Consider the following 1,013,811-nt stretch of genomic DNA (forward strand, 5'->3'; position numbering starts at 1 on the left):
AGGATATAGGAGGAGGACTATAGGTATATAGTAAATATTCATTGGTTGAGTATTCGTTTCGGTTGGTTTCGCATTAGAGTTGTCAGTATCTGTCTCGGAAAAAAGCTTATACACGTATCGCTGAATACCAGAAGTGAATCCCGTAGAATCCGTAGTGAATAGCTGAGAGCGTAAATGTCACTGTTCATTGTTCCAAAATGCGAATTTTCGATGATAATAAGAGTCTGCCAGAGTAAAATGAATAGAGACCCGGTAAGCAAACACCCAACGATCAACGGGGAAAGTAATACGGGAGTAGAGGAACAGAGGAACTAAATTGAATAAGTTTTTAAATTAAATTGTACATTATACATATTAAATATTAAATATTAAATATTTCAATAGTCCATTCAAAATGCATTTTATTGACATATCTTAAATCACTTTTTGTCTTTCATTTGTTTATTGTTCAAAAAACAATAGTGTTATTATGTGTATGTCTGCTATGTATTATTATTCTTATCGTAGAATGCAGAAAAATTTTTTAACGGGTCACAGGTAGTTAATTTCGTTTATTTTATTTACGAGGATTATTATTTATTTATTCATAGACTTTTAGGGTTTACTTCTTTTTTTATTTTCTCTATGAATAGATAGATTTTTTATTTTTATTTTATCTTATTATTTAAAGTTAGATTTTTTGTTTCAATAGTTTGGTACACGGTGCGATAAAAGATTAGATTTATAAATTCGGGGATTTTTCATTTATGATTTGGTTTTTAAATATTACTAAGTTACTTTTAATATTAAAAATTAATTATGTATTTAATATAAGCTCATCCCGACATTACACTCGTTGAAGCCTTTCATTTGAGTACCCACATCAATTTTTCATATATTTATATATATTTTATATATTTATATATGAAAAATATATCAAAATGCATGAGGGTACTCAAATGAAAGCTTTTCATGAGCTATTTATTAAACAGGATATTGATTTAAACAAAAAAATCAAAATTTTGTCTTAATAAAAAAAAATAATTATTATTATAAATAATTAAAAGTCTCAGTAATATTTTTAACCATTGAAATTTCATTAATAATTTATCTGTTCCCATTTGTAATTATTTTTTTCTATAACACTGCAATAGATATATTACTTTCGTAATTAACATACATTACAATAATAGTAATTCAATCATAATAATAATAACTATTGTATAATTAATTATTGTTATTATTGATTAGTCATTAGATTATAAATATTTTGGTCTCTCACACCATAAACAATCTTTTACCCTACTTGGCGACAGTATTTAAACTAAACAACCCCAACACACATTACATAAAAATCAATAAACTCCATTTGCGATTCCTTAATTATTTCATTGAAATTACAATTCACCCAGATTACAAGCTTTGAAAAAAGATTTCAATTTAAAAATTAGTCTTACATCAACTAGCATACGATTAATTTTTATAATAATTATAATTTTGTCCAATTTATCATATATAGGAAAATTTTTTTACCAAGTCTAATTATTAATTATAAAATGGTAATTATAATTTCAATTTAACTCGAACCATTACAACTTGAAATTTAGTGCGTTTATTTTAAAGGTGCGTGTACAACAGAATAATTATATTTACCTTTAAAAGTCTCTATTATGTTTTTAACAATTTTAAAAGTTAAAACAGTTTTGATTATTAGCTTAGCCCTCTGAGTATTCCACTGTTTCTTTTATTTTTTTTTTTTTTAGGTAATTTTTTACAAGTGAGGTTCACCACTTTAATTTTCATTCTTTCGATCGAAATTTTTATTTATTTTTGTTGACAAATTTTTTTTCCGAAAAATACATAAAAAAATTAAAAATTAAAAAAAAAAGTTGATAATCACAATTTAAACAAATTTTCAAAATAATTAAAAAATTTTTTAGAAAATTGTGATATTCAACTTTATTTTTTTAATTGTTCATTTTTTTATGTACTTTAAAAAAAAAAAATAGATAAAAAACAAAAAAAAATAAAATAGAAATTTTATCCAAAAACATGAGAGCCAAATATTTTTTCAACTTTTAAAGGTAAAAAATCTATCGAAATCTTTATTTTTTTCTTTCACAAAATTTTTTATTATAAATGCGCTGTAACAACAAGCGAAATTAAAAAAAAAACATTAAAAAATCTCAATTTTTTACCCCTTCTTGACCCCACTTGTAAATAATTACCTTTTTTTGTTTCCCAAAAAATGATTTAATCCTTTTACGAGTGAAAAAGCTTTGAAAATTTAATGCGCAAAAATAAAATCCTTTTTATTTAATATATATCACGTTTTCCAGCATATACACAAACTGCATACATATTTATTTATTCATTTTATTTCATGTCGAATGATATTCAAAACAAATACACATTTAATAACGCACAAGTCTTCGGATTTTAATTTAACATAAAAATATATCAAATTTAAAAACTTTTTTTTACTTAGTTTGTTTTTTTAAATGAAATAATTTATTATTAATTATCATTATCATTTATTAATTAACAAGTTATACGAGTACATTAATTTTTCAGCTAAAATTGATATTAATATTTAAATTCAGATTAACTTTCACTTTTTCACGTTAAATAAATTAATCCCATATAAAATCCTCGTTATCTTTTTTACGCCGCACTTTATATTATTTTTTTTTTATTTCCCATAAGCGTAATGCATCGTAGTAATAATTGATCTGTTAAAAAATTAGTTTGTATTGATAATTATTATTTATTATTATTATAACTATTATTATCATAACAATACAATAGTAATTTTTTACAACCTCGTTATTTTATTTACTTTTTTTTGTTACTATTGTTATTATAAAAAAATCCATTTGTCGGACGGTTGTACGGTGTAATAAATATATCGTTATGTATATAATAATATTTAATATTAATGTTATTTATAATAAGTTCAATCTAACTAAAAACTTTATTATACGCTGATAGAAAAAGTTTCTTGGTTAAAGATTTTTTCTCTTAAATCAAGTTAATTTTTTTTATCAAAGTATAATATATTCGCATTTACTGTTCGTCTAAAGGACAACTTTTTTCTCTACTTCAATAAGTCATATAATTGTTATTATTACAATAACAAAAATTTTTTTAACTAAATTACACTTATTTTAAAATTACTTTTTTACGTGCATTATTGATAATTTACAATTTTAATTTTATTATATGATAATCTTGATCTTTGGTGGGTTTATTTTTTGACTATCAATCCCTTTCGTGCATCGATTCAGAGCTTAAAAGAATCAATATTTATTTATTTTATTTTTTTTATACAAATTTTCAAAATTTATTCGGATTTCAAAATTTGTGGAAAAAAATTAATTAAAAAATTTTATTTGATAATATGCTGTTTCATTTAAAAAAAAAGTAACTGGAAAAGTTTTTAAAATGATATTTTTTTGATTCAAATTTTCATAAAAATTTTAAAGTAAAATTTTAATCAAAATTTTGAGTATAGAATTTGGAATTTAATAAAAAAAATTAAAAGTTTTATATTAATTTAAATTCCTTCTTAAAATTCAAGTTAAAAATTTTTCTTTCAAATTTTAATAAAAATTTTTCTTTCAAATTTTGATAAAAATTTTGAAATAAAATTTTTGGTGCAGAGGTATATGTTGAAATTTGATAAAAAAATTGAGAGTGCAATATTGATTTAAAATATTTAATTCAAAATTTTTTATCCAAATTTAAAACTCAATTTTCTCAAAAAACGTAAAGTTTGATAAAATTTTTATCAAAAATTAAAAAATTAAAATATTAATTGAAGATAATAAATAATTAATCAATCATAACTAAAAAATTTGAATATTTTACAAATTATAATTCAACTTTTGAACAATTTGTAATTATAAAAAAAATAAAATAAATAAAACTGATTCTTTTCATCCAATCTAAAAAAAAATCTCCTTAACTTCTTATCTTATACTTTTATAAATACATTTATATAAATACAACAACAAATAAAAACTCGTATTCCACGTATCAATAAAAAAAACCTACGAACAACTACATAACAAACCCTGAAATATTTTCAACTATTTCATAGAATAATTAAAAATTAAAATCTAAAATAGGAGTCACCTTATAATTGGCAATAATTAAAATTAATTACAAAAAAGGTTATTCTATCTCTCTTATTAAATTTCCTCGAAACAGAACGAGCTCTGGTTTAAAATCAAACCAAGAAGGCAGACATAGAGAGTAGATGAAACTGATATAATATCCTCCTCTTGCTTTGAGTTCTTAAGATAAAGTTATATACTTTTATTCCATATTCCCTTGATATTACTTTTGCCAAGAGAAATATAAAATACTTATAAAAGTATTCATAGGCGTCTCAAACAACCACTTATCCTCATGATTCGCTATGGTGTGGCTCACATACAGCGATAGTGCTCAAAAAGACGTTCTCGTGTGAGTAATACGTATCCTTATTAATGTAATATAACAGAACACGCCAAAGATACTCTTGTGAAAACGTCTCAACTCGGGTTCAGTTTATTTACCCCTCATCCTCACATTCGCGATTACTTTATTCGGAAAATTTGGTGCCGTCTCGTCTAAAATCAAACAGCATTATAGTGTTACTAAATAAAAATATGTTCCTTTAAAAATTTCTCTGAGTTTTAATTTAAAATTTTTTTTTTTCGCGAGTAATAAGATATTTTTTTGCGGATAAATTTATACTGTTAATTTTCATTTAGTATTAAATTCTCATTAGTGTAACTTTAATGTTATAAATAATTTAAATTTCACCTCTATTTTTATTTAATTATTTTCAACAAATTTCTTTTTCAATTTCAATCCTTTGAATTTTTACTTTTATCCAAAATTCTGACCTAAGTCAATTCGAATTACTGCCAAGTTATCGAAGATTAAAAAAATTGTAGGATACCTTTTTGTAGAAAATTAAATTCTCTACAAAAAAGTTCTCTTACGATTTTTCCGTATCTTTAATATTTAAGCCACTATCTGTAATTTTTCCAATTCTATAAAATATGTCATAAGCATTGTCAAGTAAACTCTGACAATTTCTTTCTTTCGAACATTTTTATCAATAATTTCTCGATAAAAAATTAAAAACGAGTAAAATAGAGTTTCCTGCAATTCTCAAATAATAAAACATTTCATACTACGTACACAATAAAATAAATCAGTTCCACCTTGAGTAGATAAAATCTGATTAAAAAGCTCTTACTTTTTTTTACTGTCATTATGACTTTTATACGGAGCACATAGAAGATAACTTTGCAGTATAAGATGCTCTGACGTTCCTAGGAGTCATATCAACTCTCTATGTCTGTCTCTGAAACTTTTTCCGACCAACATTTGTTCAGTTAAACACACACTGTACATAAAAGAGTTTATTCCTCCGTCGGTTCATTTTTCTGTGCTTGTACTTCAACTTCTTCAACTCCACTTACCAGTACGGCACTCTGTTGCCTTACAAACGTTTTGGCTCTGTCCGTTACTAAATTTCTACAAACTCTTAGAGTTTCTGGGGAGGAATACCAGACAGTCATATTAATGACACAAAATGTTTGTATTTACCCATTTGTCCGGTAACTTTACCACTAAAAGTAGGAATGACGGGAGTAAAAAACGATAAAACTGTTACTTGTTATATTACTTAAGAAATATTACAATCGTCGGCATGGGACTCGCGGATCTGCTGCTTTGTCTTCCTAGAGGCGCGTCTTATCAGACTCCTGCTGCGAGGTTTGCTTTTTACTTCTTCGGCGACCGCGACTACACTTGTTCCTTGTGCGGCTAGTACCTGTTGCGTAGGCCCTGAACCAGCGCTACCGGTTCTTCCATTCGGACTTCCGGATCTTTAAAGTAAAAAAAAAAAAAAAAAAAAAAAAATTCTCATAAAGTTTAATTGTAAAAATTGAAAAAAAAATTTTTTTTTTTTTTTAAATAAAATAATAAAAAATAAAATTTACCGTCTGGATCCATAAGCAGAACACCTTCTCCTTAATCCAGACTCGTCGAGTTCCCCGGTAGGGTTTTTCGGGATTATTTTCGACAGGGTCACAAAACACCTGAACAGTTCCTTGATATTGTAGTCGTCTTTGGCCGAACACTCCATCACTTTGGCACGGAGTTTTGGCAGCTCGCAGAACAGCCATTCGCTCACGTCTTCTATTGGTACTTCACGTCTCACCGACGCCAAGTCCAATTTATTCCCTGCTACTACTATTGGCACTTCCTAGTAAAAAATTAAAAGATAAATTATATTTTGTTGTTTAATTTATTTATAAAATTATAGATTGATAAAAAAATTAAAATTTTTAGTTGATTAAATTAAGTTAAAAAAAAATTATTCTCGGTTCAAGAAAATTTTATAAAATATACTTTATTCAATAATTTTTTTTTTTTAATCGAATTTTTTTTTTATCAGTGTGTCAGAAGTAATAAAATAGTTTTTTTTCTTCACAAACTTGATAGTCAGGTCGTTGTTCTCTAACTTCTTCAAAGACCATCTTGATACAGTCAAAACTTGGGGATGATGTTGCTGCGTAAACTAATAAAAATGCGTGTGCTGTTGCTATACTTAGTCTTCTCATCGCCGGAAATTGTAAATCGCCTGAAATAATAATAATCAAAATCAAAATTTTTTAGTGGGTATATTTTTTTTTAAAATAGATTTTTGTAGTTAAATTTGAAAACATTAAAAAAGTCTTGACGTAAATTGGTGTCAAGTTTTTGGAGGAGTTTTTATTAGTTTGACACTTTCATAGATTTGTTCCGTGACATTTATCCATTAAATAGTCGGTAATTGGACGTGTGATAGCAAAATTATTTTTTTAATTTATTTAAGAAGCAATCTATAAACTATAAATAAATAAAATTTTTCTTTATTTCATGAAATGTGTAGAAATGCAAAAAAAAAATTTTTTTTTCAAATTAAAAATTTTTTTGGACTTGGAAAAAAAAATAGAATTTTTATTATACGCCCTTATGGCATCTGGAACGCGATATTTAATAATAATAAATTGCCCAAAAAATTATTTCAACCAATAAAATAACTCGAAAAAAAAAATAAGACGAAAAAAGAAATATTCGTCCTTATTCAAGTCATACAAAAATAATGACCAGCAATTGAGATCCTTTCTTCAGCAAAACTATTTTTTTAACTCAACTTTATGAGCATCCTACTTTCTCATCTCGACCTTTCTTTTTTCTACCGCACCCATTTGTCCGTACGTAAAATTTAATGAAACCTTTTTTATTTATTTTTTTTATCAAAAATGTCATTTAGCACTTACTAAATTATTATAAAATTCCCTAAATCCATAAATTCAAGCATTCGCAAAAAAACAAATATAATCTAGTCCTAAAATATTTACCTGCGGTGTCCAAAAGATCGACTTTGAATGTCATTGTCCCAAGGATACACTCTCTCGAATAAAGATCCTCGACAGTAGGTCTGTATCTTTCAGTGAAACCTTGACCGAGAAGCCGCCTGATGATAGCGCTTTTTCCGACCCCAGCTCCGCCGAGTACCACTAAGCGTATTCTCTCATAGTCCGCCATTATTATTATTATTATTATTTTTAATATTTTCAATAATAAAAAAAGTCTCTCGAATAAATAAATAAATCACAATTCGCTTCGTACTCTTCAATTTTGTCCTTGCATCCTCGAATTCGCGAATCCTACTTATGTTTCATGTATTCTGTCCGTAAGCAAAAAAATTTTATTATTTTTTTTTTTTAAACTTAAAAAAATAAATAAATGACAACAATAATAATAAAATTAAAATCTATAACTATAGAAAGAGCGCAAGCGTATTAATGAGCTTTCAATTTAATGTCAAACCATCAGGAAGCTGTCGCGTAACGACGGGAGTGGCTTGTTTCAATCTATGATACAGATCGATCGTGATCAGACGCTACAAGTTCAAAGATTTTTTTTTTTTTAGTTATTATTTTTTTAACACTTTATTTAAATTTCACCGTAAAAATTCACGACTCCATTTTAATTTAAATTCCTCTTCCATGGCGCCATCTTGTGTCGACTCGAATGTAAATTAAATTCTGTCGCCTGGAACAGAAAAAAATTTAATTTATCAATTTATGTTAAAGGATAATTATTTATTTATTAATTAGTAACTTAATTAAAATTCACTGAATAAAATTTAATTATAACATTTAATAATATTATTTTTTGATGAATAATTAAACGGCATTGATAATTAATTTATTAATTAATTATTTAGCTAAATAATAAATGCTATGATGCTCCAATTAAATTGATATAAAAATTATGCAATTGTTTAATTAGCGATTAAGATTTAATTCATAGGTTGTATTAATTAGCTAATTGGTGGATTAAAAATAACAGGGAGGGTAATCACGAGAGGGTGAGGGTGGGTAAATTATCGGAAATAAATTTCAGACTGCAGTGTAGTTGTCGGTGTGAAATTCAATGAACTAAGGGGGGAGGCGACGGCTGAAGGAAACTTGTTATAAGGTTTGAACTTTACAATTTAAAAGTAAGTTAAGTTAGTTGACTTGAGCGAATTAATCGAGTTCGATATCAAACTAAAACCGAGTTTCATTTAAAGTACCGGAGCTTCTTGGAGCTTTTTTTTGGGTGTGGTGAAGTTTGTTCAGTTTGTTCGGCGCAGGGAACTTTTTTAGAATAATTAAGTCTTTAAGAAATTTTCTGGAGTTTGTTTTTGATAAGAAGATTTTTAGGAATTAAATTTTGGTTAAAAAAAAAACAGTGTTAATTATTTTTAGGATGTTTTTTTATTAAAAAATAATTTTTGCTCGTGAATAAAATAAAATTTCGAAAAAAACGCTTCGTTCTTCGATGGATAATTAAAAAACAATATTGTAAAATAAATAAAAATTAAAAATCACTAAAGCTAGTTGTTCAGCTCACAAATTCCGTTTTTACACGTGGCAATGGCGCAACATTTAGTTTTATCATCACATTGCAAAAAAACATCAATTAATTGCATAAATTGAACAAAAGAGACACATGTAGAAAAACAGGGTAATTAAATCAAGTGCTTACAGGACCGCCAAAAAATAGGCAGCTTGTATAAACTCCAATAACTAATAATCCAATTAAAAACAGCGAAATAGTTAATCGTAACATCCTCTAGTTGTTAATTTATTTATTTATTTTATTTTTTTATTATAAATTAGACAATTAAAATTTTCCGTCGACTGATAAATAACGAAAGAAGTTTTTTAGTTAAAAATATTTTTACCGCGTCGGTAAATATATAATATATCTTATCTTTGTAAAAATATTTCAACAATTGTTTTATGGCAATTAAATAATCAAGAAATTTTTTTTTTCCGTCGACTAATTGTTTGAGGAAAAGCAGAATAAGAGTACGTCAAATTTATGATGTAATTTTTACAATAATTAAAAAAATAATTTTTTTTCATCATTTAAAAATTTTTTATTATTTAAATTAGACCTTACAATAATTGTTAAATTATTAAATTCATTAACAATAATTTGTAGTCCGTTGTCGATAATTTAAAAATAAAGTCGCATTTTACTGATCGTTCCTTTGAGCTCACATATGCCACCAACACAACGAGCATTGGCGCAACAATCTCTATTGTCCCTGCACTATAATAAAAAACAAAATTATTTAAGCTTCATAAAATTTTAATATATCAGTAGTTCTAAATAAAAAACAAGTAGGTGCAACCACCAATAAAAGTAAAAAAAATACTTACTCGATTTTTAAAAGCTTGACAGCTAAGTCTAGTCGCGCTTGCTCCGATAGCAAGCAATACAATCAGCAAAATTAAAATAGTCAATTTAGACATTATTTATTTTTTTTTCTTCAGAAAGATTTAGTAAAATTTCGGAGAAATTCAAATTCAATGTTCAGTTGCGAGTTTAAATATTATTCACTGATAAAATGCGTCAAGCGATAAATAAAGAATTACTTTTTCAAGTTTAAATTATTATTTATACCTCACCAATAGATAGTACCAACAAATATTATCTTGTTTGTTAAGATTAATTACTTCAGTCCAAACAAGTGAGTAATTAACCGATCATGTGATTTAATGTTTATTTATTTGTTCGTTTAAACTTTAATTGTTTGAGGAAAAACAGGCTTTTACAAATAATGGAAGATTTATATTTTTTTTTTCTTGTAAATTTAATTCTTCTTTCTAAATTCGCGTTATAAGTGCCACAAGAGCGCAAAAAAAATTTTTTTTCGAAATTAACGTAATTATAATTTTTTTTTCTCGGAACATCCTTCAATAATTAGACTTGAAAAATTTTGAATTAAAAGATACACTTTATTTTAATCAACAAAATCAATTTTACAATCATTATTCTTGATTAATATTTAAAAATAATTATTAAAATATTGTTAATATTGAAGAAAAAAATTATTTAGTATGATTTCTCATTACTTTAGTTGACACGTTCCGTTTTTAGCACAGTAAGCACCCTTGCAGCAAGCTGGGTATTTGTATCCACACTGGAATTAAATTTTGTCAGACTCAGTAATAGAAATAAAATATAAAATTCAGATTCTCACCTTTTGGCCAAATGCCATACAGCTAACATCACTCGCATTGATTGCAACAGCGAACAATGCAATCATCAAAATCAAAATCACTAATTTTGACATTTTTTTTTTTTGTAAATTACTTTCAATTAAAGTTTAAAATGACGAATGTAGTTTTCACGGCGAAAATGTGATATTCATACCCAAAAAAAAGTAATTTAAGCATATTTTTATCCAATTAATTGTTTGCACAAATGTTTTTGACTAATTAAGCCGCCGAATTTTAAATTAAAATATTTGGATAAATAATAAGTTATATGATTGCTAATATAAACATTCATTTATATGAATTTAATTATTTAATAATTACACGTGTGTAAATAATAATTGCTTAATTAATCTGCAAGAAAGCTAAACAGTTAAATATTTATTTCGGTTTTTTTGTTGTTAGTTTTTTCAGCTGTTATGAATTTGTGTCGATCATTATCGAGATTATAATCTTGAATATTCTCTCAAAACATAGTCACGCTAATAATCATTACAAAAACATTCTGCAATCACGAATAATTCTCAATTCGGTTGAATTAATATATTAATATAAGGCTCACGCGTTAGGCGTGCAAAAAGTTACTAAAAGTCATACTAGTCATATGCAGAATGTGATATTTACTTTGACGGCAATTTGATTGTACCTAAACTGCGGCAATCGAGAAACGCGCTTAGCCGGTGTCGGTCAATCGACAATACACAATAGTACCAGAAATGCTTGTGGTCACGGTCCTGGTATGTCCGATATGTTTGATATACCTCGACAATTACTCTCTGATGTATAAGCAATCAGCCAACACCCAGAAACTGAAAATCCGCTTGACGCATTAGAAATTAAATTTTATAAATGACATTGAAGTTGGTAGACATTAGAAATTATTTTAAAATTTTATAATAATGCAATTATTATAAAAAAAAAAAATTAAATTAAAAAATTCCACATATGAAAATTTGTTACTAAAATTTTTAAAATTGACAGCTGACTGCTAACTTGTATTTCATGATTATGTCTTTGTTTTGTAATCATTTTTATTGCACAAAATTTCATTCATTATTTGGGATAATTAATTTATATCCCCCGCGACTAGGGTCGCGGAAAATAAAAACGCTTTGAGTGTTTGCCTAACACAGTAATTAAATTTTTTATCGCGCTGGAATTATTATATTTTTTTTTTTTTTTTAAGGAAAACAGTAATTAATCTCTCTTTGGATTTTATTGTTAATTGGATTTAGCTTTCATTAGTTGACACTTGAATTTTATGTTCAATTGCTTTGTTACGTAATATTGAGCTGTAATTAAAAATACTAATTAGTGGATTGTTTTATTAAACTCGATTTTTTCATATAAATACGTCAAAGACGAAATGATATTAAATCTCTCAGCTATGTAAATAATAATAATAAAAATTTTACGAAATCATACCCGAAATTCGACCTTACGTTTCTACTAATTGTAACTCTATAATATTGATGAGCAGTTATTACATTCTGTTTATTTAAAGTTTCAGTATCGGTTTATACAAGGCCGATCGTTGTTAATATTTATGTTTGTACATACCTATACATAAGTCTGTATCTATGAATATATACATATAAACAAATGTATAGATATACGTATATAGATAGTGATAGTTGATATGTACACCGAGTAGAAGCAATTAGTAGGTTCTGCGCGTTTGGTGAATCTATTACCAAAAGCAATATTGGCATCCTACGACCACAAACTAGACCACATGCTGGTCCCTTTGTGTTTTTATTTCCAATATTCCTCTAACTACGCCTTAATTATTTTATTCTTCCGATATGTCGGAAGACATGGCTTCCTGCCATGACATTAATAAAATACATACATTAACTCATCAAACCAATTGAGGATATTTTTAGCTCTAACTAGTAGATAATAATTGATACACTTCCCAAGACCAGGATGTCCTCCTTTACATCATAAATATCTCATCCAAAGACAAAGGAATTCATCAAAAAACTAACCTTGTAAAAAATTTTCTAATTTAGCCTGATAGGTCCATATATGGCCATATTAGAAAATTTTGGGTTCATATATGGCATGATGTATCCATGCATAATTTTTTATGTCATGATATTCTCACAATTGGCCATACCAGGCCATATATTGCCATATCTGAAAATTTTCCATATTTTGCCATATAAAAATTTTTTTACGGATTTTCGCAGAGTATTGTTTTTTTATATAAATCTATATATATGGCTTACTATGGCAATTGGCCATATTTAACCATATATGGCCATATCATTGAAATTTTTCACTGACGCAGAGATAAAGTAATTGATTAATTAATCCAATCAAGTAAAGTTGTAGTCAAGTAAAAAATAATTAAAATAATGAGGAACATCAAAACAACTCAGAATAAATAATATAACAAAGTTATCCAGTTAAAATTTTGTGAGCCGTGGTGCAAACTCTCTTAATGCGACACACGCGTATATAAATATATAAACAGTACAGAAACAATGTTAATGTTCCCTGTAGATCCTCTAGTCTGTCCTTTGTCCTCTGTTTTCCATCGTTTGTCGTATATCAGTAGCGGTCGTGTACATGAGATGATCTCTTAATTGGACACGGAATAGAGCTCGTTCGCACCTGATTCTCGAGCTAGTTTCCTCGCAACGGTTCCCTGATTTTAATGTCACTAATTAGTTTGAAACGACGCGAAAATCGAGCCAGTTAGTGGAATTACGCCCGCGGTTGTTGGTATTATCAATGCCAATTTTCCTCCCTCTAATTCTGCTCGGTATTTGTTATTTTTAGAACTCGTATAATGATCGTTGAATCCCTACATCGTCAGTTTGGAGACATATTAATCAATGAATATTTTTATAATGAATATCTTGTTATCGCTGCCCCTAACGAACTCCGCAGATTGGACGTCAAAAAAATTTATCGAACTTTTTTATAGCTAGTGATTGAATTTTTTTTTTTTTTTTGGGTAGTTTTTATAAAAATTAACTATTTATTCAACTTCGTTTTTTTTTTTTTTTTTTATAAATGTCTCATAATTATAATCAATCACCAGAGCATCATTTTGCAAAATTAATGAAGCAATTGAGCGATAGATACGCCGAAAGTAGTTGGTAGACTTAAAGAGTAAAAGTGGGCGCCGAAGTTTAGATTGCAAGCTCACTTGCCAGACTCTATTGTAATTAAGTCAGGATCAGAAGATGTAGTCGAACGGTATAAATTGAAGACCTACTGTGTAGTACTACGTAGGTGTCCAATCTTAAGGCACTAAACTTTACAATATATAATGTACTCAAAGTTTGTACCAACTTCCAACAAGTCAAAGATGCTTTACTTTAATTATTAATTTTCCATTCTCTACTCTAACTTTCTTCATACTTCTGTCGTTAACTTTCCACTTGATGCTTAGTAAAAAAAAAAAAAATTAAATGAAATGTTGATTAAGTACTTTTTAAAAAGACATTTTACTTGTTATCTAAGCATTAAATGCTTTATGAGTGTCGCCAGCCTCCCACAGTTTTTATCTAAATTGTCTCAAGTACTGACGATTATTTTCTAGGATAAAAATATATTTTTATATCAAGATAATCGACTTTTTTCAAAATAATTTTATTCCTGAATAAAAAATAATGAATCTAGTTAATTTTTTTTTGTCATTAAAAAATTTCCAGATTCTCTCGTTGGATCAATTAATTGACAAACGTATAATGTATCAATAGACTCAGCAAATCCACACAAGAATAAAAACAGCGGAAATTGAATGGTGTAACATGTACCGCTAAAGAGGATTAACTAGAATGAAATTCAGTAATCGATTAATATCGTGTTTCAAAGTCATTATCGGTGCATCAAATCCGCATTTTAACAGCATTCATTCAAATTGTTAGCGTTCCAATTGATACCACGTGAATTTGCATATGCTAGCGATCTGATTAACGTAACGCGGTATCATCTGATTCCTTTGACAACCAATCGTCTGTAATTAAAGCCTCCGACTTTTCCCACCACTTCCAGCAAAAATAGGGACAATTTATCTCTCTTGATACCTCAAAAATGTCTCGTATTAGGTGAGAGAAAAAAGCGCTTATAGGCCGGAGGTATCATTAGTGAAAATGATAGGACTGGAGAGTGGTACGGGAACAGAATAAGTTGATGAGAAACCTTCATCCGCACGGATTTAATCATCAGGGAATCCACACAATCCATAGGATTACGATTCGGATTGAGCTGCCCGTGAATACATCTAAATGCCTTTTCTCTCCTTCTCTATTGATCCTTTTCTTCCCATTTTACTTTACTACCTTCCGTGCCTCCTCCTCCTTCTAACCAGGGAGCTTTTGACGCTCTGAACATCCATTCAATGAGAAATGAAGCAATTTTCAACCACCGAGAATTTTAATTTACACATTTTAACTGTCGAATAAACCTGACTATACACCTTCATATTAAAAGTATTTCATTGAGCAGTATAGAGGGCGCAGGAACTTTACAACGATAAAAGTCAACCGGGCATAAGGATCCAATTCGAACTTTTTTTTGTTTCTTATTTTTAATTTTATTTTTCAATGCTTTTTATGCAAGAATTGTTTTATTGCTTTTGAGTCATAAATTTTTTTTTCACTTTCGTTATTATCAGAGCTTGTTTTACGATAGCTTTAAAAGCAATTATGGAAAATTTGAGGGTTAATTATTGACTATAAGGGAAAAATAAAATTATAGATTGATGGTTTAATTGGATAATTTTTTCTCTAATGCAAAAAATTTTCCAAATTAAAATTTTTAAAAACTTTAATTATATTTATAATTTATTTGGTAATTTTTAGGATTAAGAAAAAAATTATTATGTGGGTCTTTTACCTTATATAAGATGTTAAATTTAGATGTTCAATAATCTAAAATCTCTGTTTGAAAAATCCGGCGACTTTGAAGCCTGACTAACAGTAACAGTGATTTACACTGTGACTGTGACGGTAGCATAAGTGAAACTGTAGTGACGTTGATCTCCGCGGAATCGAATTATTATCGAACGGAGCCGCTAGCAATTGAATGACAACCAAGTGGGTGCAGGGGAGCGAAGTGCGAAGGACGTGTAGGTTAAAGTGAGTACCAGAGTCAGAGACAAGATTGTCGAGGTGACACATTGCGCCCGGAGCTTTATTCAGCCTAGAGTCTGTTTATTCGCCGGAGTAGAATGATGATGATGAAGTGGCGGGGGAGTAAAGTATTAAATCCTGCTAGTGAGACTAGACACCTTCAGATAATATATAAATCCCAGGAGCTGAAAACTTAGTCTCTAAAATACGGCAAGTCTTCGGGGAACTTGTATTTATTTTTCTGTATTATGCTTACTGCAAATTTATGTTTTCATTTATTCAATATGGACAAAGACATTTTTATTTTGATGATATTAAATCATTTTTAGGTTTATCCACATTGATATTTCCACACGGAAAAAAGAACAGTTGAAAAATTGTGTTTTTATCTAGGATTTATTACAGTTTCAAATAACAGTGAGTCGCTTCTACTCTGAAACTGTAAAAATTACATTAAAATTTTGATATAGCAATTATTACAGTTTCACATAGATCATTTTGTAGTCTTGTCTAGTAAACAAGTTTTCAATCTTTAAATCTTTTTTTAAAAACTACTGTTTCACACTGTAATTTTTCGAATGTATTTTTTAAATTTTACACTCTATACGACGATCATTGCAATTACAAAATAGAAGATTTAAAATTTTATATATTAATATTTCTTTTATATTCAATGAGAGATGTTACTTACACTCTAACATTAAAAGTATCAGCTCTCAATTTTAAAATCGTATGAAGCATAAATTATTTAAATTTCTTCAATTATTGTTGTAAAGATATTGATATTACGAATATATTGAGTGAATGTACGAGTATAGAAAAATATAGTTGCTAGTCAAGAACATGAGTAAATACAACTTTTAAAATTAATACAGATGAACATAAGTGTTTATTGTCTTAAAGCTAAAAAAGATGGTACAAATTTAATTATTGTCACAAAAATAAGAAATGCTTGATGAGCTTTCGTTTTCTGATTCTCCACAGTTCGAACTCTGTATCTGTGAAGCTTGTGTAGATGTATGAGAAATTGAAGGAAAGCTTGATGTACTTGATGTAGCTTGATTGCGAATAAAACCATGCGGATTTTGATTCTGAAAAAAAAAATTCTAATGATTACTGAAGTAATTTTTTTGCCATGAGCATATTAAGTAATTTAATTTTACTCATAGTAATTAATATGTGACAAATAATTTGTAGGAAAATTCCAATTATCAAGAGACTAAATTCAACATGGTCACGTAAAATATTAATATTTAACAGATTTTAATTATTGTACGAATATGTTAATATTATAATTATTTTAGACAGCACATGCAAAAAATCGTGTTTAAAATACTTCATATACTTGATTTTGGTAATGAAAATAATTATCATTTTCATTATTTGCATATAGCGTGTTAAATGCGCTTAAATAATAGGATTCTGGAGGAGCTGTAGAATTACTATTATGTATTTCTTGATTCATGTTTGTGTCCCTTGAAGAAGAACCAATAATTCCCAAGCATCGATGTTTTGAAGCAGAAATTGAAAAAAAAAGAAAAAAACAAATCACAACATACGTTCAACATAACCACAATTTAATATAATTTCATAATTAAACTTGCAAAATAATCATAATAATTATAAATAATAGATTAGATGCTATGAAAATTTGATGGCAACATGCATTTATATAAATAAGATATTTATGTACTTACATTAATTGTCACTAGCACAGATGTAGATAACCTATAACACAATGTCCTCACTCTGCAACCACTGAGATTGAACTATCCACAATAGCGTTACTAAATAACTGAGCGTTACCGGAAAACGTGTTTGAACCTGCTTGCGACCGTCGCTAAAGACACGCATTTGCCGGGAAAACGTAGCGCCATATTATGACAATACTTTATAAACTGTAAAACTTATTAGCTAAAATTTAAAAGTTCCTCACTCAAACTGTAATTTTTCTATACTTTAAAAATTACAGTATGAGCTGTAATATTTTCCAGAATATTTAGCATTGTCGGAAATTAATAGCTCGCAGTGTAATTTTTATTATTTAATGTAAGAATGAGTTCATTTTCATAAAACAAAAATGAATCACCAATAAATTGTAATTCTTACAGTTTCTTCGACTAACTATAACTTCTCAACTTCGAAAAATCAAAAAATAAAAGTAACTGAAATTTCGAAGTTCTATTTCGTACAAAATGCATTAGAAAGTGTAAAGTTTAGTATTTTTCATTGTACTTATTTTATTAGAAAAAATATCTCAATTATTACTGTTTAAACTGTAATATTTCTAGATTTTTACCCGTAGCGTCTTTTTTTACAGTAGGAAATGTAATTTTTCAACTGTACTTTTTTCCGTGCATAAAATTGCAAGTTAAAAATTATAAAAATCATTTTTTAAAAATCTTAAACTCTATAATCTTTTCTAAATTTAATTTTGCATAAATATAAAACACAAAATTCATAAATTGCCTATTCTTTTTTAGTAAAAAGAAATCCATCGCACAAGTATCACACGAGAGTACTCAATATTATTTATACTCTCACCAGCGTTTCTCTACAAAGTATCTCTATCTATTTTCTCCTGATTTTTACTCGCCTCTTTCTATATTTTTTATAAATTTTTTTTAAAAATACACTGTACACATCTAAACTCCATATTTTTATTTTGCGTTTTTCTATGAACGAGTACGTACACACTCTACCGAATCCACATTGCCTAGTCGTTCAACAATTTTATTACTCGTACCTACCCACTCTCTAGTACAATATATTTATATATACTATACCATAATACGAGCAATAGACTCGCATGCCTATATCCAATCGTTCGCGAGTTTCAGTGCTAAAGTCACCCTATTTTTCATTAGTTTATCTCCCGAATAATAAACAACCAAATAACAAAAAATAAACAAAAAAAAAACAAGGGTTGTCTCGAAATTCCGATCTCTACTATGTTTTGTTAATTCTCTTTTATCGTTACGATTTGCAATAAAAAATTCCAGCTATTTATTTTCTCTTATCAAACGTTTTTGAATAATAATATTTGTTCTTTATTTATTACGAATAAATATTTTTTTATCAAGCCCTTTTATTAAAAAAAAAAAAAAAAAAAAAAAAAAATGACCCCATAAAATAATTTTCATATGGTCATAAATATATAAATAATAATCTCAGATAAGTTTCTCACTCGAAGAAGTGTCAAAAAAATAAATTTACTCTACAAATAAATATTTTAGATTTAACTTTCTGGTAGCGAGAAGATTTAACGATCATGCACCACCTGTCGGATGTTTTTAACACTATTTATAATCGGAAAATTATTTATGATAATATATTTGCATTTTTCCGGTGGAATCGTTAGAGTGATAGGAAAACTTAAAAAAGTTTTTTGTAGAAAATTTAATTTCCTACAAAAAAGGTCTCGTGCATTAAAACTCTAAAAAGCGTCGTTTAGAAGATATCGAGCATTTCACAAAATAATTTGTGGAGTGATAAATTTTGTGAATTTTTTTACAATTTTTTTACAAAGGATTTTTTTTAGGGAATAAAATTTTCTATAAAAAATTAAAATCAGTTTTTCTATAAGTTCAACTGTTTCATTGGAAAAAAAAAATTTATATAATTTAAAAATTAGATAAAAAAAAAAATTCGGGATTCTATAACGAAAATTGCGACGCATTAGTTGATCGTGAATAAAATAATTTATTTGTAGACATTAAATAACAACGAAGGGGAAGTGAAGTACCGGTAGCTTTGGTAGGCGATAAAAAAAAATAATAGAGGGATGTTAATAACAAACTACAGCAAGTAGAACCTAGTAGAGTAACTATTTTATGGAGGGTAAAATAGAGAAGAAAGGAAGAGGAAACAAAAGGCGTACCATCAATATAAAGACGATCGATTCTGTCAGATTGACTAAACCGGCATGCCGTGGATGTTACGGTCTAACACACCATGTGTACTCTACAAAGACGACCTTTATCGAGGGATGAAAATGTTCCGTCAGGCTTGTACGTGATTTCAAACCGAGCATACTGACATGAAAGTACGAGGCTTAAACTCACCGTTTTGCTATTCGCCGGTCATTAACGTAAATATTTTTAGACGACCAAAATAAATATTAATTACAACCCGAGTGGAAGCCCTTTTGGCCTTTGGTCGCTAAAATCGGGTTTTGCGGCTCCTAAATCTCGATATTCCTCAGTACAGTCAAGAGTTCTTTATTCATGTATTATTATTAAAGTAAGCGGCGGCGTAGTCACGCCTCGGGTCTCGGGGCTAGTCCGAAGTCATAATAGAAGATCGCCAGGAGAACGTGCATTGAATTTTTCACTTTCATCCCCAGCAAAATCCGCTACAATATTTAAATTTAACACAACGTGATCCCGCTTGATTCATTTTTAACAAAATGAGATACATTGTGCTCCGTGAATAAATCTCAACAAAATTATTGAGGCGAGCAATCATCACGAATAAGCGTTTTAGTTTGTTGACAATAGTTTTTTCTTTGAAATTTTTTTATATTGTTCGCTTTTAGTCATTTTTCAAAGCGGTAATTTTATAAATTTTTTTTGTATTATTTAATATTCGTGAATGTTTGAATTTTCTGCTTTTTGGTGAATTTTTATTTCAATAATTTGCATTATTAAATTCTCTACTTTTTCTAGACCTTTAAAAAATTTATATGCTACGATAAAAGTTAAATTAACAAAATCAATTTTTTTTATCACTTAAAAAAAAAAGAAAATTCATGAAAAAAATTTTTTTTTTATAATTTTCTAGAGTTCTTCTTCATATATGACTTTTCTTAATGCACTAGCATCTCCATGATCCATTAAATTTATTTCTGTAGTTAGAAAGCTTTTATTAAAAATTAAAAATTTATATAAAAGATGCATTACGTTTAAAAAATTCACGGTTATATAATAAACATAACTCTTCATTTATTTTATTTTCAATTTGAGCTCGTACTTTCCCCTACGGAAGATATATCCGTAACATATGTCCAAACATAAAAAAAAATTTAGTCCACAATTTTTTATATGAATCATATTCAGAAATTTTATTAATTTCACGTCAGTTCTGATGGGCTAAAAATCAATAATTAAATTTATTTTTAAATATAAAATTAAAAAATCAATTGTTCAATTAAATTTCAAAGCATTTTTCCGTTTCGGCGTCACGATTAATTTAACCGCGTCCCCTAAACTCGGACATCTTTTCATTTAAGAAGATTACGAAGTTCCTTTTGTTTCCGCAAAAGCTTTCGGTAACTTATTTTTTTTTTTTCTATTTTTCTTTCTATCTGCAGTCCTCAAGTTCCGTCTTTCCTCAAACGAGTTCAAAATAAAAACAAAGACCCCAAGAACAGACATAACTCCATTACGTCTCTTTGTATTTTTATTATTTCATAAGTGCATTAAATATTTAATATCACGTTCTGTTTGAAGATATATCTCTCCTTTTATGAAAGAGGTTGATAATAACAACAATAATACCAGCAGAGGAAAATAATCTCGTACTTAAAAAATTAGTAGCAAGAAAAGTATTAAAACGCTCTGTTTTTATAACTTTATGTATTAAGTTTTTAGTAAACAGGCCGTTTTTTTTTTTTTTTTATTTCTTTTTATGAAAAGTGGATCCAATTATTTGACTGTAAAATTAAATAACAATAACTTTGTAATCTTTAAAAAAATTCCTCAATTTTTTTTATTTCTACATTTATTCTGGTGAAATAAATTCTTTGGCTTAGTCACCTCTTAAGTGTACTTGATATTTTTTTTCAATTGTACGATAACACTCGACTTGTCTGGTCTATTCATCGGCTGGAACGCCTTTGTGGCGCTCCAATATCGAGAGCCAGTGGAAAAAGTCTACGGTTCGACAGACATTATCAATTTTTATGGATTATTCGACTGTAATGCGGTTAATGTTCTTATAATAAATTAATATCTATAAAAAAAAAAAAATATTGTAGTTAGGTTTTTTAAAAAAGAGAAAAGTCTGATAGGTTTTTAACCTTTAAAGACTTTCCTCACATAAAAAAAATTTTTAACCGATAGAAAAATCAACCTATTGTTAATAAATTAATTATAAATTTATTGAGTACGAGTAATTTATAAAAAAAAATTTTTTTTTTTCATCAATTTTATCGAACATTTGTCTGAATATTATAAGAACGTAATCCTTCAAATTTTACCATGTCAACATCGTTATTTTATTACCGTAATCCACTTTTGATATAAGTTACTCTGTCAACAGAAAATAATCAAAAAACTTTTACAAAGAAAATCTAAAAGGAAGGTCGAACAAAACCTGTAATGGAGAGAAGTGAAAGCACAAACCGAAACCGATTAGCATATTCCATTAGCGTCAGTAGTGCTTCGGGTGAAGAACGTAAAATAGAATAAAGAATAGAAAATGCTTAATGGTAAATTCAAAGTATCTTTTAGATTTTTTTTTTTTTTTTATTGTGTCAGATCGATAATGCATAGAATTGCTTTTGTGGTTTTTTGACGATCAAAATCCCTACTTTCAACAAGTGGTTTGTCCATTAGCCCGCTCGAGTGAGGTATACATACACAGCATGAATATGAGAATCATGATAATGAATAGCCGCGTTGTATAGATTCTTAAAAAAAAAATTAATAATAACTAGCTACCTCGCAGTCACTATGTGACTTGTGAACTATTATTAAATAAAATTTTGCTTTATTAAATAATTACTTTTGTTAAATTGCACTGTACTTTCTTAAATATTGACATTTTTAAAGATATAAGCTCATCCCCATATTATACTCATCAAGAGCTTTCATTTGAGTACCCACATGCATTTTCATATATTTTTCATATATTCATATATATAAACATATAAAATATATGAAAAATTGATGTGGGTACTCAAATGAAAGGTCTTGATGAGTCTAATGTCGGGGTGAGCTTATATCTTTAAAAATGTCAATAGTTCACAAGATACAAGGTCATTTCTTAATTATGTATCTAGAGATAGAGCATTTTCAAATGCAGCTTAAATATTTATCATAATAAATTAATTATTGATGAAAATTCAAGTCAATATAGATAATTTGAAGAGATAAATTATTTTTATTATTATTTTTGCGGTTTATTCTTAAGAAATTAAAATTATTAATAATAATAATATATTTAATGTTTTTTATTCTCTCAAACGATTTCTTTTGACTTATTTTGAGAATTTTTATTGAATTACTCAAGCCAACTTGATTAAAATAAACTGTCGGGTGATTTATCGAACTGTTTATAAGGGTTTTAATATGAAAATTTTGTCGCAAGCGATGAAAATGAAAATGAAAAATGTGAAATATTAAATAAAAGTAAAACGTCGAGATAATGATTGAGAATGATGTAAAGGGAAATTTTCAGCCGGAGCTCAAATATGCGTAAAGAAATGTAAACGTAAAAGAAATTGACATTAGGCTGAAGGCGAATTCGCATGAGTAGTCACCAAGAGTCACGTTCGTTCAATAAAACCTGAGGTAAAAATGCAAATAGCTTGCTAGCTTCTGTCTATTGGCATACGCAGTAAAATAAAAACCTGACTCGGTTTTATATTTTTTTATTTACTCGCTTCTTTCTTTGTCGGTTCCTTTAAAACTCATGCAAATTTTGTTTGTCTGCATGTTCTACGGAGCTTATAAAAATAATGAAAGATAAAATGAATATCGGAGTAAATGGTAAATGAAATGAAAAAATGAGGAGAAAAAAAAGAGGGAAGTTAATATAAGGGAATAGAAGAGGAAAGAAATGAATTGTTGAAATTCTTTTAAAAACAGTTATGTAGCCCGGAATTTCAAATGATCTGGGATATAAATTCAGAGATGGTCACGTCACATACTTAGATCATATTACTACTCACTGTTTATTAAATTATGTTTTTTTATAGAAAAAATTTCTGAAAAATTACATTAATATATTTTTTCAAAAATTAATTTCATAATAATTTATTCAATAAAAAAATTCTTCAATTTAATATCATTTACATTTCAATATTTTAATATGGATTAAAATTTTTTGAGCGCTTAATTTTTGATCAATATTACTTTAAAAAATTCTGTTGTTAAAATTTCAGTACAATTATAAAAATTTTAAAATTTTTAGATAAAATTAAAAAATAATATCAATTTTTTTTCATCGAAAAAAATTTTTTTTCTAAATTTTTTTTTTTTTTTTTTTTTTTAACCGAAAGTTAAAATCCCCAAGAATTTTTTTCCATGATAAAAAAATTCTTCTCATCTTTTTTTCTCCAACTCTGACGTGCATTAACCGTAGGTAAAATTCCAGAAAAACAGACTTGTACTGATTTCTCTCGAGAACAAAACATAAAAAGTAAAAAAAAAGTTTTCAGTCGAGTAAACACATAAATAATTAAAATTACTATCCACGCATACACTAAAAATCACGTGAATAAATATTAACCCGTATAAATACATATAATACATATAATCGTATAAATGCGATTAACTAAATATTTATATAAATCCATTATATACATATTATATAAAACAAAAAACCAGCTATTAAATTTTATACCGACGAATAGACACTTTTACTTACAACACAACAAGTGTTGAAAGCGTAATTTATACGCAAAAATAAATTACAATTATGATTACTCAACAGAAATGATAATTATTGTATCATCATTATTATGAGTGTTTTCGAGTGGTTTAAAGAAACTGGGAAAATGAATAATATGAAGGGGCTGAAATGCAATTAGAGAAGACAATCAGTGAAATAACTTTGGGTGGTCTTATAACGAGAACGACAAACGTGATTCGATATCGGATATCACTGGTGGTAGTCTTCTGATTTATCATTATTTCCTGGATCGTTCTCTCGAGGCTCGTTAATCTTAGCTCACACCGTCCTACAATGAAAGTGAAGAGGCTTCACCCTTTTCGCTGGAAATAAATAATGAAGGATCATCTGTCGCGTGGATTTTATTATCGACAATTCTTGAGAATTTTTTTTAGGATTTTTTAAAATCAAGTCTTGTACTTTTGGTTTATATAATTGTAGACCGCTCGCTTTACTAGACTTGAGTTGAAAAAAAATTTTTTTTTCCAACTTTTACCCTTAATTATATTCTGAAGCCTTTTGTTAGCAATTACAATTTTTATTATTATTATAATCATTATTATTTTTAAAAAATTAAAATTATTAACAATTATAATAATAATAAAAATATATTTGATGTTTTTTCTCCTTTTAAACGATTTCTTTTGACTTTTCTTAAGATTTATCCTTAATTATATTTTTAAAAATTTTTTTTAGCAGTTGTGATTTTTTTTTATTAAGGATAAATAGTGTAAATATTATTTAAATGTCTTTTAAGTTGATCTTAAAAGATAAAAAAGATTTATTATATAGTTTAGTACATTAAAATATTTTTATGAACACGAAAAAAAAATCAAAGTGGAAAAATGAAGTTATTTATTGATAAATTAATAATTAATAAAAATTAATAATAATAGTTAATAAAAAAAAATCTTAAACTGTAACAATTTTAATTTTTCCACTTTTTTTCCGTGTAAATAAAAAATGTTCATGTCTTAGCTGTTTATTTCTCTGTAAAATGTTTCTTTTTTTATTTAGTCGTTGAACATCCCTTGACGTTAGAAAGCAATAATGGTAAAAGTTGAGCTTAATTATTCCCTTTGACCTTCATTATATTCAAACAAACGTAAAACAGAGTAGACCTGAAAGGAAAGATAAAGCGAAAGGAAGCAAAGAGAAAAAAATAATGCTAGCTAAAAGACTAAATGCTCCGGGCTGTCATCAGGTAATAAAGCTTTAGCTTCTAGGAATCAAGGATCAAGTTGGCTCCTACTACCAAGTTTCCTGTTTGTTTTTTCCCGGTATTAAAAAGTTTGCGATTCATTTGTTTATACATGTTAATTAATGAACTTTTTTAATGGACGCGTTTTACTGGTATTTTTCGTGTTATCTCTTATGTTAATTACTCAAAACAACTGCTGATTATAATTCAAAGCGCCTTTTTCCTCAATCTCATTAGAATTTTTTATTTACAGACAAGAAAATAAATTATAAAAAAATTTCAGATTCTTGTGAATTTTTAATGTTTCAAACAATAATTCAAATTTTAATTCTGTAAACATTAAACATATAACAGAGCTGTTAATACTATTTTAAATTATATTTATTATCCATCAATCATTATTTATTATACAGTTGATTTTTTTCCCGGCACGCGATTTTTTGTCGCATTTTTTCTGAAAGTGAATTGATCAAAAATATCTTCTGATGTTTAGATATTTTTGTTGATTTTTTGCGAACGAAAGAATGTTAAAAAAATGACAGATAAATCGTCATTTCATTTTTCTTATCAGGCTTAGATAACCTTGATGAGTATCATAAATTTTTTGTATAGTCTTTACTTCTCCAATTTTTTTGCTTGTATCTAGCCTTGAGAAAAAAGTATTTTTCGATAATATAATGTGAAAATGATTGATACTCATAAACGATAAGGAAATTTGTTTAATATCACACGTTAAAATTCTACCAGTTAGGTTAAATTAACTGAAATTAAAAAAATTAGTGTTCCTTATTTTTCCATCACTTGCAAAATCTTTTATTGATGATTCAAAAGTCGGGTATTTTCGAATATTGTCGGGATAAATATTGAAATTTTCAACATGAATTTTTTTAGGTATGTTGAATAAAAACGACGTGAGTTACTTTAATTAATTGTTGAGATTAATTATCAGAGTAAAGAATTATTAAATCTAAATAACTTTATTTTAGTTTCTTAAAAGATTATTCACCTCTCAGGAGATTTATTTTTAAAAAATTACCATCAAAATTTGTAAAAATTTATATACAGACAGAGCCTAAATATTCTAATAGTAATACAGATTTTTAGTTTATTTATTCGATAAATCAATTAACTAATTATATTGACAACAAATAACTATTTTAGATAGTCACTTAGATTGTACTTGATGGAAAATTATTTCGGTTAAAAGTTCGAAGAAAAAAAAAATTTCAGTCGAGGATTTTGCTTCGTTTTCTTTTTAATTTTCTTTAGATTATTTATTAGTAATTTGTGTTTAGATATTATGATTGGAAAAATTTGTACAGAATATAGAGTGAATGTCGAACGTGTAAGTAAAGTAATTTTTCACTGAGCATAAATTTTAAAAAGGATACAATTGATAAATAGAAAACAAAATTTTACACCCGCGACTTACACCTCACCTGCAATATTTATTATTTACAAATAATAAAATCCGTCTGATGCTGCTGACGGGTCTGTTATAAGCAGAACTCACGTAACAATAAATAATCCAAAACAGGATATGAATATATTAATATTAAATATCGGAAAACTCAGTTGTATACTCTAATTTTGTTTTGCTTTGAACTATACCTTCCTCTGATCAATCACATCTGACTGTCTGAATTCACATGTTACATGGTCTGTCTGCATCACGAGCAATGACCCTGGCACAGTTACCAAGTTGACCAAGCGCAAATGTACGCTTCAGCAATTCCGGTGCTTCCTTCATCCCTTTATCCCACCAACCCTCCACTGTACCTTTCATTATATCTATTTGCCACCCGCTCTACTCACTCTACTCACTGGAGAACTCCGTCCATGAGTTAATCCATTTGCTAACGGAATTTGATACTACACGTTATGTAACGTCTAAATTCTGCTTTGATAATTTTAAATTTTACAATAATAATATTCGATATTATTAAGAGAAAAACATAAAGACAGTCTTTTTTATGTTAATTTTGAATTGTTTAGATTTTAACCTACTTGCTAAATATTCAAGACCATTGTTTAATTTAATTTTTATCTTACACAAGCTTTTACTGGCCAAATAAATAATAATAATACTTTGTCTGTATAAAAAGTTCAAGTAATTTTTTTTTATATTTTTAATTTTTGCTTTTCTATTTTCTTTTTTAAACTATTATTTCCTTTCATTAAAACTTCAGTCCGTCAGTTAGATCCACTAACTACGGAAATGAGCTGACTGGAAAATAATAAAACAAGAGAGTGATGTTACTCTATACAAATAAATAAATACATGAAACATAAAATATGAAATATAAGACAAAAATGAAGAATGTTTTCTAGAAGTGCCTCAAGGCAACATATTTTATTTACCGGTTTTTTTCTATTTTTTTTTTTTTTTATATCTGTGCGATACTTGACGAGTACTTGGATGGCAGATGAGTGGTCCAGTAGTGATGGGTTAAGGAAGTAAAAAGTGCACTCAATTGCATTGCGGCACTTGTTTTTAAAAATATTTTTAGGACAATTTTATGTTGTTTTATCAGCAATAAAGGCCTCAAAGTTTCATTTCGCTAAAACCCTCCGTTACAATCTCGTTATTTATGGTTTTACAAACTCTGTATATTTATGGTTCCATAACTTGGAATAAATATTTTTTTTTTTTTTTTTTGAAAAGTACATAAAAAAACGAGTTGAAAAAAATAAAAATGAAAATGATTGACCCTACTTGTAAACATTTACTATAAATTATTAAGAGAATAGAAACATTGAGTGGGTGTAAGAATCAATCAAAATTTCAGAGTGATCATCATTAATATTAACAAAGTGGGTTCGGAATCTCTGAATGAGTTAAATGTCTGGATAAAAATCGTTGATCGTTAGACAATTATTTAATGAGTGAATGAATTTTTTGTTGTGAATATTGACGTATGTCACGAGTTTTATTTTAGTTCGGTGTCCTATTCACGATTGAGAGCTCTTCAATGAGGTCACTACTCGAGTAGTAGTAGTTTTATACGCGTTTTTACTCTCATTGTTTGCGTTTATAAATAATAACAATAACCGAACTTATAACAACGATTGATTCAATGTAGAAGAGTTTTTTAATTATTAAGAATTCGTTATAAACAAAAAAAAATATGGCCGATGATTTTGTATGTTCAATGATGAAAAAATATCGTCTTGAAAAATTTATTTCAAGGTTTGAGGGTACGTAAATTTCCGTCAAGTTAATTTCGTTTAAAAAAAATGGAAAATTTTTTAAATAATGATATTTTGCAATCTTGAATCAAAAATTGTCTTAAATTTTTTTATGTAAAATTGGATACATGTAAATTTTAAACAATTAAAAAAATTTTTTTAATTAAAAATTTTTTTTAATTAAAAAAAAATTTTTTTTACACCTGGTAATATTATAAAACAACAAAAAGCTTTCTTTAAAATTATAATTTAAAATTTTTATCACACAGTTGTTTATTATAATTAAAAAAAAAAAAAAAAAAAAAAAAAAACTGAACAGTAAATAAGAACAAAAACCAAATAAAATCCTTTAGAATAAGCAGTAACAACACAGTAATGAGCCAGTAGAGCGCAAACGGTTCTTTTGTACCCCCAGGGATTCAACCAACGATAAAGTCAGCCCGCCGGTAACCAGTAGATTGACGCGACAATATAGCCCGCTATTTGGCTCGACTCGTTTCATTTGAGTATTTGAGTCGATGCCATAACCCCGGGTTTGCGACTCCATTCACAGTGACACTAATAAAGGTAAAGGTGTAGTAGCATGGGGTAGGATGGGGTGAAGCTGATGTCAATCCAAAGGAATAGAAGTAGTCACTAGTGCGACCGACTAAGAGAAAATCATTTTACGTAACGTTGTTTGCATTCGTACCCGATTATACCCGCGACTTTATGTCCTTAAATTATATTATTATTTATCACCAACCTTATTCAGCAGTCACACGTACTTGCTCCGAAGCTTTTTGTTCCGTCTGGTCTAATGAACTATTTATGCGGAAAATTAATACGTCAACGCTGTTTTGTTAGTTTCGCGACTCGTCGAATGCAGGACGCGTGTTATTGACTAAGCTTCACGATATTGTTGTTAATAATTGTCAATTATTTATTTTAATCAACCGTGAACAATGTTTAGTAATTATTATTATAATTATTTGAGAAAAATAATCGAGGCAGTTATTATTATCGTGACCGTTAATCACGGTTTAGTACTTCGGATTATTTCCAAGTATGTTGTTATTTTTTTCACGTACTAACGTTACCAATTTATCGAGTAATTTTGTCGGAAAAAGAAGCTAAGGTTGTTGGAGATAAATATCTCGTGATATTAAAGAGACGCGGGAGTTTTATAACTCGTAGTTTTTCAATTATTTTTCCCAGTTTGTAATCAATCGTCTGAGGCGAAGGGAATCTGAGACTTTGAGGATTAGACCTTTCTTTATAATCAAAGTTCATTATATTACGGTGGGTCTTTTTCAATGCAAATTGAAGTTATGATTGCCAATTTATGATTTGATTTTTTTTTTTTAAAGTATAAAAAATTCGTTTTGTATGACTTATATTGTTTTGTTGTTGAAAAATTTTTTAATTAATTTTTTTATTAAAAAAAATTTTTTTTTCTGATTATAAATATTTTAATTTATGAAAAAAAAATTAATTTACATAAAAAAATCATCTTATTATAATTTTTCCTTAAAATTTAAATATTTTCAACTAAATAATGCCCCTAATTGAAGCAATGACCGCACGAAAGATCTTCAATAAACTCTCACGTGTAATAGTCCATAAATTATACACACAATGTACAACGTCTACTATATTATAGTACAGTAGTGTGTCTATTAGTAACTAAACGTCAGTCAATCCTTCTTCATCACACCCTCGTTTATCAGTAGTTCATCTAGATTGATCCTCGACGGTGAATTAAACCATGAGACCGATTCACATGCTTCTCGGCTAGGCGCTGAATACCAGCACTCGTGTCGGCCCTGTTACTATTATTATATAACCTAATAGATGTCGAGATCTCGCTGCGGCGGCACACATGCCGGTTCGCGCGTGAAATTCTCAAAGGGATAGATATGGAATTAAAATGAACGAGTCAGTCGACTTCAACTTTTACATACTCATTAAATTAAAAAACTATTTCAAATATTAGACTTAACATATGCAATTAAAAATAATTTCTTTTTTCTTGATATAAAATCGAGAAGTTGGAGACGTTCATTAAAAATTAATTAAAATTTTAAAATAAGCGCAAAGCTGGCAGAAATTTTTTTTTTTTCAAGGGAAGAAAGTTTCGAATAAACAGTGAACAGTTGAAATGAATTTATTGCAGACAAAAGTTAACGTCGGTATTTTTTAGAATCGATTAATTGGAAGTAATCAGTCGGGAATCCAATAAAAGTTTCTCGAGTATTTTATTTTTTATAAAAAATTCACTTGTTAACTTTTTCTTTTAAATTGATTGAAGACCCTGGAAAATTTTTAAAAACTATCAAAGGGAATATTTGTAATGCTGGAATAAAAAGACACTTTTAATTTTTTTTTTTTTTTTTAAATTAGTTCTGATAAAAATATTCCACGTAGAAAAATGGAAAAAAAATTAGAAGCGCAATTTTTTACATTGATAAAAGGATTTGTTTATATTTAATGAGCTTTATTAATTGTTAATAAATGATTTTTTAACATCATAGGATTTAATAAATATTTGTTGACAGTTAATAAATTAAATTATTGTCTTCAAATAAATTAAATTGTCAATAATTAATAAATCATTCTATTTGAAATTGAAAAATATTTAATTAAAAAAAAATATTCTAAACTTTAAATTCTTTTTTTTTTCTAAGTAAATATTTTGATTTTTTTGAAAATGATATATTTTTGAATTGATCATTAAAAAAATCTAAAAATTTACAAGCATGAAAATATATTACCCTTTTCATTCGACAGACGCTTCATAATTTATTTCTATTGAATTTTTAAGCTCCTTACTCAGATCAGAGACTAATAAAAAAGATAAGTAAATAAAAAAGCAACAAAGTTAAAACTTCCAATCTACGTTTTCTATCAAAATGACTATCAATCCGAAAATAGTTTACCTCAATCCCACGTCAACAGTCAGCAAAAAGCTTCCAGATTCAATTCCGCGGCTGTTTACTCGTCCTGTTTGTATTTATTCAATATATTAGCAAAAAAAAAAGTTAGCAAAGACGTGTAACCTCCTCAATCCACCGACCCAGACTCATCAGTCCGCCCACCGAATCCTTCACTGACTCAGCAGCTAAATATAATAACAATAATAAACAGAAGTAGAGCAAATAAATAATGCCAATCTTTAAGTCTTTAATTTTTACGTCGCTTCGTCTCGTTTTTTTTTTTTTTTTTTTTTTTTTTTTTCCGCTTCACATTTATCACGGTCGTGAATTTTTCCCGTGAATCACGAGTGGTCGTATTCTTACTAATCCCACTGTTGAAGTTTAATTGACGCGTCGTGACAGAGGTCAACGCACAATCCGAGGGCTTATTCGGTAACAAGACACAAGATCGAGAGAAGTCTAGAGGGTAACAAGTCGTAAAACTTTTATTTTAGTTTTTTATTAAGCCATCGGGTCATCATGCGGTACGTGCTCTTTATATCTTTAGCCAATTATTTTTTTAAGATTTTATTTTTATTTTTATGCTAGACTCTAAAGCTGAGTTGGAGCACGTCTTACACGTCTTACAAGATTTTACCTCTATATGTTGGAAAGTACCTAGTATCGCAATCTTGTCCTATCAGTTTAGCTCCAAGATCGGTATCCCGTACTATCACGCTCGGGCTGTCATTCGAAGCTGATACTTTAATCTGAGGACACACAAACCTTGATGGCTAACATTTCCATCGGGTCTTACGTTATAATCTTTGCAATTAGGATTTAACCCGGCTTATTATGGTAAGTCTCTTGTTATTTTGTCTTCAACTATTTGAGAAAATATTTATTGCATTCATTGCCAACTTTTACGGAATATATGTCGGCATTAAATTTTGACATTAATATTTGAAACATTAAAAATTCACAAGAATCTGAAAAATTTTAATAATTTATTTTCTTTTGTATAAATAAAGAATTCTAATGAGATTGAGGAAGAAATAACTAAACAAGAAATTCCAATTTTTTAAATTTCAATCTGATGTAGTTTTTTTTTTATCGGTTAAAATTAAAAAAATGTTTTCTGTACTTTGAAAGGTAGCTAAAAAGTAAAGAAATAAATCTTGTCAATTAATAAAAATCACATGAGAAAACTTACCAGATAGAAAGCAATAACTCTGCATCAACGATCTATATAAATTCCTCGGCACCCCCGAGCCTGGTACAGTTAAAACTCAGTACACCAGTGTCATAAAAACTGAAACAAATAGGAAGGAGGCGCTAAGAATAAGATAACGAAAAAAATAAAAAAGATTTATTGTTTAACTCAATTTAACTTTTTGTTCGGCTAGCGCCCAAATAAAAGAGACAAATGATTAGCACTAACCCAGCCGGGCGATTTCCCCGTAGGCCTATACGCTTGAAATTATTTCGGTTACTATTTTACGAGCCTCTTAACTTTCCCAATTTTATATATATTTTTACTTTCTACGCTCTTTATTGAGACGCGTAATAAGATGAGGGCTTTGCAAAGATTGATAGAATATTGTGATAATGCTGAATTTTTCCCTCCTGGCTTACATTTTTTCGTGTCTTGTATACGTGACTGTTTTCTTTTAGTCGCTTTTTTCCGTTCTTGCTACCTTTTCGCTCACATATTCTCCTCTATCGATCGAGACAATGAACTTAGAATCTCAATACTTTCATTTTGATATTATCGATGGATATATTGTAAGACACCCTCATTTTTATTTTTATTTAACGATTTATCCTTTTTTTTTCTAAACTAAAAAATGAGAAAATTTTTTTTTTTAAATTACTAAATTAAAAAATTCCAAAATTAATTTTCATAAATATAAATTTTAGAAAATTATTTAGAAAATTAGTATTGAATATTTTTTTATTTTTTGGACTAAAAAATCTCAAACAACAAAAATCAAAATCTCCAGCTTGTTTGCGAAAAAAATTAACTAATTTTTCTTTAACCAGCTTTTAATTATGATAAGAGCACATTCATTTTTTGTAATGAATAATTAAAAAAATAAAGCAACGTGACAATCCGGAGATGAATTTAATTGTGGACAAATTGCCAGCCGGTAAAAGAGATGATTGAAACAATGTGCACTGAGACACGTACAGTATATGCAGGGCATGAAAAAAATTCCACATTTTTTTTATGATTATTATTATTACTATTACTATTACTATTACTGTGTACAGTGAACAGAGACCGGTACTCATTTCCTCTTGATATACTTTTGTTATTTCACAAAATAAAGTTCGGTTAGCTAGCCACTTTCTCTATTTTTTTTCGCCTTCATTGTTTCATCGGCCGGGTTTAGTTAACCAGCTCGATTATGAATCTTTGTGTTTATTCAACGGAATTCTATTTTTCGAACTCGTCAATTCGCAAAATTCACCTTCACACAAGTTAAAAGAAAAATAAATGAGACAGTAAAATATTGTAATCATTGATACTAATTATAATTTTTTCATTTTGATATTAATTAGATTAATAGATGATTAATTAATTAAAGTGTAAATATAAATACGACAATATTGAGTTAATATGCTGGTAGGCGGTAAATTGATTAGTATAATATAGACTCGCGATTGAATACAATTAATAATCCAATGTTCATCGTGCATAACTGACGTCTCACGATGTAAACAAGCATGTTAACAATGATCCGGGTTAATTATACTGATTAAGCATCTCACTTCTTGCTTGTCAAATTAAATTTAATTATTATTTTGATATTGATGCCAAAAATTTGGAACTCAAATTTTACGATCTTTAGTTTTGCGGAGCCAAAGTCTTCAATCAATTTAAAAATATGTACACTGTATAAATCTGAAAATAAAAATTTTTTTAGCTTAAAAGGCTGCTTAAAAATTTTTTTTTTTTAATTTTTGGCTTTTTGCTTTAAAAATTGAACAATTGATTTTAAAAATTCAAAATTTTTTTAAATTCGGAATACTATTATTGGATTTTTGAAAATAAGATTTTTTTTTGGTAGTAGTATTTTTTTTTTTTGAATTTTAAATTGAAAATTTTGAATTTTAATTTTGAAATTAAAAATTTTGAAGTTTAATTTTTAAAAGTTTAAATTGTCAATTTTATAACAGAAAGAACATTAAATTACAAGTTTTATTTTTTATAAATTTCTTTTTAGCTCTAAAAAAATTTTTGTAATCTAGAAGCGCATAATAAAAAAAAAATTTTTTTCTGAGTATTTTTAATAAATTTTGAGGGTGAATATAGCAAAAAAAAAATTTTTTTTACACTTTTTTGGCATAACTAACTTGACACAACATTTAAATTATTATTTGAAGCTGATAACATTTTTTAATAGCTTAACAATTGATATTTTTTGTATAAAACCTAAAAAGTGTATTAAAAGTATACTCTGCTGATTGAAAAAACAGTTGCATGTTAAAAAAAAAAAAAAAAAAAAATTAGTACAAAAAAAAACCCACTGAGTTTTTTTGTGCCTTGGATCGTGTCAATGAACACAAATGCACGTTGTCGATACGCCTGTACATAAAGTTTTAGACAAAAAATCCACGCATTCGACTGGCTGCCCAGTTTAAATTGCGGAGTTTAAAGCTTTTCATGTTTTCATCCCAACTTCATGACACAAGCGCTAGAAAAAAATTTTTTTCACAAAGATAAAAATGTTACTAAATGGAATGAAAAGAATAAACTGTGTTTGTTCCGATTTTTATGATAAAAATTCTTTTCTAATTTTAAATATCATTATTTTTTGCGAGTACAAAACTGAATTTAATTTTTTATATTATTTTTCAGTGTACTGTATTTATTAAAATTGTAATTACATCGGTAATTTTTTCTTATATAATTTTATACAAGAAAATTTGTTTAAAAATTGCTTATTACTCCTCCAGTTGGTGAGAATCAGAGCCCCGATCACCCTAAAGATTTCCGTAATCTATAAGTACCAATAAATAGCGACAGTGCGATGGAAACTCGTAACAATAAGGGATGAAAGTGCTCAGAGCATCGAGGGGAAGTAAAAAATGAGAGTAGCTACAGGAAAAACACCGACAGGGAAATAACTTTTGAAAAAACAAACATAAAAAAGTGGATCATTTTATTATTCGCAATCGCAATTTCCTAATATCTATTATTCATTCCGTCCTGGCTCTAAAGGGCAATCAAAAAAAGTATAATTCACCCCCAACACGCAAGTAATCTTTATCATGTATGCAACCAGTAAAATCCGAGTACTAGTTATGGCTCGTTGAATTCATCCGTTCGTATCAATCAATATCCGGGCTTTTAATGGTACCGTTTATTGTTATCTATTACAAAAATGTTATTTTTTTTTTAACATTGCTTGCTAGATTAAAAAATTTTATCTATATTTTTAAGAGAATAAGCAAAATTTTATGGCCGGTGCATTGATGTGATAAATTGTCAACTATTGACATTTTTAAAAATATAAGCTCATCCCGACATTACACTCATCGAGACCTTTCATTTGAATACCCACATCAATTTTTCATATATTTGATATATTTATATATATGTATATATGAAAAATATATCAAAATGCATGTGGATACTCAAATGAAAGCTCTTGATGAGTGTAACATCAGGATGAGCTTATATCTTTAAAAATGTCAATATTTAAGAAAGTACAGTGCAATTTAACAAAAATAATTATTTAATAAAGCAAAATTTTATTTATTTATATTTTACAAGTCTCGGTAGTCACATAGTTACTGCAAGGTCGCTAGTAGATCATTAAGAAAATTAACTTGATTAAATTTTAAACTAAAAGAATTTTTTTAAAGAGTTTCATCTCTTAAATTGAAAAGAAAAATTTTTTTTGAATTTTTTTTTTTTTTTTGAATCAATTCATGAATATTTAATTTTTTTTAAGAAAAAAAAATGAAGCAATCTTAAATTGTGAAATTCCATGTTTGAAAATATTTAACTTACTCGTATGAATTCACCCTGATTTATCTAACAAACTAAAATTAAATTATATTTTTTAATAATGAGGGTAAAGTTGTCAACAGAGAATATTGCATTAGCAACATCTAATCAGTGTAGTATATTGCATACAATGTTAACTCTGTTGCATTAACCGAGTAACAGTTTATAATCACACTTAACATGAGCATGTAAGTTTATTTCCACACAATGGCGAAACAGAAACCAGTATCATCTTCGATATAGATGTATATATGTAAATGTCGGTAAACTTATTACATAAGTTTATTCATTCATTAAACATAGTTACGTACAGTTCGTAACACAAATGATAAAGGCAACCCCTTTGTCTTCATTTAAGTCCTATTAACGTTTCAATAAAATTTATTTAAAATTTCCCCTCTGAATTTTTTATCCTCGCTCATTATTAATTCCCTGATTCTTTAATTATTAAATAACTTTCCCCAAAAGCCCAAAATTTATTCGTCAGACAATTAACCGTGATTTGTCAGTGATTACGCTGGTTGTCAAAAGTTTGCTCTCCTCAGTCCCATTGATAAATTTGCATGGAGGAAGGGGTAAAAAGCTCTTGCAAACCCTAATTAAGAAGTACCGTTCGATTAAAACTTTCAAAGTCACCTAGGGACCTTGTGGGTCATAATTAGCCCAACTAATCGCCTGGAAAGATCCACTGATTCCAGACTCCGGTTTAATTATTCAATTGCTGGGAAATTAATATCTGAGTATTTCTTTAATTAATGATTACGATACTAAAATTTTGTTTTATTTTTTAAAATTATCAAAATCCAGGAAAAAATTTTATAATGCCGTCACAAATGTCATATCTGGCTTGATACACTTCAATATAACTTAAAATGTCTCAATAAGACTTGATATATTCATATAAAGTGCATTTATAATTTTTTTATGAAAAATAGTTATACCTTTCTCTAACAGATGGCGCATGGTCGCTAAATCGTCTCATAACTAGAGAGTTAAGTTTTAAAATATAATTAAAAATTATTTTTTTACTCAAATAAAAACCTAATTTAATTTATTTATCAAATGTTTTCTTCTAAAATAGATATTTGTCACAAAAGTTATATTTCGTATCAATATTAATTGATTGAGAGCTTTTCTATCATTTTTTTTTTCGATTTTTTTTAGGTAACCATATAAGATGACTTTTTTCCGGGTAGAAAAATTTGAATGATCTAATTTGAAAAAAATTCTTTAGCTTTGACGGACAAGACTTTGAATCTTTCAAAGTAAAAAAATAACGAAAGTTACCGAGGGATTTGATGATATGTACGAATGTGCTTTTGGTAAATATTCTTTATTTTCAAAGTAAAGAATGGTAGAAACCTCAAGAGGATACATGTACATTTTTTTTTTTTTTTTTTTTTCGAAAAGCGCTTGTTTGTTTTGTCAGCGGTAAAGTAAAGGTTACAAGGTATTTTAAATTTGTGCATTAAATTAGTAAAAAAAGTGTCCCTTGAAGAAACTACGTAAATAATTTTTTTTTTTTTTTTTTTTTTTTTTTAGAAAGAAAAAGTTTAAATTTCAGAAATTTTACTAAAAAATAAAGTTAGTTAATCTCCAATTAAATAAAAGCATCCGGTGAATAACAAACACAAAAATGAATGTCAAACAAAAATATGATGTTTAATGCTAATCCGATTGAACATCTCGTTCGAAAATATAGTTAGGGTGTAGGTTGTATATTGATCCGAAGCTCAAAAGTTCAATGTTTATCCAATAGTCGGTGTGTAAATATAAATACATATGTCGATGGATATTTATATTTATGCAGCGACTACAAAACTGATGCTGCTGCCGTATTGGGTCAGATAAAAGTTTATTTAAATAATATCAAATGAGTAATCGTAAAAACGAGGGTGTCAAATGACGACAGCGTGGCTTATATACTCTTCCGTCATTTCCGCATCGTCGATGCTCTTTGTTCTGTATTGTATGTATCGAGTACTCGGGACAAAAGTACTCTAGTGACGTGTACTAAGGTTGTGACGTTACTATTAAATTAACTCTTCGAAACGAGAATGACCTTTTTATGCATTTCATTATTTTTATTTTTTAGAGAGAATTTTTCGACAATTTTAATAATTGAAGGTTCAATTTATTCACAATTTTGATTATATATTGTAAAAAAATTTTTCTAAAGTAAGAAAATAAATTTTTTAGTGAAAAAAAACTTTTTTTTACATTGAAAATAATTGTTTTTATGAAAAAAAAAATATTTTAAATTAATTTATGACTAAAAAAGAATTTTTGGTCATCATAAAGCAAGATGGAGTCACGTTACATAAAATGGTGACATGCGCGCGCATAAAAAAAATATCTAGCCTTAAAATGGGAGCAAAAAATGTTTGTATAAATTTTTATTAAAAAATGAGAAGAATTTAATTTTTTTTTTTTTTTTGATTAATTTAATTTTAAAAAAGTTTCATTTTTTTTTTTTTTTTAATAAATTTGATATAAAAAAATTTTACATTCATATTAAAAAATATTTTTTTGCGTTAGATAGGAAAAAAAAATGAGGAATAAGATAAACGACAAGAAAAAAAATCTAGGCGTATCATCTCGAGAATATTTTTCAATCCTTTAGATAAAAATGTGTGTGAGTGAGTTTATGTGAGTGTGAGTGAGGGTATTCGATGAAATCGGTCTAGTTTTCTCGGAATCGATATGCGTAGTAGGAAGGGCCGGACACGATTGGTTGATGTGACAAGCCCGAATGGTTAGCAACAAGAGAACGCGAGAAAGGAGAAGAAAAGCTGAGCTTTTTCTTACTTGGAGATGAAACGCCGTAACGTGCCGTCTTTTTTAAAGTCCAACAGTCTTACCCGGGGTTTTACTATTATATAGACACACATTTCAATGGCGCGTTTTTACCTTATTCGCATTTCTTCCCTCTTTATCTCTTATTTAACTTTGCTCAGGAATCAAATAAACATTCTGCCTTATCGTAATTACAATCTTTTATTTGTTATAGTTATAGTTAGAGTTATAGGCATAGTCATTGATGTTAATAATCACGTTTTATATCTTTCTCGCCGACGAGTCAATAGCTTCTATCTATTTATAGGCTAGCGGGAAAGTCGGGATTGTAAAGACTGTGATCTTATTCGATCTTGATTACGCAAAAAAAATTTTTTTTATTATTAACCTTCAAAGGAACGGACTGAATATTTTTTTTAATTAAAATTTAAATTTTTTGGGTAAGATTTATATTGAAAATTTAGATGATAATTAAATTTAAGTCAAAGTCATGATTATATAATAATTATTTCAACGATTGAAATTTTTTTTCTACTTAAATTGTAAGCTCCTTATCAATTAAATCCTGCAATTTTTAATTTACGGGTGATTTTTTTCTTTTAATGTTAAAGAATGAAATTGATTTTAAAATTCATTCGTTAAATTGACAATGCCGAAAATAATTGTGGTGCTTTTTTTTAATAGTCATGGCTAATGTTATCATGAACGCAACTGTAGAGGGATGTAAACCCGAAAGCGAATTTATATGACTGTATATTTTTTTTTATTACAAATATTTGTTATTAATCAATTTATTTTATTAAAATTATTATTAATTATTCGTCTCCTCAATGACGTTTTTAAAGAAATAAGCTCATCCCGATGTTACACTCATCAAGAGCTTTCATTTGAGTACCCACATGCATTTTTATATATTTTTCATATATACATATATATAATATATATAAATATATGAAAAATTGATGTGGGTACTCAAATGAAAGGTCTCGATGAGTCTAATGTCGGGGTGAGCTTATTTCTTTAAAAATGTCTATAGTTCACAAAATACAAGGTCATTTCTTAATTATATATCTAGAGTGCAGCCTAAATATCTATCATAATAAATTGACTATCAATGAAAACGCTATAAAACCTTGAAATATTTATCTTATTCTTTTAATAATATAGATTGTAAATAGCAATTAGAAATTTTTAATAACAAATATAAAGTTTTTATAAATTTGTTCTTGAAAAATCTCAAAACTTTTCCAACTAAACCGCGTGTAATAATTACCGCATGATAATTAAAATCTTGTTTCAGTCGCATTAAACTCGTTACCTACTACTTAAAACTAAACTTTAAAAACCCGTTTAACCTTCACATTTATAAAACACCATTTTGATAAAAAAATTAAAAAAATACACAATTTTATACTTTACAAGACAATTAAAAACAAATTATCATGAAAAAAAAAATTAATGTAATTAAAAAAAAAAGCAATTGGACAACATTTAATTGAACCGTAGAAATAATTGAAACAATAATGTTTATTAACGAGCTCCGCAGCGAGAGTTGGCTCACCGATATACATTTAATTGATTTTAATTGAAATTAGTGTTTGGCGCATATTAATTAATTTAGATAACAATTTGGCAGCTTAGTTGTAAAATATCGTTTGAGGTTTAGCTTCGGCATTCACCTTGTAAATGACGTTTATTTAATTAAAAAGACACCCTGTAATTGCAAGCTCTTAGGGCACATGGAACTCGTGGCATAATGGATAGGTAATATCGAATTTCAAGGGAACTATTATGAGGAAACAGGAACCAAGTACCGATACTGCATATACCGCACGAGGTATTTGAATGCAGTAAATACATTGCGGAGAAGACCAGAGTTAGTCCCGAAAAGCTCTTTGGCTATAGTTTACGTGACTTCTAGCAGTATAATATCGTCGCTTGTCTGCTATGCATGAAGAGGTCGCTGTTTAACATCATCAAACGTTAAATACTCGGTTTGCTCGAGTATTATCGTTAAATAGTAAGTTTGTTGGCCCTAAATGTGTGCACTGAGTTAATGGAGAGCTTACACGTTATCCATTATTATTTTTTAATTACTTTGATGTTCCATTATTCTCTTTGTTGGGAGTATGCTAGTTTATGAGCTTTATTCACACATGCTTTGATTAACTTAATTATTTATTAAGTTTCTGGCTGGAGAATTTGAGGAAATTTCTTTTTTCATAGGAAAAAATATGATTTAATATTTTTTGGAATTTTGATCGCATGTGATAATTATTAAAAATTTTTCTTTATTTTACCACTCGTAATTTTCAATTTCAAAAAACTTAAAAAAAAAAAAAATTCTAAAAAAAAATTATTTTCTAAATTTTTTAATGAAAAAATTAAAAAATTTTGAATTTCTGAAGATCAAATAAAAAATTTTATTTTTCTTAAATCTCAAATTTTGTTTAATTTTCTATTTTTATAATCAAATATTCAATTTTTAAATTAAAAAATTAAATACAAAATTTTTTTTTGTTTAAAAAAAAATTTTTTTTCGCAATTGCAAAAGCGTATATAAAAAAAAAATTTACTTTTTATTAAAATAAGGACAAATTTTTTTTTAGTAATTGTTATATACCAATCGAATCGTATTTGCATCTTCTGCAAGATTTTATGACCAAAAATATCATTAGTTTGTTAATTTTTTAGAAGTTTAGAATTAAAAAAAAAAAAAAAAAATTTTTTTTCAATTAAAAAAATTGTAATTTTTGTTACAACTAAAAATTTTATTCCTCATTAAACACAGAATATTTTCCCGCTTTATGTAACTGCAATATAAAATTCATTAAATTTATAAATTCACCTAGCAATTACATTTTCATAGAAACTTAAATAGAACTGTTGCATCAAACCCGAAGTAAAATCCAATTTTACATCCAAAGAATTACAATACCTACTACACTAATTGAATCATATATAAATATAAATAAATAAATACTCTTTGCCTGCCATTGACACTCATTACGATAACTGTTATATTACTATTTATAATTAATTAACTAATAATCAATTTTCTCATTTTATCTAACATTGGCTCTTACAACATCTCCGTCATATTTAACAATTCATTCCATAATTACGGTCTTTGTCTCCCGTATTATTCGTCGAAAGAAACTAATTGACACACAAAATTTATTAATATCAAAGTCTTCCAAAAATAAGAGCGTCTGGCAATGATTGAAACTCTATAATTAATTTTGTGGATAGATATCTTTATAAATATTAATAATATGCAATAATTGTATGATAATTTTTCCTAAAATATTATTTTTATTTATTAAATTTACAATTTATACACGTCAAAGTTTTATTTATTGTCGGGAGTTGATTAATATAAATTAAATTGATCGATAAAAGTCATCAAAAAAACATTAAAAATAATTTTAATATTCTGTTATCTATATTTACAGTTCTGTTCATGTTCGTGGTCATTATTGTCGAGAACGACTGTCTAGTAATTTCAGTAAGCTATTCCGGGTTATTGTACCCAGTATAATTGAATTTTAAATTAGACAAAATTTTGTGAATTCCAAAGGTCACTCGTTCACTGAAAATTTGCGGAATTAATTAATTTTAATTGATTTAATCTCTTCAAAATTAAATTCACTGTCCGAGAGATTTTATTTGTAATATTAGTTAATAAAAACTCTGCAGGGTAAATTTTTTTTTATGAAGAAAAATAATTATTATTCGTTTTAATTTACAGTGTAAATAACATTACTTATTACAGTTAATTAATTTTCTGTATAATTTGCACAAAAAAGAATTTTTTTTATAAAATATTAATAATTTATCCAATATCGAAGACACGAACAAAAATATTATTAATTTTTTGATTTTTTAAAAATGGTTGATAGCCGCCATTTTGAAACTGATCGACCGATTTTGTTCATATTCAATTTCAATCATGTTAATAACATTATAAAGAACCTCCTTCAGTTTCATTAAGGTCCCTTCAAAATTGTGGGACTTATTGGGGATTCAAAAATTTTTTTTGTGTGATTTCGAAAATTTTTGAACTTAAACAAAATTCTACTTAGTTTCTTATCGATATTAATTTCAAAAGGAATTTGTTGTGTTTTTAAGGGTTGTTGGAGAAATTTACTGGATAATTCTTTTAAAAAAATTTTGGAAAAAAACTCTAAGAAAAATTTATAAACATAAATGTTTGTTTACCAGCATGAATTCTAGTGTGTTTATTATTATTTGAGGAAACATAATAAGAAAGTTTATAAATTGTGAAACAAAACAATAGTCGGGTCTTCCATATTGTGTTTGCACTAGCTCCACTGGAGCATGTTGATATTCATGAAAACGACAGTCATATATACATTTCTATGTACTCCAAGGAAATACGGAAAAGAACATTTGCTCGCGGCTAGAAACTAATAAAAAAGAAAACTGGTGTGTATTCACCGATAATAAGAATAAACTGTTGATATCTGGCATCAAATTTTGGAAAATTGCCCATTAAATAGAATATTTACTTACATTTAAATTAAAGTCGTCAAATTACTCGGATCTTTAGTTAATTCAGGTTCTATTCATTTAAAAAAAAAGTTTTTCATGCCAATAAGCATTGCAGAATTTTTTCAAAAAGAAATTTAATGATTTTTATCATGAAGAAAATTATGGAAAAATAATCTGGAGATTTTTTCAATTATTTAAAACATTTTACACTTTAATTTTTTGTCAGAAATTTTATTTTACGGTTTTTTGTCTTCAGAATTGATTTTAGGATTTTATAAATTCTCAAAAAAATTATTAAATTGATTTATGGAAGAAAAATAAAAAATTTACAATTTTTTAATTATTTTATCCACAACAAAAAAATTTTTTAGACTAAAAATTGGAACTTTTGAACGAGTGTTCCTTTAAAAAATTAAAAAAATAAAAAATTAATTTTAAAAATACATAAATAAGAATTACGAGTGTTAAATTCGGATTTTTTATTACAAATCTCATATCTCAGTCGCTATTTTTGAATATTCTCTTATCATATTTTCCTCCTCCGAACTTCGAACCCCAATAATAAGAATATAACTTTCCACAATGTATTCAAAACACCCTTTTCCCTTTCTAATAAAACCCAGATGATTTTTTAATGTATAATCATAATAATAATAATAAAATATTATAAAAAAAAATCGTGAAGACCCAACACTGAGGGTTCTGATGGCAAATCAATGCTTCAATTGAAAATTTATGAATCAATTTGCGTCTTACCGATTTTAGGGGAAAATATTTCCGACTCACGCAAACTTCGACAAGTTTAAAAACCCAAAAATTGAAAATAAAAAACACTTACCGTAAATCAACGAGTCACACAGAGATTAATTTTATTTTTTTTATTCTGTACTTTGCAAATAAAAAATATAAACTAAACGAAAAAACACATTTCGACAGTAAAAGCACGCATTACTTAACGAGCAGACCGAAAAGGGTGTGTTCGGGCGCGGTGACGGTGCGGCACTGATATGATATTAGTTGAGCGTCGAAAAGTTGGTGGCACCCCCGCACCCGACAACCCCGGCTTATACAGTACAAAAACGACATGCGCGAACTAAAAACCCCGCGGGTACAATAATAGTGTGTGTTATGTGTTTATGTACTTATTATTATATTTCAGAGCATACTGGTGACGATGTTGCTTCTATATATGACGCTTTGTATTAAAATCCCAAAGTAAACACAATTAAATGGATATGCACTGAAATTGTTAAATAAATAAACCAACACTAATATTTACAATAAATCCAAACCGAATTTATTAACATTTTAATGGCCTACAGTGTTATTTTTTTATCTATGATGCTTTCTATTTATATAAGACTCTCATATTTTTATGTTTTTGATAACCAAGCTTTATCGCAATCTAAAAAACTAACACATTGAAGACACAAATAATTAATAATAATTTTGAAAAAGTAAATTAATCAATAAAAAATATTTGTCATAAAAAGAATATACAGTCATACAAATTTACATCCCTCTAGATACATAATTTAGAAATGTCCCTGTATTTTGTGAACTATTGACATTTTTCAAAAAATAAGCTCACCCCAACATTAGACTCATCGAGACCTTCCATTTGAGTACCCACATCAATTTTTCATATATTTATATATATTATATATATGTATATATGAAAAATATATCAAAATGCATGTGGGTATTCAAATGAAAGTCCTTGATGAGTGTAACATCGGGATGAGCTTATTTCTTTAAAAACGTCATTGAGGAGACGAATAATTAATAATAATTTTAATAAAATAAATTGATTAATAACAAATATTTGTTAACATTAGCCATGACTATTAAAAAAAAGCACTACAATTATTTTCGGCATTGTCAATTTAACGAATGAATTTTAAAATCAATTTCATTCTTTAATATTAAAAGAAAAAAATTGCCATAAATTAAATATTGCAGGATTTAATTGATCAGCAGCTTACAATTTAAGTAGAAAAAAAAATTCAATCATTAAAATAATTACTATATAAATAATTTCAAAAATATTTATATACAATTTTTTTTTACTGTTCGGAAAAACATTTTCATATATAAAAATATTGCAGGCCGTGAAACTATACAATTATATTTTTTTCTTTTATTAATCGATTTATGATAAAACAGAATACTTTTTGCTTATCGCTAAACTGCTCGAATATCAGTCCATCACGGGTTTTTAGGTCACAACAGATTGCATTAAATAAGTAACTCTATTATAATAATCACAGGTCACTTTTTTATTAATGCTTTCCAAACATTTGACTTTACCACATGTCCAACTTGTCTGGTAAGCTTTATTTATTTTGGATTATATTTTTTCTTCCTAGAATTGTCAATAATATAATTTACATTTACTTTTTTTTTGTGAGTTAAAAAAATATTTTCTGGCAATTATTATTTAAATAAAAATGACCTAAATAAATTTTTCGAGTAATTTTTGGATTTTTAAAAAAACTCGATTGAATTTTTTTTTTTAATATTTTTATAATGTTTTTTTTTTCTTTGGGGATTAACGATATAATAATATCGAACAGAATAACGAGACAAAGCTAATATTATCTATCTAAATTAATCCGACAAGTACTGTATGAAATAATCAGGCGCGTGAACACACACTCAGTGCAATCTGTTAATAAATAAATTAATTTTAACCGTGTGAGCTATCAAGTGTAAATTACAGTGATTGGGAGTATGTGGCCGTCGTCCTTTGTCTGCGATTAACATCCAGCGCATCCTTAATTGTCAGGGCATATATCAGCCTGATCTGATCTGTGCATCTACATACTAAACTACTATACTAGTACAGTAAGCCAGTCAGTTATAGTCGAGATTGATGTACAGATTTCACACACGCAACGCGATAATCAATACAGGCATGACACGGTTAGTCACTTTTTGAATAAATTATTCCAATCATTGTTTTTGTGTTAAAAAAATTACTCGATTAATCGATTAATCTAAAAATTGAAGAAGTTAAATATGTTTTGATGAAACAATGTCAAACGTCGATTTAATTGTTGAATTTATTGATGAACAAATTTAATTACTTGGTCAAAATAAAATATAAATTAAAGTTAGTCAATTCATTAAATGGTTTTATTTTTAGGTACTGAAATAAATCAACTGATAAATTTAATTTATTAGATAAAGATCTTAATCTACTGGGAACATTGCTCTTCACTTAACACATATGTTGCGCGCTATTCTCTGTTTTCTATTCTCTAATCTATGATCTCTCAGCTCCCCAAGTTTATAGTCTTTGAAATTATTCTATATTATCAGTACTTTTTGATTAATAATTATCTTTATATAAATTATAATCATATCATTATTAAGAGAATAAGATAAATTTTGTTTCCAGGATAGTTATATGATAATATTGATTTTTTTTAGTCAAATTTAGTTTCATTGCAAAGATCTTGACTTGAATTTGTGTCTTTACAAGGTTTTATTTTATTTTCACCGATAATCAATTTATTATGATAAGTATTTAGGCTGCATTCAAAAATGCTCTATCTCTAGATACATAATTAAGAAATGACCTTGTATCTTGTGAAATATTGATATTTTTGAAAATATAAACTCATTTCGATGTTAAACTCTTCAAGAGCTTTCATTTGAGTACCCACATCAATTTTTCATATATTTATATATTTCATATATTTATAAACATGAAAAATTTATCAAAATGCATGTGGGTACTCAAATGAAAGCTCTTGATGAGTGTAACATCAAAATGAGTTTATATCTTTAAAAACGTCAATACTTAAGAAAGTACAGTGCAATTTAACAAAATTTATTATTTAATAAAGCAAAATTTTATTTATTTTGACGAAGTATTAGTAATCATAATTTATTATTTTTTTCAATTTCCACTAGTCAATTTTTTATTTTTTAGCCATAATTTATTTGTAAAAAATTCAATACACTTGCTCGATAATTATAAAATAATTAAGATTAATTGATAGATATTGAAGTTAATATTTTGGTATAAATTATTTAACTATTGATTAATAATGCAGGGTTAAATTTAAATTTTTGTTTATAAACTCAAAAGTTATCGTCTAAGTTTTAACTTTCAGAAAGTTTATGAAATATTCTGACTGACTAGGAAATTACGGAGCTCCCCGGAAATATTTAATATTTAATTTTCTCATGATAGGAGCCATTAAAAATTGAAATTTTCGGAAAAATAGAGAAATAGAAAAAAAAAGAAATAAATTAAAAATCAATAAAAATTGGACATTTTATTTCTGAGAGTTTAAATTTAATAATAAGTAAAAAAATTCCGGCAAATTTAATCCGAATATATTTTATATATCTAATTAATTCCAATCAGAAATTTATTAAATAAAAAAAGGCTATTTTAAATTTTTCTAACAGTATTCATAAAAAATTTTTATACAAAATAATTAAAATTTTCAGAAAATTCTATCAAATTTTTTGAAAAAATTTGACTCAATAAAATTGATAAATTTTATTAAAAAAAAAATTTTTCTAAAAAAGAAAATTAATTTCAATAAAAATAAACACATTTTTAATTATATAATAATTTTATTTTAAATTACAATAATATTTATCATTAATCATTAATTATACATAAATATATCACCAAATAAAAATTACAATCGTATTTATGTAATGATATAATAATAATAATATTTTTAATAATTTCAAAAACAATAATAACATTAATTATTACGATAAGAGAGCGTAAAATAAAAACTTAAAAAAACTAAAACGATCAATTACATCTTGGGAAAAGTTTATCGTTTTTTTTTTCTTTTTTTTTTATTTTAAAAAAGTGCGCTTTAAAAATCTTATATTTACTCGACAAGGTTCTTTCTTTTTAATCCACCGGTGTAATTGACTCGAGACAAGAAACTTTACTCTCGTCAAACAAAAAACTTAATGCTCTGTCCGCTAAAAAAAAAAAAAAAAAAAAAAAAAAAAGAGCAAAACTTTGCCGAAGAATTAAAATAAAATAATCCGAGTAAACAATAACAGATTACTCGAACTAAACATCATTAAAATAACAATTACATTAACTTTAATTAATTTCTCTCGACTTAACTTTCTTGTAAACTTTTCACCGTCAATTAATTTTTTTTTTTTATCATTACAAATCTTTTTAATTAGTAAAAATATATTTTTTTTTCGCCTTTCAATTAATTATCCATCTAAACTAAGTCGCGCATTTAAAATAATTAAATTAATTACGTCTGATTTTAAACGGACGGTATTTATAAATTTTTTTTCAATAATTATTAACAATTTTTTTAATAATGCAATAACAATTTATAACACAATTTTTAGTGAAATATTTTTAACCAAGGAGACGTAATTAATAAAAATGCGAGCTTAGTCAAAAAAAATATATACATCGTATTGTTCTACCTATTAATTATTATTGTAGTTAATAGTATAAACTGTTATTATAATTATCATTTTATTAATAATAATAATAATCTCGTATAATTATTTTATGGCGAAGGCAGATCGATTATTCGACCACAAAAAAGGGCACACAGAAAATCGCTTTTTAAAAATTAAGAAGAAACAACAGTGGGCCTCAAATTATTTTTAATTTAAATATTATTGCACGAGATTAGCAATTTTTATTGTTTATTGTTTATTGAATTTTGTTAGAAATTAGTGTCGTAGCGCATCGGCTGCCAAACTCCAGTTGTTTCGTCACGGCGATAGTAATGGGGCCTGTTGTCTCGAAAAACTGTCACAGCCGGAAATTGATTGTCTTGGATATATTTTAATGTTGCTCTTACCTAAAAAAAAAAAAAAAAAATTATAATTTTTTTTAGAAAAAAAAAAAAAAATCAATTTTGGAATTTTTTTAGTAAAAAAAAAAATTGATGATTTTTAAAATAATTAAAAGAATTTTTTTAATGGACATAGAAAAAATAAAATAATTTGATTTAAGAGAAAAATTCTTGAATCAAGTAAAATTAACTCAAACTAAAAAAAATTTTTTAATTTAAAAATTTTTCTATTCAAATTAAGAAAATGAAATTTTTCAAAATTTTTTACTTGATTTAAGTTATTTTTTTTTCTGTGTAAATAATAGAAATTTAATATCATTGTGTGGCTTTTGAGAATTACAAATTATGAATAAAAAAAATTTGGCAAGAAATTAAAAAAAAAAAAATTTACAGTTAAATCTATTTGATGGTTCCAAATTCAAGTTAAAAAATTTTTTCTGAAATAAAAAAAATTCCAAAATTTATTTTATTAATTTTAATAAATAAATCAATACCTGAGAAACAAAATGTGGTGGTTCAACATCTGGTGATGTGGATAAATGTTGTAAAATAAACTGATCAGACTGCGCTAGCCACAAATCAACTCCACGAAGTGGGTCGTAGTTGAAAGGTCCGATTCTCAAGAGTCCTAGTCCACAATCGTAAACATCTAGAACCTATACAAATAATAATAATTATTATTATTATTATTATAGCAATAATAATAAAGTCAATAATGTCAGGAGATTTATTTCTAAATCATTAAAATTTCAAATTTTTTTAATTTTTTTTTTTTTTTTATTAAAAAAATTTGAATTTAAAAAATTTGAAAATAAGCTTACTTGCTGTCCTCCTGTCAAGTGCCTCGCAGACCTTAAAGCTTGATCAGGGCCCTTATCCGGGAAGGTTGCCGGGAATATTTCTCCAGTCTTAACATTGAGCCCAATTCCATAAATGACGGGCCAATGGATTCCTCCTCTGACAGTGGTGTTAAGCTCACCCACGCAGCAGAGTGTCAGGTCGATTTCAATGGGTTGCTTGTGAAAGGCAGCTATTAAAGGTTAATTATCATTTATCATTCATTTTATTCATTTTCTAATGAGTGTCCTATTTATATAATCTATTACTTACATAAAATATTATAAAACAATTCCTCGGAGTAATTTCTGGGATCCGAGTACCCGCCAACGAGCTGAAGCTCAACTCGGCCTTCAGGAAACCCGAGCGCGAGTTCCGTCACCCTCTGGACCATTGCAGCCGCAGCATCTTCGGTACCAGCACCATCAAGATGTGCCAGCGCAACAGCGCCTGATCCTATAAATTAAAATATCCGATGTGTAAAGTGTAACGTGTAACTTGTTACTTGTAATGTCTAATGTATAATGTTCAATGTGCAGAGATAATAAATGGCTATCGGGTTAGGTGAGATACAGGAAATTTAATCTTCCATTCCGCGTATATAACAAGACCAACACATTTACTGCATTTTATTTTTTATACTTTAGCAATTACACCCACTGAAGATTAATTTCAAAAATAATAATAATAATAATAATAATAATAATAATAATAATAATAATAATAATAATTATTATTATTATTATTATTATTATTATTATTATTATTATTATTATTATTATTATTATTATAAAATTTTACGGTGACATGCTTATCAAATTCTAATTTATTTTTTGAAATTAATGTTATTTAATTTTATAAATTCTTTTTGATATAAATAAATTAATAAATAAATAAATGATAATAATAATAATATAGAGCATATATGATGTATGTGTGACCATATGTGAAACATATAACCATATATAAAGCATATATGGATATGTGTGATTTATAAATAGGAAAAAAAATTTTTTTGAACCAACAAAATTGTAAGGAAGACCGAAGTTATTTTGGAGCAAGAAGAAATTTTCTTGATTTAAGAAAATTTACTCTTGAGTCAAGACTTTCTTTCTTTCTGTGTACAATATTATTTTTATAGAAAATAGAAAATAATAACTTACCAGAATGTCTAACAACAACAATTATACACGTGGTCATGTCGTCTGATCCAAGAATACTCACGTTCTCTGGAACAGATTAAGCAAAAAGATCTTGAATAAAAGTTAAATATAGATAGCGTAAGGAAAAGGGTTACGGTCAGATTACTTTACCAATCAACTTGTCTTTATTTCCTTTTTCACTACTACATAATATATAGATATATAGATATACATGAAGCTAAAAAAATTAAACCCTTTGGTCGTAATACTTTTTTATTAGTTCTATCGTATTCTCTTTCATTTAAAGAGAGTTGAATGCTGTTCCTATATAGTTGAAGCCGGTAATTGGCAGTCCTGAGCTCGAGTACAGTCGTGAATTATCGATAATAATCTCTACGACAGTTAATATTGCGTCGCTTTTACTTTTAAGTCAATATTGTTGTGTAATTTTTAATTTTTAACGAACCATTACCGCAACCTGCAATTTTTATTTTTTCTCCTTTTTAATTTTTTTTTTTTTTTTTATTTTAATTTTATTCAATAGTAATCTAATAAACGCGAATCGGCTTATATTGAGCGATTGAAGGTTTTTAATAACCGCTGATAGATACGTTAAAAAAGCTGTTATTGAATTACTCAAGACGATCTGGACATTTATGTAAATAATTGATATTAATTGATTGTAATTTCACGCGTGTCACTCCACTCCCTGCTTTCTTATTTTATTATTCTGGTTTAAGAGGTACTAAGTTCATATGCAGATAAATCTCATGCCTCGACAAAGTTTAATACATTTTTTAAGTCATTTTTTATACTCAATGTTGTTTATTTTCTTTGGATATTTCAATAAATATAAAGCGGGCGTAAAAATCGATTTAAAAAAATTTTTTTAGGTCCTAAAAAAAATTCTATACTTTTTAATAAATTTTTTAAAAAATAAGCGAGATATTAAAAAATTCCAGGCTCAAAAATACATGCATAAAAAAATTTATTTTTTATATTTTCAGTAAGTTTTAATATTTTTTAAATTCCTGACTAAATTTTAATTCAATTAAAATAATTAATTAACACATTAAAAAATAAAAAAAAAAAATACTTACTGTCATGAGGAAGCGTTGCCGCCATTTCTCGTTGCTGGACATAGAGAAGGCCAACCGGACCAACTAATTTAGCGGGCATTGAATGCAATTGAGCAGCCGTCTCACGATAAATCGGATGAGCTGCATAGAGCGATCGGCTGTCGATCGGAGGCTCCTCTTGCAGGACTCCGTTTACGACTAACACCATCCTATTTAAAAAAAAAAAAAAAAAAATTATTGCATACATTTAAAAAAAAAAAAAAATTTGAGTGTACAATTCGCAGGGTATATACATTACAAATCCAGCTCAGTAACCCTCACGAATGCTTTCGCGCTTTAATCCCTTTCCTCTACAATAAGCTGGACACATTTAAAATTTATTTGTCACTTATGTTTTTTTCGCTCGGTTTATTATTATTATCATTATCATTATCGTGTTTTTTTTATTTAACACATCCCATCATTCAAAGCGCGCAGAACATTACACAAGGGCCATAATATTTTATGCTCGCGTATTAAGTCGCATTTCGTGGGTATTAATTTCATCGCCGACGAAAAAGATTTTTTTTTCTTATTTTACTTTTTATCCCGATTCGTCTCGCTTTATTTTTTTATTTTTTTTTAAGAATTTTATCTTACCCTCATTTCCGCAGCACGTACCACACGTGCTTGACTCTTTTGCACTATTCTCTATCCTTATCTCCGTTCCGTATATTTTCATACATATTTATATGCAAAAAAAAATTCTTATGTGATAAAATCACGCATTAAATCTGTTTATTTTTATAAGTTTTCTGTTTTTCCGTAAATTATTTCATTAGGAATTAAAAAAAAAAAATAATAAAAAAAAATTGTATTCAAACGAGTCAATTTAATAATTAAATATATTTATAAATAAAAAATTTTTTTTATAATTTTTAATAAAGAAAAAAAATAGTCAAAAATTATTTTTAAAATAATTTAAATTTCCCGCGCTGATGGCGCTGCATTTAAATTATCAATGACGTCACTTGATTAACCAATCAAAATTTTTGAGAGCATTTTAAAGTTATTAAGCAACAAAATAGCTGAAAATTCTATTTAAAACAAGAAATTTTTTGAAATAAAAGATAAAATTCTCTCAAAAATAATTTTTTTCTTAAATCAATCATTTTTTTTTTCTTTAAATATTGTAAAAAAAAATTATATGATTTTTAATTCTCTTAATTGAACTCTTAGCTTACATAACAAATTTCATAACATAAATTTAATTTTTTAAACTCATGTTATAAGTGATAATAGCAATAATGTAAAAAGCGCTACTTGTTATTAAACAAATGCGACTATTAAATAAAATGCGTAAATATATACGCAGGTTAACGATTATTTAAAAAGATCAATATGTAAATAAATAAATAAATAAGTAAAAATAAAGAGTAGAGTAGCGATATTGAATCCAAAGTTCAACTAAGCGGTTAAACGGATTGCGATAACGAAGAAAGTGTAATAATTAACAGTAACAATAATTTATTCATTTAAACTAATAATAACTTTCGTTTGTTTATTTAGTTATTCATAATTCATAAATGGGGGTTATGATAATGATGATGGTTTATTTATAATACAAAAGGGGTTACTAACGAGACTAAAGATCAAAAAGAGAGATCCATGAGGATCGAAGATCACCACTATTGTTATAGAAAATTCGTGACATGGTTTCGTGTCAAGTGAGCCAGCCGGGTATACGTCTAAACCGCGACAATGTGCTTGTATAACAAGTAACAAGCTGTACGTCTAGTTTAGCTGGCACTAAAAAAAGTTTGTAAAAGGTAGATGAGTGTGAATAGAAGATCAAAAGAGACTTATTGTTAAAATTGATAAGAATCGTCGAGAATTGTTGTTTAGAGTCAATGGACCGATTGTTACTTGCTTTTGTTATTGCGAAATCTCTTCGTTTTGTGTTTGGAGAATAGAGATTAAGTTTATATTTAATTGGTGTGAGTAATTAAATGCGTTTTAATTAATTTAAAAGGTTTTAGGTTTCAGAGGGAAATTTTGAATTCATTTTAATTTTTTTTTTGCATTCATTTTAATTATTTTATAAATTTACTTTGTAGGATTAAGAATTTATAACTGACAGAAACTTTTGGACTTTTTTTTTTAGAAAATAATTCTCATCTTGAATTTTTTAAAAAACATTTTAAAGGATAATTTTTAAAATGTTCAAAAATTAAATTTAACTTGAAAATTTTGATATTGTTTTGAATTTAAGATTAAGGGTCAAAATTTAAATTTAAGGCTTCAAAAAGTTCAAAAATTAAAATTCATAATTTTTACTAAAGTATTGTTTCGAAAATGTATTAATTAAAATAAAAAATTCCAAATTTTAACATTTTATACATCAAAAGACTTTAAAAAAATTTTTAAATAAAAATTTTGAATTTTTACTTAAAAATTTCAGCACTCCAAAAATTCTAAATTTGTAAAATTTAAATTCCACTCAACCCCAAAATTTTTCCACCAAGTAAAAAATTCCTCCGCATATTCTTTCAATTTTTTTGAGGTCAAAAATCATTTAATCGTGAATTTAAAAATAGTTTTATCACTGACCAAAAAAATCAACTTACTTAAAAAAAAATTTTCACAAGTCCCTTTTCTGTCCCAACAAAAAAAACAACCTTCAAAACTCAGTGATTAAACAACAATTATCATCAATATTGCAATTACAAACACAAATATAATATTATATTTACACTGAAGTGATCCCGCATAAAATGTATCGACTATTAACTTGACGAACCACCAGTCACTTGGTATCCCCAAACCTCCCATAATAAAATGTGTCCGGCTTATTAACAAATCTCTGCTAATTATAGCTTTCCTTATCATTGTCCGAATAGATTGGCTGACATGCGTCCTACGTCAGCGATGGGAGGAGTCAAAATCAAAACAGCCAACCACAAATATTCAGAATTCTGAGTAGATACGTACAACACACGCGTGCTGTACAGATGTATAAGCTTATACATATTAATGTGACTGTCGATTAAGCTAAACACTGCCGTAGTCAACAATAACAATAACAATAAAAATGATAATAAAATAATTTGCATTGCAAATGGGCTCAAATCACACGATATTAAAGATTTTTTTTAAATAATTTTTTTCTCAATTAAAAAAAATTTTTTTTTTCAGTTTATTAATTTCAAATTTACACTTAAATTTTATTAAAAATATTTTTCTGACCTCGAATGGGCCCAAAGTTAATTTTTTTTAGGGGAAAAATGACCCAATTGTCAAAAAAAATTTTTTTTTCAATTTAAATTTCCCGATTTGATTGCGCTGAGAGTAAATTATCAATGACGTCACTTGATTAACCAATCAAAATTTCTGAGGATATTTTAAGGTTATTCCATTAAAAAAAATTTATCTTCAATCAAGTAAAAGTGATTATTAATTAATTATAAAACCTCATCAGAAATCAAAATGCCTATAAGTGAAAAAAAAATTTATTAAATTTTTCTAAAGTGAAAATCAATTTAGTATTTGTGATATATGAATAAAATAACCTTCTGATGTGTGTAAAGATTTATATTAACAAGTCCGGGCTGATGTACCGGAGGAAAGAAGAAGAAAAAAAGGAGAAAAGGAGCGGCAGAGAATATAGATGAGGGAATAAAGGAGTGATAGGATCTGGGTTCACTTGGAGGAGATGGAGATGGGAATAAAGCACACCAGAAAAGGATTAAGCATCATACGAACACACTCTGGCAGTAACTGTTGTCTGTTGTATGTTCATATGTGCTAGATTAAATCTGTAAGAACGAATGGACCGGATAAAGATAGGATGATGTGGAAAAATCCGAAACATCGTATTGAGACTGCTCTCTTGTAGTTGTAGTTTAGTTTTGTATGAACTATCTTAATCCTTCATGTCTGGAGTTGGAATGACGGTCAAGTTTTTTGGACAAAAATTGATGTCAATTTTTGAATTTGGAAAAAACTTTAAAACAGACTTTACTTGCAGACATCAGGACGGTCTGGTATAAGCAGTATGGTTAAACTTAAGTTGACTCTTCATGTTTCCTATCTTCTTCTGATTGTATACAATATATGTGCTATATTACTACTTTGTAAATGTATGTGTGTATTCTGATACAATGAATTTTCGAGGAGTATAATTTCCTGGCGATACAATGGCGATAGCCATCGCCGGCGTGTAATCTCATACCGGCGAATGGGGTGGTAGACGCTAATTTTCCCTGCGTCATAGTAATTTCAGGGATCCACCTTTATAGTTGCTTGTGATGCTCATTTTTATTTTTATTTTTATTTTATATATATACTCAACTATTTTACCGAGTTAATTTATCTTTTTTGTTTTATGGAAACGCTTCAATTTAAATCTGTTTTACATTCTTCGTTTTTTAATATATTATACGGTTAAATTTGGTACCCACTTGGATGTATCTATATGTATTAGAGTGTTCCAAAATTTAACTTCGATGATGGACCTCTGAAAATTGGAATTTTAGGTTCCGCTTTTAATAGGAGTTGTGTTTGGGCATTTTCTGACATATTTTGAGCGTAAAAAATTTATTTGATATTCAGATGATTTTTTAACAAGAGCTTTGGGCATTTTTTCCGCTTAAATTTCAAAATTTGGCCGGAAGTATCCAAAAAAAGCTTCTGTAAAAAATTTTTAAACTAAAAATATTTTATATTAAAAATTATACAAGTTCAAAACTCTTATACGATTTTTTTAATATAAAATTATTTTTGTACTTGTTAAAAAAAAAAAAAAAAAAAAAAAAAATTACCGAGCTTTAAAAAGCGTCCAAATTTCATGCCTCTAAACTAAAATATTATCAAAGCTTATCAGTTTTAAGTATTTATCTTGTTATGATTTTTGAAAATTACGCGAACTCCACGCTCCATCAATTCCCGACTCGCTTCAGTATAATCTTTTGATAATATAATATGTATTAGTAGTTATTTACGCGGTGATAGTGATAATTATAGGCGTCATATCGAGCCGACATGAGTGTCGAGATTAATCGGTATAGAATAGAAACAAGTGTCGATATCGATATGTGTTTAAAAACGCGTGAGGAAACGTGTTATAAATGTAGATGGGTGATGGGTGATCGGTTTATCTGGGGCATTCTCAGCTGATAAACCAGACATGAGCTTTTTAAAAAACAAATGAACGATTGGCTTATCCGTTGATAAATTAACCAATAAACCGTTCAGCTGGATATTTTGTTTTCGAATTTAAATTAGATTCTTCGAGTTTGTGTGTTCAAAAGTAATAAAAGTTTTAAATACGATGAGAAAGTACTTTTTTATGGTAGGGAGATATAAATATAAATAAGCTACGGAGGATTAATGCCTGGGATATCAGATGCTGTGGAACAACTGTTACTTTTGTTTTTCTGGATGATTTATATTGAAAATTTTTTTTGTGATTTTTTGAATATTTCTTGAAGCCTCTTTTCTCGTTTCCAAAAAAACAGCATTGACAAAAAATCAACTTCTAAAACTCTTCTGACCTCTCGAACTATCAAACTTTCAACTATAAAATTTTTATTTAAAATTTATTAAGCCTCAAAATCAATTTTCATCATTAGCTCAATCCAAAGTAACGATTTAAACAAACAGGAAGTCAAAAATAAAGCAATAGCAAATTAAAGAAATAACTTGTGGGTGCTTTCTTGGTTGTTATTCGTGACCGTAATCGCTGAGAACTCTTACAGTATTAATAGCACACATGCACATACATTCATACTCAAACATCGAAGCTTAGAACGTATGTAGATGGCTATAACATATCATGTATAAGACAGTGAGTAGTAAGTGCATCAGAGATTCAACCACACGGAAATCCACTTGAAAAGTAGCCATTACCTTAATTATTGGTGTCTCGGATCCTGACGAGTCTCGTCTGCATGAAACATCCATTCGTATGCTATTTTCAATGTCGGTTGTCAAGTTACACACACTTAACATATTTACAATTTACATGTCATGTATCACACATCGCATTGTCAGTTTTTGCACAATGCCAACTATTTTTGCCTTTTGCCGATCATTAGCTAGCATTATAACTAGCTTTATTTTATCATCGAAGCGAGCAGATGAGATTAACGTTTATTTATTTATGTTAAAGTTAAAACCACTGCTTCCATAAATCACGTCTTTCTTCGTTCGTGATTAATCATAGGAAAGTTATTCAAATATAAATAAGAACCAGAGGATAGATCGGCTTGGTATTGATCAATACGCGGAAATATTTAATCCCAGTTGTGAGTTAGCAGAATAATAAATATAATATCTGTATAAACTTTTAAATAATCGCAGACGGGATTCAGTTTTTCCAACGATTGAGGATGATTCACGTAATATAAATAATTTTTGCGCGGCAGAAATCGGGCAATGTAATCCCACGAGAGGAGAGAAAGCAACAACCGGCTGATGCCGATACACTAGGATGCGGTATGTGCTGTATTATGCACTCCTAGATAGACGGATATTCGATTGGATGCTGTGGTTCTTCGTGAATACGCGGTAGTTATTTATTCAATCGTACAAACTCGGTACTATCATCGATTACCTCATTCCAAGAATCGATCGCACGGGGATTCAACATTGTAGGAAGAAAATGAGAAAGAAAGGAAGAATCGACGGGAATAAGGAGACGAGATGAGATGAGATAAATAAAATGGTTAATAAAAATCCGGAGAATCCTAACGGTTGGTAAAACGGTAATACCTTAAGGATTATTCATTGCTATTGTAACCTAAGGGGCTTTTATTTATTTATGGTACATTTTCACTTAATTGTTTATTGAGAAAATTAGTTTTTAATTGGTTTGAAGGAAAAATTTTTTTTTAAGAAATTTAAAAGTTTAAAAATTTTTCTACAGGAAACAAAATTTTTTTTTTTGGAAATTTTGTGTCTGAAGTCTCCAGTAAAAAAAAAAATTAATGCAGTTTACCAAATACATGGAATAGAATTATTTTTGGACATATTTTTATTAACGAAATCAAAAATTTTTAAATAAAATTTGTTACAAAAAATTTTATTTTTCTAGAAAAAAAAAATTAAAGAAACTTTTATTTTCTTTCTTTTACAAAATTTAGAATTTTATTAAAAATTATGATCAAAAAAAAAATTTATTAATCTGTTGACATAATTATATTTCTCAATAATTATCTATCATAAATTTATTTACTCATAAAATTGACTCGTTTTAAATAAAACTTTATCTCACATTTATTATTACCACGTTTTTTATGAACCTTTACGTCATACGTTATCTCCTGTCTTATTACATTATTTTATTATTTTATAAATTATAGAAAGCATGAAACGAGATAATACTCCGATAAAAAATCATATTTTTATCAAAAAATCCCAAAGCTAAATAACAAAATAAAATAGAAAAGCTAATAACAAAAATAAATAATTTATTTATAAAAAAATATATTTTGCCGAGTATCGTTAAACAAAATATTTGCTCAGAGCAAAAATGTTTACCTTTAACCAGCGATACTTTATGAGAACAGCAGAATAATAACAATAGACGAACAAATATATTAATGAGGAAAATAAATAAAATATTGTGTAGAAAAATAGATTCGCAATATGTCACGGAAAATTATATTACCAAGGCGTCTGTCGTATTACGAGAATCCGAGACTGTCAAACTCAATTTCCGTCTCATAACTCGCAAAACATAAACCGAAACAAAATAAAAAAATTACTTGGACTTTTTTTAAAGAATTTTTTGACAGAAAAAAAAATTAAAATAATCAAGAGTAAAAATTTTGAAAAGTTGAAGTTAAAAAAAAAAATTAGGATGCCCCATTAGCATATGTATTAAGTGTAAGAGAATAATGCACCCAATGATTAATTAGTCAGTTTCATTACGATCCTAATAACCCGAGGATACGGATCTCAGCTGACCAAGTAATCACAGTGGGATAAGTGTGGACCATTTACATATATAACGTATTGATGTAGATGAGAATGGATGGTAGGAGATGCAGATGACGACAGAGAAGACGATGATCTCGAATCTCCATCTATCCTATTATATGTATGTGTGTATAGATAGTATAGGAGTAGAAGATAGAGAGGGAGAATTAACTCTAGGGACCAATACAACGATACAGATAATTAATCGTCACGGAATCTCGTCGTGGATTAATATTTCAGCGAGATTACCGTTATCTTTGTTGGATTATATTTAACGTGTTGATATTTTAAGCTCTTGTAAAACAAGGTTTTATTTATGCTTACAAGGAATCTTTTACGATTAATTGGATAAAGGCTTCTAATTATGATATTTTATACCATCACGAACCGAGCTTTGTACTCATTTAATCCTTATTATTATTTTATAGTGTTGTATAGTGCAGTACTTCATTAAATTCCGTGCTTGGATGTTATTTATGAAATGTCTTTATTAATATTCTTAATTATTATGGTTTAATAAATTTTTTATGAGGAAAAAATTATTAGTGTATAAACACATATTTTTATTGCCACGTGACATCATATATCATATGTGAATATATGTCATTCTTCATAGCGTCAGATATGAACGTAAATAATATGACATTTTGCATATAAACATCCATTATATCATAAAGAACACATATATGACATCATATATGGATATATGTGATGTCAGATATTAGATATGATCTTATATGATTGTTCATTACGTTAAATATGAACAAATGTGACATCTTATGTCACATATGATCTTATATGATGCTATATGAGACATATGTGATAGTTTATGACACCAGATATTTTTATATTTATGTGATATCAGATATGAACATATATGATGTCATATAGGACTCATATAATTTCCTACAACTTCATATATGATACATATGATGTTTTTTTTTTTACATAATATATGCTCATGTTTATATATGATGTCATATGGGACATATCCGATGTCTTATAACTCCATATATGAACATATGGAATATCACATATCACATATGAACATATATGAGTTATATGGGATACATATAATGGTTACCAACAACATATATGACCATATATGACATTAAATATCATATATGATGATATATGATCATCATATATAATTAATATTATTATGTATAAAATTATAAGATGTCATATAGGATTATATTAAATTGTCGATGACATCATATATAAATTGAACATATGTGACATCATATATTTCATATAAACGTAATGTTTCAAGAATATAAATACAAAACATATTAATTTGAACTGTGCAGCAACATAAAAAGATACCTTCGGATTGCAGTAGACAAGAAAAGGACGATGTTAATCGAGATATGTATCAAGCGTCCGGAATTCAGGTCCGCTTGCACATCTTAATCGTGGAATACGTTGCACACGCGAATAGCAGCAAAACAGCAAAACTCCAATAACAAAGTTACCCAACTGAAGTATATATAAGTATAACCTAAACAAAAACGTTTTCACGTTCTGCAGGGTTCTCATGAACGATACCGAGCTTTGTCTTCGCAATCAAATGGATCGTTGGCGCTCTCTCACGTGGAAAATACACAGCCGCAATTAATCTCGATCTCTCTATTAATATTAATATTTATTTTTATTTATTACATACCTGCTAAGTTTCGTTTAATCTTCAAGGAGGACACGTTCCGGCCGCCATATTCAGTCTTCTTTTTTTTTTTTTTCGGTCCTCACTTCTATACTCTGTTTTATTCTGAAATACAAACATAAATAATACATGAGTAAACATCATTTTTAATGTTTCAAAATATTTATCCAATTTATTGTGACAATGCATAAATTTATATCTGGACCAAAAAATCTGAGCGCTTTTCAGATGGAAATTCCCCTGAAAAATATTATACTTTAAGATTCTCACCGACGAAAATATCGATTGTTAAATTAAATTACCATAAATTTTTCGACAAAAATAATAATAAAAATTTCCATATGATAAATATTCATTGTTTTTAAAAAGCAAAACACCTGCATAATTTGCTTGCAGGACGCATCAATTCACATCTTTATCTTTATCTGTTATAGGACATAAAATATAAACAAATATAGAGTATAGAGATCTATAATATAATATAATATTTATCGAGGATAGTATCTAGTCCGTATGGCAAGCGTAATAAATTTTATTAGCATACAGTGGCCCAGGTGACCACTGACTATTTGCATATTTATAGGCTTCGACTTCCTTCGATTGTCTTTTGCTCTGTAATGTCTAATGTATTGTAGTCGTTTTTTCAAACGTTTGTTCATGTGCGGCAATAAATCTTACATAGCCATTAATCATTATCATTAATATTTATTTTATTTCATATATTTGATTAGAAATTACCGATTTAATCCAACAGTAGATCAATTAAATATCTAAGATTTAAAATTTTTTGACGAAAAACATTTACTTAAATATCATTTTTTTTTTTTTTTTTGGATAAATAATTTCTAACACAAAAATTTTATAAACTGTTGAAAAGACTTCCTACGCTGAATTTTTTTTTTTTTAAATAAGCAGTGTTTAAAAAAAAAATTTATTTTTATAAATTTAAAAAAAAAAAATTTTTTTCTTGTTGAAAAATTTTTTTGTTTTGATTAAGAAAGAGGTAAATTACGAATTTTCATCAAAAAAATTTTTTCTTCAGCAAAAATATAAAATTATTTCACATTTTTGACAAATTTATTTTTTATTACAAAAATGCTTATTTTTTTTTTTAATTATTATATTTATATACATTTTTTTTTTTTTAGTATAAGATGTTGACTTTATAAAAAATAAATATCTATTAAATTCATTGTTATTGTTTTGACTTTTGCAATCATGTTTATTATTTTTTATTCAATAAATTGCTTGATGAAGCTGAGAATAAATAATATTATCATTTGATCTAAGTTTTTAATAATTTTTAAATTTCTAATTTTTTATGAAGTTAAGAATTTTTCCAACACAAAGACAAAAATATAAAACTCAAATTTCTTCCTCAAATTCAAATCCAGAAGACTTAGCAATCTCAAGAAGTTGCATAACCAGACTCCAGAATTGAAAACCGATCTCTTGTCTTTCTTCAGAATCTTCTTTCATCTTGAAAAGTGGAGCCTTTGACTTATCGGAGACTCTGAAGTCAGAACCTTCTTTGTTGAGGGTGTTAAGGACTCTCGTGACTCAAGAAGAGCAGGCAGTCTAAAGAAATACAAAGTGGTAGTATGACTTCACATTTACACTCACATCTTCGGAGTTTATTAAAATAGTTAATGTCTGTGTCCGCAATTGTCTTTTGAGAACCACTGGAACGTGTACCGGTTGTTCCACTCATGGAATGCGGACCGTCGTGTGTGTCTACGTACACTAAATAACCGGCATGTATGTAGGGTTCAGTTGTCTGCCCGCGGTTCTGTACAATTATTACTCCCGAACGATAACGTCGATTATTGGGCACCCACTTCATCACCGGATCATTTCGATTTCATTATTAGATCAGAATTAAAGAGCTATCATACAGAATTCAGTGATAGGAATTTTGATTGTATATTGTAGGATGATCGCAAAAATTTTCAGGAATATTTGTTCACTTGATTTGCACGAATATTATTGTTTATGTTGATGTTTGTTGAATATTAGAGAGTTGGGGTGGATCGGAATTTATGGTCATCAATTTTCGATACCGAAAGAACCGCAGATGAAATTTATAGATCGGAATTTGTAATTGCTAAATTGTTGGTGGTTATTAATTGAGTTTGATGGAATTTTGAAGAAGAAATTTTTAGTATTTTTTAGAAAAATTAGTAATGATTTATTTTTTAATTACTTTTTGAAAGAAATAAATTTTTTAAATGATACTATTAATATTTTTTGATAAAAATAATACACAAAAAATTTTTTAATTAATTTATAGTATTAATAGTTAATAAATTTTAAATAAATATAAAAAATATTTTTTGTTTATTTAAAAATTAAAAAATGCATAGTTAAAGATTTTAAAAATTAATATGACTTTTTTTTTTTTTTGGTTCGATGTAAGAAATAAATTTTAATATTAAAAAAAAAAAAAAAAATTGAATTTTTTGATAAATTTTTTTTATAAAAATTTATTTAAGAAATTTTAAAAATTGTCATAAAAAATTAATTTCAGTAACATTAAAGCAATTAATTTTATTTCATTAAACAGAAATTATTTTTGACTTTTTACTTTAAAATTTATCGACGGAAAAAAATAATCCTGATAAAAATTTGGTTCAAACTTTTTTAAAGTTTCACTGGAGATAAATTACTTGTTAAAAATTTGGCTTAAAACTTCAAATTTATGAATTACTTGTTAAAAAATAAATAAACAACAAACAATGATTAATTACACTTGTTTTCAAGAACTTAAAGCTCAATAAGTTACTCCAAAAGATTTTCTGCTAATAAATATAACTTTAATAGCGCATTAAATCTTTGTTATTTCAAAAGTAGAGATCGTGCTCGGTGATTCGGTTGTCACTCGACGAATCAAGAGTCAAGAGTATAAAGTTAAGCAAAATTCGATTTTTTGCTTGAGCTGTGAGTTGCGAGTTGTGAGTTGCTTAGCAAACTCGCGTTTTGCGCTGGCTGTCACTCTAGATAAAGACTTAGTCACGGTGATTTATGGGCTTCGAGCCGTGCGAGTTACGAGCGAGGCGATAGAAAAATAATATTGTTTATAGCCTATAGCCTATAAGTTATACTTCGCTCAAGTCTCAGTCTCTGCTCATTCGGTATAGGCTTAATTAATTAATCAATTGGTAAATATTATTTCAGATGAAAGAATAAATGATTAATTGAGTCATTAGAGAGAAAAAGTCCGATTATGATTATGATAAGATAGATAGACTGGATAATTGAATAACTTGATGGTGGAAGTGTGGGTTGGTTCATAAATACTGGTAAAGTAATCTTGAGTTATGATTGTGTATGTTGATATGATGGTTAATTTAAAAAGCAAGTAATTTATTTATTCGTGTGAAAATTTTTTTGATGCAGCCAATTTTTATTTTGAGCCATGAGTTAATATATAACACGTAAAAAAATATTTGTGCTCAAAAAAAAATTCTGTCAAAATTGCGAATAAATTTTTTTTATTTACAATTTATTTACTTCTGTCAAAATATAAAAGATAAATTTACATTTAATGAGGAATGAGAAAATTTGGAAATGTAAATTTCATGAAAGGAAAAATGTAAATTTTACATGGCAGAAAATTTAAATTTAATGTGTGGAAAAAATGTAAATTTAGGATGTGAAATAATAATTGTAAATTGATATGAAAAAATTGTAAATTTAGTGGGTGGGAAAATTTTAGGTTTACATGTAAAATATAAATTTAATGCGAGGAAAAACATTAAGTTTACATGTAAAATACAAATTTACCATGTAGAAAAAATGATTAAGTTTACATGTAAATTTATTGCGTGGAAAAAATGATTAAGTTTACATAGAAAATGTAAATTTATTTTGTAGAAAAAATAATTAAGTTTACATGGAAGAAATCAAAACTTTTACAGAAAAAAATGTAAATTCGGCTTGTAGAAAAATTTTTTAATTTAAACGGAAAAAAAGTTTCGTTCACAATTTTTTTTTTTATATTAAACTAAGAAAGTATTTCGTACATTAGAAGTGAATTCAGCAAAAGGTGGGAGGTGTAACGGAAAAAGTTCTCATCCAAACAAGATTTTTTTTTCTTATCTTAAATTACTTACTATTTGATCGATTTAAAAAAAAAAATTAATTTAAAAAAAAACTCGATGACCTAAATATGAAAATTAAAAAAGTGAAACTATGAACACAGAATTATATGAATAAATAAATATTAAAAAAAAAGATGCGTCATGGCAAATAATAGCAGAAACATAAATAGAAAGTGAGACTAAGACTTGGGTAAAAATAAAGTATAATTTCTTTGTCATTAAAAACAATAAAAAAAAAGGACTAAACTTAGAGAGCATGGAAGATATGAATGGCTCAATACATTACTCGAGTTAAATGTATGTAATGTATAGAGGGTGCATGAATAAGATACGCATATAAATTTTCGAGTATAACAAATCAAAGAGCGAAGCGTCTAATTTGCTTCTGTATGCACATAAATGTGCCCGCGTGTAGCGTTGTAACGTCTAATTGGAATCCATAGGGAAAGAAACGACTGTTGTACACATAAATATACGTACATATGCAGATAAATATAAGTGCACGTATGGATCTATGGAGTAAACATGCATGCGGACCGTACGAAATTTGCTTCGTTAGTTTCATCGCCTGTTCTACTCATACGATAGGATACGAGTAATATAAGGAACGGAGGAACTGAAACACCGTTGCCGTGGGAAACTCCTATCCGGAGATATATTATACATATATATATATATATATATATATATATATATATATATATATATATATATATATATATATATATACACTTATACATACATCCCATACGTCGTAGGTTGTTAGTACTGTACTTATACTCACGGAAATCTATTCTATTGCTTATAATTTTATATCATGCATTAAAAAATATCCATAAATTTTAATGCTCCTCTTCTTGTTCTTAAAAAACTTATTTTTCAAATAATCTTCCGGGAATTAATTTTAATGCTATTATGGCTAAATACCCGCGTAAATTTTCCTTTTCTTTTTTCTTGCCACTCGAGATATATAATTATCTTTCTAATGAGCTGAAATTGATCATTGACTATAAATAATTAACTTTTTCTGAGTTTCTTGTTTGTATTTTACCTGGAAATATTATTTGCAATCAATTTTTATGAGCAAAAAAATTTTTTTTCAGTAAAAAAGATGAAAAATTACTTGTTGCTACAATAGAGAGTGTTCTTGATGATTTGTAAGTGTAAAAAATTGTTTTGTAACTAGATGAGTCTGTTCAAGAATTTCTTGCCTTGGATTTTGAAGTCTTGACTCGAAAAGTGCTGATCTTCGGTCGATAATCCTTCTACCTTTAATTCTTTGATATTATTATTATTTTTTTTTTTTAACTTATTAGAAAAATCAATAATTCTTTTTTTAGGGACTTTGTATTTTTGGTTCAAAAAATTTCTTAAAGCAAAAGTGAATTTAATTATCTGAGGCCTGATTTTTGACCCTTCAGGTCTGGCAAGAGATAAAAAATATTTTTACCTCAATAAAAAATTTTTTAATTAAATATTTTGGATTTTTTATAGAAATAGAATTTTAAGTTAAAATGTAGAGCACGTTATTTTTTAATTGAGAAGCTTCGAAGTTTCAAATATCTCTTATATTTAATGCAATATAACCTAGCGTTGAATAATTTACATACATAACATTGAAGTTGATGCCGACGTGTTATACATAGATACAGATTGGGATGGAGGACGAAGGTATGAACGTGTTAAGTATGTAGATATAGTATAATAATGGCGCCACTCATCTATACTCGCATAATGTCATGGAATATCGTGCGAGATGTGTAATAGACGTGTGTACCTCTTTTTGCTCATCTCCATACTGTCTACATCCTCCAACTAAGTTCTCACTACTTTGCCATCCGACAGAGCAAGTGCATGCCGAGTTAACTAAACTACTCATATATATATATCTATCCGTACGTACATATGGGATAAGAGGAGTTGAGATGAAGCTCCAGGCGCGGCCAGATTAATGAAACTCATGCGGACAGTGTTGCTCAACTTTGACATTACAATTTTTTTTTTTTTTTTTTTTTAATGGTAATAAAAAGCACAAAAAATTTCAAAGTTTGAAAGGTTTACTTTAAAATTCGTCTCTCTAAATACTTTACAATAGATTTTATATAAAAATAAAATTTATTTTTATTATATACAAAATAACTATTGAGTAATTTTTAATGGATTTAATTTTAAATTATAATTTTTATAAAAATTAAAATTTTTTAAATGAGAACTAATTTTTTTTTGGCCTTTTTTTTTGTTAAAAATGTTAAAAAAAATTTTTGGAGTGAATTTCACTACGGAAGAATTTAATTAAAAATTATTTTCACAAGTTTTTGACAGTGTATAAAATATTAATTTAATAATAATAAGTATATTAAAGTATTCAAAGTGTAAAAAAAAATTACAAATGAATTTTATTTCTTTCTTAAATTTTATCGATTAATTTCATGAAGATCAAATAAAAAAAAATAATAAAGATTGAATAACTTTGAGTAATTTCTGCTGTCCAATTAATCACCAGCGAGTTATTAATAAAAATAATTAATTACAAAATTAATCAGGGTATTAATTAAATAAACGATTGTAGCCTGGAGCCAATGGCTGGTGGTGGGTATTGGGAGTGGCAAATAAATAAAACTCCGAGGATTTATTTATCATAGACAAAGATTGTTCGCAACAAGCAACAAGAACAAGAATGAGTGTATGGATGTAGATATATTTAATATTTATAATGTATAACCGTCTATTGATTTGATCCTCGCGTGTCCGGCGAAACTCGCGGCTCGCGGGAGGATATAGCCGCACATTTATAAATATACAATATACAATATGCAATATATATAGGTGGATACGTACAGTCTGGAGATAAGGGCATGAAAAAATACCAAACGAAGGTGGAATTAATCTGACCGGGTGTATATAATGCCCAGGAGAGTAGACCCAGCGCATATGCTCGTAATCGAGCTCTTACCCGCGAGCCTCAGGCTCTTCGCTCCAAATGCCTATACGTGAGCGCAAATCCGTACAGGATTATCTCTTCTTTTCATTATTTCATCCTTTTTTTTTTACAAGATATTTATAGTCATATTTATACACTATTACATCGAGGCAAAATGGACCACTAAATAAAATTTTTTTTTAGACGCTCATGAAATTAATGGACAATATGTTTTTTTTTTATTATAAATAAATAGGCAAGGTTTTTCATCTGATTTTTTTTTTATACTTATTTAAAACTTGCAAAAAATAAATCAAATTATTTGAATAATTATTTTTTTAATTTTGTAATTCAATAAATAAAAATTGAATTTTTGGTTGATTTTAAGTTTAATTATGAATATTTTTTGAAAATATGAATAATGAAAAATTTTAAAATACTTTTTTTGTAGAGTATAAAATTTTCTTTGAAAATATCCATCATTTTTTCTGAAATTTTTATTTTTTAAATACTTTTCAAAGTTTTAAAGTTAGAAAATTGAATAAAAAAAAAAATAAATAAATGAAAATTAATCTCAAAATATTCAAAATTTAATTACATAAAAAAAATTCGTCTGACGAAAATTTATAATCAGACCTTTTTTGTAGAGGATTAAATTTCCTTAAAAAATATCTAACATTCAATTTTTTTGGTTGGTTGGTTTAATTTTTATAAAAAAATGCGTTTAAAAAACTGAATCAAAGAATATTAAAAAAAAAAAGAAAGATTTTTTGCTTAGTAAAATATTTATTTTAATATTTATATTTATATTTCTTAAAACGGTAACTTTTTACGGCAGTTTTATTACCGAAGGGACGAAAGTAAGAGTGTAAAGTATAATAAAAATAAAAAGCGTCTGTCAGGCGAGAGTAATATTAAAAACATGTCGCGACACGAGTGGCTTCAACTGGTGAGCTACCATACCTTGGCTTGTTTTTTTTATTCGGCTTTGGTGTTCGCGAAACTCCGTGGAATGAGGAAAAAAGTGACTAAATAAAATAAAAATCCAGTCACAGCTGTGCTCTCTATCTCCAGAACCTGCCACGTGGGTGGAGATGGAGATCCTCGGGCTCAGACACGCGGTTTAGTTCTTTCGGCTTTACACCGAAATTATTTTTTTATATTAAAAATTTCTACTGTCAAAAAATCAAAAAAAAATTTTTATTTTTTTAAAAAATATTTAATTTAAATTGAACCGAATTTTGGAAAAAAAAATGACCATGTTTAGTTTAATACACAATAATTTACAACGATTCAAATCTGAAGATAATTATTCTCCAAAAATCGTAATAGCTGTTTTATATTCATAGATCTATAAATTATTGCACTTAACTCGGGTGGCAATTTAAACATCCAAAGCTGTATTTACCCACTACCATGCCAGATGATTCTATCTCATTACGTACGTACATATAATACCGCCAGCATGTAAGCTGTTTTCTATGCACGCAACAGATTTAAGTTGTCGCTGAAAAATATCCTCCGTAATAAATAATTGCTGGCTAGAAATTTTATTACTAACTTGAGACTAGACCAGACTTTGTCAATTTCAATTCAATTAATTCCTTGCTGAGACTAACGACTAGAATTTTTTTTTCTTTCTATTAATTATCTTGTTAAACATGATACTTAAATTAAGAAACATCCGATAATTTTTAAGATTTTTTTTTTCAATAAATTACAAGAATTATAATAAAATAAAATTCTGCATTTTGAAAAACAAGGCATGAAAATTTCAAAAAATATGATTCTCATACTAATATAATTGAAAAATTATATTATTAAAAAGTATTTAGGCTGCATTCGAAAATGCTCTATTTCTAGATATATTATTAAGGGTTCTAGGTCAAAAATTCCCACAAAAATCCAAAGAAATGACTTTGTATCTTGTGAAATATTAACTTTTTTAATGATATAAGCTCATCCCGATGTTACACTCATCGACACCTTTCATTTGAGTACCGACATCAATTTTTCGTATATTTATATATATTATATATATGTATATATGAAAAATACATGTGGGTACTCAAATGAAAGCTCTTGATGAGTGTAACATCAGGATGAGCTTATATTTTCAAAAATATCAATAATTAAGAAAGTACAGTGCAATTTAATAATAATAATAATAATTTTCTGTGTAAATTATGATTACTATTGCTCTTAAATATTTTGAAGTTTTTTTTGGAAAAAATGTATTTGTTTAAATTTCAATGATTTTTATTTTGTATTTATTCATCAAATATCATCAAATCATGCATCCCTAATTATTTTCATTTCCATTAAATATGACTCATTTCTCATTAATTATAATTTTATAGAAAAAAATTAATTGTCTATCACTTATCCATCAAAATCAGCGATTCGCATAAAAATACTTAAAAGAAATGCAAATTTCCTTAAAAATAAAATAATATAAAATGTTAATGACAGATAAAATGATTACAACTCACCGACAGAGGACAGCAGAGTATCACGCCGCCCAATAAATCTGTGTAAAAAAAAAACCCTTTTTCGCACGACACGGTCGATAAATAGAAAAACTAATTACCGTAACGAGTAGAAAAAAATAAATAAAAAATTCAACAAGTACTTGTTTAAGCTTATTATTTATGACGAGCTCTCAAAAGATTCAATGTTATGCAATGAGCAACTGGTGGCACACGCGTGAGACTCGAGATGGAGTTCGGGAAGATCCACTAAATAAATAGTGTCACCTGTCACTAATACTTGACATCTTTATTAGATAGATATAAAATTATTACGTTCAGGTAGAAACACGTGGTTTGAAGTTTAATTAGGCGCGTTTTTTGGAGTACTAAGGCGAAAAGTTGGATAAAATGGCCAGATATGGCCACACTCGGCCACCACACTGTCTACACTGGCAAGACCATTTTCTACTTACGAGCAAATGCTTGACGGTAGGATGCGTGCGCACGTGCAGTTTATTGTAAAAATTCGATATTTGAAGTTTGATTTCTTTTTTTAACATCAAAATTATTTTTTTCTGAAAATATTACTTTTTAAATTTTCAATAAATAATTTTGGAAATTTTTTAATTAAAAAATTTTTAATTTGTTTAAAGAAATTTTAATAAATTAAATATTTTTTTATAAATTTTAAGGCTCTAATTTCACCTCAAAAAAATTTTGGAATCAAATTTCAAAGAAAAAAACTATTGCTAAAATTCTATTTCAAAATTTTTCTTAAAAATTGCATAAATAAATTTTTTTTAAAAATACTTCCTACATTTAATCAAAAAAAATTAGTTCTCAATAACTCTGCAGTAAATTTAAGATTAATTAACAGATAACACAAGATCAAACCCACTGAAAAAGTGCAATAAGAATAAAAATAAATAATCGGCTTAAAAAAATCTAATTTAAAATTATTGATGCATAGAAAGCGCTGCAATAAAGCATATAAAAAAATATTAAAATTTAGCGAAGCGTATAATAAACTTTGGATGGTACAATCTAACTTCGAGAGCTAGTGTCCCTCTGTGAGTAAAGTAGGAAACCACTCACCCATAAGCTGGAAGGTTTGAGCCAGATATATGCACATCAACATAAATTTCTCTCTCTGTTCATCAAACAAAGAGTTCTCGCTCTTTTTACCCTAGCGGAGTGTGTAGAAGGTAGAGGTTAGAGGTAGAATACACAAGTGGAATCAAAGATGGCGAATTGAGGGTAGGGCTCGTCACAGCGTTCGAACATCAGTGTTCCTGGAGGAACTGCGAGGTATTTCGAGCTGACTGGTGAGTGCTCAAAATTTCTATAACCTCTTCTTTACCTCGCATGGAGTTTAATTCGAATAGAAATCCAAAGAACCAAGTGAATAAAATTTTTTTAAATGCATGATCGTAACTGAAGCTTGTCATGTCTTTGTTGTGTTAAATGCGGTGTGTATTGAGAGGATAGAGGACAGAGAGCATAGCATTGAGAGACTTGATACTGTAACTATGGTTGAGAGTGTGCTCGGGAAGTTCAATGCGACATATGTGTGTCACTCTTCACTCTTTTGAAAAACTCTGTGAGAAAAAGAGAGAGAGAGAGAGAGATCATAAATGCGCGCGCGCGTTTTTCTCTTGTTTATATCCACGTGCGTGTGCTCTCATTTCTCGTTAATACTTTATTATACTTTTACATATACCGCTTATGTATTATTTTTCTCTATACTCTCTTTATAACACTCCCTACCCTTCCGCTCTGTTTTTACATGTGTGTTGTTCACATTTTTAGTCAGATAATCTATATTACGTACATGCGATGTTATATTTTACTTTAGTTATAAATCATTTGTATATTTGTTCGATTTTTTATTTCTTATCGCGATCGAATCAAGGATTTTTTTACAGAAATGAGGTGAATTTTTTTTTTTTATTTATATTTTTAGTTTTTTATGAAAAACAAAAATTGTAAACTTGGAAAATTTTTTATTAGAAAAAATTCAAAGATATTTGTTATTGATAATTATTTAGAAGATAAATAGAAGAGAAATATTGCAGTGTAATTATGGATGTTTATATTTTAATAAATTTGAAAAAAAATTTTTTTATGCAAATAAAAATGTTGAAAATTTCCTAAATATTTTTTTACTCAATAAAATTGACAAATAAATTTTTTTTCTGTGCAAATATCTCTTAAAATTATATGAAGTTACTATAAACCGATAAAATCCACAGAACCTCATTTCTGCATTGACAAAAAAATGTGACAACACAGACGTATAAATCCAACATTAGCAAAATAAAAAGTCATCGATCATCGAGTTCGATAAGCTGCATCAAGGCCAGCCTTATCGCAAACTAAATAAAATTTCCATCCATGCTATCTAAAAAAACCGTCCGAAATCCCAAATAAATTTCTCGCTTAAAAAAAATTGCATGCCTGATAAAAAAACGGCTTTGGAATTTTGACCTTTCTTTACAGATGGTGATGGTAGGGGGGTAATCAGATCTTGAGCCACTGGGAGTAGAAGAATCATACTACATATCACTTTACTACTACTACCACTACTAATAAAAAAAAAAAAAAGCTATCGTCTATTATGTCATCTATCAAAAGAGCGCGTCTAACTTGGTCTTTAAGCCCACTGAGTAATACCGGGGACCGGAAGTAATTTAATTAGGAGCGGCGTGCAGGGGCACGTACTAGCACAATCGCTCCCACAGCTCTTACAGTCTTAATATATAACATATAACATACACCAACAGCTATCACACACACGTCCTCTATTTATAATATCCACTCTAGTCATTATTCACGGCTACAAATAAACCCATAAACTGTAAATCGCCTCCATGAAAAATTCTACCTGAACTACAGCTTGAAATCACCAAAATAAATTAAAAAAAAAAAAAAGTAAATAATTAATTTAAAAAAAAAATGTAAATCTTCAAATTAGTTAAATTTAAAATTATGAAGAATTAGCTGCGACAGAAGAACCATTGAATTAAATTGAAAAGAGGGTGAAAGCTCTCATACTCAAGTATGCCGACAATATCGACCTTGTAATTGCGCCTGCGTGGTAAAAAGCGCGCAATAATAAAGTACCTCTCATAAATAAAATTAGTCTTAAAGCTATCTACAAAAAGCTCCTACAAGCAACCCCGGGAAGATTGGGAGAAAGAGCTTGTCTTGCTCCATTCAGTTATTCATTCATGGATTGAATTTTCCGAGGCAGGAGATTCCAACGCCTTGATCGACCGGGAATCGTCAAAAAGCTAGACTTAAAGTAATTTCGACGCTTAGACCTAATCAAAAGAGTAAGAATGTCAATCGGTGAAGAAATCGGTGATAATTCCTTGAAGCTAATCTATAAATAACGTTATCGATTGCCTGGGTCGATAACGCAACCACTGTTGTGTAACGTTAAATGTAATATATGAGTGGAAGTAATACAAAGGAAAGAAGACAAGACCTTATTATTGAAATAATTTGTGGCGATAAGCTTCGATAAAACCTCGCACGTCCACTACACGCTACATTCTTCAGTAAATGCGTGTGCCTAGTGGATGTATGTGTCATATGTGGATGTGTGTACACACTGAATGATAAGGGACAGACATATGGACGGTTTTCCGGGTGTGACTTGTGTCCGCGGTCAGTCGAAGTAGCGAAGCTCGTGCGATTGGTTTACTTTAAGTAGGTCTCTTTATTTTTCAATTTTCTTTTTTTTTTTCCGTTACAATTGATATTGTTAAATTTCATTATTTGAAGTAAATTGTAATTAAAAGAACACAGTGAGATAATTAATTTAAATTACAAAGTAATTTCTGCAAATGTAGCCTTGGATTGATAAAATTTCTTGCTGTGTATGTACATGTATTGATAAGAGGTCGTTATGTTTGTTCTTTGTTTGATAACGCCAGCGTTAAAGTCTCTGGAGCCGCGCAAGTGTAGATCGATTAGATATAATAATAAAATATACTTGTGAAATTTATCAGTCTGAGAGAATGCTGTAGATATTAAAGATGACGAACACCCAGGAAAATGGAATGCAAGTGTCTGGTGAAGTTCAGGAAGAAGTTCAACTTACGGAGCTTTTGCCGGTTGAACAGTCAAGGATTGCCAAAGATTTCAAGAACTTGGAAGGTACGGATGGGCTTAAAGCATTAAGAAGTTTTGCGGGAAGTGAATTTGAAGGGTTCAAAGTTTTTAGGAAGGGCAAGGGTAGTGATAAAAACGATGGATTAGAAATTGGAGATCAAGAAGGGAAGAAGAATTACAATTTAAGGAAGAAAAGAAAGCTTGACTATCTCAAGGATGAAGTTTATTACTACCAGCAGGACTCTGAAGGGGAGAGTGATGACAGTAGCAACCAAAATGTCTCGAATAATGTCATCAAGGACATGGCGAACAACTTCAGTGGAAAGGGTGAGAAGAGAAAGAAGGTGAAGGCAGAAGTTCCCAAGAAGAAAGAAAAGATTTTGGAGAACAATAATGAGAGTGAAGCTGGCAAGTCTGAAGACAAATCTGAGAAGAAGTACTGCTGTTTGATGTGCGATGCGAAGTTCAAAGGAAGCGGGGGATTGAGAAACCATTGGAAGGTTGTACATGCGGACGGTCCGTTCTACAAGTGTGATGATTGTGGCAAAGAATTTCCGCTAAAAGAACGATTGAAGCTGCACGTTCGTACCCATACGGGGTTCAAACCCTACAAGTGCAGCGAGTGTGACAAAAGCTTTGCCAGAGGAGGGCAATTGGCGCAGCACAGAAGGACTCACAGCCACGCAAAGCCTTACCACTGCTCGCTTTGTTCAGGAACCTTCACCTGCGCTGCGAATCTGGCTCTGCATATGAAGCGACACAACGGACAAAAGGACCACAAGTGTGATATCTGTGGCCGGGGATTCATCAGAAGAGACGCGCTGAAGAAGCATCTTGAGTGTCTGCACAAAGATGTCAAGTCCTTTTTATGTGTGATCTGCAACAAGACCTTCAAAGGACACCTGCCTCAGCACATGAGGACCCACTGCCAGGAGAGACCTCACGGGTGTGCGACCTGTGGTCAGAGATTTGCACAAAAGTCCCAGCTTACTGTTCATCAAAGAACCCATTCTGGACAAAGACCTTTCAGGTGTCTTGTTTGTTGGCAAGCTTTTGCCCATTCGACTGCCCTAAAGTTGCACACTAGAAGGCACACCGGGGAGAGGCCTTTCAAGTGCACCGAGTGCAATGTCGGATTCACCCAGTTGCCGCATTGGAAGAAGCACATGAAGTGCATTCACAAGCGCCTTGAACCCTACAGTTGTAAAAATTGCAACAGCTTCTTTCGGATTAAAAATGACTTGGAGAGCCATGAGAAGATGTGCTTGGCTGAAGAAGATTTGGAGCCAGCTGTTGATGACAATCAACGGTTTCGATTGATGAGCATCGAGAAGATGAGGCTGTTATTGGCTGTTTTATTGAAGAGGATATCCAAACCGGAGAAGCTTGATGAGCTTGGCTTTGGGAAGAGACTTATTGATGAAGTTCTTCAGGATTCTTTGGTTTCTGCAGGAAGAGATCCGGTTGGGGGGGACCTTACGGAGTTGGAAGCTCTGAGGAAAAACATTGAGACGTTTTTGGAATGGACGGTCCCTAGGGAGCATTGGGAGAACTTCAAGAAACTTAACAAGACCCCGGAAGAAATTCTTGAGACTCTGACGGCTACCTAACGGACAAATGTATTACTGAGGATTAAAATTTTAGTGCCATCTACCGTCTACTGGATATCCTTGCCATATCATTGTGATTATGTTACAACTGTTTGCTTTGTACTTTGGATGCTTGCCATTTGTTGGAAAAATTTATAAGGTTTAAGTGCACTTTTATTACATTAATGATTAATTATTTAATGCCAAATTTATAGCCTTTACGTTGTGTTATCGATGGAGGAGTTTATATTGTTAAGTAGTTAGATCACTTTGGCTTTATATTGACTTGTGTTATTAAGTTTTTGGAAACTTAAGTTTAGTTGATTATTATTATTATTATTATTATTATTATTATTATTATTATTATTATTATTATTGAATGGGTGAGTTATAGAACTGCGATAGATAGGTGTAAGTCCATGTGAACAGACAATAATGATATTAACTAATGTATTAGACACACGATTGATTATTTATGATATTCTTAGCGATATCGTAGGATCTTATTAAGTATAGGAGTTTTAAAGATAAGGAGGCTTTGGCGATTAATCACTGACTGATAATGGTACTAATTTCATTCACTTCCAAAGAGTTTTACAAAGATGTTTTTTTTTTACCAAAGTTTGTTCAATTTTTTAGCTTGTTTAAGATTGTTACGGATTTTTGAGAAATCGTAATGTTTAATCATTAATTTTAGTTCCTATTTCACAAATGTTTGATCACGATAAAATTGTGAAAGCACATACTGAAAAAAAAAAAAAAAAAAAAAAAAAAAAATGTAAAATATTGAAAATGTGTTTTTAACATCATACTTTTGATCAAGATATTTTATAATTCTATTACAACAAATTTTAAGTTTTTTTTACTTAGATCTTTTATGAAATGATTTTTTTTTTAATTTTACGGATAAGTAAAACCTATTGTCAAGTTTAATGAATGCAAAAAGCAAACAAAAACCTTTTTGTTATGATTATTAAGCAAAAAATATAAATAAAACGGTTTGTATTGTTATGGATCGGAATCATTGAATAAAGATTGAGGTCATTGAGGGCATCATTTGACTTGACGATAAGGGAAACCTTGTATCTTTTAATATCATTCATCGGATCCGGTACCGTAAAAAAAAATTACCATTTTTCACCGGCGGATTAAACAAAAAAAAAAATGATTTTTAAATACTGTTCCTTACCGACTAATTTAGTGCCATATTTTATTTAATTAAAAAAACTATTTTAATTTTATATATAATTATCTTTATTTTTAATTTAATAAAAAACGTTATAAATTGTTAACATTAGCTTGAATAAAAATTCTAAAATATATACTATTCTTATATCATGTAAATTCATCACAATCATTATTATAATAACTACCGGTATTAGATAAAAACACGTATAAAATATTTACTATATTTATATAAAAATATAATCTTAAAAAATTAATTCACCCTACTGACCACGAGATTGACCAACCATCTTGTAAATCAATTGTCGTTGGTTTAATTTTCAAGTACTGAAAAATAAATAAATATTATTATAATCTCATAAATTTATTTTTGAGTTAATTATTCAACATTCAATTTACTTACGCTTAAAAAAAAATTGAAATCAAACTCCTCAATCCTATTATTAACCTTAACTTCTTTGACAACGCCCACTGTACCCATAATTTCAACTTTTCCTAACTTCATTTTTTCCTTTATTTTTTTTTCAGCCGGAGGAGAGACTATTGTCATGTTATTCGCCTCAAAATTCAAGAAAACGTATTCCTTTTTTTCAACAGTGCCTAAAAAATAAATTTTAAAAATGTAAATTTATTATTCAACATTTTTCTACGGATAATTTTAGCAAAAGTAAGTCAAATTTCTTTTAAACCAATAGAGTCGCCATCATCCCAAAACAATTCGCCCTTAGCACGTCCATTTTTATCAAGAGCGACCAATAGTTCAAAATTATTGTTACGGCTTTCGGTGGTCGTTTTTCCCGGTTTCTGGGCTGGTAAAATAGACCCACCACGGATGAAAATAGGTATCAATTCAAGCGGAGCAATGTATGTTAAAATAGCTCCGTTTTGAACACTTATTTTTTCGTAGTAGTTATACCAAATTCCTGTGGGAAGATATGCGTTTACATCTGTTTTTCCCTGGAAATATATTTATTTTATTAATTTATTGTCATTAGTTGTTTTTTTTTTTTTTTATCAGAAAAACTTATATTAAAATCAAATTCGTCAATTTTAAATGTAAAATTCTTTGCAAATAATCAAAAAATGTCAATTACTGTGTCCAAAAATTGAAAAAATTTACTATTACTTAAATCAACTCATCAAAATCTATTATTACCTCTTCGAGAACAGGTACAATCATCAAAGAAGATCCCCAAAGAAATTGTTCATCAATATTCCAAGTCATATTGTCTTTAGGAAACCTAAAAATATTTTTTTTAACAATAATTTCTTTCATTTTTGAATGAAGATGATCAAAATTTCAAATATGATCTGCTTACTCGACAAACAATGGACGAGCGACAGTTTCACCGTACATATGAGCACGAGCAAAAAGGGTGTAGAGGTAAGGCAAAAATCGGTAGCGTATGTTCAAAGCTTTTCGAGATGATGATGTGACCAAATCTCCCATCGCTACGGGATCTTGTTCCTTGAACAATTTAAATTTGCGTAAAATTTGAATCTGACAATGATTTATTATTTATTAACTTACAATAGTATCATCTGAATTATGATTTCGTGAAAATGGGTAGAATGCACCTAATTGCATCCATCTATTACACAACGCTTCCGTGGTATTACCATCGAATCCACAAATGTCCGCCCCAACCATAGGAATTTGGAACAGACTGTACTGCAGAATTTCTGAGATGCTTATTCTCAAATCGTGCCTATAATTTCAATTCATCCAGTTTACTGTTTTATTAAAAAAAATGCGAGTAAAAATTTCCAAAAAAAAATAGACTTCTTATAAATTAACTTTATTAAGTTAAAATTTGATCTTTAAAACGTCAGAAAATAAAAAATATAACAATTCTAATTTTTTATAGTTTTTTTTTTAACTTAAACAAAACTCGTCTGCTCCAAAAACATTTTATTTATAATTACCAACTAGAATAAACATCTCCAGTCCAATGAGCAGCATAGACACCATGTCCTTCCCAAGATGCCCTTGATACGATAAAAGGCCTCTTATTACGAATTTTGACCAAAGAACTGCAAAAAATTCCACCGAACTTATTAAAATCAAATTTTAACTTTTAGTGTCTTCTATCTTACTCATAAGTAACAGCAGCTTCAGCCGTTCCATAATAATTATGAACATCATAATGCGGCCCTAAATGATGTTTTGCGTCCATACATACTGTTTTTGAAGCCAAGGAATCTCCTACTACATTTGGCAAGTACGGAGGGTAATTTAATGAATTGTTTATTGGGCAGCCATTGATGCGGCCATTGTAGAAGTTTGATGGTTCGTTCATGTCCTGCAAAATTTTTTTATACAACATTCAATGATCTTTCGAGAAATGATCATAAAGTAGTAATGCAAAACTTACGATCCAGGCGCCATCGTACTCAAATTTTTGATGCATGCTGTTCATCATGGAATACCAGTAGTCTCCAGCATTGGGATGAGTGAAATCCGGCCATATTGTTGACACGCGGTTCCAAACTTTTCCCTTAAACGGCTCGTTTGTTTCGGGATCTTTTATGAAAATGTCATAGCGTATTCCCTCGTCATAAGGCGGGTATGAGCCGTTTTTTTCAGATGCTGATATTCCTGGATCTATCAGTGGAATGTAATGCATTCCAGCCTGGAAGGATTTTTTTATCAAAAAATTACATGCTTAATTTATCAAATTTTTTTTATATTACCTCGTGAATTTCGTTGACAAATTCAGGAAGACTTTTGAAACGATCTTTGTTATAAGTGAAGTCATTATTGTTATCCATGTAATCTAAATCATTCCATTGAGTGTCGAAGGGAATCCTTGCTGCTCTAGTTCTGTTCCAAACTTCTCTAGTTTTCTCTGATGACCCGTAGCCAAATCTTCAAATAAAAACCAAATCCGAATTTGGAGATTTTCAAAATTAATATAATCTTTTTACTTTGTTTAATTTTTTACTTAAAAAAAAAAAAGCAATACCGGCATAAATGAAATCCCAATGACCAATAAGGAGGCATAAAAGGCTTCCCAACAATTTGCGAATACTGCATAAGAACATCTTTGGGAGTTGGTCCCATGAAGAAGTACATTTCAAAAATCCCACCAATTGCCCTGAATGTTAGCGCTGGAGTCGGCTGTAGTATAACATCTGCAATGTACATGGCTGTTATTTCCAAAATTCTGGTGACATAATTTATAATTTAATGATAATTTTACCCATAGCATTGCTGTTGAGGAACAAAACACCATGGCAATCGCCAGTTTCTTCCATCACCATGTAAAAAGGATGCGAGCCATACAAATTAGCGTTTTCTGTAGGAGGTTGGTCTCGATTAAAAATTGTAAATCTTTGCCAAGTTGTGTTCAGTTTCAAATGCGTTCTATGTTCACCAAGACCGTAGATGTTGTGGGAAGGTAATAATGTGCTTATTTGCAGCATTTGATCGGCGAAAATAAACCCTCCAGCATTCAAAGAATCGAATCTAGAATGAAAATGATTCAATGTTAGCAATTTTTGATCAAAGCAAAAATTATATTAAGTTCTTACACAACAATATCATTAGTATCTCGAACGCCTGTGATCCTAAAACCAGGTTTTGCTTTCAAATCGTCGATTTCAAATTTGTAGAGCTTGTTGATTGTCTTTTGGTACTTGATATCTCTTATTGGCCAGTGCGGTTCGTGCCGGGATTTATTTTTATCAAAAATCTGTGGACAGATATTTGAATATTAAGACTGGAGTTGAAAATTTGGAAGAGAATTGGTGTAAAAATTATATGGCCATTTTATAGTGTATTTAAAAAAAATAACTGTGGAGTTTACATACATGAATATGTAAAATAACATCACTTTTTCAGTGTAAATTTATAATTTTTTCCACATGCAAAAATTTTATTTTTAGTTGAATTAAAAATTTTTTACACACTAAATTTACATTTTTCAATGTAAATTTACATTTTTTTGACATATTAAGTTTACATTTCTTTAATGTAAATTTACATTTTTTTCCATATATTTAGTTTATATTTTTTCCATGTAAACTAAAATTTTTTTCCTGTAAATTTAATAAATTTTTCTGTAAACTTTTACAGAATTATTCTTTCTATTTTTTTTTTTTTTTTAATAAAATTGTAATAAATTTTCAAGCCGCCTAATATTGATTGATATTACTTACTTTGACTTGTAAAATATTTTGATCTATCCCACGAGCCTCCATCCTAAGCACCTGCAGATCATTTTTATAGAAGGAGTCAGCAACTTTTATCAAATCCCCAACAAAACTATCATTATCCTGCTCCGTAGATCCATATTCATACAAATGCCAATTCGAGGGGTAAAAGCAGTAGGGAATATTCAGCGGAACTTTTTCAGAAATGACATCAATATCTTCTGAGATTGCGTTCCAGCAGCATCCCCTGTTGTAGCAAGACAATTCAGAAGCCCCGTTCTCCGGATGACAATCAAATCTCATTTCCTTAGGTATATTGCTGCACTCTTCGCTAGTCGCGATAGGTTTTTCAAAATCGAACCCTTCATTGGAGTCAATTGCCGGTAGTTTAAAAGTTTCAAAAATTGACACGCTGCTGCTTATACTTATAATTTCTTCGCGAGGAGCTTCGCTGATTATTATAATTTTCGGGTAATTGACGATAAATAACCAACTTAACACTAGCAGCAAAGAAAAGCCGAGCAGTAGTGCTAAAATATTGTAAATTGCAAGGCTGTAATTGACTTTTATTAATTGACGCAAGTAATTTGAATCGGTGGCTTCTTTGTTGGTTTTTTCTTTGATACTGCCTGGCAATAGTGGAGTCATTTTCTGTGATAAAAAATTTTTTTGAATTTTTGAATTTCAATAATTCAAAATGAAAATATCGTGTTCACCGCAAGTAACTTTTTTTAGAGGACCTCCCGGAGATCTTTTACAGAAACTACAAAAATAATTATTTATAAAAAAAGGATTTGTAATTTATTAATAGAGTTAAAAGTGACTATTATATGTCTATAAATTTTGATAATAATCAATTAAAAATTCTCTTAAGAAAAAAATTTTTTTTTGTCTTCTAATTTTTAAAAAAGATATTTAATTTTTTGCAATCATAAAAAAATTGTAAGAATCAAAATTAACTTACTCTTTTCATTTAAATTGATTATTATTCAATAAATGCCAGAGAAACACTGAATATTCTCAGTGAGAAAAACAATAGTCAGTTTACAATTTTTCATATGAATCACTATTTATAACTGAGCAAGCATTTTTATGTATATAATATAGATATATGAATGGCTACTCATATTATTATCGTGGTGATAAAAATAATCAACACTTTGCAATGATAAACAATTGCATTGTACTGTACTAATTTACGAAGAACGTAAAAAACGCGCTAATAAATACGTGATTTGTTTAAATAAAAATAACGATTCAAAGTTCTGCAAAAGCGCTAATATTTGACGGCTTTACTTAATTACTCGGAAAACAATAATACACTGCTTAGATATATGTTGAGTTTGTAACATATAATGAATGAGATATGTGCGCTATCTCGCTTTGATAAGTTATCGGCGTCCATAAATATAAATGTAATTATTTTTACAATTTTTTTATTTTCGCAATTTCAAATTTTTTAAAAAATTTCAAATTTGCTAATTTTTTTGTGAATAAAATTTTGAATAATTGGTAAATTTAAAAATGTTGGTAAGAAAGTATGTAGAAGGTAAAATATGTTGTAGCCGGTAAGAGATAAAATGAAGAATCTTACCGACTGCAAATTACAAACTTACCGAAAGATTTTTTCGAGTCTAGATGGCGGAAGTAGGCAACTTAGAAGATTTGGGATTCCTACTGTTCTTTACTCAGCGTTCTTTGTCAGAGATAAAGGCACAAGTGAGCAAAAAAACGATTAACAGATTAATTTTTTAGGGCAGAGAGGAAATAGTTCTCTTTAGACGGATGAAAAATTTTTTATAAGATAAAGATGCAGACTTTTGGGGAGGTAAATACAAAATGTAAGGCATAAAGCACTTATTTAAGTATATAGAGAGATTTAGTGGACAATAAAGAGGTAGGCACGAATTTTTTATTTCCAATACAGGTAGTGCGCATCAAAGCAAAACGTAATCGTCTTAAGTCTGCTGTCCACATTTATGTGAATGTTCATGTTTTATATATCATAGAGTATATTTTATTCGTAAACGGATGATGTTGGATCATATTGATTCTCTTAATCTTAAAAGATATTCAATACATGGACTACGTTTTTCTGTAATGTATAATATGATAGTTCTTTGAAAAAAAAATTCAACGATTGATAATGAATTAGCTCATTTTTCTAACTAAAGAAAAATAATAATAATAATTATTATTACTATTAATTTTTTAATAAATATTTAAGTAAATAAAACATTACATCTGTCTATTTGTCATGTTTTTAATTAAATAAAAAATTGGGGCTAAATTTTTTGGCATAAAATTATGTCTTATAAATTTTTTCAGCTTGAGTTATTTTATTTCCGTAAAAATTTATTATTTAATCCAATTATAATTCATATATTCTGTCAAATAAATTATAGCTGCATTTTTTTTTTTAATAAATTAATATTAAAATTTATTAAAAAATTTTTAAATTATAATTTTAAATTCTAGACAGATTATAAATTGATAATTTTATATTAAATTTAACGACATTGAATTTTAAATTATAAAATTTATTTTTAAAAAATTCCAAATGCGTAATTTAGAAAAAAAACTCCAAAAATTTAGAATCAAAAAAATTTTAATGGATTGCATAAATAAAAAGAGCTTTGAATGAAGAGAAAGTAAAGTCAGTTTGGTTACATATTGAGGAAGATAAGGAATCTCGGTCCTCGGTTGTTATGGGGAAGGTAGAGAATTTGCTGGCTGGTGGGTTTCAATCTGACTGATGGAGCTGGAACTTCCGCAGTATATATAGTACACAGACATTAAAGCAATCTCTTGACATTAGAAGAGATGAGCAAATTTTATCACAGCCAGCAGCCAGACGCTGACATTACGATAGATAACGGACCAACTTTTATTTCCACTGACTAAACATTACTGACAAACCCAAGGTTTATAATTGTCATTTTAAAAATTTAAATGTTTATTTTTAGAAAAAGCTTCGCAAATACCAACGGAGCTACGCCGAGTCTGGATGACTGAAAAATCCAAATGCAAAGATATACAATACGGCGGATCATTATTTAAAAAGTACAGTTCACTGGAGTTTGTTCGAGTTGGAGTGTCGAAGTGCGAGTTGGAACTGGATTTACTGTCAGTGACTGAAGGAGATAGTAGAGGGTGTAGTGATAAAGGGTCTTGAGGACTCGGCTTCATCCTCTGCCCTTTGATCACATCGGCCATGTCCCTTTTTCTTTTTGATTTGTTTTTATTACTTAAATGCGAAATCATGAATATTAATTAATAATTGAAGCTCCTTGTCAATATGCAGTTACCTACACAGTCTTAAATTGTTAAAAAATTCTATGAAAATCAAATAAATTGTCTCACCCCAAAATATCTTAGGAAATGCTCAAACACAGCTCCTGCCAAAAGCGGAACTCAACATTCTAATTTTAAAAGATTCTTCATGAAAATTAAATTTTGGCACATCCTAATGAGGTGTACACTTTTAGTTTTTCCAAATTTTTGAGTTTTTTTCTGTGTAATTTTGAACAGATTTTGAAACAAAAATTTCAAAACCAAGAAAAAAATTCTTAAAGTAAAAATACCGTCTTTTCCTTCAAATTTTATTTGTTCAAAAAAATGTTTCTTGAATGAATTTAATTTTTTCTTTATAAGATCTACAATAACCAAAAAATAATTAGCGTACACCGTAATTTTTTTACAAAAGATCCAAGTTAGTAGCAGTACTAGCTAGTACTAGTGTAGTAAAATAAAAAGGTAAAGAAAGTTGAATTGCGGAGCATCCGAGAAGTGGTCTCGCAAAGTGGGATTAAAAAAAGTATTATAAAAACAAACTTGTGATGGCATACAATAATAGTGTTGAAGAGAATTGGTATATAGTTGTTCCGGGCGGGATGGATCAGCATCATGAACGGCGGAGATCAAAGCCCCAGGGGTGACCCAGTGGCGACGGTGGTGACGACTTCTTCCCAGATTCAGATCCACCCTCTCGCATTTGCTTACACTCAACCTCCGGCTCAAGTGGCATCAACTAAAAGTGGAATCGGGAAAGAATATAGAGAATCCAACCCACCACGGGCTCATGCGTAAAACGATCCCACAGCAAACAATCACGATTTGTTTAGGTATAACAATCTCTTTCTTCTTCCTTGTTTGTCTCTCGGAAAAAGCTATAGCTTTATGTGCTCCTCTCATTTGGAGATCGAGATTGGGCTCAGAGCTTCGGTACAGAGATCTGTCGAGTTTTATATTTCTGCTCCATTCCGTGGATGCAGATAGCAACCCAGCGGACTCGGTGTGTGCTCGTACATTGATCGTCTCTTGCTCCACTCGACCACTACAATTACAATTGTTTCCATACAATAACCGACGGGATGATAAAATTCCAAAGAACACTGAGTGGTCGCGGCCTCCCTTGGGCCAAAGAAATATACATAAACTCCACTACACTCAGAGGTATGTTTATTTTTACGTGATAAATCAAAGGCAAATATTACGTCCTTTTCTTTTGTTAAATTAACGATTTATACCATTAAAATCAACGAGCGTTACTTTTTATTCAAGATTAAAGGTTATTTTTTGATGAAAATGACCTGCCGTAAAAAATTGTACAATATAGCTTTTTCAAAATAAATGTTAGAAAAAACCAATTAACATGTTTTATTGAATAAAAATTGGTTTAGAAATTAATAAATCCAAAAATCAATGTCATTAGAGCTTTCTACAAAAATTTAAATAAATTCCTTATATTTTAAAACTCAACTCTCTTATAGCGAGATGATGAGGCGGCGATGCGCCATCTGTTGGAAATTCCCAACACTAATTTTTTCAAAAAATTACTTGTACTTTAAATATTAATTCTCTAAGAGCGAGAAGATTTTGAGACTATACGCCACCTGTCGGAAATTTTTAGCACTACTTTTTCAAAAAATTATATACGAGCATTTATAATCATCCTAGGCTTAGTGTAAACATTGGCCACTGCAGGACATTTAAATTTTCAGACATAGTCATATCACAAAATTTTTTATTAAATTTTTTTTAACTTTGCAATGAATTTTTTTTATAACCAAAATCGCTAATAAGTATGAAAAATAATATTTGATAATGTCTGTAGTGTAAATAGAATAAAATACTATTAATCTGACCAAAGAGAATCATTAAATTATAATTTAAGCTTAAATAATATTTACTTGAAAAAAAAAAAAAAAAACATAAATAATTCATACATAAATTGTGATATTAAATTCGATATTGATATTTATATTTATATTGGAATAAATAAACAAGTTCGAGCGACAAATAACGAACCGGGTGAATCCCAAGTGGTTTTCTCCTCATCCAATAATTAGCCATTAATACAGCACAATGGTTTTCACAAGCACAACGAGGCATTGCCGTCATATCACCAGATCGGATAATAGCAGCCCAGCACAGTGTTAAGGCAAAAACAGAAGCAGTCACCCTTCATCCTCCATCCTCCATCATTTATCCTTCGTTTCATGACATGAGCCTTCCAGTAAACTAAAGTCACTCTTCGTGTATATCTCTCATTGTCTTTTCTCGATTGAGTATTTCCTACACGCCCATTTATTTTTGTCCCTCGATTGCAATCATCGCAATACCGCAACCCTCTTTTCCGCAATCGACAATCCATAATCGCTCCTATCCTATCCCATAACATCAGACATGCATCACGCGATGCAGAATACACTTACTGGATTTCTTCATCTACGTTAAATTAGATCCATATATATTATATGAATGATAAACATAATAATAATAATAATAATAATAATAATAATAATAATAATAATAATAATAATAATAATAATAATAATAATAATAATAATAATAATAATAATAATAATAATAATAATAATAATAATAATAATAATAATAATAATAATAATAATAATAATAATAATAATAATAATAATAATAATAATAATAATAATAATAATAATAATAATAATAATAATAATAATAATAATAATAATAATAATAATAAATAAAAAGAAATACCTTGGTACGAGTAACTCTACTTCATTTTTATATGTTACAATTTTATCTGGAAAATAAAAATATTAAACTTGCTCGCCCAGAACAAAATTGCCAAGTGGATAATTAGCCAATTTACGGCTCTACGGGGATCATCCTGTTAGTCTTCTCTTTCTCTTTATCACCCCCAATTTATCAGATCCATTTATGATACTTTTAGTTTCAGTTAACGCGGCAAATTTCACCTGGTCTTTTTTTTTCTTGTATATTTTTTTAAAAGGAAAAATTTTTAACTTACATTAATTTTTAATTCAATTTATTTAGCCGCTGATTATTTAATTTTGTTATTTTTAATAAATGAATTTTTTTTTTTTTTGAGAAAAAATAATTTTTTAAGGATTGAATTAATTAAAAAAAATAAATTAACTTTTTAAAAATAAAAAATTTTTTTGATAAATTACAAATTTTTATTTTTATTTCTAACTTTTCTCTACTCATAATTTTCTGAAATTTTTTGAAAAATTATTAATTACACTTAAAATGATTTAAAAATTTAATAAATTTATCAAAAAAAAATTCTGATGCTTTAATCTTCTAATTAATTTATAATTTTCATAATAATGAGTCAATTATTATAGCGAAAAAAATTTTGAGCTCGAAAAATCTTAAATCTATATAATTAAAAATTGCAGAAAAAAAAATTTTATTTTTTTTTAATCAATCCCAAAAATCATTAATCATTTTATTACCATTCGCAACATATATATACATGCCTTTATATAAATTGTACTAAATCGGACAGACGAAAATAGCAAGGGTGAATTTATAAGCCGCGAGCGACCGAGCGAGCGTAAAGCTGTGCGGAAAGACAAACATTGACATATGCTCGCGTAAAACCTCAGTATCATCAAAATCCCGCAGGCCTCCATATCATCATAGCCGTATTATAATCATAATATATAATATACTAAGCCTAAATTTACATTTGCACCCCTTCCACCCCCACATCAGCCCATTACGCTCAATTATATGCATTAGCATTTAAAAACTGTCGCTAAATAAACAGAAAATCCGGCAATCAATTTCGAAATAACTTTCATTCGAATCAACCACTGAATATTTAATTTAATTTAATTTAATTCGATGTTAAATGTTAAATAATTGGAAAATATCCTTTAAGTCGGCAGAATTTTCGGCTTCTGTAACAGCATTTGCGGTAATACCCGAGCAAAGCCAAAGGATTAGCAGCATTAGGGCGCGTGTAATCCTCGACGATTTATTTCTTCATCTTTTGCCGGCAAAATTTGTTCATTCTCTCTCATTACATCGACGTTCTGTCCTTTTTATTTCTGTTCTGGCGTCGCAGTGTCTCCTTCAGTTCAACATACAACACATATAGCATAAGCATTTGAATTAGTAATGCGTGAAGTGATTTTGGAACGAATTTGCCGTGAAATGCTGGAGGAATTACAAACTAAGTAGCATTGAATTGTTAATGTATACAAGATCCAGTCTTTATGATTTCGGTTAATAAAGAGGATATGTTACTCTTTTTTCAATTATGTACCACGTACAATGTAGATTAAACCCTTTTATGTCTTTACAATTCACAATTTTGGGCACAGTTATCCTTTTTTGGCTCACATATTATATTATGAAGAGATAGATGAGCTCTTGAGGGAGCATTAATGCAAAAAAATAAATACTGATTGTGATTATGAATGAAGGATTTGCTCTGTACAGTAATAAGCTTTAGTATCTCATAGCAACGAATCCTCGGTCTTAATATCTCCACTTTATTCATCCTGTGCAGTATATAGTATGTTCGGTGCCGTAAAAAATAAAATATAGTGAACTAGATGGGAATGTCGATGTGCGCGGAGATGTACGTATACTTTTCCCGTAATAAATCCGACATTTTTTCGCTAATCGAGTGGAAAAACGCAATAATGCCGGGATATTGGTATTGGCTGCTGCTTCATGAACTTTGAGAGCGGATAAATTGACTGCTCTGTTAAAATTGATTTTCATACTCGAGGGGTATGAAGAAAAATTTTAGAAAAGAGTATAATAGGAGGTTATTAAACTTCTTAATTTTGAGAATAATGTGAAATTGGTTGGGTGAATTTTGGTTGAAGCTAAAATTTTTTATGGTTCCAAAAATTTGAGGAAATTTTAAATTGAGATTATTTGATCAATTTTTTATAGAAAGGTTTTGAATCAAGTTTTTCTAAATTATAATTTTGAATAACTAGTGCTTTTTAATTTAAATTTTTGAGTCATATTTTTGAAATAATTATTGAAGCAATTAAATTAAAATGTTTAAACAACGTCTTCAAAATTTTTATTTTGAATAAATTTTAGTTTTAAATAAAAGTTCAAAGTCAAATTTTTGTATAATTCTATTTAAAGAATCTTAACAAAAAATTTGAACCTAAATTTTTAGTATAATTCCGCTGAAACTAACTAATTAGAAGGTTTTTAATCCAAATTTTTTAACAATATCTTCAAAATTTCAATTTTAAATTAATTTTAGACTTAATTAAAATTTTAAAGTCAAATTTTTCTAAAGTTGTATTTAAAACATCTAAATAAAATATTTTAAATGAAAATTCTTAACAATGTCCAAATTTGAATTTTCAATAAAAGTTACATTCAATAAACATTTTTGAGTAAAATTAAAAAAAATAAAATTTTGATACACTGAACTCGTAAAAATTTGAAACATTTAAAAACCAAAAAATTTGATTTTTTTCAAATTTTTAGTTTTTTTCAGTAATGAGCTTTTTAAAATTTTTAACCATCTAATAAGCCCGCATATGTTACACGAGCCCCATGCGATCTATAATCATATACAATATATATTTATATAGATATTACACATATAAATGGTCGATATAATACGTAAACACTTCCGTCCTAGAGATTCGAGTGCATGATCGTGGTTGCAACAATTCGCGCGTGAAATTCGAGCGGACGTTTTGAACTGTCTGTTTAACGTAGCTGTCGTCCCTCGTCATCATCACTGATGCCGTCGCGGTACTACATCCTCCATACAAAGCCGATGTGCAGCGGTAGTAGTAAATCCATCGTAAATTGTACATGTGGTGGAGTATTTAGCGTAGATCAAGGATCGCGTTGGCGTTTCATACTCCACAATTCTATATAAATTTCATCCCAGTAGCGAAAGGACTAAGCTTCAGCTTAGCTGTTAACATGCGGGAGTCTATCTATGTATTTTCATTCCCTTGTAAACACTCAATTTCAATAAAAGCCCCTGCTGTACAGGTTTTATTTTATTCTGCCCAGTATTTAAATCTTTTTATTATTCATATTTTATTTTATTTTATTTATTATTGTCGTTGCGGTTATGATTATCAATTTTTTAAGCCGTTTATATTATTTACCAACGGTGATGGAAATTCAATTTACTGAAGAGTGAAATGTGATGGAGGAAATGAATTGAGTGTTTTTATCTGTCAATAAAATATTTTGTTTTTCAGCTAAATTAAAACTCCATTAATTTTATTCATTTCCAGACTGTTTGTTTTATCTTTTGTTGCCGTTATTTTAGTAATTTTGTTTAAAATAAAAAAAAAAAAAAAAAAAAAAGGCAACCGTGTAAAGAGAACATCAACATCTTTATATTGACATTTTTGATCAGCTAAACAGAAAAAAAGATGTAGATAGCAATAAAATGGTTGAGAAAATGATGATCCGGATGTGGATGCTCCTGATTGTCCATTTGGGCCCTTTCATGCTTTGTACTACTCAAAAATGCTATAAAGAGTATAGTTTATTGTAGAAGTAACTATACAATGGATTATTATGTGGATAATGTACATTTTTGGTCCTAAGCAATCTCGAGGACCTTCATAAGCTCTAATTATTTACAGATGAAGTGAGTTAGATAGCCAATAAAGAATGTACCATTTTTTATTTGGATTTTTTGTCGGAAAGTTAACTCATTTTTTTTTTTTTAAGTATTATTTATTTTTATAATATATTATATAAAATAATTATATAAAATAATTATAGTTATTGTTTCACTTACAATCTCATAGACATTTATATACTCTATTTAGACATCTAGATTGAACAAATAGTCCAAAATTTTATTCTTGAAAACCTCAAAAATTTTATAAAACCTCATAAAAATTTTTAGGTCAGTTAATATGTTTAATTATTAAAAAAAAATTGATTTAATAGTTGATAAAGCTTCTTAGAAAAGTCGTAAAAATAATTTTTACTTAAAATAATAAAATTGACTGTCTTAAAGCGTGACAATTAAACGATCATGCGCCACCTGTTGGATGTTTTAGGCACTATCTTTGATTAAATAATTTTTTACAGGCATAATTGACCAAGTAAGTGTATAAAGTTTGATCAAAAATTATATATAGACATATGAAAAATTTATATTAATTTAAAAAAATTTTTTAAACTAATAACAATTTTTTTTTTTTTTTATTTAATAAAAAATTACTTCACGAAGTTTTTTTTATAAAAATAAACAAAATTTTATTCAAAGGAATTAAATCAATTAAAAATGATTCTTTTTACGAATTTTTCACAGTGCATTGATAATAATGTGACTATATTTTCATTCCATTGCTAATGAGACCATACTTAAGATATATATTTTTAACGAACGTCAAAGCTGAGGTATAATAATAAAAAAAAATGAGAGAAGTTGCGTCGAGAGGGAAGTGAATGGAGAGGTATATAATAATAATAAAAAAGTAAAAATTGGAGTGAGTTCTCCGGTCTCATCATTCTTTTTGATTCTCTGGTTTCTTGTAGTCTCGTCCTATTCGTTGGGAGCAGTCAGAGGAAGAAAGAGAGGGACATGAACACGAGAGGGACAGTTGTAGATGTGGTAGTGAGTGTTTTACTCAGTGGGTATGGAATATAAAAGCCGATACAACTTCGCAAAGAGAAGAGCCAGAATCAGAATCAGAATCAGAGTCAGTCAGAGCCAGCAGCAGTCTATGTCGGTCTGATTCTGCTGGTACGAGGGGGTGTGGCAAACCGCCCCTCTAGAATTGCCGAGATTTCCCAGTACAGTGTCTGCAGCATCCCCATCGGGCGTGTCACGCACATTGTATTGTTGTATTGTCGGGTGCAATCTCGCTAAGCGTTTCACCACCAATACCACCCCACACCCCACACCTTACACCCTACACCCTCGTGAGTTCTCTTAGTGTACTATAATGCCAGCACGCCGGCATCTCGACACTCACCCCCGACACATTTTAACCTGTCCACCCTCAATACTCACGCACAACATATTCTCTTGTTTAAATCATAATAATAATCCTCGTAATAATTCTCCAAATGTTAAGTGCTAGTGGGTTTTGAAAAATAACCCGTTCGAGGTTTTTGTACCTTATTCATCTCATTTTTTTTTTTTTTGCTCTCTAATGTCAATACTTTTATTTTAATTAGTCAAATATTTTTTATCAAAGAAATTTTGTTTAAAGTTTTTTTTTTTTATGACACTTAAATTGGCAATCCGATTTTTGATCCTCCGACAAAATATCTTAAATAATTAAATTTTTTAATAAAAAAAATTCAAAACTATAAATTTTAAAAAAATTATCAATTTTATTTTAACACTTATTAATACCATTTAATATTCAGTCTCGGGGATATTTTTTTTTTTTTTTTGATATTTTGTCGAAGGATCAAAACGCCTGATACCCTAAAATTGACAGAATTTTAATAAATTTTATGATTTTTTTTTTTATTAAATAATAGAAAAAAAATTTTATAAATAAAATTTTTATCATATTTTTTTTTATAAACAAATTTATTACTTTAAATTAAATTAAATTCTATTAAAAAAAAAACAAAAAAAAATTTTTACAGACTTTTCGATTGGTTTTTTTTTTTGTAATAAACATTTATATAAAGACACTTTTATGTTATTAATTTTTCATTGTTCTTAAAATAGTCTGATCACTTTAATTTCCATTTAAGCTCAAGCCTGTCTATAAGCCGAAAGGGTTGACCAGCCATCGGGCTTTGCGTATATAATACATCAATAATACACGATCAAGGATCAGGATCAGCGTAATCGGCACCCACAGTTACCCCGTGTCACTCCCAGACACCACTAAATACCGATCAACGCTTACTCTTTTATCCCCTACTCCAAGATTCACCCTCCAGTCAGCCCACGACGCTCTACATCAACTCGTATTAAATTAAATCCGACCCTAAATTTCTCCGACCAATTGAAAGTAAAGAGTACAAGATGTTTACATCAATTTATAAATTTCTACAATAAAAATAACAACCTCAAGGTCATCAATTTTGAAAAATTTTTTTAAAATGAGAAAACTAAATTTATTAATTTTTTCAAACATGTCTACGTCAATTCGAATGTCAAATTGAATAAAAATTGATTTATTAGTTGACTAACATAAAAATACGCTCCTCAAAAGTCCAAAAAAAAATTTTTTAATTTGATACTTAACTTCTCAAATTTAACTCTCTAATACAGAGAAGATTTAGCGATCATGCGCCGTCTAGCGGAATTTTTCGACACTATTTTTTTTTGAAATTTTATAAATGGGTATTTTTATAATATTTAATCCGATATGATCATATTAAGCTAAATTTGTTTACCTATGGCCAAATTTTATATGAGATTAAATTAAAAAGTAAATATGAGCATGAATTTTCTTCCAAAAATTAATTATTTCTCAAACTTTTGTCTGTTATTAATGAATTTAATTAGCAGTTGAAAATTTACTCTAATACGAGTAATCAAATTTCCTTAAACACAACAACCAGCGGAAGTGAAATTAATTCGTCCAATAACAAAGCATGGCATCAGAAATCACAATAGCCCAAATGTGCTACCATTTAATTTAGGTAGGCAGTATATAATACATAGTACATTATATTTATATGGAGTGGATAGACTGACACAGAGATAAACGAAAGCAAGAGTGTGATTAACGAAGCGTAATAAATAGATAATCATAATCTATTGAGTCGTTGTTATGAGAATTAGTGAAATGATCCGTATGCCAATTTATTGGTAATAATCTCGTACAAGTAGTGTGTTATGTGAATGAATGTGAGTCTAGCATTAAAATAGCAGACTATTGTCGGCACCAAAATCACTAGTGCCGGGTAGAAGCGTCTGGTGTCGCTCGTGTGCTGTTTTTCACTTTATTGTTAAGCTAAGATTGGGCCCTTTAATCCTCAACGAGCCGCCTACTGCTGTTATGTCTGTGTCGGCTTTTTCTATTTCTATTCACCGGGCTATTTTAGAATTAGATTTTTTTTTTTTTTTTCGTTTGTAGAATAGTAGTAAGACACATGTTCATTCATATATACACGTGAAGTGCACAAGAATGGAAATGCACGAGCCCGTGAGCGAAGTTATGTTTAATAGATCATTACATCACTGCGTTGTTTTGACCTTAGGGCTACTGGTCTTGTCTTAAGTGGCTTTGTTCCGAGGTTTGTTTTATTCGGAAAATTTTCAATAGAAATTCACCGAGCTCGAGAGGAAAAAGGAAATACTGTATTTTTAGGATGGGGACGATAATGCTTGCCCATGCGAAAAAAATGTGTATTTATTATATGAGCGTTGGATATGCGGCTGTTCGCTCGAGTTAGTGAATTGAGTGGTCATTGTTTGCAAACACGTTTGTACAAATATTAACAGTGTGGACTCTACAGAGCTTGCGATTATTTTTTTTTATTTAGTTTTTTCAGGTGATTTTAAGTAATTGGAGTGTTTAGTAAAAATGTTGATGATAAATAAATTAAAAGTTGCTTGGAGATTAATTTTTAAATTTGGAGATTTAATTAGAGTCTTTAAAAATAATTAAGTTATAATAATTAAATCAATATTTAACATTAAATATTACAAAACATAATGTAATAAAGTATAAAAGCCAATACTTATCATTTATAATTTAACATCGAAAAAAGTTATTTGTCGCCGTAATTAAAATAAACAACGACCCTTACTCGATCAATTATCGTTTCCAACATTAAAAAGCGTCAAGTCAATAATAATAGTTTAGTTTTTATCGTTGGGTTTAAAATGAACTATTTTACCTTGTAAATGTTGACATTGGCTACATTAAAATCTAAAATTTTTACTATAGAAATTTAGTAACCTTTCTTGAAATTTTTTATACATTATACGCTAATTTTTTACATGCAAAATGATAAACATTAAAGTTGGAATTATTAATTATAATACTTAAACTTTTTTGACATTTAAATAGCTTTTATTACTCTTTTAAATCCTATTTTTTTCTGTATAATTATTTAATTGTAACATTTGAATAATAAATATCACAAATTAACTGTTTAAATCACGAGTTAACTCTTTGAAATATTATTTATTATAAATTGATTACTATTTATTTAATTTATTACAGTTGATTTTTTTCCGTGTCCAATTACAATACTTTTCATCAAAATAAATTGTAAAATGTGTTTGTAGATGATTAGTAAAAAGGATAAGACATAATAGCACACAAGGATGTGTTAATAAGCAGTAGTACCTAGGACGTAATGTGATTCATGTCCAGGCAGGGAAAAAAACCGAGTAGAGACTGAATTGAACCCTCTAAGGAGCATAGTATCGTGTCAGGGCACACAAGACCAAGATACAAGAGGGTTCAGTGGCTAGTGTCAGGGGTAGCGCCCGCAACCAGTCGGTAGTGTTCACCAAGCATAAGTACACTGCAAAAGAGAAAAAATAGAATGAAAAGGCGATGAGCGAGACGAGAAAGAGTGCTAGACATTTCGGAATCTGTTTAATCTTGGTCCGTGACGGGTGAGTGAAAGCTATCTCCGTGAATGTGAAATCAAACAAAGAGACAAACAAACCTGCTGGAGCCTCGAGTCAAAGTTTCAGTCCAAAGTCCTCCAGAAATAAAAGGGAGAATATGCCGATAGTAACTACCGACAGCGAGGGTGAGAAAGCCCACACCCCGTAGTTCCTAGTTGAGAGCTTTTGATGTTACACCGCCGCCAAGAGACCTGATCACGTCCCACTCAAAGTGTTTATGAGCTACCGGGGCATCTCCATCACTTTCTTTCTTTGCTATCTTATATTTTTTTATTTGACTCTTATAACGCTTACTGATTTATTTTATCCTGCAACTACTCTTCTCTTTGCTTCTCTTATTCTTTTTCCTCATCCACGAATAATTAATATTTTATCCAATTATATAAACTCGCGGCTTTTGTGGATCATGCCTCCATCTCAAAGGTAAAAAAGACCAAGAAATATAATAAAAATGACGATAGATATCAAATGAATTTATAAAGGATTTAAGTGGATTGTATAATTGCCAATTAGTTCCTTTTATATACACTATCTCTACCTATCTACAATTCTACAAATTAAATATTTATAATGTTTTATATTTTACTTTTATATCCGCTTTTTTGCTAGATCACCAATTTTTTTCTATAATAATTAGGTTTATATTTGAAAATAAATAAGTTCCCTTTTATAATTTTTCAATTTCTTCATTTTTCTAGTAATATGTTCCAAGTCAATTAAAATGTAGTATTAAAAAAAAAAAAAAAAAACTTATTTTTGTTTTAAACCTTAATAATTTAAATTTGGTTCTCTTACAGCGAGAAAACTCGGCGATCATGCGCCATCTGTTGGATATTTTCGAAACTAATTTAAAAAAAATTATAAATGGAAATATATGAATATATTAGACTTGTTGTGAGTATATCAAGTCATTAAAAATTATATAAAAAATTCTAAATCAAAAAATATAGATCAAAAAAATTTTTGAGTAGGTATTGTTGCAATTTTTTTTTTAAATATTAAAATATGTTTGATGTATCAAACTTAAAAAAAAAAAATTTATTAATTTTAATTTTTTAATGATCAAACGAATAACAAGTTATTTTTTATTTTTATTTAAAATAGTATTTATTAAATTAAAAATAATCCACTTCGCAGATTCTTTATAGTCCAGAAAGTTTTACATATTTCTTCTCAACTTATTGATATAATAAATAATGCCAAATAAAAAAAAAAATTTTAAAACAAGTTTTATAACTCGTACAATCGGAGACAATAATAAAATAAAAATTTTTTATACAAAAGCAAGACTTGCATGAAGAAAAAAAAAAATGTATCTGACGCGAAAAAGTAAAAGGAAATATCTTTTCAAGATCGGAGCGAAGAACATCATTATAATCGACTCCAGAACCTTTGCTCGTTACGTCGTTATTCGTTATCAACGAGTTGAGTTACACTTGAGCGCTTCTTTTTTCGATTTTCTACAGCATTCTATACCGATCTGAGTCTATCTAGGCGGTGTCTAGTGTTCGATATCGATGACAAAAAATTTGGATTGAAGAATTAATTAACGCAACCGAGCTTGTGTCATAAAATTCTCGCAAGGATCAATTGACACGAATGGTTAGAAATTTAATAATAAGGGGTAGGACAGGAGAGCCCGATATTCTGGCGAATTGAATAGACCGGCGGAGGGGGTGGGGGTTCACACAACAATGAGATATAACGGGAAAATACGCGAGCAGAGGCGGATGTATATATAATGCGCGGCAAAGTCTGAAGAGGGTAATGAAGAGGTGTTGAACCGTGTTCCATAAAGCCCTATTGCCAAACCCAAGGGTCTTTTGCGCATAATAACTTGCAGTTCGCTCATCAGTTACGGGTTTTAACCAATTACGGGGGTTATATTAACGGCTCCGGAACATTTTTCGGAGCTTCTCTTTCTCGGCGGGTATTTTCTGTGTATAACTTATATTTAAATATCCAGTAGCGAAGGATGGGGGATGAGAAAATTCAAGAATACTTTTTTAAGCCTACTTTAATTTAGAAAATTTATTTTATTAAATCTTTCGCTATTTATTATTTTTTTTTTTTTAATTCATAAAAATTTCGGCAAAAAAAAATATTTTTTGGTCTAAAAAATTTTTTTATGGCAATTTTTTTTTGTTTAAAAAATTATTAGAGTGATTTTGGCAATTTTGATTCTTTTTTTGACCAAAATATTATTTAAAAAAATATTTTTTTAATTAATTCGACGAAAAATTTGAAAGTTACTTAAAAAATAAATTTTTTTCTTATATCTTTTGAGCTAGTTGATTAATTTTGATGAAATTTACAGCAATAAATCCAATTTCTTTAAATTAACAGCTGGTAAAATTTTTTAATTGATTGACGCAGTAGCTCACAAGTATTTAAAATAAAAAAATTAATTTTTAAATAATTAAAAAAATTAAATAACTATAATTGCAATTTTAAAAAAATTTTTCTTCTGATTATTTATTAAATAGAAAAAAATTTTTTTTATTCAACATTTAATTTTAATTTTTTTTGTAATATACTACGGATGAGATTATCGAAAAAAATAGAATAATAAATGATAAATCTAATTAAATAATAAATATCGAAGATCGAAAGTAAAAAGCAAAAGATTTCCGGGGTAAATAAATCGCAATGAGAGATTATTCCCATTGTCGGTTGCCAATGGAGTTTTTATTGTTGTTATTGTTGTTGTTAGGTATACAAACAAGTTATTTAGCGTTAGCGGCGTTTAATGGGAATCACCTCAAGCTCAAGGGATCTGTGCCGAGCTCCACCTTCCTTTCGTCAGGGACAATTAGGGGCGGATTATTGACACCTGGGCACGAACTCACGCTGATTTCAGAATCGCTGCCTCTCTACTTAGTCTTATTTATATATTATATCGGTATACTTATGGATACTTGCCTAAATTCAACAATTCTCAGCCGAGAACCCGCCACTGGATCAAAAACGAGAACGAAATTAACAATAAGTGACAAAAAGTGTGTTAGATGTTAGATGTGGGCATCACAATAAATCTTTAAATAGCCACCATACCACTTTACTTTTTTCGCTTCTGAATCTACGGATAAAGATACATATATACACAATTATACTGTGTGGGATCGAGGATATCATGCCGGTTCAAAAAGTTTCCTTTATTCGATATTCGTTCTACCGCGATTCCGGTATTTCAATTTTACTTTCACCAATATCTATTTCTTTAATATAGACGAATTTGTTTAGAAAAAATTTACGGGTCTATGTACTGCAATTAATTGGATTGATTTTTATTATTCATTTTTATTCGTAAAAATTGAAATATTAATAAAATTACATAAATTTGTAAAATTTTTAATATTTGTTAATTAATATATAATTATTTTTTTACAACGAATTAATTACAAATTTGAGATAAAATTTTTTGTAATAATTAAAGAATACTAAGGCGAAATTTTAGAAATTTTTAATCATAATGTCTAAAGACAAAATACTATTGAATAAATCAAAGAAAATTGAGATTAATAATTGTTTTTTTCTTCAAAAATTTAACCGAAAAAATTTTCCAGCCTAAAAACAATTAATGTTAAAAATTATTATAGTTATCCCGATAATCTTCGAAATAAAATCCGATTTTTAAATTTTCAATACAAATTTTTCAATTGATGAAAAAATAAAACAAACTAATTTTTTTACTCCTAGAAATACAATTTTTATCAAAAAAAAAAAATTTTATTTTTATGTTCTCTGTATAAATTTAATATTTACATTAATAAATAATTACTAAAAATCAATTTCTGATATTTCTAATTACTTTTTCCGATTGAATTTCGCTCGATTAAATTAAATATTTGCAGGACGTCAAAGTTTTACTTAAAAAAAAATGCTAAAAAATTATTTAAAAAATAAAATACATCTGCCAGAGTTAGTAACTCTTCGACACGTCAAAAGCTTGAGTACCTATCTCGCGTATAACGACCGTCAGTTTGATAAGGGGTAGCTTTATGGGTGGTAAAAACTGCTAGCTTGGATCCTCAACACACATAGAGCATAGAGTTTGTATCTAGTGAAGAGAGTTAGAGAGCAAAAAGTGTAGAGAGCGGTGCCGGGCTGCGCAAGATCGAATTTAATGGATAGAGCACAGAGGACAGATACCTACCCCAGATATATCAACGATGAGCCCAGGATATCTGCTGCAATGATCAGTACACGTTGGCACGTCGTATGCTATTGCCCTCCTTTCTCGATCCTTGTATAAGATCGCATCGCCACTAATGGTGGATGACGTTCGCGAACTCGTGCTACCTTTGCTCACCCACTCACCCACTGTATGGATTTTTTCGAGAGCTTTTGCCCTTTCTTTTACTCTTTTTAGTCGCGCCGAGAATCAAGATCGGGTTCGAGACCTTTTTTTATTGTAAAATAAAAAGGTCCAAATTTTTTAGATTTTAATCTTTTAGTCCAGCCTGAGATTTTTTTACTGATCTAATTTTTATATTAAAATTTTCTGTTAATTTTATTGAAAAAAAAAAAATCTTGAAAATTTTTTTTCTGCACGGAAAAAATTAAACTTTAATTAATAATAATAGATTTGTAATAAATAATATTTCTCTACTCCTTAGAGGGTTCAATTCAGTTTCTACTCGGTTTTTTTCCCTGCCTGGACATGAATCACATTACGTGCTAAGTACGACTGCTTATTAACACATCCTTGTGTGCTATTATGTCTTATCCTTTTTACTAATCATCTACAAACACACTTTACAATTTATTTTGATGAAAAGTATTGTAATTGGACATGGAAAAAAATCAACTGTAATAAATTAAATAAATAGTAATCAATTTATAATAAATAATATTTCAAAGAGTTAACTCGTGATTTAAACAGTTAATTTGTGATATTTATTATTCAAATGTTACAATTAAATAATTATACAGAAAAAAATAGGATTTAAAAGAGTAATAAAAGCTATTTAAATGTCGAAAAAGTTTAAGTATTATAATTAATAATTCCAACTTTAATGTTTATTATTTTGCATGTAAAAAATTAGCGTATGATGTGTAAAAAATTTCAAGAAAGGTTACTAAATTTCTATAGTAAAAATTTTAGATTTTAATGTAGCCAATGTCAACATTTACAATATAAAATAGTTCATTTTAAACCCAACGATAAAAACTAAACTATTATTATTGACTTGACGCTTTTTAATGTTGGAAACGATAATTGATCGAGTAAGGGTCGTTGTTTATTTTAATTACGGCGACAAATAAATTTTTTCGATTTTAAATTATAAATATTGGATTTTATACTTTTTTACATTATGTTTTGTAATATTTAATCGACTCCGTCAAAATTAGCCTTTAAAGTTCCAATTTGTAACCAAAATATCGATATATTTTTATTAAAAAGTTTCTAAAAAATTTTTAAACTTAAAAAAATTTTTTTTTTAAATTTGAATTGTAATTTTAAAAAATATTTACAGTAAAAAATTTATTTAATGAAAAAAATCATTAAATTTGCCGATTTTAATGTCATTAAAACTGAGTTTTAATAAAATTTTTTTTTATAAAAAATATTTTACTAATTAATATAAAAATATATATTTTATTCTATTTTAATTAATAAAAAGTTCACTATTTTTCTTCCGATAAAAAATAGTAATACTTATTATTTTTTTTAATCATGAGGGTAATAATAAAAATAATGGTTAAAAAAAAAGAAAATATAATTTTAGTATAGATTTATTTATTGCTTTTGACGAAGGAAATATTTACAGACGGGAAACACGTATACATATATGCATTTTTGTCTCTACCAATTAGTTAAAATATCTAACAAATACATGTGATGGTCATTCATAAATTCAATTGATAATAAATGCACATTTTATTCAATAATAATAATATATAATATATAATATAATTTACATATTATAATAATAATTTAATATCGATGCACTTTTAAATTGCGTCTTCCTATAATCTCGCAACAATAAGTGAGATGGAACCGTGATAAGGGCGTGTGATACTCCTTTAGAGACACCGTATTATTATTATTATTTTTTTTATTCAAATTTGCATCATACAAGCCAAATAAACAACTATGCAAATAATAATAAACCGCTTAGTTAGTAGCAATATTCCACCCGAATAAAAATTAGCTATCTATCATCAATTACAGTTATTAATAAACTTAACTCTACTATCACACCTATTCGTACATACCCACAAGTTCAGATCGGGTACATATACAGTAACAAATATATTTTTTTATTACCATATATTTGTTTGTATATATAAATAAATCTACGTGCGAATCAGCTCATTATTAATTAATAATTAATATTATAATCATATTTTTTTATATTTATATTTATAATATAATATATTTATCTCCATATATATTTATACTCTCTTCTCATATTTCATATGTCCCTTGTTATTAGTAGTAACCTTCTATACACTTAATATATGTACAATTTATTTACATAAAAAATCAAAATTCAGTCGTAATTGCACCGCTTTTAATTATTTATGTCCTTTATCAATTTTATTCTCCTTTTTATTTTATAAACTCACCAGAAATTGATCATTGAGAATTTAATGGGTATTTTTTTCTAATTTTGACTTCGGAAATGCTTTAAAAAAATTTTTTTGACCAAATTTTTACTATTTAAAATTTTTGCACCAAAAAAATTAATTCAAGAGAAACATTTAAAAAAAAAAAAATTACTTAAAAATGAATTTGGTCTAATAAAAAAATTATTTTGATCCAAAAGAAAAATTTTGAACCGAGAAAATAATTTTGAGAAAGAAAGAAGCCAAAAATTCTTGAATTAAAATTTTTTTTATCAATTCCAAGGTCGATTTTTTTAAATTCAAAATTTTTTATGATTCAAAAATTATATAATGGCTTTGTTTATTTGGTGAAATGGAAAATTTTTTTTTTAACCTTTGAATTTTATTTTCTTGATTCTTATAAATTTTAAAAATTAATTCAAAATAACTATTTTCGAGGAAATTTAAATTTTTTAATCAAACATTAAAAAAAAAATGTTTCTTGTCAAATTTTACTCTAATAAAAAATTAACGTGATTAATGACAAAAAATCTTGAACAATTATTTTATTCAATACATTTTCTGCTTGAATAAAAATACTTAAATTATTAAAAATGACCTTGATTTAAAATTTTATCTGTTGAACAGTTAAATTTTTCCATCTAATCACAAATGATAGTTTCGATCACAAAAGTGAACCTTTCACAGAACACTAACTCCAAAAATTCTCAACGTATCAATAATCATTAACCCCGATGGCCCTTTCCTCTCAAAAAGTAACCTCAAACCAATAACCATGTCCTTTTTGATCTCGCATCTCAAAATCCCAAGGGGTACATTTTAACACTTTTCGCTTGGACAGCGCCGAAGCTCAGCAACAAAGAACCCACCGAAACGAAAACTATAAATATATCTTCCAGTTCTTTGATCTTTTTGATCCTTATTTGAATTGAAGCTAATCGAAATGTAACAGCCAGCCGAAGGATCAACAGTAAGAGTAATCCACCTTTTACTTAAGACTCAGATGTCCTTCCATGTACCCCATGGCTCCCAGAAACAGAGGACACTGCTTTCTGCCGTAGTTCTCAGTCTGTCACAACATTTTTGAAAAGTAGCTGGCCTGGGACCCGGGAGAGGGCAGCAGAAAGGGACTGACAAAGGCGTGTCCTGCTGAAGAGTGGTGCACCGCAGAAAACCCAGAAGACTCCACATGGGTCTGTCCCGCAGAATTCGCGAGACTTCCAGCACTCATTACCGGCGACACAGAATCATGGAGCTTCCTCATGTGTTTCTTGAGGTCAAAATTCCTGCAGAATCCCTTCCCGCATATTTTGCAGGAGAATGGTTTCTTGTCATTGTGTGTGTGCATATGAAAAGTGAGATTGTAAATCTGATGAAAGGCCTTGTTGCATATGCTACATTTGTAAGCCTTCTCGCCGCTGTGGGTCAATTTGTGATTCTTGTAATTGCCCTTCTGGTGGAACCCCTTGCCACAAAACTCGCAGACAAATGGTTTGTAGTTCGCATGGATGCGCGTGTGAGTGTTCAGCGTCGAGCTCCGATTGAATGCCTTTCCACATGTCTGGCACTTGTGCGGTTTTTCAGCAGTGTGGATGATTTTGTGCCGGCAAAGTGTACTAGCTTGTCTGAATCCCTTGCCACATATCTTGCAAACAAACGGCCGGGCTCCAGTATGAACTGGCATGTGTCTGGTGAGATTATAATGAGCATTGAACACCTTTCCACACTCTGGACAGGCAAAGGTTTTTTGTTTCCCGGGGGCCAACTCGCGAGCCTGTCCTCCGGATTGAGTTCCACCTCCAGAAGAGGCCACAGACGCACTTAGAAGAGCCACTGTGGGACTTACTGGGGACTTTTTTTCACCAGAATTGGACTCCAGGCGAGTGTGAGTCGGCGAAATTGGAGGCGAAGTTGAATGGCTGCTGATCGGAGTGCTGTTGCTGGAGACTGGAGCTCCTGGAAAGGCTCTTAGCAGCGGGTTCGGGTGGTAGTACAGCAGTGGATAGTGTTGGAGAAGTGTCTGCTGGCGGAGAGTCGGTACGTATTTCTTGAACGCCGATTCCAGGTGCGCTGAATAAGTCATTGAGGGAATGCTTGGTGCAGGCTGCCTTAGAATTGCTGCTGAACACGAATCTGATAGTCTTTTGTCAGGCTCCATGATCTTTGCGATAGAGAAGGTCAGTGTTGAAAGGTTCCGGCATGAGGGAGAACTTCTTCTAGAGTCCTCAGTCCCGGCTGGAAGGCTCGTTGGAGTGTCAGAAGCTGCCATTGTTGTCGTAGAACGATCCAATGGTTGCATTTTGATATCTGTAACAGGAAAGATTTAAATCAAAATTATTATTGATGGCTTTTCGTGATAAAATTATCTGATGATTTTTTTTCTGAACAGATTATCTTTTTATAACTTTGAAACTATTCAGCAAAAAAATTAAAAAAAATTTTATTTTTGAAGGAAAATGAATGCTCTACAAAAAAGGTCTCTTAACATTTTTTGATAAACTCACTTCTTTGATAGTTATTCATCGTTAAAATGAAATTACTAAAAGTAGTATTTGAAATATCCGATAGATGGCGCATGATCGCTAAATCTTCTCGCTGCCAAAGAGTTATATTTAAAGCAGTAAGTATTAAAACAAAAATTATTGCTTTGACTCTCTTAAGGAACTTATTTGACCTTGGTTTTAATTTAATCAGCTTGACATGGTTATATATGATCAGACCAAGTCATATATGACCACATGAGGCCATTTATAGCCAAATCGAGACATATCAGAAAATTTTTTGATGAGAATCTCTAGATACGAAATAAAGCTCCTAGTCAACAGTTCCTGCAGTCAGTGATGGAGTGAGTAGAGAGAAGAGAATGGGAAGGATAGGAGGAGACTTGGGCTAGGGGCTGACTCACTCGACGACCCTCCCTCGAGCCACCGCCCACTATTGGTTATGTACAGAAGTATAGTCTGTCGTGTATTTACATATCCTGCGGTATAGTATTATAGCTGGAGGCCTTCCATCTACTCCCTTAACCGGTGGTTCGTTCGTTTATTTCCTACGGAGCTAACGATCATCAACGATTACCAGTCAATTGGCTCGGTTGGAGCTGCTCGGATAAATTAAGTCACTTTAATTACTCAGCCTTTTTAGTGAAGACTGAAGGCTAGAGCAATCTACAATTTATTTTTCTATTTTTAACTCGACTGTACTTATGTTCTGATGCTCGTTAGGAAGAGACAAGAGGCGGACAAAAGTCATTCCCGAGAGAATAGAATGATGAATGTAAGAAAGGTTTGAGTCAAAGAAATGGTCTTGGTCTTTGAAAGGGAAATTTTGAATGTTGAGATGGAGAAATAAGGAATGAGGGATTAGGGTTGAGAAAAAATGAATGAAATGCCAAATGGTCAGCCGGGAACTGCTCAAGGCTTGAGATAGGGTTGATTGGCTGGGAGTTGAATGTCGCAGTATGCAAGCAGAGGATGTTTGCATCTGGAACTATCTTCTATGCTCTTGGTTCTCTGTTTGGACTTGGAATGACGGCTCGAATTCAATGTGAAACGTTTCTCTATCTCAGCAATACACGCCGTCTGAGCAAATATAACCCTGGAGATTTCTGCAATTACTTGAGGCAGTGAGTACTGACTTAGGTCTTGCTCAGATAAAGAATTTTCTTTTGAATAAATTTTGTTCCGTGAACTTGCATTTTTTATACAATGAAATTATTGTTGAATTTTGGAAAAATTTTTTCCAAAAATTTTTCTATTTCCTTTCAAAAGAATTTTTTCTAAGCTAATTTTACATTTTTAGCGATGTAAAATTGACATTTTTTATAAAATAAAAATTATAATTTTAAAAATAAAAATTTGAAAAAATTCTATTTTCCGTATTTTAGTTCAAAAATTCATAAAAAACTTAGTCTGATTATTTTATTGAAGTAAAATGATAACTATAACTGTTCCATTTTTTTTTTTTTTTTTTTTTTATTACTTGTGTAGCCAAACATTGACCTTTAGCATCCAATTAACGTCTGTAAAAAAAAAAGAACAGAAAAGGCTGTGCAGAAATGTAACAACGTAAAAAATAAATTCAGTGTACGCTCCGCCCATTTTTTGAAACCTTCGGCAATTGTTCAGAGCCTCATGCACACACACACACACACACACACACACACACACACACACACACACACACACACACACACACACACACACACACACACACACACACACACACACACACACACACACAATAAAAAATATACTTGTCTAGCTGATACAATCGTGACATCGTGAGTAGGGGAGCAACGGCGAAAAAAAATAAAAAAAGGAAAGCAAAGAGGGATATACATTGTAAAGCTTCCCGCGGTGAAACAGCCACGGAAACTCAGCGAAACGCCCCTGAGGCCCCCATACAACAATTGCATCACCATGTCGGAGCAACTGTCGTCCACTGGGTATAAAACCATATAATAATGCTTGTCCTCATGCTTATGTAAGCACTCGATGCTCAAAAAGGAGCCTATGCGTATAATGACTATGCCAAATGTGCGAAACACATTTTTTTTTTGCTTAAAATAAAGAAGGCTGATGATTTGTGGCGATTGACGCTTATTTATGGTGGTACCATGATGATTCAACGACGATTGATAATCGACGGGAAAAAACAAAAACTAGAGTGACGTTAATGGTGGTTGTAGTTGATTTTATATAAAGAGCAAGAGGAAAAAGATGTCTTGTAATGATATTCATATAATAATCCACCAGACAATCTGATGTGACGCGCGAGACAGGCCAATTTAGCCTATCAATTCAAGCCAATTTACCTCATAAAATTCCCCGTTTGACCGTAATGGCTGCGTTATTGCTGCCGAGGGCCCATTTTGCCGACTTAATTCAAGAGCACAAGCTCATTGTCGATTGGATGACGTTGGTTTGTTGATGTTGACCCGTGAAAAAGATTTATGATATGCTCAATTTTCATATCAAGCCTAACGCGTCGGATTATGTCGTTAGAAGGGTCAAAAACAATTTTTTTATTTTATAAACTTATATTTCAAACTTGAATTCTCTGGTAAGGAGAAGATTTAGCGACCATGCGCCACCTGTTGGAGGTTTTTGGTACTATTTTTGATCCAAAAGTTAGATATGGCCATATTGGGACATTTAATAAGTAATTTAACCTTTTGCAAAAGAAAATATTAAAAAATTATTGTTTTAAATATTAAAAAAATTGATGAAGTATATTTTTAATAATTTAACGCTTAAAATAATAATTAAAATTTTTTTGATGATAAAACGGAGTGGATTAAGCAATGATTTACATCAATAATAGATAAAGATAAAAGATAAAACTAAAATAGAATTCCCTGATTTCAAAGATGGTCGTGAGGAAGACTATCAAGCAAAGCATGGCGGGAAACAGGAAACATGATCGCGGTTTCGTGTTCTGGTTAACGAGCTGAGGCTTTGTAGTGGAACGAAATAGCATGTTGGTGTTGAACATCAACATTCTCTGTATAGGTCTACAATAGAGAACAGTAACGGCAACGGCAAAAGGAAACTAACCAGCAAGTGGTGAAGAGATGTTAGCAGGCGCTAAATGTACAAAGTTTACCGATCAAGTTACGAATGGTCCGACGAATCCAATCACCACCTACCATCAAACTGAACCCTTTCGGTAGTGCTATATCTGCTTTCGCTCTCGGGTAAACTATTAACTTGAATACTGCTCCGCGGATTTGTAGAGCGAGTTCTCGGTAACAAGAGCCAAAGAAAAAGGAACAGGGGCAAGGGCCTTTGCGATTAACAGAAAGGAGTAATAAGAATAAAGAGTACTGGGGAAACTTGAAATGGCTTTGCAAATTTGCACGTCACGTTGTACTCATTAATTACCCGGGAGCCACGGTTTATCGCCTCACCTCTCAGTAAGTCTGATCACTTTTGATCAATCGATCAACCCTTTTTTTGTTTGATTTCCATTGACAGTCAAGGTAAATAAATTTTTTGTCTTTTAAAATCTTTTTACATTTCAAAATATTAATATTTTTTGCTTGAAAAAAAATTATTTTCTTATTTTGAACCATTTTGTTGTTCAGGAACCTCAAAATGGCTTTAGAAATTCTGATTGGTTAATCAAATGACGTCATTGATAATTTACTTGCAGCGCCATTAGCGCGGGAAATTTAAATTTAAAAATATGTATTGTATTTTATTAAAAAATAATAAAGTGTTTCATTGAATTGATAGAATTTTAGAATGAAAAACTTTTTCTATTTTTTTTTTATTCAATTCAAAAATTTTTTAATGTTTAAAACTGAAATCAAAAAAATTATCTTAATTAAAAAAAAAAGTTCTGTTTAAAATTATTTTTTTTAGATATTTTAATTTCTCTGTTTGTTTAATAATCTAAGTAGTAATTTTTATCAAGCTTTTTTGAAACATGTATACAGTAACTATTAAATTGTCTGCATGTATGTAAATAAAAAAAAAATGATCAATGGGTGATAGCTGTAATTCACATATGCTAATGCTTATAAGATTTAAATATCAAACCTAACCCACAAACACAAATAATCGGCTTATCCGTGATATTCTATCGGGTTCTCATCCTTCTAGCGAACATTGAGCACCGAAGACCGAACACCGAGTGAGGGTCACGTCCAAGAGCTACGGTTAGTTAAAGGGTGAGTTTCTGGGGATGTGTATTGTGTCTGCTGTCATCTTCAGCGTACGGTCTTATTTGCACCCAAATGCTAATTACACGTCAACGATTCGCGCGCCAGTTGATGGAACAATTGCTCGGATTTGTCCTTGTAGTTGTCGTTGGTGCAGCTCAAGTGTACAAAGACTCTGCTGAAGAATGGCTCAGCTAAACTAATCCCGAGTTAAAACTCTTCTCAAACTAAAGTGACGCAAACAAAGACTAAGAGCGGCTGTCACTCGATCCTGAAAAAGTTTATCACTTTCTTTAATATTTAAAACGCTTGTAAAATTGACCAATCTCTTCCTCTTATTTTCAGGAGAGTTTCACTACGGTATTATAAAATTCAAGATATCTAGTTAATCGACACTCGACTAAAGACTCAAATGCTTTCGGATATGATTGATGAAGATTGCCCACGCAATTACTCTTTTCGTGTTTCGTGTCTCCTTGTATTTAAAATTTTTTACTTATATACTTGTCTTATTTTATATGATGAGCTATCAACAACAATATCATGCTGTGAGGTAAGAAAACGATTTAACAAAAAATGTAATAAAAACAGAACTTATCGAGCAGGCACTTCACTTCTAAGCTAATGTATTCTTTATCAAATTGTTGATCGCGAGTTATGGCGGTAGCGTGCTAACTGTCATTTTCCATTCCCGTGTTTTCTGCCGTCAGAATAAAACTAATAAGTTTGAAATATTTTTTACTCACTGAAAAAAAAACTATTTTGACTTTTTCTATCATTAAAAATACGCCCAAAAAATCTATGTGTCAATGTGAGGCCTAATATGATCATATAGCCCATTTATAATTTTTTTACCAAGAGTAGTATCAAAAATTTCCGATAGATGGCGAATGATCGCTGAATTCTCTCCATACAAGAGAGTTAACTTCTAAGCATTAAGTTTGACAATGAAAATAATTTTTTTTAACTCTTCTAAAGAGCTTTATGACATTATTTATATGTATATATGTATATATGTATATATTATATATACACTAGTCACAAAAATTAAGGGATATAAAAAAAATTCCAAATTTTTTGGTGATATTCAGCGAGCTGTAACTCCGAGGAAAATGATCGCACAGAAAAAAAAAAAAAAAGCAAATTGTAGCTCCAAGTGTCTAGATTTTAGATATGACCATGAAAATTTTTTGTCATCGTCAGGTCTGGAGAAATCCTAAGAAAACTACTGAAAAAAAATTTTTCGAAATTTTTTTTCGTCTTAAAAAAGGTCTACGGGCTTTAAAAAAATTTTTTCGATTGTTTCGTGTAAAAGCTCTTTTAGTAAATTTAATACCCTTTAATTTGACGTAATCAAAAAGCCTGTACGATAATTTGCCGCGGAGTTATCGTCAATCAAAGCAAAAAAGTTTTTTTTGACTTTGGAAATCAATAACTCTGGAAATAATGACCGTATAGGAAATCGAAGGAGGGTTTTGAAAACTACACAATATTCTCTATAAGAGAACGTAAACCGCTTTTGAAGAAAAAATTTTTTGAATTGAAAACTCGGACTGAAAAAAAGACAAAAATTCGCATAATTAAGGATATTTGGATAACTTGGTATAACTTTGGATAAAATGGATGAACGAAGGATATCGTTGGTAATTTTTTAACTTCAAAGTGTCCCCTAAAATCCCTAAGAAATTCAAAGCGCTGCGATTTTTTGTTCATAGTGCCCAGAAGCTTCAAATTCTGTGTTTTCGCAAAAATCACCATTATGAGCAATTTTGTGATTTTTATTCATTTTTCCATTGAAAAAAATTTTTTTTTTCAAAATTCTTTATTTTTTCGATCAAAGAGATTGCTTTTTCAAGAGATTGATTTTTCAAGAAATTTGAAAAAAAAAAAATTTCAATTTTTTTCGAAAATTTTTTTCGAAATTTTCTCAATTTTTTTCGACTGTTGTTTTACCGCCGGCATTAGCGTTACTCAAAGCGTACCACGTGGAGGTTGCTCGGTCGGATTTACGCTTCTCACACACACGTGTGTGTGTGTGTGTGTGTGTGTGTGTGTGTCTTTGTCTGCGTGTTTGTCTGTTTGCAGCTGCCAAATGACCTCTGTACGCACGGCAGTAACTGCTCAGTACCGTGTATTGCCACCTCTGTTCCGAATCACAGCTCGTAAACGCTCTTGCATGTTGATGCATCGTCGAATATCACTTTGCGAAATTCCTTGCCAACAACGTAACAACGCTTGAGTCAACTGATGAAGATTGTGCAGTTGCGGATAGTCTCGCCGCAATCGACGCCCAAGCATGTCCCAAACATGCTCAATTGGGTTCAAATCAGGACTCATCGCTGGATGATTAAGCGTTGTTACGTTGTTGGCGCGGAGAAAAGTTCGCGTACGAACTGCAGTGTGAGGACGAGCATTATCCTGCATCAAAATGAACCGTCTTGCCCCCATGCGTGTGCGCATAGGCAGGACGTGTGGCTCCAGAATTTCGTCGACGTACCTATCGGCAGTCAACGTCCCACGAACGATGACCAACGGGGTTCTGGTATTGAAGGACACGCCTGCCCACACCATGACTGATCCACCATTGAAAGCTGTAACTGGTCTCGTAAAACCATCCCGATCTCGTTCTCCACGACGGCGCCAATCGAGAGATCGTCTATCGCTGCCATGAAGACAAAATCGAGATTCGTCAGTCCATAATACACTGGTCCACTGTCTACGACCCCAATGGTGATGATCATGAGCATAGGCCAATCGGGCTCGGCGATGTCGTGGAGTGAGCATAGGCACGCGATTTGCGCGTCTAGCGCGTAGTCCTTGCTCTCGAAAGCGATTTCGAACCGTCGATGCCGATATGTGTTGTTGGGGCGGACGTTGTCGACGATTGCAAAATTGATGAGCGATCGTGTGGGCATGCGCAGTAGGGTTTCGACAAGCATCTCGAATGATAGCTCGATCATCACGCTCGGTAGTGATTCGTAGTCTACCTTGACCCGGACGACGATCGTAACTTTGAGTCGCGTTAAATCGGGCATAGGCCCGACTGATAACGGACTGGCTCACTCCCATAGAAGCTGCTACTTCCACCTGACTGTAGCCCTCTCGAAGGAGGGTAACAATGCGAGCCACATCTGTGGCAGCTAAATGTCGACGAGGCATATCAAAAGGTGCTTATCAAAGAAAAGCTTACATAAAATTCACGTAAGGAATTTAGGCTAAAAAGAAAACGTAAAATTCAAGTTTTGTGTAGGAAAGCCGAACTCCGCGGGGGTATATCAATTTGTTTTTATTGAATTTTTAAAATGAGATTTAAAACTAAGGCAGTTGTAGCGGACAGAAAAAATTGAGTTAATTTTTTTGACAATAGTGAAGCATTCTGAAGACGATAAAAAAAAAAATTAAAAAAAAATTTTTGATAAAAAAATTTCGAAAAAATTTTCGAAAAAATTGAAATTTTTTTTTTTCAAATTTCTTGAAAAATCAATCTCTTGAAAAAGCAATCTCTTTGATCGAAAAAATAAAGAATTTTGAAAAAAAAAATTTTTTTCAATGGAAAAATGAATAAAAATCACAAAATTGCTCATAATGGTGATTTTTGCGAAAACACAGAATTTGAAGCTTCTGGGCACTATGAACAAAAAATCGCAGCGCTTTGAATTTCTTAGGGATTTTAGGGGACACTTTGAAGTTAAAAATTACCAACGATATCCTTCGTTCATCCATTTTATCCAAAGTTATACCAAGTTATCCAAATATCCTTAATTATGCGAATTTTTGTCTTTTTTCAGTCCGAGTTTTCAATTCAAAAAATTTTTTCTTCAAAAGCGGTTTACGTTCTCTTATAGAGAATATTGTGTAGTTTTCAAAACCCTCCTTCGATTTCCTATACGGTCATTATTTCCAGAGTTATTGATTTCCAAAGTCAAAAAAACTTTTTGCTTTGATTGACGATAACTCCGCGGCAAATTATCGTACAGGCTTTTTGATTACGTCAAATTAAAGGGTATTAAATTTACTAAAAGAGCTTTTAAACGAAACAATCGAAAAATTTTTTTGAAGCCCGTAGACCTTTTTAAGACGAAAAAAATTTCGAAAAATTTTTTTCAGTAGTTTTCTTAGGATTTCTCCAGACCTGACGATGACAAAAATTTTCATGGTCATATCTAAAAACTAGACACTTGGAGCTACAATTTGCTTTTTTTTTTTTTCTGTGCGATCATTTTCCTCGGAGTTACAGCTCGCTGAAAATCACCAAAAAATTTGGAATTTTTTTTATATCCCTTAATTTTTGTGACTAGTGTATATGTATATATGAAAAATATATCAAAATGCATGTGGGTGCTCAAATGAAAGCTCTTGATGAGTGTAACATCAAAATGAGCTTATATTTTTAAAGACGTTGATATTCAACAGAGTTTAGTGCAATTTAAAAAAAATTTATTATTTAATAAATTAAAATTTTATTGATTTATATTTCACAAGTCACGGCAGTCACTTAATGCAAAGTGGCAAGTATAATATAAAATACTATCGACTTCTTTTTATCTAGCGAACACATTTATTGATAATTAACAATTTAAAACAAATTCCTTTGATTGAAGCTTTTAAAAGTCTTGGACACGCGCCGCTGGAGAGGTTTTAAGTTCTCTAGACTCTTTTTCTATAAAAAAGAATATAAAGGGCGTATAATATATAATATATAAGCAAAGAAAATACACAAGGGCTGAAATTGCGTTTTGTATAAAATAGCAAGGAAGACAACGGGCACGCGCCCGATATAAAGTACTGTACTTGAACTCGAGGATGAGAGATCGTTGTTCCTGCGTCTACAGTATTACTCCACGTCTTAGACCTTTACTTAAAGGTTTTTATTCTTCATTTTAATTCAGGCTTTGATTGTGAGTAAGTGTGTGTTGTGTGTCGAGGGTACATCGGATACGATGCAAATGGCACGCGAGACTTCCGGTATATCGAATTCTTAGCTCCTTTCTCAAGCGGTGACAGAGTGGAGATGCCTGTTGTGTGTCGGCGGTGCATGAATGCTAGCGGAAGCGCGAATTTTTAGTCCTCGTGCTATTTATCGTATCGGCTTTGTGCTTTGTACGACCCCCGAACCACTGCATTGTTGCCCTCAAGGCATTGCATTGCGTTTAAGCTTTTTTCGATCTCGTTTTGTCTAAGAGTAGGCGTGCCACGGTATCAGGCTACAGCATTCATGTAATAGGGTGATGTAAGAAAAGATCAGTCGACTCTAACGTCAAATTTTTTTTATTTTTTCCTTCAGGATTTTTTTCAGACGTTACAAACAGATGTTTATTTTAAGAAATATTATTAATTAATAAGATTTTTTTTTTTCTTTGCACTTTATTAATTCTTTTGCAATTTTTTCTTCATTAGAAATAAAATGATAAATTATTAAAAAATAAATTTTTAAATTTTGATTTATTTTAAACAAAAAAAAATTAATTAATTGAAAACTTAAAAAGCTTTTGAATAAAAAAATGTTAAAAGATGAATTTTAGAGTAAAATTTTAAGACTTTTTTTTTTTTTTTATAATTATGACACTAAAAAAAAAAAAATTTTTGGACAAAGATCATTTTTAAAAATTTAAAATTTTGCATCAAGCAGAAAAAAATTATTTTCAAGAAAATTTTAAGTAAACTTTGCTTTATTTAAAATTTTTTTCTGTCTGATTAAAGATAATTTTTTTGTTTCAAAATATTTTCTCTAAAAATTTTCAATAAATTAATTTAAAAAAACAAAATCAAAATTTTTTTTTTCTCCAAAAAAATAGATTTATTAATCTACTAAAAATATTTCCAAAAAAATATCATCCGTTTATTTACAAACCCAACAATATATTCTCAACGAAGAACAATATAATATTATTGTTTTTCTGACTTTTTATTCAGCATTATATACGACGCCCTCAGTTTCCTCTAACTTTCGAATCATTATCGCGTGGTTATTGTTGTCATCTTGTCGTTATTTCAAAACGTCGAGCGCAATCTCAGGTTACAGGCTAACTGCTTACAAGTTTTTGTACAACGTGCCCGCTATTGTTACTGGGGGAACCGAAATGAACGTATGCGTCCAAAACACATCAATTATTATCCTTACACACAGACACGCACACATAAAAAAAAAAAACTAAAATATTCAGAAGCTTGAAACTTCTGTGTGTTAGTACGAATGTGTGTGGGCGTGTGCGAGCCAAATGCTCACATAAATTAATCGTTGCGCTTATTTTGTTCATCTTGATTCTTATTTATTTAGAAGCCCTTCACTTTTTTCCTCTTATAATATAAGTATGTACGTTTTTGCAGCCGCTGCGAGCGCACTCGAGGTTTATTTGTCTTTTTAAAATAAATATTAAACAATGAGCATCCAGATCCAGAATTCTGGGTTAGAGAAAAGGCAGAGTTTTGTGCAGCAGAGTCTCACACATGTGAGCGTGTGTGAGATAATATAAATGAATGAATAATATAAGGATACCTGGCGAGCGCACAGTTAGGGGTGTGTTTTATTGAGCATGGAGGTCAGTTGACATTTTAAAAGTGTCTAGTGATAACGAGACTGCCTGGTGTGTAATCGTGGGTCATGGTGGTGATGAAAAGACCGTAAAAGTCGATCCTCACTCACAGTATGTGCTACAGCCTACAGCTTACAGCAGCTGCTTGTCAACCCCTTACTATTTTTTTATTTTTTTGACATTATTCTAAATTCATTGAAAATTCAATTTTTTTTTTTTTTTTAAATTAATTACCCAAAAAAAAAGAAGATGACACTGGATATCATTCCAGATTATACTCAGTGATATCTGGATTATACTCATTATAATCTGGATTGTACTCATTATAATCTGGATTATATTCATTGTAATCTGGATTACACTAGCTACTATCTGAAAAAAAAATTTCATTCAGTATAATCTAGGATAATATCCAGTGTCATCTTGTTTTTTTCGGATTTTGGATTTTTATCCAAATCAATGTCATTAATTAAAAAAAAAAAAAAAAAAATTTTTTTATAAATTTATATTTCAATTTTTGTGTAAATTTATAATTTAATTTTTTTAATAATAATAAAAATAAAATTCTATTTTTTAATTAAAAAGTATTGATCGACATATTTAGGTAATTTGCTTACTATTCACCACACATGATCTATATAATATGTTCTTCTCATATCAAGTGAAGAGTGATCGTGTGTGGCGCTGGCGTGGCTTGACGTGCTTATCAAAAGATCGACTGAGGTAATAGCCTCCTATCGACGTACTACAGACTAAGCCCCACCGAATTGAGCGGATATAAGCACACTTCTTTATTATTAACGACAAAAAAACTAATCATTTGCATCTAAATAGTCTCTTGTACTCATAAACTGTCATATGAGTACGATGAGGAAAAAATTTAATGTCGGCGAAATTACATTGAAAAAAAAAATTGAATTGATTCTAGAGAAAAATTATCTAAGCTTCATTTTCTTGATTTGAGTAACAAAATTTTTTAAATAAAAATTTATCATATAAATTTAATAAATAAAATAATTTTTTTGGTTCAAAAATTTTTCTCTTAATTCAAAAGTTAATTTTTTTTTTCTAGAGTATGAATTAGCTTCACTTGAAGCTTGTGTATAAATCAGAAATGAGTGGTATAAAAAATGATCGGATGTTTTCCTAAGATGTTGACAGAGTTGACTGAGGGCAAGGGGTTAGAGCCCGTAGGACGTAGTGAGTGAAGTGGATAGAAGAAAGTGAGTAGTCTGGCGCGGAGGTGAGCCAAGGGGTGGCAAATACTGGCTCGGACGGGTGAATACAGTCGCCCTACCCTTAAGTTCAAGCTGAACGGGCTCCGACACCCCTTACATCACCCAAGTGTCTTTATTCCTGAACACTGAGCGAGCTTTTCACCAGAATGCTTAATAGAATTCCGTAATGCCGTTAAATGTCACGGCCTGACGGCAAGTTGATTGGTAAAGCTTCAAAGCTTGATACCAGACCTAAACGATTTCTACGGTGGATATTTATATATTTGGATTTGAATTTATTTATCCGCATCATGTCAATCCACATATTTTATTTCGCTTTAAGATTCTTGGCCGTCCCACCTAAGGCGGGCGAATTTCAGCAAATAAATGAATTGATTGAAACGTAAATGATTACCATCAGAAAGTTATAAATTTTTTAGGAAGGAAATGAACCAGCTGCTTGCGAATTTAATTTGAATAAAATAAAACTTCACATCCTTCGACCCCAGAGGCGTATTATGTATACTCTACATTTTGCCTACACCATTACCGGAAGCAGATACACGCGGAATAAAATAATTTTGTTTTATATAATAATATAAATTGTCAAAAAAATAATAAAGTCAAGTGACACCGTACAAATGTATAATGTATAAATATGTTTGGGGCTGTTAAAAAAAGCTAAATTGAATTTAGAATAATCTTTACGGGATATTGTTGTTAGATTCGATCAAAAGTGACCACTCGAATCGAATGTCCATGTCTGAGTTTAAGGTCCTTCCTGGTGGGGTAGCTTATGAGGGGAACGGCTTTGATGGAGAAAATACCAGCGAGACGTCTCGGGAAAGGGAGGAAAATAGAAATAAGGGACGTAATCCACTCTCGAGTGGTAGGTGACAAGTTTATTTAAGACGAAATCTACGAGCGTCGATTAAGGCACAAGTATGTTGTGCGTTACAGGTTTATTATTGGAAAGAATTTTCGAGGGGTTATTTCACGAGTTCGATGTGGTTAGGGGGCGATTCTTAGGTTTTTAATGAGTCTGCGGGTTTTTTTTTTCTTAGTGTAAATAAATATAATTAATTCTTTAAGTATACACGGAAAGAACAAGATGACACTGGTTATCATCCCAGATTATACTGAGTAAAAAAAAATTTTAGATAGTAACTAGTATAATCCAAATTACAATGGGTATAATCCAGATATCACTCAGTATAATCTGGATTATATTAGCTACTATCTGAAATTTTTTTTTATCACAGATATCACTGAGTATAATCTGGGATGATATCCAGTGTCATCTTATTTTTTCCGTGAAGATAAATTTTAAGAATTAAAATAAAATAAAATACACTTGACACCAAAATTTATTTTTTAAGGATTAAAATATAAAATAATATTCATTAAAAATATTATTGACTTGTTTTAAAAATGCCAATAGTAATAAAAAAAAATAACTTGACCCAAGAATGATAAAAAAAATGAATTTCAAGACAAAAATCGTTAAATTAAATCATCCAATTTGATTTAAAATAATTTTGTTAAATTTTTCCCGAATTAAAAATTTTTTTTTCCATCACATCTTCTTACAAATCCATTTATTATAATTGATCATCTTTAATACCAGATTCATAATAATAGCATGGCAAATGATGACTGAATTAGTATTAAGATCCAAGAAAGATGTAAAAAAAAAAAAAAAAAAAAACTTTAAAAATAAAGGAAAGAACAAAAGATAAGGAAGAAGAAATAAAAAGCGAGGGTGTAGAAGCCACTAGGCATTACATTACAATTTAATGAATATTTATAAATAAACCTGCCGGTGGTTTGCACCGGTTAATCAAGATTCACCTGCTGGCAGCTTTAAATAAAAGGAAATAAACAGATAAATAATTAACAAATCGGAGGAACAAAGCCTCGAAAAATGGCGACCATTATTGAAGCTCTGCTTTCGGGAATGGAAGCCCATAGAAATATTTTGAAAAAGCCTCCACTCATTTTGTTCCCTATCTATTTTATATCTTATCTTATCTATAATACCAAGCGGGTAGATCATGCAGACCGGTCCGGGTCGTAAAAGGGCTGGCCGAGCAGGGGGTAGCAAGAGAATGCCGAACAACCCTGACAAGGGGTGAAAGGAGCGTCAAGGGATGCAGCTAGCTAGTCGACACAATCTCTGACATTATATGTATATACATGTATATTTATATACATAACAGAGGGTGGCTCTCCACTCCCCATGAAGCTTTATGAGCCAGCTCATTGGTGGCTCCGTGGCCCATACAGCCTTTACTTGGTTCTATTCCAAAGCTCGCGGAGGGAAACGATCATCGCTCAACATTTAGGGCTTCCGAGGCTCTACTAGAGACTAAGTACACATTTAATCATAATCTAATATTTAAAAGGTAATTTCACGGGCTGTTTACCCCGTTCTACCCTCACTATCTCTCTCTCTCTCTCTCTCTCTCTCTCTCTCTCTCTCTCTCTCTCTCTCTCTCTCTCTCTCTCCTCTCTACCCTTCAATATCATGAACAATCCCTCACTCTTTTTAGGTTTATTATTCTTATCCCTTCAATCGACATTAATATGACTCCACTTCCGGTACTGATTTTTGCTTGAAAGTATACAGCTATTTTTAGTGTCATTTTCACTGATAGCTTTTTAATAAGTCATTGATTTTATCTGGATTATTAAAAAAATAAGAAAAATTTTGCGTCGAGGAAAATCATATTAAAAAATCGGTTTTTTTAGAAAAATTTAGTGTCATTGCAAAGGTCTTGATTTCAATTTGTGCCTTTTCAAGGTTTTATATCATTCTCACCAATAGTCAATTTATAATGATAAGTATTTCGGCTGCATTCAAAAATGCTTTATCTCTAGATACATAATTAAGAAATGACCTTGTATCTTGTCAACTATTGACATTTTTTCAAAAATAAGCTCATCCCGACATTAGACTCATCAAAACCTTTCATTTGAGTACCCACATCAATTTTTCATATATTTATATATAATATATATATGTATATATGAAAAATATATAAAAAATTCATGTGGGTACTTAAATGAAAGCTCTTGATGAGTGTAACATCGAGATGAGCTTATATCTTTAAAAACTTCAATATTTAAAAAAAAAACAATGCAATTTTAACAAAAATAATTAATTATTTAATAAAGAAAAATTTTATTTTTTTATAGTTCACAAGTAATTATTAATTTTTTTGAGAAAAGAAAATTTTGAATTAAGATCAAAGTCAAATTATTACAAAAAAAAATTTTTTTTAAGTAAAATTTATTTTTAGCATAAAAAAACCCTTGCAAAAACTGAAAGATTCCCAAGAGTCTCGAATGACTTAAACTATGGGAAAGTTATTCCGATCCACGTGGCAAAGCAATGAAAAAGTAAATTTATATATAAAGGTGGATAAACAACCGGCCGGCAAATCGTTATTGTTATCAGCGAGACCAATAAAATTCACACAAGTAAATAAATATTAAAACCACCAGCAATGCATTTAATTAACTCGGCAACAAACCTCCATAAACAGAACACTTTTACGAGCTACACATATATTTTCGAACGAACAAACACACACGATACCCACTACACTGCGATTAATAGTCTGCCGTTGATTCATTCGCCTTAATTTATACGTAAATTATACGCGAGCCGCCCTTTCGGTGCTCAGTGAATAAGCATCAACTTCCGGTTCACCCTCTCAATTATATTCTGTTATTTTCGTTTAATATTTCTAATGACATTTAAATTGTAGCAAAGTTACAACCACCACTCAATAAAATCAAATTTAAATCACTTCTTATTTTAACTTGACAGTTTTTTAAATTTTTTAATTTAAAATTTATTAATTATCTCTGTGAATTTTATTTTTTTCCAGACATTTCTTGTGTTTAAAAAATTTTCAGTATCTCAAAGGTCAAATCGTTCAATTAGTCTTTTAAAAAATTTCAAAAAATTCAATTTATCACAAAATTTTACAATTATCTAAACTAATTTACCAAAAATCCAATTAAAAAAAATTTTAATTAAATGAAAAATTTCAATTAAAAAAAAAATTAAATTAAATAAAAAAATCTATTAAAAAAAAATTGAAATTAAATAAAAAATTGAGGATTTTTTAAACTTGTTTTTTATTTATTTTTTTTTTTTTTTAATTAAAAATAAAATCCTAAAGGCTTGACATAAATATAAGAATTTCCCAAAAAAACACTCGGCCATTAAACTGTAAAGGTCGTTTAAATATGCAAAAAAGCATCTGAGTAGCTAGGAGCTATTTTTCAGTGCAGTGAATAAATTAAGGCTGCGTAGGAGAAAGAATTAATGCAGTAAGGGAATTTAAGTGTGTAAGATAATGTTTTATGCGTTGTACGATAACGAGGCAAGATCCTTGCACCTGCTTACTATTACACCGTATACTAATATAAGACATTCCCCGCAAACCCGAGAGAATTTACCATCTCCTGCTCCCGTCAACTCTCTTAATTTATCCAATGTCATACATACAACATAGTATTACACACCTTGTTATCTGTTAATCTCCGCCGGATGTATGAGCCCGAGCACCTTTTTCTTCATTATTTTAAACTATTTTGTTTCTTTTAATGTCAATTTTTCAAATTATTTTTTTTTCCTGTACGCAACTTTGTTAATAAATTCCCAATTAAATTAGGCAGCTTACATAAATTACTCTTACTACGTCATAATTGTAATTGTGGATTATTTATTAACTTAATCCTTTTTTAATGACGATTTGAAGGTGATAATTTTTTCCCAGCGGGTTTCAGTTTTAATTGAAATTTTTTTATTATTTTATTGCGAGATTTATTTTTATTTTTCTCAAGAAATTTAATTTTTTTTTTTTTTTTATGTAAATATAAAATTTAATTACAATGTTTCATTATTTTTTGTTTTATTGTAATTATAGATTATTAAGTTCAAAATGAGTTCATTAGTCGAGTGTGTAATCCAGATAACAGATGTTATTGTTACCCGAAATAACCCATCAGTGAAAAGACCCTCGATCGCTAATTTTCGAACGTATAAAATCAATTCCGCTTGTCAGCTCGCTCGAGTTATTAATTATTTACAATATTAACTCATCGTCCATCGTAAACGCGACTGTTAATTATTCATTACGAGCACTCGATCAAATTTTGATGAAGACCATCGCGAGAGTTGAGTTTATAATTGGTAATTTTATAAAATTGGATTAATTTGTATCCATTGGAAATATTTTACAATTATATCTACATAATTTTGTTTAATTATTATAATTAATTAAATATCATAGATTATAAATAATTAATGATTTGAAAATTTATTTACTGTTTAAAAAATTATTTAAATATTTTTTAAAATTTTAATTAATAAACTATTTAAAAAAATTTTATTCACGGAATATCTGTAATGTAAACTTTATCAATTTATGTCTGGAAAAAATCGATATCTTATATTTTTTTATCAAAGATAAAATTTTCCAATTTTTTTACGAAAATTCACAAAAAATTTCTCTAAAATAATTCTTTTTTTTTTAGATTAGAATCAAATTTTATTTTCTTAAAATTTTGCGACATTTATTTCCTCAAAATCATGAAATTTAATAGTAATTTCTAAAAAAATTTTATTTTGTAATTTTACAAAATTTTTTTGATTGTAAAAAATCAAAAAATTTTCTGATTTATATTTTTTTCAAATAATATATTTTTTTTAAAAAAAAAAAATAATCTCCGTTTGTTTTTTTATTCAAAATTCGGACAATTATACTTTTTATTAAAAAAAAAAAAAAAAAAAAAAAAATTGACAAATTTATTTGGCTATCTAAAAAGTTTTTTAATTTCACAAAATTCTTATTAAACAAAAGTTTTCTTATTAAATAAAATAAAAAAAAATGACCGCGTGTCTTTTGTTCAAAGCGTCTCAACTTATCAGTGTAAAAAAAGAAGCAAAAACAATATGGGCAAGATTAATTGAAAAGACCAGAAAGTAAGGCGTTTTAAGTTTAGCGTTACAGCTTGAGGTTGAAATTGCCGTTTGGCTTCAAGAGGAAGTGGTACATTAATTCTGGGGCAACCCTTATCCAAACTACACACACACACACACACACACACACACACACACACACACACACACACACACACACACACACACACACACACACACACACACACACACACACACACACACATATATATATATATATATATATATATATATATATATATATATATATATATATATATATATATTAATACTTGCAAAATGTACATGCATATAGAGTTTACACACACCCTCTATAAAACCCTCGGAGCTCTGAGCATTTGCCTCGGGTTCGCATAAAGCTACTGCATTACATAGCTTACATACATATGATTCTTTAAGAATCGTATGTGTATATATCTACATATATAGAATATATATCTACGTACACATTTATCCAACTATGCCTTTACAAAAGCTCGTAGTCAAGTTTACCGGTTGCTAATTTGTAGACAGATATACGATAGCGACGGGGCAAGTCCGTGCCAAGTAATTTGTTTGTCATAAGTTTATCGTTATTTATTGCCGATTACATATTACAAACTCCCTCACACCCTCCAGGCTATCAATCTCACGATCTCAAGCTTGGAGTTCTCTCTGTCAATTCCAAAGAATTTATATTTTTACTTTAAAGTTTTGATTTTTTTTATAAATAAATTAAATTTTTTGCGGCTTTTTTATTTTCTCGCGTTTCAAGGATTATTTTGCCGCGCAAATGCCACGATCAGTGTGTTAACTTGCACGCGATGGAAAAAATAATAAATAGTTTATAGTTCTCACGCCTTTGAGTAATTTATTTCATTGAATTCTGGTTCATTCTCAGCCAGGATTTGCTTTTTGTTTTTTTATTTAAAATTGTTGAAAATTTTTTTTATAAAAATAGAAACTTTAATTATTTGCAATTAAAATATAATTAATAACAGTTAATAATTTTTGAATTTTTAAATTATTTAATTTATTTTAATTTAATTATTTAAATTTTAAATTATTTAATTTTTCAATATCAATTTTATAAAACTTTATCATTAAATGTTGGGAAAATTAACCAAAAAGCATTATTACAATTTAAAATTGACACTGTAAATTATATTATCATCTTTGTAACCCCCACACAGAAAAAAAAAATTCTTCAATCAACCATAAATTTTTTTAAAGCATGAAAATTAAAGAAAACTGAATATTTCTTGGAAAAAATTAAAATTTCTTGAACAAAGTTAAATTTTTTTAAGCTAAAAAAATTTCTTCTTGCTTCAAAATAATTTCGGTCATCTTTATAATTTTCTCAGTTCAAGAAAATTTTTTTTTTCTGCACAAAAACATATTACAAATACTTTTTACCGAAGGTTAACTTGAATTTCAAGAGGTAGATTTTATTTAATATCGAAATTAAATAATTAAAAATTTAATTATTTAATATTCTTCAAGCTAAAAATTAATTATTAAATTCTCTCCTTGTAAACGTCTAAATAAATTTTTTTACCTGTATAATTAAACTTCGATGATTATGATTAGACTGATAAATCCTGAAAAAATGTAAAAATAAAATAATTATAATTATCAGAGCATGTAAGGCAAGAAGCAAGAAGCAAGAAGGATTCTTCTCCTTCTCTATAACCTCTTCAAATATTAGCTCAGGATGAAGACAAGATGAAGGAGATGAAGCAGTGGGTGAAGATAAAGAAAAAGAAGAAGTGGAGCAGACCTTGTGATCCCCTTCTGTGTGCCGTCGAGGAAAATCCCAACAGAATATTTCAATGGCGAATAATCGACGTAGACAGCTGCCGGGTATATATATATAATATATATGTATTATATAGTAATACGCCGGCGAGGAAGCTACTGCTCGGCAGCAGGACTCTCGACATAAAATCAAGTAGCGTAATAATGCGACACCGCCGTCCGGATTCACGGGTGTACAGTATATAAGTATAATACAGCATACGGAGTTGAGGTGAAACGAGGATATAAAGGAATAAGTCCGCGGGATAACGGCGTATTTAAACTAAACGGGAAACGGATCGAACAAACGCTCACTGAAATTTATTCGGTTGAATTAATAAAAATTCATTAGGATTTTTTTTTTTTTATATTTATTGGTTTTTATTTGTGTAAATTATTATCATATGGATAAATATACTTGTGTGTTAGAGCAAACCGACAATTAATGCTCGGTGGAGGTCGAATTAAGGAGATAAGGGCCTGGAGATATCTATGCTAATCACTAGATGCCGTCGCATGTTTGCAAACGTATCCTAGTGTCTAATCTTGGAAGAGATTTTTTTTTAATTATTGTTTTTATTTAATTATTGATGAATTTTCAGAAAGTTTAATAAATTATAAAAATTTTAATTTATAATTTATATTATTAAGAGAATAAGAAAAATTTTGTTTCCAGGATAGTCATATAAAATCGGTTTTTTTTTTAAGAAATGACCTTGTATCTTGTAAACTATTGAAGTTTTTACAAATATAAGCTCATCCTGATGTTACACTCATCGAGACCTTTCATTTGAGTACCCACATCAATTTTTCATATATTTTATAAATATCATATATATAAAATATATGAAATATATGAAAAATGCGTGTGGGTATTCAAATGAAAGCTCTTGATGAGTGTAACATCGGGATGAGCTTATATCTTTAAAAAAATTTTTTTTCAATCGTTTTCTTTCCAGTAATTTATTTTTTGAAAGAATCATTTTAAATAATTAAAAAAAAAAATTCTTTTTAGGTTTTAAAAAAAATCTTTGATACACTTTAAAAAATTTAATAATTAAAAAAAGCTCTATCGAATTTTTTTGTAAAAAATTCTCACTAGGCTTTGTCAAAAAAAAATTCGCTACAACTTTACTCAAAAGTATATATTAAAAAAAAAAAAAAAAATTAATTATCAAAAAAACTGTATTGTAACTTAGGCTCCAAGAGTGTTTGCTCAAAACCGTTTACAATGTACAATAATAAATAAAATAAAGTCTCGCCTTTGGATGTAGCCTATAGATGAAACGAAAGAGAGATTGGAAAGGCCCCTTTTTGCCTCGCGAGCCCCTCCAATACAATAATAATCCATTGTGTAGTTTAGTACTTGAAGTTTATAAACCGAAGCCCCTGAAAAACGTACTCAGTACCACCCTGTCCCACATGTTACTTCGGATAATACCAAAGTACCGAACTGCATACTCACTTGAAAGATAGAGAGAGAGAGAGAGAGTGAGAGCAATTTTAGCCCGCTAAGATTAGGTCTCGGGTTTGTTCGGTTGAAACTTTTCTCCATATTCATATCGCGACCCCGACCCAGACCCAGACTTAACACCACTTACTCTACTTGCTACTTAGCTCACTCATTATACTCGTCAACATCGTCCGTCTTACGCAAGTCCTGCCTCATCCACTTACTGCAACACGTTATACATATTTTATGATCCCAACGCGCGAATACAGCCCACTTGGTGACTAAAAAAACGGAGTTGTGCTCTTGTAAAATAATAGAATCCAATTAGCGCTCCTTTCCTCCCCTCTCACTGTTTTAAAAACAAGTACGCACATAAAGCTCTTGAGTGTGTGTTGGCTAAATATTTTTATGATTTCGAGATAAGAGCTAATTGTTCGGTCATTTTTGATAGTTATAATTGCGCTATTATACTCGGTCTGTGTACTTGATTATTTTTTATCGAGGGCTACACCGACAGTTGCTTGATTTTATTGTAATTTTTGTTATGATTTTACTTTTAAAAAAATTTTTTTTTCCAGTTTGAAGGCTACAGAAAATTTTTTTTTTTAGTCAAATTGATATTTTCTCAACTTTTTAATTAAAAAATACAAAATAAAATTATTTTTTTACTGATAATTTAAATGTAAATTCATTTCTGAAAATTTTCATAAATGAAAATAATTTTTTGAAGAAATTTTTTAAAGTTTCACAATTAATTTAATTTAGGACAAAAATTATTTTGTCCTTAAATCAAGAAAAATTTCAAAAAAAATTTTTTTGCTTAATTCACGATCATAAAGCTTCAAGTTAAGTTTTCTTCAATAAAAAGAATTCTTTAATTTTAAAAAAATTGCTGCCTAGAAAATTTTATTTCAAATTAAAAAAAAAAATTAATTGCGAATTTTTGGAGTGAAATCAATTAATTTTACCTTCGGCAAGATATTAATTATGTATCCAAAAATTAATAAAATTAAATCTTAAAATAATTAACACAAATTTAACCAAGAAAAGTTGCAAAAAATTATATATTTTTTATGGAGTAAAATATCAGATATTTTTGTTTAAAAATAGAAATTCTTGTCAAACTTTAAAAATTACGAGTTATATTTAGTACGAAAATATCATTTTAAATAATTATTATTAAGCCGACTAATTAATTTAAAAAATAGAAAATAAATATTAACGTCGGGAAGAAAAATTCAGGAAGGAAAAAGTTTGCATTCAAAAAAAAATATTATAACTTCTTACCTATACAAAAAAATTAATCTGCTTCGACCGGTTACACAGTAATCACAATCACTACTCAAAAAATTAATGAGCAATCCCCGTCACTGATAACACTGTCGCCAGTTCCAAAAATCCGGCCACTTTATCATTTTGTCCAGACCTGAGAATAAAAATGTTGTTATTAAAATGTCAATTATTGATTAAAAATCACTTCTCTCTCTTAAAATCACTTCAATAAATTTCAAAGTCTTCTTCTTTAAAAATTAATGATGATGATTACAAAAAAACATCACGACACTTCACTGAGAGAAATCGTGACCGTCGGCGAGCTTCCAGTAAAGTGAACCCCCGGCGAAAAAATGACGATCGTCTCCTCGGGGACAAGATCTAGCGAGCAAGAGGCAGTTGATGAGGTCCCGGGTAAGATCGTTGAACCCTTAAACTCGGTGTCTCGGGTGGTGTTTGCACGAGAAAAACCCGTGTGTCTCGTGATTCTTCAATGCAACGCGAAAGGGCAAAAGGGGCGCCCTAGTTGCGCGACTAAAGCTCAATCTAGCCAGCAGCTAGCTAGCTGGTCACCGCCGATGGAGATGGAAGTACTTTCTGATGCTGTCAGCGTGCTCCTGCTGCAATTTCCCCTCTACTGCACCTTTTCGCGGCGGGAGGCGTGGTCTGGATAACCTACACCAAGACCACGCCCACTCGTTTACACCGAGCCCTATAGATCCGATACAGAGGCTCCTATTCTCTACCCCGCGACCAGGACGGAGCACAACTGCTTGATCAATTCAGAAAGGCGAGCTTTATTTCCAAAAATCGCTTTACAAACATCGATTTCGAGGGGGAATTTTATTGCGCATTTTTTACAGGTTTCAGGGAAAATTTTGTGTTAGCTGATACAAAAACAGCTACAATTGTATTAATATGACTCTATATTACTTAAAATTACTCAATATGACCATATTAGGCCTAATATGGCCACATTTAACTTTTTGAGGAAAATTAGTGTTGACGGTCTCCGACAGGTGGCGCATGGTTGCTAAATTGTCTTGCTACAACAGAGTTAATTTTGAGACACTAAATATTGTAACAAAAATTTTTTTTTCACTCATTACAATGCTTGTCTATTATAGATTTTTAGTTTCATCAACTGTGAAACCAATTTTGGAATAATTTTGGAAAAAAAAATTTACCTGAATCAAGAAATAATTTTGAGGAATTTCAACTTCTTGATTTGAGTAGAAAAATTCTTAAACTAAGTAATTCAAGAATTTTTTGTCTTGATTCAAGACAATGAAACTTTTTAAAATTATTTTCTTGGTTCAAGAATTTTTCTCTTGAGTCAAGTTAATTATTTTTTCAGTTTGATGTAAAAATTGACCGTTTTAAAAAAATTTTTCACGAGCTGAATTAAATGGTTAAAAAATGGAAAAATTTACGTAAGGATTTTGGTCCCTACAGAAGATTGAATTTGTCCAACTGATCAAAAATTTGACAAGATTTATCTATGAACCTAAAATAAATAATCGCTCTAAATCCAAAAAGGTATTGGCCTCTTAGTTTTGTCTAAAACTATAAATGGACGTATTTTGGCTCGAACGTGACAGAAGAATATGGTGTGAGGATGAATGAGAAAGCTGGTTCCGCCGCTTAGGGTGGTTTTATTCCCTAGGGGACGCTTTTTGGTGTGTGTATACTCTCCGACAGCCGCGAATGAGGCGTCCCCGCGAGTACCGAGTATGGATTTACAGTGAGCCAATGAAAACCCGGTTGATTCTCCCTCGTTCTTTGCTACCGCGCCAATCGCGCAGCCAGAGACACTCCAAAGCAGATTACCGACTAAGACCAGACAAGGACAATGCCATCTAGTTGAAAAGTTTAAGAGCAAGAACGAATCGGAATGGAATGAAACTGTGGAGTGAAGAGCAAAGGGAACACCAAGAGTTTATTGTACGTGCAAAGAACGGTGCTAGTTGATAAAACTTAAAAAGACACTATATCCCCTTCCCACACGATTCTTTGTTTGATGTATCAGGGCTTACTATTATTATTTAGGATAAACTAATAATCATAGGTATATTTATATATTCCGAGGAAATTTGTTCAACACTTATGGCTGACGATTTTAAATATTGACCGGTATTATATCCAAGGTATTTTACCCGATTAAATTGATGACAGTACTTGGCTAGAGTTTATTGTTTGCCAAGTGACAAGTTTGGTGTGGCTGCACGTGCGACCACCAACTCAAACGACTGCACATGCCAAGCAATGATACATATACCCGTCGACGTTCGACGTATTATCAGGGGAACAAATTAGTGTTGCTATAATTGAGTAATTAATGAGAAATATGTGAAAAAAAAATTTCTGGTATAAATTTATAGTCTGTAAAAAATTTCTTAAACTAAAATTCAATGACATACTAATATTCAATGTATTAAATAAATTATCCTATATTATACAGAATATTAAAAAATATATGAAAAAAAAAATACAAAATGCATAAGTAGTTTAAAAAAATACTATTCTTGATCCAATTTTTTATCATAAAATTTAGCATTTTTTTTTTTACTATAATTAAATGTCCTAAGATTATTAAGTAGAAGGTTAAAATATTTTTAGGAAATTTTTCACGCTGTTTTTTGATGCAAAAATCATATATGGGCAGATATGACTACATTGTGCTTGATAAAATCGTATTAAAAGTTATATAAAGACTTATGAATCCATATTAAGCTAGATACGGCTCAATATGGCCGATGGTCATGCTAGATATGGAAATAAAAAAATTATTTATGGACTTCTCAGATCAAGCCAATTCAAAAAAATTTTCTCCACACAGAAAAAAAAATATTCTTGAATCAAGTATATAATTTTGAAGAGCTTCCTTCATATTTTTGATTTGAGTATAAAAATTCTTGATTTAAAGAAATTTTACTTGATTCAAGAATTTTTTTTCTTAATTCAAGACAACTACCCCCTTTAAAATTATATTCTTGGTTCAAGAATTTTTCAATGTATCGATTGAATCAATGGATTATTTAGCAACACTCAACTAAATCCACTAATAAGAATGATATCTGTATTGTAGAGCAGAAGGGTTAGTTTCGACACAATTTGGCATGTAGAATTTCAGCAGCGTCGTGCAAACACTTATTGAATCGCGTGAATTGCCAAATTCGCGTGGGTTTCGATAGATACAGCCATTATCAGCTGTAATGGGAGCGAACTGGGTCTCCGAAACTTGAATAGTGACAAAGAACGGTGAATCAAATCAAATATACCGGCAACAATTGCACACTGCTCATGCATGGCAACCCCAAAAGTGCAACTCTAGCATAAAAAAACTATCCGGAATGAATATGAAGGGAAATAAAGTAAAAAAGGTTGTGAGCTACGTGACAAAGAAAGACTATCGCCCTCTTATGCGCTTGTAAACCTAAAAATTGGTAGCCTTTTGCTCGCGGGTGCCTCTTGTGTGTGTAGTGTGCAATCTGTAGTGTACTGTTGTGCTGTAGCACATGTAGTGAGGTAAACTCGAGTACTTCTAAGCCCCCGGATGTGTGCTATAAGTTGTAGTTGTAATGTATAGAGCATATATATATTTATATATATCTATATAGATGGGAGATGTATTCACATTTGGTGGATGTGTTGGAGCTGAACTTAGCTGCCTTGTTAAACCTACGGTCTGAGCATTCACGTATATATAAATGTATATATTTATGTAAAACATATCAGTGATACGAATGTGACACATGAACCAACCAACCAAAGGAGAAACAACGGCTGATAGAATTGTTCGGGCTTTGTGTATTACTGTTGAGGGTGTGGGTGTGTTTGCACAAAAGACACTTGAGGCACCCGGGCAAGAAGTAGACAATTCACAATTAGCAAACACAAACAGAAGTACGAGTGGCTTGAAGTTGTTGGACTCACTGAGGAGAGGAGTCGAGCTCCATTTCTGAATAGAAGTACCGCTGGCAGTAGTCTGCCTGCCAGGGAGTAAGATCCTTGGGTATTAGTTTTGTTGTAGATTTAAATGAGATAGACTGAAAATTTTAGAAAGGGTGGAAAGAGTTTTCTGGTGTTAGATTGTCCTTGGCATTGTTTTTTGTCGCTAAATTTCTAGTCTAAAGAAATTATTCGTATAAAAAAAACCTGGGAGTATTTTATACTTTGGATTTGCCTTTCTGAGTGCGAGAAAACTGCGATACCTGGCGGTGTATTTAGGAACTAAATTGAATTAAATCAATACCCACCCATGAAAGATTTTTTATATGACTTTACTTGGTTATATTCGGCCATATCAGGCTAATAAAATATTTTATTTGAATTTTTTATTTTTTTTTGGGGCGTCATTTGTCGTATTATTAAAAAATTGGTTTCGTAGTGAAGTAAACTTTAAAACTATTGTCAGGCTAGCTTTATAAAAGAGTAAAAAAAAATTATTTATACTTTAGAACTTTAGAAATTGAAATGAACTATTTTATAGTGAGAAAATTCACCAAACACGCGCCATCTGTTGAAAATTTTCTACACTACTTTCAATAAAAAAAATTGTAAATGAGCATGCACTGAAAAAAAATTTTTTTCTACCTAAAATACTAAATTTTTTTTAGTAGAAAACTTTATTCATAAAAATTACAAAAATTACAATGCCAGAAAATTTTTTCACGGATAATTGTCAAGATATCTAAACAATAATTAACCCCAAAAAAAAAAAAAAATAGACATTTCTTTGTCATTGAGAAATAATAAACATCCCATCTGGCAATTCTAATGAAACATAATTTTCCCACCACCAGAAATTTTCATAACCGAAAACCGATTAGCCGATAATCATCCAAATGTCAACATTTTCATGACCGAGTCTGAGGAGCGAACAAGATTAAGCCGAGGGTGAATAGAAACACGTAGTTCAGGGATTTAATTGTTGGTTTCCTCTATTAAGACTGGTAGAACTCCTTGCAAGCAAAATGTCCACTCGATTGGGATTGACCAAGCTGGGAATTCTTTATCTGCCGCCCCGTGTCCTGGACAAGGGTAACATTCGATTACTATATCCACATTATTGTTATGCATTATATATTATATATTATATGATGTATCGTCAATAATAAGTGCTCTAAGCCCATTCAGTCAGATCATCCGGATAATACACCGTGTATTCATTGAATTGAGCTACTTATATATAAAAGATTACAATATTACATACAATAAACGCGGTCTGTGCGTTAAAATTCAAACTTTTATATAATATATATTGTAAGCCGTGATAATCATTGCCCTGACTAGTGAAAAAATGAAGGACGAATATTTGAAAAAAAAAAAAAAAAGCTTCACTTTTTGAGTAAATTTTTATAATTTATGAACAAATACCAATGAAAAAAATGACATGGCTGTTTATAAATAATTCCTGGGATTTTATCTTCCTTTCTATGCTCGCGACGGAGAATACTGTGATGAGGAATAACGTGAAGAACAAAAAGCTGAAAAATAAAAGGAAAAAGACAAACAAGTAAAGAGGAATGAGAGCATCGGGGTGCAATTCATATTATTCCTAAGGCAGAGCAGCAGCAGCAGCAGCAGGCAGCAGCAGTAGTGGAATTGCACCTTTAATCAAGATTTCTACCAATTTGCAAGCGCCGACGGCGTGAAGACAAAGCCCATTGTTGCCGTAACTGGTTGAGGCTTCAAGTGTTCCAACGCAATGCAACGACGGACTCAATGCCTAGCCGCTGCTGGTATGTTCTCGTAGTAGAATATACCGGGTGGAACCGACATTTCTTTACATCTACTCACACTCCTTTAAGAGCCGTGCATCACACAAAGACCCACTCGCCATCGTTAACAAATATCAAAGTCCTACTCTCCTTGTTAGTCTACCTTTTTAATTCAAATTCTTCCTACGAGTATAAGAAAATATTTTCTAAGATTAAAAACGGAGTTTTGAGGAGATTTTTTATGCTAAAAAGTGTCTTAAAACCACATTTTAGACGTCTCATACTATTTTAGCGGATTTTAGTTCCCAAATTCTCCGTTAGGTGTCGCATTTTTTCTCACACGTAGACTGGTAACTCTGAAGTATATATAGAGCCATCAAAATCAGTCGAAAGAGGTGATTTTCGGAAATTTTTTTCACAGGAAAAATAAAGAAATTTGGGGATCGGATTTTTTTTTATTTTATTAAGGGTACATTGAAGATTATTATCTTAAATTTTTATTAAAAAATATTTAATTATTACAAAGTTATTAACAATCTCGTAGAGCACTAGAAAAAATTTTCCCTTCATGGTCGGTTCGATAATTCAAAAATAGATCATCTGAAAATAAAAACCCATATTCTTTTTTAATTAGTAAGGATGTAGTTATCGTCGCACGTAAGGAATTTTTTAAATTTTCATTTTAAAAATAATGGCGACTGATTGAAAATTTTCTTACTATTCTTACTGTTTTTTTAAACCCGGCTAAAAAAATCTTTAAAATGAAAATTTTTTAAATAAAATTAAATTTTGTAAATTTAATAATTTAAAATCATTGTTATAATTTTTATCAACATCTTAAAAAGTATTGGTGCTTAATTTAAGTGATGATTGATCTCTAGTACCAATTTTATCAAGTATTCGCAAGATTTTTGAAAAAATTTAATTTTGAGTTTATTTATAGTGAAAATTACCATTACTCCATTATATTTTATGGCTAATGTATTAATTTAAAAATTAATGATGCATTGCAATAATTAAATGCAATATTTTCGATTTTTTTCAAAATCTCCCTTAGCTAGGCCTTATTACCCACCGGTAACTTACTTTCTGAGAGAGCGCCTGGCTATCCGCAGAACTATCAACGAATAAGTTATATTCAGTCGAAAACTCAGAGACTCAGATGTAGCGTAGCAGACTTTCACATCTCTGGCTGCTGATAGAGCAACACTCTACTTTCAAACAAATCGTTGAGAACCTCATGGGCTTGAAAAACTTTTCAGAGGTCGCGTAAGTTCGGCCAAAACATTTCGGCCCACATATTTTTAACTAAAACAATTTAACAAATTATAAATAAATTGCGGCCTACTTTAAATTACTTTATCTTGTGCTTATTGCACAGTTGACACGATTATAGTTGATCAAAAAATATTTTAATATGAAAAAAGAAAATTTATAAAAAAATAAGTAAGTAATTTTTATTAATAAAAAAATTTGCAATTTGATTAAAAGAAATTTTATTAAAAATTTAATTTGTTTTTTTTTTTTTAGGTATTTATTTTAAATTCAATTTAAAAATGGAATCATTTGAATCAGTGCTTCCTTACGTATTAATTGGCTGCATTTTTTACGCCTTCGGCTTGAAGTGGTGCTGCGAGTACGCAAAATTCTGGATCACCCCAAAGCGCAATGAAGAAAACGACCCATCAAAGTCCAGAAGAGTCGCTCGATACTGTGAAAAACTTTTCTCAGTTCATCCAATCGAAGGAAGTCTCAAATTGATCGCCACCGCGATCGGTCTCGTGGGTACAATGATCGGCGGTCTTCCTGACAACGAAACAGTGTCTCCAAAAGTTGTCCACGCGACAATTTATTTATTCTTCGCATTTTCCGGTCTAGTAGACGTCCTGACGTTTTACTTTCCAAGAAATGTGACCAACAGCTTGGCGCATTTAGCGCTTGCCCAAAGTTTCTTTGTGGAGGGGTTCCTGTTCGTTTGGGCCAGTGGAGCAATGAACACTCCAAATAAAATTCTCGCGGGAGTTGTCTGGATGACTTCGTTCACTGTCTTGCTGGAAATAATCTGGCCAGATTTGAAGATTCTCAGAGGTTTCACTACTATTCTTCATGGAGGATGGATCGCTCACATGGTCAGGACTTATCCTTTAGAAATTTTGTCTCCTGAACGAGTAGCTCTGGCGTTTTCTTGGCACATTGCTACTGCTTTTGCTGTCACGCTTTGCGTGGTTTGTGTCACTCGGGGGTGCATGCCCAAATTACCCGAAGAACCGCCGGAAATTCCTATTTATGATTATTGTCATGAACCTCATCATGATATTTAAATTTTAATTAGTTTAAATAATTTTTCATGACTGATTATTATTATTATTATTATTATTGTAATTTGTAATAATTATTTAATTTTAAAACTTAGACTAATGTTTACAAGTGCCAAAAAAAAAATGTATTCAATTTAGGGGAATTTTTGTAGGAATTAATATTTTTTTTAGTATTGTGCCTTTGATAATTTTTTTACAGACAAGACTATTTTTGGAAATTTTATAATACAACACTTTTGGATTGAAAATTTTGTGAAAAATATAAATCAAATAAATTAGTGGAATGATTGGCTTTTTTATTTAAACTATCCCCGAAATTTCCCGCTAAAAAATAAATAAAAATTAAAATGTCGAAATGAGATAATTTGAATAAAGTAAGTAACTCTGAAGAACTTCATCTACTTATTTTGATCAGAAAAATTCTTAGACCGAGAAATTTTTTTTGTCAGACTTTTCAACAGCTATAAAAGCTACTAATTGGCCTTATTCTCCTTATAATTTTTTTAAATTTGAATTTTTTTTTTAATTTTTCTTTTTAATATTCCTTATCATCAATATAATTAATTAATAAATGCAACAAAAAAAATTTTAATTAAAAAAAAATTAATAATTCAATTTATTAATTTATTGAAATTATACTCTAAAAAAATTTTTTTTTACTTTAATAATTTACCATCTGAAATAATATTATTTTTTATAGAAAACATTAAATAAAAATATATTTTTAACATTAAATTAAAATGAAAATAAAAATCCAAAAGTTTATAAAAGTAACAAACATTTTTATTTATCAAAATAGCTTCTTTTTATTGCTAAAAAAAATAATCATTTAATTATTTAAACACTCATCAAATTATAATTTAATAAGAATTCTTATCAGCAATATTTATTTAATAAGTTTGTAACAAACTGAAATTAAATTGCTAAATAATTAAACTGATAATTCTAGAATATTAATTTTTTTTTTTTTTTTACTTATATTACAAATTTTTGATAAACATTACATTATTCTCTATCCCTGAGCCGAAATATTTTTTATCTACACTTTATACGCAAATCAACCTTTCAAAATCGGTGTATTGAGTTTCTCAGGCTCAAACGGGACTAGATGAACAGCTCCAGGAAGCAGCATAGGAGTGACCATCTCCCTGAACTCATACGGCAGAAAGTCATAGCAAAAATCATAAAAATCCTTCCTCGTAATAATAATTCCCAACCGTGCCATTTTCTTCATCAGCTCTTCCAGCACAAATTTATAATCCTCGTACTTTTTCTTCTTCGTGATAACTTCAACAGCCTTAGCGAGGTCAGTGACAAACTTTTCCGACTTGATTCGCGTCTGGAGATCATATTTAGCTTCCATTTTTTTCCACAAAAATTTATACAGCCTATCAGTGGCCCAGTGTTTTGGCCGTGGCAATCTCGGCTTCCTATAAACTACCCCATTAACAATATACGCCTTATTAACCTCTTTAGCCTTAACATTCTTCTTGCCCAAGCTGATACCAACTTTCTTCTTCACCGGCATCAACTTTACCGGCTTAGCAGCCATTTCTTCCTTTATTTGCTTAGCAAAAGACTCATCCCGCCGCTTCTTTATTTCTTTCATCTTAGCATCCACTTCTTTCAGCAGATCCGAAGACGCCAGCGGCTTGGTACTGATATGCAAAGACGGTCTTGCAGTGGTGTTGCTAAAAAAGCTCAAGATAGACCTTTGGTTACTCTGAAGCTGCTTAGATCCTCGTGACTTGTTAGATTCTACAGCTTTATTCACTGTCCTTATACTTGACGTACTAGGTCTAGCTTCTTCAATAGCCTCGTTAACTTCGCCTAAATTATCATTGTCGGAGTCACTTTCACGGAAGGGTAAGTCACTTGGTGTCGGATTTATTTCTCTTGGTTTACTTTTATTTTGTAAACTAGACAGCTTGGAAGTATTTCTGACATACTTATCCAACTCTTCATCAATTTCATCACTGTCAAGCTCATCAGAACTTTTATCTTTGTTAAAATAACGCGTTGAAGAATGTTTCGGTGAACCTAATTTAGATTTACGTTTAGAAATTGATTTATTTTTTTCTTGGTCTATTTTTTCAATTCTACTTATTTCTTTTTCTTGACTTTGAGGAGTTTTTTCAAGTATTTCTTCTTCATCCTCTTTATTATCCACTTCTGGGTTTATTTCTTCTTCAGCTTGCTGGTTTTCTACTTCTGGATTTATTTCTTCATCACCTTCCCCTTCTACTTGATTTTCTACTTCCAAACTCATTTCTTCTTCTTCTTCTTCTTCTTCTTGATTTTCTACTGGACTTATTTCTTCACCATCTTCCTGACTAACTTCCTCGCCACCTTCTTCATTCTCAACTTCCTGACTTTCCTCATCATCTTCCTGACTAACTTCCTCATCGCCCTCTTGATCATCAGCATCTTTACTTCCTTCTCCAGCGTCCAAATTCCCAGCAATTGAACCCACTTCTCCGCCCCTAATACTATCTCCAATTTCCTGACTCTCTACTACTCCATCAAAATTTTTTTGACTATGATCTTTCCCTCCCAGCCTCTCAGTAGCTTCACCAACCTCCGTAACCTTTTCATTCACCTCCTCCTCCTCCTCCTCCTCCTCCTCTTCCTCCTCATCCTCAGAATCTCCAAAAATTCTTCTCTGAACCTTCTTGCCCTCCTCGACAATAACTCTCGACCGCTCCGCAAACTCACCATCGTCACTCAAAACTTCCGTAAAAACCCTCCCAGACCTGGTCTTCCTCTGGGAACCCGTCAAACTCTTCTCCAAACCGACTCCAACCTTCCCCTCTTCATTTATCCTAGACCTCGGCCTTTTAGCCTTACCAAACGATTTACCCCCCAAGCTTTTCTCAGGAGTTCCCTTCTCCAATCTCTCCAAAACTCGCCCAGACCTCGTCTTCCTCATAGATCCACTCAGACTTTTATCAGTTTCAATTACCGAGGTCAAATTATCAACCTCAGAAATTCTAGAATGGGATTTCTTCCCCACACTCTTCTTCTTAAGCTCCACCTGAACTTGAGAACTATTTATAATTAAATCACCTTCACTCTGCCTAGTTCTGCGTCTGTCAGTCCTTGAATAGTCAAGCCTCAAAATCTCTTTCTCCTCCTGACTAGCAATAATCGCATCAGAAGTTTTTCTATTCTTGCTACCACTTTTCTTTGGGCTCTTTCGTGTCTGAGAAACATTAACATCCTCCTCTAAATTATTAAGACTCTTCCGGTTTTCTTTATCACCTACCTCTTCATCTCCATCTTCATCAAAGTCATCAGCTCTAAATCCTGAAGTCTCTTCAACAGTACCTTCTTCAAGAGTTTTCTGATTTTGACTTGGATCCACAATTTGATCTTCTGTTTGATTTTCCTCAGCTTCCATCGGCGCCTCACTAACTTCTTCTTCAATAGGCTCGTAATCCTGACTATTAGTCTCATAATCCGAAGGAATATTTTCTATTGACTTGAAAGTTTCGCTGATACTAGTCGTCGAAGATTTATTCTCCGAAATATCTGAATGTACTGACGATGCGCGAGTTTTTAATGATTTTTTGACTTTGCTCTGTTTATCGGAATGTTCACCAGCAGAGTCACGGAGTACAAAATTATTACTGCCTCTTGAATTAGACTTAGACCCTCCTGAAGTCGAAGATTTATAGTCATTTTCATTCGGATCTTCAATTTCTGGTCTTAAATTTTCCTCTCTCCTAGATTCTGACTGTATTGATCTTCCGGATTGATCGGGACTCTTTTGAATCCGACTAGCATCTTTTTCAGAACTAGTTTCGCTGATGATACTGGCAAAAGGATCTCCAGATTGGACTGCATGTTGTCTAAAGCGCGGACGTTGTTGAGACGCTAGATCAAGGTCACTGTCGCTCTCCACAGTTCCATCTCCGTTTTTGCTCCTCGTCAAGCTTTGTTGACTTAGATTGCTCTTGTTCTGAGAACTGTACCGAGGTGAGTTAGAAAAAGTAGTACGAGGCTTGACGAAGGTTCTCCGGTCGTCGGGAGGCTGCGAAGGTCCAACTGCTGATACGTCGGCTTCGTCGAGTACCTTTTCATAGAGAGAAACTCGGGAAACACTGGAACTAGCTCGGCGAGGTTTCTTGAATATAGTTCTCTTGGTTCGCGGCTCGTGCTCGCTTTCTGATGACTGGAATCCTGAACGGTGACCCCGGTCTATCATTTCGCTTTGAGAAAAAGACTGCCGGGGATCTTGGACGTGCCGGTCGGATGGGCGGACTGGCTCAGATTCCACTGCTGGCTCTGAGTCGTTCAGGGCTTGGGAAAAAACGTCTCCGGTGCTTTTGCGGGTTTTTGATGCTAGGAACTTTCTTCGCTTTGGTGGAGGTATTGTTGATGACTCTGATGTCAATGTTTCATTTATAGTATTAGCTAAAAAAAAAAATAAATTAATGTAAAAATTTAAGATTTTTTTTTTTTTTTTTTTTTGAATCAAAAAAGGATGAATAAAATTTTATAAATTTTTATTTATTGGAAAAATTAATTTAAAATATTTTTTGACACATTAAAAATTTCAATGAGGTAATTCTTAAATTTTTTATAAAATTAATAATTAAATAAAATATAAAATAACAAAAAAATGAATTTTTTGCAAATCTGAATTAAAATAAAATTTTATTATGAAAATTGAAATTAGAAAAAAAAATTTTTAAATTAATAATGATCCATAAATTATATTTACCAATTGATTTTGCCAAATAATCAAATATACGTACATTTTCTAACAGATTTTCTAGGATTAGGTCCACTCCTTCTCCGTGGCAACATATTTGGGTCAGTATCATCCAACCGCTCCCAAAACGGTTCATCATCACCCAAAGCTTCAATGACATCCGAGTCTGGATTTAAAAAGGACTTTGAATACCTAGAGGAAGACATAGATCCTCTGTAGTACTTTGATATATTTGATTCATCAGGGATACGTTTCATCCATAGTTCATCATCTAAAAATTGTCAATAAAAAATTACTGTCAAATGTAAATAATAAAATTAAATATAAATACCGTCATCGTAAACATTTGTGTCGTCATTGAGAACACCAGAAGTATTCATTGATCCTCGTGAGCGACGACGATTCAAGCTTCTTCTTCTTGCCATGATTATTTATTTTTGGAGTATAATTAATTATTTAAATTAAACCAAAGATTTTTTTTTACTCGACAATCTAACCTCAAAGTTTTGAGTTTGATGCTCATTTGTGCACAAATAATTAGTTAGAAATTTTGCGGCTGGGTGATTACAAATTGTGAGCACAAAAAGTAAGTCACTTATTAATTATTAATTTTTTTTTTTTAATATTTGTGAAGATAATTAAATAAATAATGGTGATGACGGTTATCTAATGACCGTCGTGATCATAACAAACATTCCCCGCGTAAAATAGCAGCGTCAACTAAAAACTGACATACCATCTGATGAAATAATAGAATGCGAATAAATTCAATTTGAATTTAAATTGCGCGCGAAGCGCGCCTTAATTTTTTAGCGAATAAGGAATCGGGGAATAATACTGAAGTTAGCGGTCAGCTGTCAATTTTAAAAATTTTTTTAACAAATTAATTACAATAAAAAATGCTTCTAAAAATTTTCACTTGTAATTTTTATTAATTTTCATTATTTAAATTTAGAGAATTATAATTTAAAATAAAAATTTCTGGCTAGCATCAGGACGATTAACAACTTAAATAACTAAAAAAAATTTTTTAAATTGACAGCTTACCCCTAACTTCAGTATTATGTATTACCGTTACCACAAGAGTCAAATCCCAAAACCTAACCTTATTTGACTAACGTAGTAGATTTTCTTATACTAAATCGCGTCGGAGAAAGAAAGACGGGTATAAATTTTGAATGTTTTTTATTAACAAATATTCTGATTGTTATTAAATATGTTCTAAGTGTTATTTTCTCGCGTTGTTTTAATTTTTATATTAATCTGAACGTCCAGTTTTATGAAATTAGATAGAGTCTGTGATTTTCCGTAAAGATCAATGGTAAAGGCAAAAATGTGTAAGTATTAATAAGTTTTCCTAATTTTTTAATTATAAAAAAATTAACAGTTAATTTATTCAATAATAAATATTATTTTTTGTTGTAGATTAAAGACATCTTGGTGAGTCATAATATATTTTATCAAAAAAAATTTTCATGATATGTTTAAAAAAATTTACATGCAGGTTTTTATAAAATTTTTTCTTGTCTATTTTTTTAATAATTATTTTTCTCGAATAATTTATTTATTAAAAAAAATTAAAAAAATTGTCAAGTGACAATTAAATGTCAAACAGCTGACGGCTAACTTCAGTGTTATAATATTTTAAATATTTTAACAATTCTTTCCTCGTCACTTGGCGCCATCATGACATATGACAGCGAGTATGCTGCTGTAAATTTCCTACATCTGCCAACTCCCATGCGATACCCACAGAGCAAGATGTATGTAGCGAACAAAAACATTAAAACAAACCCTAAAATTCGCAGTAATAAAAAAGAACGGCCAAGCCCCTTTGAAAGTGTTTTAAAACCTCCTCTATTTTATATTTTACAATCGTAATGTGTCATCTTTCACATGTTTACAAATAATATTTATTTGTATAAATAATAACCGCTAAGTGATAAAGTTTACTTTTAATTATTACCTACAATAATATATCCGAATCTTCCTGTAAACATGGTAAGTATTTAAAAGAAAATATATTGAGAATATAGGTTAGAAATTAAAGTGCTAGTTTATCTTATCACATTTCCTTTATATTAAATATTATGATTATTTACTAAAATTGCGATGGTGAAATAATATTAATTTTTTATTTTTTATTTTAGTCTGGCACATTAAAACCGTATTTAACAGCTGTGAGGCGTACGCTTACAGCGGCGATGTGTATGGAGAACTTTCAGTCACAAATTGTTGAAAAACACAATAAACCTGAAATAGAAGTCGGTATGAGTAAAGAATTATTGTTGACTCCAGTTATTGTAAGTAGGAATGATAAGGAAAAAGTTTTAATTGAATCGAGTATTAATAGTATGAGGATAAGTATAGCTGTTAAACAAGTTGATGAAATGGAGAGAATTTTGTGTCATAAGTTCACAAGATTCATGATGATGAGAGCTGAGAATTTTATGATTCTCAGGAGAGTACCTGTCAAAGTAAGTTTTTTCATTTTTTATTAATAATTTTATTTATTTATTTATTTATTTATTGCTTAATTTTTTTTTTCTTCTAGGGATATGATATAAGTTTTCTTATTACAAATATTCATGTTGAACAAATGTATAAGCACAAAATAATAGATTTTGTTATACATTTTATGGAGGAAATCGACAGAGAAATAAGTGAAATGAAATTATTTATGAATGCAAGAGCTCGTATTTGTGCTGAGGAGTTTTTAAAAAGGGTAAACATTTTTTTAATAATTTTATTCAATTTTAAAATTATTAAAATAGAATTTTAGGTGTCAAAAAATTTTTGAATATTTTATTTTGACAAAATATTTTAATTAAAATTTTTAGTATATTAATTTAAAATACATAATTTCTCTGTTAAAAATTTTTTGTCTACAAATCTGTCAGTATAATTTAAATTATTCTTATGAAAAAATTAAATTTATTGATAAACTAATAATTGATTATTAAAATTTGAGAGCTTGAAAATTTTTTCAGATCAAAATAAATATAAATTAATTTTTTATCATTATAATTATTTAATAATTTTAATTTAATTAATTAATGAAAAAAATTATTTAATTATCTATATTATTACGAAAATGAGAAAAATTTTATTTATTTATAGTTCACAGATCATGGCAGTCATATAGTGACTGGAAGATTGTTAGTAAAATTTATTTTGTTACAATTTATTCTAAAATATGAGAAATTACATATTTTAAAAATTTCTGAAAAAAAAATTTATTTTTTATGATTGTTAATATAATAATTTATTAAAAATAATTATTCAATCTAATAATAAATTTTATTTATTACAGTTTTAATAAGCAAAGAAAAAAAACGATTTAAAATCGTTAGCGATAGTTCTGCAGTGGAGAGAAAAAAATCAACGACAGAGGATGTTTCGACTAATTAATTTTTTTTATTATTTTTAATTCTGTACTACGACCAATAAGAAAATAAATAAAAGGATAATCAGGGCAATTTGTAGATTAGTTACTAAAAAACTAAACATTAATCATTTTTCATAAATGCTCCAAAGTCTATCGCTCACATTGTGCAATTTAAATACACGTACAGACTAAAAGTAAAATCATGCATTTCCATTCCGATAAAACACTTTGTTGATAAAATCGTTTTTTATTTTATTATATTTTTAATAAGTACTTCAACACCTCTCATCTTTAAATATAGATATATAAATAATAATTGAATAAGTTTATTGATAAAAGTAAAAGTTAATTTGTAACAACTGCCGAACGGATTAAAACAGCATTTAGATAATAAATGATTGTAAAATACTTGTTATAAAAATAAAATGAAAATAAAACATAGAATTATAAGGTGCTCTTTGGTCTTTATCGATAGGGTGTAATTGCTAATTAAAATAGTGATTACTTCTTCGAACTTCCAGCATTGTAATTTATATTTAATAAATCTCTATTGAGTCAATGAAAATTATTTACCTTTTTTTTTTTTTTTTTTTTTTATTTATTATCACCTAAATCTTTATTATAAGAAATTTGTCACAAAAAAAAAAAAATTATTGTATAGAATTTTATATATTTATACAAATATATTTTTTATATATTTATATAAATAATAATCTTTCTTTTTAACTGATTTTTAATCAAGTGACAAATTAATTAATAAACAATATTTTTTTTTAAATAAAAATTAAATTTAAAAAATAATAAAAATTATTTTGAACAAAAATTAGAAAATTAAATTTTAAGATTTTTCCCTTTTATTTTAAAACTTTTAACCGATTGATGGCGCCAAGTTTTGTAGGAAAATAAAATTTTAAAAATTAAAAATTAAAATTTTAAAATTATTTTGAAAAAAAAAATTTTTTTTTTTTTTTTTTCAACTGACAATTTTTTAATGACAGCTTAAAAATTATACTAAATTTCTCCGTAAATGACGTGAAGTTCCCAAGAATATTCGATTCTAAGTGGTTCTGAGAGCATCAACCGTTGCAGCGAAACTTTCGTATGCGAAACCCGTCGCGAACGTCGCTTGCAGATTGCAAAGACCCCGATGGTCATTTCATTGTCTTAGCATAACACACCAGAAACTACTGACAAGCATACACTACACATATTACCTACACATTAGACTTCGATGATTTCTATTCGTATAGATGAGAATGAGTATAAGTAAGAAAACATTCCACCCACAATTGCAACGCTCTGGGTGACAAGCGTGCTCCTTAAATCGCGTCACGACATCGGTAGTCTTTACTTGCATGTACGCATTCCCTCAAACCGCGGAATCCATCACGTCTGCTATTTTTATTTTTGAAATATATATTTTTTATTTTTATTTTCTTAAACTCGGGACAATACTACGCTAGTACGGGGATATAAGGTCGTCGCGCTTACAGGTAAGACTCAACAACAACAAAAACATGACCACTAACTTTTCAGTAGTTCGTTGTTTTTTAAACGCGAGTATATTATTCGTAATTTTGCCGGATGTACGTAAAAAAATTTATAAAAAAAAATTCCTGCTATTAATAGAAAAATTTATTAACTATTAATTAAGAAATAATTTATTTATTTAATATTTATAAATATTTTTTAACTACGGATAAATGTTTATTAAAAGTTAAAAAATATTTATTAATTTTTTTAGACCATTTTTTTATTTTTAATTTCAATTGATCCATATTTTTATACAAAATTATTAATGTCCTTAATTTAATTAAATTTTTCATAAAAATTATTTATAACGTCAGAAAAAGTGTCTTAATAAAATTTTTATGCTCACTTTTTATTCAATAATCGAAAAATCTATTTTATAAAAATTAAAAAATATTTATTAACTGCTAATAATTAACTGTTAAATGTTAAAAAATTATTCATTAAAAATTACTAAGGCTTATTAAACATTTAACAAATCTCACCAGTGAATCTAATGAAATCTGTACTGTAATAGTGTGTTTCTGACTTAAAACCTGAAACATAAACGTTGGAATTAAACGAGTGGAGAAGAGGGCTTGCAAATTGTTGATATGAGTCTACAACTCTGTGATATCTCCCTAGCAATAATTTTATTTTATTACTTTCAGTCGTACATTATAGCTTCTCGTGCCCGTTCCCGCTTTCGTTCGTATTCACGTGAATCTGTGATAGTATACTGACTCTCTGTGCGGTATCGGTACATATCTCCGCAAATGTGTCCCATACCATTGACTTGAAAAAGTGCTCTTATTCGTACTTACCACACAACTCTGGTAATTTCTTCTGCCATATTCCGCATGAAAAATATACGCTTTCACATATATATACCCCGCTAGTATAGACAGTCCAATAAGACAGAGTATAAATAGTGGATAGGGTAATAGCGAATGCGAACGCGGATGACGAAGGGTTGGGTGGAATTTTGAAGTACCTTTAAAATTTTTTAAATCATTAAAATTATTTTATATTGCGTAGAAGAGATACAGAAAGAAAATTAAAAGTTTTTTTTATTGTTTCATTAAATTTCTAAAGTAGTAAATATTTTATGTTTATGTAACATTAAAAAGGTCGACTTATAGGGTTGTTTTGTTGGTCTGCGGAACTCTATAATTTTTTGTCAGTATATTTATCACTCTCCAAAGCTGGAGAATAATTTCTATTTTCAGTTTTAAAGGTGAAACTAATTTTCTCTTTATTTCGTTTAAAAAAAATTCCAGATTACGAAATTTCGAACTCGAAATCTTAAATCAGGTAGATTTTTTCTAAACTGACCATTCCGAAGTTTCAACTGATTAATTTTTCGTATTTATTGGTCCAATTTTCCATTCAAAAATACTAGACAAGCAAATCTTCCGAAAAAAATCAAAATCTTATGACTTTTTCTAAATTCATCTTCGATTACATCTCCATAGATCCATACCCAGCCAGAAATATCGTTCCTGTTAACATCCCCGTATCTAGTAGTTTAGCAGTTGAATTACAACGTCTGGCAGTATATATCAAGTTAATTTGAAAGCTTTTGATATATAAATTCCAAGCGAGAAGACACCTGCAGTACCACTAGAGCTTTTAAAGCTTTTCTGCCTGCGGATTTTTCTCCCTCCTGAAACTCGAACGATCCTCTTCTCTCCATTCTACTTCTATTCCTATATCGGCCCGAAAGTCAATCCAAAAATACGAGAGTATCTCCACTCGTCTCGCGCAACTTCCGCAACCGAATAGCAAGCAAGTAAGAGCGAGTGAGAAGATTCCAATATTCAAGTTTGTAGTAGTAGTGTATCATGTAAGTGAACCCTGATGGTGGTTAGGTGCCGGATCAGCCAAGAGAGACGTGAAACCCAGCGAGTGATTTAGCAGAGATTGCCGTCCCTCTCAATTCACCAGCACTTCTACTCACACATGTACTCATACTTTAACTCATTCTTATTTAAACTTAAACTCACTCCCACAACACCCTTTAACCATGTTATGTTTCGGTTTGTTATTGTAGTTGTATCATCCGAAGGAGCGTGCGCCTAACTCTTAACTTTCTCCCTCCTTGTCTCGCTCAGAGAAGAATATTAGGAACAGCAAAAGAATTTTAGTACGCCGACGCCGACGCCTAGCGTCGCTGTGATTCGGCGTAGTCTCGTGGATGTTCTCTGTTCTTTCTGTTCCCTCAGAAACTCAGTGCGGAAGGTAGAGGGCGCCTCTGTTCTCGATTACAAACCTTACTACCAGCAGTACCAGCAGCTAGGGACCAGGGATAGGACAAGATTCCCACCGCGAGTCGTGGAATCCGCGACAACAACTCACCATTAACCTTCGAGGAATAGTTGTGTCAGGAGTGTGGTCACCGTTTGGTAGGATGCCTGTTTCTGGGCGCGGTGTTCCACCACCCATCGAAACCCTCCATTTCTCCGACATCAACATCAGCAACAACATCAACAAGAACAAGAACAAGAGCAACCTCGTGGCTGAAAAAAGCAAAGAGCTGCCGAAGAGAAGAAAGCTCAAAAGTTTTAATACTGACCATTATCATTTTTTAAAAGTGATCCAGAGTTATCAGAGAAGCTGGAAGAGGCTGACCCACTTGGTGGTGGGCTTCGCGGCGGTCCACGTGGAATGAACATTTTTATTTACATTTTTTTATTTCAATTCCAAGTTGTGAGTTTTCGGCCAAGATATATTTAGAGTGAAAGTTCATTCGAGGGAGGACACACGAAGTAATTATTTATTAGGCGAGTTACTCATGTTCATCCCGGATACCTTGAGGAGCTGCATGGTGGAACCGGATGTCTCGACTTACCTACAGGCCCCTTCCGTAGGACAGGTGGTTATTGTTTTTTAATTGTTTAATGTTTTTTTTATTTTTTTTTTTTATTTTAGATTGTTAAGAATAAATTTTGTAGAACTTGTGTAGAAATTCTGAATTTAGTTTTAGTAGAGACTTATTAGGAGTTAATTGACGGAATTTAGGGCCGTAGTAGTATTAGTCCTCGTTCTGCTAAATCGATCTCACAGCTTTTGTTTTAGATGGTATATCTTGTATCTGTAGTTAATGTATTACTTACGTTGACGCCTTTTAAGCCAAACCGGCCCGAGCGGGGTGGAAAGCCAGAACACGTGGTCTCGTGGGAGAGATCGCGTGCCGCGGATTTGAGCACGCAAACTACTGAGAGTAATATTATTGTCTTATAGTCAATTCGCTTTATTATCACCACTCGTTACTGGGTTATCATTTTTCAGCTTTTTTATAAATTTTTTTAATAAAATTTTATTTAATATCAAAACTTAGACTCCTAGAAAAATTAACTTGAATCAAGAGAAAAAATTCTTGAATTAAGTAAAATTTACTTAAACCAAGAAAAATTTCTTAATTTAAGAATTTTTCTATTCAAATCAAGAAAATGAAATTTTTTTAAATTATTTACTTGATTCGAGTAAATTTTTTTTTGGTAAAAAAAATTTTTAAACCATAAAATAAATAAAAGCAATATTAAATTAAAGATAAATTTGTCTTTAATTTTTTATAAAAATTTTGAAATTGCATTAAATTTATAAATCTACTTTATTTTTTATACTTTAAAATGTTTTCATTCAACAAAATTTACAATTTAATTTCAAAAATATTTTTTAATCATAAAATAACTAAATTTTATTAAAAAATATTATCAACCCTCAATTTATATATTTTTTATCTTCAAATTCCACTTACTAAAAAAAAAGTAGTCCTAAAGGACTTCAATTAATACTTTTTAATTTCTAAGTAAATTTATTTAACTAAAACAAACAAAAAACAACTTTTGTTAAATTCAGAAAATTGTATTTTAAAAAATATTCAAACTTGGAAGCTTTAAAAAGAAAACTAACTAAATGTTCTGCAACTTCTCTAAATTTCCTTAACTCGAACCGCACGACCAAAGAAATAATCCTCAAATAAAGGGTATTTAGCAAAGTCGGTAGGAAAGAGGTGTCGAAAAGTCTAGAGGTTAATGAGGTGTTGCGAGGGTAGAAGAAGCCGGCTCATTGGGTGATTAGGGTTCTGCGAGTAATAGCAGCATATATGTTTGCATAATAACCCGTAAACATTAACTGTCCTCGAAGCGCATACAAGTCTAATCATAACTTGAAAGCCTTAAATAACCCTCGCAATTACAGGCCGATTGTTTATCTCTTTCTGGGAAAGTGTCTATGCGGTGTATGTCCCAGACGGAGAGGAGTTTGGCTATCGATCGTAGTCGGCAGCAGCCGCGTGGTCGCCGTTTCCTCCTCTTCCTTCTTCTTCTTCTTCTTCTTCTTCTTCTTCTTCATCTTCTTCTTCTTCTTCTTGATCTTCATCTCCTCCTCTTTGGCCACGTAGCAATGCTACGGTCTGACGCTTCGGCAGAGAAATATCTTTTTTCAACCCTTCCCTTCGCCTCATGCTTTTCCACACACTCACACTCTCGTAACCCTTGACCACGTGACTGGAATGAGCGCGAATGAGAATTAGAACCGGAAGAAAGTCTGTTATAAGTAAAATAAAGCAAATCTTCTTTTTGTTCTTATTGTATTCCAATCGGAATAAAAATGATCTTTTTCTTCCGCTCTTTTAATACTTTATCCCACTTATTCTAAAAAGTTATTCTCAACAGAGCACAGCGTTAGTCTTGCATCAGTGTTAGTCTAAGTAACGAGTAGTGGGGAGGTTGTATGTCGTCGTGATCGTGGTCGTCGTCGAGTAAGATGGTTCGAGGGCAAATCTAGCAAGCTAGGACATGTACTATTAATAAACCGCGTATTTGGGGGTGCCGTACCTGGCCGCGAGTTCCCGTCTCGCTTTCCGTAATTCTCGGTGTGTGCGCGGTCTCTCTCGCCCGACGAAGATCGTCCGGACGGCAAACCGCGCGTCCACCGGCGTCTCAGTGTCGCCGCGACGAGCGACGTCGTCTACAGCTCTCTGCTGCCACTCGCTCTAAGCTATATCTTCTTATTCTTATTCTTCTTCTCTTTCTTCTTCTTCTTCTTGTTCTTCTTCTCAGTCTCAGCCTTATTATTATTCTCGCTCCTCTTCGTCTTCTTTCATTTTCCCGACACAACTAAACGCCGTTACTCTTATCTGGCTTACCAGTGGCTCAAGTACTGTAGTGCGGAATACACATACTCTGTAATATAAGATAGAAGCAGTTTCTCCTTCTCACTGTCCTTATTTTTATATATTTATATATAGAGAGTGTCTTTATCTCGCTCCAGTTTGGTGGACGTCCTCATGAATCTTCTCTGTCGTGTTTTAGTCATCTCGCCGACGGACCATACCAACGTACTACCCCCCGGTGGTTCGCGTTTTACCCCAAAGTCCTTCGTCATATTTTCTTATCGCTCTTTTAACTTTTATTTCAATAGTTGTAACCTTTTTTAACGTTGCTTCCGTTTCTTATAGGAAGAAATAAAAATATAAAAATAAAATAAGAAGAAATAGAAATATTTTTCGATGGTTTTTTTTTTTTTTTTTTTTTTTTTTTTTTTAAGTGAGTGACAGTTATCGGGACAGTGGCAGTAATAGAGTGGAGATTTTTAATGTTTGTGTGTGTCAGTGATTTTATTTTAAATTATTTTATTTAAGACAGTGAGACGTGATTATATTTACGGAAAATATTTTTAGTGTAGATTTTTTTAAAAATTTAAAAATTTAATAAAAGGCGGGAACGCAGAGCAGATGAGGCCACGATCAACCTGCGTCCAGGAGGTGGAGGAGTACCGGTGTGACCTGCGTTACGGTTATTTCGGGAATCCGTGTTTCTGACAACCAGACGAACAGAGAAACAGACGCTCGGTTGTGTGCCACAGCGGCCCAAGTCCTTGCGAATACTCGATGGTTTGTTTTTTTTTTTTTTTTTATTATTATTATTTTATATTCTGGTTTTTTTATAATTTTATCGCCCAAGTTTTATGATGGATGAATATGATTAATAATAACCACCAAAGTCAGTTTTTATTGTTATGGTTTGCAACTGATAAAATGAAAAACTTTTGGCTATTTTTTTAAATTAAGACACTTTATTTTAATTAATAAAAAAAATTTTTTTTTGATGACGAAATTTTTTTTATTTTGCAAAATTATTATTATTATTATTTTCAATACTTAAAATATATATATATATATATATATATATATATATATATATATATATATATATATATATATATATATATATATATATATATATATCAAAAACATCAAAAAAAGGTAAAATAGAAATTTTATCCAAAAACATAAGAGCCAAAATTTTTTCCGCACCGTAAAAACCAGCAGAATCAAAAAATCTTAATTTTTTACCCAGATATGGCCAAAAAAATTATTAACATAATTTTAATAAATTATTTAAACTCATAAAAAAATTTTACAATATTAATTATTTAAAAATTTCTATAATTTAATTGTCAATTAAAAATAATAAATTTGTTTCGTAATTTTCTTAATAAGAAAAAAATTAATAATTAAAAATATTAATTGAAAAATTTTCTTAAAATTAAATATATCAACACTGATTAAAACCGCGAATCAGAAATTAGTTAATTAAGTCAGTTTAATAATTAGCGAGTGTAACCACAGTAACCAAACCACTGACACGTCTGACCTCGTCGTCTTTCCCTACAAGGTATTGTCCAGTGTCTGACCAACTAAGACCGCAACTACTGACAAGCATTGTAACTTGACATGTTTGATAGATTTTTAATTTTTTAATTTTGTTCCGTCTATTTTATAAGTTAATTAAAAATTTGAAGATTAATAAAAATAATTATTAATGATCCTATTATTTACAAAAATGTTTCAGGATGAATTCCATCCGTTCATTGAGGCCCTCTTACCATTCGTGAAATCATTCTCGTACACGTGGTTCAATCTACAAGCAGCCAAAAGACGTTACTACAAGAAACACGAGAAACGAATGAGTCTTGAAGAGGAGCGTCAGTGCAAAGAAGAACTTCAAGTGAGTTATTTATTTTTTTATTTGTTTGTTTATTTATTAATTGGGTCAGACTTTAAACAGTCGGGCTGAAAATTTAAATGCTAGTTAAATATTTGTATCGGAAATAATTAGATTCAAATTATCGTTGTAAGTTATGAGTTATAAGGCAGTGTTTATTAATATTATTATTTTTATGGTTATTTTTGACCAAGTGTTTCTTCACCTTGGTTGATTTATTTTCGACCGACCTATTGGTCAACTCCGAGCGACTAACCTTGGAAAATGGTAATCGGTCGTAAGAGCTTCAGATAAACGTCAGAATTCAATTTTTTCTTTTTATTTATAAAGTTTTATTAGATTATCTTCGGAGGATACTTAAAGACGGAAAATTTTTGTTAAACATACATTAGGCTGCATTTATATAAAATAAAAAAAAATTGAATTATTTTTTTTATGGAGAATAATTTTTATTAATTATGAAAAATTCTTGACAGTAATTAAAAAAATTCTTGCTATTTTTTTATAGCCAATTTTTCTAAATTTAAAGTCTTTAAAATTAGTTAGACAATTTTATATTTAATTTTGATAAAAAAAAATTTTTTTTTTCATAATTTCTAAATTTAATTTAAGTTTTTTTTAAGTAAAAATTACTAAAATATATTTAAAAAAATTTTGAAATAAAATAAAGAATTTTAATTCAAAATTCTTTATAGAATTTTTTAATAAATTTCAAAATAAAAAAAAATTATATAAATTGAAATTAAATTTCTTAAAAAAAAAAATATTATTTTATCTGTAATTAAAATAATTCAATTAAAATTTAGCGAAAATTTTTTTCCGTAAATAAAATAAATTTGATTAAACTTGAAAATTATTTTTATGGATTAAAATAATTTGTTTAAAAAAATGTATCAATAATTTTAAAAATTTTCTTTCCACGAAAAATTAAAAAATCAATTCTCCATATCCGGATTAAAACTTGTACAAAACTTTCCGGCCGTATCATATAAAACAGACCTACAACTGAACCCACGTACGTCAGTTAGTGTTATGGAGTATAAGGGTAAATAAAAAATGCACCGCTGGCTCTCTCGAAATGCGCATTGATGGAGTTAGTAGTGTTGCGAGTCGAGAGTGAAGAGTGCCGACGAGCAGAGACGAAAAGCCGAGGAAAATGAAAAAATAAAAAGCTGAAAAAAAAAAAATAAATAAAATAAAGTAAAGGTAGCGTAAACCAAACCAAAAGAATGAAATGTGCGTGATAGAGCAACCGAGATAGTAAATTTAAAAGCTTGAGAAAGAGCGTTGTATCATGAAAAAGAGAAAATGAAAAGTTAAAAAGAATAAGAAGATTCAAAAACTATTTCTGGCGCTAAACGACCTCGTGACGTTCTATCGCTCGGTCAGTAGCTCTCATCTCAATTCACGCACTCTTACTCTTACTTTTCGTGCTTTTTTTAAAGCTCACATTTTTTCCTCGGCACCTTTTTTTTTTACTTTTTATCTTTTTTACCTTTAAATATATATAGCAAACCTACCGGCTGCCCGTCCGGTATTTGCTTTATTTTTTATCGCGTCTTTCGCCTCGTGAATTCACCGTCATAAACATATTTTATATATACTCGGCACATTAAAAGAAAATAATTGCGCCTCGAGGATAATTTTTTCCTCGTTATTATACGTATGTGTTCATCATTATTATTTTTATTATTATTATTATTTTTTACATTATTTTTCTCTTCTTTTATTATCTCTATATGCTTGAGGGCTCATTTCCCTCATATATAATTTTTTTTATCCATGCACTATCTGGTGGTATCTCACTCGCGGTGAAATATCTACGAATTTCTCTGGTCTATTCACACTACACTCAGCGATATGCCGGCTCTCGATCGATATTTTAATCCCACGATGGTGGTATTTGGTAAATGGCTAGGGCCAGATATTTGTTGTTCCTGCCTAGCAGTACCGCGTTGTCTAGTGCTCGCCTTGTTTTAGATTTTTTACATTTTATTCCTCCGCAAAACAGCCCCCTATAGAGACTCCCAAAACTCGAGTAAAAAAAAGTTAAAAAAAAAAAAAAATTTTAATATAAAAATGAAAAAATGTATGAAAGAAACCTTCGGCTGGACATTTGTTCGAATCAATTCATGTCCGACAATTCTCCATTTAAAATACCTACACTATAGAAATAGAAGGAAAAGGAGGAAAGATTTAAATAAAAATGAGGAGTTGGAATGAGAATGATAAATAAAAAGCCACAATAGTTTTTCATTACACGCTCGACATTTTTTCACGATTGTCATCTTTAGTTGGTAATTTTTATACGACATGGAAAAATTTAGGAGTGTATATTTATTTTTTAAATGTAATTTTTTAGTTGGAGAGTTTTTAAATTATTTTAAATTATAAATATTACCATCCTTTATTTAAAAATTTTCCTTAAATAATTTTTAACTCTTCAAATTGTAATTATTTCTTATTAATTTCTAAAATTAATAATAATAATTGTTAAATTTCTTCTGTATATTATTTATTCTATCCAAAAAAGCCAAACATTAATCCATCACAAAAATAACATCATCAAAAGCAGTCGCGTGAAAAAGTCCTCACCCTTGGTGTATTTAAAAGCAAACCAGCCGGTGATTGGAGGCGAGTAAAAACTGAAGACATAACTGCGGATTCGGGTGGACGTTACATCGACCCGACTCCCTCGTCGCGAGTATTTCACCCCGGGATCGGGGTGTAAAAAAATAGAGAAAACAAAAAAGGTTAAAAGGAGACAAGTGGAAAGGGCCCTCGGAGGGTTGGCGTGACGGGATTGCGAATCGCGGGACAGACTACTTAAATTCCGAGTGTACTGGTTGGCCAGTCGACGGAGGGAGCAAGAGACTCTGCTGAAGAAACGTCTCCCCGAAAAGAATTACTTTAAAAAAAGTAAAGGCTCGCTCCAAACAAACCAAAAGGTCTCGGGATCGAGAGAGAGAGAGAGAGAGAGAGAGAGAGAGAGAGAGAGAGAGTGGGACCCTACACACGTATATTTATATCCGAGCAGTCCTGGTCCTCTTCTCCACACACATATTTATATACGAACACGTCCGCGAGTCCGCGAATACACGGGAGACTACAGGGCAGTGCTGGGAGGGCGGAAAGGCACCAGAGGACGAGTAAAATGAGCCAGAGGATGAGGATGAGGACGAGGATGAGGATGAGGAAGCGCCTGGTGGAGGAGACAGACACAGACGTAGACACATACAGACTATAACACACAAGGATAGCGCATACGCCGTCGCGACGGAGGCTGCGGCTACGCGGCGCCTACCAACCACCATCTATAATCTCTATGCGGATATCGATTTTCCACCCTGTATTTCCTAAATTTATGCAAACTAGCAACCCTTTCCTGCACAGCACAGCCCGTCCTCGTCCTCGTACTCGTGCTCGGCCCCCCGGCCCCTGTCGGCTTACTCTACTCGAGACTCTGCTTCTGCTTCTGCTTTCCGCGGTGCGGTACCGCTTTTCCGTACCCCGTTCCTAGATGGCCAGCGGGCAGCCGTACTTGCTACTCTATACATAGTCCTATCGATGGATATATATGTATATATGTGGGTAGCTCTGGATGGCTATGTGTGTATGACTTCAGTTAGGACTATGTATCTATGTATCTCACTATAACTATATAAATTTATACGGCGGGTCGGCTGCAGCAGGGACAGCAGCGGGAGTGTATGTACCACCTAGCGGCCCCATTCATCTAACGAGCCCACTCGCCCGAGATATCGCTCGTACTCTCTGTACCGAGTGACGGCCGACGACCCAGCAGAAACGAGCCAGGTGTGAACAATAAAGAGATAAAGGACATTATTTTTCCCACCTGTCAATTATTCATTTGATTTACTTCCCAGCGAGTCTATAAAACGAAAAATACTCTTATCGGGATCCAAGGGTTTCTCTAGAGAATTTTCTTTTGTAAGGAACTTTGCTGGAAAATAATCGGGTATTTATTTCGGGGGTTTCTCGGCTCGAGTTATGGTTTAGAAGATTAATATTTAAATTAAAGAGTTTAAAATTGAATTATTGTCGATTTTAAAATTAGGAAAAATTTTTTAATAAATTTTAAATGAGATACATTTTTTGCTTGATTGAATAATAAATTGCAGATCTGTTAAAAATTAATAAAATTTATTTTTTTGGCTGTCAAATTTTTAAATAAATATTTATTGAATAATTTTATAAAAGTGTCTTGAAAAAAAAAGAGTTTAAGGATTAATTTTTGTCAAAAAATAAGGAAAAATATTTATAACAGAAATATTAATAACTATATGTTCAGAATAGAGAATCTAATTTAAATAATTCTAACATTTGTTCAGGTTTATTTGATTAAAAAAATCAATTTAGATTGTAATTCGATAACTGAGTTTATGAATAAATTAAATTATTGGCAACGGTGTAGAATAACAAGTGGACTAAGAATCCTAAGAATTTTAAATAAATTTAAAATAATAGCAACCACTTTGATATTTTTTAATATTTCATCGATAACTAATACTTAAAAGTAAAAAGTAGTTCAATTTATTAAGCTTAAAAAGAAAAATAAATTTATTTCAGTTCTAATACGGGAAAGTCAGTTTTTTTCCTTTAATTTTGCCGGTGATTGAGCTCTCTGCGTGATTTCTCGCCAACTTATCGGCTGTCAAAGTAGAAAATTAAACTTTTGACTTTGATAACCCATTACTCATGGACTAATAACCGTATAGAGCTTACCGAGCAATCAAATTAAAAGAAAAAATAGGAGAAAAGTATTTAACGATAAAATTAATTAAAGAAACTTTTTTTTTACTTTACTTATTTTTATTTATTTTTATATAAAACTTTTTCAAGCAAGGAATTTTTATATTAAAAATTTTTTATAGTTGTAAAAAAATTACAAAAGAATTTATTCAACGCATTCTTTAAAATTTTTTATGCACAATTAAAATTCTTAAAAAAAATCTTTAAATTTTCACATTAATAAATAAAAAAGCCTCTTCAGAAAAAATCCTTTTTTACGGCCTTCTAAGCCATAAAAAATTTCTTTCCATTTTATTTTGTCATTAATTTAAATAAAAAAATTTTCCAAATTTTTTTAATTAAAAATTTTCAAATATTTCTAATTAACTCATTTTTTTTTTGTTAAACATAAATCTATTTTTGGATTCAATTATTAAACAAAATTAAATTATTAACAGTCAATAAATCCTTCTATCAGTGCATCAAAACTAAAAAAAAAACTAAAATCAATCAATTCTTGGAGCCGATCGTTGGGACCGTCCCCGGATTTCCCTTAGTCGGTTGGGCTGAGTGACTCGCGAATTATTCGTTGGTAAAAAATTTGTCGCTCGGAATATACGTCCACCGGAAGCACTTGATCCGGCAGTAGATAGTTGTCGATTCCTCTATATATTATAAATCGAGTACCGAGGAGCATAGAGCACAGAGGAGAGAGCAGCGAGTCTATCTGGCTGGGAGGTTGGCCGTAAGTGGCAAAAAATAAAAAATAGACAACTTTAAATAAAGACACGGAGTAATATAAAGAAAGAGAGAGAGCAGCTCGTCCGAATAGAAGATGATAAGGAGGCGAGGGTCGGGGGTGAGCGCTAAAAACGACAATGCGACGCGACTACGTGGCAGCATGAAACGCGTCGTTCCGAACGAGCGAGTACCGAGTACCAGTTTCGAGCAACCCCTGCACCGGGTCATGGAGCGGGTGTACTCTGGTGTCGCTCGGAAGGAAGAGGGATCGCGGATTGCACCGATTTAAAAACATTGTCGCCCTCGCTCATGTTTCCGCGGGGCAAAACGCGCGACCGAGCTCGATTGCTCGCCTTTTATTTTATTTTATTTTTTATTTTTTATTTTTTATTTTTTATTTTTTATTTTTTATTTTTTATTTCTGACTCTATCCTGCCATTCTATTCTATTCTATTTTTTTCCCAGCCCGTCCTTTCACCAGATATATATCGGCTCGCCCTCCATGCTACTCGTCGCGCCAAATTTATGCAGATTGGAATTTCTCTGTCCTACATCACACTAACGGCCGCATTACAAATCGATAATCCGCGACGTTTTGTCCAAGAGTGGAAGCGAGACCCAACAAACTATCTCCTCAAACATTTATTTTATTTTATAGCTTTTCTTCTCCATGCAGCAACACCCCCCCCCTCCTTAGGCCCCCGTTCAATCCGGCTCTTCTAACTTCTACCCCTTTTTCCATCTTCCATCTTCCATCTTTCATCTTTCAGCCGTAACCATTCCCGTTTTTACTCTTTTTATTTTCCTTTCCTTTATATTCACATCCATCTGTCTGCTCGTCCAAATTATTCCAGTTTATAAACTTTATTGTGTACTTTACACGCATAAAAGCCCGTAGAGAGAAATAGGACGAGCGCATAGACCTGTTAGGGGTTAAAAAAAAATATCAAATAAAAAATAACCCCTGAAATAAAATCACGAGGCAATTTACTGTTGTAGAATAGTCTAGCCATAAGGATGTACTTTAGAGTCCTAACTGTGCTTCTATATTTAAATTTATATATATATATATATATATATATATATATATATATATATATATATATATATATATATATATATATATATATATATATATATAAAGGCAAAGGAAAGGGTAAAGCACATACTTACCCTCATTTTTCCGTAGGACCTTATAAAGCTAAAAATGTCGCTTCAAAGCTCGTAGTAGTAATTTTTACCAAACAATTGCCCCGGGCCTCCTCTTAAAAAAAAAAAAAAAAAAAAAAAAAGCTAGGTAAATATATACAATAAGTATGACTGTGACTGTAACGAGGAATGAGGAAGAGTAAAGAGTGGAGGAGGACCATTTCCAATGAGAATAGCGACTAAGGGCGTAGAAAAGAGTATCTGAAAAAAGAGAGAAGAGGTTCTTCTCTTGTAACCGGAACTCCTTCCACCCTTTTCACGAGCCCACAATATTTACAACGGTCTATGCAGACCTCGGAATTGCCTATAAAGAAATCGCGGAGTCGCTTTGTTCGCGTCATAACGTAGTAACGTAAGGGGCCACCGGCCATACACTCGGGATCCGAGCCAAATTAATAAATATATTCCCAAGTCGATTCCTCCGCCTCTTATGCTCTCCACTCTTTTAGTCCTCTTTTTGGTCTACCCAGCTTGCTTCTTAGTCTGGTTATACTCCGTTTCGAGCTCAAGCTTTGTCCCCACCACTCGAGAAAGACTGTGCTGATTTACACTGAAAAAAAGGGGTTGAATTAAGATTATGGTCTTTAAAAATAATTGAACTTTTCTCAATTTGAAATTTTTGAATATATATTTAATACCAAGAAAATAATTTTCTTTAATCTAGAAATTCCTCGTTTTGCTCGAAATTTTCTCTATAATAAGGAGAATTGTTTTCGAGCCAAGATATTTTTTTTTTTTTTTATGTTATTTCTCTGCTAAACAAAGTTTTGTTGAAGTATTAGTAAAAAGGAATAAAAATAAATATTATGACAGTTATTCCACACATTTCTCGATGATATTACCGCGGATAAGCAATTAGGAAGTAATTCCGGGTTAAAGGACGTTACGGGGTTTGAGTGGCATAGAAACGAGGCCTGCGCCCGAAAAACCAAATCGATAGGCGCATACCACACACACATTAGCCCTATCCTCTATATTTGTTGTACATATCCATATATTTATCCTTGTACATACCTAGCAAATATATACATGTACATAAACGTCCACATTACACGACTCCGTGCATTGTATGCCCCGCAATGAATGTACATGTTATATGTACAAAATAAAAAAAAAAAAAAAAATGTAAAAGAGCGAGTATCAGCGGAAAGAGCAAATGTTGTGCAAAAGTTGCTGCCTCTTATGGATTATAACCTGGAGAGAAGAGAAACGTATGCTTTGGAGTTCCGTACTTTGGATTCCGTATTCCGTCTTAAGCTTTCTCCGAGCATTCCAGCTTTTAACCCGCCTAAAATTCATTTTACTACTGTGTACCCACTAAGGGAGTAAGAGAGCAGAAGCCTGAAGAATGAAAACGAAGAGGAGGTGGAGGTAAATTCCGGATGTTGCAAAGACATATCCAACCCCCTCGCTCCTTACCAGCTAACAGACCCTGGAGATGTCTCGGTGGAAGATAAAGAACGGCTGCAGAGGAAAAGTAACGGTCGCTATTCATCGAGAAATTTCCAGTAGGATGGCCATTGTCAATTGAAGAAGAAGAAACGCCGGGTGGGGGAGGAGGTTATGAAAACTCGTCGGACGGTAGAGTAGTCAGGAGATGAACTGGAAAGAGGGCAAATCCCAAAGACCTTCGGGTTAGAGAGAATTTTACTTAAATTATAAATTATATAAGGAAAATTTAGTTATCTAATTTAGTTGAAGACTCCAAGAAATTTCGGTTGATTTTATTGTGTGCAATCAAAGTTAGGTAAATTATTATATATCGACGGTCTAACTCCTTTTTTTTTAGAAGGTGATTTTTCATCATTTTGATTATATTTTTGATTCTTTCTACTAATACTCGAACAAAACTCTGTTTAGCAGAGAAATAACATAAAAAAAAAAAAAAAATATCTTGGCTCGAAAACAATTCTCCTTATTATAGAGAAAATTTCGAGCAAAACGAGGAATTTCTAGATTGAAGAAAATAATTTTCTTGGCATTAAATATTCAAAAGTTTCAAATTGAGGAAAGTTCAATTATTTTTAAATAAAAAATTTTTTTTTCCTATTTAAACATAAAATACTTCGGACTAAGAAATTAAATCTAGATAAAGAAAGAAATGTCAAGTAGATTTTACTATGCGCGATAAAAGTTGTGTAAATATACTTTGCTGTATATTACTCAGTCCATGAAAATGAAAATAATGTAAATATTAATGTGTTTTGATGTGAATTTTTATTAGAAATTTCTCTCCATAAAGTTTTTCACGTAAAATATAATATCCTCAACACCTTTATCGTAACAAGTAGTACAAACCTTTATCTTCCCCAAAAAAACGAGCAATTAAAGTGACACATAAATCCACCCTAAAATCTACCTGTAAAGTGTCAGCAAAAAGTCGAGCAAAAAAGGAAACAAATAAAAAAAAAAACAAACAAACAAACGTGTTTAAGTCTGAGACTTAGTGGCAGATAAGTACCGTAATACTCTCAGCCGTTGAGATTGGCGTGAGTTCATGGCACGGGTAGTAAGCGTGCCTCCGTCTTTTGGCTTTCAGCGTATCTATCGCGATACAACTAAACTAAACTCATAACAACCAATACAAGGTAGAAGCCACACTTAAACTTGCAGACATAGACCTTACCTCTGGTTAAGGCTACTATACCGCGATACGCTGCTTAAAAACAGCACTTTTGGAATTACTGATGATGTCTCTACTCCTAAATAAAGAGCCAGAGTAAGACCGTTTACAAGGCACCTTAACCACCACGTGCTCAGTTTTGTTCTTTAGATAGAAGATAGGAGATATTTAGGTACTGATAGTTAGTTCACTTCAACGATTTATTTAAGCTAAAGATTTAATAAATTTTTTTTTTTTTAATTTAAGCATTAATTTTTTTTTATTAATCACTATTATGATTTTTTTTAAGAAAAGAACATTATTAAATTATATTTTTTAGAAGAAAAAATTTTTATTAGTAATTAGATTAATTTTTTTAATGATAAAAATTTTAATTGTTCATTCAAGTCCTCAAAAAAAAAATTTTGTCTCCGCCTTAACTAAAAAAATTATTTTTTTTTAAGTTGAATTTAGAATAATTGATATAAATTGATGCCTTTGCAAAGTTTTATATAATTTTCAGCGATAGTTAATTTATTATAATAATTTTTTGGAGTAATTATAAATAGATTAAAATTTCAAGCTCGATAAAATTTTTTTATTTAATCATTTAATGTAATTAGATGACAATATATCAATTGATATAATTAAGAAAATAAGCAAAATTTTGAGATGAGCATATTTTTATTTTAAATCGGATTTTTATTATTTTAAAATTTATTTTTAAAGCACCTAAATTATTTATATTGAGATAAAAAATTAAAAAAAAAACCATTTTTAAAGTTAATTTAAATAAACTTTAATTTTTGAACGATAGAAATATTTCTCAACCATTAAATTTATTTTTTTTTTTTAAAATATTTCCACAAAAAAAAAAAGAAATTGATCAATGTAAAATTTTTCCATTATAAATTTTACAATTCTAATTTAAGGTTGAATTTTTTCTCTTCAATCACAATAAATTCTCCATTACATATGCTTGAATTTTTTAGCTGAAAAGAAATTATTTCACGAAATAGAATAAAGTATATAAAAGTTTGGAGAAATAAGTTTTCAGTTGAGGGTTTTGCCGAAGGATAAATCCACCGACAGAGATAATAAGGGGGAGAAATATGTCCGCTGTCGTACGAAGTAGTTATTGTATGTAGGTATAGTCGGAAAAGTGACGTAAAGGGGCTTTATTTTGTCCACAAGTTAAAATAGACTCACACTTTGTTGTTATGTTTAAAGTTTATAAAGAAGAAACAAAACAAAAATAAAAATAAAAATAAAAATAATAAGAAGGTTTTTTAACGCGCGCGTTGGGAAACAATATTTCGCAAAGAGCTTTTTAGAGAGATAAAGTATTAAGAATAAGAGGGGTGGTATGGAACGGAGAAGAGAAAGGGGCTGCGGTTATTTTATGACGGAATTTACTTTTTTTTATTAAAGGGGAAAGGGCATAATGTTTGAGGTTTAAGTAGTTGCGTGAACCGAGACATAACTGTTATTCGCGTGGGGTCAGTAAGTCCATCGGAAGTTAGGACAATGAAATGTGACATTAAACAAACTATAATGTCCTACTAGTAGTGCAATAAAAACCGAGTAAGCATCAATAATGTGACTTTGGTGCCAGAAGGTCGCGCAATTATTTTTATATTTACTTATATATACTTTCCCGGATATGTATTAATAAAAAACCCCCGTGTGCGCTCACTCTGCCTCTGGAAATTAATATTCCGGTTTTATTGTTCGCTATGCTAATTTTATGGGTTACATAGAGTAACGAGTTGTAATTAAGAAATACTAGTTTTTTGTTTACGAAGGGTTTCATTCTAATTAAGTAGATTTCTAGTGAGAAATTTTCATTTTTATTCAATTTTTGTTACTAAAAAATTTATTATCAATTTTTTTGTATGCTTCACAATACTTTAACCCATAAAATTAATGTTTAGAATTTTTATTGAACGATCACATATTTTTTTTTTAAGATCATTAAAAATTGAAATAATTTACAAAAAAAAAATTAATTTTTGAACAAATATAAGAAAGATTATTTCCAAAAATCTTAATTTATTATTTAAAAAATTTTTAATTAAAATCTAAACAATACATTTTACAAAATCAAATAAAAACTGATTTTTTAAAAAGCTTGATATATTTAAAACCTCAATATATTTTTATTAATTCTCTGTAAATCTTTAAAAATTAAATAAGATAATTTATTTAGCCATAATCTACTAACCCACGAAATTTCATAAAATTCTGACCAATAATTCCGACGGTACAAAATTAAAAAGTAACTTATTAAATTATCATCCCGCGCTCAACAAGATGGCTCTTTCAATGAAAATGGCTTCCGCGTTGCGCGCGTATCCAATCTATCTCTATTATATTATCAAAATAATTTACTTTAAAGACTATTTATTCATGATTCATGATTCACGATAGAATAATGTCCGAAAAGTAAATAAACAAAGCGAATTAATCGTCAATAGACGTCAGAGATAAATATTTATCTCTGTAAGACAAAAAGTAAAATAAAACAGCCCCGAAGTTTTTAATTACTTCCTAGGAAAATATTATTCCGCTAGAAAGCCATAAAAAAAAAAAAAAAAAAAAAAAAATCTGTAAAATATTCAGGCGTAGTATGGATGTCAGCGTAATGGACATCAAAATGTCGTACACGCGTGGTCGTCACATGAAGACACACTCGGGTTTATATTATTTTCTCTGGGAGCTAAACTCTTGGTAGCTTTATCCACTTGCGATATTCCAAAATAAATTGGCGGCAGCTGTTGCTTGCCGCGCGTTTTGCATTAGTGTCAGCCTCAGAATCAGTGTCTACGACTACGACAGGCATAAGTATGAGCAAGTAAAGGGGCTACATCCACACAATCTAGAGACTACAAGTGCGCTGGTGAATACAGACCAGCAATTGCTGCATACTCTATCCTCCGTATAGTTATAGCCAGTCCTAAGTGTGTATTGCAGTGTAACGCCATTGCTATTGCTATTACGAACAAGCGGTTGCATGCAGATACATTCGTGGATGCACCACCTATTGGTACACTAGCAAGTCTCCACCTTGTACTCTACTACACCAAAGCCTACTCTACTCTTGGTCCACCTTGTTGTCTCTCTCACGTCCAATATTTACAACTGTTCTCCTATGTTTCTCCATCCAACCCGGGTCATATTGAGAAATCCGGGGGAATATTCCACGCCTTCTTTAATATTTAATATTATATATTATATATAATACACACGTCGTCAACATACTGATATATATATTTAAATATGAATCTGTGTGCAGATGTATTGGTTACATGTCTCCTTGTAAATTATTTACTCAACCCCGCTGCCGCTACTTCCTCGCTTCTTTCGTCTCACTTCTTACTTCTGTCTTCTTTATACTTTTATAATATAAAAACACTTCTGGCAATAGGATATTACATTTTACATAAATAGATGTATGTCTCATGTCACATATGTCTTCCGTATTATTATAATAAATATTAACAAAAAATTTTTTTTATTTAAAACTTTTTGAATTTATGAAATTTTTTAAGTTTTGTTTGTTGGTCACTGTATTTATGTAATAATAATCGGGAGTATTTATAGATTCATTTTTTGATAAAATTTTATGAGCTTCAGAATATATTTTTTATCTAAATTTTAATTTTTATGTCTGTAATATTTTAAGGAATAAATTTTTGTTTTGTTATAACTAATTAAATTTTTTATAATTTATAAATATACTCAGACTTTTCAGGCCAACTTTTAGAAATTTTTAATTATAATATCTAAAAATAAAATACTTAAGAAAATTAAAAAGAATACAAAGCAATATTCTCGACTAAAAATTGTTTTTCTTTCTTTTAATATTTAACCTTTAAAATTTTCCATTAATTAAAGTCTAAATGACTATCTAAAATATTTATTAGCTGTCAAATTTGTAGGAAATTTAATCTTCAATCGTTATCACGACAATATTCGAAAAAATCCGATTTTTGAATTATCAATAAAATATTTGGCAAGTGATAGAAAAATAAAAAACACTAATTTTTTAATTTATTTTTTAAAGACCTTAAAAAAAATTTTTAAATTTTCTTTAAAGTGAGAAATTTAAAAAATTTATAATTTATAAAAAAAGGATAAATTTAGCCGATGTAAGAGCTGCGAGCTAACATATATTTAATGCGTAATACAAGACCGAAGCATGTAAATATTTATATTTCTCTTTGAGTAAAATATAAAAGGAAATTCTAAAAGAGTAAGTTAGCCTAAGAATAAGTATAAGAACTCGGATGGGGATATAAGGATAAAGATAAGGATAAAAAGTAAATAAATAAATAAATAAATAAAGAGAGTAATGTATAAAGGAAGTGGTGAAAACCGTACGATCAACGGCGACGCACTCACGATTTCTTATTTACGATCGCGAAAAGACACTCGGGTTGCATACCTGATGAAGGCATGTACGACTCTCCTTCACTGTTCCCTCGTAAGTTAAAACTTTTTTAGATTTTTTTAGTAATTTCTCCCAGGCGCTCCCACAAACGGGAACGGAAAACGATCCTGAACTACTAGGATGGATCGACGACATGTGAATTCCTCTATAATGCTCCAAAGTAAGCTTAGCTTTCGATGCGTTTCTCGTGAGATTTTCTATTCTGCATGTGACTCCGAAGTTGAGAGCAGCATAAGGTAGAAAGAGCGAGCAAGGGATTGGAGATCGCTGATCGGAGGAAGAGGGAGAGGGAGGGGCTCTGTACGCGTGATGCATTTTATTAAAGTAACATTTTATTCAAGTTGCTATTTAATCACTTATGCATTGTATAAATTTAACACGTTGTGTTATCGTTTTGTAATTTGTGTAATTTAATTATTTGCTTTCAGAATGAAAAGCTCGAGGTGAAGCAGAAATGGGCCTCAAGACTTTTGGGGAAATTGAGGAAGGATATTACACAAGAGTATCGAGAGGATTTTGTACTGAGTATTACCGGGAAAAGGCCAGCTATGTGTGTGCTCAGCAATCCTGACCAGAAAGGAAAAATGAGGCGGATTGACTGTCTTCGGCAAGCTGACAAAGTTTGTACTTTTTTTTCTCAAGACTTTATACTATTTCGAGATTTCATTTTTTTGTTTTTTTTTTTTTTTTTTTTTTTTTTTTTTTTTTTTTCGATTTATTGAAACGGTTACGTGGCTCAATATTTAATTTAAAATATCAAAGACATACTACCTAAAATTATGGAACTTCTTTTGATATAATAAAAAAATTTTTAAATATTTAAAAAATACATTCAATTAAAATTTACAAAATATTAATGGTAAATTTTTTATATTATTATTAATAAAATATTTAATTCATTTATTTATAAAAAATAATTTTTTTTATTGGAGATATGATCTTAGAATTGATATCATTTATCAATAAAATTTATGGTCAGATTTTTTTTTCAATAAAAATTTATTTAAAAGGAGAAAATTAAATAATATTTCCTACAATATTAATTTAAAAAATTTTTTAAATTTATTATTATTTGCTTAAAATTTTTGTTTAGGTCTGGCGATTGGATCTAGTAATGGTGATTCTCTTCAAAGCAATCCCACTGGAGTCAACCGACGGCGAACGTTTAGAAAAGACAGCAGAGTGTGCTCAGCCGGGTTTGTGCGTTAACCCGTACCACATCAACGTCTCCGTCCGGGAGCTGGATCTCTACCTCGCAAACTTTATTACCAGTCACGGTGAGCGTCTCAATACCTCAATATCTAATATAAGCACCAGATACTATCTCTAATAACTACCAACACAACTACTTTCCCGTAAACAAACGAGAAACTTAAGCTAAACGATCCAGCAGGACAATACCGATATAATATTATATTAACCCCACGCAGCTAAACATTAGACACTATCACCTGCCATAAACACCCTCCGCTCGTGAACACAAAATAGCCCACCAGCGCATAATGTGTTCGCCTGATACAAATAACTAACATAACATAATAAATAATGTAAATTATTATTTATTATATCTCGGTAGAAAATTTAGGGAGTGAATTTTTTATTTTAAAAATTATTAAAAATTAAAATAAATTTTTATCTTTGCTCGCAATTTTTTAAAAAATTCTCTTTATAATAATTTATTTATTTTCATATAAAAATTAATTTCAGTGACATTAAAATAATTAATTTTATTTAATTAAATGAAATAATTTTGATTATTTTTTTTTTTACTTCTTACGTTAAAATTTCTCAAAAAAATAGTTTCTATCAAAATTTAATTTGTGATAATTTCTGTGAGGCATTTGTTAGTAATTTTGCATCTAAAACTTGAAAATTAAAAATTTATTTTAGTATAAAAATTCCTCCGTTTGTTTTCGGATTAAAATCCAAATTTTTTCTGTCGAAAAAAAAAAAAAAAAAAAAACTCCGTACGGAAACGTTCCATTTCTTCCCTGCGGCACTTCCAAGTGATGGAAGTGAAAAATCGCTCCCGATTTTTCACCCCGCAGATCCCATGAATGGGAAAAGCGAATATAAGATGAGCAGAGATGAGAATTAGTATATAAAATTCACGTTCGTCCCATCATCATCTCCGCATGCCAGCATTCCTTCATACTCATACTCGTGCTCATTCACTCATACTCGACTCAACTCAACAAAACTCTCGACTGTGCACTCTGCACTCCACTCGTTCATTCAAAAGTAATGCCAGTGCAGTAATAGTCATAGTAATAGTCATAGTAATAGTAATAGTCATAGCCAGTTTTGTTGGGTATTAGTGTAGTACCAGCACCAACTCGAGCAATTGCTGTAGATGCTATGCTGTTACGTATAGCACCTAACATAAAATATATAATAGGTGCAGTAGGAGCACATCTGAACTAAACTAAACTAAACTGAACGTTAAATAGACGGAAAGAGAAGAAAGACTATTTCGAATCAACCTTTCTGTTTCTCCGAGTGTCTCTTGCCAATTTTACTTTCCATGACCATCATCAACAAGCCCTCGAGCTGCGCTATAGTACAAAACAAATGTTACTTTAAATTAATCATTGATTTTTTTTTATGTCAATTTTTAGTTAAAAAATTTTTTGTTACAATATTTAGAATTTTTTAAATTAAATTTGAAAGTATTATATTTAATCATTTTTTTAAACGTTTCATAGAATTAAAAGTTCAATTTCACTGCAAAAAAAAAAAAATTTGAAATAAATTATAGAAGTCAGAAAAATTCATAATTTCTTTTATAAAAAATTATTTTTACTAAATTTTTATTTATAAATTTAATATTTAATTATTTATATACCCAAAAAAATTTTTTTAATTTTATTTGGTGTAAAAAAATTTAGTTTTCTATTTAAATCAAAACAATTAAATTCTCCAAAATAATTTTTTTGGTTCAAAATTTTTTCTCGTTAATCAATTTAATTTTTCTGAGTGTATTAAATTATATTTAGGTAAAAATTGAAAGAGGAGTTTACACTTTCCAAAAATCCAAAAATTTCTTTGTAAAATAAATAATTTTCGTAATTGTAAATATTTGAGCTTCGCTCACAAAAAAACGAAATTTATGTAAATCTCAAAACTCGATAATTTATCAGAGGACATTGGGAAAAAAGTGTTTGTTTTTATTTCCACACTAGACACATAGACTAGACGGTATAGTGTGCATTAATGAAGAGGTTGTTGAATCACTTCTCACTGAGAGGAGTCCATCTGTACTGTGGCTTACGCGGATCGCGTCAATGAATAAGTACGGGTTGCCCGATGGCATCGGTTGCTGGCAGCCTCATTTCCAATGTTTACAGCTGGTTGACGCAAAAATTGGCTGAGGCCTACTACACTCTTTGAGCAATAAAAATAAGAAAGAAATGAATAAGAAAGGGAGACCGAGCGGTGAATTAAAAAGAGGGAGAGCGAAAGAGAGACCGATGATATGTGTGAGTGTGTGTAAAAAAAGAGGAAGAGTAGGGGAAGAGGAAGAGGAAAAAAAGTGTCAGTGCCAAAGCATGGGGTAGGTTAGGTTGCCCGTTTACGGTCGCTTGACTCTTCACTCTTCCGTTCTTATTGAACACTTGGGTGAAAAAAGGTTAAAAGTTTTATTGCTCAAACGATTCGGGTTTATTTGTCCCGAAAATTCTACCATGAGTCGCATCGCTTCCATCCCAGTCCTCCCTTTGGTGTCTATATCTGCTCAGATGTTCCGATGTTCGGTTCGTAGTAGGGAATAGAGGATAAAGGACCGAAAGCGAGCAAGATTGCACCCTCGTTGTAAGCTTGTGGTGACGCTTGTCGCTGGATGTTCGCATTCAACTCCCGGGAAAACTTTTTCACTTGATCCACATCCTCATCCTCATCCTCATCCTCATCCGAGGATCCAATACCAGTACCACCGAGTCCATTCAGTGTCACACCAGTTTCTTTTACTTATCAACCGGTTCGAAGCTTCGCTTCTTCTCCTTTTATTTTATTTCACTTTAGTTTTCTTTCGATCGCTTCCTCGTATCGCCTTTTTTACACTTTCTGACTCAAATTACTTTTTAAGCTTTATCTTTACCCACTTTCGGAAGTTATTAACGAGCTGAGATCTCCCGGATTGAGTGCTCCGGAAAACAAGTGAGCGAAATTTAGTTAAATTGCTTTATGAGTACTATTACCGAAGGTTAACTTCAATTTTAAGGGGTGAATTTTATTCAATAGAAAAATTAAAGATGTTAGATTTTTGGAGTTACTTTTTATTTTTAACAATCATACGGAAATTATTTTGTCGTAAATATTGATTTTTATTCAAGAAATTTTTTTAATTAATTTTATAGGAGCTACTATTTTGAGGATTAAATAAATAGAGAAAGTATTCTGATGATAAAATTGAAAATTTTTTTATTAATTTAAAAAAAATTTTTCTTAATTTAAGAATTTTTCTCTTGATTAAATTAAAATTTTTTTTTTTTTTTTGGAAAAACTTAAAATTCAGTAACTCTATCCAAAATTTCTCCAAATCTTCCATACCTTATAATTACTCTTAATAAATCACTCGCGACACAATTCCGCGAAAAATTCATAATAACCAAATAAAAATGTTGATCCAAGACGTTGATCAGACGACTTGTCACCGAGCTTGGATGATTGAGTACTCACCCTACGCGTGCGATACATCACCATCCACTTAATCATTATTTTTATTTTATCAGTGTGAGCTCGCGTGTCCCGCAGCCGTAATAATTTTCGCCTCTCCAAATTTGACATCGGCTCGAAAAATCTAATTTAAAGATCAAAGCGCTCGGAGCTTAGGTTAAACCTCGCCTCGTTACACCAGATTTAACTATTAGAGGATTAAGTTTTACACGAAATATATAATATATATATTATATATAATAGCGAAGGGGAGCTATTCAGTTTTAGGTCCTCGATTTGTGGAAGCACCTGTCTCTGGTTTACTTAGTTGGAGTCTTATCTGCGAAAACCTATAGTTTATAAACTGGTATACGTTTTTCCAACCTCTGGTGTAGTCTCCATAACCAGTACAACCACTAGATTCCTCACCCTCATCCTCATCCGTCTAATACATATATATATATTATGTTCTTATTAGCATCCTCGTCAGACGTCGCTTAACTTACGCAACTGGTATGACTCTGATCTGCTCTAACAACTCAGTGAGCGATATTTAGCTCCGAGTTAGGGTGACTTCACAACTAACATCACCGCAGTGATAGAAGAATTTATTAACTATTAATTTAGAAATTATTTATTCATTTATTAAATTTAAATTAATATTTTTTTACATTTCTTAATAATTAAAAAAATATTTATTAACATGTAAAATATGTCTATGACTAAAAAAAAAAATTATTAATAATTAATAAATTATTTTTCAACTACTGACAACCTTGCAGTCAGAATCTAACTGCCGTGACTTGTGAAATATAAATAAATAAAATTTTTGTTTTATTAAATTATAAATTTTATTAAATTGCACTGTACTTTCTTAACTATTAACGTTTTTAATAAAATAAGCTCATCTTCATGTTACACTCATCAAGAGCTTTCATTTGAATACCCACATGCATTTTTGATATATTTTTCATATATACATATATATATAATATATATAAATATATGAAAAATTGATGTGGGTACTCAAATGAAAGGTCTTGATGAGTGTTACATCGGGATGAGCTTATATCTTTAAAAATGTCAATAGACGAGATACAAGGTCATTTTTTAATTATTTATCTAGAGATAGAATATTTTCGAATGCAGCCTAAATTTTTCTTATTCTCTTATTAATATAGATCAATTTATTAGCTTTTAATAAATGTTTAGTAACTGTTAATAATTTGCAATTTAATAATAATTTTTTAATTGTTAATAAATATTTATAAAATTGTCAAACGTTCAAAAATTAATATTAATTAAAATTTTTAATTTTAAAAAATTATTTATTAATAATTAATATTAATCTAAAATTAATAAAATCATCGAATATTAAAAAATAATTAAATAATCTTTATTAAATATTACCAAATCGTTTTATCAGTGTCCACTTGTGCTTAAAGTTCGTCCTCTGCATTTTATTCTATATACATAATACAAAATATATACATAGAGTATTATTCATTGAAGAGAACAGGGAATCAGGATGATACGAGTTTCACAAACTCTATTCAACATTTCCGAAATAAAAATTGTTGTTGGCTTCCAGTTTAGCTGCAGTGGGTCTTTGTATTCATACTTCCTACTCATCCCTCATCCTCATATCACAAACCCTGGAAAAAGTCCCTCACAAAAACCTCAAATAAAACTATATATGAGATAAAAAATAGTTGGTACATATGCCCGAGCCGAGGTACATGAATAACAAAAATATATAAAATAGTGTACTGTGCTATTCGGAAATAGAACCAAAGGATAAATTTAAAATTGACTCCATGTTTAAAACAAGATTCCCGCAAAACAGTTTAGTTTGTCTCTCAAAACTCGGGAATATGTATACAAAGTAGTTTAGACATGTGTGAGTACACATGTGTGCTCATCTGTGAATCCATGAGCTTGTCAGTATATATATATATATATATATATATATATATATATATATATATATATATATATATATATATAGCGTTTTCTTCTAAAAATATCTAGGCTCTTTCTCGTCAGCATGTCCCTCGCTTACGTTGATTTACATTTGCGATCGTCATTATATATCTATCTATGAATATCATCTCGAGTGCCTTAAATATCTGTTTATAAATATATTAAAAAGTATATTAGATTTTATTATTATTGTTAATGGCTGGAGAGGAGAAAGTCGAGCCCTTTGGAATTAATAGGCAATACTTTAGTTATTTTCAATATTTTTCTATATATATTTACAGCGATATTAAGAGTTACATGTGGTGGATAATTAAAAATAAGCTTAGTATGTCGGTACGAGTTTTAGGACACGATCTATCGGCTATATATATTTTAATTACAGAATTTTTTTATATTAAATTAATTTTATTATAATCAAAAATTTTTAATTGTAACAAATTTTGATTTAAATTCCAACAAAAAGAAAAAAAAAAAAATTTTAACTATAAAAATCAATCCAAATACAAACTAAAATAATAAATTTCTAAAATCTAATTTCTCAACAATTACCCAACCAATTAACCCTAATATATATCAAACATATTAATAAACAGCAACTGTTAAATGTAAAGCGTAAATCCCCGGAGACTAAAACTCCAAGCGCTTGTCCCAGTTAATAGCCGTTGAAAATTACGTCCTCAGCATCTGAGAAAAACCGATACAAAGTTTGGATCAAGATGAAAACCCAATAGATACATGTATATGTCCTATTGGTGTTTATGGGCTGACTAAGCGGGCACACGCATCATCTCTCTTGCTCTTTATTGTATCGAGATCGGTCCAGGTCAACTGTTTTTGTTTAAACCGTCTTTTTTATTTAACCTCCACAACTATTAGCCCCCACACATAAAACACACAGAGTCTTTCATCAACGGAGCTTGTCAGGGATGCTAAACACGCAAAAAGCTTCTACACCCTCGACTAGAGTACATTTTACTGCTCACTCTCTTAACTAACTTTTAGACATACACGTATGTATATACGTATATATATTATTCTCACTTACTAGCTCTTATTTTATTTTTTGCCCAACACACAATTAAACCTCATACTTAATTTATTTTTATTTCTTTGTCTTGACGGTATTTCGGTTATATGTTGCGCAATAACCATTTGCGTAAGGTTCGCTCGTATTCTTCCTGGTAAAAATATATTCTTACATATTCATTATTCTATTTATTATTCGTACATTAACGAGTTGGAAATTTTATATAATAATTTTTTATTATTAAATTTAATAAATAAAATTTTGCTTTATTAAATAATGAATTTTTTTAAATTGCACCGTACTGTCTTAAATATTGACGTTTTCAAATATGTAAGCTCATTCCGACGTTACACTCATCAAGAGCTTTCATTTGAGTACCCACATGCATTTTTCATATATTTCATATATTTTATGTATATGATATTTATAAAATATATGAAAAATTGATGTGGGTACTCAAATAAAAGGTCTTGATGAGTGTAATGTCGGGATGAGCTTATATCTTTAAAAATGTCAATAGTTGACAAGATACAAGGTCATTTCTTAATTATTTACATCACTTAATGTAATTTTATTAAATTTTAATTTACTGACTTAAAAATTAAGTTAATTAATCAAAAAAAATTTTTTAACCAAGAAAAGTTAATTTTAAAAATTTATTTATTTTAAATCAAGCAGAAAAATTTTTTTAAATAATTTTTTTGATTCAAAATTTATGTATTAAACTAAATTAATTTTTTGTTAACGTAAAAAAAAAATTATTTAATTTAAAAAACACTTTTTTTAGTTTAAATAAAAAAATTTTATTTTCCAGAAGTACTTAATGGAATTTGCAACGCTAACAAAGAAGAGGAGAGGCGACGAAAAGGTATTAATCACAAATAATTAAACCCGCGATAAAAAATGCGAAACAAGCCAAGACTGATTTAAATCTAAGCCTAAATTTTGGAAAAATATAGAGAGGAGGAGTTGGATATCTAAAAGATTGTAAGATAAAAAAATGAAAAATAAACATAAGAATTGTGGATTTGTTCTCAGGTGGAGGTTACCATGAACTGTATAACGGTGTCGTCTGCAACGACACTATCCTCGCGACCGGTGTCTTCAGCTCGAAGGAGCTTTGGATGCTTTCAAAAGGTACGACGGTGTCCAAACAAATTAGATAATTTTTACATAATTAGTCAATAAAGTCACTTGTGATGGAAAATTTACGGATAAATTTCTTCTTGTTTAAACTCCAATCTTTTTAAACTGTTAATGGATGCTTTCGAAAGGTAATTTATTTTAGATAGGTCTCAATACCTTTTGAAAGTATCCACGACCTTTTACAATTATTATTTATCTTTGAGAATTAATTAATTATTGCCGTACAATACAGAAAATTTGAATTTTTATCAATTAAATTTTAGGACATAACTTAAAGATTTATGAATGAATTTTTTTTTAATAAAAAAATTCCTTTTTTTTGGTCTTCTAAGCGCGTATAACCCTTTAAGTAGAGTAATTAAATAGGGCAAATAATGCATTGTTGATTGTATGAGTAAAAATTGATGTTAAATTATTTTAAACGTCTGAATGCAAGTAAGAAAGCTCCTACTTGACTCGAGGCTCGGTAACAACGCGTACGCGTACGTGAACGTGTACTAGCTATATATTATTATTACAAATGTACACATATAGATATATACGTATGCACTGCAGATTAGTATGCAACCCGTTTATATTTATAGAAACTAACAATGCTCGAAGTAACTTTGTTCATGTTAGCTTCCAAATCTAAAAGACTCGTGATATTAAATGTGCAATGTTATTACGTTGTTTATTATATTTTTCGTTACCGAGTTGATTTTTTTTTATTTTTACATTTTTTTGATATTTATTTTTTAGTGAAGTAATTTAAAAAAATGTATATTACTTTTATTTTATAAAAGTTTAATAATAAAAATAGCGTAAAAGGAATGAATATTCATGAATGTATGAAGGTATGAATATGTATTGGGTGGTAAATGTGGATGTAATGTGTGACGTGTGATGTGTAATGTTTAATGTGCGAGGGGAGTGTGTGGATAATATGATTTGTTGAGAATAAAGTTAAGCTTCAGGTGGAACGAAAAATAATGCAGTGTAATGCGTGTACGTCTGGTTTCAGCGTCCATACTGCATGACCTCAGCGACATGCAGCCTCAAATAAACGCGATCAAAATAGAGCACCCGCCGTACTACTGCAGCAGCTATACCCCTCCTTCCGCGGCATCCGCCGCGGATCACACTCAGCCCGCGGCTAGCTTCAGTAAGCTTATATTTTTTATTTATATTTTTTTTTTATTTTATTGTTGGTAAAATTCTATTTTATTCATTTATTATTATTATCACTGCAATAAATAATTAAAATAAACTGACAAAATTAATAATAATAATAATAATAATAATAATAATAATAATAATAATAATAATAATAATAATAATAAAATTAGATATAATAACAATTTTTTATTTAAAAAAAACAAAAAAAAATTAATAATTAAAACAATTAAAGGTCCACCACCAGTACACCAGCTCATAAGGAACGACAAGACTGACAAAGCACCAACGGTATCAGTATCAAGTGCCCCAAGTTTTTCACCGGTCCTCAGGCCCGAAGATGGCCACCGTGGAATTGATTCACCTCACTCTCAAACAGGTATTTATAATTTTAATTATTAATTATAAATAAAATACTAATCAAGCGATTAATGACAAAAAATAATACACACCCTTGATGTTTCTCTTCCGTCTCTCTCCCAATTGATTTACACAACTAAGATAAAAAAATTATCCAGTGTGCGATAAACCCACTCTGAGCTCACCTTGGCGTCGTTTATGGAAAAAATATAAGAGAGACTTGTTATTTAAAATTGCCATAAATCGTAGTTATAAATAAAATTTTTCCACTTTTACTTTTTTTGTATTATCTCTAATTAATTAATTAGTCGATTAATTAACTAATTAATTAATTAATTAGTTGAATAGCAAGATGGGTAAGGAGGCAGCAAACGGAGAAAATGAAATTGAATAAGTTAAAGTTTAAACAGCATCAGAGTTAAGTATAAGTTTTAAAAAGTTGTGCGCCGAAAAAGGAGATATATGCATCAAAGGATTAAAAGTGGATTTAAAGTATAAGACGGCGGTCTTAGGGGTTGATCGTTGGTTTAACTCCTGCTCGAGATCTCGCTACTTAGGTATTATATTATTGCATTATGCCGTTCTGACTGCATGTGGTAATACTTGAGCTAGCACGGCTAAACAGGAGACAGTTACAGTTAGTAGCCAGAAAGTTTAAAGTTTATCGTGAAAAATAAAAAGCAACAGTGAATAAAATCTGGGAATCACTAATCGCGGATTACACGTGATCTCTGTTTCAGTCTGAGCCCGAGCATTTCAAAGAGAGCTCGCTTACTCGACTAAAAGGTATATTGTCACAAATTTCGTTGTTCTACATATACGTATTATGTAAATATATACCTTTTGCGACATGTACACGTATTTATCGTAGACGAATGTTAGCACGGCTGTATTATTTTTATTTTTATTTTGTATTTTATATATTTTATAAGGAGGTACCAAGATGTGAGTAATTTTTTTTCAACTCAGTGAATTTTAAAAGTGAAGATTAAATTTTTTTTTTAATTATTGAAGATTTTTTTCTTCAGAAAAAATTGACTTTAAAGTGAATAGTAATTTTGTATTATTTAATTATTCTGAAAATAAATGAGTTAAAAGAATAAAAAAGAAAAACTGAATCATAATTCACTTGATTACAAAAGAAGTCCTTGTAATTTAATCATAATATGACAACAACTTAATCAATTTCCCAACATTAAATTATCACTTTTGCCATAATAAATAAATAAAAGCCTTGTAACACAGAAAAATCTCATTTTTTTTTTTTATTCATTTTTTCAAATTGCTGGAACAGTTCCAATTTGTCCCAGTAAAACCTCTGATTTTGCACTGATTAACCGTTTTGTCGCTCATAAACCATTGCACACTATACAGTAATAGTTCTTCTTGGTTCTCCATCTTGGTATCCCTCCTGTGTATTATATATTACACAATAAATATATATCAATACAAGTTTACTTTCTTACGGGGATGTTTAAACGTGCGTCTTGTTAACTTGACATTTATTGTACGTACGTGTTTTTGCATATTTATAATATATCTATCATATTTCATTTTAATATTGTTACTATTATTATTATTATTATTATTATTATTATTATTATTATTATTATTATTATTATTATTATTATTATTATTATTATTATTATTATTATTATTAATATTAAAATTGGACAAATTTTAATCTTAAAAAAAAAGTATAATAATAATAACAATAATAATAATAATTATTATTTTTTTTTTCAATTATTTAAACTTTTGATTACTGTGGGATATAAAAAAGTTTTTACCGAAAAGAATGCACTAGATAATAATTATTATTATTTCTAATGATATGATAATTGTGTGTGGCTTTGAAATTCTCGATCACAAGCATTTTATTTTCTGGGTGTAAACTATGCACACAAGTATGAAAATGAACATGTAATATAAAGTAGTATAAAGTATATATGTACCCTATAGTATATAAAAATACAAAACTTTTAAAAATAATAATTATTCAAGCAACTTTAACATTGATGTCACGTCAGGTTGCTTCTCATTATTATTTATTTGATGCCTACACTTTTCTCTCTACATTTCGTTTTATTTTCACTACACACGTTTTATTACACTGTCCGCGGCTCCAACACGGATTTATTTTTTACAAACAAGTGTCATTATAATTATTATTATACTTTATTTTATTTTATCATTCACTTCATATTACAATTTAAAAAAAAAAATTTTTTTTTTTTTTTAGTTTTGTAAAATTTAACTTCATCAAAAAGATCAAGGGAAATTTATCTTTAAAATAAAATAATGAACTCTAAATAAAATTTGTGTTGGTAGTTTTTTATGAAGTTTGTTTGTTCAGAAAGCGTATTGCAGTTTTTTTTATTTTCTTCCCCATTACAGCAGTGTAGTTATTGATTTTTTTTAACGCTAGATAAAGAAGCTATAATTCAGATAAAATGTACCGATAAATATTTTCAGTGTTGGGATTTTTTTAAAATGATAACGATGAGATTTATAAATTATTGAAAGTCAATTAAAAATCTTTTAGTAGAAAAAAAAATTAATTATTTAAAAAATTGATATAAAATTTAACTTTACTTTCTATTTTAATTCCTTTCGATTAAAAGAAAATATTCCATTTTAATAATTAGAGTTAATATTATAGCCAATGAACACGACTTGAGAATTAATTCCATTAAAAATAATTTGCATAATTAAGATTTTTATCATAATGACATAAAAAAATATTCTACCTCTTTATTGACCTCTGTATTACTTTTAATTTTATTTAAAAGCTAATGCTGTAATAATCAAAAGTGTTAATTTATATTTAATGGAAATAAGACTAACATTAAAAATAATTTAAATTAATTTCGCCTTGACTTCAATCAATTAAATTAAAAAAAAAAAATTTACGCGCTTCTAAAAATAATGTATTAATTTTTTTAATAATTTTTTATTCAAAAAATTTATTAAAATCTTTTTAAATATGTTATAATGTTGAAGATTTTCTAGTTAAAAAAATACGAGCACAAATCAAACCCGGGAAAATGATAAAAATAAAACAATATGAGCCATAAAATATGTAACGGGTCCGCCGTTGACAAATGTCTCTTAAAATACTTTGAAAATATTTATAGAGTGTTATTATCTTGTTAAAGTTGTTTTATCTCACTTTATTTACCATAAACTTTTATTCAAAATGTCTCAGTTCCTTTTTACACCTGTTCATCCATGAAATTGCCCCGCAAAGTTTACCGTATTGCTTGTATAATGTTATACGTATCTCACTTTTTCACCCTCTTACACTTATCTACATGTTACATATCCATACCCCATACTCTGGGCCATCCCGTGCTCGTGCCACCACATCTACACACATACATGCCACCAAAAGTGGTTGAAACTTGTTTCATCTTATGATAATGTTCCGCTAGATATCATTCTCAAGAAACTTGCTCTCTTATTCTCTTTAATATAAATTTCTTGTTCTTATTCTTATTCTTATTATTTTCCCTGTTTAACATCTGTACTTGAACTTGCACTTTAATAATCATTAATTCACAGATAATTTTCTAGACAATTAGTAAATTTAATTAAAAAAACTTTTTCATCAATGTTAATATCAGAAACATGCGATTTAAGTGATTATTTTTATTATTAAAAGTATTGCTGTACTTTTGTGTAGTGTACAAAAATTAATTTTTACTTTTATAAAATTATTTATTTATTCATTTATATACATATTTATTATTACAACCAGACATTACGAATAAATTAATAAAATCATAATTACGCTAAGTTAAATTAGCAACCTGCAAAATATGTATGCACGATTCAATTATTTTTTCGTCGCTATATTATTATTATTATTATTATTATTATTATTATTATTATTATTATTATATATTATTATGATTTTGATCGAAGTATTCGTGACCGACTTATAACATTTGTAACTATTTACCAAAATCAATTTTATCAAAATAACTATATTGATAAAACATAAATCGAAATAAAAAGTGAATAAAGACATCAAAGAAAAAAAAATCTAAATAATAAATGATAAATAAAAGATTAAAGCTTTTTGCTTTTTCAATTACCCTACGGCTGAGATTCGCGTGATTTATAGATTGCCGGTGATGTTTATACATAGAAAAGTTGAATTTTGTTGTGAGCACAAGTTTATTCCCCTTAGAGAACTCTTTAAACGTTTTTTCAAGCATGTGATTATATTAAAACCTTGACAAAATTAAAATAAAATTCACTCACAGCCGATCTATTGAAATTTCATTTCTTTACAAACTTTAAATGCTATTTTTTCTGCACTGTGTGTCTTTTTTTTTTTTTGCCTGTTCCGATAATTCATCGGAAATTTTTTGTTAATTTTATAGATATTTTTTTTATATATTATGCCGTATTAATTATTAATTATTAATGAACATGGACTCACGTATTATAGATAGATGGATAGACAGACAAATGTTCGGTAGTGTTATTAATTTGCGTACTCCACCGTTTTGGTGATTGCGATAGTACGTCAATCTGATTATATTAAATCGGTAAGCTCGTCAATGTCTGTCTGTCTGTCTGTTTAATTGTCTTGTTCGTCTGTCTGTTAAAACCTTTCCAATCATGTACTATTTATTACTCCCTGTTGCGCAATTAATTTTTTTTATAAATTTTCTCATTGAAATTTATTTCAAAATTAATTAAATAATCAGTTAATTTTTTATTTCAAAATTAACTGCACAGAAAATTATTAATTTTTTTTTTTTTTTTTTTTTTTTTTATGGAAAAATTAAAAAAACAGCTTTAACTTGTAAATTGGAGCAAAGCAAATTATTCATTTTAATGCCAATATCTATAAATGACAAATGTTTCAATTACCGAGCATGTACTAAATTTTCAGGTGTTTTATATTTTTACCGAGCATTAAAAATTTAATTTAGCCAATGGTCCTTGGGAATTGTATTTTCCCAACCGATGGCCCGTTAAATCAATCAAATTTTTATGGTTTTGTTTAATTTAATTAAATTATTTTATTTCACTATTTTTTGTTAAAAAAAAATTTTTTTATTTGATCCGGTAAATTTTTGATGAAATATTGCAAAAAAAAAAATTCAATCCTAAATTTATTTGTAATTTTTTTTAAAACTTACAAAATAATTTTTTAATTTTTTAATTATATTTAATTAAATTATTATCAAATTTTTTAAACAAATTATAAACAAAAAAAAATTATTTTAAAAATGTCTTCTTTAGAAACTTTAAAAAATTATAAGTGCAATTTTTTATAAAAAATTTTCTGGATCTAATTAAAAAAAAAAAAAATTATAATGTCTGCTAATTTTTGAATAAATGAATTAATTAATAATTAAGAAAACTCCATAAATATTATTAAATTTTTCTATCAGTACTTTTTAATTTTTAATAAAAAAAATTAAAAATCTCCAAAAAAAAAAAAGCGAATAAATAAATTTAAATTCACAAATAATAAATACAAACCCAAAAATTTGAATACAAAATAAACTCCAAGATCTCTTGGCTGACCATCCAAATAAAAAAAAAAATAATAATAATAAAAGCATGCTCATGAATCCAAGTTAAAGCTGTCATATGCACTGTCACCAGTATCATCAGCTATTCCTTAGCAAGATATTAGACTATTACGTATTCTGTATCACTCACTGTACACGGGCAAAGCTCTGGGTATGTCGTATGCTGGATGGAATTTATTGACCCCGATCGACTCATATATATGTATAAACCTATTCAAAAATTATTTCGTATAAACACTATACTAATATCACTAAAATCTTTCACTCTTTGTCTTTATCTATTGAACTTTAGTTTAGTATATCTACTATCTACTGTGGTCCTATCCTGGCCATCTATTATCCGAAAACCCGTCCACTAGCTCTGCCCACACCCATTATGTATATTGCACACTCTGACATGCACAAAATACATACATATAAATTACATTGCGTTTTTTTCGATCTTGCTGTTGTTCACTGTCTCCATACTTGCTCCCGTATATTATATCATATATTATATATTGTATATATTTACGGAAAGCCTATTCCATGTATATAAAATTTAATACACCTGTTACATGTGTGTGTATTATGAAAATTGTGATGTGGATGTCGTTATTATTTATGTTTGTGTTAATATTAATTGTTGTTTATTATATTTTTATATTCTTGCTGTTTTTATTATAATTATGGTTATTAATGTTATTAATTTAAGTTTCAATTGCTGTTTTATGTGTTTATTGCATATTACGTTACTAATGCCATTTTTTTGGACAAAATTTTAATATTCGCTTCGTAAAAATTCGCGCCAAATTTAAATTTTAAATTTAATAACTAAAAAATTTTTTTCACACAGTAAATTAATAAAAAATATAATTTTATAAAGAGAATTAAGTAAAAAAAAATCCTAAATCTAGAAAATAATTAAAAAAAAATTTTTTTAATTGAAAAAAAAATTTTTTTTTGATCAAATAAAATTTACTTAAATTAATAAAAAATAAATTTTACTGCTCAATGTTATTTTTATGGTTTAAAATTTTTTCTCTTAAGGCAAGTTGATTTTTTTTTTTTTTTTTAAGATATTATTTGGGTAATTTTAATAAAAAGTAACTATAATGATTTTTAATTGATTCAGAAATTAATTATTGCAGAAAATAAATTATTTTCAAAATAATAGTTTCCAAGATTGTTTAAGTTTCCAAGTTTAAATTAAATAATTTTTAGAGTAACATTTTTGGAGTTTTAAAAAAATTGAAAAAGTTTGGTTTTTTTTTTTTTTTCTTTATGAAAGTAATAGAGACTGTTATTTACCAAGAAGATATTGCAGAGTAATATTTTATTCGAGTTATTTGAGAAATATCTTGCGTATTCAAGGAATGACGCATTGCGGTGTAATTAATTTAAATTCTAAGATGACTGATTTTAATAAATTTCTGTTTACTTCCGTGCATTTTTCTTCAAAACTAAAACTGGGTTGAAGTGAACTTTATATTTATTATTTATATTTATTATAACTTGAAAAGAAAAATTTATAAATCTGATTATTATTTAGACAATCAATACAGTGGTAATAAATAAGATATTTTGACATATTTCAACTTTATAAAAACAATTCATTTACAATTTATCATTATTATTAATTTAATAATAATTTTAAAGAAAATTTTACTTTATTAAATAATGAATTTTATTAAATTGAACTATACTTTCTTAAATATTGACAATTTTCAAAATATAAGCTCATCCCGACGTTACACTCATCAAGAGCTTTCATTTGAGTACCCACATGCATTTTCATATATTTTTCATATATATATAATATATATAAATATATGAAAAATTAATGTGGGTACTCAAATGAAAGCTCTGGATGAGCGTTATGTCGGGATGAGCTTATATCTTTAAAAATGTCAATAGTTTACAAAATAATATAGATTAATTTTTTTTTAATAAGTGTACTTTAAGTTTTTCTAATCAAATAAAATTTATTTAATAAAGCTATATATTCAAATAAATAAATAACAGTCTCAAAAATAAAAAAAAATTTCTCCATCAATAAAATCTAAAAAAAAAAAAAAAAAACGAAAAAAGAAAAAGAAAAATTGAAAACCATAAAAACTAGCCATGGCATTAGTACCGTGATATCTATGTAAAGAAAGACGAGGGACAAGTGTAAATCCAATTGAACAACCAGGATTTATTCTCTTAACTTGTATCCACCGTCTGGTCTTTTTCCTTACATTGCATATGTATATATCTCCCGATATATACAATATACATACCTATATGATACATGAATATATCTACCGTATGCAACGGTACGTACAAGTATACGATGATACCGACCAATTCATTTTATCCCTCCACAAATCACCGAAACAACCTCCTTCTTTCCATCCACTCTACTGTACTCACCCACCCCTAAGCTAACTCTTCTTTTTTTTTTTTTTCGTTCTCCTTCTTCCTCGCTCAACTAAACAATGCACTCTGTATTACATCCTGTATGCCCTTTTTTCGTTATTAAATCTCCAAATCCGCATTAAAAAATTCCATTTTTATTTTTATTTTTATTTTTCTTACATACTTGAATCCAAGTCCGTCGTATAAAATAATGACGTACATGTGCAATTCCGGACAGATATATACATGTACTGACAGTCAGCCAGCGTCGCGCTTCAACCAAGTGCCTTATTAAAAAAAAATTACCCTCCCATTAGTGACTTTATATTTTTTTAATAGTCAATTTACATAAAATAGATAATTAAATCTTTAATAAATTTTATTCTCCGTCAATTAAATTGCCAATTTACTGAGGCCGCGCCACCCCCTTAAAAAATGAATAAAATAATTGGGAAAAATAGCTGGTGGATGGTAAAAGCTGGTTGCTGTTATGGACAAATTAAGATTTAAATAAAGATGTGTTTAGTTGTATGATATGAATTATTGATTGATAATTATTGGTTTATTTGACTTGATTGGATTGGATGTGACTAATGAAATTGGACTGTGTTTCAGGGCTTCACTCCCCGCACGAAGGGCTCGCCGGGGGCTCAGGCCAGGCCGGAGGGATGTCCGGCCTTGCCTATTATCAACCGGAGCATCCCGTCTCAAGCGGAGTCGTCAAGTATCCTGAAAATGGTCACGACACACTCTCGGACTTTGTCACGTTCGTTTGCCAAGAGGCTGAGAACACTCAGCAACTACCCCAGGTAGCTTCCGGATTCAACTCTCTTCGATTATACATTTTTTATATGCTCCAATCACTTTTAGTGTTTTATTAATAATTATCAGACTTTTTCTTTTTGAAAATTCTAATTGGAATTAATTAATCAATTAGTTTTTTATTTACAAAATTAAAAATTATTTATTTCTTTTTACTGAAATTTATCATACATTTTTAGACAAAAATTTTAATAAAAAATCAATTAAATTTCTCTTCAACCAAAAAAAAAAAATTCAATTCGCATTAAATTAATTTAAAAAAAATTAATAATTAAAACAAAATAAATAATTAAAAAAAAAATTATTTAAAAAAAAAAATAATTAAAAAAAAGTGATTGAAGCATTTAAAAATAAAAAAATTGACTACGATGATCAGTTGTATGTGAATTTTCCAGGCCCAATTGACTGGTCAACGCGCTGGCATGCAAAAGTTCTCACAGTATTATCCAAGTTCGATGTTGCCGCCACCGCCTTCGGCTCCGATGGCCAGGCCAGTCGCGATAATACGCTCCACGGGAGAGCTCTCAGCTTCTGGGGGCTCAGGATCGCCTCCCACATCATCCTCGTCGCCAGCTGACCCCTCAGACTTGAATGGTGCGGCCCAGAGCCAGCAGGACCAGCAAATGGCTGCAGCTGCTGCTGCTGTCGGCCTTGTTGGTTCCAATTGCCAGACTTCGGTGGACAATGGGAGGAAAAGCCCCACGAGGATCCTGGTTACCGCGCCTCACACCAGTCGAGAGTACACCTTTGCTCATTTTCACTCCCAGCCTGGACAAGTACGTTAATTATTTTTTTATTTATTAATTTATTAGTTAGAATTTTCGCAAAATCTAATTTTGTTATAATTTTACCAAAAATCTATGATTAATAATAAATGATTTAAAATTATAGATTAGTTTTGTTTTCGGTGTGTTAATTAGATAAATTTTAAGTAAGTTATTTATCAATTAATTATTATACAGCAAATATTTACGTACCCTACTATCAGTTCGATGTCCGGAGTGATTTCACCGACGAATCTCTCCCTGTTTTCATCACCGGTGTCTGTCACGAGGCCAGTCGCTACCCAGAGATCGGTTGCGAATGTACCACCGCGCTGGAACACCGCGCCGTTTATCAACCTCGAGGACGATTACAATATGATCGCCCCGATTATTGCTGGCACGCCCGGTGAACCACCTTCTAGTATGGATGAGGGTGAATATTTTACTATTATTTATTACAATCATTATTTTTCTGATAAATCAATTAAATATTTATAAGAATTTATTACTGGAAGAATTCAAATTTAAAGATTGTCTTATAAATATTGGAAGATTTTTAATTCATTAAATCCTTCTTTTACTTAAAAAAAAAACCTGCATTTATATTATTAAGAAAAAACATTTATTTTTTTATCAAATAAAAATAAAAAAAGAAGAATTTTTAATTTAAAAATTACAAAATACAAATCTACAGATTTTAAAAATTAACGTAATTAAATTTATTACTACTTAATTTTTTTTTTTTTAACCTTTGAAGTATTTGTTACACTGAAAAAAAAATTCTTATTAAATCCAAAATTAAATAATAGTTGATAATTTCTTTAAAATTACTAATTATTATAAAGTTTTTAAAATAAAAATTATTACATCTTCAATAAAAATATTTTATCAATAATAAATTTGAATTCTGATAAAAATTACAAATAAAAATTTAAAAAAAATTTTTAATTAATTAAATAATGTATTAATAAACGATTAATATTATCAATAGACCACACAATAAAATTAAAAATCAGTTTGCTATTTGCAGAACGATACTTTCACCCCGTCCACACGAGCAACGTCGTGGACAAAAGCGGGCCCGGAGGACTGATGAGCAATGACCTCGGCGTGAACCAGGATCCGTCGACCCACCACCATCATCAGCAGCAACAACAACAACAACAACAACAACAACAAGCTCAGCACCACCAACAACAGCAACAGCAACAACAACAACAACAACAACAACAACAACAACAACAACAAATTCAAGACAAAGAAAGAGCGAAATCACCTCCGTGACCTTTAGAAAATCGTTGCGCGTACGAAGAGCCGACATTACTAAGTTCATCACTCGTAAAATTTTTTATGCGAGTCTCTTAAATTAAGCGATAAATGCCAACTGGCACTCCAATGCTCAACTTTTTCCCTGTATATTTTCGTCTCCTAAATTTTTCATAAAATAACCCCAATATTATTACTATTATTAATTAATTAATTGATATTGATACTTAATAATAATAATATCAACAACTCACTTAATCAGTTGGTAAAAAATTGATTAAGTGGCTATATTGATTCAAAACGAAAAAAAAAAAAAAAAAAAAAAAAAAAAAAAAAAAAAAACGTTAAAGTAAGATTGATCTAATTTGTTTTGTAATTTGTAAATCCTTTGATATTAATAATTAATAAGGTACCCTCTGCCACTAGTCGTAGGTCTTCCAAATAAAAAGTTATCCGCGCCATGTGCTTCCCGGGCGTGTTGGACGTAATATCCGAGCATACACGCACTTACAAAAATATAAAATTTAATGAAAAAAAGTCAAAAAAAATTTATTAAGACGAGAGTAGTTGAGATCAATTATTGCCTTTAAATAATTAAGCGTTTGTTATACATTAGATGGCCTCAAAAATAATAATAATAATAATAATAATAATAATATTTAACTTTAATAAAAAAAAAAAATAAAAATGGGGGACGGAAAGCTGATAGTTGTTAATCTAAAATACTGATTGTGTAGTTTGTAATAAAAAAAAAAAAAAAGGTCAAAAAATAATTATCAAAAATATGTTCAAAATTAACGACCCGGTGAAAGCTTACCGGGTCTTTAATTTTAAATATATGTAGCGAATTTTTTTTGTAAAAATTGCTTCAATTGTTCAGAAGTTTGTTGTTAAAATCACAAAAAAAAAATAATTAATAATTTTATAATGATAAAAAAAAATAAATAGTCCTTAACTTTTATAAAAATTGTTGAGGAATTTTTTTGTACTTGTATCAATAATTGTTATTAAATTTTTTACGCTCAAATTTTGAACTCTTGAAGCGAAATTTATAAAAAAAATAAATTACAGTGTTATTTACTAGCAAGAGACTAACATAAATATTTTTTTTTTTTTTCGTGGGTATTTAAATATATAGTCTAGACGCTGTATTACTTTTTCGTGAATTTTTGACGTCGGTGTATAAAATAAAAAATTTTTTTTAACACGCTGAAAAAATTTCATTTTTTCATAAAAAAAATTTTATAAAAATAATTTCATTTTGTACATTGACTTTAAAAATTTATGAAAAGGTAATACAGCGTCTAGACTAATACTTGGACAACGATAGTGTGAACAAATAATAATTAAAAAAACTAGAGACACGTGGTATGTTAATTATCACGTGGATTATTTAAAATATGAATGAATAAATATATATAAATATAAATATATTGATATTGATATTGATAAACAAACGATTAATATTTATATAAATATATTAATTATTAATAAACTAAAAAGGATAAACTATTGTAATTGTTTAATACGGTTTATTGCCTATTGCTCAGACTAGTGCTTAACACTAGTAATTGACTAGTGCGTACTAGTCACTCGAGGCTGCTAGTTAGAAACAAAAATATTAAAAATTAATTAATTAATAAAAGAAACAAAGTAATATTTATAGTTATCAGATATAAGTGTGAGACTTTGCGCGCAAGTGTGTGAGAGCCGAGTGGATTTAATTCAAATTCTCTACATTTAAATATATATTAATTAACGATAATTATTATATTAATTATTATTAATTAATTTATTTATTGAGTATAATTATATTTAATATAAATAGTGATCGCAGAGGAACATTACTTGCTTAAGATTTAGAGCTGAAAAATTGTTAAATTATACAGAAAAAAAAAATTAATTAATCAAGTAAATTTTATTTTCTTGATTTGAAAAATTTAAATAAATTTTCCCGGGTAAAAAAAATTGTCTTAAAAATTAAATTTGTTTAAGATCTTAATCGTGATGCAAATTAAGACTTTTTTAAAATTTATTATTAAAATTAATTTTTAGACATTTTTGTCTTTATTTTTTCTGTGTATTTAATAATTTTTAACGAGCTTAAAGCTCCTGATTACGCTTATTGGCTCTTGTAAAATATTTTAGTGATAAAAATTCATAATTTGTGATTATAATAATTCATTTTAAGATTTTGCGAGTAAATTAAAAAATTTTAAATGAAATTTGAAGTTAATTATTGAATTTTTATAACATACAATTGTTATAAAACGATCTAGTTATTTTTGTACTAAAAAAAAAGTAACCTTACGCACAAGGTTTTACTATAAACGTCAAATTTCCGAATTAATCAAATGAAATTCAAAATTTTTTAATTCTTAACACATTTATTAAAAATAAAATACTTCGCAAATTCTTAAAAAATCTTAATAAAAAGTAATGCAGTCCAATTAAAGTGCTTTGGTAGGCGATCAAAAATATACATAAATACGTCAATATATTTTAAATGTTTTATTAAAATTAAGCATGTTATTTTATTGTTATTAATTAATTAATTAATTAAAAAAAAAAATATATATATATATATAATTTTTTTAGATAAGATTGTGAGGGTGCAGTCAAAATTAACCCTCCTTGTTACTGTTACGTTTTGTAAAAAAAAAATTTTCAAATTTGCGACAAAATTTTATTTAAAAAATTTTTATTTATAATTTAAGTTATTATTATAAATTAATTAATTATTAATGACTATTATTGTATTCTGTATATGACTTAACTAGATTTACTATCCAATAGTTTGGTTTGTTTACAACGAAAATTAATTTTAGTAATTGTTAAATATAATTAAAGAAATATTGAAAAAGGAAAAAATCCTTTATCAAAATCTATTTCTTAAAATATATATTTATTTACTCCTCCCGCTTGAGCGCCCGATCAATCGTTATTAATCGCACAAACGAGTGAGAATACGTAAATTAATAACGCTGAATTGATACTAATAATAATATTAATATTAATAATAATTAACGACGAATAACTTACTAACATAAATAATAAATTACGACTAAAGGGAAGAAAAAAAAACTAATATTAGAAATAAAAATAAAAATAAAAAAAAAAAAAAAAAAAAAGGCTCAACTATTTCGATACAAATGCCAATTTTGTGAGTGAATAATAACTATAACGCTCTATTGTATTTATTAAACCAAAAACTTTTAAATCTCCTTATTGTTAAAACCTTGTCACGACTATTACTACCACCACTAATTACCACCACTTTAAAATTATTATTTATAATATTATTAACAACTAATTGTTATATTTGATAATGAATAAGTATCCTTATACATCATTTTTAATTTTCAATGTTTGTTTATAATATTTAAAAATTTTTTTTTATAAATTTAAGTAATTGAGATCATTTTGGATGAATTTCTATCCGCCATATATACGCTTTTGATATTAAATTGTATACTTTATAATTTTTTTTAAATATTGGAGGAAGAAATTTTTAAATCTTAAAAAATTATCTCAATTAACTTAAAAATTAACCGTCAATTTTTTATTATAAATTATTCTTTATTAATTAATTAGATCACTTTAAAAAATATGAATCAAAAGTAAATTTTGAAGAAAAAAATGTTTGAAAATAAAATGGCGCTTAAAAGGTTAAAAAAAAAGCGGCATTTAAAAAAATTCAGAATAATTAATAATAAGTGACAAAATTTGTTAATTAAAAATTTTTTATATTTTCAAAGCAAATATAGAAATTTAAAAAAAATTCAAAAGTCAACGAATTAGAGTTTAAATCAAAGATAATTGCAAATATTTCAAGATTAATTTAATAAATTCTAGATCTCATTCTGCTGACAAATTAAAAGATGATAAAAAGTAAAAAAAAAAAATTTTATTGATGAATTTTTAAAAATTCTTTTAAACAAATTAAAAAAATCATCAAATAATTAAATTAAAGATAATGAAGTGAACTTTAAGATAAAATCAATAAATTTAAACTATCTTTGAGGGTAAAAATATTATTTCGATAAAATTGAAAAAAATAAAAAAAAAAACTAAAAACGTTACATTATATAATTTAATTTTTCTATTTTTATTTTTTTTTGTGTGGCATTTAATTTAATTACTTTCATTAGTGTCCCTAAAAATATCAAAATTAATAATAAATTAACTAAAAAAAAAAAAATCAAAAAAACTTTTTAATAAAATTAAAATGACTGTATAAGGATATTTAATCATAAAACAATTTTTACATGCGTATAAAACCAGCTGAGAATGCTTACCGCCATACCTAAACAAAATGCCTTTTTTGCAGGTGGCTTATACGTTGCTTTCTCATTAATTTATAAGAAAATTGTAAATACTCCTAATTATAATCTCCAATAAAAAAAAAAAAAAAAAAATAAACTAAAGGCAGTGAGATAATACGTAAGTGACGCACAAGTGGTAAAGTAGCGAAGCAATACTCAACGAAAGTGTTAGAAGTAGTTATAAATAAACTTTCGAATTTACATGTGATTGTAAACTCCGAAATTACGATTGTGATGTTTAACAAAAGGTTCATTAATAATATGCTTAGGTAATAGATAATAAGCGAGCCACAATTAGGATAGAGTAAAATTGTATTAGTTGAATTTTTTATTCTATTTTAAATTTGATGAAATTTTATTTAAAAAGAATTTTTTAAATTTTATTTTAAAATTTAGTTTTTTTGTATGTAAAAAAAAAAAAAAAAAATTATGGTGGGATCTTTTGATATCAAAATCGTATTTTTGATACTTACGACCTTATAACACATGCGTTGTTATTTAAATAATTAAAATAATTAATATTAGATGGAGGTAAATAAAATGCACTCGTCATTCTTTGTCACAATTAAACAGGGTGGCCCGGGACAGCGTACCGTTGATTCGTTATATTTATAAATAATAATTATTATTATTAAAAAAAATAATAATTAAAAAATTTTGCTAGTTTTTATAGAACTATTATTTGTAATAACCGTACGGTCGTCGCTTAATATTAAGCTATTATAAAAAATAAAAATTTGGATGTACAAAAAAGTGGCTCATAAAAAAATAAAAAATAAAAAATAATTAATAAATTAAATAATAATAAATTAAGAGCCTGTAGATTTTCCTTAAATGAAATTATTCTCAGGGTAGCGCTTAGAAATAATATAAGATAAAATTTTTTAGATAATGTATTTTTATTAGCGATTATTTGCGTAGTTATTTTATTAATTAATCGATTGAAAAAAATATAAAATGTATTTAAGGATAGACAATAGAAAAGTAAGTGCAATAAAAAAAAAGAGCCTCGTACATCGTCTCGAGCTGCCTTGACCAAAAGTGCATTACATTAAAATGTAAAATCTACATTTAATTAATCTACAAAGTACATTGATAATTTATTGGATAATTATTAATAATTGTACTTTGCTTGATAATAAAGTTGACTGATATTAAATTTATAAATTAATGTAATATTACGGCAAGAAGGTTGATAGTGTAAATTGCGATATCTTAGAGCTTATTGAAGCTAAGCGGAGACATATAGCTCAATTATTATTAATGATTAACAATTGATATTAATAAATTTATTAATATTAGCGAGGAACAGCTGGGCCAATTTGTAACATTATTATTAAATGGTTAATGTATGCGCGGGCTGAATGTAGGGTTGTTAATCTTCTAAAAAAATTATTAAAAAATTAAAAAAAAAAATTCTAGGTGTTATGGGATTAGTGCTCTAAAGTAAGCAGGTAAAAAAAATTTTTTTTCTTTTAATTTAAATAATAATTTAGTTTAAAAATTTTTATTTTTTAAGTAATATTTTAGAAAATTTTAATTAATTAATTTTTATTAATATTTTAATTTAAAAATCAACCCAACTCTTTTCGATCTGGTAGAAATCGTTTTTTTAAGTAAAAAAAAAAAAATAAATTAGAAACAAAATGACATTTTTCAAATCTTAATTTTTCCAAAAATTAAATAATCAAAAAGCTTTTTCTCAAAATTTTTATTTTTGAATGAAATTTCTGAAAAAGTATACAAACAGGTGTTTAAATTTTAAAATATTAAAATTTTTTGAATTAATAAAAAAAAATTTGATCAAAAAATTACAAGCGCAAAATTTTTTAAAAATACTTTTTTTTAAAATTAATTTGTAATAAAAAGTTTAAAAAATTATCAGATTAAGGGATGATATATTATTAATTAATTATTAATTTTTTTTATTAACTATCAGATTAAATTACTCAGTACTTTCTTAACTATTGACATTTTTAAAAATATAAGCTCATCCTGATGTTACACTCATCGAGAGCTTTCATTTGAGTACCCACATGCATTTTTCATATATTTTTCATATATACATATATATATAATATATATAAATATATGAAAAATTGATGTGGGTACTCAAATCAAAGCTCTCGATAAATGTAACATCGAAATGAGCTTATATCTTTAAAAATGTCAATAGTTTACAAGATACAATGTCATTTCTTAATTATGTATCTAAAGATAGAGCATTTTCTTTCGTATTCTCTTAAAAATATAGATTATTAATTTTGGATTAATTATTAAACATACTTTAAGCATTAATTACATAACAATCTACTTTACATCTAGTGTAATAATAAATTATCACACTAGTTGTATAAAAAACTACAACTGCCGAGAAAGTTGACTGGAGTTTAGAAACCGAACAATAAATTTTTTGGAATAAAATAATAATAATAATAATAATAATAATAATTAAAATAAAACTAACAATAAATGATTAATGATGTACGATGATAGTGCAATTATCGATTATACGGCAATATAAAAATGATATACTTATATGATATAAATCTATATATTTATTGAACTAAAAAAAGTAAAAACAAAAAAAATAATGATATATATTTATCGAATATTTATTGAGCAACTTCTAGCGGGTTAGTGCGACTGTACAAAGTAGAACCGCGAGGGAGAGATTGATTTAAATGCGTAATATCTTTGTAAAGATATAATTTTTTTAATGAAGAAATAGATAAATAGAATAAAGTTGATTTGATAAAAAAAAAAAAAAAATAAAAATTAATGATAATTAATTAACGATATAATAACAATTTAATAATTATTATGGTGCAGTGTTAGTCGTGACATTATTGTGTATTTATCGTCTCACGATTCACGATCGATTTTTAGGATTGTGGACGCAGTTCATGTTATATATCAGGGATTAGATTAATAGAATGTGCTGCGTTGAGTGGTAGAAGTTTAATAACGGTGGTGATAGTGGTGGAGGGAAGAATATTGTAATTTTAATATTAATAATATTAATAATAATAATAATAAGTAATAATAATAATAATAATTAGCGTGAACGATGAGGTTTGCAATCGTGATAGTCGCCTAATAGTTTTCTCTCTGAAGAAAGAGATATTATTATTACTATTATATTACATTGATATTATTGTAATTGTAATGAGTAATTATTATTAATAATAATAATGGTAATAGCAATAAGTGATAAGACGATTAATATTAATTATTAATTAGATTGCCGGTGCAGGGAAAAAAAAATAAACTTGTCACCTTTGCCGAGTCAATTATACCAATGTGTCCATACTGACTCAATTATATATTAATATGTATTATATATCCGACAATATTGATTATTAAAAAATCTTAATACATAATTACTTTTTTTTTGTCTTACCTTTCAATTTTTTTTTTTTTTTTTTTTTTTTTTTTTATCAAATTCCATTTTTTCTATTTGGTGATTAAAAACGGATATATGCACAGAAAAAAACGGTTAAAAATTTTTCTGTTAAATATTTAACACTTTTATCTATAAATTTAACAATTATTGTGTTAAATTAACACAGAAAAGTGTCAAATTAATACAAAAAAGTCTAAAATATATAACATAATTTTTTATAGCACTAGAAATTTGAATAGCGCGCTGCGCGCACTTTTTAATTTTAACCAATAAGGAATCAGGTCCCATTTTTTGCGATTTTCGATTATTGACTAACTTCACGCCCTCATATATTTTTATTGTAAGCTTATAAGCTTAAAAAATTTTTTAAGTGATTTTTCTTCCGGTCTTTTTATTTTTTACTTGTGGGGTAAGTCGGTCACTAAAATAAAATTAATTTTTTATGAAAATTAAGTTAGCCGACATTTAAAAATTTATTTTATTGAAAAATTATTTAAAAAATAATTAAAAGAAAAAATTTCACATGTAGAAAATTTTAAAAATTACACATGCAATTTTTTAAAAATATTTTTTTATTCTAATTTAATTATTAAAAAAATAATCAAAAAATTAAAAACTTCGGCTAACTTTATTATTATTTTTCATTTTATTTAGAACAAAATAATTAATAAAAACGAATTCGTTGTACAGACCGGGACATCTACCGGTGACTGGCCGAATGGAAAAGTTTACTACATACTACTCCATAGTATAATGCGCATAATAAAAACAAATATGTCAGGGACTTATTTACTGTTCATTGTTTCACATTTCCAATAGTGATTAATTTTATTTTATCATACTGCGACTGATGACCTGTTCTAGAAATTAGCTGTCAAAATGACAACTGAAAATAAAGAAATGTGCGATTTAACCAACGTTGTGTTACAAGTTAATGGAGAAAATCAAGTTAATCAGGTAAATAATTTTCATTTTTAAAATATACAATAAAAATTAATTTAGCAGATATTTGATAAGTTTAAGAATTTTTTAAATTAATAAATTATAGCTAAAAATATTTTAATATATTAAAAATGCAATTTTTAATAATAATTTTTTGGAGCAAATTTGTATGTTTAATAAAATTGTCAATAATAAAATACATCGATTTATATTTTTAATTATTTCAGGATAACCAATCATTAAAAATTCCCAAAAGAGTCTTACATTTTTCTGACGGTGACTTGATTGAGTATTCTGATGATGAAACAGATTCCAGTTCTCCAGAAACTGACAAGCAACTAATAGATCTTGTAAATTAATTAATTATTAAATATTTATGACACTGAAATTAGCAGATATTATACAGTATTTTTATTTTAATTCATTTTAGAAAAGTATCGGTTGGGTTCCATGGACTTGGTACCAGACCTCATGGGTAGGCTCCAAAGTCCTCGAAAGTTGCGACTATGTTGGAGAAGCTTTGGCTAATTTTTTGGGAATTACGTCTCCTAAATATTATTTTGAGCTTATAGAGTACCAGCGTCTCCAAAAATTACAGGACGAGGAAAATAAAAAAGACTTAGAGATAGAGGGGTGGAACCAAAATAATACAGAAACTTTAATAGTAAATGACATTAAAACTTCAAATCATTGATCTTTAAATTATTATTTTTTTAATCCAAAAAATTACTTCAAAATTAATATTTCTAAAATTGAAACATCTGATAATTAAAAAAAAGATTTTTTTTTTTCAGTAAAAGAGCTCAAAAAAAAATTATAAACGCAATTTTTTTAAATTATTTTTTGAGTCTAGTCTATTTAAAAAAAAAAAAAAAAAAAAAAAAATTATAAAAAATTATCAAGTGTGCTAATTGGCATCAAAATCAATATATTTATTTTCCAAGTAATTTTTATAATTCCAAGAAATTAATTCTGTTCATAAAAAGTCTAAAAATGACTCGTATTTATAAAAAAAAAAAAACTTAATTAATATTTTTAATTCAAAAAAAAAAAATGCAATTGACAATTTATATATAATAGATATATTTTAATATATTCGTATAACTAAATTGTACAATTATACGTTGAATTTATTATTAATAATTATTACTCTTTTTTTTCAGCAGTCTTTGATTAATAATTAATAATTATTCAATTAATACGCTTTCTTACAGACATTAATGAAAATATGCATTGCCGTAATAAAAAATATACAATTGAATCATATGGAAGTTTATTACCAATAAAATTTTGATAAATGATACTAAAATCAGGAGAAATTTGACAATTTTTTTTAGAATATTTTTAATTAATTAAAAAAAAAAAAAAAAAAATAAAATTTTTTATTAATTCAATAAAAAAAAAAAAAATAGTCAAATGTCTTTAAATTTCAGTATCACGGTGACAATAATTAATGATAATAATTATATTTATTATTGAAGAAAAATAAAAAATAAAATATAATAAATCAGTACTACGAGGACTCTGGTACAAAACGATGAAGTGCACTGGTTAAGACTAGTAAAGAACTCTGAAGCCCCTGGGGCAAGTGTCTTTGTAACCAAGCTCCTTTGTACTGTTCAATATGCGCCAGCATTTTATTAGCAATGTCAGTTCTGAAAGTCGGAGGCAAATTGCAGACTCCCAGGTTAATAACTGCTAGGCCCATGTTGCTGTTGGGATTAACGCCAACGCCAATAAGTGTGCGACCGATACGACAGGCGGTGACCATTAAGTCAGCAGTCAACTGCAATTCTTGAATGTCCATCGATCCCAATTTTGCAGTCAAGTTTGCTTCATACAACGCGTGAGTCACGCGTTTTATTTGTTTAGTCATTCTCTGTAAAAAAAAAAAATTAATTAATGATTTATTAAATTTTACTTAAAAAAAAAATAATAATAATAATTAAACTTACAGCAAATAAATCAGCAGACAAATATTCCAAGTTAACATTATCAGGATCAGTGAGCAGCCTGTAGAGCGTAGATCCGCGGTTATCTGGAATCTGCTGGAGATCATTGGCGTCCTGGTTCTTGCTAAGAGTCAGCACTAAAGTGTCAACGCGTCCCAATTCAAGAATAGTCCCTCCAATCTTGTGTTCCAGATCCTGGAACACGTGGATGTTCAAAATACTGGTCAAGTACCGCTGGCGCTTCATTAAATTAGCGACTTCGGAGTTCTCGTACAAGTCGACAGGCCCCAGCTCGATTTCTGTCGAAGGGTTCCAGGAGAGACCCGCGGCGATCAAGTACCCGAGCCAGGAAAATGGATGAGGCGTCAAGTGGTGGCTTCCTGACCAATGAGCCACGACTATTCCGATTGAGTTTTGATCGTGAGCCATTTTTAGGGCGTTCCTGGTGTTGATTAGCGTTGAACCTGGACAACCTGCCAGACTGTTGTAACTAGCAGTACCTAAAAAAAATTTTTTTTTTACTTTTTATTATCTTTTAATAAATAATAAAAAAATAAATAAATTAATTAATAAATAAATAAATAAATTACCTGAAGAAGGTAAAACATTTCCGCCAGCAGTTTTAAAAGCTTCAGTCCACTCAGAAAAATCATAGTCCGCTTGAAAGCCATACTCAATAAGAATAACATTGCTGGGAACACTCCTGAACTCAGGCTTCGAATGCAAGCCATTGCTGCAAAGCAGCAAAGTAGTGTCCGAGCTCAAGTTCAAAATATGCCAGAGTTCTTGCAAGCAGGAGTAAGATTTAAAAACCTCGGACATGTCAGTCTCCACTGTCTCATTAATACTATTGCTGAGATCTAAATTCTCCGGAGGAACCAACAGGCTAGCGAGCCTGGGGCCGACATGAACATAGCTCAGGCTGGGAAAAATCGCCAGGAGTTCCTGGAACACAGGCCACATCTGAGTTAAGTGCCGCTGGCTGACATTGGAGTCGACATCTAGCGCTGGAATGAGATTGAGATGCCGGTCCCGGCAGTACCGGTCCAGAGTGACCATTTCTGAGCGCGTGTAGCAGAGCTGCCAGTCGCAGCTGGGATTCAACCTCGAGTACAAGTGCAAGTGCGAGACCTTGAAAGACGACCAGAGGTCAATCGTGTGCAGCAGGTACTCCAGAGTCGGCGTTCTTCCTCTTGGAGAAATGTCCAGCAGAATTCCGCGGTGCATGAACCTCGGCTCGTCTTTTATCAGCACAGACTCTATTTCGGTGATTTCTGGAGAATTTGGGTTCTTGCTGAGCCGCAAAATTTGCACGAAGGTGCAGACTGCGTAATGAAGCCCTGCAAGACTCCCCGCGCTTACTTTTATCGAGTTCTGTGATATGTGAAGCTGATATCCTTCCGCTAAATTGAACAGCTTGCGGTTTACAATGCACTCGATTCTGTTGTCGCTGGTGAACCTTCCAGAGCCTGGCTGGACCTCTCCTACTTTCACGTCGTGACCCAGCTCCAGCAAATATGTCCGGCTTACTTCCCAGACGTCCAGAATGTCGTGGATTGACTCGCTGCCCTGGATTATGGAGATGAAGATTTCCTTACCGGCGATGAAAGGCGGAGAGTAGTGGCTCAGGTCGATCACACTCTTCGGCTCTGGCCAGATCAGGTTCCAGGTGCTCGTCTTTTCGTGGGATCTTATCGGACTTGGGTGGTGGTGGTGGTGGCTGTTGTCGTTCACTGGGGCGACAGTTGGGTCGTACAGTGGGTCCGTTGATTTTGCTGAGTCTATTGACAGCTGGCTCATGTTTGTTGATAAATTCTTCTGGCTGAAATTTGTTGAGTCACTGTATGTCACCGGGCTGTGCACGCTCTCAGATTCTTTGGGAAGGTAACGCTGCAGCAAAGCATGGACTGACGGCTTTTGACGAGATAAGTCGTAGGGACTTTTTCCAGCAAATGTTCTGAAAAATTTTTAATATTTTTAATTATTTTGTAAAAAATTATTTTTTTTTTTTAAATTATTGTTTGAAATTTTTTTTTAAGAAACATTATTGTTTAAAATTTTTGTAAAAAATTATTTTTTTTTATTAAAAAAAAAAAAATAAAATAGAAATAAAAATTACATTTAAAAAAATTTAAATAGTCATAGGTATTAATTGAAATAATTACCCTTGAAGAGCCCGGATGTGAGGATTAGCACCTGCTTGTAACAATTCTTGATATATAGTAATTTCCCCGCGGCTTACTGCTTCGTGCAGAGGTGTTGCTCCGCAACCATTTTCCGCATTAACATCTGCACCACGATCTAAAATATTTATTCAATTAATGATTTTTATTTATAAAAAAAAAAAAAAAAAAAAGTTATTTAAATAATAGAAGTTATTTAAATAATCAAAAAAATTTCTTTCTTACCGATAAGACACTCAACTACTTCCTTATTTCCATAACATGCCGCCCAATGCAACGGTGTATTTTTACTGCCTTCTGAATCCCATGAATTAACGTCAATGCCCGCTTCCAATAATTGAATAACTCTATCTATTCTAAAAAATAAAATATTTTTAAATATTTAATTTAAAAAAGTATGGAAAAATTGACAGCTTGCGATACTTGTGATAAGCATTTTAAAAAAATAAAAAATACACGTCTACGCATTAATTATTCCAAGAAAAGGCGTATCTAGACATTGTTTAATCAATACTTGTAAAGATAAACTGATAAAATTTAAGTATAAATTTTAGCTTTGTAAAATAATATAACTCACTCCGAGGCAGCGGTAGCGCGTAATAATTCTTCGACATAAAGCAAACGAATTACTTCACTGGCTGCGACGTCAACTGCGTTACGTCCATGTGCATTTTTTACCGCTGGATCCGCTCCGCAGCTTAATAATGTTCTTACAACATCTACCTGATTTGTCTAAATAAAATAAAAAATTGTTTTTTAATTTTTAGAATAAAAATTTTTATCATAAAAAATAGTCAAATTTTTTTTATAATAATTTTATTATTAGAAAATTATAAAAAAATTTCTTATTGTCAATTTCAGTGACATGAAATAAAATAACACTGAAATTAGTAGACAACTATAAATTTATTTAATTTTCTTGAAAAATAAATTAGATTTTTTTTTTATTTTAAAAATATACTGAGACTAAAAAATTATTTATAAAAAATTGCACTTATAATTTTTTCTATGCTTATAAAAAAGGAATTTAATAAATAAATTATGACATTAAAATTAACAGTCAATAGAGAATTTTTTAATTTTTTTTAATTTCTAAATGTCAATTTTTTTTTTGCAATAATTTATTTGTTAATAAAATTACCTTTGAGGCGTAAGATAAAAAAGTGCCCTCCTCCAAAAAAGGTTGGTTTAAAATTTCATCCCTTGTTATTCCTTCACCCACATTTCCATTGTCACCTAATATTTAAATAATTACAATTAATAAATTAATTTTACAGTAAATGTCAAATTTTACTTGATGAAAAAAAATGGTCGGCGTTTTTTAAGGTTATACACGTAGATTTTTGTATACATACAGGCACCGAGTAAAGATCGGAGGATGTCAGTGCGACCGTGATCAATCGCAGTCCTTATATCTGAACAAATATCTTGCATTTTATTTTATTTTTGTTATTTATTAATTACACTAATTATTGCCATTTAATTCCATCTTAAAAACTATATATATATATATATATATATATATATATATATATATATATATATATTTGTGGTTATTTTCACTTCCACGGCTGTCAATTCGTTTTAGTATAAAAAATCGACGGATTTTTTCTGCCAGTGGCCAAGAATGAAAATTATTTGTGCCTAAAATGTAGATTACTACTTTTAACAGTCGGTAAGTTTTTTAATAATTGTTTTTTTGCTAAAATTTATTAGTTATAAAAATTCTAAAAATTTTTAATTTTCTGCTAAATTAATTTAACAGATTTTTAATTATTATTCAGACAAATTTTGACAAAAAAATTGACATGTAAAAATTAAAAAATCAATTTTCTAAAAATAATTTTTTTATTAGAAATAGATTAAAAAATTTATTCATTAAGAAGCGTTTTTTTTTTTTTTTTTTCTAAATTTTTCCTTATTTATGAGCAAAACACGTTTAAAAATAAACTATCAACTGCTCTTAAATAATGAAAATTAATTTAACAGATATTTAATAATTTTTGTGACAAATAAAATCAGAAAAAAAAATTTTGAAATGTAAAAATTAATAAAAATTACAAATGTATTTTTAAACTTTAAAATAATTTTTTTGAACAAATTCGTTTGTTCAAAAATGTCAAATACTAACTTAAATATCATACGATATTATTAAAGTTCTTAAGACTAATTTTTTTTTTAATTGCAAGGATATAAAAATTTATTAAAATAAAATTGTTGACTTAATACCTAAAAATAATGATATAAAAAAAATATTACTTAGATGAGCAATGTTATTTAATTATTTTATTTTTAATGAAACTGATGTATATATACATTAAAAGTAATTTCATTGATATGACGAATATCGTCATATATAATTTTACAATTAAAATTTTTAGTACTGTCGTAGTTATTTTGTTCTTGAACCACTCATTAGATGTGTTTGAATTACGTAATTAATTTTTCGCAGCGTTTTAAAAAAACGAGAATGATAACTTAATGATAAAAAAAAAAAAAAAAATATTTATCGTAATTGGCTTTTTTGCAGCAGAGACTAATGCACAATAAATGCTTTTAGTTTATCACATCGTCAGCTCCTGTAACAAAAAATAAACAAACACTTGATTAATAATTTAATAAAACAATAGTTGTAATAAAAAATATTAATAAATTAATTCTTCAGACAGCCAAGTTTTACTTCACGGTATTCTGACAGTGAAATATTTAAATTTTAGCGAAACCTTCACGGGTATCATCATGTGTAAAATTTCATCTTGATAAATAAATAAATAAATTAATTAATAATAAATCTTACCATAATAGCATTAACGATATCATTCTGATTATTTTTAAGCGCTTTTACAGCCTTCGCTCGAGACACTTGGGCTTGTGCAACGACCAACTCGACGTCTTTATCCTCGACCCCTGTCTCGTCAACTTCTTCTTCAGATTCTTCTTGAATTGGCGCTACAACGGACGTACTTCCACCAGCTTCAGCAGTAGCAATGCTTGGTGGTTCCTTGAATTTTTCAGCAGCAGCAACTTGCGCTTGTTGACTTAAATCTTCAATCTAAAAATAATTTTTAAAATAATTTATTTAAAAATAATTTTTATTTCAATTTTTAAAAAATACTTTTAATTTTTATTTCTCAAAAATAATTTATGACTTTAAAAAATTAAATATTTCTATTAATAATTTTTTATAAAAATTTACATATAAAAGTTTTGAAAAAAAAAAAGCTACAAGTGTAATTTCTTAAAAATATTTATATAATTTTAATTTAATTTAAAAAAAAAAAAAAAAAAAAAAAAAATCAAAAAATTGTCAAGTAATTTTTGTGTCACTAAAATTCTTCAATTAAAAAAATCTAATTATTTTAATAAATTAATTTGTTGCTCTAATTAAAATTTTTTTAATTAAATTATAATCAATCATTAATAACAGACATAAAAAAAATAGACTTTTAAAATTTGTACCTTAGCTTCACCAAAAATGATGTAAGTGTCAGAAGCCGGGTTCTTGAGGACATCAGGTTTGTTGATGACAAACAAAATATTCTTGGCTTTGCGAATAGTAACGCGGTTAACACCCTGCACCAGCTTCAACCCAAGCTTGCTCATCAGTTTACGTGCTTTCTTCTCACCACGTGTCTGTTTGGCTTTGGAGATGACGTCGATCGGGAGTCCGCTGACGTTGGTGCCAGAGTAGCTGCCACCGCCGGCACTTGGGTCCTCCAAGTCTGGGATCGAGTCATCGGAATCTGACTCGGTGCCAGATCCAGCGGGGATCACCTCTACTTTTGAGTCTGAGCTCGCTGCTTTGTCCAATTCGGTGAGTTCTGGCATCTTTGTTATCTGCAAATTTTATTTATTTTTTTTAGTATCAATTTAAAATTTTATTATAATAATTAATTATTTTTTTTTTTTATTTTTTTTCAGACAGCCAAGTTTCTCTTCATTATTTTCTGACAGTGAAATAAATTTTAGCGAAACCATCACTGTGTTATCATCATTTTAGACAAAATTAAAATTAACTAATTTGTAATTAATAAAAAAAATTATCCGACACTTAACAAAATTTTTTTTTTCATGAAAAAATTATATTTGTAAAAAATTTCAAGTGCAATTTTAAAAAAATTTTTTTGAGTTCTAATTTAATAAATTAAAAAAAAAAAAAAATTTGTTGGGATAAAATAAAAGCCGGCCGCGCCATTTTTGTTTCTATATCAAGAACGTGTTACAAAAAATCAACTCTAAAGTCCCATTATTTATAAACATAATTATAAATAAAATTAACTAATCATTGTTTAATTAAAAAATAAATTTTTTTGGATCAAATTAATTAATAAAAAATTCAGAGCAAAATAGATTTGACCATAAAAGGCAATAATTTTTTTAGACTCTACGCGAGACCGTTGGAAAAATCAAAGTTGCATTGACATTAAAATTCATCGCACTAGACTATCGATTTATCATTAAAAAATATAATTAATTGTATTTTACAAAATTACTTCAAACAAATACCAATAAATGATGTAATGAATATTTGCGGATTTACCTTTTTGGATTATTAGTTGAGTGAAACGTCGGTTGGAAGTTGGAGGTTGTAAACGCTGTGAGGCTATATTCAATGCGTCACGTCGTTACAATAAAACGGCCATTTTAATTTTTTAGTTTCTACAAATGACACTTGGTGACACTAAATGAAATGGCGCTTAAATTTAAATTGTCAATAATTTTTTTTAAATTTATTTATTTAAAATAAAAAAAATTTATTTTTTTTTTTTTAACTTAACACTATTTTTTTTTACAAAATAATTTTATTAAAAATTAATCTTCTTCCATTTTTCCTTCCTCTTCCTCTTCCCCTTTCTGATTATCTATTTTTTCATCTGTTTTATCAATAATTTCAAATTCAACCACCATTTGTTCAACAGGATTTTTCTCATTATCAGTAGTTGATTTTTCTTCTTTATTATTTTCTTCAACTACATCATCTTCTTTTTCTTTTTCTTTATCAGTATTTAAATTTGTACTAGTCTCATGGGCTACCTCCAATCTTTCGTAGCCTTTGAAGGCATCCTGAAAAAAATAAAAAAAAAAAATACCAAATTAAAATCAATTATCAAAAAATCTAATTAACTAAAATAATAATAATAATAATAATAATAATAATAATAATAATAATAATAATAAATACCTTCATACTGGAGACTTTTTTCGTATACAATTCATACACAAAATTAGCCGCATGTGGCATGTCTTTAATTTCAACAACCGGCGCTTCAGGAGAATCCTTATTAAGTCTCTCCGTAGGATGACTCTCATCAGGAACGAGCTGAAGAGCAACTGGCCTGCGCATCAGCTGTTGAAAAACAGGCCTAAGCTCAAAGCAATCTTTAAACAGATTGACCCTCGCAAAGACATACAACCCAAGCCTGGCACGAGACATGGCGACAATAAGACGCCTGACGTCCCTCAAGTGTCCAACAGCGCGAGTCCTGACCAACGACAGCAAGATATAATCATTCTGCTGACCCTGGTACTTGTCAACAGTAGTAACTTTACTCGGTCTTCCAATCAGCGGATTATTCGCACACCTGATATTGATAACATCTCTTATCAAGTGTTTCTGCCCATTGTAAGTCGTCAGGATGCTGATTTTATCAGCGGGGTATCCCAGGAGCCTCATGTACATGAAGACAGCCACGCAGTACTCGGCCTCTGCTAAATTCTGATAAAAGTAAGCCGTGGGCTCGCTCTCCCCCACTCCGTTGAAGTCTTCGACGTTGATCAGCTGGTAGTCGAAGCAGAAGCCAGGGTTAGCAGTCAGGTACTCAGTGCTTTGCTCAACGTGCTTAAGATTGCCCAATTTTTTGTATCTCCAGTTGTATAAGTTGCAGATACTCGGTCTGGCACGACCTTGAGCGTCAAGATCAACTGTAGGGACTCCCAGACGAACGAACCTCGTGAACAACGACTGTTCCATGTTGGAGTACTTCTGGAACGCCATGTTTTTAATTACTGGAGGCAATTGGTGATGATCTCCAATCATAATCCAGCGCTTCAATCTGTTGTAGCCGTCCTCCGGATTCTGGAGCAGCAGAGGTATGAAAGTTTCTATCTCCAAAATCTGGGCAGACTCTTCCATAAGTATGTTGTCATACTTGAACCCCATGTCCACCAGCTCGCGTCTTTTCAACGCAGCGTGAGTACAAGTCATCGCAATAATCTTAGCTTCTTTAACCAGCAAGTACTTGGAGCGATCCAGCCCAGATCTGAGCAGCTCAAAAGCCCTGAACTCTTCCAGCTGCTTGAAGACACTCTCTATATACCTGAAGCAGCTTTCAGCTGTCTCCAAATCTTCCTCGTAGCTCTGACACTTGAACAGCGGCTGGATTGAATTATTAAAAAATTTTGTAAACGGAAATTCATTTTTAATCACACCAATTTCTCCTGTGTCACCTGCTTGCTTAAGCTTAGCTTCAAAAGACTGCCAGCGCGTGATAACCTGGTCCATAAAAAAATACCCAGCAGTCTCGCAGGTGTAAGCGACGTCTCCTTTGACATCCAGAGACTCTTTGAGCCGCTGGACCTCCGCTAGCAAGTCTATCCGCTTAGCCAGCACATAATTGACTCTCCCGTAGCGACTGAAGTCCTTCTCAGTCTCCAGAGCTTCTTCTCCGTGACCCAGACGGAGCAAATGCCGCTCGTCAATGTCCAGCGCCATGATTTTTTCAAACAGCTGGTTCAAAGCCTGGTTAGAGTGCGTTACAATCAACGTCCGCTGGTTCGGAAAATTATGGTAGAGGTTGGAAATTATCTGGACTGCTACGTCTGTCTTACCAGTTCCAGGGGGACCAACTACCAGCGTCAATCCCGGCTGCATTCCCGCGCGAATCGCTTCTATCTGCGTCGGCGTGAACGGAATTTGGTTTTTCTTAGGTTGGTTAGCCTTGTACGGCCCTCTGCTGGGAATTACATGAGACTCTACAGAAATTCCCGGAGTTTCTTCTTCTTCAAAGGTAATTCTAAAAGGTCTGACCAATTTTTCAGGGTCTTCAGTCTTTATTTTAATTTTATACTCCGGAAAACTGGACTTAAGATGGTCAATATCTAAAAATGTGTCGTTAAAATCAATAGTGGGCAGCCGGTTGGGCATCTCCATGTACTGGGCAGCGCCAGGATTGCCGTAACCCAGGATAATATCATGCAGCCAATCCGGAACAACGCACTCGGTATTCATCAGCTCGCGAATAGTCTCCAGAACAGCTTTGAAATTATTTTCCTTCGGCTTCCTGCGCATTATGATGCTGAAGCCTTCGTAGATGTCTTCGTTTCCTTGACTCGCGGTATCCATGTCCAAGCGGTACTGATTGGAGTCCAGCCAGACGCGGTAAGTCCTGGAATCTCCTGGCAAAATAGGCCGCGGTTCAGGACCGTCTTCAATAACGCGGCCATTGGAGTCCAACATTCCCTCAATCTCGCAACCCCGAACAGCTGTTAAGCCCACTTGGGACAAAAAGGGCAGCTTGTGGGAGTACTTGGTCCCAATTGGGTTCGGAGGCTTTACAGTTATTAAAAAACAAACATCGTGCTTCCTCAAATTCTCCCACTCGGATTTTATTTCCTTGCGGATACTTAAATTAATTGTTACGTCAGCGCGCACTCTGGAGGGTCTCTTCTCGCCGATGTTGGGCTTGGCGACTTCTACGACAGCAAACTGAGTGATAGGCTGGGCCATGCGAGCCCAGCCGCCGAAGTAAACGCCCTCGTCCTCGGCTTTCCAGGGACTGAGTCTGCTGACAGAGTCTTCAATATCCTGGCGAATTTCATAAGTCGATTCTAAACGGAATAAATTAAAATTTCGTAACAAGTAATCGTGCAGAGTCAAGAACTGCAGGTTCAATTTAGGCAGCGCCAAGCAGCCTTCGCCGGAAAAATACTCCGTGGGGACAATGTTCTCGTTCCAGATGACGTCCTCTGTTGGGTAGAGCGGCATCTCGTTCAGTTCTTCGAGCTGGGAGGATCTGCGCTCGTGGCGAGAGATCAGCAGCTCCTGGAGAAACTGCTTGTCCATCCGGTACCAGTTTTCGGCGTTAGCTCGCTCCTCTGGAGGGACTAGGTTCAAATAACAAGCGACTGCTATGAGTTTCTCTTCACTCAGAGACCCGAAGTGTTTTTCTAATGCCTCTCGGGTGTCAACACTCGCGACGTTGGCCATCGCGAAGCTTATCAGCTCTGGAAATTTAGCAAAAGACGCTTTTTGGAGCGAGGTTATTTTTTCGTAGTGGATGTGAGTCATGTCGTGGTCTGTCAAAGCGTCTCCGGTCTTCTCGTCGATCTCGAATTTTGCGTAGAACTTCAACATCCCCAACAGCTGGCCGAACAAATTCCCCTCGGGTCTTTTCAGCAAGTTCGACAGCGAGCATCTGACCACCAGGTGACAGTCGTCCATTACTGTGTTGAAATACCGCCGGGTGGGCAGCAAAGCCTCCAAGTCGATCATTAGCTCCAGGAATCTCTCGCAGTAGTGAACTTTGTCCGGATTTAACGGACCTTCTTCAGTGATAGTGTCTAAAATAGCCATAAATTTAATCATTAACCGGTGAAGAAATTTTCTTTCCCAATCTAAATTTTGTTTTAGCTTTTCGTCCTTCTTTTTGAGCTTCTTCCACTGCTTCCGCCACTCATCGTGCTTCTTTAACTCCAACTCGAGGCGGCCTTGCTGCAAAGACACCCACATCGACAGGGAAATCAGCCGCTTGATCTCGTTTCTCACCAAGGTGATTTCCATTGAGTTGAAACAGTGGTTCAAGAAAACTATCAGTGATGTTTGCTCTTTCAAGTCAAAGTCCAGGATACTGTCCTCTAGGCAAGCTTGCAGCACGTTTTGGATGAAGCCTGGGAACTCCGAAGGGCTCGTTTGGAAGACGTCCCAAACTTGAACTCGCTCGCGGAATTTTTCGTTCACCATCACTACGATTGACAACGTGTGAGCTCTTGACGCGCTGGAGGCATTGTAGTTTGGCCATAAGAAGTTTTCTAGGTACAAGCTGTACTCCAGCATCATTATACGGCGGATTGAAAATTTTGACGCGCATATTTCTTGGATGTAGATGTCCTCGATTATTTGCTTGTCGAATGGTAAGTGCGAGTCGGTTTCTCGGGGGGTCCAATATTTACTCGCAATCTGTAATTCATTTTTTTTTTTTTTTTTTTATTATTAATATTAATTTTTTATAAAAAAATTTTTTTTATTTTTGTTTAATAATTTTTTATAGCACTAAAATTAACAATCAGCTTACAATTATTATTATTATTATTTTTTTTTTTTTTTTAAATTGTTACAAATAAATATGACAATTAATTTAATAGATATTTAATCATTAAAAAAATTTTTTTAATAAAAAAATTATAACAAAAAAAAAAAATTAGAAGAAATTAAAAATGCAATTTTTTAAAAAAATATTTTGTGAAACAAATTTGTTTGTTAATTAAAATTAAAAAATTGTCAAGTGACTGCTATAACTTTAATGTCAACAAAATAAAAATTAATAATTGAGATATAAAAATAAAAATATTGTTTGGGACAAAATAAAAGCCGGTCGCGCCATTTTTATTTCAACATTAAAAATATGTTGGTGATGATACAAAAAACCAACTCTAAAATCTAATTTCTGTAATTTTGATGACACTGAAATTGACAGACATTAAAAATTATTTTAAAATTTTATAATAATTCAATTATTAAAAAAAAAAAAAATTAATTAAAAAGTTTCACATGTGAAAATTAATAAAAACTACAAGTGAAAATTTTTAGAGTATTTTTTTTTATTGTAATTGATTTGTTATTAAAATTTTTAAAACTAACTTCAGCATTATTTATTTTGTTAATTTCAGGATTATTAACATTAATAAATGTCTTAAAATGACATAAAAATAAATAAACATTGAGCATCTGACATAATCTACAACTCAACGTTTTTACAACGTCGTCAAAAAAATAAAATATAAAATTGTTAAATTGCAATTTTAAATTATTCAAGTAATAATATATTTAATTTATTTAATAATAAATATTTACCTGTGTTATATGGTCAGATGTGATTTGTTCCACCGTCGGTGCAGGGTTAGCTTTAGTAACCCGCGTGTTTTCCATTTTACAAACACAATATCCAATGATTTAATTGAAACTGAACTAAACTATATATCAACGAACGAGTTGATGCCCGACAGGTAGTCATTGTCGGGAATCTCCGGCTTTTTCCCCCTCCCAGAAAAACATACTCGACACTAACGCCTCTAGAGTCAAAATTTATTACTAAAAAGATTTTAATGACAGTGAAGTTGGCAGAGATTAAAGATTATTTTAAAATTTTATAAATTTTAAATTATTATAAAAAAAATTTAACCAAAAAATTCCACATGTGAAAATTAATAAAAATTACAAGAGAAAATTTTTTAAATTGACAGCTGACCGCTAATTTCAGCATTCTAGATTTTAACAAGTAAGTTTACTTTATTTTTCTTTTTTTTATTATTATTAAAAATTTATTTCGTTACAAATTACAATAATTTATGACTTATTACAGTAATTTATTTATATCTAAACAAACTAGAGAAGTTAGCAGTTACTTGATAATATTTTAATTTTTTTTAATAAATTAATATGACATTGAAGTTAAATTATTAAAAAAAAATTTAATTAAAAAGTTTTACATGTTAAAATTAATAAAATTACAAGTGCAAATTTTTAGAAGTATTTTTTTTTTATTGTATCGATTTATAAAAAAATTTTTAAAATTGTAAAATATCTGCTAAATTAATTTTCATACATAAAATACTTTTGAGCGAGGTAAAAATTATGTGAAATAAAAATGATACTTAAGTCAGCTGACAGCTGTCAATTTTTTTTAATTTTTATAACAAAATCAATTACAATAAAAAAATACTTTCAAAAATTTCTACAAATTATTATTTTAAATTTTCGCACGTGTAATGTTTTAATTTAATTTTTTTAATAATAATTTTATTATTATAAAATAAAAAAAAAAAAGTTCCAAAAAATTGCATTTTTTATTTTTTTAAATTTCTAGATGTTAATTTTTTTTTTTGCCATAATTTATTTGTTATAAAATTAAAAAAATTATTAAATATGTGTATAATTAATTTTCATAAATTATCTTAATTGTTTTTTACATAAAATAAAAAACAAAAAGTTTTATCATAAATAATTTTTATTAATGCTCAAAAGTCATACTTACTAATTAAACCTACGCTCATGTTATTGACAAATAGAATACAGTCTCGAGATATTTTATTACAACAATATTAATTTTGATTACCAATCGAATAACGATATTTATCTAAATATTATTAACAGTCCAAAAATAATTTACATTAATATGAACACTTATTACGTTATTGAGATTAAAAAAAAATAAATCAATCAATATTAACTACAATAATAATAATCATTATCGGTATGAAGTCTATAGACTTAATGGAGTCTTAGTTTAAATTCTATAAAATAATAATAAATAAAAAGCTGTATTTTGTGCAGTGAAAAAAATATAATAAATAAATTCTATGGCGAAATTAGCCAGCGATAAAAATATATCACTCCGGAGATTGCGTTAATAATAATAATAATAATAATAATAATAATAATAAATATATATGTATCAATATCAATAACACATTGGAATGAGTAATGATTATTATTACATTACATTAATATGCACGCGAAAACGTTAAAAATCCAAGCCACTGTTGGTCTTAAAAATGTTGTTTTTTTTTTTTTAAATTTAATTTACAATTAATATTTATAATTATTATTATCATTTACGTGGAGATTCGTCTACCTCCATTTGGTCAGATTTATCTTCAGATTCTTCAATTATTTTTTTTTCTTCATTTAAAACTACAAAAGTAATTTTTTTTTATTATCAATTAATTAATTAATTGAAAATAGTTTCGTTTTTTAAATGTACCTTTGTCGGGTAATTTCTGATCAATTATTTTATCAGACTCAATTGCTTCTGCTTCTGGTGTATCTGGCTTATCAACGACTTCAATATCTGAGTCAGTGCCAGACGAGCTAGATGACGTCGTCTCTTGGTCTGTTGACTTGCCGCTTTGTCGGCTGGTTATTGATAACGGGGAGGTAATATTACTATTTAATTTGGGCGCTGAAGGCTTTTGTTTCCGTGCTGGATTCCAGTATTGACAGTAACAGCAACGGAATCCTATTTACAAAAAAAAAAAAAAAAAAAAAAAAAATAATAATAATAAAGAAAATTTGTCTTGATTTTTTTTTTCTGAATTTACTAAGTCAACTTTAAATAAATTTTTGCCTAAGAAAATGGTTAATTAAAATTTATATCAAATTAAATTTTTTTTTTTCATTAAAAAAAATTAAAAAAAAAAAAAAATAAATTTACCAAAATATTCAAATTCTTCTTTGAGCGCCATTCCATTATGTGAATCACATTGTCTACATATCAGCGCGTACCGATTAGATGGACCATCACCCACCAAATATTCAACCAAGCGATCCAAATAACTTCTCTGTTTCGGAAGTATCGGACGTGGTAACGGTGACCCTATTTTAAACAACAGTAAATAAATTAATCAAATATAATTGGTAAAAAAAAAAAAAAAATATTTTTAAAATACCAACACACAAAAACCAAGGCATATTAATAAAATTAATAAAACAATAGCAATGAAGCTAGAGGGTTAATACTAACGAGGACGGATTAACGAAGCATTTAACAATCTACCACTCGGATGATAATATGGAGTCTGCTGCGGAGTATTAGCAGAAGCTAAGCCAACTGGTACAAGACCAGTATTTACAGGCCTACCGATTGATGAATTTAATTGCGGGCTGGTAGCTGCCAACGCGCGTTTTCGCAGCTCAGTTGCGTCAGACATCTGGTGCATTGGAGTGGCCATCGATGGCTGAGGCATCGGTGTTTGAGGCTGTGGTGTACTCAGGCGCCTTGGTACTGGGCTTGTCATTGGTGTTTTTGATACAGGCTGAAAATTATTTTTATTAATCTAAGAAAAAAAAACTATTGGAATTTTTTTAAGCTGCTTAAGAATTTTTACCTGAGGTGAAAGCTGAAAAAAAAATTAAAATATTTATTAATTATAATTTTATTTAAGTAAATTGGCAAAATAATTTTAATAATAATAAAAAACTTACAGGAGTCATTCGCAATTGATCAGGGGCGAATTTAAGCAAAATTTCTTTTGCTTTTTTGTAAGTTTCCGTCTCAGTGACTTGATCTAAAATTTTCTTCTTCTCTTTCTGCATGTCTACTAATTTTTCTTGATTCCTTGAGATTTTTCTTTTGTAATACCACGTCACCAGTTTTTTGGTAAATATTATCCTGTAAAAATTTTCTTAATTATGTATCTAGAGATAGAGCATTTTCAAATGCAACCTAAATACTTATCATTACTTAATAATATAGATTTATTTATTTATTTATTTAAGTACTTACAGCAATGGAAAAATTAATAATGGAGTGATGTAAAAAAGTTGATCGTAAAGTGAAGCGGGAAAGAAGTAAAAATAAAACAGTACCGCGGTTACGACATAAAGTAACACACTGTAAATTATTAATGTTCCAACTATTTTTTTATGCCTCTGTTCTGTTGTTTGACCATACTGTTCAATTTCTTTTATTTGCTGTAATAAAAAGTATAAATTAAAAAATTTCTTAAATTTTAATTATTTATTTCATTGAAAAAATTGTTATAAAAAAATTGTTCATGCAGAAAATTAAAAAAATTATACCTGCAATTTTTTTTTAATATTTTTTTGCTTGTAATTGATCAAAAATTACTTTTAAAAATTTTTTAATTAATTATTTATAATCCTAAAATTAGCGGACGTTTAGTATTTTTTTTTATTTATTAAATTGACAGAAAAAAATATTTTTTTAAAATTGCACAAAGTTTTTCAAGTTTTTTACAACTCAAATTTTTCATTTTATTTTTTTAGAAATAATTTTTTTAATAAACAAAAAAATTCTAAAGATTGTCAAATTCTAATTTAATTTTTATTTAATAAGATTATAAATTTAAAGAGTAACTTACGGAGTCAAGGTCCTCCAAAATTTCTATTGTCGTCTTCTTTTTCTAAAAATAAAAATACGCTTAGTATTAAATTAATATAATTCTATTAATAAATCTAATACATTAAGTATTATAATAAAATAAATTTAATAAAAAAAAAAAAATATTATTATTTGCCAAAAATATAATTCGTGACCTATTTGACCATCCAGACAATCCATTAAGTTTAAAAACAGTTGCTGTGTCATTGGATGGTAATTTTGGATTCAACGAGACAATTGTTTCAAGAATAAATTAACGCTTTGACCAGTCACATTTATTTTATTACCATGTGTTATCATTAATTAAACAATATGTATATATATTTATCAATTAAAATAACTTTATGAATAATTAAAAAAAAATCAGCTGAGCTGTCAGCTGATGATTTATTTAAATAAAAAATAATAAATTACAAAACATATGGAATTTTAATTTTAAAAATCGCGCCTAACCTTCAAAGCTTTAATTAGAATTACCTGAAAAAATAATAAAAAATAAATAAACAATAATTAAAGTTAGTAATTACAAAACTGAGTAATAATTATTTGGAATAATTTTAAAAATAAAAAATTATTAGACAGAAATATTGTTTGTTTTATGATCATAACCTAAAACTTTCACAAATACCGCGCAAGTGGTAAAAAAAAAGTAAAATAAAATGGGGTAATAAATAATAAAAAAAACTTACTCGAAATCTTGAAAGAATAATTCCCATTTTGATAAATAAATAGATCAAGTTATTGTTATGTGATGAATGACGGTGATGCGGCTCCAGGAAAATACAAGAGTAGAAAAATTAACAGCGACAGCCTGTATGAGTGAACGTGAGCCTAAGAGCAGCGTTTACAGGCATTTGCAATTTGCAATTGTGCGGCATACGCTGTATGAACGGGCTTTGTCTTCTGTCTTTGCTGTGCTAATCTGTATGTATGACTGTGTTCAGTTGAGCTTGACTGTTGGTGAGCTGCTAGCTAAAAACCAATGTCAAGGAAAATATATACTAACCAGAGCTAAGCCAACCACTCCGAGGAATTTTAAAATAGATTACTTGAGTTTGAGTGTGCGCGTTATCATAATTTAATGTTTATATACATTTTTATACACAAGGTACATACAAGCTTTCGCTTTATTCCCACTTTTTATTTATATATGATACTTAAATCAAAACAGCTGATAAGTTTATGAAAATTATTTTATCAGACATCTGACAGATTTTAGAATTTTTTTTTATTGGAAAAATTATAGAAAATTGGAATTTTTTTTAGATCTAATTTAATTAATGAAAATAAAATTAACAATGAAAATTAAGTTAACCGACATTTATAAATTTTAATAATTTATTTTATTGAAAAATTATTTTTAAAAAAATCAAAAGAAAAAATTTTACAAGTAGAAAATTTTAAAAATTACACATGCAATTTTTGAAAAATATTTTTTTGTTCTAATTTAATTAATAAAAAAAAAAAAAAAAAAAAAAAAATGTAAAAATTAAATAAAATTGATAATTAGAAAAAGTTTTTTGACCAAACAAATTTGACATTTAGAAATCATGAAGATAATACTAAAGTTAACTGACGTTTTTAATTTTTTTTAATAGTTAAATTATAACAAAAAAATTTTTTTAGAAAATTGCATGTGTCATTTTTAAAATTTTCTACATGTGAAATTTTTTTTTCAAATAATTTTTTAATAAAATAAATTATTAAATTTTTTAAATGTCGGCTAACTTAATTTTCATACTTCAGTATTATAATAATTTTTGTGTCATAAAAAAATTTCTAAACAGCTGATATTATTATCATGATAAATTTTATATTTTTTTTTTTCAACAAGTAGTAGCTGAAAAATAATTTTAAAAATAACATCGAGTAAATAACTTACCAATAATTTCTTTTTTAATTCCTATTCCAGTAATTTCTAAAAATAATGACAGGTCTTTGTAATTTATCTGTCATATTTATTTAATACCTTTTTATTGCAATATAATCCGATGTTATATTACAGCTTATACGACCCACTTTATAAATAACTCATATTCATAATATATACATTTACATATACATTATGTAAATACATATTGACAGTTGGTATACACATATGGCACCTTGATTACGGTATTAGTAAAATGGAGGTTTATTTTTAGACAAATTACGTGAGCTTTCAATAATTTTTGATCATTGATTGCATTTAATATTATTAAAATTATTTTATGCACTAAACTTCTTATTATTATTTATTTACATTCATTTTTTATTACATAAAGTAATTAACAGCTGTCAATAGTTGTCTTGAATAAAAAAAAATGTTAATAGTTAAAAAAAAAAAATTTATTTAAACTCTAAAAAGCGCGCAAAGCTCAAAACGCACGCGGGAAAAAACGAAACTAATTTTTAAAATAAACACACAGCGCCACCAAGTGAATTAAATATGAACTATTGAGAAAAACGTGTGTATGACAACAGAGCAATTATTTTTTACAATTGCAAATCATAAAACAAGATATATAATTAAATAATTTAATTAAATAAAAGTGCTGCATTTTTTAAGTATATTTAATAAAAAAAAACAGCTGTTAAATATTAGTTAAATCAATAAAATAAATCCAAATGGCAACTGTGAGGTTATTCTTTATTTCTCTCAAGTAAATATTTATCTAAGTATTTAGCTTTATAAAATTAAATAAAATAAATTAATTACCTAAAATGGAAATAAACTATGGGAAGTAAAAATATAAAAGAGACGATTAAACTTCTGGATCGTCCTTCTGATTCTGACAGCTCCTCTGACAGCTTGTTTATCAAACCTGTCAAAAGAAATGTCAAAAGGTAAATATTAGTCTCAGTTTCATTTATTTTACTAGCAAAAAACTTATTTTTCATTTTTATTTCAGGAGACCAAGAGTGAGAACGAAAAATTATAAAAATCAGTGTTCGTGTAATAGAAGTAAATCGAGGGTAATTGCGCTATGGCTAGCAGCTATTTTAATTACTTTTTGGTTGATTGCATTGTCCTGGGTGGCAGCTATTCTTTATGGAGAAATTGGACGGATGGATTTATCAATACGTTCTGGTTAGTATTTTATATATATATTTTTTTTTATAATTAAAATATCACAAATGGGAAAAATTAAATCAACTGACATTTAAAAATTTTTTTTTATTGAAAAACTATTAATAATAAATAGGAAAATTAATTTATTGGATATTTTATTATTTTAAGAATTTTTGTAATAAATTATGGCAAAAAAAATTGACATGTAGAAATTAAAAAAAAAATCAAAATGCAATTTTTTTTAAATAATTTTTTAGAACAAATATTTTTGTTAAAAAATAAAATAAAAAATCTGACGTGGAATGTAAATTAATTTAGCAGATTTTTAATGAATTTAAAAATTTTTTTAACAGAAATTATGAAAAAAAAAAAAAATTGTAAAAATTTTAAAAAATTAAAAATGCAATTTTTTTTAAATAATTTTTTGGAATAAATTTATTTGTTAAAAAAAAAAATAAAAAAATGGTCGTGGCTGCTAATTTTAATGTCATACATGTAGAAAATTTTAAAAATTACATGTGCAATTTTTTTTAAGTATTTTATTGCAATTTTTGTCACAAAATTAACTATCACTTAGAATTGTATTAATCTTAAAAAACGTATTTACATATAACTTCAATTAATTAATTGCAAAAAACGGTAGAAGTAAAAACTATCATATCCATTAATCAATATCTATAAATAAATATATATATATATATATATATATATATATATATATATATATATATATATATATATATATATATATATAGCTTAAATAAAAAATATTCTAAAAAAATATCACTGATACGTTCAAAGTTAAATTGAAGAACGAGTTAATGTGTCCTTTATCTCTTTAAACAGCGGTATTATCCAACCGTATATCTGTATATGTATTTATATTGCATTATGTCAAGAGTGTTACCACCTTCGCACACCTTTTAGTCAAGTCAATATCAAACTTCAACTCATGTGCAATCTAATGTAACGTCGCGCGCCACCCAGTATCAGTATCGTTTGTGAATTGCGCGGAGGCGGTACATTTCCTCCATTATTTTACTTTATCAATAATTTAAGATAATTCACACATAAATCCGCATCAAAAAGCTAATCAAAATAAATTATCAATAATTACTTGTCATTAACATTTAAAATAAATCTAAATAATTAATTAACATAAATATGAATTTAAGAATAAGTTGTGAGTGGATCGATAGTACCTCAGCGTTTGATAATTTCAAATAATCTGTTTACTTTAATTCCACAAACTTTCTGTTAATTAATTTGTACATAGGTATTTTTAAAGTTTGTCATATCTTATCTAAGCAGGGTCGCTGGGATATCACCAAAAGCCTTGGAAAGTTTTTTTATTTTTTTATTTTTTTTTTTTTTCAATGAATAAATGAGCAAATTTTAGTTTTTAGAAGTAAAATAATTTTTTTTTTAAAGAAAGTTTTTAAAAGCTAGTAGAGTTTATTTGTAAAGCTATTTAATATTTTACAATTGTAACACCATTTGTGTACATAAAGAATTATTTTTAGTTGAGAAAAAAAAAATAGTTACTGGCTGTGAGATAGACGTAGATAAAAAGTGATAAGAGAATAATTATAAATAAAAATAACACAAGTTTGGTTTGCGGTTGGCTTTTTGATAAGTGCTTTTTTTTTTTTTTTTTTTTTTATTTATTATAATTTACGATTGCTAATTGGTGTTTAAATGTGATAAAAAATTGTTGTAAAAAGCCGATGACTAATCAAAAATAGTAGAAAAAAAAATAAATTTTCTGTGGGTGATTTGTGAAAGAAATAATGTAAATTTGAAATAATATTATTATTTGTCCGAGGAGTTATTAATTTAAAAAAAAAAAAAAATAGTTTTATAAAATGGATTCAGTAGCTGTAACGGTACCATTGCGCCCACCGACTAAAAAAATGAAAAAACGCAAGGAACTCGACGCACTGGCTCCGTCACATGTTATATCACGACGAGTATCAGGAAAACGCAGCTCTCAGGTGAATATTTTATATTGGGTAATAATTGTTGCCTTGATTTGTTACGAAACAATTTAATGGCAAATGTCAAATATTAAGGAACTGGTTTGTTTATTATTGTTATTTTTTTTAGGAATTGCTGACAGACAGCAGCGACGACAGATCGGAATACTGGAACGTATCGGTAAGAGGGAATCGCAAGACAGCTGCACGAAGAAATCGGTCTTGTCCAGGCCTTCTGAAGGCCTGCAGCGCGTTCTTCGGATGCGCTTCGTTGCTGGCGACGGCCAGTCTCATTTGGCTGTTTATCGATGTCCGTCAGCAACTCACGTCACTCAGAACGGAAGTCGACCAAGGTATCGGTCACGTGGGATCGGATTCAAGAGATCTATCATTAATGATTAATATATTTATTATAATCAGCGGCTTTTGTTTTATGACGGAGATCAGTGAATTATTTATTTACGGATTTTTTTTATTTGATTTTATTATGTTATTGTCTATCTGATAGATTTTTTTTTTTTTTTTTTTTTTTAAGGTAGATTGTTATTTTTAACGGAGTTGTTTATTGATTTCAGTGTTTTATTTTTGTTGCAGCTATTGCCGGTAGTGAAGGTGTACCAGATGCATTACAAAAATGCCATTCGTTGTCTAAAGATTTGCAAAATAATCAAACTTTGTTATTTACACAATTAACTGATGTTAAAGCTCAAATTAATAATTTTACAATTCAGGTAATTTTTATTTTATTATTATTATTATTATTATTATTATTATTATTATTATTATTATTATTATTATTATTATTATTATTATTTTGAAAATTTTATCTTTCTTCTCGAGTAGAGTATGCTTTTTAAGATTCATGATTAGAAATAATTTTTTTAGTCTAATCTAAAATACAAAAATATTTATTAAAATATTTAAATAAAAAAAAAATAATAAAAAATTTTAATTACTCAATTAAAGCTGACAAGCATACAAAAAGGACTCCATCAAGTACAAGAGCTTCTCCACGATGCACCAGAATTAACAAACATACCGACTCAAGTGAAGTCCATAAGTTCAAGTGTCGCGACTTTTGGAAGTAAAATTCGGGATTTAAGAGTCACTGTTGACGCTTTAAAAGAGACTGAAACTAAATTGCAAGATGCACAACACGATCTTCAACAGAATATCACTAATATAAAGGTACTTTATTTATATTTTAATAAGTAATAGCTCTTGATTTAATTATTATTATTATTTTTTTTTTTTTCAGACGGCTCTAGATGAATTAACAAAAGTAACTCAGAAATTAACAATGCCAACAAACGAGTCTAAAGTTAAAACTGAAGAGTTGAGTAACACGATATCTGAGTTAAGAAATAATTTGTCGTCGATTAATGACACGCTCACACATGGTTATCAATCGCTTTCCGACGATCAGCAGAAAGATCATGTAATTATTTATTTATTGACTATTTAATGATGGTTCTAATAAATTTATTAATTGATTTATTTTATTTTATTTATTTATAGAAATTGTTAGTTTCGTTGCAAGACACAACACTAAATGCAAGTATGCAAGTAAAGTCTTTAGAAGCAGAGTGTGCTAAAGTTAATGAACAAACAACTATCGTTAATTCTGTTAAAAAATTAACTGATGAGGTAAATTTTTTTTTTACTTAAAAATTTTTTATTTTATTATTATTATTATTATTATTATTTTTTTTTTTAAATAAAAAAAAGGTCAGTAAATATAAAACTAATTTAAATATTTTTAAAATGATTTTGAAATTAATTTGATATGCTTGAAACTTTCTAAAAAGTCTCAATAATGTTTAGAAAATATTTTGAAATGTTTTTATCGACATAAATATTCTTAAGAAATTTAAATTATAAAATTTCTTTATTAAATTTTTTTCAAAATATTTTAATTACTCTAAAATCATAAAAAAAAATGTTAATGCCTGTCAATTTAATTGTAATAAAAATTTTGATTATTTTTTTACGTAAATAATTTTCTCAATTTGAATATCGATAAAATTAAATAATTAATAGACAATAATCAAACTGACTAATCAATAAAAAATTCTATTTTTAGGTCAATAACGTCCGAAGCGTAGATGCAAGTTTGATGAGTCGCATTGAACAGTTGGAAGACTCGTACAAAAATCTAAAAAATTCAACGAACCAAATGCGGATATTGAATTCCAGCACCGATATTAAGCAACTGAATGTCAATGCTACTGATAATAATAATAATAATAATAATAATAATAATAATAATAATAATAATAATAATAATAATAATAATAATAATAATAATAATAATAATAATAATGGGCAAACGATAGCTGATGGACTAATACCGCATTAATGCAATTGCAATTACAAATAAGTATCAAAAGTGATAATTATTTAATGAGCGTAAATAAAAAATTATCGATAAGAGTTAGAGATAAATGATTATAATTATAATTATGATAATTAATAATTATAAAAAGAGCTGTATTATAGAAAAATACGAAAAATGAGTATTATTGTGTATTTGTATATATTGATTTAATTCAGATACTTTATATTAATATATAATGTCTAAAAAAATCCAACCCACGAACAAGTGTCAGTTAATTAATCTTATAAATGCGAATTGTGTTTGTGAATAATTAAATGTTTGCGTAATTGCTGAATAAATAAGTTATTTGGTTAATTTATTTATTAATTAATTGAGTACTTAAATTGGAAATTTATTAATTTCGTTAAATAAAAGGTCAATAATTATTTCTTATTATTTTAATCCTCAATTCCAAGTTTATTGCATATTAATTTAAGTTTTAATAAATATTTTATTTTTATACAATTTGTAATTTGGAGAATTTAATGAAAGTTCATTTTTTTTATGGGGTAAAATGGCCCTATTAGTGGCACCTTTAATCCCTGTGACTAATGGGGTCTTTTACCCTATTAAGTAAATTTTTTTTCAGAAAAAAATTTGTGAATATGAATTATTTATAAATTTTCAGATTTTTTTTTTTTTTTAATTTTAGTGTCGAGACATTTTAGAAGAAAAAAAATTTTGAAATTCAATGTAAATGATTTTTTAAAAATAATAATAGTAAAATTACAAAAAATAAAAATTTTGCACTATTAAATAATGACTTTTGTTAAATTACTCTGTAGTTTCTTAAATATTGATATTTCTAAAGATATAAGCTCATTCTGATGTTACACTCATCAAGAGCTTTCATTTGAGTACCCACATGCATTTTCATATATTTTTCATATATACATATATATATAAATATATAAAATATATGAAAAATTGATGTGGGTACTCAAATGGAAGGTCTTGATGAGTGTAACATCTGGATGAGCTTATATCATTAAAAATGTCAATATTTTACAAGATACAAGGTAATTTCTTCAGACCTTTGTAATGACAATAAATTTGACTAAGAAAACCGATTTTATCATACGACTATCCTTGAAACATAATTTTTCTTGTTCTCTTAATAATAATAATAATAATAATAATAATAATAATAATAATAATAAATATTTGTTACATCTCTAGTTAATATAAAAAAATTTTTAAAAAATAATTTTACAGTTGAATAGCTGAAGAGAAAGGTTGCAACCAAATAAAGTAAAATTGTCTTTAATTATGTAGTTAAACTACACATACTAGCACAAATAATAACAATAATAATATGTAACAAATAACAACAGTATATATATGAAATATATAATATATAAATAATAATAATCCATACCTAAAAAGAGGGGATAACTGCAGATGTATAGCAGTGGGGAGGTCATGATCAGTACCCTAGACAGTACACACGAGTTCTCGAGCTCTTTGTTGTGTTCTAAACAATCCAGTGAATTATTAACACCTTTCAATTGCCAACCGTATGTCATTTTCATTAAACAATTAAATTTAATTAATCGATACCTGTCACTATATAATTTAGTAAGGTATACTTTCGGTTATTGTTGTTATTATTATTGATATTAACAAAAGTAAATAAATCCGTGTCATCATTGACGTCACGTTGAAAGTTTCAACAGCATAATTATCAATTGCGTAGTTAAATATTAAACGTCATTTGTATGTTTGTTATTTTTTTTTGTTTTAAAAATTACTCGATCAGCTGTTAAATAAATAAATAAATAAATTGATTTATAAAAGTGTAATTGTAATAATATTTGTAAAAAAAAATCAATAGACAGTAAATAGAATAAAATAAAAAAAAAAAAAAAAAACAAAAAAGAAAACAATGAACAGAAAATGTCAAAAAAAAAAATGAACACGCGTGCGCGTAAAAACACTTAACATTTGCCTTTTTTTGTCTTTCTTTCTCACTTACCCGTTTATATTTTTTTTATATATATATATATATATATATATATATATATATATATATATATATATATATATATTATAGATATATATATATATATATATATATATATAAATAAATTCATATTATTTGTAATTTTTAGTTGTCCGGGCGCTGGGTGAAGCTTGAGCTCTCACAAATCTTTTTGTCTCAGTCCCAGTCGTGCAGTTTTATTCACAATTAGGAAAAATCAAAACAAGCAAGATGGCTGACCCGAGTGGTGAAGCATCGTCGTCGAGCAGTGTCTCTGAGCCAACTATTCGCGAGGAAATTGATAAAGCTAACGAGGATTTTATAGAGCCAGATCAAAAGAGGCGTAAATTGCTTATTAAACATGACGGGAAGAGCGAACAAAAATTGGAACATCGCCTGGGTGGAATTCTTTGCTGCGCTGTTTGTCTTGATCTTCCGAGATCTGCCGTTTACCAGGTAATCTTTTTCTTTTTATTCACTTCACCATATTTTTTATTTATTCATTAATTTTAAATGTCGTGATAATGTTTATTGTAATGACTATTTTTAATTGTTGAGTTTAGCGGACATTTTTAATTTTTTTGACAGGTCTATTTTAAAATTATTATTACACTGAAGTTAACAGACATTAAAAAATTTTTTAATTATTAAATTGTTGAGAAAAAAATTTCACTTGTGAAAATTAAAAAAATTTGTCAGTGGAAATTTTTAAAACTTCTTTTTTGTGATTTATTTGTGGTGAAAATTATTAAAAATTAAATGACAGCTGTCAGCTAACTTCAGTTTGACGTTTTAATTTTTAAATAATTTATTTGTTGAAAAAACTAACCTTAAAATTTTATGACATTAAATTTAGCATTTTTATTTTTTTTTTTTTTTTTTGATTTCTATGTGTCAATTTTTTTTGCTATAATTTATTTGTTAAAAAAAATCTAAAAATTATTAAATATCTGCGAAATTAATTTTCATAGTTTTGTCATACTAAAATTAGCCGACCAGAATTTTTGATTTTTTTTAATTAATTAAATTAGAACAGAAAATATTTTTAAAAAATTGCTCGGATCATTTTTAAAATTTTCTACATATGAAAATTTTTTTTTTAATTTACTAAAAATTATTTTTCAATAAAATAAATTATAAACATTTTGAATGACATTAAAGTTAGCTGTCACTATTATAATTTTTTAATAAATAAATTTGCTCCGAAAAATTATTTTTGGAAAATTGCATTTTTTCCTTTTTCAATTTTTTGTTCTTATTTTTTTTTTGCAATAATTTATTTCTTAAGAAAATCACAAAGTTAAAAACGTCGGCTAACTTTATTATTATGATAATTTTATAAAAATGAAGTTAGCTGAAATTAAAAAATTTTTTATTGAAGAAATTTCAATTAAACAATTTAAAAAAAATTTTTCACTTGTGCAATTTTTTAGAAATATTTTAGTTGTAATTTAATTTAAAAAAAAAAAAAAAAAAATTAAGAATTTTTATCCGCCTGCTAACTTGAGTGTCACGATAATTTTTTTGCTAGCACGACACTTTTCAATGATGAAATTGCGTCGTACATTCGTGTGACTAATTATTCACAAGTTTCTTTTTTTTTTTTTTTTTATTTAATTTACTAACAATTTTTTCTATCAGAAAAATTATATTTAAATTCAGGTAAAAATCTATGGGTGTATTTTTGATTAAATTTTAATAAAAATTAGTGTAAAAAAAAAGCACTAATTTCAGTAAAATAATTTTGTACTGCGTACACATTAATAATAAAAATATGGAAGTATATAATGAATAATTAATGAAGATTTGTTGTGAAGATTATTTAAAATAATTTATTTATGAAGACGATTGTTATCAAGATACATAATTTTTTTTTTATTTTATTTTATTATACTATGAAGAATATTGTGTGTGATCAGTAATGTTTATTATTTATTATTCATTTTCATTTGGCTTAATAATAAAGACATAAATAAGTAAATATAAATATAATAAATTAATCAAGATGTTTTATGAAGATAAAAAAAAAATTAAAGAAATGTTTATTATTTTTTTTTAGTGTCTTTAGTGTGAGAGTGAGAGAATATTTAAAATAAAAAATAATCATAATTATTTGGTTATTATATATTTGTATAAAATTAAAAATAAATAGAAATTAAATTTATAAATAAAATGGATTTTTTTAATTAATGTCCTGGATATTATCCTGACGTACCAATCCTTATTGACATATTTATTGTCATAAATTATTAGATAATTATATTAAAAAAAAAAAAAAAAAAAAAAAAATGGTGAAGTAGAAATTGATATATTTTTTTATATTTATGATTATAATTATGATTGTTAATAGTGTATTTTATTATTAATAGTCCCCATACGATTTTGTGTTTCAGATTTGTATAAAAATAATATATACACCGAATAATGGTAAAGAGTATAATTTAGCTTGGCTAATTAATAATTATTGTTACGCGAGCTTAGTAATTAAGTTTACAAATAAAATACTGTTAATTAATAGTTGAAACAATTAATGGTTAAAATAATTATTTTGAATAATTGTCAATGATTAAAAGACAGCTGATTTATTTTTTAATTGTTTGCGTCTTTGGTCGTTGAGGATTATTCGAGGTTCTGCTTTAAGGAATTGCTTTGTTTATAATAATACTGTTTGTTTTTTTGTGTATGGTAATGTTCACAGTGTACCAATGGACACTTGATGTGTGCTGGATGCTTTACTCACGTCCTCGCTGACGCGAGACTAAGAGACGAGCTGGCTACTTGTCCTAACTGCAGAATTGAGATTAGCAAAACTTCTGCCTCCAGGAACTTGGCCGTTGAGAAGGCTGTTTCTGAACTTCCCGCAGAATGCCAGTTTTGCGCTAAGGAGTTCCCTAGAAATTCGCTGGAACGACATGAAGATGCTATGTGTGAAGAAAGGTAATTTTTTTTTTTTTTTTTTTTTTTTTTTTGTATTAAAATCAATTGTTGTAATTTATTAAATTATTTATTTTATTTTATTTAGTTATTAATGAGGTAAAAAAATTATTTGGAAAATTAATAATTTACAAAATGTAATTAAATAATGAATTTTGTTAAATTGTACTCTACTTTTTAAAGATATAAGCTCATCCCGATGTTACACTCTTCAAGAGCTTTCATTTGAGTACCCACATGCATTTTTGATATATTTTTCATATATACATATATATAATATATATAAATATATAAAATATATGAAAAATTGATGTGGGTACTCAAATGAAAGGTCTTGATGAGTGTAACATCGAAATGAGCTTTTATCTTTAAAAATGTCCATATATTAAATTTAATTTATTAAATTATTTAAAAAAAATTAAAAGTCAAATTTATTATAAATATTAATTTTTTAAAAATTGCATTTGTTAAATTTTTTTTTTCGTTTTTAAAAAGAAAAAAAAAATTTAATTTTTCTTATTAAATTTCTAATAAAATAAATTTTATTTAAAAATTAAATTCATATTAATAAAATAAAAAATTTGATTAGAATATCCAGCTGCAAGTACAGCCGAATCGGCTGCCCATGGCGAGGTCCAAATCATGAGCGTGCTGAGCACGAGTCACAGTGCGTCCACCCTCATCGCACGGGTGCTGATGTAATGGAAGCCCTTCGTGATATTGACGCGCGTACTCTGGAAGAGCGCAAGCACTACGACAATATTTTCGATCTTCTGTCTTACGAAAAAATCACATTCAACGGTTTGCTATAGAATTTTTGCTCCTTTTACTATAAAATAACTCCATTACTCCATTCATAAATAATGCATGTTCCATTATCATAAATATTAATAAAAATAATAACAACAATCTAAACTATTTATTTATCTGTTTAGACTTGCAAATGAAGCCATATCGCACCGACGAGTTTGTACACAAATTATTCTATGAAACATCACGCTTCTCTGCGTTCAATCATCAATGGGTTGTAAAAGCTAGAATTAATAATAGCCAGAGAGATCCCACACAGAGTTCCGAGCGTGATATGACTTATCAAGTGCGTACTTAATTAATTAATTATTATTTAATTTTAAATTTATATTCCCAATTTTTTAATTAATTTTTTTTTTACAGCTGATTTTAAAAACCAAGACAACATATCCCTTGGCGCTCCACTATTTAATCTTAAAAGGACCCTTTGGTGACATGAAAGTACAGCCTCGCATTCATAGATTCGATTTTACAGAGCAAGATAATGAGAGTCCGTATTTACCGCTACCATTACCAGACACCGCTGAATGCAACAGACTTTTAGCGGCTAAAGCAATAAGTTTCCGGTAATTAATCATGTTAAATTTAAATATATCTTAATTAAACTTAATTTTTTTTTTATATATACACGGAAAAAACTAAGTTATTAAATATAATCAGCATAGCATTAAATATTACTGAGTTTAATTTAAAAAAAAATTACAAAAAGTAGATTTATAATTTAATATCATTGAAAATGTTAAGAATTAAGGAATTACTGTTGCATTTTGTTAAATAATGATGATTTTTACGATATAAACTCATCCCGATGTTACACTCTTCAAGAGCTTTCATTTGAGTACCCACATGTATTTTTCATATATTTCACATATATAATATATATAAATATATGAAAAATTGATGTGGGTATTCAAATGAAAGGTCTCGACGAGTGTAACATCGGGATGAATTTATATCATTAAAAATGTCAATAGTTCACAAGATACATTTTTTTTCCTCTAAATAATTATTTTATTTAATTGTTACAATAATTAAAAAAAAAATGTATTTAAAAAATTTAGCAACCTTTCTTAAGAATTTTAACATTTCATACTTTAATTTTCACGTGCAAAATAATTAACGTTAAAATTGAAATTAATTAAATATTTATTATTATTATTATTATTAAATAATATTTATTATAATTTATTTTTTTTCCGTGTAAATTCATAATAAAAAAAACTAACACAATTATTTTATTAATTACAGGCTCATTATGTTCCTCGCGTCGAAGTAGTTGCTGTTAAAAATTGCAATCTTCATCCTGCCGAGAGAAAATTTCTAAATATATTTATATAAATATATATTTACCATTAAATCTTTATAGATTTTCACGCTCCTCGGTTATATTTGCAATTAACATAATTAAATTATTAATCCGTTTTAGTTTTTCATTTTCTTTGATTTTTAAAATACATGTGAGTAATATTCATTTATATATTTAAATATAATCATTAAATCTTTATTTTTTCAAGTAGACTGAAAAATAAGAATATAGTTTAATCAACAATCATTACTATTAATTATTAATTACTATTAATACTTGTTAATAAATTAACATATATTATTATTAACTTTTTTTTTTAATTTTTCTTGTAAACGAGGCTTGATTTTATAGACTAGATAAAATATCTGTAATTGTAAGTTCAATAAAGTCTTACTCAAATAAAATTAGAGTTCAGACAAATTAATAAAAGTATTATTTGAATTTTTGGCGTTTAAAATATTTTGAGGAAAAATCAAAGGATTCAAAGTCGTGCATTGACCGTTGTCCGGAGGACTTGTACTGTGCTTTCGTAACTTCGGTGATGATAACCGAGGATCTGGAGTTGTGCAACCGTTCAACCAAAAGGAGGTCACTGTGCCCTTGCCTTTGAGTTCAACTTCGCCGCGGAGTTCCAGTTCGAATGTACCGAATTTGTCCAAGATATTTTTAGTTGTTTCTGATACGTGAATTTTTAAAGCTAAAATTTTTCATCGCTTATTATTTTAAAAAATATAAATAAATATTTATTTATTTTATAAAAAATTATTCGGGTAAAGGTACCAAATATTTATTTTAAATCATTTTTTTGCCATTTGTTTTAATATCGTTCAAAACACAAAAATCTATAAAAAAAAAAAAAAAAAAGTGTTTAAAAATTCATTAAAAAAAAAAAAAAAATATGAAAATTGTGAAAAAAAAAGAAACTGACTGAATTTTTTTAAAAATATTGTCTTAAATTGTGGGTACGCTATAAATGAATAATTTATTAAAAAAAAATTCAAAAATATTTATTTTTAATTTTTAGACTTTAGATAAGCATTTTAGTAAATTATTAAAAAAAAAAATTTAATGACAACAATTACTATGGCAATTAAAAAAATTTGTAAAAAAATTGATTAATTAAATTGTCTATAATAAATATTCTGACTTAAAATTTTTTTCTGTGTATATTGTATCTATTTAATTTAAACTATTAAATATTAGGAACCTTTACCCTATAAAATTGATAATTTATAATTACGTAATCCAGAAGACTCCATGCGAGAAGCAGTATTTACAGTATCGCCGAACAGACAGTAGTGAGGCATCTTCTGGCCCACGACTCCAGCACAAACTGGACCGCTGTGAGCTCCAATTCTGACGCTTAGTTGGGAGTCCTGTCTGTGTCCGATTTTGAAGGACTTGACGGCGTCTAGGATTGCGAGAGCCATCAGCCCGATCTCCTTGGCGTGCTCGTCTCCATTTCTCTGAGGTAGTCCTGAGACTACCATATAAGCGTCGCCGATTGTCTCTATCTTGTAGACGTCGTAGAAACCTATTATCCGGTCGAATGTGCTGTAGAGATCGTTCAGGAAGTCTACTACTTGCATTGCCGTGCTCTGGGCACACAGAGCTGTGAAACCTACTATGTCGCTGAAGTAAATTGTCACGGACTCGAATTGTTCGGGTTGGACCAGTTCTCCTGCCATTAATTGTCCAGCTACTTGTCTATAATCATTTTTAATTTTTTAATTACTAAATTTTACAAAATATCAATTTTTTTTTTTTTTTAAAAAAAAAAAATTATTCAAAATTTTTTTTTTTTTCTTATATTTAGAAAAAAAATATAAATATATTTTTATATTTATATAAATTTCTATACCTCGGTAATACTTGATACAACAATTCTTCACTTCGACGTTTTTCTAAAGTTAATTGCTCAGTTTTTTCTTCAACTAATGCCTCTAAATTATTGGCATACTGTTCCATACGTCGTAACAAATCATCCATCAAATTTTCGCAGTATCCTCTGCAATAAAAAAAAAAATTAATTAAATTGTCAATTAGTAAAAAAACTTTGAGATTATTTAATCTCACTTCATAATCCCGCGAATTATTCCGCGGATAGCTTGGAAAGTCGGACGGTCCTCGCTTATTTCACTCCAGCAGCGTTCCATCAAGCACAGAATATCTGGAGGACAATCCTTTGGCTGGACTTCGGGACGAAAGCAAGGATTTTCTCCAGAAGACACTCTATTCACAATCTATTAGAAAAAAAATATCAATACTTTAATTTTATTTGGTATTATATTTATATAATAAAATAGAATAAAATATAAATTACTTCTTGTGATGTCATAAAAGTCTTAGCAACTTCATAAGGACCACCACGTAATATTATTTCTTCTAATATAATAGCAAAGCTGTAAACATCACCTTTTTGCGTCGCAGCACTACCTGGTAATACTGTTTGTGGTAATAATTCTGGTGCAATCCATAATAATTCTATTTTTCAAAATAATTTATCAATTTAATAATTTTTAAATTAAATTATTAACAGTTAATTATAAATTAAAATTTTTACAGTTGAAAATTACTCAGTAAATTTTCACTGATAAATTTTTAAGATTAAAAATTTAATATGAATAATTAAAAAAAAAATATAAATAATTGTTTATATAAAAAAAAAAAAAAAAAAATTAGTTACTTGTGTAATAATTTTCATCAATAATTAATTCCGCTGGAGTGGTCAGAGTCTTGAGACCAAAGTCAGATATTTTAAGAACAAACCGTCCGTCGATTAAACAATTGCATGACCGCAATTTGCCATGAGCATTTACTTCGCTCGCATGTAAATAATCCATTCCCTAAATGATCAATTAATTTTTCAAATAATTACTATTAAGTAGGTGAAAAAATTAATTTGGTTATTGAAAATCGATAATTACTTTAACGATATCGTGAATTAATGACATTCGGAAATTCCAGTCAAGTTTTATCGCGTCATTATTCAGGACGTCTTTAAGCGATCCTTTGGGACAGTACTCTGTTAGTATTAATACTGTAGGGGATGGTGAACAAAGACACGCTCCAATAAATCTGTTAATTCAGTTAATTGATAAAACTTTTCCATTAAATAAATTAAAAGAAAAATCATTTGTTATAGACCTGACAGTATTTTCAGAAGTAACATCGCGTACTTGTTTAATTTCCCACAATAATTTTTTTGTTACATCAACAACTTTTTTTTTAGTCACTTTTTTTATAGCAACCCTTTCGCCTTTGTAAATTCCGACACTCGTAAACATACTAGTAGGTGCTAATGAATCTCCACTTAATTGAGAGCCTCGTCTTTTTTGTTCCAATCCAAAATTCTGAAAAGAATTTTTTTTATTAATAATTTAACTAAGAAAAAAATATGAATAATTTTTTTTAGTCAAATTTAAAATAATAATAATAATAATAATTACAATATTTATAAAAATTCACTTATTATACACCCTTACATACATTAGCCTCCGCCATAGCCTGATGAAGATTAATTTTAGAAGAAAAAGTCTTACTGACTTCCAGTAGCAGTTCCTCGGGTCTGATTCTCCAGGACATGTTATTCAAGTCAGCCGAAAGGCGTAGGTGTCTATAAAGCAAGCAAGCCGCGGTAGAAACCGCGAATAAAAATACACCTAGCGCGAAACTTGAGTAAAGGATTAGAGTATACGCATCTGTTTTAAGCGCACAAGCCGGATCATTTCCGAGGAATCCACACTCAGGAATATCCGCGGGTGGTCCTTCGCGGCCACCCGGCCAGTGGATTTTTTTTCCGGATACTTGGTTGTACTCCCTGTTTAATCCCAAGTAATGCGCGACCACCTCAAATCTTGAATAAATAAAAAAATTCATTTAAAGAAGGAATAATTGCTTTGCAATGGTAAATAAAGTAAAAAATAAATCAATTGCCTTCCGGTAATAGGATCGAGATCAAGAATGCTGTAATCAGCGTCTCGATCGCCGTCTTCATCAATCCTGACGTGCCCAGTAATTCCCATAAAATCTCTACCCCACATTCTCTTCGTCATTGCGAGTCCGTCAAGGATATTTCCTCCCTCGGATAGAGTTTCGTTGAGCGCCATTCCGAGCAAGTAAACTCCATCGTAAAAAGCTCCGATGAAAAAATTAACTTCCTCTCCGTCAGAAAATGTATAATTGTAATTTGTTTGCGCACGGATACGGACGTCCTCTGCAAAGTCTTGGAACCGGGGAGAAGTTGGCTGGAGTAAAGAAACTCTTAAAAGAGCTTCGTAAGCTTTTCGTGCCGCCGCATCTTCTACGTCACCTATTTCCCAGTCATGATCTCCCCAGTATGATCCCTTGATTAGAAAAAAAAAAGTTTTTTGATCGTATTATTGAAATTAAATCTATAATTACAATAAAAAAAAATTAACTACACTAAAGAGAAAAATTCTTGAACTAAGTAAAATTTAAAAAAGCCAAAAAATAATTTATATTTTTTTTTTTTTGTGTATTGTGAGTATTTAGTAATTACCTGAATTATTTCTACGTCTAAAAATGTCCAATCACCGCGTGTCATCCCTAATGCATGGGCTGCTAGCATGAATCTTCTGACAAGGGTTCCTCGTACGCTCAGAATTACAACTATCCAATAGGAATTTTATGTTTATGATGATAGATTATTTAAAGAATTTTTTAATTTGTTGATCAGAATTTTTAAAAAATTTTATAAAAAATTCTTTTATATAATCTTAAGCTTACAAAGAAATTCATGTGTTATTTTTATTGTTAAAGCGTAATAATTCTTATTAATTTATTAAACTACATAATTGAATTAATTTTAATTATTTACCTCTAGCATACATACTCGCATCGCGAAGATACAAATGATAAGAATCATCATGCGCATTACCATCGAGTTCTCGGACAAATTTCAACAAGCCATCTTTCCGTAATCCGTACTCCAAATTCTTTCCTACAGTTAAGGAGAACAAATCAGACTTGTCGAGGATCAATGCGACGTGTGACCATCCAAATTCTTTGAAAATACTTGAGAATACTAATCGCAAGCGACATTGGCAATAAGACATTCTTGTTAGAGTTGGGTATTTACTTTTATCTTTAAAAATTCCCTAGAAAAAAATTAAATTATTTATTTTATAAAAAAAAAACAATTAATATTTAAAATTAAAAATTAAAAATAGTTCAATAAATAATAAAATTTTATTTAAAATAAATTTATGAAAAAAAAAAAAAATTTATAAAATTAATTTTTTCTTTTTTTAAACAAAATATTTCTCCATAATTAATTAGTAGCAACATAAAAATTAATTCAGCAGATATTTATTTAATTTTAAGAATTTTTATAACAAATAAATTATGACAAAAAAAATAATAAAAAAAAATTGACATTTAGAAATTTTTAACAATTAATAATGCAATTTTTTTGATAATAATTTTTTGGAAAAAATTTATTTGTTAGAAAAAATAAAAAAATAATCAAATGACTGCAAACTTTAATGTTATAGTAGCAACACTAGCCTACCATAAATAAAAAGAAAACTCTAATTAGCCACAGAGTTAATCATGTTGAAATAAAAGGCATAAAGGAAGAAAACAGAACATGAGAAGTTTGTTAAAAAAATAAATAACAAAACTTACAGAGCTCTCATTTCTCCACTTGTGAAGTCTACCAAGGATACCGGATGTTACTGAGAGTTCGCCTTCTGACGGCGGCTGTATTAATTATTTTCATGCGGAAAAATTAGTAATAAGTAAGGAGTAATTTTAATTATTTTTGTTATGACTGACAAAAATTAGCGACAGTGATTTAAAAATTACAGTCGACTCTGTCTAAAGGTTCCCTCCCCACCATCAGCACTTTCCTTGCGTTATTCCCCTTAAGCGCCAAGGTTCGCGCCAAAAAAAAATTACTGCGCAGTAAACATAACCTCAAAAAAAATATTCGGGAACCTTTAGACAGCGTAGCGGAAACTGTTAGACAGAGTCGACTGTCATTTATCAGGTATTTTATATTTTTTTTAATCAATAAATAAAATGTTTAGATAATCCAAAAGTGCGCGCGTCATAATCTAATTTTTTATAATAAAATTAATAATAATACTAAAGTTAGCCAACGTTTTTAATTTTTTAATTTTCTTTCAATGATTGAATTAGAACTAAAAAATATTTTTAAATAATTTCACGCGTTGTTTTTCAAGTTTTTTACGGACGGAATTTATTTTTTTTGTAATCATTTATAAAAAATATTTGTGTAATTTTTTATTACAATTTATTGAGTAAAAAGTTAGCTAACTTCAGTTTCATTGAAAATTAATAAAAATTACAAGTGAAAATTTTTAGAAACATTTTTTTATTATTATTAATTTGTTATAAAAATTATTAAAATTGACGGCTAACTTCAGTATCATAAAATTGATTTAAATAAAATAAAAACACTTTTAAATTTTTCGCGCCATTTTTCACCCGGAAAAGAAAAGCTACTGCGCATGAATTGAAAACGAACCTTATTTGCATAAATTTAGACAAAGAAACGGTGAGTGAATTTTTAGTTCATTGTTAATTATGAATAATAATTATAATTATAAATATAATTATAATATAAATATCATTATAATATAATAAATTACATTGAATTAGACCGAGATCTTCGAAAAGATGGTTTTAAATTTAAATCATACTGAATAATAATAAAGTTAACCGACATTTTTGATTTTTTGATTTCGCAAAATTTTTTTCTAATTTTTAGATGTCGGCTAATTTTATATATAATATTGAAGTTAGCGGTTAGCTGCCATTTTGAAAAATTTTTTAACGAATTAATTACAATAAAAAAATGCTTCTAAAAATTTTCACATGTGAAATTTTTTAATTTAATTTTTTTTTATAATAATTTAATTGCTATAAAATTCCAAAATAAGTTTTAATATCTGTCAACTTCAGTGTTATTTTTATCTTCATTCATACTGAAGAGCATAAAAAATAAATGGACTCGATCAGTTAAGTTTTTCGGCAGTTATCGTGACCGCGCCGGGTTTCATACATACATTTGACAGTCGGACGTCCACGGAATAATTTTTTTAATGTTTTTTTTTTTTTTTATTTATTTAAAAAGTAAATTATTCTTTTAAAAATGTGATGAGTGTCGAGTGTGATAGTGTTTTTTCATGACATTTATGTGTGTAAATATTGTTGTACAAGTGTGATAAAAAATAAATAGTGACAAGTTTAGTTTAAGAAATTGTTTTATTTTTGTAAAGTGGGTGTAGAGCACAACCTCATTTGCTTCGTGTATGAGGTGTGCAAAATTGACATGGACAAATTAAAAATTCAGTTTTCTAAAAATGAAAATGGAGTTAGCTGACATTTCAAAATTTTTAGAAATTTTTTATTGAAGAAATTTTAATTAAAGAATTTAAAAAAAAAATTTCAATCGTAAAAAACTTGAAAAACTACAAGTGCAATTTTTTAGAAATATTTTTTTAATTGTAATTTAGTTAAAAAAAAAAAAAATTAAAAAATTTTTAGATGTTTGCTAACTTCAGTGTCATTTCTAAAAACAGTGATAGTGAATAGTGCTTTGGAATAAATTTATTTGTTTAATAAAAAAGTGGTCAAGTGATTAGTAACGTATGTCATGACAGTGATAGTGACAGTGACAGTGATAGTGAACTAGAATAAATAACATACCTGATCGCCCATTCCAGTAATTATTGGCGTGTTCCAATAAGCCGCGAGCCTTGCAACAGGTTCTAATGCAAAAGCACACGCTGGACCGATAAACGCGATAACGTTATCACGAAAATGCATGTCTGCTGCTAATCCTGGTGCTCTTGCACCACTACACGATGGGTAACTACAATACAAAATTTTAATCAATCATTTTATTATTTTTAATTATTTCTTCTTTTTACAATTTAAAAATTTTTAGAGGTTTCAAAAAAAAAAAAAAAAAAACAATTTATTTACAAGTTTTTTGGGGTTCCCCATTTTGCCCCCCTTTTTTTCTAGTATAAACTTAGAATTTTCTCAATGTAAAATTGAATTAAAAAATTATTTTCTGTAATTTTGACAAAGCTTTTTTGTCTGTATAAATATCAAATGTCTTCTATTTGGCTAGTTGATCACGTTTCATACTCAGATTCGCATTCAGTGCTTCAATAAGACAATTAAGTAGCCATTGTTCCGGTGAATAAGTAATTAGTAATTACTATATTGTATAATAAATACAATATAATTAATACACTTGTTTCATGATCTAGGTTGCGCGTTCTTGTTTCAAGAATCAGGAATAAATTTTTATTACTCACGAGAATAGAAGTGTCTTACCTAAATTTAAATTTCTCTGGTATCCATTGGAGGGTAACAATCGTCAGAGGTTGTATTATAATTTCAAATATCGGCTAGAGGTAGTTTTTATTTTTATTCAAAGCTTTTGAATATTTTTACATTGATATAAAAATTACATTTTAATGTCTTAGAGAAATGTTTGTTTTTTGGAAAAAATTCATTCATAAATCCATAAGTTATATCTTTGTATTTGGTTTGTATTTGGTTAATTTAAAAATGGGGTTAAGAAGAAATAGTTTATTCTTTTTTTAATGTTTATTAAAAAACGGATTTAATTATGTTTAATATAAAAAAATGAGTTATTTAGGAATAATTGGAATTTTTTAATTAAAAAAATTCGGAAAATTTTTTTATTTAAATTAATAATAAAGTAAAATGGGAAAAAATTATTTAAGAAGTTTTGCGCAATTAGTAGGCCGAAAGAAAGGATTTTTTAATCATTTTTTCTGAAGAGAATAAAAAATATATTTAAATTTATTGAATAATTTTTTCTGAAGAGAAGAAATTCAATATTTAATAAAATAATAAAATTTATTGAATAAAAGGCATAGTACAGAGTCTTTTGATACTTAAATTACAAAATAACTAAATAAGTAATAATTTACCTAGCTTGCACTTTCTGTAATTGAACATTATGTATAATTAAAAATTCATTAACTTCTGCGAGTGCTAAATCAACAGCAGGTCCACATCGTTCTAGGTCAAATGGGCTGTCTAAATGGGATGCCATCAGCACTCCGACGTTATATGTCCGCACAAACAATTCTTTCGCTTAAAAAACAAAGCAAAAAAAAATTTTTTAATTGAAATTTATTTCAAAGTTACAAAAATTGAAATTTTCCACAGCCAGATAAACTATCTGTTTGTAAGTAATAGCAACATAACATCTAATTCCAAATCTCAGTTATAATCAACGGACTGTAAAAATAATTCCTATTCAAATTTAATGCGTTGTCTAGATAATCCGCGCTGAATTTATTGTAATTTTATTCACTTTTTCCGAGCATTGCATCTATGTTATTATTTATAATTACACCAGATTTTTATTATTATTATTTTTATCAAGAATCATTATTTTTAAATAAATTAATAAATTATTTGAAATGTTAAAGAACTCAACTTACCTGTTATTCGGGATAAATAATTGCTTCTTGAGAAGAAAACGAGCGCGGTAGAAAATAGAAGCACTAATTTTGTTATTTTGTACTTTTTGCGCATTTTTTATTTTAGTTTGATTTGTAAATTTTTTAGAAAATTTATTTTTGAAGAAACAAATATTTGCGATAATTGCTTTTTCGTGACTAGACTTCCTCTCAACGCGAACACTCAGTAACGTCTGACGTTTCGCAACAAGTTTCACCCCTATATATAGGGGTTGTTCTATATTTTGCATTTTTTCTATCATCAATCTTAACTTGAAATAAAAAGTTTGTAACTTCAAAAATAATGGAAATATTTTTGTAAATTTTCTTACAACTTTTTAAAATTTTTATTTTTTTTTTTTAATGTCAAAAATAATTAATTTTTAAATATTAATTTTTTTTACTATAAAATTTATCATATGTTGATACTTATTTTTCACTATTACTATAATTAATTAATCAATTAATAAATACTTAAATTCAGGCTACATTCAAAAATTCTATATCTCTAGATACATAATTAAGAAATGACCTTGTATCTTGTGACCTATTGACATTTTTAAAGATATAAGCTCACCCCGACTTTACACTCATCAAGACCTTTCATTTGAGTACCTACATCAATTTTTCATATATTTATATATATTATATATATGTATGTATGAAAAATATATCAAAATGCATGTGGGTACTCAAATGAAAGCTCTCGATGAGTGTAACATCGGGATGAGCTTATATCTTTAAAAATGTCAATAGTTAAAATAATACAGTGCAATTTAACAAAAGTCATTATTTAATAAACCAAAATTTTGTTTATTTATATTTTACAAATCAGATAGTCATTGCAAGGTTGCTAGTTGACAATAATTCTATTAAACAAAAACAAGAATAATTTTTATAAATGTTTATTACTAATACTTGTTATACATAAATTAATGAGCTGCTAATAAAAACAGATTAACGAAACATTGCACATCTTAAAAAAAAAAAAAATTACACCTAAAACTAAAATTACTAATTTACAACAATTCATTAATAATCAACATAATTTCTAATTTAATTATAATTATAAATAATAATAATAGTATTTATTACACATTACAATATATCTTATATATATAAAAAACAAACAATTTTTAGTGCATTTTACATCGTAGCTTTTTAATTATTTAAAAGGCACACTTTTATTTTATTTTATTAAAAAAATTTGATAACGTGTGTAATTATAATTATTTATGATTTATGACACACGCACTAAATTTATTATAATTATTATTAAAATTCTTAGACTTTGAGTATTTTTTGTTAATATATTTTACAGTCTTTAATTTAATTGTTCAACAATAAAAATATTAATATTAAAAGCGCTAAACTAATTCCTTAACTAGCTGCTGGTTTTTTTTTAATTTAATAATAAAATTATTTTTAATTTGTAATTTAATTTGCGTATACAATACAGTTCATTAATATATTTATAATATAATATTACAATATTTATATCAATATCTTTATTGGCAAGCTTTAAAAATTTTTTAAATAAAAATTTTCTTAATCCAAGATCACGGATTGTTTTTTTAGATTAAGAAAATTTTTTTTTATTAACAATTTTAATTTAAAAATTATTACAATTATTTTGATATTTATTATTTAATTTAATGCCATTTGAATTCAACTAAACAAAAATTTAGGTGAAACAAATAAAATAAAAAATTCGATGAAAATAAAAAAATATTTAAGTACTCAAAAAAATACATATATATGTATTTTTTTTTTTTTTTTTAAGTAGTAAGTGAAAAATTAAAACTTATGAGGACGTTATAAAATAATAATAATTTGCAACATTTAAATACACTATTAAAATATCTAAAAAGATAAAGCTGCAAATTGAATACTGTGGTGATAAATGTTCTTCCGAATCTTCACACGAAAATCTCAATCATTTCTTCATCTATTTCTTCCGCCTCCACCTCTAACTTCTCCTTTTGTTATTCGGATTTGCTAGGTAGTACTCTTGGGAACAGCTGTAATTTATAAATGATTTCATTAATTTTATATTGTATAAAAATTCTATTATTTATTATTTTTATCAATATTAATTATTTTATTTTGTTTTTATACAAAATTTATCTAGTAAATATTATATAGTTTATTAGGAAATTTTTATTTTCTTCGTGCTGATATTTTAAACTCTTTTTTTTCTAGGAATAAAAAAAAATCTTAAAATTTGAGCTATTTATAGAATTTTTGTTTTGAGCCAAATTTAAAAGTCGAGATATTTTACTAAAATTTTTTTTTTAATTTAAAAAACTAGTAAATTTTATAAAAAATATAAAATATAAAATTTACCCCTAAGAAATTGCGTGGAACATATCCCTCGCGATGTCCTAGCCTACTCCACCACCACTCGCGTTCATTGTCATCTCCCTTCCTAATTATTTCCAATTGATCGCCAAATTTAAGCGATAGCTCGTCGTTGTGCTGCGCTTCGTACTCGAACACCGCGTACACTTGTCCGTTGTTCATAATGCCCAACTTTTCTTGAACACCTTAAAATAAAAAATATCTTGATTAATTATACTTTTTATAAATAAATAAATAAATATTTAGTACCATCGAACGCAAAATAAAAATCTTGTCGTATATTTTCCAAGAAAAGCCAAATGAGTATCTTTTTGTAATTAATTAAGCGTTTAATTAGTACGAACGTGGAAAAATGGTAAAAAAGCAGCATGTTTACTCGTTTTGATGGTAATAAATTCTTTCAATTAACAAGTTAAAAATAAATATAGATATACGTACTGTACAAATACTCAGAACAACCGTCGAAGCCTTCTTCGTCCTCTTCGCACTTCTCGGCAGCGGTTTCGTGATCAGACCAAGTTGTTGCAAAAATACACGCTCCGTGTTCAACAAGAAATTTTACCATCCCCAGATTGTTACAGCTTGCGGCACAGTGTAACGGTGTCCTGTTAATTAAAATATATTAATATTAATCATTTTTATTAAAATATTTCTAATTAAATAAATAAATTACACTGTAAAAAAATTTTGAATTGATTTTAATATTTTTTTGAATTTTATTAAAATAAAAAAATAATTGTTCAAAAATTAAAAAATAAGCATTAATATTTAAAAAAATTTTTTAGCTTTTTATTTATTATTTTTTTATATAATTCATTATTTTTTTCAATTTCTACAAGTCAATTTTTTATTTTTTAACCATAATTTATTTGTAAAAAAAATGATCAAATATCTGAAAAATTATTTTATTAGATATTTAATAATTTTATAACAAATAAATTATTGTAAATGCAAAAAATTGACATGGAAAAAAAAAAAAATAAAAAATTCAATTTTTCTTCAAATCATTTTTTTACAGTGTATTAAAAAATTAAAAAAATATATTAACCATCCATCGCTATCCTGAGCATTGACATCGCACCCGAATTCCACCAAGAACTTGACAATATCAAAATGCCCCGCGCAAATGGCATTATGAAGCGCAGTGATGCCTTCGTCATTAGCGGAACTGGGATTAGGAACTTCCTGAGCGGTTTTTTTGACGAGCTCGAGCTCGCCTTCAAGACTGGCGTCGAGCAGAAGGGCCAAGGGGTCAAAGGAAACCCTCCTGGACATATTAGCTTTCCCAGTTGTTGACTTTAAATTTCCCTTTTTGCGTCTAATCACCTCAGCCTTGGCATCGGCGCTGTCGGTCTCGGCTTTCCGATCCTGACCGGTCCCATCCTTCTTCAATTTATCCTCGATATTAATTACATTCAAGGCCTCAACGATATCCGAGTCCTCGAGCTTCTCGTTACACGGAACCTCGTCATCAGTCAACGCCGGGGTTTTGAGGCTGGTGTGATCAATAACGTCACTGGATACCACCGGCTGTTGTTGCTGTTCCGTTTGCATAAGATCTGCTGGTATCTCAGTTTCGGGGAACAAAAATGCCGGCGGCATTTCAATGCGACGGTTTATTGACACATGGACGTTTGATTTTGAATAGCGCAGGCGAGGCTGCTCTGATAGTAATACTTTTTTCAATGTCAGTGGACGCGCTTTTATTATCTGGTGGTTGCCGATTGCTGGAACTTCGTTTGGAGAATCTGGTGGAAGCTCGCTCGTTGGAATTGGCGGTATTTCTTCTTCTTTGTCGCTCCTGAAAATATTTTTATTTTTTATTAATCAAAAAGTTATTATTTATTTTAAATAATGATAAAAAAATTTATAGAAAAATTTTTGAACCAAGAAAATTATTTTTAAGAGCTTTATTCTCTTGATTGATGTAAAAAAATTTTTTAAATCAGTTTTTTGATTCGGAAATTGATTTAGAAAATTTTTAATATTGATTTAAGATAAAAAAAAAGCTTGAAATAATTTTCTTAGTTAAAATAATTTTTTTTTAATCAATTTTAATCAAATTTTTTTTTTTTTTGTTTATGTAATTAAAACACTCAAAAAAATTGTATTTAAATTATAAATTGACTTTTCCCTAAGATATTATTATATTAAAATATTATAAATCTCTCACCCAATAATTAACAACATAACAACCTAATGGGCATCTAATAGAGGATGACATAACTCCTCAATTCACTAAATAATAGATTTGATCAATTAATCCGGTTATGCCATAATGAATTAATATCTCAGAGAACAACACAAAACCGCTTATCAATCAAACTAGCATCTATCCAATAATTATCAGAATGACGGACTAGAGAGCCAATGGTAAGTTTCAAACAATTGTCACTAGGTAATTGTATCGCATGCTCTTATCTATTTCAGTATCTATTTATTTGTATCCCACCGACGGGACGGATTTTCTACTCAGCCAAATCGATCGCGTACTAATTAACATTTATAATTAAACTGATAAACGTAATTGGGTTGGTTTCTTTTTTCGACTTATAAACTCAATAGAAAGTCTTATATTGGTGCAATACCATGACAATCATAATTAATTAATATGATATAATTTTAAAATTTCTTTTATTGAAAAAAATTAAAAGATTTTAGAAATTATTTTTTTACTTGTAATTTAATTGATGAAAAAAAAATTTTTTGGCTGATTTTAATATGATCTTAAAATGAAAATAAAATTACCCGGCATCTAAAAATTTTAATAATTAATTATATTAAAAAAATTTGAAAGTTATGCGTGTAATTTTTTCTAACTATTTTTTTTATATCTAATTTAATTAATAAATAAAATGAAAAAAATGTTAAACGTCGGCTAATTTTAGGATTATTAATTTAGATCTGAAGATCATGAATAATTAATATAAATCCAACGAAACCAAAACTTTCATAATTAAATTCTTATTAAAAACTCAACCATAATCCCGCTCAATTAACTACCATTAATCCCAAACTAAAACAAAAATCAACTTAATTAACAATTATTGATCCAAGATAATTCTGAATAAGATTACCGTAATTATCAATGTTTTCACCCATAATAATCGAGAAACTCACCTAGTGAATACAGCGGGCGACTTAACTCCCTCAGAGACTATCGTATCGCCAGCTTCAGGCTTATCCTGGCTGTTCAACCTGGGTGGTGGATTAGGCTTAATGGGTTTAGGCGGTAGCGCGGGTTTCATCTTGTCCTCACATTTGTTCTCAATCAGATTCCCGGTTTTCCTTTCATTGTCCGGCTTAGCCCGCTCGTACTCATACAACTTATCCGGGACCTTTGCCGGGGGTTCCAATTTCGCAGAGTGATCGTGCTTGATCTCGAACTTGTGCACAGTGCTGACCGGAACGGGATGTTCCTTGGTATTAGCCGGTTCCGAGTACTTAAGCTCCTGCTGCTTAAACTGGAAATTAGCGGGTTCGTATTTGTACTGTGAGTGCTCGTATTTAGACCTGGTGATCAAATTATCCTGTCCGTCGTGGCCCTTCGTCCCGAATTGATGAGTCTGTATCGACCCGTTCTCGAACCTAGTCTCTTCGTTAGCATTTGCCGGGCCGGTAGTCGAACTGACGCCTAATTTTTTCTCCAGTTTCGCCTCGGAGGTGGTTCCTGGGGCCGTGGTGGGAGGATTGGCTGTGGTGGTCGGGTTGTAGCTCATCGGAGCAGGAAATCCTGGAAAGTTAGCGCTTCCCAAGTTACTCAGCGACGCCTGGGGGAAATTGTTGAGCGGGTTTTTGACGAAGTTGCTAGAAGTGAAGGTATGCCTCGGGTAGATTGTCGTGGTGACCGTCGTCGCTTCTACGGCGGTGGTTGACGCGTTTGAATTTGGATTTGGGCTGTTGGAATTTACAGTTGTAGGCTGGACGCTAGATCGTTCGCCGTAGCTCTGGATCTGCGGTCCCGGGTGACCGCGACCAATCAGACTTAGTGTCTGCGGCATCACCGGGTGGATCTTTGTCGAGGATGTTTGATATATCGGGGACTTTACCGGGAAACTTGGCGCTACACTGGATACTGGCTTTGCGTGGGTCGCTAGGTTTCGGTGATTGTGCGACTGAGAGACCGAGGATTTTTCCTGGATTGAGGTGGGCACTTGCTTCTGGTGGGCCAGCGGCCGGGAACTTGCTAGGTTTTGATTTTCGCTGCTTTGATTGCTGGTGGGAGGTATTGCGACGTTGTTTAAGTTATTGTTATTGTTATTGCTGGTGGTTGTTGTGATTGCCGGGCTGTTATTGTTGCTGGTGGTTGAGTGCGAGATAAAGTTTACCGGCTGGGGGGGAAAAGTTTGAGGAGTCGTGTGTTGCGGTGGTGATAATTGCTGGAGTTGTACTGAAGGCTGATTTATTCCTAATAGTTGAGATTGACCTGCAAGTTAGAATAATTGTGTAAGGTGTTTGTTGGATGAATTTTAAATTAACAATTTTTCAAATATTTTGTTAAATATCTAATAAACTTAATTCATCCAAAACTAAATAAATCAATTACTATTTTTTTTTTTTAATTCAATATTCAATTTCAACAAATCTTCATTTACTAAATCGTTAGTAAATTAACAATTTTTTAATAGTGAAGACAATTTAACTAATTAAAAAAAAAAAAAAAAAATCTTGTGCCAGTTTCAATAAATCACATCTCGTTTTACCAATTATTATCATCATTATTTCCCCCAACAATTAAAAGTAAAAAAAAAAAAAAATAACAATCTCGTTAAAGAATTTGACTAACAGGAAAATAACAATTTACCTTGAATGTGTGACTGTGATTGACTGTGTGCAATTTGCTGCTCTAACTGCTGTAAAGTTGCCCGTTGTCCAATTTGCGACGCGCTCTGACTATGTTGAATTTTGTTGCTATTATTTTTATTAACATCATCGTCGATGGGCTTGAGATTAACGGTGAATTTAGTGTTATACGGCAGCGTCTGATACTTGGGGTCGTTCTTGTTAATGTTGAAATTGTTTTCATTGTTGTCATTGTTCGGAATATGGCTGTAGGGCTCAATCGCCGCGATATTGCCCACGAGTCGCAATTTATTATTATTGTTATTATTGTAATTATTGATGTTGTTATTATTGTTGTTGTTATTGTTATTGTTATTGTTGTTGTTGTTATTGATATTAGTGGAGGTCGTAATGAAGTCTTGATGATGTTTGTTCGACTGGTCAGTGAGACACGGCGTCATTGTCGTGCTGGTGGAACTCGTAGTTATTGTCGACGCAGAGCTCAATTGATGATGATTGTTCGCTATTTGTTGTTGGGTTAGCAAACGCTGGTTTAACGCGCGTTTACGTTGCAATCTACCTTGCAGTTGAGCTATTCGCGCGTCTATTGATACCATTTCTGCTTGACGCTGCGCCAGGACTAATCTTTGTTGGGATACTACTTGATTTTGTTGTTCGTTCATTTTGTTGCGAAACTGCAATTATTTTTTTTTGTTAAAAAATTTATTTGATTATTATTGGGCTTAAAATTAGTAATTTTATTTATTTTTAATATTAAACTTATTAAATATTTTTTTTTGTAGTTAAATTTTATTAAAAAAATTGCTAGTTATTGTTAATAAAACAATTTTAATTTTTGAACTTACCATAAGCTCTCGACGCAGTTTTTCGAGCTCAGCACTAGCAGTAGACGGTACTTGCCCCACGACGGCACTTCCAGCAGCATTTCCGTTGTGTCGACCACGCAACTCCTCGAGTTGTCGTGTCAGCTCCTCAACCTTAGCGACAGCCAGCGATAATTCTTTTTCTTTTTCATTGAACAGGGCTCTTATACAGTCTAGGTCGGAGGCTGCAAGCACACAATAATAAATAAGATTAAAAAAAAAAACTATTAGTATCTATAAGTATAAGTATATATAAGATGACACTGGGGATTAGTTTTGTCGAGGGAGATTAAATTTATAGCAAAAAAAAAAAATAGAGCTAAAAATTTATTATAGACATTGTGTAATGTAATACAATATAAAATCGATCGGTAGATTGGCATGCTATAAAAAACGCCGAGACAATACCAAGAGGGTTTTCATTTATATATATAAATTTTTTTTTTTAATTTTAAATGAAATCTATCGAGAATTTTTCACATTTTTATTTTTACAGCAAATATAATAAATTGTAAAATTTATTAATTATAAAATTTAATGAGTAAAAAAATTTTAATTACATGCACGAGATACCTTTTAGAGATTCTTAATAATTTTTTAATGAGATGTGAGTTAAAAAAAAAATTTATTTATGAATATTATTTTTAAACAATTAATTCCGGACTAAGGCGAAAAACATGACACATTTTAACCCGAATAATAAAACGACAAACAAAGGAACAAAATTTGAAAAGAGCTTTTCACACCTCAAGTGGTTTGTTTTGTGTATTGTACACTGAAATAATATCGTAATAAAGAGGAAAAGACGAAAAGGAAGAAAGAAAAAAAATATTTCTTTGTCCTTTTAAAGTTGCGAGCGGATCTTGTGAGCTGCATAATATAAAAGCGACCCACGCGTACGTCCAAATAAACGAGCTCCGAGGAAAGAGTTTGTCGGGTAAAAAAGTTGGTGAAAAAGACAGAGACGAGGTGCGGCAATAGCGACATAATGACTTCAAAGACTGCTTCTCTAACTACCCCCGTCTTCATTATTTTCTTTTCATGCTTTTAATTCTCCTTACAAACACGTACATTCGGGATCGAAGTAGATTACATCGCGGATAAGCCAGTAAATTTATGACACAATGCCCTAATTTTCGCTATTTATCGAAGAAAACTCGTCGCTTGTTTTCATAAATATTAAACTGCTTGATTAATTTTTTAAAAGAGCGTTCTAGGGCTTGAAAAAAAAGTTTTTGCAATCTGACCACAGATTGTTGAAAAAATGGCGGAGTTTATGAAGTGGCGGACTCAATTTGAGGTTCCGGGTTCGAATCCCGCTCTTAATTTTTTTTTTTATTTTTAAAATAGCAGAGTCGAAAATAATTGTACTAAATATAAAAAAAAAAAAAAAAAAAAAAAAAAAAAAAAGAAAGATTAAAATGTTGAAATAATCTAAAGCTGAAAAACAACTCAACTTTTTAGCATAAAAAACAACCCGCAGATTATTGATGGCTTTAGCAAGCCGACTGTTAAAACCACCCGTTATCCAGCTGAATAATTTTTACAACCAAATAAATATATACAGGAATAAATTTTTATTATATAAAATTAAAATCGGTTTCCAATACTCGATATTTGAGGCTTTTATCTATCCGACCCCCCCCCTTGATTTTATTGTTCAGACTCTGACTTTTATTTACAATTTTCTTCGGCTATTTTTCTGTGGATCTTTACGGACTAGCACCGTTGTGCAACAGCTAAACGATATACCTTTGCAAACAAATTTATGGAGCTATTAAAGTCTAAAAGAGTTTGAAATTATAGGTAATCGTTAACTTGACTTCTAATCGGGCTATCGAAGACTCTATAATGCTAGTGTTCGGTTAAATATATTTTTATTACTAATTGTAAATTGTAAATGTTTTTCAGTGTGAGCTTTGAATTATTTAATGATTCATACCGGCAATAACTAGAAGGTTAAATTTAAGTCAATATAAATTACAAGATTAAAAATAAATACAATAGAGAGAAAATTCAATTTTATGTATTATATAATGGCCATCAATTTTAACTTGGCATTTATTTTTTTTTAGATGAAAAAGCTTTTAAAAATTGAAATGAAATTAATTATTACAAAATTCTTTTTTGTTAACTGTTATTATTAATTTTCTAACTGTTAATTTATCAATAGATAATTTTAAAAATAATAAGTAACTTTTAGTTAAAACTTTCATCCAACTTAAAATACATTCAAAGTTGTAATACTTGCAGTTTTTTCTACGAGGTACCTCAATTTACTCTAAAAACTCTCATTTTTCTCTTCTTTTTTTTTTTCCGTACCATAATGATGTGACTAACACACTTTCTTGAAAGTAAAATATGGAGAATTGAAATTTTTTTTTAATCTTTTTTTTAGTGGCGAAAAAATTTGAATTTAAATAAAACGTCAGATAAAAATTAGCGATTAAAAACGATGAATAAGATATAGTGTAGCATAAAAAAACGCTGACACTGCAATGATATTCTGGTGGTAGTGTAAGTATGAATGGTATTATCACCAAGTTTTTATAATGGAGAATAGACATCAGCATTTGCTCGGATGCCGGGGTTTAAACTTTTGCGGACGTGATGAGGGTGTTGGGCTCGGAGCAGGATGCTCCAAGCTCAACTTTTCACAATTGAAAGACACTTTATAGTTATACACTCAGGTGTGTGCTAACTTGAACTATTACTGTATGGAACCAACACCGCACTCTGAGTTGAATGTAAAGAACTCGCTGTGGGTTAGCAGTTTAAGAGACAGCCATTACAACATCCTTTTTTCAAACATGACCTATTTTCAGATAATAATTCATACTCGAACAGTACTTATTATGCCAAGGATGTTTTCGATCTGTGACTTCGACATTTCCGGATTTATAGAATGAAATCCTGGATTACAATAACACACTTTGATAGAAGAATTTGTTAGGAATGAATAAATTGATTTGTTCAGAATTTTTTTTTTTCTCTTAAGTTATGAATAAATTAATTTTTGATTACTGAATTACGTTTTTTAGATTAAAATTTTTTTATCAGTACAAAATAATTTTATAACTAAAGATTTATTTTTTTCCGTACATATGTCAAAAATTAATAGGATTTTTTTCATTATTATTTTGTCAATAAAAAAAATTAAAAGTGCGACATTTTTTAAATTAAAAAAAAAAAAAATATTTTTACATTTTAACAGTAAAAAAAAAATCATAAAAATTTCAAAATAATATAATAATTTTATTTTAACTAAAATTACTTAAAAAATGTTCAATTTTGAGCCATTTAAAGCGATAATAATTTTTTTTTATAAATTATCGAATGAAACTTCAATTAAAAAAATAAATTTTCCACTATCTGAGCAAATAAAATTAAATCGAATTTCCCCAAAAAAGAAAAAAAAAAAAACAACTGCGAGAATAAAATTTGTCCAATCGTCTCGAGCCTACGCAAATAAATTTCGGCATTATAAATCAGGGAAGAAAGACAATATCACTTGATACCGATAAAAAATCCAGGCAGAAAAGGAAAATAAGGAAAAGAGCGAAAGCAGAAAAAAGTCAAAAAAAAAAAAAAAGGTGAAATTGTCCCGATATTGCTTCCTATCACAAATCGAGCTTAGATACCAAGAATACGGGTATCAAATGTCAGTGGACGTTTATTCGATACGTGAAATTTATACAATTCCGCGCATCTTCTTTTTTTGCCATCCCGAAAGAGTTCAATAATGCCGGGAGAAAAAGCAAAATACATTAGACTACTTTGTTCGATCTAACTTTTATTCGTATTCTTCATCAATGCAATATACTTGCAATAGTTATCAACTTATTTATCATTCGCTTGATCCATGCATTCATTTGTTCCTCGAAAAATATATTTCAATGCCAAAATAATCGAATTCTTCAATTCTCAACTTGAAATAAAGCTCTTGTTTTCAATCCACTTGTTATTTTTCTTCATTTTTTATTTTTATATAAAATACTCGTTTAAATGCAACCGCACGAACGCATTCAGCTGCATTTTCCGGCAACACCTCGAATCTCTTTCTGTAACTGTATTCGCTGGTTGTTAGATTTTTTCTTCTTATTTTCCACTCACCTTTTTCACAATTTTCTTCCATGCACGTCTGCTAAACGGCATTCTTCTGTTTTTAAACCAACTCCATCTAGAAATCCACCCTCTCACTGTATTTACTCCCTTATCCTTCTCCTAAACTCACTACTTTACTATTATTATTATTACTTACTTTATTCTTACGAGAATTATCTCCATCCATTCATAAAACTAGTTCGCAATAATCTAGCTCTTCACATTCTTTCGGTGCTTATATAAATAAAGTTATGTTTATTTTACTTATATATTTTATTAGGACATTTATTACTCCACCATTGATCTCGAAAATGATTCTGAATAATCCTCGGGTTCTAGTGAGAGTTGTGAGTGAATAAAAAAAAATACTACAGGCTGAATTACTTTCTATAAATACGGGGAAAAATCCTTGAATAGATCATTATATAAAACTTTGGTACTTTCAATGGAAATAAAGAACTCCGAAGTACAATGCAGGATTTAAGCTCCAAAATGGATCAACAAATTTTAAAAATCATTTTTTATTTACTGAATTTTTTTGTGTATCAAAATCTTTAATTATTTATTAGAAAAAGTTTAAAATTATAAATAGAGTAATTTTATTTTTAAAAAATCATTAAACTTTTAAATAAATTTTTCTGATAACTATTTAATCAAAAAAAAATATTTTAAATTATAATTTTAAGATGATTGCGTTAAAATTTTCAGTACAATAAAAAATAAAAGCTCCGAAATATTTAAAATAACTCCAAAAATATTCAAAATAAAAAAATTTTAAAACAAAATCTGATTTTTATAAATATCTAAAGATATTTTATAATTTATTTATTCAAGAATTATTGAGTGACAGTGTAATTATAATTCTAACACTCAAGACCATCAATTTTGACAGCATTGATTAATTAATTTCTCCCTAATTTATCACGAACAAAAATTTGGAAACACCAAAAAAAAAAAAAAAAAAAAAGATAAAATAAGACATCATTATAATTACAACAATTTTTTTAGATAATTTTTAATAGGCTTTATTTTCGGGTCTATGAGACACTTCCGAGAGTTGATTACTTACAGCGACATTAATTATGTGCATGCTTGAGAAGTGATGATGTGTGTTATGTCGTAATCACAAGTTTCGAAATATAAGAGTTCTTGACGGCAGGTCGAGTGATGAAGAAAAATATAATTTTTAATTTATATAATAATTATCAAAAATTATTATTACTTCATCCGGCGGTAAAACTGATTAGTTAATAATTAACAAACACGTCAAAATTTTTTATAAAGAGTGACGCAACAGTAATTATATTTATTTAAAAGATTTGTAGAAGCAAAAAATTAAATTAAATTTTTTTGACTATTAAGTGGTTTTTACAGGATTTTTTTTTATCCTTGGATTTAATGCAAGAAGGGATTTACTTGAGCTTTGTAACTGCACGCAAAGTGCCAGCTGTTTCTCTCTCAGTGCATATCAAGTTAAACTTCTTGCTTTGTGAATATATATAAATATACACTCTGCTGAATGTAATTTGGTTTTTTATTTGTTTGCTCAAACAATTGTCTACTCGTGTTACTACAAATTTAATATGTTTTTCCTTTTTTATTCTTACATGATCATAATAATAATAATAATAATAATAATAATAATAATAATAATTACTTTGTTGATTTAAAAAGAATTTTTCGATGAAAATTAACTTAATTAAAAAATAATAAACTAATTAACTACATTTTTAATGGAATTAAATTTTTTATGTTCAGAAAATACTTGAACTGAAACAAGAAATATTAATTTTTTTAATTTCAATCAATTGAGCGTTCAATTTAAATAATAATCAATTAAATACAACTCTAACATTCCATCGTAGTAATTAAATAAATAACTATTCCTCACCGTACCTCAATAAATTTAGCAATTCCAGAATAAATTGATCGAATTAAATTATAAAGCTTCTCATAAATAATAATAATCCCAAATATTGACGCTTCATAACTCATAAGTAATTCAGTAGATAGCTGCTCATGCCGTGATACGCAATAAACAAAATAAATAAAATCAATTCCTTCAAGCATTAGAATGAATCACTGTAATTACTTATCCATTTAATAATAATTAATATGTTAGTATGTATGTATGTACGTTCTCGATGCAATAATAGACCAAATAAAATCGTTTAGATTCTTTTATAACCGCGCGAGTTAATGGTCGATAAAACATAAATTATTAGCACTAGTATATTATAATATGTATATCCGAGCAAGAACTCGCTTCTAAAATTTTATTTCAATTAGTCATTGTGTACTAATCCTGTCTTGTGTCTATAAAATATACTTAAATTAAATTATATTTATAATTTATAACATTTATAAATAAGCACGTGATACTTTATAATTACTTTCACTTTATTTAATAAAAAAAAAAAATTTTTTTTCAAGAATTTATATTATTAAGAGAATAAGAAAAATTTTGTGTCCAGGATAGTCATGATAAAATGCTCTATCTCTAGATACATATTGACATATTGACATTTTTAAAGATTTAAGCTCATCCCGATGTTACACTCATCGAGACCTTTCATTTGAATACTCACATCATTTTTTCATATATTTATATATATTATATATATGTATATATGAAAAATTTATCAAAATGCATGTAGGTACTCAAATGAAAGCTCTTGATAAGTGTAACATCAGGATGAGCTTATATTTTTAAAAACGTCAATATTTAAAAAAGTACAGTGCAATTTAACAAAATTTTTTATTTACTAAAGCAAAATTTTAATTTCTTATAATTCACAAGTCACGGCAGTTACATAGTGACTGCAAGGTTGCTAGCTAGCATCAATTAAAAAAATTTCTAAAAAAAAAATTGCCGAATCGATGAAAAAAATGTAAAAATTTTCCACCGATAAAATGTCAGTAAAAAATAAAGTCCAGAATACCTCAATAAGCCCGGATGGATTTTAACAAAAAAAATGTTATAGTGGTTTTGTTGAGTTGCCAAAAAAAAAAAAAAAATAAGCTCCACAAAGAATAGAAGAAACGAATTCATTTGTAGAAAAAAGAAAACGGATGTTACCGTGAAAAAGAGGAGCCATTTTCTGTTCTCACCCGACAAAACGATTCAACTGATGGGGATGTTTCCAACTTTAAACCCCCCGTCTTCCCTCTCTCTGAGTGGAACAAGCTATCCGCGTAAATTGTACAACAGTGCGCACTTGTCTGGCTCTTTTTGACATGAAACGAAGCACAAGTTGAACAAACTTCCTTATCATCGAGTAACTATACACCCAAAGTGCATTACACCACCCAGCCACTGTATACCCTTTTGAATTCTTTTCTCCGCGATTCTATCGAATAACTTCAAAAGCCCAGAGTTTACCTATCTTTTATATATCTCCAACTTTTAATTACTTATTATAAACTTGTGAACTCTATTTAACAATTAAACTGTTTCCTCTCGGAGTTTTGTCATGTTTTTAATTACTACTGTTGCAATTTGTTGGGCTTCCGTTTTGTTGGCTTTATTGCAGAGAGATAATCTTTATCGGGAAGCGTTTGTAGAAAAAAAATGTTTGTTTTGCTTCGAGAATTTTTTTCTTGGTTTTTATTGTCTTGCATTAAGATCTGAAAAAAAATTAGTTGAGATAGAACTTTAATGATTTCAATCAAATTTTCGCAGACTGATAAGAACAATTATATCATATTAAAGACGTCCTGTTCAATTCTTCAGAAGCTCAATATTTTTTCTTATCGGACGTTTCCTCGCTGATAATTCTTCCTTCAATTACTATCTCACTTCAACGAACTTATTATATCATTGAATTATTTTTAAGTTGTTAAAGCAGTAATTCGCTGAATATATATCGACTTTTATTCCAAAGTATTCTTTCTCTCGACTTCTTAAAAAGTTTCTCTTTATCCGAGGTATATCTCGTCTCCGTTAAACAAATTGAGTAAATAAGAGGTATTAAAGATCTGGAGGAAGAAAAATAACTAAAAATAATGAATTCTTTTAACGATATTTGAGTTTGTCAAAGTGAATAGCAGATGTTATTGATAGACGATTGCGAGACACAATAAATCTATATCTATATAATATACTTCCAGAAAGATTTTAATCTCTATTAGTCACTTATTCTGTCCGTAAAACTCTGAGTTAACTTGATATAAAGTAACTCTGTATTTTTATTAAAAACACCTGAGATATTTTTTAATTCGAATTATCTATCACTTTACTACTATTATTATTATTTTTTTCAAAATGAAAAAATTTTTTTTAATGATAAAATAATAAAGTTAGTTCAAAAGAAAAAATTGCTGACCAAAAAAATCATTTTTAAAAATAATTTTAGTGATTAAAAATTACAAGAAGTATTTTTTTATCAAATTTAAATATAAATGTTAATAAATTAAAAATTATTACACTTCAGTAGTGTTTAATTGATTGAATAATCCAAGTAGAAAAAGCAACAAGAATAACTGAGGATTTTTATCCCGATTTTTTATCCAAAGGATAAGAACTAATTATTATAGAAGTGGAAAAATAAAAATCTTTAAAAGATATTTATTCTCTCGAGATGAAAGTTAATACGAGTGGAAGAGAAATTGCAATTAAATTTATTCGATTGAATGGATCTGACAATAATTATTATTGTGAATAATTTATTTGATAAATTGTTGTTGCATTGAGGTCGTTTTCGTGAAATAAAGCTTTTTATGTTAAAAAAAAAAACTATTTTTGTTTTACTCTATAACGGATGTTTTAAATTAAACCAGTCAAGTGATAATAATAAAGTGAATGAAATTACAAACGACCTTCACTTCGTATTCGGTAATTTTAGGAGTATACGTAGATCGATAAGTGATATAAATAAGAAACGAGGATCGTGAGAATAAAATAGGTGAGATTGAGGTCGTGATTCGGTAATTCTGGAATTTAATTTCCAAGCTCGAGGATTTAAAATTACGTATATATAGGTAATTTATATTTATATTAAACCATAAATTAAAATTAAATTCAATTAAATTTCTTATATTGTTACAAGAAATAAAGATTAAGAATAGATAATTATTATTATTGTTATTATCGGATTTTTTGGTGAAATTAAGTCACATAGTAACTGCAAGGTTGCTATTATTATTATTTAAAAAAATTTTCTCAAAAATTAATGAGAAAAAAAAAGTAATTTAATCTCAAGCTTGAGCCAAATTAATTTTAAATTATGATAATTATTATTTAAAAAAATAAAAAGTATCTAGAAACGGAAAGGATCTTTTCCAGGGGATTAACTAGAATTTTTTCAATTAATTTTAAGTGGACTGTAATGAAAATAGATATCGGTACGGTGAATTTACGAGTGTAAGAATAAAATAAATGTTTTTTACACAATAAACCGCAAAATTAAGCTGGTAATTGAACGCGTGCCAGCGTGAGTAGAAAACTCGTTACTCTTCAGCTCGAGAACGATAACACGTAGTGGTCGTTTTCGTTTGAATAGCTTCAGGCCAGCCCGAGTGAGTCAGTTTTTCTGTAAGTACTTGAAAAACCCACGGAAAAATTTTAAACTCCCGTAGATATGACGGATAATAATAACAATTATTTAGAACAAAGACCAGATGTTCATTAGCAGATAATTATATTGCTAAATTTATTTTTCTTTGTCCCACTTTTTATTTATTTCTCTTGAATTCTCTTACTTTTAGTTGAGAGCAACAACAGTCCGTCCTGCAGTATAGCACCCAGTTCTCAGTATTTCAACTTTAATTTTATTCATTTTTTCACTCGGTGAATAAATACGAATTATATAAATAAAATTCTTTTTTGTAATCAATTCTTTTTAAGTTTTTAAATATTAAAAAATCTCAAGCAGAAGTTTCTCAAATTGAAATTTCTAATTTTCTGTTCTCTTGTGATTACCTTTTTTTTTTTTTTTTTTTTTTTTAAATTATTTTATACACTTTTATTGATGAAAAAAAATTGTACAACAGTACAAAGCTGGTAAGAACTGAAAAGGCAGGATGTATTTAATACAAAAGTTCTCATTGCTCTTAACAAGAAGAAATAAAAAAAAAAAAACTACTTGAGCGATCTTAATATTTTTCAACAGGAAGCAAACCGGAATAATAATAATAATAATAATAATAATAATAATAATAATAATAATAATAATAATAATTTTTTAATCAGTATACACATTTTAAATATTTGCAAAGTAAATAATTTTTTATTTTTAAAGAAATAAGCTGCCTATAAAATTGATAAAAAAATTTTTATCATTATTTTTGTCCCTGATTTTTCTATCCTGAATTAATTGTCAAAAAAAATTTTTAGACGTTATTCTATTAGTCGAGATTTAATAAATAATTAAAGACTTCTTTTTTGAAGACTTGCAAGCTGAATTTAAAGAGAAAATTGAAAAAAAAAAAAATTTATTTTAATGTACTGATAGAAGATTTAAATATTTTGTGTAAAAAACACATAAACTTGAACAAGTATGCAAATTAATGTCCTTTGTAAGCTGCGAACAACAATAAATGTTTAGAGAAACAATAAAAATACAAAATCCATAAAAAGGCATTAGATTTTCAAATAAAAATTCGAGAGTTTCTAAAAGCGGAGGTCCATATCAAACTTGCTCTGGCTATATAAATACATATATGTATATATGGGTAAGGGTATGGGTATGGTTATCCGAGTGAATGCCATATTTATGAGAATGCGAGTTGCATGGGTACACATGTACGGTAATACCTACACGTTCCTCCGCATATATAGGTAAAATATGTATAGGTGGTGTAGTAAGCCACGATATCGTATACCGTATGTGGGCATCCACTCTCTCTATATACATTTATACATACACCTATATATATAATATAATACTACTCCTATGTACCACCGCGATGGTGGATGGTGGAGAGCATGCACATGCTGATCCCTGGATTACGGCGTTCCCCTGGTCCCTTGAACCTCCCCGCGACCCAATCCGCCGACTGATCTATCCTCTGCTCTCTTCTCTGTTGGCTGGCTAACATTCATCGTGAATCCACATCATCGCCCTCGGTTATTTTACCTCGAAAAATATCTGCTTCACTTTCATCAGGTGCCTGATTCTGTTACATTTTCCCTTTTACCTTTTTCCTTGTTTCTGGACTTTTTTTTTTTTTTTATTTATTTATTTGTTTGCACGTCCGTAAATTTTTGACAAAAATAACAATTGATTTTTTTGATATCTAATGAACCATTTAACAATATTTTTACTTTGTTTACTCAGTGGAATTTTTTGTTTTATTTCAATTACCAATTAATTATTATTATTATTATTTTTTTAAAATGTGTTTATTTTTAAATAATTACTTTTGTTAAATTGCACTGTACTTTCTTAACTATCGACGTTTTTAAAGATTTAAGCTCATTCTGATGTTAGACTCATCAAGAGCTTTCATTTGAGTACCCACATGCATTTTGATATATTTTTCATATATTCATATATATATAATATATATAAATATATGAAAAAATGATGTGGGTACTCAAGTGAAAGATTTCGATGAGTGTAATGTCGGAATGAGCTTATATCTTCCAAAATGTTATTATTATTATTTTAAATTAATTAAAAAAAATTTATCTTAATTAAATTACGTAAAAAATAATCTTTTAAATCCAAGATTTTTCCTCAATTAAATTAAATTTTCTCAAGTACAGAAGCTCTATAAATTCACCAATCAGTCAACAAATAAGGGTCTTCTGTGAACGAGAACTCAATTACTCTTTTACGAAAAAATTAAATAGAAAGTCATTAGATCTAAATAGTTCTCAAGTGTATTACTCTCGAGTCCATCCTGGGTCTTAGTAAATGGAATCAGATCACGAATGTCAGTTGTAGTTGATTGGGGATTGCATCGACAGCAAATATTTGCCGGGACATTAAACAAGCGTCGCGACCTCCCGGGTCGATCGGGGTACTCTCATCAAGCTGAGGTAAAAAGCTGAAGGTACTCTTTTCTTTTTCTCTTAGGTACTTCTATCTAAATAAAATAAAATAAAAACAAACTGAAGAGAGACGAGAAATAGCGAAGGGCAAAGATGTTGATGCTGATGCTCCTTCCCGGTGAAATAAAGAATCAAAGTGAGTGGATCTGAGACATAATATGACTGAGTGAGTCGTGAGCTGGAGGGAGAGGTAAAATCTGCAGAAGAGAGAGCGAGATGAAACGTAATGAAGCCGATTGAATAGCATACCACAAACTGAACGGAGAATAGACAGTAAGAGTAAAGAGTAAAGAGTGAAGAGCATTGCAGAGGGAATCGTTTATTAGGTGGTTGATTGTGATGGAACTTTGCTTTAGTTATTTACTTTGCACACACAAAGAATGGGATGTGTGGTGGTTGATGCAAATTCCCATGCAGTCAACGTCCCAGATGAGCACGCGAGCGAGTACACACGCGAGAGAAGCAGATATCGCGGATCGTGGCCTCTACTCTCGACTTAACTCTCGTGTGGTGAATTAAGCTATAGTTGAGCTTCAACCCGAGCGTTCTCTTACTCTTACTCTTACTCTTGCCCGATAAAATAAGAAGGATAAGCACCGGCATCGGCATAAGGACTAAGCATAAGCAGTTCCTCTAAGAATCTATCGTTCAATGACTTCACGATCTTATTTTTACCCTTCAGCTCCGTTCGAGTACCAGAGATTTATGTATTTTTTTACCAGCCTTGATAGACGTCTGTCTGTCTGTCTATCTGTCCGTGCTCTCCATTATTTTCTATCTTTCTCACGATATTACTTTTTACTTGCATTCCCCGAGTTTTTAACAAACGGATATTCTTTGTTTAGAATTTAGAGGATATGCGTTTCCAAATTTTATTTGACAGTTTTTTTCACTCAACAAAATATTTTTTAATTATTAGATTGATTTTTTTTTTTTAAATTGTTAAAATGTAATTTTTATTGGAATAATTTTTTTAAAAGTTTATTTTTGGATAAATGAATTTTAAAAATACTTAAAAAAATAATTTTGAATGAAATTTTGAATCAAGAAAATTATTTTGAAGAATTTTTTTTTTTTTTTAATTAATCAGAATAATTTTTGAACGAAATTAAAATTATTTATGTTTAAAATTATCTGTCTGGTTAAAAAAATGATCAAATTTTTTGAAAATAATTTTTTTTTGGCTAATTTAATTTTCATTAAAAATATCAGAATTATCAAAGTTAATTTTTTATTTGACAAAAAAAGGGTAAAGTAATTAAAAGTAATTGCAAAGACTTACTTAGGGTGGCATTATTGGCTCGCGATTGATCTGTTTGTGATCTGAGTAACCTTAGCCTATTGAGTTTGCTCTGTTGTTGATCGAGTCGATGCCTCAACCTCGCCAGTCTCTCTTGCTGTGCTGGTTCCTGAAAAGCCAAAATAAAAGCAATTAAAAACATTAATTCTTATAAATGTGAAAGAATATTTTCTTTCTTCATAATAAAAATGTAAAGCGAATTTGAATTTTTAAATTGGTTTTTTTATGATCAAAGAAAGTATATATTTTTTTTTTTTTTTATTAAATATGAAATTATATAAAAAAAATCTTAGCGAAGGTGAACGATCTCGGATGTCGGATTACGAAGACCTAGATTGATATAGCAGCTAAGATTGAATTATTTTATTTATTTTTCCTTCGTCTTAGTATTTCATAAATGAAAGACTTCTCAGATATATTAGACTTATTCTATGTTCCTTGTATTGATATATTGATATTAGCTACGCTTTAACTTATATTCCCATTGAGCACAGACATATCAATACCAATTTTTATTCAAGAATCATATATAGACGCAAAATGAATTTCTTTCCATTTATAGAATCAGGTATGAGTAATTCGTATCGCGTTCATTTTTATGGATCATTTTTATTTTATATATAAATAATATACATTACTCATGCTCATTTTTCAGGTATTAATATCAAAGTTTGCGGATTAAAGCTTTGTTGGGAATATACAATTAATACACGTTGGAGATAAAATTACTTCATTTGAAAAATACCCTTTTCAATTTTTTTATGTCAGGAACTTTTATCATGAATTTATTTAAAAAATTCATTAATTTAACCAAAAAAATAGAACTCAATAATGAAGAGAAAATTTAATATTAAAAAATTTTTAAAATTCACCAAAGCAATTTAATTAATAGTATTTGAGTAAAATAATTTACATTTTATCCAACAATTTCTTTCTTTTGTAATATTGATTTAGAATACAGAAAAACATTGAAATTTTGAGACAGAATTCTTTAGAAATTTTTAATTTTAAAATTATTAAATGGTTTTTAATTTATTAATTCAGACCTAGTGGATCGTTTAATTAGATTAGAAGGCCCAAAAAAATTTAATTTTGCTCCAAAATTAAAGAATTCACAAAAATTCCCTCGAGTCAAGACAGTAAAAAATTATTTACAGCCCAAACTTTAACGAAAACAAATTAGCAATTTTTTTAGAGTAATACATGCATGTCAATTCTATTTAATATTAAAAATTCCTTATCTACCGACAGTCGAATCTCGCCATACTTCTAAAACTTTTAATCACCACTTATTAATCCTAACTACCGCGACTTAAATGATAATTTTTAATGGAACTTTGCCTGGAATTATCCCCACACTTTTCTTAAAGGACTTGAGCAAATTAATTCCGAGCTTCGTGTAATTAATAACTTTTAATTAAGTATCAAAGTGGGGAGCGCAAGAATATTTTATTGATGATAATGTTTTAATTATCAGGATTTTTTTTCCGGGAAAATGGAGGTGTAGAAAGACCTTCTCACAAAAAAATGACATAATTAATGACTGAAAATAGAGTATAATGTTATAATCCTGGAGTATGAAAGTCATTAGTCGAAAATGAGTAAGGTGACAATTAGCGTAAGAGAAAAGTGAGTTGGCTCTTACGTTTTACCTTAAGTACATTATTATACATTCACTGTGTACTGTGTACTTTCTGTACGCTGTGTATAATATCCTGCTGGAAAAGGATAAGCCGAAGCTGACGCGCAAATTTAGATCCCCAGGAAACCACGAACTCCGGCTTATCGAGTACAAGCCAACGCGATAAGGACCTCTTTTAGATTCTACTCTCGGAGATTAAATGTATATAATTTAATACTATTGCTATTGCTATTACTATTACTATCGCGTTATATTAGGACTTGGATTATTTCGCGTCATTATGTGCTTATCTTTACGGCCTAGTCATCTTCTTAATATTCGATATTTCTATAAATTTAAAAAATTTATTTTTGATAAAATATTAAATTATTTTGATCAAATTTTTTCCTTGAAAATAAAATATAAAAAACTAAAAATTATTTTACTTACTAAAAATTCTAGATCGGACTTTTATAAAAATTTTCAGTTTATTTAAAGAATTTTTCATCTTGAAATTCGTATATCTGATCAAAAAAAATTTAATTCTTATAAAATTTGTAATAATTACAATCTAAAATTATAATTTTTCCATTTTTTTTGTTTGGGTAAAATTTTAAAAAATATTGATTAATTAAATTATCAATAATAAAAATTTTGACAGAAGCCCGTTTGATTTTCTATTATTCTCAAAAATTAACAATTAATTTTTTTTCTTTAAAAAATTTCAAGCGCTTGGTTAATAATAATTCATAAAATTTGAACCTAAACACTTTAAAATAGAGTTTAATTATAATAATAAATTTCGATTTTACTCTAAATGTACGAATGTGATAATTACAATTAAAAGTAAAATTGAATATTAAATGTTTTGTTAGTTAAAGCTTAAAAGCTAAATGAATGATAATGAAAATGATGAATTAATCGTTAATGAAGCAATTTCATAGAGGAAATGTCTTCTATATAAATTGTGATTCGTTGGAAAATTTTAATAGAGTAAAATAAAATTTAAAAAAAAAAAAAAAAAAAAAAAAAAAAACGTAAATAAGAAAAATGAGTTACGTTTTTAAATTTAATTACTAAATATTATTCAAGTTCCGTTTCCGCGGAGTTACCTACAGAATTATTAAATTACACCGGTTATGTATTACCCGTTTTAACGTTACGGTGTGAAGTAATTATTGTATGCATTGGTATTATATCTGTGTGCATACTCCGGTAATGGTTTTTTAGTTGTGCTCGAGAGCGTCAAGTAAACCATAAATTGATTGTTGTGTTATTTTTTTAGTCATTATTAATTATTATTATTGGGTTGGAAAAATTTATCTATGTTTTTTGTTAAAATTCAGATGATTATATAATAGTAAAATAATAATAAGATTAAAAATAATAATAATAATAATTATAACAACAATAATGATGATAATGGAGAGTAGAGATGCAAGACAATATAATAGTATATAATTTAATACTTTCATAAGAATTAAGAACAATGAACATACTGACTGTGTATTCATATGAGAATATATTTTGAAACAAAGAATCTTCACTTGCACTAATGCTCTCTTTGTTATAAATAATTATTTTAGTGAATTGTTAGAGTAATTTTTTTTTTTTAGATTTTATAATATTAAAATCAATACTTTCAATTTTATTTAATTTTAGTAGAAATTTATTATTATCATGGAATTATTTAATTAATTAGAACAAATTACAATTAAATTAAAAAAGTAAATATCTGTTAATAAAATCAATAAATATTTAAACGGTAGGAAGCTGTTGTGTAGTCATACAAATTAAATTTAAATTTAAATTTAAATACGTTCCTCTCATTACCAAAAGCCAAAGCATTCTGTCGAATTTAATTACCGACTCGATGTATGTTTCAAACTAAAATTCGATTGGAACGTAAACCAGATAGTGTGTAAATACATTAGCAAGGTTTAAAGGCTCTAAATTATCCATATGCTCACATGTATCCATATATAGGCTCCAATCCCTGGATAGACATACATATTGTTTGCAAAGTCAGAAAATGGTCAGTCAAACAAAATTATAACTCTAATTGTGTATTTAAGCAATCACGTAAATTAAAACTCAGATTATTCAGGGGGAAAATTAGAATTTTTAGAGTAAAAGCATTACACTTCATTCAATTTTTTAAATCATTTTGCACGCTTCATAAACATGAAAATTAAATTAGCCGACATTTACAAATTTTTTTTATTGAAAAATTAGTTGAAAAAAAATTAAAAGAAAACATTTCACATGCAGAAAATTTTAAAAATTATCTAAGCAATTTTTTAATCAATTTTTTTTCAAATTAAATCAATAATTTATAAAATATTATTCTTTCAAATAATTAAGTAAAATTGATTAAATTATTAATTAATTTATTGAATTATAAAGGACTTAGTAAATTTAGTATTACATATACTCATTGATATTGAGGACAGGTAAGATTGATTGGAATATTCAAATATACACCAAGTTTATTCGGGTAGATCACCGTCAAAGTACCAAGTAGCGGCAGAGAATTTCCGGAGCGTGACACAGAAGTTAGTTCGGGTTTACATAATATTATATACAATATACAGCAGAGGATATACAAGATATGATATAAGCCCGAGGATGTCGTGTCTTGACTTCTTGGGGTTGTTAGCTTGCATAGAGCTTTTATTTAGCTTTTACGTTAAAGAGCTTTGCTTCGATGAGGACCTGACTTAATTGGCAATTACGATGGCGGGTGTATCATACATAATAAATAATTGTTCGTGCTTTGTACCAATTATTATTAGCTATTTTATATTATTTAACTTCAATGTTGGGGAATATTGTATGGATTAGAGAGTAATAGTAATAATAATAATTATATCAAGTTATACATGTATTAGGGAAGTTACCTGAGCGCCTCTTAGCAGGGCAAGCCGAGCTTCGCGTTGCTCGAGGAGACGTCTCTGTTGGGCAATCTCCCGCTGCTGTCTTGATGCCATACTCTCGAGTTCGCTGAGCACCAGCACGGCCCCTCCTCCGCCCACTGGTAACTGTAACATTTTAAACAATACATATTTATTTATTTATTTGTTATTTTTGAAGAATTTTAGATTTTTTTATTGATATTAATATTTTAATTTAAATTACAAAGTGCTCCTTTTTTAATAAAAAATTTAATAAAAAAAAAGAGAAAAATATTAATTTTCAAAGAATTTCAGATCTTTACTAAGCAATAATTTTTTCATTAAAAAAACTAAAAAATTGTTTTTGGAAAAAATTTTTTTTTTTTTTTAAATCTAATACGGACATATTTGAGTATCTATGGTTATATTTGGCGTGATATAACATATATCAAACCCAATATAGTCATATATGCCGACATAAAAGTTTTTTTACTAAATGAAGTACCATGAATATCCGACAGGTGGCGCATTGTTGCTAAATATTCTCCTTAATAGAGAGTTAATTTTAAGATTATATATGTTTAAAAATAAAAATGACTTTAGTCTTTCTGAGGGCTTATTTTAGATTAATTTTTCAGTTTAATTAATTACAAAATTAATTTTAATTAAATCAAAAATGTTAATTACGTATTTCTTAAAAAAAAAATTTTTTTTTTATACATTGACATGTCTGACTAGATAAAAAATTTTTCACTGGTTATTTGATACAATTTAAGATTTTTCTTCTATAATATAAAGAGTGTTAAAAATTATACAAGTAATTATTTTAATTCCTGCAATATTATTTTAAAAATCAATAAATTTATTATAACTAATAACACACTAAATAAACAGCTCGTAAAATTTACAGCCGGCTATAAAATAATAATTGAAAGATAGGTAGTAGTGGTTAGACATAACATGTTATAAGCTACCCAGTAATCCATATTTTATCTCGTGGTTTGTTAACAATGAAATTTAGGTTTCTAATTAGAAATACATGACCACTGCCGGCGTGCTATCTGTTACTCTTTGCACACCAGCATATCCACCCTGTACCCATATAATACAAACAGCCCTACTGTTTTGTCCATACAATATATATCCATAATACCAACAGTGTATTATAACTGTTGTAGTAACAGTTGACGTGTAAACCGCTAAAGTTATATGCGAGAGTAGGAAATCGCGTCGGATGGACCACAGGAAACCGGTAGTTTATCACCTCGTGCCATAACCGCACACCCTCATTCTCATTCTCAATCTCCTTTCAACCCTTCCCTTTCTAACGCACTTACCCCCTTCCCACTCTCTCCCTTCAGAGTTTATTCCAAAAAACTGCCCAATAATCTTCATTTATTCCAGATAATTTTTTCTTAAACTTTGCTATGTAGTTTAAGTTACATAAATCTAGCAATTTCATCCCTTTTATTATTTTCATTCCGGTCTATTTATTCCGTTTTATTTTATCACTTTCGCCACTGTAATTTTTTACCGAGTAAAGTTGATTTATTATAGATTTTTGTGGGCAAGGAATGATGATAAATGAATCTTACGAGCGTTAGACGTTAGACAAGACCTGCTAGAGTAAAAAATTTATACGATGTACGTTGACGATAAAAAAAAATGCTTTGTAATAATAGTAATAAAATATATTGTTTTACGGTAAATTTTTATTTTATGTATAGGGCAATAATTTCCGTATTTCACGTCAGTTTTATTAAAATTAAATGTTGTATAACATGCATATTTATATACAGGGTGTCTCAGAAGTCGTGAGCCACCGGACAGGGTGTGGTAGAAAATTGGATTCTGAATAGAAAAGTCCTTTACCATTTTTCGATCAGACCCATAGAAAAATTACTACAAATTTATGAAAATAGACCAATGAGGAGCGCGGTTTAGCGGCAGAACGGTAGGCGCAAGAGCGAGCGAGTGGAAGCGCGACAGGCAATGCGTGCGCGCTCGCTTGCACACGTGTGATATTATTGCTCAATTATAGCGGGATGCCCGCATGCAATAATAATGATCAATGATACTCCTGTAAATAAAAAAAAATTAATATTAGAAAAATCATCCCATAGACAGCCCCATAAAATAAAAAATGTGCGATTTTTTGATAATTAAAACTCAAATTTTCGGTGTCACCGAAAAATGAAAAAAAAAAAGCCAACAGTCATATTCAATGATACCCCTGTAATTAAAAAAAAAAAAGAAAAGTTATAAAAGTACCCCATACACTCTGAGATACAGCCCCATAAAGCCAAAAATTCGCGATTATTTAATAATGAAATTCAAATGATCAGAGTGCACTTGAAGTGAAAAAAAAAAAGCAATAAAAATAATCAGTGACACTACAGTAGGTGAAGAAAATTTTTAAAAATAAAAAACTACCCCATAGACAGGGAGATACAGTCCCATAAAGCCAAGAATTGTGCGATATTTCAATAATTAAAATAGAAATTTTCGACGACTACTCAAAATTTCAAATAAAAATCTAGGACTAATAGTTAACTATACCCATAACAATCAGAAAAAAATTAAAAATTACAAAAACCACCCCATAGACACTAAGATACAGCCTAATAAAGCCGAGTATTTCGGGATTATTTAACATAAAAATTAAAATATTCACAGTGCATTCGAAATAGAAAAAAAATACCAATCAAAATTATCAGTGGTACTTTTGACCATCAGACAAATTTAAAAAATTGTAAAAACACCCCATAGATACCGAAATATGACTTGATAACGCACAAAAATCGGGATTGCTTAGAAATTAAAATTCAAATTATTGGTGCCCATTGAAAATCAACAAAAGAAACCTTTTGTACTTATCGATTAAACTCCTGTGTATCGAAAAAAATTATTATTTAAAAAACCACCCCGCAAACTCCGAATTATGATCCCATTAAGCTGAAAATTTCTGATTTTTTAGTAATTAAAATGCTACTTCTCGGTGTCCGTTGAAAATAAATGAAAAGTATGAAAACTCATTTTCAGATATACTCTTGTAAGCAAAAAAAAATAAGATTTGAAAAAACACCCCATTAACGGCGAGATAGGACCCCATAAATCCGCTAATTTGTGATTTGTTAGTAATTGAAATTGAAATTCTTGGTGTCCATTTAACAACAACAAGAGAAACCTATTGTACTTTTAAATTACACCCTTAAAAACATAAAAACTTAACTCTTGAAAATCCACCGCATCGACACTAACAAACATCCAAATAAAGCCAACAATTCGCGATTTTTCAATAATTAAAATTCAAATTTTCATATGACACCGAAAATTTCGATATCAATCCACAAAAAATCGATAAATCGCGGCTTTATGGAGGCGTATCTTGGGGTCTATGGGGTGAATTCTTGAATTTTGATATTTTCATTTATTAAAAAGAGTAAATTGGAAAGTGGAATGAGTTTATGCTCTTTATTTTAAGTGGACACCGAGAATTTCAATTTAAGTCAATTAAAAATCGACAAATAGCGACTGTATGGGGATGTATCTCGGTGTCTGTGGGGTGGATTCTAAAATTTTGATTTATTATTTTATAACAGAGATAACATTAAAAAGTACAATAATTTTCTTTTACTTATTTTGAGTAGACACCGAGAATTTCAATTTAAATCAATAAAAAATCGAACAATTGTAGCATTGTGGGGTTGCCTCTCGGTGTTTATGGGGTGGATTCCAAAATTTTGATTTTTTAATTCATAAAAAAGGTTAAACTGGAAAGAAAGATAATTTTCTTTGAGTTATTCCGAGTTGACACCGAGAATTTCAACTTAACTTCACAAATAATGGAGAAATCGCAGCTTTATGGGGGTGTATCTCAGTGTCTATGAGGTAGTTTTTTATTTTTTTTCAATTTTTTTGGTCTACAGTAGTGTCACTGATTATTTTTATTGCTTTTTTTTTTAACTTCAAGTGCACACTGATCATTTGAATTTCATCATTAAATAATCGCAAATTTTTGGCTTTATGGGGCTGTATCTCAGAGTGTATGGGGTACTTTTATAACTTTTCTTTTTTTTTTTAATTACAGGGGTATCATTGAATATGACTGTTGGCTTTTTTTTTTTTTTCATTTTTCGGTGACACCGAAAATTTGAGTTTTAATTATCAAAAAATCGCACATTTTTTATTTTATGGGGCTGACTATGGGATGATTTTTCTAATATTAATTTTTTTATTTACAGGAGTATCATTGATCATTATTATTGCATGCGGGCATCCCGCTATAACTGAGCAATGATATCACACGTGTGCAAGCGAGCGCGCACTCATTGCCTGTCGCGCTTCCACTCGCTCGCTCTTGCGCCTACCGTTCTGCCGCTAAACCGCGCTCCTCATTGGTCTATTTTCATAAATTTGTAGTAATTTTTCTATGGATCTGATCGAAAAATGGTAAAGGACTTTTCTATTCAGAATCCAATTTTCTACTACACCCTGTCCGGTGGCTCACGACTTCTGAGACACCCTGTATATATTTCGATTTATTATTTATATCAATCAAAATTGTGACGGATTCCATTTCACGATAAATATCGCCTTTGAAAATTTATATGGTATAAATTTGTTGTATTTTATTTAAAACGTTTCAATTTATAAAAAAAAAAAAAAATTTTAATTTTGATTTTTGGATCGTAATATATATATATATATATATATATATATATATATATATATATATATATATATATATATATATTTTTTTTTTTTAAATTAAAAAGCTATAACTTGAATAAAAATAAATAACTCTTCAGTGAAGTCTTAACTATTTTCTTTTTGAGAATCTTACTTCAAAAGTTTGAAATAAAAAAAAAAAAAAAAAAATACTTTTCTTGATTCGAGAATTTTTCTTCAGTGTAAAAAGTAAAATTAACTGTAAGTGAAAGTTGAAAGTATCGTTTTTCCTGTAGACCGCAAAAAGTTAATAGCGACGATTCTTTAATATTTACCATTTCATAAAGTGATTTCAAGCAAGTTCATCCTTAGAATCTGACGCTTGTCTACGAATGGTATATTTAATTTAGTGACTCCAGCAAACTACCCTCTTTGAAGACTATATTTGATATAAATATAAATTTAAATATCCAAATATACATGTACAAGTAAAAGTACATGTACACAAATATATTAAAACAAGTATAAGTGAAAAAGATGAAAGCAAACGGGAGTTGTGAGCTCTTAGAAGTGAATTCTCCATTACTTCTCGAGCACAGTTTGATAAATTGACTCGACGGTTTTCACAGAAAAGCACATCCGTTTAATATTTACTTTTTCATTTTTAATAATTCGCTCATATTTCATATTTCATTTTTCATGCTCGTGAACACCCCATGTAAATACAAAATATATAATATATATATAAATAAATACAACCACAACTAAGCTATAGGATGAATTCGCGTTGAATTGAATAAAATATAAAATGTTAACTCGAGTATTTAATTCACGTTGTTGGATTTATTTGTTTTTGTTAAAACTTATTCCCGTATTTAATTCATCAGATATGGCCTCTGCACGTTGGAGGCCGCCCATCGTTCTTTACACTCTTTACTTTATACTTAACTTCGACCGACTCGTATCCAGCGTATAATAGTTGCTGTATATAGTATATATAAGTAAAGGTTTACTTTTATTTTGTGAGTTGAGAAGTACAAGAACAAGACGAGAGAAGAGATAAGTGTAAGGTGTAAGGACACTGAGAAGACAGAGAAAGATGACGTTAAGGGGCAACATCAACAAGAGTATGGAATTTCAAGGTCGACGAGGTTTCGTCGCAAACGACAGTCAGCCAAGGTGTCCCGCAAAAAACCTTCCATTTTTAAAAATCCGTCAAAATAGAAAATAAATTCTTTATACCGCGCCTTTAATAAACTCAATTATCATTGCTCGCTTCGATAAAGAAATTAAGGGCTGAAAGAAAGGATTTTTTAATCAATTTTTTTCACTGGAGGCTTTTTAATTGATTGATATAAAAATTGTTGTATATACAATACTCACTTTCAATTTTATTAATAAATAAAATTTTTTTGCTTACATCCGCTTGAATTTAAAAATAAATCAATACAAAATTATTAAACTTTAAAATTCTGGGCTAAATATTGAAAATAAAAAAAAAATTATATATATATTTTTTTTAAGGAAATTTAATTCCTTACAAAAAAGGTTTTTATAAATTTCTCGATATCTCTGACCGTTCAGTCAGGATTTAAATTCGACAGAAAATTTTTTTTATAAATAATATAAAATAATTTTTATGAAAAAAATATTTTTAAAAATTTACAAAAATAAAAAAAAATAAATGTCCTAGCAGAGCATGGTTTCGATCCACGGACCTCTGGGTTATGGGCCCAGCACGCTTCCACTGCGCCACTCTGCTGTTGATCCTGCTGGCTGTTTCTACCCCTTATAAGCTCCCGTCCCTTTCCGACGAAATTACAACATTCCTTTTGCATGTCTGCGGTATAAAATGAAAAAAAAAAAAAAAATTATCTTCCTTTGGGAAATCGTGACTGATACAAGGAACAGTAGCGAGTTTTATATCACACATTGTCGTTATCTTCTTCACCCTTCACAGTCAGCTGGCTTTTGTCAGCAAACTTCAATAAAGGGAAGCTCGTTTATCAGAAACTGAGTGTCTATAGATATAGACGGTACAATATACAAGTAAAGGGTATGTCTATGTCTTTTGACATCAGAGAGAGGATTTCGAGTTCGAGCTGTAACCCATCTCGTTTGTGAAAGTCTTATACCCTCGTCACCCTTCAACAAGACGGTCTTACGTGTCCTATTAATTTTCTCGGTTCTACATTTAATTAAACCTACAAATATTTTCACATTAGGCAGAATTTTTTTTTTTATTCTATTGATTATTTGTTCTCGTTAATTTCAAGCTTTTAATAAAATTATTTGAAGTATTTTTTATTATTTTTAAAATAATTTAAAGCTAAAAATTGATAAAATATTTCTTATATATTTTTTTTTTTATATATAATAAAACCAAAAATTAGAAAGTTTGAATAAAAAAAGCTTCAAGCTAATGATTTTTTTATATTTTTACAATATTTATGGCTTGGGTAATTTTTAAATAAATTTTAGAAATAATATTGCCATCATAGGATCAATTAACAATTATTTAATGAAGATAAGTGGCGGAAAAAAATTATAGAATCAAAAAATTATTGAAAACTTCTCTAAAAACTTGACCAAAAATTCACAAACAAAAAAAAAATCATAAAAAAGGCGCCAATGTTTTTTTCATATTTTTTTTTGTCCAACTTTATACGTTTAATTGTTTATTTATCTATAAAAATAACATCGACTTAAAACTATAAAAAAAGACACCAATATAGATCAAGAATTTTTCCAATAATTAAATTTAACTAAAAAAAATCCTTTTTATCATGTTAGTACACCCAAAAAAAATTTTTTTTTCTTTTAATTATATAAATTGGCTCAAACATTATTGTTATTATTTATTTTTAATTTTTTTTAAGAACTCATTCATTACATATCGGAGTTTATCCCCTTATCTCTGGGAACATAATCCACTTCACTCTAGAGAATCACTGTCATGAAGTGTTTTCATGTTCTTCTAAATAATTAATGCAATCCATTAAAAGATTGAAGTACATGCCAAATAAAAGTTAATAAAAAAAAAAAAAAATTACCACGTATGGATCTAAAATAACTCTAGAGTGTAGGAACAATATTTTAAATTTCAGTAACTCTGCATGCAGTGTAAATGCAGTAAATAAATCAAATATAGTTATATTTGTGATCCCTTTTACTGAAATGGCTGCACCGAATAACATAAATCCCCAGAGACTTGTCAAAGTAGCCTGACACTTCCTCTCCAAAATACAAGCAACTCACACACAATTTGCACACAATCGCTCACATTTATGTGAGTGTCCACTATAATGGGACTAGCGAATTAATTTCCTGTGGATGGATTCGCATCGGCGCCATCAAGAAAACCCCGGCATTCCAAACCTATATTTCTATTTAATCCTGCACGAATAGTAATAATAATAATCATAATTTTCTCGTGAAATTTCTCGGAAATAATTCGGGAAATATCAAACTCATTAAGCTCCGTTAAATACTAACAAACTTTTAAATTTGAGTGGGCTACTCTGCTTCAATTTATTGCTGAAAGTTTTCCTTTAATTAAAGGCAAAGTGTTTCTACATTTATTTATGTTTTTTTTACACTCATAAAAAGTACATTACAACTTTTATTAGTACGTGGAATATATTTTATATTTTACATTCCATATTTATATTTAAATAGATGTCTAATATGGAATATTAATTTAAAAAGTTTTATATAATTTATTATCCTTGGATTTGTTCCATTTTTTAAAAAAAAAAAAAAATCCGTCCATTTTTCATCACCGCAACATTTTTATCTTCACAGAGTAGAAAACTTTACAAGACACGTTTCTGTCTAAGAGCAAACGTCATTTATTTTATCGTAGCATAAAAAATTTCTAGAAATTCCGGAAAAAGTTTTGTAATTTACTTTCTATTAGTTAAGATAATTAATACGAAATTTTATTGATAGAAAATTTTTCTTCAACAATTTTTCTAATTTCTCCACATACTAATAAACAATAATCCACATTTTCAATATTTAAATTCAAAATTTCTACTGTGAAAAATGATTTTTTATATTTTTAAAATACATTCTAAAATTTCCATCAATTTAAAATGTACAAAAAAAATTGAATTAAATTTTTTTTTTTTCGAAAATTTCTTACTTAGCCCAAATATTTAAGGTTTTAATTAATTTTAAGATACTAAAAATACTTAAAAATTAATTTTTTCTCGCTTCATAATGTTAAAATTTCAAAAAAACTAATTCTTTGTTGTAATACCGAAAAAAAATTTTTTTTGTCAAAATAAATACAATTATTTTATCGCTCCACTAGGGGACAAAATTTCCGGCCCGTCGCCACCTAGCGGCACTTTCCCCGAACTAATTTTAAAAAATTCTAGGAGCCTTTTTTACGACATTTCAACATCACATTTATTGATGAAACAGACGGTAGTGATAAAATAAATCCCCAACTGAACATTCCTCATTTCCATGCTTGTTTTTACATCTTTTATTGCATTTGCCGAGTTTAAATGCAAACAATACATTGTTTATTCAGTTTCATACAGTGTCTCTCAAATATTTACATTTACACTGAAACAATAGTAATAATAAGAGACAGACACTAATTAAATACACAGAACTGGAAATTAGGACTCGGAAGTGAGTCAGAATCAGCGGTGACAGACGTTAAAGTTAAAATGATCTGAGCTTGTGACGTTAGAGCAAGGTTTTATCTCGCTTTTCCAAATGTAAAATAATTTTTTTTTTTACTCTTCTTGAAAAAGTAAATATCTAATGTAAGTACACATATGTAGAGTCACGTATCCTCTCATAAAATTTTTACGTTTAAAATAAAAAATAGTACTCACAGCTGGAATTTATATGCTGACACGCAGCGTCTGCAAAAGTCCAATATAAATGTGCCCTTATTTTATATTATTACATATTTTTACGTACTACCCACTAGCACGCGTATGTTATTACTTTAAAAGTTCCCTCGGCAAAATTTGTAATTAATTTGGATAATTGAAATATTTCACAATGCATCGACATTCAATTGGTAATTTTATTCGCCAGTTTCATTGAAAAAATTAATTAACTACTCTTTTAAGTTATTAATTATTTTTTTTATTGAATATTAAATTACTTTTTTTAAATAAAAAAAAATAAATTGGGTCTCTTATCCAATAAATTATATCTAAATATATATACTTCTGAGATAAATTTTTTTGTCTTTATTTATAAGTAATATATTTCCCATCTTAAAAACCCGCCTCCGTTTTTTCCCGGTAAAAAATATAATAAGAATATAAAGACGGATGACCGGAAGGATAAGTCTGGAAAAGTCTCGGTAAATCTCGTGTATTGGAAATCCAAGAAAAAAATATCTTTTAAAAAAATCACCCGCTTCAGGTTCACTTCCTTTACTTTGACAGAAATCTTTCTTTAGATTTTCCTTGGGCTCTTGAAATATTTATCCCTTTTTACTGGGCACTTTTTTTTACTTCTATGCTGGACTAATTTTTTTTTGCATGAATGGAAGAATTTTCAATTCATAAATTTCTTAACTTAAAAATTTAATGACCAAAAAAAAATTTTATTTTTTAATTTAAAAATTTAACAACTAAAAAAATTTTTTTATCCACTGATGGAAGGATTTATTAACTGTTAATAATTTAATTTATTTGAAGACAATTATTTAATTTATTAAATTGCAATAAATAATTTTTAAATATTTAATAAATATTTATTAAATCCTTCTACAGTCTATTTAAAAAATTTTTAAATAATTTATTTTTATTTTTAAAAATATTTGCACATAATATAAAAACACTTGGCTACAAAGGAGCCTCATTAATAAAACATTTAAAGAGAAATAAGAATAACTTACCCCATGATTGGCATTTACCGTCGGGTCAGGTTTAGCAACCCCCGGGCGTTCTTTTATCGCTAATAATTTAGCTTTTTTCTTGGCCTTACCGCCTGCTTGACGCAATTTAACCGTAACAGCTTTCGTTTTGAAGCTTTCAGCGGAATAAACACAAGTTAGCATTTTACTTCTTTCACCGCAAATACTTTCAGTCTTTACTGACGCATTTTTTTTTAAACTAATTATTAAAAAACTTCACAAAAATTTTTTTTGCTATAGATTTATTATTTTTTTTTATATAATTACTGTTATTACGATTTATATTACTACTGTGTATTTCTCCGTTTGATCTCAGGAGTCTAAGGACCGAAATTGTGTTTCCTTCTTTGTAGTCGGCAGCTTTTATATTAAAATCTCCAAGGGCGTACAGGTTTCTGTGAAATGAATTTTCTATGGTTGGTAAACTGCACCGTTTCTCTGCTCTATACTGCTTCCACTCTCTTCTTTTCTATTTCAATACGCTTTTTTACTTGTTTCTCTCTGCTTTTAGATCCGTTTTCTTCGTTTCTTCTATTATTATTATTATTATTTTTTTTTTTTTCGATCGAATAGCAAACTGGTACCAGAATTTACTATATATTGGAGAGTGTACAGTGTGGTATAGTACAAGTACGAGCTAAAGTTTTTCTGTCCGGCGTCTTTTTACGGGCCGTACACACAGACCTGTTGATTTAACGGCGGTATTGGGTTTTAAATTTACGAATACCGTTTTTAAATTCACTCAGTTTTTAAATTTCATTTCTCTGTCGATCTGTTGTGGTTTTTTTTATGGAAAAAAAAAAAAAATATTTTTGTTAGTTTTGTTGATTGAATTTTTTTTTTTATTGAATGTCAAGTCACTTTTTATATGGTTTTTTAATTATTTTTTTTTTATATCTTTTTAACTCAAAATTATCCCAAAAATTTTTTTTGAATTATTCATTATTTTTATTGTTATTAAATAGACAAATTTTGAGAGAATAATAATAACATAATTAATAAATGACCTTGTATCTTGTGAACTATTGACATTTTTAAAGATATAAGCTCACTCCGACATTACACTCATCGAAACCCACATCAATTTTTCACATATTTATATATATTATATATATGAATATATGAAAAATATAAAAAAATGCATGTGGGTACTCAAATGAAAGCTCTTGATCAGTGTAACATCGGGATGAGCTTATATTTTCAAAAACGTTAATATTTAAAAAAATACAGTGATGATAGTAACAATAATAACAATCACCGCAACTGAAAATTTATTATTATTATTAATATTGATTTGAAAATAAAAATAAAAAAGCTTATGGAAAAATGTAAGTCATCGATCCACTTAGTTGCAAGTTATGTTATATGTTACATATCATATATATAGGTATATACATAATTTAAAAATAAGAGAAATATGCCGGAGTAATATGATGATGAGTCGGTGCATTCTGATCGTCTTTTTCTCTTGACACCGCCGACGATGGAATGCAATCTACACGATCTTATTGAGACTTTTATCGGGTTTCATCGAGTGTGTTAGTCGGTTGTAACGACGTTGATGCATCTGATAATTATTTCATCTTGTCTCATATAAATATACTTCAATATATTATATATCGTACCCTCAGATGCATCTACTCGTTTAATAATAATAAAAAAAAAAAAAAAATATCGACTATTGTTGTTAGTAAAACGTGTTAAATCATTACTTATTTGATTAAATAGATAAAATCTAATTTTTTAATTTATTAGAGCCTTTACAATATTTTTTTTTATTTTTTAACATTAATTAATCAATTAATTTGATGGATTATCTCGTTAAAAATCGAATAAATTATTTATAGATTGGATTTACTCTCGTAAATCAAATAAAAGTTTGTTTCTTTATAACCGCGTGTAATACAAAGTACAACTAACGTTTAAACCCGTTCCGAGTAGAGATACTGTATGTGTTTTCTCATATAATGGTGATTGTATATTTATATATAAAGTATATGAATGCTGTAAAAGCACGGAAAAACAATGTCATCTCGTGGGTAGAATGCGAGGTGATGCTGCCAGTAGAGAAAAATAATAACAAACAAAAAAAGTAATAATAACAATAATAATAGTAAATAAATGAAAAGAAGTGAACTCGTCTTGTATTGCGGTTGTGCTCTTTTGAGACAAAACGAATAGAATGCTCACACACTGATTCTTCCATTCTTTTCTTTCATTTCCTTCGCTTCTCTTTATTTTATTTTTCATGTGTGTCTTTTTTATTATTTTTCTGTTGATAGCGTGCAACTATACAGAAGACTATTTTTCCTGCCACATAAAAGCCCCTTGTGCTTTTCTTGTAATTTGTAAATTAAAATTAAAAAAAAAAACTCCGTTTTTCATTAGCGAAAAGTTAAAATAGAGCGTATCATAAATTGTATGGAGAGAACCGGGTTCGATTCCGAGGCAAATTAAAATGATAATTTCACTTTTTTTTTTTTTTTTTTTTATTATTGTACGTAAGATTAAAAAGCGATGTACTATTTAAAAAATTAGGTTAAAAGTACTGTAATTTATTTCAATAGGCATTATTGTTATAATTTTTATTCTTTGAGACTATGCGAGTTTTTTTATATGTAATTTTTAACGGACGAGAGGACAGTTATTTTTTTTTTAACTGTACTTTTATTCATTTAATTTTATTAAAATTTTTTTTTATCGTTATTTAACCTGCTCTAAAAATATTCGAGTAATTTTCTGATAAATAACAAAATTATTCAATCAATAGAAAGAGTATTTAAAATATTCAAGAGATAATTTTTAGTAAAAATAATTTATTTCATAAATTTTTTACCGATTTAAAAAAATCAAGCGCATGTAAACATTTTTCAGTGTCTTATCGCCCTTCACATATATCCCTATTTATTACAGCTTATCTAAGCCACCAGATAAGTAATATAATCCGAAGCCCTCGAATTAATGATGAAAAACGAGAACAAACCATTCTACTATCATTATTATTTAAATCTTCCCACAAAAACAACCGGTTTTTGTTATCTTTAATTATTCAAGATAAATTCCGTAATCGGCGAGCCTACCGGTTTTATTCTGAATATTACAAAGACTAGATAGTGAATAGTCTTGAAAATTTACGACTAAATTTAGGACTGACATAATCCAGCATTGACCGACATTTAAAAAAATTGTAATTAAAGCAATTAAATTGCTAAAAATTCAACATTTATTATATTTAAAAAATTATTTATCATTTATTTTTTACGCACAATTTTTTTAATACTCTAAAAAATTTATTTGATGCAAATTTTATTTGAAAAAAATTTTCAAACCAAAATTATTATAAATAATTTTGGTAAATTTAGCAGGCTAGTAAAGCGAGTTCCGACGTTAGTTTCCTAGCCGAGAAGAGTATACGCTGTAAGCTCTAACGGTGTCCCATCGTGTCGCTCGTGATGCTGTCCACTATAAGTAAGGGAGATTTTGTGAGATCTAAGTACGAGGATGTGTATGAATCGCATCTTCCATCTATATGAGACTCAGCCGTAGCGAATGCCCACCCGGAAGAACTAAACTGCCCACTGGACTAACTATAACGAATAGAACTGCACATCCATGTATCTATCTATGTATCCTACCATCTACCATATGTGAGACTAACAACGCCGATGATCAAGTTCTACGGTCACTGTCTGTGTTATGTCTTTTCATTCTCATTCCTGTCTCATTCCTAAACCACATATGCTACATGCTACATACTCGGATAGAAATTTCAAGCAAATATTCCGAAGATACGAAAGAAGTACACAAAAAGTTTATTTCAAGCAATTATTTTAAAAAAAGACTCAAGTTGTTTTAAAAGAAAAATAAATTTTCATACAATAAGAAAAAAATTTTTTTGTCAAGAAAATTTATTCTAGAGTCGAGTTTTATTTTGTGAATAATTTTCATTACTATATGAAGGTAATAATGCACTGATAGAAGGATTTAGTGCGGAGTACTTAACTAATTTAGTGAAAAAAAATTTTAATCATTTATTTGGGAGAAAAAAATATTTTTTACCCTTCAATATTTTTTTTTACACTAATAATTGATTTTTTTTACTCCAAATAAATTGTATTAATATAAACAAAGCTTTATTACATGGAAATAAATATTTGTTTCCACCAAATAATATTTAGTCGTAGTTATTAAATATTTCTTCGGTAAATATTGGCGGTAGATGGCTATGCTTTAATTTCAATGAGATACATAAGCTATTCATTGACTCAGATTATTTTATTCAGCTTGATTTTGGGAGATTTATCTTCCTTTTGAAAATACACATACTCCCAAATGACTTATATGTCATTTCTCAGAGGAATTTAGTTAAAATTTTTTAATTTGTCTGTTATTGATATAGTAAAAACTTATTTAATTTTAAATTTTATAAATGGCTCAAATAAAAAATAAATTTAATGAGATTCTTTTCTTTGTAATACCTTATATTTTTATTTAAAATTATTTTAATTTATTTGGAGTAAAAAAGTTAGACTATACAAAAAAATTAGTTAAAAAATTAATTTATTTAATACCAATAAACAATTTATTGAACAACAATAAATAATTTGTTAAATACCACTAAATATTTATTTGGTGGAAATAAATGGGCTTTAATAAATGATTTATTAATTATTCCTAAATCTTATTAAATTTATTTTTATAATAATTAATTTGATAAATTGTTAATAAAATTAATTTTGCAAAAAAAAAAAAAATTAACAAAATTTTATTAGAATAAAAATCAATGACATTTAGTCCGCATTGAATAAAAGCAAATTCTCTGAGTTAGTATTAGCACTTTGCGAGTTAGACTCCTTTCGCTGTGCAATTTGTCAGTTGTAAGTGAGAGCTTGTCGATCTGTCATGATCAGGCCAATGGAAACTAGCTATGTATTATAATATGTAGGTATAAACACAATTACAGCTCACACCATACAAAATGTATAGTCTTTATTGTGTGAAGCGCTCAATAGCTCTGGCTATTTCTCAGTTTAAATATAATAGTGTTGTGGGTAGAGCAAAAATTGAACTCGCCATAAACGATAAGTTACTCTCGCTTCGTATATTGTATATTGTATATGTGTAACAGCAACAGCATTCAATTCTTGTTGAACAAATAAATAAAGTGTCGACAAAAAACTAATCATAAATAAACACAATGCAATACGATTGACACGCCGTTTCAGTCCTGAGACTCCTACGGAAATATTTATTTTTTTTTAAACTGAAATTTCTGCACACGTGAGCTCGCATGAGGTGTGGAGGTTGAAGTAGAATTTACTCTGGCAATTATTGCTTATTGGTTCAAATGTATTTACTTGTCTTGAACTATTAAATAAATATGATTAGACAAGAAAGACATTGTCAATTTTTCTGATAAAAATCAGAAGAAATAATTTTATTTTAGTTTCTTAAAAGCTTATTTATCTCTCAGGAGATTTATTTTTAAAAAATTACCAACAAAATTTATAAAAATTTTAGCCTTAATTTTAAAATAAAAATTACTGGTAAATTTTTTATATTAAGGCGAAAATATTAATCGCATAAAAAAATTTTTAATTAAAAATTGTTAAAAATTTAATTTAAAAAAAAATGTCTCATAATTTTTTCTCAAGACCAATGAAAATGCCGTAATTTAAAAATACAAATTTTTGATTGGAAGATTGGAATGTAATTGTTAAATAAATCGTGATAAATTTTAACAAAATTCCACTCTATTTAAATACCAATAAAAGTTTTATCGAAAAAAAAATATTTGCGAAAATTACGCTTTTTTTCCTAAATAAAAAATAATGAACAAATAAATTGTCTTCCGTCTATCGAATTGTTTGAGATAACTCAATTGACCTGTTGATAGTGATACGATAAAAATCAATTAACTGAAAGCGAACTAAATCTAGCAAATACCGAGGATTAGATTGCAATAAAAACATCATACTGAAAAGTAGGTTATGTCGAAGTTAATTTTGACGGCATGAAGACAGCTAAACATGTAATATGTAGAAAGTGAAGTCCTTTATGTATAATATGTATGTGCTATCGGCGATTCTCACTTAACTATATACCAGCTGAATTGATTTTCGTCAGCCGAATGCACATGCACACCGTGTGACATTATTGCATTTGGCAAATGGTGGTTTACGTGGTCTAAGCGAATTCGCCGTCACACATTCCCGACCAGACCAGACCATCGCCCTCATACAATCGGCGCCCGGTATCTGTTATATCACGAACGAGTTCCCAAATCACACGGGACATGTCACTCATGTCTACGATTATGTAGAGGTCCATGTATGTAATACATATATATATATATATATATATATCTATTATGTACTCACACTCATGTATGTCACCCAAAATATGAAACTGAAAACTAGGCACTGTATTTGCTCCACTGATGCTTAAATCAGATCACAAAACCACCTTTTAGCTTCCAACACCTCGGCAAAAAATTCTATTGAAATTTTTTTGGTTCAATCAGCGGCCAAAAAACAAAGTTATTTTTTTCATATCGGGATTCCCACCCAAAAACATGTTATTTCTTTATCGATTGATTTATGAAAAAAAAAAAAAAAAAATCTAATATAAATAATTAGACAATATTCAAAATAAAACTCGATTTTTGATCATCAATTATTTGGCATGATGCAAAAATAAAAATTCCTAATTTTAAAATAGTTCTTCAAAATTTTTTTACAACAACAAAGTTATGATTTTTTCAGAGTAAAAATTTACCTGCTCCTTTACTTGAAAACCAGAAATAAAACCTGCACAAAGAAACGTTACAAATGATCGGTGAAAAGTATAGTAACGTTAGCGCTAAGAATGTTCCTCAGGTATAGCAGCAAGCAAATGGAATAGAATCCTAAGTGGAAAATAAGGATCATTGTCTGGAAATGATGAGTCACAGTCTCAACATTCGCGTACCAACACTCCCATCGTTTCACGAAATATACATCCAATAATAGCAATATTAATAACAATAATATTAATAATAATAATGAAGAAAATGAAGTCAAGATCTGCGTTGCGGGAAACGTTGCAAAAAGTACTGCTTATCCAAATCCTTTACAGACCGAAGTACAGTGTAGTATTTTTACTTTATAAGATTGTAGTACTCGTACTCGTGTTGGAGCGTCTGTAGTAATAGTAACAGTAACAGCAATAGTAATAGTTATAGTAAACGTAGTAAATGTACAGACAGTGAGTAATTTGCTAGTAACCAAGTAAAGAGCAACGCCTTTACTTACGCTCGCCATACTTTGTATTTATATTGCCGCGAGTAGCTATGTGAATGACAGTAACGGGCACACGGGTAATTTATTTCAGCCCAGCTGTACTTGGTACTTGTCTATGTCTAAGTCGCGTCAGTGCGTCACAACTTATATTAGCATTGTCTGAATCCTCGCGGTTTAGTTTTAATTTTATTTTTTTCCCTTGATTTAAGCTACAGTATATTTCTATATATATCAGGTTTTTTATTTAAATAATATCTGCGCTCTCTTTCCAGACGTTAGAATTTTTTACCCGCATTATTTATTTCCTCATTACATCATTTACTTTGTTTTTAGCGAGCCTCACCTCCTGGATGTACTCTGTTAAAGTTTTTCTTCCTTTAACGGGCTTAGTCGCCCATGAACTTTTTATCGGTAATAATTTGCCCTTAAAATATATATCAACACTTCCGGGCCGAAATATTGCTATGGTTTATCATTTTTTTTTTTTTTTTTTTTTTTTTTTTATGGTACTATTCAAACTTTTTGGTTAATAATAATTAATAGTAATTGTTTAATTTTATGGTTCGGAATTTTTCGATACATAAAAAAAATATATTGAGAGCTTTTTTTTTTAGTTCATCAAAAAAAATAGATAAAAAAATTTATTTATTAAAATAAATAAATTTAAAGAAAAAATTAATTTTATATTAATAATTTAATTTAATTACAAAATGCACTTAGAAAATTTTTAATTAATTTTTAGAAAATTTTTTTCTGACCAAAAAATTATTTTAATTTATTTGTTTTTAAAATTATTTTTTATACTCAATTAAACCTTATAGAATTTTATTTATTTTTAAAAACTGACCTCGGTATTTATTAAAAATTGAAACCATAAATAAAATATTGTACAGAAATTTCACATAAAAATTTAAAAAAGCCACCATAAAACCTTCAGCAATAAAAAATTAAAAAATTTGTGTTAAATTTATAACGAAGAAGAGATGGATCATATTTTAGCACAACTCACAATAAATAAAATACAACAGACACGTATGAATAAAAACGTTGATGCAATAAATAAAATAAATATTAATAAAAGTATGAACAAATAAACAAACACAAAAAATAAAAAAATAAATAAATAAAAACACGGGGCACTTTATTACTGGCAATTATTTTTAGTGAATAAATATTTACGTTCTGTTAATAAAAGCTGGATGTGACTTGACATCCAATAATGTATTATTCAATTACATATTTTTATTATTATGAATGTATTACGTGAATTTGGTCGGTGTAACACCGGCATCTGGTGAATTTGAATCCGTCACGTGGAGAACTCGAGGGGCGAATAGTATTTTCGGGATTGATTGGTAGAACTTTGATGAAGCTTGCGATTTTTTTTTTTTAATTCCGGATGCACGTGGGCTGATATATACTTCGAGAGAGATCGAAATTTAGAGTAAAATAGAGATGACAACCCACATCGATCAGTGGTCGTCGAGAAACTGCACGCTTGAGAGTTAAGCGCGAAGCGTCGCGTTATCCTCCGCTAACCGAGAGTAACCGAAATTTTCCGAAGTTACGATGGAAGGGAAGTGGAAAAGAGTGGGCGAAAAATTGTTTGAAATATTCAGGGAAATTCATATTTTATTATTAATAATGTTTAGAATTATAATAATAACAATTTTTTATTATTATTTAATTAAAAGTAGAGAATTTTCTTCGTGCAATTTTTATTTATTAAAATTATAAATATAATCCTTTTTAAGGTAAATTTAATTATGGAGAGATTCAATTAATTAAAAATCATTTACTCCAAAATTTTTTTTATAATTTATTATTATTATTATTATTTGGATAAAAATAAAAAAAAAAAGTTTCATTATTAAAAAGTTTATTGAAGCATTATTATACAAGATTTGTTTTAAAATAAGTTTTGTTAATTACCAGTTAGTTCTTTCGTTCCATTTAATTTTGTTTCTTCTCCGTTGGGATAGTAGTTTAACGTTGAATGTTGTTTTAATGATAAACTAATGTAATTACAAAGAAAAATACAGTTTATACGAAATACGAAGCATAGAGCGTTGAGTACAGAGTACTTTATTTAACAGTTAATTAAGCAAGCTTCATAGAGGACTTTTTGAGAGATTTGTTGTCGCTGTCAGGTTGTCATTAAAATCATTTAATTTTTGACTCTATTCTTAAGTTTGACGTTTAGTCTTTGTCAACGCTCTATTATCTTTAATTACTTTGATGTGAGGCATCGAGGGTACTGGAATGAATGAACAACTTTCCTTGTACTTGATGTATTAAATTCAACCGAGTGAAATAGGTGAAGATGTTTAGTTTCGCTTCCTTCATTTTATCACCAGTTATTGTCTTTATGACATACTATTACTATTTTATTTTTTTTTTATTTGTTATCAAATTTTTTCTCTCTGCAATAGTAATAGTTCTTTTACTAGGAGCTTTTGGATTTTTTCAAGCGTCAATAATTTTTAATACATTTCTTTAACATCGCTACATTAATTTTTTTTTTATTTAATATTTTATAGTTTCAATAAAAAGAGAAAAAAAAATTAATTTGTATGCACTACTTAAAAAACTTTGACTTTTTTTTTTTAAATATTAAATTTAAATTTATTTAAAAAAAATGCATACAGAAAATAAAGCACAATATTGACAAACAATTCTTCGTTAAAAAATTTAGATAAATATTTGTAAACTTAATAAATTTCTGTGAAATTTAATTTAAAAAAATTTTTTTTAATTTTTTTATAAACAAAAAAAAAACTTAAACAGAAATTACAAAATTTATTAATTACAATTAAAAAAATTTTCCTTAAAAGAAAATTAAAATATTCATTAGACTATTTAAGCTTAGCTACAAATAACTTCTCAGTTTAAAATCCTCATGGATTACAGTATCTCTTCTTATAACCAATGATGATGAAGAAAAAGTCTATTTGCAATACGACACCAGAGTAGGATTTTCCTCGGCTCAATTCAAATACCAGAAGAGACTCCTGGATTTTATTAAATTCCGTATCGAATTTCACCGAGAAAAAAAAATCTAAAACGCTCCTGCTCTTTGATAGTATATATTCGATCGATCTATGTACTCTGCATATACATTGATAGTAACATAACTTATATACAAAGAAATAGAATTAATCTCACGTCGATTCAGTATCACAAATGAAATGATCCGTTGGATTTTCCTCATTAAAAATGTGCCGCGGAAAAACTAAAGGTCAAATGTGGTTTTCAGCGATATTCCAATTCGTTTTAAAGTTTTTTCTTTTCATTTCAAATTTAAATGAGAGTATGAAACTCTAGTGGCGTAGAACAAGTGGGTGTTTTATGTGTATATATATATATATATATATATATATATATATATATATATATATATATATTTTTTTTTTTTTTCTCTGTACATATAATAGCATTCGACTTTCGACTGAAAACTCGACTATTTTATATTTATACCGTATAGTACTAGACTATATATCCGCGTAATTGAAGCGTTGTAGGTATTATTGAACCGCCGGTTACCATTGGCAACATCATATCAACAGAAATATTTCTGAGGGTGTATTTACCATCAATACATCCTTCAATAGCTACAAGTATGCGAGCACGTAATTATCATCCAACTCTCTACTGCGATGTGTTTGATGTATATAACTGATGAATCGCGTGACAGCGTGATACGACGGTTCAGATCTATCAGCGAGGTAACATGTTGTATTAAAACAACCGATATTATTACTAAAACACGTGAACACGTGATTAATTTATTTTATTTGTTTGTGTAGATTGTTGATGCTATTAATATTATAATTATGTCTCGCTTTTTTTTTTTTTATTTTGATCGATATTTATAGAGTGGAAAATTATTCAAAATAATACTTTGTAGAGAAGTAATTGTTGAATGAGAAAATAAGAGATTATTATTATTTTTCTTATTTATATAATTGCTAATATTTTTTTTTATTTATAATAATAGTTATAGAAATTTATCTTGTATTTTAATGAATATTCTGTCGAAAAGATCAAAGATACGGAAAAATTATAAAGACATTTTTTTTAGAAGTTTTATTTTCTATAAAAAATGTCTCATTATTTCTTTTTTCGTATCTTCAATATTTCTCTTAAAAAAAAAAAAAAAAAAATAATAATAATAATAAAAAATTTTATTTTTTGTTTGAATCAATAAATATTCCGTCTCAAAAATCAAAGAGATGAAAAATTGTGAAAAAAAATTTTTTTATAGAAAATTCAATTTTCTACAAAAAATGTTTTTTATAATTTTTTCATATTTTCAATATTTCGCTTAAAATAATAACAATTAAGTACGTTGAATTGAATATTATTATTATTAAAAATGTGAGTTACAACAAATTCGATATTTTAATTCTCAAACTTGCAATTTCAACCGAAAAAAATCCAACAAAACCCAAATTAAATTATCAAGTACGCTTTAAAAAAAAAAAAAATAATAATAATCTCCATTCTGCTCAGCGCACTAATTTTCGCTCAATTTTCTTCATGCATAATAACCGTTCCACTTTTCCGTAAAAACTAATATATGTAACCATTTAATTAAATGAAATTTATAATGAGGAACGTGCCATTCTCATTCTTAGGGCTTTAAATTAACTACACTGTCCTCGTAGCAAGTGTAACGTAAAAAAGCTTCAAGATTTTTCGATGAAACAGGAAATAAAACAAACCAGGTAGAAAAATTTCTACAAAATACCAGGTATTTTATATCTTTACACTCTTACATACTTATTTTCTCCACGTACATACATATGGTCCAAAATATATCTCTTTCTGTTCATCATTTTATTAAAAGATCTCTTTTCTCCTCCTCGCTATTAAGTTTTCCCACGCCCACCTTTTCTGAGGGACAAAACAGGCACAAAGGTGTTTAGTTATTTCATTTATAGTTTTCTCAAAAGTACCGGATTTTTATTTAACTTCGTCTTCTTCCTTTTATTATGTTTCTTCTCGGCTATTTACATTCCTCTCGGCATTGTACCTTTTCATCAATGCTGTCCATTATTTTGGTCATTAATGATTCAAACAATTTATAACAACTTGACTTGTATTTGCCAATGAAAAGATTTATAATCCATAAATTCAAAAATGTGTTTTTAAATGAATATAAAAATTTTTTTACTAAATTAGTTTAATACTCCGTACTAAATCCTTCTATCAGTGTAACTATTAAATTTATATTTAATTTATTATGATCAAATTTTGTAACTTGCATTAGCGATGCAAGAGAAACAACATTCTGTGCGAGAATATATTACAGTACAGATATATGTGTATTTGTATCATATTGTGTACCCAGCTTCGTTATATTTCAAAAGGTGTACCTTTTGCGCTAGATAGCACGTAATTAACCGAAACGTGACACAGTTACAATAGAAGTTAATTTGTTGACTTGTTGACCCAAGTCATATGTACATTGTTAACTTTTCTTTAGTTAGTTATATTTAGACTGTTATTATTATCACTTTTCTACTTGCTAATTTTATTCTGACGTAGTTTTGTAATATTGTTTCGAATTATTTATTTTTATTCGTAAAAAATTTCTACATTGTAATTTAAAGATTAATTTTTGGACAAATAGAAAACAATGAAAATTCCAACCGAGATTCAGTTTCCTTTTTTTTTTTTGGGTAAAATCTCCGAAGGTTAACATAAAACTTATTCACAGTTATCTTGAGGAATTTGGTCGAGATAGTAGATCTCGACATGTGTTTCTCATTAATTGAATTTCAGATAATGTTTTGGTGTAGAAAAATTTTCTTTGGAAAAATTAAATTTCGAGAAATTAAGCTACTGAGAAATTTATTTGATTCGTGTCTTTGATTTGGTAAATCTTAACTACATGTTTTAGTGATTATTTCAATTGAAATTAAATTACTATAATAAATATTTAGGAGTACTACTAATCAATCTTTAAAGATAGATATAATTAAAACCTCAAAAAAAAAAAAAATTGATATGAAAAAATGCAGAATTTTTATTATTTATTACGATTTTTTCTCATGTAAAAAATAATTAAAAAGCTTATGAAAAAAAAAACATAAATATTAAAAGCATTCCGTTATTTAAATAAAGTTGAGTGTGGAGTGAAGAATAAATAAAACGAAAAGTAAAATACACAGGAGTAGGATTCGGAGTCGGATGAAAAAGTTGGCTTTTTGACTAAAAGTAAAGGAACTAAAAAAAAAAAAAAAAAAAAAAAAAAGTAAAAAAAATGAAAATAAATGTTAAGGGCTCGTGAATGTTTCCCACAATACGAAATAGGTCATACCGCGGCTCTTAGGTGCACAATTAAGTCTCACTCTTGTCAGGATGACAACGAACCTGGGTACAAAGTACAAGTAGAAGTACCAGAGGAGATACGACAAGTGTGAGAAAGAGAGTTTTCCCGCTTCGCTAGTACAAGTTACTCTGATGACAGCACACTTTGATATATACATTATATCTATCTACCTGTATATGTTTAATATAAGGTTTAGTTGTGATGAAGACGTATAGCTAGCACATCTATATTCTGTTTCTCTACGCTATTCTACATACCAGCCTCGGGCGCTTCTTCTCTTCTTAAAGCGATACAGATTTTGCTAAATTCGCTCCACGGTGTTCAAACTATGTTTGCGTAATACGGTAACTTGTGATTTCAGTATTAAATATTTAGAAAATTTAATTAAAAAAAAAAAAAAAATCCCGAGAGCAGGACTCGAACCCGGGACCCCGGAGTGGAGCCGCCATTTGATGAGTCTGAGCAAACGCCATCTTGTTGACTTTTTACTCGGGCTCAAAAACGATTGCATTCATCTTTTCTACTGAAATTTAATTTTTTTTTTGTCATAAATTAAGAAAAAAATAATTTATAATTATTTGAGAAATTTATAATTAGTCAAAAAAAAATATTTGACTTTCATAAAAAAAGTTCAAGTAAAATATACCGAGAAAAAATTATCCGAGTAAATTTAGGTTTAAGTAAATACTTATTAAAATATTTACTCGGTTAAAAATTTCTTGGACATATATTTGAACAAAAATGACACGATTTAGTCTTTAAATGTTAATTTCGTAGAATAAAAAAATAAAATCAATAATTATGAAATGAAATAGATAAAAAAAAATTATGACAAAATGAAATTTAAAATGAGGAAAGTATATTACCTTTATAAAATAGAAAATGAGTTTGACGAGTAGGAAATCAGGTGGATTGCGAGTCGATTCGTAATTGGGATTCATCGTCGAACATAATTGGATAGAAAAGGTATCTCAAATGGATATATCAGTACATATGTATGTATGTATATAAAGTAGTGGGTGAAATAGTCTATTGAAAGACCATTTACAGCTCCGTGAACAGAGAACACGAGTGATGAGCTTTTGTTCAATCTCATTCTATTGAGTGGAAAAAAAAAACAATTCCTTTTTAGATTATTTTTCTGTCAATATCTGCACTCGATGCACCACATGTTTCCACATTTATGCTTAAGCATTATTAACAATAACAATATTTTTCATTATAGTTTATCAATTCTAGTTAATCGGTATAGTTTTTTTTTTTTTTTATCATTCTAAATGAAGCTTTCAACGTGCGCGGAATAAATTTAATATGTTTCGCAGGGGACTATAGGTATATACTTAGATAGTATATAACAGTGAGAAAAAAAAGGTATAATTAAATAAAAGTAATAACGTTCAAAGTGATCGTAAAACTCTTAATTAGCTTCTCTTCCTCTTTCTATTCTTAAACTCTCAATCTATCCAAACTTTATCTTCTACAGGACTTTCAATTCGTCTTACTATAACTGATACTTATAGCTGAAACTCTATCTCATTGATTAATTGCATTTATTTTTTGTACATTGATAGTTTTTATTTGTGATGAAAGAATCAAGTTTTTTTTTTTTATTTTTTTAAAGATATATTTTTCAGTTATTGAAAAAAAATTTATTATTATTATTAAATTTTAAAATTTAAAAATTTTGATTTCACACCACATAAAAAAATGTAAAAAAGAACAACATTATAGTTCACATCTGAATATCCTAATCGAGAGCATATTTGATATTTTTTTTTTTTTTCTGAACTTATTTCGAAGCTTCTTGCCACTTAAAACCACTAAATATATATCAGCGGTGGAATTTATTACTCAATTCGCCCGTAAAATTTATTTTTAAAAGATTTAACAAGTGGTACTGTTAAGGAAGATATACGCAACAAAATAAATAAAAGTGCTCTTCTCTACTCGCGAAGAGCTTAAGGCAGATACACCGCGGGCTTTTACAACTTTTAAACACGTGTTCGCTATGCATTCACTTCCACTTCTTGTCCTCATTATATTAAATTTCCCATCTCATTTTATTTTTCCGCCGCTTCTTTAACTTCTCTAACTTCTCTCTCGGTTCTTATGCCTCGTATTCAAATGTCCGCAATATTTAATGCGTTTCGGTGATAACTCTCGAACTTCGTGAAGCACGCATGCGTTCCGGTCCTTCATTATCCATTTGCATACGTTAAGAATCGGGTGAGTAAAAAAGAAGACGAGATTAAACGGAGATTTAAGGCATAATTTAATATTTCGGAAGATCGAATTAATTGAAGTATAATACACGTCGTTCCGATCCGTAGATAAGAGGCTTTTTTTTTTGCTTCCACGACAGGTTGACCGATAAATACGTATATATATGACATAAGAGGATATTGCAGTTTATATAAGGGCTCTTGGACGAATATATAACAAGTTACTGAAGAAATAGTGTTACGTTTCACGCACGGGACATTTTGGATTACGGATATTCATTTAATTTAGATATCAAGTTTGTAATGTAATATAATATTTTTCATTTGAATTAATATTTAAAAATCCAAGGTTTAAAAAAAATTGTCTGAATTTTTATTTTTATTCACAATTTTTTACTTTTTAATCATTGTAATTTTTTAAAAAATATATTTGTTGATGAAATTTGAATTTTTAGTCCTTAAAATTACTTAGAAAAATTTTTTTTCTGTAAAATTTGAATTTTTATAAAAAAATTTCCACTTTCTAATACTTGAAATTCTTCAAAAAATTTTCTAAAAATTATTTGTTGATCAAATTTGGATTTTTAAGTATTAAATAATGATAAAATTAAATTTTTTGTATTAAAAAAGGAAAAAAATGATCAAATTAAATTTTTAAGCCGTTAAATTTTTAAAATAAAATATATATTATAAATTTACATCGTATATTTTATAATATATAAATTGATCATTTGATGGTAAAATATATTCTTTCTCTATAAATTTTCTTTGGACTTTTCAGAATTCACAATTCACTATCTGGTGGAAAAATTTTCCAACAAAAGCGAATAAACAACTCCTGATACTCAGTGGTGCCATCGTTTAACTTTGTTTATTTTTATTTTAGTATTTTATTTACTTTCGTTCTTTTACATTTCAGCTAAGAGCATTCCCAAGTCTCGAGGGTACTTTGCTTCAATTTTTCAACTACAAACTCACGTGAGATCTTTCCACGTCGTAACTTGCGGATCTTTACTCAACTGCAAGGAAACTGCAAATCTAAAATTTACTTTTATTCAATCGCAAATTTTCATTTAAAAAATCATCAGTGTCAGTATCAAAGATATCAAATCACATATAATTAAACCCGTTATTCGTTCACCGGAAATTCCCGACCGGGATGTTTAACGACGCGGGAATTACATACGTTGCCGGAATTAACCGTTTTCTACGACTCAACTCTAAACGGCAGACATCTGCACCCTCAATCCCTCCTGGATTTTTATATATGTACATATATAATACTATATCCTGGGTACGTCAGTGTACGCATCACTGATATGAGGAAGAGAACCTGTCTATGACCGCATCCGGGAATTAAATGAGAAATCACAAAGTTAACAAGTAGTGCAGCTTTTTTTTTAAAAGTCGAGTTATGTATTTATATCAATATTTATCAAATATGCTGCAAATTTATGAAAAAAAATTTTTAACACAAATTTTTTGGATAAAAATTTTTGAACAAATTATTCAATTTTTTTTTGATGATAAATTTTTATTAAAAAAAATTTATAATTAACAAACAAAATTTTTTTTGTAATTTACAAATAATTTTAGAGATTAAATCGAAGGATAGAAATTTTTTCTACAATAAACAAGCAATAAAAATCAAATAATTGATTAATTAAAGAGATATTACCCCTGTAAACGTGCTGTTAATCACTAAACAGATAAAATAAACCACGTGAATAAATTATTAAGTTATTTGAATTAATAATGATGTGTATTAATCTATATACCCACATACTAAATAATAATAATAATTATAAAGCCGTATATCGCCATTTACGGCGCCATAAAGGAATGAAGTTTAACCGTTCATTGAACTGTTATAAGAAATAAAAGCAATCCACCTAAAGGAGAGCCAAGAAGTAAGAAGTGTGTGAGTAGAGCCTCTGAAGCAGAGAGTAACGCTAAAGTATACCCGAGGATAAAGATAAAAAGGACCTGAAGAAGATCGAGAAGAAGAGCACGTGATAAAGAAAAATCCAGGAAGTAAACACGTTTCTAAGGATTTCTATCGAGGAATTCTCTACGTACTTGGGTTTATATGCGTGTACGCGATTCTAGGGCGGCTGTATTTATTTTTGCTGTAATAAAATGCATTTATGTTTATATTTTAATTTAATTACCGTCGGGTTACGGTGAGTGAAAAAAGAATTAATAGACTTGTAATATTTATTTTATTTTTTAAAATAAATTTTTTTTTCAAAAAAAAAAAAAAATGTGTTATAATTTTTTTCCCACGCGCTCACTTTTAGTCAGCATAAAAAATTAAATTTACAAGATGAATTGAGAAATAACAAAAAAAAAAAATATTAAAACAGTTTTTGTTACCAGAAACAAATTTACATATTTGTACAAAAATATCCGGGAGCTGGGTGTAACAGATGCAAGTCGTATTTGAGAGATTTTCAAGTGTAAAACATGAATATAAATATGTATGTCATGGGTATTATATATATGTATGTAAGTCGTATATGAATATGAATATTTGATCCAACAAACAAGGTTGGCTGCTCGAAAATAAGGAAATACGAGTAGCCTCGAAGCGTTTCGACATAAGTTTACCGTACAAATATATGTTAACAGTATTGAAAACTTTGATATGTAAATGTATGATATATTACCAAACGCTTAATATAACTGAAGCAATCCGAGCTATGTCTAGTGGACTTTATTTATTATTAATAAGGATGTGAAAATATGCTTTTAATTTCCACTCAAATATTCAATTTTGTCATAAAAAAAATTATTCTTTTAAAGTGAAATAATTTTTTTTTTAAAAGAATTTTATATTTTTGCTTTGAGAATAAATTTGTTTATTCAAATTTATCAGAAAAAAATTTTTTATTATTTTTTTTTTGTTTATTATTTTAAAAATTTAGCTCATAATTTTAATTTTAAAATTTCTAAGTGCGATTTAATTCAATAATAAATTAATTATTCTAATTACAATTTTTTTTTAAATAAAATTCTAATGGAAATTTTATCCTCAAACTTTACAATTAAAAATTAGTAACTGTTGACAGAAAATGAATTAATTAACAAAAGTTAGTAAAGCTCGAGGCGTAAAAAGTAAAAAGGCGTAAATCAGCTTACATTGTTAGTTATTATCTAAAATTTGAAAAGGCAAAGCCGATGAAGAAGCCAGCAAAACGTTAGATTCCAATTAAAATGACGAAAAGCTTCTACAAGTTCCGCGGTTCGCGTACTAGTACGGGCTTCTGAATATCCAGACACAAACTGGGTTAATTGCGTCGAATGAAAAATGAATCCACGCAATATACGCTTCTCGCGGGATTATACCTCACTTGCTATTGCTCTATGCTCTATATACTTTTTATTCCGTTCCGAACTCCATAATTGAATCATTTAAATCCCGAAAAACACACAAAGCCCCTTGAAAAATAACGCAGTTTCTAATATATTTCATAACTTCGAGTTTCTTTAAAGAAACTCCAGCTTTGCTTAGTAATTTAGCTTTTTAATTTTTAAATTTAAAAACTTTGTTAATTTATCAAAAGCTCCAGTCATTTAAACGTTTAATGCTGCTATTTAAATATATATATATTTACTTTTTTTGTTTGTTTTGTTGAGAAATTTTTTTTCTTTTTATTTACAATCTTTTCTGGCTTTAGAAGTATTTAAATTAACCGGTAAAATTGTTAACTCAATAAAATTTAGGTCAAGTGAATTTGTGTAAAAAAAAATTTGTAATTAGAATAATTTATGTTCAGAATTTTTCATAATAATAAATTAAAAACTAGGGATGATTTTTTTTTTTTATCAAAAATTTAATACCGAATAAAATTATTTAATTATATCAAAAATTTATTATTAAAAAAAAATTTGAGGGTAAAAACTTGATTAAAAGTGATAACTAAAAATAGCTGGACTCACTTTCTTATAAGCCCACTTGACACTTCTGGCAAATCTGGCCATAGGTGAATCGTCGAGTAGGAAGTACTCGACTGGTTCATCCAGCTCTTGAGTATTATTCCCCAGTGGCACGTCAAGCTCGTCCTCAAACTCATCTCCCGGTGGTGGCATCGTTGTTGGATCCCCACTCGTAAATGTCTTGCTATCGGAACTTTGATTATTCCCATTCTCAACAACCACTACCCGGCGTAGTTTCTGATCCCCAACCCGGTCCTGATCACGATCGTTATCGACCCGCCGAGTTACACTGTTATACGAATAATTCGTGATTGTCGACTCCTGTCGTGCGCCATTCGCGGTTTTAATATTTCCACGATCCATTTCACAGTCCAACTATTCACTACTTTTCCAATGCACCCTAATCTGATGATAAATATCATTAACTTCGGATAAGTTTATACGTACACGCTATTATCCGCTATCTGCTACACATATTTATATAAATTAAATATCACCGATGATTTAAGTAGAAAGTTATCGTACTTTAGGTCGAGACACATTACACGATAACTAGGGACTTAATTAAATTTATTATTTTATATCAGATCTTAATTAAGAATCAAGTGAAATAGAAAATACATATATTCATGGATATACATTTATCATTACTTACAAATATTTATTTTTATTTTTATATGTGTTTCATGTATGATCTTACATATGGTCATATATGATCATATGTGGTCATATGTGATCACATATATTTTATGTAAAATCATATATGCTTATTCGTCTCAAAATTTGACTAAAAAATGTTTTTGATTAATTTTTCTTAATGAAGTTTTGAATTTTATTATTATTGTTATTATTAGACATAAAATTTGATTAAAAATTTTTTTTGATTAATCTTTCTTAATAAAATTTTATTATTATTATCATTATTTTTTTTTTTTTTTTTTTTCATGATCATAGTCTGATTAATTTTTTGAACGATAAAAAATAATTTACAAGATTATAAAGTAAGAAATACATAGTGTGATATATTTACGTGTTTATAGAAGGTTTAGCGTAATTGTGAAGAAAGTAATGCACGTGGAAATGCCAAAGCATGACTAACTGATTTACGGATTATGCACTTAGTACGTGATATTTAGGTGAATAACAACCCGGCGATGGTGTATTCTGTGCTTCACAAGAAGTGCTTCACAAGGATTAAGATTTACCTCTACTTCATTCGTTCGTTAAAAAAATACAACCGAGATTCACGAGGATGAGGTGAACTAGAATTTAATACACGCGTTTGCACTTAGAGGCTCTACTCTTTATTGCGTTTTTTTTTTATTTTTTTTTATCTGTTCTAATATCTAATCAGCTTTTTAAAGATGCTTATATAGTTGGAATTTTTTCCGTTTCTCGGAAAATATTTTTAGAGCGATGAAATGTTAATTGACTCTATTAACATACATGTGAAAATTTAATCATCGTATATTCACCGTAAAAATAATTTATCATCGAAATAAATTATAGTCATACATTCAAATAAAATTAAAACAAATAGATACTCGAGCATTAAATCAACAGCATCGACTTTACGTCATTAAAATATAACATGTTAGGTAAATATAATTATTTAAACAACAACAACTGACATATTTATAGTTGTCATTCAGTGATATATGTATTAAGTATCCTCCAACAAAAAAAAAAAAAAAAAAAATTTATATCCATGTCTCATCGTTATTAATTACACCGGTTTATATATTATGTTACACAACTACTACCGTAGGAACAGTTTTTCGGTAAAAATGTCAATACAGCACATCTAGAGTTACTCGTTTTATATATAAATATATATATGCTTACATGTATCTATTAAATGATAGTAAATACATAAGACTTAATATTTCATAGCATCTTCTGGCATTTATACCCCGCGATATATATCTTAAGTAATACTAAACTGTGAGAAAGCTCGAATTTAATTACTCTGCAGGTCATCAGTACTTCATCTTCACTTAAATTCATTTTTAATGAACAATAATTTTTGTATTAAAAACGTAGTATCACATATTTTGGCTGGGAATGAATCATAGATCACAAAAAAATAATTAATCATTCTATGGTCATGATAATAAAATTATTCATCAAATTTAAAAAATGTGTGAATGGCTTTGTTAATTGTGACTGATAACTCAACATTTTTAGGACTTAAAAATCAATAAAAATAATGATAATAAATTTTTATTCAACTGAAACAAGTTTCATTTGTCAAATTACTAACAAATTTTTGTTTGAAAAAATAAAAAGCAATTAATATGTTTAATTAATTACTTTAATGTTACTCAAATTAACTTTAAATCTCATTTTGTTATTTTTAAACGAATAGACAAAATTTTTTTTATTTTCTTAACAATATAAATAATCACAATAAAAATAATAATAATAATAATAATAATAATACTGATAATCGAAAATTTATTTACGATTATAATAGCTTAAGAATTTGATAGACGAAAAAAAAACCGGAAGATATTTAAAAATATAAAATGACTTGTATATTACGTAATATAACCTTCACAATCCCTATGTCCTTGACTGAGTGCGGTCACTTACTACGTATACAATAATACATCATACAATATATAATATAATATAATAATATAATAGTGTAATGTGTAATGTAAACTAGTAAACAAATAACAATGGTTTGAATTTAAATGGACATTCAATTCAGTAGTCTACTCTGGTTCACGAACCAGTATCAGTGTGTAAATATTATATCAAATTATATATGTGTGGTATGTGTACTTGAGTGTTATATATGATGCTCGATATAACTAGACGCGATGATGATAATGGACAATAATGAATGAATACTTTATACTGCACAGTCAAGTCACTTAGATTTGATATAATATGAAGCGATCGAGATACCGAGAGGAGCTAATATAAGACTAACTATAACCACCAACATTTTATTTAGCTTAATGTGGTTCAACGCCACTGAGTCGAGCAGAGTCGCAACCTCCAATTGTAAACCGGCGTTGGGTATATTTATATTTAGATATTTTCGTGTATGCACCCGGTATATTTATATGTATGTTTATTTCTACTCTTGCGATCTGTTTGGTTCTAAACGAGCTCGATTACTATTCTGGTGAGAGGTCCGGTGATGTAATGTGCTGATAATTTTTTAGTTTATAGCTCACATCAATTTTCCAGTTTTTTTTTAATAGTTAAAAATTTTTTAATTATTTATTTTTGAACAAATAAAATAAAATCGATAAAAATTGACTTTTATTTTTTTTTACAATAAATCGGTTCTTGTTTTAAGGATATTTAACAATTGATACTACAACAGACAATAATAATAATTACAGTTTAATTATTTATAAAAATATTAACAATTAGTAATAATTTAATTAAAAGGTCAATTTAAACTAATTTAAAGACACTAATAAAAATTACCTCAATTATAAACATCAAATATTAAGTTCGGCAGAAATTAATTTAGACGGTGTAAAAAATTTATATTTTCATATTTTATTTTATTAATTTAATAATTGACAATTTTAATTAAATTATTACTAATTGTTAATATTTTTATAAATAATTGAATATTAATTATTATTATTATTATTGTAGTAGTACCTGAGAAAGCTGCAAAATTGACGAAACTTTGTATGAAAATTAAGTAAACATCAAATATTAAATATCTTTTAGTAAATTATCATTTAATAAATTCGCAAAATATCAGCAAAAAATATTAAGCCATGAATTTTTTAATATAAAACATAAAAAAAAAAAAAATTTGCAAACTTTACTTTTAAATTTAAAAAAATAAATTTGACTATCGGTTAAATTTTTACGGGAACATTGAAGAGCTCGAGCTACAGAGAATAAAATGGAGTGATATCTTCTAAATAAGTTCGAGAGGAGAGAATTCGATGCATAGAAATGAGCCGTGAATTCCGCAACTCAGAGATCCTCGCTCAGCAAACTTGTCCTTGGGCTCTATTCCTCGAATTTGCAATATAGAACAGCCTATTATATATAATACATACCCGAGTACGGAAGAGGGTCTACAACTATTCAGACCATCACTAGAATCCTCTCTGCTCTCTAAGCCGATCCAATTTTCACTACAATATTATGATATTGAATGTGTTATAACAACACAGCGTAATGTGTTATTATATCCTCGCGATCAGCCCGTAAAAATAAAGAGGACTAATATTTACATCTATTGTAGGTGTAAGAAGTGGGTCAAATTATTTTGTTATCAAAGTAGACAATAATTATTTGCTTTTCTTTGAAATATAAAAAAATTTCTAAAATTTAAGGCGTAAAAATTGTAAGAGTTACGTTTAATTGATTGAAATTAGAAAAATAAGTGTTTTTTATTTTTCCCTCGCTTGCAAAATATTTTATTGATGATGTATTTTTGCCTTAATTTTAAAATAAAAATTATTGGTGTTAAATTTTTGATATTAAGGCGAAAATATAGGCCGCATTAAAAAATGTTTAAAATAAAAATTGTTAAAAATTTAATTTTCTAAAAAAAATGTCTTATAATTTTTTCTTAGGACCAATAAGACACCCGTAATTTGAAAATAAAGATTTTTATAACTTGCAAAAATTTGAATTATCAATTATGAATCTTAATTTTCGAATTACTGTAAAAATAAAAGTCGTAAAAAAATTGATAAAGCAATTTTTGGCAAAAATCTAAATTTGTCTGAATTTAAGTCTGAACATTACAAAAAATTTAATCTCAATGAAAAATGTAGACAATTAGTTATAACACAACAAAGATAATAAACTCTAGAGATTAATTTGTACGGATTAAAAATTTGATTAAACATTAAGTCCGACTCGAATAATTTGTCGAGTTTTTTTCTCCCAAAAATAGTTAATTAAAAAATACGCTAACTGAAATATTTTAACCGAATCAGTGATACAGGTAAATATATAACACATATACGTGTGATATGTACAGATATATGTGTTGTACAGGGAGGAATAATCAGCTAGAGCGTGGAAATTCCACATCGGCGAATCACCGGATTCACTGGTAATTAGAGAGGCGTATATCGCACTGTATATTTATATGTGTAAGGAGTACATAGTATATAAAGTAGATATAGAGCCCAGTGGCATTAATTAGCGCGGGGACGCGTGACCGTGCGAGAAATAAATGCGTTCTGGCTACGGCTTGTCGTGTGGCCCGATCAGATGAATAATTTGCGCCAGCCGTGCGACTTCTGGGCTTCCGGTCAATCTGCCTTTTATTTTTCTTGCTCTTTTTTATTCAGCTTAAGTCGCTCAATTTTCGTGCGTTTCACTTTTTTGAGAGGGCTGGCAAAGCTTTTTTTTGATGGCGACCGTAAAAAGGGAATTTAGATTTAAATTTCGGGGAAGAAGCAAAAAATTTGATCCTCAAACTGACAGAGGATTTTATTATCTTTGATAGATGGCTTTTTTCTCACTTTAGTTCAGGTTTTTTATTTTAGACGATCAATTATAAAATTTATAATGTCGAAAAAATTTAATTTAATCAAAGAAAAATATTTTTAATCGATAAAATTGTTTAAAAAACATTTTTTCTTGGTTTAAAATAATTAAAAATTTCAAAAAAATTTTAATTAAGGATTTTTGCTTCAAAATTATTATTTTATTTTCTTTTAATAAAATTAAAATTTTTTTTTTTTGACAAAATTAAATTTTTTAAATCCTTAATAATTATTTCTTTTAAATATATCTAATTATTTCAATTAATATTTCAATAAATTAACCAATAAAATTTTTTACACTGACAAATAGAATAAATATAAGAATAAAAACAATAAATATTCGCTTTCATTCAATTAAATTAACTTAAATGTACTTGTCCATACATCGGAAGTCACAATAATAAAAATATTTGACAGAGAGACTTTAAAACAGAGAGAGGTAAAGCGAACAGTAAATTTCACACGGTTTGATTTGATAAAACAGTCTATAGATAAAGTGAGTTTTAATTAAATAATTGCCAGCGAATTAAATTAATAACTCCGTCGAAATATTTCCGGATATTTATTATTTCATTTTTCTCCTCCTCGTACCTCCGGTACATTTAATTATAATTAGCGGATAAATAATAAATATTCAAGTGATAAGCGATAAATAATGTGAGTTTTGATTTAAACAGACTTTTATTTGATCCGATGGTCGGTAATTAATAATTAATTATAATATCCAATTCTGCTAATTGAGTTATATATTTTAATCAATGAATTTGAATTATTTGAGGGTATAATTTGAATATTTAGAGTGGAAAAATGTGAATTTACTCAGCTAATAAATATTTTTATTAAGAACATTTAATTAATATTCATTTTTTTTTTTTTTTTATTTTTATAACAAAGTCGTAAATATTATTTTTATTTAGAGAAATAAATTTCGAGGCTGAAATTGTGAAATAATTTATCGGTTTTGTAACTGAATTTTTTAGTGTGTGAAAATAAATTATTTAAGCGGCTAATAGTTTTTTTTTGTATATATAAATATATAAAAGAGTTAGAAATTTAATTTAATTTATAAAAAATATTTTTGATAGTTTATTTTATACAAGGATTATAACAAGTTAGTTCAATTGGTCTCGTATGAATAAAATTGTCGGAATTTATATTAATACTTTAATTTATTACATACGCTTAGATTTTGTGTGATCATTAAATTAATTTGATGGCAGATAAAAAATCCTTCATTTTTATCGATGGTAACTTTTTTTTTTTACAAGTATTGCATTAAATTTTTAGTACTTTTTTATTACAGTACTGTGTAATTTTTGTTTACCAAAAATTTAATAAATTTATACGCACTTAAAAAAAAAAATAATTTAAATCAAGAAAAAATTTGTTTTAATAAAAAAAAAAACTTTTGAAAGAATTTTTTTTTAATTAATTATTTTAAAAAAAAAAACTTTGAATTTTTTTTTGTTAATTTTCTAAAAAAAAATCTGATGTTTGATGGTGATAAAAAATAAAAAAAAAAAAATTATTGACTCTGTAGAAACTCGTAAAAAAAAAAAAAAATAAAAATGAAAGTGAAGGCTTATATATCCAGAAAATTGAATTTTGAATAGCTATTTCTATTTGTCGCCTTTTACTATGCGCCGGAGGGTCTTCAAATTTTTTTATTTTTCACTTCCATCAAACCAGGTGAACGCATGGCAAGTTACACGGAGAAAGCAGGTCGCCGTCATAATATCACATGGTGCTATAATGTATACAATGAACCCGAGCCCAAATACAAATAAGAGGGGACCTAGTGTAGCGTATAGTAATGTTCTGCAGTGTAGTCACTACAATGCACACACACACACACACATATATATATTTTTTATTGAGCCTTTGATTCAAAATTTTTATGATGTACTTTACTTGGAGTCGAGCTTTTGAGCCTGTTTTTATTTTCCATCGACAATGATTGTGCCAATGCAATGCATATAGTGTATAAAATACATAAAATGGCATTTGTCAAAAGATTTTCAGGTTTCTAGGTAAGACTCGAGAGTAGGTATGAGGCATAACAAGTGAAAATCTATATTCTATTGGCCCATTCTTTTCGGGAAGCACAAAAAGAAACCACTTGTCTGCGCCGAGGCTATAACTATGAGGATATCTCTGTATATAAATTTTTCTAAAGGGATTATACAACAATTTGAACCTATTTGAAGTGCACTGGTATGTGTATTTGTATAACTAGGCTTCTGGGTAACTTTAAAAGGCAGGTCAGGTCTCGGGTCCAGGTGAAAAAGTGTTAGGTACTTTTTTTCATAGTTTACGTGACTGGTCAGAAAATTAATTTGATTCAAAATAAAATTTTTTAATCAAGAATTTTATGATTTTAAAAATAAAATTTTTTATTGGATTTTACGTTAAAATTGTTCATTTTTGACTGTTTTTTTTTTTTTTTTTAATATTAAAATTTATAATAAGAGAAAAATCAATTCTTACGTAAAAAAAAAAAAATTTTGAGTAAAAAAATATTTACAGACAATTATTTTCAACTAAATTAAATTGATTCCTTGGAAAAAAATTTTACAAAACTAATTTAGCTTTTTTTTTTGGTTCAAATAATTTTTTTTTTTTTAATTTTTGAACACTATAATAAAAGGAGTTTCTACAAAAGGAATTTAAAAATTCACAGTAACCCCACCTGTTATTAAAATTCATAAAAAAATTTTCTAATGACTAATGACTCAATTTGTAGTTAAAAAACGTTGCCGTGACAGTACTAGCAGACATGAGCTGCAATGATAATGATAATGATAATAACATCTAGCGAGAGGATGGACGATTGTCTGGGAATAAGCGATTCCACTTTCCATTCCTGTCGTAGAGTACTATACGATAAAACTCTACTCTATACTGACTGTATGTATATGTATAATATATAATATAATACCGTGAAGCCGAGTTAAGTCGAGAAGAATGTATATGGAATATTCGCGGTTGAAGGATCAACTTAATCGCGGTTCCCATGACATTCCCGGTGGACACCCGTTACACGTCCTCGGCACGTCCGTGCCCTTATCTACGTCGGGCTTTTTAATTTTCATACGAGTTCCGACGTGCGTTCGATGGATCGCTTATCGGAGATAGGGACAGCATGGACTTTTTTGCTCTTCCCAGGCTTTTTTCACCAGGAAAAGAGTTTTATTTGAATATCCGGCTTTGCAAGAAAACGCTATGAAGATGTGAGAATTTTAGAGTTTCAGGATGGATTTTAATTAATTAAATATTTGAGGGTAAATGAGCCGGATAAAAAAAAATTTTTTAATCAAAATTACAATAAAAATTATTAAATTTACTTTCACTTTTGTCGGAATATTACTGTTGAATTTACATTTTTTTAAATGTAATTTTTACTTAAAAAAAAAAAAAAATGTAAATCTTTAAATAAAAAGAATGTAAATTTTTACATAAAAAATGTAAATTTTTACACTACAAAAAATATAAATTTAGCATTAAAAAAAATGTAAATTTTCATGGGAAAAAAAATGTAAATTTGGCATGTAGAAAAATTGTTAAATTTACATAAAAAATGCAAAGTTTACATTATAAAATAGAGGGGAGGTAAAATGGAGAACTCCAAAAATTAAAAAAAAAATTTTTTTCTCCTAAAAAGCTTTAAAAATACTAAAAAAAAAAAAAAAAAAAAATTATTCTGTAATTTTCTGCAAAGACTTAAGGTTAATTAGATTTGACACAATATTTATCGATTCGACTGAATTAAACAATTCACATATTATATGAATTGATAGCACTAAAAAATTGAGTAAAATAAAAATTTAACAATGAACTTTAGATATAAGTTTGATTTGACCTACTGGCCTACATCGCGATTTCTCGACACGCGGCATCCAGCGCGAATAATAATAATAATAAAATAAGACAATACTGACATATTGACACACAAATTTATCGTAAACAAATATACAGTAGACTCAGGAGTAAAGCTGAATTCCTCAGCGGTTACAACTTCTATTGTTCAGATTCGGATACAAATTCTGTTTGCAAGTAAAGTACTGAGAGTAAGAAGAAGTAGTCTCTAGAGCAAGGATTTTTTTTTTAAGTGAAGTTTATAGATATTTATTGCAAGTAGATCTGATTTAGTCTCGTTTTATTGATGTGAATGCGGACGGAGTAGAATGAGAGTGTGTGAAAGTATTTTATTGTACTTATAAGGCGTGAATGGTTGACATCTATACTGACGAAAACCCCGGGGGTTAAAAGTTCGCCTCTGCAGATTCCCGTGACTCGTCATGTTCGAAAGCGATCGCGAGAAACAGTGCAAAACGTCTGTTAGTCATTCAGCTATGAAATTGGAATCCTCTGATTCGTTAGGAGTTTTTTTTTTTGCGGTGGGAAATTGTTTTACTAAAAATAAAAGCAATTGGGAGAATTTTTTGTAGCGTGGTGGAGGAATTTTAGTAATAAAAAATTTTTTAAATTTTTTATTCGTTATGGAGAACTATTTGTTCTTTAATTTGTTTAATTGGAAATATTTTGAGCTTTAATTAAAATGTTTCGAGCTCTCAATTCTCAATAATTAGGGGAAAGTATCTCTTGCGGGCATAGGTGGTAAATAGCTGTGATTTGTAGAGATTAATTGGAATTTTAGGCGAGTATATTTAACAAATATGAAGATACATTCAATTTTAAAAGAAATACTTTGTTTTTTAGTAAAATTCATTATTGAAAAAAATTATTTTGATTACTTTAAAAAAAATATTTAATTTCTTTATTTAAAAAAAAATTCAATTTTTTTTTTTTTTTTTTTTTTTTTTTTTATGAATTAAAACTTTTTCACGTAAAATAGTAAAAAAAGAATTAAGGCAATTGCTAAAATAAATTATAAAATAGTAGAGCAAATTAATGAAACAATTTCTAATTTCCAATAGAATTTAATAAAATCACGGAATAAATTTAATTTCGCGGAGAAATTAAACGTTAATTATTAAATCGATATTTTTTTTTTATTAATATTAAATTTTATAAATTTTTAATTTCAAATTCGTATAAAAAAAAATTTTTTTTTATGACTATTAAAAATTGTCTTATTTATAAATATTGATTATTTGAAAAATATTAAACTTACTACCTCGGCAACGCTGCCCGCGCCTTCTCTCATACCATCCCGTTCTATGTGTGGTCCTAAAAAAAAATTGTACATTAATAAGTATAAAAATAATGACAATATTAATAATAAAAAGAAAATTGTACTTTTAATTTGAAATTTTATAATTTTTATTATTATAAATTGTTTTGAAATTTGATTTATTTTTCTTGATAAAATTTTATTATTATTAATTATTATGATTATTGACTCCAAAAAAAAAAATTTTAATAATAATAAAATGTCTGGACTATTGTATCAGTAAAAGATAAAATATTAATTTCGCAATAAGAAAGAATTCTAAATGTCAAATTAAGCGAACAAGAACTAGCCAATTTCACGATGTAGAAAACGCGAATTATTTCCCCGTATTATTATCCCCGTAAAAAATAAATATAATGATAAAATTAAAATTTATAACAAATTGGATAGTGGATAGTAAATAAAAAGGCGGTATTACCGGAGCATTAAGTTTGCGTGGGAAAGGATTAATTTATGTATCGATAAACGGATTATCCCAGCAGCGCATTCTATCCCTATCCTATATCCTATATGCATGTACACACATTAGATAAAATAATTAAACATAATAAATGTACGTAAAATGGAATAGCAGACAAATAGCATATAGTTGATAGTTGTTAGTTCGGGCCCTTTTATCTTGTAATAACCCGGGTTAAATTCTCTTTCCCTTCTATGCTCTGTTATGTGCCACCTATCTGTCACATTAAGTTCTATAATTATCAATTTATATGGAATAGTTACAGCAAGTAGATGCATTAGAATCATTATTGTTATTATAATTGTTAATGATGTCATTATTGGCTGCTCGCCAATCACAAGCGCACGTGTGCAGTTCATCAGTGCTTGCGGTCAATTTGAGGTTTGGTCAATGCTCTAATGCATCTCAGTGCTGATTATATAATCACAGGCTAATGAATTATTGGATAATGATTTTTTAAAAATGGCGGAAAATTTTTGAAAAACATTTATTTGATAAAAAAAATAGTTAAATAAATCTTGAGGAAAAATTTATAAAATATTTTTAAATAATTAAAATTTCGTCTTTATTTTATGATGATAGAAAAATAAGTTATATAAAAAATTTTTAGTGAAAAATATTGAAAGAAAATATTTCTTAATAGACACAATTATTGGTAAAAATTAAGACTTAGAAAATTATTTTTAATTAAAGCAAGTTCTTTTTATTGAATAAAATTAGAAATGAACAATTAAAATAAAAATAAAAAAAATATTTTTATGTAAGAATAAAAATATTTTTAGAAAAGTGTTATCTAGAGTTTCTTCCCTTGGGATTTAATTGCAGTGGCAAAAGAAGATAAGCGTAATGCAAAAGGATGAAAAACGGATCCAGTCTGAGCAGATACAAATAGTGTGAGTGGGAGTGGAGCTGTATTATGTATATCTATATCATAGCATAGTAGTATAGCAATATAGTAGTATTATATAGGAAGGGTTCATAACTTTAGAGGCGGTAATTTCGCACGAGCATTGCTACGACGCTCGCACTTATGGGATTCAGAACGGAAAAGCGTCATTATGAGGTTCATTGTCTACTCCGGTCTCTTTCGCTCTTTCGCGAGCTGGTAAAGATGTCTTTTCAGCATATATGCTTAATACAGTATGCTTTATGCTGTATGTTGTATGTTGCACGTTTCGATGTTTGGATGTTAGCAGTGTGTATATATTATTGTGCAAAATGCAAACACTAGTATATTTATGTGTATGTATAGGGCACGAAATTGCGGCAAATAACACGCATTGTTGCGATCGAATAACTTGCTGGAATGTTGGAACTCCGAGAGCTCCACTTTGCCCGCTCAATGCTAATGGTCTGTAACATATATATTTATTTTATGTCGGGTATTTAAGCAGCGTTTATTTTAACGCCCGAAATAATTGCTTATTTTATTTTTTACTGCGAGACTTTAAACTTGAGATTTTTAAGTCAAGTACTATGGTCATTTGAGTATTCTTATTATTTACTAGTATGGAAATCTGTAAAGTTTTTTATTTTTGTTGTATTATAAATTTAATTTACAAAAAAAAAATTTTTCTTATGATTTTTTGACGACTTTTATATTTACCGTAATTCCAAAATTAAGATTCATAATTAATGCTTTAAATTTTTTGTTAGTTATATAAATCTTCATTTTTAAATTATGGCTTTCTTATTGGTCCTAAAAAAAAATTATAAGACATTTTTTTTAGAAAATTAAATTTCAACAATTTTTATTTTAAACATTTTTTTATGCGTCCAATAATTTTGACTTAATATCAAAAATTTAACACCATTAATTGTTATTTTAAAAGTAAAGCAAAAATTCTGGCTACAAAAATGTAATTTACTTGTGTGTATTTTGTAAAAATTGCCATGTGGAATTAATTTTAGCATAAATAAATAATTTTATCTATTTATCTAATATTTACAAACTTAAAACAAGTTAATTATTTAATAAATAAAAAAAAAATTCACTTCTAATTAAACTGATTCCTATATATTTTTATTTTGAAGTTAATATTTTAAATGAAAATATTTCTGTTGTTTTAATTTCTCTATTTTCTTTGTGAAAGTTCACATATGTGTAAGTGAAACATGAAATTTTTCAGAGCGGAAGAATATATAGTTGCGGGAAGAAAAAAAAAAAAAAAAAAAAAAAAACACACATGTATTTAAAGAAATTGGTGCATTATTTTTTTGCAACATTAAAGTTATGAGTTCCACATGTAAGAATATTTATATAAATATAGCCGAGTACACACGAGAACTATGTACTTTGATGATTGCTGCCGTTGAAAAAACGTAAACAAAAATAAATAATAAAAAGTCGGAGCGGTATATCGTTATTGTTGAAAAGAGCCAAGCTCTCGTAGTATATATGTATTTATATGTATATGTATATGGATATATACAGCACAAGCGCTCGCAGTAGATATGAGAATAATGTATAATGTAATGTACTGTAATGTTCGAAGAAGAGAAAAGAAGAGAAGAAGAAGAGGATGGCCGTAGTACGCGATCGTGGCTCTGTACCATCTACGCTCCTCAGCGAGAAGAAAAGTCACGGCGGAGATCTTGCGAGGCACGACCTCGAGCGACGACTCGCCGGCGGATCATGTAACCTTGAAACTCCTCTCAACGTTCGCGCGTTAAAAACACATAGACCCTCCATCGCGAGCTCAAGAATGCGCTCGATTGCCTCCCGCTTTATTTTATATTTTATATATTTTTATAAAACATTTTTTACTATCTCGACTCTGCTCCGCTCGAGCTCATTTGCATTTTTTATAACAAATCCGTCTCCAAATTTAATAACAACCTCGCTCATGAGTCGCCGTACTCATAACACCGTTACTTTATTACATATTTCGAATTCTTTATTCATACTCATAAATTACTTCAATTAGATTTTTCGAGTAAATACGACGACTTTTAGTTTAGAGTCGAAGAATTTTTGTATAAATCTATTTTATGTTTGCGATTAAATTTTTATTATTGAGAATTTATATTTATAAAGAGATAATTTAATAATGATACTGAATTTTAAGTTTTACTAATCAAAAATTGTAGTTTAATTTTTTTTTAATTAGTTTTATAATTTCGAGATTATTATTAGAAATTATGTAAAAACGTTCCTAATACTCATAAGTATCCTCTATACACAGGAATTTTTTAAAATAGTCCTTGTGGCAATAAATTTTGAAATATTAGCATTTAAAATAAATAATTAAGAAATAGCATTGTATCTTGTGAACTATTGATATTTTTAAAAATTTAAGCTCACCCTGACATTACACTCATCGAGACCTTTCATTTGAGTACCCACATCAGTATTTCATATATTTATATATATTATATATATATGTATATATGAAAAATATATCAAAATGCATGTGGGTACTCAAATGAAAGCTTTTGATGCGTGTAACATCAAAATGAGCTTATATCTTTAAAAATGTCAATAGTTAAAAAAGTACAGTGAAATTTAACGAAAAAGATTGAAAATTTTTTCTCCTAATTATTTGAAGAAATTTTTCTAAAAAATATTTAAAAAATATTTAGCAAAATAAAATTTTTTTTTACATGTAATGATTACAGTAATACCAATCATACATACTCTCCAGAACGTGTTATCAGCATTACACTACAATAATTTCCTTAGAACAGTATATTATATCCCATCCCGTACGACGAATGTATAAATGTATGAATATATGTATGGTTAGTGAAGGATAGGAATGATAATGCGGATCCCAATCCTGTTCCCGTTCCACAGTTTATCAGCTTCCTCGTTTGCTGTACCTATAGCATTACACACATATCGCGACTAAATGAAACCTAGTGGCACTGCTTGCGACTAAACGCCTTGTATCTTATACCTCGAACACATACATACGTGTAATGTGCGTATTATATCTACATTACACTACGGACTACATACACAGTACACCGGTCTAAGTGGTATCGCACAGTTATACGTGATTGATTCTGAACTATCTTCAATATCATCTCCATATCTTAGCATATTAATGACCACTTACTTAACGGAAGTCACCGGTTATCTACCGAGACTATATAAGACCAAAATAAATAAACATAAAAACGTCTAATGGGACTTACTCTTCCATTTATGAAATAAAAGTTTTTATATATATATTATGAATGTGTAAAAGTGTCTTCGTAATTTTTAATCGGTTGATATTTAAAACATTCCCATAAAAGTCATGTGTTTTTAAATTTTTCTTATTTATTTTTTTTAATTAATTTTAATCGGTGGGAATTTCTTCTCGCTTTGTCGGAGCTCGGTCTTGGGAAATATTGGAAATATTTATTCCAAGTTTGTGATAAAAACTTTTCAGTAATTAATTTTTTTAATTTTAGTTATCTTACTAATAAATTAATTATAAATTTTTGGAGTTAGTTTTTATTTTTATAATAATTACACGGAGATTATTTTGTCGTAAAGATTGCTTTTTATTGTAAAAATTTTTTTAATTAAATTTATAGGAGCTACTATTTTGATTATTAAATAAATAGAGAAAGTATTCTAATAATAAAATTAAAAATTTTTTAATTCAGTTTATAATTTTTGTTTTTATAAATTAATAATATAGATGATGACAAAAATTATTTAAAAAAAAAATGAACATTTTTTTGACAAGAAATTAATCTATTGAAAATTTTCAACTCAGTAAAAATTTTGAATTAAATATATGAATAAAATAAAATAAAATTTTTTTTTATATCCAGATGATTTTATTTATTGTAATTAAATGTTCAATAAGAATAAAGATAACAGTCGTTTATGTCAACGCCTCCCTGAGAGCCTATATCGTAGATCATAGTTCGGAGATCTATGATAACGCTTGGTTAAATAGTTTTTTGACATTACTGTCAATTATGCAAGAAGAGAGTCATAGTAATTATTTTGAATTTATTTTTTTGTGGTTTTAAATATTTTTGTCATTAAATATTAGTTAGTTGGGCTCGTAAATATTTATCATAGTCATTTAAAGTTACCCTATGTTTTATCACTTGGCTAATTTTGTTAGTTATTTTAGAGCTGATGATTCTAATTGTGACTTAAGTTGAAATTATTGATTGTTGAGATATATTTTATGAAGTAATTATTTTTTATTGCTGTTAATAAAAATTTAGAGTTTATATTATCCCATAAAAATAATTACTTACTCCAAAACAAATAAATTTTTGTCTAAATAATTTATTATAAATTAAAAAACAAAATATTAAAAAAAATTTTAAATGGAGAAAATAAAAAAATTTTATAAATAATTTAAATATTTTTTTAATTTATATTAAAAACAATAAATTGGAGCAAAAAAATATGTCACCAAAATTTCTGATCTTAAAGCAAAAATTAAAAATTAAATATTTTTTTTTATAAATTAAATGATTTCAATTTAAATAATACAATAATTAATTTTATTAATTAAATAACCAAAAGAGTTATTTAAAAATTTTTTAGTAAATTGCTTCAATAAAAAAATTTTTTTTTTATTGTTTGATGATACTTTAAAATTAAATCTCTTCCCACAATAATTTAAAGAGCAAATAAAAAAAAATGTTTACCTTTGCTATGAACCAACAAATTGAAAGCCGACTCCCCCGTATAATCCAGATTTTATAATCAATAAAACACCGTGACACACTAATATGTTAACAAGCAATCACAGTGCACTGAACATTAATCACAAGAAAACAAAAATACCAATCACAAAACAGCAATTACAATAATTAAAAAAAAAAAAAAAAAAAAAAAAAAAAAAAAACCCACAATCACAAAATATTCACCAAGTATAAAAATAAAATTCCTCGAAATCGCTGACTAATTAAATCGGTGTCGCAGGGGTCCAACTATATTTAACCATTAAACACATTAACATTAAATCTGAAAAGCGCCATTGGACGAACTTTAAATTGCGAGCACCGAAGACTAAAGACTAAAGACTAAAGAAGAGGAACTGAAGATGAGCAAGAAGCAAGAAGCAAGATCGCCAATCCGAGAAAACGGTTACAACAAACATACACACATATATTATATATTATATCCTCACAGATATATATTGCACAGTCTTCAGCCGGTCCAGCGGTTTTAGTTTATTTAAAAATGCTTAAAGAGCGCAGGCGCTTAAGAGATTCCAGCATCCGCGAAACGGGTATCCAGACCAACGGTCAGGAGTTCAAAAAACCAACACAAGCTTTACAATTCAGAGTTGCAACAAACATTAACAACAAACGATCGATAAAAAGTTGTCTGTGAATGAAATAAAACTTTAAAATTGGAGTTCCAAAAAATCAATTGTAAAATTGACTTTCTAAAGTGAAAAACAGAATTCCAAAAATCGGGGATTCCCAAAAAATCGATACAACTCCGGGGTTTTTTTTACAAACGCGGGCACCCGCGTACAAAATGTCCGCCGGCCGTTCGTGGGGCCGAGGTAAGTTGAACTGAAGCAGCACAACACGATCACCACAGTTCGAGCACTGTGGAGTTAAACTATACACAATAGCGTGTGCTTGCCCGTCGAGCGTAAAACAAGAAATATTTAAGGCTTAATCCGCGGCCAATCAGAGTTAAGGTAGAGGAGAAACCGCCAATAGAAAGCCCGCGTTGGGACTATTCAAATTAAAGCAATCTCCGTTTGTTATGCCCCAGGTGCTGCCGCCACTGGCAGGTTAACTAAGGTAGAGACTTTGCCAGGGGGGAGACTAACAGGCGCTGAGGGGGGAGTTGTATGTTGTGCATTTTTAAGCATATGATTTTTCCCAAAATTTAGAAATTTTGGATTTTATTTCAAGATCTCACGAGAAAAATATTTTATTCGGCCTGTAAAAAAATTTTTACAACAAAAGTAGGAAATTAAATTTTCTCATAAAAAATTGCCTTATGAATTTTTTACGACTAAAATTTTTACCAAAATTCCAAAATTAAAATTCATAATTAATGATTCAAATTTTTTATAATTATAAAAATCTTCATTTTTAAATTGCTGCTTTCTTATTGGTCCTAAAAAAAATTACGAGACATTTTTTTTAGAAAATTAAACTTTTAATAATTTTTATTCAAAAAAATTTTTATATGACCAATAGCTTCGTCGTAATATCAAAAGTTTGATACCATTAATTGTTATTTTGAAATTAAAGCAAACTCCTGGTTGCAGTGATGAAGGCTGTGGGTTTCGGAGCCAGTAATTTGGATATTTGGATGTGTACATGCACAATGAAGGTTTGCTCTTGTTATTTGTTTGACTTGACGACAATCGACCGCTAACAATAACCCTCTTGCTCTTTACAAAATGTCTTTTTGTTGGAGTTATGATTGTCGAGTTTTATTTTTTGCTCTTGCTGGGCTTTGTTTATTTTTTAGGGAAAGATTCGACTGCGGTTAAGAGGAATTTAACGAGTAATTTTAAACCGAGGGTGAAAGCCTTTTTTTCATGACTTATGATTCATCATCGCAATCATTTTTTTTTTTGGCTCGGGGAAATGAAGCCTTAAAGCTGACTTTTTTAGGATATTTTTTAGAATTTAAAAGTCTCTTTTAATATTTTATTAGATTAGAATTTTTGAATAGATTTTTTTTTTTTTTGAAAACTTTATGGAGCATTTTATTATTTTTAAACCAAATAAATAAATAAAAATTTTATTCAACTATTCCTTATTCGAGGTATAAAATACAAGGTGACATTCATTCAAGATATATTACTGACTTGTTTCAAGAATACCAACAATTCTCCGATTTCTCTTATTTTTTGTCCCATCAAAAATAAGTCTCAAATACGTTTTAGAATTTAAAGTATAAAAATTTGTTATTTTTTCTATTTTAAACTAGAAAAAAATTTTTTTTAACAGTTTTCAAAAATCAGATAAAAAATTTCTCAAAAATATTTTAATCTAAGAATTTTAAATAATTTAATTCTTCAAAATCATTTTGTTATTAGATCAAAAATATTCTTTTCTTTTCAGTAAATTAAAAAAAAATAAGAATTGTAAAATTTAAAATTCACATTTTAATTAAAAAAACAAAAATCTAAAGTATTTAAATACTTTTAATTTTCTTGAATTAACACAAAAAAGTGTTAAAAATTTGATATAAAATTTTTTCAACACAAATTTTGACTGTTTTTTATAAAAATAAGCGCATTTAATAAAAAAATTATCCAAAAATAAACTTAAAAATTCCAAACAAAAACCAAAACCAACAAAACTCTGAAAGCAAAATAATCCCAGCCTATAAATGCGGAGCTAAAGATAAATTTGGCGTAACTCGACGATTAAATCTTAGTGGGTGTTCTTATTCTATATTCTCTTTGAAGAAAGCTTACAATATCAGTATCTTTCTTGCACACTTTCTCTGATCTGATGCTCCACTCCCATTTACGGAGTTGGCTTGAGTAGGTGCGGTGATTACATTATTAATATACCTATAGGTATCCTGTGCATAAAATGAACACACAAATCCAATAAAATCTAGATAAAGATAAAGATACAACAACGAGTCCTTAAGGACGTATTGATGCGTATCAGTATCAGTGTTTTATTTTTATCCCTAAAAATAAAAGATTATCGGAATGATAGTAGCCTGGAGGCTTGTTTTGGTCCTCCTTACTCAACTGGAGCCTCCAGCCTCCAGAGTAAAAAAGGCTCAAGGTAATCCGATAGCCGGGAAAATAGCGATGTGTCCTCCAGTGGTTGTAGTCGATGTCGCGGTTGATTTTATGTGTATTATAATGTGTACAGAGCGGTCAGTTTTAAGCGTAAAGCCTTTTAGCTCTGTACTTTGGAGCGGTGTTCTCCAGACTGGACAAGGACGAAGCGAAAGGAATGTTAATACTTGGGAAGGGGAGATCGTTCTTTTGCAGACGAACAAGACTTGGGGGGGCCAAACTAAGATGGCTGAAGTATACCGAGATTTTAAAAGTCCCTATAAAACGTATAAGTTCTCCTCGCTTCGCTCTACAACCTTTTACTTCAACTCTGTGCGGATTTCTGGACCAACAGTCGGTTCAAAGGATGCTCAGAGCTTTGATATCAATATCCCGGGATTCTGGACGGTATTCTATACAGAAATTATCAAGCTAGGAGTTTTCGCTGAATTTTGACTCTTTTGATGAAATTAAATATAATATTTATAAAATCTATTTTTTCTTAAAATCACAAAGAAAATACTGATAACATAAAAACATGCAAATGTAAATTGGTAAAAATTTTTTAAATTAATACAAATAATATTTAATAGAAAAATTTTTAAATAAAGAAAGAATATGTCGAGGACAAAAATAATTAATAAATTTTTAGAGTCTCTTGGACTGGAATAAAATCGTTGGTTTTAATATTGTTATTAAATCAGTAAAAAATCAAAATTTTTATTCGAAATAATTTTGGAAATGTGAAGCATGTAGTAATTCTTAGACTATTACTCAGACTGGAAAAAATTTCTATTAGAAAATTAAAAACTGGTGTGAAAAGGTATTATGAATGATGAAAAAAATGAACTGAATTTTTTATCTCATAAATTTTAGTGAAAATTTATAAAAATTATATTGATTAAAAATTGTTGAAGTGTTTCAAATCAGTATTTTTACTCCAAAAAATTAACATTATATTTTTTTTTATTTATGTGATTTTTTTTGTAAACGTGTAGACCTGTATTGCTATATAATTCAATTAAATTTTGATCTATAATTTAATCAAACAGATAATCATAAAATAAATTTGCAATTTATGGAAAGGATAATATTAACGCCTCATAATTTAAAAGTGTCAATTGTTTGTAATAAAATGAAGTGTGGTAGCCGTGAATAACCCAAGAATCGTCTACTAATTCAATTTGGACCCCTCGCCAAATTCAGTTAACGAGAGCAGTTACGATGCTTCCCAGAAAGTAACCATTGCACGCTATCACCGAGGTTCTGTATAATACAACTTATGCACCTACATGCATACATTCAACTGGATATGCATAGAATGTGTATGTAGAAAGACATAGTTCGAATAGCCGCAATTCAATTCACGTCCTTCAATCTCTCCCTTCATTCAACTTCAATTTAACGCTTTCCAAATTTTTACTACTCGCAAAAAAAAAAAAAAAGAAAGATTTGCAATTGATACGAAAAGACCGCAATTTTTTTTTCTAATGAAATAAATTTGAAATGAACTAAAACGTTCTTCAATAATGTATTCATAAAGAGAAGGAATAAGGAGTTATTGATGATAGAATATCGATGGAATTTTTTTGTGCATATTAAAGTGAACTGAAAAGTTTTCCGTCCTGTTGTACTTCGTAAGATGCTTATGGATTATATTATAAGGTCACTTGCTACCGTTTGATCTCGAATTCTCAAGCTCTTTATTTATGCTTTTATTCGGATATATTTATGATGGATTTTACCTTACGGATGGAAAAATTTTCTTGGATTCGGGTCAAGTGTCGTCGTCCCAACCGGAAAGATCCCAATGGATGAATAAAAAACAAGGCCAATTCATTAGCGACATTTCAATTGAATAGAAATTCAGAGAAATTAAATGAAAGTAAGTATTATCAGTGTTGAATTGAAAGAAGGCTGAAGGTTGCGGGAAATCGAGAATTTTACTGAGTCAGTATCGGAAAGGTAGACTGTGCTGAGTAGTAGTTTATCATTAGAGGTAACTTTCGAGAGTGTATCGTCGGTAGTTAAGAATAATATTACTGTATGTACGGAAGACTTAAGAGTAATTTAGAGTTACGATTATTGATAAGATTGAAATTTAAAATTATATATCTTCCGTTAATATTTTTGAGATAAAATTGTAAGCCTTATTGTCGACAATTTAGAAATTTACCCTGATAGCCACCTTACCTATAACTTACTGTCAATCTACGTCCGCAATTTGAAGCAAACTTGACGGAAAGAGTTGGCAAAGCGAGCGATTACCTATTAGTTACCTATAACTTACTCTGCAAATAGACGTCAAAACTTGCTGTACAAGTATTTCCTTCAAATTGTAGTAAAGTTGAAAGGAAATTTAACTACAAGTTTGATTGTTAACTTGTATTCAAGTTGCGGCCGTAGATTTCTGTCAATTTGCTTACAACTGTTGTTGAGTGAAGAATTACCGCCAACTAGATGTATAACTTAACCGTAACTGCTGGGAGTCAACACTTACTGAGAAAGCGCTGGCTATCAGGGTAGAATTTTTTTATTTATTTACTTTGAAATTAAGTCCACCAAAATCTTAAAAGACATTTTTAATTACATGCAAAATTTAATTTTAAAAAGAACCGAATTTTTGGACGATCTACTAGAGATCTCTCATTTAAATTTCATTCACTAGGAAACTAAATTGCGCGCTTCGATCGCGTTTATTTTTTTTAATCAATAATTTTTGCGATATTTCGATATTTGTGGACACAAAAATCAAATTTCTTGCGCAAAAAAAATTTTGAGGAAAACAAATATTATTTTGGAGCAAGAAAAAATTTTCTTGGCTCAAGAAAATTTACACTTCAGTCAAGAATTTTTTTTTTCAGTGTGTACTTCATATTTATTTTTATTTCATCGATTTTAATTAAAAAAATAAAAATAAAGTGCAATAAATAAATATAGTAGTATATAAAATTTTTATTTGAGAAAATGAATTTTTTTTTTAACCAAGTAATTTTTTTTCGATGTCCAAACTTACATCAGACCCTCTAATTTCCCAACAAAACTCAACTGTTACATAAATGATTAGTGTTTTCCTTTTAACTCAATCGAACTTTATCATAATTCATCATCTATTTCTTCACATTTAGATTTTACAATTGCGCAATGAGAAATTCAGTAACAACAAGTCCCTTTATAATATAAGAAGCAATCGAAAAAAACATATCTATCCTCCCATCAATAGATCAAATTCATCGAAGATGAACTTTAAGATACGTGCCAGTGAATTGAAACAGATCTGGTTCCCGTTAAAAAACAGAAGGTTTATATCTGAAATTGAATTTAATTATTTCTCGATCAAGTGAATCGCGTGACTAGTGGTTACATCCCACAGCCATGAACCCGGAATTATTTTCTACAAATCTTTTATTATAGTCAGACTCTTATATATTCGTCGCGGCGAAAGGCAAAATACAAGGAAAGAGCTGAATACAAACGTTTAATGTATATCCTATTGCTTATTACTTTTCCGTAGGCAATACTTTGCCTGATTTTTTATTTTGGCAAACATTAGTCTCTCAAATTCAGACTCAATGGCAGTAAAATTTAAATTATATCTGCCGTCAAAATAAGCCGTGAAATAAACTATAGATACGCAAAATATCATTTAATACATCTAATCGGTTATCGGTTGATTTAACAATTTTTACGACTAATATTATATTTCCGTATAACTGTATCGAGTCTATATTTATCTTGGAGTAGAACAAAGTGATGTTTAGTGTGAATTGTAGTGAAGCGAAAAATTATAAAAATAATAGTTTTAAGAACTAAAAAAAAAAAAATCAAATTAAAAAGTAGAAAATAAATAATAATAAATTTAGCCGAAAGTTTTAATTTATTTTATTTATTAAATTAGAGCTAAAAAATTTTTTTTTTATTTTTATTTTAAATTTGAAAATATTCTAATACTAAATCTTGGCAATGTAAAATTTAGATTTTTTAATTAATTTTTCTACTTGACTTAAAATTATAAAACTCTCTTAAAATTTTTTTTCTGAGTTTAATTTATTGAATTAAGTTAATTTTTTTTTATCAGCTTAATATATTTCGACAATAAATCCACGAATGAACTCAACAAAACTGAACGGTTTATTTATCTGACATAAAGGAGTGTCTAAAAGTGTTAAGGATGGACGCGTAATGAAATAAAAGGCATTCGATATGGTACGACAGACAATATAAGGAGAGACTACAGTCTGGAGTCCATTAAAATAAATAAAAACCCGCAACTAGTCGTTAAAAATGTTGTTATTCTCGCGATTGTTATATATACAGCATTCTTATTTAGCATTATATATATATAGTACATACATTTAATGAAAAAGGTGGGTGACACGTTTAACGGTATCGCCCAAACAAAGTGTATATGTATTTGTATTTCTGATTCTGATGTCAAACCTACGCTGCATTTAAACATATGATTGTGACAGATAAACTGTTTCTAAATTAACAAATATTTTTTTTTGTGTATCCAATCCATGTTGGAGCTTTAATAAGGCTTTTAGCAGCTACATAATTTTAGAATACAGTAATTGCAAAATTTTTAGATCTAATTTTGAGAAATTTTTTTTTATTTAAAGTGTAAAGTTTTTTTTGGTGAAGAAAATTTTTTAAAATCTAAAAAATGTCAATTAATGTGTTTAAAAATAGGGTGACTTGTCAATCAACAATATTGCGGCTTAAATTAATAAATTTATCGCATTTTTGGGTTATTTTTCTGCGTAAAAACTATCAACTTAAAGATCTTTTGCCAAAAAAAAATTCTTTAGGAAAATTCTTAAGCTACATTGATAAAAAGATTAGTGTAAGTCAACAAAAAAAATTTAACAATAAAAATCAATTAAATTCTTGGCTTAAAAAATTTTTTTTTGGCTCAAAAAATTTTTTTTGTCCCAGTAAATTTATTATTTTCCTTGTAGTAGTTTTGCTTTCAGATTTTTTGGCATATAAATCCAATAAATAAATAAATAAATAATTCAAAAATTTTTCGTCTTCATTAAAGAAATATAAAACTCTTCAACTAATTTTCTTGTTTCAAGAATATTTCTCTAGAATAAAAGTAAAAAAACAACGACTAAAGTGTTCGATAAAAAAAATTCAGACTTCAGGTCTCTGATGACTTAATGAGCTCCCATAAATAAAACTGCAACATCTTGAAGCTTGTTTGCATCTCCATCGACTTCAACTATATCAACTATTGATGCATGTGATCTATACACACATCTATTTATATCTGCACACATATAAGAGGACTATAACCCGATGGCGTGTGAGATAAAGTCAACCTACGATCGATGCTGAATCATAGGATAAACATAACGGTACTGTTACTTTTCCAACAAACTCTTCCTGAACCCGATAATTGCATCGATTTGCAATAATACTTTTACACACGTGTTCCTTAATTTCGATCTCGACCAGAAAAGTAGTATAATTTAAATTTAACCTTCTAATCACCAACTTATACAAACTAAACAGAAAAATTAAGTAGAAAATAAAATAGGAAAGAAGCGATTATGCACCAAATCCAAGAGCAGTGAAAACGTTAATTGCGCTGCACTCGTACTACGAGAAATAATTAATTAAATTGCAGAGTAATTTTTTTATTTCTACTAAAGATTCTTACGTGAAAATAATTTCAGTGGATCTTTTGTTGCTGTGTACTCGCGGTCTGTTATCTGCCGTATAACAACGGTGAGAAAAATTCACACGACTTATTCAACGGTGCACACTCAAGATCACGGATTCACTATTATTATATATAAATGTATATATCTATATAAATTAACATTAGTTTGTTGTCTACCGGTAAAAAAATCCTCACCAAGAATGCATGCGTTATTTTTTCATTATATTGTATTATACACATACTCTTTCCTAGCATTTATAAGCACGCTGCGGAATCAACCCCTTCCTGTTTGTATCTCACTCTGGTTACTTGTCGGAGACTTTTCCTCTCAATTTCCCACCTACACTCTACTAAGTTATCTTCTGTCTAATTCACTTGCTTTTAATTTCTTCCGGAAATTTATTAATGCATAGCTTTAAATCTATAAAATTATTTTCTTTTATAAGTTTAATTTTTTAATAGCAACCTTGCAATCATTACCGTAAACAATCATTACTGTAAACAAATAAAATTTTGCTTTATTAAATAATAAATTTTATTAAATTGCACTGTACTTTTTTGAATATTGACTTTTTTAAAAATATAAACTCATCTCGATGTTACACTCATCAAAAGCTTTCATTTGAATACCCACATGCATTTTTATATATTTTTCATATATACATATATATATAATATATATAAATATATGAAAAATTTATGTGGGTACTCAAATGAAAGGTCTCGATGAGCATAACATCAGAATGGACTTATATTTACCAAAATGTTAAAAATTAAGGAATAACTGTTGCATTTTGTTAACTCAAATAATTTATCTCCTTAAAAATTAAAATAAAAAATTTTTTCTTTGCTTAAATTTCGCGCGCTTATCTATGCGCCATCTATGTACGTCATTTTCCGTGTTACCAACCTTTAAAACAGAAAAAAAAAATTATTTTATCACTAGATACTTGACTAATCTTTTCGAAAATCACTTAAATCATTAAAAAAAATATTATAAGAAAAATAAATAAAATTGCGACCTTAAAAATTTAATTTTAAGAATTTAAAATGATTAACTGATTGATTTGTTTAATCAGATTCGCAGAAATAAGTGAAATAATAATAAAAAAAAAAAATGATAATAATTATTAGAAACAAAATTGAATTAAAATGAAATAATAAAATAATTATTATAAAAGAGTTAGATTGTTTACAATTAGATTGACTAATTTGAGATGGAATTTTCCTGGTATGTAATTCTTACATCTCAGTGGTGTTTCTGCACGAGCCTCTGGTGTATATAAATATACAACCGTATATAAATGATCCGAGTTCCTCCATAAAGACGGAGGAGAGTCGCGTATCGTATTATATCGCGTACAGAGAACACTTTCACGTGGAGGCTGCGCCAGTAAATATCATGGCCATATTTTCTATCCGCCTCCTCCTACTCCTCATTTCAGTACTCAACTTCTTACTTCTTACTCTCTAGCTTCTTTCATTTAATTCTTTTAATTCCTTTCTATTCGTTTTGCGAGCAGATTATTCTATACAATATCTAGGATCTCTTATCCCAGCTAAAAATAAACTCACTTATTACAAATAACAACAAATCATCGTTATTATCATCAGCATTATTGTAAAGTCAACAGTCAATTATTCTTTTCTTTTTTTCCCGAAAGAATGTCGGGTAAATTTATAAAAGCATAGAAACTGAAAGCCTGAAGGATTCTATTCTTTACCACATTTCTAAATTTAACGAATACATTATCATATTTTTAATATTGTCAGGACAATACGGATAATATATCGTTTCGCCTTACGGCGTGTGCCCTGAATAATATTACGAGCGGTAACCTTCAATCTTCTTGACCATCGTACAATCGGTTTTTTATTTTTGAATGCCCTGTGTCTTGTTGAATTACATTACCTGTACGCTGTTATATCACTAAAGTTTATTTTTTTTTACTAGCTGGTAGTCAGTCGAAGATGTTACGTGATAACATCTTAAATTATATTTAAAGGTATTTTGAATTCTTGGTAATTTTTTACGATCACAGTTTGGTCCACAATACTAAAATTTATAAAAATAATATTTGTAATTTTTTTTTAAACAATTATATTTTTATTTTGTTTCTCAAAAATGCACTTAAGCGAGGATTAACAAACACAAAAATTAATACAAGGTTTTGAGGCAGTTGGTTGAAAAATTTGAAAGTTATTAAAAAAAAAATTATTTTTTTTTAATATTTTTAAAATTAAAAAAAAATTTATATACATACAAATACTGATGTTTTTAAGCTCATCCCGATGTTACACTCATCAAGAGCTTTCATTTGAGTACTCACATGCATTTTTCATATATTTTATATATTTAATATATATGATATTTATAAAATATATGAAAAATGCATATGGGTATTCAAATGAAAGCTCTTGATGAGTGTAACATCGGGATGAGCTTATATCTTTAAAATCATCAATATTTAAAAAAGTACAGTGCAATTTAACAAAAGTACTTATTTAATAAAGCAACATTTTTTTTTATTTATAGTTTACAAGTCACGGCAGTCACATAGTGACTTTTTTAATTTTTCAAAGTAATAAAAATTTTATAAATTTGATTTCAATTCCAAAAATTAGAATCATAAAACCCGCGAAATTCAAATATAAAATTTGACTTCTAAAAAATTATATAATCATTGAATTAAATATGTTAATTAAAAAATTTAGTAATTGATTTATAAAAATCTTTTTATGAAATGTAATAAAAAATAAAGTAGAGAATTGCTGGCGGAGGTTGGACACCTTCTTGCAAAAGGAGTTTTTCATACGTTCATACAAGATATAATACCTCTGTGTATATGAATATATCTCACACTAGTTGTATATGTATATATAAATTTCTTGTATTTGTATTTTACCTGGGTAGAAGCACAAGAAAGAGAGGAGTCAGCTGGTAACGTCACTGGCGCACTCACGAGTGCCGCTAGACCTCTCACTTTGTCGACTGCGCTCGACTCGGATGGTTCTCGATATTTGTACCCCAGGGTACTGACACTTTTTTTAGATTTACTCTTCCGAGTTTTTGTTAAATTAAAGAAAAATTTTTTTTTAATTAATTAAATTAAAAATACGTAAAATGTAGTGCCAAATTTCGGGTTAAAAATTGACAAATTTCGTGCTGTGAAAAGTGTTTGGAGTGTTTGTGAATTTTTTTTAGAAAAATTACCTCTATAATATGTGATTTTTTAATGGAATAATTATTTTTATAAATAATCTATGGAATTTATATGAATGTAAATAGAAAAATAATAAATATTTATAGTAAATAAATAAAAAAGTGTCAAGTGAAATTCTGGATACTTCTGATGGAGTAGAAAGTCTGATAAAGGTGAGTAGAGTGCATTATAAAAAAATTTTTTAATTCATTATTTATAATTAAAATTCTATGATTTATTTATTAACCGATAAATTTTATTCATATTCGGAATTCATTATTAAAGTGAAAAAAAATTAAGAAATTATCAATTTGTAAAATTTTCTGTAGAAAAAAAAAATTATTTTACACAATCTGAAAAAAACATTTTTTTTTTTTTTAATTTTAATTAATCTAAATCTAAGTAAAAAATTTCTTTTGTAAAAAAATCAAAATTATGTTGAAAATTTGAACTTGAAGTTTTTTTTTTTTTTTCAAAGAAAATTAAAAAAAAATTTTTTTTTATTTAAATCCAAATAAAAAAAAATTTTTCCCATCAAAAACCTACGACATACTTAATTAAATAAATTAAAAGTCGAATGATGAAAAAGTTTTCAATATTGAATATGAAAATGAGGAGAAAAGTTGCGTTTTTTATTGGGTTAAGGCCCAGACTACTCAGAAATTTTAGCCATGTCCAAGGATTACGAGTGAGTATATTAAGTAAACTCCAAATAAAACTCATACAAGCTGTAGACGATATCTGTCTGCTTATACCAGGGGGAAGATTATGAAAACGTTACCGATTCCGCAATTAAACTCTTTCGTGGGCTTTCGATTTCTCGCGGGAGCTGCTCCACATCTGCATATACAAACCTTTTAATTAATCTATCAATACAAACTTAACTCCGGTGTAAACTGTTATGGCGTCTAAAAATAGAACCCCGTGTACAAAAAGCGGCTGATAAAAAATAAAAAATACCGAAACAGGTGGCGAACGCACAAGGCCGTTCAGGTACAAAGAGAAGAACTTTCGTAATTAAATAAAATTAAATTTATTTTAAACAATCATTAGATAATATCTGCTCCAAATAAAAAACATAAAAAAAACTTGAGTTAGTTTTGCGTTAATTAAATTTCAATATTCTACATTGGTGTAAAAACCAGAGAAGGGATAGATATAATAATATCTAACCTGGAAGAATATTAAAATTTACGGATGGCTGCGAGAAAATCTTTTCACGTGGAAAAGTTCTCGATCCTTTATTATATTTACGATGAGAAAATGTTTACAAGTAACCAAGATCCGCGACGACCTTTTGTTATTATTATTGCTATTTAAATATTTGCGTACGATTTAACACGATCGACATTTTATTTAAATAAAAAATAAACGGCAGACCAGGAGAGTTTTGAACGGCCAGAACAGGTGGCCGCCTTTCCTGCGCCACGGAACATTTACCCGCTTGCGTTCCATTAAACATCTCTCTTAGAATCTAACGGTCCGGCTAAAATCTAATTTATCGTTATCACGTATACGACCCTGTGATAATTAACTCCTCGATAATCCTCTTGAATTTATTTTACTTTTCAAACCTGCGTTCCATTTTTTTCTGTCCTTTATTAGCTTTCTATTTTTTTATCAATTTTAATATTAATTTCCACGCAATTATTTTTTTACTAAAGAATTTTTCTTATAACCAACATGTACATCATTATTATTATTTTCATTGTTTTACTGCGACTAATTTAAATGTCAAGTAATCACATTATCAAAAATGTAAAGCCAGCAAGTTTACTAATGAGAATATTTTGTAAAAAAAATTATAAAGAAAGTCAAATCGCGAAATGTTACAAGTTTTAACTCCTCAATCTTCTAACCTTTTGTATTATTTTTATTTATTTATTCTCGGTGAAGATTTTAATTTAATACAATTTTATAACAATTATCAAACTGATTTACAAATCGTTGCAATTAAAATTTTTTTTTTTTATAAAATATCACATTTAATTACCAATATCTTAAAATTCCTTCTAGATTTTAGTTTTTTAATTAAAATATTTAATTTTTATAAAACAAAAAAAATTTTCTATTATTTAATTTTAAATGTATAAAATTTTTTTAACATAAAGATATTTTTCCCACGAACTTAAACACACTTACGATAAACTTCAAGCACTCAAAAACAATTTGATTTCTAAACAAAATGATCTAAATGTATATCTAAACATTAAATTTACAACTTATTGGAACGGAACGCTCGCTAATCAATAGAGCATAAAATCTGTTATAGTCGGTAATAAAATAGTATATTTAATAATTGTTAAATAAATACTGTAGTAATAATAAAAAATTTTTACTGTCTTATTCAACAATTACGTAAATAAAATATATATAATTGGCAACAAATAAATATACATATTAATAGAATAAATATTTATCACTTTGTTTTTCTATTAAAATTTTGTCAATAAATTTGAAGTCCCGTCAACAATTAATTACACAAATGATATGATATAATCGGTTATTAATAATCGATGAAGCATGATCAATTGATAATTATAAATTATAATTAATTATTATTTAATAACAAAGTTGCTTGAATAATTTAAATAAAATGAAGAAGCTTTGAGCCAAGGTACTAGCGACCACAGGCAAAGAGTTTTATTTGCGATAAAAACTAATGAAAGAAGAGGAAGTTAAGTATTTGTGGTGACGAAATGGAAGACGTTGTGGTCCCAGATACTGATAAACCTCAGCTGAGTTTCACCTTATCCTTTTATATTACATTATTTTATTTATTTAAATTATTTTTTTAGCATATTTGCTTACAAGTCATCCTTATGCGCTTTTATATTTTATAGTATGAATAATAAAACAGTATAAATATCATTTCCTTTTTTTAACCTATCGCGTTTCTACTGACACTTCTGTGGTTCTTTATCTCAATTCCAAGTTGTAAAAAAATACCAAGTACGTGTACGTGAACAAATATGGAGATTTTTTTTAAATGTAAAAAGTATGAACTAAATATTATTTTTTATTCCAGTATTTTTAGTTCAAAAAAATTTTTTTTTAATTAGCAAATATTTGACAATTTTTTTTCAAAGAAAAAAATACAAAAAAAAATTTTTTTTTTTTAATTTAAATTAAAGAAATTTTAAAATACTTTAAATACTTTAAATACTTTAAAATACTTTAAATTAAAATTTTTGGGACTTAAAAATGTCAAAAAATGAAACTCGAAATTTTTTATTTAAAAATTTTTTAGAAAAAAATTTATAAAAACTGAAGATTATATTTGATAGGGTAAAAAAAAATAAATATCAATTTAATATTTTTTTATCAGCAATAGAGAGTAAGAAAATATAAAAATTCATCACGGTTTATAATTATTATTATTGTTGTTAAATTACTGGAGGTATAATTTGGCTTTGTATCATATTGTGGTTTGATACCGCTGTGAAATGGATTTTATTCGCGTGGAACCACTTTCGCCGTTCTTACACATAAAAGAGATGCACGCAATGTAATTGGACGATTTCGCTGGTTGGACGCCTCAGAAAATTCAGCTCGGCTTTACTTTTATATATTGTGTCGTGTTTACTTTTATTTTTGCGAAATTACTCTCGAATTATTTGAAGAAATTTTTAATTTTAAAATTTTGTGGTTGCTTTTAAAAGGATCAATAATTATCGAAAGTGTTCATTTTTTTCCATTGTAGTATTTTTATGGAAGATTCACGGCTTTAATAACTTTGAACAATAATAATTAATATAAAAATAAAAATTTATGTTTATTTGTAATTGCGTGAAGGCCAAGCGCAAAGAATACTATCTAAAATGCAAGGCAGAAAAGTCAGGAGCATGGGAACCAAAGACAATCGTGAAAGCATCAACGAATACTAGATGATTAGATTGTTTTGTAGAAAGTAAATAGCAATAGTAATAGTAATAGTAATTCAAGTCATATATACTTATATATGTATATATATTGCAGTAATATAAAATAAAATATCCATGCATTTATGTCCTTTGTCTCCATTTCGCCTTGGTCTGAATAACAGCCTGAATTATTATACGTGCAAGAGAAGAAAATGAACGTGATAGAAAGGGATCTTGGAATGTTCAATGTGAAAAAATTTTACAAGACACGGAGCTTTAAATTTTGTCTTGCATAGTAAAATTTTATTGATTTTTTTGGGAGTAATTATTTGCAAAGCACAGAATTTATCGTTGAAAATTAATATTGGTTAAAAAAATTATTACATAAATATTAATTATATTATTTAATATTTTAGAGATGAAAAATTTATTTTTTAAAAATTTAATTACTTGATTATTTTATTGGAAGGAAATATTTTATTTAATGCTTCAATTTATTTCTTAGTACTTTTAATGTCTAATTTTAATTCATGATTTTTCAATTTTTTACGGGAGTGAAATTGAGAGAAAAATTTTATTAAATTTAATCTTACATAATAAATACTAAAAACTTTGCAGTCACATAAATAATCAAAATTTTGTTTTATTAAATAATAAATTTTGTTAAATTGCGCGGTACTTTCTTAAATATTGACATTTTTAACGATATAAGCTCATCCCGAGGTTACTCTCATCAAGAGCTTTCATTTAAGTACCCACATGCATTTTTTAGATATTTTTCATATATACATATATATAATATATATAAATATATAAAAAATTGATGTGGGTACTCAAATGAAAGGTCTCAATGAGTGTAACATCGGGATAAGCTTATATATTTAAAAATGTCAATAGTTCGCAAGATACAAGGTCATTTCTTAATTATTTTATCATGGAAATAAAGTTGTTCTTACTCTTTTATTAATAAAGATTTGTATAAAAATAATAAAGAAAAAAAATTTTTAATTAATTTTTTAGAACGATAATTCATTAATAATTTAATAAATGAAATAAAAAATCAATAAATTTTCTGATTATCCAAAAAAAAAAAAAAATTTTAAGCTTTGCATTAAATTCAACTTTATTTCCAAATATTTACATTTATTCACATTACTATATCCTTTATCTGAATACTCTTTGTCTCGAAAATTCTTTGTCCTGACTAAGATGATAATAAAAAAATACGGCTAGTTAAATCCAGCCGCGGGGCCCGTGAAAACCAGTTTACTTTTATTTAGTCTCTGAACTAAACTCCAAAAGCACCGAATTTGACTTGAGTAAGTTAATATAAGGATCGGGGTATCCAAAATACAACTAAACAGTGGATCCTCTCGTTTCTATTCTCCAGTACATAACACAATATTTATACACGAGAAAAAGATAATATAAGAGCTGGCCATGCAGCAAAAAATGACCCTATTATTACCGGAGAATTAATGACAGAGAATAGAAGTAGTTCCCCATTGAAAACAGACCCTAATACAAAAAGTTGGTAACGAAATAACAAATGTCGGAGGTACAGGATTTTATATGACACTTAAATTTTATTTCCGACTTTATTGCTAAAAAATAATTTAAAATAAATTAAATATACCCCTTTATAATTTTTAGCGACGGTTTAAGTTTAAATTATAGTTATAATAATAATTATAATTATTAAAAATGTTTAATTAAATAAAGTTAAGTAATAATAAAGTTTAAAGGCTGTAAAATGTTTACTCAGATCTATTAAATTTATTGAGATATTTAAATATGAGGATTAATTATTATTTTTGTTATAAAAAAGATATAAAGATAAGGTTGGAGGAATTTATAGAGATAGTGCAAATTCTTGATCTTATGAAGGATCGCTAAAAAAAAAAAAAGGAAATAAAACAAAGTTAAAAAAAAAAAAAGGTAATACACTTTAGTGGCGATGCAGGAAGCGAGAAACGTTTCGCAGAAACGAGTAAATCCGAGCGAAGATGAGTTTAAAGCGGAGGAAGAAAATCTCTTTAAGACCAAGACGGCTAAGATCGAGAATCAAGGAGGAAGTCACGCCATCTTGGGTTTATTTATTTTGTTGGAAAATTTTTAAGTGATTTTTATTAGAGATTAATGGAAATTAAAATTTTAAAGGATTGGAGGTAGGGAAAAATTATAAAGAAGCTTTTTTGTGGGAAATTTAATTTTTTATGAAAAAGGTCGTCCAATTTTGTGTAATTTTTGTCCTTTGGAAAGAATTTTGAGCCAAATTTAAAAGTCAAGATTTTTGAAATCCAAAAAAAAATTTTTTTTTTAATTTGAAATTTTCAAAATTGATATAATTAATTTAAATCAAAAATTATCAAAAAATGTATTTTTATAAAAAATTTTAAATATGTAAAATTAATAATTGATTAAAAAAAATTTGTTTTTTTAATTACAAAATTTTATAAAATAATCTTTGAACTAAAAAAATAAAAAATAGAAATTTAATTTAACTTTATGGCGAATCGAATATTCGTGGCCTTGATATTTACCGCAAGTTGTTTAAAACAGTGAGATGAATTGCCATATAGATATAATTCGTAAGAGAAAGAAATTTACGCAAGCTGAAACCCAGTAACCTTTTGTACTCCGGACTCCGGTGAGTACATTTATACTGGTGTAATATAATGTAATGTAACACAAAACATAACAGTGTATGGTTATGTGTTTATGAATATGTAAGTACACGTAGATGAACACAGAGGTAGAGCCTGACATGAGTAACAACTAAACTCTCATCTGGATAAGAGTGTACTGTGAAGGAAAAGAGAAAAATAACAACAATCCTCGTTATAACTTATAAGTTATAAGTTAGCGTAATAATAGACGAAATGAGTGAGTAGTTTCCACTCTCGTCTGCTTAAGGTCACTTGTCCGAAGGTTCAAATAACACCAGTCACGAGTGGTCACATCATCATCATCATCATCATTATCTGACGAGACATCGTCTTCCTCACCTGTACTGGCTTTTTGTTTAATTTTTTTTTTTTTTTGTTACAACTTTTTGCAGACCAAACTTGGGCTAAACACGCTACGGGAATATTCGGGCCATTAAGAAGTAAGAATTACGATGGACAGAGAACAGAGAATAATATTTTGAATAATTTTTATTTTTGACCTAATTGGATTTTTTAATCCGCAGAAAATTTTAATTAAATATTTAAATTATTTAAAAAAATATAAAATAAATTTTTTTTTGGTTTTAAAAATATTCGATAAAAAATTTTGATATAAGTTTTAATATTTAAAGTAAATCCTTTTTTTTTAAACACTAAATTTTTACTTAAATATAAAAAAGAAAAAATTGAAATGAATTTTTTGAACTAGAAAAAATTTTATCGCCTTATTTATGGATAATAAAAAAAAATAACGTAACAGAGAAATTATATAAATCTCTAGTGATTCTAAACTTTCGTCTGAATTAACACATTAATTTTTTTTCTTAAGGCCTTTAGAATAATAAAATTAAAAAATATTATTTTTACAGTAAAAGTAACAAGCGTAATAATTTTTTGTTCCGGAAAAACAGTATTTTATTATTGCACTAACCGATTAAAAAACTCGTTAAAATTACACTGTTAAAAATAAAAAAGTAATTTTTTTTTAATATTATGTCCGGTAATAAATTTATTAAAAAAAATTTTCTATCTTTATGAATTATAAAAATTTCTAATTTTATTGATAATTTTGCAAGTTTATTTTACAAAAGTTTGATTTTTTCTTAACTAAATTTTAAATCAAATGTATAAAAAAATAAATAAAATCAATAAATAGACATTGTAATATTACAATGCATTCGTAATTAAATTTTTTTTAATTCAATATTTAATTTAAAAATATTTTTGCATCCTAAAAAAATTTAATAAATTTTTAATATGGTAGAAAATCAGAATTTTAATATTAGAGAAGCTTTTAACGTCCATAAAAAAAAAATCTAGAGTATTAAACCAGCAAAAAATCTAGTAAACAATCTCAAAGAATAGTTAGTGAGTTAACTCGAACATAAACGACTTTAAAATATAAATGACTACCATTCCGTTAATAATTACCAGTAATTATAATAACAGGCATAAATATATCTACCACAAATTACAGCAAAAGAAAACTGGACATAGTTGATAGGATTGCAAGGAGAAATAATGAATAAAATGAATTAAAATGAAAATTAAAATCAATGGCCCCAATTGTCCATCAGGAGCATTCGGACATTTGCTCTCCTATTGACACACTTTTAGCGGCATGGCGTAACACACAACTGAACCATCAGCGATTCTCAACTAAACATGCGTTTAATGAAACCACCATCGCGTTGACCGCTTTTTCGAGTAGTAGTCGTCGTTAATCCGGAATTCCAACAACAACTTAAACATACATGTATGTACATACATAATATGAGTGAAGGAAAAGGAGATGTAGCTACACACGGCTTTAAAAGTCCGTACAGATATATAAAATACGGGCGTATCCACCAGTTGAGACTCTCGATCGGCTAACGGTTCCGTACCTCTTTCTTTTTATCTTATTATTTTTTCTCTTATCCTCCATCGTCTGCCTTAATCGCAATATCCATTCACTTAAGCCTGACTTTGGGCCAATTTTTCCTCCAGCCGTGAAAACTCCGCGATCTTCCCGCCTCAAATCGCCGAGCTCAAATCAAAAGCTTCAATTTAAAATTAACCAATCTTTAATCAATTCAAGATAATAATTACAATTGATTAATAAATAATAAAAATATAAATATGAGACGCAAAAATGAATGACCCAGTGTGACCTCAATGGAGTGCAGACTGTCAACCGGTCCACGATAAAAAAGTTGGAAAAATATATCCAACCGGTTCGAATTCTCGGTACAATCGCGACACACTATCAAAGAAACCAACGACCTTTACGGTGATTTTTTTCAGTCGCACATCGCACACTAAATACTTAATATACATGCGAGTCATCAGACTCTGCCTCGTATCGTCTTACTTTTTATTTTTCTTTGCTATGCAGCTAAATTGCGCTATCATGTATCATGCATATGCCGATTTTGACGGAATCGCGACATGATCAATTCGAGAATAGATCTACGGGATTGCCTTCGCAACCGTTAATATATTTATTGTTTTTTTTTATGTTGGTATGTGTAACTAGATAACGTGTTTTAGGATCGCATTACGTTTATTTTTTAATTATAAATATACGAGTTAATATAGAAGGTTGAGATAGTCGCATGATCCGAGTTTTGTTTTTATCTAGCGGCTCATCAAAGCTCATTTATCATTTGTCATTAGGCTTTTTTTTTTTTTACTTTCAATTATTATTTAAAAATGTATGTCATATTTTAAAAAATTTCCACAAAAATTTAAATTTTCTGTGACCTTAAATTTTTACAATCAATTAAAATTAATATTGTTTTTTTTTTTTTTTTTTTTTTTTATTAAATAATGAATTTTGTTAAAATGCACTGTATTTTTTTAAATATTGACATTTTTAAAGATATAAGCTCATCCTGATGGAAAACTCATCAAGAGCTTTCATTTGAGTACCCACATCAATTTTTCATATATTTATATATATTATATATATATATGTATATATAAAGAATATATGAAAAATCCATGTGGGTACTCAAATGAAAGGTCTCGATAAGCGTAATGTAATTTTAAAAAAAATGTATTATTTTTTTGAAGTATACATTTTTTTTTTATGGTTTATAAACAAAGAAAAATTTAAAAATGATCAATTTAATTTTTAAAACACGTAAAAATTAAAAACCAGAGACTCAATTGATCAATGACTTTCAAAAGAGTCTTTCTCCAGCAAAACGAAGAACGAAAAAATCGAATAAAAATATCAATGATCTTTACCTTGTTACCCTCGAAATAAATAAATAAAACCTGCTTGGCTTGCTATGAATATCATCCAAGATAAGTATAATGAAAAAAAAGTCTTAAAAAACAATGACCAAGAAATATTAAAAAGTTATGTTTCATTGTTGAGCATAAACTTTTACCAGAATATTATAATATATGTTTAAACTGCTCACCAGTCAAGGATGAGTTCACGCAAGTTAGGATTTTTGCGTGTAGTAACACACATAAAAAGTGTGCCTGTCTTGTTCGCGCGTAAGCACGCTTTCCATCAGCTGCTGCTGGCTGAAACGCACTTTTATTAATTGCTCTGGCCAACTTTTCTTCACATACTCAAGTAATCGGAATCTATCTACTGGAACTTAGCTACACACATATATAAATAAATATATTTACCGAGTTGGTAGTACTCTGAAAATTTTAAATAAAATTATTTAAAGTAAACATTAAAAAGATTAACAGGCTTAAAGCCAATGTACCTGACAGTCGGCAGCCTTTAATTAGTTTAATAAACTTTTAGATCCTCAGTTAGATTCATTTAAATTCCAAAAGGTTGTTGACTTATTAAAAATCGTTAGATTTTTTTTTTTTTCAGGCCAGCTTGCACTTATGAGTTTTGCTAATTTCCTATAAGTCACAATCATTTCCTGTTTAAGATAAGAGTAGATATGGATATGGATTTATCATAAGGCTTATAAGGTATGAGATATTATATGGATGCATGTTGTGCTGTAGTAGTGAAGCACTACTAACGTGCTGGTTTTATGAGCGATATTAGATTGACCCGGGGTAAACGGAGCGTGAATAATAGCTCGCTCGACGACTTATATGTTAAACTACTCTCTTTAAGCGATTAATTTTATCTTATTTATAATGTGTAGGTCTCCGTGAGCCGCCGATACGGCGAGTAAGAAACATTAGAGTATGATAGATGAACGAGCTTCTACAATCAGGTATCAGTGATTCAAGTACTCCGGTGGTATCATTTGTCATGCGAGTACTGTATGCTAACAAGTAGTGTGTGTATATCAGACAAAGAACTGCTTTGATTTTTCAACAATCTTTTATAAGCTTCGAATCTATCTATAGATGTGACGGAATCTTAGAACTCGATTTTTGAGCACTCTACGTTTTAATATTTTTATAAATTATAGTTTTAAAAAGTACTAAATAAATAATTGTTTGACAAGGTTAAAATCACGGATTAATAAAAAAATAAACTAAAAAGTATAAAATTATTTTTAAATAATAATAGAGAGATTGACAAAAAAATTAATTTTATCGTAAAAATGCGAGAGATGCTTGATGTCAATTTTCGTAAATATTTTATTGAAATACATTGATTAAAATAAAGTCATTATAAAAATATTTTTAAAAACTCCACGCTTATTTTACAACAAAATAAATTTTTTTTTAATCACTCTATTCTTATTTTTAATGAAAATTAAGTGAGCGGACATTTAAAAATTATTAGAATTTTTTTTTATTGAAAAAATGTATAAAAATTAATAAAATATTTTTTTTGGAAAAAATTTGAACTGTAAGTGCAATTTAAAAAAAATTTTTTAGTTCTAATTTAATACATGAAACAAAATTATCACTCGATTTTTATTTTAAATTGATTAAAAATTATTTTCTACTTTTTAATTCGGTTATTTTTTTTTTAATTATTATTTATTTGAGCCTGAGAACGGTAAAGAACAGTTTTTAAAATATTCAATAATTTATTAATTTTAAATTTAGATTTTCTAGCCTTAGCAGGTACATAAAAAAATAGTATGTAAATAACAAAAACCGTAAACTTGTGCTGGAATTTTCAAGCAGCAGATACAAAGTTTACACTCGCCAGAAAAATCAGCTGGCTGTGTAATTTACAGTGCCTTGTTCATTCAATTCAAACTCGTATACATCTTTGGTACTTTCACTTGGCTCGTACTTGTAAGCGCAAAAAGCCTTCTAATGTGTGACCTGATTATTCGCCGGTTTTTATAATCGTGATAAATCACGTTAAGTGACACTGCAAATTTCGGGCGCTGAAAAATTTAAGGACGTTAAATTATTTATATTTATTTTGGCGAACTTTTTTCTTTCTTACCTTGACAGCAGCCTTTAGAAGTGTTCAAAGTGTTGGAGAGGCTCGAGCCATGTCTTGTCATTGATAAATTTAGTGGATTTTTTTTTAAGTTCCATTAATTAATTTATCAAAATTTATTTTATAAAAACAAGGTTATTTTTTTTTTTTTTATAAATAAAAATTTACTTGAAATTTTATTATTTATTTTAATTAATTTTTGAAGACAAAAATTTTTTAATATAAAAATCCTTACAATAATTAATTATTCCCACGAAAGTTTGATTAATTTATCAATTTTCTAAATTTTAATCGCTTAATTATTAAATAAAAAAAATTAATCAAGACTAACAGAAGATCTTTGTTCCACAATCTCCGTACAAAGATATCATTGTCCATTTAATTCTATCCAACAAAGAATTGTTTAAACTTCTGACATATCATTTATAATTAATATCTGTCTTTTACAAAACCTAAATTACATCACAAGCAGAAATATAACAAGATTGCAAGGTACTTCCTGAATAATTTTAGTGCAAAAAATTTCTTGGGTCATTCCGAGCCATTTTTACGTGGGTTATTCAATAAACAGTAATTTATTAAGACCTGTAATCAAGATCTAGCTTTTTTCTTTCATTATTTAATATATAAAATAAAAGTTTATCTAGATACGAGGTCTTTCCTGTATCTAGATGTATCATTCGCTAAAAAAAGTTCTACTCAATCTGACTTGATCTCAATTATTAAATTATTAATGATGCATTTAATTTTATCAAGATTTAACTTTTGATCTAAATTATTATTTCAATTTTTTTTTTATTTTAACATTTAATTAAATTAAAATATCAAATGTTTTTTTTTTTTCAATTTTTTAAAAATTACAATTAAAGTTTATTAAAATTTTTCTTACTTACAAATTCTTTATTTTTAATTTTAGTAAATTCTAAAGTTCACTTAAAAATAATTATTACGCGTGAATTAATCGAAAATATATGATTATATAGATTTAATGAGTGTAACAAGTGAATTGAAAGCATAAATTTAATCGCAGTAATTAAATTTCACAGTAAAAGTATTTTTTTAAAATAAAACTAAATTACCCGAAGGTTAGAAAATCGTGCGGGGATTCAGACTTGAGATTAAAAAAGTCAATGAGTAGTTATACTTAGCTAATAAGTAGATTTGTTCAGAGATGGAAACATTTAAATATTGATATTTCAGGCGCTGATAGAACAGAATTTTCTCACGCTCAAGTTCTACGGGAGTAATGGATGTAATTATTTAAAAAGACTATTGCAATAAGTCTTGCTGGATTACAAATCAATAAAAATGTTTAGTATAAAATATTAATATAATAAAGAGGTAATATTTATAATTAAATTATTATTTGTCACACCATTAATTTAAAAAAGGAAAATTTTATTTATTTTATATCAATTTTTAAAAAATATTCAAACTAAAAGACACGTGATAGATTTTTTTTTTTTTTATTTTAAACAAATTAGTATCAAAAATATTAAAAAAAAAAAAAAAAAAAAAAATTGATTTATATTTTAAAAAAATTTAATTTAAATTTCTTCAATCAAAATTTATTAAAAAATAATTTTTTTTTTTTTCATTTTTTGCACTGATAGAAGGATTTATTAACTACTAGCTGTTACCCGCCCGCTTTGCTGGGCGTTTACAGAATTGTATTTATACGCGTAATCCCTTTTGAAGTCAGAATTCGAGAAAAGCTATTTCTAGCTGAATTTAACATCATATGTGAATTTATTTTGTTATTAATACGCTGAAAAATATGTAACCTTGAAATTATTAAAATATTTTTAACCGAGAACACCATTTTAAACAAATAAATTTTCTTGAGTCAATAGAAAAATTATTGCCTCAAGGATAATTTCTGGGCAACAATTGATATCGCGACATGTTAAATGCGTAAGAATTATGAGGTAGATGTGTAGGAGGAGGTGGGTAGATCAAAAGTATTTTCAAATTCAAGGTTTGCAGGAGCTAAAGCTCGGATATTAAAAATCTTAATTGTTAACACCTACCCCCGCAATCCATATTATAAGTAGGCTATTATAAAATCCGCTCTTATAGCATTCCTACATCACATACAAAAGATTCTTACCACATTTAAAACCTGTAGAAGCTATAGCTTGGAAATTAAAAATCTTAATTGTTAACACCCACCCCTGCAATCCATTTTGAGAGTAGGTTGTTATAAAATTCGCTCTTACATCATTTTGAAATCACTTATAGAAGATTCCTACCAAATTTGAGAACGATGGGAGTTATAGCTTGAAAATTAAAAATTTTCATTGTTAATAGCCACCCCGCAACCCTTTATGGGGGTGAGATATCGTGAAATTTGTTCATAGATAATTTCAACATCTCTTACCAAAGATTCCTACCAAATTTGGAGTCGATAGGATTAATAGTTTAAAAACGGGAATTTTTCATTCTTAACGCCCCTGCAAACCCCTTTGGGGGAGAAATTTCTTAAAATTCGTTCTTAGCTGACCTCTACATGGTAAAAGTAATATTCCTACGAAATTTCAAGTCTCTAGGTCTTTTAGTTCCAGAGATATCGTGATGAGTCAATCTACCTATAGAACAGCTCCTATATTTTTCATTGTTAACGCTCCCGCAAGTTCCTTTGGGGATGGAATTTCTGAAAATTTGTTCTTAGCTGACCTCTACATGGTAAAAGTAATATCCCTACTAAATTTGAAGTCGATGGGAGTTATAGCTTGAAAATTAAAAATTTTCATTGTTAACAGCCACCCCGCAACCTCTTATGGGGGTGAGGTATCGTAAAATTCGTTCATAGATTATTTTTACATCTCTTACAAAAGATTCCTACCAAATTTAGAGTCGATAGGAGCTATAGCTTGAAAATTAAAAATTTTCATTGTTAAAAGCCACCCCCGCAACCCTCTGGGGGGGGGGTGAGATATCGTAAAATTCATTCATAGATTATTTCTACATCTCTTACAGGAGATTTCTACCAAATTTGGAGTCGATAGGACCTTTAGCTTGAAAATTAAAAATTTTCATTGTTAAAAGCCACCCCCGCAACCCCCCCTTGTGGGTGGAATTCCGTAAAATCCGTTCTTAGCTGACCTCTACTCGGCGAAAGGAATATTCCTACCAAATTTCAAGTTTCTAGGTCTGATGGTTCCCGAGATATCGTGATGAGTGACTATATAGATAGGAATCTCTTATATATATATAGATTAATAATTTATTTAATTTTAATAAATATTTTTTAACATCAAATAAATATTTATTCAATTTTATGATGTTAAAAAATCATTAATTAACAGTTAATAAAGCTTATTAAATACAAACAAATTTTTTTATTAGTGTAAAATCTTCATAAAAATTTTAATTTTTCTAAATAGCGGTTAAAATAAAAAAAACCACTATTTTTACCTCTAAAATCCTGTCACCATTATTTTCATATCCGTTATTTATCATATCAGGAGTTGTAGTTGATACACAGCAGTATCATTGAACGTTGAACATAAAGAACGACTCGAGAGTAAGCCTGGACGGAGTTCATACTTTATACTGGTCTGAAATAAATTCCTCGAGCATGGGAACCAGTCCGATTTCCGTTACGCAGCGGAAGAAAGATACGCGGAGTCACATTGAGCGTACAAGTCTACTCTAAAGACAGAGTACCTAGTTGTCAGTATTATTTCTCGTAATATTCTTACAGTGTGTATTAATAATCGGGTTTCCCGATTAACCACTAATGTAGCACAGGATAATGAGCGTGATAAAGGATTTGCGGACACGCGTATCCCGGTGCCAGTCCAGGCGTATGATAGTCCTCATCGTCTTATTGTCGAAGACGGTCTCTTGATTACGTAAAGGAGAACGAGATAAATCATAGACGTTGGGGTCCTGTGGATAACATTTATTATATGATCACCGTGCAAGAATATCTATTCGTGCTGTGTGTTACATAATAAATAAATGTATAGAGATGTATGTAAGGAATACTATGCAGACAAGAGGTGACGAGAAATATGTTACATTTACTTGTAAAGTAGGAGACGAGTCTTGCATTAAATATTATCCATTGACATTATGTCTTATGAAAGAAAATAATAATATTAATATTATAACAAATATCAGGCTCATTATTATTATTAATGGTATTTATTTACTAAATATTCTTTTGGAATCTATTCCTATGGTAATTTTAGTGTTTTTGCCTCGCCTTTAAGCTTACCAAATGCCAAAACGCGATTGCGCTATAATTAAATGTAAATTTTTAGTTACTAAAACGTTACGTTATAATTTTTTTTATCAAATCATCTGTAATTTTAAATGTTTATTTTTTGCAATATCAATTTACTTTGGAATTTTAAAACATTTTTTTTTTTGGTCTAGTATTTTTTTTTTTTTTTTTTTTTTAGTTATGCATGCAAAAAAATTATTGAATAATTTAAATTTAATAATTTTTGCGTCACGCATACTGAATTTTTTTTAAGTCAAATTATTATTTACTAGCATCCTTGCAGGCATTATGTGACTGTCGTAATTTGTGAACTATATTAAATATAATAATATATATAAAAAATATAATAAATAAAATTTTGCTTTATTAAATAATGATTTTTGTTAAATTGCACTGTACTATCTTAAATATTGACTTTTCAAAAAATATAAGCTCATCCTGATGTTACTCAAGTCAAGAGCTTTCATTTGAGTACCCACATGCATTTTTCATATATTTTATATATATACAAATATATAAAAAATATAAATATATGAAAAATTGATGTGGGTACTCAAATGAAAGGTCTCGATGAGTGTAACATCAGGATGAGCTTATATCTTGAAAAATGTCAATAGTTCACAAGATACAAGGTCATTTCTTAAAGAAAATGTTCTTATAATTTTTTTATCTTCAATATTTTATTCGAAATAATAATAACAATCTCGACTTGAAATTTTATTATTATTAATGTCAATGTTAATTATTACCTGATAAATAAAGAGCAATAATAAAAAAAAATATTTCAACACAAAATAAAAAAAAAAAAACAAGTTTCACAAACAATTTAAAAATTACATGTTATATGAGATGCTCGATATATTAATTGACACGTATTGATCAAAAAATCATTGCTTAATAATTATAGACTGACAGGTGGAATTTTATAATTAAATAGATAAAATGGGTTATTGTGAGGAGTGTTATTTGTTATTTCGAGCATTATTGAAGTTAATTATTGAAGAATGATTGATATAAGGTTTGTATTGTGCAAAGTTATGTTATAATCCTGCTGCAAGTACAATTAAAATTGAAATCGAAGTTAAATAAATGAAATTTCGCAAGCCGCGTCGTTGCGCGACGGGTAAAAACAACATTTATGTACTTAACGCGTGAAAAATGTTATGTAACATTCGGAATAATTATGGTAATAATAAGCGAAGAATAGATTGAGATTTTGATGCATTAATAATAAGCCAGGATGTAAATCCGGGCTTGCGAAAATAAAATTATTCATATATTATTAATTACGATATATTTTTGAATGTACTTACTACAACTTTATTATTTTTATCATCGGTATTTGTAATTTAAAATTATTTTTTTGCAATCACTGGAATTGTTGAATTAAATAACTTTCGAAGTTGCCAATAGAGTTCAAGATTCTTTGTTTTATATTTTTATAAAATGTGATAAATATTTTTTTTTAATCAATTAACAAATTAAAATAAATTATTTAAAAAAAAATGTTAATTAATAAAATTAAAATTAAAATCTAATCTATAATAAAAATTATTTCTCTTAAAATTTGACTAAAAATTTTTTTTGGTCTATTTTTATTAATTTTGAATTTCATTATTATTATTAATAAAAATGTATCAATAAAATTTTTAAACAATGCACTAAATAAAATAATAAATGATCTGCTTTCGTGAGAGCAAATAATCCGTTAATGCGTCGTTGTCGTTGTGACATTTTCCTTACACATAATATCAAGGCATACACCAATTTACATTGCATTTGCATCTTATTAATTCGAATTCACCCGACATGATACCTAAGCTCTCTAGCTAGTTTGCAATCATTGAACTTATTTATGACCATTACTAAATTCAAATTATTAATCATTTTCATAATTATTATCCATTTTTTTCTGTTGCCATAAAAAAAAAAAAAAAAAAAAAAAAAAAAAAAAAAAAAAAAGCGAAAGGAATAGAAAGGAATGTAATGAGTGTAAATAGTCTAATAAATATCGGCTTAGGAAATAAATAAACTGATTTATTCGGTCGTTTGCGATCGATTAACAATTAAAAGAATAAAGTAAATAAATTAATAAATTATTAATAATATAATACTCAGAGGCACACGGTTGATTTCACTGGTCTGGGTTTGGAAGTAACTGATAGTGTCTTGAGTTGTTATTTGCTCCCGATTCCAATGAATTTTCACCTTGCATTATACACACTTTTTACTCTTTTCTCAGTGCAACAGCTTATTGCAGCTCGTGGTAAACTTTCGCCCGCGAACTCACTAAATAGGAGAAAGAGAGAGAGATGATACGCTGGAGAGTGTTTGTTAGCAGGTTATCAAGTGTCGTATCGTATTTATTGTTGTTATTATTTTAAAAGCGTCATTCAATTCAATCGCCACTCCTTTTCTCTTTAAACTCCCACACATTTATAATTTATAATAAATATAAATTTATAATTACAGAGGTTTATTTTAAATAGAGTATGTACGTATATAGAATTTGTTCTTTTAATTGTTATCTTATTCGTCTTTTTATTGGTATACATTAATGCAATTATTTAATTTATTTAAAAGAAAATTGTTGAAAAAATTTACAGAAATTTTTTTTCTTGGGTTATTGAACTTTTTTTTTTTATTTTAATTTAATCTTAACACCCCCCACATTACACTCATCGAGACCTTTCATTTGAGTACCCACATCAATTTTTCATATATTTATATTTTTTATATATTTGTATATATATAAAATATATGAAAAATGCATGTGGGTATTCAAATGAAAGCTCTTGATGAGAGTATCATCAGAATGAGCTTATATCTTTAAAAAAGTCAATAGTTAAGATAGTACAGTGCAATTTAACAAAATTAATTATTTAATAAAAAAAAAATGTTTTATTTTAATTGATTGTAAATTTTATAAAAATCAGCACTTTTAAAATTTTTTATTTTATTTTAAAAATTCAATTTTAATAAAAAAATGATATAAATTTTATATTAATTATCTCAATAAAAAAATGTTATATCTAATCGAGGTCAACTTTATTTTTGACACAAATTTACTGTAGATCCAAATAATAAATAAACTTTACTATAAAAGTATATAAGCCTGTTAATTCATTGTAATTTTAGTGTCGAATATTTTGACAAGCATAGAAAATAATAATTATTATTGAAAGTAGCTAAATTATTCGATAGTATAATAATATAAATGATTCTTTGATGGAGATCAAATTAAAAAAATAACAGCTTGAGATAACTAAAAATAATGATAATGCGAAAATACTCCAGATTGTGGTCAAGAGTCGACTTTCAACAGTTAAGCCGATGAAAGCAGTTTACCTATATATTATAATCATCTATATATTCTATATCATTTATTACTCCAATTTTACCTCTCAGTAGAAGAAATAAAAAGTAAAAATATAAATAAACGCGAAAGCGAGTGTAGCGTATATTATTTTAACCGCAAGACAAACAAGCGCTAAACGAGGAAGAAAGTATTATTATTTAGTAATTATTTTAACGATTTAAATAAACATTTTTATGCTACCGTAGTAACAAGATAATTGCAATTGTAATACTCAGATTGTTTATTATATTTACTTTATTGATATCAATTATATTACGCCATTAAGTTACGATAATTTAGCGTTATTACCTGTTACTCATTATTATTTTATTACATATCCTGTTATTTATTTCAATATTTACAGTAAAACCCCTGTGTTGATTAATTGATGATTTAAAAAAATGTTGAGTGGCTGGAAGAGAAGGTATTTATTTTAAAACTTGGTTTGAATGAAAAAAAATAATAAATATTTAATTTTTTCAATATTTAAAAAAATTTTTATAAATTTTTAATCATAATTAGTCAATTGATTTATCAAAAAAATAAATTAAAAATCTGTATTACTATTAAAATATTTAGGCTCTGTTTTTACATAAATGTTTTATAAATTTTGTTGGTAATTTTTTAAAAATAAATCTCTTGAAAGATAAATAAAAATTTAAGAAACTAAAATAAAATTATTTTGATTTAATAATTTATTCTGATAATTAATCTTAAAAATTTATTAAAGTCTCTCACTTGAGTCGTTTTCATACGACAAGCCTAAAAAAATTAATGTTGAAAATTTCGACAGTTATTCTGATAATATTTGACATAAAACCCGATTTTTCAATTATTAATAAAATAATTAGCGAGTGATGGAAAAATAAAAAATATTAATTTGTTTAATTTTTACGCCTAAAATTTCATAAATTTTTTAATATTTTAAACAGTAAAATTTTTTATTGATTTTAAATAAAATAAAAATATAAATTATTCAATAAATTAAAGCCGATAAAAATTGCAATGTTAATTAAACTGCCTTTTTTTATTTTTCTCGAAAGAAGTAAATTTTTTTCTCGAAAGGACGGTTGAACAGAAACGCTTCCTGAGGTATCCGAAATTCAGGTTATCTGAAGCAATTGTTGCTAAATCTTTTTATTGTACCAAACGATCGAGCTGTGACCGCACGAAGGTGTTGCGAAATCGGAATTAATAAAACACCGATTAATAAAAACGTCGATGACCCTCGCTACCGAAAAAGTCCAAACAAATGAGCTCCAACTGGCCATATATGTAAATATTAAACACACATGTGTATATTGAACACATAAACACAGCATAAACCAAGATCGAAGACTTTATCAAGCCTGAATTTAAATAGTGTGTATAAGGTTGAAGATGTCGACCATCTGAAGAGTTTCTGAGAGATCGTCAAGTAGCACGCACTGACCTAGGATCTTTTAGGCCGGTTCTTTCGTTCAGATTTCCATTTAAATTTATATTCATACAAATTATAAATATGTACTATCGAATTCAATAGATTACGGCTTAACGATTGCTATCAATTTTGTATTATATATTATATATATTATTGTAATGTTAAGTTAAGTTACAATATAAGATCAACGCATAACTGGTACAAAGTATTTACTTGCGATAGGAAAGTGATCAATGATCAGGTTTAAGATATAGCTCTTATCTAGGTCATTCCCGTATCGTTGATCCCACGTCTATTTTTATTTTCATTATCCATTATTTATTTTATTGCAAATTAATAAAATCTCCTTGCGTAATAATTCAATTGAAGTTTGTGTTTTATACGCTTGAATTTAGAATTCAAAGAGGAGTTTTATTGAGTTATTATTTAAAATTTTAAACAGGCATTCTCTTGGTGTCGGCTTGGACATTTAAACCGTTGCTCGGATACCGTTATTGGGTCATTTGGCTCCTGGATTTGGTGTAACGAGATCAATTACATGACCTCCTATCACCTTGTCAATCATTTTGCTAGTTTAGTACATTCGTTTATTTATTTATTTATTTTTTTTTTTTTCATTATTTAGTCTAGAATATTTTACAAGTTAATTTAAAAAGTTTTTTTTTTATTTTTTAAATATTCTCTATTTTTTAAACAATCAATTTTATGAACTTTACATAAAGGACCTTTGTAATAACGCGTTAAAAAGCATCATTTAAAAAATATAAATTAATTTAAAAAATAATAATTAAGCGACAAGTTTTATTAATTTATATTTCCCCGAAAAAAATGTTAAAAAATTTTGCGTCTAAAAATTTTGTGTTAATTTAAAATAAAAAATGTTAAATTTACACATTAAAGTGTTAAATATTTAAAATAAAACTTTTTTGAAACAATGACACAAAATTTTTTACTGTGTAAGAAAAAAAATTTTTTTTATTGAAATAAAAGCGAAAAAAAAATAAAATAGTCATTCAAAATGAATCACCCTAATAAATATAAATAAATAAATAAATAAATATGTAAGAGGACCAACGACCCTGCTAGTCTATCTAGCGTGGTAGTATTTATCTGCGTGCATTAGAGTAAAGCCATGAATAATGAAAAATTACATGATATAGACGCATTAAACTGTATGTAGTACGCTCACTCACTCTTTACACTGACACACACAGCTTGTTCATGACGGGATTAGCAATATCTTCTTCTACCTTCTCCGAGATATAATACTGAGTACTGTACTCAGTTATAGTTACTCTGGACTTATTTAAAAAGGCGACGTCGAACGCAGATACCTTTGCGGTATGCTCGGGAACGAAGAATAGTTACATTAATTTCTTCTTCTTCCTCTTGTTTCTTTCTTTTTGTTATTCTTCTTGCAATATAGTTCTACTAGTATAGTATACAGTATGCTCTTAGCGAATATGTCTACGAAGGTTTGCTGAGAAAGATAAAACCCGTTCTTTGCTAAAATGGACGTGGCTTATGTTCACGACAACAACGGCTTTGATAATTATTATAATTATATTATTTCCAAGTATTTATAGTTTAACCATAATAATTTTTAAATTAAAATTGATACAATTTAATTTATAATTACAACTCTAAAAAATTTTCTATTTCAATTTTTTTTCGAATAAATAAATTAATTAATTAATCGAATTATTGGAATAAATTATAATAATTTTATAGAGAAATCTAAACCTGTAAATTTGCATTTATTTGCCGGTTAATTTTAAGAGAAATTACTTATGCAAATAAATTTTTTGTTATTCAGTCAAATGCAGTGATTACTTTTTTTTTTAACAATAGAACAGAGTTGGCACCACCAATTGCCCTGGTATTTTGATTAAACGGTGAAATTGAGGACTTTTGAACGACAAAAAGATTAATGGAAGAGTTTATTACCGTAAATTTTTGATGAAGAATAGAAAGACTCGGGCTTGAGATATTTTTATAACATTATAACATCTGTAATTTAACGTTACTTGGATATAAGAGTATTTATGATGCGAGACAAGTAGACGATTATGACACGGCACTAATAAAGTTTAACTAGCTTGTACAGTTTAACATTTTTCTGACTCGCTGACCTGCATTTTTAATTAAGTGTCAATCGGAGTCAAAATAGTTGTAAGGAGGACCGCTTATTTTATTATTGTTGGGTGCGACAGTTAGCATTGTTTTTGTTTAATGGGAATATCAACTTGAAGAAAATTTTTCAATAAAAATTTTTTTTGAAATTTCATTTTTATTATAAAATTATTTTTTAATTAATTTGTAAAAAATTCTTTGTCTTTTGAATGGTATTAAGTGTCTTGATCCTTCGACAAAATATCCCCGAGAAATTATTCCTATGACAAAAAAACCCCGACAAGCTACCAAAAAATAAAAAAAAAATTTTTTTTTTCAATGATTTTAATTCTAAAAAATGTAAATTGACTTTAAATAATTTTATTAATTTTTTTAACTATATTATATGTATACTAATAGTAGTATAAAGTACTGATGCAATAAATAAAATAGTAGATCGTGAGATCGAGTTAAACATAACGATTTAACAGAGAATGTTTTTCTAATATAATCTCAATTACTGTTAGTTTGTAATCAAATAATTCCATCTCCATCAGGATCAAATAGAATAAAATAAAATATTGTAGCAGGAGGGAGAGCTTTCGGTCTTATCTAGTTGTACTTGTAGCTGTAGCTGCATAGATTAGTACAGCTTCATAAGATAGAAGGGGCTTGTTCCAATAGATGTTTGGCGCGCGCAATATAGTAGTCTTTCGATTTGTCTCAAGTCTTACGAAGAATTCAGACATTCGTTTTATTGTGCATTAATTAACGTGGCTAATAAAAATAAGTCGGTGATTAGTGATCAAGATCCGATTGAAGAAAGTTGTTAAGGTTGATGCTGATGATAATTATTGGGAATCGGTAGGTAATAGCAGAGGGCATTCAGAAAAATTTCGATCGGTTGAGAAAGTGATGGTTTTTTTAGCTTCTAGCCAGCATGTTAGAGGTTGTAGAAATTAAATGGTAGATCTGTGTGTATGTATCGGTTGTCAATCTCAGAGGATGGATCGATCGAAATCTCGATAAATGAGTAGGCTGGACAAAACATCCGGCAGGCAATTATTCCGAGGCTGGACAGCTCATAATAGATGACTTGCTTACGAGCACGAGTCTTAAATGCTTGCTATCAATCGGGTAAGACGTGCTTTTATTTATGGAAATCGGTTTTTATTTTGGTGTGGGAGGAATAAATTCTATGATAGATCTTTTTTGGTTTTTTACTATTTTGAAGATTGCTAGTTATTGTAAAAATTTTTTAAAATTAATTTTTAATAAGTGGGAATTTTTTCTTGCTTTGTCGGAGCTCAGTCCTAAAAAATATTGGAAAAATTTATTCCAATTTTGTAATAAAAATTTTTCGGTAATTAATTTTTATAATTTTTTTTAGTCTGTAGTATATAATTAAATAATTAGTATTTAATAAGAGTTAAATAATTACAAGTGTGTATATTTATTTTTTAAATATAATTTTTTAGTTGGAGAATTTTTAGAATCTTAAATAATTTAGGGTAGCATCCTGGATAATAGCTTTTGTCATTTTTTATAACAACTATTACCATTTAAATTACAAATATTACTTTAAATAATTCCTGATCAAAATTATAAAACTAACAAATTTTTTTTTTTATTCTTTTACTATTTTAAATTATTATTTACATCAGTTTAATTTTAAATAAAAAACAACCACTTGTTTATTTATTTACTTGAAAAAATTGAACATATTACCAAAACTCGGCCTTCTAAAAATATTTTCTCCATACTGATGCTTAATTTATTCAATATTTCGTTTAATAAATCCAAATAAATAAATAACCATCTAATCCGTGACACAATCACAGAAAATCTGAGAATACTGCATAAATGTATACTGATCAAAGTCTTTAATAAATTTTCCAAAACTTTGATTTCATGACAGATAACTTTACCAACAAAGAAAAAAAAAAATACTATTAATTATACTCGTAAGTATAAGTAATTTCTCGTGGGAGGCCTAGATTATCAAATCCATTCATTGGAATACATAATAACCACAAACTGTAATAAAATAAAAATATTTACTCAAGTTTTTTTTTTTTTTTTTTTTTGTATTTATGTACGTTAATTTTTTACGTAACCGGGAGCATTGACAAAGAAAAAGAAAATAACAGAAATTAGAGTGCGTATAAATGAATTAACAGATACAAGTCGAGCATACTTTCGACTTTCTATACTATTAACGCACTAAGTACGTGACATCTAAAGTCTAATGCTAATAATAATGATAATGATAATGATAATAAAAAACCGAAAAGTTGGACTACGAAACTTCGGCCCGATATTGTGCAAGTGTCTATTAGCCGTAACACATCTCGATCTCCCCACTTTGGGCGGACTAAACATTTATAATTCATCTGTCTGATAGCAACAGTTCGGACGAATAATAAAAATTGCGTAATCTTCATCTTTCTCTATTGTAGATAGCGGTGTTGCAACAAAACTTGATGACCGGATAGAATTTTGCGCAAACTCTAAACTTTTTTATGATCAGATTAGATGAAGAGAATTTATAATACTGCACAGAAAAAAAAAATTTATTTAACTCAGAAAGAAAAATTTTTGAATCAAGTAAAATTTACTTGAATCAAAAAAAATTTTTTAGTTTAAGAATTTTTGTATTTAAATCAAGAAAATTAAGTTCTTTAAATTATTTACTTGATTTAAAGAGATACAAGTACCCTTCTAAATTAATTTTTTTCTATAAAAGTTACCCTTAGAATTTTTTTGCATGAAATTTTTTCTGTTGCAGTAAATTTTTTTTTGTGTAAAATTAGCCGACGTTTTTAATTTTGTGACTTTCTTTAATTTATTAAATTATAACTAAAAAATATTTTTTAAAAATTACACTGACAGTTTTTAAAATTTTTTTACAAATTTAATTTTTTTATTAAAAAAATTTTGAATAAATACTTTTAGAATTTAATTTTTTAAATTATGTAACATTTGTTCTGGCTAACAATTATTAATGCATACTAATTAATAATAATGTTTTGGTTTCAGTTGCGATGAGGATGAACATGATAACTTGCTCATGTGCGCAACCATCACCAACCGAATGTCGAGAATTACGTGCTTATGACGGAAGAATAATTACGAGTAATGAAATAGTAGCTGCGATAGTAATTGAAAAAAATAAAGCCTGCAATAATAAAGGAGTAGACGGGAATGACCATGACGAGTGTGGCTGTTGGGCCGGCTAGCCTCGGAGCGCCCTCAGCGATGCTTGGTCCAAAGAGATATCTTCAGCAGGGCAACACTTCTAATTCATCATCACCCACACCTAATAAGGTTTGTTATATATTAGCAGTTAGAAGTTATTAACGCTATTTGTTAGTTAACACTCGGCTCTTTAATTGAGACTAAACATTTTGTATTAGCCTTTTAATTGTAAGTGCTGGTAATTTGTCTTTATAATTTACTAGAGGCTTTAATAATTTATGATTAATAATTTTTAATTATTAAACATTTTATTTTTCATTTAAAATATTTTTTTTTATCTATAAAAAATTTTAAAATAAAAAAAATTGAGTCTTTAAATTTTAATTAAATTAATTAAATGATAAATGTTAAAGTATTTTATTTGTATATAAATTCTAGTTTTATATTTCAAAATAATTTATAAACATTGAGACATTTAATTTTAATTAAATGTAATTATAAAAACAATGACAGCAATTACCATAATAACAATAATTAGAAAATTTTTAAGTAATAAAAATATAATGGATTAGATTTCTTCCTAAAACAATGTATCTGCTAAAATTCAATGTCGTTGCAAAACAAACAAGTGTATAAATTTTTCCAAGCTCTTTTAGTGATTTCACGTGAAAGCGTAGCTCGTTATGCTACACGATTATCTCGAGCGATTAATTGGCACGTTGCTTATTACGCAACACGATGAATGTACGCCGACCTATCGTCGATCTAGATATTATTCAATTTATTCATTTAATTTAGCTCTTTATCACTATTCTAATTGAAGCTCCATTCACAAATTGATTATATTTATTATTATCATCATCAAAGAAATTATATATGTTATTCATATAACACATATCGCAGAAATTTTTTTTCTTATTTGGGTATGTCAATATTTGATAAAAATTAAAATTAGAAAAAGAAATAAATAGTAACAATTATAATTTTTTGAGTTTTAATAAATTAAATAATCATAATAATAATAATAATAATTAGCAACCTGCAGTGACTATACAATTACCAATATTTACGAATTATGAATAAGAAAACTTTGGCTTGATAATTTTTTTTTTTTTTATAATCACACTAATAGTTTGGGTAGTTTTTAAATAAATTTTAAAAATAATGGCGCTATCTCAGGATCAATTACAAATAATTTAATAAATAAATGTGACCGAAAAAAATTATAGAACCAAAAAACGATCAATAATTCTTCCAAAAAATTAACTTGGAAAATTTACTATTAAAAAAAATTTATAAAACCAAAAAATAAATTAAACTGTAAAAATTTATTTAAAAATAATAATATACTCGTCAAAAAATTTTCCTTTCTCTAGCAATTATTTAAATCATAAATAACTATCGCTAAAAAATATCAAACCTAATTTACGATAAAGATAAATCCGTTATTAAATTTTTCTTAGTCTCTTATTTATTTATAAATTAATCTTTGACATATAACCACATTCATGTGTAGAAAATAAAATAAATAAATAAACAAATTTTGTTTATCGCTAATAATCGATTTTTGCTTGAAATTTTTTAAATATTATGTTTATTTTTAAATTTGAATTTTCATTATTGTTATATTTTTTTTTTTTGTTAAAGGTGATGTTGAAAACGAAAGTGTATTTATCATATAAAGTAATGCGTAAAGTAGTTTAGGTTCGAAAGTCAAGTATATAATAATGAATATACCCAACAATCCTGATGAAACAAAGTAGACAACTACACAATTTGTTTTTTTTTTTTTTTTTAATTTATTTTTTTTTAAAGATCACTGTAATTTTTAATGTTACTCACTTATTTATGTAATACAACATATATAATACAAAATAATGCTTAGTTAGTAATAGTACTTGAACTATTGCATGGCGAGAAGAAAAACAAGTTTTTATAGAGTTTTAAATTCTGAAATTGAAACGATTTATGAAGGACGTTTATTTGATGACGAGATTCTGTTACTTGGTTTCAACTTTCTACAATAATTATAATTATTCTATAAAATTCCGTTTTTTAGGCGTTCAATTACACCTTTAACAAAGAAGATAAAAAATTGTACATAGTAAAATAATAATAATTAGTATTATTACTAAATTTAAAAGGACTTGCAAACTTGTGTTGCGTGGAAAATGGGGAAAGGTTGTAAAAATAAGGTATTAAAGAAACTAAAATTAAGAAATTTGATACGAGGGTTTTTTATTTTATTTTTCTAAATTTACATTTAACGTCTTTAGTTACGTACGCGGATGGTGTTGTGTAACTCGCGAGTTTATACAGTCTACGGCAAATCAACCACCGTGACCCTCGGGATCGCGCAAGGATGAGTGAAAATGCGACACTCATCGTCATCGTAATCATAATCACAATTAACTTTATATTAAAGTAATTTCATTAAACGCTTCCGGTAAGATCACTGAAAATTAAATGAAATAATGGAATTTTTTAATTTGTTTTCTAAATCTGAGAAAATTTTTACATAACTTAAGTTTATTTTATTTAAATAAAATTTCCACAGAAAATATATATATTTTTAATATCAATTTTTTTTTTGCTTATTCATATATAAATATTTTTAATTAAATTGACTAACATGAATAAAATTTTTGTTTAAAGTTTATAAATATGTACTTAAATTTTTTTATATAATTATTAAGCAGATCCAAGTACCCCCCCTAGTGTAAAGAATGTCTACAAAAAATCATACGTAGAAATACTTTTAAATTCAATTAAAATCTTTTTTTTTTTTAAATATTCCGGAAAAATACTGTTTTTTAATTTTTTTATTAATTATTAGGCTATGTAGATTAAATTTACAAATTTTCGGGAAGTTTTAAAAATTTAACTTCGCGTGGATCTCCTTAATATTTTATTTTTATTAAAAAAATCGCTTTAAGCTATACTATTAATATATTTTTACTAAAAAAAAATATTATAAATTTTAATATTAATTTTTTTCCATAAAAATTGCCCTAAGAATTTTTTTTGCATAATATTTTTTTTGTTTTAAAAAAAATAGGCTTAGATATTAAAAATAAAATCTGTAATAATTATTACCTGAAATAATACCCTTAAAAAATTCTTCCCCTCAACCTAGTATTACCCTTTTTAATCGTCTCACCGGGATGTGAGCAATAGTATCCTCTTAATAATCTGTTGATGTTAATTTTATCGTATCTATTAAATCCTCGCTTACATTATCTCCGTAAAAGTACAGAGTAGAGATACGAGCGTACTTTTTCCCTAGTAAAGTTTAAAGCAGAGTGCGGTGCAATGTTCCGGGCTGAAGATGTGTGAGATTACTATAAGATAAAAGATAGAATTAAAAAAAAATTTTAAAAGTGCAGTATAATGAAAATGAATAAAAAGTTTTATGTACTAAAAAATATAGAATTACATACTAGTGCTCTCGACGCGAGACGGAGCAATGTGACGTGCTCCAGTCTCTGGTAGTGTGAGTATGAGAACAAGTATGAGTATGAGAATTCGCTGATTAAGTATACGGAACATATTAGACGGTTACAAGCGCATCTGTGTCTTATAGCGCATAAGTATGCTCTTATATGCTGAATAGTTAGTACTGGTAATAGTTTAGGTTCTTTAACTTCAGCTTTGGCTTTAGCTTTGGCTTTGGCTCTACTCGTGCAGTTGAGAGCATAAAAGTAGAATGGAGAGCAGAGCTTAGCGAGAGCAATTGGCAACAGGTATATGGACTGATGATGAAGAGAAATATGCGGGCGTCGTTTACAACCATTAAATAAAAGTAAATTACACGGAAGTCGTACTAAAAGTCAATAACCGATGGTAATTTACGGGCTCCTTTTTTTTTTGTTTAAGAAATGAGGATATCATCTGAATATTTATTAATAAGAATTATAATTACTGTTATTATTATCAATAAGCTGCTAAAGTAATATAAAAGTTATAGTAATGGTTGGTAATTATTGTAATTTATAGGGCCGGGTTATTAATGCTCTTATTAATTATTGAATTATGTGCGACTCAGACTGATCTTTTATTTGGTTCGTTTTTGCTCGGCAGGGAGGTTAATTAAAATGTTTCATTTTAATTTGATATTGTTGATAGTTGTGATAAATTAGATTTTTTTTTTTTTTTTTTTTTTAAATAGTCGAGACTTGTTGAGTTATTGAAATTTTTTAAAAAAAAAATTATAATTAATGATTCAAATTCTTGCTGGTGATTAAAATCTTTATTTTTCAATTACGGCTTTCTTATTGGTTCTAAAAAAAATTATAAGATATTTTTTTTTAGAAAATTAAATTTTTAACAATTTATAATTCAAAAATATTATCAAAAATTTATTAAAATTTAACAGTATTAATTTTTGCTTTAAAATTAAGGCAAAAATCCTGACACAAATTACTAATGAAGGAATTAAAGAAAATTAATGTTGAAAATTTAAATCTCTCCCGAAAATATTTAAAATAAAACCCGATTTTTAAACCATCAATAAAATATTTTGTAATTGATGAAAAATAAAAAATCGGAAGGAAGCAATTTTATTTATTACTTATTATTATTACTTTAAGTAAGAATAAATTTTCCTCTATTTTCTTAATCATATAGAAGAGCAAGATAGTAATTATTAATTTTTTAACAAACAATAAAAACTGACTCATCAGCGATCGCACTTCCTCAAAGTAAAATAATATAGTTAGCGTTGAATTACAATTTGATCCCCGGAGTAAATGCACCGTATCCATTCAGTGCAGTGTATTTACATCGTGTGAAATTTATACGATGCAAGGTATCAATTAGACGTGAAATGGAATTTAACTTTCCCCGATCCTTGACGTACGATCCCCAAGAGAAGATGATTGCTCCGATTTATTTATATTTTATTAGTGCACCTTTACATCTCCATCTCCACTTGAAACTCAATACAATCTTTACTTGTAAATATCGTGCATTATATATTATATATTATTATTTCTCAACTCAAAAAAATAAGGATGAGCTTGTTTTCTTCAGAGATGACGCTGCTGAAAATAAAAAAGAAGAAACAAAAATATAAATTATAAATTATAACGGATCGTTGTAATAAAATTTGGGCGTACATTACAAAGAAAAGTCATTGTCATTAAAATAAATATAACTTTTATTTATTCCTCTGGGAATAATATTGAAGAAGCTTTCTCTTGTCTTCTTCTCAATTCTCAATTATTTACATTTTTGATGTTGGAATTTTAAATTTATAATTTTTTAATTTGAAACGTAAAACCACGTGCTTGCTCTGAGCCCGTATGACTTTTTTGTACAATCTGTGGTGTATTATATCTGGTGTTATATCCGTAGAGCTGTGAATTAGCTTGCCGTCTCACCTGCGTGATGAGCAAAAGTAAGTCTTGGGACAATGGGCGGTCTCTCTGGACTTCCGGTTTCACGATTAGCACGTATACGTACAAGAGCACAGGATCGTTGCACTCAGATACTTATATCATGTTTTAAGCTTATATTCTCACTCATTCAATATCCTTTACTGAAGACAAATATTATTGTTATTTTTAATTATATCTATAATTAAAAAATTACCTTGTATCTTGTGAAATATTGACATTTTTAAAAATATAAGCTCACCCCGACATTACACTCATCGAGACCTTTCATTTGAGTACCCACATCAATTTTTCATATATTTATATATATATTATATAAATGAATATGTGAAAAATATATGAAAATGCATGTGGGTACTCAAATGAAAGCTCTTGATGAGTGTAACATCAAGATGAGCTTAAATTAAAAAAAAAGTCAATATTTAAGAAAGTACAGTGCAATTTAACAAAATTCATTATTTAATAAAGCAAAATTTTATTTATTTATCGTTCACACAGTGAATGCAAGTTGCTAGTAATTAATTTATCACTTAAAAAATTATTTTTTCTTGTCACACTCATTTTTTATTATTATTATTTTTTATAATTTTATTCATTCAACAGGTGTCCAAAATTTGACTAAAAAAAAAACATAAATTCTAAAAGAAAGAAAAATCCTATAAGTCTACCTATCGAACGTGACTTACAAGCTCACACGTGTCTATAAATTTATCCGTCAAATAATATATAATTACAAATTACCAATTTAAAATTTACAACATACTTATATATAATACACATCGATTTTTCATAACAAAGAATAAAATACTAAGACAAAAAAAAAAAAAAAAAAAAAAAAAAAAAAAAAAAAAAGTAAATTTATTTTTGAAGAAACAATTTTTATTAAACACTAAAAAGTTTATATGCATTCAAATTATCATAGGTAACGTCTAATTTATTGTTAGTCGAGATCAATTAACATATATCACGATTATAAAATATGTCTTTTGAGAAAGTATCGAGCACGCAGGTAGAATTATATTTTTATTTGTATATTGTAGTACTGTAAGATTCTATGCAGCAGTATACCGTTTGTATGGCCTATTTTTCCTCAAATAATTTCTCTCATTCAATGCTACACATTTTTTTCCACGAATTACTACCAATTATTTATTATTAAAAAAATTATTTCTTAAACTTTTCCAATTTTTTTCTTAGTCATTAATTTTTCATTTAAGTCATTATTATTATTTTTTAAAAATGTAAAATTAATAAATTACAGTATGAAAAAAATTAAAAAATCGTAAGAATAATAATAAACTAAAATAGATATACAAAAATAAAAAAAAAAATCAAGAATTGTGTTTAGTAAACTAGAGTTCGATGTCCGTTAGTAAATGATCACACCTGTCTACACATGACGCAGGTGTATAGTTCTCCGTTACGCGAGCATAAGGACAGAGTGTTTACAAAAGTGGACATTAAGGAATTTCTCGGGTTTTAAATAATATCCGAGTCATTAGCGGCTCTGACGTGAACTACTATTCTATCCACTCTAAACAGTCTCTAGAGACGGGCTTTTTTTTTTTTTTTTTTTTTTTTTTATATTTAGAATTAAACTGACTAGAGGATTAAAATTAATTCAAAACCCACCAGATAAAGGAATAACTGTCTTAATTAAAATTCGGAGGATCTGGTTTTATTTGTATTACAGATCCATTATAAATTATTATAATTATCAAGCCAGTTACCCGGTAACTAATTAGTACTTGTGATGGCGACACTGTTAGATTGAGTAAACGGCACTAAATATCCGGGATACGAAGATTCATAATGGAAACAGATTATCTAGTTTTTAGTTTTTACTTATTCAGACTTTTTTCGAGATTTTAGTAATTGATTACTTTGGGTGTAATTTAACTGAGTAATTATTTGATGGCCTCATTTTTTCTGTCGGTCGTTATTGCTTAATTAAATAATGTAATTAATTGCGCAATAACAATTAATGGCCAAGTCGTTGGTAATTACTTAAGTAAGGCTTTTAAAAATTTTTGAAAAAATAAAAATCGATAAAAATAAAACAGATGAATAATAAAATAATATCATCTCACAAAAAAGTTTTCACACATTAAATTAACCTTGTTAATCCGAGAGAATAATTTACAAAAAATTATAAAAAAAGTGATCGGATCACGATAAAGACAGGAAGTTTAACTCTCACTTCCTCCAGGTACAAGCATTCGCTTTATATTAAACACAAATGAAAAATAAAAACAAGAGATTCACCGTCTCGTGTTACTTAAATAAAATAAAGAGATTTCTTAAATATTTATAATTTATAAGTTATAATTTAGAAGTCAAGAGGAAGATATTTCCCTGAAAAATATAGATAAGATAAAACACAAATAACATCATCGGAGCTAACCATGCGTGTAAATATAACATGAGAGTTAAGCGTGTTTCTGCGAAATATCCTCAGATTTATTGGAATCATTAGACATTTGTTAAACCAAGCACGCGGGCAACGATGACTCTCGTGCGACCCAACAACCTCAACCAGACCACGAGATATTACGAGTCTCTGTAATATTTATATCTTCACATTTTCCTTCGTAAAATAGTGTATATTATTTACAAGAAATTTATTTTATTGTAAAAAAGCGTGGGGTGCTTTTTTAAATATTTTTATAATAATTATACTTTAACCAATGTTTGTCAATAAAATATTTAGAAAAATTTACGTCAAGCATCCTACGCTTTTTTACGATAGAATTTATTTTTTCGTCATTTATAAGAAATGTATCTAAATTTTAAATTAATAAATGATTGAATATTTTAAAAATTATTTTGAACTATTTTGAGGCTAAAGTAAATAATAATTAAATAAATTCTTCAATAAAAAACCGAACTAAAAAGTATAAAATAATTTTTAATTAATTTAAAATAAAAATAGAGTGATTAAATTAGCTGACATTTTTTATTTTGCTTTTTTTATTAAATTAGAATTAAAAAACTTGCAATTTTTCAAATTTTTTATAATTGAAATATTTTTTTAATGTTTATGTGATAATTTTTTCAATAAAAAAAAAAAATCTAAAATTTTCATACGTCACATACTTCGAGAATTTACCATCTTATTTATTTTTCTGGAAGAAGTATCACAAGTACATGTTACATGTCACTGAAGAAGATACACACTCCAGTGAATTAATGGCTAACATGAGGCTTTATTCTATAAATCCTGCATGGGAGATTCTCATAAATAATCAATAGCTGAAAGCTTGAATAAATAACAAAATAAAAATCAGGGAAAGCAGCAGCGTAGTAAATAATAAATAATATATGTTTCTAATTCTATTTATAATTGAAATAATTTTAATTTTCAGAACTACGAGACACTGAGCAAGGGCAAGAAGTCGTGGAGCGTAAGATTGGGTCTGTCACGGCAAAACCAACCGTCCGATGAAACGACAAGTGGCTGGAGTACGATAAGCGGAGGCAGTGCCCTGTCCCGACAAATGCTCTACGGAGAGCCATGGATCTACGGAACGGTGAGGTCCTCAAGGGCGAGCCTGGAGCCCCGGGGCTTCCTGACCCCACCACCACCACCGCCGCCCGGCGCTCCCATCCTCGTGGTCTGTTCTTGTCCGGAGTTCCTCAGCGGGACTACAAGGAAACTGGGAAACTGCCGTAAGTGCGGAGGTCATCGGCTTGCTGGGATCCCTCTCGGAGGAACGTGCAGGATTCCTGCCAGCTCTGTTCGCGCTAGGCCCAGTCTTGCTGGTAAGTTTTTAGTCGAAAAAAATTTTAGAAAAAATTATCATCATATTTATTCATTTAAATAGAATTTATTTAGAACTGAAAAACAACAAAGATAAAAAAAAGAATATACTTTAATTGAGCTCAACTAAATACAAATTTATCAAAGCACTATTGATAAGGCTGCTGCGTTCAAGTATCGCAAAAGTTTCCAGCACTTCATTAATTTTCATTTCTTGAGGTCGTATAATACGTCTAAGATCGTTGTTCAAAAAAATTCTTATTCGCTCTTCGAGAGTCCGATTACGTGTTGCTGATATTATTTCACCATTTAAAAGAGGATCATCGTGTAATATTGATTCTTCGCGATATGTATCAGCTTCATCAGGCAATATCAACATCTAAAAAAAATCAAGGAATAATTTAGTTTAAACACTTGTTAATAAAATGATGGAATAAAAAATTACCTGGGACAAGCATTCGCCTTTTTCGGTACCAGTTACGAAATGCATTTCATCGCCATTCGAGAACCACAATGTGATATTTTCTCTCTCAAAAACATTATATTTGATGTTATTTTTAGAATTATCGTTCAATTTGATTACTGCCATTGGCAAAAATTCTAACTTATGAATCTTAAACCCTGAGCAAACTGTCAATTTCATACACGTCGTTTGTGGATTAAAGTTCTTTGGATCAATTCTGTAATTTTGACGCTTCAAAATTTCCTCGAAAACATTGAGTTTTCCATTTTCTAGTTTTGGAGCTTCGTTTTCGGTGTGCGTGCGGCAATTTGAGTAACTGTATGTAGCGAATGATGGAGTAAATCCGTTATTTGTGTTCATCAAGAAATTTTTAGTAGTTACAAGTCTCGATCTATTCATAAGTACTTCATCAAGATTGAATATACCGTCACCGGGGGTAATATGATCCCTTTGTTTTAAATTAGTTAATGGCAGTGGGTTTTCATGGCTCTGAAATTCTGACACAGCTGGTAATTCGGGCAATGGCTTCAATATTAAACTTACTATATTCTTTTTTTCGAATTGACTCAGAATTTTCTTTTGATGAACATGTTCTACATTTGGAAATGTGAATAAAGAATAGTCGAGATCATTCAAAAAATAGTATTCGTTAATCGCCCCTTCAAGTTGACGATTAACATCAGTAGTTTTGATCGAACTTCTGTAGATCAAAGTTCTGAAAAAATCAGCTGCTTTATCTGGAGCATTTTGGTCGATATTTTCACACTTTACTGCATTATTTATGCTAATCTACTATTTGAAAAAAAAAATTATAAAGAGAACAGCATTGATTAAATCAAAATCAGTATTTATTACCTGAATAATACAAGTTCCAGTAGAAACAGATGAAACATAATGAGTTTTATTATCCCGTTTCAATCGATAAACAACTGTTTCGTTCATCCAAATACTATAAGGCCCATCATCAGCAACTTCCAAAAAAAATGCATCATCCATCAATTTGATATCTAAACTATGCACATTAAAAGTCTTGCAAATATTAACAATCCCATATCTGAAGTGTGCGAGTCATTAATATAATTTTGATTAATACCAAAATTTTTTTTTCACCAAAGATCTGTGTGATGAAACAACTTTGATGATGCATCGCTGGATAGTTCTTTTTCAATATAAACTTTTGGATAAAAATGAGCCTTTAGGGATTCAAAAAGCGTACACGTTTGATAAGAGATTTCATAATTGTATCTATCGCCATTATGTTTCTTAATAACGTGTGATCCATTGAATCCGTTGAATATATCACTGACTATTACTTCGCCCGAATAATTTTTGGACAAATTAACCGTATCATCTACGCGCAGGTTTCTCATCGCCTGCGCATTTGTAATAGCTAGCAATGTGATAATTAAAGTTCTAAAAATTCCGTTCATTGTTGCGTTTGAATTGTAACTGTTATTAAATTTTTTTTTAAAACAAGAAGTCTTAGTTCTTTTTGTTATTGATAAGAAACCTTCATATTATCTATTATACGTCTCTAAATAATTGATAAGTTCGTTATCGGCAGCATATTAGTTTCAATGCGACTAATTAAAGCTATATAATTCTATCCAATTAATCTTAACTATTAATAGCTCGTTTTAGTACGCTTGAATTGAATTTTTTTTTTTTCTATTTTCTTTAAGTCTTTCAACCATTTATACAATCAAGATTTTACATGAATAAAAAAAAAACTTCCAATTAATATTGAACATTATTTGTCTTTCAGGAGTCTTAAGACCGTCAGTTGACGACCCGTACGATGTAATGCGACGAAGTCGTCTAGTAGAGCCGCGATCACGTGCCAGAAGTATATCCCCTTATCGGCAATCAAACCAGCGTGACCAACGCAGTCAGAGTGTGATGCGCAACACAAAAGAACGTAAAACAAGCACTACAAGCACCACCGGAGTTTCACGTACCGAGTGGTTCGATACCGAGGTGAATTACGCCGATGAATTCCCAAGAAAATCCCCCGCTGACGATTGGTGCAAGGAGAATTCCGCGGATTCCACTACTCCCTTAATAACCACTCAAACATCCACATCGACATCTGCTTCTTCTCCATCTACATCTTCTTCAAACAGTAGACAGTCCAAGGGAAAAAACAAGTGGCAAGAGCCATTAAGAGCCAATATTACCAGCCAAGCTGAAGATGTTACCTTGACATCAACTATCGACTCCCGCAAAAGCATCCTAGAATGCAACGTCAACCCTTATTTGCTGGTCAAGAAAAACTTGACGACCAAGGACGAGGACGATCTGAGCGATGATCTTTCCGACAATGCTCTGGAATTGGACGACATGTCCTCCAGTCTTTTCGATCCCTCGAAAGTAAAATCCATCGAACGGCTGCCCAATCGCGGGGCAGTTGCTGCGATTGGCGGGCAGCGAATTCGCGTCTTTAATGAACCCAGGGAATTAATTTCTGATGAAGATGATACTGTTTCTTCTATTCAACCAGTCACACGCATTCCTATTCCTAAAGTCTCGCCCAAAAGGCCGCCCAGGAGGCCCAAAGAGGTCAAAGCTGTGCTTAAAAGCATCCTTAAAAGGGGCAAAGGCACTCTGGCGCCTAATTCTGATGGTGTGAGGAAAAATGTGCTTTTTAATGTTAATAATATTATTTTTGCACCGGAAAAGTCTAATGATAGAAGAATCAGCAAGAGTTCTTTGCTTAATAACAGTTCTATTAATAATAACAATAATAATAATAATAATAATAATAATAATAATAATAATAATAACAATAGTATCAATAACAATATTAGCAAAGAAGATGACTTGGAAAAGCCTATTGTTCCTGAAGAAGTTAAAGAACGGCCCAAGTTTATAACTATCCCAAATATCAAGGAGCCAAAACGCCAGGAGAAGTTTCAGGAGTGTAAGATAATCCCGGAAGTCAAGACCATGTTTCAAGATAGAAAGGTCAATAATAATAGTAATAATAAACGACCAGAAGTCCCTGTGAGGAACAAGAAGGTCGGAGATGGCAAAACGATGACTGTTGAGGGGAACATTGATGATTCTGGTAAGAAAAACGATAGGACTGAGCGTGAACAAGATGGCGGAGCACCTAAAATGGCGGAACCGAAGATAGAGAGGGGGAAGGATGAAACGAACCTGGAGATTGAAATTGAGGAGCTCAAGGATCGGCTGACCGATATTGAGACTGAGGATAAGGATTTGCTGCTGAAGGCTTATGGTAAGTGCTTTCACTTTTCTTATCGTGGATAATGTGTATTTTTGTATATTTTGGGGGTAATTAGATTTTTTTTTTTTTTTTTTTTTTTAAGAAGAGTGAGGGTGGTTGAGGATGATTTATGTATTGCGGGAATTATTATGTCGTTGATAAAGGTTTATCCTTGAAAAATGAATATCTTGAGGATTATTATCAAGGATAACAGCATTAACCCGGCATAAGTGCTTGCGCTACTGGTATGTGGTATGCTGGATTGTTAGCCATGAAACTATGATAGCAAGATCATAACGGTTGTTATAAGCATATTTCATCACCTTGACATATCGTCATGCCTTTTATACATGGGTTTAATCTGGTGATCTTGATTTTATAGTTGAAAGTGTTTGCGCATTAAATTATTAATAGAAATGAGAAATGAGAATGAAAAATGGGTAACATACTTACAATAAAAATACAAGTATAGAGAGATATTTATTTACGACTCGGATTTAAAATTTAAGAGTTTGTTTTTTGCAAGGCTGACTGAGAGTTATATTACTTAAAAAATAATGACGCTGTTAATCTGGACTTGATAGTGTGGTGGGTGGAGAGAAAGGATCCAGCTGACCCTGAAACACCTTTTCTTGGTTAGTTTACACAAGTAAAATTACCTCCTAATGTTTAATGTGCAAACATAATCATAGTGAAGAAATTGAGAGCTAATTGTAAGGTCATGGCTTAGATATGGATTAGTTTGTTCCTTTTGGTTTACTTGGAACCTCGAACCAATTGGTCGACACGCGAGTATCTTGTAGTTGAGATAACTAGCTGCCTAAGGGCAATGTCTTTCTGCCTTCTTAGTGTGTCAAAAATTTAATTTTTTTTATTCAAATGACCTGATTGGTAAAAAAACTTTTTTTAAGATTGAAATTTCCCGCGCTGACGGCACTGTAAGTAATTTATAAATGACGTCATTTGATTAACCAATCAAAATATCTGAGAGCATTTTAAGGTTAATTCGCAACAAAAGCAGTTTAAGAAAAATTTTTAAATGACAAATTTTTTAATTAAAACAACCAATCCTCTTAAAAATAATATTTCAATATATTTATAGTAATTTTCATATTATAGAGTTTCTAAATTTTTTTTGATTCCTTTTTTTGGCATTCTAAGAGCCTATAACTTCTTAAATTAAAAAAAAATTCAATTCCAAAAAAATTACATAAATATTAAAATTGTTTGTCAATGAAAGTATTATAAATTAGTAATGAAAACAAATATTAGCAAACTCTGTGATTGTTATCAAACAATCAGAATTTAAAAAAAAAATGAAAATGAAAGGAACTTAATGTCGAATGAAAGTGGACGCGTGGGAAAGGCACGAATTGATCGGAACAATAGTAACCGAGTCGCTCCCTTATATGGAACAGCGAGTACATTTATCGAGAGGACGTGGAGCGAATAACAAATTTCCTCGACTGAAGTGTCTTGAGGAAGAGTGGCTGCTGTCAGTGATCGTCTATTATACACTTGAATGATAATATTAAGAAGAGAGCTACTGAATGGATATAACTTGGACACCTGAATGTGTTGATGCGGACATTCGAAACAGTGTTACATTAAAATCGCAGAATACTAATAAATGCCCACTCAATGCTCAGATAATATCAAACTACCGTCTATCAGCTACCGGTTACCAATCACTACATCAGACATCGACTTTATTTAAATTTATTTTTAGATTTATTTATTGGCATTCCTTTTGAAGACATATTAGCTAAACATGTCACTGACAACTTCGAGAGACGGAAAAGACTCGAGAAAAATACTTATTCCTCTTCCGGTCAATCATATTTCCTGTTGTCTCGCGTGCTGTGGTTAGATAATCTCTAACGACGAATTAAATACTCGCTGATTTATTCCCGAAATAATTGATGGTTTTTTTTTTTTTTTCCGGATATTGATTTCTTTCATTAACGGAAAATAATTTGAACTTGGGGAAAAATGTTACGGATGCAATTTATTTAGTAATTAAAGTCATTATATATGCTAATGTATAATTTATAAAATCTTCATCAATGTCATGATATAATGGTGTCAGTTATTACTTATAAATTTTTTTTTTATTAGTTAAAGAGCTATTATGTATTGAATATTCATGGACAAAGTTTTCAAAATTGATGAGTTGACATTTTATTTTTTATAAAAAAATATTGTAAATTTTTTTTTTACTTCAGTAAATTTATTAAAAAATTCTGAATATTATTACAGACCGTAAAACTAAACAATAATTAAAATTTTACAAGTTTTTAAATCGCAAAAATTATTCTAAAAATTGTAGGACATCTAGAAAGTAATTAAAAAAATTTTTTTTTGTTTAATTTTAGAATTTAATTTAAAAATCGTTAATTTTATCAAAAGTTCAAAAGTTACTAGATAAACTCAATTAAAAATTTCTGATCATTGATTATTTATAAATACAATGTCCATAAAGCCTCGGTATACTAACACCATTTATTATAGATTTATTACAGTTCAAAGTTTGAAATTTCAAGATAATCAATAACCAAAATAATTTATCGATCACAAACCGCTTATGTAGCTTCAAAAAAGTCCAAAAAAAAAAATGATGATGTTGATTAATGAAGAAACAAAGTTAACGATCCGGTCATTCACCCAGGATTTACCAAAACAGGCCACGGATTAGCCATTAACTTGTCTTTCTATTCTATTCAGCATCTCTTGATATTAAATATCAAATTTCAATAAATCAGAGGATTAAACTCGCAAAAAATTCGCAGTATTACACAAATTTATTTTTTTTTTTCAATCGGGAGTGAATTTTATTTTAAAAAAATTAAAAATCATCCATTCAAAAATTTTTAGTGTTTTTTTAAAGTTTAAATAAAAAAATCCTATTTCTTTATTTTTTTTTTTTTAAATATAATTTTTTATTTATCCCCAGAAAAAAAAATACATTAAATTATTTAAGTCAAAAAAAAACTTTAAAATAAATCTTTCCATTTACAAAAATTAAACTTAGAATTGTTCTTAAATCATTTTATGCCAAAAATAATATTTTTAATTTATATTAAAGTTATCTAATAAAAAAAATAAATGATGTAAAAATTTATGGTCTTACAAAAAAGTCTTCTTTGTTTGTCACGGCTACTGTGTAATTCAATATAACTAGAATAAAAACCAGAGGAAGTGAAACCCAAAATACGTGTAAGGTTTCGTTCATCCTTTTGCATCCTTTCGCGATATATGATGCATGATGCATTGTATATTGCTATAATATAACATACGAGTCAAACGTAAATGCGAGTGAGTTGAGGTGATTGTTTGGCATTTGAGCCAAGCATCGGGTATTAAATCGACATTAGAAAGGTCGCGTCCTAGATTTAGTTCTTATATTTATATTTATATTCATATTACTGTGCCCATCAGCTATCAACTCTTATTACACGTATAAATCTATGTAGCTCTCTATCTTTCGTAATCTAAAGAGTCAAAAAGTCTAAAACAATAACAATAACAACAATGACAACTAAAAAACAAAATAAAAACCGGAAGATAATAGGAGCGGGCCGTACGCTTTCTTGTTTTAAATTTTAGTGTAATTTTGTCAAGATTACGAGGCATTAATTGTGAGATTTCCGGACAACGGTACTCTCTTTATATATAGACTTTATATTGTATACGTCTAATAAATTACGGTGATAATATAATGGCTTGGTCTTAGTCTTAGTTTTAATCTCACTCTTATTTTATCTATTCGCTTTTGTTTTTGTTAGATTGTTCGGGAGGAAGTTCAGGGAATTAAAAAGAATGAGGAGTGAAGAATATAATTAATGCTACACTGATATAAATTATAGTTTTTAGGTATTTAAAAAATAAATAATATAATATTAAAAATTCTATAGTTAAAAAAGTTAAAAAATTCCATACTTGGATATTTTTCAAATAAATATATGAGTAAATAAATTTTATAAGACACTTTTACTAGCTTGTAAAGTCTGGTTGATTGAAAAAAAAATTTTTTTCTTAAAAATTTAATTCTTACTTCAAGACACAGACAGTTTTTTATCTGAACAAGTAAAGATAAATGAAAGAGAAAAGAAAAGGGAAGAAAAAGCGATTGATTATCTAGCAGCGAATCTTTTCACGTTACATTTTTAATGCAAAGAGCTAACCAATGCAAGACGAGTGAGACAAGACAGGACTATAATATAATAAGTGCCTAGCTTGCGCTATTACCCGGCTTGCGGAGAAAGTTCACCGGAGGCTTAAAGTTGTTACACTTTTAAATTTATTTATTATATTAGCTTTTTGTCTTATGCACCGATTGCATGATCGGTGATAGGTAATTAATCAAGCTAAGACGCAAAATGTTATTCGGCAAAAACTATCCATTATTTTTACTATTTATTCATTTTTAATCAATTATTTGTGTGATTATTGATTACCGATTTTTATTGGATTATGCAATGGCAGTTTTTTTTAATTGAAAATTGTGAGCTGTTAGTGTATGTGTGTGGTCATCAATTAAAAGTTTGAGATATATTAAATTTATTGTTGTATAGAAAAAATTATTGTCAATTAACGATAATTATGTAATTGGCAGAACCGATACAGCATGCATAACAAAAAATAATGCGCATTAAATTATGAAGATTGTGTAATCGAGAATACCAATGTTTCTCAACGTTTATGGTTCGTAAATTTCAATAACATTATATGTAATATAAATGTAATGTTATGTTGGTAATTGTTGCATTGTGATTTTAGATTTTATTATTTAGTTATAAATTATTTATTTGTTTTTAATAACTTTATCAAGTAGATACACGAAGAGAAAACTAATTGATTCAAAAGAAATTTTCTTGATCATTGAAAATCATTTTGTTGGATAATTTATAGCGACAGTTTTATATTGAAGCATTTTTTTTATGATTTTTGTTAAAAATTATTTTCTACAAAAATAAAAATAAAATTTTTATTTATAAAAATTCATTGAATTTTTTTTAATAATTATGCACGAAAATAGAACTAGATTACGAGAAAAAATTTTTAATTAAATTTAAAAAAATTATTTTCGAAGAAATAAAAGTTTATTTTTGAGATAAAAATTAAAAAATAAAATTTTTCTCAATCAAGTAATTTTTTTCCCTTCCGCTTTTACGATAGGCTGGTTCTGTTAATACATATAGTAGAAAAAGGTCAAAAGGGCAATAGGCGATGAGTGATGTGTCAGATTGGATCAGATTATGAAAATAAGAATTAAGTAGTGAATGATGAATGATGTTATAAATGATGAAAGTTATACTAATTATTCAAAAATTAGAATAATAGAGAAAGAAAACTGGCGATCAGTGACGTCATGATGATTTACATTCATCACCTATTTTAGAATCAATTAGAGGCGCTACAGAAAAATTATAATAATAAGCCGTGGTCATCCAACATGACTTAAAAAATTAAATAAAAAGAATTTCTTAAAAAAAAAAATTTTCTTTTCCAGATCAAAGCCCTCGCTTGTGCCTAACAAGGAGCCAGAGCGACAGATCAATAGCAAAGCCCGACGTGTCAGCAGCAGGGATCCAGTACCTGGACACAATGTGTCTAAGTCTTCGACGACCTTCTTCAAAGGACCTTCTGGAAGTTGAAGAGTCTTTTCCCACTTCAAGTCCGCCCTTGGTTCCTTCGATCACCATAACAACCGTCGAGAAACTGACCTCTCACCAGCCAACCCACGAAGAGAAAGAAGTCTTGGTCCGGCCTTCAAAATTGACCGAGTCGCCATACAGGTCATCAGCTCCGATAAATTTTAACCCTTCCATCGAGCAATTCAAGAGAATGCGTCCGACTTCATGGTCGCCGCCACCTGGCAAGCACAAGCACGGATTTCGCGAGCGAGTAAGCGACCCTGGTCCTTTCAACCACATCATTGTGATGCCAGAAAGCCCCAGGAGTCCTCAACCTCAGGCTCAATCCCAAACTTGGTCTCCTTCCTGCTCTAAAATAGAAATTGGATCAAAAGCCGAAGTCAACGTCTGCAAAATAACTGTCTCTCCAAAATCAGCTGCGCCGCTGGTCCACAGACTGCAGGTTGGTGGGGAATTCCCCAAAGGATCTAAGAGGACCTCCATCCTTATCAACGGCGAGTCTTCCGAAGCAGAGCCAAACCTTGCCGACAACAAGGTTACCATCAGCGTTGGCGGCGAAGACAGTGTCTGCAACCCGACGGTGATTTCTGTCAACTCGACGAGTCCTCCGAAGATCCAAAGCTCCAAGGAGAACAGGACACTCGTTATCCTGGATAATTATCAGTCTAACATTGTCCTGGAGTCCGCGAAAGCCAAGTCTAGAGAGCGCGACTCGAGTGCCGACAAGATGGCCGACAAGAAGCCTAAAATGGAGGACAAGGACGCGCAGAGCCAAATTTTTGTTAGAGACGAAAAAAGATGGTCGGGATTGTCGAAAGAATCTTTGATTTCAAAATTACTTGAAGATTCTCTCCGTAAAGCGAGAGAAAATGGAGAAATTCTCGACGAAAGTAGTGGGGAGGCTATTTTGAGAATATTGAAGCAAAGTTTGCTTAAAACGAAAGAGTATGAAAGCTCAGAATCGACTTTAGAGGCTGAACAGTTCTCCAGATCGCCTAGTATGAATTCTGATGTGGATTTCTCGGGTAATTTCTCGACTAATTTGTTCTTGGAGGAGAATCCTTATGAGGTTATTAAGGAGCCAATTTATGAAGAGATTCCTGATGAGCCGCCGCCTTTGCCGCTTAGTCCACCGCCGACAGAAGATTATATTAAAGGAAGGATTTACTTTCCGGAGGAGTACAAGGAGAGTTATTATAAAAAAGTCAATGCTGGACAGTACTTGGGCAGTTATTTGACGGAAGATGTATTTAAGAAGGACGATGGTGATTATTTGTCGAAAAGTCCGCAGGAGTTTTTTAAACCTACCGGAGATGGAAAGCTGACGAAGAAATTTGAACTTTTGAACTTTTTGATGGACAAGGACAGAGTGGTGGAGGTCGAGGACGAGGTTGAGATTGAAGATGATGAAGATGAGGACACTGAGGGGGATCTAGAGGCGCTTTATGAGCAAAAAGAAACTAGTATGGGGGATTTGAGCTCGAAAAGTTCACAGATTTCAAATGTTTCGGACAGTAGTGAGGAATGTAATATTATTCTGACCAGTTCTGCTGTAGCTACTAAGGTAATTATTTTTTTTTTTTTGAGGGGTTTCATGCATGGAAAGATTTATCTGGTGGATGAGTAGCAGGTAGTGAATAAATAATTCGTAGCAGGTTTTAGAGTAGAATAGATCGATTAAATGATTGAAAAAATAAATTTAATTGTAAATCGAATTCACAGACACGGAGCGTGGACATCGAGCGAACTGACAGCGGAGTCGGATCGGAGAGCAGTCAAGCGAGCAGCAGCCGCGGCGTTGTAAGACGCTGGCGAGCCGGAAACATCTCATCTTCCCCCTCCTCCGGTCCGGGCAGTCTCCTCGCTGGAATCCCTCAGGTCATATCCGGCGATGCGAAACTCTGTGAGGATTGCGAGCAACGTCTTGAGCCTCTAATCACCGACAGGTACGCTAATAATAAATAATAACTATTCAATCATCCGTAATATCTTTTGATATTTTTACAATAATGATAATAATAATAATAATAATAATCTATATTATTAAGAGAGTAAAAAAAATTTTGTCTCCAGAATAGTCATATGAAAAAAATCAGTTTTTTAGATAAATATTTAGGCTGCATTTGAAAATTCTCTCTCTCGATACATAATTAAAAAATTACCTTGTATCTTATGAAATATTGACATTTTTAAAAATATAAGCTCACCCCGACATTACACTCATCGAGACCTTTCATTTGAGTACCCACATCAATTTTTCATATATTTATATATATATTATATATATGTATATATGAGAAATATATCAAAATTGATGTGGGTACTCAAATGAAAGCTCTTGATGAGTGTAACATCGAGATGAGCTTAAATCTTTAAAATCGTCAATATTTAAGAACGTACAGTGCAATTTAACAAAAGTCATTATTTAATGAAGCGAAATTTTATTATTAAATAATTGCACAAATTTTAAGCTGTTAGTAATGGAAATAATAAAAAAAAATAATAATGATAATAAATTTGTCTTCCATACTGGAATTTACTAGAAAACTAATTTTATTTTTAGTTACATGTTCAGTCAAGACAAGTATGTTAATGAATAAAATAAAATAGATAATTTATAATCTAATAATTCATAAAAAAATAATACTAACTAAATAGATATGTAAATATTCAAATGGAGTAAGTTAATTCCTGGCAATGTCTGCACACTTTTCCGGTTAACTTTCATATTTATTGTAGAAAGGTGGCAAGCAAATGCTGATCGACATGCAGATCATTTTACAATGTTGTAAAAGCCCCGGTACACACCTGTGGGCTTGCCAATTTTTATTTAAAATTTTACCGGTGTTAGCAACAAGTACGTGCGTTAAGAGATTCAATAAAATTCCGACCAATATATATATATGTACACATTTATATTTGTATTTATTCTATTTTATTTATATATTATGTCAGCTTTCTTTACTTGGCGTTTAATTATTCGCGACATCAACCATCAGCTTAACCGGAGGATAGAACGCTCAGTATTTTAAATAAAAACTAAATCGAGCATTCGATAATATAATCGTGAATACGCTTTCGCTTTTATATTTAGTGACAAACTGAATTGATAGCAGGTGAAAGTGATATGAAATACGTGATACTGTATAAACTAATGATTTAATTATTAAAATTACATATTTTATTTGTATTTTTAGTCACCAATAGACATAAATAACAAGATTAAATTATTTATCGACAAAATAATTATAAATTTATCAATAAAGTTTCCTTTATTGGGTCAATTTATCGAGAAAGCGTTATAAATTATTTGAAAGTCCGTGATTAAGTGTTAAGTTAATTACGTAATTAATTTAAATTTTATCCTTTTATAATATCGTTATTTTCATTTATTTTTTTTAAGCCAATTTTTACTTTGTTATTAAAATTAATAACATTGAATTTCATTCTTAACTTGGTAATTAAATGTTATACTCATTGAATATTAATTATCATTTTAATGTCTTAATTTATTACTTTAGAAAATTTTGAATTTATTTACTTTTTTTTTTTTTTTTTTAGTTTTACTCCGATTTTCTTTCTTTTGAAAATTATTGCGATAATTCATAAAGTAAAAGAACAATTACTTAATATTTATTATTATCTGCAACTACAATTAATAATAATTCAAATTTATAGACCATAGAAGACTATTGTTCTCTGGATTTTTATCAGAGAAAGTTTAACTTGTAATTTATAAAGTATGTTATTAAATATTGAAATTATAAATTCAAATTTTATAAATTTTTTTCAAAGAAAAAAATTTTTTTTCCCATACTTATTAACAATGAATTTATTATTATTATTATTATTATTATTAATACATAATTAAAAAACGACCTTGTATCTTGTAAACTATTGACATTTTCAAAGATATAAACTCATCCCGATGTTACACTCATCGAGACCTTTCATTTGAGTACCCACATCAATTTTTCATATATTTATATATATATTATATATATGTATATATGAAAAATATATCAAAAATGCATGTGGGTACTCAAATGAAAGCTCTTGATGAGTGTAACATCGGGATGAGCTTATATTTTTATAAATCTCAATATTTAAGAAAGTACAGCGCAATTTTACAAAATTCATTATTTATTAAAATTATTATTATAAAATTAAATTAAATTCTAATATCAAATCAAATTTTTCAGTGGTGTTGTCTACGCGCCATTCGTTTGCCGGAAGTGTTCAAAGAAGCGTGCCGAGCGTAAAGAAATAATAACAGAAATCGTGGAGACAGAGCAAAAGTACGGAAGAGATTTAAGAATTATTTTAGAAGAGTTCCATCGACCTATGTTACGGGCTGGTCTTTTAACGCAAGAACAATTGTCTGCGATATTTCTCAACGTAGAAGAGTTGCTTGAGCATAATCTAGTACTTGCCGAGAAATTGAAAGACGCCGTCGAGCTCAGTCAAGTAAATCAAACAACTTATCCAATTAATATTTTATTTTTTTTATTCCTTCTAATTTAATCACCACTCAAATTCGTCAATCTAGGTCTCTGGAGACGAAGATTTAGTGACGGTAGATGTTGGGAAAATTTTCCTCGAGTCGGAAAGAATGCTCCATGCATTCGAAAGTTACTGCACCCGACAAGGCGGCGCGAGTTGTCTGCTCCAGAACTTGGAGAAAGAAAAGGAACTGCTGAGAATATTCCTAAAAGTTTCGCAAATGGAGAACGCCGTTCTGAGACGCATGAACTTGAATTCTTTTCTCATGGTACCTGTTCAGAGGGTCACTAAGTACCCTCTGTTGCTCGCTCGTCTCCTTAAAGCGACGCCTTCTGTCAGGATTGACGTCCTGGAAGCGAGAAAGAGGCTGGAACAGGCACGGGCCAATATTGAACTTCATTTAGAGCACATGAATGCTGTAAGATTTTTTTTTTTGTCGAAAAAATTATTTTTATTTTGCAATCAAATGATTTAAATTTAATTAAACTTTATTTTATTGAAATAGGAAGCCAAAGATGTGACATCAACAAAACTCTGGCGCAGGATTTCAATAATCCAGAATGGCAGAAGGTCTAATGGCGAACACGATATGGTCAATATTAAATTACGCAAGGTGAGGATATTTAAATTATTTACTTGATATTTTTTTTCTTTTAATTTTCTTTTATTTAAGATGTTTTTTTTCTTTAAAAATTTTTTATTTTAAGATTACTTTTTATTATTATTATTATTTTGTTATTAAATGCTCAGGGGGGTTATCCCCGGAGTCCGATTCTCCGAGGGCCCAGCCTGAGCTCCGTCCGTTACTGCTGGACCACTCCGCACAACAAGGCGGTTAGTGATCACAGAAGGCCAAAGTCATTTCCCTTAAGAGACGGAGAGAACCAAGTAAAACAGCCTTCTGCATCCTAACTGCCAAGAACTCAGCTTTTGATGAGCAAGCTGGAACTTTGGCAAGTGAGGATACAAAAGACTGCTTCATCCCTCCTAGGACGCCAACAATCAGGACGACAAGCTTGACACGGTAACCTGGGTAAAGTTTACCAATTTCAAACAGGAGATCCTGATATATTTGTCTTTTGTGCTCTTCTTTGGCTGAGATGTTGTATTCAGCCGGGGCCGAGAACTCAATGACATAAATGTCATGAGTGGCCTTGTCGAAGAGCACAATATCAGGTTTGTTGTGATCTATCCGCCGGGTTGTTGCAAATGGCATGTTCCAATAAATTTTGCAACTGTCATTCTCAACAACCTGGGGAATATCTCCTGGCAAATAAGGCAGCACTGGTGTCACGTCAATACCGTAGCAATGACGAAGATAGTAGTACAGTACTCTCAGGGCAGCATTGTGACGCTGGATATATGCACCTCTCGCCAGCACTGGACATGCCGACAAAAGGTGCATAAGCGTCTCCGGATGTTGTCTACACCTCCTACAGGACGTGTCCGGAAGCTGCACCTGGAGCACCTTGCTACGGTACTCAAGAGTGTTAATGACACCATCTTGGCAGGCAAATATGAACCCTTCAGTCTCGGACATCAGGCCCGCTGACTTTAAGAAGGAAAACGTCAGCTGGATGGACAAGCCATGATCACGCACGTGTTTAAAGAACACGCTGTGCATGGACTTGTCCATCAGTTCGCCAAGGAGTAGTTTTTCCTCGGCGTTCCTGATGACGCTCTTAAATTCCTCCTTTCGGAGTTCCATAAGAGCGTTTATTTCTCCAAGACCAAGGGTTCTTGCCGCATATATTGCTGCCTTATACAAGAATGACCCCTTATGCGCATTTTCATGTTTATGTACAATTTGCATAAGAAAGTCATCCTCGTCTGCAGTGAAATTGACAACTTCGTGAGTTAAACCCAGGACCAAACGGTCGTGAAGCCGCTCCAAACTCTGCAAACCTCTCCCACCGATGGACCGGGAGAGGTATAATCTGGCGACTGATGAATTGGGGTGCATGCTCCGATTCATATTAATGATCTTACGGGTTTTGATGTCGAGATCTCGTAAATCCTTTCGGGTCCATTTCAGGACACCGAAAGAGTATAGTAAGACTGGGACAGCGAGCATGTTAGTAGCTGAGACTTTGTTTTTGCCGGAAAGTTCGGAGGACCAAATTTTCCGGAGTCTCCTAACATACTCGCTCTGGAGAGTTGTTCGGACTTCAGAGACCGCATGCATGCGGTGCTCTTCCATTCCTAGATATCTATACAACTCCCCGGCGTCTAATTGGCTTAAGACGCTCCCATCCACTAATTCGACATCATCACCAGTATCAGAGCACTTACCCCTCGCCAGATGTACGACCGCACACTTGTCCAACCCAAAAGACATTCCGACATCTCGTGTGTACTCTGCTACGATGTTGAGGGCTGCTTGTAGATGATCTTCATCAGCACTATATAGCTTCAGATCATCCATGTAAAGCAGATGGGTGATCGAATATTTTCGATCACCCGGAGGCCCCACAGAGTACCCACGAGTTTTACGGAGAGCAACAGATATAGGCAGCAGTGAAATGCAAAACAGCAGAGGGCTCAAGGAATCGCCTTGGAAGACCCCTCGTTTGTACTCTACAACTCCGGTTACGTGCAATGCGTTTCCACTTCCAATGTGAAATCGCGTTCGCCAGAGCTGCATTGTACGCCGAATACATTCCACTATTTCGGGATTGACTCCCAGGCATTTGAGTAGATATAAAATTAACTCATGTGGAGTTGAGTCAAATGCCTTGCGATAGTCAATCCAAGCCATTGACAGGTTGCGTTGATAGTAGATCGCATCTTGTAAGACGCATCGATCCACTATCAGGTTCTCCTTGCAACCTGACAGGCCTCTTTTACTGCCACGTTATTATTATTATTATTATTATTATTATTATTATTATTATTTGTTATTAATTGCTCAGGGGGGTTTTCCCCGGAGTCCGACTCTCCGAGGGCCCAGCCTGAGCGCCATCCATTACTGCTGCACCACTCCACACAACAAGGCGGTTAGTGAGTGCAGCAGGCCAAATTCATTTGCCTAAGTAGACGCAGGGATCCCAAAATGACAGCCTTTTGCATCCGCACTGCTAGAGACACGGCTGCTGAACTGCAAGCCGGTATCTTCGCAAGTGAAGACACAAAAGACTGTTTCATCCCTCCAAGGACGCCGACAACCAAAACGACGAGCTTGACACGGTAACCTGGGTACAGTTTGCCAATTTCAAACAGGAGATCCTGATATATCTGGTGTTTGTGCTCTTCTTTGGCCGAGATATTGTATTCGGCTGGGGCCGAAAACTCAATGACATAAATGTCACGAGTAGCCTTGTCAAAGAGCACAATATCAGGTTTGTTGTGGTCAATCCGCCGGGTTGTTGCGAATGGTATGTTCCAATAAATTTTGGAACTGTCATTCTCAACAACCTGCGGAATATCTCCTGGCAGATAAGGCAACACTGGTGTCTCATCGATACCGCAGCTATATCTGAGATGATAATAGAGTACTCGCAGGGCAGCATTGTGACGCTGTATGTAGGCACCTCTTGCCAGCACAGGACATGCCGACAAAAGGTGCATCAGCGTCTCCGGATGTTGTTTACACGTCCGACAGGACGTGTCCGGAAGCTGCGCCTGGAGCACCTTGCTACGGTATTCGAGAGTGTTGATAACACCATCTTGGCAGGCAAATATAAACCCTTCGGTCTCGGACATCAGGCCAGCTGACTTCAAGAAGGAGAATGTCAGCTGGGTGGACAAGCCATGGTCACGGACGTGTTTGAAATACACGCTGTGCATGGACTTGTCCATGTGTTCACCGAGGAGTTTTTTTCCTCGGCTATCCTGACGACGCTCTTGAACTCCTTTTTCGGGAGTTCAATGAGAGCGTTTATTTCTCCGAGACCTAAGGTATTTGCCGCGTAGATTGCTGCCTTATACAAGAACGACCCCTTCCGCGCATTTTCATGACTATGAACAAATTGCATCAGGAAGTCGTCCTCGTCTGCTGTGAAATTGGCAACCTCGTATGTTAAACCCAGAACCAAACGATCGTGAAGCCGCTCCAAGCTCTGCAATCCTCTCCCTCCGATGTTCCGGGAGAGGTACATCCTGGCGACTGATGAGTTAGGGTGCATGCTCTGATTCATATTGATGACTTTACGGGTTTTGATGTCGAGATCTTTCAACTCATTTCGAGGCCATTTCAGGATCCCAAAAGAGTAAAGTAGGACCGGGACAGCGAGCATGTTAGTAGCTGAGACTTTGTTCTTGCCGGAAAGTTCTGATGACCAGATCTTCCGGAGTCTCCTAACATACTCACTGCGAAGAGTTGTTCGGACTTCAGAGACGGCATGCATTTGCCGCTCTTCAATCCCTAGATATCTGTACAACTCTCCGGCGTCTAATTCTCTTAAGACGCTCCCATCCACTAATTCGACATCTCCACCCGTATCAGAGCACTTACCCTTCGCCAGGTGTATTATTATTATTATTATTATTATTATTATTATTATTATTATTATTATTATTATTATTATTATTATTATTACATTAAACTTTAACCATTCTGAAAATTTTTCAGTCTTTATAGAACTTTTAAATTAAAAAAAAAAAAAAATTCATTGAATAAAAATTTTTTTTTTTCGAAAAATTTAGATAAAAAATGAAAAAAAAAAAAAATCTTCACATGTTTTTTTTTAGACTACATTTAAAAATAAATAAAAAAAGTTGTTTTTTGATCCTTTTTTGGGCAAATCGCATACATTACAAAAAAATTCATCGAATTTTCTTTATTTTAAAAATTTTTTCTTTTTTAAAAAATATAATAAAATTAAATAAAGTCAATCTAAATGTCCCATTAGTATTTTCTCTTTTCAAAAATTTTAATAAAAATATCCAAACATAATATTTATAAATAACTCGTTTATAAATTGGAGCAGATGGCTGTTGAAGTTCTTGAATGGGCACACGAAGAAGCGCGTTTTGTTTTGGAGGGCCGTCTTCTCGTTGCTCAACCGACCGACAATAATTGGCGGAGAGGAAGAACTGTTAAATTAGCACCTGTCATTGCAATGCTTGTTATTAACGGAAAGGTAAATACACTTTTTTTTTTTATCAGTCAATTACAAGTATCCATTAGCTGATGTGTAATTATTGATCGTAATTATTTTCTATTTTCTTCCAGTCCAATACGGAGTTTGTCGATTTGAATGACGACTCGTTGTTCCCGAGACAGATCGGCATTAAAGAAGCGACTTTGTTGTTGGTTAAAGAAAAAATTGGGCGCTATTCACTTCTACGAGTAAGTTCTCCAATAGATTAAAAATTTTACCCATTAATCTTTATAATTATTTATTTATTTTTATTCTAGGAGCCATTGTACCTAGATAAATGTATAGTTTGCTGTGAAACGGATTTAGAAGATTATTTCGAAATTCAAGAACTTGCTTCCAAGGAAACTTTTATATTTAAAGTAATTATTAATTTCATTTATTTAAATTAATTTTTTTTAATAAAAAATAATAAATTTTTAATGTAAAAATTTAAATAAATTTAAGGCTGAAGATGGTGCAAGAACAAAAAGATGGTGTAGAACACTTCAAGCGCATGCGCAGTCACTTGGCGCCTGGAGAAGACGTCGAGGAGCTCTTCCGAACATCATGATATGTGGAGTAGCAAGAAGTTAATTTCAAGAGACCGAATGATTAATTTTTACTTAATTAATAACCAAATAGATCAGGCGTCAATTTTTAAAATCTTGAGATTTTTAAGACGTAACTTGTTTATATTTTTATTATTAATTAATTAATTAAAAATAAATAAAAAAAAAGGATACTTTCCAAGTGATCCTTATATATATTATTGATATTAACTATCAGTAATCAATATAAATAATATATCTTATATTTAAGGATTATTTAAAGAAATTGAATTAATATTTTCAAAAGATTGAGTAGCTGTGATATTGATCGGTGATTTGGGATTTCAAATTTAAATATTTTTTATTAATTATTATTAAGAATTTTAATTCTTTTTTTTTTATTTTATCAAGTTTGGAAGTTGAGGGCTCTGAAATTAAATTTATTTATATTATTATTAATTAAATAACGAAAGAACAATTATTATAATCTTAGCTGATCTATTATAAAACTATACATTGATGTTTTTTTTTTTAAATGTAAATTATAAATTTTTGATAAAATTATATTACATTAAACAATAATTATAATTAAATGTAATATGTTCAAATGACTGTAAATAAATCCACTATTATCCTTGCTCGATTGTACGTAAACTGGAATTCTGATAAAATAAATGTGAGATAAATATTAATGTTATTTTTTTTTTTTTTTAATTAATTGTAATTTTATTAATCAACTTACTCCAGGTGGTACGAAATTATCAGGGGAAATTTCTTCTTCCTCCTTCAGCTCACGTATGTAAACACTTTTGGTCAACGAAGACGCTACGACTTTTTTACTCGCCCGATAATTATAATCCTTAACTTCTGGATGTTTTTCAATTATGTACTTGTAAGCTGAGCAAAGTCGGTGGATTTCTTCAACTGTGAGCTGATAAGGTCGCGTCGTAGGATCTACATCCGCTAATTTCACCATTACTACCGCAAGATCTTCTTGGTAATCTTTTGGAAAGAGTGTTCTGAAAAACAAAATATGCATCAATTAAATTATGTTGTAATTAACAAACATCTAAAAGAACATTTTTTTTTTTTTTTTCATAAAAATTTTCTACTTAAATAATTAAGAAATGGCTTTGTATCTTGTCAACTAATGACAGTTTTATAGATATAAGCTCATTTCGATGTTACACTCATCGAGACCTTTCATTTGAGTACCCACATCAATTTTTCATATATATATATATATATATATATATGAAAAATATATCAAAATGCATGTGGGTACTCAAATGAAAACTCTTGACGAGTGTAACATCAGGATGAGCTTGTATCATAAAAAATGTCAATAATTATTAATAAATATCAATAAAATTACCTGACACAAGCCAAACAATATTTTTGTCTGAACGAAAACATATGTCTGGTAATTTTCTCAAAGAAATCAAAATCGTGATCAGTCAGAGGATTGACCAATGGCTCGAACAATACAACCCCGACATCAACATTTGGTTTGGGAACAAAAGCGGACCCAGGAATAGTGAAGCAAAGCTTAGGAGTGGTCCAGGCTTGAGCCATCACGGACAGCCTGCAGCGCTGATCAAAATGAGGTTCCGCAATCAGCCTTTCGGCGACTTCTTTCTGAAAAGTCAGGCACATCTTGACTCTGCCCAAGGCCCAGGGTCCAGTTCTCCGAGAAATCATCTCCAGCCAGCGGATGATCAAGGGTGTGGAGACATTGAAGGGCAGGTTCCCGATGATGAAAGCCCTCGGGTTCCGGGGGTCATCCCAGTCCCGATGAAGTTCTTGAGGGAACACTTTCTTCAAGTTAGTCCGCATGATGTCGTCGTACATGATCTCCATCTTGCCTCCAATAATCCCCAAGGTTTCCGACAGCAAGTCCAATGATGGTTTGAACCTCGGGTCCTTCTCGATCACCACCAGCCTGCTCGGTCGCTTCCTTATAATAGACCTCGTCAGTCCGCCAGGTCCTGGACCGACTTCCAACACGTGCGCGCCTTCGATCTTCCCGACCTGGTTCACCAATCGGTTGATTATCTTCTCGCTCAGCAGAAAATTCTGGGCCAGCTGCTTGCGCGCTCTCAGGTGGTACAATTTTAGCACGTCGGCCACTGACGGCAAGGGAGGTATTCTCACTCTCGCTGCCATTGCTCTTAATTAAATATTTTTTTTTTTTTTTTTTTTAAGGTAATAGTGTAAAAAATTAAGTGATAAAAATTATAATAGTAATAATAATTAAAGTTCGTTAATATTTGTAGAGTTACTAGGCCTGTTCTGTCGAAACAGTCTCAGGAAGTTCAAAATCGTCCAAAAATTTCTCCTGCTTAACTGCGTGAATAGTGTAAAAATAAATTCCAAATACTCCGGCGAATAAACCAGTTGCCATCCAACGGTTTGTTTTTCGGATTCCTATCATACGAACTGCGCGTTTTAGATTCAGCTCTTGCACGCGTTTTGCCAAGTGACGTTGTAGGGAAGATAATTTTTTTTCTTTGTCGAAATCAATTGGGGGCATTTCTTCCTTGTCCATTATCTGTAATTAATATTATTATTATATATTATAAATTTTATTTATGTATTTTTTTTTTTTTTTTTCAATAAAATTTTATGAAAATTAATTTAGCAGATATTTAATAATTTTGGTGAAAATAACGTATAACACTGAAACTAGCAGACACAAATTTTTCACAAGTAAATATTCCATAAGAAATAATGATTAGTCTCATTATTTTTTATAATAAAATTTATAAAATAAAAATTTATCACATTGGTCGCAATTTTTCACATTCTGAAAATTAAAAATTAAATAAATTAAAAGTCAAGTTTTATGAATTAAAAAAATGAAAAAAAAAAAAAAAATTGATTAAAGTAAAACTTACTTTAAAATAGTTTTGCAATTATCTATACAAAATAATTGTGAAATATTTGTTAATCATTTTTAAAATATTTAATTGAAAGTAAGGTTATGTTAAGAAAACGAAAATATCACAGGACACTACAAAATACTTGACAATTGTAGTTTGTGTCAATTAAAAATAATTATTTTAATGAATTAATAGATAAAAAATTACCTCGCGAAATGTTAACGCTTTTTATTGATAAATAATGTGTACTGAGAGTAATAAATTACGCTGCACTGCCATAGTACACACAGCAGCATTATTTCAGTCGGTAAAAAAAAATTGCATTAGCTGATTACGTAAATAACAATAATAACTTATTTTATTAAAACAAACTGAAGAATTTATTATTTTTAATAATAATAATAAATATTTATAAAGTAATTAATTTTATTAATTGATTTTTTGATAAAGTTGAAAAAAAATTAAATAGAAAATTTGAATTTTTGTTTTGGAGGCGCGCATGCGCGAGTTTGAATTAGATATAGTTCGCGCGGTGGGCGCTAGGCTGCGCTCTAGTAGATAAAAAGGTGCGGCAGACGAAGTAGGAAGTTAGATGAGCAGCAGAGAGTAAGTATAGTGTCAGCTCGTGTAAGTTTTGTAATAAAAGTGCCCAGGTGTATGAAAGTTTGATTTTTTAAATTATTTTAATCGTAATTTATTAAATATATTGAAAAGTTTAATGATTTCGCGCGGGTCAAGTTATTCGTCCGGGAAAAATTAAACGCAGTGTCATGCTAAACAAAATGGCGGCAATGTTGAAGATTTTACATCTCGCTGCTGTTCATTGTTTCTTTTTTTAACAGGTAAAGTCATTGTAATTAAATGATTGTTAGTTTAATGATAATGAGACAGTTGATAATTTTTTTATAATAATTACACAAAAAAATTATTATGAAAAAAAAGTAACCAAAAAATTCCATCAAAATTAACATTTTTTTTGTATTTTTTGTATTTTTAGGTAACTTCAAGAGAACCAAATGTATAATAGTGCATTGTTTGGTGAGTTCGACAAATGTAAGTTTTTTATTTTTTTTTCTGCGAATATTTGAAAATTTTTTTATGATAGATGTTTTTTTGAGTAAAAAAAAATTATTGCATTTTTTGGTGAATTTTTAATGAAAATAATTATATTTAAAATTTTATAACTATTACAGATAATATTTGTAAGAAATTTATTGTTAACAATACAATAATTTTTTTTTATTACTAAAATTAACAAGTTTAAAAATAAATTAAAAAATCTTAAAATTCTACTCTTAATTAAATTTGAATTATTATTTTAAATTCAGAAGTATATTTCTGATAGTTTTAGAAAATTAACATTCACCAAAAAAAAGTCAATAGTTTTTTTTTTTTTATCATTTTGAATTATTAAAAAATATTATTTAAATCCAGTCATCTATTTTAAAAATTACTCGGATAAAAAAATTTATTTATTGGATTTAAACTCACGTAAATAGAGAATAATAATTTAAAAAAATTGAATAATAGATATGTTGGACATAGGTTAAGGTCAATACTACTCGCCGGTATAAAACCTCAAAAAAGCAATCACTGTATAAACTATCCATCTCTTTCTCTATCTGCTAAACAATTAAAACCGAACAATTATCAGGTTTAAAATGAAAAATAAATAAATGTAGCACTTAAAAAACTAGGTAGCATTTAAAACTGATCTTCTTGAAATAATGAATAATTAGCTCGGTAGAATAACAGAGAAACAGACAAGTCACTCGACATTCGTCCATTATATTTAATTAAATGAAATATAAATCGATAACAATGACTCTAAATAGAAGCCATTTAACTGAAGCTCTTCGATGGGTAATTGTATACTGTAGTATTTCCCAGCGATTAAGATCAATCGGATATTGGACATTTATTGTCCACAAAATCCGAGTAATACCAAGTTATGTCCAAGTACAGGCTCGGTTTATCGAATTAAATATAAAATGGCAACAAAACCCTCACCAACAACATAACAACAATTGGTCGGTAGTGAAATGGAAGTTGAGTGCCGGTACAGTCGATATTCTGCAGAGGAATTGGGGTGATGCCGCCATACAAACACTCTGCTCAGATTGGATCGACAGAGATGCAACCAGTCACTCTGTTTCGTACACAGTATAACAGGTAGGCAGCTCGGAACATTCAAAACTCGTCGATGCGTGGATTATGTCGACAGTAGCTAATAATTGGAGCGTAATAGTATAGGCTAAAGCCATTATCGTCAGCGTTAATACAGCCGTTTACTTGGATAAATTTCGGCCTCTCTTTACTGCGCTGCGATTTCCGATCAACCCCCTATATTTATCTTCTCACTACTAGAGCTCCTGTTTCTGTTGGATTATATATTATAGATAGATATTCATATATTAATTATATACATTCGGATTTATTCATACCTCTACTCTCTGAATAAGTTGTGTTTTAAATTTCGATCAGGAATATGGTTTGATTGTTCATTTTTTAACAATTGAATCTATAGAAAAAAATTAAACATTTACAAATTTGAGAATATTTTTTTTTTACTTACCGCTAAAAAAATTAAAAATTTGAAAGTTATTATTTTTGATATTAGTTAACATTAGGTCTTCTGAAGTACAATTACAAAAATTGTACCAATGACACCGTCAATTATTTAAAATTACAAACATTAGTATTTTTTATATTTTTCTGACTTGTAAAATATTTTTTATCAACAATTCAAAAATCAGATTTAAAAAAATCATATTTATTTTATTATCAATTATAATTATCAATGATATTCCCAAAACCATAAGCTTTTGAAAGGACTGCTAATACGAGCTGGCATTAATTGCTTCTACGGTTAGATGCACAAAATATTGTAGCTATAACACATTTATAATATTATGTTTATTTATATAAAATACAGAAATAGCGATCGTAACCCGCGGAATGGAAATAAAGCACAGATTATCGGATGCAGCCCGATTGGATTTCGAGCGTGTTATAGGAATTCAACGGAGAGGGCTGAAGTGTGTAAAGCGCGAGGTCACGTAATTTTCGCGTTAAATCAATAAGTAATATCGTCAGATAACTGACCAGCCTACAGACCAATGAACATTATTATTATTGACGAATGGTCACTGATTAATGTATCAGCTATTCGCTAATTAATTATCGATCATTTTCAATTCATTCAAGTGGACGCTAAACGGTCTTTTGCGGCTTGACACGGGTTGATGAGTTGTCGATTATTTAATATTAATATTAATACTCATTTCTTATCAACGAGAACTAATTCTAACAATTGGATATTTTATTAATTAAATTTATAATATAAAATTCTAAACAATAATTTGAATTTTTTAATAATCATGACATTAAAGTCAGCAGCCACTTGATAATTTTTTAATTTTATTCAACAACTAAATTTTTTCTGAAAAACTATTTTTAAAAAATTGCATTTGTAATTTTTTAAAATTTATAAATGTCAATTTTTTTTTCTCATTTATTTTTGCCATAATTTATTTGTTAAAAAATTCTAAAAGTTAATAAATAGCTGCTAAATTAATTCTCATTAATAATCTCTCGATAATATAGATGATACTCATCAAAATAATTTGATTAGTTCAAAAAATTTTTTTTTGAGTCAAGTTAATTTTTTTTTTCGTGCAGTCCCATCATTTTTTAAGCATAAACACTCAGTTATTGTCCACAACATTGAAAAATTTTGCTAGTAATATTTATATAAATGTAAAATAAATTGTTGCTTGCTATTCAAGTTATTTCAATAAAATGACATCTTCAGTATAAAAAAAAAAAAAAAAAAAAAAATAAAATAAACACTCGTACATTCTATCAAATTGAGTCGTTAAAAAAATATGTTCAAGCAGTAGATCTATAAATCTCAAATCTCGACAATACAATAAATATATCTAAGCTGCGGATTTAGAAGCTCTGAAACTTACGAAGTAAATACGTTAAAAACGAATAGTGCGAGAGAACTTAGAATAATTACATGTACTGTGTACAAGGTGGTTACATCTGAGCTCCCCCTGGTCCAACCCTTGAGAGACACTATTTACACCTTTATTTGGGTCACGGGTCGATCGCAAGTTCCGTCAAGGTCGAGGATTCATCAAATCACCACAGACTGTCATTTAATCGGCTTCTAGCTCTCGGAGGACTTTCCAACACATTTACACATGCAGGCAGGTGTATGTTTGTGAATTCACATATAATACATGTGTAGATCCTTAGATACCTATGCTCTGACATTGTACGACAGTCTCAGGCTGCTCATTGCAGGTGCGCAGATGATTCTATTTCCCGATAGGATCGCTTATGATATAGATGTCAATAAAAGTAGACGTTTTATGTAAGACTTATCATTAGAAAAGAAGCAGCACTTGGTTTTATTCAATTTATTTAAAAAAAAATTATTTTTCAATCGTTTTTATATTTTCCATTTAAAGAACTTTAGAGAAAAATTAAAATTCCTATAACTTTTCAATACTCTACTGGAAAAAAATTCCAAGCCAAGGATTTTAAAGGAAATTTTACGCTCTACAAAAAAGATATCCTGCAAAAATCTCTTAAAATTAGCCGTTCTAAAAATATCAGCATTTGAACATAGTACTAAAATTTTTCAAATATTTCACCTAGAAAATTAAAATAATTAAGATATCTTTTTTATGTACGTTTAGAAATTAAATCATAGAGTTTTGGAACTGGATGCAAACGCGTGACGCGATAGAACGTATCACTCGATTGAAAATTTCCATTTTTACGACTCTTATGAGCATTAAACCGCGTTTAAACATATCGGAATAGTTTTGGTGATGGAGAGGGAGGTTTTATGGATATCGGGGGTGCTTTTATTTTATTCTAGCCTTAAACAGTCGTTTAAAATTCCATAAATGATAATTATCTTACCCGAGGGGTGTATTTATACTTTATACATAAAGATTATTACTTTTGCTTATAAAGTTATTTTGATTATTATTGTTTTTGAGATAAAACACAGGCTGTTAAATTAACAGTTTGTCAATTACTTTCAACCGTTGTTTGATTTGGCAGCTTGTTATTTTTTTAAGTGATTTTAATGTGAGAAAAAAAAATCTTGATGCAAATTTATCGTTTTAACAGAATTTGGAATTTTAAAAAGATCTAACAAGCTAGAATGTTGCATCTAAAATAAATTCTCCAATTATTTTTATTTTTACGCAAATTTCAGTGATCTGTTTGATATTCATATTGCACTACCTCGTTCCAGTTTCACAAAAAATTTAAAAGCATTACTTTTGAAGAAATCTAAGCTGAGTGATTCTGTGACTTCGATTTACGTTCGGTGACTTTCAATTGATTTAAATTGAGATCTGTAAGAACATTTAAATTTTTCCTTTTTATAATTTTTAGTAAGTCTGAAACAGAAAGGAACGATTCAATCAAAAATTTTATTATTATCAGTGACAAGTTGTCAAAAGTATGAAAAATTTTCTTAGCTTAGATTTTCTCTTTAATTTTCCACTCCGCCAAGCTTTTATAAATCTAATGTTCCGTTACAAAGACTCTGATTACTCAACGAAGTTGTAAATACTTTCTAAAAATATTATTTTGACTTTTGATTACTTAATTCAAAAGTTATGAATGTCTCAACAAATACAAAAAAAAAAAAAAAAAAATAAGCGATAAAATAAAAACATAAACCCGAAACAAAGGAACGCAAAGAATAAAAGAAACGATGGAGCATAAAATTAGATTTTATTTAGAATGCGGAGAAAGATGAGATGCTTTCATTAGTGTCCGTCGAGGGAAATCTCGGGCGTTAACAAAAAAAAAAAAAAAAAAAAGATTTTTTTCCCTTTCTTGTAATTCTCGCACTTGTTTTATTTTTCTTTACACTTGTATTGTATAGTAAACACTCGGTTCATAAATACGACCGCAAAACGTTATAATTTCAAGTTGCAACAATAATTCAAAGGACTTTATATCCGCAGAAAATAATTTTGTTTTTTAATTTTTTGTTATTGAGTTTTATTTATAAACCCAAGGATGCGGCCAATATCTATGATAATACCACCCTCCTTCAGTATAAAATGTTCCGGTACATATCTCGGCAAAAGTAAAAAAAGTTTTATTTCGTCTTCACTTATATCATTCTGTCAATCGTAATTCCGTACGCTCTATTCAAATGTGATCTAAAGGGAGGGTAAAAAAAAATCTAAAAAAGCTTTGTTGAGATTATCTGAATTAACCCTTCTTCATCCGACGACAAACATATCATTTTCTTTTTCTGGGGATTTACATCCTATCCGCTTCCATTCAGTACGTGACCTCCATAAATTTTAATTAAGTTAAGTAAAAAAAAAATCGATAATTAATCATGGTCACGATCAGGTTTACGAAAATTGAAAGAATGTTTTATAGAAAAATTATCTTTCAATCCGTAAAAAAAAAGTTTTATTCACTGTGAATTTAATTTCAATTTCAAATTTTTAAACCAGTATTAGTAGTAATAAATTTGATGTGTAAAAAAAAAAACAGTGAGCAGAATTTTATAAACTTATATTTGTTTCAAAATTTGAATTTCAGATAAAATTTACAATGGATATTTTTTTTTTATCTAGATGTTGTAAAAATAAAATCAAAGGTCAATTTTTATTTTTTACTATACATTCAAAAAATTAACCCTGCAGGCTATTTAAACAACCAATTTTTAACACTGATAAAAATTAACAAGACAATTAAATTAATTTTTCTACCCGTGTAAAATTTTATTTCACAAAAAAAAAATATCGCTTGCTTTTAAAAAAGTTTTGATTAAATTAAAAAAAAGTAATAACAAAAAAAAACCAATATTTTAAAACTAAATTTAAGCGTATTAAATTTTTTATTTGTATAAATTTTTTACAATATCAAGTTAGTCATATCCATGTTTCATTTTATGTGACAAGAATTTATTTTCCCACCTAGAGGGCTATTATTCTTTTAGTACTCGAGTTCAGTAACTCTTTTTTAAAACTTGTGATAAAGCAACCGAATTATACTTCCGTCATTGTCGGAAATTCCAACAAAAAAACCTTATCACCATTGGAACAAGTATTAGGAGTTTTAAATTCATTTTCTCACAACCTTGACCCGTTAACTCGCGATAAAATGACAAATAAATAATTAAGAACTTATTGTTTTATTATTTACAAGTACAAAGATTGAAATAAATCGGTAGTGTTAATTATTTTTTTTTTTTCATCATATAAGTAACAAACTATTCTTATTTAATTATGTTTCTGTAGCAGTTAATCTGCCCGTGTAAATACATCATCTCAATTCAAGTAGAGCAGCACTAGCACAAGTACTGCTGTAGAATCACTCTTAATTTCTCGTTTTCTCTTGAGCCTTGACACGTGTACCTAACTGCACTACTTACAGTTATAGTTGTGTAATTCTTGAGACACTAGAACTCAAGGGTTTGCGTTTATTGTGGATTGCACAAGAGTCAAGGATTGGATGGATAAGAAAATAAAGTTAACATTTATTTCTTTTTTATTAATTCTGTAAATAAGTCTCTGATTACATTATTTTTATTTAACCTTAGCTTTGCTATTATTTTTTATTTATCCAAAGCGATCGATAGAAATAAATCTGGAGAGGAAATTCAAGATTTCTTAATTTAAATTTTTTTCTGGTAAAATTAAATTAATTTAATTAACAAATTTTTTTTATTAAATTGTTAAATTGCACTGGACTTTCTAAAATATTGACGTTTTTAAAGATTTAAGCTCATTCCGATGTTACAATCATCAATAGCTTTCATTTGAGTACCCACATGCATTTTTCATATATTTTATATATTTTATATATTTTATATATATATAAAATTTATAAAAAATATGAAAAATGCATGTGGGTACTCAAATGAAAGGTCTTGATGAGTGTAATATCAGAATGGACTTATATTTACAGAAATTTTATGAATTAAGGAATGACTGTTGCATTTTTAATTTTATATAAATTTTTCAATAAAAAAAATTATTTTTTGTTAATATATTTTATTAAAAAAAATCTTTAAATAATTATTACCATTTAAATGAATTAAAATTTCTAATTTCATCGAGTAAATTTTTGTTTAATGTTATTTAATTGTTTAAAAAATTAAAACTAAAAAAAAAAATTTTTTTATGGCTTCTATCGGTCCAAAAAAAATTTATCAGCAATTACTTTTCCAAAATCATATATTTACAATTTACAATATAAATTAACAATTTCAATACATACTTAAAGATAATTAAAATTAATATTTAAAAGTATGATTATTAATTTAATAATCATAACCATCGTAAAGTCTTTTAAAGGTTGTGCACTGTCGCTCATAAGTTTCTGCATGCCTTGCACATTTTATTAAATATTTTTCTGATTCGCAACATTCTCTATGACTGTTGCACTAAAAAATATTTATGAATCAATTTTATTGTTTGAATATTTTAAGAGTATAAGATACTTACGGGCATGTGCAGATCTTGACACGAATGAGGACAAGCTTCGGACGTAATGACGATCATTAGAATCATCAATATTTTAATTAAAATTTTTGAATATTTTCTCAAATTCATTTTTTGAGTTGAAGTACTTGTTGTGTTACGAGTAGTGAGAAATTCTATGAAAAGTTTCGATTAATATAACAAAAAACAAATAAAAATTTTTTAATTACTTATTTTCTTATTTTTAATTGAAGTTAAATGGATTTATTTTTACATGGAATTTTTTTGGTATTATTCCATTGGAGATAACTGTTACGAATAGCCGAGGTTTTATGAGCAAAGGTTAGAAAATTATCATTTAGAGATTATTTTTAAATTTAATTTTAATGGAAATTTAATTACTTTTTAAAAAATATCTTTCAATAGTAAAATAAATTAAAAAGTTAAAAAATTTTTTTTAATGAATTTAAAAATTTTAGATTTTATTGATATAATTAAAAAAAAAAAATTTATTTTAACCAATTTCTTCTTAAGTTGCAAAATAAATGTAGAGCCATTGATAAATTCAATTTTTTTTCTGATTTTCTCTAAGGAATTTTTTTTAGAATATTTAACCTGTAAAATTAGCCATTTTTTGACAAATTTACAAATTTAAAAATTAATCAGACATCCTCAAGGTGAATAAAATGACATTGGAAGTTTCCGTTAGATAAATACAGACCTACATACCGGTAAAGCTAATAAAAGCGTAGTAAAAATATTATTTGAAATAATTAGCTGCGACATAAACTTTAATAAGTACTTGATAAAAAATATTTATTTTTTATTTGTTATTTATAAAACAAAATTTCCTTTTATTTTTATGTTCTCAATATATCTCAGATAACAATTTTTTATTTTTAATATATCCTGTAATTTTAATCTTCGCGATGATTTTTATTATTAATCTCGATGGTTCACTAGTCGAGTGGTTTTTTCCCTCGGTACGTGATCAAAGCAAATCAACCCTCGCAATAATCGAAGAGGGCACGTTGTGTGAGCGATGGCAACACGTGGTCGAGTAAAAACAATATAGTCATATACGCCCACGCACTTTCTTGGTACTAGTAGTATTAAGCTCTCGTCTAGTAAAGCCAAAAAATTTATAATAAAAATGAAAAGACATAAAACAGCATACGTAAGCTGAATATATGTCCTCCCACAAGACTCTTGTAGATTATCCGTCCTTTATCTTGCATATATCCCCAATCCCTTTAATAGACGGCAAGTTACTTGCGGCTAAAAGAATCCACCGTCACTGTAGAGGGTGGTATAGGACATAGTAACTAAGTCTTCTTAAGCGTTAAGAGAACAGAGAACCCGACCAACAAGTCTCGAGGCCAAAAAAATAACAAAAAACGTTTTATCTTTTCACGTATTTCATCTCATTCTCGTATACTTCAATTATTCTTTAGTATCATTTAATCAAATTATAATTTTTATTAAATTATTTTAGATGCATTAAAATATTAATTTAATGTTAAGGTTTTTTTTTTATTTAATAACAACAATAATAATAATAATAATAATAATAACTAGCAGCAATCTTGCAGTCATTATGGGACTGCTGTGATCTGTGAACTGAAAAAAATTAAAATTTTATTTTATTAAATAATGACTTTTGTTAAATTGCACTGTAATTTTTTAAATATTGACATTTATAAAGATATAGCTCATCCCGATGATACACTCATCAAGACCTTTCATTTGAATATCCATATGCATTTTTTATATATTTCATATATTTTATATATATGATATTTATAAAATATATGAAAAATTGATGTGGGTACTCAAATGAAAGGTCTCGATGAGTGCAATGTCGGGGTGAGCTCATATCTTTGAAAATGTCAGTAGTTGACAAGATACAATGTCATTTTTTAATTATGTATCTAGAGATAGAGCATTTTTGAGTGCAATATAAATACTTATCATAATAAATTGACTATGAAAATTTTTCTTATTACTATTTTCTTAACAATGTAGATAATAATAAAAAAAATTTTCAATAAAAAAATTAACTTTGCACTTTTAGAATATTTTAATAACTATTTTCTGTGCAACCTCAGCGTTTATCATAAAAAAAATATCTGCATAAAGTTATTCGAGCGTCATCGGCAAACATTATTTATTAGTATATATGTTTACTAAACCGTTCCAACATTTTTTCCGTGAGCTATGGAAAAAAATTCAATTAAAAAAATACTAATACGCGTTATCGTATTCAAATAAAATAAATTACCGTGATACTGAATTCACGTACAATTAAATTTAATAATTCTATCAATTTAAATAGAGAAAATTTCATTTATCTGTCACGAGCTTTCAAAGTTATAACGACTAATTTTCAATTTATGTGGATAACAATAATAAATAAAATGTAAAATCTCAAACTATTATCCAATAGAGAATAAAAAGTTAAGCTTTAGAAACAAAAAGCTTCAATCATAACAAAAATCATCTGACCGTGGAAAAATAAACTAAAAAAATAGCTTTAGGTGCCCTCGACCTCTTCTTTGGGTTACCGTAGTCCTAGAGGATGCCTCTCCAACTCAAACTCTATCCTACATCCCGACTCTTTCGCTTACACTTGCTCCGAGCTTTATTTTATTCCCGTAGTCCTGCGCGGTAGTTTTTTCCACGAGCTTTTTAGGTAGTGGGAGCCATGAAGCTCGGGCGAGGAGAAAAGCTTTCCGCGGGTGACAGGGAAAGTTTCAGTTTGGTGGGGAGGAAAGAGCTTCCAGAGAGAGACACAGATACTCTGAGTGAGAGCTTCTACAGAGCGGGTGGAATGGGGTGGAAGGGAAAAGCTTCAGGGGGTCTAAAGCGCCCTCTTGCTCGGCAGGTCGTCAAATGAGGTGGGAGAAACAGGAGACCCGGGCAGTTCAAGTCGGGCAGTCTGCCCGATGATATCGGTTCCTTGGTCTCCTTTGTTAATATCCTTCTCGATAACATATTTTTCGCCGCTATTTTGTGACCACTCATATTATGTGATTTTATTTTTATTTTTGTTTCATTTTTTTAAAACATAGATTTGTGCTTTTAATTAATCTAGACTTTGGTATTTCCTTTCTGTTTATTATTTTTAATTGGATTTTTCGGCGACGACGTAACAGGTTGGTCATCAAAATAATTTTTTTTATTAATTAATATAAAAAAAAAAATTTTTTTTTTTTTTTATACTGAATTAATTTAAAAATTCTTCGTAAATATTTTTGTTGAGAAATTTTTTTATTTTACACAAACGTTTTATAAACTTTAATTTTAAATCGACTTGTTAAAATGGTTTGGATACTTTTTCTCTGTGAAAAAATCTCTAAAAAATTGATGAAGCCTCCTTGTATTGAAAAAAAATTTTTTCATTATTTATTTTCAATAATTTCAATTGGAAAAAAAATCGTGATTGCTTTAAATGTTAAAAAATTAATAAAAAATAATTCTAATAATTTGGCTATAATTTTAAATAATTATTTATCGTTATAAAATAAATATAAAATTTTTCCGAGTGTGAAAAAAATTTTTTTGGGCAGTGAATAATAATATAAGTGACTGAGTAAAAAAAAATTTTTTTTTTAAACAGAGTAGCGTAAAAAAATAATGAATTAAAAAAAAGAGAAAATTACTTGACTCGGTGTATTTTTTACAGTGAAAACTGTTGCGCCTCGAAAAGCTATCGGGCCTTTGTTGCCAGGAAAAGCCCGAGGTTTTCGTCAAAAAGTACACAATTAATTACTACACTCGCTTTTTTTGATTGATTGAAGGGTGTAAGGCTTTTTTTTAAACAGAACTTTTAGTCCAGAATAATAGAGTAGGCTCTGATGCTGGTAATAATAGTAATAGTAATTAAATGAAAATAGAAGAGTTGTTCAAAGTTGAAGGGAGTTTTTTCAATCTGGCGGATCAAGGAGCTTGACCGTGTTTTTCTTTTCTGAGTAGAAAGCAGCTGAAAGGACGTTAGATATACGTATAAATATTAATAGACTTTTTTTTTGTATGACCTTTCGATTTTTTATCAATTTAGAGGTAATTAGTAGCTTAAAATTTTTTTTCTTTTTGTCTCTGTTGATTTTAATAATTTATAAATTTTATCTTTATTCATAGAGTTGTTCGGGACAAACGCGACTCCGAGGACGAATTTCAAAAGTTTTTTTAGGATTTGTATTAAATGCATATTTCATATGTGACCTAATTTCTGAAAGTATTATGGAAACAAATGAGGAGTAGATAATTTTTTCAATTCTTCGCAGAAATTTATCGTGAAATTAAAATAATGAGTCTGTTTAAAAAAAAAACAATTATTTTATGCTTGAACAAAAAATATGAAAGTTTTTTTCATTGTGAATAGTTTTTTTTTTTTTTTTTTTAAATTAATGTGGGTGGGAATTAATTATAACAAAATTTTTAGTATGAATTTTATCTAAATTAATTTTCCAGTATATTAAAAAAAAAATTGATATTTTCATATTTTTAAAATCGAAAAACAATTTTCTTTTAATTGAATAAATTGAGTTTAAAATCAATTTCTGCTGATAACAATATTTGCATAATAATATTCTATCAATAAAATTGAATTTGAATAATTATTCACGCCAACAAAAAATAAATCATTGTTTGTTTTTATAATAAAATTTAGTTGATATAAAAAGACTTTGAGACATAAAAAATCATTGACTTTGAAAAATCATTGAAATAAAACGTAATTTTATTTAATAAGTAATTTTTGGTTTTTACTAATTAAAAAATCACAAAAATTTTCAAAAGTTTTATCACCCAAACAAACAGTTAGATTTATTTAATCTGCACTAAAAATAAAATTTACAGCTGAATTGCAAGTGGAATTTTTATCGGTTGAAGTGACTAATCGCTTCAATTTTTCGAGCTAAATAAATCAAACTAAAAATTCCCCTAAAAAAAAATCCAATTCATCCAGTATAATTTTCCATATTGTATTAAAAAATAAAAATAAAAATAAAGTTGACTGTAAGTTAAAATAACAAATAACACGCATTATATATAAGAGTGAGGTGTTTAGAAAAGCGAAAAAATTGTAAAGCAATTTCACGAAAGAAGGGAAAGCAAATGGGGCAAGGCGAAGGGCGTAAACGACATCTTGTAGCTACTGAAAAAAGTAAGGGAGAAAATGTTTAATAAAGATAATACGAAATGTCACCGAGAAAAAAAGTCACCCTCGGCTATTTTTCCGAGCTTTCAACGAAACAAAACACTGGTACGTTTTTAGAATGAAAGATCTTTGGAGAAATACTTGATGACCGTCGAAAAGCGGTTTTGAATGTATATAGGCTTAGACATTAGTTTAACCCCCATCGGCTTGTGAGTGGTAACTCTCGGTGGTTAAGCCGCCAGTGACAAGGGTAGTTCTCCGAGATTTAACTTTTAAAGTTTTGTTATTTATTTGAGATGATCTTGAGCAGTTTCTCGCGCGGTTACCTTCGATGCGCGTGAGTAAGTGCTCTGTACCTATATTACTGCGCTGAGTTAGTTTATATCGTGACAGGGTCACCTGTTGACCTACTTTGCGTATCGCTTATGTGGGCCAGTGTGTTAGTTATTTTCTCTCGTTTTCTCGCTTATTATACCTATATATCTATGGATGTACTCCTTTACTCTTGTAGTTGTCTCATTTACTAACTATTATTTCTCATTGTATTGTCGCCATAAAATTTTAACTTTTTTTTTATTTCTTTACTCCGCGGTAAAACTAAATTTTATTTTTGTACTTTGGTTTTATTTTTATTCATTATTTTACTATTAATTTGCTCTATCGTATAATTTTCTGTCTCAAATTTTTTATTTGACATTAAGAAAAATTATTATTATTATTATTATTATTAAGCGTTTAAAAATTTATAAATACGCTTTAATAAAAAACCAAACCAAAAAATTAAAAATAATTTTCCATAAGTAAAATAAGAATAGAGTAATTAATTATTTCGTAAAAAAGCGTGGGATACTTGATAACAATTTTTGTAAATATTTTATTGACAGATATTGGAAAAAATGGAGTCATTAAAAAATATCTCAAAAAACACTCCAATGATTTTCCATTAAGATAAATTAAAATTGTCAAGCTTACTTTACGATATAATTGTGATTAAAAATATCCAAAAATTATAAAGTTTATTTATATTTCGCGGCCGGCATATTGCAAGCTGCTAGTATAATTTAAATGAAAGACCTCACTCCATTAAATTTATTTTTCATGGCGCTAATATTTAACATAATTGAACTCTGTAAATTTCCGATAATTGTTTTATTTATTAATTTATACTATCATTGTTTTTTTTTTTTTTAGCTCATTTAAGTTTGTATCGAGCGATTGATTGAGTGCTTTTTAAATTGAGTTACGGATTTAATTATAAATTATATTACAAGAGGCTAATATTTATATTAGTTATTTTCATTAAGTATTAATTACTGTGCATTAGACTGGCTTTTCATGCGGTAGTACCATTGTTTTTTGTTTTAATAACTCTCTAATCAAACATAAAATTATATTTTAGTTATTAAAAAATATTTAACCGCTCAAAGTCATAACTCGGGCTCAGATTGTCGCACTTAAATGAAAAAATGTCAGTGTGGAGAGGATTTACTCTTTAAACTTGAGATTGTCTTATCAAAAATTGTTCTTCCCTATTTTTATTTTTGAAATTAAATCAATTACTTGAATGAATGGATCATTAATAGCGTCGTAAAAAAAGTTTTGAGAAATAACAAGTGAATTAGTCAATAAAATAAAAAATTTAATGTTTCTATTAACAAAAATAAATCCTCAAAGTTGAGTAATAAAATATGTTAGTATCCCATAAAGCAGTCGTTGCAACAAAGTAACTGTTCTACACACTAAGAAAATGTATATATATTAAGTAGATAAATAAAAGTGTAAAATAGTAGCCGGGGGAACACTTTACTTTAGAAAATGTCTATACGTCGGAGTTAACAAGCTATCAAAAGTTTCCCCATTATTACCGCAGCGTTATTTTTTTCCGCAGGTGTCAGGAAAAATTTTTTTCCAAAGTGCTCTCACATTTTACGAACTTTTCTTTTAAACTCAACATTATTTTTCCTTAAGCTCGGCAATTCCAAATAGAAACTCGGAGATTGCCCTGAGCTCTATCGGGAAAATCAAATATTAAATATTGTACCCAAGTTAACATAACCATGATTATGATTACCATCAATATTATTTCCTCAAGCGTTTTTAATTCAATTTTTCTAGGAAATAAAAATTCAGAATTATTTCTTCAGCAAATAAAAAAAATTAATGACTATTTTTAGATTTAAAAAAATATTTTCAAAAGACAATTAAACTGAGTACTGCGTGTTTTAATTACATTTACAAAGTTTGCTCTGACGTCAATTACACTGTCACGTCACACTCAATTAGCAAATGATCATGAATTTAAAAGTGATACATGTTTTATTACTCAAGTTAATTTTTTATCATTTAAAGTTGTCTTTACTTGGAAATAAATTTATTTTATTTCCAAGTTATTTTTATTTGGGAGTAAACTTTTTTGGAGATTAGTGAAATAGTGTATCGGTAGAAGATGGCGAAGGGTCAGAGAGAAATGTGAGCTAGAGCTTACACTACCGATCAATAGCTACAGGTGGCAGCCATTTCCCTTCACCACGTACTGCTTTCTTTCTCTATCTTTTCATTTCGCATCGCACCCGAATATATACACGTCCTTCTATTCAATACACCCCGAGCGTACAACAGTTCTGTGTAAACTTTGCCTTTTTTTTTGGTATTGTGAGAAATAAAAAGGGAAAAAAAAAAATTGGAAGTCGCTCTTGTGTTATCCTTTGGGAAAATTTTACTTGCTGGAAAAAATACTCTTCGGTATTTAATAAATTATACATTGAATTTTTTTATTGAGAAGTACGGAAATAAATTTGATTTTTTAGGGAAATACATTTGATTAAATTTTAATGTATGTCAGGACTCTATCGTACAGACGATATTAATTGATTTAAAATTTTGAAGTGAATTTTTTAAAGAAATTTTAGGACAAAATTTTTTTTATATTTTTTGATAATTTTTTATGATTTTTTTCTTTGAATATTAATTTAATTTCAATTTATCAGGGAAAATTCTTTATTAACTTTTTAAAAGTCTTTTAATTTTTTTTAATAATTTTTTAAGATTCAGAAATTTAGAATTTTTAGAAAAATATTTTTAAAATGTTAATTTTTTAATAAAAAAATTTTTCTAACAAAAAATACAATTTTTTATCATATATTTTTGTAAAAATAGAATAAATTTTATTGAAAAAATTTACCTTACGTTTTTTAAAAATCAAAAGGTTAATCTACTTAAAGTAATCACTAAAAAAATTAAATAAAATGAAAATTCCAGAGAAAATTCATAATAATACGTATAAGGGTAGTAAAATAAAAATTTCCGCAATGTTTGACCATTTACCGCGTTATAGCCCGGAATGTATACGTAGGTTGACCATAAGAAGCTTAGCAACCTCATCAAGCACGTGAGTTGTTCGCAAGGCTATTTCGTGGGGATTGCTTTTGCGTGGGAAGTAATTCCATTCGGCTGCAGTTTACGTCAACTTAATTTAATCTTATATTTTTGTTTGACCGCAACCTTTTTTTATCTTTTATTCAGTTACCACTCTTTTATTTGATGCTTGCCTTATTCATTTCTTTTTACACTTTCTTACTAAGTTATTTAGTTATCAGCCCTCTGCATTTTCTTTACCTTTTACGTTTCACGGTTCTATTTATTTAACTATAATTACAAATGATGTTAAATTTATTCCGTCTTCACACAAGTCAGTCACTCTGTATATATATATATATATATATATATATATATATATATAAAGGTTGAGATAAATATAAGACTAAAAATATATCTGTAAGATGTAGAATGTAAAAGACGTAGGAGCTTGGGATTAATGGAAGTTACCGGTAGTGCTTTTTTCCGACGCAAAAGGAACTGAGTAAATCACTTAGACGTGAGAATTCAATTCCTCAAAGTAAAATACGTCACTGACATTTTTAAAAATTTTTAAATTAAATAATAACAAAGGCAATAATAATAATGATGAAATTACAAAGCGAGATTATTATTATTATTATTATTATTATTATTATTATTATTATTATTATTATTATTATTATTATTGTTATTTTGGGGAAAATATTGTGGATAAGAAAAAAAACAATAGGAACTTTTTTTACAGAAAATTAAAAACTTGATAGAAAAGATTTCAATTCATTTTTTTTTGTATCTTTGATACTTTAGATAAAATATTGATTTAAACAAAAAATACAAAAATTTCATTGTTATTATTATTATTAATAATAAATAAAATTTTGCTTTATTAAATAATTACTTTTGTTAAATTGCATTGTACTTTCTTAACTCTTGACGTTTTTAAAGATATAAGCTCACCCCGATATTTCACTCATCAAGAGCTTTCATTTGAGTACCCACATGCATTTTTGATATATTTTTTATATATACATATATATAAATTTATGAAAAATTGATCTGGGTACTCAAATGAAACGTCTTGATGATCGTAATGTCGAGATGAGCTTATATCTTTAAAAATGTCAATAGTTCACAAGATACAAGGTCATTTCTCATTTATGTAAATTTCACTAAAAAAAAAAAAAAAAAACCGATTTTATCGTATGACTATCCTGGAGAAAAAATTTTTCTTTTTCTCTTAATAATATAGATAATAATAATAATCCAATCTTATTACAAGACCATTAGTTTATATTTCATTTTTCTCAGGATAAAAAAAGGGTTGAGTGGTCTCGAGAATTTATTGGGTGATTTTTTACATCAACCCTTAGTGGCCAGAGGAATAAAATGACCTCTGGTCGGGTAGTTTTTAGCGAACTGCGGGAGTCTAGTGGTCGGGGATGTAAATGGCGTAGCAGTGGATAATATAATACAAGTGTAGTCTGTTTCTGCTTGGTCGTTGGTCGAGCATACTTTGGTCGACTCGAAGTAAAGGGGAGCGAGCATGTATCTGATCAGCCGCAACAAGTAGTCAAGCTGCGAGACCGAGCTGCCGTCGTCGCGCCACATGACCTCGACACATCCAATCCTCTGCTCTGTTTAGCTGTGTATGTTATATCTATTGACTTTACATGCCTATGTGTATAATAAGAGCTTGTCAAAACAACCTGCTCACGGTCATTTCAGTTAAAATGATTGATTTTTCTTAAATGTCATTTATTTATGATAAATTGCTACATGTTTTTTTAAACATCACGTCTTGTTGATATTTCTTTTTAATATAAAATACAATTTTTTTCTTCTATTATCATAAAAAATTATTTATGGCATTTTTAGAAAATTTCTTAAGTCATTAAATTTTATGAAAATAAAAATACATTGATAGAAAATCGTAGAGAAAATAATTCACTAAATATTTGACGATTAAAAATAAAATTGTCAGCAAGTGTGTGATAAAAAATTTAGGGTGAAAGTTTTGATAAGTCTGAGACTGATATAACACAAAGTTGAGGTTCAGTAAAAATGATTGCTAACAAACACGAAATATTGCGTTTGGTTTTTGAGTTATTTCCGAGTGGGTGCGTACGTACGCGTCTATCTAGATATTAAAAATTGTAATCGATAGTTTAGAACAAGCCGAGCGATTTGTAACGTCTGTATGTGTTTAGCATCCGTCAATTTGTGTACCTTCGACAATCTTCGAGTAGAGAGGGCGAGGCAAGAAATATATATTACATGTTTTATATAATAAAGTGAATTCCGCGGAATAAGGCAGAACCTGGCCGCTCAATTTGAAAAACGCTTCTGTCAACAGGAGGAAGAAATGACGAGGAAGGTTATCGATTTCTATTTATATTTACTCACTGGTTTCATTCCCTCGCTTCGTGTACTCTTGACCGTCTCGTTAAAGCTTTCTATCGAGGATATTATGTACTCTTCTCAATAAATTTTGTATCATACTTTGTTTCGTTGATTTTCCTTTTCGCAGATTTATCTACGTTGATTACATTGCCTTTTTTTTTATTTTGGAACAGATGTTTTTATTGTCAAAAAAAGATTTATTGAATTGGGTAGTTTTATATCGTAATATTTTATTCATAATGGTGATTTTGATGTTTTATACATTGGTTTTATTGCAGCGATATTTTTTTCGGATTCAGTGGAATTTTTATGAGTGTCAAATTTTTCATTGGAACTTTGGGAACATTTTTACACCAAATAATTTACTCGGTACTGGAGATGATTAATTTGCGAATGATAAATAAACAAAAGCTAAAAATATAGGGTTGTTATTGATGGAAGAGAAACCGTGCGCGAAATATTTATTAGAGGGATTTGTTTGTTCGCTTTTTTTGAGAATATACTCGGATAAATATAAATAAATCAGATATGTTTGTGACTTTTTAGTCTCGGGAGTTTGTTGTTTTAGCTGTTTCAAAGCTGTTTGAGCTGACTGGTCAGTTATGGCCTCGGAAAATCTAAAAATATATACACGATAATAGTAATTGAAATATAATTTTGTTGTTCCGAAAAACAATGTCATTAAATATTTACAAAATAGCTTTTGTCGAATTGAAAATATAACTTTAAAGAGGTTCAATGGAGTGCGTCAGAAGATAATTATTTGAAAACACTGTTAGGCGATTATTACTCGGAGCAATATTTAAAATAGCCGAGACTTTCGCGTGGGTTAAATTGAATCTCTTTCTCGGGAGACGAATGTTTGTGTCGCGTTAATTTATGCCCTATAATTATGAGAATTACGTCATCAGCCCCTGGCCTGTGGAGTCACGTTGACATGTTTCGAGACCAACCCAGTTTAGTAATTACTTCTTCTCCCAGCCCAATATTTGATCTTCCTCAATTCCAAGTGTGTATATTTATCCAGCTCCCACCAGGGCTGCAAATAAACCACTCGCATTTATTCATTTTTGAATAGTCGCCTCTAGCCTTTCCTCACTCCATCGCACCCAAAAATGCTCCCAATCGTTCATTTATTTTCTTCGGCGTCCGCAAATAGCCGTCTAATTATCTGGCCCATCGTGAATTCTCTCACCCAAGTGTTAACTTCCTCATTTCAACTCCGTGCCGAAAATCACCAGCGACGCAAAAACCAACCAAATTTTCCACCGACAAGTCACTGGGACTCCAATACACCAATAGATTGTATACACTTCCACCCTAACACCGGACTAAGGAGTAGGGGCGCAATTCATCCATCAACCCCTCGAGAATAAGCGTCCTGTCTCTAAATCCAGTCTTAACAACCACCTAAACATCCATTCGTCACTCTCGATTAAATAAATATTAATATTTAATAATGACAGTCAACAGCCATCCCCTAGCTAAGCCTCAACACTGTTAATAATTATAATTACCCTAATTAAGGGACATTAAAATCAAGGTCCATTTTGGAGCTTCGTAAGGTTAACTCACCGACATAATCAGATTGTAATTAATGGTAAGCCAAGAATAACGAGCAGAAATTCCCAGGAAACTACGTAGATGCTTAATTTACTCCCGTATATATATATAATGCCATGAATTTATTTCCGCCACCGTGAGAATTGTGGTTCAATTTGTTATAACTGCCTAGAGATCCACCTACTTGTTTATTTTCGCTTTATCTTGATTATAAAATAATACACACACATTCTCTCAACAAACAAACTTTGTTAACATTATAACAATAACAATAATTATAATAATTTATTTATAATCGCAACAACTATTTTCAACTTCCGTAATGCGGTTTAACTGAAATTTATTTATACTTTTAAAAGCTGTGGAACAATCGTGAATAATTTCGTAACTATTATATACTGAATATTTAAATCGTTCATAATACTGTCCAATAATTTTATAAATTTTCTTACTCCGATAAATAATTAACAATTTTACAGTTTTATATTAATTTTAAGAGCAATTCTTTTTTTTTATTTTAATTTTGGATTCATAATAACAATGATAAAATTTATTACAAATATGAAAATATATTGATATTGACACGTAATACAAATATGTATACATACAAATTTTGCCTGTTAACATACCAACAACAATCATGTTACTCGAGCGCAACAATCGAATTGTAAATTAGCATACATTTATATATGTTAATAACATGTAAAGTGTATAAATAAATTGTTCTTGCGTAATACTATCTGTCAGTAGGTCCTCTCACTCACTAACCCATATCCTCATATCCTCATCTACTCATACTCGTGCACTGGGTATTACCGCTGAATCAAGTATCTAGTTCACAGTGTACAGTATGATTTCGCGCTGAAAACGTCATCTGATATTTCCATATGATATAACATTTCCTCTGTCATGTATCTGAAAATTGGAAAAAAAATATAAACATTTTTTTTTTCAGCTTCAAACTTTTTCGTTAAAAATTTTTATTATTATTATTATCTATATTATTAAGAGAATAAGAAAAATTTTTTCTCCAGGATCGTCGTATGATAAAATCGTTATTTTTTTTAATTAAAATTTTATTAAAACTTTTATTATTATTATTATCACCCTAATAAAAATATTTAAAAAAATTTAGGAAACTTTATTAATTGTTAAAAAATTTTTTAACATTTGAAAATTAAATGAATGATTTATTAATTGCAATTTATTAACAATTAATAAATATTTGTGATAAAAAATATCACATGCAAAAAATTTGTTTTTCATTTATTGTACTAATAATTATATTTTTTATGTTGATAGACTGGACGTGAGAAGAAAACCGAGGTGAGAATAAAAGAAGCTGGTTAAAATATCACGTAAGACACGGAAGTGATGCTTACGAGGACCCAGCTCACGCGGTCACATTTAGGAGCACCAGACGTGACCCAAAATCCTGAGCAAGAAAATCACCAAAGTACGGCATTAGGGCTGTGTCGTTAGGTCACGAAGAGTCCGGGGATAAAAGTGAAAAAAAAAGAAAGGATAAAATAAAAAAAAACAGTAAGCAGCCGAGAATAAATTGTTGGAGCAGGAGCAGTATCTAGTTCGCCGGCATTTATGATCGTCTTCGGGTTTCAACGGGACGTCAGAGCGTCGTCCTGGTGGCCGCTTTTTATTGACACGTCTTGAGGTTTCTTCTTAACCGCCACCCGGCATTAACTCCCGTCGAACTAGACACCCAAATTCAATATTTCGTGGCTTTATTTTACTTTAAATTTCATTCCGTGTCAGTTTCGAAGATAATTCGTGGGACTTTACTTCCAAGTTCAAAATGTTGCCGACAAACGTTATGTCTTTCATGAAAAAGGTGAGTCTTTTTTTTTATCTTAATAATTTGTGTCAAAGCTTATGTCAATTTTTTGAACGATTTTCACTTGACTGTTTTTTAAAGGATAAAATGATTTTTTACTTCAAATAATTTTATAAATATTTATTAATAGTTCATTTATAAAAATATTTATAAAAGAAATTAATTAATTGTATTAAATATTGTTATTAATTTTTTTAATATTTTTAAATCGTCATTTGACGAATTAAAATTATTTTAAAAATAATTTAAATTGAAGTTATATTTAATATCATTCATTTGTGCGATAAAAAAAAATTCAAAAGAGACTTTGGTATCGAGAAAAAGAAATAATCGTACTCGTCATAATAATAATAATAATAATAATAATAATAATAATAATAATAATAATAATAATGCAACAACCCGGCGGATAGATCACAACAAACCTGATATTGTGCTCTTCGACAAGGCCACTCGTGACATCTATGTCATTGAGTTCTCGGCCCCGGCTGAATACAACATCTCAGCCAAAGAAGAGCACAAAAGACAAATATATCAGGATCTCCTGTTTGAAATTGGCAAACTTTACCCAGGTTACCGTGTCAAGCTCGTCGTTTTGGTTGTCGGCGTCCTTGGAGGGATGAAACAGTCTTTTGTGTCTTCACTTGCGAAGATACCGGCTTGCAGTTCAGCAGCCGTGTCTCTAGCAGTGCGGATGCAAAAGGCTGTCATTTTGGGATCCCTGCGTCTACTTAGGCAAATGAATTTGGCCTGCTGCACTCACTAACCGCCTTGTTGTGTGGAGTGGTGCAGCAGTAATGGATGGCGCTCAGGCTGGGCCCTCGGAGAATCGGACTCCGGGGAAAACCCCCCTGAGCAATTAATAACAAATAATAATAATAATAATAATAATAATAATAATAATAATAGAGGAGCTTCGCGCCGATCTCTTGGTGTGCTGGCAGAACAGCGAGCCGGAGGTATCAGGGTATATGGCCCGGATGCACACACTTTGGTGTGGCATGCATCCGGAGCACAGACATTTTACGCCCAAACACCTGCGTAATTACGCCTCATACCTTCGGCATAATCGACGATCGCTGCTGCCAAATAGAAGGCAGTCTAATCGGCCTTCATTTCCAGCACCGCTACACCAAGAACGGCACCGTTTCTCCGAGGACAACGACAACCTCTTTACAGGTCGACAAGTGAGCATCTCCAAAAGATGACTCACTCAAAACAACAGCTCGACACGGTGAACGAAGATCTCCCCACACAGCTTCAAGAGGACTCCACTCTGCTCACTGTCAACCAAGTTGTCTACGGTGCCGCGGCTTCGCTTCTGCCGATAGAGAGAAGACATTCTCTCTCCTTCGAGGCGAAGTTGAAGCTGCGCATCGCTCAACTTGGACACAAAATTGACATTTCTCGGAAACAAGTCTCCCGCATTCAGTGTGTGATAGAGTATGTTAGTACTCAAAGACCGTACACGCCAAAAGTTCGTCGCCTGGCGGCAGAACTTCGAAGGCGACATCACACACTGAACAAGAGTACTCTTCTTGTCATCAAAGAAGAGTCTCTTAACAGGTTGCGGGCTCTGGTGGCTTCCAAAAAGTCACTAGAGAAAAGGCTGAAGCGGTTGATCGACAACTCTTTGTTTCGATCCAACCCTTCACGCTTTCTGTCACCTAAGACCGCTGTTCCCGAGAATTATCCATCATCTGAGCGAGTGGAAGCCTTTTGGAGTGAATTGTACGGAGATCAACCAAACGTCAACCCGGATACTCCAGCTCTGCACGACTTCGAGGCATTCTGTCGAGAACACCGACGGCAGGATATCGCCGAAGAGAGCCCTGCAGTCAGTGTGCAAGAGGTTCGTAAAGCCCTGAATGGCAGCAAGAACTGGGCTGCCCCGGGTCCAGATGGCATAAACATCTTCTGGTGGAAGAAATTTTCTTCTACACATGCTCATCTGGCCCGGATTTTTACATCATACATTCAGGGCGACGAACCAATTCCAGACTGGCTGGTAGAAGGGCGAACCGTACTCATCCCTAAAAAGGGTGACTTGTCCGACCCAAAGAACTACAGGCCTATCACTTGCTTGAATGCGGTTTACAAGATTTTTACAAAAATCTTAAATAACCGTATCTTGCAGGAGATAGAGCCTGTGTGGCAACAGATATACGAACAACGTGGCAGTAAACAGGGCGTATCAGGTTGCAAGATCAACTTGTTGGTAGATAGATGCGTCATTCAAGACGCAATCTACTACCAACGCAACCTGTCTATGGCCTGGATTGACTACCGTAAGGCATTTGACTCAACTTCACATGAGTTGATTCTCTATCTGCTCAAATGCCTCGGAATCAATCGCCAAACAGTGGGATGCATACAACGTACGATGCAGCTCTGGCGAACGCGTTTTCACATAGGAAGTGGAAATGCATTGCACGTAACCGGAACTGTTCAGTACAAGAGAGGCGTCTTTCAGGGAGATTCTCTGAGCCCTCTGTTGTTTTGCATCTCACTGCTGCCAATATCTGTTGCCCTCCGACAAACTCGTGGGTACTCTGCGGGGCTACCGAGTGATCGAGTATACTCGATCACTCACCAACTGTTTATGGATGATCTAAAGATATACAGTGCCAACAAAGATCATCTACAAACGGCCATCAACATCGTAGCAGAGTACACACGAGATGTCGGAATGTCTTTTGGGTTGGACAAGTGTGCGGTCGTACACCTGGCGAAGGGTAAGTGCTCTGATACGGGTGGAGATGTCGAATTAGTGGATGGGAGCGTCTTAAGAGAATTAGACGCCGGAGAGTTGTACAGATATCTAGGGATTGAAGAGCGGCAAATGCATGCCGTCTCTGAAGTCCGAACAACTCTTCGCAGTGAGTATGTTAGGAGACTCCGGAAGATCTGGTCATCAGAACTTTCCGGCAAGAACAAAGTCTCAGCTACTAACATGCTCGCTGTCCCGGTCCTACTTTACTCTTTTGGGATCCTGAAATGGCCTCGAAATGAGTTGAAAGATCTCGACATCAAAACCCGTAAAGTCATCAATATGAATCAGAGCATGCACCCTAACTCATCAGTCGCCAGGATGTACCTCTCCCGGAACATCGGAGGGAGAGGATTGCAGAGCTTGGAGCGGCTTCACGATCGTTTGGTTCTGAGTTTAACATACGAGGTTGCCAATTTCACAGCAGACGAGGACGACTTCCTGATGCAATTTGTTCATAGTCATGAAAATGCGCGGAAGGGGTCGTTCTTGTATAAGGCAGCAATCTACGCGGCAAATACCTTAGGTCTCGGAGAAATAAACGCTCTCATTGAACTCCCGAAAAAGGAGTTCAAGAGCGTCGTCAGGATAGCCGAGGAAAAAAACTCCTCGGTGAACACATGGATAAGTCCATGCACAGCGTGTATTTCAAACACGTCCGTGACCATGGCTTGTCCACCCAGCTGACATTCTCCTTCTTGAAGTCAGCTGGCCTGATGTCCGAGACCGAAGGATTTATATTTGCCTGCCAAGATGGTGTTATCAACACTCTCGAATACCGTAGCAAGGTGCTCCAGGCGCAGCTTCCGGACACGTCCTGTCGGACGTGTAAACAACATCCGGAGACGCTGATGCACCTTTTGTCGGCATGTCCTGTGCTGGCAAGAGGTGCCTACATAGCGTCACAATGCTGCCCTGCGAGTACTCTATTATCATCTCAGATATAGCTGAGGTATCGATGAGACACCAGTGCTGCCTTATCTGCCAGGAGATATTCCGCAGGTTGTTGAGAATGACAGTTCCAAAATTTATTGGAACATACCATTCGCAACAACCCGGCGGATTGACCACAACAAACCTGATATTGTGCTCTTTGACAAGGCTACTCGTGACATTTATGTCATTGAGTTTTCGGCCCCAGCCGAATACAATATCTCGGCCAAAGAAGAGCACAAACACCAGATATATCAGGATCTCCTGTTTGAAATTGGCAAACTGTACCCAGGTTACCGTGTCAAGCTCGTCGTTTTGGTTGTCGGCGTCCTTGGAGGGATGAAACAGTCTTTTGTGTCTTCACTTGCGAAGATACCGGCTTGCAGTTCAGCAGCCGTGTCTCTAGCAGTGCGGATGCAAAAGGCTGTCATTTTGGGATCCCTGCGTCTACTTAGGCAAATGAATTTGGCCTGCTGCACTCACTAACCGCCTTGTTGTGTGGAGTGGTGCAGCAGTAATGGATGGCGCTCAGGCTGGGCCCTCGGAGAGTCGGACTCCGGGGAAAACCCCCCTGAGCAATTAATAACAAATAATAATAATAATAATAATACAAAATGCTGGGGTAAAGGATTCGAAGATGATTTACAAAGAAATGAGAGCAAGGACATTACCCAATAATGCGGGAATGCCTCGAAGTAATGTACGATTGAGATAAGACGGAGTAGAGGAAATGATACGATAGTTATTGAAAGGAAAAAATACAAAAAGCGAAAAATAAAATCGGGTATAGTTGACAAGACGCAAAAAAATTAAAAAAACACCAGTGCAAAGTATAATTCCATCGATCAGAATATAAGAAAGAAATAATATTAAATTATCATGATATGCGGCTGACAGTCTGGTTATTTTTGGATGTCTCGTCACGGTCGCAAGACTGCCAGCTGATCGTTTTATAAATGGACCGTCATAATTGTGGCCAAAAATCTACTGATTTTATTAAATGATAGTTTAATTTCAATTATTTTGATAAAAATTTATAAATAATTTTTTTATTTATGTTCAAGACATTAATTTTTTCTTTTTAAAATTTTTTTAGTACCTACAAATTTTTTTAAAAAAGAATCCTAAACTTATAATTAAGACAGCGTAGCCTTTTTGCGGTAACAATTTTCAACAAGAATTAATAAAAGAAAGGCTTACACAATCACTTGGCAATTTGGGTCACTCTAAGTGAAGATTGTGGCGAAAGGTATTCGGTGATCTAGAGCTATTCAAGGGGTGGCCGGAATGGCCGCTGGAGAATTTATTGTTTCGCGTGCGACCGAGATACGTCCATAGGTGTAAATCAATCGAAGGCGACTTAATTTAAGGCACAGCACTGCACCAACCAATTAGCCTTTTTTACATTCTATTTTTGCCGAATTTTTTTTTATGAGAATCTAAAATTCGAGGCTCTGGTTTTTGTTTGTCGCTAAGCTAGATGGATTTACCTCGCGGCTTAGATAGGTTGAAGTAGGAAGTCTCTAAGTATTCGGTGATCACTTTTATTGAGAATTTGAGACTCGGAAATTAATTAGCTGTCATGACTCGTTAAGTATTTGGTGATGATATTCGGTAATTAAAATTAAGACACTGAAAAAAAAATTCTATAATTTATTTTAAATAATTACTAACATCCTCATTTATCGGCATGATTAATTATTAAAAATTGTAATAAAATTTCAAGCTTCTAAAATTTTATCAAATCTAAAAAAAAATTTTTTTTTTTGATTAATTCCAAAACTATTAAAAAAATCTTTCACCACAATTAAGTAATCTAATCCCTTCGAAGCAAATTAATAAACCGAAAAAGAAAAAAAAATCAACTCCCATTGTCTTAATTAATCCGTGTTTACCCTAAAATTTAACAGTAAGAAAAATTTTTCTCTTGGAATCGAAAGTAACTGAAGCACAGCCTCACCCTCTTGGAATTAAGTAATCAAGCATCAGCCTTCCACTGAGATATAAATTCCAAGAAAAAGTTTTCCAATAAAACTCACGTTGAGTAAATAATAAATCAAAAATCCTCTCGACTCTGGATTAATTAACAGAAGTTTAGCGTATCAATTAATAACGAAAATACGATAAATAAATATCATACTTATAACTATAACAATTATAAAATTTAGTGATATGATATCGAACATCGTTAATATAGTTAATGAACGGCTTATTGAACAATTAAGTGATCGACTTTGATGAAGTAGGAGCTATAATCCATGAACCTTGATGGGAGCTTCAGAGCGTTGATAAAGTCCATGCTCACGTTCAATCAGCCATCACCATCCAATGGATAGTATTAAGCCCTGATATTACTTGTACCCCTGATGGATTAAACACTGCAACCAGATTACAGGCTGCCTTGCATCGGTGTGAGCATGTGGATGTCATTGGATATTGAAACTTACCTGGTGCCTAGTAGCTGTTGAACTAACGCACCAACCGTACAAAAGATATAATGTTGTCTGATCGAAATTGTGAAAATTGTATTGAGCTTATCAGAATTCCGACAAGAAGGCGTCGGCTTTGTTCTCCAAATTAAAGGACCCTTTGTGGCAGAAAGCTCGGGGAAAATGACGAGCATCTCAGAAGAAACGCTGTACAAAGTAATGACATCAATGGCTGGGACACAATACAATGAAAAGATCTGTATTGATAACTCTGCTCTGCTTTGGGTCGGCGTCGTGGGAATTCAGGGTTGGACAAAGCGCCCACAATTGTATTATCTGCTGATAGCTAAAAGTCGGTACCTTCATGGATATTTTTCGATGGATATTTTTTAATCTTTGGTGTTAATGATGATAAACTGGAAGCACAAAACGCAGGATGGAAGATCATCCTGAAGATGGGGATTAGTAGGGAGCTAAAGACCCAGTCCGCAGATAGATGCTGCGAGAGACTGAGAGAAAGCCAATCTTGGAATGGTAGAGTGGTGATGTAAATTGGGAGTAGAATGGTTGGCGAGCTGCCAGAATAGCTCTGAGCGAGAAGACCCGGTCCTTTCACAACCTAAACCCCAAGACCAGACTCTCACTGCTCAACTACTCTGCTACTCCACTACTCCACTTGGTTTCTATAGTACCTATTACCTGGGTATTATTCAGTCAAGTCACTGGAATTCTGCCAGGAATATCTAATCTCAGTATTTACTTACTATCGTTTTCCTGTTACTACTTATATTGCCAGATAAATATTTCCTTTTTGAATTTTTTTAGAGGTGATTGACGAGCGAATTATCGGTGATAAATTTATCTTAGACTTTTTTTTTTTAGATTTAAAATTGGTTTTTACTTATTAGATAACTTTTTGAGTAAAAGTATATTAGTTAAAATTAAGTAGCTTTTTTTTTATAATGGTGATTTTGATATTTTATAAATTGGTTTTATTGCAGCGATATTTTTTTCGGATTCAGTGTAATTTTTATGAGCGTTAAATTTTTTATTGGAACTTTGGAAAAATTTTTACGCCAAATAATTTACACGATACTGGAGATGATTAATTTGCAAATGATAAATAAATAAAAGCTGAAAATACAGGGTTGTTATTGATGGAAGAGAAACCGTGCGCGAAATATTTATTAGAGGGATTTGTTTGTTCGCTTTTTTTGAGAATATACTCGGATAAATATAAATAAATCGGGTATGTTTGTGACTTTGTAGTCGCGGGAGTTTGTTGTTTTAGCTGTTTCAAAGTTGTTTGAGCTGACTGGTCAGTTATGGCCTCGGAAAATCTAAAAATATATACACGATAATAGTAATTGAAATATAATTTTGTTATTCCGAAAAACAATGTCATTAAATATTTACAAAATAGCTTTTGTCGAAGTGAAAATATAACTTTAAAGAGGTTCAATGGAGTGCGTCAGAAGATAATTGTTTGAAAACACTGTTAGGCGATTATTACTCGGAGCAATATTTAAAATAGCCGAGACTTTCGCGTGGGTTAAATTGAATCTCTTTCTCGGGAGACGAATGTTTGTGTCGCGTTAATTATGCCCTATAATTATGAGAATTACGTCATCAGCCCCCGGCCTGTGGAGTCACGTTGACATGTTTCGAGACCAACCCAGTTTAGTAATTACTTCTTCTCCCAGCCCAATATTTGATCTTCCTCAATTCCAAGTGTGTATATTTATCCAGCTCCCACCAGGGCTGCAAATAAACCACTCGCATTTATTCATTTTTGAATATTCGCCTCTAGCCTTTCCTCACTCCATCGCACCCAAAAATGCTCCCAATCGTTCATTTATTTTCTTCGGCGTCCGCAAATAGCCGTCTAATTATCTGGCCCATCGTGAATTCTCTCACCCAAGTGTTAACTTCCTCATTTCAACTCCGTGCCGAAAATCACCAGCGACGCAAAAACCAACCAAATTTTCCACCGACAAGTCACTGGGACTCCAACACACCAATACTTGACTTTTTTCCCTATATATTTCCCTCACGTATTTTTTTTTTCTATTCCTCAAGCATACCCTCTATTTATATGATATCCGCTGCGTAGAAAGCGTCCAATAAACCCCACGATTTTCCGATATCCGGGCAGCGCCGCAACGTAATCACCATTATCGCTCTCCCTTATTACTTATTACATAACTTACCAACAAATTTGTTGTTTATACTCGACGTATAACGGCTCGAGTGAGGAAGTTTAATAAATTTCCAGGGAAGCCCGTACATATCCCATTTTTCGAGCGATTAGTTTCATCAGCGCTATCACGATTCAGTTCTAATCTAATCTAAATTAATAAATCATAAATAAGGTGAAGAAAAATAAAGACTCCAATTTCTAAATAAATAAACGTACCTATTGGTGGCATTTACGTTTCCCTTCCTTGCATTAGTCACGATAATGAATGACTCGGTTTCCAATTCCAATTCCTCGGTCATGATCAAGATATTACTCTGAATGACAGCTGGAGAAAGAGAAGCAAGTGTGCGTGTCATTGGCGATTAGTTGAAACGTCAACATTTCGAGTCAAGTAAACCGTGGATGCGTGAAATTCCGCGGTAACTATCTGATATTCGAAGCAGGCTATAGACTATTAGACTATGGAGAGTTCGGTTGGATCGAGAGCATCGCCGGGAAGTAAAGGACTTTAGTAGAATCCTCCTCCACTCCAATTATCACACCCAATCGACATTTCCTCGATAAATCGATAAGACTCTTCATCTGTACTCGTCTCATTTCGCTCCATTCGGCTCCCATCTTCTGCTAGTTACTAGTTTAGTTATAACTATAACTGTTCTTGCTTTATCCTTAGTTTCCCGGATTATGTCTTATCGCCATCAACGATTCTCCAGATTCTAGATGACGTTAATTATTGAACTTTCGTTTTATTTGTTTTTCGGTGAGATCGGAGACGTTTTTATTGAAGAAACTTTAAGAAAATTCTCAAGGATTTTTGTTACTTTTTATTTTATATAAAATTAGTAGGATAAATAAATATTGCTGTCTTTCAGGATGAAATTTTATCAGTTAGGTTGAATTAAAAAAATTATGATCTTTTATTTTTTTATCACTTGCCAAATATTTTATTGATGATTCAAAAATCGGGTTTTTTTCGAATATTGCCGGGATAACTATTAGAATTTTCAACATGAATTTTTTTAGGCCTGTCGAATAAAAAAAAAATTTTTTTTCGGCAAGGATATTGCTTTATTTTCTTTAGTTTAATCTGTAGAAAAAAAAAGTTTCCATTTAAAGTTAATTTTTTTTATCGATTTTAAATTCCAATTCTGCCGAGGCTTTTAGTCTAGAACACCTCAACGACATTTACATTCAAAATTCGTTTAAACGGCTTACAGGTCATTAAAAAGTTACCACTGTCCTTGTGAATTACCGTAAAATGCTTTAGAGATTTAAGGAAAAAATCAACTGATGTGTTTTTGAAACCAAAATGTACATTTTTTTGCAGTTACTTAATTAAATTGTTCACAAAGTTGAAAGCTTTTTATATTTATCACTACAGAATTAATTTTTGAATTTTTATACAATTAATGATCTACTTTTTAATTCATAATATCCAAAATTATCTTGAATACTAATTTTAATTTTTTTTCATTAAGAAAATAATTATTTTTAACTTAAAAAAAATTTTTTTACAGATGGTGACGACGCAGCCGGAATCAAATGTGGAAACAGTGACACCCGAAGACACCGGAACAACTTTCAGCAAACTAAGACAGTTGATGACGGTAACGGGTAATGGTAAGCAAACTTTATCTATTAATTTATTTATTAATAGCTATGGTAATAATAAAAAAGATTGGTGCATTTATTTAGAACCGCGGGAAACGTTGAAAATTTAATATATCATGCATCCAAATGTTTACGAAGGAATGGAACAAATAGAATGCAAACATGCAGATATTGAAATATGGTTATCATTTGTTTTATAACTTGTTTTCCTCTGCAAATACTAGCTGCTGGCTTCGGCTTTAGCTTTCATGTTTCCTTAGGGAAATATTGCTATACTTTTTAACTGGGCATATTTCATCGTAAACACAGAATTTATTCAATAGATCAAGTGATGTATATTTTACCGTATTCGGAATGTCGGTGTCGATGTTACGGAACATAGACAGTTTTAAATAAATTGCAGTAATTTTTTTTATAATAAAAATTAATAGCACTTTTTAATTGGGCTCTCAAACGGGATTATGAGAAAAAGATAATGAATCTTAAGTTGAAATTTTTTTTTTTTAGTAAATTATTATTACAGAAATGTATTTATCTAAGTAAGAAGTGTAACGAGAACTTATTTATAGAGTTTCAATAGGAATTCTGTAAAATGATCATTAGCTTTGATAAATTCGCTTCATGCTTTTTAATTAATTTTCGCTGTAAAGTTCTGTACTTGTGTTACGTTGTCACTTCTTTAGAAATTCATATCTCAAAGAGAAAGTTTGCGCTAAGAAAATATTTTATTTCTGAACAGTATAGAGCTCAAAACGTCTCTACAATCAAAAACAGTTAGTCTAAATAAATTTTGTTGAGATTAAAATTATTTAATAGAAGCTTTGAAAATAAAGGATGGCAATGACGTAAGTTACCCAAGAATTTGAAAATTTCCAGCACGTTTTAATTTGAATGTACCTTTCGAGTGGGCGTAGCGCTGCTGCGACGTAAATTCAATAAACCGATGATATTTATCACGGTATCGTCTTTTTATTGGAGGAGTTCTATACATTTAAAACCACACACTGGTCTGTTTGCTCCGAACTTATATTGCTCATACGGGGCTTAGATCAGAATAGAGAAAATTTTCCAGGCACGTGCCGGTTCTTTTATTCCATTCCTGTCCCTCGTTCTTTCTTTCATCCTTCGCCTCTTCCTTGTACCAAGTCCCGAGACTTAAATTCACAAGATATACAAGGGTCCTCCAGAATTTGAATACTTCGGGGTCAAAGTTTCGCGAAGGACCGTAAAATGACGGAGCCAAGATATTTCTTATAACTAAAAAACGTCTTTGGGATAATAACAAGAATAAAAAAGTATATAAAGAAAAAGAAAGAGAAAAAGGGAAGAATAGGTATGACCGAATTAGAACCAAGGGTGAAATCTTCGAGGGTAAACTTTGAGGCTCCTTTTTCTCACTCTATCTCAACTTTATCTTTTTGCCAACTACCCTTCTTCACCTCACTCTGTCCCCATCTTACAGCAAACAGTCTTACTTAAACTTTCATCTTTTTTTGATTCGAGCATCCTCTTTTTTTTCTCTCCTCCTTACTACGTAATACGGCTTATTCGCCAGGAGACTGTGACCAGAGACTATGCCGAGGTGCTAATTGGACTCAAGACTTTCAGACGTTTCAGACAGCGACCTTGCCGAGTAACATGACCCGATATCTTCCAATTCATTTTGCACCCCCGCTACCGACAATCTAATAAAAAAAATATAAAAACTGCAGACTGGAAAAAAAAATCTCACGGCTTTGTGAGAAATATTATTCCGGGGGACTTTGAATTTTGCTGGTGAAAAGTTAATTAATGATTCAGTGATTTATTTTCTGGTAAAATTAACTGCGAGCTGAAAAAAATTATTGATTCAAGAAATAATATTATTTTAACCGAAGAGATATTTAAAATAACTATTTTTAATAAAATTGAGGCTTGATAAAAAAAAAAAAATTATCAATTTTCAATAAATAAAAATTAAATATGTTTGTTGAAATTATTAACTTTTGTTTAACTCCGAAAAAAAAATTCTCCATTTAAAGCAAGTGAAATAATAATGTTTTTAAATCAACAATACTTACTTTCAATTAAATATATATTTTCTTTAGTGTAATAAAAAAAATTCAAATATTCATACCTGTGAATAAAAAAATTCTTGATACTGTAGTATTAAAGTTTAGGTTATTGATCGCCGTGATTAATAATCCAGACGATGTGTTATTTAGATTAGATGGTTGTCGGTTCTGTTTGCGTTTATACACAAGGTGTGACGATTTGGGGTTATTGTACAAGGTAATAGTTACAATTAGAATGCCTGTCAATACTCGTTCATGTAATTTATGTTAAAATAAATCACGATAATTCAGAAAAAAAAAAGAAATATTACAGCCAGTAAAAGCTTAATACCTACCTGGGTAATTTTAAACGGAAAATTAAATTTTTTATGGGTTGTAAGGATTAAAAAAAGTGGCAGACCGGGCAGAATGACATCTCTTAACTTATTACTTCTTTTAACAATATCTAGAAGCATTTACGACTTTTTTACTCCCTTCTCATCTTTATTTTACTGTGGGTTATATTTTATTTTGTATTTATCATTATTATTCTCCAGTATTTCCATTGTCGGTAATTCTATTCGATCCAACAGAATTACATTTTAAAATGTATCCCAGCAGTTCAATTCGGGGTGAAGGAAAAACCGAACAAGACGGATAGAAAAAGTCGAACGTTGATAGAGTTATGGTTACAAGTTTCCACCCAGACAGGTTTCATTTTCGAATCGAGTGTCGTCTTTTATCAATTGCCTTTATATTTAACGATACTGTCTATCTTTTCTCTGCACTAGAAAAGATACTTTTGACTTTTTACTTCTTTTTAAATATTCAATATTACAACTTGAAAAATTTTTATTATAACTTTGATAATAATATATTAATTATTTAATTTTTTTTGGTTAATATTAAATAGAAAATTTAATCTTTTTTTTTTTAATATTCTTCAGCCTTATCATCCACCAGAACCTTAGCCAATAAAATGTCACTTTTTAAAAATTTTCTCACCTTTAAATTTCGATTTTTCATGACACCTAAATCAAAAATTTTCCAGCAATTAAAAGAAACAATTAAAATTAATCATAAAAAATATTAAGATAAAAAAAATGACTCTCTAATCATCACTATCAACAAATAAGCCGTTTAAAATTCTTATCGTAAAAAATATAATATCAAAGCATAATAAACAATATCAATATAATCAAATAAACGTTCGTTCCGTAAAACCGTCCACCGAAATGCGGTTACACGTACATCAAAATAATCACGTCAAACACAATAATTATTACCCAAAACCCTTAGTCATAAAACCGCGCTTCAATAATTAATAAAATTAAATAATTAATAGCAACCACTCGTCGCTCATCACCCGTTTTCTAGACATTAATTATCCATAAATTACTTATTCACCGACCGGATGCTTCATTTAATTACACTTGCCCCTTTTTTTGTTTATCTTACTCCCATTATCGCAGACTCATTTTTCGTGGCGCGATGAATATTCATGAATTTCAACACTCGGTCACCGTCAGCTTCTTTTATTTATTATTATTTATTTTTAAACCCGTACCGTGATTTCAGTTTCATCGCTGAAATAATTACCGTCAAAAAACTTGCCAACTGTTAATTATACTGTCATTTTTCTCGTGAAATTTTTTTTATACAAACTTTTGAGCTGGAAATCTAATTATGTTAGGAAAAAATTTTTTGGAAATTTTTATGCAGTATTTAAAGAAGTTTTTTCAGCATAAAAAAATAAAATTCCCCTTTAAGAACTTATCAGACGTAAAATTGAAAAATTCTGAAAGAAAAATACTTTAGCTGAATTTTTTCGACAATTTACAGAAGAATCGTGAATTTGATTGGTCAAAAATGAATTATGTGATTGAAATTGCTTGAATAGTTTGATCAATTAAAAAAAAAAAAAAAAAAAAAAAAAAAACACACAATTTCATTGCAATTATATTTTATTTATTTTAAGAATTTAAAATAATTGTTTTGTGTTGTACAATTGAATGACTCAATTTAAACTTCGTACGAGCCGCAATTATCGTGATTAACTGGGACCAAAGGTATTGCCTTAAGACCGTATTTATCGATAGCTTCCTCTAGTTTGTATCTGTACGTTGAGCAAAGGTCCTGAGTTTTTGCAAGATATGAAATCCATCCATTTCTAAAAAAACGAAATTTATTTTTAAAAAACCGCAACGTAAATTTTGAATTTTATTTATCTCTTAAATTGAACTCACTTTATCTCATCATTGCATCCCAAATAAATAAGGTAGTCATTATTGGTGTCCAGCAAGGTAAAAGTTACTCGTGGCATAGTGCTGTTCAACGAATTGTCCTTTAATTCAATCTCCTGGTTCTTAATAGTCGCTTCATAAGCAAACGATTCTCTTTTGCCAGTTCTACATATTCAAAGACACAAATTAATATTATCATATAAAAATAGAACATAGTAATAGTATGTAAAATATATAATTACTCGTTTGAAATTGAAAACAAACGTGAATTCCAACTGTTGGAACTAATAGGCTCCAAATTTAGACTAATACACTGTTTTGATGCGGGCGGTTTATTGGGACTGTCTACACATCCGAAATAATTCCCAGAAATCTAAAATAATTTTTTTTTATTAGGGAAATATAGAAGCTTTGTTGTAGATGTCAATGATTAATTGCTTTATTGCAATGTTCGGATGAATGTCAAAAAATAAAATTATTTTCAAACAGGATAAAACTTTTCGTTACGAGGCGTGCAAAAAACATAATAGACTTACCGCAGAGACATTGACAACCACAGTGGCCACTTGAATGCTAGAGCATGAATGATTTGTTATTGCCGCGGATCTTATTTGACCGAAAATGGCAGCCAAGATGCAGATAATTATTAAATTCTTCATTCTTGATGATTATTGCTAAGAAATATAAACTTTAACACTGTACTATGGCTTTAAAATCCGGCGTTTATATACCAAACTTCGCTAGGCGCAAGAGGGGAGTTAGGAATTCGATTGGTCAAAAAAAAAAAAAACATGTAATAATAACTGCAAGAGTAGCTTCGTTGAATTACCAAAAAAATAAAGCAATTAAAATTTTACAAATAAAAATCATTCAGTTCATCAAAAAATAATTAAGTTTTTGCGATCATTTCGATAACTGACACAAAAGTAAAGTAGTTGATATCTTACTTCGTAACATTTTATTTTTTACTTTGTTATTAAATTTTAAAAGAATTATTTTTCTGTTCTTTTTTTATGACTGTGCAAGGTAATAATGCAATTTTTACTTCAAAAATAAATTGTCATAGTCAAAAATTTACCTACAGTTTTTATTTCGTAATTTTTACTTACAAAATAAAAAATCACAGCAATAATAATAATAAAAAATACTCCAATTATTTTTTTTATTTTTTATTCTTGAGCTTATAATTTCTTATCTAAAAAAAAATATAAATCATTTTAATTAAAAACTATTTAAAATTATTAAAAAATCAAATAAATTTTAATAGGCCTAATTAACAAACTAAATACAAACATTGTAATTATAATTAACCCCACGGTTTTTCGGATTTTTTAATTAAAATCCCGAGTTGTCCAGCTATTATTTTATTTTATTGTTTTTTTAAATAGTTAATTTTTTTACGGCACAATAATTATATTATAAATTAACGAGATTATTAACGAATGTAATAATTGAAATGCATTAACATTTCAAAGTGTTGACAAGTGTATTCAGGGGGGTTGAATTTGTTCAAGTGGACAAGAGGATCAGGAAGGATTTTCCGCAATACACGAGTCAAGTGTAGGGGAAATGGGGTCAGGATTAAAAGCAGGTGAAAGGAAAATTTGAACAAGGGTTGATATAATTGTAATAAATTTTTATTTTTTTAAATTGACAAAAAATATTTATTTGATTAATAAAAAAATTTTTTTGCATCAAAAAATGATTTTAAATTAAAAAAAAAAAATTTTTCTTTAAAAAAAATCTAAGAGAAATTTTTTTTTAAAATAAAGATATCATAAAAATTTAACTCGATAACTTTGAGCGACGCTTTCCCCTTAATTCAAGTTGAATATTTGCTTTGTATGCAAATGCAAGAGCGGAGATGAGTTTAGAAGCGGTGTAATAAACGGTTTGGTACATATGATGCTTGCATGTATGTATGTCACAATGCGTGACTAGTATTCATTATTTCAGCGTCGTTTACTCATTGTATAAATCTTCCCCACGCGCTCAAGGTGTGTATTTAAAGGGAGAGGTGAAATGAAAATTTGAATAGATTTAATTTAATTATAGTATAGCTTTTTAGGGTTGCTTATGAAAAGTGTTGCCTTTTTAAAAAATCCATAGCATTAAAATTTATACCTAAAAATAAAATTTAAATAAAAAAATTGATGAGTCAAGTGTTTTAATAAAAAATTCCCCCAACAAAATTGACAAAAAAAGCTACTAAATTAATTCCGAGTATAGAATTGAAGTTTCTTTTTTTTTTTTTCGAAAAATTGCAATGTTAGTCTACTTATCTTATTCATCCTTTTACCCTTATTTTCCGTCGCTTAAAGTATCTACTACACTACGACTGCAGCTTTTTGTTCTACTTTAAAAAAGTTGAGAAAATAGAGGGATAAAAAACGTCGACGTCGATGGTAATATAAATTACGGCAATTTTCCAGATCACTTGACAAACTCTCGTAATAATTCCAAAATATATATATAATAATAAATCTAGAAATCTTAGTATATATCCTTATACTGGCGGGAGAAATAAATTTTTAATTAAAACTTTTATTGGTCTGTTCGAAAAAACGTTATTGGATTTTTTGTTTCTTGTTTCCACGATTAAAGTGTTCGCAATCCCTCGGTCTATAAAAATATATGTTTTATTTTATTTAACTTTTTGTTTCGCTTGTTGGATTCTTTAAGTCACGAAACGAGATAGAGAAAACGATAAATTCTCGCTTAGTTGTTTTTGCGATCTTAGATTAGTACGTGTCTTGGTTTTTTTTTTTTTTTTTTTTTTGTTCAAATAACTAAATAATAGTTCCTATAAAAATAACTAAACTTATTTTAATTGCTGATTTTATTTAGCTTACATCAGCAAATTTATTTTCAACTTATATCTTTAAAAACGTTAATATCCAAAAAAGTATAGTGCAATTTAACAAAAGTAATTATTCAATAAAGCAAAATTTTATTTATTTATAGTTCACGGCAAAATTTTATTTATTTTTAGGTCACGGCAATTACATAGTGACTGCAAGGTTGCTAGTTTTTATTTATTTTTACTCGCATTTTCCTTCGAAAATAAATTCTATGATTTTTTTCCTATAAAAAATGATCAAATACAATTTTAAAACTTAAATTTAAAAATTAAAAAATTGTTTTTTCATTGTTTATTTACCTTTTGTATTTATATTTCCCAGTTCGTCAAAAAAAAAAATATTTCCACTTGACTCTTAATTAACTTTTGAAATTTATTATTAACCATCCAAACTCAAATATTAGCTGAATAAACAACCCAAATGTTTCTATTTACTTTTTTCAGTGGCAAAAGGTACACCGGCTAAAATTACACCCGTGGAAGATCTAGTGCCAAAAGAAGAAGCACCAATTATCGAGCCAATAAAACCGTGAGTACTTTAACTGAATACTCAAATAAATCTACAATATTAAGATTCATAATTATAATTGATATTAAATTATTCATTAAATTTATATTAAAGGTCTAGTCATTAAAAAAAAAGCAAAATAACAAGGCAATAAAAAAAAAAATAAATAAAAAAAATAAGAGGAATAAAACGTAAAATAAAACCTTGTCATTGGATCATTTTGATCAGGCATTTTATTTAACGAGACTTCGTTATCTCCTAGTGTTCGTAATACTCGTGAACCGGAAATGCTTCCAGTTGATTTTTTTTCATTTATATTTTTTATTTATTTAAAAATTTTTTTTTCACCCTCTGTACATATATGGGACGTGTGTATTTATATTTGATCAGATCCCTTTCTCTTTTTGCTGCATCCATTGTTTACCGGGATGAGAAATCTCACACATCTGACGCTTTGACCCGATTTTTATAACATCCAATGTCCATTTGCGCGGAGAAATATTCCATATATGAAAAACAGACTTTTATTTCTAACATCAAGCTTTTCATTTGTTACACTTAAAAATTTTTAGCTCATATTTAGCGTATTATTGATGGTAAATATTAAAAATAATAAAAATCCAATTTCTATTTAATTAATTATCTATATTATTAAAAAAATAATTTTTTCATATTTTTGAACATTTAGACAGAATATTTATTTAAAAAAAATTTATTTGATATATTTATTTGGTTGTTGATTGATTACTTAATTAAATAATTTTTTTTTATTATAATTTAAATAGGAAACCAGAACCAGGACGACCAGCAAGCAGAGCTGGATCTTGCAGAGTTTGCCTCAAGGCCTTCAAACCCGATGATTTCTCACGTACCTGTTATGAATGTCACTTCAAGGTTTGCGATGATTGCGCCTCTTATTCAGAAACAAAAGACTTAGATGATCCAGTAAGTATATTTGCTTTTTCATTCAACTTTTTAATTATTATTTCTACTTCATGTCAATAATTAATTAACCGTCGGAAAAAAGTTTAATAAAAATTAAAATTGACGTATTTTAGTTGAAATATGGTAATTTTAAAGCTCACCGGCGAGTTGATTCCTTAGAAACAAAGTATGCAATAAATATTAATGAATATGTATTTAGATGTTAATTATTCATTCATTAACCCGGAAAAAAAGTTTATAAAATTCTAAATTCTAAAGTAAAAGTAAAAGGACGTTAAAAATAATCTGGGATCTGGGTCATAAGAATTTGTTTACACAGCTTTTTTTTTGTTCTTTCTTTTTATTTTTTACCGGAGGAAATTATCTATTAACATCTCTCTTGGGAGTAAAATTGGAGGAAGAGAAAATCGGAATTACCGCGAATGAGGATGTAAATGCGAGATAGTAGTAATTATTAAATGTGAGTTTAGTTTTTAATTTTTTTCTTTGAGATTGAGATTATTATTTTTTATCAAGATTCATAGTTTACTAAAAAATTGATTTTATTTTTCCTACGTACATTAATTACTATTATGAGATTTTTTTTTTTTATAAAACTTTAAAATTGTTTTTTAAATTGGATTATTATTAATAATTATTTCCTATATCATTAACAAAATAATTTGTCCATTAAATTTTTAGTAATTAATTCTAGAATAGTAAAATTATTATCAAAATTTACTAAAAAAGTACTTAAATTATTTTTATTTTAATTAAAAAATTATCAAGCTAAAATTCTATTATTAATTTATAATTTTTAGTCGTGACATAGTGTTGCTAATTACCACGAAATTAAGCCAGAAACTGGACCATTGAAGTACTAATTAACAAACCCCTAAATCCTTTTCAGTCAACGTGGCGGTGTAGCGTTTGTCGGCGTAGAATAGCGTCACGTGGGCAACCAATTGTAACCCAAGAATCAACAGACTCATTACTTGAAGTGCCAGTACTCGAAGCATTACAAAGACGACACAGCGATGCAAGGCTAAGTTGTCAAAGCGGCGGTCCAGCTGCCACTCTTGGTAGCGGTTTGGCGCCACCGCGGAGCCCGGAGCTGAGAAGACACTCAGATGTGTCGCCCGCGAGCCTCAAAGAGCTCGAAAAGGTAAAACCGCTTTAATATACATTATGCGTCCGTCTATCTTTCATCTCGAAGCTCTTATCATAGATATACATATATATATATATTCAACGCATCACATAGCCGACCTAGAATTTTAATAATCCTAGAGATGTTTGTATCTACAGTCGCATTTATTATTGTCAAAAAGCCTCAGCACAAATCTCGAATCTCTTTTATAAACAACTTTCAATTAATGAAAGCATTTAATTGCTGTTAATTTCTCAGAGTACAACTACTGTTTGCTCGGATAAATTGTCAGCTTTCTCTTCCCCTTCTCCTGATTTCTCTGCTTCAGCCTTTAGACTCACTCCAGAGACGAAACCGTGTTTAGTTGTTTAGTTTGTAAGATGAGAGTTATCAACCGAGCTTTTCTGTGTGACAAACCGGTCTAAGCTTTCAGTGTTGCCTGTTAATTTTATTAAACTTCCAGCTTAAGAATTCTTCCAACACCCCTGTGTCTCATGTTCATTTTGCACTCCTCATAAGCGAAGCGTTGAGGTAGTGCTCTACTCTCGACAAAAAAAAGCTATTTTCAATTTTCTGTCTACATACTGAAATATTTAAAAAAAATTTTATAATCTCTTGAAGAGTTAAGGCTTCGAAAAATAAAATAAAAAAATTGCTTTTAAATAATTTTATTGATTTTAAATTAATCGATAAATATTTTTATCAAGCTGGTAAAATTTGTATTTAGCGTCCCAAATATGGTTTCCAATAATTGCAACACTCATCAACACTGAGGCACTGAAACAGTTTTTTTGAATTTATTTTATTCATTAATTATTTCAAAATAATTTTTGAAGTATAAAGTACAAAATAATACTTACTCCATTGTCAAATTTACAATTTGTTCCACATGACACAATTGCCTTAATCAATAATCCAATTATACACAATAAAAAAATTTTCTTTGACATGTTAGTTCTTTCCCAAAAAATTTCAAACTATGAAAAAGTGATTCTTGAATCAGTCTAAGTTTCTCAGTGTTTGATTTTTATTTCACAAAAATTTTTTAGCCAGACAATAATCAAAGTAAATTAAAAATATTTATAGCAACGTGATTAATGAACGATTGAGAAATTTGGGACATTATGGGTTTCTTACCAAGTATAAAAATATTTTCGGTAAGTTATAAAAGTCTTATCCAAAGACTAATAATAGTATACATATTTTTAATTACTTAATTGACTACATAGCCTTTTAATTTTTAATTTCGCTCTAAATTCACTAATGAAGTCTCCAAATTAAAAAATTAAAAATGAAATAGTTTATTTAAATAAATTATTGAGTCAAGAAACCCTTGTTTGAACAAGAAACCCATGCCTTGCAGTATCGAAAATAATATCTTAACGTTTCATGAAATGAAATGGAATAAAATACTCTTTTATATAAAAATTTATTTATATAATAATTTTTAATTCATTAGATATCATTTGAATAGTTTGAAAAAACGATAGTCGCATTTTTTAACTGAATCGAGTGAATCTGCTTCCCATACTGACCAACTTGGTTTCCAATGAGCACAACAATCAAGAGCAGTGGTGCACTGGAATAATTTGTTCAGTTTTTTGATAACAATTATGGAGAAAAAAATTTTTTTATTCAAAATTTTTAATATTGCAATAATTAAAAAAAAAAAAATTATAATACTTATAACTATACTTCTTCATATTGAGACTTGCAATTGGTCATACATGATTCAATTGTAGTAATCAGTAATATAATTATACACAAGAATAAAATTTTTTTAGACATGTTTTTTACTAAAAATTGTTAAAAATTTCAAACGATGAAACAAATAAAAATCAAAATTATTACAAATTAGCTCTTGATTTGGTCAAAATTTTTCAGGGTCTGATTTTTATACCACAAAAACTTTCTATTTAAAAAAATTATCCGCGTAATTTAAAGATATTTATAGTAACGTAATTGATGAACGATTGAGAAATTTGGGACGAGATTGATTGTTATCGAGTATGAAATTATTATTGGTTAATTATAAAAATTACTAATGACTCCTTAGTAATAAGATATATCCGAAAACCATCACAATTTTATTTATTTTTAATTGCTTTTTTAAACAGATAGCATTGCATATTTTTTCGATGCTTTAATTAACTTTTAATTTTCAATTAAATGAACTTCACTCGTTAAAAAAAATAATTACGACAATTCATTTTCATAAACTAAAAAGCCTTTTTAGAAATAATTCTTAGTTGCAAAAAAAAAATTAAGTAGTTTATAAAAAAAGTAATACAATTTTATTTAAATCACTACAATTAAATCTATTTACATATCTCAGTCTTTTAATTTTCAATCTCTTAACATTTTGGTCACTGCATACGATTCAGCACTCATAAACACGCATCTTTTTGTTGAAGGAAACAAAGGATCACTTTTACAAGTAGCGAGTTGATAAGTCATAAAATAAATACAGCAATCTTCATCATTTTGGCACTGCAATCAAAATTTTTTATAAATAATTATTTAAAATTTATAAATAAAATAATTATTTAAAATTTATCCATGCTTTTTCGCCATCATTTTTGCATCTTGATCCACAAGTACTAATTTTGTCTACCAAAAGCACTAAAATAATGAAGAAAAATATTTTCGACATTGTTACTTCAACAGTTAAAAAAAAATTAACTTCTGACAATATAAATGAGTAGATTAAAGTAATCAACCTCGTGAGCTTTGAAATAGTCTAATGAAAACTTTTACTCGCAATAAAAAATTATTAATAAATATTTAATTAGAGAAATTTTTTTATGGACATTAAATTAGACAAATTTTGTCATTATATATATTTAATTTTAGATTTAATAAAATTTTTTATTATGATGACATTTTTGTCTTGTATCTTCAAATTTATATCAATATTTATTACCTACTCAATTAAGAGAATAGTTTTTAGAATTATTATTTTATTTATTTATATATTTATTGTCTATATTTAAACCCTATATTAAAAATAAAATCTATAATAATAATCGATTGGATGATCCTGACTTAAAGATACCGATATCTCCAAAAATATTAAAACTCTTATCTCTATCTATTTTTCTTTCTTTATATATATTTATATAGATATAATATATATCTTCTGTAAACATGGCAAAAAATAAAATAAAATGAAATAACAAGAGCAGTAACCAACTGTCGACTGTGTGAGCTGGTGATGTTCTCGATCGTCCGCAGAGTAAGCGCAGCTGTCCAATATTGGTGTACACTGACACGAAAACCCAGTTCGGAAATCGGTACTCGGTCTGAAATACGATAGTCTGCACAATTCCAAGAAATTTACAGTACTAAGCACACACTGCGAAATCCTACTTTAAATTGAATTGCACGCGGCTGCTGTTGATTGCGTCATCATCATGGAAATGTCATTTCCAACTGTTTCTCCGCTATTCTCTAGCACTCACTAGTCTATTTTTCACCCCTCGCTACTCGATCGCTCTACTCTCTACTCTCAACTCTTCTCATTTACATCCCTCGACCATCCCCGCGCTAATTATGCACAAGTTTAGCATTCGGATCACTAATTTTAAAATTATATTATTTCTCAAACTCACTTCTCTGGTATTGTCGTCTGTTTCTCGTCAAAAACACGACAATTATTTTCATAAATATTCTCACAATATTCAACGTAATTGTGAGGAATTTCAAAAATAATTTTATTTGTCTATTAACAAAATTTCTTTTCATTTATTTTCTTTTATTTGCTCTATAGGTAATTTAATATTAACTACTCGGAGAGAATTTAATTATGTTTGCGATGCTAAATTCTAAACTTTAGATAATCTAAAATTTTCAAGAAATAATTAGTTTTATAATTTGGAAATTGGAGTTAGGAATTATTTAATAGAAGCTTTGAAAATAAAGGATGGTAATATTTATAATTTTTATGGTAATAGTTACAACTTAGTATTAAAAATGTTTAATTTCTCTATTTATCCGGTTGAATAGAAGTACTTATAAAATAATTAATTTTGTAACTGAATTTTCTCCTTCTAGTAAATCTAAATTATCTGAATCAATTGTAAATGAGCCTTAAAGTAAACTTAATAAATCAAAATAAATTAAAAGTACATATTTACATAAATTGCATTTGAGATGCAATGATGCACGGCTTGATAGCTTCAACTCATCCCGTATAAGTTAATAAGCTCTCCGTAATATATCTGGATGTCTAGATGTCTACATGTCTACAATTAAACTTGACTGGCTGAATTGTTACTGCTGAGCATACACTCGCGCCCTCACACATATATGTAATGTATATGCCATCTAACATATTGAGAGCATATCATATAGCATACAGTGACGTATGCTAGCAACTGAAAACTGACAACAAATATTTCCTAGGCAATACAACAGCAAATACACTGACATAATGCATAATAGAAATTCTTGTGCAGAAATGTGCCTCTGCCTACTGTATAATCCCTAACTGTCGTGGTGTGTCCTTGTTTGTGCCCTAATCACCCCGTAATTTTGTAGTTTCGAAAGGTTGCAGGAGAACGCCGCGAGGAGCTCAGATGGGAGCGTGAGCTCGAATGGAGAAGTAAATCCCGCAGTGGGTCACCTGAGAGGCATTCCAATGATCGTGGACGACCTACTAGTCCATCGAGAACTGTTAAAACTCCTTCTATTGGTAATTTTATTTTCATCTAAAAAATTTTATATTTCTTTTATATGGATAGAAATTTAAATAATTTTCATAATAATAATAATAATAATAATAATAATAATTATTATTATTATTATCGATTTTATTAATTTGGTCATGAATTAACCGACCTCAAATTAAATTTGACAGAACAAGAGGGAGACATCGGGGAGGATGAAGATGAAAGACGAAGACGCGCAGTCCGCAGAAGTGGCGGTACAGTTAGACGAAAATCCCGGGTAACAAGACAGCACTCGTACGACGATGAAATTAAATCAGGCGGAATCCTGGGCAGCGCTGGAGGAGGAGGAGGAGGAGGAGGCGGCGGCGGAGGGGGTGGTCAAATGGGCCATAATGAACCCGGGCTGGGTCTTCCGGTCCAGTTGCCACGTAGAGCATCGGCTTACGATGTGTACGCGACACCCGGAAGCGGAGGCCTCAACGCCATGGCAATCGCCGCTGCTCAGCAACGAGCCTCTATTTCTGTACAAGGTACGATACTATTATATACTGTTCTGTATTTGTAATTCATTAGTTGTTTTTTTAGGATTAGGCTTATTATTTGGATGCGAGTAAATTTTGAATCAACATTATTTACACTGCCGACACAATTTACTGTTTTGAAATCAGTATACTTGAATCAAATTCTTTGATCAAGTATAATTTACTTAGAGCAAGAAAAATTTTTTAGTTCAAGATTTAAAAAAAGAGAATTTTTTTTTTTTGAATTAATGATATTTTTCTTGATTGAATTAATTTTTTTTTAGTGTGTACTTATGAATTTAAGTATACTGTACATATGTCGGTTCAATCACAAAAAAGTGCAAGTGGATGCTGAAATGAGGTTCAGTCATTGGGGAAAAGCAATTTTATCTAGCCATCGATCGGTTCTTGCTGAGTCGTTTAGCTAGTCAGTACTTCGGTATGCGTCTTCGGGATTCTATACTATTCTTCGGTTTTATCCGATAACCTTGGAATATCTTCAATGTCCTCGTTGCTCCATTCTAAAATCCCTCGGGTTTTTAGAATAACGCCGGGCTAGAATGGAATCCAAATTTACAGTTGCTTTTAGTCTCAAGAAGTTTCATATGAATTTTTGTTTGAACTTTTATTCAATAACTTGAATGAACAATCATTTATTTTATTTTTTCCACAATCATATTTAATCTTTTTCTTTTAAAAGTTTCATACTAAAATATTTAATAGAAAAAAAAATTAATAAATCACAGAATTAAATTAATCAAAGAAATTACTGACCAAAAAGAAAGATTAAAAAATATCAAATATTGTTGCGAATAAATGCTTTTATATTGTTGTCCTTTTTTTTATTCAGGCGCTCGAGAGCCCGAAGAACGACCACTGGGGAGAAGACAGTCATTCCGCGTCGTAAAACCAATGCCGTATGAAATGAATAATGACGAAGAGAAGATAATAAATTTGGACAACACTAATGCATCAGATTCCCAAGTCCTGCAGCCAGATGAACAGCCGAGACCTATGAGACGAAGAGCTTCTATGCTGTAAGTTTCTATATTTTATTTACTTTATTTTTTTATGAAAAAATACATCAAGAAGAATGAAGGAATAACCTCTGATTTTATTTTTAGAATTTTTTCAATTGAAAAAATTATTACAAAAAAATTTTCATTTTTAAAAAACTTGAAAAACTGTAAGTGCAATTTAAAAAAAATTTTTTTTAGTTCCAATTCAATAATTAAAAAATCTCCTGTCTCGTTTATTAAACAGCAACGCCGGTCTGAATGAGTAGTTTCGTTCTTCTTAAATTTCCGATTTGAATTGATTCATTAAGCGACGGATTGAATGATTTGTCACTTTTGAAATTTGCACTCAGACATTTTTTCTTCAATAATTCACAGATTTTTTCACTTTTTTTTTTTTTTTTTTTTTTTTTTTTGAAACGGTCTTCTATAATTTATTTACTCTGAAAGCTGAATGGACTTTTCCATTTGTTCTCACCATTTTTATTATTACAAATTTTTGTGTTTAACTTTAAATTCGAAACTATGTTTAAAATTTTTAACACGTGAACTATTTGAATCTAGTACTGCCGAAAAATGACAAAAATTCATATATTAATGCATAAAAGAATGAAAAAAAAAAAATATAGTAAGCTTTCTTAAATAAACGATTCATATGATCGCGATTTCCATTCTTATTCAAACATTCCCTTCCAGGCACGGATGCCGGGCTGGATAAGAGGGTAGATTACGCGCGAAGAAACATTGGTTCCCGCAAATGCTCAGTTGAGATCTTCTGTTCCTTTTTTAATTCCGCATTTTTCGCAAAAACAAAAAGAAAAACAGTAAAAAACGGTATAAGGGTACTTTTGTACTGGGATGATATGTGATTGTCTTTTGTTTTTTCGAATGGCATACCAACGGAATGAAAAATGGCGCATGTGGTGAGAGTAGACAACAGACAACGGATAAAGTTGAACTTTTGTATGAAGTAGCTTATTGTGCTTTTTGTTTTCGATCTAATGTGTTTTGTTGTAGTGTTTTTTTATTTTTTATTTTTTATTTTTTATTGCGGAAGCGCTATCAATCGAAGCAGCGTAAGAGCGAGCCTTAGTCCCGAGCCTTATAGAGGACCGTTTAATTACATCGACATTTGAAATTCAATGAAAAACTCATCTAGTATGCGTTGTCGTCAACTCTATTGCCCGCTGCTCTATGCCACTCGGGCTAGTTCATCTTCAATGCGACCTTTCACCTCTTTTATCGACCCACTACATTTCATTTCCTCCAGCTCTTCATTCTTCATCCATCTACTCGAGACCTGCTCGTTTTTCGAATCACAGTCGATAAATTATCATCATAATTTGCTGTTAGATATATTTTTTTAATGCTTCAATTTTTATTTTACAATATTTTCCAGAGAAAATTCAAATTAGAAAGTTGAATAATTGCAATGTTGATTGTCAGTTAATTTTATTTCTGTTGGCGGTAATTTACATGGAAAATTCTAGCCAGAGGCTCCATGCTCGTCGTCATGCCTGAGTACACTTTGACTGTAATCACTTGTGAAAGAAAGGAATGAAAGATTACTTTTTTATCTTAGATCGAACGTTGCGTTCGGGATGTCCATATTTTTTTATAAACTCAAACTGTAGCGATTTATAATTTTGATTAATGTTACAGATTAGTTTTTGTATTATCAATTTGATCAAATATTTATCAATCAAAAATTTCAAATAATTTTTTTAATTATTGGTAAGATAATTTTAAGACAAATTTGATTATTAAAATTTATTTAACATAATTATTTAAATAATTTAATTGATTAATAACGAATAATTTTTTTAAACCTGTGTTTTTAAACACATGTGTCCTGACATTCTATTGAACTGGAGGGGGGAGTAGAGCACTGTGAATATATTTATATCCCCGGAAAATACTAATACTTAATATCCACTATGCGACCCTCAAAAGAGCTGAAAAAATAGAGAGGAAAAAGCTTTTAAGGTTATAAATATCGGCGGCATCCCCAGCGTGGATTACCATTTAAATCACCGATTTTCTTAACAATACAATCTCCACTCCACGATCGTCCTTTTCGATATCTTATTTTTTATAAATTTTGCTCTTTCTTTTCCTTCAGACAACTTTAATGCCGGGATCAAAATTACCCCTGGACGTGACCTGAATTCTTATAGGCATTAAGCCTGATTAAATCGCCGATTCCGATGATAAAATTGTTTATTGTGATTAGAACTTGGTTTCTTTATCACCCGACAGATCGTCGTTTTTGTTCAAAAATTTATGGACCAGATAAAAATTTATTTATAAGGGGATAAAATAAAATTTGATTTTTTTGAATAAACTTTGAATTTATAAGGGAGTAAAGTATTAAGATTTAGTGCATTAGTTTTTCCGGAAATCGATACATAACAGTACGTTTAAATTGTAATGGTTTTTTGATAAATTTAAATAATAGTATTTTATGCGACATGTGTGGAAAAGGGCAATTTTCACGATCGTTACGCGACGGAGTGGATTCAAGGTTGGATTCGCTCTCTTTGCACGTAGATTTTATTTTTTTCAAGAACGTGGGGTTCGATTCTATGGAAAAATTCGGAGACAATTGAATTTAAGATGTTATTATTTATTGAAATTTATATTATAATCCAGAATTTTAATTTTAGAATTCCATAAAGAAGTCAAAATTTTTAATTTAATTTAATTATTCTTTAGAATTTTGTAGAAATTTATTTTTTTTACTTTTTCTGTCAAATTTTTATAGTCGACTATTATAGTAATATTTTTTTTAATTACTTGACTAAAAATTACTTTTAATCTTAGGTCAAGAATTGTAAAAAAAAAAATCCTCAGTAATTGCAACATGTACTTTATAATTTAATAAAAAATACATGAACTTTTCTAAAGCCCAAAAGTACTTAGTAATTCATAAAATAATCTAGAGTAAATTTAGTCTGATTAATTCAAAAACTAAGATATTAAAATGACTTTCCCTCTGAGTAAAAAATTAAAAAAGATAAAATTATAGAATGCACACCGTGAATATAATAAAATGAAGAGGGTGCATAGTACACAGAGAAAGTTTGTTTGCCGTTGGCCGTAGACTAGGACAAGGGCTCATGAGACTTACTTTACAGTTTCACAGAGAAGTATAATCATAGTAGAGCATAGTAGGTTCTTCTGTATTTACTGATAATAATTATTCCCGACACTTTTTTCCAACATTTTGAATTATACTCCACTGCTCGAGCTTCAATGCTTCAATTTTATAGTTAATCGCTTTCAATTATCCTCTTGAATAAAAATTTTTCATTTTTTTTCAGCACAAAAATTTCAATTTATAAAATTATAAAAATTTGCATAATTAATTTGCGTAATAAATTAAATTTCAAATTACCTCGTTAAAATTAAATTAATTAATAATACCGATATTCCCTTAAATCACGTAAATTTAAGTATTTTAATAAAGCTCGTGAGTTCGATAGTGATATTTACGGTCGCAATAAAAAAGAGATCCAAAAATAGTAAAAAATAAATATTTAACAGAGTACATAAAATAAACGCATCGGAGCGAGTGTAGGGAAAGTTACGTGGGATTATGGATAAAGTTGGTAACCGCCAGCCACGCTCACGGGTGTGGCCATAAACCAATTAAAAACACGTGGAGCTTATATGTATGTATATACTCATAAGTAGCATCACACAACTAAACTAAAACATTAACCTCCATACTAATATTCTAGCTCCGAGCTATTATGATTGTCAACCGCGCCCTTTGTGTGTCATTATCAGTGATAACATTTTACGTCTATCGTTGCCGTCTAAATTTAAATAAAACCCGCAAAAAGCCCCTATGATATGTTCGTCATCATCGAGGACTTTTTTATTCATTTAAAAAAAAAAAAAAAAAAAAAAAATTGTTGATTTGAGAGAAATAAAAATAAAACTAAGTTTTACTTCATGTTAGTAGAATTTCATTAAAAGAATTGTTATTAATATTATTATTATTTTTACTATAATGAATAATAAATAAAACAAAAACAAATTCATCAATGTAAAAAAAAAAAATTCCGATATTTTTCACAATTTCCATCAATTCATCTCCACAAAATCCCACACAATAAATAAATGCGGATTAAAAATAAATTTTACATACATTATTTTTTTTTTGTTCCGCATTTAAAAAAATAACAAAAATATTCGGTCGGTGATTTCAATTTAAAAACCCAAATACCCGCATTACTATTCATAATACGCGAAAATGATATAAAACTCCAGCCAGAGATGGATTCAATGCCTCCATAAAACTGCATACTCTACGTCAGTACGTCATGCCCATACAATACACTCGATGATTGCGTGGGCTAGATTTATTTCATTGAAATCTGTTGGAACCATGTAGGATATACGATATACCATAATCCATACGGAATCTGAGTCGGAGTGAGTTATAGAATGTTGGAAAATATTTACTATTCAGTTACCAGCATATCATACTTAATAAATTAAATAATTATCCGTCCACAGCACACACTAGACAGCAATTATTTATCTGCCCTATAATCATTTTACCACGATCTCTGCTATTCACGTATTCATAACCGTATTCAACTAATTAATTTTCCTTTGTTAAATATTTCAATGCTTCTATTTTCTTCTGCGTTTTCATGGATTCAGATTGTTTAGGTGTCTAATGAAATTATTTTAAAAAAAATTTTTAATTTGTAAATTTTAAATTTCTAAAAAAATTAATTTTGTACAAAAAAAAAATTTTTTCTCGAATCAAATTCACTTTTTTATGACTTTTTCTTGATCTTCAGATGTAAAATTTCTCTTTACTAAAAAAAGAAGTCTCAAAAAAAATTTTTTTGAATCAAAATAATTTTTTGGGTCAATAATAATATTGTTATTTTCATTAAAATTTTTTAACTAATTAAATCAATTTTTCGAATACTTATATGTAAGTATGGTTACATGATAGCATAAATATACACCGCAAGTTTACATTAATAACTTGAGAGACTTTTGTTAAGTTGATGAGCGCTAACGGCAATATCGAAGTTTCTGAGTATAAGACGTGCTAACTAGATCACTATAAGTACATTTATACATCGATGCATGTATGTGTAAATCTACAAAATTTGTTACCAAAAACTTAGTTCCATGAACGCAAACTCAAGTTCCGTAAACTGGCATTGAGATAAATGTTTAAACATAATTTCCCTTCTTACTTTCCTCAAGAGGACTTTCCTTCTGTAGAAGGAACACATCAAAGACCCGACGTAGAAAAAAGTTCAATTACATCTGTAGTATGAAGTACAAAAGAGGGGAAAAGGGAAGGAACTTGGGAAGAATAAGCGGAAAAAGGTTAACTGTTTCAAGCAAACTAACCTTTCTTTTGTTAACTCTCTGAAACTCATCAACTAATTAACTGAGCAATTGTCATGGATTTTTTTCTTACATTGTTATAATTTTTAATTAAGAGGATTTATAATTCCGATGTACATTTGTTAAAGGAAGAATGAGTTTCTATGTTGTAGAAAGTATACAAAGAGAAAGAGTTAATTTGTCTTTTTATTGACGAATAATACTGAAGCATTTCCAAAAATTTTATTTTTGATTATTATAGAAATTATTTTTTATTAAAATTATTGTTCCAAAAATTTAATTTTTTCAATTATCGATCAAATACTCAATTGGGGTTGTAAAAAATTATTTAAATAACAAAATAAGTTGAAATTGAACCACAAAAAAATTATATTCGATTTTCAATTAAAATTTCTGTTCCAAAAATTAATTTTTTGATGATTATAAATCAAAAAGTCTCAGTCGAGTCAGAAAACAATATTTTAAATTACATACTGTTACAAAAATTAAATTTTTGACTATTAAACCTAAAAGACCCTAGAGTAAAACCAAATTTACCATTCTGCAATAGAATTAGTATTAAAAAATTTGAACACGGCTTTTATTAAAATTAAAAACCGTATTTAATTTTACAGGCCTGACATAAACATGATAAGATCACTTCCATCAGTCCCGGGTTCAGTGAAAGGGACCCCATCATCAGTAGCTCGAGTCGCCGCGCAAGATGACCGAGAACTACCGCGACAAGGAAGCTTAGCGGACGGAGAAGGCATAAAAATCGTGATCCACGACGTCGACAGTGATCTCGGTAAGAGAATTATGACTTGAATTAAAATTATAATAATTATCATACTACAATTCCGATAATGGAGGCTGCCAAAAAATTGCCGCTCGAGAGGGAGTTTACCAGCGAACTCCATTAGTGTTGCGAGTTATAATGAAGTACAGGAAATACTAATTAATTTAAGAGCCAAACAAAGGCAGTACGTTTACTTGGCATTGTCGGGTGGTTCTTGCTCCAACTAGAGAGAAATGTTTCTCTTGTTCTGTGAGATAAACAAAGGACAACGGGCTAAACAGCCAGAGCGAGAAAGGGACACGTTGTATGTTATATTATACTTATTATTTGTTAATTTAAAACGAGAAGGATTGTTATAATAATTTGTAATTGTTCACAAGAGAGAGTTGAAGAACTATTACGCAATCGGCGACCTTGCTAATGACATTTATCACTCACGTTTATTCGCTTAATTAAAACTCCAGTGCTAAACATTTATTCAATTAATGATCTTTGGCGCCCTTGGTAATTCTTCATGTTTGATTTAATGTTTAATTAATACTCTCATAATTCAAGGGCATTAATTTAATGACCAATCGATATTTTTTATAATTTTTTATTTAAACTGGGAAAATATTCTATGAGTGCCTTTAAAAAATTTACTAAATTACCGACGTTTTATCTGGAATTTTTTATGATTCTATAAAACACACCGAGGTGATGTCGTAAAAAGTTTAATTTTATATGACCGACCTGAGACCTGGGACCTGGGAATCGAGCACATCATACTGACACGAGAACCTAAATAATCAATATAAATAAATTTACATTATTTTATGTAACACACTCCACGGGTTCTTGATAACTTGAGATTTAGGGCTGCAATTTTTTTTTACTTTTCTGCCTTTAGTTTAAAGTCTATAAAATTTCAAAATCAATTTTGCGAATTTTTTTTTTTTAATAATTTTGAAATTAAATAACTAAATTATAATGAATTTGTTGAATATGAAGCATTTCATTAATAGATTTAAAGACAGGGTAGAAAAATTTTTGGTTAGTAATTTTTTGAATTATGTTAAATTTTGTAAGTACTTTGTTAGGAATATAATAATAAAGTAATATTGAAAATAGTTCAAGGGACTTGTATTAAACTTAAAGGAACTCGATAGACTTCGATTGAGGTCTAATGACTTAATATTGTAAACTTTGAACTAAACTTTAGTCGATAAATAATCTACTAGGTAACTTTTGAAGAATCTGAAGGTTAAGGGTAGTAAATTTTGTTTTATCTTTCTACCCTTAAGTTTTTTCTTAAAGTTTATCAAATTCAAACTTATAGCTTTGAATATTTTAAGTTAAATTTATTTAGCTTCAACTTTTTATCTCAAATAATTTATTTAAAATTCTTATTTATTCAAAATAATAATAATAATAATTTATAAAAAATTCTTAAATATCCTCAGCTTCAAAATAAAATAAAATACGTGAATTTAACTAGAAGTTTTACCAAAAAAAAAAATGTATTTTTGACTTAAAAAAAATTATGCAATTTTTCCAGTAATTGTAAAGGTTTAGTACCTAGGTAGAGTAAATCGCTCGGTCGAAGTACTTTTTAAGCAAAAAGTGAAGAAAGATGCAGATAAGATATATGTATCTTGAAATAATCAAAGAACATGAATAAGAAATAAGATAAAATCGACAATGCTCGATAGATATATCTCAAGGTTGAATAAAAATAAAATAAAATAATTTTTTTTATTTTTCAAAAAAACTTAAAATGGAAAAATAATAATAGTAAAAAATTAAAATAAAATTTTAAGTTCAATGCAATAAAACGAAGAAAAAAATGTATTCATAATACCTCAGTGCCTAAATTCATTCCCAATACTTTTATAAGAGCTAAAATATGTAAAAAATGTCCTAGTTATACTATATATATATATATATATATATATATATATATATATATATATATATATATAACTATTTCTACTTGATGAAGTGTAAATTTATTCATTCAAAAGTCGTATCGATACTTTAAATAATTTAAATGGATTATCTGAACCTCAACCTGGAAGTTTTATACAAAAGGGCGAATAGCGACAAGCGTAGAGCGATTTGTTTAAAATACTCGAATCCCTCTATAACTTAAGATTGTCGTATCTTAACTCCGGTAATTCTCGAGCGGAATATTTCAGCCGAGGGAATTAGAACCGCTTTGAATTTAATCCCGTACATTCGTACAGGACGTCGGGGAACATTAAAGGGGAACAAAAGCACCGGTGCAGAGATAGACGTTAAAAGAGGGTGTGTATGAGGTTATAACGTATAAGACCAGAGGAGTTCTCAGGGATCACGAGGTGATAGGAAGACGTAAGAAGTAAGAATGGAGCTAACTCACAAATAAGAACCAAAGTCAAGAGAGTAACAGTAAAAATAAAGGAGGAATTAAAGATACGGAAATGTTAGCTATTTCAATCTCAATGTAATCGTCTATTAAAGACGCTAAATTACCCTCTAAATTTTCTTGCAGCTCCCAGGATGAATACAAAGCGCAGGATTGTTCTCAGAAGGGATCCACTACTCATGGACAAAGGACACAGATGTAAGTCTATTATTGTTTCAACTTCATTCATTATTAATTAAGAGATACTTTCTTTGTTCTACTTTGTCGGTAGATCTTCTGTCTTCTTCTTAATTAATTTTCATTTTAAAGATTCCATTTAATATTTTTAAATAGTAGGTAATTAAGGGACATAATTTTTAGGAGATTATGACGAAGTAGAACGGAGAGCTATTTAAATAAATAAATAAACACTGCCGAAGCTTTATGGGCTTAATCTTAGTGTCCTTTGATGGTTTAAGTTTCAATTAACCGACCGAACTATTACACGGTAATTTTGGTCAGTATTACAGTCTCAGTCCCTCTAGGCAAGTTATTTTATTAATCATTAGTCGGTGTGAATGAAAAGTGGTCTATTATTTATGTCAAGGATCTTTTATAAAATTTAAATTCATTTTTTTGTGAGCTAAATAATTATTTATTCTGATAATTAATCTTAACGGTTCATCAAAGACAATATTCAAAGAAAAAACCGATCTTTGAATCATCAATAAAATATTTGGCAAGTTATTTCATATTCATGTTAATAATTCACAACAGACCAAAACAAAATAACTCAATATTTACCCGGTTTATCAAAATTGCAATCTAAAATATTCATAAAAAAAAAAATGCCTTATTATTTCGATTTGTTAGAAAAAAAAAACGCAATAACGAATAACGAATGTCCCTCACGAGAGTTAGAATAATTTACCAATAAAAATAGTCTGTTAATGAATCTCGGGAAATAGATTTTCCTTCGATCAAAAAAAATTGAGTTTCGACCGAGTATGACAGACATTGATTGCTAGAACCAAGTTACCGTGATAAAAATCGTGACCATTAATTCTCGTGTGCTGAGTTTTAACAAATGCACATGTATATATTCAGATAAATATGAGTTTATGTAACTCTAGCAGTAGCAATTGCGTGCAACAGGTTCGTGATTTTCTTTTACGACGCCGATAAATGAATGAGATTATTTATGTTGAGGCTAGAGGAGAATAACCGCGGAACAAAGTGTAGGAGTTGTTATAGCGTCGAGCATTATGATAACACCCATATCACAATCTTCTGTATATATGAACAGTGATCAATCATTCCGGATAATCGCCTTGGACACACCCGAGCTGCCAGAATAGTGAAACATTCTCATGCATCATAATATTACTGGAGCATTAGAACTAAAACTTTTATGGGGTTCATAAACCCTCTATTGACCGGATAATGATAAAACAGACTTGGTGTTAAATTGCCTCGCAGTGACATCATTAATAATAACTAAGAAGAAAATCAGGCCAATAAATTTAATTGTTTTTTTTTTCAATCTCGATATTAATTGTCTAAAAAATCAATTTTTCCGACATCTCGAGGCGTCCAGTGGGGACAGACGCGGTCGCTAGAGGGCGAAGCCAATAAAAGAGTCATTGCTTGAATGTCAGTTGACAGAATATAATAAAAATAACTTTGGGAATTATTCTGTCAAAGTTTATGCGTTTTTTTCCGACTTTGATTCCCTGTACCGGAAGATCTTTTATTTTTCAGGCCGTCGGGAGACGGTTTTTCATTCCCTCGGCGTACACCGATTCTCTATTTGCATGTACATGTACCCTTTCATTTAGTAACGTCGGTAGACAGATCAGAAAATGAACGCGGACAGGGCGGGGTTTCAATGCATATAGAATAATTAAATGTCGCTCAAGCGTTTCAGAGTTTGTGGTTCCCTAGCACGTACATTGTATTGTGTGGTATTACATCCAGTTATCTATCTCTTTCTTCTCTCCCTCTTTGTACGTACTGCACATCGATATCTATGTCTATGATCATATTACGTTTATTTCTGTCTAAATAATTCTCCGTATTTCTCCTTTTTTTTTTTTTTTTAAATTAATCATACGCTGAGTGAATAAAAATTTTTGATTCAAGAAAAAAATTGTGTGAAAAAATTTCACTTTTGTTTTGAAAATAAAAAAGAGTTTCCTCTTATAATTATTAGGCTACGTAAATTGAATTTACAAATTTTCAGAAGGTTTTCAAAATTTTACGAATTAATTTTTTTTATTTTAATCTAAAAACTATTTTCAAATCATTAACTTTAAATTCAAATTTAAAAAATAGTTGTTTAGTTCACCATAATATTTATACACGTCCCAAGTATTAGAGATGTAAAATAATCACCTACTCCGGCGGGAACTTTTAAGCTGAAAAAAAAAAAAAAAAAGAAATTAATTAAAATATCTCGAGTAAGCTTCTGATAAAAACTAAATGAAATAATTTAAATAACAAATTTCATTTAAATTAAAAACTTGTTTTTATTTCCATCATCAATTACGTATTTTCAAAAATCTCATTCTACTCTTCAATTTCCTTCAAAACAAAAAAAAGAATCTGTTCATTTTATTCAACTCGAATCAGTTAAATAATTAAAATGAAATTTTTTCCCGACTGCTCATTAGTGTCGAGATCTTTAACAAAAAATTCGTCTATCGTGATTATTATTTTCGCTCGTTCGTTTAACCTAAAAAATAACTCAAAAAACACAATTAAAATTTTAATTTAAATTATACAAACTCGAGGATAAAATACTCGGTACACGATTTTTTAATAATTTTCATTTATTTGTTCTACTTCTGTTTCCCGTTTTTTATTACTCTCATTTTTCCTTCTCCCATTCTCGCTTAAATAACGTTCTATGTGGTTGTAGTTTAGTTATAGATATATATATATATATATATATATATATATATATATATATATATATATATATATATTTATGCTTTGCTTTGTATCTACATATATTTATCCGCGTAGCTGTTATTTGTACGATCAACAGGTACTATACCGAGCGTTACGAATTGTGAGGGTCACGCGATAGTCATTGCGAAATGGAGAATGATAATTCTACGCAATTAAATCTATCGGAAAATGAATAACAGAAAACGAATAATAAGATTAATACCCTCGGTGTTTTTTCCCTCGTTAGTGAAATATCGTTACACACAAAGTTTATCGACCGAACGGATAAATTGCTGGTGTAACGCTACAAAAACACTAGCCAGTTAAAAAAAAAATCAAGTGCCATGTTGTGGCATTTTTTTTTTTTTAAAAAAAAGGTTTTTTTTTTTTTTAATTTTTTTCGTTAATTATTTTTAACACTAAAAATTTCCATTTGTTTATCGTAAAAAAAAAAAAAAATTTCAAAAATACATTAAAAATTTATTTATTAAAGACAAATTTTATTATTTAAAATTTTTATGAGAATTCCAAATAAAAGATCTGGATCACAAATTGCTATTTATTCACAACCACCAGGGGAATCGATACTGTTTGTGATAGATCTGCGCTGAAAAAAAACCAATTTTTTCTTTTAATTCTATTCCGAAAAAATTAACAAAATTAATCATAATTATCAATAATAAATTCGTAAAATTGATTTAATAGCAATTTGAAATGATACATACCGCTCCGCCTTCTTTTGAGCATTTTTCGATAGTTGAACAGCACTCACTGATACTAATGATAAGCAACAGTGCGACTGTTACTAAACAAATAAATTTAACAAAGATTTTAAATTAAAAAAATTTTCTTCCAGCTTAAACCAACTTTACATTTGTGTATATAGGATTAAAATTTTATTCCTGCAATGTTCTGTTATGTAAAAATTTATGTTAATTTACAGGTAATTAATTGTTTTATTTTAGTATTTAGTCCTAGCGTATCAGGCTAATAGACTGGGAACTCCGAGTTTCATATTTATTGAGAATAATATGTTTGTTGAATAAATTGTACGTGGAATAATTTTAATACATATATTGTTTAAATCAAAAATTAATATCATTAGTTAAATTACAATAATTACAATTATTACACAGTGATTCAAAGTTAATCCTTCTCTTTCATATAACGATTTTACAATATTTTTAAATTCACAAATATTAGTTATTTAAAATGTACCTGATAAAAATTTATGAATCTTGTTGATTTGACTTATTCTTTTAATTTGATTCACTTCACAATTATACTTTACGATGTTAACACTAGGATGTCAGGACAACGAGAGAGATTTCCTTGAGAAAATTATAAGGTGTCGAATTTTAGGGCGTTACTAATTTCCACTCATTGGGGGAACCAAATGTCCAATTATTTGTCTATTTTCTTGGGCCCTCACCCTCTCTCTTAAGTTGTTCAAAAATATCGTATGAGTCCCCTCTACTTGGGTCAGAGCGCAATATAGTTTTCTCACTTACTCTTATGTTCTATTAATCATCTATTGTTTGTGTATACGTAAGCGCATTTACGCATAGACAAATACATACATTCGTACTGTTTAACAAGAATTTATGTATTAAAAATCGTATGAATAAATGTGCATGTACTTGAATCTAGCATCTCTTTTGTTTTCTAAATTTATTATTATTTGTAGAAATATTTCTATTTTATTAATTTATAAGTTGTATTATTTTAGAATTTCGTGGTTTAATAATTGTTCATTTTAAATTGTTTAACTTTTAAGTTCTATATTTTTTTTTATCTGTTTCATATTCGTAAAGTTCATTTCTCATTTTATGTTCAATTTTATTATCTAAAAATTATAAAAAAACGTTATTAAAATTTCTTTAGACATTTGTCTTAACACTCAAATTCGGTGATTGAGTTACTCTAAAATCTTTTGGTTTAAAATAAATCCCCTTTTATCTAAAGTTTTGTCATTACTAAAGTATTTCTTATTTGTTTGAACATCATTTTAGTTATTTACTATTATTTTAACATTTTAACATCCGAATAGTTATTTAGCTAAATTATTTATTATTAATTATTATTTAACGTATTTGTTATCATTATTATTTAAACTATTTTTTCCTAAACTTATTTACTATCTAGACTTTTATTTTTTTTTTTTTTTTTGTATTATTTATTTTGGGAGTTCTTATTTTACTTATCTAAAGATAATCTAAAAACTTTCCCAAAAACATTTTGTGTACTTAGGACTATTTGTTCCCTGACGCATCCGAGATAGCCTAAGTACAGTAAAATTTTAGAGAGAGATCGGACGAGACACTTAATGATCACACTCGAATTATCCTTTAAAAAAAAATGAAATAGAATCATACTCGATTTTTTATAATTCATAAATATGTAAAGAAAAATTCTTTACATAACAGTTCTTTTATATGTTGCTTGTATGACTAATAATATCCAGCACTATTAAGTAAAGCTATTTCGAGATTCTATTACCGTCGTTACAAAGTGATTAAATTGGTCAGAAGTCATAAAGAAGAGTTGTCATTTTTATAGGCCATTAAAATTAACGCTAGATTACGTGATTATTTCTATTTATTAAAAAAAAAAAAAAAAAAAAAAATTCAATCGCTGTTGAATAAATTTCAATAAACAAAAGCTTAAAAAATGTATCAAAGCGAGTGATAAAATATCAACGTGAGCCTTTTTAAAAAATTTATCCACTCGTGTCATTAAATTTTCTCTCGTCAATTAATAATCAAACCGTCTGGCCTGAATTCAAATAATTCGGCGATTTTAAATAAACAATTATGATCGCTAACTAGAATTCAAATCCCCTATCGACATTCCGATAGATTTGATTAATCGAATATTAATTTTTATATTGTAGTCGTGAAACTTTTGAAAGTTTAAAATTTATAGAGCAGTCTGGTGGAATTAAAAAGCCAAGTTCAAGACCGCGGTTAATAAAAAATTCCCCAGCCAGCAGTCAAATGTCGAGGTAAAGACATTTAATGATGCTAATCCCGCAACAGGTACGCCATTTTGTTGAATAGAAAGTCCGGGAGGAAATGGAAGTGAAAGACTTTTTTTAATTAGTCCTTAGGGTCCTTTGGCTTTCTTTAAATGCTTAGCGGCAAGGAGCTCAAAAAAATATTCTCTGTTGTGTGAAAAAAAAAATTCGTTAGCTTTATTTTTTGATAAAATAAAATTTTAATTTAAAAATTTGATGATGTAGGCAATAATGGTTGGATTTATTGGTAAAGTAGGAAATTACGTGACAGATAATATTTGATAGTATCGCTAAAGTAATAATTTTATTAGTTAATATACGGAAGAGAGTGAGGTATTGAAATCAATTCCAGCTTATCGAAATCAAATTAAACTTTAATGTTAAGATAATACCTGCGTCAATGTTTAGCTACCGAGAACTCAGCCTAAGCTGGAATTGATCGAAATGCCGGTAAGCACTTTACTTTTAATTCTTTCAATCAACATTCGTCATCTCGGTTCGGGGTGATTTAACTAATTAGTTCAATACTTTTAAAAGTAAATTTAACTTCTTAGCAATTACTGCGAACCTAGGACTCAAGGGAATTAACGAATGGCGGACTTTAAATGAAAATATTTTCATAGAGACAAGAGAATTATTGAATGAATTTTTTTAATTAGAGAGATTATTTCGATTTAAACTTAAATTAGTTTGACCTTTCTTTAAATTAAGTTGATTATTATTATTATTATTATTATTATTATTATTATTATTATTATTATTATTATTTAATTTTAATAATAATCATAAATTAAAAAATTTATAATTAATATAAAATTAATCTAAAATTTTTATTTTAACTAGAGTTGAAGTTTTTTAAGTAAAAAAATTTTGTTAAGGATAAAAACAATTTTGATACATGTATAGAAGTATAATAAAGTGGAGCAGAAGGATGTTAAAGTTTACGAAATAGTTAAGTCCCAAGGATAGATATAAAAAGTATGTAAACTTTTACGCTTACTTTAGGAGATTAGAGAGAGGATATTAGACTATAAAAACAATGAAAAATATTTTATAAATTTAAAAATGGCGAAACAAACAAAATTACTTTTTTTTTAGATCGTGTTATTTCACTTATACTACGATGAATAATTTTTAAAAGATATAAAATTTAAATTAGAATGTTAAAAGCAAGTTTAGCCTTATTGAATAATTCAATAATCTCGAATAAATCTTTTACATCAATTGCACTTGCTCGAGAATACATTGAAGTTGACGTAAATAATTTGCTAGCTAAATCGACATTTGCTGATGACATTAATTCACTAGATTTTTAATCCTAGTCATGGATATAAAGTACAAGTGTGATTGTAGAACCCTTGTACATCAATATTATTGTTTAAAATAACTTTCGGCTTTCTGTTTAAAATACTTTATAAATATTCGTGACCAAATTTGAATAATCAATTGTTTGTAAACAAACTACAATTTTGTTGGTGGAGTATTTTAAATTTAATTTACGGCTGATAGGTTTGAGATATGTCAAAATCGATAAAAACTTTTCTTGTAGAAAATCTTATCAGAAAAGTATCCAATAATTTTTTTGTATCTTCAAAATTTGACCCAGAATTTTAATTTAAAAATTTTATAAAATAGTTTTTCATTTTTAACTTGAATAAAAATTTTTTTTCAATTTCTTATTATTATTCTGGGTAAAATATAAGAGGTACGTCAAAATGTACAAAGATTTTTTTTACAGAAAATAAAATTTCGTACAAAACTTCTCTTATAATTTTTTTGTATCTCCAATATTAAGCTCAGAAATTCCAATTTCAATCCCACTCTATTTTTGCTCGTTCTTTAAAAGTTTGCACCAATGAAAAACAGTTTCAAAAATATTTTTTTCCGCAGTTGGGGTGTAGAATTTTCCATACAAATCGAAATGAATACATTATCGACTGTCACACAGCAGAGTAACTTCTAATTCGTTTTATATTAAAAAATAAATAACGAAATAAAAATAAATTCAGCGTGACACGTTTTTATCGACAGCTGTGGTTAAATCTGTTATAATCCCGCTCCACAGTTAGACTCGAATCACACACGTACTCGTACGACCCGGAGCGTTTCAGCTGAAAGTTGTACCTTGTAACTCCAGGATTGTTAGAACTAGTGTACCAATGGGTACTGTGTCCTAAATTTATTCGCGATATTGTACGTGCCCGAGAGCATATTGGGTAAAAGAATTCACAATCGATAGAGCCAATTAAGCGAAGAAAATCGCTTTTTTTTTTTTTTTCACCCTCGCTTTTATCATTATTGTTACTGTCATTATCGTAACTATTATTTTTTCGCATACTTTGAACTCGCCTAATTCAAGTGTATTATTTTTAATGAACCGTCGTTTAAATTCGCAATACAAGAAAAGGAATTGCGATAAGAAGGAGTAAATTGTGGTAGTTACGATCAGAGACAATCTATATGGAGAGAATATGGTAGCGACAGGTTTGTGGTTCACCCCTTGAGTGGTTTTGTGCGCCTGTTATCTTAACTATTGTGCATCAGCTTCTAGACTTGTCTTTACTGACATAACCACTCTCTATGTTAACTCTCCAATTTAATATATCTACAGGGTGTCTCTGAAGTGGCGGGAGTAATTGTTGGGGTCGATAGAGAAAAAAATACTGAATCGAAAGTTCCTGAGCCAAAAATTTTTTTGGGCCATAGAATTTGAGTTATGAATTAAAAACGATAGCCAATCAGAAGCGCGCTATTCGAGAAATGAAAATGAGCGGGGAAGTAGAGGAGACGCGAGAGTGAGATGCTGCAATAGCAGCTTACTCGCTCACACAAAGCCGAGCATGAGAGGGGATTGTGACGCTATGAGCCGAGTACGTAAGTGTGAATGAGTGGATGTATGAGGTCGCAAGCGGACGGCTTAATGTATGAGTGTGTGTCCGTGTATTGCAGCATTATTGGAGGCGTTGTAACGCTGAATTAAAGCTAACCGGGTACTCTAAGACAGAGGAAAAATTTTAATTTTTATTTTTATTCGAAAAAATTTAATAAAAAAATAAAAAGGCCCAAGATTTAACCAGACCCACAGAAACGGAGAGTAAATTTTTAATTCTCATTTATTTTGCTGGGGATTATTTTCAAATAAAAAAAAAAGGCTAAGATTCAACTGGAATCTTAATTGCTTAATAAAAGGAGTAAAGTGTAATGATGTGAATGCAAACTAATAACATTAAAGTAAAGTTATCCTTGAACTGCCGAAAACACCTGTAGATTTTTTTGAAATGATTTCTTTGCTAAGAAAAAGGGAAACTAAAATATCAAAATTACTAAAACGTGAATGCCATTTCTTTTTCATATTTTCTTCGACATTTTACCTGTCAGTGAATAAAAAGAATATTTAAATTGAAATATCAAAATTATAAGGACTTGAATTCAATGTTTTGTTAATTTATCATTTGACATTTTACCTATCAATTAAGTGATAAATAATTTAAATTAAAATATCAAAATTATCAGGGCTTGGGTGCGATTACTACTTAATTTGATACTTGGGATTTTACCCGTCAATTCATTAGAAATTTATTTCAATTATAAGATCAAAATTATGAGAACATGAGTGCGATTTATTTTTAATTTATTATTCAGGATTTTAACAGTCAATTGATTGATAAACAACTTTATTTAAAATATCAAAATTATCAGGACCTGAGTTCAATTTTTTTTTTTTAATTTATTATTTATTTACCTGTCAATTAATTAAAAAATAATTTTTATAAAAATATCAAAATTGTTCGGACTTGAGTTCAATTTTTTTCTTAATTTATAATTTGACACTCTACCTGTTAATTCACTGATAGATAATTCTAATAAAAATATCAAAATTATTCGGACTTGAGTTCAATTTTTTTCTTAATTTATAATTTGACATTCTACCTGTTAATTCACTGATAGATAATTCTATTAAAAATATCAAAATTATTCGGACTTGAGTTCAATTTTTTTTTAATTTATCATTTGACATTTCGCTTGTTGATTAAGTGATTAATAATTTTAATAATAATATCAAAATTATCAGGACTCGAGAGCGATTTTTTTAGTATATTTTTTTACATTTTACCTGTCAATTAACTGATAAATAATTTCAATTAAAATATCAAAATTATTCGGACTTGAGTTCAATTTTTTTTTTTAATTTATTAGTTGACATTTTACCTGTTAATTAACTGATAAATAATTTTAATAAAAATATCAAAATTATCAGGACTCGAGAGCGATTTTTTTTTCAATTCCTTATTTGACATTTTACCTGTCAATTAATTAAAAAATAATTTTAATTAAAATATCAAAATTATTGGGACTTGAGTTCAATGTTTGTTTTAATTTATTTTTGACATTTTACCTGACGATTAATTGAAAAATTATTTTACAGAATAATTCCCAGCAAAATAAATGAGAAATGAAAGTTTTCCATCCGTTTGGTTAGGTCCGGTTGAGTCTTGGGCAATTCCTTCTGTTTTCAAAAATTATTCCGAGCATAAGAAATAAGTAATAAAAATTTTCTATCTGTTCGTTTTGGTCCGGTTGAGTCTGGGGCCTATTTTCTTTTTTGAAATAATTTTGTCAATTAATAATTGATAATAAATTTTTTCAATCAGTTTTTTATCGTCTTGTCAAGATTAGGCTGATTTTTGTTCAATAAATTTTTGTTTGTTATTGAAAAGAGAAAATAAATTTTTTTGCATTCTTCTATTCTTGGCTCTGGTCGAGTCTTGGGCATTTTTTCGTTTTTAAAAATAATTCCTAGCAAAATGAATGGGAAATAAAAGTTTTCGATCCGTTTGTTTGGGTCCGATTGAGTCTGGGGCCTATTAATTTTTTTTTAAGAATAATGTTGTTAATTAATAATTGATAATAAAATTTTTCAATCAGTTATTCGAAGTCTGTTTGAGATTGGGCCTTTCTTTTCAAGGAAAATTAATCTTGGTGATCAAGTAATAAAAATTTCTATCCGTTTATTTGGGTCCTGCTGCGTCTTGGGTCTATTTTTTTTTTTTTTTCTTAATAATTTAGTTAATTAATATTTAGAAATAAAATTTTTCGATTTATCTTTTTCGGGTCCGGTCGAGTCTTGGGCAATTTTTTTGTTTCGAAAAATAATTCCCAACAAAAAAACAGGAATAAAAGTTTTCTTTCCGTTTGTTTGGGTCCAGTTAAGTCTGGGGCCTATTTTTTTTTTTTAAAAAATTTTGTTGATTAAAAATTCATTATAAAACTTTTCAATTATTTTTTCTTGCTCCAGTCGAGATCAGGCCCTTTTTCAAAGGAAAATAATTTTGCTGATTAAAAATAGAAAAACAAAGATTTTCAATTTATTTTATTTCGGGTCTGGTCGAGTCTAGGCATTTTTATCGTTTTCAAAAATAATTTCCTGCAAAATAAATAAGTAATAAAAATTATTTATCCGTTTGTTCGGGTCCAGTTGAGTCTAGGGCCTCATTTGTTTTTTTAATTAGTTTTGATGATCAACAATAAAAAATAAAATTTTTGGATCATTTTTTCTGGGTCCGGTCGAAATTGAGCCTTTTATTATAAAAAAGTTAATTATGATGATTAAAAATGAATAGTAAAATTTTTTTATTCATCTCCCTTTCGGTCTGATGGAGTCTTGGGCATTTTTTCGTTTTTAAAGATAATTTCCAGCAAATTAAGTAAGTAATAAAAATTTTCTATCCGTTTGTTTAAGTCCGGTTAAGTCTGTGGCTTATTTTCTTTTTTAAATAATATTTGATTAATAATAAAAATAAAATTTTTAATTAGTTTCTCTTAGTCTGTTTGAGATTGGGCCTTGTTTCGAAAAGAAATTAATTTGGCTGATTGAAAATGAAAACAAAATTTTTCAATTTATTTTTTTTTTTTTTTTGGGTCCGGTCGAGTCTTGGGCGATTTTCTTCGTTTTTTAAAATAATTCCCATCAAAATAAATAAGTAATTAAAACTATCTATCTGTTTGTTTGGGTCCGGTTGAGTCTGCGGACTATTTTTTTTTTTAAATAATTTTGTTGATTGAAAATTAATAATAAAATTTTTTAATCATTTTTTTTTGCTCCAGTCGAGATTGGGCCTTTTTTTAAAAGAAACAATTTTGCTGATTGAAAATAAGGAAAAAAATTTTTGTACTGTTATTTTTTGGATCCGATCGAGTCTTGGGCATTTTTTCGTTTTTAAAGATAATTTCCAGCAAATTAAGTAAGTAATAAAAATTTTTATCCGTTTGTTTGGGTCCGGTTGAGACTTGGGCCCATTTATTTTTTTATAATAATTTTGTTGATTGAAAATTAATAATAAAATTTTTCAATCATTTTTACTTGCTCCAGTCGAGATTGGGCTCTTTTTTAAAGAAAAATAATTTTGCTGATTAAAAATAAAAAATAAAATTTTTTTCATCCATCTCTTTTTGGATTCCAGTTGAATCTTAGCCTTTTTTTTTTTTGTATTTGAAAATAATCCCCAGCAAAATAAATGAGAATTAAAAATTTACTCTCCGTTTCTGTGGGTCTGGTTAAATCTTGGGCCTTTTTATTTTTTTATTAAATTTTTTCGAATAAAAATAAAAATTAAAATTTTTTCCTCTGTCTTAGAGTACCCGGTTAGCTTTAATTCAGCGTTACAACGCCTCCAATAATGCTGCGATACACGGACACACACTCATACATTAAGCCGTCCGCTTGCGACCTCATACATCCACTCATTCACACTTACGTACTCGGCTCATAGCGTCACAATCCCCTCTCATGCTCGGCTTTGTGTGAGCGAGTAAGCTGCTATTGCAGCATCTCACTCTCGCGTCTCCTCTACTTCCCCGCTCATTTTCATTTCTCGAATAGCGCGCTTCTGATTGGCTATCGTTTTTAATTCATAACTTAAATTCTATGGCCCAAAAAAATTTTTGGCTCAGGAACTTTCGATTCAGTATTTTTTTCTCTATCGACCCCAACAATTACTCCCGCCACTTCAGAGACACCCTGTATATGACGTATTATATCTCGATCCTTAAATATTCATTTTTGATATTATAATATTTATGGATCTTTTTGAAATTTTTCTAAAAATAATAAAAAAAAAAAAAAATAATAAACTGAGAAAATTTTAGTAAATATTGATCAATTTATTTAAAATAAAATTGTTAATTTTTAATAAATATTTTTTTTAGATACACTGTAAAAAATTTAAGTAATGGATGATTTAATCCCGCCAAGGATTTTATTTATATTATTCATAAAAAAATTCTGCGGAGTAAATTATATTAAATAAAAATTGTTTTTATTCGTTTAAAAATTACGAAATACGTTTTAATAAATTTTTTTAATTAATTAATTTTTTTTTTTTTTAGTTTGAAATTACAAATAAATTTTAGTATGAAGAAAAAATTATATCAATATTTTTTTTTTAATTTTACAAGTAAAATTCTCTCTTTTAAAATTTAATTTAAGCAATTAATTTTTAAATTATTATTTTATAACTATATTTAATACGATTTGTTAATAAATATTTATTAATTAATAAAAAATATTATTTAACTGTCAATAAATGATACTTAATAAATAATTTATTGAGTATCAATTAATATTAATTAAACTACCAAATGATAAAAATAAATTTATTAACAGACAATAAAAAGAAATAAAATATTGAAAAATTTATTTATTAGTACATTGAAATAAATTTGAATTCCTAAAATAGTTACTTAATTTTTAAAACAAAATTCACAAACTTCAGTGGACTTTAGTATATCTGGAATTTAGTATAAAATAGCTCTATTAAATATTTACCTGAAAGTATTCAAAATAAAATTTATAATTTAATAATAATAATGAAATTTAATAGCTACATACGAAATAATTTACAGAAGAATTTTTAATAAATTAAAGTCAGCATTTATACTAAAATATTTTTAAAGAGTATCTGAATACAAACATATGCGTCATTTTCATCTTCAGCAAAAAAATCCTATTTGTTTGTTGTGCATGAATAAATAAATAAAATAAAACATCAGTAGGCAAATAACGGGACTGTTTTTCATTTCTAGAGTATATATTTAAATATATGATACATACAAACATACTTTGATATATATTTGGTATAAAAATAATTTAACACTCGCGAAAAATCCAGGTTAGCGTTAAAAATATCCGGATGTTATTAATACTTCGAATATAACACAGATAATAAAATAAAAAAAAAATATATGTGGAAAGTTTTCGCGAAATTAAAAAGTACTCTTGACATTTTATCTCCTATAGGATTAACAGAAGCATGAAAAACATGAAAGTGGTTTTAATACCCAAGTAAAAAATTCGATGGAGTAATAAAACTCGCGTGATAAAAACAGTATGTATTAGATGCAAATGCTTAATGTTTTTGTTCTTAATTAATGTTCCAGCTCGAGGGTTCGGTATGCGTGTTATCGGAGGTAAAAATGCCAATGACGGGCGTTTGTATGCCTCAATAGTGTGGACGGTACCTGGGGGACCAGCAGACAAGGCAGGCCTTCAGACAGGTGACAAGGTATGACAATATTCTGTTTATACTACTTACAAACATATTCAGGGAGATGCTTGTATTTAAGAGGCACACCTAATTTTTATGTTTCAAAAGCAAATAAATACCTTTCAATCAGTTCGATATTTAAACTTTGAGCTTCAAAACTTTTGTACAACTTTAGTACAAATTTTAGCTGTTTTTCTAAGTTTAAATTGAATTTTTTCCAATTATCAACACCCAGGCGTCTACATGTTATTTAATTAACTTATCGACAACAAGATATTGTTGACATGCTCTCATTTATTCTTCTGCTCTCATTTATTATTAAAGATGATAATAATTATAATGATAATATTGAATTTTTTTTTTATTCATTTTTCAAATCAATATTCTATCTAAAATATAAAAAAATTATTAAAACTTTTTTATTACAAATTTAATTTTCTACAAATAAGGTTTCTTATCATTTTTCCATGTCTTCAATATTTCGCCCAAAATAACAATAATAATAATCTATCGAACTTTCTTCCGAACTAACGTCATAAAAAATAATTATTTAATACCTAAAATTTTTTTAATAAAAAAACTTTTTCTCATTTAAACCTCTGACCTTATGAATACCCAGACATATTTACGATCTATTTAACCTCCAAAAACTAGATACAGAAGTTGATTTAAAAAAAAAAATAAATAAAACTATCAAACAAAATGAATATTCCATTAGAAACTTCATAAAACTTTTTAACAACTTCAAAATAAATCGTTTTTTTTTTCCCAATAAAAAAATCTATAAACTACAAAACTAAATCCCAGCGATCCTACAAGTGTTCTATTACTTCTAAAAATAATTTTACGTTCCCATAAAATATAAAACGAGGTAAATAATTCTGCAAAATGTCGAGCGCGCTTTTTTCGAGTATCCGGCTAAAAAATTCACCTATTGCATTACAGCTGAATAGTCCGGTCTAATATTTATGTGAATATGTTTGAGTACTACCGATCGGATTATACGAAGAAAATCCTCATTGAACATGAAGTACGAGTATGAATATGAGGTTTAGAAAATATTTTTCTACACTCGTGATATTATTTTTTTCACAAGCTTAACTTGCTCTCTTGTGTGCGAAGATCCTAATGGACTAATATGTGTCAGCGTTGGTTGTACATACTGGGTGTGGAAATAGGTCGACCTGGCGAGTTGTGTGTAAAATGTTTACACGCTTATACATCCATGGTGTCGTCACCTTACGCGCACATGATATAAAGTTCTATAAAAGTAAACTTAATCTATAAAACGCTCATCATGTTTCATTTTATTTTTATTTTTATCTTTATGTCCAACACTTTTTTATCAGCCGGCGTAAAAAGTTAAAACAATTAATTTGCTTTTTCTATCGAGATTTTTCAGTTTATTGCTTATTACATTCGTAAGCGTGACTCAAGGAAAAACTACGGCTCATTTATTCATTGTGATAAAATTCGACTTTTCAAAATAAAAAAGTCCCTCGAAATTTTTTTCAATACTCAAGGCACATATCTTCGTCTGTTTACTCTAGAGTTATTGGTGTACATATGTACTCGCCGTAATGTCGAAGTAAAACGTAACGGTACTCTCGAATATCCTCTGGGAAAGAGACAAACTTATTAAATAAATATATACGAGGGCGCATACCGGTAATGAGAGTTTCATTGAACATCTGGAAGCTACTAGGAAATAAAAATATGAATATGTAAATGTAAGAACAAGAAAATACCATTTACTTGGGTTTCTTTACTTTGAATTTTCTATTCCCGGTATTTTTGTCTCCGTCTTGAGATTTCTAAAACCTTTCTACGGTGGGTTATTTAATTTTTAGTCGTGAAATATAATTTTTTTAATTTTTTTTTATTTTTTTAAACTTTTTTAAAGTTTTTTAAATTTTTAGTGTGAAATAAAACGGAATAAATTTTTTATTTAAGAATTTTATTAATTTAAAAATAAATTAATTAATCATTTAATAATATTAAACTAAAATCTAATTTTTTACAAATACAAAACCTACAAAATTTACAAAAATAATATTCCATTGATAATATGATCAATAATAAACTTATAAAAAATTTTTTTAACCACAAGAAAAATTTATTTGAACCAAAAATAAATTCAAGAATTTTTTTATTTAATTTTTAGAGAGCATTATTAAAAATCCGGCAAAATTTCTAGACCATATAATCTAGATTTAGATTTTTTTATCAAAAGCTCTAGGTTCTCAGCAGTAGGTACTCGACTAGGACCTATAATGTGCTGTATTACTTTCTGTAATTGTCGAGAAACATTGCCCGCGGCTGTTGTTAATAGAGAAAGGTTCGCCTCTCCCGTAATTAATTACACGAAACTCCCAGAACGTCGTGTTATCGAACGCCCTCGGGCCTTTATTTCCCCCCTTCTCGCCCCTAATTATGTCGATGTTTGTTGCGTCATGCAATATAATATTAAGTCCCTCATTCGATCCTATCTCTCTCCGTCAGTCTTATTCGTAGATTTTTTTGGATTTTTCGGATGATATAACTGCTGGGATTTTTTTTTTTTTATTAACTACCGTCTAGTCATACAATGAAATATAAGTATGATACAATCATAAAAGAAAAGAAATAAGAAAAAGCGAGTATGTTTGCAATACACTTGTCCGAAGTACGACTTGTATTGCACTTGAAGACAGAAAAGTGTTCAAGAAGATGTACAGAGCATGTATAAAAAATAACGAATGTCATACAATACTTCTTCGAGGCGTTTTTTAAGGACGTTGAATAGAATTACGCTTATACTTACTTTAGTATATTATATATTGTTAAATATATACTATATTACAAGTTATAAGTTATAGTAAATCCGATTATACTTATTTGCATTAATGATATTTTGCGGTATGAAATATTACGTTTTTTATTTAATAAAAATTTCTATTATGTTATTGTGTTACATGTTTGAAGTAATCAGAAAAAAAATTTTTCAATTTTTCTTAGCGGGAAGTTAAAAAAAAAAAAAATAAGAAAAAAGTAGTGTTATATAAAGTAATTCGTAAATTATTAGGAGCTTTATAAGTGTCACTGGGACAAATGTGTCTCATCAGGTATATTCTTAATCCTTTGAGATATTACTGTGTCAAAGCAACCGCGTAAGAGACTATTTGTAAGGATTTTCTCAAAATAAGAAATCGAACTATCTTTAAAGTCTTTTTTTTTTATATTATCCGATTAAAAAAAAATTAATCTGAAGTATTATTTTTTATTTTTAATAATTTGAAATAATAATAATAATAATTTTTACTTAATTTATTATCTATATTATTATTTTTGTTGTCGATTTAAAAAATTAAAAATAATAATAATAATAAAATTTTGAACATTTTTGTTCTAATTCACAAATTCAATTTTCGAGAGTTTAAAAAATATTGGAAAAATGTCGAAGGTTATTTGAGATTGATGAAAATTGACTTGCCATCACTGTCAGAGGAACACTGACATTTAACAAGAACTTATATTTATATAATATAAAATAAAGTAAAAAAAAAAAAAATGGATTATTTTCTGGTGCAATTCCAGGTACTCGAATGGTCAGGAGTGTCTCTCATCGATCGAAACTTCGAGGATGTGGCACAGATAATTGAACGCTCTAGTGATGTTGCTGAACTTGTTGTTGAGCATGTAGGAGATATGTAAGTATTAATATCGTTATAGTTATAACTTTCTTAACAAGCTTAATTATGCTTCAACCGTAATTTAATTAGCAACAAATCCATTTATGGAGTACAACTTGTACTAATCAACTTTCAATCTGTCGAGTAGTCTAAATTTATCACTCATTATTTTTAATTTAATCCGCTAATTAATTTTCGGCACTTTTTTTGACTTCCTTTTAATTTTTTTATCGTCAGTTTAATTAAATAAATCAAAAGTCCAATCGTATACATTTTTTTTAATGAAAATTTATTAATATAATTACAGTTATTATTTTTAATAATAATAATAATAATTGAAAAGTTAAAATAGGAATTTAAAATTCAATAAATTTAATAAATTTTCTGTTTTAAAAAATGGGGCTTGGAAAAAAAAATTTTGAATACAATAAACAGGATTACTTAACACTAATTATTAGTTGAAGTACTTTTAAAAGGGTAAGCAACCTAACATTGTAAAGCAGAGAAACAAGAGAACTATAATTTACAACAAACCTAAAAGCCAAAGGTATAAATTGCTGAAAATTATTAGAATTAGTTAGAACTGGGGATGACTAACGTTGGGACTAAGGGGTAAGGGTCAAAGGGATAAAATGGACTTCTCTAGTCACTGGAGCCCAGCAAAAAGGTGAGGTGGTAGTTAGGACCAGGATATATAGGTCAATAAAGTATAAAAGGTGTTCAGTAGATTAGGAAAATACACCAGAGACGACCCGCCGTAAACTACAGATTCAATGATTCAATGATTTATGTAATTCCAACGAAAGTTGCTCGAACCAAGTTGTGAGCATTAATAAATTCCATTATTCATTTAAATAGAAATTCCAAATAATCGAAAGCTCAAACTAATCAAAAGCTCAATTTACTGGAAAACAGACCCCAGGACGAAAGTTATGAATAGACTTAACAAACAAGCGTGAAGATACCGAGAGCAATATAACTGATAATTTGATTAAAATTGTTAAGGAGCATCGATTCGATGGACGAGCCCGGTATGCCGCCGCCATCATCTAAAACATCTGGAAACTTAGGTCTCCAGTTAGGTAAGTTATAAATCGATAATTAGTCCTATAAACTGGAGATAACATCTAACATACAACATATATAATACCATTATGTCTAAACTACAACAATGCAATTAAGTTGAAACCCCTTAAGTGGGCACTCTAACCTCAAACCTCTTCCTGACCAGCATCCGATACTCCCAACTGCACACCCACCATCCACCACCAAACAGCAAATACACAAGTACATTGTACATTGTACAAATATATAATCAGCAAGTTTTACTAAAATTTACACAGAAGAAAAATATATTTACTCGCCAAAACAATTAAATTACGGTAAAAAAAATTTTTATGTGGTCAATTTTCATTTTTTAGCTGTAGATAGTCAGATCTGGTCGTATATAACCTTTGCGAGCTCTGTAAAAAAATAAAAAAATAAATTACTGTCATTTTTCAATTTTTTTTTTAATTTTGGACAATTGACACAATTAATTAAGCAAAAATTAGTCTTTAATTTATTAAATTAAAAGCAAACATCAAATAAGCTTCTCTGAAAAGTGACAAAGTATTTTTATTTTATTATTTAACTTATAAAAATTAACTCTCTTCTATTGAGAGGATTCCGCGACAATACGCCACCTGTTGGAATTTTTAACACTAATTTTAATCAAAAAAATTATATATGACCATATTAGGCCTGATATGGTCATATATAAAGCCATCTTTGATTAAAAAAATCGACCAGAAATTTTTTTCACGAGTTTTTAACTATTTAAAAGTAAAAAAATTTTTTTCTGTGTAAACTTTACGCAATAATAAAAAAAAAATAAACTGGTGGTTTTGCAGACTCGGAAACGGATAAAACGCCTTCGTCACCGACCCGCAGGAAACTGCCAAAGACGCCGGTATAACCAGTTGATAAATTGAGTCTACAAAATGTGACCTTTGTCTATTTATTTTTCGTTTTATAAACACTTTTGTCTCCTCATTTGTCTCTTCATCTTTTAACAACTTTTCACTTTACTTATTATTATACTTTACTAACTTAACTAATTTATTTTATCATTTGCTCTCTCTCTCTCTCTCTCTCTCTCTCTCTCTCTCTACTTATTTCTATCTTTCCGTCGTTTTACTGTTTATTTCGCCGTTAACTTAATTGATTATTTATACTTATCAGACAATTCAGTTACAGAGTCGAAAACTTTGATTTAACAAAACAGTCTTATAGATAAATTTATTTGCCGGCTTAGAGCCGTTATTATTTTTTTGTACATAGTTCAATTAGTCGATTTCATTATTAAATAATTACCTAATGTATTTATTTATTTATTAATTGATAGAAGAGTACTATCGCTAGTTGCTATTATTAATATTAATGTATACGATGTACCAAAATATGACAGGGATACAAATATCTTCCGCATAAATCTTTTTGAGTGCCAATTTTTACTAATTGAATACAGATAAAAATGTATTTATTAATTAATAAGAAGTTTTGTTTTACTCTGACGACCTGTCACGTTACAAAGACGAATACTTTTGTAAATATTTATAAATAATGCACGTAGTTATTTATTTAATCTATCGAAATTAATAACATACATAATTAATGTTTAAAAATACCTGGAATAAAATTGAACTTTGGTAATTTTTTGATTATAATTTTCCAAAAATTATTACAAATTTCAAAATTATAGTAATTTTTGATTTTTTTTCCGTTTTAAAAAAATATTTTTTTAATATTTTTGATTGATAAAATTTTGCTTATTTAAAAATAGAATTTTTAAAACTCAAATTTCGAAGATTTAAATTTTTTTCTCGAGTTCAAAAATATTAAAACTAGAAAAAAAAAATTTTTTTTCTAAAAATTATTTTTAATAATTTTAGGTTGAAGTCAAATATAGCTTAGTTATTATAAATTTCAAAATTCTAATAATTTTTGATCTTTTTTTGAAGTTAAAAAAAAATTTTGAAACATTTATTCTTTCAAAAATTTTATAAATTTTGGAAAAAAATAAATTTCAACTCAAAACACTTGTATTAATAATTTTGATACAATTTTTTTTTACAATTTAAAAAATGTCTATAAAAAAATTAAGTTTTGATGTCCAAATTTTGTATTAAATTTTATCCCGGGTACTTTTATCTCCAAGCACTGGAAAAATATTTTCTTTAATCAAACCACAATAATTAATTTAATAAAACATAAAGCACTTGTCGTCTTAATAGCACAAGATTATTTTAAAAATAATTATTAAGCTTTACGTTTTCACTACTGTGATACTAAAAAAATTGGCATCGAAATATTAACAGAAAAATATATTAAATAAATAATTGAAGTATATAAAAATACTATAGCGTAAAAAAATTGAATTGTTTAGCGAATAACTTTTTGAAGTCTATATAAAAATAAATATTTAAAAATATGGAATATATAAATATAAATATATGATTTATCGTATGATACTATATATATATATATATTAATATTGTAAGTGAAGGGTCGGAAGATGAGACACATGATGCTTACGTACAATCAACAGTAGTTAACAACACCGCACGTGGAAATGCTCTTGCGACACGCGGTTAACAAAGGACAAAAATAAATAATTATTTAAAAATAAAAAATTAAATATAGTAGCGGGTTATTTAACAATAAAGACGAGTTGAGATAAATTTAAGGGTGCTAAATATATTCGAGCTTTGACAATTAATCGTCTTTTCCTTATTAAATTTACTAAAATTAAATATATACATTTTAAATTAATATAAATCAATATATAAATACCTATTGATGATTATTAAAATTTTTAATGTCTTTTACAAGCTTTTATCTGTATCTCAGACTTTTGAATTTAATCAAAAGGAGTTTTTAATAAATAATTAAATTTTAAACGGAATTATATATGAGAATTGTACACTAGGGAAGTTAAAAATAATTTTTTCTGCAAAAAAGACAATCTAAAATTTCAATTTTTGTCTGAAAACTTTTTTTAAAAATTAAATAAAGTAAAATTAACTGGACTCTAAAAAATCATTAAATTTATACATTAAATAAATTATTAAAAATATATTATACTTTGAAAATAAATTTATAAAATTTTTTAGACTATCAAAACCTCTAAAATGTGCAATAAAAATCTCAAAAAAAAAATCCGTAAGATTTTAATTAGTAAAGCTAGAAAAAAAAAACAAACTGTAATTAAAAATCTAAGAAAAGAGAACGAATTTATCTATTTTAAAAAATCATTTACAAAATAGAAAAAAATAAATAAACTCATGTTTAATTTAATTGTTTCCCCACAAAAATTTGGACCGCGCTCGTAATTCGGCGACTCAAATTAACTCACTAAAAAAAAAAAAAAAAAAAATTAACTTGATTCGAGAGAAAAATTCTTAAATCAATTAAAATTTATGAGTTTAAGAATTTTTCTATTCTAATTAAGAAGATTAAGTTTTCAAAAATTATATACTTGATTCAAGAACTTTTTTTTTCTGTACACACACGCGATCACTTGTTCCGTTCTGTTTCAGTTTGTTCTATAAAACATATAATGTAACATAGACAAATATAGACACTCTTTACTCAATAAAAATAAATTCGCGGTAAAAAAATGACTTTGCTACATCTAATACAGGTCTTTCCACAGTCAAGTCCTTGACTGATAATAATAATTTGAACTAATCTCAATAGTAAAGATCTAGTCTATTTATCTACCGATTTCTACCTTGCCAACAATATCGTAATTGTTAACAAACAATCAATAAATCAATAAATAATATTAATTACCAGTAAAAACTATTTATTATAGTGTAGTTAGACAAACGCTTCGGTAGAATAGGACTAGTTACTAGAAAAAATTCATTCATTTTCGGCTCTCGATCTCTGATTTTATTTCATTGCTTTCAATTTCATTAAAATTAAATTAACAATTCGAAAAAACAATTTGTCCTCTCGCTCCAATAAAATAGTGCTTAATTTTTTTCTTTTTTTTTTTTTTTTTTTTTTTTATATTACCACTCGTTTATTTTTGAAAAAAATGTGTCAGTTGGGGCGAGTGCGCCAAATCCCTAACTTCCCATTTTAAAAATAATAAATAAATTGATCTCAAAGTATTTTAAAAATGTAATTATTGTTTTTTTTTTATAGACTATATTTAACTGATATAGTTTGGAGTCTGAGACTGTCCAATTTGCAACGGTATTCCATTGTTAATTCCAGGTGAATTACAGCCAAATTTACATACCAATGGAACTCCGTTGACTATAATAATAAATAATAATTAATACATTTAATTAATAGTAGTTAAATCTTCTAAACAAATAAGTCAATCTCTAGTTATATTGTATATTTAAATTAAATTTTCAAGTGAATCATGTCTAGACTTAGATATTAGACAGATGTAAAAAAAAAAAAAATAAATCAATTTTAATGTAAAAAATTGAATGTATGTGAATAAACGTGATAGAAAAGAAATGAAATTGAAAAATAAATTTTAAAATTCTTGACTTCCATTCACTCTTTTATTTAAAAAAAAAAAAAGAATTTTTTTTTTTTTTTTTTTTTTTTTTGTGTATCCGTTGTGTCTTTTCTTGTCACTACATTGTTATTATTATTATTATTATTATTATTATTATTATTATTATTATTATTATTATTATTATTATTATTATTATTATTATTATTATTATTATTATTATTATTATTATTATTATTATTATTATTATTATTATTATTATTATTATTATTATTATTATTATACTCTATGCCTTTAAACTGTTTTATTTACGTCTCTACGTTAATTCACCGTCATTTCTGTGTCCCGTAAAAGAAAAAGTTAATTACTGAAAAAATAACGCTGATGAATGACGAAAATGTAAGTTATGGCTATGATAACAACAACAAACAAAAGTTTAGCATAACTCGCCCTCACGCTACTCTCTCCCAACTGGCACGAATATCTAGTATTCTTAGAATTTTTATTTTTATTATTAATTATCGTAAATGTCTCTTTTTTTATATTTATCTGATTAGATTGTATTCTTCCTTCGAATGCCGTAAGTCTCCGTATGAAATAATTTTTTTAGTACTTTGGCTATCAACAGCGGGTATATTTACTCTATTTACGAGGTAACTTTGACCTTGATAATGTTCAATATACAAAAATAGGCAATTGAATAATTTTTCGTTGAAAAATATTATAATTAGCCTTTTTTCAAAAATAATTATTTGTAAATACATAAGTTTTTTTATTTTTAAGGTTAATTTTAAATTAACGGAGTGTTAGAACTCAGTAGAACTAAGCACGCGCATGTGCAGCATCAGTTCCAGTATTAATAATTTTTTTTTAGACTACTCATTATTAATATTTATTTTTTTATTTTTAAATAAATTTATTATTTTTTTGGGACTTTAATATTTTTATTAATTTTTTTTTTGTATTTATAAACCATAAAAAAAAATTATACTTAAAAAAAAGTGACAAAAAAATTATGAATTCTTTACACATGCAAGTAATAATACATTTTTTTATTTTAAATGATATTAAGCTTATCGAAACCTTTTATTTGAGTCTCATAGTGACTGCAAAATTGATAGTTATTAAATTATTTAAATATGGGATTTAAGAGTCAAGTGAAAAATCGAAACTAAATTTTTTTTATTTAAAATACTGTTATTTAAAAAATTTTTGAAAAGGGGCTAATCTTAAAAAAATTTTTAATTGGATCAAAATCTTCAAAGTACTAAAAAAATAATTGTAAAAAAAATGTACGTAGGTCGAAGCAAGTAGATGATGCAAATGAGAATTGAAATATAAAAATATCCTAGAAAGGAAGCAAAACAAAGCTATATTTACCAGTAGTCTTGTTCTTAGAATATTTCCCGAGTATTTCATGAATAATCAAGTATCTAAAAGTACTAGACTAAGAATAAATATAACTTTAAAATAAAATACGAGGGAAAACCAAGACTGAGGTGTTAAATTGAATAATCTGATTTAAACTAAATCAGGACATTGGACATGTCTCGAGATGCTTTATCTATTTGTGTTTCCTCTACTGTGTATATAGACCATCTCAAAAGTATATATACATTGGTGTAAAATAATCACATCTAAGTATATATACTTTTCAGCTCATATTCTCTTCAGATATTCCTCCCAACTGTGCAATAACATTATAACATAACATACAACCTTATTCGGGGATGTTGCTTGCCCCCTTTACCGTATACACACTAAAATAGTGATACCATCAAGAATGCTAAAGTTGCTTCTTGCTACTCGCTCGATTCCGCTGGAAATCCCGGGTAAACGAGAAGGCGTTCCACGATTTATGGTGTCTCAACACACCCTAGAGAGCCTGGAAATGAGAATGGACGTAAAACATTTCATGGGAGGAGCTCGCTACAAAAAAATGGGCTCGTGGGGGTCAAACTATCTTTAACAAAAAAATTTAATGAATTTTTAATGATTAAAAAATTTTATCATCTAATTTTTTATTTTATATAATTCATTAAAAATCATGAAAAATTTTTTTTTTCACTTAAATGAAAATGAACTTATTAAAGTAAATATTTTTCTTAAAAAATTCAATCTTGTTTCAAAATATTTCATCTCTTAATTAAAGAAAATTACAATAAAAAAAATCTCCGTTAAAAAATTTGGTAATTATTTACATTTTTAATTATTTTTTTTTTTTTTTTAATTAAATAAAAATACATCCAATAGGTTCTTGTTTTAAGGATATTTAATATTTGATGTTTATTTAATTTTCATACAACGTTTCGCCACTTTCGCAGCTTCCTCCGGTACTACAACAGACAGTAATAATAATTACAATTAAATTATATAGATATAGACATTAACAATTAGTAATAATTTAATTAACGGATCAAATTAAACTAATTTGAATACACTGATAAATTACCTCAATTACAAACATCAACTGTTAAATTCATGTATAATAATCTCGGTATTTATACGATATAGTTTCTTCTGTTTCTAGTTGAATATCACCTCACATTAGTTAAAATATGATAAAACTGTCAATTATTAAATTAATAAAATATTAAATATAACTTTTGGTAATTAAAAACATAAATTAAATAAAAAAATAAACGAGTTAAAAAAAAATTGATCAATTTGATCGTACGTTATCCAGAGCTCATTTTTCCTCAACTTGAGCTCAAGCCTTATCGTTCAACCCGGAACCCGGAACCCGATTCAGTCACCATCGAAAGTGACAAATAATTTCCAGCTTAAAAGTTGCGCATGTGTGCGCTTTGCATGTCAAATGCATCCTTTTCATGTGAATAAAACTTTTGTAAATTTTATTTAAGTTCAAAATTTAATTTATTTACTTTATTTGTTTTTTATTTTTTTTTACTTAGTATTTTGCAACAGGCAGTCTCATGCCCGGCATTTCTTTTTTTCTAACTTGGTATTCTATGCAAACTTTAATGCAAATTTAACCAGTCCATCCGCATGACTCGCAAACAAAATAAAAGAGTAAAAAATTAAGAAAAAAGCAAATTTTTTTTAATTTAAATATTAAAAAAAAAAGGTTTTTTTTTTTTTTTAATTAAAAAATTTCACAATTACAATTATTAATTATTGTTTCAATTGTGTGTTTGTTTTTTAGGAAAAAATACCGAAAGAGCGACCAGTAAGTGGTCGGGTGCAGATTCACGTGTGGTACGAAGCAGACAGGAAAGAGCTGGTGGTGTCAGTTTTGGCAGCTGACGAGCTTTGTGTTCGAGACGATGGTACGCCACCGGAAGCTGTCGCCAAACTCGTTCTCATTCCAGCGAGGTAATTGAATACTAACATAATTATAACCGCCACAATGCTTTAATTTAATTAAAAGATAAAATAAATAAATGTGTGTTGTCTGTTACACATTGTTTATAATTAAGTCGTTTGTTGTTTGTAATAGCGTCGATCAGAGCTCTCTGCAAACAGACGTCGCTGGTCCGACGCAAAATCCTATTTGGAACGCAAATCTGACGTTTACCGGGATCGCTGGTGAGAAGTTAATGGACAAAACGATCGATGTTACCCTCTGGGACTGCCATCCTGATGGTGATAATATTTTCCTCGGGGAGTGTTCTGTTGACTTGCAGAACGCTTTTGAGGCTGATCGTGAAGCTTGGTTAGTTATTAACACTTTTTTTTTAGTTTTACTCTAAAAAAAAATTAACTTGAATTAAGAAAAAAATTTTTAACCAAATTTTTAATTAAAAAATTAAGAAATGACCTTGTATCTTGTGAACTATTGAAATTTTTAAAGATATAAGCTCATCCTGATGTTACACTCATCAAGACCTTTCATTTGAGTACCCACATCAATTTTTCATATATATATATGTATATATGAAAAATGCATGTGGGTACTTAAATGAAAGCTCTTGATCAGTGTAACACCGGGATGAGCTGATATCTTTAAAAACATCAATTTTTTTTTCAATTTCTACTTGTGAAATTTTTTGATTAAATTTTTTTATTATAAATTATTCAAAAAAAAAAAAAAAATTCTAAAAGTTATTATTTGTAAATTTAACAAATTTCTAATAAAAATTTCATTGTAATAGTTGATAATTGAAAATAATGAATACCTTGATATGATGGACGTATAATATAATAAAAATGGATCGTGTGAGTAGGTATCGATTGGAAGACTCTCGGGGAATCCGCTCAGGGAAATCTCCTTACGCTTCACCGCGTGGCTCGCTGTCAATGGAAGTAGCGTTAGCCCAGAGGTTACTTAGACGAGAGATTCGTGAGCGAAGTTACAGCGAAGACACTCAAAGTGATAGCGGGAGTCCGGAACCCTATTTCCTGCATCCAGACCACGCTTGGCAAGCAAACTCTCGACGCGGTTCCTCACAATCCGAACAATTAGAAGTTGAGACTTATGAACTTAACAAGGATTACAGCAGATCGCTTCCCGGAAGCAGGAGGAGCAGCTTTCAAAGTCAAGGCGGTACTGATAGCAAACGTATGTGTTTTTTAGAATCCCTTTTTATTTATTTATTTTTTTTTTTTTTTTACTTTAAAATTAAGGTTCAAATTTTTAATAAAATTGTTACAAATTTTTTTACTTTTCAGCAATTATAAAAAATTGTAAAAAAAATTAAAACTAATCCCAGATTTTTTTCTTATCAAGGTGGGAGCATAGTCGACACTGAAATGCCAAGTGGTTATTACAACCGAGACCGACGACGCAGCTCCGTGGCAAGGTCAGCCCGCGATCCAGAAGAAGTGTTGCGATCTTTGAAAAAAGCTGCTGCCAAGGGCGAACTCGGCAGAACAATGAGTCTATCCAGTGACAAAAGACGCGGAAGCCGTGAGTAATTTCAATACAATTGCTCATGAATCCCAAAAAGACCATTCACATTTTTTTTTATCTTCATTTCATTCTCTTGCTATTATTCTTATTCTTAATACTACTATATTATTATTATTATTATCACTATTATTATTAAACTTACAATTTTTTAAACATTTTGTCACTTTTTTTGTAAATATCACTTAGTCGCATCACTTAGCCCCTCATTTTTGGATTTTAGTACTATATTTATTATTTTTTATCAGTAATGCACCTTTCATTTGCTGTCTAAAATTTTTTGTCTTCAGAAATAATTTTTAGAGATATGTTACTTGAAAAAAAAAAAAATTCAATTTCGTTAAAAAAAAATTTTTTTTATTAAAAAAATAATTAAAAAGATTAAAAACCAATTTTTTGAGACATTTAATTTGAATTAATTAATTTTAGGATAGAAAAAAGGTTCTTTATTTAAAAATTATATTTTTAAAATTCTTATTTGGTTAAAAAAAAATTTCTTTGATATTTTTAATGAAAAAAAAAAATTTTTTTTAACACAAAAATTATAAAAAATGTAAAGACAGATAAAATTAGTGTTAGTTTTTGAGAATTAAATTTTTTTATGTCAATTTTTTATTTTATCTCACAAAAAAAACATATATTAAAAAAAAAAAAATATAAGTTCATTAAAAAAAAAAAAAAAAAATATATTTTTGAAGAATTTTACTGTTAAAAAAAAATCAAAAAAATTTTTGCGCAATAATTTAAAGCTCTGACCGAAAATTTTGGACAGTTTATAGTTATTCGCATTTCAGTAAATAAGTACAAAATATTAATAGCCTCGAACGAACCCTGTACCAAAATAAATATTAAAATAACAATAATGATAATAATAATCATAGACATAGTAATGACTCTATGTGTGTATCGACTCATAATTTATCTGGTATGTGCGGTGTTCACCTGCATCATAGCATCACCGCATCATAATTAAAGTGCATTCATGTTGATAGATGCTAAGTCAAACGTCAATCCCCCATAGTCATGCGTAATCAAGCCCCTTCTCGATTAACATTATATATATATACATGTATGTGTGTGTATATGAATATATGTGTCCATGAATTTGCTGCATAATGCTTAACATTTAACGGCCTTTCACCTTTTCCCACCCCACATTGTATACACCCAAATACTTGCTACATGCTACGTTATTGTTGTGATAACTACCCGTCACTCAGATCTCAGATCTCGGATTCAATCCCTTCTCAGGTGGATTAGATCATCTGGATTTGTGTATACTCAGTGAGGGTAGTTTATGTGGCAAGTGTCTGTGGGCGTATGTCATTCATGTTTTATTTTATTTTTATTCAATATTGAGATATATCTATCGAGCATTGTCGATTTTATCTTATTTCTTATTCATGTTCTTTGATTATTTCAAGATACATATATCTTATCTGCATCTTTCTTCACTTTTTGCTTAAAAAGTGCTTCGACCGAGCGATTTACTCTACCTAGGTACTAAACCTTTACAGTTACAGTTTTTTGGAAAAGAATGTTTTTAAAAAGATAAACTTTACGGGAAATTATGATTATTTTTGGTACAAAAATTGTTATGTAAGTACTGGAAAAATTGCATAATTTTTTTTAAGTCAAAAATAAATTTTTTTTTGGTAAAACTTCTAGTTAAATTCACGTATTTTATTTTATTTTGAAGCTGAGGATATTTAAGAATTTTTTATAAATTATTATTATTATTATTTTGAATAAATAAGAATTTTAAATAAATTATTTGAGATAAAAAGTTGAAGCTAAATAAATTTAACTTAAAATATTCAAAGCTATAAGTTTGAATTTGATAAACTTTAAGAACAAACTCAAGGGTAGATAGATAAAACAAAATTTACTACCCTTAACCTTCAGATTCTTCAAAAATTACCTAGTAGATTATTTATCGACTAAAGTTTAGTTCAAAGTTTACAATATTAAGTCATTAGACCTCAATCGAAGTCTATCGAGTTCCTTTAAGTTTAATACAAGTTCCTTGAACTATTTTCAATATTACTTTATTATTATATTATTATATCCTAACAAAGTACTTACAAAATTTAACATAATTTAAAAAATTACTAACCAAAAATTTTTCTACTCTGTCTTTAAAATCTACACCAATTCATTACAATTTAGCTACTGAATCTCAAAAATAACAAAATCTTTAAAAAAAGGATTCCTTAATTTATTTTAATAAATAAAAAAATTTTTCATCGTACTTACATAATATTTAAAGTTTATTGTCCTTGATTTTACTAATTTCTAAAAAAAGTTACCATAATTATTCTAAACATTTTAATAATTAAAACTTAATCCAGCAAAATGACTCATTGTAAAATGAACAACAATTTTCACATAAAACATTCTTCGTCAAAAGAGCTGGTTAATTATACACCCGACATGACTGAATAATTAAATATTAAATAATAAAACAAGCATCATAGACATAACATTTAATAAAGTTGATCCTTAACTGAAAGCACACACAAACTTGAGCGAAACTTTGAGCCGCTTATCAGTTAACCGAAGCAAATTTTTATAGAAATTAAACTCGAGTTTGAAACTTGATAGCGGAATATAGCATCAATTGTCCGATTTTAATTCATGTTCATTTCCTCTTGTACATTATCTCCGTGGTGTAGTTTAACAATTATGCATTACAATACAATATATAAACAATAGAGAAATAGCATAAACAGAACAGAAGGAGATGAACATTCATAGATGCGCACAGCGTCAGCGTTAATAATTAATCCAAATAAAATACTTTCAACACTTGTACAGAAATGTAACTCGTTGATCTTTTAAACAAACTACTGCAGTGCGCACGCTTCATTCATACATCACTTGCAACATCCCTAAGCTCTGGATCAAGCTATCGTTCCTCAATCTCAGTCTCAATTAAACCCTCGTATCATATCACCTAAAAATCAATTAAACTCTTCCCCGAAGTTTGTTCAGCGGCACTTATTTTTACTCACCGATAATAATCTCCCCTATTATGTTGATATATTTATTTATTAATGAACACATACTAATCACTGAAGTGTTGCTAAAGCTCTGCTATAACAATTATTATTGTATTACTATGTCGTTATTCATCGTGTTCATTTTACTTTAAATTCTACGTATACATTTGTAATTTTCCATAATAATGTTTCTATATACTAACCATTATTCGATGTCTCTGTCTATGCGTTTAATGCACATGATAATTTGCCGTTGATTTATTTTTAAAATCAATAAATTTTATTTTTTAATTTCAGACTTTTTTAGTAAAGAAAATTTTTTTATTGATTTTTGATCCTCAGAAAAAATATCCCGGACAAAATATACCCAAAATAAATCTCCTCGGACAAAATATCTTAAGTAAATAAATTTTTCAATAAAACAATTCAAAACAAATTATCAATTTTTTTTTTAACACAAGAAATTTCAGTTATTCTAACAAAATTAATTTTCTTGCTTTAAGAAATACGTATCTTGCTCCAAAAAATTTAATTCTTGATAGAAATAAATTTTCTTGTCTTGAGAAAATTTTTTTCTTGCTCCAAAAAATATCTTGATAGTAAATTTTCATTAATATTTTTATTGACTAACATGTCAAATGGGAAGATCAAATAATATTCAAGAGAAAGATTTTGTATGATATTTTGTCCGGGGATATTTATTTTGGGAATATTTTGTCAGGGAATCAAAAATCCTGATACCATTAAAATAATTAAGAAAATATATAAATTAATTAAATATTATTTATTGTATTTCATTAAAAATTAAACTTAATTGATAAAAATTTCTACCATTAAAAATAAATTATGTATTTTAAATTATAAAAAAAAAAAAAAAAAAAATTACTCTTGAAAAATTAAAATAATTTTTTAATTTTTTTTTTCCATTTTAAAATTACAAAAAAAATAATTCAACGACAAACAATCATAAAAACTGGCTTCTAACTGTCATAAAAAAATATGTATATGTATGTATAGATATTTTTGAACTTATGAAAAAAAGAAACTAAATAGAATTTGAATGGATATTTATTTTTCTTGGTGCCCGCCGACGAACGCGGTACAAAAACAATAAAATACGAAACTCGCTCGGTCGAACCTCCGATCTGTTACGAATCGACGGACGCAACTGATACGGAAATAATAAAAATAAAAATAATTAAATGAATAAATAAATAAATAAATAAATAAATAAAATAAATGAAAATGAAATAAAATAAACCATAACATATAAATCATGACGAACCTTACTACCATCACCAACCACGAACCACCAACCACCACCTCTGTTCGATTACCGGGCCGCACTTGATCGGGGCCCGGCCATACTACCAGAGTGCGTAGTCCCAACAGTTACTGTGTGGCAGTGCGAGCCTGTGTCTCCGAGGACCGGTAATTCGGCCTCCTTCTCACTACCGCACGCCACACCACCCCGATAATTATCGCAAGGCATTGTCGTCCAACGAATTACGACACCGGTAAGACCTCACTCTGTCTGTCTAATCTCTATCTAATGTATTTGTCTATTTAATTATTTTGTTTAAACCGTATTACAAGTAAAAGCTCAAACTTTTAAGCCAAACAATTTTTTAAGTAACTCTACTACTAATGCCATTATATTTTCGCTATGGTTTACTTATACTTAGAAAGTTCAATTCGCTAATTCGATCCAGTTGGTTCAATTCAATTATTCTTTAGAGTTACAAATTTCCTTCCTATGTAATTAATAACTTCAGTAATTTATTACTGCGTATTATTGAGCTGTCCTCTTATGTAGTTAATCTTAATATCCAAGCTTTTAGTTATTGTTATATTATATATGACTATTTATTATAAATTGTCATTTTGCAGTGAGTTTTGTTTCGATTTAAAAATTTAAAAAATTTTTTTATTAATTTTAGTCTTTTATAATAAAAAAAATATTTTAAAGGAAATCAAGATAAGCTTATATCTTGTTGTATTTTGTCCAATTATGATATTTTTTACGATATAAGCTCATTCTGGAGTTACACTCATCAAGACCTTTCATTTGAATACCCACGCGAATTTTTTCATATATTTTATATATATGATATTTCTCATATTTGTAAAATATATAAAATATATAAAAAAATTCATGTAGATATTTAAATGAAAGGTCTCGATGAGTATAACTCCCGGATGAGCTTATATTGTTAAAAATATCATCACTATAAAAAATACAACGTAATTAATTTAAAAAAAAAATTAAAATTATTCTTAACTAAATGACTGTAAATAAATGTAAATAGTGATCTAAAAAACAAACTGCAAAATGACTCTTGTATTTAATTTAACAAAATATGAATATCTACAACAAGCATATATAATATAAACTGTAAATAAATAAATCCACGTAAACAATAAAATCCTCTTAGATACTTAAATTGCTACCAGTTGATACCAGTTGTATAACCTGCAGACGTGACTTAGGTAAGGCCGATCGGTCAGAAACTAAATCTGATATCTAATAACTAAATAAAAGAAATTTTTAATGGTAAACTGGCCTGAGTAATTTTTATTTATATATATTATATATTATATTAGTACTTATCTTATTAGCCTAGTTTATTAATAATTATAATTTACAATAATTAATAGAAGAAAAGTAGATTTATAAATTATTTAATATAAACCTTTAGTCTAATTCTTTTGATCTACTAATAATCTAAATCTCAGCTGTCTTTTCCTTTTTAGTTTTATGTACAAATTTTTATTCTTTATTATTATTATTATTATTATTGATGATGATGATGATGATGATGGAAAGTAGAAGTGTATGGAGGCTTGCACTTTGCAAAACTAGTAGCAACTGGCACGATTAGTAGCATTAGAAAAAAAATATATACATATATCTATATATAATTATTTTTTTTATAATATGCATCTTTTACTTACTTTTATAAATATTTTTTTACATTATTTAAAATGTGTAATTACTTAATATTTAATCATAATTTTTTTAATTTTTAAGTATTTTTTCCATGTAAGTACTGGGAATTGTTCTCATCACGATTTTTAAATCTCGCGCTATTTTAATGCGTATTGAAGACATTGAAAATGGTGATGAAATTTATATTGACCGGTTTTAAAGATTATTTAATTATTGAAAATTAATAAAAAGGATTTGAACCATAATTTTTTACAGGATTGTTGTTTATACAAAGATGAAGCTTAAAAAAAATATTTAGGATAATTAAATTATTTTTTAAAGATGTATTAATAATTTTTTAAACAGTCAAAATACTTGGTAAAATTATTTTTTTATTTTCTGTGTAAAAATTAGAAAAAAACAAATTAGAAAATTTTTTTTAAATGTTTTTTCTTGCTAATTAATTTTTTTTTTATTAATTCTTATAATTTTTTCTGCTTAAAATATCATTCTTAAAATATTTAACTAAAAAATTTAATTTTTACTAAAATAAAAGAAAAAAAATTCCTTCGCTAAATTCAAACTCAAAATTTAATGCTCTTACATAAAATTTAAGCTCCTTTAATTTCGTCTCCAGATTTTTCACTGGGCGTCGACTCGCCAATTCGCGATCCAATTTATCTAGACCTAAATTTATCCTCCCTTACTATTAAAAATGCCTTATACTAATATAACTATAACTATAACCGGTTTGCTAGTTTTTAGAGCAGAGTACAGAGCACTAGACCTACTCCCACTTATTCTTTTTATCCGTTTACCATTTTATGACGTTACCTCTTACATCCACCCCATCGAAACGAGTCTGGCCATTCAGTACTTATACTTCATACTTTAACCACCGCTTAGCTGGGTAAGCACATAAATATTATATATATATATATATATATATATATATATATACTTCTGGAGCGCGGAAACCCAACCAGTTTGGCTGCGTCCTAAATAAACTTATTCGACGTTAAAATATGCTTATTTGCATTTTTTTAAACTCCACCGTTAAGTAATAAGGAAAAATATAAATAAATCTGCCTCGAGGTAATTTTTTTCTTTTTTCTTTTTAAATTAGTTTACCGGCTGGATGTTATATATTGCATTAATGTCTTATCAAATTAACGGGTTATAAATTTATTGCTTCCTAATTTTTTTTTAAAAATTGCCTTTGGTTTTAATAAATTTCTGGTGAAATTAAAAAATTCCGTTTTCAATTTCATAAAATTATATTTTTTACAAAATTGATGGAAAAAATTAAATTTACAATTCCTCAATAATTTTTTTTTTTTTTTAATAAACCTTCATTAATTATTTTAATATACCCAGAAGTATTTTTTGCATTATATTTGTAAATAATTATTAAAAAAATTCTAATTAGATCAAGAATAAATTTAAAAAATGTAATTTTTAAAGAAAATTTTTTATATAAAAAAAAATATATAATCTTACTAAAAATAATTATAATTATTGAAATTTTTTGTTTTTTTATTGGAATTAATTTAAAACTTGAAATGAAAAAATTTTTTTTTTCATTTAATTAACAAATCAAAGTAAAAAAAAAAACTATGTGGGCTTTTTCATAAAAGTTTGCTTAAATATTTATCATTCAGAAGTTATATTTATTTATTTTGTTTTATATTTGAGAATATTTTTCCAGTAGAAAACAAAGTTCTTGAATAAGCAAAGGTAAATACGACTTGTTGATTACGACAGGAGTTTATGCTTTAGGTGAAAAAAGTTTTTGAATACTCTCTTGAACTCACTTCCATGACTTCAGAGTATACTTTCCCGGTTGAGTCAAAAAAACACAAGCACAAAAATAAAACTAAGCATGTACGGTCATGCAGTAAAAATAATAGGAATAATAAAACCGAGAAAAGAAAAGTAGTCGGATGAAAATACTTCGTTCAAGAGATTTTAGAGACATATGAGAACAATTCCCAAGCGACACGCACGATTTTTCTCAATGGGTAATTTTAAAACAGAATGAAAAAAAATTTTTAAATAATTTTTTAAAAGAAAAATCGTGCAGTCGGGTAGATATTTGTTGTATGATTGAAGACAGGAAAGTATGACGGATAATTAACAAATAAAATGGCAGGGCGAGACGAGTGCAAAGACAGCATGGGAGGAGTACGTGGCGAAAAACGTGACAGCATAGGACAAACAATGATGGCATTTTCCGAGCGATTTTACGACAGAAATAGTGAGTCTGATGAAGACGATAAGTGGAGGTAAAGAATTTATATTACTCACGTTCTTAGATATACATACCTATACGTGTACGTGTACATACCTCTTTAATATCTCTTTCTATCATATTACCCGCTAACTTTTATTATTGAAAAAATTTTCTTAATATATGGGTATGTTTTCTTCATACTTGTACTCCTTATTCAATTTCAATGAATTTAAAGTTTATGGATCCAAGTTTTTGCTCTCGACAAATTGCTTTCTAGTCGAAAAAGAAAATTATGTATTTTATAATGGATCTTATGAATTATTATTTTGCACGCCTCATAGCGCGTACAAAACATTTATAAGATAATATGAGTACGTGTATGGAAAGATAAACACAATTATGAATTATATAGATACTTTTAAATAAAATTTATACAGTTAAATATAAAAAAAATTTATCAAACGCCAGTTTGAAAATTTTCAAGTTTTTTAATTAAAAAATTTTGGGGAGAAATATTCTAAAAAATTTTTTAATGGCTTATTTTTTTTTTTATAAAAATTATAGAATTTTTTTTTTTCAATAAAAAATTAATCAAACATTTTTTTTAACAGTCAATTTTGTTAAAAAAGCGAACATACTTTCAATATATTTTTTTTTTATGAAATTTCTTGAAAAAGAATTTTTTTATTCATCAAAAAAATTATTAAAAATAATAAAATGAAAGAAGAAATATTAGACTATGGACAGAGGTCAAAAATTTCAATTTTTTATTTTTATTTAAATAAAAAAAAATTTTTCAAATTTTAATCAAAAAGAAAATTAAATAATTTTTATTTTAGTTACTATTATTATTTTTTTTTTCTGTGTAATTTTTCAAATTTAGATATCAACATTTTCAGAACAAAAAAAATATATTTTTACTCAAAAATTTATTCCACATTTGAAACCTAATATGCCAACTTTGGCACGAATTATTTATAAACTTCCCTTATATATTTATGAAATTCCAGTCAACTGAGAGATGAAAACGGTGTGGATGTAAAATTGGGTCCCGGACAAGTAGCACCTCGAGGATTCAAACTTATCGGAGGTAAAACAACGAAATAATAATAATAAAAAATAAAATCTAAAGTTTTAAAAGTTTTCCCTTAGATATTTTCAGGATAAATTAAAAAACTGTAAAAATTTATTGTTTAGGTACACACAGCGGCGAAGTTAAGCTGGCCTTGTTCCTGAGCAAAGGCACTCTCGAGGTCGAGGTGATCTGCGCGCGAGATATATGCCCAGGAGAGAAAGAAGAACCGGGTAATAAAATGGAAGCCAATTTGCTTTAAATATTCCGAAAGTTGCTGACTTTCATTTATTTCAAATTCAATTATTATCATTGTTATTAGCATCATCATCGCGGCTGTTAGCTTCCAAGTGGGAAAAGTTCAATTAGATTCCGCTGAATATATTAACAGACGTTCATACTATTTATTGCTCTTCCTCTTCCTGTGATATTTTATTTATTATAACTCATAACTTATAAGTAAATTAAAATTGTGTCGAAACTTGAATTATTAAAAGTTTTAGATACCTACCGTAATCTCTCTGGAAAATAAAGTATACATTTATTATTTTATTGAGTTGAATTTATAAACTTACGGTCTAGTTTATTCGATCAACTTTTTTTTTATTGATCCTCGGGGGAATTGTAATAATAATAATGATAAAAATAATTTAAATATGAATGAATAGATAATTTAAAGCCCTTCAATAAACAATTTATTTTTTGTACTTGAAAAAAAAATTTATTTTCAAAATTATTTTTTTTTTTTTTTTATTATTTTAAATTATTTTATTTTAAATGATTTTATTTAAAAAATTATTTTAAATTGTTTTTAATTATTTTATTTTAAAAATTATTTTATAATTTCAATGGCAATTTAAAAAATGTATATGTTTTGTCCTTAATAAATTTTTCATTTAACAGATACATATGTGAAGACATATCTCCGGGACGGCGATCGTTGGATCCACAAAAGGAAGACCCGCGTAATACGTCACTCGCGAAACCCGCAGTATCGTCAGACACTGAAGTACGGCAGCTGCGACGCACTGGGACGTAATCTCCTGGTGATGCTGTGGGAGAAGAAGCAGGGCTTCGAGAGCAACCAGGGCCTGGGTGGCGCAGAAGTCGACCTCGAGCTTCTGTCTCTGACGACCCTCAATGTCGGCTGGTACCCGATTTTCCCAATCCACACCCTCGGCACTCAGACCGCTGACTCCCCATGATGGTTAAGGGAAAAATGGGCTTTGGAAGCCGGCGAACTCGATCTCCGACTAAGCTTGTTGGTCAAAGAGGAGACCGAGTCCGTCGTCAAAATTATATCGTGATAGATACGACTCAATCTTTTTATTTTATTTATTATTTTATTAACTAACAATCAAATTGTGACAATCAATACCAATTATTCATTTTTTTTTAACTATTAATTATTTATCAGCCAATGGAAATTTTTTAAAAATTATAATACACACCTCTGAGGTACTGAATATTGAAAAATTATTCAAATTTACTAAATTTAAAATATTTTCATCATTTAAAATTAATTAAAAATTTTTTTAGTTAATTTTATACGCTTAAAAAAAATATTTCAGCTCAAAAATAATTCTCTGGAATTAAGTAAATTTTTTTCAATGCATAAAAGATAAAAAATTATTTTTTTTTATAAAAATATCTCCATAAAATTGAACATTAATAAATAAATTTCTCTCTTGCATTAGTACTTAATTAATACAATTTATTCTTGATAATTGATTAAAAGAAACGTAAAATTTAATTTAACTATCAATGAGAACTTTGAAAAAGCAATAAGTTAATTAATTAAATTCCTTCGGCGCGTATTTCGCTAATACACAAAGCATGGAAATGAACATAGAAATTAGAGAAGATTTCCAATTGTTAATTAAATATCTCTTTTATTTTTATTCTTGCATCAGAGGTGTGTGTTATTTTTAAAAAAAAAAAAAAAAAAAAAAAAAAAAAAAATGATAAAGCCGCGTCGCGTCAATGAACAAAAGTATTGATTCAACTACAAAGAGAATTTTAATTATAATTAAATAAAATGATATTGAGTTTAAATGAAATGAAATAAATAATTTTCTATGTTCCTCGTCAAGTCACGTATATTTTTCTAAAAAAAAAAAAAAAAATTAACGAGTGAGCCGAGCAAGAGTACAAAGTATCTAGGTTGGGGAAAAATATTAATTTAGTAAGCAATACCACAAAGAGGATTTAGCAATAAAATTGTACCTGGTACGATCCACAAAACGGGTAAGACCATCGAGGAACAAATCAAATTTTTCATAAAAATTTTTTATTTTTTAAATGAGTCGCTAAGAGCCCATTTTTCCCGAGCGTAAGTAAAAAAAAAATAATGGAAAATGTTAAATGATAAATATTGTGCTAGAAAAATTTTCTACGAAAGTTGATCGATACCGAAATTTTTTGTCTGGTTGATCCAGTTGGGGTTCGATCGATTTTCGTACAAGATGCCACGTTGCCGGTAACGCGACAATCTTAATTGCCGGCCTCTTTACGAACGGTTAATTTTGAGAATTTTGAGATTTAAATATTTAAATTAAGACTTATTATTGTAATTATTTTATTTTATTATTTAAAAGTTAGTTGCTTACAATGAAAGTAAAATATTCACTAAATTTATTGTGAATTTAATTATTAAGTGTAGTTATTAGTTATTAATTAACGGTTAATACACGGAAAAAAAAAAAAAATTGAAAAATTACAGCTTCAGATTGTAAGTATTACAGATTTTATAAAAATTAAATTGTAAAATGTAATATTTACATTGAAAGCTTTGAAAATTAACATTCAAAGTTTGAATTACAAAAATATTATTTTGAACTGTAATTTTTTTAGTTTTGAATGCGATGGGACATTTATTACTACACTAAAAAAAAAAAAAAAAATTAACTTGAATCAAGAGTAAAATTCTTGAACCAAGAAAATAACTTTAAAGAAGCTCATTGTCTTGAATCAAGACAAAAAATTCTTAAATCAAATAAAATGTACTTAAACCAAGTGAAATTTCTTAATTAAAACCAAAAAGATGAAATTCTATAAAATTATTTACTTGATTCAAATAAATTTTTTTTTTTTGTCTATTTACAATGTAATTTTTAAAGTTCTCTTTTTTCCGTGTAATTAATTGATCAGAAAAGAGACGGCCTAGTGGATGAATTTTGAATGCCAATCAAAATTATATCGTTCGTAAAAGTAAATAATTATTTAATTAATCACGTCCTCGATAACTCGCTGGCCGAGTGTTCATTTAGCGGGCGTGACACTGAAGAAAGTAATCTTTAGTGAATATGCGTATTTACATATACATGTAAGTATATATATAAATATAAATATATATAAATTTAAAAACAATCAATTTCTAAATATTATACAAAAAAAGTTCAATATAAATCAAATTCAAAATAATTATAAGATTTTTATTTATAATTATATAAATTATAACCTTTTCAAAATCTTCAATATATAATCTCAAAAATATTTTTCTGCGTAGTTGCAATAATAAAAAAAAAATAAATACATATATATCAGATATAAATGTTAGATTTTAAATGAAATAAATATATCTAAAATTATATTTGCGCTTATCTCACCTGGTGAGAAAGGAAAGACAGAGACGATTATATTAAAAAGTGATAACTATCATAATTATCAAAAAAAATATCTTAAGTTTAAAAGAAGAAAAATCAATAATTTTAATTGTTGACAAAGAACTATTGATGTTTGTGTACAGTAGTGTTAGATATATAATGTGAAATGTTTGTACCGACAAAATGGTCTCCAGAGATTCATCTAACCTAATTAATGCCTGTTAAAGTGACTATGAAAACTTATTTCGATAAAAATATACTTTAAAGAGCGCGATTGAACTATATTAAGAGCGCACAATGATCTATCGGCCTACTTAAGGTATAGCGAAACACGAAAATCTTTTCAAGGGACAATCCGATGCAAGAAACTGCTATCGAAAATATAAAACTTTTTCTATAACTTGATTAAATAAAATTTTTCTACCTTCAGCATCGAATACTCGTGGCCTCTCGTTAACTTGAAAACAATTCTATAAATATATATTATATATGATCTATTGCTGTGTTAATAATTGATATTGATTAATTAATTTAAAAAAAAAAAAAAAAAAAAAAAATTGCTTTTACCATTTTGGACACAGTACACGAATTAAGAGTTTAAAATTTTGAATGAATATTGAATAGATAGAAACGCTTATATTAAAAATGTTTTCTATAATCGAAAATAATTAAAAAAAAAAAAAACTATAAACATAATTGTCTTTTTAAAGTATAAATTTAAGATTATTATTACAATTAAACACTACCATCTATCTGATTTGACAATCGATCCTACGACTCATATTTTGGGGTTTATTATGCGCGCATATTTTATGTATGCGTGTATATATTTGTATTGGCTAATATTAATAATTATTATTACTAATGACTCAAAGCTTATATAAAATTACCATTTATGAATATTCCATAGAATCGTATGTAGATTTATGTATATAGAAGATAAACGCTTGGGTCCGAAACCTACTGAATTAAACTGCTCACAAAGTTTCTCGGTAAAAAAGGACAGATATGTTTCTAACTTTATTAAATAATTGCAACAACTCTTATTTACATATTTTCATCTTATTATTATAAATATTATGAGTGTAATCATTGATTAAGGTTGTTATTAGATTAACATTTCTTATCCATATTATCTTATTAAAGTTACTCATTTGAATTTTAAATTTATCTCCGATAGTTTACTGCACGGAAAAAAGTAAGCTGTAATAAATAATAGTTGATTTATAGTAACTGCTAAAAATTACCATTTTGAACAGTAAAATCATGATTTTAATAATTACTTTATAATATTTATCATTTAACCGCTATAATTTATTTTTTACATGAAAGAAAATACTATTTTAAACAGTAAAATTCGCTGTGTGAATTTCTAAAATGTTAAAGTGTAATAATTAAAAATTTTGCGTCATTTAAAAAAAAAAAATTTAGTGTTAAAATTTTTTTTGTTAAATATTTAACACTTTCATGTGAAGATTTAACATTTATGGTGTTAAATTAACACAAAGTAATGTTAAATATTTAATAAAAAAATTTTTTTATAAAAAGTCACACAGTAAAAAATTTTGCGTCAATGCGTCAAAAAATTTTGTGTTAAATATTTAACACTTTTTTGTGTTAATTAAAAATTGAATTAAACACAAACTAATTTTTTTTTACATTAAAACAATAAATAAATTCTTTAAAGAATTTTTCTTCTTGCAAATTAAAATCTAACATATCTAAAAATCGTACTTTTTCGGCAATCTCGAAATATTTCAAAAATAAACACTTCAAATTTTTTTTGAATCCATGGATGAGTTCTTAAGAACGATCTAAGCTCGAGAAAATAAAGTAACAATTCTACTGTGGAGGTCTAGGATTAAATAATTCTACTATAAATCACTAGCATTACGTCCAATCATATAAACCATTAATGTTTTGAAGAAAATACTAATAAATATATCAATTAATGTTAATTTAAAAATAGAGGTATGAGTAATAATAAATATATTAGTGTAAGCGACATAAAATAATCATTTGGGACCCATTTATGAACATATTATTATATAAATTACTCTGTAAGATCATTTTTTTATTTTTATGTTGTTAAATTATTTAAAAAATTTTTATTTCGTAATTTTGTTTGGTAAAAATCATTAAATTAACGTTAATTGAATATTAAATTAATTCATTTCTTCGCAAAGTATTTTACAAGCTATAAAAAAATTTTAATGCCGACAAAAAAAATATTATTTACTATCCGCATGCATGAAAAATATTTTTTTAGTGTTACGGAAAATATTTTAAAGCTTATTGAAGAAAGCAACACTTAAATCTCTTCAACTATTCAATCAATGATGATTAATTAAATTAAATTTTAATGAAAATAATTTTGAAACTCGTTTAAAATTAATTTGCCGATTAGGAAGCGAAGTTTGTAGTTAAACTTGGGGAAAAAATACCCTTAAAAATAAAAAGTATAACTTATAGTTAGGCGATATATATTATTAATGATTATCTGTAATTATAGTCATGGGAACTAATGAATAAATAAATTAATTAATTAATTAATGTAAAAAAATGTGTCATGTGTATTGTGTATTGACATTACAAGCCATATATACTGTATAAAATAATGAAGAAATTATTATTAATCAATATGTGAATGAAGATGAATTAAGCAACGGTACTAACTTTCATTTTAACTATTAATAACATAACTAAATGGATTGTTTAAAGATTTTTGACAAAAACTGGAAACTTGAAATAAATAAAAATTGTAATGAGGATAGAAGAGTTATATTTATCATACGGATAACAGAATGAATATCAATAGATGAAAAATGAATAATTTTTTCGTATTATATTTATATAAATGTGAGTGAAGTGATGAATTTATATTTTTCTGTTTAATTTATATTGAAATTATTGGCAATTTTTTAAGTTCAAGATAATGTGTAAAAAATGATATAATTATTGTGAGATTGGATTTATTTAAAATCGGATTTGGATGACTGATCATTTATATTAATGTAAATATATAACAATTAATATAAAATATGACATGATTAATGCAAATAAACATGCATTGTGTTTCACCTTATTTACTCAAAAATCGGAAATTTTTAATGTAAAAAATTAGAATTATTTATGTAATTTAAAAATTTATGTAAGACAAGAGGTCAGATTACTAAATACAGATTTAATTAAAAATTAATTTTGTTGTCAATTATTTATTATAAATTTTTTTGCTAAGGAGCAACAAGCCATTCATTAATTATGTAAGGACAATTTTGGTGACTTTTGACCCCCCCCCTACACCCATGTAAGTATATTTTTCTTCCGTTGAGTTTTTTTTAAATAATATATTAAAAAAAAAAAATACTTAAAATTAGCCGGCGTTTTTAATTTTGTTATTTGTTTTAATAAATAAATTAGAAAAAAAAAATTGCACAGATAGTTTTTCAAGTTTTTTACAAATGAAAAATTTTTTTTTATTTTTTTGTATTCAATTTTTCCAACAAAAAAAAATTCTAAAAATTATAAAATATCTGCTAAATTAATTTTAAAATTCAAATTTAAATTTACGCGCGCGCATTTAAAAAAACCTGCTGTAGCGCCATCTCTAATCCTAACTCAAGAGTTAAAAAAACAAAAATGGCTGATTTTGCGCCAACACAGCGAGTATGGAGGGTAGAGGTACCTCTACCCTCCATAACAGCAAGGTGCATTGTTGTGTGTTCACTTTAGTTTGTTACAATGTAACGTTCAATTAAATTAAATTAAATAATTTATGTAATTATTCTTCTTCAACATCTTAAATTAATCACTTGGTGTGATAAATAAATAAAAATGTCTAAAGTAAAAGTTACTGCAGAATGGAAAAAAAGAGTGAGATCGGAGTACATGAGACTCCGCCAAATGAAAAGATACAAGCGTGCTGATGAGGTCAAAATAGCATGGAATCAAAATCGCAAAGTTATGACAGGTATTTTTTCTTTTTTATAAAATTTTATAATTTTTCAAGTTTTTTACAAATGACAATTTTTTTTTTTTTTTTTTTTTTTTTTAATAAAAAAAAATTTCTAAAAATTTTAAAATGGCGGCTAACTTAATTTTATAAAATTTTTCTACATGTCAATTTTTTTTTTTGTAATTATTTTTACAGTAATTTATTTTAAAAAAAAGTTATCAAATATCTACTCCATTAGTTTTTACTAAAAAATGGTAATTAATTTATCAGATAAATAATCATTTCAGAATTTTTATAAAAATTTATAAAACTTGAAAATTTAAATTTCCAGATTTGCTGGTGACAGAGCAGAAGCGCTGGGCAGATGGCAAAGCCACGTGGATAGCCATGCAAGATGTCCCAGCTCACGTGTCCTGCATGAAAAAAGCCGAGGTGACGAGCTCTGAATCGGACAACCAGACTTGCCCCGTTAAAATCATTAATGCGGTTACTCCCATTCCTACTATGTACACCTGGGCTCCAATCCAGCAGAACTTCATGGTGGAAGATGAAACCGTGCTGCATAATATCCCGTACATGGGCGATGAGATCCTTGACCAGGATGGGACGTTCATCGAGGAACTTATTAAAAATTATGACGGCAAGGTAATTTTTTGATTTTAACATAAAGAAAAAAATCTATTTTCCATAACAAGATTTTTTTCTTTGAACAATTTTTGACAAAAAAATTTTTTTAAGGTTCACGGTGACAGAGAATCAGGTTTCATGGACGACTCAATATTCATTGATCTCGTCAAAGCATTGATTGCCTACGAAAAAGAGGACAAAGACCGCGAGCCAACACGGAAAGTTCGCGATAAAGAGGATAAAGATAAGAAAGAAGACGCTCATGGGGATAAAACGGATGCCAAGGACACAAAACCTGTGGGACGTTCACCAACCATGCAAATTTTCAATGTAATTATTTTTTTTTTATTTAGTCATATGATAAAATCGGTTTTTTTAGAGAAATTTAGTGTCATTGCAAATGACTCGCATAGCGACTGTAGGTTGATAGTATTTTAAAAACTAATCAACAAAATAAAATTTTTCAGGCCATCTCGAGCATGTTTCCTGACAAAGGAAGTCCAGATGAGTTGAAGGAAAAATACATTGAGTTGACAGAACGCTCAGATCCAAATGTACTTCCACCAGAGTGTACTCCGAACATTGACGGTATCAATGCTAAGAGTGTACCAAGAGAGCAAGTCATGCATTCATTCCACACGCTGTTTTGTCGCAGATGTTTTAAATATGATTGTTTTTTACATCGTAAGTGTTTAATTTTTTTTTTTTTTTAATAATTTTTATTAAATTATTTTTGTATAAATTAATTTTAATTTAATTAAAAAATGAAGTAGAATTGATTTTTATTAATGAAAATTCTAATTTTAAATAACTTAAGCATCCAGGGAAGCATCACCGCAAGGTAATCGAAATATTAAGTGGGTTTTTAGTTTAGCGCAGTGACATCCAGAGATCATCTCACATTTATTTAACAATCATTTTGATACGTCGGTTTAAATTTATAAAATTGTAATTCTAATAATTGATTTTTGTAAAATCAGGCTTACAAGTTTGTCACCCGGGACCGAATCTGCAGAAGAGAAAGGGGCCAGATTTGAAACCGTTCTCCGAGCCTTGTGGAAGCGAGTGTTATATGCATCTGGAGGGAGTGAAGGAAAAATTAGCGGCTCAGGCTGCTGATAATAAGGATGACGAAGGTGATGATAAACGCGGACCACGGAAGGTGAGGAAACAGGCGAGTGTTGATTCAGGCAATGAGGCTAGCAGTGAGGACAGCAATGACAGTAATAAGTACAGTCAGAATGGAAATTGTCAAGGTAATTTATACCCTACCTTAATTTTTATCTTTTTATATTTTGATATTTCCTCTGATATGTTTTTCGGTGATTCAAAAATAATCAAAATTTTTAATGGGTATATTTATATTTAAAAAAAAATTTTTATAGTTAAAATGCATGTGGGTATTCAAAATTTTTTCATTTTTTTTCAAAATTAATATTTTATCTAAAAGATCAAAAATATAAAAAAATAATTCTGTTATTTTTTATAGAAAATTTAATTTTATATAAAAAAAAAAATTTCTTATGTTTTTTTTTTATCTTCAATTTTTCACTTAAAATAACGATAAAAATAATTTTAACTTAAATTTTATTATTATTATTATTCTAATATTGGAATTGTTATAATAATAAAATAATAAATTTTCACAGTTAAAATTTCACCAACAGATTTCAAGCAAAATGTAAATCACGAATCTGAAAAAACAGAAAAAACAGAAGAAGAGCAAGCACAACCAGATCACCAGTCGCCATTTATGCTCCTGGGTTTGGACAAGCGTACAAAGCAAGAGAGTCAATTTATATGGACTGGATCGGAACAAAGTGTCTTCCGAGCTCTCTACAAAGCATTCCCGGGGAACCCATGTGCTCTCGCTCAAATAATGTTAACCAAAACTTGCAAAGAGGTCTACGAATTCGCGCAAAAAGAGGCTCATGACATTCCCGCAGTGGAGAGTCTGAAAGACTACACTCCACCGCGCAAGAAGAAGAAGAAGCACCGTCTCTGGTCAATGCACTGCAGGAAAATCCAGCTGAAGAAGGACTCGGGTGCGAACCACGTGCACAACTTCGCACCTTGCGACCATCCCGGTAGACCTTGTGACAACTCGTGTCCCTGCATCCAAGCCCAGAATTTCTGCGAGAAATTCTGTCAGTGCTCCACCGAGTGCCAGAACAGGTTCCCCGGCTGTCGCTGCAAAGCGCAGTGTAATACCAAGCAGTGTCCTTGCTATCTTGCGGTAAGAGAATGCGATCCAGATTTGTGTCAGACTTGCGGAGCAGACCAGTTCCATGTCACTCAGATTTCCTGCAAAAATGTCAGCGTTCAGCGTGGACTGCACAAGCATCTTTTGATGGCGCCGTCGGATGTCGCAGGCTGGGGAATTTTCCTCAAAGAGTCGGCAGTTAAAAATGAGTTTATCTCCGAGTATTGCGGCGAAATTATCAGTCAGGATGAAGCTGATAGAAGGGGAAAGGTCTACGACAAATATATGTGCAGTTTTCTCTTCAATCTTAATAATGGTATGTATTTTTATTTAAAAAAAAAATGTTATCTATATTATTATGATAAGAATTTAGGCTGTATTCGAAAATTCTCTATCTCTAGATACATAATTGAGAAATAACCATGTAAATTATTTTTTAAATAATTTTATCTGAAGAAATTTTGTAAATAAATGATACAAAATAATGACCATTGAATTTTAAAAAATTAAAAATAGTCCTTATATTTTATATTATTTAGTAATTAATTAAAGAAATAATTTAAATATCTATTTTTAATTAATTGGTGGCTGAAAAAAATTATCATCGATTTTTGATGAAAATTTTAGTCAAAGTTTTTTATTAAAAAAAAATATTTATTGGAATTATGAATTTTTTTTCAGATTTTGTAGTGGATGCAACGCGCAAGGGCAACAAAATCAGGTTCGCTAATCACTCGATCAACCCCAACTGCTACGCGAAGGTAATGATGGTTAACGGTGACCACAGGATTGGAATTTTCGCCAAGCGAGCTATTCAACCCGGCGAAGAATTATTCTTCGACTACAGGTACCTTTACTGAAAAATAAATTTCCTATAAACCAATCAATTATTTTTATAACAAATCTCATTTATTTATTTATTTTTTTTTCTAGATATGGACCAACCGAACAGCTTAAATTCGTCGGAATCGAGCGAGAAATGGAGTTTTTGTAATTTATATTACACAGTTGTCAATACGACGTTTAATTTATCGGTTAATAATTAATTGCTTAATTTATATGTCTAATCAATCTAGACATTTTAAAGTCTCTATATTTTTAGAGAAAAATCTATTGATTTTATGATAAAAATTTACATTTACAATGTAAATATATTATCAGCCTTTAAAGTTTGCTAGTAATAAAAATTTTATACCTTTATTTACTGCTCTGGCACTATTGATCATTCCCAAGTGCTCAACGCCTTTAGATGTGTTCATGTTCATCATTTTTATGACTTACATTTTATAAAAAATGTATCGTCGTTTTATTGTAAAATTTTTTTTTTTATCAATTTTTACGATAAAAATTTGAGCACTCAATTTTTTTTAACATTAAAAAATTAATTGCGCTTTTTTATAAATTATAAAAAAAAAAAATTAAGGCCAATTAAATAAAATTTTATTCAATGCTAAAATATGTTTATATTTTTTACATATAAATAATTTTATCCCGGATTTAAAAACTGGCCTTTTTTTTTTTTTTTTTTTTTTATAAAATTACAAGTATACATTTTTTGGTAACGACGTAATTCATATTTCTTGTTAATACTCATTAGTATTATCAAACACACATATACATATGCGTATACATAATTGTAATTGTACCTAAATGAATTTTCCTACACCATAAATTTGTACTTGTAGATTGTCAATCAGTACGACTCAAGTCTTTCAGTAGTTAACTCGATAATTGTAAAATATTTAACTTATAACTAAACTGCCTATTGATGTAATAAATAATAAATAAATAATTTTAAAATTAATTTAGATTTATTTTTATTAAGTATGATTGTCAATTATTTATATTTGTAATTAATAAAAATAAAAATAAACAAAAATGGAAACTAAATGGGAAAGACATGTGAAATATGAGTATAGAAAATTAATTAAGTCACGAGAGTCGAAACGTATTAATAAAGTTAATATTTTGTGGAAAGATAATAAGAAAAAAATTGAACGTAAGTTTTTAATTATTGACATTTTTTAAAATATAAACTCATCCCGATGTTTACACTCATCAAGAGCTTTCATTTGAGTACCCACATGCATTTTGATATATTTTTCATATATACATATATATAATATATATAAATATATGAAAAATTGATGTGGGTACTCAAATGAAAGCTCTTGATGAGTGTAACATCAGGATGAGCTTATATCTTTAAAAATGTCAATAGTTCACAAGATACAGGGTCATTTCATAAATATGGATCTAGAAATTCACTATTTTATTTAATTTTTTTTTTTTTAGAATTTAAAATCGAACTGAACGAATGTCAACGTAGAAATACTTGGCAAGTGGGTAGTGAAGAAGCAGAGTGTGAAGACATAGCGAAAATAGAGTATGTCGATGAAAATGTTGAAGCTCAAAATTGCTCTATCGTTGAATTAGATCCAGTTAAAGCTATTCCTTCTTCATATTTCTGGACGCCGATAAAAGAAAACGTTAGAGTAGACGATGAAGTTGTACTGAATAATCTTCCTTACATGGAAAATGAAATTTTAAAGGATGATGACACTTTTCTAGTAGATTTACTCATACACTATAACGGCAAGGTATTGGATTTCGTCTATTTTTTTTTTTTTTTCTTCAAATTATTGACAAGTTGCAAAGTGCTTTTTTTTTTAAGCGAAGAAATCTTAAAAAAATTATCTAAATAAATTTGTTTGTATATAATTGATTTTTTATTTATGTTTAAAATAATGAGCGTAATTCATTATAATTATTATTTATTATAAATTAAAAAAAATTATTTAACAGATCCACGGAAGATCAGGTGCATTAGATGATGATATATTTTTAGAGCTCGTTAAATCGTTAATGAAATATGACAATCCTTCACTATATACACTGAATGAAAAATGTAAATCTGATGAAAATGATTTAGCTATTCTTAAAATAACGCGAATGCCATCACCAAATATTTTCAAAGTAAGTTTTTTTAATTAATTAAAAAAAAAATATTTAAAAAATTTCATAATTTCAAAAGTTTTTTTTATTTTTTAATTTTATTTTATTTAAAAAAAATTGAAACTATAATTTACTAGGCAATATCCGCGGTATTTGTCGATAAAGGAACACCAGAAGACTTTTTAAACAAATATTTACGTCTGACAAAAGCGTTAGACACATCAGTAGCAGAAGCTCCACCGAATATTGATAGTGTCGACTGCAAAAGTTTGTCAAGAGAACAAGCGCTATGTTCGTACCAGAAATATTTCTGTCGAAGATGTTTCAAGTATAATTGTCTTCTTCATCGTATGTTAAATTCTTATTTTTATTTATTCAATTTGTTTTCTTCTTAAATCAAATTAATTTTTTAACAGGTACTAAAAACAGTTTGGACCGAACAAAATTAATGGGACCTGGGCTAGAAATATCTAAAGAACCTTGCGGTGAAAATTGTTATCTTCATAAAGTATTTTTTTTTTTTTTTAATACAATATTTAAGCCTTTTAATATTTTTATATTTAAATTTTTAATATAAAAAATTATTATTTTTAGGGGAAATTAATTTCTTCAGAAAAAAAATATTTAGGCGATGATGTTGAAAATAATGATAAAGAAAAGTTAAATAGTCAAAATATTGAGGATGAAAGTAATTAAAATTATTATTATTATTAATCTTTAAAATAATTAAACAATTTGTATGTTAAATTTTTTAACAGTATTGAAGTTTTTGAAGATATAAGCTTATGTCGAGCTTACACTCATCAAGAGCTTTCATTTGAGTACCCACATGCATTTTTCATATATTTTTCATATATACATATATATAATATATATAAATATATGAAAAATTGATGTGGGTACTCAAATGAAAGCTCTTGATGAGTGTAACATCGGGATGAGCTTAGATCTTAAAAAATGTCAATAGTTCACAAGATATAAAATTATTTCTTAATTATATTTCTAGAGATAGAACATTTTTCGAATTCAACATTTTTCTCAATCTTTTAATAATATAGATTATTATTATTATTATTATTATTATTATTATTATTATTTATTTATTAATTTATTTAAAAAAATGGAATAATCTTTACATTGAATTTTTTTAAGAAGGTTTCGAATCTTTAAAATACGAGGATTCAAAAACGGAAATAATAGCAGAGGAAGACGTTAAAATAAACAAATATTCAAAGTTTACATTATCAAAGATTGATGAGAGAAGAGAAATATTATGGACCGGTTCGGAAGAAACTCTTTTCCGTGCAGTCTATCCAGCATTCCCAGGGAACCCATGTGCAGTAGCTCAAATAATTTTAACAAAAACATGTCAAGACGTTTACAAATTTGCATTGCAAGAAGGCCATGATATTCCTACCGAGAAAATAGAGAAACTGAGTCCTCCGCGGGTTGTAAAAGCGAAACAGCGCGTCTGGTCAATACGGTTTAGGAAGAAGCAGCTGTTGAAAAATGAAGACAAGAGTTATTTATGCGGGTACGAGCCGTGTGATCATCCAGATAAGGAGTGTGACGAATCGTGTTCGTGCGTTGTCTCTCAGAACTTCTGCGAAAAGTATTGCAAGTGCTCAAGAGAATGCGAGAATAGATATCCCGGGTGTAATTGCAAAGCACACTGCAATACAAGGCAGTGTCCTTGCCTCATCTCGTGGCGTGAATGCGACCCGGATCTGTGTCAGACTTGTGGCTCTGACCAGTTTGATGTCTCCAAGATGAACTGTAAAAATGTTGGGGTCCAACGGGGACTGCAGAAGCACCTTCTGCTGGCGCCGTCGGAAGTCGCAGGCTGGGGAATTTTTCTCAAGGGCTCCGCGGTCAAGAACGAATTCATTTCAGAGTATCGCGGCGAAATTATCAGTCAGGATGAAGCTGACAGAAGGGGAAAAATTTATGATAAAATTATATCCAGTTTTCTTTTTAATCTTAATAATGGTAAGAATTTTTTAAATAATTTTTTCTGAAAAAATTTTTAATAATTTCTTCTGAAGAAATTTTTTAAATAAATGATACAAAATAATGACCATTGAATTTTAAAAAATTAAAAATAGTCCTTATATTTTATATTATTTAGTAATTAATTAAAGAAATAATTTAAATATCTATTTTTAATTAATTGGTGGCTGAAAAAAATTATCATCGATTTTTGATGAAAATTTTAGTCAAAGTTTTTTATTAAAAAAAAATATTTATTGGAATTATGAATTTTTTTTCAGATTTTGTAGTGGATGCAACGCGCAAGGGCAACAAAATGAGGTTCGCTAATCACTCGATCAACCCCAACTGTTACGCGAAGATAATAATGGTAAATGGCGACCACAAGATTGCAGTTTACGCGAAACGAGCCATTCAACCCGGCGAAGAATTATTCTTAGACTACAGGTACCTTCACTCAAAAATAAATTTCCTGTAAATCAATCGAATATTTGTATTGTATATCTTATTTTTTTATTTATTTAATTTTTTTCTTCTAGATATGGAACAACAGAACAGCTAAAATTCGTAGGAATCGAGCGCAAAGCTGAGAACCTCCAACAAAATAACTTCAAGGGTTCCAGTCCTTCACTCTCGTCATAAACCAGCTACATTTACCTCTTACATCCACTTACACGGCCCAATAATTCTCAATAAATACCACCACCCACAGTTACGTCAAAGTAGACCAATTAAGCCCATTGATTACATCTTTCACATCTCTAAATTAAAGACAAGGGTGTAAATAGATGAATTCTGCCTAATTTACCAAATAAACTATTTTTTTTATTATTAAGAATTGTTGTTATTTTATTTCTACGTGGAATTAATTTATATCTATATAATTTATTAACCCACCAAGGAACTTAAATACTGACAGAAGGATTTATTAACTATTAATAATTTAATTTATTTAATGACAATTATTTAATTTATTAAATTTCAATAAGTATTTTTTAACATTCAATAAATTTGTGAACTATAAATAAATAAAATTTTGCTTTATTAAATAATGGCTTTTGTTAAATTGCATTGTATTTTTTTAACTATTGACGTTTTTTAAAATATAAGCTCATTTCGATGTTACACTCATCAAGAGCTTTCATTTGAGTACCCACATGCATTTTCATATATTTTTGATATATACATATATATATAAAATATATGAAAAATTGATGTGGGTACTCAAATGAAAGGTCTTGATGAGTGTAACATAAGGATGAGCTTAGATCTTTAAAAATGTCTATAATTCACAAGATACAAGGTCATTTCTTAATTATGTATCTACATAGAAAATAATTTTATATAAAATATAAACAAATCCTTCTATCAGTGAATAAATCAACAATATTTCCAGACGACGTCACTCGGAACATCAATGTAATACTTGTTCCAGTACTCTGGTCGTCTTCCAGCTCTCTGGTCCTATAATACTAGACCGCACAGCGTATAGTACACCGTGTAACATCCATACTTATTAATGTATGGATGAGTGTGTATCATATGTTACATATATACATTACACACTCGTGCGCGCTTTTGTCCTTCATCCATGTTAACGCAAATGTAGTGAGTAGTGAGTATATAGTTCCACTCAGAGCTTGGCAAGGGAGCTTGCACGCAGTCTGCCACCAGTTGCAGGCGCCGTGTGGCCGACGACACTCGCGGCCTTATATAAATACGCGGGTTTCACGGTTAATTATAATTGTATCTATAATTATGACAATTAAATTAAAATGTTCGTATTTAAAAAAAATTTTTTTTTCTATAAAATTTTATAAAAAAAGAGTGAATTTTGGTTTTATTTTTAGGGGTCGGGTGTAAAATTTTTTTTAAGAAGAAATAGAACAAGTTGATGTATTTTATTTAAGAATAGATATAATCGTTGAGAAAACAGCGAGTGAATTGTCGATAGAAAGTGCTATCAAGTTTTGTTTAAAAGTTTTCCCAAGAGTTTATGTATTATTCAGTTTTGTTCGAGAGAAACAAGAACTAGAGCAGGAAGAAGTTCTAAGTTAAAGAAGATATTTAGTAAAATGGATGAAAAAGGTATGATAATTTAATGTATCTAATGGGGGATGATATTAAAGCTTAAAGATTAATTATTTCTCTACTAAAAAAAATTATTTTTTAATTTTTTTCAACAAAAAAATTATTAAAAATTAAAAATTTTAATTTTTAATTCTCAATTTTTTTTTTTTTGGAGTAATTTATATCCTAAATTATCAAACATCTGCTGCATTAATTTTTTTAAAAATAATTACCGAGGGTTTTTATTTTATAAAATTAAAATAAGAACAAATATAAAATATTTAATGAAGAAATGTGAATTTAAAATTTTTAAATTGTAAATTTAAATAATGGGAGGATGAGATTTATAAGGTGTGGAGATGAAGTGTTTTATATTAGAGAAGTCGTTTATTCAATCGTCAGATTGTTGAGTTTTTGCGGAGGACTGTGAGATGTGTAAGATTATTTGCAGGGTTTATATCCAGCAAAACATGTTACCGCGACGCTCATTTCTGTCTTAAACTGTCGAGTACACGTGACTATTCAATTTGTTATTACTTTGGGTGTATTAAGACGCAGGAAGTATTTTTTTTTTTTAGTCAGAGGACATTATTTTTATTTATAATTTATGTTTGAAGATATTTTTATTCAAAGGAATTTATTTAAAAAAAATAACTGATATTTTTTTATGTAGAAAAGTTATTTCATATTTAAGAGGCTTTACCCAGAGCGAATTTAAGATTTTTTAGATGAATTTTTAAAATTTTGGAGCAAAAATTTAAAGAGGTTTTTTTTTTATAATAATGACACTTTAATACTAAACTAAATAATGACGATAAAATTATTTGAAAGATCAAATTTTTAACATTAAATAATTTTAAAAAATAGAACAGTATTTATATTTAAATTTGCAAATTTAAATTTAAATCAAAGACAGTATCAATTTTTTTTTTTTTAAATTATAACATATTAAATCTTTTATTTTCTATCTTAAATTATATTGCAATAATTATTAATTGAAAATGCAAGAATTCAATTTTTTTAGTTTAATTCTGCAAATGTGCATTTATACAAATAATTTAACTACAATAAATATTGTGGATAAGTTTCAGTCCAGAGACTTAAATAATTATCTACAGAGTACCAGACATATAATTATTTTAAAAATTTTTAAATAAACAAATCAACTATTGATAAAATAAAAACTTAAAATTCCACTAAGAAAAATGATTAATTATTTAATAGTAAATTATCTGGTACTTTCAGTCTCATGACTAATGTCCAATAAATTCGATAGTGTAATCAGTAATTATCAGGCTTGAAACTTTAAAACAAAATGAATTTATTCAAGCTGGTTCTCTGTCAAAAGTGGAATGTCCGGTCCGTAAAGTGTATCTACAGCTTTTCCTTGAAACAATATTTTTATCCATCAAGAAAATCATTCTGCATAAAATTACTCAAAGGGATATCCGAACTTTGAATTTTTTAAGTATCAATTTTTCTTTATTTAATTTTTGTAATGTAAATATATTCAAGAATATGCCCAGAAAATTTAGCGTCAATCTGACAAGTATTTTCAAAATTATACTCATATTCGCAAAGCCTAACCGGAGCGCGTCGTACAAAATTGAAACTCAGACTTTTTAAGTGCGGAATTAAAATTTAATTTTTTAATTTTACAGAATTACATAAATAGTGAGGAAATTTCTTCAAAAAAATTTTTATTAGAACAAAATGTAATAAATTAAGAATGCATTGTAATATTTTTAAAGCGCTTCGGATGAATCGAGAGCGGATTTAGATTAAATGAAATAAAAAGTAGGTAAAGAGACTACAGTGAGCACGTAATACTCACTAGGAGAAAAAAGGGTTTTAGTTTGCGAGTTAAACAATGCCGAGATGAGAAAACAGCTGTCACTGGCATGATGTACGTTAATGTTTGTCCCTACTATTATGTCTACTACGTGTACTATACGCTATTACTTTCTTCTGAAAGCTCGATCTACCGTACGTAGTATGTAGTACTATACGTAGAGCTAGCTCATTTACACACGCTCGTTTTATTTCTATTCCAAGAGCATCGTAATTCCACTCGCAGACGGAAATTTCTGCTGAAAGTTGATGAAAAAGATACCGCGTTACACTAAAAGGGTACTGGAGTTTTCCCTCGGGCGGATATAGTATAGTGCCGACTCCAGAGTCCTATCAGCTTGCATCCAGAGTTAGATTTGAGTTATTATATCGCCACTCTCTCTAATACTAATCATTTCTTCTTTATTTTTCATATCGCGTATTGATTGTCGAATTTATATTTCATTCCGAGGTATTAAAGATTCTGACGGTACTGATAGCATTTTTTTATTCAGATTTTACAGTATGTTTTAATGTCACAAGTAAATTATTTCGCGAAAAATTCATTAAAATATCGAGTGGCTTAAATTGATAGAAGAAATTATTAATTATTAATAATTTAATTTATTTCAAGACAATTATTTAATTTATTAAGTTCTAATAAATATTTTTTGCACTGTATTTTTTTCACTTTTGACATTTTAAAAAATATAAGCTCATCCCGATGTTACACTCATCAAGATCTTTCATTTGAGTACCCACATGCATTTTTCATATATACATATATATAATATATATAAATATATGAAAAATTGATGTGCGTACTCAAATGAAAGGTCTTGATGAGTTTAACATCAAAATGAGCTTAGATCTTTAAAAATGTCAATAGTTCACAAGATACAAGGTCATTTCTTAATTATTGACATTGACTGGCGACAAATTTTTTTTTTACGATCGAAATAATTATATAAGCGTATAATATCGAAAGTAATCAAGTTAAACAATTAAATTGAAGAAATTGCTTGAATAAAGTTAAAGGTTTGACATTATTCACGGCTGCTCTTGAACTAGAATTAAAAATAATTGATTCCTGACCTCTGTACTGGTATTATGGGAGTATTTATGTCTTAGTCTAGCTATTCGTAACAATTATCGAGTAATAAAATCCCGCGGATGGATCTGTATCGTTGAATATCAATTTTCCCGCTCGCGTTTGTTAATAAAAAGATGAATCATGACCAGTTGATAAATTTCAGGTTTATTTAATAATTTATTATTGCTGCGGAAAACAATTATTCTGCGAGTTGTGGAATTTATCGCGGGGTATTATTGATGTTTTTAGATTTTTAAAAATATATGATTGATGAGAAAATGTAAAAAATTTTTTTTACGAGAAGAAATAGATGAAATATACTTATAGGGAGAGTTATTTATGTCTGTACATTATTCTTCGCTTATTTTTTATCTTTATGATGACTGTAATACTATCTTCGCATGATAAGTCTGTTAAGTTGAGTAAAAATCGAATATTATAAAAGAAATAATAATAAAAATGATAAATTAAATGCTGTAACAATTATTAAATCTCATTTTTATATTTTATCTTCAAGAGATTAAAGAAAAAAATTTTGCTCAATTAAATAATACTTAAATAAATTGTATTAATTGTTAAAATTTGAATTTTAAAAATTAATTATTGATTATTAACAATCTAAAATCACTTTTTGAAAAATGGCAAAAATTTATATAAAAATATTTTTAATGATACAAAATTAAACTATAGAAATTTTTTTTTAATAAAAAACTCGGTACAAATTTTCGATTATTCTCTTAATTATTCAGATGATAAATTAACCAGGCCGAAAAAAAAAAAAATGTCAAACTGTAAAAAGACATAAATTTATTTTGTAAAAAAAATTCTCGATTATACGGATTAATATTTGACACATAATAGCATTGATCTGTCCAAATAAAAATAAATAAATAAATTTTATCTACCGCGAAATTCTAATCTATTTATAACTCTAAAAATTTATCATAATAAATTAACTATCGATAAACTTTTAAAAGGCGCATATTGAGGTCAGGACTTTTCCAATTGTCCTAAATTAAACTTAAAAAATCAATTTTATCGTATAAACCCACAAAAAAAAAAATGTATTCCTTATTTTATTAATTATGTAGTCTATCTAATAAAATTTGAAAAAGTTTATAGCAAACGTGGAAAAGTATGACTCAGATACTAATTTTTTTTTATTTAAAAAAAACAAATCCAAATATCCGATATTTTACTCTGTCAAAGTTTCATTTCTGAGGAAGTAATACTTCCGTGCTCCATGCTTGAAGGCGGATGTTTGAGAGTCGTCACACGTTGGAAAATCCAACTTTGAAAAATAAACATCGAAAAGCCTTGAAGAAACGGAACAAGTCATAAAAAACTAAAACATATAAATGTAAAACAAGAAAAGTACAATTTATCATCATCTGTCTACCATCACTAGAAACAAGCTTTAGAAATAAAATTTTTTTTTATTATAGTTTCTGTAAAATAATAACAATATCTATAATTATTATTATTATTATTATATTAGAGAAAAGTAAATTTTTCAATTCTAGACACGGCAATTAGCTGTAAAAATTGCATTATTACTCTATTATTATTCAACAGACTGAAAATGTAACCACAAAACTCCTCTATTTTTAACCCCGTCTATATTTACGGAGTAAGTGCGCTAGTATCATCATACTCTTCGCGTTTCAATCTTACATTAATGACATTTTATTTTATGTTGTTTTATAATATTATATTACATTAGACACATTTAATTTGAAAATTTAAAATTTATTATTACAGTTTCAATATAATTAACTTGATAAAATGTCCGCTCAATTATCGTAAACAATTTAAGTATTCATATCTGTTCGGCGTTATCGAATTAAACCGTCAAATTTACAACCATTGTCCCCAATGTGTTGACCTCAATGGTCATTATCGTGATAATAAGCGCGTAAACAAATTACCATTGAAATTCGTTAGGGGAGATATTAACCGGCATTTATATTCTATTATTTTCAATTATAATTATGCTTGCTCATACAAAATTTATGATTCATATTTATTACATAAAAAAAAAAAATTTTTTTAAAATAATAATTAAAATCGCTTCTAAAAAATTTATTATTTATTAATTCTTAAATTTAGTCAATTAAAAATTAATTCAATATTAAATTGACTAACAGCTGCTTTTTATGTTGGAACTTTACCAAAAAATATCACTTATCTGTATTAATATATCTTATACCCTTTTTAAAAAATCCTAAACTGTAGATCAATTACTTGCGTCTGAAGTTTTATCCAAAATTTTATTCAATAAATAAAAAATTATTTTTTTATATCAAATTACAAATTTAATTATTTTTTATTGTAAGTGAAAAAGTAAAAATTTATCAATGAATGTTAGAAATTAATTAAGTCAAAATAAAGACAGTAAATCTGTTTATAAATTATTAACAAAGTTCACTTTAGAAGTAAAAGCCGTAGAAAATAAATATTAGACTTGTCATAACCATAAATCATATATTTATGGAATTTATGTACATACTTAGTGTCGTGAAAATTATGACCTCGTCAGTGACATTTTGTCGGGCTATGCAAATAAATAGATAAATAAATAATTATTGTACAAGCTTTAGGTGCTTCTGAAGCTATGAAAAATAAAAAAAAATTGATTTATGTTGTAGTATCGATGCAAGTAAAATTATTATAAATTATTTATTTTTATTCAACGAATAAATCGAATCTAAAAAATTGCATTTATTGTTTTTTAAAAATATCTAGATACAGAATTTTTTTACCATAATTTTTCTGTATAATTGCCAAGTGGGATTTAATTAAATAAATAAATTATTTATTTATTAAAAAAATTAAAATGATAAAAATTAAAAAAATTATAAAATAATTTTTTTTTACTTGAAAATTTTAATTTTTTCTAAATTTTGAACTATTAATAATTTTTTTTAATAATATTAATAAATTAAAAAAATCAACTGACTTGAAAAAAATTTTAAAAAAAATAAAAAATTTATTTAAAGTTAATATTTATTTTTCAGTTGACTAAAAGTGAGAAATAAACTGTACGCTGAGTAATAAATATTTACCTTCCGCAAATTCTGCCAGTACAACGCACAATATACAATATATAAAGTACATGTAAGAGTATAAACGTCTTTAAATAAGTATTGTAACAATATTGAGATTTTGCTAACAAAAATTTAAGAACAATTTGAAAATTTAGGAAAATATAATCAGTTTTTTACAATCAAAAGAAATATATATTTTAATGATTTGAGTTGTCATCAGTTTATCTTGTTAATTAACCCAAACTGAGAAGTTTAATGGATAGATAATAGGGCAGGAGGAGTGGTATAGGCTTACAAGTGTAATTCAACTCGCTATGAATAGAGCAAATCAGTGAGATTTATTTCGGTGATACTCACATGCACCTCGCGGTATTTAAATTAAGCAATTAACAGTAATTGCAGTCTGTAAATTGTATAAATATCTAAATATACTGTCACTTTTCTATCTAAATTTTTATTTTTTATTTCTTCTTGGGTAAAACTAGGGAAGAAATATAAAATCTATAAAAAACAAGTTAAAGTATGTAATTGCGGTAAAAAAAAAAAAATATTGAATATTTTTTAAAAGCTTTTTGATAATAATAAAAATAAAAATATCGGTTTTAGGTGATGCGGTGGATATTTCCCGGGAAGAAACGAGTGTAGAGGAGCTTCAAGAGTTACCGGATAGATACGAGGGTAAAGTAACAGCTTCTCTTTACACTAATACTCTCTTCATAGCTGCAGTGGCTTCACTCATCGCACTCATCACCCTGTGTGTATTGCACTCAAACGTAAGTGCATTCATATGATCTTCAGTCTATATATTTTTCATAAATGTAATGTCTCGGTTGTTTAAAATTTTATCAAGGCAGTTTAAAGCTTTAAAGGAATCCATTTTGCAATTATTATTAATTTAGAAATTAATTAAAAAAATTTATACGATGTTTTTTGATTTTAAAATTAAAATAATTTTAATCGATAAAATATTTACTGTAAAAATATAAATATTTGATATATTATTGATTATTAATTATTACAGAGAACTAGAGACACTATTTGAGGGTGCATTGATGTAGTAAATAATATTAAAGTTGTGCAGTGTACCATCGACTTAAAATTTAAATTACGTGGTAGTACAGGCTGTTTGATTTTGAGTAACACAATATGTGCAACTAGTTCTCGGATTGGAGTTTATCCCGCAGCTTTACAATATTAATACACAATATAATGTAATTAAATGCAGCGCAGAGACAGTAGATCAGTAATTTATTAAATTACGCGAACAATAATTAGTTTACTTCTTCTATAAATAAAAATATCTTCCTCGACTGTCTAAATTTAGATCTTGACAGAAATTACAAAATTTTAGACTTAATATTTTGTTTTATTATTAATTTTGAATTTTCTTTTAAAATTTTGAGTTTTCCACTAAATTTTTTTTTTTCAAACTTTAAATATCTAAGAAATGGAGCAGCCGAAAACTATAAATTACTATTTGGCCTAGAAGGTACAACCTTGGAAGAAATGACCGTCGCCTCATTATATTTATGCTTCTGGATATACCTTTACATATCTCTTTACCCTCAATGAATGTCGAATAAAAAGCTCCAGTCTATTGTCATATCACATAAATAATAGAATCTTCTTTCTGTCTATCTCTCTCCTTGCGGGTGAAAGGAAAATAATTGGAATTGTAAACGAGTCTCGATATCATAAGTAACTGTGTCAGTTATGTTAATTTTTATTTTTTAACATTACAATTTTGTAAAAATTTAGTAAGGATATTTTTTAGATTTTATAAATTTTATTCACTGTTAAAAAAAAAATTAAATAAATGAAACATATAATAAACAGTGATAATTATCAATGATATTAATTTAATATAACGAGACAGATTTATTTCAAAAGATATTTATTAAATTAAATATTGATGAATATTTTTAAAATTTTTTATTTCTTCTCAAAAAATAATTATTAAAATTTTTAAAATAAATTGCTTATATTTAATAAATTTTTAACAATTAAATTAATTTTTTTAAATATTTAATTTTTTAATTATTGAATTTACATAATTTTGAATTAATTATTTTATTAATTATAATTACAACTCAAATAAAAATTTTTCATTCGAAAAAAGTTTAAAACATTGTAAAAATAAAAACAAATTTATAAATTAAAAAAAAAATGTAAATTCAATAGTATTTATTAAAAAAATAAAAAATTTCATTCAAAAAATTATATAATTAAAATTTTAATATTTCTTCCTAAAAAATATTTATAAAAATTAAAAAAATATTCGTTCAAATTTAATAAAATAATAAATCAATTTATCAACAGTTACAAAACTCTTTTATCAACGTCAAAAAAAAAATATCTTCTCTATTTTAAAATTAATATTTACAATTCTCCAACTCTCGTAAATATTAATCAAGCAAAAATAGTTATTTTAATTCTTATCTATGTCCCGCGAGTCTATAAAACATCGTGCACGCATTAGACCGAGTTATTCAACGTTAACTGGAACACAAATGTTAATATTTTGAAAAGGGATTACGAGATTGTAGTTAAAATCGCCTGCGGCACCTGTCTTCGTACAACCTTCCTTCTCTTGTGCTCCCAGCAGTGTCATGTTCACAGATTTAGTTTATTTTCACATACAACAATTAGTAGCTCGAGTATGAATCACAGCATCTGAGAAACCAAGTTGGGACCAGAGGTTTACCCAGAACTTTCCGCTACACCTGGCAAAATCTCTCACGTCTGAATTTCAGATCGAGATTAAATTAATACAACAATATAAATTGCCTCTAGTAATTTTTTACCGGCTTTGGTCGATAAATTAAAAAATTTACGAATTTTTGTCTGCTTATGTGACCGATAAAAATGTATTTCATGTTCGGAAACTTTTTTATTACAAGGTTAAATAGCTTTCAACATTTTAACAGAATTTTTTTTTTCATACTTTCAGGCTTTTTTGTTCAATTTTTAGCGCGCTAATGGAAAAGTTTTTTTTTTAACTTATTAAACTTTTGATAAATTATTAAAGCAGGTTGTTTAAAAGAAATGAACTTGTGAGTAATAGAGTAAATTTTCGGAGTTAATTGGAAATAAGAAAGAGAAAAAGATAAAAAAAAAGATACACTTGGTCCTTTTTTTTTTTTTTATTAAAAGCTTGTCGTGGATCTTTGAACTCTCTAGCCGACGAGGGGAGAAAATTATGAGTGTCTAAATATTATTGTGTGGGGAATGTTAATCTGACAGCTTAAGTTACTTAGATTGATTACATAGGCTTAATAGTACGATTTAGCGTCAATCTGACAAGTATTTTTAAAATTATACTCATTTTCGCAAAGCCTAACCGGAGCGCGTCGTACAAAATTAAAACTCAGATTTTTTAAATGCGGAATTAAAATAAAATTCATAATTTTACAGAATCTGAGCGCTGTGGTGTTCCAAATATCAATTATAACGATAATGGTAGTGTCATCAATAAGCTTCTTAGTGGTCCTGCAGTTCCCCATAATTCTAACCTCAGGACGAGCGCGTTTTATCATCGGATTGTCAGCCTCTTTGGTCCTGGGAGTTGCTGTGTCAGCTCTCGGCGGTGCACTGCCGCTGTTCATCACTGTCCTGACAATAATAGCAATCTTGCCGCGTATCAACAACAATTACTACCCGAGCATCATCGCCTTTCTTCTCGCCGGGTCCCATATTACATGGGGGATATTTTCCTGCACCGTCGACGAGCCCGCTCAAGCTTGCTACCAGGTAAGCACTGAGCATTAAGCTCAACAGTCATTTTATTTTTATTTTTTTTACTCTCTATACACTGGGCTACTCTTTAATAATCTAGCTGTCAGTGCTCTGTAACGCGTGACAATCTATCGACATTTAGTCGCTCAGACGCCAGTCTACATAAAATATTTTTTTATGTTTTTAAACTAGGTTGTCGCGGATGCCGTTCTACTGCTTTCCGCTTGTCTCGCTGGAATTTATTACAGAATTTTGACCGCGCAAGCTCACAGGCAAACATTTTCAGGGACTAAAACTGTAATTGAGTCAAGGATTAAGCTTGAATGTGAACGAGAACAACAGGAACAATTATTATTAAGTGTCATTCCTGCTTATATTGCCGCAGAGGTAATTATTTATTATTATTTTTGTTTTATTAATTTATTTAATTTTTTTTTTTTTTAAGGAAAAAATTTAATTATTTTTTTTTTTAAGGAAAAAAAAATTGTGGATATTATTAAGAAAATAAGAAAAATTTTTCTTGACTTAAATTTATGCTTTTTTAACGTTTTAATAATTCGTTCAAAATATCAATAACAATAATTTATTAAAAAGAAAATTTATTAATATCACTGCTTCATTGATCCGTCATAATAATAACAATATATGTACGTAAGTATTTATCGATTAAATGAATTTAAAAATCTGGAATTTGAGACAATGAACAATTAACTAATAATAATTCGATTAACTGAAAGTATCGATATAAGACACCCTTAGATCTAGTTGTCACAAGTTAGACCGCTAGTTTGTAAACTTGCTCGTTGAGTAATTGGATGATGTTACCATGAGGTTTTAGTGCGGTGTATGAGAATGATGGCTATTACTTGGAAGCTGGCTTCCAAAGATCCATATCTCCCATATCTCGAATCTTTTTTGTGATTGGGTCATTAAAGGTAATTTAACATGACAGCTATCGAGGGATGACATCACTAAAAAAAGGTCAACCTCTCTATCAGCAATAAAAAAAAAAAAAAAAAAAAAAAAAAAAAATAACCATAACTCTGATGTAATTTGCATAATTCGGAAAAATCAAAAATTAATGACTTGAAACGATGTGACGTAAATCCCTGACGAAATTAAAAAAAATGAAAGACGGATGAAAAATTCGGGGAACGTGAGCTGGTTTCCGATGGTATAAATTTAATAAAAAAAAAATATATATATAAGTACCGAGATTCAAGGCTGTCACAAATGTTAACGCTTTAATTTATAGATAAAGAATGTCAGCTCGGAAAAGTATAATCGGAAATTGGATATAATAGTTCAATCTTGAGAATGTTAAAATTGTTAAGTACCTGACAATCATGTCTTGCTTCTATTTGCTAATATCAATCATTCGTGTCACTTATTTTAATTTTTTATTAGAATTTTCCATAAGGTCTTAGCTGTATTGCTTTAATGCTCTTATATATAGCATGAAGATCACACAATTGAATTATCGAGAAGGTAAAGAGCTTCACAAAATAGTAAAAAGCAAATAAAATTCCGGTAATAAAGTTCTTTGAGTTTGCTTTTATGAACGTTAAAATGAAAAGTTTAGCAACGACGTGACTTTTTCAGTTCCGAGAATCGATCATCTGAATAATGAAATTTTGTGTATGGTACTCCCGAGATCTACGAAGAAATTTTAATTGAAGGTTTTAATAAACTTCTTTGTTATTTTTTATAGCCACTATGTGACTGCCGTGACTTGAAAACTATAAATAAATAAAATTTTGCTTTATTGAATAATGACTTTTCTTAAATTCCACTTTACTTTCTTAAATATTGACATTTTTTAAGAGACAAACTAATTTTGATGTTACACACTCATTAAGAGCTTTCATTTGAGTACCCACATGCATTTTCATATATTTTTAATATATACATATATATAAATATATAAAATATATGAAAAATTGATGTGGGTACTCAAATGAAAGGTCTCGTTGAGTGTAACATCGGGGTGAGCTTATATCTTTAAAAATGTCAATATTACACAAGATAAAAGGTAATTTCTCAATGATGTATCTAGAGATTAAAAAAACCGATTTTATCATTTGACTATCCTGAAGACAAAATTTTTCTTTTTCTCGTAATAATATACATAATAATAATAATTTTCATGCAATTAAAAAAACCCTTTGAGTATTTAATTTTTCTCTCCCTTTGAATTTCAAATAATAGCATTAAAAAATAAATCATACGAATTAAAATAGAAAAATAACAAAACATAATTAAATAATTAATTTAAAAAAAAAAAAAGAAAATGAAAAATTGTCCTTTGTCTTTAAAAATTCCTTTTATCATAAAAAAAAAAAAAAAAAAACTAAAAAAAATTGATCCGATTAACAAGTAATCCTATCTATGAATTTTTATGAATGAACAAGAGACAAAGAGTCACATGAAATGAAATTCAGTCTTTAGAATTAGATCTAACGTTTGTTAAATCTTGTAATTAAATATCTTTTTCATAAATCCCGTCACATATACCGTATAGAGAAGCGAGTGTGGGGTATAATTCGTTATATTACTACTGTTACCATCTCAATTGTGAACGCGATCGCTTCTATTCATATTATATTTAGACATGCGTATGTATATAATGACAAAACTAAACATAACACTAAGAGTGCATATTGAATTAATCAAACATTATTAAATGTCATCATACACCTACATAAACACACCTGTATGCATATTAATATCCATTATATATATATATATATATTACTATCATAACTTGTGCTAGAATCCTTGCACTCTATTATATCCAGAATTAGTCTTTAATTTACACGGTCTTTGTTACCAAATATTAACATGACAATGCACACACTTGTATTGCTAAATTGCGATGTATTTTGGTTCAGGTGAAGCGCAGCATGATGCTGAAGATGGCTGATGTGTGCCAGGAAGTCAGTAAGCACAAGCCGACGCGTTTTCACGAAATGCATGTTCAACGCTTCAATAATGTCAGGTAAACTTACTCTATTTATACATTTGTACTTAGATGTACAAGTGTGTGTTATGTGTATGTGTGAAGAAACTTTCGCTAAATTACTTATATATACATGTCACGCATAATCCCAATGTTCATAAACTTGTATAATAGCAAACAACAACTGACAACTAAAATATCTTCACTACAAGATTATTTATTCAATTTTAAGTTCAACAAGTTCATTTATGTTTTGAATTCTTGACAAATTTAACTTTATAATAATATATAATCCTGTTTGTATTGTGCTTCTGATTTGATCTATAGTTTTGAAAGATTTACTTTTATTAAAAACTTTTCTTTTTTTTTAATATAACTTTGAGATAAGACTTAGGAGACATCAAAATTAAGAAAAAAAATTTTTAATTGCTTTTTTTAGACAATTTTTGATGTAATTTCTTATTTTAGCAATTTTTTTATATTTAAAATGTAAAATGAAAAATTAAAAAAAATATCAATTAATTTCCTTTTTAATTGAAAAATTAAAATTTGTCTTTATTTTCCTCTATTAAATTTTTTAAATTATGTTAATGATTTTTTTTTTTTTTAATTTACACTTGAAATTGTTTTTGGTATTTTTTCCAGCTTTAAAATATAAAATAAAAAATTTAGAAAAAATAAAAAAAAAATTTTTTTTTAATTAAAAAATTAAAACTTCAAATTACTATTTTTTTTTTTTTATTCTAATTTTAATAAACTTTAAAAAAAAATTCTATACATCATCTTAATTAATTGCAATATTGTGAGAAGCTAAAAAATTTTATCCTAAAAAAAAAATAACAATATCGCTAATTTTTACTTTTTTTAAATAAATTTATTTTAATAAAAAAATAAAAGAAAATTAAATGTCAATTTTATGATAAAAAAAAAAGATGATTTAGGTTTGGGGAAAAAATGATCACCTCAGGCGATGTAGTAAATTTCTTTTAAAAAAACAATTTTTTTTCTTTTAAATTAAGAAGCTAAGCACAAAAAAAATTTTATAAAAAAATAAATCTTTATTAAGTAGCAATAAATTTTTTTCTAGCATACTTTACGCAGACATCGTTAACTTCACTCCACTTTCGGAGCAGTTATCAGCGTCCGATCTTGTAAAAACTTTGAACGAACTCTTTGGAAGATTTGATCAAATAGCTCAGGTATGTACACAGTAAAATATAACATAATAATGATTGTAATTAGTAATTACACTTGATTTACCCGATATGGGCAAGAGAAAAGAATTAAAAAAAAAAAATTCCTGAAATAATGACATTTGGAGGGTAGAATAAGATAGAATATTTTATTGAAATAGAAAGGAAATATCGAGTTCGGGTGTACTTCAGCCCGAGGATTGAGAATTGGATTTTCCTGGGGCATAAAATGGTTTTTTTGTTTATTCACTCCGCCTACATATACACTCATTTTATTGGATTGGATTTAGACAGACAATTCCGTTTTGTCAAAATTTAATTGTGGGCTAGCTTGAATCTATTTTTCGGATCATTAATAAAAGCTGATGTTTTAAAAGATTGTAAATCTATTGGGTATTCTTGATAGCTTGATTAATTATTTTTGTGAAACTAAATATTCTTTTATTTAGAAAAAGAGTAAAAGAGTAGAGTAGCAAGATAATGTTGCGTGAGGGTGGAACTAAATAAATCACCCAGTCGATTTAAGATACTGGCGATCGAAAATAAAGTCAAGGAGACCGGAAGTTCTTATATAACTTCTATGTATTTAACTAAATTTTAGAGTTATGGGTTACACTGATAGGATTTGTTTCAATTTAAGTTAATAAGCTTTATTAACAGTTGATAAATTATTTTTTAACATCATTAAATTTAATAAATATTTATTGAATGTTAAAAATTATTTATTAAAATTTAATAAATTAAATAATTGTCTTCAAATAAATTAAATTATTAATATTTAATAAATCCTTCTATCAGTCTAATATTATTATTATTTTTTTTTTTTTTGTTAAAAAAGAGTAATTGTAAAAAACGAGTTTAAATAAATTTTAAATTAAATTTTAATATTATTAAACTGATAAAGATCAAAGATAAAGATAAATATAATTGAAGAGTAAACGGGTAGTTAGTTCGATAGAGCATGCATTAATAATTATCCCGTGAACGTATTTCAAACGATGAAAAGTCTTATTAAATAATTAAAAGGCTTGTTTCGTGACTACTCCGCATCAGCATGATTAACTTTTTCTATCATACAACATACACATACGCATATATTGAAGAATAAATAAACATTAATCCATACATGTAATTCCCGGAAATAGGTAATTTATTCCCTTTGCCTTTGATTGAATTTTGGGACATTAATCTTCCTTTGATGTTCAAATCGTCTTCCGTAAAGACAAGTTTCAATTTTGAATTAAAAAACTATTGAAAAATAATTTTTTTTCTCTCGAAAAAAAATAAAATGTGAATTTTCAATTTTTTAATACTTTTAATAGAAAAAAATGAAATTTGATTATTAATAATAATTAGATAAAATTTTAATTAAAACGAGAGAACAAAATGGTTGTAAAAATAAAGTTTAAGCGACTTTGAGAAGTATAAAAGTAAGGTGAAGAAAAAAATGAGGTAAAAAATAAAAGGAGGAAAATGAAATAAGTTAAATGAGATCTACTTTTTTTTTTAAGTTCTCACTAACTTTTTATGTCTTTTAATTTTGTTGATCAGCTGGTTAGATATATAAATAACACTTATACTTATTACCTTAAAGGTGTAAGTGTGTCATCGAATTAGTAATCGATTTTTAATTGCGAAAATAAAAGAGTTTGATGGTAATGTTGATAACAATAGTAATAATAATGAGAAGAATCTTTAACGGAGAGTGTAAAATAAATAAAACTAAAGCTCAGGGATATCAGCTTTACGTTTTTTTTTTTTTTTTTTTTTCGGAATCTTTAGTTTCATCGCTTTCGTTTGATTGCTTACAATGTTTTGCCGGTGTGGGCTCCAAGGGTCGCCGAGATTCATCCTCAGATACATTTTTTGTTTATAGTAAATTCTGAGTTTATTTCTCTACCCTCGATTATCTGAGGCGTTATCTGAGGACTAGGGAACCTTGTTTCTTTATCCCTCGGTTCACTTGTTACATCCAGTCAATAGGAATCCTTTATCATTTTTATTTTATCTATTTCTTCTTTGATTTATTGACGCGCTTTTTTCCATTAAGTGTGATGAATTTTATGGATGATTTAATTATTGAGATTATATTTTTTTTTATTTAATTTAATGGACAATAAATTGATCAATTACATAAAAAAAAAAATTTACTGTTATTAATTATTTTTATTAAAATTAAAAATAATTAAAAACATTTTTCAAACTCTAAAAAAATTTTTTTTTTATTTTTTGTTTAAATTAATATTCTGGCTCAACGATTAAAGATACAAAAAAAATTGATGACTCTTATTTTAGGGAATTTAATTTCCTACAAAAAAGGTCTCTTATAATTTTTCCGTATTTTTAATATTTAATCCAAAATAATAAAAAATTTTTGAATACAAATTTTAGTATTATAATTATTGATTTTTAATTTAATATTTAAAATAAACTTAAATTATTAAATTGCTGACTAAAATAATCTGTGAGCTAATAATTGGTCAGCGGAAGCTTTACCAAAGAAATTAAAGTATAAATATGAATTTATTGAAATTTAGCATCTAAAAATACTTAATTGAAACAAATATAAATAGAAATGAATAAAAGAAGACTATTGTCACAAAATAAAACAACTACTTGACACAAATAGGCATTTCTGCAATATCTTAATTCAGTAGCTGAGGAATTAAATGAATTTGTTTGAGGTATTTTCCTCTGAATATCTGAGTGTCTATAGACCGAGAATAAACATTCATTCACAGCCGTATTCGTATGCGTATTGATTCTGAGGTAGACATGTAATTTTATTTATTAAATGGGAGTGACTGTTGCTTTAATCCACTTTAATTAACAAAATTTTTCCTTTACACTCAGTTTATTACTTTTTTTTTTTTTTTTTCAAGTTTTTTTATTACAGTAAGTCACTGTAATAATAATATTGTTTGATTGTTAATTAGGCAAATCAATGTATGAGGATCAAGATTTTAGGTGATTGCTACTACTGTGTTTCTGGTCTACCAATTTCTAGGCCAAATCACGCCATTAGTTGTGTCAACATGGGCCTGCAAATGATTGAAGCCATTAGGTATACATCAAAGTCCAATCACATGCAATAATTATCTCAGAAAAAAAATCCCGACGAACTAACGATCGATAAACACATCCAACAACTTGCAACTGATACTTTTATCACTTTTATTATTATTAATAATACTTATAAGAATAAAACTAGTGCTTTCAAGAAGAATAAGAAGAATAAGAAGAAGAAGAGTTAATAAAAATTAAAGTCAGTACTTTACGTCAACATATATTTAAAACTTGGGACAGGGTGACTTTTAAAAAGACATTAACACCCTCGTTGAAATGAAAACAAAGAATTGTAAAAAAGTAACGCTACATTTTCCTACTTCTGTGTCGGCTTTCCGCAATATATTTCCACTTATTTAGCAAGTGGCGTTTAAATAAAATAAGTACTTTTGATGACGGCTGCCCTCACAATTTTACTCTGACTTTTATTCAGTTATTTAATACCATTTGTCACAGACGCACTTTAAATAAATTAAATTAATTAAATTTATTTTATTTTGATCATAAATTGTTGAAATTGCCGCGGTTTAATTTTAATTTGCTGTTTATGATTTATAAATAATGATGATAATAATTTATATTGTATTTTTGTGGCACATAGATTTGTACGAGAAGCTACGGGATTCAACGTTGATATGAGAATAGGAATTCATACCGGAAACGTTTTATGCGGCGTCCTTGGACTAAGGAAATGGCAGTTTGACGTTTGGAGTGACGATGTCACTCTTGCAAATCATATGGAAAGTGGAGGATTACCTGGGTAATTTATTTATTTATTTATTTATTTTTTTTTTTGATTAATTTCAAATTTATTTTTTAAAAATTCAAAATTTTTATTCTTCATTTTAAAAAATATTTTAGACTTTAATACAAGTTTTTTTTTTTTTTTAATTTAATTATTCTGTCTAAAATATTGAAGATATGAAAAAATTGATAAAATCTTTTCATAGAGAATTTAATTTTCTACAAAAAAAAAGTCTCATAATTTTTTCGTATTTTTGATATTTTGGTCAAAATAATTTATTAAATATTAAGTTTATTTTTTTACTTTAATTAATAATTATAATTTTTTTTTTTGCAGACGAGTCCATGTAACAAAAGCAACTCTAGACCAATTAGAAAACCGTTTTGAAGTAGAACCAGGGAATGGCGAATCGCGGGATAGTTATCTAGCGGATCATAAAATAGAAACTTTTTTAATAATCCCTCTGAAGGTAAATTTTTATTACCCAATTTATCGTGTAAATATCCTACAATAATAATTTGCGCACATTAAAATGATTGAGTGTCCCGAAAAAAATTACTAGATTATAACATGAGTCACGAAGCTAATTTAAAATTTTATTTTGTTTATTATTCCAGAAAAAAGCCGAAGAAAGCGAGCTGGAAAATGGAAAGCTATCGGGAGTTAAATCTGCCCCCACTCGCTCTCGGCCCGGCAGCAAAATGACTAAATATGTCGAGTGTTGGGGTGCTGATAAACCTTTTGCAAATATTGCTGAATCCACACTTGCAAAAAATATCGGCTTAACTGTGGGTAATTATTATATTGAATTATAAATTTATCAATAGTCAATAATTATTTTTTACAGAGTATCGCGATGATCGAATCTAATTTTTTGACTAATGACTCTAGTTGCTGTAATATGAAGTAAGTAATTACTAATTTGTTAAAAAATAAATATTAATATTTGCAATAATAAATTTTTTTTTTTAAATAAAGACAATGTTGGGGAAATAATGAAGGAATGTCATCAACAACTTACTGGTTTCGGAATAAAAGTCAAGAGACACAGTACCGAGATCAAAGGGATGATCAATATCCTTGGTATGTCATCGCGTCTAATGTTTTGTATCTTACCATGTTTTGCATTCAAATTATTTATTCACCCAGGTAATTATTAATTATTTATATTGATTTAAATATTTTGTCAGTTGGGGTTTTATTGTTTGTAGATTTTGATCTATATTATTAAGAGAATAATTGAGAAATTACCCTGTATCTCTTAAACTATTGACATTTTTAAAGATATAAGCTTACCCCGATGTTACACTCATCAAGACCTTTCATTTGAGTATCCACATCAATTTTTCATATATTTTATATATTTATATATATGTATATATCAAAAATATATGAAAATGCATGTGGGTACTCAAATGAAAGCTCTTGATGAGTGTAACATCAATATGAGCTTAAATCTTTAAAAATGTCAATAGTTAAAAAAATACAGTGCAATTTAACAAAATTCATTATTTAATAAAACAAAATTTTATTTATTAGTATTAATTATTTTTACATATTATAAATTATAACTTGCAAAAAAAATTTATTATAATGAAAAAGAATTTTTTTTTTTCAATTAAAAATTTTAAACTTGTTTTAAAAATAAAAATTTAAATTAAACTTGAAAAGTGTTATTATGATTATTAAATATGGATAATAAATAATTAATAAAAAAAAATATTTTAATAAATAACTATTGAGTAAAAATTTTAAATTAAACCCCAATTGACTGTAAAAAAAAAAAAAAAAAAAAACAACAAATATAAAATTAAAAAAAAGATGAAATACCTCTTTTTAAATAGGAGCATAACAATATACGGGTGTTTCGGAGCAGGACTTATCTCGCTGACGATGTTCTCTGGGATTTCATGGTACGCTGATAAAACCAGCGACAGCTCCAATGATCACGATCACCCGACTGTTTTGAGCCGTGGGATTAGAATCACGGTTTATCTCATAACGGCAGTTCTTGCGATCGCTTCGGCTCTTATTTCTCTCATTGATTTTAATCCTGACGGCAATATCACGCCGAACAATGTAAGTTTTTAAATTAATTTTTACGACACTGAAGTTAGCTACTAATCACTTATTTTCGATATTAAATTATTAAATGTTAAAATATTTAAAAAAAAATTTTTTAAATTATTGGTAGAAAAAAAAAATTAATAAATTTTTTAAATTTCAGGCCTATGTACATTCAGTAGCAATCGCTTTAATAATCGGATGGGTGCATCTGAGAGTAGGCTTCCTGTTAAAATTTTTCGTGATGCTTGTGTCGATAATCACCGTCCTGATCGTATTTTTTCAAGCTCAAATAATTGGTTCTTACCAGCAGTCCGAGCAAGAGTAAGTTAATTTATAATTTTAAAACTAAATTAAAATTAAATGTTTCTTATAAAATTCTTAAATGCTTAAAAATTAATTTAGGTTCAACAGAGTGCCGTACTTGATCCAGATCGGATTTCTGCTGCTCTTGATAGCTTCGATTTTGCACGTGCTGGACCGACAGTTGGAGTTTACCACGCGTACGGACTTCCAATGTAAGTATAAATTGAAAGTTGAGCAAGACGAAGTGGAAACCATGAGAGGAATCAACAAGATCCTGCTGGAGAACATCTTGCCAGCCCACGTCGCTCACCACTTTCTCTCCATCAGCGACGACCAGGATCTTTATCACGAGAGGTACAACAGCATCGCGGTGATGTTCGCCTCTATTCCTAATTATAAAGAGTTTTATGACGAAACTGATATTAACAAGCAAGGTCTGGAGTGCCTCAGGCTGCTCAATGAAATCATTTGCGACTTTGATAAGTTGTTGCTCAAGCCTAAGTTTTCTTGTATTGAGAAGATTAAGACTATTGGCAGTACTTATATGATTGCTGCTGGGTTGAATCCGGGAAAGGAAGATAACGAGAATAAGGTATATTCATAGTTTTTTTTTCTTTGCAAAAAAAAAAAAAATTATTTAAAAAAAATATTTTGTTTTATTTTAAAAAAAAATTTTTTTCATTAAATTTCACATGATTTTATGTAATTCATATAATTAAATTCATGGACTTAAATTATATAAAACTATGTGAAATTTTATGAACAAGTTAGTTGTAAATTTCTCATTAAATTTTCATCTACTTTAATTAAGTAATATGAATTTAAATGTTTTAATAAATAAATTTTATTATTTAATTTTGTTTCAGGATTTTACAAAGCAAGAAGAACATAATGTTATTGTACTAGTTGAATTTGCAATTGCTCTTATGACGGTACTTGATCATATCAACCGAGATTCATTTCAAAAGTTTAAACTTCGCATGGGTAAGAAGTTTTTGTTAATACTATTCTTCTTTAATTTTTAATTTAAATTACATCTACATTTTTTTTTTCTTGTATACCTTAACATTAATTTATATTTCTTCTCAAATAATTTCTTCTTTTATAATTTATTTAAAAAACTTTGTAATTTTAATTAAAAATTTTCAAGCAATTTTTAATAATTATTAAAAAGAAGAAATAAATAAAATTTAAAAATTTAACATGAGAAAAAATAAAAAATTTAACTAATTATAAATTTATTAGGTTTGAATCATGGACCAGTAATAGCTGGTGTAGTAGGCGCTCAAAAACCTCAGTACGACATATGGGGCAACACAGTCAACGTAGCATCAAGAATGGACAGTTGTGGCGAAATCGGGCGTCTGCAAGTAACCGAAGACTCCGCAAAGATATTAAAAAATGCCTGCTATGAATTAATTTGTCGAGGGCCTACTTACGTCAAGGGCAAGGGTACTCTCACGACGTACTTCGTCAAGACTCCCTTCGATGAACGTGAAGACAATTATTAATTAATACTTTATTTTAAGAATATAAATTTGTCTGGTAGTATCTTTTTGTACATATGTTCAATATAAATGTAAATGTATATTTTAAGAAGAAATCAAAATATATTTTAAATTCGATAAATATTAATAAATTTGACTGTGAAAAAAAAAAATCTCAGATATAAAAAAGTATATATTAGAAAAATGCGTGTAATATATATTCATAAAATAATAATAATGATCTCATATGTGTATTTAATTCATATAATTTTAAAATTAGAATTTAGATTTTTTTTATATTTTAAAAAATTATTTTTTAAATATATATAAATCTATTAATTAATATTAATTATAATTATAATTATAATTAAAATAGAAATAGAAATAAATGTAATTATTGTGTATTTAAATTTTTTATCAATAATTAATTTATGATAATTATAAATTATAATTAAAAGTAGAAATTATGGATTTAAAAAATGTCGATAGTTTAGAAAAAAAATAAATAATTTATTTTAAAAAAATTACAATAAATAATTATTAATACTGTTTAATTAGCATAGTAATATTTAAGTCACTTATTTTTAATTTAATAATAAAAAATTAATTTAAATTTGCGCGGTTAAATTAGAATGTTGCGAGTGAGTCTTTTCATGGTCGCGAAGATGATGCCGGTGTTTGAATTTCTTCTCGCACAGAGAACACTGGAACCTTGGTCCGACTCCGCACTCCAGTCTGAGGTGCCTCATAAGGGTGCACTTGTGAGAATAAGTCCTGGTGCACTTTGGACAAGAGTAAAGCCCGTAGGAAGAAGTCTCGGGAAAAGCCCAGGCTGTAACAAAAAGTAAACTCTCTATTTATTTAAAATGACAATTAATCAACCGGTTTGGTTTTAATTGGCAGTCCAGTTGACATTGTCCGTTCAGATAGTCTTAGTTAATTAAAGCGTAAGTGTATGCGACAAAATTTGGATGCTGTATATAATAATTGGCTAGTGACTGACATGCGAAAGAATAACGGGATAAATTAAAGTTTTAATTAATCGGAAATAGTTTATTAATTCCTGATTGTACAGTTACAAATAAATAAATTAACTTGGGGGAGGAAGTAATCCTTGGCTGGTTAAAGTTTCAACACACTGATAGAAGGATTTACTAACTGTTAATAATTTTATTTATTTCAAGACAATTATTTTATTTATTAAATTTTAATAAATATTTTTTAACATTCAACAAATTATTATTTCGGAGGAAAGTACATTTATTAATAGTGACTTGTGAATTATAAATAAATAAAATTTTGCTGTATTAAATAATGACTCGTTAAATTGCACTGTACTTTCTTAAATGTTGACGTTTTCAAAGATATAAACTCATCCCGATGTAACACTCATCAAGAGCTTTCATTTGAGTACCCACATGCATTTTTCATATATTTTTCATATATTCAGATGTATAATATATATATAAATATATGAAAAATTGATGTGGGTACTCAAATGAAAGGTCTCGATGAGTGTAATGTCGGGGTGAGCTTATATCTTTAAAAATGTCAATAGTTCTCAAGATACAAGGTCATTTCTCAATTATGTATCTAGAGATATTTTTGAACGCAGTCTAAATGTCCTTCTATCAGTGCTGACTCGCTGGAAAATTATCGGGAGCGGCTAATGATAAGCAGATATGTGGTTCGTGAGCTCATATCGGTATCTGAATTTCTTGGAGCAGGCGTTGCAAGAAAATCGTTTTTTTTTGTTCCCACATTCGACCCTCTGGTGCCTCCTCAGGCTGTCCAGCCACTTGTACCTTTTCCCGCAGGCGCTGCAGACGTAAAACTGCGTCGGATTGTCGCCAGATGCCGACACATATGTTACACTCGTTCTGGCGCCCATCTCCGGTTCCACTCGTTCCGGGAACCACTCGTACTGTTCCAGCATCTCTGCAACCAACGACACCTCATTAGTCCCGCCGTTCAACCAAATTTCCCTGAACAAACTCACAAATATTGTTATAGTCTTCTCGGTAACAATTAATAATTATTAATAATACTTTACCAGAAATTTGATCTTTATTGGTGTGAAAATATATAAATACACATTTTATAATTTTTTTTTATTTCTTTTTCTTTAAACGCTAAGTATAAATTACCCTCAATGCATAGAATACAACACACAGTGACCTTAATAAATATAAAACATTTTTAGTCTATGATTGTCTTGATAATATATAAAAATTATAATATTATAAAAACAAATAATATATTGGTTTAAATATATAGTAGTAACAACAATTTTAAATGCACCTCTATTTAAATATTTTTATAATAAATTTATATATTCTTCTTTTTATTAAGTAATTGGTTATTAATATGTATATTATGTATGAATTTTTTTAAATTTAATTCAACATATAATTCTGAGTCAGAATAATTAACTTTTCTCGTTTTTAATTAAAAAATTTTTTTTAATTCTGATAATTATTTTTTTTTTTAAATTGCTCATTTTTTTTATGAATTATTCAAAAATGCAATTCAATGCATAAACAGAAAATACACAAATAAATTTAAATAGTAACTCAAAAATTATTGATAAAAAAATTTAATTTCTAAATTGAATAATATCAATCAAAATAATTAAAAATTGTCCTGTAGGCTCATGTAGATTGATTATTCTGACTCGGAATCTTATCTTATTTCTTCCTAGTATCATATAAATTTTTATGACTTTCTAAATTTTAACAAATATCACAAATATAATTTTTATTTTATCATTTCTTCCCACATTTTTGGTTTTGTATTTAAAGACATATTTTTTTAAGTCAAAAAATTAATAATACTAAAGTTAGCCGACATTTATTAATTTTTTTTTTTTTTCAATAATTAAACTAGAACACAAAAATATTTTTTTAAAATTGCACTTTTCAATTTTTTTTACAAGTGAAATTTTTTAAAAATTTTTTTATATTTTTTTTAATAAAAAAAAAGTTCTAAAAATTTTTAGTTGCCGGCTAACTTAATTTTTATAAAAAATTCAATAAAATATAAGTAATCAATCCAAACTATAATTATTTGAATATAACATATTTTATAAATATTTCTTACTATAATATTAATATGTATTATAAAATTAGGTATTTATAAACTATCAGTGCGCGTTTGTATACGTTTAAGGCATTGTTTCATGTGAAGCTCAAGCTGATAATTCTTGTAGAACTTTTCTTCACAAATAATGCACTGAAGAGTGGGCTCTACGACGCATTTCTTCTTGTGGCGCCTGAGGGAGCTTTTTCGCGCGTATTTTCTTCCGCAGGAAGCGCAAACGAAAGTAGTGTTGAGTTTGTTGACCCGTGGGAGAGCTTTTTCCCGCTCTGCGGACTCTAAGTCGGGGTTTGTCGAGTTTTCTTCTTCCGGGTTGCTTGAAATTTCGCTTTTTACGCACCAGCTCCATACGCGCTCTATTTTCAAAGCTAAAAACAGTCAAAATTTTTGAATTTATTAATTTTTATTCTAAAATTTTATTTTTTAATTAATAAAAATAAAATCAATTATTTAAAAATTTTATTTTACAAATAATAATTAATAATTAATGATTAATGACAAATGCGGTATGTACAATGCAAAGCAATTAATTAATTAATTAATAATAAAAATTAATTAAGGATTTTTTAAAAAAATAATTCGTTAATTTATTCCAAGATTTTTTTTTATTGTAGCATTTTTAATTTAACTGATTAATTTTATTTTATTACTATTATTATTATTAAAAATTTTTATTAATTTAATTAATTATTAATTAAATTAATTTTATCTGCAAAAATTGGTCTGGTGCCGGAGCAAGACATCTTTGCGACTGAATTGTTTCTTGCATCGGTCGCACTCGACGGTGCTTTTTTTCTGCCCGCAGTGAGATTTCTGGTGCCGGTGCAAGTTTGACATACTTGAGAAAAGAAGATGACATCTGTGACAGACCAATGTGGGACGACTGTCAACGGCTCTGAATCCGGGAAGTCCCAAAGATTGGTAGACTTTTTTAGAAGTTTTGCGCCAGGTCCTTACGAAGTCTAAAAATAAGAAAAGTTTGTTAGAAAAAATTACAAATATTTTTTTTATTTTGATAATTAGTATTGCTTAATATAATTTTGTAAAAATTTATAGTAAAGAATAATAATCATAATAATAATAATTAAGTTGTAGATAAGAATTTTTGAGACATGCAAGTATTTTAAGGAAGAAATATAATAATAATAATTAATTAATTAATTTCAGGGAAAATATTTATTTATTAAAATCATTTGAGGTATTACAATTTCAAGTTTTGGTTTTTGTTGAGTTTGTTGATTTTTTTTTTTTTTTTGGCAATTATAAAAGTGGATATTACTAATTAATTAATAATAAGTTTAATTATTCTTAAAAATTCTAAGAATATATTTTTTTAGTTCATAAAAAAATAAAAAAAAAATATTACCTTCTAAATATTTCTCAAAATTATTAATATTGTAATTTGTATTTAATTTTTATACTTAGTATCCTTTAATAAGGGTGTAAAAAAAATTCTTAAGTGTAATAATAACGTACAAGAATAAAACTAAAAAAATTATTTTGATTAACACAATAAAATCAAAGAAAATATTAATAAAAACAAAAATAATAAAAAAAAAAAAGGTGGGTTTCAAATTAGAGTATTTATGAGGATTTAGAGTTATTAGGATTTTTTTTAATGATCTCGATGACTTCGATCCCGAGCATTTTTCTCTCGCAATTGTTAATATGAGCGGTGAGAACAAATTTGTGTCTGAAGCGCCTGTTACAAATGTGACACTTCTGAGCGGGGTCAACTCCGCACTCGAGCCGCTGGTGCCGCTTCAGAGAGGTTGAGGCGATGTATGATTTTCCGCATTTAGTGCAAACATATTTCCCGTCGTCGTCTCTAACTTCTTTCGAATTATTAACCGAAGTTTTGTACGCGACACCGAGAAGATTTTGCGGGTAAATTTCCTCGTTGTCCGACGAGGACTGAGACGTCGGCAAATATCCATCCCCATCTGTAACAAAATATTTAAATCATCAGTAACCTTTTATTCGACACACTAATTATAATTACTTTTAATTACAAGCCACATTATTACAACTATTGTTATTACTATTATTTTTATTATTATCATTATTATTATTATTACTAATGATGTGTTTTAAACTACCGGCGGTTCAGAAGGACGGAGAAGAGCTAGAAAACAATCTAAAGATCCCCAGGCACGTAAGAAAAGTCAGATTATTCGACGGCTTTTAAATAATTTACCACTCGCTTTATTATTTTTTAATCAAGTAAACCTTCCTCTCTCAGACAACTCTTTTTATTACTTTACACAAGACAGTACCACGATCATAAAGTTCAATTAATAATAACAAAACAAATAAAATTAAATAAATACTTGACAGTTAGTCTACAATAAATATTAAAAATACAGGCGCCATTTTTACGGCATTAATTTCCTTATCTACAAACTACTGTCTTAATCTCCAATCAAATTTGTGCTTGGCTTTGCAGGACACCATGAGTCTCGTGAGCTTAAGGGGCACACCTAGTGTAACGGCCTAAAAAAAACGTGATTTTTGGGAATTTTTATTAAAAAAAATACTTTATCAATTATTTTAAAATTTTAAGAATATATTTATACATGTTTTAAGAATACATAATGAAATTTTTGAAGAAAAAAATTAAATATTTTTTAAGTTATCGTCGATCTCTAACGGCGCGAAAAAAAAAGGTCCTTCACTGCTGCAGTGATTCCGGCCTTCTCCGTGGATGAAATCTAAAAAAAAAATATCTCGTTAAACTAGATAATATTGTCTGTACAATGACCTACGATAAAAAAAAATCAAAAATTGACAATATGGCGGCGTTTTAAAAAAAATAGTCGAATTTTACCTAAAATTTTGGTCGTTTGTGGCCTGCGAAAATTCGATTTTTGATCAGATCAAAAAATCGATAGGTCATTGTACGGAGAACTATATATAGAACATGTAAAAAAATTCGATAGTGATCGGATCATTTGTTTTTGAGTAATCACTGCAGCAAATTCGGAAAATGCTGTTTCGAGAAAAACGCGTTTAAAGATAAAATGATCGTTTCCACTGTTATAAGTGGTTTAAAATCATATTTACAGCTAATCTGCTATTCCAGGGCCATATAATACACCTTCTTCTTCTTCGAAAAGGGCTTGTTCAGCTGAAGAAGCTTTTCTTCGAGATGATCGACCTTCTTTTGAAGAAGCCCTTTGGCGATAATCAGCGATTCGTATTCTCGTGTCGTCCTTAAGAGCCGCAAAATCTCTTGCTGCAGGTCCAACTATCACTCCCATTACATTGAATATCTTCAAAATTGACGAATAACCGTCATTAAATATTGCAGTTGCAAAATTATTTGACAATTCAATAGTTTTGAAGCCATTATGAAGATGCTTGGGTGAAAAGTGCCAAAGTAAACCGTTGTAGCTTTCATTGTTGTTTTGAGTATTGTTACCTTTACATCTATCAAGCAATTCATATCGAGATAAGTCTTCATAAATAGGTTTTATAGCTTCTTGTACTTCTGGATCCAGTGGGAGGTAATCGTGTTTAAATGTACTAGTGATTCCTTCAGCTTCCGCGCGGCGATAAGCGCACCAACTTTCAGCGCCTTCTGGACAATTTTTATGATTTGGGTTTTTGTCAGTTGAACAGAAATGATAAAATGTTGCCCAGATTGCTTTATACATTTCATCTACATTATCTTGATTCCTCATAATTGCTAAACCATAATATTTTTGGAGTTTATTTATAAAATTTACAGTTAACTTTTGTGATGTTTTACTTTTTCCTCCTAATTTCTTATTAATGTTCTTTACACTTCGGCAACGTGTTCCCATTCTTTTTTCACATGTAGATAGCATTCCAATTTAGCAACAGGAATATCATAAGGATTCAAATCTATAAGTCCTTTGTGGGTAACGCTATCACCATCACCAATATAGCGGGTATATTTTACACCATATTTACTAATGGAACGACCAAACATGTCTTTTACACTATCCACTTCCATTTTTGAGGCAGATCCTTTATGATTGGCATCACATTCTTCATCGTGTAATGATAGCCATTCCTCATAATCTTCAGGTTCGCTATCTTTTTTTTTCTTCCAAAAACACAACTCTGACAATATGTAGATTTTACGCATGAATCAAGAATTTTCTTGCTGTATTTTCCTGCCAGCGTAACTACTCCGAAACGGGAAGTATGGCCACGTTTTTTCCAGGTACCATCGCCGCTAACAGTCAAATTTGTCTCCGAATTTTCTTTCTTTAATGTAAGCTCTTTTTCTTCATTTATAGCTTGCTGCATACTGAGCTTACAAACAGTTTCGGCTGCAATCTGTAAATTCGTAAAACATCCCGCAAAAGTTTGGTCGTAAAATTTGCATGCTAAATCCATTAATCCACAGAAAAAATTTATCCCATTTATTCCGATGCCCAATAGACGCATCACAGCAACAATACGTTTATTTATTTCAAATGCGTTATTAATCATTGGTCCAGAATTAATATACGAATTGCCACATTCACAAATAATAGCAATTTTGAACCCTAGACCTCTTGAACTTGCTTGATTGAAAGTAACTTTTTTTTGACAGGTTTTACACACCACTAAATTACTAATTGCACTAAAAACTGATAAAAATTGCAAAATACAATATCCATGAGATGGGTCAATCACAACATTATTGTCATTATTTTGTAATAACTTTTCTGCGGACGTACTGGTATTCGCAGTAGATTGCTCAAATGTAAATCTATTTCCGGTAAACTTGCGTTTTTTCGCAATTGATCGATGCTTAGGAACATTGTGAGTTCCTTTTTTATTTGAATATGAAGATTGATCACTCATTTTCAAGAAAATAGCACGTGTAAAATTATGATGCGCTCGATACGACGATCACAATGAGACTAAATGTGTCTGGCTCCGAAAATAATTTACGTGGCAGTAAACGAAAAATTTCTAGAAATTTCTAGAAATTATTATAATGATATATTTTTGTATACCTGAGAGCCAACAATAGAAACTGGAATCGTGTTATAGGGGCTGGAAGAGACAGTAGACTCTGAACAATACTTCAGGTACGTTTCGCAGCTAATGACACTCTAGCTGCCGAGCGGCTGCTCTTTAAAATGTTATAACTCAAAAACTATTTGAGATATCGATTTGAAATTTTAATATGTTATTTTTAAAGGTGTAATCTACCGAAATATGAAAAAAAAAAAATCGACTTTTTCGAAATTTCACACTAGGTGTGCCCCCTAAACCTGTGAGGAAATTTCTTCCCACAAACAATTAATAACAAAATAAAAATATAATAACAGCCATTTTAATAAACTAAATTTAATACTCAGTCTGCAATAAATAAATTTTACAATAATTTTTGAGCCTGTAAATTTTTTTCACAAGTTATCAAGTGTCTCATGAGTTTAAATTTATGCGCGAATTTCCTCCCGCAAATTGCGCAAATATGGCGTGGCTCTATTCCACACTCGTGATGCTTGTGGCGGCTCAGCGAACGCATAACTTGGTAACACTTTCCGCATTTCGGACAAATGTATCCTTTTTTATCTTCTATTATCGGTTTGACGTCTTTGTAGTCTTTGTCTTCTTCTTCATTGTCTATGTCAGAGAATATTTTTTCTTCTTCTTCTTCGTCCTCCAGCGTGCAAAGCGGCTCTTTAATAAAAATATTATTTTTTAATTCGGAGGCAATTAATATAAAAGTAATTAAAGATTTAAGAAATATTTAATTAATTCACAACTTTAAAATAATATTTAATTAAGTAATAATTACCACATTTAAACCGTAAATGATTCCTAAATGCCGCTTCTCTTTTATATTCCTTCCCACATCTTGAGCATCGGTAAGGTCTTCCATCGTAAGTGTTCAAAGACTCGACTTTCACCATCACCAATTTCGGAACTGCAATTTAAAATAATTTTTTTTAGTTAGAAGGATTTTTTTTTTTTTTAATTTTACAATTAGCATTCTCAACATTAAACAAAAATCAATATACAATAAATTTCTTTTTATTATTTACATAAATTATTTCAATATATTATTAGTTCGCTTGCGGAAAATATTCATTTTGAATTTTCTTCTTGAAAAATCTGAAAAAATAAAAATTATTTAATTAGTAAAATAATTAGTTTCTTTTTTTTTCCTTTTTTGGTAAAAATTAAATGTGTGAAATTTTTTTATGATTTTTATTTAAAAACAATTTATTGAAATACAAATGAAATGAAATTAATTAATAATTATTGATTAATTAAGTAAACTAAAATTAAATTGTAAAAAATGAAGAGAATTAAATTTTAATATAAAAAAATTAATTAAATAAAATAATACATTGATTAATGTAAAATTAAACCTAGAATTTTAAAATTCAATTTTAGAGCAAAAGTCAATTTTTTCTTGTTTAAAAAAATTCAAATTTCAACACTTAAATTTAATTTTTTACTGTCTTAGTTTTTTATAAAAAAAAATTAAAAATTAAGCAAATTTTAGGCAGTAAAAAAATTGAATTTAAATGTTAAAAATTAATTTTTTATTTTAATATTAAAAAAAAAAGTCAAGAAGATTAATTAAATCTTAGATAATTAAATAAATTAAATTTCAACTTAAAATTAAGTTTTTACTGTTTTTGTTTTCTTTTTAAACAAAAAAATAATAAGTGAATAAAATTAAGAAAATTCTGGACAATTAAAAAATTGAATTTTAACATTATAAATTAATTTTTAACTTTATTATTAATTAAAACAAAATGAGAAGTCAAGAAAATTAATTTAAATGAAAATAAATTAAATAAATGAAATTTTAATATTTTAAAAAACAAAAAAAAATAGATGAAGAAAATTAAGCAAATTTTAGGGAATAAAAAATTTAAATTTTAATATTAAAAATTAATTTTTTATTTTGTGATTGATTTAAAAAAAAAAAAAAAAAAAAAAAAAAGTGAAGAAAATTTATTCAATTCTAGAAAGTGAAAAATTTCATTTATTTTAACAATAATAATTCAAAATTTAGCTGACGATCTTGAATGAACACTAGCCATATGCCTGTGAAAATTATGTTTCTGCTTAAACTTCTTCCCACAGAGAAGGCAAGTAAACTGAGGACCAGTACCGCAGCCCTCACGAACATGTTTGTTAAGCGACTTGAGGTTAACACAATCCAGACCGCATTGTCTGCAGAAGAACTGCGTAGAGGGCGGAACCAACGACTGGACATTCACAACTTCAAAATTCGGCGCAGAAATCGGCGTAGGGCTTATAGAAGCCGTAATATTCTGCATGTTGGTTATCAACGTGTCTACAGAAGCTATAGAATCGTTGGAGTTCTCAGAGTCTTCTATTCTGGGGAGAGGAACCGCCGGAACTTCTGGAACTGATGGAACCGCCAGCGGATCCTGCAGTTCCGACAGAACTGCGACTCTTATTCTCGGTTTTTGCTCTGGAATCAAACAATTTTTGTGTTAGTAATAAAATATTGTTAATAATAATTAAATAAATTAATTAATTAATGGTTTTTTTGTGTAGGCGTGCCGAGGTGTCATGCAGAAAAAATTAGAAGGTTTGAATGGAAATTTATTTAATTAATTAGACTTGAAACTTTATTTAAATAATATAATTTTACATGACATTGAAATAATTAATACTGAAATTTGACTATGGAGAACATTAAGTGTTGTAAAATAAATTATTAAATAAATAATATAATTCTCTTTTTTTTTTTTTTTAATCAATTTTTATGAAAAAAATTTTTCAAATTTTATTGATTGAATAAATTTTTTTATAGTATTTTTAGACATCTAATAAATTTTTTAAATAATTAAATCATAAATATTTAAAAAAAAAAAAAAATTAAGATGTCTGAAAATTTTTTTACTAAAAAAAAAAAAAAAATTGAAAAAATTTTTTTTATAAAAATTTTGTAAAACTTGATCGAATAATTTGTTTGCAATTGTAATTGTTACAAATACATAATAAAATATTTTTCAGTATTTAAATACTGATTTAATTATTAATACAATAATAATTAATTTAAGTATACATTTTTTTTAACTTAAAATTAATTTCAAACAAAAATAAATTATATATATCTTTAAATATTAAATCAAAAAAAATTTTATTGCATACTTCAAGAACTTTTGAAGAAAAATTAGAAAATTCACCGGCAATAAGGTAATACAGTTTAAATTAATTACAATTTTAATTAAAAAAAAGAAGAAATAGAAAAAAAAATTTTTTTGATCAATTTTTTGAATTTGAAATATGCAATAATTGTAAAATAAAAGAAATATATTATATTAGTTCAGCTATTTGGTAAATTTGGTAGAAAATTATTTTCTATTGGCACTGAGGTCTGGGATATCTTCTTTATCTTTAAATCTATTTGATTGCTTTGATAGTGGCAGACTATTGACATAATTGGTCTAGTGATATCTGAGTATAAAACTAAAAATCTGTATAAATGTTAATATGTCATTATAATTATAATATATATGTTTATGTATGCATAAATAAATATTCAATATGCAATATGTTGATCGCTAGGAAAATTCAAGGGTTAAAAAGAGCGATCGGGATGAACAGTAGCGTTGTGTCGGTGAAAATTAGTCTTCTGCTTGAACCCCTTTTTGCAGATGTTGCAGATGTACTGGGGAGGTTTTCCACACTCATCGTGCAAGTGCCGGCGCAGACTGCCCTTGTTGAGGTAAGATCGGCCGCACTTGTGACACGGAAATGGCTTTCGGATGCACAGTCTGTTCGAGTGGATCCCCGCGAAGGAAAATCGGAGGAGCATTGGAAGCGAATCTGGAAAGAAGAATAGTATTTTGTTAGATAATTTTATTTATTTATTTATTTATTAATAAAAGGCCTCGAAAATTTCTAACTAACATCAAAAGCACACGAACACTCTTTATTGGGCAGTTTCTAAATAATTTCACGACTTACTACAGAGTCATGCTTTTACAAAAAAATTTAATATTAAAAAAAAAAAATTGTGTAAATTTTTAAATAAAAATTTAATTTTTGTAATTTAAATTATTGAGAGAATAAGTAAAATTTTGTGTCCGGGATAGTCATATGTATTTTGTAATTTTAATAATTGTCACAATTTTTATATTAAAATTTTCTATCAATTTTTATAATATTGACTGGAAAAAAATTAATTTTAATTTTTAAAAGAAGAAATTTTTAATCAAAAAATTTTTTTTTATAAATTTTCAATTTTTTTATGTTCAAAATTTCTTCTTTAAAATAAAATTAATGTTTACATCAGCTTACACCTTAAATTTTGTTACTAAAATTAATAATTGACTTTTTTATGATTAACATATAATTATAAAATGAATATAGTTGATATAAATAGCTGGTGGATCTTCAAGTTGAAGAATATTGCTGCAATTTCATGTTTAAAAAATCTTCATAGATTTCTTCAAAAAAATTTTAAATATTTACAATAAAAATGATTTAAAAAAAAAAAAAGGTAAAAAATTTAAGCGTTTGTTTGTGAAATAATTTAAACAGAAAAAAAAATTATTTACATTTATAGAACTTACTAATAAAGTTATTTAAGCATTAGTTTGAGAAGAAATTTTCAAATCTTCGGATGTAGATAATCTTCAGAGAAGTTTTGCAAAAATATTCATAATTTTTCTTCTTTTAGTAACTTCTGAAATAAAAATAGTATGTTAGTAAACAAAAAGATAAATTTCAATTAATTAAATTAAATTACTCACCTTAAAAAATTTTTAAAAGTGAATTTTTAAAAATTTAAATAAAAAAAACGGGAATTAATTTTTTTTTAGATTTATTGAAAAGAATAAAAAATGTTCAAGGCAACAAATTACAAGTAATGGATGAATTATATTTGAAATAATTGTAAATAATCTGAAAAAAAAAAAAAAAAAAAAAGAAGAAATAAATTTTAAGAGCGATCAGGCGGATACTCGCAGTGAGTTTGCAAATGAAGCAGCCAAATGTGAACTCTTGAAGTCGCATATCCACAATTTTTGCAGGTAAAACCTTTACCGCACTCGTTTTTCTTATGGCACTCTAGAGTGAAGCGATATTTGTACCGTCGACCACAGGAACAGGCAAAGCGCGCCGGTCGCGGCTTAGATTCTGGAACAAAGGGTTGTTTTATTAGAGGAAGAAATCTTGGACGACTTTCAAGCAAAATTAAAAAAAAAATGAACCATGCAAATGAAGAAGAAAAGTTGTGGCGCTAGAATAAAATGGTATTTTATGTTTCAATACAATAATTACAACAATTTTTTATAATAATCATAATTACTCTCATTAGAACACTTACATACTAATTATTATCAGAGTTTCTTAAATCAGACTAGAATTTGGTTTGTAACCTAATAATTTGTCAATAACTATTTAAAAGATTAGTATTTATATTGATAAATATTTTATCTTCACAATAATTGATAAAATAAAAAAAAATCCACCCTTTACAATATGAATTTACGGGTAACTATATATTTATCAGATACATTATATATATTAATATATTTATAATATATAATACGTCTTCACTTGTGTTTGTTTATTATTTAAATATCAGTCTTTCTGCTGCTTATTTATTTCATTGCTTTCAAGCAACGTTTTATTATTTTTCCTTTAATATGAATTTTTATTTTTTATTATTTTATTTATTTATTTGTTTTATTGAGTTTCCAAATAATTAGATTATTTTATCAACAATTATTGAAGCAATAACTTGTTGATATTTAAGTTTGTTGCCGATAATAGACCCGTCGTGTATTTTTTAGTCCCGGGAGACTTGGAAGACTCCTTATTATAGATTATCTTTGTCCGTGTTAGATTTAGTGTCGGCTTAGGAGTAATTACGGGCACTAAGATGCCCAGTGAAGGAAGAAATATTGCAACAGTCCACTCTTTTGATAAATTTTTATGCTAACTGACATTTTCCTTTTCGGAATTCGGTCACAATTTGATCTCACGGTTCCAAGATTTTATTTTGCCGTAGAGATACTTTTTTTGTCATTTTTAATCAGTGAGACGAGAAATTTTTATTTTAATAATTCATTATAATAATTGTTACAATAATAATAGTTAATAATACAGATAGATAGATAGAGAAGACATGATATAGTTAAGGATAGAATTTTGACAGAGAAATAGACAAATTTTGGTCTTGTTAGAATCACTCATCATGATTATTAATTGTTAATTCAATTTTAAAACTCTTCGTTGCTCTGATAATTTTTTATTATTTCCTCTAGAAATTTTCTTCAGTTAAAACATTTATTGTTTTATTATAAAAAATAAATGGGTATCGAATATTGAGTATTGAATTCTTTTCAATACCAAAAAAATTATCAATATTTATTCATTGTTCAACAATTGATTCTTACTAGTTAATTTTAACTGCTATAGAATATATAATAATTATTAATCTAATAAATATGGCACTGAATGACTAATTATAATTATATTAAATTCTTAGCTTCTTTCTATGGCTCTGCAATAAATATTGCTTTTATTATTTGGCATACAAGACAAGTAAAATAAAAAATCGATGGTAATTTTGGTGTTTTTATAAAATATTGTCATGGATTTTTGGTAATATTTTGGGAAATTCCCAAAATAATTATACTAAAAAAATAGTATCACTTAATCAAGTGACTGTTTGTTGTAAAAATTTATAAAATTAAACATCTCTCGGTGTAACTTTAGAACAATTGTTATAAATTTTCACAACAAACAGAAGACTAGTAATTTTATCGATTAGAAATAATAAAATAAAATAAATAATAAAAGTAAATGAGAGACAAGGATTATTTGGCACTTGGCAATTATTTTGGCAAACGTTTGTCCAGCCGGAGTCCCTGGAGGCTGGAGAATAAAAAATAATAAATGGATGTTATTTGAGTGGGTACTTGCGTGGGTTGTTTTCGGACTTGGAGGGTCGTTAGTTGACGGTCTGGGAGTGAGGCTTGGCGAGAACGTGGCGGTGGTTGATGTGGGCCTTGAGGTTCCTCTCGTACTTGGAGCTGAAGGCGCAGTGGGGGCAACTGAAGGAGGGAGCCTTTCCGCACTCGTAGAGAATGTGTCGCTTGAGGATGTACGCATTCTTGTAGGACTTTCCGCACCTTGAGCAATCGTGGCGTCTGTCGTGGGCGGAAATCGCGAGCGGCCGATTGTTGATTCTCGCGACGTGTCGGGCCGGACAGTGGATCCGGGCTCGTCTCTGGGGGGTCAGAGGCGCCGGGACCTGGCTGGTGGACCCGTTGCTGCTTCTGACGCTACGTCTGACGCCCTCGTGCCACCCGAGACTCGCGAAGAACCCTGGGAATAAATTAAATCAAATAATGTTAGTCAACTCTCTTGTCGGCTTGCGTTCTCGAGGATGCAATCGGTCCGCGCCGGGACATGCCAAACAAATTTACTTGGTAAAAGCTACAACAACGAGCGGATGAGGGTGAATGTCATTGTCATTATCATTATCATTACTACTCTATGATAAGTGTATTAATGTTTTAGTTGATTGGAGTTTATTTTTCTTCTTCTTAGTTCCTCAAGACTCTAACGGAAATCTGAAAAAAAAGAATAAATAAAATTAGTATACGGAACTGTGAAAAAAAATTTAATAAACCTTTTACCAATTTTTGGAAAAAATTCCTCGCTCCTGAAATGAAAAATTCTTTAAAATTAGATTTTAAGTAATAATTTAATATTAAAATGAAAACTTTTTGTTTTTCTAGACTTTATTTTGCTCTAATTTAATATACAAGATCTCTACAAATGTCAAATTAACAAAAATGATAAAAGCATGTTGGTTTTGGAATGTAAAATAATAAAAAGATTACAGAACAAAATATAAGCATGTAAAAGCAGTACATTTACATTTTTGTACAATTTTTTTCGTCAGGTAATAAAACATGGTATTGTATAATATAACTTGCGCTGTCTTTCTCATTAAAGTAACATCCAGAAAGCAGTCTGTCATTAAAATAAACATGAATATTAATTATTAATAATAAACTTTGAAAATTCTTTTTTTCATATTATAATTCTAGTTAATAATAAAGTTACAATGTCCCTGCGGCGCTGAGCCAAATTTTTGTATTGTACTTTATATTTACTTGAGCGCTTATTTTTGTATATATATAGACCCAAACTTTAACAGAATTAATTGAAAAAAATTTTTAGTTAAACCAAATAATTTCCAACACTGTCAAAAAATTTTAGACAACTTGAAAAATAAATTATTTGAAGAATTTAATCGAAAAAGTTAAAATAGAAATTGTTAATCAGATAAATAATATAACGATTGAGCTTCTTTGAATACTTGTATAATTATCCAGTAAATATAATACCTTAAAAAGCGCTCAGAGGTTTAAAAGCTCAGCGCCTCTTATTTTAGTGAGTTGTTCTCTAGTCTAAAATCTAAATCGTACTTGAAGGCACTTAACACAAGGCTCTCAATATTTAAAAACTACATTCCGTTATTTATTATTTATAAATCGGCTTAAACAGTGCCTCGGATTTTATTCCACTCGATAAACACATTCAATTCTATTTACTTTATTCGTTAAAACTTTCATCCGTTTGTTTAGAATTTTTTTATTCGCCAAACTTGGATAAGTTGTATCAGTACCTAACTGCCTGCAAGCACTCGCCATTTTAGAGTACTTCTTTTTTATTTTATTTTATTTTCTTTTTCTTTTTTTTTTCTTTTCACCTTTTTTTATTCATCAACTTTCTTCTTCTAACGCAAAATATTAACCATCTATTTTAAATTCTAGCACTTTACTTCAATTTATTGACACAGGACAGTACAATTTATTTATTTTCTGTGGGGAGGTGTCACAATTTTATAAATTTCCCATAAAAATTTTTTTTGTTGCGGTCGCGGTTTTAATTTTAAAAAAATTTTTTTAATTATTAAATAAATATTGATGAAAAATAATTTTTAAAAATAACTCACAGTTACTATTCATACCTTACTTATAAACTTACAACTGATTATCAATAACCAAACAATAATCGCAGCGTTTCCTAGTTTAAAATCTCACTTACAATTTCCATAATATAAATTTCACTTAAGAAATTTATAAAAATTTTTTTTTTTTTTAATTTATGTGATATAGCGTAATGTAATTTGCTTACCTTGTACTTTAATATAATTTTTATAATTTTATAATCATAATAATAGTAATTTTTATAAATAAAAATTTTTAATTATAAAATATATATAGAAAAAAATTTAGTACGGTTTAATTATTCCCTATAATTATATTAATAAATTTTTTTTTCGTTTTTTTTTTTAATAATTACTACATAATTTATAATATAAAAATTTTGTGGCTAATCATTACTCTCACTTGAATCTCTTTCACGATAAATTTTGTTACCGACAAACTAAAAAAAAAAAAAAAATAACATAAATTTAGAGCCTAAATATCACGATGAATGTGTCATAGAAACACCTATTTTAATAATATATTTATTATTATTAAAATTAATAGTAAAAAAAAAAGAAATACTATATAATTTGGTAGAAAAAAAAATTTAGAAAAATAAATGATTGCATCTTTGAAAGACTTGACCCTAAGATCATCGCATCACGCTGCCACAATTACAATAATTACTAAAATTATTTATTATTTTAAATAACTCCAAAAATTTAATAATAAATGATAAATGATACTAGACCGGGCATCGTCTCATTTCATTATTTTAAAAAGTAATTTTATAATTACGCTCGTTTAGAATTTTTCTATTTAAAAAAAAAAAAAAAATAAATAAATAAAACCGTCACCTGGAGAACGATTAAAATCAATAAATTTAACATAATAATAATTTTATTTTATTTTAAAATCAACGCAAAATATTATATGAGACGACCCGTCGTAATTTTTAAAAAATAATAATAAAATATAGGGAGTAAAATATTTATTTAAATGCCTAATATTAAATATATATAAATTCAAAAAATTAGCCCAATAATATGCGCAAAAAAATATTGTTATAATATTAATAAGAATATAATAATAATAATAATAATAATAAAGAAGCCATTATTGTGAATATTTTATATCACCACCAAAAGGCAAAGAATTAAGCTTAGAGCAACCAAATTAATATATAAATATATTTATATATATAATAAAAACGCGGTCGGTGAATTTTAATAATACGCGAACCCGCGGTAATCGATAACCAAATTAAAATAATTATTTACCTCGTTAGTAATCTCCAAAACATTTATTAGCGCTTAGATCTTGACAAAATCCCCCAAAAAAACGTCTCACCCTTCTATTTCGCTTTTTTTTGTTTGTTATTTTTTATTATTTCCCCTCGAGCGGTCGCGGGCGATCTCATTCCCGGTGCTTCCGACCAACCGGCTCTTTTCCGGTGATCACTTTTCAAATTACTATTACTACACATCTTAAAGGCACTTTCAGATGATAATTATTAGATGGAAAATAATTCTTACTACGAAAAAAATTAGCAGCCAATAGGCAATCGAAGTAATTGACATTGAACAACACTGATACAAACTACAAACTAATTACTATAACATTACAAGCCAATTAAAAAATCTTATCCAAGTAGTTTTACTTTCTTATAATTTAATTATAAGGATTTTTACTTTAAGTACTTATAAACTATTTTTAATTCTCACATTTTTATAGAATTTCATGATAAATTTTTAAAAAACTTCATATTCTTCAATTTAGATTCATCAACTTTTTTTTTTATAATTTAATAAAGGCCACATATTGCGTTGATTTTAGTTTTAATTGTAAATTTAGTACGGACTTGTCGTTTGTGAGGTCACTGTTTTTTTTTTTATATTCTTCAAGCAGATAAAAATAACTTAATTACTAAGGACTATAAGATAAAAAAAGGATATACTCAATTAAAATAATCCTATGAGTAATGCTATCCGTCATAAATTTAGTTTATATAAATTCAATATTGTTTACAGTTAAATGGAACCGTACATCTGTGACGCGGAAAACACGTGGTTTTTTTTATATAAATTATTAACATTTATATATATATATATATAATTATTATACTGTACACGATAAATTGTTTGTTTAAATTTAAAGATAATACTTGTCGCGTGTCAGCAATGAGGCTTTTGTTTGATTAGTTTGCCGAGAGACGGCCCTATATGACAAACATCAATTATCGTTCAGTTAATCCTTCTCTCGCTTCAGAACAATCCCAACTGCTACAGTAAATAATAAAAGGTACTTTTATTAAAAGATTATTGCGACAATTGTGTGTTGGGTTGTTTATTCTGTTGGCTAACTATATCAGTCTTGTGTCTTTTAAATAATGTGATGCTGTTGATTTATCTTTCGGGGTAATTGTTGTTGTTCGGATTGTTAATTAAAGGGAAAGAGAAGGATCAATAAAACGAATTTGATGGAAGGAGTCGCGGAAGCGGATCTCGGTTCGGGGCGGTAATTAATTGTTTATCACCTGGTTGTCGGCCTGGCACCGGTTACTTCAATCTCTAAATATTCGTATACCTTTTTAATTATTTAAATAAAAAAAGAGACAAGCGGCATTTATCTTTACTCCTTAATAAACTATAATAATAAATTATTATTTTTTATTATTTTGTTGTTTGTATATAAATATATAGATCTATAGAATTCTTTTTTATATTATATGTATACTGTATATAAATATTTATCTATAATTTATAATAATATTTTAATATAATTAAATGCATTGTTATGAATTTGCTTGAAAGTATTATCTGGCAGTCTGTCGGATCCTCTTCCTCGGTCGGGACTTTTAATTGCAAGCTCGCTTTTAAAAGTCTCCAGAAACCGAGAATTGTGTTTGTTAGCAAAATTACTATTGTTACTGAGACTCGTTTCTGTTAAATACATAAATATATATTTATTATATGAGAATTGACTAAAGAAAATTTATGGAGATAATAATAATAATTATTATTATTTTAAATGGCGATGAAAAAAAATGGAATGGAGTGAATAAAAACTATTATATCAGGAGTAACCAGGCTGACAATATTTTTACTATTGACTGAGTTAAATATTATTATTTTATTTCTATGTTAATAATAATTATTATTTATTATTTATTAGTCCTTAAGCCACGTGTGTCACAGAGTCCGCTATTAAAATATGGAACCAGTGTGACCAGAATGGTTGCTATGGAAGAGCTCCGGTAAGCATCCGGACGAGCCTTGATCTCACCCAACGCTGTCTTTAATTCACTATTTATATCAAAATAATTTCCGAGTATTGTTTAATAAATCGCAATCTCCCTCTGAGGGACCTAAATCAATAAAAATAATTTTAAAAATAATAAACATCTCGAATTAATCGAATACATTTGTTTGTTTAATAAAAAATAAATATTTTGACAATATAAATTTATATTTGTCTATCACAAGGATAAAATAACTAGAAGAAGAGAGTCTTGCGGCCAGTTAAATCTTGTGCGAGTCAAAGGATTTAAAAACTAATAGAATAAAATAAAAAAAAAAAAAAAAAAGGTAAAAACAGATTAAAGACAGGGTTGGGTGTTTCTCGGGCCGTTTAGTCTCTTAATGTCGGTACTCTCTGAAAAAAAATATCTCAGTACGACTGTCGGTAGAGTCTAAAATATTTAAGGGTAAAGTAAAGAGAGGGTAAATAACCGTGGAGACCTAGATCGCGTCGTACACCAGCGACGTCGCCGCTGTCCCGCGGTTTTTAATTGGACCTCAATCGTCAATCACCAATCATACTCTCAGGCATCATACAATCGGACCTCTAAACTACTCTGATTAAAATTAAGACTAAACTTAGAGTAAAAATTAATAATTGAAAGTGTAAAACTAGGTCTTTTGTTATCGATAGCAATTACTTCTCTTATCTCGTTTGTCTGATGTGTGTCTCGAAGACCGGAAGACCAGCTCCAGTCGACGAACTTCTTCTGGACTGGACTCTCAACTTCAAACTCGGGACTCGTACTCCTGCTTGAGAATCTTCTCCTTGTGCATCCGTTCCATGTGTCTCGCGATGTGCATCTTCTGCTTGGCGCGGTAGACGCAGTGGGGACACTGGAACTGAGGCTCCTTTCCGCACTCCCATTTCTGGTGGTTTCTCAGGCTGCTCTTCAGCTTGTAGACGCGCCCGCATGCCGGACAATTGAACCCCTCCGGGTTTCCGGTTGTGCTTCCACCGAATCCTTTTCCCAGGCCGCCTCCAGACCGCCACATTATTGAGGGAACGCTCCAGCGCTGCCAAGCTGCTGCCCACTTCAGCCCTGTGATGCTCAGGTCCTCGGCTAGAACACACGTTCAAATAAATTACTATCTGCTCTTATTATTATCTTATCATCAATTTTTTTCATCAATGTTTTATTTTCGAAGCAATTTTTATTTTATTTCTGAATTTTTTTTTCTTTGAAATTTATTTACAAAACGTTTGTTTTAATTTTGGTTTAAGAGTTAGTTTCATGCCAATTGGTTGTTTATTAATAATAATAATTGCACTGGTGTAATCGAGGGTGAAAATAAATAATTTGTTATTCCGTATATTTTTTATTTTATAATTTTTAAAATTACACAGAAAAAATGTAGCCTTGAATTTATTTCAGCAAACTTTTTCTATGTACTTTTCTCCAATTTATTTTTTGTAATTTTTTCCTTATCTTCTTCTCGTCCTTGACCTCTTGATCCGCCACCTAAAAAATAAAAATCTCTTTAGATGTGCTCCAATTTAAAAACCAAATTTCCAATTTCAAAGTAATTATCTTCATGAGGAATTATTTAAATTTCTTCAATATTTATTTGTAAATAAATTATGTACAATATTTTTTAAAAAAAATTAATCTAAAAGTGATAAAAATAAATATATTTTTAATAATTTAAAAAAATAATTAATTATTCTGAGAAGCATAAACTTGATGCGTCGCAGAATGTTTCGCGAGCTTATCGCGGCGATAGAATTTTTTATCGCAACTGAGACAAGCGTATTTAGGTTCCTCGATGTGAAGTTTCATGTGAGCGGCAAGATTGTGTTTGTGAGTGAATTTTCCGTGGCAAATTCGACACTGGTACCGCGGGGCCTTTCCACACTCCATATTCATGTGTCGTCGAAGGGTAGTGGCCCTCAAGTAGACGCGTCCGCAGTTCTGACACCTGTACGAGGACTGAGCTCGAGTCGGGGCTCCAGGAACGCCCAAGACCTGTCCCGCCGCCGGTAGATTGACAGCATCCACTTGTGTTCGCCACCTTGCCCCTGAATTAACCGGGTGGGGGTTGAACTCCAGGACATACTGATACCCTTCCCCGGACCAAGGACCTGAAAAATAAATAAATTAATGAAGCAGCTGTCCAAACAAGAGATTCAATAAATTACCACCGGGGTCATTAGATCGCGGGTTTCTTTATAATTATTACTCCAGCGCCGGGGTCAATCCAATAAATACAATAACTCTCTTATTATTCGAACCTCGGTGTGTATTTATCAGATCTGGCATTACAAAAATAAAGACTACAACTGGAGCGACAACAACAACAATTTTTCTGAGAGAAGAGCGTCTGGTCTCGGAGGAGGATTTTTATTATTTTAAGAGAGAGAACGATCTAAGAAGACTCTCTGGAGGCTATCAGACGCCAGGGTGCTGGTGGACCTCCGGCTCTAATTTATTATCGGGCCCCGCGAAGGAGAGGTGGACCCGGCAGTGCCTCAGCAGACTGTGCTTGTGCTTGAACTTGCTGTGGCAAATAATGCACTCAAATTGGGCCTCCTTTCCGCACTCGAGTCTCTTGTGCCGCTGGAGCGATATTACTCTCCTGTAACGTCGCCCGCAGACCTTGCACCCAAACACTTTCCTCATCTCGTCCTCCTCATACTCACTTCGCCCTCGCTGCTCCTCTGCTGGAAAACAAAATCCTTTAATTAGTCCACCAATTACTTTAATTTTCCCTCTTCGTTTCTAATCAAGGACTCGGAATTTTATTAAATCAAAAATACACACTTGTTTTTAGAAAATAACCCTCAACAAGTTTCTTTTTTATTAATAATAATTAATAATAAAATAATCATTAAAAATAATGAAATTATATAAATTATAAGTTATAAGCTTTACCCAAATAAATTCGTAAACATTGTTAATAGATACACACAATTATTTGTAAGTACAATCAAAACAATTGATTTAACTCGAAGCATAATTATCTATTGTTTAGTCAAAAAAATTAACAAGTTAATTATAAAATAATAAGCTTGCAATTAAGTAATCTATTGGCATGACTTATTATTAAAAAGAAAAAAAAAAAAAAAACTAACGCGCAAACAAAAATAATTAATTAATTAATTAATTAAATAAATCTTTGTCTTATTTATAGAATATTAAAGTGAAAAGTGTGAGCGCATTATTAAAAAAATATATTTATATTTTAATTATTAATTATAAATGTATAATTTTATAAAAATAATAATTTATTCTATAGAAGCTTGGGAGACTTCGTCGAAAGGCATCTTCTGGTGGTGTCTCTTGTAATGGACGGTGAGATTCCCGCGCTGGCGGGCCTTGTAGGGGCATTCTGGACACTGAAAGGCGGGCGGCTTGCCCCCGCACTCTACTGTCTCGTGTCTGCGCATCGTGCTCTTCCATCGGTAGCCCTTGCCGCAGAACCGGCACCGGAACTTGCGCTGCTGTTCGTGAGGCAGCCCCACGTAAGTCAGGTCGCGCGGCTGCGGCAAAACCTCGAAGGACTCTGGAAAAACTACCTCGCGGGACCTCTCGCGGGCCCCGCTCTCACTGATGCTGTCATCCGCGGACCTGGGGCTGCGGCTCCCGCTGCTGATCGTCGACAGGGCCTTCTTCAGCGAGTACTTGCTCGACTTTCCGTAACTCGACCTCAGAATTGAAATTAGCGCCCCTTCGTCTGCAACAATTGCCGCGGAAACAAAAAATAATAAATAAAACAAAAAAAAAAAATAAAATAGGGGTAATTTGACCAACTGAGCAAGTTTTTGGTGGGGGGACACTTGCTTACGAGTTTTCGGGGCCCGATTTTTAAGCTCTGGTTGTTTTATATTTTACACGGGGATTTTTTTATTTTTTATTTTGTTTGGAGATTGTAAATTATTTAAATAATAATAATGAAACCCATAACCAACCCAACACAAATGATTCAGCCATAACCCGGAGATGTGCATGTTCTATGTACCCATGAAATATTTAACCTTTTGTGATAAAGTATTAAAGAGAAAGAATGAGAAGAAATAGTTGCCAACTGAAACAAATATTTTTATTAATAATAATAATAATAATTAAAATTTTCTAACGTTTTTAGTACAAATTTATTTGTAATAATAATTAAAATAATAAATAACAAGATATTAAATTTTATGAAGAAGCATGTGTTTGTAAAGGCTGCTCTTCTGAAGTCGCTTGTAACAAATAGGACACATGTATTGCTTGTACTGTCCGCACTCGTACTGCAGATGACGCGTAAGAGAGCTTTTGTTCTTGTAGCTTCTGTGACAGTGAATACAGGGATAGTGTTTCTTCGACCCGGAAGTTTTTATCTTCTTCGACCTTGCATCTGAAACAGAATGATTTTTTTTATATCAGTAACTGTTCTAGATCTTGATATTCTGGTTCCTGAGTATTTTCACAGACAAGAGTTTGTGAGAGAATTTTTGTTTTTTAAAAAGGATAATTTATTGTACTTACAAATTACAAAAATACATAGCTTACAAATGCGAGAATAAAACATGGTTTGTTATAAAATGATTATCATTATTAATATTGTTTGATAAAATAACTGCAGAGTACGGGGTAGGGGTGAAAATAAGTGAGTAATTAGCAGTAACGTGAAATCCTCTGAGTAGTTAAACATAAAAACAAGTAAAAAGGCCAGGTGGTAGATACTTCCCAGGAAGAGACAAGTGTCCAGGTGACTACTCACTCAAACAACTAACGAGACCCTGAAAATAAGTTTTAGGTCAAGAGTCAAGCCCACCAAGGGGAGGATAATTAGTGGGTGGAGGAGGGAATTTTAAAATGCTGCTCGGCCTGATGCGCCTGGAGTATGAACGCCTTGAAGGCTGCAAACGGACAGAGTGAGCACTTGTACTGGGGCGGTTCGCATTTGTGTTTCAAGTAGTTGCTCCACATCTTGTAGAACTTGCTGCATTTAGTGCAAGTGTACCCGAGCAGTTGATCGCCCATATACATCTTCCGGTACTCTGGAACCATAAAAAAACAAACAGAGATTAATCTTTGGAGCAATCTCTCCCGGAGATCACCGGTTAATTATAACGCTATCGGCAGGTACTGGTTATTCCCAGCCAAAGCTCGCCAATCTCGACAACAAACATTAACTAACATAATAAATAAATAATAAAAAAAAAAAAAAACTGTCCATTCCTCACACGCCACTCGATCAAGCATTTATTTATTTATAGCGAAGCCACTCAACTCGACTACATATAAAACTCACTGTCCAGGACTCTGCTGAAAGGAAACTCTTATTTCATAAATCTACAATTTATTACTTATTTTCATCTTTATTGATCTTTAAATTAAAATATTCCAAAAAATTACATTCACATTTTAAAAACAATTTTAAAAATAACAATTATTCCTTCAGGACCAAGAAAACTTTATCCTCCGCTGCCTTGGCCGCCAAGTTAATCTTTCTCACTTCATTTCCTTCGGCATTAGCCTTCCTTGCGGCCTCAAGCTGCTGCTGTTTCCTAAACTGGCAGTTTATTTTGTGCTTCGGCGCCTGCAAGTGCCTCATAAAATTATTCTTCGACTCAGAAACGTAACAGCAGACATTGCAAATGTACTTTTTTTTATTCTTACTAACTCGAGGGCCCGCATGCACGGTCTTGTCAATTAAATCAACAGCTCTGCTGATTTTCTCACCCCTCGGAACCACTTTCGCGCCTGCGCCCTGGTCCGCTTCAGTCGCCAACTTAATTTCACACTCTTGGTAGTGGTTTATCAGAGAAATGCAGGATTTTCCACAATAGTCGCAGTCTTTGAACAACGAACTCAAACTCTGGACGTTTTTCGTAGCCCGAACTCTTTCTAAACTTGGGTTTTTCTTCTTCTCCACTACAGGTTCCACGAGCGGGTTTTCTTCGCTCTCTAAAACTTCTTCGTCAATGTACTCCGGCTCTTCTTCTTTTTCTTCTTTTTTCCTCGACTCTTCAGCCTTCACGGCTGGTTTTACTTTTATTATCTTCAGAGTCATCGGCAGGGTGCTTAATTTCTGAATTTTAATCCTCGGAACCCCTGAAACAAATTTTTAAAAATTGTTTTAATATTTATTCTGATATTTTTTAATTATTTTCCTATTCGAATTTCTTCTTTATAACAAAAATTCAATCTTTAATTATTAATCATTGCAATGACATGCACATGTAATTTTAATGATTGTGTTAACAGTACCCATAACCTGTTAGAAGTTCTTGCTGAAGTTAAAAAAAATTTTATGAAACAATTCTTTAATTTTTTTTATTCAAACAAAAATTATTTTTATAAATATTTACAATGTAATTTTAATTCAAAAAAATACCAACGGGCAATATAAAACTTATTGAACAATTTTTTATGTTAATTATTATTCAAGTAAATTAAAAAAAAATTAAAACTTTCACTTTTAATTACTAATATTTTAATAAATAATTCTTTAAATAATAATTAACATTAAAATTAATAGTATTTTCTTAAAAATGTCTGTTAAATTAAATAAGCTTCATTAGAATTTTTTTTTAAATTATAAAATTAGTTTAATATTAGGAAGAAATTAAAAATTGATAAAAAAAACTTTAAAAAAAAATTTTTTTTTTTAATTAAACAAAAAATTTCTTGGTTCAAAATTTTATTTGCTTAATTTAAAAATTTTTTCTTTAATAAATTTAATTTTTAAATATCTGTAACTTTAAATACATTTATTTTTTCATCAAATTAATTTATTTAATATATAAATTTATCAGTATGAAGAAAAAGATATAAAAATACGCTCATAAAATAAGTAATCCATGTTTAAAACTAAAAACAAGCTTGAAGCTATTTATTTTCAACAATATAGTGATCTTCAGTAGCTTGATGAATGGCCTTAAGATGACGCCGGACATGCGATTTATAATTACTATGATATCCGCACAACTCGCACTTGTATCTGGACTTTATATTAGACTCATGAACATTCTTAATGTGCCTCACGATGTTAATATTCATGTGGCTCTTGAAGGTGCAGCGGTAGCAGGAGTACAAAGCATTGACATCGCGATGCGCGTTAAGTTCGGAGCAGAGTCTCATGTGCCGAATTAAGTGGGCCTTAACCTGGAACTTCCTTGTGCAGAACTTGCAGGACATTCTGTGCCTGGGCCTCTGTGCTGACACTTCGTCAGCAACGTCAAAAACTTCCACATTTTTGCTCTCAGGAACGTCCAGCGGGTCCGTCGCTGGTTCTGATTTTATTATTGGGACGGGATCTATCGTCAAATCGACAGACGGAGCCTCCGGTAGTTGCACCAAAACGACGCCGAATCTAGTGATGCTGCTGCGGCTTGAATTTTCAGGTGAACCTAAAACAAAATTTTTTTTGTGTTGTGTAATTTTTTTTTTTAATTAATAAATAATTAATTTTTTAATTTAATCTGATCATATTGTTCAATAATAATTTGTTCCTTTTCTGATTAAGTTGTAAAATAAAACGAAACGTTGCAAAATTTAAAAATCCTGCTCTGAGTTTTTTTCCCCATCCAAGTTCTTGAGAATTATACAATTATATTAATTTTATTGGTATTAATATTGTTACAGGTAATTAATGTCAACATGCAACCGATCACCAAGAAAATGAATTAAAAATAATTTTTTTGCCTGGGCCCATAACCTGTTGAAATGATAAAAATTTTAAATAAATTTACACACCATGCTTTTAATAATTTATTTATTAATTATTGCAAAAAAAAATTTGTATAAATGTTTATTTTAAATATTTTCAATGATATGCATTTTGTTAACATGTCGGAGCAAACTGTGCTTCTGAGAGAAATTTTGGTTACACAAGTGACAATTAAAATATTTCCGTCCGCCGCACTCGTATGTAACGTGTTTATCAAGACTTTTTTTACTACGATACCGTCTTTTGCACACCATACACATGTATTGAAGAGCTAGAGAGCCTGGATCGATACTGGGAAAAATATGGAATACTGGAAACAGAAAAAATGATTTGTTTAATTAATTTTACAAAAAAGATAACGATGAATACGATAACAAAAAACAACGAAGAAAGGATCTACAAAGAAGAAAAATTTCTGATTTTGGTCAGTTTATTTCAGATAAGTACATGGCTTAGTATACTAGTACATAGAACGGCTGAAAAACAAACTTTTGATTATTTTTAGTATTTTAAGATGTTATATTCACTTGATGTTGTGCACAGAGAGGAGATGCTTGAAGAAACTGGCGGGGACTCTGGATTTGTAGGGGCAGTAACGGCAAGAATAGTGAGTGTTGTTGAGCTTGCCACAGCCCATTTTGAGGTGCTTCCTGAGGTTCGAGGCCCAGGAGTACATCTGTCCGCAGTGAGGACACACGTGGAGCCGGGGCTTGACGATAGGAAATAGCCGGGGGTCTGCAATAAAATACCCGATTTAATTGTCATCAGCCTCACCTGTTATTATTATTGTGTTTACAAAACTGTAAGTGTCGTCAAGGTTTTATTATTACTTAGCACACAGAGTTTACGAGCCGGGATTACTAAATCGGTAAAACAATACTTTTGGTTGTGATAATTACCGCCAGTACGGCTACCATCTAACGTCCAAGCGCATGCCTCACCATTTTTAAATAAACAACAATTATTATTTACCAGAATACTTAAAGGGCTTTATCTCTCTTTCTCTCTCTCTCTGGAAATATTTTTAAAAACAACTAAAACCGCCGTCTGAAATAAATTAGATTTTTTAATTACGCGACATCAAGCGCAAAACCCACCTAAGGTCAATAATTATTTATTTTATTTAAAACCGATAAATTAATAGTTGTATTTATTATTATTATTATTATTATTATTATTATTTTCAGTCGTACAAAAATATTATTTAGTATTTTACAGGACTATTTTGTGGACGTTGAACATATGCCGCTTGAGATTACCCTTAAAATTAGATTTGTAAGTGCACAGCGAGCAGTAAAAATTCGGCGGCTTTCCACAGGCCATTTTTTGGTGAAGACGCAGACTTGCGATCCATGTAAAAGATCTTCCACAATGGTGACACCGGAACACGTTGCCTGGAACCAAAAAAATGAATTAGTAAGTAATAAAAAAATAACCCGCCGGATAATTATAAACTTTAGAGCAATATATAAATGAAAGTACGAAGCATTAATACAGTAGCTTTAACAGAGAGGAAATAAATGAGCGATAATAAAAAAAATTGATTGGAACTGCGGATAATAAATGAATCTTTGTGTGTAATAATAAAACATTATCGTAAAGCAGAAGATAATAAATTTATTTTAACAAAAAATATTTTAAAGGAGAGACTTTAATTATTATGAGGAATGAATTCTGAGGATGTGCTTCTGGAGGCTGCGCTTGTATCTGGTCTTGTGGGGGCAGTACGGACAGAACTCGGTGGGCTCCTTCCCGCACTCGACCTTCAGGTGGTTCTTCATGTTCCTGAGCCACCGGTATCCCTTGCCGCACTTCGGGCAGTAGTAGCACCCGGGTCTCTTGTCGAGGCACACCTGGTGCGTCATCGATCGTCGGGAGCTTCGCATCATCCTCATGCTGCCCAGGTGCGACGAGTAGCTCTCCACTCGCGGGAACTGCTGCGGGGGGTAGTTCGCCCACAGTCCTGAAAACAACCACCCGTTCATCAGTAACTGCTCTTACAATCTTGCAAGCTAAAAATGTTATAGTACTCATGAGCAATAACCACCAAAAGTAAACCTACGCAGCCTTACTTTTAAGAATAATCCAACAATATTATTTTAATTTAATATTTATTCATTATACCGGTACTTAATGCTACTTAGTTAGAAATATTTAATAAATTAGTCATTTCTTCTTTTTTTAAGGAAGCAAATCAAGTGTAGAAAATTTTTCCAGGATGGTTAGTTCGCATGTGCTTGTAAAGATTCCCCTTCTGCTTGGTCCGGTGGCCACAGTGCGGACACTTGAACCTTGGGTCTTTCCCACACTCGTATCTGGTGTGTCTGAGCAGAGTCGCGCGGTGTTGGTACCTCTTGCCGCAGTTTCTGCAGCAGAACGGGAACTGCATCTGCTGCTGCTCTACGGGCCACTCAGGTGATAAGTTTTTCATCGCCGCAATCATCAATGACTCGAAATGGAGATCTGTGCAAGTGGCAGAGAAAAATAACCCGTTATTCATTAATCCACGCTACAATTTTTCACAGTCTTTTTTTATCTAAAAAAAATTATTTAAAAAAAAATTTTTTTTTGTCTAAAAAAAATAATTAAAAAAAAATTATTTTCAAAGAATTTTTTTGTCTAAAATTTTTTTTTTTGCCCTTAAATAATTTCACTCTTCTTTAAAATTTTCTTCATTTGAATTAACTGATTTTTCTGTGTGAAAAAAAAAAATTTGTAAATTTTTTTTTATATAAAATATTGTTATTTGTTCAGGAGTTACATTTACTAATTTAAATTAATTAATTAAAAAATATTTAATAATAATATTTAAATTTTTAGAACTTTGCTCTTCATAAAAAAATTTTTGATATATTTTTAATTAATTAATATAATTTGACAAGCGTGACCGGTTCGTTGGGATGAACAGATCTGACATGTTGGTAGACATTGGAAGTTTTTTTGCTGCATAGTTGGCAGTACGGACACTTGAACCGCGGGGGTTTCCCGCACTCGTAGCGATAGTGCGCGAGCATTGAATCTCTCCTTGTGTAGCTCCAATTGCACGCGGGGCAGTGGAACCTCCCCGTGGATAAATTTATCGAGTAATCCTGGGCCTTTCGGGAATTACGAGAAGAAACTTCGCAGTCCTTGTCGCCGTAAATTCCTAAAAATAATTCACATTTTGTTAGACAAGTTGCCAGTTTTTATTCCACTCTGGGTTTTACATGCCAGGGTTGAAAGAGTTGTTTGAAGAATATAGTTTAAGTTATTAATTTTTTTTTAGAGAAGAAGAATAATCAATTGTTTTATTTTTATTACAATTTTATAATATTTTTATATTGTAAGTTTTAATTGCACTGTTTATAATTTCACACATTTTTATTTATCACACATTAAATCACGAGATATTTTAATTACTTATTCACTAAAAATTGCTTTTGTAATTTTAAAAAAAAAAGCTACAAACATTTAAGCAATTAAAAATATTAATTGTACTTTTTTTTAATAAAATAAATTTTTTTAAATTTGTCTCATTAAATTGTTCAATCTGTAAAATTTTATCAAAATTACGCTTTTTTTCCTGCTAAAAAATTTTTTTAATAAATATTTTTCTTAGTCAAGATTTTTTAACAAAAAAATTAAAGTAAAAAAAATTGAGCAACGACTAGATCACACAAAATCTTAATAATATTACATTTAAGGAGTCATACTTAATTGCAAGCTCAAAAAATCAGTTTTTTAAAAATTATCACTCTGCGTAACTCCTTAAGTAAATTAAAAATATATTTAAAATTATTCAATTAATTTAAAGTATATATTTAAAGATATAAAAAAGTTAACTCTATTCAAAAGAAAAAATCTTGAAGAAATTATTCTTTGTATAAGTAAATTTTTCTCAGGTAAAAAAATTTTTTTTTCCTTAAAATTGTATTCTTCAAAATTTTATTTTTTGTTTCAAATTTTTCTCTTGAATAAACTTAATTTTTTTGTAAGGTAAAAGATCCAGTTATTAGCCCCTGCAATTGAATTTTTATAAAAAAAAAAAAAAAAAAAAATCGGTTTCAATAAATTAATAAATATAATTATTTAATTTTTAATTTTAAGAAAATTGCTTTTTTGAGAACATTTTATTTTTTTAATTAAAATAAAATTGCAAGTGTTAAACAACTAAGCCAGTGTTAATAACTGGATCCTTTTACCTTAGTAGTCAGCTCAAATTATTTTGAATTGTTACTAATTTTTTTTTTTTTTTAAATAGATTTTATTTTTTTTTTTTTAATTATTTAAAATTATATTTCTTCACAAATCTACCTTAAATTAATACCCAAAAACTTTACTGAGCAATAACCAAATTAACCCGACAAACTTTGTCCTTATGTTCATTCATAGAATGCTCTTTAACATCATCCCTAAAGTGTGCTCTAAACGAGCAATAATAGCACTTAAATTGCGTCAATTTTTCGCACTCAAAATTAATATGATTCTCCAAAATCCTCTTGCTGGTGCATTTCTTCCTGCATTCGTCATTTGGGCACAAATATCTTCCCTCAGATTTATCCAAAGGTTTATAGACGTCAATAACACTCGCGTTTTCTCCACTGTGGACTCTAGAAATATGAGACTTAACATAGCAGTTCCACTTGGACCTGTATTTGCAGAGCGGGCACATGAATCTCAGGGGTTTTCCGCAGTACATCGAGTGAGTCTTCAAACAACCCTTCATTTTAAACACTTTGCTGCATCCAGGGTTTGGACACGAGTACTTCTTCCTTTTCTTCTTCGTATTTCTTCTCTTGGTACATGTTTTTTTTTTTACCGACTCTGGAACTAACGGCGAATTATTGCTGGTCTCTAAATTGTCGGTATAATTTGATTCTGTTATTCCTGAGTCCAGTTCTGGAGACTCTACAAATCTTCGGTATAATTTATCTGCGATAAATATTTTAGAAATGTAAACTGTAAAATAAAAATTTTTTAATTTTTAGTAAAATAATTTTTTTTTAGATTATTTATCATGTGCGGTGCTAAATTTTCACACTTTTTTGTTGAAATAATTCATAAAAAATTATTGTGCAATACACCCCATCATTTTGTGAAAAAACACACCGCCATTCCGCCATTTTGTCGGTAAAACTTTGCAATAAAGCCACAAAACCTAGAAAAATATTTTTTTAATTAATAATTATTTTTAAAATTATTATTTTGCAAATCTATGCTTCTAAATTTTATAAATTAAGTATAAATAAATTTTAATTTTACAAAAAATAATTAATAATTCTAAAGTCTAAATTTAAAAAATTTTTTTAAATTAATTAAAAATTAAAAATAAATAATTTATTAATATTTAATTTAAAAAAATGTTTATAAATTAATTAATATTAATTTATTTATTTAATAAATTATTTATTAACACTAAAACTCTAAATTATACAACAAAATTATATTTAAACAAATGGAATGAAATTATCTTGATTTAACAAGATCAACTATGCGAATTTCCATGCCAGGATGACGATGATTCAAGTGTCTCCGAAGATTGCTCTTGAAGCTGGTGATAAACCCGCAATACGCGCACATAAACCGCGGAGCTTGCCCGCACTCATACCTCAAGTGAGTTAACAAAGTTCCCTTAGCTTTGTAACTCCTTCCGCAGTTATTATTCGGACATTTGTAGTACCCGTGGGTCATTCCCAATCTTTGGACCGGTCTTCGTCTTCTCAGGCTGATGTATCCTGTAAAAAAAATTTTTTTGTTAGTATGCTTCACTTTTTTCACTCACACGAACACATGCGCTAACAATTATTAAATTACAATAATTAAATTTTGCTGAAGAAATATTTATGTTTATTTTCTAATCATACAATCAAATAGTTAGCTATTTATTTTACATTAATTAAAATTTGAATTAAGCAACTAAGTAATTATTTTACTTATCACAAAAATTTGATCTTAAATTTTTATTAAATATAAAATTAAAAAAAAATTATATCAATAAAATCAAATAAAAATTTCGTTCGAAAAACGAAAATTAAAATTAATTGACCTCACTTGTAAATATTTACCGAAATATTTTTCATTAACTATATTTAATTTTTGGTTTTTTTTTTTTTTTTTTTTTAAAGCGGACAAAAAAATTTTTAAATTTAATTTTCCCGCTTTTTTTTTTTTTTTTAAATTCACTTGTCAATTAAATTTTTAAAAATCTATCCTTTTTTAGTAATATAAATTTTTTTACAAGGATTATACAACTCAATAACAAAATTCGTGAACCCAGGATGTTTCGCGCTGACATGCGCCCTTAGATCGGCCTTACGATGAGACCTGTGCTCGCAATACGGGCACTTGAACCTGGGGGGTTTCCCGCACTGGTAATTGTAATGGGTGTTGCGATTGCTCTTGTCGCTGAATACCCGCGAGCAAGTTGGGTTCGGGCAGGCGTACTTCACCGCTTCTATTTGCAGATCTGGTTGAGATTTTTCTGCGGTGGGTGCTATTGGCGGGGGTTCTTCCATCCAGACAATCATCGGTCGAACTAGAAAAAAATTCAAGTTAATTAGTACATTTAATTTAACTTTTAATTTTAGTAATTACAATTTTTTTTTTTTTTTTTTTTTATTTAAATAAATTATTAGAATTTTTTATTTTTTTTTATTAGTAATTAATAAATTTTTTATACATTGGTAATATTTTTAATTATAATTTATAATTGTTGGTAATATTTGATTATTAATTTTTTTTTTAATAATTATTTAATAATAAATATTAATACAGTCCTTTAAATATAAATTTGAAGCTTTAGCTAACATTTAATTTTTTTAATTTAATAAAAATTTTTTTTAAATATTTTTTATACTTCTTAATTTTTTTTTTAATTTTATAAATTAAGTAAAAAAAAAACATTTATAAATTAATTTAAATTTTACAATAAATTATTAACATTAAAATTAATTAAAAAATTAACAATAAATAATTTTTATAAAATTTAAAAAAATATAAAATAAAAAATTTAATTATTTATTTTGCACTCATATTTCATGTGATAATAAAAATTATCTTTGCGAGTGTATCTTTTATTGCAAGATTTGTTCGGACATTGGAAGAAACTGCTCTTGTTCGAAGGTTTGTTGTCGTAGAGCTCAATTACATCCGTCTTGAGATTAGGATGAATTCTTTTGGCGTGCAATTGAATGTTGTACTTGGTCAGCGACTTGTACTGGCAGTGAGGACACATGTACCTCGGCGGTTTCCCGCAGTAATATTTAACGTGCTTGTTCCGCGAGTCCGCGTGCTGGAACACTTTTTGGCAGTTCGCGTTCGGACAGTAGAACAATCCGGCCCTTTTAAGCGGCTCTGTTATCGGTTTTATCAGTCTTAATGCTCCCGGCAGGACTATGAACCCTGAAAAATTTTTAATTACATTTTTTGTTAGTTTTTTTTTTTTTTTTTTTTTCATAAAATCTTAATTTTACACAAATATTTACTTTTTTATATTTAATTTGCCAAAATTTACATCTGAAAAGAAGAAATTTAATTTATATTTACAATTTACAATTTATGTATTTAATAATAATATTAATTAATTAATAAATGAAATTTATAAATAAAAAATGAATAAATTAAATTTTCAAATTTTTTTATAATTTTTTCTTTTAAATTAAAAAAAATTTTTTTATTTTTTTTTTTAATTTAAAAAATTTTAAAAAAGTTTTTCAAATTTATCTTTACTTTGCAAATGCCGTGTATTGTATAAAATAATTATTACTAAACATTTTACACATCAGAATGTAATCATATTCTTGTAAATTATCGAGGGCGTTTTTTTACAAATAAATAAAATATTTATTTTAGTAAAAGAAAAAACTTTTTTAAATATTTATTAAATTTATTAAAAATTAAATAAACTTGTTTGTAATTTCAAATACAAATTTAAGGCTCAAAATTACTATTACTTTTTTGTAGAGAAAATTTTTATCTATCATATTCATCAAAAATTTCATCAATTGTCAATAACAATTTTTATTCCCATCAAAAACTCCAACAAATTGCGTTTTTTAGTTAGTTATAGTCATTAAATGTTTATCGGTAATAAAAAGTTATATTTAAAATTCTATATACGTCCTGTAATTTTGTCAAAGTCAAGTATTGAGTGATAGTATGAAATTAAGTGTAGTGAGTTGTGCAATTATTAAATACCAGAGTTTCAATCAAGCCCATATGTTCCAGGTATATAAATTTACAATTTTTTCAATTAAATTTCTCTTCTACCCTTTATTTAATTTTTTATATATTTCAGGAAAAATCCAGGGAATTTTTCTTCCTAAAAGTAAGTTAATAAATTGCTCCACAATTTTATAATTAATATAATGAAGTAGAAAAATTTAATTAGTGTCTTGTTTAATCAAATGAAACTTGCAATGAGCCTAATTATTTGTGCCGCATGAATTTAGTAGGAAGTTTTTTCCCGCACTCGTAGTTCAAATGATACTTCAAGCTATCCGTCGTCTTATAACCCCGCGAACAATTTTGATTCGGACAAGAAAACTCTCCAGGTTTGACAACAGGCTTCCAGAGTTGAATAATCTGCGGGTCAAGTTCTTTGTGGATTCTAATCGAGTGTTTCTTCACGTTGGTAGACTTGAGGGACTTGTAGGTGCAGTAAGAGCACTGGTATCTCGGTGGCTTTCCGCAATGGTATTTCTCGTGATATATCCAGCTGTTATTGGTGCTGAAAGTGCTGTCGCACTTAGAGCACTTGAATTTACCCCGAGGATTAGTCTTGGATTTTTTTTTAGCTCCTGGATTTTCTTCCACCGCCCATGTCTTCTCCCAGCTGCCTGCAGATTCTGCAAAAAAAAAAAATAAATTAAAAAATTTTTATTTAATTTATTAAATTAAGTAAAAATAAAATTTTGGTAGGAAAAAATTAAATTTGCAAATTTAGTAATTTATTTTTTAGATTATTTATTTATTTCTTCTTTTTTAAAAAAATTTTTTTTTTTTTTTAAATAAAAAAAAATGTATTAAATTACAATCAAAAATTAAAAAATTGAAATTTTCCAAAATTTTTTATCTTCCACACAAATTTTTTAAATGAGCATCCAAGCCCTTCTTGAACTTGTATCGCTGCGAGCAGTTAGGACAAACAAAAGTCCCCATTTCTTCAGGATACGGATTGTAAAGTTCAATTACATCCGTCATCAAATCAGGATGAAGCGCCTTTGAGTGTGTTCTGACATTTGGCGCCCAGTGGGACCTGTATTCGCAGTATCCGCACTGGTACCTTGGCGGTTTTCCACATATATACTTCACATGCTTACGCAAAGTATTTTCGTCCTTAAAAACGCTGTTACAGTGGGCGTTCACGCAAGGATACTTGTTGAGATTAATATTTGAGTGAAAATTCTGCAGCCCTGAATAATAGTCATCGAACCTTCGCACTGTTAGCGGGTAGTTTCCTGGAACAAAAATTAATTTTTTGTTAGTTTTAATTTAAACTATTATTACGCTAGATTTAGATTTTTATTGCTTAAAATTAATTGAAGATTTTAGTTTTTTTTTTTTTTTATTTTATAATGAGTTATTAGACATGCTAATTAAAAGTGTGATTAGAACCTTCATGCTTCCAAGTAATAGTGTTAGAATTTTTTTAGATACTTTGGTAATAATTATCCTGAAAAATAAAAAGTGATTCTGAAAATTATTGATTAACAAAAAAGAAGAAATAATTACAATGACCTTTATTAAATAAATAATTTGTTTTATTACATTTGTTATTTATGGTCAAGTCTTTATTTAACAATAATTAAAATTTTGAGAAGAAAAATATTATTTAATTTATTTTTTATGCAAAATTTTAGTATTTTTAAAATTTAATTATTTTCAAGTACTTTTTTTAATTTTTTTTTTAATTGTAATTTTTATTTGATAAAAATTTCAATTTTAAAAAATTCTTTAGACATTTTAAAATTTAATAACAAATATTAATAATTTTTTTTTTTTATCAAAAATATTTTCGAATTATTTTTCAAAGTAAAAAAAAAAATAAAATTCAGTTAAATAGTCACTGAAGTTCATAATTTTTTGCCGTGAACATCATTTAAATGTTTTTTAAGACTATGTAAGTGGTAAGTCCTCCAATTTTCACAAACCGGGCAAATAAATTTCTTCTCTTTGCCACACTTGGTCTTCATATGTAGACTTAAACTTGATTTATATTTATAGGACCGTAAGCAAGTAAAGCAAGAGAAGAAGCGACCTTTTACAGGATTAGAAACATCTACAGCCTTTTTAGATATTTTTTTTTTTTATGAACAGGCTTCATAGGATTTTTTGAAGAAATTTTCTTCTTATTTTCTTTAAATTCATCTTTAAATTTCGCGCTTTTTTCTGAAGTCATTTCTTCAGACTGTAAATTATTTTTCCAACAATCAACAGAGTGTTTATCACGTTGGCGCTCGCTATTGAACATCACGTTGCATTTTAGATTATGACACGCGAATTTTATATTTTTTATCTTCAGTTTGTTCAAATCATCGTCTTCTTTGACTGGAAAAATTTCTTCGTGGCCTGGGAAATCGTCACAGCTCGTTTCCATGGTGATTAATTCTGGAAAAATTTTATTTTTGTTAATAATTGAATTTTTTATTTAATTTTTTACTTTTGAAAACATAAAAAAAATATTAGTTACAAAAAAACACTTTTACAATTCACAAAAAAATAATTAATAAATAATTAAATAATTTTTTTAATCAATTAAATTTTATTTATTTAAATAAAATAATTAATTTTAAACAACGCTTAATAATAACTTAGTTTTTCAAAATTTTAAACCAAAAATTTAAAGAGGTTTTTTTGTAATAATAACACTTCAATACTAAACTAAATAACGACGACAAAATTATTTGAAAGATCAAATTTTTACCATTAAATAATTTTTACAAATGAAACAGTATTAATATTTAAATTTGCAAATTTAAATTTAAATCAAAGACAGTATCAATTTTTATTTGAAACTTTTTTTAAAATTATAACATATTAAATCTTTTATTTTCTATCTTAAATTATATTGCAATAATTATTAATTGAAAATGCAATAATTCAATTTTTTTAGTTTAATTCTGCAAATGTGCATTAATACAAATAATTAACTACAATAAACATTGTGGATAAGTTTCAGTTCAGAGACTTAAATAATAATCTACAAAGTACCAGACATATAATTATTTTAAAAATTTTTAAATAAACAAATCAACTATTGATAAAATAAAAACTTAAAATTTCACTAAGAAAAATGATTAATTATTTAATAGTAAATTGTCTGGTACTTTCAGTATCATGAATAATGTCCAATAAATTCGATAGTATAATCAGTAATTATCAGGCTTGAAACTTTAAAACAAAATGAATTTATTCAGGCTGGTTCTCTGTCAAAAGTGGAATATCTGGTTCGCAAAGTGTTTCTACAGCTTTTCCCTGAAACAATATTTTTATCCATCAAGAAAATAATTCTGCATAAAATTAATTAAATATAAGAAAAAAAACTCACCACTTTTTTGGTCTCTCCCCCACTTTTATTGCCCTCCGCCGGATTATAAAGCTCGATAACTTTAGCATCGAGATCAGAGTGCATTCTAAAAGCGTGGTCTTTGATATTTCTCTTGAGCAAGGACTTGTAATCGCAGTGAGGACACTTGAACCTCGGAGGTTTCCCGCAGTAGAGATTAACGTGAGCATTGCGATTGTACTTTTTGCTAAAAACTCTGTTGCAGTTCGGGTTCGGGCAGGCGTACTGCGGAGGTCCGACCTGGATGCTCGTCTCCATCAAGTTCCCTGCAAACCACAGGCTAGAGAATGCTGAAAAAAATTAATTTTCTCATTAATAATTAATCTATGTTATTAAGAGAATAAGTAAAATTTTTTGGCCAGTGTATTTTTATGATAAAATGGGTTTTTATGGTTAAATTTGATATCGTTGAAAAAATCTTGACCTGGAGTTGTGCCTTTTCATGGTTTCATATTATTCTCACCAATAGTCAATTTATGATGATAAGTATTTAGGCTGCATTCAAAAATACTCTATATCTAGATTTATAATTAAAAAATGATCCTGTATCTCGTGAACTATTGACATTTTTTAAGATATAAGCTCATCCCGATGTTACACTCATCAAGAGCTTTCATTTGAGTACCAACATGCATTTTTCATATATTTATTTATATATTTATATATATGTATACATGAAAAATATATAAAAAATGCATGTGGGTACTCAAATGAAAGCTCTTGATGAGTGTAACATCGGGATGAGCTTAAAACTTTAAAAAAGTCATTAATTAATTAATTAATTAATTAATTAATAACTCTTTTAGTGACTGCAAGGTTGCTAGTATAAAAATGAGTTAGTAAAAATTTTTACAAAAATATTAATAAAGCGTATAAGCACCCACTGCGTAAAATAAACATAAATTGTGAAAAATTTTCGATAAAATTTTTATTAGCACATTAAATAATAATTTATAAAAAATAATTAAAAATTCAGTAAATTCCAAGCATGTGCGGCTTGTAGAGCTCGATAATACTGATGTCAAAATTTGTGTGCTTTCGCTTGCAGTGTTCTTTAATGTTGGTCTTGAAATGGGACTGTTGGTTGCAGTAACCGCACTTGTACCTCGGAGGCTTACCGCACTGATGCTTAAAGTGTCTATTGCGATTGCTCTTGTCGTTAAACACGCTCTTGCAATTCGGGTTCAAGCAGGCGTACTTTTCGTCCCTACTCTTGAAAAGTTCTGAAAAACAAAAATTGTCAGTTTTAAATCTTAGATTTGAAAAAAAATTATTTTTATTAACTACACATGTTTGTAAATTGCAAAAAATACTCTAAGATTATTTTTAGTATTTATTTTATGCAATTTGTTACATTTACTTATTGTAATTATGGTTTTTTAGTTATAAATTAGAGTTTTTTTATTTTGGTAAATTATTTTGGAGGTTTTTAAGGGGAAATTTTCATTATTTAGCTTTGAATTATTTTTTAAAATTAAATTAAGTATTTAAAATACTTAACTTTCATTAATTTTATAAAATTTTTAAAATTACTGCCGGTAAATTTAAAAACTAACAAGTGCCGCCCTCTGAAGTTCGTGCGCTAGAACTTCTACCGCCATTTTGACTTCTAAAACTCATCTCCCGACTTTAAAACTCAATTTCTCTTTAATTTTAATCGATTAAGACTTAAAAAAAATTTTTTTTATAATTTTTACAGTAGTAAAAATATAATTGCGCATTAATTTTTTCAATTATTATTTATTATTTATTTAATTTGTATGCCAAGACAATGGCCGAATGGCAAAAATATAAAAATATAAGAATATAAAATACATGTAAGAGTATAAACGTCTTTAAATAGGTATTGTAACAATATTGAGATTTTGCTAACAAAAATTTAAAAACAATCCGAAAATTTAGGAAAATATAATCAGTTTTTTACAATAAAAAAAAATATATATATATTTTAATGATTTGAATCGTCATCAGTGAAGTCGGGAATCAAGTTCTCTTTAAGCTCAAGGTCATGGAAGAATTTATAAGCTTTTGTCTTGAAAGTATCAATGCTAAGTGCATTTATGACATCAGGTGGTAATTCTCTCCAGAGGCGTATCAATGAGATCAGAAATGAATGTTCGTAGACAGTAGTTGAGAAATTGGGAATTTTAAATGTGATATTGTTTTGTTTGGCAGCCACTCTATCAGAATTAAGGTATTTATACCTCAATTAAGGTATTTTATACTTAAAAAAATTATTACAAAAATTCTAACCGTTAAATTTCTCAAAATTTCCCCTTAATAACATCCAGGGATTCTGTCCCCATAAAATTTAATTTAAAAAAAAAATCTTAAAAGCCATTTCCGCAGCGATTTTGTAAATGATAAATCAAAAGTTTTTTGTGCCTAAAAATCTCGTAGTAATTTTCCGGCGGACAAACAAATTTGTCGCTTCTCTGAGAATTCGGCTTGTAGAGTTCAACAACAGGAGTAATCGCGTCTTGATGTTTGTTTATGACGTGTCTCTTGACATCGTTCCGCCATGTTGTTTGGTAGTCGCAGTGAGGACACTTGAATCTTGGGGGCTTCCCACAATGATTGTTTATGTGACTCCGCAAATTGTAGTACGAATTGAAGACACTTCTGCAGTTTGAATTCGGGCACGGGTATTGGCCAATCATAGTGTGGCGCCTCGGTTGGTACGGTTCCGCAAAGATGGCGCGTGGAAAAACTGAAACAGACATTTTACTTTGTTAGCAAAGTAATTGAGTTTTTATTTTATTTAAAAACATCCTTGAAGTCACGGAAAATTTTAATGTACAAAAAAATTTTCTTTTTACCGCGGAAAATTTGAATTTTTTTATGTACAAAAATTATTTACAATTTTCCTGAAAAATATTTTAAACTTAAAATTTTTAATATAAAATTTTATTAATTTTTTTTTTAATTACATTGCGAGTTTTTGACATTAAAAATAAATTTTATTAAATGTTTTTTTTAATTTTTATCTGTATCGTTCAACGACCCAGATATGTTGGCCAGGATGCCGTTTTTGCTCGTGAATTTTCACGTTAGTTTTCAGGTGCGAGCGATATTCGCAGTACGGACATTGAAACCGCGGAGGTTTTCCGCAGTGATAGTTTATGTGAGTCCCCAGGTACCGCTTTTCCTTGAAAACACTCTTGCAGAACGGATTGGGACACGGAAAGCGACCGATGGTCCTTTGAGTCCCAGGAACCTTAAGTTTTAAGTTCAGACGCGGCGGCCGCATCATCATTAACGCGAGGTCAAAATCTGAAACATAAATTTCAAAATTTGTTAATTGAAATTGTTTTTTATTTTATTAAATACTTAAAAAAAATATTTTTTTAATTTAACTATGCATTTTTTTACCACCTTTATTTTTTATAGAATTTTCTTGAGCTTCAGAGTCCTAGAATTAAATTTAAATAAATTGATCCAAGTTTAAAAATTAAAAATTTACCAAATAAAAAATTTTGCGTCAAAAACTTTTGTGTTAAAATTTTTTACTGTGTAAAATTAAATTTTAATAATTTATTAATTAATTAATTAATTTGTTGCATTTTTCACCTCTTAAATTTTTTATAAAATTTTTTTCGATCTCTAGGCCCTGTAATTGAAATAAAAAAAAATTAATTAAGATATACAAATAAATAATTAAAGTTTCAAAATTAAATTTGAATAATTTATTACATTTTTTTTTTTCATAATAAATAAATAAATTAATTAATATTTTAATTTTTTACCTTCTTAATTTAAAAAAAAATTTTCTTAATTTGCAAACTCTGTAATTAAATTAAAATTAATTAAAAAATTTAATTCAAATGATTTATTAATTTTTTTACATTCAATATAATAAATGAATATATATATATATATATATATATATATATATATATATATATATATATATATATATATATATATATATATATAAATAATTTGGCGCATAGAGGTATTTCCTTACACTAATAATTAAAATAAGATAATTTTAAAATTTACATGTGAGTATCTAAGTCCCAGTGATGGGCATGAAGTTTCTCATGATCTCGAAGATGATGCCGATGTTTGAATCTTTTTTCGCAGCTTGAGCATTGAAATCTCGGGCCGACTCCGCACTCAAGTCTAAGGTGTCTCATTAGGTTGCATTTATGCGAGTAAGTCCTCGCGCACTTTGGGCACGCGTGAAGCTGGACCTCGATGTTGACCTGAGGCGGACCCCAAACTGTAACAAAAATATTAACTCAATTTTTATCAACCTGACATTTATTTTAGTTTAATTATTTAATTAGCGTGATGTTATTTTTTTATGCAGTGGATTACGAACATGCGAAAAAATCGATCACGGATAAATTTTTATTAAAAGTATGGTATTTATTTTTATTTATTGGACACTCTTAACATTGCTTAACAATTTTTAATTGCTTAAATAGTTTCTTTTATTTTTTTTTGTTGGTATCAGACTATTTGGTTACTTAATTAGTATTTATTAAATAATATTTAATACTCTGTACGGTTGATAATTACACAGTAAAAAATTTTGTGTTAAAAATTTTTATGTCTAATATTTTACACTTTTGTTTATTAATTTAACACAATTAATTTTAAATTTACACATTAAAGTGTTAAATGCTTAACACAAAAATTTTTAACACAAAATTTTTATACTATGTATTTTTTTGAATATATTTACAAATTGGGTAATTTTTTTTAGCGCGCGGTTTTAATTTAGATCATAAAAAATTCAAATTATTTATTTAATAAATTTATTAAATAATTATAAAAAAAAAAAAAAATATTTTTTTTTTTAAGTCCCACAAAATTTAATGACATTAAATTTAGCTGCCATTTTACAATTATTTTAATTTTTTTTTAACAAAAATTATAAAAAAAATGGACTTGTAAAAATTTTAATAAATTAAAAATGCAATTTTTTAAAACAAATTTTTTTTTAAAGAAAATTAAAAATTATCAACTTTAATGTTATCAAAATTTACATTTCTTAAATTAAATTTTAGAGTATGTTATTTTTTAACTGCAAAAAAATATAGATACAATTTTTAAAATTTTATTTTTTACAGTAAAAAAAAAAAACGGAGCTTTTAAATAATTACCAAAATTTTAAATAAAATTTTTTCAGTACCGGGTTGATAGAATCACAAATAAAATTACTTAACTAATAAGTATTTCTGCCTAAAAAAATATTAACAAAACTAAATTCTCGCCCTGGCAGTAATAAAACACTAAAACTAATAATAATAATAATGATAATAAAATGGAAGATTGGTATAAATTAGCGTTTCTGATGAGTTCGCATGTGAAGCAAAAGATTGTGCTTGTGTTTGGACCGTTTATGGCACAAAGGGCACTCAAACTGCGGCTCAACCCCACACTCAAATTTAATGTGTCGATTTAGTGAGTGTAACCTCGAGTAACTGTTCCCACACTTGCGACAGAAGTAAGACTGCTGCTCCAAAAGAAGACTTTGGCTCCGCCAATTAGCATCTAAGAAAATCAACAAACAATCGTCTTATTAGCAAAATTTTAACTCAAAAAATTTTTTACAAACTCCTGAATTTAAAACAGACAAACATTGACCATAAACCGCGAAGCACGATAAACTGCGACGTAATAAAATAAACTTTACTTTTTTAAATGGAATTTTTTGATAAAACAGAAGTTCCGGACATGTTCCTCCAGCTCGAACCTCCAGCCAAAATCCCCAGCGCAGAATTTACAAACATACCGCTTAGGTTTCAGCCATCCTGAAATCAAAGACAAAAAAATTCCATTAGAAATTGGTTAATACTCAAAATAAATTCTATTAGAAGAGTAAAACCCGTAGGAAGTCATCTCGGGTAAAGAAGCCCAGGCTGTAACAGAAAGTAAACTCTCTATTTATTTAAAATGTTTTAGTTAATTAAAGCGTTAGTGTATATGCGACAAAATTTGGATGCTCTATATAATAATTGGCTAGTGACTGACATGCGTAAGAATAACGGGATAAATTAAAGTTTTAATTAATTGGAAATAGTTTATTAACTCCTGATTGTACAGTTACAAATAAATAAATTAACTTGGAGGAGGAAGTAATCCTTGGCCGGTTAAAGTTTCACCACACTGATAGAAGGATTTAGTAACTATTAATAATTTTATTTATTTCAAGACAATTATTTTATTTATTAAATTTTAATAAATATTTTTTAACATTCAACAAATTATTATTTCGGAGGAAAGTACATTTATTAATAGTGACTTGTGAATTATAAATAAATAAAATTTTGCTGTATTAAATAATGACTCGTTAAATTGCACTGTACTTTCTTAAATGTTGACGTTTTCAAAGATATAAACTCATCCCGATGTAACACTCATCAAGAGCTTTCATTTGAGTACCCACATGCATTTTTCATATATTTTTCATATATTCAGATGTATAATATATATATATAAATATATGAAAAATTGATGTGGGTACTCAAATGAAAGGTCTCGATGAGTGTAATGTCGGGGTGAGCTTATATCTTTAAAAGTGTCAATAGTTCTCAAGATACAAGGTCATTTCTCAATTATGTATCTAGAGATATTTTTGAACGCAGTCTAAATGTCCTTCTATCAGTGCTGACTCGCTGGAAAATTATTGGGAGCGGCTAATGATAAGCAGATATGTGGTTCCTGAGTTCGTATCGGTATCTGAATTTCTTGGAGCAGGCGTTGCAAGAAAATCGTTTTTCTTTGTTCCCACACTCGACTCTCTGGTGCCTCCTCAGGCTGTCCAGCCACTTGTACCTTTTCCCGCAGGCACTGCAGACGTACAACTGCGTCGGATTGTCGCCAGATGCCGACACATATGTCACACTCGTTCTGGCGCCCATCTCCGGTTCCACTCGTTCCGGGAACCACTCGTACTGTTCCAGCATCTCTGCAACCAACGACACCTCATTAGTCCCGCCATTCAACCAAATTTCCCTGAATAAACTCACGAATGTTCCAAAATTTACAATTATAATCACCAAAGTTTTATAAAATTCTCTTTATTCAGATCTAATTTTTATTATACAATTTTTTTTATCATGCATTTCTATTCTCTCGTTTTTTCTCATAGATCTTGTCTCTGTAACACACTAATCTCTGGTGTCTTAAAAGAGAGTCTCTTCTTCGGTAGCTCTTTCCGCAGTTCTCACAGAAATACTCCCGGTCCTCGTTCCTCCCGGCTCCGTTGTCTTGCAGAGAAGTCATCAAATACTCGCTGCATTTTAACTGATGTCTCTTTAAGCTATCCACGCGTGTGTAAGACCGCCCGCATCCGCTGCAGTAGTGCAATCGCAGCTTCTTCGGCCTTAAAATATCAAGCTCGTCACGCTGATAGTTTAATTCTGGATAAAGGAAATAATTCATCTCTTGAATTCTTCGATTGCTCTTCGGGTCTGAAAAAATTCAATTTTTTTTTTTTTTTGTTAATAAAAAATTAAATAAATTTTTACATTTTTTTTTTAGACAAAATTAACTTAAAAAAAAAAATTAATTTAATTTTAGCTGTGCAATCTAAGAAGAAATAAATTTTTATAATTTATACAAAGAAAGAGTTAATTAATTAGTTTTAACATTTATTAAAATAGCATAATTAATAACATAACAATTAAAATATTAATCTGTTGGTAACTTTATAAGTTTTCATGATAAAAATATTTGATTAAAGTATTAAAATTAAAATAAAATTTTTTAAATGCGGTTAAGGCATTGCTTCATGTGGGCATTTAGCTGGTAATTGCGGAAGAATTTCTGCTGGCAAATTATGCACTGAAGAGTAGGCTCGCAACAGCACTCCTTCTGATGCCGGCGAAGACAACTCAGTCTTGCGTATTTGTTCCCGCAAGAATTGCAATTATAATTCAAGCTGAGGACACATCTTCGTCCGCGGCGCTTCTTTGGAGTCGTTGATTGGTTCGGTTCCTCTGTTTCTTCGGGTTGTTCTGTTTTTATTGGCCAGAATTGATACCCGAAAGCTGAAAAAAAAAATTTATCAGTATTTATTCTTAATTTGTTGGTAAAAAATTTTAAATAAAAATTATTTTTTTTTTTAAATTGATTAAAATATTAAAATAAAAATATTATTATTTAAAAAAAAAAACTGTTTGATGGATAATTAAGGAAATACACATTTTATTAAATAAATTTTAATAATACAGTTTAAATATTAAATTTTACTTAATTTTATAAAATAATTTTTTTTTTAATTCTATTTTTTTCTCAGAAAAAAATTAATTAGAACTGCAACACAAAGTATCATGAACTTTAATATAATCCTTCCTGCTGAATCTCTTATTGCACTTCAAGCACTGATACTTTTTAGCGCTCCCACACAAATCGTGATGTCGCTTCATATTGTCGCGCCTGCCGAACAATTTTCCGCATTTCTCACACTCGTACGCCTGCGCGTTGTTGGTTCCGCACATAGAATTCACGTGGCGCATCAGACTCTTTTGAGAGGAAAAATACTTGCCACACGTTTGGCACATGTGGAACTTGTCATTCCCTGGAACTTCGTACCACTGTGTCAAGTTCGTTCCGTTCCACTGTTCCGCAGCGAACGCTAGAAAATAAAGTTTTTTTTAGTATTTGTTCCCAAGGTTAGGGAGAATATTATTATTTTTAAAAGTTACTCTAGATTTAGGAAAATAAATTTGTTTATGAAATAAAAATTACACAGATGGGTACAAAATTGTAGATTTGTATTTTTAAAAATTAACAAAGTTGTTGAAAATTAATTATAATTAAAAAATACATTAATTTTTATTTTTAAATTAGTAATTAAATTTTTTTTAATTTTTTTAATGCAAAAATTGCGATTTTTAATTTAAAAAAAAAAAAAAACTTTTAAAGAAAATGTAATTAAAAATTTACAAAAATAATTATTTGTTAATAAAAAAATTATTTAAATAAATTGTGATTAATTGTAAATAAAAATGAATTTTTAAATTAAAATAATTAATTAAAAAATTGTTTTTTTATGATCTTCTAACTGCGCATAATTAAACTTAAGAATAATTATTGAAAATTATAAATAAAAAAAATTTTTAAATAATTTAAAGTCATAGATAAATTTTTTTCTACAAAAAAAAAAAAAAAATCAGAAAAAACAAATCTTAAAATATTAAACACCCCCATTGCAAATCGTCATATGATTTTTGACATAATCTTCTCGTCTGAATTTTCGCCCGCACTTGCTACAGCCAAAAGCCTTTAGTGTATTTCCACACAAGCTATAATGGCGATTAAGATGATAACGCGAGCGGAAGTATTTTCCGCACTTGTCGCATCTGAAATTCATCTTGGCCTTGCTTCTCCGCGATTGACGCGTTGGGATTAGTGCTACACGCGCAGGAATAACTGATGGATATTCAGGCACTGGTGGTCCTGCGGGAATGAATGTCCAGTATCCTGAAAATATAATTTAATATTTATTTAAATAAATTTTCTCTAATATTCTCAATTTATTAAAATTTCAGAAAAACCCAGAATAGAGGAAGAAAAGAAGAAAGAAGAATAAAATTAATTAGGACTTTGATTGGTGAGTAGAAAATTCAATTTAATTCAAAAGTTTGTCGATTAAAAAAAAAAAAAAAAAACAATTAATGAGATAAATTTATTTAGAAAAATTTTTACAAAATTTAATTTATCTGCCTTTGCAAGAAGCTATGTGTCGTTTCGTGTAATACTTGCAACGAAACATCGCGTCGCATTTTGGACAGTGGAACTGATTTTCAAGCTTATTGCAAGAAATCAAATGAGTTTTCAAAGTATCTCGGCGGCGGAATTTATTGTGACATTTTTCGCACTCAAATTTGCGAGTCATGTCTTTACAATTGAACTTCTGGTGGCGGCGGAAATTTGACTGGTCTGTGAATTTTATGCAGCATACTTCGCATTTAAAATAAGGCTGTTGAAGTTCGATCGACGAACATACACTCCAAATCTCCTGAATTTTTAATTTTAAATCTGAAAATAAAAAATTTTTAATTTGTTATTAAAAAATTGTATTATTTAAAAAAAAAAAAAATTATTGTCAAATTACACAGTAAAAAATTTTTGGATTGAATATTTAAGACTTTTTTATGTTAATTTAACACAACAAGTGTTAAATATTTAACACAAAATTTTTTACTGTGTAAAACAAGACATTAATTGGTATTTTATTATAATTATAAAATAACCAAACAATTAAAGGTTCAAAAACATTTATTAATGTATGATTACATTGAAAAAGCTATGGCACAAACTTTTGAATAACACAACAAATCAAAGAAAATATTAATAAAAAAAAAAAAAAAAGGTGGATTGCAAATTAGAGTATTTATGAGGATTTAGAGTTATTAGGATTTTTTTTAATGATCTCGATGACTTCGATCCCGAGCATTTTTCTCTCACAATTGTTAATATGAGCGGTGAGAACAAATTTGTGTCTGAAGCGCCTGTTACAAATGTGACACTTCTGAGCGGGGTCAACTCCGCACTCGAGCCGCTGGTGCCGCTTCAGAGAGGTTGAGGCGATGTATGATTTTCCGCATTTAGTGCAAACATATTTCCCGTCGTCGTCTCTAACTTCTTTCGAATTATTAACCGAAGTTTTGTACGCGACACCAAGAAGATTTTGCGGGTAAATTTCCTCGTTGTCCGACGAGGACTGAGACGTCGGCAAATATCCATCCCCATCTGTAACAAAATATTTAAATCATCAGTAACCTTTTATTCGACACACTAATTATAATTACTTTTAATTACAAGCCACATTATTACAACTATTGTTATTACTATTATTTTTATTATTATCATTATTATTATTATTACTAATGATGTGTCTTAAACTACCGGCGGTTCAGAAGGACGGAGAAGAGCTAGAAAACAATCTAAAGATCCCCAGGCACGTAAGAAAAGTTAGATCCCAATACAAGACACACAAACTCACTGATTATTCGACGGCTTTTAAATAATTTACCACTCGCTTTATTATTTTTTAATCAAGTAAACCTTCCTCTCTCAGACAACTCTTTTTATTACTTTACACAAGACAGTACCACGATCATAAAGTTCAATTAATAATAACAAAACAAATAAAATTAAATAAATACTTGACAGTTAGTCTACAATAAATATTAAAAATACAGGCGCCATTTTTACGGCTTTAATTTTCTTATCTACAAACTACTGTCCTAATCTCCAATCAAACTTCTGCTTGGCTTTGCAGGACACCATGTGTCTCGTGAGCTTAAACCTATGAGGAAATTTCTTCCCACACAGATTACACTTTTCCTTAGGCTCGATTCCACACTCGTAATGCCTGTGTCTTGACAGCGAACCCGCGCTTTTGTAAGACTTTCCGCATCTTGGGCAAATAAACTGATAATTTGGGTCGTAAAATTGATAAGTTTTTTTTTCTTCGCTGTTTCCAGTTTCGTAGCCTTCCATCGTGTCCCAAAATAAACCTGCAAAAGAAAATATATGTCAGAAAAAAATTCACTAAACTTTTACACTTAATATTTATATAATTTTATTAGTTGAAAATTTTTTATTCTAATAATTAAAAAAAATTATTTATTAAAGTATATTTACAAAAAAAATTTTTATATTTTAAAAAATATAATTTTTTTTAGCTCTAAAAAATATATTCAATTTTTTATTCCATGAACAGACAAAATATGATACTGCCATCGATGCTTGTACTTGAACTTCCTCCCGCAAATTGCACACTCGAAGGTCGGGTCTTTACCACATTCGACCCTAATGTGAGTCATCAGCGATCCACGCTAATAATAACTCTTCCCGCACTGGCGGCAGCTCCAATTTTTACTCGAATCTGGAAGAAAAAATTAAAATTAAAATTATTTCTTCTTTTTTTATCAATTATATTTTTGCGATAAATAATTTCCTTACTCAAAATTTAATTAGTACGGCAGATGAGTGTTATTAACAAACATAAATTTTATTTATATATAATTACAAGTTCATAATTTTTTTTTTTTAATAAATAATTAATAATTTATTTAAAATTTTTTATAGAGATCACTGTAAAAACCATTCTTTAGAATCTTTCAAGTCAAACGTGCGATTGTTCGGGTCAGAGAAGATCAGGCTCCCACAATCGCTAGAAATTTTGTGCTTATCACTTTTCAAGTGTCTCGTCAAGTGGTGCTTGTGTTTGAAACGTATTCGGCAAGTCTCGCAGGGGTATTGCGGCTCCTTTCCGCAAACCGCAAGGTGGTTCCACATTGTTTTCTTGTTGAAAAACATTTTTCCGCATTGGCGGCAAGGGTACACTGAGGACGCTATGAACTCTGCAAATTTAAATATTTTATTTGTTAATTAATAATTATAAAACATTTTTTTCCTGGCAGTCAATAATTATTTACTTGAAAAATTATTCGTGATATTAAACATTAGTAAATCATGCAGATAATTATTTATTTGATTTTTTTTTTAGAGGTCAAATTTTATTGTTGTTATTTTACGCGAATTTTCGCTATTTTTTATTTCTTCTTTAGATAATATTTTAATAAATTAATAATATTTTTAACTTACTATAATATTCATGTAAAAAATTAAAACTTCGATTTTAGAAAACTTAATTAAAAAGACTCTGTTTAATTGACCACGCAAGTTCAACATCCTTAAAAAAAAAAAAATAGTACTCGATTAAATATCACACTGATGTTTTCTTCTCAAATGTTCTCTCAAATGATGCTTATGTTTGAACGGCCTGGCACAAACCCGACAAGCAAATTGCGGCTGAATGCCGCACTCGAGTCTGCGATGCTGTCTTAAGGATTCTCTCCACACATAAGCCCTTCCGCAGATGCCGCAGACGTAACGCCGATCACCTAGAACCAACGGAAGCTAATTAGTTTCATTCAAATCGCGGATTTCTTCACAAAAATTAGAAAAAATACAAAAATTACACCGGCGTTTTTTTAAATAATTTATTAAAAAAATAAATTACAGTAATTAAATTAAAAAAAATAAGCAATCTCGCTGTAGGGAACCCCCTTGTTAACGCGGACCAAATGCCGCTTCAGATCTCCGCTACTTCTGATCCTAATCGTACAAAATGGACACGAAAATCACAGTCGTCGCAAGTATATTTTCCTCTGTATTCCCTCGGGTTTTCTGCGAACAGAGAAAAAATTGTCAGTAAGAATTCAGAGAAAATTTTATACTGAAACTCACAAATAAAATTATTAATAATTATTTTTTATTTTATTCAAGATTATTAAATAATTAATGTAGTATCAAAAAAAGGTACACGAAGAAAGGTCCTCAGGTAGTTATAGTTTAGTTAGTAAGAAGCAAAGTTGTAAGACGTATTTGTAATCTTTATATTGTCATTGAATAAACGTAAACTTAAAATTAAAGCTCTTTCCTTACTCTAGTAAAAATAATCCTTAATCAATAAAAAAAAAAAAAGATCTTACATTAATTGTCCTATAATTAATTAATTAGAAAATTCACTTTTTTATTCATCGACAAATTTATACAAATCAGTTGACAATTATGCTAGGAACAATTTTCATTTATTAATAGTTAAGTTTTAATCACGTTCAGACATAATAAATAAATAAAAAAATTGCAAGTATTTGGGAAAAGATAGAATCAGAATATTATTTTAATTTAGTTGGATATTTCATCCCTTTATTGGGATTTTTTTAGTAAATACAAATTGAAAATAAAAAATTTATAGTAAAAAAATTAATTAAAAATTGGATAAAAATTTTTTTAATAAAATTTCAAGTGACATTAATGCGAAAATTTCATTAAAAGTTAGTATTAATGTACCTTTGAATTTTATTTAACAAAAAAAAATTGTTTTCAAATTATTGCAATTATAATTTTTTTATAATTTCTACGAAGAATTTTTTACTTATTAAAAAAATTATTAAATATCAGCTAAATTAATTTACATTAAAAATAAATTTATTTGGGTTTAAGAAAATTTTATTTCACTTAATTCAAAAATTTTTTTCTTGATTCAAAAAAATTTTTTTTGTTCAGGACAATTAAATTTTTTACTTTTTATTAATTGTATTATTGCCTTTTATTAAGAAATATGATTAAGGAATACTTTAAATCATAAAATTCAGCTGAATCAAAATGATATTCTGATTCTACCTTGTTCTAGCTACCTATCAAATTTTTATTTACTTATTTAATAATTATTATCAGAAGTTATAAAGCAAATTGATGCAAATTCAAAATATGCTTTTTTAATAGCCACTTGTGCCGCATCCTCAGACCACAGAATGGACACTGATGCTGGGGCGCTTTACCGCACTCTTCTCTCTCGTGCCTTATCAGCGACTGCATCCACCGGTATTCTTTTCCACATTGACGACATCTGTGTTTCCCCACGCGCTTGTAATAATCTGTACCTTGAGAGCCTGAAAAAAAAAAAAAAAAAAAAAAAAAAATTGCAATTTTGTTAGTAAAAATTCAACAAAAATTACAAATTTCTTCTTATATATTATCCTTATAATTAATTCAGGTTAGTTTTCAAAATTGAGGTTTTAGATAGTTCAAATTTGAATTTTTTTGATTCAAACATTTTTTTTTTATAAAATATTTAAATTCTGTCGTAGCAGTAAACTTTTTACCTCACAATTTTATAAACCATTTTTTGAACCTTTTTTTTTAATTTTTTTCAGAACCACTTTTCTTCAAAAATTTATGGCGCCCAATCTCTTCGTCGCATAATCCTAGAAACTAAAATAAAAATTTCTTCATTAGTACAAATTTTTTTATTAAAATTTTTAAGCCTGGAGTCATTGAAATAATTGAAATAATAACACAAAAAATTCGTGAAAAATATCATCTTTTATTAACCAAGTCTTACAAAGTTCAAAAATAAAACTTTTCAATTCTACTCAAAATTCTTGGAAAAAATAAAAAAAAAAGAAATATTCAGCAGGCGCAAAAATTTTTAGACATAAAAAAAATTATAAAAAATCAATCTCAACTCTTCTGCGCTTCTTAGATCAATCACGAAAAGAAGAAAAGGGAAAAAATTATACTAAATAATGTAGTATGGCGTTTTATGTAAAAAAAAAAAAAAAAAAAAAAAAAAAAAAAAATTGGAAAAATTAGTTTCAAAAAAATTGATTTTTGAAAATTAGACTTTGAATTTTTTAATTTTTTTAGTTTGTAAAAAATTCCCTGAAAAAATTAAAAATCCAGTTTTTAACTTTTTATTAAAAACTTTGATACTGTTTTTAATTCCATTTCCAAAAATCAATTTTTTTTTTAATTAAATTTATACTTTTATAAATTCCCAAGTTAATTAAAGAAAAAAAAAATTTTTAAACGCTTTTTTGACATTAATAATTAATACCGCGACTAATTCCCATTTGTAATAAAATTTTTCCTTTTTTTCCCGTGAAGAAATAAATTCTCATAAATATTAAATAAACTTAAGCAATGGTAGTGAGCAAGCATCCATGAATAGTCCAAATGTGTCTCTGAAAATTGGACCGCTGTTTAAAGGACTTGTGACAGTAGCGACAAGTATACTGAGGTTTCTTCCCGCACTCTTCCCGAAGATGTCTATTAAGAGTGCTTTTATTAGTGTATTTCCTGTCGCACTGGGGACAAGCGTGTTTCTTGGTCCTGCGCCTCCTGGACTCCGAAGTAGAAGGATCATCAGGATCGGCAAGCTCGTCCTCGTACTCCAGATTAGCAATGTCGTCCAAACAAGATCCAGGAGTCTCCAAAGGATCCTGGGGGTCCAAGATCGCAGTTATCTTCTGGAGGTTCATCGTCAGGTCATCTTCTTCGCCGTTTTCTTCAATGGGCGGCTCGTACGCGCCGTCACTGTCGAAAGAATCTGGCTCGGCCGGAAGCGCCTCGGAAGTGTCTACGATCATCAGCGGCTCCGGAGATCGCGGCTCTTCCTCTTCTTCAGGAGTTTCCAATTCGGGCTCTGAAATCAAATAATTTATTTATTTATTAACAATTGTTTTACATTTTTCTACCCTTCGGGGCTACAATTTTTTTTCTAATCTAAAATTAACTACGTGCAATTGATTTCAGTCTTAATTTTTAAAAATAAGCTCGTTTTTTTTCTTTAATTATAATTTATAACTTTAATAGTAACGCAGTAAAATACTAATAAGATTGAGCAATATTTTTTAACAATTATTTATTGAATCATTATGGTGGAACGGTTTACTGTTATTTAATTTTTTTTTTAAATTATAATTATCGGTTATTGTTATTATTACGGATAATATGTGAGTTTAGCTGCATAATAGTTGATAAGATATTGTAGTACATCAATTATTTAAAACGTAGATATTTATGGTCTGGCTATTGTGTTCATATTTAATTAACAACAATAATAATATATATTTTTTTTTATATTTATTGGGCTGGTTCACAGAAAATTTTGGTTCTTTGAGTAAGATGGAAAATGTTTTTTTTTTATTTATTTCAAAAAGAAGAAAGCATTCAGAAGTTACGGTGAATTAAAATGTTAATTTATATTCAATCAATTTTTAAATTTATTTAAGTTAGGTGAAATTAAAAATTTCTTTAGTTTATTTTTTGTGATTGAATATAAATAATTGGGTTTTTTTATTCACTAAAAACTCTTATGAAAATAAATTACTTTTTTTTTTCTTTGGTAATTTCTGAACACTTTTAATTGAGACTGGAGACAAAGAAATTATTATTATATTTTTTTAAATGAAATTTCTAAGTTTAAAATTTTTTTTTGCTTGTTTAAAAAAAAAATAAAATTTTTTTAAATAATTTTTTTTGAATCAAAATTTTTTTTTTCAATCAATTGAATTTTTTTATAAAATTTGACAATAATTTTTTTATTAAAAATACTAGTTTTAAAAATTAACATTAACAAGAAAAAAAAATTGATTAAAGAAATAAAATTTTGATCCATAAAAATTATTTAAAAAAATTTTTTTTATCTCAAATCAAGCAAAAAATTTTTAAAGTAAGAAAATTAATTTTACTTTATTAAAATAATTTGTTCTTGATCCAACAAAATTTCTCCACCCCCACCTCTCTTCTCCCCTCAGGAAAAAATGTCCATTTTACCCCAAAAACCAGAAAAAAATTAATCCAGCCCATCAATCAATCAATCAATACTTATTCACTCAATAATAATATCACTCAATAATATTAAGGCGCCGGGGAAAAAAGATGAGCGTGGATAGTAGCGTTGTGCCGCTGAAAATTGGCCTTCTGCTTGAACCCCTTCTCGCAGATGCTGCAGATGTACTGCGGCGGCTTTCCACACTCGTCGTGCAGATGGCGCTTGAGGGAGCCCTTGTTCCGGTAGGACCTTCCGCACTTGTGGCAAGGAAAGGGCTTCTCCAAGCTGAATATTCCGGAGTGGATCCCCGGGAGCGAGTACCGGAGCCTCGGTGACACGTCTGAAAATAACAGAGCCCGGGATTACCATTACGGTCATTTACCAGGCACGTGAGTAATTTTTTCTTACGGCTACGGTAATAGTGATAGATGGATCTTCGGGTGATGATCTTCAGGTTGATCTTCTGTGTCGATATTACTTACAAATAATAATTATCATTTTAATTATTAATTTATTTACAGGGGCGGTTATTTTTCGAGAGGTTTCAATTATTATTATTATTATTATTATTATTATTATTATTATTATTATTATTATTATTATTATTATAAGGGTTTGTTCAACAAATTAACACTTTTTTTATTATTAAGTAGCTTCAAACCCAAATTATTAAACTTATATTTTAATTATTATTATTATTATTATCATTATTTTTTTTTATTATTATTATTACCCTAAAGGACCCTGTTTTGTTTGATTCTGAATTTCTTCTTTAAAAATATTTTTCTACAAGTCTTTCTTCTTACAAAATATCTTCCCTTAAATTACAATAATAATTATTAATTATTAATAATTAATCTAAATTATAATCTAAGCCCGTGAACATTAAGATTATGCCTGTGGAAATTAGACTTCTGTTTAAATCCCTTCTTGCAGACGTAACAAATGTACTGGGGATTTTTTCCACACTCGTACCGCAGATGGCGCCTCAGTGTATCTTTACGCGTGTAAGATTTCCCGCAAGTGTGACAGGGAAATGGCCGCCACAGATGCGACGGTTTTAGTGTTTTTAATTTCTGCACCTCAATTCTTGGCTCTGAAAGCAAAATAAAACTAAAGTTAGTAATAATTTTAGTTTTACTTCTTTCCAAAATTTAGAATAATAAAAAAGTAAGTTTTATTTTATTTTATTTTTTAATCACAATAATTATTATAATTTACAATTTTAAAGCAGAGGTTAGTTTAGCGTAGCAATCTACACTTTTTAAATTAATTATTGTTTGACCGAAAAAATTTGTTTTTTTTTTTTTTTTTATCTGAAACCAATTAAACTCATCTTGTAAATAATAATTAATATTAATTAATTATTAAATATACAAAGAAGAGTATCAAGCCAGAAGAATTTACCTTTCAATTTTTTTTTTTATCTTCAGCTTCGATATTCTTCATAGAGGATTTTTCACTGTAATAATTCTTAAATTAACGGGATAAATAATTAAAAATAAAATTGTTAATTCGGTTCCGCCGGGAAGGGATGCAAAAATTATAAACTAAGTAGAGAAATTGCTTGGAAAAAAGTATCTTAATTAAAAAAATAAATTAAATTTAATATCTTCTTTATAATCTTGAGGATGAATTATTTCTTCTTTGGATCTTGCACTTAAATCTTCAGTTTTGTCGATAAATTTTATTTCTTCTTTGACGAATTTCTTCAAATCTGTCGATTTTTTTTTTAATTTATTCTCTTCATTGATGAATTAAATTTCTTCATGGCGAATTTTTGTTAAAAATAATCTTCAAGGTGCTCACAATTTTTTTCTTCCCATAAAAATTTTGTTGTGCTGCGTGCGCAAGTGCCTTTGAAAGCTACTTCTTTGTTTAAACTCCCGGCCACAGAGCGCGCAAGTGTGCTGGGGAGTTTTGCCGCATTCTTCACGTAGATGGCGCCCGAGAGATACTTTCCACATGTAGGATTTACCGCACATGCTGCAAGTATACGGGCGTCCTACGTACGGCATTTTTGGCGAGTCTTCATCTGAAAAGAAGAAATATGTTAGCGTAAAATCAATTGGCTAGAAATAAAAATATAATTTTTTAAAGTTATTTTTTTTTTTTTTTTATTTTTTAGTCTTCCTTCCCAACGCTGGATTCAGCTGCCGTTAGTATGGTTATTTCTTCTCGACTTGAACAAAAATGAAATGTTAGTAAGTTATTTAATTTTATTTTTTTTGGTGATTTAATTATTGATTTTAGAAAAATATAAAACAAATTTTCTTTTTATTTAAAATATTTTTAATTAATAAACAAATTAAAGTGCTTGCAATTTGTGAATTGCAATGTAATGATAAGTCAGATGGTGCTTGTGTGTGAATTTTTTTCCACAGTATTCACAATTAAATTGTCGCGGAACTCCACATTCTACTCGCAAGTGCTTTCTTAAACTATCTCTTCTTTGGTAAACTTTTTGACATCTCGGGCATTTGAAGATTTTTGTTGATGATGAACTCGCTCCGTAGAAATCTAAAAAAAAAAAATTTGTGTTAATATGAGTTCTAAATGATTTTTTTTTTTTTTTTTTTTTTTTTTTAAGAAGCAATAGTCAATTATGATTTTGAAGTGCAGAATTTCTAGGGAAGAAATGACTTGCATTATTTACAGGTTAATTTGATGTTATTGTGATGGAATAATTCTTCGTACAGCATCTAGATAACACAAAAATTAATTAGTATCATCATTATATATATATCAGAAATTTCTTGAGCCTGCAAGTTTAATTTATAGAAAAATTTTTACATTTAATTGTAATTTTTATTTTATTTATTACAATTATAAAAATTTTAATAATATTTTTGAGATTAGAAATTTTTAATGAAATCCTGATGTTACACTCATCAAGAGCTTTCATTTGAGTACCCACATGCATTTTTCATATATTTTTCATATATACATATATATAAAATATATAAATATGTGATAAATTGTTGTAGGTACTCAAATGAAAGGTCTTGATGAGTATAACATTGAAATGAGCTTATATTTTTTAAAATGACAATAGTTCACAAGATACAAGGCCATTTCTTAATTATTGACAATAATAATGAAAATTTTTGAAGAAGAAATATATTATCTTAATTTTATTAAAATAATAAATTATAAAATATTTAAATTAAAAAAAAAAACGATAAATTTAAAGATTATACATTAATCAACAATTTTCATAATAAAATATTTAGATAAATAATTTCTAAAAGTTGTGAAGAATAATATATGATCAATAATTAAATTATTCATCGTATACGTATCGGAAAAGTGCATCCAGACTTGACATGGCTAATCCACTGATTAAGTTTATCAGTCCGGTAATTACACTCTGTACAAATAAACTTAACTCCGCAATCGTCGCGTTGATGACAGCTCAATGAAAACGCGTATTTAAAACGCCTTCCGCAGTGGCAAATTAGGCGACCTGGAACAAAAAAATAAAATGTTAGTAAAAGATCAAAAATACAAAACTGTACGGAAATTTTTGTTATTGATCACTGTTAACGCATAAGACACAAAAAAGGATCAAGGATCGAGGATTGAAGATTATTTATTGTGAAATAAATTCAATGAATTTTTTTTTTTATTTTTTCTAACGCAACCTTCTACAATGTTTACAATCGTAAATATATTAATTCGGAGAAAATAAATTTTACAGACAAAATCCTTCACCGTATTTAATTCCAGTACAGTTTAACTTGCATTACAATTTTTAATTTTTTTTTTTTTTTAATTATTATCATAATAAATAAATTTGAAAGATATTTTGTTAATATATATGGCTTGGATATATTTTTTAACGTTATTAGTTTAATTAAACTCCCATTAGAGAACACTTACGTACTAATTATTATCAGAATTCCTTACACTAATATTATTATTTTTTATTAATAATTAATTACATTTTAAACTGTTTAATTTAATGTATAATTTTATAATTTTATCGGTAATATATTTTTTTTTTCTGTTAATATTTATAAATATAAGGGATGTAGGCATAAAGTGCCGGCGTATAAAAAAGTCGACACAATTACTCGAGTATTGCAACCATTAACTTGGCAATTAAATATTTAGAACAATTAATTTGGCTTGTAACCGTTCAATAACTATTTAAAAGATCATTATTTATATTGATAAATATTTTATCTTCACAATAATTGATAAAATAAAAAAAATCCACCCTTTACAATACGGATTTACGGGTAACTATATATTTATCAGATACATTATATATATTAATATATTTATAATATATAATACGTCTCACTTGTGTTTGTTTATTATTTAAATATCAGTCTTTCTGCTGCTTATTTATTTCATTGCTTTCAAGCAACGTTTTATTATTTTTCCTTTAATATGAATTTTTATTTTTTATTATTTTATTTATTTATTTGTTTTATTGAGTTTCCAAATAATTAGATTATTTTATCAACAATTATTGAAGCAATAACTTGTTGATATTTAAGTTTGTTGCCGACAATAGACCCGTCGTGTATTTTTTAGTCCCGGGAGACTTGGAAGACTCCTTATTATAGATTATCTTTGTCCGTGTTAGATTTAGTGTCGGCTTAGGAGTAATTACGGGCACTAAGATGCCCAGTGAAGGAAGAAATATTGCAACAGTCCACTCTTTTGATAAACTTTTATGCTAACTGACATTTTCCTTTTCGGAATTCGGTCACAATCTGATCTCACGGTTCCAAGATTTTATTTTGCCGCAGAGATACTTTTTTTGTCATTTTTAATCAGTGAGACGAGAAATTTTTGTTTTAATAATTCATCATAATAATTGTTACAATAATAATAATTAATAATATAGATAGATAGATAGAGAAGACATGATATAGTTGAGGATAGATTAAATGTCAGCTAAAATAAATTCCAAGATTAAAATTTTAGTTTTTAAGGAGATCCACGCGAAGTAGAGAAACTTTTTAAACTTCTTGAAAATTTGTAAATTTAATTTACGTTGCTTAAAAATTAATTAAAAAAAAAAAAAAAAACAGTAGATTTCCGAATTTATTACGGAGATATTTAATATTTTTCATGAAAAATCACAAGGAACTTCCGTTCTGTAAAGTTTTAAATTTGATTTATTAATTAATTTTACTTATTAAGTTATTAATTAATTTTATGGCGTTAAAGTTAGCAGATTAAAGAATTTTTTAATTTTATTTAACAAAAAAATTAGTTCCATAAAATGATTTTAAAAAAATTGAATTTTTAATTTCTAAATGTCAATTTTTTTTCCTAATTTTTTTTGTCATAATTTATTTGTTTCAAAAAAATTCTAAAAATTATTAAATATTTGCTAAATTTATTTTCATATTAATTTTAAGATGCATTTCTACGTATTATTTTTTTATAGACATTCTTTAGACTAGAAGGGTACTCGGATCTCCTGAAATTAAATTCAAGAACTTTTTGAGACTAATTAGATCCAATCTTTGGTCTTATTTTTGTTATTATTATTATTATTATTATTATTATTATTATTATTATTATTATTATTATTAATCATTCATTAATATAATTCTCCAACTAGAGTCTCTAAGACAGCTAGCCCTTCAAAAAACTAATATTTAATTTTTTTGAACACTTATTCGTTGAACTAAAATTACCATTTAAAAATGACTAGTATTAGAATTGAATTCTCGCTAAACTAATTTTAAATTTAATAATTGTTTAATTTAATATTAATATTTATTATCATCTTCAATCTTAAATATCAATAAAATCTTTATTCGTTGCTTCGAAACGTTTTATTTTGTTATTTTTAACGTTTAAACCATTCAAAAATGTAGTCAAACATTATTCAAAATAAAAACACCAATTCATTAATAACAATTGATGTCTCCCTTGACGTTTCTACGCTACAACTTCTATCCGTAATGCAATTAATTCGTCGATTAACTGGTTTAATAATTATTTCAATAAGACATTTAATAACTGGTCAACTGCGGCCGCCCTTAGTACAATTGGGCCGGCGAACTCTAAAAAATTCAGGACATTTTTTTGTAAGTTTTTTTTTTCAATTTTCCGTCCTCTATAGTAATTATAATTTGTATAAAAATAATTGGGCGCTTAAACTAGCGAATATCGGACTCGGGGCTCGATTAAACTTCAAAGCGTATTATTATTGTTTAATATCCGCGTATGTATTTAGAACCCCGGAGACCGTAAAATGTTCAACAATATATTTTAATCTTAAGATTATTTAATTTGTATAATATATATTTATAATTTTTTTTTTTTTTTTTTTTGTATTTTTTGGCTTTTTTCTTTAATTGATATATGGCACTCAACAACTGCTAGTCGCTAGATATTTTTGGTATTAATTATTACTCAACTAGTATACTAATTATATTTCACAAGCTTTGATTGGCAACACAAAACAGCGTTTGCAATTTCTAGCGTATTTATCTATCTTTATCGTAGTACAATTTTATTTATTCAATTGCTTTTATTATTTGGCATAAAAGACAAGTAAAATAAAAAATCGATGGTAACTTTTGGTGTTTTTATAAAATATTGTCATGGATTTTTGGTAATTTTTTGGGAAATTCCCGAAATAATTATACTAAAAAAATATTATCACTTAATCAAATGACTGTTTGTTGTAAAAATTTATAAAATTAAACATCTCTCGGTGTAATTTTAGAACAATTGTTATAAATTTTCACAGCAAACAGAAGACTAGTAATTTTATTGATTGGAAATAATAAAATAAAATAAATAATAAAAGTAAATGAGAGACAAGGATTATTTGGCACTTGGCAATTATTTTGGCAAACGTTCGTCCAGCCGGAGTCCCTGGAGGCTGGAGAATAAAAAATAATAAATGGGTGTTATTTGAGTGGGTACTTGCGTGGGTTGTTTTCGGACTTGGAGGGTCGTTAGTTGACGGTCTGGGAGTGAGGCTTGGCGAGAACGTGGCGGTGGTTGATGTGAGCCTTGAGGTTCCTCTCGTACTTGGAGCTGAAGGCGCAGTGGGGGCAGCTGAAGGAGGGAGCCTTTCCGCACTCGTAGAGAATGTGTCGCTTGAGGATGTACGCATTCTTGTAGGACTTTCCGCACCTTGAGCAATCGTGGCGTCTGTCGTGGGCGGAAATCGCGAGCGGCCGATTGTTGATTCTCGCGACGTGTCGGGCCGGACAGTGGATCCGGGCTCGTCTCTGGGGGGTCAGAGGCGCCGGGACCTGGCTGGTGGATCCGTTGCTGCTTCTAACGCTACGTCTGACGCCCTCGTGCCACCCGAGACTTGCGAAGAACCCTGGGAATAAATTAAATCAAATAATGTTAGTCAACTCTCTTGTCGGCTTGCGTTCTCGAGGATGCAATCGGTCCGCGCCGGGACATGCCAAACAAATTTACTTAATAAAAGCTACAACAACGAGCGGATGAGGGTGAATGTCAGGATGCTAATGTATGCTTTATTAACTATACACTTTACTACTTTTTCTTCTTTACCTGTAAAATAAAAAATAATTTTATTAATAAAAATTCTTTAATATTTAACTAGCAACCTTGCAGTCACTAAGTGACTGTCGTGACTTGTAAACTATAAATAAATAAAATTTTGTTTTATTAAATATTGACATTTTTAAAAATATAAGCTCATTCCGAGATTACACTCATCAAGAGCTTTCATTTGAGTACCCACATGTATTTTTCATATATTTATCATATATACATATATATAAATATATAAAATATATGAAAAATTGATGTGGGTACTCAAATGAAAGCTCTTGATGAGTGTAACATCGGAATGAGCTTATATCTTTAAAAATGTCAACATTGTCACAAGATACAAGGTCATTTCTTAATTATATATCTCGAGATAGATCATTTTTGAATGCGGCCTAAATACTTATAATAAATTGACTTTCAAAATTTTTCATATTCTCCTAAAAACATTGTTCTTCTTAAGCTTGCAATTTTCTTCTTTGGTGTTCCTTGTCACCCCTCAGGAAATCTGAAAAAAAAAAAATAAATTAAATTAGTATACGGAAGTGTGAAAAAAATTTGACCTTTCACCCATTTGTGAAAAATTTTTTTGATCCTGAAAAAAAAAAATTTAGACAAAAAATAATGGAATAAATGAGGAAAATATATCGGCGGTTGTCTTTCTAGACTTTATTTTGCTCTAATTTATCATACAAGATTTTTACAATGTCAAATAAACAAAAATGACAGTAAAAAATGATAAAAGCATGTAGGTTTTGGAATGTGTAACACAGTTGCGACGATATGTTGCCAAAAATACATTATTATATTTAAATAAAATTCAAACAGAATAGACGTCACTATTTAGTTATTTATCATAAATAATTATTTTATAATGGATACAATTAATTAATGTAAATGTATAGTTATACAATATTAAACAAACAAATTATAAATGAAGCAACCCGTTCGGATATAACCAAGCCAATAATTCAATAATTAATTAAGAAAAATTACAATTATTTTATTAATTACAGTATTGTTTAATAAGCCGGTAAATTATAGCGCACAATTGTTTGTCGTGTCGAGTACAATTATTTTTTTTTTTTTTTCCATCTGATTGAAGCAAAAATAAATTTTATCTAGAAAGATATTCATTTTTATTACTATAATTAATTAATTAATCAATTATTACTTTTTTTTTTCTAAATAATATTTATTATAAATGAAGAAACATCATAATTCATAATATTAATAATTAATGATGATAATAATAATAATAATAATCATTCGTTGGCAAATACATGGCGAAATAATTATGATTACGTAACTCTTTATTTATATTTTTATTTTTTTCTCTTTTTTTGTTAATTTATTTTGTTTAATTTATTTATTTTTTTAGTGAGGCGCTGAGCGGGTTGTTGACTTTTTTTTTTTTTTTTTTTTGTTGTACTAGAGTATCATGCTTAGAGATTAAAATTATCGTTCATTATTACAAATAATATTTTTTTTTTTTTTTTTTTTTTTTTTTTTTTTTTTTTTTTTTTAATAGAACGACAATTTTAAACTCGAACTAAAACTAATTGTACTGATAGAAAAATATTAAAGAAGAAATAATAAAAATAAATACGGCAGTGATTTATTAAGACTAATGAGAAAAGAAAAAATAGGAGCAGTTAAGTGAGATTACAATGATTGTAATAAATAATAATTATTATTAAAATATCACCGGTGGATAAATTAATTTGAAGATTATCGTGTTATTATTTAAATTAATTGTTTTTTATTGCAGTTTTTTTATTTTTTTAAATTGATAAGCGAATTTGAGTCACGGGAATTTCTTGTAAAAAAATAGATGGCACAGCCGAACGAGCGAATAACCGAAAACCTGCTCGGCCTTATCGCTGGTTTACCGGATCTACCGGACAGAGATTTATTTGTTAGTTTATTTGGTCGACTATAGACATTTAAATAATTTATTATCTGTAAATCGAGACAGAGATTGCACATTAGAGATTTAGTGACTCGAACTCGCCAAATTTTGTTGGAAAAAATTTTTTAGTTAAACAAAATTTGAAGAATTTAATCGAAAAAAGTTAAAATAGAAATTGATAATCAGATAAATAATATAACGATTGAGCTTCTTTGAATACTTGTATAATTATCCAGTAAATATAATACCTTAAAAAGCGCTCAGAGGTTTAAAAGCTCAGCGCCTCTTATTTTAGTGAGTTGTTCTCTAGTCTAAAATCTAAATCGTACTTGAAGGCACTTAACACAAGGCTCTCAATATTTAAAAACTACATTCCGTTATTTATTATTTATAAATCGGCTTAAATAGTGCCTCGGATTTTATTCCACTCGATAAACACATTCAATTCTATTTACTTTATTTGTTAAAACTTTCATCCGTTTGTTTAGAATTTTTTTATTCGCCAAACTTGGATAAATTGTATCAGTACCTAACTGCCTGCAAGCTCTCGCCATTTTAGAGTACTTCTTTTTTATTTTATTTTATTTTTTTTTTCTTTTTTTTTCTTTTCACCTTTTTTTATTCATCAACTTTCTTCTCCTAACGCAAAATATTAACCATCTATTTTAAATTCTAGCGCTTTACTTCAATTTATTGACACAAGGCAGTACAATTTATTTATTTTCTGTGGGGAGGTGTCACAATTTTATAAATTTCCCATAAAAATTTTTTTTTGTTGCGGTCGCGGTTTTAATTTAAAAAAAATTTTTTTAATTATTAAATAAATATTGATGAAAAATAATTTTTAAAAATAACTCACAGTTACTATTCATACCTTACTTATAACTCACTATCCAATAATCAAACATCAATCGCAGCAATACCAAATTTAAAATCTCAAACAACTTCCATAATATAAATTTCAATCATAAATTAAAAAAAGCCTAATTAATTTTAATTTCTAGCCTAAAAAAATATCAATTTTATTTATTTATTTTTTTAACAAAAAGCTCAAACTGCTCGCAGTCGGCCGAAAAAATACAAAAAAAATTTCTTTTTTTTTTTTTCTATACGTAAATCTAAAAATGTTTATTGTATAATTTTTAAAAAATTTAAATTGTTTAATTTTTTCCTAGCCATCATACCAACACATTCACTTTTTATCATTCTTCAGATTTATCACACAGATTATTCAGGTCTTAAAGTCGTTCTTATTTCATAACTAAACCGATTTTCTGGTTTTTAAAGCAACCCTTAAGCTGTTTGCATAAATCGTAACTGGGAACGCTTAAAAAATAAATTTTTGCTTAAAATTTTTTATAATCTTATAAATTTTATAAGAAATTTATTATAAAAAAAATAAACAAGTCAAGCTTTATTAATTTATTATAATTTTGTAAAATACCTGGATGGTATTTTTTTTCGAGTCTTTAATTAAATAATCCAAATAATTTATTCCAAAAATTCATTACTTGAATATTAAAAAAAAAAAAAAATAAATTTAGTGTCTAAATATCACATTGTATTTCAAAAAAACACAATTTATTTAAATAGTTATTATTAATAATAATAATTTATTTAGTTTAAAAAATTTATCAACCGAAAAAGTCCAAAAATTTTCAGTGAAAGACTAGGCTTTCATAAGAATGTTAAGATATAAAATTTTCTTATAAAAAAAAATTTTTATTGACAAATAAATATCAATATCAATATCAATGACCGCATGCCACATATTTCTTTAAAAAAAAAAAAAATCATAAAATAATAATAATAATATTAATAATAAATGAAAATGATGCTTGACCGCGCATCGTCTCATTTTATTATTTTAAAAAGTATTTTTATAATTACGCTCGTTTAAAATTGTTCTACTTAAAAAAAAAAAAAAAAAAAAATAAAAATAAAAATAAAACCGTCACCTGGAGAACGATTAAAATCAATAAATTTAACATAATAATAATTTTATTTTATTTTAAAATCAACGCAAAATATTATATGAGACGACCCGTCGTAATTTTTAAAAAATAATAATAAAATATAGGGAGTAAAATATTTATTTAAATGCCTAATATTAAATATATATAAATTCAAAAAATTAGCCCAATAATATGCGCAAAAAAATATTGTTATAATATTAATAAGAATATAATAATAATAATAATAATAATAAAAAAGCCATTATTGTGAATATTTTATATCACCACCAAAAGGCAAAGAATTAAGCTTAGAGCAACCAAATTAATATATAAATATATTTATATATATAATAAAAACGCGGTCGGTGAATTTTAATAATACGCGAACCCGCGGTAATCGATAACCAAATTAAAATAATTATTTACCTCGTTAGTAATCTCCAAAACATTTATTAGCGCTTAGATCTCGACAAAATCCCCCAAAAAAACGTCTCACCCTTCTTTTTCGCTTTTTTTTGTTTGTTATTTTTTATTATTTCCTCTCGAGTGGTCGCGGGCGATCTCATTCCCGGTGCTCCCAATCAACCGGCTCTTTTCCGGTGATCACTTTTCAAATTACTATTACTACACATCTTAAAGGCACTTTCAGACAATAATTATTCTGTAGCAATAATAATTAACCGAGAACACTTTTTCACTAAAGGGGCTTTTTTTTTTCTTCTCAATTTCATAGAACTCTTATACTCTTATTACCCTTATTACCCAATCAATAAAACCTTAATTACGAAAAAAAATTAGCAGCCAATAGGCAATCGAAGTTATTTTCTTTTTTAGACTAAAAACTAACACTAAAATTATATTAGCCAATTATATAATCAATATCAAATGAAATAACCAATTATTAACCAGTTAGGCATCAATGCAACCCCTAAATCCTCAACAAAATAATAATCAACTAATAATAAAATTGTATAGGCGCCTAAAATTCATTTATCAAAACAACCTCTCACTTTTTTCAGAGTCAGAACAATTAAAAAAAAATATTTACCGTGATGTGGCCCAAAAATAAATCTGTAACGTCAATTTTCCACGCATTCGGCACGACTAATATATTTTTTTTTTTATATAAAAGTTAATAATATTTAATTAATTTATATTCTTACAATCTATTCCTTGAAAATTCTAAATCTAGTAATCTCCAGATTGTTTTTTTTTATCAGTTACTTTTAAACGGCGATTATTTATCAAGTATCTTGCGTAAATATATCCAATATAATTGTTTAATTAATCACCGTTAAGGCCTCAAGGGCAGTAAAATTACTTTTGCCTTAAAAAGTTATTTCTTAAATCTTCTTAAATCTAATTACTTCAAATTTTCTTGTTATACTTTAATTAATAGACTTTAAAGGTCTTATTCTGAGTAATTACCGCCTACAATTATTATTTATCTTCAAAGTTAACTATTTAAATAGTCAAAAAAAAAATATTGAGGCATCTTGCACTTGACTGCGGATACAGAAAAAATTTAATATGTATTTTTTTTTTTTTTTAGTTATAAATATATATATATAATTTTGTAATAGACTCTGGTTGATTTAAACAACGATAAACATGCGAAATAATGCAAGGCCACATATTGTGCTATATTATATTAATTTCCATAATTTATAAAAATTTTTTTCTTAAATTTGCGCTTAAAATTTTTCAGTATTTTTTTTTCGTTTTTTTTTTTTTTTTTTTAGTACAAATTTTTAATTGAAAATTGAGAGTCCGCGTGTACTACCAAGCACTCTTTTTTATTCATAGAATTAAAAACTAAAAACTAGTTTGAAATAAAAATAAAAATAATTAAAAAATTTATTAATAACTATTTGTCGCGTTAAAAACGCTCTCACTTATGTGTTATGAGTATAAGACGTATTTTAAATGCTATTTTATTGTATTGAGTTATTCAATATTTTTTGTCATAAATATTGTCTACAGTTAAATGGAACCGGACATCCGTGACCTGGAAAACACGTGGCTTAAAGGAGCACAGGAGTTTACTTTGTAGTTAAAGAGTTATTTATCAATAAATTAGTTTGTTTCCGTTAACTTCAATTCTACAACTATACGTAAATTTGTGTACTCACTGATCACCCGCTAAGTGCTCAAGACCCGACTCCCGCAACTACTGACTTATCAACTACACATTTATTTATTATATAACCATTATTATTAACATTTACATATATAGTTATTATACTGTACACGATAAATTGTTTGTTTAAATTTAAAGATAATACTTGTCGCGTGTCAGCAATGAGGCTTTTGTTTGATTAGTTTGCCGAGAGACGGCCCTATATGACAAACATCAATTATCGTTCAGTTAATCCTTCTCTCGCTTCAGAACAATCCCAACTGCTACAGTAAATAATAAAAGGTACTTTTATTAAAAGATTATTGCGACAATTGTGTGTTGGGTTGTTTATTCTGTTGGCTAACTATATCAGTCTTGTGTCTTTTAAATAATGTGATGCTGTTGATTTATCTTTCGGGGTAATTGTTGTTGTTCGGATTGTTAATTAAAGGGAAAGAGAAGGATCAACAAAACGAATTTGATGGAAGGAGTCGCGGAAGCGGATCTCGGTTCGGGGCGGTAATTAATTGTTTATCACCTGGTTGTCGGCCTGGCACCGGTTACTTCAATCTCTAAATATTCGTATACCTTTTTAATTATTTAAATAAAAAAAAGAGACAAGCGGCATTTATCTTTACTCCTTAATAAACTATAATAATAAATTATTATTTTTTATTATTTTGTTGTTTGTATATAAATATATAGATCTATAGAATTCTTTTTTATATTATATGTATACTGTATATAAATATTTATCTATAATTTATAATAATATTTTAATATAATTAAATGCATTGTTATGAATTTGCTTGAAAGTATTATCTGGCAGTCTGTCGGATCCTCTTCCTCGGTCGGGACTTTTAATTGCAAGCTCGCTTTTAAAAGTCTCCAGAAACCGAGAATTGTGTTTATTAGCAAAATTACTATTGTTACTGAGACTCGTTTCTGTTAAATACATAAATATATATTTATTATATGAGAATTGACTAAAGAAAAATTTATGGAGATAATAATAATAATTATTATTATTTTAAATGGCGATGAAAAAAAATGGAATGGAGTGAATAAAAACTATTATATCAGGAGTAACCAGGCTGACAATATTTTTACTATTGACTGAGTTAAATATTATTATTTTATTTCTATGTTAATAATAATTATTATTTATTATTTATTAGTCCTTAAGCCACGTGTGTCACAGAGTCCGCTATTAAAATATGGAACCAGTGTGACCAGAATGGTTGCTATGGAAGAGCTCCGGTAAGCATCCGGACGAGCCTTGATCTCACCCAACGCTGTCTTTAATTCACTATTTATATCAAAATAATTTCCGAGTATTGTTTAATAAATCGCAATCTCCCTCTGAGGGACCTAAATCAATAAAAATAATTTTAAAAATAATAAACATCTCGAATTAATCGAATACATTTGTTTGTTTAATAAAAAAATAAATATTTTGACAATATAAATTTATATTTGTCTATCACAAGGATAAAATAACTAGAAGAAGAGAGTCTTGCGGCCAGTTAAATCTTGTGCGAGTCAAAGGATTTAAAAACTAATAGAATAAAATAAAAAAAAAAAAAAAAGGTAAAAACAGATTAAAGACAGGGTTGGGTGTTTCTCGGGCCGTTTAGTCTCTTAATGTCGGTACTCTCTGAAAAAAAATATCTCAGTACGACTGTCGGTAGAGTCTAAAATATTTAAGGGTAAAGTAAAGAGAGGGTAAATAACCGTGGAGACCTAGATCGCGTCGTACACCAGCGACGTCGCCGCTGTCCCGCGGTTTTTAATTGGACCTCAATCGTCAATCACCAATCATACTCTCAGGCATCATACAATCGGACCATTAAACCCTAATTATTAATTACACTTACTCTGATTTTAAAAACAACATGATTAAAATAATCATCAATAATATTATACGTCTTTTGTAAGCCTTCTGATCTATCAATAGAGTTTCCCGATTTTAAACTCTTTAAATCGGCAATGTGTAGTTTTAAATTTAAAAAATGACTCCGAAATAATTAATAAAAATTTATCACTTTCTTCTCCGTTAAAAAATTACCCTAAAATTATTATTAACCAATAAATCTAATTTAAAAACTCTAAACAAAAAATGAATGATTTTAAAATAGTTTTACTGGTATCATGCGCGTTTCTTAACTTGCAATCCTCGATGACGACTCGGGTGAGTAGAGACCCGGAAGACCAGCCACCGGCTCAAGCGACTCTAAACCACTAGACGAGCTCCTGCTTGAAGATCTTCTCCTTGTGCATCCGCTCCATGTGCCTCGCGATGTGCATCTTCTGCTTGGCGCGGTAAACGCAGTGGGGACACTGGAACTGAGGCTCCTTTCCGCACTCCCACTTCTGGTGGTTCCTCAGGCTGCTCTTCAGCTTGTAGACGCGCCCGCAGGCCGGACAATTGAACCCCTCCGGGTTTCCGGTCGTGCTTCCGCCGAATCCTTTTCCCAGGCCGCCTCCAGACCGCCACATTATTGAGGGAACGCTCCAGCGCTGCCAAGCTGCTGCCCACTTCAGCCCTGTGATGCTCAGGTCCTCGGCTAGAACATACGTTCGAATAAATTACTATCTGCTCTTATTATTATCATCAATTTTCTTCAAATCTTTTTTTTTGTTCTTCCTCGACTCGGTTTTCTAAAACGTCGCCTCGAGAGTGAACTGGAATTTTTTTTTCAAGCTTACAAATTTTTTTTTTTTAATTTTCAAAATTTTCTTTTTTTTTTTTTTTTAATTAAAATTAAAATTTTTTAAATTACAAAAAGGTTAGATCCTTACTCTCGAGCCCCAAGCAGCTAGCTATGAATTTTTCAGAAGAGCAAACGTTTTTTTCGAAAGAAACATTTGACATTTTTTCTAATTAAAATTATTATTAATGTCAATTATTTCTGACGGTAAGCAGTGGCTGGTTCAGGAAATCATTTACAATATATTTAAAACTAATTTTCATTTCCAGGGCTTTTAAATTTAATTCTTATAATTTTTAGTTAGTGCGCATGCCAATCCTTCAGTGATAGAGAGAAATAATAATGAGCATGAACGAGAATAAATGAAGGTGAAAGAATTAGATGCTAATTTTTTTTTTTTTTTTTTTTTTTTTCACTCGTCTTGTGTAAGGAGCTAAGTGTGCAGGGATTACTATTTTTTTAAAGGATCAGCGGTTTTACATTTTTTTTTTTTTTTTTTTTTTTAAATGAAATCATTAGACATTTGATCATTTTTTTTTAAAATTAGATTTGTAATTTATTAAAATTTTCACATGTAGAATTTTTTTTTAATAAAAAAATCAATAATTAATATTTAAAAAATTGAAAATGTGAAAATTAAAAAAAAAAAATTCTAAAAATGATCAAATGTCTATTAATTTCACCATCAATTTTTTTTTTCTAATCTATATTGATGATTGTCGATAAATGATGCTCGTATCTCGTGGAATTGCCTTTAAAATAATCCTCTTGATCCTCAAAAAGCTTCCAAGTAAATTTCCGGGCTTCGTTCCGCCACCTAAAAAATAAAAATCGCTTTAGAAGTGTTCAAAAATAATTAAAAAAAATTCCCAATTTTTTTTTTATTAAATACTTACACTGTGAAAAAAAAAAAATAGAAAAATAAATAAAAACAAAATAAATAAGGAAAATATTAATTATTTATTAAGACACACAGATACTACAACGCTGAAATTAATCAAAAAATAATTAATTCAAGGAAAAATTATTTGGACTGAGGAAGTGGCTTGTAGGAGTGAAGATAGTTCTCCATATCCCCAATGGAGTCTTTGTGCTGTCGGCGGATGTGTCTGAGCCAGTGGGGCTTCCTCTTGCACCTGTGGGGGCAAAACGGGCACTGGAAAAGCGGGTCCTTGCCGCACTCCCACTTGATGTGTCGCATCAGCGAGTCCTTGCGCATGTAATTCCTGCCGCACTGCAGGCAGGAAAAGGGGCGCGGGTTTTTCTCCTGGCTCGCGGAACTCCCGGTGGGTAATTTGGTCACCGCTTGGATCTCCCTGCGCGCCCAATGCGCCAGCATCTCGTAATTCTGCATGATCGAGGTCAGATCTGAAATAAAATCCCTGGGGGTTATTTTTAAATTCTCACTTGTGTTCCCCACCACCGGCGACCTCTACTTCCTCCAGAGGCTCGTGCAAACTCAAACACACACCACTCAGCTTAGAATTTGCTCCTTAGAGGCCACAGAAGGATTTTCAGACAGAACAGGTCGCATGCGGATTTTAAATCTTCCTTCGCAGAATTTATTTTATTTAATTTTTTAATTTTTTAAATCATCAAAATAGTCAATTTTTAATTCAGATAAAATCTATTTAAAAAAAATCATTTAAATCAATTCAATTAATCGGTTGAATTTTACAGGTAAAATTATTTGAATAAAAATTTACAAAAGACTCTGAAAATTAATTATCGTAGATTGATGAGTTATCATATGTCGCTTCAAGTTTGTCTTCCTTACGGTTTTGTACGAGCAATAGATACACTTATACTGCGGCTCACGGTTACAGTCGATTCTCCGGTGGAATTGAAGAGCTTGCAATGTTTTGTATGCCCGCTGACAGACTCCACAGATGAATTTTTTTTTGTAGTTTTTCAACCTCGGGTAGTCGTCTGAAAAAAAATTTTATCATTTTTTAGTAAAAAAATTTAATTAAATAAATACATAAATATAATTTTTTTTATTTTGAAACTTGGTAACATAAAAATATTTTCAAGGAAAAAAAAAAAAAATTATTTCACACACTGGAACGATGCAATACGGTGCAATTAATTTTATTAATAAAAAAAATTGTATAAATATGTGATAATCAAAACAGATCTGTAAAAAAAAATGCTAGAAAATAAAATTAGGCGGTTACGTGCAATTGATGCGACGCGGCATGTTTCGCGAGCCTGTCGCGGCGGTAGAATTTTTTATCACAACTGAGACAAGCGTATTTAGGCTCCTCGTAGTGGAGTTTCATGTGAGCGGCAAGGTTGTGTTTGTGAGTGTATTTTTTTTTGCAGATCTGACACTGGTACCCGGGGGCCTTGCCGCACTCGAGTTTCTCGTGTCTTCGAAGGGTGCTGGTCGACGAGTAGACGCGTCCGCAGTTTTGACACCTGTACGAGGACCGAGCTCGAGTCGGGGCTCCAGGAACGCCCAAGGTCTGTCCCGCCGCCGGTAGATTGACAGCATCCGCGTGTGTTCGCCACCTTGCCCCTGAATTAACCGAGTAGGGGTTGAACTCCGGGACATACTGATACCCTTCCCCGGACCAAGGACCTGAAAAATAAATAAATTAATGAAGCGGCTGTCCAAACAAAAGACTCAATTAATCACCACCGGGGTCATTAGATCGCGGGTTTCTTTATAATTATTACTCCAGCGCCGGGGTCAATCCAATAAATACAATAACTCTCTTATTATTCGAACCTCGGTGTGTATTTATCAGATCTGGCATTACAAAAATAAAGACTACAACTGGAGCGACAACAACAACAATTTTTCTGAGAGAAGAGCGTCTGGTCTCGGAGGAGGATTTTTATTATTTTAAGAGAGAGAACGATCTAAGAAGACTCTCTGGAGGCTATCAGACGCCAGGGTGCTGGTGGACCTCCGGCTCTAATTTATTATCGGGCCCCGCGAAGGAGAGGTGGACCCGGCAGTGCCTCAGCAGACTGTGCTTGTGCTTGAACTTGCTGTGGCAAATAATGCACTCAAATTGGGCCTCCTTTCCGCACTCGAATCTCTTGTGCCGCTGGAGCGATATTACTCTCCTGTAACGTCGCCCGCAGACCTCGCACCCAAACACTTTCCTCCTCTCCTCCTCCTCCTCCTCATCCTCACTCCGTCCTCGCTGCTCCTCTGCTGGAAAACAAAATCCTTTAATTAGTCCACCAATTACTTTAATTTTCCCTCTTCGTTTCTAATCAAGGACTCGGGATTTTATTAAATCAAAAATACACACTTGTTTTTAGAAAATAACCCTCAACAAGTTTCTTTTTTATTAATAATAATCAATTATTAAAATAACATAAACCTTTCCAAAAAATGATAAATATCGTGGAATGAACCGAGCGTTTACTACTCTAAAATAGTTTAGAGTCAGAGAGACAAGGAATTACTTTTATATCTATCCTGTTTAATTAATCGAGTGATTAATTTTACATTTATTAAGTATACATTTATGTACTACGTACCATTATTCCACGTTAAATTACAATAGAAATAAAATATATAAGATAAATATCTAGAATTAATTCTTTTTTTTTTTTAATTTCAAAAAATATCTTTACGCCGTAATAATTAGTATTATAATTAAATACAATCTCGCAGGATTGCATTGTTTCGTATACTTTTTTTGTCTTTTTTTTTTTTTTTTTTATTAATCACATAGCCGTAATTTTAACCCATTTTTATTATTCGAGTAAAATAATATTTAAAATACAAGTAAGACTTTATTTATTACTATTGGAATGTCGGAGATTTTTAATTTTGTTCTCCTTTAATTTTTTTTTTTTTAATAGTTTTTTTATTTTGTGCTATTTTGAAGAAATAAACTAAGCCTCACTTTATGTTAAACAAAAATATTTATAATATTAATTATAATAATAATAATAATAATAATAATAAATAAAATAATAAAATTACATTCAAAGTTTCTTAACGGGATCAAAGAAAAAAAAATTATAGAGCATTTTTTTAGGAAGAAATTAATTATGAATTAATTAAAAATTAAAATTAATTATTAAGCCAATTGTAAGCAAAATTTTAATTAATATGTAATCATTTATTTTTTTTTTAATAATTTTGATTGAAAATATTAAAATAAAAAATGATTTTTAAAAATTTATAATAAGTCAAATTTTGTAAAATTGTTTTTTTGAAAACATAAAAAATAAATTATTCAAATTTATTGAATTAAAAAAAAAAAAATGATTGCATACTTATTAAAAAATAAAAAAGAAATGAAAAAAAAATTACAAAAGAAATCCCTAAAAATTTTTCAGCAGGCACAAAAGTAAATGGCGACTAACTCGCTAAAATACTGATATCAAAAATACTGACGCCTAAAAATCCAGCGTCTCTGTATAACAGTAATAGTTAATTAAAATTACTATAAACTACAACCGCATAATAATTATCATTGATAATAATAATAATAATAATAATAATAATAATAATAATAATAATAATAATAATAATAATAATAATAATAATTGCTTATTTTATTTGTCGATTGTCGATGAGAAAAATTCTCACAAAGCCGGAGTATCTAAAATATATCATTTGTATATCCCAATATATAAATATTAATTATTAATTATTAATTATTAATGTAACAAAAAATGCTCTCTTTAATCTTTTTCTCACACATTCACGCACTCTTTATAGACTTCTAAGGCCCCTTGTTCAAATATCAATAGTTTCAAAAAATATTCGCAGTATTTTAACTTAAATTCGCTCCTTCAAATCTTAAAATAATTTTCATATTTTTCTTCACGATTCAATTTGCTAAATAAGAATTATAAGCACCTTTTACGCAAATATTTATGTAAAATATTTTTACATACCCAATTGTTCAAATTTACTCGGTTATTATCGAGCTATTTTTTTTTTTTAATAAATTTTTTGACTCACTGTCACTTGTTTTATCTGGAAGACTATTTTTGGACTTTTTAAATTCTTTTATTAAAAATAAAAATAATAAAAAATGAAGGTAGAAACAATTTAAAAAAATATAAGTACATTTTTTTAATAATTGATTCGTTGGCAAAAAAAAATTTTAAACGACTTGATTTTTAAATTAAGAATTTTAACAAAATAAAATTTTTAATTAATTTAAAAATTCAAAAATATTTTTTTTTTCTTTCTACACGGAAAAAAAAATTCATATTTTTAGTTGTGTTCCGAGAAAAAAATTCAAAAAAATCAGTTTCGAAATAAAATTAAATTAGTTGAAAAAATTTTTAATTGTTAATTTTAAAAATTTTATAAAAATTATGACACTAAAGTTTTTAGATTTTTCTTGAAAAAAAATTTTTCCAAAATTAATTTTGTTTAAAAAAAAAAATTTATCTTTAGCCTGAACTTGAAATTTTCTGTGTCAAAATTTTGGGTGAAAAATTGACATTTCCAAATTTTTTTTTATTCTACTTGTTTTTACGGCGCATTTATGATAAAAAATGTCCTAAAAAAAAAAAAAAAAAAAAAAAAAAAAAAAAAAAAACGAAGATTTCAATAGTTTTTTTGTCTTTAAAAGTTGGAAAAAATTTTTGCATTTATGTTTTTGAATAAAATTTCTATTTGATTTTTTTTTATGTATTTTTTTTTTTTTAAATAATCAATTAAACAAAAAATTAATCTATTTGACCTCACTTGTAAATAATTACCAAAAAATCCAACAATTTTTTTCCAAACTTCAAAATAACTCTAAATACTCGAAAAAAAAAAAAAAAAAAGTAAAAAAAGAAAAATTCTGGCCCGAGTATTGCGTCTGAGATTTAAAAAAAAAAAAAAAAAAAAAAAAAAAAAAAAAAAAAAACATTTTAGTAATAAATAAGTAAAATAACAAACCATAAATGAGGTAGGTGCGTTAAGTGAAGCGATTTCGGAGTAACGATAACAAGTCGCGTACTCTCTTCTCTTTCAGCCAGATAAAATCTATTTTCGTGGACGGTGCGGTATTTAGAGTCATTTATTTAAGAGCTTCAATTTTAAAAAAAGCCACAGTGAGTCTAAGAATGAAAGCTTCAATCACGCGAGCCCTGGGAGACTTCGTCGAAAGGCATCTTCAGGTGGTGTCTCTTGTAATGGACGGTGAGGTTCCCGCGCTGGCGGGCCTTGTAGGGGCATTCTGGACACTGGAAGGCAGGCGGCTTGCCCCCGCACTCTACTGTCTCGTGTCTGCGCATCGTGCTCTTCCATCGGTAGCCCTTGCCGCAGAACCGGCACCGGAACTTGCGCTGCTGTTCGTGAGGCAGCCCCACGTAAGTCAGGTCGCGCGGCTGCGGCAAAACCTCGAAGGACTCTGGAAAAACTACCTCGCGGGACCGCTCGCGGGCCCCGCTCTCGCTGACGCTTCCATCCGCGGACCTGGCCCGCGTCTCGCCGCCCGTTGTCGACCGGGATTTCTTCAGCCCGAACTTGCTCCTGCTCCCGCTGTACTCCGACCTCAGCAGCGATATCAGCGCCCCCATTCCTGAAACAATTTCCGCGGAAACAAAAAATAATAAATAAAACAAAAAAAAATAAAATTGGGGTAATTTGACCAACTGAGCAAGTTTTTGGTGAGGGGACACTTGCTTAAGAATTTTCAGGGCCCGATTTATAACCTCTGGTTGTTTTATATTTTACACGGGGATTTTTTTAATTTTTATTTTGTTTGGAGATTGTAAATTATTTAAATAATAATAATGAAACCCATAACCAACCCAACACAAATGATTCAGCCATAACCCGGAGATGTGCATGTTCTATGTACCCATGAAATTTTTAATCGTTTGTGATAAAGTTTTAGAGAGAGAGAATGAAAAGAGCGGGTGATATTTTTCTTTACACTGAAAAAATTTATTCTTCAGCTAAAAGATAAATTTTCTTGAAATTTTTTATCATCTTCGTTCTTAATTTTTTTTTTTTGCTTCAAATTTGGCTGAAATTTTATAATTCTAAAGTTAGCCGACGTTTTTAATTTTTTATTCATAAAATTAAAACTAAAAAATATTTTTAAAAAATTGCACTTCAAATTTTTTACAAATGAATTTTTTTTCTTATTTTTTTGTGATGATTTTTTCAATAAAAAAAAAATTATAAAAATTTTTAGATGTCGGCTAACTTAATTTTCATTAAAATTTTTTGTATTTCTTCTTGAAGAAATTTTTTTTTTTATTGTATATACATTTTTTTTGGACCATGAAAATTGAGCCAACGGTACCTGAAACAAAATAAAATAAAATTGTTAGTAACTGTCCTATTAAATAATTTTTATTTTTAATGAATAAATTAATAAATTTTTAAATGATACTTTCCTTTAAGTTTTTCTTCTTCTGAAAAAAAATTTAAATAATTCATTAAAAAAAAAAAATTAATGAGTATCATATTTAATATTTGTAAATTTATTCTTGAATAGATAAAAAAAATTGCAGAGGAAATTCAAGTACAGTTTACAATTAAAAATTTTTTTCACACATAATTTAATTTTTTGGATTTACTGTCATTCGGTTGACAATTACTATTCTAAATATATAACTCTTTTATTCAGTTGCTTATTTTATAAGGAACCACCTATTTCTTATAATGTACATGTAATTATGTAATAATATAAAATATAAATGTTAGTGAATGTATTTTTTAATAAATTTGGCAGCTTAATTCTTTGTCAATATTTGAATCTTTGTACATTGGATAAATAAATTCATATTTGTACTTGTAAATAATGATACTTTTATTTTAGTATCATGGTCATTGGTGGTTTATTAAATGACAAAAAATTAATTAATAAAGAAAACTTAAAAATTTTTTTTAATTAAAAATCAATTTTTTAAATCAATTATAATATTTAAAAATTTGAAATTAATTAAATAAAAAGAATCTTGTTTTTTTTTAATAAAAATAATGAAATTTAAAAATTTTAATCACAATTTTGAGTAAATTAAAAAAAATTTTTTTAATTTTGAATAAATTAAGTAAAAAAATTTTCTTTTTATTAAAAATAATAAAATTTTAATTACAATTTTTTAGTGAATTAAAAAAAATTTTTTTTCAATTGAAAATCATTAAAAAAAAAATTTTTGAAAGTATTTAACAAAAAAAAAATTAAAAGAAATTTTTTTGATTAAAAATCATCTGAAAAAAAAATTTTTAATTAAGATTAAATAAAATTATAATTTATGTTTAGTAAAAATATGACCATGCAGATTAAACTTCCTTTTAGAACTAAACCGACAGTAAGGACAATGAAACTGGGGTGGCTGACCGCACTCCAATTTCAAATGACGCCTCAATGACGAAGAACTCGAGTACATTTTCTCGCACTTGTAACAAACATATCCCGGTTCGTTGATAAAAGTCATTGCGCTGGCCCGCCTCCTTCTTCTTCCTGAAAAAGATAATTTAAATAATTAATAAAAATGAAAAAATATCCACAGTAGAGCTACTTTCTATAAAATCAACGACTAGTATAGATAAACTAAATCTACGACAAAAACCCCTACATCCATAAAAAAGATAAATATAAATAAAAAGTAGGTGCATTAAAATCAAAATAACAGATTTATTTTTTTCAAACGGGATTTGTACAATATCAGCGGTTAATTCTGTTTTAAAGAGATTCTAGGGACGGCTGGAGTCCGCGATAAGTTTGAACTGAATTTGCTTTATGAACTCTTGGTTCCCGATGGTAAAAAGAATCGGCCAACATTCCGGGGACTCTCTGACGTGGCGGTGCAGCGACTTCTTCCATTTATACGACTTTGAACATGCGAGACACGTGTTCGTCCAGTTTTCTGTAAAATAATAATCAAATTCAATTTTTAGATCGGCTTTTTGTAAATTTACTCGCTTTGTTAATTTATTTTATTTAGTGGAGAAAAAAAAAGTGTTAGAATTTTTAAGAATTGAAAAAACAAAAAACATGCAGAGATAAATTTTGAAAATAATTTTCTTAAATAAATTTCAGAGAAATTAATTTTTTTAGTGGGGGGTGCTTCAAATTTCCAGCAAAATGACTGCTAAATAAATTAGTCATTTTTGAGAATTTTGAGTTTAAGTCAAAATAAAATAATAGCAAGCGCCAAAATAATTTTTTAGTTTTGGAAAATAATTTTCACTTTAAAGTTAAAAAAAATTTTTTTTTTATAATAATTTCAGTCCAGAAGTCAGTAATAATGCTTGTAATTTTATTTTATTTAAAAAAAAAATATGCAAGTCAAAATTTTCAAAAAATTCCTAAATTTTTTTTTGATTATTATTTTTTGAAAAATTTTGGAAATTAAAAATGAAAAAATTTTTTTCCACTAAAATTAATTATTTTAAGGCGAAAGTAATCAATAACTTTTTTTTCTATCTTTATTAGTTTTCGAGTAATAATTGTTTTTTATAAATAATTATTTCAATCCAAATTTATTAAAAAAAAAATTGTAACTCAAAAATTAATGAAGATAGAAAAAAAAGTTGTTGATTACTTTTGTCTTGAAATAATTTATTTTAATAGAAAAAAATTTTTTTATTTTTAATTCCTAAAATTAAAAAAAAAAAATTCATTTTTTTTAAATTTTGAAATTTTTGTCTAATTATTTTAAAAAATTATCAGACGCTAATGTTAATTTCAGTACCAAAAACAAAAAAAAAAAAAAAAACAAAATAAAAAAAAAAGTTAGTTTTTTCAGTGATTAAAATATTTTTTATTGGAAAATTTATTTTTACCAAAACGATCGCCTGAAAAAAAAATTTTTAAAAATTAAATTAAAAAAAAAAATTCATAAATCTCGGATTTATTTTCTTCTTTGAAAAATTGACACATTCCTCTTGGCAAAGAGAAAAATTTCTCCCTTTTGTGTTCCTGAAAAAAAAATCAAGTGATTGGTTAATAAAATTTCAATTCAATAATTAATTTTAATTACCAAAAAGGTAAAAAAAAAAAAATAAATAAAAATGAATTAACAAAGAAGAAAATATTTATTCAAGCAATTTGCTTATGTTCAGCTCTCAAATGATTAATTAGATTAAATTTCATGGGAATAATGATTTGACAAAGCGGACACCGGTACAACAGTCTCCCGCACTGTTTCCGAACGTGTCGATTAAGCGCGACCCTCGACATGAAAGTGGTTCCGCACTCGCTGCAAACGTATGAACCTGTAACCAAAGATAAGTAATTAGTTTAGTTTAAATAAAATTTCCTCTATAAAATTAAAGGAAGTTACAAAAATCAGACAATCATATAATAATAATAATAATAATAATTAATATAAAAAAAACAATATAAACAACAATGAAGAAACACTGAAAGCAATGAGCCATTTTTAAAAGTACCAATTAATTTATTGAAAATTCATCGCATTTCATCAGATATAAAAATCATCGTCATCTTTGGATTTTAACGTGATACTTGACATTCCTGCGGGTCCTGAGATCTTGATCGTGCTTAATTCTCATGTGTCTTATCAAGCTATACTTAAGGTTAAACAAATTAGGACACCAAGGACAGGCGAACGGACTTTTCCCGCACTCTTCTCGGACGTGCCGCTGCAAAGATTTGCTCCACTTGAAAGACTTGGTGCAGTTCGTGCATCGGTACCAGAATTCTGAAACAAAATAATTAGCTTGTTAGTAAATTGTACTAAAATAAAAAAGTAAAATAAAAAAACAAATAAAATCTATACAAGGACAAAAACATTTACATAAAAAAAAAAAAAATTAATTATAATTTTATTTATTTATTAACGCACTTACGAAAATACATAGTTTACAAATGCGAGAATAAAACATGGTTTGTTATAAAATGATTATCATTATTAATATTGTTTGATAAAATAACTGCAGAGTACGGGGTAGGGGTGAAAATAAGTGAGTAATTAGCAGTAACGTGAAATCCTCTGAGTAGTTAAACATAAAAACAAGTAAAAAGGCCAGGTGGTAGATACTTCCCAGGAAGAGACAAGTGTCCAGGTGACTACTCACTCAAACAACTAACGAGACCCTGAAAATAAGTTTTAGGTCAAGAGTCAAGCCCACCAAGGGGAGGATAATTAGTGGGTGGAGGAGGGAATTTTAAAATGCTGCTCGGCCTGATGCGCCTGGAGTATGAACGCCTTGAAGGCTGCAAACGGACAGAGTGAGCACTTGTACTGGGGCGGTTCGCATTTGTGTTTCAAGTAGTTGCTCCACATCTTGTAGAACTTGCTGCATTTAGTGCAAGTGTACCCGAGCAGTTGATCGCCCATGTACATCTTCCGGTACTCTGGAACCATAAAAAAACAAACAGAGATTAATCTTTGGAGCAATCTCTCCCGGAGATCACCGGTTAATTATAACGCTATCGGCAGGTACTGGTTATTCCCAGCCAAAGCTCGCCAATCTCGACAACAAACATTAACTAACATAATAAATAAATAATAAAAAAAAAAAAAAACTGTCCATTCCTCACACGCCACTCGATCAAGCATTTATTTATTTATAGCGAAGCCACTCAACTCGACTACATATAAAACTCACTGTCCAGGACTCCGCTGAAAGGAAACTCTTATTTCATAAATCTACAATTTATTACTTATTTTCATCTTTATTGATCTCTAAATTAAAATATTCCAAAAAATTATAATTCCACACAAGTATTATAAAAAAAAATTTCTTGATTATTTAAATGTCATATTCTTCTTCAAACTCTTTTTCTTCCTCGTCTTCATTCCGAATCGCCTCCTCCATTATCTTCTGCATCTTCTTGAACCTGGCGTTCCTCTTGTGCCGGGGAGTCTTCAAGTGTCTCAAGAAGTTCCCGCGGTACCCGCTCTTGTAAGAGCAGAGCTTGCACACGTACTTCATCTTGTTCCTCGGTCCGCAGTGGATAGTCCGGTGTCTGGACAAGGAAGAAGCCCAGTGGTACTTCCTTCCGCAGCCCCAGCAGGTGTACATCCCATCTGCGGATTTGTATTTCTTCATTTCATGCTCGTACCGCTTGGAACTCTTTTCAGCGTTTCCGGCTCTCAAAATTTTCACCGACTTAACCACCGGCTTCTTCACAGACTCCTCATCCTTGATTTCAAACTTCTCCTTCGGCTCATCGTTCTCCTTTTTATCCTTCCGCTTACGACACACTCTTAGATGCCGAGCCAGAGATGTCGACCAAGCATAAATATTTCCGCAATACTCGCACTGACACATTTTAGACCTGCGTTTGTATTTCTTCTTGTTCTTCTTCTTAGTCGCTTCTTTTTTAACTTTTGCTTTAACAGTTTCTTCTTTCTCTTCAACTATCATTTCTTCGTCATTTTTCTTTTCTACTTCAACTTCCTCGACTATTTCTTCCACATCAAAACTTTTTTCCCCTTCTTCTTTGTCCTCAACTTCTATTTCTTCAACAACTTCGTAGGTTATCATTTCTTCCTGATAAAATTCTTCATAAACTTCCTCCAAGGATTCTTCATTTATAAACTCAGGCTCTGACTCGGTGTCTTTCTTCTTTTGCGTCTTTAGCTTCTCTACTGGATCTAGAACAAACAAAACCGCCATTAAAATATATGTTCCTTACAAAATTTCAAATTTAAATTAAATAAACAGCCCAAAGAATAAAAATTAGCGTTAAAAGTTTTTTTAGAGTTAGATCCAAGCAAGAAAGGAAGAAGAAATAATTTAAAAAACTATTTTATTTAAATAAATTTATTAATTACAATTAAAATAATCACATAAAAAATCACCTATAAAAATCAAAGGAACAAAAAATAATTTAATTATTTAAAAAAAAAAAAAATTACAAACATTTTTTTGGTAAAAATAATTAAGCGTCTTTTCTGATATTGCTATCACCCGTAATTCTGTGAACAGACTTGAGATGGCGCCGCACGCAGAACCGATAGTTGCTGTAAAAGCCACAGAGGTCGCAGCGGTACCTTGAGGCGGCAGCGCTCTCGTGGACGTTCCTCACATGTCGGTCCATGTTCGCTTTGTAAGTGCTCTTGTAGGGGCAGAGATTGCACGCGTACTGCGAGGCGCGTGGTTCCATTTTGCACCCGAGTTTCATGTGTCGCTTCAGCAGGTACTTTGACGGGAATATCTTCCTGCAATTTTTGCACCAGCACCTTCTGTAAGCATTATTCATCGGGAAACTCTGCTCGGCTGTCTTTGGCGCTGGAACCGGAACGTAGGAACCGTACATGTTCCAGCTTGGAACTTCTGGAACAAAAAAATAAAAAATTTAATTTCTGTTCCAAGTTTATAATTTTTTATTTTGCTATCTAATTTTACGAACCTAGAAGTTTAAATATTTCTTTTTTTTTTTATTTATTTATTTATTTTTTTTTTTTTTTTTTTGGAAAAATATTTTTTTATTTTAGAGGGCTTATTTATTAATTTACATAAACATTGAGTCGAGAACGGGGTTAAGGTCCACTTTGTGAATTGCTGACATGTGTCGTTGCAAGCTCGATTTTTGAGTGAACGAGTAATTGCAATAGCGACAAGCAAATGGCCGCTTTCCTCCGCATTCGTACCTCATATGTCTTCCTAAATTGCAGCGCAGAGTGTAAGCGCGGTTGCACCTCGGACAAACCCACCGGCCCTCGAAATCTGCGAACAAAAATTATTTATTTGTTAAAAATTATTTTTTTTTATTTAAAATTCAAGGAAGAAATAAAAAAAATTTTTTAGAATAAATTAGAATTTTATTTTAAATTTACATTGTAAAATTTTTAAGTTACGCCACGCGCCATTTTGTCGGAAGAGCGATATTATGTACAAAATAATTTTTTAGATTAAAAACTCACAAATTTTTGCCTTTAAATTATTTTTTTGGCAATTTTTTTTCTAAAAATTAAAATTTTTAAGTGTAATATTATGAACAAGTAATAAATGTCGCTTCAAACTGTGCTTCTGTGTGAATTTCCTCCAACAAACGGCACAAGAAAATTTTTTCTGCCCTCCGCATTCGTAATGTACATGCTTATAAAGCCCGGTTTTCAATCTGTAGCACTTTCCGCAAGCTGAACAACAAAATCCGCCGGATTGAGCTGCAAAACCTGAAAAATAAAAATAATTATTTAATATTAATTTGAAAAAATTGTAAGAAGAAAAAATACTTCTTTAATTTTACAAAATAATTATTAAATAAATAATTAGAAAAATTTCTACGTTAATTGAACTTTATTATAAATTTTATGGCATACAATTACATAGCATTTTAATGTTTTATTCAAATGACAAATAAAAAAGATCAAAACTGTCTTATAATTAATAATTACTTAAAATTGAGACATGATAAAAAATTTAGCGTCATATTTAAGAGCTAATTGTTATTATAAGTTTTTTTTTTTTTTTTTTTTTTAATTCTAGTAATAATAATAATGGTGAATATTATTATTGTTATAATTATAAGAAAATAATTAAAGAAATAATTAATAGAAAATAATAATGAAAAATTAAATGTTGGAAATTATTTGTACAAACGTCTTCATATGCAGAAATTTAATTTGGAATCTAAAAAAAAAATTATCTGAAAACGGGAGGTGTCATATTAATTATTAATTGTTAATCAGTGAATATTAATCAAGTGTTAAAAATTAATTAGTCAGATATCAAAAATTCTTTTGGGAACAAGAAATTTAGGCGGGAGGTAAATGTTGTGCAGATGCTTAATATGTCGACGCAATTCAATGGTTTGTGAAAATTTGGTAGGACAAATGCTGCAGGAAATTATTTTCTGGCCGCCACACTCGAGCTTCATGTGGGTCAGAAGTGTTGTCTTCGCTTTGTACAATTTGCCGCACTGTGGACACTTGAAGTTTGTTAACTCGTAACTTAAATCGTTCAGAGGTCTTGATCTTCTTTTGTGTACACGTTGCATTGAAATATCTTTTACTATAACAATTCAAAATATTTTTGTTTTAGTAATTTATAATTGTTGTTTTGAAAATTTTATTGTTTTTAGTTTTGGGAGATAACGAACAAGACTTTTACAATTTTCTTCATCCAAACCCATTTCATGCAACGAATAATCAACAAAATTTATTTTATTCAAATCAAAAGTCAATTATTGTTTAATTCATCAATTTTACTTTTTAATTCCCTAAAATTTAATCTAAATTTTTTTATTTTTTAAATTGAATTTTTGAGTTAAATATTTAAGATATGACAAAATCATATGAATACTTTTTTATAGAAAATTTATTTTTATATAAAAAAAAAATCCTCTATTTTTTTTTATCTCTTCTTCAAGCAAAGTAATAATTTAATTTCAAATCATCAATCTTAACCCTTCAATTTCATCAATTTCTTCTTTTCAAAATATCTGATAATTTTCCATCTAAAATATTTTTATTAAAATTCTAGATAATTATTTACAAGTAGGGTCAAACTCATTTTAATTTTTAAAATTCGTTAAAATTGTAATAATCAATTTTTTTTACTTCAAACTGTTAATTTAAAAAAAAAAAAAAAAAAAAAAAAAAAAAAAATCAGATAGAAATTTTGTTGAAAAAAATGAAAATTAAAATGTTTGACCCGACTTGTAAATATTTACCAAATTGCAACCTTTAAAAAAAAATAAATTATCTGAAGATTAAAAATTTATAAAATAAATTCCCTAAAAAATATTCTCCAAAGTCTCAAACTAAAAATAAAAAAAATTGTTAATAATAATAATAATAATAATAATAATAATAATAATAATAATAATAATAATAATAAATACTCACACATTAATCAAAAGATTAAATAGTAATATTATGAGGATGCGGAGTATGCATGTTCTTGAAGTGTCTCTCGAGGTTGCTCTTCTGCGCGAACCTGAGAGGACAAGCCTCGCAGGAGAACTTGGGTTCCATTCCGCACTCGTAGTGCAAGTGTCGCCACAATGAAGTGTAAAAGGCGTAAATTCTTCCGCAGCGCTTGCAAGTGTGTTTCTTCTTCTTCTTGGGCGGCTGGTCGCCAGGTTTGGTTCCAAAGGCCAAAATGCCTTGCTTGGCATCTGGAGGGCCGTCCGGGTCGGGCTTCAGATACTGCTGGAGCTCCTCGATGGGCATCGACTTCAGCGAGGCCAAGTTTACGACAGTCGTGGACTTTGCGGGGATGGTTTTTATGGTCTTGAGAGGCATGGTGGTCTTCATCTTAGGTCGGATTGTTCTGGGTCTTCCTCTGACTCCTGATTTTAAGGTTTTCACTCCCATCATGGCTTTGACCTTCATGGCCTTCTTTGCGAGCATCTGGTCGCGACATTCCAAGGCCTGGTGCCGAGTCAGAGAAGCCTTCAGGGTAAAAGTGTCCCCGCAGTCTCTGCACAGGTATTTTCTTGGGCCCAAACGGTGGACGCGGCCCTTTGTCGCGTAAAAGCCGTCATCGCCAAAAGTCGTCGATCGCAAGCGCCGGGTTGAAGTCAGGTCCTTTCCTGAAGTTGATGGCAACGTTGGCAGTGTCCAGTTTGATGAGCTCCAGTTTTTTTCTGTAATGATAATTTTTTTGGGTCAGTTTGTTTTTTCAATGGCGGTTTTTTTTTTTATTTATTGTTATTTTATTAGAGTTTAGTTTAGAAGGTTACAAAGTATGAAAAAACACCAATAGATTTTTTGGGAAGAAAAGACGCCCTTAGAATGTTTAGTTTTGAAATCAGGGAAGAGTTTTTTTGTTTGTCAGTTTGTAATTTTTGAATTTTTGGACAAAGAAACATTTTTTTCACCCTGGTGAATCTTGAATTTATTTTATAAATTTACAAATTTTGAAATTTTGGAAAAATATTTTTTTTAATCTCAAAATTCAATTTTAGAACTTTAAATAAAAATTTGAACTTTAAGTAATCAAATTTTGATTTTTTTAACTTCAAAATTTCAATAAAAATTTGAATTTTGAAATTAAAAATCAAAAATTTTAATTTTTGATCCATAAGTTCAAATTTTGATTTTTTGAGTTCAAAATTTAATTAAAAATTTGATTATTTTAAATCTAAAGTTCAAATTTTTAATTATTCGCACTTGCAAGACTCAAAAAAACCTTTCCAAGCCTAAAAATTACCAACCGACAGCCTGTAAAAAAAAAACCACAAATCCTCCTCACAAAATTAATTTATTCTCACTATCGTCAAGTTAATTTAAATAATAATAAATATTAGTATCTTTGTGTACATAACTATAATTAATAATCTAAAGAATATCTTCTTAAAAACTAAATCTAATGAGGATTGTCGAAACTGCTGATCACGGACACGCGCGGAGTAAAGTCCCCGCGGCAGTGTTTGGTCATATGAATGTCCAAATAGGACTTATAAGTAGCGCGATAAGGGCAGTAAGAGCACTGAAAGCTCGGCTGCTTTCCACACTCGTTCAACACATGTCTTCTCAGGTTCTTCGCCTGGTGATATCTCCTCCCGCAATTATCGCAGAAGTACCATCCTTGTCCGCGGAGTCTGCGCTGATCAGAACGCCTTCCGCGGCCGGAACCTGGAACATTTTTGGAACTTGTTAGTGATCTGTTCCAATTTTTATTTATTTTTTACATTTAATAACGAAATTTTCAAATTTTATTTTATTTACAAATTTTATTATTTTATTTCTTCTTTAATTTGATGAAACTTCTTTTTTTTTTCTTGAAAAATCCGCACCTGAAAAAAAAAAAAAAAAAAGAAGTTAGTCAAAAATTTCACAATAATTTTTCAAAAATTTTTTTCTGGAAAAAAAAGTTAGTAAAAATTTTTTTTTTTAAAAAAAAAAAAAAAAAAAAAAAAAAAAAAATCAAGGGTTCCTTTAAAAAAAGGCCCGAAGTTAAAACAATTTTTTTTTATTAATTAATTTCTAATTAATTAAATTAGCAACTAAATAAATATCACAATATACATTATTATTTTTTTTTTAAATAAATATTTGAATAAAAAATTATTCTCTATCATTGGAAGTCCGACTAGGCTTAGAAAAGTCCCGATCCGAGGGTTTGATGTGTCTATTATTGAGATGAGTGTTTAAACTGGACCTGTGCTTGGTCCTGTAGGAACAGAGCGGGCAGTGGAATTTCGGGTCGACCCCACACTCGTGTTTCAGGTGCCGCGCGAGACTCGAGTGGTAGTTGTAGACTTTGTTGCAATTCTTGCAGGGGTACGTCGTCTTCGGGTAGTTTACGTAGCGGAAGAGCTTCATGTCTGCGAACAGGCCAGAGTTTTATTGTTAGACTGACATTTTTTTTAGGATTACAGTTAAGGTCATAGTTTAGGTCAAAGATATTTTAGTACCGCAGATCTGGAACATAAAAAAGTAGATTAGTTTTTGGTTTTTTTTTTTTTTATTTTGGGGAAGGTAAATAAAAAAACAGGGTTGGTATTTGGTTTTGTTTATTTTAATTACAATTTACTAAATTTAGTTAATTTAATTTTTGAATTTTTAAATAAAAATTTGGGGACCTTAAAACCTGAAAATTTTTTGAAATTTAATCAGAAATTTTAAGATCAAAATTCTGGGTTAAATATAAAAAATATAAAAAAATTATAAAAGACCTTTTTTGTAGGAAATTTAATTCTCTACATCAAAAGTCTTTATCAATTTTTCTATCTCTGATTATTTAGCTAGAATATTAATTTCAAATCTGAAAAAAAAAAAAAAAAATGATAAAAAAAATTTTTTATTAAAGTTTAAAATTTAAAATTTTGAGATAAAAATCAAAAATAAAAAAAATTGATGAGACATTTTTTTTTTTTTAGAAAATTCAATTTCCTACAAAAAAAATTTTTATTTTTATTTTTCATAAAAAAAATTAAAAGTAATTTTTCTAAAAAAAAAAAAAATGAGTTTTAAGTCTAAAAATTTTTTTAATAATTTTGAGAATTTTATAGATCAGGTTAAAAATAAAAAAAAACCCTCAATGTAAATCATACTCCATTTTTTTGAAGATAAAAGAAGGAATCCCCTGCTTAATATATCTCTGAAGCGTAGTTCTAGGAATATTAAAAGTCCTTTCAGCGGATCTGAGCGACATCATGCCTTGAACAACGGCGTCCATCGCCCACTGTAGTTGTTTTTGGTCTCTAACTTTGGTGTACCTTCTCCTCGGCATCTCTAAAATTAAAAAAAAATTAATAAAATAAAAAAAAAGATTCTTCACAAGATTCGTTAATCACCATCACAATTACACATACAAAAAAAAATCTACAAGATTACTTTCAAGAGTAAAAATCCTGTAAGTTGATTAAAAAATATTTTATTTATCAATAATTAAAAACTGATTTTTAATAATAATTAACAATAATAAAAACTTGATAAAAATCATTGTCAGGAATTTGTATGAATTCTTTTAATATGTGACTTGACGTTCCACCTCCTGTCGCTCGAGTAATCACAGAATGGACAGCACTCCTTTTTATTAGCGCGTCTACTGGTGCTTGTAGACCGACAGAAGCTTCTAGCTTTGACGCCTTCCCACTGGGCCCTCGTTCCTGAAACATAAATTATTTTTGTTAGTAAATAATCTTTATTTAGTTTTTCTAAATTAGCGCTCTAGTGAAATTTTTAAACTGAAAATAAAAAATATGTACAAATTTATGAAAAATTACAAACAAGTATGAGTTAATTATTCGATTGGGTAATTTATTTAATTTAACATTTGATATTAATGTTAGTAAAAAATTATAAGTAGGGCCAGGATTTTTTTCCTTGATTTCAAAATAACAATTAATAATTATTAATGTCAAATTTTTTATATTACAGCGGAAAAATCGGTTGTAGAAAAAAATTTTTTAAACAAAAATTGTTTAAAATTTAATTATCTAAAAAAATGTTATAATTTTTTCATAAGACCAATAAATAAGCCGGAATTTAAAAATTAAATTTACAATTTGAAAAAATTTTAATCATCCATATTATTAAGAGAAAAAGAAAAATTAATTTTTCATATATTTTATATATTTATATATATGTATATGTAATATCGGGTATATATAGTAAGGTTAACAATAATTCGGTAATATTAAGTTTTATTTAAAATATAATTGTTACAAGAGATGATTTTCTTCATACAACTATCCGCGTGAGTTAGGACTTAGGAACTAACTTATTTTTCCTTTTTTCAAAGGTCGAGACCCAAACTTGTCCCTTCTGGGACCATCGCCCATCCTTATCTACTAATTGCAAGAGTAATAAAACGACAGATGGTGAAGGATTAAACAATTTACAAAAATCTTGAGCGTCAAAAACATGACCTGGGTTTTATTACTCTAGCATCGCAGGGTCTTATTTTCAAAACTCTAAGTCTAAAATAAAATAAAATACTTTAACTAAAAAAAATATAAGGCTGAGAGAAGAAGAAAAAAAAAAAGAAAAACACTTATACACATGCATACCACGACATTCCCGATACTACATATATATGAAAAATATATGAAAAATGCATGTGGGTACTCAAATGAAAGCTCTTGATGAGTGTAACATCGGGATGAGCTTATATCTTTAAAAACGTCAATAGTTAAAAAATTACAGTGCAATTTAATAAAAGTCATCATTTAATAAAGAAAAATTTTAGTTATTTATACTTAACGGAATTACGGCAAAAATATTGGTCGTATAAAAAATTAACAAGATTTTTTTGTAAAAAATAAAATTAAAAAAAATTTTTTCACCAGACAAATATTTTCGGCAAAATCTTGAATCTAATTATGAGCAAATTTTAATGACATCGCGGTGGAGAGTGAAGTGATCTTTAGAGATATGATGAACGCGCTCAAGATGAACCCTCATGTCCCAGAGCCGCTTGGACCTGTGGCTGCAGTACCGACATATGATGTTCTTGTCGACACCGCAGTACCTCCTTATGTGGTCGCGCAGGTTCGCCGAGGTCGGGAATGTTTTTTTACAAGAGGAGCATGTGAACTCGTAGTTAGACTTCTTGATCTTGCGCTTAGAGGCTCGGGGTGCTTTAGAGGCTTTTTTAGGCCTGGTAAGCACTGGCTCGGGGATGTACCATGCTGAAACAGAAATTTTAAAGAATTAGTATGAGGAAAAACAAGCCTAATAATGATAATAAAAATAAATTAATTGAAAATGAAATGTAGGATGAGATTTATGTACACAAATTTATTTTTAAATAAGTACAGACTGAATACTAGAAATAAAGTCTTTGGTTAAAAAACTGCAAGCTTACAATTATAAAAAAGGTATTTTGATTAATCTTTGGTATTTAAATAATTAAACGTGACTGATTTAATAATTAACTGATGGCTGTTCACTTGATGTTGTGCACAGAGAGGAGGTGCTTGAAGAAGCTGGCCTGGATTCTGGACCTGTAGGGGCAGTAGCGGCAGGAAAAGTGAGTGTCTTGGGTGAGCATGCTGCAGCCCATTTTGAGGTGCTTCCTGAGGTTCGAGGCCCAGGAGTACATCTGTCCGCAGTGAGGGCACACGTGGAGCCGGGGCTTGACGATAGGAAATAGCCGGGGGTCTGCAATAAAATACCCGATTTAATTGTCATCAGTCTCACCAGTTATTATTATTGTGTTTATATGACTGTAAGTGTCGCCAAGGTTTTATTATTACTTAGTACACAGAGTTTATGAGCCGGAATTATTAAATCGGTAAAACAATACTTTTGGTTGTGATAATTACCGCCAGTACGGCTACCATCTAACGTCCAAGCGCATGCCTCACCATTTTTAAATAAACAACAATTATTATTTACCAGAATACTTAAAGGGCTTTATCTCTCTTTCTCTCTCTCTCTGGAAATATTTTTAAAAACAACTAAAACCGCCGTCTGAAATAAATTAGATTTTTTAATTACGCGACATCAAGCGCAAAACCCACCTAAGGTCAATAATTATTTATTTTATTTAAAACCGATAAATTAATAGTTGTATTTATTATTATTATTATTATTATTATTATTATTATTATTATTATTATTATTTTCAGTCGTACAAAAATATTATTTAGTATTTTACAGGACTATTTTGTGGACGTTGAACATATGCCGCTTGAGATTACCCTTAAAATTAGATTTGTAAGTGCACAGCGAGCAGAAAAAATTCGGCGGCTTTCCACAGGCCATTTTTTTGTGAAGACGCAAACTTGATTCCCAAATAAATTCTCGGCCGCAGTATTCGCACCTGCTGGCTCCTAAAATCAAAATAAATATTTCATTAATAAAATTATTTATTTACCTAATAATTATTTCCAGTGCAAAATAAATTTTATATTTAAAAAAAAAAAAATCTTCTTTCACAATTTTTACGTTGCCTGAAACCAAAAAAAAAAATGAATTAGTAAGTAGTGAAAAAAAAAACAACCCGCCGGATAATTGTAAACTTTAGAGCAATATATAAATAAAAGTACGAAGCATTGATACAGTAGCTTTAACAGAGAGGAAATAAATGAGCGATAATAAAAAAAATTGATTGGAACTGCGGATAATAAATGAATCTTTGTGTGTAATAATAAAACATTATCGTAAAGCAGAAGATAATAAATTTATTCTAATAAAAAAAATTTTAAAGGAGAGACTTTAGTTATTTTGAGGAATGAATTCTGAGGATGTGCATCTGGAGGCTGCGCTTGTGTCTGGTCTTGTGGGGGCAGTACGGACAGAACTCGGTGGGCTCCTTCCCGCACTCGAGCTTCAGGTGGGTCTTCATGTTCCTGACCCACCGGTACCCCTTGCCGCACTTCGGGCAGTAGTAGCACCCGGGTCTCTTGTCGAGGCACACCTGGCGGGTCATCGATCGTCGGGAGCTTCGCATCATCCTCATGCTGCCCAGGTGCGACGAGTAGCTCTCCACTCGCGGGAACTGCTGCGGGGGGTAGTTCGCCCACAATCCTGAAAAGAACCATCCGTTCATCAGTAACTGCTCTTACAATCTGGCAATGGCTTGAAAAATTCAGTAATAATTCATGAGGAATAATTAATCATTAAGTAACTTCTTATTTGATTTTTATTGTTTGAAACAAAAAAATCTATATAAATAAAATTATCTTACAAGTAATTTAATTATCTACTACAAAAATTAGTCTTAATTTATAATTATAACAGTTCACCGATAGACGGATTTATTTATCTTTAATAAGCTTTAGTATGACATTAAGGATGAGCTTACATCTGTAAAAATATCAATAGTTAAGAAATGACCTTGTATCTTGTGAACTATTGACATTTTTAAGGATATAAGCTCATCCTGATGTTACACTCATCAAGAGCTTTCATTTGAATACCCACATGCATTTTTCATATATTTATATATATTATATATATGTATATATGAAAAATATATGAAAAATGCATGTGGGTACTCAAATGAAAGCTCTTGATGAGTGTAACGTCGGGATGAGCTTATATCTTTAAAAATGTCAATAGTTAAAAAATTGCAGTGCAATTTAACAAAAGTCATTATTAAAATTTAATAAATTAAATTATTAATAGTCAATAAATTCTTCTATGAGTGTTGATAAAAATTTAAAGAGTACTAGTAAAAACATTTTTTCCTGGATGATTAGTGCGAATGTGCTGGTAGAGATTGCCCCTCTGCTTAGTCCGGTGGACACAGTAGGGGCACTTGAACTTGGGGTCTTTCCCACACTCGTGTCTGGTGTGTCTGACGAGGGTGGCGCGGTGCTGGTATCCCTTCCCGCATCGGTCGCAGCGGTACGAGAACTGGGTCCGCTGTTTAGCGAGCCACATCGTCGCCAAGTTCTTCATCAGCGGCAGCACCGAGTACCCAGAAGCACCCTGCTTCCCGGGGATCATCGACTGGGGCTGGAAATCTGTGCAAGGGTCAGACAAAAATAACCCGTTATTCTCGGTGGTCGCTAGCATCTTTCAGCGGGGATAGGACAAGGGCTACTCTTTTTAATTTGACCTTCTTGATCTGCGGTGAATTCTTATCTGCTGGCTGCTAGGTTCGGACATCGCTAGTTTTATTTTCTAAGCGAAGCATGCGCTTTAAGACTAAGGAACTAGTTTAAGTATTACCTTACATCGCGTTACAGATACTAGGCTAGAAAAAATTAAATATTAATTATTTTTAGGACTAATATTTACTCCAAAATTAAAATTTTCTATAAAAAAAAAAAAAAAAAAAACATTTTTTTATATTTTTAATATTTAACCCAGAATTTGAAAAATAAATTTTAATTTAAAAAAGTTGAAAATTTTATAATAAAATTTTAAATTCAAAATTCTGGGATAAATATTAAAAATATAAAAAAATGACTGTTTATTTAGAAAATTTTATCCTCTCTAAAAAAAGATTTTAATTACTTTTTTTTTTTTTTTTTTTTTTTTTTTAGCTAGAATATCAGTTTAAAATCTGAAAAAAATTTTGATTAAAAACAAAACTTAAAAATTGCTTTTTAAAATTTTTAACTCAAAATTTTAGACTAAATATTAAAAAATTCAAAAAATTTAAACATTTTTTAAAAAAAATTTAATTCTCTATAAAAAAAGTTTCTTATCACTTTTTCTTCACGAAGATAAAAAATATTTTTCGTAACCCGACGTAAAATCCCAATTAAATAAATAAAATCTATAAAAGTTAAATTTTAATAATTTTTAATCTTAACCTTAATTACAGTGAATGTAAATTAATAAATAATAATACCATAAACAAGTATCATAAATTTTTCCGATCACGGCACTAATAAATATACCAAATGATAACTTATTTTTAAATAAAATCCGCGAATTATCTATCAAATAACCCGCGAGTAGTAACATTAATTGAGATCGATGACGTAGACATTCTGTCCCCTGTGACACCGGCGGATGTGTCGGTAAACGTGTCCTCTCTGCTTCATCTTGACCATGCAGTAAGGACACTGGACCTTAGGCTCCTGGCCACACTCGAACCTGATGTGTCGCTTGAGGTGCCACGCATGCATGTAGCTTTTAAAGCACCTGGGGCACGTGTGAGTCTTCAACTGCTGCAACGGAATCAACGTCTCTCCCCTGTTCCGGAACGTCAGAGGGTTCGGGAACTGAAGCTCCGCTTCATCTACCTCCTCCTTGATTATCACCGAGCACAGATCCCGCTGAGACTTTATCACCCGCGACTCTAAAATTAATAAACAACGGACATTGTTAGTTAATTATTCTTAATTAATTTTCTTCAGGGGATCATTGTGTTATTGATTAATTTTTCTGTTAAAAATTTCAAACACCTTGGGTTATTTTTTTAGGGAACGATTAAGCATTCATGATTTCCTGCAAAGCATCAATTTTTTTTTATTATTTTATTATTTATTTTTATTCAAAAAGCCAAGCTCGGTGAAACGATTAATTATTTTTAAGTTAATTAATTATTATTTAAGTAATACTAATTCCTAAATTATGGAAAGTTTTTTCGCTGAAAAAAATTTAATTTGAAAGACTGAAAAAAAATACAAAGCATACAATTTATAAATAAAAAATTTTTTATTTAATATTTTAAAATAAAAAAAAAATAACGATACCCTTTTGATGATCTATTTTCTATTTCCTAGGTCAAGTTTTTGAAGCAGGTGACAAATATCCAAAATCCAAGTCAGGTTGTTTATTTTCACTTATCACAACACTTAAAAATTGTTTTTGTTTATTAAAAAGAAAAAGGTTTAAATTTTTTTGTTAAATAAAATTGGAGTAAATTATTTTAATAAAAAATTGACAGATATTCAATATTTTTTTAGAATTTTATGGAAATTAAATTATCATAAAAAAAAAAAATTAATTAAAAAATTTCACATGTGAAATTAATAAAAAAGTACAAGAAATTAATCGCACCAAAATTGTAATTTAAATTTAAACCTTTTTTTTTTAATTCACTCAAATTTAATTTTCACTTCAACTTAATTTTTTTTTACAAAATAAAAAAAAAATTATCACTTTGTTTTCACTGTACATTTCCTCTTCTCAAAAAATAGAAAAAAAAATTCTCCAAATCATGCCTGAAAAATGAAAAAATTCATTAGTAAAATATTTAAATTAATAAAACTAAAAATTTTATTAAAAAAAAAAAAGTTAATAACTTTATAAGTAATAAATAAATAAATCAATAAATTAAAAACACATTTTAGCCTCTAATTTTTTTTTAACAACAATAACAATAATTATTATTTTAAAATAAATAACATTAAAATTTTTATCAAAAAAGTTATTTTAAAAAAATTGCATAATTAATTTTTTTCAATTTCTACAAGTCCATTTTTTTAATTATTTTGTTTTGCTATAATTTATTTATTTATTAAAAAAAATTTTAAAAATTAATGTCATATTTGTTTGAAAAAATTATTTTAATTATAAAACATCTGTTAAATGAATTTTGATTAAAAGTAAATTCAACAAAACATAAACAAAAATAATCATGTCTGTAGTATAGAGAAACCATATGTTTTTACAAACGTAACCTCCAAAAATTAAAATACTTACAATGCTATTCCATTATCTTGTTTTTTCGGCGATAATACTAAAACTTTTTACACTCACACAAACATTATCACTTAACAATAATAAAAACAAACAATAATGAGCATTACAAATAAAACTCGAGAAGAATATCAATAGAAGCTACTAGTTACCTGAACAAGGCTCTCCTCCATGCCGACCCTTTTCCACCTGAATATAATAGGAGCCCGCTATTTCTATATCTATATATATATAGAAGTATGCTGCACGAAAACTTTCGCTTAAAGCTTGCCGCTTATCCTCTGCCATATTTTCGCTTCATGTAAACACCTGCAAGCATTACTTCATGTACTGACCACCAAGCGCAAACCTGTAAGTACCATCAATTTTAATCACAATAAAGTTAGCTGATATTTAAAAATTTTAATGATTTATTTTATTGAAAAATTATTTTAAAAAAAATTTTTAATAAATAAAAAAAATTAAAAATGTCGGCTAATTTTAATGTCATTCAATTTAAAATTTTATTACTTTTATAATAATAATAATAATAAGTAATACAAGAATTTAATGACATTAAAGTCAGCTAACATTTAGTAAATTTTTTTATTTTATTTAATAAAAAAATTTGTTCTAAAAAATACTTTTTAAAAAATTACACATTTCATTTTTTTAAATTTGTAGATTTTTTTATAAAACAAAATTTTTTACTTGGAATTTAAAAATATTTTTTTAGTTTAAGAATTTGTAAGATTTAAAAAAAATAATAATTTAAGTTTTATGTATTTCAATAAATATTTACAGAGAACATAACCTAGAACCTGAGGAAAATTAATCTTGGTATTAAAATAATTTATTAATAATTTTAGTAAAAAAAAAAAAAAAAAAAAAAAAAAAAAAATTATAATAATTTTAATAAATTAATTATTAATTTCGAGCCTTTATTGGAAATTAATAAGTGAAGTAAATATTTATTGAGAAGAAAATAATCTTATTTTATTATTAAGAAAAAATTTGAATTTTTTAGTAACGAAAAATATTTTTTATTCCTTCATTTCTTCCTATGAAGAAATAAATTTATCAAACTGAAAAAAAAAATCTTGAATTATGAAAAATCTAAATAAAGTTAATTTTTATCGTACTGAAATTAACAAACAGCTGATAATTTTTCCAATTATTATAAAAAATCAATGAAAAAAAATTTTTAGTTGTACTTTTTCTAAATTTCTGCAACTAGAATTTTTTTTCTCAATAATTTGTATTAAAAAAAATTAATAATTTTTTTTTTTAATTACTATCAATGGAATTTTCAACTAAATTTTCTTCCCAATAAATTTTTGAATAATTTTTCCACTAAAAATTGAGATAAATTGTCCTCAGAAAAATTTTATTTCACTTTTTGAGATCAACAAAAAAAACATCTAATCCAGGGTGTATTTTTCTGACATGGGGATAAACATTAGGAGACTGCTTGGCTTTGTAGTCGCAATAGGGACACTTGAACCTGGGCTCCTTGTTGCACTCAAAAGAGACGTGTCTCTTCAGCAGCCACTTTCGGGAGTAACTCTTCCCGCAATTCGGACAGAAGTAACTCTTCATCAGTTTTTTCCGCTTGAATATCTTCATCCTCTCCAGACCAGAGTACGCTGGGTCCGCGAACCTCGTACCTGAAATTACAAACCACTTTGTTAGTAAAAATAACCAAAATCATCGCAAAAAAACTACAAGCCCAAAAAAATGATCAATTAATTAATTATTTACTTATTTATTAATTTTTTATTTCAATTTTTTTTTACAAAATTAAGCATTTAAATCAATGTAGCGGACTTCTTGTCCATGATGTTGCCTGCGGATGTGGAAGTAAATCGGGGAAGACTGCTTCGTGCAGTAATAACAGTAGGGACACTTGAACCCGGGGTTCAACCCGCACTCGAATTTCAAGTGTCTTTGAAAATTTCGCGAATATTTGTAAACTTTGTGACACTTTGGGCAAGAAACGTTGTCCGGGATTCTTTTAATCTTCAGCTTTTGCTTCTTCTTCAACATTCTGAGAATTCGCGGACGAACTGCTACTCTTTCTTCGGTTCTTACACTCAGTTCGACTTCTTCTTTGAAAACTATCGGCCATTCCCCTTCCAGGGGATTTATTTTTCCTGGAAAGAAAAAAAATTATCTGTTAATTTATTGGAAAAAAATATTTATTTAAAATATTTGTTTACCTTCAAAGTGTTTTAAGCTTAAAATTGAAATTTTGAGTTAAATATCGAAAATATGGAAAAATTATAAGAAACCTTTTTTATAGAAAATTTAATCCTCTACAAGAAAGATCTTTTTCTATTTTTCCATATCTCCCATCCTTTAGCCAGAATATCAAAAAAATCTGAGAGAAATTTTGATTAAAATTAAACCAAACTTTTTTATAAAATTTTAAAATTAAAACTTTGGGTTAAAAATCAAAAAAAATTTTTTCGTATTTTTCTGAAAATAATTTAAGATCTGAAATTTGGATTAAATATTTTTTTTACTAAAATAAATTTTACGATCAAGGGTAAAAAATGCAATTAATGAAAACGATTGTTATTATTATTATTTATGAGAAAAAAACATACAGTAAAATTTCAAGGCGTGTAAATAACATTAGTTTTCAAGTCAACGTATCCCCTAATTTGTCCGGGATGTTTGGCGCGAATATGGACGTAAATTTGAGAAAACTGCTTGCTTCTATTGGGACAGTAGGGACATTTGAAGCGCGGGGATTGACCACACTCGTTAAGCATATGTCTTTTTAGATCCGCATTTCGCTTGTACTTCCTAAGGCACCTAGGACAGCCGTGGAGTTTTACTTTCAGGTGGTCTTGTTTTCTTCTTAAACGGTTTGATTGCACTAATGTTACTCTTGAGGTCGCTTGTTGGTTCCAAGGTGAGCCTGAAAAAAATTTTTAGTACTTGTATTAGTAGTTATACTTGCTTAAAAAATTTTTTAACTGAAAAATTTTAATTATTAATTTTTATATTAAGAGTGCTTCAGATTTTTTTAGACAATCTTAAAATTGAAATTCTGGGCTAAATTTCAAAAATAAGGAAAAACGATAAGAAACCTTTTTAGTAGGAAATTAAATTGTCTACAAGAAAGGTCCTTATCAATTTTGTCATATCTCTTATCATTTAGCCAGAATAAAAAAATTTTAAGATTTTTCTGAGAATAATTCAGGATTTAAAATTTTAATAAAAAATTTTTTTTCTATCAATTTAATTGTTAAAAAAAATTATATTAATTAAGCATAAAAAATGCAGTTAATAATGATGATTGATATTGTTATTATTAATGAAATAAATTAATATACAATAAAATTTCAAGCCTGATAAAAAACATTATTTCTCAAATCGATGTAGCCTTTAGATTTCCCCGGATGTTTGGCTCGGATATGGGCGTAAATTTTAGAAAATTGCTTGCTTTTGTACATACAGTGAGGACACCTAAAGGGCGGGGATTGACCGCACTCGTTACGCACATGTCTCATTAGATCCGCGTTTCGTGTGTACTTCTTAAAACACGTGATACAGGCGTAATATTGTGCATTCAGGTGGTCTTGTTTTTTTCTGGCGCGTTTTGATTGCACTAATGATACTGGAGGGGTTGCTTGTTGGTCCCAAGATGAGCCTGAAAAAAATTTTTAGTCCTTGTGTTAGTAGTTACACTTTATTATTATTTTGTTTACTGAAAAATTTAATTACAAGTGCTGAATATTTGATTTAAAAAGCTTAAAATCAAGATTCTGGGCTAAATATCAAAAATAAGAAAAAATCATAAGAGAGCTTTTTTATAGGAAATTTAATTCTCTACAAGAAAAGTTTTTATCAATTTTTTTTATCTCTAATCATTTAGCCAGAATTTGAATTTTTTAATAAGAAAGAAATATTTAAATAAATAAAAGTAAAAGTTTTGGTATTCTGTAAATAAAAAATTAATTAAACAAATAATTCAATGAATTAGATTAATATTTCTCTTGAAATTTATTTATTAAATCTCCACTGTTCATTAAGCTGAATTAAAAAATTTTTTTCATATACTTTTAATGCAAAATAATAAAAATTTCTAAGCTCGCATATCAACATATCCAATTTCAAATCCTGGATGACTCTTTCTAATGTGCTTATAAATATTCGGCGACTGTTTGCTCAAAAAATCGCAGTAGGGACACCTGAACCTCGCGCTCTGTCCACACTCGAATCGCATGTGTCGATTTAAATGGCTACCGCGTTTGTAACTGCGATAGCACTTCGGGCAAACGTGATTTTTATAAAGGGACCGTCTGCGACCTCTTTGGGGTTGCAGCTGCTCATACGGCGTGAAGTCTGCTACTGGCATTTCCATCCCCGTCCCATTGTTTGCCCCCATTTCTGTTACCTCCTTGTCTTCGCTCTTCATCCCCGGGAACTCTTCAAAGTTCAGCCAGCTTTCTGAAAAAATAAATTTTAAATTATTTCAGCCCTTTGATTTATTTTTTTATTTATTCTTTAGAGTAACATAGAATTAATTAGAAAAAAAAAAAAAAATTTTAACTCAAAAAATCCAGGCAAAATTTAAAATAGATTTAAAAAAACTTTAATTTACGTCGGGTGGAATTTTATAAAATATTTTGATTATTTTGAGTACAAATTTATCAATATAAGTAATTATAGTAGACAGGACGTCCGGGGTGTTTGTTCCTGATGTGAATGTATATAGGTGAAGTTCTTTTGGTCTGTAGGTCGCAGTAAGGGCACTTGAATCTCGGTTTATGTCCGCACTCGTACTTCAAATGCCGGTTTAGGGTTTTTAAGTACAAGTAAGACTTGAAGCATCTTTGGCATGTAAAGTCTTTTTTTTTTTCACTTCGCTCTTCGTAAAATAAATTTGTCGGCCTTGACAGATCTAGAAAATAAAAAAATAATTTGTTAGAATTTTTTTTTTGTTTTTAAATAACTAAAAAAAAAAATTAAAAAATTGCAAATTGTTAGATTTTATTAGTAAGAAATTAAAATTCTGGGTTAAATATTAAAAATATCAAAAAATTGAAAGACAGCTTTTTTGTAGGAAATTTAATTTTCTATGAAAAAAGTCTATCAATTTTACCCTATCTCTTACCCTTCAGCCAAAATATCAAAAAAAAAAAAGTCTGAAAAAAATTTTAATTAAAGTTGGAACTTTGAAATTTTTTTTATAAAATTTTGGGTTGAAAATAAAAAATTACAATATACCTTTTTCTATAAAGAAAATTAAATTCTTTACAGGAAAGATCATCAATTTTCTTGTATTTTTTATCACTTTGTCAGAATTAAATTTTTTTGTTAAAAAAAAACTCAAAAATTCTGAAAAAAAAAAATATAAAAAATAAATACGAGTAAATTAATTAAAAAAACTATTTATTCAACAAAATATGTGCCATTTCTTGACCAGGATGTTTGTGCTTAATGTGATTATAAAGCGAAGACTTGTGCTTGCTACAGTATTCACAGTACGGACACTTGAACCCGGGCTTCATTCCGCATTCGAACTTCAAGTGCCGCTTCAACGATTGGTAGTAGTGGTAACTCTTAAAACAACTTTTGCAAGTAAATAAACTAATCTCTCTTTCCGCCGTGGTGTTCGGATTAGGAAAGGGCTTAGTGTCTTCGAAAACGGCGCTCCAGGCCGTCTTAAACTCCAATTTGAAGTCTAAAAAATAATTTCAAAAATCTATTAGTTGAAATAATGAAAAAAATTAAAAATTAAATCAAAAGCGGTCAGCTGTTAAATTATTTTGACAATTTTATGATTGATTAATTAATCTAGCATGCAATTAGTACAAAAATGCGGTGATATTTTAAAAAAATTGATATTTATTATTCAAGTTTCGAGGTAGACATAATTAACAGGCAAGCCGGGGTGTTTTCTCCTAACGTGGGTGTAAATAGGCGACGCTTGCTTGGTGCGCAAATCGCAATAAGGACACTTGAACTTTGGCGCTTGTCCGCACTCGTATTTCAAATGTCGTCTCAGAGACGCCGCGCGCTGGTAGCCCTTCTGGCAATTTGGACAGATGGCTACTAATTTTCTACTGGAAGATCGGTTAGGAACTTCTGAATTCTCGTCCGGCTCCAGGGGGTCTGAAAAAGAAATTTTTTATTAAAAAATTTTTTCTTCATTCAGGTTTAGAGTTTTTTAATTAATTGATTCATTAGAAAACTGTAAATATGAGTGAAAAGTTTAATTTTAGAAATTAAAACCGAGATTTTTTAATTTTAAGCTGAAAAAAAAATTTTTTCTTTTAATCTCTAGACACATAGTTGAGAAATGACCTTCTATCTTGTGAACTATTGACATTTTTAAAGATATGAAAAAATTATTAAATTAAAATTTTTCTGGGCTTAATTATCAATTTTGATTGGTTCAAAGTTTCGCTGGAACCTCTTGAATATATTTTTGAACATCTTGACATCTCCAAATATTTTTATTCATTAAAAAATTTTATTCGGCGTAATTTCGGAGACCTGAAATTAAATAAAATAAATTTTGATTAGTAAAAAAATTTTTTTTTATAAAATTTGAATTCATGATATTTATAAAATTTTTTTTTAATAAAAAAAAAAAAAGATATAATAATTCAAATTTTTTTTAATAACATTACAATAATATATTAGTATAATTTTCTACATTTAATAATGTATATATTATTTTTAATTAAAAATAACAAAAATTCTAAGCTTTGAGATCAACATAAAAAACGCTTTCCCCTCGATGTTTCTCGCGAATATGAAGATAAACCCTGGAAATCAGTTTGCTCCTTACTTCGCAGTAAGGACACTTGAACCTTGGCTCATGTCCACATTCGTATTTAAAGTGCCGGTTCCGGTTGCTTTTGCGGCTGAACCCGCGGAGGCATTTTAGGAAGGAGATGATCTCTTTTTTCGGGCCGAATCCGAAGTTTATCTCCTGGGAAGGCCCTATGTAAGGTACCACGTTCACTCCATAGAAATCTGTAACTAAAATTCAGCAATAAGTTAGTTAATTTGCTAATTTAATTACATTTTTTACAATTATTTTTTACAGTAATTGTTTTTTGTGACTTCCGTGCAATTGAGTGCTAATTTATTTAAACAGAAGCTTTGTTTATTAATGCAAAATAGTTTTTTAATTACAAATTGTTTTATAAAATTTTATTAGCCTAAATTTTATTATTATTCACAAAAGTATTAATTTTTTTTTTAAATTAGAACTTATTTTAATTTAAAAAAATTAAATTGAATAAAAAAAAATTTTTTCCAAGATTTAACATTAAATTTTATAAATGTTCTATTTTTTAATTATTTATTATAAATATTTGATATTTAATTCTTATTACTCGCCAGGTACTTAGCGCTAAAAAATTAAAAAAAAAAAAAAGAAAAATTAAGAATCTATAAAAAAATTAATTAAAAATTAAAAATTATCATGAATTTAATTTTCTAGGAAAAATAAATTCTTTAATAATAATAATAATAATTATAACTTACAGTTAAATAAATAAAAAAATCTCTCTATTAAATATAATTTTCTATAATTTAACTATAACAAAAATTATTAAATTTCTTATCAAAATATTTGAGCGCAGTTCCAGGATGGTGTCGCTTAAAGTGCCGTATAATGTGAATTTTCTGATAATTTTTAACATCACAGTGCGCGCACTCGAACCGCGGTTGTTTTCGGCAGTAATTCCTAAAGTGAGCGAGGAGAGAATTTTTCCACTTGTAGAAATTTCCGCAGTTTGGACACTGATAGACTCCCACGCGATTTTTCGGTACTTTGTCACCCTCAAATTGGAATCCTGGAATTATAAGAAATAAATAAATTAATTAACAAGTTAATTGAATGATTAAAAAAATTACTACAATTAAAAATAAAATTTAAATTTAACATCCTAATTTTTATTAATATTTACAAATTTACAATTTGTACAAATTTTATTATTTTTAATTAAAGGTCTTTTTTATAGAGCTGAGTGTTAGTCGTGATATCGGTACAGTAAAATTCATTATTGGGGTGGAAGCGGCGTATGTGCGCCCATACGTGAGTCCGCTGGCGCAAGTGATGTTTGCAATAAGGACACTCGAATCTTTGGGGGATTCCACACTCGTATTTGCAGTGGCGAATCATGTGGCACCGGTGTTTGTAACTGCGGTAACACTTCTGGCACTGGTGCCGAAAATTTCCTGCATTTTTAGACTTTTCTTGGTGTAAAATTTTTTTCCGCGAAATGTCCCATTTTGCCCAACCTGAAACATTTAATAGATGGTTTATTTATTAGTCGATATTTCAGGGATTTTTTGTTAACTTTTCTTGTTACATTTTGGTACATTGAAAGCCAAGCAAGTCTCAGAGAAATTTTTTTATTTTTATGATTATACATTAGTACAATTTAGATCTAAAATTTAGATTTTTGAGAATTATTTTATGACTAGTAGTATTTTTTTATGTTAATGAATTTAATTAATTTTTTTTTAAATCATTTTAAGTTAATATAATATTTGATTAAACTTATATTTAAATTTAATCAAAATTTTATAATAATAAAATTAACAATAGTAAAAATTTTAATAAAAATAATAAATATATTTTAAGTTTAGTATAAAAAAATATATAAATAGAAATTTATTATTTTATAAAAAAAAAAATTGGACTAGAAAATTTTAAATATTCTAAAGAATATATAATGACTTTTTTTTATAAATAAGATATTTTTCAAAATAATTTACTCGATTCAAGGTTTCTTCAAACCCAGTCGAAAGTACGGAAAAAATTGCATTGAGTAGTTTTTAAAGTTTTTTACAAATGAAAGAATTTTTTTTTTTTTGTAATAATTATTTTTAATAGAAAAAAAAATATAAAAATTTTTAGATTTGAATTTGAATAGCGCGCTGCGCGCGCGCTTTAATTTTAACCAATCAAAAATTTGAATAGCGCGCTACGCGCGCGCCTTAAAAATTTTGACCAATAACGAATCAGGTCCCATTTTTTTGCGAGTTTCAATTATTGACTAACTTCATTGAGATTTTCAAAACATTGAAACCGTTAAAAGAATCATATTTAAGGTTATATATGTCCACTGTTACAGACAGCGCGCGAGTAATCCGAGTGCGGCACAAAAATTGAACTTACTGTCGCGAATTCAAAGCTGTAAATACGTACATTCGACCAAGGTATGAAGAAAAATATTCTTAAAAAATTAATAATCATAAAATTAGTTCCTAATTAAACAAAATAAAATTTTTTGTTTCAGATCCAGTTCTTCACAGCGATGAGTGAGTAAAAAAGCAGTACAATTAATTATTATAATTATCAATTATTAATTAATTAATTTGAAAATCAATATAACACTGAAGTTTTTTTTGGAATTTTATATCAATTAAATTATTAAAAAAAAATTTTCACATGTAGAAATTTCAAAAAATTAAAAATGCATAATAATAAAGTTAGCCGACATTTTTAATTTTTTGATTATTTTTAATTTATTAAATTAGAATTAAAAAATATTTTTAGAAAACTGCACTTATAATTTTTGAAGTTTTTTACAAATTACAATTTTTTTTTTTTTTAATATTTTTTTTAAATAAAAAAAAATTTCTAAAAATTTTAAAATGTCAGCTAACTTAATTTTCATAAAAATGCAATATTTCAAAAATTATTTTTTGGAACAAAAAATTTATTTGTTAAAAAAAATTAAAAAATAATCAAGTGACTGCTAACTTCAATGTCATTTAATTAATAATTGATTAATTATTATTAAATTAAGTCAACCACATAGTATCGACATAATAAACCGGCATCCCGCGGTGCTGAGTTCTGATATGCAACTCAACATTGGGAACATATCGGAACCGCGAATCGCAATACGGGCACTGAATGCTCAAAGGCGCGGCGCAGTGATACTTTATATGATCCAGAAGCTCATCTGGGCCTTTGAATTCACTCCTGCACTGTAAACACTTGAGCGGGCTCAAGTTCGGCTTAAGATCTGCAATCAGAAAAATTATCGAGTTAATTAAATAAGTAGAATAATTAATCATAAAATTACTTAAAGTAATTAATTAAAAGTACAGAAACTCGGATTGTTTATTATAATACAAGATTTATTATTTTATTTATTTTAAAACAATTTATTGACAACAACCGGAGACATAGGATGCCAGCGGCGGATATGTCTGTACACATTTGAGGACGAATTGTCTTTTTTTAGACAGTAAGGACACGCGAATTTCATCGCCTGGCCGCATTTATGTCTTATCAGGTACCACGAGGTCCGAAATCCCGCGTTGCATTTTCCACATACGTAACTTGAGACTCCTGTTGACCATCTTCTGGTCTGATCTGAAAAAACAATTTTATTTGTTAGTTTTTTTATTTATTATTTATTTTTTTAGGGTGGAAAAATTTTTTATAGAATCTTCTTTTTTTGCTAAATTTTTAACAAAAATACTTACAGGATTTTTAATTTTTATTTTAAAATTTTAAACTCGGAAATTTAATAAAAAAATTTATTAATTTTTAAATTAAAATTTTAAGAATTAGTTATTTAAAAATTTACAATAAAACAGAATTTTTAAAAATTAAAATTTTAATAAATTTTAATTAAAATAAAAAAACAAATTTCCAAGTCTAAAATTATATTTTTAAATCCTTAAAAATTTCACACAAGTCCTAAAAAAAAAAAAAAAAAAAAATTTAATATTTAAAATTTTAAAATATATAAAACATGCACTCTAAAAATCATGCATTGATAAAATTTTTTTTCTAAAATATTTATCCACCATTTATTAATATAATAATTTATTATTTATTATCGTTCATGATCAATCGGTAAAATTTGTACAGTTATAATGAAAAAAAAAAAGTAAATAAATAAAAATAGAATTATCAAATTTGAACACTGATAAAAAAAAATAAATTTCATTCAAAAAAAAAATTCCTGAGCCAAGAAAATATTCTTTAAGAATTTTTATTTGACTAAAAATTTTTCTTTTGAATAAAATGATTTTTTTTAACATCATAAAAATTAAATTTAATTTTTAATGACTGTAACAGGCAGCCCGTCGTGCCTGAGCCGAACGTGTTTGTAAATATTCGATGAGCACTTGTCCTTCTTGTTACAGTAGGGACACTTGAACCTGGGTTCCTTCCCGCAGTCGTATTTCAGGTGGGTCTTGAGAGTCTTCTTGTAGGTGTACCCCGCGTTACACCTGGGGCAGTGGTACGCCATCTTCCCCGGGTACCAGGCGTCCTCGCGGTCTTCTTCCGCGTAAGCCACGAGTCTCGGGAATTTCTGGCCCTCAAAGTCGAAACCTGTACAGCAAAATTTTTTTGTTAGTAAAAAATTCACAAAAGTTTTTTTTAAAGATTAGAAAAAAACCGATTTCTGTAAAAAAAATTTTTTTCTGTTAGTTTTTTTTTTTTTTTTTTTATTAATTTTAATTCTGGCTTTATTGATCCTTACAATTTTAATTTTGTTAATTTATAACTTAAGTGCATACTTTTTTTCACCAAAGTGATAACGGTCTATGTGTCTATAAATATTATAAGTTCGTTTGGTCTTTAGGGTACAATACGGACATCTATATCGCGGTTCCTGACCACACAAATGTCGGTAGTGAAAATTCATATTCGCTTCTAAGGTAAATCCGCTGTTGCATTTCGGGCAAAAGAAAGACTTTTTTGTCGCGGAATCTGAAAAATAAAGAATTTTTTAGTTAGTTTAGGTATGAAACTTTTTTAAAATTTAATTAAAATAAAAAAATAAATCGTACTTGATTCTGTGGGAAATTAACCAATGGCGAATATTTTTGGTGAATTATTACTAGAAGGAAATTAATAATTTATTTGTGGTAAGATATTTTCATATTTAAGATATTTAGCCCAAAATTTTGAAATTAAATTAAAAAGTTCTCTAATTAAAATTTTATTTTGGAATTCTGGCTGAAGGATACAAGATAAAAAAAAAATGAAGAGACTTTCTTCGTAGAAAATTAAATTTCCTATAAAAAAAGTCTCTTATACTTTTTCTATATTTTCAATATTTCAACCACAAATAAATCAGATAAATTTGACACACAATTTCTTTGGCTCGTTACATTCTCAGTACAAAAATTCTTACAAAATTAACAATAAAAAAATACTGATTGACAAATTAATATTAATTCTAATAATTAAATCTTCATAGTTGATCTTCAAGTAGAGTCTTCAAGTTGATCATCATTGTTGGACAATAAAAATTTAAATACTTTAAATAAAATTATTTAATACCGGTGGTAACAAGCAAGTGCTATTTATTCAATAATATACAAGATAAATATTTAATATCTTGATCATAATCTTCAGTGATGATTTACAGTTTAACTATTAGATGAAATAAAAGTAAAAACCTTAGTTATTGTTTTACGAAAATTCGGTCGGGTTTAAAGCAAGGCATCTGTTTATGCACACGTCGCATGTGCTTGTAAATATTAGAACTGTACTTAGATCCGTAATCGCAATAAGTACACCGAAAGCGCGTTTCGTGAACCCCGCAGTGTGACTGGTAGTGCCTCATCATGCAGCTCTTGGAAAGGAAGCTGTGTGTACAACGCGGACACGGGTACCATCCCTCTGTCTTCTCTGAATATCCTGCAAGAAATCGACAGGCTGTTAGTTTTATTCTAATTTTTTCTTTCGCATTATTTTTTACCTGGAAAAAAAAAGTTGCTAGTTTTTTTATTAATTATTATTATTATTATTATTATTTTTGGGTGATGAGGAATGATATTTCATTTAAACAACACAAAGCCCCACATGCGAAAAAAAAAAACAAGTTTTTTTTTAATAATTCTGTTTTTATATTTTTTTACAAGTTTGTTCTATCGCTCTCGACGATCAGAAATTTTTTACAAATTTTTTTTGGGCTTTTAATTCACAAAATTAATTTTTGAATAACAGCTAAAAGTTTCTTTTTCTTGTGAATTAAAAGTTTATTTAAAAAATTTTTTTAATTTAAAATTATCAACAGGATTGAAAAATTTTACATTTTTTTTAATATAAAATTGATAATTTTTAGTTCATTTTTAAAAAATAAAAAAATTGAAATTTTTTCTAAGAAAATTTCCAATTTTTTTTGGAAAATTAAGAAATTTTTATTATTTTAAATATCTGCGGATAATTAAAAAAAATTTACGCTTCTAAAAGCGAATTTTTTGTTTTATTTTAATAATTTCAAGTTAAAAATGTGAAAATTTATTGAAAAAATGAAAAAAAAATTTTTTTTATTATTATTTTTATTTTTTTTTAGTAAACTTCTCTTCTATCTTTAACCTTATTGAGTTGATTGAATCAAAAATTAATTTTTTATCCGCTTTTTCTGCTTTAAATTACTTTTTGTTCGCTCTGAAATTTTAAATTTATAATTATTTAAATTTTCAACAGTACAAAAAATTCCTGAACATAAATTTTTATTAAATAAAAATAAAATAAGCCTTAGCTTTAAAAGTTTCCTGAATAATAAAGTCAAGGCAAAAAAAAAATTAAAAAAGCCTCAAAAAAGCAGGAGTCATCCCTCGGTGCTTAGTTCTGACATGCCTGTAGACCGCCTGTGTGTACTTAGTCCTCATCTCGCAGTAAGGACACTTAAACCTAGGAACGTCTCCACACTCCAGCCGGTAGTGTCGGTTCATCCCGCTGTGGGAAAAGAACCGCCTCAGGCACCTCGGGCAATTAAATTTCGGTATTTTTCTGTCGTCCTTTTTGTGCGACCACCGATAGGAGTACCCTGCAAATAAAAAATCAAACCTCTAATTACCACAAAGATAAATTACAATAAATAAAAAAATGGATCGGTAGTAACTCTAGAGCTTACTCTAGAAGCATGCGAAATAAATTCCCAGTTTTGTTTATTATTTTTTTTCTTATTAAGCATTAATTTATTTAGTAGCGGCGGTTCACAGCGACCTGGAGCCCGGGGTGGATTTTTCTGATGTGATTGTAAATCGCGTGGCTCCACTTGCTCACGTACCGACAGTACGGGCACTGGTACCGCGGCTGCGAGTCGCACTCATATCTATAGTGCCGGTACATTGAGTAACTTTGAGAAAATCTTTTATTGCACTTTGGACACTGGAACTTTTTTTCTGTTTGGCTTTTTGAATGCGACTGCTGCTGGTATGACGATCCGGGGCCCGGAAACTCTGAAAACAATTTTAGTTTTGTTAAAAAAAATTTTCAAGCTTAAATAAAATTTATTTTTAATAGAAAAATTTATTATTTTTTATTAAAATAATTTTTTCTAAGACACTTGAAGTTTTTTTGGCTTGTAAAATTTTTGAATCCTTGAAATTGGAATTTTACCTGGAAATAATTTATTTTTATTCAAAATTCTTATCTTAAAAAATTAGTGCGTTAATTTTTATTAGATTAATATAAAATTATACTTCACATTTGATGAAAAAACTTCTGAAAAAAAAAAAAAATTCGCTCCTTCCTAAAACTCAATTTAAAAAAAATAACATAGTATAAAACTCATAGAAATATAACATTATTTATTTGTAATGCATTCTTAGTCTTATCTTTCAGTCAACAGTACAAAGTATATAACAACTTACACAAAAAACTAAAATCGACGTACATTTAATATTTTTTTTTCCACCAAATAAATAAAAACAAGTAAAAAAAATTTTTTCCCAAAAAAAATTTTTTTGTGCAAATTTTCAAATGTCCGCAAATTTCAGTAAAAAATTAATTATCAAATAAAAGGTTTCCTTTCGTTTAGAATATTACAAGTGACAGGCTGAGCAGGATGTTTCCTCCTAATATGATCCTGAATATTGAACTTCTTCTTGCTCAACTTCCCGCAGTAGGGGCACTCGAACCTCGGAGGTTTGTCACAATCATACTTATAGTGGGCGGTAACAGCGCTCTTTGATGAGTAGCTCTTCCGACACCTCGGACACAGATACCTCTCGGAGTTTTTGGTAATAAACTTTCCGCTTCCCCTTCTCAGAGACTTCTGCGCGTACCAACTCATCGACTGCATGTGAAGATACGCTGAAAAACAAACAGATTTTTAAACTCCGTCCGACATTTAAAAATTTTATTAATTTTTTTATATTTTATTATTTATTTAATGACATGTGTTAGAAAATTGAAATGAAAATTAACGAAAATGTCCCTTTATTTATTTACAATAAACATTATTAATTTTCCGCGAAAGGGTCCCGCGGAAAGCACCGCTGGAGTGTTTCTAAGTCTATCGCGAAGACCGCGGCGGAAGAATGCTTCCGCTTGCAGTGCTTGTACACGTCGGAATTATACCGCGACTTGTAAAAACAATAAGGACACCCGACCCGCGGCTCTTTGCCCCCGCAGGCTCGACGGATGTGCCGTTTTAGCAAGTCCTTCGTCGAGTAACTGTAACAGCAACCCCGACATTGATACGGCTTCTCAGTCCATGGGCAATAGTTAAACCAGCCGTCCCGGCGGGTCAGAAATTCTGAAACAAATGTATTATTAATTTTTTTTTATTTATTGTTAAATTTTTTATTTTATTAATTTGGGTGAAATTTTTTAGATTTAGGTGAAGTTAAAAGGTTTGAACTTTTTTTTTTTTTTTAAGTACATTAGATTGCTTGAAAATTTAAGGAATTTTTATAAATTAATTAGAAAAACAATTTTTATAATTTTAAGAAACTAAAAATTAAAAGTATTCAATTTTTAATTCAAAAATTTTTATTAGAATTATTAGTAAAGTTTTCTTTTTAATTTCAACAAAAAAGTTATAAATTTTACGATAAAAAAATAAAATTATAAATTTTAATGTAATTTATTAATAATTAAACCTTTTTTTAGTTAATTTTTTACTTAAAATTCCTAAAAATTAAAATCAACACTATAAATTATAAAAAATTCAATTTTTCTAAAAATTATCCTAACAAAAAAAAATTTTAAGCATAAAAATTATAAAAATTTAACTAAATTTCTATCAAAATCTCTCAAATTTTACAATCTAAAGTACAAAAAATCATCAAAAAAAAATCCAAACCAAAAAAAAACATAAAATTAGCGAACAAAAAACACTAGCATAATTAGACAACAATTTTATTTCATCTTGTTAATATCTAAGACGTAAATTTGACAATTAATATGCTTGGTCCGTATGTGTAAATAAATATGAGAGGTTTTCTTGCTCCGGTAAGTGCAGTAGGGGCACTTGAATCTCGGTTCTTGCCCGCACTCGTACTTCAAATGCCGTGTCAGACTGGCCTTTTGCTTGTACCTGCTCGTGCAGTTCGGACAGTGGTACTTTGGCTGCAGGAGTTCTGAAAAATCTGAAAAAAATTAAAGAATTAGTTCAAAGTCAACACAAAGTAAAAAGTCAAAAAAAATAATTAAAACTGCTGTAAAATTTGGAACCAGGAATAAAAATTGAGAAGCTGATGAATGAATTAGGGAAGAATAGTTTTTCCAAGTTTATTATAAAAATTTACAACGAACTTAGAGTCTAGTCTAGTCTAGTCTATCTAGTATTTCAGCGAATGGAATGACTTGTAGGTGTCTATGACCTCGGGAAGCTGTTCAGGGTGGACGCGCTGGATGTGGACGCGGGCATGCTGCTTCCACTGGGACTGGTACCCGCAGTAGGGACATTTGTACCTGGGGGGTTTCCCGCACTGGTTCCGAAGGTGGAACTGCAGCTGGTTCTTGTGCTTGAAGGACCTCTTGCAGTTCGCCGTTGGGCAGTAGTACTTTGCAGGCTCACCGTCTTTTGAGAATAGCAGCGCGTTGTAGTCGATATCTGGAAAATTATTAAGTTTTTAAGTTAGTAAGAGAGTTTGATAAGCTTCGCTAAGACGATTAGAGAGAGAAATTACTTAGTTTAGGCTCCGGGTTGGTGTTATTAGGCTTAAGTTGAAGATTCATTTCTGGATCGTTGAAATTTTATTTTTTTTTTATTTTTATTTTGTAAGTTTTTAAAGATAAAATTTTATTGTGGAATTTTTATAATAAATTTTACATTTTTTTTTTTAAATAATTCATTAATAAAATCTTGAGAATCATTTAAAATTATTTTGGGAAAATTGGGACTTAAAAAATTGATTTTTTTAAATATATCTTAAATTATAAAAAATTTTACATTTTTTATTAAAAATTAAAATTTTAATGAACTTTAGAAATAAAAATATGTTAAAAAAAATTTATTTATTTAATTTTGATTTAAAATAAAAAAAAATACTTACAAAATAAATTAAAAAAATTTCGCTTGTAAGTTTTTAAATAAAAAAAGAAATTAGATGAAAAAAAAAAAAAAACCCAAGACCAGAAAAAACTTACAAGCTAATTTAAAAAAAATTATTTGGACAAAAATTTTAATAAAATTTTTTTAATTCCCATTCAAAAGCTTGAAATTTGATTCCAACGTTCCAGAAACTCCTTCTGAAAAATAAAAAGTAAAATAAATTATTAAATTCCAAAATTTTTAACAAAATTACCAAAATATTATCTGAAAAAATGAATAAATTAAAAAACTTTAAATAAAAAAAAATTCTAGCCATTATTGACTTAAATTTTTATTAAAAATCATTACAGGTCTGCTATTAATTGCATAGAAAAAATATAAGTCATAATGATTAACAATAACAATTGATATATTAGTCAATTCTTCCGTCATTAGCTTTGCACCGATTCTTAATATGATGCCTGAGGCTGCTCTTCCACTTGAAAGTTTTCTTACAATTATCATTCGGACAAATGTAATTAATAACTTTCGGCTGGGCCTGATAGAGTTCAATAACATGGACTTCTTTTTCGCGGTGGACTTTTTTAATATGGGACTTAATGGACCCTCTCCAGGTGGATTTGTAAGGACAATAGAAGCACTTGTACCTCGGTGGCTTTCCGCAGTGGTACCTGATGTGGGTTCCTAGATGGCGCCGCTCCTTGAACACGCTGGAACAGTTCGGGTTCGGGCATGCGTACTTTCTTCCTTTCACTTGCAAAGGTTCCTTAGGGAATTCGATTACATTTCCCGGGACCATGTAGACTGAGTAAGTGGGGTCTGAAAAAAATTCAAAATTTTGTCAGTACAAAATTACTATTAATTAATTAAATTAAAATTATTAAAAATAAAAAAAAGAAAATTCTTTGGTCGGGATTTTTATACAATTTACAGCTGAAAGTTTAAGAAAAATTTATATTTTTATTTTTATTTAGATTTTTATAAAGAAAACAATTATAAAGTCTTAAAAAAAAAAAATAACCAAACTTTCTTTGGCAAATAATAAGTTTTATAAAAAAAAAAAAAAAAAAAAAAAAAAAAAAAAGCTTCTTAATTAAATTATTATAAAAATATTGGAAATATTTATTTTGAAAAAATAAATGATTTAATTTTCCAATTTTTTTTTTTTTTTTTTTTTTTTTTTATAATAATTTAAAATTATCGATGAGAAAAATTATTTTATGTTCGTAAAAAAAAAAAAAAAAAAGTATTTTATACTTTGGAAATTTGTATCTTTTAAAGATACATACACTGAAAAAAAAAAATAAATTTAAATGAAAAAAAAAAAAAAAAAAAAAAAAAAAAAAAAATTTGAATCAAGTAAAATTTGTTTAAATAAAAAAAAATTTTTTTTCATTTAAATTAAGACAAAGTCCTCTAAAATAATTTTTTTGATTCAAAAATATTTCTCGAATAAATTTAATTTTTTTTTAAGCGCACAATTTTTTTCTTAATATTAATTAATAAACTGCAATTAATTAATATACTTTAATTAATTAATAAACTTTGATTAATTGATAATATTTAATAAACTTTGAAAGAAAATAAAAAAATTATTTGGTCTCGGTTTTAACGTGAGAGCGAAGGTGATAATTGAGCCCCGAGGAGGACCTGAATCTCTTTCTGCAGCCTTTATAGAAGCAGGTGACCTTCCCGGGGTCTTTTAAAGAGTACAGCTCGATAACGCGACAATCAACCTCGCCGTGCTTGCGGGTGGCGTGTTGTTTCACACCCCGGCGGCTTTTCGAGCGGTAATCGCACGCGGAACATCGGAATCGCGGGGTGATGCACTGATGCTTGATGTGGAATGTCAGGGCCGCTCTGCGGGTAAATACGGTCAAGCAGTTCTCATTGGGGCACTGGTACTTCTCGGACTCGATTTCTACGTCTTCGGGAGAGGCTGCTTCTTGGGGATCTTCCAGGTCGATGGTTTCTTGCTTTATTGGCTTTATTGGCTTCTTTTTCTTCACTTTGGATGCTGGAAATTTGAAATTTTTGTATTAAAAATAGATTTAATTTAAAAAGGGAGCAAAAAGTGTTAAAGTAGAAATTTTAATATTAATTTTGGAGTAAAATAATTATTTTGAAGAATTTTATTGTCAAGAATTAAAATTTTTAAATTTAGTAAATTTTATTAAAAAAAAAAAAAAAATAAATTTTTGATTAAATAATTTTTTTTCATTAATTAAAAATTATAATTAAATTTTTTTAAGTAAGTTTCCTTGATTTAAAATAGTTAAAATTTATTTCTTTAATGAAATTAATTTTTTTTAATCAAGTAAAATAAAAATTTTCTATTTATTATAATTATATATAAATTAATTAAAATAAAGCTCACCACATTCGAATTTCATATGAAATTTAAGCTGACTCTTGTTGCTGAAAGTTTGATCGCAGGCGCGATTGTAACACACAAACATAGTATCTTCTTTTTCCCGTTTTATTCTTGACCTCAAAACCGGACCCTCTGTTTTAATACAATCAAACAAAAGTAAAGGAATTTTGCTGTCTGAAAAACACAAAATGACTTTTGTACTCTTTATACATTCAACACACCAAAATAAATTCATAAAAAAATATTTATAAAAATGAGCACACCCAAACAGGCGTGCAGAATTAAATAACAATTATATTAATGAATCAGGAAAATTAATTAAGCATGAACGAACATTACAATGTACACCAAAAATGCAGTGAATGATGCAGAAAATGAAACATTTAATGAAACAAATACTTATTAATTTCTAATATTAATTTTAAAATAAATTTATTAATTAATCACATGATAAATTTAATAATTTTAAATTGGAAATTTTTTTTACAAAAGAAATAAAAAAAATTCAGCGTTTGGTCACTGGTGTCGATGATCTGACTGTGTATTACGGGGAATTTTCTTGTGCAATTCTGAAGCAGATGGATATGAAGCTCGCTGAAAAATAAATAAGAAATTTTATTAAAAAAGATTAAAAAATTCACGGTCATTTTTTTGGAGGAATTTTTAGACTAAAAAATTGGATTTCTTGTTTTTTTTTTTTTTTTTTTTTTTTTTTTTTTTTTTTAAAGTTTTTTATTGTAAATTTGAGTACAAATTATTAGAAATTTTTTTTTATTGTAAAATTTGGTAAATTATTGATAATTTTACTGAAATTATTTTTAAAAAATTTTGATAATTAATTTAATTAATTTTTAATAGTAACAAACTTTAAAATTCAATAAAATTTTTCAATTTCTTAATCACATGTTAATTATTTTTTTACTTCAGACAAAAAATTTTCTATTTTTGTGGCAAAAAAAAATTTATTAAATAATTTTTTTGTGGGTTAATTTGATGCAATTATATTAAATAAATTTACAAAAATATTTAAATTAAATTTTTTACTGAGTAAGTATATTGGTTTTTTATAAACTAAAAAATAAAATAAAAATATTTGTAATTAATAACAGAACAATTGATCCATCTTTTACACAAGATGACATTAATAATTTTTTATAAATATATTGGTATATAATTTTTCGTAGACATTGAAATAGTGATATTGGAAGTCTTTGTAATTAATTAAGGTACCCGACTGAGAAAAATTCGTTGAATTTTTACAGTTTATAGTGTAAATTTTGAAAGTAAAAAATTAAAAAAATTTTTTTGTAAAAATTACAATTATTAAAAACTATAAAAATTATAATTTATAATTAAAAAGTACTTAATTTCTTTTTTTATCTCGGTATTAAGGGTCTCAAAAAAATTTTCAAGTCAAAAATTATTAATTATAATAATTAAATTCATCAAAAAAATTTTTTGCGCCGTTTGGAAGACAAAAAAAATTTCCACTACAAGCTTTAAAAATTCCTCGGTACTCTAATTTAATTTATCCTGACAAATATTGTATTCACTTATAGCTTCTTGGTCAACAAACAGTCTCACTGATTGTTAAAATAAATAAATACACTTTTTGGCATTCAATATTTCATAAATACACTTGAAAAAATTGATTTATTGCGCGACGTCGAATACTCTTGGGCTCAAACTCTGCAAAAAAGGAAATGTTTTTTAAAAAAATCAATTTTTCTTTTACCAAAAAAAAAAATTTCAATTTCCAACAAAAAAAAGTCCAAGAAAAATTTGCAAATAAATATTCAGTAGACTAGCGGCCAGGTAAAACCGACAAGACTACTGTACCTTGGAGGAGAGCTTGTACATTTCGATAATACGGGCGTTTTGACCGGAGTGGTTGTGCTCCATGTGGGACTTGACGCCGTACTTCCAGATGGAGCGGTACTCGCAGAAGGGACACTTGTACCTGGGAGGCTTCCCGCAGTGGTAGTTCATGTGCTTCCTCAGGTACCGCTGCTCTTTGAAGACGCGGTTGCAGTCCCGGTTTGGACACGCGAACTTCAAGGTCTTCGAACTCCTCTGCACTGACGAGACTACAGGCAAGGAGAACCGCCGGTACTTTGATAGGAAAGCTCCTGGGTATCCTAGAAAATAAAGTTATTTTTTATGTAAATACTGCTCAATTATTTGGTAATACTACTTGACATTTTTTCATGCTCTAAAGACAAAAAATTAATTAAATTTTACAAAATTGAGCGACTATTTTTTTTAGTTTAATTTTAGATTTTTGTTCCAATACTTTACCTCGATAATATCAGGATTTTTTATAAAATTTTTTTAATTATTTATTTCATTATAAAGCCTTGAATTGTTGTTGCTGGAAAATAAAATTTTCTTCAATTAATAATTCAATTTTTTTCATTATAAAATTATAAAAAATTTTTCTTTATTAAATAATAAATTTTGTTAAATTGCACTCTGAAAAAAATAAAAAAAAATCAAATAGAAAAACTTACCATTTAAACTATTGTAATAAAAATTTTATTCACTGGTTACATTACAAATAAATAATAATAACAATAATATATCATCCAACTTAACAAATAAAAAAATTTAATAAAATTTATATATCATAAATAATAATAATAATAATAATAATAATAATAATACTTAATAATTATTTTTTGACTTTCAAGTCAACAACACAGGCCTCAAAATTAGGATGTTTAACCGCAGAGTGTTTCTGAATATTTCCCTTATGATAAGCGTGATAGGAGCAGTAAAAGCACTTGAACCTAGGAGACTTTCCACACTCATTGCTGAGGTGATAAGCGAGGCCTTGTCTGTACTTGTACCTCTTGTAGCAGCCTTCTTGGGGGCAGGAGTACCTCCTGGCGTTCGCGAAGGGGTTGTACATCTCGATGATCTGGACTTTTTGACCGGGATGCATCCTTCCTATGTGGACTTTGATGTTCGCGGTGTTGTGGGACTTGTATTCGCAGTAATTGCACTTATACCTCGGTGGTTGACCACATACGTACTTTATGTGGCGCGTTAGTGTTTTTTTGTCCGTAAAGATGCTTCCACATTGCGCGAAATTCGCGCATTTGTATTCTACCAGGTCTGACTTTTGGGAACGGCGGCGGGGGTGTGTTAAGTCTGGAAAATAGAAAAGGATGTTAGTTAAAAATTAAAAAAAATTTTTTTTTTATTCAATGTAATTAGTTCCTTTTTTGTTTTTTTTTTTTTTTTTGTTTTGGAGCTTAAGGTGTTACACATGGTTAGTTAATTTTTTTTAATTAGTTAATTTATTTATTTGTTGTAATTGTACAAATTAAGAAGTACAATTTGTTTTTTTTATTTTCTTTTTTTAACATTAATTTATATTGTTAAGAGAATAAGAGAAATTTAGTGTCATACATAATTAAGAAATTACCTTGTATCTTGTGAACTATTAACATTTTTAAAAATATAAGCTCATCCCGATGTTTCACTCATCAAGACCTTTCATATGAGTACCCACATCAATTTTTCATATATTTTATATATTTATATATATGTATATATGAAAAATATATAAAAAATGCATATGAGTACTCAAATGAAAGCTCTTGATGAGTGTAGCATCGGGATGAACTTTTATCTTTAAAAACATCAATATTTAAGAAATTACATTCTGCTTAATGTAATAATCAATTTTTTTTGGCTTAAAAAAATTTTTTTTTTTTAAACTAATTTTTTTATGAGCATATTTAATTATTCGCAGGTACCTTAATATAGAAAATTCACTTGATTTAAGAAAAAATTTTGAATTAAGAAAATAATTAAAATAAAAAACATTTTTAATTCAAAATTTCTTCTCTAAAATTAAATAAATTTATTAATTAAAATAAAACGAAAAATTTCTCATAGATAAAAATGAATAATAAAAACTTTTATTAAAAATAATAATAATTAATGATATAATGATCAATTAGATTTTGTATGATGCTTATTAACATGTTCAATAAATACATATCTCCTAAAAGTCTTGTAATCGCAAAAAACGCATCTAAAAGTCGGCTCTTTTCCGCAAACATACTTCAAGTGCTTGTACAGACTGCTTTTCGCGGTGTAAGTGCGATTACAATGCTCGTTCGGACACGAGTAACTGTGAACTTTGTTAGCGGATCGAACTTTGAAGAGTTCGATGACACTCGTTTCGAGCTCCGGGTGTTTGGACCTCGCGTGTTTCTTCACATCGTTTTTCCAGTGCGTCCTGTAGTCGCAGCGTTCGCACTTGTATCGCATTGGCTTCGCACAGTGATATTGCACGTGGAAATTTCGAGCCCCGCGGGTCTTAAAAGACTTTCCACAGGACTGATTCACGCACGTGAATTTCTCTTCGCTTCTTTTTCTAAGGAAATTTTCTGGTTTTAGCTCCAGAGGGTCTTGCGCTTCGCAAACATATTCTGAAACATTAAAATTTACTGTGTTAGTAATAATAATTAATAATAATTATTACTATTATAATTTAATCTAATGCAATATTAATTTTTTTTTAATTAGAAAAAAATGTTGAGAAATTTTTTTATTAAAAAAGAATTTTTTAATATATAGAATACATTTTTTTCTTATAAATTATTATTTATAAAGTAACAACATTATAAATTTTAATACTTTAGTCTTAACATGAATATCATTTTAGTTTTTTTAAAATACTATTTGAATAGTAATACTTTCATTTTAACATAAAAAAAAAAAAAAAAAAAAAAACACCATAAAAATACTAAACATAAACATTAACATTGTCCTGAGACCAAAATTTGTTTAAGATAAATTAAAATATAAAAAGAAGAAATTATTAATTACAAAATAAAATTTAACCATTTATTAAAATAATTAACTTTGTTCAAAAAAAGAAATAAAAATATATTTAAAATCAACCATAAATTTTTTCATTTCTTCTTTTGAAAAAAAAAAAAATAAATTTCTTCTCAAAACATCTATAAAAATTTTTTAAATCTTCTTTTTCTATTGCAATAAAAATAATAAATTTTATTCAAAAGAAGAAATAAATTTTTTTATTTCTTCTTTAAAACAAAAAAAAATTTTTTCTCAAAACACTCATAAAAATATCAAAAGAAAGAAAGATTTCTTCTTCTATTGCAAGGATTGTAGAGCTCAATAACATGGGAATTAACATCAGGATGTTTGCTCTTAGCATGTGTCTTAACATGGGCCTTATGATGGGACTTATAGAAACAATGTGAGCACTGAAACCTCGGAGGTTTATCACACTGATAATTAACATGCCGATTTCTATTGCTTTTGTCATTAAAAACGCTCTTGCAATTTGGATTTGGGCATGCGTATTTAATAGCTTCAAACCTGACAAATGGCGCTCTATTTTTTTTCCCATTTTTCTGCCTGTTAGCCTTCAGATGGCGGCACATTTCCCTGGTATCTGAAACAACAAAGATTTTTTTGTCAGTATATATTCTTCTTTTAAAAAATTTTTCAATTAAAGAAGAAATAAATAATTACAAGGAAAATAATTTACATTTATTTACAGTTTAGTTTTTTATTGAGATTTTATCTCTTCTTATTGATATAGTTTAACATATAACATTATTTATAATATTGTTAATTATTTATTAATAATCAAAATTTTATTTTGATGCAATTAAATTATTCGGTTTTTTTGTTTATATAATTACGTTTTTTGCAAGGATTGTACAGCTCGATAACGTAATTTCTGAAAAAGCGGTGTCGCGAATTAATGTGGACTTGTACATCGGATTTGCGGTGCGACTTGTGGCTGCAGTACGGGCATTGGAATCGCGGTGGCTTACCACAATGGTAATTGTAGTGGCGATTGCGGTTGCTCTTATCTGTAAACACGCTGTCACAGTCTGGATTAGGGCACGCGTATTTAACAGTCTCGATTTTAATAAAATTATCGTCGGTTAAATTCTTCAATCCTTTGCAGATAAGTCGTGGTTTTATGTCTGGAACAGAAAAATTTTTTGTTAGTATTTTTACAAATATTTTTCATTTTTACGGACAAAAATCATTTTTACAATTTTACAGAATAATTTTTACATTAATTGTTGAAACTAAAGGACTATAATATTATAATAAAAATAATTAAATAGTAGGTTCATTATATTAAATTTTTTTTTTTATAATTTTTCAAAAAATAGTACAGTCAAGTTTTTAAAATTAAGTATATAGTAGTTTTGAAATGAAGTTTAATTTTTAATTTTTATTTGTGATACTGAAAGTGGTCGGGGTAAATTTGAATTTTTTTAGAAGAAATTTTTTTTTCTTCATTAAATAACATATGATAAGGCCTGGAAAAATTTTTAACATAAAAAAAAATTTAAGTAAATATTTAAAAAAAATACTTTATAATTAAAAATTTAAATTAACAATCACAGTATTATAAAATAAATTAATTAATATTGTTTTTTTTTAAATATGAAGAATATAAATAAAATTTAGAGAAGCTATTATTACCTTATTAAACCTTAAATATTTAATTTTGTTTTTCTTTCCTTAAAAAAAAAAAAAAAAAAATAAAAGCAAGCAATTATTTTTTTTAAATCAAATTAAATTTAAATAATTATTTAAAATAATTAAAAACGTCTTACGTTTATAATAAAAAAAAAAAAAAAAAAAAAAAAAAACCCACCATCATCAGTATCACAAGAACCTCCTAATAATTAAGATTGAATTGTCGCTCAATAATATTAATTTCTCGGCTGGGATGTTTGCGCTCAGTATGTTTCTTCAGACTGCTCTTGGAGTGTGACTGAAGATAGCAGTACCCGCACTTGAACCTAGGGGGCTTTCCGCAGTGGAACTTGATGTGCTGGATCCAGTTCCTCCGGTGGATGAACCTGCGGTAGCAGTTGACATTCTGGCACACAAAGGGTCCCTCAGCTTCTTCGACGAAACTCGCGGGTTCCAATGAATTCGATTGTCTTCTTCTTGATCGCCGTCTTTTTCTTCCTGGAAAACAATTTTATTTATTAATTCCAGGGACAGTTACCACAAACAATAATAATTATTATTATTACAATTATAATGAAGATGATAACAAAATAGATAGAAAAATTAAAAATAAATATTTACAGGAAGAAATAAAAAAATTAATTAGAAATTTAGAAACATATTTATTAATAAAAAAAATTTTAGGAGTTATTTTTAGGGTTGATTAATTAATTAACTAATTAATTATAGTGTTATTTTTCCAGAAACACTTTTAAGCACAAGATTTTGGGAAGAAATTTTCTTCCCACATTCATGCTTTTGATGGCGCCTTAAGCTGTTGTGAAACTTGAAAACTTTTTTACAATTTTCATTTCTGCAAGCGAAATATTTTTCAACTTTTTTTCTGACTTGCAAAGTTTTCTTCTTTTCTACTTTTTTAAAGTGATTTTCCACCGTGTGCTCCACCATATTCTTCAGGTCCTCTAAAATTGAATCGTACTTGTATTCTGATTCTATTTTCACCCTCTCGAACCAATCTTCTCCTGAAAAACAAGTTCAATTTGTTAGTAAATATTTTTTACAAAAATAAATAATTTATTAATGTCAATTTTTGGTCAAGCTTGGCGATGTTAATTTTGTTAAGGTGATTTTCCTAAAAAATATAAATTTGATTATTTTTAAAGGAACATTTTATTCGGGAAGAAAAATAAATTAAGTTAGAAATTTTTTTCGTAGAATTTTTAATATATAAAGTACAAAATTAAGTAATAATTAAATGGCACGATTTTGATATAATATATATTGAGGTAACAAGACTTAATACTAATGTTGAAACATGATTAATATTTTTAATTGGATAATAATATATATTTTTAAAATTTTTGATTTTAAATATTATGTGATTTATATTTTAATTTTTGGTTGAAATAGTTTAAAAATTATTATTTTATTCTTTTGTTTATAATTATTATTATTAATCAAATTTTTGATTGAATCAAATTTTATGTTAAATATTTTGGGCTCAAAAATTTAATTAAAATCAAATTCTTCAAAATAATTTTTTTCGTTCAGAATTTTTTTTCCTGAGTCAATTTAATTTTTTTTTTAAGTATAATTAATGAAATTCTTTAGTATTAAATTAATTTTAAATTAATGCTAATTTTTAATCTTTAATAAATTTTTTTTCTTTTGAAAAAATTATTCATATTAATTTTTTAGCATTAAAATGAATGAACTTTAATATTGATTAAATAAAAAGTTTTTCATTACTTGTCAACTAATTTTTAAACAAAAAAACGTAAACTATTTTTTAAACAAAAAAAATAAACTTTAGTCCAATAAAATTAAAAATAATTTGATTTTACCGCTTTATAAGAATAAAGCTCTCGAATATCAGCACTAGATAATTTATGCTTTTTATAAGAATGTAACATAAGATTGTGCTTAATGTGTGACTTTTTTCCACAATGACCACACTGGTACCTCTGCGGCTTTTCGCAGTGGTACTTAACATGTGTGTACCTGGTATGTTCATTCTTAAAAGCCTTGGAACAGGATGTATTAGTGCAGGGGAACCTCTTCTCGAGCTCCTTCTCCTGGAAAAAATTCAGCCACTGAGATTCCTGCTGCATTTGCTCTGCGAACAAAAAAATAGCAAAATTAATTCAAATTCTACATGACGATTCGTTAAACTTACGTTCTTGGTAATTCGGAACCCAGCACCCACTTTTCACATGAGTTTCTAACAACCTCTTACTCGCAAATTCGCTCATGCATGCAGGGTTAGTGCATGCAAATTTTTTCTTCTTCAAGTCATGTAATTTGAGGATTTTTTCATCGAGTTTTATTAAAACCACCCACGGGCCTTTATAGTCTGGAAAAAAAAAAAAAAAAATTTTTTTTTTTTTTTTTTTTTTTTTTTTATTAATAAAAATATCATTTTTTTATTGCCCATGAAAATTTCCCTTTTTATGCAGAAAATATTTTAGAAAAACTTTTTCTTTTGTTAGTAAACATTCCGAGCGTTAGTTTTCCTGCAACATAAATTTTTACAATTAAAAACAATTTTATTTTAAATAAAAAAAATTAATTATTTACAAAAAAGCTGAAAAAAATTTTTGATTAATTTTTAATAAAAAAAATTCCACATTTTATTGACGTCATATATTTTAAATTGCCAGTTACAAAGAATATAAAATTAATCGCTAATAAGTAATTATAATTACTTATAGTAATAATAATAAAAATAATATTCACTAGATATAGATAACAAAAAAAAATTTTTTCAACATAACTGTTTTAAAAACAATCACACATGTTCCAAATATATAAGTTAAAAATTTTACACAAGTGATGGTGCTTAGCTAAAAATATTTTTTGTTCAACACTTGAACTGCTAACAAAATAAAATAATTTTAAAAAAAATATAATTGTACATAATGTTATGACTACATTTTAAATCTTATTTAACTAAGTGTTAAATATTATTTGTAACTCGAAAAACTTTTTCCAAAACTTCTAAGAGTTATCATGTATCATTTAAACCATACTTTTAATTTTTATTTTAAATATAATTATAATTAGATTATAATCATAATAATAATCATAGGTGAAATTACTTCTTACAGTACTGAATAATGTATATAATAGTAAATTTATACATTGCATTAATAATCCTAAAAGGGTGTTACAAAAAATTTTTTTAGCATGGAAAAATTTTTAGAATTCAAAATTTCCAAACGGAGTCAAAAAATAATTATAAAAATTTTTAGGGTGTATATAGAAAAGAAATTTGATTAATTTTGATCTTTCTCTTAAAAATTGAAAATTTTCAAAAATTTGTAACACTAATAAATTTTTTAAATTTCCAATTTTTTGAGGGAATTTTCAAAAATTAATTTTATTAAAATCTCTTTTGGTTTTTAAAAATTTATTTTAATTTTTTAAAAATTTTTAATTTAAGAATTTAAAATTAAAAAAAATTTTTTTTTAAGTTCAAAATTTTAAAAAATAAAAAAAAATTTTTTTATCCAAAAATTGTATGAAAAAAAAAAAAAAATATTTTCATCTATTTCTTCATCAAATTTTCAATTTTTGATTAAAAAAAAGAAGAAAAAAATTTTTTTAACCACTTTAGACATTATTAACGCACTATATCTTCGCATATATAAAGACAAGACGACTGAAAAAAAAAGTATAAGTCCTACACTTACACTATAAGCTTTACACTTATACTAGATGCCGTATTTAACATGGGTATAAGCTGTACGCTTAAAAGTATTGGGATAGGACTTGTATTTTTTATTTCAGCGGACGACTGATCAGCCGTAATTGAGACTTAATCATCAGAAATCAAATTAATGAGCCGACATTCCATGCTCGGATGATTACGAACGACATGTTTCTTGACTTGACTCTTAAAGAAAGCTTTATACTGGCAGTAGTAACACTTGAATCTGGGCAGGAGCTTCTTGCAATCGTATTTCACATGATGTTCCAGCCGCTTCCTACTAGCGTAGACTTTCTGGCAATTTTCATTCGGACATATGAGTTCCCCGGCGACGGGCTTGAGGAGTTCTACAACCGAAGTTTTGCACCTGCGATGCATTTTTCTTCCGTGATCTTCCACAGTTTCTTTCAACAACGCCTTGAAATCGCAGCGGGAGCACTTGAAGTTCGGAGTCTGTGCGCAGATCTTCTTTAGATGCCGATTGCGGGAAGCGATGTTCTTAAAAGTGCGCCCGCAGTTCAGATTCGGGCAGGTGAAAATTCCCACTCCGGATACCGTCGAAATATTTATCTCCGATTTTATCTCGATGTTCGATTTTACGCGGATACGCGGCTTCACGTCGAATTGCTGCGGCTTCAGGTCTATTGTGTCGGGCTCGATTTTTGGAATTATCTCCATGAAGGTCTCAAAAGCGTCGTTTCCGTCATAACCTTTAACATTGCAAAATTCATATTTTTTATAATTTCCATTTAAAAAAAAATTTTTTTTTTTTTAAAAAGAATTTATGCATGTTCGGATTAAAAGCATTTTTGATGATTATGACCAAGCCACATTCCAGTTTATGTTATAAACGTTCTTAAAAATTAATGTAGAAGAATATGTGGGGTTGCATTCCATAGGATTGAGAAAATTATTTTAAGAGGCATCGCAAAAAAATATTTCTGGGATTTTTTAGCTGGAATAAAATTTTTAAATCTATATAATTAAAAGAGTAAGAAAAATTTTGTGGCCAGTGTATTTGTATTTATGTGATAAAATGGGTTTTTATGGTTGAATTTAGTATCATTGGAAAAATCTTGACCTGAAGTTGTGCCTTTTCAAGGTTTCATATCATTCTCATCAATAGTCCAATTTATGATAATAAATATTTAGGCTGCATTCGAAAATGTTTTATCTCTAAATACATAATTGAGAAATGACCTTGTATCTCGTGAACTATTGACATTTTTAAAGATATAAGCTCATCCCGATGTTACACTCATCTAGACCTTTCATTTGAATACCCACATAAATTTTTCATATATTATATATATATATATATATATATATATATATATATATATATATATATATATATATATATATATATATATATATGAAAAATATATTAAAAATGCATGTGGGTACTTAAACGAAAGCTCTTGATCAGCGTAACATCAGGATGGGTTTATATTTTTAAAAACGTCAATAGTTAAGAAAGTACAGTGCAATTTAACAAAAGCCATTATTCAATAAAATAAAATTTTATTTATTTATTTTTCACAAGTCACGGCAGTCACATTGTGATTGCAAAATCACTAATTTTAATTTTTTTATTTCAAAATTAAAAGTGGGAAGAATTTTTTTGTTGTTAATGAAAATTTTTTAATTTTTAAATTTCTTATTTTCTTCACTGATAAAAAATCAATTTGATTTAAAAAAAAAAATCAAATTAATTTTTATAAATTTTAAAACAATTTTTTCTTAATTGTTTTAAATTATTTTGAAATTTTTGAATATTAAATTTTATACTTAATCATAAAAAATTTAGTGTTAGAATTATCTTAAAAAAAAAAAAAAATCAATTAAAAGCTTAAATTCTGAAAAAAAATTCTGCACTGACAAAAATTGGAAAATTTCTTTTAAAAGCCCTAAAAAAAATATAAAAATAAAATAATACACTTATACTAAAAAAAAATATATTGTGCACCATCCTGAAAAAAGTAGAACCACTTCCGTCGCCTGAAAAGAAGCCTCACCTGAAGTAGAAGCGTTGTAGAGCTCAATAACCCTCGCGTCATTATCAAGATGAAGGCGCTTGGCATGAGCCAGAATGTTCTGCTTCTTGAAAGACTTGTAGTTGCACAGAGAGCACTTAAACCTGGGAGGTTTTCCGCAGTGGTACTTCGTATGAATGTACCTTGCTTCATTGTTCGAGAACACGCGGTCGCAGTTCTCGTTCGAGCAGGCGTACTTAATCTCTCCGATTCTGATGCAAGTCTCTTCTCCTGAAAAATATATTTTTATTAATTAATACCTCCTCACGGCTATTCCACACACAATCTATTACAAAAACAATTAACAACTAATTAATTAAATTAAAACACACTAATTAAAACGCATACAGAAAATTATTATTAAAACGGAAAGTACAATTCAGTACAGCAAAAAATTATTTTTCATGATTAATGTCATTAATCACCAAAATTTTATTAAAAACAAATTAATTTCCATTTTCCATTGGCGCGACTTCTAGCACGCGAAAGCGGAACTGTTTCTGCGCATGCTTATTGCGCAGGTGGGTTTTCATCGCGTATTTAAACTGAGACTTAAAGGGGCAGTACCAGCACCTGTACTTGTGATTTTTATTGCAAAATTTCAAATGATGATTTAAACTCTGCTTTGTTTTATAATTGCGCTGACATTTTTTGTTCGGACAAGGGAACCGCTGAACAAACAATTGTTTCTTCTTCTTCTTTTCACTCTTAATTTTACCCTCATAAGCGATCTCATTTGTCAAAAAGTAATTACTTTCAAGAAGATCATCGGAAATAAGCTCTCCTTCATTGTCGCCATTGACCAAAAATTGATTTTCCGATTTAATGATGGCGTTCCTCTGCATAGTTAGCTGCCGCTTCCTATTAATTTCCGCGCGCTTTTTCAAAATTTCTTCCCGCTTTTTATTGTGAATCGCCACGCACTTCCTCACATTAAGCCCAGTTGTTAATGAAACGGAATTTTCTTTCTTCTTTTTCTTCAAAATTCTCTTTTTTGGCTTCAGTTGCTTTATTTTAGTCTTGTCGTCGCAGTCCGGTTCCAGGAACTGATTGTAGTCGAACTCAGGAACGTGGTTGTAATTATTCGCGTGGTAATGGTTAATCAAGTGCGTCTTCTGTGGCCGGCGAATGCAGTGCCGGGAAAAGTGGGTATTTCGGGCCTTCCACTTGTCGAACACGCGGTTGCAATTGGGGTTAGGACACGCGTACTGGACGGCTTCGATTTTAATGGTGGATAAAATCTCCTCTGGCTCCCTCTTCACTCGGAAAATTGAAACTTCCGGCTTGTAATCTGAAAACAAAAGGCTTAGGTTAGTAAAAATTACAAAAAAAAAAATTTTATTTTAGGTTAGTAAGGAAGAAAGCGTTATCACGGCAAGCATGCGTTAGAAAGGAAGAAATAAAAAGACAAAATATTTGTTTTTTTTTTAATTTTTTTTTCTTTTTAAATTATCGTTCTTAAATTAATAAATTTTTCGGTCTATTACTACAATTTTCATATCAGGATGCTTTTTTGTCGTGTGAATTTTAATATTTGTTTTTAAATGAGAAGAAATTTCGCAATAGGCGCATTTGTAACGATGAGGTTTGCCGCATTGATGCTTAAAATGCCGGTTCCGATTGTTCTTATCGTTAAAGACGCTCTTGCAATTTAGATTTAAACACGGATAAATAATTCCCGAGTAATCACTAGTTTGGGAATTTTTTTTTCTGTACTGCTGTCGACGGTGACCAAAGTTCGGTTCCGTAAAAAATTCTGTAAAAATAAAAATATTGTTAGTAATAATTTATTTTAAAATTCTAAATATGCTCTAATCCGCCATTTTGCAAAATTAAATACTGAAATAAAATTTAATCTGTAAGATAATTTGGGAAAAATTTTATTTTATGAGCTAGAAAATTAATTAAAAAAATTTAATTAGTATAAATGAATAATTTGAATTTTAAAATTCGTATGCTTTCTCTTAGAGTGTTCCTTGATATTTCCCCTTAAATTAGAAGTTTCTTCGTCGAAAAAACACTGTCGCAATTCAGATTCAGGCATGGAAAATTTCCTCCCTTGGACGTGAGCCGCCTCCTGGAAATTCCTGGAAAAAAATACGGTCGATTAATTGGAGAAATAATAATTTAGGCGGACGCGCATGCCCTGAAGAAGAATATAGACAAATTTGGATTTAAGTTTATTTTATTAGTTACAAAACAATACTTTAAGTACTAAAGCAATTTATAATTTATAATTAATAATTAATAATTTATAATAATAATAATAATAATAATAATAATAATAATTAATATTTAAATTCTAGTTCATATTAAAATTATTTTAAATAATTTATTATTTATAATAATTTATTATTATTTAAAATAATAATAATGAAAAGATAATTAATTATTTTTTTTTAAGTCATTAATGTCGCAGAATTCCATCATAGCGGGTTCTTCCGTCGCGGAATTAGGAGGGTCCAATGGATCAACGTCGCGATACTCCTGTTCCGGGTGATTGTTTCGGGTATGATGTTTAAGATTGCACTTGTAGTAAGTCTTGTAAGTGCAAAAAGTGCACTTGTAGCTCGGCTCCTTTCCGCACTCATAGTTAAGGTGGGCCCACAAGCTGCGCTTGGCTTTGTAAGTCCGCTTGCAGTTATCGTTCGGGCAAATGTAAATCTCCGCTTTCAACGGGCGATTTATTTCTATCACGTAGTTCTCCAGCTCCGGGTGGTGATAACCCGTGTGCTGTCTCACGTCATTCTTGTCACGTGACTTGTAGTCGCAGTACGGACACTTGTACTCCGGACGCTTGTCGCACTCCAGCATGTGCCGCGTTAGGCTCGTTTTCCATGAAAATACTTTTAGGCAGTTAGGGTTTGAACACCGGTACTTTTGCCCCCGCGGAGAAAATCCCGATGTGGATGGGAAGTTGTACTCCTGGGGAAGTCGGTTCCCTCGTGATTTTCCGATGAAGAAATGCGACATGTGAAATTCTGAAAAATAAAAAATTTTATGTTAGCGATGATTTTAGAAAGCTAATTTTGTTTTTATAGATGCGAGCATGCATTTATTTATAAATTGTGGATTTAAAAAAAAAATAATAAATAAAATTTTTGTGAATTATTATTTTTAATTGTAAAAGCGTACAGTTCAAAAAAAAAAAATTATTGATACAGTTAAAATTTAATTTTGATGTTTAAAATTAAATTTGCAATTTTAGTTAAAAAATTTTGTGTTATTGCGTCAAAATATTTAATACTTTTTTTTTTTGTATTAATTTTCTTAAATTAATTTAAAAAAGTGTCAAATATTTAAAACAACTGTTTAAAAATATTCATAAGAAAATTTTTTATAATTTTTATTTCACAGTTGAAATCAAATTATTAAATTTAAACAATAAATTGTCAGAGAAAAGATAAGTTACATTATATAATGTAAAGTGGCGCTCCGTATAAAAAACTGGAAAATTTACAGTTTAAAATTGTAATTATTACAGATTCTGTAAGAATTACATTGTAAAATATTAATATTACAATAAAAGCTCTGAAAATTAACATTCAAAGTTTGAATTTAAAAAAATGTTATTTTAAAAAATTTTTTCAATGAATATTTTTAAACAGTAAAATTTTTGTTATTAAATATTTAAAACAAATTTTTAATGTTTAAAATTTATAAAAAAAAATATTTTACAGAGTAATATTAAATTTTTTAAAAAAAATTTACTTGCAAAATTTTCTAATGAATTATTTCTAATTTTCAACATCAAAAAAAAATATACAAATGATATATATATATATATATATATATATATATATATATATATATATATATATATATATTTTTTCCAACAAAAAGCCAATTTAAAAATCATTTTTAATTGTTTCGGGAAGTAAATCAACACACTGAAAATCGCGATCGGGATGAGCTCTAGAGCAATGGCTCCTAACGCGGCTTTTAATGCAATTCTTAAAATCGCAGTATGCGCACATGTACCGCGCAGGTTTTCCGCACTCGTACTTCAAGTGGGTCGACAAAATGGCGCGTGATTTGTAGCGCTTCCCGCAAGTAGGCTCGGGGCACACGTAATTCCGCTTAACAACAGTAGGATTGTAGAGTTCTACAAAACTGAGCTCCATTCCGGAATGCTTTGACCGCGTGTGCTGCTTAATGGTGTCCTTTTTCAGAGTTCTGTACCCGCAATGCGTGCACATAAACCGCGGCGGCTTGTTGCAGTAATACCGCGAGTGTACATTGCGGTCGCACTTGTTTTTGAACATGCTCTTGCAATTCGCGTTTGTGCAGACGTATCTTATTCCCGAGGCCGTGTTTATGGAGTGGGGGAAGTTTGTGGATCTTCCTGGGTCTAATTGCAAGTTCCACTTGCCAGCGCGCTCTGCTGGAACTCCAAAACCTGGAAAGTAAATCAAAAATTGTGAATTTCTTCCATAATTTAAATTAAAAAAAAAAAAAAAAAAAAAAAAAAGGTTAATATTTCAGCAAAGTAGAAGAAACAATTAAAAAGATTTTTTTTTTTTAATAAAGAAGAAATTAAAAAGGTTTGTTTTAATAAAGAAGAAATTTTGGATTTCAAAATTTTTTATTTAAATCAATGATTATTATTTTTGAATTTTTGTGCCTGCGAATTAAATGTTTTTTTACGTCCGTTGACTGGATTCCTCTGTAATGGCAATATCCGCAGCCAAATCGTCGCGGTTTGTTGCAAAAATGTTTCATGTGGAAATTTCGCGTCCGTTGATTAGAAAAAGATCTACTGCAATTAGGCTGAGTGCAAGGAAATTTTTTAGAAAATTTCTTCCAAAATCCTGAAAAATAAAAAATTATTTGGTTAAAAAAAATTTATTTCAGTCGGAAAAATTTAGTTTTTATGAAAAGAGAAAAATTTACAAATATCTGATCATAAAATGTGACAAAGAATGAAAAAATTACCTTGAAATATTTTTGAAAATTCAAAAAATTGTAAATTTAAACAACTTTTATTTAATTCAAAAAAATTCAAAAAATACAAAATAAATTGATTAAAAAATTATTCCATCATATTAACAACCAAAAATTCTTTATCCGGATGTTTTTCCCGCCAATGCGGCTTCATTCGCTTAAAAAGGCTCTTCCGGAAGTCGCAGTAGAAACACTTGAACCTTGGAGGTTTTCCGCACTCGTACTTAATGTGCGCTCGGCAATCTGCAGCTGTCTTGTACCGCTTCTTGCAATTTTCATTTGGACATTGATAAGTTCCCGCACTCAATTTAGGAGTTATTTTAGCAGTAAGTTGAGTAATTGAAAGGATATTGGTCTTCATTCCGCCGTGTTTTTGGCTCGCGTGATTTTTTACGCTTGAAAGCCGCGGGGATTTGTAGTCGCAGTAGCCGCAGTGGTACCTGGGGGCTGCTGGCAGTTGCTCTGTAGGTGTTTTTTCAAACTTTTCTCGGTTTTGAAAGCTTTCCTGCAGTTTTTGTGCGGACAGGAGAATCCAATCGGCTGAACCAAACGTTCTGGGAGTTCTTCTGTTCGTAAAGATTGGACAAATGGGTGCGCAGGTGACAAAACTCCGTTGAAAAATAGTGGAGAAGGCTGAAGACAAGGAAAAATAAAAATGATCAATTTTTGTTAGAGACTTTATGGAAATTTGAAATTTTGGAAGGTAGAAGAATTTTTTCATGCCCAAAAATTAACACTTTAATATTTTTAACATTAAAAATTAATACTCATTAATTTTTTACAAAAAAATTGCAATTTCTCTTAAAAATAAAAAAATAAAAAAACTAAAATTTTTTCACAAAATTTGAAGTTTTTTAAATCATTTTCAAAACTTTAGTTTTGAAACTTTTTATATGAATCCAGTTTTCAAATTTTTCATTCAAAATTAGCGCGAAAAAAAAAAATGAAAAAATTGATTTTTTTGAACAAAAAAAAAATGTGTCAGAAAAAAAAAACAAAATCAAACATGTGCCCAAAAATATGATAAATATTAATAATTTATTAACAATTTGTTCATCTAAATACAATTAAAGACTAAAAATAACTACAAATAAAATTAAACACTGAAATCAGCGACCGGATACTCAAAATTGTATGCATTAGTCGCTAAATATCGAATTTCTTGATCAGGATGTTTCAACCTGCAATGAGTATTAATCCTCCCGATAAAACTGTTCTGAAAATCGCAGTAGAAACATTTGAAACAAGGAGCTTTTCCACACTCGTACTTCAAATGTTTGTTCAAATCGTACTTGATCTTGTATTTCTTCTCGCAGTTTTCGTTTGGACAAACGAAACTAGCAAACTCCGCGGCGGTTTTGTACAGCTCAATGATATTCAGCGGCGAATCCTTGTGGATATTGCTAGAGTGAATTTTGACATTAGAAATTCTGGGAGCTTTGTACTCGCAGTAGCCGCATTTGAACCTCGGAGGCTTGTTGCAGATGTATTTCAAATGAATCCGCAGAGAGTCCTCATTTTTGAACATTTTTCCACAATTTGAGTGTGGACATACGAAGTGTTGAGGGTTAACTTTCGGGAAATTTGGCTTCGGTGGCCGACCACGGTGGCGGGCGGTGAAAGCTTCCGGGTACAGCAAAATCGGTAGTCCTGAAAAATGAAAATTTGGTGTTAAATTTTGAAAGTTTAGTTAGCGCTTTTGGTTAGCGGAATTCACACATGCATCTAATGTTTCTTAGCAGGGTTATTTTTTGTGGATTTGTTTTTTCTCCTGGAATTTCTGAAACAAAAATTGGTGATTAGTTTTTGATTTTTTGAAAAAATTTTTTGAGAAGTTACTTTGTAAAAATATTGCAGTTTTATTTATTTCAAAATAAATACAGTCTATTGAAATTTTTATTAAATTATGTGAGTTTAAGTAACAATTTAAAATAATTACTTTATAAAATTATTTATTTGTTAGTTTTATTACTGAGAAAAATTTCTTTAGAAGCTTCAAAAAATTAATTTTATTTTTTTCATAATTCAAAAATATATTTTTAAAAAATATTGGTAACATAAAAAATTAATATACTGGATATTTACGGAGTTATTAAAAATTTGGTAATTATTTACAAGCCGGCCAAAGTTGGAAAAAAAAATTGCTTTTCATATTTTTAGATAAAATTTCTATTTCATCTTTTTTTTGAAATATTTATTTTTACCAAAAATTTTTTATTTTACTAAATTTCAAAAACAATTTAAAAAAAATTATTTTCATCAATTTTGAAGCGTCTAAAGAAATTTTTCCCTTGAATTAAATTAATTAAAATTAAAAAATATAATTCTGTTTTATAAAATATCCATATAAAAAAAAGTTCAGTCAAAAAAAAAAAAAAATTTTTAAAACTTAAAAATTATACAAGTCAATAATATTAATCATTAATTCCGCGTGCGCTCTAATGCTATGTCTTTTGATATCCCTCGAGTAATGGGCCTTGTACCCACAATACGCGCAATAGAATCTCGGGGGCTTATTGCAAATTTGGGACATGTGGGCTCTGCGCGACAGGTCCGTTTTAAAAGTTTTGATGCAATTAGAGTTCATGCAGGCGAATCTTCCGGTGATTTCTTCCGACTTGTCCCAACGATGGCTTCCCAATTTTATTTTCACGAACTTTCGGTCTGAAAACAAAAAAAAAACTTTGTTAAAAAATATTTTATTATAAATTCCAATTTTTTTATGTAATAAAAAATTACAATTACAATTCGGCGCATATTAGAACTACTTTTGACTAAGATTTAATTTTTAAATATACAATTAATTTTACAAACTTAAAATTAAAAATTTTCTAGCAATTAAAATTAGCAGTTTTTTCTTCGATAATTCTGACTTTTTCCAACGGATGTTTCCGCAGAGAGTGTTGATTAGCGACGTGTTTAAAATGATTCCGAAAATTGCAGTAGTAACACCTGAATTTTGGCGGCTTTCCGCACTCGTGTTTTATATGGGCGACCAAATTTCTCTCGTATTTAAATTTTTTCCCGCAAGATAGCGACGGACAGTCGAAGAAGTTCGTTTTCAAGCCCGGGTCGAAGAGTTCCAGGATATTAGCGAGCATTCCAGGATGCTTGGACTCAGAATGTCGCTTTATATCTTTAGAAAAATGCGAAGTATGCCCACAATACGCGCATTTGAACCTCGGAGCCCGATTGCAGATGTGTTTCATGTGGTATTGTCTTGTTGCTTCGTTTTTGAAGGTCTTTTCGCAGTTTTCGTTGAGGCAAAGCAGTCTGTAGCCTTGGAACTGATCGAAAGTCACGATCCCAGGCATTTTGAACCCTGAAACGCTAGTAGAATTTTGTTAGTAGGGATTTTTGAGAAATCTTGCTTCTTAGAAATTTTTTTACCTTTTTTTTTAACGAGTGGAGGAGTTTAATAATGATAAAATATATTCAATCACCATTTTTATTTAACTACTCTATGGATACATGGGTATTATACGAGTTATTTAAAGCTGAACTGAACAAAAGACTGAAAATTTTTTTAGATTTATCTAAAAATTTTTTTTTTAAAGAATTTTTTTAAAAATTAAAAAAAAAAAAATGTTTTTTTAAAATCATGCAGTAATACTCAATTTTTTTTTTATGTAGTTTTAATAATAATAGAAATTATCATTAAGTTTTTACAAAAATTATAAATAAAAATAAACATTTTTAATTTTTAAACAAAAAATTACAAAATTAAAATTTTCTTTTGTTCAGTAAGATATTATAATTATTTTAAATTAATCTCTAAATTTTCAAAAGCGCGCTATTTATAAAATAACGATATTATAATAATAATAACTCACTACATTTTCTATCAAATACATAAATTTTCTACGCTCATACTGATAAAAAAAAATAAACTTGTTTCAAGATAAAAATTTTTGAACCAACAAAATAATTTTGAAAAAAAAAAAAAAATTCTTTTTTAAAAATTTTATTTTTAAATCAATAAAATTAATCTTCTTCAAAATAATTTTCTTGGTTCAAAAATAATTTTAAAAAGTAAAAAATTTTTCATAAAAAATTTTTTTTCTAAATAAATAAAATTAATTTTCTTCAAAATAATTTTCTTGCTTCAAAAATAATTCTTTTGAATCAAGTAAAAGTTTAAATTTTACACCGGTTCAGCTTTCAAAGTAACAAATCTAAATTCCTGCCCAGGATGATGTTTATTGCAGTGTTTCTTGATAGTAGCTTTAAAGCAATACTTGTAGTCGCAGTAAAAGCACATGAACATTGCAGGTTTTCCGCACTCGTACTTCAGATGTCGCTTGACATTCTGCTCGGAGCTGTAACTTCTATTACAATTATCATTCGGGCAAGTGTAAATTCGCTTTTGTTCAAAAGGATTGAACAATTCATCAATTTTTAGCTCCAAGCCTTTGTGTTTGGCGGTCAGGTGCGCCTTCACGTAGTTCTTCACCGCGGAATGGTACTCGCAGTACCCGCACTTGTACCTAGATGGCTGATTGCAGTAGTACTTTGTGTGAATGTAGAAAGATTTTGCCGACAAGTATCTTCTTCCGCAGTTCGGGTTTGGGCAGCACATTCCCGATGAGTTTTTCGAAGGCTTTTTCTTCTTTCTCGACGGCGGGTCGTGACTTTTTTGCAGCACTATCGGCTGAGAATTCAGTTCTGAAACAAAGAAGACTATTTCATTAATGAATTTCTTCTTAAATTTAAAAATTTTTATTTTTGTTAAAAATATGTGTTAATTTTTACTACAGTTAGTTTAATTTCCAAGCGTTTGGTGTTCAAGCTTTTGAAAATTAACAATTCTTTTTTTTTATTATTTAATTTTATTTTTAAGCTTCAACATTAGACTGAAGAAAAATAGTTTATAATATATAATTTTTTATTTTTTCTTTTTTAACAATAATATATCTTGATTTTTAAATTAATAAAATATATTTTTTTTTTCATGAAAATAATTTAATTTTTCATGAAATAATTCAAAAATATTTCACTTATTGTATAATTAAAATTTAATTCTTATTTCACTTATAATCTCTGAATTAATTAAAATAATAATTTTTACAATTATTATTGATAAATAAATATTAAAATTGCAAATATGATAAATTAATTTTTAAAAAAATTATTTATTTTTTATAACTAAGGACAAAAATTTTTTATCCTTTCCAAAAATTCATTTTTTGCTAACAATTTAAAAAAATATATATTTGATGAAAAAAATTATTTTTCAGTATCACTTTTCAAGGTTATATATTTTTTAAATATATATGCAATAATTTCCGACATCACTGGGGGTGGAAAATATCTAATATCTTAAAAACTAAGCCCTAAACCAAACCCTAAAACCTAAATGAAAAATGAAAGAAGAAATAAATATCGATGTAGAATGAAAAGACGAAAAAATTAAAAAAAAAAAAAAAAATTATTCCTCAATTTTAATAACATGAAACTGCAGATCCGCGTGCTTGGAATTATTATGAAGTTTAACTTCATACTTATAATAACTTTTGAAGTCGCAATAGAAGCACTTGAATCTCGGAGATTTGCAGCAGCGATATTTAATATGAAAAGTGACTCTTTCTTGAGTGTCAAAAGTCTTATTGCAAACCGCATTGGGGCAAGGAAAGCTGCTTCTTCTCAAATTAGGGTCGTGAAGCTCGATAATATCGGTCTTTTTCTTCTTATGTTTAGCGACAGAGTGGAGCCTGACGTTTTTTTTTGTAATCGAGTGGAAGTCGCAGTGGCCGCACTTGAACCTCGGGGGCTTATTACAGGACTTCATGTGAACTTGTTGAGCTCCGATGTTCTTGAACATCTTGTCGCAGTCCGGGTTCATGCATGCCAGCAGTGTGCTGGAGATTTTTAGGAACTCTTCATTCGGCATAAAATTTTCGTACTTCACCAGAAAAAGAGGGTCTTTAGTGTCGTACTCTGGAACAGAATATCGTTTTTGTTAACAACAATTAATGTTACAGCTATTTTTGCCCGTTAGTATCTGTTAATTTTGTAATTTCTGTACTAAGTTACTTACTAATTGTTAGTATAGGCATCTACTGAATATAGCTTCTATTATTTACAATATTTTACTGTTAATATTAGTTTTTTGGTGTAAAATAATCTTTGGATTAAAATTTTTAAGGCTAGCGACAAAATGGCGCCCCCGGTGGCCTAAAATGGCGGATTTTATTTTTATAAACATGAAATTCTTTTAATTTTTCAGCGACCTGAAACACAAATTATTTTAATTATTAATATTATCAAAAATCAATTAATTCTTATGAAAAAGAAATAAAATTTACCTGATAATAAATTTTTAAGTAATTTTCTAACAAATTTTTGTTGAAAATTTATTAAAAAAATTTTTTATAAACAATTCGTGATAATATGTACCTCGAAATATTAATTAGAGTTACAAAATACATAAATATCTATTATTTTTTAGGAAAATAATGTTAAATACGGGAGAATCAGCTGATCAATGTCCGCCATCTTGAAAATTTGAATTTTTTCTTCAACGCGCGGGTTTTTAAATAAAATTATTTACAAAAATAGTAAGTTTTACACTTTTAAAAACTTTCCAGTATTTAAATAATTTATTTAAAAAAATTATTAATTCTAACACTAAAGATTAAGTACAAACAATTTTAAGGTAGAGAAAATAAAATGTATCTGTCATAATTACGGAAAAAAAAAAAAAACCCAAGATTTAAATTAAAGAGTAATAATATTTAATAATTGATCAGGATGCATCCTCTTGAAATGAGCCACAACTTTGTGATGATAGCATTTGGCATAGTCGCAATAATAGCACTTGAACCTGGGAGGCTTTCCGCACTCGTATTTAACGTGTTTGTTCAAATCATACTTGCTCTTGTATTTCTTCTCACAAGGAGTGTTCGGGCAAATATAGACCGACTGTTTTGTCGTGGCTTTAGAAATTTCAATAATATTAACCACTCTGTAAGGATGATGTTCCCAAGCGTGTTCCTGAATTTGTTCCACTGTCGAAGTAGTGTGATCGCACCTGCTGCACTTGAAGGTGGCGCTGTACGCGCAGGCTTCCATGTGGAGCGTCATTTCTTCTTTGCTGTTGAAGATTTCTTCACAGCGCTGGTTCCTGCATTGGTACATTGTTTCTTCTTCAAATTGCGCGGGAAGGATTACGAACCTGAAATCTGATAAATAAAAAATATTAATTTATTTTTTTATAAAATAATTTAATTAATTCTGTCATTGATTAGTAAAAAATCTTGTGAATTAATTGTTAATTGAGCAGAAAAATTTTTTAATAATTAATTTTTTTCAACAAATTAATCTAGATAATTTTTTCATGCAATTTATCAATTAAAGTAGTTGAATTTTTTTGCATAATTTTAATAATTAAGTCAGCTTTTAAAAATTTAACTGAAAAAAGAATTTCTTAATTAAATTTTTATTAAATTAAAATTGTGATACAAAAATTTCAACGAATGTGTTCGTAATCAGAAAGAGTCGAATAATGATTTGATTTAAAGGGAGTTTTAAACAGCTCAATGACGTTCATTTCGTAGTCCGGGTGTTTGGCGGCCAAGTGAGCTTTCACGTTTGAAATTCTGTGGGACTTGTAATTGCAGTAGTTGCACTTGAACCTCGGAGGCTGGTTGCAAGTGTAAGTCACGTGGACCCGCCTTGAATCTTCATTTTTGAAAGTTTTGTTGCAGTTTGCGTTCGTGCAACTGTACCGAATTTCTTTTATTTCTAAGAAGCTCGATTTTGGGATTCTTGTTTGTTGTCTGGTCACAAAAAATGACTTTCCTGAAAAAATTACATTTTTATTAGTTTTATTTTTCTTTTTAATTTATGCAAAAATTCTTTGCAATAAAAAAAATTTTTTTTCGGCAACTATTTTTTGCATATTATTTAATAGAGATTAATTACATATTTTTTTCAATTTTTTCCGTGCAATAAGACAGAAAAAAAAATAAAAAATAGTTCAAAAAAATTTTTTTGCCATTGAGTCAATTTTTTTTTTTTTTTTTTTAATAATTATAGGTGTAGTTTAATTAAAATTAATAAAATAAAAAAAACAAATTACTGTTTATCAAGATAAATATATATTGTGTAAATTTTGGAATTTCCAAAATTTTAAATTAAATTTAAAATTCTGCAAAAAAAAATTCATTGAAATTTCGACATCGAAATTGTATTTCATAAATATTTAAACGGTTAATTATTAATATATTACAAGTAAAAAATTGTACTTAAACTAATATTCAAATCATTCTTCATCAATGACAACATATCGCAATTTTTTATCCGGATGTTTTATTCGCGAGTGCAATTTCACCCGATCCTTGAAACAGTTTTTGAAATCACAGTAGAAGCATTTGAATCTCGGAGATTTTTTACACTCGTACTTAATATGGCGCGTCAAAGTGTACTTAGATCGATATTTTTTCAAACATTTGTCATTAGGACAAGTGTAATTTCTCGTTCTCGAGGAACAAGGCCTTTTTAACTTCTTAAGTTCGGTTTGAATCGGTTTTTGGTTTAGTTCTTCCAAATCCGCGCAAGTTAAGTCCCTTTCAGAGCAGAGAAATTCACTGTGGAAATTGCACTCTTTTTCGCGCTGAAATTCCTCGAAGCAGTTGCTGTTGGAACAGACGAACACCTGATTCTTTATCTCCAACATTTCCAACGCTTGGCGCAAACTCCAACCCTGGATCCAATTTTTCGGACTAATTGGAAGAACAAAGGACAGTTTGTTAGTGGGCGGTTTTGGTTTTTGAGATAGCCATTCACATTCCTCCTACAGAAGGTACTAAGTGGATTTTTTTTAGTGTTAGTTACATTGGAAGGATTTTTGGAAATTAACTGGTAGAAATTTTTTTGGAATTTATATATTTATTTTCTTGTTTAGGATTAAGTTTGCCTTAGATTGCAATTTTTTGGACAAAGCTGGCATGTCAAGCTTAATTTTTAAATATTTTTAGCGTAAAAAAAACTATTTTAAGTTTATAATCATTTTATTTTTTGGAAAAATTCCAAAATTTTATTTTTATTTCATAATCAAGAATTTTTTTTCAAAAACAATTTTTAAATTTCCCGCTAAAATTCAGGAACCAATTTTGTGCATGCGCAAAGCATATTTCTTAAAAAAACAACAATTAATAATAAATCATCTTCCTCGATCTCAAAATTAAACTATTAACTGAAAAAATAATTCAAAATAATTTTAATTAAAATAAAAAATTTATAATTCTTCTTCCAAAAAATCAAAATAAATTACCACCCAATAATATCAAACCTAATTTCCATATCAGGATGCTTTATCTTATAATGCGCTCTAATTCTGTTTTTAAAATTATTTTTATGATCACAATAAATACACTGAAACCTCGGAGGTTTCCCGCACTGATAATTAAGATGCTCGGTTAGCGACCTCTTGTATTTAAAACTCTTAGTGCAATTTTTCGTCGGACAAAAGTAACTCCGTGATTTATTATTCGGATTGTAAAGCTCAATAACTTTGACCTCCATTTCCTTGTGCTTGGAAAGCGAGTGACACTTAATGTGCTGGCTGGCGTACGATTTGTAGTCGCAGTAGTTGCACTTGTACCTCGGCGGTTTGTTGCAGTAGTTCTTCAAGTGACGATTGCACTCTACCTCTGTTTTGAAGGTGCTCTTGCAGTTTGAATTTGGACAAGCGTACCTTTGTTCTTTTGGGCACAGCATTCCCGAATCTGAATTTCTTTTTCTAGATTCCACGAAAATTAACCGAGGAAGTAATCCTGAAAAAGAAAAATGTCCTTTTGGTTAATTTTTGAATTTTTTGGATCAATTTGTTTAGGATTTTTGGGTTAGTGTGCATTATTTAGATCCAAGATTTTTTTGAGAAATTTATTATCATAAAGCGATCTACACTTTAAATGCTTTTTCCAAAAAAACAATTAATTAATACTGAGAAGAAAGCATGAAATTTCCAAAAATGATTTGCAATACTTCAAATTAAATTTTTGTTTTATTTATTTACTAAATTAAATTTTTCTTCTTTGAAAAAATCAAAAATCAAAATATTGTCTTCTTCAAAAATTAAACTTGATTGACTGCAACGATGCAGTACTCTAAGTGGGGGTGTTCCTCCAACCAATGGTTCTTCAGAACCCTCTCCGCGGAACTCTGGAACTCGCAGTACTCGCACTTGAACCTCCCGTTCTTCCCGCAGTCATACTTCAAGTGCAAGTTCAAATAATAAGAATTTTTGAATTTCTCTTTGCAATTAGCATTGGTGCACGACAAAAGCCGTTTTCGGGCCAAAATATTCGGCAAGGGCCTCTTGTCCGGGATCTTCTGTTTCCTGTGGGTCCGACGGGTGTGTAGTTTAATTTCCGAGGGGAACCGCGCTTTGAATTCGCATTGAGTGCACTTGAAACGCTTCGGAAGGTTGCAGTAGTGCCTCAAGTGGTAATCCAGACTTTTTTCTTCAGTGAACCAGCACTGACAATTTTTGTTTGGGCAGACAATTTTTCTTCGTGGTAAATTTTGTTTCATTTTTACTTGGAGCATTTCTTCTTCATCTTTATCTTCTTCTGTTACTATAAGAAACTCTTCGAGTTGGATTTCTTCTTCAGGTACTTTTTGGACTTCTTTTTCAGAGAAAATTGGGACCGGAAATTTTATATGTCCTTCAGATAACTCTTGATTCTTTTTTACCATTTTTAGTTGCTCTTTCTTCAATGTAAATTCTTTGAGAATTCGCGGCTTGGAACGGTGGAATATTTCTGCAACAAAAATTAAAAAAATAATCAGATAAAGTACCAAATTTTTTGTGTTTTAATTTAATTAACACCTTCACAAAACACAAATTATATTTACAGTTCAAAAAATCAAATTTTAATTTTATTCTGAAAAAAAAAAAAAAAAAAAAAAAAAAAAAAAAAAATTTACAAATAATTACAAAAAATTTCTTTATTTGTAAAAAACAGAAGACAATATAAATTTTTTACATTGTATTTTTGAGATTCAAATTCTTACAAACAATTTTTTTTATGAAATTGTAAATTAAAATTAAATGTAACTTTTTTTGGGATTATAATTGTCATGGTTTAAAAATTTACATTTCTTCAATCTAAAAAACTCAAAATAAAAAAATAAAACCTTTGATTCAAAAGAATAAATACATTAAAAATTGTTTCCTTTAAATTAAAAATTTTCAAAAATTTACAATTCTTCAGCTTGATTATTAGGCAACTGTTAAATGTCATGAATACTAAGCAAATCAATAATCTTCGGCTCAAACTCCTTATGCTTAGCTTCAGAATGTTTTTTCACGTCTTTCCGATAACGAGACCTGTACATGCAGTAGGAACACTTGAACCTAGGAGGCTTGTTGCAGTAAAGTTTGAAGTGTCTGTTGCAGATCTTCTCGCTGTTGAAGACCTTGGTGCAGTGTAAGTTCGGGCAAGGAAACTGTCTGACCTTTTTGCGCTTTTTTTGGCTCAAACTTTGCTGGAAATTTACTTTATACAGCTCGATGATGACTTCTTCCAAATTTTGGTGTTGCCTCATACAATGTCTCTTTACGTCTTTAGTCCAATGTGATTTGAAATTGCAATGCCCGCACTTGTACCTCTCGGGCTTGTTACAAATGTATTGCGCGTGATAGTTGCAGGCGTAGTAATTTTTGAATTCTTTTCCGCACGAGTTTGGGCAGATGAATTTTTCTTCGGCTATCGTCAGAAGGCTTTCTTCAGCGGGTTTTGCGTTTTGTACAGGGCCATTGTTTAGTCGCGTTAGTATTACGCGAGGGTTGAATAATCCACCTGAAAAAAAAAAAAAGAATTTATTTGTTAGAAAAATTATTATTTAAATTAGAATTATTCATTATTTTATCAATTTTTGGAAATTAAACAATTTTGATCAAAAATTTCAATTTTTATAAAACATTCTTTGAAATTTATATAAAATATTTTTTTATAACTTTTTTTGAACTTTTAATTAAAATTATTCAATCTTTACCAATTTTTTTGGCCCATACCAAAAAAAAAATTAGAAATTTATATTTCTTTTTTTTTTAAATGAATATACCTTCATAAAAATTCATAAAAAAAAAACCATTTAAATTTTTGTAACAAAATATGAATTATTTTTGCAAGTAAAATTGAACTTTTAACAAAAAAAAAAAAAAAAAAAAAAATTAAATTTTACTTGTCAAATAAATATTTAATATCGTTATGATTAATTTATATGCTTCAAAAATATAAATTCATAAAATTTTTTACACAAAGAAGAAATAAATTATTTTTAAAAAAATATTGTTTCCAAATATTATTCATAAAAATTTTTCGACCCGCATGATGATTTTCCGTAGTCAAAATCTGTAAAATATAAATCCATTATTTATCACTGAAACATAATTATCTTAATTAATAAAATAAAAATAAATTTTCACTCTCAGGAAAGAAGAAAAAAACAAATTTAGATCAAATATTTTCCATTAATATCTATTTCAAGGCAAACATACAAAAATTACAATTTCAAATGAAAAAAGAATTTTCAACAACAAAAAAAAAATTTGTTGGTTTATTGTCTCAATATAATGACAATAAAAAAAAAAGATAAATTAAATATCCAAAGTTTCAAAACGGAAAACTTCGTGAAAGTGTTTTCTCTCAGAATGTTTCTTGATGATATGCTTGTAGCTGTTCTTGAAGTCGCAGTAGAAGCACTTGAACCTCGGAGGTTTTCCGCACTCATTTTTAAGATGTGTAGTCAAATTGCAGCGGTACTTGTATTTTTTGGGGCACCCAGGAGTGGTGCAAACATGAACCCTTGCATCTGCCCTTGGATTGTACAGCTCAATCACTCCGACTTCTTTTCCCTTGTGGGACTGACTGATGTGTCGCTTCACATTCGAAGAATGGAAGGTTTTGTACTGGCAGTAGACGCACTTGTACCTGGGCGGCTTGTTGCACCGATTTTTAATGTGGAAATTGCAGTCTGACTGGTTTTTAAAAGTCTTTCCGCATCCAGGATTGGTGCAAGGAAATCGGTCGTCTCTGACTGTCAAAACTTGCTTTCTTCTGTTGCTGCCTTCTCGCTGTTCCTGCGACTTCTTCTTTGTCGCTTCGATGATTTTTTCTTTAGCCAGTTCTAAATTCTCGATTACTTTTGTTGAAGGAACTCGCCTTCGCACCGGGAGTCTCGGGACTAGGACTTTGTTGGCAAGGACTCGCAGTTTTCGCTGTTTGGGCGCTGAAATAAAAAAAAAAAGGAAATTTGTTTGTTAGATTGGTGCTTTTTGGAAATTATTTGGGGTGTTAGTTATTTTCAAGGTAACATGCATTTTCAAGCACAAGAATTTTCACTTTAACCATTCGCGTTTTGTCAGAAATTGGTGAAAGTTTTGGAAAATTAAAATTTTTTTTTGAAGAAGATAAATGTAGATTTTTATTTTTGATAAAAATTGAAAATTAAATTCTAATTTTAATTTTTATAAAATTTGTGGGGATTTTTATTACTAAATTTTGAATCGGTGAAAGCGATTTATTTTTCTTTTGTTTAGAAGAAAAAAATTGATCCGTTAAATCTGAAAAAAAAAAAAAAAAAAAAAAAAATTAATTGTTTGATTGATTTTTTATAAAATTACCAATAATACAATTCCTATAAAAAATTTAAATTTTGAAAAAAAAATAAAATAATTAATAACTAGCAACCTTACAGACTGCCGTGTACTAACTTGTGAAATATAAATAAAAAAAAATTTAGCTTTATTAAATAAGAAATTTTATTAAATTGCACTGCACTTTCTTAACTATTGACGTTTTTAAAAATATAAGCTCATTCCGATGTTACACTTATCAAGAGCTTTCATTTGAGTACCCACATGCATTTTCATATATTTTTCATATATTCATATATATAATATATATATAAATATATGAAAAATTGATGTGGGTATTCAAATGAAAGGTCTAGATGAGTGTAACATCGGGATGAGCTTAGATCTTTAAAAATGTCAATAGTTCACAAGATACAAGGTCTTTTCTTAATTGTGTTCAAAAAAAAAATACAAATTATAAATATGTAAAATTTAAGATAAATAATCTAATTTTCAAATACTAAAATATGGTTTCTAAAAAATTCAAATTCTTCCAACTCAAATTTTCAAATTTATTAACAATAGGTTCAAAAACTCGCCATCATCTCAAGTCCCACTCCAAAAACCTAATTCCTCACTCTATCCTTGGTAACACAAAAGAACTGGACATGATTATTCCTGCTCCTTTCAGTCTTGAAAGTCCCCGAACACCTTGGATTTGAGCACGCAAATCTAACGTTCTTAATAGCAAAATCCTTCTTCATAAGTTCGCTTTTCTTCTTCAGAGCAATTTTAGGTATATCTGCAAAAGAAATGACAATCAGTATCTATCCTCTAAAATCAAAACTCTAAAACTATCCAAGCATCTTAAAATTACCCCCTAATTACATCAGATCTCCCCGAGAAATAAAACCAAAATTACGGATCAAAATTTTATTGTCAAATAAATTTACACAGTTTGAGAATTAACAGATTGCGCTTCAACAGAAGGTTCAACAGAAGCTTCAACAGGAGCTTGAACAGTATTTTGAACAACATTTTGAATTTCAACAGCCGCGCTTTTAAATTCCAAATTCTTGTGAATCCTTCTACAATGTTCATTGACTCTCTTCTTCAAGCAATGCTTATAATTACAGTACGCGCATTTAAAACTGGGTGGTTTTCCGCATTCGTATTTGATATGTTCCCTCAAGTTCCTCAGATAGTCATAGCTCTTCATGCAATTGGAACAAGGGAACGGTTTGATCCTCGGCTTGGTTTCAAACAGAACAATCATCCTTCCTTTGGGGTCCTTGTGAACTCTAAGCACGTGTGATCTCATATCAGAAGCCCTGATGGACTTGTAGCTGCAGTAGGCACACTGGTACTTCGGAGGTTTGTTGCAGACATTTGTCACGTGGAAGTTCCTGGAACGCAAGTGCTTGAAAGTGCGCCCGCAGGCCGGATTCGGGCAGAGATACTTCTTTGATTTCACAAATGTGTGTTTCTTCGCCGGAAGTCTGCTCTCGGAGATTCTCGTAAGGACTACCAGGGGGATCCTCATATCTGAAACGAAAACTCGGAGATTAGGAAAATTTTCTTTTAATTATTTTTACATTTTTAATTCAACTAATTTAAATAATTTTATAAAATTACAAGACCCGTCACCGACAAGACACAAGCAAAAGATTAAATTTTAATAATCAGGCATTTAATTATTTAATTTATTTATTAAATTTTATTAATTAAAGTACATCTAAAGAGATCGGGTCAAAAATGACTTCTTCCTCGCGATGCTTCCTCTTGAAGTGTTCCGTGACTCTCTTCTTTACGAAGAACTGAAGCCCGCAGAATCTGCACTGGTAACTCGGCTTCTTCCCGCATTCTTTCTTCAGGTGCTCCTTTAAATAAACTTCGCGCTTGTAGATCTTGCTGCAGCCCTTGTTTGGGCAAATGAAGAAATCCTCCTTCTCGCATTCTTCAACTAAGTCTATGATCTTGGTTCTTTTTTTTGAGTGCTCCTGGGCAAGGTGTTGCAGGATTTTAGATTTTGTGTAGAATGTAGCCTCGCAGTATCCGCATTTGAAGCGCTTTGGGTTCCAGGCTAGAGGGTCTTCCGGTTCCTGGTACGGTTCCGGAGAATTTGAGAGAGAGTCGAAGTCTGAAAATTTGAGAATTGGTTAAATTGGTTAAAAAAAATTTTGGAAAAAGGGGTTTAAATTAATAAACGGGTTTTTTTTTTTTATAAAAACAAAATTTATTTATTACACAAAAATTTTTTGGAATGTATTTTTAATACATAAGGTCGGAATTAAAATTATAAATAGAATTTTTTAGAGTTTTAAATATTAATTAAGTCTCTGAAGGAAGAGACTGTAAAAATTCGATTATTTTGAAGAAATAAAATTATTAAAAAATTTAAACAAATTAATTTCTCGTCAAAATAGTGCTCATTTTTTTTTTTTAAATAAATTTTTTATCGGTGTAAACTTTCAATTAATACAGTTTCAATTTTTTTTTACTCAAAAAACTAATTTTTTCACTTTTTTTCTTTCTTAATTTTTTAAATAAAAAATTAAAATGATCAATTGTAAGGATCTTCTTCATCAGGATGCTTAATCTTGAAATGCGTCTTAATACTCTGCGTGTACATGGTCTTGTAATCACAGTAGCAACACTTGAACCTGGCAGGACGTCCGCACTCGAATTTCATGTGATTGCTCAAACTTTTAGCATACTTGTATTTCTTCCCGCAATTGTGAGCAGGACAAACATAACGCCGGCTGTCAATCTTGGGGTACAATTCTATGACATTGATCGCTTGTTCCTTGTGCCTGTTGCTGCAGTGGTTTCTAATGTCCTTCGGAAAGTGGGACCTGTAATTGCAGTACCCACACTCAAACCTTCTCGGTTTGTCACAGTGATAGCGACTGTGCTTGTTGCGGTCTGCCTTTCTCTTAAAAGTCTTGTCGCACTTTGGATTTGTACATGCCCATCTTTGGTCCCGTACCCTTATCAGCGATTTTTTATTTTGTCCCGTAAGAATTGTTGAGGAAGTTATCCGGGGACTCTTTCTTCGGCTGGTCACTGAAAATAATAATTAATTTTCAATTTATTTCAAGTCAAAAAAATCAAAATTTTGATGCTACAGTACAACACAACTAAAAACAATCTTTCAATTTTTTTGTTTGCTATTAAAATCTTAAAAATAATTTCTTCAGTTATAATTTCAATAAATTTCATTATTATTAATATATTTTATACATTCAACTTGATTTAACAATTACATATATGGTGTTGTATATGGTTCGTACAACTATACATAATGATATGTACTTTGCAGGAATATATAAATTATATATTTGTCATATTTTGCTCTAACAGGAGTTCACTAACTTTAGAACATTAATAACAAAGTTTTATTTCTAAAAATAATGTAATTTTAAAGTTTATATGTGACCATTAAAGCTTTAAAAAGTCACATTGATCCATATGTGACTATATCTGGTCCCAAGTGTCATATACGGTTCATATGTGATTTATAGATTTTTTTTTATACAGTCATATATAATTCATATATGACAATATATAACTTACAGAATCATATAAATGCATATATGATCATATATGCTTCAAATCGTCATATATGTTAATTTTGAGACCATAGATGTTTCACAAAATCTTATATGATTCATATAAGTTTCATATGTGATCATATGTGTCTATTTAAAACCACATATAAACATATGTTTTACAGGATTATATTATATATTATTATTTTATTATATTATTACATATAAGATCACATATTGTTCAGAAAGTTATATAAGATCCATTATATGTAACCGTATCTGACCATATACGTGTTACAGGGTTATATATGATTCACATATGCTTATAAAAAATTATACATAATTTCTCTACTTAATTAAATACTATACACAGAAAAAAAAAATTTTTTACATAAAGTAAATTTTAAAGAAGATAAAAGTTATTTTGGAGCAAGAAGAAATTTTTTTGGCTCAAGAAACTTTGACTTTATTCGGGAAATTTTCTTTCTATTTTTTTGAGCCAAGAAAATTTACCCTCCAATTAAGACTTTTTTTTTTAGAGTTGAATTGCCATAAATCCTAATTTCAAAAATTAAAACATAATTAATTATTCCATGATAAAATTTCACTAAAATATTTTCTAACTCATATCATCTAACTCAACAAAATGAAACTCTAGATCAGGATGTTTGCTCAAACAATGTATCTTGACTCGATCCTTAAAATACCCTTTATGATCGCAGTAAAAGCACTTGAACCTCGGTAGCTTTCCGCAGACATGTTTCATATGAGCAGCCAGCTTTGGCTTGGTTTTGTATCTCGCGGGACAACCAATCGTAGGACACTTATAAATCCTCGTTTCCGTGTGTGGGTCCCATAATTGTACAATCTTAATTTCACTATCCTTATGCACGCCGAGGATGTGCTTCTTTATGTCCCCAGAAAGGTTCGATCTGTAGTCGCAGCCTCCACACTTGTACCTCGGCTGATTGGTACAGCGATGCATTATATGGAAATTGCACTCTCCTTTGTTCTTGAATGTCTTCTTGCAGTTTGGATTTGTGCATTGGAATATTTGCGCTTTCGGCCGAATAAATTTTGAACGCGAAGCTGATTTTGAACTCGCCAAAATTAATGGTGGACCTGTAAAAAATCCAAACTTTGGTTATTAGAAGGAACATTTTTATCATTTCAATTCAAAATTATATTACTATTTACAGATGAAAAAAATTTTATAAAAATATCTTCCAAAAATATCAAACCTGTAATTTACTGAAAAAAATCCCATGTTAAAATTCCGTATTAAAATCCCATATTAAAATAGAGATGAAATGAATATGAAACCAATTTATTCGTGATCTAATTGGTCGAATATATCATAACTATGAAAATACATGCAAATTTTATATTTAAGTGCGCACAAATTGAATTCTAGTCATAGTTTTAATAAAATTTACAAAGAAGAAATTTAAAAATATTTTTCTTTATTAATAAATTACTACAAATAATTTTAATTTGAAAGATTTTCAATTCCATCTATCGCAACAACTTTGTCCCGATGTTTGGCCAAGTAGTGTTTCTTCAACTTAAACCTGTAAAAATTCGCGAAATCGCAGTAACGACACTGATACCGATTTTCGGCACCACACTCGTAGTTAACATGTTTATTCAGTGCCGTAATATTCTGGAACTTTTTGTCGTAATTAATATTCGAGCATGCGTACTTCCTAATTTCCGCTTGACTACTTTTGCTTGACACTAACAGCTTGACTACTTTTGGCTCGTCGGTCAGGTGCTTCAATTTTGAATGCGTTCTCACATTTTGCGAGTAATTGGTTTTGAAGTCGCAATAGAAACAACCGTATTTTAGGATTTTGTTGCATACAAATTTTCTGTGATGATTAAATGCCTTTTTTGTATCAAAAGATTTCCTACAATTTTCCTTAGGACATTTAAATCGCTTTTCTTTGTCAGATAGAATTTGATTCACGTCTTGAGACAGTAAGCTGGAGATTTTGGCGAGGAATATTCGCGGTTTTTTAGAGCCTGGTTCTGGAACAAAAATTAAATATATTACATTAGTTTATTTTTTTTTTTTTTTTTTTTTTTTTTTTTTTTTTTAGTGAAGATTTTGAAGAAGAAAGTTTTTTCTAACAAAATTTGGTTTTAAATATTTTTTATTCCATTCTATGGTTAAAATATTAATTTTTTTTTTTTATCGTCAAAATTACATTAAAATTTATAAAATAAATAACGTCTAAAATATTTATTGTTATTATTATTATTATTATTATTATTATTATTTGTAAAGATCTAAAATAAAAAGAACCATGTCTTTGTGTTTAACTAAACAATGTTTTTTGACCGTATGTTTAAAATGTGACCGATACGAGCAATAACCGCATTGATATCGTTCAGGTCGGGTACACATAGTCTTCATGTGCCTCAAGCAAGTTTGTTTGCTTGAAAAAACTCGGTAGCAGTTGTCGTTCGGGCACTGGAACGCATTTGCGTTCATCTCCAGGAGTTCCAATTTAACGGGGAACAGCTTTGAGGTTGGAACCAGCCACACTTAACAAACAAGAAAATTTTTTAATTTCTGCCTAAGATTTTTTGCTCAAAGATTAGTTAGTTAAGTCGGTGTTAAGTCACTTAAGCAAACGCAACTTGGGAATAATTTTGGTTGGAATTTAAAATACAAAATTGTTGCAGGTGTTTGTGGTTCCAAATTTAAATTTTGATTATTTCTTCTTTGGGATTTAATGATCTGAAAATATTTAAAAAATGTTAAGGATTATTGGGCCCATAACCTGTTGGAATTTTTCTATGACCGCAAATTGTCTGAAAAAGAAGAAAAACTAAATTGTTAATGAAAATTCTTTTTTAATTAAATTTATTTTTTTGTTAAAATTCAAATTTTATTGATAAAAATTTTAAACTTTTGGTATAAATCATTTCTTAAAATACAGAAAATATATATCGTAATTTTGATCAACAAAAATGTAAAAAATAGAAAAAAAAATTTATAACATTAAAAACAAACTTAAAAATTACTTCTTCAATTAATCATTAATAATATAATTTTAAAAATGCACAATGAATGCATTAAAATGTTAAAAAAAACTATCGCGTTTTCGTAGGAATAAAAACCTTGTGAATAGCTCTCATGTGTGACTTAACATTAGCAGTGAGATGTGCCTTAAAATCACAGAAGTCGCACTTGTGTCTAGGTGGCTTATTGCAGAAGTTCTTCATGTGATAATTGCGACTGTACTCGTGTTTAAAGGTCCTGTCGCAGTTAGGAGTCGCACATGCGAACCTTACTTCCGCAATTTTGCAAAAATTCCCAGTTTTCTTTTTCGGCGCTCGCTTTTTCACCCGAATGATCTTCATTCCTGAAAGAAGAAAAAAATGCTCATTTTTATTAGTATAACTAATAATAATAAAAATTTTTTATATTACTAATAAATTATTACTTATTACAAAAAAATTGCAAAATTTTCGAGTATGTGCTCACTCGCCATGCATTTTTAAAATTATAAAAAAATTTTAATTTTAATAAATTATTTACTATTGTAGATTCAGAAAATTTCTTCTTAGTACTTTTCAATTAGATCCAATTTTTTTGTATCCTAAAAAAAAAAAAAAAAACAAAATTTATTATTTTAGTACAAAATACATTATTAATATTATTATTATTTATTTTTTAGATGAAAATTTAACCTGTAAACACAAAAAAGAGCTTGAAAAAAATTTTCCGACAAAATGGCCGCTCATAATTCATCAATGGCAGTAATAAAGGTATTTATAAAGAATTTAGTATATTAATAAATATGGTTTTATTAAAAAATAATAAATTAAATATTTTTAAATAAATAAAATTAAAAGAAGAAATATAAAACTGAAAAAAAAAAATTAAATTCATAAAATCACAAGAAGAAATATAAAAAATTAAATTTCCTAAATTGAATCCAAATTATCAGCACAAAATTCAAATTCAGGATGTTTCTTCATCCAGTGTTCCTTAATCCTTTTTAAATAACAGTTTTTAAAATCACAGTACGAACACTTGAACCTTGGAGGTTTATTACACTCAAACTTCAAATGTGAAGCCAACCCGCGCTCATGTTTGTACCTCTTGTAACAATTCTTAGTCGGACAAGAATAAATCCTAGTTTCAGTATGAGGATCATACAACTGCACAATCTGAATCTTCAGACTCTTGTGCTTTCTTCCCAGATGTCTCTTTATATCCGCGGACTGGTGAGCCGTCTGCGGACAGTACCCGCACTTGTACCGCGGCGGCTGGTTGCAGAAGTACTTCATGTGTTTGTTACAGTCGTGCTTGGTGTTGAAACTCTTGTCGCAGTTTGGATTCGTGCACAGAAAAGGCTTGAGTTCCATGCTTTTCTTCTTTGCTCTGCTTGCGCGCTTTGGCTTTCCTGAAAACAGCAGTTTTTGTCAATTAATTTTATAAAGTGAGTCTTGATTTTCTAAATTTCTATCATGCCAGACAAATTACTTCACTAATTACTACAGTCACAAATTTTCATCAGTTGATTAAAATTTTTTAATATTTACAAAAATTCTCAGTACAATATTGCTTATACAGTTCAGTACATTTATTTTCAAACATTACAATCTTTTTAATATTAATAGAATTTTAATTTATTAATTTTTTTAAGTAGTGGACAATTTTTATTACAATTATAAATTAAATCTTTTGTGCAAGCTTTTTTTTTTTTAAATCTTTTGTGAAAAGAATATATAATATATTTTATAAAATATTACATGGTAAGAAGAAAAGTGGAAAAATTAAATTTATTAGAGTTTTAAATATTAGTTAAGTCCCTCGAGGAAGAAACTGTAATTTTTTTATCAAAAAAAAATTATCTAAATTTTTTTATATCAAATTTAAAACAATTTTTTAAGAAAGTAACTTTGAGGAAAATTTTTATTTCTTCTTTTAAGAAATAAAATTATTAAAAATTTTTAACAAATTAATTTCTTGTCAAAAAAATGCCCAAATTATTTCAAAAAAAATTTTTTATCCGTGCAAACTTGCAATTATTACAGTTTCAAGAGTAATACTTGCAGTTTTTTCTACGAGGGAATTATTTTTGCTAAAAAAATTAATTTTTCCACTTTTCTAAATTTTTTTAAATAAATATTTAAATCAATTGCAAGGATTTTCTTTATCAGGACGCTTGATCTTAGTTAAAAAATTTGCTAAATTAAATTATTATAAAAAAAAATCCTCAGTCTACTCCGTAATAGTCACAAAACTAAATTCCAAACCAGGATGTTGTCTGCTCCAGTGTTTCTTCACCAAATGTTTATAATTATTTTTAAAATCACAGTAGGAGCACTTGAGCCCGGGTTTCCCGCACTCGTACATCAAATGAGCCCTCAGGCCCTTTCTGTACTTGTACCTCTTGTCGCAATTAGGCTGGGGGCACTTGTGACTGCGATCGTCTTTCAATTCGTACAACTCAATTGCCCGCGGTTCCAGATCCGGATGTTTGGCCCTAGAGTGTCTCCTAACGTGCCCCGCAAAGAAGGATTTGTAGTCGCAGTAGCCGCAGGTGAACCTCGGCGGCTGGTTGCAGACATTTTTGGTGTGATAATTCCGCTCGGATTTGTTCTTAAAAGTAGTCGGGCAGTTCGGGGTCAGACACTTGTACCTGGAACTTTGTCTTCTTGTGACTGGAACCAGAGGGTCTTCTTCTATTTCCTGAGGTTCCTGAGGCTCCTGAGCCTCTTCTTGGCTGTAATCTTCTCCTTTGACCCACGCTTGCCATTGGAAAAAATCTGAAACAATTTTTTATTTGTTAGAACACTTCAAAATAATTTTTTACTTCTATTTTACTTTAATCTATTTGATTAATTTTTTTTTACTTAATTTTTTAACCTCCATAGATTTATTGTTCCGATAAATTACAAATACATTATATATTTTTTTTATAATTAGTTATTATAATTAAAATTATAACAAAAATTCATTAGATTAAAATTACGAATATTGCGGAAATTATTATTAACAATTAAACTTTTAAATTATAACCTTTAAAAATTTTACTGCGGCTTTCGTTGCTGTTGCGCGCGCATAGTCTTAAAAATCTGTTAGAGTTACAATAAAAATTAACAATTACAACTATACATTTTTTGTTTTACAATTATAATAATAAATAATAAAAGTGTGGAAATTTTTTGAAACTATATTATTAATTTTTTTCTAATAATTACACTTAGAAAAAATAAAGATTGTTTTCCACTTTTTTAAAGATTATTTTTTGCGCACGCGCGAAAATTGTTCCTAAATTTTTAGCGCGAAATTTAAAAAGATTTGTCTAAAATCAGTTCTCACAAGAAGAAATATTTTATAATTTAATTCTGAATATTTTATTTAAAATTTTTCAACTTTCACGTTAAATAATTACGCGCATGCGCTAAAATTGTTTTTTCCTAAAAAAGAGTCAATAATTCAAATATTGCTTAAATAATTTGATAAATTTTTTTTTAATAATTAAAATCAGAATAAAAAATAAAACTTTAGTCTAGAGATAAAAAAAAATTCGCGAAGTTCCTCTAAGAATTTTCCTACGCTGGTCCAGGAACCAAAACAGTCAAACTCACAAGCCTAACTCTATTTCATCATAGTAACACTCCTCGGAACTTGAAGCGAGTGTTTATCCCTGCAGTGTTTCATAATCCTCGGCTCAAAAGCGTTCTTGAAATCGCAATAGAAGCACTTGAATCTCGGTTCCTTATCACACTCATGATTAATATGGTTGACCAAATTAGCCCTCTGTTTGTACTTCTTGTCGCAATTCGGGTTCGGACACCTATACTTGCGCGTTTCAAGATGCGGATTGTAGAGCTCAATAGGCTGAGGTTCGAGGTTCTTGTGCTTGGAACGGGAATGTCTGCGAATATGACCTGCGCAGAAGGACCTGTAGTCGCAGTGTCCGCACTTCCACCTGAGCGGCTTGTTGCAGATGTTCTTAGAATGGAAGTTCCGTTCCGTTTTGTTCTTAAAAGTCCGCGTGCAGTTCGGATGGGTGCATTTGAACCTGGTGGTAGTTCTCGACATGTGAAGTTCCGCTTTTACATTGCAGTAATGATAGTCTGCAAAAAAAAAATAAAATTTAGGTTAGAACTTGTTCCATACAAACTTTTAACCCTAAAAATAAATTTTTTAACTACAAACTGCGACTGGTAATTACTTCCTAATGATTTCTTCCCTAAAAACTAACGGAACATATTCTAACCTCAATATATATTTATTTTTCTCAGTAAAAATTACAATTGCACTAATAATTAATTCTTATATTAATGACAAGACATTTAAAAACTTTTTGTAAAATTTAGTATAAAAAAAAAAAAAATATCTATTTCCACAAAGCCGATTATAACCTCCAAAAATTAGCTGATCAACGTAACGCATCTCGGTTCCTCAAGCGGATGCTTGTTCTTGCAGTGCGTTTTGATCCTAGGCTCGTAAGCGTTCCTAAAATCGCAGTAGAAGCACTTGAATCTCGGCGCTTTGTCGCACTCAAAATTAATATGGTTCCTCAAGTTCAATTTGCACTTGTACTTCTTGTCGCAATTGGGGTTAGGACACTGATGCTTTCGAGCTTCTAGGTGCGGGTTGTACAGCTCGACGATCTTCATCTCCATGTTCTTGTGCTTAGCCGCAAGGTGGCGCTTTATGTCCGCGGAGTGGTGGGACTTGCGCATGCAGTACGGGCACTTGTACCTAGAGGGCTTGTTGCACAAGTTCTTCATGTGGTCGTTCCGGTTCCGCTCGTTCTTGAAGGTCTTGCTGCAGTTCGCGTTCAGACACGCGTACCGCTGTTCCGTTAGTTGGATCGGGGTTCCTTCCGCGCTTAAGCCTTCGTATGTGTACAACAGCTCGCCGAGCTTTTTTTTTTTTTCTGCAAACAAACATTGACTTTGTTAGTGAGTTTTCCGGAATTTTTTCCCATTTGGGAAGAATATATTTGTTATTTCTTCACATTCTCGGTCATTAATCATTAATCATAAAAATAAATTATAAATTAATCATAGAAAAAATTTAGAAATTTATTAAATTAATTTTTACAAAAAAATAGATTTTTTTTCAGGGTTAGAATGAAGAATTATACTTTATAGCCCTTTCCTTGTCTCTTATCTCGGTTTGATAATACTCGTCAATTATTTTAGCCTCCAAATTTTTGTGGCGATTTTTTATGTGGACTCTTAGGTTAGCCAGCTTGTAAGACTTTTGAAAACAATGTCCGCATTTGTATCTCAGCGGCTTATTGCACTTATATCTGATGTGATGGTTGAAATGATACCTGTGCTTAAAAGTTTTCTCGCACATCGGATTCGTACATCGTATCCGCTCTTTTCGATTCTTTTCTGCCGTCCTTCTCAAAATTTTTTCTCTGCAATCCTGGAAAATTAACCACAGCTGTTAGATTATTTCTTCACTAAATTTTACAAAAGAAGAAATAAATAAATTTAGCGACAGATTAAAATTAATGAATTTTATTTATAATTTAATTAATAATGTATGTATAATTTAAATTATAAGTAATGTTTGTTATTTTATAAATCAACAATGAAAACTGGCATCTCCTTGTGCCGTCGGAAGCTGTGGCTCTGAATGCTCTTCTTGAATTGGGAGAGGTAGTGGCAGTAGCCGCACTTGTACCTTGGAGGCTTGTTGCAGATGTCGCTCATGTGCTTACGGCGGGACTCTTTGTTCTTGAAGGTCTTGTTGCAGTTTGAGTTCAAGCAAACAAAGCGCCCGGTTGTTACGAAGCACAGTTCTTCGTTTGTTTGGAAGTTTCTGAAGATTCCGGGGTAATTTAGCGCTGGAAAATTAAAAGTTTGTTTTTTCTTAGTTAATTTTGAAGAAATTTTTTTTTTAAATTTCACATACTATATTACAACACAAATATTTGCAAGGTTTTCATTATTGCTCATACATTTTTATTAGTTATTGCTGGTACAATTTGTTATTGGAATTTTTTTTTTTGGTAAAAATGCAAAATTTTATAAATTTTAAGTTTTTATCTTGAATTTATGGCTAGTTACATTTTTTAAAAATGTTTTTATATTTCTTCTTTTTAATAAATTAAAAAATTTTTTATTTCTTCATTTTTTAATTTATCACCGAAGAAATAAGTAAAATAATGACTCGTTAAATTGCACTGTACTTTCTTAAATATTGACGTTTTTGAAGATATAAGCTCACCCCGACATTACACTCATCAAGAGCTTTCATTTGAGTACTCACATGCATTTTTCATATATTTTTCATATATACATATATAAATATATGAAAAATTGATGTGGGTACTCAAATGAAAGGTCTCAATGAGTGTAACATCAGGATGAGCTTAGATCTTTAAAAATGTCAATAGTTCACTAGATACAAGCTCATTTCTTAATTATGTATCTAATAAAAAAAAAAAAATATTAATCATCAAGTTCAACGGGAAAAACATTTTTATCAGGATGTTGCAACTTGTAATGCATCTTAGTCCTACTTTTGAAGCAACTTTTATAATCACAGTAAAAACAATTAAATTTCGGAGTTTTTCCGCACTCATATTCAACATGAATAGTCAAATCACGCTGATTCTTGTAGCGCTTCTTGCAGTTCGGATTAGGACAAGCGTAATTGCGCGTTTCTAAATGAGGATCATACAACTGGATAACTTGAACCTTCATGTTCTTGTGTTTTCTGAGCGTATGAGTCTTAATAACCGCAGAAAGATACGACTTTTGGCTGCAGTACGCGCACTTGTATCTCGGGGGCTTATTGCACACTTGAATCATGTGGACTTGTCTTGATTTCGCATTTTTGAATGTCTTGTTGCAATTAGCGTTCTCGCAAATGTACCGTTTTTCTTTTATCTTCAAGTGCTTGCTCTTTGACGAGTTTACTACTCGGCTGCGCGTGAACATTTCTTGGGGTCTCTGCTCTGCAATAGAAGAAATAGAGAGTATTTATTAGTTTAGTTCAATTATTTCTACTGGATTTTTTTTTCGGCACAAATTATTAATTAAGCGACATTTATATTAATTAAATTTTTAATTGTTTTTACAGTAACTTTATTTATAATCAATACACATAATAATTATTTCATAATTAAGCATCATATTTAGACATTTCATATGATAAATAATTTTTTTTATGCCCTGATTAATTTTTTAGACAAATTTAATTTGTTTAAAAAAAATTTTTTTTTGTTTTAAATTAAACCATGAATTTTTTTTTTAACATTTAAATTCAGGTATATTTTTTTTTAATGTTTTATTTTTATCTTCATTAATAAACACTTTTTTTTTTAATTGAATAATTTAAAAAAAAAATAAACAAAATTAATTTTAAAATAATTGAATAATTTTTTTTCACTAAAAAAAAATTTTGAACCAAGAAAATTATTATTAAACTCTAATTTAATTTTTTAATTAAAAAAATTTGTTTTTAACCGATCTAAAAAAAAAATTCCAAAATTTAAATCATATCAACTTTAAACTCTAGCTTCTCATGGTGCCTTTTACAATGTATCCTCATCCTGTACTTAAAACACCCAGTGTAATGGCAATAACTGCACTTAAACCTCGCAGGTTTTTTACACTCAAGATTAATATGAGTAACAAGATGTTTCTTGTACTTATAACTCTTGCCGCACTCTATATTAGGACACATATGAGGCCTAAACGGACCCACCGAAGGCAACAATTTGAGCGGTATGACCTCCGCATTCTTGTGCATTGCCGCTGAATGCCTCCTAACATGTCCGCTCTTGTCTGACTTGTAGGGACAATGACTACAGCAGTACCTAGCGAGCTTGCTACAAGCGTGGGAATCCTTCAGTTCTTTGCTCTCGAAAGTCTTGTCGCAGTTCAGGTTCACGCATGCGAACCTCACGTTTTCCAGGCAGGGAATCCCGAAAGGTTCTGTTTTGGGAATCACTTGGCTCCAATCTGAAAAAAAAAAAAATTTTTTTTTCGTTACTAGTTTTTTATTTCTTCTTTTGAAAAAAAAAAAAAAAAAAAAATTAATTATTTTTAAATTGTTTACACTCAAGGAATTTTTTTCAGGCAAATTTTATTAAAAGTTTTATTGTAAAAAAAAAAAAGATTTTTACATATTAAAAATTAATCTTAGCTTCAAAAAATCTTACAAAAAAAATTTACATTTCTTCAATTTGAAAAAAAAAATTTTTTAATTGTCTTCAACAAGCTCGCACTGAAACTCAACATCAGGATGCTTGTCGTCAATATGATCCCTGACCCTGGCTTCAATAGAGCTGATGTAGTCGCAGTAGAAGCACTTGAAATTGGGTTTCCCGCACTCATAAGTCAAGTGCGTCATCAAATGCGAATTGTACTTGTATCTCTTCTTGCACTTAGTATTAGGGCAGTTGTAGATCCTCGTCTCGAAGTTAGGGTTGTATAGTTCGATCACTCTGGGTTCCATGTCCTTGTGCTTGGCAATTATGTGCCTCTTAATCACTCCGGACATGTGAGAAGTTTGGCTGCAGTAGCTGCATTGATACCTCGGAGGTTTGTTGCAGAAATGCTTCATGTGGTAATTGCGCGTGCGTGTGTCCTTGAAAGTTGACCGGCAGTTCTCGTTCTCACACGCGTATCTTTTCTGTCCTGGAATGCGCATGCGTCGCTGTTGTACCGGTGCGCACGCATACGTCAGCTTGCTTTCGCTCCATTCTGCAAAATAAGAAGAAATTTTTTTGGTTAGATTTGTTGAAAATTTTTTAATTTGTTGAAGAAAACAACCGATTATTTTTTCTTTACAAAAACTGATTTTTATTTTTATTAAAATTGACTAAGTAACGTTTTAATTTTTAAATTATCAATTCTTCTTCATTTCTTCTTTTTCTTCTCACGCGTCAGACCTGAAAAATATCAGAGTTTGTTTGTTTGTTAAGAAGACATTTTTAATTATGTATTTCTTCTTTATAAAAAGTTGGTTTTTAAATTAAAAAATACTCTTCTTGTTACTTCACTTGGGAATAATTTAAAAGCCTGAAAATAGATGAAGAATATTTAATATCTTCAGTAAAATTTGGAAAAATTTAAATTATCAAAAGTTTATAGTAATTATAATAATTATTAAAATATCTGTAATTATAGAAAAATTTAACCATTTTAATGTGCAAGTAATATTAATACAAAATTTAACAATTATCAAGGTTATAATAGTGAAAATTAATTAGAAAATTTTATTTAAATACATTAAATAAGAAAAAAAAAATTAAACGTTGAAAATTGAAAACTAATCAAAATTTTATGAAAAAAAAAAAAAAAAAAAAAAAATTTTGAAACAAAATTTTTAAATTTACTTCAAACTCAAAATTTGAATAAAAAAAAAAATCAAAATTTAATGGGAAAAAAAAATTCTGTTCTTGATTTAACTTTCTTAAAAATATATAACTTGTTTATGTATCAAAATTTAATCTTTCATATTCATCAAATATATTTCTATTTGTCGGAAGTCAATTTTAGAAAAAATAAGGCACTTCTTATCACTAAAGTTCAAAATCCGCCATCAAATAGTTATAAACTTCATAACTTCATCAGGATGTTTTGACGCAGTGTGATTTTTAATTCTATACTTGCGATTATTTTTATAATCACAATAACAACACCTGAACCTCCTCTTATTCCCGCACTCAAAATTCATGTGCTTCATGAGATTCCTCTTACGAATATATTTCTTCCCGCATCCTTCGTTCGTGCACTCAAAGCAGTCCGCGTTCTTAATCTTCGCGGCGACTTTCTGAACTTTCTTCTTCAAATTTTTGTGGACTTTCTGCAAATGTGCGTTTACTTTCGAGCTGTACTTGGACTCAAATTCGCAGTAGCCGCACTTCAGCCTGGGAGATTGTTCACAGCAGCTGTACTTCATGTGGTAGTCTCTGTCGCACTCGTTTTTGAATATTTTGTCGCAGTTCTGGTGAGAACAGGGGTACAGTTTGCTCTTTACTTGCAGAAGTTTGTACATGGGCGCCTCGCACTTTATCAGCTCGATTTTCGGAATTGTTTCGTCTGAAAAATAACAAATTTTCTGGTTAGTTTTATTTTTTACGGATAATTTGTGTTAAATTTCAAACAAAAAAGATTGGTCTGAGAAGAAATGAACACAAAAAATCGTTGAAGAAATTTTTATTGAATTTGTTTTAATTACACAATTTATTTTTTTCTTAAAAAATGAATGAGCATTATGAGGCGTGCACTTTTGGATTTTTCAAACTTCTTTTAATTATTTCTGAGTAAAAAAAAACTATATAAAGTTTTATAAAATTATATATCATTTTATATAATAATATATAATTATCTTTGTAATTTTTATATAATTATATAGAATTATACATAACTCTATATAATTATCCCTAATTATATATATATTTTTTTTGTACACATTTTATTTTTTTGTTAAAAAATAAATGAGTGTACTTTTGGATTCTCCAAATTTTTTTAAACTTTTCCCGGGTAAAAAAAATCATATCTGATTATATAAAATTATATATTATTTATATATAATTATATAATTCGATATAATTTTTTATAATTATGTGATAAGTTTAAAAATTGTTACCCGGGCTCTCCAACAATTATATATAATTATACAGGGCAATTTTTCATATATAATTATATGTAATTTTTTTTTCCGGGTTGAAGAATTTTTTTTTTGTTAAAAATTCAACAAAAAAAAAAATTTATTAAATACTTAAAAAAAAAAAATTAAATAAATTTTTTAATAACATAAAATATTTTCCTGTGAAGAAATAAAAAAATTACAATAAAACAACAAACTGAAATTTTTCTTTAGGATGTTTCAAACTCGAATGTTTCTCTAGTCTGTCCTTAAAATTATTCTTAAAATCACAATAAAAGCATTTGTACCTAGGCGGCTTATTACACTCATACTGTAAATGCCTAGTCAAATTATACTGATGGTGATATCTTTTAACACAATTTTCATTAGGACAAGCGTAGATACCAGTTCCACGTCCTTGGTTCGTCCTAATAACATTAACAATCTCGCCCTTGTGTTTGGCTTGGATGTGTCGCTTAACATCAGTACAATAGTGAGAACTGTGCGCGCAATAATTGCACTTATAAGCCGGCGGCATGTTGCAGGAGTACTTGCTGTGTCTACTGCAGTCCGCTTTGTTTTTGAAGGTCTTGGTGCAGTTGGGGCTCGAACAGGCATACCTTTTCCCCAGCGGAAATTCTATAAAAAAAAAAATTTATTTGTTAGAAAAAAAAAAAAGTTTTATTTATTTATTTTTTTTTTTTTAATTAAATTTTTTTATTTTAATATTTATTTTTTTTTTTTTAATTTTCATTTAAAAAAAAAAAATTTTTATTTAAAAAAAAATAATTTTTATTAAAAAAAAAAAAAAATAATTTTTAAATTTTTGTTTTAAAGTTGCAAAAAAAATCAAAGTAATTTATTAAATTTATAAATTTTTATTCAATTCAAAAGTACAAAAAAAATTAAAAAATAAAAATCAAAATTTTTTTCTCAAGCGCTCTTTTTTCTTCGCAAAACTGCTCCGGAAATTGCAATAATAGCAAGCCAAGTTTCCGTTTTTAGTGCAATCGTTGGGACAAGTGTAATCAACGCTTAAAATTTTGTTCATATCAACGATCAAAATTTCCCGGTTCTTGTGTTTAGATCGCTCGTGCCTGCGAACATTGTGGGGGCGGTAAGATCGGTAGTCGCAGTACCCGCATTTGTATCTAGGAACGAGGTTGCAGGCATACTTGATGTGGGAATTGTAAGCGTTCTTGTTTTTGAAAAACTTTCCGCAGTTTGGGCGGGTACACTTGATCCTCTTTGTGCATTCCTTGGTTTTAAGGGAGGGTTTTTCTCGGAGAGTTAGGCCGGACGGCCGCTCAGGGGAGATGGACATCCTTTTACGGTACATCTCTTGGAGACTCAGCAGAGGCATGGCTGGAAATAGAGAATTTTTGAGTAAATTAAATTTTGCTGGCAAAATTTTAGGAAAAGCGAAAATCCTGGGCCTTAAAAATTTTTTAATGATGCGCGGATGAAAAAAAATAGTGGGAAAATTAATTTTTGGAGGAAAAAATTGCAAGAATTATAATTGAAAATTTATTTTGACTAAAATTTTTAATAATTTTATTTCTTAAAAGAAGAAATAAAAATTTTCCTCTCAGTAATTTTCTTAAAAAAGTTTTCTAAATAAATTTTCTAAGCTTAGAGATTGTTAGTAACATGTTGTCAGCAAAATATAAAAATTAAAAGCCGTCAAAAATGAGAGATTGATAAAATTCCGTAAGCACAAACCGGTACTTTTGATGAGCGTGTTTCATTAACCATGATGAAACACAATTCTTTGAAAGCGCACGTATCCCACACAGTCCTCGTCAGAGCAGGACACTTTTATCTCCCCGTATACGTTCGATTGCTTAGCGGGCTTTACTGGAGGCTAGTCGGAAAGTTGCATCTAATTTTGGAAAGTTGGGCGCATCAAAGGATTCATCTGTAATGAGTTAATTGAGAAGTGAATTAGATTTTGTAATTATTTAAGCAGAAATTTTACAATTTTTCTCACTAAAAAAAAATTTAAGAAATTAGTAAGAAGGATTTTTTAAAATTACAATTTTTTTTTTAATATTTTTTAAAGTTTGAGTTTAATTAATTATTTTTAAACGTCTGCATTTTCATCATTTTTAATTGTTATTAATTAATTAAATTTTTTAGCGGGAAATTAAATAAATTACATTTTTTTTTATTTCTTCTTTAAATTTTAAAGAATAATTTTTTTTAATTAAAAAATTTTTTCAACATTTTTTAACGTTGATTTAAAATTTTGTAAAATTGATATTTATTTAAATATTTACATTTTATAATATTAATTAATAATTATTTTTATATTAAGCGACCGCATTTTTTCCAAACGCAAAATTTTTTTCAAGTTTATTTTATTAAATTTTTACAGTCTTATTAAAAAAAAAAAAAAAAAAAAAAAAAAAAAATAGCAGTGACGAAATAAAATTCTTAATAAATAAAAATAATTGTTTAAAAATTAAAATTACCCATAAAAAAAAAAAAAAAAAAAAAAAATCACAACTAAAAAAAAAAATCAAAAAATTCCACTTTGATTCATCAAATCAACAAACATAAACTTTTTATTTTTGTGCCTGGCATTAGAGTGTCTCCTGATCTTAGACTTAGCAACCGAGCGATAGGTACAATAAAAGCACTTGTATCTTTTCAATTGGCTGCACTGAGTCCTAACATGAAAAACCAAATTTTTTTCCCAGGTGAATCTTTTCGCGCAATTTGGACACACATGCGTAGCTTTGTGACTCGTGATTTTTTTGAGCTTAGGTTCTTCTTGGTGCAGCATCACCATCCAATCTGAAAAATCAATTTCATTGAATTAGTATAACTTCAAATAAAATAATTAAATAGAAAAAAAAATTACCCGTGCAAGATTTTATAAAAAACTACAATTTTGATATTTTAGAAAAATATTTACAAAAATTAGAAGAAATAAAAACCCAAATTTACTGAAGATAATTTATTATAATTTTTTGTAATATCGCATGCGAATAAGGTCAACATTTTGATTAGCATGTTGACTTTTAGCGTGTCTCTTGACATCCGTGACTCTGACAGATCTATAACTACAAAATGGACACTTGAACTTCTTCGGCTGGCCGCAAAAATTCCTCAGATGGCCACTTAAGTACCTCTGGCTTTTAAAGACACTTTTGCAGTTCAGGTTTGGGCATGAGAACCTTTCCAAATTTCTTTGTGACATTTCTTCTTGGAGAAAATCTGAAAATTTTAAAAGAAGAAATATTAGTTAGAGTTTTAAAAAAAGATTATTATTTAAAAGTGGGGTCCATTATTTTAATTTTCATATTTTTGAACGAAATTTTAATTTGATTTTATTGATATATTTTTTTTTTTTTTTTTTTTTTTTGAAAAATATATAAAAAAATGAACAGTCAGAAAAAAAAGTGAATTTTAATAAATTTTCAAAAAAATTTATAACTTTCTTCTTTTTAATTTTTAATTCTTTAATGTACTTTTCAAAAAAAAAAAAAAAATAAAATAAAAATTTTATCCAAAAAAATGAGAGCCAAAATTATTTCCAATTTTTGAAGGCAAAAAAAAAGCTATCGAAATTTTTTTTTTCCCTTTCACGACATTTTTTATCATAAATGCGCCGTAAAAATAAGCAGAATAAAAAAAATGTTAATTTTTCACCTAAATATAGCCAAAAATAAAATGGACCCCACTTGCCAAAAAAATTTGCATGGATGTGCAAGAAGAAAAAGCCCAAAATATTTTTTGTGCAATATTTTATTATTATTTTCTATAAGAACAATATTTGCGCATGTGCGACAGCAGCGACCTCTTGAAAGAAAAAAATTCAGTGCAATTTAAATTTTGACAATAATATCTTTCTTGTTTGTTAACTTTGTACAATTCAACGACCGGCGTAATGGCGTCTCGGTGAATATTAACCGCGTGTCTCTTGACGTCTTTCCGCCACGTTGTTTGGTAGTCGCAATGCGCGCACTTGAACCTCGGGGGCTTTCCACAGTGATTAACAACGTGGCTCTTCAAATTGTGATAAGTACTGAAGATACTTTTGCAGTTCGAGTTCGGACAGGGATATTTAGATCTGCGCAAGTCTTGTCGCAGCCAAGGCAACAGATTATGTATTTCTTCGTTCCCTGGAACAAATTTATTAATTTTTTTTTTTAATTAGAAAGAATTTAAAAATTTTCTTTTGCAATTACTTTATTCAATTAAACTCGCAAGTAATTAGTTAATTTTAGGGTTTGTTAATTTTTATTTTTAACGTGGCAGTACATCAATAGAGGTTACAGACAGAAACTTCTTGTTCTGGGTGGAGTTTTTTCTGGTGTTTCTTCACGTCTGCGGCCCATTTTGACATGTAGGTGCAGTAGAAACATTTGTACCTCGGTGGTTTGCCACAGTGATACATCATGTGGCTTCGTAAATTGTAGTACAGGCTAAAGGCACTATTGCAATTCAAATTTGGGCATTGGTACTTTGGAGCTCCGGGCTTTGCTCGACGGGAGGCGCCTTTTTTCAATCGCTGAGGCACGAAATTACGAAATGTTATACACTTAAAATCTGAAACAAATTTAAAAAAATTAAAAATAAATAAATTAATTAATTAATAATTAAATATACAAAATTTTCAATTAAGAAAAAAAAAATTATAAATTTTAAGTTAAAGTTTATTTATTAAATAATATTTTTTTTAAATATTATTTTTTTTTTAATTTTTAATATTATTAAAATTAAAAAAATTTTCAATTATATTATTTAAATAAATAAAAAAATAATATTTAAAATTTTACAATTATTACATTAATAATTTAACAACATAAACCATCTGTCCAGTGTGAAGATTTTTCAAATGTTTTTTAATATCCGCGGACCACTTGGACATATACTCGCAATAGGGACATTTAAACCTCGGAGGTTTACCGCAAACAAACTTAAGATGTCGATTTAACTCGTAGTGGTTCGAGTAAGTCTTCCCGCAATTTTTATTCGTACAAGAATAAACAGCGGCGGCAATATTAGATTTTTCTGTTAATTTTCTCACAGGATTGCAGTACTTGGTGTGTTTCTCAAGACCAACCCTAGTAGGAGTCTGGAACAGGCAGTCCGGGCACTTGTACTTCGAAGGTTGTCGACAGGTACTCATGTGCATACTCAAAAGTCGCCGGGTCCGGAATACGCATGCGCAATAGGAGTTCGAGCAGTGGAACAAGATGTTCCGATCTTCTGAGGAGCTTTTTGGAGAAGGCACTGCAAAAGAAAGGCTCTTATGAGGCTTAAATATCGAAAAATTGAAGAAGAAATAACAATTTACATGCGTGTGATGAAATAAAAAGAAGAAACAAAAAATTGTATTTTTTCAAATGATTTTTAATTAATACAGTTGTCATTTTCTAGGATGAGCTCTGCGGCGGTGGTATTTTAAATTGGAGGGAAATTGACAGGCATAAGAACAGTCGGAACAGCGGAATGGCTTGCAGTTCTTTTCGTGGCGCAGTAGTTCGTCTTTGCTGTAAAAAAATTTCCCGCAGTCGAATACGGAACAAGTGTACTTTTCATCTTTTCGGGTCGAAGCGTTCCAAAGCTCGACTATCATCGCCTCCTGGTTCTTGTGCATCCGGTACGCGTGCGATCGAACGTTGGTTATGTTGCTTGTGTCGTAATTACACAAAGAACACTTGTAACGCGGCGGCTGGTTGCAAACACACCCTAAGTGCTTTGCTAACGTTGTTAGTGTTTTAAATATTTTGTTGCAGTTCTTGGTTGGGCACCGAAATGCTGAAACAGAAAAATTTTGGCATTAATTTTAAATTTTTGGAAAATTTAAGAAGAAAAGTTTTAAAAGTGGAAATTGCAGAAAAGTTAGATATTTTTTAGAGTTTTTATTAAAAATAAATCATTATACACAATTCATTTCAGAATGCTTTGCATGAACATGTCGCCGGGTATTTTTACTCCATTTTGACTGATAGGGGCAAAACGGACACTTGAATTTAGGCGGCTTTCCGCAGTAATTGTTAATATGACGGTTTAACTCGGACTGCGAATTATAGACGCTGGAACAATTTTTGTTGGGACATGTGAACCTTTTCACGGTGTTTGCGAACTGGTTCCACTGGTCGATCACTAAAGTTTCTTCGTGCAAGTGAATTGTGTTCGCGTGTCGAACTATGACTGAAGTTTCCCAGGCGTAAAAGGCGCATCTAGAGCACTTGAATCTTGGGACGTTCTTGCAGTCGTTTGTCATGGGTTTCGCGAAAGTTTCTTGAGTTCTTGGTAAAAAATTATCTGAAAAAAAAAAAAAAAGTATTTATTAGAACTTTTACTTTTGTAAATATTTCTTCTTTTAAATGATTTTTAGAAGTTGTAAAATTAACCACATGCTAAAAATTTTTAATTTAACTTAATAATTGGTTGCTTTTAACTGAAACAAATTTTTCCATGATGAAATTTTAGCGTTGGATCAAAAAGTAACTTTGCAAAAAAAAAATTTTGTTAGTTTTTAATTTTATTAAAAATTGTTATTAAAATTTGTTTGCAAAAAGTTTATTAATAATTATCTAAATTGACATTTTTTAAGTTTTAATATAAATTTGTTAAAAAAAAATTTAATTAAAAATTATTTTAACAAAAATTTGTGTGAAAAAATTTTACTAAAAATTTGCTCATTATAAATAAGTACAATTAATATTAATGTGCCTAAAAAAACTGCTCTTATACTTATAACTCTTTTGACAGTTCAACTTCGGACATACAAAATTTCCCAGTGAATTTTCCAAATAATTTTCACCCAAATTTTCCTCAAAATTTTCCCCAAACTTAGACTTGCAAGCATCGTAATATTTATCAACAACAAAAACTTGATAGTGCGGATGAATTTTCTCTATATGTTTCTTTACTATTTTATTGTACTTCGCTTCTTGAGAGCAATAGGGACAACACTTGTACCTCGGCGGCTTGCCACATTGGTAATTAAGATGAGTGACGAAATTCCTGTACTGCTTAAAAACACTGCTGCAGTTATTGTTCGCGCACTGGTACCTCCTGTCCCGCTCCACCAAGTCTATAAAATAAAATTGTTCTAATAGTTAGTCTTCACATTTAAAAAAATCATCTTCAAGGAATTATTCGAATATTAATAACACTCTTTTGAGCTTGGAGTATAACTTTATTTGATAATTCACAAATTCATGTCTTCAAAAAAAATGATTCTTCTTGATTACATTTAATAATAATAATAATAATAATAATAATAATAATAATAATAATAATTTTTAAGGAAGAAATAGCAAATGCTTTTTTTTACTGCGACTTTGTCTTATTATCTATTTTATTTTTAACAGAAAAAAATTATTAGAGCCTCTTGAGTCGATGAAATATATACAAAACAATTATGTGAACAATGATGTGTGTAGTTTTAAATATTTCAACAAAATTTTTAATAGATGTCGCAGTAGTGAATTTTTAACAGTTATATTTATTTAGGCTATTATTAAACAACGTTAAATATTAAAATATATATTTATATATCAATGATAAGTGATTTTAAATCAAAAGCAAAAAAATATAAAAATTATTTAAATTACATCTAGAAAAATTTTTTATTTCTTCTCAAGAAGAAATTTTCAAATAATATTAATTAAAAATGTTTAAATATTTTTTTTTATTCTAAAAAATTGTCATATTTATTTAAGAAAAAAAAATGTCATTTAATTCACTGACAAAAGGATTTATCAACTATTAATAATTTAATTTGTTTGAAAAAAATGATTTAATTGATTTAATTTTAATAAATACTTTTTAGGATTCAATAAAAATTTATTAATTGTTAATATATATTTTTATAAATATTTATTAACTGTTAATAAATATTTTAATAAATTCTGATGTTAAAAAATAATTAATTAGTAGTTAATAAAGCTCATTAAAAATAAACAAATTCTTCTATCAGTGTAATTGTCAAGACATTTCTTCTTAAAAAAAAAAAAAATCCGCTAGATGTCATGAAAAAATAAAAAAAAAATTAAGCAACGACAGTCTGGGTGCCTTTAATAATCCAGACATCGTGATCAGGATGAACATTTCTAACATGGCGCCTGACATCGAACCCAGTTTTAGCGCGGAACTCGCAGTAGGGGCAGCGGAACCGCGGAGGTTTTCCGCACTTGAAGCGGTAGTGCTGAGTAAGATCATTTTTGCTGCTGAATTTTCCGGAGCAATCGGTATTAGGACAAGCGTAGTAGCGCAGTTTTTTGCGCGGGTCCTTCTGCAGTTCCTCTTCGGTTCCAGGAACCTCGGGACCCTTGGAGGAACCGGAGGAACTGGACTGGGGTTCCACGGGTTCTGCCTGTTCGAAAACAGGCTCCGGAACCAGCCGATGCTTCGGCGGGCGACCCGGTCTCTTGGTCAGACCCGAAGTGCGGTCTCTGCTCAGAGGGCCGGGGCGCTGCTGTCGGTCGTGGCGCTTCAGGTGGCGGATAAACAGTCGCCGCACGGGGGATAAGTAGTCGCAGTACGGACACTCGAAGTTCACAGCCTTGCCGCAGGTATTGCGCATGTGCCTGGTCAGGCTCGCCTTGGTCCGGAACACCTCGCTGCAGTTCACGTTCGGGCACTCGTACTTCCAGTAGCGCGGGTTGTCGTTCTTCTCTGACTCTGTTTCTAGAGGGCCTATAAGGCCCAGTCGGATCAATCTCACCACAGGAGTCTTCAGTCCTGAAAAATATTCAGAGAAAAATTTTATTAGTTTTTTTAAATCCAATTTTTTTTTTTTTTATTATTTTTAAGTTAGTTACATTTGCCCGATTTAGGAATTTACATTAGTTTTTTTTTTTTTTTTAATTATTTAGGTTACATATTTTAAAAATAAAATTAATTTTCATTTAAAATTAATTGTGAATTTTTTTTATTTCTTCTTTTCAACTTAAAAAAAATTTCTAAAACTAACTATAGTTAATTATGTTCAACAAAACGAAGAGGACACCGGAACTCGATCTACGCACTCTCCAAAAGTAGTTCCACACATTCCAACGCCACCTAGCGCCGGAACTTCAAATCCTGGTTCTTGGAACTCTGAAAAAAAAACCTAAATTAATAAAATTATTTTTGCATTCTCCCCAAACTAAACTAGAGGAACATAAATCTGAATTGAACCTCAAATTCAAGTACTCCACTTAAATATATTTATTTAATTTTTAACAATAATTTACATTGCTGATTAATAATTATCTATTAATCAATACTCGATAATTAATACTGTTCTATGACGCAAACACTTTTTCCAGGGTGAATGCACCGGATATGCTGCTTGATGTTCGTGGATAGCTTCCCGACGTGATAGCAGTAGGGACACTTGAACCTGGGAGGCTTGTCGCAGAAGTGCTTCAGATGGTAAGTTAAACTGTACTGCTTTTTAAAAGTGCTCCTGCAGTTGAGGTTCGGGCACTGGAACTGGCCTCTAGCCTTGTCCGGCTTGTACAACTCGACCAGAGCGACCACTTCGTTCGGGTGTTGCTTTGAGGTATGCTTTAGAACGTCGTGTTTCCTCGGCGAACGGTAGTAACACTTGGAACACATGAATCTCGGCGGTTTTCCGCACTCAAAGTTTATGTGCTTGGTCAAATTGCTGCGCCACTTGAATACGCGTGCGCAGTTTGTGTTCGGGCAGGGGAACATGTCTTGCGCATGCGCAGCTCCTGTTCCAAGACCTGAAAATAGAACCAGGCAGACGCGGTTAGTATTTTTTAAATGGAATTTTTGTTAATGTTAATGACAATAAAAATTTAATTTAAAATTTATAAAATTGTAATTAATATATTTATTTGTTTACCGTTTAGGATAATTTTAAAATAATTATAAAAATCCTAGAATTATTTTTTTTCAGGTACGTAAAACATGGAGACCTGCTGGTACTTCGGAGGCTTGTCGCACATGTAACTCGTATGATAGTTCAGCGCGTAGAGATTGGAAAAGGCGGCGTTGCAGTCCAGATTGGAACAGACGAACTGGCCAGGAGGTTCCGGCTTTATCAGTTCCGGCGGAACCAATCTTGGATCCGGTTGGGGAACCGGTTGATTGTTCGGCAGGTTCTGCTGCTGATTGATTGCTTCTGTCAGCTGATTAGGATGTTTCGCACTTGCGTGGCGCAACACGTGCTGCTTAAATGGCGACTGGTACTCGCAGCGCGAGCATCTAAAGCGCGGCGATTTTCCGCACTCGTACTTCATGTGGCGGGTTAAATTGCTGCGCCAGTTGAACACTTTTGTGCAGTTCTTGTTCGGACAGTGGAACTCTACAGCGTCCATTGTCATCACACAGTCGTCTCCGCTTTCTAGTTGTAATTTCCGAGGAAACTGCTTTGGGGTCGCTTGAGGACTTTGCCAGTCTGGAAAATACAAAGGGAAATTGTTAGTACTAGTTTCAAGGGTTTTTAATTACAAGTTTTATTATCCCACACCGTAGAGTTAATATTACTGATTTCTTCCTGAAATAAACTTTCTGTTAGACGTTTTTTGTGAAGTTTTATAATTATAAATTATCAAGATTTTTTTTTTTTTAATAATACCAAGGCAATTTTTATTAAATAAAACGAAGATACATAAATAAATATCTTAAAAATTTAAACATTGTAGCGGTCGATAATTTTGACTTTCATACCGGAGTGGAACACACTGATGTGCATAACCATAGGGTTCATTGTTATAGATTGGAAGGTGCATTTAGAGCACTTGTACCTTGTCGGTCCACTGCACTCAATTTTAACATGTTCATTCATATTCATGAGATTTGAAAAAGTTCGCTTGCAATTCGGATTTGGACAACTGAAACAGCGCGGTTTACCACTTTCTTCTTCTTCTTCTTCTTCTTCTTCTTCATCATCATCCAGATCTTCTTCATCCAACACAAAATCCTCATCATCTTCATTGTCAACTTCAACTTCTTCACAAAAATCATCATCTTCATCATCAATTTCTTTTTTTTCAACTTTTTTAACTTTATCTTTTTCTTTATCCGTCAATTTTTCTATAATTTTAACTTTTCCTTTGTCAATAATTTTTCCAATAAACTTTACTTTATTTTTTATAATTTTATCTTTTGCTGGAACTTCTTTTTGTATTTCTTTATTTTTTTCTACCATTGTATCTTTTCTTTTGTCTGCAATTTTATCTGATAATTTTACTTTGTTTACTATCATTTCTTCTTTCTTCTCAACTTTGTTCTTCTCTAAAAATCTTATTATTCCTTTATCAGCAATTTTCCCTAAAATTTTTCCTTTACTGTCTCTGATTTTGTCTTTGTCTTTAATTACTTTCTTTTTTAAATTTTTTCCTTTTTCTTTAACTACCTTCTTCCCCAAATCTTCAACTCTTTCTTCTTGCTCAACAATCAATCCAAAATTACCATCTCTCATTTCTTCTTTAACCTTAAACTTTTCTTCCTCAAACGCCATAATCATTTCACTTTCTATAATCATATTATCATCATCTTCAATTATAATCACAGCAGGATGATCTTTCTTCTCTTCTTTAACCGTCTTTTCTTCATCGACATCCATTCGCTCAATTTTGACTCCTGAAAAACAAAGAAGACAATTTTATTAGAATTTTTTAATAAAAATTTAATATGAATTTTTCTTATTTTTACAGGATAAGATTACAGAAAAATAACCATAACTTGCAACGAAATCCCATAATTCATTTTTGTACCAAAAAATAGAAATTTTCATTTTTTATTTATTATTATATAAATTTTTCCTAAATTAAAAATTTTTATATCTTCAATTAATAATTATTTTTTTTAATTTAAGGCTTGTAGAAAATTTGAATAATCCTTGAAGAAGAAATAAATGATTTGTAAGAAGCTGTTGCTATCAATTCGATCTCTGAATTAATTTTATCTGAAACACAATAATTATTTATAAATAAAAAAAATTTATAAAAATTCTGATTAATAAAAATTTAACATTTCTTCTTTAAAATTTTCCTGAAGATAAAAAAATAATTATTTAAAGAAGATTATAAAAAAAAAATTCTAGCCTAAAAAAAAGCATTAATTAAATTTAATAAAAATTATTTCTTCTTCAAAATTTTCCTAAAAAAAAAAAAAAAAAAAAAAAAAAAAATTATTATTAAAAGAAGAATATAAAAAATTAATTGTCACCTTAAAAAAAAAATATTTAAAGAATTAATTAAATTTAATGACCAAAATTTAATAAAAATTATTTATTTTTGGTATGATAAATTTCTTCCTATGAATAAATAAGATATAATTTACAAAAATACCGAAAAAAAAAAAAAATAATTTCTATGAAATCACAAAAGTGTTTGATCAATATAAATAACTTCGCTTCCAGGATGAACAACTTGAACATGTTTTCGTATGTCAGAACTCCACTTGGAGCAATGATCGCAGTACGGGCACTTGAACCTCGGCGGAGCTCCGCAGGTCTTCATGTGTTTCTTCAGATGAAGCTCGTCCTTAAAAGCGCTACCGCAGCTGACGTTCAAACAAGGAAAGTTTCCAGGCATCCTTGAGTTGTAGCGCTCGACGACCCAGATCTCTTGGTCAGAATGTCGCTTCTTGCAGTGAGTCTTCACGTTGCACTTCATGTGAGACATGTACTCGCAATAAGGACACTGAAACCTGGGAGGCTTTCCGCAGTGGTAATTTATGTGAGTTCCTAAATGCCGCTTTTCCTTGAACACGCTCGAGCAATTCGGGTTCGGACACGGGTACTTCTGGGACCTGGAGTTATCACTGGAGTTCAGTTGCCCAAAAGTCTCGTGCATCATGAAGAATCCCGAGTCGAATCCTGTAAGTACAAGAATTTTTATTGTTAATAATGGAGTTTTTGGGAAGAAATTTTTTTTTTTATGCTTGAAGAAAAAAATTAAAATTTTTTAAAACATTTGTTAATTATTTTTTCATTTTTATTTAACATTACAACTTATTACAGCTATAGATATAATTAATTTTGGAAGTTGAAATTTTTTTGATCAAAAGTTTTTTTTTTTTATTTTAAAAGGCAAAATTATGACAAAAATCACAAATTAAAAAATTTAATACCCTAAAAACAATAAATAACTCCGAAAAAATAGAATTTAAAAAATTATCAACAAAATGGCGGTCTTGTGCGTGAATACTGCTCCTCTAGCGGAGAAGTTTCGAAGCACATTCTTTTTGGAAAGAAGAATAGTGGAAAAATTTAATTTATAAATTGGATTTTTTAGAGTTTTAAATATTAGTTAAGTCCCTCGAGGATGAAATTGTAAAAGATGGATTATTTTTGGTATGTATTCCAACATTTTTATCCAAAATTATCCTTTTCCAAATTTATAAAATTTTTCTAAGAAAATTACTGTGAAGATAATTTTTATTTCTTCATCTAAAAAACAAATTTAAATTCCCAAAAAATAAATTTCTTGTCAAAATAATTCCCATATTTTTTCAAAATAATTTTTTTCTCATTATAAATAACAGTTCCAATTACAAAACTTTAATTTTTTCCTACAAGGAACTTGTTCCTGCAAGACCAAATATTCCCACTCTTTTTTCCTTGAACGACCAATTAGTACTGATAATAAACGGGCTTCCCAACATTCCCACTCCTGTGTTTCCCCGTAGTATTATACAACTCAATAACAGCGTTATCCCCATTAGGATGTTTTCTTCGTGCGTGTTTCTGCACATCGTGTTTATATACAGACTTATAATTACAGTAGACGCACAAGTATCTGGGCGGTTTCCCGCACTCGTGTTTCATGTGAAACCTTAACCGGTACTGATTCGCGTAAGTGCTCCTGCAATTCGGGTTTAAACACGGGTACTTAACCGACGCTGAAGTTTTCTTCTCGACTGCCACTGGATAAACGTACCCTGGAAGAACACAAAAATCACATGTTTTAGTCTCGTTAAATTATTTCTTCTCAATTAAAAAAATTCTTAAATTAAATCTATTAATAAATTATTATTTTTTAACAAATATACAAAAAAAATTCGTGTGAAAATTAGGTCATGTATTTGCAAGTGTTTTCAATATGGTAATTCAAATTATTAAAAGTCTTGAATATTTTTTTACAATTTTCCCTAGGACAGATAAAAGTACACTCGAACTTTATTTCTTCTTTCGCTTTTCCAATTTCAATAACTTTAACTTCTTCTATTGGATGCATTGTCTGAACATGGCGCTCGACGTCTTTGCGCCATTTTGACGCATACTCGCAGTACGGACACTTGTAGCGCGGCGGTTTCTCGCACTGGTACTTCAGATGATACGCCAAATTTTTTTTCCACTTGAAATTTTTGCCGCAACTCGGATTAGGACAGCTAAAATTTCCCATCAACGCGCTCATATTTCTTCTTTTGATTTTTGGCAAAAATTCTGAAAAAATAAAAAAAATAAAAATTATTAGTTATAAAATTTTAATTCAATTAATTTTTTTCAGGGTTGAAAAATTTATGGAAGCTTGATTACTTTTTTTAATTTTTGGTTTTAATGAGAAGCGTTACAACAAAATATCAGATTTTTTTTCTTTACATAAATAAATCAATTATTTTCAAGTTTTGGTTTTTATGTTTTATTTTAGTGTGCCGCGTTATTTGGAACTTTCTTTTTCCCGTGTACTGGCAGTAAGCGCACTGGTACCGCGGCTCAATCCCACACTCCTTGAGGTGCCGCTTCACCGAGCACTCGGAGTTAAAAATTCTTGGACAACTTTGACAGTGGTATTTATTTTTTATCATCACAAATTTTTGGTCTGGAAAAGGCTTCAGTTCTTCGGAGCTCGAGTTCTCGTCGGCGTAATCCAGAGTCAGGAGCGAGCTGGGTAACAAAAAATCTGCAAGCAAAATTATTTTTTGGTTAATTAATTAAATGGAAAAAATATTCCTATAATTAATTGGAAAAAAAAAAACATAAAGATGTTAATTAGTAGAAAGTGAATCGGGAAGCGGAATTAAAATAGTGATTTTACAAATAAATTTTATTTATAAATTTACAATAAATAAATTGCACCTGAGATTTACACTTTTTAGGTCATACACACTTGAAAAAAAAAAAAAAATTTTTTTTTATGTACATTATTTTTAAATTATTTTGTCGAATTAGAAATAGAGCTCAAATTATGACTCAAAGGTTGAAAATATCAGAAAACTGAAAAGAACCTTTTGGATAAAAGATCAAATTTCCTAAAAAAAAAAAATCTCTTATAATTTTTTTTTATCTTTAATATTTACCCCAGAATTTGAACTCAAAAATTTCTTCCCAGTAGATTTAGTCCGACAAATTTGAAATCAAATTTAAAATAAAGATTTAGGCTGAATGATAGGAGATAGAAGAAAATTGACAGAGACCTTTTTTGTAGAGGATTAAATTTTCTACAAAAAAGGTCTCTTATGATTTTTCCGTATTTCCGGTAGTTAGCCCAGAATTTAAAGACTTCAGTGCGTATCAAAAAAATTTATCAATGTCAGTATTTCTTCTTTTCAGTAAAGTGTATTCCAACAATCTTGTTATCAATAATATCGATGGCATAAGTGGTGCAGTTGATATGCCTAGTCCTGATATGCTGGGTGACATTGGAAGTGCGTTTGTAGTGCAAATCGCAGTAGGGACACTTGAACCGTGGTTCCTGACCACACTCGTACTTCAAGTGCCTGGTCAGACTGTAATTATGACTAAAGGAGCTCCCGCACAAATTTGGACAGACGAATTTTTTGGTCGGCGCGTTATCCAGGCACTTGTACCTTACTGGCTCGCCAACCTCGTTCAGAAAATCTGAAAAACCCAGTATTTATTATTGTTAGTAAGTATCTTAAAACTTATAATTTTATCTTCAAGAAGACAACATTTATAACTCGCTAATTTGACGTGCATCAAGAGAAAAATCATCTTAATTTATTTAAAAATATTTTACAGAAGTTTTATAATTGTGTTCTAGGAATTCCATTGCTTTCTGGGCTTATAGCTCCCCAGAGTGTCTAAAAAGTAAGGCTTCATATTTCTGTGCCTCCTTTTTGTGTGATCAACAACATTGCCCGCGCGCTTCGCCATGTAAGGGCAATATGGACACTTGAACCTCGGAGATAAACCACACTCGTACTTCAGATGATTTTTTAGTGTTAACTCATGGGCATACACACTTGGACAATTTGGACACTTAATCTTAACCTGCACAGCGTTAAATCTTCTTTTTCTTCTCAAGAAACCTGAAACAAAATTAAGAAAATTTTTTATTGTAATAAAATTAAAACTAAACAATCTTACCATGCACTTAAACAGGTAAAGTGCTTTAAAAATTATTTTTTTATTGACAATTTTAATTTTTTTTAATTATTTTTTAGGTCTAGATTATTTTTAAAAAATTATGTCAAGAAAAATTAATTAAAAATTATAAAATTTTTTAAAAATAATTTTTTTAATTTAAATTATCTTTAAAAATTATAATAATTTTATTGACAAAAAATAACACAGTAATACTTAAATTAAATTTACATTTTTTTTTAATTATTTAATTAATCGATAAAAAATTATTAAGAAATAAATTCAGTCTTGCAACACTTAGCAATATCAACAACATAAACTTGAAGACCCGGGTGAATTTTCCTGACATGTGCGCGAACATTAGACGAATGTCTAGTGCGATAGGTGCAGTAGGGGCAATTGAACCTGGGCATTTGTCCGCACTCGAACTTCAAATGATACTGAAGATTATGTTTCCGACTGAAGACACTTTGGCAATTGCTGCAGGGGTACTTTGGAGCACTGGGATCGCTCTGGCTGACGCGACGAGGTCTTCGCTGGAACCACACAGTGTCTTCGATATCTGTAAAATAAAAAATAAAATTCTTCTTAATTTAAGTACCAAAAATTTTCAATTAATTTTTTTTAAATTATTTAAATTAATATTATGATTAATTTTTAGACAAAATTATGAGGGATGAATAAAAAAGCTGTTAATTGTTTCAATTATATTCTTACTATTGCTGTAAAATATCAATGACATAGATCTCCTTGTCCGGATGTTGTCTTCTTACATGCGCGCGGACATTTGAAGTGTGTCGCGTCCTGTAACTGCAGTACGGACAATTGAATCTTGGAGATTGGCCGCAAACGTACTTCAAGTGTTGCTGCAAGTTCCAGGACCAGTTGAACATCCCGCCGCACTTCGGGCAAATGTGAACTCCGCGGCGCGACTCACGCGTGTTCCGCTGCGGCTGGTAAAATTTTAAATCTGTAAAAAAAAAATTTTTTTAATATTTCTTCCCGAAAATATTTCTTCTTAAATTTTTTATTTTTTAATTTTAAAGCAAGTAATAATTTTAAAAAAAATTTAATTTTTTTTTGCAATTAATTAATTGTTTTTTATTTAATTTTTTATAAATTAAATTATCGGTAATTTTCAGGGTTGAAAATGTCAACGGCGTAAACTCTGGTCCCGGGGTGCTTCCTGAGGACATGCGCACGCGTATTGGACACATGGCGGGACCGATAGACGCAGTAGGGGCAGCAGAACCTCGGCAATTGGTTGCAGACGAATTTCTTGTGGTAGCACAGGTTGTCTTTCCGGTTGAAGACGCTTGTGCATTGGTCGCACGGGAACCTCGGCTTTTCCGACCAATCTAAGACAGAATAAAGAAAATTAAGCTTCTTTTCTGGAGAATAGAAATTTTTGGGATTAATTTTATTTTTAAGTTTAATTTTATTTAAACAGGTACAGGCTTTTTAGCGCTATCGAGACTTGTGGCCTCTGGTGTCGATCACAAACACTTGCGAGCCCGGGTGGATTCGCCGGATGTGTCTTTTTACGTTTGAAGTGTGCTTTGCTGCGTAGGGACAGTGCGGACATCGCAACTGCGGCAACACTCCGCAGTCGTAGTTCACGTGCTTCCAGTGGTACGTTTTGCTGTACATGTTTCCGCACTTGGGGCATGGAAACTTTAGGCCTTCGTCTGTCATTACGCCGCCCAGCGCTATAACATTTTTAAAGAAAATTATTGAGAAAATATTTTTTATTCGAGGGAAGAAATATAAAAGTATAATTTTTTTTTAATTTGACACTGAAATTTTTAAAAAATTCATTTTTTAAATTATTAAATTGTTTTTTTAATAATTTTTTAAACTTAAATTATTTTTTAAAAATTGTATCAAAAAAAATTTATCCAAAAATTCATTTTTAAAAATTGTAAAATTTTTTTTTAGGCCTAAATTATTAAAAAAAAATTATCAAATTTGTTTAGAATCATTTTTAAGGCCTAGATTATTTTTAAAAATTTTTTTCAAGAAAAATTTATTCAAAAGTTTATTTTTAAAAATTGTAAAATTTTTTTCAATAATTTATTAGACCTAAATTGTTTAAAAAAAATTTCTTCTTTAAAAATAAAATTTTTTAACCCTTGATTATTTTAAAAAAAACTTCCATTTTTTTAAAATAATTTTTTTCACCTAAATTATATTTATAAAAAAAGATAGTCTTCTAATTTCAGTGTCATTTTAAAATCAGAATAATTATTTATTTTATTTATTTACACAATAAATTACTTTTCTAAAATAAATTTAGCAATTTATACACATTAGCGTAATTAAATAAATATATTACTAATAATAATTAAAATATTTTATTGACTAATATTAATAAATTTTTCAGGACAATATACATCATGTACATAAACTTCACAGCCAAGATGCCTCCTCTGAATATGTTTTCTAATATTAGTAGTCTTCTTAGACATCAAGTGACAGTAAGGGCACTTATACCTAGGCGGTAGGCCGCACTCCCATCGTATGTGAAAATTAAGGTTGGCTTTTCGGTTAAACACACTGTTGCATTTATCGCAGGGATATTTAGAGCCCGGAGATTTGTTTCCTTGCTTTCCTGTAAATTATATTACTTCATCAATTTAAAAAAAAAAAAAAAAAACTAGGGAAGAAAAAAAACTAGAGAAGAAACAACTGGCTTAGCGGTTAGTAGCGCATGAAATGGAGTCTCTTAACAAGATGGCGGAAGAGAAGAGGAGTGAGTAATTTTTTAACGAAATAAATTTATTAATTTAATACAACTTGAATAATAATTAAATTTAATAAGAATTATAATTTACTATCAACTAGTGTGACGTGAGCTGTCATAGGCGTCAACCAAGAAGACATCCCTACCCTTGTGAGCCCTGCGAACGTGGACGTACATGTTCGAGGAATTATTTGAGCATCTATTGCAATAAGGACAAAGAAACCGCGGAGCTTGTCCGCACATGAAACGCAAGTGTTTTCTCATATCGCCGTAATTTTTGTAACTACGATTGCACTTTGGACACGAGTACCGAAGACTAGAGTCCTTCTGCGGCCCACTAGCCGCGGAACCTGTAACTGACCAATGAAAATTGTTAGTTGGCAAGAGCGAAGACTGTCAAAACAATGGAACATGCTGAGAAGCTATTAATAGTACAGAAAATAACTTAGAGGTCTATAGGGGCGTCCAAGGTGAAGTCGATAGTGATTAGACCTGCATGCTGAGTTCGGATGTGCCGCGACATGTTCGACACAAACGCTGTTAAGTAACTACAGTTCGGACATTGGAATATTCGCGTGTTCCGGCAAGCCTTTGGGTTCTTTAGACAGTACTTGGAACGGTGCTGAACAAGGCTGTTGTATTTTTCGTATTTCTTCGCACAGAACTGACAAGTAAATTTTTCTTCTTCTTCTTCTGATTTATCTTCTAAATTTTTTGGATTTTTTTTACTCAATATTTCTTCACTGATTTTTATTTGATCTGTAAGTAATCAAAAGGATTATAATTACTCAGTTTGCTTGATGAAGAAATTTATTTTACACGAGCAAAAGCATTCACAAGCCTAATAAATTGCTAAAGATAAAGAAGAAATGATATGGATGATTTTAATTATGTTTTAAATTTTTTTTTTTTGAGGTATTTCTTCTTTTGGTTCCTGGAACTGCAATGTAGTTCTTTGTATTTTTCGTATTTCTTCTCGCAGAACTGAGTAAATTTTTTTTCTTCTTCAAATTTATCTTCTAAATTTTTTGGATTTTTTTTTAGTCAATATTTCTTCACTGATTTTTATTTGATCTGTAAGTAATCAAAAGGATTATAATTTCTCAGTTTGTTTGGTGAAGAAATATATACAAGCCTAAAAAATTGCTAAAGAAAAAGAAGAAATGATATGGATGATTTAAATTTTTTATTCCTATATTTAAAGATATTTCTTCTTTCGGTTCTTAGAACGGCAACGCAGTTCTTCAGTTAACCTAAAAATATCTATACTAATTTTATTTTTAAAAAATAATTTATAATTTATACTTACTATAGAAAATTAATTTTATCTTATAAAATATAATTTAAGAAGAAATTTGGAAGGAAGAAAAGGTGAAATTTTTTAAAAGTTTATTTATTAGAAATTACAACTCAGAGTATATTTATTTTCAAACTCAGTAAAAAATTATTTGTTACATAATATTTTTTTTAATAACGAAGAACATATTGTAATTGTTACATAAATTTATAAATTTATAATATAATTTAAAAAAAATAAAAACAAAGAAGAAATATCTTTAAGATATAAAATTTAAATAATAAAATAAAAATAACAACTTTAATATTTTTTTCTTTTAGAATATTAGCACTTATATCTAATTGCGTTATATAAGAAAATTTATAACAAAAATAAAAAATTATTTTGATAGTTTCATTAAAATCTAAGTCACAGAAATAAAAACACTAGATGATTAATATGATTAATGACTGCAAGATTAGAAATCAACCACCAGAGACTCATAAATATTAATAATAAATATTTCTTATCATAAAAATATTTTATCGTAAGGCAGTGTAAAAAAAGCCCCAAGTCAAAGTCTCGGGTGATTTCTTCTGACCTAAACTTAAAAAAAAAAAAAAAAAAAAACAACTCTTATGTTTGTCGCAAACGCTAATAGCCAACCCGGGTGCTCGAATTGCTCTGAAAAAATAAGTACGGGTACTTAATTAACTGCTTCGCAGTTGGTCTTGCTCCTGAAGACTAATTTCTTCGAAGTTCTTCATCTTCTCTTGCTTTGTTTTCTTGTTCCTGTGTAAAAATCATTTTGAACTCGTTTGATTGGCTTGTAATTTGTTTTTTAGGTCACTCCGGGTTGGCTCCAGGAAGTTTCTACTTTAACAACTGGAAAAAAAATATCTCATGATTTATTTCTTCCCAAAAAGTAAAGAAAAAAAAATTAATTTAGACTTTGGATCAAATTTTGAATTTTTGATCAAAATTAAGTAAATTTTTTTTATAATTTACTTCTTAATAATAATAATAATAATAATAATAATAATAATAATAATAATAATAACTAGAAACTTTAAAATCATCATGTGACTACTGTGACTTGTGAATTATAAATAAATAAAATTTAACCAAAGTCATTACTTAATAAAGCCAAATTACACTGTACTTTCTTAAATATTGACGTTTTTGAAAATATAAGCTCATCCCGATGTTATACTCATCAATAGCTTTCATTTGAGTACCCACATGCATTTTTTATATATTTTTCATATATACATATATATAATATATATAAATATATGAAAAATTGATGTGGGTACTCAAATGAAAGGTCTCGATGAGTGTAATGTCGGGATGAGCTTAGATCTTTAAAAATGTCAATAGTTCACAAGATACAAGGTCATATCTTCAGTATTATTATTATTATTATTATTATTGCCAGAAAATTTAGAAAAAAAAAAATATTAATAATAAGTAAGTACATGAAGGTTCTGCTGAGGATGAAAACTACGAATATGTTTTTTGATTCCACCACTCCAATTGGACTCCTTGGGGCAGTACGGACACTTGTACTTTGGCGGTTTTTGGCACTGATAATTGATGTGCCGAGTGAGGTCCGCCTTGTACTTGTAGACTCTGGTGCAATGGGGATTGGGACAGACAAAGTTCCCGGTTTGCTTTTTGGTGGTGATGCTCAGCTCGATGACGTTTATTTGATCGGTAGGATGCCGGCTCGCGGCGTGATTCAACACGTAGCTCTTCCAGGGCGACTGGTAATTGCAATGGGAGCACATGTACCGTGGAGGCTTCCCACACTCGTAATTCATGTGCTTGGTTAAGTTATTCTTCCACTTATAGACGCTATTGCAGTTCGGGTTGGGACACCGGTACTCCACGGGCTTGACCGTTACGCCAGAAGAGGAGGCCAGCGGGTCCTGCTTTATTTGCTTAGGTTTCATCTTCAAGCTAGTCTGTATCTGAGATAATCTGTATACTGAAACCAGCAAACAAGGCAATTCTTTCGTTATATTGGGCTTTGGAACGGGCAAGTTCTAAGGGATTAAGGCTAGCTTTATGCACAAGCGGTAAGTCATGCTTTATTTCACTACTGATCTAATAAAAAAAAAATATGTTGATTTTTTGTGTAGATTTTTCTTTTTCAGGGTTTTTTTTTTTTTTTTTTTTTTTTTTTTTTTTTTTTTTTATTTACAGGCCCATATTTCTTCTTTTGAAATTTTCAAGAGTTGTTACCGCAATTTTTAATTTTTTTTTTTTGTGTAATTTTGTGAGTTTGGTAAAATATTTATCTTCAGTGTTGATATCTGGAAGAAATTTTTAAATTAGAAAAGAAGAATATAGTTTTTGTTAGACGTTCAAAAAATTTAATAATAAAATTGAAAAAAATTTTTTTCATTAATTTATTTAAAAAATACATTCAATTTAATTAAAAAAAAATTATTTTTAAAAAAACATCAGCTTTGAATAAAAAAAAATTAATTCAATTAAAAAAATATATTTAATTAATTAAAAACAAATTAATAAATAAAATCAATAAAAAAAAAATCTATAATTTATTTAATTAAAGAAGAAAGAAATTTTTTATAAAATTAAAGAAGAAATAAAATCTGTATGCAAAAATTTAATTTCAAGAGCGACAAAATGGCGATCATAAATAAAAATGGCCGCTCAGTAACCTTAAAAAAAAAACGTCTAACAATCCCTAAAATTCTTCACATATAAAATAGCAATTAAGGATTTAAAATTAAATTTATTTAATACAAATAATTAAATTAATAACAGATAAATTTCTTAAAAATCGAGGTTATGAATTTCATCGAGCAAGTGAAGAAGTCTCTGGAACAGCGACAGACTCTTGGAAGATATCAGACATTTTTGCTACCAAATCTTGGATTCATGGAAGTGTCTTATACTACGATAACATTCGTCATCGTTCTCGCCTGCAAGCATATTAATAATAATTATTATCTGTTCTTAATTTTCAGCCAAAAATTTCTTCAGTAAGATAATTTTTTACCGTGGAACTGATTTTTTTATAGCATTTCTTCAGCGAAGAAATTTTATCATCAGAGTTTGTTGATCTTACAAGCGATAATTTATTTTTAAAATAATTTATGTCAACAGATTATATTATTATCATCTTAGATGGATGTTATCTTTAATAACTTGTAAGAAGATTATGGAATTTTTCTTTTATTTTTAGATTTTAATTATGTAATATTTAATAAATTAAAAAATTTTTTTAAATAATTAAAAAAAAATGAATTTATTTGCTTAAAAAAAAAAAAAAAAAAAAAATGACTAAAAATTTTTAAGAAGTAAAACGCTGAAGCTTAAATTAAAAAAAAAAAAAAAAAATTTACTGCATCCGGAATCTGGATTTTGTAGCTCTTATCGTTGACAATCGCTCCCAATTTTCTTCAGCTGCTCTGTAACCAGACGGGGTTCCAATAAAACGCCTCCAGCTTCTTCAAAATTTATTTATTCATTAAAATTAAATTTACAGGGGATAAATATCTATATTTTATTTTTTTATATATTCTTCACAATAAGATAAACATCATAAATATATCATATCTCAACAGTCTAATAGTGCTATCAGTACTTAGAATAAAAATAAAAATAATAATTTATATAAAACTTTTTAAATAAAATGACTCCAGTTAGTAAAATTTCAAAAGTTTAATACTTGATTTGTTTTAGATTTAATTTGTAACAGCCTGATCTTTGCTTGTAAAAATATATTATCTATCTCTAATTAAATATAGAATTTATTTATGTATATTTGTAAATATATATATATATATATATATATATATATAAGAGTCATATATTTGGCATTTATTTTTGGCAGTTTTGTGATTCCATTCACAATTCTACGGACTCTTTTACAATGCCCTCTGTTACTTTTAATTAATATATTTAAAAAAATCCCGATGGTTAATAAATATTGTGAAGTTTGAATTTTAATAATATTTCTTCAAAAGAAATTTTTGAGAAGTACTTTTTGGTAAGAAAATTTAGATTTATTTATAATTTAGTCTTTAGATCAATATTCTTCTTAAAAATTATTTAAAATTGTTTTTTTTGGGATTTAAATTTTTTAAATTACTTATAAGAGATATAAAATTTTTTCATCATGCCCAGCATGGATTTTCTATAAAATAGTCAAATTAACAAATGTCTGACATTTTTTTTTAATAAAAAAAAAAATGATTAAATTTAAAAAAAAAAGTCTAAAATTTTAAAAAATTAATAAAATAATTTTTAATTTTTCTTCTTTAATAATATTTCAAAAAAGAAAAAAATCTACAACAAAATAACAAATTTTATAAAAAAAAAAAATTTTTCTATTTATTCTTTAAATAAAAATAAATTTCTTCAATATTAATTTAAAAAAATTTTCAAAATTGCATATAAAAACAAAGTTAAATATATCTTCTTTAAATATAAATTAATTTCTTTAATATTAATAAAGAAAATTCTTAAAAATTTCAATATTTCTTCTTTAAAAAAAAATTAACTTGAATAATAACACAAAAAATTATTTAAAATTTGATATTAAAATAATTTAAATATTTCTTCTTTAAAAAAAAAAATTAATTTCTTCAATAATTAAAAAATTTTATATTTTTTCTTTGAATAAAAATTTAATTCTTCAAAAATTATTGCACAAAAAATTTTTAAGTTCTTTTGATAAAAAAAAATCTTTTAAATTCTTTAAAAAAAAAAAAATGACTAGAATTTTCTACTAAAAAAAAAAAAAAAAATGTAAAATTGAATAAATAAAAATATCAGACAATTTCCAAAAAAAAAAAAAAAAAAAAATTTGAAAAATTCAAACTTCTCAGCAATAAATAAAAAAAAATATAAATAAAGAAGAAATAAGAGGGTTATTTGGTGAAAGCAGTGCCGCCGTGAATGTTGAGAATGTGCTGCTTGAGATGATCCGGTCTGCAGAAGTATTTCCCGCAGAGCGTACAGGTGAAGGTGTACCTGGATCCGAGTCCCCCGCACTCGTACCTCGAGTGTCTGGTGAGGGAAGACCGCGAGCGGTACCCGCGGCCGCACATCACGCACCGAAAGCGCAGTTCCCCTGGGGAGCCGGCCTCCGTAGTCCCGGGACTCGCTGTAAGCATACACAGGGAGGAAATCCTCTGTTTATATATCAAGTACCTCAGTACAGCAAAATAGGGGATGATCAAATGTTCCTTGTTTAATTATTATCAGTGATTTAATTACCACCCCAAAATTTTTTTCATATTTTTAATATCTTGGATTTATCGTCTGTGATTATAAGCTCGGCCAAGCGCCAGTTTGTTTTGACTTTGCACAAATTAAATAAAGTAAAATTTAATAAAATTTATTTCCAAAAAAATAATTCTAAAATTAATTTAATGAAAAATTTTGAATTGAATAAAAAAATCTAATTTTAATTTCAATAAAAAAATTTTTTTTTAATGCAAAGTCTCACAATTATTTCAGGCTGTTATTTACATGCTGCCCCATAAAAAAAAAAAAAAAAATATATTTATATATTAGTTAATTTTTACACCGTGGTACAACCCAACGTATTAATTTCAATTAAAATTTAATTTCAATTTAATTTAAAATTCAATCATCTATTTCTTCTTTTTAAATTTAATTACATTTATCCTTACATCCCTTACAGTAATATTTTACACCCTCGTTAATACGAATGACAGAATTATTTAATAAAATATTTATTATTAATTTTAATCTTATTTCATTTGGGGAATTTGTACATCTTCTCCTTGAAGTGATCAACGCTGGTGAGGTCCAGCGAGCCGTCGGAAGCCTGCTCAGGAAAGCACTCGGCTATGTGTCTCATTAACCCGCCTCTATACTTGTAACTTTTGCCACAGCTAGGACAAGCGAGTCTGCGATAATCTGTCATCGGGTGAAGCTGACCCGCCGAGGAAGCTGCTCCTGATATTCGGTGTACAACTGCAAGCATCCAGATGAGAGCTTTGTCATCTCGGCCCAATTAATCACCGACAATTTGCCGTCTCTTTTTTTTCTTAGTGTTAGTAAGTTTTAAAAAAATCGACTTTAATTAATTTAAAATTAAAAAAAAAATTTTTTAGCAAAAAAAATTCAATTAAAAATTTGAAAAAATTTTTTAAAGTAAAAAAAAAATTTTTTTAATTGAAGAAACATTTTTTAAATTAATTAAATCGATTTTTTTGTCCCAAATTAAAAGCTAATGATCCTGAAAGCGGATTGAGGATAATAAATAAAAAGATTTTATAATTTATTTTTTTTTTTTTGTAAATTTATTAAATGATGCTGATCTAGTTGATGATGATCCATAGTTGGTACAATTGAAGAAATATTTCAAATTAAAAAAAAAAAAAAAAAAAAATTATTATTAATGAAATTTAGTTAAAAAATCGAAGTGTAAAATTATTTGCTGACCCCATGAAGATGATTGGTGTGAAGAAATGTGAAACGTTCTTGAAGATTGGAGAGCGAATCTTCTTGATGAATTTACAGATGATTTTTTTTTTTTTTTTTTTTTTTTAAATGACTATTTAGTCTGAAAATTAATTGAATTTAAAACGCGGGGCGAAGAAAATAAAACAATTTTTTTATAGACAATTTTGTTTGGTTTATTTCGGCGAGGGCCTGACAATTTTGATGTACAATTATAAAAACGCGTACAATTATTAAACGAGTGACTCTAATTTATTTTAAAATAAATAACAATAATAAATAAAAAATAAAAAAATTAACAAAATTTTTGGTGACTTGAAACAATTTTAAAAAAATTTCTATGGAACTTTGCGTCACAATTTTTAATTTAAAATTGAATAAAAAAAAAATATAATTTGCATACTTGTGACGGAAAGTTCCAGGAAAGAGCTACTCCTCTTAAATGTGGGTGCTGCTGTTGGATGGATCCTCAACCTTCGGACCGCAAAATACTCATGCAACTTACAGTCACACAACGAAGGAAGAAATCTAGTGAAGAAATAAATAAATTAATTAGACAATCGATAATTAATTGCATGAAAAATTCCCAGGCGCCTTGAGAATTATTCACAGAAATTAATTACTGATTGGTTAATTAATTATTTAACTGACAATGGAATTTTAGCAGCTCATTCAAGCTAGTCATTCATTCTGAGGCGAGCTGGAAGGTAACTTATTAAGACAATTTGTTAAAATAATTTTAAATATACAATTCAACAATAAATATTCATTCATGGTGGATTTGGGGAGTAAGTGGGGGGTGAGGAGAGGAATTATTGAAAACTACACCGAGAATGATTTTTAAAATTAAAAAAAAAAAAAAAAAAAAAAAAATTGAAAAATTTTAAAATCTGTAAAAATTAAAACATTCTTGGTGTAATTAATAAATAAATAATTAAAGGTCACCCTGTACGCCGATACAACGTACAAGATTAAATACTTACGTGAAAAAAATTTTACCTTTTATTTATTAATTAATTAATATAAAATATTAATTAATTGTTTAATTTTTTTAGACATCATCTTCTTTTTAAAAATTGACACAGCTGTGGATAAAAAATAAAATTAAACACAAATTTGAAGAAATTCTGAAAAATAGAAAAAAAAAAAAAAAAATTAAATGATAACTAAAAAAAAAAAAAAATGATAAGATTAGACGATGTTACAAAGTTCATAAAATTCAAAAGATTTTTAAAATTAAACATTGTAAATAATTATATAAAATAAAATCCTGAAAGAAGAAATATTTTAAAAAATTTTTACAAGTTTGAAATATTGAAATATTGAATAAATAAATAAATTGTAAATAAATAGCCAAGGTATGACTGATTACCAATAGACCACCAATATAATACATTACCAAGAGGTGAATGAACTCTGTTGAGTGATGCGTGATGGTATCTGAATGTTGGACTAGAAAAAACTCTCTAAAACCGGAGAGTTCTTTTCTTCTTGACAATTACCCGAATAAATACACTTCTTCCATTCCATCGACTTACGCACGTGAAAGTCATTATTTTAAACCGGACTCTAGAATAAATCAAGCGAGCTAGCTCAAGCACTGATTTTAATAATAGAGAATGAGTTTAAGATCCTGGCTTTCAAGCTGGCGATACAAAGGAAGATTTTTTTTTTGATGATTTCTTCAGCTGTTGAGAGAAAAGATTTTATTTAAAATGGATAGATTTTACACTTTCGAATTTAACTACAGTTATTAATTCAAGAAGAAAAAGTCTTGCTTTGAATTAATACTGCAGAATAAATTTCGAAATTTTTTGCTGAAAAATTTTAAATTACATTTTTAAAAAAATTTTTAAACGTTCAATTTAAATAAAATAAATTTCAGATGTTGGTTTAAAATTTAGCTGGAAAAATTTGTTATAAAAAAAATTTTATAATTAATTTTTGCAGAACAAGTTTTGAAACTTTGCTGAAAAAATTTAATTAATTAATACAAGACATATTTTAAAAATTTGATGATATTCCATTGAATTGTTTCTAATTTAACTGTAAAAATTCAAATTCATTCAAGAAAAAAAAAGTTCTAGAATTAATTTGTACAGAATAAATTTTAAAACTTAGCTGGAAGAAAAAAATTGCATCAAATATTAAACACATTTTTTAAAATAAAAAATCAATTTAAATGCATAATAATTGAAATAAATTGTGCAATTTAGTAAAATGAAATCCATTGAAGTGTTTCAAATTTAACTGTAAAAATTAATTGAAGAAAAATTCTAAAATTAATTTTTGCAGAATAAATTTTCAAACGAAGCTGGAAGAAAATTAAATTAGATACAAAAAAATTTTAAATAATTAGAATACAGAAAATCTGTAACTAATTATACGGTAAGTTGAAGATCAATTGAAGCGTTTCAAATTTAACTGTAAAAATTCATTGAAGAAAAATTCTATAATTAATTATTACAGAATAAATTGTGAAACTAAACTGGAAGAAATTTTTATATTAAATATACAAGAAAAAAAATTAGAATACAGAAAAAGTCTGTATCTAATTTATAAAATTGTTTATAAAAAATCCAATGGGGTTTCAAATTTAACTGGAAAAATTAATTGAAGATAAAATGATCTAGAATTAATTTTTGCAGAATAAATTATGAAAGTTTAGACTGAAAAAAAAATATTGCAATTAAAAATACAAAACAATTTTAAAAATTTGCTTAGAGTACAGAAAAAGTCTGAAACTCTTTACAAGAAAAAGATGAAAAAATCTTCTAGTCTTCTTTCCTGAAAATAAGAACAAAAAATACAAATATAATTTCAAATTTAACTGTAGTTAATTAAAGATTCATAAAAATAAATAGAATCTTAAATTAATTTCCAGAATAAATTATGAAAGTTGCAATAAAAATTTTCAAACACACAAAAATCGGTCGCGCAAGCGCAATTTCATTTCAATCTCTCACTCATTCAACAAAAATCAAGCAAACAAAATTACAAAATTCAATAAATAAAATTGACAATTAAAAATTGAAATAAAAAAAATCTTACCAATACCAATTACCTTTTTTACCTTACCAAAGTTACCTTTTACCTTATTACCTCTTACCAATTACCTTATACCTCAAAAATTCCAAGCGCAGCAACTTGAACAAAAGGCCCAAGTCGCGCATTGAAAAGCAGGATCAGCCAGAGCGCAAAAGGCGCACTGGCACTCTTCATTCTTCTTTCTTCTCTCTTGAAAAATTTCCATTGAAAAAAATTGACTAAAGAGTGAAAAGGTCAGCTGAGACTTAAACAAGAAATGGCTCATTTAAATTAGCGCCCGATTCACTCTTTCTCTTCTTCGCCTTCTTCATCTTCTTCCCTAGACACTGGGGTAAATACACGAAGCATAAGCAATGAACATGGTCATGAAATACAAATATGACAGTTCAAAAAAAAAAAAAAATTAAAAAAAAAATATATAAAAATACAATACCAATTAACAATCGATATAAAATAATTGTTTACAATATTTTGTTTAAAATTAATTAATTCTAACAATATTATTATGTACCATAGGGCTAATATGGACATTATAAATGTATGTATGAATTATAATATCAATATTAATAACAATAATTATAATAAATTCATATATACATGATGAAAAAATATGCAGTACATTTAAATGTAATATATGAGTTAATAAACAATTGATGTATATGCGTTACGAACAAATAAGCGAGTTATGTACACGTGGGTTAGTAGAAAATATTAATTAATATTTATAAATATTTTTTTTTAAATATTTATAATATTATCAACTGATTTATATTTTAATAATAAATATGTATGTAGTTTAGGGACGTGTTTACTTGCTACAAAATTAACAAACTCTCAAGGGTCTTACCACCACCACGATAATTTTGTAGGCAAATACACACGTTTGTTAAGAGTTATACTACTGAAGGAAGCGTTGCATGCAAGACGTAAGAAATAAAATGGCACAATATGGAGGATTAATTTTTTTTTGCTCACACTTGTGATTAATTATCGTACGAAGGACCTTATTATTTTTTTTTTTTTTTTTTTTAATTTAATAATTAAAAAAAAAATTATTTTTAATGAAGAAATAAATTTGGGACTAATCCCAACGTGCAATTTAATTTGGGGTCAAGGCCGATCGTACGTAATTAAATATTAAATCCAATTGTGAAGAAAGGAAAGAAAAGAATCGAGAAATTGGAAAATAATATTAAATAAATGTAAATAAAAATGAAGTGCAAGCGTGCCATTTGAGTGTGAACACATTGATGTCCCGTATTTAAATTACGATTATCCAAGAGTATCCTCCCTTTTGTTAGACTATTTTTAATTTTTTTTTTTTTAAATAATTTAATTAAAAAATTAATCAATATTTATAAACTATTTTGTTACCAAGTGTAACAAAATTTCTACAACACAAACACGACAAAGGGTGGTGTCTTGACTCTTGTATGGGGAATTTTTTTTAATAGGGAGTTAGCGAACGAACGAGGAAAATTTTTTATTATTAAAAATAATAATAATTTTAATAATTTAAAAAAAATTTCCTTTTTCGTTGTGGCTTGTTCACAAACATTTATATTGATATCTGAACTACGCGCTGCAGACAACGTGGTACAACATCGGTACTAAAATGCGAACTCTATGTAAAAAAAAATAATAAAATAAAAATTTTAAATAAAAAAAAAAATTAAAAAAATTAATTAATTAAATATTGGACCTTTAAATTGTGGGTAAAATCTATAGGCTTCATTTAACCGCGTCCACGATTCAAGGTAACAAGTCTCTGAATAAAAAACGACCATCGATCAATGCGAGCAAAAATATTTTCCGGTAAAATAGATTTAAAAATCTTACGGACGATTAAAAGTTTTAAAAAGGCGGACGTAAAAATAGATAAAATGAAAATTTAGAGGCATCGACCGCTAGCATTGACAGAGAGGTCGTTCCCTCTCTCTCCGTTTTACCTTGAGCATCCCACGTTGGACCGTCACCGCTCGACGATCTCTAACCTACACCGATAGACTATTTATCGCCGTAAATACCCGATAAATTCAACTGCACGTGGACTAAATTAGCCAAAAGTTGACTTGACCGGTTGCTAAAAATTTCCGACATCTGCGAAATTAAACGTTGACTCCTTTGGCTTTGGCTTTAGCTTTAGCATCTGGTGGCGACAGCTGTACAGGCAGATGTATAGCGAAAAAACATTCAACAGCTGCGCGTTCCCATACCCGAAAAAAAAATTTTTTTTTTTTTTAAATAATTTACTCAATATTGAAGATTGTGATTTTACGTTATCTTGATACGTGTCGCGAGAGCATAGAACCCGAGAATGGAATCTAGGTCGTGCTCTCTCACTTCTTAGCTTCTCACGAATGTTAAACGCGTCCGTTCTATTAAAGCAGAGAAGAGATATATATATATATCTATATGTTGATTCAAGTTGCCGGCCATACGCGGATGAGATCTCTGCCTTTTGCGAATATAAATACGAGTTAGCAGAATTTAAAATTTTTCTGGCTCAGTATAATATATAATATATAATATTATATTAGGATGCTGGTTGTCTGAGACCCCGGGGGGGGGTCTTTCAATACCGCACTGGTTAGTTGTTGCGATAAGTTTCTCTTCTAAGCTCTCAATAGAGACCAAGGCCAACAACTTTACGTGGGAACGTCTCTGTGAATAGTCTCTCCCCTTCTCTTTAACAGTTAAAAATTTATCAAGTCGACCGGCGAATTTTTAATCAATTTTTTTTTTTTAAATTTCTCGCTACTAAAAAATTAAAAATTTTTTTTTTAATCATCGGGAGGGTGTTAATTAATTTTCTTCTGCTGGTGGATTATTATCAAGGAGAGAGAGGACGCGACAACACGTCACGAGAGTTAATCTCGCAGCGCGTGGAAGCGGAAGAAATAATAATTAAAATAAAGATCCAAATTGAAACATAAAAAATAAATGTAATTTTTTAGATATATATTTTTTTTGGGAAAAATATATATGAAGAGTGCCCTAATAAAAAAAAAAAAAAATAGAGAACTGAGAGTTCTTTCAGAGACCGTGCTACGCTTGAAACAACACCGAATTCTTTGGTTGAACCACATTGTCCGGCAACGTAAAATAAAACCTCGACTCGCCTGCGCAATGGGCACTTAATTTTTCAATTAAATAAAAAAAAAAAATAATATTGGAATTTTATCTGATAATTTATAAATGAGTAACTCATTTATCGAAGCGGAAATTTACGCGATTGCGTAATCATTTTGATATATATATATATATATATATATATATATATATATATATATATAAAATGGTGGGATTATGAAATTGTGCCGATTGTTACGGGAGCCGAAGGCAGGTATAAATTGGCGAGTTGTGCCTACCTTGAGAGTCGCGATGAGCCTGTGCAGCTTCCTGGGCCTGCATGAAAACTTCATCGTTAGAACCAGGTGCTCCAGCAACTACAGATCCGACAACGCCTCCCGCGTTACTTCGGTCACCAGTTACGTGCCACGATCCAAGGCCTTTAAAAAAAAAAAAAAAAAAAAAAAAAAAAAAAGTTAAAAATAAAACTTATAAAAAAATAAAGTCATTAAAAATAAATAAAAATTTCATTTAAAGAATAATTTCTTATCAAAGATATTTTTATGGGCTTGACATTTATTTTTATTTTCTATAACAAGCTAGCAATTAATTATCTACATGTGATACATTTTTTTTTATTATGTAGTTAGGAATGTTATTTTTCTTTCAATTAAAATTAAATAACAAATACTGTCGAGAATCAGTCTAAAATAATTATCACCAGTTCATTGTAGATAAAGTTATCATCTAGGATAATTATCAAGTATTGGCAATTAAAGTCGAGTAGGAATTTTCATTTTAAAAATTCCTTTTAGTAAAATATTACAGTGAGTTAATTTATTTATTTTTATTGTAATATTAATTAGGAAACTTGAAGTCACTATATCAATTGTAAACAAAAAAAATAAAAATTTTTGCTTTATTAAATAATGATTTGGGTTAAATTGCACTGTACTTTCTTAGACATTGACGTTCTTACAAATATAAGCTCATTCCTATGTTACGCTCATCAAGAGCTTTTATTTGAGTACCCACATGCATTTTTGATATATTTTTCATGTATACATATATATAAATATATAAAATATATGAAAAATTGATGTGGGTACTCAAATGAAAGGTCTCGATGAATGTGACATCGGGATGAGCTTATTTCTTTGAAAAAGGTCAATATTTCACAAGATAGATAATTTCTTAATGAATTAAGATTGATGCTGAATGACTAAAGCAGAGGCGGGTTGTCTCCAACGGCGTCTTACGACATTTAATTTTTTCAAATAAAATTGCAGAGTAGATCGATTAATCCCGTACATTTCAGATGCCTGAGTAGTACTAACACCTTGCTGTAATATTGCCTCCAGGGATTTTTTAACGCAGTCTAAACTATATTTTCTACCCTGCTTGTTGGCGAGTGACTTAAGCAACGCGGACACGTCAACATCCGGACGCGATTCTCGTCGCTGATTAATATAGCAATTTCTGACAATCGATACCTTTTTACAATCGAGGAAATGAGATGCCCAGCTGGTGGTGTCCGTCTCACCACCAGCGACCAAATTACCTCTCGTACAAGACCGCGCTCCCCCCCTACCTGCAACGAGGAAACCCAAGCTCTAGATGGAGAATTTTCCTCCCGGTAATGTTAGGACAAAATAAACGAAAGATTGTTCAATCATTTCTTAGGAAATAATTGAAGAAAAATTACCGCGTTTGAAGATTTTTTTTTTCGAGATTCGACCTGATTTTTTATCAGCTGATCAACAGTATCTGTTATTTTTTTTTTTTTTTTTTTTTTTTTTTTTTTTTTTTTTTTTTTAAGTAGAAATTTTATTCTTTAAATTGAAAATGAAAATAAAAAATTAAAATCTGGGATAAATTTACTAGGGATTAAATTTTAGATACGTACCAGGGTGGGAGGGGTCGTGAGAGGGTCCAGCTCTGTTTCCGTCATCCATAGTATCATCCATTCCTTCATCATCAAGTGTCAAGTCTTCAACACTGTCCTCAGCTTCATCCAGGTACTCAGACTTTGGCTCAATCAGTGTGTCATTAGGCTCAGGTTTTTCAACAGGCATCTGTAATTAATTATTTAATAATTAATTATTATTATCGTTATCTTAAAAAAAAATTAATCATCAATCATTTAATTAAATATTAATTATTGTTATTTTTTTAAAGGATTAATAAAAATAATAAGACAATAATTATAAAAAAAAATTGTATCATGCCGTTTCCGCACTGAAAAGTGTCATGGTAATAAGACGCGACAGTAGGATAGAGCAAGAACTTAATCTGCCAACGAAGCGAGAGAAAATAAGTATCAAACTTAAATTCCATTAGGCGCTGGCGTAATCAGATACTTTATTTTTTTTTTTTTTCCACGAAAAATAAATAATAAAATTTACTCGCGATTTTCGAAGAAATAAAAATAAAAAAAATCCAAGAACCATGAAGTTGAATAAATGAATAAATAAATAAAATAATTACCGGTAGCATATCGTCAGCGGGTTTAGTCAGTTGTTGCATAAGTGCGGATCTGCCAAGAGAGTCAGATGGGTCAGACATTGATTTCTCATCGGCTACCGGGGCAACACCAAGAGCAGGCACGTTCATGGGCTGATGAGACATGTCGCTCGAGTTTGAGGTTTCGTGGTTGTCAATTGGGTTGTCATCGTTTAGACTTCTTCGCCTGTATCTTTTACGTTTTCGTCCGTTTGGACTTACTGAGCCTTCCCTGTAAGATAAAAAAAAAAAATTAATTAATAAAAAATGAGCAAAAAAATTACCAAAATGATTTATAAAATTTCAGGTCAAAAAAAATAAATAAAATAGATAATTACCTGGAGGAAATGCCTTTTGATAAAGAGGGACTTGCGGAATCTTCGGGTAAATCGCCAACAGAGGCCTGGGCGAGACTTTGACGAGGAACTTTGTTGTTTTTCTCAATTGTGAGGCCGGAAGACGAGTGAGGAATGTCCAACGAGGGGGCTGAGGGTTGTACAGTCTTTTGTGATCTTGTTTCTGCCTTACTGCTACTTGTACTACCACTGCTGCCGGTTTTACTTTCCGAGAGCCCTTTGATTTGTAACGATTCGGCGGCTTTTAAAAGAGCTGCCAATTGGTCCTGAGAGATGTTAACCTCTCCTCTGTACATGTAGTCCATCATGGCTTTAAGTTCTTTAAACTTAACATCTTTGAGGATGAAGACAGGATGTTTGTCATAGTGCTCACTAAGAAGACCCTGTTGAAAAAAAAAAAAAAAATCAAATTAAAATCTCAACTTATTAAATCATCAAAGTACTAAATTGAGACGAGTATTGATTGAGTCATAAGGGCATAAAAAGTAATCAGGGCAAGTGCCCTGGAACAGCCATCTTGCTTTCCCTGTATTGATCAGGACTAACCGCAGGAGGGGAGGCAGATTGCCCCCTCTTTTCGTCTCTCCTGTTTCTCAGGTCTCGCGGTTCTGCTTCTGCTTCGTCTGCTAGCCGCCATCTTGTGTTTCGACATCACCTCCTCACCTCTCTTTCTATTTGGTATTGATCTAACGCTCGCTCGAGCTGCTGACGCCAACCACTATCGACCTGGTCTTTCATATTTTTTTTTTCTACCTCTCCCTAGTTATTTTCTCCTTTTATTCTCATGAAACTCAACCAAATGACTCAATAGTTGAATATTTTTACCGTTGCTTTTTTTTTTTTTTTTTAAATTATAAATTACTACAAATTTTATTTTTAATAAAAAAATTTTCAAGATTTTAATTAAATTTTTTTTTAATGATTTTAATTAAAAATTTCTTTTGAAAAAAAAAATTATCAAGATTTTAATTAATTTTTTTTTAAGTGAAAATTTTCGAGATTTAAATTTAATTTTTTTTTTTTTAAATACAAATTTTAAAATTGTAATAATTTTTTTGCAACAATAAAAATATTTTGAATAATAAATTATTAAAAATAAAAAACAAAGATTAATTATTTTGATATTTACCTCAAAGTATGGACTACACGCGGAGAGGACTACTTTGTGGGCCTTAAGGTATTTCCCCTCCGCTGCCAAGGTGCAGTCGACCAAGGTACCGCTTTCCAGCAATGTATCAAAATTTTGAATTAACGTCGTTTGATGATTGTTCCACCTAAGGCAGAACTGCTGATCGTCCTCCATGTTAACTTCTCTTTGTCTCAGCTTTGTTTCAATAACGGTCAGGATGAACTGGCGGATCACAAATAAAAACCAAAATTGAATAAAAAATTATTGTTATTTAAAAAAATCATCAGTCTTGGCACAAACGGTATTTAAATCGCGCAGCTTTATTAATAAAACTTAATAAAAGGAAATAATAAATGGTGACGCGACGCGAAAGCTCCGTGTTGTTGGAGAGAAGCTTCCAAAATGGCTGTGATGCAAGCGCGTCCGGCTAGTCTGGCCTTTTTCCTTTGTGCGTGTCCTCCTAACGGTAACGACTTTGCTCTAAACCACCGAGTGGGGATGATGCGAGAGGTGAACTAATGTATTGCGCAGACGCGATATGGAAACTTCGAGTTATCCAATTCTGCGCGTCAGCTATCTGCGCAGCTAACGACTACCGGCTTGCAAGAAAATCAGGGATGGCCCCAATAATTTTCGTGCCCGAAAATCTAATTTGTAAAAAAATTAATTAAAAAAAAAAATTTTTTTAATTTTGAAATTAAAAAAATAAAATTAAAAGTTTTAAATGTCAATTTAATTTGGTAAAAAAAAAATTAATTAATGCAAAATTTCACAATAAAATGAAAAATCAATTGAGAAAGTTTAACCGCGCAAACTCAGTTGTAATGCTAGTACTACTACTATTATTATTATTATTATTATTATGAAATTAAATGGTGGGAGCGAAGCAACGATCGACCAACTTGATTATTAACGCTTGCGCGCCAACGATTGCGTAATTTATTTATATTATTGAGATGGAATTGCATTACCCATGTTGAGGTAAAAAAAATTAATTTATTCTATTTATTTAAGCCAAAAAGGAAATTAATTTAATTATTTATTCATTTTAATTGAATTAATTATTGTTGGAATATTAATTTAAAAATAATAAAATTTTTGCGTTGTAAATTTTAGGACCGAGCACAAATGATTAGTCCCCTCTTTTCCAAGTACGAATTCCCGTGGAAACAACGGCAACAGGGGCACTCAATATGGCGGCGAACGGGGTCGAACCCGGACAAAATGGCGAAAACTCGAAAGAAAATTACGCGAAAAAAATTAAATTACTATTTTAAATTAATGAATACGTCGTAAGCTCAATACATAATCTACGGCGATTATTTAATCGTTAAATAAATGTAATTAGATTGTTATGTAAATATCATTTGTTAGGGATTTAGTATTGATCGCATGCATGATTTTCCAGCGTCACGTTTGCGTTTCGCGGAATTTAGATTTAAAATCCGATTAAAAATAATCGCGAGATTAAATTGTTATTATTTTTTAATGATGATAATTATAATTGATGACTCACCAGAGAATATAAATTTGAAAAAAATCACAGAATATTTTTAAAATAAAAGTTAATTAAAATAAAACACCCTGGAGCTTCCAACACGACGTGTGTTCTAAGCACTGCCCTTCGCGACAATGGCGTAAGTTCCGTTGCCCGACCCCACTCTCCCGTCGCCACCATAGAACCGACGCGCAACGCCGGCTTCAAGTGAGAGAGAAAGAAATAGAGAAATTTTCGATTACCATGCACGTACCGACCCCCCTTTTCCGGAAACTCAACCGTAAAAAATTTTGCAGACTTTTTTTTATAAAAATTCAAATTTATTTTTAAATTAAAAGCGCGCGAAATTTTAAATTGTTTTATTTTAATTTAAATTAAATATTTTTTAAATAAATTTAATTAAAACACGTGCTTTTCTAAAAAATAATTAAACGTCTATTAAAAGTCAATTTAAATTAATTATTATTTTAAAAAAATTAAAAAAGAATAAATGTTGAAATAAAAAAAATTTCACATAGATTTGTCGCGTTCATGGACATACAATGGCCGCCTAGATGAACAAACGAGACAAGATGGCGATGCGTGAAGAAAAAGCGCGGAAAAATGACGCAATTAATTCGTAAAATAACTCTAAAATACAAAAATTAAAATTAATTAAACTAGTTTTAATATTTAATAATAAAATATCAATAAATTAAATTATAAAACTAAAAAAAAAAACCGAGTTTTTTTAAAACGTGGAAAGGACGCCGCGTCACCATTCGCGTAAAAACAATTTAAGTAAAAAAATAAACAATAATAAATTTGTAATTGTTAAAAATTTTTTTTAATGGATGACAAACTCACCTCGTTGGCACAGTCTACAATATCACAAATTGTAAAAAAGGAAAAACTATCTCCGGCTGACCGGTCCTGTTACACTATCCGAACGTCTTGGGATCTTTCAACACAATGGCTGTGGAGGTTCTTTGGGTTGCAACGATCGAACGAGGTCCAACACAGCCCAGCAAGCTTCGACGGAAATTCAGGAACTCGGTGGGGAACAAGCGGCGCAGTTGACAAGTTACGGGCGACTACGCAGCTGCTAGTTTTCTGTGGAACGCGTCCAGTGAAAAGGTCCAAGCCGGCTCAAGAAATTTCCAAGGCCCCAGATAATAAATTTTTAGAAAATTTTAATTGGAGGAGTTGACAGCTGATAAAATTACTGTGTAAATAAAAAATGTTAAAAAATAATAATTTGTTTAAAAGAAAATTTATGAGAGAAGTTTGAAATAGTAAAAATAATTTTTAGGTTAAAAAAATTGAGACCGGGAATGAAAAAGTGTTGATCCGAGCCTGGTAATCCTTAGCTTGGCGTCGAGGATCTGTGTAGCTTAACGTCGTGAATGCTTGGTGGGAAAAGGCGTGGGTTTCCGTTCGTCCGTCTATTCACCACTTACTACACCCGGGCTCGGCCAGAGCTCCTCAGCAGACGGAGAGAGAGCGAAGACAGCTTAGCAGAGGAAAAACACGGAATGGAGAAGGAAGAGGAGAAGTGGAAAGCGGGAAGAGAGAACTCGGTAGTTTCTGAGAGAGAGAAACGGGGTCCACAACAAAATCGCTTAATCGGTTTGCGCATTTGCGCTCTACTCTCGAGAACTATACCAAACTGTATGTAGCTCAACATCATCAACCAGGAGCAGAGTATACCTGGTACCAGACTATACTCGTCCTCTAGGACTTTATTGTAGCTCTCAGCTCCATTCGAGCAACACTAGCACGTACATACACAACTAGTGGCACCGTCTCGCTCCAACTTGAGGACTTGCATAAGAAACGGAACCACTAACACTGGCTGCTCTCTCTCTCGGGCCTTCCTTTAGCAGAGGCGAGAGCGAGAGACGAGGTTGTACTGGGTTTTACACAACACTCGCCGCTTGTCACACGTCGCGGTGCGACGTAGTCGTGTTATCATACATCCCGGTAACAAACGTGATTTATATTTATTTATTTATCCTCATACTTTTTCACTCACGTATTTGCTTTTAATTGTTTAGATAAATGTGATTTTAAATATTTCAACAACTGACAGTGACATAATCTGCGATTTTACTAACTTTTTTGTTTTGTTGGATATATTTTATTATTTATTAAGATTGTGATAAGAAACCGCGAGTTTTTTGTTTAGTTTGTTGGTGAAAATCCGGGCCCCAGGCCCAATATTGTTATTTGTTTTTATCAATTACGTCAACAACTGAGCTGTCATACAGGTCATGGTAAGGTACGATAAATATTTTTATTATGTTATTTAATTATTTTTACAAAAAAAAAAAAAAAAAAAAAAGTTAAAATAATTTTAGTTAGCTGATTGTTATTTAAAGAGAGTGTATGTGTGTTATTTTTAAACGCGGACGTTTGACACCGAGAGAACGTGGATTTGTTTTGGACACTTGACGCGCCAAATTTAAATTAAACCGCTCGATAATCAATTAATTAACCATTAATTACCGATTAATTATTGATGATATGTTTTTATTATTATTACTAATGATAATAATTATTATTACAATGAAAAATAATTGATTAAATATTAAAAATTGACTTGAGATGAGATTTAAAAAATTGTCACGTGTTTGTCTGGCTAACAAATAATTAATGTCAAGCGTAATTATTTATATTTAATTGGCATATTTGTAAAGGTATTATCCATAAATAAAAGCACAATACAATTGGATAGCAGTTGGCCCAGTTAAGCTAGAAAGGCTGAAGAAAAAGGAGCGTAATTGAAGTGGCAAAATAGAAAAGTACAACATCAAGCAATTGATTGTTAGCATCGTCTGCATGCGAGATCCTGGAGTGAATTGAACTCAAGATAAAAAATAATAAAAACGTTTGGTAATATTAGACTTGCTGCGAAGTGAGTGACAAACTCAAGCAAGTTGAGAAGGAAGAAGAGGAAGAAGAAGAAGAAGAAGAAGAAGAACGCATAAAGATTTTCTTGATTGAAATCCTGATGATTCTCGCATCGGTTGCAGTGATAAAGAGAAATGCTGGCTAGAAAGCAGGTCTTGAGTTGAATCTAGGCCACCCCGATGCTGTACACATTCTCCACAATTTAACAGTGTTCGTCTCGGCCTTGCTTACTTTACTTAACATTACATTACTGCTCTCTATAGATTCATTGCGATGGTCTTAGCCGTGATCTTACTGAAATATCTATTTAATAATCAAAAACTCCATTCACCAATCCACAGCTGACTCTCTCTCATCTCCATTTCTTTTTGTTCTCTGATTCTCTCAGGAAGTCCAAATGAAGGCATAAGACACATACATCACATTGAGAGAACATCAGAGCATCAGTAAAGGATACAGGAGTATTATGATAACCAAGAGCTGAAACAAAAAGCAAATTTATAAATTGAGAAAGATAAAAACATGAGGTGAATTATCATGGTTGACAAGCAGTTAAAGATGCTCAGAATGAAAGGAGCTAAAATGAGAAGCTCTCTCTCGCCTTTTGCGTCTTTGTCATTTTCTCTTTTGTCCCCTCTCGACATCTCTCACAAACTAAAACTCCAAGTTGGTTCTTTCCCTCGATTTCCCTCTAGCTTCTCCATCTCCACTTCCACCTCATCCTCCCACATTTATATCTCATCTCTTTTTCTTTATTTCCTCTGTTCTGCTCCTCCATCTCTACACTTCTCATCACAGCCTTATACGTACACCTTTTATACAGAAAAATATATATATATATATATATATATATATATATATATATATATATATATATATATATATAGAACAGAGTCTTCGATTTTTCGCTACCATACTTCGCTTTTATCTTTGTCTAAAAAGAATAATAAAAAAAAAAAGAAGAAAGAAATAAAATATAAAAAATAAAAAAAAAGGAGCTCTTTCCTCGTTGCGATATCTACCGTTATTCATCCGGACATTTCTGGCCATTTTTCTTCCTTTTCTCTCGTTTCTTTTCCCCTTTACTTTCAAGGATTGTATTTACACATATACACAATCCAAAGTTAAGTAAAGTGAAGGCGGGGAGCCGGGGGCTGCTGAGTAGAATGGAAGTAAAGTCTCAAAGCGCCATGAGAGGGATATAACACACAAGAAGTAAAGGAAAAAGAGCACGGAGAGAGACGTTAAGAGAAATAAAATGAGGAAAAAAAAACTTCCTTCTCTTTTTCTTTGCTCGGTGCTTTAGCTCCTTCACTACAACTTGCACAGCCGAAGCAGACGGTGTATTTTTTATTTATTTTTTACCCTGGCAAAGAAGCAGAAGCAGGGGCTAGGCGAGGAGAAGAAAACTCCGAGCAAGAAGATGGCAAACCCTCCTCGCCTTTCACCTCTCTTTCTCTCTCTCTGGTTCCTCGACCGGCACCCGCCACCCACATCCTGTTTCTTCAGCAAACCCGACGAAGACTCAACTCCAGAGAGAGGAAAAAGCCTTCACTTCTTATTCTACAATAGTAAAACGTCTATCCACTCGTTATTATCTTTCTTATTATTTTTATGCCTTTCTTCCCGAATTTCTCCACCTTTAATTTACCCAATGCCTCTACATCCATTCGTTAAAAACAAAACTCCTCAATTTACCTTAATTATTTTTTTATTTTTTACTCTGGGAGTTATCTTCCGGCTCTGATAGCCTCTCATCCTCCGGGTGAACTCTCACCGATTCCTACTTGAGGATCCGTACATATTCTTCCAACCCTTATGCCTTACATTCTATACCTTATCTCTCTCAAGTTTCTCATTGTCCGCTTGGCCATCTGTCTCCAGCTTTTTCATCCTCCAGTACCACCGCTTTCATCCCTTTGCTTCACCCCGATACAAAGAGACTCTCTTATCCTTGTCCGCCCGCACTGCACTCCCCTTTCCCTTCTTCGAGTCTTCCTCTTTAACCGTTCTGCACCCACACCTTCCAAATAAAACTAGTGTAGTTCTGTAGTTACTACAATTATACACACTAGCTAGCCCCTGGTCCCTTTCTTCACCAGTCTAGTATGTATGTATAATACTTCTAGCAGATATATAGAACGGAATAGAACTCAAGTAGCAAACCCAGAACATACACATAGGAAACCCAGGAAAAAAGCACCCTCTCAGAGAACCCATTTCCACCCTTTCCCTTTGCTATACCATACCAAGACCTCGCTATTCTACCTTTCTTCGATCCATTCTCTACATCTCGTGATATTTTACCTCCTATTTTTTTATTTTATTTCTCTAGACATATATACTTGTTTTTTTCCTTTTTTAACCTCATTTTTTTCTTCAACCTTATCGTTTTTATTTTATTTTCTTCCCTTATTCTTATTATCGCCTGTTTTTACCTTTTACTTTTTTATGTCATCAGAGTATACGCGAAACACCATGTATAATATCTGAATTTATGTCACGATATTTTTGAGAGAAAGAGACAAGGTAAACTTAATATTATATTACTCGCTGCACGTGCATCTCTTCAAACTTTTAAGGGTTGGTTCAATTGAAAAAAATCTCATGCTTGTATCTGTAATTTTTTTTTTTTTTAAAGATACATCGCAAAAAATACATGTATGTACATTTATATGCGAGCTATGTCGTAACGTATTCTAGTTACGGCGACCTTGAACGACGTCACCCCCTATGATACTCAACTGCGCATAATGCGTTCGTATCTTTACAAATCCCCCATATAATACTATCTAACTCGGGATTATTTTCCCAACCACCCTGTGTAAGTGTATTATATTATATTCTTATTTGATAAACTTGGCTCGTTAATTATTTTTTTTTTATTTATTTTTAGATGAAATTAAAATAAGTAATCAGTGAAGAAAATAAACTTCCAGGTTTATTTTAATAAAAATTTTTAGTGTGCCCCATAATAGAGACTTTTACACTGATGGAAGGATTTGTTTATATATTTAATAAACTTTATTAAATGTTAATAAATATTTATTAAAATTTAATAAATTAAATAATTGTCTTCAAATAAATTAAATTATTAATAATTAATAAATTCTTTTATCAGCGTATTGATGTTATAATTGCAGCTAAAATTAATGGATTAGTTAAAATTTTAAAGACTTAAAGACTAATTAGCAAACGAGGAAAAATAAACGACAGTTTCCAATTTCATGCATTGTAATAAATCCAATAAATAAAATAATTATTTTAGTGGTATAAAGGCAGCGATGAGACATAAATGGAGATAAATAACGATAGTAAAGTCTGAAGGAGAACAGGTGAGAGGAAGGAGAGACTTACTAAAGCTGCATTGAGATAAGTCGCGTAAATGAAAGGTAAAGGAGTAAAGGAGCAAGTTAAGATAAAATAAATAAAGTCAAACGAGAATAAGATGAAGCGAAGGGCATTTGAGAATGTAGTACTGTTACCTTACGGTACAGAAGACGGAAATTAGGACTACTTTGCCACGCTCTCGTGGACTCCTGATTCATCGCTTTCTCGCGACGTCTTTAATTCATATTTTTTATTTATCTTTATATTTTGTTTTTGTCTTTTATAGACTGAGCTGATACGATACTTCTGTGGTTTAATTCCATTCTCTTCTACTGATATCATTATTATTGTTGTTGTTGTCGGTGTAAATATGGGTTATTTGAGTGAGGGAAAGCCCGGATACCGGTCAACAAATTCAGCACGTGAGTGACGTTGGAAAACGCGCGGATGAAAGTGTGATACGATATATACCTAGATGTATTTGTATATTATTGTGGTCTAATGTATGTGGAGGTACGTATTATGTTTGTCGTGTACTGGTAAATGTGATAGGATAGGTAAAGAGAATAAAAAATTAAAGAGGTAGGAGTTACAGGATGTATAAGCAGTATAGAACACTCTGTGGAGTATGGAGTGTAGGGAAAGGCTAGAATAATGTTGATGTAGAGGGAAAAAATTGTTTGCCACTCTATCTGTGTAGAAAGTATTGCTAGGTTTATGTTGTTATAAGTATGTGGGTAAAACTTGATGGGAAATTTTTAAATATGTACTACTGTTAATATCTACGCGAATAAGTTTCAAGTATCTTTATGTACAGATACTAATTCAGATCTTCATGCATCTTGTGTAAATTAATATACCTGTTACTATATTACTGTACATATAGTCCCGCTCTGTATCTGCTTTCTTTGGATTTTATTTTCTAACTTAAATTATCATTTAATGGTTTTGCTGTCACACTTATGTTTATTGTTTTTGTAATTTAGATTTTTATAGCTTTTACTTGGATAGTTTAAATTTGTTTTAGAAACACAATGTTTGTAATGGAATTATGAGTTTTAATTATTGACTTTTTTTTTTTTTTTAAGTTTTTCTTTTTATTAGAAAAAAATTCAAAAATTGATTTTTTTTTATTTATATGAACTAATGACTTTTGATACATTGCTCTGTACTCTCTTAAATATTGACATTTTTAAAGATATAAGCTCATCCCGATGTTACACTCATCAAGAGCTCTCATTTGAGTACCCACATCAATTTTTCATATATTTATCATACATACATATATATAAATATATAAAATATATGAAAAATTGATGTGGGTACTCAAATGAAAGGTCTTGATGAGTGTAACATCGGGATGAGTTTATATCTTCAAAAATGTCAATATTTTAATGATTAATAAATTTATTTTTAAATTATTAAAAAAAAAAAATTTTTTTAATTTAACAAATCAAATTAATAGAAAGATTTATTTATAATCGCGCAAATAAGTAAACTATTGATTGCTCAAAGAGCCACGTAATATCTATAACAAAAAAAAATAATTTAAAGTAGTTAATTAACTGTGATAAAAAAATTTAAAAAAAAAAAATATTGATTTATAAATTCACATCTTATAAATAAGAAAAATAAAAAAAAAAATATGATAATGCAAAAAGTGTATTCGTGTAACGATCGAGAAAGATAAAAAATCCATCTTGAGAGAGTTTGCCTGGCGAGGACTCGGAGGACAACTCCTGGGAGTTACTATATAGTTTCCGTAAAAGACTTTCTAACCCTACACAGTAAAACCCTCTTCTTTTTTCATTTCTCTTATTCTTGTTCCCCTTTCTTCGCCCCCGCGTCATCTTTATCCTCGTTTCTCCCAGCCCAGGATCCAGGGGTTACATTTTACGTCTATTTTATTCTTACATCTTCTACTTTTCTTCTCTGGTTCTTCCCCGGTTGGGGTTAAAAAAAGCCCGGTCGATACTCGGAGATAAAAGTAAAAAATTCTTATTCCCTTCCATCCTCGACTTATTTAATAAAAATATTATATTCAATATTAGAAATATAAATATATAAATCCAGACAAAGTCGAAAATTTATATACACACTCTCACCCAGGTAATGATTAATCGATTTATTGATCTGTTGGCATTAATATGCAGGTTCAACAATCCCCAAATAATTAATCTAAAGTCACCGATATGACTACGTCATATGAAAATTCTGTATCAGTTATTCCACTTAATGTCACTCGTGCTCTTTCTCTTTTTATATCTCAGTCACCCAATTATACTTGTTTTTCGCGACTGGTGAATTCAAGCTGTTCATAAAGTATATGAATAATTTACTTGGGATCAGATCCACCATCCACCTCTTCTCTGCTCTTCCTTCTATATAATACTTTTAATATATTTAAAAGCATGGAAAAAATAACGAGAGAGTATTTTAAAAATTCAAGATTAAAATTACAAAAAAGAAGAAATGAAAAATTTATTAAAAAAAGAAGAAAAAAAAATATTTAATATTGAAGGCGAAGATGTTGCAACGTAAAACTTGTCTTTCTTTAAGCTTGTAGAGGTAAATTTATTTTTCTCAATTCTTTTTTTTTTTTTTTTTAATTATTTTATTAAATTTATTTTTGGTTGTTATTTTTGTAGAGAAGAAATAGAGAAAAAAAAAAGCTCTCATACTCTGGAGTTAGAAGAAGGAGCACTGCGAGAGGAGAAAAGTTGAGTAAAGCGAAGCGAAGAAGGTCGATAACGCTGGAAAAAGGTAAAAGCCAAGAAGGAGAAGGACAGTGGGTGGACGAGGAGGCGAGAAGTGAAAGAGGTGAAGGAGGAAGCTGAGGAAAATACTTTAGGAGCTGAATGAGGGGACAGAGGGTGGAAGAGTGAAGTAGAGTTCAGCTGAAGAGAATCGGAAACTGGGAAGTAGAGAAGAGAAGAGAAGAGAAGCAAAGCCCCGTGGCCTCGTACTCCTTGGATAGGAGCTCTGACACTAAACGACTAAGAAAAAATTTCCGAGTACGAGTGACGGAGATAGAGAGAATAAAAAAACCTAGTGAGGAACAAAAAACCTCGTGAGGGAGATGAGTAAGAACGGGAGATATAAGTTGCCAGGATCCGAAAGCTGAACGGTGAACGGGGAGAGACAAAGGAAAGAAAGAAAGAACGAGAGACTGAAAGAAATAATAAAGAAAGAAAGTATAAAGTGAAGCGAGTATAGCTGCTGCTGCTGCTGCTTGTGCTGCTTGGAGATAAAAGGGGCCAGAGGGGTTATGATGAGAAGGGTGAAGGGAAAAGGAAATAAAGAGAGTTGGGCGGAGAAGATGAAGAAGAAAAGGGGGCCACGAGAAAATACCGTCTTCGTCTTCGTTTATTCCGTTCTGTTCCATTCTTTCAGCTTCTCTACCTCTGTCTTGCTCTTTTATCTTCTACTTAGGGTCTCATCTCTTGTGTGGATGTCTGTGCTTGCTGGTAATAACTCGCCGATGGGAAGAAGAAACGCAAGGGACGTACAGAATAAATGGAAACGATGGAAACTTACATGTACGGCAACTGGAGAGGGCGAAAAACCAACCAACAAGGGAGAATAACCATTTATATCTATATGTCTTCGTATGTGGATATATATATGTGTGTAAATATATATATATAGTCACCCTCGTTTTTGCAATAGAAAATACCCAGAGACCAGACCCCGGCTATGATCATCATCACTATGTGTGCTATGTATAAACTTAAATTTTTATTATATAAATTTACTTATCTTTGTTTCTTTGTTCTGGGATTCGATAGATCCTGGATGCCACAGTGAAAAATAGTCCAGATATATATATATATATATATATAAGAATAAGATGAAAGATCCAAAATGGACTAGAAATATAAATAGGGGAAAGGAAAACAAGGCAACCTAGTGATGATCTGGGCTTACAGATAACTGATATAGATATATACGAATAAGAAAAAATTTATATAACCGAGGGTTGAAGGATACTGAATTGAAAGGCCAGAAACGTCACCATTTTTTTTAGCCTTTTATTCTTCCCCTTTTGCCGTCGAAAACAACATCAGCAAAAGCCTTTGCTATTTTCTTTTGATTATACTTTTATTTATTTGTAATTATTATTCCGGTTCATTTGTTTGTGTAGTTGGAACACCTTTTATGGGTATGGAAATTTTTTATTTTTATTTAAAAAAAAAAATTGATAATTTATTTCATTTCTGTCTCAAGTATAGTTTTATTAATTTATTTTTTTTTTTTTTTTTTTTTAGTGTAAAAGGATGTGATGCAGTAATTGAAGCTAACAAAATACATTAAAAAAATTTTTTTAATAATTACCAGCAACCTGTCATGACTGCCGTGACTTGTGGACTTAAAAAAATTAAAATTTTGGTTTATTAGATAGCTTAATTTGCTAGACATATATATGTAAAGAAGAAGAAGAATAATAAAAAATTTCAAAATGGAAATAAAAAGCAAGTGTTTATCTGGAAGAGAAGCAAATAAAAGAGAAATGGGACAAGTAAATGCATTGGACTTTGGCATCAGGAGAGACAAAAATACAGAGAATAAAAATAGTGAATAAAGACCGAGAGAAGAATATAAAGATTGAAGAAATTGTATGTGATGGTAAATGTAACTGAGAACTGAGAACTCAGGTGTAGGAAGAATATTGAGAGTTAAGTAAGAGGGAGAGAATATATATCTCTTGGGCATGTTTGTATAGGATCTTTACTTGAGTTTTCAGACTGGAGATTAGAGTCTGGTTCCATTCCTATGCTCTCGGCATCTCTGCACAAACACCAGTTTAAGATGATAACATGTAGAAGAAGAAAGGAGAATGGAATAATACAGAGGAACAAGTAAAGGCAGAGAATGAGGATGAGAAGATAGGAGGAACTTAAATCGAGGAATGGAGATTGACTATACCACGCTATCTCTGTGTGTAATGTAATAAAATGAATAAATATAAGTAAGCCGAGTATGTGAGTATGTAGAAAAATAATGTAAGAGATAAAAATAAATAATAAATGATGCTTAGGAGTCAAGAGAGAGAGAGAATATAAGTATCCGTTATCGTGAGTCGTCTAAGCAGCTGATAAAAGTCCGTATGCCGACGGATAGATAACGCAAATAGCCCGTATAAAGAGAGTCGCATAGATAGAGACTGATAAAGTACGGTTCACAGAACAGGTGAATATCGCGATTCAGACCAACGCCCGTCCAGCAAAAAAGTGTTTAATAATCCCTTAAACAAGTTCGCTCTCTGTTAGTTTCATTTATTTAATTTATTAATACATTTATTTAGTATTTGTTTAATTATTTCTGGATGTTTAATGTCTTGAGTACTTTTTTCTTCTATCAAAATATATTTTTTATCGTTACGAAGTTCATTTTTTAACGTTATCTTCTTTACCGACTGGAAATCAGAAGTTTAGTCTTCAGTGTGCGCTTTTTTTTTTTTTGTTGTTTTTTTTTTTTTTTTTTTTTTTTTTTTTTTAGATAATTATGTGAATTATCTGAATTTTCTGACATTTTTTTGTTTGTTTATTTTTGTTATCGGTGATTAGAATTAGATGGAGGCTGCTAGGTACTGGGGTGTTCACTACAGGTAATAGATTGTTTCATTTTTAGAAGAAAAGTTCTAAGAAGAAATAAATAGGGAAGAAATGTTTAGTTTTTTTTTTATTCAGCGATAAAATTGATTAAAGAATAACAATCTATTTATTTAATGGATTTTATTTGATTGCAAAAAATTGGGTCAACAAGTTAAGCATTTCTAATCTTTAAATATATTATACTTTATGATTTTGTTTGGGATTGCAATTTAATTACAATTTATAAAATGTGTGAAAATAAATATATTGATAATAATTTTTTATTTTTCAGCGGAGGGATGGCCGGGCAGCATTACTGCCTGAGGTGGAACAATTACCAGTCGAATATGACCTCAGTATTCCACCAGCTTCTGCAAACGGAGGCTTTCGTGGACGTAACACTGGCCTGCAACGAGGCATCGTTAAAGGCGCACAAGGTAGGCAAGTGTGCTATTAAAAAAAAAAAAAAAAAAAAATAGATTACGGATTAATGTGGATGACATATGACACATATTCTTCCTACTATAACTAATTCCATCAACAAAACTACGATAACGATCTTATCAGAGTGATGCAATACGCGCATAAGCTTTACGAGAATAATAATGTATTTTGTTTTTAGGTCGTACTATCAGCATGCAGTTCATACTTTAAAAAACTGCTTCTGTCGAATCCTTGCAAGCATCCCACGATAATTATGCCTCAGGATGTGTGCTTCAATGATTTGAAGTTTATTATCGAGTTTGTTTATAAAGGAGAAATTGATGTCTCGCAAGCAGAACTTCAGGTAAAATATTTTATTTTATTTTTAAAATAAATTTAAAAAAAAAGTAATTTATAAAAAATATTTTTAAGCATTTTTTTTAATATTAAAATTATTTAATTAATTATTTGATTAAAAAAATTGAAAAATGCATTCAAATAATTTTTAAAATTTTTTGGAATAATGAACAAAGTTTAGAAAATTGTTTTTACAAAATTAAATTTATAATTTTTTAAAGCTTCTGTTTTAAAATTTTTATTTTAAATTATTATGAAAAAAATTCAACATCTAGGTTTAAAAAAAAAAGCTCAGATTTTTTATAAATAATTTTTAATAAAATTAAAATAAATAAATTGTCAGCTAATTCTAGTTTCTACATGTCAATTTTAATAAAAATTTTCTTTTGTCATAATTTATTTGTCACTTTACAATTGTTTCAATTTTTTTTAACAAATAAATTATAGTAAACAAAAAAATGGATATTTAAAAATTTTATAAAATTAAAAATGCAATTTTTTAAAAACAATTTTTTTGTTAAATAAAATTAAAAAATGGTCAAATGACAGCTAACTTCAATAACTTTTAACTTTAATGTCAAACTAAATAAATTTTCATAAAAAATTAATTTAAATAAAGCGCGCAAAAAAATTCAAATTTAAAAATCTTCCCGCGATAAAATTTCGCAAAACTGCAAACTTCATTACCAACAAACCGCCATCTTGAAAACCCAGAGCTGGTATCCCGCTAGTCGGTAACATTCGACGACAGATAACCAAAGGTACAGATTTAAATTCAGTGAACAAACACCAGGCGTTTGGCATCACCTTGTCGCGTCTCTCTCTTTCCATCCAGAATCCAACCAATCCCTTTTTATCCACCGGATCCACTTTGTTCAGTAGTTTTTTTAATCGTAAATAACACGGTGTACTAGCACGGTTAGGTGAAGAAAATCTATTTTAACTTCCCGGCTTTTATCTTACCACCAAACGAAACCGCCTTTTGTTGCTTGTTGTTCTCACCGAAAAAAATCAAGAAGACAAATCACAGATAAGAAGACAGCGTCCGTCAGTTTGTTTAACAAGTACGTAAATATAAATAAAATTTTTCTCGAGCACCGATTATTATTATAAAAAGTCTACATAGCTCGAAAACGTGCATCGTAAATAAAGGTTAGTCATGCTTGATCGCAACTCATCGTCGCTCTATTTTAACTGGTATGTTTATCCATTTAATTAACAATTATTACTAAAAATTAAATTGCTCAATTATTAATTACTCTTAATTTGATTTTTCTAGACCATTAATTAATAATTAAAATTAATAATAAAAATAATAAATAATAAATAAGAAACTCAAGGCATAGCATTGAATTAAAATTGCATTTGAGTTTCCTGTGATGGCAAAAGTTGCCGGTTTTTTTGGAATTAATAGTAACTAGATAGAGAGAGAGCCGTCGTGGTAGTCGTCTCGTTACTCTCGCGCCTGGTTGAAATCAATAAAAGGACAGTCTTCGACCCCCATCTCGTTAGGACGCATTGTTCGGCAATCAGGCTACTCTGCGCGAGCTTACAGGGGCTCTCAAATCACTTCCCTTTCTTTTAAATACTATTTCACCTTTTTGCACCCAACCGGCACCAGTACAACCTCTTGCCACGGGTGTCAACAGCCCAAACTTCATTTACTTCCAAGCTACTTTTTATTTCTTCCTTTCTTCGAGAAAAAATATTTCCCTATGAAGATATATGGTTAAATATATTATATTGAGAATTTAATTCACGTTCGAAGAAAATCGAGTCAATGATCTCGCACTCTGTCTCACTTATGCCAATGACGGGATATATTTATATATGTATATGTAGGAATAATAACAATGATGATAATAATAATATAACGTCGCGCGCACGCACTACGTCCAACGTCTCCGATGTACTTAACTTATACTGCTCGTGTAATTACGCAACCGATTGACATCGGACAATTATTAAATTTATGGGTTATTTATCAATTATTCTTCATGTTTTAACGAAAAAATTTTTGTTTATTTATTTATTTATTTTTATTTAATAATGTCTAGCAAATTTGTATTTTATTGCTTAAATTGTCAAATTTATTCTATTTTTTATTTAATCAATAATTTTGAATTTTATATTTTTTTAGAAATTAAATGTTATTTGAAAATTTTTAAACTAAATTTTTTCAAAAATTAAATTTTAATAATTTTTCAAGAAGATATCACAAAATACAATTTTGTACAAAATTATTTAAAATTTTCAAAAAATTGAATTTTAAAAGCCAAATTTTACAGAAAATATTAAAAAAAAAAATTTTTTTTTTAATTGAGTATTGTTTACAATTTTTTAAAAATTAAATTTATCAAAATATTGAATTTTAATAATTTAAAAAAAAAAAAAAAAAAAAAAAAAACTCAAAATTCAATATTGTGCAAAATTATTTAAAATTTTCAACAAATTGAATTTAAAAATCAAATTTTGATAATTTTTAGAGAAAATATTAAAAATACAATTTTTTTTAAAATTAAGTATTGTATAAAATTTGTCAAAAAAATTTAATTTTAAAGGTAAAATAAAAATAAAAAAAAATAGCCAAGTTGAAAAAATGTTGCTAACAATCTCAGCTGAGCGCATCACGTGTTCCAAGGACTGACCTTGAAGAATCCGACACACATGAGGGCTGTGTTGGTGTAATCTACAGTGTCTTTTCTTCCCCCAGCTGAACCCGTGTCGGGACTATCGGATAGTAGAGAGTAAGAGGAAGGAAGACTGGTTGGTCTGGTGTGTCTGTAAGAGGGACAGCGAGAAAGAAAAATAAAAGAAAAGAAATAGAGAAGAAAGGAAGGAAATAAGTAAAAAAAGTATCAGAAGGCAAAGTTGCCTGTGGCACGGTTGAAAAATACCTCACCCGTATCGTTATCTCGCTCTTGCTCGAGGTAGTCGGTGCATTCACTTTACAGTACGATGTGAACCTCTTGCACAGCATCTGATCACACTCTTTCATTTATACATTTGTATTTTCCAGAGCAAGACTGAGACACGCTTAACAATAAATGCCCGAGATGAGAATAGGAATCAAAATAAAGATGGAAAAATAAAGGACGTGACCCGGTTCTTCTTCACGTCTATGCAAACCTCCATTTCTTTGCTTCTTCTTAAAAGACTCAATCGTTTTTATTTTTGTTAATTATTCGAGTTTATTGTACAATAGAGTTGTCGAAAAAATTGGTAGCAAGAAATTCCGGTGACCTGGTTCTGGCCGGCTTAAACTCGGACACCTGACCAGGAACTTGAGAGATCACCGGTCTTGTGTTCTCTTTCTTCATCTTCGCTCCATTCCTACTACACTACTTACAGTGGTTTCTCGTGTAGTAAGTGGGGATCTCGAGAAGGCTACGTCCGAGGATACCGTTCCACAGACCTTGAACTCTCTTTACACCATAAAACCGTAAAGACGAGTATCCTCTCATCTCACGTCTTATATCTTCGACTCTTATGGCTTATATCTACTACTTCAGATGCTTTTTATTTTATATCTAGCAACAAGTACTTGTTTTCTCTCGCAAATAGGAACTAAGTTTTAGTCTTCTCTAATTTTTAGGTTTGCAATTTTTGGAATTGGATTTTAAGATTTTAGAAAATTTATTAAAATTTTTTTTTCTTTCTAATAGATATTTCTGTTCTTTATTTTTCAAGATTTAAAATAATAATAATTTTGCTTTAATAAATCATGAATTTTGTTAAATTGCACTGTATTTTCTTAACTATTGAGATTTTTAAAGATATAAGCTCATCCTGATGTTACACTCATCAATAGCTTTCATTTGAGTACCCACATGCATTTTTCATATATATATATATATATATATATATATATATATATATATATATATATATATATATATATATATATATATATATATATAATAGCTTTGATTATTATTATTGAAAATAATTAAAAATTTTTATAATTTTTGTTTAAATTTGATATTCTGTCTAAAATATTGAAGATATGAGGAAATTGATCAGGACCTTCTGTATAGAGAATTTAATTATCTACAAAAAATATCTCTTATTATTTTTTCATATTTTTAATATTTTGGCTAAAATAAAAATAATAATAATTTATTTTCAAAATTTTTTTTTAAATATTTTAATTTTTTTTTAATTAACTTAGAGAAAAATTTTACAAATTTTGCTACTTAATAAAAAAATCAATAAAAATTAGCATCTAAAATTTTAAATATATTTTATATGTAATGATATTTTTTTTTTTTTAATTTACTTGTTGATAAAAAATAATTATTCAGCGTAATATTCATCTCGTAAAATTGTATTCCAACTTTACCGGCTTACTTGAAACAGGCTGAGCTCCTAACCGGTGAATATTAAAAACTTATCATCCAACTTTTAAGTTTCGGTTTAAAAATTAAGTACCGGTACTACAGAGTGCAAACTAACATGTTCCCGGCTACCAAATAATGCAAGCCATTTTGTATAACCCCTTTAACCGTTTCCCTGGGGAAGCGTTGAATATACATCAGGCACACACATTCGCATGTATATGTAGATGGATCCGAACAATGGCGAATCCTGAGATGGAATAATTAATGTTTCCTAGATTGACTGTACCTCTGGTTACCGGACTATCGCAAACTAATACAATAACTCCCAAAAATAACATCGAATTTCATCAAAATCAACATTATCCAATCGGCCAATATAATTATTATATCCATTATCTCCAAAATATAATTCAATGTACACATCGATTGTTAATTAAACAAACGTCGATCTATTTTACAAATATTTAACTGATCGCTTCTATAAATATTATTAGAAAATTTATTAAAAAATCAATTCACAAATTTATTTATTAAAGTTTGTCAGAGTACTGAATTGTCTGTAAAGAGGTCAAAATTTACATTTTTTAATTGTTAACTTTGAATAATTTTTAATTATCAAAAGGATTATTTTAAATTAAATTTTTAAGTCTTGCGTTAGAAAAAAATAATTTATCAATTTAAATTTCTACGAATTTAAATTTAGCTAGTACTTAAAAATCTTATTTATGACAAACATTAAAATTACAATACGTGTGTGAATTTTTAATGTTGTTTAATAGAAAACATATCGGTATTTTTTACGCAGAGGTATCATAAAAATTTAAATTACTAAATTTCGATGACTAGAATTTTTTTTTTTTTAATTTAATTTACAAAGTTTGATTCAAATAATTTTTATTGATATTATTTTTTATTAAAAAAAATTTTTTTAAAACAATTTAAACATTCAAATAATTTCTAAAAAATATTTATTAAAAGTTTAAATTTAATTCTTTATACTTAACAAGTTAATTTAATTTATTTATTAAAAATTAATTATTTCCTTGAATATAACTCTAAAAAATTTTAATTTTTATTAAAAAAAAATTTATAAATCTATTAATTAAATATTTTTCAAATATTAATTAATTTAGTATTTCTTTCCATCAAAATATTTATTAAAATTAAAAAAAAAAATCCTTCATATTTAACAAATTAATACAATTTTCTTAAATTAATTAATTTATTAAAAATTAATTATTTCTTCTCTCAGTATAAAAATAAAAAAAAATTTTTTATTAAAAAACAATTTATCAATCTATTAATAAATATTTATCAAATATTAATAAATTAAATATTTCTTCCTAAAAAATCTTAATCAAAAATAAAAAAAATTCTTATAATTAAAAAAAAAAATCTCAAATTTAAAATAAAAATAAAAAACTCCAAAATTTTATTCGTATAAAATTCTATAAAAAATGGAAACCATCAGCCATCGATACCTGAATTCTCCATTTAATCTTTCGATTCGTTATAAAATTCTCAACTTCCACTCTCGACTGTACCACGCGGTTTTCTGTGACCACCGCGGCGTTATATATTTCCCCATACACACACATACATTCATCCATCCACCCATGCACACATACATACATACCTCCACGTATTTACGCGTGTGCGTATAGTAGCAGGCGTAAAGAACCGGCGAGTGTAGCTTGAGCCGCAGATTCCCTTTGTCTGCGCAAACTCTTTAGCCGCGACAGAACAGCCTACGGTCTGTAGACTATAGACTGTAGCGTGCCCTCTCTCATTTATCATCTCAATTCCTCTTCCCTCTTGAACTAAACTCTGCTCCTCCTATCCACCCCGGCTGTCTCTGGCTGTGCTCTGGCCTCTTGCTCTAACTCTTGCTCGCCGAATACGAATCTGGCTATCTGCTATCCGCTATCCGTACTTTCGACTACGCACTGTACTGCCATGCTCCAAAACCGAACTCGAACCGTTCCACATACATATATGACTATCATATATACCATGTATATGTATACAACCCTCTTCCCTCCTTCCCTCTATATATTCTTCTGCTCTATAATATCCTCTGTACTCTCCTATACTCCAATATATCAAATACCCTCTACTCTCATCTTCTGCATTCTGTATCTGTCCCAGTCCGTGTACTCCTACTGAAATTAATTCGGCCGCGCCCGAGCTCTCGTCTTTCATATCCAGTTATCCTCACTTTACCTCACTCTTTCCCTCTTTTATGTCTTTTATCGTTCACAATTCCTTTTTCTTTTTCTTGATTCAATTTTTAAATAATTTTTCATTTTCTTTCTTCCTAAAGAAGAAATAAATTATTGATTATTTTTATTTATTTATTTATTTTTTTTTTTTTTTTGGTTCATTTATTGTTTTATTTTGACTTGACTGCGGTTCGAGAGATCGATTCTTTGACGATGAATTTGGTAATTAAAATTGCGCAGGCGCTTTTAGGTTTATGCTGAAATTATTTTTTTTTTCTTTTAATATTGTCGTTTATTAGAATTGGCTGTACTGAATATACAAAAGTTTTTAATTTAAAATTGTTGATTTTAGTTGTAGAATTTCTTTATTTTGGTAATTTTTATTTAGAAAAAATTTTAATATTTAAAGCAATTAATTAATTTATTTTTGGAAACAAAAATTGATAAAATATCCTCAATAAAACTCCAAAATTTAATTAATACAATTTCTTCTTTAAATAATAAAATTTCTTCCCAAAAAAAGTATCAATTGTTCCTTTAAATTAATTATTTATTGAATTATTACTTCAAAAATTTCAATTTAAAATAAATCTTGATTTAAAAATTTATCCTAATCCTACAAATTTTCATTGATATATAAATTAACAGAATTTTAATAATTCTTTAAATTTTTATAAAAATTACATTATAAAAAAATAATTATTTTTTCAATTTATTTTTTACAAAATTCTTAATAAATTTTTATTAAAAATCTACTCAAATCTTTTTTAATAAAACTAATTTTAAAAAATTTTGATTAAAAAAAATTTTATCGACACTTAAAAAAAATTAACTTTAATAAATTTTAAAAAAATTAAATTTAATGAAGAAAAAAAATTCTTGAACCAAAAAAAAACAATTTTTAAGAGTTTGTCTTAAATTAAATAAAATTTCCCAATTTAAAAATTGATCTTCTAAAATCAAAATAATAAAATTCTCCAAAATAATGAACTCCAAATTAAAAATTCGAAAATCAGAAAATCCAACGAGGCAACCTGGACTTAAAAAAGCAAGTTGGGCAACCGTTTGAACCTGGCGATGAAGCAGAGACCACGCAGACGGGGTCGGCTCGAAACAACAACCCCCCCCCCCATATCTCGAGATTATCCACGTTCCGATAGATCGATCCTCTCTGTCGCCCTTATACCTTAAAACTCGCGATCCGCTCCCGCTCTTCCACCGTAGCCGGGTCTATCGCCTCCCTCGCTCCTCTCCTCGTCTCGCGCCTCTACCCTCTGTTTCCACCCTCTCTCTCTCTCTCCTATTTGCAACTAGCTGGTCCTAAACACACAGTCACACACACACACACACACACACACACACACACACACACACACACACACACACACACACACACACACACACACACGCGTGCACCTCGACACACCACGACACACCACCCGGTTTCTGGTCTCACTCACAGAATGTGTGTCTACGTCGGCGAAATTCGCGTCGAATATCCGAGCGGTCTGTCCTTCTCCTGAGCAGTAGTTCTCCACCTCAACAGAGTGTACTCGGTCTGGTGTAGCTCTCACAGTACACCTCATACTCATACTCATACTAATTCTCTACTCCTCCTACGGCTCCTATATCCGACGCCGTCGCTTGGCGTCCTCTACCGATGCCAGAGACCCGACGAATACCATTTCACTTTCGTTGGGCTTCGCCACGAACAGCGGGCCCGCAATAATTATCTTGAAATTTTTTAAATTATTCTTTATATTTTGCTCCAAAAATTTTATTTTTTTATTTCAAAAATTTATTTAAAAGTGAAATTTATAAAAAAAACATTTTTTTTTTTTATTATATCATCAGTAATCATATCAATAAACGAGCACGTGTGTGATAAGTGCATTCTCACCTACTCACCTACGCTTTATCAACTTCTCTGTGTACCTCATTCGTATTTTTATTTTATCTCCCAAAAGTTTCTTCATTAAATCGTGCACGTGTAGTTCCATTTCTTCTCTTCATATTATATACTTCACAATACACTTCACCTCCGCGAGGACCCGCGAAGAAAGGTGAGTTCATTTTTTCGGAGTATCAAACTCAAAATTAAAAGTATAAATTTTTTTATCACGTGAAAAATTCAAAAAAAAAATTTGTGCTGGTTTTAAAATTTTTTGGTTCGATTATTTTAAATTTAGTAGCTTGGATTTAGCATACTCTGTATGTGGTAGGCCAGCATAATGAATATATGTAGACGTATGTGTGTTGGATCCTACATGAGACTTGTATGAGAATATATCAGTGTGATGCCCTCTGCTTCTGCTGCGCCAGTAAAGTGCCAAGGAAGTGACTTTACGAGAGCCCTCGGAAATGTCTGGGAACATATTATATATCTATATGTGTGCATATGAATGTCTATGTATGCATATAGGTACATATGTGTGGTGTAGTTAAGAACGTTCATATATTATCCACCCTCTTTAGTTGGCACATTCGTAAACATTCTTACTGACGTTCAGCTAACTCAGAATTGGCTTGTATTCGTGTCACATATGTGGATGTTGCTGGATTTAATGTATGGGTGAGTATGGTTAAATGTGCTTTTTTTTTTTAAATTATTTTATGGAATAGAAAAGAATTTTTTTAGAAATTTAAAAGATTGATTAATTTTTATTTAATTTTTTTAAGTAGTAAATTCTTTAAAAAAAAATTTTATCTTTAATTTTTGAGAAGAAATAATAGTTTAAATATTTAATTTTTTTATTTTGATACAAAAATTTATTAAATTACTTTAATTATTCTAATTAAAAAAAATTAATTTATTAAATTAATTTTTAGAATTTTTAATTTAAAAAAAAAATTCATTAAAATTTTTTTAGAATTATTTTTAAAATATCAATAGTTTGAAGTATTTTTAGTGTTTTAATTTTAGAAAATTTATTTATAAATTTTTTGGAAAAAAAATTGGAATGAATATTAATAAAAAAATAATTTAATATTTAAAAAAGAAAAATTTTTAATCTTCTTATAAAATAAATTAAATTTAAATGGATGAAAAATAATTTAAAATTTTACTGTAATATACTGATACGTTAACTCGTGTCCACTTGTTAAATTACATTGAAGTCGAAACTGGTAACTGGTATACATATAAAATAATATAATATAATATAATACTCGTACCCGGAGGAACTATACTCCATAGAGCATAGCACAGCGTAGCATATCTAATCCATGTGTGGCTGTACTGGCTTAAGTCCAATTAATGCAGACTACCGGCTAAAGCCATTTTATTTTCGACTGATATTATTTTTGACTCGACTTTTTAAATTATTTATTCTGCTTTGATAAAATGTAAAAAAAAAAAAAAAAAAAAAAAGTAAAATGAGGAAAAAAATATACCTACCACCAAGGCAAACTTTAACAAACCCGTAACTTTTTACTTTCAGAGTTACCAACTTTTATTGCCTTTTTTAATTGACAAATTTTACTCCCGGCTTTTAGTTTTTGTTATTTAAAATTTATACATTATACATAACTAACTAGTGCATTTAAGATTAAGAATGTTTAAGACTTTTTAATTACTACCGACAAAGTAAACTTGTTTTTAATTATATATACATATGTACATACATTTCATGTTTAATTATTATTTTTATTATTATTAAAACAAGACTTTAAGAACACTCAAATTTATCAATAAAATAATTTCAGTTTTTTTTTAAATAATTATTTTGGCTCAAAGATAAAAGATATAAAAATATTAATAAGGGCTTTTTGTATAGGGAATTAAATTCTCTATACAAAAGGTCTTCATCAATTTTTCCTTATCTTCAATCATTTAGACAGAATATTAAATTTAAACGCAAAAACTACAAATTTTTTCTTTTATTCTTCCGCATTTATTTCAATCTCAATTTTTACTCCAATAAATTTTTTTTTTTAAGATTTTCTAAGCACTACGAAAAAAAATACTGTTTTAAATAATAATAACAATTACATATATCTCGAAAAAAAAAAAAAAAATACATCTGAAGTCTTAATTAATCTTTGAAACTCTAAAAATTGAAAAGAAAAGATATTTTAAAATAATTTTTTTTCTGGGTAATATTTGATTAAAAATTACTACAAAATAGTACAATTACATTTTAAATATTGACGTTTTTAAAGATCTAAGCTCATTTCGATGTTACACTCATCAAGAGCTTTCATTTGAGTACCCACATGCATTTTTCATATATTTATCATATATATATATATATATATATATATATATATATATATATATATATATATATAAAATATATGAAAAATTGATGTGGGTCTTCAAATGAAAGGTCTTGACGTGTTTAATGTCGGGATGAGCTTATATCTTCAAAAATGTCAATAGTTCACGAGATACAAGGTCATTTTTTAATTATGCATCTATAGAGATGAAATCTTTGATATTCTATTAATAACATAGATTAGATGAATGATAAATAACAAACAATAATAAGAGCAGCGACAAGTTCCATTGAACCCCTCTCTACAAATGGTTTTCCTCTTCCTATTCTGAGACAAGACGTAGCGTCTTGTTCTTGATACTCGTCTACGTCGTTTGCGTCGTTGAAGCACGTGGTCTTCCATTCAGTAAGAACATTACGTAGGTACCAACTCTGTATCCGCGTATATATCTATATACAAATATAGTAAAGCGTGAAGCGTATAGAGTATATAGTATAGAGTAAAGCAAGACCTACCACATACACCTACATACTTACACGCCGTGTGCCGAGATAAAGAGCAAGAAAGAAAGAAAGTGAACTGATATATAAATATATATATATATATATATATATGATAGGAGTAGTGTGTCGAGAAGAGTTTATGTTATATAGAATATAGAGCACAGGATAGAACAGTAAGAGCAAACCAAGAGCTTGCGCCTTTATGACGTCACATTCTTCCACCCTCTTCTCCACCCCCAAGAGGAATTTCTTTTCACCCGACGGCTCCTTCGCCGTTTATGTCCTTTTTATCGGTACCAGATCCCAGAAAATATTCACCTCTTTCTTCTATTCTTATTCCGGCGAGATCGCGTGCCGCTTTTTTATTTTTATTCTTTTTCCACGTTTTCTGGTGCTGCGTGGAATAGAACACAAGCTTTTTCACGGATTTACACCTGTTGGACTTGTTAGATATTAGCTAGTGCTCTTCTTTAAAAATTTTTTTCCTTAGCTCGTTTCTATTTCAATTTTTTAAAGCTTCTATTAATTTTTAGCAAGTTAAATCAATTTTTTTTTTTTTTTAAATTAGCAAGAAAATTTTTTTTAATTAAAAATTATTAAAAAAAAAAAAAGAAAATTAATTTATATGTACACTGAAATTAAAAAAAATTTTTTTTGATTAAAAAAAAAATATTTTATCCTTGTTTGAGGATATTTAAGTAAAGTGATAAAAAAATTTTGAAAATAATTATCTTTAATATAAATAAATAAAATTTTTATTTATTAAATCAATTAATTTTTTTTTTTTAAGCAAAAAAATTCCAAGTACAATTTTTTAAAGAAATTTTCTTAATAAAAAAAAAAAAATTAATTAAATTTTCACAATAAATATAATTTAATTGAAAAAGTCCAATATATTTGCTTTGAATAAAAAGCTCTGATCCAATTGAATTTTTTTGATGAACTCTATAGAAGAGATAAGACCCAGAGTTTCCTCTGAGTCCTCCCAGACGTGGACCTGGAGCTTGTCCATGTCAATTAGTCAGACTATAATTGTTCGGGCGATGCCCTTGAACCCTAAATATTGATTGGCGACTAGTGAACACAGCGGAGGTTGGGATGAATCCTGGTTGGCTCTCGAGTCCTCAACAACTCACCAACTCACCAACTCACCAATTCTAGTCAACTCCCTTGGCTTCACATCCATAAACCGAATCGCGGCAGTGCCTATGCTATCGGCGTTTCCCTCGGCATTCTCTCCGATATCTTCCCTCACTCTCATCCCCTGTCAGTTGTGCTACCGCCTCGTCGCCGATTCTGCATCGTTCTCTGCTAGTAGTCCTCTCACCCTCTCGTCCTCTCTACTTCTTCGTCTCTCAACCCGGCTGGCGAATTTCCGCTTGCGTCCGGCCGTTGCGTGTCGACTACATTTTCGCTATTCTTATTTTTCTTTACTTTATTATTATTATTATTATTATTATTATTATTATTATTATTATTATTATCATTATTATTATTATTAAATAATAATAATAATAACAAAAATTTAATTTATTATTTTTTAAAATAATTAAAAAAATGTTTTAAACAAAATTTTTACATTTCTTCTTTAAATTTAATATTTTGTCTAAAATAAAAAAAAAAAATATAAGAAAATTGACGATGATTTTTTTTTATAGAGAAATTAATCTTCTACAAAAAAATTTATTTCATCATTTTTTCATATTTTTAATATTTCAATTTTTTGGAGTGAAAGGCTGAATTTTCTCAAAGCAAGAAGATTTTCTTGACTTAAATAAATTTTCTTGGATCAAGATACATATTTCTTAAAGCAAGAAAATTTATTCTGTTGGAATAAGTAAAATTTCTTGGCGAAAAAAATTTTTTTTTCCGCTAAAAAAAAATAATTAGGAAGAAAAATATTTTCTTGGCTTAAGTGAACTTTTTTTTGTGTAAAAAATTTTTTTTTTTATAGAAAATTTATTTCTCCACAAAAAAATGTCTCTTATCAATTTTTTACATTTTTAATATTTTCTCCCAAAATAATGATAATGTTAATGACAATAATTATTATTGTTATTTTGGTTGAAATATTGAAAATATAAAAAAGTGATGATACCTTTTTTGTAGAAAATTAAATTCTTTATCAAAAAGGTTCTTATAAAAAATCTAATAATTTTATTGGTAATTTATAAAAATTACATAATAATAATAATAATAATAATAATAATAATAATAATATAAATCTAATTATTAAAATTTAAACTTTTTTGATATTTGCAACCGCGACGATAATTATCCGCGATAACGTCCGAATAGTCGTGGCGAGTAGAGCGCCGAGGAAGGAGAGATAGGCAGAGGGTGAGAGTGAGGGTGATGTCCTGCACGAAAAGTCACCCCGAGATCAGAGTATAGTAAAATAGTCAGAGAGGGAGATTTCGGGGAGGAAATTGAGAGAGGGTGGTCGATACGGCCCTGGTGTCGCGACAGCCGCGTCGAGCCTCTCTACACCCGGAACCCAACACTTTACTCTCCATTCTTCGTATCCTGAGGGCGTTTTTCCCTTCGCCAACTAATACTGACACCCACCAGCGACAACTTACTACTACTACCACCACAACTACAACTAGTATGACTACAGCGAGCTCAAACTGCCCCGTCTAATTGCGAGCCCGGGGTTGATTGAAGAACACAACTCACCGACACTTTTTTTTTTTATTTTTAGGCTATTATGTTTGTTATTTCTTCCTTCGGCTTTTTCTCTTTAACCTGTCGATCGCTATTGTTTTTACATTATTTTGTTATTTATAAATATTTGTTTGTAGTTGTTATTTAAAAATATTAATTTTTTAAAAAAAGTAATTTATTGATACAATGCAGAATAATTGAGAAAATTTTTTAAGATTCTAAATAATTTTTTATTGTAAAATTAATTATCTAAAAAAATTTTTTCTTGTCTCAATTTTTAAAAAATTCATGAATGTACAATTAAAAATTAAAATTTTGCCAAATTGCACTGTACTTTTCTAAATATTGACGTTTTTAGAAATATAAGCTCATCTCGATGTTATACTCATCAAAAGCTTTCATTTGAGTACCCACATCAATTTTTCATATATACATATATATAATATATATATATATATATATATATATATATATATATATATATATAAATATATGAAAAATTGATGTGGGTACTCAAATGAAAGGTCTCGATGAGTGTAATGTCGGGGTGAGCTTATATCTTTAAAAATGTCAATAGTTCACGAGATACAAAAACATTTCTTAATTATGTATCTAGAGATTTAGCTTATTCTATAAAAAATAAAAAAAAAATAATTCCACCAAAAATAATCTTAAAAAATTGTTAAAAAATCCATGAAAAATAAAAAATTATTTTTTTTATAAAAATTTCCTAGTAATTAATAATTTAATAATTAAAATTTTCAATTATTTCTAAATCAATAAATTAAAAAAAAAAAATTTTATAATTGCAGTCTTTGCTGAAAACGGCGGATCAATTGAAAATAAAAGGGCTGTGCGAAGTGCCAGAGAGCAAGGAAGCGCCAGCGACAGTGAGTTTGAGCTCGTCACCGCGAGAACCAGGAGGTGCGTCGAGGTTCAATTACACGAAGCTGAAGAGGCATCACCCGAAGTACAAGCGCCAGCGAACGAGTCTAGGAGCCGGAGGAGGATCTGCTGGAGATTCCGCTGCTGGGAGGCCCACGAGCACCGACAGGTACAAAGAGGAGGAGAACGAGAACAGCAGCAAGGCCGGATTCGGCTGCGAAAACGACAAAGAGGTTCGTTAATTGTCAGTATTGATAATTTATCAGCAGGGTGTCTAGTCTTTAGCTTTAGATCTGCGTTTTGTATTTGCTGTCTGTATCTGTATCTGTATCTGTATCTGTATTGGTACTTGTGGCGATACTGTACTGACAAGCAGATACTGTGCGCAAGCCGATTCTAAATTCGTACCGGATGTTCCGCAGAATCACCGGGGTGACTGGCAGACGGAGGATGAGGAGTGCGGAGGAGACGCAGCAGTAATCCTGGAATCCTGCCAGCGAGACACCAACAACGGTAACGGCACAAACAACAATAACGGTAAGCCAATTCAAGGAGATCCCAAGCCTCACACCTCTAGCATCCACCTTTTCCAGTTAACAAACTTATTATTAATTAAAATTTTATTTTAAACATTTTTGAATTTTTCTGGAAAAAAAAAAATTTTTTTAATTTTTTATATTTAAAATTTTTTTTCCATCAATTTTTAACTTCTGAATTAAAAAAAAAAAGTTATTTAATTAAATTTCACGCCATAATCTTTTAATTAAACTTTAAATTACGTTCACTAATAATAATAATGATGATAAAAAAAAAGTCATTGGTTTTTTTATAATTGAATCATTGAAAAATAATTAAATTACATCTCTTCAATCAACTTTATACAAAATTAAATTTAAAAAAAAAAAAAATCCTCAATTTTTATTAAATTAAAAACAAAATAAATAAAATTAAAATCAATTTTTATTGATTAGGATTACAAAAAAATTTTTTAAAAAATAAAATTGCAAGTGTCAATAACTGGGTTTTTTTATCTTAGTAAAAAAAAAATATAAAAATTAAATTAAATTAAATTAAAAAATTGGACAAAAAGGATGAGAGGTGTGAGGCATCTTAACAAATCAATTTAAGCAAACTAAACAGATTATTTTCACGTCATAAAAAGGTGACATGTTTTGCCATACAGGCTTAGGACACTACGGGCACCATCCGGACCCAGGCGAGGTCGACTTGCCTCCGGAGACCCAGCCCACGCCGCCGAGCGCCACGCTCGTTGGCACCACCATCACACATCTCAGGGACACCGACAACCATTCTACAGGTAATCATCACGATCACAATCACCATCACCAACATCACTATCATCATGTATCATAATTCTGATAGTATCAAGACTGCACTGCAGAATCGCTGAGCCCTCTCATTAATCCTGGGAGGAATTAACCAATAATTGCTCTAATTGTCCTTAACTGTTGGCGATTAGATTTACTTCGTTTATTCTTCTTTAATATTACCAACCCACGCACTGTCATTTAGGCTCTAGTTGTTAGTTAGTTAATTTGCTCGGTTTGACGCGTTCGTACTATAACGTTTTATTTAATTTCATCTTTTCTATGAATATTTATTTCTTCTTAAATTATTTTATTTAAAGAAATTTTTTTTATATTTTTTTTTGTCAAAAATTTAAGGAAGTAGATTTATCAATAGTTAAAAAAAAAAACTGAAAATTAGCTTGATGGTAAATTAAAATAAAATTTATAAATTTATTATTCATAGTCATATTATTTAAAAAATACAATTATGGAGACAAAAAATTTTTTTTTCAATATATTTTGATAAAAAAAGGCTTTTTTTTTTTTTTTTTTTTTTTTTTTTTTTTTTTTTTTTTTTTTTTTTTTTAAGTGTACAATGTAATTAAGGTCATTTAAGTAAACTTAAATTTTTATTAATAAAATACTAGCAACCTGCAGTCACTATGTACTTAATAAAAAATTTTAAGTAATATAATTAATTAATAAAAAAAAATTTTTTTAATTTCAGATATACAAAATTGTGATAACGTAAAAATAAAATTCGAAACCCTTCACACGATGGACTCATCGGACACCATAGACATAGACAGCCACATGTCGGATTGCGCGAGTGTGAGCTCAAAGCACGCAGCCGAGGGTGACAATATGATGATGATAACGCCCGAACTGCTGGGCCTAATGCCCTCGGGCAGTTCAGTCCACTCCAACTCGGGGGAGAACAATTCTAGGAGTCACTCCGGGGGTTCGGGCCACCACCACGGCTCCAAGTCTTGGACCCAGGAGGACATGGACGCCGCGCTGGACGCTCTGAGAAATCACGACATGAGTTTAACGAAAGCGTCTGGTAATTATTAAATAATTAATTAATTAAAAAAATAGAAATAAAAAATTTTAAAAATTTTAAAATAATTTTAGCGACATTCGGAATTCCCTCGACAACTCTCTGGCAGCGCGCTCACAGATTAGGGATTGACACTCCAAAGAAAGACGGGCCGACCAAGTCCTGGAGCGACGAGAGTCTCAACAGCGCCCTGGAGGCGCTAAGGACGGGAACAATTTCGGCGAACAAAGCGTCGAAGGCTTTCGGAATTCCCTCGAGCACTCTCTATAAAATAGCCAGGCGGGAAGGGATAAGATTGGCTGCGCCATTCAACGCCAGTCCCACCACCTGGTCGCCCGCGGACCTGGACAGGGCTCTGGAAGCTATCAGGTCAGGACAGACCTCCGTCCAGAGAGCTTCCACCGAGTTCGGCATACCCACGGGGACTCTCTACGGCAGATGCAAGAGAGAAGGAATTGAATTGAGTCGGAGTAATCCGACTCCTTGGAGCGAAGATGCCATGACTGAAGCTCTTGAAGCTGTCAGGTTTGTTAATTTTTTTTTTTTTTTTTTTCATTAATTTATTTATTTATTTATGATGAAATTCAGGATTTTTGTAAAATTATTTTTTAATTAATTTTAAAATTATAAATTTCTAAAAAAAAAAAAAAAAAAAAAAAAATAAAATAATCAACTTTTAGGCCTAAAAATCTTGTAGGAAATGCAAAAAAATTCAATTGGTCTATAATAACCATTAGAAAAAAATTTACAAATAAATTAAATAATTATCTTCTTTTGAAAGAAGAGTAAATTATTTTTTTTACCTAAAAAAATTTTTTTATCCTAAATTTTACCACAAATAAATAAAATTTATTTTAATAATTGTCAAATATAAATTCTTAATTTATTATAATAAATTAAAAAAATTTTTTATCCTGAATTTTACCACAAATAAATAAAATTTAATTTAATAATTGTTAATTTATTGTAATAATTAAAAAAAATTTTTTTTTCAACAGATTGGGACACATGAGTATTAACCAAGCAGCGATTCACTATAATCTGCCATACTCATCTCTATACGGGCGATTCAAGCGCGGAAAATACGAAGAGCCAGTTGTGACGGAGCTTTCTCAGGACGGGACGAACCCTCACTTCCACCAGAGCCCGCACCACAACCACTCTTCCTCGCTCCCGGATCAGTTGCCCTACCAGGGCAGTTGAAATTTACCTCTGTACTAGGCTCTCTGTACGATGCCTAGCTTCGTCGCTCTCGATAAAATTTTTCCCTTCGATAAATTTTTAAGAGTATAAATTAAAATAATAACAATTATTATTACTATTGCTCTAATATTGTCGAAGGTTAATAAGACCGATTGCGTTGCGAAATTATTTCTTAAAGTATTAAAAAAAACTAAAACCGACCCATTTTATTATTTAATTATAATAATAAATAAAATACAATTTTTATTGTTTTTACGGTAAAAGTGTTATCATAAAATAACATTAACGAATATTAAATAAAAAAAAAAATTAAAAAATTTGCCGTCGACAAACGTAATAATGAGGCAAATAAATGTACAGGCAGGATAATTCCTGTAAAATTTTTTATTGTAATCAAGTATAGCTAGAAGATGTTTTAAATTAGTGACGGAGCAACAAAAAAATAATTAAAAAAAAAAATAAATAATAAAATTCAATAAATAAATATAAGTACAAGTGTTACTCCGGCTTATAATTTACAATTAAGAATATCAGGGATATAAAAAAAAAAAAAAAAAAAAAAAAAACAAAAATAAAAATTATTATTATTATAATAATAAAAGGATCAATATAACTAATGATAATTATTTTTAAATAATAAATTTTTAATTTTATAATTTATATGAACAAATAATTAATAGTTTGATTTATTTTATAGTCTTCCAAAGGAAAATTTAATTAATTGTTTTGTTTTGTTTGTTTTTAATGTTTTTATACAAATATTCTGTAAGATTAATGATAAATTTTAGTTATTATTATTTTTATTATTGATTATTAATTATGATAAAAATAATTACTTTTTTTTTGAGGCCGTTCGTAGACTGAGTAAAAATTAAAAATTGTTAACTAACGAACAAACAAGTTATAAGAAAAAAAATTTTTTTTTTTTTAAATTAATCAAATTATTTTTGATTATGATATTATTTAGTTTTAATTTCAACGCGATTATTATTATTTTTTAATACTGTTGATAAGTTACAGGTTTGTTTTTAAAAAATTGAAAAAAAAAAAAATTGTTTTTTTTTTTTTTAATTCTCGCTGTTCATTGTTTTAATACGGCTTGTAAAAGTATTTTTAGTTAACTGCCAGGTGTATCAGTATAATATTTTTAATTTATGCTCATTATTATTATTATTATTATTATTATTATTATTATTATTATAGTTATATTCTATGGATAAAGTATCATATATATAAGGTATTCTAATGTGTATTTTTATACCTTATATATATGAAAAAAAAAAAATAAAAATAAATAAAATCTGGATCACATTATATATGTATATGTATAAATAATGATAATTGATAAATAAATGTACAGTTTATATATTTTAAATTAAAAATTAATGCTAAATGTAAAACGAGTATTTTTTTCTAATAATAGTTAATTTATTATAATTATTTAGGTTGCATTCAAAAATTCTCTATCTCGAGATACATAATTAAGAAATTGCCTTGTATTTTGTAAACTATCGACATTTTTGAAGATATAAGCTCATTCCGAGATTACACTCGTCAAGACCTTTCATTTGAGTACCCACATCAATTTTTCATATATTTATATATATTATATATATGTATATATGATAAATATATAAAAAATGCAAGTGGGTACTTAAATGAAAGCTCTTGATGAGTGTAATATCAAAATGAGCTTATATATTTGAAAAAGTACAGTGCATTTTAACAAAAGTCATTTTTTTTAATAATTTTGAGAAAAAAAAATTTATGAATAAAATTTTTTGGATTTTAAAAATTAAATTTCTTCTTTTATTGCAAAACTCAGTAAATTATATTCTTTTTTATTAGAAAAAAAAATAATTTTAAAATTATTTTAAGGGAAAAAGGAACGGTCCATTTTCCCCACTACTGAGAAAGTAAAGTGGCTCTATCTAACATGGTGCATTATCGACTTATGAAAAAGAGGTGAACCTCTTCCGTCCATTTCCGCGTAGTTGATAGTTTTTCTCGGAAACAACTTTATCGAAAATTTTATTTTGACATTAATCAATTTGGAGTGCTTAATAAAGAGACCCAAGTCTTAGTCCTTACTATTAAATAATCAATCGAGAAATCTCTAGGCGCATATAATCGCAACAATATAAATTTTTTAACCAATTTGTTGTAAATTTAATTTATTGGAGCGACACAATTAATTTTTTTTAAATAGTTCATTCCACAATGGCTACATTTCAAGACGGATGTATATTTTGCAAGATCATCAAAGGGGAGTCACCGTCTGAGAGCATTTATGAGGTAAAGTATTTTTATTTTACATCATTTTATTGATAAAAAAAAATTGATTATGTATTAATTTGTATAAATTTATTATGTATAATTACTTATTTCATATACATTTGCGTAATAATTTATGAAAATGAATGGTTGCAGGACGATGACCTAATTTGTATCAAGGATATTAATCCAGCATCAGATCATCATTATTTGATAATTCCTAAAAATCATATTGCTAATGCTAAAGAACTTAAATTGGAGGATGAATCACTGTGTAATTAATTATTATTATTTTAATTTTTTTCAAGTTTTAGAAATCATTTTTTTTTTTTATAAGTTATTTATTTTTTTTTTTAATATAAATTATTTTTTTTTTATTATTTGGCTAAAAAATTTGACTAAAAAAAATAATTTATAATCATAAAATTTTTTTATTATTATTATCTACATTATTAATTTATTAAAAAGAATAAATAAAATTTTAATAAACTTACTGATATAATTACAGTTGACAAAATAGTGGACACAGTAGAAGTTGTAGCAGCACAACAAGGTCTAGATCTTGGATCAACTAGAACTGGATTTCACTGGCCACCTTTCAATACTGTAAATCATTTGCATTTACACGTAATTTATCCAGTGGAAAATATGAACTTCTTAAAGCGGCAAATGTTTAGACCAAATTCACTGTGGTTTGTTAGTGTAAGTATAAAAACATTTATAAATAAAAAATCAATAAATAATTAATTGAAAATTTTCATAAATCTTTTTTTTATACAGACTGATTATGTCAAGTCGCGGTTTCACGCCCCGAGTTAACTAAAACTTGGAAATAATGTTTAAATAATATTCAACGAATATTCTTATAGAAATTGGTAGGATATGGTTAATAAATAATTAATTAAATTGTTTTTCATAAATATTATGTTTAATAAATTATGTAAATTACTAGAAGTGACTTGAATATTGCTTAATGTGATATTAATTGTAAATTATTATTATTTACTATAATAATAATTGTTGTAATAATTTATTTTGTATCTTTGGAACTTTGAGTTCAAATTAAGTGAAGCTTATTGTTTTTGTTACATTGTTTTTAATAAAGATCTTTATTTCAATTAAAATAATATTTTATTTCAAACCTTTAAAAAAATTTTTAAATTGAATTTTAATTAAAAAGATATTTAAAAATAATTGCACTTCATTTTCATGTTTTATTAAATAAAACTTTGGTTCGATCACAAATCGACACTTACATACTTCATCTTAATACTGTTTTGTACTAGATTTTAAATTTGATTAAAAATTCATGAGATTTAATCTTTTAAAGCCTTAAATACCAAAAATATAAAAAAAAAAAAATTAATTTTTATTAGTAAATTTTACTATTAATATAATTTTTACAAGTAATTTTCCTCCGCGATTTTTGTATATTCTTCTCCACGTAAGAATTACTAAAAGCTTCTAATTCCTTATCATTAAAATAGCAAACAATTTTCTCGCAGCAATCGTACGGGAGTTTATCAATAAGAAGCTGAAACATAGCTTCAGTGGATTTCTTCAACAAGACTCTCCTCCGTTCCGCAGCGCAGAGTCGTCTCTCCATCAAATCATAGTAGTTTAAAATTCTAGATTTGTTTTCTTCCAGCGCAGTGAAGTAATTAACCGTCTTGTTGTTCAACAGTTTGACCAATTCATTCATTTTTCCAGTTAAAATCCGAGAAAAGGTGACATTTCCCGAGGCAATTTTAAACTGGGTCAGGAACTGCACCTGGTTCGTGATTTTCTTCTTGAAATATTCCATTTCTTTGGTAAAATTCTCCAAATAGATGGAGCTGTGGATCGGGTGCTTCAAAATAATCTCCTTGTTCACAGGCAGGCCGACCATGTCCCTGGCAATGGCCCACTGGATAATCGAGTAATTAATTGACTCGAAATTGTCCTCCAGATCATGGATGTAGCTCGCATCTCCAACAATGTCCGGAGTGAAGCTGCTGCGGTTCAATTTCCCTGAAAAAACGGTCCTTAGGTCAATTTCCGCTGGGTTAAAGTCAACTTTGTTAAGTAAATACTCAACTCCGCAGTGAAAGCCAAACATAACCATGTAATGAAGAACTGAGGAGTGGCATTTGTCCGGAGGAAAACGAGCCTCAACATTAGCTCCGGCATTAATCAAAAGTTCAATAATCTCCATTTTTTGTATTTTCCGAGCGTTTTCTTCCTTGCTGTACATCGAGATCTTCCTATTGGCGTTAATAATCGTGAAATGCAGCACCGGTTGCCCAAAATGATCGCAAGCATTGACATCAGCGCCTTTCGTGATCAAAAATTTAACTAATTTGTCATTACTAACCTCAACAGCTTGCATTAACGTCGTTTTGCCCAAAGAAGTCGTCAAATTAATATCCGCGCCATGTTTCAATAAAATTTGCGTCATCCCGTTAAACTGCTGGAGAATTGCGCAGTGTAACAGCGGGAGGTTGTGATCCTTCCACAAATTACTGGGCATTTGATTTTTGAAAACTTTAAAAAAGCTTTCGTTAAACCGAACATTCACCTGCGCACCGTAATCCAAAAGCAGAGCCGCCATTTCCTCGTAACCTTTAAAAACTGCGATTTGAATTGGGTGAGTGACGCCCTCTGCAGTCGGAGACACTTTCGCGCCGTTTTTTAAAAGTATCTTCGCGCATTTAACGTGATTTTTCAAAACTGCGAGGTACAGAGGAGTGAATTCTTTTCCTTTTGATTCAGTTATCACAGAATTTACTGAAGCGCCGTTTTTTATTAAAAGATTCACTATTTTAAAGAGCCCGTACTTCGCCGCGACGTGAAGTATCGTCCACGTTTTTTTACCAGATTTGGTTATGTCCGCATCTTTTTTGATAAGCACTCGCACGCTTTTTATATCACCAAATATTATCGACAAGTTGAGCGATAATTTTTTTAAAAGGATTGTTCTCTCGTTGCTTACTTCCATTTTTACTGATTTATTTTTTTAATTAAAATAAGATAATTATTTAAGGTGAAAGACTTTGTCACGTGACTAAGTAGTACTACTTTGGACACTGGGTTGTGTCATCGACCTTGAGGGTAACGAAGTCGTTTTCAAATTAAGCAGTCACAAATTTTGTAACTATTATATGCGGCAAATTATCTAGTGGGCCCTAGTTTGAAGTGGGAGTGTGGGGGACACGTGGGACCGATAGGCACATGTCATCTAATCCTTCTTTGCGTGCATAAAAAATTATTAATTTGCATAATTATGATTAAATAAAGTAGAATTACTTTCTTGGAAAAAAAAAAAAAAAAAAAAAAAAAAAACTATAAGAAAGTTGTTTGTAACATAATTTTTTTTTTTATTTATAATTGATAAATATTGAATTATTTTTTCTGTTTTTCATGAAAAAAATTAATTAATTTTGTTATAATATTAACTTCATAGAAATATTAAATAATTTTTTAATGATTAAATAAATTGATTGCAATTTTATAAATATTAAAAATAAATGTTTATAAAATTTTTGGTAAAAATTTGGAAAATTTATTATTAAAATAATTTTTTCAATCTAAATTTAACAAAAATTATACAAATAATGCATAAAACTAAAGTTAGCAAACGTCTAAAAATTTTTTACTTTTATTAATTAAATTAAAACTAAAAAGTTATTTATAAAAAATTGCAATTATATTTTTTTAATTTTTTAATTAATATTTTTAAATGTCGGCTAATTTTATTTTCATAAATAATGCACCTAAAAATAAAAAAAAAAAAATTCCCAGTCAACAAGAAGGTATTTATAAATTTAAATCCTTATATTGTTCTCCGTCTACTATTTTACGACAGCTAACATTCAGCAAACATTGAACAATATGCCCTTACTTTAATTTAAAAAAAAAGGTAATACTTAAAGACGAAAATTTAAAATTACCATTAAAGAGATTACTAAATTTAAACATCGTGCAAATACATTAAAAGGTCGTAAAAAATTAAATCCGAAGAAAAAAGGGATGTAGAAAGCTTGGTATATTGTGAGTAATAATAAGGAAATTAAAATAAATAGCATTGGGTATGTTTAATACTATTGAAGCCTGAAGCCGTAAATTTTGTAGATATTGTCCTTTCTTGCATATATATACAACTACCTTTTCCTAATGATCTTGACACTTTACCTGAATTTGGGTAATTCCTCTTGCTGACATTATCTCGAAAATTTTTTCGGAGTAATGACTCTTTGAAACAAGCTTAGTACATAGTAATTAAGTAACCAAAAAATTAAAACCTCTTAAATATTATTTATTAGCCGTAATAAATCTTTAAGGTCTATAAATAGGTATATACTGGGAAATTTGTTACCTCAATTTACTTTTTGATTTTATATCTTTACGAAAATCAAAAGTTAAAGATATTATGCCAACTTCGGTGAAAACTCGTCAAAACAGTGTAAATTTTTTTTAAATTATAAACTTAAAGTACTTAGTAATGTCAAGGATGGAATAAATTGTAAAGTTAAAAATTTTATTTATTATGTTATTTATTATAAATTAAACACAATTATAAATAAGAGATATTACAAGTAAAATAAAGCTTATAATTATTCACAAATAATTACAATAATTTACATAATTAATTTTTTTTTTTTTTTTCAATTAAAAAATTAATTGACTTTATTAGATATTTTTTTTTTTTAAACTTAAAAATAATGTTTATAATTATTTACCAAAATTATTATTACAAATATTTAAATTAAAAAATTAAAAAATTAATTAATTTTACTAGCCGAAGAAACCATTCTTATTAAGTCTCTATCTTTCACAAACCTCAAAATAAAATAACAGCAGTCATAATCCAGAGCGCCAGAAAATAAGTCAAAAACAATTTCTACAGCCTTCTTCCTTAAGGTTCTCTTCTTATGAGCCCAATAAACCCTCCTGAGGAGCATGTCTCCCAGAGGATTACTGAACTTCTGCTCAAACTCGCTTCCGCCTCCATTCAAGGTCCTGACAGCCTTGTTGGCCGTCAGATTAATTAATTCCTTATTTTCACAAGTCAGCAAATAGTAAAAAGAGATGTCAGTTTTACTGACCTTGACATTCTGCAAGTCTTTGACGAATGTTTTAACCACTTGTTGATAAGTTAACAGTTTATCAGCATAGAGGTTTTGAAATTCTTTATTTTGAAGCAGCTGTCTCGCCGGAATGTTACAGACCGGCAGCCCGAGGGCATGTCTGCTAACTGACCAGTGTGCAATTAAATACATGACGTACGCGTATCCTTGCTTGACGTGACGAAGAAAGTTCTGAGAGTAGAATATCGGGTGCACTTCGTCGAACATCGCGTCTCCTAGAGTGACAATTTCCAAATCGACGTGATTCCAGTCCAAATCGGAGCGATCCAGCATGTACTGGACTCCAGCGCTGAACCTGTAGAGCATCATATAATGCAGAACAGTTGACCGGGGAAGGGACTCCGTGAACTTGGCATTGACATCCGCGCCGGCATAAACTAAATACTTCACAATTTCCATCTTTTTCTTCATCAGCTCGTCGGTGTAGCTCTCGCTGTAGATACATTCCTTCTTCATGGCGTTGTGAACCACGTAATGCAGAACAGGTTGTCCAAAGGAGTCGCGGTCGTTCACTCCAACTCCTTTTTCCACCAAATACTTGACCAGATTTACATTATCGACCTCCACGGCCTGCATCAGACTACTTTTTCCCAATCTGGTCTTTAAATAAATGTCAGCGCCGCTGTTTAGTATAATTTGTGTCATTTCTTCATTTCTCAGAAGTGTAGAACAGTGCAAGAGCGTTAATCCGTGGCCCATCCACCAATCACGGCTTAATTCGTGGTAGAACAATTTAAAAAAACCGTCACTGAATCGCGAATTGACGTCAGATCCGTGCGAGAGCAACAGAATCACCATCTTCTGGTGGTTCTTGAACACTGCGATGTTAATCGGGTCGCAAACGGCGCCTGTTTGAGGGGAAACACTTGCTCCGTACTCGAGAAGAACTTCCGCGCACTTTAACTGGTTTTTTAGAGCCGCCAAATGAAGAGGAGTAAATCCTCGGCCGACGACTCCGTCGAAGGCAGAATCTGCTGGAGTTCCGCTTCTTAGTATCCCTTCGACGACTGTGTAGAAGCCATACCACACGGCTACGTGAAGCTTCGGCCATCTTTCTTTGTACTCTAATGGATAAGAGGTCCAATCTTGGGAAGGTATTAGATCAGAGCTCCAATATTGTGAAGTTATTGGAAACATTTTTGCTGGAATTAAAAATTACATCGTTAGATTTTTATTTTTAAAAACAAAATTTTTAATTAGAAAGTATGGATTTTATTACTTACTTTTTAGAAATTCAAATTGAACTGCAGTTGTTGTCGAGATGACTGTCTGAGAGCGAGTCTCGGAGAAGAATAAATGACCACAAGGAACTACGACTCCTATTTATACCTGAAAAAATCTCTTGGCAGTAGTTAGGGGGTTTCTTCCCTACTCTACCTCTATCTTAATTTGCAAAGAACTTTATATAGGTAGGACTCAAAAAATAATTTACTGTCTAAGGGAGATATTTTCTCGGTGAAGTATTAATGATGGAAAGGGATTACTATTTACGATTATACCTGAGAGGGTCTTAACAGCAGTTTTGGGTTTTTTTTTTTTTTTTTTTTTTTTTTTTTTTTTTTTTTGTAATTAATACATCTTTATAGTAATTTACAGCTAGCTATTTTATGTTTTATAATTTACAAATAAATAAAATAAAAACTACAATTTTATTTAAAATTTATTTCTTCTTAAAAATTTAAATGTAAAAAAATAAATTCACTTTTTTAAATCAATATAAATTAAAAAATTCATTTATAAATTAACAAAATCAAATAAAAATTTTTTTTGGGAAGAAGTGAAAAATTTATTGTTAATTAAAAAATAATAATATTTGTATTTTTAAACTTAGAAGAAATGACTAATTATTATAATTTAAAAAATTTAATTTATTTATTAAGAATAAATAATTATATTTTAATAATTAAAAAATATTTTTTTTTTTTATATTTCTTCTTTAAAAAAATTAATTTTGTTTTTTTAAAATTAAATTAAGAGTTTTTTTTTATTAAAAAATATTTATAAGTAAGTTTTAAAATAATAAAATGACTACAATTTTTAAAAATTTATAAAATTAATTAAATTTGTAAATTCCTTGTTTAAACATACTTTGCCATTCTCTGCCGTGAGGATACTCGTAGTCCAAAATCGTTTGATCCTTAAATTGAGTTGAGTACCCAGGAGATTTAGGAGGCATGTAATGCGCGTTTTTTACCACTGTGGGTGTTAAAAAGTGCTCGTGTTGCTGGTCCACGTATTCAATAACGCGATTTTCGGTAGTACCGCTTAAAGATACGTAGTCCCACATCTGAAGATGCTGAACCATTTCGCAGAGTCCTACTCCTCCTGCATGCGGACATACTGGAACTAATTTTTTATTAATTAATTAATTAATTAAAAATAAATAAATGAATATAAGAATTAAAAACTCATTTAAGTGCTCCGTCTCAACAAAAAAAAAAAAAAAAAAAAAAATTGGAGAAATATAAAAATAATAAAACTATGAGAAAGTTTGTGAAATAATTTTTTTTTATTATAAATAATAAATATTGAATTAATTTTTTTGTTTTTCATGATTAAAATTAATTAATTGCTTTATGATATTAAAATTAAAAATTTAACTTCATACAAATATTAAATAATTTAAAAATTATTGAAAAAATAATTAAATAAATTGATTACAATTTTATAAATATTAAAAATAAATTTTTATAAAATTTTTGGTAAAAATTTGGAAAATTTACTATTAAAATAATTTTTTCAATCTAAATTTGAAAAAATTAAAATACTAAACCTTTAAATTTCCAAGCCATCAAATAAACAGCAAGAATTTCATTGACTCCGCCAATCCTCGCGGAGTCAATCTGACAAAAATCAACCGCGCCTGATTGAAGAAACTGCTTGAACATTACGCGATTCGCGCAAGCTTCCCCAGTCGCGACTCCGATTCCGAGAGGTTTTAGCTTCTCCTTGATCGTTCTGTGCCCCAGAATATCATCCGGGGAAGTTGGCTCCTCGATCCAGAGGATGTTGAACTTCTGCAGCTGGTTCATCCACTCGACGGCTTCTTGAACCCCCCAGATTTGATTTGCGTCCACGATAAGCTTGTTATCAGGCCCGATTTCTTCGCGAATTAGCCCGCATCTCCGGACATCGTCCTCTAAATCGCGGCCTACTTTTGCTTTGAAGCTGGTGTAGCCAGCCTCGAGGTATTTTTTACACAAGGAACGCACTTTCTCGTCGGAATATCCCAGCCAGCCCACTTGGGTTGTGTAGGCGGGGAGTCCAAGGGTTAGGAGCTTTTCTTCGCGGTCTTTTTGGCCATTTTGTCGGCTTTTTAGGAGTTCGATCGCTTCTTTTGGTGTTATTACGTCTGTACTAAAAATTGTAATTTATTATTTATACAATAAATATTTAAAAAAAAAAAAAAAGGAAATTTGTCTCTGACATATTTATGCACTAAAAAAATATTAACTTGAATTAAGAGGAAAAATTATTGAACTAAAAAAATAATTTTGAAGAAGCTCAAAACAAAAAATTCTTAAATCAAATAAAATTTATTTAAATCAAGTGAAATTTCTTAGCCTTAAAATTTTTTAACTCAAATTAAGAAGATTAAATTTTTCAAAATTATTTACTTGATTCAAATAAATTTGTTTTTTCTGTAAGCTGTAATTATTATTAAAAAAAAAAAAAAAAAAAAAAAAAAAACTAAAAATTCCTTTTACAATAAAAATTTTACTTATTTTTTTAATAATAAAAATAATAATAGGATAAATTAATTGAATAACAACTTACATATATCGAAAATCAATTGTTGATACCAATTGCTCAGGAGTCAAATTTGTTAATAATTTCCAGAGAGGTACTTTCTCAATTCGCGCCCATAAGTCCCAAAGAGCGTTTATTACCGCTGCTGTTGCAAGGTGTATTACACCTTTTTCAGGCCCTAACTAAATAAAGAAATTAAAATTAAGAATTTTGTTTTAGAAAATTAATAAAAAAAAAATTTTTTTTTTTTTTTTTTTTTTATCAAAAATTTATAATTAAAAAAAATAATTACCCAGCGTAATTGTGATTCACTGGTGATGTATCTCCAAAATTTACCAAAATTACTAAAAATTTCATTGACATCTTTATGCATTACCATTTTTAAAATAGCTTCACATGCTGATACAACTAAAAAAATTTTTTTTTAATTTTTAATAAATTGCAACATTTCAATTTTGCTCATTTTTTTAATAAAATAGATTTATTTTTATTTACTAATCAATTTATAAAGATAAATTAATTAAATATTAATTAATTACCAATTTGAGTCCCTCTACCCAAAGTAAATGTCAACCCATATCCTTCAGTTCCATTCTCTAATTTAATTGTTACATAAGCACAAGAATAATCTGGATCTGGGTGCTGAGATAAATTAATTTTATTGAATTATTTTAAAATAAAAAAAAAAAATTGATGATAAATTTTCTAATTTTGATTTATTCTAGCTTACCATAGCGTCACTTCCATCAGCTTGCAAGGACGTAGAGAATCTTATGTCCTTAACATTAACTTCAATAATTGAAGTCATTATTTTATTATTAAATTATTAAATTATAATTATTAAGACTCAGGTTGTATTTTGCAAACTTATTTGTCGCTTATCTGAGTAATTATGTAAAAATTTAATGCAATGCCTGCTTACGCAATAGTGATAACTGAAGTTATCTCATCGCACAGTATAAAAATATAATTGATAAATTTATATTTACATTTAAAAAATTTTTTTTTAAATTATAAATATTTTTCCGTACAAAAATTTATTAAAACTACAAAAAAAAAAAAAAAAAATTTAATATTGTTTTTTAATTTTAAAATTTAGTAAAATTTAATTTTATAATTATTTTAAGTTGTCATTAAATAATTTAACAATTAAAATAAAATTAAGTTCAATCATAATATTTATTATTTAAAGTTTTAAATCCACAAAACTATTACAAACGAAATTTAATTTAATAATAGTAATAATAATAATAATATTATGTAGTGTTGAATAAATAGTTACTCAGAATAATTCAGCAAAATGCTAAATGCTTTAAAATTCACACTCAAAATTAATGAATCAAAGCAAATCACTCAATATTTAATAAAACTTCGAAATTAAAGCAACATGATCAGTTTTCATGGAATCTAATTGACAAATCAAGCTCAAAGCGTCTCTCGCAATTTTTTACTAATTAATTAATTTGTTTATAAATATAATTTTTTAGAAATTAATTATCAATAAATGCGTTTGATTTTCTAGGCTTGAGTTTACTGATCGATGAATTCCAGGGTTCGTTTGAGGATTTTTTTCTCGGAGATCCTCAGCTGGAGAATCATCTTCTTCGTCTGCGACATTGTTGTACTTAATAAATTTAAATCTTCCTGTAATAAAAAAAAAAATAAGTAGTGGAGTTAGATTTACGAAATTTTTAATTATTAAGTAATATTTGTTGTATTTTGTTAATTAATTATAAAGCTTCTAAAAAAAAAACTATTTAAATAAATATATTAAAAAATTATTTTAAAAATTTAATAAAATAAATTTATTAAAAATACTAATTACCTCTAAAGTAGTCGGATAATTAGCAATCAGCAGCTTAAGCCTCATAAGTAAAAATTTCCTAACATTATCTTCAACAACAGTGTCCAGCGAGCAATCGCGGTGTTTCAGATCCAAGATCTTATCTGACTCGATCCAATGATCTAAATCAGATTTTCTCATGCTGAAAATCCTCAGGAACGCCCGCATCTGGTCGGAGATTGGCTCGCTGGAGTCCTCGAGCAAGAATGTCATAGTAGTACTAGAAAATCCGAGTTTTTCTAGCAAAAGTGTCTTCTCACGGCAAAGAGGGTCCGATTTGCTGATTCCCAGCCTCAATTTAAATCCGTCGTTTTTGTTATTCTCGGTAACGAATCCTGAGTGCACAAAAAAATCCGAGTTTGTCCTTGAGCCGTAGTTTATGAATATTTGGTCTCCTGTTTTGAAATCTCGCTTCGCGTAACAATCGCAGGTGTCTGAGTTTACGTTGAAATCTGTTGTAATCTGATAATTTAATGAGTAAAAAGAATTAATCATAGTTATTCAAAGCATGTTATTATTTATTATTGTTATGTTTGTTTATAAATAATTAGACTTGTACTTACAGTTCCTTCCTCGTGATTGCACATGTCCCACATTGGGATGAGCGCGTGGATCATTTGGGTGCCATTTTTACTTGGAATTATATTTTGTCTTGTCATTACTGTTGATACTGCCCAGCTAAAACAAAAAATTGTAGTTATTATTATTATTATTATTATTATTATTATTATTATTATTATTATTATTATTATTATTATTATTATTATTTTGGCGTAAATATAAAAAATATGACAAAATTATATGAGACCTTTTTTGTAGAAAATTAAATTTTTTATCAAAAAGGTCCTTATAAATATTTTCATATCTTTAATATTTTAGACAGAATAATAAATTTAAATTAAAAAAAATTTTTTGGCACATTTAGAAGAAATTTTTAGATTATTATTGAAATTATTGTTATTTTGGCGTAAATATCAAAAATATAAAAAAAATAATAAAAGACTAATATTTTAGACAAAACATTAATTTTAACGAAGTAAAAAAAAAAAAATTGATGCGTTATTAAAATCATTGATATTAATAATAATTAACAAAGTTTTTTTTTTTTTTTTTTTAATAATTAATAAATTTCCTCATAATTTATTATTATTGTACGGTTCTTAATAAAATTCTATTTTAATAAATTAACCCACTGCTTAATAAATTGTATTTTAATACATTGCTTACAATTAAACTCAAGTTATACTTAAATGAGCTCAATAAATCAATAATTTATTTTTATAATCACAATTAATGAATCCAAAAAAATATTTACAAGTAAAATGAAATAAAAATATAATTTGGGTAATTGAAAGTCAAGATTGAAACATTAAATGAGAGTACTTTCACATAAACTTTCATATTGTTTTAATCTCAATAAAAATTGTTCAACATCTATTAACCAAAACTTTTTAAAATAAATAATTGATTAATTTAATTAATTGATATCTTTTGTAATTTTTAAAGTAATTTAATTATTCAATAATACCTGTTAAAGAATTAACATTTAAACAGATCGAGTATCACTTAAAATTTTATAAATTGTAATAAAATTCATAACAATAAGTGATAAATAAATTTTTTTATTGAAAGGATCGCAAAGAATTCCAACAATGAGAGAATGTGACCGTGAATATATTTGTTTGTGAACAGAACGGCGTGTGTTTAACAAATAAAAAGGAAAACTGTTATTATAACCGGCATAACAAAACGGAATAAATAAAATTTTACTCGAGAGAGAAAGTTCTTGGCGAGGTGTTTTTATTAACAAATTTCCTGTTAGTGGGTCAGGTTCGCGAGTCCTAAAATTGTCAACTCGTTTTGGATTTCGCTGACCGATTTTCATCCTTAGGTGATTTATTTGCAATGACGGCGTTCGATTGCCAGCTCAGGTGAGGGTACTTACTTAAAGAACTGCCTGGCTACTCATTACTTATTTATTTTACTATTTTATTCTTTTTCAATCTAAAAATTCCAGTCATTCCTGGAGATATTGATAGAAAGTTAACACAGTTACTATATTTTTATAATAAAATAAAATTTACAGACTTTTATTCATACTATTTTATCTTTTAATTATATATTATTATTTTAATTATAAATTATTTAAAAACACTTTTAAATTCTTCAGTAAAATTTTTTTTTTGCATTTTATTTAAATAAATATTCTGTCTAAAATAATGACATTAAAGTTAGCTGTCACTTGATAATTTTTTAATTTTTTATTGACAAAAAAAATTGTTCAAAAAAGTTTATTTTAAAAAAATTGCATTTTTAATAAAATAAATCTACAAGTCTATTTTTTAAATAATTTTTTTGTTGAAAAAAAATTAAAACAATTGTAATGTCATTCTAAAATATAAAAAATATGGAAAAATTGACTGAGTTCTTTTTAAAATCATAATAATATTAATAATAATCTAAAAACTACTTTTAAATTTACCAAAAAAAAAATTTTTTTTTTGTTTATATTTAATATTCTGTCTAAAATATCAAAAATATGAGAAAATCGATGGGAACCTTTATTATAGAGCATTTAATTTTCTACCAAAAAGGTTTCTTTTCATTTTTTCATATCATCAATATTTTAGCCAAAATAACAATAATAATAATTTATTCCATAGAAATTTTATTAAAAATATCAAATAAAAACAATTTTTAGAAATTTCAAAATTTTAAGCGAAATATTGAAATTAAAAAAAAAAAATGATAAGAAACTTTTTTTGTAGAAAATTAAATTTTCTATAAAAAAGGTTCTCGTTAATTTTTTCATATCTTCAATCCTTTAGACAGAATAATTAAAAAAAATATTAAACTATTTAATAAAAATTAATTCAAACTTTAAATAAAAAAATTTTAATTAAATTAAATTGCTTGTTTAATTAACAAAATAAAACCAAAACAAAGAGAAAATAGTGAAATTGTCCTTTCAATACCTCTAAAATTCCCACAAAAATAAAATAAAGAGAAGAAATACATATATATATATATATATATATATATATATATATATATATATATATATATATATATATATATATATATATATATATATATATTAATTACACTCCCAAATAACAATTAAAAGTTTTTAGTTAAACTAAAGAACTGTAAAAGGGAACGTGGATGTACACTTGGATGCATGTGAGAAGGTCGTGAGATCTGCTAGCACTTTCTACTATTTATTTTCAGAGTTATCAATACGCGGATCAAAAACCGAAACCAAAACCTTCGATTGCTATTTTAATTTCCCAGAAATAAAAATAAAAATTAAAACTATTAATTAAAAACTAATTTAAATTATAATTAGACTTCTTTCGACCTAATTAGCTTTCGCTTATTCAATTTAAATAATTAGATAAGTAATAATAAAAATAGAATGGTCAAAAAATGTCTATTGAGTTATATTACCTGAATTAAATAAAATTGAGTCACGTATAATTGCTAGAAACTTGTAATGAGCCGGATCATTACATTAACTAGTTGAGTTACATTTAAAATTACTCCACATATTTATTTTTAAAATCCTACGATGATATACTTTAGTTATTGCTTCGGGTAAAATCCGACGCGAGTTTATGATCAAAGAAATGTTAATTTAATGGTAATGAGTAATCAGCTATTGGATTTTATTATATATAAAAATAAATGTAACTCGGGGAGAGAGAGAGAGAGAGATGGAAGGCGAGAGCTGCTGGTATCTATGAACCTTTAGAAGTATCTTTAAGTTTCACCGGCTTACTTACTGCTACGGTTAAGAGAAAACCGCATCAGTTTGCGAGACAATCTTAACGCGTGTGCATCGACGCTCTTTTAATATTTCTTCACATTATTTTTTTAATTCAAAAATTTATTGTTTAAAAATATTTGTCAAAAGTGAAGAATTTTTTTTTTTTGTTTAATTATTTAATTATTTATTTTTTATCCAAATTAATGAATGAACTGGCAAGAAATTATTAGAGTGTGTAATAAACATAGGAAGAATATTATTTTTATTATTCTGGTGTTTGTGGTTTGGTTTGTGCACTACTGGGATAAGCGGAGAGCAAAGAGAGTTTATTTGTTTAATTATCATTGATAATTAATTAATTAATTAATTTTGGTGGAAAAATTTATTGAGAATTTAAAGAGTTTTTTTTTTTTTTTTTTTTTTTTTTTTTTTTTTTTTTTTTTTGAAATGCTGAGCACTTTGGTGTTCAAGCTTTTGAAGAAATGACGCGGACTTTTGTAGCAGGAAATTGTTATTAGAACAGTTTGAAGTGCCAGAAATTATGGATAGAGGATTACAATTGTTATTGTTATTAATATTGGCGGTGGTTGCAATTGGAAACTGTCTGACATTTGACTCGAGATTGAGCGGCTCGAAAAATTCGAGGAGAAATCACGTAAGTTTAGATGATTTTATGCGAGTTTCTAATTTTAAATTGATGAGCTTCACTGGCTATCATTTTTTATTTTTTATTATTATTATTATTTTTGTATTTTTTAACAAAAAATTTGAATTTTATATATTTTATAATTTGATTGAAAAATTGTCATTGATTTTTTTTTTACTGTCTGTAAAAAAATTAATTAATAAAAATAATAACAAATTGTCTTATTTTTTATGTTTGTCTTTATAAATATTAATTGCAATTTCAATTATCATATCAATGCATAATTTATAAATATACTTTCATATATAGATGTTTCTAGAAAAACTTTTAAATATTCTTACTAAAAAAAATAAATTTAATATTTTTATTTAAAAAAATATTTTAAAATTTTTTAAAAATTATTTTTTTTGTCAACATTTTTTATAATTTTTCTTTAAATATTTTTTATTTTATTAAATTTTAATTAATGACTTTATTTTCATTAAAAATTTTTTTTTCTTCTTTTTTTTTTTAATTTGAACATTTTTTTTCAATTTTTTTGTACTTTAAATTATTTTTTATTAAATTAAATTTTTGATTTATTTTATTTAATTAATTAAAATATTTCAAATAAATAAATAAAAAAATTTTTTCACAATTTTTGAATAATTCATACTGCACTCGTTATTGTTCATATAAATTGCATAAAAAAATTTACAAACTTAAAAAAAAAAAAATAAATTTAAACAAACCATACTAATAAAAACTCTTGCGTAATTTTTTATTTACAAAACTTTCTTCTCAAACTAAGTACTTGCGGTTTTCTTGTCATATTTTCGACCGGAAATAAACAAAATAATAAAACTGACTATAAAGACTCAATTGCTCACTTTCTCAATCTAACTTAAAAAAAAAATAAATCTATATATTTCTTCTTTACTAGTATTAATAAATTATCCAGCATAGCCGGTAATAATAAAATACTGTGGCTCCAGAAATGGCAGCGAGTCATGGTGAAATTTAAATACTCTTAAGAATCTCGGCTCGCAATTCATCTACAATAAGTAAAATATATAAAATAGGACAATGTAATATGTAATACAGCAATTATTAAACTCGGCAACTAAAACAAAACATACGCAGCAAGAATAGCATTGCTTTGAGAAGAATAATATAATTTAATATAATATAATAATATAGCTAAGAAATAAATTCTCTCGACTTTCCATGGGACTTTCGACTGCACGATGATCATAATTGGAGCTTCTTTCTCACGATTCTCGTTACAATTCCTTAGCTATTACAATTACATGGTTTAGCGCCATAGTCCATGAAATAACTTGAGATATCATAAAATCTCGTTCGAAAGCCCATCATTAATTTACTTCTTTAAAATTAAAATTAAAAAAAAAAATTACAAAAAAAAAAAATTTTTTTTAAATTAAAATTAAAAAAAAAGTTACAATTAAAAAAATAAAATTTTTTTTAATTAAAATTGAAAAAATAAAATTGCAATAAAAAAAAAATTTTTTTAATTTTGAAAAAAAAATCTAATATAATTTTTTTTTTTTTTTTTTTTTTTTTTTTTTTTTTTCAGAAGTATCCTCATCTCAACGGTGAGGAAGCTGTCCTTTCAGCAGCAGCAGCAGTAGCCGTCGCAGCGACTGCGGATTATCATCCCGATTATCTACCACAAGAGTCAATCTCTCAATTTACCACCAGCAATAATAATAATAATAATAATAATAATAATAATAATAATAATCGTGAAGAAGAAAATGAATACCGGGGTGGAAAGCTCATAGGAAAATGGCGGAGTACAGGCGAAGCCATCGAGCCAAAATGGCGAGACGGCGACTCAGTTCCACTAGTTCCCTTCGAAGAGGCCGCCACCAGACGAAAAGTACCTAAACCGCGGGAAAAAACAAACCCTTTTAATATTAATTATTCGGATAATGTTAAAGAAAGTGGTAAGATTCATCAAGAGCAGGGAAAAGTACCAGTACTTAATTTTCCTTTGGTAATTACTGATAAGCCGGTAGATAGTAAATTTGATCAAAATGGTGGAATTCCAACTCCAGTAATATTAAAAACTCCTCAATTACCAGTTGCTGTTCCTATTACAGTACCGTTGAATCATGAGCCCATAACAAATAAATTACATGAATTACATCTTGCTAAATTACGGTATTTAAATATACCATTAACAAATATTAATTTACCAATACCTGAAATTATTTCTTCTTCTGAAATAACTCCACATAATTATTATTATGCAACTGATGAAAATAATAATAATAATAATTTAAGAAATGGAAATAAACGTTATCGTACCAGGAAACCAAAGCCTGTAACTAAATTACCGGAAGAAGATTCACATACCAGTTACGTAGAACAAACTATTCAAACAAGTTTATCTACAACACCTATAACAACGCCTACTTTAAGTGTAACAACTTCAACAACTCCAATAAGTACAACTATTACAACAACGACTATTTCTTCATCATCATCATCATCATCAACATCGACAACGACAACGACATCAAGACCTACCACTGTTAGTACCAGTTCCAGTGCAAGTCCAAGTACATTGACACCGACGGAAAAAACAAAACAGGTTACGCGTACCAACGATTGGGTCAATTCATTTGGGAATAAAAATGAGTACGAGCTGAATGACGAAGAGTACCAGCGACCCCGGCCTAGAAAACGCAGACCGCCTAGCAATTACGAGTTCCAGGTCGAGCGAAACAGGGAGTTGGATTCTGAGCGTAGGAGAAATAGAACCAAGGTAGCTTCTTCTTCAACTTCAGCTCCAATTCCTCAAGAAGAAAACTCGGAATTAAAGTCCTTGTTGAAGATGCAGCAGGTCGAGGGCAACAGCTTGTCTGAAGTCTTGCAGAGGAAGAACTTGAGTTTGAGCGACTTGCTCAAGAGGAAAGCGGAAGTTATTAACGCGCTGAAGAGCAAAGATTATGAAACAGACAGTGGGTTTAATAATATTACCAGTTTGTTTAATAATACTGATGCTGGTGGGGGTAAGAGTAATGAACTGGAAGAAAATGGAAGAAGAAATAGTACGGTTGTTAATGAAGACAATAGGAAGATTAAGAATCCTGTTAAAGAATCCAATGAACGGAGATGGCGACGGCCATTTAGACGCAACAAATTGCGCGTTAATTCAAGGATATCTACTTCTACATCAACAACAACATCTAGATCTCCAGTTTTTAAAGAAAAAATCACGGATGAATTAGATAAAAAAAAGCTAACTCAAGAATCTAATGAGAGAAAGTACAACGAAAAACTTTCAACAACTAAATTACCTTCGCCTATAATATTTCCACGGCTGAATACCTTTACCAAGAAACCAGCGTCTAAATCAGCTCAACCACCAAGTGCGATAACAACGGCGATTATTGAAGAAGCAGTTCCAGCTGAGGAGACAACTAACGAGGAGCGATCAACCACGACCCAACTTGACAACGACGAGATAATGGAGTTCTCTGATTTTTCGACAATTCCCTCTGACATCGAGGACAGCACCGAAAGCGGCAAAGATTCTTCAGTGACCGAGAGGATCGGAAACACCATTTTCGCCAAGTTCGAAGACTTGACCAGAGAAGTAGGGTCTACTTTAAGCATTGAGCACATCCTGACGACCCAGCCGCCGACCAAGCCGACTAAAGTCGAGGCTTATGCTGACGATAAGTCCAACAATCTCTTCGAGTCTGATGACTACCAGAATGATGGAAAGGATACAGAAGCTACGACTCTCGGGTTCGAGGATTATGAAACAGGACGACCTGGTCAGGTTTATGAAAGAATAATTTCTAAAATGGAGCCCGAGGTCCGAGCGGAGATTTTTGAGCTTATTAGCACTGGGTCCAGCGCTAAGAGACTTGAAGATATTCTGAGCTCCAGGAACATGAGCATTGACGAGCTGATTGCGTTAAGACAGCGCGGGTCCAGTCAAGTTCACTTGGCAGAACTTTCGAGGATCAGGCCGGGGAGTTTGAAGAATTTTGAAGAAAATGAGAGTGCTACTGAAGCTTCTGACGCTTCTGATGACAAAATTGAGGAAGATGGTAAGAAAGAGCCGATTGTTATTGACCTGTTTGATGGTAAGCCTGATGAAGGTAAGAAGCCTGATGTTGGTAAGGAAGTTTTTGACCTTGAAGATTTGTTGAAGGCTTTTGACTCGCTGCCTTTTGGAAGAAATCTGACCATTGATGGGGAAATTGTTGAGAAGGTCTCGACAGTTACTTCCACCTCGACGACAGAGTCTCTAAAGTATGAAGTTAGGAATGCTTTTGATGATCTTAAGGCAAGATTTGAAAATGTGGATGATGATAATAATAATTTAAAAATTGGAAAAGAGAAAGAAGTTAGTGATAAAAGATCTGGGAAGAATATTCAAGTAGAAAGAAAATTAATAGAGCAGGAAATTGGAGCAGTTGAAGAAGTAATTCATGAACTGGAGACTTTGGAGGTTGAGAAGACTCCTGAAGTTTTTAATGAAGAAATAGAGAAGAAAACTTTGTCCAGGGTGAGACCTAGTATTATTGCAAGCGGAATGATTTTAGGATTGACTATTGTAGGATTTTTGGTGATCTTCATCGTCTGCAGGATCAAGCAGAAGCAGAGGTACAGGTACAAGAATTCTTTCGCGAAAACTGTTTTTCAAGCCCCGGCGATCAACAGGAAGCTGTCGAATTCTAGTAGTCTTAACACGATCATGGTGAACGTCGTGGCCACCTCGACTACCAAGCGCACGGTACAGCAAGAGATTCAGCAAGTCGAGGAGCGCTTTGATTGCAAGAGCGATATTGATAATGACTCGCTGGATGCTAATGACAGTTGGGAGACTATTCCTGATTTTATGAAGTGATCTAGGTTTATCTAGCAGTATTTGTAGAAAATTACTCAAGGCTGATTGTTTTTTTTTTTTTTTTTTTTTTTTTTTTTAAGTTAAATTTTGTAATTAAATTTTAAATTTATTTTGAGAGGGAGGAGTATTTTTATTTATTTTTAGTGTATTTATGTTATTTTTGAAATATATGGATGTATATTTTATTGAGTTTTTTGACTTACCAGTATTCTTCGTAGGTGAAAACTTCACGCAGGAGCTCGGAGACTGGGTTGCTGTTGTTGTTGAAGAGCTGGTTGAAGTACGAGTATTGTCGCGCGATATTTCGGCAATGTTTCAATGCAGCTTCTAAATAATTAATTAATTAGATGAGTTTTTATTATTTATTTTGCAGTAATTTTATTCTGATAAATTTTGAACGATTTATGATTGAATTTTTAGTGATTTTTAAATTGATGAATTTTAGAAAATTTTCTTTTATAATTTTAAGTAAAAAATTTGAAAATAAAGTATAATATTAAAAAAAATTTTTTTTTTAATAATTTAACTATTTTTTCATAAATTTTATCAAAGTAAAATTTGTTTAAAAATTTTTTAAATTAATAGGCTCATTAAAAAAAAAAATTTTAATAAATTATTAAAAAATATAAAATTACCTAAAGTAGGACTGCCTTTTAACTCAATCATATCATTGGTGGTCATATATAAGACAGTACAATAATTACTAGGCAAAATATTCAAGTAAGGCTTCCACTTGGAGTTGTCCTTGTGTCTCTCAATAAGCAGAGCGATGGCCAGAGCGACCTGAGGCATGTGCTGGATCAGTGGATCATTCTGCAGAGCCGCGAGCTCAGGTGCTGCTGTCTCGCAGCTGAAGATTATTTTTCCTGGTATTTGCAGCAGAAAATCATTGGCGCTGAAGTTCTTCCTAGCTTTCAATCCCAGCTCGTATCCCGGGAACTCGGCGATGCTCGTCCCTTCGTAATTCGCTCCGTTTTCTTGCAACCATTTTAGGAACTGTTCAATTGCTACTGAACGCTTTGATGTCCCGCTGATCTTCATGTCCTCTAGTCGTTTAACCTTTTCCAGTACCGCCGTGATCTCCAAGTAATTTTCCCATAACTGTGTTGAATATTCTGGATCGCTGCATACTGTTTTTTAAATTAATTATTGTCAATTATGATACTGAGATTAATTTTATAATTTTTTTATTAAATAAATTTTTAAAAAATTAAAAAAAAAAAAATTTTTATTTAATTTTATTGAATAAAAAATAAGAATTAAAAAAATTTTTATCAAAATTAATGTAGCGTACATTTAATAATTTTAAATATTTTATAACAAATAAATTTGTTCCGAAAAATTATTTTTAAAAAATTGCATTTTTAATTTATTAAAATTTCTACATGTTTTTTTTTTTTTAACATAATTTATTTGTTAAAAAATTCTTAAAATTTAATAAATATCTGCCAAATTAATTTTCATTAAAAAAAATATCAAAATTTTAGAAATTTCACTAACAAAAAAAATAATAAAAAAAATACTTACATCGTAACAATTTATCACACTGAATTAAAATTTCATTCTTTTTGGTAGACGACAATTTTTTCGGCTGAGTATTTTGTTTACACTTACTTGGACGTGATTTTTTTCTACCCATTTTTTAAAACCAACAATGTTATCTATTTAAATATATTTCAAAGTCTTTAAACCTTTGGTGCATTATTAAATGTCAAACTCGGAATTCAACAGCGACACTAAATTTACTAAAATAAAAGCTTACAGAAATAATAAATTTCTAATTTTAAAATTTAAACATAAAACTTTGAGTCTATTTTTTATTTTATATATAAATTATATTTACACTAAAAATAAATAAACTGGGTCTAATTGTAGAAGCTACTTCTAGGGGATCATGAATAGATAAAATTACAACATAACCTTTTAGTTTTTCTGTGGTGTAAATATTTAATATTTACTCGCTGGTAATTTTGACGTTTACTTGTTCCAGTAATGATATTTTTCCAGCGGAAAAAATGTCTTCCATGTCTCTGGATAGTAAACAGAAATTATACAACACTTTGAAACTTTTTCTTACTGCAGGTAAGGAAGATTTTATGCTATACTTTAGAATTTACTAAAAAAATTTTTAAATTTGAATAGCGCGCTGCGCGCGCGTGCCTTAATTTTGACCAATAAGGAATCAGCTCCCATTTTTTTGCGAGTTTCGACTATTGACTAACTTCACACTTCACACGTCATTTATTTTCATTCATTGTAGGGATTTGTTAGATAAAAAATTTATTTATTCTGTAACGAAATAATTAATAAAAATTATTTAAAGTATTTTTTAAATAGATCCACGCGTAGTAGTCAAATTTATGAAAATTAATTTAGCAAATATTCAATAATTTTAACAATATTTCTAAAAAATAAATTACTGCACTAAAAAAAAAAAAAAAAAAAATGGCCATTTAGAAAATTTAATAAATTAAAAATGCAATTTTTTAAAAATAACTTTTCGGAACAAATTTTTTGTTAAAAAAAAATTAAAAAATTGTCAAATGACAGCTAACTTAAATATTATATCAAATTTTTAAAATTTGTAAATTTAATCTACGTAACCTAATAATTAATAGAAAAAATAAAAAAACAAATAATACTAAAGTTAGCTGACATTTTGAATTTTTTAATTATTTTAATTCATTAAATTAGAACTAAAAAATATTTTTAAAAAATTGTACTTATAGTTTTTCAAGTTTTTTACAAATGCAAATTTTTTTTATTTTTTTGAAACTATAACAATAGGTTTTGCATCGCATAAGTAACCGTGATTTTTTAAATGCTAGAAGAAGTTAGTTAGTCATGTAGTAAGGCAGTAAACGTAAATATTTGAAGGTTAGTGTATAACGGTAATTTAGAGTTCTATATTTTTTATTAGTCAATTAAATGTTAATAATCAATTTTTTTTAAGTATTTTTTTACTTGCAATTTAATTGTTAAAAAACAAATATTAAAATTATCATGACAATTAATTTAGCAGATATTTAATAATTTTTAGAACTTTTGTTGACAAATAAATTATAGCAAAAAAAAATTGACATGTAGAAATTAAAAAAAATTAAAAATGCAATTTTTTAGAATTAATTTAATTGTTAGATAAAATTAAAAATTAATCAAGTGACAGCTAAATTTAATATTATAAATTATCAAATATTTACTAAATTAATTTTAATTAAATTTTATTGGAATGAAAAATATAAAAAATAATTAATCAGAGTGGGCAGGCAGCAATTTTCCAGCACATTGGCCAAACCCAACTTTGTAATCATCTCTAACACAGTAGCCGCGGATAATAACTTCATCATTATCTTGCAAAAATTTTCTAGTAGTACCATCTTGCATTGAAACTGGCATTGTTCCTTTCCATGATAATTCTAGCATGGATCCAAACGAATCAGCAGCCTAAAAAAAAAAAAAATTATTTAAATTAATTTATTAATAATTTAATAAATGAAAAAATACCAAAAAATTAAAAACGTCGACTAATTACTGTTATAAAAAATTAACTAATTTTAATAAACTTACTTCACCACTTATAGTACCAGAGGCCATCAAATCTCCGGGATTAACATTGCAACCAGTGACTGTGTGATGAGCCAGCTGCTGCTGAGGTGTCCAGTACATGTTTTTGTAGTTACTGCGTGATACTGTCGTCACTATTCCTTTGGGAGCTGAAATTACAACCAATTAAAGGTAAATAATTACTAAAGTAAATTATTATTAAATTTGTTATTACTTTTGATGTCGACTTCAAGTTTGATGTCAAAATTGCAAGAATTATTGTGCTGAAGATACTCGAATGGTTTTGGATCTTGGTCCATGTTTGGAACTTTGAAAGGCTCTAGAGCTTCCATAGTTACTACCCACGGTGAAATTGTAGTCCCGAAATTTTTTGCTCCAAAAGGACCCAAGGGGACGTACTCCCACTTTTGAATGTCTCTGGCTAGTAATTTAATTAAAAAAATTTATTTTTATAATTTTTTAAGTTAGGAAAAATTTTGGTATAAAAATGGACTTTTAAAATATTACATTAAAGATAAAATTTAATTACATAAATAAATAAATAAATAAATAAATTAATTAAATTAAAATCAAATAATGATTAATAAAACAATTTTTTTTCTTGATATTTAATTAAATTATTACTTATTAATTAATTAAATTAAATTTATCTTTAGTATAGTGGTCTAGAGGACCATTTTTGAACCAAAATTTTTTACACTATAGCTGACGATTAAATTAATAATTTACCACTCCAATCATTCATCAAAACCATCCCAAAAATATGATCGTAAGCTTTTGAAGCAGGAATAGATTCTCCAAGTTTATTTGGAGCTCCACCAACAAAAAACGCGACTTCTAGCTCAAAGTCCATGAGTTTAGAAGTTCCGTAAACTGGAGCTTGCCCTTCTACGGGGACAGTTTGGCCTCTTGGACGGTGCAGAGGAGTTCCGGATATTACAATCGAGCTGGCGCGACCGTGGTAACCTACTGGTAAATATTTCCTGTGAATAAACCATTAAGTTCGTTGTTAAAAATGAATTATAGAGGGATAAATTTAGAGAATTTATGGTCAAAGTACCAGTTAGGCATCAAAGCACTTTCTTTTCCTCGGAACATTATTCCGACATTTGTTGCGTGATAGATTGACGAATAAAAGTCTGTGTAATCTCCTATTTTTGCTGGTAAATGCATTTTTGCTGAGTCTTGTTTTATGAATACTCTGGAAATTTAATTGATGGTTAAACTTGAATTTATTTTTTAATACTCTTTTATTAGCTGATTAATTTAAAAATTTTTACGCGTATTAATTGATTTAATTTTGATAAATTTAATGAAAGAGTAATTAATAAAATTATTAAAATTATTTTTTATTTTTTTAAAATAAATTAAAAAAAATAAAATTTACTTTGTTCTCAAAGGTTCTTCTTGAAGCTCTGTACTTGAAGTAGATAACAATTTCTGAATAGTAGACCTGGCTTCCAGCCAAGCGGGTCTTCCAAGCGCCATAAAATCATTGAGACAATCTTGACGAAAGACATCTTGCTTCCCTGATAACAGCGGCCCGGTAAATAAGTGCGATATGAGAAATAAGTCCAATATTTGGTCTCCAATAGCTACTCCTATATGTTTCTGCGTCTAAAGATCCGAAAAAAAAATTATATAATAACTTCTCTCAAAAAAAATTATTTAAAAAATTAAATTAAAAACCGCGGAATTTTTATCGACTGTTCCTCACTTTTATCAGCCGAAGATACACTAGATATAAATCCTTAAGGATCTATATTTTTCATTTTAGTAATATTTATAAATAACAAGATAAAAATAAATAATTATCAATTAAAAATTATATAAAAATTAAATTTTAATTTCTTATAAAAGAAATAAAAATTTTAAATTTCTAACCTGATATTAAATCAACTTTATGCAAATAATTATTGATTATTTATCAAAGATCTAAAAATCTTAACTTATTTATTTATTTTTTTATTGAAAAAAAAAATCGTTACCTGGTCGGAAGTAGTAAAGACTCCGTACGGCAAATTTTCAATCGGAAACTCGCAATCTCGCGAATAATTAATAAAAGACTTCATTACTTTTGTGTATCTGTATGGTAACGCGGCGTAGAATAAAATGAACTGACTATCTACAATTCACGGATTAGAAGAGGTGCTATCGAGGTCGACTAGCTCGTTGATTATTTATTCACATACTGATTTAATATCAACATGTTTTACCGTAAACTAACAGGTTTATTTTGAAAAATTTTTAAGAATTTTAATCACGTATTTTTTTTATCATTTTAATTAGCAATTTATATTTTTTTTTCTGAAATTATTATTATTAATTATTTTTTTCTTCCTTTAATTAGCAAATTTAGTAATTGAAATTTTTAAAAAGAAATTATTATTTATTAAAAATTTTATTTCTTAATTAAATACTAATAAGTTTTAAAATTATGAAGAAAAGGAAAATTGTAAAAAATTTGAATAAGGATAACAGCATTTTATTATATATTCACATACAGGATATATTTTAGGCAATTTAAATGCATAATTTTCTACACCAACAATAATAATTATAATTTATAATATACAATAAAACCACCAACTAATTTAAAAAACCTCAAAACTCCGTCTTATACAATTATCTTGACGGAAACAAATCCAAATTAATCAAACAATTTATTACAATCGATTAATTTAATTAACACCACTAACATATACCTCAGCGGGTGGAAGACGTGTGATTTTGTTGTTTATCTATACTTTTTTCAGCAATACAAGCCCAGTATAAGTTACATGACCGCTTTAGTTCCTAGATAAATTACAATGACATGAATTTAACGAAAATGTTAGAGTATATACAAGATGAAAGTTGAATTTAATTCCAATAATTTTCGTCTTTAAAAAATTATTTCTCAAACATGCAAAATTATTTCAATTCAATTTTTATGTAGCTCTAAATATTTAAAAAATATTAAAGTTTTTTTAATCTTTAAAATTATAAAAATTAATCAATTTTAATTTCAAACAATTTAAATTTTCCCGCACAAAAATTCAAAAAGTGCGCGCATGCCTCCGCCATTTCGCACATCAGCAGCCATGTTGAGAAGTAATTTTCTTCAGACGAAAAACTAATACAATTATTGAATTAAAAACGATAATAAAAAATTTCCAAAGGAAAATAAATACATATATATATATATATATATATATATATATATATATATATATATATATATATATATATATATATATATATATATAATAGTATATCCCAATAACTTTATACAGTATTTTTTGATACGACATAAAACATTCAGGAAAATATTAACGTTGACTAATGAATCGACCACTAGTCAAAATATAGTTTTCACAAATTTAACGGGACATATTTTTACTTTTATATTTTTTTTAAATATACCTTTTTGTTGTAGTTATAATAATTATTTGCAATCTAAAAATACACCCTTCATAAATATTTATTTCGTGCACCATTTTTTTTTTTTTTTTTTTTTTTTTTTTTTTTTTTCATAAATAATATTACTTTGATATATAGATATATTTTATTTATATTTTTGTTAGTTTAATTATTTTAATGCGTTGTTGCATTTTCTACTCTGGACGTACATTTTACACCAACATTTAATACAGCTTTATAATTTTGCAATTATTTAATCCATACCATAATTATTGATCATCTGTCAGATCTGAATTGACGCCGGTATTAATTTTATTGCCCTTCTACACATGCGCTTTTTTCTAAACAGGGTTATACAATTTATGTACGCAAATGTATCATACATAAATACATTTTTTTTTTTTATTTCTTCATTTATAATTTATAATTTATAATAATATATATTTTTTATTTTATTACAGCTAAATAATTAGTCATTACAGATGGTTGAATAATGGCGTTGAAAATCTACCGATTTTCCCTCTAATTATTTTATTTTTTTTTTATAAATTAATTTTAAAACTTTCAAACAATTTTTTAAAAATATTATTATTGACTGTTTCGCTAATTAACGTGCTAATATTTAAACAAAAAATTTTTTATTAATTCAAATTAGCAAAATTAGCTTGATTAATTTAATAAGCATGTACTTTCATAGTTTTCTTTTTTATTTATAATTTTCATGCTAAATTTACGGGGAATAATTTAAATCTGTTTTTTTAATATTTTGAAATAATAAAAAAAAATATTATTTCATTTTTTAAATTAAGAAAAATTAATTATAAAAAACAATTTTATTTAATTGAAAAAAAAAAAAAAAAATCAAGATTTAAATTATTTTTCCCCGACTAAATTTTAATAATTTAAAAAAAAGCTTGCAAAATTCCAAAAAAAATTATTAAAAAAAAAAAACCCATAATTGAATCCACATTTCTTACAGTTTCATTTAAATATCCTCTCATTAAAATATTTATCTTGATATTAACAAAATATTATCTGCCGAGCCAGCTCGCGTGCAATTCCGTGCATTATTTCAATCCATAAACAATTCCTCCTTAAATATTTATTTAAATAATAAAATACTTTGCGTTATACTTGATATACTTTAAAATTTATAATTAATAATAATTGCATGCTGATATGAGTCGCTTAAGACTAATCGTGTCCACTTTCGTAAAGACCAACATCAATAAATTAGATGTCTGATAATTCAACAGTTAACACTTATGCGTTATAGTAATTTAGTTATTAAAAGGCAAGTGTACCGAGGTAATTGACGCTGGGTACACTTGGGCATATGTCTTGATTCAATATTCATGGTTGCTCGTAGGGTAGTTTGTCTTTAAAATAAAGTCTCAATTTTTTAACCGAAGGCCAGTATTAATTTAAAGATAAAAATAAATAAAATTGAAGTAATTAATTTAATTTAAATTAAAATTGGTAATTTAAAGGTCCTGGCCAAGACGGTCCATTTCGGCTAGCAGGAAGTCGATGTCAGCTTCCGTTACAGCAGCGCTGGAGATTATGTTGCGGAAGAAATTGGGCCTGCGGTCGTCTGGCTGGTACCCGACCATCAGAGTGCCGGATTCCATCATCCTGCCTTTTAGGATTGGGCAAATCTTGGAGGAGAGATGGTGAGTGTCATTAATTAATTATTATAATTATTTATTTTACACTGAAAAAATTATCTTACCTCCCCTAAAATTCTCTCCCGTTCTGGGCCATGAGGCATATTCCGTACCCGGGTTGGCAAGTACCAAAAGCAAACATTAACTAGCTCGGGTTCCAAAATCAGGTAGAACCTGTCAGACATCTGCTTGATGCGCTTGACCATGTACTCGCTCAGTTCCATCAGTCTGTCCATCAGTTTTTCAAATCCCTCGGTTCCCTACAAGATTGTAATTGAGAAAACTCCATGATTTTTTTATCTTCTCCTGTAGCTAAATATTTTGAAAATCTATTGAAAGGGAGGTTAGTACCTTGGCGCGCCATTGGAGCCACAGCTTGAAAATATCGTTGTGGCGACCGCATTGGATAACCTTGTCACCGGTGTCGTACCTGACGTCGTAGAGCTTGTCTGTCATGAACAAGTACTCGGCGGACATCTGGTTACAACTGATCAAAAGACCCTGGAAAATTTAAGTGACAAATTTTTGGGTAGTTTTTAGAACTTTAGTGGTCTTAACATTTCGCTGCATTGATTTTAAAGATCAAAACATTTTATAAGTCACGTTTAAAATTTTTTTCGGCATCAGATCTTGGATTTTATCGATAATATTGTTCTTTTAGGGTTAAAACTTTGTTTAAATTTTTATTTAAAGCCCTTGCATTGATTTTGAAGATCAAAACTGATCCAAAGTCACGTTCTACGACTATTTTACCCTCCGTTTTAAATTTTATTGACAATAGTTGATTTACAGGGGTAAAATTTGACAAAATATCTGATTTTAAGTCGTTAGATTAAAAACAACCCAAACAAAAGCCAAACTGGGGACCGATGAAATAAAAATGATAAAGCACGGTATCATCCGTTGATAGTCCAAATAGATAGAGAGAGATACTAGGTGTCATATACATACAATTTATACATGAATTCAAACATGATCGAGTAGCTGAAGGGTGGGCTGTGTGTCAAAGTGATATATAATAGGCTAAAGTGAAGTTCTGCGATTCGCTTGCGCATCACGGAAATGTTATCTGAGTTCCGGTCGATATCGCTTCTGTTCTGATACACAGTACAGTTATCCAAACTCTGACGCATGCGCACCGGAAATGGAACCGAAGACAAATATATGCATAAATACACCCACACTTTCGCGGGTCTCGTCCGTGTACTTTCACAAGGCTATTATCAGTTTCGTAATGGCGGTTTTGTTTATCGAATTTCCGCCATCTTGGTTGTAACAGGAAGCACCCAAACTTCCAAGTGCAAAATAGAATTATTTCTTACTTAATTAAGAGTTAGATTAAATTAATTTCAAAGTTTAGACTATAATTATTGAAAGTTTGCACAGAAAAAATTTATTTAAAGAATTTTGAATGAAAGTTACTGGAAGAAAAAATTTTTATTTCTTCAGCCAAGAAATAGAATTGTTTAAAATTAAAAAAAAAAATTAATTTATTATTACATCATTGCTGATTTTTTTAAAAAGAAAATTTTTCTCTCATTGAATTTGCGAATACGAAAAATCGCGTGTTACAATAAACGGATCACCCCTTCTATTTCGAAGTTTGGCTGTCAGGGCTCGGAAAAATATTCCGGGGGCTAGTGTAACAGCCGGCGCGAGGAATTTTAATATCTTCGGGGTGCGTAGGTGTGTGAGTGTGTGTCTGCCAGCGAGGGGGTGAGTTAGCAATAACTACGACGTGCCGTAGGGTCGAGTGTAACCCTCTGAGCATCCATAGCTCCAGTCAGTCAGCATTCTCGGCAACATATGTTATCTCTTAGTTTAATTAAATTCCTCTGTAGTGTCCCGGACCCTGTATGTTGTATATATATGCTTTATGACGTTCCTGATACGAGACTGAAGCCCATCAACCCTGTCCGCAGAATAGATTTATCAACGTTTCAATAATATTTATTTGTTAATTTTAAGCCCCCGAAGTTTTCATTTAATTAAAATTTAGGCGATTTTATTTTGAATTTGACTTACTTCTTCCTTGAAATGGATTGTTGAACATTGCAATAGTGCACCCATTAATTTGTGGGGATTCCAGGTTACTGAGTCAGCGCTAGAATCATAAATAAACAAATGAAAAAATTAACTATCAAATAATTAGCAGGCTTAAAAAAATAAAGTTTTGCTTTATCAAAAAATGGCTTGTGTTAAATTGCACTGTACTTTCTTAACTATTGACCTTTTTAAAGATATAATAAGCTCATCCTGATATTACACTCATCAAGAGCTTTCATTTGAGTACCCACATGTATTTTGATATATTTTTCATATGTACATATATATAATATATATAAATATATGAAAAATTGATGTGGGTACTCAAATGAAAGCTCTCGATGAGTATAATGTCGGGATGAGCTTATATCTTTAAAAATGTCAATAGTTCACCAGATACAAGGTCATTTCTTAATTATGCAAAAAATAAATTTTTCGTATGACTATTCTGAACATAAAATTTTTCTTATTCTCTTAAAAGTATAGATTAATTAAATACCTCATGCTCCAAAATATATGAAATAAATCACATGAAATTTATTTTAGAACCCCTTCGAATAACAATAACAATTATGCATAGATAGATATTTGTACAGCACGAAATACTTGTAATTGTTATTGGATTATCGGATTATTGAATAACTGAAGTAATGGGTAATTAGCATCCCCAGGGCCTCTGGCAATATATATCAGCAATCTGCGGCCTTTGGGGTTGACACCTATATGCGCCAGTAAATACCACGGGTGTGCGAGGGCGGAGGGTGGAGGGTGGAGGGTAAGGACAACTAAATGCGTCAGATTCAGATTCAGCTCTGCGTATCACATTAATCATTTCCCCGCACAGTTTGCTCGATGACGTTTAAATTTATTTTCCATTTGACTAAAAATCTCTCTGGACATTTTATTTAACAATTACACAGGATGACTTTTGGGTTAAATGAAAATTAGTTGCAAGTTGTAACTCAATTGTCACAGCAACAATAATCGTTGAGGTGTAAAAATGTAAATAGGGCAGTAGAGGGATTATGATTATGATATTACGGATAAACGGAGAGTGCTTGTGACGTTAATCGGTGAAATTGTTAAATGAGGATGCCGAAGAGTAACTAATGGTATGTGACTGCAGACGACATGAAAGTTCCTCGGCACTCGAAGTCGCGTGCAGTGGTGTACTTATTCGAGGGTATTGTACCTCGAGTGATATTGTCCCAGTGTATCTGCTCGTGAATGAGCGCTAAAGGGCCAACCGTATCCAAATTGGACATCCGTGTCACTTGCCATGTATCAATTACATTTGTCACCACTTTATCATATACATTTAATTTTATTATCTCGAGGAAATTAATTTTTTTAATTATAATTTTTTTTTCCAAAATTTATTATTAAAAATATTTATTTGAAGAATTTAAATATTCTAACAAACAAATTAGGTATTTTTAATATTTAGGGCCTTGAAAAAATATTTTTTTTTGTAGTTTTAATAAAATTTATTTTTTTGATCTTTAAAATTGCTATAAATTCTCTTCAAAATATTTTTGTTCTTCAATTAAAAATATTTTTCTAGAACCAAATAATTTTTTTTTCAATTCAGAAATTGTAAAATCTTTCAGTAAAATTATTTTATAATTTTTTTTTACAAACAAAATTTTTTTATCAATTTAGAGAAGCTTTTTTCTTATCAGCAAAAATTAATTAAATAAAAGCTTCAAAATATTTCTTTTAGTTTTTCAGTAAAAAAAAAATTTAAAAAGCATTTTAATATTTGAGTTCTTGAGAGTTTTTATTACTGACATGGTTTTCTCAACAATAAGAGCCGAGTTGTAGAAGTTTGTAAAGAAAACTCAGGAATAGAAAACGAGCGCAGTACGTAGGAATGATGACAGCAAAGAATAGATAATAGAGAATGAGCTCCATTATTCCGAGGACAATTGATGCAGTAAGAGGAAGGATAAAATAAATGAGAATGAAAGAAAGCTCGCAGACCTTTAACTCTTAAGGTATGTTTGCGCTTTTAACCGGCGTCTCTTGGAATAATCATCACTGGTATCTTTACCAGGACGAGCAAACAGTGTCGCGTAAAAAACAGAATGAAAAATAGAAATAACAAAACCCAGTGGGTGTGTTATGTGATGTCTGTAAATATATCTGCGGGAGGGAAAGCTCGGAAGTTGGAGTGAGAAAACAGAAGAGAGAAGTTTGACGTGTCCTTTGTCGAGCAGAGTTTAATCCAGCATTGTCGGGACCAGGCTTTATTTCAGGCTCCTCTCAATTCTCTCAATATTATAGACAGCCCGGCGAAACGACGGACGCGTCAATAAGAGGAGAGTCCTGTTCTGCAAATGCGCTTCGGGGAACCGATCCAGCTGTTGCTCCTGCCCGCGGATATTTCAACTTTATCTTCTATTCGTCTGTCTCCGCTCGAGCTTGGTTATCATTATCACTCTGGCACTTCATCGCCCAGCTATTTTAATCAAAATTCACTACACGCGAAAAGAAAGTTTTACGCTTTCCTCGGGTAAACTCTTTGATACTTTTCGGAGGGGAAAATAGATTGTATTTTTTTTTTAATTTCAATAAAATATATTGAAGAAGGAAAAATTATTAAGTATATCTCGGCATTTTAATTTTATTATTATTATTATTTTGGATGAAATATTAAAAATATGAAAAAATGATGAGACTTTTTTTTGTAGAAAATTAAATTCTTCATCAAAAAGTCAATTATATTAATAATTATTTACTAAAATTTTTATTATTAATATTCAGGGCTCTAAAATTAATTAAATAAAATTATTTTCAATTTAAAAACCGACTAAATAATAAATTGAATTTTTTTCAAGGTTTTTTTTTCCAAAATTATAATTAAAAATATTAAAATATATTTTTTTAGTTCTTTCTTCAGTATTTTTCAATTACTTATTCTTGCTGATATTACACGTTGGCACCTCAGAAAAAAAATAGTTAACTGTAAAAAACAAACAGCTAAATTACCGACAAAAAAAATATCTACTAAAATTTGACAGAAGGATTTACAAAAAAAGCTCTTGCAAACAAACAGAAAATATATCTGTGGCTCCAGATGATGCCTCTCCGGATTCTCCACCGGGACTTGAGATAGACCGGGACTATCGACTCCTATATACTGGGGATCCCACACAGGGAGAGTTAATCCTCAAGTTTTATAGTTTATTGGGGCTTAGTTTGATGGAGTCCTTCAGAAAAAACACACACATACACTGCGGCAGTTTCCCATTCAGCAAGAGCTGCTTTTACTGGGCTTATCGCCAACGAAATCGATAAATTGACGCGTTTTAGTACTTTAATGTCTTTTCGTATAAAAATTACTTAGCATTACTATTCACTCAGCGTAATCCTCCGCACAATCACTTTAGAACGTCAGGAATATTCTAAAGTCTGGAGTGAACCTACCCGGACTGTAAATCTTTTAGAAAAATATTAAGTAATTCGCATCCGAGTGAAGGAATGAAAATAGTGACTCTTGGCAGGCAACCCTTGAGCGTCACTGGGATCACGTTTGCTATTTCTGGATTCTGTGTTCTACAGTGTGCATTGTAGTGCTCTGTAGGGTGGAGGTCGGAGATGTTTAAACGCACGGGGTGGCTTGTCTCGTCTGTTTCCCAGGGACTGCCGAGATTAATCCACGATTTGCATCCGAGCGCATCTGTTCACTGCCCTTACACAAGGTTCTAGGCAGACACTTGCTCAAGAAAAGTGTATGATTACTCCCATGGGAGCTATTTCGGGTAGACTATAAAAAATTTTTATTTTAAATAATTTAAAAAAAATTTTTTTAATTCAGTTATAAAAATTTTTATTTTAATTTAATATTCTGTCTAAAGTATTCAGGATATAAAAAAAAAATTAATAAGGACCTTAAATTTAATTTTCTACAAAAAAGGTCATTTATCATTTTTTTGTATTTTTGATATTTCGCCCAAAATAATAAGAATAATGATATTTTAAAAAATCCTACTAAATTCGGCATTAAAAATTAGTCATTTTTTTAATTAAAAATTTTGCTTAAAATTTATTAAAATTAGAATCTTAAAAAAATTTATTACTGTGCTTTATTATACCACTGGTACTTTACTCAATTAAAGATAAAAATATTGGAATATTTATTATTATTATTAACAATTAAATAAAATCTAGAATATGATATAATAATTGAATAAATTAATAAAAACTTACCGTTCAATTCCAGTCAGTCGTGGATGACGATATTTCCGTGATAGTAAAAGACCACCTCCCCAAGCAGCCTTGAACAAAGAATGAATTTTTAATCTTCCAATTCCAGTTAATTATTCACCTCTAATTGAAGATTAATCACTTGAACTGAATAGCGGGTTTATTTTATTTCCTGGCAATTTGTCGATAGCAGTTAAACCTATTTGCGAGCTTTCGCATTTATTATTAAAAGTAAGACTGCTTAGACACTTGGCATTTGCGCCGAAAATCCCGCACCGGATTTACTTGCATAATTTATAAATTTCAATTTATATTTCTATATCAAAAGTTTTAAATTTAACATAAAAAATTTCAACTTAATTTTTCTAAAGTGAAATTTGGAAATAAAAATCCGCTGGAATTTATTAAAAAAAATAACTTACGTCAACATGGAGCCATAGCTTGTATTTTTCACAAATATCAGCAATCTGAGCAATGGGGTCGAACGCCCCGATCACGGTTGTACCAGCAGTGGCATTCACAAAAAACGGAATGTGACCTCGTGCTTTGCGTTCCAGGATTAATTCTTCCAGCTTTGATGGTATTATACGGCCACGCTCGTCGCTGGGCACCATTACACAGTTGTCAGTCCCCAAACCGCATACCGACGCGCATGATTTTACTGAGTAGTGGCACTAATTTGGACAAATTTTTATTCGATAAAAAAAAATCAGTTTCTGAATTTATTATTTATGATTTATTGAATTTCTTTATTTTTATTGACAGATTATAAATATCCATGTCAATAATATTCACGATCATAAATATAATGAATAGAATTTTTGGTAAAAAATAAATTTATTCTCATCAGTAGAAAAAATTATATTTTTGTAATATTTTTAACAGATAAATTGTGTTTTTTTCTATGAAATTAAGATTAATGTATCTATACAAATAAATTAGGATTTTTTTAATTGGCTAAGAGAAAAAAATATAGATAAAATTTGTAACAAAAGATGCAGGGGGTTTTACAGAAAATTTTAGGATGAAATGCATCCTCAATTGCTCAATTGTAATCTTTTTTTTGCTTAAAAAGTAATTTGATTAGTTGACTATATTTTATTAAATTAATTTAATTAATTTTTTTTTTTCATTGAATATTTTTGTAACGAATATTACAAGCTGTAATGATATTTTTTTTTATTAATTAAACAATACCTGATCGGAAGTGAACATAACAAGCTGACCGCCAACAGCAGCCAGTCCGCGCTCTTTGTACTGGGGAAACATTTTGTGTCTAGCAGCCAAAAATGCGTACAAATTACTAATTGACCCTCCGGGAGCGAGAATAGAATCCCCGGTATTCCACCCGATTAGCTCGCGCATTTTCTGCAGGACCACATGCTCCATCAGAATGAACACCGGAGCGATCTCGTAGGTAAACATGTTGGTGTTTGCAGTCGCCGTGAGCCACTCGCCCGCCATCGACACCACGTCCAGACCGCATGACAACTGGTTGAAGAAATGCGGGTGTCCTAATAGATAAATTAAAAAAAAATCACAATTTTTTAGTCATTAATTAATTAAATAATTAAATAATAATAATTATTAAATTAAATTTATTATTTATCGTCGATAAAAAAAACACCGAAAGATTAATCAGCTAGCCGTCAGACGTGATTCGTGGGAAGATTAATTAACATGATAATTAATCATTCCCACGCGGGAATAATTTAGATCGTGACATCGTCTTTGCAAGTGACTTGTGACGTATAGTAGAGAGTACATGTGTATATGCATGTATTGTTAGGTATATATTTATATATGTGTGGGTGTATAAAGCATGACAGGGTAGGTACAACGGGGAGCTTTAAAAGTCTAGTTTTAGCACTTGCTGCTGCTGATGATGATGGGAAACATGGAGGAAAAAGATGGAGCAGCTTTAAGCTTCCGCTCCGAGTATGTTGTCATCTGCTTGGCTGAACATTGTGCTGGATCAAACTTAATGCTTTTGTTTGATGGGTCCCACCCTCCTTTCAGCTCGTATCAACACTCGGAAGGCTTATGTCACTATATTTTTTATATATTTCACTTTTGTTTTAATAATATATTAAAATATCAAATCAAAATTATTTTTTTTTTTAGCAAAAAAAGTATTATAGAAAATTCAATTTTTAATAATTAAAAAAAATTTTTTTATTATTATAATTATCATAAAGTTTTATTACTTAGTTCCGAAAAATTCAATTTTATTATTTTATAATTTTTAACGATTTAAAAAAATATACAAATAATTCAATTTTGCCTAACTCAGCAATCAGTTAAATTTTTTGGATTGTCGGAGAAACATTCTTAAAGTATAACTAAAGTATAGTAATAAAATAAAAGCGTATTAATGAAAATAGTAACACAGATGGAGATGGAGTTGAAGAAGAGAGGACATTTTTGATGTTCAATGTTCGTATAAGTACAAAGCGTTTTAATCTCTCGGAATTACTGAGCTGATTGACGTGTGATGCTAGTAGGAGTCTTTAGCCTCATATGGGGTTCCCGTAGTTTCCCCTTGGTAGATATTGCTCCAAATGTGATGTTGGATTTGCCCGAGTGGAGATCCAACTGCTCACTCACTGAACCAAGTGATTTCAGATGATCTTTAGATTACCCAGATCAATATAATCGGGTTTGTCTATTTATTGCTACATTAGTAATGTTAATTCTCTCTTTACATCTTAAGTGGGGACAAATTTCTCTATCTGTCTCTATTTATCTGACCCTAAATGATTTTTCAAATTTACTTGGTAAAAATCACTTTATCTTTATTTAACGCTTCAATAATTCTAAATTACTGAACTTTTCTCCTAAATTTTAATAATTAGATATTTTATTAAATACTGTAATTATTCTAGTGGCTATTTTTTTAAGAATTAAATTAAATTAAATATATAAGCTCTCGATACTTTTTTTTACTGAAAAAGTTCGCGTTTTTTATTTAAAAAAAAAAATTTAATTAAGTTTTAAATTTATTGGCGTCCCTGCAGATGTTTTCATTGCATTTCTCCGGTACTTTATTGCTTGGAGTTTGGGTCGGTGTTGTTCCAAGGTTTTATTGAACAATCCAATCTTTAAAGTACAATAAAACGGTCACTGCAGCTGTCCTTTGTATTTAATTGTCCTATTTTACGACTTAGTGTAAGTTATTTTGAGGACTAGTTCAATTTTGACCATAAAACAGCCAATTATTCATTTTTATTTGCAAAGTCAAGCTTTTTTTTTCACTTTAAAAATTTTCCAATTTTCAATTTAATTAAAAAAAAAATATTAGAAAATTTCTGATTGATTTTTCTTGAAAAAAATTAAATTTTTCATCCATTTAATAAATAAATATAATTTAATGTTTTCAGACTTGAATTAAATAAAGAAAAAAATTTTTTATAAATTTTGCTTTTTTAAAAATAAATTCTTCATTAGATTATTAATAAAAAAAAAAAAAAAAAATTTTTTTTAATTTATTTGAAAAATAAATAAACAATTTTTGATGTGCAAGTGTTGGATTTGAGAGCCTCTGCAAACAATCTAGTCGCGCAGCGACGCGTATGACGCGCAAAATGCGGGCTCTTCGGATCATCAACCCTCAACCAACTAACCACCCTCTCTTTGCATCCACCCCCTAAGTATATATACGAATGTTTCTGTGGAGTGTATCGAATGGCAAGACAGAAGGCGAAGTAAAAAATTGCAGACGGTATGATCTGAGATAGATACAGGAGACAAACCCTCGGATAAATTCTCAGACTGGGTCTAGCAACGCCGGACGTGTGCTTCGAGTCACAAACCACTGTAATTGCGGATATAACTGTGCACGACAAACGACTCAACGTGGAAATAGTACTCGTGCTTGCAGAAAGATTTTAGATACCTAATACGTTCTTTTGAGCGGGCTATTTCCGACATTTATTGATATATTTGTTCTTGATTAAATTCTCAGCTTTCTCGGCTGGAAATAAATCTTTGGGATTGTTTCTTAGAGCTGTTAAGTTTTTTTTTTCTTTTTATTTAATTGATTTATTAAATATTTATTTTTGATAAAATTTAAAGAAATTTTTTTGATATTAGTGAGAAGTTTTTTCGAAAAAAAAATATTGGTAAATTAAAGCGATTATTTATAAGGGCTAATTTGAGGGAAGTTAGTGTGTCGAGGCGGAATTAAAAGCATAAATGGTGGAGATGGAAATAAAATAAAACATAAGGCATAAGAAATAACGGCGTAAACTCCAGTAGTAAACAGAGCCAGTAGAGGACTTGGGGAGACCTGTCGCAAGCAGACCCCGCACCCGGTGATAAATTAGGGGACTCTGGATTTAGTATCAAGAGAAGTGTGTAACTCGGGCTTAATGTTAATACTTGGTTATCAATCATATCAACTAAAGAGGAATTTATTTCACACAAATTTCAAAAGCCAATTGGCTTATTATTGTTATTATTTATTAATTATTTTGTTTGAGAGCTTGGAAAATTTTTGGGGATGCGCGTGAATTTAAGAGATCATTAGACTTGATAAATTGTATACTGATAGAAGGATTTGTTTATATTTAATAAGCTTTGTTAACTATAAATAAATTTACTTTCCTTCCAAATAAATATTTATTGAATGTTAAAAAATATTAATAATTGTCTTCAAATAAATTAAATACTATAAATAGTTAATAAATCCTTCTATCAGTGTGAGCAACTTTTCTAGAATTAATTTTTTAGACAATGAAAATTTTTAAAAGAGTTTTTTTACTTTTAAAAAAATTTTTTTAATAAAAAAAATAAATTTTGGTATGAAAAAATTCTTAAAAAACAAAGAAAAGACTGATGAATACTTCGGCTCGTCATTTCGGCAGGGGTAAAAATAATAAAAAGAGAAACCGAGTAAAAGTTCTTAAATACGCAAAATTCTTGGGGTAGCTCGCTGCTGAAAAAATTACTCGTCTCTGGAATTCGAGGGTTCCTGGGGTATAATCGCAGCCGTGACACGTCAAAATATCGGAGGATTCCAGAAACAAGTGCACGCGAAACTCCTATCCTGGCAATTTAAATTCCGAGAAATGCCATTCGTCTCGGACGATCCGCGTCGCTATGCAGCCATTCAAAGGTTTGGAAATAGAATTCGATAGAAGAGAATAGATTGAATAGAAAAAGACGAGGTTGGAGTACATGTACCGACTTTAACTACCCCATATTCTGGAGCCCCTATTTACTGTTCCACCTATCTCACCCTCTTCTCTAGCTGTGAGCTGCTTTTCGGATCTCTCGGTTACTGGGGTTACAAAATCGTGTAGAAATGGCTCTTAATTACACCGATCCTATTCAATTGGTTGTCCCCCATCATTTTAGTTTCACTAGTGTCCTAAAGCAGTTTTTCATTCTTTTTTTTTTTTTTTTTTTTTTTTTTTTAAATTTATCCGAATGATTTTTAATTTCTTTTTATTTAAAAACTTTTTTTAGGTTTTCTTTTTTAATTAAATTTCTTCCCAATATTTTTTCCTACGCGTCGATACAAAAATTTTATTAAAGAACTCTTTAATTTTTAATCATTAATCTTTTTTTTTCAAAATTTTGACATAAAAATTATCAAAAAAAATTTTTTTCTAACATTTAAATACTTTTAATGATTTTAGTTAATTTTTGATTAAATAAAATTATTAAATGATTATTTTTCCAAATTTAGAAACACTAATTAATTTAAATTCCTTGTTAATTCTTAATTATTAAATTTTTTTCTCCAAAATTTTGACTCAAAAATCTTAAAAAAAATTTTTTGTTTTACTTTTTGAATTATAAAATATTTTTAATAAATTTAAAACAATCTTTAAAAGATGAACAAGAAAAAAACTCGGTCCTTAATTTAAAAGTAAAAAATTTTATTATAATCAGCAAAAAACACTTCTACCAACTGAAAATCAAACACTATCTACCCCAAAAGTAGAGTTCAAAGATAAACTGTCAATCATATTTTTATCACTCCCCTGTAGCCTTATTGTCCCGCCGCAATCTCCGGTCATCGGTGGGTTCGTGGGCGCATAACAGATATCAAAACCTCCTGAAATAATTTCATCCTCGACTCCCCACGAAATGGTTCTTCCCTCGCTCGGGATTCTATCTCGAGATCGATACCCGTGAATAGAAGTACAACCGAAGGGGGTTGCGTCTAAATTCTCGGGGTACATAATCTAATAACGAGTTTTTGTTGTGAACCCGCGAGGGTCTCTTTCAATTCTCAGACATGCACACATAAATAAACATACATATAATACACATACAGATGCATCGCTGTCATCTCGCTGTCTCCTCACTGTACTTGCATGATACAGTACCAAATCTTATTCTCACTCGTAGAATGTTTTTCCCGCACGCTATTGTACATTAGCATCCATTCAAGCTGGTAATCGAATCGACGGAGACTCGATACATCCTACCGGGGAAGGGGACTTGTGGTTGACTTATGGCTTTCTTTATCCGCCGAAATAATTGTAATTATTAGCCTTGGTCTGATAAATTTATCATTTAATTTAATAAAAGTTAAGAAACATAGATAAAAAATTTTTATTGACTTAAATAAAATTTTTGTTGGTTCAAAAATTTTTATTCAAGATAAATTTCTTTAAAATTATTTTTTCTTGAGTCAATTTAATTTTTTTTTTATGAAAAAATTTATTTAGTAAAATAAAATTCGAATATTTTTGTCCAAAAAAAAATTGAAATTAAAAAAACTTTATCAGTATCAATATATAATAAAGTGTCGTCGTAGAACGTGTACAAGAATCTAGATCCTTTATTATTTTTTGACTCCTTTAATCCTCTGCGGACTATTTATCACAGCCATAACACATAACGTGTGTGTACACAGCTTGGGGTTCTGTTCTGTGCGGGGTAAGAGGAGGCAAAGCTGGAGGGAGATGGGTAGAAACTAGTGCAGCTATCTCCAGCGGCGTATCTTATCTCCGGCGAATTCAGTCCGGGCGTATGCTAAATTGAATATGAAATTATGCGGCTTATCGTTTGCTTACCCTTCCAACATCTCGGTTTATTTTTACTGGAATTATTTTTGCTCCAGCAGCAATTATTCCTTCCATGTATTAGCAGTTATTATTATTATTATTTATTATTATTCTAAATAAACTCACCGGTTTTGACCTGGTACTTGAGAGTGGTCGAGCAATCGATCAGAAGCTGCTGGAGCGTCAGCCCGTTGTCCGGTATCTCGAGGTCCAGAATTCGCATCAGGTCAGCTGGATGATGGAATTCCAGGACTTTCGAATTGCGATCATTTTGCGCCTTCACGTAGTCCAGCAGAATGTCGACGACCTTCGATAGGAATTCCTTCGTGGTGGGATATCCCTCAGCATTGATAGGAATTATGTCTGGAATATTATAATTATTTCTTTTTTAATTAATGTAGAATTTTTTTTATCAAGAATTTGGTTGTAAAAATTATTTTCACTGCATACATTTTTTAAATATTGATTTTGAAATTTTTTACACCAAAAAATAGACAAAATATATATTAAAATTGATTATTAATAAAATTTGAGATAAAAAAAATTTTTATTCAATTTTTTATGTTTGATTTTATTAAAAATTCGATTATAAATTTTTTTTTTAACGAAAAATTAACCTGAAAAATTTTTAAAACTAATTTTGTATCAAAAGTTTGATCTTTTTACTCAAAATTTTGTTAAATATTAATTAAAAATTTTTTTTCCAATTAAAAAATTGGATAAAATTGATTTTTAATGGATTTTTGAACGAAAAAAAATTTTTTTTTTACTTCAATGTATAATTTTATCAAATATTCATTAAAAAAATTTTTTTTACCAAAAATCAATCAAGAATTTAATTTATAATGAAGTATAAAATTTTTTTTAATCTAATTTTCATAAAAAATTTCAATTCAACCCAAAAGATGAATTTTTATCCATAAAAAATTATTGAATTAACAAATAGATGATTAAATAACAATAATAACATTTTACCATAAATTTTCAACAATCATTCTTTGTTATCTTGAAGTAGAAGCTTATAATTATAATTATATACTTAATTCCAGTAGAGAAATAATTAGAATGATTTCACCTCATCAAACAATTGAAAGTATAGACCTAAATTGACACACTCTCACTTGTTTGGTGGGGCGACACCATCAGTTGCCATAAGCAGATGAAGATGTTGTCTATCAATGTCGATTAGATAGCTGGATCCCGGGAAAATAAGATGATTGAGTGCCCAGATAAAGGCCGAGATGAAGACAAAATAGCGGAGGACCTGCACGGCGGTCTTGATCCAGATTCGGTAAATCCTTCGTAGATTATGTTGTCCCTTTTTCACAGCCCAACTATAAAGTACCCAAGAAGTATACCGAGCTCACTGGTAGCCCCTCCGACAGCGACTTTCCTTTCCATTACCGCGATCCCACGGATAAGCAACCACGCAGCGACCGCGTTGTCTAGGGATTCTCGTACTTTTTTTCTCTATTCAATCCTACGGGGAATCCAAACGGTGAATTATCTTTACCATCCATAAACTTCTTATAGTCAAATAAACTCTTAACTTTTTTTTCTTTTTTTAAATTAATTGCTATTTTTTTTTTCTTTTATCCTAAGTAATTTTTTAAATCAATAATCAGGAATTCAAAATTGATCAAATATTATTTTTTTTTAAATTAACTAATTGAATTTTTTTCAAGATTAAAATCAAAAAAATTTTTTTATTCGTTTTAATTTTTTAACAAGTTAATTTAAAAAAAATTTTTATGGCTGTTCTAATTTTAATAAAGTCTTTATAAAATTTTTTAATTAAAAAATTAAGTCAATAAGCATTTATAAAAATTTATAAAATTAATATTTAATCAAAATTATTCTATTAAATTTAAAAACCAATCAGTACTCATCAAATAATTTTTTTTTATGTTTCAATTTTAATAAATCCTTAAAAAAATATTAAGTCAACAAATGTGAAAAATAATTTCTAAAATTTTATTTGAAAACAATCTAAATAAATATTCAATTAAATTTTGTTTGATAAAAATTTAAGATCCAGATTCATGCTGTACCAAAATAACTGGACATCCATTTAAGTCGATTTGATAAATCGGCAGTCTTGTAAGCGCCAGCTGCGCCCGACCTTAATTTCATTCTTACAGAGCAGATCTTCACCAATTAATTTCCCCAAAAAATTGCCTTAAACTTTCAAATTGAAGCTCCAAATAAAATAAAATATCTTTCTCGAAAAATAACCCACCTAATTTAAATCATAAAACATATGCGAGGACAATTTATTAAATATGAACCTGAAGATTGATTCCGGTAATTTGAATAGTAAATAGCGGAGTGTTTGTGGGACGTCGGCCGCCGACGGGCCGTTATCAGTGGGCTGACACTTGTGAAAAAGCAAATAACGCGAGTGTATTCCAGCAGGGCCCGGAGATGTGTAGTAAACCCTTCTTCCTCTAACATAAGCGTTACAAAGTCCCCTGCGGCGTGTAATCTGTCCTGAGCCACTCGTCGAGTACTCACGCGACGTGCCTCGAGCCAACCCGAAATCCTCCATTATTATGCACCCCTGTGACATCCTAAGTCCGGATTCATTTCTCTGGTGTTAAATCACAATATTGTGCTCGAGATCAAAATTTTGAGAAACAAAAAAACACCTGCTGGGTTTTTAATTAAAATTTTTTTTGAGGTTTCTACTCACCGGAGTACTTCAGATTCGCTGACTCCTTGCTCAGCGAGTACGTGTTCTCGGAACCCATTAGTCTCGTTGGTGAATGCGTTCGCGCGAAGTTCTGTAATTAAAAAAAAAATTGGTTTTAAATTTGTAATTAATTTTTAAAAAGTTCTATTAGTAACAAAAATATTAATACACTGTAAAAATTTCGCGGAGTGGGTAAAAAATAATTTTTTTTCTGTTGATTTTATTTATTAAATTTACGAAAAATTCATTTATTTAATTTTCATAATATTCGTTTGACAAAAAAATTATTTATAAGAATTTAATAAATTGTAATTATTTGTTTTATTTTAAATTAAAAATACAAAATTCTTAAATAATATATTTTGCAATTTAAATAAAATTAAAAAATTGTGAAAATCTCAAATATAAATCGACAAGATTTAAAAAAAAAAAAATAATTTTTATAAAAATTTTTTTCCAATGTTCAAAATCCTAATTTTTGAAAATTAAAATTAATATTTAGATTATTGAACTTTAGATAAATTGCTTAAAGCAATTTGTTAATAATTTTGCATTTGAAATTTGTTTAAGCTAATTATAAAATTCATTTTACTCTAAAAATTCGGATGCTTTTCGGATTAAAATTAAAATTTACTCTGAAATCATTTTGCTGAAAAAATTTAAATATATTCTTCCACAAATATTATTTTTTAATGAATATTCTTGTCAAATATCTTTTCATAAAAATTATTTCGCAAGTTTATAACAGAAATATTTTTAATAAAATTGTTTTTTATATTTTTAAATTCCGGAATTCTGAACAAAAATTCCAGAATTATTCCTTAAAATTTATAATTCGAATCCACTCCAAATTTTTTACACTATAATAATAATAATAATAATAATAATAATAATAATAATAATAATTTTAATAATAATAGTAACTAAAAAAAAAATAATAATAATAACAATAATAATGATAATGATGATGAAAATGATAACGAGAAAAGTGATGACGATATTCTTACATATAAGTAATCCTTGATGGCAGTAATTTTAGTGCCGATCATTTGCACATTGTCCATGTCTCTGTCGTAGTGCCCCTGCTTTGGCTCCCTACAACAATCAACAATAACAATGTGCTTCAGTTATTCTCGGTTGTCCTCAAACTGAGCAACAAGAGGTGCACGGTCAAAGAAACATGGACAGCGTTTGATTTTCCTTAATAAATCATCTAACAGTACAATCACCAGCATTTCACTGCATTTATATTCATTTTATTTAATCTTCTTCAATGAAAATGATAATGGCTTGTGAAATATTATCGTGATACTTGTGAATTATCACAAAAATTATCGCAATTAAGCAGTAAATATCTTTAAGAATTTTTAGATCTATTTAATTGCGGTAATTTTTAAAGATTTTCATCTTACAAGTAGTACAAGTCTATCGTCTGTGTTTGTCTGACCATGTAATGATTTTTCTACTTGCAAATAATATTACCTATTGAAGAATTTTATTGAGAAGGTGTCGCGGCTTGTTTTTTCAATTGCTTATTGATTAATTGTAATTAATAATAATAATTATATTTATTTATTTATTAATTGCTTGATTTAACAAATAATAATAAATTTATTTAATTAATTTTAGAGTTTGTTTAAAATTAGAATTAATAAAAATCTTTCATTCAATTTTTATAGAAATTATTCTTTCAGATTGTAAATAATTTATTTAACTTATTTTTTAGGGAAATAATTGCAATCAATAAACAATTTAAAAAATTATAAAAGTCTCTAAAAACTCTTCTAAAATAAATTTAAAAGAGAAATTTTTTAAATTTAATTTACACTGAGAAAAAAAATATATTTCTTATAAAAAAGATATATATTCTCAAATTATTGATTATTATTTATAAAAAAAAATTTTTTTCTTTATTTTTCATTCAAGATTGTTACTCACAAAATTTTTTTTATTTAAGTTATTTAAATTATTTACTTGTAAAATTTAAATTTAATTAAAAATTGAATAAGATCATGATTTTTCATCTAATTAATTTTTAAAAATTTTGAATTCTTAAAATTATTAATAAAAAAATTAAAATTATTTACTTGAAGAAAATTTTCAAACTAATACTAGATGAAAAATTCTTCTCTCAATAAAATTTATAAAAAACTTCACTAAAAAAAAAAATATTATTCCTTCCAATGAGAACCTCAAAGAAATTTTCACGCAAAAAAAATTTCTACTTCGAAAAAAAAATAAATAAATAAATAAAATCAAAATAACAAAAAACTACAAAGCAAATGTCTACTAACAATTATAAGAAAACTTACCAAAAACGAAGTTGTAGTCGTTAACGACGGTGGAAGTCCTTAGCGAACGTGAGTTAAAAATAATGAACGTTTAAAAGGTAGTAAGCGAGTGGAGCGAGAGCCAAATACTGCGTGGGTGACGACGGACGGGCTTTGGGGGTGTTTTCCACGGGACTGCGAGCAGCGACTCAAGCTCGGTGATCTCGAGTCTCGAGTCTCGGGTTGACTCGTATCGGCCGGGACACATTCGCGTTGACCCAGTTTCCGTTTCCCGTCCTGGAGTGGATCTGCGGGGGTGGCTCTCCAGGGCGGAGCCTCGGGCTCATGGGGGTGGGAGACCACGTGGGCGAATTAAGGGCGTGTTCTCTAGCGGCCAATGGCAGCCCGCTTTGGAGGGTTGATACATAACTCGAGACCTTATTTCTCCTTTATCTTATTCATCTCTCGCTCTTTGCTTCGTTTCTTTAGATATTTATCTTAGTTCCAATGCGAACGAGGATGTGGTCGCCCCTGCTGTACTACACCTCGCGAATTTGGGTAACCGAATACTTAAAACCCACGATTATCATCACTATTTTCCTTTACTGACATTTACATGCTTTATTACATCACAGAATAATATCATTCTGCTTCAATTAAATGTCAAGAGGTTTTTTTAATAACATTTTTTCATAAATTTATTTTTTGTAACCATCTTCTTTAATATGCATTCTTTTAATTTGTTAAATTATATCATAAGAATTTTCGCTTAAATATTTAGATTGCTTTAAAAAATTAAATATTTTTATTTTCCTTTTTAATATGTTGCAAATTATTAAATTCTGTAAAAATTAAGCGTCAAAAAATTTTATTTATGGCCTGAAATATTTATAGATAATTTTTTTTAAAAATAGTATTAAAAAAATCCAATAGGTGGCGCATGGTCGCTAAATTTTCTCACTACTAGATAGTTTATTTTTGAAACATTATTAATTGAACAAATTTTAGAGCTTTTCAAATAATAATATTGTCACAAAAAAATTTTTTTTAAACACTAAGCTACAAATTAATTCATTTTCTAGTTGAATCTATGTATAAAATTTTTTATACTCGCGCTTTTTAAACTCTGTCGCATAAGCTACATATAATACGTATATATAAAATTTTATTTTTAATAGTTGATGTTTTGTGAGCTTTTTTACCCGATTATCGGTATTCTATCAGTTCCGCTAAACAAAATCAATCAACGCAATCTCTGCATGTGACGTATTTCAGTATCCGTTTTTTTTATTATTATACATTATTTTTAATAAACTTCCTCGTAAAAAGCAGACATTTTTTAATTATCGGAATTTCCGGCCAAGATACCGAGAGCTATTGATAGAAATGTCAAGGCTAAAATTTTTGTATTCATTTTTAGCGCCCGGGTTTATTTTAAAAATTATTCGAGCCTCGACAAAAAAATTCGATACTTAGACGCTCCCGAGATGACTCTTGATATTCGGATTTTTAATCAACTATTTCCGTGGGTGTATCTCTTCGATCCATTTTTAAAGGTCGAACTCCAAAGTGGGTGAGCGAATAATTTTTTTATGTAAAGCTTGACACGAATATCTCATTAAAATTGTAAAACTTCGGATGTTCTACAAAACTTTGTTGAAAAAAAAAGCTCGGTCTTTTTCAAGCTTCTAATTTAGGACGTGAAAAATTAAATTTAAGTCTTAAAACTGGAAGAATTATTTTTTTTTTAAATATTTTGGCTCTTAAAATTCTTAGAGGAGTCTCATTTGAAACCATCGGGCGTACTGGAGGATAAATAAAAATTATTCAAGCTTAAAAATCGCTATTTTACCGATTATGGAAATTGAAATCCAATAAGAAAAAGAATTTCTTTAATAGTTCGGTTATTTTACTAAAAGAAAGAATTTCATGCTTGTTTTTAGATTTTTTTATTGAAAAAAAAAAATTTTTTTTTGAGGTCAATTTTTTTTGAGCCTTTCTAAGAATATTAAAAAATAATTTAAGTCAATTTATTATCAATTTTCTAAAATGGGCTATTTGACAAGAATTTTTGAGCTTGAAAAAAAATAAAAATAATCTAATTAATTAATTTTCAAGCTTTTTTTTCTAATTATCAATCATTAAAAATTCAATTTAGTATTTTTTATTTTCTAAATAAAATTTTCGGTAAATTTAAAGTTCAAAAATAAAATCATAATTGTAAAATTTGGATAAAAATTATATAAAAAAAAAAGATGATTAGTAAACTGGAAATAAATCCAGCTTGAAGAGATGATAAAAAAAAATAACAAACCGGAGCTGGGATTTAAAAGTGACGTTTGCAGTAACTAAGACGAAGGCGACGGCTCGGACGTCCTTCCCCGGAAAGTGATAAAGATAAAAGGAAAATATTTAGTCTGCACGGCGAGGAAATAGCAGCAACTAGTTACGTTCCTGGCATGGATTCATAAACCTCGACCTCAGCCCTCACTAAACTCCGGAGGCCGCATCGCATACTCAACTCAGTATTGATTAAATTCCGTCGGCCATTTTGCCCCGGCATCTCATTGGCCGTCGTCCATTTTGTCCTCACCCTCTCGAAAAAAGTTTATCATCCCTCGGGCCCTTTCCCTCTTCGCCTCTCTTTCTCTCCGGTCATTATTCAGCTCGGTCCTCCTCGTCCAAAGCGATGATATGCTTGCGCAACCCTCCGGTTTTTATTTCCATTTCCAGGGTTGTTTTTTCCGTAAGCAAGCGGCTAGAAGTTGAAGTTGAAGTTGAAGTTGAAGCACTAGGTAGAAACATAAACGTACAATTGAATTTCAAACTCGCTCACGTGAATATCATCCCCACGCTCGTTACACGTCGTCTCCCCGATGTATTTAAAGTCCGCGTACTCCAGTTTGTTCCGTTTCTCATTCCTGGCATGTTTATGCCTTACGTTTTTTCTACTTTTATTTCATGCTTCTCATACACCTACCTCCAACTCCTACAGAGTAAATAACAATAGGATACCGTATAAACACGCCTCACTTTTGGTTATCGTGGGTAGATTACTTTTTTTTTATCCCTCTTTATTTCATGTTGACAGAATATCATTTAAACTTTTTTTTAAAGTTAATGTCAGCAGTTTTAATATTTTTATCCGTGTAAGCTTTTTTTTTTTTTTTTTTTTTTTTTAACAATACAACAAATATTAGAAAATAATAATGATAAAATTTCAAGGCTTATTAAAAATTATTATTTCAAAGATTTTGTTGCAATAATAATATTATAAATAGCAAAAAAAAATTTTTTTATTCAAATGATGTTGTATTTTGTCTACTGATGATATTTTTAACGATAAAAGCTCATCCTGGAATTTCATTTATCTATAATACTCACACGAGTATTTAAATTATGTATTTTATATATTTCATAAATATATAAGAAATATCATATAATTGAAAAAAAAAAGATAAATTATGTAAATTTTGCTATAAAAAATAACAATTCAAAATTTAGCATAATTAAACTTAATTTAAAAGTTATCTTCTTGAAATTAATCGAACAAAACTTTCTTAAAATTGAATTTTTGAAAATTAACGTCATGAATAATTTACGTAGAAACAATGTCCGTAATTGTAGTGCATTAAGAGATCAAGTTTCGTCCGTGGATCGATTGCACTGTCTTTTCAAAATTTAGACCTAAATACAGTCACTTGAAAAAGTTTTTATGTACGGTAGCTAGTGCAAGGCACTGCTGTACATACTATGTACTATGTACTTCAAAGATAATGCTAAAGTTTCCACAGAAAATCTTCTTATATTTATTATGAAATAAACTTACAGCGGCCCTCTCGCACCCGGAGATCTCAATATAATCTTTCGCGCAAAACAAAAGTTGAGATAAAATATCAAAAGTATTGCTCAATACCTCTGTAGATCTCAAGCTGTTCGCTCTCGGCCAAACTTTTCACATTTACCTTAAATTATTAATAAAAGTATTACTACATGTCCGTATAAACTTGTTATATTTTTTTCTAGTAATTTTAAATTAAATTTTTTGTTTCCTTTTATGTTTTACTTTAATTAAAAATCTTTTGATGATAAAAGTTACTTATATTAATAGTTAAAAGTTACAGAAAAAAAATAATAAAATCTCTACTTAACAAAAATAATTATTTCTTAATTATTGACATTTGAAAAATATGAGAAAATTATAGGATAATTTTTTTTATAGAAAATTTAATTTTCTATACTAAAGGTCTTTATCAATTTTTTCATATTTTTAATCCATTAGACAAAATATCAAATTAAACAATGAATGAAAAAAATTTTTTTAAGAATTTAAAGGTATTTTTTTAATTAATTTTATAATTATTATTTTGGGTGAAATATTAAAAATATGAAAAAATAATAAAAGACCTTTGTTGTAGAAAATTTAATTTTCTATAACAAAAGTCCTTGTCAATTTTCTTCTATCTTTAATTTTCTAGGCAGAATATTAAATATAAGTCAAAAATTTTATTTGTGAGCTTAAAAAGATTTTAAAAATTATTTACAACAATAATAAAGATAAATAACTGATTCCGATTCGATTGATAGGAAGATAAAAATCTAAAACCCCCAAAAATTAAAACCCATATTTTCAATCTTTTAAATTTCCTCCGGTATTGATTTCCCATCGCTCTCAGATGGCGCCTTTTGATACCCAAATACCTCTTGCACATCTATACCCCACATATTTACCCAAAACACACGTACACCCCAGCAGTACTCCAGTGGGGGTAAATATAAGCCAGTATCAAAGAACTATTACTGGTCGGTAACCATTTTACGAGGGCGAATCAACATCAATACCCCGCGCACGCGTCCTTAATTACACTTCGAATTCCCATCCACATCCACAACGCCAAGGGTTCGTTCCTTTGGTTATGGATCAGTTGGGCTTCGGCCCTTGCGCGAGCCTTCGGGCTCCCAATTTCCACCCTTCAAAGTTCCTTAATAAATAAATAAATAAATAAATAATCTCGTGACTCGTGAGTGATCTTTAAAAAAAAAAAAAAATTACGGATTAACGCAGAGGTAAGTCCAAATTTTCCCTCAATTAATTTCTCACAGGATAATTTTTAATTAATTTTTCTGTCAAGCAGTTTGGAATGGTCTGTGATAAGGACAGAACAGGTCAAGAATGAAGAAAAGAATTATTTATTAATAAAAAAAAATTAATAATTAAAAAATGAAGACGGACTTTTGGGAAGAGAATAAAAAAAATTGGTTATTGTTAGAAAAATGCCGTTTAAAAATAGTCGGCATTGAATCAACATATCCCTTAGAATAAATTTGCCAATATGTAACCTACCAAAGTTTGCTTATACTGTAAGTACATACATATACATATAAAATATAAAATATAAAAATATTTATAAAAAATTGCTCTTACCTTAAAAGTAAGATTTTTTAGAATATACACGGCATAAATTTATAAATTATTATTTATAAATTAATATTATTGTTATTATTATTTTTACACGGCCGCTAAGGCAAGTGTGGCGGGTGTATTATGCAATAAAATAATTTGTAATTGTAAAACATGTTAAATAACTTAATTGTTATTTAATTAAATTAATTTTTAAATTATTAATTTATTTTATTAAAATTATGTATTAAAATGATAAATAACAAAATCTACGTCTTCCAAAAAAATATATGTAATTACTATTGATAAACTATACCTGTTAATATTTATAAGTATTTAAGTGAGCTATTGTAAACTGCATTGGAGACTTGAGAATCGCAAATAATACCATCAACATATATTTAATATATAATAAATAATAAGATAAGACATATTATATTATATTATATTGCAATATATACTACAGCATTGTATTATGAATATATATAGAAAAAAATAGTATTGTTACAGTTATTATTTAAAGCTATTGAAGCCGAGCAAATAATAAAAACTGAAGAAAAAATTTCACACAGTGTGGCTTTACAAATAAGAATACGTTCAACAGGAACGGGCAAACTAGGTGAAACCTTTACAAAGTTAATTGGTTCATGTTGTTACGCCGTTCGCAAACGTTGTGACGCGACAATAAATAAGTAGGTTAGTTGGAAAGATTGATAGCGGAGTTTTATTGATATCACATGTATCAGATATTCAGATATGATTATTAATGATAAATAATGTTGGGAATTTAAACGACTTTTCATTGTCGGGCTTACTTGCGTTATTATAATTATTATTAGTGTTTCAAATGTACTTGTAGTTATTGTTAATTGTGTGTAATATGATATTGGGTTTGAAAATGTATTTAAACAATAATAATGGTTTAAAAGTCAATTTTTTTTTATTTATTTATTTAACCTGTCCTTTGGAATTTTATTTTAGAAGAATTTTTTTGATAAAAAAAAATTCTGGGTTGATGAATTTTTAATTTTTAAATAAAAATGAATTTATTAAAAATTGTAGGATGATTTTTAGTTGAATTTTATAATGAGCTAGTAAAAAGTTGATTATAAAATTAATTGTGGATTTTTTATGAAAAATTTCTGAGAATTGTTCAAAAATTGCGAGTTTATCTGAACTAAATTTTTTCTGTACGAATTTTTAATTTAGAAAGTAAAAATTGATTTTTTTTTATCGGGAAATTAAAATTTCATTACAAATTTTGCGGCATTTACACACCCCTAAAAATTACAAAATTACATTTAGCTCCATCTTTTGAACATCTTCTTAGAAAATATCGCGATTTTCGATGTACCTACCTTGTCGATTGCTAAGAATTAAATCTCTAGCACCTTTGCCAATATAACCAGCTGTTGGCGGGCTTACCACTGCTGGTAAGATTACTGTTTACCTTCTTTACGGTGTCTTTTGGTAAAAAGATTGAATTCGTTACCCAGAATATTGATCCTTTTTTTTTTTATCAATACAGACGTAATTAAAAGCTTTTCAAAGATTAGATTTAATCATATTTTAAATCTCGGAATTTCAAATATTATCATTATTTTCAATGCTATATTTATTTATTCCTTTTTTTTTGGATAATATAAAAATCATATAAGTTCATGCAAAACCTCTTAAAATTCTACACGAAAAAATATAATCGGTAAAAGCTAGACTATAAAAAATAGAGAGATGATTTTAAAGACGGAATTTTTAAACATTTGACTTTAGAATAAATATTAAATTAAACTTATATAAAGAATATTTTATTTTAAAATCTTTAGGCATCCACGCTGCAAATTTTTTAGTATCGAATTTTCCCCACGTAACTTTGAAGTTTCTTCCGATCCACTTTTCGATTTTTAAAAGCCTCACTTTGATCAACCTTAATAGTTTATCAACTAAAAATTGCCTCCATACATGACACAGGCAATAATAAAATTATCTGGCAGAAAATAAGCTCGAATTTCCCCAGCGGTAAACTTCTATTTCACCACATCATAACTCAATAATTCTATCTCGGGGGCATCACCCTCGTCTTTCTCATTAACCCGAGTAATTATATTTACTTTGCTCTGGCAAATTTCTGTATAAAAGCTCCGAGCTGTTGTGACTTGACCACAGTGAGCCAGTGACTCGAAAAAGAACAACATCATCAGTACAAGCTTGCAAGTAAGTACAAATATTCTCTAACTAAAATATATAATACTCTACTGCTGAATCGTTCTTTGGAAAATTTATTGCCTTCATTGAAAATTGAAATTTTTATGAATAATGCTCATTAATTATTAGCTGTCGTCTGCAAGTAATGACCACTTACTTGTTTTGACATTCACATTTTTCTTTAATTCTTAAGCTCTATAAAAGCTGAAAAGTTTAGTTGTTTCTTATCAGTTCTCTCAAAACTTTCAAGTCAACTACTTCTTGCTCCGGTAAAGTTCTTAAATATTTTTTTTTTTTTTTAACGTCATTAATTAATTTACTAGCAACCTTGCACTGTACTTTCTTAACTATTGATGTTTTTAAAAATATAAGCTCATCCTGATGTTACACTCTTCAAGAGCTTTCATTTAAGTACCCACATCAATTTTTTATATATTTATATATATTATATATATGTATATATGAAAAATATATCAAAAATGCATGTGGGTATTCAAATGAAAGCTCTCGATGAGTGTAACATCGGGATGAGCTTATATCTTAAAAATTTTCAATAGTTCACAAGATACAAGGTCATTTCTTAATTATAAATCTAGAGATAGAGTTAAAAAAAAATTTTATTCTTTAAAAATATTAAAAAAAATTTTTTTTTAGACAAAAAAAACCCAACAAAACCATTATGATGTCACTCCGAGTTATCATTATCCTCGCAGTCATTGCACTGATCGCAACAGTCACCGTAGAAGGTGCCTACAAAAAGCCACCCTTCAATGGAAGCATCTTTGGTAAACGTTCCAACTCAGCTGCTGGTAAAAAATTTCATCAATATTTCTTTAAACTCACAATTAATTCCTCAATTTTTTTTATTAAAAATAATAATTAATTAATTGGTGCTCTTTTTTTTTTAGACTATGAAGCTTTGAGCAGAACACTCGGAACCATGTGTGAAATCGCCAGCGAGACTTGCAACGCATGGTTAATGCCCCAGGACTCGAACTGAAGATCTCTTATCGACTAATTTACCTTTTTGATCTTCTGACGATGCTTTAATCGCAACTGATGATTATTTTGCTTGCAAAGCTATACTCGATAACAACACTCACCTTGCTTTTTCAAATTTTTTTAGTTCCACTGAATATTCGTTTGGAATAAAATTTATAAATGTAGAAATTAGAATTTATTTATTCAATGTAAATTATTTTAAAATAAAAAAAACTTACATGAAAAATTGAGTTTGAAGTTTAATTCATTAATTTATAAGAAAATATTTTTTACGCTTATATATTTTATAAATATCATAAATATAGAATATATGAAAAAATTCATGTGGGTATTTAAATGAAAGGTCTGATTGATGAGTATAATATCAAAATGGACTTATTTTTACGAAAATATTAATAATTAAGGAATGACTGTTCCATTTTATTAACTAATTATGTTTTTAACGAAAAAGATTTTTTTTAAGAATTTTTTTTTTCTTAAAAATAATGAAATAATTTTTTTAAAACAATAAATTTTTATTACAATTATTTCCCATCACCAGTACACAAAATTTCAAACAATTCATCATTATAAAAGCTCTTTAAAATATTCCTGTACATCGAATTAATTTTCAACATTCTTGCGTTTGTTTCTCTGCCAAATTTCGTTGTCGATACTAAAAAAAAAAAAAAATTATTAAAAAAATTAAATAAAAAAAAAATTGAGCACTTACTCATCGGAAGCCGTTCCGTATTTATAGTTTGCATAAGACGCAAGAGTACGCCAAAGCTCGGGAGGTCCTTCAATAGCCAGCGGAAAATGCTCCCACGATATTGAATCAATATCTGACAAAAAATGATAATAAATAAATTGTAGTTATAAGTATAATTAAGAAATTAAATAAATAAATATAATTTACTTCCTGGAGCAGGATAATTCACCATCCTCTTATGTATTTCCGGATCATTCCCTCCCGGGTAAGACAAATACTCATTAGACTGAAAGGATAATTTTAATAATTCAAAGTAGGCTGGTAAAAATAATTTGTTAGTAATTTTAACCGTAAAAATTAATAATAATAATAATAATAATAATAATAATAATAAATTATTCGTTTAACTACCGGAGAGTATTCACTAACTTTATTAGCTCGGGGATAATTTTTAGATTGCTTGGTCAATAAATACTCGTCGATCCTGCCGCTTCGTCCAACTCGCGGTATGTTTTTTGCTATTTTAAGAAAAAACGCTGGTACTTCATCCGCTTCGACGGTGGTCCAGTTTATTGAAAGCACCATTCCAGTCACACAAATCACTTTAACAATAAATTTTAATGCATTAGTAAAAAAAAAAAAATAATTAAATAAAATTTTTAACAAAATAAAAACTCACCAATAAAAATTTTGTTAATTTTTTGTGTCAACATTTTTTAAAAATTTCAATTTCGCCTTTGTCTAAAATAAAAAAAATTTTTCACACGGTCAGATTAGAAACTCATTAAAATTATTTTTTAAATTTGAAAATAGGAGCAGAAAAAAAATTATAACGAGAGCAAGAACGTGAGTGTAGTAGAGCTTGAGGAATACTAAATGATAAAAATCTGAAGAAAGGTTTATATACTTGTTTTATTAAATAATTCGTTTTTTTTTTTCGAGTGTATTAAAAATAAAAAAATTGTTGAGTATTTTAGACTCAGTTTTAGTGTGACAAACTATTAAATTATTGTTTTGAAGTTGGGTAAACTCGTAAGCGATAAATATTGTGTGAGACAACACATTTCATTCATACAAATAATATTATATCAAGGCTAAATAAATAAGTATTTTACTTACCAGAGTTCTATCGTTGATACTTTTGATGCATATGATACTTGGATTCGCGCTTTTATACTCCGTGAATGGCTAATAAAATATTTGACGCGGGTATTCTATAAATTGAGTTAACAAGTTTTGGCATGTCGATTTAGAATAAGCAGTAAGATTTTAGGGTTACATGCTGGTTTGCTTTATGCTGGTAGACGTGATTTGGTTGATTAAATTATTTGATCTAGATACTATTTTTATTTTTAATTTTATTTGCTAATTTATTTAAAATCGTACTCTGTAATTTTGATATTCAAAAATATTAAAAAATAATAAAAAAAGGCTGAAGTTTCCGTATGTGGCCTTATTAGGCCTTATATGGCTTAATATAATTTAATATGCCCATTTTTAATTTTTTATTGAAATTAGTTCTGAAAATTTTCAACAGGTGGCGCATGGTCGCTTAAATTTCTCGCTAATGAATAGTTAACTTTGAGAAATTTAGTTTTAAAATAAAAATTACTTTATTGCGTCTTCTAAGGAACTTATCTGATGATTATTTTCAGTTCAATCAACCACTTAATCAAGTTTTTTTTTTTTTTTTTTTTAATTCAATTTAATAATTGAATACAAAATTATAAAATACATATATTAATTTTTTTATATTAATTAATTAATAACTTATAAAAATTTATTAAAAAAGTTAAATAAATCATTAAATAAATTAGAAATATATTTTAAATGCCAATTTTCTTAAAAAAAAAAATTATTTTAATGTTAGTTAATGTCAATATCGTGTAAATTCAACATCAACCTACTGGTTTGCATCGACCTTTATCAAAATAAAACTAAGAAATGAAATAAATGGATTACATAATAAAAATATGAAAAAAGAGCAAGAACAGTGGAGTTGAAAGGTGTAATTTAGAGTAAATTTATGATAGCTGGTAACGAGATCGAGCTGTTGGATGGAGGATGTTGGGGATATAGGCGTGTATCCAATGGATCTGTCGATTATTGTCGAATGCTTTCCGAGATGATGATAAGTTAGTGTACTAGGATACTATTGCAAACGGTTAGCTGGCACACACACGTTTTAAATCGAAACTACGAGGATAATATAATTCGCGATTTGGCAGTGTTGCTTGGATACATTATATATACCGATCAATTGATGTGCCGCGGCTTCCAATACTCTGTAGTTATCTAGAGAGCTAGACAATGAAATTGAAAATTCATCGTCTTAACAATTTTAGTTTCTGGTCTATCTGTAGGTGTGAAACTCAGAAGGTTCGCACGAATACAAGTTATCAATTTTGTTTGACTTTTTAGGTGTAGGAAGTTTTACTTTGTTATGTCTCTCCCTCAGGTTGTCACGAATTATTTTTATATATTTATATAAATGTTAAATTGGTCACCAATTTATAGAATTTTTTTTTTTATTCACAAATTTTTTATTTTTTTTCTTTAGTTAAATTTTTTATTATTTATTAATCATTTATTTATTAATCTTTGACGATTAAAATTTCATTATAATTTAAAAATATGATAAAAATTAATGATAAAAAAAATTTGACTAAAAATAAAAAAAAAAAATGAATAATTTAAAAATTTTTGATAAATAAATATCTGCAGTCAAAAAAGTTGGCATTTATAAAATTTATCTTATCAATAAATAAAAATACTTATCCACACCCGCTATCAAATTATTCCGACTAGCTTGGCCGCTCACTGGATAGATGTCTCGAGCGACGCGTTTAAAAAAAGGCGGCAAGAGCAAGCATGCGCTAGTATCAGATTTTTCCCCGGTCGTTATTTTCTCCGTAACAATAAATTGTTGTAATTACAATAATTCCAGCTCTCGAAGCGATACTTTGTGTTTACCCGTCGTCTCGCTGCCGCCGACCGGTAATTTCAATTCATCCTTGTGGTTAAGTGACAACAGCCACGATTTACCCTTTTTCTTCTCTTCTCTTCCTTTTTCGCTACATCTTTTCCGCAACACTACTGACCCAAATTCTCGGCTCTAATCAACTCATTTATCGAAAATTTTCTTGTTTAATTTTTTCCGCTATTCTATCAAATAAATAAAAAAATTTTTTTCTTTAATTGTAATTCTACAGAAATTGTATTTAAAATTTTTTTTATTAACTTATAAAAACAGAAATTGATTGAGAACAATTTTATAACCGAACAAAAGTGTGTAACTCAGTAGCACAAATTTGTAGAAAACCATAAAGTTTCTTTTATCCTCTTACAATAGACAGAACAGACTGAAAACAGAAAATAGAACCCGCATGCTCTAAATGACCGCCCGAAATATAAATACTCTTAAATCCTAATAGCCTATTGGGATTCAGGTGGCTCTATAGTGAGCAAAATAAATATTTTCTCAGCTACTTTAAAACTTTTCAGAAAAGGTCTTTATTGATAATTTTATCGATTAATTTACATTAATCGATTTTCATAATCGCAAATATGGATCTTTGGATCTGTAGGTACTCGAGCTCAAGAAAGCGCCCTTCTGTCCGGTGACTAGAGTATAATCTCATCTCTAATCCTTTTAGATCTTTTAGAGCACTTTAAATTCTAAAGAAATTTTCAAATTCAAACTTATTTCTAATATTTATCTTGCTAAAAAAAAATTTAATTAACATTTATAATTTTTTTTTTTGCATAAATTATTTAAAATTTATAAAATTACTTTCTAAACCAAAAAAAAATTATAATTGAGCAATTGAGGATGTATTACATCCTAAAATTTTCATATAAGTCCCTCGTATTTTTTGTTACAAATTTTATTTCTATTTTTTTAATTAAAAAAAAAATTCCTTATTTTATTATTACAGATTAAATAATTTTTAATTCATTAAAAATGAATATTTAATTTAAGCAAATTAAGATTAAAAGATTGATGCAAATTATAAGGGTGTTAATAACTCCGGTAAACACACCAACAAGTTGACGGCAGTAATGCTCAGTGGATGATAGACCGTCGCACTCGAATCCTCGGAATGCTCGCTCCTGCTCAGTTAACTTCTCGAACATCCTCTACCTCAACTCGACTCGCATCAGAGTTGCATGCCGCAAATTGGCTCAAATATTTACGCAATTGCCATGATAATGTAACCGCATTTCGTGATTATGTACGCTCGTTGGGCAACCGATCCTAGTGTAGCCTGAACCACCCTGCACTGGTAAGTAGTCACTAGTTCGATGTCGATGTCATCCTCCGGTACTCCAAAACAGAGCTTAACATACACACTATTTGTACAAACTGCAGGAATATTAAATGCCAGAACCGTCTTTCCGGATGCAAGACATAATATTGTATTTTATATATTGCAGTTAGACTGTACGGTCTCCTTTTTGACTTAATTTTTTTAAATTTAGCGTAAACGGTGTGAAATAAGCGGTATTAACATCAAATTAGTTTACAGTTTAAAACGGAATTTGTTAGAAAAAAAACTTTCGCTTCCGAGTTTAATTTTTTTGAATTATTAATAGCAATAAATTAAAAATGAAAAAATTCATTTTAAAAAATATTCAATTAAAAAAAAAATTATTTTTAAAACAAATAAAAGAAAAAACATCTAAATAGTTCAATAAAAGTGCCAAAAAAAATTATGTTTATTTTTAATTTAAATATTTTAAAATAAACTTTCTTTTAGCGAGAAAATTTAGCGATCATGCGCCGCCTAGCGGAATTTTTCAAAACTAAATCTAAAAAAAAAATTATAAATAAATATTTAAGAAATTTTTATGCTAAAAATAAAGTTTCGACTCGCGAAAAAAATTAAAACATAAAAAATGATAAAAGTTCGGTTTTATTTGTTCTGGGCGTGCCTTGTTTCCATTAAAGATAAAATATAAAATATCAGGGATAAAAAAACATTACATCTGAATGAATTTGTGACACATTAACGTCCGCCTTAATAGTTAGGGATCCTCGAAAGCAAGCATTACTTATTCCATTGAGTAATTAAAATTTTTTCGCCTCAACAATTTATTTAACACTAGAATAAATTTCCATTAACAAAACCACACCACTATTTCCTCTTTTTTGGGCGATAAATTGTAGCTGGGATTAAAAATCCACACTATACACTACATATATATACTCTAGAGTGTAACCTCAGCAGTTAATGTCGGGTATTGAGTGAAAATAAAAAGCCAAATAACGTTTTTTAAAATAAATTAGTGGTCATTAATGAAGCGATTGGATGCTGGAGTCGGTAGACTGGAGCCCGGTCCCGAGTGACGGTAGCGGATGTTGGCGCCGAATCGTTCGGTCATACACATAGGATATGTGACGTCTCACGATGTGAGTGGAGATTATGATTTTATTATTTTTTATAAAAGTTTATTTATTATTTAGTAGCGCAAGAAGTAGACAAGCACAAGACGAGGAGTAAAAAGGAGAAGAGGCGTCTGTAAGAGGCGTTCTGCGTCATTACTAGCCATGACTTTGCGCTATATATTAATATGACTTGTACGGAGTAGTGTTGGCTGTTGGGTCATCTTCAACGGCTTTTTTATGTTTTATCTTTTACTTAGTACTTTATAATTTTTGTACTTTTTACGCCCTCTTATTTTTACTGAACCATTCACACGCTAGAACAAAGCCACTCGGTTTTTATATATTGTATTATGTCTTCTGTATTGAGTTGTAGCTTGTACTGACTCATCATGACCGTTTGATCGCCACCTCAACATTTTTATTTACGTCTCAACTGTTCATTCATGTCTTTAATTTATCTTTTATTTTATTTATAATTATTTTGATATAAAAAATTTATTTATAATATTTATAAATTAAATTCTAGTTTGATATCATTGTTCTTAATATTTCAATCTTTTTTTTAGACTTTTTTTTTAATTAAAATTTTTTTTTTTTTTTTTTTTAATCGTAAAAATTGATTGTATTTCGTGGACTATTGACATTTTTAAAGATATAAGCTCATCCCGATGTTACACTCATCGCAACCTTTCATTTGAGTACCCACATCAATTTTTCATATATTTATATATATTATATATATGTATATATGAAAAATATATAAAAAATGCATGTGGGTACTCAAATGAAAGCTCTTGATGAATGTAACATCAAAATGAGCTTATATTTATAAAAACGTCAATAGTTAAGAAAGTACGCTGCAATTAATACAGTAGATTCTATACAAAATAAAAGTTTGAATAAAAATACAGTTTAATGACCTTAATTTTGATAATTGAGTTGTATCGACAACTCATCAGACTTTTCCGACAAATATTAACTCCAGAAGCAGATTAATATCAAACATTTCTATTGTAGGTTAAATGAAGTGTGTAAAGTATCGCAAGTCATCGTTAAATAATTAATAATCGTGAAAGAGTAGCTGTTGTGGACCACTTAAGTGCCATGACTAAATAGACTAAACGGCACGCTAATTTCATTTAGCACCCTGTGGTGTGTCCTCGCATCCTGCGACGTGGGGGGTTGTTTTTTGTAGTTTACACTCCACTTCTACTTTACACAATACACTGTATACTTCTATACTGGTGTCGACTCTAACCCGACTACAGACCATTATATATAATATATACCCTTTTAACTCACAATAGCCCGGCTATTTAACACTTTACCTTAACGCAGTACTCTACCCTGAAACAAACTGCTCTCATATTAGTAATTTATACCTTTTTAAATTTTTACAGTCTCAAATTTGTGAAAAATTACTTCTAGATAACGAACTTTTTTCGGGCAAAAATTTTTCTGGTTATTAAAATACGCTTTTTTTTTTTTTTTTTTATAATCAGTGTAAATATTTGAACGGTATTTTTTTTTTTCAAGCGAAAATATTTTTTTTAAATTATTCTTGGGTAGAAAAAAATTTTTAATCAATTTTTATGTCAAAAAAAGAAATAATTAGACTAAAAAAATATTAATATTAATGAAAAACAATTAATATTATTTAATTATTTTTTTTTATCAGAATTTTTGGAAAAAAAATTTTTTTTTAGTGCCAAAAAAATAGTTTTTTCTGTGTAAAATTTTATCAATTAAATTTTTATAATTTTTTGTACTAAAAGTCTCAAAAAAAAATTTATAAATTCAATTAAATGACAAAAAAATTTCCCATAAAATAAAAAACTAATAAACTTTGTTGTGTTATGGTCTAAAAAAAAAAAATAAATAATCTAAGCGCCAATAGGTTTAGTTACAGCGAGAAGTAATAAATGTACGTCACGTCAGTCATAATTATAAACGGATATCGAAATAGTATCCTGCAGCGAGGTCACTCACCATAGTCTAACATACAATCTAACAAAAGTCCCAAAATCGGGGCAGAAGACGAAAAGCAACAAAGTAACCAAAGCTAAACCTTAAGCAAGGAATATTAGTGAAGAAATGAGAAATTTTTCGGTAGGGTCGACCTCTTTGGGTTGACGCCGGAGTCATTGAGAAAGAGTCGATCCCCGGACGCGTTACGTTTACCGGCTCGGATACTTCACCTGTGCTTGTCTACCTGCTCCTATTTACCCTAGCTCCTTTTCCGAAAATCACGGTACCCTTTCATTTATCGGAGAGATAGGAGTTGTACAGTAACAGCGCCGGGCGCCACAGTTTCACGCCTCTCGACCCTTTTTACATTACTTTTTTATCATTCCGGCCTGTTCCCTCTTCCTGATACACCTCGTATCGGTCCTCCGCTTCTACCCAGCATCACCCTCATCCCACATCCCGCATCCCATGCCCTGTCAGCCCCGAATAATGGTACCGAGTCCAAGGAATCGGCTCGCCACTCCCATTGCCCATTAAAATAAATATCCTTTGGATTTATCCGGTTCTTCAAATTTTGATTTGCTTTGAGGTTTTATTGTTGGCTGCTAAAAGTTCGTCAGGTGTTAACAGGTGGATTTTTATTTAAAATTTTAATTGTTTTTATCAAGAAACTGAAAAAAAAATTTTTTTTGATACAAAAATAAAATTATTTTCAAAAATTTATCATATAAATTAATTTCAAGAATTTTTTATTTTTTATCAGGGGCAATATGAACATATATGGCTTAATATGATCATAAATGTCAATTAAAATTTTTTTAAATAATTTTAGTTCTATAAATTTCCGACAGGTGGCGCATTGTCGCTTAATCGTCTCGCTACTAAAGATTTTAATTTTGAGATATTTATATGGGATAAAAAATAAGGAAATTTTTGAGGATTATTGGTATTATTAATTGAAAAAAATGCTAATTAACGTTTGAAAATTAAAATGAACTATTATAATTTATTATTTTATTTTATAAAAATATCTTTCTGTGGTTTTGATTATAAAAAGTTAATTTGACCAATATTTTATATAAAAGTATATGATTATGTTTAAATCTGAATGAAAATAAAAAATACATAAATGATAATAAAAAATAATGAATATTATTAAAAATGAATCGTACTAACGAGCGCATCAAAACCAACACACAAATGACCAATTCAAAAAGACCGATGGCGCTACAAATGGCTTTAGCACCCAATAAAAATGTGTAAATATTTGATGCAAAAAATTTCGAATGAGTCAGAGCTAAGAGTGAGGAGTGAGTGAGTAAATGAGCGGGCGAGTGAGCCCTCAATACAGCGAATCATGAGACCACACGGTGTTATTGAGTTGCCGAGTGAATAAAATTTTTTTAAAAATAAATTCACCAAAACTATAAACCTTCTATATAGATATATGTTAGTACCGTGCATTACATATATCGTAGAGGTCTAGTATTGGAGAGGGCAAGGAAGGAAGAAGGTCGGCGGGGAAGATGAAGATGAGCCTTTGTAGTGCCCCGCGCCTAACCTCGTTTGTGAAACGAGCCGACAGGTACCGCGAGACAAAGACCTGCGCGGGTCGGTTATAATTGCTTCCGAGGCTTTGGAGCCGGTGATACTCACCGAACGAGAACTAAACGAGAATGAGATAAAGGAGATGCTCAGGGAAAGAAAAAAGGACCACAGACCCCCCGACTCGACTAGTCACTAGTCATATATGATAATGTACTTTTTTTTAATTTTTTCATCTTTCATTTAATTCCTTCCTTTTGATAAACTCTCAATGTATTTCTAATATTCTTCTTCCGGTCATTATTCAAATATTATAATAAAATAATATTAATAATAATAGTTATAAAATTTCAAACAAAAATAAGTTATTATTTATATTATTAAGATAATAAGAAAAATTTTGTCTCGTTTGTATCTCGTGAACTATTAATATTTTTAAAGATATAAGCTCATTTTGACATTACACTTATCGATAGCTTTCATTTGAGTACCCACATCAATTTTTCATATATTTTATATATTTATATATATGTCGGATTAACATTGTCAGGGGCGGTAGAATTCAGTGGGCTTGTCGATTCCATATTCGTTTATTTTTACAATAATTAAAATAAAACACTAACTCGTATAAATAATACAGCAGCTACAAATATTTGTAATATAATAAATCGGAGGTTAACTAATTATTGGAATATAATTCTATGGTAAAGCGCTGGGCAATAAGTCTGAGAACGAATACGTGGTCAGCAGGATATACTCAACGTCTCTACTCGAGCAATACTCAACCAGAACTGCTTATCGAAGTACACTAAGTACTTCTCTAAAAATATTTCGACAGCCCTCATTGTCTGTCGATACCTTTTATTATCCTGTGACCTCGGCTACATTTGGTGACCACTGTCACTCCAGACTCAAGCCCATTGCCATAATCATAAAAGAACATAGTCGGCTTAAGTCATAAATAATTACTAATATTGTATTTTTTTTACAATTCTGTATACAACTACTTAAACGATAGATTAAATATTAGGAATTTCCCTGTCTCTGGGAAAATAGCTCGATGTCATCTCCGACATATATGTATATATATATATATAATAAATCAAAAATGCATGTGGGTACTCAAATGAAAGCTCTTGATGAGTGTAACATCAGGATGAGCTTATATCTTTGAAAATGTCAATATTTAAGAAAATACAGTGCAGTTATAATAATAATAATAAAATTTCGTTAAAATTATTATTATTTTTGTAATAATAAGAAAAAAATTTTGAAGGATAATTTTGACTCCAATTTTTAACTCAAAGGATAAATTATACAAAAAAAAAAAAAGTACAACGTATGTGGAGCAATAAATGATGAAGTGGAAAAGATTTGATATAATATAGAGAGCGCGAAAAAAAAAGATAGAGAAGTATAGATTGGTGGTAGTCAACAATAATTTCCCTTTAGGCTCGCGTGTCCCGGATTTCGATGGCTACACCTCACCTCGGGCAATCTCCTTCATTTCTCATAGTACGTCTACCTTATTCTCAAAAGCCCCTACTACACATCACATCCTCTACTCTGTACATATACATGTCTATCTATCAGTCCTCTCTCCTTTGTGGCTTATGACTTACACAAGTGAACCCGTATCTAGTACTGTATTACATAGAACACTATGGGACTAAATCTACTAACGTAGCAGAGCCTAGTTTTTAGTTGTTAGCTCTTAGCTCGTACTCTTATTTTATAACAGATTGACTCGACTCTACTCTCGGTACTCTAATACTTTACTCTTTTACTCACAACTACTCCGGCGACTACATCACTAGGATCTCTCTCACTACACCGCTCACGCGATATTTTCTTGGAGCACGTAACTCACCTGTGTACTTGGGCATGAGATCTCTTGGAAGACTTCCAAGTTAAATACATTTTTTTTATTAGCTTATTTTAAATACATTATTCTTCTTGATAATTAATGCGTTTAATATTTTTTACTAATTTATTTAAATTTTTTCAATTGCCAAATTTTATATCCTAAAAAATTTTTTTTAATTATTATTATTACAATTAAAAAATAAAATTCAATTCAAGTAAATAACTTTTTATAAAAACAACAATAATTATAAAATTTCAAGTAAAGACTATTATCTAAATTATTAAGAGCATACATAATTAAGAAATGACCTTGTATCTCGTGAAATATTGACATTTTTAAAGATATAAGCTCATCCCGATGTTGCACTCATCAAGACCTTTCATTTGAATACCCACATCAATTTTTCATATATTTATTTTATTTTATATATATGTATATATGAAAAATATATCAAAAATGCATGTGGGTACTCAAATGAAAGCTCTTGATCACTTTCGACAGAATATTAATTAAAAAAAAAACCTAAGTTAAATTATTAAAAATATTGCTTATAAATTTTAAATAAAAAAATTTTTCTTAAATTTTGGACAACAGTGAGTCTCCCAACATAGAGGTAAAATTCTGGCAGAGGAGCCGAGCCGGAGTAGAGTCGGAGACAGAGGGAACTGGCGCCGCACGCGGCAGCCTCAAAGGAATCCTCCACACGCCCATCTGTCTCCGCCCCGCCTCCATACCTGCACACCGTATACATCATATATGCATGCCATATAGACACCGTATGAGTGAAAAGAGAAAACCGCGAGAGAGACGGGTTAGTTCGCAAACTAAGTCCTATACTCATAGCCCTGAAGCTGCTGCCATCCAGCTACTCACGCACATTTACACACGTCCACATGTGCACACATATATTCTGCGCGTTCGATATCACGTCAGCTCACGTCACGTTACACCCCCGTATATATCGGCGGCATAGGTCCGGGGGATGGATGTTTATAGGGCTGCGGTATACTACTGCTGCAGGTGAACAGTAAGAGCTACATGTTACACACTACATGCTACATAGTACATACTGCTCCATACTTCGTAATATACAATATACACAGCGGTGATGAGGTCACTGTAACTTCAACTAGAGCGAATATTTTTATTTGATTGCACCTTTCGTCTATACTCTTTTGTTGTTTATGTTTTTTGTCCACAATGTGTGTGTATATATCTCTATACACACAGCCAGTCGAACTCATCGCCTGAGCAAATATTTTATTTTTTAAGTCTATATACTTACGCAGGCATTATCTCATTAATAAATATATTACAAGTATTAAATTGTCGTACAACTATTTTTCTTTTTTATTTTATTAAATGTTTTATCTAAATTATATATTTCGTGATAGTGTATTATTTGTGCAAATTAATGGTATTTTTTTATTGACTTTAATGGAGCTTTTTATTACACATAGCTTTTATTAATGGGTAAATTTATTGGTTGAAAAATTGATCGGTTAACTTTTTTTTTTATATTAAAATTGAATTTTATTTGTGGTAAAAATTAGAAAAATTAATTACTTAATTAAAGCCTGGGATTAATTGTTAAAAATTCAAAATTTTAATAAATAAATTTATAAATTTATTTTTAGTTCAAATTTTGGTATTAACAATCAAAATCTCAATTTTTCAGTCAAATCACTGCACCAAAAATAAAAAATCTTACTTTTAAATCCCAAAATTTAAACTAAAACCTAAAAACTCAATTTTTCTATCAACCCTTGGGGTCAAAACTCAAAAACTAAATTAATACTTCTAAAATCGATTTTAAAAAATAACAAAATGAACTATTTATCTCGCAAATTTTCAACCAACCTCCCAAAAAGCAAATCTCAAGGCAACTGAAAAAATTTCTTAAAAACCGGAATAATTAACCGGTAAAAACAAAGTAGATTAAAAATGACCTGAAGATTAATCGATTTTTAAGTGACCAATTGCCACTGTTGATCCTTGAAAGAAATAAGCCAACTCATGCCTGGTGTTATGTGACTTGCAAAAAAATAAACCTTTATATTTCCACTGACACTGTCTATCTCTATTATACATAATACACATTGTAGTAGAGTAAGAGTTTAGTAGACTTTTAATCCCACTCGATCCCATTCGGCTTTTCTCCCTTTTACAGCATGTACCTCTCACATCCATTACAAAAAAATCTCTATATAGGCACACAAAATACTCAAGTATTGCATCTCGATACTCGGTTCTTTCTCGTTCCACGAGTCACTTATCCTCAGCCGGGAAGAAAATCACCGGCACCGGTCTCTTTAGCCGGTTGACTAATGAACCTGCAGACGAGTTCGTCCTCCGTCCGCTCACTAGATTACCTTCTCGTTAAACTTTTAACTCGTCGAAAGGGTCAACCATCAAGTACAAATAAAACTAAAATATTATTTTTTACACAAACTAAATTTATTATAAGAGCAAAAAATATTTATTTATAATGTATTATTTATTTAGCCAAAAAAAGAGTTATCTGGGTGGCTTGATTGATTGCCCGGGTAACTAATGAGCTTCAGGTCAGTGCTAATTGTCTCGCGAGGAATATTAACCGACAAAAACCGGGTAAAACACACACCAGGTATAGCAAGGACGAGGGACGAGACTTCTTTCCACCCTCTTTCTCTTTCTACTCTCAAATGTGATGTGATGATGATCAAAGAGACGGATTAACCGCTTCCTGGGCCTTCCACGACCTTCTGTCCGACCTTCCCGATTTATTTTATCTACATTACATATTTATATTTAATTTTATTTGAATATTATCTTTGAAATTTTCTCTCTGCATACTAAAAAAAAATTTATTGACTTAAAAATTTTTATTTTTTATTCATTTTTTGACGGAAGAAAATTTTTTTAGAACCAAAAAAAAAAAATTTCAATTGAATTAAAATTATTTAAATTAATTTTTTAGACAATAAATAATTCTTTAGATAAAAAAGTACAGTTTTAGAAATTTATAAAATTTTTATTCTTGAGAAGATAAATTTTTAATAGAAGTTTTTTTTTCTTAAAGGAGTTAGAGTGTATTGTAATATAATTGTATGAGGAGATTTATAGAAAATAGAGCGTATTTGGGACGGAGAGGTGCTCGAAGACCTCTCGGCCTTTCCACTCTGACTTGGAGAGTCTCAAGTTGGTCCCTTTGTTCATCACGCTGCCCGGGGGGCTGGCTCTTCTCACGAAACTCTGGATCTTCTTGAGAATACTATAGATTGTTTGGAATATAGTGATAGTTTTTCTTGCTCAGTACTACCTGTGGGTTCACCTGCTCTAATTTTACCGCTCCAAACCCTTTAGATTTTTTAAAATTTGTTTTAGAAAGTTAGTTTTTATTTTTATTAAGAAAAAATTTTTTTTTAAAGATAAATTAATTTATTTTATTAAGAAAATCATAAAAATTTTTTCTCCACATAAAAAAAACAAATTTCTTACACCAAAAAAATTTTAAGGAAAACAAAAGTTATTTTGGAGCAAAAATTCCTTTAAAAAAATTATTCACAAAATTTGACATTAAAAAATTTTTTTTTTATAAAAAAAAAAAAAATGTAGGTTAACAATTTTCATAACTGTAAAATAAATTCCCTCAGAATTTTCACAGCTAAAAAAAATAAAGTTAACATTGAAAATGTTTTACCGGAGTGGAGATATATAATTTAGTTAAAAGAATAAAAAATAAATAAATTTTATAGCCGATGTTTGCATCTGCATCTTTGCGGTTTTACAACGTCCAAGAAACAGAACACAGAAACAAAGTTAAGGCGAGTTGTTAGTTCTTATTCCTTAGCCATATACATGAGACTTGAGCCGTGAATGTGAGATGCAGAGAGTAGTACTGCAAACTGTAAACCGTACACTGTAAAACATATACATACAAATCCATGTATCAGCAATAAACGGTGCTCGGGGCGGTCTGATCGCTAAGGAGTAGTAGTTTATATGTACACCTTTATAAGATGAGATGCGGCGAAATGGGAGCGAAGGGTGTCTTTATATATTTGTATTTTGTATTTTATATTTTATATGTGTACAAGAGTAGAGCAGAATAGTACCGACACCGGCAGCGCCTTGGGCAAAACAGGTCCCAAACTCCTAGAAATCCCTTCTGGCGTCGTGCCATCAGAGACCACAAGTCCAAAGGGCCAATTACGCTACATATAGTTGACTATCCCGGCTGTAAAAAATAAAAAGGAATAAATTTTTAAAATACACCGACCGGCTGCAAAACGAACAAAAATATATTTATAAACTTAAACTTGGAGAGCACGAAACAGATCATCAGTTAAGATGATGCATTCTTTCGTGCACGAGATGTCAAAAATATTTTTTAAATTCACCCTTTTTAAAAAATTACAATCTTCCTTTTTGTTACCCAAAACGTTTAAATTTTTTGCAAACATTCACATGCTCTTTATTTCAAATTTACTCAGCAAAATTTTGTGTTATTTGTGTCAAAAAATTTTTTGTTCAATATTTAAGGAGATCCAAGGATCCTCCTAGTGTAAAGAATGTCTATAAAAAAATATTACGCAGAAATAATTTTGTTATGCATTTTAAAATTAATTTTTAAATTAATAATAACATTTTTGAGGAAATTTCAGACAAATTTAGTCATTAACATTTAATTGACTAATAAAAAATATAGCACTCTAAATTTTCAGGTAGTTTTAAAAATTTGATTTTGCATGAATCTCCTTAATATAAAAATTTGTCTTGCAAAATTTTTTACCGTGAAAAAATTAGTGTAATACTGACAAAAAATTGAGAAATGGAAACAAGAGCTTCGGAAAAAATCTTCCGAAGGAGTTACAAAGGAGGTCAGAGGAAAATTTTGTGGAGAGTCGTAAAAATGTATATCATTACGGAAATATTGATTAGATATAGTAAATAATAATGTAAAGGCTGTTTCTTACGCCGAAAAGTCGAGAGTTGGCGTGACAGCCGAAGGCTGACAGGCAGATGCATACCAACTCCAGTTGACATTGCACGCTGCGGGCTAGCGTGGGTCGTAGAACTTCTTTCTCTTTTTTATCTATACAATTCTCCGCACCCCACACCCGTAAATGCACACCGATGTGCCGCACACGAATCCAGAACTGCACGCACGTACAGTTTCATCCATGTCGATGCTTATTCTCTTCTGCACGCATATTTCTCTAATACGTGTCCGTACATTTGTATTTTTTTTTACGTTTATGAAAATATCAGAAATATAGAAGTCGAATTATATTAATTTTATCACTTTTTAATTTTTTATGGGTGAGATTGTTTTAAAGATCAAAATTTTGATATTTTGCAATTTTTATCGTTGAATTTAATTTAATTAAGAAATTAAGCGGACCAAAAAAATTTTAATCAATTAATTTATTCAAATGATTTTTTTGTTCTAAATAATTTTTTTCCATTAAATAAATAAATATTTTTCTTAATTAATTTACAAATATAAACATATTTTAAAAATGTAAATTTATTTTCAAAATTTTTTAGCAATTTATTTTCGAAAATAATTGTTGAGTCAAATTTTTTAATTACATCATCATCAAAATATTAAATATATTATTTTATTGAATCAATTTTCCTCTCTAAACTTTTTTACTCCCTATAAATATATAATTAATAATAAATCGATCACATATATTAATCAAAAAATTTTCTTATAAATTTTCCCGACCCAAAAAAGCTGTAAATACAATAACTGACCATAAAACTCCCCATATAAATTTCTACAATGTAGAAAAAAAAGATCCTGCATAAAAATAATAACCACAAATATTAATCCAAGCGTTTCGTTTCACCTGAGTAGAGTCTAAGTATATTTTCGGAGTGGAATTGAAGTTGGGACATACCCGGCGGGTGAAACTCGCGGCATCACCATCACATATATACAAAATAAAATAAAATTTCTAGCAGAGTATAGTATAAAGCAAAGGTACAGAGTGTTCATGTCCGTATTCCATATTAATATACGTGCATTCGACGACATGGACATGGAATAGTAATGAGTAATGAGGGACAGAGATACAAGGCGGGTTTTCTTCACCACCGGGAACGTCGAGGACGTAGTACGTCTGTGTAGTGCGTCGTCACGCGAGAACGCCGCCAGCTGACGTTCTCACTCTTTTTTTTTTTTTTTTATTTTCATTATTTCTATTCGTTTTGCCTTTTTATTCTTTATGTTATTTCCATGGCCGTGGATGAGGATTCCTGTCTATACAATGTTTAATACACTCTCTGCTGATATATTTAATATTTAATTCCATATCACATGTATATTTCATGTTGTATATGATACGACATTGTTTAACTATGTAATGTGTAATTACAGCAAGGGTTGCCAATTAATGTATGCACACATTTGCTTGATAGGGGTTTCAATTCTTAGGATCGGTGTTTAATTAAACCTTAGAATTTTTACGTTTCTTTTTACATTGTTTTATTTTATTTATTTTTCTTCTATTTTAGAAGTCGGAGGAAAACGTGGGAAAAATGAGCCAATTATTTCGGCTCGAAAAAAACAAAAGATCTGAACCAGAATGGAAGTCAAAGATCTACTTGGGGCGGAAGGATGCCGCTGATAAGGGTGGAGCAGCTTCCTTGCCTACAACTTCGACTTCGACCCTCTTTAAGACCCACAGAATAGAAGATTAAGGTAAGAAACTACTTTACTATTCCGGTAGTTTTTTTTTTTTTTTTTTTTTTTTTTTTGGAAAATTAATTGTTTCTGCTCGAAATTTTTTTGACGTTTGAAATTTTTGCCTAAAAGTTTGAATTTTTTATCATTTATCAAATTTCATTTTTTTTTTTTAAATAAATTAAGAAACTTTTAATACTTTAAGTAACATCGACCTTCGATGATTGTGTGTATATATAAATGTATATAAGCACCTGTAATATCGTCAATAATACTAAATCAATCATTTTCTTTGATAGTTATTGTTATTATGAAGCAAATAAAAGCTTATGTCATTTAAGTATAAGTATACAGAAAAAAATAATATACATTTATTTAGGGACGGTCAAAATAACACGTGTCATCTTCTAAATATAGAAATTTATACCAAAAGTCTGAGCAAATAGACAATATTTGAGAAATTATAATAGAGTAATACTGAATACTATAATTTTGGTTTTATTTTTATGACGTTTTTTTGAGATAACTTTTAAATGCTTCAACCAATCAGATCAAAACCATATATACGTATTTTGTGCTTGGAAAACAGCGTCGAATGCCGTCAATAAAGTCAAAATCAACTCACGCATTCAAAAGATATTTCAGTTTTAAAATTGTCAAAAATTGGCTGTTTTAAAACGAAATTCAAATTTTTGAACCTATAGCGCTTAAAAATAACCCAAGTGCTTAATTTATGATATTTTGAACTTAAAAATAGCTGAAAGTTTCAAAAATGGCAGGAAAAAAATTTTTTTTTAATCTAACCAATTTTTGTTAATATATCTTTCAAGTTTTTGGAAAAGACCAAAAATTGAAAAAAAAAATTTTTAAATCTATAATTGTAATTGAACTAATTCCTCGCACAAAAGTCCAAAATTCCATAAATACGTGAGACACCTTGACTAAACAAATATCCCAATTGACAAGGACAAAGTCGAGTCGCTAAATATAGGAAAGCTTGGCGGCAAAGCGCCACTAAAGAAAGAGCATACAGGGGAGAAACAAAAGCGTCTATACATATACCACATATATATCATATAACGTGGTCAAATATAACGTGAATCGTTTGCGGGCGACGCCCACCCATGCTCGCCCTGGCTTTTACTGCCAGGTAATAAACTACGAAAATTATTATTCGACGGGTTGTCACAGCTCCGGGCTATCGCTCGATACTAAAAACTTAAATTTCAAGCCTCAAATACTTTTAAAGTACTTTTGGCATTCTTCCAGGCAATCCAAATATTGCTCTCGATTTTCAAAAGCTCAACTCATGAAGGAACAAGTTTTGGTGGATCACCACTAAGTGCTGTTGAAAACCAAACTTTGATAATTGCCAAAATATCTCAAAACTACCACTCGTTCATTATTATCCTCATGCATACATATAGCTGGATAAATATATGTATGCATGGTTATATATAGGTGGAAGGATATATAGGTATTAATTACACCTATTGACGGTTCAATCAAGATCAATATAGCCCTAATAGCAGTGAACTATCGGGTTAGACGGTTTACTACTGGAAACTCGAACAAAACATCAGCAACTCTCATCGTTGTCGGTTCCGTGTCTAATTGAATGGCATTTTATTTAGCACACTTCCCTGAACTCAGATTGCGGCTATTTACCAAGCTCAATTATGTAATTCACCGTACACAAACCTCAGTGGTTGATGCTTACTGCAAATAATAACTACCACACGTATACAACTGTACTTTTTTCATTTTAAAAGGGCGCAGTGATTATAGTTTTTGGTTTTTTTTTCAAAAATTCCAAGGGCATACTGACAAAAAAATGGGTTAATACGGAAAAAAAAAAATTTGATTCTATTATTTTTTAAACTTTACTCTACTTATGAACTTATAATGTCAGAAATTTAGCAATAGTGTGATTTTTTAGTGCTCCGGGTTCAAAAATTTCAAAAATCTATTAAAACAGCAAATTTTTGACAACTTTAAACCGCGATATCTTTTGAATGGATGGGTCGATTTTGATTTTGTTGAAGGCATTCAATACAGTTTTTCAAGCACAAAATGTGTATACATGGTTTTGAGCCAATTGGTTGAAGCATTTAAAAGTTATCTTAAAAAAATGTAAAAAATTTTTTTTTGGTTTTTGTGTATTGAGATTGATTTGATCTAATTTTGAAGGTTTTTCGAGAATTAGTTCATTTAAACGATCAAAAATCTACTTAAGAATCAAATTTCCACCTTTTAAATTCATAAGAACGTATTCAAAAAATTTCCGACCATTATTAACCCAGAAACAAAAGGTGTTAAAACACTAATTCTATCCAAAAATGAAAGAAAATAATTGTGAAGAAATAAAACAAACAATAATTCCATCTCAATTAAGTACTTAGCGCCCTACGGTATTCCACAAAATAGGACAGATCATCAGGCAGATAAAGAAGCACTTCCGTATCTGAATAAAATCATCCTTACAAGTATTTTCACAGCAGAAAATGACACTCAATAAAGTGTTTACCAAAAGAATTAATTACTATAATTACACGTAGAGCCCTAATTGAGTGAAAAAGTAGGGCCAGCCTAAATCCAGACAGCAATTACCAAAAACAATGACATCTAGGCAAGAGAAAGCTCCATCAGAGAGTATCATCATCACTCTAGAGGAAGAGAAAACCTCTTTTCTCGGGTCTAGCTGTAAAAGTCAAGCTCTCAAGACAGACCAAGAAAGGCTGGTTGACGATGACTAGGACGTTGTGCTCCGCTGGTAGTGTCGCCATGAAGGATGCGTGAGCGCTGGAGGCAAATGCGGGTCTAGCCGTAACTTCCGGTTCTCACGAGCCTCCTGGGTGCCTGAGGTACGTACACGCTCGTACAACTAATAATAGCGAGTATCAGTGAAGGTGGATGAGCTCGACCTCCGCCTCTAAGGTAGAACCAGAAGGTACCACTATGCCAGCAGAACTGGAACCAGAACTAGAAGTCGTTTCATAATTTTGATTGCTCTGATGATCAACCAGATAACCGAGCCACCAAGGTGTCTCTTGTCCCTTGTTCCCAACATGACATTCAACATTTCAATTATCCTAATTGTCGACCACAAGCCCAAGCTGCACAAACATTATCAAGGAAAAATATCTGCGGGTGGATATTCCTGGCTCGGAAAATTCCTGCAAAGGTGTCAAGGCCAGCCAATGCTCAGTGTAATGCGAGGTAAGACAAGGGTCTTACCAGTAACTAGCCGTGGGCTAGTTATGCATAAACGGATCTAGTTCACTGTCCATAATCGCAATGACTGGACAGCAGGTAGAAGCCAGAAGCCAGGAGCTAGAAGAAAAAGGTAGGATTTAGTGACTGAGATGATATGCAGATTTTACTCCAAATGCTAAACTGACGTATACAAATCCAGGTTGGGTCTACTGTGGATTATACTGATGTGGATTACGCTCCTAGCACTCAGCTGATGTAAGTTGGGGAAAAATAGTTCTCACCGTCGTTAGGTGTTTACTGTTCAATCCTGGTTTATCTGTGCAAACATGTTGCACGTAAGCCAAGAAAGTAAGTGGACGGAGGTCGAGGGATCTTCGACCTCCCTGGGCGTGTCTGCTGCCGAGTCTCACGAAAGTTGATCCAGGATCGGTGTATGCTTTCTTCGATGATTTTTTTAGAAGAGTGCAAGTGATTTGTTGTTAATTGATGGGAAAATCTTAGAATGCTTTAATAAGGTTGGGTGTGAATTAAAAAATTTTTTTCTATCACATGACAAAAAAAAAAAAAGGATTAAAAATCTTAAATTTCTATTTTTCAAAATGGATCAGCCATATCATTTCTGAAATGTAAAAAATAAATGGCTGAACGCACTCTACACCACAATCATCTTCAAGAAAGAAATCTCATCTAACCACCGATTCCTCATCTTCCCGAGCTTCCGGATAGAACTCAGCTAAAGGTTCTCTGAAGCACCTCACACCGTAAAACGTATAACGGAAAAGTTTGAGCATCCTGAGTCCTGGCGCAGTTAGTTTACGATAATGGTTAGCTAAGTGAGTTAAAGTGAAACACCATCGATAAAGATAACAACAGCATACGTTAACTATAAAGGGTGCGAGTTTTGGATTTCTCAGTTTCTCACTAAAATCCTCATCCTCAATAAATGCGTGAGTACGCGTGTCCTTCCACATTCCTGAAATCGTAGGCGTGGGCGTATCCTCTGAAGCCCCGCCTCTCGCACCATAATGGCTTCCTTCGGACCAATGCACTTCGCTGACGTCACTGGCCCAGTGGAGGGGCGCGCCAATCCGCGTCTCCGGCTCTCCACTTGTAGGAGGAGCCTCCCCAGATGCCTCCTAGCGGCTTACTGAAGAACTGACTCGAACAACTCGGGGAGAGGCTCGAACTTCATTATGTATCATTATACCGGTCCGCGCCGCGCGGTGTGCACTGCAGTTACTGGTCTAGACGCGCGTGTGTGTTCCGTGTCCAGGCCTCCTAAACGTTGAAACGTGCTCGGCGAAAACCGCGAACCCGTTACGTATTCTTGTCATTACTGTCCTCCAAAGTTTTTTCGCGGAGTGATTAAATAGTGGACCCTTGACCTGAACTGGATTAACCTCTTCATTACCAACAATATTAAATCATCATCGATTAGTATTGTCAATTGTTACTAATACTGATTCTTTAGTAGTACCTTATAGTACCCGACAATTATTTTTTAAACAAGTCATCACACTGTGGTTACCCGACGGCGATTATCGTTAATGAGCTACCATTAATAGTTATTAATATCTGTGCTGTTCCGAGGATTTTATAAATTATTTCGGCTCAGTGTTTCATGTGTGATTTTTATTAATCAGTGTTTGGTGTGATTCGTTGAAATTGGGCGCCAAACATACAGTTTTTATTTATTCTAACTGTGCACAAACTGTATCTGATCATCAACGAAGACTAGGTGGTTAAGTGTCTTGAATTAGCAGCTCTAGTTGATGATCTACCATCAGGCATCAATAATTCGTTGATAAGTTTGGTTTAATTTACTAAAGTTGGGCGCCAATGTACAGTTTTTGTCAATTAAAATTGTGCATATTGCTTCTGATCATCAAAGAAGACTAGTGTCTTGAATTAGCAGCTCTCGTTGATGACCCACCGGGTATCAATTATAACCTGGATGCTTTGATAAGTTTGGTGTTAAGTTAAAAATCTATGAAACCGGCAATTTTACAGCTTTGAAGATCACGAATATGAGGATTGTTGGCAATTTAGTGTCTGGTAGCAATAGAAGCTGACGTTAGTGAGTGTTGGAATTGGTAGCGGTGGTTTCAGAGATACTAGGTGTTTAGTGGTTGATGTTGTTCGCGAGTGTCATTGCCAGTAAATAGTAGTCGATAATAACCAGTCAAGCCTGGATGTGAAGTGGTAATCCTGGTGGTTGATCGAGCAAGGATTTAGCTAACTTAACAGAGAGTCAGCCGACGCGAAAGCATCGGCAAGCTCCAAGATTCGGGCTCCGTGCGGCTTCAGAGTCGCGGCGACGTCGGCTGGTGCCGCGTACGGCCTCGACGTTGCTATTAAGGTGGATCGCCCGGGCAGCACGACGACGCTCAACTTCACGGACCTGGGGAGCCCATTCGGGGCGGGCGACCCCTGTCCGTCGAGCACCCCGACCCCGAACAGTATGTCGGGGGGACCGGCCTCGGGAGCGGGCGCCGGGGGTGGATCCGCTGGGGGAGGAAACTCCGACATGGACCAGCATCTCCACCACGGAGGACTCGGCTCGGTGACTCCTGGCCCGCCGGGAAACGGAGGAGACAGCGCCTCCAGCACCCCCGTGTCCCAGTCGGGGAAGAGCGCCTTTATTGAGCTCCAGCACAACAATCTGTACAACCCCGCGAGTTTGAGGGGAGGCTATCCCGGAGGTCACAATGTCTCCGCGGGACACCAGTTCTCGCACCAGGTGGGCTCCTTGGGCCATCAGAGCTCTGGACCCGGGAGTGGAAATCAGCAGCACTCTGATGCAGGGTTTCCTAGTCCCAGGTCCGCACTAGCTGGGTACCCTTTTGCGCCCATGCACCAGCACAATGCGTACGGATATCATCTCAGTTCTTATGCTCCGCAATGCCCCTCACCGCCCAAGGACGGTGAGTACCCTAACTGTATGTATTCCACTTTTTTTACTATTGATACTCTTTTATTAGATTAAGATTAATTGGCTGAATAGTTTTAAAACACAGGATCCAAACTTTTTCGGCTTTCATGCAATTGTCTTGTCTTTCGTCAGAAAAATATAGATTATACTTATATCTAATTTATATTTTTTTTCTGATATGCTTGTTTATAGTTGAATTCGTTCAAATAAATATGAAAAAAAAAAAAAAACATAAAAACGCCAGAAAAAAATGGGATCGTCTGTTGAAGAGAAAAATTCTTGAAATTAGAAGTTTTATTTGATTCAAGAATTTATTCTTTTGATATAAGTTTCTTCAAAATAATTTTTTTTCTCATTAAGAATTTTTCTTATTTAGCTTCAGTGCTTTCATAAATAATTTTTCAAAAATATATTGTGTTTTAAAATCAAACAGCCGATTTTTGAAATTATTCAAAAGTTTGATCTGTTCTGGAGGAATTTTATCATAAGAAAACTTAAAATTTTTTTTACTTTTAGAAGTTTTTCCTTTTAGAATCAAAAATGAAGTTTGAAAAAGTTTGTTTTTGATCTAAAAAAAATTAGAAGATCAATTTTATTAGAGTTTCATGTGAATTTTCTACTAAACTTTTAATTTATTCTAAAACAGACCAAATTTCATCACATAAAACTTGTATTGTTCTTATCACCAACCGTCGGATAACTATTTTTATCCACATTAGATCACAAGAAAAATATAACATTGATCATTTAGATATAAATGTATGTTTTCGCTATAAAAATGATTTATTCTAATCCATTGTTGTTGTACATGAAGTGGATGATCAAGATGACACGATAATAGTATGTTGTGCGAATGATATCTAACTGCGATTAATTGTAATCGTTGTTTATATTTCCATAATAGCAATAATAATCCCGCGAATGTGTTATAAAAAACTAGTGATTCTTAATGAGGAATATCTTACACCGTACTCATCTAAAATTTTTTAAATTGCTGGAAGAATAATCAAATATCAATCAAAATAAACTTTTGATTTTTTCCAAAATTTACCATTTTGGATAAATTAACATTAAAATTTCTAAAAAAAAAAAAAAACATTACTTTCTCCAGAGTAGTACTTAGCTTAGAACGAAAGTTACCTCAAGACATATGCGACATATCTAGGGGTGAATCGGCTCTATAAGTATCTCCGCGATGTATATTTATAATATTGACCGCGGCAGAACATGTGAACCCAATCAATACATCACCTACGTAACAACAATAATTTATTCGAGCATGTTAGCATCGCCCAGTCCTGAGTCATGAAGCCTAAAAATATTAGTCGCGAACTTGATATGATAATCCACCAATAAAGTTTTCAAATCGAGGGTTGGTACTCGCCGAAATCGCGGGGGTCTTGGCAGCAGGCGCCAGGTAGTCTGCCAGGTCATTTGTCTTCTTGTTTTTGAATGAAGACTTAGATGACAGAACAAGATACCTTCTTCTTCTTCTTCTTGGTCTTCTTCTTGTTCTTCTATATGATGATGTTACTATTACTCATTCAGAGGAACTCGAGTCTGATTTGGTATTGTTACAAATTATGCCCTTTCAGCTGAGCGCATGGATATTCATTTGGTTGCTCGGAGGATATCCTACGGATTGTGCATTCAGGCCTCTTCTATTCTTCTGAAATTCAAACGACCCGGAAAATGGAAAACTCTGTCTGGATTCTATTATTTAGTCTGGTGTTAAAATAGTAGCAGGGAATATTTTTATATATATGTGTGTACATTCGATTCTTTCTTTTTTTTTAGAAATTTAAGGTATAGTCTCGAGGACGTGGGTAGAAATAATGAGGCAAAAAATGTAACTCCAGGTAGTCCGCTTGCACGATTTCGAATGAGGAATTTCCAAAAAAAGAAACTTTAAATTCAAGTTTTTAATAGGCCTCTATGTCTTGCGCTATGCGAATTGATATTGTTATTGAAAAATTAAAGATCGGCTACGTTATAAACTTCGGCAATTTCTTAATGGGCTTGTGATAAGTGATAACGAGTGCGATCGTACGAGTAATTAAAGTTAATAAGAGGATTTATCAAAGTTGTTCTACGAAGTTGGGTTTTATATGTTTTTTTTTTTTTTTTTTTTTTTATTGTGCTATGAGTGTCATTTGCTCTATTTTTGTCGTAATTACATTTTCTACCGCTTTGTCGTTTGAACTTTTTCTAGCGGAGATTATCTCATTAGTGATTAATACATTTTAAAAAAATACCGTCGAGATGTTTTTGATAATAATTGATCTTATTTTTGAGTTTTTATTAAATTTTAAGAATTATAAAGGCCTAAATTTTTGGATTTAGTTGTTATAAATTTTTTATAACAACAATTATTCAAAAAAAAATTATTTTTTTGGAAATTTAAAATAAAAAAATTTTATAAATGTCACTTTAAAAAATTTGTCTAAAAAAATTAAAAAAAATTACCAAATTCCAAAAATTTTCCAAAAAATATTCTTAATGAATAATTTAAATCTTAAATTTTTTAAAAAAATTTTTAAAGTACAAAGTTACTTAAAAAAAATCAAACATTATTTTTTTGAGTGAAAAAATTCCAAAACATTAATTAATTAATCTACAAAAAAACAAACCTAATAAAATAATAATTGATGAAACGGTAAAAAAGTAATTAAAGCCGACAAAACCAGGTACTTAACTAATGACAGTTTCTAAAAATATAAATTTAGTTATCGTTAAAAAAGGTACAACATTATCTCGGATCTTGTCAGATGGCAGTCATTGTCTTTCCCAACAATATGACTTCGGCCGTGAACATCATCGGCGTAATGATGACTATTACTATTACTATTATGATTATGATTATCATTATCATTACCAGCCTTCATTTAGCGCGATACAGTAGCCCACACTCGACTATAAAATGCACACAATACACAATGCACAATATATAATCCAGCTAAGTGCTCAAAATTCACATCATCAATCCGCGATCTTGCATTACATGCGCGTTAAATGTCAGTGACGCTGATGGTAATTCTTTATTCAGGATTACCGCAAGGTAGTACTTTTAAATTACGAGCCCTGGGGGAAAAACCCCAGACGTTTTCGAGACAAAAGGGTTCAAAGTTGTTGAATTTTTACCGCGAGGGTAAAAAGCAAAGCTGTCTTCGGTTTAATAAAATAAAATGGCGCTTAATTCGCAACCCTGATTACTTCCAGTTACCCGATCAGGAGGGTTGAAAAAATACAAGCCTACCTGCGCATAAAGAATAAAGAATGAACCCTTGCATAAACTTATAATCAAGTATTATTGTTTTTCTGTAATTTTTCCAACCCTTATTACATCCACTTGCCGGCGGACGGGCTTCCCGATGGTCAATTGAAGGCAAATCGGTTACTTAACCCCGTTTTTATACAATATTAATCGAGAAAAAACTATCGGAAAGGGTTAACAAAAACTGTCTCGTTGGAAATTCTAATGACAGTTATTTTCCAGAGAGTTTTTATTTCTTCATCGTGTAACTTACGAGCAACCCCTTAATAAGTTTCTCGACAAGGGCAACCGATAAAATTACAGATTATTTCAGCTTGACCGTCATTGGAAATCCATTAAAACTTTTAAATGCACTTTTTAGTTGTCAGATAGGGTACACGTTTCTCGGGATATTGTTTCGAACTTTTGATAAACTTTTTTCAACCCTTATTTAAAAGATGAATTTTAAAAACTTGCGGTTTTGCTAAAAGGAGGTGATAAAATTTTTTTTTCAATTTAAAAATTTTTAAATTTGTGAAAAAAATTAATAAAAATTTTTTTTTCGACTTACGATCTTTTAATTTCAAGAAAAAAAAATCTTTGTTTATATTTTTTGATCTTTTCAATTTAAAAATAGAATTTTTGGGTGTAAAAATTGGAAATTAAAAAAAAATTATTGAATTAAAAATATAAATCATGGATAAATATTTAAAAAAAAATGAAAGAAAAATTTTTGGCTCTCGCTTTAAGAAAAAAATCGATATTTAAATGAAATGTATAACGAAAAATGTCAGTGATTGTGATTGTGTCGAGCTGACGTGTGACAAAAGTGAGTTTGGCTAAATGAAACATTTAATGCACGTTTTAGGTGTTATTGTTGGAGTTGTAGAGATTTCATCTGTGTGCTGATGGAAATCCAGAGCGAGCCACGGGCCGATACACTCGCGGCGTCCTTTGATTAATTAATTAAATAATAAATATCGCATCGCAATCGCGATTCGCTTAATTGTCAGTGGACACGCTATTGTTTGCTCCTTGTTAGTACACGCGCCATTTGCTACTATATTGTATCTGCTCTATCATGGCCCATCGAAATTCACTTTTCGGTTGCAGGAATTTAACCTGTATAGAATTTTATTTTGTATTTAATACATTCATACATTTCATATTTTTTTTAAGTTAGTAAATTTTCAAACTAAAAATTAAATTTTATACATTTAATTCTTAATTTTTATCATAATTTTTTTATTAAGTGCTAGATAGTTGATTTTAAAATTTATTTCGCGGAAGAACAATAAAAGAATCTGTTAAATTTGTCTTTTTTTATTATCAATAATTTTTTTTATGAAGACATAAAAAAAAAATCTAATTTATTTAATTACAAATTTAATTTTTTCTAGAATAATTTCAATATTGATTTATTTAATTAAAAAAAATTTTTTTTTACACAAATAATAAAATTAAAAATTTATCTATTTAAATATTTATTTTTATCAAAATAAAATTTTTTTTAATTAAATAATTAATTTAAAAAATTATTTAAATGTTTTGATAATTTTTTAATATTAAAAATATTTTTATAGAAGTCAAAAAAAAAATAAAAATCTTCTAAATCATAAAATAATTAACTAAAAATGAAATAATATTGAAAATAATTAGTATCAATATTAAAATAAATATAAATGTCTTTATAAACATAAGTGATTAAGCGATGAAAAGTATAATTTGAAAGATTGCGTGGAAAAATATCGTCTATTATAAATACTCGGTATTTATACAAAAGCGACAAAATAATCTTCATCTCCCCTCGTATCGTAACTTATCTCTTGATTTATTTATGATGAATATATCCACAATTTTATTGTATATTTAATGCCTGTATAAATTTAATATAAAACTGTAAAGTTAAGAGTCAAAGTCAACTGTGCTCTGAATTTGCTCCTGGAAGTCGGCTCCAGAAAGAGCCGAGCTGTAAACTGTAAAACAACCGCGAAGATAAAGATGATAGGAGGATAAGGAAGATATCGGCGGCGGCCGTGTATAGTCTCCACTGCAATGTGGAGAAGAAGCCTTTATATACTTACAATATATATGTTCTTTTATATATAAGTTACCTGCATGGAGACGGTTCTGTGTGAGTTTACGGGAGATCGGGTAGCGATCGCGTGATTCAACCTGGTGTACACGAGCGGTTAAACTCGGCGCCGGGCAAACATCGCGGACGCGCGTATCGACACTAGATATTATCGCGAAATGCACCTTCTCGTTATTCTTATAAAACCTTATTCTTTCATGCTACTTATTATACGGGCTCTGTTTCTGTTTTTTTAACTTTTCGCTCTGGCTAATTTCTAAGGGTTCACTTTTTAATTCCAATTTTAGTCAGTATTATTATTTTTATTTTAATACAAGCTGGTACTGAAATTAAAAAAAATTTTTTTTAGCAAATATATTTGAATAGAAAAAAAAATTCTTTTTTTGTGTACACTGATAGAAGAATTTATTAATCATTAATAATTTAATTTATTGGAAGACAATTATTTAATTTATTAAATTTTAATAAATATTTTTTAACTGTTAACAAATATTTATTAAATTGTATTCAATAAATAATTTATTAACTATTAATAAAGCTTATTATATATGAACAAATCCTTCTATCAGTGTATAAAATTTTTTTTATTATTAAAATTGTTAATTTATTAAAAAGTACACCTAAAAAAATTTTTTATTAAATATTTGATACTTATTTGTATTAAATTAGAATTTTTTTTTATTTTTTTACAAGACGTAATTTTTTTATTACCAAGAATAATTAAAAAAATAAAAAAATTGAGATAAAATATAAATATTTTAAGTTGAAATTAAAAATTTTTAATTTTATAAATCCCAAAATTATCCAAAATGAAAGTAGAAACTAAATTTAAAGCACGTAAATTATAATTACAATAGTTACTTATCATTAAAAAAAAAAAAAACAAGTGTGACATCTGACACAGATTATAACTTTTTCTACTAGCGTGTGCGTTGTGAAAACATCGTTGAGAGGAGGTATTTTTTATTTTTAATAGTACATTATTCTCTTAGTAATTAACAGTACTAATTTCGTGATGAGTGATCATTAATTAACGGCGGGTGATTTCACGTACACAAAACCCACATGAGTAATATATATTAAGTCTGAGGAGCTTTAAGATTCCAGTAAATATAAATACACATTATAGAAGTAGGAGCACGTACACAATAGCCTCCCACTATTAATTGTTGCAAGTCTGGAATTTACTGTACTCGAGAATAGCAAGCACATGGATCCAGTCGGAGAATAATTGAGTGCGGGTTATGCTAATGAGAATTAATGAGTAATGAGTAATGAAAGGAGATGGAATAAAATAATTCAAAATTAAAATGCTAATATGTGTGCATATGATATATGAAGTATCAAGTACTAAGTATTAATATGAGATATAAGAAGGATTATTAAATATCAGACCTATGAATTATTGACGTATCATATTCTCTCATCAATATATGATGCACAGGCGAGCTTGACTTGTGTTATGCTTTTAAAACACCGCTCCCATCATCAACTATTCTTTTTTCATTCATTATCATTATCATTTATGTATATGTGTGTATTGGATATTATTATTCTGTCTTTATTTACACGCCTAAACAATACTCAAATTTAATTAAATTTTTCAAGTATATTTTTTGACCTTTTATATTGTAAGAAATTTTATTATTATCATTATTAATTAATATTAAAAATTTAATTTAATGTTTTTCATTTTAAGTTGATACAAAATGTTTTTAAATAAATAAGATTGAGAGAATTTTTACATATTTAAATATTTAGGCTGCATTGGAAAATTCACTATCTCTAAGAAATGACCTTGTATCTTGTGAACTATTGATATTTTTATAAATATAAGTTCACCCCGATATTACACTCATCAAGACCTTTCATTTGAATACCCACATCAATTTTTTATATATTTATATATTTTATATATATATGTATATATGAAAAATATATCAAAAATGCATGTGGATACTTAAATGAAAGCTCTTGATGAGTGTAACATCGGGATGAGCCCATATTTTTAAAAATGTTAATATTTGAGTCAAAATCAAAATTATTTATGATTTAATTTTTGAACCAATTAAAACTTTTTAGTTTTTTTCAATCAAAGTTACGAAAAAACAGACCAAAATTTTGAAGGTTGATATCAGGGTGGTGTATGTTCACAGACCTCTCGCCTTTGGGTGACAAGGGAGGAAGCCTGGTAGACGAGCTGGGAGGAGGAGGCGGCGGCTCCCTGAGAAACGGCAAGGGCAAAAAGATGCGTAAGCCCAGGACGATCTACAGCAGCCTGCAGCTTCAGCAGCTGAACAGGCGGTTCCAGAGGACGCAGTACCTCGCGCTACCTGAGCGAGCGGAGCTGGCAGCCAGCCTGGGGTTGACGCAGACACAGGTGAGTCTTTTTATGATTACAACCTCGTCAAACATCAAATATTGGCTGTAAGATTGAGCAAAAAGTCCGACAAATTTGCAAAAACGAGCTTGTAGGTAACAAGATCCCAAGCGGCAGCATCTGTCAGTGTTATCGGGACAAATGACTCGGTAAATCACCGATCCGGCACGCCCTGGACATCGGGATAGGGTTGCGCTGGCCAACAGTGTCCGGTGTTAGTTCAGGCCACTAACGACCGAGCTATAAATTTTCCCGGTCATCTGAGAGCCGTCTGGTTGCATGCAGCTTGTCTTTCACGCTTCTGCTCCCGTTTTACTTTCACATAAATTCCTAACAAAATCTCCGAGCCACAAACTAAATAATTATCCTTAAATCTGATAATTCAACAACCCGAGCTGGAGTTTTTTTTATCCATTTTATCCATTTTATCCAGGACCAGATTTTATTTTATTTACCGTCAATTCGACGCTACTGAGTTCCCAGTTCGGCGGTGATAGTTTATACGGCTCACTCCCGGACCGGATAATTTCATTAGCTCCCTGGGTATACTTATACTCCCTAGTCTATCGTTTAGCTGATAATTGACCCTCGTGGCATCGACAATAGCTTCAATAAATACATTTTTTTATTTTTTATCGATTTTTAGAATTTAAACTGAATTTTTTATGATTAAATTACCGACTAAAATAAAAATTCTTGGAATTTTTTTTATATCTCCAATATTTCTTCCGGAATTTTAATTTAAAAAAATTGAGACAAACTAGCGACCTCTAGCGCAGTGTCTTCAAACTTCTGACCAACATGGCGCCTTCAACAGCGACCATATGATCCTAAACTTCTATATTTCTCCAAAAAATCTCAATATTTCGTCTCAAAATCCTTCAAAACTAAAAAAATTTTGTATTCTAACTTCGAGGACGTCGGCAGCGACTTTTTTAGCCTCAACAATTTTTTTTTTCTCAGTAGTCAGAAGTCATGAAGCCATTACATGATAATTAATTACATGGAATCGGACGTCTTATAAAATATTTTTTTTAATTGTCTATTATTAAGCTTACCCGGTAATTACGGGATAATTATATCTTTGCGCGAAAAGAAAATAAAAAAATTCATACATGATACATGTATGTATCCATTACACGTCAACCCCTCATTGAGCTGAGATTTATTCTAAAATATCATCGGATTTGTTTACAATTTAAAATCGATTTCTTGGATTATAAACTAGGAAATAAGGAAATGAGGAGCATGCGTGCGTAGAGATATCACATTTATATAAAATTTTGTCATCATATCAGGCTAAGAATCATTGGAGCGAATCGCATAGCGTTATGCATGAGACAATAGTGAAATTGTAAGCCATTTACATGTCCATCTTTATTTTTATTCTTTACATGTATTGAGACTCAGTTGTATTTAGCTACTTTGTATAGAATATTTCGAGTAAATGGCGCACGGAATATTCGCACGAGATTGCACGCGACCCTCATGTGCAGCTATTCGAAACGTGTACGAGAAAAGACAATTTTAAGGTATTTCCGAGGCTACTTGGCATTCTTATGATAATATTAACGGCAATAATAATAACATATCTTTAAAAATTACTTTGAGTCTAACTTTTTTGCCGACGCTCTAAAGTTTGTCAAGTTATGTATACAATATTAATGCAGTTATAAATACCAGATATTACGTGATTGCGTGTCCGGTGATGTGGTACTTTGGTTAATTATTTCGTCCAAAAATATAACTTTTAGCAATATTCTTCCGAGTAATTAGTATTATTTTTATTGTCTTTAAATAAGTCAATTAATATTTAACAACAAAAATTTATAACCAACAATTCATTGTTATTATTACAGGTGAAATATTGAAAATAAATAAAAAATTTAATTTTCTATAAAAATGTCCTTGTCAATTTTTTTTTCATTTTTTGGTCAAAATTTTGAATTAAAAAAAATACGAAATTATTTTATTGATTGTTATTATTATTTTGGGTGAAATATTGAAGACAAAAAAAAAATGATGAGACCTTATTTGTAGAAAATAAAATTCTCTATCAAAAAAATCCCAATAAATTTTTTCATATTTTAGACAAAATTTTAAATTGAAAAAAAAAAAAAAAGAAAATGAAAAATCTATAATCTAAACTTGTAAGAAATAATTTTAAACCAAAGTTAAAAACAAAAAAATGAAAGATGAAGGTGACGTTAAAAAAAGGCTGATCCTTCGAGAAGCGAGAGCAAGAAGTCATACAAGATGATGATGGCAAAGTCCTGAGATTGAGGGAGAAAGCAACGGGGGTACACACATTATTTCAATGTTGGCAGTAATGCCTGTTATTAAGCGATGATAATAATTGGTATTATCGCAGGTAGGGAGCAGGACTGGTAGCAGCGGATATAAATCATCCGTTACTTCCTTCTCTATACTACATACTCCTATATGTATACATATAAATATATGATACTTACATACATATATCGTCTCTGTGCTCGCGATCTCAAGGCGTACACAGCACCTTTGTGCTTGTGCATTAAACCGATCTCGGTATCTACAACTATACACGTCCTATCCTTCCTCCAGTAGGATACCATCTCATATGTACATATATATATATATATATATATATATATATATACAGTCGAAAACACGCATTTTAACATGCCAAGAAGCTGTAAATAACCTACAAGTCGCCGTGAATTTGCCCTGGGCTCACAACGAGTCTCAGTCCGTGGTTATGCTCCCAGACTTAACTTAAACTTTTTATTTCTGCCCATGCTTTGATTTGCTTTCCTTTCTTACGTATTTGTTTTTTACCCCTAAGCAACGACATGCTACTTTTTACTTCAGCTTCACTCGCGTGTCTGCATACGCTGCTAATATAATTCAAAAAATAACTTTCATCCCCTTTAGCCTAGACAGACGTTTTCATTTTTTAAAAACTTTTTTTTGCTCCAAAGATTGTCTTGTTTACTTTTTGACACGTTAATATTTTTTTTTTAAGATAAAATAATTCATATTTTGTCGTAAAGAATTTAATCCTTCGACTGAATATTTTATTGTTTTAAAATGAGGTGCATATATATTTTTTTCTCGGTCTGAGGCCCGTAAAATTGATTAAAAATAATATCGACTTATTTTAAAAATAACAAATATTTTTCAATCAGGTTATTATTTAATTTGCTTCTAAAATATATCTATAAATTTTAATTATAGATATTTCGAAGTGAGAAAAAAATTATTAAAACATAAAATCGGCTTTTTTCTTAAAAATTTTCTCAGTTTAAAAAAATTTTTCTCGAATAAAGTAAATTTTTTTCTGCCCAAATATAATTCAAATTTCGGCGGTAGTTTATAAATTAAAAATAAATCAACGATGTCAAGCGAGATAACCCGAAACACAAAGACGGACATTGAAATAAATCTCGCGAGTGAAGAGATGATAAAAAAAAGACGAAAAGGGCTTTAAAAGGTCCTTGGAGCTGGTCCAGTCCGGAATACATCGGATGTGTTTTGCTTGAATTCTCAGCGTACGTGTGGATGTGTCTCACGGCCGAAATCTTATTTCTTATTCTCAGCAATAATATATCCATATTACGGTTAGTATGGAGATGTAGATGTAAATGCTCATTTAATTTATTTATTATACTCATAAAGGCAACCGGTAATTACTCTTTCCGCGTGATGCTCGCGTCGACGACAGAACTGGATCGGAGAATTTAAATAAACGACTCATCGATTGGGTTGCCTCTCAATCGATACTTGCCGGAAATTCTTTACGTGCATTAAATTCCCGACAAGAACACAACATACATATTCATTTTAAATGCAATCGTGGGAAGTTTTTTTTATTACCCTTAGCGCTAAAACGTTCCATCCCCGACTGCTATTCTGCTTTAATATAATACATAATTCAATTCACATATTTTATTTTATTTTTATTTTACTGTAAAAACGTTTTAGTTATTTCAGATTGTAAGAAAATTATTATTCATTCCTTTTTTAGGATTGATTAAATCCAATAAATTTAGTTTTGTTGTAATTAATAAGAACAATCATTTATTTTTTTATTTAAATGATTATTTCATCTAAAATAATAACAATTTGATACATAGATTTTTGTATTATTTTTTTTATCATCTTACATATTAATTGACTTTTATTATTATTATAATTACAATTAATATAATTATAAATGACCTTTTATCTTGAAAACTATTGACATTTTTAAAGATTTAAGTTCACCCTGACATTACACTCATCAAAACCTTTCATTTGAGTACCCACATCAATTTTTCATATATTTATATATATTTTATATGAAAAATATATCAAAAATATATCAAAATGTATGTAGGTACTCAAATGAAAGTTCTTGATGAGTGTAACAACGGGATGAGCTTATATTTAAAAAAATGTCAATTTTTTAGAAAGTACAGTGTAATTTAACAAAAGTCATTATTTAATAAAACAAAATTTTATTTATTTTTAGTGATGTAGTGATTGCAAGGTCACTAGTAATAATAATAATAATTTTTATGAAAAAAAAATAATTGAAGTATTTAATCGATTAATAAATAGTAATTTTTTAAAAATTCAAGGTGGAACGTCTGACGAATTAACGTAATAAATCAAGCGAGTCCGATGATCGTTTCGATATAAGTCCTTCCGATTCCTAGAACGATTCAAAAGGGCTCTCGGGGCAGAGTCGACTCTTACTCTTGGTGGCTATCGTTTCGAAACGCGAAAAGGAGGTTTATATGAAGGGAAAGAGACCGGGATGGAGAAAGGGGGTTGGGCGCGGCCGCGATAGAGCCTCTTCACATCACCCGTACACATAATATAACGGTATCGCGTTTTATGTATTAATATATGTGAGCCGTACGTGTAAACTCCGCGTGGAGTTGAGGGTAGCCAGGGCTGAGCCGAGCAAGGGGGTGAGAGCGAGCGTGGAACGCCCACGTCTATCGCGATCTAATAAATTCAACATTTCGCCGGTAAATCCTTGCCTTCTTTAAAAAGACCGATCTCTCATGAAAATTACCGCTTTTTATTTCCTTTATTTACTCCACTTCATTAATTTTCCATTATCCATTGTCCATTACTATTTCTTTATCATCAAACGCACCACTCTCCGCTCTTCATTCTCCAAAATAAAATTAATAATTAATTTTATGGCGAATCCTAATTAAAAAATTCTTGAGACCTCGCCGAATTTCTCCCCCGACTCTTCAGTTTTTATCAGGCCCAAAATAAAAGTTCACTTCACCCTCTTCTTATTTTTATTCTTCTTCCTTGTCTTCTTCGTTCGACACTTCTTGTTGAAAAATATCAAACGGTTATTGCGTGCCAGTTTTCAGGCACGTGTCATCTAAGGATCACTCATAAATATTTTATACTTTTAATAAAAATTTATTATTCAAATTTTTACCAATTTATCAACTTAGAAATTTTTTTTTATCAAAAAATTTCAATTTTATTTTTTAAATCAAAGAAAAAAATTTTTTTTTCAAAATAATTTTATTTAATCAAATTTATATCGTTTTTTCTATATTATTTAAAAAAATGTAAAAAATTTAATTAGACATTTAAAAAAAAATTTTTTTTTTTGTATCTAATTTTTATTAATTTGTAAAAAATAAATTTAAGTATGATTTTTAAGGCTTAAATATTGCAAACTGTGAAACAAAAAATAATTTTTCTATCAATAAAATTTTCCAAGTTGAAAAAAGTGAAAACTTATACAGCTGAAGGGGTTAGCGAACTCGTTGATCTCTCCAGTGTGAAACAAAAACGCGGGAATTCTTCGAAATTAACAATTATAGGAATCCGTGGGCACGAGCTGTTGAGCCGAAGAAGAGACTCTCAAGGGAGAGTTTCTTCATGGGGTGTTTCTTGACTGTTAGCCTCTGCTCGCGGTCGCAGTCGTTTGAAGTCAGGCGTCTGTTTTCTTGCCTGATGAAGAGAAACAGACCAACTGAGAATTTAATCCGTCTCTTTCTACTTCTTCTCTCCAGGTATTTCGTTTGTCCAAAGCGACTCCCCCTTCTTTATTGTCTCATCTCACTCCGTTAAATCTCGCGGTTTTCTCTCTCTACCCCCTTTCCTCCTCGCGCATTGTTGCTGCATCGCTCAGCCTCTTTGCTTCATGCTGAATCCAACGCGACTTTTCCCCGCGGTTTTTTACCCATCCACTCATTCTACTTATATTATGCATTACGCCTTTAAATTGCATTTTTAGTATCTTCTCTACTCCTCCCTTGAGTGATCATAAGTCTCAAGTATTCGAATTCAACTTATTTTTCATTTATCCAAACTGATTTTTACTCTTAATTATCTTCTTAAGTTTATAATATTTTATTTGAAAGGATTAATGCTGTCAATATAATCGAAATGACAAGTTGATCTTTAAAACGATAAATTATTTATCATTTTTATTTTATTTAATATTAAATAAAATATTATTGAATAAATAAATAAATCCCTGAATTTTTATTTTTTTATTTTCCATAAATAAAAATCGAAAATAATTTAAAATTTGTAATAGTATATTACACACCGAGGGAAGTAAAGTAAGAAATGTCTCAGATCACATGTAATTGTTGGCCGAGGCGAAGCCGAGGTCAACAATTACATGTGATCTGAGGCTTTCTTATTTACTTCCCGAGGAGTGTATGCTATTTTTTTGCTCGACGAAGGCAGAAAGTGGCAATTTCGTTTAGCACAGCGGGCCGAAATTTGACGCTTTCTGCCCGTCGAGCAAAAAAATTATTTTCTAGGACAAAAAAAAATTACAATTGAGCAATTGGGGATTTATTACACCCTTAAATTTTTTTTAAGGCCCCCTGCATTTTTTGTTACAAATTTTATCTATATTTATTTACTAGTTTCTTCAGTTATTTATTAGCATAAATCCATTGACAAAAAATTTTTTTTTCAAGAAATTTTTTTATAGAATATTTTTTAATAAATTTTCTCCAGCAAGCCATCAATCAAACCTCAGCATATATTTTCCTTGTACAGAAATCCCTCAAGTATATCTTGTCAGCCAAGATTTATTATTAAAATATTATCAATCCAGAGCTTGTTACCGCTAGAAGCCTGTAACTAAAACCGCGATCGGCCTTTGGTTAATTTAGTATTCAGCTTACGCTTGCGCCAGTTGTCAACGCTGACACATCGTCCGTCAACCGATTTCTCCAACATAACACGCAGGTATAGAGTATATATAAAACTAAAAAATAAAAATAAAAGATAGATATCTGGTGTATAGAAACAGAAACAGAAACAGAAACAGAAACAGAAACTGAGTAGCAGTGGTCGGCAAAAAACGACCGGCTGGGAAATAAAAAACCCATAAAAGAAACGATACATGTCGATGGGGACGTCAAGGATGCCTCGGCTCGGCCGTTGTTGTTTCTGTTTTCTCCAGCCGCGGAAAGAACGTCTCAATTGGTATGCCTTCAATACTCCAGCAGTACGATGTCTTATTTCAATTGGCGCTCTACCTCGGCTCAACTTTTATTTATCTTCTTTTTCCATATTTGAAGCTCGACGTCCGATTTTTTATCGCTATTTTTTTCGGGTGTTTTTAATGAATTTCTAAGGCCGAGGAAAAGGATTTGTACTGGTTCGTTGAAAGCAATGTAAAGTGTTGATGCTTACCTACTATCCGTCTAAAAGAAGGTGGAGGTTTTTCGAGTGGATCGCCTTGGACGAGAGGCGCCCCGCCCACCGTCTCGTCCACTCTCTTTTTCGTTTCTCTTTACATTACTTATTCTTGTTCTTGTTCTTGTTCTCAGACAAACCCTTCCTAAATATTTTGCCATCAAAGTATTATTTCTCACATGCAATCCTAAAATTTTCACTCTCAATGATAAATCATTTTACTCTTTTCTTCATTGATTTCTTCTGAACAAATAAAAATTTCCAAAAAAACTAACTTTTATAATTCACCCAAAAATTCGAATTAAAAAAAAAAAAAAAAAAAAACTAAAAGCCCTCATTGCAATCTAAAATATCAATAATTGTTATATTCTATATTATAAAAATAATTATTTTAGTCTTTCAACATTCAATTCCCCAAAGTTCACAGGTAGCAGGGCAATAGTTATAGCAAAGAATCGGTACTGGCAATCAAAAAAAGAGCCTCGGATCTTAGTCTATTCATAGACTAATTCTTCTATCCTACACCCCCCCTGTACACACGAATTGCAGGAGATCCAGCTTCCTTTTCACTGTTTTTTCACCGCTATACATTCCTCACAACCGAATTCGTATCGTGTTACATTTGAGGTTTGTTATTGTCCTCAAGACTGAGAAATATTATTTGGTTTTTACTAAATAGCCTTCATCTCAGTATTTGGATGGGGAGCTAACGAACCTGTCCAAATAATAAATTAAACTATTAACGGGTAACGAAACTTCGTTTACTAACTCATTTCATCATTAATTTTGTAATTGATTTATTGTTTTGCCTTCAGAATGCTTAAAAGTTTACTTTGATGCTCTAAATCATTCACATTTGCTCAAAATTTCCTTCCAAATTGTTCTAACAGTCTCCTTGTAGTGAATTTTACCAAAATTTCTCATTTTAGCATCGTCCTAAACAACTACATGCGAGATTTTTCTACCATGCGCCACCTAACGGAAAATTCAAAAACTAAACTCTATTACAGCCTCTAAATTCACTATATAACTTAATCGAAAGTTTAATACACTCTTTCTAATTAAAAAAAAAAAATAAATAAATAAAGGCGTAACATGAAAGTGTGAGGTCGCGAAAGTTCGCGAGTTTTAAATCTCTCCGGCACTTAAAAATCAACCTCATAAATTTATAGACTATATAATATATAACTCTTTTATTCCTGCCGCCTCGATAGTTACCTTCTGAATTCTCATTACATTCAACCATTGAGAGTTCTTGTAGATCATAACATTTCATAGCTCGAGTATTTTAAAAAGACATGAAAACATCTCTCGACACTCCATAATCCATGTGTTGTCAGTTTCGCGAGATCGGTTGCATTTCTCGTTTATATACTTGCAGCTTACCAACACCAACACCGGCTTATACAAACCAGCACACAAATATTTATACATATATATATTTGTAAGACTAAGACAGTAACTCGGTGGATCGATGGGAAAGTATCTTCTCACCGACTTTACGAGACTCTCTTACCCGTTTTCGTAGCCGTGATATTTTTCTTCCTATCGTGCGAAACATTCCACATAAAATTCTTTAGATTCTTACAAATACATCCACATACACTCCTTACCCCATTCACTCCTTTTTGCCAACTCGAGCTCCAACTCTGCTTCTGATTCCGTTCGGCAGCGCTTTATTTATTTATCGAATCCAAGTAATAACGACATACGATCATCCAATATGTGTTCTGTCTCTCCCTCTCCTCCTAATTCTTCTTTGCACATTCAATTTACTATTATAAATACATTAAGTATATATCAATTGGTATTTTTCTTGAGCTCTTCAACCAAGACGACAAACGATCATTTAAATTACCATTATGCTATATAATACAAACAGAAATACAGATACACAAACACAACCGGGGATTTATCACCACTCCTTTTTCCGTTTACTCTTCTTTTGTGTCCCCACAGTTGCTTTTTTTGTTTAGGTTAGTCTATTTTATTTTTTACTTTATTGTGTTTAGCCACAAGTGACTCGTGAAAGCACATTTTTAATCAAACCGTGCTCTCGTTTACTGACAATTTTATTATGTCTTTAGATTTAATCATCCGTGGACTTTTTTTTTTGGTCTAATAAGAATATTATTACTCTGAAGAGGTTATTTTCATTTTTTTCTGAAATTAGTTCGAGACGATCCGCTAGGTGGCTTCCAGTCGATAGTTTCTCGCATGTGGAGTGCTGCAGCTTCTAAAATTCGGGAATTTTATGATATTTAGACTATAAAAATTATACTTTTACTTTAGGAATAATTTTAGAAGCATGAATTTTAATTTTTAATCTTAATAAATTTTTTTTTTAAATTAAAAAAAAATTATTTTGTCAATCAAGAACTATTATAATTTTTTAAAAAATTTTTTTACTCCAATTTAATGATAAATTTATTATTTTTTTAGTCGTATTTTAAAAATTATTAATAATTATTTTTAATCAGTTATAAAATAATAAAAAAAAGTTCAAAATTCATGGATATAAAATTATTTCGACACTATACCCGCTAGATGGCGTTTTCCCACAACCACCTGGCCGTCCAGCATCGTATAAAAAAAAAGATAAAAATAGAAATGCATCTCCATATGCCTTGAAATGACATGTGGCCCGAGATTAAAAATAAATAAAAATAAAACAAACAAACAAACAAACAACAGTTTACGAATAGAATAAACTCTTAATAACCGGCACAAAGATCCAAGGTATCTATTAAGTACCAGAGAAAATAAAAGCAAGAAGTTAATTGACTATTCCGTAGGGACACCCTACGACCCCCTTTTTTTATCTACGAGCCGTCCAGTTCATTCATAAAAAATCCAATAAATAAACAAAGTGAAAAAGTAAACTTTTAATGAAAGAAGAAAGAGAGCAGGCGGCAGTAGCCGAAGACATACGGCGGCTGGGAGAAATAATGACAGGCCCGGCACATTATATCGGGGCCCTCTCCCCTACCCGAGAACTTTTCGTCCGTTCGTCTGTCTGTCATCGACGTGAGCTTGATCCGGAAGCGACCACGAAAACATTTTCCACGATCCATCCCGATGTGTGTTATTTATTATTATTATAGTTGGCTCTGCCTCTACCTGTGCAGCACAAACGCAATAAAACTACCTGTAGCCTCGCACAGGAACAGAACAGTCTAGCTGCGCACCACCCACCCTCTTTCCTGCGTTTGCTCGTCGATGCGTGGCGAGCAAATAACTTTTACCTTGAACCCCAAATCCAAAAGTTGGAAGCTTCAAGTTGGGTTAACGATTCTTGAGCATATGGCCCGTTTTAACCAACATCAGGCGCTCGCGAAAATACTCAGTCTATATATGTGTATGTATATAATCGTTTGTCGTTTGGTTGGTCAATACACTATCATCGTGTGTGCTCATGAATTCATAAATATGACATTTACTCAACTTTAGCCTGTTACTTCTGTTTCTGTCAACTTTTTTACTTGTTGAGTATTAATAATCACTACTTTCGTGTCTTTTAGGGGCTTACTATGTCTCGGATCTATGTAGTATGAGGCACTCGGTACTTGCGTGGTTGAGCATTTAAACATAAAACATAACCTTTGTGTGTTTTAATCTTAAATATAAAGTTGTCGCAGAAGTTTTCCTTTTCGCAAAAGTATGACGATAAGTTAACTTTGTTATAATTTAATACTCCACCCCGGTATTACTATGATTTAGTGTTATCATTGTCATGCGATTGCAATTGCAATGTTTTATTTCATTTAATATGATTTTTTTTTATTTGAATTTTAGTATTAGATTTTTTCTATGGATAAAATTAATTCAGTAAAATTTTGATGTAAAGATTATTCAAAATAAACCAGTAAAAAATTTTTTCTTGCCATATATGTCCATATATGGCCTGCCATGCCCATATATAATTTTTATATGGCCACATATGGCCTGATATATTCATAAATAATTTTTATATGGCATTTATGGGATAATATGGCCATATATGGCATTACAAAATATTTTTTTCCGAAAAAATTAATTATGTGAATATTAATATTATTAATTAAAAAAAAATTTGAACAAGTTTTAATAGAAAAAAAATAAAAACTGTGGGTGGATTTAAAGGAGGGTTCAAAAAGCTGGTACTCGGGCAAATAAAGAAAAAGGTGAGCAGAGTTGAGTTGACTATTCCCATCAAGCTTGAAGCATCAAACATAAAGCATCAAGCCTCTTAGACCTTAACTCGGCGAGTGAGTGTTGAGCAGCGCTAATTGACCTCGGGGGCCCGACTGACCCGGCGCACGTCCACGAGACACTGCACGAGCAGAGCTCTCATAAGAGCTCTCTAACTCGCGAGGCGATTAAACTTGCCGTTAATATCGGTACGGCTCTGTCCTCCCCCGCGCTCCGTCTTTATTTATTCTCATTTAAAACTCTTACATGATACTGACTCTATACAATATACAATATAGGATGTACGATACAACCTCTGCTCTTGAGTTTAGTTAGTGTAGAGTAAGAGGTGCTTCGCTCAAACACAATCTTCCCTCTTTACTTGTCTGCCGCGTGTTTCACCCACACCTCATAACCCGCCGGGTAACCATGAATATTTATTACATGCGCCAATCCGTACTTTCATTACCCTCCCCCTCTCCTCCTCCTCCTCCTTCTACTCACAATAACAGCTAAAAAATAAAAACTTTTTTTTTTTTTTTTTTTTTTTCAACGCGACTCATCTTAATTTTTATATTAAAAATAATTTTTTGTTTAAATTAATATTCTGTCTAAAATATTGAGAACAAAAAAAATTAATAAAAATTTTTTTATAGAGAATTTAATTTTCTACAAAAGAGGTCTCTTATAATTTTTTCGTATTTTAAATATTTAACCCAAAATAAAATTTTTAAGACTTGAAAAAATTTTTTATTGGATGCAGAAAAGTATATCAAAATAATAATGATAGTAAAGTTGATATTTATAATGTTTATAAGTTTATGTGAGCGGTTAAGACGAGAAGCATCGACCTGGTAACCTATTAGCATAAATTAATTGGTTTGCGCACCCCATCACTCACCCTGCATAAAGTGCAGACTATTCGCGTCAGTCGAGTGTCTCACGTACAGTATATAACAGCCCACTCCCGAATATCTCGTCTCAACTTCTCGTCTCTTCTTTATATTTAACTGCATCCCCCCATCCGACGATTATGTAAAGCTAAAAGTTATTAAGTTCTCCAGCTTGAGCCAAGAAATTAAAATAAAGGTTACACGCATATCGTACACGCTGTCAACGTTCGAATGATCAATTAATCTTGATCGATGCTGATGTACTATTATCATTACCTTTTTAATCGTTGATAAATAAACATTTATATAAACTTTTAACAATGCTCTATCTCTAAAATCTATCGATTTTTTTTTAGCCATAATTTTAAATTAAAAATAATTAAATAAAAATTTTATTTCTAATAATTATTTCAATTTTTTAATAATTAAAAAATGAAAAAATTTTTTTCAATTTTTAAATCACATGTCATCACAGCGACGATGCATAAATTATTCAAAATGATCATTACAGTACCTGTTAAAACGTCAATTTAATTTATTACTTTAATTTACAATCCTGTATCTCTACTTAAAAAAAAAAAAAAAATAAATAAATAAATAAATAAATTAAATAAACTAGATCCCGTGTAAAAATAGTCCAAAGTAATTATAAGATCATAGCAATGTTCCGGGTAACACAGGAGTTAATTTTATTGTAACAAGATCCCTGATAAAAATGAATCCTATAAAAAAATGTTAAATTAGTAATTAAAGTTCAGTTGGGTGTGGATGGGATGGAAGTACGGAGGTACGATGGTTTATGTACGAGTACTGGATGCAACCCAGGTTCACGCGCGAGCGAATCCAGGCGTATGTACTGTATAAAATATGTGTGTATGTGATAGAATTGTATATTGTATATTGTACGTAATGTTGAATTGTTGTATAGGTAGATGTACGATATGTACGATGTACTACTATATTATACTCATACAATGAATGACGTCCCGAAGGCCACGGTGATGCCGCAATTCTTCATTCCTCAGTAGTCATTTGTATTTAAGTATTAATTTTAATGCAAAAATAGATTTTTATTTTACATTATTCCTATTTTATATCACAAGTTGATACAAAGTTTATAATTTATTTATTTATTTACTATACAAATGTTCTGATAAAGATTTATTTTATTTATGCGGTAATAGTGAGATTATTGTGACATTTATTTCTTTATTAATCTTAACTGCTCAGCCGGGAATTTATTTATTGGCTTATTATAATTATTGTAAGTAGTTTTTAATCTTGATTTAATATTGAGATTAAAATCATTTTATAATTATTAAATTTTTATTAAAGAAAGTAGACATTGGCTAAATAATTTATAAAAAAATAAATTTAATAAATTATTTTATTAAAAAAATTCGATAAATTTTTTTTTATAAAAAAATGAGTTTTTTCAATTAATTTTCACATACTTAAGAAATGACCTTGTATCTTGAGAACTATTGACATTTTTAAAGATATAAGGTCATCCCGACGTTACACTCATCAAGACCTTTCATTTGAGTACCCATATCAATTTTTCATATTTTTTATATATTTATATATGAAAAATATATCAAAAATGCATGTGGGTACTCAAATGAAAGCTCTTGATGAGTGTAACATCGGGATAAGCTTAGATTTTTAAAAACGTCAATATTTAAGAAAGTAATATAAGGTTTCTAGTAAATTATTTTACTTAAAAAATTCAATGAATTTTTTTTTTATTAAAAAAATTCAATTAATTGATTATATTAAAAAATTAAATTTAATTTTGTCACTCTTTTAAATTAAAAATACAAAAAATAATAATGTGTATATAAAAATGATGAATGTATATTAAAAGAAAAAAAAAATAAATAAATAATAAAGTATAAAGATCACGTGGTAGCCACTGCCCACCTGACGTCATGCACCTGTTTCTCATTTCTTGAGTTAAAAATCCCCCATAGAGTGGAGAGTGTAGAGTGCATATTACATGAGTAGTCTCCCTACGTACCTAACATTTAATACATTGAGACTGGGAACATCACTCACAAAAGCTCCTCTCTCCATGATTACGATTTCATTATTTATTTATTTATTATTACATGAACAAAAGTAAAAAGTATAAAAAAAAAAAAAAAAACATTAAATGGACATTGCGCATAGAAATAACAACATTGTTGTTTATTATTTATTTCGTTACTTTATAGTAAATAAATAATAGACGAGGAGCGACGAGGAAGGTATATTGTTGGTTTAAAAAATATTTAACCGGAAGCAGGCTAGATAATTACGAACCCTAGTCCTCGGTCTCGGTCGCATGTGGAGAGCGCGTTGGAAGATGACCACAAGTTTCTATGAGTAATGGGAATCGCAACTGTTGTGGTGGGGTCTCCACTCTCGTACAAAAATGTGTGAGTTTTATTTATAAGGGTAAAAGTACGCACTGTGTGTTGTCTACTATATACATATATTTATATTTATATATATGATGGCAGAGTATGGACGGAAAATTATATTAAAGAGGGAGAGGTAAATTATGAGAAATTAGATACGAGAAATGAAACGTCGATTCAAGTGACGAGCCCTCGAGACAAAACGGCTAAAGCTTGGGTTTCTGAATAAGAAAACCACCTGTAGTAATATGTAATGCTATAACGACTGTCGATGAGCCTTTCTCAAATTTTTAACTTATAATCTAGACACGCAATTCTCTAGAATTTTTTTTTCAAAATTTTTGATAGAATTTAGAATTTTCCAACTCTGTTTTTAAAGTCAATATTCTGTCTAAAGTATTTAAAATATAAAAAAATTTATAAGGAACTTTATGATAGAAAATTTAATTTTCTATAAAAAAGGTTTCTTATAATTTTTCCATATTTTTAATATTTCGACTCAAATAACAATAATAAAAATTATTAATATTTTTCTCATTAAAATATTTTTAAAGTTTGACAAAAAATATAATTGATCATTAAATTTTTGTATAGATATATCTGAACCATTAAAAGTACTTAAAAAAAAAAAAAAAAAAAAAAAAAAAAAAGGACATTTAAGGCTCCGCCTTACGCAATCGCAATCCCCATGTGCGCGCGACTCACTTCCAAGATTCGCGGAGCGCATGTAAAACTTATCCACACTTGCGCAAATCTCCATACACTCTCACTGCATAATAATGCAAGAGGACTAGAGGACAGAAAGGATAGATTGAGAGGCGGAGTAAGTCCATGAACATACATACATACATACTCCAACCGCAATAACTACTAGATATAGGTATAGATATAAACACAAACGTCGACTTACGTAATTCCTTCCCGGACTTGCCTGCGGTACTCGCTGTGCACTTCAGGGTACAGTACACAGTAACAGGCCGTACATACACGTGACTTGCTACTGTCACACTCCCCTACTCTCTCTTACTTCCATATTCTCTTATCTTTATCTATCATCTTTCCCTAGAATCTATTATTAATTATTTTATTTAAATCAATTAAAATTGAAATTAAAATATTCCGGTATTTACATTTTTTTCTCTAATAAATCTTTTAATTTAATATTTTTTAACTCTTGTAATAATTAATTTAAACTCGAGGAAATTTTAATACTTGTCGATCAAGAAATCGATCTAATAATTATTTATATTTTTATTTATTATATAATGCGATCCGTCACCACAGGTATTTTCTCCATCAATCTTGACGCGATAATTTATGAGAAATATGACTCGCTCTGCTGTGGTTTATAAACTAGAAAAAAATTATATACATTGAAAAGAAAATTAAATTGATTTGATGTAAGAAAAAAAAATTCTTTAAACAAGAAAATTATTTTTAAGAATTTAATATTTTTATTAAATAAATTTATAAAAAAATTATTCTAAACAGCTAAATTTTGTCCGATTTTTTTTTTATATATTATAAATTAAATTTTAATGTATTAAAATGCAAAAAAAAATTTTTTATCCATTCTCTGGATTGAGGTAAATATATGATTTATTTTCGCGTCAATTATTATTTATCTAAAGTTATTTATCATTTATTTGAACGCGAGAAAATAATCGATTGGGGGTGGTATTAAGCCGGCAGCAATCGCAGTAGTATAAGAAATATAAATACATATATATGTATCTACATATGTGTCCATATAAGTCAATATATACATATACAAATACATATGAGAGTAATAAGAAATTTTCGTGGCGGCATTCTACATTCTGGCTGCATAAATCGCTCGGGGCTAATGAAACCGTGCTCTATCGCGACGATTAATCGATCGACGCTTCTTCACTCGCCGGACGCAGACGGGTTCAGTATTTATACATTTTTTTTCTACTTGCTAGTGCTTGTTATTGTTATTGCTGTTATTTAAAATTGTCTTTTTTGTTTTTAAACGGTAGTTTTTGGTCCAATGTTTAGACTTTTGTTAATATTGAGGAAAATTGATTTTAAGGGCTTAATTTATAATTAACGAGGTGAAAAAATAAACAATTATCGATCAGATAAGGGAAAGTACGCTTTTAAAATCCGTAACCGATGAAAATATCTCTCATCGGGTAATAAAAAAATAATAAATTTTTAAATTCTCGTTAAAGTTAAAAGAGAAAATAATTTATATGCAAGATATTGATTTTTTATTTTTTAGTTATTTATTTTCAAGCTCTAAAAAATTTTTTGAGCCAAAAATTTTAAAATAAAAGCTGACATTAATTTAAATTAATTTTAATTTTTTTAGAGAATTTTTAGAAGTAAAAATAATTAAAAAAAAATTTTTTTTTTTTTAATATTTAATTAATTTTTAAATTAAGAGAAAAAAAATAAATTTTTAACTCAATTTTAATAATAAAAATTCTATTAAAATTGTTGACTTTATTTTACTTTTCTCAAAATTTTGATGTGAATTAATTAAAATTTAACATTAAAAAAATTTCTTGGATATTAAATTAATTTTTTTAATTAAAAATTTTAAGATTTTTATAAATAATAATAGAAAAAAATTATTTTCACTGTATTAAAAATTTTGGGAAGAATTTTTAAAATATAAAAAAATTAAAAACTTTCTTTATTCTTCAAAGAATTTTTCAGCTAAACCTTATAATAAATAAATATGACCCCGTAGGATTCTCATAAATTAAATAAAAAATTTTTTTAAATCATCTTGATCTAATCAGCTCCTGTTTAGTAAAACAGAATCAAAAAGTCAAATAGAAGGTGAATAATACAAACTTGTTTGAGACATTTAAAGCCTTGCCTACTATTCCTATTCCGTAACACAGCACTATTCTTGTCTACATATGTGAATACTAGTCTATAGACTATCCATATAGATTTATATACATTAGTACCAACACTTAAACATTGTATAGATCCCACCTTGTCTCCTGTACCTCTATATCTCCTCGCAAAGTTGTTGTAATATCTTACACATCGTAATCGGCTTATATTAGTATTTTGTAGAAACCCGACATAACACCAAGAACGAGAAGGATACATGTGTATACTTGTCGTGAATCGCTTGAATATTTATGTCCCGACCTCCGTCGATTTCTCAGGTACAAATATATGTGAGCTATAAAGAGAATAGAATAGATTTATAAGATCAAGCTTTTAAATGTTTGCGGCACCTTTCCCGCATTTTTAAAATTATTTTTTCACATAAGATTTAATCTAATTATTATCAAACAAATTAAAAGGTCTAATATATATTTATATGTGTGTAAAGATTTAGTGTAACGTCATATCGAGGCTACTCCGCGGCTTAATGACGGAATCACGTGCGCTGGGTCGAGCATTATTAAATTATCATTAATGCACACAACTTTGTTTTATTTTTTATTTGCGCTCCTAGAACAAACAAGTCAAGAAAAGAAAGCGGGCTTGGTAATTACAATAATGATTGAATTTTGTGGTTAATCAGTGGATGATTGGAGGGAAATTTGGGAAAAGAAGAGGGCCTTTGACGACTTGACTCCCGGTAAAATAGTCCGAACATCTGATCGGTCCCGAATCAAATTAAATTAAATGAAATAATTCTTTCTCTTGAGCCAGAGTTTCACAAACCAGTTCTACGATTACCTTTTTTTCGCTGGACTCGTTCGCCAGGTCGAGGTGCCTGGATCGATTATTCGACTTGCAATTCCCTCGTACGCTCACTATCATGTAATTCAAATTGTTTTCCGTCACTTTTATCTTTTTAATCTAGCGACATTAATCTCACTTTGATTTTAAGATTGTAAATCTTATTTTTAGTTAGAAATAATAATAATTTATTTATTTATTTATTTTTTTTTTTCAAATCTTGACTTGAATTTGTGCCTTTTTAAGGTTTCATATCATTCTCACCGATAGTCAATTTATTATGATAAATATTTAGGCTGCATTAAGAAAATGCTTTATCCCTAGATAATTAAGAAATGACCTTGTATCTCGTGAACTATTGACATTTTTAAAGATATAAGCTCACCCCGACATTACACTCATCAAGAGCTTTCATTTGAGTACCCACATCAATTTTTCATATATTTATATATATCATATATATGTATATATGAAAAATGCATGTGGGTACTCAAATGAAAGCTCTTGATGAGTTTTCTTTTTATTTTTTATTTTTTTATAGTTCATAAGTCACATAGTGACTGCAAGGTTGCTAGTTATTAATTAAATAATTTAAAAATTCCAAACAATAAAATTTTTCTTTAAAAATTTAAATTTAAAAAAATAAAAAAATTATTAAACTAAAAAATAATTTAATAAAAAATTAGTATCGTCTTACAAGTAAAATCCGCGTGCCAACAACTCATCTAAAGAATAAAAAAAATATATATATATATATATATATATATATATATATATATATATATATATATATATATATATATATATATATTTTATTTTTCTCATACATAAGCTTGTCTTTTTCTTTCACGAGTGTTCCTAAACATGAAATGTGAATAGCAGTATATAATGCTCATAGGTATATGGGATGTACCGCGATACGCCCACTGCGCTTCATCCTGCAGTGGTTCTCAAAAATATTAAATAAAAAAATATTCAATAAATGTTATTGCCGCAGTGCTGTAGACTTTTTAAAATATTTTCAACTATCCATATATATTTCTTTCAATTTTATAGCGGTAAATATCTGTTAAAGAGTAATATATATTTGCACAGAAGGATGACAATAATGTGTTGTATTGAGTCACTTGGAAGCGGAATATTTTATAATAGATCATTGCAGTAGATCATTGTTAGACGTGTGCATCGTGAATCATCAACAATACCTATATATTTTTTATATACATGTATGTGAATGTATGCAATGTAGGTAAAGTCAAAGTTTCGTGGTGCAATGCGTGCACGTCCTCTACTTTAGTGACACGCAACCGACATTATTTCTTTTTATACCGACTCTTTATTATTATTTTTATTATCATTGTTATTATTATTATTATTATTATTATTATTATTATTATTATTATTATTATTTTTGATGCCCGAAGCTATTCTTATGACAGTCGGTGGCGAAATGTGCGGGCACCTGCAGTCAAAAAGAAACAAAAATAAGGAAATGAAAAGAAATACTTTTATACTTTTATATTTTATATAAATATATATTCATGTCCTAAGATAATAAAATTGAAGAAAATAATGTCTAGTGCAATGTCATCATGACAATGAGAGCATAATTTTTTTTTCAACCTGTTATTGTTTAGTTATAAAAATTGTTTAGTGTCTCTAAATTAATAAAAAAAAATTTCTGTCAAAATATTAAATTTAAAAGACCATAAAAATCTTTTTATAACATATTTAAAATTAAATATCGGTTTTAAATTGATCAAAATAATAAAAAATATCAGATAAGTTCATTAAATGAATAAAAAAAATATGATTTTTATCTTAGAAATAAATACCGCGTAGTTAACTCTCTTCTAGTGAGAAGATTTAGCTACCATGCGCTACCTGTTGGAAATTTTCAGAACTAAATTTTACAAAAAAATTATTTGTGATAATATAAAGCCAGATAGGCCATACTAGAACCACATATGATCATATATAGCCACTTCTATATTAGAAAATTACTTAATATGGCGATATATGAACATATCTCGCCATAAATGAAATTTTCTCAGTATGAGCCTTACTGATGGATGTATGAAATATAAAATGAAGAGGAAGAACAAGAATGGTTAAAGAAGAGAAGAGAAGCTAGCCTTGGCTATGCTGCGTACTCTATACCGGCGATATTGATGCATAAAACCTGGATATTTACGAAGCCTGTTTTCACGGATGTGAACACCCGGTATGCAACCGCGGTCCGCGGAGGAAGGCGGACTCCTATACACTACATATATAATATACCTATACCTATACCTATATCATGCTGCTGATATGGAGCCGGCATTTATTTATTTTACCTGTGCTGGACTTACCGAGGATGAGGATGGACGGAAACTTGTTTACTGCATGTGCATATTTTGTACTTGAGGGATGCCTACGCACTACTTACTCGCCATTTCAAATATTTTTTTCACAATAATAATAATAATAATAAAAAATCATAAAACATCTCGATGAAAAACGGCGGATGTGAAGACGCTCCAGATCTACCATTTAATTTTTTCATTCATCATTTTTCGTTTGTTTGTTTATTTGTTTATTATTATTATTTTAGTAATTTTATTGACAATGAGAAAAATAAGGAGAAATTCAAAAGTGTGTATGCTAATAAACTGGGCATCGACACGACATTAAGTCACGCGAGCTGACGACCGGGTTATAATCACGGTTTTTTTTTGCTCTTCATAAAATAATAATAATAATAATAAAATTTCAAGTCAAAATTATTATTATTATTATTAATTTAAAATTTCATAATAAAAATAATTAAAATAAAATAAAATAAAATTTTTTTTTGTGTACTGTCAATAAATAGGGATGAATGTACATTTGATGTATGATGTATGATGTATGTATGATTGGTGGGTTTATAAGCAGACTTCCTGATACGGCGAAATGATACTCGTACTCAAACAAGTTGATATATATTAGTGGTGCTATCAGTGTGTGGTATCTTATTCACTGGAGTCATTTGAGACCGGTATTTAGGGTAGTCCCAAGGCGCCGGATAAACGACTCCCGGCATTTAACCAAATCACCCATTAGCATAATTTCCGTGAGTCACTTGACGTTCTGCTATTATGTCGGCTATAATAGATACACATTTATAAGTTTATGTTTATATTTATATTTATATATTTATATGTACCGGCCTGAGCTCCTTTTGAATATTTAATACCGCGATTATCCGATGACAGGTACTTTTTACTTATTTTCATTTTTACTCTTTATATTTACACTGTAAAAAATTCAGGGTGAATATTGTTAATTTATACTGATTTTTTTATTACAAAAAAAAAATCATATACTTTTTTTTTTTTTTTTAATTTTTATTTTTTAAAAAAATTATTAAATTTTATTAAAAAAAATTTTTTCAACATTAAAAAAAATTTTAACTGCAGGCAATAAAAATTCTTCCGCAGTCCACTAATTTGACTGCACACTATTTCTACAACAAATAATAATAATAATAATAATAATCCAGCCGTTTCTAGCCGAGAAACTCTGAGCATACCAGATGCGCCATAAAATTTCCCTCATAACTCAGAAACCGCGACTGTAAACGTCAACAAAAATTTTCATACGAATGACTGCAGCTTCCCACCCTTGTATCTTCTTCTCTTGGATGCTGAAGGACTAGACCGTTATGTACTTATACTTACTATATACACCACACTGCCTTCAACGAACTCTTTCACTCTCTGCACTTTTTACGCTACTATTTTCTTACAATATTTCTTCTCTTCCTTTTTATAAATTGCGCAATTTTCTTCCAACATTTCTTGCTTTTTTTTTTGTCTCATAAAAAACTTGACTCATCAATCAAATCCCAAATGACCTTTAGAATTGATTAATTGCCAAATTTTTTCTTTTAAATTTCTTTCTTTCTAAAAATAAACTCGACTCAAATTTAGGACGTTTTTTTTAATATTTATCATAAAAAAAACAAACAAATATTTTTTAATGAATTTTTTTACTACTTATTCATATTTTAAAAACATAAAAAAAATTTTAAACGCAATAATTACACCCCCTCTAACTAAAAAAAAATTTTTTTACGCAAAATTGAGAATATTTAAAAAAAAACTTGATTTTTTTTTACTTTTGGAATTTTTTAAAAATAGTAATAATCAAATTTTTGGCTATATTGTAGTTAAGAGCTGTAGAGGAATATATTGAGAAGGTCCATACCAAATTTCAAAAAGATCGGTTGATTAGAATTTGAACTATCAAATCAAACTCCTTAAAAAAAATTATTATAAAGAAATTCTAAAAAATTTTAACTTTGAAAAAATTTTTATTCTTTTTATTTCTAAATTAGATTCCTTTAAATAGCAAAAAAATCTCTTGAATCTTCGCTTTTATTCTTAACTCGATAAAATAAATAAAAACAATTGACTCCGAACGCGTGCTATGGATTTATAATCCTCGATTTATACTTTATGTCGAGTTGAATCCTTAGTACTGTCCGGAATCGATAAATGTCTCTTTTTTGTCCATTTCACGAGTAGAAGTACACGATTGCCTTTCTTCCCCCTCCCTTTCTTCAATGTATAAATTTTACCAGTCGGCAAAAAAAAATTAGACAGAAAAAAAATTAACTTTTGAGTCAAAAAAAAAAATTTTTCTCCATTCAATAATTTTTTTTTTAATGCATATATTCAAAACAAAGAAACTAAAACGTGGCTGGCGTAAACGTCATCAGCGGGCTTATCGATACAATAGTTATCGCGAGCTAGAAAAAACAGAACAGAATTTTTCCTGTAATACCTGTTTGGATGGCTAATTATTTCGTTATTGACAAGCGTGGTCAATTTTGTCGACGATGACTTACATAATTTATTATTTTATTTCTTTCTACATTTATTTTAACGCGAACACTTTTATTTATGTTTAAATTTATTGGCCGGGGTTCGAATTAGCGGGGATAAATATTTATGAGGACAGAAGCGATAATAAATTAGAAGTTTTGAGGATACGAATTGCCAGGCTCGGGTGAAACGCCAGCCGCTGAGCGTAGCAGAAATACGCGTCGATGCGTATTAAAAAGCGCGCGCATGTCCAATGTCCGGGTGGTTTTATATGTTTATAAATGTGTAACTATATATATATGAGTATAACGGGGGCTCGGCATCTCGGTAATAGGGAAATATTCAAATGGGGGTCCCCAGAACTGGGCCCAGAGTGCGCCAAAGCGTTGCCCCATTATTATTCTACCGTGAAAACGGCTGACGTTGTTACCTTTTATTAGTGTAATTCGTCCTATTAACTGTTTCCCAGGAACGACCCAGGCCCAACGGTCAAAGCTAAGCTTTGTTTTTTAATTCTAGTTTTATTTTAAGCAATAGAATTATTTAAATTATCATTTATAATTTTTTAAATGATATTCTATTGGCTTTAATTGTCTGTATAATTTAATTAAATGTTTTATTTTTTTTTATTATATATCAAAGATACCTTCTGGAATTAATTAATTAAAAAAAAAAAATTTTTTTTTAATTTATTAAAGTTTTTATGAAGAATTATTAAAAATAAAAAATTTTTGGATGAAAAATTTTTATTAAAGCTTTTAAAATATTTTTTATTAACAATCTTTTATTAAAAAGTTGATGCTTTGGCAACGGTTAAATATTAATGAATAAAATTTTTTTAAATATTAATTTAAAAAATTTTTTAAAATTAAATTTTATATAAAAAAAATTCCTTATAAATTTTTACGTATCTTCAATTTTTTAGACAAAATAATAAATAAAAATTTATTGCTATTAATTAAAATAAATCAATTTATACAATTAAAAATATTCAATAAACAAAAGATAAAATAAAATAAAATAAATTAATTAAAATATTTGTAGACTGACGTGATGAATTAATCTCTGATCACGCAATAAAAATAAAAAATTCTTTTATACGTTTAATATAAATATGAATAAAAAAAATTTAATTACATTAACAGATTTAAATCAATAGTCAATTAAAAATTACAAATAAAACAATTATTATTTACAAAGCAATCATTAAATTCCATCAACAAACAAAACATAAACGAGATTAGTTGTGACAAAATGTTGTTAATTTTCAATTTAATCTACCAACGGTTAATTACAATTTGAAATTAATAATTATAATTCAATTCAAGTAGTAGAGATCAAGTAGTGAAGTGACAGCTGACAGTTTCCACGTTTTTTTTTTTTTTTTTTTTTTTTTCATCTCATTTACTGAGATGAATATAAATAAATAAATAATATTTCTATCCTAGCTTCTGCATTGATTTTTTTTTTGTTGTTATTTTTATTATAAGTCGACCGTTTTTGAGGAGTTGACACATCAGTCGAGTGGTTCAGCAAAATAAATAAAAGACCCAGACCAAGACTATACTGAGTGAAGAGGATCGAGGATAGAGGCTATTGTATTGCATTGTTTCGTGTTTAGTGGCAAGGTGAAATTATGTAATGAGTAGATTGTATCACGACTCATCATCAACGTCGTCGCGTGAGGCTTTGTATTTGGTTTACGAGTGTATCTTATTTTTTTAAAGTTATTAAAAAACTTTTTTATTAAACTTTTAAAAAAAAATTATTTTTAAAGTTTCAATTTATTATTAAATTAATAATTTTTATTATAAAAAAAAAAAATTTAATTATTGGAATTTTAAATTTATTTAAAAACGATTAATTAAATTTTTTTATTTAAAAATTTTATATTTAAGACATGTTGCTTAAAATAATGACAAATAATTTTTTCTTATATTTTTATTTAAAAAATATTAAATAAAATTATTTTTTAGAAAAAAAAAAAAAATATCTTAAAGACTAATTATACACGGAAGGGTAACTCGAGTTATTTTTTTTTTTTAATGGAAAAACGAGTCATAAAATAAAACATGAAATAATTTTTCTTTGAAGTGAAAAAATAAGCGAGTTGAGCATTAAGATGTTTAGAACCCGGTATGATATTAGCTTATACAAGTTCCGTAGCGATAATTTATGAGCATGCGTGCGTAAAGCTGCGTTTAAACTCCGGTACCGTGGTTGTTCAAAACGCTGGCTCAAAGTTCGCGCAACCCGCAAAAAACCCGGGGAAAAGAAAATAAAATTCTGTGATGGGGAATATAAAACACTTAATAATTTATAATTCATTTAATTGGATTTGATATCGCGGTAAATAAATCTTGTATTTATTATTTATTATTAGCGGTATAATATAGTCCCGCGTTGTAAGATGGTTAGAGCAAAAAGCCGCGGTTTTGCTTAAATCAGACATTAATGAGACATCTATTTTATCATTTATTTTTTGTGACAAAAACAGCCGAGCCATGCACCGCCGAGCAAGACTAAATCTTAGTACTCTAGTGTTAATTTACCAAGTTACATGTTTATTATTTTTTTCGCGCATTCAACACGTTTACTTATTGTAAATATCTGTCTATACATCTTTATTGCTATTGCTATTACATATATATGTATGAAAAGAGTTGTACTGATGCTTACTGTGGATAAGACTTAACATTGTCGCTCATAAGTCTGTAACTATCTTCTTGTCACGCATTTTTTTTGCCTCGTATTTTTTTAATAGACGATAGATCGGACAGAAAAAATATAAATTTTTATTTTTATTGGGGTTACAAATTTTATAATTAATTTTTGTGTTAAAAATTATTAGACTATTTATTAATTATATAGATTGATTTTTTTTAATTTAGCAAGAAAAATTATTTTAGTAAAAATTTATTTTCACCCAAAATATTAATAATAAAAATTTGGACTTAAAATTTCAATTATTTTACTTCGATTTTTATTATGATTAAACATTTTGAAAAAATGTTGACTTTTACGGAAATTGAGAACCTGAGAGTTGTGACCATCTGACAGACACTAGACTTTTCTAACATTTTTTAACAATATATAAACAAAAGTATGTGTAATGTTTATGTTAGTTAGTACACGTGTTAAGACAAAAGAACATTTTTCAGAGACTCGAAGCATGACGGAAATTCTCACATTGTAAAAGCGACTTGGGACTTGACATTAAAATCGTTGATGCCGATATGAGAAATGTTATTGTTTTTTGTTTTTTTCTTATTTTTTATTGTGATATTCGAAATGACCTCAACGGTGTAATTATGTAATAATACTTGACATAAAGACAGATAATTTTTATTTTATTATTATTATTTATATAATTAAGAAGTGACCTTGTATCTTGTGAAATATTGACATTTTTAAAAATTTAAGCTCATCACGATGTTACACTCACCGAGAGCTTTCATTTGAGTACCTACATCAATTTTTCATATATTTATATATATTATATATATGTATATATGAAAAATATATCAAAAATTGATGTGGGTATTCAAATGAAAGCTCTTGATGAGTGCAACATCGGGATGAGCTTATATTTAAAAAAAAAATCAATATTCAAGAAAGTACAGTGCAATTTAACAAAAATCATTTTTGTTTTTTTATTATTATCTGTATCAGTTGCCGAATAATATCGATAATATTGTCAATAAATAAAATAATTATCAGGAAAAATTTATTGATTGTCTAGTGATGAAGTAAAAGCGTAAAATTACCGTGAAATTTATCGAGGCAAGTGCCCTGAACTCGAGTGGTTAGGATGGAAATAAAGCAGCCGTTTAAGAGATGTTTCCCTCAGTAGTTAAAAATATTAATGCAAAAAAAAAAAAATTTCAAAGCTAAAAAAAATAAAAAGGAAACGAAGAAAAGAATAGAAATTCTTCGGGACATTCCGGGGCACCTCGGCGTAGCTGCAGTTGGTTGTTATTTCCTGGGGACCGAAATCACGTGGCCCGTGAGACTGCCACAGGATCACAGGACCGTAACGTTTAAATTCGTCGGATAGAGAAAGAAAGAACGTCCGTTCCGGTGACCGAACGTGCCCTGCCTTCTCTCTGATGTGTATGTGTAAATGTAATGTGGGATGCACGTTAGACCGCTAGGAGCTAAAAGTCTACACGATAGCTTCATGCATTAATGTACGCTCTGGTTTATTTTGCTTTATATGCACTCGAGTTAATTTTTTATCTCACCGCTAATTTTTATCCTTCATCCTTCATCCTTTATCCTGATCTTGCGAAAATAACAAGGACAAGCGCTAATGTAACGGTGTACGGGCGTAATAGTCACAAGACCGTGGCCGTGAATTTACTTATCATCTAAATTATTCATTACTCTTTTGCATAAGGATTTTTTTTTATTTTTAGTCATTTGCATACATAAATATTTCTACAAATTAGTCCACTCTTCACTCTATAGTTTATTTAACAGGTGAATAAATATCTTTCGAATATATTACCTTTTTTATTTTATTTTTATGCTAATGTTTTTTTTTTTTTATTTATTATAATTTTGAAAAATTTTTATTTGCTATTTTTTTGAATATTAATTTAATAAAAAAAAAAAAAAAAATTATTTTTTTTTTTTCTAATTTATCAGATTAAAAAAAATCATAAAAATTATGAGCAAGCATTGAAAGTCGTGAGTAATAAAATATAATTTTTTTCTAAGGGCTATCGATATTTCTCGCAAGGTGAAATAAAATATAAATATAAGTATTAAATATTAAGTAAATGACGAAGCAAATTACTTCTTAGTTAAGTCGTAAGTTAAATAAATAAAAAAGTGTATACATCTCAATCCTCAATCATATTTAATATTATTATTTTCGATGTTTATCATTACATGTGAATCGAATCGAATGTAATACAAGATGAATAAGACGATAGCAATAGCAATAATAATAAAAAAAATGATTGTTGTAGTAATGAAATGAGTATTCATTTAAATGTAGCATTTGTTTGAAGTCAATTGAGCTAAATTGAATTTTACAATCGATTAAATAGTCCGGCTGATACTTGATATAATATATGTGTCACAACCTTAACCCACTTAACTGGTATGCAGTACATATATATACATACATTGTATGTTGTATATTGTATATTGTACTAAAGAGCATTACATGCTACTCTCGGCGTAGTTTGTTCCCAGTGACCCCATCAGAGTTGAGGTTCACGCCTTATTAACGCGCGAATAAAAACACTGACGTGACGAGTGACGACTCGGGTGAACTTTTAATTGTGTTTAGATTTATTTTATGAGATAATTCTATCAATTACTTTTTCATGCTTTAGGAACTTTTATTTACCTTAAATAAATTTTTTTTTTACTAAAAACCCATAAAAAATTTTATGACATAGCCTGATGTGTTCGAATATAATTTTTTGTATGTTATTATATCGTTTGATCGAAAAGTTGGCCATATTTGTCCTAATTAGGCCATATATAATTTTTTTGATTAAAAGTAACTGTAAATTTATTTAAATATATAGCTAATTTTCATATATGGCAATATATGGCTGATTTTCCCATATTGCCATATATGATCAATTTCTATAAATGGCCATATGTGACTAATTTTTATACAGGACTTCATTTGCTCTAAAATAGTAATGTATAGCCTAATACAGCCATATATAATTTTCCTACTAAGTTTAGTACTAAAAATCTCCAATAGGTGGCGCATGCTCGCTAAATCGTCTCGCTACTAGAGAGTTAAGTTAAAAATATTTAGTTCTAAGTTAAAAATAATTTTTTTCTCCCTTTTAAGAAGCTTATCTATCATCTAATTTAATCAACAACTTAATTATTTTTCTCTAATAATAAATGTTAATTAAATTACACGAAAAAAAATCTTCCATAGGCGGAAAAATTTTCTTTTCTCCATCAAGCTTCCTGGACCCTTATAAAAAAAAATATAAAACTAAATTGCAGCGACTTGTAAGCACAAGCATTGGCTAGAAAAGGCGACTCACGTCACGGGAAGTGGACGAGAAATGAGAGCGGATGTGCCGGAAAACGCGAACGTCACGTCTATCTATCTAAAGTCCTGTACGTCGCGCGTCGTGAGTGTAACGTCATTAGAGTCCGTATTTTTCACTGGCGAAGCCAGGAGTAGAGAGTGCAGAGGATGGAGAATGAGACATAGTCATAGAAAATGACCAGCGTCAACCTCGACGTAACGTCTCCGCCTCGGTGCTTGGCGCAATTTACCGGCGAATAACGCAAGCGTGGTTTACATTTGTGGGACATTGCTGACCACACCAACGTGCTCACATACTTCTACATATATATATATATATATATATATATATATATATATATATATATATATATATATATATATATATATATTTATACAGTTTTATTGGTATGAGTTAAGTCCTATTCAGGGGACGAGGAACTACACCTCGATGAACACGCTACGACATTCTCCCTGCCCCGCTGGTACCTCTCTATTCCTGGCACTGTCGTTCTCTTCACTCGCATCGTAATATAACATGTTCTATAAACATCTATATACATGTTTGGATGTACGATGACGTTCCTCAGGTCTTGGCTGTGTTGGTTCGTCTTGTCGCGGTTACTTAGGCCCGTATATGTACTAACTGAATGGTAGTGTAGACTCGTACCAAGAAGTAAACCCCTACCCTCCGTTCTCTGTGTACTCTTCCCTGTCTCCGCTCGTCCTCTTACGAGCCAAGTCTGTCCACCGTAGATTGTCCGACAAACCATGATGATGCCTGCTCACCGTGACTGAGGTACCCTCCTTCTAAGTCCCGAGACTCGACTTTGTCTTAGGTTTGTTTCAGGAAGACTAATTGCTTGATTTAGAAAAAGTTTTTAGGGAAAATTATTTTTTTTTTAAGACTTAGGGTGTTTTCGGAGGTCAATTCAAAGTTGAGAAGAAATTTTTAAGGCCTCAGAAATTTTTTTGGAAGAAATTGGATGAGTTAAGGAGACGTTATAGCAAAAATAAAGCATATTAATTACACTGCTAGAGGTTAGTGTTGATATTAATGTTAAAATTTGAATTTTTTGAAGATTTTTAGGGACTTGATGATGATATTAATTGCCAGTTTTAAAGTAGAATTGTCAAAATAAATTCTTGAGAAAGCTCTACCCTTTCTATGCTTAAAAAAAATTTTTTTTATTAATTTCTAAACGGCAGAAATTTTTAGAATGGTTTCTTACGGCAGTTGATGAAATTAATAGAGTATAAAAGTGATTCTATCACCAGTATTAATTGTAATTTTAGAACCGGGCTTGTACAAATTGATTCTTAGGAAGATTCTGCAATTATTATAACTAAAAAAAATTCATAATTTATTATTACCTGCAATTTTCAACACAGTGATAAACATAAAAAAATGACAACCACTGGATTGACATACTCAGTAGACAACTATCCTCTCATTATATGTATAAAAAATAAAATATGACAAAGTGAAAAAACAAAATAAAAATGAGAAGGTTGACGAGACATGGGAGTGACGTTAGGGGTGTTACGCAACTCTCCTCATGTCGTGCGTTATGAATATGTACAAAAAATATTAAATAACGAATGCCAATGTTGGACACAAAAGAAATACTCCCGAGTGTTCTGTCGGTATACCATTTTACGTTTTATTGTTCTTTTACCTTTAAATACACTTACATATTTTTTCAGCGTTTACGTGAGCGCAATTAAAATCGGTGAATTCCGGATAAATTAAATATATAAATAAATAAATAACTAAATCAGTCGGTCGGTAAAAAATTGCAATAAATTTACAATTTTATCTTATTATATTGTGCAAGGAAAAATACGAGATTTTTTTTCTTTTTTATTATTATTATCAACACCATCAACTATTTTATACTACAGGTCGTCTATACGTGACATCACACAAATGACGCGGTTGTATTAGTCAGCATTTGATTTTATAATAATAAAAATATAGGAAATTTCATTGACAATGAAATTTTTATATTAATAAAAAAAAATAATTATTATTATTATTAATTTAAAAATTTGAAATAATAATAATTTAATTTTTTAAAATATCAAAACACAGCAGGGGGAAAATCCCCTGCCATAAATATCCCTCTACAAATATTTACTTACACTACGCACCCTTTCAGTCTTAATTTTCCAACCTTTGTACTTAACAATAACAATTCTTTTTTGAGTAAACATTTTTGCGATTGCCATAATTAAAAAAAAAAAAAAAAAAAAAAAAAAAATGTTAATGAATTATAAAGTAAAGACCGATAAAAATCTGGCACCAAACTTCCGTACAAAAAGATTTTAAGCTGACACGTGAGTTGCCTTAACCGTTAGCTCGTGCTCTTGATGTACTATTACACGATGCAATTGCATTATTATTAATAATAATAAATCCCTGCTGTTATAGTCATTAGATACATTATATCAAGTTGTAAAAGCGACACATAATACACTAAATTAGTGGCTTTTATGGGCATAATCCTTATCATTATTATCATTATTATTGTATATAATATTTACTTCCACTTTCGTTATTCATTATTCATTGCTTTCCACTTGTTATTACATTATTACAAGACTAAATTATTGTCCTTTTAATTTAAATTTATATGCCGGGGCAATGTTATTAACTGTAAGCTCCTAAGTAATTACTTAATTGTCGGCTCGTTCTCGAATTAAATGTAATTATTATAATCAAGATAACTAATTGAATAGATTGCTTGGTATTTTACATTTCACGCATACAAGTGTCGCTCTATTGTATATTATTATATTTAATTTCACTTTTCATTTTTATTTATTTCTTTCAATTAATTCTATTATTTTTTTATTAATGATATTGATCAACTATTATTATATAAAAAAAATTGTAGTAATAATAAAATATCAATAATATTTTTAATCAAAATTATTGTTATTATTTTGGAGGTATGAAAAAATAATAAAAAATTTTTTTTTATACAAAATTAAATTTTTAATCAAAAAAATTTCTTCTTCTTATCATTTAGCAAAAATTTCAATTTTTAATTTGATTTCAATTTTGCCGGATTAAATTGCATACAAAAAAAATTCAACACTTTTTTATGTTAATTTAACACAATAAATATTAAATACATACATAAATGTGTTAAATATTTAACACAAAATTTTAACTAAAATTTTGAACATGAAAAAAATGATAAGAAACTTTTTTTTGTAGAAAATTGAATTTAAAAAAAAAAAAAAAAGTCCTAAAAAAAACTTTGAGCGAAATTTTGAAGAAAAAATAATGAGAGAATTTTTTTGTAAAAAATTAAATTTTCTATAGAAAATATTTTTATCAATTTTTCCAAATTTCTAATTGTTTAAAAATAATATTAATTTAAAACACAAATAAAAAAAAATTGTACTAAATTTTTGCTATTTTATCAAATCGTTTTGATATTATAAACAATCATAAATTACAAGCCAGATATGAATCACAGTCGATAAAAACCAAGCTGACATTAAAACAAAATAATAATAATTAACAAAAGTTGAGCCGATTAAAATCTAAGCTACCGAAGAATTCAGAGAACAAAACGGAAAAAAGTAACTAAAGCTCCGTGTAATACCTGTAATTTTTTAAGTTACCAACTCTTTTTGATTCTATTAGAGTAAGTCTTTTAGGTTTTACTTACTTTATATTTATTACAGTCTATAATAGTCGTATATATGTGACTGTAGGAGTGTATATTTGTCTCGAGGCTATAGGAGGCCTTTATCGACATTCGCTACACTCGAGCTAAGCAGAAGAATATTATATGACACAAGAACCGACGCCAACCCTTCACTGCTTTATTCTCCAAGAGGTTTATAACACAGTGACATTTGTCCGGCGTGATCTAAAGCAAAAATATAATATCAAAGGACTGACACTTGTTCCATGCAGAAATAGCCTACCAACACCTATAAACACTTCAGTTGACGCTTTTAAGATTATATTTTATTGAATATTTACGTGTGAAGATACCCTAGCAATTTATCAACTTAAGTTAATTTATTAACTTAAAATTTTTTTTCAAGTCTGAAAAATTTTTTTAAATTGTTAATTAAATAATTAATTGTTTTAAAAAATTTTTAAGTTGTAATTGATGTAAAATACTGAGTTTGTCTCTGTTTATTAGTTACTAATCGTATTCTCTGTAATTTATCGATTCAATGTTAATTATTTCGCTGTACAATGTATATATTTACATAATTAACAGTAATAAGTGACAGAATGACAAGATTATTAATTAATAATTAAGCAAATAACAATTTTAAAAAAGTTGTAGTAAAAAATGTTTATTTTTGTTCAAGCTTCAAAGAAAAATTTAATAATAATTATTATTTTTTGTTTTTATTTAATATTCTGTCTAAAAAATTAAAGACATGAAAAAATTGATAAAAAATGTTAATTATTATAGAAAATTAATTTTTACTTCAGAAAAATTATTTTTTTATTTGCTAATTATTTTTTTTTCTGAAAAATAAAAAAAAATAAAATAAAATAAGTAGCATATTATTTCTTCCAATAAATATAACTCCACCAGTAGTTGACTGTTATGCCTTTTAAAATCCTCATTAGACAAAAATACGAGACAAGTATGAAAAAAAAAAAAAAAAAAAAAAAAAAAGCGCGTAAGCCGGTATAAGTATAAAGTAAATAAGTTAAGTATTATAAAATATAAAATATAAAATGTACTGGGTTAGGTTAGGCTGGTTGTTGTCCTTTGTCGGGCGCCATCCACCGTGCAACCTCGCGCTTTTTCATCCAGCAATTAGAAAGAGATTTATTCGCGTCGGCACGCCGCGCGTGGATTCCCTTTCCTTTGGCCCCTTCCTCCCCTCAACATCAAACTAATCTGTCTTTCTCTTTTTTCTTATCCTGCTTGTCTACTTGTCTAAAATTTATTTATTTATCAACATTATTATTATTTTTATTTACTTATTTAAAAAAAAAATTTTTTTAATTTTTTTATCATAAAATTATTTATTAAAAAATTTGAAATAATAATTGCAATAAAAATGATAATAATAAAATTAATAAAAAGTTGACTTTAAATTTTAGTATAATTATTATTTTTGTTGTTTTATATAATAAAATAAATAAGCCAAAAAATATACTTAAAACATATAATTTGTACAATTATTTCATCGTAATAATATTATATCTTTATCTTTATAGTTTTAGTGAACTCGTTTGGTGAAGTCCTCGGGCAATTTTTTATATCTATTTCATTTTTCGTTAATTAAAATTACGACTTCTTGTCCTGACTCACAATATTAAGATTTAAAGTTAAGATTACTTTTTACTGAAAAATAAAAATATTTTTTTTTTATAACAAAATGTTCTATGTTTTATGTTATGTAACAAACGTTGTACTGGTGAGAATAGAAGGAATTTTATGAATTCCCTGGATGATGAATTCTAATGACTGTTGATGATCATCTCAGTACTGAGTACAAGTTACATAAGCTAGGAAATGCAGCTAGATGCGAGGCATTTAATAGTCGTGTAATATAAGGATGATTCCTGGATCACGTTCTATTCTATTATTTTTTCTAATTGTAAAATACGTGACTGTTTGAGATTGTAGAATGAAAAAAAAATTTTTTAGTAAAAAATTGCAATAGTAATATCGTAATTCAGGACCAAATATTCACTGATAGGAAGATTTATTAATTAATTATTAATTTAATTTTTATTATTTTATTATTTTAAAAATTAAAAAAAAAATTCTAATTTAATACAAATATTTAATAAAAAAATTTTTTTTAACTCCGAATTTTTTTATTACAATTTTTAATATTTTATTAATAATTTCTGGTAGTAAAAAAATTACGACACTTTGTTGTAAAAAATTAAAAAAAATTCTAATTTAATAAAAAATTTTTTTAACTCGATACTTTTTTATTAATTAACACTTTTAATTAAAAAGTAAAATTTTATAACCCCATAAAAAATTGCCAAATGATATTTGATGTTTGAAATGTAATTCCTCTTATTTAATCATCCCAAAAATGTAACTGCTATAGTATGGTGATGACTGATGGCTAATGAAAGCACATGTGTTCGCTGTTACAGGTGAAAATCTGGTTCCAAAACAGGAGGAGCAAGTACAAGAAGATGATGAAGGCTGCACAGCAGGGCGGCGGTGGCGGAGCCGGCCAGCATGGGAACCTCTTGGCGGGTGGTCCCTCACCTCAACCTGGACAACCTGGCGGGCTTATGCAAGGCGGTAAGTCTCAAAAAATTACTATCTTTTTTTTTTTATTTGTAAATAAAATTTTTTGACTTTTTTTTTACGAAAAAAAAAAAAAAATAAATAAATAAAATTGATTTTAAAAATAGAGTGTTGAATAAAAGGGGAATTTATTCTGTTCCAGGCGGAGGTAGTTCAGTGTCCGGAAGTCCAACGACAGGTTACCTGGGCGGGATCGGCCCCGGCGGTGGCGAAAATACCCCGGGGAGCTCAACACCCGGAAGCGACATGTCGCCCCAGCACAACGAGAGCCCGCCAGCGCCTGCCTGGACCGGCGAGATGAAACACCACCCACACTCCCACGCTCCGCCACACACCCACCATCACCCCCACACGCCCGGGCACCATCCACCCCCGCCTCCGCCGCCGCCTCATCACTCCGGATACATCCCCCAGTATTCGTGGTACCAAACGGAACCTAATCCCGGATTACTCACGTGAGTGCGGTAATTTTTGCCATTTTTTTTTTATTCAATTTTTTTTCCGTTAATTAAAGCGCTTTGAGACTAATCTAAAAGTATTGCCAAAAATTTTACATTTTTCTTATTAATTAATATTTTATTTTTACACTATTAAAATTTTTTGGAAATTTAGTTTAGAAATTTTTTATTTTCAAGCAAATAAATAATTATTGAGTTATGATTTTCGAAACATCTCTGACTGCATATTGACCATCCTAATCGATCAAAAAATAATCAGGGTGATTAATCGTCTTGTTCAAAAGTTAAAGTGTTAACACCACGACACTTTTATAAAAATTTTTTTTAAATCAATTTTTTTTACTCTAAAATTTAGAAATTAAAAAAATCACTAAAAAATTTGATTTTTCAGATGAATAAATTGTCTCAAAACGCTTCAACTAAAAATTTCTAAATCAATTAATCGCATCTCTAATACAAAAAAGTGTTTAAAAATTTTGAAATTGAAATCCTTGTTTGAAATTTTTAATTTATTACATTTAAATAACATTTAAACTCAGACAATAAATATAAGTCGATTTTTCTTTTTGCAGATATTATTGACAACAATGATGATGCATAGAAAATACTTAATATCATCTAATGTAACATTCTACTCGCTAACAAATATTCAAAATGGTTAGTTTAACATTTTATTCATTATTCACTACTCACTACATTAATTAAAAAATTAATTTGATTGAAAAAAAAAAATTTTTGAACCAAAACTTTTTTTTTTATTGATGTTTTCGGTTCAAAATTTTGTATTTTTGATCAAATTAATTTTTTTTCAATCAATATATTTACGTTTTACTTATATATATATATATATATTTTTTTTTTACTATATAAATAAATAACATCAAAAATTTGAGTTTTTTTTCACGTTGCTTTTTTTTTTTTTTTTTATTTTTGCTTTTGGTATTAGAGACGCGAATTTTATTTTTTAATAATTCGAACTTTAAATTTCGAACGAATAATTTTATATTAAAAATAGAAAAAATCAAAAATAAAAAATTAAAATTGATTTTTTGAAAATAAAAAATTAAAATTGATTTTTTGAAAATCAAAAATTAAAAAAAATTTTTTGGAAATTAAAATTAATTTTGAAAAAAAAAAATTAATAATTATTTTTTTTTATGATTTCAGGGTTTGGCCTGCAGTGTAACAAACACACTGGGAACTGTAAAGTCCAAAAAAAAAAAAAACACTGGACTAGATCAACAATAACCAACCCTACGACTCGAGAGTCTACGCCAATCCGCTGCTCCAAAGGCAATTATAAAAACAAAGGTGCGAAACGTCTGAGACAAGAGTCGAGTGATCATCGCGCAAAATGTAAATAAATAAATTAAAGTTAAAATTAATTTATTGATATGTGAACGCGGAAATAGTTATACGAAAAAAGCAAACAATAGCAACAATAATTGAAATAAATAAACGGCAAACTGTTAACTGCAAGTTGGTTAATTTGACCTACTTGACATCTTCCGAGTTTAGCGCAATAATACTCGAGGGTATGAATGTAATCCTCAGTGCGACGCAACGGCATTGCATTAAGGAGCGAGCCAGATAAGAGTTGAGTGACGACAACTCAATTGTTATTATTATTCAACTCAGACTCCGTTTATTTGTGTTTTAACTAAACTGAACTTAAAAGTTTAGTTCAGACTTGTCACGGCTTAGGTTGAATTGCGCAATTATTTAAACTCCCTCTCTGCTCCTTGTATTGCTCCAAGCTACGTTTTCATTGAATTTATTTTTATGTAATGGTAATGTCATTTTCGTGCAAGAAATTAGAGAATCGTGGTATATTTAATTAATATTCAGATGGCGGCGGAGGCTTTGGTCTTTCCGTGTTGTGAAATTTTTTCTCAAATTCAAAGAAATTATTTTTTTTTTATCCTGGAAGAAAAATTAAATATATTAATATTTTACGTTGAAAAAAAAATATCTGGTCATATGTGATCATTGAATAATAAATTTTATTTTAAAATACACGGTAAAAAATTATTTTCAGCAATTTTTGGCACATATGCTCTTATAAGAACCATATGTGATCATATATGACATCATATCATATGCAGAGTACACAATTTACATGTCAAGTTTCATTTTTTGACAAAATATTACATGTGAAGCCATATATGATCATATAAAAATTTTATATGACATATGTGATCATATGTGCCATATGTGACCATATAAAAATCATATATGACATATGTGATCATATATGATTTTCCAAAAGAAATTTTTCCCAGGATTAAAAAGCCTTAAAATTATTGACGTAAGACTTAGCCTCTTTACGGTAGGTACTTTCTTAACTCGCAATTCGAGCGCCCTGTAATGAGGGAAAAAATCAGCGGAAATTGGCTTGGTGAGCAGACGACAACGAACCGTGGAATCGTGCATTGCGGTCAGCCTCTCAACTTCAGTAAAATAAAAGTTTGTCCTGCAATGCCTTTTATTTTTTGTCGTGCCAGAGAACCAACTAACGACGACCGCAAGGAGCGCGTGGCCTACGCTTTGCGGTACTCGCGGTACCGTACTTACGAGTAACGAGTCACGGTTTTTAAAATTCAACAAAATTATTTCAATAATTGCTTCGTGTTTTTAAATTTCTACATTTAAAAAAAAAAAAAAAAATAATTATTACGCGCTCTTGTTTCTTAAGCGCCCCCATTTGTCAGCGGACTAACGTCGAATTTGAGTTAATAATAATAATTATAAACCTCGGACATAATTTTAATAATTATTTTAAAAATCTATCGCGAATAAATTTGTCCCAATTTTGCTGATGATTTAAAGAAAATACTAAAAAAATAAAATTGTAAATAAGGTAGGGGTTTGGAGGTGCCCAAAATCCTGAACCTTTCCCAGTTTATTTTATATATCGTAAGTTAATAAATAAAATATGTGTAAAATATGAATTTTATGAATAATAATATAAATAAATTTTGTGATGTAAGAATGTAAAAAATTATTATTATTATTAATTATTAATAACATGGATTTATAAGTAAGTGGTTAAAGTATGATAAATAATAAATGATAATTAATTAATGATATAGATATAAATATATAAATATAAATATAAATATGAAGTTACTGTGTGCTTACGAAGCGATGGTTATTAATATAAACCTAAAGAGTGTATACAAATAAGAGAGTTGTCTATTATATGATATTAAATTAGAGTCAGTCCTCGACCTTTCCAAACTTAAATCTCCCTTCCTTTTTTTTCCTTCTTTATCCCACTTCCTCCCTGTCAAGTCCTTTAATGAGTACATATATTATAAATGAAGATAAAAATAAAAACTAAATACCTTAATTATAATTACTATTGTATAAAAAAACAAATAATATGAATAATAACTAATTAATTCAATTTAAACATACTCATGTCTTATTTTTTTCCTTTTTTTATTTCAATTTTTTTTTATTTTGTGATTAAAAAATTAAATTTTTATTTTTTCGTTTAAAATTTTTAAATTAAAAATTTAATTTAGAATTTTTGGTTTAAAATTTTTGAATAAAAAATTGACCATTTAATTTTTTATTTAAAATTTTTGTAATTTTTTTTTTAATTAGTTCCGCGTCAGCCGATAGGTGGTGAAAGGTAGCTTAAAATTTTTCTAAGCAGAGTGATTATTTCTCTGTATTTCTTCACTAAATTCTTTGAAAAAAAAAAAGATAACTTTTGTTTTAACGACACGTTAAATGTTTTACAATTACCGATCAAAATAAAATTTTTTTTAGGCAATAACAACAATAATAAAAAAAAAAAAATTAAAAGTTAGAATGAACGCGGATTGGAGCGATAAAAACATACGACTTTTGAAAAAAAAAAAAAAAAATAACAATGTTATTACTTAACTCAACAAAGACATTAAAAATTACCTCACTTTTAACGATATTATTTTTGAAATCTATATTTGTACTAATGACCTAAGACGTATTTTTCAGCCATAAAAGATTCATTATCGCTTTAATTTTTAATTGCGGTCATTCGAATTCGAAATACGCTTTGTCATTCTTGTGAATTTAATCAGTTTTTCACAAAAACAAACATGAATTATTCTTAAGAAAAGAAATACAAATTAAATATTTTTATTTAGTAGCTGTTAATTTCATTCTTATTTTTTTCAAGTTTTAAAAGTAAATTTCAAAAGAGATAATTTTTGTAATGATAATAATTTATTTTTTAAATCACGATTTTGTCTAAAAAATCAAAGATACGAAAAAATTGATGACATTTTTTTATTAAAAATTTAATTTTCTACAAAAAAAAAATCTGTTAGAATTTTTTCATATTTTTAATATTTTGCCCAAATTAAAAATAATAGTAAATACTAAATAAAAAAAAATCGCGACAAAGGTCACAATATTTATTGAATGGTCAGCAATTTTTTGAGCATCGTCCTCGGGGATAAAAAAACCTCCACGTCTTTGCTCTGATCTCCAGTAAGCGTGCGTGCAGTACACGGAAGTCGAGCAGTTAAAAACGGTCGTCAAGAACTCCACGAGAATAGAATAAAAAAGCATGCGAATGCAAGTACGGTGGATGAAAGAGGTAAACCAGAGTGTACATGCACGGCAATACGGCAAAAAACTGGAGGGTGGAGGGTGGAGGGTGCCCGAGGGAGAGTCCAAGAGGTAAGAGTTAGGAGTCAAGCAGAAAAGACTCGAGTGAAAGAGAAAAGAAGGAAGAATGAGAAAGGAACGGAACAAAAAAGTGGAATGCTTCTTTGTATTTACTTGCTATTGCCTCGAGTACAATGAAAAGACCAATACGAGCTGAATAAGAAGGACTTTACTTGTGTTATTCTGTGTATATGTTGCCCAATTCAATTTTCTCTTTTTATTTGTCTCTGGATATATTTTATTTTAAAAAATTTTTCTTCAAAATTTAGAAATTGTTTTGAAATATTTCTCTTAATTAAAGAAAATTATAAATTTTAAATAGAAGAAATATCTATCGAAGTATTTAATCCTTCAAGTATTTTTTCTCTCAGTCTGAGGCCGGTAAAATTGATTAAAGATAAGATCGAATTATTTTAAAAATACCAAATATTTTTCAATCAGGTTATTATTTAATTTGCTTCTAAAATATATCTATAAATTTTTAATTTTACGAATTTTCTCGGTTTAAAAAAATTTTTCTTAATTTAATAAAAATAAAATTTGTGTTAAATATTTCCAACGCTTTTTTCGTGTTGATTTAAAACAATTAAAAATTTAATAAGAAAATTTTTTTGACACAATTTTTTACTTTGTATAAATTTAAAAAAAATCTAAAAATTTGATTTATAAAAAATTCTAAATTAAAATATCTTTAGTCCTTGACATTTTGGTTCAACGTATAATTCCCATATATACCTTTATATATATCCATGAATTTATTTATGACATTACAACAAAAGTACATATGACATATGAGACACCTTTGGTGCTCGCGTGGCGCAAGCCCTAAAATTATAGGAGATGACAGAGTGAAACGGCGATCCTAGGAGTGACAGAGAAAAAAAATTTCGTTATCGTACTTCCCACTACACACACATCACACATACACATTACATTGGTCATACAAGTTGTATACATGGTATATGTTTTGTGATTGGAGTGAACCCCTTTTCGCATTGTCTTTTTTCATCGGGTATTATATAGAATGTGAAATGTTTAGTGTGTAAAATGTGATAGTTGATAGACGAGTAGAGTTGAGTATATTAGTGTTGCTGTTGTGTATTGCATTGTAGTAAGTAGTGTAAGCTTACCGGCAATAGTAATTCCTGCTCCGTAGGGGGTACGCACGCGCGGCACGGTCTTTTTGTCCAACGGATTTCGATCCGTATCACAATCTTGTAACTAGTACTTTGGTAATAACATCAAAAGATCATTTAATAAATAATATTTATTTTATATAATATCATATGTTATTATTTTATTTTATTTTATCTTTTTTATCATTCTGATCTTTAATTTAGAGCACCACAAATTTTGGTGTTTATTTTTTTTTTTTTTCATTAATTATAATTTAATTGTAATTTTTTAAATTTTTTTATTAAAAAAAAAATTGAAGAATAAAAAATATTTATTAAAATTTAATAAATTAAATAATTTAAATTATTATTAATAATTAATAAATGCTTTTATCAGTGGTAAAATTAAATTAAATTAAGAAAAAAATAAAATTTTAATGAATAAAAAATTGTGGAAATAATTTTTGAAATTAGAGCGATTTTTTTACTGTGACAATTTTTTAAGGGTGAGATCCAGTCGCAGAGGCGAAGAGTGGAGGGTGTGCGTGTAGTCGCGAATATTTTATTTATAAATTAATGTCAATGCGTCCCGCGATATCCGGTTACCGGAAGTGCACGACAATGGGCGTACACACGCGTGTCACAACGTCAGCTAAATGAATGAATAAAAAATTCAATTGACGATTCGGATAAAAAATGAAACGGGAAAAAATTTCATTCTTTGATTCATTATTATACATCCACACACTCACACGTATACCTTATCTTGCTATATAATATACTTAATCCATATAAACATTAAATTCCTGCGCCGACTGACTTTCGAGGATATGGGCGTCACTTCCGTTATTTTTTAAAAATAATCGCATATTTTTTGTTCATAACTTTTGTAAATATTTTCACTATTTATTTGTGAGAAATTTAATCCTACTTTTCTCTGAAAAATTTTATTCAAGCAATTTATTTTTTTTTTTTTTTATAGATAAAAAAAATCTGTAATTATTTATTTGTCCCAAAATTATAAAAATTGCCATATAAAAATTTATTTTATTTAATTAAATGGAGTAATGTTAATAATTTATTATTTTCAATTTTTGCGTAAAAATTTATCAACAAAAAAAAAAAAATAAAAAATTTTTTTCCAATATTTCAAAATTAAATTTTTTAAAAAGTTAAATTTGTTATAAATTTTTCAAAATATTCAGCTTATTAAAATTGATTTAAGCTTTGATTTTTTTACGCTTTAATTCAATAAAAAAAATTTTTTTTTAAATTAATTTAAATTTTTAAAATTGCCAATTTAAAACAACTCAACAAAATTGTATAGAAAAATAAAAAATATCCTGGTTTAGAACAGTTTGGGTTTTTCCCAAAAAATTGGTCCAGAAAAATTCAGAGTGACCTCCTTCTATTCTACTCCAATCTCCAGATCTTAAGCCAAAAGTAAACAATCCTGAAAAGAGAAGTTAACACGCATAAAAATTTACCTGCCGGCCGCAATTCAAACGCCACGTAAAAGTGTACTAGAATAAACTCCCAAAAAATTTAAAAAGCCCGCATGTTGGCCGGGTCTAAGCCACTTGACAGAGTTGTGGATTGTGGATTTTAATATTGAGTTTTAAGAAAGCCTGACACAAATCCACTCTACAGTTTTGATTTTTATCAGCTAGATCTGGTCCTTTTAAATAGAAACAACAACAGAAGATATCGTTAACATTCTTGAGAGCCAAGTAAGTGAAAATAATATAATTTAAAATGTCAGAAGGGAAAAATATCGTTTTAAAAAAAATTGTAAAAAATTATTGACTTTGCTTTGCAATTATTCTAAAAAATATTAGAAGATAATTAAAGTTTAATTAAATATAACTTTCCCAGTTGCAAGATCGTTCGAGACTAGAATAATAAATCTCTAATGGGTAATTGGTAAGTAGAATCAGCACTTGGTATTGATAAATTATAAAAGTAAAGAAGTAAAAAAGTATTAAAGTTTTTTCGGGCAGGTTACACGCTAATTTTGAATTCTGCTGGCAACTGAAGGGCGTGGCGGCTCCAGTCGCGTATGTGGGGTGGCTCGCTCGTTTGGGCGACATTGTCGGGCACCCTCGCTGTCTAGAATGTGTTCGCAGATTCTCTATTTCTGTGTAATACTCATGTACTGTAAATTTCTTCAGTCCTCGTACTTAAACTCCGCCTACGCCTAGTATTAATTTTTCATTTTTTAATTTTTATCTTATTAATATTTAAAAAAATTAAAATTTATATTTTTGATTTTGTAATTAAAAAAAAAAAAAAAAAAAAAAAAAAATTGAAGACTCGAGTTGCATTCTGGACTTCCAGGTGGTCTAAAGGTTTTTTAGGACAAAGCTTCAGAGAACGGATGTTGAGAACTCCGCCCTAGAGATCGTATGCCGTAAGGGTTGCAAATGTCACGATAAATATACACGCAGATTTTTATTTCTAATAATAACAATATGGAGTTGGTTCGTTATTGCTTTTGATGATGTAAAAACTTTATACGTGTATTATTTTTAAAATATTTATTCATTTAAAAATTTAGACTCTGAAGCCAAAACTACTCCACACTAGTTATACAAGTAATCTTAACATTTTTGTATTCCACAGTTAATAATCATAATAATAATAATAATAATATTGACATTTTTAAATATATAAGCTCATCCCGACGTTACACTCATCGAGACCTTTCATTTGAATACCCACATCAATTTTTCATATATTTATATATATTACATATATGTATATATGAAAAATATATCAAAAATGCCTGTGGGTACTCAAATTAAAGCTCTTGATGAGTATAACATCGGGATGAGCTTATATTTTTAAAAATGTCAATATTTAAGAAAATAGAGTGCAATTTAACAAAAGTAATTATTTAATAAAACAAAACTTTAATTATTTATAGTTTAAAAAAGTCACAGCAGTCACATTAGTGACTGAAAAGTTGCTATTAATCGTAATTTTACTTTTTATTATTATTATTATTCATTAAATAATTTAAAAATTGTAAATAATAATAATAATAAAAAGTAAAATTACATAAATACGATATAAGGAAATAAAAAAAAAGACCAATATAAATTTGACCTAGATAAAGGTGATTACTGTCTCTGTTGTCTGAAAGTACTTCCGTAGCCATTACATCTTTAGATTGATGGCGTATCGTAAATGTTCAGTAGCCACAGACTCTTTAGAGTTAAATTCTTTAACTAATACATATAAATATACAGCATAAATGCTGGTTGTATACTATAAATATACGACAATATAACACTGACTAGTGGACCGGATGAACAAATTCCTCGGGCTTCCTTCATGCTCGTCTTCATCAGATCTCAACATTTCGAGGATATAACACTTACATTAATATCACAAATCATATAGATTAAACTTTCTACTCAGGTCAAGAGCACCAGTTTAATAATAAATAATAACATTATTAATAACACTTAATGCACTGGATTGAGTCCAGTTAAATAAATAAATAAATATTGTAATATATAACTCTGATATTAACAAGAGAAAGGGTTCATCTCTACGTGAAGGAAGTACACAATATAAATTCTTATTCAATCTAATCAACTATCTTGAGTATCAAGTTATTCATAAATCTCTGTTTAAGATTTGTTAATAAATTATTATCAAATCCTTTTTTTTTTTTTTTTTTTTTTTTTTAATTATAATGCGAATAATTTAAATTAAATTAAACAAACAAGTAATTTGAAAAGAATACAATTGAAATAGAATTATTAAAAGTTCAAAAACAAATATTATTAAATATAGCTAATAAAATCAATAAAAAAGTACATGACGTTTACACAAAATTAACTCGGCTATTTCTAGCCCGTCTTATACTTATAGTTTGCTATTATTCTCTACACTAGATATTCTCTAGAGTTTATCATGTTATGCACATGACAAGGAGCTTAAGATATGGTAAATTAAAACTACTATATTACATGCGCGGAAAATTATATATTGCACGGATATAATATAAATATATAAATACTAACACCAGTTTAGTCACTAAATAAAGTTTCGTGTCAACCAACAATAATCAGACATTCCCTCGTACATTGTATGCATGGTTCCGTTTTCATACATTTGACCTTGACTCAATATCTGTATTTACTGATGTAAAATGTGAGTCAAATCCATTTCAAATTCCACATTTTGTAAAAAAAAAAACGAAATTTTTATTTAATTTTTACACCGAGAAAAATATATTTTTTCTCAATGTAAATATTAAAGATATAGAAAAATTTGTGAGGACCTTTTTTGAAGGAAATTAAATTTTTTATAAAAAATCTCATGAATTTTTTCATGGTTTGGATATTTTAGGCAGAGTATTGATTTATACAGAAAATTAAAATAAAATGATTTCTATTATAAATATTATTAAAATTATTTTAAGTAAAATATTGAAAATATAAAAAAATGATGAGAGATTTTTTTTTATCGAAAATTAAATTTTTTATAAAAATGGCCGTACATTTGTCTTGGTATTAAATTATTGTCAGATCATATAAAGACATATATGGCCATAGAAAAAAATTATACATTTCTTTTAATTTAAGAAATATTATAAATATTAAAAAATATTTTTTAAATATTGAGAAATGATTTTTAAATTCAACTATTTCAGAATATACAAAGCCAGATATGGCCATATCATATACCTGATAAGGTAACGGACGAAAAATTTAAAATTCTTTTTAATCAATTTTTTTTTTTTTTTTTTTTTTTTTCTTAAAAAATATCAAATATTAGCAACTTCAAGAACTGAATTGTCCTTAGTAAAAATATATCAATAAACTCTAGACAAGTCAACGATCATTTTGGATGTCGCACTAGTTAATATTTGCGTAGTCTTACAACCTAATTGTCCCATAAAAGTTTTCCAGTACAACAACAGTTATAATTACAAACAAACAAAAGTATGGAACACAACAACCACAACGATAATTATACAAATAGAAACTAACCATCGAGTTATTTAAAGCACAATAATTCTATTTTAGATACCTTTACGTTGATAATAACCATGTTGTGGGTCAAATGGATTTGCTTTTCGCTTTACTCTATTATGACTTACATATCCGCATGATATAAGTATCTGTATGAGTATAGACCCACTCAATACTGTCAGCAACCCGTGTTACTATTTAAATGAATAAGTAACCCGTGGATGCGTTTAAAGCGATCATTTCTTAAATCCGATTTGGTCTATTGTCCATTTCACCCTGCAGAGAGCTGAGAGTTGAACACTCGAGTGTAACACTCTAACTTCGTTCCTTCTCGTATGGTATTATGTTATACAGTACTCTTGAGTATTTATGTATTATGCTGTATGTATATTCAACATTCGCCACGGGGATAAGCTACTTAGTAATGCATGCCGCTACGTAAAAAACAACTCAAACCGTCGATACTTCAATAACCGTGCGAATTTATTTATTTTTTTTTGTTTTTCAAATTTTTTAATTTTTTATTTAAATTAATATTTTGGCTAAAAAATACGAAAAAATTTATGAGGAAAAATATCATGCCATATGTGGCCATATCAAGCCATATATGGCCATATTAAACCATATATGACTTTGTTAGACAATAAAAAAATTATATCAGGTCATATATGGCCATATCATGCCATATAAAAATTACATATGGCCATATCGTGCCATATATGACTTTATTAGGAAATATAAAAATTATATCAGGTCACATATGGCCATAGAAAAAAATTATATATATATTTAAATATCAAAAAATTTGTATATAGCCACATAAAAGCATGTCAGGCGATACTAAAAATTTTTTTTTAAGACTAAAAAAAAAAATCTAAAGTATAAATATATTGAAGTATAGATATCCATTTTGTCTGGTTATTTCCACGCGGAGAATCACGATGTATGGATCCTCCAAGGCGTGTAATCGCTAATGGTGAAAAAAACCCCTTCTTTTCTTATCCGCGGCATGACCGAGCCGAGGATTTTAGCTTCACATTATTCAACCCCGCACTTTGTCCACACACATCTATATGTCCTGTGTGATGCTCAGCTTCCTACTTTCCCACCCTCTCATATTTATCTTACTTATAGACTACTTTTCATATTACACACTCGATCGTCTTTTCGACATCTCGTCAAAAATGTCACTCCAATTTTGAATCTAGATTTTTGTATTAATATATATGTATAAGAATAGAAAGTGAAGAAAGAAAGGTCGTAAATTTATGGATAATTAGAGAATAATGCTCGAGATTGATTGTGATAAATAATAAATAATAAATAACAAAAAATAAAAGTGGAGGTTTATTCATTGAAGAGTTATCTAAAGAAGAGACGGTGGGTGCATTAAAGTAACATTTATTGTTCTGTCTTGTCTGGATTAAAAGAGACATTAATATGAATATAATGTTATGAATAAAGACAATGAATGTGTAGGGAGAACGATTGTCCGCGAGACCTAAGTGGGACATGGGAACAGTACGGATTTCTGGTCCACTGTCGTACCGTCGGACTGTCGCACCGTGATAGTACAGTTGATAGTTGTAGATATATAATATTTATATGTATGTATCGCGTAGTACGTCGCTCCGTCAATGAATAGACAACGAAGGAGAATGAGCTAGTTGAGGAGACGGTTTTATACACATCATCGGCGACATCGTCCCAACATTCATCTGCATAATTCATTCTTATCAAACGTTATTCTACCCTGTCACTGATCCTCTAACGAGTCGCAATTTCTATATATAATTCTCACTTCTATTTAATATTCTGCCTAGAAAATCTAAGATACAAAAAAATGTACAATGAAATTTTATTAATAATTTAAATATTTTTTTTTTTTTTAATAAATTTTAAAATTTATTATTTAATAAATAATAATAAATTAATTTTACGAACTGATTTAAAAAAATTTCTAAGACAAGAATTAACAATAAAATACTTATTAAATTAAATAGATAGCAGTAATATTAATATTAAATATCCTGTGTAAATATATAATACATATATTCTCAGAAAGTAAGTTATCTCGTAAAGCCGTTGATAGTTGGTAAGTAAGAGGTTAAAAATCGTGAGTTGATGCTCGCAGACGCGTATCACGAGAAGGAAGTCCAATTTAACCCAATAAAGGACAATCAGAGACCGACGACTACGAATAAGACCAGCAACGACGAGTACCTATTCTAAATAAAACATATATTATATGGACTTTAGTCTGACCCGTCCAGCTTGATTTTTTCCTCTGCAACAATCTATTCCATCTTCACTTCGTAGATCATAATCATCACGATATACTGAATTTCCAGAGATAATTTTCATATCAGGCCGCATTTAAAAATTTTTTTACGGGTATTACTTAATTATTTTTGTGACAAAAAATAAAAGGGTTAACCGCCGAGTAACCCTACATCATTCTAAATTTATTTATTGCTCTTGACTGGGTTTAAAATAAAGAAAATACAGAAGGATTATATTATATTGATGTAATAATACAAAGTAGCTTCCCACGGGCACAAAGATGTCGGGTTCACAGCCGTGAGCACAAGTACCATCCACAAGTAGCGGTTGAGCATGATCAGGTGAGTACAATCGTAAACGGAACAATACCTCGAGTGTCCTCGGCCTCCTCTTATTCACTATAATATAAACTCCACGACTAACTCCAAACTGCTCTAAAATTTTGTCTAAAGTCTCGAGCCATATATGAACACATATTTATTTGTGCGGAGAATGAGCAACCTTCTATTATGTATTTTGTCTATTTTTTTCCAGCACATACTCGTACATGTAACAAACAAAAACCATCGACCATTATTACTCTTGATTTGAATTGTCTAGGTCTAAGCCGGCATCCTTTTTGGCATTTTCAAGTTTCTTTTGACATATTTATTATTATTATTATTATTATTATTATTATTATTATTATTATTATTATTATTACTCTTATTTTGGGCTTTTTGAATGAGAATTTAGAATTTAGAAGGGCAGTAAGGATGTAGACGGTAGTGATGCTCATTTCCCCAGCAAATGTGCCATTCAGTGATCTGCGAAAACGTAAGAGGCCATTGCAATCGCCGGTTATTCTTCTATTTGATAAGACCTTGTGATGCGAGAGGCCGATGATCGGCCAGCCGTGAAACCGGTGACATGGATCGAGAGGATTTTCCCTGGTTTATATTATATTCAGTATGTTTATGTTCACCACAATGCTTTTGCTCTCACGACCTATGAAATTGCTAAGTATTGATATTTTTTTTTTTTTTTTTTTTTAGTACTGCTAATGGAAAAAAATAATTTTTTTATTTAAAAAAAAAAAAAAATAATAATAACAATAAAATTTAAAGTACAAATCATTAATATTATTATCTATCTTGACTTGAATTTGTGCCTCATCAAGGTTTTACCCCTTCAATTAAAAATAAAATAAAAAAAAATAATAAAAAAAAAAAATTTTTTTAAAATGTGAGTACTCATCACCTCTAATTTTGATGGTCGTTATACCCGCGACAATCTTGTAAATCTTGTAATTATTTTATTAACTCTGGTTCCTAACTTGACACTAGTAAATAATGTCAAGGTGGATCATTAGCGGAGTCAATTAAAGCTCCAATAAATTTCGGCGTGAGATCTTAACTCCTTTGACGGTATGAAGAAATAAAATTTATAAATAATAACAACAATAATGATAATAATAATAATGTTGATGATGATGATGATGGTAAAAAAAATAAAATGATGAGTTTAATGACGCCGCATCCGGGAGCCGTGAGGACATCGCTAAGGACACGCAAAAAATTTGTTCTTAACATGCGTTCACAGCTGGACCCGCATACTTTACTACTACCGTAAGTCTCGGACACTCCATTAACGGACTTGATGACATTAATAATCCGCTGTCCCATCGTCTACATTTTTACTCGTATACTCATTCGATTCGCAGCCGAGCGTTTTTACCCGAATTCTAGACACTGACTTTATTTTTTTTTATTTTACAATTTAAAATTTTACTCTAGTTTTTTAAGCAGAGCTTAATAATGTCACTTCCACGTTTAAGTTACGATTAAAAAGAAAACTTATATTTTAAATAATTTTTTTATGCATCTTAAAATTAATTGAATTTACAAATTTTCAGGAAGTTTTAAAAATTTGACGACTTCGCGTGGATCTCGTTAATGTCCTTAAATGTTTTCAAATTAAAAAATTAAAATTGATTTTTTTTAAATAAATAAATTAATACAACCTTTTGAATATTTATAAAAAATTAATTAGAAACAATAAATCACAAGGATCCATTGGAGGGACAATAGGCCGGCGGGTTGATGAGAAAAGAGTACTTATTGTAATTTATTGATGGATTACCAAAAAATAATCTCGGTGGTACAATATACATAGAGAACAAAGTAACAAATTGATGATCCGAAAATGATCTGTCTGTAAATACGTTATTATCTATAAGACATAACTCCTGTCTTGTCGATCCATATACGCGGTCTACGGTCTTCCATTCATCCGCTGTCGTCCGCTTGCTCATCTACTCGCAACGCCGATTAAATAAAAGAGAGAGGTGCGAAAGGCTCCCGGTCTGGCAACCTAATAAAGCAATTTGTCACGCTTGTCGTCCGAATGCCGGCTCATATATTAACACACAATCTCTGTACCCACCACTGTCTTATCTCCTACACTGGCTATGTACTCTTTGTTGTACTTTCATCTCCTCTGTTCTTTTTTAATCCAGAATCAAGATGATGCTCGGAGAAAATTTATTGCAAAAATTACCATCTAGTTGTTTTAGAGAATTTTTTGTAATAATTAAATAAATAATTATTGTTGGAGGATTTAGCGACCTTGTAATTAAATTTGTATGTTTTGATATTTATAAAAGATGATTAATTATTTTTTTGTTTCAATTTTTACAAAATTAGAACGATAATAATTATTAAAAAAAATTAATAATTTTCAATAAATTTTTTTTTGGTCATAATTTTGAATATTTAGTAATTTTTTAAAAATAAAATAAACTGATACGTCTTCAAATAAATTAAATTATTAATAATTAATAAATCCTTCTACCAGTCAAAGAAATTAATTTCAGTAAAATTAAAAAAAAATTCATTTATTAGCTGAAGAAATAAAAAATTATTTTTTGATAAAAAAAAATTTTTTTAAACAAAAAATCGATCAAAATATTTTGAAATAGAATTATTAAAAATTTTATCTATGGGAAATTTTACCGGCTTAAAAAAAATTAAAAAAAAGGAACTGAGTGCCTCAAAATAAAAAGTCAAAGCCGTAGATAATTAATTAAAAGACAAAAAAATAGAATTGAGGAAAAAAGTAATAAACCGGTAATTTTTAACCTCAAAAAAATGATTAATAAATAATTTATATTAAGTAAAAAAAAGTGAAAAATGTATGTAAGGTAAAAGTAAGAGATGAAAGAGCTGTGGGCCTTGTGGAGGCGAAAGGAAGACATGTATTCCATCTGGTTCGTGGACCCGTGGAGTGAGGATCCATCAATCACAGATGTCCAGCACCTCGAGAGTGCCGGTTCGCCAGTAGCAAGAACAAGAACAAGTTCGCTGCCATGCCAAGTCACACAACACACATAAACTCTCTCTTAACTTCTATCCGCTCAATATTTTTTTTATTTATCGTATATATATATATATATATATATACGTCCACGGGCGCAATCTCTCTCCGCTACAAGAAGCCTATTTCCTCTTATCCGTCAGCGGACAAAAACTCACACAATCTCGCGGTAAAATAATACGTTTCATCAAGCTTTCAATCACCGAATTATTTACCTTTGAGTTTCTTAAAAAATGGCCTTTTTAAATCTAAATAATAAATAATAATTATAATAGTTAATGTTGAGCTGGACTTGAGTAAGTCTGCGGCAACATTGTCTGTAGAGCCACAATAAAAGTCTTGTCCATTGTGTCTGATGTAATAAAAGTCTTAAGTACTCAACAAATCCTTAATATGAATAGAACAAAATAATGTAATATAATAATAAGTCAAGTGATATTTAAGTGGATTATTTTGAAACCCTTTTATTATACTTATGCTTGTATTTTTTTTTTTTTTTTTTTTTAAGCTACTTTTGATTTGTAATAGGGATTTTAGATTTGGAAATTTTTGTTTTGACCGACGCGGTCGGCGAATTGTAAATTGAAATTTAATTTTATTTGGAAGATTATCGTGGAATAATTAGCTTGATAAATTTTTTAGTTATTGAGAGTTACTAAAAAATAACTAGAGCATTAAAAATTGAATTTTTAAAATTAAGTCTGAGGAAAAATGATAGTTTTTACCCTCATAAAAAAATTTATTAACTATTAATAAATATTTATTAAATCCTATGATCCTAAAAAATCATTTATTAACAGTTAATAAAGCTTATTAAACTTAAACAAATCCTTCTATCAGTGTAAAAAATTTATTTAAAACAAATGAGCCAAAAATTAAATTGTTTAGAATTTTAGAGAAAAATTTTTTTCTCTTCGTGTAAACACAAAAAATAAATTGAAATGACTCGAAATAATAATGAGTGAAGCATGGAGGGCAGGAGTAAGTTCAAGGGCAAGTGAATAAAATATTGCGACTTGATTCAAGTTTGATCGCGAGCTGAGCTTAGCGCACGTCACAGGCCCTTATATATAGACATAGAAATCTACAAATAAATATTATAGGGTCGAGAATTACCGATTTGACCTCGACTGACCCATGTGTGCTCGGAGAGACTAGAGTTGAGCCCAAGACTCGGTTGCGTGCCGGTTGATTCAATTAACGTCCACGACGCGTACAACACGCTTTGAATAATCACGCGGGTCTTTTATTTCTGGTTGTCCTCCTGCTGTTGCCCACCGTTACTTTTTTAGTCGAGAGACTTTTCGGGCAAGTGACTAGACGCTTATTTTTTTAAAGATTACTTCCTTGGAGCGCGTGTAGGTGGGACGAATCGCGGAATAACTCACCGACGAATTCACTTCCATCTAGTGACCTTACAATTGATTCTGTAAGAGGCTCTAACGCAACACCGAGATCATGATCATGATGACAATGATGACAATGACGATGATGATGCCAGAGCTAAGACGCGGCTACAATTCAACCGGATGAGGAACGCCCCGTGACCGGAAGCTTGAAATTAGATGACAAGTATCAAGGGACAAAGAAGACGAGATGCTATGTCGCAAGTGACCTGGAAATTATTCTGTTATTACTTCTATCACTTGTTTTTATTCAATACTTGCCCTCAAAGTTTATTGTGTTCATTTATCATTTTTTTCTTTAAAAATAAATAATAACATTAAATTTATTTGAAAAATTAAAAAAAAATTTTTTTTTTTTTTTTTTAATTATAAAGTGATCAATTTTTATAAAAATTTAAATCTAATTTTTTTTTTTAAATAAATGAGAAATTTTTTAAACATTTTTATCAATTGTTTAAAAATTTTTTTAAATAATTTAACTAAATAATAATTGATAATAAGTATTAAAATAATTTTTTTTTCGTATTTTTTAAGAATAAAATTATTATTAATTGCTCAAATTTTTAAATTCTTAATAAAAATTCAAATTATTATTAATTTTTTTTAAAACAAAAATCTTGATCGACAAAATTAAATTTTTGACTAAAAAAATTTTAAACCAATTTTTAATTATTTATTTTTTCAGAGTTTAAAAAAATTAATAGTTTCATTAACATAAAATTAAAAAATTATCATAAAATAAAATTTATTACATCCAAAGCAAAAGTTATTATTTCAACAAAAAAAGTTTGTTATTTAACTTTAAATAATTTAATAGCGTACGCATTTAAGGGAGCAAAATATAATTTACAGAAAAAAAAGACTAATAAAATCAAAGTTTATTAAAATTTTTTCCGAGCTCCCTCCCGATGTACGACAAGAGAAAAGACAAGTTTAAAGAGGGTCGGTGTGTGGGCTTTGGGGCTGTTATGTCGCGAGTCACCCTACGCACTGTCTTCCATCGACAAATTAATTTTCCATTGTCCACCGAGTTTAAATATACCGCGAGTTTACAAGTTTACGTCAGACCCGGTCGATATAGTGCATGTCATCAATTTTAAACTACCCAGTTACAAATGAAAAATTAAGTTAATGACGACTTAGTGACGAGTTCCCGTTCCCGCAATTCTATTTTTATTTCGCTGCTAATTTAAGAATATGTCGTACAGTTTTTATTTATTTTTATTTTTTTTTAGCACAGCAATAAAGTGAATTTATATTTTATTCTGTACACGAGGTACGAGGATGAGTACGAGTGATAGCGGACAATTGAATCATTCGAGTGACCTCGGCGCTTATCAAACGCATTGATGCAATAAAAGTTGAGAGGTTGGTTGATTTGTTGTGAGCCAAATGCCTCCCCTTTTTACTCTCTGTCCTCCCACGCAACTACTTCTGCAGTAATCATACTTGCCAGTGAAAGACTCACTGAGAGACTCAATCAAACTCTTTATTTTATTTATTTATTTATTTATTTATTTATTTATTTTTTTTTTTTTTTTTTATGTAAGAACTTGTAAATATAATTTTATTAAAAAAAAAATTAATTAGAGTAAAATTTATTTATTTTTTTTTAATCAATATTCTATTTAAAAAATCGAAATTTATAAAGATTTTTTTTAAAGAAAATTTAATTGCCTAAAAAAAATTTTTTTGTGATTTTTAATATTTAACCCAAAAAAAAAAAAAAAAAAAAATAATATTAAATTTGAATTGAAGTGACTATAAGTTGCAAGTTGATATTAAATCATCAAATGATGATAATTATGATCTAGATATCCCGTATTATTAATCCACCCCGTATGTTGGTTACACAATATAATAGATGATAGGAATAAAATGTATCAGGGGTACTCGGTAGTGATCCCCGTCCCATAATATAAGCGAGAGAATATCGTGCGACAACGAACCGCTAACAATCCCACTTGATTCCGTGATTCGGTGGACGGTGGATGCTGGATGCTTGAATTTATGAATGAGTACGTAACGAGATGCACAGCCAGGGGCTGACTAGCTTCCACCTTCCAGCTTTTAGTTCTCCGTTAACATTATATAGACAGCAAAGGGTATTACTCGTTACTCCTGATCCAGTTCTGTCTCGTTCACGCACGTGTCTTCCTCAATAGACCAATCAAACCTCGACCCCTCGAGATAACTCCAGATTTACATTAGCTAATACTCTCTATACTCCAGTGCTCACTTTTACGGAGATAAATCTCTTTTCATCATAAATCAGTTATTTTATTTTAAAAATTTTACATTGCCGCAATAATAATTGGCGATTGATGGTCATTTCTTAATTATGTATCTAGAGATAGAGCCCAAAATTAAATTTCCCAAAAAATTTTTTTTTTTTAAATCTTGATAATTTTTCTATAAAAAAAATCCTCGTAATTTTTTTGTATCTTTTATCTTTTAGACATAATATTGATATATAAAAAATTTAAATAAATCAATAAATTTTTCAAACTTCAACTTCAAGTTGATACTCATTAAAAGTTTATCGTAGGATAAATTATCCAACTTCATTTTTTTTTTCAAACTTAAATTAACCAAGAATCAATATTTATATTTATGTTTTTTATTTATACTTATACTTTTATTTATCATCAATTTAAAGTGAAAAGCATCGATAAGTATCAGAGAATAGTTATCTTACAGCACAGTTACTAACTATAAAAAGCTTAAGCTTTAAAAAGTCTAACAACACAATTAATTTCTATAAGACAACAATTTTTATGCTATATACTACCTGCTTTTTTTTGTTAATTTTTTTTTATCTTTATTTTAAATTCAATCTACTGTATTTTATTCCGATGTAAGATATAAGCGCAATCATTTGGCTAACTACTCCATCGATATATCTATATATATACGTATAATATTAACGTTGGCTTATAACCATGCTGAACTGTCGCTTTATGTACCCGGATATTATATAGCATATATAAATTAAATTGACAATAACAAGAGATCTATTTTTATATTAAAAAAAAAAAAAAAAAAAATGTTGTTTGACACTAGTTGATCCACATAATTGTAAAAATATCAGTTTGGCCATAAAAAAAATTTTTTTACGGACAAAAAAAAATTTGTTATATATTTTTAATAAAAATTTTTCTGTTTTTATTTTTGAATTAATATTCTGACTGAAAATTCAGGTACAAAAAAATTTATAAAGACTTTTTTTATAGAAAATTTAATTTCCTAAAAAAAAGGACTCTTATAATTTTTTTGTATTTTCAATATTTCGGCTAAAATAATAATTATAATGGTAATAAAATGAAAAAATAACTAAACTTGCGTAGGTTTTGCTTAAAAAGAGCTCGTTAAAATAAAGTATGTCGCAAGAAAACGTTTGTCCGCATTGTCCATAGCGAGTAGCAACACACAGCACACATATAATACCCACCGATTACACAACAATCCCTCAGTATCCTTATCTTTGTCCTCAGTCTTTCCTTACACATAATTTTATGGTGTGACGAGACAACGATCTCTAAGATCCATTATTGTTTTTAAAAATACTAGAGAAAAAAATCCATAAGCTGGAAATAAAAAGGAAACGCGTATGCGAAGTGTCATCAAAATCGAAATGAAACAGTTGAGCATTGGGCAATTATTATCAATGTAATGTACAGAGAGAAGAGTTGTTATTTTTTTATTTCTATTTCTCTTTCTGCTGTAGAGTGTGTCGGGGGTGCTACCCTCGAGTTTCGAGCGCGTGTTCGTTGAAAGCTCAGGACAAGAAGGGTGTAGGGTTCTCGGTTGATTTTGAGCAGCACACCTCAACAGCTCGCCGGGTTTATTCGAATCTAATCGGATATGGAACACTGTGTAATATTTTTATTTGACTCTTGTCACACACCAGGCACTAAATGCTGTCAATATTTTATTTAATCCTCTTTATTCTGATTTACTCACTCGAAATCGCTTACAGGAGTAATATTGACAGTCAATACGTCACAATATTTATTTAAAAAAAAATAATTATTATTTTATTTTAATTTATTCGCAATTTTATTTTATTTTAATTAAAATAAATTTTTTTTTCATACGAAAAAGTAATTTAAAATTTATATACTGGCAGAAGGATTTATTAACAATCAAGAATTTAATTTATTTGAAGACTATTATTTAATTCATTAAATTTTAATAGATATTTTAATTAATTTTTTGTCTAAAAAAATTTTTTTTAATCAAAAAAAATTTTTATTTCTTCAGATAATAAATAAATTTATTAAAAATTTTACCGAAATTAATTTTTTGCACTGATAGAGGGAGATTAATAATTTAATTTATTGGAAGACTATTATTTAATTTATTAAATTTAAATAAATATTTATTAACAGTTTTAATAAATATTTTCCTGAGTGAATTTATTATGGTAATCTTGCTTTTAAATTCTATTATTACTTTTTTTAATTAAAAACAAAAACTAATAATAATAATAAAAAATTATCAATAATTTTAGCAACATAACTAATTAAAAAAAAAAAAAATTTAATTTTTAAATGAATCGACAATTTCCTCTTCATCTCATTCCTAAAATTTAAAACCCAATTCATTCCCATGTCCATATTACACGTATGGGCACATATAATATGTGGTAGTCGGTAGTCGGTACAAAGTCGATCAACGATCAACTAAACCGGGATTTATTTGAGCGAGCATGTGGGCCAACAATGCCCACTACACTTCGGTAGCAACCGCGACGCACTTCACTACGCCCATTATTCCGTCCACGTTTCTATGTGGCCGGTGGTACTCTCTACTCTCTGTACTCTGTATACTGCCCTGACTCCTACTTCGTACACCAGTCCTAGTTATAGTTATAGTTATAGCCATAGTTGCTCCTATTATATCCACATTCATATAAATATACATATGTACTGTAAGTGTCGAGTCTAGATACCCTCGAGCTCACATCTATCTATACATACACGATATTCCCTACGGGTTTTATTTTATTTACCTCTACTGCAATTGCAACACTAGCTCACTCTCATCGCTACTGTTCCATGCTCCAGAGGGTCCTTTGGCTCTCCGGCACACACAGCTACAGTATTTCCATACTAAAAATTCAGATTCTAAAAAACTCTACTGTGCTCTCGGCTAAATTTCATCCGTAGCTTCCAGCCTTCAGTCGCTTATTTATAAATAAAAAAAAATTAAAAATGAAGAGCGTATTACTTTTAATGTTGATGATAATTTACTTATTAATAAAAATTAAAAAATTATTATTTTTTTTTTTTTTTAGAATATTTAATAAAATCAAACTTGTCATTTTTAATGGCTTTTATTGATGGATTGTAATTAATTGTTAAGAGAAATTTTAGTGATAATTGTTTGTAATTTATTATAAAAGCCTTTTTTTTGGAGACTAGAAAATTAAAAAAAAAAAAATTTTTTTATGAAATTAAAAAATGATGTTGTATTTTGTCTACTGATGATATTTTTTAAGATATAAGCTCGTTCTGATGTTACACTTATCGCGACCTTTCATTTGAATACCCACATGAATTTTTCCATATATTTTATTATATATATATATATATATATATATATATATATATATATATATATATATATATATATATATATATATATATATATATATATATATATATATATGATATTTCTCATATTTGTAAAATATATAAAATATATGAAAAAAATCGTGTGGATACTCAAATGAAAGGTCTCAATGAGTGTAACATCAGGATGAACTTATATCGTAAAAAATCTAATTCATAAAATAAACACAATTAAATAATTGAAATAAATAAAATAACTGATAGACAAACAATGATATCAGAACATCAAACACCAGCTTAATTAAAATCATGAAGCATTAACCATTAAACAGAGCATTTGTGTACAATACAATAAACATAATAGCCCCTGAATCAGGTAATTAATATCTCTTTGTCGCCACTGCACAATGTCAATTAATCGTTATTGTCCAGCGTAAAGATCCAAGATAAGATCCATGATTTAATTAATTAAAAATTATGCTATTAAGGCTCCCAATCTTCCTAACAGTTGAGTTTAGCGTCATTAAACCGCAGTGATTGTAAATTTATAAAGAAAATTTGACATAATTAGAATAAAACCGTCGAGGAAAAAGAGGGAGAGAGGGAGAGAGTCCATCTCCCCTCGATTATGTTTCTTCAATTTCAATTGAATTCTATTCGGACGTGCAGTTGATATCATTGAGGTCGCCACTTAAATCCTCATTGTCGTCGTCGCTTATTGTTTCACCCTTCATATATATTAGAGTGGGTACGCGAGCAATGTACGTTTCCCTTTAGCTTTATTTTGTTTTATTTCATTTCATTTGATTTTGTCGTGTCCATACATGGTGGCGACTTGGCTCTATCGCCAGTGATGTTGAGAGTTAATATTACTTGTCGACTTAAATCTAATCTCAACTCGACTCACAGCCTTTCATTTCTTTTGTACTTTTTTTTTAGGCCAGCTTTTTATGATTTAATACACCACCTTCATTTCATTTATTTCATTCAGCGCTTCATTCTTCATTCGATAAAAATATATGTATTGAATATTATCTACCATCTACCATCTCTCTGCTGTTTTGTTGCTTCAATTATTTATTTTTTTTTATTATTTCAGTCAAGCCTTTCATTGAAAATTTCCTTATATTCTTTCTGACGTTCTTTCTTTTTTTTTTTTTTTTTTTTTTTTAATTATTTTGCACAATTTTATTCAGAAGAAAAATCGGCAATGTTAAATTTTAGTGATTTATTACTATGATGAAGAAAACAAAATTTTTTTCAAAGGAAAAAATCTTAAATTTTAATGAAAAAAAATTCTTATTAAAAAATTTTAAGTTATAAAAATTTTTGAATCAAGTAAAATTTATTTATGTCAAGAAAAATTTCTTAGTCTAATAATTATTCTGCACAAATCAAGAAAATAATTTCTTCAATATTATTTAAGTTGATTTTTTTTATTAAAGAATTTTTTTACAGCATTAAAAATAATTAAGGTTCTTAAAAAAATATTTTTAAAAATTGAAAAAAAATTTCTAAAGTCCTCAGAGACTTAAAAAAAATTTTTAATTAAAAACTTTCGAAATTTAAACACACATAATAACCATAATAAATTAATTAATAAATGAACCGATAAAAAATAACAATTAACTGAATAAAAATATTTAATTCAAAAGACAACACCTCTTGTAATTGTAACATTTAAATGTCGTATAATAAATAATCCTGAAACATTTTTATCCATATCCATTAATTATATTTTTAATTAATAAAATACCATCGACGCTAATTGCTTGATAACTTGATCTATCAATGGGTTTTTGCCTTCCATATTAATTGCCGCGCAAGTAAAAGGTACCAGTACATTATTATATCCAGTGCAAGATACAAGTACAGCTAACAAGAGTGAGGATAAGTAATACAAGTTAAGTCTTAACAGCTGAAGCGTACAATATTATATCAGAAAGTGCGCGGGCCGATAAGCGTGGCGCCATCTTTTCGCACGCGGCCCAAGCTTCTCTAACATGACTGTCCCTCGGAACTAACAATTAATCTAACCCAACAACTCAATAGCAATATTAACAATTGCAATAGCAATAATTACGATAATTATTGCTATTGCAATTATGACTTTTAATTTCAGCAATAATTTAAATCCGAGAAGTTTGTGGCATTCGTTAAAATAAACCCTGGGAACAACGGATCAATTCTCTTACGGCAGTTCGCGGTACTTAAATTAATACCCGTACTCGGTAGTTGTAACTCGGATCGGTGCAAAGTACAAAGTATCAAGGGTACTTGCAATTCTTAATCGGAAAAGCTTTAGTGCTAGAAGAAAGTACCAATAAGACGTCCAGTTTTAAGAGACAGCGAGACCGAGGTTGAGAGAATCGTCGAATTGTAAGAATTGCGATGGAACGCGAGGTATCTCTGCTCAAGATAATAAAAACTATCAAACGATGCCGCGGACGAGCTCCGGCTCCGACTTGGCTAACGATTTTTGCTCCGAGATTGACAAAGACCATGTTCATTTATTTATGAATAATAATAATAATAATACTAATAATAATAAATTTTTTTTTCTGAGCTCATGACTTCACTTTTCAATCGCCATGTTCAAAAATATCGAGAGAAATATTTTTTTTTAACAACTTTTTGTCAATTTTTGAAATATTAAAAATTTGTAAGATTTTTTTTTTTTGTAGAAATTTTAATTTTCTACAAAGAAAGTCTTTTATAAATTGTTCATATTTTTTATATATCTCCCAAAATTTTAGTTTGAAAAATACAAAACGTAGATTTACTCAATGTCTCAAAAAAATTATGTTTTTAAACTCTAATTTGGCTGGGATCAAAAATATGAAGAAAATATAAGAAACTTTTTTTGTACAAAATAAAATTTTCTGTAAGAAAGGTATTTTTAAATTTTTTCGTTAGACGGAATATTGATTTAAAGGCAAAAAATCAATTCTACATCGCGGAAGTTCGGAAATTCGTGGAAATTACGGGAACTGATGATTAAAAGACATAAAAGTCTTGAGAAAACGATTCGGAATAGCGACACGTCTTGTCGACACATATGTTCAAGATTCGAGATTCTTATATTCTAGTATGTATGCTCAGCTAGAACCTACAACCGTTAACTACGAACAGAGAATACTAGAAACTGACACTTTCTCGAAAAGAGAGACTTTGTACTGAATTTATAACTATTACTACAAACTCAAAAGTTATCATTAGTCGCTTTAGATAGTTCTGTATTTTTAATGTCACTCATTGCACGACTGTTGTCTGTTTTATCTTATTTTGAGGGCTTTTTTAGATGAAAGTTTGAGGATGAGGTGGTAGTAGTTAGAAATTAGGAGAGAGTATTTTTACACAAAAAGGTTGATTTCGATTCCAGTAACTTTGACCGTATGCCCCTACGGCGAGTGTCACTCCTCTGCACAAGTCTATCATTACGGGAAAACGAGTCCAGTCTTAATAAGACTCTTGGCCTTGTACTGAGTTCAAAAGACTCGTCCGACGGTACGAGACAAAACTATTTCTTTTTTTTTAAATGATATTTTTTTTTTTTTTACTTTTAGTTGAAAATAAATTTTAATTTTTCTTTAATAAAAATTCTGTAAAATTTACTCCAAAGATTTAAATTATATTATTGATAAAAAAAACTCCAGTGAATTTTTTTTTAAATTAAAAATTACAGTCTATAAATATTTAAAAATATTTGATAATTTTTCAACTAAAAATTGAATGTCAAATTAAAAAAAAAATCTTTAAATATTTATTTTAATAATTTCTTCACCACAAATGACATAATTTGTTTCAATTACTGCATTTATTAGTGGCAAAGATATTTACTTGTCAAATAGAGATTAATGGACGCAAAAACCGCAACTAAATCTGTTTATTTGCTTGAAAAAAAAAATTTTTTTTTCCTTCTTCTGCATGCAGTACAAAAATTTGTCCAAAATAAAATCTTAAAAAATTTTTTAAGCTTAAAATTCAATAAAAAAATCAAAATTTTGAATTTAAAAAAATTATGTAAGTAATTTTGGGTTAGTAATAAAATACCGAAGCTTCAATACTTAAATAATTAATTTTTGCACAGAAAATTGTCTACAAAATTTTCCTCAGATTTGAAAAAAATTTTTTTGCAGTCTTGCATTTTATTACAGCACCGTAATTTCTTTAAAAATTACTAAAAAAAGTTCTAAAGTTCTTAAATAATTTAAAAAAGAAAAAAAGAAAATTCCAGCAGTAAATAAAAAATACTAAAGTTTTAACAACAAATACCTGGAAATAAAAAAAGCACCTAAAAGTAAAATAACAATAAAAACGGTGTAATGTATGCATAAATTCGCGTTGAAGCCAGAATAAAAATAATAGCAAAAAGTATGTACGCGCAGTTAAATTTTATTGGTCATCATTTCCATATAAGCAGCAAGCACTGGCAGCCCGAGCTCTCTAGTGTTAATATAAGTTGAGTGGTTCGCAGAATCATCATCCGTTTCGAACTTTCAAAGACATATTCTCCAGATATATCCAGCATCCAGCATCCAACTTCTGGTTTAATATATGTACATGATGTAAGTACACCATACTACTATTATTGTTATTATACAGCGCGCTAAGTTTCGTTTCTTCGAGTTTCGAGTAAGAGATATTAAAGGTTAAAGCAAAAAATGATATTTTAATTTGAATAATTTCACTTCGCTACAAACTACAAAAGAGTTACTTAACACTGCAATTAACAGTCATTTTATTATCATTACTCTAGACACTCCACTCACAAAGAGTCCTTGCATTGCATATTTATGAAAATTCATATCCACTTGGGACGAAAAGTATCTTCAAAATTTTATTTATATTTTTTAATTTTATAAAAAAAGTTTTTTCAAATTGGAGCTCAAATTCTGGTTCAACGGTTAGAAATACCAAAAAATTCACAATCTTTCTTGTAAAATATAAAATTTCCTACAAAAATAAATTTCTTATAATTTTTTTGCATCTTAAGTAGTTTGTCCAGAATTTAAAAATTTTTGATTAATTTTTTTAAATCAAAATTCTTCATTAGTTTTGAATTTTTTAAAAAAAATTCCAACTATTAATTTTTTTAATCACCAATATTGACTTCCAAATTTTAGTGAATGGGAAAAAAAGACTCATTAACAAAGTTTAAAGTGACTAATATACATCCCAATTTCTATATTAATTAATTAAAAAATTTTTCTACAAGAAATTATCAAAAAATTGCTTTTGTTTTTATTTTTTATGCTCTAAAATTAGTGTAAAAATGTTTTTGTTAAATATTTAACACAAAAATTTGGAACAAAAAATTTTTTACTGTGTGCATATAACTCCTTAACTTTCAAAATAATTTTACTTTACTCCCAACTACACTTTAATAATTTTTTAACGCTTGAATTTTGAAATCTTCGAATCTTGCATTAGATTTTCAAGAAAATTTAATAAAGTGATGCATTATAAATATCTATATATTTTATGGTTAACACAATCCAGCAGAGAAATTGCTGTTTGCTATCTATACATATATATTTGCAGGCGTTATCTCGCAGGTAGTACATTAATATAATGCAACTGAGTCTTTAACAACTCTACAAGTTTGTTTGTAAATTAAAATTGACAGTAATAATAATCAGGTTTTATTTACGGTCTGTTTTAATTTATTATTAAATCTAATTACACGTAATTATTTAAATATTATAATTATTAATATAAATACGTCTTCAGTATTAAGATTTTTTTCATGTCAACCGACAGCTTATAATTTTAATTCGTATAATAAAAGTTGTACGTTGTAACTTTTAAAATAAGTGGATTTTTCTCGATGCAAATATACATATATATAAGTCTAGGTTATATAAAACATGTAACGGTAAAGATAATAACTTTTTTGCAATGATAATGGCAAACACTGAGTTTAGTCGATACGGTTACGGCTCATCGATGTATAAATAAAAATATAAATATAAATATCAACGAGTAACGTTTTATATATTTTTTATCTAGTAATAGTTCAAGGAAATGCTGGATATTAAATGTTATGGACACGCTTAGTGGCACTAGGAAATTTCAGTGTTATCTTATCTTATATGTGGAGCAAGTGGGAGTGTCTTTTATTTTCATATTTTTAATTTTGATAAATAAATTTTTTTTTTTTTTTTTAGTCTATAAATTAAGAAACTTCGTAAAAGGTTTCCTGTAGAAGCTAACAGGCGCCTTGATTTAAGATTCTGAGAATTTTATTTATTGAAACAATAAACCGCAATTATGAAGGCCGTAAGCGCTAACTAACTCAAGCTTGAGCCATTAATAAATTTTTTGTAGGATTTATCAATTATTAAGTTCGAGTTGGGTCAAGAAAAAATTTTTTTTACAATTTTTTGATTGTCAATTATTCAATAAAAAAATGTGAAAATTTTGGAGCAGGAATAATTATTTAAATTTTGGGTGAAATATTGGAAATACAAAAAATTGATCAGAGACCTTTTTTGTAGGAAATTTAATTTTCTATAAAAATAAATCCTCATAAAATTTTTTGCATCTCTGATATTTGACTTAAAATTTAATTTTCAAAAATGTAATTCTAAGTTTTAGTGAAAAGTTTCAAAAAAATTTTTTTTTTAATTTATTTTTTAACTCTAGTTTGGCTGAGATCAAAAATAAAAAAAAAATGATATATTTTTTGTAGAAAATTAAATTTTTTACAGAAAAAGTATCTTATCATTTTTTTCTATTATTTATATTTTTGACAGAATAATAATTTAAATAAAAATAAAAAAATTGTTATTTTTGAGAATTTTAAAAAATTACCTCGTCTAGAGAGGTCCTAAAATTTTAGACGGTATATTTGTGATCAATGCGTGAAAAGTGTGACAAAAAGTAGTGAAAAAAAAATAAGATAGCGTGGTGAATATAATGAACTCTCTGTCGAGAATCGTTATTTAAAAACCGTGATTTAAAGCGCGATTAAATAAAAACGAAGAGTTTTATTTTATTTAAAGCGATAGCATCTGCACTCAGCACGGCGTACAATTAATTGCGGTAAATAAAACGCGTTTCATCAAAATAAAATGTTCTCGCATTTAATGTTGTGTCGTTTATTTTGTTTTAACTTTAACTCATTTTAGATTTAGATTAAAATTACAATTGCGATCTTGGTTGCAGTTGAAGAGGAGTTGAATATTAATACTGAATAAAAAATACTTAAAATTTATCATAGACCATGCAGACGGCGAAACTTTAGCAATAGATAATTAGCATATTCTTGGAATACATTTGGACTGCACGCAATCTAGCCGACGTTTACAAGACCAAGACTTCCACCAGGAATAATAACAATAAACTGGACGATTCATATGAAAAATATTAAACCAAAAGAGACAGACGTAAAAATAAAATACGAGATTCATCATCACTCAAGTTAGAGTTTTGCTCTATTCGATTTCACTCCGTCGATCAGTTTATATTTACTTCTGTGCCAAGTCACTTCTTGTCATTCTTATTTATTTTACTCTGGTTTTGTATCGACGAATAATAGCTCGCAATATTTATCAGCTGTGAAGTGGATATAAAATTCAAAAATAACATGAAAAAATTTACAAGACTCTTTTTTATAGAAAATTTATTTCTCTACAAAAAAGGCACTGTGTATTTTTTTTATATCTTTAATCTCAATTGAACCAGAGTTAAGAAAAAAACAGTTAAAAATAATTTTTTTGAAACATTGAAGTAAATAATAATCTGTTGTATTTTTAAAAATAAAATTGAGGGCTAAATATCAAAATGTGAAAAATTAATAAAAAAAGTTTTTTTGGACACAGAAAAAAAAAATTAATTTGAATCAAGAGAAAAATTCAAGAGAATCAAGTAAAATTTATTTAAACCAATAAAAATTTCTTTGTTTAAGAATTTTTCTACTCAAATCAAGAAGATTAAATTCTTCAAAATTATTTACTTGATTCAAATTAATTTTTTTTTCTGTATACAAAATTTAATTTTTTATAAAAAAGGTCTCTTATCATTTTTTCACATCTTTGATATTTAACCTACAATAATTATAATTATAATCTTGAATTAAATTTGATTAATTTTATTGTAATAAAATCAAACATTAAATTAAATAATTAAGATAAAACAAATTAAAGTACAGCGTGAAAAAAATCTGATAGTGACACCCCCGTAGAAAGAAGGAAGAGTTAGAATCTTTGGTCTGTAAAATTAGGCTGACAGTATATAGAGTGTCAGTGGACTATTAGTCTTTCGCCGGTTCGTCACCCTCGAGGTGCTTGCAGTAGTAATTCGAGGTGGTTATTGTCAGCGTGTGTGAGTGTTCTGAGTATAATGTATAATATAATATAATATAATATAATATAACAGAATAAAGTCTCGTGTAGACAAGTGCACATTAATGTCGGAGCGTGTAAGGAGTGCCTCGTTGGATAAATTCTCTTGTTTGTATATCAAGCTATCACAACTTAAACTCTAATGACTTGAATGACTCAATCACGGGCGTGTTCTCCATTTCAGCGGTTACGAGATATTATCCCGGAATTATTATCCTTTTTTATTTTATTTCAGCTGCAATTGACGATTATGAAAATTTTATTTTCAAATTTCTAATAACAAATATGGAGTTTTTTTTTTTTTTTTAATAAAAAACGATAAAATTCGTAATAAAAAATGCAGGAGGTTTTAAAAAAATTTAAGGGTGTAATAAATCCTCAATTGCTCAATTGTAATTTTTTTTTTGGCTTAGAAAAAAATTTTATAAATTTTAAATTATTTACGATTTTCATTTATGATTTATTTATTATTTATTATTTATTTTAATCAACATTTATTGACTCAATAATATTTTATTTAATATTAAATAAAATAAAAATGATAAATAATTTAAAAATTTTATTTTAAATACCGACAAGAAAATCAATAATTGAACTAAAAATTTTTTTTCCAGATAATTGTAAATATATTAAATATGATTGAATTCCCAGCAAAATGTATAACATAATTTTCTTGTGGCAACACATCTGGTATAGTACCTTGTCTCGGCTTATCGATTTAAATCCCAATATATGTACAAATATATCCGTACATTCACGCAATAACATTTCCGCGTTTCTTTCACTATTCGTGAGCCTATAAAATAAATTACAACATTTTTTGCCGCGATATTTAGCCGACTCTCTCCGCGGTTAAATCGCGTACTTAGACTAAATAATAAAACACTATCATGTATATAATTTATAATATATTTACTGAGTAGTTCAGCTACTCACTACAATATCATCAATTTTCTGTAATTGAAACACGGCTCCTCTTTATTTATAAACACCTTTATTTTATTTCTACTCTTATGAAGCGAGTATCAACTCAATTGGCAAAATATTACTTTGTAGTACAGAAGTAAATTACACTTACGAAGTATGAAAAAATTAATTATCGACAGGAAGGGTTCGCATCAAATTACCTCCAATTGATGTAAAAAGTTTACTTTTTATTCTAGGGCGCTCTTTCTAATTATTTATTTATTTTAATTGAAATTATTGATGGAAACTTTTTAAGTTTAGTAAACATTGTTTAAATTGGGGTTATTTATAGAAGACCATTTAATTTAAGATTCACCCTTCAGCTCTGTTCCTAGAAATTTTTATTTTTGAAAATATAAAATTAAAAAAAAAAGGATAAAAATTATTTTGCTAAGATTTTTGATGGTTAAAAATGAGAAAAAAAATTTTTTTTCAAGCCAAAAAGGCGGATGGTCTTTCAATTGTGGAAATTCAAAATTTTTTTTTGTAAAAAAATTATCTTTTAATTGAGCAGAGAGTTTTCTTTATTAAAAAATGAAATTAAATAATTTTTTAAAAATAAAAAAGGAATTTTTAAATTAAATTTAATTTTTAATAAATAAATAAATAAATAAATAAATAAAAAATAAAATAAGTAAAAAATTAAAATATTTCAGAATTAAAAAACTCAAAATATTTTTGTCTCAAAAAATCCCCTCAATATAATTAAATCAAAATAAACCGTTTGAAAAATGAAAAAAAATTAAAATTGCAGAGTAAAATAAAATCCAAAAAAAAAAAAACAATTTTTATTGCATGGATCGAAGGGAAAAAAGGAGAAAGAGGAGCCCCACCTTACAAGAGAATTCAAGTCGAGAGCACGCCAGGGACAGGCTTGTCGAATGTTAACAAGACTCGTACACCTCTGCAAGTATATACGTGGATTCATCATATACATATAGAGGGAGAATATATACACCCGAAGTAACATAACCTCGACTAACCTCACCTAACCTCCACTCCCGAGAACCGCGAGGCTGGCGATGCCGCGTATGATTTGTAGCTCCTTCGCTATTGGTCCGCCAGGTACGCCTGCTTACTTTTCATTCTCCCGCCTTCGTGACTGGTAAACAAAACTCGCTTCCACATCATATATATCTGTATATATGATATATCCTCTGTATAATATCCCGCACATCCGATGGATTTTGCAGCCAATATCAAAAATCCATTACATCAATTTTAAAAATCAAAAAAAAAAAAAAGTCAAATCGGGCTTGCTAAAAAAAATCTGTCACGTTTCCAGGCTCGATCAACAAGATCGTGGTGGTCTCCCGCAAGAACCGCACCAGGATCAATCGTGACTGCTTCGAATGAGACCGAGGATGAGGATGAGGTCGCGGACAGATCAACAAGCTAGACGTCGAGCTGATCACGTTATCATTTTTTGCTCCAAGTGTCAGCTGGTCAGCTGGTCTGGTACCGGCTCGGGGGTGGAACGAGTCATCTCTGAGCTGCAAGAGACCAATTTTCTGGCCGACAGATCCGCGAATATCAGGCCCTAGTGTGGATACTGTGCTAAAGGCCTATTTCAAGTCCCCCTTTGGTAATTGATATTATTACAACGCTGTCCCTCCCATTATGTTATAAATGTTACACGACTCGATTATCCAAGTTTTGTTATCCCTCTTTCGTAAACGGAATTATATTTGACAATTTTTTGGTTTAATGTTTCAAAGAATTATTGATTAGCCAGGAGTTTAAAAATAAATTTTTTTTTTAATTTTTTGAGTGACATTTATCGATTTTCTTCATTATAAAATAATTTAATTAATATTTATTAATAGTTAAAAAAAAATTCATTGAACTCTCAAAAAATCGTTCATTAAAGACAATATTGAAATTGCTAATAAATATTTTTTTGGAGCCATGGATAAAGAGATAACAGGGTTAAAATTCTATTTAAATATTTTTTAACTCGCTTTAAATTGGATAGAAAAAGAAATTCCGATAAATATTTAACTATTAATAAAATATGTTTTAAATAAAAAAATTTATTAATAATAAATAAATTATTCCATCAGTTTAAAAATGAAAAATAATTCAATTGCAGTTAATTAAATTAAAAAAAAAAAAATGTTAGATCATTTCAGGAGTGATTCCATTGAGGCCGACACAGCTTTTAGATGGGAAGTGTAACAACTTTATAATAAAATCAATTATTCTTAAGTATTATTATAAAGAAAATCAACAGTTTTTCCGCGAAACAGCTTTCACAATTTCCTTCCATCCACCCTGAGACGTCCATTAGCTCGAGGAGCGTCAGCATCAATAAAGCTCTAGAGATGAGCTGCACTCAAGGATTTTGAGACGGTTATAGAGTCATATTCCATTTGCATCGAGTGGCAATTCATCTTTAAATTTTACAATTTTTATATTACTTATTAACAAAAAAAAAAATTAATTCAATTCCGGGAATCTAGAGTTTTTTATATAAATTTTGGAGTAATGTGTTTTTAATAGTGACATTCGTTTTTACGGTCGGCGAAAAATTTGAATTCACCAGAAAAAAATTAACGACTGAAGTAATTTGCGGAGATTAGTTCCGCGAGGTCGCGAAGTTTTCGGGTCGAACTGTGTGATGGTTCTGGATGACTATCAGCGATATAAACCATAGATAAGCTCGAAATAATGAAAATAAAAAATAAGTATAGTTGATGTGAAAGAGACGAAGGCGGAGACGCCGGTCATGTGCGCGTGTGCGAATCGTTCGAGCGGTTGTAATAACAATGATTAACACACAACGAACGGTCCATTTCGTCGTACCATGCGCTCGATAAAAATATTTTTATTTTTCTCTCTTTACTACTAAATAATTTTTTTTTTTTTTGTTTAAGCCTTACTCCATTTTTTGCTGCTGCGATCAATCTCATTTATTTTTCAAAAAATCAAAGCATACTACAAATTATTTTTTTTTTTTTTTAACGAAGAAAAATTTTGTAAATAATTTCTATTTTTTTTTTTTTTTAATTAAATATTAAAATATTTATCTTTGATATTTTAGACAGAATATTGATTTAAATAAAAAAACAAATTTTTTTTAAACAAAAATTAGATCGCCTATCTAATTTTCTTATTAAAATCCTCACATATACTTTCTTCGAAACAAAAATTAATCCCCTGTGATTTATCCATTAACCTTGTTCTCCAAAAGCCATAAGGTTTCCTCAAGAGCGAAAAAGTATCTGACCGTCCGGTCAATTTGCCGAAATCTCGGAATTTGAAACTGGGTGAAAAAAATTGAGCCCCCGCTGATTCCGCTCGATCGTAAACTCATTATAATCTTTAATCATATAACAGCAGACACACTACACACTACACACGGGTTTTATTAATTCCGACCTCCTTTATTTTTGCATCCGCAACCCGACATTAGTGTAAACGCGAGATCCACCATATTATGATACACTTATCAAGGACGAGGACACATATAACAGCAGACGAGATTTTACATTAGTATTTATACCGAAATTTAGTCTCCAGACATCAATTTTTTTTTTTTTTTTTTTTTTTTTAGCAAACCGCACTTCTGCTCCTTTGCCTCTGATGCTAATGCTAAAACACTATGCCATGATATTATGGTAATATCCTCCTCATCGACTATCGCATTACAATGCCAGCGTCCATCAGCTTGAGACGGATTTATTTGATGTTTTATTGCTCAGACAGAGAACAGAGACATTTAATTCTATGCCAGCCAAATTTTACCCCTTCATTTTTATTTTTAAATATATTAAATCATAAATTTTATCAGCTTCTATATTGAAAAAAAATTTTTTTTTAAATCTTGATTATTTTTAATGCTATAAAAAAATTCTTTATTGATAAAAAAAATCAACTTAAATATTTTTGAAGAACTTGAACTTCTTGATTTGATACTAAATACTTATCATAATGAATTGGCTATTGTTGAGAATGATATAAAACCTTGAAAAGGTGTAAATCTCTTAATAATATTGATTAATTTGTTAATTTTTTATAAATTAATTAATTTAAAAAAATATCTATCAAATAAAAATAAATATTTATTTTTCTAAAGAATTCTTTTATCCAGAAAACAGTTTATATATTATAAATATTTATTAAAAAAAAAAAAATACCGAAGAAAAAATTTATTTATTTATATGAAGGAGCAAAAAGTTGATGGAGTAAAAAACTCAAATAAATTGACGTATTAAAAGAGTAAAAAGGTATATTGCAATAAATGTGGATTTCTATAGGATGAAGATATGGATCGCATCCCAGAGGGTTAAATAAAGATAGTAATAGCAGGTACGGAGAAAGCTTCTATTCGCTGTACAGATATACAGATATAGACGAAGCGGAGAGCAAAGAGAGGATGAGAGAAAGATGTAGGAGAGAGTTTGAGAGAGCGACTGAACGCAAGTCACGAGTGCCGGGTTGGGGTTTCCATGGCAACAACGATCCCTCAAAGCAGAGCCCTCCCACACCCTTTACCCAGCCCTCTGCCTCTGCATCAACGTTCATTATTCTTTTACCTCGTCATCATTTCTGTGTACCCGTTCACTCGTGATAAATTTTCATTTGCATCAGTTTTATTTATGCTCTTTATTTCCATTTCAATAATTCAATTAACCTCCAATTTGACAATTCTTTCGGGGTAAATCATGAATTATTAATTATCGTACTATTCGGATATTTTTTTAATGCTTTCAACTCATTAGAATTGATTTAAAAAATTTTTGGAGATAAAATTTAATTAAATTTGACAGTTTTTAATTTTAGATACTATGATCAGAAATTTTGAGTTACTTATTCATCAACTAGAATTTATTTTTCTTAAATTTACTAGAATATTGTTGAAAGTGGCATTAATTATTTAAATTGTCTGTAAAAATAAAGAAAAATAAAATTGCAGTTAGTTTAAAAAAAAATATTGGGAGATATTTAATAAATAATAATAAATAAATAAATTTACTGTATAATTAATTTTGTTAAAAGCTATTTGAGCTTGGGACTAAAAAATTAGTCGAATAATAAGGTTTATTATTAAATGAAAGCAAAGTAAATTAAATGAAAAATTTTTAGTAAATTATCGGAATAAAAATTCAAGAGAATTTAAATCAGACATTTTTAAAAACCCATTATCAAATCATTTTTTTTTTTTTTTTTATTTACGATAAAAGTTTTGCACTAAGAAAAAATTTTAAAATGCCCTTTGGGCTTAAAGTGGATTATTTAGCAATTATTATCAAATATTTATCCATGATTGACTCCAAAAGATTACCAAATGATAATTATCCGAGTAAAATCTCCGAGTCACGAATGACGTGTGAGTGTGTCGCATTTCATGCACGAGCAGCGAGACAATAAAATAATGAATTATAACACATTGTTATAGCGAGATATAGCGAAAAAACAATTGTTTCCAGCACACATTACATTAGGGAGGTTTCTTTTCACCCTCAAGGGTCTACTAGGATCCAATGAGACTCTTGAAAAGTTCTGCGCCCATGCACTTCTCCATTATTTAATAGTCGTGGTTTGCGGTCCATGCTCTCTAACTCCGAGATGCGAATTCATATTCATATATATGACATTTACATGCATGTTACATGTGTTGTGCATCAGCATAAATGTATGTGGTATACTTGTCCGAGTTGAAGAGTCGGCACTCGTCGCCAAGACCGGATGGGGGTGCTCTGTCGCGACACTTGCGCATTGGTACTTGAATTTATATGTACGATTGAGTCTTTATATGTAATGTAACTTCATTTAATGTCGTACATGTGCAGCTTTATATATTGATGCTACTTGGATGCAATATAAAGACTTTTTTCACTGATTTATTTTTTTTTTCAAAATTTGGGAATTTTTTTATTTTTATAGACATAAAAAATTTTTTTTCGATAATTTTTGCAATTATTTAGTTAAAAAAAATATATATGACCTTTTAAAAAAATTTTGTATGCTCATATTTGGTCCAATATGATCCAAGATAGCTCTATTTAATTTTTATCAAAGTTAGTTTTGAAATTATCCAACAGGTGGCGCATGATCGCTAGGTTTTCTCACTACTAGATAGTAAATTTTAAAATATTTAGTTCTAAAACAAAAATGGTTATTTTTACTCTTCAAAGAAGCTTATCTAACACTGATTTTTTAATTCAATCAATTTTTGTTGAATTAATTTAATAATTAACGTAAATTTTTTATAAAAAAAATTTTACTTTTATGTGTAGTCTAATATGACATTATATAAGACCAAATCAACCGATTAGTACTGATTTAAGATCGCGTATGACTACTAAATTTTTTATTAGAAATTTTGAGGTTTTTCCAATCAATTTCTTTAATGAATTAGTAAAAGAAACTTGATAGATAATTTTTTTTTAAAGATATAAAACATTTCTATGTATCTTCCATGCACGATCGGTCTCGAGTTTAATATAAGTTTCGCCGGGCATAGGCAGCAGGATGCATATAGGCCGGTTTAGTTACAGTGAGCTAGTGTGTGTGAGAACACATATATGTATATGTATATGAAGAGTAGAGAGTGGAATACGGAGTAGAAAAGGCACGTCATTACCAGCCGGAAAGCAAAAAGAGAAAAGAGTATAGTAACATAAGCTAAAGCGTGTCGGCCAATCACGAGGCTTGTGCTAATGAATCTCAACTGGCTCGGCCAATCCCCGGACTGCTCTCTCGCGAACTTGGTGTTATAAGACCCTCGTATATATGCGATATATATATAGATATATATGTTTATGCCGATCCAGAGTAAGAAGGAATATTAAATTTTAAATAAACCGTTTTATTTTTTTGAATCATTTCGGGCTTGAATTCATAAATTTTTATTCCATTCATTTAACGAGTCATAAATTTCCAGCTTTTTTATTATGAAATTGAGAAAATTTATTTTCTTAAGTAATTGAGGCTGCAACAAATTTTGTTACTGGTTTAATTTTTTAGCTGTGAGAATAATTAAGGATTGTTAGTTTTTTTTTTTTTTTTTTTTTTTTTAAGGTTAAGGTGCATTATTATTAAATGTTTATCTTCTTGTTACTGATTTGTTGTTAACAGTTTTGTTTTACAACAAATTTTTTAAATAAGTTATTTTAATATTTGACTTTAAGTAAATTCTGTCTAAAATTTCTTTTGAAAAAAATTTCAGGGAAAATAAGTCATGTATGGTCATACATTAATTTTTGTCATCACATATGAATTCTAAAAAAATTTTTTATCTGCATAAAATTCATTATTTTATTGATTAAATCAATTTTTTATTAATGAAAAAAAAATCACTGATCATACATGACTTATCTTGTTTAAATTGGTCATATGTGTAGCCATATGGAATCATATAATTAATTCTATAAATTGCATGTTGATAAAAAAATTTTTTTAATTATTAAAAAATTTTTTGAATGATCACATGTGTCACATATGCATTTACATATGATCATATATGTCACACATGATCACTGTGTTACATATGTGACTACTTGATCATATATGTCCAGCCATATCCCAACCTACCCAAAATATTTCCACCATTTCCTATCACATCAAACAAACCGATCAAATTAAAACTACAATATGTAAATAGCCTAATTAAAGAAAAGAAGCTAACCAAGAATTGCACCTTAAAGATAGTGTGAATGATAGTAAAGATGATGTAGATCCCTCATAATTCGCGTGAGATGATACAGTTAGCACGTGAAGCAAAGTGCATTAATAAAAACGTAATAAAAATAAAAATAATAAATAAATTAATACCAAGAGAAACTTAAGGAGATTGTATCACACAAACGGAAAACCGCAGGCTCGTAAAAAAGCGACATTGCCTATAAAATTACATCCATCCATATATATATATTTAAAATTTTAATTTTTCACCCAACAGTCGTATAAAAAATACCATTATTTTTCTTATCCATAATTGTTAACTGCATTATTGTTGATATTATTATTATTGTTAATAACAATATTCTTAGAGGCTCGTGCGTCCTCGAGCATTCACACACGAAGGTCTCACTTGCGATATAATACTCGTACATAATGCTCACGTGATACCAGCTCGTATACTCGTATCCATGGTCACGTTTGCATCTACGCAAAGTATGTACTGTTGTATTGTTTTTTTTATTTATATTTTTATTCCCATGTAAGCTTTGGCTTCTCTCTATGTGAGTGTGTGTGTGCGAGTCGGGGTAAGGATTGGGTCTATGGGCTTAGTTGGAACACAAGGAAGACAAAGTAAAGGCTCGTGTGCTGGAACAGCCGACGTGCTGGAGTCAGAGTCTCAGCATAGGGCTATCATTATGGCGGCTGTAGACACTCCCTCCTTATCGGCGGTTTCAAACGCGAGTCTTGGGGCCCGTATTCAACCTAGATGTACGGTCTGTATGCATGTACTAGTGAGTTCGCTTCTCACTCTCCTCGTATCGGTATCATTATTATTTTTCCGCGGTGAAACTGAGACAACCTACACTCACTCCGAGTCGAGTTACACCCTTTCTTCTCCATCTTATATTAACAGTCTTCAGGCGTACTACCAACCGAACAGGATTTAATGCCGCTTCTTTGGATACATGCTATACAATGTAGTCAATGGTGTCCATCTTACAATGCAATAATATAATGTAATTGCTAATTACATGTCAGTAATTATTAGCTTTGAAGTTTCCAATCCCAGGATTGAAGTTGGAATTAATTTATGCAATTTTTTACCGTCTGGACTTTGAAGTTTAATTTTTTATTAAAAAATATAATAAAAATTAATTAAAATGTTGGAATAATAACTATGTTGCTGTTAAGAATTATTAATTATGAAAAAAAATGATTTTTTTATCCCAATATAAAATCTGGGTCCTTTTAAAATAAATTTTAATACCATCAATTAATAAAAAAAAAATGCCACAGAATTAATTTATAGAACTAAAAAACTATTCAAAATTTCTTTAATAAATTGATAAATTTTATTCAAAATTTTTTTTTTCTTTCAATTTAAGAAATGTATGTTCTTAAAAAAAATGAATTATTTTAATTTTATTTAATTTATTAATTTTTGTAATTAATATTATTTTTTCTTTAAATTTAAATATTCATCTAAGAGTTTTAAAAGTAATTAATTAATATAAAAAATTAGATTTATTTATTGAAAAATCTTAAAAAGGTTTTCAAAATTTTTTTGATGAATTTTAGTATTATTTTTTCTAATAATAATTAAATAATTGACTGAGTAATTTTTTTCTCAATAATTTTTAAAAATTGTGAGCAAAATATTAAAGCAAAAAAAATAAAAAATTAAACATTTAAATACTAACTAGTAAATAAAAAGATGAATGACTAAAGAATAGCAAAAGAATTATTTAATTGAGTATAATTAACAAAATTTATATTTTTGAATAAAATTGAGCGAGTGGCAACAAAAGTAAGTTATTGTTTTAATGAATGGTATATAGATTAATAGCATATCATTGTGAATAATATTTGATTCATGCGAATCTTGGATAAAAATAGAAACTAATACAGCGGTAGTTTAATAGTCCAACAGGTGTTAATATTAGTACAGGGAATTCATGAAAATATAATCCATGTGTGGCATTACATCGACTAGTTTATTTAGATTAATGAGTGGTGAATAAGAGCACCTCTGTGTGGGTTTATTACAACTTACTCGTGTTTGCCAAGCGTGTTTAAATTTGAATCAAGACAAATGTGTGTAATTTTATTGAATCAATACCGATTGCAATTACGATAGCATGATCCCATACAATACCTACTAACTTATGTAATAAAATTATTTTTAACTAACAATTAAACAAAGATGTTCTACTTTTGTAGTATGCCAATGTAACAAATCAATCTCTCAATTTTTTTTTTGATTCGTCAAATTGTTTGCTCAGTTGATTTATTTAATTGAAAAGTTTTAATATAAATTACGGCTTATAAATTAGTAATTGAAAATTAAACACGCTTGTCATCAATTACTCTTTTATTTTATCTGTAAATACTGTCATTAATATTACATTATCTTTATTTTGCTGACGGAATTTAAAATATAAGAAAATTTACATGACAAAATATTTCGTTGTTATTTTTTTTTATAAAAGAGCTTTTTCAAGCGTTTATATTTATTCTTAAATTTATTTTTAAAAGGAAAATGATTTATTTTTTTTTTTTTTTTGAAAAACAAAATTATTATTTGATAATAATTAATAATTGTAGAGAAAAAATTATTTATTTTTATTGAAAAAATTTATCAAAAAACATAAACTAATTTTTTTTGAGAAAAAAAATTTTTTTTAATAAAAAAAAATTATTTCTCCGTGAAAAAGTAATTTTTTAAAAGCAAAAATTGATAATTATTAAAGAAAACACCAAAAATTTAATTTAATACTACCATTAATAATTTTTTAAAAATATATAAGATTATATTCTGAAAAAAAAAAATAATTTTGTCCTAGAACTGCCGATTATGTCACGAAAATTTCCTCGCTTTCCGTCGGTTAACGCAAACTAATCGGATAAAACCTTGAAGATTTCCAATTTGCCATTCGATTTCCAGTAAAACAATTACAATAATATTTTCTATCAATCCTGAAGACCTCGCATATAATCACACCCGGCAAATAATTCTATCGATTTTCTCATCTCCTGAGCAGAAGGCTTTCTTAGGATGATGTCATCGTACAATTGTGCGGAATAATCGCAAATGAAATAAGAAACCACCTCAACAAAGCAATAAAAATTTAATTATTAATAATTGGATTGACTGAGACACACAAGTATTACAAATCTAAGCAATAATGACAATATTTATTGGATATTCTGATCACTGTACACTTTTCTTACAAAATATTGAATATTAACTACAACTAAGAGTCCGTAATTATTTTTTCCGTGAATTTCGAGTCACTGGATTTAGAACAAAGCTGATTCACTGGGATAACATGTGACATTCCGCTCACACCGAGGACTGGAGACTACTCTATAAGGTGGTGTGTTACATCCCCCAATAGTGGGGCCGGCGCTGCGGACCCGCCGCTGCTGCAATCATTCCGGTAATGATTGTCATTACTGGGAACGAGAGGGCGAGCTAATGTAACCCACGAACCAGACCGAGAAAGATAATCAGAGAATTTGTGGAACAAGGAGAAAATGAGCGACGAGGGCGGAGGATCCACACTCGAAATGATAGAGTGAGAGATAGGGTTCTTACCACTAATTTTCAGTGCCATTGTCTTTTTTACTTTTGCCCGAGATCTACAGACTTTCTGAGGTTCAGTAATTACAATAACTGGAACACTTTTATTGCCCAATGATCTGTTGACCTATCGGCAAGGTCTTCGACTGTTATTTGCCTAGTTTTGCCCAAATTTTGTCCCACGGTTCGATTTCAAAAATTAAAAAATTAAATTACTTTTAATCAATGGAATAATTTTTCAGATTATTTTAACATTTATCATATTTTTTTGGAACAATTTTCATCATTTATAAATTTATTATAAATTCATACATCAAAAGTATCCTTAAAAATTTTTTTTATCTGATAAAATTATTCAAAAAAAGGGGATTTAAATCAAATATTCAAAAATTTTATTATATTTTTAGAATTCTCAAATTTTTGGGCTAAATATTGAAGATAATAATAAAAAAATTATTAGGGATTTTTTTTGGTAAAAAATTAAATTTTCTATAAAAAAGTATCTTATAAATTTCCCTCTATCTCTTATCCTTTGATAAAAAAAAAATTTCAGCTTTGGAAAAAAGTTAAAAAAATAAGAAGTATTATTAAATAGAGGCGAACTAAATAAAATGAATAATTTTTAGATCATTTCAACAGTATTTAAATCAGGAATTTCCATTCAATGTAAAAAAAATGTACTCCATTGATATTTGAGAATATCACAATAGAAAAGCGTGACCTAATGCTGCAGTGATTATAACTCTAGTGTGTTGTATTGAGGTTCGTCCATTGAGTGAGTACTCAAGAATTAACTTGTTCAGCTTGACTGGTTTTACTCAATGCCAATAGAAGATTACAGATCATGCGGATGGGATCAGTGTAAAAAAGCCACGTGATTCGTGAGAAAAATTACAAATAAAATAATTAAAATTTTGCCGAAGGACAATATAAATACAAGTATATAAATAAAGCTCGAGGGGTTGAAAGTTTTATTTTTATTTTAAGGAATTAAGTTATTAAATTTAGAAAAAAGTCACCTAGTTCTCGGTCGGGTGGTTAATTACACTAAAGAGGAACCAATTTGGTGCTTTTTATTTTTTTTCCGAGGACGCAAAGGCTGAACATCAAAGCGCTCTGCAGATATCACGGTAAAGCCTTTCATGGCCGACATTATCGCGTTACTTCCGCGTGGTCGAACGTCATTTGCCTCACACCCGCGATGATTTGAGGGCAACCGAAGCTTGCTGCCGACGTTGTGCCCCTTGTACTAATATACTTCCCCTAATATTATATAAGCTGACTATTATATAGATGTCATCAGTTTCGATTCAATCAAAAGTCAAGTTCTCACACTTAAAAAAATTTTTTTACTTGCTGGGTAATTTTTTTTTTAAATTAATTATTTGTAATAAATTTTTTCCATTAATAATAATAATATTTTGCAATTCCCTAATCAATAATATGAAAATTTAAAAATACACGATTTGACTGCAATGAGATTAAAAGCCATGTTATGTGTATGTGAATAAATATAAATGTATGTAAATATCTATCGAGTAATGAGTTAGAGTAGAAGCGTATAACACATAGTAATGACTATGACGTACGAGTAGGGTGCGTACGAGGTATGAGGTATGAGTCTCCAAGGGGCGGGTCGCGAGTATCCCCATGACAACCGTTAGCCCCTGATGAAGCTCTCCTTCATCAGCCGGAAGTCCTGTGTAGGAAAAGCTTCGTCGCTCCAATACCAACTCGCTCATCTCTTGCAAGTGTCGAGACATCTACAATTATAATTTATAATTCTTCATTCTTCTTCTTCTTCTTCTTCTTTGCTCTTTATTAATTCAATTTACGGATTATTCATTATCCTTATCCACCAGAGCGTCACTCTACTATGTAATTTGCTCCAATTATTAGTATCATTCAGTAGGTTCTCTGTCAAAACACACCTGTGAAATTATTCGCCTACAATATTATTTTAATTTATAATTCCTCAAAAATAACTCTCTGAAAGTGAGAAGATTTTGCGATCATGCGCCACCTGGCGGAAATTTTTTACACTACTTTAATAAAAAAAATTATATATGGGTATATATGCCCGTCAGGCTTTATATGGACTTGTATCAAGTCATGTGAAAATATATGAAGCCAATTTTTGCATAAGAAAATTTTTAATTTATAATTAAAAAATTATGTTGAGTTGTCAAAATAATTTTATTAATTTTATATTGATGCGAGGGAAATAAATAAATAAAATACATAAAGAGTAGTCGAGTGAGAGGCAACGGTTGTTAAAATACTCGGTGAGCTTTCACGTAAATTTTCCAACCGCAGGAGAATAAGGTCTCGTCCGATTATCCCGAGTAACGTTTACGGAACCATTAGTACATCCCATGCATATATAACAATAATATCTGCTACAAGAGTACAGAGCTGAGTGATAGACCCGGCAAGAGCTAAGAGGAAGGGGGTATCACCAGGAATAGAACCTCAATTCAAGCACCATGACAATATTATAAATATTGTAAAAAAAAAAAAGAGAAGTAGGCGTTGCGAGATTCGAGATGATTTAACGCGAAAATACCGCGGACGTACAAATGGCACTTTTACCACTAGACCGCGTCGTAAGAGTGTCTCTTTTATATATATGTATACATGTATGAAGATATTCAGAGTTTAAGTCTTGTACTACTGAGTCCGTTAGAGGCCTCCTCATCTCCTCGTCTTCTGCATTAAGCACTCCGGCAACCGACAATTTAAGATACATTTGCAGTCATGGTTATAACGGTGCTGCTACATATTTTGTCTCTATATGTATATAGTGCACAGTAAAAGTAATAATCATCATCATAATGATAATGATAATATAATACGACTTGAGTTCTAGGAGATAAGGTGCATAGCAAGGAAATTCTGAAAAGATAAGCGAAATGCTCAGCCCCTGTACTCTTACTCTTACTCAAACTCCCTGTGGATGTGGATGGGAAATCGTGTAATGTTCTTCAATCTGCGCTCAAGTGATGGGACAATTGAGTCGATAAAATTGCTCGCTAAATTTATTTCATATTTAACTTTTTAGACTATTGAGAAAGATTTTATTTTTTTTTATGGTAAATTTCAAATTATAATCTATATTATTAAGAGAATAAAAACAATAAAATCGGTTTTTTTAATGAAATTCAGTGTCATTGCAAAATCCTTGGTTGGTAGTTCATTTTATTAATTCATTATGGAGAAGAATGAATCTTTTTTTTTTTATTTCATCATTATTATTATTATTTGGTCTATAATTAATTATTAAAAAAAAAATCTAAAAATTGCTAATGATTTTCCTTTGAATGCAAATTTCCTGAACAACCACCTCATAACACATAACAGTAACTTATAATAATTTATTTCTGTTCGTGATTAGCATAAATAAAACAATCAGAGATCAGAGTATGTAAATAATAGTCGGGTGTGACATACGTTTGCTCTCCTCGTCTTCGTCCACTTGTTCTTTCTCCTCTTACTCTTGCTTTTGTTAATTTTCATCAGCCTGTTTCTCCATCTTCAGTATATATTTATATGCGATCTTATAAAGCCGAGCCCGCGATTAAATCTCCCACGATCGGCGCCCGACTAACCGATTGTCGTCTTAGTATCTCTAACTACCTCTATGCAGTTGAAGAAAAAAAAAAAAAAAAAAAAATGACAAACTCTTAAGCCGTATAAGCAAACCAAGACATTAACTCCGAATGTGAATAAATATAAGGCGCCGGCGTCTTGTGTTATGGGCGAGGTACATACAAGAATAGATATATATATATATATATATATATATATATATATATATATATATATATATATATATATATATATATATATATATATATATATATATAGGTTCACTTGTCAGTATCGCAATTATTGTATGTAGTATGTAGTACACGGTATATATCGGTAAGGATAAAAAAAAAATCTAAAGTGATAGGTGTGCCTACTTCCTTTCTCGGCCAATAAAATATAATTTGCCGATTATTTTATTTTTTAATATAACATTATTTAATTAAATTTTGTTGCGTCAGAATTTTATTTGTATCAATTTATTCTTTCTTTATTATTATTATTGCTGGTTAATTATTTTTTTTTTTTTTAATTAATTAGAAATAATTAGAGACGCGAGTCGATGAAACAAAAGTGAAAAAAATTTTATTCCCGGAGCGTAGCGATCTTTAATTAATTCCAATTAGGACTCGCGGATACGTTTGAGCTTGAGGAAAAAAAAAGGTTCATTTAAATGCACATTGCAGTGAATTTATAACTTCATTTTTGATTTTTAGATTAAAGAAGTCAGCTGGGTTTTAATTGACGAATTAACAATTTCGGAAAAAGTACTTTTTTTCGGCTTGATTTTGGTTTAAAGAGAACTTTAATTTTAATTGTCGATTGGAAAGCAACTTCCGCTGAATTATTGTGATTTAAAAGTCTCTAATTCATTGAATGGAACCGCGTCACCGCGGCGATCGTTATCGCGGTGTATTCTCGTGCGAACGAGATCGCCCGGGAGATAAAGATATAAGCCTGATGCGTACCCGGAAAGACCAGAGTTTATTATTTAGTTTTCTTGTAGAGAATTCGATATTTTGATGTTTTTATGTAATTAGAAATTAATTAAAGATTTTAAAAATTTAAGTAATTAATCAATTTTTAAACTTTTTTACAAAAATTCTCGATTAAAACAAAATTATTTTGAAATAAAATTTCAATATTATAAGCTAAAAATAAATTTTCATTTCTCAATCCCAAAAAAAAATTCACTTTCTCATTTTAAACTCTGAACTGAATAAAAAAAATTGCTATCAAAATACCACTATAAATAATTCCACCCATAATTATTCCCAACTATCAAAAAAAATTAATAAACAATTAAAATTTCACAAATTTAATGAGCGTGTGATTATTGATTAAATTCCAGTGAAAGTACGAAGCAATAACACCAATTCACACATGACCCAAGAGGTTCAATCCCAGAAAAGAAGTCTCTATAAAGCAAAAATAGAATAATAATAGTCTAAAAAGTAAATTCAAAGTGCCAAAGGCACCTGTTACATTCCAGGCCCACAAAAACCTCGATAAGAAGCCGAGACTCACTGAAAAATCTCATTACCGCAAGACAAAGGTGAGTCGATTAATCATAATCCAAAGTCTGCTGTAATTCATAATTTATTATTACTCCGCATTTGCTCCCGTCTGAGCATTGTACTCGTAATTTAAAATTCAAGATATATTACATTACATGCCATTGAATTGATAAAATTTAAACGAAAGCGAATTAATTCGGCGGTGTAATAATTTATCGTTTGAAATTAAAAAATATTATTATATTGTAATAACTATCGAAAGAATTCGGATTGGCTGACGGTGACGGCAGGGGAGATATTAAATAATAAATAAGTCTAAGTAGAATAATGGTGTTAATCTTACCGGCAGTGTGTGTCACCGGAGGTGGTCCGATGATGGATGCTCAGGCGCCTTGGGGTGCTCGACCTGTCTGAAAAACAAAAAATCGCTAAAAAAGATGCCCCTCTAATGTACAATATGTAATGTTCAATGTCCACGTGTGTTTCTGTGTCTATACATATATATTTAAGGATAATATTATTTAGTACATGCTTAAGTGTGCTACGGACGAGTATGAAGTATTATGTGGGATAGACCGTGGATAGGTAGCTCTCAGGTAGCCGACATGAGGCCCCGGGGGGGCTCTTTTCTCGGCAGCACGCGCTGCCCTCGTCGTGACTTGTGCCCCCTAAGATCCGATACCAGAGATCAAAGTGACTGGTATACAAGAGGTGAGATTGAAAGAAAGAAAGACTTTATGGACGATCGACGCTAATATCATTACCTTCGTGTCGATGAGAAACTATTATTCGAGACACTCTCATTGCAACATACACATATGGAGGATTTTTTATCCGGTTTAATAGCTGGCTGATGCTGTGAGAAATTTTTAGTTATTTAAATGCGCTTTCATTTTATTACAAATATTCAATTTAAATCCCTTGAAAAGGATAAAAATTTTTAAAATCAATTTTTAATGTAAATATTGGGATTAAAAATAAAAAAAATTAATTTTTTACTTTAAAGTGAGAGTTATAAATTTTAAAATTCATATTGAGCTTAAATATTGGGATAAAAAATTAAATAATTAATTTTTAATGCCAACATGGGAATTAAATAAATTTTTAATTGAAAATTTAAAATAATAATTAATTTGAGTGTTGGAATGAAATATGATAAAATTAATATTTATTATAAAAATCAACAGTACAGATGGTTGTAGCAATTTGTTATTTAATAATTTAATGACTAGACAATAATAAAATCAGCGTGTGAAACGATCCTTAACGATAAAATGCAGCGAAGTAATAAAATGAGTCAAAAATAAGAAAAAAATAAAAACTATTAAATCTTTCAAGCTTAACGACGTACATACAATATACAATATGTCCGAGAGGTGTTTATTACACGCCGATGGTTTGAGGGACAATTATATTGTACAGTTAAGGCAATATAAGAATATAACCCGTATGTAGTCTTACATGATGTACGCGCCTCTTTAGGATAGACCACACTAGGCATCGAAAAATAAAAAAAAAGAGTGAGACGGAAAACCTTAGAGAAAAGATGTCGCACAAATAAAGGGCGACGCAGGCAACCGTGGAACATTTTACTGAGGCCTGTCAGAGTGTCAGCCGAGCCCATCCTCTTTCACAATTCACAATCCACGATGTTACGTTTAAATATTCTAATTGCTCCTCTACGATTTATTCTGGAGAACGTTTATATTTATATTTGTTAGCTTGTGTCCATGTATGGACGCTGCTGCCATCGTTATACATCGCCGGGTTTCGTAAATGGATAATATAAATAATCTCATATTTATTTTTATTTATTGACTTTTTTAAAATAAAAAAAAAATTTTCAATGTTTCAAATAAATATTAAATATTTTTAATTTTAGTGTTAATTATTTAATTTTCGTCAAAATTTTGATAAAAATTAATATTTAAAAAATTTTTTCTTCTAAAGGTTCAATAAAAATTTTTTAATCCTTCTAATAAAAGTTTCTATTATTGAATTTTTACTTTAATCAATTTAAAATTAATTTTTGTTAAAAAAAAAACATCAATTTGTTTTTTTAGATAAAAAAAAAAATATTTTTTCGTCTCAAAAATAATTTACAAAGTTGTAATTACCAAATTAGGCCGTAACTGATATATATAAAATTTTTTTTTAAGATTGAAGCCAAAATTTACAATTTTTAATTAATAAAATAAATTTACAATGCTTTACAAAATCAGAATTATTTTTTTTAACTTTAAAATATTTTTCATTGATAAAATTTCAATAATAGATTAAAGAAAAAAATTTTTCTGGATTGTAATGCATGCAAAGTAGCAATAAAGGAATGTATAACGGCTTCCGTTTTGATCCTGGCGTTCCTTATCCTCGGTATAGTGGCGGGCAATGTTGCCCTTAAGTCTATTTGCATTTAAACGGCTCCCGGTTGACAAATGAGGCCGATATTATCGTACAATCGATCGCCGCGAGAAATCGCCCTGTTTGCCGTCCGCTTTCCGGTATCCTTCAGATTCAGGCATTCGGGATTAAATTAACTAAACAAAGTCAATGTACAATGTAAGGAGAAGCACATACAAGAGAGGAAAAGTGAAACAACAAGCCGGTAAAATATGTAAGAGCAAGTTACAAGAGATGAAACAATCGAGAGCCCTGGAGCTTACATTAGCGCTTGAGTGTGCGAGGACGAAAGTCCGAACAAGGCAACAATATACAGGGTTATATGGAATACGGATAAACAAAACAAGCCAATGTTAACCTTGTTTCAGTTTTTCGATTTTCGTTTTTTTTTTATCGGTCCTTCTTTTCGCGTTTATTTTATGTCCTTTTATATTCACTTATTCTAGAGGCCTAGAGGCAGAGGATTCTTCGGTCTTCCCCTAAGCAATCGATTACCATTCTCGCTTGACGTCTCCATTCGCATGGTAAACATTCTATGGGAACGTGCCCAGACAATAAGGATTCACCTTATTTATACAGCTTTTAAATAAATATTACTTCAAAATTTTAAATATTTAAATATTTTACACGGAATGAAATTATCGTTTTTAAATTATGAATTAATTATTTATTAAACTTTAATTTAATAATAATAAACAGCAATCAGCATTTATTATTACGAATTGTAAATAAAAAATTTTGGCTCAATAATTTTTAGATATTTTGAATTTTAAAAATAAAAATTTAATAATAAATCTATCACATGACTAATTATCAATTATTTATTCGAAAAATGTCAAGAAAAAAAATTTATAAAACCCTCAAACTATATTTAAAACTCCTCCAAAAAGCCAACGTAAAAAATTGACAAGCTAAAAAATATATAAAATGTTAGAAAGGCAAAAATTTACATCAAGAATTTTTTGATGACACTAAATTTACCTACAAAGCCGATTTTCTCGTGTAAAATCTTTTTTATTATTTAATTATCTATATATTCACCAAGTTATCATCAAAGCGCTTTTTTTCTGTTGAAAAAATATACCTTATATAAAATCAAAACTTGTAAACGATTCCGGCTCATTAAATCCGTCATGTTAATTCCAGTGATCCATTTTTGGCTCGATCAACTCCAGCCCAAAAATGTGTCTCTGACGAATAATTCTGTAGATAAATCCAGTCTAGACCTTCCAGCGACTAGCTTCTATCCGTATTATTGGAAAAGCGAAAGACAAATGGCCTACGGGCTGTGGTTCCGAACAGAAGAAACGTTTTGAGAAAAGAAAGAAAAGAAATTGTGTGACAGGTATAAATCTGCATACTACCCCACATACCCCAGTGGTCTCTTTCTTTGTATAAAAAAAAAAAAACTATTCTCCGTAAACTCACAAGAAATTGAACCTTTAAAAATTTATAAACAGCAAAAGAGAGTATCTATCTCCGAAAAACAAACGACAAACGAGCATTGACAGCCCCGATTCGTGTCACGCTTTCGCCTAGCTCTCTTTCATTTTGTTCCAATAATTCCAGCGGGGGGGACAGAAACCAAAATATTTCTTTGTATTTTTTTTTTTTAAATAGACTGAAGTACCAGTATAAATCTAACAATATCTCGCTTTATTTAAATTATCATCGATAATTTGAAAATGAAACTCCTTGGCTCGGTAATTAATGTCCTCGAATTTAATTTAAATTGGAGTAGGAATAATTCCAGCCTCTGATTGCAGAATGAATCTCTGAGTACTGACATAAAGTTATGTATTAAGTATTTACATGCGGCCGTTCTTGCCAGTAAGAGTTACCATACCAGAATCATTCATTTCCTCGTGGATAATCAGGTGAACGGAATCGAACCTGCAGAGTGCCTCGGAGATGAGATTGAGCGGAGAAAGAGGCTGGGTAGAGATGCAAACCACTTGGGCATTATAAGTTATAACCCAGTACAGGATTGCAACATAATTAAAGTATTTATTCTCGGTAAAAAAAACTTAATTATGCATCTTCATTTCGCGGAGTGATTTGTGTGGTTATATTAGTTTGCCTACTTGTTAAGCTATCTTATCAACTTGTTGATGGAAATAATTATTCATTTTTATGAGATTAATCAGGAAATTTTGATGAGTTTGTTCCTCGATCTATTATTAGTTTTTTTATCTAGCCGTCCTTGTTAAATATTGATATCTTGTTAATTGCTTCGACTAATCACTCAATGGTATTTTTTTTTTTTTTTACTTTTTAATTATGAAGATTCAAATTGAATATCAAGAATTTTATTTAAAGGATCTTTAAAGTAGATATAATAAAAAAAATTTATTAAACTTGGATTTTTGTCAGCAGTTTTGGTCACTGACCAGAAAACAGTTAGTTTAATTATGAGCCAATGTTCTTCGATTCAAACAACCGGAAGGTAATCTCGCGAAATCAAGTCGGTTATTATGTAATTTAATATAATTTTATATATTGTCTCTCCGGGAGATTAGAGGCCTCTGCCTTTTGGTTGCGTAACTCGGACATTAGCCCCTCGCAGCACAAGAGCGTTTCTCATGATCGGTAAAAAATTTGGGTAACCTTGGCTCTGGTTCTGCTTTTATGGCCCTGCAAAAACGGCAACTCTTTTTCGTGCCAACTTCGCCATATCCATGTTTGAGTCGACTCTCTCATAGTAGTCCTTTTTTACAAGGACGTTACGATTGATACCTTCAATCTTGCTTTTCTTACAAGTCTCCCATGGTCATGACACATTAAGGGGTTATATGTACTTAGAATGTCAAAAAAAGAGATATTGAAACACTTTTAAGTTAGTTTTTAATAAATCTTGATAATTGATTTAAAAAAAAAAATTAATTTAAAAGTCTTTTTTTTATTTATTTATTTTTTTTATAATTTACTGATTAAAATTCAATTGCACTGTTAAAAAAAAAATTAATTGAATTTAAAAAAAAATTTTTTAAAACGAAGAATGTTTAAATAAAAATTTTTTTTTTTAAGAATTTTTCTGTTTAATAATAATAAGTCCAAAAAAATTTTTTTTACAATCAAATTAATTTTATTATTACTGCAATTGAATTTAAATCAATAAATAAATTTTAAATAAATAAATAAAATACAAAAAAATAGATTTTGTTAAAATGGAGTGAAAAAATGTAAGACAAGCAAAATGTAAATGAAAAATGTTATCCGAGGTGAAAAAAGGTCGCCGGAGGCTGATAAATAACGCGTCCTACAAAAAAGGACCGATAGGAGTTGACTGTGACTCTGGTTGCGGATGACACGGAGAGAGCGCGAGTCGCCTTTGGCTCTTCGCTTCAGCTCAGAATTGAAACAAAAACAAGTAGAGTAAAGTAAAGAAATCTGAGGTAAGCTCGGCTGTATTTGAGGCCGTAGTAGCGAGGCGGCTCGATTGATTGCGTTGCAAGAAAGGCCAGCTCTCGTGCCTTCCCACCGATTCCGATACACTTACCAGAAGCTGGGACACAACTGGACAGATGGAGGCTACGCAATGTGGATACAGGTGCTGGCAATGCTAAAGGTTCTTTGATATCTTCGACGATACCATACCATACCATTCACCTTTTATTCATTTTTTCACTTTTATTTTTACCTCTATTTGTACATTTATCTTCACTTGCCCACCACCGGTGCCTACTTGTTAAAATTGCCTCGGATATCGCGATCCAGAAAAGCAAATTCACGGGATGCTCCACGATTTGCTTTTATTTGTTAACTATAGCGAACCTGCTTTGATGGAGGTTTATCAGTAGTTAGCAAATCATTTTTTATTTTTTTTTTGACAATTTTTGACAATTTTTTTCTACGAATAAAAATTGTCAAATTAAATTCCGTTTTTGCCCTTTAAAATTCCTCTTTATCATCTAACACAGCAATAATTCTCAGCCTAAATTAGGAACATAACTCCTTGCATGTATAAATCCAAATGTAACCACCTTGCCGATTCCCTAACCGCCCTTTCCACGAAGCTAATCTAAAAGCGAGCAAGTACTTGCTAGAACACAATCAAGCAGTGAAAAAGAAAAAGCTGAGTCTGTTAATTGTGGTTCATCTGTTGTTACATTCACCGAGAGATAAATTGCGGAATTTATCTCTCTTCTCGGGTCTTCCTCATCGACATCGAATGCTTCTGCAGCAGGAACACACAACCAGCTCCAGGTAGAAGTACGGGTACTTGAGCAGTAGCTGGGCTAAGCAAAGGTATTCCAGAGTGGCGAACCCAAGGCGGCCACATCAAAGAGAACCGACTCTTGCCATGCTTCGTATCATTCATTCCTCTCTCTTTCTTCATCTGTTTCGCCTCTTTCGTCCCTCTTGGTCCCATTTGCAGTCTCTATCTATCTTCTCACAGTATAAGTACACCGAGCACCGCTTTCAGCTCCACCGACCGCTGAAATTCACGCACATGCGTTTGTAGTTTATATTGAATCAGATCGAATACCCGATCCAACAGCAACTACTGTACCTTGTACCTTAACTCACGCTTTACATTGCTGCGCTACACGTGAGACCGATGTTCGATCTTCGATCATTCCGGTTCAACTGGTGTAATACCTTGCTTTACAAAAGCTACTTCTTAACTATTTCGCCTTCTTTTTTTGCAGAAAAAAAATTCTGTAGTTATTTTTAACAATTTTAAAAAATCCTAAAATGATTTTTTTAATTATTTTATTTAAAATTTTTTGTATATCCTCAAAATCAAAATAAATAAATAATAAAAAAATAATTCGTTATTTTTTTTCGAGCTTTTAAACACGTCCCAAACAATAAACTTATTCAATCTCATTACTAATGATTGATATACAACAACAAAAATTAAAAAATAAATAATATTTTGTAATTACGAGCGCGACCTTGCATCATTTCCTCACTCAATAGGTGATGACAGCATTTTTATCACTATCTATATTTAGATGTATTTATAAAACATAGCTCTTTGCTGGGATTCACGGATGATAATAATAATGATAGTAAATATATTGTTTAGAAACAAATAATATTCATTGTGATCAGTCTGACGCTTAGGAGCGGAAGTCGGGCACTAATGCATGACCACTGCGTTTTGTATGACCCACATACCGTGACTACACACTCTGTGACGTCACGTCCTCTACATTAAGGTGTTTTTTAGTTGGAATTCAAATTTTCAATTGATTTGACGGTTAATGGCCCTAAATTTAATACTTCAGGAACTTTATTTATTTTTATTGATTTTTTTGTCGCAGTAAAAGTATCACTGACCCAATAGTTCGATAGATAACTACCTAATATTTCCTAGAGTTGATAGCGGAAGCCATAGAAGAACAAAGTCTCAGTTTTTTATTAAAAGTCGACAAAAATGGAAGTAAAAAATATTTTTATAGCCGTAATTTTTTTTTTTAAAATAACACCATACTGTTTTGAAGAGAGTGAATTCGACGATGCAGAAATAATATTGTTCTACTCGCCATTGGGCGAGAGCAAAGCGATCAGAGGGCAAATTGTTATCTATTGGTTCGTTGAGGGATTCGTAAAAGGCGATTCTTTGGCGCTTTATCATGACTCGGAAGACGAATTTCTTTTTGTGCATCACCCTGCAGAAATGAGCGGTTATGTAAAAACAGGAGTGTCGCCTTCGAAGGAGAACTATTCGATGGATTTCACCTATGTTGAACAGTGCACAGGTAACAACCCTACTACAGCCTGATTAAAAACTAAGATGACATTGATTAATTGTGACTTAATTAGGGTATATCGGAGTTTGGTTTAGATATAATATTCTAAAAAAATCTTCTTGCCTGTCTACACATCCCGACTGGATGAATAAACATCGGGATATTTTCTTTAATATGTCGCTTACGGAGTTGTTTATCCCAGGAACTCATAATTCTGGATCGTACAGTGAAGAATTGCCGCCAACAATTCTTCAACGATACACAATTACACAGGTATTTTTTTAATTTTATTTTGCAATGTATTTATATTTGGATTGAGTTCAAAACCCGTTGGCCTCCAGTATTTAGCCTAAAATATTAAGATTTCATAATTTCGTATTGATTTTTTGACAAAAATTTCTAAATAGATAAAATCCGTAAAATAATTATATTTTTTTTTTTTTTTTTAAAGGAGAAGAGTATTCTGGATCAATTAATTTCAGGTGTCCGTTACCTGGATCTGAGACCGTGTATTATTGATAACGAATACTGGAACTGTCATGCAGAATACAGGATTCAACCTTTTGGAACAATAATTGAAGATATTCTAGAATTTATCGTCAATACTAAAGAAATAGTTATCGTCGGCTTAAAAGAATTTCCATGCGGTAATTTTTTTTTTTTTTTAATTCTAACTTCCAATTTTCATAAATAATTTCATCGATTCAGGATTTCATACAAACGATAATTACTTGGAATTTTTGGTCTACATTCAACGAAACTTAAAAGAGTATCTCTTTCCGTTTTCGGCAAACAAGAAAACAACTCTAGGTAAGATTTGGGAAGATGGAAGAAGGATTATATTATCTTACCGTGGGATGTATAACGGCGAAAATCAATTATTATGGACTGTAGTAAATCACCAGTGGGGTAATGTTCAAAATACAGCACAGCTCGAGGGATTTATCACTAATTCGGAAAATCGTGCGAAAATCTGTATTTTGTAAGTTTCTTTAATAAAATTAAAGATTATCATCGTCGTAAAAAATTTTTAAATTTCCAGACTAAATACTCGATGTATGAACCTCAGAGCGATGATGGCGGCGATAACTTTGGATTCATCAATGATAATAGTAGATGCTGCGCTTCACTATTTTGGACGCGGTAGAAAATCATTGCGAGAAATAGCGGTTGAAGTTGGCCCTCAGATTACCATGTGGTTCAACGAAGAACACTTCGGAACAGCGAATATCGTCGCGGTTGATTTTTTTGATACCACTGGACTCGTTGAAGTCGCTATTAAAAGCAATATTCATCGCGCTTCACAAAACTTCTAGTTAAAAATTCCTTTTTTATTTCATTAACTTTCAAAAATATATCTTTATAAAGACATAAATAAAAAATTTTTTTTTGTGTTATTCAACTTCAGTGTCATAAAACATTTTATTGCCAATAGTTTCGATAACGAATTAAAAATAACGCTCTATCCTGTTAAAAAATTATTTTTCAGTTAACATTCAACAGCAATACAAAAATGTTTAAACTCAATAATGTTACCAATATTATCCGTACAGTAATTTTTTTTATAATTTTTGGTAATTCTTGGGTAAATGAGTGTAACACTAGTCAATTAATTTTGTCCTATGCACCAATGAATGATAGCTATCAGATCAGAGGTCAGATTGTTATTTATTGGTTCGTAAAAGACTTCCAGCTAGGTGACTATCTCGTCCTTTACCATGATAAAGCGGATTCATTTTTTTCATACTCTCCAAATAAAAGTAGTGGGTTTGTCAAAACGGGAATAGCACCAGTAGACGCGAAGTACTCGATAAAGTTTATGTACATCGATGAATGTTCAGGTAATTTTATTTCCAGCCATTTAATTATCATTTATAATGACAATTTTTTGACTTAGGTTATTACGGAGCTTGGTTAAGGAATTTTAAAACAATTATTTCGACATGTTTGTCATCTCATGCGAACTGGATGAATGATAACAGACAAATAATTGAAAATATGACTCTCGCTGAGCTATTCATACCAGGAACGCATAACTCGGGATCTTACAATTACGAACTACCTCCGACAATTCTAAATCGATATACTGTAACACAAGTAATTAAATATAAACTAACGAGTTATTAATTTCTTAAAATAACAACTTGAAAAAATTTTTTGATCTGTTCATGTATAATTTTTCCTGACATAAAAATATGTCACCATGCTTCATATGTTCATATTGGATCCAATATGATAATATGTATCCATATATAATTTTTTGATAAAAGTTAGTTTTGAAAATCTCCAACAGGTGGCTCATGGTAGTTAAATATTCTCGCTACTAGAGAGTTAAATTTGAGATATTTCGATCTAAGCCAATTCTAATGAGCTAAGCTGTGATTATTTTTAATGCTACAAAAACTGGAAAAAAAAAAAAAAAAAAAAAAAAAAAATGCTACAAAAATTGAAATTAAAATTTTTCCATGGGAATAAAAAAAAAAAATTTGAACAATAATTTTTTTTAACAGGAAAAGAGCGTTTTGGACCAATTACTCACAGGAGTACGTTACTTAGACATAAGACCTTGTATTTTTGATTTGAAATACTGGGTTTGTCATGGAAATTTTGCTATGCAGCCTCTGAGAATGTCATTAAAGACATTAAAGATTTTCTAAACAACACTATGGAAATTATTATCGTTAACTTTAAAGAATTTCTTCGAGGTAAATCTCTTATTTGCTTTCTAATTTTCAGAGAAAAAAAAAAATTAACACACGTTAAGTTGACTTAGGATTTGATAAATTTGAAATTCACTTGAGCTTTCTGAATTATGTTACTAAGGAATTTGAAGGATATCTTCTAAAAAACTACGAACTTCATCAAATGACTTTGGGTGAAATTTGGAAATCTAACACGAGACTCCTTTTAAGTTACGTTACTGAATCCAGAGGTGATGTTTATATATTATGGACAGTTGTACAGCAGCATTGGGGTAATGTCAAAAACGTTAAAGAACTTGAGAGCTTTATTAATCGATCTGAATGTTCTGCCAAACTTAAATCAAAGTAAGTCGATTTATCGAAGTATGATGGTAGCTCAAAATTTGTTAATTTTCAGCGATCAATTTCGTGTAATGCCCCTGAGAGCAGTGATGGCCGAAATAACATTGGATTCTTCAATGATAACAATAGATGCTGCGCTTTACTATTTTGGACGCGGTAGCGAATCGCTACGCGAGCTAGCTGTTCAAACCGGGCCTCTGGTGACGATGTGGTACAAGAATAAACACTTCAAAACAGCAAATATTGTCGCCGTGGACTTTATCGATACTACTGGTATCATCGAAGTTGCCATTTGGAGCAACATTTACCGAGCTAAGTGCGGTGTGTCTAATTAATTTGTACAAATAAGCAATAAATCTCTATGCAAAGCATGTGTTATTGATTCTTTGAATAAATTAATACTAATTTGAATATCTTCGAGACTTAAATAAGGATCGCGTAATTTTATAAACCGTTGAAACCTCAGTGACGATCAAGCGTCATCAAAACCAAACCCGAATATGATTTTAGCTTCGATAAAAATCACTATCAGTATTGTTGTAATTATTTTTGTTACTAAAATTCTAGGAAATAATGAAAATTACTCGATCAATAAATTTCACGCGGCTCAAATAATTATTTTCTACTCACCACTGAACAGTGAATTGATAAAAGGTCAAATTGTCATCTACTGGCACATGCCCAATTTTATTGAAGGTGACACTCTGAACCTGTACTACGGACACCCAGAATTGAACCAAATAATGCCGATTTATTTCCACAAACCCAAGGACAAAAGTGGTGTCGTCAAAACGGGAATTCCTCCAAGACATGCGTTTTATGATATGGATTCAAGTTTTGTTGAGCAATGCATAGGTAAGAGATTACTGGGACATTTTATTAACTGGTGTTTAAAATTTGTTAATATGAAGCATTTTTTAGGATACTACGGCGCTTGGATCAGAAATGGCACAATTCAAAAACTTAATTGTCTATCCACGTATCCTGATTGGATGAGCAAACAAAAAGAACGTCTTAGATATATGACAATTGGGAATATTTTTATACCGGGGACTCATAATTCTGGATCGTACAGTGAAGAAATTCCTCAGACATTTTTTGATAGATATAGCGTAACACAAGTAATTTATTTGATAATTTTTTGTCTTTCGTAAAAAAATGATTTTTTTTTTTTTTTTTTTTTTTTTAATAAAAAGTATCAATTTTCTGTTCAGGACACGACTATACTAGATCAGCTAATTTCCGGAGCGCGTTATTTAGACCTAAGACCATGCAAGTATTACAGTGACTACTGGATTTGCCATAGTTTGTACTACATGCAGCCATTTGAAATCGTAATCCGTGATGTGAAAGAATTCATGGATAATACGAACGAAATTGTGATTCTCAGCTTCAAAGAATTTCCTAAAGGTATTCAAAATTTGAAATTTAATTTTGAGACTTATTTGGTAACCAATCCGTTGATTTTACCGACAGAATTTTCTAGCGATGACCACAACAATTTCGCAAAGTACCTTTTGGTAGATCTGAACGATCACATTGCCCCATTACCGCTTGGATTGTCGCGTCATATGACTTTGGGCCAGATGTGGGATTCCCAAAGACGGCTTATCATCAGCTATGATTACGACATAACATTAATACCGGCAATACGCGATAATTTTTTATTCTGGGATCCGATAATCCAGGAATGGGGAAACGTAAATTCTCCTGAAAAACTTCAGAAATTCATTGACGATTGTGAAAATTATTCTAAATATGCTGCTGAGTAATTTAAATCTATTTTTTATTTCACAACATTTTTTTTTCAACCCATCTATAATTGAATTTTTTTTTAGATTATGGATTGACGATCCGCCTCAATTTCGAGCGATGATGGCTGCAGTAACTTTAGATGTGACCTCAATATTAACTGATTCAGTTGCGCATATTTTTGGCCGAGGAAGTAATTCTTTGCGCGAAATTGGAACCCAAGTTGGGACACTACTTACTGTATGGTACAACGAAAATAATTATACATCGGCGAATATTGTAGCTGTGGACTTCATCGACGCAACGGGAATCGTCCCAGTTGCGATTTATTGGAATAAAATCCGGGGGGATCAAAATTATGCGAAAATTATTAATAGATCAAATATTTAACGGTATTATTTATGTGTCTTTTTTATCGGGTGTTGATGTCAAGTTTTAAATTTATATGATGAAGATTATATAATAATTATTGTAGATTACATTGCGATACGGCTGATTATGCGACTGTGTCATCAGTGTGACTGCCGGGAATTAAGAATTATGATTAAAGAAACTATTGTGGTATCATTTATTAGTCTCATCAATTTTTGGAAAAATTTTGAAGATAATATTGCTATTCAATTATTAATTAATTCTTGTACAAATTTCACAGAACAAATTAATAGAACCAACACACTATTCAAAACTCCTCCAAAAAATATTTTCAATCGTAAAATGGCACAAGTTTAAGTTAAAACCTTTTTGAATAATCAAAATTTAACCAAATCTAACTATTTATTACTTTTTAAAATAAAAATATAAATATTACAAAATTTTTATCGCTCTCTGAATTATTTAGATGATAATTTAACAAGTCGAAAAAATATCAAATCGTAAAAAAGACATAAATTTAGATTAATATAAGACAAAATTATATAAATAAATATTTTTCATCTAAAATTTATATGTACAAATCCAAATAAATAAATAAAAAAAATTTATTTAGCGCAAAATTAGAATCTATTTAAAATTACTCAAAAAGCATTTAAACCTTTAAAAAATGTAACAAATTCAAAACCTTGTCAACTAAAATTTAATTAAAAAATTGCCACTTTTTGCAGAGCAAAAATTTTCTAATTTAATTACATAATCATAATTTCCAAAATTACCTAGTAAAAAATAAAAATATTTCCTTATTCAAAAACCACCCTTTAAAATATCTCAGAGTTTATTCACTCCTATCTGACATCAATAATCCACGTGGCGTCATCTCCCGCTAATCCGTCAAATCACGAGGTCTGTATAAAGCGCAAAGCGAGCGTGTGTAGACTGATGGACTGATGGTTGTTCTTCTTTATCACCCGCATATCTTGCAGAGATTCACGCCTCTAGGCGCAACAATAATTATTTCTACGAACATGATTATAATTCATGCACGAACAGCACATAACGATAAAAAATAATCCTACGGCGTGTCCTCAATACCGGCGATTTTACAGCGATGTTAATGCGTGATAGCCAAACTGAATAAAATATTTATTTATGCTGACCATAAACACACGGGTTTGTTTTTATTTAATTTTGCGTTAATAATCTCCCACCAAAGATTAAATTTTAATTTTAATCTGAATAAAATAACAATAAATATCTGTTCAATTAATCTTTATCATTATTCGAAGCTACTTTGTGAATATTGTTTAATTTAGATTATATTATAGCATTTTTGTTTCAGTCCGTGAAAATAAAAAGTTGTTACCGAGTGTAGAGTGTGACGATTTACACGTCTAATAGCCAATTAACGTCGGCAAACTGCTTAATAACATAACGGTCAATTTGCCGCCACCTATTAATATGAGGGTAATGATACCTCCACGAGATCATTTATTGTTAATTATTCTTATACACACATATATATTTGCTATGTATACATATACCACTTGCGTTCATCAAGCGTCGACAACTAAATTGACAACTAATTGAAATATTACTCAAGCAAACTTGTAATATAATCCACGGTTAAGCTGTGTCCCAGCTTAGCGGTATGTTTATAAATATTCTTGTTCAAATAGCACTAAAACACTTTAGTAGTGCATCGTTTCATTGACATTCAACCTCTTTAGAATTAATCAGTCACTATGTGACTGCCGTGACTTGTAAAATATCAACAATAAAATTTTGCTTCATTAAATAATGATTTTTGTTAAATTGCACTGTTAATTTTTTAATTTTTTAATTAAATTATTTAATTAATTAATTAATTTTTTAACTATTGACGTTGTTAAAGATTTAAGCTCATCCCGATGTTACACTCATCAAGAGCTTCCATTTGAGTACCCACATGCATTTTTATATATTTTTCATATATACATATATATAATACACATAAATATATGAAAAATTAATGTGGGTACTCAAATGAAAGCTCTTGATGAGTGTAACATCGGGATGAGCTTACATCTTTAAAAATGTCAATAGTTCACGAGATACAGGCTCATTTCTCAACTATCTATCTAGAGATAGAAATTAAAATTTAAAAATATTAAAAAGGATCTTCTAATCCAGAGGTAAAAATTTAAGATATTAAAAGATTGACAAAAAAATTGGCAAATATATTTTTGTGATTTATTTATTAATTTTTTTAAGAATATAAAAAAAAATAATTTAGTAAAAAAATTTTTTTTTATTCAAAAAGTAAATTTGAAAAATTTATACTGCCAACCTAAAAAAAAATTAAAATAAAGCCTGCAAATCCTCTAACGTTACCATGAAAAAAAAAAAAAAGAAGCGTCTCCCCAGCAACCGGCAGACTGAAAAGATTGTAGCCAATGAAACGGAGATGTAGGTGGTTTAACTTACATATCTGTTGGATCGCGTGGGTGTCTCACCGCGCTCAAAATGGTGCCCGCGATATATAAACAACCGACATCACAAATCATCCTTGTAAAGTTCTTGAGAATTTTAACTTGTAACCCTCGATAGAAAGAAACGATCCGCTAAATACCAGTTGTCCAAGCATACAGATAGTTTTTCGAGTTTTTATTGTTGGGGGCTAATTTAACGATCGATATCTGATCTGCAATCGATATATTCCGAGACTCACATCTTATGTCTTGCAAGTTGGATGAGATCTCACACCGAGATCCATTTCGAGGTCCTTGGCCTCGTGTCCTCGCATCCTTGCATCATAATCGAGGCGACGAATCATCCACTCAAGTGTATGTAATGTAACTAGAAAACCAATTAAATCGCTCAATGGGATCCTGTTCTATGGCCACCCTGTAGACTGTAGATCAAAATTATCTTATGATAATGAGGTCGCTTCTAGTTCTCCGAGCTCCATTCTCTGTATCCAGCGCGGCTGAAAGATGCAAACAGGTTCGAGGTTCTACTTCTTGCTTCTCGATGACGACAACTTCGTTTTTTACATTCATTTAGATTGCTGATCTGCAATCAAGGCAGTTTAGCTTTTCCATTCACTTTTGCTTGACTATTTATATTTTACTTTTACTTAGAAAATAAAATTAAGAAAAATTATCTTGAACTGAGAAAATTCGCGGGATGAAAGCCGATTTTATGCTTCAATAATATTTTTTCTTGGTCTTTAATCAATTTTTGAAGAAAAAAATTTTTTAAACCATGCCAGGCCTCAAATTAAATCTCTGGGATGATCCTGAACAGAAAATTCTCCACATGAAAATTTAACTCTTTACCAAAACACTTTACAGCCTGAAGAAAAGCAAGAAACAGAAAAACATTTGCAAGAATCTCCGGCAGTAAAAGTAGCGAGGTGCAGTTAGAGGTCGCATAGGTGATAGATTTATGAGGCAATACGTCTTAGCGCATCACATCCATGCAATGCAGAATATTAAATTTTACAGCAAATTTTTTGCAAGCATTTAGTGGTAGCAAAGTCAATGCTGGTTGCTGCTCCAGCCGGGTTCAGTTTAAACTTAAACTCAGCTTAGGTTTTGCTGGAGTGATGTTAACATTGTTATTATATCTTTGCGAGGATAATTGTTTCCAAGGAACCCGAGACATGCCTTAGAGACCTTGGCTGATGGGAACCACGGAGTAGGTGTTACAAACCTTACGGGGCGTTCCAAAGATATTACCAACAGTCACGACTGGCACGACATTAGACGTGCCAGTTCTACCTAATGTTTTTACCAGCTTTCATGGATTTTTGATAAACATCAGTCCTCTTGTTCGGGAGTCATCGGAAGAAAGGATTCGTTTGTTCAAAAATTCTTTTCTTTTTTTTTTTTTTTTACATTATTTTCTAAATGACTGAATTTACAGAAAAACGATAGGGAATAAATTTAATTTCCTACTACAAAAAAAATTCTTTGGACCAAAGCGCTAAGACAAATATTTCCCGAGATATAAAGCTTTAATTTTTGCGTAATCTCACTTGATAATTCTCAAAAATTTTATAAAATAAAAAATTCATTTTTTATAAAATTAAAAAAATTTTTCAGGTGAAAATAATAAATTTAATTTTTCTAAACAATAATATTTAGAAAAAAAAAATAATAAAAAACGAAAGAAATAAAAGCGCTAACTCTTGTGTTGCCGGACCAGTAATAACCCAATAAATCAGAGTACCTGGCGTTGCAATTACGTGTTGTGATGCTGCAGTGGAACCCCTCTTAAAGTTAAAACCCATCCCCACACGTAAATATTGCCCACGCAGCATGTTCTTGGCTCTTGATTCTTTATTTTAAGCTATATTTTTAATCTCGAGCTCTCACGACTCACGACCCCTAGTCCGGTCTCCCTGGTCGGCGTTTCTCAAACTAAAGAGTCCAAAAAGTCGAGGCTGCAGCCAACATCCAACACCGTTATTGTTGCTTTGCTTTTTGTTTATTTATCTTGTTTTACTCTTACTCTCATCCATGGGAAGCGTCCCGCCGTCTCACGGCTGCGTTTGGTAGCTTTAATTGTAACTTACGAGACTGTTAATTCACCAGTGTCAGCCTGAGAAACTTTTACCGAGTCATCCACTATTTTTACAGGCCCTACTTCCAGCTAGAGCTTTTAAAGAACAAACTTACATCCGTCCAAAGTGTTTTTTTATCCTGTCATTATTTCACCCTCCTTTTGTGTTGGCACAAACTTTTTTTTTGCAAAACTCTCGAAAGTTTCGATTTGTTCGATTGAAAAAAATTGATTATGGATATTAGGGTGGTAATAATGAGACAAAGTTTGGTGATTGCTCGTATAATGTCTCTATCGATAGGTAATTATATTTTTTACAAGATGGGTTTATTCAGAAAATTTAAATTAGTAATGGAGAATTAGAGTTTTTGCAATGAACTAAAAATTTACTTGAGTTTGGAGAAGTAATTTTAATTCGAAAAAAAATTTTTTTGAATGTCTAGTTGAGAAAAAAATTAATGGATCTTTCTGATCGATGATATTGAAGACAATCAGGGATTGTTATTATTTTTTTTTTATGATTAATAAATTTATCCAAAAGTATACTTCGGAAAAATAAAAAAAAAAAACTTGATTAAAAATACATATAATTGATTCAAGAAAAAAATTATTTAAAGATTTTTTTGGTTCGAAAAATTAATAATTTGAAGTTAAAGAAAATACTATAAGACTTATACAATTAAATTCAACAATGAATAATAAAAAAAAATTTTTTTGAGCCAAGGATTCTTTCGATTTTCTTTTGAAACTTTTTATAAAATAATATCATGCATAAAAAATATGAAATAAAATAAATTTTTGAGTAAAATACATATTATTATATTCAAAAATAACAAAATAATTTTTTGTTTTATTTTCTAGATGTTTTTACTATTAATTATTCAAAACCAGAAGTCTAAAAAAATCCTTAAAAATTAATTTGGATTTTTTTATAATTTTTTCTCGAATAAAAAAAGATAAATAAGTGAATAATCGAAAAAAAAAAAAGTCTAATATTGAAATAGCAAAGATGTTAATTCAAAAAAAAAAGTAAAGGGAAAATAAATAATCCGTAACACCTAAGGTGTGAGGATGTTTTGAATAATGGCTTCCTGATTCACGGTAATAGAAGGCAAATTGTTCACAAGGTAATTCTTTCTCGGCTTAACCAGGGCTTTCGACGACTTAGCATTATCATCTCATAAACGTGAGCGCAATAAAACCGGCATCACATGGAGTTTATAAGTACAAGAGCAAGAAAATAACAACATATCGTGAAATTCTAAATGGAAATAAGAGTATATACTTTATTTTTCATCGCATTGAGCATTCATTCCGTTCTCCATTCTCCGTTCTCGATTCCTCAGCCGATGGATCACGACCACAACTCGATCGGCGATCCTGATGCTTCCAGGATTGAAACTTTTAAGAATAGTGCACAAAGCGAGCTTATAATGCAGCCACCAATAACTAAAATAATAATAATAAAAAAGAGTTACGTGTACGATCGAAATGGAGCGTCAATTACAGGTGCCTGAGGCTTGTTCTCCACCACTCGATCAAAAACGCGCTCGGCTATACATCAATGCCATCTATACGTATAATCTCGTGTGTCGACTAGCCTTCGCCTTTTTTTTCAGCCATCCACTCCAGCGAGATATTTTTCTCCAGGGACCAGCCTCCTTCCCGGTGCATCCACACTCAAGATATTTCTAAAAAAACCTTCTGCAAATCGAAATATGGATGCCGAGAGCGCTTTTGTTATGGAAATTAGATGGATTTTGGGGCTTTTTTTGCGTTGAATGCCAGTTTTTAGAGAAAAAGCCTCCCTTTTGACAGAAAAAACATAAAAATAATTTCTTTGTTTGTATTTTTAATGAAGAAATTATTTTTTTGATCAAAATTTATAAAATTCTTATAAAAAAAGGTTTTTTTTGGTGATTATTGATGCCGAATTTGTTTGATAATAAATAAAAATTTTTAATTTCTCTTCGCTAGATTGACAAAAAATTGACTTGATTAAAAAATAAAATTTTTTTGGACCAATAACATAATTTTAGAGATTTTGAAAAATATTGCGGATTTAAAAAATTATTTGTGGCTCAAGATAAAAATAAATTTGAACCTATAATTTTGAAGAAAATTTTTAAACTTAAAATTATTTACTCGATTCATAAATTTTTGCCAAAAAAATTTTTGTGAATCAAAAACATTACTTTTAAATCAAGTACTTTTTTTTTCCAGTGCAAAATATTAGAAAATTTTTTATTCTGAACAATAATTGACAGTAAAAAAAATTAAAAATTTTACTCCAATTTAAAATAATTTTTTTTTCTATAAAAATTAAGAAATTTAGCATTGTTTGGCATTTTCAAAATATTTACTGAAAAAGAATATTAACATAACCGAATTCCTATTCACCATTAGCGGTAAGTATACGGTAAAAAGCTGCTTTCGATACCAAACACGATACTAAATAGAATATGTGCGGAAAATAGTTTGGAGCGACTAGACTAGTGAGTACTAAATAGACAAAGACACCGTTTAGAGTGCGTGGTCGTGTGCGTGTTCACCCCGAACGTGGGATCCTCCATGTAATTTTTCCTATTTCTCTGTATTATGTATTAAAAAGGCTGATTGGTGTTAGACGCACGCCATTATGCCAAGTTTTAGCTTTCCCTTCTCCTTGTGCGGCTTAGCTGGCACCTCTTCTACGGGATAGGGAACGGGAGATATCCCATACACACAGTGTATATCCACCACATACACCAGAGCAGTCCAGGGCAACGTTATTCGCTGTTTCTGTTATATTATGAGCCGGTATAGTACGCGGAATAGAAAGAGGAGGAGAATGAGAATGAGTAGATGCGAGGCTGGCACGCGATTCACGAGGATATAGCGTGTGCACCCACAACATACGTCCCGTGGAGACTTGCTGACTAGCATACACCTCGCTTTTTTATTTTTTTTTTTTTTTTCAGTTATACTGAACATACTTTTTACTTTTGAGGGAAATAAATTTAAAATAAAAAATAGAAAACACACGCGTCTATTATATATTGAAAATATTTACGCGATGATTGATGGTTCGGTGCAAATTGCTCCGAAATTTATAAAGGTGTTATTTTAGTTGTGGTTATATTTTACACTTGCATGATTTGGAATTATATTTTTTTTTTTTATTTCCCGCGAAGAAAATTTAAAAATAAATTTTTTTTCAAAATATTAATCTCGATATTTTCATCAAAATATGATTTATAAATTAAAAAAAAAAAATCAATTTAAAAATTTTATCATCTTGTAATCTCAAAAAACTACTACTTTCTTTCAATAACTTTCAAATTTATTTAAGAATTAATTTTTGGCACTCAATCATCCAATTTTTTAAATAAAAATTGCAATTAGTCCTGCCAAATAACTTCTAAAAAATCAAATGATTTATTTGAAAGAAATTACAATTTGAAAATGTTAAAAAATGCTTCTTTTTAAAACTCAAAAACGTAAACTACATATTTTTAAGCGTTATAAATTTTAAAATAATAGAAATTTTTACCAATAACCTGAAAAATCACCCGCTTGTGAAATTTTCTCCAAAAATTCCTTAAAAATTCCCCGATAAATTTCGAATTTAAAAATAAACTCCGAAGGCGGCTCTTAAATAAAGAATTTAGCCGATTGGTGGGTGAAAGAAGACGGTGTAGGCGGCGCGAGTGTCGAGAAGAAGATTTATTACGCGCGGGCCAGTTTTTGCATGGAATGCGGGTGGAAGTTTTTATTTTTATAATTTTTGTACGATTTTTTTGAATTTTTTCACTCAGTAAGTTTGCTTTTTTCAAACACACTAGCATGAAATTGATAAAACACACTTATTGTAGCTTGCGGGGGATGCCGACCACTTTCATCCGCATTTCTCTGTCCGTAAATATATTGAAGGCAGCGCACAATTGCTATGTTGCTTGAACGTATGTACTCATACGTAGAACATAAGGCCCAGACAGTCGGCACGAATTGTCGAATCACGCAACATATCGGCTGGAGGTTAACCCCATCGCACCTCGCTAATTCCATTAATCTACACTGGCACCCTAGCGGTTTCACAGCCCCAGCTCGAGTGTGTTATTTATTTTACACAGACAAATTTAAATCAATATTTAATTCACCTTTATACGTTTGTTGAAGGTATGAACCTTACACCTCTCTATTCTACCACTCTTATTATCAACACTTTACTATTGACTACTTAAACTCTTTTGTTCGAGCTGTTACCGAGCCCACAAATCGAAATTAAACTGTATAATCAACCGCTTTAAAGATCAACCTTTTTCAATGGGTTATTATTCATTTTTATTCATTTATTTTTCCAATATTTTAAAAATTGCATTGAAAAAAATAATTTGATAACTCAAAATTTCTGATCATAATATCTACAACTAAAAATTGTCAAATAAAATTTTATTCTATTTAAAAAATTAAAAATTCATACAACTCCAATTAAAAAAAAAACTAAATTTAAAAAATTGCCATCAAATAAAATTGCCAAAAAAAATTATTTGAGTAAGAAATTAAGAGTGACTGCATAAACAAACGAAAAAAGGTTTAATTCGTTATTTATTTCCCTCATGTGAGTTCCAAAGTCAGCGATGAATATTCACGAGGAAGAAAAACGATCAGTCTTATCGTGACGCGAGTCTCTTAACTCTTTCCTCCCTCTGTAATATAACACAACTACATTACTATACAGAATATCAGTAGATATTTATATATATTTACACATACATCCATATAGATACATGATCTGATTTTTATTATGACATGAACGAGGAGGAGACGATCCCCGTGGACATAATCCGAGCCCCATGCCTCAAACAGCCGTTCCTTCTTCCCTCTGGTTTCGTTTAGCAAAAACACACACCCTTATATTTCTTATCGTCCTCCAGCGCGACTAATAAATCCCCTTTATCGTTACACACATACACTCGCTCAACTGCTATACAAAGTATCGTAATCTCACCGAAGATCGGTCTCTTAGACGTAACGCATAACTCCGTTTTTTATTTTTTACTTCCACAAGATAAACGTATTACTATTATTATTTTATTAATATAATCCTTTATCCCATTGGCGATAACTCACCGATCGGCACCGAGATATCCCGATTTTATCTTAAATGTAAAAACCGCGAAATCATAAATCACAAATATTTTGCATTGTTTCTAAAATGTTTTTTAACTTCAATCATTTGCTGGAGATTCGCGTGCAATAGGCGTATTTACAAATGAAAATACCTGGCCCTTAACCCCCTCTCACCCTCCAAGAGATTCCTTTACGTCGAACGTTCATCTCGCTGAATTGGAGGTCGTGCATCACACAAGTCTGGCAGGATAATTACTGACCTCACTATCTTACTGCTCTTTCTTTGGACCAACATACCACATATACGTGATTGATAGACACAGACTCGCACTTTTCAACCCTCCGAAGGATTTTTATCCCTGGATATTTTTTTTTGCATTCCTTATTCTAAATAATTGTTTTAAATAATTGCAGTAATATAATTTTATAAAATTTGAGTAGAAAAAATTTTTAATTCAAATTTAAAAATATTGAAAATTTTTTTAAACAAAAAAAAAATTTATTTAAGTTGTAAGAAATTTATAAGAAATCTGCAAAAAAAGAGGAAAGAACCGAATTTGCAAATAAAAGGTGATCGAATGGCGTGTTTCGCATCAGCAGGAGCATGAACGCCAGGTGGAGCCACGTAACGGACCGTAAAGGCTTTTATTCTTGAATATCGGGTACTCGGTATACAGATACAAGTCGAAAATACCACAAGACAAGAACACACTGCACAGCACGCAGCACACGTTTTTGTTGTTATTTTGTATTCTTAAAACGTAAACATGCATATTATTATGAAAATTGCGTTTCAAAGGTGTAGCCGATGAGCCAGTTGCCCAACGGGATTACATTTTTAATATTATTCACATCGTGTAGCTTTCTTATAAAACCGATCGAGACTTGAAATCGATAAATAGGGACGAGAGTTGAAAGCCTTTCGAGAGTGTTTTTCCAAAAATAATTATTTACATTTATCTCTCTTAATTAAAGATTTTATCTTCCTAATAAATAGAGAGATTTTTTTTTAAATGTCCGACTTGAGAAATTACTGAACAAATATTTAACTAATCCTCAATTATTATTTTTTTTTTTTTGGCTTATAAAATATCCAAAAATAAAAATAATTTATCTTTTTAAAGATCAAGTTGTCATTTCGATAATATTCACAGCATTTAACCTTGCAAATAAAAATTTCTAAATATTTACAAAAGTCCTACTGATGTAAAATTAAAAATTATTTAACTAAATCTTAACGATTAACAGTAAAAAATTTTCCAAATTAATTGACACAAAAATGATCAGTCATAGAAGCTTGAGGTCTAAAATAAAGCATATTTTTGGGGTCCGTCTGGGCCGTGGGCCCACGGAGATGTAATAACACGTCGCGGAGAAGCCATCACGAAAGAAAGAACGAATTAGGGTAGCATATCTCTGGGTTCCGCGAAGTTGAGCTCGACAGAGTGAAACCGCGTATTTATTTGCCTTTTTTATTTCATTTTCATTCTTTTTTAATGCTCACTTATAACCATTTGTATTTTTTTTAATTTTTCGCTGGCAAGAGACCGACGTGGTCGATAGATCCCTTGCCCGGCGTTACCACTCAGACTTTGGACTCCGAGCAGAGTTAGTAGAGCTGAGACCGATTCCCGGTCTTATATTCCGCAAAGCAACTTCCAAAGTATATCTCTCTCATGCGCAATTACAGGGGCCCAACGGCTGCGGCAAACCCGGCATTATCCCCAATTATCCGCCGTACGTCGAGGTTAGGTTAGGTTTTCGGGCCCGAGGGCCCCGCGTGGCGAGCACGAGGCGAGAGTTGCCGCAATTCCCCGAGGCTAGCGCCCTCCCCTGCATCACGAGAGAGAAAAATCCTATAAACCTCCACCTTACATCTCAAAACTCTCCGATATGGATATTTATGTTTATGTGTGTGGTGACTATTACGATCAACTATTAGCTCGCTGCGGAAAAGAGTTATCCGTCATGATAGTTCAGGCTCGCCAACGGCACACGGCAAATTGTCAATTCAACGCGGTATTTCTAGATTTGCATTAGATTGTACAATTCCCGTCGGATTTCAGCTAAAAATTCACCCTGGAAATAATATTAAATATTCATAAGCTAATTCTATAAAATTAAACCCTAGGCGCTGCATATCATTCGAGGTTTCTATGCTTTGAGTTAACAAACTGCCAATTAAATCTATAGGCTGCTTCAAATTCTGTAAAAAGTTTCGCCAAGGCTGTTGACTCCAGGAGGGTGTGGATTTTTTTTTTTTTTTTTTTTTTTTTTTTTTTTAATTGAACTAGGGCATTTATTGAAATGTTACTGTCTTGTCTGCTTGAAATTGCTTCGAAATTGTACAAAATTTAAATTTTTATTCTCGATTAAATTAAAGGTCATTTAATAATTTTTTTTAAGTTATCAAAAAGTCCATAATAGCTCAAAGGATTCAAGTAAAATTTTTAATAGTTTAATTTTTCACAAATTTACCATGCATTTAATTAGAAAAATAAAGAAAATTTTTTCTTTGGCATTTTTTTATTATAGAAGACAAATAATGGCTAAATTTTATATCATCAAAAAGGTCTCCACGTAAATTTATGCCTTTAAATGATTTTTTTATTTGTAAATTTTTTTTTCAAGCTTTTGGAAAATTTTTAAATAATTTTTCAGTTCTATAAAATTGTTTTGTCATATTTTTTACTACTTAATAATTAATAATTAATTATGTAATAGTAATTTTATTTAAAAAAATTTATTTTAAACTGTAAATTGTAGTAAACAGTCACATAATTTAAAATAATTATTTTATTTTCCTAAAAACGAAATTATAAAATTTTCTAACAAAGAATTTAGAACATTTGTTACCTTTTCTGATAATAACAACCAGTAAAAGTAATTTCCGGTGTCATTTAAAATTATATCTCCAAAATTACAATCACCGGTGAATCTATTGCCGAAATAATAAATAATAAATCTAATAGAAAGAAGAAATAGAACTGCGTAGGATACCAGCAGGCGCGATCTTCAGCTGCTGTTTCGGAACACATGTACATTTTGATTTATTCAAAGCCTTTTTCTCGTATTTCCATATAGGTAATTTCGAAATCGATTATTATTGTAATCAAAGAACGCAATTCGTCTGCCGTTAAATTCAAAATGTGTTTTCTTATTTCCAATAAACGAAGAACTTTCTATTTAGATTCATTAATTGTTGAGTTTTTCTTTAGACTGAAGCTAGAATGGCCTTTGGGAAGACAAAAAAACGAGGGCCGTCAGCCGCACCCTCTAGGACCCACCGGCCTTTAATTACCTAAATTTAACGAGTCTCTGAGAGAAGTCTCGTTTTGTCATTTGTTTGTTAAGGCGCCGGAAGTTTTAACTAATTGATTATCTGCTAATTTGTAACGTCGGTTAAGAATTACTTGAATTTAAATAAGTAATTAGTCAGATCAGAAAATTTTATATTTTATTCAGCAAATTACTTGATCAAAATTTATTATTTATTCATTTATTATTTTTTTTTTAATCATAAGAAAAGTTTAGGAATGCATTCAAGTAAATATTGTAAAATTTTAAAAGAATTTTCTCGGAAGTTAATAAAAATATCAGCTGCCTTCATAAATTATCATTAAACAGTTATTTATGTTATTTATTTGAAGGCCACAATTTTTTTTGGAAATCAATAGCATTTAATGATTAATTTTTATGTAAACAATTGATGAAAAAAAATTTTTTTCTGAGTCTTGTAAGCTTATTTTTGTCTAAAATTAATTTTTAACTTAAATTTTATGTTAAAAAATTAAAATTAATGTTGTAATAGGAATCAAATAATTAATTATAATAATAATAATTGTAATACAATAGAAGAATTTAAAAAAATTTTTTTAGAGTATCAATAAAAATTCAAAAGAAACTTGAATAACTTTTCAATAGAAATATTCTTAAAAAATTCAAATAATAATCCAGGAAATAAAAAAACTAAATCAATAACAATAAAACAAAGAAACTAGTGTAGCAGCTGAGGAATCAGAGCGTCAATCCGACGGCATTTGATCCCTCAAATCATATCATATCATATCATATCAAATGGGTATAAAATGGGGCGTTTAATAAAAAAAAGTATCCTAGATTCCTGGCGCCAGTTCACTGTTCCTTTTGCTCTACTATGTATAAACATAAAGATAAACATAGATCAGCGTAAAAAATAGAGAGTAAAAAAGAAAGAGGACAAAAAGAGCCAGAGGAAGAAGCCGGACACATCACGCGTATCCGGGCTATCATTATCCACATCTGCCGACTCCTGAGGTCGGAACTATAATTACAGTTCTAAACACACCGCGTATTCCGTCATCTTTATATAAAATACAAAACTTATAGCTTTCGTCCTTTGTTTCCTAAGTAAACCCTAAGGGCAAGTCCGTCTGAGCCAAAATATTTCTGTCATCCTTCTATTCCTGTTTTATTGTGAAGCAATACAAAATCTATATATTTACTGCTCATACTCGTTTACTTGTTTAGACTCGTTCCTGCTCTGAAGATTATTGTGACGGTCCTTTTTTCTAATCACTATTAATTATAATTTTTTACTTTTAACTTACAGAAGACTTTTGTTCTTCGGAAGCAAGTATAGCAATGATGAGCTGGTAATTGGTACACGTGTCGAACACGCGCCGTACGAATTATCTCAGCAGGATGTCCAGCAACCTGTCATTTAATGTGATCTAGGAAATCCTCATGTTTTTTCACAATACTAGCTATTAATTTTTTATTTTACTCCATTGCTATTTATGAATAAGATCGCCAAGGAAATAAAATATATATCTATATGGATAATATATATAAGAGGCAGCTTTCACTGGGTTTTTATAGAGTCGTTTTGTGGAAATAAGAAAGAGGTAATTGTCATTATTGAGAATAAAAATCTTGGAATTAAATGAAAAGAAAAGTTGGCTTAGTACTTTCTGTACTGGAACTTACTTCCCGACGGATATGTTTGCCGTCGCTGTACTCTCTGTCGATCACGAAAGAAAATTTTTTTTTTTTTTTTTTTTTTTTTTTTTTTTTTCTATTAAATATGTTTTCTATTTAAAATAAAAAATGAATATGGCTCCTATGATATGAAATTTGAATAACAATTATTAGCAAATTAATTTTTTTACTTTTGGTCAGATGTATACATTATAATATTATTTTTCGTTCTCAATTTAAACTAATTAAAATATTAATATGTCTCGATATAGTCATTAATGCCCATATATTATTTTTGGACTAAAATTAGTTTAAAAAATCTCCACTAGGGAGCGCATGGTCGCTAAATTATCTCCTTATAAGAGAGTTCAGTTTTAGGATATTTAGTTCTAAGCTAAAAAATTATAGTTTGATTCTTTCAGAGCTTATTTGTGATTGATTTTCAGACTAATTGATTGCTAAACCATTATTATTAAATATGACTTGATAATTGAATGATTGTTTTATTCTTATCTATTTTAGAAAATATTTTTAGAGTAAAGCAAAAGACCTAAAATGAGATACTATCAACAATAAATAGTTTGACACCAAACAAAAATCCTTGAAACAGCTAAGTAACAAAAAGACTGAACGGTGAGCAAACACCTGATGATGATGATGATGATGATGATGATATTGATGATAAAAATTAAACAAGCTTATTAAAGTAATTGATGCCCGGAATAATCAACAAATCAACTCGATTAGTATTTTAAAAAGGTTGATAATTGAAGGAGGTGTGGTGATCCAGAGAAACCAGGAGTCCGTGTGATAACTAGGAGGATCTTATCTCTGTTGCTCCCAGTTTCGTGGAGCCATCGTGAGCGGGATTATTCACCTTTACCTCCAGGGTTGCCCTTTTTGCCTCTGCCTCTTCTTCATCATCATCAGCTTTGCTTCTCCAGGTATTCTCGTTCTGGTTATGGCCCTAGCTGGCATCAGCATGGCCCCTCGCATCGTATCCCTCGAGGGAAGATCAAGCTTTTGAGGGCACCGCATATCCGCGCCAACCACGCCCACTCCACCGTTATTTACCTCCGTCCTCTTCTGGCCTTGCAGAGCACTTTTATTGCGGTATGTAAGCCGAGAGTCTGGGCATTCAACATCCAGCATCCAACTTCTACATCCTCATCCTCGTCCGTGTCTTGCTCTTCAAGCTTGCATGTGTGCTCATATCAAGTGGTATTCTCCAGATCTCCATGCACCAAGCCCGGGAGCGATAGATCCTCCTGGCATCAATAACCGAGCTGATGCTGCGCCCACCGACCGACGGAGCATTCCCTTTTTCTTATTCTTCTTCTTTCTTTTTCGACTCGAATTTTTCGACGTTTTTATGGACCGAGTCGTTTTTAAACACCGGGATCCTCTCCTCGGGCGTTCTTACTCTTCTGAAAAATATTTCAGCTGGCCATCATCTCTCCTAATAGAACAAATCCTCGAATCACCAAAAAAAAAATGGGGAAATTAAGATTTTCTTCGTTGCTGAAGAAATAAACAAAATTACCAGGATGCTAAAATAAATAAAGGTTATCTAAGATAACTGCTTCCAAGAAGCAACATCAAACATCCGATGCATACAAATGACCTTTTTTAATGATGATGATGATAATAACAAACGTGGAAAAAGATGAATAATTTTAAGTTGCAGAAGTATATTAATCTTTTAGCAGAAAACCCGTAACTAATGCCCCGAGCATTCTGACGGAAGACCAAGACATGACCAACCAGATGACCAAGATACACTGAATAAACTTAGAAAATACAGAGCTACTGCTCTTGCATAGTGAACTTATAACAACTTGAATAATTCGTTGAAAAGCACAGAATTTTTTAGATTTTTGGAAATAGTTTACACTAAAATGATGAAAGTTAATTTATTTAAAGAACAATTTTTGGAAAGAAGATTTTATGAAGAAAAATATTAAATAAAAAAATTTTTTAAACACAGTAACTGTAAAATTTGTACATTTTTTTTTTATATTGTATTTTTTAGTGCTTTAAAGAAAAAAATCGATACTTTTTTACGAATCTATTTTCATTTAAATAAAATAATTATGAAATTTTAAGAAATAATGTTTTTTTCTAAAAAGTAATTTAAAAAAAATTAGAATCGATGTTTTGAAATAATACAGCCGGGAATTTTTTATTTGATAGAAAATAGAGAGACACAATATATATAAAATATGTTTGATTATTCCTTAAGAAATTCACGATGAATCGACACAAAAAAAAAACCACACAATCGAAGAATGCAAATTTCAGAAAAAAAATTCAGGAGAAACTTATGCTAGCAAGCTCAGACAGGTGTAACTCCTGGCAACAGTAGACACCAACTGATCTCACATATAACAACGGATAAAATTGTTGCGTTTCCACCAAAAATAATCCCTCAATTTTAAAAAGGTTTTTTTGTTGTTTTACTCTCGCTCGGTTGCTTTCGCTTACCGGAGAGGCTGAGGATAAAAAGTGCAAAATTGTGGTAATTTAGGATCCCCACTTAGAAGACCGCGCCCGGGAGGACCGTGGTCATCAACGTCCTTGGCTTTCGAACCGAGATCTCCAAGTCCGAATGCTCGAGCAATGGCAGGTCTGATAGGGGCGGAGCCGATTGCATCCTCATATGCATACTCATATTTTGAATTTAGTTCATAGAATAAAATTTTCTTTTAAATTGGAGCAACACTGAGAAAAGAATGGTTAATATTACTACAAAATGATACAAAAATTAATTTCTTAGTTAAAAATTTTTTCTCTTGAATCAAATTAATTTTTTTATCTGTATATTTTCTTTTCTTCGGGTAAAGAAGATGATAAATGATAAATCTCGCGTTAATTTTCCATCAGTTCAGAAAGATGTCAAGCAAAATTCATAAGAAAGAAAAGTACCGTTACTCCGGAAATGCGTGAGTGTGATATATGCATGCATAAGTCGACTCTAAGTTGGTCGGTGGCTAAATCAAACTAGATATATACAGCCCGTACAAAGTAATATGTACATTCATACAGAGCGGAGTATTATATTGCAAAGACAGGATGAAATAGGCGTTTGCGAGTTTACACGCGATGTATTCCCCGTACGTCATAAATATGTAAAGACTCTGCTTAGGAAAAATATATCATACATGAAGGTACATTGTACAAGTACCCAGTGCTCAAATAAGTGGTAAAATATCTCAAGGGTCATCATTGTCTTTCATCGCTCCATTGATAATTACTCCTTAGCATTGCTATCAAACTATTTCTTGATTCAAGTTTTATATACTAAATTACTTACTAATGCTTCAAAAAATTTATATCAAGTTTAATTTTGTAAATATTGATCATATTTTTCAAAAATTATTTTGTTTTAAAGTTTTCTTGATAAATTCTGGCATTAAAAATTGAAATAATAAATATATTAAAATTATTATCGTATTTAATTGAATAAAAATAATTATAATTATAATTATAATTATAATTATAATGATAATTATAATTATTATCAGTTTAAATAATTATTTAAACTGAAATTAATTTTTTATAATGGCAATTTTCAAAATTTTTTAACAAATAAATTATTATAGAGAGAATTTATAAAAAAAATTGTACTTGTATAAATTTGAAAAAAAATATTGATGGAATTTTTTTTAAATATTTAAAATTTTTAAACTAATGACAATTATTTTTTTATTTTTATTTAATAAAAATAAAATAAAAAATTCAATCTTTTCAACAATAATATAAACAAAATTTTTAATCCGACTGAAAAATTTTATACAGTGCAAAGACTTTGGTAATTAGAAGCTACCGAAGAAACTGACCCACATCTCTAAAATCTGAAGCCCCAGCACATAATCTTGGACTATTTCTCCACCCGAGGCTGAACCCGGCCTCGAATCTCGGCAGGACCTCGAGCAAGAGCATAGTAAATAAAAAATGATCCAAGGACTGAAGACTTATCGTCATTTACAGTAGACGGAATCCGGTGAGGTGACCCGGGGCGCGAATACGAATGAGAATACCCCAGAAGACGATGTTAGGGACAAAGACGGACCGTTTTGGAGGCTCAGTTTGAGATTGAGAGCACCTTAGGCACCGGAGCTGCTGCATACCGACCGGGTCTAGCCACTGCTCTGCCCTCTGTAATTATATACCAGCACAACCCTCCGAAATATTTATTCTTCTTGTTTTCGCCGGTCCCCGGGCGAAATTTTAGACTGCCCAAAAAACGACCAAGTTATTCTGGGTAAAGTTACGTTTCAACGTTCCGAGCATTAACGAGATTAGATTTATTTATTAATCAGATGGTTTTACTATTGGAAAACGGGTTTTCCCGTTTCCGAAGAACTAGCTGATCGTTATCTGGTGTACTTATATGCCTACGCTTCATGTTTTATGTTTGTATATATTTTTTTTTTTTTTATATATATTCATTTGATATGGCTGATTCTGAAGTGATGAATATTTATGCCTGAGACGTTGAATCATTTTAATTGCGATTAATACCGAGAGTCACAGTTCGCTGCTAAAAAACTTGCTGATGTTATTTTTACGCGATTCAATTTCTAGTTGGCATAATAATGTTATTAAATTATTATCCTATTTAATCATATTGTACTCCTATATAATATTTTATAAATTTATAATATATATTATTATAATATCACAACGTTGTTCATGATATTTTTTTTTTCAGTAAAAAATTGCATCTTAAAATAATAAAAAAAAAGGCAATAATATTTCCATAAATTTTAGACGCAATAATAATTTAAATTCTAATAAAATTAATTGTTGGAATATTTTTTTTTAATTTATACATTAAAAAAAAAAAAAATTGAGTTTTAAATTAAAAATAATTTTTAAGGATTTTTTAACTGAGTAAAAAATTTTATTTGTTAAAAAAAAAATATCAAATGTCGATATTAAATTTTTATAAATAAAAAAAATTATTGTTTTAAAATATTCCAACAATATTTCATGCAATAAAAAAATAATATAAGCACTCACCGAACAGCATTCTGCATCTAGGAATTTCTTCATGAACTTCCAATAAAATTTTTCTGAAACATAAAATTTAACGACATTTTTACTCAACCAAAATTAAAAAAAAAAAAAAAAACTATTCATAATTTCTAGGAATAAATAAAATTTTAACGACTTACTGACCGTAATTTGCTTAAACTTTAAATACAGTATCTAATGCATCTATTTGTTCTAAAAATGACGATGATATAACGAACAGTAGACAGTAGGAAGGAAAACCCAGGAATTAAATTAGCGTTTATATAAATCAAGTCAACGTGGCTAAAATACTGCTGACTAGCACGATAAAACGATAAATTCGATCACATTAGATGCAAAAATATCGATCGGTATTAAGTACAACAAATAAATAATAAATGTAATGCACATAATAATAATAAAAGAAAAATACTGTGCTCTAATTAGCAAAGTTAGGTTCATTTCTTATCAGCAGTAATAAGACTTGGCTAAGAACTCGGACTCTACTAAAGAGTAAAGAGGGGAAGGCAAATTCTGGGAATCAATTTGCGAAAATACGAAGCCGTTTGCCTGAGGCTTTCACCAGCAAAAGATAACCAAAGTGCGATACGACTCTCAACATATAACATATCGTTTCTTAAACTTTTTATATTTTTATTTTCATTATTTTATTTTTTACTTACACACTCAACCCCCGGATGTTTCCAAACGTTTCGCGGAAACCAACGCCGTACCCTCGCGTGTTTCCCGTCGTCTTTCAACTCTCATGCTATACGCGTGTTTCCTTATTGACTCTTTTTTTAAATTTTGCATTCATGTTCCTTGTATCACCGAAAAAAAAAAAAACATGTTTTATAAGCAATCTGATGTTTAAAAAATTTTTTTAATAATTTATTCAGTAATAAAAATTAAAAATAATTTTTATTTTAAATAATTAATAGCTCAAAGAGATCCAAGTACCCTCCTAGTGTAAAGAATGTCTATAAAACAACAATACCTAGAAATACTTTAGTTATTTTAATTAATTAACAATATTTTTGAAAAATATTTAAAAAATTAAAACAAGTATGAAATAATTTTGATGAGTTTAAAATAACAAAAAATGAAAGCGTTATTTGTATTTTAATTGAAAATAAAACTCGCATGATTAAAATTATAAAAATAATTTAAATTGGCCAGTATTTATTTAATCTATTACAAGTTTTATTTATCATGTAATAGAGTTAACCCATCAAATTACACCGTGATATTAACCAACGTCATGCAAACAGTATAAACACACTGTATGATACCAGCGAATTAACTTGTTTAATCTTTAAGCCATGATACCGTTTAATTCGATAGCCATCAATAAATTCGCATACTTTTCTCACTTATTTATACCTACTTTTAATTACAACAAGATATATTGCTTTCATTTATATAACAGCCTGCATAAATTTAAATTTAATGATTTAAATTGAACTTTAATCACTAAATAAATTATTTTCTTGTGATTGAATATCGGAAATTAATGTCTTTATTGATGTTATGAATTTTAATTTTTGTAATTGTTTAGCTCCACAGTGAATTTTTTTCTTTATATAAAAATTAAAAATTTATAATTATTTAATTAAGAAAAAATGTTTAATAATTTTTATGGTAAATTATTCTGAAGCTTAAAACCAAACAATTTCCTTAATTTAAAATATCCGAGGTCAAGAAGTTAAAACCGACTCATAGTTCAGATCATTGATTTTACATTAAGCTGTGTTTGTCTATTTTTTTTTTTTTTTATTTCTTTGTGCTGTTGAATAATAACAATAGTTCTCACAATGGACTGCAGAATATATATTTGATATTTGTGTGTTTATCCATACAGCAAGGAAAAACTAAAATAGAGAAAACGAGGTAGAGTTGTATTGGATAAACGGAAGGGCGCAAATATCACGCAAAGTTATGGGCGCAAACGACCGCAATATTATTAGATTAATGTCCCTCGTATGTCTTTTATTTCAATATTGTGAATGTATATGTGTGTTATTCATTAATTTAATTATTTTTTAAATTTACAAGATTGAATCGAAGTGAAAAATGCGAAGCATTTATCTTATTTTATATAATTGAGTTGAATGCTCGAAAATTGCTTACAAGTTTTACACAGATAAAAAAAATTTTACTACGAGTAAATATTTTTTTTATAAATTTCTTGCTCCAAAATATTTATATTTATTGATTAAAAAAAATTATTTGGATTTAAAAATTTAATCGTGAATATTTTGTCGTTTTCATAGAAGGTACATATTTATTTTAATCAAGTATTTTTTTTTTATTTTAAAGAAATTTCGGAATAAAAATTTATAAACCAAGAAAAAAAATTTTAAAGCAATAAAATCAGCTTAAAGGCATAAATTCAAGTCAAGACCTTTGTAATGACACTAAATTTCCTAAATAATAACACTAAATAAAAATTGTTCCTTAAAAAAATGTAAACTAACAATTCCGATTTCAGGTGAAAAAAATTCTTGGCTAAAGAAAATTTTAACTCTTGAAGGAATCGACAGTGAAGTAAATAGCGCGTGCGAGATATAGGTGGGCACAAAATGTATTTATTATTAAGATTAAAATTATAATAACAATTATATTGCATTATAAATTTAATATTTATTTTCAGGCTCATGCAGGAGATATTTAAATGCGAGTAGAGTAGCGAACGTTAGTAGTTAGTATATATAATACGGTAATAAACAAGAACCCGAGGCGATGAATGGTAAAGTAGAGTGAGGACGTAGACGTTGGAAGTTGTAAGTTGGGAGGAACGGTGGAAGATGGGAAGCTAAAACCTCGCGTCCGTCCAAGAGATATTGCATAAGCTTGGGAGGGAGCGAGAGATGATGATAGAACTTGCCGGAGAGGAGAGGGAGTGGGTGGGCCGGGGGGACGCGATATTTAAGGGGGTGAAAGATTTAAATATGGACGCCCTCGGACGTAGAGGTTTCACGGATATTGCCGGGCGTTTCTAGGGCCCTTTGTCAACCGCCACTGTCTTATCAAGATCCTCTGAGGATCCTGCACGGGAACCAGAATGAGAAGGAGGAGATCCGCAAGGTATGTATATTCATCGAGCCAAGTACTAAGTATTGCTAGAGGATTAAATTTCTCAGGTTTTTTAGCCGGCATAAATTAATCAGGAATTATGATGTGTTATTCTATTTAATTTTTATTTAATTACCTTGAGAAATTTTATTTATTTAAGGTTCAATTATTTTTTTTTTTGACTTAAATTTGTGCCATTTCAAGGTTTCATATAATTCTCACAAATGATGAATTTATTATGATGAGTATTTAGGCAGCATGCGGAAATCTAGATACATAATTGAGTAATGACCTTGTATTTTGTAAAATATTAATATTTTTTAAGATATAAGCTCACTCCAACATTATACTCATCGAGAGCTTTCATTTGAGTACCCACATCAATTTTTCATATATTTATATATATATTATATATATACATATATGAAAAATATATCAAAAATGTATGTGGGTACTCAAATGAAAGCTCTCGATGAGTGTAACATCGAGATAAGCTTATATCTTTAAAAACATCAATAGTTAAGGAGGTACGGTACAATTCAACAAAAAAATTATTTTCAAAAAATTTATGAAAAAAAAATTTTTTTAATTTTTAAATAATTTTGTAGCTCTAATTTAATTTTTAAATGTTAAATGTCCGCTGATTAATTTTAATATTATTAGAAAATTAAAAAATATCTGACAATTATTTTTTAATATTTAATGAAAAAATTAACGTTAAAAAATTTTTTTCCAATTATAATTTATTTATTCTTATTTATTTATTCTTTTAAAAATCCCGCCACTATCTCAGTCGACAAATCAACAACCGAATAAAATAGTCACAGAAGTGACGTAAAACGATACGACATCCGGCCATCAACTTTTTAGAAGAGGATATTAAAAAAATTACCTGAAGTCTTCTTTTAACCCAAGACGATATTTATAAAGATCCACCGCCGATTTAGATTTTTTATTTTTAATAATCATTAAATTATCAATTCCAAAAAAATGATTAAGTTGGAACTGGAAGGTGAACAAAACTGGTATGCTGAGGCGTACATATTGAATTATTCAAATCACCAGATCAACCTCCTACTTGGACTTGTTTATTATCCATATGCATATGCTCAAGCTGATACACCGGCGAGGCCCAGAAGCCAGGACAAGAAATATTGCGCATTTTTTATCCGTTTAATATTAAATCCACTCACGATTAACGATATTAATATTGCTAATACCTATTTTTATTGGAATCACGGAAAGATTTACTCAAATTTCGAAGCATGCAACGGTTATATGTCCGAGTTTACTTTTTACTTTTTATACACGTAAAAACGAAAGATTAATTGAAATTTATAGAAAATATTAAAGTTCGCGGGTCAAATAATAATTATTAAGTAATTAAATAATTTACAACGACGAAAAAAGTGATTAATTTAACGAAATTGCGGAAGAAATAATTGACAAACTCGCTCCCGTGGTAGCTGGCGCCATCTTGTGAATGTATCTGCGCACTGCGTCGCAAAAGGTCTGCGCGGTTTCTACCGCGGGAATTTGAATTTTTACGGAGTTTCTTTTGTACCGACCAGACGTCGATAATTTAATTTAAAAAAATAAATAAATAAATTTTATTGAATTAATAATAATCAAATCAGCTGGCTTTTTCTTTTTTTTCTTAATTATAAATTAATTATAAGAAGAAATGTTTGTAAAAACTTTTCACTTGTAATTTTTGAAAATTCTTAGATGTAGAATTTTTTGATAAATAATTTTTGTGATAAAAATTTAATTACAATCTTTAATATTAAGAGAATAAAAAAAATTTGTTGTCGAGACCCTTATCGTAAGCAAAATTTACTTCAGTGACAAATAAATAAAGCTCATTAAGAGGATTTGATAACAAGAAAGAACCTTTTAAAGAAATGATAAATTATCAATAGACACTAGCTAAAAGAATTTCAGAAATATTCGTCAGTTCCTAACAATAGACTTTTATAATTAAAAGATTACAGATAGGGCCATTAAATGAAACAAAGGATAATACTTTAACCGAAAATTCAAGAAGGAGAAACAATTGACTTTTGTTAAGTTTTCTAGGAATTTTTTTAAGGGGAAGAAAAATTTTGAAAAGCAAGAATCTCATTAATGCCCGTTTTGGAACTGTCTGAAATCGTGAGCCTATATAAGGTCTACAATTTTTAAGCTCGCTCATCTAGTCACTTTCCAACAACAGTATTTGAAATACCGTGATGTGTTAATTTCAACGTAAGTTCAATTAAGCCAATATATATTGCAATCGGAGCACGTGGAAATTTCAAATCAAGAATGTAATTTTACGGAAAATTAGTTTATTTAAAAAAAAAATTTTTTTTTGTTTTCTTAACCAAAGAATTATTCTTGAGTCATGTGAATTTTTTTTGGTTTAAGAATTTTTAATCTAGATTCAAGTTAACTTTTTTGTCATCTGAATTTACTCCAACTGCTCGCATTTTTGAGAACATTTCAAATTTTAATAATCATACCAATTGTTGTAATTCATTTTTCAGATAGTTTTTTATCCAAGTTGCGTGCAGTTCTTCAGATTCCAATTCCAAAAAATTGAAATTGTTTCAAAAGTATCCAGTGATTTTCTAAAGAAAAAAGTAACAACTAAATTTTTATGGCTACTCGAAAGGATTTAATTTGTGCAATAGTGTCAGGAAAGGTGAGTAGAGTTAAAAGAGTATTAAGAAAACTCCGTAATGTCGATGTCAAACTTTGTGGACTTTTAGTAACATTAGCAGTTAGCCGTAAAGACCCCAAAATCGCTAGAAGTCTAATAAAATATTTTGCTCGTAAGAATAAACAGAAGATAATTTTTTCTTTCACCATTTCATTGTTGTACGCAATTTATCGGGGGGATTTGACAATAGTCAAGATTCTTGTGAGAAACCGTGCGAATGTAAGCAGTCAATCAAAGAACGGGTATTCTGCACTTTATTTCGCAGTTTTGAAAGAACGCGTCAACGTCCTTAAGTATCTTATCAAGAATGGATCCCCCGCTGATTTGAAAGCCCGAGGAGTAAAGAACCGTGGATTTACACCGCTGCACCAATGCGCTGTCCACGGTAAAAAAAAGTGCGCTAGCATATTGGTAAAGTACAATAGCGACGTAGTTAACCCAAAAGGTCCTGAGGACATCCATCCAATTCATATTTCTGTCTCGTACTCCAAATACAAAATTACATCACTCTTGTTGAGTTACGTTTACAACATCGATTTACGTTTCCCTGAGAGTATTTATGGGACGGTCAGGGATCTTTTCAACGGGATTTTTGATCTGCCGAATGAAGAGCCAACTTTACTGCACTGGGCAGTCGCCAAAGGCGATATAGCCACGATCAAGATTCTGCTTGACAATGGAGCAAACGTTAATTTAAAAACACGCTCATTATTGACTCCCCTGATGATTGCTGCTCAAGAACCTAATTTGGAACCACTGCAGATTATTTTGGAGCAACGGCCTTCTGTCAATGAAGTTGACTGTTTTGGTAATAACGCTCTGCATTATATTTATAATGTCCTCGATGCCCATGAATACCGATACTTCTTTATGGAGTCTTTTGAATATCAAAATGACACAGATAAATTAGAACTTTTATTGAAAGCTGGAGCTGATGTTTTCGCTCCGTGTTTGTTTGATTTCAGTCGGACTGTAACATCAATTCTTGAACTTGCGATCTACTTTGGAAGGTCTCTGGCAGTTCGACTTCTTCTGTACAAAACGGCATTGGGACACAGGCAGTTAAGCTACTCTATGATCGAGCTTGCAGCGTTTGATATCAACGATGTCGAGGAAAGTGATAGAAATGATATACTTTACATAGAAAATTTACAACTTGATACTTTGAAGATACAAAGTTACCTAGCATCGTTTATAGAAAACCGTCATGCAATTGGCATCTACGCAACAGATGACGATCTGAAGAAAGTCCAAGCTTTCGTTTCCAAAATCAAAATGAGTAAATCGGACTTTCATTATCAAGAGGAAAAAAAAAGCATGTTGGAAAGTGAGAATTTATTGAGGAGTCTACAAGTAGGGCTGACTGGAATTACTTGCTGGAATTTTATTGTTGATAATCGAGAGAAATTAATGAAACGTGCATTTAATGCGGATTTTATAACGGGATTTGATTTTGTTAATTTTTATCGCGACAAAAGAACCTACTACTATGCAAATTTATTTGTATATAAGGTTAATTACGCAATTGCTAAAAAAGAGACTCTCGGTAAATGTATCGAAATCATCTCGGATCTCTTTATGCCGTTTATTCCTTACGATTGCTGTGAGGCCATTGCTACTCACTTCAGTAATGAAGAATTAAAACAATTTATATTAAGTTTTAAACCCCTTAACTTTAGATACATGTACTTTTAAAAATTAACCCTAAAGATCTTACATTTCATGTTACATATTACTATGTATCGGTCATCATTATTAAAATTATTAAAATCACCTTCGATCGATCCCATTGCAAAACATCGCGGTTTAATTAACTTTTCATAATTTAATCGTATAGAATCTTGTCACACAACACCTATCGAAGGTATCTTGGTAAGATAACGAATTTCTAGGTGTTTGAAATCATAAATTTGTTATTTTACTGGGGTACACTCGATATTATGCATCAGACAAAAAAAAATCACTTAAAAATTATTTTTTTAGTTCAAGTTAATTTTTTTTTTTTTCCATGAATAAACTTTTAATAAACTATTGAAAGTGTAATTGTAATCCTTTCACGACTTTAATTTATTTATTTGTATATTAGCTTGAAAAAAAATTTTTTTTTTGTTTTTTTATGTACATGTTAAATTAATTTAAGTTATTTATTTATTTATTAAATTATTTATTTATAATAATTATTTATCGTTGAATTATCTTTATTGTTAACACAAAAATGATCTTTTAAAAAAAAAAAAAAAAAAAAAAAAAAAACATTTATATTAAATAAAATAATTAAAAAAATATATGAAATTTATTTTTTATTTTTACCTTTTAAAATAATTAAATATAATAATCTAATTTTAATTTTTTCTTAAATAATTTTATATTATCAATATAAAAACAAATCATAATTTTATTTTATAAAATATTTATATTCATATTTTAAATTTAAAATTGCCCGCGCTTTTTTTCATTGCGCGCGTTTCTTCCACAAAAACGAACTACTAGCGCCAACGTGCGAGTGGATGAGGTTAAGTACGCTGTATAGAAATCAAGCATAAACAGTGTTTGGTGTTTGTTTTTATTCTGTAGATCAGACTGATAATTTTATATATTTAATTATATGTTAATTTTTATTAGATTAATTAAATTTAAAAGAAAAAATGTTTTCAACGAGTACGCAAAAAAAATTTTGGATTTTTTCAGATGAAAGAGATCTGATAGCATTAAGGCAAAAAGCAAATGCCGCTTATGTTGATAAATATGGTTCAAAAATGATGGTATGTATTTATAATTAAATATTTCTTTGTTATTTTTAATTGTAATTAACTTTTTTAAATAATACTAAAATCAGCTGAGACCTGTCAAATTTTTATTAAAAATTAATTACACTAAAAAAAATTATTTACTTTTTATGACAAGTCATTAATAATTATTTTTACTAAATAATTTATTTATTTATTTATTTATTTATAGCCTGAAGAAAGAGAGCTATATTTCTTATCTGATACAGAAGAACGAATGCTGTTGAGATTTTATGAACTTCAACTTCGAGATTTTTGTAAAAGATTCTCTCCACCAATGCCGAGAGCTACTATCGCGACAGCTTTGCACTATTTCAAAAGATTTTACTTAAGAAATAGTGTCATGGATTATCATCCCAAGGAAATACTTGTCACGTGTGTTTATTTAGCAACAAAGGTATTGTATTTTTAAGTCATTAACATTGATTATTGGTTTTTTTTTTAATGATGATAAAAAATAAAATTGAAAGAAATTTTATTATTTTTTATACAAATAAATTTTAACCGTAAAAATAGTAAAAAAATTCAAACATTATTTTTAAAAAATTATTTCTTAAATAAAATTCTGATATAGTCAAGTGTCATTTCTTTGATTAAATTATTAATTTATTTATAATATTAAGGTTAGCAGTCGACAATTTTTTTTAGCAAAAAAATTTGATGAAAATGATTTTCTATTTATTTATTATATTTACTAATTATAAATTATATCAAACAGGTGGAAGAATTCAACGTTTCAATTTCACAATTCGTCGCTAACTTAAGAGGAGATAGAGAAAAAGCATCAGATATTGTTTTAAACAACGAATTATTGTTAATGCAGCAATTGAATTATCATTTGACCATCCACAATCCTTTCAGACCTGTAGAAGGTTTTATGATTGACATTAAAGTAACTATCAAGTTTAATCTTGTTATTTAATAATCTGTTGGTCTAATTTTTATTTTATTGAAATGATTAATTTTACTTTTTAGACACGATACAGTTCCCTAGAAAATCCAGAAAGATTAAGACCTCACATTGATGATTTCCTGGAAAAAGTATTTCTCACAGACAGTGTACTCCTCTACGCACCTAGTCAAATAGCTCTGGCAGCTGTGCTTCATGCAACGTCTAAAATTTCTGCTAATTTAGATAATTACGTCACGGATATTTTATTTTCAGCTGAGCAAATCGGTGGAATTATTGAAGCTGTACGAAGTAAGTTAATTTTAAACTAAAAAAAAATTTTTTTTTTTTATTTATTTTGATTAAAAAATATTTTTGATTTTTTAATTTTAAAAATATTAATTTTTTTTTTTAATTTTTAAACTAGAAATTCGATCGATGGCCAAAAGTATTGAAATACCTAATAAAGAAATAGTAAAAGCCCTTGAAAAAAAATTAGAAAAATGTCGGAACCAAGAAAATAATCCCGACAGCGAAATGTAAGTTTAAAAAAAGCCCATAAATTTTTTTAATACTTAAAATTGATTAAAAAAAAATTTTTTCATTATTAATATTATATTTTTCAGATACAAAAAAAGAATGCAAGAGATGTTGGATGAAGAAGACTTACACGATGACGATAGATACGCTAAGATCGTGAAAGATCAAGCAGCCAACGACGAAAAAATTCTAGGAGTAGAAAGAATTAATTAGCCTACAATTCTCCTAATTTTTCTGAGTTTTCCCGTACAAATTTCCCAGGTTTTTCTTTTAAAATATTTTTTCTTAATTTAATAAGTAAAAAAAAGGAATAAATAATAAATTAAATCACGGCAATGTATTTAATAATAAATGCACAGTTAAAAATATATTATATCGTATTAAGAAAAAATTTGATATTTTTTCACGTATTTTGCCGTAATAGTCTAAATGCATAAGGTAGTTAATTGAATGCGGGACATTTTGGGACATTGATTTTTTAGTTGATCTTGAATGTTGAAAATAAAAAACAATTTTATTTATTTTTAATTGTTTTATTTAAAACAATTTTTTTTTTCTTAACAATAAAAAATTTGACAATAATAATCAGTTTTGTTTCAACAATACAAATGATTTTTATTTTTAAATTACAAATTACAATAGATAATTGTTATAAATCAACGAATTAGCAAATAAATAAATAAACAATTTAAATTAATTTAATCGTATGCCTGTATAAGGAGCACATGTTGTCAACTTCTTTCTCTTACAACCACCTTCTGGATGTGAGATTGCAAAATATTTTACGTTCTATGAAATTCGTGGACTTCTAGGACTTGAAAAAATTTTAAGTACCCATAGATTTAATTTCAAATAAAATACATTAAAATAAAATACAAAAAACAAAATAATAAATAAAAAAAAAAAAAAAAACTCAGGATGCAGAGCAGTAACCCTGTTCGTTGTTTAAAAATTAATATTTGCTATCATTCTTTTCAGACTTTTGACTATTTTCACACTATAACGCTGAACCCTGTACAATAACGGAGATTTTGATGAATTATTCTTCTTTTTATTCGCGCTAACATTCTTTTTGGTCAACAGCCGCGCGAGTTCACATTTTATTTGTTTGGTTGCTGATGATATTGAAACATTGATTTTAGCAACCATTTTGCTTAATGTTTTAATAACTTCTTTCACATTTCTGGAGATGATAGAATTGATCAAATCTTTTTCAGCTTCCATAATCGATAACTTCTTATTTTCTTCAAAAAATTTGTAAAAAAAGTGTTTACTGGAGAGACTGCACTTGAATTTTTGTCGCTTAAAATTGAGATGTGACGACAAGGAATCCTGGTGGAAAACTAACTGAGATCGTTAATTTTCGATTTTTATATGGGGTAATATGCAGCTGTCTTAGGTAGAAAATGACTTTATGAGGAGTCTATACCTGTCCCAAAATCTTTTACTATCACTGCAAACCCGCATTGAAGCAGGCAAATACTTGAGGACATCAATGATGGTTAATTACATTCTTATTATATTATCAATTTGTGTCTTTCTAATTTTACCTAGTCATGCACTATGAATGAGTTTTAGATTTTAGTTTGAGCTTCCTTTTAATTTTTCTATTTCTGATAATAAAAGAAGATGACATTAAGAAGGCTATTAAAAATGCAAAACTAATTTTGAAGCTATGGAAAATTTTATTTTTGGCCTCTTAAAATTTTATTTCTAGTCTGGGAAAATTTTATTCTTAAATTAAATTTTATTTTTAATTTATTTACTTTAAATTTGACAATTTTTTTATTTTAATTAACAAAAAAATTAATTTCCTAAAACTATTTTTAAAAAATCGAATTTTTAATTTATAAAAATTCAAAAATGTCAAATTTTATGACAAAAAAATTTTTTTTTCTTTTTATTATTTTTTTTTAGATATAAAAAAAAAATGCAAGAGATGTTGAATGAAGAAGACTTGCTCGATAACGACAGATACGCTAAACTCGTGAAAAACCAAACAGCCAACGACGAAAAAATTCTAGAAGATAGAATTAATTAGGTTTTTCTTTAAAAATATATTTTCTTAATTTAATAAGTAAAAAAGGGAGTAAATAAAAAATGAAATCACGGCAATGTATTTAATTATAAATGCACAATTGAAAAAATATAAGTCAATTTAATAATAACTGTGATTATTGTTATTGAATATATATATTTAATATTAAAAAAAAAAAATTTTATATTATTTCACGTATTTTGCCGTCGATAGTCCAAACGCGTAAGGTAATTTATCGAATGCGGGACATTTTGGTACATTGATTGTCCTGGAAGATTTGTCGGTAAGGGCTGGACGATTGGCAAAGACGGTGGCAGTGCTAAAGGGTTCACATGTGATGGTAGCAACGGTGGTGTTGCTGCTTGTGGCTGTCCGGGGTAATTGAAGAACCTGGAACAGAGATTATTTTTTTTTTATATCTCTTGTGACTTTGAAACTATAAATAATTAAAATTTTGTTTTATTAAATGATAAATTTTGTTAAATTGAACTGTACTTTCTTAAATATTAATATTTTTAAGAATATAAGCTCATCCTGATGTTCCACTCATCAAGAGCTTTCATTTGAGTACCCACATGCATTTTTCATATATTTTATATATTTCATATATATATGTGATATTTATAAAATATATGAAAAATGCATGTGGGTACTCAAATGAAAGGTCTCGGTGAATATAACATCAGGATGAGCTTAGATCTTCAAAAATGTCAATAGTTCACGAGATACAAGGTCATTTTTTAATTATTTTTCTTATTCTCTTATTAATATAAATTAAATAAATTTTAATTTCAGTGCGTATCAGCGGAGAAGAGTTATCCATTGAGTAAGAGACTAAGGCTTACCACAATCGATCGCCAACAAAAATAGGTCTTGGCGCTGGTATGCCTAGACTGGAGTAGTACTGTTGTGCGAATAGCTCAACATCATTAGTATACTTGCGTTTCCACTTGGTTCGCCGATTTTGGAACCAAATTTTGATCTGAAATCATGAGGAGATGTAAAAATATCATCTAATTGATAAAATTGATGATTTATCATGCTAATTATTGCTAAAAAGGGCAAAATTAATGCTCCGGGTGAGGATCGAACTCACGACCTTAAGATTATGAGACTTACGCGCTGCCTACTGCGCTACCGAAGCATCTAAAAGCTGAAATGTGCATGTCATATTTATTCGTAGATTCTTGAAAAACAATTTAAATGCTCAGGCAAAAAATAATGGCATGACAAATGCGTGTTGTGTATCTTAATTATCGTACTATGACATTAAAATAAACGTTTTTATTCACGCGGGGGTGGGAGCCAGTCAAAAGCTTCGAGAGTGGCGAACGCGGCTCGTTAACTCTGAGAAATATTGTGACAGTTATGTCCTGGCTTGAAAGACTGAATTTTACGCTACTTTTCAGAGCTTTCATGTTTTTTATTTATTGGAGTATCAAGACCAATTTTTTTTTCTGTAATATTAATTTATTTTTTGAGAGAAATTTTCACTCCTAAATTTTTTTTAGACTTCATTTTTATATATTAACATTGTAAAAAATTTATGGAGTGAATTTTTTATTTTTTTAGTGAGTAAAATTAAAAAAAAAAATAATTTTTATTAGTTAAAAAATTACAAAATGCGTTTTTAGAGATTTTAAAATCAATATAAAATTTTTTTTAGTTTAAAAATTTATATTTTCTCCCAATTTTACAGTAAATTAATTATCTTCCCGATTTTATAACAAAAATGAATAAAAACTTGGAAATTTTTCCACTTAAAAAAAAAAAAACTCCCAATTTTTTACAATATATTATCATTGTTTCAGAGTTTAAAGGGTAGTTAGGTGCAAATGAATCGCATACAGAAGCCCTAGACTCTCTTAATTATATGAAAAATAAAGTGAAGAACGGCGCCAGTGCATGAGTGGTACACATGTGGCCCTATAAGTAAATATGCAGCCATAATTCATGCAGTAAGTATTGACCTAATGACTCCAAAACCCCTCGTGAATGATAGAAGAAAGGAGAAAGGACGTGAGAATTATTAATAAATCCTTGTACGAAAAAATACGTAAATTTTCAGTGTTCAATACAAATAAAAATGAGCCAGGTATTTAAATTTTAAAGATAAAACAAAATTATTTTATTTTACGAAAGACATTTGTAATTTTAATTTAAATAATGTCTTGTCATTTTTCAGAAGCTTTTTCCGGTTGTTAAAATATAAATTCTTATTTCTAAAATAAGAAATTATCAATTTAAAAATTTTATTTGTAAATTAAAATTGATTGGAGCGGAAGGACCCTTCTTCAGATCATGAGTAATTTTTAAAAAATAATAAGAGTAAAAAAATTTAATAAATGAGATGAAAAATTCTTAAAACAGCGTGTTCAAAAAATTCTCAAGTGTTGATTTGTTAATTAACGAACTTCGTAATCCTAAGTCATAACTAACGCATCATATGCAGTCTCGCCTTTTTATCCTTCTCTGGCGACTGTCGTCCGCTTTTTTACTCAGCAATTAATTAAAATCAGCCATTAAATATACATACAGTGTAATAAAAAATGTAAAGAACAGTGACATTAATGAATTATTTTGCAGTGTAAAAAATAGTGAATAATTACCTGAGTTTCTGTGAGTTTTAGACTCTTGCTCAGTTGCAGTCTCTTCGCAATACTCAGATATTTACTCCGCTCGAATTCAGTCTCCAGGGACTTTATTTGAGCGGCAGTAAATGCTGTACGCGGTCGTTTTTTCTTATCGTCCTCGCTGGTCACGCTACCGCTTCTTTCGGTTATTTCTTTATCACTGAGATCTATCGCGGGGTTTATATTACTGCTGCTGCTGGTACAAACTTCTGGAAAAAATCTTTTATTTTAGTTAAACTTAAAATTAATTCAATTTTTGGTTGTGATTTTTTATTTTTATTCAATAAAAAAAAATGAAGAATTTACTCCAAAAATTTTTACGGTGTACTAGCAATAATAATAAAAAAAAAAAAAAAAAAAAATATTGTCGTGAAAAATAGTTTGGTAAAAATAATTAATAAATGAAAATTAAATTACACAGTAAAAAATTTTGCGTCATTGCGTCAAAAAATTTGATGTTAAAAATTTTTATCTTAAATATTTAACACTTTTTTGTGTTGATTTAATAGAAAAAATGATGACACTGAAATTGACAGACATTAAAAATTATTTAAAAATTTTATAATAATGCAATTATTAAAAAAAAAAATTAATTAAAAAATTTCACATGTGAAAATTAACAAAAATTACAAGAGAAAATTTTTATAAGCATTTTTTTGTTGTAATTGATTTGTTATTAAAATTTTTAAAATTTACAGCGAACCGCTAACTTGAGTATTATAAAAATAATAATAATAATGATAAAAATTTTTTTTTTCTAAAAACTAAATTAAAAATAAATCATCAACATGTTTGTAGTCGAGTAAAAATATGTCAAGAATATTTCACTCACCAGAAAAAAAACTATCTGTTTTAAAAAATGAAAAATGGGAAATTGATTTTAACCGTGATGTAAAACCGTGAAAAAAAGGATCCATCGAGCATGTGTCATCGTAGATGAGTTTCTAGTGACACAAAAACTAACTCTTTTCCGCTGAGATGATTAATGGGCGGATAATTAGAAGCTGATCCCCTGGATGAGGCTCCCAGTGCAATATAAATATATATATATATATATATATCTTACACGTTTGGGGAACAGAGAGCAAGAATAAGAGTCAGAGCGGTCTTTCGATGGACCAAAGAGTCGCTGGAGGGACATTTTTCATTTCGGGCGAGTGTAAGACATGAGACGACACGACGTGTGTTATTCACAAACACATAAATGGGCCCTCTCTCTTCATCCCGTTTTATTTATATTTATTTTCTTCATTCTAGGCGAGTCATTTAAAGGCGGATAAATATAAACATAAACAACGTGCAAGACACGTATAAAAATGTCACTGGTGCGATAAAGATTCCCCGGTAATTGGCCAGCGGAACAAATTTTTCTCTGAAGGAAAATTTTCTATTTTTTTTTTTTGTTAGAAAATAATTTTAATTCTTCTTATAATTTTTTTTTTTTTTTTTTTATTAAATCAATTAATTAATTTTTTTTAGTTATAAAAAATTTAAGGACCATCTTACCCAATTATTAAATTAAAATTTTTTATTTATCAGACGTTATTTTAATTATCAATATTTTTTTAAATCTTAAAAAAAAATTATTAATAAAAATAATTAATTTTTTTAGCTAAAAAAAAATTAAATGACCATCTTACCCAATTTTTTCCGCGCTAAAAAATTAAAAAAATTAAATCCGACGGAACTAAAATCTGTGCGATGTCTAAGCGCAATAAATATTCAATTTTTTAATTTTATATTTTCTTACAATTTTTTGATCAATTTTAATCAATTAATTAATTGTTTTGGTAAAAAAAAAATTAAAAGACCATCTCACCCAATTTTTTCCTTGTTACAGAAATAAAAGAAAAAAAAATACAAGCCGACTGTACTAAAATGTGTGCGATGTCTAAACGCAATAAATATCCCAAAAAACTATTCGTAGCTGAATATTTAAGGGGCTACGAAGAAGCGTTTACTGGCTACTAATTGTCAGATGGCGACGTAATTGTCGCATTTCTCAAGATTTTTTAGCTGATGGCAACACGGGGCGTTACCGCAACTCCCGATCTAAGTGTAAGTCTAAAATCGTATATTAAGACTCGTTAAACTTGTTGTTTCTTTTGGTTTTATTGGACATACATTTTATTTATCGCTCCGATAGTGACAACTCAATTTCTTTGCAATAATAAAAATAGTAATGTAATTATAATTAAAGTAAATAATTTTCTGCTCTGTTAGAAAGAGTTAGAAAGAGAGAAAGAGATGAGACGGAAAAATAAAGCTATGTTAAAGAGTTTGAAACTTAAGCGCAGGAATAGAACACACCACGCCTCATAGTTTACCTAATTACTTTGAGCTGCGGTGAACTTGTCTCCTAATTATTCGTTGATTGATGGCTTTTTACGCATTCTACAAATATTTGATGCGCCTATTATAAACTCTTTAACGTCAGCTCTAATTAAATTGTCTTTCTGCAAGTTATTAAGCACCGACTAAATCACAGTCAATTAAATTTGTTTCAACTGATTTATTTTTTTTTTTACTTCTCTTTTTCTTAATGAAGTCTTTAAATTTAAAATTATTAACTCGAATAATTAATTATCAAGTAATACGTTAAATTAATTTTAAAAAAAATCTAACTTAATTTTTTACTCAAAAATTTTTGAAAAAAAATTTATCAATTTTCATAAATTACTAAATTAATTATTAGATTTAAAAATTTAATTTTAATTGATTTTTAATTTGTTTTTATTTGAATTTTTGACTTATATAAATTCCAATAATTAAAAATTTTTAATTTATTATAAAAATAATAAATTAAATATTTAATTTAATTAAAAAAAAAAAAAAAAAATAAATAACTATTAAAATAAATAGATCTTTAAAGTCAAAAAGACTTTGATTAATTGCTATATAACGTTACGGACAATTAAAAAAACTTGTATAGTGATTACTTAAATCCAAACGCGTGCCTAGAAGTTTTTATCTCAATATATTAAGCGACTTCGTTGGAAAAGTAAATATTTATATTCAAAATTTCAAAACAACTTGGAACTACCCTCAACACAAAAATCGGAAAGCTTTAAATTTATGAGGATAAAAATAAAAATAATGTAAGCCGTAAATTTATACTTCAAACTTGAAGACTTTATTTGATAATTAAAAATTAATAAAATATAAAATTTTATTTTGCAGAATTCAATCGGGGAACAAGAGAGTTTATCACCGGATTTCCATGGCAAAATTAGCAAGACAGATAAATACTGATGTGAGACCAAAAACATTGAGTAGGCGTGGAATCTGCAGGAAGCAATGGATCAAACAACTAACCAGGGGCCGTAAGTAGGGCTACAAGCTACAAATGCTTCATATTTTATTATATTACTTTACTTATGTCTTCTGTACTTTGTTAAATACTCTAGATCTTCTATTCACGCGATCTACGATCTACGACCTACGATATTGTATCTTCTTTGGAGCGCGGGTGGAATACTCCGTTCAAGGGTAGGAATTTATCTCTAAAACTGTGAGTTAATTCAGCAAAAAACGCCGTGCGTACTCACTGTCACCTTTTCCTGCGATAAATTTTATGAGAAAAGTATGCCCTTTTCTTGGATCAAGTACATCCGCAGTACGAATCACAAAGTTGATAGTATTCAATGAGTTCCGCAAAAAAAAAAATTTACATCCTCCAGATTTTATTTAGACTCGTGAGTATAAGTGATTTGATTGAAATTTTACTTTCAATTTTATTTAATTATTCATTTTATGATTTTGATTAATTATATTTAGATAAGATGAGTGTGAATGTAGACGTAAAATTGTTATTATTATTTTAATTTTAAAAAATTAAAATTTTGCTTTATTAAATAATTACTGTTGTTAAATTAAACTGTACTTTCTTAAATATTGACGTTTTTAAAGATATAAGCTCATCCCGATGTTACACTCGTCAAGAGCTTTCATTTGAGTACCCACATGCATTTTCGATATATTTTTCATATATACATATATATAATATATATAAATATATGAAAAATTGATGTGGGTATTCCAATAAAAGGTCTTTATGAGTGTAACATCAGGATGAGCTTAGATCTTTAATAATGTCAATATTTCACGAGATACAAGGTAATTTCTGAATTATATATCTAGAGATTATTATTATTATTATTTATGATAATGTTAAATTAAATTTACCATAACTTATTCCAGGTTCTGACGAAGTTGATCCAATATCTGGATCTTCGAAAATTTCTATTTCATCTGTTGAAGACATTGATGAATCTGGTACCGTTAATCTTGTTTCTTGATCGTAAGCTACAAATTTATCAATTAATTTTTTTTCTCCAATACATACTTACATAATCTTATAATTAATTATAAATTGCTTCATAAATTTTAAAGATTGAACACTCGTGAATTTTATCCATGAAAGTTTTTGAAAAAATATTAATTTCATATTTTACTACAAACTTCTTTAAACCTTTTTTATATTAAAAAAAATTAATTTAGAATTTTTTGACAATAACAAATTAATTTTATAAAAATAATCTACAATTTCTTCTTTTTTATTTTTCTCTAAATTATAAAAATTATTTTTAAAAATTTTTTACAAGTTAAAAAATTAAATTCATAAACTAAAATTGAAAATTTCAAATTTTTTTTTCAAAATTCTTAAAAAAAAAAAAAAAAAAAAAAATAATTAAAACTTACATTCAAATGAATATAAATTATTAGAATCAATAAATTGATTAACTGGCGGATCTTTGCTTAAAATCCTTTCAATACTAAAAGCCGAAGATTTGTTACTATTTAAATTAGTATTGCAATTAGAACTTTCATTAACACTTGTACTTTCTTCCATATTAAAAAAATAAAATCAATTATTATTATTATTATTTTTTAATCACTAAGGATAAAAATCAAACAATTATCACAACCGAATAAAATGGAATTAAAAAAAAAAAAAAAAAACTAATTGATATTAATAATAAATAAAATAAATGAAAACGAATGACTCCCTTGTCATCGAGATTAGTCTCAGTTAAGCACTAGCTGTAAACTGTAAAGATAAAGATCATTGAGGATCAGTGGAGGACAATATTTTATAAATTTGCCAGAAAAAATTTTTTTTTATTTCTAGTTAACTTACAACTAGAGTGGAAGGGTGAGAGTGATAGGCGTAAACCAAAAATCCCACGTGCTGATGACGTACCAAGTGGATGGACCAATGATGCTGGATACTGGGCGTTACTTGGCAAGATCATCAACGCGAGATGATGATTTAGGGGTGAGCAGTTGAGCTTTTAATAATCATATAGTCAAGTGTTAACTTTAACTAACAGTATATGCATATAGTTATAGCATATAATAGAGCAGAATGGTTAAATGACAGTAATGAAGTCTCGATAAATTTTGCATGTTCATTTTAACATCTCGCCGCCTAACCGTGGCGTGTAGCTTAATAAACTAGTCGACTATACTTAACTTTACACTGTCATATAAAGTTTCTCTACTTACTATTATTAATACTAACTACTAACTCGTTAATTTTATTCACTTATAATTTAAATTTTGCATCGTTATTTTTATTTTTTTAAATTATTTATTTATTATTTATATTATTAAGAGAACAAGAGAAATTTTTGTTTCCAGGATAGTCACATGATAAAATCGGTTTTTTTTTAGTTAAATTTAGAGTCATTGCAAAGGTCTTGACTTAAATTTGTCAATAATTAAAAAATGACATTGTATCTTGTGAAATATTGACATTTTTTAAAATATAAGCTCATTCCGACATTACACTCATCGAGACCTTTTATTTGAGTACCCACATCAATTTTTCATATATTTTATATTTGTACATATGAAAAATATATCAAAATGCATGTGGGTACTCAAATGAAAGCTCTTGATGAGTGTAACATCAGGATGAGCTTATATTTTAAAAAACGTCAATATTTAAAAAAGTACAAAGCATTTTAACAAGTACAGTAACAATTTAACAAAAGTACAGTGCAATTTTACTATTATTTTAATAGTAATAAAAAAATAAAAATATTTATTTAAATGATTAAATATTTTATTTAATCTTTCTACAGTGCGGATAGCCTCAATTTAATGCAATTAATTTAACAAAAAATAATTATTATTGTTATTTAAATTTTAATTATTTTTCAAAACCTTATTTGGTACAATTCCAATTATATACAAGCCTACTTAAAATATTTTTACTCAAGTAATACGCTACCATTAAATTAATTTTTTAAAAAATCTAACACTTTCAATTTTTTACTCACAAATTTATAATTAAATTTATATATTTACTATAAATTACTAGAGTAATTAACAAAATTATTAAGTAAAAATATTTCAGTAGACCTGCTGGTTTTTTCAAACTTGATAAATTAATTAATAAATTTAACATATTAATTTCACATCTGCTGAGTTGAGTTTCCATTCCACGTGTTGTTTTCATCGTCATCGTCGTCCCCGGAGTATAATCGATGGACGTTGCCTCTTGCTCTTACAGTAGTGCTTGATCCACCAAGCGTCCTCCTAATCGAACTATTTCAATCATAAATAAAGCGTGTTAATAGAAATAGGAAATTAATTACTCATTAAACATAGAAAATTTACCCAGGTTGACTAACATTAGGGCGCGAACCAGAAGAATAGACTCCACCGGTTCGTGACTCTCCAGTGGAACCTCTGGAATTGTTAGTTCGGTCATTGGGACCTCTGTTATCCGTAAAATACCCTGTTATGTAATTAAAAACAGTAACCAGAGGTGCGAAAAGCGCCCACATGAATCTTGATATAAAATTTGTGCCATCTGATGGAATTATCGCTGATGGTTTTGACTGTGGAAAAAAAATTTTTTTTATTCTTTTAATAATAATAATAATAATAATAATAAAATTTTGACTTTTATTATTATTATTATTATTATTTTTGATTGCATTGTAAAAATTTTTTTTCACATTAAAAAAAAATTTAATTACATTTTTAACCGGTAAAATAAGCACAACAGCAGTAGGAACAAGTTCTAGTTCCACAAGTGTCTTATCATCATCTTCCTGATTTAAATCTTTCCTCGGGAACGACGTGGACATTGAAAATTGCTGGAATGGTAGCTCGATATTATTAACAACATAAGCTCGTAATTCTCTGAGTGTACTCGTAGGTTGGAATAAACCAGTGTGTGGGTTCCCAGAAGGCAATCTGAACTGTATGCGAGCTGTTCCATCAGCTAGGAAGGCCCTAGATGGTGGCGGCACTGCTGGACGCTCCTCTGTGTTATTTTGTTGCTAGAATTTATCAATTATCATTGTAAAATAATTTTCAATTATAGAAAATATTCTAAAGTAATTATTTAATTAATTACCAGCAAAACTTGCTCGCGTTGCTTTCGTTCAATTTTATCCTGAGCAATTTGGGCCCTGATCCTCTCCCTAGCCTCCAATTCAGCAGCTTTTTCCTTCATCCTCTCTTCATGCGCTAATTTCAACTCTAAATCCTGTTGCTTGCGCTTGGCGCTCTGGACATTTTTACCCATCTCCCGTCGCTCTATTTCTCTCAATCTTTCCTTTTCTCGTTCCTGCTCCAATCGCTGTTTTTTTTGTAGCTCGATTAATTTTTTAGCCCGTTCTATTTTTTCCTGAAAAAAAAATCAATAATTAGAAAAATTAAAATTTATATTAATTAATTAATTGATAAAAAGATAAATGTAAAAAAATTACTTCAGCGGATATTGAACTATCTACATTAGCATTAGCATTAACACCCGATGACACTGTGGTACTACTTTCAGGAACATTGTAATTACTCGTAGAAGTCTGGGGAGTATTTGAAACAGTAGCCTCAGCACTGGTTTGTTCCATCTTTATAAAGTTATTTGACGAGTCTTTTTTTCCAGCTTTTACCAAAACTGAGTCTATCTTGTCCTTGAGACTCGAGGAAGTTACACTTCCCGCGACTATCTCCAGTGGCTTGCCATTGTCGCCAATGAAAAACAATGACGGTACTGGTACCAATTGATCTGATTAATTTTACATTAAAGAGAATACTTTTCCATAAAAAAAAAAAAAAAAAAAAAAAAAAAAAAAAATATTTTTAAATAATTTCTTCTTTTTTTTTTGACAGCTGATGAATTTTTTTTTTAAACAAATAAATTATTATTATTATAATTTTTTATTGTTTTAAAAAGACAAAAAATTATCAGCTGTCTGTTAAATAATTTATATTATTATAAAAAAATCAATTATAATAAAAAAAGTTTTTATAAATTATTTTTTTTTTTTAATTTTCACCTGTGGAATTTTTTTATAATAATTCAATTTAAGTTTTAAAAAAATGTCTAATGTCTGTCAACTTCAGTGTCATAATTAAAAAAAAAAAAAGGATACAAATTTGAGCAAAAAACTTGTAAGACTCGCTGCCAGATTCGAGTTTTATCGCAACAAATTCATCCTTCTCCAAGGATGATGACACTTCTGGTGTATCGATCACCTGTGACGTTTCCTTTGATGCATCATCCTCACCTGCAATCACAATTGCACTGAGTAATCATGTTTACTCACCAATAAAAGTCATCGAGGTGATAAAAATATCAAGATCGAAAAATCTTGGAATAATTTATGGCCCCCTGAAGATGACATTTAAAAATATATAACCTACCAGCAATAAAAACTACAAAGATTGCGTTTTTGGACTTTGAAGTCGCGACAGCATCGTTAATGCTTCCAGGAAACCACTTCATTGTTCTGACAAATAAATATTTAATTAGTTATCTGAATTTTAAATCACAAAATTTTGTTTATTTCCCGAAAACGTTTGCTGACGTAATTAAAGTATTATTTAGCTGTCGATCATATGAACACGATAATTTGACACACAATAGCCATTAAATAAACAGTAATTATCAATATTTTTTATTTGGGTACATATTTTTATTAAAAGACGAGCGATGGCGCTACTAGTTTGTTTTCAATTTTTTTTAAATCACTTTTAAATTAAAAACAAAATTATGTCATTTAATTTAGCACATATTTAATAATTTATTTAAATTTTATAACAAATAAACTTTTGCAAAAAGAAAAAAAAAATTGACATCTAAAAATTAGAAAAAAAAAAAAATGCAATTTTTTAAAAATAGTCATTTGGAACAAATCTAATAATTTTTTTTGTTAATTGTCACGTGTGCAATTATAATTGAATTTTATTGCTAAAAAACTATCAGAAAAATTATTGTCAGTTAACTTCAGCGCTTTAAAAAAAAAATTAAAATTAAATGATAGACATTAGAAATTTTTTAAAAATTTTATAATAATTAAATTATTATAAAAAAAATTTATTTAAAAACTTCTGCATGTGAAAATTAATTAAATTACAAGTGAAACTTTCTAGAAGAATTTTTTTATTGTAATTAATTTGTTAAAAAAAATTTTTAAATTAACAGCTGATTTCATGAATTTTCCCGCCAGATGGCAGCAGTCGTAAAAACTCAAAATTTCCCGCAATTTAATTTCAAAAACACTCCGCTAGATGTCAGTGTCAGTGAATTCAATAAACATAAAGGTGTATTACAACATCTTCTGAAAATAATCTCCGAGGCAAAAGCTCGAGTTTCATCTATACAAATTTTAATGCGTATTTTTTCGGCTTCCTCACTGTTAAATTTACAAATCAGGTAAAAAACTTGAAAAATTACATCTTAATTACCCGCTTTGATTACTCATTACTCCTTCCAAGACACTAACCCAGCAATGAAACAATAAAAATTAGCCTCATTGTTTTATAATCATAAATATAAATAATTATATTTATCGTATCGTAATCGGTGGTCGTGTTTACCACGTTGGTGGTTTAGAAATGGCGGAAATAATATAATTACATACCCGTAAATTAGGTTATCTTTAATTATTATTATTAACAACAATTTATTCCAGACAAGGTGTTGAATATTGTGAGTGCTCCGACAGCCGGTTCAATAATGGAGACAGAGTCACGGCGAAAAGGACCCAGGAGTCCAAGTGCAGATTCAGACGACTCGTCACGCAGAAGACGCTCGAGGAAGTACGACCGCGACAGGTCGCCGTCGCCTAGACGCTCGAGGTACAGAAGGTCCAGGTCCCGAGATCGCCGGTCCGGCTCCCGGGAGAGAAGGAGAAAAGACCCGGCGAGGAACTCTCAGGACTGGACCAAGCCCGGTCAGAACCAGGCCCAGACGCCGACAGCTGCTGCTTATGTACCGCCGGTTCTTAATCAATATCAGGTATAAATCTAGAGCGGAGATTATAGCACCGGTGAACGCTCTAGCTTAATATTTGGTTTAATAATTAATTTTTTTTATCTATCAATTGTGTTTGACATGACATGATATTAAAAGTAGCAGTCACTTGATAATTTTTTAATTTTAATTAACAGAAAAATTTTTGACAAAAAATTATTTTTAAAAAATTGCATTTTTTAATTTATTAAAATTCCTACATGTCAATTTTTTTTTTTCTATGATTTATTTATTAAAAAAAATCTAAAGATTATCTAATAACTGCTAAATTAAATGATATTAAAATTGATAATACTTAAGTTTATTTTTTTTTTTTACCGAATTAGAACAAAAAAATATTTAAAAAAAATTGCACTTCTAGTTTTTCTATTTTTTTTACAAACAAAAATTTTATTTTTATTTTTTTGTAACAATTTTTTCAATGAAAAACAATTATTAAAATTGATAGATGTCGATTAAATTAATTTTCACGGGTTTGACATTTAATTTATGACTTACAGGCTCCACCACCGCCAAACACCGCTCAGCCACCTCCGCAGATTCAACCGTACAATCAGGGATATAACTACAATTATAACTACAATCAGGGATACGAGTACGGTTACCCACAATCGGCAGGCTATCGCAGTGTAAGTTGATCGCTTGATTAATAATTTTTTGATTATTTTTCTTTATTTAGTATCATATAAGTTTGCGGTTGCAATAAGGTGGTCATTACTTTTTTTTAGGAAGAATGATTTTTTATTTAAGTTTAAGAATATTTTTTAATGAAAAAATTTTTAGGATAGTTCTCTATTTTTCTCATTTTTAATCACATTATTTTCCTACGATTTAATTAAAAAATTTAAACCATATATAGATTTATAATTTTGCCATTTTGGAAATGATAAAAAAAAATTCTGGGAGGTATTTTTATAAATTAAATAAATGAAAATAGATAAATAATTCTTGAGGTGAGGTGGTAATTTAAAATGGCAGATCAAAAGTCACAAATTACGTCAATTTTATTTATTGATACTGAAGTAAGATGATTTAAAATTTTTATAACAATAAAATTCCAAAAAAAAAAAAAAATTTTTTTTTATAACAATTTAATAGCTATTAAACTATAAAAAATTTATTTACTGACCGTAAAATTTCCGTATCTATTTTTAAAAGCATAAAAAAATTTTTTTTTTACTGATAAAATTTTTTAAGTCTTGAAAATATTTTTTTCCACTCAAAAAAAATTTTTTTCTACAATTTATTATCTACTTACATGACCACCTTATTAAAAAAAAAAAAAAAATAAATAAATAAAACGAACAGTCGGCTGCGTTCCTGAAATTAAAAATTTAAATCGGCAAGTTTATAAACCAAAAAAAAAAGTCTATAAAAATATATCTACATGAATATTTATCGTGTACAAGGTACTTTTTACGTATAATCAGCTGAACGTATTGCGTAATGCGTAATTACGAGCACCAAAGCAGTAAGTATTCACCGCGTTATTTTATTTTATTGATAAGGTTGATGATTCACCGTAAATGATTAAATATTATCAAGAATTGCAAGGTAAGAAAATCCACAGGAGTATATTAATTTTTTTTTTAACACCTCCACCGTAGCGATCGTTGATTGTACCAATAATATTTATAGGATTACCCACCACCTAATTGGCAAGGAGGACAAGTACCTTACAATAATCAGCCAGCGCCCGTTCCACCCGCAATGACGCCAGCGATTGATCCACCGCGACCTGTTGAAACCGCTCCTACTATCGGAGCTGTTTCTCGTCCTGAGGAGAGTAAAAAAGAAGGTTCGTTTTAGTGATTTTTTAAAAAATTATTTACTCTGTTATTTTCCGTAATTTTGTTTAAATTAATAAAATTTTAGCGATTGCAGCTGAAAAAAAACAACAACAAGCGACGTTGTTGAAACAGCGAGAGGAATATGTTAGAAAAACTACGACCTTGCAAAGAGAGTTAGAAATATTAAGACAGCAGTGTGATGAAATTGGTAAAGAAGATGGTCGTGAAAATCGAATTGTCAAAGAAAATCAAAAGCTACAGGTAAATAAATTTATTTTTTTTGACAGGGAAAATAAAGGAATTTGGGGATCGGTTTTTTTTTTTTTTTTTTTTATTTTATTAAGGGTACATTGAAGATTATTACCATAAATTTTTATTAAAAAATATTTAATTGTTACAAACTTATTAACAATCCGGGTTAAAAAAAAAAAAAAAAAAAAAAAAAAAAAAAAAAAAAAACAGTAAATCAGTCAATTAATGAAAAAATTAAAAATTTTGAATTTTTTAATTAAAATTTTAATTTTGGAATTACAGCGAAAATTTTGGCTTTAAAAAAATCATGAGAAACATTTTTTGTACAAAATTAAATTTTGAATAACTTTTGTTGAAAATATTTTTTTCTAAGACCAATATTTTCACCGTAATATTAAAAATTTAATTAATCAAAAATTTAGGCCGTAATAATCAATATTTTTTTTCCAGGTTGAAATTCAAAATAAAATGAAGTCAATTCACAATGTAATTGACATGTTAACCGGAATAATCGGCGACAAGGCGACAGTCGATGACCTGAGAATAAAATATAAGTCGGACGCACCATTGAAGCGCGGGAAGAGTCCTAAAGAGGACTTTCCCAAAGCTAAATTAATGGAATCTCCAACAAAATCCTCGAGCTCGGAGGGAGACCGCGAGGCTAAAGCCGAGCGCGAGCGTAAGCTAAGGTTAAACGAAGAGGATTCTAAGCCAACTTACAATTTTGTACATTATGACCCGGAAATGCATTGGTGTAAGGTCTGCGATATCTTTCCTAAAACAGCTAAGGAATATTTAAATCATCTTCACTCCAATGAGCATAAAGAAACTTGTCTGGTTAGTTCATTAATTATTTTTTTAGTTTTTAACATAAATTGTAAGCATAGTTTTAATTGTTAATTCTTCAGCGAATAATTAAACATTTTTAAGTACTGTGTACGGTGAGACACTAATGCAATTTTTAAAAATTATTTTTAGTTTATTCTAACAAATTGCTATTTTGTTTATCTAGGAAAGGAAGATCGTGGATATGCCCTGGCACAAGCGTAATGGCGAAGGAACGGAAAAGGAAGTACCGTATTACCCCGGTCTGCCGACTAAACGGACTCCCATTAAAGGTATGCCTTATAGACAATTTTTTATTTTTACTAATTAGTATTATTATAATAATCCGTAGCATTTGCACTGTCACAAGTTACTTTTTAATAAGTATTTTTAATTCTATGGTATGTATTGAAGATGGGAATTATTTTAGAATTGATAGAAAATTAAACATCAGTTCCTTGAAAATTTTATTACATCGTTTGTTTGTTTAAAAATTTTTTAGAAATAAATTTTTTTAAATTGTTCGTTTTTTTATATACTTAAAAAAAAAAATATTAAAAAAAGATAAAATAGAAATTTTATAAATATAGTCAAAAATATGTTTGACTCCACTTGTAAATAATTACCAAAAAAAAAAATGAATAAAAAAAAATTTTTAAGCAAAAAAAAATTTCGGAGAAAAATTTTTTAAAGAAGAAAGAAGAAAAGAAGAAAAGAAGAAAAGAAGAAAAAGTTTATTATTTAAATAAAAAAGTGATTTAATGATTTTGGTGATAAATAGTGTGAAGTGTTAAGTGATATGTGTGTTATATTTTTAATTAATTAATAATATATTGTAATTATAAATTATTAATTTAATTTAAAGATTAGTTGATGATAAGTTAAATTACTTAGTTAGTTATAATTGTAATTATGTTGTACTGTAAAAAATGTGATGTATTAAAAATGGCTGTAAATAAAAGACTAATGAAGAAAATTTGGTAAATTTCAGAAAAAGATATAAAAATGATACCAAGTGGAAAAGGGGAAGATAAATAAATAACTGTAAAAATAAATTAGGAAATGTAATAAAGAACAATAGGAGACTATCAGCATTGTAATAGTTATCTTTGTTTTTTCAGTCCATTGATTATGTATCGTGGCTGAGCATAAGGTCATTCTTTATGAACTTACGAATAATAACTTATTTATGACTGGGTTTGTTTTTTGACTAATATCATGTTTTTTATTTTTGGTTATAGGCTTGCAATTCTTCAGCCCGGCTACTGCTTGGTACTGCAGACTCTGCGATTCTTGGATAGGCGATCTCCACTGTGCTAGTCTTCATCTTAAGTCTAAACGTCATTCTGAAAACTTTTGTGTAAGTATTTTTTAATTATTTATCATTTTAATTTCATTTAATATTAAATTAAATATTATTGAATAAATAAATGTTGATTAAAATGTTGAATAATATTAATTTAAAAAAAAAAAAAATAAATAAATTAATTTTTAAAAATTCTTAATAAAAATTAAACTCTTAAATTACAGAACTATGTTGATCAAAATCCTCACTGGGAAACCGACTGGATGGCAGACCGTGAGAAGGCATTTTCAGACGAGCGTCAAAAGCAAATGCAATTAGAACTCCAAAAGCAAAAAGAAGACGAGCCTTCAGCAAAGCCCAAGAAGTCTAAAAAGTCAAAAAAAAATAAAAAAAAGTCCAAGAAGCGTAAAAACAAGAGCAGTAACAGCGAGTCTAGCAGCGATTCGGAGAACTCGTCAGACCAAGAGTCAGACCAGGACACGTCAAAGAGTATCCGCGTGGCGATGCGTAACAAAATGAAGGCCTCGACCCAGGCGATCCTCAATGAGGAGATAGACTACCATGGAATAAAACTAAAGGGTCACTGGTCCCAGGTGGCCGGTGCGAAGGAGCCAGAGTACGACGATCGCGCGCTCCTGAACTCGATCCGCGACAAATTGAAGGCCAAGCAAGAGGAAGAGATGAAGCGCCGCCCGGAAGTGATCTCGGTTCCGGATGGTCAAGAGATTAAGGAAGGCAACGGATTCTCCGAGAAGCCGGAGTCAACTTTGGAGGCCTGGGGGCCCAAGGAGCCGCCGAAGCCTTTTTGGATTAAAAAAGACGAGGACAAGGCCCAGCCCCGACAAGACCAGGGCAAGTCGGACATTCCTAAGCTGGAGGAAATTCCAAAGCCTCATATGGGCTTCTGGACCAAGCAGCAGGTAATTTATATTTATTTTTATAATTAAAAATAAATATAATTAATTTTTTTTATCAAATTAATTTTTGTCAGGTCAACATGCCCGCTAAAGCCCAGGAGAAGTCTCTGTCCGACCGCGAGGACGACCGCGAGAGAGATCGCGAGCGAGACCGTGATCAAGATCGCGATCGCGACCGCAAATATGACCACAAAGACGACCGCGACAGGAAGTATGATCGCAGAGACCACGGCAGGTATGATAGCTACGACAGACGAGCTCGCGGAGGCCGAGACCGCGACAGAGACCGCGATCGCGATTATTACGACGATAGGAACGACAGGAGGAAAGACAGGCGCGCTGATGACTCTCCAAGGCGCTGGAGGGACAGTCCTAAGAGAGGCTATGACAAATACAAGCCTAGAGATGAAGACTCGAATGATGAAAAGTACGATAAAAAATCTGTCGACGCGAAGAAGAAATTAGCGCCGAAAAAGACCCCTACCTCGAATCCGGGAAAAGGAAAGCTACCTTTCATTGGAAGACTCCCGCTTTTTAAGAAAAAGGAAGAAAATAAGCCAGAGAAAGATATCACCCCGCTACCTTATACTACCAGCAAGTTTGAAGATACTCCTAAGGTGCCGAGTGAGATTATTAATCCACCGGGGGTTGTCCATATTACTAAGCTCGCTGGACCTGTTGTTAGTAATAATGTCCCGGCTAGTAAACCAGCTATGAAGATTCTTGTTGCTCCACCACCACCGGTTCTTAATGCGCCTAAAACGCCGGCTAATCCGCCACAGGTAAGATTTTTTTATTTGCCAAAATTGAAAATTTTTTGGGAATTTTTTTGACAATGAAAATAAAGGAATTTGGAGATCGGATTTTTTTTATTTTATTAAGGGTACATTAAAGATTATTGCCCTAAATTTTTATAAAAAAATATTTAATTATTACAAAGTTATGAACAATCTCGTAGAGCACTAGAAAAAATTTCCCCCTCCATAATTACTTCGATAACTCAAAAACGGATCATCTGAAAATAAAAAGCCAAATTGCTTTTTAATCAGTAAGGATGTAGTTATCGTCCCACGTACGGAATTTGAAAAATTTTTATTTTAAAAATTTTTTTTAGCCGGGTTAAAATAAAAAAAAAAAAAAAAAAAAAAAAAACAGTAAGATCATGGAGGGAGGAAATTTTTTCTAGTGCTCTACGAGATTGTTAATAATTTTGTAATAATTAAATATTTTTTTATAAAAATTTAGGGTAATAATCTTTAATGTACCCTTAATAAAATAAAAACAATTCGATCCCCAAATTCCTTTATTTTCCCTGTTAAAAAAATTTCCGAAAATCACCTCTTTTTTTTTTATTGTCACAGTGGTGTTCCCCTTAATAATATAGATAAGAAATTTTCATTTTTTAATTAAACCAATATTCTGTTTAAAAAAAAATTCACAAGGGTTTTTTTTTTATAAAAAAATTAAATCCCCAAAAAACAAAATGTCTCATTATATTTTGATATTTTGAATATTTCTCCCAAAAAATGATAAAATAAATAAAAAATTCTGAATATTAAATTATTAAAAAAGATTAATTAGAAAAATAAATTTTCCAGGTGGTAGACATGGAAATAGAAGATCAATTAGAAGAAACGATAATCGAGGACACAACCAATGATACCTCAAAAGCAGCCACGACCTCATCAAAGGTAACCCCAGCGTCAACGGCAATAACAACCGCGTACAGCCAGCCTCCACCGTTTATGGCGAGCAACGCAGCTTACGTCCCGGGCCAACAGTTTCCAGTCCGACCACCGGTGATGCCGACGACGATGCCGACGTACGCACACCCTCCGCCGATGCAGACGGCGTACGTAGCCCCTCAAGCCATGCCAATGATGCCCATGGAGCCGCCGATGGTGGTCGAGGGCGTCCCAGCGGAGCCCGAGACCGACAAGCGCGCCGAAGGGCCCCTGCCCGAGGACCTCCAGGAAGCTCTCAACATTATTTTCCCCAAAGACGAGGTCGAGGCCCGGAAAGACCTCCAAGCTGACAACCATATCATGTACGCCTCTATGTACAGCAGCATGATCGGGTGCGTAGGGTACGGTCCTGAGTACATGGACCAGCCTCCACCCGAGATCACCCAGGCCGAGACCGAGACCGAGGCCCAGCCAGGCCCCGATGACCTCAAGATGCTCGGGATCGACGAGGGTGACACTATTTTTTAATTTTATTCTTTTGATTTTACGCAAATATTTTTTGCAAAGTTCAACTTAATTTTTCTTTAACATTTTGTAATAATAATAATAATAATAATAATAATAATAATAATAATAATAATAATAATAATAATAATAATAATAATATTAATAATAATAATAGTTATTAATATCAATGTTTGGATATGAGAAATCTATTCAGATATTATTAATGTTAATTAGTATAAATTAAACGCTCCATTTTAAATAAATATTATGTAATGTAATAAATTTAAATTAAAAAAAATTTTTTTTTGTTAAATATTATTTTTAGTGAAATTTAGTGTCATCTAGTGAAAGATCTAAGCTCACCCTGATGTTACACTGATCGATACCTTTCATTTGAGTACCCACATCAATTTTTCATATTAAAAATAATGTATATTAAAATATATTAAAAATGCATGTGGGTACTCAAATGAAAGCTCTTGATGAGTATACCATCAAGATGAGCTTATAACTTAAAAAATGTCAATAATTAAGACATTAGCTCAGACATAGTGAATTTTTAACAATTTTTATAAAGCTAATTTTTCGGAAAAAAAAATTTTTTTTTTAAGTAGGAATGAATTAAAAAAAATAATGAGCTATTATTAATTATCACTTTTGATTTATTACATAAAATTACATAAATACTGCATAATATTAACATTTTATTCACTTAGGCATTTTATAATTTCAAAACCAACACCGCCAACAATTCATTTAATTAACAAGCGCATCACATTTTAATAATTAACCAAAATAATATACAATAATTAAATAATTAAAAGAAAATTAATTACGTAAAATAATATAATGGCACAAAAAGTTTTCAATTAAAAAAAATCTGCGGAATTCCATCAGTGGAATGGAATAATTACATAAATCATTTTACGTGAAGAAAAAAGTGTAATTGCTATTACAATATTTAAATTGTATAGGAATGCATCTAATTAATTTTTTTTTTAAATTACAGGTATGTATTTGTATTAATATAATTTTAATATTTATAATTGTAAAATTCAACACATTTTTTAATGGCAGATATCTCAGTTTCCTTAAAACTAATTAGAGTCACAGTAATTGATTTTTAAGTAATCAACAGAATTAAATCTGGAGAACTAGACCGGCGCTGGAAATATTATCACCGCCACCGGCAGTTTGGCTGGCCTCTGTGCAGACCAAAACAGGCGCGACGCAGACTTCCACCGCGTAATCTTGGAGGCTGGTCTTCAGGATCTCGTCCCAGCAGGAAACCGGTTTTTCGATGTCCAGCGGAATACGCTTGCCCGACACTTTCGACGTCGAGAAACTCTCGTCCATTATCAGCGTTGCTTTTTTTACGTCAATCTATAAATAATAATTATTTTATTAAAAATTTATGATTAAAATATTTTTATTTAATTATTTTAGACTGGAATTAATTTTACAGATTTAGAATTTTTTTTTTTTTTTTTTTTTTTTTTTTTGTTAATTTTTAGGATTAAATGTCTGCTAATTTAAGGACTAATACGTCGGCGATGAACTTTTTAAATGTCACAAGGCAAATGACAAGTTTTCACTTTAAATATGTGAAAGAATAAAACCTCTAACATTTATGTCAATTATTCTATTTTCATAATACTGGAGAAGTTGACTTTTTTTTTTTATTTATTTGAAGAATAAATTACTACTAAAAAAAATTAAGAAAAAAATTTTTTTCGATATTTTATTAATTTTTTTAATTATTTATTTTTATTAATTTATTAATTTAATGTAAAAATTTTTTTAAGAAATGACCTTTTATCTTGAGAACTATTGACATTTTTAAAGATCTAAACTCATCCCGACATTTCACTCATCAAAACCTTTCATTTGAGTACCTACATCAATTTTTCATATATTTATATATATATATATATATATATATATATATATATATATATATATATATATATATATATATATATATATATATATATATGAAAAATATATAAAAAATGCATGTGGGTACTCAAATGAAAACTCTTGATGAGTGTAACATCGGGATGAGCTTATATCTTTAAAAATGTCATCAAGAAATAATTTAATTTATTAACTCAAAAATTTCTAATTAAGAAATTAAAAAAAAAATTTTTTTTAATTTTATAAAATTACTTTAATCTCCTCTGATTGACTCATAATCATAACCAAGCCTAAAAAATAAATATTTACACTCGCAAACAAGATTACTCACATTGTTGGTCCCGCAAACATGACGATGAGCGACAAGGGAAGCCTTAGCAGCCGCGGCCATCGTATTCTTCCACTTGGACGACTTGACGGTCAATATCGCCTGGTAAGCCAGGGTGTGTACGTGGATTCTGGTGAGATTACGTGCTCCCTGGATCTCCTTGCCCCGCATCCTCACCAGCTTAAAGAGCACCCGCATGTAATCCAATATAGTCGCGACCCGCGGAGTGGAGTCCGCGACCAGCGAGATGTTTCCGTGGTACATCGAGTTGTAGAGGTTCGCGACCTCCTGCTCGTTCATTCCCAGACTGTCCGCGTACGGCAGGATCATGTTCCCCAGGTCTGTTATCAAGTCTTTTTCCACGAACGAAGCCATCTCGAAGTGGATCCGCGTGCTCGGCAGCTGGCTCATCATCTGCTGTCGGATTTTGTTCAGTCTTTCTCTTCTTACTCCTAAAAAATTTTAGGCATTTTTAATAATGACCTTGTTGATTAAAATTATAAATTAAACTGTTCGGTTTTAATAATAATAATAATAATAATAATAATAATTATTATTATTATTATTATTATTATCATCATCATCATTGTAAGTTTGGCGTTATTATTCAAGAGTGATAACAAGTTGTTAAATATTTTTTTTTTTGTTTTTTTGAAGTAATTATGTTGATAATTATTAAAGAAAATTATTTAGCTTACGCAAATATTTGTTATGTCTTGTTTAAATATTTTTTTTTCATAAATACAAATTTTTTATGAAAATTAAAATTTAAAAAAAATGAAAAAAAAAAGTATTAATGCAAATTTAAATATTAAAAAAAATTAACTATTAAGAATAAAAAAATAAATAATTAATACAGTAGTCACAAAAATTAAGGGATATAAAAAAAAACCACAAAAAAAAAATTTTCAAAAACACAAAATTTGAAGAAAAATTTTGAAATATTATTTTTGCTACAATTTTTTTAAAAATATAAAAAATAAACTGACCTTCAGAAAAAGGAAAATTATCCATCATCTGTAGCCCACTGACAACCAGCAAATCAGGCTGGAACTCCTTGAGAGCTTTATCAAAAGCCTCCAAAGAACTGACAGTCGGATTGTTGTTGTCATTGTGAATAATATATCTGTTAGCTCTGGCGCTGGTGTAAGGACCCCATTGCTCGCCGCGCTTGTACTCCAGAATCAGGTGAATGTCATCCCTGTCAACTTCTCCTCCGACGACTTTGATGTCGTCGGGAATCATCAGCCTCAGAGAATCAGTCATTTTGGCGGCCAGCAGAACGTCACAGCCCTCTTTCGCGAACCTCATCGCCATCACCGGAGCGTTTCCTCCGATTGACGAGTAAGAAGAGTCGAACGTCCTCGCCTTGGCCACCAGCTTGTCAAATAATTGTTCATTTCTCATGTAGCGCCTTTAAAAAATAATTAAATAAATTAATTGAAATTTAAGAAGATTTTTTTTACTTACTTTTTATTTTTAATTATAAATTATAAATTATAATAATTGATTATTTTAAAATTTTTATATAAGAATTTATGAATAAGACTTAAAAAAAAAAAATTCTTTATTTATTAACACAGATAAAAAACAAGTTATAAAATCAGCGAAATCTAAAATGACCTTTCGCTTTCTTAATATTCAGGTTTAGTAATTAAAAAAAAAATTCCACTTACTCAGCAGCGGCCCCATGACGAAAGTAATAAGCAAAACTCTTTAACAATTGCTCCTTGCTGTCAATTTCGTCATAGTGCTGCGGGTCTCCGACCTTTTCCGAGTACTTGAGCAAATACTTAGCGTCAATAAAAACATCCGCACAGGCACCATACCCGACCGCTATTTTAGGCTTCACCGCGATTTCGTGTTTGGACTCCAAATGCTCCAGCCCATTTAGAACGTGGGTTAATCTGCTTCTCAGCTCGAGATCGTTATTCCGGTAGTAAATCGCGATTACTATTATAATAACCGATATCAAAGTGCCGAAAGTTATTTTACTTGATCCCATGATTTAGTCGATGATTAATCACTTAAAAACTCTATTTTTCATTAAAAACTACTGTAATAAATAATTACATTTATTTAAAATTAATTTGTTATACAAAACATGACGGCAGTCGAATCGAAACTGGGGGTGAGGCTGAGCTTTGAGCCACCGGAGGTTTAAATCGCCATTTTTAAATGACGCGTACAAAACTGAGTTGGCTTATATTAATTTAATGTTTCTTTTTTCCTCTTATTTTTATCTATTCGTCGGAATTATTGAAATTTTTCTGGGAAGGGGAACCGAGAGTGGGGGAGAACGGAGACACCCTCTGCAGGAGGCTTGGTTGAATTACACCGGAGCAGGGCAAACATGGCGGCAGCTGGTATGGAGGAGAATAATTTTTTATGGGAGCGTATTGTCCAATTATTGGACATACAGGCATGATGCTAAACTTTTGAAATTCATTATTTTTCATCTAAAAAAAACAACGTTGAAAAAATAGAAAAAATAATGCGTACATATTTTTGACTTGAATCTCTAATTTTAATGAACTAAAAAATTTTTAGATCAAATATTCATTTTAGTAATTAAAAAAAAAAAAAAAAAAAATTTTTTTTAATTTAAAAAAACTTCCATTGAAATTAAAAAAAATATTTACTCATTATTTGATTGTTGAACAGTTGAGCAGATGCTGTAACTTCAAAAATCAGCGATACTGTAAATTAATAAAATATAATTAATTTATTTTTAATAAAATTTTCAATTAAAAATACTTTATGATTTTTTTAAATTAATGTGAAAGTAACTGATCACTTCCTTTAATAATTTTTATGTTTCATTGAAAAACAAAGTACTTAAAAGATTATAACGATAATATTCTCTAAAATTTATAATTTTTTAAAATATTTTTAAGGATTTAAAATAAAAAAATTTAACACTTACCGCAAAAATAGCAAAAAAAAGTACTTGAATAATTTAAACGCATGTTTGTTCGGATAAAAATTAAATTATAATAAAACTGTAATTTTTAATTATTTGAGGACGATTAACTCTCTGGACTAATTGTAAGGTTAATGTTCAGACACTCTGGTACACTCTCAATTTAAAGCAGTGAGTTTTATCGTGCAAAACGATGATTGGTTGAATTTAAATGGATTTTTCTAAAAATATATGATCAATTCTTGCATCAAATTTGGTTGCGAGTTCATTTATACGTAATAACCAATAAGCAAAATTGATTTTTGAGATTGGGGCTATTGATAGATTTGACCTGTCAATATTCAATGTTAAATTAATCAAAGCTATCACTTGATATGATACTGACTATTAAACTAATTGCTAGTTTGTCGAGTCTGATATTCTTTGTCAAGTGGAATTTTTCAAAAGATAGAAATTACGTAAGTGTCACATTAATAATACTTTAGTGCTTTTTGCCCATGAACAATTTTATTGTTCGTCAGATAACTACATGGTTAATGCAACGAAATGGCATAGATAAGCCTTTAAGATATCTCTTTACTCGTTTGATTTCAAAAAATTAAATTTTTATGATTAGAAGAGTTAAAATTTTTTTTCCCCATCGGTAGATCACTTACAAATTTATATTCATCAATTCTCTAATAAATTATAAGATAGAAATATTTTTAATTTTAGAAATCCAAAAATCGAAGCAGAGTGCAGCCTGGAGATCGTCGGCCCGAGTAAAATGACTACCCACACTTGTATAGTGAGTGAATAATTAATAGAAAATTAATTGGTTAATATTTTATTAATCAATTAATCAAAAATTTGACCCAAAGGGCATTGTGATGTGCGAGTAGTCTTCTTTTGTAAAATTTTCTCAGCTTTTCAACTAGCCTACTCAAATTTATCTAAAAAAATCCTGAGCCTATAGATTCGAACTTTTTCTGGCTGAACAAGAAATCTTTGAACTTATCTTCATTTAAATTACATTTTTTTTAAATATATTATAAATTATCGCATTTAATTTGATTTAAAGTTAAATTTTCAGGCTACAGTTATATACAAAGTTAGATCTTGATAAGATTCTGCTCATAAAACTATATTTATAATTGAACTTTGTCTAATGGAATTTTTTGAATGATAAAAATTTCGTCATTTTTCTAAGATTAGAATTTTAAGGTCTTGATATTTTTTCCCAAAAGGCATTTTATTAATCCTTACATAACCGAAAAATTAGTCAGAAAATGTGTTTAGAAACACGATAAACAAATTCTGACAGTATATTATTCAACCAAATTTTATATGCATACATGAAATAATTTTAGTAAGCTATTATTAAAAAACATCAAAACTTCAGAAAATTTCTGGATCTTCAGCATCCATTGGAATTTCAACCGTCTCCAACTTCTTGTATTTTTCCTTAGCATCTATCGGAAAAAAAATTACCATAAGCACAAATTTAAAATATCAATTGTCAAGAAAGTGCAAAGAATTTACCTTCCATAGTCACGCGAACATAGGAATAAATTGTATTTTCTATATTACACCTGTATAAGCCCTCATCTTGTTTCGTGAAATTTTGGTATCTTAGTTCAATGGACGATCTGTTTAGACAGTCTGTTATTTTTGGCTTCGGATTAGTCGTGAAAGTAGCTCTAGATCGATCCAACTGATAGAAATAATTTCATAATCAAAAATTGATTATTAATCATAAATAATATAAAATCCTTAATTCCTCTTAAAATTGGAATTTTGAGTTCCGCTTTTGACAGGAGTTGGGTTGGTCATTTCCTGACATATTTTGAGCGTAAAAGTATTTATTTAATTTTCAGAGAATTTTTTAACAGGAGCTTTTGGGAATTTTTGGCAAGATTTGGCCAGAAGCATACAAACAAAGCTGTAAAAAATTCTCTAAAAATTAAATAAATTTTTTTACGCTCAAAATATGTCAGGAAATGACCAAACATATCCCCTGTTAAAAACGGAACTCAAAATTCCAATTTTAAAAGGTCCATCACGGAAGTTACATTTTGACACACCCTACTATTCAAAATGCTATTTTTTTTTTTTTTTTTTAATAATAATAATACGGGATCTTCTGTACCTCTGTAAAAGGAAAAACAAGAAGAACCTTCAGCTCTCCGGTGGAAGGTTTAAGACCAGCGCAATTAATCCTCAGCTCGCCATCTTCTACCAAATGTTTAACTGAGTATCTGATCCGCGTTGGTTTTTCCATAGCAGTAACATTGCAGTTTTCTGATAAAAAAATAACAATAGTAGTACCCATTAAAGATCAATCTTTAATCATCATTATAATCACCCTTAACATCGACATAGAAGTTGAGTTCTTCAGTTCCTTCTTTATTTACACATTGGTATCGTCCCGAATCTGCAGAAGTTACGAGTTCCATTGTAAACCCTACTTTTGGATCGTAAATTAGCCTATCATCGAGTTCTAGTTCCTAAATTAATTTAATTTAATGGATCTAATTCGTATTATTCTTAAATAGAGAGATAAATTGAAGCGTTTTATTGCCGATCTTTACCGCTCCATCCATAAGTAGCTTGACTTTTTGTTCGGGTGAAGTTGGAAGACATGGAAATACAACATCATCGCCAGTTTCTGCATAGAATATTTTTGCTACATTCGATTGTTGTGCTAAAGAAGCTGCAAAATAAATTTAACAAAATATATTAAGATTTATTAAATATTCTTCTTTAATCTTCAATAAAAAATTTTTGCGCAGTATTTTTTTTTATCTAAGATAAAATTTTTAATTTAAAATTAAATTTTAGCTTTTAATAATTTTTCTGATTTTTTATTTATAGTAGAAATTAATTTCAAAAATAAATATTAAGTTTATTTTTTTTTTTAAAGTCAAATGAACTGTATAAAGACTTTTATTATAATTTTTGTAAATTAATTAAAAATTGCACGAAATGTTTGATTGAAAAATAATTTTTGTGTGCTTAAATTTATGAATTAAAAAATTTTAACTTACCGTAAATGTTTAAAAGTACAAAACAAAAGAATTTAATACCCATTTTAAAGCGTAATAAAATTTATAAACTTATGTGAAGTTAACTTTGTAAAAGAATGCGAGCTAATGAAGATAAAACCTTGAATAAATACTGTTAATATTGTGACGCACTCACTAATTGGTCAAAAAGATAAATATCGTGAGTTATTATCCATCGTTACTTCTTTAAAATTAAAATGACCTAGAAAAATATTAATGAACTTCAATGTGGCAATCAGACTACAATGTAGAAAAAATCAGATTATTATTTTAAAAAATTTCCATTTTTTTTTTCGATTGAAAAAATAATCGCAAATATTTTTTAGCTACATGATAAAATTAAATAAGTAATTTTTTGGTTAAATAATTTAATTTTGTGATTAATATTTAGAATTTTAAAGCTAGAAACAATTAAATTTATTATTTTCCGATAATAAAATTTTATCACAGCCGTAACTGCTGTTGAATGACTCACTTTTCTACGTTGGAAAAACTAAAAAACAAAGTTATTAAAAATCGACCGTGAAGAAATACATATTCAGTTCTGATAAAGATGTTAGAAATAAAAAATAAAAAAGATTTCTTACCTATTAAAAAAAAAAAAAATTTATTACCTAGTTATTTAAAGAAGGTAAAAAAAAAAAAATTTAAAAACGCTTCCATTAAACATAATTTATTGAATTAATTACTCAGTTAACAATCGACTTTTCAAATTATCTAATATTTCAGTCATCTTGCTTTCTAAATTACTCTGACGTAGATTTTCCTCCTTTTTGTCCTGTAATAAAATTCGCAATCAATAAATCCATCAAAGATACAAAAGTAACAAAGAAAAAAGTGCAAAAAGTACAAAATCAATTAACTATTATTTCCACAAATTTTTTATTACACCCAACAAAAGATTACAACAATCCTCAGTTTCTCGATCGACCGCGAACTGACCGAGTTGAGTCAACATTTCTCTTCACATTAATAGGAACCGATAATTGATCTCTATTCTCATTCACAATCTCAGGATTTCGATTTCTAGAGCCAAACGCGCTGGTTCGCTTCCGATCTGTTCTTCGTTTTGTTTCTTCTCTTGAAGATTTTCTTGAAGAAACAGAAGCTGAAGTTGAAGTCGAAGTTGAAGCGGGTGTTCTCCTGGAACTCAAAGTAGTTGAAGTTAAAGTAGATGCGTTTCGAGGACTCGAAGTAGAAGTTGAAGCCAAACTATCCCTTCTATTCGGCGAACTGGACCTTGAAACAGTAATTTTTTCCTCCAACTTTCTGGAAGCTTGCGAGAGAGTCCTAACAACTGGCTCTTCTCTTCTTAGATCTTTTTGCTCACCAATTGTGCTCGCAGTGATTCCCCGTTGTTTGTTGGTCGAGATATTCTGGTCCCTCGCCGCTATCCTCTTAGCAATCCTCGGACCCAGATATTCCGGATTAGCTCTGATGAAAGCCTCGCCGTTAGGTGGAAATCCTTGATTCATGTTTACAAAATTGGGATCATTCTGATATGAAGCAACACGATGTGCAGTTCTTTCAAGCGAGTCAGGCGGGTAATAATATTGCACAGGCTTGTAGTAAGGATTCAAGTTACCGAAATTATTATAAGGTTGCCCTCCAAAAGGAACATTTTGAAGCCTTGCGTCATTTCCCTGTGGAATTGCCAGATTTTGGTTATACTGAGGAACATTTTGCAAATTCTGCTGAGGTTGCCTAACAGACTCTTGATTCTGCATTTTCCTCAACATTTCAGCCGCAACGTTTCCTTCCTCTTCTTCCTCCTCATCCTCTTCTTCTCCTTCATTATCAAGATCATCTTCATAATTGTCCTCCCTCAAGTCTTCATTAGAAACATTCTGGATCTCATCATCTTTTTCGTCCTTCAGATCATACTCCTCATACTTGTTCTGCTTGTTCAAATACTTCTCCGGAAGCTTTTCTACTGAGTCTTCAGGAACTTCGATTTTAAGCGGCTCGAAGACTCCAGTCCTTGGGTTTTTGTACTTTGCAAAAAAGTCCGCAACACTAGGATCAATTTTACCATCGTGTTCCAAACTTTGCCCGTAACTGTTCATCAATTGTCCGCGGAAAGGTTTGATTTCTATCGGCAAGTTCAGTCCAAATCCTTTCGAGAATTTCGGAATCATCGGAACATACTCTTCCGGACTGCTTAGCGACTCTTTCAGCTTGGCCATCATCTCCTCACTGGACTCGTTTTCGTCGACCTGGTTCCCTTCAGTCTCTTTACTTGCTTCTCTTTCATCATCCAGCTCTTGAGACTCGTTTTTTTTATACCCATTTCCACTCAGGTCTTTTTCTCCACTTTCCGCCGAATTGGGCCTCTCTTCACCACTTTCTGGAGCTGGTGTAGGTTTAGGTTGCGGCTTTAATTCAGGGACTCGTTGGTCCACAACAGGATTTGGTGGATTGGTTGCGGAAGGTGCAGTTGAAACAACCGAAAGCAGCGGCTTTGGATACCGCAAATTTTCGGCTAAAGGAATTGGAATTGGAAAAAACACTGGTTGCAACAACGGCAAGGGACTTGGAGGCGCTGGAGCAGCAGTAGGAGCCGCAGGAGCTGGACTCGGAAGTGTTGATCCATTTGTTGACCCGTGGAAGATCCTTTCGTACCTTCGCAAGTGATCTGCGATGTTTGTTCCGTTTCCAAAATTTACCACTCCAGTGAATCGCAAAGTTTCTCTTTGTTGTGGAGTGTTTGCAGCCGCGGCCATCGTCGGAGCAGGATTGGGACTTGAATTAATCACCCGAGCATTTCGTAGGTCCAGCGTTATCGGTCCCAGTTGCATTGATCCAGAATTTGGCAACGAAGCGATCTGAATTGGCGTCGTGTTGTAGCCCAGAGCTTGAACCAAACCCTGCAAAATGATCCCCAGGGCCCTCTTGTCCCTCACATTGTCCGCGAAATCAATTTCTATCAATTCGGTTTCATTTTCTAGGCTACCAGGATACTCTAAAGTGTACAGAGTCTCTTTAGTTGCTGTCACATTTTGATCTTCCGCGAGCACTTTTGAAAGAAACAGAATTAGGACACCAAAAATGTAAACTAGATTCATTTTGAACACTATTATTTTGTTAGCACATGATTTTAGTCCCAGGAAATTGAGAGTGGGTTTGGAAACAGAATGTCTTGGAAAGACTGGCAATCACTGACTAAGGCTTGAAGCGCCTACATAGAAATGGAACATTGGAATAAACTTTTTTGCATAACACCGGAAAGTTAAGTTATAAAAATTTCACTCGGATTGTCATTACAAACCCATTGATTTGATGTCAAGCCATGCGAGAAGCATACTTGGACATTTATTACAGAGAAACAGGCGTGCTGTTTTTTTTTTTCAAATATTTACTGACGTGGAACGCAATCGTTTAATTGTAATCATTTGGACGGAATTGTATCCAAATAGATAGTCGCCGATTATACAATCCTTGTCGTTTGTCATTATTCACTATTCGATGGTCACTTTCGATGTCTAATTGGCTATCGGTTATTCATTAGTGCTGAGCATTGATATTTATTTTGAAGATATTGTGGATTATAATTATAATGGTCAGAATAGTGAATTGTTGGAAAGAGAAAGAGACTTTCGATTTTCAATAGTCTTTTAGTTCAAATGTTGTAGCGGTATCGAAGTGAAAGGCTTGTTTCTTCTTCTGTATCAATGAGAATTGTCAACTCAATTGTGAATTCGATTTTTTGTTCCACTTTCTGTACAAAAATTTTTGATATATTTTTTTATCATTTTTTTTTTTTTTTCACGTACGGACAAAATAATTAATAAAAAAACATCCAAAAGCTAAAAAAAATTTTTTTTACCACCCAATTAATCAAATAAATCCATATTAGATCTCCTATAAAAATTGGCCACATCAAAAAATTTTCCTCGGCTCAAAATCATGTAAAAAATATCAAAAAAGTTTAATTAAAAAATTGTTAATAACTTTGCGATCTTAGAATAATAGGAGACTATCATTTTCAAAAATGGGTAACATACCGTCGGTGTGTATATTGTAATATTATTCAAAGACTCTCTTTAGCAGTGGATGGTCAGACTCTATCGATGGGAAGCACGGAACCTTCCAAAGCGACAAGGAACAAAAAAGGGCGAAACAACCCCAAACAAAACACCCCTTGTGTGTCGTGTGCAAACGTAGAATAATTTATACTGCGTAATTTTCTCTGATTACTGCAGTAAATACTCTTCGAATAATTTTGCATCAAACAAAAAATTGTGCATTTTCTACTCCAGCATCGTGAGAAATAATTAGTATTGTGCAATCGTGCATTGATGTGTTATTCGACATACCCTCAATCGATTTTCAATGTAAGTTTTTAGGATATCTTCACAAGCTGTCAAATTTTTGTCTGTTTCCTTCAAAAATTTAATTGTCAAGTTATTTATTTAAGAAATAATAAATAAATCAATAAATAAATAAATAAATACCTTGAGAATAAAAGTTAGTTCTTGAATTTTTCTCAACTTCTGCTGGTCATCTTCGGAAATTCCACTTTGATTAATTGGTAACATTTCAACATTAATAAAAATTCATAAATATTGACTTTGAAATTTTATTTACTTATTTGCTGGAAATATTTACTGTGCGGTCTGTTTATGCGCTCGAATTTATTGAATGTGGGGTTGCTGTTGTGATATCGCCCGGTTGCTTAGATACATGAATGGCCAAAATGTATATATGTTATAAATTGATTTTAATAATAATTCAACAGTTCTCCTTCATATCGACTTACGTTTAGTGGTTAATTTTTGATTTTATCATTGATTGTATTAGATACAATGGAATCAAAATAATTTATTCTTATCAATTATTGGATATAATCTTTCAATACTCATTTCTGGTCGTTGTAAATTAATATTGATACTTCAATGATTTGTTTTTATCAATATTTAGTTGAGAATGAATAATAAAAAAGTTTCAATTTGTATGAAGCTAATTTAAAATAAATAAATTTTTATTTTAGTCGTAAAATAAATTATTGCTGAAGTAAAAAATATTTTAAAGGAATTTTTGGTGAAATAAACTATCAATTTTTGTTAATCGTCCAAATTTAAAATTTATTCTTAGCAATTTTAATAATTACATAAATTATTTACTTAAAGTTTGTTAAAAATTAGAAAAAATTATTTTTTTTGAGTGTCGAATTTTTTACGAACAATTTTTGGATGAAATAAAAATTTTTTATAAAATTAAAAGCATCAAAATTTATTAAAAAATATTTTCATAATTATTATCGTAAATTTGCCGTAAAATGTAATTTAAAAAAATAAATAAAAATTTTTTACAGCAAAAAAATAAAATTTAAATCTTCTAAACTTTTTAAACACACAAAAATTGTCATAAAAAATTTTTAAATTCTGTTTTAACACAAAATAAAAATAAAAACAGAACAAAAAACTCGAAAATCTCATAATAGGCAAGAACAATTGATCCGATTGTCGTCGAAATATATTTATAGTAAACAGCAGAAGGGTTTGGAGGACATTTGGAAGCAAGAGCCTGAAAAATGTCAGGTTTGAGCGTCCTTAGAGCCGTATGCCGGGTGGATGATGGACGGATGAAAGAAGTGGCCAATGTGGGCCGGTTCCGGCGTCTCATATGACAAACTTGGCTGCTTTGTTTTCCTGGTCTTTGATTGAACACGCGGTTTCTTTGTCCTTCCACCCCATTTCTTTGCAGCTCTTTCGCATTATCCTGGAGCCAACAATCCGCCTCTCTTTCTTTATTCTTTGTGCATCTCGCCTGCATTTTCCTCTTTTAATTCAAGAGATAAAAATTCCGTTTAGATGAGAAAACCGCTAACTTTTATACCTTCGCTGGCGGCTGCTAACAGGTGTCTCGTTAATTGGCCTAACTTGCGCTGGAGGATAATAAAATAAAATTTCTTCGCGTGAAATTCATTCTAATTTTAAGAAAAAAAATTTTTTTTTTCTTAAAATTTTTCTGAAATAAAAAAAAAATAAAATAATGACGTTGAATTTTTTTGGACATGATCTGCGAAATCGAGGTCAAGCATCAACTCTTTAGAAGATGGACCAGTTTCTATTGACGGGCTCCACCTGACCCGAGTAAGGGTCCAGCTAGATTTCCGTATCATCACTCTTGTACCAAAATAACTTCTGTAAACGAAAACCTGTTGGCTCGCGTGCCGAGGTCCGAGTTCACGCCGCTGAATGCTCTTGTTTACTGTGAATTGCACCCGGGAGATACCAGAAAGACTGGTCCACAATGGGATGCTGAATAATCTCCTTATTAATATTCCCGGCCGGAGTGACCGGTGTCCAGTTGGACTGTTGGAATCCAGTGATACGGCATTGTTGTTCTCTCCCGATTGTATTCACCGCAGAATCATCACGGTTAACCCTTTTTGACTTGTGTCTAACTCGGGTGACTGATCACCCCTTCCGTTCAGAATCTTCATGCCAAATGCCACCAGTCGACGTAATTATCTCGCTTTTATTATATTAGCTCCACGGGAAATCCCCTTTATTAAATGTTAATACCGTTTATGGATAGTATTATTTGGCTATTATTATCCAAAAAATTTTTTTTTGAGTTTTATAATTTTGTTCTTTTGGTAATTTTGAATTTTTTAATTTTCGACAGCATTTTATCATCAAAATATATTTTAAATGACTTAATTATTTATTTTCTTTACTAATAAATACTACAAAAGCTAATTAAAGGGCTGAAAATGTTGACTTTTAAATTAATTCATTTTTAATTCATACTTTACTAAGAACAAATCAATTTATTAATATTAAATTTTTATGTCAAAAAACTAAAATTTGAACATTTTTAGAATTTTCAAATATTTTTGCATCAAATAAATTTTAAATAGATTTTTTTTATTAATGATTAATATTTTAATTCGAATTTTTATTCGTTGGATTGATTTTTAATGAATATTTTGTCAAAAATCTTGTTTTTTTTTTTTTTTTTTTTTTTTTTTGATAAAGAAATCTAAAGAAAAAAAAATTTTTTTTTTTTCGGTTTGAAATTCTATAAAATTATTTTAGCCTTTTTTCTTTTGTAAATTTTCCTAATTTTGTTACTAAATGATCCTTATTCTGTAAATGAGACGATAAAAACCAATTAAAAAAATTTTAAAGATTACAAAAGTCTAATTTTTATAAAAAAAAATTTATTTGGCAAATTGTCAATGATAAAAAATGACAAAAATCCTATTTTAAAAAATTTTCCATCAAACTTTAATTAAAAAGTCACAAAAGAAATGTTAGAAATATAAAAGAGAACTAAGTAATTTTTCTTATTATTAAAAATAAATCCTTATTTCCAGTATGATGATACCATGAATCAGCATTTTATCTAAAATAAAAAGAGAAACATTGTTCATAGGCAATAAAAAGCCTCATGAAAGTAAGAATCCCTTGCTTATATTGTAAAATGGCCGGTACAGCAGAGAAATCTTAGAAAGCTTTTTGCTGAGGAAAAAATACGATAAATCCGGTAACACAGTTAATTTACCGAATGGGGTTGTCTGTCTAGTCCTAACATGGCTACTACTACTCTTTACCATCCGGTTGATCTATTCTCATCGGTCTTCACCCACACAGACGAGCATGAACCCCGTAAAACCACCCACACACACACACACACACACACACACACACACACACACACACACACACACACACACACACACACACACACACACACACACACACACACACACACACACACACACACACACACACACACACACACACACACACACACACACACAAATATCCGGGCGATCTCGATAGAGTCTAATAAAAAGCATCCCCGTGCCGGGCTCGAGGGATGCGGGGTCAGAAGTCCATTCGGAAAATGGAGGGACCCGTCTAACTAAATCTGCCCGATACCGGACTCCAATTGTCCAACGCGCGACTTTAATTCACAATTGGATCGCGAATTTTTGAGGGATAAATTTTGGGAAAATTTTGAGGAATAAATTTTCGTCAGAAAAACTTTTCCTGGCGAATTTTCGGGAGCTTTGAATTTTTTTTTTTTATTTAAAAGTGACTTAACTTCCCGGAGACGTGAGACTAAATTTGTTCGGTCTGTTAGGAAGACGTATGGGAGGCGGCTAGTCGTGGCCAGGGTTTCGACTCGACTTCCGACTTTCTCTGCAGAAAACATTGAGTCTGAGGGGCTGCTGGTGGCCTTGCTGTACTATATACTACCCTTACTTTGTTTTATGTTTGTATGTATGTATGTATACAGAGTTTTTCTCACTCCAGCTACTATCCAGAGTTCACCGCGCAAAGACGCTATAAATTTAACTCAACTCTCTTACTTACACTGGTCTCTTTCTCGCTAAAATATTATGTAGCCCACGTAATCCTGGCCAAGTTCCGAGTACAGGCGTCGATGCGTAAATTCTCAAATTTACCAAATAACTACTTTTACGGAAAACAAATTTTATAGTCCTTGGTTTGGGTGATTTCTAAAAATTATTCATGGAAATATCGATTTTTGTTTTATAAAAATTGTAATAAAAAATTTTTTCAAAGATTTAAAAAAATTAACAAGGAATTTTTTTTTTTAAGAATTTAATTTTTTTACAAAAAAGATCTCGTATGATTTTTTTTGTATTTTCAATATTCAAAAATTTAGATAATAAAAAATTGTTGAAAATTACAAATTAATCAAAATTTTAGTGGAAAAAAATGTATGATTAATATCTTGGCGATTAAATTCTATTTAAAAAAATAAGTTAATGATTTTTTGTAAAATTTGAAAGAAAAATCTTACATTTAAAAAATTGAACTATAAAAAAAAATATTACAATGATTTAATAATAATTTTAAATCGTCAATATATTTATTTAAAAATAAAATTTTTACATAAACCTAATTTCTTCCCATCAAAATAAATTCGGGCATTTCCGCGGTCGGATACTCGAGTGAGCCCAAAAACAAAAAAGAAAGCCTCATAAAAATGACATAATAAAAAATATCGTCCATAAACGTCAGGTGATTCCGGAGCGGAAATCTTGGCCTAAGGCTCAACCAATCGAATCTCACAGAAAATTTAACACCCCTAAGAAAAATATATTTATAAACGAATGCCCATTTCCAATTCCATCAAATCTCCGGCCGTCGCATCTTCACCTTCACCTTCACCACTTTTTCCCCCTTTCCTGTTATTTCTTTTTTAAACTTACACATACAAATATATATCAAACATGATTCAGTTAATTTTACGTCAGACTGACTCGTAAATTAAATCTTCTATTGCCAAAAATAAAATTATTTGGCCCCTCTATCAATTTCCACCTAAATTAAAATAACAAAAAAATTCTTTTAATTCAAAAATAAACTCTTGTTATTTTACAGATAAATAAACAAACATTAAGCGTTTATACTTGCAGAAAAAAGAAAAGCTTGAGATATTTTCCAACTACAAACTAGACAGATCACAAAGAAGAAAAAACCCCCACATTCTCTATCAACCGTAGCAGTAGCTGCGAATAGAAGTATAAAGAAGAACCAGCTAGAAAAAGAGAAAAAGATAATAAGTTACCCCATTGGAAAGTCGTAAAAGAGCACGCGATCCCGCTCATAAATTAGGATCGCGACAAAGCACACACTGGACTGACTTCCCCAAATACTCCTCTCTCTGCCATATACCTTCTACGTTTCTTACTCCAGCTTGTAATATATACGTCCCTAATATACACTTGTATAACCGGACTACGCCGTAAAAAATTTAGAGTAGATTTTTAATTTATTTAAAATTCACTGCGAGAAAAATTTTATTTATGGTTTAATAGAAAAAAATCCGAATTTTTATTTAATAAAAAAAATTGTTATTTGTTTAACAATTACAAAATATTTTGAAACTAATATAAATTTTTCTTATTTCAAAATAATAAATTTTATTTCTGCAGTTAATTTTATTTTTTAAGCCAAATTTTCGCACCTAAATTTTTTCTGGACTTGAATTTTTTTATATTTACATTGAAAAAAAATTATTGAATAAATAAATTGTTATACGTTTAAAAATTACAAAATACGTACTTAGAGATTTTTAAATTAATGTAAAGTTTGAAATTAAAAATTTTAAATATTTAAAAAAAATTGCATCGATAATTTTTTATAATTTCTTCAAGTCGCATTTTTTTATAAATTCTCTCTACAATAATTTGTTTGTTTGGACCAAAACTAACGTTTAAAATTTTTCATAGTTAGTAAACCAAAAAGAAGTCCAAACTGACAGCCCTCAAAAATAAAATAAAAATAAACTCTCCAGTGGAGTCATTAAGGTTAAATTTTAGTATCAGCCATTAGGAGCTCGCCGTTTTAAAAGTATTCGAGAGGTCGCGTCACAAATAAAACCCATTTGAGTGGTACATAAAACATAAATATGGCTACTGGAAGACTGCGGTTATATGGATACGTCGAAACAATGCGAGGGTGGATGGTTTGCGGGTTAGTGCTGCTGGAAGCTAGTAACAAGAACAGCCTGGTATGATTTTAAGAATTCCGAGCACGTTCCCAACCAATGCCAGCAGCCAGCAGTAAAACAAATACGCGAAAGCTCACCAGCCTTCAGCTCCTATCCCTTTCCGTCGAGGACTCTGGCCACTATTGTGCTTTCATATGTACATATATATATATATATATATATATACGAAGCTCGTTATATGCTACGTCAAAGAGCAATAGCACGTATGTCTTTACCGAAAGCTCCAATTCCGTTGTTATGACTCGGGATCGTCATTGGCTGCTTCCTTTATAACAAAACCAAGAAATTTTTCGGTCTAATTGGCTTATCAAGAAACAGAACTCGTAAAAAAATTTTTTTAAAAACCTAAAAATAATATTAAATTTAATTTTGTTAAAAAAAAAATAATTTACTCATTTTTTGTATTCATAAACGATTTTCTTCAATAAAAAATAATTTATTAATTAAAAATAACTTGACATATATTTATATAACCTTATAAGGTCAGATATATCCATAAATAATTTTTTATTAAAGTTAGTTTTGAAAAATTCCAATAGGTGGCGCATGGTAACTAAATCTTCTCACTAGTAAAGAGTTAATTTTTTTTTTAATTAGTCCTAAAATAAAATTTTTTTTGGCTCTTTTAAAGAACTTATCTATCAATTTTTTTTTAATATAATTTAATAATCAATTGACATATCTAAAAAAAACAAATTATCAAAATTAAAAAATAAATTTTTTAATAAATAGTCATATGGCTCTAGCTTTGGCATTTAAATAAATACAAATAAAAAAAAAAAAAAAAAAAAAATATAGGGCTTGATTATATTTGATAAGTCATAAGTTATAAATTATAATTGTAATAAATGTATAAATTAAATTGTATGAAACGGTATAGTAATACGAGTTACTAGTAGTAGGAAGAATGAAGAGTGTGTGGCGGAAAGAGGAGAAGGAGAAGAAGGTGGATAGTGAAGCATCGCCTCTAGGTGATTTAACTAATCTTTCATCCAACACCTTCATCCTCACATCCTAAGGACGTTTTGGGATCACGGGAATTGGATTAGTAGTGGCGGTTCCTAGCTCTCTCTCTCTCTTGAGTAAGACTTGAACTATACTCAATTTGAACTCCAAGATCGAAACTGGAAAGAGGAACGGAGAGGGGAAGGGTTAGTGGAACGAGTGGAACCACCCAAGAAGGGGTACTGGGTACTGTGAATTGCTAAATCACATTTTACGTGATCACCTATTCAGAAAGTTATTCCTTCCTCCACCGTTGTCACTTACTTGGTAATGTATATCTACATACATACATTTGGATAAATACGCTGAGTACAGATACACATCCCACTTTCCACTTCCTACTTCACTCCCTCTTTCAATCGCAATCCCAACTTAATTTAGTTAATACTTTATTGTAATTAGATTATTTACTTCTGGTAAATTTTCAGTCATTTTTGGTATTTTAATTTTTATTTGATAATATAACATTATTCTATAAAATATATGAAGCTGTAGCAGAGTATTAAGTTAACTTAAGAGTTCCAATAATTTTTTATCAATTAGTATTTATTAAATATTTTAAATTAAATTTGAAAAAAATATTTTTTTGTTCTAAAATTTTAATTTTGTTTTTTAACAAAAAATTGTTAATTTTAAATTAATTTTTGATAAGTTTCTTATTAATGATACTAAAATAAATTTAGATAAAAAAATTCAATAGTTTTTAAATTTGTGAAAAAATATGACATAAAAAATTTCAATAGCATTTTTTATTGATGATTCTTAATTTTTTATAAATATTTTGTTAATATATTAGATTAATTTTAATAAAAAAAAATTATTAAATTAAAAATTGACCAAAAAAAACCTTAAGTATATTTATTTTTAAATATTCGTCTAAATAGAAAATTTTTCCACCTAAAAAAAAAAAATTTGAACAAAAAACTCGATAAATTAATTAAAAAATTGACTTTGACAGAAAGGTAAAACTTAAGAGTGATAAAAAAGAAGAGGAAAAAAAAAATAAGACTGAAGCAGCATTTGAGAATATTTAAAGTAATCCCGGGGCTAGCAAACAAGACTGGGCAGAAAAAGAGGGTGAATCTCCCTCGTCGCACGACTGAGTTGCCAACCCGAGTAGCGCCCGGGGGAGGCAGGGGCTCAACCAGGGGTTAGTTGTGTTGTGAGACGAGGGTAGGACGTTTGAGGTCAGTTCGGGGCGGTTTTTTCGACCCTCGACCGGCTAGCTCGCTCAATACTCCGGCGATCCCGGGTGTCGCGCTGACCAATGGTCTGCCGGCTTTCCCCACCCTCCGACCCGCTGACCAGCTCCTCATTGGCTCCCTCTGGCGACTTTCTATCCCGATCTCGTTGTGTATCATTTCACA

General features: G+C 29.2%; 74 protein-coding genes, 3 long non-coding RNA genes and 2 other non-coding genes across 160 annotated transcripts; 24 read left to right on the forward strand and 55 right to left on the reverse strand.

The window, feature by feature from the left end:
- Positions 1 to 5,289: 5,289 nt before the first annotated feature.
- Positions 5,290 to 44,884, reverse strand: LOC141536213 (GTP-binding protein Di-Ras2). Its single transcript, XM_074256568.1, has 6 exons — positions 44,752 to 44,884; positions 32,796 to 32,894; positions 7,389 to 8,085; positions 6,480 to 6,625; positions 5,982 to 6,247; positions 5,290 to 5,867 (listed from the first exon to the last, which is right to left on the reverse strand). The coding sequence occupies exons 3-6, from the start codon at positions 7,573 to 7,575 to the stop codon at positions 5,666 to 5,668; spliced, it is 801 nt and encodes a 266-aa protein (XP_074112669.1). The 5' UTR covers positions 7,576 to 8,085; positions 32,796 to 32,894; positions 44,752 to 44,884; the 3' UTR covers positions 5,290 to 5,665.
- Positions 44,885 to 48,727: 3,843 nt separating this feature from the next.
- On the reverse strand, positions 48,728 to 72,358 carry Ntan1 (N-terminal amidohydrolase 1). Of its 2 annotated transcripts, XM_074255553.1 has the most exons (8): positions 71,925 to 72,358; positions 62,416 to 62,517; positions 52,812 to 52,999; positions 51,733 to 51,798; positions 50,843 to 51,025; positions 50,554 to 50,762; positions 50,227 to 50,388; positions 48,728 to 49,738 (listed from the first exon to the last, which is right to left on the reverse strand). In XM_074255553.1, exons 3-8 carry the CDS (start codon positions 52,996 to 52,998, stop codon positions 49,601 to 49,603), a joined length of 945 nt encoding a protein of 314 aa, XP_074111654.1. In that variant the 5' UTR covers position 52,999; positions 62,416 to 62,517; positions 71,925 to 72,358; the 3' UTR covers positions 48,728 to 49,600. The 2 variants fall into 2 exon arrangements, with proteins under 2 accessions (XP_074111654.1, XP_074111655.1); XM_074255554.1 differs by lacking the exons at positions 62,416 to 62,517; positions 71,925 to 72,358 and adding an exon at positions 55,397 to 55,543.
- A 597-nt stretch (positions 72,359 to 72,955) lies between these two features.
- LOC141535598 (uncharacterized) lies at positions 72,956 to 79,159 on the forward strand. The gene is made up of 2 exons (XM_074255552.1): positions 72,956 to 73,228; positions 74,403 to 79,159. Exon 2 carries the CDS (start codon positions 75,947 to 75,949, stop codon positions 77,630 to 77,632), a length of 1,686 nt encoding a protein of 561 aa, XP_074111653.1. The 5' UTR covers positions 72,956 to 73,228; positions 74,403 to 75,946; the 3' UTR covers positions 77,633 to 79,159.
- LOC141535597 (lysosomal alpha-glucosidase) lies at positions 78,842 to 84,247 on the reverse strand. Of its 2 annotated transcripts, none has more exons than XM_074255550.1 (15): positions 83,916 to 84,247; positions 82,958 to 83,602; positions 82,331 to 82,491; positions 82,000 to 82,265; positions 81,763 to 81,931; positions 81,491 to 81,665; positions 81,172 to 81,429; positions 80,894 to 81,099; positions 80,723 to 80,830; positions 80,328 to 80,505; positions 80,116 to 80,264; positions 79,953 to 80,037; positions 79,486 to 79,753; positions 79,200 to 79,396; positions 78,842 to 79,123 (listed from the first exon to the last, which is right to left on the reverse strand). In XM_074255550.1, the coding sequence occupies exons 1-15, from the start codon at positions 83,922 to 83,924 to the stop codon at positions 79,055 to 79,057; spliced, it is 2,943 nt and encodes a 980-aa protein (XP_074111651.1). In that variant the 5' UTR covers positions 83,925 to 84,247; the 3' UTR covers positions 78,842 to 79,054. The 2 variants fall into 2 exon arrangements, with proteins under 2 accessions (XP_074111651.1, XP_074111652.1); XM_074255551.1 differs by having other exon boundaries at positions 82,958 to 83,714.
- A 21,182-nt stretch (positions 84,248 to 105,429) lies between these two features.
- On the reverse strand, positions 105,430 to 106,656 carry LOC141536274 (uncharacterized). Its single transcript, XM_074256685.1, has 2 exons — positions 106,221 to 106,656; positions 105,430 to 106,190 (listed from the first exon to the last, which is right to left on the reverse strand). The coding sequence occupies exons 1-2, from the start codon at positions 106,654 to 106,656 to the stop codon at positions 105,430 to 105,432; spliced, it is 1,197 nt and encodes a 398-aa protein (XP_074112786.1).
- A 29,599-nt stretch (positions 106,657 to 136,255) lies between these two features.
- On the forward strand, positions 136,256 to 137,868 carry LOC141535886 (transmembrane protein 45B). Its single transcript, XM_074256049.1, has 2 exons — positions 136,256 to 136,442; positions 136,527 to 137,868. The coding sequence occupies exon 2, from the start codon at positions 136,553 to 136,555 to the stop codon at positions 137,315 to 137,317; it is 765 nt and encodes a 254-aa protein (XP_074112150.1). The 5' UTR covers positions 136,256 to 136,442; positions 136,527 to 136,552; the 3' UTR covers positions 137,318 to 137,868.
- Positions 137,869 to 138,094: 226 nt separating this feature from the next.
- LOC141536025 (uncharacterized) lies at positions 138,095 to 142,724 on the reverse strand. Its single transcript, XM_074256230.1, has 3 exons — positions 142,363 to 142,724; positions 142,075 to 142,302; positions 138,095 to 141,730 (listed from the first exon to the last, which is right to left on the reverse strand). Exons 1-3 carry the CDS (start codon positions 142,454 to 142,456, stop codon positions 138,372 to 138,374), a joined length of 3,681 nt encoding a protein of 1,226 aa, XP_074112331.1. The 5' UTR covers positions 142,457 to 142,724; the 3' UTR covers positions 138,095 to 138,371.
- A 1,104-nt stretch (positions 142,725 to 143,828) lies between these two features.
- Arpc4 (Actin-related protein 2/3 complex, subunit 4) lies at positions 143,829 to 145,987 on the forward strand. The gene is made up of 4 exons (XM_074255867.1): positions 143,829 to 144,032; positions 144,182 to 144,508; positions 144,586 to 144,756; positions 145,345 to 145,987. Exons 1-4 carry the CDS (start codon positions 144,030 to 144,032, stop codon positions 145,348 to 145,350), a joined length of 507 nt encoding a protein of 168 aa, XP_074111968.1. The 5' UTR covers positions 143,829 to 144,029; the 3' UTR covers positions 145,351 to 145,987.
- A 3,196-nt stretch (positions 145,988 to 149,183) lies between these two features.
- Positions 149,184 to 191,699, forward strand: Nfi (Nuclear factor I). Of its 7 annotated transcripts, none has more exons than XM_074256276.1 (12): positions 149,184 to 149,803; positions 153,789 to 153,944; positions 168,127 to 168,318; positions 168,792 to 168,975; positions 176,176 to 176,229; positions 176,400 to 176,498; positions 177,511 to 177,651; positions 177,898 to 178,041; positions 186,575 to 186,768; positions 187,177 to 187,557; positions 187,770 to 187,978; positions 188,562 to 188,702. In XM_074256276.1, exons 1-11 carry the CDS (start codon positions 149,723 to 149,725, stop codon positions 187,953 to 187,955), a joined length of 1,812 nt encoding a protein of 603 aa, XP_074112377.1. In that variant the 5' UTR covers positions 149,184 to 149,722; the 3' UTR covers positions 187,956 to 187,978; positions 188,562 to 188,702. The 7 variants fall into 7 exon arrangements, with proteins under 7 accessions (XP_074112377.1, XP_074112376.1, XP_074112374.1 ...); XM_074256275.1 differs by having other exon boundaries at positions 149,185 to 149,803; positions 188,576 to 188,716; XM_074256273.1 differs by having other exon boundaries at positions 149,193 to 149,803; positions 187,744 to 187,978; positions 188,562 to 188,782.
- Positions 191,700 to 197,282: 5,583 nt separating this feature from the next.
- On the forward strand, positions 197,283 to 198,593 carry LOC141536063 (protein FAM177A1). Its single transcript, XM_074256302.1, has 3 exons — positions 197,283 to 197,499; positions 197,712 to 197,834; positions 197,915 to 198,593. The coding sequence occupies exons 1-3, from the start codon at positions 197,422 to 197,424 to the stop codon at positions 198,176 to 198,178; spliced, it is 465 nt and encodes a 154-aa protein (XP_074112403.1). The 5' UTR covers positions 197,283 to 197,421; the 3' UTR covers positions 198,179 to 198,593.
- LOC141536062 (uncharacterized) lies at positions 198,340 to 203,147 on the reverse strand. The gene is made up of 8 exons (XM_074256301.1): positions 202,975 to 203,147; positions 202,761 to 202,855; positions 202,197 to 202,351; positions 201,845 to 201,975; positions 201,602 to 201,737; positions 200,027 to 201,393; positions 199,440 to 199,936; positions 198,340 to 199,363 (listed from the first exon to the last, which is right to left on the reverse strand). The coding sequence occupies exons 1-8, from the start codon at positions 203,051 to 203,053 to the stop codon at positions 198,998 to 199,000; spliced, it is 2,826 nt and encodes a 941-aa protein (XP_074112402.1). The 5' UTR covers positions 203,054 to 203,147; the 3' UTR covers positions 198,340 to 198,997.
- A 743-nt stretch (positions 203,148 to 203,890) lies between these two features.
- Positions 203,891 to 206,300, reverse strand: Nacalpha (nascent polypeptide associated complex protein alpha subunit). The gene is made up of 4 exons (XM_074256146.1): positions 206,160 to 206,300; positions 205,079 to 205,456; positions 204,417 to 204,671; positions 203,891 to 204,198 (listed from the first exon to the last, which is right to left on the reverse strand). The coding sequence occupies exons 2-4, from the start codon at positions 205,445 to 205,447 to the stop codon at positions 204,184 to 204,186; spliced, it is 639 nt and encodes a 212-aa protein (XP_074112247.1). The 5' UTR covers positions 205,448 to 205,456; positions 206,160 to 206,300; the 3' UTR covers positions 203,891 to 204,183.
- On the reverse strand, positions 206,285 to 211,776 carry LOC141535951 (RNA helicase aquarius). Its single transcript, XM_074256130.1, has 3 exons — positions 211,689 to 211,776; positions 206,802 to 210,794; positions 206,285 to 206,683 (listed from the first exon to the last, which is right to left on the reverse strand). The coding sequence occupies exons 1-3, from the start codon at positions 211,761 to 211,763 to the stop codon at positions 206,432 to 206,434; spliced, it is 4,320 nt and encodes a 1,439-aa protein (XP_074112231.1). The 5' UTR covers positions 211,764 to 211,776; the 3' UTR covers positions 206,285 to 206,431.
- A 1,047-nt stretch (positions 211,777 to 212,823) lies between these two features.
- Positions 212,824 to 214,860, reverse strand: Lnpk (zinc-ribbon metal-binding protein lunapark). 2 transcript variants are annotated; one of them, XM_074256145.1, is made up of 5 exons: positions 214,721 to 214,860; positions 214,474 to 214,648; positions 214,048 to 214,209; positions 213,598 to 213,852; positions 212,824 to 213,527 (listed from the first exon to the last, which is right to left on the reverse strand). In XM_074256145.1, the coding sequence occupies exons 2-5, from the start codon at positions 214,628 to 214,630 to the stop codon at positions 213,445 to 213,447; spliced, it is 657 nt and encodes a 218-aa protein (XP_074112246.1). In that variant the 5' UTR covers positions 214,631 to 214,648; positions 214,721 to 214,860; the 3' UTR covers positions 212,824 to 213,444. The 2 variants fall into 2 exon arrangements, with proteins under 2 accessions (XP_074112246.1, XP_074112245.1); XM_074256144.1 differs by having other exon boundaries at positions 214,357 to 214,648.
- A 3,344-nt stretch (positions 214,861 to 218,204) lies between these two features.
- On the forward strand, positions 218,205 to 223,550 carry LOC141535954 (uncharacterized). 2 transcript variants are annotated; one of them, XM_074256139.1, is made up of 8 exons: positions 218,634 to 218,806; positions 220,645 to 220,782; positions 220,895 to 221,117; positions 221,359 to 221,495; positions 221,731 to 221,952; positions 222,023 to 222,202; positions 222,283 to 222,411; positions 222,848 to 223,550. In XM_074256139.1, the coding sequence occupies exons 1-8, from the start codon at positions 218,768 to 218,770 to the stop codon at positions 223,121 to 223,123; spliced, it is 1,344 nt and encodes a 447-aa protein (XP_074112240.1). In that variant the 5' UTR covers positions 218,634 to 218,767; the 3' UTR covers positions 223,124 to 223,550. The 2 variants fall into 2 exon arrangements, with proteins under 2 accessions (XP_074112241.1, XP_074112240.1); XM_074256140.1 differs by lacking the exons at positions 220,645 to 220,782; positions 220,895 to 221,117 and adding an exon at positions 218,205 to 218,562 and having other exon boundaries at positions 218,628 to 218,806.
- Positions 223,551 to 224,556: 1,006 nt separating this feature from the next.
- Positions 224,557 to 230,402, forward strand: LOC141535956 (zinc finger TRAF-type-containing protein 1 homolog). 2 transcript variants are annotated; one of them, XM_074256143.1, is made up of 7 exons: positions 224,557 to 224,658; positions 225,253 to 225,578; positions 227,821 to 228,059; positions 228,646 to 228,857; positions 228,992 to 229,152; positions 229,230 to 229,432; positions 230,115 to 230,402. In XM_074256143.1, exons 2-7 carry the CDS (start codon positions 225,354 to 225,356, stop codon positions 230,140 to 230,142), a joined length of 1,068 nt encoding a protein of 355 aa, XP_074112244.1. In that variant the 5' UTR covers positions 224,557 to 224,658; positions 225,253 to 225,353; the 3' UTR covers positions 230,143 to 230,402. The 2 variants fall into 2 exon arrangements, with proteins under 2 accessions (XP_074112244.1, XP_074112243.1); XM_074256142.1 differs by having other exon boundaries at positions 224,571 to 224,724.
- A 161-nt stretch (positions 230,403 to 230,563) lies between these two features.
- On the reverse strand, positions 230,564 to 239,846 carry LOC141535953 (atrial natriuretic peptide receptor 1). Of its 2 annotated transcripts, none has more exons than XM_074256137.1 (16): positions 239,655 to 239,846; positions 239,136 to 239,301; positions 237,871 to 238,036; positions 235,822 to 235,896; positions 235,013 to 235,292; positions 234,695 to 234,804; positions 234,109 to 234,518; positions 233,662 to 234,028; positions 233,320 to 233,525; positions 233,100 to 233,250; positions 232,859 to 233,018; positions 232,496 to 232,656; positions 232,249 to 232,415; positions 232,034 to 232,180; positions 231,413 to 231,879; positions 230,564 to 230,869 (listed from the first exon to the last, which is right to left on the reverse strand). In XM_074256137.1, exons 1-16 carry the CDS (start codon positions 239,746 to 239,748, stop codon positions 230,577 to 230,579), a joined length of 3,420 nt encoding a protein of 1,139 aa, XP_074112238.1. In that variant the 5' UTR covers positions 239,749 to 239,846; the 3' UTR covers positions 230,564 to 230,576. The 2 variants fall into 2 exon arrangements, with proteins under 2 accessions (XP_074112238.1, XP_074112239.1); XM_074256138.1 differs by having other exon boundaries at positions 230,697 to 230,885.
- Positions 237,734 to 380,181, forward strand: Rhogef64c (Rho guanine nucleotide exchange factor at 64C). Of its 2 annotated transcripts, none has more exons than XM_074256129.1 (13): positions 237,734 to 238,032; positions 350,694 to 350,981; positions 359,614 to 360,010; positions 362,237 to 363,712; positions 369,213 to 370,921; positions 371,080 to 371,303; positions 373,560 to 373,824; positions 373,907 to 374,278; positions 374,366 to 374,473; positions 378,789 to 378,941; positions 379,034 to 379,150; positions 379,220 to 379,321; positions 379,407 to 380,181. In XM_074256129.1, the coding sequence occupies exons 2-13, from the start codon at positions 350,859 to 350,861 to the stop codon at positions 379,533 to 379,535; spliced, it is 5,175 nt and encodes a 1,724-aa protein (XP_074112230.1). In that variant the 5' UTR covers positions 237,734 to 238,032; positions 350,694 to 350,858; the 3' UTR covers positions 379,536 to 380,181. The 2 variants fall into 2 exon arrangements, with proteins under 2 accessions (XP_074112230.1, XP_074112229.1); XM_074256128.1 differs by lacking the exon at positions 237,734 to 238,032 and adding an exon at positions 324,454 to 324,842.
- Positions 240,611 to 312,870, reverse strand: LOC141535952 (uncharacterized). Of its 5 annotated transcripts, none has more exons than XM_074256135.1 (11): positions 312,719 to 312,870; positions 306,592 to 306,644; positions 265,621 to 265,761; positions 261,082 to 261,208; positions 247,682 to 247,884; positions 246,838 to 247,510; positions 245,154 to 246,459; positions 243,082 to 243,834; positions 242,472 to 242,638; positions 242,019 to 242,218; positions 240,611 to 241,693 (listed from the first exon to the last, which is right to left on the reverse strand). In XM_074256135.1, the coding sequence occupies exons 2-11, from the start codon at positions 306,619 to 306,621 to the stop codon at positions 241,658 to 241,660; spliced, it is 3,636 nt and encodes a 1,211-aa protein (XP_074112236.1). In that variant the 5' UTR covers positions 306,622 to 306,644; positions 312,719 to 312,870; the 3' UTR covers positions 240,611 to 241,657. The 5 variants fall into 5 exon arrangements, with proteins under 5 accessions (XP_074112236.1, XP_074112234.1, XP_074112233.1 ...); XM_074256133.1 differs by having other exon boundaries at positions 306,589 to 306,644; XM_074256132.1 differs by lacking the exons at positions 306,592 to 306,644; positions 312,719 to 312,870 and adding exons at positions 276,164 to 276,953; positions 284,725 to 284,921.
- Positions 271,976 to 272,047, reverse strand: Trnam-cau (transfer RNA methionine (anticodon CAU)). The gene has a single exon. It is a non-coding gene; the product is annotated as a tRNA-Met (tRNA).
- On the reverse strand, positions 360,111 to 361,901 carry LOC141535861 (uncharacterized). Its single transcript, XM_074256021.1, has 4 exons — positions 361,606 to 361,901; positions 361,327 to 361,525; positions 360,454 to 361,260; positions 360,111 to 360,387 (listed from the first exon to the last, which is right to left on the reverse strand). The coding sequence occupies exons 1-4, from the start codon at positions 361,899 to 361,901 to the stop codon at positions 360,121 to 360,123; spliced, it is 1,569 nt and encodes a 522-aa protein (XP_074112122.1). The 3' UTR covers positions 360,111 to 360,120.
- Mttfb1 (mitochondrial transcription factor B1) lies at positions 379,968 to 381,791 on the reverse strand. Its single transcript, XM_074256141.1, has 3 exons — positions 380,865 to 381,791; positions 380,232 to 380,508; positions 379,968 to 380,151 (listed from the first exon to the last, which is right to left on the reverse strand). The coding sequence occupies exons 1-3, from the start codon at positions 381,653 to 381,655 to the stop codon at positions 380,119 to 380,121; spliced, it is 1,101 nt and encodes a 366-aa protein (XP_074112242.1). The 5' UTR covers positions 381,656 to 381,791; the 3' UTR covers positions 379,968 to 380,118.
- A 1,330-nt stretch (positions 381,792 to 383,121) lies between these two features.
- Fife (regulating synaptic membrane exocytosis protein fife) lies at positions 383,122 to 479,370 on the forward strand. 3 transcript variants are annotated; one of them, XM_074256213.1, is made up of 24 exons: positions 383,122 to 383,213; positions 383,369 to 383,424; positions 404,641 to 405,187; positions 415,040 to 415,142; positions 422,714 to 422,798; positions 423,563 to 423,722; positions 424,612 to 424,866; positions 429,391 to 429,544; positions 429,710 to 430,051; positions 430,893 to 431,079; positions 437,061 to 437,233; positions 439,737 to 439,808; positions 453,994 to 454,118; positions 457,677 to 457,789; positions 458,777 to 458,853; positions 459,664 to 459,722; positions 466,462 to 466,631; positions 466,756 to 466,971; positions 467,483 to 467,817; positions 467,986 to 468,165; positions 476,249 to 476,381; positions 477,340 to 477,419; positions 477,527 to 477,634; positions 478,305 to 479,370. In XM_074256213.1, exons 3-24 carry the CDS (start codon positions 405,152 to 405,154, stop codon positions 478,604 to 478,606), a joined length of 3,465 nt encoding a protein of 1,154 aa, XP_074112314.1. In that variant the 5' UTR covers positions 383,122 to 383,213; positions 383,369 to 383,424; positions 404,641 to 405,151; the 3' UTR covers positions 478,607 to 479,370. The 3 variants fall into 3 exon arrangements, with proteins under 3 accessions (XP_074112314.1, XP_074112316.1, XP_074112315.1); XM_074256215.1 differs by having other exon boundaries at positions 429,400 to 429,544; XM_074256214.1 differs by lacking the exons at positions 383,122 to 383,213; positions 383,369 to 383,424 and adding an exon at positions 393,919 to 394,012.
- Positions 419,189 to 420,068, reverse strand: LOC141536015 (uncharacterized). Its single transcript, XM_074256217.1, has 4 exons — positions 419,946 to 420,068; positions 419,652 to 419,782; positions 419,413 to 419,574; positions 419,189 to 419,336 (listed from the first exon to the last, which is right to left on the reverse strand). The coding sequence occupies exons 1-4, from the start codon at positions 420,066 to 420,068 to the stop codon at positions 419,189 to 419,191; spliced, it is 564 nt and encodes a 187-aa protein (XP_074112318.1).
- On the reverse strand, positions 443,068 to 444,049 carry LOC141536016 (uncharacterized). Its single transcript, XR_012480667.1, has 3 exons — positions 443,760 to 444,049; positions 443,267 to 443,346; positions 443,068 to 443,143 (listed from the first exon to the last, which is right to left on the reverse strand). It is a non-coding gene; the product is annotated as an uncharacterized LOC141536016 (long non-coding RNA).
- A 5,305-nt stretch (positions 479,371 to 484,675) lies between the features above and the next one.
- Positions 484,676 to 489,595, forward strand: E(z) (histone-lysine N-methyltransferase E(z)). Of its 4 annotated transcripts, none has more exons than XM_074255994.1 (9): positions 484,676 to 484,976; positions 485,293 to 485,606; positions 485,700 to 485,918; positions 486,056 to 486,272; positions 486,406 to 486,429; positions 486,569 to 486,844; positions 487,238 to 488,107; positions 488,473 to 488,638; positions 488,725 to 489,595. In XM_074255994.1, the coding sequence occupies exons 1-9, from the start codon at positions 484,841 to 484,843 to the stop codon at positions 488,783 to 488,785; spliced, it is 2,283 nt and encodes a 760-aa protein (XP_074112095.1). In that variant the 5' UTR covers positions 484,676 to 484,840; the 3' UTR covers positions 488,786 to 489,595. The 4 variants fall into 4 exon arrangements, with proteins under 4 accessions (XP_074112095.1, XP_074112096.1, XP_074112097.1 ...); XM_074255995.1 differs by having other exon boundaries at positions 487,256 to 488,107; XM_074255996.1 differs by lacking the exon at positions 486,406 to 486,429.
- Positions 489,521 to 493,599, forward strand: LOC141535842 (histone-lysine N-methyltransferase E(z)-like). 2 transcript variants are annotated; one of them, XM_074256000.1, is made up of 9 exons: positions 489,521 to 489,790; positions 490,087 to 490,391; positions 490,597 to 490,767; positions 490,884 to 491,094; positions 491,163 to 491,254; positions 491,341 to 491,434; positions 491,902 to 492,735; positions 493,017 to 493,182; positions 493,275 to 493,599. In XM_074256000.1, the coding sequence occupies exons 1-9, from the start codon at positions 489,670 to 489,672 to the stop codon at positions 493,375 to 493,377; spliced, it is 2,097 nt and encodes a 698-aa protein (XP_074112101.1). In that variant the 5' UTR covers positions 489,521 to 489,669; the 3' UTR covers positions 493,378 to 493,599. The 2 variants fall into 2 exon arrangements, with proteins under 2 accessions (XP_074112101.1, XP_074112100.1); XM_074255999.1 differs by having other exon boundaries at positions 491,899 to 492,735; positions 493,275 to 493,598.
- An 832-nt stretch (positions 493,600 to 494,431) lies between these two features.
- On the forward strand, positions 494,432 to 516,576 carry Adcy2 (adenylate cyclase type 2 Ac76E). 2 transcript variants are annotated; one of them, XM_074255741.1, is made up of 17 exons: positions 494,432 to 494,823; positions 501,382 to 501,548; positions 504,190 to 504,525; positions 504,703 to 504,897; positions 507,402 to 507,508; positions 508,557 to 508,668; positions 511,599 to 511,726; positions 512,330 to 512,488; positions 512,810 to 512,942; positions 513,091 to 513,261; positions 513,321 to 513,379; positions 513,452 to 513,622; positions 514,318 to 514,552; positions 514,701 to 514,861; positions 514,943 to 515,435; positions 515,710 to 515,827; positions 516,089 to 516,576. In XM_074255741.1, the coding sequence occupies exons 1-17, from the start codon at positions 494,811 to 494,813 to the stop codon at positions 516,352 to 516,354; spliced, it is 3,024 nt and encodes a 1,007-aa protein (XP_074111842.1). In that variant the 5' UTR covers positions 494,432 to 494,810; the 3' UTR covers positions 516,355 to 516,576. The 2 variants fall into 2 exon arrangements, with proteins under 2 accessions (XP_074111842.1, XP_074111843.1); XM_074255742.1 differs by lacking the exon at positions 494,432 to 494,823 and having other exon boundaries at positions 501,399 to 501,453; positions 516,089 to 516,575.
- A 243-nt stretch (positions 516,577 to 516,819) lies between these two features.
- On the reverse strand, positions 516,820 to 518,319 carry LOC141536082 (zinc finger protein 574-like). The gene is made up of 2 exons (XM_074256325.1): positions 518,136 to 518,319; positions 516,820 to 517,162 (listed from the first exon to the last, which is right to left on the reverse strand). The coding sequence occupies exons 1-2, from the start codon at positions 518,194 to 518,196 to the stop codon at positions 516,939 to 516,941; spliced, it is 285 nt and encodes a 94-aa protein (XP_074112426.1). The 5' UTR covers positions 518,197 to 518,319; the 3' UTR covers positions 516,820 to 516,938.
- Positions 518,320 to 521,049: 2,730 nt separating this feature from the next.
- Positions 521,050 to 523,234, reverse strand: LOC141536080 (uncharacterized). Its single transcript, XM_074256323.1, has 2 exons — positions 522,490 to 523,234; positions 521,050 to 522,137 (listed from the first exon to the last, which is right to left on the reverse strand). Exon 1 carries the CDS (start codon positions 523,230 to 523,232, stop codon positions 522,492 to 522,494), a length of 741 nt encoding a protein of 246 aa, XP_074112424.1. The 5' UTR covers positions 523,233 to 523,234; the 3' UTR covers positions 521,050 to 522,137; positions 522,490 to 522,491.
- A 1,475-nt stretch (positions 523,235 to 524,709) lies between these two features.
- Positions 524,710 to 525,416, reverse strand: LOC141536081 (uncharacterized). Its single transcript, XM_074256324.1, has 2 exons — positions 525,194 to 525,416; positions 524,710 to 525,075 (listed from the first exon to the last, which is right to left on the reverse strand). Exons 1-2 carry the CDS (start codon positions 525,306 to 525,308, stop codon positions 524,768 to 524,770), a joined length of 423 nt encoding a protein of 140 aa, XP_074112425.1. The 5' UTR covers positions 525,309 to 525,416; the 3' UTR covers positions 524,710 to 524,767.
- Positions 525,417 to 536,343: 10,927 nt separating this feature from the next.
- Positions 536,344 to 538,018, reverse strand: LOC141536672 (longitudinals lacking protein, isoforms A/B/D/L-like). Its single transcript, XM_074257355.1, has 2 exons — positions 537,992 to 538,018; positions 536,344 to 537,711 (listed from the first exon to the last, which is right to left on the reverse strand). The coding sequence occupies exon 2, from the start codon at positions 537,641 to 537,643 to the stop codon at positions 537,377 to 537,379; it is 267 nt and encodes an 88-aa protein (XP_074113456.1). The 5' UTR covers positions 537,644 to 537,711; positions 537,992 to 538,018; the 3' UTR covers positions 536,344 to 537,376.
- On the reverse strand, positions 537,962 to 538,746 carry LOC141536382 (longitudinals lacking protein, isoforms A/B/D/L-like; the record flags this gene model as incomplete). Its single annotated transcript, XM_074256860.1, has 1 exon — positions 537,962 to 538,746. A coding segment is annotated over one exon (441 nt), but the record flags the coding sequence as incomplete, so codon positions are not given.
- A 1,970-nt stretch (positions 538,747 to 540,716) lies between these two features.
- LOC141536671 (uncharacterized) lies at positions 540,717 to 542,709 on the reverse strand. The gene is made up of 2 exons (XM_074257354.1): positions 541,886 to 542,709; positions 540,717 to 541,631 (listed from the first exon to the last, which is right to left on the reverse strand). The coding sequence occupies exon 1, from the start codon at positions 542,645 to 542,647 to the stop codon at positions 542,024 to 542,026; it is 624 nt and encodes a 207-aa protein (XP_074113455.1). The 5' UTR covers positions 542,648 to 542,709; the 3' UTR covers positions 540,717 to 541,631; positions 541,886 to 542,023.
- Positions 542,710 to 543,260: 551 nt separating this feature from the next.
- Positions 543,261 to 549,377, reverse strand: LOC141536383 (uncharacterized). Its single transcript, XM_074256861.1, has 7 exons — positions 549,368 to 549,377; positions 548,655 to 549,217; positions 546,351 to 546,364; positions 545,957 to 546,269; positions 545,566 to 545,700; positions 544,834 to 545,041; positions 543,261 to 544,616 (listed from the first exon to the last, which is right to left on the reverse strand). The coding sequence occupies exons 1-7, from the start codon at positions 549,375 to 549,377 to the stop codon at positions 544,393 to 544,395; spliced, it is 1,467 nt and encodes a 488-aa protein (XP_074112962.1). The 3' UTR covers positions 543,261 to 544,392.
- Positions 549,378 to 555,110: 5,733 nt separating this feature from the next.
- On the reverse strand, positions 555,111 to 558,272 carry LOC141535687 (uncharacterized). The gene is made up of 4 exons (XM_074255762.1): positions 558,105 to 558,272; positions 556,970 to 557,074; positions 555,834 to 556,141; positions 555,111 to 555,760 (listed from the first exon to the last, which is right to left on the reverse strand). Exons 1-4 carry the CDS (start codon positions 558,136 to 558,138, stop codon positions 555,695 to 555,697), a joined length of 513 nt encoding a protein of 170 aa, XP_074111863.1. The 5' UTR covers positions 558,139 to 558,272; the 3' UTR covers positions 555,111 to 555,694.
- Positions 558,273 to 558,742: 470 nt separating this feature from the next.
- On the reverse strand, positions 558,743 to 560,397 carry LOC141535688 (uncharacterized). Of its 3 annotated transcripts, XR_012480630.1 has the most exons (5): positions 559,854 to 560,395; positions 559,598 to 559,636; positions 559,422 to 559,461; positions 559,227 to 559,263; positions 558,743 to 559,124 (listed from the first exon to the last, which is right to left on the reverse strand). XR_012480630.1 is itself a non-coding variant. In XM_074255763.1 (4 exons), the coding sequence occupies exons 1-3, from the start codon at positions 559,988 to 559,990 to the stop codon at positions 559,455 to 559,457; spliced, it is 183 nt and encodes a 60-aa protein (XP_074111864.1). In that variant the 5' UTR covers positions 559,991 to 560,397; the 3' UTR covers positions 558,743 to 559,124; positions 559,422 to 559,454. The 3 variants fall into 3 exon arrangements, 2 of the variants coding, with proteins under 2 accessions (XP_074111864.1, XP_074111865.1); XM_074255763.1 differs by lacking the exon at positions 559,227 to 559,263 and having other exon boundaries at positions 559,854 to 560,397; XM_074255764.1 differs by lacking the exons at positions 559,422 to 559,461; positions 559,598 to 559,636 and having other exon boundaries at positions 559,854 to 560,397.
- Positions 560,398 to 561,155: 758 nt separating this feature from the next.
- LOC141535709 (uncharacterized) lies at positions 561,156 to 564,022 on the reverse strand. The gene is made up of 2 exons (XM_074255798.1): positions 561,499 to 564,022; positions 561,156 to 561,356 (listed from the first exon to the last, which is right to left on the reverse strand). Exon 1 carries the CDS (start codon positions 562,769 to 562,771, stop codon positions 562,502 to 562,504), a length of 270 nt encoding a protein of 89 aa, XP_074111899.1. The 5' UTR covers positions 562,772 to 564,022; the 3' UTR covers positions 561,156 to 561,356; positions 561,499 to 562,501.
- Positions 564,023 to 564,786: 764 nt separating this feature from the next.
- LOC141536135 (PR domain zinc finger protein 5-like) lies at positions 564,787 to 569,436 on the reverse strand. 8 transcript variants are annotated; one of them, XM_074256435.1, is made up of 6 exons: positions 568,846 to 569,429; positions 568,428 to 568,726; positions 567,783 to 568,183; positions 567,462 to 567,705; positions 565,536 to 567,334; positions 564,787 to 565,292 (listed from the first exon to the last, which is right to left on the reverse strand). In XM_074256435.1, the coding sequence occupies exons 5-6, from the start codon at positions 565,705 to 565,707 to the stop codon at positions 565,006 to 565,008; spliced, it is 459 nt and encodes a 152-aa protein (XP_074112536.1). In that variant the 5' UTR covers positions 565,708 to 567,334; positions 567,462 to 567,705; positions 567,783 to 568,183; positions 568,428 to 568,726; positions 568,846 to 569,429; the 3' UTR covers positions 564,787 to 565,005. The 8 variants fall into 8 exon arrangements, with proteins under 8 accessions (XP_074112536.1, XP_074112533.1, XP_074112537.1 ...); XM_074256432.1 differs by having other exon boundaries at positions 568,805 to 569,429; XM_074256436.1 differs by having other exon boundaries at positions 567,543 to 567,705; positions 568,428 to 569,430.
- Positions 569,437 to 571,301: 1,865 nt separating this feature from the next.
- Positions 571,302 to 572,623, reverse strand: LOC141536136 (uncharacterized). The gene has a single exon (XM_074256440.1). The coding sequence runs from the start codon at positions 571,757 to 571,759 to the stop codon at positions 571,307 to 571,309; it is 453 nt and encodes a 150-aa protein (XP_074112541.1). The 5' UTR covers positions 571,760 to 572,623; the 3' UTR covers positions 571,302 to 571,306.
- Positions 572,624 to 584,447: 11,824 nt separating this feature from the next.
- LOC141536142 (longitudinals lacking protein, isoforms A/B/D/L-like) lies at positions 584,448 to 590,064 on the reverse strand. Its single transcript, XM_074256453.1, has 2 exons — positions 590,052 to 590,064; positions 584,448 to 589,972 (listed from the first exon to the last, which is right to left on the reverse strand). Exon 2 carries the CDS (start codon positions 588,941 to 588,943, stop codon positions 588,686 to 588,688), a length of 258 nt encoding a protein of 85 aa, XP_074112554.1. The 5' UTR covers positions 588,944 to 589,972; positions 590,052 to 590,064; the 3' UTR covers positions 584,448 to 588,685.
- A 32-nt stretch (positions 590,065 to 590,096) lies between these two features.
- LOC141536137 (longitudinals lacking protein, isoforms F/I/K/T-like) lies at positions 590,097 to 596,058 on the reverse strand. 2 transcript variants are annotated; one of them, XM_074256442.1, is made up of 5 exons: positions 595,034 to 596,058; positions 591,333 to 592,324; positions 590,862 to 591,084; positions 590,627 to 590,782; positions 590,097 to 590,523 (listed from the first exon to the last, which is right to left on the reverse strand). In XM_074256442.1, the coding sequence occupies exon 1, from the start codon at positions 595,654 to 595,656 to the stop codon at positions 595,210 to 595,212; it is 447 nt and encodes a 148-aa protein (XP_074112543.1). In that variant the 5' UTR covers positions 595,657 to 596,058; the 3' UTR covers positions 590,097 to 590,523; positions 590,627 to 590,782; positions 590,862 to 591,084; positions 591,333 to 592,324; positions 595,034 to 595,209. The 2 variants fall into 2 exon arrangements, with proteins under 2 accessions (XP_074112543.1, XP_074112542.1); XM_074256441.1 differs by having other exon boundaries at positions 590,627 to 591,084.
- A 3,814-nt stretch (positions 596,059 to 599,872) lies between these two features.
- Positions 599,873 to 601,703, reverse strand: LOC141536129 (uncharacterized). The gene has a single exon (XM_074256422.1). The coding sequence runs from the start codon at positions 601,682 to 601,684 to the stop codon at positions 600,815 to 600,817; it is 870 nt and encodes a 289-aa protein (XP_074112523.1). The 5' UTR covers positions 601,685 to 601,703; the 3' UTR covers positions 599,873 to 600,814.
- A 111-nt stretch (positions 601,704 to 601,814) lies between these two features.
- On the reverse strand, positions 601,815 to 603,734 carry LOC141536139 (uncharacterized). 3 transcript variants are annotated; one of them, XM_074256447.1, is made up of 2 exons: positions 602,662 to 603,734; positions 601,815 to 602,344 (listed from the first exon to the last, which is right to left on the reverse strand). In XM_074256447.1, exon 2 carries the CDS (start codon positions 602,325 to 602,327, stop codon positions 601,950 to 601,952), a length of 378 nt encoding a protein of 125 aa, XP_074112548.1. In that variant the 5' UTR covers positions 602,328 to 602,344; positions 602,662 to 603,734; the 3' UTR covers positions 601,815 to 601,949. The 3 variants fall into 3 exon arrangements, with proteins under 3 accessions (XP_074112548.1, XP_074112547.1, XP_074112549.1); XM_074256446.1 differs by lacking the exon at positions 602,662 to 603,734 and adding an exon at positions 602,421 to 602,558; XM_074256448.1 differs by having other exon boundaries at positions 601,826 to 602,344; positions 602,527 to 603,734.
- A 149-nt stretch (positions 603,735 to 603,883) lies between these two features.
- Positions 603,884 to 605,994, reverse strand: LOC141536134 (uncharacterized). Its single transcript, XM_074256430.1, has 2 exons — positions 604,861 to 605,994; positions 603,884 to 604,024 (listed from the first exon to the last, which is right to left on the reverse strand). The coding sequence occupies exon 1, from the start codon at positions 605,365 to 605,367 to the stop codon at positions 604,876 to 604,878; it is 492 nt and encodes a 163-aa protein (XP_074112531.1). The 5' UTR covers positions 605,368 to 605,994; the 3' UTR covers positions 603,884 to 604,024; positions 604,861 to 604,875.
- A 921-nt stretch (positions 605,995 to 606,915) lies between these two features.
- Positions 606,916 to 613,135, reverse strand: LOC141536131 (zinc finger X-chromosomal protein-like). 2 transcript variants are annotated; one of them, XM_074256426.1, is made up of 6 exons: positions 612,585 to 613,135; positions 611,112 to 611,940; positions 610,359 to 610,569; positions 609,753 to 610,097; positions 608,016 to 608,573; positions 606,916 to 607,286 (listed from the first exon to the last, which is right to left on the reverse strand). In XM_074256426.1, exons 1-2 carry the CDS (start codon positions 612,931 to 612,933, stop codon positions 611,633 to 611,635), a joined length of 657 nt encoding a protein of 218 aa, XP_074112527.1. In that variant the 5' UTR covers positions 612,934 to 613,135; the 3' UTR covers positions 606,916 to 607,286; positions 608,016 to 608,573; positions 609,753 to 610,097; positions 610,359 to 610,569; positions 611,112 to 611,632. The 2 variants fall into 2 exon arrangements, with proteins under 2 accessions (XP_074112527.1, XP_074112526.1); XM_074256425.1 differs by having other exon boundaries at positions 610,274 to 610,569.
- Positions 613,136 to 613,832: 697 nt separating this feature from the next.
- On the reverse strand, positions 613,833 to 617,541 carry LOC141536384 (zinc finger Y-chromosomal protein 2-like). Its single transcript, XM_074256862.1, has 3 exons — positions 617,342 to 617,541; positions 617,029 to 617,162; positions 613,833 to 614,170 (listed from the first exon to the last, which is right to left on the reverse strand). Exons 1-3 carry the CDS (start codon positions 617,539 to 617,541, stop codon positions 613,833 to 613,835), a joined length of 672 nt encoding a protein of 223 aa, XP_074112963.1.
- A 562-nt stretch (positions 617,542 to 618,103) lies between these two features.
- Positions 618,104 to 619,343, reverse strand: LOC141536140 (zinc finger X-chromosomal protein-like). The gene is made up of 2 exons (XM_074256449.1): positions 618,962 to 619,343; positions 618,104 to 618,421 (listed from the first exon to the last, which is right to left on the reverse strand). Exons 1-2 carry the CDS (start codon positions 619,014 to 619,016, stop codon positions 618,114 to 618,116), a joined length of 363 nt encoding a protein of 120 aa, XP_074112550.1. The 5' UTR covers positions 619,017 to 619,343; the 3' UTR covers positions 618,104 to 618,113.
- Positions 619,344 to 619,485: 142 nt separating this feature from the next.
- LOC141536141 (zinc finger Y-chromosomal protein 1-like) lies at positions 619,486 to 621,729 on the reverse strand. Of its 2 annotated transcripts, none has more exons than XM_074256451.1 (2): positions 620,922 to 621,729; positions 619,486 to 620,410 (listed from the first exon to the last, which is right to left on the reverse strand). In XM_074256451.1, the coding sequence occupies exon 2, from the start codon at positions 619,922 to 619,924 to the stop codon at positions 619,592 to 619,594; it is 333 nt and encodes a 110-aa protein (XP_074112552.1). In that variant the 5' UTR covers positions 619,925 to 620,410; positions 620,922 to 621,729; the 3' UTR covers positions 619,486 to 619,591. The 2 variants fall into 2 exon arrangements, with proteins under 2 accessions (XP_074112552.1, XP_074112551.1); XM_074256450.1 differs by lacking the exon at positions 620,922 to 621,729 and adding an exon at positions 620,624 to 620,638.
- A 4,580-nt stretch (positions 621,730 to 626,309) lies between these two features.
- Positions 626,310 to 629,839, reverse strand: LOC141536143 (uncharacterized). The gene is made up of 4 exons (XR_012480693.1): positions 629,373 to 629,839; positions 627,295 to 629,285; positions 627,022 to 627,214; positions 626,310 to 626,833 (listed from the first exon to the last, which is right to left on the reverse strand). It is a non-coding gene; the product is annotated as an uncharacterized LOC141536143 (long non-coding RNA).
- A 1,670-nt stretch (positions 629,840 to 631,509) lies between these two features.
- LOC141536138 (longitudinals lacking protein, isoforms A/B/D/L-like) lies at positions 631,510 to 632,508 on the reverse strand. 2 transcript variants are annotated; one of them, XM_074256444.1, is made up of 3 exons: positions 632,380 to 632,508; positions 632,162 to 632,303; positions 631,510 to 631,836 (listed from the first exon to the last, which is right to left on the reverse strand). In XM_074256444.1, the coding sequence occupies exons 1-3, from the start codon at positions 632,426 to 632,428 to the stop codon at positions 631,647 to 631,649; spliced, it is 381 nt and encodes a 126-aa protein (XP_074112545.1). In that variant the 5' UTR covers positions 632,429 to 632,508; the 3' UTR covers positions 631,510 to 631,646. The 2 variants fall into 2 exon arrangements, with proteins under 2 accessions (XP_074112545.1, XP_074112546.1); XM_074256445.1 differs by lacking the exon at positions 631,510 to 631,836 and having other exon boundaries at positions 631,950 to 632,303.
- Positions 632,509 to 634,153: 1,645 nt separating this feature from the next.
- On the reverse strand, positions 634,154 to 635,410 carry LOC141536130 (uncharacterized). Its single transcript, XM_074256423.1, has 2 exons — positions 635,122 to 635,410; positions 634,154 to 634,761 (listed from the first exon to the last, which is right to left on the reverse strand). The coding sequence occupies exons 1-2, from the start codon at positions 635,351 to 635,353 to the stop codon at positions 634,337 to 634,339; spliced, it is 657 nt and encodes a 218-aa protein (XP_074112524.1). The 5' UTR covers positions 635,354 to 635,410; the 3' UTR covers positions 634,154 to 634,336.
- Positions 635,411 to 639,014: 3,604 nt separating this feature from the next.
- Positions 639,015 to 640,946, reverse strand: LOC141536133 (zinc finger Y-chromosomal protein 1-like). The gene is made up of 3 exons (XM_074256429.1): positions 640,812 to 640,946; positions 640,483 to 640,558; positions 639,015 to 639,563 (listed from the first exon to the last, which is right to left on the reverse strand). Exons 2-3 carry the CDS (start codon positions 640,511 to 640,513, stop codon positions 639,082 to 639,084), a joined length of 513 nt encoding a protein of 170 aa, XP_074112530.1. The 5' UTR covers positions 640,514 to 640,558; positions 640,812 to 640,946; the 3' UTR covers positions 639,015 to 639,081.
- A 1,565-nt stretch (positions 640,947 to 642,511) lies between these two features.
- On the reverse strand, positions 642,512 to 722,381 carry LOC141536125 (uncharacterized). 22 transcript variants are annotated; one of them, XM_074256396.1, is made up of 10 exons: positions 722,232 to 722,381; positions 719,888 to 720,109; positions 718,741 to 719,141; positions 718,388 to 718,634; positions 717,807 to 717,975; positions 716,200 to 716,340; positions 702,180 to 702,389; positions 701,784 to 701,901; positions 700,745 to 700,999; positions 700,429 to 700,648 (listed from the first exon to the last, which is right to left on the reverse strand). In XM_074256396.1, the coding sequence occupies exons 2-10, from the start codon at positions 720,059 to 720,061 to the stop codon at positions 700,444 to 700,446; spliced, it is 1,920 nt and encodes a 639-aa protein (XP_074112497.1). In that variant the 5' UTR covers positions 720,062 to 720,109; positions 722,232 to 722,381; the 3' UTR covers positions 700,429 to 700,443. The 22 variants fall into 22 exon arrangements, with proteins under 22 accessions (XP_074112515.1, XP_074112495.1, XP_074112503.1 ...); XM_074256414.1 differs by lacking the exons at positions 700,429 to 700,648; positions 700,745 to 700,999; positions 701,784 to 701,901; positions 702,180 to 702,389 and adding exons at positions 642,512 to 642,632; positions 643,612 to 643,726; positions 643,787 to 643,963 and having other exon boundaries at positions 722,232 to 722,377; XM_074256405.1 differs by lacking the exon at positions 702,180 to 702,389 and having other exon boundaries at positions 722,232 to 722,379.
- On the reverse strand, positions 654,981 to 659,003 carry LOC141536132 (uncharacterized). Of its 2 annotated transcripts, XM_074256428.1 has the most exons (3): positions 658,337 to 659,003; positions 657,801 to 658,236; positions 656,638 to 656,964 (listed from the first exon to the last, which is right to left on the reverse strand). In XM_074256428.1, exons 1-3 carry the CDS (start codon positions 658,353 to 658,355, stop codon positions 656,787 to 656,789), a joined length of 633 nt encoding a protein of 210 aa, XP_074112529.1. In that variant the 5' UTR covers positions 658,356 to 659,003; the 3' UTR covers positions 656,638 to 656,786. The 2 variants fall into 2 exon arrangements, with proteins under 2 accessions (XP_074112528.1, XP_074112529.1); XM_074256427.1 differs by lacking the exon at positions 658,337 to 659,003 and having other exon boundaries at positions 654,981 to 656,964; positions 657,801 to 658,053.
- Positions 722,382 to 722,547: 166 nt separating the features above from the next.
- Psq (pipsqueak) lies at positions 722,548 to 753,579 on the forward strand. 6 transcript variants are annotated; one of them, XM_074256418.1, is made up of 9 exons: positions 722,548 to 723,645; positions 733,494 to 733,638; positions 733,824 to 733,988; positions 748,744 to 749,049; positions 749,239 to 749,353; positions 749,979 to 750,134; positions 750,854 to 751,189; positions 751,261 to 751,711; positions 752,185 to 753,576. In XM_074256418.1, the coding sequence occupies exons 1-9, from the start codon at positions 723,638 to 723,640 to the stop codon at positions 752,387 to 752,389; spliced, it is 1,887 nt and encodes a 628-aa protein (XP_074112519.1). In that variant the 5' UTR covers positions 722,548 to 723,637; the 3' UTR covers positions 752,390 to 753,576. The 6 variants fall into 6 exon arrangements, with proteins under 6 accessions (XP_074112519.1, XP_074112522.1, XP_074112520.1 ...); XM_074256421.1 differs by having other exon boundaries at positions 722,548 to 723,640; XM_074256419.1 differs by lacking the exon at positions 722,548 to 723,645 and adding an exon at positions 728,098 to 728,120 and having other exon boundaries at positions 752,185 to 753,577.
- A 798-nt stretch (positions 753,580 to 754,377) lies between these two features.
- On the forward strand, positions 754,378 to 755,617 carry LOC141535838 (adenosine 5'-monophosphoramidase HINT3). Its single transcript, XM_074255990.1, has 4 exons — positions 754,378 to 754,684; positions 754,820 to 754,937; positions 755,172 to 755,365; positions 755,444 to 755,617. The coding sequence occupies exons 1-4, from the start codon at positions 754,610 to 754,612 to the stop codon at positions 755,480 to 755,482; spliced, it is 426 nt and encodes a 141-aa protein (XP_074112091.1). The 5' UTR covers positions 754,378 to 754,609; the 3' UTR covers positions 755,483 to 755,617.
- Positions 755,618 to 759,247: 3,630 nt separating this feature from the next.
- Positions 759,248 to 761,171, reverse strand: LOC141535658 (uncharacterized). Its single transcript, XM_074255709.1, has 2 exons — positions 761,013 to 761,171; positions 759,248 to 760,931 (listed from the first exon to the last, which is right to left on the reverse strand). The coding sequence occupies exon 2, from the start codon at positions 760,924 to 760,926 to the stop codon at positions 759,424 to 759,426; it is 1,503 nt and encodes a 500-aa protein (XP_074111810.1). The 5' UTR covers positions 760,927 to 760,931; positions 761,013 to 761,171; the 3' UTR covers positions 759,248 to 759,423.
- A 138-nt stretch (positions 761,172 to 761,309) lies between these two features.
- On the reverse strand, positions 761,310 to 764,415 carry LOC141535659 (mitochondrial enolase superfamily member 1). The gene is made up of 6 exons (XM_074255710.1): positions 764,270 to 764,415; positions 764,079 to 764,181; positions 763,832 to 763,947; positions 763,567 to 763,721; positions 762,563 to 763,146; positions 761,310 to 762,135 (listed from the first exon to the last, which is right to left on the reverse strand). The coding sequence occupies exons 1-6, from the start codon at positions 764,345 to 764,347 to the stop codon at positions 761,843 to 761,845; spliced, it is 1,329 nt and encodes a 442-aa protein (XP_074111811.1). The 5' UTR covers positions 764,348 to 764,415; the 3' UTR covers positions 761,310 to 761,842.
- A 284-nt stretch (positions 764,416 to 764,699) lies between these two features.
- Positions 764,700 to 776,563, reverse strand: Setd3 (SET domain containing 3). The gene is made up of 6 exons (XM_074256268.1): positions 776,198 to 776,563; positions 775,306 to 775,800; positions 774,874 to 774,997; positions 765,946 to 766,060; positions 765,365 to 765,844; positions 764,700 to 765,183 (listed from the first exon to the last, which is right to left on the reverse strand). Exons 1-6 carry the CDS (start codon positions 776,307 to 776,309, stop codon positions 765,070 to 765,072), a joined length of 1,440 nt encoding a protein of 479 aa, XP_074112369.1. The 5' UTR covers positions 776,310 to 776,563; the 3' UTR covers positions 764,700 to 765,069.
- Positions 768,856 to 774,858, forward strand: LOC141536045 (uncharacterized). Of its 2 annotated transcripts, none has more exons than XM_074256266.1 (2): positions 768,856 to 769,806; positions 771,374 to 774,858. In XM_074256266.1, exons 1-2 carry the CDS (start codon positions 769,693 to 769,695, stop codon positions 774,668 to 774,670), a joined length of 3,411 nt encoding a protein of 1,136 aa, XP_074112367.1. In that variant the 5' UTR covers positions 768,856 to 769,692; the 3' UTR covers positions 774,671 to 774,858. The 2 variants fall into 2 exon arrangements, with proteins under 2 accessions (XP_074112367.1, XP_074112368.1); XM_074256267.1 differs by having other exon boundaries at positions 771,377 to 774,858.
- An 836-nt stretch (positions 776,564 to 777,399) lies between the features above and the next one.
- Faa (fumarylacetoacetate hydrolase) lies at positions 777,400 to 780,342 on the reverse strand. Its single transcript, XM_074256047.1, has 7 exons — positions 780,223 to 780,342; positions 779,622 to 779,851; positions 779,295 to 779,435; positions 778,964 to 779,217; positions 778,449 to 778,655; positions 778,238 to 778,383; positions 777,400 to 778,114 (listed from the first exon to the last, which is right to left on the reverse strand). Exons 1-7 carry the CDS (start codon positions 780,304 to 780,306, stop codon positions 777,920 to 777,922), a joined length of 1,257 nt encoding a protein of 418 aa, XP_074112148.1. The 5' UTR covers positions 780,307 to 780,342; the 3' UTR covers positions 777,400 to 777,919.
- Positions 780,343 to 780,703: 361 nt separating this feature from the next.
- Gad1 (glutamate decarboxylase) lies at positions 780,704 to 801,779 on the reverse strand. Of its 2 annotated transcripts, XM_074256463.1 has the most exons (11): positions 801,585 to 801,779; positions 800,280 to 800,367; positions 799,273 to 799,363; positions 796,707 to 796,943; positions 790,756 to 791,072; positions 789,981 to 790,232; positions 789,562 to 789,629; positions 785,329 to 785,407; positions 783,655 to 783,804; positions 783,369 to 783,563; positions 780,704 to 783,294 (listed from the first exon to the last, which is right to left on the reverse strand). In XM_074256463.1, exons 2-11 carry the CDS (start codon positions 800,334 to 800,336, stop codon positions 783,121 to 783,123), a joined length of 1,620 nt encoding a protein of 539 aa, XP_074112564.1. In that variant the 5' UTR covers positions 800,337 to 800,367; positions 801,585 to 801,779; the 3' UTR covers positions 780,704 to 783,120. The 2 variants fall into 2 exon arrangements, with proteins under 2 accessions (XP_074112564.1, XP_074112565.1); XM_074256464.1 differs by lacking the exon at positions 800,280 to 800,367 and having other exon boundaries at positions 801,585 to 801,778.
- Positions 801,780 to 806,141: 4,362 nt separating this feature from the next.
- On the forward strand, positions 806,142 to 807,876 carry LOC141535873 (uncharacterized). Its single transcript, XR_012480660.1, has 2 exons — positions 806,142 to 806,609; positions 806,678 to 807,876. It is a non-coding gene; the product is annotated as an uncharacterized LOC141535873 (long non-coding RNA).
- A 1,252-nt stretch (positions 807,877 to 809,128) lies between these two features.
- On the forward strand, positions 809,129 to 810,338 carry Sifa (neuropeptide SIFamide). Its single transcript, XM_074256547.1, has 3 exons — positions 809,129 to 809,154; positions 809,800 to 809,954; positions 810,054 to 810,338. The coding sequence occupies exons 2-3, from the start codon at positions 809,825 to 809,827 to the stop codon at positions 810,143 to 810,145; spliced, it is 222 nt and encodes a 73-aa protein (XP_074112648.1). The 5' UTR covers positions 809,129 to 809,154; positions 809,800 to 809,824; the 3' UTR covers positions 810,146 to 810,338.
- Positions 810,339 to 810,641: 303 nt separating this feature from the next.
- On the reverse strand, positions 810,642 to 812,005 carry Eth (ecdysis triggering hormone). Of its 2 annotated transcripts, none has more exons than XM_074255735.1 (6): positions 811,958 to 812,005; positions 811,518 to 811,579; positions 811,250 to 811,440; positions 811,046 to 811,124; positions 810,860 to 810,971; positions 810,642 to 810,802 (listed from the first exon to the last, which is right to left on the reverse strand). In XM_074255735.1, exons 2-6 carry the CDS (start codon positions 811,549 to 811,551, stop codon positions 810,751 to 810,753), a joined length of 468 nt encoding a protein of 155 aa, XP_074111836.1. In that variant the 5' UTR covers positions 811,552 to 811,579; positions 811,958 to 812,005; the 3' UTR covers positions 810,642 to 810,750. The 2 variants fall into 2 exon arrangements, with proteins under 2 accessions (XP_074111836.1, XP_074111837.1); XM_074255736.1 differs by having other exon boundaries at positions 811,268 to 811,440; positions 811,958 to 811,977.
- Positions 812,006 to 832,372: 20,367 nt separating this feature from the next.
- Positions 832,373 to 881,245, forward strand: Dll (homeotic protein distal-less). 6 transcript variants are annotated; one of them, XR_012480628.1, is made up of 6 exons: positions 832,373 to 834,438; positions 841,918 to 842,159; positions 877,958 to 878,111; positions 878,260 to 878,572; positions 879,148 to 879,232; positions 879,743 to 881,245. XR_012480628.1 is itself a non-coding variant. In XM_074255729.1 (5 exons), the coding sequence occupies exons 1-4, from the start codon at positions 833,961 to 833,963 to the stop codon at positions 878,574 to 878,576; spliced, it is 1,191 nt and encodes a 396-aa protein (XP_074111830.1). In that variant the 5' UTR covers positions 832,373 to 833,960; the 3' UTR covers positions 878,577 to 878,581; positions 879,743 to 881,245. The 6 variants fall into 6 exon arrangements, 5 of the variants coding, with proteins under 5 accessions (XP_074111830.1, XP_074111829.1, XP_074111832.1 ...); XM_074255729.1 differs by lacking the exon at positions 879,148 to 879,232 and having other exon boundaries at positions 878,260 to 878,581; XM_074255728.1 differs by lacking the exon at positions 879,148 to 879,232.
- Positions 881,246 to 934,892: 53,647 nt separating this feature from the next.
- Positions 934,893 to 937,019, forward strand: LOC141535667 (PI-PLC X domain-containing protein 1-like). The gene is made up of 5 exons (XM_074255727.1): positions 934,893 to 935,704; positions 935,769 to 935,968; positions 936,147 to 936,342; positions 936,404 to 936,677; positions 936,738 to 937,019. Exons 1-5 carry the CDS (start codon positions 935,380 to 935,382, stop codon positions 937,009 to 937,011), a joined length of 1,269 nt encoding a protein of 422 aa, XP_074111828.1. The 5' UTR covers positions 934,893 to 935,379; the 3' UTR covers positions 937,012 to 937,019.
- A 189-nt stretch (positions 937,020 to 937,208) lies between these two features.
- LOC141535669 (uncharacterized) lies at positions 937,209 to 938,352 on the forward strand. Its single transcript, XM_074255733.1, has 3 exons — positions 937,209 to 937,536; positions 937,593 to 937,792; positions 938,206 to 938,352. Exons 1-3 carry the CDS (start codon positions 937,209 to 937,211, stop codon positions 938,350 to 938,352), a joined length of 675 nt encoding a protein of 224 aa, XP_074111834.1.
- Positions 938,266 to 941,443, forward strand: LOC141535666 (uncharacterized). Of its 2 annotated transcripts, XM_074255724.1 has the most exons (9): positions 938,266 to 938,400; positions 938,469 to 938,742; positions 938,795 to 939,060; positions 939,307 to 939,594; positions 939,661 to 939,860; positions 939,954 to 940,149; positions 940,216 to 940,507; positions 940,578 to 940,883; positions 940,967 to 941,392. In XM_074255724.1, exons 1-8 carry the CDS (start codon positions 938,361 to 938,363, stop codon positions 940,879 to 940,881), a joined length of 1,860 nt encoding a protein of 619 aa, XP_074111825.1. In that variant the 5' UTR covers positions 938,266 to 938,360; the 3' UTR covers positions 940,882 to 940,883; positions 940,967 to 941,392. The 2 variants fall into 2 exon arrangements, with proteins under 2 accessions (XP_074111825.1, XP_074111827.1); XM_074255726.1 differs by having other exon boundaries at positions 938,269 to 938,400; positions 938,519 to 938,742; positions 940,578 to 941,443.
- A 24,220-nt stretch (positions 941,444 to 965,663) lies between these two features.
- On the forward strand, positions 965,664 to 968,146 carry LOC141536145 (uncharacterized). Of its 2 annotated transcripts, none has more exons than XM_074256455.1 (2): positions 965,664 to 965,820; positions 966,102 to 968,146. In XM_074256455.1, the coding sequence occupies exon 2, from the start codon at positions 966,215 to 966,217 to the stop codon at positions 967,970 to 967,972; it is 1,758 nt and encodes a 585-aa protein (XP_074112556.1). In that variant the 5' UTR covers positions 965,664 to 965,820; positions 966,102 to 966,214; the 3' UTR covers positions 967,973 to 968,146. The 2 variants fall into 2 exon arrangements, with proteins under 2 accessions (XP_074112556.1, XP_074112557.1); XM_074256456.1 differs by having other exon boundaries at positions 965,720 to 965,820; positions 966,106 to 968,146.
- Positions 968,147 to 968,810: 664 nt separating this feature from the next.
- On the forward strand, positions 968,811 to 971,404 carry Cych (cyclin H). Its single transcript, XM_074256152.1, has 6 exons — positions 968,811 to 969,039; positions 969,236 to 969,460; positions 969,782 to 969,955; positions 970,039 to 970,264; positions 970,380 to 970,491; positions 970,579 to 971,404. The coding sequence occupies exons 1-6, from the start codon at positions 968,923 to 968,925 to the stop codon at positions 970,703 to 970,705; spliced, it is 981 nt and encodes a 326-aa protein (XP_074112253.1). The 5' UTR covers positions 968,811 to 968,922; the 3' UTR covers positions 970,706 to 971,404.
- Positions 971,405 to 972,417: 1,013 nt separating this feature from the next.
- On the reverse strand, positions 972,418 to 980,194 carry LOC141535964 (uncharacterized). Of its 2 annotated transcripts, none has more exons than XM_074256154.1 (5): positions 979,865 to 980,194; positions 979,349 to 979,468; positions 975,140 to 975,369; positions 973,376 to 973,512; positions 972,418 to 972,920 (listed from the first exon to the last, which is right to left on the reverse strand). In XM_074256154.1, the coding sequence occupies exons 1-5, from the start codon at positions 980,013 to 980,015 to the stop codon at positions 972,722 to 972,724; spliced, it is 837 nt and encodes a 278-aa protein (XP_074112255.1). In that variant the 5' UTR covers positions 980,016 to 980,194; the 3' UTR covers positions 972,418 to 972,721. The 2 variants fall into 2 exon arrangements, with proteins under 2 accessions (XP_074112255.1, XP_074112254.1); XM_074256153.1 differs by having other exon boundaries at positions 975,140 to 975,372.
- Positions 973,602 to 973,674, reverse strand: Trnam-cau (transfer RNA methionine (anticodon CAU)). Its single transcript has one exon. It is a non-coding gene; the product is annotated as a tRNA-Met (tRNA).
- A 1,031-nt stretch (positions 980,195 to 981,225) lies between the features above and the next one.
- On the reverse strand, positions 981,226 to 984,051 carry LOC141535962 (UBX domain-containing protein 4). Of its 2 annotated transcripts, none has more exons than XM_074256150.1 (7): positions 983,831 to 984,051; positions 983,560 to 983,694; positions 982,894 to 983,192; positions 982,539 to 982,811; positions 982,156 to 982,461; positions 981,791 to 982,014; positions 981,226 to 981,718 (listed from the first exon to the last, which is right to left on the reverse strand). In XM_074256150.1, exons 1-7 carry the CDS (start codon positions 983,910 to 983,912, stop codon positions 981,586 to 981,588), a joined length of 1,452 nt encoding a protein of 483 aa, XP_074112251.1. In that variant the 5' UTR covers positions 983,913 to 984,051; the 3' UTR covers positions 981,226 to 981,585. The 2 variants fall into 2 exon arrangements, with proteins under 2 accessions (XP_074112251.1, XP_074112252.1); XM_074256151.1 differs by having other exon boundaries at positions 981,577 to 981,718; positions 981,805 to 982,014.
- Positions 984,052 to 984,687: 636 nt separating this feature from the next.
- Positions 984,688 to 992,896, forward strand: LOC141536665 (uncharacterized). Of its 2 annotated transcripts, none has more exons than XM_074257347.1 (11): positions 984,688 to 984,842; positions 985,102 to 985,427; positions 985,943 to 986,071; positions 987,081 to 987,240; positions 987,318 to 987,493; positions 987,935 to 988,321; positions 988,497 to 988,602; positions 989,551 to 989,669; positions 989,840 to 990,535; positions 990,607 to 991,314; positions 992,131 to 992,896. In XM_074257347.1, exons 2-11 carry the CDS (start codon positions 985,146 to 985,148, stop codon positions 992,743 to 992,745), a joined length of 3,378 nt encoding a protein of 1,125 aa, XP_074113448.1. In that variant the 5' UTR covers positions 984,688 to 984,842; positions 985,102 to 985,145; the 3' UTR covers positions 992,746 to 992,896. The 2 variants fall into 2 exon arrangements, with proteins under 2 accessions (XP_074113448.1, XP_074113449.1); XM_074257348.1 differs by having other exon boundaries at positions 987,327 to 987,493.
- A 469-nt stretch (positions 992,897 to 993,365) lies between these two features.
- On the reverse strand, positions 993,366 to 998,290 carry LOC141536667 (ADP-dependent glucokinase). 2 transcript variants are annotated; one of them, XM_074257351.1, is made up of 6 exons: positions 997,896 to 998,290; positions 997,612 to 997,668; positions 996,646 to 997,428; positions 995,959 to 996,383; positions 994,973 to 995,421; positions 993,366 to 994,107 (listed from the first exon to the last, which is right to left on the reverse strand). In XM_074257351.1, the coding sequence occupies exons 3-6, from the start codon at positions 996,972 to 996,974 to the stop codon at positions 993,865 to 993,867; spliced, it is 1,446 nt and encodes a 481-aa protein (XP_074113452.1). In that variant the 5' UTR covers positions 996,975 to 997,428; positions 997,612 to 997,668; positions 997,896 to 998,290; the 3' UTR covers positions 993,366 to 993,864. The 2 variants fall into 2 exon arrangements, with proteins under 2 accessions (XP_074113452.1, XP_074113453.1); XM_074257352.1 differs by having other exon boundaries at positions 996,646 to 997,668.
- An 812-nt stretch (positions 998,291 to 999,102) lies between these two features.
- LOC141536669 (uncharacterized) lies at positions 999,103 to 1,001,074 on the reverse strand. Its single transcript, XM_074257353.1, has 6 exons — positions 1,000,919 to 1,001,074; positions 1,000,463 to 1,000,584; positions 1,000,237 to 1,000,378; positions 1,000,021 to 1,000,172; positions 999,414 to 999,585; positions 999,103 to 999,343 (listed from the first exon to the last, which is right to left on the reverse strand). Exons 1-6 carry the CDS (start codon positions 1,000,959 to 1,000,961, stop codon positions 999,270 to 999,272), a joined length of 705 nt encoding a protein of 234 aa, XP_074113454.1. The 5' UTR covers positions 1,000,962 to 1,001,074; the 3' UTR covers positions 999,103 to 999,269.
- A 554-nt stretch (positions 1,001,075 to 1,001,628) lies between these two features.
- On the reverse strand, positions 1,001,629 to 1,004,405 carry LOC141536666 (uncharacterized). 2 transcript variants are annotated; one of them, XM_074257350.1, is made up of 2 exons: positions 1,001,800 to 1,004,405; positions 1,001,629 to 1,001,714 (listed from the first exon to the last, which is right to left on the reverse strand). In XM_074257350.1, exon 1 carries the CDS (start codon positions 1,003,999 to 1,004,001, stop codon positions 1,001,851 to 1,001,853), a length of 2,151 nt encoding a protein of 716 aa, XP_074113451.1. In that variant the 5' UTR covers positions 1,004,002 to 1,004,405; the 3' UTR covers positions 1,001,629 to 1,001,714; positions 1,001,800 to 1,001,850. The 2 variants fall into 2 exon arrangements, with proteins under 2 accessions (XP_074113451.1, XP_074113450.1); XM_074257349.1 differs by having other exon boundaries at positions 1,001,638 to 1,001,714; positions 1,001,787 to 1,004,405.
- Between the last annotated feature and the right edge of the window lie 9,406 nt (positions 1,004,406 to 1,013,811).

The sequence above is a fragment of the Cotesia typhae genome, unplaced genomic scaffold (assembly GCF_013202065.1).
Source record: "Cotesia typhae breed Kobodo isofemale line unplaced genomic scaffold, CoteBio_Ctyphae scaffold_152, whole genome shotgun sequence".
NCBI lineage: Eukaryota > Metazoa > Arthropoda > Insecta > Hymenoptera > Braconidae > Cotesia > Cotesia typhae.

What these genes read in the sequence shown, in the direction of transcription:
- LOC141536213 (XM_074256568.1), bottom strand. Translation starts at nt 7,575, where the DNA reads ATGGCGGACTATGAGAGAATACGCTTAGTGGTACTCGGCGGAGCTGGG. An exon ending in CGATCTTTTGGACACCGCAG is followed by an intron (nt 6,626 to 7,388) that starts GTAAATATTTTA and finishes TTATTATTTCAG; the next exon opens with GCGATTTACAATTTCCGGCG. An exon ending in TCTGCTTATGGATCCAGACG is followed by an intron (nt 5,868 to 5,981) that starts GTAAATTTTATT and finishes TTTACTTTAAAG; the next exon opens with ATCCGGAAGTCCGAATGGAA.
- Ntan1 (XM_074255553.1), bottom strand. Translation starts at nt 52,998, where the DNA reads ATGGTGTTAGTCGTAAACGGAGTCCTGCAAGAGGAGCCTCCGATCGAC. An exon ending in TGTTGTTGTTAGACATTCTG is followed by an intron (nt 51,026 to 51,732) that starts GTAAGTTATTAT and finishes TTTAATTTATAG; the next exon opens with GATCAGGCGCTGTTGCGCTG. An exon ending in ACTTGACAGGAGGACAGCAA is followed by an intron (nt 50,389 to 50,553) that starts GTAAGCTTATTT and finishes TTATTTGTATAG; the next exon opens with GTTCTAGATGTTTACGATTG.
- LOC141535598 (XM_074255552.1), top strand. Translation starts at nt 75,947, where the DNA reads ATGACGAACACCCAGGAAAATGGAATGCAAGTGTCTGGTGAAGTTCAG.
- LOC141535597 (XM_074255550.1), bottom strand. An exon ending in CCTCAACAGCAATGCTATGG is followed by an intron (nt 81,932 to 81,999) that starts GTAAAATTATCA and finishes TGTACATTGCAG; the next exon opens with ATGTTATACTACAGCCGACT. An exon ending in GCTCGTCCATTGTTTGTCGA is followed by an intron (nt 80,038 to 80,115) that starts GTAAGCAGATCA and finishes AAATATTTTTAG; the next exon opens with GTTTCCTAAAGACAATATGA.
- LOC141536274 (XM_074256685.1), bottom strand. Translation starts at nt 106,656, where the DNA reads ATGCAACCATTGGATCGTTCTACGACAACAATGGCAGCTTCTGACACT. An exon ending in TCGCCTGGAGTCCAATTCTG is followed by an intron (nt 106,191 to 106,220) that starts GTGAAAAAAAGT and finishes TAAGTCCCACAG; the next exon opens with TGGCTCTTCTAAGTGCGTCT.
- LOC141535886 (XM_074256049.1), top strand. Translation starts at nt 136,553, where the DNA reads ATGGAATCATTTGAATCAGTGCTTCCTTACGTATTAATTGGCTGCATT.
- LOC141536025 (XM_074256230.1), bottom strand. Translation starts at nt 142,456, where the DNA reads ATGGCAAGAAGAAGAAGCTTGAATCGTCGTCGCTCACGAGGATCAATG. An exon ending in CACAAATGTTTACGATGACG is followed by an intron (nt 142,303 to 142,362) that starts GTATTTATATTT and finishes GACAATTTTTAG; the next exon opens with ATGATGAACTATGGATGAAA. An exon ending in TAGAAAATCTGTTAGAAAAT is followed by an intron (nt 141,731 to 142,074) that starts GTACGTATATTT and finishes TTTTTTTTTTAG; the next exon opens with CTAATACTATAAATGAAACA.
- Arpc4 (XM_074255867.1), top strand. An exon ending in TCAGGAGAGTACCTGTCAAA is followed by an intron (nt 144,509 to 144,585) that starts GTAAGTTTTTTC and finishes TTTTTCTTCTAG; the next exon opens with GGATATGATATAAGTTTTCT.
- Nfi (XM_074256269.1), top strand. Translation starts at nt 149,723, where the DNA reads ATGTTCATCCCGGATACCTTGAGGAGCTGCATGGTGGAACCGGATGTC. An exon ending in AGGCCCCTTCCGTAGGACAG is followed by an intron (nt 149,804 to 153,788) that starts GTGGTTATTGTT and finishes AAAATGTTTCAG; the next exon opens with GATGAATTCCATCCGTTCAT. An exon ending in ACCTTCTAGTATGGATGAGG is followed by an intron (nt 187,979 to 188,575) that starts GTGAATATTTTA and finishes TGCTATTTGCAG; the next exon opens with AACGATACTTTCACCCCGTC.
- LOC141536063 (XM_074256302.1), top strand. Translation starts at nt 197,422, where the DNA reads ATGACAACTGAAAATAAAGAAATGTGCGATTTAACCAACGTTGTGTTA. An exon ending in GAGAAAATCAAGTTAATCAG is followed by an intron (nt 197,500 to 197,711) that starts GTAAATAATTTT and finishes TAATTATTTCAG; the next exon opens with GATAACCAATCATTAAAAAT. An exon ending in ACAAGCAACTAATAGATCTT is followed by an intron (nt 197,835 to 197,914) that starts GTAAATTAATTA and finishes AATTCATTTTAG; the next exon opens with AAAAGTATCGGTTGGGTTCC.
- LOC141536062 (XM_074256301.1), bottom strand. Translation starts at nt 203,053, where the DNA reads ATGCAAGATATTTGTTCAGATATAAGGACTGCGATTGATCACGGTCGC. An exon ending in CCGATCTTTACTCGGTGCCT is followed by an intron (nt 202,856 to 202,974) that starts GTATGTATACAA and finishes TTTAAATATTAG; the next exon opens with GTGACAATGGAAATGTGGGT. An exon ending in AGTAGTTGAGTGTCTTATCG is followed by an intron (nt 201,738 to 201,844) that starts GTAAGAAAGAAA and finishes TAAATATTTTAG; the next exon opens with ATCGTGGTGCAGATGTTAAT.
- Nacalpha (XM_074256146.1), bottom strand. Translation starts at nt 205,447, where the DNA reads ATGCCAGAACTCACCGAATTGGACAAAGCAGCGAGCTCAGACTCAAAA. An exon ending in TCATTTTTGGTGAAGCTAAG is followed by an intron (nt 204,672 to 205,078) that starts GTACAAATTTTA and finishes AATTATTTTTAG; the next exon opens with ATTGAAGATTTAAGTCAACA.
- LOC141535951 (XM_074256130.1), bottom strand. Translation starts at nt 211,763, where the DNA reads ATGGAAAACACGCGGGTTACTAAAGCTAACCCTGCACCGACGGTGGAA. An exon ending in CATCTGACCATATAACACAG is followed by an intron (nt 210,795 to 211,688) that starts GTAAATATTTAT and finishes AATGAATTACAG; the next exon opens with ATTGCGAGTAAATATTGGAC. An exon ending in AAAAAGTCTCCAGTATGAAG is followed by an intron (nt 206,684 to 206,801) that starts GTATTTATTATT and finishes TATTTTTTTCAG; the next exon opens with GATGCCTTCAAAGGCTACGA.
- Lnpk (XM_074256144.1), bottom strand. Translation starts at nt 214,630, where the DNA reads ATGACAAGCCCAGTACCAAGGCGCCTGAGTACACCACAGCCTCAAACA. An exon ending in TGCTTCGTTAATCCGTCCTC is followed by an intron (nt 214,210 to 214,356) that starts GTTAGTATTAAC and finishes TGTTTAAAATAG; the next exon opens with GGTCACCGTTACCACGTCCG. An exon ending in AGAAGAATTTGAATATTTTG is followed by an intron (nt 213,853 to 214,047) that starts GTAAATTTATTT and finishes TTTTGTAAATAG; the next exon opens with GATTCCGTTGCTGTTACTGT.
- LOC141535954 (XM_074256139.1), top strand. Translation starts at nt 218,768, where the DNA reads ATGGAGAAATTGGACGGATGGATTTATCAATACGTTCTG. An exon ending in TTAATAATTTTACAATTCAG is followed by an intron (nt 221,496 to 221,730) that starts GTAATTTTTATT and finishes ACTCAATTAAAG; the next exon opens with CTGACAAGCATACAAAAAGG. An exon ending in ACGATCAGCAGAAAGATCAT is followed by an intron (nt 222,203 to 222,282) that starts GTAATTATTTAT and finishes ATTTATTTATAG; the next exon opens with AAATTGTTAGTTTCGTTGCA.
- LOC141535956 (XM_074256143.1), top strand. Translation starts at nt 225,354, where the DNA reads ATGGCTGACCCGAGTGGTGAAGCATCGTCGTCGAGCAGTGTCTCTGAG. An exon ending in CGAGATCTGCCGTTTACCAG is followed by an intron (nt 225,579 to 227,820) that starts GTAATCTTTTTC and finishes TAATGTTCACAG; the next exon opens with TGTACCAATGGACACTTGAT. An exon ending in AGCGTGATATGACTTATCAA is followed by an intron (nt 229,153 to 229,229) that starts GTGCGTACTTAA and finishes TTTTTTTTACAG; the next exon opens with CTGATTTTAAAAACCAAGAC.
- LOC141535953 (XM_074256137.1), bottom strand. Translation starts at nt 239,748, where the DNA reads ATGCGCAAAAAGTACAAAATAACAAAATTAGTGCTTCTATTTTCTACC. An exon ending in CTCGATCCTATTACCGGAAG is followed by an intron (nt 234,029 to 234,108) that starts GCAATTGATTTA and finishes TATTTATTCAAG; the next exon opens with ATTTGAGGTGGTCGCGCATT. An exon ending in TGATGAAAATTATTACACAA is followed by an intron (nt 232,657 to 232,858) that starts GTAACTAATTTT and finishes TTTGAAAAATAG; the next exon opens with AATTATTATGGATTGCACCA.
- LOC141535952 (XM_074256131.1), bottom strand. Translation starts at nt 296,322, where the DNA reads ATGGATCGTGGAAATATTAAAACCGCGAATGGCGCACGACAGGAGTCG. An exon ending in TCAAGTGGGCTTATAAGAAA is followed by an intron (nt 265,762 to 295,962) that starts GTGAGTCCAGCT and finishes AAAATGTTACAG; the next exon opens with TTACCAGTGGGCGGAGGAGG. An exon ending in TTGTTCTGAGTATTTGTACA is followed by an intron (nt 242,219 to 242,471) that starts GTACGTATATCT and finishes TTTTATTTTAAG; the next exon opens with GTGTTCAAGAAAAGTTGGGC.
- Rhogef64c (XM_074256129.1), top strand. Translation starts at nt 350,859, where the DNA reads ATGACCATGACGAGTGTGGCTGTTGGGCCGGCTAGCCTCGGAGCGCCC. An exon ending in CGCTAGGCCCAGTCTTGCTG is followed by an intron (nt 360,011 to 362,236) that starts GTAAGTTTTTAG and finishes TTTGTCTTTCAG; the next exon opens with GAGTCTTAAGACCGTCAGTT. An exon ending in ACGCCGTCGAGCTCAGTCAA is followed by an intron (nt 373,825 to 373,906) that starts GTAAATCAAACA and finishes TCGTCAATCTAG; the next exon opens with GTCTCTGGAGACGAAGATTT.
- LOC141535861 (XM_074256021.1), bottom strand. Translation starts at nt 361,901, where the DNA reads ATGAACGGAATTTTTAGAACTTTAATTATCACATTGCTAGCTATTACA. An exon ending in TCCAGCGATGCATCATCAAA is followed by an intron (nt 361,526 to 361,605) that starts GTTGTTTCATCA and finishes CGCACACTTCAG; the next exon opens with ATATGGGATTGTTAATATTT. An exon ending in AAGGCGAATGCTTGTCCCAG is followed by an intron (nt 360,388 to 360,453) that starts GTAATTTTTTAT and finishes GATTTTTTTTAG; the next exon opens with ATGTTGATATTGCCTGATGA.
- Mttfb1 (XM_074256141.1), bottom strand. Translation starts at nt 381,655, where the DNA reads ATGGCAGCGAGAGTGAGAATACCTCCCTTGCCGTCAGTGGCCGACGTG. An exon ending in TATTGTTTGGCTTGTGTCAG is followed by an intron (nt 380,509 to 380,864) that starts GTAATTTTATTG and finishes TTTGTTTTTCAG; the next exon opens with AACACTCTTTCCAAAAGATT. An exon ending in ATAATTTCGTACCACCTGGA is followed by an intron (nt 380,152 to 380,231) that starts GTAAGTTGATTA and finishes TTATTTTATCAG; the next exon opens with AATTCCAGTTTACGTACAAT.
- Fife (XM_074256213.1), top strand. Translation starts at nt 405,152, where the DNA reads ATGTTGCCGACAAACGTTATGTCTTTCATGAAAAAG. An exon ending in CTCGTTCTCATTCCAGCGAG is followed by an intron (nt 466,632 to 466,755) that starts GTAATTGAATAC and finishes TGTTTGTAATAG; the next exon opens with CGTCGATCAGAGCTCTCTGC. An exon ending in GAGGCTGATCGTGAAGCTTG is followed by an intron (nt 466,972 to 467,482) that starts GTTAGTTATTAA and finishes TCGTGTGAGTAG; the next exon opens with GTATCGATTGGAAGACTCTC.
- LOC141536015 (XM_074256217.1), bottom strand. Translation starts at nt 420,068, where the DNA reads ATGAAGAATTTAATAATTATCTGCATCTTGGCTGCCATTTTCGGTCAA. An exon ending in TGGTTGTCAATGTCTCTGCG is followed by an intron (nt 419,783 to 419,945) that starts GTAAGTCTATTA and finishes AAATTATTTTAG; the next exon opens with ATTTCTGGGAATTATTTCGG. An exon ending in TTGTTTTCAATTTCAAACGA is followed by an intron (nt 419,575 to 419,651) that starts GTAATTATATAT and finishes TTGAATATGTAG; the next exon opens with AACTGGCAAAAGAGAATCGT.
- LOC141535842 (XM_074255999.1), top strand. Translation starts at nt 489,670, where the DNA reads ATGGAAACTAAATGGGAAAGACATGTGAAATATGAGTATAGAAAATTA. An exon ending in TAATAAGAAAAAAATTGAAC is followed by an intron (nt 489,791 to 490,086) that starts GTAAGTTTTTAA and finishes TTTTTTTTTTAG; the next exon opens with AATTTAAAATCGAACTGAAC. An exon ending in AAAATTGTTATCTTCATAAA is followed by an intron (nt 491,255 to 491,340) that starts GTATTTTTTTTT and finishes TATTATTTTTAG; the next exon opens with GGGAAATTAATTTCTTCAGA.
- Adcy2 (XM_074255741.1), top strand. An exon ending in CTGCTTATATTGCCGCAGAG is followed by an intron (nt 504,898 to 507,401) that starts GTAATTATTTAT and finishes ATTTTGGTTCAG; the next exon opens with GTGAAGCGCAGCATGATGCT. An exon ending in GATTTGATCAAATAGCTCAG is followed by an intron (nt 508,669 to 511,598) that starts GTATGTACACAG and finishes ATTGTTAATTAG; the next exon opens with GCAAATCAATGTATGAGGAT.
- LOC141536082 (XM_074256325.1), bottom strand. Translation starts at nt 518,196, where the DNA reads ATGTGTCGGCATCTGGCGACAATCCGACGCAGTTTTACGTCTGCAGCG. An exon ending in TGCAGCGCCTGCGGGAAAAG is followed by an intron (nt 517,163 to 518,135) that starts GTACAAGTGGCT and finishes TTTTTGTTACAG; the next exon opens with CCTGGGCTTTTCCCGAGACT.
- LOC141536080 (XM_074256323.1), bottom strand. Translation starts at nt 523,232, where the DNA reads ATGGGAACACGTTGCCGAAGTGTAAAGAACATTAATAAGAAATTAGGA.
- LOC141536081 (XM_074256324.1), bottom strand. Translation starts at nt 525,308, where the DNA reads ATGGTGAAAGTCGAGTCTTTGAACACTTACGATGGAAGACCTTACCGA. An exon ending in TCATTTACGGTTTAAATGTG is followed by an intron (nt 525,076 to 525,193) that starts GTAATTATTACT and finishes TTTTTATTAAAG; the next exon opens with AGCCGCTTTGCACGCTGGAG.
- LOC141536672 (XM_074257355.1), bottom strand. Translation starts at nt 537,643, where the DNA reads ATGTGGCGGTCTGGAGGCGGCCTGGGAAAAGGATTCGGTGGAAGCACA.
- LOC141536671 (XM_074257354.1), bottom strand. Translation starts at nt 542,647, where the DNA reads ATGACTCTGAAGATAATAAAAGTAAAACCAGCCGTGAAGGCTGAAGAG.
- LOC141536383 (XM_074256861.1), bottom strand. An exon ending in CATTCCTCATAATAATTAAA is followed by an intron (nt 545,701 to 545,956) that starts GTCTCTCCTTTA and finishes TTTTGGTTCCAG; the next exon opens with GCAACGTGTTCCGGTGTCAC. An exon ending in CTCTCTGTGCACAACATCAA is followed by an intron (nt 544,617 to 544,833) that starts GTGAATATAACA and finishes TTCTGTTTCCAG; the next exon opens with TATTCCATATTTTTCCCAGT.
- LOC141535687 (XM_074255762.1), bottom strand. Translation starts at nt 558,138, where the DNA reads ATGTTATTAAGGGGAAATTTTGAGAAATTTAACG. An exon ending in AAATTTTGAGAAATTTAACG is followed by an intron (nt 557,075 to 558,104) that starts GTTAGAATTTTT and finishes TTTGTTTTTCAG; the next exon opens with AACTTTTCAAGAGTAGGGAC. An exon ending in GGGGAGAGACCAAAAAAGTG is followed by an intron (nt 555,761 to 555,833) that starts GTGAGTTTTTTT and finishes ATATTGTTTCAG; the next exon opens with GGAAAAGCTGTAGAAACACT.
- LOC141535688 (XM_074255763.1), bottom strand. Translation starts at nt 559,990, where the DNA reads ATGAGACACCTTAGACTTGAGTGCGGAGTCGGCCCGAGATTTCAATGC. An exon ending in TGGGACTTAGATACTCACAT is followed by an intron (nt 559,637 to 559,853) that starts GTAAATTTTAAA and finishes ATTTAATTACAG; the next exon opens with AGTTTGCAAATTAAGAAAAT.
- LOC141535709 (XM_074255798.1), bottom strand. Translation starts at nt 562,771, where the DNA reads ATGCTGGAACAGTACGAGTGGTTCCCGGAACGAGTGGAACCGGAGATG.
- LOC141536135 (XM_074256436.1), bottom strand. Translation starts at nt 565,707, where the DNA reads ATGACTCGCAAATTTGAGTGCGAAAAATGTCACAATAAATTCCGCCGC. An exon ending in ACACATAGCTTCTTGCAAAG is followed by an intron (nt 565,293 to 565,535) that starts GCAGATAAATTA and finishes TTATATTTTCAG; the next exon opens with GATACTGGACATTCATTCCC.
- LOC141536136 (XM_074256440.1), bottom strand. Translation starts at nt 571,759, where the DNA reads ATGATCGTAGACACTTCCGAGGCGCTTCCGGCCGAGCCAGATTCTTTC.
- LOC141536142 (XM_074256453.1), bottom strand. Translation starts at nt 588,943, where the DNA reads ATGTGGCGGTCTGGAGGCGGCCTGGGAAAAGGATTCGGCGGAAGCACG.
- LOC141536137 (XM_074256442.1), bottom strand. Translation starts at nt 595,656, where the DNA reads ATGGGGGCGCTGATATCGCTGCTGAGGTCGGAGTACAGCGGGAGCAGG.
- LOC141536129 (XM_074256422.1), bottom strand. Translation starts at nt 601,684, where the DNA reads ATGGCGGTTTTGTTTGTTCTAGATCCAGTAGAGAAGCTAAAGACGCAA.
- LOC141536139 (XM_074256447.1), bottom strand. Translation starts at nt 602,327, where the DNA reads ATGTACGGTTCCTACGTTCCGGTTCCAGCGCCAAAGACAGCCGAGCAG.
- LOC141536134 (XM_074256430.1), bottom strand. Translation starts at nt 605,367, where the DNA reads ATGCTCGCAAAGAAGGCCATGAAGGTCAAAGCCATGATGGGAGTGAAA.
- LOC141536131 (XM_074256426.1), bottom strand. Translation starts at nt 612,933, where the DNA reads ATGCTAGCGACCACCGAGAATAACGGGTTATTTTTGTCTGACCCTTGC. An exon ending in AGGAAAAAATGTTTTTACTA is followed by an intron (nt 611,941 to 612,584) that starts GTACTCTTTAAA and finishes GGTTCTTTTCAG; the next exon opens with GATTGTGGGCGAACTACCCC.
- LOC141536384 (XM_074256862.1), bottom strand. Translation starts at nt 617,541, where the DNA reads ATGTTGAAGAAGAAGCAAAAGCTGAAGATTAAAAGAATCCCGGACAAC. An exon ending in ATTTACTTCCACATCCGCAG is followed by an intron (nt 617,163 to 617,341) that starts GCAACATCATGG and finishes TTGTAATTTCAG; the next exon opens with GTACGAGGTTCGCGGACCCA. An exon ending in AGTGGCTGCTGAAGAGACAC is followed by an intron (nt 614,171 to 617,028) that starts GTCTCTTTTGAG and finishes TATTAATTTTAG; the next exon opens with AGTCGCGGGTGATAAAGTCT.
- LOC141536140 (XM_074256449.1), bottom strand. Translation starts at nt 619,016, where the DNA reads ATGAGACATGTGCGTAACGAGTGCGGTCAATCCCCGCCCTTTAGGTGT. An exon ending in GCCCTTTAGGTGTCCTCACT is followed by an intron (nt 618,422 to 618,961) that starts GTATGTACAAAA and finishes AATTTTTTTCAG; the next exon opens with GCTCACCTTGGAACCAACAA.
- LOC141536141 (XM_074256451.1), bottom strand. Translation starts at nt 619,924, where the DNA reads ATGAAGAGCGAAGACAAGGAGGTAACAGAAATGGGGGCAAACAATGGG.
- LOC141536138 (XM_074256444.1), bottom strand. Translation starts at nt 632,428, where the DNA reads ATGAATCTTCAACTTAAGCCTAATAACACCAACCCGGAGCCTAAACTA. An exon ending in CAACCCGGAGCCTAAACTAA is followed by an intron (nt 632,304 to 632,379) that starts GTAATTTCTCTC and finishes ATAATTTTCCAG; the next exon opens with ATATCGACTACAACGCGCTG. An exon ending in CAGTGCGGGAAACCCCCCAG is followed by an intron (nt 631,837 to 632,161) that starts GTACAAATGTCC and finishes AATTTTTTTCAG; the next exon opens with ATTTTTCAGAACTCCTGCAG.
- LOC141536130 (XM_074256423.1), bottom strand. Translation starts at nt 635,353, where the DNA reads ATGAATTTATTTTGGTGTGTTGAATGTATAAAGAGTACAAAAGTCATT. An exon ending in TCATATGAAATTCGAATGTG is followed by an intron (nt 634,762 to 635,121) that starts GTGAGCTTTATT and finishes TCAAATTTCCAG; the next exon opens with CATCCAAAGTGAAGAAAAAG.
- LOC141536133 (XM_074256429.1), bottom strand. Translation starts at nt 640,513, where the DNA reads ATGGGAAAAAAAATAGAGCGCCATTTGTCAG. An exon ending in AATAGAGCGCCATTTGTCAG is followed by an intron (nt 639,564 to 640,482) that starts GTTTGAAGCTAT and finishes TTAATGTTTCAG; the next exon opens with AATATGTTTGCGAAGCGCAA.
- LOC141536132 (XM_074256427.1), bottom strand. Translation starts at nt 657,918, where the DNA reads ATGCGGTTTGCAATAAGACTTTTGACACTCAAGAAAGAGTCACTTTTC. An exon ending in GACTTCAAAAGTTATTATAA is followed by an intron (nt 656,965 to 657,800) that starts GTATGAAGTTAA and finishes TCTTTGTTTCAG; the next exon opens with AACTGAATTCTCAGCCGATA.
- LOC141536125 (XM_074256391.1), bottom strand. Translation starts at nt 720,061, where the DNA reads ATGGAGGACGATCAGCAGTTCTGCCTTAGGTGGAACAATCATCAAACG. An exon ending in CGTGTAGTCCATACTTTGAG is followed by an intron (nt 719,142 to 719,887) that starts GTAAATATCAAA and finishes TTTTTTCAACAG; the next exon opens with GGTCTTCTTAGTGAGCACTA. An exon ending in CCGCTGACGATATGCTACCG is followed by an intron (nt 717,976 to 718,387) that starts GTAATTATTTTA and finishes AATTAATTACAG; the next exon opens with ATGCCTGTTGAAAAACCTGA.
- Psq (XM_074256416.1), top strand. Translation starts at nt 733,181, where the DNA reads ATGGAGGCTGCTAGGTACTGGGGTGTTCACTACAG. An exon ending in TCTCGCAAGCAGAACTTCAG is followed by an intron (nt 733,989 to 748,743) that starts GTAAAATATTTT and finishes TTATAATTGCAG; the next exon opens with TCTTTGCTGAAAACGGCGGA. An exon ending in CACCGACAACCATTCTACAG is followed by an intron (nt 750,135 to 750,853) that starts GTAATCATCACG and finishes TTTTAATTTCAG; the next exon opens with ATATACAAAATTGTGATAAC.
- LOC141535838 (XM_074255990.1), top strand. Translation starts at nt 754,610, where the DNA reads ATGGCTACATTTCAAGACGGATGTATATTTTGCAAGATCATCAAAGGG. An exon ending in CGTCTGAGAGCATTTATGAG is followed by an intron (nt 754,685 to 754,819) that starts GTAAAGTATTTT and finishes GAATGGTTGCAG; the next exon opens with GACGATGACCTAATTTGTAT. An exon ending in ATTCACTGTGGTTTGTTAGT is followed by an intron (nt 755,366 to 755,443) that starts GTAAGTATAAAA and finishes TTTTTTATACAG; the next exon opens with ACTGATTATGTCAAGTCGCG.
- LOC141535658 (XM_074255709.1), bottom strand. Translation starts at nt 760,926, where the DNA reads ATGTTTCCAATAACTTCACAATATTGGAGCTCTGATCTAATACCTTCC.
- LOC141535659 (XM_074255710.1), bottom strand. Translation starts at nt 764,347, where the DNA reads ATGACTTCAATTATTGAAGTTAATGTTAAGGACATAAGATTCTCTACG. An exon ending in CTGATGGAAGTGACGCTATG is followed by an intron (nt 764,182 to 764,269) that starts GTAAGCTAGAAT and finishes AATTTATCTCAG; the next exon opens with CACCCAGATCCAGATTATTC. An exon ending in GTGAATCACAATTACGCTGG is followed by an intron (nt 763,722 to 763,831) that starts GTAATTATTTTT and finishes TTCTTTATTTAG; the next exon opens with TTAGGGCCTGAAAAAGGTGT.
- LOC141536045 (XM_074256266.1), top strand. Translation starts at nt 769,693, where the DNA reads ATGGATAGAGGATTACAATTGTTATTGTTATTAATATTGGCGGTGGTT. An exon ending in AAAATTCGAGGAGAAATCAC is followed by an intron (nt 769,807 to 771,373) that starts GTAAGTTTAGAT and finishes TTTTTTTTTCAG; the next exon opens with AAGTATCCTCATCTCAACGG.
- Setd3 (XM_074256268.1), bottom strand. Translation starts at nt 776,309, where the DNA reads ATGGGTAGAAAAAAATCACGTCCAAGTAAGTGTAAACAAAATACTCAG. An exon ending in GCAATCACGAGGAAGGAACT is followed by an intron (nt 765,845 to 765,945) that starts GTAAGTACAAGT and finishes TTAAATTATCAG; the next exon opens with ATTACAACAGATTTCAACGT. An exon ending in ATTATCCGACTACTTTAGAG is followed by an intron (nt 765,184 to 765,364) that starts GTAATTAGTATT and finishes TTTTTATTACAG; the next exon opens with GAAGATTTAAATTTATTAAG.
- Faa (XM_074256047.1), bottom strand. Translation starts at nt 780,306, where the DNA reads ATGAAGTCTTTTATTAATTATTCGCGAGATTGCGAGTTTCCGATTGAA. An exon ending in AGTGCTTTGATGCCTAACTG is followed by an intron (nt 779,218 to 779,294) that starts GTACTTTGACCA and finishes GTTTATTCACAG; the next exon opens with GAAATATTTACCAGTAGGTT. An exon ending in ACTTGAAGTCGACATCAAAA is followed by an intron (nt 778,384 to 778,448) that starts GTAATAACAAAT and finishes TTGTAATTTCAG; the next exon opens with CTCCCAAAGGAATAGTGACG.
- Gad1 (XM_074256463.1), bottom strand. Translation starts at nt 800,336, where the DNA reads ATGGACAATGTGCAAATGATCGGCACTAAAATTACTGCCATCAAGGAT. An exon ending in AGCGAATCTGAAGTACTCCG is followed by an intron (nt 796,944 to 799,272) that starts GTGAGTAGAAAC and finishes ATAATATTCCAG; the next exon opens with ACATAATTCCTATCAATGCT. An exon ending in GGGAGAGAATTTTAGGGGAG is followed by an intron (nt 783,295 to 783,368) that starts GTAAGATAATTT and finishes CTCTCCTCCAAG; the next exon opens with ATTTGCCCAATCCTAAAAGG.
- Sifa (XM_074256547.1), top strand. Translation starts at nt 809,825, where the DNA reads ATGATGTCACTCCGAGTTATCATTATCCTCGCAGTCATTGCACTGATC. An exon ending in ACGTTCCAACTCAGCTGCTG is followed by an intron (nt 809,955 to 810,053) that starts GTAAAAAATTTC and finishes TTTTTTTTTTAG; the next exon opens with ACTATGAAGCTTTGAGCAGA.
- Eth (XM_074255735.1), bottom strand. Translation starts at nt 811,551, where the DNA reads ATGTTGACACAAAAAATTAACAAAATTTTTATTG. An exon ending in AAGTTAGTGAATACTCTCCG is followed by an intron (nt 811,125 to 811,249) that starts GTAGTTAAACGA and finishes TTATCCTTTCAG; the next exon opens with TCTAATGAGTATTTGTCTTA. An exon ending in GAATTATCCTGCTCCAGGAA is followed by an intron (nt 810,972 to 811,045) that starts GTAAATTATATT and finishes ATTTTTTGTCAG; the next exon opens with ATATTGATTCAATATCGTGG.
- Dll (XM_074255728.1), top strand. Translation starts at nt 833,961, where the DNA reads ATGTCGGGGGGACCGGCCTCGGGAGCGGGCGCCGGGGGTGGATCCGCT. An exon ending in GGACGGTGAGTACCCTAACT is followed by an intron (nt 834,439 to 841,917) that starts GTATGTATTCCA and finishes GGTTGATATCAG; the next exon opens with GGTGGTGTATGTTCACAGAC. An exon ending in TGGCGGGCTTATGCAAGGCG is followed by an intron (nt 878,112 to 878,259) that starts GTAAGTCTCAAA and finishes ATTCTGTTCCAG; the next exon opens with GCGGAGGTAGTTCAGTGTCC.
- LOC141535667 (XM_074255727.1), top strand. Translation starts at nt 935,380, where the DNA reads ATGGAAGTAAAAAATATTTTTATAGCCGTAATTTTTTTTTTTAAAATA. An exon ending in CTATGTTGAACAGTGCACAG is followed by an intron (nt 935,705 to 935,768) that starts GTAACAACCCTA and finishes TGACTTAATTAG; the next exon opens with GGTATATCGGAGTTTGGTTT. An exon ending in CTTAAAAGAATTTCCATGCG is followed by an intron (nt 936,343 to 936,403) that starts GTAATTTTTTTT and finishes TCATCGATTCAG; the next exon opens with GATTTCATACAAACGATAAT.
- LOC141535669 (XM_074255733.1), top strand. Translation starts at nt 937,209, where the DNA reads ATGTTTAAACTCAATAATGTTACCAATATTATCCGTACAGTAATTTTT. An exon ending in GTACATCGATGAATGTTCAG is followed by an intron (nt 937,537 to 937,592) that starts GTAATTTTATTT and finishes TTTTTGACTTAG; the next exon opens with GTTATTACGGAGCTTGGTTA. An exon ending in ATCGATATACTGTAACACAA is followed by an intron (nt 937,793 to 938,205) that starts GTAATTAAATAT and finishes TTTTTTTAACAG; the next exon opens with GAAAAGAGCGTTTTGGACCA.
- LOC141535666 (XM_074255724.1), top strand. Translation starts at nt 938,361, where the DNA reads ATGGAAATTATTATCGTTAACTTTAAAGAATTTCTTCGAG. An exon ending in TTTTGTTGAGCAATGCATAG is followed by an intron (nt 939,595 to 939,660) that starts GTAAGAGATTAC and finishes AGCATTTTTTAG; the next exon opens with GATACTACGGCGCTTGGATC. An exon ending in ATAGATATAGCGTAACACAA is followed by an intron (nt 939,861 to 939,953) that starts GTAATTTATTTG and finishes TTTTCTGTTCAG; the next exon opens with GACACGACTATACTAGATCA.
- LOC141536145 (XM_074256455.1), top strand. Translation starts at nt 966,215, where the DNA reads ATGGCTACTCGAAAGGATTTAATTTGTGCAATAGTGTCAGGAAAGGTG.
- Cych (XM_074256152.1), top strand. Translation starts at nt 968,923, where the DNA reads ATGTTTTCAACGAGTACGCAAAAAAAATTTTGGATTTTTTCAGATGAA. An exon ending in AATATGGTTCAAAAATGATG is followed by an intron (nt 969,040 to 969,235) that starts GTATGTATTTAT and finishes ATTTATTTATAG; the next exon opens with CCTGAAGAAAGAGAGCTATA. An exon ending in AATAATCCCGACAGCGAAAT is followed by an intron (nt 970,492 to 970,578) that starts GTAAGTTTAAAA and finishes TATATTTTTCAG; the next exon opens with ATACAAAAAAAGAATGCAAG.
- LOC141535964 (XM_074256153.1), bottom strand. Translation starts at nt 980,015, where the DNA reads ATGGAAGAAAGTACAAGTGTTAATGAAAGTTCTAATTGCAATACTAAT. An exon ending in TAATTTATATTCATTTGAAT is followed by an intron (nt 979,469 to 979,864) that starts GTAAGTTTTAAT and finishes ATAAATTTGTAG; the next exon opens with CTTACGATCAAGAAACAAGA. An exon ending in AGAACCTGGAATAAGTTATG is followed by an intron (nt 975,373 to 979,348) that starts GTAAATTTAATT and finishes GATTTTTTCCAG; the next exon opens with AAGTTTGTACCAGCAGCAGC.
- LOC141535962 (XM_074256150.1), bottom strand. Translation starts at nt 983,912, where the DNA reads ATGAAGTGGTTTCCTGGAAGCATTAACGATGCTGTCGCGACTTCAAAG. An exon ending in AACGCGAGCAAGTTTTGCTG is followed by an intron (nt 982,462 to 982,538) that starts GTAATTAATTAA and finishes GATAAATTCTAG; the next exon opens with CAACAAAATAACACAGAGGA. An exon ending in TTATTTTACCGGTTAAAAAT is followed by an intron (nt 982,015 to 982,155) that starts GTAATTAAATTT and finishes TTTTTTCCACAG; the next exon opens with TCAAAACCATCAGCGATAAT.
- LOC141536665 (XM_074257347.1), top strand. Translation starts at nt 985,146, where the DNA reads ATGGAGACAGAGTCACGGCGAAAAGGACCCAGGAGTCCAAGTGCAGAT. An exon ending in TGAGGAGAGTAAAAAAGAAG is followed by an intron (nt 987,241 to 987,317) that starts GTTCGTTTTAGT and finishes ATAAAATTTTAG; the next exon opens with CGATTGCAGCTGAAAAAAAA. An exon ending in TAAACGGACTCCCATTAAAG is followed by an intron (nt 988,603 to 989,550) that starts GTATGCCTTATA and finishes TTTTGGTTATAG; the next exon opens with GCTTGCAATTCTTCAGCCCG.
- LOC141536667 (XM_074257351.1), bottom strand. Translation starts at nt 996,974, where the DNA reads ATGGGATCAAGTAAAATAACTTTCGGCACTTTGATATCGGTTATTATA. An exon ending in CGTCATGGGGCCGCTGCTGA is followed by an intron (nt 996,384 to 996,645) that starts GTAAGTGGAATT and finishes TATTTTTTAAAG; the next exon opens with GCGCTACATGAGAAATGAAC. An exon ending in ATGTTTGCGGGACCAACAAT is followed by an intron (nt 994,108 to 994,972) that starts GTGAGTAATCTT and finishes TATTATTTATAG; the next exon opens with ATTGACGTAAAAAAAGCAAC.
- LOC141536669 (XM_074257353.1), bottom strand. Translation starts at nt 1,000,961, where the DNA reads ATGGGTATTAAATTCTTTTGTTTTGTACTTTTAAACATTTACG. An exon ending in AGCTACTTATGGATGGAGCG is followed by an intron (nt 1,000,379 to 1,000,462) that starts GTAAAGATCGGC and finishes AAATTAATTTAG; the next exon opens with GAACTAGAACTCGATGATAG. An exon ending in CTTCTATGTCGATGTTAAGG is followed by an intron (nt 1,000,173 to 1,000,236) that starts GTGATTATAATG and finishes TTTTTTTATCAG; the next exon opens with AAAACTGCAATGTTACTGCT.
- LOC141536666 (XM_074257350.1), bottom strand. Translation starts at nt 1,004,001, where the DNA reads ATGAATCTAGTTTACATTTTTGGTGTCCTAATTCTGTTTCTTTCAAAA.